A 1,127,618-nucleotide genomic window follows, 5' to 3' on the forward strand; every position below is an offset into this window, starting at 1 on the left:
GAGGGCTTTGACAGGCCGGAGGTCGTGTATGGCCCTGGTCAACTCTTCCGCAGTTAATGACGCCTCCAGATTGTCCCGCTCTTCGTCAGAGAGGGCCTGGCAACCTGATGTCGGCAAGTAGGTCAAGTGAATCTGCCTCCGAGCACTCCGATCCCTTACTGTACACTTTTTTTAAGTGTTTTGCAAACTCCTGGACAATCTCACGGGGTTCTGTAAGAACAGCCCCTGAGTCAGTTCTAAGCTCAGCTATTACCCTTTGCGCGAGCTTCTTTTTGTCTAGCCAGGCAATTAATATGCCTGCTTTGTCCCCTTAATCATATAGTCGGCATTCCCTATCTCTCGCTAGGATCTCTGCAGCGTCAGTAGCCAAAGCTTTATATTCTGCTGCTTTAAGTTGCATTCGATGCAAGGGGCCCGGACTCCCGTTCCTCTGCGCCCTTTCCTCCAATGCGAGAAGGTCACTTTCCAAGGTGACCATCTGTGCCTCGCGCTCCTTCCGGTGTCCAGTGATTGCAGAGAGGGCTTCGCCCCTCAGCACTGTTTTAAACGCTTCCCAAAGGACTGCCGGCGATTCTACAGTTCCAACATTCTCTTGAAAATACTGGTCGATTGAGAGGACCAGTTTCTTTTTGGGATCCTCATTCCGAAGATGCCAAGCATTGATCGGCGCTACACAACCCTCTCTCCGATCTCCAACTGTAAGGTGAGCCCATATAGGGGAGTGATCCGAGATTCCTCTTGCCAGGTGTGTGACCTCTCGGACTGTGGTGTCTTGTTGCATTGGCGCTAAAATATAGTCTATCTGAGAGAAAGTGTGGTGTGGCCCTGAGAAGAAAGTGTATTGCTGTAGGTCCGGATGTCAAAGGCGCCAAAGGTCAAGTAACCCAACGCCTCAAGGAGATTAGAGAGCAACCTGTGACTCGCCACTATACTTCGGGCGGATGTCTATCTAGTTCCCCGGATACCACTGCATTAAAGTCCCCACCCAATAGGAGTTGTCCATCCGGAAGGGAAAGAAGGAGCTTACCCAAATCTGTATATGACTGGGTCGGAGACCCGGCGGGATATAGATCTTCACCAGGTTGAGCCTGCGGCCCTCCCACTTTCCCGAGATCGCCGCATAGCGTCCCAGAGGATCTGTGTCTGTATGATCTATGACAAGTGGAAAACTACGGCGTGTTAAAATTCCCACCCCACGGGATCCCGAAGTAAAACCAGCACGCACTGCCAGTGTGTAGCCCCAACTGTTCAATGCGTGACATGTGTTCCCCACCAGGTGGGTTTCCTGCAGAAATACCACATCCGGGAGGTGCTGCTTAACAAATTGAAGCACTAAACTCCATTTAAGCTTGTCCCCTAATCCATTAACGTTCCAACTAAGTACCTTGAGACTTTTATCCCACTTCATAGCCATCGGTACACATTGTTGTAGTCTGCTTACTGTGCTTACTGTGACCCACGATGTTTTTATCCAACACTTTTGATCATTCCCTGTGTGGCCCCCGTTGACCCCCTCCCCCTCAACCATGTCCCACCCCAAGCCATAATGACACTTGTATGGGTACAGAGCGATACCAAAGGGAATGATGGACGGAGCGTTTGAGCATCGCCATGATCGCTGACTCTCTCTGTCTCCCTCTGATCTGCCGTCCAGTGATCTCTGTGAAGCGGCCTGGGTGTTCCTCCATTCACCTCCTGCATCTGGAGCGGATGTACGCGATTGCCCTCTGTCCAGCCACTCCTGAACTTCTGATGGCGCCGTGAAGAACATTGACTTGTCCCCTGAGATTACTTTTAGCTTTGCAGGAAAAAACATCATGTATTTTATGCCTTTGGCTCGGAGTGCTGCTTTCACTCCATCAAAGGAGCGTCGGTCGCGTTGGACTTGGAGCGTGAAGTCTGGAGAGAACCTGACCGTCGCATTCTCATATTGCAGGTCTCCCATTTGTCTAGCTGCTTGCAGGATAGTGTCCCTGTCCCTATAGTTCAGTATTTTCGCAATGATTGTTCTCGGCGGCGCTCCTGGTTTGGGCATAGGAATTGGCGCACGATGCACCATGCTGGGCCCCTCCGCTCCCTCCGGAACGCCCACCATGTGGATGTTATTTCGGTGTGCCCTCCCTTCCTGGTCTTCCAGTTTCAGGGCCATTTGGCGGTGCTGATGTACCAGGTCATTCACCCGATGTTCGAGTTTCTTTGAGGATGCCTGAAGCTCCCGTATGTCCGTTGCGTTCGCATTTGCCTTTTCCGATGTCTTGCCCAGGTCTGTTCGGAGCAGATTGATTTCAATCGACATCTTATCAATTTCCGTCTCCAGGGTGGTGCCAAAGGTCTGGATCGCTGTCATAATGGAGACCAAGGACTGTTCCGCGGGGGCAGCGTTTTCTTCTGTCGTTCCCCCGTTCTGGTGGGTCCCCAATGGGACTGCATACTTGTCCAATTTGTTGGACTGAGCAGCCGCTGCACCCTTCGGCTTCATTTTGTTGTTCCGCACGCCCTACTAATAGCTCGCAGGGCCTCGCCACAGTCCTAATTTGTCCTCAGCAGAAAGAAGCAACGTGGTGTCCCTTGGCCTTCACACCCCCGTTTGTAGCCTCGTGTCTCGGCTCTTTCCTCGTCTCCGTCCCGTTTGGGTTATGTTGTGCTTACTCCAAGTTGAAATGGCAGAGGGCCCGCTCCCCAACCACAAGTACACCTTTGCTTCAGCCGATTCCACCTCTCCGTCATCAATCCTCCACCCGCTTTGTAAGAACACCCAAGTCCACACGGGCCTCTCAGCCCCTGGGTGATTCCCAGGGCGGTCAGGCAAGGGTTTCTATTCTGCCTCCACTTTCACGGCCCCCCTGCCTGGGACCTTCTACACCTCTAGGTCATAGTGCCGCCGCAATATAGCACTGTTTGTCTTGAGCTCCGCAGCCTTCCCTGAGCACCCGCTCGCTGGCACCAGGGAGCTGGGCCCACCAGGCCCTGCTGCCAGCGATGATGCCTCTTCCAATATGCCAGTGCCCCCTGTGTCCGGCGCGCTCTGCCCCAGATGCAACAGGAGCCGATGTCACTAATAGTCCTTGTGCCTCCCCCAGGGCCTATACCTTCTCGCCGTCTGCCGCCGAGGGGCCCGACTCCACTGCACCCAGGCCGCAATGTCCTCCTCCCCGGATCTCCAGCCCGGGGAGGGAGGGGGGCACTGCCCGGTTACAGTACTTACGGCGAGGAGGCCGCCTTCGCTAAGCAGTCACTCTGCGTAAGCCGACCCCGTGTCTCGATTTCACGTGGTCGGCGGGATCTCCGTCGTTAGGAGCGCCTCTCCCCCACCTCCCCGGCACAGGCCGCAAAGCCGGGACCTCCCGCCGGCAGCCGCTTCGGGAATCTGTCTCTCCGGTTCTGGACGGGCATGGTGCCGCCCCGCGTCGACAGTTCTCCGCAGCCCCTGGGGCGAGCAGACAGCTCCAGATTGGGGTACCCGGTGCCGCCAGGCAGAACAAGCCTCTACGGTTATGTGTGTGCACAGCTTGCGGATGTTTACCAGCTTTTTTTTAGGGTTTTTAGAGCTCGGCTCCGGCGGAGCCCTAGACTATGCGGCCATCTTCGTTGGCGCCTAGCCACGCCCCCCTATTTCTCCTTGTTACGTGGAACACCCAGGATCCACCCAGGAACGCCCATCCCACCCAAGGAAGGCCCAGGGCAGAGTAACGCAACGCAGCGATGCGTTACTCTTGATTCGTCATGCCACTCAGGGCCAAGCAAGGTGGCCTTGCGAGGCTTGATAAATTAAACTTGAGTTACGTCGCCTTTGCACCCTGTTGCATGGTACAAAAGCAGTGCAACCCTTTGTTAAATATGCCCCTTTACTTCCCTGTGCAAAAGAAAATGAATGCATCCTTGTGTAATGTAACTGGTGCTAATGTAAAATGTTCCAATACCTTTGGATCGAGGTCGTGCTATATATGTGTAAAAAATCATGCGGATCTTGACAATCATGATAAGCCACTTGAATTGGATACCGAGTGCCACTGGTAGTCGCCATTGCAATTGGTTGAGGCGTTCTGGGGATAAGGGCCGCATTTCAGTATCTGTGCCCTCTCCTGCTACACAGGCCACACGGTCCTCAGTCATCCAGGCCATAGTTAAAAGAAAAAGACGAAATTGTTTGGGCATGGCCGAAAACAAGATGGCGACCAAAAATAAACTAAATATTGTGTGTGCGTGCCAGAACGTGCGCCAGCTGTCCCTGTGGTGGTGAAATATTGCACCCAATGCTCAAACCACACACTAGACCGAAGTGAAACAATTCGGCCTCGATGTTTAGGCAGGCTGTTGTCTTTAAACACATTTGGGTATATCCTATTACGATAAGAGATATACTTTACTCCCGATTACTGCAGCCTGGCCGATTTCTGACAAAAAAAATGCCTTCGGCCTGCACTGCAGACGGGAAAACATTTCAGTTCTCAGATGTGTCTGACTCTTGGAGATAATCCAATTGGGAAAGAAAAATCCAGGTCATTGGCCTTTTCAAACAGACCTCGGGCAATATTTACTCTTCCATAAATAGCAGAGCCAGTCACATGAAATAAAGCCCTGCTCAGCAAAGGCTACACTAAAACAAAGGCGCGAGCTGGACGCGCGCGCGCTCCGGCACACGGACTGCGCACGCGGCGGGATGGGGTGAAGAGACTGAAGTGTGTGTGTGTTCAGTGAGCGGGGTGGGGCGAATGAAGGAGCACCAGACCCGGGTTTAGAGGATTCTTCTCGTCCGATTCTGGGAGCCTGTCCTTCAGAACCGTGAGCACGAGCCTTCTAGGATATCATGGACAAGGACAGAACAGTGCTACCTTGGGTTTCAGATATGTTCATTTTCGTCTAATAACTTGTGAAGTAGGCATTGACGAGACCAGCAACTTCTTCCAGATGTATGTACAGCACAGTTCCATGGAAAACTGTAAAAAAAAATCTGATAAAAACAGCAAGCAAATCCTTACTTACGACATTTCAAAATCAAATGAAGAGTAAATAAGAATAAGATACCAGTTCAATTGGCAACATAGCAATTTAAATAAACAGAATAATCCCGGATACTAATGTACAGTACCAGAGATCAACCGAACTTCAGACTGGGACATGGTCTTCTGTCAAGAAGGGGACACAAACACACAGCCCTATGCTACAGCAGTTACAGTGCTTAAGTTGTAAAACAATAAGTGCAAGGTGCCAGAGTTGGCTTAGGATCCTGCCAGGGCAGGGCGGTCACAAGAGATGGACAGCCAGAGCAAATGGACTCAGGCCCTGGTCTTGTGCTCACAAAAGTACAGTATAGTAGCGTGTAAGTAGTATTTATTTAATTAATTCCTTAGAGTTTAGAAGTGTTCACATGTCATTGAATTCTATTTTATGTCACAACATTCCTAGAGTTATCCGTTACAACATTACATTACTGGGCTGATACCTGAACAGATGCATGTAACCTTTATCCAATAAAGGATATGGAATTCTACTTAAATTCTCTTGTACATGCACTACTCTGTGGGAGTTCTTAACACACACACACAAATGCATTCACACTCAAGCATGCACATTATCCTACTCCTGTTATGAGACATAGGTTAGCGCCACCCCAAACATACATGAGAAAGGCACAGCATAAGGTTGAGTGCCAGGTACAAAAGAAGCAGCATCTTCATGACGGGACTTAAAACACAATCAATAACCATATTCTCCAAATGAAAGGTATTTAAAGTGCCTGCCATTTTATGTTACCTTTATTTTTGATCTGATTATCTCCCAGTGTCTGTTGTTTCATTGTTTCATCACTCTAGATGTTGTCACAATTTCACATTCATTTTCATTTGTTGCTAGTCATATAGTATGGATACAAGAACAGAGAATTTGAATATGGACGACGCATGAGACTAGGACTCACTTGTTAGAAAACAAGTGTCCTATTTTGTTTTCGGTGAATGCAATGGAAGGGTCAAGGTATGTTGTTCATGAGAATGACTGATGGGAGAGCACAAGAAGGGCCCAAGAGGTCTAAATGTAATTCTTGGTGGTGGGATAGAGGTGATGAGATTCGCGATTACGACATACACACGGCAACGACAAGTATAAGGTGATATGAAAAAGACATGAGGTTCACATCCATTGATTAACATGATAGTCAGTGTGGATAGTTATGTAATGGACAAGATGATATCCACATGATCGCCCTTCAGGAGAAGATGTCCTCTTGTTCTATTCACAATGAGCCACTTTACCCGATATAAGTAGGGGGATCATACATATCATTCTGCCACCCTGACTGCAGCTGTCGCTGCCCGTTTCAGGTCTTGCTTGACAGCACAGCTGTTGCCAGATCTTATGTGATCAGAAGCATTACTAGAGAGGGACTAGCTACAGCATTTGATTGGGCAGAATGTGTGTGCCTCCACTGAAAAAAAGTGTATTAAGCCTTGTTGGTCAGCTTATGCTGAGTAAAGTAGACCTGAATTGTTTATATAAATAAGCCAATTATGCCATTTCTCAGATCCTATAGGTATGACCTGTTACTGTGAATACATACGAGAAAGGCAGTAGGCCTGACTTATTTATTGTGAAAAGCATGTGTAAAAGTCAATAGGCCTTTAAGGGTGGACTGTCACTACACTATGATAAAGCATGTACACAGTATTTTGTTACACAGAATCTCACAGATTTTTGTTGCAGGCAAGGATTTTGGTGTTGGTTACCCTCTCTGACAGATCCTTAAGTTAGAAGATTTTCACTGTGAGAATCCCTGTTGGGCTCACTTAGGAGCAGCTGTATATTTTTTGCCAAATGTATTTTGTATATATTTGTAATTTTCTGACTGCTGCTTTATGAGGAAAGCCTATTCTCAATACAGTATCCTTGAATTGGTTATTTTGGCAAGCCAGTGACAAAGGCTACAGGCCTGATTGGTTCACTGGGAAAAGCTATGGCTGATGCCGTAGGTCTGATTTGTGTATTATGAAAGGCCACGAAAAAGGTATGAGGAATCTTTTAAGTACGAAAAGCATGTGTTAAAGTCCATAGGCCTCTAAGGACAGATTGATTAGATATGTGTTAAAGCCTCTAGACAGCTATTCTGTCACCTGGAATCTAACAGATTACTGTAGCAAGCTGGAGATTCTGTGTTGCTTACCCCCTACTGATAATCCTGGGGATATATATATATAGAATAAAATGTTACTTACATTTATGTATTTTACATCATAGTTACGTTATATATTAAAATATTTAATATTTTAACCTATATATTTCTATTAAAAATCTATATTTTTGTATTTTAATGATATTAGTGTGAAACAATTTTTTAACTATATTTTTGTACTTACCTTTATATGTATAGGAAAACAATATTTTCCTGATCAATATTTTTGACTAGCTATTTATGTATCACAATATTTGTGTTCTTGCTATTATGCCACTGAACCTTTTTTTGCAGTAATAATCTTTGACTGGCTTGTTCACTACACATTGAGTGGCGAGTTTATGGCTTAAATATGGTGATAGGACAACTTTTCGTTGTCATTGTGTTAGGGATGGTGATGGCTGATCCCTTCTAACGTGGGCACCAACCAGGAAACCTTTGAATTGGTTTTGACTATTACTGACAACTGTGCGGGGTTTTGTGCTAGTGCCCCAGCTACCAATTATAAATCGTTTCTCAGGTGATCTCCATATTTGCTTTAGACTCCTGCCAAAGACTCTGTGAGGGAATGGACAGACTCCATGCCATGAGGGCCACCTTCTGCGAATCACTGCTTTTGTTGTTAACATTTTGAATTCAGTTACTTTGGTAGCACTAGCTGCAAAATCCAAACTTTTGTACTGGCTGAAGTTGATCCCACGGCATTAAGCTGGTTGGCAGTGGTGGGTGGATACCCCTAAAAGAAGGAAACAGCATTATTTCCTACACAGCAACAACATATGTGCTGCAAGATTAGGCTATACTGCCCTCCTGCTCTACAGAACATGCATTGTCTGAGCTGAGCACTATAATTCAAAGCTTCAGTCCTACAGGGATACAACATGTATTGATAAATATATTTAGCAATGCCACTTTACTCTGTTTTAAAGGGTACTGAAATTTAATGCAATATGTACATTTTCATGGAGGTTGAGGGAGAGCCCGGCTGTATACATAGGACTTGAGAATGCGAAATGTGCCAGCCCTAAGTCATTTGCATGATTTGTCACTTCAGTTTTCAATCCCACAAGATATAAAGGGTTGTTTTGGTTAAGTGCAATGCACAGCATTGGTACTGGCACTAAAGACTGATGTAGGACTGTGTTTTTTAGTTTGGGCTATAGCCTTGCGTGTGCTAATGTTCAAAGGCATTTGCCCATGTTCTTCTAATGAATTTGGCTGTCTTTGTGGTTTAGTCTCCATGCTCCTATGTCATAGTCTTTGGGTCAGAATTGCATTGATATTCTGTGCTAGTTTCCCTTACCTGTGTCATTTTCCCATGTCCCTTTGTCCCCACACCCAAGTTATAGTGTCATTATACCAGTGTCCCTCTAACGAAGCTTCTGGGCCATATTACGAGTCTGGCTGTTCACGGACCATCAGACTCGCAGGGCGTGGCAGTGGTGGTCTTGCGACTGCCCTATTACAACCGGTCTGCCCTGGGACCAACGCCTGGCGGTGGCGCGGTGGTCTCTAGGCTGCAATATGCTTGACGGGTCCGCTGTGGCCTCGCCAATCATATTATGAGTTTCCTCAAGCTACACTTTTCATGGCGGTGCAACTGCATGAAGAGTGTGGTGGTGAGGAAACAAAAGGGCCCTGTTGTGCCTCTGCGCCATGGGGTGCATGCTGAGGGGCACATGTTGTGCCCCCCCTGTGTGCATGCACCCCAGTACCTGCACGGCATGGATTGCAGCAGTTCATGTCATGCAGGTACTGATTTTGATGTTCCCATTGCGGTGCCTATTTGATAGGCACTACTGTGGGAACACCAAAAAAATATCCCATCAGGCAGGAGAAAACTCCTAATCTGGCAGGCGGTTCAAACATGGGTTTGGCAGTGCGGGAGCAGGGCGGTCCCACTCCCGCACTGTCAAACTCATAATAAGGCCATATGTTTCGCTGTGGTCCTGTGCCTGTGTTAGTGTGTTGCCTTGTCAGTGTTCTAATGCTAGTGTTCCTCTCAGTATTGGCAGTGTCCTTGTGTCTGTGCACTCTATTTTAAGTCATTAAGTCAGTTACCCCATATTAGTTTATCATTGTCAATGCCTGTGTCATCGCCCCTACTACAATGTCAGTTTTTCCATGCATATTTTGCCATATCTCAGGGCCACGTGCTCATGCCTTTTTAGGTCGAGCCTGTCCCATTCCGCAGGAATGGATAGGATCGAATTCATGTCGGCAAAATCCTCTTCAAACTAAGGGGTTTCAGCCCGGCGTTTTCTTGCAGTTCACGTGAACATGCACGAGCATTCACGGCCAGGGCTTCTCCTCCCCTAGCAGCACTCCTCCCACACCAGCAACTCCCCTCTCCCACACCAGCACCTCCCCTCTCTCTCCCCGCAAACACAGCCTTGCCGTAGCAGCACTCCTCCCACACCAGCACCTCCCCCCTCCCACACCAGCACCTCCCCTCCCTCTCCCCGCAAACACAGCCTTCCTTTCATTTCTCCTCCCCCTCCCCAGCCAGCTTCCCCCAGGCCGTGTTCCCTCAGATATGCTATTGCATATTGTTTGCTACCTCTTGTATTTTGTTGCTCTTGATACTTGCACAACTGTCACTATTGTCTCATGTAACGTAACGTTTGCTTTTGTAACATGCTCACTTGTAATTTTGGCTTCATGTATCTAAAAACGCCTCCCTCGCGCTCCTTTCTCCCTCTCTCCCGCTGCCTAGTCCTCCCACCCCCTCCCTCTCCAGTGCGCGCTCCACTCGCATCTGCCTGCTGCTCCCCCACCCACCCCCCCACTCCCCCAACCAGCAATGCCGAGAAGCTTGTTTCCTCTAAGAACATATCGTTTGCTACCTCTTGTATTTTGTTGCTCTTGATACTTGCACAACTGTCACTATTGTCTCATGTAACGTAACGTTTGCTTTTGTAACATGCTCACTTGTAATTTTGGCTTCATGTATCTAAAAACGCCTCCCTTGCGCTCCTTTCTCCCTCTCTCCCGCTGCCTAGTCCTCCCACCCCCTCCCTCTCCAGCGCGCGCTCCACTCGCATCTGCCTGCTGCTCCCCCGCCCACCCCCCCACTCCCCCAACCAGCAATGCCGAGAAGCTTGTTTCCTCTAAGAACATATCGTTTGCTACCTCTTGTATTTTGTTGCTCTTGATACTTGCACAACTGTCACTATTGTCTCATGTAACGTAACGTTTGCTTTTGTAACATGCTCACTTGTAATTTTGGCTTCATGTATCTAAAAACGCCTCCCTCGCGCTCCTTTCTCCCTCTCTCCCGCTGCCTAGTCCTCCCACCCCCTCCCTCTCCAGCGCGCGCTCCACTCGCATCTGCCTGCTGCTCCCCCGCCCACCCCCCCCACTCCCCCCACTCCCCCCACTCCCCCAACCAGCAATGCAGAGAAGCTTGTTTCCTCTAAGAACATATCGTTTGCTACCTCTTGTATTTTGTTGCTCTTGATACTTGCACAACTGTCACTATTGTCTCATGTAACGTAACGTTTGCTTTTGTAACATGCTCACTTGTAATTTTGGCTTCATGTATCTAACAAGCATTGGCATTGCCAATAGGTCTCGCTTGTGGGACCTTATAAGTATTTAGTTTTGCAGCACAATATCCGATTATGCAACTCGGATATTGTGCTGCAAAACTAAATACTTATAAGGTCCCACAAGCGAGACCTATTGGCTATGCCAATGCTTGTTGGACATGCCATCCAGTCAGTGTCTCAGTATCACTTTTCCATTTTCATTGTCCTGTATCACCTCCCCATGCCATGTGCCATTGCTGATTTCCCTGCATCAGGGTCCACTTGTCAGAGTTCCATTGTGAGTCTCCACATGCCAGTTTTCTTGTGTCAGTTCCCAAGATCAATTTACCAGTGACTGTGTCCAAGTGTCAGTGTCTCAAAATGAGTATCCCTTCATCCATGTCCCAGAGTCAGTGTCCCTGTGCCAACCTTCCTTTGTCCGTGTGTCGTAGTCTTCCTGATGTCCCAGTATCACCAGTAGCGGCCAGTGTAAGAGGAGAGGGCAGGGGCCGGGGAATTGAGAAACAACGAAAAAGAGGGGGGAATAAAGAACTTGCCTGGAGCCCGCTGCATCACCGTCTTCTGCTCCTCTTGTGGCTCCACTGCAGGCAGGGGCTCCCAGACTACCCTGTGACCAATCCTGAAGCTACTCTCACACATGAGAACAGCTTCAGGATTCGCTTAAGCGCTGATGATTTGTGCTCCCAGGGAGATTGGCAGCCTGTGCTTTGCTGTCTCTAATGAAACAATGCAGATGGGTTGGAGATAGCTTCAGTGTGCATGATGGCTAAGACATGCTGGCATATATACATACGCACACGCCCCCTTCGTATGCCCCACAGTTGGCACTGTGTGCACTGCCGGAGATTTAGGCAGTAGGACATGAAACTAAATATCGGATGGATGCTGGAGTGACACAAGTGGGAGACCGACTCACTGATGGTAAGCTGCATATATTCCAAGATATGAAGGACCTATATAAAATACCAGAGGGACAGTTCCTGATATAGAACGCCATGCAACATGCCACATGCACAAGATGGGGAAGGGCCAAGCAGAACCCACCGCTTCTCCACTCCTGACAGACCCCCTCAATCCCGGTAATGGCAGGAAGGTAGTGACAGCACTATAGAACTTAGACTTTTTGCACAGCTACATAACCCCAACCCAAGGAATAAAACTAAATGGAAAGTGACTTGGACATAGAGTTCACAAATAAACAGTGCAATCACAAACACGGTCAAACGGGTCTCCACTAACTCGTAACCTCCAAAGGATGCTGAATATCTTGGCAACAAATAAATGGTTTATGGCCTGTGAGTGACAAACGGGTGTGACACAGCGCTGATCCGAGTGCGCCACACTTATGTGGCGGACGACAATATATGATTGCACAATTGTTTTATTGTTAAAATGAATACAGAAATTTCAAAAAAAAAGTGGCATCCCAGATGGGGTGAATAGAAAATCACAGAGATAATGTGCTATTGTAATACCCTGAGTGTCACCATTCCCTGTATTGTATTGTTTGACCTGGTGTTTGGAATGCTGAGAGTGAATTATGTAACAGAATGTTGGTGTGTGGTGTCAAGTGGAAGTCAGGAAATAGGGACTGTTGGAGGGAGGAAAGAGTCCGGCAGGACTTACCTGCTGTTGCTGTAACCTAAGGGCCTGACATGAAATAAAGAACTATCCTCCTACCTCATTGTCTCTATAGGCTGTATGAGTACTCCATAGTGCAGTAAGGGCATCATTAATATATAAGCAGCTGGGCAGCCAGTTTTCCGTCAAGAAGATGGAGTAAATGACTCCGTTGACATGATGAGGTGCCTGCAGGCATTTCTAAAGCGGCAAGAACCGCCATCACGGCAGTTCATGTCAGTGCTGTTTACAGTTTGGTACAGGGCTCCGTCAATATGATGCAGCCTTGAACCAACCTGTTTTCTTTTTTATTTTCAAAAAGAAAATCCTGAAGCAGGATTTTCTTTTTGAAAATAAAAAATAATAAAATGCACCCTTCCCATAGGAGGCCTGATGCATCCTCCCATGGCGAGGGGAGAAATTAGCAGTTTTCACTGCCTCGTACTGCCAAGGTTTTCCTGGTGGTGATGGGCAGTGAAAACATACCTCTAATTCAGATTTCATATAAATTAGGTGGGGGGAATTAAAGGTCTGCCTCTGACGGCCCTTACTCTGCAGGGCAGTCAGAGGGGTTTTATTAAAGTAGAGACGGGGTAGTCTCTGCCGTCAAAAACCTAAGTTCCACCCGCTTTTAAATTTGGAGGGTAGACCTTTATCTTGGCGGTTTGTATAGTCCGTCCCCTTTGCAATGGAGTATACATACGGCCAATATGTAAATCAAATCCTAAATTTAGGAGGAGTTGCAAGGTGGAGTACCCCGTTGAGTGCTAAGTTGGGGAAGAGTAGAATTTTTCAAGAGAAGTTGCATGGGAGAGTAATAGAAGAGTACAGCTACTTCTCAGCAGTAAACAGGTACTCTGGGACAAGGAATACCTGCACTTCTATATTTCCATTTAAAGCACTTGTTAAACCAAAAAACCTTTACTTCTGCAAAGTGAGACTCGTGAGGTCAATGAGTTCCCTGCTGTGTTGATGGAGAATTTTTGCTGAGCGTGTGCCCACTGAGACGTTGGGAACTCCTTTGCCAAAAATGTAATGCGCTCAAGCCGTCATATCATTATGGCTCGGTCAGCAGTTGTGGGGATTTTCAGAAACAAACCCTCAAAGTGGGGAGTTGTTTCTGGAAATACAAAATGTAAACGTCCCTGTTGCACAGAAAGTCCTCCCAATGCTTCCAGAAAATGTCTAGCTATTTCCTGTATGAGTCTGCCATTCCTTAGGTATAGATGCACCAAAGGAAAAACCGGTCGCAAAGGGGCAGATTCTCAGAATATGCCCCTTTGCGACCAGTATTTTTGCATTTGGGATGCATCATCCCAAATGCAAAAATCGCAATTTAAGAAATCGCAAAATTGCGATTACTTAAATTGCGATTGCATTTAAGGAATCTGCAATGCATCAAAGTAAATAAAATAGCGATTTCGCTAATAGGGGGAGCAAATTACCATGAAGTTGTACTGCAATTACTGGTAATTTGCAAAAACTTTGAAAAATACACTAAAGTGCATTTTTCAAAGTTCCATTTTACACACACACATGCCCTTGGGGCATGTGTGTGTGCAAGATGTTCTCATATGCAGATTTCAGGGGTGCAACAGGGTGTCCTTTTGACACCCTGGCACCCTTGAAATTGCATTCTCAATTTGCGATTCTCTAATTGAGAATCGCAAATTGAGAATGTCTTCCCATTCATTCCTATGGGCCTCTAGGCCCATAGGAATGAATGGGGAGGTATTCCTTAATTGCGAGTCGCAATTTGCGAGTCGCAATTAAGGAATGTTTAGAAATCGCTATTTTTTTTGCTGTTTTCTACATGCATAGCCTTTTGCTATTCCTTATTAGCGAATCCTTATTTTTCGCTAATAAGGAATCGCAAATGGCATTGTTGATGCATCTATACCAAAGTGTCCTGCACAGCAAAATAATCTGAAGCTAGGCAAGCAGAAGTGGCAGGTGTTTTCATGTAGAAGTGCCACTGTCGAGTGCAGTAATTTCCCTAAGCATGTGGACTAGTTGTGGCTATTCTAGAGAAGTGTCAAGCTGTTTAGGAAAATATGATGCAAATGAGGTGAACAACAACAGATCATTGACTTTGATAACTTTGACAAACATTAGCAACGCCGTTCTGAGAAGTATTTGCACTGATAAACTAAACTTACGACAGAATGAGCCATCCTAAATAGTACAGCGGAGTGGGAAAGCAAAACAATCCCTTTTTAGGTTTCGCCTGGGGCACGGAGCGTTAGCTCGGCACCCCAGAGAAATCTTATGTCTCTACAGTGTACTCTTAGTCCCGCCCTCTGTTCCATTGGCTAGCTCCATAAATGGAGGCTAGCCATTGGAACAGAGATCTGTCCGTCAAGGCTGGACCAGATTCGGGGGCGTTCCCGCGATTTTTTCCCTCTCCACCCACTTCTGTTCGTCATCACGGTGGTGGGTGTGTGTTATTTTTTTTTTCGAGTGGGCCTGTTTTGTTCCTTTTCAAAGTGTCTGTTGTTGGAGTTGGCTGCAAGATTCGAGTTCCCACGAGGCGATCAGGTAAGGAGCATTTTGTTTATAAATGTGCGTGCGCTGTGATCCTCCCCCAACCCCTCCCGCTGTCCATGAGCATTTTGTTTATAAATGTGTTTTCACTTTGTAAGTTTACGTACACTTCTAGTGCTGGAGCGCTTGATGTGCCTCTATAGCGCTTGGAAGCGCGTTGCTGCTGGAGGCCGGCGGCGGATCGGCGCGGGAGCCCACTCCGCTTATTGTGCCGACTTGGATTTGCCCAGTTATTTATTTAATTAGCGAGTGCCCACCTCGCGATTTCTGCCCGCCTGCCTGCCTAGCGAGGGCCGCCGCGCTGCCCGCGGCGATCCGGAAGTACCTGGCCGGCCGGCCAATCCCTTCGCGACCGGCCGGAAGTCCCGCCCCCGCAGCCCGGGGGAGGGAAAAGGAAGCCTTGGTGTTTGCCGCTTCCGCCTGCCTGGGGGAAGCCTTTGCCGGTGTTGCCGGTCTCCCATGCCTGGAGGGAGACCGGAGAGGAGCCTGACTAGGGAGGAGCGGAGGGGGCGCGGGGCACATTGTCGGTGCCCGCCCCCACCGCAAATCCGTACCGGAAGCAAGGAGAAGCCTGGCGGTGCGAGGAGGAGGGCAGCTTCAGGCGCAGGCGGGGCTCCGGTGTCGTGGAGAGCCCCGCGCTGCCTCAAGAAGAGCCTGGGGTGTTGCTGGCCGGGACGGAGCTGTGTGCAGGTGACCCCGCGGGAGTAGCAGGTGGCGCTGTGGCCGCGCAGTCAGACTGCACTCTCAGAGCGGTCAGTGGATCACGCTCCTCTTTCCCTCTATAAGCGTCGGGATTATGAGACCCATTTGTGGCTAAAGATAGCCAGGGGTGGCTGTAGTCTGTCCTCTAGGGGCCCATAGAGCGGCTCTGCTGAGGAATGAACACGTAGGCCCCGATGGAGGCTGGAATCCTTTGTCTTGCTGAAGGAGCTCAGCGCTGCGAGGCACCGGGACCTCTTCGAGGCCCGTTACTTCACCCCACGGCTCGCCTGACCCACTCCATACCGCCGTTTTCTGAGGGGGTGATATGCGCACAGGCAGGAGCGCGGGATCCGCCACTGTCGTCAGGCTTCCTCACAGCCCTCCCTGCAGGAGCTCAATGCACCTCACCGCCCTCCCTGCAGGAGCTCAATGCACCTCACCGCCCTCCCTGCAACTCACAGCCCTCCTTCCACCTCACAGCCCTCCTTCCACCTCACAGCCCTCCTTCCAACTCACAGCCCTCCTTCCACCTCACAGCCCTCCTTCCACCTCACAGCCCTCCTTCCACCTCACAGCCCTCCTTCCACCTCACAGCCCTCCTTCCACCTCACAGCCCTCCTTCCAACTCACAGCCCTCCTTCCAACTCACAGCCCTCCTTCCACCTCACAGCCCTCCTTCCAACTCACAGCCCTCCTTCCACCTCACAGCCCTCCTTCCACCTCACAGCCCTCCCTGCAGGAGCTCACTGCACCTCACAGCCCTCCCTGCAGGAGCTCATGGCACCTCACAATCCTTCCTGCAGGAGCTCACTGCACCTCACAATCCTTCCTGCAGGAACTCACTGCACCCCACAGCCCTCCCTGCAGGAGTTCACTGCACCTCACAGCCCTCCCTGCAGGAGCTCACTGCACCCCCCAGGTGGTTAAGCTGATCTCGCGAGGATAGCTCTGGTTGGTTCCGGAAGTGGGGGTCTACGACTTTGAGACCGCCTTCTCCGTGTTTATTCCACCTGGCTTTGCTGTGGCAGAGACTTGTTTGATATTGGACAAGGTGAGAGCAACTCGACGTGACAGCTTCTTGCATTTCCACCAGAATTTCCAGCCTGTCCTCTCCCTGCCTGTTGTCGTGTCCCGGCGGCAGCAGGCAGGAGCGTGCACTGCGTCCCCGAAGTAACAGCCCTAAAGCAAGCAAGAAGTACGCCCCCCTCCCACCAATCCCTGTTAGGTAGTGGAAACTGTCCAAACTGGGGTGCAGACAGCCCCTCTCACCTTTCGGCTTGGTACCACTGCACCAGCCGCACTACTTCCCTACTGACCGTTCTCCACTTCAGCCCCGTCTAAATTACAATTCCTGCTTGTGACCCTTTTGCCTGCTTGTGCTTGTTTTCCTGACCCTGTTGCCTGCTTGTGCCTCCGTGTGCCCCTGTTGCCTGCTTGTGCCTCCGTGTGCCCCTGTTGCCTGCTTGTGCCTCCGTGTGCCCCTGTTGCCTGCTTGTGCCTCAGTTTTCGCGCCCCTGTCGCCTGCTTGTGCCTCAGTTTTCGTGCCCCTGTCGCCTGCTTGTGCCTCAGTTTTCGTGCCCCTGTTGCCTGCTTGTGCCTCAGTTTTCGTGCCCCTGTTGCCTGCTTGTGCCTCCGTGTGCCCCTATTGCCTGCTTGTGCCTCCGTGTGCCCCTGTTGCCTGCTTGTGCCCCTGTTGCCTGCTTGTGCCTCCGTGTGCCCCTGTTGCCTGCTTGTGCCTCCGTGTGCCCCTGTTGCCTGCTTGTGGCTCCGTGTGCCCCTGTTGCCTGCTTGTGGCTCCGTGTGCCCCTGTTGCCTGCTTGTGCCTCCGTGTGCCCCTGTTGCCTGCTTGTGCGTCCGTGTGCCCCTGTTGCCTGCTTGTGCCTCCATGTGCCCCTGTTGCCTGCTTGTGCCATGTGGGTGTGTGTGGAGGGCTCTGTGTGGCTGTGTGTGTGGGGAGCTTTGTGTGGCTGTGTGTCAAGTCAAGTCAAGTCAATTAATTTATATAGCGCGCTACATACCCAGAGGGTCTCAAGGCGCTTGAAGAAGGGTGGGGAATTACATGTCGAATATCCAGGTTTTAAGTTGCTTTCTGAATGCTAGGTGGTTCTGAGTGAGGCGAAGGTGAATGGGGAGTGAGTTCCAGGTTTTAGCCGCAAGGTAGGAGAAGGATCTTCCTCCCATGGTGGTTTTGTTGATGCGAGGTACAGCAGCAAGGGCTTGGTTGGAAGAGCGAAGCTGGCGGGAGGGGGTGTAGAAGGAAAGTCGTGTGTTGAGGCATTCGGGTCCGAGTTCGTAAAGTGCTTTGTGTGCGTGGGTTAGGAGGCGGAATGATATCCTCTTATTGACGGGGAGCCAGTGGAGGTTTTTCAGGTGAACCGAAATGTGGTCTTTACGCGGGATGTCTAGTATGAGTCTGGCTGATGCGTTCTGGATGCGTTGGAGTTTTTTCTGAAGTTTTGCGGTGGTACCAGCGTATAGGGTGTTTCCGTAGTCCAGGCGGCTTGTAACCAGTGCGTGGGTGACTGTTTTTCTAGTTTCGGTGGGGATCCAGCGAAATGTTTTTTTGAGCATGCGAAGAATGTTGAAGCAAGATGATGAAACGGCGTTGACTTGTCTTGTCATAGAGAGTGAGGAGTCCAGGATGACGCCCAGGTTCCGTGCGTGGTCCGTCGGGATGGGTGCTTTTCCAAGGGCCACTGGCCACCAAGAGTCGTCCCAGGCGGAGGGGGAGGTGCCTAAGATAAGGACTTCTGTTTTGTCTGAATTCAGTTTCAGACGGCTGTGCTTCATCCACTCGGCTACTTCTTTCATTCCTTCATGTAGGTTGGTTTTGGCGGTGTTAGGGTCTTTGGTGAGTGAGAGGATCAGTTGAGTGTCATCAGCGTAGGAGATGATGTTGAGATTGTGTTGTCGTGCGATGGCCGCGAGGGGGCTCATGTATACGTTGAAGAGGGTGGGGCTGAGTGAAGATCCTTGTGGCACGCCGCAAATGACTTCAGTGGCCTCTGACTTGAATGGTGGGAGGCGGACTCTCTGAGTTCTTCCGGCAAGGAACGAGGTGATCCATTCCAGTGCTTTTCCTTGGATTCCGATGTTTCTGAGGCGTTGTAACAGGGTGCTATGACAGACTGTGTCGAAGGCTGCGGAGAGGTCGAGGAGGATGAGGGCGACTGTGTCTCCATTGTCCAGTAGAGTTCGAATGTCGTCTGTTGCTGCGATGAGTGCGGTCTCAGTGCTGTGTTTGGCTCGGAAGCCGGACTGTGAGGAGTCGAGGGATTTGTTGGTTTCGAGGAAGGCAGCGAGCTGGTTGTTGACAGCTTTCTCGATGACTTTGGCCGGGAATGGAAGGAGCGAGATGGGGCGGTAGTTTTTGAGTTCGGTGGGGTCAGCTGTGTTTTTTTTTAGAAGGGCGCTGAGTTCGGCGTGTTTCCAGCTTTCCGGGAAGGTGGCGGAGTTGAGTGGGCAGTTGATGACGTCTCGGAGGTGTGGTGCTATGATGGAGTCTGCTTTGTTGAAGATGTGGTGAGGGCATGGGTCTGTTGGGGATCCTGAGTGGATTGAGTTCATCAGGCGGATAGTGTCCTCAGTGGAGATTGGGTTCCAGTCATTAAGGATGTTCAAGGGGGGTAAAGGTACGGCAGAAGGTTTGGTGGGTTGGTCTCCGGGTTGGTTGTCGAAGCTGTTGTGGATGTCTGCGATTTTGTCGTGGAAGAACGAAGCTAGGGAGTCGCAAAGGGTTTGAGAGGGAGTGATGTCGTTGGAGTTGGCAGTGGGGTTGGTAAATTCTTTGACGATGTTGAATAATTCCTTGCTGTTGTGAGCGTTGTTGTCTAGTCGGTCTTTGAATGCGGCTTTCTTGGCAGTCCGGATCAGTTGGTGGTGTATGCGGGTGGCGTTTTTGAAGGCATCCCTGGTGATGGAGTTTGGGTCTTTTTTCCAGGTCTTCTCAAGGGAGCGACAGAGTTTCTTGGATTTCTTAAGATCATCGTTGAACCAGGGGGCGTTTTTGCTGCCTAGTTTGATTTGACGTTTTTTCAGAGGTGCTAGGTTGTCGGCGCTGTTGGTTAGCCATTGAGTGAGGTTAATGGCTGCTTGGTTGGGGTTCGAAGAGTGGGCAGGGGGGTTTTGAAGAAGCGATGAGGAGATCTGGTCGATGGTGATTTTGTTCCAGTTTCTTCGCAGAGTGGGTTGAGGATGGTTGTGGGTTGTGGTCTTTTTGTAGACAAAGTGAACGCAGCTGTGGTCCGTCCAGTGGAGAACTGTGGTGTGACTGAAGGAGATATGTTTGCTGGAGGTGAAGATAGGGTCGAGTGTGTGACCTGCGTAGTGAGTGGGGGTATTAACAAGTTGTTTAAGTCCGAGGTTGGCGAGATTGTCCAGAAGGGTGGTGGCGTTGCTGTCGTTGCTCTTTTCCAGGTGGAAATTGAGGTCTCCCAATAGAATGTAATCCTCGGAGGGGAGGGCGTGTGGGGTGACAAAGTCAGTGACCTTGGGAGCTTTGTGTGGCTGTGTGTGGGGAGCTTTGTGTGGCTGTGTGTGTGGGGAGCTTTGTGTGGCTGTGTGTGTGGGGAGCTTTGTGTGGCTGTGTGTGGGGAGCTTTGTGTGGCTGTGTGTGTGGAGGGCTTTGTGTGGCTGTGTGTGTGGGGGGCTCTGTGTGGGTGGGTGTGTGGGGGGCTCTGTGTGTGTCATTTGCGAGAGATAAAGCTATTGGCATTGTAAATGACAATGCCATTTATTTATGTTAAAAAAAAAAAAAAAAAAATGTCAAGAGCAATGCCAATACCTCTAACTTTAACAAAGGCGAAACCATTGCATTGTAAATGCTTGTTTAGGTTTCGCCAGGGGCACGGAGCGTTAGCTCCGCCCCCAGAGAAATCTTATGTCTCTACAGTGTACTCTTAGTCCCGCCCTCTGTTCCATTGGCTAGCTCCATAAATGGAGGCTAGCCATTGGAACAGAGATCTGTCCGTCAAGGCTGGACCAGATTCGGGGGCGTTCCCGAGATTTTTTCCCTCTCCACCCACTTCTGTTCGTCATCACGGTGGTGGGTGTGTGTTATTTTTTTTTTTCGAGTGGGCCTGTTTTGTTCCTTTTCAAAGTGTCTGTTGTTGGAGTTGGCTGCAAGATTCGAGTTCCCACGAGGCGATCAGGTAAGGAGCATTTTGTTTATAAATGTGCGTGCGCTGTGATCCTCCCGCTGTCCGTGAGCATTTTGTTTATAAATGTGTTTTCACTTTGTAAGTTTACGTACACTTCTAGTGCTGGAGCGCTTTATGTGCCTCTATAGCGCTTGGAAGCCCTTCGCGGCCGGCCGGAAGTCCCGCCCCCGCAGCCCGGGGGAGGGAAAGGGAAGCCTTGGTGTTTGCCGTTTCCCCCTGCCTGGGGGAAGCCTTTGCCGGTGTTGCCGGTCTCCCATGCCTGGAGGGAGACCGGAGAGGAGCCTGACGAGGGAGGAGCGGAGGGGGCGCGGGGCACATTGTTGGTGCCCGCCCCCACCGCAAATCCGTACCGGCAGCAAGGAGAAGCCTGGCGGTGCGAGGAGGAGGGCAGCTTCAGGCGCAGGCGGGGCTCCGGTGTCGTGGAGAGCCCTGCGCTGCTTCAAGAAGAGCCTGGGGTGTTGCTGGCCGGGACGGAGCTGTGCGCAGGTGACCCCGCGGGAGTAGCAGGTGGCGCTGTGGCCGCGCAGTCAGACTGCACTCTCAGAGCGGTGAGTGGGTCACGCTCCTCTTTCCCTCTATAAGCGACGGGATTATGAGACCCATTTGTGGCTAAAGATAGCCAGGGGTGGCTGTAGTCCGTCCTCTAGGGGCCCATAGAGCGGCTCTGCTGAGGAATGAACACGTAGGCCCCGATGGAGGCTGGAATCCTTTGTCTTGCTGAAGGAGCTCAGCGCTGCGAGGCACCGGGACCTCTTCGAGGCCCGTTACTTCACCCCACGGCTCGCCTGACCCACTCCATACCGCCGTTTTCTGAGGGGGTGATATGCGCACAGGCAGGAGCGCGGGATCCGCCACTGTCGTCAGGCTTCCTCACAGCCCTCCCTGCAGGAGCTCAATGCACCTCACCGCCCTCCCTGCAGGAGCTCAATGCACCTCACCGCCCTCCCTGCAACTCACAGCCCTCCTTCCACCTCACAGCCCTCCTTCAACCTCACAGCCCTCCTTCCACCTCACAGCCCTCCTTCCACCTCACAGCCCTCCTTCCAACTCACAGCCCTCCTTCCAACTCACAGCCCTCCTTCCACCTCACAGCCCTCCTTCCAACTCACAGCCCTCCTTCCACCTCACAGCCCTCCTTCCACCTCACAGCCCTCCTTCCACCTCACAGCCCTCCTTCCACCTCACAGCCCTCCCTGCAGGAGCTCATTGCACCTCAAAATCCTTCCTGCAGGAGCTCACTGCACCTCCCAATCCTTCCTGCAGGAACTCACTGCACCCCACAGCCCTCCCTGCAGGAGTTCACTGCACCTCACAGCCCTCCCTGCAGGAGCTCACTGCACCCCCCAGGTGGTTAAGCTGATCTCGCGAGGATAGCTCTGGTTGGTTCCGGAAGTGGGGGTCTACGACTTTGAGACCGCCTTCTCCGTGTTTATTCCACCTGGCTTTGATGTGGCAGAGACTTGTTTGATATTGGACAAGGTGAGAGCAACTCGACGTGACAGCTTCTTGCATTTCCACCAGAATTTCCAGCCTGTCCTCTCCCTGCCTGTTGTCGTGTCCCGGCGGCAGCAGGCAGGAGCGTGCACTGCGTCCCCGAAGTAACAGCCCTAAAGCAAGCAAGAAGTACGCCCCCCTCCCACCAATCCCTGTTAGGTAGTGGAAACTGTCCAAACTGGGGTGCAGACAGCCCCTCTCACCTTTCGGCTTGGTACCACTGCACCAGCCGCACTACTTCCCTACTGACCGTTCTCCACTTCAGCCCCGTCTAAATTACAATTCCTGCTTGTGACCCTTTTGCCTGCTTGTGCTTGTTTTTCTGACCCTGTTGCCTGCTTGTGCCTCCGTGTGCCCCTGTTGCCTGCTTGTGCCTCCGTGTGCCCCTGTTGCCTGCTTGTGCCTCAGTTTTCGTGCCCCTGTCGCCTGCTTGTGCCTCAGTTTTCGTGCCCCTGTTGCCTGCTTGTGCCTCAGTTTTCGTGCCCCTGTTGCCTGCTTGTGCCTCCGTGTGCCCCTGTTGCCTGCTTGTGCCTTCGTGTGCCCCTGTTGCCTGCTTGTGCCCCTGTTGCCTGCTTGTGCCTCCGTGTGCCCCTGTTGCCTGCTTGTGCCTCCGTGTGCCCCTGTTGCCCGCTTGTGGCTCCGTGTGCCCCTGTTGCCTGCTTGTGCCTCCGTGTGCCCCTGTTGCCTGCTTGTGCCTCCGTGTGCCCCTGTTGCCTGCTTGTGCGTCCGTGTGCCCCTGTTGCCTGCTTGTGCCTCCATGTGCCCCTGTTGCCTGCTTGTGCCATGTGGGTGTGTGTGGAGGGCTCTGTGTGGCTGTGTGTGTGGGGAGCTCTGTGTGGCTGTGTGTGGGGAGCTTTGTGTGGCTGTGTGTGGGGAGCTTTGTGTGGCTGTGTGTGTGGGGAGCTTTGTGTGGCTGTGTGTGTGGGGAGCTTTGTGTGGCTGTGTGTGGGGAGCTTTGTGTGGCTGTGTGTGTGGAGGGCTTTGTGTGGCTGTGTGTGTGGGGGGCTCTGTGTGGGTGTGTGTGGGGGGGGGCTCTGTGTGTGTCATTTGCGAGAGATAAAGCTAGTGGCATTGTAAATGACAATGCCATTTATTTATGTTAAAAAAAACATAAATAAAAATGTCAAGAGCAATGCCAATAGCTCTAACTTTAACAAAGGCGAAACCATTGCATTGTAAATGCTTGTTTTTTTTTTACAACAAAAGACTTTCATAGAAAAATACTTTTTTTAAATGAACCAGGAAACATAGGATTTTTTTAGAAATCCTTCTAGTCCCTATTCTTAAAAAGGCAGGTTCTCTGCATACTGAGATGCTACTTATGTACAGGGCTAACATTGAAATGTATGTGAATAACATGCGTTACACAGATTAGTTAAAAAGAATAACACAACACATACATCTTGGAATGCTTTGAATATGAGAAACAGTTTTAAGACTCTGCAATGCATAGGCGTGTCCCTAAGTATTGCAGGTATCTGCGACTGCATCCTAAAGCACTCAGAGTTATAAGACTTCCATCTGAGTTGGTCCCTCCGGTCGCTATTCTCAAGAATTGGAAGTCCAAATGATTTATAAATTTGCCTATCTATCCTCTCCATTGGCCCTGTCCACCTCCATCAAGGAACATTTTTTAATGTATTTCCTACCCCAAAAGACTCATAAATCTAAGCTGTTTTGGCTGTGTTATTCTCAGTTTCGAGGGGTCTCTGGCAGAATGCTTTAGCAGAGGGGGAGGTCCTCGGAGACGAAATAGGATGGGCAGTGTTTGTTATGTTATGTTGTGTTAAAAAAGACTTCTATAGCGCACAGCTGCCCCAGCAAAGGGGCGTCCCGGCGCTTAGGATAGGCAGAAGAAACACAACACTCCAGAAGACAGCAGAGAAACCAGGGGCACAGAATACTAAGGTACGGGAGGAAACAGAAAAGTTTTGATAGCCCTCCTGAACTCAAGCAAGTCATTGAGGGCACGAATATGACATGGAAGTGAATTCCAAAGTTTGGCAGCTAAAACACGAAAGGAACGCTTTAGATAACCTACAAACTCAGTTGTTCTGGCCTAAAGTGCATTTTTCGAGTTCCATTTTACACACACACATGCCCTTGGGGCATGTGTGTGTGCAAGATGTTCTCATATGCAGATTTCAGGGGTGCAACAGGGTGTCCTTTTGACACCCTGGCACCCTTGAAATTGCATTCTCAATTTGCGATTCTCTAATTGAGAATCGCAAATTGAGAATGTCTTCCCATTCATTCCTATGGGCCTCTAGGCCGATAGGAATGAATGGGGAGGTATTCCTTAATTGCGACTCGCAATTAAGGAATGTTTAGAAATCGCTATTTTTTATGCTGTTTTCTACATGCATAGCCTTTTGCTATTCCTTATTAGCGAATCCTTATTTTTCGCTAATAAGGAATCGCAAATGGCATTGTTGATGCATCTATACCAAAGTGTCCTGCACAGCAAAATAATCTGAAGCTAGGCAAGCAGAAGTGGCAGGTGTTTTCATGTAGAAGTGCCACTGTCGAGTGCAGTAATTTCCCTAAGCATGTGGACTAGTTGTGGCTATTCTAGAGAAGTGTCAAGCTGTTTAGGAAAATATGATGCAAATGAGGCGAACAACAACAGATCATTGACTTTGATAACTTTGACAAACATTAGCAACGCCGTTCTGAGAAGTATTTGCACTGATAAACTAAACTTACGACAGAATGAGCCATCCTAAATAGTACAGCGGAGTGGGAAAGCAAAACAATCCCTTTTATTTTTTACAACAAAAGACTTTCATAGAAAATTACTTTTTTTAAATGAACCAGGAAACATAGGATTTTTTTAGAAATCCTTCTAGTCTCTATTCTTAACAAGCATTTACAATGCAATGGTCTCGGCAATATTATAGGTAGAGCTATTGGAATTGCTCATTATTTTTTTATCTTTTTTGTATCCCTAAATAAATGGCATTGTCATTTGTATTGGCATTAGCTTTGTATTTTGCATATGTGATACCTATTGCATTAGCAGAGAGAGAGTGAGGTAGTGAGATAGAGAGAGCGAGTGAGGTATTGAAATAGAGAGAGAGTGAGGTAGTGAGAGAGAGTGAGGTAGATAGAGAGTGAGGTAGTAAAGAGTGAGGTAGTGAGGGAGAGGGATGTTGTGAGGTAGTGAGATATAAGCATAGAGTGATGTTGTGATGTAGTGAGATAGAGAAAGAGGTAGTGAAAGAGAGTGAAAGTAAGTTAGTGAGATAGAAAGAGTGAGGTAGTGAGATAGAGAGTGATTGAGGTAGTGAGTTAGAGAAAGAGAGTGACGTTGTGAGGTTGTGAGCTAGAGAGTGAGGTAGTGAGAGAGTGAGGTAGTGATGTTTTGAGAGAGAAGTTGTGAGATAGTGAGATAGAGTGGAATAGTGAGGTAGAGAGTTATGTAGTGAGAGATAGGCAGATAGAGAGTGAGGTAGTGAGACAGAGAAAGTGAGGTAGTGAAAGATTGAGGTAGAGGGATGTTCTGAGGTAGTGAGATAGAAACAGTGAGTGAGTTTGTGAGGTAGTGAGATAGAGAGAGAGTGAGGTAGTGAAAGAGAGTGAAAGTGACTTAGTGAGATAGAAAGAGAAAGAGTGAGGTAGTGAGAGAGAGTGAGGTAGATAGAGTGAGGTAGTGAGACAGAGAGAGTGAGGTAGTGAAAGAGTGAGTTAGTGATGGAGAGTGATTTTTGGTGGTAGGGAGATAGAAACAATGAGTGATGTGACGTAGTGAGATAGAGCAGGATTGAGGTAGGGTAAGAGAGAGTGAAAGTGACTTAGTGAGATAGAAAGAGAGAGAGTTAGTGAGATAGAGAGTGACGTAGTGAGTTGGAGAGAGAGAGTGAACTTGTGAGCTAGTGAGATAGAGAGTGAGTCAGCAAGAGAGTGTTGTAGTTATTTTTTGAGTGAGTGACTTGTGTTATAGTTAGGTAGTGAGAGTGATATCGAAATAGAGAGATGTTCTGGAGAGAGTTAGTGAGAGAGTGAGATAGTTTTATAGATATAATTTGAGTAGTGATGAAGTTATTTTTGTTTTGTAGGAGAGTGAAGTAGATATAGAGTGAGGTAGTGAGAGATAGAGAGAGTAAGGTAGTGAAAGAATGAGGTAGTGAGGGTGAGAGTTGTTGTGCTGTATTGAGATAGAAACAGAGCGATGTTGTGAAGTAGTGAGCTAGAGAGAGAGTGAGGTAGTGTATGAGAGAGTGAAAGTGAGTTAGTGTATTTGAGAGAGAGAGAGAGTGCGGTAGTGAGATAGAGAGAGTGAAGTAGTGAGTTAGAGAGAGTGAAGTTGTGGGGTAGTGAGAGAGTGATGTAGTGAACTTTAGAGAGAGTATGTCGTGATATAGTGAGAGAGAGATAGTGAGATAGAAATAGAGTGAGGTAGTATATAGAGAGAGTGTGAGGTAGTGAGATAGAGAGTGAAGCAGTGAGTTAGAGAGAGAGTGAAGTTGTGAGGTAGTGAGAGAGTGTTGTAGTGAATTTGAGAGAGCGTGTCGTGATATAGTGAGGCAGTGAGAGTGAGATAGTGAGATAGTAATAGATAGAGTGAGGTAGTGATGTAGAGAGTGAGGTAGTGAGATAGAGAGAGTGAAGTTGTGAAGTAGTGTGTTAGAGAGATAGTTACTGTGGTAGTGATATTGTGATGCTGTGAGAAAGAATTGAGTAGTGAGGTACAGATTGAGGTAGAGAGAGAGTGAATGAGAGATAGTGTAGTAGTGTGTGAGGTAGTGAGAGAGATAGTGAGTTAGTGAAAGAGAGTGAGGTAGTGAGAGAGAGTGAGGTAGTGAGAGAGAGAGTTCGAAGGGACGGTATAGTGGAGCTGAGGAGAGAGTGAAGGGATGGTGCAGTGAGAGGCTGAGGAGAGTGCATCAGTGAAGGGACGGTACCGTAAGAGGCTGAGGAGAGAGTGCAGCAGTGAGTGATGGTGCAGTGGAGGAGTGAGGGCTGCAGCCTGGATGGGGGGGGGGCTGAGCAGAGAGTGCAGCAATGAAGGGACGATGCAATGGGGGGCTGAGCAGAGAGTGCGTCATTAAAGGGATGGTGCAGGGAGAGGCTGAGGACAGTGCAGCAGTGAAGGGACGATGCAATGGGGGGCTGAGCAGAGAGTGCATCAGTGAAGGGACAGTGCAGGGAGCGTGCAGGGAGAGGCTGAGGAGAGAGTGCATCAGTGAAGGGACAGTGCAGGGAGAGGCTGAGCAGAGTGCAGCAGTGAAGGGACGGTGCAGGGAGAGGCTGAGGAGAGTGCACCAGTGAAGGGACGATGCAATGGGGGGCTGAGCAGAGATGTGAGATAGTAATAGATAGAGTGAGGTAGTGATGTAGAGAGAGTGAGGTAGTGATGTAGAGAGAGTGAGATAGAGAGAGTGAAGTTGTGTGTTAGAGAGATAGTTACTGTGGTAGTGATATTGTGATGCTGTGAGAAAGAGAGAGTTGAGTAGTGAGGTAGAGATTGAGGTAGAGAGAGAGTGAATGAGAGATAGTGTAGTAGTGTGAGAGATAGTGAGGTAGTGAGAGAGATAGTGAGTTAGTGAAAGAGAGAGTGAGGTAGTGAGAGAGAGTGAGGTAGTGAGAGAGAGGGAGGTAGTGAGAGAGAGAGTGAGGTAGTGAGAGAGAGAGTTCAAAGGGACGGTTAGTGGAGCTGAGGAGAGAGTGAAGGGATGGTGCAGTGAGAGGCTGAGGAGAGTGCATCAGTGAAGGGACGGTACCGTAAGAGGCTGAGGAGAGAGTGCAGCAGTGAGTGATGGTGCAGTGGAGGAGTGAGGCCTGCAGCCTGGATGGGGGGCGGGGCTGAGCAGAGAGTGCAGCAATGAAGGGACAGTGCAGTGGGACTGAGGAGAGAGTGTAGCAGTGAAGGGATAATGCAGGGAGAGGCTGAGGGGAGTGCATCAGTGAAGGGACAGTGCAGGGAGAGGCTGAGGAGAGTGCAGCAGTGAAGAGACGATGCAAAGGGGGGCTGAGCAGAGAGTGCAGCAGTGAAGGGACAGTGCAGTGGGACTGAGGAGAGAGTGTAGCAGTGAAGGGATAATGCAGTGAGAGGCTGAGGAGAGTGCAGCAGTGAAGGGACGGTGCAGTGGGGATGAGGAGTGAGTGCAGCAGTGAAGTGACGGTGCAGTGAGAGGCTGAGGAGAGTGCAGCAGTGAAGGGACGGTGCAAGGAGAGGCTAAGGAGAGAGTGCAGCAATAAAGGGACGGTGCAGGGAGAGGCTGAGGAGAGAGTGCATCAGTGAAGGGCCGGTGCAGGGAGAGACTGAGGAGAGAGTGCATCAGTGAAGGGATGGTGCAGGGAGAGGCTGAGGAGAGAGTGCAGCAGTTAAGGGACAGTGCAGGGAGAGGCTGAGCAGAGAGTGCAGCAGGAAGGGACGGTGCAGGGAGAGGCTGAGGGGAGTGCATCAGTGAAGGGACAGTGCAGGGAGAGGCTGAGGAGAGTGCATCAGTGAAGGGACAGTGCAGGGAGAGGCTGAGGAGAGAGTGCATCAGTGAAGGGACAGTGCAGGGAGAGGCTGAGCAGAGAGTGCATCAGTGAAGGGACGGTGCAGGGAGAGGCTGAGGAGAGAGTGCATCAGTGAAGGGACAGTGCATGGAGAGGCTGAGCAGAGAGTGCATCAGTGAAGGGACAGTGCAGGGAGAGGCTGAGCAGAGAGTGCATCAGTGAAGGGATGGTGCAGGGAGAGGCTGAGCAGAGTGCAGCAGTGAAGGGACGGTGCAGGGAGAGGCTGAGGAGAGAGTGCATCAGTGAAAGGATGGTGCAGGGAGAGGCTGAGGAGAGAGTGCATCAGTGAAGGGACAGTGCAGGGAGAGGCTGAGCAGAGAGTGCATCAGTGAAGGGACAGTGCAGGGAGAGGCTGAGCAGAGAGTGCATCAGTGAAGGGATGGTGCAGGGAGAGGCTGAGCAGAGTGCAGCAGTGAAGGGACGGTGCAGGGAGAGGCTGAGGAGAGAGTGCAGCAGTAAAAGGATGATGCAGTGAGAGACTGAGGAGAGTGCAACAGTGAAGAGACGGTATAGTGGAGCTGAGGAGAGAGTGAAGAGATGGTGCAGTAAGAGGCTGAGGAGAGTGCATCAGTGAAGCGATGGTACCGTGAGAGGCTGAGGAGAGAGTGCAGCAGTGAGTGATGGTGCAGTGGAGGAGTGAGGGCTGCAGCCTGGATGGGAGGGGGGGGGCTGAGCAGAGAGTGCAGCAGTGAAGCGATGGCGCAGGGAGAGGCTGAGGAGAGAGTGCAGCAGTAAAAGGACAGTGCAGTGTAAAAATAAAAATATGCCTTACCTCTAACATAAACTAAAATCAACATACATACCTGCCTGAACAACTCCGTGCACAGCGGTGCACATCGCTGAAGGGAATCGCCACGGGCCATGTTGAACCTAGAAAAGAGAGAATAAACATCTGAGAGTAGCCCCCCACTTACCTCCTCCATCACCAGCTTCGGAGAAGCCACACGGATAGCAATCCCCATGTCTGCAAGCTTGTCCAGCACATCCTGGAAGTCTAGGTTACGCCGGGACTTGGCTCGGGACAACTTTGGTACCCTCCATATGCCGACTTTGCATACCATACAGATTAAAGGGCCGGACAAATCCATTTCAGTCATAACTAATAACCATCGGCTAAAGAAAAAAGTCAAACAGCATTTCACGTCACTACATAGAGGACGGGAACAGACAAATACTTTCAAATATTAACCAATAACGACCCTCAAAGAAAAAAAATCTGACAGCATTTCAACACCGCATACATAATAGAAGGTATATCGAGCAAATACACGTTCACGTGTTTTGGTGAATGTGGTTGCACCGGATGTAAAATTTGAACCTGTTGCAAGCTACCTAATGAGTACAGGCTTGTACTCATTAGGGCTGGCAGAGAAGATCTGATCGGGGCTTGGAGGAGAAGGGTGGAGAGGATATTTCTGCAACACTGCACGAAACCCACACAAAAGGCGGGGATGGAAACAAGAGAGCCCTTTCCACAAATTAGGCCGCTTTAGAACACCCTCTCTCCTCCTCCCTTCGAGGGCTTTATTGCCATGGTGATGCCTTATTCTAGCTGTAACATCCACCACTACCTCAGATATAACAGGAACACAGACACATGCAACTAGCGTTTTGGTAGTATGTCAAATGAGCAGCAGCACCACTACCTAAACCCGTCTGCTGTGCGCTCCGCTTTGACATGGCCAATAGGTCTCACCTTTGGGACCTTATAAGTGTTTAGCCATGTAACAGTTAATGTGGTTGCACAAAGGATATTGTGCTGCATAACTAAACATTTATAAGGTCCCAAAAGCGAGACCTATTGGCTATGCCAATGCTTGTTACATAGGGTGCCTAATGCCCCCAAGTCACGTGTAGCAGTTTCAGCCGTTATGGTCTTTCTTAAAATCCATCTCCATTTGCATTTTGGGACTTGTAGTTTCATGCTGTTGGAGCCAAAACGCGGAAAATTGAAGGTGGTATTTATGGAAACAGAGGGTCACTTTTAAGACTGTAAAAGTCTGATTAAAATAACGTTTCGGGCAAACTGCAGTCTTTAGGACACAAACCCCTTCATATAGTCTGGACAGGGACTGTGGAGGCCGAGGGGGAGGCGCAGACTGTTATAGGTCACAACTGAGGAGGGTGCAGCTGGGGTCGGGAGGGGAGAGCGCTGCGCCTCAGTGCCTTGAACCTTCACTGTGAAACGAGCGGCAATGGCGTCACCAGCTCCAACAACAGCAGAGCGGTTCTCAGTAGCTCTGTGGGGCTTCTTGGCGCTGGCTGCAATATATTGGGGCCCAAGACACTTTCATAAACAGAACAATCACCAACATGAACCCCCACATAGTGAAAGCACAAAAGACAGCTGTTTTCTAGAAATAAGTACTTTTGGGGCTTCAGATGTGAGAAGAACGCAAAAACTGTTTTAATATCAGTAAACAGAAAAAGACAAAGGGTGTGCTGAAATGTGATCTGACATCATGGAAAAGGTGTCAACGTAGAAATGAAACATGGCTGTCAGACCGTGGCTTGGAATTTTGAGGCACTTGCCCGTTAGCAATCACTCTCGGCGGGTGGCTGCGGGTTTTTAACTGAAGCTCACATTGTGCAGATTGTAACAGATGGCCAAGGCCGTCTTACCTCACACACCAGAGAACAGCGTCCTCGCATATGCAGAGGGTTTTTACAACAGTCAGTGTGCCAAGAGTACAGGAGATATACAAGGTTCTTTTTCTGTGCTACAGAGAACGATCGCTGCTTGCTATGCCAATGCTTGTTACACAGGCTGCCTAATGCCCCCCAAGTCACGTGTAGCAGTTTCAGCCGTTATGGTCTTTCTTACAATCCATCTCCATTTGCATTTTGGGACTTGTAGTTTCATGCCGTTGGAGTCAAAACGCAGAAAATTGAAGGTGGTATTTATGGAAACAGAGGGTCACTTTTAAGACTGTAAAAGTCGGATTAAAACAACGTTTCGTGCACACTGCAGTCTTTAGGACACAAACCCCCTTCATATAGTCTGGACAGGTATTGTGGAGACCGAAGGGGAGGCGCAGACTGTTATATGTCACAAGTATGAGGAGGGCGCAGCTGGGGTCTAGAGGGTAGCGCGCTGCAACAGAGTGCCTTGAACCTTCACTGTGAAACGGGCGGCGATGGCGTCTCCAGCTCCAATAACAGTAGAGCGGTTCTCAGTAGCTCTGTGGGGCTTCTTGGCGCTGACTGCAGTATATGGGGGCCCAAGACACTCTAATAAACAGAACGATCACCAACATGAACCCACACGTAGTGAAAGCACAAAAGGCAGCTGTTTTCTAGCAATAAGTACTGATGGGGCGGCGCTCAAATACACGGAGAGCGGGAGGGGGCGAGAAACAGACAGGGTGAAGAAGGCACAAACAGACACGGACAGCGAAAATACACGGAGAGCGGGAGGGGGGCGGGAAACAGACAGGGGGAAGAAGGCACGGAGGGAAACAAACACGGGCTTACCTTCACTGCGAAGGATAGAAAATGGTGGACACAAGCTTCCGGAATTTTTCGAATTCGGGGGCGTGTTTTGCTGTCCTGAGTGACGGACGACGTCACAAGCTAAAGAACAGCAAAAATGACGCCCCCGAATCCGAAAAAGACGGGGCTTGTTTGGAGTGACTCACTTCTCTTCCAATGGCTGGCCTCTGTTTAGGAAGCCAGCCAATGGAAGCGAACGGAGCTGAGAGGCGGGTTTAAACTGCCCTACTCCACAACATAAGATCTCCGGACTTCCGGTTCTGCCTTCGGCAGACCGGATGGTCCCTCGACCCAAAAAGGTAGGTTCTCTGCATACTGAGATGCTACTTATGTACAGGGCTAACATTGAAATGTATGTGAATAACATGCGTTACACAGATTAGTTAAAAAGAATAACACAACACATACATCTTGGAATGCTTTCAATATGAGAAACAGTTTTAAGACTCTGCAATGCATAGGCGTGTCCCTAAGTATTGCAGGTATCTGCGACTGCATCTTAAAGCACTCAGAGTTATAAGACTTCCATCTGAGTTGGTCCCTCCGGTCGCTATTCTCAAGAATTGGAAGTCCAAATGATTCATAAATTTGCCTATCTATCCTCTCCATTGGCCCTGTCCACATCCATCAAGGAACATTTTTTAATGTATTTCCTACCCCAAAAGACTCATAAATCTAAGTTGTTTTGGCTGTGTTACCCTCAGTTTCGAGGGGTCTCTGGCAGAATGCTTTAGCAGAGGGGAGGTCCTCGGAGACGAAATAGGATGGGCAGTGTTTGTTATGTTATGTTATGTTAAAAAAGACTTCTATAGCGCACAGCTGACCCAGCAAAGGGGCGTCCCGGCGCTTAGGATAGGCAGAAGAAACACAACACTCCAGAAGACAGCAGAGAAACCAGGGGCACAGAATACTAAGGTACGGGAGGAAACAGAAAAGTTTTGATAGCCCTCTTGAACTCAAGCAAGTCATTGAGGGCACGAATATGACATGGAAGTGAATTCCAAAGTTTGGCAGCTAAAACACGAAAGGAACGCTTTAGATAACCTACAAACTCAGTTGTTCTGGCCTTTTAAACAAGCCAGCTCTGTGATTTTACACTCATCAACAAAAGGGGAGCAAAAGAGGGAAAAGTAACCAGGTCGCCCTCCACTCACTAAACCATAATACACAAGACCTGATTATGGGGGAACACTATTCTTTTTTAGAGTACCAGGGGCAGTCTGAAACTATCTCTGCCAAGAAGCTGGCTTCGCCAAGGTGCCAGTCATACCAGTGTTCAAATTTAAAATGTTTGTCAATACACCAAATAACACCTCATCTCATGAGCAAAAGTAGAAAAAAAAAGTCCTGAATGATTGCACGACAGAGACTGCCACTTGTGCGGTTGACGAGCGGTGACTGCTACTTTGTATTGTGTATTATGGCTGTTATTTTACACTGCCTGTGACTAGATGGATGGAGGAGCTTTTGTTGTGGTGAGGTGGACATCTGCTTGACCCTTGGTGGATTGCACAGAGAGGGTACTCTGCCTCGGCCCTCACTCAAGCCTCATTCAAGCTTGCAGTAGACTCTGATCTTCACAGTGTTCAATGGTACCTGTAGCAGGATAACACAGTGCAGACGCTAACTCACTCAGTCAAGGCAAAATGTCAGAATGAAACAAAGTTATGGCCACTGCTGCCTTGCTGCCCCCACAGCTGGGCATGTGCTTCGCTGGGGCGCAGGTTCTATAGACATCCTCAGGCTTTTGTTGAAGCTCTACTCCTTACCTCTTGAGCACCTGCCCAAAGCTGTCACTGCTTACCACTCTGACACAAACTGTAGTGAAGGACCACCCATGACACATTGGAGGGACAGGCAGTAGCAAGAAGCTGATGTAATGAGTCTGAACCCTCCATGGTGCAAAGAAGGGAGCTGAACCACCAGGTCCAAGGAATGAGGGCGGTTCCTGGAGTCAGCCACATCAGCACATCACCAGGTATGGGCCTCTGCCAGACTACTGACAGATGCTGAATCTGCAACATTGATTTAGAACAGCGAGGTCGCTGTTTCATCATGAATCCTAAAGTACACATTTTCATGAGAGCTAAGTAATACAAAAATCTTCATTAGTATATGTAATCTTACATGACGCACAGATCACTTATACTCTGTTCATCTTTCAGCACATAGAGGCACACAGTGAATCTACCTGCAATACCAAAGCCCTGCAACAGAAGCAAGAGAGTGATCTCTCGGAAGAACGGGTAAACAGAGAAAGAACTGACATCCAGCTTACTTTGGGGTTGGGCAAGAACCTCTTCTTTTTGCCAGTGACTCTTTATATATGTTAAGTGGTTATTCCATAGTATGTTTATATACTTTAGGACAGATGATTATTGAAACAGAAATACCCCCAATATTGCTACCACAATAATTTGGGCCTGTTTGGTTCATCAAAATGGAGTGCACTGTTTATGTGCCCTAAATATTGCCATTACCTCCTCCACCATATTTTCATAAGTATGTTTGATATCTTTTCAATATGGTCAGACCAACTGACAAACGTGAAAGCCCTAACCCAGAAGATTTGACTCAATAATGAGGCATCTTCATTAGGGTTTTTAGGTCTCGCCTGTCGATGCGCATGCGCATCGAGCTTGCGAGACTATGGGGGCTTATCCACTCTTTGTCCAACTTGCAAGGAATCGTGGCGATTCCTTGCAGTGCCCGTGACTTTTAAGCTCAATGCGCATGAGCATTGAGCTTAAAAGCGCGTGCACATGCCCCCAGCCGCCTGCCTTGCCTACTCTCCCGCCCCCTCACTTCTTGATTGCACGGCCGCTAGGCCGTGCCTCCCCTACTCTCCTCCCCCCTCCTCCTCCTACTCTCCTCCCCTGTCTGCCTGCCGTGTCGCACCTCTCCCCTCTCCGCCCCCTCCCCTGCCCGCCGTGCTCTCCCCTCCTCTCCTTTCCCACGCTCGCCTCCTGAAAGTCGTCTTCGTTTTGTCTCACCGCTCTCCGTTTACTTTCCTGCCTCCCCCTCTTTCACCCCTTTCTATTTTATATCCCCAATTTTCTCCTTTTTAGTTTTTATTTATTCCACTTCCCCAGCAGCACCGCACACACGCCCCTCCCCCGCTGTCCCCTGGAGCAGCGCGCAGACACCCGCTCCCTCCCCCGGTGACATGTCTCTCGCTGCCTCTGTTTGTGTTGGTGCAGCGAGAAATGTTCTGTCACAATCCCGTCCGTCAAATCCGGCTTCGTATCCTCACTCACAATGTCACGGGCACCGCGGCCTGTGCCCTCACACCTCCGACGACCACTCGGTGCAAATACGGACTCTCTCCCTCAGTACTGCGTCATCAGTGCCTCCCACGGCGACCCCCTCTTCCAACAGACCACCCTCCCAGACCAGCAGCCCTCCTCTCCCTTTCACCCCACAGAAACCGTGCCCGCACTCATGACGTACACGCCGTCCTTTCCTACCCACACACCTGCACTCACACTGCCTCTCATCTTCTGCATCTCACAGCGACAGTCTCTCCTATCCCAGGCGTCCCACGCTGAGTCTATTTCAACTCCGGCTTCCCACAATGACCGTTTCTCCCGCCTCATTGACAGTCTCTCGTTTCCAGTGTCTCTATCTCCTGCATCCCACACTGACAGTCTCTCTTGTATCCTGCACGCCACACTGACAATCTCTCTCATTTGCTGCACCCACCCTACATGACAGTCTCCCACGCCTCGTACACCCAGCAATTACAATATCTTACGTCCCCTGCACGCCACACCGACGGTCTCTCTCGCCTCCTGCACTCCATACTGACAAGTCTCTCTCTCATCCTGCACGCCACACTGACGGTCTCTCTCGCCTCCTGCACTCCACACTGACAAGTCTCTCTCTCATCCTGCACGCCACACTGACGCTCTCTCTCATTCCTATACTCCACACTGACAGTCTCTCTCGAATACTGCATGCCACACTGACGCTCTCTCATTCCTATACTCCACACTGACAGTCTCTCTCGAATACTGCACGCCACACTGACGCTCTCTCTCATTCCTATACTCCACACTGACAGTCTCTCTCGAATCCTGCACTCCACACTGACGGTCTTTCTCGCCTCCTGGATCTTAGGCTGGCAGTCCCTCTCATCTCCAGCATTCTACAGTGACACTCCTCTTTCATCCTGCATGTCTCAGCTGCCTTTTAAATCATCTACGCTCCGCGCTCCACCAGACAAAGGCACCACGAAGCTTTGCTGAGCGGCTATAACTGTCAATGCCTAGAGCGTGGAAACAAATGTCTGGAGCTCGTGTTACAAACACCCTACAGTTGTAGCTAACATGGCATAGCCTCGGGCAACTAATGGTATAATATTGTGCTCTCCATAGCTACACAGTCCTGGACGGCTGCATTGCCCATTGTTGCTCCACCGGGGCAAGAGCTGTGCCACCCTTTGAAGATCCCCGCTGGCTTTGTAAATAAGCCCCGTCTGGGTTATATATATGCCATTTGGCTATCATTAACATCGAGCAGAAGACCTTTCTGTGCCTCCCCTACTCTCCTCCCCCCTCCTCCTCCTACTCTCCTCCCCTGCCTGCCGTGTCGCACCTCTCCCCTCTCCGCCCCACCCCTGCCCGCCGTGCTCTCCCCTCCTCTCCTTTCCCGCGCTCGCCTCCTGAAAGTCGTCTTCGTTTTGTCTCACCGCTCTCCGTTTACTTTCCTGCCTCCCCCTCTTTCACCCCTTTCTATTTAATATCCCCAATTTTCTACTTTTTAGTTTTATTTATTCCAGTTCGTGTGTCACCTCTTTCTTCCTTTGCCCATCCAACCTCCGTTTTTGTTCTGCCTTTGTCCCTGCTCAGCAGCCCCGCATGCCTTCCCCAGCAGCACCGCACACACGCCCCTCCCCCGCTGTCCCCGGAGCAGCGCGCAGACACCCGCCCCCTCCCCCGGTGACATGTCTCTCGCTGCCTCTGTTTGTGTTGGTGCAGCGAGAAATGTTCTGTCACAATCCCGGGAAATATCACCACCTCCGGGGATTATTTATTAACAAGCGGGCTCCTGCCCCGCCTCTCTCCTCATTCGATCTCTCTCATTCGGCTTCTTCTGCTGCTCTCCCCTCCTCTCCTTTCCCACGCTCGCCTGGGAGCCCTAATGAAATGTATTGACGCGGGGGCTTAAAAAGTTGGAAGACTAGGGCTCTAGGGCCTATTGCCTTAGCTTGTGGCCAATGTTAAGCTCCAAACTCCTACGAAAGGTGATGTCACCCATCAAATACAGGTAGCCCCGCCCACACCCCACAAACACCCTCTGCCTAACAGCTGAACAAAGCCACACTTGCGTCGAAGTGGAAAGTCCCCGACGATCTCTGTTCGATCTTTAGTCTGCTTTGCTTTCACTTTCTTTTAAGACAGTAAAGTTAGCATTTCCAGGAAAGGAAGGACACCCACGCGCAGTACATGTGAATGCCCTCACCCTCACTCACCCTCAACCCCTCACCCTCACTCACCCTCAACCCCTCACCCTCAAACCCTCACTCACCCTCACCCTCACTCACCCTCACCCTCACTCCCCCTCACTCACCCTCAACCCCTCACTCACCCTCACTCACCCTCACTCACCCTCACCCCTCACCCTCAACCCCTCACTCTCACTCATCCTCACTCACCCTCAACCCCTCACCCTCACCCTCACTCACCCTCACCCACCCTCAACCCCTCACCCTCACCCTCACTCACCCTCAACCCCTCACCCTCACTCACCCTCACCCTCACTCACCCTCACCCTCAACCCCTCACCCTCAATCACCCTCAACCCCTCACCCTCACCCTCACTCACCCTCACTCACACTCACCCTCACTCACCCTCACCCTCACTCACCCTCACCCACCCTCAACACCTCATCCTCACTCACCCTCACCCTCACTCACCCTCAACCCCTCACCCTCACTCACCCTCACCCTCACTCACCCTCACCCTCACCCTCACTCACCCTCAACCCCTCACCCTCAATCCCTCACCCTCACTCACCCTCAACCCCTCACCCTCACTCACACTCAACCCCTCACCCTCACCCTCACTCACCCTCACCCACCCTCACCCTCACTCACCCTCAACCCCTCACCCTCACTCACCCTCACTCACCCTCACTCACTCTTACTCACCTCAACCCCTCACCCACCGTCACTCACCCTCAACCCCTCACCCTCACTCACCCTCAACCCCTCACTCACCCTCACCCTCACTCACACTCACCCTCACCCACCCTCACGCTCACCCTCACTCACCCTCAACACCTCACCCTCACACAGTGCAATAGCTCTCAGACCATTTCAGTTACAGCTTTTATAAATATTTATGGCTTTTTTATTTGTAATTCTTTAGCATTGGCTACAGGAAACAAAAATGCTAAACATTTACAAAAAAAACCCATAAACAATTCTAAAAGCACTAACTCTAATGGTGCGAGACCTATTGCATTTCCAATGCTTGTTTACATTGAGTGTTAGTTGTACCTGTAGCCCGAGCAGATTTCTGTGTGATACACAGAACACCTGAATCGTAATGTGTGTGTGTCTGTTAGGCACAAAACTCACTTGAGAGCAATGAAGTGCTGAGCGAGGGCAGGAGGCTGTAGTATAATATAGGATCATTTACAGTGGGACAGGTACTTGTGGGGGATGTTTTCCTATTGTGTGTAGAGAGTTGTTGTTTTCTCTGTAGAGATGGGGGTGGGGGGGCAGTTAGACCCTTTCTGAATTGCAGAAGGTGTGGAACAGTTCTGATGTTGATGGGAAAGTTGTTCCAGGTCCTACAAAAGGACAAGTTTTCTGGTCTTCTCTTTTTTTAATTTTTTGTTTTTTCTACTCTGGCAATGTCCTGGCTTCTGGTATAGTAATGATCATTTCATGTGATCTTAAACTCATCCCGTTATGCAAGGGTGTGGTTTCCCTTAGCATTGTATATGATGCAGATGTTCTCCAAGATGATGTAAGTTTTGAGAAGGAGAAAGTGCTATTGCCTCAGGACTGGAAGATGAATTTAGTTCTGGATTGAGGGATGTCACTCACAGGTGATAGCATGGAGTCTGGGAGACCACAGAGCAAGATGTTGCATCTATCTAGTTTAAAGAATGGTAGCCAGTTTCAGAATGAACAATTTCATTTTGTTAAGGATGGACAGTTAGTACCAGGCTGCCTTGGCAATGGGGTCTCTGAATGACAGATAAGTGTCAAGAATGAATCCAAATGATTTTACCTTGGGTGCCGACTGGTGAGGTTAAGGTGTTCAGGTCCATTTCAGAGGGCCAGGTTTGGATTTGTTTGGTGCTGCTGGCAAACAGGAGCATTTTTGTTATTCATTACTGACATTCAGTCATGAATGAGAATCAAGTGTTATCTGTGTATTGGTGGATCTTGATACTGCTTTTGAAGAGTAAAGGTCCAAGGGGTTCCTTATAGAGGTTAACAGGGCACAGAATAGAACCAAAACCTCAGGTAGTCCATAGGTAGCAGGTAGATTTAGAATCTGGAAGCTTTTGTATAGCTTTTATATAGGTTAAATGATCGTGGTTGGAGAGGTGGGAGGAGAAACACTGAAGGACCAAGTCCTAGAATCATGTGCCTGTTTCCAGAGTGTGGCTCAAGATTTGGTGGTCAACCGTGTCAAAGCCTCCAGAGATATCTAGTAGGATCACAGTAGTGGTATGACAGACTACTTGAAGGATAGTAGTCTCTGTGAAGTAGCCAGGTTTGAAGTCACACGGCTAATTCGGTGTCAAGGACTTGAATAAGCTACAGGAACATTACAACAATAGCCCCTTATCATCTTGGCTCTCTCTGGAAAATAGAGGAATGATAGAAAATTTGGAAATAATAAAAAGAGATTGGTTCACAGCCTGCTGTTGTCTTGTCCCTGATGCAGTGTGTGGTGGAGTTGAGCAGCTGTGGATACAAGTAACAAGTTAAGTTACTTATGTCCTTCCTTGCCCATGGCATGCCCTCTCCCACCAATGTGCCCAGTTAGCTACCCCAGATTCCTTGGCAATATCTGGCCAATCTCTGAACGTGTTTCTCCACCTCAATTGGCCTTGCCTTCCGACCTGCTTTGAATTTTGCCTTTTACTAATATGAAGGCCCTCACTCATAAGGAATACCTTGTGCGTGTCAATTTGCTGTTGTGCAATTAATTTTGCTAAAGCACTTACTCAGGCGGAAACATGTCATTTGCAACAACTCCGCTGATGTGCATTGTCTTGGTTTTTTTTTTGTTCTTTTTTTTTAGAGAGAGAACTCTGTTTATTTAGACCATAGTCTTTAAACTCCACGGATCTTATAAACACATAATACCATACAAAACAAAACATCAAAAGAAGAAAGCTCATTAGCATTTAAAATCGCACAGTAGCCTTGCTGCCAGCTTGCTTGATACATATATTAAAACCGTGTCCATCATCACCCCTAGCAGCCGCTACATTTTAAATTTTATATACTCAAATAAATAGATTAAAACAGTATAAAACTTGATTAAACAATGATACCAATAGACCCTAAGTTTAAAAGGGTACTTTACCCCCATCGTTCCTCCTTAGCAGCAGTTATTTAAAACCATTTGGACTTTAACTATCTTTAGACTTGAGTATCTATATACCGGGTTTAAGGCTAACTAACACTGTCCTTACCTAATTTTTTCCTTTGCGAAACGAAATATACCTTTCATATATTTTCCTAGTGCAATAGCAATATCCAGACATGTCATTTCAGTCAATAATTTCATGGTTTGAGCTCGTGACCTTATTCCGTATTTTACAAATATAGGTCGTAAAAACAATTTTCTTAAATCTAGAACCATAAGGCAATCTAACAAAATGTGCAATATTTCTGACTTTGTCCCGAGCCCATATTTGCATGTTCCATCGGGATATAGCATTTCTGCCTTTAACTTTTCCTCCATTAACCATGGGTTAGTACCAATTCGTATCTTCAGGATTTCGCATCTAAGCCCATGGTTTGGCAGAGTTTCTAAGTATGGATACCAAGCTACGTCCTCCCAAGATTTTATCATGCATTGGACCGATTTTTTCTTTCTCAAGTATTGTAGGTCCTGGTTCCTTGATTGCTCCATGCTTTGGGACCTAAGTAAACTCTTAGTAAAAACTACATCCAGGGGATTCTGGTCTGATCTCACCTTCAGACTCCCAGTTATAGCCTTAATTTTCCTTCTAGCTTCCATCGCCCATTTTAGGTTGCTATGCCGGATTTCCTCACTACACCAATGTGAGACCTTCTGCCCTCCCCCTTGATTTTGGCGTTTCCAAAATCTTGCGAGGGCCATTTGCGCCTGGCTATTCCATGCTATTGTTCCTGTCTCTAATCTGATCGCCTGTATCATTGCTGAACTTGGTAGGGACAATAGCATTTTTAGCATTTTACCTTCCTCCCGATCCCACCCTCCTTTGCCGCTTAGGTGGAGAACTTCTACTCCATACAGTACTTGGGGCGGGATCATAGCTTCATAAGCTTTTAACATTGGTTTATGTGACATCTCACCATAGTCTTTATTGAACTTTTTCAGCCCACAGATAGAAGAAAATGCTTTAGCTTTTTGGGCGTCTAGGTGAGTACACCATTTTAGGGAGCTTTCAAACCATAAGCCTAGGTATTTATATTCTTTTACGATTTCTAATTTTGTTTCACCTAGATACCAGTTGAAACTTGGTCCTTTTGCCAAAGCAGAAGAACTTCGCTTTGTCCATATTTACCACTAAAAATTTAGCCTCACAGTAGTCTCTAAAAGCATTTAATTTCCTCTGTAGCTCAAGCTCCGTTTGATCGATTATCACTAGGTCGTCCGCATATAACAAGCTTGCTACTTTTCTACCGCTCATTCTGGGGCTTGCGCTTCTCTCTACTTCCAGTGCTGCTGGTAAGTCTGCTAGAAAAATTTAAAAAAGGAGGGGGCCAGGACACAGCCCTGTCTTAGCCCATTACCCATGGCTATTTTCTTTGTCAATGTCCCTTGGGTGTCCTTGATTACCTGGGCCCAGTTCTCTCTATGTAATTATTTTAGAATGACCAGTAGGCCTGCTGTTATATCATATTTAATCAAGCACTCCCATAAGCTCACACAGTCCACCAAATCAAAGGCCGCCCGGAAGTCGATGAAACAGCAGTACATTTTCCCCTTTTGTTCTATTGACTTCTGGGCAAGGGCCCAGAGAGCGTAACAATGGTCCACACTGGAATGCCCTTGTTTGAATCCCCCTGTTCTACTGGTACAATTGAATTCCGTTCTGCCCAATTTTTTAGTTTACCTAAAATTATTTTTACGAAAATCTTCTCCCCAATATCTAACAGATTAATCAATCTGTAGTTCTTTAGGGTATGCATATAGCCTTTCTTGTGTATGGGCCTTATTATTGCCCCTTTCCAGTTGTTAGGGATTCTCCCAGTGTCTAAAATGACTCGGAACATTTTGGCAAGAAATTCAGCCCACCAATCCATCTGGGTTTTAATTATCAGGGCAGGGAGGTTGTCTGGGCCAGCCGCTCTTGTTAAATTCAGACTCTTTATCGTGCTTTTCACTTCAGAGACTGAGAAATCGTGTGTAAGTTCTGCAACAAGACTGCTCCAATCTGGCTGCAACATCTCATCTTGATTTCTCCCGGGACTATATAGTTCCTGCAGATATTCCTCCCAAGCTACTTCTTCCACTACACAGTTCATTATGGCCATAGGACAATCTGCTGCCGAATGAACTAATTTCCAGAACTGGCGTAAGTTTCTTGTCTCTATTGCCTCGAGCAAATTTAACCAACAGTTTTCTTTATACTCTCTTTTTGCCCTCCTAATTAGCATATTATAGTCTCTTTTTAGATTCCTGAGGACTTTTCTCCTCCCTGGGCACCCTTTATCTTTTGACAACGTGCTATTCTCCTCAGTTCTCTTTTCTTTTCCAAACATTCCTTTGTGAACAACCGTCCTTGTTTCTCAGGCTTTGAGTGGTTCGTTTTGTCATTTATTTTATCTTTTCGCAATACCACACTAAGGGTTTTGACCACTTCTTCGATTTTACCCACGTACCAATCTAAGCCCTGATCACTCACTGTGCCCAGCTCTAAGTTATGTTACAATTTTACTAGCCGGGCTATATAATCTTCTGTTAACCTAGTTGTGATCCTGGCTCTACTGGGTTACTCGAAGGGACTGCCTAAAGCTCAGCGACGTTTGGTATATATGGGTATGCTGCTAGCTAAGCGCAGACTGGCTTGTGGCTGGATGAGGGGCCCACTCTCCACATTAGAACAGTGGGACAGGGACTTGGCCTACTGTTGCACACAAACGGAGAACTACTTTAATATTATTATTATTAAGGAATTTTATACCGCGCCTGGTTACCCTTGGGCATCCCCGCGCTTATCCAGAGAGAGACGCCATGACACGCGACACAGGAATTAAGCAGGAAACAGGTGGGTTTTTAACAGCTTGCGAAAGCGTAAGAAGCTTGTTTCCTTGTTTCCGACTACAGTGACCTAATACCCCTAAAGAGCAGGCCCAAGAACTTCTGGGGGCTATATGTAGAATATAAACAGCGCCTAGCCGCCATGGCAGAGAATGCAGGAGAGGGGGAGGCGGACCCTGTTCCCGGAATGCAAAATGATGTAATTAATACCACATAGGAGTGACGAGTATTGTAAAGTTCGTGGAGGTGAATGTCAGATGGGGTTGCAGTCACATCTGCTGCCACCCACAACATGTAGAAAAATGTGACAATAGCATGATCAATAGGGACACACCATATGATAATGGAGCGAGCTGCAGAGTTGGAGGCATCGTTTGTAGTTGGTTTATTGGTTAGTTATACCATATGCTTACAGAGGTAACAGGCTAGGATGAATCTGTTGTTTATGAACTGCATGTTGCACAGTCAGGTGAGAGTGTTTAAATCTTGCAACTTCCGCTGCCCGACCCCCGGGCTGTGGGCTGAACGGCTGTGTTTACTATCATATCCAAAATGATGTGCTATCCAGCATGGGTTACGACTCTCCCTGAGTGTGTGTAATGTACCTACCATAGTTTGAAAAAATAAATAAATTTAAATTTTTTTATTGTTTTTTAAACCTAGTTGTGATCCGCCTGGGGTATTCCACCTGTTGGTCAAAAACTTGGGTACAGGGGTTCACAAGTACCTCTGGGAGCTCCAGTTCTAAGAGGTTATGGTCACTCCCTTCTCTATTTAAAATCCTAAACCCTTTAATTAGTTGGAAGCTCCAGGGTGTTGTGAAAACATAATCAATTGGCCAGTTTTGAGAACCTACCTTAAACGTTTTCTCTGCTGGGCAGTCTAGGGTGAATCTTCCATTTAGGCAAAGGAGGCTTTGAGTCTCCAAAAAGTTTCCCAGTTTAATATCCTTAACCGTAGCTAAGCATTCTGGGAAAGATGCTTGTGTTATATCGTAAGCCTCTAATACTTCTTGGAACCAGCAGTCTACTTTCTTGGGGTGTAATTTATGATTGAAGTCGCCCATTAACATAATCAGATCCATACCATACATTTCACAAATTGTATCCATATCTTCTTTAAAATACCCCATTTCTGCTGCGTATTCCTCTGTAGTACCCCATTGCATATACACATTTACCAGCATTATCATGTTCTTTTTTACAAGAGCAGATAGTGTATCTTACATGCAAGCAGCCATTTACACTTTACAGTTATTTCCGTCACCTTCTTCACTATTTTGGTTGACAGCAGTGTCATTATTCCCCCCGCTGGGCGACCAAATCTTTGCTTCTTTGCTAATCGGTTTAGCTGGCAGAAGCCGTCGAATGTCGGGGTCTTGCCACATAGTCAAGTCTCCTGGATACACATGATCTCGGTGTTTTCTCCTAGTTCCCTTACGTTTTTTTGTTCAGCTCTGTCTAGGAGACCGTTTATATTCCAGGAGGCTATTCTTATGCCATGTGGCGTACCCTTTACCTATTCAATGTCGTCTAGCCAGCCTTCCTCCCCACACCCCTCAGTATCTCTATTTGAGGGACCTTCGTGGCCTGTATCCTTACTCCAGTTTCCCCACCAATTCTCCACGTTTGAGTTATTTGCAACTATTTTAATATTTCCCGGGGGGGCTCCTTCATCTTCTTCCGGGTCACTTATCCTTACCTGCCTCTTTCTTAAACCTGCATGGCACCGTAGGAATTTTTTCCCTTGCCCTTGTTTCCCTTCTACTTCTATTTGCACTTCCTCTTCAGTTATTAGCCGTATTCCCTCTTTCTGTAGCTCACTTGCTTCTTTCTCGATCAAAGACTTTCCTAGATTTGAGTACATCATTACTCTGATCACATCCTTTCCTTCTTTATTTTGCCTAAATCCTACTTGTCTTAGGTCGTTTGAACATATACCTTTCAGACTATGGCACTTGGCAAACCCTTGCAGAAGTTGTGACCTATTTAATGGCAATCTCTTTCCTTACTTCTTATCTCCTTTACCTAATGGGATTGGTTCAAAGTATAGCCACTTTGCCCTCCTTCTTTGCCCCATCTAATGTCAGGTGTTGTGTCGTGTAAGCCTTATGTGTCTGAGTATTTGGCCCGCTACTTCGAACCTCCCTAGTGATCCGTGGTTGCCAACTTCCTCCATAGACACAACCTGGCTGACTACAGTCTCCTTGGACTGTATTGGGATTTTATTCTTAACTTGATTCTTCTGTGTACCCGAGTTGCTATCAGCATGCGCCTTTTTTTCTTGCTTTTTTGGGTTTTTCTTCTGTGTTATACTCGTAGTGGGGTTGGGTGACTTTGATTTGTACACCCTTTCATCACTCGCCTTATCCACCCTTGGGCCTTTGTGGATTCCTTCCTGCAAGCCTTGCTCTATTTATTTGCCCCATACTAGTCATCTCCCCTCTCCTTATTACCCTCATAGGCCACTTTGAGATAAATACCTCATGATTTTCTTTGGGTAGCTCAGCGGTTTCCACCTGTACCTCTGCCCGAGGCAAGGGGTCGGGGACTGGGACTTGTCTTACTGTAGATGGCATATGGCATCTAATTCCCTGTAACTCCTCCTCTATTTTAGCTAAGTAAATTTTTTGAGTTTTTAAAATATCATTATTTGACAATGTCACTTCTAAAAGTCTTTGTAGAGTTCTTTGTAGGATTAGCATTAGATCCAACATCGAAGACGCGGGCATTGCCGAGAGTTCTAGGTTTGTCTCAGGAGTAAAATTCAATTCCGTGCTTTGTTCTAATCTGGCATTCTGATTTTCAGGCGGACTTTGCTCTTCACTTCTTCTCTGCTTTGATTTATTGCTTGATGTACTTTCTTCTTCTCTCCCAGTGTCCTCCTTTGAGATCAGGCTATCCCTGGGTTCTGTCTCCGGGTCATAGGAAAACAGACCTCGTGGTGCAGAGGACAACCGTGGTGACGCTAGACCCCTGTGGTCCAGTATCAGCTGCAGAGACTTATTGGCCAGAATTAGGGATTCAGTTGTATGTACTTCCAAGGGTAGGGAAGTGTACCCGTTCTCTTCCCTGCCGAGACTCTCATTTAGCGGCGCTGACTCAATTATCTCCATGTCTAGGGTTTTTGCCGGTGAGAAGACTTTTAAAAAATGTTTCCCCACAAATTCTTTGATTGTCTTTGATGCAGAGTTGCCCTGGTTTTTGTTAGCAGCAATGATTCTTTTCGCACCTTTCTTTCTTCCTTTCACAGGGGTCAACTCTGGGCTCCCGCCAATCTCTTCTGAGTTAAATTTAGTCTTTTCCATGACTTCGTATAAAACATCTATGTTGATGCACAATGTCTTAACTGCCCTGATAGGGTCAGATTGTGGGGTGCATTTACTTAAGCTGCTTACAACGGATCTAAGCTGTTTATAGTGTGTTTCTATAGTCATGCGAGTTCAGAGTCAGACTGTCGTGCAGAGATAGGTTCCACTAACCTTTTCAGCCGTATACACCGGTAACGATGCGGACGCTAATTAATCCCTTCTCCTGAACTGGAAATACCCTCGAGTTATTTTGAAACACTGCGAGGATAATGCCACCACAGGGGAAAGGGAAAAAAGGGATAAATGAAACAAAAAAGATGCTGCTGCTTGGCATAGATAAGGGATGTCTTCAGATGCTGTGGAGCTCACTCTCTTGCACTCCACCCCATCTGCCCTGTAGGTGAAACAGAAGACATATATAAGAGATCTCTCCCCTACATCTAACCCACAGCCAAACCTCTATGTGTATGTACTCACTTATTCAACAGCTGCACTCTCCCAATGTAACACAGGTAAAAATAGTAAAAATAAATAAACAAAAATATATATTATCAATAGTCTGGTCCACAAGGAATTGAGGTACTTATCTGTCTGATGATAATCCTCTCAAAGACGTAGGTTCTTTAAGCCTTAAGGTCACCTTGCTCCTCCTGGCAGTCCATGCACATCATGTCTGCCAATCCAAAGTGATTGTAGTTGCCAAGGCTTGATTAATTAAAGTGTCTCAAATTCAAACCAATAATAAAGCACTCCATGCGCTGAGTTCTACGTATGCCAAAAAATGGAAACCCAAAAGAACGAGACAGGAGCTGTCTTGTATTTCCAGACAGCAATCCTGATGCAGGGAAAGTGAAAATAAACTTGAGCGCTCCGAGCGTGACGAGTTATCCGCTGGGGGCACTCAGCACGACTCCGTGGCTGCTGCCCTGAACTGTTGGGTGATTCCTGGTCTCCACGGCTTGCACCCCTCACGACTCCGCTGAAGCTGCACTGAAAGGTCAGAAGGATTCCTACCGCAGTAGCGTGATTGGAGCTACGTGGTACAAAGTAAATAATGTTTTACCCGGGGAGCGAGGCAAGAACGCGCCGAACCCGGAAGTGAAGGTGAGGAGGTTTCAGCACCCTCGAAGGGACGCTCAAGCAAGGCGCCTCTCTTCCTGTGAATGTGGACGCGAAATACAGAAGCAGCCGTCGTCTGGCAGATGCTGCTTGGATTCTCCTTTAGATGGCGAGATGAGGCAAGACTCGGTATGCTCCGTAGCAAACCATCTCCACGAGTGACAAGCCCCGTGTGCATGCAAGGGTGGGGCTTATATCTCTTGTCAGGTGCTCTGTCCCACTCACCCTAGGAACTCTGGGACATGTAGTCCTAATGCCTAGCTTGCATACTATGTGTAAGTCCCTTGATTCTACGCGTTTATCTACGCATAGCCATGAAACAGACCTCGTTGCAAGTGTTGGATGCTGCTGCCATATGTTGGCATCCATCTGATCACAAGTTAGTGAATACTTACAATAAAAACCTTCGTTGAGGAGCAATGTAGCCTTGATAGATGGGGTTAATATAGTTGTGTGTTAGTAGGAATTTCTTGATTTTGAGGGAGTCTTATGGGAAATTCAGACTTGTGCCCATTTGTTAATGTCTTTGGCAGCCATAGTGCTACTGTGGGTTTGTCTTCTGTCCTATCATTACCAGGCTATGGTCTATGATGCAGACCCGAGGTCCAGAAGTATATATATCCTGACCACGGTGGGCTGACCTCATGTTGAGCTCTGGACAGCTCTGAGGGCACACGAGGACAAAGGCAGCGAATACATGGGGTTTGTGGGCATGATTGTAGAACTGGCATTCCTGATAACAGCATGTATGAACATTTTCTAAAGGTTCCATGATCTGTCATCTGGCTTGTAACCCTTCCAATCCACCAGATAAAAACCACCTTGCTGTATACTCTTTTTGGTGAAACTTCGGATGTAGCTACCGGGACTCAGTCAGGTGCAAATACTTTACAGAAAACCACACATTGTCTCAATTCTGTAGCCCTGTCAGACAAAGCTTCACACTTTTTCTTTGCTTGCTTAAGGTTAGTTATTCCTGTGTGTACATTAATATGTAGATGTTTTAGATGTTAAGTACGTGCAGGGTAGTGTAGTATGGCCAATGATCAAGTTGGAATTCTGACCATACAGCTGGTAGGTAGAAAAGCATAGGACCTGCCAGCTACATTGGATTAAAACACCCTGCGTCTTGTGTAGGTCCCTGTTAAACAATTTACGCATGCTAGATGTATATTGTTCTACTTGATGTGGACTATCTGCCACATAGTAGGTTCGCAGCACAAGAGCGATGTAGTCTCCGGTTGCGGGAAATGTATTTTTAAAGGTGTGATGCATGCCTCCAACTAGCCATTCTCACTGGCTAATGTCTCTGTGACTGAGCCAGCAGCTGTTGTCTTTCAAAAGATATGGTTTTCAGCATTCTGGATGGATTCCAGATGTTTCTCCAAAGACACCATTAAACAACCGTCAGTCATTCTTCCTGGGTGAACACAAACATTTCAGTACCATAAACTGCCAGTGTCTTGAGTGATTCACAGGAACAGAATGGCACCATTGATCTTCACAGCCTACCCTGGAAGACAAAGGTGTGACTGAAAAGAAACAGGAATGGGAAATAGATTGATTGATTGATTGATTGCTGCTGGAGATGCATTGTTGGATGCAGTTACTGAACTATGACCGGTAAAAACAAATTGAACAAGGATTAACAATTGCAACTAAAATAAAGGGGAAACTCAAGCCGAGAATCTTGATTGTCTGAAAAATTTATTTAATTGTTATTTTGGTATTGTTAATGCTACTGAAAATGCAGAAGAAACAATTGCTGCTGCATTTGTTCAGGTGGTATTGTTTAAAATACAGGAACAGCTGCACACCATCTACATCAGTTGGCAAGCTAAAGGTCTTTCTGGGTTGGTTTCACTTACAAATCATTGTGCAGTAGCGGCTGCTATGGAACAGAAGTGGTAGGGTGGGGGGAGAAAAGAAGAAAAGATCTCTTACCTGCCGGCCGCCGCCTCTCCTCCATCCTCTTCTGTTCCTGTTGACACCCAGCAGCACACAGGTCCCCAGACTCACATAAGCCAATCACAACTCTGCTATCATGCTGGTAATAGTATTACCAGCATGACAGCAGCATCGTGTTTGGTCTGAGTGGCCTGGTTTGCAGCTCAGACAGTGCCTGGGACTGTTCTCCACCCAGATGTGCAATATAGCCGGGTGGAAAAATGCTAAGTGCGCATGTCGGTTTAGCCGACCCAAGATGGCCGGCAAACCATCATGCGCACTTATGGTGCCCACCACTCCTCCTCCCTGCTCCGTGACAACAGCCCGCCCTAAACTGGTTCAGTACTGAAAAATAAAATCTTAACAACATTATGTTATTATCATTTTATTTTTCCCTTTTGCACTGATCAGAGAACACTGGGGCAACGCTCCTCCACCTTAACGGAGGAGCCACCGCTGTCATTGTGTTGCCATGCAAGAAAGAAAGAATCTACTGTATCTAAGCTAAAGTCTCTATAAAATCAATCCTTTCAGAAAACGTTAGAGGGCAGGACCGTGAAGGAGTGAGGATACAGATTTTTTTTTAAAGATATGCTAAACAAGTAGAATGTGCCTCTGGTATTTCAGCAAGTGTTTAGTTCAAACTGACCAGTAACAAGGATTTCAATGATTTGTGAGACAACCATGGAAGAGTGGTTGTGTCAGGGCTCACAAGCTTTGCAGGCTTTGCAAATCCCATAGATTAATTGCAGGGTCAGATTCTCCAAACTGCCTTGTCAAAAGTTAAGTAGGGAAAGCCTCAGCCTTGATTTAAAGGACTGATGTACGAATTTTCCATTCGCAAAAAGTGGCCCCAAATTGTGCACCAACTTTGTGACCACTTTTTACAGATGGAAAGGAATTGAGTGAACCAACCTATGTACTAATAGGTCATTATACCAAACTTCGAATTGCAGTCAGTCGCAATTCAACCTACCTCATTAATATGCATGAGGTAGTTTGCAGATTGTGACCCACTTCGTTTAGTCACAGGCATAGTGACCTAGTCCGCTGAACACTGCTTACTCCTAATAAACGTTTTAGTTAACACTCTGAAAGGGACCACGTTGCTATGTTGAATCCAAATATTTGTATTGCTTGCTATGGTCATCCCCTACCCAGATGACCTACAGACCCGAAGTATTCAATATACTGGTGCCCAATACTGGAATATTAGTTTCTAATAATTGGGAAACTTGTGCGGTAGGCATATATAAAAGACCAAAAAAAAGAACAAGGTAACAGTCCGCTTCCTCGATCTTGTTCTAGCCAAACAAGCTATCACCAAGAAATGGAAGGCCGCAGCTCCTCCAATGCACTAAGTGTTGCACCAAGCTACCATCAAGTGGCCTGAGGCCGAAAGCAAAGCCCTTTATAGGGAAGACATCAAAGGTCTCTATAAGCATTCGATGGCCAGTGACCAGGATGATATGTTGAGGAGCTGCCCAAATACATAACGCTGCACCCATATATCTCATTATTCCTACTATTCCTACTCTGTGACTATATAAATCGCTTTTGCTTGAAATCCCATTATGACATTGCCCCCCCGGCAATGTTCACTCTAGTTGTATTCTGGTGGGTGGCAATTTCTGATACCCTGAAAAAATGCTCAACTCCCCACCTTCATCACCACTTCCAGCCAAGGTTTACCCTTTCTTTCTCTTGTTTTTTCTCTTGTTTCACATTGTAGACTGGTTTGTAGTTATACAATTGCACTGGCTAGGCCCTAACACTCACTTGTCTGTTAAACTGTGTGCTGGGAACAATCGTCCTTGCAAATGGATATTGTTCTTTATTTGTCAAATAGACAGTCGTGTAACCCACAATTCTGTAGTAGGGGATCTCTGTGTATAGTCATAATCTAGGGAATAGTCCCGCCCATGTGCGTGGACCCCGGAGCAATCAAAAATAATCTCTTACAGTGTCAAAAAATGCAGAAAATGCATAGACACTTAAGAGAGAATTTAAAGACAGATAATGCAGCCAAAAGGCTACACTGTCCAGTACTTCAACTAGAAATTTCCACCATAAAATCCACAAAACAGCAAAGCCTGTACAGATTTCCCTTGCTTAACAGCAAAATCCCTCAGGAATGATAGAGAGAAGAACCTGGACAGACAAGCCCCATAGGCTGCCATTATGTGGCTTAATTAGGATACTGTGCCTTTAAGAGAACCTTCCAGAACCTTCTCTCAGTATCCCAGAATGCATAGCAGGTCCAACTTAGCCTCAGTTCTTTTTTCCGGCTCCTGCAAGCAGGACCCTGGAGCATTGAGCTCTCCCTTTCAAGGGTTTTTGTTGGTGTTTTACACTGATTTCGATTTTTGGTACTTTTAAAGTACTCTGGTGACTTTCTTTCTGTGTTTCTGCACTCTTTTTTGTCCAATAATGCCTGCATTATTCGACAAGTGCCCTGAGTGCTCAAGAAAGAAGGCCAAGACAGACTCCCATGAGGTCTGTATTCTCTGCCTTCCCTCTTCCCACATCCCTGAGGAGTGTAGGATCTGCAGAAGCTTCTCTGGAAGGACCCTGAAGGAGAGGAAGAAGATCAGGCTTCAGGGGCTTGAGGAGAGGAAGCTGAAGGCACGAGGTGGGTCAGGAGGGGCTCCTTCTACCCATGCTGAGGCCTCTGGGGGGCTCCCCAGGGGCAGGAAGACCAGCCCGCGCCCAAGGTCTCCGTCTGGGTCAGTTGCGCTGACCACGACGTCGAGGGGACGGTCAACGGCCAGTTCCAGGTCTCCCCAGGGCTCTGGGTCGAGAAAACGTCGCCCGTCGACGTCGAGGAACGTGTTCCGGCCGCCGTCGAAGCCGGTGTCGATATCCTCGTCGTCGCTGTCGGCGTCGAGTGATCGACATCGGAGGGCCCGGCGTCGGCGCTCGCCGTCGAGGCGACACCGCCGTTCGCCGTCGAGGACATCGTCGTCGAGGGGATCCTCGTCGTCAAGGTCGCCGTCGAGACAAAAGGCATCTCCGGCGCCGAAGAGGTCGACGTCGAAGCATTCCAAAAGGCCGACGTCGAGACGGTCGAGAAGATCGACGTCGAGAAGGTCGGAGAGGTCGACGTCGAGGAGATCCAAAGGGTCGCCGTCGAAGCGATCCAGGAAGTCGACGTCGAGACCGGCGAAGAGGTCGAGGTCGCCGTCGAGGCACCATCGCCCGTCGTCGAGGTTTCGTGGCTCGTCGATCTGGTCGGGGTCGACGTCGAGACGAAGACACGGTTCGACGTCGAGGAGTGTGATTCGGTCGACGCCGAAGGACCGTTCGACGTCGAGGGGACATCGGTCGTCGTCTGGACACCGGTCTTCAGCGTCTGTAGGTCCTAAGGACAGGCCCAAGACTGTGGGGGGCTCCCCACTCTCTGGTAGAGGTGATGGCTCGCCGGGACCGGCGCATTCCGGGGTGGATACTCCGATGAAGCCGTCTACGCCTCCTCCGCGGCCTGCTGTGCCGAAGGGTCCTCCTCCGAAGGCCCCTACCCCGCCTCCGAAGCCGGCTCCGCGGGACCCGCGTCCGGTTGCCCCTCCACCCCCGATCCCACCGAGGGAGGTGTCGATGCCTAAGTTCCCGACGCCTCCGAAGAAGACTCCTAAGAAGCCTGGAGCTCCTGACCCTGGGAGGCCGAAGGAGCGTCCGAGGCCCAAGAGGTCGAGGTCTCGCTCGGGGAGACGGGACAGATCGAGGAGTGGCCGCGGATCTTCATCACGATCCAGGCATCATCACAAGAGACGTCGGTCCAGGTCACGTTCTCCTTCTGGGACCCGTTCCTACTCGCCCACGCTGTCCGATTCGCCGGAGACTAGGGTGTCTCCGATAGACGATATTAGCACATTTCAGGAGGTTCTCCTGCGTGGTGCGGCGAAGTTGGGCATTGAGGTTGAAGCGCCTACGGCTTCTACCTCGGTAATCTTTGAGACTTTACACAAGAGGCACTTGTCTCGCCCCCTGTTACCTCTGGTGCCGGGGCTCCTTGAGCCCGCCGAACAGCTATTCCTGACGCCGGCGACGGTGAGATCTGTCCCTTCCAGGATACTGAAAAAGTACAGGGCTCCGGACTCAGACCCAGCCTTCTTGAGGAAAGACCCGGTACCGGATTCAGTCATCGTGACTGCTGCTCGGAAGCTTCATTCCACCTCCCCTGCGTCCACGGTGCCTCCGGACAAGGAGAGCCGGTGGATCGATTCTGCTGGTCGCAAGGCGTGTGGGACTTCCGCCTCGTCCATGAAGGCAGCCAGTGACTCGGCTTTGCTGGGACGTTACGACCGGTCCCTTTGGGACTCGATGGAGCAGTTCGCAGACCTCGTCCCTCGAGACCGCAAGGAGGACTTTGTGGAGATCGTCAAGGAGGGGATGTTGGTCTCTAATCAGGCCATCGGCGCTGCAGCAGACATATCGTTGCTGTCCGCGCACGGATATTGCCACGGGATTCACCAGAGACGCCATGCTTGGCTCAGGTTGACATCGTTGAAACCGGAGGCACAGCAACGCGTGGCGAATCTCCCGTTTTCCGGAGATACCCTCTTCGGGAAGCACGCGGATGATGAGATGGCCAGGATGAAGGCCGAAGCGGAGACCCTGACGGCAGTGGGCCTGGAAAAGCCCAAGGAAAAGAAACCCTTCCGACAGTACCAGCGTCGGTTTGGGGCGCAGGGTCGTGGAAGGGGGCAGTCTGCTGGTCAACATCAACAGCGGCAGCAGCAGCAGCAGTACAGGCAGCCCTTCCAGAAGCGACAGGGTGGTAGAGGTCGTCAACAGTCCTCTACCGCGACCAAGGGCCCGGCCGGGTCCCGTCCCTGAGCTGTTACTTCCCCCTCGTCCGTTACCCGCTCCGGTGGGGGGAAGCGTTCAATTTTTTCTGGCAGAGTGGAGAAAAATTACTCAGGACAAGTGGGTGCTGAATATTGTTTGCAATGGATACAGTCTACGTTTCACCAGCCCTCCTCCATCGATTCCTCCCGTCAGCTCGCAGTATCAACTGCGCGAGCTTCAGACGGAGGCGGACGTTCTGCTAAGGAAAAGGGCGATCGAAGACGTACCTCTGTCTCAAAGAGGAAGAGGTCTGTACTCTCGGTTCTTTCTTGTCCGCAAGAAGGACAAAAACGAGTTCAGGCCCATTCTGGATTTGCGGCAGGCAAACAAGTGGATTCGCAGAGAAAAGTTTCGCATGCTGTCGTTGCATCAGATCTACCCTCAGCTGCAACGGGGAGACTGGATGTGTGCCATAGATCTACAGGACGCATACTTCCACGTGCCCATTGCATGCAAACACAGAAAATTTCTGCGCTTTCAAGTCGGCACCAATCACTATCAGTACACGGTGCTACCCTTCGGACTGAAGTCTGCACCCAGGACATTCTCAAAATGTATGGCAGTGGTAGCGGCACACCTGAGGAAGAACAAGGTGTTTGTCTACCCGTACCTGGACGATTGGTTGATCAAAGCCTCCTCCTTCTCGGAAGCTCGAGCACACTTCCAGAAGACGTGCGTTCTCTTGAACAGGCTGGGGTTGCACATCAACATGTCCAAGTCGGTCCCGATTCCGGTGCAGTGCATCCAGTACTTGGGGGCCTCCATCAATACGCTGTCAGCAAGCGTGTCTCCTTCGGAAGAGCGACGCTTATCACTCGTTCGGAAGGCTCAGGCTCTCATGAAAACTCCGTCTACGACGGTGAGGACCGTGTCTTCTCTACTGGGATCGATGGCCTCTTGCATTTTTCTCACTCCTCACGCACGGCTACAGATGCGTCCTCTGCAGGAGTGCTTGGAGGATCAGTGGGACCAGAGGAGAGGTTCTTGGGACGACAGGATACGACTGTCTCTACATGCTCTTCAGTCTCTGAAGTGGTGGTGCTCGAAGGAGAATCTCCTCAGAGGCGTTCCCTTCCACAAGGACATTCCCACACAGACCATCGTGACGGATGCGTCTCTCCTAGGTTGGGGGGCGCATTCCGGAGATCTGCAAATTCAAGGGACGTGGTCCCCGACGGAGTCCACGTACCACATCAATTTCCTGGAACTGAGAGCTGTTCACTTGGCACTGAAGGCCTTTCATCCGTCCTTTCAGACCAACTCTCTGCTTGTTCAGACGGACAACACGACTACGATGTATTACCTCAACAAGCAGGGGGGCTCGAGATCGCGCACTCTGTCGCAGGAGGCGCAGGCGATCTGGCACTGGCTTCTGGCTCGAGGACTGTCGATAACGGCCACCCATCTGCCAGGTGTGCAGAATGTTCAGGCAGACGAGCTGAGCAGAATCGTGCAGGAAAACCACGAATGGGTCGTAAACGACGAAGTACTAGGAGAAGTCTTCGCAAGGTGGGGAACTCCAGACGTAGATCTGTTTGCCACCGCCGAAAACAGCAAATGCCGAGGCTTCGCCTCCAGGTACTACCAGCCAGGGACGCTGGGGAACGCGTTATGGATCAACTGGTCGAACAGCTTTCTGTACGCTTTTCCACCAATTCCCCTGATTCCGGCGGTTCTCATCAAGCTGTCTCAATCCAGGGCGAGAATGATTCTGATTGCCCCGGAATGGCCCAGACAGTGGTGGTTCACGGACCTGCTTCACCGATCTCTCCTTCCTCACATGAAGCTGCCGTGCAGGCCGGACCTTCTCACGAAGTTCGGGGGGCGGATGGTGCACCCCAACCTCTCGTCTTTGAGTTTGGCGGCATGGCTCCTGAAATAGTGCAATATGGCCATCTGAATCTCCCAGAGGATTGTATGGGCATACTGAAGGAGGCTAAGCGACCTTCCACTAGGACTTCCTATGCTTACAAGTGGAAGAGGTTTTGCATCTGGTGCAAGTCTAAGAACTATGACCCTACGTCATGCAAGGAAGATGTCATCCTTCCATATCTGCTTCATCTGGCGCAGTCGGGCCTTAATGTCCATTCCATTAAGGTTCATCTGGCTGCTTTGACTGCCTACAGGAAAGGCCCTTCACAGACTTCCTTTTTCCAGATCCCTGTGATCAAAGATTTTTTGGAAGGCTTGAAGAAAGTGTTCCCTCCTGTCAGGCTTCCTTCGCCTTCATGGGGCTTGAATGTGGTGCTGTCCAGATTGATGAAGGAGCCTTTTGAACCCATTCATAAGGCTTCGTTGCAGCACCTGTCCTGGAAGGCGGCGTTCCTCGTGGCCATTACATCGGCCCGCAGGGTGAGTGAGATTCAGGCATTGTGTTGCCAAGAACCTTATACTGTATTTCATAATGCTAAAGTTGTTATGCGTACTCACCCTAAGTTTCTTCCCAAGGTTGTTTCTGATTTTCATATCAATCAGACTATCACTTTGCCTACGTTCTTTCAGAATCCTTCATCTCCGGCGGAAAGGTCTTTACATTCCCTGGATGTGCGGAGGGTGCTGAAGTTTTATCTTGATAAGACTAAAGATATTCGTAGGTCAGACCAATTGTTCGTCAATTATGGCTCAGTCAGGACAGGTCTTGCTACCTCTAAACAGTCCATCTCGAGGTGGATTGTGTCCTGCATACAGTTGTGTTACTACAAAGCTAATAAGACCTTAGGAGGTAAGCCTAAGGCTCATTCCACCAGGGGCAAAGCTGCTACGACAGCTATGCTCCGTAATGTTCCCATTGCAGAGATCTGCAAGGCGGCCACTTGGAAGTCGGTCCATACCTTTGCTAAGCATTACTGCCTGGACACTGATGCCAGGGCAGACGCTCAGGTTGGGCAGGCTTCGCTGCGGAATCTGTTCGCACAGTAGTGGCGTTATTTTATTCTCCACCGCCGCTTGGTGTGGGGATGGGCTTGCCATTCTATTCACTAGATTATGACTATACACAGAGATCCCCTACTACAGAAGGAGTAGTTTCTGTCCTGTAACTCCAGTTCTGTAGTAGGGGTATCTCTGTTATAGTCATAAGCGCCCTCCCGCCTCCCCGGTGGAGTGTTGTTCATGATCATAATGCTACAGGTCTGGCGTTTCCTACGCCCTCGAAAAGAACTGAGGCTAAGTTGGACCTGCTATGCATTCTGGGATACTGAGAGAAGGTTCTGGAAGGTTCTCTTAAAGGCACAGTATCCTAATTAAGCCACATAATGGCAGCCTATGGGGCTTGTCTGTCCAGGTTCTTCTCTCTATCATTCCTGAGGGATTTTGCTGTTAAGCAAGGGAAATCTGTACAGGCTTTGCTGTTTTGTGGATTTTATGGTGGAAATTTCTAGTTGAAGTACTGGACAGTGTAGCCTTTTGGCTGCATTATCTGTCTTTAAATTCTCTCTTAAGTGTCTATGCATTTTCTGCATTTTTTGACACTGTAAGAGATTATTTTTGATTGCTCCGGGGTCCACGCACATGGGCGGGACTATTCCCTAGATTATGACTATAACAGAGATACCCCTACTACAGAACTGGAGTTACAGGACAGAAACTACTCCTGCCTATGGCTGTTGCTGCAGAGAAACTCAAGTAAAAAGTGCATTGAAGATGGCCCTTCCTGCCACCCTATACTGATCTGTAATTTGTGTACAATATTTCTTTAAAACAAAATGCCAATAACGATTTAAAAAAGATAAGTGCCTAGATACAAGTGTTGCGGTGTCAAATTACAAGGGGAAAAGCTTGTGAATAACTCCTGTTGTATCTCATCTCATCTCGAGAGTGTTTCTATGACGGTCCGCCTGATGTTCTGAGGCTACCATTTGATTATCTTTCGTAGCATGCATTGAATGTAGAAGCAGGAGGTGCACACTGCATTGACCTGAGCCATCATGTTGAGCTTGTCATCTAGGATGAATGTAAGATTTTTTGCATGGTCTGTGGGTGTGAGCGTTGGTCCTAGCTCAGACAGCCATCTTGTTGCCAAAGCCCAGTACTTTTGTCTTCTCAGAGTAGAGCTGCAGGCAGTGGGTTTGCATCCAGTCTGCTACCATGGTCATGCAGTTGGTAAAGTTGGTTCTTGTAGTAATTGTCTTGTCCGTCAGCGAGAGGATGATTTAGGTGTCATTGTCATAGGGGATGACAGTGATGTTTTGTGATCAGATAATCTTGGCAAGCAGTGTCATGTATAGGTTGAAAAGGGTGGGGCTGAGGGACGCCCCGTGGGACTCCACATATCAATTTCTAGGTCCCTGATGTGAAGGGTGGCAGCCTGGCCCTTTGGGTTCTTCCCGTGAGGAAGGAACAGATCCATTTGAGAACAGATACTTGTATGTTAATCTTGATGAGTCTTCTGATGAGGGTAAGGAGAGGTCAAGCAGCATGAGGAACGCAGTTTCTCCACGGTCCAAGATGATTCGAATGCTGTTGGTGGCCATGATGAGTGCTGTTTTCGTGCTGTGGCTGTTTTTTTAATCCTGCTTGAATGTTGCCTAGAAGATGAAGACGTTCAAAGTGGGTTGTGAGTTGCTTGTTGGTTGCCTTCTCAATCGCTTTGGCTGGATAGAGGAGCAGGGAGATGGGTCGGAAGTTGCTCAGTTGGTTCAGGTCGGCTGTAGGTTTTTTGAGGAGGGAGTTGATTTCTGGAACTTTCTATTCATTCAGGAAAGTGGCAGACGTGATGGAGGCGATGATGATGTGGGTCAGGGGGTGCTGATTGGTGATGTTCCAGGTTGTAGATGTAGCGGGGGCATGGGTCCATTAGGGTCCATGAGTGGATGGTCTGCATGATTACTGCTGTGTCGTTTCTAGTGAGAGTTGTTCATTCAGTCAGTTGGCTGTCTAGGTTGGAGGTGGGTAGGTTAGCAACACGTTCTCTGGGGCTGGTGTATGAAGTTGCTGTAGGTGTTTGCGATTGTGTTGAGGAAGACGTTGGATAGGTTGTCACAGAGTAGTTGGGATGCATCGATGTTGTTGACCATGGCTCAGGGCGAGGTGAAATCATTAACTATTGAGAAGATATCCTTGTAGCTGCTGGAGCTTCCTTCGATACAGTCCACTATTGCTTCATTCATGTATTCATTACACTATGAGGTGACTCCACGTCCTGAACAGAACAAAACACAGAGAAGTCTACGTAAGCCCTATCCACCCATCCTGTATGCTATATAAGGGGTAGCCTACCTAGAATCCTCCTGTTATATACAAGAAAAGTCAAAGGGTCGGAGGCTATGTAATTACTGTAATGAGAGTGATAGGATTACTGGTAACTAATTGGGGTATTACCTCTATGTCCCTCGTCCTCATCCCAGTCCCTATGCTATGAGATGTACCACATTAAAGGGCTTTGACAAGAACACACAGTACACACTAAAGTATGCATACCAAACAACTTTAATGCATACTAATCCTGTGCACATACCACTTATCAAGCCAATAAACGAGTTTACTCAAGAACCGATCTTAAAATCCTCAAACCACAATTCTTATTACAGTCAAGCACATTATTCAGTCTGTAATGTCTAATACGGGCAGAGTCTGAAGACCATGTAGCTGCCTTACAAATCTCTTGAATAGAGACTCCTTGGAACTCCACCCAAGAAACAGCCATACTCTTGTAGATTTTCCCTTAGCAAAGTCACTATCAGAAAATCCCAGAAGAACCGCATAATAGTAGCCTTTAATCATATACTTAAAGTAGTCTTAGTCGTTTTCCTCTCTTGACCTGCTTGTCCAAAAATCACAAAAAGATTGATCTGTTTTCCTGAATACTTGCCATCTGTTAAGATAAACTGAAAGATCTTGTTTAACATCCAACGTGTGAAAATATTGCTCCTCCTTAAAAGATGGAGTTGTAAAAGGAAGAGTTAACTTTAGGAAGAAAGAGGTATCTGTTTGAATTATTACCCCATCATCAAAAATCTTTAAAAAGGAGGACGATAGAATAAAGTTGATAGTCCTCCTATTCTTCATGCTCAGGTGATAGCAACTAAGAAAAGAACCTTATATGAAAGAAATTCTAAGTTAATTTCCACTAGAGGATTGAAAGGAGAAGATTGTAAAGACTGAACTACAGTAGACAGATCCCAAGAAGGAGAAGATTCTACCATAGGTCTTGATATAAAAAAGCTCTTAAAGACTCTGTTAATTAGAGTATCATTTTCTCTTGGAGGCTCAGAAACCCACTGAAGGCTTTAATAGAGTATCAGTGAGTTTTAAGCGTACAGAGAGAATGATTAGGTTGAAATCCCTCCACCAACAATTGTATGACCGCAGAGAATGGACAGGAGGAAGCCAATAGATCATGCCGGGAACACTCTTTGTGAAATGACTCCAAATGTCTATAATACATTTTTAGAATGTCTTCTTGAATTCCAAATGGTTTTGACCAAGATAGGAGGGAGGCCCTTTCTTATAGGTTCATCCTTTTAACCTCCAAGCCAGATGTAGAGGTAGAGGGCAAGGAGTTCTGAAGGGAGACGGGGCTGAAGGAAGAATCCACGGTGCGTAAGTCTCTTTATAATTGGGAACCAAGCGCAGCGTGGCTAACAGAGAACTATTAATATCACTTCTGACCTCTTCTGCTGAATCTTTGCAAATGTTCTCATCATTAGTAGAAAAGGTGGGAAAGCATAGGGCAGTTTGTGGGGCCAGTCCACCAGCAGAGTGTCTGTTACCCAATCTCTTTCTTTCCTGAAACCTAAAGCAGAACCTCTGAACCATTGTGCTGGTCTTTGATGTGAATAGCTCTAGCACACGGAGAGCCGAATATCCTGCAAATCGGATTGAAGACCTAGCAAGACAATGATAGGTTCATTGATGAAGGGAAGGCTCTGATCAGAAGGTCCACCCGAGAATTGTCTAGCCACTTGATAGTAGCTTTTACTCCCGTAGTACCTGAAGAGATTGGGTAAATTGACACCAGTGAGTGTGCTGTAAGACCGGCTCCATCTCTATAGAGAAGTCAAGCAGGGTGGAATAAACTCTCTTTTCCATGTCTTATGCAGTAAACCGCAAGCACAATACCCTTTAAAGCCAGAAGCATAATGTAGTGTAAAAATAGTATTAGATTAGTTGTAATACTAGGGCATATTAGTGCCTTGTCTGCCACCATTTAAAATGCCCCTTTTTCCTGTCTCCATATCAGACTGCTCCTATAGTATAGTTTTAGACTATAGGAATCTAAACTCGCTTACGAGAACCTACTTGAGGCAAAATGGACATAGCACAGGTTTAATGAGCAACATAGTGCGGAGAAAATACAAAACGATCCTGCACATTTCCAATGTGTTTTTCAGTCAAAATATAGCGCCAGCAAGTGAGTATCTAAGCGCCTTTAGTTGGGATCGGGTGCAGTTCTTGTTCTGACATTTGACAATGAGCTATAAGAATAGTCCTGGATTATTCTCAGCACGCATCATGGCGATCTTACAACCAGATCGAGGTATTGCCAAACATTGATGATATCTATCTTACTGATGATGATTTAGATCTACACCTAAATAGGGTGGGTAAAGTCATGACCATATTAACATCACATGGCTTCAAAATTCATTTTAAGAAATCAAAAATTGCTTAACTGATGGTGACCTTCTTAGGATACAAGTTATCCAGAGAGGACACGGGTGTGGTTCTGGACTTTCTTCAGAAGTGTGCTACTTTGCAGTCTCCTGATACCCTGAAAATATTGCAATCCATTCTGGGATTTCTCAGCTTTGGACGTACTGACTTGCCATACTATGCTGAGCGAGTGAAGCCCTTGTATGACCTGATTTTTCCCACGTGTTCAGTCAAACAATGGACAAACATGCATAGTGATATTTTGCGTGCTCTACAAGTAGACATGCTTGAGACTAAATATTTACAGACTAGGGACAATAAGACCAACCTAGTTATCAGAGACATACCCAGTCACTATGGTTATACATATGTGACCTACAACAAAGTACACTATTGCTTACAAGTCTCAAAAGTATTCCTTAGCAAAAGCACATCTTGCTTCCATTGAAAAAATTCTTGTAGCTGAAGGAGCCCACTTTGGCGCAGGGAAAACATAGAATTGCTCTTTTTCCCATACCGGCACTAGAGGCAGCCACCAAGGGGTATATTCCCATTCTTCATGTCCTATAGCTGAGGTGGGTGCAATGGGCCTCTTCTTTAAATACAGCGGATGTAAAGTTTCAGTATGTTCCGACTATTCATATACAGGCTTTTCTGCAATATGAACAACATGTTGCTCCAACACCTTTACCCATTGAGTCCTATCACAATGTAATCTTTCTGTAAGGATGGCTCTGCCCAACCAAGTATAGAAATAAAATACAAGTACTCCGCAACCAGTGCGGCAGTGCAGGGTGTAGTGAAAGATGGTGAATTCCTTCCTCAGAGCACCCACACTAAAATCCTAGGTGACAACACTGCACAGCATGCAGAACTACATTCCATGTTACTTGCATTACAAAAGAATGACTCGTGAGTTCCCACACTCATTGTGTCCGACTTATGCTTTTGTGTGCAAAGTTACAATGTTGGCTTACTGCATTGGCATCTGAACTGATTCAAAGAGAAAATCTGTTTAAAAAAACAGCTTTGGGGAATGGTAGCTCTCTTACAAGATATGTTTCCACTGGTCAATGTGAGGCACACTTTGGACCATCAGCGTGATGGCATTCATGCTAAAGGGAACTGTTCGGCTGATTTAGGTGCTAAGACTGCAATCCTACCCAGATCTCAAACGAAGAGTGATGCAGATATCCTAACTGCCATGAACACAACCAAGCAAGGTGGGAAACCTGTTGCAGGCTTACCTCCCAACTATTCCTACAACCTATTTTCAGATAAAACTCTTGTAGTCACACTACCAGGAGTGGGAGACAGGATAATACCTAATAATCTGTCCACATTAGATTTAATTAAAGAAGCTCATGAGGGATTGGCATCTGCTCGTGCAGGCGTCAGTGATGCAACCGTAGCAATGCTACAGCAACACTACTGGTGATCTGGTTTGTATAAACCAGAGGGTCTCCAAACTTTTCTGTAATGAGAGTAACTTCTGATCAGTGAAAATCGTTGCGAGCTCCTGAAGGCCATGTATCTCGCGCATTGTTACAAGATTACCCCCTTGCCTAGCTTCATTGACTTTAAACTTAATGTCCATGGAGCCTGATACTATGGTTTGAACAAAATACTGCAAGTAGGGGTACTAATATAGGACCACCATGTGCGTCCGTGAGTGCATGGTCTGCAGGGATGTATGAATATGTGTGTCAATGAATGGGATATATGTGTTTGGGTGACTGAGAGCATGTGTTGTATGTACTTGTGGTATTGCAAAAAAAGTTTTTCCTTTGGAATGCACTAGAAGCTCAATAGATATTGTGATCTGTACACTCACATACTAGCCTCATTCATCCATATTCAAGTTCTCACCACTCTTAAGAGAGATATATACATGTAAACCCAAGATCAACAGTCTGGAAAAAATGTTTGTAAAAAATATATCGATCTATTTATTCATAATGATATCATACAATACATAAATCATCTAATGCCTAGTCTTTGACTTGAAACATTCTTAACATCAAATATAAAATAAGTGTATAACATTGTATACATTGTAAAAACAACTGGGTTAAAATGAGAGCACATCAAAGAGACAAAGAAATATGTCATTAGAATGCACACATCCGTGATCTCACAATAGATAAGACCGGAGTCCGAAACTGCAGTAGTTATGATTCTGCAATTCCAGCCTATGCACGGATTGTGTTTCTATAAAGTGTGTCGACGCGTTTCGATGGTAAACCTTATAACACCATCTTTATCAAGACTGTAATTTTTGACTCTCCATTAAAATAATCTTGCCTGGAACATTTGTCCGCACCTGTGTAGTAAAACACATATATCAATGTGGTGTATCTATATTGTTGTAAAGTCTTACATTGTCTATATATTTATTAATATATTTTCCAAAACCATCACAATTAAAATTAATCACAATTTAATTAACATTGTCTGTTCTTTCATTCCTTATATATAATGGAACTAACGAAGAAAGATAAAAATTGCACCCATTAAGAGTTGACCGATTAGAGGTGAAATAAAAAAATGCCTCCATTCCTCTTTAGTCTACCAAGTTAAAATGGCATGCCGGTACTTGTGGCACACAACATACCTTTCGCTATATGTGGCACCGTTACAGGTACAACGCAAACGTACAGCCATTTTTTTATATTGTGGAAATTTAAAGTGCAGACAATGTTCTGTGGAAATGTTCATAATAAGGAGCATTTTTCTGCACCTGATGGAAAATTTTATACACTTTAAATTTCCTCCATTAAAAAAAAAAGGCTGTATTTTCAGTTATAAATATGGCATTGTGTCTATCAGCCACTAGGAGCTAGATGCCTGCTGTGTGTAAATGCAACACTTTTAAATGGGAGAAAATTCAACTGAAGAGTTAACTTTATGTTTATATGAAGGTAAACATCCATTACAACGAAGGCATTACAACGCAATGCCTTTGCAACACAGTCAATACAATGCATGATCCATTACAACGCATGCCATTACAATGCATGCCATTACAACGCATATCCCTCACTGAGCAGCACCTTCCCTGAGGTAAGCACCTGACGGTGTTAGAATAGTAAATTTCGATGTAATGGAATATGTTTTGTAATGGTTTGCGCTGTAATGGCATGTATTGACTGCATTGTAATAGGTATGCGTTGTAATAATTTGTGTTGTAATGTCATATATTCTTATATGAATTACATAAAACTCATTAATTTTATTTTCTCCCAAGTCAAAGTGTCTTTGCAAACAGTGGCATATTACTCAGTGGCCTGTAGACATGGTGCCTTATTTATAACAGGAAAATATAGTCATTTGTTTAAATGTGAGGAATTTAAAGTGAAGAAACATACTTCATAAAATATTAGGACTTAATTGGCCTAATTTAAAGTAGAGAAAAACATTAAGACAATATTTAATACAAATAATTCCCCTTAACGGAATGTGATGGGTTGGGATCACCGGGCAAGAATCTGGAACTGAAGGGCGACTGGCGGTCTGCTGTACCTCTCTCTCCACCTCTTGTCTCCTTTCAGCAGGAAGAATGGATGCCACAATCTAAAACTTCATTGAAGAACATGGACGACGAACAAGAAGCCGGCTCCTTTAATTGAGGATTCCTACCTAACGAGACTCCTCCCCCGAATGACGTCAGGACGCTCAAGGCGTTAAAGACGGAGAATTCCAGGAAGTGGACGTGCATCGGCACAGGAGAGGAGGAAGAGCCGGGAGTGAGAGCGTTCGTGGTAAACAGAGGAGCGGAAGGAGAAGACGGAGGAGAACGAAGATCGGGTCCCGCTGCAGCCCCGACAGAGCCAGGAGGCCAACGACCCCACGAGCCGCCGTGCCACGCTCCAAGAGGAGCGTGGCTGGAACAGGTACGAGACAAGTTCTCGGGTGGGTCGGAAGGAGAGATCGTACAAACACCTAAGCGAGAAGCCTCTGACCCCCACTAGTCTTTACAATATTCTTCCACCTGCACAAGCACTAGTTCACTAATCCCCACCTGAGTTATGTGTCACTACGTGCACCAGTGTGTGGTATTTCCCTCACACCCCGGCCCTTTTTACATTGGTTATCAGTCAGACAAGGGTACTGATACCTTTCTTTATTTTGTTTCACGCTACGTCCTCCTCTACCTGCTGGGATGTCCGGACTACGGAGACCAGAGATCAGGAGCCCAGAGATCCAGCCTCATCCAGACCAGAGAGGACCAGAGCGAATTACCAAGATGGATCCTGCCACATTTGCAAATCAAAGACTAACCAGTCGACATAAACGTGTCTTTGGAAAAATAAAGCGCCCTACTTAACCCGACCTGGCCTATGTTCTGTTACTGTTACCCCGCCACACTGTGCCATATTTGTATCTGAAAAATACAGTCATTTTCTTGTAAACGAAAGAGATTATTTCATTTACAAGGAAATGACTGTATTTTTGGGATACAAATATGGCACTGTTTCTACCAGCCACTGGGAGCAAGGTGCCTACTGTTTGTAAATGTGACATTTTGAAAAGGGAAACAATTAAAATCAAAGGTTAACTTAATGATTAACTTAACTCTTTATTTTAATTTTCTCTCACTTAAAAGCATTCAGAAATATCATTTTGTTCTCATGCTCCATTATTAAGTTAAGAACCACTTGTATTTAAGAGTTAATACCTCAGGCCTCAGTTCTGAACCTCTGTGACCCACATGAGTCATAAATCTGACTAAGCACTGCTCATTATAAGGCACTGCTAGCTGCAGCCAATAATATTGTAAAATAAGCATAGCCTTTCTTTAACTTTAGAGGGAAAATGCAACACTTATTTATTGCAGTGTGAGAAGGGGAGCCACGGGAGATCGGGACTACAGCAACCAGGATCCTTCGCGCAGAGGGGACGGACACAGGCGGAAACGCGAAAGACACGTACCTGGCAGCCAACGCGTACCTTTCCTCTCCTTGCAGAGCAACTCAGGATCGCAAGGAGATGGAGCTGACTCCGGAAACGCTCGAATTCAGCCAATAAAGTGGAGGCCAGGACAGGAAGAGGCGTCTTTGACCGGCTGGAAGGAGGGGCCGAGAACGCGAAGTGTGGAGCAGGAAGCCGAGACAGAAGAGTGGGACGAAGAACCGAGAGAGAGGAGAGAAACCAGCCAGCGCGACCAGGAGACGGAGGAACCCGACAACCACTGGACGGAGGAGTGGTGGATTCCAATGGAGGACGCTGGAGAGCGGCCGTAACTCAGGAGAGTTACGGCGGAGCCATGTAAGTGCTCTATACTGGGGAGAGTGTTGTTAAGAGGAGCGGTAGGGGGAGGAGAGGAGGACGCTGGTGCCTGGAACAAGGGGGGGGGAGGACACGAATTGTTGTTATGATGTTTTGCATTACCTAAGAACGCTGGTGCATGGAAAAAGGGGGAAACACGATTGTTTATCTTGCGTACTACCCAACCTATCTTCCAACCCTATGTCGGTATACGAATTCCTGACACCCCGACCCCAACAAGGTCTCATTCCAGACCCACCATTTCCATAACCCCTTCCTTCCCTCACAGTCCATAGTCCTTGAGCACTACTGGGTGTAGGTGACGGGCATAATTCTATAGCACAGTGACCTGACAGGCTCCCTTTTTTCTTTTCTCTTGGGCGAGCCTCCGGGGAAGTGACACCACGGACGACTACGAAGACCACCCCATCCATCTATCACCTGAGGAGGGAGGAACAGCCGGGGCCACTGCAACAAGCCAACTTGAGAGTGGAAAAGAGACTTGTGATGGCCATATTAAACAGGAAACGGTGTCTATTGATAATAAAAGCACATCTGTTCGACAATATATCCAGCCTCCACGTCTGTATATCCGCCCTGCACTCCCACATGCAGTTCTTAGTTAAAAATTGAACTTGAGGCTGGGAGGTACTCTGAAGGTTTCTGCGAGCTACTGGTAGCATGCAATCAACTGGTTGGAGACAGCTGATATAAACAAACTAGGATTTATGTTAGGCAGTGTTACATTTGTCAGCAGATTAAACCCTCCACTGTCAAAAGACCTTCGCCACCTCCTCTCACAATCTCTAATATTCCCTTCTGGGTATTTTATTTGGATCTCATTGGTCGACTTCATTCAGCCAACTAATGGACAAATTGGTGGCATTGATTCATGGTCTTCGATTCCTATTGGTTTGGCCACAGAGAAATGTGAGTGCTTCAGAAGTAGTAAAAGACGTGCAGTATCTGATATCGATTGGGGCAGTTACTTCATTTCATACAGATAACGGTTCTGTGTTCACCTCCAAGGCTTTTAGGGATTCGATGTATAAATTCGGAGTGTGTCTGCAATCAAGCAACTCATTTAAAGCTGAATCAAACAGCATTGTTGAACATGCTAATTGCATGATTAAACAAGCCTTAACTGCTAGGGTATTAAGTTCAGGTCTTATTTGGTATCATAATATGAATGAAGTTCAGAGAGCATTGAATAACTTGCCTAGACGAGTACTGGGAGAATGCAGCCCATACAAAGCTCTCGTCTGAGTTCCTAAATATGTGCCTGGCTTAGATAATCCTGGGAATGTGGAGGTCAAATAAAAATTCGACTTGGAGAAACGTTTGAATGTTTAGTAGAGTATCAAAGACGTCAGAGACAAACTGTCTAACGTGAACCGCTCTGACGCTGCCACCTATGTAGAGAAGGTTACCATGGCTGCTGACAGGTGGATTCCCAAAGTTGGGGAACCAGTTCATAAAAGAACTCACAAGTGGGCTTTGAACCATCCTACAGATCACCTGTCACTGTTTCTGAGGTAAAGGAGTGCTTAATTTATTTTTATTTTTTATTTTGCAGAGTTTTATATAGCGCGATCTAGACCCGAACCGAATCAGGTATCAGAGCGCTTTACATAGCACCAGTTAAGTTACATGAGGACAGACACACATTCATTTTTAGGCACGGGGAGATTAAGTGATTTGCCCAGAATCACAGAAGGTTTTGGCGTCGTTACCGAGACTCGAACCCAGATCCCCAGGTCCGAGGTCGAGCGCCCTAGCCGTTAGGCCAACTCCTCTCCAATTTGAGCCAGTGGTTTCCAGTCGTCAGCACCAGCACTTAATTGTCTACACCGAAACTTATGACAATCTGTCACATGGTGGCACTCTACATCTAATTTAGCAATAAGGATAACAACTGTTAAGTGTTCAATATACAGTTAAATTGACTAATACTTGCTGCCCAAGCCATTCTTATAGCATAGGGGACATGGAATAGTTTGAACTGTCACACTTATATGAGTGTGATGGCTAGTAGTTGTGTAGTAACAGTCATTGGCAGCGCCGGAGGGGCAATAGGTGTCACAAGCTGCAGTTGCCTCCTGACGAGGGCCCTGGCACTTATTGTGTTATAAATTAAGCACTAGAAAAGGCAACAGAACTGTCATTCTGCCTGTTTTGCTGGGCTCAAAGAGAAACAGACAGATGTCCATCGACCACATGAAAAAGCACGATGTGACCAGTCTTCTACAGCAGACCATCACAGACACCAAGAAAGATACAGAGTAGTGCCTCTCAACCTCTTCCTAATCTGAATACAGTGCCCCTTGCCCCTCGATTTCCCAGCCGGGGATATTTGAGCGCTGCACTCTACGCAGAACACTGAGTTCTACAAACAAATCTACTGTTGCCACTGTTCAAAGCAACTCCATCACTTATTATGAACTGTCATCTGATGTCACATTTGAACTAGTGCCCTTTCAAGAGCCCTGAATGACTAATGATACTGAGAATAACTCTGGAACACGGATTGGGGGTTCCCCATTGTGCTTATTATGATGCCCATGCCAGGAAGGATTGTATGCTTGCACCTGTTTTTGATGCAAACCACTTATGTTTTTATTAATTAATTTTTAATAGCTTTTATTGTGTAGCTTTCGACAACTGTACTATTTGTTGCGGTGCAATAGTGTGCTTTTATGGACTGTTTGTGTACACTTTTTGGACTATTTCGCTGTATTCTATGTCAATTTGCACTTTTTCTATTTTTTCTTAAATGTTTCTTGAAGCTTTTAGGACACAAGTTGTTGAAATAAAGCATATACAATACAATATAATCACATAGATATAACGCCTGATTCAACATCACAATGGGACACGTCTACATATCACCATGTCATGGTTAAATAAGAACAAATACAGACATATAACTAAAATAGTGTAGTCTGAATTGACGTTCATTTTATATGTAGATAAACAAAAAGAGAGAGGCCAAATCAGTCTCAGAATTGCCACTTAATTGGAGCGAGATAGATAAGGATCACACACTCACTTTGGGTGAATAGGAAAGCCCTCACACACCGACCTAGTCAGTGTCATGCCTCATCATCGGGCCCCACCAAAGAGGCCGAGTGCCTCTTTGGTGTGCTACAACGCCAGAAAGTCTGCGGAGCTGGTTGTGTGAAGAAGGGCGTGTTGTGAGGGTGGGTTAAGTTAAAAGTGTCTAAACGAGTATCAAAAATAAAAAAAATTAATAAATGATCCCTAAGACACGAATTAACAAGTATTATGTGTCTGAATTTAGTTGCCAAGGTTTAGGAATGGTAAAATTCAGAGAAATACAATAAATCAGTCAGTCAACATGTTTCTGCCATTTTGGAGGCTTAAATTTACCAAGGCATTCATCAGGACTATACCCCGGCGGTATGGACTCTCTAATCGTCCACCCTAACCAAGGGACGTGAAAGTGAAAAAAAGGGGTGAAAAAAGTGCATAAAAATGGGAGAGCGAAGGCTCGATCCCAAAAAAACTCCAAATTCGGGAGTATTTCTGCACCTGTGAAGTGAAAGTACACATACAAACACAAACACAAACAGACAACAATTAATAAATGCCATTGCGTTTGGTTGTCGTGCTCCTTATGGTGTGGCAAAATTCGTGTGCCCAAAGTAACACTAGGTTTAACACCATCCACATAACCCTAAAGGGATGATATCGGTAACTCTGGGAAGTGGGGTGATAAGGGTGTCTTAAAAACACAATTGTCTGGGAAGAAATGGTTAAAAAACACACACTCTATGTACTCCTTCTGAAGGGATCAATGGACCAAAAGGTCTGTGACCCCCTAGGTTGGTAATATCACACATAAATCTCACTTTAAAATTTGGCGCTACTTGCACCATGGGTCTCGGGAGGGGGGTTGGAGCGTGCCTGGCACATCCTGAAAATGAAAAGATGTATTAGCCATTAGGTCCCGATTTTCGGGCGGTACTTAGCTTCGTTTTTTAGCAGATCGGCGTTGTATACGATCCAGGGACACTCACGCCCTTGACGCTCACAGCCCGCTAGACACCTAGGATCTCCCTCGGAACCGGACCCCAACGATGGAGAGCGGGGCCGGTAACTGAGTATAAGAGCAGGCGAGCTGCGCGTCGCGTTCTTCCTGGTGGGCGTGTCCGGCCAGGACGAGGCTTGGAACGCACCCGCCCTTCGCCGCAGAGGAGGCTTGACACGCACCGGCCCAGAATGGGAGGGACGTGGTTTACATGAAGCCGGAATAGAACAGTATTCAATAGAGTCAGAGGCTCTCAATAATGCATATATAAAAAACCGAGTTGTGCATGATTTTGCCAGCGTTATGAGAGCAAAAAAACGGGCGTCTAATGAAATTAGTAGATAGCGCCCTAACTGTACACTCAGGTTATAATAATAGTGTACTATAATATCAGAGATCTGAGATTGTGGGAAAACAAATGCTCTGTAAAGTGCAGGCACGTGGCACAGATTCTTATTACAGGTATGTGCTGAGGCAAAAAGTAAAGGGCACAACAAAGGCATTTACTCAGAGTGGACCTAATCAAAAAACAGAGCGGTGAATCATATTGTCATATAGGTGCTCAGGCATCTATCTCAAGATAATACAGTGTTCCATGGAATATCATCATTAAGGCCGTTGGTATTAGTGCCCAGACGGTACACCCAGCGTTGCTCTTTTTCAAAGAGTCTGCTTGTGATATTGGTGGTCCCTTGGAGTGCTTCAATTACAGTCCACCTCATATCATTGGGTGTGTGATTTCTGTCCAGAAAATGGCGGCTCAGCTTAGTGGTTACTTTTTTACACCTTATGTTACTCCGGTGTTCGCATATGCGCTGTTTAACCCTGCGTGTGGTCATGCCAACATAGCGAAGCTGGCACGGGCAGGTAATCAGGTACACTACATTCGTTGTATTACAGTTAGTATGTTCTCTCTGTACCCAGATCTTCCCTGGTTCCAATGATAAAGTTTTGGTTGCTTCTGTCAAGTGGCAGACAGCGCAGTCAGAACATGGGTAGTGCCCAATAGTTTTTGGTAGACCCCACGCTGCGGTTATTGATGGCACATTGTTGGTAAGTTTCTCTTTCGGCCGAGTATGGACTAAAGCATCTTTCAAGCTTCGACCTTTTTTGAAAGAAAAAAGTGGTTTCTCCCAGTTTTCTTTACAGGATGTGATAATATTCCAATGTTTGTTAATTGTCTTTTTCATTACATTGGACAGACTATTGTATGTTGTCACACAAGTCAGTGGGATTGAATCCGGGTTCTTTTCCTTCTCTTCCAAGAGTGCCTCTCTTGGTTGGTTTCTCGCTCTTTTCAGACCCTTGCTCAGGATTGGTGCTGGGTACCCCCTGTCTCTCAGTTTCTCTGTAAGACAGATGGACTGTTCCTTGAAATCAGAAAGGGCGCTACAGTTTCTTCTGAGTCTCAGATATTGCCCATACGGGAGATTCTCTTTGAGTGGGCGAGGATGAAAACTTCTAAAATCAAGAAGATTGTTTTTAGCTGTAGGCTTATGGTGGGTCTTAGTCGTGAGCCCAGTGCCAACAACAGAAATGACCACATCAAGGAAGACAATATTTGTTTTGCTTATAGTGTTGGTGAATCTCAGATTATGATCTAGCGTGTTGATCCAGATCAGAAAAGTGTCCAGTTCGCCATCACTCCCTGTCCAGAGAAGCAGAATGTCATCGATGTAACGCTTCCATAGAAGCATGTGAGTGGAGAACGCTGCAGTGGGGGGTAATATAAATTTGGCCTCAAAATCCGCAACGTACAATCCTGCCACACTGGGAGCAAAGACACTGCCCATAGAAGTCCCAGAGCATTGTAGGAACAGTTTGTTTTTGAAAGAGAAAAAATTCTCTTTCAGGGCTATGGTGGCACATTCAATGATGAAGGTTTTAGGTGTCTGATAGTTCCATTCGATGGAATCTAGTGATTTTCTAAGGACATTGATGGTATCGTCCTGTGGAATGCTCGTGTAGAGGCTTTCTACATCGAGGGTCACTAGGGTAACTGAGTTCTCAGTGAACGTGATTTCTGATAATAGTTTCAAGAGGCTCTTGGTGTCTTTGAGGTACGTGGGAGTGGATTGTACTAGAGGTTTCAAAAAATAGTCTCAAAATTGTGACAGGGGCTCCAGAAGCGAACCGATCCCTGACACGATGGGACGTCCGGGTGGTGGCAACCGGTTTTTGTGCATCTTGGGCAAGGTGTAAAAGTATGGAACCACCTTGCTAGGATTGTTTAGGAAGTCTGCTTCATTTTTAGACAAATGTCCGCATCCCTCAGCATGACGGACCAAGGTTGTGATCCTATTGGTGAGATCTGTTGTAGGATCTCTAGTGAGTGGGGTGTAGTTTCTGGTGTCTCCAAGCAGGTCATTACAGGTTTGCTCGTAGTCTCTGGTATTTTGGATAACTATCCCTCCACCCTTGTCTGCCGGCTTTATGGTTATAGAGGTGTCACTCTGTAACGTCCGTAACGCTTGATGTTCGGCAGTGCTGAAGTTTCCAAAGGTCTTAGGATTATGGTGTGTTTCCAGATCTTTAAATACGGCATGCTCAAAGGCGGTGATAGCCGCCGGGACAGTGTGAGTAGGAGGGGTGAAAGTGGAACTTGGTCTGAGTCCCGTGTCACCTTTCCTAACTGTCTCATTCGGGTCTGTCTTACCTTCGAAGAAGGCTTTGAGTTTTAATTTTCGAAAGAAACCTGCAAGTTCACAATGTAACTTGAATTTGTCCGGTCTCGCTAACGGGACAAAACCCAAGCCTTTCTCCAGTACTTGGATTTCTGTGGTGGTTAATGACCTATCAGACAAGTTCGTCACCAAACTCAGATCCCGCTCGTTCCCGGCTGTTGGTTGCTGCGGGTGTGATTCGCTACCGGGTCCTCCTCTTCCCAGGTCACTCTGTTGTTGCCTCTTCTTTTGCCTCTGCCCCTTCGGCCGTTCTCTAAAAAAGGCTGTCTGTATTGGTTCTGCAAGTGTGTTGGGGGCATCAAACCAGGGTTCCAACCCATGAATGGAAATTGTGGCTGTTGGAAGGCATAAGGGTGCGGACCCATTCCCATTTGTGGGGGATACCATTGGCGCTGGTTGTCCTGGTTCCCTTGCCTGCCCCTATTGTTCCTATTGCCGCGGTTGCCTCTTTTCTTTGTCTGTTTGAATGAGTTGTTGCTAGACCCACTACTATTTGAAGAGTCATCATCCGTGTAGTCGGATTTACTCTCATTACGTGCTGGTGGGGTAAAGGTTGCCGCAGAGTATGGGTACACTTTCTCAAAGTCAAATTTCTTCTGGTCTTTTTGAAGTTTGGTAACTTTCGACTGCATGAGGTTGTCTTTGTATTCACTTAGATCCTTGTTAATTTCATCAAGCCGTTTTTTGTACCCCGTGATTGTTGCCTTATATGTTCATAAGTAAACGTCTGAAATGTACACTTTGAAACACATAATCTATGTCAGACATCCTAAACTTATGTCAGAAATTACAATCTCTGATAAGATTTAGTATTTAAGAGATGCCACTTGACCACTTGTTGGGAGAGGTCCTTCGCCAAGATTATCGCATGAGTTTCTGCCCAAAACGGTCTCACCTACTGCCAGAGCCCTTCAAAGATGCTACATCTCGCATGATACTGATAAAGCTAAGTTCCGGAGGAAGACAGCTACTGCAGCGCATGTTTGCAAGGAACACTGCCTTCGGGCCTCCACTGATTACAACAGCTTTTGCTGCAAACATCATATGCAGTGCGGTTCTTCTCCGTAAGAAACTCTGGACTGCAAGTTGCTCCACTCTCCATGCTCTTTTGATGTAGGGCATAGAAGTAGGTTTTAGGGAGTTAGGTTTTAGCATACATTTTAACAATGTTAGAAATTTAAATTTTACTCTCGTTGTTCACTTCTTGCTGTTTGTATATCCTGTGTAATTTTATATGTGCTGAGAAACAGGTCTGCCCTTTTGTAATAAATGCTTTTAGTTAAAAGTGTCTATTCTTAGAGCAAAGTGTGTGTGATATTGTGAATAACAAAATAGGTTTGTTTCTGTTACTACTTGTTAGATTTGGGGGTCTCTAGTTGGCACAGGTAGGTACTTGTGACAAATAGGGACCCTCTCCTCTAGTCAGGATAAGGGGATTACACTCCTAAAATAACCCCTGCTCACCCCCTTGGTAGCTTGGCACGAGCAGACGGGCTTTACTTCAGAGGCGTTGTGACCACATACAGTAACCCAGTGACAACACTACAAAGGGACACCACACAGGTTTTATATAAAAAATCAGTAGACTTTATATAGTGTTACCACAAGACAATAAACGACAAAAATACACACTATGATTACTTTACGATGGTAGATTTAAGCTTAGTTCAGTTCAGTTCTTAGATGCAACACTCTGCGTCAATGTACCTTAGGTTGTGTTGCGCTTCCACGACAAGCAATGTTGCAGCGATGGGAAATGCGGCAAAGTTCAGATACAAAGAAATAAAGACGTGAAGATCTTCCAGATGCAGCACGCTTCTCGGGGATGCGAGAAGTCCTCGGTTCGATGCGTGGACTGCAACAGCTCCAGCGGCGATGCTCTTCTCCCACGATGCGTGAAGCTTCCGCTTCCGCTCGATGCGACAACTACAGGGGCGACATCCAAGATGCGGTGGCAGCAGCTCTGATGGCGGTGCGCTTCTCGGGGATGCGAGGTGCTCTTGGTCAATGAGGTGCAATGCGACAGTTGCAGCGGCTACACCCTCCCTCGGAGTTGCGATGGCAGGCACAGCTATGGCGACATGCTCCAACCTCATTGCGAGATTCTTCTCCTGATGCGGTGCAGTGCGACAACTACAGCGGCGACACCCTCCTTCGGAGTTGCAACGGCAGCAGCAGCAATGGCGACACGCTTCCTCTTTGTTGCGGCCCGCTTCTCTCTGATGCGGTGCAGTGCGACAGTTCCAGCGGCGACACGCTCCTTTGAACTTGCGACGGCAGGCACAGCGACGGTGACACCCTTCTTCTCGTTGAGTCTCGATTCCAGCTCCTTGCAACACGCAGTCCTCAGAAGGCCCAAAACAGCAGCAGGCACTTCCAAAGAACTCTGAGGGGTGATGTCTGTTGTCCCTGAGACTTCAGCAGGATGCAAGCTCTTTTCCAAGCCCTTGGAGATCCTTCACAAGTTGAAAGCAAAGTACATAAAGTTCTTTTCTCCTTCCTTTGGCAGTAAGGCAACAACTGCAGGCCAGTCCCCCAAGCAGCACTTCGGCTTGGGAATAGTCTCTCCTCAGTTTCTTCAGGTTCCTCTCCTCAGTAAAGGTTTCTTCTTGTAGTCCAAAGTGATCTAATTTCATGGGATCAGGGTCCCAATATTTATACCCCAAAATCCTTTGTTCTCTGAGGGTAGAGGGGCTTTTGGCCAGTCCAAACCAGTTCTGAAGCACTCTGTTTACCAGACTTCTCCTTTCCTTTCACAGTGCAGGGCAGAAACATCAGATGGCCCACAGGAGCTGGAGCCAGCATTGTGGAAGGCAAGTACAGCCCTGGAGCACTTTGTTTACAGGACTCCTTCTCTTCTTTCAGTGTGCAGGGCAGAGACATCAGCCGCTCCCCAGGGTGTGGAGCCAGCATTGTGGAATGCAGGCACAGCCCTATTCAAGGTTCAGGTGCAACCCAGCCGAGTGTAGACGCTGAGTTGGCCGGTCCCGGGCAGGCGAAGCTACATAGCGGCCATATTGGGTGGGTGGAAGCGCTCTGACGCGGTCTAGTTGACGCATAAAAGGGGCATTTCTGAGCCTGCGCAAGATCTGTTGTGTGATAATTTCCCTCCTGAAGCGGATGCCGGGAGTTCGTTGTGTCGCTCTTCTTTGTGTTTTTAAAATCGTAACTCTGGCTTGATTTACTAAGCTTTTTAAACCTGTTACCACCCCGCCCCATTTCATCGCTACCTGGGCCACTCTCAGCCGAGTGTAGACGCTGAGTTGGCCGGTCCCGGGCAGGCGAAGCTACATAGCGTCCATATTGGGTGGGTGGAAGCGCTCTGACGTGGTCTAGTTGACGCATAAAAGGGGACGGACATGTCTCCGCCCAGCGGACGCGACCAGCGGACGTGCCGAACCTGTGCCGGAGTCGTGCCAGAGTCCTGCCCGTCTGCGCCCATCAGCGCCAAGGATGCGCCGGGGGCCGGAACAGCTACACCTATAGACACCTATGGGCAGGTTAGCCCCCCTTATACCTTACGGATGCTACTTTCACTTAAACCTCCTGGAAAACCCTGCCACCATATGCTTACCCCCGAAATGCTTTTAGACTCTCCCAGGTGTCAGTGCCTTGGGAGAGGCACCTGCCCCCCCCCCTCATCCCTTGCCACAAACGATCGGGGTTAGGTAAGCTCGAGCTTCCCCCGCAGACTAAGGAGGGCTGGGTTCCTTATCAATGCCCGGTCCTTGGTCAAAAATAACTTCGCCTTCAGAGACTTTATCTCTGATAGAAGCCCCGCCTGGACATTTGTTACAGAGACCTGGGCCTCTGAGTCCTCTGGGCCGGAACTCCTGAATGCTATCCCAGAAGGTTATTCCCTGGCCAGAATGGATAGGGTGGGTCGGAGGGGAGGTGGGTTGGGAATCCTACATAGAACCTCTATAAAATGCGGCATCAAACACTTGCCTTCAGCCTCCTTTCAGGCTATGTATTTTGCCCTAAATCCCGCCCCCACGGTCTCCTTCGCTGGAATTCTGATTTACAGGCCTCCGGGCCCTAGGGTCAGCTTTAGTCTTGACCTGCTTAAAATGTTGGAACCCTATATAGCTAGGCCAAATCTAACTATCTTGGGGGATTTCAATTTCCATTTGGAGAATGACACTTCCACAGATTCTATCCACCTGTTGGACTCCATGGCCTATTGTGGGCTAACACAAAGAGTTATGGGTCCTACTCACTCTGCTGGACACACGTTGGACGGTGTTTTCTCCAATGACCTCAGATTAAGGATAGGGATTCCCCTCCCTCTGTCCTGGTCACACCATATGGCCGTCCCCTTTGTTTTTTTCACCCCTCATTCTATCGCTGCGCTGGGAGATCCTAGCAGATGGGAATTAAAGAGAAACCTTCGGGGGATAAATAATGAAACCCTAGCCCCACTACTGTCCTGCTCTATGACCTCCTCACCTAAAGGCACTGACACGGCGACTCTGGACCTCCATAATGCCATCTTCAAGGCCGTCGATACTTTGGCTCCGCTAAAGCAGCACTATTCTGCAAGGAAACGCCCCACAGCACCCTGGTATTCAGACACCCTTAGGCTACTCAGGCAGGGATGTAGGAAGCAGGAGAGGCTTTGGAGGCTACACCTTGACCCCCTTGAAAAAGATAATCACAAAAGACTTCTTAAGGAGTATAAAACCGCGGTGCTGGTGGCAAAGAAATCCCACTTTATCAAAATCACCACCTCACTCAGCTCCTCTCGGGATCTGTAAAAAATTGTGGATTCCCTGTGTGCCCTTCAATCTCCCGACCCCATTGTTGCCTCACAGGACCTCTGCGACCAAATTTCCACCTTTTTCCATGTGAAAATTATGGATATTCATTCAGGTCTAAAAGCCCTCAACCATGATCTGAGGCCCCCCCGACATGGTGGCACCCTCTGCAGATATGATTTCTGTTAGACCTCAGGGTTGCTACTTTACCAACTTCCCCTTATTAACTTTAGAACAACTTAATCAGCACCTGGATGCCCTTCAGTCGGGATCGCATCTTGACCCCTGCCCTCTTAAAATTTTCAAGGAGTGCAGAGACGTCTTACTCCCTCTCTTCCTGGAGGTCATCAATCGGGCAATCCACGAGGGTGTCTACCCGGAGCTATGTAAATTAGCCATTGTTAAACCTCTTCTTAAGAAACCCACGCTAGACCCAGGGACCCTCAAGAATTTTCACCCTATTTCCTTGCTCCCTGCTCCTGTGAAAATGTTAGAAGCCCACTTAAACACCCATCTGAGCACTTTCTTAGAACACACCAGCCTTCTTGACCCATCCCAACACGGTTTTCGGAAGGCTCACAGCACCGAGTCCGACCTCACAGTTGTCACTAACAACATACGTGCTAATGTCGACAGTGGCCAGACTACCTTGCTGGTCCTGCTTGACCTCACAGCTGCTTTTGACACCCTGTCCCCTTCCATCTTGGCCATGCGTCTTGAGGAGATAGGAGTGGAGGGTCCCGCGCTTAGCCTTCTAACATCTTTTTTGGCTCAACGCGAACAGAGGGTCAAGCTGGGCAACTATCTTTCCCCCATCAAGCCTGTGCAGTGTGGGGTCCCTCAGGGTTCGTCCCTGAGCCCCACGCTTTTTAATATTTATGTAACACCTTTGGCCAGATTGGTTAGATCCTTTGGTCTGGAAGTCGTATCTTACGCTGACGACACCCAGAACATGGTCTCCATCTCGCAAACCACTGACATCACTGCCCTTAATTTTAGAGCCTGCATGGAAGCAGTTAGGAACTGGATGGTGAGAAACTACCTTAAGTTGAACGGGGAGAAAACGGAGGTGCTCATTTTCGGAGGTAAGCAGGAGACCTGGTCTACTGACTGGTGACCTTCTGCTCTAGGTGCCTGCCCCACGCCCTCTCAGTCTTCCAGGAATCTGGGTGTAATCTTTGACACTTCACTTTCCTTTGATAAACAGGTGAGCAGGACTGCCTCAACCTGCTGTGGGGTTCTGTGAATCTTAAAGAAAATCGCTCACTACCTGTCGATCGAAGCCCGTAAAAAGGTTACGGTGGCCCTCATAACCTCAAGATTAGATTACTGTAATGTACTCTATCTCGGAATTAACAAGCAACTTGTACAGCGTCTCCAGATTATACAAAACGCAGACGCAAGGTTAGTTGTTGATGCTCCGAGGCGGTCATCAGGCTCCTCCATCAGGAAAAATTTGCACTGGCTCCCCATGCAAGCAAGGATTGAATTTAAGGCCTTGTGCCTTACTCACCGTGCCCTGCATGGACTTGGGGCAGAAGATATTTGTTCCCTTGTGTCCCGTCATATCCCCGGAAGGGCCTTGCGCTCAGCGAATAAAAATCTCCTTGCCGTTCCCAGAAGTGCTAAAGCAAGGTGGGGCGGGAGGGCCTTTTCCTCTCTCGTTCCAAGGATTCCCAGTGGAGCTCAAGGCTCAATCATCTTATCTCCTTTTTCGGAAGGCTCTGAAGACTGGGTTCTTCAGTGAATTCTATTGCTAGTCGGCACGCCTCCTCCCCACTCCACACAGACTTTTCCATCCTCAGCGCCTTGACGCCTACGGGCTAAGTTGCGCTATACAAGGCTTTCATCATTCATTCATTCAACTCCTCCCTCCCATCTAGATGCAGATCTCTCTATTCACCACTGAGTGACTCAGCCTTTCTCCTGGAATTCCCCAGCCCTGTCACTCACAAAACCAGACATAGGAATACACAACCTAGCAGAGGCAGGTTTGAATGGTTAGACAAGCAAATACCTAGTTTCTAAAAGTGGTATTTGCAAACACAGAATGTTAAAACCAACTTCACTAAAATATGTATTTTATTATTCTGAGTTCAGGCATACTAAACTCGAATTTCTACCATGTTCTCTGAGACAGTTAGGATTATAAAATGTAATAACTCTAACAGCCCTTTCTGGCCTATGGAGAACAGATAGCCTTGCAATAGTGAAAAACGAAAATGGCTGTAATTCACTATTAGGACATGCCACACACATTACGGATTGTCCTACCTTATACTCACAATGCACCCTGCCCTTGGGCTTACCATAGGGATGACTGATATGAAGAAAAAGGAAGGTTTAGGGACTGGCGAGTGGGTGCACTTGCCCAGTCAGCATAACAGTACCAGTACATATTTTACAAGGCTACTTCTGTGGGTGGCACAAACAGTGCTGCAGGCCCACCAGCAGCATTTGGATTTACATGCCCTGGGCACACTCAGTGCACTGTACTAGGGTCTGGCAAGTAAACCAAATAATCAAACATGGAAACACTGATTAGTACATCAATTTACAAACAATAGGGAGCACTTGCACTGTGGCACGGGATAGCAGTGGCACAGTGCCCAAAGCATCTAACACCAGCAAAAATACATGAGGCAACAGCAAAAATGGAAGGGAGACCTACGCCAATGGTGCCAGGTCTACCACCACTGTACCCCTGATTCTATTACAGGGATTGTTAGCAATCCAAAAGCATTAGCTACACTTCATCTATGTATTGGGTGGGGTTTTGCTGGCCTACAATAACCTGTCTTTCACATTCAGCGCTGGTGCACTAAACCGGGTTCAACTGTGTCACCCGTGGGTAGGAAGGCAAATCTTGTAGAACTTCGCCAAAGTCGCAGTTTATGCAACACTTTTAGGAGAGGGAGAGGAGGCCTCATCTGAGAAAGAGGGTAATAGTGACCTAGAAGGAGAGAAGAGATGCCTCTTACAGGAATGTTTTCCAGTTGTAGGCCAGAGATGGAAAACTTCCAGTAAACAGAATCCAAAAAACAAAAACTCTCTACAGAAATCACCAACTACAAATACAACATACCACTGAGCAGGTGTGCATCTAAATTCATCTCCGAGAGGCGTCTACCCTATGTTGGGCTGAAAAGGAAAGGCTGTGCATGTTGGGAGCCAGCAGACTCCTGCTGCGCATCGTCAATTCCACAACTCCGCTCCTTTGCAACTTTGGCAACTCCAAGTAGGAGAGCAAAGAAAGGAGTATTGCACTTTTACCATCAGACACCAGGGAACAGAAACAAATCCAGCAACTATGCTACTCAGTTTTCCTCACTAGCCAGGAGAAGGAGAGCAGAAAGATAGAGGACCACGCCAACCTTTCTAACGAACACCAGAGGGACAGGAAGAAATCCCTTCAACTCTAATTCTTGGTTCCTTCACCAACTGGGAGAAGGATCAACCAACAAGGGCCTACATCATCACCCAGCACTGAGAGTCCTACTACCAGAGGTCTCACATTGCAAGAGAGCAGAGCCCACAATCTCTCAGCAGGCGAGCCCTAGTCCCCCAAACTTACTTCTACGTCTGGTGTTCCTCATCCCAGAGAGTAGTAAAAATTAACAAGAGGCTTCTTCTGGGTTAGCTAGCTACCCTTTATATAGCACCCAGGAAGGTGGGTATGGCTTACCAAGAATTCTCCTGAGTTTTTTCTCACCAGCAGCTAGGCCCCTGATAGCGCAATGCCTAGGACGAGGGATATAGAGACATACATGCCAATAGACCTCATTCAGGTGGGAGACTCCTGATTTTTTAAAGCAAAAAATGGCTTTATTTTGACTGTCTCACATCAGAAATTTCCTCTGCTTCGTAGAAGTCAATGGGAGAAATACATTCTCCAGATTACGTTTTTCAAAATCTCCCACTTTTCTCTTTTAAAATGTTGGAGGGATGTTAGAGGTAAGGACTGGGACGACCACATGGAACATAGGAACAGTGAAGATTTCTTGTAAGTAACAGAGGCACTTCATTGTGGAGAGGTGTGCTCTACAGCAGTCCCCTTGTTTCTATTTCAGTTAAATAGGTTTCAGAACTCTCAGGTTTTCCATTTCCATGTGTGAGTAGCTTGGTCCAGAATTTCTAATTTGCATTCTGGTACTTATAGTAGTCCTCTTTATTTATTACAAACGGTGTGCTTGTAGTCTTCTTTGTTTATTGTAAATGCCATACTACAAGTATCAGAATGAAAAGGCAACAACTGGGTTGCGCAAAGATGGGTCTCACACGTGTCAGTCTTGTATGTATATTTATTCCAGTACATGCTGATAAAAAAGCAAGTCCTTCATGTCCTGTCTTGTCCCACATCTCCTAAATTCCAGAAAATATCATTTCAAATAAGGAATGTAGATTGCCACATATGGTGTGAAAGAAAGCTACTACAACCAGGGCTTTAAGTGGGGCAGGTCCTGCTGGTGCTCAGCACCGAAAGTTCAAAAAAGCAGTTGCTGAGACGGGACCCTATCAAGCTGTCCATTTTTGCCCTAACCCTCAGGATGAAAAAAAATCTTACCTCTGCAACAGTGTCACCATTTACAGCCTTTGATGTAACTTCAAAGAGAGTTGTTATAGTACTTTCACGGTATCATCATTTCAGAACTGACACATTTTCAGTATTATACACAACAAATCCACCGTTGTTGATTATTTATTATAGGGGAATGAAAACAATGGCCCGTGACCAAAAAGTTACAAAGATTTACAAATTGGGGTTGTGTGAGAGCACTACAACCAGGTTGTTCAATAACAAAACAAAGATCCTATGCATTCATACCAATTTATGCATGCACAAGAGATAGTGATCCACACAAACATGGACATGAAGCGCCAAAATACTGTAATTGATTAACAGATATTTATTTTGCATAAATCAAATTTATTTCTTTATCCAATGAACAAAGGTTGCACGCGAAAAGGAAAGAGGGAGGGTAGTGATGGTGGGAAGTGAAAGTATAAATCAAAGAATGAAGGAGATAAATTCAATATTTACACGTACTGGTAACAAAGACCAGCCATTACAAGCCTGTCCATCATATATTTACAAGTAGTCTGTAAATTTCAATTGTGCACCCAATGCAGTTTCCAGTAGTATGACAAAGAAAATATAGGTACAGGTGTCTGTTAGTAAGAGAGCGTCGAGGTTTCGACTCGACTGTGCTGTCAGGGATTCGGACCTTAGCTGCGAGTCTTCTTCAGGACTGTGTGTTGCAACCTATGACGGAGAATTCCACATTAAAAGGTGCGCTGGTGTGTGTGGTGAACAGAGGTGGTCCAGTATAATTAAGTCTACTGACCTTGCCTGGAGCCAAGCCTGGCATCGCAGGTGTGCTCTTTTTCAAGGAGGAACGTTTCATGGGCCCAATGTCGCCAAGAAACGTGTTACCAGGTGATTACCAGAATATCTTCACCATGTAAATCCTATTTAGAGAATGGTCCCCTTCCTAAAAAGTATAAAAACAATTGTAATTACGAGGAGCTCGGTCGATCAGTCAACATGGACACGAGCTAGTATTAGGCATATTGCCGGGATATACAGTAAAAAGGCGTATACATGGGGGCCAAGGACAGTGAAGGCCGGTGCAGCAAGCTACCCTTCTCCCCGCCCAACCCTAAAGTGAAGGCGGTAATGCCGTATAGTCAAAAGGAAAGTGGGGGGGGCGTGGCTTCGAGAGCGGCAATGGCGGTCGCAGCTTCTTAGAGCTCCCGCTTGCCCGTGACACATCCGTCCACTTATCCTGGTCCCCGAGCCTTTATGACTCACCCCGAGTGCGGCGAATACATCTGAGGGCACCGGACCTCTTCCGGTGCGGTCGACGGCGATTCTGGTGTTTTGGTCACGGCTGGGAGGCAGGGAGAAGAGCGCGGCCTGGTGCGCAGCCGGAAGCCGGGACCTTGATTTTGGCACTCCCCGTCCGGGAAGCACCTGTGTGGCGCGGCCGCCTTGCCGCTTCCCCGCTACCGCATTGATCCGGCGGGACAAGAGAAGACAGATACTGTCCCCCCGGGAGTCCAGCCACTGCGCCATTGTCTCGGAGGGGCGAGGCTTGCTCCACTGGTTGCTGGGGCCTAGCGGGACCGGCGGAGCCGGGGGCCTCGAGTTTCGCGGCTCCCGCCCGGGGCTTGTGGTGTACTGTGGCCGCCTCCGGGACTGGACGACGCCTCACCATTGCCTCTCAGCACACGAGGGCCACTTCACAGCGGTGCGGCGGTTGGTGAGCGGCACAGAGTGAGTACCCCCATCTGGACCCGCAGGCATTGAGGGCAGGGGCGGCAGGATTCAGGGTGCGCAGAAGGCGAAACAAGCCCCATTGATACGCTGAAAGACTTGCGGGGCAGCGTGGGGGTGACTCCTGAGGCCTGCTATCCTTCACTGAAGCTGAGATAATAGAGGGGCGTCCGAGTGAGCACATCTGGTGGTGGGACGTGTTCGGCTGGAGGGGTCCCCATTGGGCGGGACGGAGGACGTGGGAGACCCCATATCGCCGCACCTCTGTTGACTGCTGGTGGCCCACGGGCGGGTGGAGATCATGACCCGCGGAGGAGGTGGTAGCCAAACCAAGCAGCCGACCATCGACAAGTTCACGGGACCTACTGGAGGTCCAGGCCCATCGGGCGGGGGACAACATCAACCACCGCCCCCCCCGGACAATACCGCCCTCATGGCCGCCATCACCCAGTCCAGAGACATGCTGGACGCCAAAATTGGCGCAGTGGGCGCGGATGTTACCCTGATACGCCAAGACCTACGGAACGCGGTGGCACGGATTACCGAGGCGGAATCCAGAATCTCTGTAGTGGAGGACGATGTTGGGTCCTTGAAGAAACGACTGGCGGTGGTGGAATCGGTGCAGAAGAATCTGGTGCTTAGGGCTGAGGATGCGGAAGGGCGCGCCCGTCGTAATAATCTTCGATTTGTTGGTTTTCCGGAACGTTGTGAAAAGGGGAACATGGAACAGTTCCTAACTCAGTGGTTGCAGAGCTGGCTGCCTCCGGGGATCCTGTCCACGTGCTTTGTCATTGAACGCGCACATCGCGCCTTGACCCAGAGGCCGCCGGAGGGTGAGCGGCCCAGGGCGGTGATCGCTCGACTGTTGAACTACCACGACCGCGATGTTATCCTGCGGGAGGCGAGGTCCAAGGATGCCATCCTATATGAAAACCACAAAATCATGGTGTTCCCTGATTATACCAAACTCGTGCAGCAGAGGCGACAGTCCTTCATGAACGCTAAGGCGAAGCTCCGTGGTCTGGGTCTCCAATACTCCCTGCTGTACCCTGCTCGCCTGAGAGTAATTTTCCAATCCAAGACGCTGTTTTTTGATTCTCCCGAAGATTTGTTTCGCTGGACTGATGAAACGGTGGCGCTCAGGCCGCATGCCCAACCGGGACTGAATCCCGGGTCCTCGAGGGGTTCCTCACCGGAACGCAGAGATCAACCGACCAAGGGCAAGAGACACCGGAGATCTAGATCACGAAAGCGGTCGGCCTCTGCCTCTGGTGCACAGGGAGGCGGCGGAACTGAAGATTCGGACCTTTCTGGGAAGTGACATTGATACTTGCAGGTACTCTGTGTTCCTTGTTTGATGGTGTGGCTCCCGGGGAGGGCAGAAGTAATGGTGGTGGCCCGGCGAACTGGACGCTTTCCTGATGCCTCAGCGTCATCTCGAGACTGTGTTCTTAGAGTTAAATGGGGTGGTGGAAACTGGCTCGGGTACAGCCGATTGGGGGCTGTCCCTCTCCTACCCTTGTAGGAGATGGTTTTTTTTGGGGGGGGGTTGCGACAATGGGTTTAAGGGTGTTGGGATCCATTGGCATGGTTGGTCTTGGGCCCTCTGTTTTGGGCCTGGGACTGCCCATGCCGCGACAGATGCTTCATGGTTCTGTGAGGTGTAGGGGGGTGGGGGGGTTGGGGGAATGGACAGTACAGGAGGGAACAGCAGTTGCGGTCCCTGAAGTTTCTGAGTTTTGGGGTGGTAGGGGGGGGATGCACGTACTTTCTATGAGGATGCAGATGTGGTTGAGTGGTGGGTGGAGTGGACACGGGGGGCCTTCCTGGTGGACTCCATCTGACTATGGCTGATACAGTACACGGACTTCCGGTGGAGTCTCTACGTGTGGTTACATGGAATGTGAGAGGGATGTTAGACAAGGTAAAACGTGGGGCTGTCTTGCGCTGGGGGAAAAGAGCCGCTGCAGATGTGCTTCTACTTCAGGAGACTCATATGATGGGGTCAAAGGCGCTTAGTCTGCAGCGATTGGGCTATCACCAAGTATACCATGCTGGCCTTACTAGGGGGTCCAGGGGAGTGGCTGTTCTAATCCATCGTAGAGTGGCGTATGTACACGAAAAGACGTGGGCTGACCCGCAGGGTCGTTATCTATTTGTCAAGGGCAGGGTGGGTACGGAGCCCGTGGTCCTTGGGAGTGTCTATGCCCCCCCCCCCCTGCAGTGGGCCCTAGCTGAGCGACTGTTCCAAGTGTGGGGAGATATTCCGGAGTCCCTGGCGGTGATCGGGGGAGACTGGAACGAGGTGATGGACGTTTGTATGGACCGCAGGGGGCGCCGGGAGCTGGGCGGACTGACCCCCCCCCCTTTTCCCCCCCCCTCCCCTCCCTCTACTAGGCTGCGAGCGATGTGTGATGGAATGGGCTGGATTGATGCCTGGCGACATATGCACCCTACTACGCGCGAATATACGTTTGTGTCTGCTGTGCATGGCTCCTTCTCCCGCTTGGACTACGTGTTTGTGCCCCAGTTGTGCATGTGCAGGGTGCGTGCGGTGGAGATTTTGCCGAGGGGACTGTCTGATCACTCCCCGGTATCGATAGACGTAGAACTCGTTAGGAAACGTCAGCCCTTCAGATGGAGGATGTCCTCGTGGCATCTTCAGCAGCCAAGTTATGTTAAGCACCTCCGAGAGGTCATTGATCATTACTGGCGGGAGAACCTTGTTGATGACATCGACGCAGTAGTGGTGTGGGAGGCCTTGAAGCCCACGGTGCGAGGGGTGGATATTGCATGGACCACTGCGGCTCGCCGTGGCCGTCGTGAGGCGATCGTGGCGGCAGCGGCACTTGTGGAGACACTGGAGCGGCAGAGTCGGGGGGGAGGGGATGAGGTTGGTGTGCGGCTACTCCTCCAGGCGCAGCGATCCTACGCATCAGTCCTACTGGACGAGGCCAAACAGGCATGGCTGGCCACACGAAGCCGGATATACCAATGGGGTGACAAATCGGGCTCTATGCTCTATAGACTGTGCCAATATAGCATTAGGCCCGACACACTGCCCGGTCTTCTGGCTGAAGATGGAGCAGTTATCACGGACCCGGCCAGCCTGGCAGCGAGCTTCGCCGCCTACTTTGGGACGCAATATGCTCCGTGTGATAGCTTATCAGGGGAAGAAGTAGCTAAATTCATTGATGATCTACCCCCCAAAGCGGTGTCTGATGAGGCCAAGAAATCCCTCGATGCTCCTCTCACGGCGGAGGAACTGGGGGAAGCACTGGGACAGCTTAACGCGGGCAAGGCCCCCGGGCCGAGCGGTTACCCCTGTGAATTTTTAAAAAAATTCCATACACAATTAGGGCCGCACTTTAGGCGTGCACTTGAAGCGGCGCGTACACAGGGTAGGTTGCCGCCTGATTGGCGTCATGCCGAGATAGTGGTTTTCCCGAAACCGGGTAGGCCCCCGGATAGGCACGACTCATATCGCCCCATCTCATTACTCAACATTGAAGCCAAAATACTGGCCAAGGCACTGGCGAATTGATTGCTTCCGTATATAGTGGAACTGGTACACCCCGATCAATCGGGCTTTATGCCTGGCAGGGCTACACGCCACAATATTCGGCGTGCTTGGGCTGCGATAGAGGCTATGGGGGCCACGGGTGAGCAGGCAGCTTTGTTGCTTGCTGATATTAATAAAGCGTTTGACTCGGTAAGCTGGACATATCTGTTCGCGCTCCTACCCCGTCTAAACCTGGGCCCGTTTTTTCTATCCTATATTAGGCTGCTCTATACAGATATCACGGCCGCAGTGCGTGTTGCCGGGGCAGTGTCGGAGACCTTCCCCATTGGCCGGGGTACCCGACAGGGATGCCCTTTATCCCCATATCTCTTTGCCCTTGCCATGGAGCCTTTGGCCGCCTGGGTACGTATGGATGCGCAGATGCGAGGGTTTGTGTGGCCCCGGGGCCTCTCTGATAGAATAGCGTTATACGCAGATGACGTCCTCTTTTTCCTTACAGACCTGCGACGCTCCGGGCCGCGAGTATTGGACATAATGAAGATCTTTGGCGAGGTCTCGGGCCTGTACCTGAACCTGGGTAAATCCACCCTGTGGGTCCTGGGGGGTGGTGCAGTCTCAGACCCCTGGACGCTAGACCTGCGGGTGGCGACCGAAGGCTTACGATACCTGGGAGTATTCCTGTCCGAAACAGTGACCCTCACGTGGGAACGTTCTGTGCTGCCGGTCTGGGAGCAGGTGCAGGCCGATGTGAAAACCTGGTCCCGGATGCCTCTTAATATCTTTGGCAGGTCCGCCATATTCAAGATGGTGGCGCTTCCACGTCTTCTGTACCAGCTGCAAAACTATCCCCATCCGGTCCCAGCCTCGTGGTTTCGGCAGGTGAATTCGGTCTTGGGGCGCTTCCTATGGGCTGGGGGTTCTGCCAGGGTGGCGCTCCGTACGTGCTTCCTATCTACGTACTGTGGAGGACTCGCCACCTCGGACCTTATGTCCTACTATCAAGCAGCTCACCTCCTCATCCTTAATGACTGGTGGTACAGCGATAGGGGTGACCCGGCGTATGCATTAGAGCGTGCTCTGATGGGCGACAACACTCTCCACATGCTCCTCTATTCTGCCCGGCTGCGGCGGGAGTTGCCCAGTGTTACGAAAACTGTCTTCCTTGTTTGGCGTCAGGCGTTGCGCCGCATGGGCTGGTGGGGTAAGCTGAATGCGGAAACACCGCTGTGGCGTAACGGTAGACTGCCTGCGATAGCCTCTTTGTCGGGTTTCGGTGGCTGGGACGCGATCGGGATCTCGTCGCTGGGCGATGTAATGTCTGGGACTGCCCTTAAGTCGTTCCAGGAACTTCGTGCGGAGTTCCACATGCCGCGGACCCAATTTTTCCGTTATCTGCAGCTTCGGCATGCGCTAGCACCATACATTGCCGACTTAGACTCGCTCCCTGAATTCAGCCCTATTGAGGCGAAGTTGTTCATGGGTGATCTCGGAGACAAAAAAGTATCCCGAATATACCAAACGATGGTCACTCACTGCGCCTCCGACCTTCTTCCCCTGCGGACGGCCTGGGAGGCGGATGTTGGTCCCATGGACGAGGACGATTGGCGAGAGGCCCTGGAATCCCCACGAGGGACAGCCATCGCAGTGAGGCTCAGGTTTATTCAATTTAAAATTCTCCACAGGGCTTATTTTACCCGTGAGTGCCTCTGGAAGGCTGGACGGATTGAATCACCGGAATGCCTGCGTTGTGGGATGGAGGTGGGCTCGCTGCTTCATACGGTGTGGCTGTGTCCGAGAATTGCTGGCTTTTGGAGGGGTGTGTGGAGTTGCCTATCTGAAGTGCTGCACTGGGACCTGCCTCGCACCCATCGGTTAGGTTTGCTTCATATTCTTGAGGGAGTGGGGGGGAATAGTTACAAGCGCCATTTGCTGCTGTTGGGGCTGGTACTAGCCAAGAGAGACCTGGCACGGGCTTGGAAGGACGAACGGGCCCCTCCTTTGTGTGTATGGAAAGCAGGATTGGATTTTTGTATGGGTTTGGAGCGCCCGATCTTTGAAGCGCGGGGATGCCCCCGCAAACACTTTAGGATATGGAAACGATGGGCCGATTATAGGGACCTGCCATTAGACCCTCCAGTTGAACCCGAAGAGGAGCCCTAGGCCTCCCCCATTGCTTGGGCCTGTGTCTTGCGCCATGCTGGCTACTCTATACTCACTTAGCGCTGTTTTTTTTTCCTCACACGTGCATGGGGTTAGGGAGGGAATACGGGGTGGGATTGTTGAGGGTGGTGGGAGTTGGGGCAGGGACGGGGTGGGGGGTAGTTCCTAATAAATATGATTTGAAATTATTCTAATTCGAATTCTGATCCTGCCATATGTAATGTCTTGAAATGCTTAGTGGTTTCTCCTGACTGTGGGGTACCACATTGATTGCCTTGCTTGACTATTCAATAAAATCTGTTGTGAAAAAAAAAAAAAAAAGGAAAGTGAAGGCGGTAATGATGTAACAACAACCGCGGGGACTAGAGTGTGCCCATGGTTAATAGGCAACCTGATCAAAACGCGGAATTAGCCAGAAACCTTGTGTAATTTACCTTAGTTAGAGGGCCACTCGAAACCGCCAGCCATCTCAGTCGGCATCTATCGCGGACTGGGGCATTGAACCAGCCTGTTACATGTAACTGTACGGCGCCTGCGCGACGTGCACGCTGCCGTCCGTAGTGGGAATCAATCACCGAGGCACCAATAGTGCCCAGGCGTGAGGAGCAGAACATGCGAGGCAACATTGATGTTCCCTTGCACGGCGTGTTAATTGCGGCTAGATAGCATATTGTGTGGTTATGAGGTTATGAGTGCACTGTCCATTGTGAATCCGGCAACCAGCGGCCATAAATCATAACAATCCCAAAACACGCCATAGTGTGCTATGAAATGATATACAAAAAATGTTATATACAAAAAGATAGATGTAGTAAAACTATTTATATTTACATACATATGCGATCATTATTTACAGAAATATACAAAAAACAAACATCTGGGAAAACAAGGAAGGATATTTACATAATTACATAAAACCGTCATGGCATAGCCTGGAGCCCCACGTCAAAGACACACATTAGCCAATGTGTGATATGTATTTACAGTGTGTGTAATACGTCAGAAAGGTATAAACCAGAGATCAATTGCGCAAACTCGCGGCTTGGCGAGCAATTTCCTCATACTCATTCAATCCTTTCAAAATAGTATTGAAAATGTGTATCCACTTGCATTCCCGGTAGTTAAGGTTATGGCTGGGGCAGCCTCCCCTATGGTTTGCATGTACCTTTTCAATAACCCACCATCTCATGCTTTCTGCAGTGTGGCCAAATTGCGTAAAGTGCTCAACCAGAGGGGCTCCTTGTGTGATGCATCTTATTTTGCTCCAGTGTTGCAAAATCCGACATTTTACCTTTTGAGTAGTCTGGCCTATGTATAGAAAATCACAGGGGCATTGGATGGCATAAATGACCCCCGATGAGTTGCAGTTACTGTGTTCTTTATGAGTGTAGGTGTAGTCATTGTATGTGAAAGATTGGATTTCTTTCGTCATCGGGCAAGCCTTACAGCCCCCACACTTGAAATGGCCCACAATAGGAGGAATATGCCATAGATGAGTCTGTACACTCACTTTTTTAGATGGAAGTAGTGATTTCACTAGAGTGTTCCTAAGGCTTTTCCCTTTTCGGAATACATGCATGGGTGGCTGAGCCATATTCAAATCATCAGCAATCATGTGCCAATGCTTGTTGATAGTCTTTTTTATTTGAGTGCTTTTGGTGCAGAAGGTGGTAACACAAGTCAGTCTATTCTCAACAGTGTTGGGCTTCGTTCTGGGTGTTATTAGAAATTCCCTATGATTGTACCATGCTCTTTTTTGCGCCTTTTTGAGTAACCTCAATGGATAACCTCTGTCTCATAATCTTTTTTAGTAAGTCACAGGATTCAGAGAAATAGTCTTCCTTTTTAGAGCAATTACGCCTCAACCTTAAAAATTGGCCATATGGCAAGTTGTCCCTTAAATTGCGGGGATGATGGCTGGAGTATCTTAACAGGGTGTTACGTTCACTTGCTTTTCGATAGAGTGTAGTGTGGAGTGTCCCTTCCTCCGCTTTGATGGTAATATCAAGGAAATGTATTGTGCTGGGGCTATGCTCAATGGAAAATTGAATATCTTTAGATTGATTATTGAGCCAGGCATGGAACACTATAAGTTCTGTTTCAGTCCCATGCCACACCATAAGCACGTCATTGATGTACCTGCACCACAATGAAACATTGTTTCTATACGGGTTGTTGGCGTTCAGGATATATTTTTGTTCAAAAGTGTCCATAAATATGATGGCCAGATTGGGGGCAAAGCGTGCCCCCATCGCCACGCCTTTAGTCTGGTAGTAATAGTTGTCTTGAAACATAAAAAAAATCCTGCTCATTGCAATGTCAAGTAATGTAATGATGAAGTCATTTGGGATTCTGCTGGGTTTGGGTAATTTATCCAGAGCTAATCTGATCACTTCAAGTGCATCATCCTGCGGAATGCTCGAGTATAATGATGAAATATCCATAGTGACCAGTAATTCATTGTCCCTATTGAAAGGACGGTTGTCAACTAAATTAATGGCTTCCATGGTGTCCAAAATGTAAGTGGGTGTGTTGATGGCAATTGGCTTTAGGAAGTGGTCAATGAATTTGCAGAGTGGTTCTAATAATGAACCTCACCCTGATATAATATGCCATCCAATGCCCCTGTGATTTTCTATACATAGGCCAGACTGTTCAAAAGGTAAAATGTCGGATTTTGCAACACTGCAGCAAAATAAGATGCGTCACACAGGGAGCCCCTCTGGTTGAGCACTTTACGCAATTTGGCCACACTGCAGAAAGCATGAGATGGTGGGTATTGGAAAGGTACATGCAAACCATAGGGGAGGCTGCCCCAGCCATAACCTTACATACACATTTTCAATACTATTTTGAAAGGATTGAATGAGTATGAGGAAATTGCTCGCCAAGCCGCGAGTTTGCGCAATTGATCTCTGGTTTATACCTTTCTGACGTATTACACACATTGTAAATACATATCACACATGCTAATGTGTGTCTTTGACCTGGGGCTCCAGGCTATGCCATGACGGTTTTATTTAATTATGTAAATATCCTTCCTTGTTTTCCCAGATGTTTGTTTTTTGTATTTTTCTGTAAATAATGATCGCATATGTATGTAAATATAAAGTTTTACTACATCTATCTTTTTGTATATAAAAATGTTTGCATATAATTTCATGGCACACTATGGCGTGTTTTGGGATTGTTATGATTTATGGCCGCTGGTTGCCGGATTCACAGTGGACAGTGCACTCATAACCTCATAACCACACAATATGCTATCTAGCCGCAATTAAGACGCCATGCAAGGGAACATCCATGTTGCCTCGCATGTTCCGCTCGTCACGCCTGGGCACGATCGGTGCCTCGGTGATTAATTCCCACTACGGACGGCAGCGTGCACGTCACACAGGCGCCGTACAGTTACATCTAACAGGCTGGTTCAATGCCCCAGTCCGCAATAGATGCAGACTGAGATGGCTGGCGGTTTCGAGTGGCCATCTAACTAAGGTAAATTACACAAGGTTTCTAGCTAATTCCGCGTTTTGATCAGGTTGCCTATTAACCATGGGCACACTCTAGTCCCCGCGGTTGTCGTTACATCATTACCGCCTTCACTTTCCTTTTGACTATACGGCATTACCGCCTTCACTTTAGGGTTGGGTGGGGAGAAGGGTAGCTTGCTGCACCGGCCTTCACTGTCCTTGGCCCCATGTATACGCCTTTTTACTGTATATCCCGGCAATATGCCTAATACTAGCATGTGTCCATGTTGACTGATCGACCGAGCTCCTCGTAACTACGATTGTTTTTACACTTTTTAGGAAGGGGACTATTCTCTAAATAGGATTTACATGGTGAAGATATTCTGTTACTCACCTGGTAACACGTTTCATGGCGACATTGGGCCCTTGAAACGTTCCTCCTTGAAAAAGAGCACACCTGCGATGCCAGTCTTGGCTCCAGGCAAGGTCAGTAGACTTAATTATACTGGACTACCTTTGTTCACCACACACACCAGCGCACCTTTTAATGTGGAATTCTCCGTCATAGGTTGTAACACACAGTCCTGAAGAAGACTCACAGCTAAGGTCCGAATCCCTGACAGCACAGTCGAGTCGAAACGTCGACGCTCTCCTACTAACAGACACCTGTACCTACATTTTCTTTGTCATACTGCTGGAAACTGCATTGGGTGCACAATTGAAATTTACAGACTACTTGTAAATATATGATGGACAGGCTTGTAATGGCTGGTCTTTGTTACCAGTACGTGTAAATATTGAATTTATCTCCTTCATTCTTTGATTCATACTTTTCACTTCCCACCATCACTACCCTCCCTCTTTCCATTTCGCGCGCAACCTTTGTTCATTGAATAAAGAAATAATTTTGATTTATGCGAAATAAATATCTGTTATTCAATTACAGTATTTTGGCGCTTCATGTTCATGTTTGTGTGGTCCACTATCTCTTGTGCATGCATAAATTGGTATGAATGCATAGGATCTTTCTTTTGTTATTGAACAACCGAGTTGTAGTGCTCTCACACAACCCCAATTTGTAAATCTTTGTAACTTTTTGGTCACGGGCCATTGTTTTCATTCCCGTATTGCGCCCAGGTCCGCCTTGAGTTTAAGGGCTACCCCATTATCAGTAATGATTATTTATTATAAGCAGCTATCAACTATTGACAAAGCCAATAGTCCTGGTGTGTTGTGGGTGTAATGTTACGTGTTGTATACATATCTTGACAGAAACAGCAATATACCAGTTGGGGGAAGACTATGATAAGCACAGGTTTTTCTTTTTAGCTTAGGTATTTTTAAGCCATGCCATTCATTATATAGCTCACGCCGCATTGAGAGGACTCTCCCCCCCCCCCGTTTTTGCATCCCACTTAAAGCCCTGCTCACTTGCATGATGTATACATTTATATAGCGCTTACTACCCCTGACGAGGCATACACGCCTATTAATCATTGCTATTTTTTGCTGATACTGCTTTGCATCAGCGAAAAAAGCTTTCCCTGCACGCAACTCTAGTGACAATGTACTAATGTACATCACTACAGATTCTATGGCAGGACCGGAGGCTCAGATTATGCTTTCTCAATTTCTTTACTACTCAACAGCAGCCAATGAGAAAAAAGTAAACATTACACAAAAACTACATTACCCATGAGGCTTTGAACCATGCCTCCTTAAACAACCAATAGTAACAGAGGTTAGCATAAAAATTAGGAGGCACCATCTGGGCTTCCTCTTTCTTTTCTGCTCCGCAGTCAAGATAAGTGCTTCGTAATTTTGCTCATGCTTTACCTGTGATAATTTGTATTGTGATTTATATATTTAATAGTTAATGAGTTATTCTTGTTTAATTCCGAATATTGCTGTTTGTTACTGTGCTTGTAGCACTCTCGCGCCTCACTGTGTTCGGCGCGCTATTGCGCATTTGCTGTTTTTTCTCCCTCAGCGCATGTTGCGCTGCAACTTAAGGTCACTTTAGTTGCCCAGAATGTTTCATTTATTTGCAGAGTGCCTGGATTAAACTTTTCACTCGCGATGAGAGTTTGTCTATATTACGTGCTTCACGCGCTGCCGGGGATTGGACCCCCTTCAGGAAGCGAGGAGCATGCCGTATCCCAATCGGGAAGCCTGCATGCGTCTCGGGAGCCTGCACACGTCAGTGCACGCGTGCAGCCCCGTATTGTACAAGCTGGAAGGAGCCTCACCCGGGCTGGTTCTTGGGAATTATTACGCAGCTGGCAGACGGCGGAGCTGGTACCAGGCCTCCAGACAATCAGGCAGCATTTTTTCCTTTCACCGCTTGTGATTGATTAATCCTTGCAGCCCAGTTATCTGGGAAAATAATTTCTGGAAACCCTTGGCCAACTAGGAAGGCAGGGTTCTTATACCCTCAATTAGTCCTATCGGCAAGGGCTATTTTGGTACCTGTGTGGCCCCCACTGCCCCAGCTTTGCTCCCGACCGACGCCCGCTTTCTATGGAGTGTGGGTTGTAAAATGTAGCTTCTCTCTGGAGAGTTTTTGAGACGCATATATATATACCTTATATATCTTTTCACTATGTCAGAATGCGAAGTCTATGAGGAGGAGGTGGCTGCGTTTGACCTCCCTGAGGATGAGGATTGCTACTATGAAGACTCTATGGAAGCTCTCATTGATAGGAAACTAGATAAAGTCCTCTCCTTCGCCCTACTGCCTATGTCCCAACTTCTGGAACAGCTAGTTGGTAGTAACCCTGCTCCCTCTGGTACTCCAGCTCCTGCCCCCTCCCTTCCCCCGAACCAGCTGGGCTTCCTTGGCATCACGTTCAAGTTTACTCAAAACTGCGCACTTCTAAAGAACAGGCCCAGGGTGACACTCCTGCTTCCCCTGCCCCTACTCTCTCTATCCCTTGAACACACTACTGATGCTGGCACGGACACTGATTTATCCCAGGAATCCCGACCCCGCAAACGTGCCAAGAAGCATTCATCCCTGTCCGTCCTACCTTCCCCCTTCTCTTTTGACCCGTTCGGATATCGTCCATCCCTGCTCCTCGGATTGGGTTCCCGCCTTGGCAGTGGCAGAATATATGCAGACCCACTTGCGCAAGAGCTTCGATAAAGAAGTTCGAGCCCGTATTAAATCTGAATGTCCCGATCTAGCTCACATGGTGTCCCTTACCCCAGTTAAGGATTCATCTATGACCACTTTTTTGAAGAAATATAAGAAGGATCCAAAAAAGGGCATAGATTGCGCCCTTAGGGCATGCCAGGATAAATTGTTAGATGTTGCAGGTCCCCTGGCAAAGATCCTTGAATTGGCTCTTCAGGCACGAGACCAGAGCTGCTATTCATCCGGAGGTCCTGGCGGGGTGGACCTAGAGGGCGATTGGTCTCCTTGGTAACGCCAACTGCGCATTCTCGTCGGAGAGGTGCAAATCCGTCCTTTTGCGCATCGATCCGCAACTTGTAGAGTTGGCCGCAGCCGAACCAGGCCCTCTGGCAGAGGGCCAGCTTTTTGGGGAACGATTTGTCAAGGACATAGCAAAATTTGTCTAAACTTTTGCATCCTTGGACAAATCACAGTCATCGCTCAAAAGGGTATTTCACCAGTCTCTGGCAGGGCCGGTCGTGGCAGGGGACGCTCGGTCGGCCGCTACACCAACCCAAGTCCACAGCGAGGATTCGCCCCACGGCGCAGAGGGTATACCCAAGAGCCAGAACAAGCGGGTTTCTACCCCTCCAGATCCCGTGGCTTCCGTGACCGCTTCAACAGGGGTTACAAGAACTTCGATGCCCAGTCATCAGGTATGTCCACCAATCTTTCCAACGCTCCCTCTCGGGGGCAGACTGTTGCATTTTGTGATGAATTGGACACAACTAACCATGGATGCGTGGGTTATTCACACGGTTCAGGGTTATCAGATAGAATTAATAGACTCTCCCAGTAAGGTGGACCCTTCTCCTCCGCTCATTTTTTCCCTACAAGAGCAAGCTTTTATCGACTCAGAGCTTCAAGAGCTTTTGGCCAAGCAAGCTATTGCTGTAGGACCCTTCATTCCCAACAGGTTTTGCAGCAACGTTTTCCTGGTACAAAAGAAAGGAGGAGGCCAGAGATTCATTTTAAATCTCAGGGAGTTCAACCCCTTTGTGCTATACAGACACTTCAAGATGGAGGGTATCCATCTGTTGAGAGTTCTTCTCTTGGAGAACGACTGGATGGTCCGACTGGATCTAAAAGATGCTTACTTCACGGTTCCCCCTTTGCCCTTCCCATCAGAAATGACTCCAATTTTCCTGGAAAGGGCAATGGTACTGGTATCTTTCCCTCCCTTTCAGCCTGTCATCAGCCCCTTGGGTTTTTACAAAGCTGTTAAAGCCAGTGGTCACTCGACTGCGAGAGATGGGAGTTCACATGATCGTGTATCTCGACGACATGTTAATTCTGGCACAGGATCGAAACCTCCTGCTCTCATATTTAGGGTGGAGGACCTCCCTGCTACAGGAGTTATGGTTTGTGATAAATCTCAAGAAATCGATAACCACCCCAAGCCAACAAATGGACTTCCTGGGGTTTCAGATAAACGCTGTCACCACCCAGCTTCTCCTGCCCATGACCAAGATCAGATCAATAAAGAGAGAGATCCGCTCCACTCTGTTGAATCAGCTGATTTCGTTGAGAGTCTTAGTGAGGATTGTAAGCCTTCGATTCAAGCCATCTTTCCAGGTCCCCTTCACTATAGGGCTTTACATCGACTCAAGATGTATTATCTTTAAAAGAGGTTTTCGTACGACCACCTGATTCCCCTGTCGCCAGAGGCTCAAGAGGAGCTTCTCTGGTGGTTGGATCATATGGAAGCGTGGAATGGCAGGACCATTTTCGACGCCACTCCGGACGTCATCATAGAGTCCGACGCCAGCCGGTGGAGACTTTGCCACCGGCGGACGATGGTCCGCCGTCGAGTTAAAGTTGCACATCAATTGTCTGGAGCTGCTAGTGGGCTCCTTTGCCATAAAATCGATCTCCCCTCTGAAGAGCAATTGTTGCATCATTCTCAGGATGGACAATGTTTCAGCGGTGCGATACATCAATCGCCTTGGGGGGGCAAAATCCCGGTTGTTGGCCAATATTGTGAGGGACTTTCTGCATTTTTGCCTGGATCAGAAGATCAGTGTGATAGCGGAATGTCTGCCCGGCAAGCTCAATTAGATAGCGGATTGGAACTCCAGGTTCCTGAGGGATTTCAGCGATTGGAGACTCCATCCTTCCCTTTTTGTAGAGATCATGAATATGCGAGGCCCATGCAGGATAGAACTCTTTGCCTCTCACCTCAATGCTCACCTCCCACAATTCTTCAGCTGGAGGCCGGACCCGATGGCGATGGGAACGGACGCATTCCTTCAACATTGGGGTTCTCAGAGGAATTATGCTTTTCCTCCCTTCGCTCTGATTCCGAGGGTGTTGACAAGGGACGTCTGTAGTGTTGGTCACACCATTGTGGAAGAGTCAATTGTGGTTTCGACACTATTGGAGTTATCAGTGGACCTACCTTTTAAGCTCCCTGGGTTCCCATTGCTTCTCCAGGACCCAGCGGGATCCCCTCTGTGAGAAGTTGGCCTGATATATAGTGCTCACTATTCTAGTGACCACTTTGTATCATACCAAACAACCCTTATTGATGATTGGTTGTAAGTCAACCTTATTAGACCAGCTATCCTAGTAGCGTGGACAAGAGCAGTCTTTAGGCTAAACTCTAGAGGGCGTGTTAAGCCAGCTGTTTTACCATCACATATACCCCTTGAACACCAAGTGAAAGGACACCACACAAGTTGTTATAAAAATATAGGATATTTATTAATAACAAGTCTACCCTGAACTGAGTCAGGGAGCTAAGCACAATACAAAACTCTTATGAAAATACTTCAAGTTGCACAATTTACACAAATGCCCGAGGGGCACGAAAAACCATATACACAAAAAGTGGAATGCGAAATACTAGCAGGTAAGTAACAAGATCCAGAGGCTTCAGGATCGCTAGGACTACACTACTGAACCCTAAGGTTAGGAGCAGGAGGCCTAGGGAGATCGGGTGCAGAGTGTGCACTCTCACGCGGGATGCGGGAAGAAGTCTATGGATGCTAGCGTTTCTAAAGTTACTGTTTCCGGACGAATCCGACTGGGTAGACTAAAAACGAAAAAGGATCTGGACACCTGGATAGTGAACTTGTGCTGGAGTACCGAAATACTCAAGTTACCTAGCCCAGGGGCCGCGGCTGCATAGGGTTCAAAAGACGTCGGGAATCCTCGTTGAAGTCTATGGAGCCTGAAAGAAGAAGTTGCTGGCAGGCGACCAGTGAAGAAGTTCGGTGTGATCCAAGGCTGGATCAGTGAAGGAGACGACCTGAAAGCAGAGGGGACTTAGTTCTTAATCACTAGCCAGTGATTATGTGGGCACCAGGATGGCACCGGATGAAGTCACCTCGACCAGGTGAGTGGGTGACGCTGGACTCTGCAGTCACACGGGCCAGGAGGCGTTGTCGGCGTCCAGGCTGGAGGTGCGAGCTGTCCCACGAGGCTGTCGGCTGTCGGCGATGCTGGACTCAAGATTTGAGCAACAAACCTTGGCAAAGGCAAGCCCACGCGGTGGAGTCAAAATGGCGTCTGGAGTGGACCAGGAGGGTCCAGGGCACTTCTTGTTGGACAAGAAGCAAGGGCCAGTCTAGGGGACCTAGACCAGCGGTGAAAACGTCATGGTACGTCGTCAAGAGGGTCACTAGCCAACGGGCAAGTGACCGGACAACGTGGCAAGCAGCAAAGAAGCAGAAGGGCCCCACGCAGACCTCGTGGATGCTGGGGGGCTGGACTTCGGTGCTGGAGCTGCTTAGGGTTAGGGCTTCTCAAACCCCAGTGCACTTACTCGAGGGTCTCTCGGGGGTCGTGCTGGTGAAGCGTCGTGCAGGTCTTGAAGATGGCCGGTCCCACGGGTCTCATCACACCCACGAATCTCAGCTGGGCTGGATGGTGTAGGTAGAGGTCAGAGATGGCAGGGAATCCGGGTCTCGTCGAGCTGGGCAGTCTTGATCCGGAGGATGGACGTGCAGCAAACCGCAAGAGCTTCGATGGTGCCTGCTGGTGCAGGGTGGCTACTCCTTAGCCACAAGGGAGAGTCTTCAGAGCAAGTCAAGAGTTCCTTTCGTGGAAAGTAGTTCAAGATTCAAGATTATCTAATTTGGGAAGGGGGCCTGCTCCTACCTTTATCCTAAGAAAAGGGGCTGGCACACGACTAGGTCCTGCCCTATGGGTGGGACCAGGAAGGGGGTGGTTACACCCCTCTCCTTTGTCCGGTCTCTCCCCAGCTCAGGGGCTGGGGTGCCCCAGGAACTGGTTTGAGCCGGCATATGCACAGTGAGCACCGGGGTGCCACTTGCAGTCACCTTCCTTTCAGCCCTGCCTACCTGGGATACACAAAATCCTGTCTGGGATGGTGCTAGCACCACCCCTGACAGGAAACCCTTTGTCCAGGCCTCCGTTGCTGGAAGGACTCCCAGCAGCAGGAGGGTAGACTTGTGTCTCGGTGGCAGCATCCATTTTGTGGAGCTGAGGCTGTGTCTGACTTTAACCGGGGTTCACAGTTACATACATGTCGTGTCCCTCTAGAAGGGTGGAATGCTAACCCCGTCGCCAGAATTGGCGAGGGGTTAGTATTCCAATTCGTATGACACCTTACTCAACATGTTTTGATAATGCTATCCCAAAGTTAGCATTTAACCGCGAGGATTATAATGCACTTAAGAGTATATGGTATAGCGTTATCATGGAACAGCTATTTGGACTTGGTTCCGCAAGCTGCAAACGGGCTCAGCTCATGCCAGAGCACCATCTCACATAATTCCAAGCACTCTGCCTTCAAGATTGATAAGGCCTGCCATAGGAGTGACTGATAGGAATATATGTGTCCATTTTAGGTTTAGATATAGGTATACTATGTCTAAAGCAAAGGGTGATTACACCACCTTGCCCCAGCTGTCGTGCAGCCAGTTGTGTCTGTTTGGGTGGCCAGCCAGGGGTGGCATAATACATGCTTCAGCCCCTGGTAGGCCCTGGGTACACCTATGCCCTGGATACCTAAGGTATGCTGTACAGGGACTGATAAGGTGGCCCAGTACCAATTGGTAAAATGTACCTAAGGTACATAGTTGTAATTTAGAGAGAGAACAGCTAGGCTGTGGGTCTGATTAGCAGGCCCACAGCCAGGGAAAGTCGTAAACCAGTGAAGCAAAAAGCAAAAATCTGGGGTGGCCATGGGATTGCAGACCCCACTCTCCTACATAACCCCCCCCCCCCCAAACTTAGGGACATTAAACTAACCTTGACCAGGTGAGTCTTCTTGCTCTAAGTGGAAGTACCTGGAGAGACCATCTGCATTACCATGGTCAGTTCCTGGGCGGTGCTCCACTGTAAAGTCCATCCCCTGTAGGGAAATGGACCACCTAAGAAGTTTGGGGTTTTCACCCTTCATTTGATTTAGCAATAAGAGGGGCTTATGGTCGGTCTGAACTTTGAAGTGGGTACCAAACAAGTATGGCCTCAACTTCTTCAGGGCCCAAACCACAGCAAAGGCCTCCCTCTCAATAGCTGACCAACGTTTCTCTCTAGGGGTCAGCCTTCTACTTATAAAAGCAATGGGCTGGTCATGACCATCAATATTCAGCTGAGATAGAACAGCTCCCACACCCAACTCAGAAGCATCTGTTTGGACAATGAAAGGTTTGGAGTAGTCTGGACTCTTGAGAATAGGTGCAGTGCACATGGCCTGCTTTAGGTCATCGAATGCCTTCTGACAGCTAACTGTCCACTGAACTTTCTTTGGCATTTTCTTACTTGTCAGGTCATTAAGTGGAGTCACAATGGTTCCATAATTTCTGACAAATTTCCTGTAATAACCAGACAGGCCCAAGAAAGCTCTGACCTGTGTCTGGGTGGTTGGAGGAGCCCAGTCCTTTATGGCCTGTATCTTGCTCTCCAGAGGTTGAACTTGGCCTCCACCTACAAGGTGGCCCAAGTACACAACTTGACTCTGCCCTATCTGGCACTTAGTAGCCTTGATAGTGAGGCCTGCCTTTTGCAGGGCCTCTAAAACTTTCCTCAGGTGGATCAGGTGATCCTCCCAGGTGGAGCTAAAGACAGCAATATCATCTAGATATGCTGCACAAAAGTCATCCAACCCAGTGAGAACTTGGTTCACCAACCTTTGAAAAGTGGCAGGGGCATTTTTCAAACCAAAGGGCATCACCACAAATTGGTAATGACCTCCTGGGGTAGAAAATGCTGTCTTGGCCTTGGCATCCTCAGCTAACCTGATTTGCCAATAACCAGCTGTCAGGTCAAATGTACTCAAGAACTTGGCAGAAGCTAATCTGTCAATGAGTTCATCTGCTCTTGGTATTGGATGGGCATCTGTCTTAGTGACAGCATTGAGACCCCTGTAGTCTACGCAAAACCTCATCTCTCTCTTACCATCCTGGGTGTGAGGTTTAGGCACTAGAACTACAGGACTAGCCCAAGGGCTCTCTGAGGGTTCAATGACTCCCAATTCCAACATCTTTTGTACTGACGTGGTCAGGTTGCCTGTAGATTTTACTCTTTATAGGCAGACTGTCTCCAGTGTCCACCTCATGTGTGCACCAGTTTGTCTGACTGGGGGTCAGAGAAAACATTTGTCTGAAGGATTGAAGGACTTGCCTACAATCCTGTTGCTGATGCTCAGAGAGGCTGTCAGAAAAGACTACACCATCCACTGACCCATCATCAGGGTTCTGAGTGAGCAGGTCTGGGAGAGGGTCACTCTCTTCCTCCTGTCCCTCATCTGTGGCCATGAGCAAGCCCATGTCCTCCCTGTCAACAAATGCTTTGAGCCTATTCACATGAAATACTCTGTGAGGGCTCCTGGGAGTTCCCATGTCCATCAAATAGGTGACTTCTCCCTTTTGTTCAATGATGATGTGGGGTCCAGACCATTTGTCTTGGAGAGCTGCTGGGGCCACTGGCTCCAACACCCACACCTTCTGTTCTGCATGGTAAACAGTTAGAACAGCCTTTTGGTCATGCCAAGCTTTTTGAAGTTCTTGGCTGGCCTCCAGGTTTTTAGATGCCTTCTCCATGTACTCTGCCATCCTGGAGCAGAGACCAAGTACATAGTCCACTATGTCAAGTTTAGGCTTTTTGAGAGGTAACTCCCATCCTTCCTTCACAAGACATAGGGGTCCTCTTACAGGATGTCCAAACAAAAGCTCAAAAGGGCTGTAACCAACCCCCTTCTGTGGGACCTCTCTGTAAGCAAACAGAAGGCAGGGTAAAAGGATGTCCCATCTTCGCCTAAGCTTTTCTGGTAACCCTTTTATCATCCCTTTGAGGGTCTTGTTGAATCTTTCAACAAGCCCATTGCATTGTGGGTGATAGGGTGTGGTGAATTTGTAATTGACACCACATTCCTTCCACATAGCAGTCAAGTATCCTGACATGAAGTTTGCACCTCTGTCAGAGATCACCTCCTTAGGGAACCCCACTCTGGAGAAAACTCCAACCAGGGCCCTTGCCACAACAGGAGCTGTAGTGGTTCTAAGGGGAATAGCTTCTGGATACCTGGTGGCATGATCCACTACCACCAGTATAAATCTGTGCCCAGATGCTGTTGGGGGGTCCATTGGTCCAACAATGTCAATCCCCACTCTTTCAAAGGGAACCCCCACCACAGGTAGTGGTATAAGGGGGGGCCTTTGTTGTGCCACCTGATTTGCCACTGGCTTGGCAGGTGACACAGGAACGACAAAAGTTCTTAGTGTCCTCAGACATATGGGGCCAGTGAAAGTGTGGGGCAAGCCTGTCCCAAGTCTTATTCTGGCCTAAGTGACCTGCAAGGGGAATTTCATGGGCCAAGGTGAGAAGGAAACCTCTCAGAGACAAGGGTATGACCAGCCTCCTGGTAGCACCAGGCTTGGGGTCTCTTGCCTCAGAGTAAAGGAGTCCATCGTCCCAGTACACTTTATGGGCACCTGTGGCATTCCCTGCAGCCTTAGCAGCAGCCTGCTGTCTGAGGGGTTCAAGAGAGGAACAGTCTAACTGTGCCTGCCTCAAGTCTGCCCTGGAAGGGCCCCCTGTCCCAAGAAACTCAACCTGTTCAGGCTCAAGCTCTTCTAGGACAGTTCCTTCTGGGGTCTTGGGGTCAGTCTCCTGAGAGAGCTGATCCATCACCTGAGGCAGGGGGGAAGAGTCAATCTTACCCCTACTGCTCTTTCTCTTGGGTAGTGTCTGGTCCATTGTTCCAGGATCCAGCACTAGTTCAGCTGGGCATTTCTTGGCCTGTGACCTAGTCACAGCAAGGACATGTGCTGACAAACCTAACATTTCCACATGAGTCCTATACTCCACATCTGACCATAAGGAGGATTCCAAATCATTGCCCAAAAGACAGTCCACAGGGAGGTCTGAACTAACAACAACCCTTTTGAGGCCATTTACCCCTCCCCAGGAGAAGTTAACAAGTGCCATACTATGGGAGGTAGTGGCATTGCTAGCATTGGTTACCAGGTAGTCTGCTCCCAGTATTACCTGGTCAGGGTCCACAAAGTTAAGTGTCACCATGGTGACACTGGCACAAGTGTCCCTGTAGGCCTGAGCCATTTTTCCATTAATCAAAGGCGTCTGCCTGTACTTGCCCAGAGTACTGGGACTTATTGTAGGGGTCATATCCATGTCCCCAGTACAAACAAGAACAGCCTGAGTAGGTGTTCTGACTAAGTCAGAGCCCGCCTCAGTTCCCAGGGTTAACTCCACTATAGCCTTAGGAGGATTACTACCACTACTAACTGTACTAGGGGGTGCAGATGCCTTAGGGGCAGTAGTGGTAGGAGTTGGGCCTTTCTTGGTGCACTCACTAAACCAGTGAGTATTACTTTTGCAGTATTGGCACCATGGTTTCTTCTGACCATTCTTCTTCTTTTGGGAATTCTGGGACCCACCCTCTTTAGATTGTTGGGGCCCTGTTGAAGACTTCTGGTCATTTTGCTTATTCTCATTACCCTTGGGATCTGCTTTCTTCTGGCCACCACCCTGGTTCTGGTTCTGCTGCTTGACCCTTGTCCTGACCCATCTGTCTGCCTTCTTTCCCAATTCTTGGGGAGAGGTCAGATCTGAGTCAATAAGGTGCTGATGCAACAACTGATTTTGACAATTACTTAAGATTTGTTCTCTCATAATTAGATTATACAATCCTGTGTAATCAGTAACTTTACTTCCCAGTAACCAGCCTTCAAAAGCCTTAGTGGCACAATCTACAAAGTCAGCCCAATCTTGAGACTGCATTTTCTGGGTGTCTCTGAACAGCAACCTGTACTGTTCAGTGTTTAAGCCAAACCCATCAATCAGTGTATTTTTCAAGACTTGGTAATTGTTAGCATCCTCAGCTCTAGTAGTGAGGAGCTTATCTCTACCTTTACCTTCAAAGGAGAGCCACAAAATAGCTGCCCACTGACTCTGGGGGATGCACTGGACAGTGAAGGCCCTCTCCAAAGCAGTCATCCATTTGTGGATGTCATCCCCTTGTTTAAAATGGGGCACTATTTTACTCAGGTGTCTAGTATCAAAACTCCTGTCTTTATCCTTAGGGATATTGCTGCCACCAGTGGGGACTACCCCACTTAACTGTTGCTCTCTAGCAAAGGCAAGCTTCTCCTTGGCAAGGGCAAGTTCTTCCCTCTGAATCCTCAGATTAGCCTGTTTCATCCTTGCTTCATGTTCTCTCCTCTGAGGGGAAGTTATTCTCCTCTGAGCAGAGCCATGAGAGTGCACAGATCTATTGGAGTCCCTAGAATGAGACCTATCTCTTCTAACTCCAAAGTTAGGCCTGCTTAGGGTCAGTACTGGGGGTCCCCCAGATCCTTCCCTATGTAGGTCTAAGTTGGCCCTAGTAAGTCTGCTGACTAACTCAGGACCATTGTCTGCCTCATCCCCTCTTCATCCTCTTCCTCCTCTACTTCCTCAGTTTCAGGGAGGTCAGGATCACCAAGGGTATCTTCTAAGGGGGGCATGCTCCCATCTGTATGAGAAACCTTTCTAGCATCATAAGTCTCTAAGAGACCTAACAGGAAGGGAGTGGTAGGGTTAGAACCCTGTTTTAGTTTCCTGGAGGTACACAATTGTCTCATCTCCTGGAAGCTAAGGGCTGCATATCTGGAAGTGACCTGTGGAGGGTCAACAACCACAAGGGGAGTCTCTGAAGACTCTCCATGGGTAGACATGCTTCTAGTGTGGTGTAAGTGATGCACCTACCTACACTATGGGTTTACCTACTGATCCCTTGCTAAGAGTTGTAGTCAGGGTGTGCTAAGCCCTGTTGCACTACAACAGCTGGTTCAGTAGAACTCAGAGTATTCTAAGTTAAGTTATATGTACCTGGGTACTTATGTGATCTTTCAATTGATATTCTTAGGATACGTGCGAGGTAAAACAACAGCAAGCTCAAATCCCAACCGCTGCACACCAATGTGAGAAGTTGGCCTGATATATAGTGCTCACTATTCTAGTGACCACTTTGTATCATACCAAACAACCCTTATTGATGATTGGTTGTAAGTCAACCTTATTAGACCAGCTATCCTAGTAGCGTGGACAAGAGCAGTCTTTAGGCTAAACTCTAGAGGGCGTGTTAAGCCAGCTGTTTTACCATCACATATACTCCTTGAACACCAAGTGAAAGGACACCACACAAGTTGTTATAAAAATATAGGATATTTATTAATAACAAGTCTACCCTGAACTCTTTATGAGTCAGGGAGCTAAGTACAATACAAAACTCTTATGAAAATACTTCAAGTTGCACAATTTACACAAATGCCCGAGGGGCACGAAAAACCATATACACAAAAAGTGGAATGCGAAATACTAGCAGGTAAGTAACAAGATCCAGAGGCTTCAGGATCGCTAGGACTACACTACTGAACCCTAAGGTTAGGAGCAGGAGGCCTAGGGAGATCGGGTGCAGAGTGTGCACTCTCACGCGGGATGCGGGAAGAAGTCTATGGATGCTAGCGTTTCTAAAGTTACTGTTTCCGGACGAATCCGACTAGGTAGACTAAAAACGAAAAAGGATCTGGACACCTGGATAGTGAACCTGTGCTGGAGTACCGAAATACTCAAGTTACCTAGCCCAGGGGCCGCGGCTGCATAGGGTTCAATAGACGTTGGGAATCCTCGTTGAAGTCTATGGAGCCTGAAAGAAGAAGTTGCTGGCAGGCGACCAGTGAAGAAGTTCGGTGTGATCCAAGGCTGGATCAGTGAAGGAGACGACCTGAAAGCAGAGGGGACTTAGTTCTTAATCACTAGCCAGTGATTATGTGGGCACCAGGATGGCACCGGATGAAGTCACCTCGACCAGGTGAGTGGGCGACGCTGGACTCTGCAGTCACACGGGCCAGGAGGCGTTGTCGGCGTCCAGGCTGGAGGTGCGAGCTGTCCCACGAGACTGTCGGCTGTCGGCGATGCTGGATTTACGATTTGAGCAACAACCCTTGGCAAAGGCAAGCCCACGCGGTGGAGTCAAAATGGCGTCTGGAGTGGACCAGGAGGGTCCAGGGCACTTCTTGTTGGACAAGAAGCAAGGGCCAGTCTAGGGGACCTAGACCAGTGGTGAAAACGTCGTGGTACGTCGTCAAGAGGGTCACTAGCCAACGGGCAAGTGACCGGACAACGTGGCAAGCAGCAAAGAAGCAGAAGGGCCCCACGCAGACCTCGTGGATGCTGGGGGGCTGGACTTCGGTGCTGGAGCTGCTTAGGGTTAGGGCTTCTCAAACCCCAGTGCACTTACTCGAGGGTCTCCCGAGGGTCGTGCTGGTGAAGCGTCATGCAGGTCTTGAAGATGGCCGGTCCCACGGGTCTCATCACACCCACGAATCTCAGCTGGGCTGGATGATGTAGGTAGAGGTCAGAGATGGCAAGGAATCCGGGTCTCGTCGAGCTGGGCAGTCTTGATCCGGAGGATGGACGTGCAGCAAACCGCAAGAGCTTCGATGGTGCCTGCTGGTGCAGGGTGGCTACTCCTTAGCCACAAGGGAGAGTCTTCAGAGAAAGTCAAGAGTTCCTTTCGTGGAAAGTAGTTCAAGATTCAAGATTATCTAATTTGGGAAGGGGGCCTGCTCCTACCTTTATCCTAAGAAAAGGGGCTGGCACGCGACTAGGTCCTGCCCTATGGGTGGGACTAGGAGGGGGGTGGTTACACCCCTCTCCTTTGTCCGGTCTCTCCCCAGCTCAGGGGCTGGGGTGCCCCAGGAACTGGTTTGAGCCGGCATATGCACAGTGAGCACCGGGGTGCCACTTGCAGTCACCTTCCTTTCAGCCCTGCCTACCTGGGATACACAAAATCCTGTCTGGGATGGTGCTAGCACCGCCCCTGACAGGAAACCCTTTGTCCAGGCCTCCGTTGCTGGAAGGACTCCCAGCAGCAGGAGGGCAGACTTGTGTCCTGTGGCAGCATCCATTTTGTGGAGCTGAGGCTGTGTCTGACTTTAACCGGGGTTCACAGTTACATACATGTCGTGTCCCTCTAGAAGGGTGGAATGCTAACCCCGTCGCCAGAATTGGCGAGGGGTTAGTATTCCAATTCGTATGACACCTTACTCGACATGTTTTGATAATGCTATACCAAAGTTAGCATTTAACCGCAAGCATTATAATGCACTTAAGAGTATATGGTATAGCGTTATCATGGAACAGCTATTTGGACTTGGTTCCGCAAGCTGCAAACGGGCTCAGCTCATGCCAGAGCACCATCTCACATAATTCCAAGCACTCTGCCTTCAGGATTGATAAGGCCTGCCATAGGAGTGACTGATAGGAATATATGTGTCCATTTTAGGTTTAGATATAGGTATACTATATCTAAAGCAAAGGGTGATTACACCACCTTGCCCCAGCTGTCGTGCAGCCAGTTGTGTCTGTTTGGGTGGCCAGCCAGGGGTGGCATAATACATGCTTCAGCCCCTGGTAGGCCCTGGGTACACCTATGCCCTGGATACCTAAGGTATGCTGTACAGGGACTGATAAGGTGGCCCAGTACCAATTGGTAAAATGCACCTAAGGTACATGGTAGTAATTTAGAGAGAGAACAGCTAGGCTGTGGGTCTGATTAGCAGGCCCACAGCCAGGGAAAGTCGTAAACCAGTGAAGCAAAAAGCAAAAATCTGGGGTGGCCATGGGATTGCAGACCCCACTCTCCTACACCCTCATCCTCTGGTCCTGCAGAACCAGTTACCCCTCATGGTTTTGACGATCTCAGGAGACACGAAAAAATTGAGGGCCGTTCATGGGCGGCTGCTGAGTTTATGCACCAAGCTTGGGCTCTATCCACCTGCAAATTTTTTCTGCTTTATAGAAGCGATGGGTGGGTTGGTGCCTTCAAAGACAGGTGGATCCCGTGCGATCAGATGTAAAGGAAGTATTAATTTTGTTTAGCTGAAGGTGCTGAATCAGGTCTTGCATACAGGTCTGTTAATAATTTCAAATCAGTTCTCTCTGCTGGACACAATCACATTGATGGTAAGCCGATGGGGATGCATCCCCTTGTGTGTAAGTTGCTGAAGGGTATTAGAGTGGCTTGTCTGCCTCGCACCAGGTACACTACTTTCTGGGATGTTTTTAAAGTTTTGTCGTTATTGGAATCATGGCCTGATAACAAAGACTTGTCATTGAAACAATTGTATGCTAAACTTGCTATGTTACTGTGTTTAATCTACTGTAGGAGAGTTTCTGATGTGCACGCTTTAGATTTGGCAGGAAGGATGTTCTCTCTACAGTGTGTGTCTTTCATTATCTCTAGGAGAACTAAGACCATGTCACGTTCGGTTGAGTATCCTGCTTTTCCTCACAATGACACATTATGTGTTTTAAAGTGTTTAAAAGTATACGAGGAATGTACATCGGCGCATAGGGCAAACCCCTTGGGTCAATTTCTGTTAGCAATCCAAAAGCCCTTCCGTCCAGTGTCAGCTGCCACCTTGGCGCGTTGGGTCAGATGGGTTATGTCTGAAGCAGGTATTGATTTCTGTTTATGGTGCGCATTCCTATAAACTAATAGGAGCCACAGGGGGAAGAAGGGGTTTAAACGGGCCGCCCCCCACTCAATCCACGTACACCACTACTAGACCTGCCCCTGTTTTTTGTGAAGACACCTATCTTCCAAGAAAATTCACTAGTTACCTAGTTTAGGATATCCGCCACGGTGGACAACTTTGTACAGCCCCTTATGTATACCGCCAGGTCATAATTTACAATGTGTAAAATCTGTATATGTGTGGAACTGTGACAACCGTGAAAGCACCCCACCAATTCAGGAAAAAAGTGTGGGAAAGTTGGCAGTGCCTCACGGGAGCAACACCCGAGGAGGAACAAACAGACTGGTACTCGCCTGTGTCCTCACGTTCTCATCATCAGCTACTGCCAACTTTAAACAAAATGGGGGAGAAAAATAAGGGGGAAAGAAAGATAGTGCAAATTAAGCAAAAATAACATTCGTGCTTATGTGCTAATGACCCAAAAGGTTTGCCAAACTCTGTACATAGGATTTGGAGACACCTATCAATTAAAAAGAGCTAGGCTGCACTGGCTGTAATACTTTTATTCCTTGCTGTGAGCCCGCTATGTTAAAACCAACATGTTTCATTGCCTGTCTGAATTTACCGGCAACTTCATCAGGGTTTGGGTCTGCGTCTTGTCTGCACCTTATTTTCTCCTTTTATTGTACCAGGTAGCTGCTGTTCCTACGTATACCAGGGCCCCCGTAGAAGAAATTAAAACTCCAGTGTTCGTGGCTATCTTTGTTCCTACCGGAAACCTGCCTTAGGTCAGTCTCTCTGTGCAGGTCTATGGCCTCAGGGGGATGAGCGGAGGCCATAGACCTGCACAGAGAGACTGACCTAAGGCAGTTCTCAATGTTTAAAGTGTTTTACTATAAACCTATTACGCATGTTTCTTCTATGGTTGTTGGTCAGCTTTGAACCAGCATAATCGGAGCCTCCGGTCCTGCCATAGAATACAAAATTTTCCAGCTATCGCGACAAGAATTTTAAATTCTATTAAGGACACGGAGGTGAGGATTATCCCACCCGTTGGGACAGGTAAGATGTCAACTGTCATGTTGCAAGATGATTACCTATGCAATTTTGTTTCCCACCCTAAGATATCAAACCGTTTTGGTTCCCTATTTTCAAACTTGTTTTCTGTTTCAGCAACTGATTCCAAACAGAATTAATGTTTTTGACGATCTGTGGTCTGGATCTCCTCGTCGTTGGAGGATTGCTGTTGTATCCAGGAATCTTGGGTTGTGCTCTCCGTTGAGAGTGGGATGTACTGTTACTGCTCTCCGTTGAGAGCCAGGACTGTTGTTTGTTTTTTCGGACACTTAAAGACTGGTTTTGCAAAGAAAGAGGAAGCCAAGATGGTGCCTCATTATTTTGTATGCTAACCTCTCTTACTATTGGTTGTTTAAGGAGGCGTAGTTCAAAGCCTCATGGGTAATGTAGTTTTTGTGTAATGTTTACTTTTTTCTCATTGGCTGCTGTTGAGTAGTAAAGAAATTGAGAAAGCATACGCCTCGCCTCTGTGTCCTTAACCCCTTGCATGCGCTGCGAATTTTCGTGCTATGCGGGCGATTTTAAAAGTGGGCGGGATTCGGATGGCCCCTGGCCGTCGTCAGCACAAGCCCACTGTGACGCATGACGGCCGGGGGCCGTCATGAGCATGCAAGGGGTTAATAGAATCTAAAATTATTGTTGCGATAGCTGGGAAATTTTGTATTGCACTGTAGAATTTCTATTTTGTGCTACTCAGGTATGGCCCTGGGAAACTTCAGAGGATGTATTTCTGCCAATAGTACGTTTTCAAAACAGGAGCGTTTTTTAGGCAAGCCAGTTTACATTAGTTGCACCGCGTCTTCCTAGTTATTCCATGAACAAAGCTTCATTAACCCCTTGCATGTGGCCGCGATTCTGCGCCTGTGCGGCAAAATCGCAAGTGGGCGGGTTTATGACGGCCCCCAGCCGTCATCAGCACACGAGCGCCGTAGTGCATGCCGGCTGGGGGCCGTCATCAGCATGCAAGGGGATAATAGCACAAGTTAAAACGAAGGCCAAGGTATGGTTCCCACAACAAGGCTGGCAATTGCGCCGAAACCTTCCAGAGCACTAACTTAAACAACAATCATGACTACCAGTAAGCTCCCGAAACACGTTTGGTTGGCTGTATTCAAACTAAATTCCAACTAAATCCCCCCCCCCCCCCCCCTCTATGTTCGATTGGTCAGGTGTCAGCTCAATCAACAGGACGTGCCTAAATTACACTCTTCCAGGCCTATCGCAAACGCCACGCCCCTTTTAATTCTAAATTCATCAGCAGCTACCACACACGTTCCTAAGATTGTCACAGAAACCGAAGGCCCAACCCACAACATTGTTTTCAGCCTTCTTTCTGTGACGTACCTTCTCCCCATCTCTGGCCGCGTGATATTACTTTTTTTTACGCTGTTAACCTCCAGGTTGAGCTGAATGGATTGGCTGCTCGGCGCGTCACTCTCGAAAAGGACATGGTACAGCCTACTTCGGAGTCTCATCAGTCGATCCAGAAAAGAGACGCATTATCAAAGGCGCTTGCTGTGGAGTGGTGTCAGATCTGTGGATACTAGGCGTGCATGTCAGAACGTGACTGGAAAGGCGCAACAGTAGTTGCGAAAAAACAGAACATCGTTTAGCAAACAGAATTTAGATAATGTATACACATCAACATGCGTTGATAAGTGGTTGGTATCTATTTTAAAAATGTGGAACCTTTTAAAATGTATAAGCGTTGAATCGTTATACAGGCGAATATAACAAGTTAATTGAAGTTTACATTTATTTTAATAAAATGTTTCGTCAGCTGTCGATCATTGACTCGTTAAAGATGGCGCCTTCGCAGGGGAGAGCAGTGGCTGCAGACAGGTCTCTAGTCCGCTCTCTATGTCTACATCGCGGGCTCTGCTCGAAGTGTTGTCGGTTGGGGGTGTGCTCGAGCGCTGGGCCCGGTCTGTGGTGGTTGCGAATTGGGCAAGGGGTCGGGGACTAACGGGAGAGGGCTGGAGCGGACGCCCGGGGAAGTGGGCCACTCCGCATTGGCAAGCGTTGTCGGTTCAGTAGGTCCCAGGTTGCCAGAGCCAGCAGCCTTCGGGCGGACATGAACGTACCCCGCGGCATGTGCGGGACGAGAAGTGACCGAGAGAACGGGGCGGACAGCAGCTTTTGAGCGCCGCCCCCTGCCGGTGACTGAGCCGTTAGCATAGCCGCAGCCATGTCGGCTATCTCTGCATCGGAGAAGGTGGACGGATTCACGCGCAAATCTGTGCGCAAGGCGCAGCGCCAGAAGCGCTCCCAAGGCTCGTCGCAGTTCCGCAGTCAGGGCAGTGTGGTGGAGCTCTCCCCACTGCCGCAGCTCCGAGGTGAGGGGGCCTTGTGCGTGTACTGTGCAGTGTGAGAGGAGGCTTGTAAGGCGCTTCCACTCCGTATAATTGTACGTCCTCTAGCACTCTTTAACATGTAAACTCAGTAGGTGATGTGTGAGTAGTTTATCCAGTATTGTTTTCGTATCTATAGTTTACTGCCCCTCTCAGTATCAGTTCCGGCCTGTCCTTTCCAAAATACAGGCAAGTGCAGAACTATGCTCTATCTGATCAACGACAATTTGAGGATCAACGGGATTATTGACGCTATTCTGGCATTCCCCGATTTTGATTCGAGTGCTAACAGGTCAATAAAGAACTAAGTAACTGGACGAACATTTCTCACCGCAGGCTTAAAACCCTGCTGTATACGTCGAGGTTTGTGCTTGAGTGGACGGGGATGTCAAATTAAGGTTCTCATGTACAGGCTGACACAGTGTGTTCTAGATACAATTAGTTTTGATAAATGCATTTATATGTGAATGTGAGTATCTGCTAGGTGAAGCCCTGTTCACTCTTCTGTCCACTTGGACACAGACAGGCTAGTAACACTTTGTGTACGATATTACTACATCATGTGGCTCGTGTACTGTCCATTCCTAGTGGTACTTCTGGATGAAAGGTGTCTCTGTATGGAGGCCTAGTTTTGAGAGCATGGATTGTGGACGATCTCCTTACTTGACATACTGAGTTGGTGTCAGCTGGCGGTGTGTCAAAGCATGTACTGCTTAAAGAAAGCATCCTTTCAGCAGCACTTCTTTAAACCCCCAAATATGGTTGAGTTCGTAGCGTGCATTATAACAACGCTCTCTGAAAATAGCATGAGCAATGACAGACCTTACAGAATCCACCTGTTTATTTTTTTCTTGCTGGTCCTGGCACCAGCTCCTGTCACAGTATGAATTGATATGAGGTGTATACCATCTCTTCTCTTGTGTGTAAGCTGACACCCTAGCCATCTGAAGTCGATACTTTGAGCTAGCTATGTCGTCTTTTCAAAGCAAGGGGTACCGAATACACCTCAACCTGTCGGTGTGCTGGCAAATGTCCAATTTCTGTCTCCTTATATGTTGTCTAACAAGTGTCTGGGATAGTACCAGGCTCAAAAACACCCCACCTGGTTCCAGGACCTCATGAGAAAGTTCACATCCCAGTGTTTCTATCCTTGTGATTGACTGGAACAGGATGACACACCGCACTCACATCTTTGCTACAGTAGAAGCTATTATTATGCTTCTACTTGAAACACAGCCTTCTATAGGGGCAATTAGGTCATGTGCTGTGTGCTTGATGACCGTTACCGCCCCTTATGTTGTCATTCTACAAATAACACACAGCCTTTAAGTCATTATAAACACACATTGACATTTCAGGACTCTACAGTGCGCGGGGCACTCTAGAAATCATACATACCATGCTGTTTGATGAGTTACATCCCTGTGGTAGTTTATATGTGATGTACAAGACCAGCTAAGACCCCTGTCACTCGTCGGACATTGAAGTGTGTTTTTTATGCATATTGCATTGAATGCTGTTTGTAAATCCAAAGGGCATAAACTGTAGGACGCAGGCAGTCCACCTCACAGGAGGTCATTCACAAAGTCCTACTGCAAGTTAAGGAAAACTTCATAACCCGCATATTTCACACACTAAGAAACGTAGACCTACAGACGAGACCGTAGTAAAGATAATTGGCAGGTCATGAGGTAATACTGGGTACAGAATCATGTTCTAATGTGTCATGCTAATCGCATATGGTAACTCCCTAACCTGATTAGTGAGTGCTACAAGATAGGCAGCGTTCCCAAGGAAGAATACAGAACTAACCAAGTGCCTGCATGTGTTGCGGATGTGCAGCGTTCCTGTGGCAAGGAGTGTTCAATACTATTAAAACTCAGGTTTGCCCAGGAATGCTCGGGGCTTGCAAAGAGGAGGCGAGGCATTGGACTGAGTGTCCTGAAGCAGCGATTCGCTGGTGACGTATTCCTGGAGCAGCAGATCAGGAGCGTTGGGAAGTGCTCCCAGTGTAGTTTTTTAAAAACTGCTTACAGAAAAACGACGGTTCTTAATTTTTACAGAGAATTTAGTGCACAGTCCACCAGCACATCGTGTTTCAATCTTAGTTGGGCAGGCGGCAAGAGACGTGTTGAGCTGGCCTTCAGTTCAATATAAATGTCTGCTATATAGTTCCTCTTGGTATTGTATGCCTTCTTTGGAATGCCGACTTGAGAGATTATTTCCACAAGGAACAGTAGGAACGTAAAAGCTGAAAATGACTGAACAATTCTTTCCCGACTGGAGAATGCGCCGGGACACTTATTTTGAAAACCATATAGTTTCTAATGCTTTTTTATATGGCTTTGTGTGTGTTATTGCCTGGTTGCCAATTGGCCACACTTCATTAAGGGCAACTATTCTGCCATGTTCTTTACAATACTGGAAGCAGCAGGATCTGATGCATTTTGAGTTGGTCTGTGTACATCATCTCAATAGAAACAAAATACGCTAATGAGGATTTAGTGCTTGACTTGTAGTAGTTGGAAATGTCAACTATTATTCATGAGGCACTTTCTTTGCCTGCAGTAATTATATTTTTAGTGCATAGTTGGTTGTAAATAGTTGTGGTTCTAATGTGCTTAGTCATAGTCTTAAAATCTATGTGCTGGGGAGGTGAGCTGTGTGGACTGTGCCATACAGCTTGTTGTACAGTTAGTATCCAGACTATATTAAGATTCTGCATGACTGAAATACATCCCATTCGTGGTCTGTGCTTTTAGAAACTAGAGCAATGGGCTATCTCTTCCTCATATTGGCTCCTAAGCACACTGTATCGTTTTGTTGGTAAAAGTTTTGATTTCAGTAAGTTTCTGGCAAAACACTACAAAATTTGGCTTTGCATTTACTGTTTGCCTTGTAATTACCGTCTTTTGATGTATTCAAACTTTTTGACAAATACTAAGCAAAAATTTTTCTTGCCCTTCACCTCGCTGTAATTTTCTAGGTAAGTAAGCGTAATGCTGTGCTTTTGCTGCACTTTGAAATTGTGACCAGAACAACAGTAGGTCCCGCAGTTGAAGATCATTTACATTCTAAAAGTGTTTTAAACATGCTTTAATCTCGCAAGCTATTTTTATGGCACCCTCTTTTTATTTTTTGGGTCACAACTTTGCTGGCTGACAATAAAAAAATTGTGGGAAAACCAAAGTGTAATAGTAGCTATATTGTAAAGCGTCAGAACAGGCTTTTATAATGTAAAGTATGTGGGTACTTTGCCTTCAGATCTGTTTACTTGTAATGTCAGTCCACTTAAAAAATAATAGTATTTTAAAACTTCTTTAAAATTGAGTTGCCTCAAGAAAACAATCTTTGTGCACTTCATTGTATAAAATGCAGCCCATTTGTTTAATACATGGGATATATATCTACTATTTTAACATACAGAAACCTCTTGCCCTCTGAAAGCTGAAACTTTGTTCCAGCAGGAAACCCAATCTATATTATGTATCTGTTTATTTTTAAATTATCATTTTCAAAATAGTGCCACTTGTCCAAAGTTTAAACCTTTCACAAGCATTCAAGCAAAATATTGGAGTTTTGAGTTCTTAAGAGTAAACCACATTTTAAACCTTTGCTTTTTTTGTACAGGGCTTTTGCTGCTTTGACAGCAACAAAAAACCTTTCCAGATTTATCCATTTCTTGTTTGTAAAAAAATCCTTGCATCTAGACCTCAAAGTGGATGCCAAACTAATCTAATGTTGCTTTTTACGCTTGAAGCAGCTGCGTAATGGGAAGCTCATCCCAGATACCTGTGATGAAACTCTAAAAGGCTGCCAATTATTGTCCTCAAACTAGTCTAAGTGCAATATACATGTGCTGGTTTTGACAGGGATTTGAGGAAAACCCTTCTCAAAAGTTATATTGATAGTCGAAGGATGTCTGTTAATGTTGTAAACCAACACAACCATCTGATCCTTATTTTAATCCAAATCTTTCCTTGATAACTTTACCAAATCAACCAGGTAAACCAGTAAAACTAACTTGCATCTGATGTGGTGACAACTGTGGTGATGTAGAGGAATTCCAGCCATATTTTTAATTAGTTAATGTGCTCCTTATGCATGCGGAACACCTGCTTGTCCTTCCAGAGTTATGTTTTGTGTGGTGCCTGTACATCAAATTTCAATTAATTGGTAATCCTGATTTTGTGTTCATGTTGGTAGATTTTTGTGCTGAAGTGTTCTCACACTCATTCATGGTCATCTGATTGTCCCGTGTGGTCGTGTTTCGTTGTGGCTAGATCCATTCTACATCTGTAATATTTTTTGTTGTGGTCAACAAAGGGTTTTAGCATTTTCTCTTCGGCACCTGGGCGTAGGTTTTATATTGCATGAATGGTGTTGGTGGAATATATCATAGTCTATCTGGTATTTCTAAGCTGTTGGCACATACCCTTTGCTGTTTTTTTTTTTTTGTTGCAGCAATTTCGACTCATCAGTTACTCGAAGCTCTCTGTTTTGAATTGTTTCATGTTTTTCATGGTGTCGTGCTATGCATTTTTGGTGCTCGATTACAAGGCACTCCTTGACTTTGCCTTGCTATGCCTTTCAGATGTGAAGTTTTGACCAGGTGTTGGATTCCTGCTATTATTGTCAGAAGCATAGGGAGTGGGCCAGTTTTTCTATAGGGTAGTTGCCACCGGGACAAATGATACCCACACTACCCGTGCAGGGGCCAGTCGCTCCCTTTGTATCCCACCAGGATAGAGTTGGCCTGGCCTGTCCTTAGTGACAGATGCGTACCGACCATTGGGCTGAGAGGGCTTTAGCAACCACTTAAAACTCTTTGGCGTAGGCTGGCAGGGCCGAGTCTACTGGCTTGACCTTCAGTTACATCTAAAGCGTTTCCTACAATGATGGTTTAGAGCCCGGACAAGCCACTAGGTGTTTTTATTACTTTCCAAAATCGCTGCTACCTTCCTGCCTCATATTATATACTTGATTGTTTGAATGCCATAACAAAACAATGACCTACCATATTTAATGTGCATTGGTGGAAATCGGCAGGGGTCAAAAATGCCATTATCACACCCCCTCACCCATCAACAAGCAGGTAATAGGGCTATCCAGCAACACTTCCACTTAAACATGCGAGACACAATAAATACCCATCACATGGCGGTTAAAAAGCTGCGCTATGCCAGAAGAATTTTGCAGTTCACAGGAAAAAGTCCATACATTTAGACCAGTGTTTTGAATTATAACATACATCTAAAAAGAGTTATAAATATTTCTTGGTGCTGTTAAGCCAGTGATATTGCGCATCACAAAAGAAAGATTGTGTTTTGACATCTAATAAAAAAAACCTAGTATATATAAACCTGCTTACTTCTGATTTTTTATATATATATATGTGTTTGTAGGTAGTTATATAAGCCATTTTTGCGCCATCAATAGATATCTATGAGCAACCTGAAGAGATCTGGAATTCAAGCAGGGCTGTCCAACCTTTCACTGGATGATACATTGACTATCACTGAGTTAAGGTTAAAACATGTTATTTCCAATGATGCAAAAATTGGAGCATAGCTGGTTCCTGTCAGAAGTGGCATGGCGAGCAGAACAATGATTGACTTGAATGCAGCCTCAAGCAGTTACCAGTGGTAGAGATTAATGCAAGCTTTTCACCCATTCCTTTTGTGCTTTCTTCAGTGCCACACTGAGAGCCTAGACCTGGGTCCTGTGCTCACTCCATCATAGAACTCAATCACCGACTGAATAAAGCATATGGGCCAAATAAGTTTTCGGGCTGCTAGTGTTCTTGTTCTGAGGGGCTCTGGCTCTCAGTCTCAGCTGGACTATTCCTAATGGAGCAGGGCCAAGGCTAATTTGCTAGTTTCTGTCTGGGGTGGTATGGTGGGCAAAACAATCATGCACTGGGATGTGGTCCTGACTAATTACCACTGGTTGAGATTAACTCAAGCATTCCACACAGTACTTTTCTACAAAATCTGCTTTAGAAATCACTACAGAGAACACAACATTATATATTTGTTAAAGGACAAAGAAGGGTTCAGTGGAGAATGCTTACGTTTGTACTCTGGCCTTTCAGGTGCATGTGGGACTATCATGGCATCCTGGCCTTTTCCATGTTCTGGCCTCTATTCCACTCTTAACATCTGTGCTAATTGTAGAGTATTTACCATCTGATATGGGCTGGGTGTTTAATCTCCTACCATGTTGCTTTCTCTGGGCCTCGTACCCTTCACACCCTGACTGCCTTTACCAGCTTGACTATCTGACATCTTACAGCCTTCTTTTGTTCCTCTGATGGGATTTACCCACCACACCTCCAAGGTGGCTGATGGTCTCCTATGGTCCAGAATAAAAAAAAAATGTAATGGGCTGGGTGGTCTGCAGATCAGCACTGAGGGACGACAGAAGCGTCCTGGGAGGTGACAGAGGCATCAGCAGGAGACCACTGACCCAACACTCTGAGCTGGCATCAAACCCTACCCTCCCCTTCAGCATATATTGCTGGGGACCTCGAAGCAGACTTCTGCACTAACCCTATCTTCAAACAAAGACTTTAGCCCCTTCCCTGCGCCACGAATTCCGCTGCGGTGCTGGGGGGGGGGGGGGGGGGGGGGAGCGTGGCGCTTCGGTGCTCATGACGGCTCCACGCCTCCATGAGTCACGTGTGTCGTCATGACTCCGCATGCTCATTAATTTGCCCGCATAGGCAGGGAGTTAGTGCTGCTTGGGCGGAGCGGCAGCGGCATGACTGCTCCACGCCGTCATGAGCAGACTCCTACCGTGACTCATGATGGTGTCGAGCTGTCATGAGCACCCAAGGGGTTAATGCAGAGATGATTCTCATGGCATAACCCTGCCCCTCACATCAGCCTTCATACACAGTTGGTATCAGTGGGGGCCCTAGGTTCCTCTTTCTGCTGCCCATGCTGTACCTGTGCTGTCTTTGAAGTAAGCATCTATTGTTATTGCCAACAATGCATATTTTTTGTGTGGGAGAAAAACATGCATAAACGGTACTTATATTGTGCCTTTTAAGTGTCATTTGGGATGTGCAATGCTACGACTGCCTTTGAGATAACATTTCTTGTTTGGAAGGTGGAGTGGGGTGATGTACCACATAATATTGTGGCTGTACTGCTACCATTGATATTAGACCCAACTGCTGGCCTGGGGCGTGGTGGCCATCTGGCAACATGCATCCACTCAAGTTGGGCTATCCAAAATCCTACAGAGACGTCTGTTCCATGCAAATATCACTTGCAGCTCTCCTGGGAGAAACCTTCCCCTAGGATTTGGTGTAGAAGGCCCAAAAGGGCCATGTGGTGTAGGTCTGCAGGAGAATTTAATGAGGAGTGCAAAATAACTTTGCAATGGGGAAGTGTGGTGCAGAAAAGTTAGAGGTGAGCTGAGTACAAGGGACTGTGTTGTAGGAAGAAAAAGTGATGATGTTTCTAAGGATGTTGATGGGATGAGAAGAGTTGGAGTAGGAAAGGCTCTTTGGTGGATCTAAAGAAGGAACGCAGAATAGGTCTATTGATAATTGGGAATTGAAAAGGGATAGGAAGTGCTATGTGGTTGCAGGATGATGAGCAGAGGAGGAAGTTGGAAGAAAGAGGGGGTGAAAGAGAATGAGAGAATGAGCAAGAGAGAGTGAGAAAGTCTGAAGGTTCATAGAAGGAGAGATCCGGGAGAGCATCAAAAATCTAGAGAAAGTGTAAGACAATAATAAAGTTACAGAGAGGGAGAGAGAGAGAAAAAACATTGGGTTGAAATTCAACAGACATAATGCTGTAGACATTCCTCTTGATGAACTGTTACTATTTTTAGAAATCACTACTATTTATTACTCCCCTTCTACTATTATTATTATTTAAATTTATATACAGGGCGCAACAGCTACCCAAACAGGGTTTCCTGGCGCCCGCCAGAACAGGAGCAAAAGAAAGAGGCGCAACTTATTGATTGAAAAGCCAGGTTTTAAGTGACTTGCGGAAGAGTGTCTAGTTTAGATGCGAAGAGACAGGGGAAGAGCATTCCACAAGGCGGGACCCAAGTGGGTAAAGGAGCGGCCGCCCATACGGGATAATTTAATCCTAGGCGCCTGGAATTTAGTCTGAGTAGTAGACCGAAGAGTGCGTGAAGGCAGATAGGGGTGAGCTAAGATTTGAAGGTCTCTCAGGGAGCCCGAAATGGAGGCTGATCTGGGTACCCAACAGAGCAATCTGGCAGTGGAGTTCTGCACCCGCTGTAGCTTGCGTGTCACGTCCTTATTGGCTCCTATGTAGAGAATGTTACCGTAGTCCAGTCTAGAAGTAACCAGGCCTGGGTTACTGTTCTCTGGTTAGGGCTAGGTAGCATCCAAACAATTTTCTTCAGCCAGTTCAAAATGGTGAAACAGTTTGCGGCCACCTTCGTGGCTTGTTGACGCATAGATAGTAAGTCGTCAATGATGAAGCCAAGGTTGCCGATATGGTGGGAAGGCTGCGGCAGCGCACCCATTTCTATAGGCCAATGTTGAGGTCCCCAGAGATCTTTGTCTTTCCCCAAAATCAGGACCTCTGTTTTTTCACTATTGAGCTGAAGAAAATTGTCTTGCATCTAGGATGTAATTTTGCTCAGCCCAGACCAAAGAGCAGATGGCTCCGACTCCTTCCCTGCAGAAAGAGAAAAAATAATCTGGTTTTCATCGGCTTATGAAAATAAAGACAACCCAGCCTCCTCAACGATCGCTGCCAGGGGTCTACCATAGATGTTAAACAGAGGACTAAGGATAGACCCCTGGGGGACTCCATAAGAAGAGGAGTGGATCTTTAAGTTAGCTGCAGGAGAAAAGACCTAGAATGTGCAATCGTAAGGAAGGAAGTTAGCCAGCTAAGTGCATTACCAATGACTCCCAAAGATTGTAAGGCTAGTGATTCCAGAGAATTTGCACGTTCCAACTCTAGCTACTCAAAAACGAATCGGGAACTGGAGAAATGGAGAAAATTGGATATTGATATCTTGAACAAACTCCTATCCACCAATGTCCCTACCTTTAAAAACATGTTTACTTCTGACTTAGTGGCTTTTCAAAATTGGTTAACTGATGCACAGAATTGCTCTAAAACACAGTCTAAAAGAAGTGCAATGCGAGGACCTTGCTCAATTTATTACGCACAAAGTGGAAGCAATATATTCCACTCTGGACAGTAATAAACCAACAAATTCCTCTCCACCACCATCTACTCAATTCCCAGCTAGCCCCTTTGATCGATTGCATAGATATTCGCACTACTGATCCCACCAATAAGCTGGAATATTGATCACCACTAGACATCACTACCCTTTAACAGCATCTAGGTAGTATTAAATCTGGCTCCCCGTGACCTCCTTCCTAGAACAGTACTGCAGCAGCTTGAACTGCCAGCACTTACAACTATCGTGGAACTTTTAAATGCCTCCTTAAAGGAGTCCATTGTTCCCTCTGAATGAAAGCATGCAATGGTCATTCCTTTGCTAAAAAAGGCCAACTCTGACCCTAAGCTACTCCGCAAACTCCAGACCATCCAGAGGCTGCAGCTAGTCTCGCCCTCGGCATCCCACGACAACAACACATTAACCAGCACTTAAGAATCTCCTACGCACCCAAGAAAAGCCTCCGCTCCGCTGATCTTGCTCTGGCAGAAATCCCTTGCACCCACAGAACCAGAGCAGGAGGGCGATCCTTCTCCTACATCGCAGCCAAGACCCCCTCCGCATCAGACACACCCCCACACTGCAAGCTTTCAGGAAGAGCCTCAAGACCTGGCTCTTTGGATGAGACGGATCTGCCTGAAATCTTCCCCCCCCCCCCCAGCGCCTTGAGACCCTCACGGGTGAGTAGAGCGTTTCACAAAACCCAGATTGATTGATGTTTAGTTTCTGATCCAGCAACTGCCTTGAACTCTAAAAGCAGCAATGCGAAAGACACTACCAGGGATAGCAAATGTCCTGACCGCTGTAGCAGCTGATACCGTTGGATTATTCTAATCTTTGTGATGTATCATGGTTAATCATACTTTATGCTCAGTTTTTGTGCTTTCTCATGTTCTGTTAGCACCATCTTTCCAAATATGAGTTGTTTTCCTGAGGCTGTGGTACTTGCCAAGCATATCAAATGCATGAATACACACTGGAAGCTTGAATTCAGGTTTACCATGTGGTACTGCTAAATACAGTTTCAACGATCTATGCGTTATAGTGCTCTCCAGATTATGTAGCATACCACTACAGTAAAGGGAGCCTCAACTAGTCATTTTAACCCAGGTTCTAATAATGGTTATGCCACCATTGATCAAATATTATCCCTCCCTGCCCCCCGAACTTGGAGTCTAGTTGCGACCTGGCTTAGTGAAGTGTGCTTAACCATGGGGTGTGTTGTCTTGATAATGCAGTCTTCTAAATCAGTCTTTCAGCTAAGCATAGTGAGCTTGGGTGGAGCATCAGTGCATGACATCTCTTGATTCTCCTCATTGCCCCTTAGACCATGTCCTTGTTGTGAGAGGCTATAGAGGAATTGAAGAAATAATTACTACTTTAACTGCTTGTGCCAGTCTGCCAAGTGGCGTGAGCCGTGAAGCTGGTGTGGATTTGCTCAATATTAATGTATTTCTGAGTGGTTAAATTGTCCTGATTTTAGATAACTGCATCTTTAGCCACATAAAGTTCTGTTTCACATGCCGTCAGGTAACCCAAATAGCTGGCATAGCCCTAAGTGTCTGGAAGAATTGTATGACCTTACAAGGGAGAGACTGGCAATTATGAATGTCTTGGTGCTAAAAGCTATTTTGTTCACATCATGGATATGACAGCATTATTAGTATGAGTCGAGTTTCTCTATTTTGTGGTCCTTGATAGAGCATGTAAATCTTAACTTGTAGTGGTAGTTTTTTTCTTCTTGCTGCTATTGCTCTGTCATTGACTTTTCACTGGCATTTCGGGATTGTGGTCAGTGAGTCTTCAAGTAAGAGCACTAAATCTTGTCTTTGGAAGTGCTTGTGCCACACCTCATGAATAGTTTGCAAGGGCGTAGTCATAAAGTGTGGCCATACCACATACTTGGTAGTTTAAAATTACCCATAAATTTCTCTCTACCTGAATATGATAACGTATTTAGAAAAATACATTATTTTCTGAGTTTATGGTAGCTTAACTGCAGTAATGTACTTGTTTGGCAGACACATTTTTAAGTCTCGCCTGAGATCTTTTTATTAATTTAAAAACACAAAAAGGGCATATAGTCCACCCACCACTTACCATTGTTTGGCTTAATTGTCTCTCTTATCTGCTGGCTCTTGATTGGTCAGTGCGTGTCAGTTTCTCTCAGTTTGTGACTCTATTCTATTGTGTATGGGTCAAGTACTGATTGCTTTTATCTTTTTATTAACCTAATCACTGCGGCGCAAATTCTGCCGCAGTGCTGAGCATTCCAATCGCGGGCGTGGTCATAACGGCTCCCGGCCGTCATCAGCACACGCGCACCGTGACTCATGACGGCCGGGAACCGTCATCGGCGTCAAAGCGGTTAATGTTCTGCTGGTTGCTCCGTAATTGAGGTAGTTAGTTTTGTCGTCCCCCCCCCCCCCCCTCTACCCCTTGACCTCCCCCAACGTTGTTGCTTGCCCCAGTTCCAAAGTTATTGTCGGTTATAATTTAGCAATTCATCGACAAGTACAAAGATAAAAAACAAATTGCATAATGCACAATTCAAATTGTTAAAAGGATAGACTGATAAGATTCATCGACAATATAACATCAATAAAAACTAAAGTCACAAAATGTTAAAATAACCTGGCATAAGTGGCCTTTTAAAAAGTAACTGTTAAAATGATTAATACTAAATAATAAGTAGAAAATCTTGAAGGATTTATTGTAGTTTAGCAGTACAGCATCAACAAATCATGACTCTTTCTACTGGTCAGTTCACTCCTACTGAATCCAGCCTTTCACACATAAACATTCCATAATGTCACAACACCACTAATATTCTAAAACAAGCATAAGTAAATTACAACACATCTCCCTTTCTAGGGACAAAAAAAAACTTAACTAAATAAGTGTTAACTAAAACAGAAAAAGAACTAACTTAAATCATAATCTCTAAGTTTTAAAGGTCTTCTTTTGGGTCTAAGGGAGGATCTCGGATAAAACTCCAAATGATCCTCAGTTGGACATGTTTCTACAGATGATGTATCATGTCGGCCCTGTTGCTTCATACATTTTACCAATCTTGACATGCTCCATGTACATCCTATATCGACTTTCACCACATTTTTCTTAATAGACACAATTGTAAAAGGACCAATAAAGGTACTCTTCCCTTTCAACGTATGTCTTGGATTTTTCACAAAAACCTTGTCCCCCACATTCCATTTCTTGCTCTTTACATTCATTTTGGAATCCTACCTAGTTTTGTACCTATGTTGATGATCTTCTATTCGGGAACCCCGCTCCTCCAAACTCAACCCTTGACAAGAACTTTCAGGCAACCAACTAGGGTTAAGTTTCGAAACTGCTATTCTTCCTCTCAAAGCTTCAAAAGGAGACCTTCGTGTGATAGCATTGGGAGTGGTACGGTGTGCCCACCACGTGTCTCTCAATATAGCAGTGAAAGAAGACCTCATGCAAAGAGCACGTTGTGCACAGTCCTTAACAAGCCTATTCATCCTCTCTGTCAGACCATTAGCTTGCGGTGAGTATAAAGCAGTCTTCAAATGGACAATGTTGTTCTCTTTAAGAAAATCGCCCATTTCTTGAGAAGCAAATTGCAACCCATTGTCAGTCACCAGAAATTTGGGAACCCCTTCTGAGACAAACACATCCTTGAGAAAATCTACAACTATCCTGGTATTAACTGAGGAAACACATTTGGTAACAACCCACTTTGAGGTGTAATCTACCAGTAGGAGAACATACCGCTCCCAAGAAGGCAACAGTTCAAAAGGTCCCATAATATCATGACCCAATTTGGACCACACTTGATCTGGCGACAAAGGTACACGGTTAATTACATGAGACTTATCACTTTCAGCACATACTGAGCATTCCTTCACAACTTCCTCTGCCATTTGGTCCATGCCAGGCCACCAATACTTTTCTCTCACTCTACCTTTGGTGAGACTCCTCCCAAGATGACCCTCATGTGCAGTATTCACAATTCTATTCCTGAATTTAATAGGAGGAATCACTCTGTCACCTCTCAATAGATTCCTACAAGTAAAAGATAACTCCTCTGTCACAGCCCAATACATTTTCAAATTTTGATCAGAGTTTTGTACTCGGGCCAACCTTGGCTAATCCATGATTTTATCATCATCAAGATCTCATCTTCATTCACCCCTTTAACCTATTCCTCTCTTGATAAAGATGGTTCAGACACCCCAAAAACGCTACACTCTCCTACACAATACACCTTCTCCTGTTCATCTGTAACTACTCCATCATCAGCCGGCAGGCGGGGGAGGCAATCTGCAGACTTATTGTTGGACCCAGACAAGTATTGCACCCTGAAATTATATTCTTGCAACCCTTCACTCCACCGTTTGATCCTGGGAGTAATATGATCACTGTGCCTACAGGAAAAAATCTGAACTAAGGGACGATGGTCAGACCTCACCAGGAAAGGAATTCCCCACAAATAAACTTGAAGTGCTGAACTCCCCAAAACACAGCTAAGGGCCTCTTTCCACACAAGAATAATTCTTCTCTGCCTCTCTTAGCGCACGCGAAGCAAATGCAACCGTTCTCTCTTCTCCATTTACAAACTGAGACAGGACTGCCCCCAACCCCTTGAGATTTGCATCAGTCATCAACACAGTCTTAAGTTTTACATCAAAATGTCCTAAAGTGGGCATATTACTAATTTCACTCTTGATAACATCAAAGGCTTCTTGACAATCTTTTGACCACGAAAATTGTGAAACCTTTTTTAACAAAGCTCTGATTGGTTCAGTCACACTTACAAACCCACGCACAAACTCTGAGTAAAATTCAGCAAGACCAAGGAATGACCTCACTTGCTCTGTATCACTTGGTACAGGTGCCTTTAACACACTTTGGGCAAGTTCCATCTTCCGTTGTTTTCCTTCCCCAGAAATAACATGCCCAAGATATGATACGTTCTCAACACCTATTCGGCATTTCTCTCTCTTTACAGTCAATCCATTGCTCTTCAACCTCTCAAGGTCCTCCATTAAAGTCTCTCTGTGCTCCTTGCTGTTCTCCCCATAAACCAAAATGTCATATTGGAAGAACATTATGTTGTTCACACCTTCTAATACTCTCTTCATAACCCTTTGAAAACATGCTGCGGCCGATGCCAATCCGAAGGGCATTCGTAAAAAACAGTAAGCCCCCAGAGGTGTCACAAATGAAGTGAGGTGTGTTGATTCCTTGTGTTAATGGACCTGATGGTACGCGGACGACCAGTCCAGTACACTGAAGATGCGGGCACCCTTGAGAGTACTTAGTGACTCTGAAATATTCGGCAGGGGCTGGCGATCAACCCAGATCCACTCATTTAACCCCCTCAAATCCACGCACATTCTAATGTTGGCCCCCATCCTTCGGGGCCAAAACAACTGGGGCCAACCATTCTGATGCTTCAATCTCCTTAATAACTCCCAACTTCAATAATCTATCCAGCTCAGCTTTGAGTGGGCCCAACATCATGTTGGGTACCTTCCTCACCTTGTGGACCGAGGGCACCACATTGTTTTTCAAAATTATACGGTCTTCAGACCCCTTGAGACAACCCAAACTATCGGTAAAAACATCTGGGAACTTATTGAAATACTCACCATTCTGATCTTCCAACACACCTTCAACCTTCTCACAGTTCACCAACATCACTTGATCCTTTGGGTCTTTGGCATTGGGATTCAGCATGATGCCCAAGTCTCCTTGGTGTCTCCACCCCAACAAATTACCACCTCTTTCTGCCACATATATCTTACCTACTGTTTTTCTGTCTTAACCTTATACACCCTTCAATATACCCAAAAACATTAATTTTAGCGCCCCCATAGCTAACAGGATTAATGTCAGACTGCTTCAAAACCATATTACTTAAACCCACCACTTCATCCCACTGTTTGTTTCCTATCATGGTGAAAGGGGATCTTGAGTCCGCTAGAACAACAAACCTAAAATTATTGACAGAAATGTCACACTCGGGCATGCATATCTTATCAGCATCAACTTGACCATCCTCATGGTACTTATCACTGTGCGCACCACTTTTGTACCCTTGCCCAAGTTCTGCACAGACTTGCACACACGGGCATAATGACCTTTGAGTCCACATTTCATGCAAACTGCATCCTTGGCATAGCACTGGGGGTAGTTAGACAAATGAGAAAAACTCCCACACCTAAAACATTTAAGTTTAGATTCATAATGAATATTCTTTTCATTTCCACTATTCCCACCAGGAGTCGAACTGCCACGGGTATCACGATCAACTTTGACCAATGGAAATTTGGTGTTTCGCATGCATGGTTCTTTGTCTACCCTCTTATGTTTATCCGCAGCGGAAACCTTTGATACTACCTCTTAAAAAGTTCTCCTCTTCAGTGAGAGCATGTATACTACTAGAGACTTCTTTCTTATCCTCATGGTTCTTCTTCCTCTCTTTAACCCAAGACGAAGGTTTCTCCATACCTTTGACAATTGGTACAGCCTCGCTCAACGTAGGGTTCTTTGATGACAATTTTTCTTGCACACGAGTGCTGTTGGTACATCGCACTAATTGATCCCCAACTAAGGAATCGGACAAATCCCCAAACTCACATGTCCTAGCCAGAGTTTTGAGAGAACCAACATAACTCTTCACAGGTTCATTCACACTCTGAACCCTAGTAAAGAATTTGTGCCTCTCTAAAACCACATTAATCCGGGGACCGAAGTATTTTTCTATCATCGACATCTCATACACGTCGTTGGGTTCAGCATCGCTATTGCCTAGTGGAATAACATCCATACTGTCATAAACATTCCTCCCCTCCACACCTAAGTTGTGCAATAAAATAGCCTGCTTTCTGAAAGCAGAAAAATGTTCACCCCCAATAGTTACTATATAAGAATCAAACAAGTTTCTCCATTGTTTCCAAGGAAGAATAGGTTTTCCCTTTTCTGAGAGAAAGGCTGGAGGTTGAGACATACTTGTGGCTGACATCTTGAAATAGAAAGGCAATGACTATACAAGAAAAACAAAAAAACGTAGTCACCGTCGTTTAGGTAAAAAAAAAAAAAAGTTAAAATAAAGAATGTAGTCACCGCAGTCCAGGTAACATGAAATCCAGAATAATGTTCCAGAAGTAGAATAATAGTTAGCGACAGTAAGGCCGTCGAAAGAATCTGTTGTGAATAAATGCACAAGGTAAATCACAATTGTGATACTGACTCAGGCACCATGCATTAAGCGTCAACAGTTTCCCAGAAAGATGGTGCACGAGAGTTTATATCAATGTCACATAAGTGGAATAGTAATCAAAAATGCCAATAAGGTTGTTGAGAGTCTCGTAGTGTACATGCGGCAATAATTGTGCAAGGTAAACCAAAGTTGTGGTACCGTGTACTAAGCGTTGATAATTTCCATGAAGGACGCTGCACGAGAATAAAATGATCTGATAAATAAAACTAAACTCACCGCAAATGTACCACCAAAACAACGATCTTTCCGTAAGAAACGATGGAAAAGGTGTTGCTAGTTGCTGAGCAACAAGAGAAACAAACAAAATGGCGGTCACGCTAGCGTGGAAAGCGTGATGACATCATGGGTTCCCCACAATGCATTGGAATAAGTTCCCACAATGCACCGGGTGATGACGGAACAGCCGAATGAAGAGAAGTTGGCGTGAGCCGAGGATCCAAGTACCGGTAGCGCGCACTGGTGAGTCTTTGTTTTTGAAAGATGCGAAGCTCGCAGTGACTTTAACGTTGTGGAAAATCTCCAATGGCACATAAAAATAAACTAGGAGGTAATCCAATGGCACATAAAAATAAATTATGAGATAATCCAAGGTGCACTCAAACTTGAGATGCTGCAAGTTAACTAAGTTAATTAAAATTGAACAGTTATAACTAGAAAAGTCAATAACACGTTCCCTCCACGTCGTGGAACAGGTTTAGTCTTGGGCAATAGTAACAATTACTTACAGTAAACAAATGATCATGGTAATCCAAATGCAAAGTAGTTCATCCCACAGTTGTAGATCCAGGAGGTTTGCATAATGGAAATTTCCAAAACAGGGGAGTTGATGCTGAAGTAGCCTGTCCCCAATCAGGCACAGTTCTGGTCCTCGTCGCCAATGTTAAAATGATGAATACTCCATAATAAGTAGAAAATCTTGAAGGATTTATTGTAGTTCAGCAGTACAGCATCAACAAATCATGCCTCCTTCTACTGGTCAGTTCACTCCTACTGAATCCAGCCTTTCACACATAAACTTTCCATGATGTCACAACGCCACTAATATTCTAAAACAAGCATAAGTAAATTACAACAGTAACCAACAACAATGTTGGTTGAGTGGGTACTGCATACAATGGAATAGTGCTGTACAGTATCTGTACGGAGGCTATGATCTTCTACCGCATTGACCATGCGGACATAATACATTTAGCCACAGCGAACACAGCAATTGGTAGTTCATATTGTCACCCAGCCCCAGAGCCTGACTCATTGTTGCAATCCACCTAGATCTCGATGTGGAGTAAGCCCCGTAGAAAAATAGGACCTGGTTCCCCAACTCATCTGTAGAACGTCCGGCAGAGGCAGACTTTCAATTTGTTAATCGACGAAATCCAAGATGAAACCTAGGTAGAAAATGGAAGGACTCCATAGCAAAACCTGCAAGAAAAGAGACCAAGCCTGAGTTGGATGTGTAAAATCCAGGGCATCCTTTATTTCAAATACATTTGTGTACTATTAAAAAAAGGCGTTTAGTCCTGCTGCCTAGAGAGTTGGAGGTTTCATTGAATGTAATAAAGTGTGCTCAATATGCTCATTGGACAATACCCTTGGTGTTGCTCTTGATAGGGGGTCGCTTCAGAGACTTCCCAACCCCAAACTATTGAAACCTGAGTTTAATATACGCCAACCAAATGATTTAGTATGAGTCATTCGGGGATAATTTCTCTCAAGGCTTCTCTATGGGACTTTAGCACCTCTATTGACCAGATCCAAAACCCATACATTAAGGGTAAGCAATCTCGCCACTTCTGTGATGGGCTTGAGAGCAAGGTCCGGTCTGGGTGGCAGGAGAAGGGTCCCACGCCCCAGACTAGCAACAGCCTTTATACAATTGTTTTTGCCCCTATCAAGAGGTGAGGAGTTGCAGTGACCCCACAACTCGACATCATATAATGCAGCACTCTTAATCAGGGCATTGTCGATCTGAATCACAGGGGAGAATGGGTGGAATAAAGCTCTTTTGGTAAACTTCGGACGGGCGGATGCTATGTGAATTATTATTGAACAACTGTTCTGTATTTGGGGTTTACAGTATATGACCAACTAATTCCCAGGTAGTCAATTTTCATTACTCTCTCTAGTGTGGTTACCACCTAAATCTTTAAGGGGTGCTCAAGTGATCTGGGGGGGGGGGAGGGGGGTTGCGCAAGGCTCTGCCCAAAAGAAGCATTATGCTGATAGCAGTTCTTTGTTGTAAGTGGGGAAAAAAATAGTCTCAGTACAGGGCTTGAAGAATCCACTTATCATGGTGAGCCAGATCTATTTAGGATGAGATACTTTTAGGAACACCTGGCAAGCTAACAGGTGTTCTGCTTGCTCACAAAGTGAATGAGCAATAAAGATGCCTTTAAATCTTATCTTGTCACATTTGCTCTGCTTTCAGAGGCAGAGGTCAAAAGCCAGTTTGTCTTCCTGTATTTACTTTCCTTTCTGTGACTCAAGTTGGAGGATTTTGTAAAGTGAACTGTGTGACAATTATGCTGTGCAAAACATATAAAATTTAAGGCTGTAAGATTTCAGCAATTTTTGTAACAGAACACTGAAATAGCTAATAAACATTTCGAATATATTTCACTAGTTATGAAGACACATTTTTGTAATTCTGCGGTGGAAAGAAAAGATTTTTATATGATTAAAACCAATCCGAACACTTTACTTGATTATGTGCAAATGTGAATTGTTTTTGCTGAAACCCAAATTCCAAACATTATTTATGCGCTATATAGTTTTCAGTAAAACTTCATGTAAGTGGGAACATTTTGTGGCCATTTGAATGGAAAATGTGCTATTTCTAAATGACAGTGCACTACCACATCATCATTTAGTCCTATATTTATGAAAAGCCAGTTTTTAAACCTCAACTGAGAAATATTCCTGCTTCTGCCTAGATGACAATGCAAGCCTGGAATCACATATGTACCCTATATGTGGTTGATTCTTCTCATACATGGAGCAAACGTTTAGTCTAGTAAATAAGAGTTTTTTGTAAAGCAGAAAGAGTGAATTTGCATATTTGAAGGTGCTCGCTTATATGATAACGAAGATAAAGGTAGCTCCATAAGAAAAAATATTTGCCTAGGATCACACAATTTGAGACCAGGGTCAAGTATATTAGTTAGGCTCAGTAGATTTTTCAAGTTACTAGACCTGCAGGTATAGTAAAATATTAGATTTTTTGAACGAACCCTGCAGTAAGTTACTCTAATGGGCCATCACTAATATATTTTGTCATGTATATACTAGCTGAGAATAGGTGTCAAAAGGGAAGGGACTCAAAATATTATTCAAAACCCTCACCCCTATTTATAATAACCAGACTGGGGATACCTTTACGCATTAATAAAACCTGCCTGACCAGATTAGTATGTTTGGCAATCATGTATTTGGTTGCATTTTTAAAACGGTAACAGAATTTAACTGCAATATTTAAATAAGTTGAGGCATAATTGAATATTACTAATTTAATTGAATGATTGTGAAAAATTCTGAGGGGGGGCGATGATTTTTATTTTTTCACTGGTGGGGCGTTGCATTAAAAAACAAGCATTAGAAATGCAATAGGTCTCAGGTTTTTTTGAGTTAGAGAAAATGGCCTTGTAAATGGCAATGTATTTTAGGCATGTGTTTTGGAGTGTGAGCATGTGATGTGTGTTGGAAAAATGTGTTTTGCATTTGAATATTAGCAATGGTGGCGTGCTGTGCTTTAACGCATTATCTTGAAATGGTAAAGTGTAGCATAGAGCGATTGCTACAATATTTTATGGTGGATGCATTAACAATTGATAGGTGCATTGATGGGTGCTGTATGTGTGTGCCTGTAGGAATTGTGCAGTGATGGCTGGTGGTGCGTGTGCTTGTGTGGCTGTGAAGCGTACAGAGATGGATGGTAATGCGTGTGCTTTGTAAAAGAGTGCACTGACAGCTGTTGATGAGTGTGCTTACTGAAAGAGTGAACTTTGGTGGTATTGTGTGTGACTGATGAAAGTGTGCAGTGACAGCTGCTGGTGTGTGTGTGTGTGTGTGTTTGGTGAAAGCATGTACTGACATTGTGTGTTGTGTGTGTGGTGGATTTGCGGCACTGATGCATTGTCGTGTTTGTGTTTGGTGAAAGCGTACATTGATGGCTGTTGGTATTTGTGCCTGGTGAAAGTATGCACTGACGGCTGGAGGTGTGTTGTTTTGTGTGTTTTTGTGTGTGTAGTGATGTGTGTACTGGTGAGAGGCTGGTGTGTGTTTAGTGTGTGTGGGTGTGGTATGTGTGTGTGGTGTATGTGTGTGGTGTGTGTGGGTTTGTGTGTGGTCCTATGTATGTGTGTGGTGAACTTAGTTTTAGTGTTTGTCTCCCGCACACTCAGTGTCCCTACACACATACACTGCTCACTATGCACATCCACACTGTTAATTCGCATAGTGTCACACTGTTCATCCTGGACACTCCCACACTTTGCACCCTGCACACTTACCCACTGTTCACCCTGCACACTCACATACTCACACACTGTTTACCTTGCACACTCACAGCTGCAGTCACTGTCACTCTGCAGTCACTGTCACTCTGCAGTCACTGTCACTCTGCAGTCACTGTCACTCTGCAGTCACTGTCACTCTGCAGTCACTGTCACTCTGCAGTCACTGTCACTCTGCAGTCACTGTTACTCTGCAGTCACACTCACTCTGCAGTCACTCGGCAGTCACTCTGCAGTGACACTCACGCTGCAGTAACTCTGGAGTCACACTTACTCTGCAGCAGGGGTGTGGAATTTAATAAAATATCTACTTGTCCACAGGGCAGGTTGCTTCATAAATCTACTTGTCCTGTAACAAAATCCACTTGTCCCTTTTGTGCCATGTAATGCGGCAACAAATTATGGCAGAAATCTCATTACATAGCTCTAAAATAGCATCTTTGATTAGGCCAGGGCTCCTTCCAAAGTAGGGTTTGAATACTTGCAATTCCCTTATGTTGCCACGTTTCCGCAGATCTACATACTGGCGCTGAAGGGAATGGTAAGCAACAGTTCCAGGGTTGGAATGACCTTTATGAGTCTGTGCAAACCTACTCACTTGAAGGTTTTAAGGATTTTCACCAACTCTTCTCTTATCTTTCCCATACTGAGAAAGGTTGGAAATGTATCCTGACAATGGCAGACTTAAACTTCTACCATTGTTGAGAAAAAATGTGTTTGGAGGGAAAGTGAACTTGCAAACACTTCAAATCTACACCTGCATATTTGCTCATGCTAAAAGCAGTTCACAAATATTTTCTAGGAGTACTATTTCTTGGCCTACTTCTGTAAAGTCTTGTGAATTCAAGAAAGTCATATTTTGGACTTAATGCAAGGACATAGGTGCACTTTTGAGACTTTTAATAATTAGGCCCTTAATTAGGTCTGGCGTTAACCATGACCTTTTGTGTTTTTTAAAAATTCTCTCTCTCTCGCTCTCGGTCTATTGGCTAGCTTCACTGTGAGTGATAACATTCTATTCTTTCACAATGGGCATAATCAACACACAGTTCTTTTGTTCAGTACCAGGAACTACTGTGGCACGGTGTGCGTTTTGCTTTTGCCAATGTTTGTTATAATGGCGAGTGCCCGGCAGCTCCCACACCAAAGAGGTTTTACAAAAACCATGCCAAAACAGGTCACGCATTGATAAAACCAAAAGGCTGACCAACAATTTAAGACCTACTGGCTTTACCAATGCTTGTTTATTTGTATGTTTCTCATCCTCTTATTAAAACTGGTTACACTGATTTTCCATTATGAATATTTTTGGCAAATACTAGCATATATCAACACATTTTACTAAATGATGCTGCAAAGAAACGGTACCTAAAATGTTACAGTAGTTTAGAGAACTGTTTTTGCATTTTTTGTGAACATTTTATTTTGAAAGCAAAGAATCAATCTTGCTTTCAAGTTTCTGCAAAAATTTGCATCTAATCAGAGAATTCTGGGAGCAGCATGCATAGCCTCATATTGCTAAACATTGAAAACGTGTGTACACATTTTTTTATGCTGGAACCACTGTCAGTAGTACAGTCTGAGCTTACTTATACTTCGATCGCTCACCCTAATAATAAAGGTTTTGCATTAATGAACCATAAATACCAGTTTGAACAGTACTGATACATGGACAGAAATATAACCTTAACTTCAGGCAATGCCTTTCCCAGATCCATAATGTGGTACTGTAAACTGGCAGCCAAAGGGTTTGTGCTGTAGGGGGTTGGGCCTACTTGTCCCAAGGACAAAATACACATGAAAACTTATTGCCCTTGACCCCAAACAATATGTCCTGGGCGTCGGGCTATAGGAATTCCACATCCCTGCTGCAGTCATTCTGCATTCGCACTCACTCTGTACCTGATTTCACTCTGCACTCACTTTGCACCTGCAATCACTCTACACTCACTCTCCAATCACACTCACTCTGCAGTCACTATGCAGTCACACTCACTGCATTCACTATGCAGTCACACTCACTCTGCACCCACTCTTTCTGTACTCACTTTCTCTGCACCTGCTCTCCCTTTGCACTCACTCTGCAACTGCATTCACTTTGCCCCTGCACTCACTGTGCACTCACTCTGCACTCCGCATTCTGCACTCACTGCCACTCTGCACTCATTCTGTACTCACTCTTTCTGTACTCACTCTTTCTGTACTCACTCTTTCTGTACTCACTCTTTCTGTACTCACTCTTTCTGTACTCACTCTTTCTGCACTCACTCTTTCTGCACTCTGCATCTGCTCTCACTTTGCATTCACTTACTGTGCACCTGCACTCACCCTGCACTCACTCTGCAACTGCATTCACTTAGCCACTGTACTCACTGCCACTCTGCACTTATTGTGCATGCGCTCTGCAGTAAATCACACTCAGCACTCACTCACTGTCACTCTGCACTCATTCTGCATGCACTCTGCACTAACTCACACTCTGTACTCACTCTCATTTTGCAGTCGTTCTACTTTACCTTTGCACTTATTCTGCACTCACTTCTGTCATTCTGCACTAACTCACACTCTGCACTCACTCTCAGTCTGCACTCAGTCTCAAACTGCACTTACTCTCACTCTCACTCTGTATTTACTCTCACTCTGCATTCACTCTCATTTTGACTGTTGGTACTTATCTACACACATCACTCTTCAGCACACATCACTCTTCAGGACATAGCACTCTTCAGCACACAGCACTCTTCAGCACACAGCACTCTTCAGCACACAGCACTCTTCAGCACTCTGCACTCTTCAGCACTCTGCACTCTACAGCACTCTGCACTCTACAGCACACTGCACTCTACAGCACACTGCACTCTACAGCACACTGCACTCTACAGCACACTGCACTCTACAGCACACTGCACTCTACAGCACACTGCACTCTACAGCACACTGCACTCTACAGCGCACTGCACTCTACAGCGCACTGCACTCTACAGCGCACTGCACTCTACAGCGCACTGCACTCTACAGCGCACTGCACTCTACAGCGCACTGCACTCTACAGCGCACTGCACTCTACAGCGCACTGCACTCTACAGCGCACTGCACTCTACAGCGCACTGCACTCTACAGCGCACTGCACTCTACAGCGCACTGCACTGTTCAGCGCACTGCACTGTTCAGCGCACTGCACTCTACAGCACACTGCACTCTACAGCACTTCTCAGTACACAGCACTTCTCAGTACACAGCACTTCTCAGTACACAGCACTTCTCAGTACCCAGCACTTCACAGCACGCTGCACTCTACAGCACGCTGCACTCTACAGCACGCTGCACTCTACAGCACGCTGCACTCTACAGCACGCTGCACTCTACAGCACGCTGCACTCTACAGCACGCTGCACTCTACAGCACGCTGCACTCTACAGCACGCTGCACTCTACAGCACACTGCACTCTACAGCACACTGCACTCTACAGCACTTCTCAGCACACAGCACTTCTCAGTACACAGCACACAGCACTCTACAGCACACAGCACTCTACAGCACACAGCACTCTACAGCACACAGCACTCTACAGCACACAGCACTCTACAGCACTCTACAGCACTTCTCAGTGCACAGCACTTCTCAGCGCACAGCACTTCTCAGCGCACAGCACTTCTCAGCGCACAGCACTTCTCAGCGCACAGCACTTCTCAGCGCACAGCACTTCTCAGCGCACAGCACTTCTCAGCGCACTGCACTCTACAGCGCACTGCACTCTACAGCGCACTGCACTCTACAGCGCACTGCACTCTACAGCGCACTGCACTCTACAGCGCACTGCACTCTACAGCGCACTGCACTCTACAGCGCACTGCACTCTACAGCACACTGCACTCTACAGCACACTGCACTCTACAGCACACTGCACTCTACAGCACACTGCACTCTACACTACTCTAAAAGAAAGTAAGCATGAATGCACTATTTTCCTCACACTATTCCCGACATTTTCACACCTAAGCAGAGTATCACTGTGCACGATAAAAACAACCCCAAATAACTTCCTCCTTCATTCTAAATTATTTCTTTATCTGCCACACTGCAACCACACACGTCTGTTTATGGATACTTCGGTCTGCGCCAAAACAAACAAGTTTGCATACTGTGAAATGGAGCAACACTACTGACAGAAGCGCAGTATACATACATCATGTAATACTATGTTTGGTCAAATCACTTCGCATTCTTTTTATGCTCAAATCTTGTTGAATTTTGTTAAAGCATGTCTATACCAAATTCAAGATAATCTGCGTAATTCCGTTTCAATAGAAAGAAACTGGCCTTCACTGAACAGGCCATTGTATCGCGGGGCTCGAAATAAAGCTAAAGAAAACATTGGAACATTCCCCGACATTGTTCTAGCAAGGCAAATGTTTAGGTGAATTCTTTTTAAAAAGCAAAAAAAAAATGCCATCAGGATGTGCAAATCGGTGAATCTGAATGAAAACTCGGGAGCCACCATGCGTGCACAGAGCTGAAGAAAAATAAAAGCACAGCAGTGAACACGCTACAAGCATCTGCCTTCAATTACCGGCACCTCTGACAGCTGGTAATTGAGAATTTATGGCATTCTCCTGGACGGGGAGACAGCATGCGCGCATACACAGCTCAAGAAAACTACAAAGTCGTGAATGCGCGAATGGACCCTGACATCTGGTAATTGGGAATTTATGGCATTCTCATGCGCGAGTTAGCACGGAATATGCAGGAAGTGGAGAGAGCCAAATTCCTAGGGCCTATTGCGTGAAGCCTTACAAAAACACAGCCGTGAGAGGACCAATTGCCATGCAGATGGCACACAACACCACGAAAAAATCTCGCGCACTAAGGAATTTTTTCGGAGCATTTTCTGAGCCCCTTAACAATACGGCTCGGAGCTTCGCCCCACTTCTGACGAAGTGGTGACGTAGGCCGAGCCCTAAAAAGACCAAAAAAAAGACCACTGACCTAGGCTAATGGTGCCTCCAGGTCTCTTGTTTTTAGAATAGATCAAAAACGTGGTCATTTGAGTTTGTATCTCCAGCTCGCGAGTATCACAAATGAGCAAAACCATATCCATGAGTATCTGGAGCCCTGACCATATTTTGGTGAGTAGCAAGGTTTTGTTGGAAAAAAACAGAGCCGGCACCTTTTTGCTTGCCAGAAATGGTGAGTCGTTAACACAATTTAACAGATGGTCAACACATTTGTTTATAAACGAAAGAAAAAGAGTAGGACCAAAACACAGCCTTAACAAACTCCTTTGGCTAGATTGATCTCATCTGTTAGTTTTCCGTTTGGGTTCCACAGGATCCTAGCGTAATTCCACTCATGCAAGCGCATAATTTTGTTCAACAGAATACCCAGGAAGTTCATGTCTGCTGAAACCTCCCACAGTTTCTCTTGAGACAAGGTCAAATACTACGCAGTTAACCGCTTCCATGCTGATGACGAGCTCAGCTCGTCATGAGCGTAACCTGCTGTACGCGGATGACGAATGCGGTAATTTGAAAATTACCGCACACAGCGGGAAAACCACTAGCGGCGATGCGGTTAATGAAGGCAACCTACAGAATGCCACTGCCTATATCCACTGTCTTCCATTTCGTCATAAGCAGGCCAAAAACCTGATTGGTGGTTCCTGTCTGTCGACCAAATCCTGCTTGAAATTGGGAGATAACGTTACTGTCCTCTATGCTTGATGTTCCAGAACTTGATTGCAGAAAATGTTGCCTGTTACTCTCCCGCCTCCCCCTCCATCCAACCACTGCGTCATTATGGGAAGCGTCCATCCCACTTTAATCCTCTCACAAAAAAAGCATGACCTTCGTCTAATTTTCACGGTTGGTATTTATTGCTTCGAAAATTGGGACTTTCAGCCATTTACATCAGACTTAGAAAGTTAGAGCACAATCTGACATTACATGCTACTGTACATTCGCCGCACAAGCACTTCCTGTTTCCCTGAAGCAGACACTACTCTTTACATCAGTTCTGTTGACCTACTTGTACACTGACCTTTTAAGAAGGACCTAATGATGTTGAGCTTGCAGTCCACTATTTCTCATAGTCACGTGCGGTTGCATAAATGCCTGTATTTAGTAAGAACGCTGCAGCAACGTTTTTTTTTGTGTGCAAGTAAATACTGAAAATAGGGATGGATAACATTCTAGTGCTGTGGTGCTCATGTACCTCTTAAGTGTTCGTAATGCACTAGTATCACGTTGCAGGCCAAGAAAAATGTAATTATTTTCAGAGGCGACTTTTGATGGTTTCTGTAAACAAGGGCAAGGCAGTGTGAATGTTAAAAGGATTGCTCCTTAGTTAAGCGAGTGAAGAAACTTACATGTTTCACGGTTACAGGTGTTTATTTTGTTGCTCTGAAGTCATCTGTACAGAGCCAGAGTAGAGGATGCTGTATTCTGAACTAGTATTGGCAAAGCCAGTTGGTCTCACCCTTGCAAGATCTATTGGCTTCGTCAATGTTTTTTTAGCCAAGTGTACAGCAGCTGCTGTGCAGCATGTCCGACAGTAAAAAAAAACAAACAAGCATTTACAATGAAATGGTCTCGGCTTTGTTAAAGTTAGAGCTATTGGCATTGCAAGTGGCATTTTTTTTTCATTTTTTGTCTTTTTTAAAAACAAATGGTATTGTCACTTACAATGGCAATAGGTGAGCATTAGAGAGTAGTAAAAAGTATTAGCGGACATAGAGCCACACACACACAGCGAGCCACACACACACAGCGAGCCACACACACACAGCGAGCCACACACACACAGCGAGCCACACACACACAGCGAGCCACACACACACAGCGAGCCACACACACACAGCGAGCCACACACACACAGCGAGCCACACACACACAGCGAGCCACACACACACACACAGCGAGCCACACACACACACAGCGAGCCACACACACACAGCGAGCCACACACACACAGCGAGCCACACACACACACAGCGAGCCACACACACACACAGCGAGCCACACACACACAGCGAGCCACACACACACAGCGAGCCACACACACACAGCGAGCCACACACACACAGCGAGCCACACACACACAGCGAGCCACACACACACAGCGAGCCACACACACACACACACAGCGAGCCACACACACACACACACAGCGAGCCACACACACACACACACAGAGAGCCACACACACACACAGAGAGCCACACACACACACACACGGAGAGCCACACACACACACACACGGAGAGCCACACACACACACACGGAGAGCCACACACACACACACGGAGAGCCACACACACACACACGGAGAGCCACACACACACACACGGAGAGCCACACACACACGGAGAGCCACACACACACACGGAGAGCCACGCGCACGCGGAGAGCCGCACGCGGAGAGCCGCACGCGGAGAGCCGCACGCGCACGCGGAGAGCCGCACGCGGCGAGCCACGCGCGCACGCGGCGAGCCACGCGCGCACTCGGCGAGCCACGCGCGCACTCGGCGAGCCACGCGCGCACTCGGCGAGCCACGCGCGCACTCGGCGAGCCACGCGCGCACTCGGCGAGCCGCACACGCACTCGGCGAGCCGCACACGCACACAGCGAGCCACGCACACAGCGAGCCGCACACGCACACAGCTAGCCGCACACGCACACAGCTAGCCGCACACAGCTAGCCACACACGCACACGCACACAGCTAGCCACACACGCACACGCACACAGCTAGCCAAACACGCACACGCACACAGCTAGCCACACACGCACACGCACACAGCTAGCCAAACACGCACACGCACACAGCTAGCCAAACACGCACACGCACACAGCTAGCCACACACGCACACACACAGCTAGCCACACACACAGCTAGCCACACACACAGCTAGCCACACACACACACACACGCACACAACCAGCTAGCCACACACACGCACACAAACAGCTAGCCACACACACGCACACAAACAGCTAGCCACACACACACACACACACAGCTAGCCACACACACACACACACACAGCTAGCCACACACACACACACACACAGCGAGCCACACACACACACACAGCTAGCCACACACACACACACAGCTAGCCACACACACGCACACAGCTAGCCACACACACACACACACAAACAGCGAGCCACACACACACACACACACAAACAGCGAGCCACACACAAACAGCTAGCCACACACACACAGCTAGCCACACACACACACACACAAACAGCTAGCCACACACACACACACACAAACAGCTAGCCACACACACACAGCCACAGAGACAAACAGCTAGCCACACACACACCCTCACCCCGGGGACTCTCCTTATTTACAAATGGGTTATTCGAAGCCCCCACCAACTCCCAGAGTTCACCCGTCGCTTCCCTCAGTCCAGGTCAGCCGGCGCGCTGGCGTCCATGCCCTGGGCACCCATTGCCCCATACCACACGCCCACCTCTGCCCAGTAACGCCCCAGGGAACGGAGGCAAGAAAAGCCCAATCACAAGCAGGGAACGGAGGCAAGAAAAGCCCGATAACAAGCAGGGAACAGAGACAAGAAAAGCCCGCCCCCCATGCACCCCTTGTTGATCCCACGCAGCACATGGGCGTGGCAGCACCCCCAGCCCCCTCCAAGGCCTCTACCCCCGCAGTGCACCCCCACTCGGCCAGCCCCACGCCCCGCTGCCCACCTCACCTCTCGGGACCAACGCTCGGGCCGCTGCAGGTAATCCGGAACTTCCCCAGACACCCCGTATCCCAGAGAGCACTGCGCGACGGGGTCGCTCTGCCCGCGGTGGGCGCCAACTCTATGGCGCCGGCGCGAGGGGGGCCGTACTGGGGCAGACTGGCGCGCACGACTCCCAGGGCCCATGGAATGTGGCCGACATGTGCGGGCATGATGGGTGGGTGGGGGGGGGAGGAGGAAGAAGGTGGGTAAATGCAAACCCTCCGCACAGAGCCCAGCAGCAGCGGCGGCAGCCAGGGAGCGCATCGGCCGGGACGGGAGAGCCCAGGAGAGGAGGTGAGAAGAGGGATGGGGGGAGAGGAGGCGACGAGGATTAGGAAGATAAACAAGGGGCAGAGGCAAGAAAAGCAAGCACAAACAGGGGGCAGAGGCAAGAAAAGCGAGCACTCACCGACTGGGGCGGAGGACTCTGACGTTCTCCCTTGCTTCTCTAGCGGTGGGGGCAGGCACCGGCAATGTCCCTCACGCCCTCTCCGCCGTCGGGCTGCACCAGGGGCGTCTGCGGGGCTCTCCCTTAACCACGGGAGCCCCGCACCGGCAGCTTCTCTACTTCTTCCGGCGGCGGTCAAGCAGAAATGACTCTAAGAAAAGCCCCGTCATTTTCCGACTGGGGGGGCGTGTTTTTCTTTCTCTCCTCTTCCCATTGGCTGGAATGTAAAATTCCAGCCAATGCGAAGAGGAGAGAAAAAAACGGCAAAACACACCCCTCAATCCCAAAAAGACGGGGCTTAAATGGACAGACGTCCCTCTTCTCCAATGGCTGGCCTCCATTTAGGAAGCCAGCCAATGGAGAAGAGGGGCGGGTTCAAGCCCCACTCTAGAAAACATAAGATCTCACCGGCGAGACTGCGCAAGCGCAGCCTACGCAGGCCGAGACCAAAAAAATGGGCTATAACACAGTCAATGTTGGTTGCTTCATATAACTTTTGTTTTCTTTTTAACTTTGAACAATGCTCCACAACAGCTGTGATGCTGTACAACATTGCAAAATAAGTTCACAAACGAAATAGCATAACTATGTAGCTTTGTTTTGCCATGTTGTAGCAGCGCGGCTGTTGTGCAGCTCAGTTGAAAATAAAAGTAGAAAAACATGATCACACAGCCTGTGTTGCCCCCATCATAGCTCCTTTAATAAAAAAATGTTTACACCTCATCTAGGCAGCGCGTGGGATGTCTCTCCGAGACATGCTGTATCTACTGTGTGAGCTTACATCACACACCCGCCTTTTGGTGTGATGTTCCTTCGATGGACACTGCCCCCATTACATGTTCCCCACTCCTTTTATTTACTTATGTCGTTTTTGGTGCACTCTTCTTTTTTTTCCTTTAGGCTGTTCCATCCGCCTCAGTTGTGTTCTGGACTCACCATGAGCGAGCTGCCCCTTTCAAGCACCTCTGTTCGCGGTCGTACTTGGTGCCACACCGTGGGCCTCTGGCTGGCTCTTCTTTGTCGCTGCTGGACTGTGCGAGCAAGCTTGTGGCAGAGAGCTGGGCCTTTAAGCGGGTGTAGGAGCGATTCCGCCGCATCCCCAAACTCTTGCAGTGCCGCATTGTTTACTGGAGGTTCCCTTCCAGCGGCAGATATGCATGTACTCCTGCATTATATAAACACTCCTATCTATAGCGCCTAAACACAGCTGCAAATTCACCCCAAGCAGAGCTTTGACCGTCTTCACACACCCTCTGTATTTTCCTGCTGGCCATTTCTTATTTTTGGTGCACTATTTTTAGGTCGAGCCTAGGGCAGCGCACATGCGCTGCTCTAGGAAAATGACTCCTTGGAATCGCTATGGGCTTTCCACACGCTAGACTGTGTGTTTTTGTTTTGTGCATTAATTTCACTGATCTTTGCATGTGTCTTTCTGAAAAAGACATCACGCAATTGGCCAAAGGCATCTGCATGTATCCACCCACGGCCTATCCTTGTGGTTACGAGCAGGGGCCATTTGTTCTACCATCTGTTTTTAATTAGCGCGGCGCACACCACTCGTGCTTTTTTTTTTTTTGGTCCGCCTCAGGAAAAAACGTGGATTCCAGGGAGAGAGACCTGGCCCGCTTAAGACATGTACTTTAGTGTGGGGGGTGGAGGGGGTCACTGATCCTTGATAACTTCCTCCAAGTAACACTATTCACAGAGTACGTAATGGGTAAGGACAAGGCCCCGCAAACCTGCTGGGCAATACTGTTACCCAGTACACAATGCCACTGGTCTTCTCACTGACGACTGCTCCGCAGGCTGGAACAAGGCTCTTGGAGGAACAAACAAATGTGGCAGGGGAGCCATTGATGGCTGATATCCTGGCAACTATACGTGATTAAAGGATGGTTCTAGAGGAAAAAATCGACACAGTCTCAAAAAATTGACACGGACTTTGTGTAAAGTGGCTAATAGGATTCATGCTGCTGAAGAATCGATCTGCCTACGCTTTTGAGAAAATGGTGGTGTGAGATAATATGTATGGTTGCCCAGAGATTCATTTGGATGGGAGATCTTGATTAGAATGAAATGCCTGTGGTACTGGTGTGTTTAATAATTAAGCAATAGGAGAGCAGTTACCAGATAGAGTAGGGTAGTTGAAGCGAGGCATTCCCAGCAGTGCCTGGAATGTACAAGTTTTACGGTCCTTTGGGAGTAACTTCTCTCCCGTACATTTCAGACATTAGGTTGTTTTATATGACTGGTAGGTAGTCCGGGGTGGGGTCAGTCTGGGGGGGGTGGGGGTAAGGAAGTACTTCACATTACTGTCATATTGATGTGAACTGTGCTGAGTAGTTGTTTCGGCCACAGTTGAGGGGCACACATGATATAAAGAATGACTCTTCGCGTTATGTCACAGAAGTCACCATTATACAGTGTAAAATTATTTCAGGTGGTGGCTCTTGGCTACTCACTAGTGTGGTATCACACGAGGTAGGACAAAGTGCTTATATGCTCAGTGATGTCTACATGCTATAAAATAATCACTTGGAATGTCCTGGGTCTACATTTTCACCAACGTGCATCCTGGTTGCTTACCGTCCCCATACTTGCGAGCCCTGGCATACCCCCGAGGAACAAGACCTTGCAGTCCTCCACGTCACAGTACTCTGCTAGTAGCGTATTGTGTTTAAGCGATTGTGTAGCAGTGAGAGGAGGATGTGTTTCGAGGTCCAGTTTGGTGAGGGCGGTTTCAAAGCGTGTTAGATCCCTATGGATCTCCCGCAATACCACAGACTGTTGTGAAATACAATTGGCTTTAGTGTAGGCTTTAAAGGCCTCCCATAGTGTAGCACGGGTATCCACAGAGCCCTCATGTAGACAGAAGTATTCGAAGATCGACTCTTGTAGGGTGAAACATAATCTCATCTTGTAGGGCCATTGTGGGAAATCGCCAGAGACTGAATCGAGTACACCCAAAGGGGATATGGAAGTTGGCTAATACTGGGGCGTGGTCAGAAAGCGTGCTAGTTGGGTGAGAGGCTGACGGTAGCTACGTGCCAATTGCAGCAGGTATGAAGCAGTAATCTATGCAGGCCTAGGTGGCATCTGAGGCAGATTAGTGGGTTTAAGCCAGAGAGGAGGCACCCTTCAAACTGCAGGTGTTATGTCATGGAGAGTTTAAGTGGTACAGATGTCTTGCAAGACATGAAGGGAGGGCGGGTTACCAGTTAGGACGCTGATTGTCGAGTCGCAAGATGCATTCATTAAAAGATTAAGATCGCCCCCGGGTGAAAGGGGACACTTTTATGAATTAAGATACAGACCCCTCTGGAGTAGTCCCTATAACTCGAAGTAGATGCGACCCCCCCCCCATTGTGATGCGGAGTATTGGACCTGCCAGGGGGGAGATGCGCCTCCTGTAAGTAAGCAGTTTGGGCGCCTTGACATATGAGATAATGCAGGACCTGCTTGCCCTTGCATCGGTTGTTGAGACCTCTAATGTTCCAAAACAATAGTGTACATTTTACGTATTGTGAATTGGGGGTTTGTGTGGGTTGCTAATATGAGTGTTGGATGAATAGTGAAGGCAAACTTTTTAATCGGACACAAGTCAGGTGGACAGCCAGGGAAGACAACCATAAGCAATTTCTCAAAAACCCTCCCACACTAAGCAATGTAAGTGCCGCTGAATCCCAAAATAAACGACCCAATAGTTTAACAAAAAATAATATCTGTCATTAGTATGTATACAACTTGGGAGCGGCAACCGCCTCTGCAACAGCATAGCAAAAAAAATCAAATTAAAAGGAATTAAGTGTGGAATGGGACCAAATGGACAATGAGGAGGTGTCAAGCACAGAGTCCTGCAGCATGGCAAGGACGCCAACACTGCACCAGTCTGGGGAATGCAGCCGTTCAGCAGTGCAGGCTGTGGAGAGCCATTGCAGCCTGAGGGCAATAGGCCTGCACTGGCGTTTGCCTCAGAGTCTGGGGCAGACCTCTCTAGCGTGAAACGATCAGGCTGCTTGTTGGTGTTGGAGTACTGGTTGCAAAAGTCCTGGACAGCTGCTGGTGTCAAAGAAGCGGGGTTTCCTGTTCACTTCCACCTTGCAGAATATAGCATGTCATATTAAAGTCCCAGTTTTTTGAGGGAGGATCTGGCTTCGACAAACTTGCGGCGAGTGTCCTGCACCAACTGGGTGAAGTCAGTAAATATCAAAATCATGGCACCTTGCCAACAAAGTCCACCCGTTTCGTGTGCTAATTTGAGAGCAGTGTCTCAGTCGCAGAAATTGATCAGCCTGGCAATGATGGGTCTAGGGAGGAGGCCTGGGTTGGGGCACAGTCCCAGGGATTGATGTGCTCTTTCCAACATGAAGGTAGAAGTGCAGTGTTGTCGCCATAGGAGGTCAGATAGCAGGTGTTCGACGAATGTGTCCATGTGACCTGTATCAGTGGACTCTGCCACACCCAGGATACGCAAGTTATTGCGGCAACCCCTCTTCTCCAAGTCCTCATTTTTAACTGCCACAGTCTTCACCAACTGTTTCAGCTTGCCCAAGTGCTTAATGGTTTGGGCCGCTCTGTCCTCTAGGCTCGAAAGCGTCTCATCGACCGCATCCAGCTGAGCTGTGTGTCCATCAGGCACCCGGCCAAGGCATCCAATCTGCCATCAATGGCGCGAAAATCCACTCTCAGCTCTGCCATGTTGGCTTCTGTACCACACATCTGTTCGGGTTCAGGTCCCCCAACCACTCCCAGGTCTTAATTGGCTCCTATGTGTCAAAGGACCAAGGCCTGCCAAATGCTAGCTTTCGCTGCTTCGGCTCACCACGAATCGACGCTGAGGCAGGGAGCGCAGGCGACGGCAGGTGGTGGCAGCTGTGTACGTTCTGATGCCCTTGCCAACCAGACTTTGACCTGGTCCAGCCATGTCCCAGTCTTTGGAAATCTGTGGTAAACAAGTTCCATCCCCTCAGCCATGGTGGTATAGCAGTTAGCAACTTTGTAGTCCTAGTATTTGCTTCCACTCCTTCCTGTTTCTTCGCACAGTGGCAGCTGTGGTCCTGAAACTCTCCAAATTACTTGATCTTCTTTTCATTTACTCTCAAATAGACCTACCATTGTTATTAAATGTATAACATCTAGTGTTCCACCGCTGAAAGCAAACAATGACGATCAGTGCAATTGCTTCCCATTAACCAAAAATTTACTACAAAAACTAACATTTTTACCTAAAATAGAACGAGGTAAAAGAATAACACAAAAATTCATTCATGATATGTAATCACCCAATAATAGGAATGGGTAAAAAAAAAGTATCATTCTGCAGTAGCCTAATCCTCGCCTCTCTGCCCTCAATAGAATTGAAAATTTTCTTTACAATTGCTGGGACATTTATCATTCTGTGTCAGGACAGAAAGCAAGGATTATGCAAGTTCAAAGCTTACTTACTACAACAGGTTTCAAATAAAACTTCTTAAATGTGAAATCGAAGGACCAGCCATCAGCATTCAAAATGTCCTCCAATGTCATACTTACAGGAAAAAAAAAAAACATTAAAATACCATGGTACCTCTCATAGAGGTGGCTCCAAAAATATTGTTGTTGATGCCTGCATCTTGCATGACCCAGCTACCCCATCTAGCTATTATAGGTTACAAATCTGCTTTAAGCACTTTCCAAAGAGAAATCGTAAGCTGGGACTCTCCAGTCAGCCTGAATTTGTCAGTGACACTTAACAACCCATAATTTTGGACAGACATTGAAAGCTGGATAGGAAAGCACCATGGTCTTTGTCTTGGTACTTCTAAATACTGTAAAGGTAACTCCATACGGAGTATACATTCTGCCAGTTATGTCCAGTAACTTCACATCTTGCACTCTGTTATATAAAATTATGCATCACACCATAGCAAATTTACTGGACCGTTCTTTACTATTCAGGCATTTGTTGGATGACCATGAAAAGAGCAAATTCACGTCCTACCATTCTGAGTATCTCGGTTCTGGGGAAGGGATCGTCTGATGCAGCTACCAATGTGAGAAAAAGTCCGAGAGGCAAGTCCCTATCTGTAAATGCCCTGCTGAAATACTAGACCTAAACGTGTTAATTGAGGTACAAGCTATGCCAAGCTTCTCAGTCTGATAGATGGGGGTGCATTGGCAATGTTTTTGTAGATGTTGAAGCTTTTTTTGAAGATGGTGGGAGCTTTCAAGGGGAGCCTTTGCAGGTGTGTTCGGATGATGTGATCTGCTCAAGATGAAGCATGCCTTTACTACTTGGATGCCTTTAATAGGACCAATGTGGAGCCTGGGGGACTATGGAGCAGGCTGTTTAAAACATCCAGTTTCAAGAATATGGCTGCGTGAATGGTAGTTCTGAAGTGTCATTCAGAGAGGATAGAGTTCAATATCTAGAGGGGAGAGAGTGGGTACCAGGCTTTTGTGATTTTCTTATCAATGTGGTTCCTGAGGGTAAGGTCTGTTGTCCAGGGTGAATCTGAATGACTTGCTTTGCATGAAAGTTGGGGCTTTAATCCACCCAGGTTCATGTTGTTGAGCTAGGTATGAATTAAGTGTTTGTTTACTTGGCGAATAGAAAGGTGCAGTCCACCGAGGTCGGTATGAGAAGCAGATGGTATTTGAGGCATTTGTTTATTTGAATTGGACTAGTGTGTATTTAGTGTATTGGTGAATGTTGATGCTGCTATTGGTGAGTAAAGTCTCATGAGGCTCTATTTAGAGGTTGAAGATGAGGGGCAAGATTAAGTATAAAATAATCATCTAAGCGAAGACATACTTTTTTTGTCGTTTTACCTTTTTTTATTTTTACATAACAAATAAGTTTTTATTGATTTTAAAACATAAACAATCGCATCAAAAACAAAAGAACAGATCCCATTTCCAGCAGCATTGTAAATAAATTGCACTTAAACGATAAGAGACACATTGGTGAGCCATAGAAGTATTCGGGCTAGTGTATAACAATACAATATTCCAACATTGGCAGGTATATACAGAGTGGCAGGTCTTTACAGACAAAAGACAAAGCCAGCATAACTGCAAAACTACAGAGGGACATATCAGAGGGGAGTGGTCATTACATGAATAACATCAATCCTGCTCGTCGTCATTGTGCGAAAGTAACAGTTGATACTTTGTGAAAAGCCCTCCGAAGCCCTTCGGCCGATTGCAGGGAGAAAGCAGTTAGTTATAGATATCGGATTGGGTATTACAGGACAACATGTTATTTTCCCATTCAGCCACTGTGGGAACTTGGTCCCTCATCCACCTCATTGCTAGCCTACGCTTTGCCAAGAGGGAACCCATCATAACCAGCTTGCGAACATTCTTTCGTAGGGTTTTCGTATTAACCAGTAATGTCTATAGGGGATCCGGCGTGAGAGAAAGACCAACAATCTCATTTAATACACCGAAAATGTTTCGCCAGAAGTTCTCTACTGGCGGGCATTGCCAGGCTATGTGGAAAAAAACGGCATCTTGCATGTCACATCTTTCGCAGTTATCAGTGTCCCGCAGCCCATATCTATACAGGCGTTGTGGTGTGTAATGTACCCTATTTAAAAATTTGAAGTGAGCTAACCTATGGCGACCGTTAAGAGAGACTTTGCCTGTAACTTTGCAGCAATATGCCCAAATGTCATCTGTAAGCGGGATCCCTATGTCAGTCTGCCAGGCCAATCGCGCTTTCGTGAAGGGAGCTGTATTAGTGAGTAGTGTCTAAGCATACACATGTGAAACTAGGTGACTGTGAGCGCAATACTATGGACAGCGGTGGAATCTCCATTGGCTCCAGAAGATCATCTCCCAATACATCACGCATAGCATTACATGTACGAAAGAAATAGAAGCGCGTCAATTCTGAGGGCTCCGCAGTGCCAGTAACAGCCTACTCCCATGATATCAGCCGTCCATTTTTAAACCAGTCTCTCATCTCGTGTATACATAGGTCTTGTAGAGCACGAAGAGTACCACGCTCACAGCTGAGAGCAAACCACTGACACCATTCAACTCGCAACTGAGGTGAATACAATTGAGCACCAGAAAAAGTTTTAAGAAGTACATTCCAGGCATGTACCGTGGAATTCACAGTCTTAAAACCCCACAACGCCTGCTAGGCGCCTTAGTCAATAACTGTGGTAGAGGGTCCGGGGCAGCGGCCACATTTTCAATATGGAGGTGCGGCATTTCAGTGGACCATGGACCCAACTATGTGAGTGCGAGGCCTGCGCTATCCTGTAATAAAGCTCCAGATTCGGCGCTCCTAATCTACCTGCCGTATATGGTAACATAAGAGTGTCTAGTGCCAAGCGAAGAGACTTGCCCGCCCATGCCAACTTATTCATCAGAACACGCAACTCCAGAAACATGTGTTGGGGCACCACTATGGGAATACTGACAAAGAGAAAAAGAAAGCGTGGGAGCACCACCATTTTCATTAAGGAAACTCTGCCCATGAGTGAGAGCGGGAGCCGATCCATCGCCCAGTTTTAAAATAACCCTGCCGTAATTTGCTCTAAACACCTGATCCGCGTCAGAGTGAACTTGGACACCCAGGTAGCGAACTGGGTCTGACGTCCACTGGAGAGGGAAGTCAAGAGGTTTCTGTACCGTGGCCGGTGTTAACAGAAAGATTATGGATTTATCCCAATTGATCTTTAATCCCGAAAGAATCCCAAAGCGCAACACTTCACAAATTCACGGGAGCAAGATGTGTCTTTGTGTCATGAATAGACAGTAACATGTCATCAGCAAAGGCTGAAACAATTAAATTGTATTTGGAGAAGCGCAGACCTTTGTGGCCATGCTACTCTAGTAGTAGTGCATGCAGCAGAGGCTCAGCGGCCACCGCATATAGTATTGGGGAGAGGGGACACCCTTGACGAGTGCCCCGTAATATTTGAATTAAGGCAAAGACCGTGTCCCCAGTGTGTACCCGGGCCATAGGGGAATTATAAAATACCGAGACCAATTTTAGGAACACCTCGTCTACTTCCATTTGTTGCAGGACAGCTAGCATTCGATTGAATCGAAGGCCTTCTCTGCGTCCAGGAAGACCGCTGCCTCCTTAATCTCTGGTCGAACATGTTGAAGGACACTGAAAACGGTACGAAGGTTGTACGATAGCGTGCGGCCTGAAATAGATCCAGCCTGCTCCGGGCAATCAATTGGGCAACAAGGGGGACAGGTGGTTAGCAAGTACCTTAGCAAATTTTTTGGTGTCTTCGTTTAGGAGGGAAAATGGGCAGTAAGAGGAGCACTTACGAGGGTCCTTACTAGGTTTCAGCAATGTTCTAATCGAGGCCTCGCGCATTGAGGGAGGCATTATCCCATCCCCTCCCATCTCTTGAAACAGGGTGAACAAATGGGGAATCAAAACGTCACCAAAGCCCTTGTAGAAAGATACCGTAATCCCATCCTGTCCCGGGGCACTACCTTCCCGCATAGAGTTCAAGGCAAGTCGTATCTCCGCAGTCTCAACAGGACGCAATAAGAATTTGCGGTGCCAATTTTGCAGCCAAGGGAGCTTGATATGTTCAAGATATGTCTGACTCGCTAGGGGTAACCTTAGATCTGTAGAGCTCATGATAATAACATCAAAACTGATTAACATCCGCCTGCTCCATCAGAAGAGATCCCTCTTCGTCGATCAGCTCCGAGAAGCCAGGGCTCCGATCTGCGACGAGCTAGTGCTCCCAGCACCGATCCCGCCCTTTCAGCCTCTCCATAGAACCTAGCTGTAGCATATTGTCCCATATGTTTAACCTCGTTGTCTGCTTCTTCATGGCATTCTTCTATCGTTGCCTTCAGTTGCTCTCGTGTGACAGGATCATTTCCGCCAGTGAGCTTGGCTTCAAGCCCATCTATCCGGGATTCTAACAGAGGAAGCCTGTCTCTAATAGAGCGCAGAACCCCCGCATGTTTACTAATCGCGATACCCTGAATATAAACCTTAAATGACTCCCACACCGTGGCAAAGGAATCTACCGAGCCAACATTGATATCAAAGAACTCAGTAATTGCGTCCTGCAACTCTGACTTATATACTGTGTCCAATAGCGAATACGTTGGGAACCTCCAGGGGAAGGGAGAAGGGCCACGGGAAGGCACAGTTATAGCTAACCAAATAGGAGAATGATCCGAGAACATATGAGCCAAGACAGAGCAATCCTGAACCTTGGGCAATAGTGTTTGTGAAATGAGCCAATAGTCTATATATCTGTGAATGTCATGGTAGGCGAAATAATGAGTGAATCCCGCCCTGTCGCTCGACCTAGCCCTCCAAACATCCGTAAGACCCAATTGTAATGCCAAATCGGCAATAACTTTCGCTGAAGCAGACATGGCCCTGGATGTGCCCCTTGATCTGTCAAGCGCCGGGTCCAGGACACAGTCCCCCGTCCCCCCCATCCCCCGTCCCCCCCCATGGCAACTGCAAGGGGTGACGGTCCTTCTACAGTGTAAAAATGGTCTGGTAAAATTGTGGGTCGTCGTAGTTGGGGCCATACAAATTAACAATGAGAAAATTGAGCTCCTTTGCCAAAGCATCTGGATACAACATACCTGCCAGCCTTGTCAGTTGCGCAGTGCTCCAAACGGAGCCCCGATTTTGGGTTAACCGATGTCAGTACCCCTCTGGAGTGGAAAGTGAAACACGCAGCATGAAACTGACCTGTTAATCTGCCTGAAAGCAACGCACAGCCAGGGTGAAGGTGGGTCTCCTGCAGCAGAACTACGTCTACTTCCTTCAGCTTCAAATATGCAATATTTTCCGTACCTTTCTGTGATCATTCAAACCCCTCACATTCCAAGTAATAAGGTTCAAACGTTTAATATGACCCTGTTTAGTATGTGGACCTGCCATGCAATGAATGCTTACATACATTGTCGCTGACCTGTAAAACCTCACACATTGCCTTACCAATAGTGGTCAAATTACGCCGTGATCTGTAAAACAAAAAATACAAAAGTCACCCCAATCCAACCCCCCACCCACGCCTTGCGATCCTCAACTTGGCAGAGGCGAATATCAACCCTCTCTGTCCCCACTGAGATGTACAACAAAAGCAAAAAAAACCATACACAATGAATCCGCCAAGATACGGAAGAGAACAGCTTGTAACGCATTGGGGCAGATGTTGCCACACTATTGCACCCCCCGTTCCACCACCAAACAGTATGCTTAAGTGATAGCTAACAGCAACAATTGGGAGACACACATACAGCTCAAATCACACCACCCGCCAGCATCAGAGTAGACTTCACTCAATTACCCCGCAACTGAGTTATGGACATCTACCCAGGGCACCAAAAGTGCGAAGAAGACAATAGGGAACAGCGCAGCGTGACAGTAAACCCCATGGTGAACTAGTAAAGCGTCCAAAAGAAATGTAGGACAGAAACCACTTTATATGCAGCCTCCATGAACTCAGGAATCACAATAAATGGTGGAACTCCCACATGGCGACCCCCGCAAGTGAGGGCCAAAAACATAATTAAATTTGCCCAGGTTCATCCAACCAATCAGTCATTTTCATCAAGGTCGCCAGCTGCAGCATCAGGGCTGTGTCTTCCTTTCCTGGCCCAGCCCTTGTCTATCAGCTTTATCACGTTCTTTAAGAGCTTTCTGCAGGGATTGCGGGTCTGAGAATATTTTAGCTCTCCCATCAAACATCACCTTGATTCTTGCAGGGTATAGCATTGCATACTCTATTTTCTGGTCCCTCAACTTCCTCTTCAGGGGAGTGAATTGCCTCCTGGCCTCCTGTACTCGAGTGAAGTCCGAGAATAAGGAAAAAGATGACCCCTCTTATTGCAAACTGCCCAGTTCTCTCGCCTTCTGCAGTGCTGCGTCCCTGTTGCAGTAATTCTAGAGTTTGGCGATGATGGGTCGTGGAGGGGGGCTGGGGCGGAGGGCCCAGTGATTGGTGACCTCTTTCTACAACAAACATAAGAGAGAAAGTGTCAGCGCCCATCAACGTTGTGAGTAATTTTTCCACAAAGGTCTCCATATTGCCCGTTGCAGTGGATTCAAGCAGGCCTATAATTTGGAGATTACTGCGTCGTCATCTGGCTTCCAAATCTTCAGCCCTGTCGTGCAGCGCAGACATGGCCTTCACAACTTGCTTCTGAGCAACTTCAAAGTCAGACTGGGCCTCATCAGTTTCCGTGATATGCTGTTCCGCCATATCTAGGCTTTCCGAATGCTTGTCGACCCTCTCCGACATCCTGTCCATCCTGTAGGCCAATGTGTTCATTTTAGCGTCAATGGCCGACAAGCCTTGCTGCATGGATGCCATGATTTGTTTGCTACCACTCACCGGGCCCCCAGATAGTCAGTCTGCTCAGACATCGCAGAATCTGCCGCGTTTTCACAACAACGAGTTTTTCTTTGTTCAAAGTTTATTTTTGGCAGTGTCTTATCTGGCTTGCCCATCGCAGCACCTCTAATACGCTGGCCTACCAGTCACGCTTATGTCTGCCCCCGTTAATGGAAAGTTGCGGGTCCAGGGACCGTGGTCAGAGACTACCAGCAGTGCCAAGCTGGGTCAGCAGCTTTCCATGGCACGAAAAATGCGCTGTGCAGAGAGCGGGCAAAAGGTCGGAGACTAGGGCCCCAATCTCAGGCAGCGCCGTACAGTCGGGATGTCAGACTGGGATCACAGGCCATCAGGAGAGGCAGGAGTCTTCAGGCGCAAGTGTCAGCTGGACCGCGAGGCTCATCTGTCTCATGCAGATCACCAGAAGGCCGTCCCGTCCCTTCGCAGTATCGCTGGTCACTCTCCAGGAGATTTTGTCGAGTAGGGCATCACGCTGCAGAGCCCCTCCGACCTGCTGCGGTGAATTGGCGCCACGGGTGTCGTTGTGTGTGTCGGTCACAGAGGCAGGCCGCGCACCGGTGCAGGATTAGTCGGCTAGATCTCCGGTAGTATTAGGGCAAAACAGCAGGCAAACACTGCGATGCACCCAGCTCACAACCGGCTACATCCCTGTGTCTCCACTCGGAAACGAGGCTATTGAAGCATCAAAATCATGCCGGTTTGTCGGTGGATGACAGAGCTCAATTACGGAGCGGCCATCTTTAGGCCAGGCAAGCTCTGCCCCGTCCATCTTACATTATTATTAGACCGAATGTCTACAAAACTTAAAGCAGAAATATAAATGTTAGATCAATGCGTACTATTACTTACAAAATATACCACATGATATAGCGATTTAAACATTTTGTAATGACTTTACAACAGGAATTGCTTTTTTCCTTTTTAATTTAATTTTCTTGATGGTGATCAAAATATAAAGTGACCTTAAACTAAACTTTGGAAAGCAATTATATGAAGCTTTCAGTGTAAGACTTATGAATATAATTAAAAAAGCTCATTGTTTTTATGAAAGTCTGTGGCAGAGAACTAAACCAATCCTTGTCACAAGCAATAATATGCATATTTTTGTACTGCAGATTGTTTTAATGATTAAGCCAGACAGAAATAATTGACAGCAATAACATGAAATCCTTCGAGATTACCCATGTGTACAGTGGGCGTGCTCAAATGGCGCACCAGCAGCGGGTGCGCCAAAGGCAAGCACGTCGGCGCCGGGAGCGCAACCAGCGCCAGGACCCCTGCCCGATTTACACGCCACTGATACACTCGGAACAAACTAATCTGTCTTAACACGGGTGAGTGCTCCCATCCCAAATGGAAGCTGGATATAATCAATGGCAGCTCCACACAGTGTAACTTATGTGGATTTATGGCCCTAGATCTTAGCACAAAACATACATGTATGGAAAGGGAGGGTATTATCCAGAAGAATATGTGCTCCCCATGTGCTGTCATAACGCAAGATTCTATTAATAACAACCTCAAACCCTTAAGCTGTATTTTACTTAACACCAGATCGATGGTCAAACATAAACATGATTTAGAATGTTTGATTTTAACTGAACATCCAGACCTGGTTTTTCTTATGGAAACCTGGGCCACGGAAGCCAATGAGCCAGACTGGAATGCTGCAGTTCCAGCAGGTTATTTTGTTGTTAATCGCAATAGGGTTGGAGCAAAAGGGGTGGAATAGCGCTGATCTATAGATCCTGTTATACGGCGAGAATCCTGTTCAAACCAACTTTGGGTGCTGAGGCAATCTCATTTAGTGTTAAAGATAAGAAACATGGTTACTTATCTATAGGCCGTCAGGCTCCCGAACCTCCTTTACTAAATCCCTACAGACACACCTGGAATCATGTTTAGATTCCGCCTCTTTCACTGTATTAGGGGATCTTAATTTTCATCTAGAGGACATGAATAATCCTGATACGTTACATCTGATAGACACTCTAGCTACTTTTGGGCCGAATCAGATGGTCTTAGAGCCCACTCACCAAGCTGGTCACACGCTGGATGCTATCTTTACCAATAAGGAAAACATTAAAGTAAAGACTGTTCAGCCACTACTTTGGTCTGACCACTCCGCAGTATACTTTGATGTTAAGATTGGTCCAACTAACACGCTCTTGGAAATTGGTACAACAAACCTAGCTGATCAATGCACTGCGGGAGGAGCCTCCAGCCCTGACTGACCCTAACGGGGCAGCCATCAATTTTGACAAATGGCTTGGCCAGGTAGCAAACCGAATGGCACCTGAAACCACTAAGCACTCAAGAGGGAGGCAGATATGATCTCCTTGGTATTCGGCTGAGCTAAAACAGATTAAAACTAAATGCAGGCACAGGGAACATACTTGGATATCCGATTATAGCATGAAACATAGGAAAATTATTGTTTAGCTCTAGAGGAACATAAAACCGCTATAAAACAGGCCAAAAAAGCCTATTTTACCTCCAAAATTCAGGAGGCCTCCAATACCTCGAAGGAGCCATTTAAGACAGTTACCGCTCTGTCGAGATGCCCGAGAGATGCGTTTTTGCACCCGATCAAAATTTTGTGAACAACCTAGCTGAATTTTCCAAAATAAAGTTCAGAATGTTTACAACGAACTCTTAAACACAGCCGAAGAAGATGGGACTAACCACCAGGGGTAACACACAGACAAGAAGCCCCAAGCAAGTCTAGCTCAATTCTCCGCTTTGGAGAAAGGAAAGGTACAAGACTTACTGCTTAAAACCAAATCTGAGTCCCCTCTTGACCCCTGCCCCCCACACATTTTACATCTGGCTTCAGAGGAGATTACTGTATCCCTGACCCCGTTGTTAAATCACATCACGAGCACTGGGATTTTTCCATTGACAGGAAAAAAGCCTGTATAAGATCTATACTGAAAAAACCCACACTTGACCCTTTAGATACAAAAAGCTATCGTCTGATCTCCTGTCTCCACTGCCCTCCAAGGTATTGGAGAAAGCCATGAACGCAGAACTAACGCCATACTTAGATCATAACAACATACTAGATCCCACCCAACATGGCTTCAGATCTCGGCACTCCACAGAATCGGCCTTGATCTTGGCGACAGAAGAAATCCGCAAGTCAATGGACGGGAACGGATGGGCGGCCCTCATCTTGCTCGACCTCACTGCAGCCTTCGATACCGTAAATCATGAAGTGTTGGTACGAAGGCTGCAGGACGTCGGTATTAGTGGGAAAGCCCTAGCCCTTTTATCATCATTCCTGTCAGGCAGGGAACAATCAATCTACTGGAATCGACTCCAGTCACAACTGTTTTCTCTTATAGGTGGAGTTTCCAGGGCTGGGCTTTGTCCCTTACCTTGTTCAACATCTATGTAGCTCCCTTAGTCAGTCTAATAAAGAGCCATGGCTTCTCGCTTGCATCGTATGCGGACGATACCCAGCTAGTAGTGTCCGTGACAATCCGCGTGGATGCCACTGCAGAACGGTTCCGTAATTACATCACAGCACTGATGACCTGGATGAACTCCAATTTTTTTTAATTAAATACAGGCAAAACCGAGGTTGTTGAGTTTGGTCCGAATTCATCAGTCTGGAGCCAAGCATGGTGGCCTCCTGAAGCCGGAAATTGCCCGGTGCTGGTGCTCAAGGCGCGGAACTTAGGTGTCCTAATAGACAAAGACCTCAAGCTTGCCCCCCAGATATATCATGTATCCTCAGCCTGCTTTTCACCTTGAAGGTCCTTCGGAAGATTCTCCCCTTTATTCTTTTCTCCCTGAGGAAAACGGTGGTTGGAGCGCTAGTATTGTCGAGGTTGGACTACTGCAATGCCCTGTACTTGGGAACAGGTGCAGCCTAGTTCTCCAAACTCCAGTCTCTTCAAAATGCGGCAGTGAGAGTACTGCTCAATCTCCCTAAACACCACCCCACTTCCACCAGCATTAAGCAACTTCACTGGTTACCAGTGAGACTGCGGGTGGATTTCAAGGCCCTGTGTGTAGTACACAAAGCCCTCTACGGAGGAGGGGCTTATGACCTACAAGCTCTATTCCCCTGCTACGTACCTTCATGCAGTCTCACATCATCAAACACTGGACTGGTACTCTGCCCCAAAATAAAAGAGCTAGGTGGGGTGGAAATCTCTTTTCACTCCAAGCAGCTAAATTGTGGAATTCCCTCCCAATACCACTCCGAGTCCAATCGTGCAGGTCACTTTTTAGGAATCAAATAAAAACATAGCTTTTCTCTCAATGCGAACTCGTCTCGCTCTACCGGCCGGCACATACCTTAGCGCCTAGACGCCATGGCAATAGTGCGCTTTAGAAATATCTAGTCAGTCATTGTTCAAGGTCTTTCATGTATGACTCAATTTCCAAGACTATTTAATTGTTTTTATTACGCACAGTTCAGAAAATGCAACATGTTTTCAGTTGTTATAGTCTTACTTATTACACCAATCTTCACATACCCTTTTCTTAGCAATGGCCTTTCAGCGTCCTCAACCATTGCTTTAAAAGACTGTCTAGTCAGCATTTTATTATTTTTTTTAACTCAAATGACACTACCTAACTATGTCGTATATCCAGATGTGGTGTGAAACCATCAGCAGCTGCTGCTGACATTTGCCTTAATGATCTTTTCCAACAATACCCCTCACATTTGTTCAAATCAGTAGGTCTAAATAATGGAGTTCCTCAAAGTACAATTGGAACAATGTTTGTTGTGATGGTTTAATCAGCAGCTACGAAGTATGCCCACTCAACACCCAGTTAAAGTATGATCACCTTTTTATGACCTGAAGGGTGCACTTTACTTAAACGTACCAGAGGAACTTCTTCTTACTCGGAAAATACATGCCTAAATAATTATTCTACTTCACAATACAGAATTTTGAAGTTCCAAAGTACCAGAATTATGAGAACCTATTCCTACCAAGGAGTAGTACCTGTGTTTTTTGTGTGCAATAATAGATGCTTTTTAGAGCAGCTGCTACGCTTAACCAATTACCTCTGTCATCTGATAAGCCTTTGATTTAGAACACTCTACATAAAATAATCTGTATCTCTCGTTTCTTTCTTATCCACTTTAATGAAAACATGAATGCAATTAAAGGATCACACCATCCTTAATGGCCGAATAATTTGCCTTTTAAATCAAACACTTTCTTTTTAAAGTTTTGGATTTTATTGCAATGATTGTGATGAACCTCTCTCAAAAATTGCCTCAAATAACAGTATTGTTCTGTTGACTTCTTTATTTTTACATTAGTCCAAATTGTTAAGCTCAGTATCTACTCAATCACTCAGAATGAACAACTTAATTGAGTCACCTTTCTTTTTTCTACATCCTTTCCAATTATGTCTGATACAGATCTGATATATATCTATCATATATCTTATATCCATATCTGTCAATACGTGAAGATGTCAGCTTATTAGTGTATTTTGTTTTTTCATACAGTGTGAGAGGGTGACTCGCATCAGAATTACTGTTAAAAAAAATTTCAAAGGGTGGTGTAACTAAACAGATAATGGAATATAAGTTTGTGTTTGGGCCAGTACATAATTGGAAATAAAAATGGCCTAATGCTCAAGATGTTGCTTGGGGCTCTGGTATTATTAAATAAATCATTATAAATGTGCCCAAAATTCTAATTCATATAAAACACTGTTTTATTTACAATCATTACATCCCCGACATCCCCTTACACATAGGGCTGATTGGCATTTTCCCAAGGCAAATAGGTGAGTCCGAGGGTAATATACTCGATGTAGAATTTTTAACTGCATCAATCGGAACCTAGCTCCAATTGCAATTTTGCGGGGGCTCTGCAATCAGTCTTGCCAATCATCGTCTTCCAGGGCACCTATGTCACCCGCCCATTTCGCCCGCAATGGCACTAGAGGATCAGGCATGTTATTTATAAGCTTGCAATACATTGTGGAAGTGGGTTTCTCTAATATGGGATGTAGGAGAAGTCGGTCTTCCATGGGGGAATACTCCGGGATTGATGTTATCGCCCCGTATGTGTTAGCGTTGAGCATGAGTGAAGCGTATGTAGTGATGACGTTGAGTCATGAAGGTCGTACTCTTTTTTTTAAGATAATCAAAGGATCGAGGACACCCCCTTTCCATATGTCCCCCAAATACTCCATGTCTATTCATTTCCATTCCCTAAAGCCAGTCAGTCGAGTCACTTCTGCTAGCTGATCCCCAAACCACAACGGGGTTCTACCTGTCGGGGAGACCGCCCACCCCAGGAATTTATTTGCCTCCCTCCAGCACTGGATCACGACCCCTGTATGCAATGGCAGATCCTTTCGTGGCCTCTGCGCGTATAGGAGAGGCTTGTTGCCTCCCCCTGACATAACCAACCTGTCGACTCTATAGGCCGGTTCCAAACCCGCCACGTACACCCAGAGTTGGCCAAATGTAACTGTGAGGCCCAGTAGTACAGTTGTATGTCTGGGAGGGCCAGCCCCTCATCATACACCCCTCTCGAGAGCTTACGCAGCTCTATCCTTGGGTTGCCATCCTCCCAAAGCAATGTCCGCAATGCCTGAGATATGCGCATGAATACCCCTTTAGGAATCGGGTAAGGCATATTTTGTAAGATGTATAAGAGCCGCGGCAGTGCCATGCACCTTGAACAAGGCAGCTCGTCTCATTAGGGAAAGAGGCAGTGATCTCTTGTGGCTCTCGTCAGTTCCCAGACGTATCATTTGGGCCTCCAGGTTTATTGCAAGGAACTCTGTCTTGTCTTTAGTAATGTATACCCCCAAGTATTTAAACCAGTTTACCATGATTGAGGCTGGGCACCTCGTCGGGAACCATGGGGGGGCCCCGGGAGCGGTTAATTCAACGAATTTGCACAATATAGCCCGATATAGTATAGCCCGAGTATCTACTGGACAATTCAAAGAGGTGGAGCGCCTGCGCTATCGAGAGGTAGGGTCTGGCCATTAATAGCACAATATTATCCGCGTGTAAGGAGATACGCTCCTCCCACTGGTCATTCAGCGCCAGGCCCCAGAATGACCCGTCTCTCCGAATCCAGTGAGCCAACGGCTCTAGGGCCAGGGTGAACAGGAGGGCGGACAGAGGGCACCCCGTCTGGTACCCCTTCGCAGGGGAAAAACTTGAGACACCGCTCCGTTGACTCTCACCCTGGCTACCGGCTGCTCGTACAAAAGTCGTACCCAACTGCAAAATATTGGGCTGAAGCCCAGTCGCTGGAGAACCGTAAATAAATAAGGCCATTCGATACTGTTGAAGACCATTGAGGCGTCCAGCGCCATCAATGCCGTTTGGGTGGTGGCCCGTCTTCTGTCATGTATACGACCCCATATAGGTGTCTTAAATTGTGTCTAGTACTCCGGTGCGGCATAAACCCTGATTGATCAACGTGTACCAAATCCGCATTAACAGAGAGCAGCCTCATCGCCAGGTCCCTAGGCAAGACCTTGGCCTCCACATTAATAAGCGAAATTGGCCAGTAAGAAGAGCATTGATCAGCTGGCTTCCCAGCTTTGTGGATTACCACAATTGTGGCCTCTCTCAGATCCGGCGGAAGCCTCCCCACATCCCGTGCTTCTAGATACATCTGCAGGAGAGGGTTAATAATGATGTTTTCCTGCTGTTTATATATTTCTACTGGGAGCCCATTCGGTCCCTGCACCTTCCCGACCTGGAGAGAGTTGAGGGCCTCTCCTATCTCTCCAACCCAGTGAATTCAGCCTCTAATCGGTCTCTTTGTTCCTGGGACAGTGTGGGCAGCGCGAAGTCCTTCAGAAACTCTGCACAGGCCTGTTCCGTCCTGGTGCATACCGGGGTGTAAACCTGTTCGAAATATGCAGCGAATGCCTCCGCTATATCTGTGCCAGTGGAAGCCAGCGCTCCCGTCTCATCCAGCACCTCGGCCACCCATGAGCTCTCTCTGTCCCGACGCTCAAGCCACGCCAGTAGCTTCAGGCTCTTATCTCCCGCATCATATATCCTATGTTGCGTAGCAAGGGTGTAGGCTTGCGCTTTGTTCTCAGCTAATGCTCGGAGTTCCTTTTGTTTTAGGGCCAACTCATGCCTGTGATCAACTGAGGACGTCACACTGACGTCACGCTCAATGATCTCTATCTCGCTTTCTAACTGTCTGATCTGCATGGACTCCTCTTTTTTCTGAGCACCAATCAACGCTTGGGCCTGACCTTTCAGGACCGTCTTATAAGCTTCCCATAATGTTAGTTGGGATTCGACCGAGCCCTGATTTTCTGCAAAATATAACTTGGATCCCTCCCGTCGTTTATTAGGTCGAGCAGACCTAAAAAGCATGCGAAGCATGCTTTGTCTGCGAAGACAACTTTTGCTGGAGTGTCTGGGGGAATGTGAGACAGCGATCGGCCACGCGCCTAGCTGTCTCAGATTCCTCCTCGAGGACGCGCACGGCGCCGTGCACATCCCCTGCCTCGGAAGCTCCATTCACACACACACACACAAACACGCACATACATACGCAGGCAAACACACACACGCAGGCACACAGGCATACACACACGCGCACACAGACACACATACCGTCGCCGCACCCCACCCCGCCCCACTTACCGTGTCAGCGGCCTCAGCCGCCACTCCTGACTACAAACAGACAAACGGGCAGACAGACACACGCCTACACACCACCTCCCCCCCCCCCCCACCCACCACCAACCAGTCATCGTGCTATTTTAACATGCACACACATGCATACATACACACGCATACACACACGTGCGCGCACACACACGCGCGCACACATCCCCCCTCCCACCCCACTCGCCAGGTTCTTCTTGCGTGTCCCTCGGCAGCCAGCGGGTCATTCCGGGTAACAGGCGGGGGCCGCGGGGCTCACCACGAGCACGGGAGCCCCGCTAGCTAACATGGAAATCCTCCAGCGGCCACAGGAGCGCCTGCTGCCTGTTTTTGTCCGTCCCCGCCCCCGTCCCAACAAAGCTTGCCTGACTTCCTGTTGAAGCCGGACTGCGGCGGTGAGTTTGCTTGTTCTTCTTGAATCTTCCTCCTATACTGAGATTTTAATGATCGAATTTTATTTTTGACATACAAACTACTTCCTTTACAGCAGCACCGTGCTCTTAGAACTTGTTTCATATTGTTTTTGCTGCCTTATGGAGCTGATTAATCAATGTTGGCCATAGCGCCATCTTTACCGGATTTAGCAGCAAAATCCTCCAAACAATGCTCCACCAAATCAGTAAATCCGCCCTGGTCCTTCAATGACCATCTGATTTGGTGAGTATGTTCTAGTTCATTCTGAGCACAGGCTGGGTGTAGCTTAGGGAGACGAGTACTTAGGACCTCCAACGTGCACCTCAACGTAGCGTGTTCACTATCTGGATCTGCGCCACATGCGGGACGGCTCACCTGCCTCTGCACACAAAAGTGGTCGCTGGCTGCCCCCCCAGAGTGCAGTGCTCCTCTGCCACCCCGCCCCTTGCCTGGGCACACGCCCCCTGAACCAGCCATATCTACCTGCTCCCATTCTCCCCAGCCCCTCTTTTTTCTGCCCACTTCTAATACCAGGTGTACTTACCTGCCCCATCATTCAATGTACCCAAGTGACCCCCTCAGCCAGATGTAGCAACCCTCTCCAGCGTCTCTGCAATTCACCTTTCATTTGTGTGTCCCGGGGGTGTACCCTCTTCCCTCCTGCCCATTGTTGTGCTTAGCAGTCCCTTGTGCACTTACCGGACGTCTTCGCCCAAGCGAACTTACCTGTTTACAGCGAGCGGCCAGACACATTTAGCTGCCCGACTTACCTCTGGTCTCGGTGTGCCAAGCTGATTCCTTCACTCAGACGTAGTTTCCTGCTTGCCTCCCGCCCCACAGGGGTTCGCTGCCCCCTTCCTCCACCCAGGTGTACTAAACTAACCCCTTCTGTCTCACCATCTCTTCTCTGCAGCCAGAAGTACACACCTGACCACATTTGCTCAGGTACACGTACTTTGTGCCCGGCTCGCCCTTCTAAACCTAAAGTGCACGCACCTACCTCGTATCCTTCCATGGGCGCTCTTGTCCTCGCACACACATGCTCTTTTCCCGCAGCCCAATGTGCCTGCTAGCGCTGCACCCTGCGTACATACCTGCTGCCCACGTGCGCAAAGGTGTACTTACATGTAACCACTGTACAAGGTGCATTCACCTGCCACTGATTGCGGGGTGCTCGTAGCTTCCTCCTACTCCCAGATGTGCTACCCCCTCCCCCCAGATGTGCTACCCCCTCCCCCCAGCTCCCAGTGGTACCAAGCCCCGTTGCCATAAATGCAGGCTCCCGCTCCCTGGGGATGCATGCCTGTATCATGCTGCTCTTCGGCCTGCTGGTCCTGCTCAAGATGTGCAGTCCCGCCGCCCTGCTCACCCCGGCCTGCCTGCTGTGCCTGCTGCTGCACTGGCTGTGCCACTCCTACCTGCCGCCCCTCCTGAGCATCGTCCTACTCAGCACGGTCTGCTGCGGGGTCCCTGGGCATGTCAGCCCCCGGCAAACCGCTACCCGTGGCTGGAAAGACGGTGTTCGTCACAGGCGAGTCATGTGTATCTTATGCACCCAAGTTACTATTCTGTGTAGTCACAGATTAATGGCCAGTACCGCTTTTCAGTACTGTGAGGTTCGGTACACGGCATTATGCCGCCGTTCTTTATTGTACTTCTTTGAGTACTCTACACTGCACAGCCAGAACGGCAACTCTCTCTGTAGTCCTGTGCACATCCCTTCCTACACAAGCAGTGCGCGGTCTATCACTTGAATTTGTGGCCTTTAACAATCATTACTGCCCTCAACAGTGGGCTATAGTACTTCATTTTACTACAGTTTCAAGAGGGGCAATGAAGGTCTAGTTTGTATACTTCGTGCTCTGCCGGTACTGCCCCAGCTCTTTAGTTCCGTGCACCGTTCACAACAAAAGTACAGAACCACAGCTGTTTAGTGCATCAGAAATGCATTTTTAGAATGAGGAATTATCAACAGGTTTTCTTTGTACTCTTGGAATTTCTCTAGGCCTGCACTCCCGGGCAGAGAAAATACACACAAAACTACAAACAGTAGACATGAAAAATGGCGTGAGATAAGACAAGTTAGCAGTCCTGAGGTCATAAACATACCAATGGATGGAAAGCTTTACAAAGTTGCCATGTTTTAGGCTTCCCCACATTTGTGTGATAATTGTGATCATTAAAAAAAAAAAAATCATATTGGAAAAGGTATCTATAAACAAATTAAAGTGAATGAAGAGGTGCTGTAGAGCATGGGCTAACCATCCTCTGACACAGAACTTTACACAAACCACAGTGGCCCAACTCAATTGGATCAATCTAAGAACCCTCCTGTTAACCTAAGGAAACCAGCATTTGCAATGCAATAGGTCTTGCATTTACGCAAGTACAAACAAAAACAAAAATAAAAGGCGTTGTCATTTACAATGCCAATAGCTCAAACTTGCGTAATTGCGAGACCTATTGCATTGCAAATGCTTGTCTCTTATGGTTTCATCTCTGAGACGTCATGGGTCCATCCTCTGGAAGGATGCCCTAGTGGTCACCGCACCCTTAAGGATAACGCTGACCGGGGAGTGGTCAGAGATTCCTCGAGCCAGGATGCGAGGTTCCGTCAAGTCGCCCAGCTGGTCAATATGTGTGAATGGGTGATCTAACCTGGAGAAGGACCCATGTCGAGCTGAATAGAATGTGTAGTGTCTGTCAGAGGGGTGATGTGTGCGCCACAGGTCACCAAGCCCCAGGGCCGTAACAAAGCTTTGTAGTCCACATTCCCCCCTGTACCCTTGCCCCTCACTAGATCGGTCCAAGTCAACGTCCATTACAGCATTGGTGTCAACACCCGAACAGGAGGACTCCCCGGGGAAGGTCAGCCAGGAAGGATCCCAATCTTGCATATGTCGTGGAATGCAAGCCTGGCGAGATGTAGCATGAGCCCAGGACTATTGTTCGTCCCTCCCATCTACCTGTCACAGCAGCCATTCATCCAGAGTCTTCTGTCCATGTACCCGAAATTACCATAGGCAGGGTGTTGCTTTTTAAGATTCCCACTCCCCTAGAGCCAGACGTGAACCCCGAATGGGCCACCATCTTATAGCCAAAGCAGTCCAAGGCCTTACACCTATTGCCACGTAAGTGTGTCTCCTGGAGGAGAACCACATCAGGGGAATGCCGCTTCAGGTATTGGAACACTAATGTTCGCTTAAATTTGTTACCCAGTCCGTTCACCTTCCACGTCCATATCTTAAATTGCGTCTGTTCACCCATTTGGTGCGTGAGGCCTTCACTTCTCGGATCCACCATGTCCCACTGCGTCCCATTAGAGCCATTCCAACATGCATAAGAACTAGATTTACAATGAGCAAAACATAACCCCCCCCATAGAACCTACCCCTCTCCCTCCTGCCCTCTCCCTGCACAGTGGGTCCCCAACCTCCCACCTTTCAAACTTGCAGAGTGCCTGTCACCCCATCAGCCCCAGATCAACTTGAAGAGGGAACGTAAGCCTGCAGTCAGCAGAAAGAATCAAACATAGCTAACGGACTTCACAGTAAATCGATGTTGTAGGGTTACCTTTCCCCAACCCCCCGGGCCCGCCCCCCCTTCAACACTCCCGGCCATAGCTGAATCCTCACTAGGAACAAAACCTCCGAATATCAAACCTGCACATTCCTACAACGATGAAGTTTGGTGTCCTGAATTATCCTACAGGGTCCCCCTTCAGACTCCGGGCCCTGAAGTCCATGCCACCCCCCACGATTAAGGACAGATATCACCCTAGTCAGTTACGACCTCCATAGTCACTTCAGCGTACTCTGTTCCTGTTCTCGGTTCTCCGGTGTCGGTCTATCTTTTTTCGGCACGTCTCGTCCGAGTTGGCTGTGTTCAGATCTGCGCGGACTGCCATTTTTACCCACTGTCCTCCATCCAGTCGCTGGCCTCTTCAGGTGAGTCAAAGAAGTAAGCCTTGCCTCCATCTAGGATTTTGAGGTGCACTGAATAGAGCTTGATAAGTGCTTGAAAAATCCCAAAAATGGTATTAGTCCTTCAGGACTAGTACCTTGAAAAATCTCCTCGACCTAACTCCAACCTACTTGACCTCCGTCTCTGAAAGCGGAGCAATTGTGACAAGATAACAAGATTTAAAGGCATCTTTATTGCTCATTACCTTTGTGAGCAATAAAAATGCCTTTAAATCTTATCTTGTCACATTTGCTCCGTTTTCACAGACAGAGGATAAAAGTTAGTTTGTCTTCCTACTCGCCAGAAAGGGCGAGTAGGACCCAAAAGCAGCTCGACCTTGTTAAATTTAGCTCGCCTATGCGAGCGGTCGAGTGGATTTTTCGAGCCCTGTTCATATATTTCACCCCTTGTTCTCTGAGGGCTCTTTTGACCCCTTCAAAGGACCTCTGCTGGCGCTGGACATTAAGAGTAAAGTCTGAGAAAAAGCGAATTGTGGCGTTCTCAATCTGAAGTTCCCCAGACACCCACGATGCCTGCAGGATGGCCTCATGATCCCTGTAGTTCAGGATCTGGGCTATGATAGTATGTGGAGGGGTCCCAGGCTTAGGCCTCCCTACCAATGGGCGATGAGTCAGATAGGCGCTTTGGCTTGAGGTGCTTAAGTATCAAGTCTTCCTTGGACCAGTCCGTGGACGGCCCCTCCACACCGTCCGGGACCCCCACGATGTGGATGTTGTTGCGCCTCGCCTGTCCCTCCTGATCTTCCAGCCTGGCATAGATGTCTGTTTGATTTTTCGTTGGGGCGGCTACTTGCTCTTCGAGTCTCTTTGTTTTGGATTGGAGGCTACCGATACCACTCTCTGCCTCCGCCACTTTGTCCGACATCTTCCTGAAGTCTGCGTGCATTGAATTGACCTCCTTCGTTACTGAGTCCAGCTTAGGTTCCAGGGTTCTGCGCAGCTCTCTGATGGCCGCTATGAAGTCTCTGAGCGATGGGTCGGGTACGTCCCCCACTGTTTCACCCTGTGGGCTCCCTCCTTGGCTTCCGTCCTCCCTTCCCATGGCCACCGTATACTTGTCAATGTGGTTCGATTGGCCTTGAACTTGCAGTCTATTGCGGGCCATGTCTGTGGACGTTGTCTCGTCGCACGTGTTGTGGGGAGGACCTCTGATGATGGTGTAGTAGTGTAATACATAAAATTATAATGTGCTATAATGTTCTGCTATCTGGGGTGACGGATTCTTTAAACCTTCAAATAATCATCCTTGTGTTTACGGGTTTCCTTTTATAATAAGTATAAACTATTTAAAACCATAGAAAGTTTATTGTGAGCAAAGTATCATCATTGTGTGCATCTGAAACAAAGCAGTGTGTGATTCTTAAAAATTCTTTATCATTCTAATTTTGGAACTCTGGGTGTCTGTCTGCTTGTCTCTCTGGTTCATAAAGTTAAACGTAAAACCTTTTTGTCCCACATGAAACTGTGCTCCACTCTATCTCAGAAAGAAAACTGGACACAAGGAAACAAAGCAACAAAAAACCACCAATAAGTCAAAAATAAGTCCACTAGAGGAAAAACTGAACTGACTAGTTGCTGCACAGCTAATAGTCCAAATACATAGACTCACTAGGGATTGCCTATGCAGATATGTTTCAGAATTATCTTAAATAAAAAATTAAAGTCCCAAAGAATGGTAGACATCTAGTGCCTAGAAAGTTTCAGTGCAACTCCTAAAAATACCCAAATGGAATATGTTGTGGCTTTTGACTGCAAATTGAACTCAATACCCCTGCAGCCTGCAACTTGTTGTCCAAAGTCACCTGGACACCTTAAATACTTTGCTACATATTTTGACTTGCACACTACAGTGTAAGCGATCCAGTAAAGGAACAAAAATAGGAGCGGTTTTGTCAAATCTATGCATCAGTAGCATCGAACGTGCAGTTGAATGAGGGATGATTTTGTAATGGGTCCTAAGTAGGAAAGGCAATCTAACAAAATTCACATTGTCACCTTGAAGTCTCAAAATAATCAAGCCTGGTCACCAGAATGTATGCATGTATCATTGAGGGAGGAGTTGATTTTTCGCGGGCGACACTGACCAGTGTTATTTCAGGAATACAGCATTACAAACCTAGTGACCTATTAAAATGCAAAATAAAAAAATAACCAACATAAAAGAACCGAACCCATGGTAAAACTAGCCAACTGGAGGAATATATTCAAAACTCGGGGACCAATGACGATTCCGGTCGGAAAGCCTCCGACCACTAGTCGGAAGCTTTCTGACTGTGGTCGGATGCTTTCCGATCGACACGGTCAGTTTGCAGTACGACTGCCGAATTACGATGTCTGACCCGCACCGCAATACTCTATGGACGCTGTTTCTGCCAACGGGATTACGATGTATGTTTCTGACAGCCTTTCCGACATGAAAAGGCTGTCGGAAAGTGATGTTGGTGGCCCCTAGCAGGGGCCCGTTGCCTCCACGTTGTACGGTTGTTGACCAAGGGGGTTCCCAGGGTGCCCCCCTGTAAATCCCTGCACTGTGTGGCAGGCACCAAGAGGCGCCTGCCACAGGGTGCAGGGTTTTACACACAATCCCATCTCTTCATGGGAGCCTGTATTACAGCTGGTTTATGGCTGTAGCACAAGCTCCCACAGAGAAATGGGAGTTTGCGACCAAACAGTGTTCGGTCGCATTGTAATCAGGTGGTCGGAAATGCAGACCAGAGGTCGGTCGGTCCCAAGACCGTGACGTTGTCGGTTAGAGGACACTACAGATGGATTGAGATGCTCAGAAATAAATTCCCCATCTGTTCCATTTAGGTGTAACATTTGCAACAAGTTTGACTGCCTTACACATCAGATGAGGGTAGTGATCTAAAAAAACAGGGCCAATCCAAAAAGGAATGATTTAAAGAGGGCTAGGGTGTATTCCCTAATAATTGGATGGGTGTGTTCTCCTAGTATATTTAAGGACGTGTATGACTGCTGAATGATCTATGCCAAAATATAGATGTACATATTCCATATAACATTTTAGACAAACTTTTAATATAGCCTCATAGTCCGCTATTGAGGGTTTCACTGGTTGCTAAAGGCCCTAAACCTGAGGTGAGGGCCTAAAACGAGGGAGAGAGCCTTTAACAGCCGGTGTAGCGAGCAGTAGAAAGGCTATTGGGTTATTCGAATATTCCATCCTTAAAGGGTAGAATCCTCTAAATTGAAAAAGCGACACAAAACACAAACATTGGAATGTTGGAGCAGAAGGCTTATGCCAGCCATTAGAAACGGTCTTCAGTGGAGCTCTCAACATTCCAGTGTTCTAGTAATAAATCTTTTAAAATATTTTAATTAAGAATGCGTTCATGTAATAATGCAAATGGGCAACTGCAGAGTAAATTGCAAAGATGAGTGACATAATTAAGCAGTTGCGTTCAGCTTGCTCTCCATGTTAATCAAAAAACGTAGTCTCAATTATAATAATCTCAGTGTTCAACATGTTTCTGTACTAACAAGAAATCTTGTCTGTCTTTCCAATTGGCTAGCAGATATAGTAGATGTTTATCGTGATCTGATCTTAGTTCTGCGGTCATAAATGCAGTGGCGAGGGAGGAAAATTCATTTGTTAGCGTACAGCCCAGCAACTTATTTATAAAACCAAAGATTTTCTCCCAGAATTTTTTGAGTGTTGGGCATTGGTAGATACGTTGTGCTAGGTCCCCCTTTTCCTTGTTACAGTTCCAGCATAATTCATCCTCCCTGAGACCTAATGAGAATAAGCGTGCAGGGGTCCAAAAAGCCTTATGGATTCGCCAAAATTTTGGTTGCGATAGCACTGGGGAGATTTTATTGCGTGAGGCAGAGGCCCATAGTGTGGCCAGTTCTTGTTCGTTAAGTGTGTTTTTAGTTTCTTTTTCACAATAGTTAATTGTCTTGTCATTAAGTTTAGATGTTTTTGGGCATAGGAGTTTGTATAGGTGTGAGACCTGGTGTCCTAATTTATTAATGTTTGCCATATACCGGGAGATTGACGGTTGTGCGGTGGATAGTTTGGTTTTAGTCAAGGCCGTTCTGATTTTCAAAAAGTTACAGAATTCGATGTCTGTTAGGTTATGCCTAGACTTGAGGTCTGCGAAAGTAGCTGGGTATGCTTAGTCTTCTAATTGGCAAGGGTGGTAGATACCTTTCTCAATCCATGTGTCGAAGGTTAGGCACTTGCCCTTGTATAGAATCTTACTATTGGCCCAGAGTGACTCCATCTTAGAGCCCTTGATGCTATTCTCCAGTTTCTTATCTATCTTTAGTAGTGCAATTTTTGTATTTTAAAAAATGGACTTGGAGGCGTGGTTGTGCCTATTAGTAGAGCCTCATACAAAGGAAGACCTCACACAAAGGCTGGTTCAACTGGATTACGCATCTCAGAGGTGCGGACAGCATTGCACTACAGAACTCATCCTGGAGACCAGCAACCAGAGGGATGTGGAAATCACTCAACCCTTACCTAGACTTTTACGAACCCCCATGAAAACAAGAAATGCTGGCGAAACATACCTTGATCCACCTTATGTACGGAAAAGTGAATGTAACTGAGCGCAATTATTATGGCCCCACGGGTCTGTAGGTGAACCAACATGTTTCCCAATCTCTCTATAAGTAAGCTAGTCGTATGTCAGTTTTGACAGTCGATCAAAGGACTTATAACTATCTCCTTGTTCTTCTTTCACCCTTTTCTTTCTTGCCTTTTTCTATCACTCTTTCTCTTGTTTTCAGTAAATTACAGCATGTGGGATTAGCTAAGTAAATGTGTCATAGTGCCTCAGGACACTGCTGTACAACCTGCGATTGGCTAACCTTGTAACAGAAATGCTAATGTTTTTGTATAAAATAAATAAAACACTGAAATAAAAAAAGAAAAAAAAGAAATCTTGTCTGTAGTGCTTTGAGCTGGTCATGATTTCCTCAGAACGTACCATTGTTTATATAAAAGCATTATGCAGGGCTCACTGCATAGAAGAGTTGTATGGGAACAGTGTGCTTAGAAAACAAATTTAAGATAGAAAAATGAGAAGTTAAGCTATTGTAAAGAACATACCTTCTTTTCATACTCTTTGCTTCATATAAAATCCTCCTACAATAAATGTCATTTGTATAATTTTTTATTTTGTGATTAGTTGTACTTTCAAGTTGATCTTTCTGTCATCGCTCCTATTATTTTGAAAAATAAATTAAAATAGATTAGGTTTGTCTCAGTTACTTTTGTTTAGCTCTCATTGTTCTCAGTATGCTGTCCACCAGTTTATTTAGTCTACGTTTTACATGAATTATGAAATAGAGATGACCACTTGCAACTTATGTTTAGAAAAAGTATTTTATATTAGTAGTTTTGCTTGATAATGGTTATGTATTATTAAGACAATCATTTTAGTTACATATATTGTATGCAAGCTAGTGCGTTAGTTTATCATACACTCCACTTATCTATCTTTATTGCTTACTGCAATATTCATCTTCAAGATAAAGTCACAAAATAGGTTGGATGATTTGAGATTGCTTAGACTTGCTGAGTTGCTTTCAAGGAGGTAGTTTAAATAATGTGGCTGTTATCAAGAAGCAGTATTCAACCCAATGTGTGATTGAAGAGCCTATTTCTGTTGGTAGCGGGAGCATTCATACGTTCTGTTTGATTTCTATTATAAAAACAGTTGGAACTGTTACCTACATAGGCCATACAGCCGTAAATGATTAGTAGGTTTGCTATGGGTAAATAGTATTGAAGTGGGCAATCCTAATTAGAGAAATTTATCAAAATGGCAGGCAATTTTCTTTCGTAATTTTTAGAGTGTGAGACACCACATCCTTTAAAGTTGAAGGGCTGATAGCCTCTTTATTGAAAGAGATTAAGGACAGTATAGCCTAATGTTCCATTTATAAAATCTCAATTTATTTGGCTTAGTTATAATTTTTTTAAACCAACTTTATTTGCATTTTCGTCATATACAACCAAATATTGTCTTCATATGACATTGCGTTGAGCATTATGAAAGATAGGCGGAATTAGTGGGTGATGACGGAAGAGAAGAGAACATATCATAGCAATAATGTCCAATTATACAATGCCTGAGTAAAACAGAAAGGCTTTGCCCCTGCGTGTCCTGCAGGACTTAGGTGATTGTCTATAATGCATTTCATTTAGTAACTATATACCCCCCACTGGTAGCCACTATAAAGGTATAGCATATGAGTGCCGTGTAGGGTCCCATACTGTGTTCATGTGTGGTGTGGAGGCTATTGAAAAAGGGTTGGTTGCTCATGCTCTAGCAAGTGTCCCACAGGCTCAGGCTCCAACAGGCCAGGAGTCATGGTTGTAGTGGCTAGGACCTGGATATAGGCCGTGCCAGTTAATAGTCCTCTGCGTTTGTGTACGGTCTCTCTGGTCTCCTCCGGGAGTGGAGTGGCCAGGCAGGCAGGCGGCGGGTGGGGGGGGGGGCACAGGCAAAAGTGGTTACGCGTCTGGCAGATCCAGGACCTTAAATTCTTCAATAAGAGCTTCCCATTCCAGCGCTATCTGTTTCTTTCGCAGGCCTCTGTATTCTTCCCTACGGAGTGCATTGCTTTCGGCTGTTGCCCATTTAATAACTTCCTTCCGGCAAGATAAGACTGTTGGAGAGGAGGCTGATTTCCATTTCCTTGTGATTTGCCTCTTGGCGAGGAGAAATGTCAAATCTACAAATTTGGATTGTGCTTTGTCATTCTTGGGGCGGTGATAGATACCCAGTAGGCAGCTATCTGCTGCACAACGGGTGGCCTTTCCTACCCTTTTCCCTATGCCCTCCATCACTCGTAGCCAGTGGGTTGGCAGGGCAGGACCAAATCATTTACAGGAATCTTACATCCTGTTCACGGCCTCTGGGGGATGTGGCTGACGTTTCCGGGTACATAACATGTAACCTGTGCAGTGTGAGGTCTGCTCTATGCAGAATCATGAGTTGTATTAGTTTGAATCTGGAATTACGCGAGATATGCTTTGGGATGGCCATAGTAGTTTCCCATTCTTTGTTCTGCAGCTCCCTCCTGCTGTCTCGCTCCCATTTGTCCTTTATCTGTGTGAGAGGTGCCAGTATTATTTGGCTTATTTATTTGTGGTAATTTTAAGATAACAATCCACGGGCAGATAGTTTAATTTCTATGTCCCAGCATTCTGAATCTACGTTGTACTTTAATTTCAATAAACATTTTGCCAAATATAAGACTACACTGGGAATCATCCAGTTAAAAATGTCAATTGTTGATTGCCAACCAGTCCATAATTGGACCTCTATGGAGTGCTTCTAAAAGCCTAACAAATCTGCAGTATTAGTCACATACCAACATACTATGACTATGAGCTCCAACTTGAATGCCCTAATCTTTCCCAGATTATCATTTGTTGTCCTTTTGAAGATAACATTATAAATACTACGTTACTGATACATCGTCAAAAGGTTGGCTCCTGTAGTATTCCTGTATGACACGAGAGAGCCATCTTCCCACCTTAAGTATTCATCCAATGCAAAGAATAGATTTTTAGGGCTTGTAGGCTGGTACTGTTACAAGTGAAAGTGAACAATAGTTACAATCCCAACATTCGTCTGTCTGAGTGAACAAACAGATTTTGTTCTATGTGGACTGTGACTGATCTAGTAGCGTACTGCAAGATGGCTGCTGTCTCTCTTGCATTTATTTGCTGGGTTATGTAGGCAGTATCCTTTTTGTTGTTCGCTACTAGTTAGCTGCTTGTGTCGTGAAATTATGTTGGTTCAGAGATGAACAATGATTGCACTTATGCCAGGAGTATCCATTAGGCTTTCTAGTTGGGTCTGGAGACTTTTAGGATATTTACGGACATGTTGTAGAAGCCACCCAAAATTTTTGGAAAGGTGCTGTTGGATTACTCTTCTGATAACCTCTTTGGATACAATAATTTTTTATTAAAGCAACAGGTAATCTAATTTAATTTCTTTTTTAAAAATGTTTAACGAATGTTTAATATTGATCGCACAGCTTAATAAATCTGTATTGGTAGAGCAGCCTGATTTTCGAAAATATACAGATGTGATATTTGTTTACGATTTTGCATCTCCACTGGAACGTTTTCCGGAACACTCTTTTTTTTTTTTTTTTTTTTTTTAAATTTCAAATATTTTTTTTACTATTGATTTTATACATACATACAATCATGAACCGCTTCGTCGTCATAGGGTGATGCCCACCCTGGCTGTGTCTTTGCAGGAATATAGTTGCATAGTATATGGGTTTTGCTGTGTTCCCCCCCCGCCCGTTAGAGGAATAGAAATGGGTGAGAAGGGGAAAGGATAGAAAATGAGAGAGAGAGAGAGAGAGAGAGTCTTAGTGTGCCAGAGGTACGTATCCTTCGAGTTTCTGTTGTGGTCTCGAGGGGGTGTTGTGTGTGTGCCCTTGAGCCCTTTGTAGGCTCTGTTCACGGGGGTTCGTAGGGGTCCAGGAATTTGTCCAAAGAGGCCCACATTCCCCTGGAAGTTTGTCTCCATGGTGAGTCTCGTAGGGCAGTGCTGTCCGCACCTCTGAGGTACGTCACCCAGTTGAGCCATCCCTTGAAAGTTGCCTTGGCAGTGTCTTCCATTTGGTGAGAACTATTTTAACTGCCGCTGTCAGTAGGAGATCCGCTAGGTCTCTGTCCTGTTCTGAGTCTAGTTCTGAGAAATTTGGCTTTAGTGTGCATCCCAAAGCTTTGTTAATGAAGGTGAAGACTTTGTCCCAGAACTTTTTCACCTTGGTACACTCATAGATAAGGTGTGCCAGGCCCCCTTTTCTTTGTCGCAGTTATAGCACAGATCATTCTCCCTGAGGCCCAGTGCTGCTAGGCGAGCCGGGGTCCAGTAGGTCTTGTGTAGGAGCCAGAATTGTGTCTGTGCTAGTACTGATGAGATTTTGTTTTGTGAGGTGGAGGCCCAGAGGAGATGGAGTTCCTTTTCGCTGAGTGTGCTGTCTAGTTTTTTCTCCCAATATGTGCTTGCCTTGTCATTAATTTTGGTGGTGCTAGGGCGGAGTAGTTTGTAGAGGTGTGATACCTGGTGGCCAGTTCTATTGAGATTCGCCATGTATTGAGGGATTTTTGGCTTATGTTTTGCAAATTTTGCTTTTGCAAGGGCTGTTCTGATTTTTAGGAAGTTGTACAGTTCTATGTCGGGGAGTTCATGCTTATTTTTTAGTGTGCTAAAGGTGATGGGACTTCCCCCCTCTTCGAGCTGCGCTGGATATGAGATCCCCAATCTCTTCCATGTTTCTATGGAGAGAGGTTTTCCCCTGTATTTGACCTTTGTATTTGCCCACAGTGATTCCCATCCTGAGTTTTTCACACTGTTCCATTTTTTGGTCTACTTTAAGCAGGGTGTTTTTAGTTTTTTTGAGTATTGGGTTGGATGCCAGCATGTGTTTCTTGGCTGTGAGGAGTACTAAAGGCTTAAGGTTGTTTAGGATGGCTCTCTCAATTGTTAACCATACCGGCATGTATTCCTGTCTAGGTACCAGCCAGTGTGACCCTTGCTTTGCCAGAAACGCAGTTTGGAAAGTTTTGAAGTCTGCTACATTAAGGCCTCCTAATTTTTTGTCCATTCGTAACTTTTTCAGGCTTATTCTCGCTTTTTTGTCGCACCATAAGAATTTGTTTATCATCCTATCCAACTTGCTGTGGAAGTCCTCTGTGAATTGCAGGGGGAGCATACCCAACAGATAGTTGACCATCGGGGTGATCATCATCTTAAATGTTTCTATTCTCCCCCACCATGTTATATACTTGGGGGACCATGACTTTAGCAGCGACTTTGTCTTCTCTAGGAGTAGCTTTTCGTTTTGGTCTAGTGTTGTTTTTAGGTCTTTGCCAAATTGAACTACGTTTGCCAAGCTAGTCCCGAGTTCCCCAGTATCTCTCTAGTGGTGTGGATGTTTAGTGGTTTGCACTCCGACTTGTCCTTATTTAGCTTGTATCCAGAGTGTTTTGAGTATCTGTCTATTGTTTCCATGAGAGCCGTTATAGAGGGTTTGGGTTCTGTAACTATGAGTATGTCGTCTGCGTATGCGGCTAGTTTGACTGAGACCTTGTTGAGAGTAATCCCCTTCACTTCCTCATTTCTCTTTACATCCTTGATCAGGGGTTCCAAGGCCAGCAGGAACAGTGAGGGGGACAGTGGGCATCCCGGTCTTGTCCCGCGTTGTAGGGGGAAGGGTTCAGAGACCGCTCCATTAACCACTATTCGAGCGCTAGGGTCTCCGTGCAGTGACATTACTTTCCGTGGGCATTGGGGGGAGGGTTTGTTTGTCTTGTCTGTCTGATATATGCCACACTACTATCCACTAGCTCCTATTCCATCTATCTTCTATCTATCCTCTTTTCCATCTACACCCTTTTATCTTCAAGCCAAAGCACAGGAGGGAACATAATGTCGAGATCTGGTGGGGAGAGCGACAGGAACAATGGGAGGGAACACAATTTCAGACCAACACCTCAGAAAAGGTTCACAGGCAAGAAGGAAAGGGTCGCTCACAGTGCACAAAGGGACAAGGGTAGGGGCAAAATAGCAAACACGCAACTTAACCAATGATGCAGAACAACATGGCCTCCTTGGCTTCGTCCCTAAAGATAGTCTCCCTCAACGTGAAAGGCCTCAACCACCCAGTAAAGAATAAAAAAATCCTAGACTACCTAGGCAAGACCAAAGAAGATGTGTTCCTATTGCAGGAGACCAGGCTTTCTCTTGAGGACGCCAAAAGACTGAAAGCCAGATGGGTAGGACAGATGGCATGCTCACCACCAATAGGGAAGAAGCAAGGGGTGATCACTCTGATCAATAAAAATGCCAATATAACAATAGAGGAGCAACAACACGACGAGGCAGGGAGAATACTGATAACACAACTGAAGACATTTATGGCCCAAAACACGAAGACTTCTGGGAGGGAGTCTCGAATAAATTGGAAGCAATTCCCCAGAATAACCTTGCAGTGGTGGCCGGAGACTTTAACATAGCTCTGGACTACACACTGGACAGACAATCACAATACCACTCCCACCCCCCAAATGCACACAACACACTAAAGAACATATGCACCTGATTCAACCTCAAAGACCCATGATGACTACACCACCCGGACACTAGGGACTACACCTTCTACTCCAGCTCTCACAACTCATATAGCAGGATTGATTGTATACTAATCACAGGCACACACACTTAATAGTATACTAATCACAGGCACACACACTTAATAGAGCACTCTGACATTGCGACTAGAACAATCTCTAGTCACTCGTGCATCACCCTTCAGCTGACCGGAAGACATAATGAGGAAGTCAATCAATCAATCATTGACACTTATAGAGCGCGCTACCTACCCGTAGGGTCTCAAGGCGCTGGGGGGGGGGGGTGCCGCTACTGCTCGAACAGCCAGGTCTTCAGCTTCTTCCTGAAGGAGAGGTGGTCTTGGGTCAGGCGCAGGTCGGTCGGGAGGGAGTTCCAGGTCTTGGCGGCCAGGTAGGAGAAGGACCTTCCTCGGACCTTCCTCCTGTAGTCGCTCTTCGGATGCGGGGGACGGCGGCGAGGGCGTGGTTGGCTGATCGGAGGTGGCGTTTGGGAGCGTAGAAGTTGACTCGGCTGTTGAGGTAGCTCGGGCCTTGGTCGTGTAGGGCTTTGTGTGCGTGGGTGAGGAGGCGGAAGGTGATTCTTTTGTTGACGGGGAGCCAGTGAAGGTCTCTCAGATGTCCGGAGATGTGGCTGGTTCGTGGGATGTCGAGGATGAGTCTGGCTGAGGCGTTCTGGATCCGCTGGAGTCTCTTCTGGAGCTTGGCGGTGGTCCCGGCGTAGAGGGCGTTGCCGTAGTCCAGTCGGCTGGTGACGAGGGCCTGGGTGACGGTCTTCCTGGTCTCGGTGGGGATCCACCAGAAGATCTTCCGTAGCATGCGTAGGATGTTGAAGCACGCCGAGGAGACGTTGTTGACTTGCCTGGTCATGGAGAGGGAGGAGTCCAGGATGAAGCCCAGGTTGCGTGCATGGTCTGTCGGTTTGGGTGCGGTGCCCAGGGCGGGGGGCCACCAGGAGTCGTCCCAGGCGGAGGGTGAGGAGCCCAGGATGAGGACCTCCGTCTTGTCTGAGTTCAGTTTCAGGCGGCTGGTCGTCATCCACTCGGCTACCTCTTTCATCCCTTCGTGCAGGTTGGCTCTGGCGGCGGCGGGGTCGTTCGTCAGGGAGAGGATCAGCTGGGTATCGTCGGCGTAGGAGATTATGCTGAGGTTGTGTTTGCGTACGATGGCCGCGAGGGGGCTCATGTAGACGTTGAAGAGGGTGGGGCTCAGAGATGATCCTTGGGGGACGCCGCAGATGACTTCGGAGTCCTCTGACTTGTACGGTGGTAGGCGGACTCTCTGTGTTCTTCCGTCGAGGAAGGAGATGATCCATTCCAGTGCCTTCCCCTGGATTCCGGCGTTGTTGAGACGCTGCACTAGGGTGCGGTGGCAGACCGTGTCGAAAGCCGCGGAGAGGTCTAGGAGGATGAGGGCCGCTGTTTCTCCATTGTCCATCAGGGTTCGGATGTCATCGGTGGCGGCGATGAGGGCGGTCTCGGTGCTGTGATTGGCTCGGAAGCCGGACTGTGAGGGGTCGAGGGATCCGTTCGTCTCGAGGAAGGCGGCCATCTGCTTGTTGACGGTCTTCTCGATGACTTTGGCTGGAAACGGGAGGAGCGAGATGGGGCGGTAATTCTTGAGGTCGGTGGGGTCCGCTGTTGGTTTCTTGAGTAGAGCGCTGAGTTCGGCGTGCTTCCAGCTCTCCGGGAAGATGGTGGTGTCGAAGGATGTGTTGATGATGTCTCGCAGGTGGGGTGCGATGACAGCGTCGGCCTTGTTGAAGACGTGGTGAGGGCAGGGGTCGGTCGGTGATCCGGAGTGGATGGAGTTCATCGTGCGGATGGTGTCTTCGGTGCTGATCGGGGTCCAGGCGTGGAGGGTGGTGGTGGGGGGTGGTTGTTCGGTCCTGGTGTGCGTTGGTTGGTTGTTGAAGCTGTTGTGTATGTCCGCGATCTTGTTGTGGAAGTATGAAGCGAGGGAGTTGCAGAGGTCTTGCGATGGGGTGATGTCGTTGTTTCCTGCGCTGGGGTTGGAAAGCTCTTTCACGATGTTGAAGAGTTCCTTGCAGTTGTGTGCGTTGTTGTCCAACCGGTCCTTGAATGCTGTTTTCTTGGCGGCGCGGATCAGCTGGTGGTGTTTCCGGGTGGCAAGTTTGAAGGAGGTCCTGTTGTCTGGTGTCGGTTCCCTTCTCCAGACTTTCTCGAGGGCTCGGCAGTTCTTCTTGGAGCTCTTGAGTTCGTCGGTGAACCATGGGGCCTTCTTGCTGCCGGGTCTGCTAGGCGGGGTCCTCAGTGGGGCGAGTTCGTCCGCGCAGTTGCTGATCCACTTCGTGAGGTTGTCGGCGGCCTGGCTGGGGTTCGCTGAGCTGGCAGGAGGGTGCTGGCTCAGGGAGGTGGCGAGCTGGTCTGCCGTGATCTTGTTCCAGCTTCTGCGGGCGGCCTGTTGCTGGTGTTGGTGGGTCGTTGTTCTCTTGAAGGTGAAGTGGACGCAGCTGTGGTCCGTCCATTGAAGCTCTGTGGCGTGGCTGAAGTCGATGTCTGTGCTGGAAGAGAAGACTGCGTCGAGTGTGTGTCCGGCGAGGTGGGTGGGGGTGGACACCAGTTGCTTGAGTCCCAGGTTGGCGAGGTTGTCGAGCAGGGTGCTGGTGTTGCGGTCGTTGTTGTTCTCCAGATGGAAGTTGAGGTCTCCCAGGAGGATGTAGTCAGCGGAGGGGAGGGCATGCGGGCTGACGAAGTCGGCGATGTCCTCGCTGAATTGCGTGCGTGGTCCAGGGGGTCGGTAGATCAGGGTGCCTCTGAGGGTGGTGTTCGGGTTGGTGTGGATCTGGAAATGCAGGTGTTCGGCGCTGGTCAGAGTGTTGTCGATGCTGGTCGTAAGACGGATGGTGCTCCTGTGGATGATGGCGATGCCTCCTCCCATCTGGTTGGCGTTTCGGTCCCTCCGGACGATCTTGTAGCCCTCTGGGATGGCGATGGCGATGTCAGGAGCTGACGAGGCGTTCATCCAGGTCTCCGTGAGGAAGGCAACGTCAGGGGCTGTGGCGTCTAGGAGGTTCCAGAGTTCGATGGCGTGTCTGTGGACGGAGCGGGTGTTGAGCAGGATGCACTTGAGGTGGGTGCTGCTGGTGTTCGACTTGGCGGGTGCTGGTGCGGGGCAGGTCCGGGTGCAGGTGAACTTGCAGGCGTGGCAGCTGAAAGGTCCGTGGGTGCGTCGTGGAGTGGCTTGGTGGCAGTCTGGAAGTCGGCCGGTGTTGAGTGCGATGAGGGTTGCGGCGGAGTACGTCAGGCGGGTAGGTCGGGGTCTTCGTGGGCCAGGGGTCCTGGCGCTGGGCGCGATCCGGTCGCGGACGGGCGCAGACGGGCTTACCTTTGGCGCGCCTTCGGCGCACAATCGGCGCGCCCGCTGCGCGTCAACGCTGCGCGTACGCACGGTCGCCATTTAAGGCGAAGTGCGCGGGTGGGCGGAGCAGCTGGGAGGCGGGAGCGGGGAGGGAACAGAAGAGAAAAGGGGCGTGGCCACAGGCGGTGGCGGGAGGCGGGAAGCGGGGAGGGAGAGCGGAGGGCGGCGAGGTAGGCGGGCAGACAGGAAGGACACTGGACACAGCAAAGAGGATAAAATTACCATTAACAGGCACAAATGGAGGGAAAATTAGGCAAAAACAGGAAGGAAAAACGATGGTACAGCACAAGGGAATACAGGCACAATAGACGGGCAAAACAGAGGAAAACCGCTAAAAAAGCGATCGGACGGCACAGAGAAAAACAAGCACAAATTTTGGGCAAAAACACTGGCAAAACCAGAGGGGAGCGGCCAGGCGTCAGCGAGGCCGGCGGCGAGGCAGAGGGCAGGCAGAGGGAGACACACGCAGCAGCTGGTGGCCGTGCGGCGCGGGGGTGTCCCACAAGTGGGTCACACTCACCTGCGTCGCACGGTCGCCATTTAAGGCCAAGTGCGCGGGTGGGCGGAGCAGCTGGGAGGCGGGAGCGGGGAGGGAACAGAAGAGAAAAGGGGCGTGGCCACAGGCGGTGGCGGGAGGCGGGAAGCGGGGAGGGAGAGCGGAGGGCGGCGAGGTAGGCGGGCAGACAGGAAGGACACTGGACACAGCAAAGAGGATAAAATTACAATTAACAGGCACAAATGGAGGGAAAATTAGGCAAAAACAGGAAGGAAAAACGATGGTACAGCACAAGGGAATACAGGCACAATAGACGGGCAAAACAGAGGAAAACCGCTAAAAAAGCGATCGGACGGCACAGAGAAAAACAAGCACAAATTTTGGGCAAAAACACTGGCAAAACCAGAGGGGAGCGGCCAGGCGTCAGCGAGGCCGGCGGCGAGGCAGAGGGCAGGCAGAGGGAGACACACGCAGCAGCTGGTGGCCGTGCGGCGCGGGGGTGTCCCACGTAGATGGTGGACGTTTAACAGTGACGTCCTGAAGGACCAGGATAACAAAGCCAAAATAGAAGAGGCCATAAAAGACTATCTGCGACATAACGAAACACATGACACTGATCCCATGAATATATGGGAAGTACTTAAGGCAACAGTCAGGGGCGTAATTATTAGAATCAAGGCCAAAATAAACAAACGTTAACACCTGAACGAACTGGGAAAAGACATCAAGAGGTTAGAGACGATACACATCACAAACACAAAGGACGCTAACACTCTAAAAGAACTCAATAAGAAAAAATACGAATACAATAAAATCCTGAGCGAAAGGGCCGGGCTATGGGTGAACAAATACAAGGCTATCAACCTCTGTGAGGCTAACAAGGCAGGTAAGCTCCTAGCCTCCTACCTTAAACACAAACAAACTCAATCTAATTTAGCTTCTAACCCTAAAAAAGAAGACATAGCACAAACCTTGAACTACCTGTGGTTGCTAAGATCACAACCATGCTTCAGGACTTGATCTGAAGTACTTTGTCCAAGTCCAGGTCCACATTGTGCACCCTTTTCTCAAGCCTTGCTTTTGTTTCTGGGTGGGCATTGAGTTGTACTACTTTAACCACTTGGGAGCTAGTAAACAAACCTCCCCAGTGCTGCGCTGTCCATTATCCGGTGCTGAACTGGACGTCCAGCGGTCGCACGCAGCACTGGGGAGGTAGTGCCCGTGACGACCGTTGGCCGACGGCAGCACTTAAGGGGTTAAAAAAAAAAAACAACAACATTTTATTAGGTCTCGCCTGGCGTTGCAGCGCGCAGCGACCTATTGTGGTTCTGTTGCCTTCCAAGTGGTACAGACCGGTGCACGAGCAGACTCCGGTCTGTGAACGCGCTTCTAAGACTCGCTTCCCAGAAACAGTGAACAGCTTGTTGTAGCTTTGGCGGCCCGGCACGAGCCGCAGGGAACGCCAATGTGCACGCTCACGGCGTCACGCTCCTGCCCTCCCGCGTCTCTTCCAAGGCTGTTCTGCGCTCCAGGCCGACTTGTTAAACAATGCGCTTACGATTGTATTCAATAAATTTTGAGCAAGTGCAAGAAACCATTTGAAAGAAAAGTAATTAGGAACTGGTTTGAAATAGAAGGTAAAAGCGGACAAATGACAGCAAGAACTATTGCAAAACAAAGTGTGTGATACAAAAATATGGCTTTTATTTTATTTTATTCAAATATTATTCTATACACAATATCGTTATTTTATTACAAGTAATTATCGTGTGTATGCCTCCACTATACATGTGACTATCAGTCTACATATACATCCTATACATATTTCAAGTGATTAATTAGGGCTTGGAGGTTATGTGGAAGATTGTTTCAACACACTATACATAAAAACATGGCTAGATATGACATCTACGCGCGTTTCGGCTGGGGGCCTTCATCAGGGAGCCATGTGAGTATCCAAATGGACCTGGATAAATAAATGATGCTGGTTCTCACAAGAGGATAGAGAGATCTTGACCTATGGGGAGTCTGTCTTGGAGACGTGGGCGCTGTATAGTTGGTGATGTTGTGTATTTTATTTCTCTTTCAATCGGTGTCCTGCTATCTAGCGGCAGACTTTGACTTTGGAGCTGCTGTAGATATAATTCGTAGGTGTTCTAGGATGGATCGTTGAGCGTTTCTTATAGCGCTGACTATCTTTAGTTTCCGTCTACTGCGGTTACGCTGGGGGTCTGTGGGTATCTAGAGTTTAGCCGATGGATGCCGTCATGTTCGTGACGGTACGAAGACAATCTGGGGGTCTGCCGGCGTCTAAACACGTAGAACCTGGTTCTACGTGTTTAGACGCCGGCAGACCCCTCCATCGGACAGCGTAGAAAAGACAATCATCAGATTGCCTCCGCACTGCCATTAACATGACGGCATACGTCGGCTAAACAGTGGAAACCTATAGACCCCCAACTTAAATACAGTGGACCGAAGCTAAAGGCGTGCCCACTTTTGAAATTGACCGCAAGGGTGCACATACAGCCGTCTCCATTCAGCCGTTTCGATCCCTGGCTCTATATGTTTAGACGCCACCAGACCCCCTAATTGGAAAGCTAAGAAAAGACAACCATCAGATTGTCTTCGTACCGTCACTAACATGACGGCATCCATCGGCTAAACTCTAGATACCCACAGACCCCCAGCGTAACCGCAGTAGACGGAAACTAAAGATAGTCAGCGCTATAAGAAACGCTCAACGATCCATCCTAGAACACCTACGAATTATATCTACAGCAGCTCCAAAGTCAAAGTCTGCCGCTAGATAGCAGGACACCGATTGAAAGAGAAATAAAATACACAACATCACCAACTATACAGCGCCCACGTCTCCAAGACAGACTCCCCATAGGTCAAGATCTCTCTATCCTCTTGTGAGAACCAGCATCATTTATTTATCCAGGTCCATTTGGATACTCACATGGCTCCCTGATGAAGGCCCCCAGCCGAAACGCGCGTAGATGTCATATCTAGCCATGTTTTTATGTATAGTGTGTTGAAACAATCTTCCACATAACCTCCAAGCCCTAATTAATCACTTGAAATATGTATAGGATGTATATGTAGACTGATAGTCACATGTATAGTGGAGGCATACACACGATAATTACTTGTAATAAAATAACGATATTGTGTATAGAATAATATTTGAATAAAATAAAATAAAAGCCATATTTTTGTATCACACACTTTGTTTTGCAATAGTTCTTGCTGTCATTTGTCCGCTTTTACCTTCTATTTCAAACCAGTTCCTAATTACTTTTCTTTCAAATAGTATACCTATCCCGAATTAGGAACTCTAGTCGGGGATACCCCTTCTTCCTTACACACAAGTGCAAGAAACCCCCAAAAAATGGTACGGAATGAATAAGACAAGGACGGAAAAAACAGTAATTGGAGGAAAACAGAGCCTGCACCAACCATTGAGATAAACTGGCCGTGGTGTAAGAAAGAGGCGGAATCGAGGCTAAGCAGCCTCGGTATTCAACCGAACCCCAGGTCTTAAATAGGTTCGGCCACGGGTTTCTGAGCAAGACGTTGAGCCCCCAGCAATTTTTCTTTTACAAATTAACTTCCACTCACAGTCACTCTCCTCACTGAGGGTCTAGCTGTCACTGGGGCTTTGCGTCTGAAGCGTTCTAACCATGCTCTCAAAAGGGTTCTGCATGTATGCCACCTTTTAAAACGCACACGACGATGCAGAATTTAAAGAAAAATGCAAACCAAGTTTCTATTGCCATATATCCTCTACCGCTGATATCCCTCACTTTCCAAGAGGCTGCGTTGGCGCTGGAACCTGGCGTTTCACTGTCCTGAGGCGCCTTGCTGGGCTCAAAGCGTACATAACGCCTTGGGGTCCACTCGAAGCTGCGGAGGCTGAGATGACCTGTACATTCCTGTGGTTTCTTTAAGGGGCACATGAGGTAATGCCCCTTCTCCGCACGCCATACCCAAGAGACAAGCGAGCCGGACACAGAAGCGCGAGAGACGCGCCGGCACGAGCCACAGGGAGCGCCAACGTGCACGCGCACGGCATCGCGCTCCTGTCCTCCAGCGTCTCTTCCAAGGCTGTTCTGCGCTCCAGGTCGACTTGTTTTAGACCGAGTTTGTGTGCGCGTCGTTCTATCTGACCGTGCCCTGGAAACAGTTTGTATGAGATTATTATAACTGTAACATGCTTAGATTGCCGTGTTTGTTTTTATTTTTATATGCTGCGGTGTATAAAAGCACCTTGGATCCTTTTTCAATTTAGGCGCTCTTTAAAGAGTTTTATCTCGGTTTTGAAGCTTGCACAGAGCATTCGGGTCATCGGCACCCGTTCCCGCTTCTCTTGGATGAAAGGTGTGATCAACATGGACCCCCCAACTTCCTGCTTAGCTAAGGAACGTTCTGAGTGGGGTGGACACAGGCCCACCAGAGCCCCACTCCTTTGATTATTAACTTCCTGGCCCTTCACACCACCTGCCTCTGTGCCGTGTGTCCAGAGATGTCTCCAGGAGGTGGGATGCCGGCACTGACCTGAGACCAGGAGAGCTAGGGAGAGAGAGGCTGCCAGAGGGGAGGCTGCCAGAGGGGAGGCTGCCAGAGGGGAGGCTGCCAGAGGGGAGGCTGCCAGAGGGGAGGCTGCTGGGAGAGACTGAGAGACACCAAAGAACAGGCGAGATTGCCATTCAGAGATAGGGAGAGGCCGGGTGTCAACCACAAGGAAGGAGGCTGTACGGGGCAACGGGAGAGAGGGACACAGACTCAGCAGGGAGAGGCTGCCAGGTGGCATTGGAGGAATGACAGGGGCAGAGGAATCAGCAAGGCGCTGAGCAGAGAGTAAACATAAGAGACCGGAAGGGGCTCATACGTGAGAGAGGAGGACTAGCAGGCAAGATGTCGGAGTGCAGGGTGAACAGTGACGAGCGCACGGGTCAAGAGCAAAGGTGAAAGCACAGGGCGAGGAGGCCTGAGGAGCGGAAGGTTAGAGGGGTGCAAGAAAGTACTGATCAGGGGGCCGAGAGCAAGAAAGTCAAAGCATGGGTGGAAGTGTAGTGAGATCTCCGCACAGGGACACAGGTGCCTGAATTACTATGCAGGGTTAGAGGTCAGAGTGTGAGAGTATCGGGACAGATTAAAAGGGTCAGGGTGCAGGCGCGAAGTCAAGGCGGAGATATAATGGTGTTGGAGTCCGAGGGGGTGTTGTAAATGTGGGGGTGAAAGTGACAGATGGGCTAAGTGGTCAAGAATGGTTGCTGTCAATGGTACCATGGTGACGCTTCGGTACCCTGTTGGGCTCGCTGCATACATAATGACGTCCAGTCTGCAGTTCTCGTGCTCCGAGCCCCAACTCTTGACCCCCATCCCGCGCTGCCCCCGTCCAGGGGACGGCGGGCAACCAGCCCGGACCCACTGCTCCCTATACGCATCCGGGCCTGGTACGTCCCGGCGGAGAGCGCCTGCCTGAGCCCAGAGACCGCGACCCTACCCCTGAAGGAGACCCCACTGGGAGTCACAAGACCCCCCTAAACGCTTTGTCGCCCTCCCACCGAACGTCCAAGAGGTACCAGGCAGATCCCTCAGTGGAGATGGGACCCTCTCTGATCCCAGCAATAGATGCCCGGCGCGCAGCACCTCTTTGCTCCGCCCTGTGACCCTCAACAAGCAGCAGCACCACAGAGCAGCAGTAGACCCCAAACACGTAGCAGTACCTCACTCATAGGTGACATTGGTCACAAGACCCCCCCAGCAATTATTTGCACCCTGCCGTAGCCTGAAACCTGTAGCAGAAGCCAGCAGCATGTACCCCGCCCTAGCAGAAGACCCCACAACAGGTGTAATAGGCATTCTCAGCAGCGGCTACCAGTACCTCACTGCAGCTAACGGAAGCATCTCACTCAGAGGTACAGACGACCACCCAGCAGATTCATACCCCAGTCTGCCCCCTCTAGGGAAATGACACCCAAATGTCCCAGCAGGTCCTCTCCGTACAATAGGTACTACCACAGTGATAGCACGCACAACAAGTACAGCCATACCACGGGCAGGTACATCTCTCACTACCCCTACAGAAGCAGCCCAGCGGGAGTACCTAGCTACCTCTATAGGAGCCGCCCAAAAGGAATACATAGCTACCCCTACAGATTCAGCCGGCAGGAGTTCCTCGCAACCCCTACAGAACCGGGCCATTGTACGCACTTCACTGCCCTTACAGGAGTAGCCCAGCGGGAGAACCTCGCTATTCCTTACAAGAGCAGCCCAGAAGGAGTCCATTGGTACTCCTACAGGACCGCCCAGCGAGAGTACCTCGCTACCCTTATAGAAGCAGCCCACCAGGAGTACCTTGCTACCCCTACAGGAGCAGCCCAAGAAGAATACCCTGCTACTCCTACATTAACAGCCCTATGGGAATACCTAGCTACGCTTACAGGAGCAGCCCATGAGGAGCACCTCTCTATCCCTACAGAGGCAGCCCAGCGGGAGAACCTAGATACCTCTACAGGAGCATCCCAAGAGAATTACCTAGTTACCCCTACAGGTGCAAACCGACATGAGTACCTCGCCACCCCTACAGAAGCGGGCCAGTGTAAGTACATGGCTGTCCCTACAGGAGCACCCAGCGGGAGAACCTCACTGCTCCCCAACAGGAGCAGCCCAGAAGGAGTACTTTGGTATTCCTACAGGAGCCGCCCAGCGAGAGTACCTCGCTACCCCTACAGAAGCAGCCCAGAAGGAGTACCTTGCTACCCCTACAGGAGCAGCCCAAGAGGAATACCTCGCTACCCCTACATTAGAAGCCCCTTAGAAATACCTAGCTACGCTTACAGGAGCAGCCCGGGGGAGCTCCTCTACTCATCCTGTTCAAATGTGTGTGTGTGGCTGTGTGTTTCTCTGTGTGGCTGTGTGTGTGTGTGTGTGTGCGTGTGCGTGGCTCTGTGCGTGTGTGTGGCTCTGTGCGTGTGTGGCTGTGTGCGTGTGTGTGTGGCTCTGTGTGTATGTGTGGCTCTGTGCGCGTGTGTGTGGCTCTGTGTGTGTGTGCAAATGCAATAGGTCTCGCATTTGCGAGAGATTAAGCTATTAGCATTGTAAATGACTGCCATTTATTTATCTGTTTTCAAAACCAACAAATTAATAAAAATGTTGTCATTTACAATGCCAATAGCTCTAACTTTTGCAAAGGCGAGACCGTTGCATTGTAAATGCTTGTTGTTTTTCATTACACGTGTGTAGTTATATTAAGTAATATTATCTCATAACAGTTGATGCACTTTCAATCATATACACCTAAACAACTATTACCTAGTTTTCCTTGTATACATTCCCCGTATCCAGTAGATAACATCAAATTCGAAGGTGTCTCTGATCTTGTTCTTTGCCTGGTCCCGTAACACTATTTGCAATCTCTTATCTATTCTATTCCATATGTTGCCTTCCAGCCCCCCCCCCCCCCTTTTAGGTTTCGCCTGGCGTCGCGCAGGGGAAAACTTTTGAGAAGAGTATGTGTCTTGGTCGCCGCCTCTCACTTCCATTGGCTAGCTCCATAAATGGAGGCTAGCCATTGGAAGGGAGATCTGTCCGTCACCGTCCGAGGCGATTCGTGGGCGTTCCGGCGATCTTTTTCTCATCCTGCCCCTTTTCGCACGTCATGCGGGTGTGGGCGTGTGGTTTTTTTTTTTCTCCCGAGAGGTTTTCGTCTTTTTGGAAGTGCCTTTAGCCGGAGTGGTCGGCGATATTTATGTTGCCAGGAAGTTGTTGTGATTTCCGATCACGTAAGCAGCATTTTGTTTATAATTTGGCTCCGTGTTGTGAATGTTTGTGTTTGCACAGTATGCTTGTTTTATTTGAGATTTATTTTGGCTCGTCTTTTACTAGTCTCGTGTATCCCGTCTTATGTCGTCTCCCCTTTGTATGTCTCGTTGCTGTGTTTGTGCGTGTATCTTGTCTCGTCTATCCCGTCTCATGTTGTCTGTCTGTTTGTTTTACGTTTTTAGGTTTCGCCTCCGTGTGCCTGTGAACCCGCCCCCCCCTCCCGCTGTCCGTGAGCCCGTTCACCCGCCCCCCTCCCGCTGTCCGTGGGCCCGTCCTACCCCAATGAAAAGGTAGCAAATGCGTCCACTTCGCATTGAAGCGGGAAGCAGGGAAGAAAGGGAGTTGTTTGACTTGGTGTCTGTTGTGGCAGCTGCTGGCTACCATCAGCCCCGCAGAGCTGCAGTTGCAAGCGTCCATGTTGTCTGTTTGTTTGTTTTACGTTTTTAGGTTTCGCCTCCCTGTGCCTGTTAACCCGCTCCCCCCTCCCGCTGTCCGTGAGCCCGTTCACCCGCCCCCCCCTCCCTCTGTCCGTGGGCCCGTCCTACCACAATGAAAAGGTAGCAAATGCGTCCACTTCGCATTGAAGCGGGAAGCCGGGAAGAAAGAGAGTTGTTTGACTTGGTGTTTGTTGTGGCAGCTGCTGGCTACCATCAGCCCCGCAGAGCTGCAGTTGCAAGCGTGAGACCCGTTGACGAAGGGGCACTGGGCCTCTCTTCTGGTGGTCCTCGCTTGGTACAGTGATGGTGCTCACAAGACGCTCAGACGCAATAGCATCTTTCTGCCTGGCTGGTCTCCCTCCCTCGCCGAGCAGTGCCTAGATTCCGTTCGGCACGGCTCATTGGCTGACCACCAGCCAATACGAAGGGGCTCCTGCAAATAGTATCCAATAGCGCACGGTTCAGGAAGGGTGCACATCAGAGCAGCCGAGCACACCAGCAGGGGCTTATTTACGCCAGGACCCGTGGGCATGAGGGGTCAACTTCACCTCCATTAGTGCCAATGTTTTATTACAAATGTATGTGAGGGGGCCCATTTTCTTCCTTAAACTAGTGCCCATGAAGCTCTTTCTACATCACTGCCCACACACCCTTGTTGACAGTCTGCCAGCCCTTTTTTCCATTTCATGGATTGCCACTTCCGGAAGCCCCACCGTCCGTGATGCCTCCATCAAGCCAGGGGCCCGGGTAGAACAGTGACCCTGCAGACAGAGGCTCCAGGTTAAAGTGCCACCTGACCACATGGCCCAGTCTCAATCCGTGTACACAGACCACCAGGATCGGACTGGCCCGATTGGCTGGTCTGACAGATCAGTATAAGGGCCGTTTTCTTTTTTTTTTTTTTTTTAGAAGTTTGTAGGCCTATTTATGGCGTGATGGGTACGTTTTTAGCGATGATCCCCTGCTATTACAACACACATTGGCCGCAGACAACACAGATGCATGCATGGAGCCTCCCATGCTTTTTTAAAGAACTGCCCAACGTTGCTTTCCTTCAATTTGTGATTTTGTGTACACACTTCTTATATTCTTTCCATGAGACAGTCGAAAGCATTTAAAGTGATTTTCAGTCCGTAGAATAGACTGCACTTTTTTGTAATGTTCAGGTTAGCACTGTTGTGGTTCTGCTACAGTAGTTTGTAAAAAGAGGTTGTACATTTTGTATATTGCCTATTCCTTCTGCATTTTCATTTGTTATACTTTTTAGGTTTCACCTGGCTTGTGTGTGTGTGTGTGTGTGTGTGTGTGTGTGTGTGGCTCTGGGTGGGTGGGTGTGGCTCTGGGTGGGTGGGTGTGGCTCTGGGTGGGTGGGTGTGGCTCTGGGTGGGTGGGTGTGGCTCTGGGTGGGTGGGTGTGTGTGGCTCTGGGTTGGTATGGCTCTGGGTGGGTATGTGTGTGGGGCTCTGGGTGGGTGTGTGTGTGGGGCTCTGGGTGGGTGTGTGTGTGTGGGGCTCTGGGTGGGTGTGTGTGTGTGGGGCTCTGGGTGGGTGTGTGTGTGTGGGGCTCTGGGTGTGTGTGTGTGTGTGGGGCTCTGGGTGGGTGTGTGTGTGTGGGGCTCTGGGTGGGTGTGTGTGTGTGGGGCTCTGGGTGGGTGTGTGTGTGTGGGGCTCTGGGTGTGTGTGTGTGTGAGTGTGTGTGTGGGGCTCTGGGTGTGTGTGTGTGTGGTAGTAATTGCTGTCTGCTGAGCTCGTCCGTAGGGTACAATAGGTCTCACATTGCGAGAGATTAAGCTAATGGCAATGTAAATGACAAAACCAACACATAAATACAAATGTTGTCATTTACAATGCCCATAGCTCTAACTTTTCCAAAGGCGAAAACATTGCATTGTAAATGCTTGTTTAAATAGTTTTCTCCTCTGGCATCATCTATTATTTTTATACATACATACACTTTTCAGCCATCTTACGCCAGTCTGTATCTGTTCCTGTATAGGTTGGTGGTATCAACCAACCCCATTTTCTGGCTATATTCCTCTTTGCCACATAAACCTTATAATCATTGTTTTGGCATTTGGGTGGTATATTGTTACTCTATATGCTCAATGTTGATGCTTAGGAGAGGCGCTCCAGGACCACATCCCATGTTTCCCCCATTCGTTTGTTAACTGCTTTTTAAAATGTAGTTACTTGGGGCATTGCCAAATAATATGGTTAAAAGCACCTAGTTAACCATAGTTTCTCAAACATTTTTCGCACATAGCCCTAACAAATATCGTCATCTCTGTTCTCGTACAGTATACTCTATATATTATCTTTATGCTAATTGTAATCTCAAAGTTGTTGACATACTTCTGAGGTGGCTGCACACTTCATCCTGTGTATTCGTCAGTATGCCCCAAGTCTTTCTCCCACCATTTCTGTATTGTTCACATTGTGGTAGTATTATTGTTAATACGTGTTCTGTATAGTTGGCATAGTGCCTTTTGCATCTTGTATGTTAATACTTTTAATTCAATTGGAGAATTTCGATGCTGGGCTATGCGTGTTTCAGTTTTCCATATTTATTTATATGTTTGTGTATGTCATAGCTCATATTCAGTCAGGAGCTCTCCAAATGCCCTTATTCTATCCAATGACTGTCTCCTTTCGTGGTGATATCTACAGTGCCCCATTTTCTATATCCACCCCAGTCCATACTTCATAATTATACCACTTTCCCATAGTGGTGTCTCAAGGGTTATCCTTCCTTTCCAGTCTATCTTTGCTGTACCTGAGAACCCTGTTGCAGTAGCTGTGTGTGTGGGTCTTGGTAGTTGTTGAGTGGTTTATGTATTGTATAAGTGAGCCAAGCTTCCTTGTGGATCCATTGCCTGCTTATCAAGTCTGAGTGACTGCTGCTGCTGTGCCTCAAACATCCAGTTATTGATTATCAATAACTAAGAGACCCAATAATATTTTCTCCAATCAGCGAGAACTATTCAACTGTAATATAACCCTCTCTATTTTCTCCAGCGAAATTCTGGGTTCCCGCCCTCCCACAGTGGAGTATGTGTTATGCATCTCTTTGCTGATATAGATTCTCTAGGACCCAAAATGCTGCATATATTAAAACTCTGGTAGCATAATCATTTTGAACGTTGTTGCTTGTTATGTTGCATTACATGTATATTTTGCATTACGATGCATTGTATTCTTCGCTCTTTGAGCGAGGCATGGATTGCTTGTATGTATTCTTTCACGGCGTTCGAGTGCAGGGTCAGTTTTTGGTCCTGTTTGAGAGTCTAAAGAATATGGTTTAGTGGCCATCGATTTATTTTCCAAATGGCCAACTGTCAAAATAGTTGAGAAAGTTGATACCAATACTGTTTTAAAGTTCCTGGACAAATTATTTGTTATGGAAGGGCTTCCGACATGTATATTGAGTGACAATGGGGTGCAATGCACATCCAAGAGTGCTAAGGAGTATTTTGATAGAGTAGGCATTAAACATAAAACTACTGCTGTTTACAATCCTAGTGGAAATGGCACTGTTGAGCGCTTTAACCGTGTGCTTAAAGGTGTCATCCAAGCTGCCATTAACAAAAGGAATGATAGGAAACTTGAGTTACAAAAAGCAGTCTGGGCTTATAGAATTACTACTCATGATTCTACTGGATTGTATCCTTTTGTTATCATGAAAGGCAGGAAACCCAGATGTAAATTTTCGCCTGCTTGGTTGTGTGATGACACTTTGCAACATTGTTCTGTTACGGAAGTCAGAGACAGATTGAATCAGAGACAGATTGAGTCAAATACATGATAATAGTAAATCAAAATTACTACAAAACCCATGGAGTGAAAGAGGTACATCTTAAGGTGGGTGATGTGGTTCGGGTTAAGAGACCTTGTAAGATTCCTAAAGGTGAAAATCAATTTGGTCCACCACAGTCATTGAGGAACTTTTATGCAATGCTGTGCATTTAGAGGATGGTAGAGTGTGGAATTTAAAAAGCATTGCTTTATGTTCTGAAAAAAATATGAATGGTTTACATGAAGGTTTGAGGTGTTCTGACCATCTGAAGGACACTAAATGGTTGGAAGAATTTTTCAACTCTGGTGCTACAGAAGTTGATGTTTATTTGGATGTCAGTTTGGAAAAGGAGGTGGTGGAGAGTAGTGTGGGTAGGAGTGATGATATGGCCATACCTTTGGAGTCTACGAATGTTTCAGAAGGGTTGTCATCCGGAACGAGTGTGATACCTTCAGCTTCTCATGATTCTGAGATTTTGGCAGAAGGTCTCTATGCAAGTTGTACTAGGAAGAGAGTACTTCCAGGGTGGCTCAAGGAGTTTGTCATGTGTTGTAAGTTTTTGGTTCCTTTATTTTTTTTCTCTTTTCTCTCTCTCCGTTAATATTTTTTGTGTAAAGGGGGAGGGGGATGTGTTATGTTGCATTACATGTATATTTTGCATTTCGGTGTATAGTATTCTTAGTTCTTTGAGTGAGGCATGGAATGCTTGTATGCATTCTTTCACGGCTTTCGAGTGCAGGGTCAGTTGACTGCTGCTACTGGAACTGGGGTCAGTTGACTGCTGCTCCTGGAACTGTAAGCCGTGCTGCCTGGCACTCGCCTGTTCTCTTAATAAACTTCTTCTTCAATATACCAGTAGTCTCGTCTCTACGTTGCTCTGCCTAACATTGAAGGGTAGGGTTTAAGCGAACATAGATTGACCAATGCTATTAATGCTGTCTTAGAATTGAGGCCTCAGACACAAAAACATACTTAATAAATGAAGCATGTAGGAATCAATTGTTTCAACATACTTAATGAATAAGGCATGAGGAAAACCAAATTGCATTAGTCAAATATATTTTATCACAAAATTACTTCATTCAATGATAAATACAATATCTTAATACGGACTGTCAAGAATAACACAAAATGAAGGGAGTGCTAAATGTGCAGGGTATTCAAGTGGTGAACAATATACACAGTGCAAGCATATACATATGTACAAATGGTAAATAAGGATAGGCCAGAAAATTGTTACATAAACAAGGATTTCTATCTATCCAAGTATAGAATCTTGTAGATGCTGGACCTAAAGTAAAGTGTCTACGTTTCGACCCTGTGGTGCCCCAGTTGGAGGTCACGGCGGGTCTTTCTCAAGACAGGTAGAAAAGTTGACAGTCCTAATGGGGGCTGGGTATTGAGCCAGGACAAGATGAAAAAGCGCAATGGCCCTGAATCTTACAAAGTGGTGATTAATTCGGGAATCGGGAAGGAGGGCAAGCGTCCCATCCAAAACCTCCTCAAAGTCAGGCTTAGCCAGTATCTAATTTTCCTTAGAGAAATGAGCCTATATAAGGGGCATTCATTGGGATTCTAACCTGGTATGGTACCATGATTTCTATAGCTAATCTTGTGTCTCTTCAAACCTTTATAGCTGGGGCTCCTTTGATTTTACCAGGCAGTCTTAGAAATAATTTTTCCTTGGTGTTTTCTCCACTCGGTAATTATTCTATTGCTAAGTTAATCAGTAGTTATGTCTGCTTAGAGCTGTAGGTAATATTTCAGCTATTATTTTATCTGCCCCTGTCACCTCTGTCGTCGTTCACTTCCTGGAATCATCCATTACCCTGTAGGTGTTCCTTTCTGTCACACACAAGCATCTAGGACTGAAAAGCCTATTTCTCTTGTCTGATATGAAGCTCTTTGCCACATTCTCTCCTTTACCATTATGGCAACAACTGAGTTCTCTGTGCACTTCCTTTTCCCACTTTCCTTTTTAGGTCTAGCCTGGAATTCGCATTCAAAGGATGCGTCCAGGTGGAGACTTATAGCTAGCTGACTCGGGGAATGAAGGACAAGAAACTGCCACGCGCTTCTCTTCGGCTGGATTACACTGCGTGCACGCGCACCCACACCCACACTCACGCATGCGCACATCACAGCCACACGCATACACAGCCACACGCATACACAGGCGCACACACACGCACCCCCCCCCGTCGCCGCCGCACCTACACACACACTAGCGCACCTACACGCACACACAGAGACCCCCCCCACACACACACCAGCGCACCTACACGCACGCACACATACAAAGACTCCCCTCCCCCCGCCGCCGCCATCGCACACATACACACACATACACACACACACAAGCCCACCCCCCTAGAACTAAGCCCCACTTACCGCCATTCGGGACTTCGGTAGCCGGGGCTCTCCCTCGGGCATGGGAGCCCCGCTCTCAGGTACTCCGTGGGCGCGTGCGCGAGACTTCAGAAGACGGAAGTCCCGCCCAAAGGAAGTGGCTCCACGTCTCCTCCGTGTTTGCCTGTCTTCCTGCCTCGGCGGCCGCCAATGTCAGCGCGGCCCCGAGCAGGGAGGCGGGCACAGCGTCTCCCGTCCACAGTACAGCGAGGTAGGCTCTCGCTTAGAGAAATCAATTGTTTGTTGCACTTCGCATTGCGCAGCATTTTCTTCCCTCGCTCCCTTTGCACCTTGCATTTTGTTTTTCATTTCCTCCCTTTGTCCCTAAATTTGTGTGTCTTTCTTTTCCTTCTGCCCTGGCTCTCTGCTTTTGTCAAGCCTTTGCTTGGGACCTTGCATTTTTGAACCCTTTCTTTGATGGTTCCCTCCGCACTCCGCCCCCTGGTTCCTCCATTCCTGCATATTTTGGGCCCTCCTTTGATCCTGGCTCCCGAGCGCGTCTCCCGAAGCATCCTCCTCCTGTTCCTTGCAGAAAGCTCTCCCCCGGGCCTTGGCAGCGGGCCCTTGTTTAAAACATGAATGTGTTTCTTGTCGCTGTGTCACCTGCGATCGTCTTCGTACGCCGATTTTATTCTTATAGTTTTGGTGCATGTGCTCATGCTATCCCAGTAAGATTTTTCAATTTTTGTATTTAATGACTTGGCCATTGAAGAAATATGCCTTAGCCGATCTCACTTGCTCTACTATTTCCTTTGGCATTTTTGAAAGGGGCCTTGTGGTTTATTAACATCTGTAAAGTGTACTAATAACGTACAAAATATTTAGTTGCTATTTTTCCAGAGTGTTTGTGCACTGCCTGGGATCCCCTGCCAAAGGGTGAGGTGACCAGGCTGCTAAAAATATTGTTCCTCTTTGAATTATTCATTAAAGCAGTTATTTTCGAATGCGTGCCAAAGGGGCCGTATATGTGTCACGCAGAGAACTCGGAGGCAGTTCTATTACAGCGATCGCTGTGGGTACAGGCTTTATATATGACCAGGTTACAGCGTCTGATGGGAGTTTGGCCAGTGACTTTCTCAGTTGGCATTTCTTACTGTAGCTAGTTCAGCAGCGCGGAGGGCTGCAGTTTAGGCGCCACATTGCGAGAACGCCAAGCAATATTATATAAAGATGCAATCTTTGCTATCTGAAGATGTGTTCTTGTGCATACAGCGTGGATACTGTTTTAAAGGGCCGGCGGCTGCGTTTCCTGGTTATTCATACTCCCCTCTTACAGCATGCAGCAATTAATCTGACTTCAGCTTGCTCCTTTTCAAGAAGCCCAGAAGAAAAATATGTTTGCATTAGAAAGACTGTGGTCTTAGATTATCTTTTTTTATGTAAATAAACAATCTTAATTCTGTAGTTAGGAAAAAAAGTGTTTTAATTCGAAGTGGCAGCAATTTTAGGGACTAATATACTAACGACCCCACGAGAATTCAGACCTTAATGTTTCAGGTGATTCAGCCTCCTTGCAGCTAGCTGCATTTAAATTGCCTGCCGCCCAAACTTCTTTTTGGGAATATCCCGTACAGTAATCGCCGCTCTCCCGTAGCATTTACCCAAACAAATACGACAAGGCTTCATAATATTTAAGGTGGAAACTGGCTCATTCAGCCCATTGGAAGTATGACGGGGGGTGTCTACAAACATAAAACGTGTTGCCGCGTTCGCCTGCTTTGGTGTTAATCCCCCCCTCCTCTCCATCCCTCCACCCCCCCCTCCTCTCCATCCCTCCACCCCACCCTCCGCATTTGAAAATCTGAAAATACTAGCTACGTTTATTTGCATCTTCTGGAGAGAAACTTTCATCCTAACTGCCTGCTTGTAACCTTGAGTAGAATTGTAACATGGAACCTTGAACGCTCCACCCTCTCTCACCCTTGTGAATTCATTTCGCATTTAATGTTTTCCAGAACTCTTGGCAGGCAGCATCCAATTACTCTCCCTGGTGATACATTCAGTTTGTGTAAGGTGAGCGATGTCGTAGAATATCTATCGCGAAAAGAACAGTTGATGGACAGAATGCAGGACAATGTCATACATTCACCCCAGTACAGAGATCTGGGCATAAATCCATCTTTTTAGGTCTCGGCCTAACCAGGCAGCCCACCCCCAACCCCTCCCTCTCCAGCGCGCACCCCAGTCTCTCTCTGTTGCCACACGCATTAGTAGGCAGCCCACCCCCTCCCTCTCCATAACAACAATTGGTTCGAAAATGCTCTCTCAATGTTTCAAGCTTTATTACAAATGTCACAAAAAGATGTTAATATTTCACTTCTGTTCTTGGATTTTCGTCACAATAAAATACACTGAACATAATCTTCACAAAAGTCATTTACAAAAGTTTAGGCTATTGCCATTATAAATTACAATAACTTTCATTTAAGTATTAATTATTTAAAAAAATTAAAAGCCAGTTATTTGTAATATCAATACATCTAAGTCACGTAAATACTACACATATTGCAGTACAAATTCTATAGGTGTCACATTTGCGAAAGTTAAAACTATTGGCATGGTCAATGACAAAGCTATTAATGTCGCTATTTTCAAAAACCAACACATTAATAAAAAAATTGTCATTTACAAGACCAATAGCTCAAACTTTCCTAATGCGAGACCTATTGCATTGCAAATGCTTGTTCTTTTGTGCCAATAATGGCGAGCTCCCCCTTCAATGTGTTACCCACTTTTAGTGGGTTTTCCCAATGATTTTAGTAAAAATGAGGTGGATGAGGATGTTTTTAAGCTGTGCCTTTCACAAATAACCAAATGCACAAGGTACTCTTTTACTTAATGTGCCCTTTAGTGTCAGCCGAGGCTGGTGAAGGAATCCCTTCGCCCACATTTCCTAAAATAGTATTCACGCCTACCTATTTTGCAGTGATATATTACCAATGTGTTTTTACTTGGGTGGGGGGGGGGGGACTCTAAATAACAGTCTGCTATTAGTAATGTCTGAATTATAGACTGTTAAGGCAAGTCTCCTCCCTTTTTAAAAAAAACTCAATCTGTTAATTTTCAACAAAGAAAGCAGATAGCAGACATTCGTGACCAGTATATTATAGATAGGGCGAGCAGAGAAGGAGGTCAAACGATATCACAGTATACTTTAAACATCATGCAGGCTATAAGCATGCACGGTGTAGGCTATAATCATAGATCTAACGGAGGCACACCTGCAAGCCAGAACCTCTCTCCCCCCTTAATGCAGGTGAGAATCACGTAATTCACAGTGTCTCTTGTGTACAATGTCCATGTTAGCTTATGTATGCGGTTGGGGAGGGTCCCAAGAATGGTGATAGTTAATAGCAGTTGAGGAAGTGTCATATTTCTCTAGGGTCTGTATGCCTAGGAAGTACATCATGTCGATACCAGTGCCCATAGGTGCAGGAAAAAGGGGGGCTGTGCTTCTACTCTTTTTTTTAAAAACAACTTTCAGATACACAAGAAAGAAAAAGGAAGAAAAACAAAAAGGGAACAGGGAACAGGTCAAAGTCCGTGTTCAAGGGGGCAGTGGAGAGGCAGGAGAGTCACTCCTGTATGTCCCATATTAGCGGGCTCCCCTGGATCACAGGTGAAGGAGTGAGGAAAAACATAATGGCGCCCCACGAGTATTGAATTAGTCGAAGAGATGGCGAAGGCGGAGTCGCACCGGATTAAAGCAAGTGAATTCTATGCACATTAGATATTGGATGAGAGGCTTCCAGGTGCGCTGAAATTGTGTGTCTGTGCGTCAGGGGTGTGAAATGCGCTCCATGGGCAAGATATGCCAAGTGCGGGTAAACCATTGAGACATGGGAAGGGGAAGGTTTCTGTTTCCATCTTAGTGCAATGAGCTGACACGCCGTAAGGAGAAGATGATTGATGAGCTTCCAATCGGTGTGAGTCATTGCACAAAGGTTTGAGCGGCGAATGCCAAGAGTGACTACTGAAAAGGACAGAATGGGGAATCCCAACACCCCCTTGATATGACCTAAGATCTCTTTCCAATAGGTTGTGATGAATGACCATGCATGACCACCATATGTGCTGGAAGTCTCCCTTCTCGCCCCACAACGCTAGCACAGAGGGGATGTGCCCAAGAAAATTGCAGAGAGACGTGATGGGGTGAGGTACCATTGAAACATCTGCTTATAGGCAGTTTCCCTGAGTGAGAGATAGCAAAATAGCTAATGGATGTCTCTCCATAGGGATTCCCATTGTTTATGTGAGATCTCTGCCGTCTCAGAAGACTGCCGTGCTGACTGTTAAGGGTGTGTGCTTATGTGCGCTGAGCGGTGCAAGGCTTGGTAGGTGCTAGATGTGAGACCTTTGGACAGTGCGAATGCGCGGACATGTGTTTCGAAGGAGGTGTATGGTCGAATCGCCACCTGGTACACTGAGGGATGCAGAGCCCAATGTCTTAGCTGACAGTATTGGAGGTAGGAGGTGTCTGTAAGTTGGAAGTCAGGGTAGCGTGCGATCGGTGTGTTCGGAGATGGAAGGAGATCAGGCCCCTCTTGAGTGCCACGCTATCCCAGATATAAAGAACTGTGCGGGTAGGGGTGGCGATGTATGCACTGCGAGGTCGGGTGTGTTTGGGGAGCCATGCTAGGACCCACAATGGGCGGCACGCCTCTGCTCTGCCCATGTGGAACCAGTGGTCCTTGCTCTCCTGAACCACCCTCTCCGAGATATAGATCAAGTGGGCAGCTCGCTAATAGTCTAGTAGAGCAGAACACTCTAGGTCCCCCCACTCCCAAGGAAGCATTAACAGTATATTAGATATACGGGCTGTTTGCCATTCCAGATAAAATTGCATATATCTCGTTGCAGCAGCAAGATAGCTTCCGGAGGGATTGGCGTGTGCAACGTTTTGGAAGAGTTGGAGGTCGCGCGGGAGGATATTCATTTTCACCACGTTTACACATTCAAGCCAAGACACGTGCAGAGATTTCCATCTCTGGAAATCCGATAGAATGGAGCGGCATAGGGAAGGCCAGGTCGTGAGCGTGTGGGTGATGTGGAGTCCCAAGTATGTGATCGAGTCGGGGGACCACTGAAATGGGGCTAGGCGCTGTAGCTCTGGGATCTCTTGTAGGGGCATAGTCAAATTGAGCACAGATAATTTCAAGATATTGATCCGTAAGCCAGATGCATCCTCGTAGGCAGTCCACTATGCTGGGAAGGAAGGTTTCAGGATCGGTTAGGGTGAGGAGAAGGTCATCCGCAAATAAGCTGATCTTGTGCTGCTTTCCCCCAAAGGTAACGCCTCTAACAGCTTTCGAGTTGCGGATCCTTATAGCTAAAGGTTCCACTGCCAGCTCAAACAGTAGGACGGACAGGGGGCACCCCTGGCGCGTGCCTCGCATTGTAGTGACTGGGTGAGTTAACTGTCCATTGACTCTGATTCTGGCCACCGGGGCTGCGTATGAGGCCATTATCTTCGAGATCATTCCTGAGCTAGGCTGATCTTTTCAAGGACTGCACGCAAGAAGTACCATTTTACCCTGTCAAAGGCCTTTTCTGTGTCTAGGGAGAGTAGGCATGGGGGAAAGCTATGGCAATTTGCTTTCTCACCAAGTGTTGTACTCGGCGGACGTTGGTCGCACCCTGTCGATGGTGAATGAAGCCCACCTGATCCGGCTCAATAAGGCCAGGGAGGTAGGCTCCTAATCGCTGTGATTAGTATTTTGGTGAACAGTTAAGCGTCTGTATTCAGTATAGCGATGGGGCGGTAGAAAGAGCAAAAGGCCAGGTCTTTACCAGGTTTGTGAATGAGAGATATTGCGGCAGAAGCCGTAGTGGGTGTAAGACCCGACGTGTAAGAGAAGGAATTAAATAGACGGACCAGGTGGTCTTGCAGTTCGGGCATAAACAGCCGGTGGAAGGCAACGGGCAGGCCGTCCAGGCCAGATGTTTTACCCATGGGAAGAGCACTCACCGCCGTATTCAATTTTTCAGGAGTGATCTGTTCATCAAGCAGGTCGGCATGGCCAGGGGGCAATGGCTCCCACTAGCAGGCCTCCAAGTAAGCTTCGTCTCCGGGGCAGGTTTCTCCTGCAAGTAATGTTTTTGGAAATATTCATAGAAATTTCTGCGCTTATCTCCTCACCTGTCACCCAACTACCATTGTCTGCAGTGAGCTTAGCAATGTGCGCTCTAGCATGCATCTGACTGAGTCTATGGGCCAGAAGCTTACCCACCTTGTCACTTCCTCATAGTAGCGCTGCTTTAAGGCAAGAAGTGCCCTCTCCGCCTTCCCTGTAGTGAATGCCCGAAGCTGACCTCGGAGAACAGCCAGCTTTCGTTTGGCATGTCGCGATGTGTTAGCCTAACCTTGTTGCTCTACCCCTTTAATGTCTCTAATCTATATTCTCTCCGTTGCGCTATTGCGATGGACGTGATTGTGCCTCGAACAGTAGCTTTGAAGCCGTCATAGAGTGTGTGCAGTGACTAACCGGGGGCTTCATTAAGGGAAAAATAGCCCAAAATGCTTTTTGGATTTCCGCTACATCAACTGGGTCCCGTAAAGGGGACAGCAGGAGACACCAGGGCGGTTGGGTGAGTGACCTCTGCCCTCCCAGGTCAGTTCTATATGTGCATGGTTCGAGATAGAGAGATCAGACATATCTGCAGTACGAACATGGCGGAGGAGGGAATGCGTGACAAAGATATGATCTATGCAGGAGTAAGAGGAGTGAACATGGGAAAAGGAGTAGTCCCTAGTGTCCTTGTGTTTGAAGCGCCAGATGTAGACCAGAACCAAGTTTCCCACCTCACGCCTAAGCTGTAGTGACATAGCCCCTGTGTTAAGATAAGTGGTTCCCGTAAGGTCAACGACGGGATCCCACACTAAGTTAACGCCACCTCCCACCAAGATGTCCCCATCCACCCCGTCCAGCTGCTCACACAGGACCCGTCTGAGGTAAGCTCCTGGGCGGTATTAGGAGTGTATTAGTTGAGGATGGTTTGTTTCCATTGCCCCCAAAGGAGGAGGAGCTTTACATATCTGCCCTCCCTGTGAAGAATGTGAAGAAGCCCACCTTTCATAAAATGCCCACGCCTAAAGCCTTCGAGGTTGTGTGCCCAAAAGCGCTTCGGATAACGTGGGTATGCCATGTGATGGCTGTCTGCCTGGCGTTAATGGGTCTCCTGTAGGAAAACATCTGGGTTGTGTTGGAGTATGGTTCTCTAAACCTATTTGCATTTATTGGGAGAGTTTAATCCCCGGAAATTCAGCGATATCAGTTTAATATCACCCGCCATGCATCTGGGTGTCTGAAGGGGGCCACGGGGAGCTAATGTAATGCCTAGTGTGCCCATGGGGCCAATACCCCCCTATGGTCACAGTGTATGCTGTGGGCACCCATCCCTGAGATGAATTGACCTGTAAATACAGAAAAGGAGAAAGGAAAAAACAGTCAACATGAACAGTGGACCAAACAGGCCCAACAGGGACCTCCACGCCACGGGCAGGTCATAGCCAGTAGCGCTGTGCCTGCAAGAGGGATCAGGCTCCTGAAGTGGTGGTCGTTGGGGGGTGGCCACTCAAACTCCATGAGGGGGTAGGTTGTGGTACTTCTCCAGGCCTTGAGGCCCACCGCAGCTGCAGTAGAGTTAATGAGTCTCAAGATGTGATATTGCATGGAGTGTTCACAGGCACCACTGAAGGCAAAGTCCAGTTGACCTGGATCTGGCCACAGACCGCGCAGGCGATGAAGACCCTCCAAGGTTCCAGAGGTGCTGTATAATGTCTGGTTTGTTTTCGTGCGAGGTTTCTGCGGCCTGGTGCTTGTTTGGGCCGGTGTGATCGGACCCTGGTCCAGGTTGGTTGTAGATTTCCCCCACTGGGTGGAGGATCAGCAAGATCATTGGCATCCCCGGGGAGGCCCATGAGGTGCTTGGCCTCCATGAGTGATCTGAGTGAAGGCGTCTGCCCTACCATGGAACAGGAGGGCAAAAGGGTGACCCCATTGATATCATATCCCCAGTACGCGAAGCTTGTCAGTGACTGGCTTGAATCCCCTTCATTTTCAGAGGATGATAGGAGAGAGGTCTTGAAAGAGTTGCACTGTATGACCACGAAACTTCAGTTCTGTCTTGCCTCTGGCAGCCAGGAAGATGGCTTCTTTCTCTGCAAAGAAATGGACACTGGTTAAAATGTATGTAGTCACATCGCATCACTACGACTTGGGCCCACAGCTTCCCTATGAGCTCAGCTCTGTCAAGAGTCGGCGGGGAGGTGTCGTCATTTCCCCTGACCTCATGTAGAAGGTCGGCTGTGTAGGACAGGATGTCACTGCCTACTGCCCCCCTGGGAACTCCCCGGATACGTATATTATTTCAACGGCTTCTATTTTCCAGGTCTTCCTGCTTGGACTGCATCTCTATATTCTGTTCTTTGAGGCCGCCACTCTTCTCCACAGCAGCTCTTGGTCTTCCGTGCGAGAGTCAACTGTGCATTCCAGGTCATCCACTCTCTCCCCTGTTTCTGTGACTTCCTTCCGCATGTCCTTTAGGCAGGATTTGAACTCGTTTTTGATGGAGCTGATTTGTATTAGAATCTCCTGTAGAAAGCGGTCCTTGTAGTCTTGGGTGATAGGGGCAGTGGGTGGTGTCATTGTTGGTGCGTTGAGGGGAGGCCGTCCGCTCACTCAGGAAGAGGTTTCTGATAGATACATCTGCCTTGTGGATTCCTCATCTTGTGATTCCTCACCTTGTGAATATCCCCTTGCGTCAGCAACGTTCGGAATTTTTTTTTTGTAGCACGCCGGCGTGGACGACGTCATAGGAACGCGGCATCGCGCGCTACTCCGTCTGACGTCACCAACCCCTTATTAGGCCTACGTCGGCGTGATGACATCAGTTCCCTTTTTTCCGCGTCGTCGACGCTAATGGTTTCGGGATCTTCTGTGGTTACAGATAGACTTTGTTGCTTTTTGTCTGTTACTGTTTCTGTTCTTCGTCGAAGATGTCGTCGAAGAAGACTGGTTTCAAGCAGTGTGGCTCGTGTGCCCGGATGATGTCGATCACCGATCCACACGAAGATTGCTTATGGTGTTTAGGATCGGATCATGATGTCAAGGGCTGTCGATCCTGCTCAAAGATGAATCCAAAGGCTCTGCGAGAGCTGGAAGCTAAACTTTTATTAGCCAAGATAAAAGGTAAAGAAGCCGGTAGATCTTCGAGATCAAGATCGAGACACTCCAGATCAAGACCGAAGTCAAGATCTAAGTCACGATCGAGGTCGCGATCTAAGTCACAATCGAGGTCGCGATCGAGGTCGAGAGTCAGATCGGAGTCGGCGTCGAAGTCTGCTTCTGGGCATGCTTCGAGTTCCTCGATGAGAAGAAGCATAGTTCTCACCATCATTCTGGGTCTTCGGACTCTAAGAAGAAGTCTTCTCGGAAGCATCACAAGGACTTTGTATCTCCGTCTCCTGCTGGTGGTACCACTCCGGTACAATCTCGAGAGCATACACCGGAGCCGGAACTGGATACGAATCTGGCTTCGGGTCAGTCTTCGGAACATGATGTGGTCGCGGAAGTTCCTCAGTCTCCGACTCCGGAGGATGAACCGGAAAGTCATAAAGATCAGGAGGAACCGAATCCAATACAGCCTCCTATGAATCCACCAATGGGTTCTTATCCTTCTTTTCCTGGTCCTGGTCAGGATCCATCGCATTTCCTAAATGCTATGTATGGAGTATATGCGAGGGCAATGTACCCCACTGGAGCACCTGCGGGTCCTATGGGTCCTTTGTCTTTTAACTTGGGTGTCCCCCAAGCTTATGCACCGGCGCCTTTTCTACCTTTCATGCCGACTCCATATCCTTCTTGGATCGGTTCAGTACCGCCGAGGTCATCGAACCCCGCGCACGGCTTCGCCGACTCCGGAGCGACCTCGAAATTCGGATCGAGGCTCGACGCCGGTTCCTGTTTCTCTACCTCCTGTTATTCCAGATCCTCGGTCGACGCCGGTTCCGACTCCATCGAAGTCGTTACCGGATCCGTCGACTTCGATCCGTATGGAGTGGTCGAGACGTAGAGCCCAACGTCTATTGGAGGAGAAAGAGTATATGGAACCTGAAGTGGAGGAAGGTGAGATTCAAGAACATGATGATTATTTTGAAGATCTTCATTCTGCAAGCAGTCTTGAACTTTCTCCTGAATGGGGTTTACCTGTAGTTTCAGATGCACCCTCCAAGGATGTGGTACCATACCATATGGTAATTAGAAAAGCTGCTGATTTGCTAAACTTAACTTTACCAACGGTTGAGTTCAAATCTAATATCCATACAGAAGTTCTACATTCACCTTCTTCTGTCATTGAGCCAACTTTGCCTTTCACTGAAGCTCTGACCGAGCCAATTCTGGAAGTTTGGAAAAAGCCTTTGTCTGCACCTGCAGTGTCTAGATCGGTGGCGAGACGTTACAGGGTGGCTCCTGGAGATCCTGAGTTCTTGTCATCTCACCCTTCACCGGAGAGTCTGGTGGTTCAGGCTGCTTGTGCGAATAGATCAGCAGGCTCTTTTCCCCAAGTTCCTAGAGATAAAGATTCCAGAAAATTGGATCAAGCCGCTAAGAAGGTCTTCTCCTCAGGAAGCATGGCCTTAAAATCAACGAATGCTACTTGTTTACTTGGTAGATATGTGCATGCCCTAATGGACTCGGTCAAACAATTGTCTGCTAAACTTCCAGAGGAGGACAGAAAAAACTTTAAATGAAGTTATAATAATAGTATTTGCGTTGTAAAAGTCCCGTTGTAACGGTATGCGTTGTAAAAGTATGCGTTTTAACGTCATACATCCTTTGGACGGTAAACACCCATTACAACGCATTTTTTACAACGCACTACCATTACAACGGAACTTTTACAACGCAAATACTATTACAACGCATTTATTTACAACGCATGTTTTTACAACGCAGGTACTTTTACAACGCATACCATTACAACGTAAGTATTGGTAAGTATATAATTATATTTAAAATGTTATATGTTAGGTTTTTTTTAAAGGGGTATTTTTAGGGTTCAGGGTCAGTTTTGGGTTTTTGGGTAAAGGGGTATTTTTAGGGTTCAGGGTCAGTTTTGGGTTTTTGGGTAAAGGGGTATTTTTAGGGTTCAGGGTCAGTTTTGGGTTTTTGGGTAAAAGGGTATTTTTAGGGTTCAGGGTCAGTTTTGGGTTTTTGGGTAAAGGGGTATTTTTAGGGTTCAGGGTCAGTTTTGGGTTTTTGGGTAAAGGGGTATTTTTAGGGTTCAGGGTCAGTTTTGGGTTTTTGGGTAAAAGGGTATTTTTAGGGTTCAGGGTCAGTTTTGGGTTTTTGGGTAAAGGGGTACAAGAAAAAAATAAAATAAAAATAAATATAAATTAAATTAATTAAATAAAATTAAATTAAATTAAATACAATTACATTAAATAAAAATAATTTTAAATAATATACAATTAAAAAAATTATATATACTTACCAATACTTACGTTGTAATGGTATGCGTTGTAAAGGTACCTGCGTTGTAAAAAAATGCGTTGTAAATACATGCGTTGTAATAGTATTTGCGTTGTAAAAGTCCCGTTGTAACGGTATGCGTTGTAAAAGTATGCGTTTTAACGTCATACATCCGTTTTGGACACTCAGGCAGCAGCCCGCCAAGTTATTCAGAGTGGTATGGACACTGCAGACTCTGTGGCTAGAGTAATGGGTTCTTCAGTGGCTACCAAAAGAGCTGCTTGGTTAAAGTCCTCAGAGTTTTCCGCTGATGTACAGGCTACTCTTTTGGATTTACCTTTTGACGGAGTTGGTCTCTTTGGAAAAAAAGCGGATACGGCTTTGGGAAGATTCAAAGATAGCCGAGCGACGGCTAGATCTTTGGGCTTGCAGATGAAAGGTACAGCCACCAGGAAGTTCAGGGGTTTTGGCAGATCATCCTTTCGTCCCTTCAGACAAGGCCAGCAACAGCAGCAACAACAGAACCCTCTGTTCAAGTCTTATAGAGGTAGACAGAAGGGTCGTGGACGTGGACGGCAAACCTCTTCCTCCTCTACTTCCTCCTCTAATACCCACCCCCCACCTACAACAGCAAAGCAGCCCTAGATCCGCCATTCCGGATCATGTGGGTCCAGTAGGGGGTCGACTTACTCATTTTCTACGGGATTGGGAATCGGTTACATCAGATCTTTGGGTTCTCAATTTCGTAGAAAATGGGTATGCTCTTCCTTTCCAGGAGTTCCCTCCCAATTACCCTCCTTGCCAAGGTTATTGTTCGGAGGACCACCTGCTTCTCTTGCAGGAAGAAGTCCTGGCACTGTTCAGAAAGGGTGCAATAAAGGTGGTTCCGGAGCGGGAGAGGGGTCGGGGATGCTACTCCCGGTATTTTCTGATCCCCAAGAAGGATGGCAGGCTTTGGCCAATCCTGGATTTCAGGATCTTGAACTTGTATCTGAAACAAGAAAAGTTCAAGATGCTCACTCTTGCACAGGTTCTTCAAGCGCTGTTGGAAGAAGACTGGATGGTGTTGATCGACTTGCAGGATGCTTATTTCCACATCCCTATCTTGAAGTCGCACAGGAAGTATCTCCGTTTTACGGTGGGTTCGCAACACTACCAGTTTGCGGTCCTTCCGTTTGGACTTACTACTGCGCCTCGAGTTTTTACCAAGGTGATGGCAGTGGTGGCAGCACATCTCAGAAGGTCGGGAATTCCTGTATTTCCGTATCTGGACGACTGGCTCATCAAAGCAGTCTCTCTAGAGAAGGTGCTCCTTCATTTGCAAGAGACAACTCAGTTGTTACACAGGTTGGGTTTTTCGATAAATGTACCCAAGTCTCACCTGGTGCCCTCCCAGCGCAACCTGTTCATAGGTGCGGTACTGGACACTACTGTATGTCGTGCATTCCCTCCACCTCAAAGGATTCGCGACATACAGGAAATTATACCTTTGTTCTACAATGGAGCGGTCGTTCCAGTCCTGAAGGTTCTTCGCCTGCTCGGTCTGATGGCTTCTTGCATTCTGTTGGTCAACCATGCACGCTAGCACATGAGGGCACTCCAGTGGTGCCTCCGCAAGCAGTGGTATCAGCACAACGGAGATCTCAGGGAGTCGGTGAAGATCTCCAGAGAAGCTGCAGCGGATCTGTCTTGGTGGAGCGTGGAAGGCAATCTGTAGCAAGGAAAGCCTTTTCAACTTCCTCCATCGGTGGCCACGGTAATAACGGATGCATCCACTCTCGGGTGGGGTGCTCATCTGGGAGACCTGGAGGTCAAGGATCTATGATCTCCAGAGGAAAGGTTGCTTCATATCAACCTTCTAGAGCTACGGGCGATACGTTTGGCGCTCAAGGCCTTCCTCCCTTCCCTTCGCGGTCAGTCGATTCAAGTCCTGACAGACAACACGACCGCGATGTGGTACATCAACAAACAGGGAGGAGTGGGTTCGCAGTGTCTCTGCAGAGAGGCTCTGCGTCTCTGGTCCTGGGTTCAGGACCATCAGATTTGTCCGATTGCAAATCATCTGGCCGGAGTTCTGAACGTTCGTGCAGACGTTCTCAGTCGGCAGTTCTTTGCCGACCACGAGTGGAGGCTTCACCCAGAGGTTGTTCGTTACATCTTTTGGATGTGGGGAACTCCTTGGGTGGACCTGTTCGCCACTCACGAGAATGCTCACTGCCTGTCATTCTGCAGTCTCCAGTATCCGATGCAAGGAGCCTTGGGGGACGCGTTTCAGTTGAGTTGGAGAAATCAACTCCTTTACGTGTTTCCTCCCATACCTTTGATTCCTCGGGTTCTGAGGAAGATTCGCCAGGACCGGGCCCAAGTCATATTGGTCGCCCCGGACTGGCCAAGAAGGGTGTGGTATACAGATCTTCTCCACCTCTCCTCTCACCCGCCGCTCCGTCTCCCTCTCAGGGCAGACCTCTTCTCTCAGATGGAGGGGCAGGTTCTACACCCCCACCTCCAGACATTACACCTTCATGCCTGGAGATTGAACGGGGCAACCTGAACTCTTTTTCTCTCCCTCACGATGTGGTGGATGTCATTCTTTCTGCCAGGCGTGACTCCACCAAGTCCATTTATTCGTATAGATGGTCTAAATTTGTTGTTTGGTGTAGGGAGAAGGCTGTTGATCCTTTGAGGGCTCATTTATCTGATATTTTACAGTTTGCTCTTTCTTTGGCGCAACAAGGATTTGCTGTTGCTACAATCAAAGGTTACCTTTCGGCGTTATCGGCATTTCTTTGCTTGCCGGATCAGCCGTTTCTTTTTAAATCTCCAGTGGTTTTGAGGTTTCTGAAGGGGCTTACTAATAAGTTCCCTCCTTCTCCGTTTATCGTGCCTCAGTGGGATTTGAATCTTGTCTTGACTTTCTTGAGGTTTTTGTCTTTCAAGACGGTCTTCCTAGTAGCAATCACCTCGGCAAGGAGGGTGAGTGAGCTTCAAGCTCTTAGTTCTAAGCCCCCGTTCCTGACCATTCATGCTTTTCTGCCTAAGGTGGTAACTCCCTTCCAGCTAGGACAGTCCATTACCCTTCCTACCTTCTATCCTCCCCCTCACCCTTCTAAGGAGGAAGAGTGACTGCACCGTCTGGACCCTAAGAGGGCGGTGTCTTTTTATCTGGACAGAACTAAAGACTTCCGGATGGACGACCAGCTGTTTGTTGGTTTTGCTGGCTGTCGGAAGGGCAGAGCGGTGCACAAGCGCACACTTTCCAGGTGGATAATCCTGTGCATCAAGATTTGCTACTCCCTGGCGGGTAAGGACCCTCCTGAGGATATAAGAGCTGATTCTACCAGGGCAAGGTCTGCTACTTCTGCATTGTCTAGACGTGTACCTGTTGAGGATATTTGCAGAGCCGGCGACTTGGGCCTCCCTCCACACTTTCGCGAAGCACTACTGCTTGGATACCGAGGTGAGGAGGGAAGGCCACTTCGCGCGTTCTGTCCTCCAAGATTTCCTGGTGTAGCAGAGTGGACACCCTCCTCCGGGAGTGGGGACTGCTGTGGGACTCTATTCACAAGGTGAGGAATGCACAAGGCAGATGTATCTATCAGAAGAACAAGTTACTTACCTTCGGTAACGCTTTTTCTGGTAGATACAGTATCTGCCTGTGGATTCCTCACTGACACACCCGCCTCCCCGTCGTCCACTCTGCTATACCTGATTTTATTTGTATATATTATTTGTATATAATTTAGGTTTTGATACCTTTGCAATGCACTGTGTGCTATTTTGTTTGTATGTACTGTGTACATTGTATATATGTATATTTCCTGTCATTGGTCCGTCCGTGTGCCTCGAAGGCACGGAAAAAAGGGCGGAACTGATGTCATCACGCCGACGTAGGCCTAATAAGGGGTCGGTGACGTCAGACGGAGTCGCGCGCGATGCCGCGTTCCTATGACGTCGTCCACGTCGGCGTGCTACAAAGAAAAAATTCCGAACGTTGCTGACGCAAGGGGATATTCACAAGGTGAGGAATCACAAGGTGAGGAATCCACAGGCAGATACTGTATCTACCAGAAAAAGCGTTACCGAAGGTAAGTAACTTGTTCGTCTTGGACCAAAGGGAGATCACCGGATTATCCCTCACAGCTTTGGAGCGTGGCATGACTGACCTGGCGGTATGAGGGGGATAAACAAGCCAGTAGAGTGGCCACGAGAGACTCTGCCCAACCCCTATTGTGCAGTCAACCGCAGGCCTAGGTGCCAGACAGAGCAGGGTTCCGTGTATTCCACTGGGATGTGAGGCAGCAAGAGATGTGGCGAGGAAATACGGCCAATGTTCAATCTGCACCCCCCCTGCGGGGCACCGAGGGGAGGGTGTGTGCACACCAAGAGGTCATGCCACGCCGCCGGTGGCACTCCAAGAAGGGAACATCCTCTTGTTGGGCCACAGGGAGACCCCTTCCTGCTAGCCCTGCTCGTCCCCTCGATTGGAAGGCGTCACAGAATGATGGAGCTGCGAGATGTCTGCTGGGTACTCTCTTGAGCCGGTCCTCTCTATGTAGGCAAGGCGTGCTTGCCTACATAGTGAAGGGTCCCAAGTCAGTAGCCTGAGCGAAGACAGGGTGCGCCAACGTGCCTCATGGGCCCTCCCCTTTCGTAGCCCTGCAGTTTTTATGGGAGAGTAGGCCCTCGGCGCCTCTCCCTGCTCCTCCACGAGCAGGCAGAGCTACTCCAGGGTGCCCAGGCAGTGCGACTAGGATTAATACCCACAGATTACATTAAGTATGCAGTTGTTCCACTAGTCGCTGTTCTAATTAGACAGGCCTCGAAAAATCCACTTGCAGTGTCGAGTGAGATTTTATCAGGTCGAGCAATTAAAAAAAAAACAAAAAAAAAACGTTATTTTTGATTATACAACATGTATAACATTCCCCCCTACATATGACATCAGATAAAACAAGCATTTACAATGCAACGGTTTCACCTTTGTAAAAGTTAGAGCTATTGGCATTGTAAATGACAAATTTTTTATTTATGTGTCGGTTTTGAAAACCGATAAATAAATGGCATTGTCATTTACAATGCCAATAGCTTAATCTCTCGCAAAAAAAAATTGTAAATTGATACTTGTATAGCGCACTACTCACCCACAAGGGTCTCAAGGCGCTTGTACGAATACCGCTGTGGAACCCATCCTGGCTTTCCCTGTGAGGTGTCCACTCCTGGGCACCCCCAAGGTGGAGGCCAGGCATCCTTAGCGTTGTGGGGGCCGTTGTGGAGATTAAGAAAGCTATTGCCCAGAGTTGCAGAGTGGGACTCCATGATTGGAATAGGCACAGAGGCGAGCATTATCAGGTCCGTGGCATTTTGAGCCCAAGACCGGCCGAGGCGGGGAATTGAACCCTGGTCCCGGGCTAGACCTCTGCATCTACATAGCAGAGGGTCGTATTTTAATCTGAGCAGCGCAGGTTGAGGCGCCCTCGACACCTGCTGCCGACGTCGCGGCGCTGCAGGTTAACCCCTGGGCTGCGGGCACGGAATATACACATTTACAATGTATCTGCGTCCATCACTCCTCGATTATTTGTTTTTAGCACTATTCAACACCATGCACTAAAGGACCTACCTACCCACAGAGCCATCATTCCGCGCTTCTTTATTTTTATCACTATTTTTCACCACTCGCTAAGAGGACCGACCCGTGGCTAAATGCAAAACAAAAGGGGCGAAAGAAAAACGAAAACAGGAAAAATGCCACTAGAGAGGATTAATAAAAAATATGGACAAAAAACGTCCATTTTATCAGAGTACTGCAAAATGTCAATATGATTTTTAATCATTTGCTCGCAAAGTAATTACTCACACACACACACATATATATATATAATTACTAAGTGATCCAATTACGATTTTTTTATATATAGAGCTAAATATCCTATAAGATCTATAAAGCTTTTTTCAGAGACATTTTTATCTTCGGAACAAGAATACAATGCATAGATAGCATTGTAATAAAAACGTTCCCATTTTGCTCCCATTTCCGGGTTCATTCAGTTCTAGCAACACACTCTCGACCAATCCTTTTGTAAAATAAAAAAAGAATGATTTTTGTCAAAAACGAACTAAAAGAAACAAAAAATAACCGACTTGTCACGAAAACAAATCGAAATTTCACAAAATAAATCAATTTCTGCCAAAAACGAACTAGAGTGATGAAAACTGACACAAACTAACCAACAAGACACAATGAATTAACCACTTTGCGATAAAAAATATACCAACATTAAAGAAAAACGAACCGCTTTATGCCCCAATCAAACCAATCAACTGTAAACGATCCAATTCGTGGGAAACACTAACCAGCATATTGTTAAAATAAGTCGATATTTTGTTTTTAAAAAACGACCGATATTTGCCGACTTTAATACGTGGTCAAATGACTAATTCGTGCAGAAAATGAAGAAACGACATGGAATAGGATAGTCTAATCGACATGTAATATAAACAAGGGGCCTTTGTGTTATACAATGAATCGATAAGTGGTAAAACGAATCTTTAGTTCAAGAGTAAAACCGTGTTGAAATGTGAGTGAAATAACTCGGGTTGTTTAATAGACTGTCTCTAAAAAACACACCCTGGTGCGAGTACGTCAGGGCTTCTGCGGAACGCAGCTCGGATTCGCAGGGTTCCCTGCCAATCAACTCATAACTCTGCCCTGGGTTGTGGCCAAGCAAGCCGATGATCACACAACGCATCAGTGTGACTTGTGTGACAAGGCGCCTTTGTCCGCACTCTCAGACACGGGATTCGCTCGTTTGTTTTCTGAAGGGGAATTCAGAGGCAGTGATTAATGCAAAGTTTTGAGCTCGCTTTGTATTCCACAGTTCTAGCGATGCACAAATGCAACACAAAAACGTAGCAGCGTGGGGTGGCATAGGGGAGCCCAGCGCTCTCGATTTTCCTAAATTCCTGCATGAGTAATTCGTCCACTCCAGGTTTTTCTTAGTATTCTGGGATAGGTAGTACAGTTTTTATAATGTGCGCACAAGAACTACAAACCTCAGAAGGCAAGGAAAACAAGTCAGGTCCCGGCCGTGCTGTGATTGGCTGACGTCACGGGGTGTCCCGGGCCGGCAGCCAATCACAGCGCGGCCCGGGAAATGACGTCACGGGGGTGTCCCGGGCCTGCAGCCAATCACAGCGGGCCCGGGACACACAGCAACAAGGGGCGGGGCTTAAAAAAAGACCCAGAAACGCCCCCGAATCGCGTTTTCACGGGAAAACGTGATTGACAGCCAATCTCTTCCAATGACTAGCCTCCATTTATGGAGCTAGCCAATGGAAGAAGGGGCGGTTTCAAGTCCCCACTATAGAGATAACATTAGATTTCGCCTGGGCGGAGCAACTGCTACGCAGTTGCAACGCCAGGGCGAAACCTAAAAAGAAATCACAAGCAGTGAGTGGCACGTCTTGCTTTCTTTAGTACGGCGCTTAAGTTGTTACTTGTAACACTTTGGACTACTGCGGCCTCATTCTATCTTCTTAAGTATTTCATGTATGGCCAATTGGTGGTTGGCCATTTGGGGGAGAGTAACTTGGTTTGAAAAATTGGTGATTACACCAGGTGGTGCGGTGATGGCTGCCCAGGCTGCCAATATACGTTTCAGGCTCTTCACCCATCTGGGTTGTTTCATTCGGTTATACTTAGTCAGAATCCGGCGTCTAAGCACTTCACAGAATAATTAACAAGAGTTGCCACATTTGACCAGGGTAACACCATTAAACGAAATGAAATAACAACATGCAGGTTTTAGTTGTCAAACACGTTGGAACTTACTTAAAAATGATATTCTGGTAACTGAATCAGAACGCTGTGTGTGAACGGAGGTAGAATAAGCCGACCATGACTCCCCCACCCCCCTTACAGGTGGAAATCCCCTCACCCCCGGGGCTGCAGCGGATGTACCTCAGCGCCGTGTGACCTGAGGCGGACTGTCTCCGCTTCCCCCAAGGCAGCATGATCCTGCCCCCTCACTTACCTCCAGGTGGGAACTCGTCCCCTCAGGCGGGGGCTGCGGCGGCTGTACCCCAGGGCGGTGGTCGCGGAGGCTTCAGAATGTTTTGGGGAAGAGGCGGCAGTAAACAAAAGCGAAACTTAAGTGAGGGCGGGGCGAGGACTGCAGTAGGGGCGTGTCGTATGAGGAGCGCAGCCCTCTTAAGTTTCCCAGGCCCACACTGGAGCAGTCGCAAAGTCTTGGGTTAAGGGCATTGTGGGACTTGCAGGCGTTATTTTACAATGTAATGAACACGACTACAAGTGCCTAAGGCGAGGGATAAAAGCCCCGAGGGCAAGACTGTACTTTTAATGCGGAGGAGGGGCCAATGCATGAGAGAGGGTGACAGCAAATGAACAGGAGCAACAGGTGCACAAGCAGCTGCGAGCTACACACCCCTCATGCCACACAAACACACAATGCCCATGTGCCGCCCCTCTCCACGGCGGTGCACACACTGCGCTTCCTCCCACCAGAAAGTGCACACAGGGGCCGCCACCCTTACTTGCGCTCAGCAGCAGCACAGCGCCTCGCTGCCCCGGGAGCAGCGTGGGCGCTTCAGACCAGGGGTCCAGGAAGCAACTCTGCACGGCCGAGGCTCACTAAGAGCAGGAAGTGAGATCCGAGGGAGGGGGGAGAATTGAGAGCAGAGGGAGGGCCCGGAGGAGAGAGGGGCCGGGAGGAGGAGAAGTGAGATCCGAGGGAGGGCCCTGAGGAGAGAGGGAGTTACAGGCCGTGGGAGGAGGAGAAGTGCGAGGAACAGGGGGAGGGCCCGGACAGAGGGAGGGACCGAGGTGGGAGAAGCCGGGGAGGAGGAGAAGTGAGAGCAGAGGGAGGGACAGGAGGAGAGGGAAGTCAAGAAGGGAAATTCAGAGGCAGTGATTAATGCAAAGTTTTGAGAGCGCTTTGTATTCCACAGTTCTAGCGATGCACAAATGCAACACAAAAACGTAGCAGCGTGGGGTGGCATAGGGGAGCCCAGCGCTCTCGATTTTCCTAAATTCCTGCGTGAGTAATTTGTCCACTCCAGGTTTTTCTTAGCATTCTGGGATAGGTAGTACAGTTTTTATAATGTGCGCACAAGAACTACAAACCTCAGAAGGCAAGGAAAACAAGTCAGGTCCCGGGCCGTGCTGTGATTGGCTGACGTCACAGGGGTGTCCCGGGCCGGCAGCCAATCACAGCGCGGCCCGGGAAATGACGTCACGGGGGTGTCCCGGGCCTGCAGCCAATCACAGCGTGGCCCGGGACACACGGCAACAAGGGGCAGGGCTTAAAAAAGACCCAGAAACGCCCCCGAATCGCGTTTTCACGGGAAAACGTGATTGACAGCCAATCTCTTCCAATGGCTAGCCTCCATTTATGGAGCTAGCCAATGTAAGAAGGGGCGGTTTCAAGTCCCCACTATAGAGATAACATTAGATTTCGCCTGGGCGGAGCAACTGCTACGCAGTTGCAACGCCAGGGCGAAACCTAAAAACTTGCATAGAGATCGATGACCTCATGGCACTAAAGGGTACAGGTATCACAGGTCAAGCTACGGCCATGAGGAATGAAAGAAGCATAATGTAAATAGGAGATGAATATGAACATGAGGAAGCAGCCGAATTCTACACAATGGTCAAATCGAAGAGTCCCCAACACCCTCCCCCTCCGTCCCGACCCCTCTGGCGAGAACAGTTCCTCACTAGTCCCCTCCGACTCACTCAGGGCCAGCCCTGCATTACACATGACCCTCCAGGCCAGTAGGTCGTCTTGCAGCTTGTCATCCCTACGCGCGCACTGCATAAGAGTCTCCTCCGCCAGGGACCACTCCCGGACATCTCTAAGCCATGCTGAGATCTCCGGAGCCCTCCGCCCCATCCAGGTAATGGCCACCTTACGTCGCTCCAGGACTAGCATGAGCTGCAGTAGCTTGTAGGAAAGGTTCCTTTTCTTAGGCTTAGGGACCAGAGCCAGCAGGCAGTGGAGGGGAGTCAGATCTATCCGAAGGCCGGTAGTGGCGGCTATACGTCGCACCACACCCGTCCAGAAGCTCCTGACCAAGGTGCAGTCCCAGGCACAGTGTAGGAACCCCGCCCTCTCCGCCCCACATCGGGGACAGGTGTCCTCCCTATCGCCTGAAATGTGCTGCAAGGAAACCGTGCATAAAATTCTGTGAGCTTGAACCTTGCATTGCATAATACCTTACGTGTGAGGCTCCCTACACTCTTGCGCAGCCCCTGGTCCAAGGCCATTCCCAGATCTATCTCTCAGGCCCCCCATGAGGGTTGGACCGGCGGAGCTGAATCCTGAAGCATGGCTGAATAAAGCAAGGAAATCAATCTACGACCCCTACCGCAGGAGAGAACGATGTTCAGAGTATGGGAGATCGGGGGTGTCTCAGGGAATTGGGGCCAGGCCGCTTTCACCACCTCCTGAAGTCCCCGGTAGTGTAGGTATTGTCCCCCTCCCAGTCCGAAGGCCTCCTCAGCCTCTTCAAACGACAGAAAGGATTCACCTGGGTACAGGTCAGCCAAGGTTGCACAGCCTCCCGACCGCTAGTCCCTAAAGGACATGTGCTCTTCCATGGCGACTATGGATGCCAATATCCAAATCGGCAACTCCCTGTGGAAGGGGGCCCATCTCAATACCCTCTCCACGAACCTCTGCCAGATGCCGGCTGTGTGGCGCACCACATACGGTAGGGCCAGATCCACTCCCCGACCCTTCATTAATGCAACCTGTAAAGTCCTTTCATTTGCTCTCCCGGCCAAGAGTTGCATCTCCCAACTGTCCGCTTCCGCGAACCACCGTGTTGCCGGCAGTAGTTGTGCCGCATAGTAATACAAATCAAACCTCCGACCCTCCAGCGCGCCTTCCTCCCAGCTCCGGACCATGGTGTGTAGATCAACCCTGCTACGACGTCCCGCCCAAAGCAGAGACGTGAGCAGCGTGTTGAGTGTGCGAAATATTCACGGGGGAATAGGGCACACCGAGTTCTGAAGGACGTAAAGCGTCCTGGAGAGCATCACCATCTTCGCGACCGCTAGCCGTCCATTAAGGGAGAGCGGCAGGGTATTCCAAAAGGTTACCGAGTGCTGTAGGGACGTAAGACTCCCATCGACGTTCCGGGCCAGCACCTGCGCATCTGTTGGGGCCACCTGAATTCCGAGATACCAGAATGCCTCCTGTTCCCAGCGCAGCCCAAGGTTCGGCAGGTCCGTTAGCGGTCCAGCACCGTAACCCGCCAGAGGAAAGATCAAGGACTTACTGCGATTGATCCTCAGTCCCGAAGCCTCCCCGAAACGGTCGAGGTGCTGCATTAATATAGGCAGCGAGTCTCGCGGGGCCTTTAAATAAGAGGGCATCGTCTGCGTATAAGGACACCACGTTAAAAGTGTCCCCCACTTGAATACCCCATTGCGCCATCTCCAACCGGATTCCAACTGCCAAAGGCTCCATTGCCAGTGCAAAGAGGAGCGGCGAGAGGAGACACCCCTGCCGCGTCCCCCGACCCAAGCGCCACTACTCCGAACGCCCCGCACCCAATCTCACTCTGGCACAGGGGGCCGTATATAGTAGATGGACCCAACGACAAAAATTGGGGCCCAACCCCATCACACGAAGGACCTCCAGCAGATACCCCCAGTCAACGGTGTCGAACGCCTTGGCTAAGTCGATCGACACTATGACCAAGTGTTCCTCCCTGTCCCGGACTTCATGAAGTATGTGCTTCAACCGCCGCAGATTCATGGTGGTGTTGCGTCCCGGGATAAAACCACATTGGTCCGAGTGAATCAAATGGGCCATATGCGGCGCCAGCCGGGCCGCTAAAAGTTTGGTCAAGATCTTCGCGTCCATGTTTATCATGGTGATGGGGCGGTACGCCTCCGGGTCACACTTATCTCCTCCCGGCTTCAGGATCATGCAACTTTTGCCCTGGTTCATACTAGGCGGAAGGGCGCCGCACTCAAAGGCCTCCAAATACACCTGCAATAGGAGATGGGCATGGGTATCCCCATACGCTTGGTAGAATTCCGGGGGGAAGCCATCACTCCCCGGGGATTTGGCCCTTGGGAGGCAGGCCATTGCGGGCCGCACCTCGCTCAACATCAACGCTTCATCCAATTCCTCCAGCGCATCCCTCGAAAGGGTCTGGAGGGTCAATTCCTGCAAATACGGGAGGTAGGAGTTCTCGGTGAGCGCGGGGTCTGCAGCATACACCGTCCGCAGGTGGGATTGAAGGACCCGGAGAATGCCCACCTCAGAGTGCACAACTTGCCCCGTAGGCCCCTGCAGTGCAACTTTCCTTTCCGGGGTGTATTCCCGCCTAAGGATCCAGGCCAACATTCGGCCTGACTTGTCCCCTTCCCTGTGGAGACGTTGCCTGTATTGACCTAGGGTGTATTTATCTAGTCGATCTAAGATGTCGTGGACACAGGCCCGGGCTGCCCGTTCCGTCTCCTGATGTACGTCATCAGGGTCCGGCAATGTTTGCTGGTGCAATAAATTACCCCCCGCCTCCTGTAGCGGAGAAGCTGCCTCCTGATCCCATATGTGAGGCCCATACACTCGCCCCGTATCACTGCCTTCAGGGCATCCCACTTGGTAGAATAGTTGAGGGATCCCTCCTTCCAGTTCATATCTAAGTAGTTGGTGAGTGCAGTCCGCACATGGTCCCTCCCTACCGGGTCCTGTAAAAGGTCTCCCGGCATCCTCCAGGTCCGAGGGCGGCAGGGCTGTCCCTCCCAATTCAATACGCATGCCACCGGGGAGTGGTCAGACAAGAAGCGAGCCTGTAGGGTGATAACTAAGGAGATAGAAGCATCTATGTTCGCGACCAAAACCCTGTCCAATCTGCTGTGTGTGTTATGAGTGGGGGAAAAACATGTGTACAGTTTTTGGGTCGGGTGTTGTTGACGCCAGACATCGCTAACCCCTAAATTCACCATTACCTCTTGGAGCCGCTTCGTCATACGTGGCTTCGTGCCTGCGCCGTGCGGGAGTCTATCTAATACAGGGTCCAGGACACAATTAAAGTCCCCTAACCAGAACAGGGGGGTCTCCAGGTCCGGAATAAGGACCTCTTGCTGGGTCATCTACATTGGGCGCGTATGAGTTTAATATTGCAAGATCTCTCCCATCGAGTTTTGCCCGCAGTAGCAGGTATCTGCCATTTATGTCCGCCTCCATGTACTGGATGGCAAATGGGACCCCGGGTGCTACCCATATGAGGACCCCTCTAGGGTAGGTAGAAAAGGAAGAGTGAAACATCTGGCCTGCCACTTTTCCCCCAATTCTCGGGCACCTTCACCGTCAAGGTGGGTCTCCTGTAGGCACGCAATGGAGACCTCGTGTCTACGTAGGAAGGAAAGGACTCTGTCTCTTAACGCATGTTCCCAGCACCCTCACATTCCAACTTAAAAACGTATACCCCATGGCCAATCGCGTGGTCCAACCAAGGCCACGGCTCTACATCCCACGACCCGCCCACCCTGCGCCCGATCTGTAATACAACTTATGCCTGAAACAAGTCCCCCCAACAACCCCCCCAAAGCCCCACCTCCCCCCTCCCACAAGCAATATTCCTGCAACAACCAAACATGCTGAAATGCCCTTCCCCTGCTGGTGCCAGGACGTACACAGCGATCCCATGTATTCAAAAGTACCCACTGCCCCAACAATGAAAAAGAAAACCCCCTCCCCCCCATTCAGTCCCCAGCACCGCCGGCCAATTCAACAAAACATGTGCGGCTCAGACTCATAAGTGGTAAGAGCATGTATCTGCCAGAGCCTCTGCCCCTCCGGAGGGCTCGCCTCCCCACATGACCATTCGTACCCGAACATGGCCCCCACCACCCCCTAGAAAAACGATACCCAAAGGGTCCAGCCTACAAACAAGACTATGTCCTTCAGGACCGGGTCTCCACCATAGCCAATGATTCTCCTAGTGTCTCTGGGATCGTGTCAACAGTAGGCGGGAGAGCCTCCACAGGGAGCAGCAAGGTGTGCAGTACCAGCACATCGTAGTGTGGGGGTTCCGAACTTGCCCGCGGAAGATCCCCGACCTCTGTGGGTTCCAAACGGAGGGCTCCATCATCCCCCACCGTGACTCTTCGTCTCTCTGCACTGTCAGCGACGCCAGTCGAGCGCCTGCGTCTGGATTGTCGTTTCCTCGCCGGACGTGTCCCCCATGTACTTCTGGATCGACCTCGTTCCTCAGGCGGGAGTGCGTCACCCCTGATCTCGAGCCACTCCCATACCTCTTCAGGCCCATCAAAAAAGTGAGCTTTGCCTTGGGAGAGGACCTTGAGTTTTGCGGGGTATAACAACATATATTGCAGGTTCATTTCTCGAAGCTTCTGCTTAACTGCCAAGAAAGATTTACGTTGTTCCTGGACCTGGCGGGTGTAGTCCGGGTACACTGACACCTTGGAATTTTCATAGGTGAGGTCCGCCGTTTCCCTCGCCGCCCTCAGGATACAGTCTCTATCCCGATAGTTCTAGATTTTTGTGATGAGGACTCGTGGTGGGGCACCAGGCCTCGGCGGCGGGACCAGCACTCTGAGCGCGCTTGATCACGAACACATCAGAGAGTCCGGTAGGGCAAAGCGTGGAGCGGATCCAGTGCTCCAGAAAGCGCTCCGCATTCCCCATCTCCGCCCGTTACGGAATGCCAAGAACTCTGCTTATGCTGCGGCGCGCCCTCCCTTCGGCATCCTCCGCCCTGCGCTCCAGCTCCCCAGTCGAGGCCGAGAGCCGCGACAGTCTGTTTGAGGGACGCCACTTCCTCCTGTAACTGACCTATGTTCCCCTCCGCCGCAGCGACTTTATCTGTGACTTTGCGAAGATCCGCCATCAGCAGATTTACATCAATTGATACCGTCTCGATCTGCCCTTTCAGGGCAGTGTGGGAGCCCTGTATGGCCTTCAGCAGCTCCCCCCTAGAGGGCTCGCCGGGACCGCCGAGGACGTCTCCCTCCTCCTCCAGAACGGTTTGACGCGTGATGCACTGCGAAGTGAGCCGCTGCTTGGTGTACTGTGTGATAGTGTTAGGTTGCGAGGCTCGGGCCATCCTATCCTTATGCATTGTCAAAGTCCCTGGGAAGTCCCTCTGGCTGTCCCTGCCAACAACGTGCCCCTGAGCAGAGACTTAGATTACAGAGGGCCCTCAGCAGTCTCCCAGGGCATGCTGCGTCAGAAACCTGTAGAGTGCCAGGCCCCACTCACCGCTATACTAGTTGCGTGATGTCATTCGCAGAAGGAGGTCCCCGCCCCTAAAGCCAGTTCTCCAGGGCCACCACGCTCGTTCAGGTCCAGGTCGTGGTGTATCACGTTCCTCCCACCGTTCAGCCGAGGCAATGATGCGGCCAGGGGCAGCCCAGATCCGCGCTCACTAGGGAAGTCCACCGCGAGGGGTAGTTGCCTCCTCACCCCCAGTCGCAAGGGAGCCCCACAGGCAATGAAGGCAGGCCCGCTGTGCCAATGCAAGGGTGTGCGGGCCGGGTCCCGGGCGGTCACAGCCACCCACTGGTCCTGACAAGTAGAGGGCGAGGGCCACAGGCAGTTCTTGAGGGCCAGCCAGCCACCCACACACAGCCGGCACCCCTCTCCGGGCCAGGTGAACTTCGATGGTCCCCGAGGGAGGAGGGCCCACAGGCCGAGCCGGAGCCACAGTGAATCACACCAGTGAGGGCCCCAGACCGGAATCAGACCCCCACCGCCGCACCGCTCTCCCTCTGATGAAGCGCCACCGCTCTGATGAAATCCGCCGGTACCGGGGCGTACTACGGCTCCACACGGCGCTCGCACACTCCCCAGGCGGCCGGGTTGAGCCCAGCGGCCGCCTCGTGCAGGATGCCCAGCGGCCCAGGTACAGCGGGAGGTCCCCGATGACAGTATGGACCCCCGTAGCCTCCAGCGCAAACAGGCCAGCCCACGTGCTCCGATGCCGGGACCGCTAGGCTTCACTCCCGCCGCGGCTTCTCTGCGCGGCGGGCCACAGCAGGTCTCGGGCATCCAGGGAGATCCCCCTCCGCTGCGCTGATCTCCGGGTCCGGGGGCGTGCAGGCTCCGCTTCCGCTCCGGCACAGGGAGACGACGCGGCCACAGAAATCCTCCGCCAGCAGACCGCGAGTAGGCCACAGCACCGGCCTCGCGTAGCTGAAGCGCCGGGCGTCCTCAGACCGTCCACTCCGCATGATCCGCCGTCCATCTCTGCATTAAACCTCGACACCGGAGGAAGCCCCAGGCAAACGAGTCTCCGGACCCACAACAATTTGGATCCAAGCACACCAGGATCTGTGATATATCAGGATGTTTTAGCTGGGCCGGCCGGGAGCTGCGGGAGCTCACGTCCTGACGGCCATGTTGCTTGGCCACGCCCCCCAGGTCGAGCTATTTTTAGCATTTACTCGACCTTGCTGGTGAGTTAATTTAAACTGGAAGGAACAGGTGTTTTGTTCATTCAGAAAGTAAATGAGCAATAAAGACGCCTTTAAATCTTTTTTTTATTTTGGCACATTTGCTGTCTGTTCAAGGACTGAGGTCAAATGCCAGTTTGTCTTTTTACTAATTGTTTCTTATCTGTTCATTAAAAAATTTTTTACTTTTCTTTTCTTGTTCTTATAGTTAGTGCTTTCTGACAAGTGAGTTATCTAACAATAATTGTAAAACAAAAAAAGCTGTAAAATGTCAGGTTTGTTTCTAATCGGACATTTAAACAGCTTGTAAACTAATATTACAATTATTTCAAAATATATCAGGAATTATGAAATACCTTTTTTTTGTAACTCAGAAGAGTGATGCAAACAACGTTTATATATGGTAAATCAAATCAACACTTGGTGATGTGCAAATGACATATATTTGCAAAAACTCGATCTCAAGACATTGTACTCTATATAGTTTTAAAACCACATGTCAGCGGGAAATTCTGTGAGCATTTCAATGTCAAATCTGCTGATTGCAAATGGCAACCTGCTGCAACTTTATGCTTTAGTTATGTATTTATTAAAAGCGACAGTTTTTAAACATGAGTTCAGAAACTGAGGAAAGTTAGCAGTCATTTGGCTAGATTTGTATTATATGTGAAGCAAAAGTTTAGTCTATTAAACTAAACGAGTTTTCTGTACAGCAGACATGCTGAACATGCGTATTTGTTGGTTCTCTCATGTGTGATAAAGAAGAAAATGGCATCTCAGTGAATTAAAATACTTGCCCAGGATCAAATAATTTGAAACCAGTGTAAGGGTCAAGAGCATTATAATTAGGTCAAGTAGATTATTCATGTCACTAGACCTACAGGTCTAGTAAACATTTTGGGATTTTTTTAGGGCTATTAGCAGGTGGGACCGTATGGACGCCGGGGAGGTGCGGAAGGGTTCTAAGGCGGCTGTGCGAGTGAGCTCCTGCAGCATCAATGTCCCAGGGAGCTCACACTCTGGGAGAGATCAATGTGCGTCCAAGCCCACCCGTGCACCTCCTCCCCTCCAAGGATCGCTTGCTTATAATGGGGCCTCACACCACCAAGGAGGCGGGGGCCGCCACCAACACTCCCTCGCCGGCTCCAGACACAGCCCGTTGTCAATGGCCTGCTACTCGTGTCCCGGCCAACACCGCTCCGCAGGCTGTCTCCACCGGGATACAGTACCGTGGACCACAGTTCACTCCTGGCATCTGCAAGGGCCAACAGAGGGTCCTGCCGCCATATCCCGGGAGGGTGTTTTGATGGAAGCAGCAACACTGAGCTTCCCCTCTCCGCCCGAGCAACACAGACTGGCGTCTATCTGCGACGGCACCAGTGCACCCACAGCGTGGTCGTGAGTGGCGGATGGATGGCGCACTCAACACGCTGTCACCGGCGGGCACACCAGTTGATCGCAAGGAAGATGACCCCCAGAAGGAGACTTGCGAACACAGAGTCTCGGTGCAGGGCTGTGACTGGGCCGCCTGACCTTCTGGCAGGCCCACGCTGGACGCCCGTCCGCTTGACACCCTCCTGCCTGATCCCGGTGCCCAGGCTCATGCTGTTTCGTCGTGGATGGCTGCTGATGAGCCCCTGGTTAACGGAGTACGAGTAAGTTGCGACCTACTCTATTTATCTCCATGCCTCGCCCCGTCTCCTCTCTTTTATTACCTTTTTCTCAGGGCTCATGGAGTCTCTGCATCAATGCACCTCTGGACCTCCCAAGTTCTCCATTTCTACTTCCGGGCTGATCTGTCTTTAAGTGCAGCAGCTCCATCTCTCATGCTTGTGGACACTCCCTCTCATCTCTGACCAGTCAGGTTGCAGCCTTCTGCGCCACTCTCTGTTCTCTTCTGGTATCCAGGATGCAGAATTTGAACCGGCTCTTCCTCTGCCGCACCTTAGTCAAGACTCTGGATTATTAGCCCACCCTCCTCTCGGGCCCCAAACTTTCTCTCTTAATGACTCCTCCTCTCCGCTGCTTGGTTTCCACTATGGTATCGTCTTGGTTTCCTATGCTACCTCTTCCTGTACTCTGTCGGTCAGCTGTTTGCCATTTCCTTTCTGCTGCCATTTCATCCTATTTGCGGTCCTCGTCCATAGCGAGACTAAAACAAGGATAGAAAGAGGACCAGAAATAAAATGCCATCTGACACTGTGGGCAAGGAGATGCAGAGCCTAACTATTCCGCAGATGGTCGCCACTCATCCAGAATCAAGTAGTGTCAGCAACCACAGGGGTCACTGTTAATGTTTCTATTTTGACTATTACTTTACTAGACCCATACCCTGATGCACACACACACATACTGTATAGAGTTATTGTATAGATTGTATTGTATATAACATGTATGTATTACCAGGAAAGCCTTGCAACGCATTACATTACAAAAATCCATGTGTCACACTGTGTAGTTACACTTTTGGGAGTTACTGCCCACCATTGACAGGAATATGTGAAAAAGGGTATTACTGCAGAATGAGTGCTACACTAAAATGTCATTGGTAACCTTGCTCAGCAGAGTGAGCCTGCTACTTCCCATTAGTACTGATTGGGTAGATCACCATCTTGTCAATTTTCTCACTGAGTTGTTTTATTGGAGGAAATGGGTGGGAGTGATAAAAGGTCTGGAGAAATAAGAAGTGTAGAACATGTTTTTGGTACAGTAGAAGTCCTCTTGCACATGTTTTTTTATTGTCCTTATGAACATGTAGGAGCCTCAAATGGTTTACTACTAAAAACCCCAGTCCTGGCATTTCAATTTGTCCTTTAGCCTGTATGGTGTAAATTTGCAGCTGTCCATGAAGCTTTGTTTGGTCTTAGCTACACTTTGTAGTCTCACCCATCACTGCATTTCATTACCGCAATCTTGTGCTCTCAGTCAGGAGCTACATGCAACCCGTAATAATCTATGCCAGTGGTACTTAACTGGCTGGGGACCTCTTTACATCCACAACCCCTATTCTGGGGGTCCGCAACTGGTTAGAAAATGAAATCATATGAACAGATTAATAAAGTGTATATAAATAAAGAAGGACAAAGTAAAACTGAACATTTTAAAATGTTCTGTAAATATGAAGGAATTTGAATTGGAGACTAAAAATTAAGTTGGTATCCTCCGATTCATGAGAGCAGTGCAAGGGAATCAATCATAGCATAGTATTAGGTAATGGGGCAGCCTCAATTGAATTTAGAAAAGCCCCAACCTTCCTATTATAATTTTGATTTTTTTTTAATATTTGAGAATTAAATGTTATTTCATCATTTGCGTATTTGTTTGAATGCTTGATCCTGTATTTTTGTCTGTTGTTTTATGGTTTAAATATTTGAAATCACTTATGTCGGTGACCCGAGCTTCCAGTTATTACTCAATTGAATAATGATTCAGTGAGTTCCCCGCATTTCAGTACTGATTAAGTGGGGGGTCTACAGAAGTCAAAATATGAAAAACCAGTGAGCTATGCACCTCGATCCATTCTCTGCAATCCCAACGCTAAGCACATTTGTTTGGAGGTACAGGAAGAGCACTTTTGCAACTTGGGAGAGCGTGTGAAAGCACATGTGCACACTTTTGCATATCTGTGGAAGGGAACGTGCTTTGGAGGTAAACAAAAGACAATGGGACTGCGTTGCACAGGGGCAACAAGAATATTTATTGCCTAGTTTGCTGGCATCCACCGGTGCCAATTTTCATCTGCAGGTTACAGGATACCTGAAACTGTAAATCACCCCTTGCACACACAAATTAACATTATTGGGGAGTAGTACTTGACCACAAAAGCTCGGACTTGAGCTATTGTCTCCTGTGTTTTCTTCTCTTGTCAACTATCAAGAGGGAAATGTGGGGAGCTTCCTGGGTGAAAGGAAGACACAGCATTGTAGGTAGGAGGAAGGTTTATTAGGTCCAATGTCCTCCAGGTCCCGGCAGCAACTGCCACCGATGGGACACTCCATTCTAGAGTGGAACCCACAAGGTTACATGAGCTCACAGCACATTCCAAACCGATCCCAACACTCTCCCTTCCTTCACAATAATGAACAAGCATTAAAAATGCAATAGGTCTCGCCTTGATTAAGTTAAAGCCATTTGCTTTGCTAATGGTATTGTATTCTAGCTTTTTATTATTTAGTGTATATTTGTGATATGTGCATATATTTGCTCTCGCCTCGCCCCTTTCGTCCGCCTCATGCTATTGTAACCCTCACTATACGAAATTAACACATACTATTCTTCTATTCATTCACCTCCCAAATCGAAAACACTGCTCTTTTCCTACTGACGCTATGCTTTAAACTACTACACAGCTAACAAAACAATTCTAACTACATACAGCTACAACATATCACAAATATACACTAAATAATGCAAAGATAGAATACAATACCATTAGCAAAGCAAATGGCTTTAACTTAATCATAAGCGAGACCTATTCCATTTTCAATGCTTGTTAAGTAAGGATACAGCTGAATGGGCCCTGCCGGCTGAGAGCTTCGATTTCTGCTCCTGAATCCATCTGTCTGTTTCAGAAGGACTGAAGCATAAGTGAGGCAAAGGCGTTCATTAACTCTTGGTCAGGCATTCTCCAAGGTGAGGGTACAGGCCAGTCTGCCAATAACTGCCAAGGTTTCAGATGGCTATATGTGACATTTTCATAATTTCATTGTAATTATGGGTCAGCCACTTCAGTTGTTTGCACCAGTTTTAAAATCTTACAGTATCTCAGTCTGATTCATTTCTGACATTTTTATGTTTCCCCGTCTTAATTGCTTGATTTTTTTGCTCGTAAGAAAGTGTCACTCTTACTCGTCAAAATGTCACTCATCATTGCATTTACATTTTGAAAATGTCACTCCTAGCAATCTGAAACCTTGGCATCTATGGGTGCACTCACACTTGCACAACTTCAGACACTCATGGACAGACTAATGGCCACACAGAAATGATTATAAACACGTAAATGGAATCTACGTGTGGGGCACAAACATGCAGACACGCAGATTTTAAGCCACCTCGTAACACACGGGGAGAATAAAGGAGTGATGACCCACTGTGGGTGAGAGAAGCGCACGTTCCAAGGAGATATGCGTGTTTTTTAGACAGACGGTGACAGGTACAATGCAGATTTAGAGATAAAGTGAGAGGCGCTATACGTTGCCACACAGTGATTGCGATATGCACGTTCAGACATCCACACACGCGCGAACAGGGTGACACACTGAGGGAAGAGAAGGAAGGTGTATGTGGCGGGAAGGACTACTTTCTTTCTTCCAAATGAGGGTCTGGAAAAACTGAGCAGGCGAGCTTGGCTCCCAAATCACAGCACTCCCACTGACACAAAGCCAGGCAGAGGAGAGAGAGAGAGAAAGACCGAAGCAAGAATAGGGCGAAGAGACAGTGAAGAATGAGGAAACAGGGGCGCCGGAAGTGAGCGCGGTAAGAAGAGCAAAGAGAAATCAAAGAATATGGAGACAGAGAGAAGGGGAGATATGGGAAAGAAAGAGACAGCAGCAAGATGGGCCGAGGAGAATGGAGACATAAGTGGGGATCGAGAGAAAAGTGAAGACTGGCAGCGGAACAGGAAAGAAAGAGAGGGGGAGGAGAGAGGTGTGGAAAAGTAAATTTTGCCATGTTCTGTGTCCCTACGCGTCCTCCATCATGTTATCTGTGCATGATTAATATGCATATGTTATTCCCCATGTTCGATTAATGACGCAATTATAGTTGTGTCCACCTTTAGTATGTCAGTTCCCAGTTCTCGTGAATACTACGAATATCAGGCCTATGTAAAGCTACGTTGCCATGTTTCTCAGTGTGCACGTTATTCCATTGTAAAGTCCCCGTTTCTAGGCCTCAAAAGGGCCCGGACACCAGATTTCAGCTCCTGTCTCCTGAAGCCTCGCTGAGGAGCGATACAGCCCCCACCTGTATCCTCGACCCTTCACTTACTTCCTGCCTCGCAGTGCCCGGTTCAGCTTGGCTCTGCCTCTGAGTCTGCCAAGAGTATGTTATGATTCCAGTTATCAGTTAGTCCTTCTTCTCTGCATTCCTAAAGCTACTGAATCGCATCAATAGTTTCCGTCATTGTCTAGCCTTCACGTCTCCACGTTAGAGAAATACTGTATTAATGGTCATTTAATATTCTTCATCACGCACTACATGTAGAATAATGCATGCTCCAGTCTTAGAATCAAGTTAGCCTTTCCCCTCCTGACTTCTAGTTTATATCAACATGTTCTCTAAACATCAGATACTAGATACTGCTTAGGTACATGTCGCCCTGACTCTCCAGACTTCAGTCTCTGCTCCTAGCACAGAGTTCGAAGCCCCCAGCTTCTCCTAGTAACACGTCATTGCCAGCTTGCGCGCACCATCAGGTCAGAGGTCCCGGCTCCTTAGGTAGCCCCCTCCATGTTTCCACCCCATTCATGACATATTCTGTTACGTTTGCATCACATGTCTATGTATACGCCTCTGTTACACCTCTTTTCACCCTTATCTTTCGCGACTGCAACGCGTCACGCCTATTGCTCCTCCCACTGCTACGCCTATTGCGATGTAATGCTATGTGTTTGCGTTATGTATATATGCTCATGTATTATTATTAAAAAGTTATCCTTCCTAGCGCGCTCATCCCAGATCCAGCCCCAGCAGCTGCTGGGCCCTGCCATCCTATTCCTATGCAGGTTGTCCTGTTCCTGTCCTTTATGCTGTAATAAACCTGCAAAACTCCTACTACCTCGAATCTTGACTCTTATTTATTGAGCTATCTGTTATTCATTTATTCATTCAAAAATAGATCCGGTATTATTTATTTATATACCACAGAGGGAATAGAACGGAGAGCAAAAGGAGAGTGAGACGGAGGAGCAACACAGACCAAGAGACACATAGGCACGCAACACAACAAATAAAGGAGAAAGAAAGTACAAGGGAAGACAATGAGCGTTGGAAAGTACCGAGACACTGCGAAAGAATTAGCGCAATATGCAATGGAGAGAAAAAAGAGGGAAGAGGATGGAGATGAAAGATGACAAAGAGTGCCATAGAAGTGTGGGGCAGAGAGGGTGAAAAGGACACCCAAAAGAAGGAGACTGACAGAAGGAGTTAGAAAGAAGAGGACTAGCGAGAAATGAAGAGAACACGTGAGAAGAGAGAAAGAGATGAGGAAGGCGAGTGGAGAAAGATAGCATGATGGGGGAGGGAAAGAAAGAGGTGAGAGTAACTGAAAGATGAGAAGAGGAGAGGACCGAAAGTGAGAGGAAGAGAGAGAAAAAAAATGAGAATAGCAAGCGATGAAAGTAACTGAGAGAGAAAGAATAGGGGACAGGGAGGGGGTTAAGTGCGCGGACACCTCTCCTGACCCATGCAGGGCAGGCAACTGCCAAGCACCCTGTTACGAGGCTGCGTTCCCGGCTGTGAAGGCAGGTGAGGGGTGGGGGAGGGACGGGTGACATTTCATCAGGAGGGGGTGAGCAGTTAGCAGGGGGATTGTGAAAGCAGGGAATGAGCCCCTGTTTGTGATCACATTCCTGAGCAGTGTAGTTTGTACACAAATACACAAGTAGAAGTATACTTGGGCACATTTAACACTACAAACACACGCGCAGAACATCTCACACGTCATCACTGCTCCTGCACACACAGGCTGGGGGACGCTGAACTCTACCAACACGTACAACAGGCACCGACAGATAGAATCAATCTCTCTTTGTCTTACACACACATGGACAACACATGAACAGTTAATCACCACTATGACACACACAGACTGAGGTACGGTCCTCACACGCGCTCAGACACGCCGAACCCCAAAAGCTCTCTCACACACGTCACAGCAATACAAGGCCAGTCACAGCAATACAAGGCCAGTTTTGAAAGTTGTAATGTAAGGCCAGATATTTTGTCAGAAGGCTAGATATTTTGTCGTCGAGCTCTGGACCTTCGCCGCTGACAGCAATTTATACCCAGCTAAGGATTTTACAGTAGTAAACCTCCCAGAGACTGTAAAGTTCAAGACAGACAGAATCCTATTGCAGCAACACACCCTTTAAACAGCAGGGATTAGAGAGGATCACTTGAAAAGCCTTGTGTTTCAGGCAATGCCTTTACTTGCTGCAGAAAGCAGCTGTACTCAATCGGGCACAAGCGATATTTGATTAAGTAGCAGTATTTAAGTGCTACGGAGAAAAGAAGCTTAGGCGCAAATATTTAAAGGAGCGCGGTTATCCAGTATAAAATAAATAAACAGAGCGCGGTGTCCCTAAAGTGGACACAGCGCTCTGATGTAAACTAAAAATGAATAAATAACAAGCCGTAATGACACTAAATAAACAGCGTGCGCCGCACTTCAACCGGAATGATAAACAAGTCATGTCCCGGCAGCCAATCACAGCGCGACCCGGGGAATGACGTCACGGGGGTGTCCCGGGCCGGCAGCCAATCACAGCGCGGCCCGGGACACACGGCAACAAGGGGCGGGACTTAAAAAAAAGAGTCAGAAACGCCCACGATTCGCGTTCTGACCGGGAAAAAGTGATTGACAACGATGTCTTCCAATGGCTAGCCTCCATTTATGGAGCTAGCCAATGGAAGAAGGGGCGGGTTCAAGTCCCCCATACTGTTCTAACATTAGATTTCGCCTGCGCAAAACGCTGCTTGCGCAGCTTTCGACAGGCGAAACCTAAAAACATGAGATACAGAAGATGAGAAAATTAGGAATAAACAGGAAAAGGAAAACATATATATATATAATATTCACTGAAAAAACCATAGGTTTCAGGCCTTATATAGTTAGGAATTAGCATTAAAAAAACCTTTGAAATTCACTGAAAAAAACATAGGTTTCAGGCCTTATATAGTTAGGAATTAGTTTTTAAAAAACCTTTGAAATTCACTGAAAAAAACTATGTTTTAGTGGTGTTATAGTTAGCTGGACATTTTACTCATACAAAACCAATGAAATTGCTCCTCTATAGTTAGTTGTACTAACTATATTTCGTGCACCCGCAATCCACTGCTGATGATGTCACATATTAGATCATTCATGACATGGTCAGTGACATCACTGATGACATCACTGATGACATCATCCAGTGAATGTGGTTTGCTTCGTTATTTAAATGTGCATTATATATATATATAGCAATTTACATTGAAGAATGAGTGGATATATATAAATAAATATTTGGATAGAGGATTTAGTAGCAGTGTAATTGACTGTTTACTTGACCAATTTATAATGCCTCACTAAATATAGTGGATAGTGACTAAACTGTGTGAATATCTGTATCACTTTGTCAGTTGTTGTGTAAACTGATTCTACAGTTGGTTACTAGCTATGTGAAAGTCTATATTAGTTATTGATTAGTTAACTGAGTATATGTATGGGAGTGTGAAAGTGTGTGTGGTTCGGTGGGGGGTGTGTGACTGTCCAAAGATGTGTGAATAGTTGATTCAGTAGATATATGAAGTTAAAACTCCATGTTCTAACAGTTTGGGTGAGGGAATCTCTTTATGGGTGTGGTGATGAGCAAATATATTTCTCAAAGGTACAGGTCCAACAAACTAGAAAAATAAAAGGCAGTGTATGTGTCAGTTGTTGTATATAAATATGTATACATAAGACACAATGATTGTGTGAGTGACTGTATGGATAACTGTATACTTGTAATAATGATTTTATAATTCACTAAGTATGACTTACTATCTAAATGAATAGAAGTGGTGTTTGTATAAGTGTTTTGCTAAGTAAATATGTAAGTATGATCTGAATAGGATGCGTGCTGTTGTTTAATGTCGATATAGATGTATAAGTATTTTTGATAGTGTTCTATTGTTCATTGACAGCATGTATGAGTGAATCCATAGGTAAGTGATTAGATGTGTGTATACATCTATGAATCACTGAGTGGATTTTTAGATACTTGTATTGCTGTGACAATGGATTTAAATATGATACTCTGTATTTTACAAACAGTGATGAAAAAATTGTAATCGTGTATGAAAAGGTGTATGTGATTGTCACGTGGATGATGTCATCAGTGATGTCATTTGAGATGTCACCAGTGATGTCACTGACCATGTCATGAATGATCTAATATGTGACATCATCAGCAGTGGATTGCGGGTGCGCGAAATATAGTTAGTACAACTAACTATATAGGAGCAATTTCATTGGTTTTGTATGAGTAAAATGTCCAGCTAAATATAACACCACTAAAACTTAGTTTTTTTTAGTGAATTTCAAAGGTTTTTTAAAAACTAATTACTAACTATATAACTCCTGAAACCTATGGTTTTTCAGTGAATTTCAAAGGTTTTTTTAAATGCTAATTCCTAACTATATAAGGCCTGAAACCTATGGTTTTTTCAGTGAATTTCAAAGGTTTTTTAAATGCTGATTCCTAACTATATAAGGCCTGAAACCTATGTTTTTTTCAGTGAATTTCAAAGGTTTTTTAAATGCTAATTCCTAACTATATAAGGCCTGAAACCTATGGTTTTTTCAGTGTTTAAAAAAAAAAAATTGATTGGTTAACTGGCTTATTAAGTGTATCTTAGTGAATACATATATTAGCGAGTAATGTTTAAATATATGCATGAGTGATGTAATATGTGACGTCATCAGCAGTGCATTGCAGACGTGCAAGTTATAGTGAGTCCAACTAACTATAACGTGGGAATTTCAATGGTTTTATGAGAGTAAAATTTCCAGCTAACTATAACTGGTGTGAAACCTATGGTTTTTTCAGTGAATTTCAAAGGTTTTTTAAATGCTAATACCTAACTATAACTGGTGTGTAACCTATGGTTTTTTCAGTGAATATATATAAAATTTCTATGGAAGCTTGTTTCCGGTCCAGGGAAGGCATGGCTTGGCAGTTCGGGCTGGACTGTTCCCATGAGGCACAGGGTCAGACAGATTTGCATATAGCCATGTCTGAACTGGGGTGGCAGAGTGGGCTAAAGAACGGTGATGGATCAAACCCAGATCTTTTGACTGGGTGTGAGGGTTTGATTCGTTCAGATGCTCCGTCCATCACCACCCCCTTTTGTACCGCTTTGGCCGCCATAAGTGTGGCAGGGTATGCTCAGACGTGAGTCCCTTGCTCACTTTGCCACTGGATTAAAGCAAGCCGGGCTGAAGACGGCTGTAATGCCAGAAACCGGTCCTTGTGGCCAGTGGTGTATGTGTATACATGGGATGTTACGGTTGTCCACTGACGGGGCACATGTCACCCACTACGAGTTCGCATTCCTCTCCCTCTGGTTGTCCCCCAGGGTTGACTTCCTCTGTTTGCTGTAAGGCACGGAGTAGTCCCTCCCACTGGGCTGCCATAGGCTCCTTCCGCAGCCCCAGTGTTTCTTCCCCTAGGATGGCAATTCCCTTTGCTTTGGCCCATGCTAAAAGCGAGTGCCTCCATGCTTGTGTGTGCGGCGGATTCTGTGCCTTCCACAGCTTTGTCAGAAGTCTCTTACCGACCACTTGTCCCAAGTCCAGGAACCGGGATGTTACTTTTGCAGCCGGGCTTCTACGAAAGTAGTGTAGTAGGTATACAGTCCATTGAAAGGGTATGTCGCGGCCTGTGCATGCGTGTAACAGCCTGCTGATTGTGTGCCACTATGTGCGTAATCTGCGACAACTCCACAGCATGTGTACCAGCCCTGACCCTAGTTCGGCGCATCGGGGACATGTTGCATCCGTATGGTGGAAATTCCTGTAGACTTATCGCTGCATGTGTTCGGAGTGACGTCACAAACCAGCGTACCAAATGTCTGCCTCGCCCCGTGACGTGGAGATACTGTATGGTAAGGTGCTGATTCGGTTCTGTGGTCATGTTCCCCCATCTAGCAGTCAATGTCGCAACCTGCGAGCGGTGCATTAGCATTGCCCCGGCAGCAGTCCCACATCCTCTACCCTGGACTCAAATGATATGTGTGCTATCCCGGTATAGGTCTCCCTGGGTCTGTACGTCACTTTCTCGCCATTCCGAGAGTACAGGGGACGTGAGTACCCCAGGCCCGCTAGGGGATCCCTCCAATGGTATTGCTGGTGCGTATGGGACAAGAGCTCTGGTGAGATATAGACTCCTGCAATAGCATTTGTATGCCATCGCCAGAAGGAGCGGTGTCTGTGTTGCAACTTTAGTGGCTGGGTGAAAGAGTCTTAGTATTTGCTCAGGGAGTACGGAGGTAGTGTGGTTGCCGTGTCTACCCGTCCCCTATCCACAAGCCAACAGGATATCCCCTACAGTTGTGCAGCCAAATAGTAGTGTTCGAAACAAGGCACAGCAAGCCCCCCACCCCCCGGTCGGTAGGCAGATGCAGTTTTGCTAGCGCCATTCTATGTAGGACGTTTCCCCTCCAAAAAGTCCCTGAGTAGTTTAGTGAGTGTAGCAAAAAAGGCAGCAGGAACATATATAAGTAAATTAGCAAAGTGGTATCAGGGAAGGATCACCATTTTGGCTAGTGCTACCCTGCCAGTGCCCGTTAGCGGGAGTGTGCTCCAAAAGTGTACCTGCAACTTGATCGCTGTTAAGGCCTTTTCCAGGTTTTCGTCAAATAGATCGGTCTGTTGGCGGTATATCTGTGATTGCCAGATATCAGAAGGTGCCCACCCGCCACTGCACCCTTTTACCATTTATCGTATATCCCGGGTCTTGGCTTCCCTTCCCGAACGCATAAATACAGGACTTACTAGCGTTCACTCGGAGTCCTGAGATGGCGGCAAAGTCATGCAGTATGTGCGCCAGTTGGGCCGGTATGGTGTCTGTGTCGCTCACGCAGACCAATAAGTCATCCCCGTATAACACCTGATGTTCCGCATCACCTAGGGATATTCCATCTCCCAGTGTTGCACGCAGTGCCACCGCTAGAGGTTCTATCGCCAGCGCGAACAGGAGGGGTGACAGTGGGCAACCCTGCCTGGTACCTCTGCGTTTTGGTATGGCGTCAGATGTAAGGCCCCAGCCGAACCCGAACTGTGTGATTTTTGTATAGTAGGTCGACCATCTGAAGGAATCCCATGCCTAGCTCATATCGCAGCAACACTGCCGAGAGGTAGCTCCATTCCAATTAATCAAATGCCTTTTCCAGGTCTAACATGAGGATTCCCGCTCTTGGCCTTGTTTGCATGCCATCCAACGCCACCCTGAAAAACCTTTGCAGGTTCAGTGACGTGCTCCGCTTGAGCACAAATCCATTTTGGTCGCTGTGTACCAACTCGAGAACTACTAGCGCCAATCGTTCCGCTAGGACTTTAGCGAGTATCTTATAGTCCGCGTTTCGTAGCGCCAGGGGTCTATAAGATCCCAGTGTTGTGGGGTCCCTGCCTGGTTTTAGCAAGGACACCAGGTACGCTTTACGCATCGAGGGGGGAAATGTGCATTCCTCCAGTGCTGTGGTGTAAAGTTTGTGAAGGCGTTGCACCAGGGATTCCTGGTAAGCCTTAAAGTGTTTGGCAGGTAGGCCGTCCGGTCCCGGCGTTTTCCCAGATACCATGGACCCAATCGCCTTCCCAATTTCCTCCAGAGTGAGAGGGCTATTGAGTGCCTCCTGGTGTGCTCCTGAGGCTATGGGCAGTTGGACCGGTTCTGGGAATCTCGCCAGATCATGGCCTGAGCAGCGGCTCCTGGATTGGTACAGTTGTGCTTAGTGATCTGTCATCACTTTGTGAATCTCACGCTGTGTATACACTAGGGTCCCCTCTGGTGTGCGTATGGCTCCCATCGCGGTGTGATTACTTTCTTGCTTCAGTAGCCAGGCCGGCAGACGGCCCGCCCTATCCGCTGTGGCGTGTGTGCAAACTGTATGGGCTGTGTAGTTGTGACACCGCAATCGCTCCAGGAGCTCCACATGTGTCCGGAGTCCCTCCAGGCGACCCGAGTGTCTGCCACCTCCCTCGCGTTCATACTGTAGCAGCTGGGATTCTAAATGTGTGAGTGAGAGTGATAGCTGTTTACGTATACTCCATGTGGCCCCTAGGCAGTGGCCTCTAAATGCTATTTTGAGATCGAAATATGTAAGGATAGCTGTCCCTAGTGACCAACGCAATTTAGGGTCTTCTAATGCTGTTGGCTGGAGGCGCCATGTGGGTATGTTGAGTGGGGGGGCGATCAGCCTCTCCCAGCTGAGTTGGAACCACAGAGGGTTATGATCGGAGTATGTCCGCCCTAGGTATTCGGACTTCTCAATTAGCAGAAGCAGGGATTGGGAGCCCACCACCCTATCCAGTCGTACATGTAGGTCATGCATTGCAGAGGAGTAGGAGTAAATCCGTTCATTTGGGTGAAGAACACGCCGCATATCCAACAATGCCAAGTGTGGGAGCTAGTCTGCGAGTACCTGTGCTTTGGACACTGCTGAATTCCTACGAAGAGGGGGGAAAGGACCTATCCACGTGTACATCAAGAACCAAGTTAAAATCCCCACCCAGCAAACAGGGGAGTCCAGCTTAAGAGGTCAGCAGTAGTGACAACTGCGGGAGGAATGATGACTGGTCTACATTTGGAGCATATATCGAGCCCAACAATATTGATTGACCATTAAGTGTCCCACGCACGAAGGTGTATCTGCCTTCGGGGTCTATTACCACATCCGCACAGACGAACTGGGTGCCCGCTTTCACCGAGATCAACGTGCCCCTCGCATGTGCTGAATATACAGTGCCATACACCCGTCCCCTCCAGCGCTTGCGCAGTCTGTCTAGTTCCGGCAGTGTAATGTGTGTTTCTTGCAATAGGGCAATTCTGAATGAGTGTCTCTGGAGGTAAGCGAATATTGAATAGCGTTGCTTGGGTGAGTGCATGCCACCTATTTTCCATGTGATTGTTAGCTTGCGCCATTACTAGTGTGTTGTTGTCTGGGGGCGTCAAGGGTGGGGCGCGTCTTGGCACTTGTGGATCGTGGTCGGGTATAAGTGTACCGGTCTGTTGCAACAAAAACAATAGGTTAACTGTGAACGTCATAACAGCTGGGGCGAACTTCGCAGGAGTGTCCGTCCAAACTTCTGTTACAACTTAGAGGTATAAACTAATTGTGTGTTGCCTGATGGGGTGCGCGCACAAGCTATATTTTGCTGTGACCGCCCCCCCCCACCATTCCTGCGTATGAGGTGTGCCATCCAGGTAATCACCTAGATCAGTGTGCGAGCCCAGCATGGTTGAAGGCTAAGTGTTGTCTCAAATGTACTTATTCTCTGTATCAATATGCATAGTGTGCCCGGTCGTGGGTTTAGTGGCCCCCTAACCGTCGCCTAATGGGTGGTGTGTGGTTATTAACCCAACAGACCCTCCCTCCTCTAGCCCAGATTAAGAACACACATGTTAACAAACTATGTTCTACTTGTGTGAGTAGTCTGTGACAAAGTTCAACACAGTAATGTTTCATCATATGATACCATCAGCAGTCTGCAGGGTTACCACTGGCAGGCAGAGGTCGTCCGATATTCAGTTGATGGTGACGATGAACCGCTGGCCGCTGCCTTATCCCGAATGTAGGATTCCGAGCAGTCGTTAGTATGCGGAGTTCCAAGGGTTGTAACCGCCTCCAGGTCATCTTGGCGCTCCAGTCTTCTTTTCTCTGGGCTTGGAGCTGCAGTCCTTGATTGTACATTTTGTGCTGTCCCGCGTCGCCTACATCGTCTATTTCTCCTGCCTGGGGAGTTGTCGCAGTCTGGGTCAGAGGGTCTGGTACCCGTCCACAGTTCCAACCCCTCCAACCAGTCCCATGACTCCGCAGGAGAGTAAAGAAGCGGGTCCCTCCTTTCACAACCACCCTCAGCCTGGCAGAGAATACCAGTGAGTATGGTAGTAGTTCTAGTTCTCTGAGTTGGCGCTTCACTGCCGCATAGTTGCTTCTGCGACGTTGCACAAGGGCGGTGTAGTCTGGGAAGAGCTTAACTTGACTGCCGTTTACTTTGAGGCTTTCGCGTTTTGCGCAGCACCGCATCCCTATCCTTATAGTTGAGAAGTTTAAAAATGAACGGGCGTGGCTTGGCTCCTGGTTGGGGCTTCTGCGCCGGCACACAATGGGCTCTTTCTGCTGCAAACTGCAACAGAGTTCCATGGGGAAGTAGGTCGCGTAGCCAGCGCTCCGTGTATTGCTCCGGGTTCCTTCCTTCCTCTCCCTTTGGCAGGCCCACCAAGCGAATGTTGTTGCGGCAGGAGCGTCCCTCCGCGTCTTCTGCTTTATCTTCCAGGGCATATATACGATCCCCCATGTCTTGCAACGCAGCAGTCTGACTTTGAGTGACCGGTTGGAGCTCCCTGAGCATTTGGCCCTGTGCAGCGACTTTGTCGGCCAGTTTGCGGTGATCTGCATGTAGGAGCGTGAAGTCTGAGGTAAGCTTATTCTGGGTTTCCAGAGATGTTCTGGTATGTTCTAGGGCGGCGCCAATTTTCTCCACTGCTGCAAGCACTGAGTCCATCTTGGCCTCCAGGGCCGTGGTCGTTGGCTCCTTCTCCCCTTTGTCTCTCATGCGTGAGTGATCTAGGCCACCCGCGCGCAGCGCCCCCTGCTGTATCTTGGCCCTCATACGGCCCATCACAAATTGTTGCGCTGTGGGCATTCGCAGCTAGTGCCTGGTGAGGCTGTTACGTTTGTGGTTGGACTGCGAGGGGAGATCCGGATAGATGTCCGACTTCCTCGCAGGCGTGGGCCGCGTAAGCTATGTGTCCAGGCTGGGGTACTAGTGACGGTCGCACCATGTGTGGAGGCCTGTTCACGAGGTCGAATGTTGTGGCTTGTAGGTCCTACGTGTATTCTCTACATCAGCAGCCCTCCAGTAGTGTGGGGTGCCTGGTCCTCCAGTGGGTGACAGTCTGTAGTGACCCATGATGTCAGGGCACCTGGCCATTCTGGTACCTCCACAGATTGTGGCAGTTTCGCCGGAGGGCGAGCCCAGCACGGTCCGATTTCTCCCGCTATCTCGGTCCCTCCCGCCGCGTGCTGTATCTTCCCGTCAGTCCTCCGACTTAATGGAGCAGTCTGTGCCGGTCTGAGGGACCACTTCTAGAAAGTCTATTGTGCCGGTTTCAGGGTGTTGCCTTCTCTGCCATTCTACTTTCCAGATGAGTCGCCTCCAGTGTGTCACCTGCACCTGGCGTCACTTATCTTTCTGGTTTGGCGGTTGCTGTGTAGTAGGATTCCGCTATAAGCTAATAGCGTTAATGGAGTTGCCGGGTATGCAGTCTCTGCTTAAGGGGTTTGAGTTTGTACTGCGGGTCACGCTTCGTAGGTGGTGTTCACATTATGCGGCGTCCCGTCTCCAGAAGCAGGGTCTGTATTGCAGTTGCCCTTTATCCGTGGGTCGATTGTGGCGGGGACCACCTGGGTGTGCAGCTGGGCGTTAATCAGTAACTCTTCTCAACAACAAGATGTCATGTCTATTATGAGTGTCCCATGGGCAGCAGGTTGTGGAGGCCCTATTTCTGCAGGCCGCGATGTCTGGGGGTGGGGGATGGAGGGGGGGGGAGGATAGGGGGCCCCTCGCATTGTCCACCTGCTCCCTGCGCCCCTTCTGCTCTCCTCCATGGTGCCCAGCAGTGGTCATGGCAGTGCAGCCGTTTGTGCAGGGCGCCGCCGCCTAGGCCTCAATGCGCTACTCCGCGCAGGCCGCAAATCACGCCTCTTCCCTCTGCCGCTGTCAGGGCAGCCCAACCCCAGCTCTGAGTCCCTAGTGCTCGTTGCCTACACTGCCAGTGCGATAACCGCAAATTTCTCTGGCCCAGCTTCAGGGGTGTACACTCACCGGTTTGCCGCCGCCAGGCCTGTGCACCCTCAGTTCGCCACTGTGTACAGACGGTGTCGCGGCTCCGCAGGAAGGGACGAGCGCTGTGCGACCGCCACCGCTCTTTGCCCAGTGTTCTCTCCAGCGTGCAATTTCACAGCCCCCACAGTGAGCTGCTACCCCTGCTTCCGTCTGTTTGCGGCCTTCGCTATGTCGCGGCTCCGACCGGGAGTCCTAAGGGCAGGATGACACCAGCGCTGGCGGCGCGTCTGCCAGAGTCCCCAGCTTCCTCGCAGCGGTCCGGATCCACACCGCAGGGACCACAATTTACGTCCCAACAGCTGCTTCACTTTCTCTCCAGGAGGTCACGGCGAAAGCCCAACTCGCCAGAGGTCCGACGGTCCGCAGGGACCTCACAGCTGTAGCCGGTTCCCGCAGGTAACTCCACATAGTGGCCCCATGTGCGTGCTGTTTTGCCGATTACGGGCTCCTTGCCCAAGGTCTCGGGAGTTTAATAGGGAGTCAGTTGTCTCTCCGCTCCAACTGTGTGCTGCTGGAGCAGGGGCCGCTGTTCCAGTGCAGACGGCCGCTTTCCGCCGTCAATCGGCTCTGTGTTGGCTGCGTCTCTCCCCTCAATGGCAGCTGCAGTCACGGACAGTGAAACGGCTCGATGTAGGGCTCCCTGGCCTCACCGACTCCCTGGCTGTCCGGTCCCGCTTGTTTCCAGCTCGGCTGGCTCACTTTAAGGATGATTGTGCCGGATTAGAGGGGATTTCGGTCGGAGCGTTAAGGACTTGCGTCTGCCATGATGGTTGGCTAGCCATGCCTCCTCCTGACTTCAGGCCATTTAGACATGTAGTCAATTAAAACTAGAGCATATTTAGGAGAACTGCCAACGAGTTCAAACGGACCCGCAATGTCGAAGGCCAATTTTATCGAAGGAGAGTATTTCAACACAACAGGTTGAACCGGGGAAGGATGGGTCACCTGGTATTTGTCACTCGTAATACAACCACAGCAGTCACAAAGTTCTCAACATCCTTATTTAGGGCAGGCCACCAAAAATCTTGTCTCACTATATGTTTCATGGCCTTCATGTGCAAAAATACAAAACTTTTTTGCATATGGACAAAGGAACTACCAATAAACCACCTCTCCTCAATATTCCATCGACCACGGATAACTCATCCTTAACTCTTTTGTAAGGCACTAACTATGAAGGGCAATCTTTATCACTAGGCCACACACTTGCTAAGAGAGCAATGACCTTCATAACATCAGCATCTTCAGACATACTCTGTAACCATTCATGTTCATAAAGAGCGCTGCCAGCAGTGTCTTCCAACGAACATACAGCACAAACTATCTCTAAATCATCACACCTCTACACATCATCTTCTAATGAGAGGGGTAACCTGGATAGGCAATCAGCTACATGGTTTTTGGCTCCAGCCACATACTCAAGCCGATAGCGAAACTCCTACTGTCTATATTGCCATTTAGAAATCGGTGGCGCGGCCCTGCCGCCACCTTTAGTGGTAAAGAAATCGACCAAAGGTTAATGATCGGTTTTTAAAATAAATTAATTCCCCACAAGAAATTTCTGAAGTGTTGAACCGCCCACCACAAACCCAAAGCTTCCTTTTCAATGGTAGAATAGGTGCTCTCCGCACCCCTTATGGTCCTCGAAGCAAAGGCTATGATTTCTTCATCACCATCACCCCTCCTCTGAAGGTCTGCCCCTAATCCAACATTACTTGCATCGGTAGACACAATACATAGATCATTAATGTTGAAAAGTTTAAGAGGACGAGCATGTGCAATTTCTTGTTTGATTGACTCAAAATTATTGTTTCAGTCAATATCCCATACATATTTGACATTTTTCTTAAGCAGGTTCCGCTTGGAAGCAGTTTTGGTGGAAAAGTTGCTGACGAATTTGGCATAGTACTCCATCCAACCCTAAATAAGAACAGAGTTGGTCCTTGTTCAAAGTTGTGGGTGCGTTCTGTATAGCTTCAATGATCGTCAGTTTATGTTCATTTCCTTTAAATGAGATACGATGATCAAGATAATCAACACCCCTCTTGGAGAAACTTGCACTTATCTGCCCTCAACGTTAAACCACACGATCTAAAAATGCTTAACACATGCTTGAATCTATCATCGTGTTCGGATTCAGATTTCCCATAAATGAGGATATTATCCTGAAAACACACGACTCCAGCAGTGTCCCTGAATAGATTATTCATTAATCACTGGAACACTGCTGAAGCCGAGGCAAGACCAAAAGGCATGCGAATGTAGCGATAAGCACCCTCTGGAGTGACAAAAGATGTTAAGTGTCTAGATTCTTTACACAGCTCAATTGGTGAAAAGCTGAAGAAATATCAAGGGGGAGAAAAACCTGGCACTCTGAAGAGTGGTCAGCATCTCGTTGATGTTTGGTAGAGGTTGACGATCAACCCAGACGTTAGCGTTGAGGTCTCAAGTCAAGACACATCCGGAGAGATTTATCAGATTTCCGCGCTAAAACAATGGAGGCCAACCATTCGGAACCTTCGATAGGTTCACTAACCCATGCAGCACACAGTTGTTCCAATTCGCATTAGAGTTCATTGCGTAGACTCAAAGGTATCTTGCGAACCTTATGAGCTACAGCTTTTGCACCGTCCTTGAGTACAATGTGATGCTGAAAGCCCTTAAGTTTCCCAAGCTCACCTTTAAATACTTCAGGAAAAATGTGTGCCCACTTGTCATTGGATATCTGAGTAACAGTGCGAGCAAGGGATGAGTCAGAAGGTGTGAGAAAATAGAATTAACTGAGGGCATTGCGGGACACCACCATATCAGGATGATTCGGTCTAGAATGATGTTGAGGGCCCTGCTCTTCCCACCCCAACAAGTCCGCATCATCCTTGACCACAAACACAGTTCCCATTGCTTGATTGGCATTAAAGACTAGATTTGCCAAAAACGTTCCCAAAACCTCCACTCTTTTACCCCATATGCAAAGAGTTTGATGTTGGACTGTTCCAAATGAACGCCAACTACCTTGCCAAAATCCTTGACGTTGATGAGGGTAAAAGGCAAACTACAAGAAAGCTAAGACAAATACCAATTGACATTAATGTTGCACGAAGGAGATTTCCTTTTGTGAGACCCCCCCAAGAGAAGACAGTTCGACAACTCCTTCAGCATGAGACGATGAAGGGGACTACATCAACACTTCGTAACTCTCCTCATCAGAATCCATCAAATTTTCTCCAATGGCCTTTACTACCTGAGTTTAATTCTTTTTATCCATAACAGCTTTGCACATTCTGGAGTAATGCCCTTTTTGTTTCCACATTTATAACTGGTTTGATTAGGAGCAAAACAAAATCTGGCATTCCCTAAATGTGACTTGCTCCCACAACGGAAAGAGTCTTGTTTTGTTCAGATTTGACTTTGGAGTAAGGTGTAGTAGTGTTTTTTTCAGATCTAACTTTGGAGTACAGTGTAGTAGGGCTAGCGGCAGATCCTTTCGATGATTTAGAGACAGGTTTAGTATTTAAGAGTTTGATTTTGCTTGTGGAGACAATACTACTCATTTCTTTCATACAAAATTGGGAGTGCTCAATACTTCTAGCCAATGTGAGCAGTTTCTAAATCGGGATCATCAGAGGACAATTGCCATTGTGCAGCATTCCGTCCATCAATTGTTTTTTGCATTTGTCACCCCGAGTGGGATGGGTATGCTCAGACGTGAGTCCCGTGCTCTCCATGCCACTGGAATCCAGCTAGCCTGGCTGATGACGGCTGATAGCCAGAAACCGGTCCTAGGATGCTTGATTCCGGTCCAGGGAAGACATGGCTTGGCAATTCAGGCTGGACTGTTCCCATGAGGTGCAGGGTCAAGCCTGATTTGCATATGGCCATGTCTGAACTGGGGTGGTGTGGTGAGCAAAATAACGATGGATTAAACCCAGATCTGTGACGGGGGGTAAATGTTTGCCATTGTGCAGCATTCCATCCATCAATTGATGTTTTTGCATAAGTCTTCTAGTGGCTCTGTATTGGGAAGGGAGAGTATGGTATCCCAAACTCCTGCGCATGAGCATTGCTCCTCTGGTCATGCTTCCCCTTTGGAAAGATCTCTTGGTGCAGCAACAGAGCATGGTCCTGCACCTGAACATTTGCACTCTCCACCTTCAGGCGTGGAGATTGAGCAGTGACATTTGGGAGTTTTTGATCTGCCTCACAAGGTCTGTGATGTAATTTTGGCAGCCAGGCGTCTGAATGTCTATGAACCGAACTCTTCACTTAAAAGATCATGTTAGACCCTGCATTGTGGTTAAGCATTGTATTTTTTCATGGCTCCACGTTTTGTGCGAAAATAGTCAAGAAAAGAATTAATGGCAGGGCACCATTGTGGAGCATACATGGGTACCACAGCGTCACTTCTGATATGGACGATGTTGATGCAGAGCCCATCATCGCCACCTAGCAGCATGCAGAGGTACTGCTCCGGATTTTCCGGTTCCAGCTTGCTGCCTGAAGAATATTATATTGCGAGGCATCTGTTAGATAGTCACTACCAGAAAAAGCGTTAAGGGAGGCAAGTAACTTGTTTGAGTCCTAAATGAAAGGTCATGGTTTGACTTTCAACTAAACTATTGAAGATATTGAAAGGCCATAAGTAAATTTCACATACTCCATTGCAGCCCTTGGGGCACTTTTAAAATAGATACCTGTAAGTTTTGAAGTTGGTAGTCTGCCTGTAATAAAATTATTTTTAAGCACTTAGAAGAGTTGTTAAAAATTTTTGTTTATTTCTGAGTCTTTATTTAGGGCCTTTGTCAAAGTTTTGAGCAGCAGCATCAGTGTTGCTTTTTTAATTTAATTATGATTTTCTTCCTTTCGGTTTCCGTTCTATCACTTCCGGTATTGTCGGTTTTAGTTGTTCTTCAGTATGCCTGTTACAAAACTAAAGTTCCACCAGATCGGCAGTCATTGTTCAACATTAGATTCTAGATTTGTATTACCAGATCCTTTCGTGCACCTCCTTTTCAGTGTTTCTCGTATAGAGTGGACCACATATAACCCTGTGTATGACCTTTTTTAATTTTTTTTAATTAATACGTGCTCCGTACAATTAAGGAACAGTTATATTGACTTGCCATACTATCTTGTTTTTTTTAAACCGATAGTACATAGTCATTTACAATAGCAACTATGGAATGCAGTGACAAAATGCGACCTACGTTACGCCCACTATAAATCCCTATAAGTCTGCCAAGCCCACCCATATCTTCTCCCGTTTCGTCAGGCGTACACTACTCTACTATATATCATTTGTTCTGCCTGCCAGCACCAATTTAAATCAGTTTTCCACTCCTCTATTGTCGGCACGGTGGTCGCTCCCCACCTCCTTGTAATGTTTCGCGTTGCAACTCCCGCTACCAGCGCCAGCCACTGCCTTACAGGTCTCGGCTAGTCTTCCTCCCCAGGTATCATTAGTAGAGACCATGTAGGGGTTATCAGCACCTCTACGCCCATAACTGCTGCCAACACCTCTCGTACCCTCCACCACTATACCTGTAACACTGGTCCTTGCCATCACAAATGGCAAAATGTCCCCTCCAATCCGCACCCTCTTTGGCACCGGGCATCTTCAATGCGCCCTTTTTGGTGCAGCACTGATCTGGGATAATACACTTGATGAAGAATCTTCAGCTGGAATAGTCGGAACCTTGCCCACATTGCCACCTCTCTTGAGTCCTGCAGCTCCTCTACCCATTCCTCATCCACAAGCGGGCCAATGTCTTCCTCCCAAGTTACCCTTAGTGAGCCCAGTACGGCCGGCACATTGTTAATTATTTTCTTGTATAGTAAGGATATGGCCTTTTCGTGTAGTGGTTCTTTCAATAATCTGCCCTCGAACAGACGGGCTTCTTCGTGTATGACCTTTTTGGTGTTTCAATTTGAGAAAGCAAAACTCTTGATAGGCGGGAAAGGGCATAAGGTTCAAGCTAATGGACCTCTTTTGGCTCATTTAAGATGCTTTGTGAAGAGAAAGACAATAGTATGGCCAAGTGGATAGACCGTTAGAGTAAGTGCCTTCATAACTGCAATGCAGTCCACATATTTGAGAATCAGGTTGAGCAGGCATACCTTAAACTCCAGAAGAGAACCAAAATGAAGCAAGTCTTAATGTTTTGGGTACCAGAACAATCATTGACATTTTTCCAGATGTTCTAATTGTTATGAGAAGGCGATTGGCTTAAAGAGCAAAGAGTTGGATTTGAGTACAGTAACAGAAACTAAGCACGCGTGAGACACATTGGTTAGAACAGGGGCAAGAGAGAAGGTGTGATTTGGATGAGGCTGTGACGGTCATCGAGCTACTGATAGCCAATCGCCCACGTCTGTGGGTGTGGTGTAAATGGGTTATAATATATAAGGCAGAGACCGCATTCACAATATCCGAACATTGAATTATTCTTCCGCTATATTGCTTTCAGAAATTGCACATCTAGTTTACAATAGAATGATTAGATCTATATTTGATGCTTTTGCTTATGGACAGTGTGAGAATTAATTAGTGTACATGTGACTGAAAACCCTTAGATGCACACAGTGAAAATGCGTTTTTGTGTACGTTCATGGATGCAAAGAATATAATCAGAGTAAGTTTGGCTGGCCAGCTTGCTGGACTGCATTGTAATTGGGAATACATTCTCTGCTATAAAACATGGGTCATGTTGGGAGGGTTTGGGAGTGAGGCCGAGATTTTGCTCAGAAGACAGGCACTTGCAATTGCCTTAAATTTAGCTCAATGGATTCTTTCATACATGTCTGCTGCACGGACATGGTGGCATCTGCAGCCAAAGTGATGTAAGTAGCTAAACTCATGCATGGTGGAAGGAAGCCTAGTACACTTCTGTTGCAATGCAGCATAGAAAGAAAAAAAAACAAGTATTGGAAGTGCCAATCGGTTTGATTTACAAATACACCATTAAACTAAACCTAAACATCTATTAGGTTAGTGACTGCCTCCTCCCATCTTTGCTGCTGGCAGAAAAATGCACTATAAATTATGTACTTCTCTAAGATACTTTAATGGCATTACAATGGCATGTGTGTGCCCCTAGAAAGTCAAGCTCCCACAGCTGGGTAAATTAAAACAAAAAATTATCACAGCTGCGTCGAGGGCAAGCATTTTTTTGTGGACGAACACAACTTATGCCTAGTCAAAACATGTACTGCTTGCTCCCAAAATGTGGGTGGAGCCAAATGTAGTATTCCATTCCATACTTTACTCTCCACTTATTCCTGTACTTCCCTTCCCATGTTCTATTCAGAATTGTTTTGGTTCTTTCTGCCTGGGGATTCTTAGGGATCCTTGGGATTGTAATGTTCTACTAGTAACAGTTACAGCTGTGCATCTATTCGTGGTGGTTGTGTAAGCTGTCTCCTAAGAATAAACTGGATCTAACCATCAAGAAGTCTCTTCCTGATTACTACATATTCTGGCGACGATCGGGATATCAAACCTGAAGCTTAACAGGACCCGTATATTTTCCTCATTTTTTAAAAAGGAAAATCCAGTTTGGAGACAGCGTTCACCGTTTGCAGTGTGGACTCATTTAAGGTACTTTTAAAATCCTTTGTGTTAAACTATAACACCAGCGGCAGTATTTCTTACTCGACGTGCTTTGATTGCACCTGCGGCCGTTTCTTTGTATTTTGCGCATTTTCCCTCATATTTGGGAATTCGAGCAGTCACTCGCTCACAACCTATTGGATTTCATATCATATCTACTCTGTTTTCCCTCCGCGTGAAATCCCCGTTCTGCTGGTGTTTTTGTGACATTTTTGGCTTTCCCTACAACTTTATTGTGGAAGCGCATCTTTCAAAAAAGCACACGAGACTCACCTTTATCTTCGCGTGCGCTCCACTCGCTGCCGGAAGCCCTTCACCACGCTCCTGGATCAGACGCGTCATCCGCACTCTCCGCCTCTGCGTGTACCACGTCATTGGACAACGTCGTTCTACGCACAGCGCTGCGTTCCAGCAACCATCTTAGATCACCATGACAACAGTCTCCGATCCGAGTCCCGTTTTTTTTTAATGCTTTTTAACGCCACAGTTATTTATGTAATCCAACCCATTCGTATCGATTATTACCACAGTTATATATGTACCTTGGCTTATTCTGTTCCGTAATTTACATCCTGGTTACAGTTTTGTTTACAAGGGAACTGTATTGAACATCTTTATTCACAGAGAAGGTATTCCCCTTTTCCAGGCTATCTTCAATGCTATTATTGTACAACTATGTTCTGACAAATTATTCAACCAAATAACTGTGACCTTTATTTTTATTTTTCTTTATTTTGGTATTTTTAATATTATTAAAAAAAAAAAAAAAAAAAAATGTCGAATAACATAACTTCACCTGCACATTTCTTACCTTCGGCTGGTGATCCCAAAGTAGAATGGGACCTTTGGTATCCAACCTTTTTAGCCTATGTAGATGTGGTAGAAGAAGATGGCTGTTCCCCCAAAAGGAAACTCGCTTTATTAAAAAATTGTCTAGGTGGTGCCGGTCTCAAAGAATTACAAAGTCTACCACCTATTGATAATACTAGTGCAGGTGATGTAAATGTTTTTGAAGTGGTTGTTAAGCAATTAAGCACCAGATTTGGAAAGAAAATTAATACAGTGATGGAACGTTTTAAATTTTATTCTAGAATTCAAAAAGAAGATGAATCCATAGAAACCTATGTAGCTGCTCTACGCACTCTAGCTAGTTCTTGTTCCTTTGAAACTATTGATTTTGACCAAGTCTTAAGGGATCAAATCATGATGCGTACTAAGAGTAAAAAGATACAGGAACGTTTATGGATGGGTACTGAGTCCTCTCTTAACGCTGTTCTAAACATTGCCAAAGGTATTGAGCAATCGGAATTGTTTGTTAACGAAATAAGAGGCCATGAAACCAAAACTAAAGTAACTATTCCGGAAGTTTCCTTAGTCAGGAATCCTCCAAATTACAGGAAACCTACCTTCAATTCTACTAAAAGAGACAATTTCAGCAGAGATAATAGACCCTTCCAAAGAAGGTCTCCTATAATTTGCTATAGATGTGGCGCTAATGATCACGTAGGAAATTATAAAGGGTGTCCTGCTTGGAACAAAATTTGCGTCAAATGCAAAAAGTCAGGTCATTTCACCAAAATGTGTAAGTCCTCGCAGAAAGTTAATTTCTTATCACATGAGGAGTATGATGACTGTGAACAACCATCAGAAATTAATACGATGTTGTGTGTTGGTGATACTGAGTGCAAAGGTTTTCCCAGTGACATTATTCTAATTAATGGTGTAGAAATCTCCATGCTTATCGACTCATGTGCCTGGTACACCATAATTGGCAAGGATGTCTTTAACAAGTTTTGGTCCACAAAGGAACTTTTACCACCTGATATACATCCTGGAGGGTACACAGGGAAGAAGATAGGCCTTGAAGGTTATATGTGGGCGGAGATCAGGTTTAAAGATAGAACTACTAAGGGGAAAGTTTACGTCTCCTCGAAAGGGGCATCCATCTTATGCTGGCCCCATCAGTTTGATTTAGGAATCAAACTTGATCCCAATGCCTCTCCCCCTGTCTATGTCGTTCCTCCAGAAAATGACTTTATTTCCCAATTAACAAAAGATTTCCCTTGTATTTTCAATGATAATTTGGGGGTTTTCGCTAATTTCAAACACCGCATTATACTTAAGGAATCAGCTGTTCCTGTCCGGCATAGGGTCAGAAATGTACCCTTGGCCTACCGTGATAAATTAAAGTTAATTTTATCAGATCTAGTTTCCAAAAAGATCATCGAACCAGTTGAGTCATCCCCATGGGTTTCGCCCGTTGTTTTATCCCTCAAAAGCAACGGCGAGCTTCGTCTGTGTGTAGATCTCCGCAGCCTAAACAAGGAGATCTGGATTGACAGACATCCCTTACCCCACATACACGAGCTCATTTCCACTCTTTCTGGCGCCTGTGTTTTTTCCACGCTAGATCTAACCAGCGCTTACCATCAGGTAATTTTACACGAAGACTCTAAATTCTTAACCACTTTTATTACACCTGAAGGTTTATTTCAGTATTGTCGTATGCCATTCGGCCTAGCTAGTGCAGCGTCCGTCTTCCAACGCCTCATGAAGACAGTACTAGAAGGATGTGAGGGTGCTATCGCCTTTCAGGACGACATCCTAATACACGGGAAAAATTTTGAGGAGCACGATAAAAATTTGGTAAAAGTTTTGAAAAGTGTGCAAGAATATGGGCTGACACTTAAATTATCCAAATGTAAATTCAGACAAAGTCAAGTCGAATACCTCGGCCATGAGATTTCAGCCCTGGGAATCAAACCTAAACTCAACCATATCAAGAGTATATCCAAAGCCCCTGCTCCCTTGAACAAAGATCAACTTGTTTCCTTTCTTGGTCTTACAGAATTTTATAGCAAATTCGTCCAAGATTATGCTTCCAAAGTTCATCCTCTCAGGGTGTTATTGAAGAAGGATCCTCAGTTTGTGTGGAATAGCGATCAGCAACATGCTTTTGAATTACTGAAACAAGAAATTATTAATGCTCCTTTTCTAAGACCTTTTGATTTAGACAAAGAATGTATAGTGTGTGTTGATGCAAGCAATGTTGGCTTAGGCTCAGTTTTAATGCAAAAAGACAAAGGTGAAGAGTACGTTGTCATATGCTTCAAGAACCTTGCGGGGCGCTGAGTTCAATTACTCCACAATTGAAAAAGAGTTACTAGCTTGTACCTGGGCCTCTGAACATTTTAGGCAATTTCTTTGGGGAACCAGGTTCCGTTTAAGAACCGACCATAAACCTCTAATTAATATGCTGGCAGCTGGTGGTGGCAGGACCTTAACAGCGCGACTAGCACGTCTTGCAGCCAAATTGCAAGAATTTCAATGTACTGTTGAATATGTTCCAGGGCGGTTAAACGTACACGCCGACTGCATGTCCAGGCTACCTTTAATCAATTCTAATTTTTCTAATAATTGGAACAACGAATCAGATGTTGTCTTTAATATCGATGATGTCAACGATTGTAGTCCAACTGGTGTTTCTTCTAGTATTTCTGAAATTGAGTGGAGGGAAGCTATGACGAATGATTCTAACCTTGCTTCTTTAACTAGACATTTACAATATGGTTGGCCTCAAGAGCGATACTTATCTGGGGACATCCTTTCTTTTTTCAAGGTAAACGATGAACTTATGTTTGACCAAGGTTTTGTTTTTCGTGGCGATAAAATCATTCCTCCCATTTCCTTGAGAGAAAGAATTATTTCCATGGCCCATGAAGGCCATATGGGGATGTCTGGCACCAAAAGACGCATCCGCGAGTTCTACTGGTGGCCTGGTGTAGACAGAATGGTCGACAAATGGGTTCGTTCATGTTCCCCTTGTGATAAAAGTGACAAGACTGTTAAACCCTTGTCTGTTGCTACTTCTCCCATTGAATTTGTCTCTTGCCCCTGGAAAAAATTGGGCATTGACATAATTGGACCTCTTAACTTGTTTTCCCACCAAAATGTGTTTGGCCTGCTCCTTATCGATTATTTTTCCAAGTGGCCAGAGCTAAAAATTGTCGACAAAGTTGGCTCCACTCAAATTATTCAATTTCTTGATGAGGTTTTTTGTAGAGAAGGGATTCCCGCGGAGATTGTGTCGGATAATGGTCCGCAATTTATAAGCAATGAATTTTTGTCATTCATCCAGAGGTGCGGCATCGTGCACAAAAGGGTGTCGAATTATAATCCGCAAGCCAATGGTCAGACGGAACGCTTTAACCGCGTCATCAAAGAGTCTATTCAGCTGGCCGTTAAAAGCAATCTAGACTGGAAAAAAACCCTGCGTTCCACCTTACTGTCTTATCGCACCTCACCAAACTCTGTCACAGGGTTTTCACCCTTTGAATTGCTTAGAGGCAGAAAGCCTGGTTCCAAACTCCTGCCCTGGTGGATGAAAGTTAAGATACCTGCTGATACTTCTATAGATCCTGCTTGTGTAAAGGACAGAGTTTTGAGATATCAGGAAAGAATGAAAGCCAATTTTTTGTCCACTAAAAGCTCTGGTCAGAAGGTCAGGGTGGGTGATTTTGTCCGCGTGAAATTAGGCAGAGCTTTTGACAATAAGTGGAATAAGTGGTCAGACCCTTGCAAGGTTATTGAAGTATTTTCTAAGGCTGTGAGAGTTGAGGATGGAAAAATATGGAATTTTAGAAGGATTTCACTATGTAAAAGTTTAGATTCTTCTAATACTGAACCCTGTTCTGCACCATCCTCTTCTAATAATCTTACCACTGCTAAGCCTTTGTGTGATCAAAATGATGCATCTTTTTCTCCTTTGTTTAACTCTTTTGACTGTGAGAACCAGAGTGTTGATCGTGTTGTTCCTGTGCCTGGTAATTGCAGTCCGTCCATGTCTGACAATAGCAACCAGATCACTGAACCACCTCCTGGCCATGTCGATGATCCTGTTAGTGAAAATGTTCCCATATCTTGTCCTGTAATTCCTAATGATGATTCTTCTCTTAGGAAAAGCATTCGTGTGAAACATACTCCTGTAAAGTTGCATGATTACTACCTTTAAGTTTTTTTTTCTTGTTTTTTTTCAAGGGGGAAGGTGTGTAGTATTCCATTCCATACTTTACTCTCCACTTATTCCTGTACTTCCCTTCCCATGTTCTATTCAGAATTGTTTTGGTTCTTTCTGCCTGGGGATTCTTAGGGATCCTTGGGAGTGTAATGTTCTACTAGTAACAGTTACAGCTGTGCATCTATTCGTGGTGGTTGTGTAAGCTGTCTCCTAAGAATAAACTGGATCTAACCATCAAGAAGTCTCTTCCTGATTACTACACCAAATCCTCCCTCCTGGCGGTTCTCACATAATTGTTTGGCTACAACTGCGTTGTCAAGCTAGGCCATAAAAAACAAATGAGAAACCAGTGAAGTCGGAGAAGTAAATGATCAGTTGAAATACCACAATGTTTGAAATAAAATAACAGAGTACAACAGATAAAAGGCCAGTTGACCAGGACACCCAGTACTTTCTTGGAAATTAAAGACAATGTGAGAAAACGAATCCATATCACTGAACAACATCTTCAGTATCTGAGGAGCATAGGTTTTTTAGTGTATCATAGTTACCACATTTGCTCCTCATTGGACTGTTTACTGTTTAAGGACCATTTTGATCCTCGTTCTCTTTTTTACTTCCCTGTATTACCCATGCTGTCATGCTATCTTTCTGCCTGTGTTTCTATGCTTTTTATTTTTTTCAACGAACCCTCAATTTGCCCATTTTTTTACTATCAACATATCATACCTATCTCAGGCCAAGTCCCATCCTCAGCACTTCGTTATCTCTAATGCTGCATGGTGTGTTTAGTTCACATTATTCCTTGTATGGATTGCTACAATTGTAATGCAGTGAGTTGAAGTTGAGCTGTTCAAAGAAAGAAAAAAGGGTGAAGTATGTAACGTGAAAAACACGCTTTCAATAAATGTGCTCATCTTATTACCATTTTTCCCCACACAGCTACAAGAAAAAATATTGTGTTTGTTCGAATGCTACACCTACTTATGTACATGTGATCTCAGAGAGCACAATCATTTTGAAGACTTACAGACAAAACCTTTCGATTTGCACATGATCATGCTCGCCCATCTCCTTGACCAATTATATTCTTCTGGCCTGATCTGATGTTGGTGGTGATGAATTACATTTCTTATTGTATATCGGTACATATCATAAAAAAGGGTCTCACCCTCATCAGATTTTGACTGTGCAAAAAAATGCACACGGTTTAGGGAAAAAAATAGAAGCCATTTTGAAATCCTGAAGTAGTATAAAACTTTGTGGATTCTTGGCTACTCTTCTGGCATATGTGGCAGCAGCGGACATATGTTGTGCTCAGCCATATTTGAAATTGCAAGATTTTAGATTATTCCATCAATGAGATCTGTAACGAATGTCTTACAGTGTTAAACTGTTGGTCCGTGTTTAGTAATGATGAAAAACAAAAGATGTTAAGAACATCAGTGCAGAAGTAAATGAAAAGAAATATGACCAGCATAAATCTGTTTTTTTTAATGGACCACATACTTTGGATGTCTGCTAAGTAAACTTGTATTTGTGTCTTTCTAGATGCTTCTTCAAACGAACAGCAAGACCTTTTTAGTCAGAAACTTCAACAGTGTTGTGTTTTGTTTGATTTCATGGACTCTGTGTCAGATTTGAAGAGCAAGGAAATTAAAAGGGCAACTCTGAATGAATTGGTTGAGTATGTGTCAACAAATCGTGGTGTGATTGTGGAAAATGCCTATCCGGATATAGTGAGAATGGTAAGTAATATTTGTAGTTTAAACCTTTCATTTTCACTTTCTGAAATAGTAAAAATGAATGGTATATGTTAATAAATTTACAATGTTCAAGATTGCATATTTGTTATAGTCACTGGCACCTTTTCCCTAAACTACGTTTGGTAATTTTTTTATTTCAAGTTCTGTACAATAAATTATTAAAATTGGACACATCTTTGAAGTCAGCCCATCATGCTCTTCCTATGATCCCAATTTGACTTGTTAAAATCCGCTTTTTGCCACAGGCCAAGACCCTTATCTGGGTTGCGTTTTTCTTTTAAACTATATTTAGTGCTTGATTAATTAAAAATATAGTATATTTTTTGCTGTTGTTAACTACATTGATTGCCTCCTCCGCAGACCTTTAAAGTACACTTCTCTTCTATTCTTAAATCATGAGAACTGACCGTTCTCGCAACTGAAACTAGATCTAACCAGTTCTGTTGACTGTATTTTTTATGATTTTTACATTATTGTAGCTTCATAAGCGAAAATGCAATCTTAACAATATTAGTGTGTTGGTTATAAGGTTACATAGAGTGACAATTATAAGGCTCCGGGAAATGTAGAAAAACTAGATATGCTTAAGGGAGAGAAAAGGAAATGAGTCCATGATTGTATTGCACGTAGAAAAGGCCGTCTAAGAGCCATATGGGAGGATATTGAGTTCAGTAGATCTTTTTCTTTGATGGTGGGTCTTTCATTTTATCTTTAAAAGATTAGAGTTCTTCATTGAGTACTCTAGGTGAGGTCTTGTTCTGATAGTCTGCAAACGGACGCCAGTTGTTTGTCAGGCCTATATACTGTAGCTCAAACATAATGTAACACTTTGCCACCCACATCTTGATTCAGCAGCACACTGTGGCAAGGAAAGAGTGAGGAACTAGGGGACATCAGGGAACAGATCCTGCAGATGGGATGAGTCAGCCATTGAAGTTTTTTCTCATAACACTTATTTTTTTCACCTGTCGGGAGAACATGGCGGCCGCCAGCTAAGCGGTCGCTTGCCTCCGGAGGCACTTACGTCCCGCATCTAAATGTGCAGGCGAAACTGAGACCCACAATTTGTACAACTTGCGCTCCAGCTACCATGTTTCTTTTCGCGCCTATTTTTTCTGGATTTACTTACTCTGAGAACGAGGGGAATGTGTCCTGGAGCGCCTGTTGATCTGCCACGTTGGACTGTCGCATCCCTGGAGTTGAGGAGGGGCCGCAGAGCAGCGGCTCGCAGGCTCCTCCGAGTTGATTCCGGAAGAGGCAGAGGCAGCACAGGGAGGTTTTCCACGCTGGAGAAGGTTATTTGTCCAGAGCAGACTGGCGAGTGTTTGCTTCCTGGGAGCGGTGGGCTCACCCCATCCCTCCCGCATTTGTAACTACAACAACTTTAGGTACAGGGGGGCCGGGTGGGGGGGGACCCCTCTTGGTGCAGTTTTTCCACCAGTGTAACGCCTACAATGGAGGACGGTAAGCTGGTCCTGCCCTCTCTTCACACACAGCAGAACCAGTCGGAGCAGGTACTGGGGATGGAGGGTTCAAGGGGGGGGCGTATTCCTAGCTCCAGCACAGCCCTGTTAATAACACTGCCCCACAACGGAAAACGCAAGGAGAGGCAGGAAGCGCGGTGAAGCAGCGCAGGGGTCGCAAAGGCGAAATCTGTCTGTAAAAATATTAAGCCGCCCTTGGAGGGGAAACTTGTCACACACACACACACAATAGTGCAACCCAGGTAAAGGGAGGCATTACCCCGGTCACAGCAAGTGATAGCGGTTTAATCTTTCCGCGCTGCGAAATGAAGGGCAAAAGCATTAAAGCAGGCAGAGCCACGAGTGATCCTTTAGATTTGAAAATAAGGATTACCCCCTCTTTGAGGTCTTATTTTAAAGTTCAACCACTCGTGTTGGATGTGGTCAAACAGGGGGCAGCCCTCAGAAAGAGTTCCACAGGGCAGTTGAAGTTAAGGCCCTCCTCGGAGGAGATGGAGGTGGCTGGCACCCCCTCCCTGTTACACTAACTTTACTTGTGACTAAACCTGGAATCCCAGGGCTGGTTTTAACTAAGGCTTTGGATGAAAACAGTGGTCACCCAGGAGGGGAAACTACTGCCTGACAAAGTATGGTGGCCAGTGGCAGTGCAGAGGTGGGAAAAATTTCTGAGGGTCACGGAATCGTGGGGTCTTCTGTGGCATCTCTTGAGGTGCTTTTCTCTACTCTCTGTATATATTAGCAAGGGCTTTTCTGTTTCGGAGGCAAATCAGGCTCCTCTGTGAGTCACTTGCGAAGAAAATCGACCTCCTAAATTCCAGGACAGTGGCTCTAGAAGCTCAGTTGGAGAACTCGGGGACGACTTGGGAGCGGTTAAAGTAGACATAACGCTCAAGAGGGAGGAGGTAGTGCTTCGGAACATGAAATGTTGGAAAATAATTATCAGAGAAACAATTTGCGTCTCCTAAATGTTCCGGGGGAGACAGGGGAAAGACCTCATGTCCCTAGTCATGACACTCATAAAGGAATCCGTACAGATTGAAGAATCCGAGGAGGACTTGAAGAAGGATATACAGAGGATTCATAGAGACCCTTTTAGGAAACATCCCAATCGGACAAAACCTAGGAAGATTCTCATAAATGTCCTCACTTTCACCCTGAAGGAAAAGATTCTCAACATCGCATTAAAACAGAAATCCCTGAAACCTAGAGACTCCCTTATGAAATCCGCTTTGATTTGGCCCGAGTTACCCTGGATAGGCAGTGAGAGCTGGGAATAAAGTTGGACGATTTTAAAAAGCTCAGTGTGGTGGCCCAGCTCAAATTCCCTGCATCTTTGAAAATCATGTACAACAAGATGTATACCATTAAGTCCGTGCAAGACACAGATGAGCTTTTAGAAAGTGTAGGTAAAACTATGTAATAATTAACAAATTAACATTATATATCTCACTGACCTTAGGGTCCCCTAGGTTCAAGGGGCAGGCCTAATCTGTATTAGGACTTGAGTTCTTTGTAACAATTGATATCTGGGAACTGAGAAAAAAAATGTAGGCCCATACACCTATAAAGTACACTTACACATGGTCCTATTTAGAGAAATCTAGTTTAGGTAAATTGGTAGCGGGGTCTTAGTCTTCGTCTTGTATAGCAAATTGTCTAGCATTTGAGTATAAATGGACAGGGTAGGTTGCCCGGTGGGAAGAAACTGGACTATATTAGTCCAGCTAAATGGGGGAAGGGTTCTCCAGGGAGGGGAGGTGGGTGGGGGGAATGCAAGATGTGGAGAGCATCTGGTTAAAAAATAAAAAACATCCTCATTCGCCTTATAGTCTGGCCATGTCTCTTCGCGTCTGGTCTAGGTTTTCTTGGAGATGTGGGTGGCTTATGGTTCAGGTGTTTAAGCCTCCATGAGTAAGATGCCGTTTTTATCCTGGAACGTTAATGGCCTGCAGGTGAAATCTAGGAGGGCTAAAATTATGCAGTAATTAAAAGATTCTCCCAGGCAGGTCATTATCCTCCAGGAAACCCATCTGTTAAGAGAAGAGATGTCTGCAATATTTAAAAACTTAAAGTGGGTTAAACAATTGATCAGCTCCAATCAGAGTGTGAATATTAGGGGTGTCACCATTTTGATTAAAAAGCAAGCAAATGCTTGCATTCTAGATTTGCTGGTAGATCCAAGTGGTAGGTGGGTCATCGCAAAATTGATTATTCAAGGCTCTTTGCTTACTGTGGTTGGCTATTATAGCCCAAACCAGGATGATCCCTCTTCCTTGAAAACCATTTTCTCAAATCTTCTGGAATTTCCTGACCCAGTCATCATGGCTGGGGACTTGAACATAGTCTTTGACCCGACGTTAGGCAAGTCTCCAAGCAGTAGAGCTAATGTGTTATCCAGGTCTCGGACGTACCTTCACCCAATGATGGCGCAGATTGGACTCTGTGACATCTGGAGGGATAGGGCGGGTTCACATCCAGGGGTCTCTTTCTATAACAGCAAATATGGCCATACATCAAGGTTCGACCTTATCGCGGTCAGCCACGACCTTCGGGGTAAAGTGAAGGACATCAGTTATTTGACTCCCCATCTGTCAGATCATTCAGGAGTGTAGATGGATATAGTTTTAGGAGTGCAGGTACAACTGAGGGCTTGAACGTGTGATAGATCTTTACTTCTTGATGATCTCGAAATTAAGTATTTGTCTCAGGAAGCGGAGTCTTTTTTTTAATATAAATCTTGGTTCAACAGAGACTTTGGTCGTAAGGAATGTGCTTAAGGCTTTCCTGAGAGGTGTTGTCACCAGCAGGGTTTGTCATAAGAACAGACATTACAGGGTGGAGGTGGCCCACATGGAGACCGAAATTAAGGCAGTAGAGCTATTCTTGAATGCAGACACTGTCCCTGAGAAGCGTCAAGAATATCTTGCCATTTGGATCAGGTAAATGCTACTATTCAGACGAGGAGAACAAGAAGGTGAGCGGCCAGTAAGCTTGCCCACCTTGAGTATGGAGAGGGGGCCGGCAAGCTATTGACGTGGAAAGTCAAGTCTGACAGGACGCGAAATATCATAAATCAAATTAGCAGTGAGGACAGTCTACTTTGTTATCCACAGATGAAGAAGTTGGGGATGCCCCAGGAGCTATATAAAGATGATAGTCTAGTGGACAAACCCATTGCTATGGAGTGGCTAGGTGGGAACCAGCGTGCCTCTGAGCGACTCCCAGCGAGAAGTTCTGGAGCTCGACATATCTCAGCAAGAGGTCAGGAAAGCTATATCTGCTTGCAAGTGGGGGAAGGCTGCGGGGCCTGACGGGCTTCCAGCTGAATTCTATAGATCTTTGGGGGAAGCAATAGTTCCGACCTTGACAGCACTCTTTAATGAGATATTATCTAAGGGTGCTAAGCCCCCGATTCATGGGGAGAAGCCACTATCTCATTGATCCTGAAAGCAGGGAAAAATCAGACAAACTGTGGGTCTTATAGACCGATTTTGTTGCTGAATACAGACTACAACATTTTTGCAAGGATCTTAGCCGACCGGCTGGGAGCAGTTGTGAAAGATCTGCTCCACCCTTATCAAAAAGGTTTTGTGAGAGGTAGGCATTTAGCTGACCTCACTTATGATTTTGTCGGCACAATAGACTTGGCCACCACTTTCTTGCTTCCCCTCGCAGCAATTGCATTTAGATGCTTCCAAGGCCTTTGATATGCTCAGTTGGGCATATCTCGCAGCTGTTATGGAAAAAGTTAACTTTGGCAAAAAATTCCTCCAAGTTATTCAGCTTATATATTTGGACCCTATGGCGAGACTCCTGGTAACCGGCAGACTGACCAACCCTTTCAAGATCACCAGAGGCACAAGACAGGGCTGCCCCCTCTCCCTGCTCCTTTCGACCTATATATTGAACCTTTTGCTCAGCATCTTAGAGAGGAGCCTGGTATTTTACCATTTTAGTTTGGGGCTTTGGAGAGGAAGGTAGCTCTGTATGCCGATGATGTCTTGATTCTTTCTTCTGATCTAGGGAGGTCTTTTCCTCAAGTTATTATTAGGTTGCACAGGATTTTGGGCAGGTTTCCGGTTATGAGGTTAATGCAGAAAAAACAGGTTATGTCTTGGAACCTACCAGAGTGCGGATACCAGACCAGGTGTGACATGAGGTACTTGGGGATTAGGATTGTCCAGGACATAGATAAGATCTCGGGGACCAACTTGGCAAATGTTTCTAAGGAATGCCAGAAATTAATGAAATCATTGGCTCCTCTCCCTCTGACCGTTCTGGGGAGGACCAATTTGATTAAGATGGTAGTATTACCAAAAATTACTTTCTTTTTCAACACTGTCCCTTTACATTTCAAACAATCAACAATAGACTAGCTTCAGCAAATGATTAATTCATTTGTTTGGGCCTATAGAGCCATGAGGATCGGCTGGAAGAAGCTGTGGTGTAGGAGGGAGAGGGAGAAGGGGGGTCTTGCTCTCTGACCTGCGGTATTACGCATGGGCGTTTCAGTTGTCCCATTCAAGAATGTTTCTGAAACTCCAGACCATACAGGTGTGGGGGCTATGTTCTCCGCTATGCTGACGGGTGTAGGCTTGTCACAGGAGGGATTTCTTTTCAAATATGGAGAACAGAAGTTCTTTAAAAAGGTCAGGCTGAAAGTTCTGATGGGGATGGCTTGAGCATGGGCTAAAATCAAACAGCGTATGGGTCTCAACTATGTTTTTAGTCGGGTCCCCCTGTGGGACTCTCCAGGGATGCCAGAATGCCTGAAAGATAAACTAGCTACACCACTCAGAGCAGCGGGATTAAAGGTGTGGGGAGAACTGGCATTCAATGGCTCACTTACATCATGGTCGTCAATACATAACCGGTTGGGAGAGGGCATCTCCAGGTTCAAATATCTACAGCTGCAGAGTTGGGCCCAGAATCTGGAATAACCCATAGGTATAGGAAACTCTCTTGAGGAGCAGTTAGTGATTAGACCGGTGGGGAAAAGAGAGGTTTCTTCCCTTTATTGGTCTTTAGCGGAAGCTATTGATGGATACTTTAAATTAGCGAAGGATTTGTGGGGAGCCTCCATGCCATATGAACAGTGGGAAGATCTCTGGCAAACTTCCTTTAACATCCTGTTTGCTGCTGTAAACCCAGCCTCGCTTAGGAGGAACCACCTGTTTACCACCCACAGGGCCTACCTTTCTCCGTTAAGGCTGTCTAAAATATCGATGCGACTTCCGGTTAGCTGTAAGAAATGTGTTGTCAAAGTGCTTCTGACATCCATATGTTCGAGGACTGCCAAGTGATAACAGAATATTGGGAAAAAGTAGGGGCATCCATCACTGACATTTCGGGATCTCCAGTCCAAATTACTCTAGCTTTGATAATCTTTGGTATATCCAGTGAGATAACGGACCCTGCTAGGAGGGGGTTTCTCTTCCATGCTATTTTGCTGGCTAGGACAGAAATCTGTAATAGATGGGTTGAAGTTTCACCCCCTACACACTCGGAGTGGCTGTCCTCTCTACTCAAAACATCTAAGAAGGATCTGGATAAACTGCAAAATAGCAAGAAGAAAACTCTATGGGATTGCTTATTAAGCTGATCTAAGCATTAGCTTTTGGGGATTATGATGAAGGGTCTTAAGTTGTTACGTTTTAAAATATAGATCCTATGATTATACCTCTCGGAACCTCTTCGACTGTGTTGGGCCCCCCACTGGTTCCATCTCTTTGTAGGCCAACATTAAGTCACCGGTTATACTTAACCAGAGGAGAGCGTGACCACCCCTTTCCAACATGGGGTCAGTGACCGTTTTAGGGCTGTTGTGTACTGGTAGGTGGGGCACAGCCTCCTGGTCCCCTCTCGATAGCCTACGTCTCCTTACACCGAGCAACGGTAGCGATGTCCTATCCTGTCAACTGAGGTCTGAGGCAAATGAGGATTAAAAAAAAAACTGAAAAAAACCCACTGTAATTTTGATGAACTTAATCTATGGAAAGTTTAGACCTCTGGGTTGGATTTGCATTAAAAAGTGGCAGGAAGTTAGATCTGCGTTGATGAACAGCAGGAACCTGTATTGGAACTAAATTCCCTGGCAAATGGGATAAGGATTTCACTGTCAGAAGATCTGTTATTAAAAACAACAATGTTAGCAAACGGACAACACATTGAGAGATGGAAGTCATACAGTTCTTATAGCCATTCTTTCCTTAAACACACACATTTTTTTTTCTTTCTTTCTGTTCCTCTGATATTCCTATATAATGGTTCCCTTGGGAGCAGCACCATTCCCTGTTTTTGTTCACAAGAAATATGCTTGAAGAATTCAAAGCACCTGTTTCACAATTTGAAGCGCTACTTTTGAAGTGTTCTTGTTTCTCTTTTAAAAAAACATTTTTATTAACATTTTACATAAGTTGGTACTGAATACATGGATCTGAAATTATGGGTGTGTAGAAAATACAATATTATGACAGTACTTGAAGAACGCCATTATCAGTCTTCCATCGCAATCTTCCCACACATGTACTAATGCCATGACCACATTAATAACAAATGTCTCAGAGCACCGCTGATCATGTCTATTATTCACTTAGCTCCGGATCCAACTCATCTGATGGCGGGGTACATATATTCCCTCTAAAGGCATTCCACTTCCCCCTCACTTGTGTCCATTTCTTGGGGCAGCCTCTGCGGACATAAACCACTTTCTCTGCCACCATTGCGCCATCCATGTCGCTACACCACTGTCGATGAGTGGGAACTGCCTGTGCTCCCAGTGTTAAGCTATGTTTCTTTTAGCTATCATAATGCCTAATGTTGCCCAATCTTGACGGTTAAGATCCGTCAGCTCCCAGATGTTGAGGAGACATCTCTTGGGTTCTGGTTGGACACTAGCTCCACCAACCTGTGAGATTGTGCCCATGACAGCTGCCCAGTAGTGCGTAATTATGGGGAATTCCCACAATGTATGGTAGAAAGTACCGGGTGTCTCCCATCTTCGCAGACAGTGGTGTCAGTTTTTCCGATTTTATACATTGTCAATCTTGTGTAGTAGGTTCGGTGCAGGATTTTTAGTTGTACTAATTATAATCTGATGGGTATTGCTACTTCCCATGGGGAGGCGAGCCCCTCTTGCCAGTCCGTTTCAGCCAGTTCCCCTATTTCTGTCTGCCATTTCTCACGAAGAGTTTTGTGGGGTCTGGTTGGTTGTTTACAATTTTACGATATGTTAAGGAAATAGCTTTTTTAGTTATGTGGTCCGTCAACAGTCTGTCTTCTAGCGGTGAGGTCTCCGGGAGGTCAGTGCCTGACCCAAAAGCTTTATTGAGTGCATGTTTGATCTGTAGAAATGGAAAATTCCTGTCAATGCCATCTCTTATGTTGCTTGGAGCTGGGAGAATGGAATGACCTCTCCTTTACTCTACAGGTCCTCCACCCTCGAAATGCCTATGCGGCCCCATTGCTTGAAGCCTTGACTGTTAAGAAGTCTCCCTAGTTGTCAGGTGTCCCAAAGTGGTGTATGCTGTGTTGGAACCCCTTCCCAGCAAAGCGAACAGAGTGCAGTGACCCATATGTGTACATGTGTGCGGTCGGTCCCAACAGTGTACTTCTCCGGGATTTATTATATAGTGCTCCCAGAACTCCTTTCTTCACCAAGGATATGCCTAGCCATGCGGAGCGCCAGTTCCTCTTGTGGACGTGGAGCCATTGGTTTATCACAATGAGCTGTGATGCCCAGTAATATGTTTTGATATTGGGTAGGCCGATTCCGCTGTCATACCAGCCCTTCACCAATTTCTGCATTGCTATGCGGGCAGGTTTCCCATCCCAGAGGAGATTACTATTCTGCATCAATCGCTTTGAAGTAGGTATGGGGAACCGGAAATGGAGTGTTCTGCAGGGCGTAGAGGAAGCTGGTGCCATCACTTTGAACAGGGCAACTCGTCACAGTAGTGTCAGTGGTAGGGAATGCCAATGTTTAACATCACAGCGGAGTCTTTTCAGAGGCTCCATGGGATTCTTCTAAGTAAATTGCATGGGTTGGGGAGTAATGTATAGTCCTAGATACCTGAACCCTCCGTATGCGATCTGGATCGCACAGTCTCGTGGTAATCGCGAGCGGGGGGCCATGGAGCACATAGAGAATAGACTTGGCCCAGTTGATAGTGTATCATGAGACTTTACCATATGACGCGCAGATATCTAGAAGACTGCTAATTGAACGTCTAGGGGATACCATATAAAGTAAAATGGCATCTGCATATAAGGAGATGCTATCCTCCCATCCCTCCGTCCACTTAAGCCCTTGTATTACCGGATCCCTCCTTATCCAGGCCGCCAAAGGCTCCAGTACCAGGGCAAACAGGAGCGGGAACAATGGAAAGCCCTGGCTTGTCCCGCGACCCAAAGGAAAATCGGCACAAACATGCCCAGTAAATCATTCACAGTTCTAGGACTGCTATCAAAGTTGGCATCTGATCAGATGCTTTTTCCACCTTTGTGGCCACCTTAAAGTCCTGCTGTGTGGCTGTCAATGTCCAGCAAATACTAGCTTCCTTGGGTCAGAATGCAGTATCTGTGTTTCAAACAATCATTCCTTAAATTTTTTTTTTTAACAAAGGGCCAAAGCCATCGGAAGATGCATGGGCTTACATTTCAACTATGCTGAGAAGTTGGTGTTAGTAGATATTTCCCTCAACTCTTTTGTGGGTCTGGTGCTAGCTCACACCTTGATTGTGTCAGCTCCCCTTATCCAGCAATCAGCGGCTCTCGGATTCATTGGTTGAAAAGGGTCCATATCATCTCTGCTAGAAGACCTCTTCATTTGCTCCCTTTCAAGAACAGCACCTAGTATACTCGAAGGGAACAAATCCTCTCACACAATATACAGTATTTAAGAAGCCACTTTGCTACTGTATCAGGGTTGACCTGGAGTCTCTCTTGCCATGAGTCTAGTATAAACTATTAAATATAAGGTGGAGTGCACAAAAGGGACCTATGCATCTCAAATTGAAATTTAAGGAATGCCTGATATGCTCTGAAGGACCTGCACAGTAAAGAGATTGGGCTTTGGGTCTCCAAGCTTCTCAGATTGTTGGGACTTGATCTGGAAGGTATTAAGATAAACTGACATGGTGGGAGGGGGGGTTTCAAGTATTCTCCCAGGTGCCTTGAACGCTGACAATACTTGGTCTGATGCAACAGTAAAATGTAAACTCTGTGATCCAGAGGCCCTGAAGGAGCTAAATCCCACCATTATAATCTGTGTAGACGACTGTTGAAAAACTCTTAGTTCTGTGAGCAGTAAAAGCAGTGTAAATGGGTGAAGCGGAAATTCCCTTCCAGGGGGTCCTCATCAATAGTCCTAAGCAGTAGAATGTTCCCGCCCATGCGCGGGATCCCGGAAACACAATCATAATGTGAAAAAAAACAAAAAAAATATATATATATATCTATATATATATATATATATATCTATATATATATATATATATATATATATATATATATATATATCTATATATATATATATATAGATATATATATATATCTATATATATATATATCTATATCTATATCTATATCTATATCTATATCTCCATCTCCATCTCCATTCAATGCAGGCACTCTAATTGAGGGAGACCACAAGGAGCAACTACGTTCAGGATTTTAATGGCAGCCTGCAAGCACAAGGTAGATCAGCAGCACCTCTCCCATAATGTGAACGCCGGACGCGTTTCGGGACTTGCTCCCTTCATCTGCGGCGTGTGATGAAAGCAACTGCTGGCACGTAATGTCTCTGCGCACATTGAAGTACTGCCTGCCTCACGGGCGTGGCTGGATCCCAATGCATCCTGGATATTGTAGTGCGCTATTACTTCACCCCAGTGGGTGTGCAAACAGTTGCAAAATAAAATCAAAGTTCTTTCCCCAGTGGGTGGAGGGGGAAGCTGGCTGTCACCCAGTGCGCCGCTTTGTGGATGCCTTCCTGGTGAGCGGGCGTCGTCCTGCACGACCACCGGCTCACCCTCCTTTCCTGTATTTCCAAACACCATCAGGCACAAGGACAGGATCCATTAATCTATGGCGGGTATATGTGTGTATATATATATATATATATATATATATATATATATATATATATATATATATATATATATATATATATATATATATATATATATATATATATATATATATACACATACATACGTAAATACAGCCTTCCATACACTAGAGCTGAATAATGCTGTAAGGACTCCCCTGTATATCATAAACAATGCATTAAAAACAGGCAAAAACAACAGCAAAGCATGTTTGAAAACTGTTTTAATGCTTAACACAATCCCTCAGATTGGACTGAAAGCATTGACAGCTCACAGGCTGCATTGTAGAAAACATAGCATAGAAAAACTGAAAAGCTAACACTTAGCAACATAGAAATAAACTGGCACCGTGCCTTTAAGGCTGCCATGACCCCTAGCTTCCCGTCATGCCTCAGGGGTGACAGGTGAGTTGTTCTTTCCGGCTCCTTCAGTCAGGACCCTGGTTACACAGCTCCACCTTTTTCTGATTTTTTTGTCAGAAATAATCTCCAGTTTTTTGGAAAATCTCTTATTTCGACGTCTAACAACTTGAGAAGTAAGGTACTGTCTCTCATGCAGTCTGTATACTTTGTCTTCCTAAGAACCATGTCCCCAAGACTTGCCCTCATTGCCAGTCTCGATCCAAAAGAACCTTGAAAGACAGAGAAAGGATCTGTTTTTATGGACTGGCTGAAAAGGATAGAACATATGTCCAAGAAAAGATAAATGACGGCGGGCTCGCCGTCGAAAGAACACTGACATTCAGGTGCGTCACTTCATTCGGTGTCGAAGAATCGTGATCCTCTGCCGTCGTCAACCTGACGACGATCGGCGTAGAGAGTTTCAAGTCCTCCGCCATCGTCAACCCAGCGACGATCGGCGTCAAGGAGCAGGACTCCTCCACCGTCGTCGAGGAGGAGGAATCCTCTGCCCTCATCAACCCGGAGACGATCGGCGTCGAGGAACAGAAGCCCTCCGCCTTCGTCATCATGGCGACGATCGGCGTTGAAGGCCAGAAGCCCACGCCGTCGCCAACCAGGCGACCATCGGCGTTGAGCGGCAGGAGTCCTCTGCCGTCTGGAACCCGGCGACGATCGGCGTCTAGGAACAGAAGCCCTCTGCCGTAGTCATCCAGGCGACGTTCGGCGCCTAGAAACAAAAAACCTCCGCCGTCGTCCGCTCCACGATGATCGGCGTCTAGGCACAGAGGTACTTAGACATCGGCAGCAAGGCACTCGACGTCGAGGAATACAGAACCGACGTCGAGACCAGCTTTCACAACTGGGCGAAAATAGATCTTGAGAAGGAGATCATATTCGGCGTTGAGGGAGGCTCCGTCGGAGCACGCGTATGCTCGACGTCTAGGCCCGCATCAGTGAGGTCTGGAGGAGGCTATGTAGTTTTTGTGACTGAGTCAGCGTCACGGTACTCGTCCTATCACTCCTCGAGGCGTCCTTCACCAGAGCATTCACCATCCACTTCTCCAGAGCAACATTCGGATAGGTCGCGACGAAGGTCTCCTTCACAACACAAAGGTGCTTCCCCTTCTGTTCATTTGTCTCCGAGATGCTTCCACTCCATCACTGGAGTAAAAACCCTACAGGAGCAACACGGCAAGAGGAGCAATACACCAGTCCGCTCCACAGGTTGCCTCTCAAAGATTGGTGCAGGAGGTGGATAGATCTCAATCAACCAGATGTAGGGACCGTGCAGCCAGATCGCGGAGCGCATACCTTCTGGTTCTCATCACAAGAGGAGATGGTTCCCTACATGGTCGTCCTCCTCCACTCGTTCCTTTAAGAGGGACTACTCTCCCACTCTATGCGATAGCCCTCAATCAAGAGTATCTCCGATCGACAACATCAATACTTACTATGATGTGCTTCATAGGGAAGCTCAAAAACGGAACCTCAAGATGTCGACTCCTCAGGTCGCTACTACGGTTATTTGTTAGACACTACATCAGAGATGAGCGTCTCGACCGTTGCTCCCTCTGGTTCCTGGTCTTCTGGAACCGGTGATGGACATGTTTCTCACTCCATCTTCAATTAAGACTGCACCAGCTAGAATCCAGAAGAAATATAAACCAGCAGAGAAAGACCCAGTTTTCTTGAAATTGGATCCGCCTGCGGACTCTGTATTCATTGCGGCGGCAAGAAAAACGCTTTCAGGAACTGCATCTTCGTCAGTCCCACCGGACAAAGAAAGTAGGTCCCAGGATTCTTGGGGAAGGAAGGTTTGCGGGTCTGCAGCATCGTCTCTGAAAGTGTCTAGCGCAGCAGCCTTACTAGGCCGCTATGACAGGGCCTTATGGGACTCCTTGGACCGTTTCAAGGAAAAGCTTCCAAAAGAAGACCATAGAGACTTTGAGGAGGTTATTAAAGAAGGATCCCTCATAGCCAATCAAGTAATTAGCACGGCAGCGGATGGTGCTACACAGTCAGCAAATTCGTATGCGCATGGAATTTGCGCTAGGAGGTCGGCTTGGTTGACACTAACAGCTCTTAAACCAGATGCACAACAGAGGATCCTTAATCTACCCTTCTCTGGCTCCTCCCTGTTTGGTTCCCACACTGATGAGGAGATGGCGAGGATTAAAGCAGAGTTAGACACTCTCAAGGCTGTGGGAATAGAAAAGAAAAAAGAGTACAAGCGATGATACAGACCCAACCAGCAAAAGGGCTACCAACAGAGGGTTCAAACCCCTCAGTGGTCCCAAAGCAAGAACCAAGGCAAACCGCAGTTCCAAGGCTGAAAGTCAAATCGAGGTAGAGGAGGTCATCAACAACAATCCTCCAACACGGCCAGATCAGCAGGGAAGCAATGAACCCGAGCTTCCTCTAGTGTGGTTGCCCACTCCAGTGGGACGAAGTGTTCCACATCATCTGAGAGAGTGGTGCAACATAACAAAAGATCGGTTGGTGCTCGGTATGCTGCGCAATGGATACGCACTACGTTTTTGTGTGCCTCCAAAGGACATTAGTCATTAGCCCTCACCAGCTAAAGTTGCTTCGTCAGGAAGTGGTAACCCTTCTGCGAAAAAAGGCCATAGAAGAGGTACCTCCTGCTCAGCGAGGGAAGGGAGTATATTCCAGGTACTTCCTTGTGCCAAATAGATCAAGACCACAAATTCAGACCTATCCTGGACCTTCGATCGCTGAACAAAGTCATCTTGAAGGAGAAGTTTTGCATGTTGGCGCTTCATCAAATATGTCCACATCTACAAGAAGGAGATTGAATGTGTTAGATGGATCTCCAAGACACATACTTCCACATACCAATCGTTCCACGTCATTGCAAGTACCTGGAAGAGTACTAGGATTACAGGTAAGTAACTAATCCTTCTCTGTATGTGTGTGTATGTATATATATATATATATATAATATATATATGTCAGATTGAGTCTCTGTCGGTGCACTATGCGTGCGCTTCAGTTTCAGCTGTTACTCTTCCTTTGGTTTCCTAAGAAATATAGTTAATTGAATGGTTGTCTGTTAAAAGTAAGTCGAGATGCAAGGGTATTCTTCTTTATATCCTGTCATAGAATTCGGTTTTCTGAATTGGTTTAACCACATTTTGTCATTGATGTTTTCTCTTTGCTGTTTTTGCTTTGTAATGACAAATGCACATAGCAAAAAATGTGTGCTAACATATAAGGAAGAAACTTGTTCTAAAGGAAAAAATTTCCTATGTTCACATCTTTACATATTTGATCTCCACCCATCCAAATGCCCTTAGCAATATTATTACACATGGATAGATTCTTATGACAAAGCATATTAAGGTATTCACAAGGACATAGAATGTTGTTTATAAATTCATTGCATTTTGACACCATGTAGATTTCCGTATATTTTGAGTATTAAGTGAAGACTTGGAGTCGCATACTTTTTGTTCACGAAAGGAATATTCAAATGCTGTTTAGACGTGTCAAAATTATACCCTATGTGAATTAAACAGATTTTGTGTTTTTATTAAAGATCAGCTCCAACATTTTCAGAACACTTCCACCAAGCGATAATCCAGAGTTTGATCCGGAAGAGGATGAACCAACACTTGAAGCATCTTGGCCCCACATACAGGTATGTGTGTTTGTAATTATTTATAGACTTAATGATGCTTATATACTCAGTAATTTGTCTTTCCTACTTATGTTATGTTAATTGGTATTTATATAGTGCGTAATCACCAACAGATCTCTTAGCGCTTAGGAGAGAGTGGCTGAACCCCCCCATCGGCTATCTGTTCATACACTTGGTCATAGCATGTGTTATTCCCAAGCCTCCGTGAATAATAGGGTCTTAAGCTTCTTCCTGAATAGAAGAAGAGGGATTTCCCTATGTAGGCTTTCTGGTAGCTTGTTCAATAGGTGGGCGATCAGAACTGAAAAAGGCTGTCTGCAAATTGTAGTTTTATTGAAAGTTGGACAGAACAGCAGGCCTGCCTCGGACGAGCGGAGGGTGCATCCTGGCACATAGCTCCTGAGGTGGTCCTTGATGTATTCTGTAGCCTGCCCATGGAGAGCTTTGAACGATGCAGAGGCCCTCAAACTTGGCCTGCTGCTTCGAAGTGGTTCGTGACCTATGCTCACAGTATCAACAGCTCCTAGTAGTGGGGGATTTCAACTACCATTGGGACCAGGTGCCTAGAGTGTCACAGGCCTTTCAGCTGCAGGAGGCCATGACCACATTGGGGCTACTCGTGGAGTACCACACCAACGACAGACACCCACCCTAGACCTTGTCTGGACCACTCAGCCTCTGGCTAATCTGACAGATACTAGACCGTGCTATAGGTTTCAGACCGTTGATGTCAGGGACATTCCAATCAACATAAGTAATACCCACATAAGTCTTGTCCCCTTGGTTGTGGAAGCACCACAGCGAGAAACGATCAACTTTTCCGACGCTAGGCTAGATTCTATGTCCCACATTATGTCCAGAATTAAGTTGGGGTCGCCAGCAGACCCCGGCCCACCGAGGTTGTTCAAAATTAATCCCCTTGTAATGGGGAGGGATTATCACTCCCTGATTAATCAATCTTTAACAACCGGGAGGGTCCCACTTAACTTTAAGGAAGATAGGGTAACCCCACTGCTAAAAAAAAAAAAGCATTTGCAATGCAATAGGTCTCGCAATAGGAAAGTTTGAGCCATTGGTATTGTAAATTACATTTTTTTTATTTATGTGTTGGTTGTGAAAATAGCTAAAGTAATAGCTTTGTCATTTACAATGCCAATAGTTTTAACTTTCACAAATGTGACACCTATAGCATTTGTAATGCAATATGTGTTGTATTTTCACGAAAATCCAAGAACAGAAGTGAAATATTAACATTTTTTTGTGACATTTATAAGACAGACGTCATTGTTGTTGGAGTACTTTACGCTGGTGTTTGGATTCCTGTAAATCCCCAGTGTTGCAGGGTGCTTAAGAATTTTGTGATCACAGTGGTACTGTATTCCGGGCTGGGGGGAGGGGAGGAGAGAGAGAGAGAGAGAGAGAGAGGGAAGGGAGGAGAGAGAGAGAGAGAGAGAGAGAGAGAGAGAGAGAGAGAGAGAGAGAGAGAGACAGGGGAGGAGAGAGAGAGAGAGAGAGAGGAGGAGAGAGAGAGAGAGAGAGAGGAGAGAGAGAGAAAAGGTGGGGAAGAGAGAGAGAGAAAAGGTGGGGAAGAGAGAGAGAGAGAGAGAGAGAGAGGGAGAAGGGAGGGGAGGAGAGAGAGAGAGAGACACACAGGGGAGGAGAGAGAGAGAGAGAGAGAGGAGGAGAGAGAGAGAGAGGAGAGAGAGAGAAAAGGTGGGGAAGAGAGAGAGAGAAAAGGTGGGGAAGAGAGAGAGCGAGAGAGAGAGAGAGAGAGAGAGAGAGCGCGCGCTTGGGCTATAGTATGCGGCAGCGTTGGGTATAAAAAATAAAAATAAAAAAAAGAGGCCAAATTATGCGGTATAATGCAGCATATTTGGGTGCATGGGAGGACTAAACAGGTGCAAGCTGTGGAAAGATAGTGGGAACACAAGTCACTTGGGGGACATTACCTGGCCTGTAGTCACATCACACGGCTGATGTACGCCCATCCAATACCTGGCCTCTCTGAGAGCACGCAGTGATAATCAGCTATGTGCGAGTGTGTGAAGGGGTGCACAGCGCTGAAGGAGGTTACAATGGGTTGAGAGGGGGCGAAGGGTGAAATAACTTGCAATACCACCTACCATCGTCCTGCCCTAACAGCCCCACATAACGCCTTAATTTGCTAAAATGTGAGGGACAGTACAGCAGCAAAAAGTGGATTGAAAGGATAACGCCAGAAGCGTGGGTAATGTAATAAAGGGAGTGTCTTAAATAACGTGCAAAAAAAACAACTAGGGATTACAGAGCTTTACAATTGTTGAACACTGCGACTGTTTATAAGCAGTAGCCATTTATAAATGGTCTGATTTACTCTGCCCGGAAGCAGTAAAAGAGCCACCAAATCCAACACTGATGATACAGATTTAAAAGGCAATTCAGATGGCGGTCTGCAGTGAAATCAATAGGTTTCACCTGTTTTTAATTGTATTTACTTATGCTTTAAGAAAATCCATTAAAAATTGATAGTTGCGGAGGGTCACACATTTGCTTCACTCATAGAGAAGTAGCATAGGTACACACCTCTTAAAATTATGCAGAGTACGCATGATCTGTATTAGCTGCAGTAAGATTGTTTTTAATGAAAAGTGAAATCGAACTATTGTAAATAGCAGCTTTTGAAACTGAATAGAATTGTTAAATACATAATGGCTGGACAAGACCCTCTGCAGCGTTTCAAATCATATTTACTAACATAGAACTGGAAGATGCTGCCAGAAAGAGCATTTGAAACCAACACCTACAAATTATAATGTAACCTGAATGTATTGCCTTAAATCATTCAAGTAATGTGACTTGGAAGAGTAAGTGCAGATTCTGTTGTTCACAATAGAAGTTGTGAGGGCAATCTGCAGCAGAAAGGATGCATGTGAAAGCAGCAAGGCCATAAAATAGTGCTTAAGGCGCAATCCCCAAAAAGTTCTCAGAGAATGTGATATCATTAAAGCTGTGTTTTTGAGCCGTGATAAGTATTATAATGGGATGGGGAAATGAGCTACTGTGAATAAAATACTTCCTGAACAGAATTTAATCAGGCAATGCAAACTTAATAAAGGAACCTTTTACAACATTTTAAATATTTAAAAAACGTAAACCCAAACGTGTGTCTTGACATAGGATTAGCACCCATGCTCATAAAGCACACTGCAATCTAAATACAAGATCGTGGTCCACTGGCCTATCCGTTTCTCTTGGTAACATTACATTTGACGCCTGATGGTTTACTGAAGAAAGGGGGGAGTCGCATGGGCAGCCATACATTTCGACAGGGAGAACATACATATATAAAGAGAGCCTGCCAAAACAAAGAGCCACAGCAGGGTTGGAGCCCGTGTGAAACAAATAGCTGTGCAGCGCCAAGGAGGCACAGCAGCCGGGCGGCTCTGTTGGGCTCTTGTGTGAGAAGAGTGGCAAAACAAGGACTACAGAGGAGCACAGCAGCATTTCGTCTCCCTCGTGTGAGGGAAGAAGAGCACCTTTACACTTGGCTACCGCGCGCTCGTGTCCCACGCACACTATCGTGCACACTCAGACTGAGCTGAAGTACATCGGCTCCCTAGAATCACAAATATATTGCATAAAATTATAGCAGACTCTACATTTCTGGGAATCGTTAACAATAAATCTGCCACACAGCATTTTCGTTCTGCTGAAAAATGTTAATAAGACGTCCTTTCTGACACTGTGATCTTCTCTTTCAAACGTATGTCATGAGCAGGCTCATCAGTAAAAGGCAGAACATCAAAAGGCAGACTGCGAATAAAGTCAACACAACACAAAGCACGCAGTAGTGTTGGTGGTCTTTTCTTGAAGGCGAGAGTCGAAAACATTGAACTTTCCGCTACTACGGCAGGCAGCATGGCAGACAAGCGGCTTTTCAGACCAACACAGCGAGGAAGAGATGAATGCATAAACGTCAAGGGCCGATGTGGGGGAAGCACACAGGTTGTTACGGAAGTAAAAATGATACAGACCGCTCAGGGGACTCAAAACACTTGCAATGCCCGTGAGCCTGGTGGGCTCTAAATCAACAGAATGCCGCCTTGAGCCTATCGGTCCTCGTCAACACATATGCCCCCTGAGCCTCACTGGGCTCGTGGAAGCAACTTGCCGCCTGCTGGAGCCTCGGGGCTCGAAGACCAACTTGCCCCTTCTTTGGAGTCTCGTGGACTCTGGAGGAATGCCCCCGCACGTTGAGAACACACCGGGGGAGGGAAACGGGCACCGGCAAAGTGGCCGGACGTGGAAATGGCCGCTGGAGCGGCCCGCTGCCTCTCGGGGTCACTCAGTCACCACAGGAATGCCGCCCGGAGCCTCTCGAGAGGCTTGCAGGCTCTCAACTAGAACACTGCCCCACTGCCACTACAGTGCCCCACTCACCGGACGGCAGCTGGGGCAGGAGAGCTCCCGGTCCTCGGGGCTCTCACTCACTGCGGCCGGACTCTGCTTGGTGCGGCGGGTGGGGCTCCTCTTCTCCGGGGCTCTCCCTTTGGTGATGCAGGAGCGCGGGGTGGGCTCCCGTCGGCTTCCTGTTGTCCCGCGGTCCTGCCCCCGGCCTGCCTGACTTCCTGTTGCGGACCGGGCGGCGGCGTTGATAATTTCAGGCACACCAAGGCACCCGCCAGGGATATGAATAATATATTAATATAATAATAAGGAAACCACGGCAATATGCGGGTCTGTATCATTTACACTTCCCCGCCTTGGGGAAATCTACCCGCCAGCAGCTATCCAGTTCACATGGGGCAGGCACCAGGATCTTCCGGCTACTGACATCAACGAAGCCTCTCGATGGCCTCATAGTCAATACAAAAAAACGGAAGTCAGGCACTTTTGCCTGAGACGGGGGCGGGGCCTGCAATCCGGCAGGAAGTCCCGCCCGCCGCCACAGCCGCCGCCGCCGAGGAAGAAGTGGAGCCGGCCGACTGATGGCCTCTCCGCAGCCCGGGGTTCCCAGGTGCTGGAGGGAGCCCCGGAAGTGAAGTCCTGCCCCCTGGTACCAGCGCTGCCGTAGATTACACACTGAACACGCCGAAAGAGCCCGGTAAGTGGTGGGGGTGGGGGTCGCGCGTGTGTCTGTGTGTGTTCGAATGTGTCTGTGCGTGTGTCTGTGTGTGTGTGTGTGCGCACGCGTGTCTGTGTGTGTGTGTGTGTGTGTGTGTGTGTGTGTGTGTGTGTGTGTGTGTGTGTGTGTGTGTGTGTGTGTGTGTCTGTGTGTGTGTGTGTGTGTGTGTGTGTGTGTGTGTGTGTGTGTGCGCGCGCGCGCGGGCTTGCGTGTGTGTATGCAGTGTGTGTGTGGGCCTGTGTATGCCTGTGTATGTGCGCATGCGTGAGTGTAGAGTGTTTGCGCAAGGAAATGAGGCAGGAGAGGGGCACGGCGCCGTGCGCGCTCACGAGGTCAAAACTGAGCACATCTGCGCTCGTGCACCCTCTCCTGTCCACATTCCCAAAAACGGGTAGCAATAGTTGTCGAAGCCGACTGCAATCAATGCTTACGCATTGAAGCAGGTCGTGCTTCGACCTAAAAAGCAGGTGCAGATGTTGCCAACCTGAAGAAGTATCGGGCTAAATCGCAGCTCACCTTCCTGGCCAAAGTCACAGAACAACATGTACTTAAAACCCTCTCACTATTTATTGAGAAACATCAGCTACTCCAGGTAAGGCAGGCAGACCTTAGGGCCTGCAGTCAATCTCACACTACTCCACTCTAACTTAAGGTGGGGGACACCAGAAATATTTATTTGCCACTCACCTCATTGCCAAATGTCAAAACTTTGCATCCAGGATCCCTCATCCGCTATCTAAAGACTGTGCCCTATGGCCGCCGCCGCCGCCGCTGGGCCGCCCGCTCTGCCGGTCCCGTTCCCGCGCCTCCTGCCTGCGGCCCCGCCCCCTCGCCAGACGATTGGGTAACCCCTTCCCGCCTCCCAGCGGACCCGCCCTCCCTGCTCCCCTCTTAAGGGGACCTCGCCTGCTTCTGGGGAGCGACCACTGCGCCTCTGGCCTGGTCGCCCCCCTGCTCCTCTCCGCGCCTGCCACAGAAGCCCCTGCTTACCTGCTGACAGAGTTCCTTCGCCGATGCCGCCAGCAGCGCCCCAGCCGCCGCTGGGCCGCCCGCTCTGCCGGTCCCGCGCCTTCTGCCTGCGGCCCCGCCCCCTCGCCAGACGATTGGGTAACCCCTTCCCGCCTCCCAGCGGACCCGCCCTCCCTGCTCCCCTCTTATGACGCCCCCTCAGCGACCGCGCAGCGGACGCGCGCAGCGGGAGCACCGATTGAGCGCCGAAGGTGCGCCAAAGGTAAGCCCGTCTGCGCCCGTCCGCGCCTGGACCGCGCCCAGTGCCAGGACCCCTGGCCCCCACCGACGGAAGCCGACCAGACGAACCTACGACGCCACCGAACTCAACGCTCTCAACACCGGCCGAACCCCGGGCTGCTACCGAGCCACACCGAGACGCACCCACGGACCCTTCCGCTGCTACTCCTGCAAGTTCACCTGCGACCGGACCCACGCTACACCAGCACCCACCAAGCCGAACTCCAGCAGCACCCACCTGAAGTGCATCCTGCTCAACACCCGCTCCGTCCACAGACACGCCGTCGAGCTCTGGAACCTGCTCGACACCACAGACCCAGACGTCGCCTTCCTCACGGAAACCTGGATGAACGCCTCCTCAGCGCCCGACATCGCCATCGCCATCCCGGACGGCTACAAGATCATCCGGAGGGACCGCGTCAACCAGACAGGAGGAGGCATCGCCATCATCCACAGGAACACCATCCGCATCACGACCAACACCGACGACACCCTCGCACCCGCCGAACACCTGCACTTCCAGATCCACGTCAACCCCAAGACCACCCTCAGAGGCACCCTCATCTACAGACCCCCGGGACCACGCACACAATTCAGCGAAGACATCGCCGACTTCGTCAGCCCGCTCGCCCTCCCCTCAGCCGACTACATCCTCCTTGGGGACGTCAACTTCCACCTGGAGAACAACAACGACCGCAACACCACCACCCTGCTGGACAACCTCGCCAACCTCGGACTCAAGCAACTGGTGACCACCCACTACGCCGGACACACGCTCGACCCGATCTTCTCTTCCAGCAAGGACATCGCCTTCAGCCACGCCACGGGACTCCAATGGACGGACCACAGCTGCGTCCACTTCAGCTACAGAAGGACCACGCTCCACCAGCAACAGGCTCCCCGCAGAAGCTGGAACAAGATCACTGCAGACCAGCTCGCTACTTCCCTGAGCAAGAACCCTCCCACCAGCACAACGAACCCCAGCCAAGCGGCCACCAACCTCACGAAATGAATCAGCGACTGCGCAGACGACCTCGCCCCACTGAAGACCCCGCCGAGCAGACCCGGCAGCAAGAAAGCCCCATGGTATAACGACGAACTCAAGAGCTCCAAGAAGAACTGCAGAGCACTCGAGAAAACCTGGCGCACAGACCCAACACCGGACAACATGACTGCCCTCAAGCTCGCCAACCGAAAACACCACCAGCTGATCCGCGCCACCAAGAAAACCGCATTCAAGGAACGACTGGACAACAACGCACACAACAGCAAGGAACTCTTCAACATCGTGAAAGAGCTCTCCAACCCCAACGCCGGAAACAACGACATCACCCCCTCGCAAGACCTCTGCAACTCCCTCGCCTCCTACTTCCACAACAAGATCGCGGACATACACAACAGCTTCAGCACTCAACCAACGCACGCCACGACCGAACCACCGCCCCCCACCACCACCCTCCGCGCCTGGACCCCGATCAGCACTGAAGACACCATCCGCACGATGAACTCCATCCACTCCGGATCTCCGACAGACCCCTGCCCTCACCACATCTTCAACAAGGCCGACGCTGTCATCGCACCCCACCTGCGGGACATCATCAACACCTCCTTCGACATCGCCACCTTCCCGGAGAGCTGGAAGCATGCCGAACTCGGCGCTCTACTCAAGAAATCATCAGCAGACCCTACCGACCTCAAGAATTACCGCCCCATCTCGCTGCTCCCGGTTCCGGCCAAAGTCATCGAGAAGACCGTCAACAAGCAACTGGCCGCCTTCCTCGAGACGAACGGCTCCCTCGACCTCTCGCAGTCTGGCTTCCGGGCCAACCACAGCACCGAGACTGCCCTGATCGCAGCTACAGATGACATCCGAGCCCTGCTCGACAACGGAGAAACAGCGGCCCTCATCCTCCTGGACCTCTCCGCGGCCTTCGACACTGTCTGCCACCGTACCCTAGTACAGCGCCTCAGCAACGTCGGAATCCAGGAGAAGGCACTGGAGTGGATCATCTCCTTCCTCGCCGGAAGGACACAGAGAGTCCGCCACCCCCCGTTCAGATCGGAGGCCACCGAAGTCATCTGCGGCGTTCCTCAAGGCTCCTCGCTCAGCCCTACACTCTTCAACGTCTACATGAGCCCCCTCGCAGCCATCGCACGCCAGCACAACCTGAACATCATCTCCTACGCCGACGACACCCAGCTGATCCTCTCCCTCACTAACGACCCCGCCACCGCCAGAGCCAACCTGCACGAAGGGATGACAGACGTAGCCAAATGGATGTCGAACAGCCGCCTGAAACTGAACTCAGACAAGACGGAAGTCCTCATCCTGGGATCCTCACCCTCCGCCTGGGACGACTCCTGGTGGCCCCCCGCCCTGGGCAGCGCACCCAAACCAACTGACCACGCACGCAACCTGGGCTTCATCCTGGACTCCTCCCTCTCCATGACCAGACAAGTCAACGCCGTCTCCTTGTCATGCTTCAACATCCTGCGAATGCTACGCAAGATCTTCCGATGGATCCCCACCGAGACCAGGAAGACGGTCACCCAGGCCCTCGTCACCAGCCGTCTGGACTACGGCAACTCTCTCTACGCCGGAACCACCGCCAAACTCCAGAAGAGACTCCAGTGGATCCAGAACACCTCAGCACGACTCATCCTGGACATCCCCCGCCGCAGCCACATCTCCGGACACCTGAGACCTGCACTGGCTCCCGGTCAACAAGAGAATCACCTTCCGGCTCCTCACCCACGCACACAAAGCCCTGCACAACCAAGGACCAGGATACCTCAACAGCCACCTCAACTTCTACGCTCCCACGCGCCAGCTTCGATCGACCAGCCACGCCCTCGCCGCCGTCCCCCGCATCCGAAGAGCCACCACAGGAGGAAGGTCCTTCTCCTACCTGGCCGCCAAGACTTGGAACTCCCTTCCGACCCACCTCCGCCTGACCCAGGACCACCTCGCCTTCAGGAAGCAGCTCAAGACCTGGCTGTTCGAGCAGTAGCGGACACCCCCCCCCCCCCCCCAGCGCCTTGAGACCCTCCGGGTGAGTAGTGCGCTATACAAATGCTCTGATTGATTGATTGATTGATATGGATGTATTGGTCAGGAGTATTTGCTTACACTTTTCCTCCTCTCCCACTCATTCATGTGTAATTCAGAAGTTAATACAAACTTCTCTGATTCTAATCCTAATAGCCCCAGCCATGGTTTCCAACAATGCTGAAACTGTCTCTAGTGCCACATGGGAAGCTACCTTTGTTCGAGGCATATGAGTTGTAGATCATATACTGTGCATAGATCGCCATGTGGTGTTATTATTATTATTATTATTATTTAAACTTGTAGTGCGCTGCAGCTACCCAACAAGGGTTTCCCGGCGCAGTTTTACGGAGTTGCGTAAAGAGAGTCAAGCAAAGGTGGGTATCTAGATGTTAAATAGCCATGTTTCTATAGCTTTACGGAATTTGATGTAGTCGGTCTCGTTTCGTAATGAAAAAGGCAAAGAAGATCTTCCGCCTATCTGAGAAAGCTTGATTTTAGGAATGACAAACTTCTTTAGCGTGGAGGAGTGGAGAAGACGAGCGGGCAAATAAGGGCAGACAAGAGATTGAAGATACTTCGGAGCCCTTCCAACTTTAATTTTATGCATGAAGCAGAGTGTTTTAAATTTGACTCGGTTATCAACCTTGAGCCAATGAAGATCCCGAAGATGTTGGGAGGGGTAAGAGGTCCTGGGGGTCTTACATAGCAATCTAGCTGCTGAATTTTGTATCGCCTGCAATTTACGTGTAGTGGCTTTATTTGAACCCAGATAGAGCACATTGTCATAGTCAATCCTTGAAGTAATCCAGGCATTGATTATGGTTTTCTTAGTAGGGTCAGGTAACATCCAGCAGATCTTTTTTAGCCATTTAAGAATGGCAAAACACCTAGCCGCACAGACTACGAGGGCCATCTATGGAACTGACTCCGTTTAAAAAATGCCCCAAATGTGGTGCTAAATTCCCATATATAACCACAAATGCCAGATAAATCTGGACTGAGGGAACCAGAGGCACGGGGTACTGGTAGGCGGCAGCCTCCAACATATACTGTGTACCACAATGAGCCGCTCCTAGTCTTAGTGTTGCTAGTGTAAGTTACAGTGTTAAAATGTGAGTGCAGGCATCTCACAAAAAGTGAAGGACTGGTCTCACACACCACCGGGTGTCATGCTTCATCATTGACCAGTCCTCACCCTCTAAAAACTCGGTTTGATAGAGGGTGGCCATACACCTGACGACAGGGATGCACTTCTAAACTAAGTGGGGGCCCAAATAATATATACAGTGATTTAAAAGGCCATTATGGGTGTCAGCTCAAATTTTAATAGTGCCGGCATCCATATGGTAGTTAAAATAAGGTGATCGGTGTCATAGGGATATTAGTGTCCCCACACCGCTCTGAGTGAGGTCAACATGTTTCTGCCTATACGCCCATCCGGGTCCGCGGCATTCATCAGGACCTTGAACTAACGGGCTCCACTCTTAACACACTCTGGTGAGAGGGTTCCACTTGGTGGGGTGAATATAATCACCCTCCACTCCTGGACTGGCTAAGTCTTGTACGCCTGTAATAAAAAACAAAGATAAACCTAATAACACTGTTATTGTGACTAGCAAACACAATATCTGAGTGAGCCACAATCACCACATTTGCTAACGTGAGTGACTATTTAGTGCAACAGTCAAGTGGAAAACAATCTCTGCACCAATGCTGGGGAACTCGTTCCCCACTGCGCTTACCCTGAGACGAGGTCAAATTGGCCCGGGGAACATCCATTACAACGAAACTTTAACAACGCGGTACTGTTACCACGCTACTTTTACAACGCAAGTCGTTACGACGACTTGCGCTGGGGGGCGCTCCAGGATAGTAAATAGTTTAATTTACTATCCAACTCCTTCCTTAGAGTCCATGGGGACTGGAGTTGGAATAGTAAATAAAACTATTTAGTATCCAGCACCCCTCAACGCAAGTCGTTGTAACGACTTGCGTTGTAAAACTAGCGTGGTAACGGTATGCGTTGTCAAAGTACGCGTCGTACCGTCATACATCCAATTGGCCCCATAGGAGGTAAGGGCAGATGGACCCTTTTGGGTCTTGGAACTAGAAAAAGAGAGAAGAGCAGACAATAATACTATTAATAACCCCTCTGGGTTTTCACAAGAATCCGCATTTGTGTCTCATAATTGTAAAAATTGGCCGTGTGACCTGTAAAGGAAATCCCATTCATAACCACATTCATACTCTTACTGTCCAATGACGTGATCTCCGCCTCTAAGCCTAGGACTGCATGCCTCCTCTCCTCGCTGGTTGCTCGTATTTATACTCTAGGGGCGAATGCTAATTGAAAAATTGACAAGTGAGTGAGCGCTACTGCGAGGCAGCTGTGTGAGTTCCGGTGTCTAAATAATACCCATTAAAAAGTGCTCACGGAGTGCCTGGCTGCCCGAATATGGTAACCGGAATTGTCTCCATGTTGGCCACATCACGAAGAGGGCGTGTGTGAGCCGCTGGGTAGGCGGCCGTGATGGCAGTAACTATCCCTTGATCATGCGCAGAGTGTTTCAAGTGATGGGCGCATGTTCGTAAATTAGATGGAACAGCGTTGTCCTTCTAAGCTAAGCTGGCGTTCGAGATTGTACTGCACATGCGCGGTACACGTGTGCTGCCGAAAGCGTAGACAAGAGATTACACAATAGAGAGCCTGCTTGAGCAATAAACTCCGAATAGGCCGTCCTTGCCAGATTGACGTGAATCTATTTGTGGCGCATGTGCACGATATGTATCGGAGCGCATGCAGGAGCAAAAGGTCCCCCATATGAGAATAGTTTTGTCTAGACTTCTCCACTGCGCAATGTTCCTCATTTTTCCCAGATTTTACTTTCTAGTAATGCTTTGCTGCCCCATTCGAAGCCTCATTGGTGCCACTGTCATTTCTTGGGTCACGTCCCCCCATTGTCCAGAACGTGGGGCGCTAATGTCTCCTTCTTCTGTGCTTCGCCCTCCAAGCCACTTTGGCCTGTCAGTTGCTCATGCTCTCCCCTCATGACCCTCTGTTGCTGACAAACTATGGGGGTGGTTTCTATTCCTCTGGGCTGCTCCTCATTTGCTTCCCCCCTGCCACTAATAGATTCCCTTGCTCCCAACATGCGCTGTGTAGGTCTGCGCTGCCTGCAGTTGGCTCTGCGTAATGTTGATTCCCGCCCTGCCCCTTATGGCTGAAATGATCTGTTGGACATGGAATGTCCTTGGCCTGAATGATTATCGTAATGATACATGCACATCTACAGCGCCACAGGGTGGACATATGCCTTTTGCAGGAGCCGCACCTGCTACCCAGTTCTGCCTCCAGACTGAAATCTCGCCACTGGGGGGAATCCCACTCTTCCACCTACTCATCTTATGCCAGGGGTGTCTCAATCCTGTTGCGTCACGGTCTTCCCTGGCAGACCTCCCGGGCTCTTCTAGATCCGGAGGGACGGTATGTTATTCTCCATGGTTTACTATTGGCTCAGCCTGTTACAATCGCTGCAGTTTACGGCCCTAGCTCTGACGACCCAGAGTTTTTTCATCAAGTTTGGCATCTAATCTCCTACGGTCCCGCGGCTATAGTTTGGGGTGGTGATTTCAATGTCACTCTCTCAGCGACCTTGGATCGATCTGGCTCTCACATGTCACATCTGCGCGCTGCTACCGCTCTTTCGTCTATTTTAACTGATAATTCGCTTTATGATGTCTGGCGCCATCTTCGGCTCGACGCCCGGGAGGGCTCTTGCGTCACTGGTGCGAGGTGTTGTTGGTCGAGAATTTATCTCTGGCTTACTTCGCCGGATGTCTTGTCGTGGCTTGTCGATGCAGCACACATGGCTCGCACCCTTTCCAATCACGCGCCGGTCCAGATCAGCTTCAGTCCTACTCATTCCCAGCGTCTGGCCTTCACTTGGCGTCTCCCTTTTAATGCCCTCAGGGACTCTGTGTTTTGTGCTGAAATCCAAATCGCGATCACCAACTATTTCGACCTCAACATGGGTTCCGTCGACTCTGCCTCCACCCTATGGGAGGGTTTCAAGGCTTTCAGCCGGGCGTTCTCCGATCTATTCGCTCCACCGTAGCTAAACTGGAGGGGGAGATCAGGGATTTGGATGCCGAGGCGGCATGTCCCAGCCCTGTGACGTTGGCGCTATTACGTCAAAAACACTCTGACTTTTCGGATTAGGCCTGCCGCGAACTGTCCTTCTTTGGCAGGGAGGGTCGGGCTCTTCGCTTTGGGGAGGGGGAGCGCCCTGGCCGTGCGAGCGCAGCCTCCTATATCACGGCTCTCAGTGATGGTGGTCTAGACAGGACCACCTCCCCGGAAGAAATTAAGTGTTCGAGGCATGTGGGCTGCTGAATTCATATCTATGCATAGATCGCCTCCAAGTGTTGGGTCCGGATGATTGCACATTGTTGTCCTGGAAGAGTCTCCGAAGTATCACGAGATAGGTGGCTCCTCCCTTGGGCTACAGTGCGCATGGGCATCCTCTCCATCCTCAGATTGTTTTTTTCCGCCATTGGGTTCGGATGTACTTTCTGGACTCAAGTTCGGAATCGATATAAAACTTTTTTCACACGGGCAAAAGGCCTTCGGGGCGTCGGTATTGTCTTTCGTTCGGTTCCACGTACTTTCTCCAGTTCTTCGAGCCGGACGACGAAGGCCACTTGCCTTTTTCGACACCAAAGGCCCCATCAACGATCAACAATGGAACGGAGCCCGTTCAAACTGTGCCCCGTTTGCAACTCTAAATACCCTCACATCGATGTGCACCCGGTGTGTAATAAATGCCTATCACCGGACCACAACGAGGCCAGCTGCATGGCCTGTTCTCGGTTCAGGTCGAAGAAAACACTTCGGCGCGCTGCGAGACAGTCGGCGCGGAAAACAGCGCCCGACCCAGAGAACATCTTTGAGGCTAAAGACGACGAGGACGTCCAACGAGAGGATCCTGAACAGCAGTCGGATCCTGCGTCGAAACAGAACTCTAACTATGATGAAGACGAAGAAGAAGACTACGTCCATGATGAAGACGTCGTCGAGGTAGGAGACGACGCACAGGCCATCGGAGCCGTCGATGACGACTCAAGCGATGAGCAAGGCCCAACCGCAGTCGCAGGGCCCGATAATGACACTGTACCTTCAAAGGCTCAGGTCGAGGCATTGCCGGAAGGCCTTAGCCAAGATCTTAATCCACATTCTATAGCCCCGCGTCAAGGCCCGGCTAAGAATATTTCTAAGGAGCCATCGGTCGATCAACCACAATCAGCGGTAAAACTGAAACCAACAGACGCTAAATCGAAACCGAAGCTGCTAAAGACAGTCATCGGATCGACGACCTTGGATACATCAAATCCAATCAGATTGAAGAGTGTCATTGACCCCTCGGGGTCACAAGTAGGTGTCGGCCCCGACATCATGGCGCCGAAGCCTGTATCTAAGGTCAAGCACGTCGCACTGACGCAGTCGACGTCCAAAGATGGCGACACTAACAAGGGACTCAAGGCTCAGAAGACTCTCGATCCAAAGCTTCCAGCCTCCAAGCCACTGCTGGTCAAGGCCTTCGAGTCAAAGACCAAAATCGACTCGAAAGAGCATGTCAAGTCAAAGCAAAAGAGCGTGCCTGCTGCGCACCAAGAGCTCGAGTCGACGCATGGCCACAAACAAACTAGTGGTAAAACAAAGTCGGTCGGATCGAAGGCGGCGCCACCCTCGAAGCAGGTCGGTCCGTCTCCAATGCTTACGTCACCAATTAAGTACGGACTGCCCCCGACCGCACTCCCTAAGGCATTCCAAACACAGAAAAGCACCGACACAGCTACAAAGGTGTCGGTAGCCTCAAGAACTCAGCCCATAGAAGAGGACGTTGTGTTCCAAGCGCCATCCTATGATAATCAGTCAAAACTATTCATCGACTCTGATTCTGGAAGGCTCACTATTTATAAAAGAAAAATCATTCCAGAGAATCCTATGGAGTCATACAAGATCCCACTCAAAAAGAAAAGGGACTCTGCCACCTCACCTGTTCTTTTTGAACCTGTACAGTCCTATGGACAGGAATACACCTATTCTCCCACACGTACCAATGAAGATGTGGGGGAAGGATACAATGAGGAAGATTTTACTTATCCTATTGACACAGATCAAGAGGAGTCTCAACCCTGGACTGACCCTGACACTAACCATGATGTAGAAATGCACGCTGACCCGGTAGAGGAGGACTTTTTGTTTGACACTTTCTCAACTTCAGAAAGATCAGTGAGGACATTGCCTATGCTAAAGGGTGTCCTTAAACACGCTGGTGACATTTTCAATGAAACCACAAGGGCAAGGGTTGTAAACCCAAGAATTGAAAGGAAATACCGGCCTGCGCCTGTAGACCCTACGTATATCAAAGGCCAGCTTCCATTGGACTCCTTAGTGGTGGCTAATGCTCGTAAGAGAGCGAACTCTCAGGCAAGTGGTGATGCTCCTCCTCCGGACAAAGAATCCAAAATCTTGGAAGCTTCTGGCAAACGAGTAGCGGCTCAAGCGGCAAATATTTGGAGAATCTCAAATACACAGGCCCTATTAGCTAGATATAATAGGGCTCATTACGACACGTTAGAGCAGCTACTACAACACCTGCCTGATGCTTATAAGGAAGGCGTGGAAATGCTGATACAGGAGGGGAAGCTGATTTCAAATGCATCCATTAAATGTGCGCTGGATGCAGCAGACACAGCAGCTAGAGCCATCAACACTAGTGTGATGCTCAGAAGGCATGCCTGGCTCCGCATCTCTGGTTTCAAGCCAGAGATCCAAACAACTATACTCAATCAGCCGGTCAACCCGGACTTTCTATTTGGTCCCGATGTAGACACAACACTAGAAAAGATTAAAAAGGACACAGACAGCAAAGTCCATGGGAGCTCTGTAGTCACAACAGTTCAGGGGCGGTTCCTTTCGTTGCTCCGGTAACAGGGGAGCCTCTAGAGGTCAAGCATCACAGCAAGCCCAATACAACAAGGGAGGAACACAGACCACCTATAACAAAAACAATAGGGGTGGATACCGTGGGAACAGCGCCAAGGGCAGAGGACGTGGAAATAATAATGCCAGGTCCTCAGCCACCAATAAACAGTGAAGTCTTGTCACTGCCCCCAGACCATATAACACCGGTCGGGGGAAGACTTCAGCAGTTCCTGCCAGTCTGGGAAGGCATTACCACAGACAGGTGGGTGAGACAACTTATACAATACGGCTATTGTCTAGAGCTAACCTCCACTCCACCCAACATACCCCCAAGGCACCATCCTATGTCCGCACAGCACATGCACTTATTGCAGCAAGAAGTCATCTGTATGCTGCAAAAAGGGGCCATAGAACTCGTGCCTTTAGAACAACAGGGTACAGGGGTGTACTCACTGTACTTCTTAATCCCAAAGGACGGATCTCTCAGGCCCATTCTAGACTTCAGATCCCTGAACCAATACATCTTGTCAGAACATTTTCACATGCTCACTTTGCAGCAAGTTCTACCATTGCTCAGTCAGGGATATTTCCTAGCAACTCTAGACCTAAAGGACGCATATTTCCACATTCCATTCACCCAGGACTCAGGAAATATCTCAGGTTCACCATAAACAACCAGCATTACCAGTTCAAGGTCCTGCCTTTCGGGGTCACTACAGCTCCCAGAGTGTTTACCAAGTGCTTAGCGACAGTAGCTGCGCACCTTCGGAGACAACACATCCATGTCTATCCTTATCTGGACGACTGGCTTATCCAAGCGAAGCCAGCCCAGCAATGTGCCAGCCCCATGTCCCGCACTATTCACCTCCTACACAGTCTAGGATTTTCACTCAATTACCCAAAATCTCATCTTCAACCCGCACATGTACAACAGTACCTAGGAGCGGAAATAAACACTCTGGCAGCAATAGCACAGCCAAACTCAGCACGAATCAACAGCATGCAATTGCTGATTCAGAAATTCAAGCCCCAACACTCACTCCCAGCGCAAGAGTTTATGCAGCTGATAGGCATGATGGCCTCCTGCATCTTCATAGTCCCTCACACAAGGCTACACATGCGCCCGCTTCAGGAGTGCTTGGCACAACAGTGGAATCAGGCTCGGGGACATCTAAAAGACCTAGTGTTGGTGACCGGTCGTGCATACAACTCTCTGCATTGGTGGAACACACAAAACCTTTGCAGGGGACGACCGTTCCAAGAGCCTGTACCACACATAGTGCTGACCACGGACGCATCTCTCCAGGGCTGGGGAGCGCATGTCCTCCATTATACAGTACAGGGACTATGGAAGACGCAGTAGCAAAAGATGCACATCAACCTGCTGGAACTGATGGCAATCGTCATGGCGATGAAGGCGTTCAAATTGCATTTGTGCAACAAAGTTGTGCTGATCCGGACGGACAACATGACTGCCATGTATTACATCCAGAAGCAGGGAGGGACACACTCTCCACAGTTATCACACCTAGGCCAGAGCATGTGGAAGTGGGCCATTCAAAGAAACATGTTCCTCATGGCGGAACACCTCCCAGGCAAGGACAACCAGACAGCAGACCTGCTCAGCAGGCACAGCCATCAGATGCACGAGTGGGAGATACATCCCTCGGTGCTACAACCGTATTTCCAACAGTGGGGTCATCCAGAGATAGACCTATTCGCCACAAAGGAAAATGCAAAATGCCAAACCTTCGCCGCCAGGTTCCCACACCCGCAGTCTCAGGGCAATGCTATATGGATGAACTGGTCAGGCAGATTTGCGTACGCTTTTCCTCCAGCACCGCTCATACTGCTGGTAGCGCGCAAACTGCGGCAGCACTCAATGACACTCATCCTAGTTGCTCCAACATGGGCAAGGCAGGCATGGTACACCACATTCCTAGAACTTTCAGTGGTGCATCACCAACGACTGAAACTCACACCCAGTCTCCTCACTCAGAGCCGTGGAGACATTCAGCACCCAAATCCGCAACAGTTAAGCCTTGCAATATGGCTCCTGAGGTCATAGTTTGGCTACCTGAACCTGCCCCCTGACTGTATGAACATTATCAAGGAGGCTAGAAGACCTACAACCAGGGCGTGCTATGCGGCAAAATGGAAGTGATGTCATTTATTGTTCCAATAATAACATAAATCCGCTGGATGCATCAACGCAAAACATTATATGTTATTTGTTGCATCTACACAGATGCAATCTGGCATATAGTTCCATCAGGGTACATTTAGCTGCAATGGCTGCTTATCTTCAAAACAGACAGCACCTTTCCCTTTTCAAAGTGCCTGCCATTAAAGCTTTTATGGAGGGACTCAAAAGAGTAATTCCTCCCAGACACCCTCCTTCACCCATCTGGAATCTAAACATAGTTCTCACCAGACTAATGGGACCACCTTTTGAACCTCTTCACTCTTGTGACATACAATTTCTAACATGGAAAGTGACCTTTCTCGTGGCGATCACATCGCTAAGAAGAGTTAGTGAGCTGCAAGCCCTAACTATTCAGGAGCCTTTCATACAAATTCATGCTAATAGGGTAGTGCTGCGTACCAACCCTAAATTCATGCCTAAGGTGGTGTCACAGTTCCACAGTAACCAAACAATAGAACTGCCAGTATTCTTCCCAAATCCAGATTCAGTGGCAGACCGAGCACTGCACACACTAGATGTTAAAAGAGCTCTCCTGTATTACATTGACAGGACAAAATATTTCAGAAAAACTAAGCAACTGTTTGTTGCCTTCTCTCCACAGCACAAAGGCAACCCCATTTCCAAATCAGGTATAGCCAGATGGATTGTTAAGTGCATACAAATCTGTTATCAAAAAGCTAAACGCACATTACCAGTTCCCCCAAGAGCGCATTCCACACGCAAGCTAGGGGCATCCATGGCTTTCCTAGGTAACATTCCTCTAGAGGATATCTGTAGAGCAGCCACATGGACCACCATACATACATTCACCAAATACTACTGCGTGGATGTACACTCCAAACAGCAAGCTGCTGTAGGTCAGGCGGTTCTCAGGACTCTTTTTCAGACTGCTGCAGCTGGCACGGGCAACCACCGCTAAGGAGGAAACTGCTATTTATTCTATGCATAGATATGAATTCAGCAGCCCACATGCCTCGAACGGAATATGCTACTTACCAGTATGCATCTGTTCTTGGCGTGTAGGGCTGCTGACATTCATATCGCCCGCCCTCCTCCCCGGTGCCTGTCGCAGCTGTAGCACTCAGAATTATTCTCAGGCATGGTCATCACTTACTGTATCATACTCCCTCTCTGCCACAATGGCGAAAAACAATCTGAGAATGGAGAGGATGCCCATGTGCACTGTAGCCCAAGGGAGGAGCCACCTATCTCGTGATACTTAGACTCTTCCAGGACAACAATGTGCAATCATCCGGACCCAACACTAGGCGGCGATCTATGCATAGATATGAATGTCAGCAGCCCTACATGCCAAGAACAGATGCATGCTGGTAAGTAGCATATTCCTTCTAGACTTTTACTCTCAACTTTACTCTGCCAGAACTCCTTTGTCTCGGGAGGAGTTTGATCAATATTTTGAGTCCATCGCCCTTGTCTGGCTCGAAGACTACCATCGTAAATTTCTCGACGAGCCTTTCTCCAGGGAAGGAATCTTGGCAATCATCAGTAGCTTGCCTAGTGACAAGGCACCAGGCCTTGACGGCCTGCCTGCCTCCTTTTATAAATCGTTCGCTGCCATACTGGAACCGCACATGACTGCTATGTATAATGAGTCTTCTGACACAGGCATCTTCCCGCCGTCCCTGCGTGAGGCTTTAATAACCTTGCTCCTCAAACCAGGCAAGCCCGCCGACTGCCGTGACTCCTATCGCCCTCTTTCCCTTATAAATATCGACAATAAAATCTTTGCAAAATGAATCGCTTCTCGTCTTCTTTTATTAATGCCCACCATCGCCCTCCCCGATGAAACTGGCTTAATTCCGGGTAGGGCAACCTCCCACAATCTTTGCATTATCTTTTCCGTCTTACATCAAATAAATCCTAACCTACCGGCTGTGGCCGCCCCACTCAACGCCACGAAGGCGTTTGATAAGTGGAGAAGTGTGGCTCACTGGTTAGAGGAGGCAGACCCGGACGCTGAGATCAGACCCGGGACCAGGGTTCAATTCCCGACGCGGCAGGGTCTTGAGCCCAAAATGTCCACGGACTCGATAATTCTCGCTTCGGTGCCTACTCGAATCACAGGTTCACACTCTGCAACTCTGGGCAATAGCTTGCTTAATCTCCACTACGGCCCCCCGCGGTGGGATGCCTGGCTTTCACCTTGGGGATACCCAGTAGGGGCTATCTCACAGGGAAAAACCAGGACGGGTTCCCAATGCAAAGCGCTTTGAGACCTGGCGGTGATATTGCGCTATATAAAAACCTATCCATCCATCCATCCATAAGTTGGAGTGGCCTTTCCTCTTTTACGTCCTGCCGTGTATGGGATTCAGTGCCCACTGTTTGCGCAATATTAAACTCCTTTACACTAGTCCAACTGCCCGTCTTCGCACAAAGGGCCAGGTGTCCAACCCCATTGGTATCACCCGTGGCACCCGCCAGGGTTGCCCATTATCACCCATGCTTTTTGCTATCGCGATGGAGCCCCTGGCCGCCAGATTACGGCAGCCCCACACTCAGAGGCATCGGCTTCTCGTCCCGCTCCCTTCTCGTCTCTATGTATGCGGACGATATCACTCTCTATGTCCGTCATCCCCAGGAAAATCTTAGTCCCCAAGTTCTGGAGGTCATTCGATTTGGCGGGCTCTCTGGCATCCAGGTAAACTGGAGTAAGTCTGTTTTCTTCCCTTTGACTGATGCCACCGTCTCCTTTGCACCTGACTTCACGTTCGAGTGGGCATCCGGTCCTACGCGTTACTTGGACATTTGGTTGAGTAGAGATTTGGATGAACTTTGGAGGTCGAACTTTGAGCGGGCGGTAGACTGGCTTGAATCCAGGATCCCTTCATGGAGCCGTTTGCCATTGTACCTGGCAGGCCGCATCGCTATAGCTAAGATGGTGGTCCTCCCTAAATTCCCTAATCTCTTCTCGAACATACCTATCCCCCTCAATTCTCACTTCTTTTGCAAACTGCGATCTCTAGTCATCTCGCTGGTTTGGGCGGGAAGGCAACCCAGGGTGGCCTATGATATCCTAACCCTTCCGATGTCTGCTGGTGGTATGGGTGCGCCTGATTTTCATCTCTGCCTTATGTGCTCAGGCCAGCTTCTTGCATTTTTGGATTCATCCTACCCCCTATCAGCCCCATGTAGCGGTGGAGACTGACGTCGCTTTCCCCTGGCCACTATCCACTGCTCTGTTCGCTCCTGCGGTGTGCCCCCGGGCGGAGGTTGATACGGTCGAGACGCTGCGCTGGGCATGGTCTTCACTGCGCCGGCTATCTGGTCTCTCTTCTCTCTGCCAATGCAATGGCAATTATGAACCACCCAGATTTTACGTCCCTTCAGTCGTCCAGCAGGTCTCGACATGCGGCGCGATTGGGTTTGAGGACTATAGCGGATCTCTACCCTGAGAACTCATACTTGCTTCCATAGTCTCCGACGATGCAGGATACGCTCTTATTCTATCAGTTGCGCGCCACTTGCCGGAATCTGCATCCCACCTTCCCTCAACCCCAGCCTACCTTTCCTGCTCTTGATTTCGTATATACTTTCTCGTCACCACACAAGTTGGTCACCAAACTATACGCTTTTGCCCTGTTGTCTCCCCCCCCCCATCTCTTAGGCTCGGGCGCAGGAGGCATGGGCTGCGGACCTTGGTATTGATATCTCTGAGGCCGACTGGCTTTATTGCTGTAGTCATGCCAAAAAGCTTTCTCCGAATTACCGGCTCCGCCTGATTCACTTCAAGTACTTGCATAGGTTTTACCGCAACCCTGTACAGCTCAACCTGCTTGGGCTTATCCCCGGGGACTCTTGTATGCGCTGTGCTGCCCCAGCGGCGGACTTTGCTCATTTGGCCTGGCTCTGTCCTAAGCTTCACGAGTTCTGGCAGGCGGTTTGTTCCACCATTTCTGACATCACCCGTGCGGTTGTGTGCCAGGATCCTCCCTTGTGTCTTCTGGGCTTCGTTAAATTTTGTCCTGATGCCTCTCGTCGTCTGATCGCGATGCTATTAGTGCTTGCCAGGCGTAGGGTGGCCATGTGTTGGGGTCGGCGGCCCGCTCCTAAGGTTGAGAGTTGGCTGGAGGACGCCTCTCGCTGTCAGACTCTCCTATCTGAGTATTAGGACTTGATGCCTGCCAGGTCCCATCCAGTCGACATTTGGGCCCCCCTGGTCACCTATCTCCTTTCCCGCTCCCACCCCAGCAGCGCTGCCTCTCCGGCTCTCACCCCGACCCTGGGTCCGCGGCGGCGGCCGCCGGTGTGGGTCAGTGACTGCTCCCTTCACCATTTTCCCTTGGTGACACTGCTGTTTCATGAGCCGCTCTGTTATTGTTCTTCTATGTGTGTTCCCTTTGGGGGGATGTGACCCCGGGTATATGGTGTTGTGATTTTGCCACCCCCTGCCCTGTTGCCCGACTGGCTCCCTGTTCGCCTATCTCCTTTCCTGCTTCCACACCGGCGGCGTTGCATCTCCCGCGCTGCCTGCCCGCGGCGGCCGCCGGTGCTGGTTCGTGCCTGGCCCCCTTACTGTTTTCTTGCTGACGGCCCTAATGCTTTCTGCTCCTCTCTGATATTGTTTTTCTCATGTGTGTACCCTCTGGGTGAGGTGTGGACTTGGTTTTTTTTGGGGGGCTGCGAATCTACCACTCCTGGTTCCTTACTTTGCTGTAAAGTACCTCATTGTAATCTTTTTGCCTGCTCTGGACTGTACCTTATTGCTGTGTATTGTGATACTGCACAGCGTTTTGGTGTCTCATGTTCCTATTCTTCAATAAAGGTTTAAAAAAAAAAAAAGGATCAACAGGCTGGTAGGGCTGGGGCCAAGTCAGTTGTCGTTGTCCTTTTGTTAGCAGCTGCACGGGTCGTCCTTCTTCTTGTTCTTCTTGTTTTTTTAAACGGGATCTGAGGAAGGAAGGTTCAGGGTGCCCCTAAATACTGAATTTAGGGTCGTTACAGGTAGGGCAAGGACCAATAGGTCCCTGTCCTGGGGTGGGTACACTCCATAGTCTGCTCCTCTCCTGTGGGAGGGGGTGAGGAGCCTAGCTGGGATTGGGCAGGGCTCCCCATCTTCAAGATGGCCGGAGCCCGGGGTTGTGCTTCACCTCGCCTCTCCCACCTGAGGGGTGGGGTTGGCACCGGTTGGCACCCCCCCCTTCCTGACGTAGGGTTTCCCGCCGGTCTTCCCACCAGAGTGGGGGTCAGAACTGGTGGGGGCCAGTTGCTGGGTACAGCAAATGGTCTGGAGAAGCTCACATGGGCGGCAGGCCTTTGAAGCTTCCCCCTGTACATCCTGGGGGAGGAGACCTATCACCTCACCCAGGATGTGTATTGTTGCAGGCCCAGAAGAGCAGGGGGCTCTCCACCAAGGGGTCCAGCAACATGTCTGCTGTGTGGCAGCCTAGGCAGCCTCTCAGTCCAGACGTGGATTGTAGGTTAGGTTTTCAGGGGGCATCTCTAAGATGCCCTCTGGTGCATCTTACATTAAATCCTCCACTGGCATCAGTGCGGGTTTAATGTGCTGAGAAGTTTGATATCAAACTTGTCAGGCTTCAGTGTAGCCATTATGGTGCTGTGGAGTTTGTAATGACAACCTCCCTGCACCATATACTCTTAATGACATCACTGCACTTACAGTGCCAATGACTGGCCCTGGGTACTGTAGGGTCACAGGGCTCGTGCACCTGTGCCCACACCACCGGCTTAGGGCACCCAGCTAGAGGGGTGACTGAGGTATGCCAGGGCAGTGGGTTTTGTGGGCATGGCACATGTTTTAGGGAAGGAACACACACCCTGGGCACCTGGTTGGCAGGAGCCCAGGGCACACTCAGTCAAAGCACATCAGCAGTTCAGCAAAAAGTGGGGGCATACCCATGCAAGAAAGATGGCACTTTCTCACACTGATCCTAACTTATTCATCTCACCAGCAAACTCTCCATCACCTACACACTCACCTGTGACACAAGATAGTGATAATGATGGGGATGTGGATACATTAGGGGATGATGACGACCATAGCATACCACAGGACCCAGACCCATGGAATGACTATAATAAGATCCAGATCTCCACAAGAACCCTGATCTGTAACCCTCCAGGCCATCGCCACCTGATGATTACATTGGGATTGCACAACTTATCAATAGGGCTTCTCACTACTATGGGGTGGAACTACACACTGATCCCTTAGAAGAGGACTTCTTAGTAGAAACAATCACACCCTCTTAGAAATCCACCCAAACCCTGCTTAAGTTAAACGGCATGTTAAAACACGCCACATAGGTCTCCCTCATCCTATACTCCCCTCCGCTGATACGCCCATGTCCAGCAATACCTTACAATTGCCGACCATCCAGCTTCACAATGCCGCTAATGACCTTCCCCCCACACATCCTTTGCCCTCCTCGATTACCCCTCTCTCTCATCCTATACTCCCCTCTGCTGACGTGCCCACAGTCAACAATGCCTTACAATTGCTGACCATCCAACTTCATAATTCCCCCAACAACATTCCCCCCTCTCTCCCCTTGCCCTCCACTTTAACCCCTCTCCCTTATCCTTTACTCCCCTCTGCAGATATGTCCACGATCAACAATGCCCTACAACTGCTGACCATGTACACGTCCAACAATGCCACACAATTGTTGAACCCCCCCCCCCGCATATCCCCCTGGCCCGGCCTTCTTCGATGGACCCTCCTCTTCCCCTGATCCTCCCTACTCCCCAAAGCTCCCAATCGCCCACTCATACGACCTGCCCTCACTCTCCCCTCATTTCCCACACCACAAGTGCTATCCCCCACCCCCTTTCTGACTCTCCGTGCCCTTCCCCTTCCCCTCCCACTCTTACTCCACCCTATTCCTCCTCACCTAAACCCATACTCTGTCCCCCCGAAACTCAATGCACCCATCAACCCGAACCGTCTCTCACTCTAATCCAGAACCGCCCCTTCACCCCCCCCCCCCTAGTCCCATCCTCTCTCCCTTTGATTATCATGGCTCCCCCCTCCCGACCAGTCCCTCACGGTTCCTCCGAACACTCCTGCCCCTCCATTTCCTCCTTCTTCACTCTCGATGACCACATACCCATCTTCCCCCTCCATGCCCCTCCTCTTGCCCTACTACCACAGTCCTCCCATCTCCCTTTCTAGGAACCCCACCCTCCCTCCCAACAACAAACCACCCCCAATGAAGAACATCGCTCATCCCGTTCCGCTCCCTCCCCCTTCTCCAATATCCCACCTTAGTCTTATATCTAACTCTCTTTGCAACATTAAACACGCTCTTGCCACTCTCACCAGAGATCTCGCTCATCTTAGATCTGATTTCTATTCCCTCAAAAACAGAGACCTCCCACTTCGGTTAAACTGCGCTCGTACTAGACATATGAATCCCGCTACCCCCAAACAGTTTTGCACGACTCCTCTACACTGCCGCACACACAGACCTCTCCGCACCTCCTGCCCCCTGTCCCCCATGGAGATGCTCGACCTCTGCAAATCCTACCCTCACTGCTCACCCACTAATTTCCAGCCTCCCCCGGCCTCCAGCATCCCTGTCATACTGGGGACTAGCCGAACTCCCCGCTCACCTTGCTCACCTAGGCCTCCTCCCCAACTGACAGCCATCCACTCCCTTCCACTCCCTAAAACTCCCCCAAAACCTCTTCACTGCATGCTTGTTAATTGTCGGTCCGCTGTGCGACATGCCACTGAAATATCAGAAACTATCCTTAGTGAATCCATCGACATTGCGTTCCTAACGGAAACCTGGCTCAAAGACCACTCGACAAGCATCCTGGACCTCCTAGCTCCTCTGGGCTATTCTATTCTCAGGAAAGACCGGCCCATCCGAATTGGCGGTGGTGTTGCCATCATCTTCAAAGAGGAACTACAAATTTCCCTTGTCAATAATACTAATTACTCCACCCTTGAATACCTTGAAGCTGAACTCAAAATTCACGGCTCCCAACCCATTCGCCTTCACAACATATATAACCCTCCCGGCAATACTCATCCCTTCGTTGATGAACTATCCAACATTCTTGCACAATCCTCACTTTCGAATTCCCTCAACATTTTCCTGGGAGACTTTAACCTCCACTGGAATCAGCGCAGCGATCCCTCTATCACCCTCCTTTCCAACCTTCTCGAGACCTAGAGCAACTCTGTCACTCCCCGACCCATTCCAAAGGAGCTATCCTAGATGCAATAATTACTAGCAAAGATCTAGCCCTCCTATCCAACATTGTTCCCATCGACTGGTCCGACCACCATCTCATACTGTTCTCTATAGCGGTCTCTGCCACTCCCCCGCCCACGAAAACCACTAAACCCTCGAAACTGACCAGAAATTTGAATAATATCCCCCCGGATGTACTGGAATCCAAACTCCATGCCCAACTTCTCGCCATTCCGCCCTCACTTAACGCAAATGAACTTACTGAACACTACAACAAAGCAGTTATTGAAACCCTAGACCTCCTGGCCCCGCTTAAGCTCAAAAACCAAAGAACCGTCCCTTCCAAATCATGGTTTAATACGGAGCTTAACAATGAAAGACGCTCACTGAGACAGACGGAAAGAACATGGAGACTGCACCCTTCCCCCTTGCACCTAGCTCGCCTCAGACTTGCAAGATCCTCTTACAAAAAACACATCCTTAAACAAAAAGCATCCTTTTTCAGAACACAACTTGACCAAGCCAAAAACAGACCCAGAGAACTGTTCAACATTGTTCGCAATCAAACCTCAGCCGCTCCGCCTGTACTTATGGCCTCGACGTCCAGATGCAAAGAAATAGCCCTCTTTTTCTCTGAAAAAATTACAAAAATAGAGCAATCCTTCCTGCCGACTCTGACCCCTACCTCCATACTACACATCCCCCCCTACCGCACCTGCTTCCTGCCCACTCCCCCCGCCCCCTCCACGACCCTCCATAATACTGATCTCACTCCCCCCCCCTTTCCCTCCACCCTCCAAGATTCTAATCCCCCCAACACTCACCCTAAAAATAACGCGCTTGGAATAATTTCCAGCCAGTCACTGAAAGAGATGTCTTTGACATCATTGCAAAACTTAAACCCTCCTCCCACACTAAAGACCCCCTCCCTTCTAAACTTGTCCAAAACCTCAAACATATCATCACACCTGCCTGGACCTCGATCATTAACACCTCCCTAGCCACCGGCTGTGTCCCCACCTCCCTTCAACTGGGACAAATCACCCCCATTCTTAAAAACCCTACGGCTGACCCTAATGACCTCAACAACCTCCGTCCTATCTCCAACTTGCCCCTCCTCTCGAAAGCCCTTGAAAAATGTGTCCTCCTTCAGCTTGACAGACACATTGAACTTTTTAACTTACTTGACCCTCTTCAATCTGGCTTCAGGAAAGGCTGCAGCACCGAAACCGCCATGCTTAACATTATAGATGACATTCACCACTCCCTTGACAATGGCGAATCTAGCCTACTGATCCTCCTTGATCTCTCCGCAGCGTTCGATACCGTTAACCACTCTGTTCTTCTCAAAGTCCTTAAAGAACGATTCGGCCTTAATGGCATGACTCATAATTGGTTTGTCTCATACCTGCAGCACCGCGCTCAGCTAATTAAAATCCACAATTGCCTTTCGAACCCCTCCCCCATCTCTCTAGGAGTTCCACAAGGATCCATACTATCTCCCTCTCTCTTTAACCTCTTCATGGAACCTCTCACCCTCATTCTCAAACAAGCAGGGATTAACTATCACCTCTACGCTGACGATACACAACTCTACCATAAGATAAAAACCCATGCTGACATCCTCCACCTCAACAACACCCTCATCAAAATTCAAGCCTGGTTCCACTCTAACCATCTCAAACTTAACCCAAAAAAAACTGAAATTATTCTTTTCTCCCCAAAAAACAACCAGCTCCCCATTCAAAAGTGGATCACAGACCTTAACACCCTCAACTGCTCCCTGTCCCTAGCCACCTCAGTCAAATCCTTGGGCATCTCTCTTGACAACCGACTAACTCTCAACGTTCACATCAACAACTCTGCCAAAGGAGCCCTCCTTACCCTCCGTAACCTTAAGAAAATTAAGCCCTTCATCCCAATTGATGACTTTAAACTGGCAGTCCAATCGCTTGCTCTATCGCGCATTGATTACGGCAATGCCATCCTCACCGGAATTCCCAAAACCCACCTGGCACCTCTTAAATCTGTGCTCAACCTCGCGGCTAGGCTTATCACGGACTGCAAACGATTTGACCACATCCCTCCCGCCCTTAAATCCCTTAAATGGCTCCCCATTGAAGGTAGATCCACATATAAAACCGCCTGCATTACGCACAAAATCCTCCACCAAAACACACCGGCATACCTCTCCAATAAACTGACCAAAGCAGGCTGCACGCGATCACTGAGAAGCTCCAACACCCTCCTACTTATTCCCCCCATTCAGAAAAAGAATTCCACTCAGTCACGCTCATTTTCAGGCAATGCCCCACTTATTTGGAATGCCCTCCTTAAAGACCTCCGCTGTAACCAATCCTACCCCAGCTTCAAAAAAGAACTCAAACTTCTTCTCCTTAATAAATACTGGGGTTTCTAATCCCTCCCTGGTAGCCTCGCCCCTCTGCATCACCCCACCTATCTGCTCTGCATATGACTTGTGACCACCCGCCTGGCCAACTCCCTCTCCTTCTATCTGATCACCTTACCTCCCCTCCTCATGACAGTCAGTTCTCTTGCATGTTTTTGTATACCTAAGTGAGGCTTCCCGCCAAACTGTGACCGCTATTTTGTATGACTCATAGTGTCTAGCAATTGTTTTTACTTTTTTATCTAGATGTCATGTATCCTATGTGGACTTGTTCTTTTATTATTCCGTTGTCTGTGCTTATACACACTGTACCTGTATGGAAACACCTTGTAAAGCGCTCTGATACTCCTGGGTCCAGCCAGCGCTATATAAAACCTCTTAAATAAATAAACAAATAAAATAAAATTCAAAGACCCTGTTAGAGCACGAATGCTTACACCAAGGGAGGATAAAAAATATAAAGCGGCTCCTACAGACCCAATGTACATCAAAGGCCAGATACCCTTAGACTCTTTTGTTGTGTCTAATGCACACAAGACAGCTAATTCCCAGGCTACAGACGTCCCTGCTCCTGAAAAGAGTCAAAGCTTATAGACGCTTCAGGGAAAAGAATTGCATCACATGCTGCTAACCATTGGTGCACCGCCAAAGCTCTCCTAGTGCGCTATGACAGAGCGCACTATGACGAGCTGGAAAAACTAATGCAGTTTTTACCAGGCTAACACAAAATCAAGGCCAATGAACTCATACAAGAGGGCAAACTGATTACTAACATGCCATAAAATATGCCCTAGATGCGGCTGATGCAGCATCCTGTGATATTAACACCAGCATATTACTGCGTAGACACGCTTGGCTTTGAATCTCCCGATTCAAGCAAGAAGTTCAAACCACATTACTCATTCAGCCCTTTGATCAAGAGCATCTTTTTGGACCTACAGTCGATACTTCATTGGAAAAAAGGAAAAAAGATACCGAGACTGCGAAGTCCACGGGGGCCTTGCAACTCCCTTCCAACAGGGGTTCCTTTCGCCGCTCCTTTTACAGTGTTGTATAGCATTTTAGGACCCTAGTGTAATTTTCCCAATTCATGCCCTTATATAGATATAAAATACCATATCCTTATATAGGCATAGAAATCATAACCATATTAAGACATAACTCGGGTAGTCCTAATACGGCTTGGCTACTTCCAACAGTTCCGAAAATGTACAACGATTTCTTGGAAAAGCCCGCCTACAGCAGTCAGGGACTTCCCCCTGCGTGAATATGAAGTTATCCAAGAAATCATGGAGTTTTCAGAGAATTAAGTCTCTGATGACGTTATTATGTCCAATCTTACGTCAAACTCTGCACCTTCAAGGTATAAATATGCCCACACTTGTCCAAACAAACACACAGTGGTTTGGAGCAGTTCGACTATCTACTTTCCCGACGCGCCCTGCTGCAACAAGTGCCGAAGGAAGCTGACCCTCCAGCTGACGCACTGAGAGACGCTGTACTTTCTCCTGCCGAGAAATCCAGCTCCAGTGTTTCCAGGCTACCATTGGGGGTTGCTGGGAAATCGAGTCCTGAGATAGAGCGACAAGACCTCCTACATTCTAAACCAAGGTACGAAGCTGATTAGACCCTAAGAGAATTCTTGGAATAGATTATTGGCAAATAATACTAAAACTAGGCTACACCCTACTTCTTCCCTTGCACTAGACCTAGGTTAGGTACACCGGGGTAGGCGTATTTTAGAAGCACCAGTTGAGTACTTTTAGTCATTATTTATCACTGTATGTATTTTATGCATTTTAGTTATCTTATGGCTTAGAAACAATATCATGCTTTTACAGTATTATTTTATAATACTCTTCGTATTACATGCTCTGTACTTTACAGCAAGTATTACGATTGCAGCAGTTCATTTCTTATGCTTGAAAAAGAAGACTGTTCAATAAATACCCTTTTATTGAAAACGCCCGTCTCTCTATTTCTCTGCACCTCTGGTGAAACGAAGTATGCACGATTGACTGAGTGAAATAACTATCTTTTCAGAACCCGTGCCGCATTCTATGCCCAGGATTTCCAAACCAGCACCAATCCCTCAAAACTAATTTTTAAGGTCATCAAGGACCTTTTGAATAAAAGGGCCACCTCGACCGCAATCTGCACTGACGCTCATTGTGAAGGTTTGGCATCTTTCTTTTTAGAAAAAGTGCAGACTATTTATCGAGGATTTAACCGGTCACTGCCTGACCCAGAGTTAGGGAGCTTTAACTCGCCGGATGTGGAGATTCTGTCTTCTTTGCCGGACTTGTCCATGGAGGCCTTTGACATACTGGGTCTCAGGATCAAATCTGGCTCCCCGTTAGATCCGCTGAAGCCTGATCAAATCAGGACTTTTCCCCCCTGGTGTCGGGCTCCGATACTTTCTCTAATTAATCTATCGCTATCTTCTGGAACGGTCCCTTCCTCGTGGAAGCAGGCGGTAGTTACACCTGTTCTGAAGAAGGCCACTTTAGATCCGACTTTGCCTGAGAACTACCGCCCCATATCCCTTCTTCCCTGGATAGCCAAAATCACTGAGGCGCATGTAAATTCCATCCTAACCGGCCATCTAGCTCGCAACAATATTCTGGACCCGAGTCAGAACGGTTTCCGGTCGGGACACAGTACATGTAGCATCTGACTATACAAACATGTCAAAGGAGGAAGCAACTCCAGTGATTTCAAAGAATCCGGATGCGATACCAACTATTGACAGAACTGCCTCTGGCTATTTTATCAACTTCGATAACTTTTCTGAGGATCCCATTGAACCTGAAACAACGCCAGTTAATAAAACTTTCAAAGAAAAAATAACAGAACTCGTTCATCAACTTGAGAAAACATATCTGGTTTCGCCATGCGTTGAATTTTGGATAGGATGAGGTGTACTTTTTCTACTACTATGGCTCATTCTTGTTTTGAGTTTGGGACAAATGATAGATGGAAAATACAGTACAATGGACACAGCAAGTAAGAACATCAACTTATTCCTGCAACCTTACAAATCATCTCATCGAGAGCGAAGAGACCTGTCATCAGTAAACATCACAGCCGTTCCTATACCCGGTGGTATAGCATGGGACTCAACTGACTATGACATTTTGGGCCCGTTGGAACTGTTGAAAATTCCACACCAGTTCAAGGTTTCTTTAAGTGATTTTGTTTCATCATGCACCTTTTCAGATGATTGGGACTTTGAAACTGTTAATAATATGATGTCAGACTTAGAAATATCAGCAAAATGTAAAAAACATGAACACTTAGAAGGTTCAACAAGTTATGAATCATTTTGGTCACCATTATTTGCATAAATCTGTAAATCCTAGAAATCTTTTTACTTCTAATCAATGGGAACATTGTTCAACGCCACCAAAAGGCAGCTCTAAAACATTTTATGACAAAGTTCCATACTTTACAGGTTTTAATGTGACAAACCCAGAAACGTTTTATTTAAAAAATATGAATAAGACAGGGATGAAAATGATGTTGACCAATACTAAACAAATTTATTCTGCAAACTTTTATGCTCAGCTGTCTACATCAGGTTTTAACTTTTGGAAAGACAGCATTGAGACAAAAACTGTCTGGGGCACAAAAGAATGGCAGATGCAGGGTTTAGAAGCCTTGTTCAGAGCCTGCATTATACCAGAACAAATCATATTTTTAAACAACACCGCTCAGCAAACATCATGTCTTGGCTTAGCTAAGATAAAAGATTTAAACAAACCGTCCATACCCAAGGCCTCACCTGATCGTAATGGCACCGCAGATGAGGAGGTAAAAACCGATTTTAAAACAAAACAGAACCAATCCTAATTAGAAACAATGGTTAATCTGGCCCATAGACACGAATAACTGTCAAGATAGATTCATGAACAAAACAGAAGGGTTCAAAATGAATAGGCCAGACCCAAGGTACTCCCAGAGATAACATCCAGGGATAGTCACCACATACAGTGTAGGAAAACTATGCCTTGATTGGCTACAGACATCCACACTCCCAGAAATTAAACAACACTTGACTTCACTTAAAGAAGGCGTTGACTTGCGAGACTTCTTACTTGGCCTCGCAAGCAACGACAAAAAGGTTTCATATATGCCGGTATATACGATGTGTACAACGAAGCTTGGAAAATAACGCAAATGGAAACTGCAGAAAAAATACAAGAAATTGATCGTATTAATTTTGAGAAGGCACTCTGTAGTGGACAATGGGTTAACGACTCTGTCCTCCAGAATTTATTCTTTGGACAGCATTGTATCATCTGCCATTTACATAATAGAACAGGATTTGCTAATGTTACAACATTGCCAGTCTCAATTGCGTTCTATAATGCTACTAGGCTGGACGTTGCAAAATCTCCGTTCAGGCTATGTGCCATGGCGTCTAATCAATACCAGGTCATTGTTTACTGTCCTTAACATTACAGATAAACAAATCTCTTTGGCACAAAGAGGCGCAGACTACAAGGTGCTGAGCATTGAAAAACCGGAAAGATTACCATTGACAGTTCCTGAGAAACCTGTCGTTGAATGGATAATACATGGCACCATCTCAACACCAGTGTCGATTTTCCAATTTCAGTATTGTCTACAGCACATACCAGCAGGCCTGTATGAAAGGTTGGGTAAAGGATACATTAAGTCAACCTGGAATTTACCATATACACACATGTTGGAGTGGGGGAAAGGGGGTATTTCTCAGTACAAAGAACTGTAAAAACTCACTAAGCGGTACACTTTTATGTGAAGGTATTAATTTACATGAAGCCTGCGAAGGTTCTTTCAATAACCTTTCTTGCCAAATGCACGGTACTCCAGCGGCCGTGATAGAACCAATTTTTAGGCAGCTTTCCAATGGGAGCTACGTTATGCTCAACGATCACAGCTGTTGTGGCATGTTGCCGGGAAGAGCCTATCTGGTTAGTGTGTCAGCCAGGGTCACTTGTTGTATGCAAGTATTGTATCCAAAGAGTACTACAGACAGGGAGACTGCATTATGGCCTTCACTGAATATCTCTTCTATACGAATTGGTACTTTAAGCAGAATGAAAGCCATTCTTTTCCAAAAAACTGTGCCACTGACCTCGTCTAGAGAAATGTATGATCTGCAAGTTGCAAGGACTTCTGCAGAGATACATGCCTTATTATCAACAAACTGCCCAGTACATTTTACAGAAATGTTAGGTCAAATCTTAAACATGTCTGATACCAGTGGCATCGCACATGTATTTAAGACGATCTTTTCGGGACTGTTAACACCATTCGAAGCAGTCCTCTGCATTTTTCCAAATTTCGTGCACTCTGTGTTCGGCAGTCTGCCTCTCATGTTGGGACTCGTAGCAGGAATTTTATTTTTATTTCTCCTGCTCCGATATGGCAAGTCCAGTTACCAACGATACCCAGGCTACCATGGAACAAGATCTCCTAGCTATGTGGTATCGTGACAGAATTACAGATTCTTGACTTGGCTCGTTTAAGAGATCTGAATACCACTTGGTTCCTTTCATTCAGACCAATCTGGCAAGATTACATCTTACCTGTTCTACGATGCCTGCTTTGCGGAGAAGAATGCGTGTTGGACATTTGTCTTACACTTCCGTCAGTTCTGCCAACGGATGTTGACGCCTTGCTAGGTCCGGTAACGACTCATGCATCGTGTTGCCCCCAACGGCTGCCAATCCTGATGACGGCATTCATTGAGATCTCACCAGCAAATCCAGCTCTTGGTGAGGTACGTGGAACAACAGGCACACAGGTACCATCAACATCAAACATTGCTAATGCGACTGGCGCTGACGGCGATGTTTCACATCTATGCACATTTGATCTACTTGATGAAGTAGTTCCACTTTCACCAACTATGGTAGACGGTTTCTTTGCCAGCTTAGATGATTTGATGTTTTCTCCCGACAACGAGAATAACTTTTGAAAGTGCACATTGCGTTCCATGAACTCTGATATTCGGCCTTCGGTTTTTCAAAACAAACCATCTAACTTGGGAACTCTATGTTTCTACAATCTACATTTGAAAACTTTTTTCTCTCTTCATCCCAGAATAGACCCTTTTTCACTTTGCACAAAGTAATCTGCTTAAAGTACAACTATTCTTAGAGAACGAGATTCATTTGATACTTCATATAGACAAATATTTGGCATTTTCTCATGAAGATGTTAACTGTTTATATATTATACTATGGAATGGTCTCGACCTTTTTCTTCTGTAAATTTAGAGCCATTTCATTACTGTCATTTCATTTAGATAGCATTTATATTGACAGCCATTGCTTGTAAAATGCGCACAAGACAAATACTCATGTATGTGTATAAACCATGTTTAAATGCATTTCATGTATTTTGGGTGGGATTTTGAACACATGCTTTAGTTATGTTTCTTATGCTTATAGATTTAGTAATAGACATAATACGTGGAGTGGGTGTTATATAGCATTTTAGGACCCTAGTGTAGTTTTCCAGATTCATACCCTTATATAGATATAAAATACCATATCCTTGTATAGGCATAGAAATCATAACCATATTAAGACATAACTCAGGTAGTCCTAATACGGCTTGGCTACTTCCACCAGTTCCGAAAATTTACAACGATTTCTTGGAAAAGCCTACCTTCAGCAGTCCGGGACTTCCCCTGCATGAATATTAAGTTATCCAAGAAATCATGGAGTTTTCAGAAAATTAAGTCTCTGATGACGTTATTATGTCCAATCTTACGTCAAACTCGGCACCTTCAAGGTATAAATATGCTCACACTTGTCCAAACAAACACACTGTGATTTGGAGCAGTTACACTATCTACTTGCCCGACGCGCCCTGCTGCAGCAAGTGCCGAAGGAAGCCGACCCTCCAGCTGATGCACTGAGAAACGCTGTACTTTCTCCTGCCGAGAAATCCAGCTCCAGTCCTTCCAGGCTACCCTTGCGGGTTGCTGGGAAATCGAGTCCTGAGAGAGAGATACAAGACCTCCTACATTCTAAACCAAGGTACGGAGCTGATTCGACCCTAAGAGAATTCTTGGAATAGATTCTTGGCAAATAATACTAAAACTAGGCTACACCCTACTTACTTCTTCCCTTGTACTAGACCTAGGTTAGGTACACCGGGGTAGGCGTATTTTAGAAGCACCAGTTGAGTACTTTTAGTCATTATTTATCACTGTATGTATTTTATGCATTTTAGGTATCTTATGGCTTAGAAACCATATCATGCTTTTACAGTATTTTTTTATAATACTCTTCGTATTATATGCTCTGTACTTTACAGCAAGTATTGCAATTGCAGCAGTTAATTTCTTATGCTTGAGAAAGAAGACTGTTCAATAAATACCCTTTTATTGAAAACGCCCGTCTCTCTATTTCTCTGCACCTCTGGTGAAACGAAGCATGCACGATTGACTGAGTGAAATAACTATCTATTGTTTCAACGACTCTAGAGATATATTTCTTATTCTTGGGGAACAAAGTTGTCATGTTTAAGCGGTTGTCAGAAACTAATCCCTTCTTGTTTATTCAAGAAAGTTTCTAGTGACCTCTGAGCTAGCTGGCACACACACAATTAAGTTTAGTATATTCGGTAGAGACCTAGTTGACTTCAGTCCTACGTCTAAACTACAGGATACACTATTCCAATGTGCAGAGCCTATTAGGAATTTAGGAGCTACACTACAACAGGGGTGGTTCCAAAACAATATCATTAGAAAATCCCTCTTCATCTAACAAAAGCCTCAATCAATCTACCTCCCCCAAAGGATATTTTCGGGGAGGATACGGAAAGAATAATAATGGGGGATGAGCCAGAGGTAACTACACCCGCAATTCCCCTACCACCAAGCAGTGACTTCCCTTCACTACCCCGACCATTCTACTCCTGTGGGGGGGCGTCTCACAGTTCCTACCGGTCTGGAACTCCATCACTACAGACAAGTGGGTAAGACAAATTATCCAGTATGGTTATTGCCTGGAACTCAACTCCACGCTCTCAAATATCCCTCCCAAGCATCGTCCAATGTCATCAGAACATCTGACCCTCCTAAAACAAGAGGTTCTCTCCCTGTTACAAAAACATGCAATAGAACCTGTCCCCTTGCCTTATCAGGTCACGGGGGTTTTCTCCCTATATTTCCCGATTCCAAAAAAGGATGGCTCTCTCAGGCCAATACTGGACCTCAGAACACTAAATCTTTATATTTAGTCAGATCACTTCCACATGGTCACCCTCCAACAGATGCTCCTATTTCTTCAACAAGGCGACTTTCTTTCCACTCTGGATTTAAAGGACGCCTACTTTCATATTCCCATCCATCCATCTCACAGAAAATATCTCCAGTTCCTGATGGACTATAAACACTACCAGTTCAAAGTCCTCCCGTTCTGGGTGACCACAGCACCCAGCGTCTTCACCAAGTACCTTGCAGTTGTTGCAGCTCACTTAAGAAGATAACACATTCACGTATTCCCATACCTGGATGACTGGCTCTTAAAAGCAGTGTCACACAGCAGCTGCATTCACCACAACCGCGAAACTATTCAGCTGCATTACGATTTGGGATTATCCGTAAACTTCACCAAGTCCCACCTCCAACCATCCAACACACAAATGTATCTAGGAGCTACAGTAGACACTTCCAAAGCTCTAGCATACCCCAACCCAGTCCGAATACAGGCTCTAATGTCACAATTTCAGCCTCAACACTCATTACCAGCTCGAATGTTCATGCAATTAATTGGGATAATGGCTTCTCGCATTCTAATCGTCCCTTTTGCAAGACTCCACATGCGTCCTCTACAGGAATGCTTAGCACACCAGTGGAACCAGGCTCAAGGTCAGCGAACAGATCTGGTGTTGGTGGACAGCCGCACATATCACTCTCTGCACTGGTGGAACACACAAAACCTTTCCAAGGGGCGGCCGTTCCTTGACCCGGTTCCACAGATAGTGCTAACAGACTCATTGCTCACTGGCTGGGGAGCTCATCTCCAAAACCTTACCATTCAAGGCATATGGACTACAATGCAAAAACAATTCCACATACACTACCTGGAATTACTGGTACTATTTCTGGCATTGAAATCCTTCCAACTCTGTCTAGTAGACAAAGCTGTCTTAGTTCGTACGGACAACTTGACAGCAATGTACTACATACAAAAGGCGGGAGGAACACACTCCCTACAACTTTCACACTTAGGTCACTGCATTTGGAAATGGGCCATCCCACAAAACATATATCTCCTGGCGGAACACCTCCCAGGAGTACACAATCACATTGCGGTTCTGCTCCGTCAACAACAGAACAACGAATGGGAACTTCATCCTCAAGTTCATATTCCATTCTTTCAAACTGGGGCTACCCAGAAATTGATCTGTTCGCCACACACCAAAACGCAAAATGCCAATCCTTCGCGTCTAGGTATCCACACCCAAAGGCAATGCGATATGGATGAACTAGTCAGGGAAATTTGCTTACGCATTTCTGCCTATCCCACTCATTCCATTAGTGGTCCGGAAGCTAAAACAGCATTCCCTCACACTAATCCTGGTTGCTCCCACATGGGCTCGACAACCCTGGTTCAGAACACTGTTGGAAATGTCAGTAGTTCCTCATCAAAAACTACACCTCTCTCACAAGCTTCTCACTCAGAACCATGGAGATATAAGGCATCCAGATCCCAATCAACTCAACCTGGCGATCTGGCACCTGAAGTCTTAAAGTTTGGCTACCTTAATCTCCCGCCAGACTGCATGAACATAATCAAAGAGGCTGGATGTCCTTCTACCAGGGCATGCTATGCAGCAAAGTGGAAATGATTTGTAATTTACTGTACACCAATAAAATGAAACCATTAGACTCTTCCACTCACAGCATTATCTGTTATCTATTACACCTACAACAATGTAATCTAGCATACACATCTATAAGAGTACATCTAGCTGCATTGGCAGCTTATCTTCAAAACAGACAACACTTGTCTTTTGTTTTGAGTACCTGCTATTACAGCTTTTATGGAAGGACTTAAAAGAATATTTCCCCCTAGAATTCCGCCCTCTCCAGTGTGGAATCTTAATATCGTCCTTACAAGGCTCATGGGCCCACCATTTGAACCTCTGCACAAATGTGAACTACAATTTCTCACTTGGAAAGTAGCCTTCCCTATAACCATCCCATTTCTTAGAAGAATGAGTGAGCTCCAGGCACTAACCATACAAGAACCATTTTTGCAAATTCATCATAATAAAGGGGTTCTCAGACCTAATCCAACATTTGTACCTAAAATTGTCTGCCTTTCATCTTGTAAATCAATGGGAGTGTAGGGGGAAAGAGGTAAGGCCGCCCCCCACTCAAACAACTGTAAACAAAATATGCCTTACCTCTTAACAGTACATCTCAGCTATATGACCAACATTGGGGATCTGATATACCATCTAGATCCTTCAAATGTGTTAGATAACACTAATCTCATGGGTCAAAACATATAGAACATAAACGGACATGCGGAGCAGAGAATTACCTTATGGTTGCCAAATCCGAGCGTACCGGCAATCATACAGGGGACCCCGTGTCATGTGATCACGTGTCCACCAGTGGCTCAGTGTATCTCAAGCCCCCTGGAGAAATTAACATATAAAAGAAAGATGTCGCGTGTCAGGCAAAAATATAGATATCAATTAAACGCTCATATCAACATTTCTCCTGAAGGGCCTCCTGCTAACCCGAGCCGGTTTGCCTTATACCACATACTGTGATGCTACTCTCTTCAAAACTCGCCGTCACTCCTCTCATCAGCGTTTGCCAAAATGATCATGCACTCAAAAGGTGGGAATTAATCCTCTTACCTCGCCATATATCCGACCTGTTTATTATGTGAAAATACATCGGGGTTGCAAACCCGGATATTCGAACCCCCTGTGCTGCACACACTCGTGCTGCCACAATTGTCTAGTTACAACTATCGCTGCCGAGTACCCATCAATACCGACATACATACAGCACGGGAGCCCACATTTCTACATCCACATAAACCCTTACTCGTGCCGCGTCCCTCCGGCGCTTCCGACGGTCTCACAACCGCGTTCCCGTCTGAACGTGGAATAGCCGCGGTTCCCCAGCACGCCCATCACGTTGCATGACTGTATACGTCAAAGGCAATTGTGGCGGCCATCTTGGAAAGGGATATAGTTATCTGTCAAAGAGACACCTCGCCGTCTTTGAGATGATTACAATTAGGAAGCGAGATGTAAAATTTAATGAATGAAACACCACATGACGTCAAAGAGACATATAGTTAATGAAGGGGATTATCATATATCCCTTATTTCTGTAATCAGTGTGTCAATAGTTATGTTAGTCCTCACACACCAGGCATGTTATAGTGAAGATAAGTGTTCAATGCCTGAACATTCACACCAAAAAGGTACACCCATAACTTGTCACAAAGAATATTTGGGCAGTAAGGGTCAACCGATTGACAACAGAACAAGATCAGAGCGGGCTCAATTTTTTAAAATATTTATTTATTTCTTAGAAAGAGAGATGGATCGAGCTTGCACCCTGTCCCTGGAACAGTGGATTACTAGAGACAGTAGGATTACCTCCTACTCACTTTGTTCCATTCGATATTTTCATTTAGCCCCTCCCGGTCTGCCTTTTCTGAAAAAATCCACTTTGCCTCTTTTCTTGCTAGAATTGAATCTAAATTGTGTGTGTCTCCAACTACCTTTTCTAGGACTGTCCATGTAAGATCTTTTTGGTCATGTCCCTTCTCAATGAAATGTTGTACTAGGCGGGTAGTGAGTTTCTTGGCTCTTATCGTACTTGGATGTTCTTGTATACAAATTTTTACTTTCCGGGAAGTGCGACCAATGTAGTGTCGCCCACAGCTGCAAGTCAGTCTGTAAATGACGTGGGATGTGTTAGTTACTGAAGCGATTTAGGAACCAGGTTCTCCAGCGATGCAAAACGACACTTTTCGTCGCCGAGGTATAGCTACACACAGAGCGCCCTCCGCATGGGTAGTGTCCATTGGGAATGGTACTCGGCTGGACTACCGAGGGAAATCGAGTGTGAACCAATTTATCCCGTAAATTGAATCCCCTTTTAAAGGCGAACCTGGGTGCCGGCATTTTACTCGTCGGTGTGTCCAAGATGGACCAGTGCTTCCTGATAATTTGTCTCATTCTAGTGGACAAAGGGTCAAAAGTGGTGACTACTGGAAGACAAATCTGTTTCTCTTTGACATTTCTTTCCAAGAGAACCTCGCGTGGGGTATTCAGTGCTCTCTTCCGTGCATGTTTTATAACCTTCACAGGGTATTCTATATTCTTCAGTTTAGTGACAAGCTCCTCCGATTGATCCATGAAGGTTTCAGTGGTGGAGCAGTTGCGCCGATATCTCAAGAACTGCCCTACAGGGAGGTTATCCCTGAGAGCTCGAGGATGAAAGGATTTGTAGTGGAGGAGTGAGTTTCTATCCGTGCTCTTGTGATGAACGCTGGTGGTCAGTTTGCAATCCATCGCAGAAATATCCACATCAAGGTACACCGCTGACCTATTGCTGATAGTCCAGGTAAACCGGAGACTGGTGTCAGCTTGATTGAGCCACTGTAAAAACATCTGGAGTAGGTACTCTGTACCTGTCCAGATACAGAGGACGTCGTTGATATATCTTTTCCACAGTGCGATGTTTGCCAAGTATGGATTGGAGGAATGATATACCACATTTTCCTCGATTTGCAGACATCGGGGACCTTGATGGGGGCTACATTCGCCCCCAGTCTGTCCTGTATATATGTAGGCCAGTTTGAGGAAACTGTTGTATGGTTTATGCGCAGTATATGATCTACAGCTCATATGCCTCGAACGGAAAATGCTACTTACCAGTATGCATTGGTTCTTGGCATGTAGAGCTGTAGATTCATAAACGCCCACCCGCCTCCCGGGGTACCTTTTATCTGTTGCAGTGTTATCTTACTTAGATAACATGTCACATGGACATATTTTTCTATTTCTTACTAACTCCATCATCGCCCTTTATGGCGAAAACAATCTGGGGATGGTGTAGATGCCCATGCGCACTATCATCGTAAGGAGGAGTTACCTATCTCGTGACTACAAAGACTTCTTCGAACAAAAACAAACTGCAAACATCCGAGCCCAACACCAGATGGCGATCTATGCACAGAATATGAATCTACAGCTCTACATACCAAGAACAGATGCATACTGGTAAGTAGCATTATCATTTGACCGCACCAATAACTCCAGATCAAGTGAAAATCATTCACCCCAGTCAACCAGAACAATCTAGAGATTTGGCTCCTGCACTCTTAGAATTCAGACATTTAAAACTACCACAATAATGTATGGATATAGCCTGTTGGCCTACAACTAGAGCTTGTTATGCAGCTAAATGGAAATGATTTGTGCATTTTTGTAGAGATGCATTCAGCATGTATTATCTACTGTACAGGATATTATAGGGTATCTTTTCCATCTGCTGCAAACCGGGCTTGCTTACACATTCATTAGGCTACACTTAGCAGCAGGTGCAGCCTACATGCAAAATAGACAACATATGTCTATATTTAGAATTCCGGTCATTAAAGCATTCATGGATGGCTATAAAGAGTTACACCTCCTTCCTCTTCTCCGGCCCCAACCTTGAACTTGAATATTGTACTTAGCAGGCTCATGGGAGCACAATTTGAACCACTTCATTCATGTCAACTCCAATTCTTAACTTGGAAGGCAGCTTTTCTTGTAGCAATCACATCTCTCAGAATAAGTGAATTGCAAGCACTAACGTTATAAGAATCATTCTTTAAGGTTTATGCAAATAAAGTAGTTCTAAGAACGAACCCAAAATATTTTCCCAAAGTGGTGCCAACTTTTTGTACAAACCAAACCATAGGGTTACCGTTGCTTTTTCCAAACCCTGACACAGTAGCAGAAAGGGCTCTTCATACTTTAGATATTAGAAAGGCCATCATGTTCTATATTGACAGAACAAAGTTGTTTAAGAAACGACAACAAATGTTTGTTGCTTTTAATACACCACATGAAGGAGCACCAGTAGTCCGATTAACAAGTCTGCAATGCCATGAGGAAACGGTTTCAACCTTCTCAGTCACCTAGTGCTGCAATTACAAAATGTTATTCCCTTACATGTAAGCCAGACTTTATTGCCTTAATCATGATGCTTCATTTCCACTGTCTTTATCCTGCTCTTTGACATTGAGCTCCTTTATGTGTAACGTTATCGACACAGAGCTAGGATGCCCGATTTTCATAGCAACAATGTGTAGACTTTACGTTTACTTATATGTAATGTTGTGCGATACCTGAAAATATGCAATAAACATATTCAAACAAAAAAATGAAGGAGCACCAGTACCAAAAGCAAGGATTGCTAGATGGATAGTCATGTGTATTCAAACCTGCAAGCAGAAGGCCAAAAGAGTGCTTACAGTAACACCACGTGCTCATTCCACACGTAAACCAGGAGCCACTATGGCTTTTTTTAGGAATTATTCCTGTAGTGTAGAGGATATTTGTAAAGCAGCTGTGTGAAATAACCCACATACATTTCACTAGGCACTAAAGTGTTGATGTACTTACTAATCAACTAGCAAGAGTGGGTCAAGCTGTACTAAAAACATTATTTCAATCAAGTAATTCAAACAGTTACTAGCCTCAGCAAATGGTAAACTACTTTAGAGTCCATGCTAAGCATATGTATCTACGGCCAACACATGTTACGTATGGAATATATTACTTATCCATTAAGCATCTGTTATAGCGTGTAGGGCCTTGACTCCTATGCACCTACCGCCCTGGAAACTTTAGGTTGGATTACTTTAAACTATTTAAAGCATATTTAACACACTTGAGATTTTATACTCATGTTCTCTTTATTCTGTCACTTTATTGCTCCTATCTTTCGAACACTCGCCTGATGAGCCAAAAGTTATCTAACAAAGGAGCCAAGGAATATGCACAATACACACTCAAGGAGGGGTCACTATACCTTGAGACTCAGACTTCGTTGAAGAAAAACAACTTGTAATTGCCTAAGCCCAACACTACGTGATAGGATAGTAAGCATATGAATCTACAGCACTACACGCTACGAATAGATGCTTCCAGGGTAAGTAGCATATTCCATACTATATGTGACCATGTTTCTAACTGACCTTTATTCAGCCATTGAGAATTTTTCTCATTTTGAAAAAACAATTGATTTTTACTGACTAACTTCAGAATTCGAGACAAATTCCAATGTAAACGAGGAAACTTGTGATTTTTATACAAAATGGCACTATCCAATGCTTTGAAACTGATACTGGAGAGACAAGAAGGGGATACAAACTCACAAAAAAATCAAATTCAGATTGCGCAGTTATGCTCATAAATGATTCCTGAAAGAGAAAAATGCATACTGCACAGGTTATGAAGTAAGATTTCAATATGACTAAAACATATATTAAGCAAATACATACATTAAATACAAGTCCACTAAATTAGTCTGATATCTTTGTACACACTATGAATAAATCTGGGTTCACTCGCTCTCTATGCACAAAATGTTTGTTTTGTTAATGTTATATTACTTCAGTGACCATTTACATTGAAGTGAATGTGCTTTGCTTGGACAGAGTCTTCCCCTTTTATCATACTTCTGAGACCAAGAAAAAAGTATTAAACTTTCTGTGTCTTGAAATGTTTTACTGTGATAACTTGAGAAATTGTTCAAGTAAAAATCGGGTGTTTACGCAGCCAAATCATTGGTAACCAGCTCTAGTATGGTAGGTGATCCTGCCTTTTCAGTATCCTGTGAACTCTTTTATCAGTAATTAAAAGTTATGATTGTCTTCGTACTGTCTTTTCCCCCATCGTTTAAGACATTTTGCATCGAAGCAAGACATTCATGATGTTTATATGAGGGAGCTGTTTGCTCCTTCAGGTAGGTGATTAGTTATTCTCACTAGACCTTAAGCATTCCTCCTTGTGCTTGTTTGTATGCATGTATGCTCTAATTTTATGTAGCAAACCCAGCATAAAAACAGTTGCGTGCTGTACTAGGTCAAAGGCTAAGAAAATGTCAACACGTTTTTGGATTATTGATGAATTGTGATGTAGTGTTCTATAATGAGGTGCATCTTCAACTCTTTCCTACATTGGACGGGGCTGATGGATGCAGGGATGTTGCAAATCCTGGGTGCATAGATGGAACGGCCTATTATTTGATCTTTTTAGGTCGAGCCTGGGCAGCGCATGCTCTGCTCTGCGAGGCATGTTGTATTAGAGTATGCACTTGAAGCTCCACCCACTCTCCTCCCATACTTATTGTTGGCTTGTGTGTTTCTCCTTTGTAAATGCTGGCTTCTGGTTCGGTAATCGCTTGTTAGTCCCACCTTAGTACCACCTCTTCATTTGTAACCTCCCATGAGGACTGGCCCTTTTCCTTCTGTTACACAATCTGTGTTATTTAGTCTGTAAGCACTATTTTCTTTAGTGAGTTTTGTCTTACGATAGTGCTTTTCAGCAACATTCGGTGCGCTATGCACGCTTTCACTTTCCAAGCATTTTTACAATGGCGGCCGCTTCTTTGCAGTGATATAAGTCTCATATTTAGAAGTGTTTGATCTATTGGCATTGTAAATGACAATAGCTTAAACTCTTGCAAATGCAACACCTATTGCTTTACAAATATTTTTTGATGGGTTGTTTCCAAGCGCCCCATGCCGCACTTGCACTTAATAGAGGCCACACCCCTTTCTATAGACTCTGCTCGTCTAATGGGGCGTGGCCTCTATTAAGTGCAAGCGCGGCATGGGACGCTTGGAAACAAACAATATTTGCAATTCAATAGGTTGTGCATTTGCGAGAATTTAAGCTATTGACATTTACAGTGCCAATAGCTCAATGTCTCGTAAATGGGAGACCTGTTGCATTGCAAATGCTTGTTCTTTTTTTACGCTTATTATTCTGAAGACTGATGGTGCCCTAGCTGCTGATGTACTAAGGATGACTAGAGATGCGAGGTTGTTTGCAAGATAGATGGGAATGCTGAACATGATATATTTGTTAATGATACAACTGGTTTTGATGATGATGCAGGGCAATGGAAGCCAGTGGAGTTCCAGCAACATGGGGTGATGTGACATTATTTCTTCAGAAGCTGGATGAGACGGTATGTTTAAGTTGTGTAAGATACTCTTAAGGGATGTCTGTTTTGAGACTTTTAAGTAGGGTGTTGCCACCTTCCAGATGCTAGAGTGCAAGAGCGTGTACAGCTGTTCTGAAGTCGCTTTCTGGAAGAAACAGTTTCACTTTCTTAAAAAGAGAGTTGTTACCAGGTCATCTGTTTTATGGCAGTGCTTTCTTTGAGGATTGGGTCGGTGAATCCAAGTGACTTGGCATTTAGAGAAAGTTGGGGTTTGAAATCATCAAGGCTCATGTAATTGAGTTTGTAATGTTTTTTGTTTGTAGTTTTTGACATGTAAAAGGAATTCTGTCTTGGCTAGGTTCAGCTTTAGGTACGTCCTGGTCATCCAGGTCTTGATAGTTTGCAGGCAGTGTGTTAGGCGTTGGATGCCTTAAGCAGAGGAGACTTTCAAGCACAATTGTGTTTCATCAGCATATTGCTGATGCTATTCTCTGTGAGTAGAGCACCTAGTTGCTTAACATAGAGGTTGAAAATGACAAGGGACAGTGGTGAACCATGATGGCACTCTGCAGGCGATAGGGATATTTTGGAACCAGTAGATGACATTGTGACCAAAATGAAATTGGAAACATAAAAAGCGAACCATTGGAGGACATTGCCTGTAAGTCCTTTTTGGGACTCTAGGGTGTGTATGAGGACGAAATGGTAGACTTTGTTAAAGGCAACTGAGAGGTACAGCAATAGCAGGAGGCAGCGGTCATCCTGATCTGCGGTTAGGAGGGCAGCATCTACAATGTTTAAAGTAGCGGTCTCCATGCTGCAGCGTGATCTGTAGTCAGACTGGTAGTAGTCGTGCAGGTGATGGTTATCTTTGAGTTCAATAGTCACAGCTTTTTCAATCATCTTGCCTATGAATGGTGGATGAGTGTTTAGCCGGTAGTTGATAAGGTCATCCAGGTTTAGTGGAAGTATCTTTCCAGTCTTGAGAGTTTTTGGGAAGATGCCTTGAGTGTGGAAGGGATTGACAGTGGTCAGTAGGGATGAGTGTCCCCAGAGAGCTCTCTAAAGAAGGACGTGGGTAAGATGACATCTTCATAAGCTGTGGCTTTGGGGGAATTGAGTATGTTGGCAACAGCTACAAGAAATAGGGTTTTGAAGCAGGACCATTCCTGAATTCTGCGGGGGCTGTAAGAGAGTAAACCGTTTTGGTGTTATCAATGTGTGTAGGGTCATCTGTATTAGGTAGGATTGCACTTTAAGTGAGGAATAGATGGGTCAGCGAGAGAGTTGATGCAGTGCTTGATTTCTTGAAAAGGTCTCAATCAGGGGACAGTGCTCTCCTATACCCAGAGAACCTGGTTTTGTGAGCATGTAATGTAACTGTCCACTGTGCACTTTGCACCTTCCTCGTGCACGTAGTATGATTTCCTTACAATGTCGACCTATGCCCTCTCACAAGTATTAATTTGCGGCATGTCTGAGCTACCTTTTACAGACTGTGAGAGATTCAATATGTAAACGTTTTTGATCCAGAACGAATTGCAAAAGCTTAAGCAATGCATTGAAAGACATGCTGCTCTCTGCCCTCTCTTCCCTTTCTTCCCTCTCTATTCTCCCTCTACATATTTCCCATAGCAGTCATGTACCTGAGGCGACCCCCTGCATGCTCTGTGATATAAAGGCTCCCTTTTAGCAGGACAGTTCTTATTGTTTAAAACATCTGGTGTTTGTGCCAGAAAGGTGCTCTTTATTGCGATGACTGCCAGGGTTATGCAACTTTCTTGCTATGACTGTGCGCTTATGATCAATTTGGAAAGGCAACTGTAAACATTTTGTTTAATCTACATTAAAACGTGTATTACTGTTATTAATTGGCTGCCTTATCCCTTAACTGTATCACGCTTTTATCATCTTGGACATTTAGGTGTGAAAACTGAACCTGTTCGTGAGTGTGTTGCTCACTGAATTGATGTTTGTGCTGGTATGGGTTTTACACACGCTTTCTCCTGGCCGTCACTTAACCCTTACCCTCTGGCAATTATATCTATATCTAGATGGAGAGAAAAACCATACCGAGGGGGAGGGGAGCTAGTGGTAAATAAGGGTGCAAAGCAAATGGATGGGTTGTCTCCTCACTTCAGTTATGCTTGTGTATTCATGAAAACGTTCTCTAGTAGTAGGGTTGTGTTGGTCCTTCAACCTACGTCTGGGACATCCACTGAGCCTAGAGTAAGGGGACTAGGTGATACTCGTAGAAGAGTTACTACAGCGACTAACTTGTACTTGTTTTTTTGCATATCCCGAACAAAAATATTTTTAATCTTACAATGAAACCGATCACTATTTCCTTTCTGGTGTTCTTAGCAGATCAAAGTAAAAAGTTGTTTATATTATTTGAAAGAATCGTTTTACTTTTTGTATAGCTGTTTAATTTCCATTTCAACCTGCTACCGTGAACTTATTTAAATGTATTAAACTTTTAAAATTCATGCAGTTTAATAACAGCGTAGGTGGATCTAAGCTCAGTTCCGTCTGAATCATTCAATATTTGTTCATGTTTTTCAGTTGGTGTATGAATTTTTCCTGAGATTTTTGGAGAGTCAAGATTTTCAGCCCAGTATTGCAAAACGTTATATTGACCAGAAATTTGTGCAGCAGGTGAGAGCATAATTGTTTTACGATGAAAGTTCTTTTTCCTGCCAGAACATTTCCTTTTTTTTCCAAGTAGTCTGGTTATAATGTTTAGTAGTAATGAAAAATAAATCTGCCACTTTAGCTAAGGGTGTCATTTTTAGGTCTCGTCCTTTACCATTCCGAAGGAATGGGAAATGGCGAGAATTCAAGTGCTCGAACTGATTGTCAAACCACCGCATTTTTTCGTGGCGTTTTCTTCGAGTGCACGTGGCCACAGGCACGCGCTTTTGGCCCATACACTTTCATGGCCATCTGTTCCTCAATGTCCCTCCCACCCTTCGTTTGATCTTGCCGCGAGTTCAGGCTAATGGCCCTCCCCCAGCACAGAGCGCGCATCGTGGCCGCACAGCACATCAAAGGGCTTCTCCCAGCGTGTGCTGTGCGGCTTCTCCTCCCCTAATTATGTGGCCGGCCGTACTTGTGTTTCCCGGCCGCTTCCCGGCCGCTCTTGTATTTAATTAGCAGCAGCAGCATTTCTCCTGCGCCAGGCCACATCAAAGGCTCTGTGCCACTTTCACCCACACAGCAACACTTACAGACACGCAACGCCACTCACACCCACGCAAGCCCACTATCATCCACGCAACACCACACTCACCCACGCAACGCCACTCACCCAAGCAACACCACCCACACACGCAACGCAACTCATCCACGCAACCCCACTCATCCACGCAACGCCACTCATCCACGCAACGCCACTCATCCACGCAACGCCACTCATCCACGCAACGCCACTCATCCACGCAACGCCACTCATCCACGCAACGCCACTCATCCACGCAACGCCACTCACACACGCAACGCCACTCACACACGCAACGCCACTCACACACGCAACGCCACTCACCCACGCAACGCCACTCACCCACGCAACGCCACTCACCCACGCAACGCCACTCACCCACGCAACGCCACTCACCCACGCAACGCCACTCACCCACGCAACGCCACTCACCCACGCAACGCCACTCACCCACGCAACGCCACTCACCCACGCAACGCCACTCACCCACGCAACGCCACTCACCCACGCAACGCCACTCACCCACGCAACGCCACTCACCCACGCAACGCCACTCACCCACGCAACGCCACTCACCCACGCAACGCCACTCACCCACGCAACGCCACTCACCCACGCAACGCCACTCACCCACGCAACGCCACTCACCCACGCAACGCCACTCACCCACGCAACGCCACTCACCCACGCAACGCCACTCACCCACGCAACGCCACTCACCCACGCAACGCCACTCACCCACGCAACGCCACTCACCCACGCAACGCCACTCACCCACGCAACGCCACTCACCCACGCAACGCCACTCACCCACGCAACGCCACTCACCCACGCAACGCCACTCACCCACGCAACGCCACTCACCCACGCAACGCCACTCACCCACGCAACGCCACTCACCCACGCAACGCCACTCACCCACGCAACGCCACTCACCCACGCAACGCCACTCACCCACGCAACGCCACTCACCCACGCAACGCCACTCACCCACGCAACGCCACTCACCCACGCAACGCCACTCACCCACGCAACGCCACTCACCCACGCAACGCCACTCACCCACGCAACGCCACTCACCCACGCAACGCCACTCACCCACGCAACGCCACTCACCCACGCAACGCCACTCACCCACGCAACGCCACTCACCCACGCAACGCCACTCACCCACGCAACGCCACTCACCCACGCAACGCCACTCACCCACGCAACGCCACTCACCCACTCAACGCCACTCCCCACGCAACGCCACTCACCCACGCAACGCCACTCACCCACTCACCCACGCAACGCCACTCACCCACGCAACGCCACTCACCCACTCACCCACGCAACGCCACTCACCCACTCACCCACGCAACGCCACTCACCCACTCACCCACGCAACGCCACTCACCCACTCACCCACGCAACGCCACTCACCCACTCACCCACGCAACGCCACTCACCCACGCAACGCCACTCACCCACGCAACGCCACTCACCACGCAACGCCACTCACCCACGCAACGCCACTCACCCACGCAACGCCACTCACCCACGCAACGCCACTCACCCACGCAACGCCACTCACCCACGCAACGCCACTCACCCACGCAACGCCACTCACCCACGCAACGCCACTCACCCACGCAACGCCACTCACCCACGCAACGCCACTCACCCACGCAACGCCACTCACCCACGCAACGCCACTCACCCACGCAACGCCACTCACCCACGCAACGCCACTCACCCACGCAACGCCACTCACCCACGCAACGCCACTCACCCACGCAACGCCACTCACCCACGCAACGCCACTCACCCACGCAACGCCACTCACCCACGCAACGCCACTCACCCACGCAACGCCACTCACCCACGCAACGCCACTCACCCACGCAACGCCACTCACCCACGCAACGCCACTCACCCACGCAACGCCACTCACCCACGCAACGCCACTCACCCACGCAACGCCACTCACCCACGCAACGCCACTCACCCACGCAACGCCACTCACCCACGCAACGCCACTCACCCACGCAACGCCACTCACCCACGCAACGCCACTCACCCACGCAACGCCACTCACCCACGCAACGCCACTCACCCACGCAACGCCACTCACCCACGCAACGCCACTCACCCACGCAACGCCACTCACCCACGCAACGCCACTCACCCACGCAACGCCACTCACCCACGCAACGCCACTCACCCACGCAACGCCACTCACCCACGCAACGCCACTCACCCACGCAACGCCACTCACCCACGCAACGCCACTCACCCACGCAACGCCACTCACCCACGCAACGCCACTCACCCACGCAACGCCACTCACCCACGCAACGCCACTCACACACGCAACGCCACTCACCCACGCAACGCCACTCACCCACGCAACGCCACTCACACACGCAACGCCACTCACACACGCAACGCCACTCACACACGCAACGCCACTCACACACACGCAACGCCACTCACACACACGCAACGCCACTCACACACACGCAACGCCACTCACACACACGCAACGCCACTCACACACACGCAACGCCACTCACACACACGCAACGCCACTCACCCACGGTGCAGATTGTGGGTGCAGATTGTGGGTGCAGATTCAGAGAAAACTCAGCAGCACCACCACCATTGCAATGCAATAGGTCTCGTTTTAACGCAAATTTAAGCTATAGGCCTTGTAAATGACAAAGCCTTTTATTTATGTTCCAAAAACCAGAACGCAAAAATAAAGGGCATTATCATTTACAATGCTAATAGTTCAGACTCGCGTTATTGCGAGACCTATTGCATTTCCAATGCTTGTTGTTTAAGTCTAGGCTTGACAGCACAGCTGTTGCCAGACCTTAACATGAGCACCAGAAAGAGCTTTAGAAAACAGTACTTATAGAAAGCTTAGTCTGTGCCCATATACATTTCTTCTTCTTTGCACTCTTGATTGGCATTTTTTGAGTTTATGCGCAGTATATTGAGGCGGAGTTCGTTATGGTTACAAGCCAATTATAAATTCTGTAGGTCTGAGTGGTCAAGTGGGAAAGTGTGAGATGCCTGTTTATTATGAAGCGTTAAGACAAAGGGAGTGTGCCTGATCTATTTATTGTGAAAAGCAGAGGTTGAAACTAAAAACTTTAAAGATTTTTTTCATGTTAAAACCCATTGAAATTAATTTTGATACATGGACTCAGATTGCCATACGAACAAGGGTTTTTGTGGTGGTTACGTTCTGACAAAATCATCGGAGTAGAAGATGAGTACTATATGTACTATAAGAATACTTGATACTGATCTTTTGTAAGCTCTTGTATGTTGCTTTACAGTCATGCGCTGCTGTCCCTTGGTGACGTATTGTATCTTTACAAAAAAAGTCCTTTTATCCACTCCACGCTCATCCTCTCCTCTTCTCTAATCCACTCCACTAGTCCACTCCACTCCTCTAATCCACTCCTCTCTTCTCTAATCTACACCACTCCTCTCTTTAATCCACACCACTCCTCTCTTCTCTAATCCACACCACTCCTCTCTTCTCTAATCCACACCACTCCTCGCTTCTCTAATCCACCCCACTCCTGTAAATCACTCCTCCTCTCCTCTAATCCACTCTACTTCTCTCCTCTAATCCACTCTACTTCTCTCCTCTAATCCACTCTACTCCTCTCCTCTAATCCACTCCACTCCTCTCCTCAAATCCACTCCACTCCTCTCCTCTAATCCACTCTACTCCTCTCCTCTAATCCACTCTACTCCTCTCCTCTAATCCACTCCACTCCTCGAAACTCCACTCCACCCTATGACACATCACTGCTCCGCTCCACCCTGTGACACTCACTTTTAGCCATGCTAAACAACAGCCACACTGGTGTACAACATGGCTAAAACAAATTGCCACAGTTAATAGCTCTCTTAGGCAAGACCTATTGCTTTGCCAGTGCTTGTTTTTAGTTTTCTGACTGTATGAAAGATTGTTGCTTAGTGGGAATGCTTAAAATACACAATGCAGCCTTCCATATACCACACAAAGCTGAGCAATGTTGTAAGAATTTCCCTTGCATATAAAAACAATTTCAATAAAGCAGGGAGAAAGAAACACATTTGAAAACTTCTTTAATGCACAGCAGAAATCATAATCCTGCAAAGAGGAATGAAAAAACATTGCCAGCACATAGGCTGCATTGCAGAAACATCAGTGTAGAAAGCTGAAAAGCTAACCCACAGAAACAAACAGAATAAACTGGCACTGTGACTTTAAGGCAGCCATGACCCCAGCTTCCCATCATACCTCCGGGGTAACAGTTAGGTCAGTTGTTCTTTCCGGCTCCTTCTGTCCGCACCCTGGTAACTTCAGCTTCCCATCATACCTCCGGGGTAAAAGTTAGGTCAGTTGTTCTTTCCGGCTCCTTCTGTCCGCACCCTGGTAACTTCAGCTCTCAATTCTTTCTGGTTTCTGTCAGAAATTACTTCTTATTTTTCGTCAAAAACATTTTACTTCGACGTCCTTTTTTTTGTTGAAGTACTTCTCTACTATTTTTGAGAGTTGAGCATAATTTTCCAGCCCAAAAATGCCCTCTCTTTGACTCTTGTCCTTTCTGTTCGCAAGAAGGCTAAAACAGACTCCTACCCTGTCTGTATTCTCTGCCTTCCTTCTGATTATGCTCCCAAGACCTGTCAGCATTGCCAGTTGCTGTGCAAAAGAACTCTGAGGGACAGGGAGAGGATTCGCTTCTATGGGCTGGCTGAGAAGGGGAAAACACATTCAAGAGGCAGGTCTCCGATGAAGAAGAGGAAAGAGACAGCCACCACTCCATCTAGAAGTAAGGTTCCAGTCTGCTCTCCATCGGCGTCTGGCTCGGCGCCACAAATACCTTAATCTGCAGCGAAAAAGTAGATGAGAAGACCATCGACGGCGGTCGTCGATGAAGACTACAGGCACATTGGATCCTCTGCCGTCGTCAACCCTGCGACGATTGGCGTCGAGGAGTCGCTTTCCATTGGTGCAGACTCTCCCAACGTCGAGGGATAGATCGTCGCCGCCGTCAGGTCGGCGTTCGGCGTAGAGACATGCTCCGCCGTCGCAGAGTCACCGACTATCGGCGTCGAAGCGGGCGTCTCCGTTGCCGTCAATCAGGCGGGGGTCAATGTCGAGACGCGCCTCGTCACCAGAGGCAAGGCACTCATCGCCTCCATTGTTGTCATCCAGGCGACATTAAACGTTGAGGGCTTGCTCTTCACCGACGAAGAGGAAAGATTTGTCGTCGAGACCTAAGGTAAAATACACTAGACGTCGTTCGACGTCGAGACAGCGGTCTCCATAGACGGTGAGGTGTGCCCCGATCTGGACTCCGCTGGCTTCCAATAGACGATCAGCGTCGAGAGCGAGATCTGAAAGGCATCAAGACAAGACGCCGAGAAGGATTTCTCCGTCAATTCGTACTTCCTTGGGGTCACCTGCACGCTCAATGTCGAAGGCGAAGTCTGTTGGCTCCAGGTGTTCGACTTCACGTCATACAGTGTCGAAGCACACACAGGTCGAGGAGAAGATCACACTCTAGGGATTCACCAGTGATGGTGACGCAGAGTCGGTCGACATCGAGACACTCTCCATCGACGCCGCATCGTTGATCAAGACGCCGATTGCGCTCCAGAAGTCTGAGTCCTCTCATTCTATTTGAAGCTCACCCCAGATGATCTCAACGTCACACAGTTCTTCTGCTCATTCACCTGAGCATCCAAGAACATCTCCAAGAGGCTCTCCAAGGAGACAGCGATCTCCTTCATTTCACCTTTCTCCCAGATGGAGACAACCTTTCCATCATTGGCAGAAAGAACCCTCTGGTCATGCCCAGCGGCCTACTGACTATTCCAGTCCACTGAACAGATCCCGTTGCAACGACTAGTGCAGGAAGTGGACAGGTCCCCCACTACTCGGACCATAGAACATAGAGGCAGATCTCCTGAGCACAGGTCAACTCGGGCTCATCACAAGAGACGAAGAACACCATCTTGGTCCTCTTCTTCGACACGGTCATCCAAAAGGGACTACTCACCTAACCTTACGGATAGCCCGCCTTCTAGAGTGTCACAAGGAGCACAAAAGCTGGGCATAGCCATGTCAGCTGCTCAGACCACCACTTCCATCATTTTCGAAACTCTCTATCAGAGATCTACGGCTAGGCCATTGCTTCTTCTAGTCCCTGGTATCATTGAACCGGTAATGTACATCTTCCTCACTCCATCATCTGCTAAAGCAGCTCCAGCTCGGATCCTGAAAAAATATAAACCTGCTGCATTGTATCCCTTTTTTCTGAAATCAGATCCTCCACCGGATTCCGTCATCGCAGCAGCAAAGAAGACACACGCGGTGGCTTCTTCCTCCTCAGCTCCTCCAGTTAAAGTTGAGCCCAGGATTCTTGGGCGAGAAAGGCCTGCAGCACTGCAGCGTCTTCTCTTAAGGTATCTCGCGCTGCTACCCAGCTGAGCCGTTATGATAGGTCCTTATGGGATTCGCTGGAGCGTTTTAAAGACAAACTCCCAAAGGAGGCTCAACAGCACTTCTCAGAGATTCTTTAAGAAGGGGCGCTGGTGGCCAACCAAGTAATCAGCACAGCAGCGGATGGGGCTTTCTTGGCTGCTCATTCGTATGCACATGGTATATGTGCGCGGAGGTCTTCCTGGTTGCGCCAGACAGCGTTGAAACAGGAAGCACAGCAATGCATTTTGAAACTTCAGTTTTCTGGAACTCCCTTTTTGGATCACACACCGATGAGGAAATGGCCAGAATGAAGGCCAAGTTGGACACATTAAAGGCAGTGGGCTGGGAGAAGAAAAATGAGTTTAAACGATGCTACAGGCCCTACAATCGTAAAAATTACCAACAGAGGGTTCAAACTCCTCAATGGTCGCAAAACAAATCCCAGTATCAAGGACGTCGTTCTTCGAGAGGAAGAGGAGGACATCAACAGTCCTCTTCCACAGGAAAAGCTCAAGGGAAGCAACGATTTTCTGCTTCCTCTAGCACCGTTGCACACTCCAGTGGGAGGAAGTATTTCAAATTGCATACAAGAGTGGCGCAACATCACCAAAGACCAGTGGGTGCTGAATATACTGAGCAATGGGTACGCACAAAGTTTTTGCGCGCCCCCAAGAGACATTCCTCCGGTAAAGTCACGTCCTCACCACCTAGAACTGCTGCGTCAGGAAGTGTCGACCCTTCTGAAGAAACTAGCCATAGAAGAGGTCCCTCCTGCACAGAGAGGAATGGGAGTCTACTTCAGATACTTCCTTGTTCCAAAAAACAGACCAACCAAACAAGTTCAGACCTTATTCTAGATCTACGTTCTCTGAACAAGTTCATCAGAAAGGAGAAGTTTCGAATGTTGGCGCTCCATCAAATATTTCCACATCTGAGGAAAGGAAATTAGATGTGTTCGGTGGATCTCCAGAATGCGTACTTTCACATTCCAATTACCCCGCGGCATCGCAAGTTCCTGTGGTTCATGGTAGGCGCAAAGCATTACCAGTTCAAGGTCTTACCCTCTCTGCCTCAAATCTGCTCCGAGGGTATTCACGAAATGCCTGGCAGTGGTGGCGGCAGCAGCAGTACATCGTCAAAACCTGTTTGTGTATCCACACCTGGACGACTAGCTGTTGAAGGGATTATCTCCTCACATGGTGCAGAAGCATCTTCACATCTGTCTGGATCTCCTTCAATGCTTAGGCCTTCATGTGAACGTGGAAAATTAAGTTCATCAGCCCACTCAATCGCTCCACTATCTGGGTGCCACCCTGGACTCCGACCTAGGAAAAGTGTTTCCTTCGGAAGAGAGGCTGTTATCAATGAGAAACAAATGCAACATCACCCTTCAAGCACATCAACCATCAGTAGGGCAAGTGGCGTCTACTGGGGTCGATGGCCTCTTGCATTTTTCTCTTACCCAACTCCAGATTGAGAATGAGACCGTTGCAGCAGGATCTGGAGGACAAATGGGACCAATCCTCGGGTCATTGGAACAACCAAATTCTCGTCTCTCAAACAGCGAAGAAGTCCATTCTCTGGTGGATTGAGCCAAAGAATCTTCTGGTGGGAGTCCCATTCCATCAACCTCTGCCAAAACAATCCCTGATCACGGACGCATCTCTTCAGGGATGGGGAGTGCATCTGGGTCACCTACAAACTTTGGGCAGATAGACCAGCAAGGGGCAGACCTATCATATCAACATGCTAGAACTGCAGGCGGTTCAGTTGGCCCTCAAGGCATTCCATCCGTCGATTCAGTTGGTCGATTCTGATACAAACGTACAATACAACCACCGTGTATTACTTGAACAAACAAGGTGGAACGCACTCTCACCCTCTGTCTCTAGAATCTCAGGCGATCTGGCACTGGTGCTGGCCAGGAACCTCTCGATCACGGCAGTGCCTCTGCCAGGAGAACAGAATGTGCGAGCAGACTCCCTCAATTGACACTTCGAAGAACAAGAAGACTGGGTGCTCAATGACGAAGTGGTGGCGGACATTTTTCATCAATGGGGTCATCCATCCATCGACCTCTTTGCAGACGATTGAAACAGAAAATGCCACGCCTTCGCGTCCAGATTTTACCAATCAAGAACGAGAGGTAATGCTCTTTTGATAGACTGGTCCGGGACATTTGCATACGCTTTTCCGCCCCTTCCTCTCATCCCGAAGGTGGTGACCAAACTCATCCGATCCAGGATGAGTATGATCCTCATAGCACTGGACTGGCCTTGCCAATGGTGGTATCCGGACCTGTTGCAGCTCTCGATCTGTCCGCATCGGAGACTCCCGTGCAGGCCGGACCTTGTGACCAAAATGGGAGGGAAGATTCTGCACCCAGCCTTCCCTAGCTGAGCTTGGCAGCATGGCTCCTGAGATCCTGCAGTACGGACATTTGAACCTTCCTCAGGACTGCATGGACATTTTGAGGGAGTCGAAGAGACCATTCACAAGAGCCTCTTACTCTTTTAAATGGAAAAGATTGTAATTGTGGTGTATGCGTAATGGTTGGAGTCCAATTAGCGGGCAAGAAGAGGTAATCTTGCCATATCTGCTCTACTTGGCCAAATCTGGTTTGAAATACACGTCCATAAAAGTGCATTTGGCGGCCATCAGAACATATAGAAAATCACCTATTAACCTTCTTTCTTTCAACTTCAGCTGATCAAGCACTTCCTACAGGGGTTGAAGGTGGGTTACTCTCCTGTCCGACCTCCTTCTCCGCCTTGGGAGTTGAATCAATGTTTGTCAAAATTCATGGGTCCTCCTTTCGAACCTATTCATAAGGCCACATTACAACACCTTATATGGAAAGTAGCTTTTCTGGTGGCTATTACATCAGCACGTAGAGTGAGTGAAATCCAAGCACTCTGTTCTAAGGAACCGTATACGGTTTTCCATCACAATAGGGTGGTTATGAGAACTCACCCTTCCTTCCTAGCCAAAGTATTGTCTGACTTCCATGTAAATCAGACAATTTCTCTCCCCTCTTTCTTTCCAAATCCTGCTACACCAGCAGAAAGGTCTCTTCATTCATTAGACCTCAAGAGGGTTCTCAAATTCTATTTGGAGGGAACAAAATCCATTAGAAAGGCTGATCAATTGTTTGTAAATTACGGCTCTGTTAGAACAGGCTTTTCAGCCTCCAAAAGATTAATTTCAAGGTGGATAGTGTCTTGTATTAAATTGGCTTACCAAATAGCGAACAAGCCTCTGTTAGCCTCCCCTAAAGCTCACTCTACTTGGGGCAAGGCTGCTACAATAGCTTTCGTACTCAATGTACCGTTGGCCGAGATTTGTATGGCTGCAACATGGAAATAGGTACATACGTTTACCAGGCATTACTGTCTGGATTCTGACTCCAGGGCAGATACCCAAGTAGGCCAGGCCTCCTTGAGGAATCTGCGCCAATGCTAGCTTGATTGGAGTCTTTGTCATTGTTTTTTCCTTCCATTGTATCTTTATTGTACTCTGATTAGTTGCCCGCAGGATGAAGGGTTGGGCTTGCTATTCTATTCATGTGCTTATGACTATTGATGAGGATCCCCTGGAAGAGAAGGATAAGTTACTTACCTGTAAACCTGGTTCTCTTCCAGGGGTATCCTCATCAGTCATATGCAACCCACCCGCCTCCCTGGGCAAGTGATCAAGATGCATGTCATCTCATATCCTCTCTTTGTGCCATGGCCTTCTGGTCTCCGCAAAGAACAACTGACGTAACTGTCACCCCTGAGGCATGACGGGAAGCTAGGGGTCATGGCTGCCTTAAAGGCACGGTGCCAGTTTATTCTGTTTGTTTCTGTGGGTTAGCTTTTCAGCCTTCTACGCTGTTTCTGCAATGCAGCCTATGTGCTGGCAATGTTTTTTCATTCCTCTTTGCAGGATTATGATTTATGCTGTGCATTAAAGCAGTTTTCAAATGTTTTTTTTCTCCCTGCTTTGTTGAAATTGTTTTTATATGCAAGGGAAATTCTTACAACATTGCTCAGCGTTGTGTGGTACATGGAAGGCTACATTGTGTGTTTATTGTTCTATATATCTATATATATATAATAACTTTGGCGCCGGTTGATGAATCTTCGCAAATTTCTCAAAGAATATGGCCCGCTCCGCTCCTTCCCTGAAAGTTTTGGGGGGATTTGTCAAGTGGGGGCTGAGAAAAAAGGGGGGTCCCAAAACGTGTTTTCTCCATGTTATTTTCCAGAGGACCATTAGACACGGCTACAGGCTGAACGGAATTACAAGAAATTTGGCAAAATGGAAGAGTGTGGTTCGCAGATTACGCTTTTGCTTAAATGGTGTAAATCCCTCAAGTAGGTCTTGAGAAAATCGAAAGGAAAAAAATATATATATCTATAAGAGCGCACCCGTGCGCGCACCGTTGCGCCCACCATTGTGCGCGAGCGGAATTCTGATTTGCTGTTAGACGTCTGTCAACATTCGATTCGTTGGAAACCAGGATGTTTTGGCCGCCATTTTGTCAGTGCGAGGAAGAAGAGAGGCCAAAATAAAAGTAAAGAATATGAAAAGGGGGCAGGGTAGAGACTCCCTGACCCCCTAGGTCTTCTCAGGGGGTCCCTGAAGGACTCCGAAGGCCCCAAAAAACATCAGAAAAAAAAGAATTGCGAGGTGCGCGCACGTTGCACGCACCCTCGAGGCAGAAGTAAGTGAAAAATAAAAGTGGAGAACGTGAATAGGGGGTAGGGTAGAGACTCCCTGACCCCCTAGGACTTCTCAGGGGGTCCCTGAAGGACAAAACATAAAAAACAAAAAAAAACTAATCGTGAAGTGCGCGCACATTGCACGCACCCTCGAGGCAGAAGTGAGTCAACAAAAAAGTGGAAAACGTGAAAAGGGGGCAGGGTAGAGACTTTCTGACCCCCTAGGCCTTCTCAGGGGGTCCCTGAAGGACCCTGAAGGTCAAAAATATATTTTTTGTTCCCGAAAAAAAAATTGCGAGGGGCGCGCACGTTGCACGCACCCTCGAGGCAGAAGTGAGTCAAAAAGAAAAGTGTAAAACGTCAAAAGGGGGCAGGGTAGAGACTTCCTGACCCCCTAGGCCTTCTCAGGGGATCCCTGAAGGTAAAAAATATATATTAAAAAATCTGGAAAAAAAATCGCAAGGTGCGCGCACGTTGCACGCACCCCTGAGGCAGAAGTTAATCAAAAACAATAGTGGAGAACGTGAAAAGAGGGCAGGGTAGAGACTCCCTGACCCCCTAGGCCTTCTCAGGGGGTCCCTGAAGGACCCCGAAGGGCAAAAAAAACATTAAAAAAAATAGCAAGGTGCGCGCACGTTAGGAAAAAAAAAAGAAAAAAAAAGTTAAATAACAAATTTGAGTGTTTATATGTTGATTGAATATGTAGACTATACTGTTCAACTTTATCCAAATCATAAAAACTAGCTGTGCCATTGCATATTACAGGATACAGTCAATGTATTACAATATACAAAGGAAGTTTGTGGAAAAATAAATATATAAAAAATATAAAAATTGATACAGAAATTAGCATTTTAAAACCTTTGAAATTCACTTAACCATAGGTTTTACACTCGTTATAGTTAGGAATTAGTATTTAAAAAACTTTGTAAAATCACTGAAAAAAACATACATTTCACACACGTTATAGTTAGGAATTAGCATTTAAAAAACCTTGCAAATTCACTGAAAAAAAACATAGGTTTCACACATGTTATAGTTAGCTGGACATTTCACTCATGCAAAACCTTTGAAATTACCCCGTTATAGTTAGTTCAGCTAACTATAACTCACGTGACCGCATGCACTGCTGATGATGTCACATATTACATCACTCATGACATCACTGATGACATCATCCTTGTGACAAAGTGGCAGACCTCCTCTCAGTGTAAAATAACCTTTGACACGCACATTCAAAAATAGAAACTAACATTTTCTTAAAAATGGAGATACCAATACCAATTACAACAACCCATTAGGTAATTCCAATATCTACATACACATCCACTCATTCACCAACAGTTCTATACTAACTCATACATGTACTTACTCATCATATGTACTCAAACACCTATACATCTTGTTACACACTAATACTCATCCATATAGTTACTCACACACATATTCACACATGAAAAAAATATCAAAAATCCATTTACTTGATTATACTGCTATATACACACCACTACACGTACTTCTACAGAAACGTACACATATTTACTCTCTTAAACAATCAATTATAAAGACACATACTTATTTATATAACTACTCTTCCAAACTCTCTCATATACTCAATTATATACATCAATACTCACATATACTAGTTTAAAACATATGTAGTTACTCATTAATACACTATTGAGACAGTCATTCACTCACTAACCCACCCATACACACAATCATCCACCCATACAGTCTTGCACACATGCTGTCTTTAAAATACATACAAATAGTGAGTTACTCATTCATGCATCTGTGCGCTAAGTAATATCCCCTACCGAACCATACAGACACTCATACTGATACTCCAAAAAAAAAAATAACCCATATACACACTCATGTTACACACTCATGTAGCTACTCACCAACCCATACAGCCCCACTTATACACGAAGTGAGACACTGATACATATATTTAAATATTTAAACATTACTCGCTAATACATGTATTCACTAAGATACACTTAACCCCTTCGCTGCTAGGCCTTTTCCCCTCCTGTGCTAAGGCTTTTTGTGGCGTTTTGGAGTAGTGCGCGCTTAGGCCCTTGTAACTTTTTGACCTCATAAGGTATCCACGCCAAATTTGCGTCCTTTTCTTCCAACATCATGTGGATTCTAAAGGCGCCCAGGGTTTGTGGATTCCCTTGGAGGGGTCCCAGAAATTAACCAAAATATAGTGATTTTTTTTTTGTTTTTTTCAGAAAAATGGGAAAAACGGGCTGCAAATGAAAGCCTCTGGGTTTTTCCCTGAAAATGGTATCAAAAAAGGGTTTGTGGGGCTGAAATCTCCATTTTCTCAGCTTTTAGGGAATGACAGTCTTTTGTCAGAGAACCGAAATTTTTCACTCAGTTTTGGCATTTTTCTGGGACATAGCCTATTTTTGCTATTTTTAGAGCTTTCCACCTCCTTCCAGTTAATGGAAGAAATGAGTTTGAAAGCAATAATGGATCCTGGAAAGCTTTACATTTTCGAAAAGTAGACAAAATTCTGAATTCAGAAAGGGGTCATTTGTCTAAATCCATGAAGGTTTCGTTATAGAAACTAACAGTTAGATATTGGAATAATTGAAAATTTGTTGAAAAAAACAGCCTTTTGTCTCAACGTTTTCACCTATAACTTTTTCTAATTTTGACAGCTCTTGGAAAGCAATATACCGTTACATCCGTTAGACCTTCCTGGTTGTGGGGATATATAGGACTTGTAGTTTCACCAAGAACCCGACGAACCCAGATCCAAAAACTGAGCAGCAACTTGCAATGGTATTTTTTCATTTACTGGGTATAGAGCACTTTGTCTTGGAAAATGTATACATGGAATAATCTGTATGAAAGACACCTATGTATTTCTGAATTGGGTACAAATTATAGAGTTCAGAAACAGTATATAATTGCACATTTTCAAAATTGGGAATACTCATACTAGCATGAGAATTATTGGTCATTTTTCAAAAAGATTTTTTTTTTACACAATGTCTTTCATTGAAAGGGAGAAATGCATGAAAGCTCAATTGGTAATAACAGTTGATTTACAAATCTGAATTACCCCAAGTGTCCCGATAAAAACGGTACCTCACTTGTGTGGGTCGGCCTTGTGCCTGCGACAGGAAACGACGCAAAATGCAACGTGGTCACACCTAAATTTTGCAGTTACAAATTGACCCTTTTTTGGCAAAGTGCCTACCTGTAGTTTTTGCACCCTAGCTCTGCCGGCACCTAGGGAAACCTAGCAAACCTATACATTTTTGAAAAGTAGACACCCAGGGGAATTCAGGATGGGGTGACTCTACTGCCTACCACCAGGTTTTGTTACCCAGAATCCCTTGCAAAGCTAAGATTTTGACAAAAAAAACACATTTTCCTCACATTTCTGTGGTGGAAAGTTCTGGAATCTGCGTGGATCAACAAATTTCCACCCACCCAGCGTTCCCCCAGGTCTCCCGATAAAAACGGTACCTCACTTGTGTGGGTCGGCCTTGTGCCTGCGACAGGAAATGGCACAAAATGCAACGTGGTCGCACCTCAATTTCCCAGTGAAATCTTGCGCTCTTTGGACAAAGAGACTACCTTTTGTTTTTGAGCCCTAGCTCAGCCGGCACCTAGGGAAACCTAGCAAACCTATATATTTTTAAAAGTAGACACCCAGGGGAATTCAGGATGGGGTGACTCGACTGCCTATCACCAGGTTTTGTTACCCAGAATTCCTTGCAAAGCTAAGAATTTGACAAAAAAAACACATTTTCCTCACATTTCTGTGGTGGAAAGTTCTGGAATCTGCGTGGATCAACAAATTTCCACCCACCCATCGTTCCCCCAGGTCTCCCGATAAAAACGGTACCTCACTTGCGTGGGTAGGCATAGTGGCTGCGACACGAAACAGCGCAAAACGCAACATGGTCGCACCTCAATTTCCCAGTGAAATTTAGCACGTTTTGGACAAAAAGACTACCTTTTGTTTTTGCGCCGTAGCTCTGCCCGCACCTAGGGAAACCTAGTAAACCTATACATTTTTGAAAACTAGACACCCAGGGGAATTTAGGATGGGGTGACTCGTCTGCCTACCCCCAGGTTTTGTTACCCAGAATCCCTTGCAAACATAAAAATTTGACCAAAAAAACACATTTTCCTCACATTTCTGTGGTGGAAAGTTCTGGAATCTGTGTGGATCAACAAATTTCCACCCACCCAGCGTGCCCCCAGGTCTCCCGAAAAAAATTGTACCTCACTTGCGTGGGTAGGCATAGTGGCTGCGACATGAAACAGCGCAAAACGCAGCATGGTCGCACCTCAATTTCCCAGTGAAATTTAGCACGTTTTGGACAAAAAGACTACCTTTTGTTTTTGCGCCGTAGCTCTGCCAGCACCTAGGGAAACCTAGCAAACCTATACATTTTTGAAAACTAGACACCCAGGGGAATTCAGGATGGGGTGACTCGTCTGCCTACCCCCAGGTTTTGTTACCCAGAATCCCTTGCAAACATAAACATTTGACAAAAAAACACATTTTCCTCATACTGGTAAGTAGCATATTCAATCTGTGTGGATCAACAAATTTCCACCCACCCAGCGTGCCCCCAGGTCTCCCGAAAAAAATGGTACCTCACTTGCGTGGGTAGGCATAGTGGCTGCGACATGAAACAGCGCAAAACGCAACATGGTCGCACCTCAATTTCCCAGTAAAATCTAGCACGTTTTGGACAAAAAGATTACCTTTTGTTTTTGCGCCGTAGCTCTGCCAGCACCTAGGGAAACCTAGCAAACCTATACACTTTTAAAAACTAGACACCCAGGGGAATTCAGGATGGGGTGACTCGTCAGCCTACCCCCAGGTTTTGTTACCCAGAATCCCTTGCAAACCTAAAAATTTGACCAAAAAAACACATTTTCTTCACATTTCTGTGGTGGAAAGTTCTGGAATCTCCGTGGATCCACAAAATTCCACCCACCCAGCGTTCCCCTAGGTCTCCTGAAAAAAAATGGTACCTCACTTGCGTGGATAGACATAGTGGCTGCAACAAGAAACGGTTCAAATCGTACGGTGGTGAATTTACATAACCCTATTGCAAAACTACCTTGATTTTGGGGGGGGGCATCTGAGTTTGTGGCCCGGGGCTCGGTGGTATTCTTTGCAAAGTAGCAAACCCAAACAGTTCTGAAAACTAGACACCCGGGAGAGTCCAGGGAGGTATGGCATGCGTGGGTCCCCCAATGTTTTCCTACCCAGAACTCCTTGCAAACCTTAAATTTAGGTAAAATTTGCACTTTTCCAAACTTTTTGGCGTGGGATCGCCGTGCCGGCAAAAATGTCCTACCACCCAGCGTTCCCGTTGTTCTCCCGAGTAAAAGGATACCTCACTTGTGTGGGTGCCCCAAAGCAGAACATGCCAAAAATGAATTTTGAAAAAAGTAGTATTTCGTAGTATTTAAGTTTTACAAATTAAGCCCCCCAGCCTGAGTCACATGCCTTGGGCCCACCCACACAAGTGAGGTATCATTTTACTCGGGAGAAAAAGGGAAACGCTGGGTGGTAGGACATTTATGCCGGCAGCGAGATCCCACCCAAAAAAGTACGGAAAAGTGGGTTTTTTGACCAAAATGTAAGGTTTGCAGGGGTTTCTGGGTAGGAAAACATTGGGGGACCCACGCATGCCATACCTCCCTGGACTCCCCCGGGTGTCTAGTTCTCAGAACTGTTTGGGTTTGGTAGTTTGCAAAGATGCCCGCCAAGCCCCGGGCCAAAAGCTCAGGTGACCCCCTCAAAAAATAAGATTGTTTGGCTAAAGGAAATTTTTTGGTCTCCACAGTAAGAATTGGGTCTTTTCCTAAAGCAGCCACTATGCCTACCCACGCAAGTGAGGTACCATTTTTATCGGGAGACCTTGGGGAACGCTGGGTGGGAGGTAATTTGTGTGAGCCCAGTGATGCCACGCTTTCCCACACTAAAACGTGTGAAAACATTGATTTTTTCCAGCTAAAAATGAGGTTTGCAAGGGATTCTGGGTAAAGGAACGTTGGAGGATCCACGCAAGCCATACCTCCTTGGAAGCCCCCGGGTGTCTACTTTTCAGAAATGTGTGGGTTTGGTAGGTTTCCCTAGATGGCTGTCTCGCACTGGGCCAAAAACCCAGGTAACCCCTCTTGCAAAAGCTAGTGGACTTGACATTGTCACCATTGTCAAATTCACCAGCTTTTGCAAGAGGGGTTACCTGGGTTTCTGGCCCCGTGCGAGACAGCCATCTATGGAAACCTACCAAACCCACACATTTCTGTAAAGTAGACACCCGGGGGCTTCCAAGGAGGTATGGCTTGCGTGGATCCTCCAACGTTCCTTTACCCAGAATCCCTTGCAAACCTCATTTGTAGCTGGAAAAAATAAATTTTTTCACACGTTTTAGTGTGGGAAAGCGTGGCATCACTGGGCTCACACAAATTACCTCCCACCCAGCGTGCCCCCAGGTCTCCCGATAAAAACGGTACCTCACTTGCGTGGGTAGCCATAGTGGCTGCAACAGGAAAAGGTCCAAATCGTACGGTGGTGAATTCAAAATACCCTGAAGCAATATAACTTTGAATTTTGGGGGGGGGGGGCACCTGAGTTTTTGGCCCGGGGCTGGGTGGTATTCTTTGGAAAGTAGCAAACCCAAACAGTTCTGAAAACTAGACACCCGGGAGAGTCCAGGGAGGTATGGCATGCGTGGGTCCCCCAATGTTTTCCTACCCAGAACTCCTTGCAAACCTTAAAATTAAGTAAAAATTGTACTTTTCAAAACTTTTTGGCGTGGGATCGCCGTGCCGGCAAAACTGTCCTACCACCCAGCGTTCCCCTTGTTCTCCCGAGTAAAAGGATACCACACCTTAACAGAGTTACTCAAAAGTAAAACATTCAAGCACGGCTATCTATTCCTCAAAGACACACACATACAGGTTGGATTTGGCACGAGGGCGAGTGATGGTTCAGTACATAAAATTTTATTAACAAGATATTTCAAAAAAATGAATTGCTCTGTCAATAAATAAATGCATAAAAACTGAACCAGTGACTCGCAACTCGTGAGCTGTAAAGCCACGACAAGGCACCAACCGTTTTACAGGCCATTCACGCACCTTTCATACCTGATACAAACCAGACCATTGACACCATCCGAATGGAAAAGCAACACATAACAACAATCACAATAAGGAACAAGGTACACCCTACTGCAGAAAGAGAAAAAAAACAATTATTACTGCACACCCATCTAATCCGCAAGCACACACACATTCTGGTTGGATTTGGCACGAGGGTGAGTGATGATTCAGTACATACAATTGTATACGCAAGTAATTTCACAAAAATGAAATACACTGTGTATAATTGAAAGTATGATAAACTAAACCACTGACTCACAGCTCGTGAGCTGTAAAGCCACGTCAAGGCACCAACCTCTTTACAGGCCATTCATACACCTTTCGTACGCGTGACACATACAAAACATTCACACCGCCAGCCGCGGACCCATCACATTTCAACACTCACACCAGCAAACAGCGCCATTCAAGGGCCCATCACTTTCACACGCCCACATTTCTGACACTGCAACTACACAAAATGATGGACTGTGTGGAGTGTCACTCAACTAGCAGTGTGTGTAGTGACCAACAGAAAGTAACTACTCACACACCGCCTGCCGAGCGCCAGTCCACCCACACCGCCTGCCGAGCACCAGACCATGCACACCGCCAGCCAAACACCACTCAGTGCACACCGACAGCCAAGTACCACTCCACACACACCACCAGCCAAGCATCATTCCACGCACACCACCAGCCAAGCGCCACTCCACAAACACAACACCAGCCAAGCACCACTCCGTGCACAGACAGCCAAGTACCACTCAACGCACACCATCCAGCCAAGCGCCACTCCACACACTCCGCCAGCCAAGCACCACTCCGTGCACAGACAGCCAAGTACCACTCCATGCACACCACCAGCCAAGCGCCCCTCCACACACACCACCAGCCAAGCGCCCCTCCACAAACACACCAGCCAAGCACCACTCCACAAACACAACACCAGCCAACCACCACTCCGTGCACAGACAGCCAAGTACCACTCCACGCACACCACCAGCCAAGCGCCACTCCACACACACGACCAGCCAAGCGCCACTCAACACACACCGCCAGCGAAGCGCAACTCCACACACACCGCCAGCCAAGCACCACTCCACGAACACCACCAGCCAAAGACAAATCCAAACACAACACCAGGTAAGCGCAAGAGCACGCACACCGCCAACCAAACACCAGACCACGCACACCGCCAGTCAAGCACCAGTCCGCAGACACCGCCAGACAAGCACCAGTCCACAGACACCGGCAGACAAGCGCCAAACCATGCACACAGTCAGACAATGGACACTACACGCAAACCAACATCATACTTTAGTTGTTTTTTTTTAAATAAAAGAGAAACAAAAACAAATTGCAAATTGATACAAATCTACTAACTCGACAACTAAATCTAAAAAGACTACACAAATACAAACTTTGAAACTGAGAAATAAGTTTTACAGAATAAAGACCAACCAGTTCACTTTACCACTCATTGATACTCCCAAAAATTCTTTTGCGTGTGGTACAATCTAAAACAACCAGGTACACACAGCCCGGGGTTTGAAGGGCAGTCGGGGCAGTACATGCGAACCTCCTTCCGCAAACCTCTTCGCCAACAGACTCTACATCTCCGACTGGGAAAGTCTTTTGAGGTTGTAGGAGGAATTGTATCAGGAAAGTGGCGATCTTTCAACCTGGCAACATCCTCCACCACCCCAACTCTAGGAACACTTGCCTGTTCCACTAAAACAAGGCTGCCTATTACAGACTTCTGAAACTTTACAAAAGTCATCTTTGACTGGGGACAAGATTTCTGGAACACAACAAAAGCATTAAAGATTGCCAAGTGGAAAAGATGGATAGCCAACTTCTTGTACCAAATGTAAGCCTTACGAAGAGCAGCATACGGTTCCAACCTCTGATCTACTCTGTCAACACCACCCATGTACTTATTGTAGTGCAGTATGCACACAGGTTTGCGCACTTCTGCAACCTGACCCCAAACAGTCACCGGTTCAGCGCTTTCATCATGTATTGTAGTCAACATGTAGACATCTCTCCTGTCTGAAAACTTCACAGCTAGAAGCTCCTCACAACGCAATGCACTGTCCCCGAGCAAGCTTTCGACAAACAAGTTCTTCTGGGAAACCTTTACGGTTTGACCGGATTGTGCCACAAGCAACAGTGTCCACTTTGGCCAATTCCCTGAACAACCGCACACCAGTGTAGAAGTTATCGACATACAAATGATGGCCTTTGTTAAACAATCCACGACCAAGTTCCCACACAATTTTCTCAGTCACTCCAAAAGTCGACGGACAACCAGGGGGGTTAATCCTGGATTCCTTACCAGTGTACACCCTGAAATTAGAGACATATCCAGTCTCACTGTCACACAGCATATACAGTTTGATTCCATAGCGTGCCCTCTTACTAGGAATGTATTGCCGAAATACCAAGCGGCCCTTGAACAACAGCAAAGACTCATCCACTGCAATTTCTTTCCCAGGATAAAAGATCTCAGAAAATCGATCAACCAAATGATCAATGACAGGCCGAATCTTGAAAAGACGGTCACAATCAGGGTGATCTTGTGGCAAAGCAAGACTATTGTCAACAAAATGCATCATCCGCTGCAGAAGCAAATACCTATCACGACTCATGACTGCCGGAAATATAGCTGTTGCCATCAAGGGACTAGTAGACCAATATGAAGCCATTGATGGTTTCCTAAGCAAGCCCATCAAAAAAATTAAACCCAAAAACTTTTTCATCTCCTCCAAATTTGTGGGAGTCCACCGGGTAGCTCTAGCGTGGGGCTTAAGGCTGGCACTGTTCACCCTCAAAAAATTTTCAGCATACAAATTAGTCTGCTCTACAATCTCTGCCAAAAACACATCATCCATAAACAACTTGAAAAAATCAATAGGCAAAAAGTTTTCAGTGTTCACCCTACACCCTGGAACACCAGTAAATTCAGGCAATGCCGGCTGCACCATGCCTGGTGCAACCCAGAGGTCAGAACTTTCATCGTCAAGTCTTGCAGCCGCAGGCCGCCGCCCAGCTGCCTCTTGTCTCACTACACCAACTGGAAGTCTAGCAGCCCCAGGCAGCAGCCCAGATGTCTCTTGCCGCACTATTGGGACAGCAATGTCCTCCGCAACCACAGGCACAGCAATGTCCTCCCCAACCACAAGCACATCAATGTCCTCCCCAACCACAGGCACATCATCCACACCAAAAGTAGCTTCATCAGCACTCAAAGTGTCTTCATCATCAGACAAAGCCATGTTTGGAGAAAACTCACTACCTGAATCTTCACCTCCCACCTCTGGCTCAGAATCAGAGTCAGACTCTGGACCATGGTCAGAGGAAGAATCAAAAAGCATTCCAACAACTTGCTGAGCAGTAATCCGGCGGCTAGCCATTATCCTTACAAATAAAGGAGTCTGCACAAACAACTCAACAACCCCAACACTGCGCAAAGTAAGATAAAAAATGTAAGACTTTTTCACAAAAAACTATATTTAGAAAAAATATACAATTCTCTTACAAGACACAACTACACTCACCAGCACCTACTCTGCAAAGACACAGCAAATAGGCAACGATATCCCACTAGAAAGAAGAAAAAAAAACTTGCATCTACAGAAGGACACATCAAAAACAAATGCAAAACATGTTTTACAATCACAACAAACAGAAACAAAACATACTCGTATTACTACACACTTTGCAAAATAAACAATTACATTACAATTGAACAAAAAAAAGGTCTCTTACCAAACACATGCAACTACAGAAACAGCAGAACAACAGAACCACCAGTAACAGAACCACACACTGCAACAATCTAAAGAGAAAAAAAACCAATACACATTAGAAGAAACAAAAACAACACACATTACAACAGGCTATGTCACAGGGTATGTCACAAATGGGGTGTCTGTCCCCAAGGGGGGAAGATTATAAATCATTATAAACGTGGGCCCCCTGGAAGCAACCCTACGGAGGACAGAGAGGCCAAATAAAGACACGGCAGAACATACAGAAAACAAATGGGCCGAAGGAAGCAACCCTTGGCCAAGGGGTCGCTCCCTATAAAAAACTAAAACCTGGAGTATAGTGGGCTTTTCTATCCCCCCCTCCCCCCTCCCCCCCCCGGGACCAGAAACTGTAAAAAAAAACAGCCACTCCGCCCCCAGGGGGGGAAGGGGGGGGGGGGGGGCAGAATAGTCTACAATATTTATAATGCCCCTGGAAGCGGCCCTTGCCCAAGGGTTCGCTTCCTTTATAAATGTACTAAAATCCCTAGTGTCTAGTGGGCTTTTCTACCCCCCCTGGGTCCAGATGTGGCCCAAAAAATGGCTGATCTGCCCCCAGGGGGCGCAGACAAGTCTAAAAAAAATTATGGGCCACTAGGAAGCGACCCTTCCCAAAGGGGTCGCTTCCTTTACAATTATAAATAAATCCCTGGTGTCTAGTGGGCTTTTCTGCCCCCCCCCCTGGGTCCAGATCACGCGCTAACATGGGCGATCTGCCCCCAGGGGGGGCAGAAAAGTCTACACTACATTTTGATGGCCCTGAAAGCGACCCTTGCCTAAGGGGTCACTTCCTTTACGAATAAAAACACAATCCCTGGTGTCTAGTGGGTTTTCCTGCCCCCCCCCTGGGTCCAGATTCCTGAATAAAACGGTTGATCTGCCCCCAGGGGGGGCAGAAAAGTCTAAACGAATAAAAAATGCCCCAGGAAGCGACCCTTTCCCAAGGGGTCGCTTCCTTTTATCAAAGAAATTAATCCCTGGTGTCTAGTGGGCTTTTCTGCCCCCCCCCCTGGGTCGAGATCGCTCGCTAAAACGAGCTATCTCAACCCAGGGGGGGCAGAAAAGTCTGAATAACAAAATTATGGCCCTAGGAAGCGACCCTTGCCCAAGGGGTCGCTTCCTTTTATGAAAAAAAACATCCCTGGTGTCTAGTGGGCTTTTCTGCCCCCCCTGGGTTGAGATCGCTCGCTAAAACGAGCGATCTCGACCCAGGGGGGGCAGAAAAGTCTGAATCACAAAATGATGGCCCTAGGAAGCGACCCTTGCCCAAGGGGTCGCTTCCTTTTATGAAAAAAACCATCCCTGGTGTCTAGTGGGGGCATTACTGGTGCAGGATCGCGACGCTGTGCGCGATCCTGAACCAGGAATGCCCTGCATTGGGACATCAGGGGAGAGGAAACAGTGTTTCCTCCCCCCGATGCCTCAAGGCACCGAGAAATGGCCCTCCCGCCCCACCGCAGAGCAGAAACCTTACCTGCTAGCTGGACGCGCTGGAAAGAAATGGCTTCCAGCGCATCCAGCACTTCCTGATGACGTCGGCGTGCGCGACAGCGCGCTTACGTCACCAGGAAGGGCGGGGGGAGCAGCGCGAAGTCTTCCGCTGCCACCCCCCAAAAAACAAACACGGTCGGAGCCCCAGGGGGCTGTACTGATGACGGAGCGGTTCCGTCATCAGCACAGCCCAACCGATGCTGATGACGGAACCGCTCCGTCATCAGCATCGAAGGGGTTAATAAGTCCGTTAACCAATCATTTTTACAAAAAAAAATCCATTTAGACACTTATTTACCCATTTATTCTTCCATCGACCTTTAGATATACACATATAAAAAATATTTATTTTTCAGAAAGACACACATTCACTGGATGTCATCAGTGATGTCATTTGACATGTCATCAGTGATGTCATGAGTGATGTCACTGACCATGTCATGAGTGATGTAATATGTGACATCATCAGCAGTGCATTGTGGTTGCACGAGTTATAGTTAGCTGAACTAACTGTAACGGGGGATTTTCAAAGGTTTTGTATGAGTGAAATGTCCAGCTAACTATAACATGTGTGAAACCTATGGTTTTTTCAGTGAATATATATATATATATATATATATATATATATATATATGAGAACCAGCATTACAGGTAAGTAACTAACCTTGTTTTATGGTGACAAACCATTGACAAAGTCTATATGTTTGTGAAAAACATCTTTTAAAGCCAGTTTGTCTCTAACTGTGGACTCTTTTGCACAGTATTAACTCCTGCAAAGTATTTTGTTACATGGGAATTGGTGTATATTGATTTACCAAACATAATGTGGTACGTGTTTAAAACACACACAGGTAACTACAACACAGGTAACTACAACAAAGTTACAAAGTACTTTTTGGACTCCCATGACCTCTTTAGCTGTCTGGCGGTCTCTTGTAAAATAACATTACTAAAATTCATAAATGCCTATACAAGCATGAATAAGCTTTGACCGCCCTCTTCAGCCATTGGTCTGATTGTCTTTCAGATTTCTTTCTGCCTATTACTGCATACAACTTAGAGCAGTGGGGCACTTCTTGAGCCATAGGCTTTATTGCCTTGTGAATGTCTTTTTTTTTTTTTTTTTTTTTTTTTTTTGGGATTAAATCTTTTTTATTGACATTTGTATTTTAACGTTCCAGTACAACAATATGTCAAGAAAACACAATTGACAATTGGCAAACGAATACAAAGTCATTGAGGCGTCTCGGATAACAATTCCAGTTTGTGAATGACCTCTTTTCACCTTCTCACGTGCACATCTGCCTGAAATTTAGTAATTTCATGCCAGCACTGGTAGGCTGCTCTTTTCTTTTCCATTTTCTTTATTTTTTAGGTCTCTTATTTCTTCCCTTCTGTTTTGTTAATATAGAAAGCGCCTGGCGATTCCCCAGATAATGCTACCAGACATTTTGCTTCTCTAGCATTTTTTTAGGTCTCGCCTGTCGATGCGCATGCGCATCGAGCAAGGCGAGAGTATTGCGAGTTATCCACTCTTTATCCACACTGCAAGGAATCGTGGCGATTCCTTGCAGTGCCCGTGACTTTTAAGCTCAATGCGCATGTGCATTGAGCTTAAAAGCGCGTGCACAGCCGCCCGCATTCCTCCGACACCTTTGAAGTGAAGCTTAGCTTCACTTCAAAGGCCCGGCTTCTTCACACCCACATGCCGCTCTGCCCCGCTCAGCCCCCTCCCCTGAGTCATCCTGCCTGCCCAGACTTCTCCTCCCCCCTAATTACATCCCGCTTTCACACTCGTTCGTTGCATGTGAAAATATTCAAAAAACGTGAAAACATATTTTATTCATACTGTAAAAGCAAAGTAATGCATTTAAAGTTGGAAACCCTTCATTTACATGTTCTAGTAGTTTTGCTGATTTAACTGTTGTGGCTTCATTTGTTGTCCATTATTTAACCATCTTGTGGTCCGGACTCGTAAACACATTCTGCTTTTCAGTAAAACTTAAAATGTGGGAATCAGCCATAAGCAAGTCTGAAAAGCCTCGCGGTGACGTCATCATAAAGCAAAGAGCTTCCAAGTTTAATAGGATTGATTGATGCAACATTTATTAAGACTTGCGTTAAACTTGCTGGTCACAGATGTGTACCATCAGTAGGGCCTGCTCCGCCTTTCATCCATCCTTCTGAGATAGATGTGAGGCACACAGGCAGGTAATATTAACGTGGTATTTACAGTTCTTTTTTAAGTTCAAATAGTTTGGCTTTTACAGTTCAATAAAGCAAAAATACACTTTGGAAGCAAACGCTATTTAGAGAAAGAAAAAAAACTTTTGTAGCCTGTGGTCGAACAACCCGTGGCGTTTGTGACCTCCACTCACACCCCCTGGGGCGCAGCACTTCCTTTCCAAAAATGTGAATGAATAAATACGTCCTTCCTGGTAACCTCGCGGGCAGAGGATCCCTGCACAACCACAGAAACAACACAACTTCCGCTGCACGCGCACTTGTGCAACCCGTGCCTGTCCGGGGGACATTGCGTCATCCTGTCACCAGAATAGTAGGCCTGTTTTGCAGCATGAAAATAATTCACAGGGACCCTCGCCTGCCATGGCACAGACTTCCAGAGGTTAGCTTTTTTTATTTTTTTTTTAAATCATTATTTTGGTGGTTGTATAGCGCTTGTTGTTATTTTAGGCCAGCCTCTAGGCGCTGAAGGCGGGATTAGGGACCATCCGGCTCCGTGGTCTCCCAATGTGGACATAGATAGCCCAGTTCATTTCAGCCCCTCTCAGGACACTGACACGACCCCTGCGCCTAAATACACGCCGCGACGCCCGTTTCCAGGCGCATGCCATACGCAGAAAGACACGTTTTGCATTTTTGAAAGTTCAGCTGCTACTAACATCCCTCCCCCCGCCTCCCCGCCCCGGTGGACCGGGTCCAAATTCACATTAAAGACGCCCAGAACTTCTGTTTGTCAAATGCGCTGGCGCCTCAGGAGCAGTAAATATGTTTACATTATAAAGCGCTTTTACGAACGGGTCGGGGCGGCCCTCCCGCTTGCTGGGAAGTATACACAACACCTAACAAAGGGTCCTGTCATCAGGCAATAACTCCCTAGTGCCAGTTCAATTCACAGTTGCGTCACATCATTCATCACATCATTCATAGAAAGACTTGTCTTGGAAAACAAATAACAAGATGACAATTTGAGGGAAGTTAAGCATTTTAATGTAATCTCTTCAATCAAGCCACTTCGTCTAATTCATGACATTGCTGATTTAGGTCAATGACGACTTAACGTCAGTTTTTTTTTCTCCCCCAAAAGATATTTCACAAATCAGCAGCGAGTTGTTAGGGGTACAAAGGAAATCTTCACACTCTTTTTATACACTTCACTTTTGTGCTAGAAATGCCTGGATTTGACAGACACCTTCCATGGTTTCGTGTAGTGTTTGCTGTAGTGTTATATTATGTTGTTATATATTTATACAGCGGGATCACCAATTCCTTGCCGTCTTGGCGCTCTGTTCAAACCCCAGTCTGCAGCTGTGATTCATCCATCACAGTTTCTGCATTGCAGATTTTGTTGCACGGCCACATTGCTGTGGATAGGTGATTTGGCATAATAAAATCATGTTTTAAAAATATTATTTTATTCTGTGCCAATTGATTGTAGTTTGCACTCGCCACAGGCAGCACAGTCACACACCCAATGCCACTCACACACGCAACGCCACTCACACACGCAACGCCACTCACACACGCAACGCCACTCACACACGCAACGCCACTCACACACGCAACTCATCCCCACTCATCCACGCAACCCCACTCATCCACGCAACCCCACTCATCCACGCAAACCCACTCATCCACGCAACGCCACTCATCCACGCAACGCCACTCACACACGCAACGCCACTCACACACGCAACGCCACTCACACACGCAACGCCACTCACACACGCAACGCCACTCACACACGCAACGCCACTCACACACGCAACGCCACTCACCCACGCAACGCCACTCATCCACGCAACGCCACTCACACACGCAACGCCACTCACACACGCAACGCCACTCACACACGCAACGCCACTCATCCACGCAACGCCACTCATCCACGCAACGCCACTCATCCACGCAACGCCACTCATCCACGCAACGCCACTCATCCACGCAACGCCACTCATCGACGCAACGCCACTCACACATGCAACGCCACTCACACATGCAACGCCACTCACACACGCAACGCCACTCACACACGCAACGCCACTCACACACGCAACGCCACTCACACACGCAACGCCACTCACACACGCAACGCCACTCACACACGCAACGCCACTCACACACGCAACGCCACTCACACACGCAACGCCACTCACACACGCAACGCCACTCACACACGCAACGCCACTCACACACGCAACGCCACTCACACACGCAACGCCACTCACACACGCAACGCCACTCACACACGCAACGCCACTCACACACGCAACGCCACTCACACACGCAACGCCACTCACACACGCAACGCCACTCACCCACGCAACGCCACTCACCCACGCAACGCCACTCACCCACGCAACGCCACTCACCCACGCAACGCCACTCACCCACGCAACGCCACTCACCCACGCAACGCCACTCACCCACGCAACGCCACTCACCCACGCAACGCCACTCATCCACGCAACGCCACTCATCCACGCAACGCCACTCATCCATTTGCAAAACGAAAAAAGTTAAACTCTTCTATTGCGAGACCTATTGCATTTTCAATGCTTGTCTTTCATAGATGCACATGCTTGAATTATTCCCTGTCATTAGGCTGGGAACACTTGATAAACCTCACATCACACACAGTAACATGAACCTTTACACAGACCAATTGTATCCAATTCACGTCATTGTAAATGATCAAACTCCAACCAATCAGACCAGCACTTTCTGCCTTCTCCCTGACAGGCATTTCCAACTGCCAGATTTCCTTCTCCACGTTATGCGATGACCCCTCTGAAGAACTCTTCTGTTGAAGACATTTTACCAAATGTAAGCAATTTGGCAAAAGATTACTGGATTTATGACTTTGAAAAACCTGGCTTATATAGGAGAGAATTCATTGATTTTCAAGGCTTGCAAAGCCTGATGAAAATCAGAAGCTCAGAAAAAAGACTTCAGAAAGCTCAATAGAGGAGTCTCATCTAACGTCCTCCAAGCAGACTGTGGTACCCTGGAACCGTGTCTCCAAGCATCAGAAAACTGGTCAGATTCAAATTTATCCCTAAAGAGAAACACTAAAGACGCATGTCCAGAGGACAAAAAGAAAGGGCATTATCTCTAGTGTCACAGGCACCCTCAAAGAAGAATAACGTGCCCTCTGAATCAGTTCAAGTACAACTGTTGCTCTGCATTCCATCCATCATCCGTGTGTCTTAAGCATTAGTGTTGGCAAAGGGTCATAGGAAGCGGCTAGATCCAACCAGTACTGGCTTTAGCACTGTGCGACTGGTGCCAATGCAGCGGGCACCAAGGTACACGCTTTATAGAACAGGCTGAATTGAGATAAGAGCATTCTGCAGAGATCTTTGAATGAGTGGCATTTTATCCGGGGATAATTACAAAAAAGCTTCATAACTCGATGCAGTTGATGGATAGATCTGTGACGTGTCTAGTCACAGTTATAACTGATGACCAAGTGACTTAGAGGTTATTATTCCTGCTGCAATGCAAAGTGCAACATGTGATATGCAGATCACAGATTAGAATTTTATGTCGATACCTCAATGGGTTACTGTTGCCACAGAGATTGTTTTGTTACTTCAAGTAAATAAGTTGCAAACAATCCTTTTAATATACCACATTAAGCTATCAGATTACATTAAAGCACTTCATGCACATTGAAAGGCATATGTTTAGAACCTTATTGTTTTTCACTCAATCCTTCGATAGTCTAAGGTTGCTAAAAAGGGTCCCTTTAGGTAATGATACCATTTTATTAGTAGGATACTATCCGAAAAGATGCACAAAGTTCCCCTAGGGAGTAGTATTAGTATAGTGGAGTGGTATTGCTTACTCTCTCCGAGTGTGGTTGTATGTGAAAGTTAGGGACAGGTATCCCTTGTCGGAACTAGGGATGCCTCACACAACAGGCTGGTTTAACGGCTGCTGTCATATCACCAGCCAATTGTCTCGTGTCATCATCGGCTTCCTGCTCCTACGTCAAGCCGGCGCTGCAATGCCTGACGGGTAGCCCTTAGTGCTACACTTTTGTGGAGATCTTTTGTTCCTGGCCGTTGATTGAGTGAGTGTGAGGGGCCTAAGTGATTAAGTAGTGAGCGTGAGGTGAGGTAAGTTAAAAAGGTTAGTGTAGTCTACTCTAGTCAGTTTATTCATGTAGCTAACTACCTTGTTAAAATGAGAGTGGTATAGGGACTCAACCAGGCTATGGGTGGGGGACCCGTTCAACCCTCGTCAGTGATCAGGTCAACATGTTTCATGCCATCACGGCAATTCGTCAGGACCTAAATAGTGCTCATAAACTAGAAAAGAGCCCAGGGTGGGCTAAGGAGTGTAGCGGATACAACCTGAAGGGTCAAAGACTGGAACAGGAAGAGTTCCTGTGTTGCAATCCGCCCTATAGGAAAGTGAGAGAAAGACACAAAATAATGACTGTTCTCCACAAAATTATCATACAATCCTAGATCCCAAGTGAGGAGCGCTGATTAACGTCCACCCGGGGTGTGTAATGACCAGTTGAATGGAGAGAGGTGGAAAATACCAATGACTAGAGTGAGTTTTGATTAGGTACAATTTACCATATTGGGTTACCAACAACCATATGTTCAATCAGCAGTGTGGTCGATAATATTAGTTGGTACTGTGAGGAAAATGGTGCCGAAGATGAGCCTCTTCAGGAGGAGAACTAGAGTATTAAAAACTAGAGGATTAAAAAGGTCAATTTCTTTGGACTTACCCTCAATAGCTGCTACCGGTCCCCACAGACTGCTCTCGTGGGACCTGCGCTATCAACTAATTATCTAGAAAGATAAAGAAGGGAGAGGGAATTCTAAGTGAACTTGAGGGGAGCAATGATCTATCCTCAAGGACAGAGCGTTCAGTGCTGCAAGCTAGTCTCACTGTGGTTTTACCTACCAACCGGTGGTGTCAGTAGGAACATACCACTCGGATGAAGCTGCAGCCCAGCCGGGAACCCAGTAGATTGATCCCGGGTCACCACAGCACCCACAGCGCATCCCCATGTGGTGACCGCGATGCCCCCAAAGGAACGAGCCTAACGTGACCAACTCGCCCCCACACCGATGTCTCGGACTGGGTGGCGGATGGCCGCGAGCTGACGGTATACAGCGGCCCACGGGGATAGTCCCTGTAACGGCCGGGGACCCGAGCACTACATCAACCCCGTGTCTACGCTTACAGCCCAGCAGAGGGCTGCTCCCCCGTGCCCCCCCGGTAGCAGGAAACCCGCGGTCAGTGGACGTCGCCTACAGACTTACTGAGCCCAACCGATATCTGGAGGCAGTGTTCAGCCCATCGACCCCCTTACCTTAGAGGCGCGAGGAAGTTACCTCTGCACCTAATCCCACAACACCGACGCGGCTTGGCACGTGAAGCAGCTGGCGGTGTGGCGGGGTTCTTAGCGCCCATATATCCGAGTTCGTGATCGTGATTGGGGGCGTGTCAAGTTGCTAGTTGCTAGGCGACACGTCTCAAACAGGCTCGAAGTCCCGGTGCGTGGGGATGACGGCGTGTATGTGTCATCATATCAGTGCAAGCGCCATCTTGGAGTGCAGTACAGGAGTATTACAACTGAATGAGAATTGTGGATATATCTTAATTAGCCGGACAGGCGGTCCGTCGTGATGGCGAGATCAGTAATCGAGCATCAAAGGAGAATTCTCGTGGGTCGGTGGCATAGACATAGAATGAATGTTGTATAGCCGCCCAGGCATTATCAAAATGCATATCCCTGCTAAACAGATGGTGCGCCATTTTGGATTGGGCGGGCGGGCCAAGCGGGGTGCCCTTGTTTGTGTTTACCTGTCACTATCAGCGAGCATGCAGGAATCCGCTCCAAAGCTCCAGACTAATTGCAAAAATTATTAGCAAAAGTTAAGGGGGGGATCCAAACATGATGATCACAAAGTGGAGTCAAAATGATCATTGTTGTCGTAAGGGCAGAGGTCGTAAGGTGGACGAAGAGGTGTCCCGGGGCCCCCAGTGATAAAGGTGATGTATAGGGGAGAGGGAAAGAGATGGCATACTCATCTCTAAGTACGGGGTCAGGCCAGGAGGGAGGTCAGCAACTCATGATGTGGTTTGCAGAACTGTGTGAGATGGACCATGACACAGGGGGATGAGTGGGGCTGAGGAGTGGTAAGCATTCCTCTCAGTGTATCAAAAAGGGTGTTTTGAAAGGGTATAGGGTAGAGCAATTTTGCGCACTGTATCTCCCCTTCAGGGGTATAAACATGTCGGTATGTGCTCTCAGTGTATCTCGGACATACCCCGGGGATGCATCTTGTATGGGGATAGTCAACACCACTTACAGAGATAGTAGATAGCCCAGGTGGAGAATCGCATGATCCCGGCCCCAAGTCATCTAGTTAGTGTGTTCCAGGGGACGGAATCATTTAGTCCTTCAGTATCTAGATGTAGGCGGTGAACCCTTCTCTGTTCAATTCTGAACAGGGCCTGCTGGTTTGATGAGGGATGCCACTCCAATATTACCCACTGTATGTCCTCTGCGACATGACCCTGTTGCTTGCAGTGTTCATACAGGCGAGTATGAGTCTTATGGCAGCGGATATTGCTGTTGTGTTCCATAACGCGTGTCTTCACTGCGCGTGTGGTCATCCCAATGTACTTCAGACCACAGGGGCAGGTCAACATGTAAATGCACTTGTTGCTATTGCAGTTAGTATGTCTCTTCAAGTGCCAAATAAAAGTATCTGAGAGTTGGACTGATTTGGTTTGTGTGGTTTGTGGGCAGACGACACAGTTGCCACAGCGGTAGTGCCCCGTCACTGGGGGCAGATCCCAAAGTGTGTTCTGTGGGCGAGTGCTGGTCTTTTTTGGTCGGGTATGGACCAATTGATCCTTCAGGTTGGTGGTTCTTTTGAAGGCGAAACGGGGGCGAGGGATGTCCAAATTCACTGAGTTCAGGATGCCCCAGTGGGAGTTCACTGTTTTTTTGATGAAGGAGGAATTCTTCGTATAGGATGTTACACAAGTGATCATATCTTCTTTCTCCTTTGTGTGGGTTTCTAGGAGAGATTCCCTGTTGTTATTGAGGGCTCTCTTCGCCGAACGTTGTAGTAGTCTCGTTGGATACCCCCTCTCCTGGAGTTTGTGTTGTAGAAGGTTCGCTTCCCGTTGGTAATCGGAGGTCGTGGTACAGTTTCTGCGGAGCCTTAAAAATTGACCAAAAGGGAGGTTATCCCTCAGTGCCTTTGTATGATGGCTATTGTAGAGCAAGAGGCTGTTTCTATCGGTCTCCTTTTTGTAGAGGGTGGTCGAGATTTCTGACGGGCCCAGTACGATGGTAAGGTCCAGGAAAGGTATGGAATGTTCAGAAATGGTTCCTGTGAATTTCAAATATGGATCCTGGTGGTTGATCCACGTGCAGAACGCATTGCAACTGGTCCGGTCTCCTTTCCAAAAAATCAGGATGTCGTCAATGTAACGACGCCATAGAGTGAGGTTCTCACGAAATGGGTTGTGTTCTGGAGAGTAGATGTGAAATTTCTCGAAGGCGGCCATGTAAATACAAGCCACACTCGGCGCGAAAGTTGAACCCATAGAAGTTCCACGGATCTGATGGTATAGTTCTGATTCGTACTTGAAAAAGTTCTCTGTGAGGGCTATGTTGGCTAACTCCATGATAAAGGAGACCGGGGTAGGGGATGTCCATTCTTCCAGTCTCAGGGTGGATTCAACTGCCACTAAGGTTGCCTGTTGGGGGATGTTCGTGTATAGGGCTTCCACGTCTAGGGTCAGTAGGAGGTCAACATCTGTTCTTCCATCCACATCATTTATCAAACGAAGGACATCCCTGGTGTCCTGGAGGTAGGAGGGGATCTTTTTCACTACTGGTTGTAGGAAGACCTCGCAAAACTGGGACAAAGGTTCCAATAAAGATCCTATTCCGGAGACGATTGGTCTGCCGGGGACCGGGGTGATGCCTTTGTGGATTTTCGGAAGGGTGTAAAAGTATGGTGTTATAGGTTCTGGTGTGATAAGGAAATCAGCTTCCTTCCTAGTGATCCACTCATTTGTTTCGCCTTCGAGCACCAGACTCATGATGGTGGTAGACAAGCGCTTGGTAGGGTCCACAGGGAGGGGCCTATAGTGGGTGGTGTTGGAAAGTTGCCGTCTACATTCGAGATCGTAGTCGTGGCGATCCTGTATGACCGTGGCACCTCCCTTGTCTGCTTGTTTGATAACAATCGTGACATCATTACCTAATGTGTCTACGGCTTGTTTTCAGCAGTCGCAGGTTGTTGAATTCTTTGATGTTAGGTTTCTTTTTCAGGCTCGCCAGGACGGCTCGCTCAAAGGTAAGGACCTCAGGGGGAACCATCCCATCCGTCGGGGTAAAGGTGGAAGGTTTCTTAAGACCGGTATCCTGGTTGTTCGGTTCAGGTTTTCCATCAAAAAAGGCTCGTAACCGTACTTTCCTGAAGAGATTCTTGATTTCAATCGTCTCTTGGAAGCTGTCTGGGATGGGTGTAGGGACGAATCCTAGTCCTTTTTCCAAGACGCTGGTTTCTACAGGGGTCAAGGTTCTCGAGGAAAGATTGACAATTAAACTCTCCTCCCTCTGGTGGTGGAGCTCCGGGTTTCCATCATGGTTGGTGGTGTCGGTTGGTCTGGCCACTGTACTCCCTTCTGTCCTCCTCTTTTGCGCCCTCTTCCTCTGCCCCAGCCTCTGCCTTGAAAAGGTGGCGGATTAAGAGGGTAGAATTGTGGTGGACCTTGTGGGAAAAAGGGATATTGCCAAGGAGGTGCCATATGAGGGGGCCCCTGAAACATTGGTCCTTGTTGGTATCCTTGCTGCTGTTGGATCCGGTTGTTCCTGGGAGCTTGTCCTCCACTGGAGTCACTGCTCGTGGATCCTCGTCTGTTATCATCCGAATTGTCGTCTGAGGAGTAATTGTTCTTTTTACTCTTGTAGTCATCCTTTAGGTAAGGATAGACCTTTTCTTTCTCGAATTTAGAGATATCTTTCTGTAACTTGTCTGTTTTCTGCTTCAACAGGTATTCATGGTGATCTGCCATCTCCTGGTTGATGTCAGCCAGTTTTGTGGTGAAGGCGGTCTTATTGTTTTTATTAACGGCACCCTTCATTGTGGCCTCTATGCTTGATATTTTCTAACAGGGCATCCGCGAGGCGTTTCGCTGTTTGGGTGATTAAGAATAGTAAATCTTTGGTGCATTTCCAAGACACCTGGCACCAGTCCGTCTTGAATTGCTTGTCTTCCAGAAAAAGTCTTGGTATAAGATTCACAATTAGTCCCTGTGGAGCTATGTTATTTCTCAGATATTCTGTCATCATCACCCCGTGTATGGTGATCCTTATCAGTTCTTTTTTCAGCTCCGTGAGAGTTGCCCAATCCACATTGGACGTGCCCGAGGCAGAGGTAGTTGGATTGTTCAATAGCGGTGGAGCTGTTCTTAAGGCTTCGGCAATGGCATCCTCATCAAAACTCAGGCCCGGCACATTAGTAGGATACCACAAATTGTTTCAAGTCTTGAGTTTGTGGCAGATTTACTTAAACTTTGCCCCTGGTTTGCATTCTAAAAATAATGCAAACTAGGTGCGAAGAGTTGTTTTGGGGTTTACTTTTCAGCACGCCTGATGTCGTCCTCGTACGTGATATCAGCGAGGTCATATAAGTCCCTCTGGCGTCAGTTTCCTTTTTTTCCGCGTGCAACACGGATTGGGAGTGAGCTCCTCTGGCCTCGTTTCAGGGTACATTTTCGACGCTTTGCGTCGGGAACAGTGTGCGATGCCTTCGGGCTTCAGATCTTGTAATTCTTGTTCTCGGCAGACCCGCATCTTATTTGTATGTCGTGTCTGGGCGAGCACCATGACTCCACGGACTGTGAAGCTTGCCAACGTCTGAAACCGAAGTCTCAGCGGGAGCGCCGTATGAAGCTTCTTTCGGCACGGCTGTCCCGGTCAGAGTCGTCTCGACCCCCGGCCTCGTCGTCGACTGCAGGTCTCTGTACTGTTCGGTTCTGCCGTCGATCGCCCTTTGGGGTCCAGGCCGTCGTTCTCCACTTGGTAAGTCGAGGTGCTTGTCGCCTAGGTCATCAACCTCTCCTTCCTGTTGTCAGGGGTTCTGGTTCCCGAAACTTTCCGGACGTGCGCTCCCGACGGTCGCCCCTCCTCGATCCGCTCTTTCCGGGTGTGGGGGCGACTCAGGCGCAATTGGAGGCCTATGTTAGGGCCTTACAGGCCTCCCTGGGTCCTCTCCCTTTCCAGGGGCGTCCTCGGAACCTCCGCTTCTTGTGGGGTCTCCGGACTCGCTGGCTGGTTCTTCCCCGGCACCAATTGAGCCCTTGCCTCCCAGGAATATCAGAGATGTGGTGTCATACCTTGCCACACTTATGGTGGTCAAAAGCGGTACAAAAGGGGGTGGTGATGGACGGAGCATCTGAACCAATCAAACAATCACACCCGTCAAAAGATCTGGGTTTGATCCATCACCGTTCTTTAGCCCACTCTGCCACCCCAGTTCAGACATGGCTATATGCAAATCAGTCTGACCATGTGCCTCATGGGAACAGTCCAGCCCGAACTGCCAAGCCATGCCTTCCCTGGACCGGAAACAAGCTTCCGAGGACCGGTTTCTGGCATTACAGCCTTCCTCAGCCCGGCTTGCTTGAATCCAGTGGCAAAGTGAGCAAGGGATTCACGTCTGAGCATACCCTGCCACACTTATGGCGGCCAAAAGCGGTACAAAAGGGGTGGTGATGGACGGAGCATCTGAAACAATCAAACACTCACACCCAGTCAAAAGATCTGGGTTTGATCCATCACCGTTCTTTAGCCCACTCTGCCACCCCAGTTCAGACATGGCTATATGCAAATCAGTCTGACCCTGTGCCTCGTGGGAACAGTCCAGCCCGAACTGCCAAGCCATGCCTTCCCTGGACCGGAAACAAGCTTCTGAGGACCGGTTTCTGGCATTACAGCCTTCCTCATCACCACCCCCTTTTGTACCGTCTCGGTGCCAGAGGCTTGCCTCCTCGGCTTGCCTCCTCGGCTCCGCTCCTTTCTCCGGAATCAGAGCCCGCTTTGGATGAGGCAGAGTCAACGCCGGCTCGGTGCCGGAAGATTGCCTCGCCGGCCCCAGTGACCTCTTCTTCTTCAGAGGGGGAGCTTGTCATAGTTTCGGTGCTGGATGGCGCCGACTTGATGCCGGAGGCTGCCGAGTCGGCGTCTGACGAGGCACAACCGGCGTCTACACGTGTAGTTTTGACGCCGTGTTGACGCACTGTTCTGGATTCTTCTATAGAGGCCTCTGGAGAAAGTTCAACGCCGCCCTTCCGCCCGACGTCGCCGGAGTTGGTGCTGTCAGTGCCCCCTTTGGAATTTGTGGAGCTTCCTCAGGAGCTCTTAGATCCGGCAGGCTGTTCTCGTCCCCAGAAGCCCCGTCAGAATCCTCATTCCTCCATGGGGCTTCCTTCCGTGGGGCATTGGGCACACCCCCAGTGTCTTGGGAGGGTCAGCCTACAACCCTCCCCAACTGATGAGCTGTTTTCCCTTCGCGGAGGGCTACTGAGGCTGGTGCAGCTTTTTTGAGAGTGGTCTCTTCGGCCACCCACATCTTGAATATGCAGCCCCCCTTGCTGGAGGTCCTCCACCATGGGTCCAGCAATGTGGAGTCGCTTTTGCCTATTGAGGCATCCTTCTATATTGCCCTCTTGGGTACCTGGGTCCGACCTGCTTCAGGTGATCCAGTGGCACGCTCAGTTATGCACCGCAACTGCCCAGCTCCACATGACCCGGTCTGTCTTTTTGTGCACCCTGATGCGCAGGGGTTTGTTACAAACTGCCTTTCCTTCTTTGCCCCCTTTAATGCTTCCTCCCTCGTGGGAGTCCAGGTGGCTTGAATCCTGGGGCAGATCCTTGCCTCCACTAGTGCAGCCCTTCAGTCTTTAAATACCGTCTGTGTTTTGGCTCGGGCTACTTCTGCCCTGTGGGACTTTGCAGAGTCTCTGCTTACTGCCTCCTCCGAGGGTGCTCGCGCTGATCTTCACTCCATTCGGGATGGCCCAGACATGGCTGAATTCAATCCGTTCAGCCTTAGATACTGCGGAGTCTTTGGGCAGAGCCATGGTGAGTTCTGTTGCCTTACGGCGTCACGCTTGGTTGCAAGACAGTGTCTTCCCTGAAAATATCTGGGAACGTCTGGTTGATTTACCCTTTGATGGGGTTTTGCTCTTTGATGCTCACGCCGAGTCGGCGGTTCACAGGCTGCTGGCGGGCTTTCGTCCTCCCACTTAGGTACTTTTAGGCCTGTCTTCTGTGGTACCCTTTCATTTTCGCATGCGTTAGATGCGCTCTGTGTTTAACATGAGCAGTGAGCTTTGTCTTCTTTCATGTTGTCAAGTGTGGTTACCCTTTTACTAGCATCTCTTGGATACATTTTGCTTTCAGTTGCATGTTGGCCTTCTGTGGCCGTATGTCACAGGTTGCTGTGTTCTATGCTTGTGTCTTTCAGCCGGTTGTTCAGCTCGGTAACGTCACTACGGCCCGGGACTCTGTTCATAGGTTCGGTTAGTTGCTGCACTCTTTTTCACCTGGCTTTTTTGCCCTAAGAGGTGTCCCCCGTTGTCTGGGGTATAGATACTCCATGTGGGGCACTTGTACGCTATTATATAGTCTTGCTTATCTCACCTGGGCCCCATGCGTGGTTTGAATGTCCGTTGTATGGTGTTCTATGTTTTCCTTGGTGCCATCGGCTTTCGCCATGGTTATCCATCTCCTTTGGAGTTTTCATGGTCTCCTCTTCGTAAACTGCTCCTACCTGCTCTTCAATCTGCTGGGTGTGTGCCTTGGTTTACTCTTCCTACATTGCCGCCACCTTGTCATTGTTGCAAAGTCTGGATCAATATCGCAGTGTGTAGGGGAGCCCTTTTTAGGTGCAAGTTGCCATAGGTTCCTCCTTGCTTCCGCTTCCTAAAGTGCTTTTCCAATTGTCATATGCTCCCTTTTTGGTGTTCGACACGATCTGTGTCTTTGGGAGTGTTGGCCTTGGATTTTAAAACTCTTAACAATTTGTTGATTGGCGTTTTTGGACCACTCCCTTCGGAGTAGCCTGCTCTTGTTAGATCTACGTCTGTGAGACGGTTCTTCTGATGGCGGTGGTCCTCAATTACGGTCAACACCTCTATATGGTGGTTGTTCCTCCTTCTGGCTTTGTGCTGCCCGGTCGGGCTCTCTTCTGTTCCTGTGTAAGCCACTTAAGGTCTCTGTTGCCGTTTGCTTGTGGCATATTCTACCTGCTTCAGCGGGATAGGGGTTGATGATGTTACCCCTCCTTACCCTTTGGGGTTGGGTGTGCGCTTGCCGCGCTTCTTGTCCTGTTGGCTATCTCCAATGCATTGCTCAGGTTCTGGCTTGCCTTTGGGCTCTTGCCTCTGGCACTTCCTGCCTCCTTTTAGAACTGGTCTGTTAGGCGCTGGTTGCATCTCTTCAAATTAATTCCAAGCTTTGGTTAATGCAATTTTCATGCACCTTTTAGTGGAGAGTGATCTCTCTCTCGCTCCTGAGGATCATACCGTTTTACCATCCATTTTTATACTGGTACGGTGTGACACTATTCTAGCATGTTGTCGGATATCTTTTATCCTGTGACTTCTGCTCACTGAGCTGCTGGGGTTGCTGTCGGACTGTTGTGCTGCAGTTTTTCCCCTTTTATCCGTCACCCTGTTGCCTGCTTTCTGTTGTCCTGTCGCAGACCCGCCCCCCCTCTTGGGGTATGGCTGTGGTATCTATTCTAAGTTAAGGACTCAGCGGCTAGATGTCTCTATCAGATGTACGAGTTACTTACCTTCGGTAACGATGTATCTGGTACAGACGTTGTCTAGCCACAGATTCGTTAACGCCCACCCAGCCTCCCCGTTCTGCGAGGACCTTTTCTGTTGGTGTTATCCACTGGCCGCTTCAGTTGCCATGGGGTTTTATCTTCAGGGGGTTCAGATTGTTGCACTCCCCTGGGTGCTTTCATATACAGTTAACCTCTGCTGAGGGACTTCTTTTCTGTTATATGGTACCTTTGATTCATAGGAAGGTTCGGTTTCCTCTCCAGTTCCCTTCCCTTCAGTCTGCTCTACTGCCATGGGGTCCTAGTCTCCTCGTGGTCATCCTCTTTGAGCGTTGGTTGTGCTCTGCTTCCTACCTCTGGTTTACAGGGGAAAGGCTAGTCTTCCCTTTCTTTCCTACAGTTGCCTGTTGTTCTTTCTGTGTTCAGGTGCTTCCTGGACGGCACAGTTCCATATGGCACTATCAGTCTATTTCTGTCTATTGTAATGTTCTTGCCTTTTTGCACCGCGGGGCTCTTCCTCACAGTCTTATATGTGTAGGCGGTGTTTATTCTCCCCTCGGTATGGTGTCTCCACCACCCCCTTTTTTATTTATGGAATTTCATTCCTCGCACACTGTTCCCATACTTTCACAGTTTTTAGTTTGTGGCTCTGCGTTGTGCCGTTAGAGAGAAGGTTGAGGGTGGTTTGGATCAGTTACAGTGACATGCATTGGATGTAAATTGTCTATGTAAAGGTCTGTTATTGAGTGTTGAAGTGAACCGTCCCCGACACCTCGGATTCTGAATGCTTTAGGGCATTTTTACTATAAGACCATAAAGTTTGTTATCAGAAGTAGCATCTCCACAATGTGTTGCACCACCACCACCTGCCTCGCTTACTCATGTCGCTGCGGGTCAATCTTTTGTTGCTCCACACTCCGCTGTAAATATTTTTGCACCTCAACTAGTAGTTTCACCTTTCAATCCTTTACCATTCACCCTAAGGCATTGAATTTCTCTTGGCACTAGACATTGCTTTACAGCGCCATAGAACAGCAGCTCTTAACTAAATGACTTCGATAGACTCCACTAAATCATTAGTGGAATCCAGGGACCCCTATGGAGTCATTAATGGAAACCAGGGACCACAGCCTAAGCAGTTTCTATGATTTGGGCCTCAAAACAACACAGAAAAATATAAAAACAAGTACACATGAAAAAATGCTCAAATATTGTGTAATTCACAATCAAACATGTTTGTTAGAGATTGCAGTAACATATTGTTTCTCGATTGCAGTGTTGAGAGCTGTCAACAAGACTGCAAAAGAAATGTAAGTCACCTGTACAGGATCCTCTTTACCTTCATGCAATCACTCAGTGGAACTTGGTAATTGTCTCTGCAGAGAAGAAATTCCACTTTCCATGCTTTGACCATAAGGCAAGAGGATAAATACTTTTGGCCAGAAGGTTTGTAGAACTTCTCCAAAAGCTATGAAAGCTACCATTACCACTGCATTACCGAAGAGATTACTTGAGAGGGAACAGTCCTCGATTGCAGCTTTGAGAGCTGTCGTCAAGACTGAAAAAGAAATGTAAGCCACCTGTATAGGATCCTCTTTACCTTCATGCAATTACTCAGCGGAACTTGGTAATTGTCTCTGCAGAGAAGAAATTCCACTTCCCATGCTTTGACCGTAAGGCAAGAGGATAATACTTTTGGCCAGAAGGTTTGTAGAACTTCTCCAAAAGCTGTGAAAGTTACCATTACCACTGCATTACCGGGGATATTACTTGAGAGGGAACAGTCCTGTTGGACTGCCTCTAACATTTTACTTAAATGTTTCCTAGAGAAAGTAGGGGCTAATTTAGAGAAGTCCCTCATTAAGGTATGATGGTTTCCAACCAGGTTATCAACGCTGTAGCAGGTTAATCTGATCTAGCAGGGCATGGTTCTTGCCAATGTTTGATAATGTGGCGGTTGTCCTCGCTCCAACTTGTAAACTTAAACCAGAAGCTCGGCTGAAAATTTTAAATCTAATTTTATCAAAAGGTAGGCACAGGAGATCCCAACCTCTCATTCAAACTAAGGCCATATAGACAAGCAAATACAAGCAATTACATATAAAGTGGTGCGGTGAAGATGGTTTGCTAGTGTGCCAAACCCATAATATATTGAGAGACTGGTCTTCCTATATAGAGCTATGTCAAGGCTAGACCACTGACCTGAATGCATGAGATAACTATTTGAGGCATTATAGATCACCAGAAGTAGCCCCAGACATTTTACACAAAGTAGACGCTCCTATTACCCCAGTATTGGAACTTACATAGATTCCCATGCTTTGTATCATTCCCCGTCGTCGGAATGGGAGCCTCGGTAAATAAAAACATATCATAACCATAGGTACAAAAGAGAAAATCCGGCCTAGGCCTCATCTCATTTTGTAGCATATCACCCTCTTTGTGTAAAAGAGCCCAAACTTTCTGCACCAACCAATCAGAATAGCCTCACCCCATAGAACCTTCCTGAGAGCCTCAGATTTTTCTACCGCACGTTGTGCTAGGGAGTCTCCACTGAGCTCTGCTCAGTTTCTTTCTTTTCAACTTGATTATTCTACAATTTTACTTCAAACTACAATGTCTGACAAGGAGAAAAAGGCTTTGTTCAGGGCCTGTGCTACCTGTGCAAAAAAGACTTTTTGTGGAGGACAAGCATATGATGACTGTATCTATTGCCTGTATCCAGACCACAAGGGCCACTGATTGCAAGATCTGTAGAACTTTTTCTACAAAAGTATTGAGAGACAGGGAGGGCCGATTATTGACTTGGCTACAGAAAATGAAGTCACGAAAGGAGGTGCTTTCTTCGGATGAGGAGGACTCTTCATCGCTACATCCTCCAGAAAATCCAGAAAGAGGGGCATGTCTCCTCCCTCTACTTCTTCTGGGGCCCCTGTCCAAGCCCATCATAAGATCTCTGATAGGTCTGAGAGGGCTAGTCCCATTAAATCTCCTCACTGAGGTGAAAAGGAGAGGCTGGGACAGGCTGCTGAGGCGGACACAGCTAAGAAGGTGAAAAAGGATTCTTCTATTCCTTCACAACCATCCCAAAAAGCAAAGGAGAGCAAGACACTGGCTGCTGTCTCTCAGGATGGAAAGCCTGACAAAAAGCAGCGTCTGTCGACTATGAAATCAGCAGGTACGTCGACGACTTCTTCTAAGGAAAGCCTGTCTTCTCATGTAGCTCCGTCGACGGGACCGTCGACGGTGGCTGCGTCGACGATGATGACTTTTAAGGTGCCTTCCTGCTCGTCGACGATGGCTGTAATCTCGACGACGATGATGACAACGAGAGTAGTGTCGACGGCTGCTTCGACGACTAGGACGACGACGTCTGCTGTAATGTTGATGATGACGAGTTTGTCGTCGATGCCGTCGACGATAAACTCCATCGACGAGATCCATCCCTCCGTCGATGGTTCCATCGATTACACCGACGATGACTCCGTCGACGAGGTCGTCGACGATTAAAAAAATCCACATTTCCATGCGAAAGCAGCAAATAACGCCGGAGATGACTTCTCCTAGGCGGGTAACACCTTTGCCTCCTACTATGCCGTTGATGAGGTGTCTGATGACAAGGAGGATGATAATCCTTATGGGGATGCCTACAGTCCCTCGGACTTAAATGTGAAGTGTCAGGATACGGACACTGAAGAGTATTACGCACACCAATATGTCCAGCAAAGCAGACCTCCTCAAACCTTCGGACAGGACATGGTGGCCATGCCATCCTCTCTAGTATCGGATTTGCAATTGATGTTGCAAGATTATAGAAATAGGTTTCCATCTCAACCTATAATATAGCAGGAGCGTCCTCCTTCTCCTGTTAGACCTCTTGCTCCTGCAATCATTGTGACACCGGTGACCCCACGGATGGTGGAACCGGAACCCAGACAGGAAACCTAAGACGTTGTGGATGATGTTTCTTCTGATGAAAATGTTCAGGAAGATCCTACGCATGATCCTGATCTGGATTAGGAGGATAGTGGTCCTCAAGATCCGGATGTGGCAGGGCAGGATTCGGCTACCTCTCCACCAGCTGACATTGGGGGTTTCCATAACCTCATGGAGAGGGCATCTAAAAGATTTGGTCTGTCGAGCACGACTGTGCAAAGAGACTGCATCTTCTATGACTTTAAAGAACCATACAAGAGGTCAGTCTGATCTATACCTATAATAGAACATGTATGGTCCGAGGGGGTTAAAATAATGCAAAATCCGGCGACAGTCATTCCTGTTCTTCCCCGGCTGGAGAAGAAATATAAGGCGCCGGAAGGCGGTCTAGCATGTCTACTGGGACAACCTAAACTGGATTCTGTCATATCTCAAGCGGCACAAAGCAAATCGAAAAATCCTTCAACGCCTCTTACTACGCCTCCAGACAAGGAAGGAAGGCGCTTGGACAATGTAGGAAAGAGATTCTCCTCTATGGCCAGCCTCCTAGTTCGTGCTGCCAATGCTCTGGCCATCCTGGGCAGGTATGATCGCCAGATGTGGTGCGATCTATCACCGTTTGTGGAACAGCTTCCAGAATCAACAAGGGATGAAGCCAGGACGGTGTTTATGGAAGGTGAAAGATCTTCGTCAGAGGTGATAGATTGTGCTATGGACATAGCGTCTACTGCTTTTCGTGCTCTGGCTGGATCAGCTGTGCTACGACGTCAGGGCTGGTTGCGGGCGACCTGGTTTCGCCAGGAAGTCCAGAACAAGATCTTGGACTTGCCATTCGATGGGGAAAAGCTTTTCGGAAAGCATGTGGATGACGCCCTTCAAAGCATTAAGAAGGATACGGACACGGCAAAGTCCTTGGGATCTTTGAATTATCGTAAGGTTCCATTTAGAGGTGCGAGAGGAAGAAGTTTCTACTCTTACAGGGGTGGCAACCAACAGAGATATTCATCACAATCCTCCCAATCATACAAACCTCAGTATTCCAATCAACGCCAGGGCCAGTCGGCGTCTTTCTCCCGTCAACCGCAGAGAGGACGTCACACTCGTCAAGGGAGCGACAATTCCAAGAGGCAATAGCGGCCTCGCGGCTCTTTCTACTGTTCCTGCCCCACCGATAACAGTGGGGGGCAGGATTTCTCATTGTCTAGACAGCTGGAGAATTATAACATCGGACCAGTGGGTCTTGAATATCGTTCAGTGTGGCCATACGTTGGAGTTTCAAAATCTACCTCCAACCAGAGCTCCAGGCGCCAGTCAAACGAAACATCTGGGATTGCTACGTCTCGAAGCCCACCAGCTTTTTATCAAGGGGGCGATAGAGCCTGTACCTTTCTCGCAGAGAGGGAGAAGGTTTTATTCCAGGTTCTTCCTGGTTCGCAAGACGACCGAAGCATGGCGCCCATATTAGATCTACCGGAGCTCAACACTTATCTCATCAAACTGTCCTTCAGGATGGTCACTCTTCAGGATATTCTTCGTCTGCTAGATCCAGGGGACTATATGGCGACTCTAGATTTAGAGGATGCTTATTTTCATGTGCCGATCCACCCAGCTCACACGCAATACTTGCGATTCACAGTAGGCAAGAGCCATTTCCAATTCAAAGTACTTCCTTTTGGTCTCTGGTCTGCTCCGAGGATATTCACCAAGGTATTGGCTCCAGTAGCAGCTTTCCTCAGGAAGCAATCTCTGGAAGTTTTTCCCTACGTGGACGACTGGCTAGTCAAAGCTCCATCTTTCCAGGAAACGTCCAAGGCCATTGCAACATGCATTCAATTGTTCAATCACCTGGGCCTTCAGCTCATCAAGAACAAGTCAGTTCATCAACTGTCCAGGTCCGCAAGGTTTCTAGGGACAATTTTGGACACGACACTCTGCAAGGCTTACCCAACAGACGAACGTCAAAACAAATTGATGCTTTCGGCTCGCCAATTGCTAAAGAAGAAATCCATAACAGTACGGCTCTACAAGTCCCTGCTCGGATCGATTTCATCCTGCATACCATTAATTCTGCATTGCAGGCTGCGGATGCGGACTTGCAATAACAGCTCGACAAACAATGGTACCAAGCAGAGGGCTCTTTTGACGACAGGATTACTGTGACATCAGAGATGAGAGGCATGCAGATGGTGGTTAGTGAGAAGCAACATCACGGAGGGTTTGACTTTCATGCTTCCTCCGACTCCCATGGTTCTCACCACGGACGCCTCATTAGAAGGCTGGGGAGCGGTGCTCCAGGACCTCCAAGTCAGTGGACATTGGGATCCAGGTCAGCGCCAGTGCCACATCAACCTGTTGGAGCTCAAAGCCATCCTATTAGCCTTGCAGGCTTTTCTGCCACGGATTCGGAATCATTCAGTGCTGGTCCGGACGGACAACACGACGGCCATGCACTATATAAACAAGCAGGGGGGAACAAGATCTCAGACTCTATCCAAAGAAGCTCAGCTAATTTGGGATTGGGCGATTCTTCACAAGATTGCTCTGACTGCAGAACACCTTGCAGGTTCGCTCAATGTAACAGCGGATGCGCTAAGTCGTCAGAAATCGATCAACCACGAATGGGAGTTAGACCAACCCATTCTGGAGGAGGTGTTTTCAATCTGGGGGACCCCGACCATAGACCTGTTTGCGACTCCGGAGAACACCAAATGCCGGTTCTATGCAAGCAGGGATCACCACCTGGGGTCCTTGGGGGACGCGCTTTCGATTGCCTGGTACGGCGCATTCTTTTACGCTTTTCCTCCGATACCCTTAATCCCCAGGTTAATCAGGAAGATCAAGGCGAAACCGTGCAGAATGATCTTGATTGCACTAGCGTGGCCCCGGCAGTTTTGGTACACGGAGCTCCTCTTGCTCTCTCAGGATCATCCCATTCGCCTGCGACTGGTTCCTTCCCTGTTGTCGAGGTCTTAGGGTCAAGTGCTCCATCCGGACTCGAGCTCGCTTCACTTGGCGGCGTGGCTCCTGAATATAGGGAGTTCCGAGATTTGAACCTGCCCAAGGAGTGTCGGGACGTCTTGTTTCAGGCTCAAGCTCCAAGTACGAACAAGACATATAAAGCAAAATGGAAAAGATTCTGCATATGGTGTCAGACACAACATCTTCACCCTTACACTTCAGCTCCACATCAGGTGTTACAATACTTCCTGTTGCTGGCTAAATCTGGATTGGCTAATTTTTCTGTGAAAGTTCATCTGGCGGCCATCTCAAGATTCAGGCGGACATCTTCAGGTCCTTCTCTTTGGTCCGCTAGGATTGTCAAGCAGTTCTTAAAAGGCCTGTTTCGGGTGTATCCTCCAGTCTGTCCTCCGCCTCCCATTTGGCAGCTTAATTTGGCGTTAGCTCAGCTAATGAAAGCTCCGTTTGAACCCATCCACAAGACGGACCTTAAATTCCTATCTTGGAAACTAGCTCTTCTGTTGGCATTGACATCGGCGAGGAGAGTTAGTGAGCTGCAGGCGCTGTCTATAGTGGAACCTTTCCTTCAGTTCAAGCAGGATGTCATGATCCTTTGAACAAATCCGAGGTTCATCCCAAAGGTGCCGTCTGAATTCCATCTGAATGAACCTTTAATTTTAAAGTCATTCTTTTCGCGACCTACTTCTCCAGCAGAAAGATCCTTGCATTCTTTGGACGTTCAAAGGTGGTTAAAGTTCTATTTAGAGTTCACGAAGCCTTTTAGGAAATCCTCACAACTGTTGGTGTCTTACAGCGCCCCGTGGAAGGGTTTTCCGCTGACCAAGGCCAGCATTTCCCGCTGGATCTCCAGTGCTATTCAGTTCTGCCATCAAGGAGCGGGCAAACCGCTTGAAAGGAAAGTCCGTGCACATTCTACAAGATCAGTGGCATCTTCGGTGGCTCTATTTTCTGGAGTCCCTATAAAGGACATCTGCAGGGCAGCAACACGGAGCAGTATACATACCTTCACAAGACACTACTGCCTAGAGTCTACAGTGAAGGATGACACTGCTGTTGGACAAGCAGTTCTCAGGAATCTTTTTCAATAAGAGGTGAGCTTTCCCTACAATCCCTCCTTCCTGTATATCACATTTTGTATCAGCTATTATGTTCTTTTTATGGTAACATTTTATGATTTGTTTCCTAGGAGCATAGCTCTGTTGTCATGTCATGAGATTCATGTAACAAAATGTGCTTTTATGGCTTACTGCTAGCTACTCTGATATAAAACATGGGAATCTATGAAAGTTCCAATACTGGGGTAAGAAAACAAGTTACTTACCTGTAACTTTGGTTCCCCAGTATTGGTAACCTTCATAGATTCCCATGCACCCACCCTCCTCCTCTGGGAAAGCTCGGCCTTTTTACGGAGATAGTGGCTGTTTGCACAACGGTTACGAAAATCTGAGGCTCTCTCAGGAAGGTTCTTTGGGGTGAGGCTATTCTGATTGGTTGTTGCAGAAAATGTGGGCTCTTTTACACAAAGAGGGTGATATGCTACAAAATGAGATGAGGCCTAGGCCTGATTTTCTCTTTTGTACCTATGGTTATGATATGTTTTTATTTACCGAGGCTCCCATTCCGACGACGAGGAATGATACAAAGAATGGGAATCTGTGAAAGTTACCAATACTGGGAACCAAAGTTACAGGTAAGTAACTTGTTTTCTTGCTCGAATGTAAAATAGCCCTTCAAGGGGTCCTTTTATAAAGCATAACTACTAGTGATTTTCTAGGTGCAGATTCCTTACCTTAGAATTTCACAAGGCATTAGACTGGATCCGGAAGATTTTTCGTGAGCAGTACCTCTGCGCGCCGGTAGGTGGAGTCAAACGGCTCTGTGTCAATCGACATTGTTTGTGCCGGAATTGACATTGCGGTACCTACATTGGTGCCACCCAGGCATTCTGATGCCAGTCCTTTTTCTCCCTCACCAACCAACACTCACCCAGAGAAGAGCTACCCCTCTGTCGTTTTGACACTCTTTTCAATGTTTTAGTTGCCTATTTTTGAGGTTTACTTCCTGGTGTTTCGAGGAATGTCTTCATGTAAGTCCGGTTTTAAGTCCTGCGGCACCTGTTAACGACCAATGTCCAGGATCGGCCTGCTCCTCGTTTGTCTGTGGTGTCTGACGTGTGACCACAACACCAAGCCGTGTTCCAATTCCCGGGCCATGGCTCCGAATGCTTTGAAGGAGTGGTCCATAAAGCTATTAGCGGCATGGCCTGCTACTCCAAAGTTGTCCTCGTCCCATTCGAAATCCTCGGGACACTCCTGTAGGTGGAACAAAAAGAGCAAGAAGTGAAACGCTCTTTGACTTCTCCTTCTCTGTAGTTTGATGAGACACGGGAGCCTCAGTGATCTAGGCCTTGTTCCCTGGAACCTGCGCCTGTATTGATACCACACCTCCCCGAATTCTGAAGACTGGAGCCAGCCCCACCCAGTTAAGAGTTCTATGGCCCACTTCACTTCCCAGACTTTCACCCTCCCTTGTGGCGTCCCACTGGGCTCCTCGCTAAGTCCGACACTATTCAACATTTATGTTTCGGACTTAGCGAGAATAATAAAATCCTATGGAATTGCCTTGACAACCTACGCTGATGATACACAACTTGTGCTTTCCGTACACAGTAACGGTACATCAGTGGCAGCAAACTTCCAAAATGGAATGAGGGCTATCAGTTCCTGGATGTCATCAAACTGTCTCAAACTAAACTCTGACAAAACAGAGGTGATGACATTCGGGAAGCTGGACCCTATTTGGTCCCCTTGTTGGTGGCCATCGGAATTAGGAGACCCCCCTCAACCAGTCACCAAGGTTCGCAACCTTGGAGTCATATTCGATGGCAAAATGACATTTCATCATCACGTCAATTCAGTGGTCTCCTCATCTTTCTATATCCTAAAAAGAATCAAAAAACTCCTCCCTTACCTTCCATCCTCGGCCGGTAAAACTCTAATCAGCACCCTGGTCTTCTCCAAAACTGATTACTGTAACGCCCTTCTCTTGAACGCCCAGAAAAAAATTATCAACCGACTGCAATTAGTCCAGAACGCCTCGGCTAGAGTCCTTTTGAACGTCCCCAAATTCACATCCATTTCTCCTCACATCCGTCAACTTCACTGGCTCCCTGTTAGGAGCCGGACAATATTTAAGGCTCTGTGCATCACCTACAAAGCAGTCAACAATGTGGGTCCACAGTTCCTCAGAGCAGCTTTCTGTCCGCTTGAGCACTCAAGAACACTTTGCTCCTCCTCTGCACAAAGTCCCGCGAACAAAAAGGGTCAACTGGGGTGACAGGTGTTTCACTATCTCATCATCCAAACTTTGGAACACACTGCCCCTCCACATTAAAACTGCCCGACCCTCCTCAGTTTCAGAAAAAAACTAAAAACATGGCTCTTCTCATCATAACTTATCACCTCTGCGATGGTTCTGTATTCTGAGCGCCGAGACACCTCCGGGTATTTGCGCGCTTTAAAAATGGCACAAACATAAACATATGTGGCCATGCGCCTCATATTTGTGTGTCCGACCCTGTGGGGGGGGGTCAGAAGGGGCACCATCTGTTTCCACGCTGACTGGTGGGACCCCAGGGATCCATTCTTGACACAAGTCGCGCTGATGCCAGTTCCAGTGCTGCCGGTGCTCCTCAGCGGCTCTATCCCCATTGCTGTCAGCGCCCCCGAGCAGCGCCATCCCCATTGTGATCCCCGACACAGAGCAGAAGAGGCGTTGCCTGACTCAGATACCAGCAGGAGCAGTGTCTCTTAGATCAGAGCTAGAGCCTTATTTTTATCAGCCAAGCCTCTGGGAAGACTGGGAGAGGTCACTGGACCCTCTAGAATACCAGACCTATGAAGAACAGTGTGTGAACTGGTGTGAGGGCCTGGGTGAGGCCAGCAGCCTGAGTATGTCTCCAGATGCTGGTTTGCTTTCTCAGTCTACAGTGACTACGGAGACTGGAGCTTCTTAAGCAGTGGTGGTGCGGAGGGTGGCTGGTCCCTTGCTCACTTTGCCACTGGATTCAAGCTAGGCTGGTTGATGAGGAGTAATACGCCGAAACTGGTCACAGGATGCTTGTTGCCAGTCCAGGGAGGCCCTGGCTTTGCAGTTCGGGCAGGACTGTTCCCATGTGGAACTGGCTCAAGACTGATTTGCATATGGCTGGCTCTAAACTGGGGCGGCATGGTGAGCAAAAGAACAATTGATTTAACCCAGATCTCTTGACTGGGGGTGAATGCATGACTTATTCAGCATTTCGTTCATCATTTGTTTGCGTAGCCCTTTGCCACCAGGGGCACCCAGTTGGCGGCAAGACTAGCCATCACCTGCCCCACTGGCATTCTATAACATTGAACAGGTCGGTTCTGCAGATTGTCTGAAGGGGCTACCCCATCCCTTTTGAAACTACCCCTCCCCCTGTACCACCATCTCACGACCTGCTGACTGAGGGCCATCTGTCCCTTCACACTGTCACTTCTGGGTTGGGACGGCTATCTGGGAGTGGTGATGATCACGGGTCTCTGGTCTCCAGCGGGAATCCGCACTCCACATTAACATGCTGAAACTCTGGCTGATCCGACTGTCATTGAAAGCTTTTCTAGCCTCTATCAAGGGAAGGCTGGCATACGTTTTGACAGACAATACCGCCACCATGTGGTACTGCAAAAAACAGGGCGAGGCGAGGTCTTTTACACATTCTCAAGAGGCCCTGCGCTACTGGACATGGCTATAACACCAGGGCCTTTCTCTAGTGATTTAACATCTGGCGGGTTCTCTGAATTCCAGAGCAGTAGAACTCACTTAGCAGATCATGAATGGAGTCGCCGTCTGTAAGTGGTTCGAGGTCTTTTTCAAAAGTGGGGAGAACCTTGGTTAGATCTGTTTTTCAGCAATGAGAACATGCACCTTTAGCAGTTTTGCGTGCTGTAGTTTTCAAGGCAAAAACAACAGTTGATGGACAGAATGCAGAACAATGTCATACATTCACCCCAGTACAGAGATCTGGGCCTAAATCCATTGTTTGTTTTGCTCACCACACCACCCCAGTTCAGACATGGCCATATGCAAATCAGACTTGACCCTGTGCCTCATATGAACAGTCCAGCCCGAACTGCCAAGCCAGGTCTTCCCTGGACCGGAATCAAGCATCCTAGGACCGGTTTCTGGTTATCAGCCGTCTCCAGCCAGGATAGCTTGACTCCAGTGGCGTGGAGAGCACAGGACTCCTGTCTGAGCATACCCGTCCCACTCTGGGTGACAAATGCAAAAACAACAGTTAATGGACAGAATGCAGAACAATGTCATACATTCACCCCAGTACAGAGATCTGGGCCTAAATCCATCTTTTTTTTTGCTCATCACACCACCCCAGTTCAGACATGGCCATATGCAAATCAGCTTTGACCCTGTGCCTCATGGGAACAGTCCAGCCCGAACTGCCAAGCCAGTTTTCAAGGTGGCACTTGCTTGGAGATGCTTTTCGTCTTGAGTGGAGCTCAGGCCTCCTGTATGCCTTTCTGCCCATATCAGTCCTACCCAAAGTTTTCAAGAATGTCAAGAATGATCTGGCTTCCTTGTGGCTGCGGACTAGGCATAGATAGTCTGGTATCCCGAGCTTCTGAGCATGGCAATCGATCCTCCGATCAGGCTGCCCCTTCGGTAGGGTCTTCTGTTGCAGGCGTGGGTTCTCCACCTGAACCTTTTTGCATGGAAGTTGAGCGGCGACAGTTGACCGCTTTTGACATTCCTCCCGAAGTCTGTAATGTCATCTTGGCAGCCAAGCATCCCTCCACCAAGACGGTGTGCACTTGTCATTGGAAAAGATTTGTGGCATTGTGTGCAAAAAAGTGTTGATCCCCTTTCTGCCCCTCTTTCTGAAGTTCTGCTTTTCATTCTTTCTCTTGCTCAGCAGTGCTCTGATCTTAGCACACTCAAGAGCTGTCTAGCCGCCATTTCTGCTTTCATCCGGTTGCCTGATCAAGTCCCCTATTGTACATAGATCTCTCAAGGGTCTTTCTCATCTCTTCCTTCACCATTCACTATACCTCAGTGGGGCCTTAACTTGGTGGTAGAATGTGGTCTAACTGCTAGGGCGGTCGACCACGAAGCTGGAAAACCGGGTCCGAGTCTCAGGAGGAAAGCCCAACATCCTGTTATTCTGGGCAAATCACTTCATCTCCTCATGCCTAACAAAAAATGAATGTCTCCGCCTGTAACGTAACTGGTGCTCATGTAAATTACTCTGATTCCTTCGGATCTAGTTCTGGCTTTATAAAACCCTCCCACCCCAAAAAAACTTGGTTTGAATTTCTTGAGCCTCTACACAATTGTCCCCTCAGGGTCCTCACCTTGAAAACAGCCTTCCTTGTGGCAGGTACATCTGCCTGCAGAGTAAGAGAGCTGCAGGCCTTAACATCTAAGCCTCCTCACCACTCAGTGCATCCTGACAAAGTGGTGCTTCGCACAAGGTCCTCCTTTCTGCCTAAAGTAGTCACCTTTTTTCATGAGAGCTAATCAATCATCATGCCTATCTTTTATGCTCCTCCACATCCCCCTAAGGAAGAGGAGCTCCTTCACTGTGTTGGCCCAAAGAGAGTATTGTTCTACTGGGCAGACATTCAATTCTTTGTGGGGTATGTTGGTGCCAAGAAAGGTTGGGCTGTGCAGAAGGTAACAGCCTCAAGATAAGTCGTGCTCTGTATCAAAATCTGCTGCGCACTGGCTAAGAGGCAACAACCTGAAGGTTTGCTGGCTTATTCTTTCAGTGTTAATGCGTTAGCATGTGGAGGTCCGGCCCGGGATATCTGTCAGGCAGCAACGTGGGCTTCCCGGCGCATGTTCTCCAAGTAGTACTGTCTGGACAGTCGGATCCACATGGTTGGGCACTTTTCTTGTTTGTTCCTACCGGACTTTCTTGTTTGAAACTGATTCACAATCCCACCTTCGGGGATGGTGTTGCTTGGGTGTCTATTCTAAGGGAAGTAATCTGCAGCTAGAAGTCTATATCAGATGAACTAGTTACTTGCCTTCTGTAACGCCTTATTTAGTAGAGATTAGAACAGATTTCTAGGGACCGGGGTGACCTCTTTCAGAGCCTTAGTTTTGATTCAACAGAGGTCAGTGTTCTTCATGGCTCTGTGCGTCTAGCGTGGAAAGTCGTGAAAAGTAAGTGATGTCAGCACGCCTTGGTGGTGTCTATATGGGTACCGCAACATCATTTCCGGTACGGGGGACATCGACGTCTGATGCAGAGCTGATCGATTGCCACCTTCCGGCGTGCAGGGGCACAGATCACAAAAATCTTCTGGATCCAGTCTGATGCCTGTGGAAATTCCAAGGTAAGGACTTTGTGGCTAGATATAGTCTCTAGAAAATAGATTCTCGACGCTTGTAAAGACAGCAAGCGTGACACTGTAGCACCATTGTCATCCAATAAGAGTAGTTGGTTTATAATCTCAAATAGGTGTGGGCCTCCTTCCCCTCTGTGTTTAGATATAGTCTCTACCAGATAAGGCGTTACTGAAGGTAAGTAACGTGTTCATCAAGACTTGAATTTGTGTCTCACATTCTTCAAGACATTCTGGCTGAACCTTTGCAACTATATTTGAGAGGTTTAAAAGGGCTCGAACAGCATGAAAGAGGTAGTAATCGCATCACAGTCCTTTTAAAATCTTCATAGCACCCCTTGAAATGCTGCTGCTATTGTCCAATAGCGCTTGGTATTAGTGATGCAAACATCTTAATCAAGAATCTTGTCACAAGGCAACCTAATCTGGCCAACACTGATATCCTGTCTCCAATCTGGGTTTATTTGCAGATGACAGACACATGACAATACAAACTTGGCTGCCATGTTATTGATTTAATTGTAATTGTATTTATATAGCGCTGACACCGCAGACAAGGCACCAAAGCGATTTGCACTGGGAAGAACGCTACTACTAAACCCAAGATTACTGGTTCGTTCTGTGCTATTGGTTGCTGTTTGTTATTGGGATTAGTTTTGTGCGCTCAAAGAAAACCATACCATGCAGTTATTTCCGTTTTTTATGGTGGACTAAAGTAGTAGTGGTTGGTTGCAATCATTGGAGAGGCGATGAGCTCCAGCACATGGTTGGTGGGATTAATACAGGAGATTAGTTATTGTTAGGTTGTTTAGGTATGATTTTCAGCGGACGGAGGAGAGATTGTGATCTTGTAAATTAATTGTGGCAAATTTGCTGAAATAGACAATAGTCAAACATACATGTGTCAAGAGTAGGCTGTCCTCAGACAGAGGAACATGCAGAGGATTGAAGGAAAGGAGAGGGACATTTAAAAGAGAAGAAAAACTGAGAGGTTCTGATTAAAGGACATTTATTTAATGCCGGATTTAAAGAATGTAGTGAAATATTTTTGAGATCGCTTGCAGTTTGAAAATGCAAGAATGAAGAAGGAAACATTTACTTGTGAAGTTTGTGCTATATTGGAAATTTTTAATAGGTACTAGAATCAGGTAGATCATCTTTATGTTGCTTGACTACTGCTAGACAACTGATCCAACCAGGCCACTTGATCAGCTCAAGGGTTGAAAGTGAAATATAATGCCTGGACACACATGTGGAGAAAATACCCTGGAAATGATGTACAATTGAAAAAGGTACTGACGTTTATCCTTAGGTTTGACTCTTGAGTATTAATTATATAGCATAGCAGCGTGTGATACATTAAACTGTCTTTGGTTTGCATTGGCACTAGTTGGAAGACGAGGACAGCTTTACAGACTGTGGAAGTGTATTACCTGCATTCCAGTGGCTGGAGGACAGGGGTGAAAAGCTGTTGATTAAGCGTCCTGAAGCTCTGCCCTTTTTAGATTAAGTCTAGACAGTGCAAGCGCTGTTGGGATACCTGATATAATCAGAGTATGGACTCTGGCCACACCCCTCGCTCTAAATTGGTTCCTTGTAGTGCTCCTCCTAATATCTTGCTTACCTATGGTACCTTAGGTGTCTTTATCCCACCTACTGACTTGTTTCCGCCCTGGAGACTGACCCTGTTGTAAGGATAAGTTCACTTTAAGAAACAATTTTTTTTTAGGATCAGTTCACTTTTGACAATTTAGGTAGTTTGGTGCACTATTTATTTTGTTTCGGCTGGGCTCCCTGTGACTTCCACCCCACCCCCCACTACCTCCCACCTGTCTTACTTTTTCAGGTTGTGTCCGCCGCTGCTGCTAATCCACTTAATGTCTTTAGGAGCTGGCAGCATGTGTGGAATGCCTTATTTGCACAAACCCTCTGTTCGAGGCATATGGGCTGCAGATCACACACTAGTGCATAGATCGCCATCTGGTGGTGGGCCCGGATGATTACACTTTGTTGTTGTCCTGGAAGAGTCTTTGTTTGGTTGATGACTCTTCCTGTGGAGCATAGTGCACATGGGCATAGACTCCATCTTCAGATTGTTTTTTTCCGCCATCGGGCTTGGATGTGTTTATCGCTCGGTCCCGTTACAATCTCCTTTCAGCTCACATTCCTTCATTCTACTGTTGGTATCATCTTCGATTTCCTTATTGCTCGCGTCGAAAAAGCTTGCACTTCTCGATTCCAGCGATCGTCGGGGCTGTTGGGCCCCAACTGCGCCATTGGTCCTTTGGCTCATGGAAAGAACACCCTTCAAGAAGTGCCCTCAGTGTGGACACAAATTTCCCCATACTGATCTACATGAGGTGTGCAATCTGTGCTTGTCCCCAGAGCACGAGAGCCGAGATTGCCTGGCCTGTGCTTCGTTCTGGTCTAAGAAAATGATCAGAGACCGTCTAGCTTGAAGAGTCATGGCACAATCCTCTTCAACGGCACCACACATCATTGTCGAAGATACTCCAGTCGATCTAGAGTCCGAAGAAGAACAGCAGGAAGAAGTTGTTTCCAGAGCAGAGGATTCAGCTTCCGGAGCCGAAGGACAATCAGATGATGACGATCCCCTTCCAGCTGTTCAACAGGTCGTGAGTACCAGCGTCATCCCTGTTCACACCCCCATACCGGGCCAGGCTTCGGTTCCACCTCCAACTTTGGGTCAAGGTGCACACCGACCACAAACTTCTGACACCCCGCCTTCCGGCTCGGCAACGAAGACTACCAAAAAACCTCTAGGCGACTCTGGCTCTAGTCAGCCTGTTGGTCCAGATAAACAAAAAGTCCTTAAACCAAAACTATCTCCGGCACCGAAGCAAACCTCGGTACCCAAACCGGTCAAGCCGAAAACAAGCTCAGCACCGAAAACAATTTCCACACCAAAGACTATCGAACCGAAGCCAACTCCGGTAACGAAACAAGTCGAACCAAAGTCCACTTCGGCACCAAAACACACTTCAGCACCTAAAGCTGTTGAACCAATACGTGCTTCGGAACCAAAAACTCCGGATCTCAAAACATACGATCCGAACAAAAAAGAGGACACAAAGAAAGCTTCTGACCACTAGTCTTCGGAACCGAAACCAAAATCTGCTCCAAAGACTGTAATATACACTGCTAAACCTTCTAAACAACTCAGCCTCAAGCAAGAACATTTGGTGCCGAAAAAGGATACATCCACAGAAGAGCTTTTCCGTCCAGACCCAAAACAAAAGATTCTTCTTATTCATCCAAAGACTGGAGATGTCATTACTGTGCCTGAAAAAAGGAAGGTGGACCCTCCCACCACACCTCCAGTCCCTCTCAAAAAGCATGCTCAGCCTTCTCCTATAATGGTACATTCACCACTTCCAGAAGTACCAGACTTGACATTTCCCCTGCACATTCACCATTCATCCTACACAGCCCTGCACCAGCAGATGATGATGAGGATGATTATTCAGGGGTGATAGAAGATGATCAACCCATAGATGACCCAGAGGATATTCCTGGACCATCAGATGATCCTTGGGACGATAATAATGCACCAGATGCCCCAGATCTGCCACAAGATAACGCATACCCTTCTAGGCCATCTCCTCCAGATGACACTATAGGGTTTACACAACTCATTCATAGAGCAGCCACCTTTCATGGGGTTGATATACACACTGACCCGGTAGAAGACAACTTCCTATGGACACAATATTACCATCACATAGAACCACAACCACATTACCAATGATTAAAGGGGTTGTAAAGCACGCACCAGAGGTATTCAAAGACCCGTCAGAGCCAGGGTAATTAATCCCAGATTGGAGAAAAAGTAAAAAGCAGCTCCAACTGACCCAGCCTACATCAAAGGCCAGTTGCCATTAGACTCATTAGTAGTCTCAAACGCCAGGAAAAGATCTAATTCGCAGACAACAGGGGACGCTCCACCCCCTGATAAAGAGTCCAAACTTTTAGATTCTTCAGGCAAACACACCATCTCGCAGGCAGCCAACGTTTGGAGAATTGCTAACACCCAAGTTCTATTGGCAAGGTATAATAGTGCTCACTACGATGAGCTTGAAACCCTTATGCAACATTTGCCAGACAAATATAAGACCAGGGCTTCTGACTTAATACAGGAAGGTAAGGTCATTACTAATACTTCAATCCGTTGTGCTTTGGATACTGCCGATACAGCCTCAAGGGCAATAAATACAGGCATACTTTTACGTAGGCATGCCTGGCAGCACATCTCTGGTTTCAAACCAGATGTACAAACCAGTATTCTTAATCAACCTTTTGACCAGCAACATCTTTTTGGTCCTACAGTTGATAATGCACTAGAAAAAAATGAAAAAGGATACTGACACTGCAAAGTCCATGGGAGCTTTACAATCTCACTCACAGAGCGTACTTTTGTCGCTCCTCTTACAGGGGTGCCTCCAAAAATGTTCCAACAGATAACGCTTCCTCTTCTTACAAAGCACCCGCCCAATAGAGGTCATTACAGAGGAGGATATAGAGGTAACAACACTAAAGGTAGAGGCAGAGGTAACAACAACCGCAATGCCTCCACTCCACTCCCAAGCAGTGACTCCCCCCCCCCCCCCCCCCCCCCCCCCCAGACCATTCCACTCCTGTCGGGGGGAGATTACAATAGTTACTACCTGTCTGGAACTCCATCACAACAGACACGTGGGTGAGCCAAATAGTTCAGTCAGGTTATTGCCTAGAGCTCACTTCCACTCCTCCAACAATACCAACCAGACCGCGTCCCATGTCACAAGAGCATCTCGCACTCCTAAAACAAGTTGCCTCTCTACTGCAGAAGAATGCAATAGAACCAGTTCCAGTACACCATTAAAAAACAGGAGTTTACTCCCTATATTTTCTTATCCCCAAAAAGGATGGCTCCCTCAGACCTATACTAGACCCCGAAGTCTTTACATACAATCCGACCACTTCCATATGGTCACGTTACAGCAGGTCCTTCCTCTGTTAAAACAAGGCGACTTCCTTGCTACCCTAGATCTCAAGGACGCCTACTTCCACATTTCCATCCACCAAGCTCACAGAAAGTACCTTCGGTTCGTACTGGACGGTCAGCATTACCAGTTGTAAGTCCTCCCTTTCGGTGTGACTACAGCACCTCGAGTTTTCACAAAGTGTCTCGCAGTAGTAGCGGCACACTTGAGAAGGGACAACATCCATGTCTTCTCATATTTCTACGACTGGCTAATAAAAGCCAAGTCATACCACCAGTGCGTGCAGCACCCACACACCAGACCATTCACCTGCTACACAAGCTCGGGTTCACTATAAATCAAACAAAGCCACATCTCCAACCATCCCTGTCTCAACAGTATCTGGGTGCCACAATAGATACCTCCGAAGCACTTACATCCCGCAATCCAGCAAGGATACAAAGTATGCAAGCTCTTATACAAAAATTCCAACTGCAACACTCACTACCAGCTCAAGTGTTCATGCAATTAATTGGAATGATGGCGTCTTGCATCTTCATAGTACCACACGCAAGCCTCCAAATGCGCCCCCTGCAAGAGTGCTAAGCAAGCCAATGGAACCAGGTGCAACAACAATTAACAGATCTGGTGGTGGTGGACGACCGGACCCATCGCTCTCTGCAGTGGTGGAACACCAAAAACCTTTCCAAAAACTACCGTTCATTGGGCCAGTTCCACAGGTGGTGCTAACCACGGACGCATCCCTTACCGGCTGGGGAGCTCATTTAGCAGAGCACACAGTACAGGGCACATGGACACCACAGCAAAAGCTACTCCACATAAACCATCTGGAATTGCTAGCCATTTTTCTAGCTCTAAAGTCATTTCAACATTACCTATCAGGCAAGGCTGTATTCATCCGCACCGACAATATGACAGCCATGTACTACATCCAAAAACAGGGAGGAACACACTCCTTGCAGCTCGCCAGGCTTGTCCAGAGCATATAGAGGTGGGCCATTCCTCAAAAAATCTTCCTGTTGGCAGAACATCTACCAGGAGTTCACAATCAGGTTGCGGATCTGTTAAGTCGTCAACGACAACAGATACACGAGTGGGAACTTCATCCTCAAGTTCTTCAACCTTTCTTTCACAAGTGGGGCCAACCAGAGATAGATCTGTTTGCCACACACCTCAACTCCAAATGCCCAAGCTTCGCCGCCTGGTATCCACACCCACTGTCCAAAGGCAATGCGATATGGATGAGTTGGTCAGACCGATTTGCGTACGCTTTTCTGCCTCTCCCCCTCATTCCGTTAGTGGTGTGCAAGTTACAGCAACACTCCCTCACATTGATTCTCATTGCACCAATGTGGGCAAGACAACCGTGGTACACCACACTACTAGAGCTCTCAGTGGTACCACATCAGAAACTAAAACTCTCTCCACACCTGCTAACATAGAACCGTGGAGAAATCATGCATCCGGACCCCATGCAGCTCAACCTAGCGATTTGGCTCCAGAGGTCTTGGAATTTGGATGTCTCAATCTCCTGCCTGATTGCATGAATGTTATAAAAGAAGCTAGAAATCCCACCACTAGGGCATGCTATGCAGCCAAGTGCAAAAGGTTTGTTGTGTATTGCACAAATAACACATTAACCCACTAGATGTTTCCATCCAAAACATCATATGTTACCTGCTCCATCTACAAAGATGAAGTTTGGCTTACTCCTCAATCAGGTTACATTTGCTGCTATAGCAGCTAACCTTCAAAACAGGCATCTGTCATTATTCAAAGTACCTGCCATCAAAGCATTTATGGAAGGACTCAAAAGAATAATTCCCCCCAGAGTACCACCCTCCCCTGTATGGAATCTAAACATTGTTCTCACTAGGCTTATGGGTCCACCATTTGAAGAACCCTTGCATAAGTGTGACTTATAATTTCTTTCATGGAAAGTTGCTTTTTTATTTGCTATTACTTCACTCAGAAGAGTAAGTGAGATCCAGGCATTAACAATTCAAGAACCATTCTTGCAACTCCATCACAACAAAGTCGTTCTAAAGACAAATCCCAAATTCCTTCCAAAAGTCATTTCACCTTTCCATCTCAATCAGTCTATTGAGTTGCCAGTATTCTTCTCCCAACCTCAAACAGTTGCTGAGAGAGCTCTCCATACATTGGATGTCAAAAGAGCTCTCCTCTACTATATTGATAGGACAAAGCCATTACGTAAAACAAAACCGCTTTTTGTGTCCTTTTCTCATCCACATAAAGGTAATCCCATCTCAAAAACTGGGATTGCAAGGTGGATTGTCAAATGCATTCAAATTTGTTACAAAAAAGCAAAATACACTCTATCCATTCCCTGTAGGGACCATTCCACCCGTAAACTAGGGGCATCTATGGCATTTTTAGGAAATATTCCCTTAGATGATATCTGCAAGGCAGCTACATGGTCTACACCGCACACATTCACAAATCTCTACTGTGTAGATGTGCAAGCAAAACAAGCTAGTGTGGGCCAGGCTGTACTCAAAACACTATTCCAAACCACTGCAACAGATACTGGTGGTTGCCGCTAAGGGATAGAACTGCTATGCAATCAATGGACTAGTGTGTGATCTGCATCCCATATGCCTCGAGCGAAAAATGCTACTTACCAGTATGCATCTGTTCTTGCCATGTAGGGCTGCAGATTCATACACTCCCACCTGCCTCCCCGGCTACATATATCTGTTCCAGTAATATCTTAATTAGATACACTGTACATGGACATCTCTTTCTGTTCTCACAAAACTCCATAATTTTCCCTAATGGCGAAAAACAATCTGAAGATGGAGTCGATGCCCATGCACACTGTGCTCCACAGGAGGAGTCCTCTTCCAAACAAAGACTCTTCCAGGACAACAACATATTGTAATCATCCGGGCCCACCACCAGATGGCGATTAATGCACAGATGATGTCCGTCTGCAAAGAAGCAAGTTCAGGGATGTTCTGATTCCTACGCCCCTCTTGATGAGCCAATTCCGCAGCTGGTCTCTGCACACCAGATTCCCAGGCCTGTTGCTGACGCCTCAGCAGATTGAAGCATATAAGGAGGTCATGCTCCAGACTTCTTACGGGCCCCACAGATAAGTGGTGGTCCCCTTTCTGGTTAACACTTGGTTCAATCCTCTGGATATTCTGTGCCTACAGAACCTACTTAGGGTTAAGCTCCTGCTTCAGTGTCAACTCCAAACCCGACACCATGACCAATTCCTGTTTCTACCATCAACTCTGGGTTAAAATGGCAAGCCCATAGTGCTGTCTGACACTGAACAGGACTTCAACTGAGGGCGCGCTCCCCTTTACCTGAGCCGCAACCATTTAGGCACTCTTCTGATCTGGCACACTGCCTCTATCTTCCAGAAAGTCTCATGCCCTCCATTAAGTTGTTGGCACAGATTCTGATAATGGAGGTTATGATGCTGGGGATAATAGGCCAGCCATACCTATAGGGCAACTGGTTCAGAGACCTCCTGGATGCCAGTGGCATGCATACCTCCCAAGACACTGGACTAGTTCCCCGCCAGACCCCCAGCCTGCCACCAAAAACTCTGCCTCCTTTGCTATGGTTCCATGTGTGTTGGGATGGTCCTCTACCTCCTCTATCAATGAGGCTCTAATCGATAAACCTTTTGGGACCTAGGCTAAACACTACTCAAACCTACTGGTTAATTGCCAATCACCCACCTCTGCCCTCACGGTGGCAAAGATTTCCTTACTCAGCACAATACACCCAAGAGCCCTATCGTGCAGGCTTAGGCCAGTAAGGTTAACCCATACTAGTTTCCAACTACCCTCTCTGACAGGTAATTGAGGACAGAAACTGTGAGAAAGTGGCTCTATATATACTTGACTAGAAGGAAGTACAGTGTGTATAGAGTCCACCAACCCCAGAGGTATAACAGAGGTTAAAGTCAGAACTGACCTTGGAGTCAGAACTGACCTTACTCTCCAAAGTGGAAGCTTGGTTGAGCAGTAAGGCAGCACCAAAGGACAGTGTAAAGCATTTGTTGTAAACACTCAGTCAGCAAAAGGTTTCACACACTCAATAACTGAGCTCCAGGCCAATTGTTGTTATATCCTCAGATATTGTTGTTTTATTTTTAGAACCAACAGTTATAAAAAATATACTTTTCAAGGTACGAGTACTCTCATGTAAATACTTTGCAGAGGAGCAATACGTTTGTACATACAATAATTACAGGATAGATAATAAGCAACACAGTTCTTAAACAGACTCTAGCATTGAGCTCAATGGGTTTTTCATAGGAAAGTACAATTGATTACCTTATGGATTACTTTGGTAGTTCCATGACTAGATCTTAGATTCAGTCCTGGGGTTTAAACTGAAAGCCGATTAGCAAAAACGTTTCAGTTACTGTGATGAATTTTCCTGAATATAAAGCTGTCTTAAAAGTTCACACTTAAAAACTTCAAGGTGATTCTGACAATGTTATCCAATGGGAGGAAGTTCAGGTTACAGGTAAAGTACGATTGCGTTTCTTTTGTAACCCAGCACTAGTCTCCTAGGGCCAGCACTGGGGGCATAACTCAAAACAGGTAGGTAATTGCGTTTCAGTATTTCGTATGATTTTTAAAGAATATTTGCAGTTTTCAAAAGTAGACACTGGGTTCCTATGGAAAAAATACAGGTTACTAGTAAACCCGCTAGGGATTACTTTCGCGGTTCAGTACTGGGCTGAAAGGTACAGTACTGGCTTCTCTCCTGATCACAGGTGAGTATTTTTGAATTTCGGCTGATTTTATAGGAATATTTTCAGTTTTCAAAACTTCACACTTAGAAAATTTTCGAGTCAAAATGGGTCAATGTTATCCAATGGCAGGTAAGTGAATTACCGGTTTCCAGGTGAGTACTTGGTTGGTGAAGTTAGGGTTCTGGGCTTGGACTCAGGGGTCCCCCAGGGTCAGGTGAGTACAGTTAGTTCAGTCCCAGCTGCACAGGGGCGGCCGGGTGCAGAGGTAGGTAGGCCCAATGTTATCCAATGAGGGAAAGGGGGCCTTCGGTTGGTGGCTGCTGGCTAGCAGGCCTCGTGGCTCTGGGAGCTGGGCTCCTGGTCACTTGCTCTGGGCAAGGGGGGGAAGTAGGATAGAGCAAAGAGGTCGCAGCCAGCGGCACTCGGGCGGCTGGGTGCAGGGTGCTTTTGAGCCGTCGGTCAGTCAATGTTATCCAATGAGGATCTTGAACAAGCATTTGCAATGCAATAGGTCTCGCAGTTGTTAGAGTTTGAGCCATTGGCATTGTAATTGCCAATGCCTTTTATTTACGTTTTATAAACTAACACATAAATAAAAGGCATTGCCATTTACAATGGCAATGGCTCCAACTCTAACAACTGCAAGACCTATTGCATTGCAAATGCTTGTTCTTATTGTTCCAGCATGAGCAATTCAAAATGAGTCCCAGGTATCAAAAATTCCATCAACTAGTGTTCGAAGCGTCTCTGCACAATTCCTGAGCCTAATCAAACACCCTAACTAACATAAGCATAGTGAGGTGCACACAAGCACAGGGAGGCGCACACAAGTAGTGATGGAGAGCTTTCCCTCCTAGGCAGCTTCATCTCACCCAGATGTCGTGTCCTTAACTAGCGCAGAGAAGTAGTAAGCGCTGGAGAGCTTTCAGGGTGTGCAACTGCCTTGCTGCTTTCAGTGTGTACGCACTGTGCCAGCTCCCTTCTCCATTCGTCCAACGCCCTGAAGCCCCTCTGTCTCGTAGCGCCATCTCGCATGCTATGCAGTGGCGCATCCCACGTGTGGTGACGTGCTCTGCTTAGCACAGCGCGTCCCATCAACAACTACCGTGATAAAGACGGCCTTTCTTTCAGCCCCGTCGCCCCGGGCCAGTTCACTATTTTGTTTACAGCACGTTTGTGGCCTGCGCCTTCCATTCCACGGCTCGGGAATGCCAGCCGGCTACACGCACGAGTAAAACGAAACTGAAACATACGAGCCGCGCGACGTGAGCTGTCTACGGTAGAAGCTCACACGCGCGACCCAATCCCAAGGCGCGCGTCGGACTCCGACTCTGCCATGCTTCTTAATGTGCGCGTGGCCATCTCTTGTCTCCAGTAGTTGTCGGCTGAGCCGACAGCTATAGTTCTCGCAGCGAGAACGCGCTTTCGCAAAGGCGAGACCTAAAAAGGAACAAAGGCTGCAGGCACGGGGACGGTGACTCTCCAAGGGCGACCAGCACTTTGACGGGTAAGTTGGGATGTTGGAGCACAGATAGGTACCCCAAATGGAGGCACCGGGGGCCGCGGGGCGCCGGGGTTAGCGGTGTCTTTGGGGGTCGGAAAAGCTTACCCTCGGCTGGTCGCGGTTGGGGTGGCTCCTGGTTCTGAGTCTGCAGGCGTCGGCTGGTTCGTCGAGGAGGGTCTTTGGGCACTTGACTTCGGGTCCCAGTCGCGGGGGGGGGGGGGGCGTCCTTGTGGTCTTGGTTCGGGTTGGCCCGGCCCGGGCTCGGCTGGTGCAGAGTGGGCCGGTCCGGAGCTTCCTGGTGGGCACCAAGTGGGTTGTTGCAGCAGAGCCTCTGCTGATGGGAGTCCCAATCGTCGAGAGGGTCAAGGCAGGCAGGTCCTCTGGGTGTCCCAAGGTTGCTGTCCTCTGAGGTTGCCGGATTTAGGCAGGAGCAGGTTCCAGGATCAACATGCTGGTAGGACTGGGACCAAGTCAGTTGTTGTTGTCCTGTTGTTAGCAGCTGCACTGCGGGTCTTCATCTTCTTGATCTTCTTGCTTCTTTTTGATATCTGGATCTGAGGAAGAAAGGTTCAGGGAGCCCCTCAATACTAAATTATGGGGTGTTACAGGTAGGGCCAGGGCAGGGACCAATGGGTCCCTGTCCTGGGGTGAGTACACCCCCTAGCCTGCTCCCTTCCTGTGGGAGCGGGGCAGGGGCCTAGCTGGGATTGGGCAGGACTCCCCATCTACAAGATGGCTGGAGCCCTGGGTCGTGCTTCACCTCACCTCCTCCACCTGAGAGGTGGAGTTGATACAGGTTGGCACCCCACCCTTCTTGAGGTAGTTTTTCCCGCCAGTCTTTCCGCCAAAGTGGGGTAGGACTGGTGCGGGGCTGGTTGCTGGGTACAGCAAATGGTCTGGAGAAGCTCTCAGAGGCAGTATGCCTTTGAAGCTTCCCCCTGTCCATCCTGGGGGAGGAGACATAGCACTTCGCCCAGGATGTGCTTTGTTGCAGACCCAGGAGAGCGGAGGGGTGGTTCTCCACCCAGGGGTCCAGCAACATGTCAGCCACTCAGCCAGACGTGGATTGTAGGTTAGGTTTTCAGTGGGGCATCTCTAAGATGCCCTCTGGTGCATTTTACATTAAATCTCACACACTGGCATCAGTGTGGGTTTAATGTGCTGAGAAGTGTGGTACCAAACTTGTCAGTCTTCAGTGTAGCCATTATGGTGCTGTGGAGTTCGTAATGACAACCTCCCAGCACCATATACTCTTAATTGCATCACTGCACTTAGTGTCCAGGAATGGCCCTGGGTACTGTAGGGGCACAGGGCTCATGCACCTGTGCCCACACCACTGGCATAGGGCACCCAGCTAGAGGGGTGACTGATGTATGGCAGGGCAGTGGGTTTGCCGGCATGGCACACAGGGATGTGTGCCATGTCGACTCTTTGTTTAGTTCTGTACCTATGCACTCACCCTGCAAAGGCAGTGTGTGGGTACCAAGGTACAGGGCCCCTAAGGGTGGCACAATAAGTGCTGCAGCCCTTAGGGGTCTTCTCTGGTCACCATGCCCTGGGTACCTAGGGTACCATTTACTAGGGGCGGATAGGTGACCAGAGAGGCTAATTGGGATTTATTTCAACACAGTTTTTAGGGAAGGAACAGGCTCTGGGTACCTGATTGGCAGGGACCCAGGGCACACTCAGTCAAGCACATCAGCAGTTCAGAAAAAAATGGGGGCATACCAAGGCAAGAAAGATGGCACTTTCTCACAGAAACCATAAGTAAAATAATTTTCTCCTTCACTTTGTGAATGCTAGCTGCCTCCTAGGCCGCTACGCTCATGTTGTGTGGGACTCCGTAGCTTTGGTACAGCCTGTGACCCTCAAAGAAGCCTGTGGTATCCTTTCTGGGGCATTGCAGGGCAGTCATTCTGCAAATTTACCATTCGATGTGGGTTCGATACCTATGATTCTCTGAGCAGAGCTATCAGTACTAATGTTGCCTTTTACAGGCATGCATGGAAGCGATGCACTGGCTTTTTGGGAGACATCCATTCTAGACCTATGGACTTGCATTTGACTGTTCCGTATTTTCAGGGCCAAAAAAGACCTGGCCTTTAGGTGCTTCAAAGATAGCAGGGCCACAGCACTCTTGAGGCCTCTGCTCCTGCCCACCAACTGCATCAACAATTTTACCCCCTCCATGGATACCGTAGTGGCTTCCAGTATCTCCAACAGCCTCAACTGTTGCACTAATCGCCCCAGCCCTTATGTTGCTGCACTCCGCAGGAGAGGGCAACAGGGATAGTATGCATCCCAGTCTTCCACCATTCCAGCTGCTGCACCCCCTATAAGCTTCTTTAGTGTGCCTTTGTAAGTACACAGACACACTGACGGAGGCAGGATCCCCCAATTTTTTCCAAGGTGGCAGGCAATAACTTGGGACAAGGGGGCCTGCAAATTGATCAGCAGCGTTAGGCCTTACCGTTTCTCGAAACCCCAACACATCTTCCACCATCCTCAGAATGGTTGTTGGGGAGGGGGGCATCTGTCACAGCAGGAAATGTAGGCTCTTTTGGCCAAAGGAGCCATAGAGAGTGTCCTGGAACCACAAGTTGTTTGTCCTGGGACTTCTGGTGTCAAAAATGTACAGGGGCCTCCATCCCATTCCCTCTCAATGCCTTCTTGCAAAATGAAAAGTTCAAGATGACTCTGGCCCAGGTCTGGTCTGTCCTTGAGATGGGAAGGTAGGCATGGTGCAGTTTCGTGCCTATCACCCAGACCCACCAGGAAGTCCAGAACAGGGGAGAGGATGCGGCCTAATGGCTAGAGCGGTCAACCTCAAAGTTGGGGAACTTGGTTCGAGTCTCGGCAGGTATGCTCAACATCCTGTGATTCTGGCCAAACCACTTAATCTCCCTGTGCCTATGAAAAATTAATGTGCCTGTCTGTAATGTAACTGGTGCTCATGTAAAGTGCTCTGATACCTTAGGGTCAAGTTTGCGCTATGATCCCAATATTTCAACTTCTGTCATGGTTCTCAGTATGGATGGCTTTGAGACCCCTGGGCCTGATGGCCTCCTGCATGTTGCTTATCATATGTGGGCTATGCACTCTTCATTAGCATCTGAAGTCTTATTGGGCATAGCACCAGGGAAATCTTTTGGGTCTGGTCCAGATTTTGGAGGAGACTGCCAAGGATCTTCAGTGGTGGCTGTGACACTGCAATGGGATCAGTGGCAGACCTCTCTCCTTGTCCTACCGAGAGTTCACAGTGATGCCTCTGTTCGGAAGGCCATCTGGGAGAGGTGGAGATCAGAGGCGTCTGCTTACTGGTGGAGGCCTAGCTCCATATTAGCCTTCTGAAGCTGTAAGCCCATCCGCTTGGCGGTGAAATTGCAGAAAGTATTTCCTTTTGCGGCAGCAGGGCAATTTTCTGCACCAAAACCTGCACGATCTGCACCCTGATGTCATCTTCACAGCCAGGCGTCTCAACGAAATCTGTATATGCCTGCTGTTGGGATAAATTTGTGCCCTTGTGCACTTCTCAGCAATTAAACCCACAACAGGCCAAACTGTCAGAAGTTTTGCTGTTTATGTTGTCCCAGCACAGCAAAGTCTTGCAATGGGAAGTGTTAAAGGGTACCTGTGTTTAGTCAAAGGGTTACAACAGATGTTTTCCCCATCTCCATTTGTTATGCCCCAATGGGACTTAAATTCTGTTCCACATACTCCTCATGTGCATTCCTTTTGTACCTTTCAACAGTTTCTACCCAGACAAGCTTGTTCTGCAGACTTGAGCCTCCTTCCTTTCATTGCGCCAAAGAACACTGGGTGGATGATAAGCATTTTATTGTTTTCTCTGGCAGAAAGAAAGGCAAAGCTGTGCAGAAAAGGACCATGTCTTGCTGGATCATACTTCGCATTCAGATCTGTTCCACACACTCCTGTACACAGCCCTCTGAAAGTTTACATGCTCATTGTACCAGAGCCAAAGTTGCTACAACTGCGCTGGCGCTTGGGGTAACTGTTCAAGATATTTGTCAGGTTTCCAAGTGGGCATTACTCCATACGTTCATAAGACACTAAACAGCCAGGTGTGCTGGGAATGGAATTTTACCTGCTTAGTCCTTTAGGACTTTTGGTTTGAGCGAGTTCACAGACCCACCTCTTAGAAGGTACTGCTATGGTATATATTCCAAAGGTGATGAATCCGAATCAGAGGAACAAGTTACTTACCTTCGGTAACGCTTTTTCTGGTAGTGACCTTATCTAACCGCAGATTCCTCATTGGTTCTCCTGCCTACATGGTCTAAGAACGGGGCTATTTCATCTAATATGATTCCAACAGAGATCTGTAAACTGGTTATGATTGATCTGATTTTGGCTCTGCGTCTGCAGGTGGGGCCGACTCAACAATCAACTGTCAGCACACATACTTCTAAAGGCCCAGTCATTGCCGGCATGCGGGGATACTGCTGAAGATTTAACATATCCAGTCTGAGACCTGAGGGAATACTCAGAAGTTGAGGAATCTGTAGTTAGTCTCTACCAGAAAGAGCATTCCTGAAGGTAAGTAACTTGGTTGACAGGCATACCCTGGGCCAGTGCAGTGGTGGCAACTTTTTACCTGGTAGAATGGGCCCACTAACCTTCCAGATGTGGCTCCTTGGCTAGTGCATATCAGATCTTAATGCAGACAATTTTCACCTGGAAAGGGGGACATGGCCACTACAACGTGGCCGTTTCCACGCATAACCTTAACCACGCATGCATTAAAACGCATGCGTGGTTAACAAGAATAGCCTTAACCACGCATACCTTTACTACGAGATACGTAGTAAAGGCATGTGCGGTAAACGCTAAAATTAAAATAGGGGGCTTGACCCCCCCCCAAAAAAAAGCGTGTGAAAAGAGGGCTTGTGGGGGCCCACCCCCCAAAAACGCACCATGTTTTAAATGCGCAAGGTTTTTATTTACAGATGTGGGCGGAAAGTGCCTGCATATTGTCTCTGTGTGAATTTTAAAATTGGAAGTTTCTCGAGACATGGAACGCACGTGCCTACCTTTGTTCGCTGTGATCGTCGCGTGCAATTTCTTACATCCATATTGGATTCCCCACGTGTTGAACATGTCTGCATTAGCTCTGTGTTCTTCTGTGACGTTTTCGCCTCTTGCATACTGCTCTGCAACGTTATGAAGCGCGTCTTGCCTGCAAGCCACCCGGCGCGGCCGTCACTACGTGCCGCAGTCTTGTGACTGGAGGCGTTTTACAGTAGTGTGCTGAAAAAATACAAACCACATCACTTCGAGCGTGTTACCATAAAGCTTCAACATGGACAGTTGGTAACCGGTCACAATGCAGAGCTTGTGTGGGCACACCATGTTCAAAATTAAAAAGGACAAGGGGACTGAGATAACCTCTAGCAAGAATATGCCCTTATCGTGCATGAATTTGCAACAAAAATCATTGTAAATGTATGCGTGGTAAAGGAATATTTGTGGTAAAGGTTATGCGTGGTAATGGCATTAGCTTTGTAACGCATGCCTGGTAAAGGCATGCGTTGTAACGGAATGCGTTGTAACATCATACAACCCTGGAAAGGTCCATCTACTGAACAACCTTCCCTTTCTTTGCTTCAGAGACTCACACAAAACTTTCATAGTTGTCTTGAAAATCCTTTAAACGACCTGTCTGAAAGCTTAAAGCCCTTTTGGGGGTCAACCAATAAAGATTCTCCTCTTTAGAAGGTTGAATGGAACTATAGGAGCCTGGTTGAGTGATGGGTTGCCCGACATGGAAGAGAGTTGTGACCTTTGCTAAGAAACCCACCTGAGTCCTCGGCACCAATTTGTCTAGAATAAAATGTGTTCTAGAGTGGGAGGTAAGCAGAGGCAGCGTGATCCTCCATGCATAGACTCAAAAGGTGTACACATGAGTAATGTCAAGAACAAATTAAAGTCCTTCTGTTGGGAGGGAATGTGTGTCAAACATTTAAAAAAAGAATAAAATCTCATCACAACAAGTAATTTGAAAATGCGCACGTAGAAAGGCTGAAGGGCAGACAGAAACCTTTGACGGTGCCTTGTGCAAGGCTTTGCTGGAAAAAAGCCAAAAACAAAATGAAGTTTCCCTGTAAGGAGTCAGTCGCACGAGCACCACACCTGCCTACAAATATGTCCCAGCACTTGACATAACTTTATTTCATTTGGCGGATAGAGACATTGTCGACATCATTAAGTTAGCATGAGCCCTGCAGCCATGATGCTTTTTTTGTGCACGTTACTACATAACCTTATTTTTGCTAGACTCTGTTTATGCCTTTCACATGAGAACTGTTAGCTGTGTTCATTCTCAGCTTGTTCCTGGAGTTTAGTCTGAACATTGTGAGCAAGGTCAATAAACAATGCCCCTTGTTGTTCTGTTCTGGTCAGGCCCTAGCATCTAGACAGAACACACTAACGCAGCTGCTGCTGGAAGCTGGTACTTTGATATTGCGGGGATACATGTTTAGGTAACACACACTTGGAGAGGGTCCTTTCCAGGGAGAAGAGCAACACCCAGCTTCGATGTAAAAATCCCATCTGTGCTCTAAGGTATGGGGTCTGCTAACAAAACCCAGAGATCTTCTATTATATAATAATACTCATTCCTATCAAGGGGAGGTAGGTTAGGCACTATAGTCCTTTCTCCATTGTCTTTATACGATGACATCTCCCATCATAATGCATGGACTTCTTCTGATGCTAACTGTATTACTGTTATGTATTTTTCTGCTTGTGGCAAGTATACTGCATGTTAGAGCACGTTAGTTAAAATAACTTTTTTTTTAACTATATTCGTGTCTCAGTAAGATCTTATTGTGGGCAGGAGCGAGTGTGTGAGCCAAAAGGTGTCTTGTTACCACGATTCCGGAGAGATCCGGAAGTGTTGTGTTCTGGGTTGTCTAATCATTTGCTTCTCCGTGTTTGTGTAGGTGAGTGAGTGAGACACTATAGCTAGTTGGTCCTGGGCTTGTGGGTATTGATGCGGCAGAAAGGCTCAGCCCCTATACACCAAGGTCCCATAATTCTGCGCATATTTCTGTGTATGTGCAGAAACCCTGCAACAATGGAGGGCTGTTTGGTGGCGAGAATGAAATCTACCACCTCAGGCAGTAGATGAAAGAATTTAATTACCTGACACTCAATTTCCTCGCATGGAGATGTAAGTTGCATGCGTTCGGCTGGAGGACCCTGCTGTGATGCTATTACACAAGGTCCTCTCATAGTAGTAGTCTTTTCGAAGGGCATATGCTCATATTTGGGCACTTCGGGTACCACACTCACCTAATCCGGAGCCAGCAGGGAGAAGTGGGCCCATTCTTTCTGGACTTGCTTCAAAACTCGTAGCAGGAGTGATGGTTGCAGGAAGGTGTACAGAAGTCCCTTGTTTCATTTTAATCGCAAGGTGTATTTTAACAAGTGTTCTTGTGGAAGCTCAATTGTGCAAAATTTTTCTCAATGGTGACCTAAAGATCTAACCAGGGTCCTAATAGTGGAAGACCTCTTGCACCGTCTTGGAATGTAAATACTACTTGTTATTAGCCAGATGATGTCTGCTCAATTCATTTACTCTGGAATGTACTGCCCGCTGGGTGGTTGGAGCTCTAGCTACCGCCAGTGAGTGAATGCCTCCTGGTAAATGATCCCACTCCTCCCTGCTTGTTGTAGAACCACATGGAAGTGGTATTTTAAATGAGGATCTGCACCTGCCTCCCCTTGATAGACTGCAGGAAGACCTCCAGGGCCAGATATATGGCCTGTAGCTCCAATAGGTTGATGTTGAATGGCCCTCCACTTGTGATCAGAGTCCCCTGATTGCCACCCCAACCCAGTAGTGATGCATCCATCACCGCTGTCCCCTATGGGTGGGGAAGGGAAAGCTGTTTGCCACAGGAGAAATTATGATTTGTCAGCAACCACTGCAGATCGAAGGTCAGCTGGTGTGACACCTGGATAGTGCTGGAAAGACACCCTTCAAGCTGGGCTCACTGGCATCTCAGGTTCCACTTTTGGGCCCACATGTGCCACTGCTGGTGTAGTTTACCTTGACAAAATGGAAAGCTAAGAGGCCAGAATGCCTCAGAGCCTCAGTCACCCAGGATGTGCCCTGAAACATTGAGATCATAGCCATGTAGCAGGACATATGGTTTGCTGAAATTCATTCTAGTGTGGGAGAAGAAAAAAGGTATGGTATAGACTACTTAAATAATTTGCAATAACCATCTGTCGGACGTGATGGATCACCAATCCAGGATAAAGGTCAGGATCCTGCCCCCCACTGTTTGGGCATACCCTGCTGAAGGCAAACTAAAGTGGTTTGTTGCACATTGAAATTGAGGAAGCGGTGTTGGAGGACTGTTGCCACAACTGGGCAATATTTTGCCTACTAAATCCACCTCTGAAACACCGAAAGCACTGGACTGTCAATTCCAGGGAAGGCTGCCCCTGTCTACTGTAGCTCTGCTGTTTTTAAAGCATTAAAAAGAGTCCTTCTATCTAAAGAGTTGAGACCCATTAAAAGTCATGTCCATTAGCGAAGCCTGTTCGTCACCAGAGAATCCCATGTACCTTCCCCAGGCATGCCTACTACGGACTACAATGGTACCAACCACCCTGTCAGTGCAAACCTTTATAGCCCAACTTGTGTGAATACCATACTTGTCAGTGTTCTGCCTGTCCTGTATCACCTGAGCCAGGGAGGCTCCAAACTCCTTTAAGATCCTGCGAGATTGCAGTGGCCATGTCCCAAAGAGCGTGTGTGTATCGGCCTAGAAAAAAGACAGCATTTACGATCGCGTTGCCATGCTGGCTGAGGAATACATGTTTGCCAAAGCATCAGTCCTTTCGGACTCTGTGTCTATAAGATTTGGTGGACATGAGTTAAGGTTCACCGAACTGTTTTTGAGTCCTGTATAATTTGGCTCGAAGGAGTAGGGTGCTTGGTGAGAAAATCCAGATCAATAGGCTCTGGTCTGTCTGGCCACCTTCCAACTAACAGGCAGGCGTGAACATGGTTTCTACTTGTTGCCATTAGAGTATCTGTGAGGGCATCATTACTGGGGAGCAGAAGCTCAGATGTCTCATGCCCAGACTGTAGAATTTCCGTAAAAACATTTGTTTTAATCGGATGTATGACATTACAACGCATGCATTTACCACGCATGCTTTTACATCGCAGTTTTTACAACGCATACCATTACAACGCATAGCGGTTTGGGGTGCTGGATAGTGAATAGTTTAATTTACTATTCCAACTCCAGTCCCCGTGGATAGTAGTGTTGGATAGTAAATTAAATATATTCCCTATCCTAGAGCGCCCCCCAGCGCAATGCGTTGTAATGGTTTGCGTTGTAAAAGTTGTGATGTAAAAGCACTGCGTGGTAAAAGTTGCGTTGTAAAGGATGTTTCCCGTTTTATTCACAATGGAGGGCAGTTTAAATACTAGTACCTGCCATCTGATCCACCACTGCAAATAAGACACTTTCTTCTGTTTTTGACCAGTATCGCGAGTCAAGATCTCTTTCAGGTGAAATATCAAGCCCACTGGTGTTTTGTAAATCAAGGTGTAAGTTCTCATCAGTTTAATGAGAGCAGAGGAAGCTTACCTACTCATCATCAATATCTCGGGGTGCACCATGGTACAGGATCTGAGCTGGGGTATAAAGAATATGGAGCCTCTGCCAAAACTTGCAAATCAGAAGAGACACAATTGATGGACGGAATTGAGAACAAATCAAAGCATTCACCCCTAGTCAAGAGATCTGGGTTAAATCCATCATTCTTTTGCTCCCCATGCCACCCCAGTTTGGACCTCGCCATATGCAAATCAGTCTCGACCCTGTGCCTCATGGGAACAGTCCAGCCTGAACTGCCAAGCCAGGTCCTCCCTGGTCCTGGAGACTTGCAAATCAGTAGAGGCACTGGGTTAGAAACAGGGCGAATTACAAACTGTCGAGCTTGTGCTGATGTCTACCTGGAGGAACGCCATGGGATGTCTGCACAGAACCATCCAGCAGCGTTGTGGTGGCATGAGCTGGTGTGGATCTCAAAAGTAATGTGTAAGTCTGTACCAGCATTGGCGTTGGCATTGGCCTTGTCACTGGTATTGGACAGATGGCGTATGGGAGGGGCCCACTGTTGGTAGACTGACTTGTGGTGTTTCTGTGGAGCACAAAGGTATGCGAGAGGAAGCCGAAGCACTCTGATAATTTTCTGCATGGCCTCTTTGGAGGGCTTCATTTGCTGTAGGGTTGATTTTCCCCCCCATGACATTTTGAAGCGTCTGGGCCAACTGATGAATCTGCTCCGTAACTGGTGACCTCAATAAAATGTGAGGGCCTATTATCTGTGGAGGTGCGAGTGTAAACTGTGCTGGTGAATGGTCAGAATAAGTTCTGTGAAGGTATATTACCTCTTGGGTCCATCCAGCAACATTCCTAGTGCTAGAGAATTATTGAGGTCTCTGATATTCCAGAAATTTAAAATGTGGACGTTCATTTCGTGACGTGCTATCCACTGTGAAGGTGTGTTGTCGAGCATAACTGAAAGAAACAGATAGTTATAATTTCCTTACATTAGAATATCCACGGGCGTCAGACTGGATCTGGAAAGTTTTTCGTCAGCAGTACGGCCTGCGCGTCAGTAGGTGGTGTCGTTCGACTTCATGTCCGTCGCTTGCGTCATGGTCGCTTGGATGATGTTCCAGAGGTTACTTAGACGCCGCCCTCGCATGCTAATGTCAGTTCTTACTTTTCCCGCGCCAGCAAGCGCAGATCAGGAGAGAGCGGTACCCCCAGTCACTTTTTGACTGAGTTTTTGCGACTTTTGTCGACTTCTTTTTCGAGTCTTTATTGACTCCTGGTGCACGAGGGATGCCCGTTTTCAAGATCTGCGGTTCCTGTACTGACTGATGTCGGTAATGGATCCGCACTGCATGTGTCTCTACTGCCTGGAGCGCAACAACGACCCCAAGTCGTGCTCTAACTGCCGAACCATGGCCCCTAGGTCTTTGCGGGAGCGGTCCTGAAAGCTCCTCGAGGCCCGGCAGTCTGCTCCGCGTCGCTCAAGGTCCCGGTCGCGAGGGAGGTCGCGGGACTGATTGCAGAGCCATCACCAACACTCGTTGTCTAAGTCTTCGCACTCTGGGTCAGGTAAGTTGAAGCACAAGAAGAAGTCGAAGAAGCATAGTTGCTCTTCGACTTCCCCATGTCCATCAGCCGACGCAACACAGGGTGTGGGTGGTGCTCCTCCCGCAGCTCCGCTTGCGGAGCCTTCAGGGTCGACTCAGGCCTCCCCTCCCTTCCTGGGACCGGGAGAGACCCCTGCCCAACTTCGAAAATTTTATGAAGCGATGCATGTCATCTTTGGGCAGCCCGACTCTAACGGCGCGCCTTTGGGCCATGTGGACTCTGCTGGGGGCCCTAGGCCTTCAACGCCGGTGTCTCTGGCCTCTTGGATCCAGCAACCACATTCGCAGCTGACGTCGGCTGGACCCAGGCTTCCATCCCGATGTGGACACGGAGCCGGACCGGAGGCGACCGACGCCAGATCCAACGCCAATGGGTACTTTTATCCCTGTGTTCACCCTGGCCATTTTCAGCCTGATTGGCTGCCAGAGGAGGGAGAGGAAGACTGGAATGATCTGGTGACCCTTTGGCAGATGAGCTGGGGTATGAGCCGGACTCGAGAGAGGAACTGGGGGATGCCAGTGGTCTGGATACCTCCCCAGACTTAGGCATGTTGTCTCCTCCTACCGTGGCTACGGAAGAGGGAGCATCCTACGCAGTGGTGTTGCGTAGGCCGGCCGAAGCTGTCCACCTCGAGCTTTCTACAGTGGCAGTCAGGACTAACCTCCTGACAGAGGTGCTTCAGCCCGCAACAAGCTCTTTGGTGCCTCTGCTGCTGTTTATTGAAGCCCTAACGGACATCCTATTGGGCACCTGGTCCAGGCCCAACACAGGGCTCCTTTGGATAGGATGGTTGCCCGACGCCACCACCCGGGCAACCCCACTTTCCTCTCCCAACACCCTCATGAGAAATTGGTGGCCCAAGCCTCTACGCCTTCCCTACAACTCCACCTGATGGGGAATCCAAGAAGCTGGACCAACTTGTAAAGAAGATGTTTTCTTCCCCCAGCTTGGGACTGCGGTCAGTAAACACTGCATGTCTGTTGGGCCGTTATTCCCATTCTGTCTGGGATACTGTGGCGCAAGTGCTGCCTCAGTGTCTGTAGAGGCCCGGGCTGTGCTCTCCCGTGCAGTAGCCGAGGGGAGAGACGCAGCAAAGTTTACCATCCGCTGTGGGTTGGGTACCGCCGACACACTTGGCAGGATGATTGCCACGTCAGTAGCCCTTCGGCGCTAAGCCTGGTTGTGTTTGACTGGCTTTTGCGGGAATGTTCAATCCACACTAATGGACATGCCCTTTGATGGCCGTAGCCTTTTCGGCGACAAGGGAGACAACGCCCTAGAGTGCTTTAAGGACTCTCAGGCTACGACCAGGTCCTCGGGCCTCTCCACCACCCGCCCTGCGCAGTCTGCCTTTCACGGCTATGGAAGGGGTGCCCCACTACTTCCCGCCCAGAGTCGCAGACCGGCGCAGGCTGTTCAGCCGAGGGTGGCCGGGGACGTGTGAACCACCAACGTGGTTTTGGGGGCCAGCGAGCGGGCCAGTCCACCACAGCCCCCTCTGCATCAGCCTCCAAATCCTCCTAGACCGACCTTCCAGGACCACCAAATGCCAGTGGGCGGCAGGATCCGCCATCACCTCCCCCATTGGCGCACCATCGCGTCGGACAGGTGGGTTCTGCAGATAGTCTGATGGGGCTACTCCCTCCCCTTCGAGACTACCCCTCTCTCCATGCCACCTCAGTACCATCACATGTCTGAGGATCACCTGGCCCTTCTCCAACAGGAAGTTTCGGCCCTCTTGACCAAGGGGACCATCGAGCGCATTCCTGTCCCAGAAGTAGGTCGTGGTTGCTATTCCCACTACTTTCTGGTGCCCAAGAAGGACAAAGGCTTCGTCCTATCTTGGATCTACGGAACGTCAACTGCTTCCTCCGGAAGGAGATGTTCTAAATGTTGATAATCGCTCAGGTTTTGTCTGCCCTTGACCATGGAGACAGGTTGGTAGCATTGGACTTGCAAGATGCTTATTTTCACATCCCCGTCCTGCCGGCCCACCGGCGTTACCTGCAGTTCATGGTACACTTTCAGTTTACCGGGCTCCCCTTTGGCCTTACCAGCGCCCCTCAGGTGTTCACAAAAGTGCTGGTTGTAGTCGCAGCTCATCTGCACAGATCAGGGGTTCCAGTCTTCCCCTATCTTGACGACTAGTTTTTGAAGGCGGCCTCGTCCCAGGCCGTCGTCTCCCACCTCCAGAATACGGCTGACCTCCTGCATTTGCTGTAGTTCTCCATCAAAGAGCCGAAGTCGTACCTGATTCACTCTCAAAAGCTCCTCTTCATCGGAGCAGTTCTTGACACTACGCAGTTTCTAGTTTATCCTCCCGAACGACGAGTCCAGGATATTCGGGCTATGATTCCGATCTTTCAGTCTCTTTCCCGGGTTTCGGTCAGGATGACCCTGAGGCTGCTGGGCCTCATGGCTTCCTGCATCCTGCTGGCCGATCATGCCAGGTGGCATATGCGAGCTCTGCAGTGGGACCTGAATTTCCAGTGGGCGCAGCATCAGGGGAATCTGCCTGATTGCGTCCAGATCTCAGAAGGCACTGCACGAGAATTGCAGTGGTGGCTCACGAACCAGGATTGGGTCAGTGGCAGATCCCTCTCCCAATCAGATCACACAGTGGTGACAGCTGCAACCCTTCTGGGATGGGGCAGCTACATGGGAGAGGCGGAGATCAGAGGCCTCTGATCACCGGCGGAGTCCGGGCTCCACATCAACCTTTTGGAGCTTCAGGTGATCCGTCTTGCACTAAAGGCATTCCTTTCCTCTGTCCGGGGAGGAGTAGTGCAGGTGTTCACGGACAACATCACCACCATGTGGTACTGCAACTAACCGGGCGGGGTGGGGTCGTGGACCCTATGTCAGGAGGCCCTGTGCCTCTGGACATCGCTAGAACAGCAGGGCATATCCCTGTTGGTTCAACACCTAGCAGGTTCACTGAACGCCGGGGCGGACAAACTCAGGTGCATGATGGATCACAAATGGCGTCTTAACGCGGAGGTGGTGCAAGGTCTCTTTCTGCAGTGGGGAGAGCCTTGGTTAGCTCTATTCGCCACTGAAGAGAATGTGCAATGTCAGCAGTTCTGTGCGTTGGAATTTCCAAGGCAGCACTCACTAGGCAACGCTTTTCGCCGCAAGTGGAGTTGCGGTCTTCTATACTCCTTTCTGCCTATACCACTTCTGCTCAGAATGCTGAAGATCAAGCGTGACCGGGCCCAAGTCATTCTTGCGGCTCCATATTGGACATGAAGAGTCTGGTATCCCGAGCTGCTCAACATGGCCATTGATTCTCCGTTCCGACTTCCTCTGCGGGAGGATCTTCTGTCGCAACAGCAGGGGACCACCCGAACCTGCCCAGCCTCTACCTCCTTGCGTGGAGATTGAGCGACGGCAGTTGACGTCATTTGACCTACGTCCTGAAGTTTGTGATGTAATCTTGTCAGCCAGGCGTCCCTCCACTAAGACTGTATACGCCTGCAGATGGAAACGTTGTGGCATGGTGCACAGCAAAGGCTATGCCCCTCTTTCTGAGGTTCTCTTGTCCCTCCTTTCTTTGGCCTAGCAGGGCTCTGCTCTGGGCATTCTAAAGTGCTACCTATCGGCCATTTCCGCCTTTCTTAGGCTTTCTGAAAAGCTTCTCTTTTCAAGTCCCCTATTGTAAATCGCTTTCTTAAAGGCATTACTCATCTGTTTCCTCCTGTTCTCTTCGTAATACCTAAGTGGGACTTGAACTTGCTGTTAACCTATCTTATGTGCGCTCCTTTTTAGCCGCTTCATAACTGTCCTTTCAGACTCTTAACTCTCAAAACTGCTTTTCTGGTGGCCATCACCTCTGCATGCAGGGTGAGTGAGCTACAAGCTCTGTCTTCCAAGCCTCCTTTCCTGGTGGTTCATCCGGACAAGATCATCCTCAGAACTCGACCGTCCTTTCTTCCAAAGGTGGTCACTTCTTTTCATATTGGCCAAACCATCGCTTTGCCCACCTTCTTTCCGCATCCTTCAAAAGAGGAAGAGAGGCTCTGCCGTCTGGATTCAAAATGTGCGCTCTTCTTCTATTTGGATTGCACCAAACAATTCTGGGTGGACGACAAGCTATTTATTGGTTATGTGGGCGCTAATAAAGGTCGGGCAGTGCACAAATGGACCATCTCTGGGTGGGTCGTTTCGTGCATCAAAGCCTGTTACTCTTTGGCTAAGAAGGAGCCTCCAGTGCGGTTGCGTGCCCATTCTATCGGAGCGATTTATAAAAAAGGGGTAACCCTGTGTCCATCAGAACCTGGGTATATGCGATTAACAAACAAATTGGTTCTGTTGGGTAGCAAAGACAATTCCTTTGGTAAAGGCTGAAGACAGCTCAAAAACAAGCAACAAGCACAAACTCTCTGATAGACAAAGTTTTTATATGTATTAAAAACAGAAAAAGAGACAATATCCTGGAATTACTTCATTCCATTACATTGCTAGTCAATACGTTAACTTCGTGAAAAAGTGACAATAGTGATTAAGGTGACAAGTGCAATGTATACAGTGACATTTATGTACACAACAATTATTTACAATAAAACCTTAATGAGAAATGACCAGGGGGGGGGGGTTGGGGGGTTTTAGGAGGAAAACGAGGTATTTTCTGTCGTTTGAGGCCAGTTTATTACAAGTAGATATTCCAAGGAAACGGTTAATGTCCAAGTTCCTGGAGTTTTAGCTTGGCCAAGGTAATAGCGTCGACGTTTCGACCCTGATAGCGCCCCAGTTGGTAGTCGCGGCGGGTCTTTATCAAGACAAAGGGCTGGAAAGGAAAAGGCGGGAGGTGTCAGAGAGGTGCTTGTAAGTTAGGTGATTAAATGACCTGAGTAACAAAGGGTTACTTACAAAGGAAACAGTCAGGTGGTGAGTTGTTCCAGAGGGTCGCCCGTTGGTCAACCTAAATGAAAGGAGAACTTTTTAGGCACATGTGGTATAAGGGTTACGCAACCACATTCCAGTCTCACATTGCGAAGCATGGATGTGCCCTTATACTACAGACTGAAGAGGATATTTTAAGTGCCTAAATGGGTTGGAGCACAGAGAGTTTCTAAGTGAGATTAAATTCATTTAATTTATTGAAAAACCGCTCCGAACTTAACCGAGCATTCAAAGTCCTGAAAAGGGAAAATTGGTTTGAGGCGGCAAAAAACTCCATTACTGGTGCTACGAGAAAAAAGTGCATTTGGGAAAGGCAAATGAGCTTACCCTCGAAATGGTAGCAACCGCGATCTGAATCCGCGGTATAATTCAAGGGAATTCAACACCAAACGTCAGGAACGAGCTATCCGTGTGTAATGCTCGAATTAATGGATTCCGATTGGGAAGACTAACAGCTCGTAACCAAGCAACTCAGACCGGGATTGAGGCTGGAGTGCGGTTAGCCAATCAGAAGGGGCGCCGGCCGGGACACCATCAAGTCTGTCTCCTCGAGGACGCACTATGCGTCAGTAGCCAGGCAACGCGTCTGAGACCATGACGAGCCATAGAAGGGGCGTGGTTCTGTTGGATCGGTAAATGCCATATGTTTAGCAAAAACAATACAAAAACAATACAAAAACGCTCGCAAATTATGCTTCCTGATTACACAGAACTTGGAGCCATTTTCCATTTGCCATTGGACGAGGGTACAAAGCATAGTCTCAGAACAACGATCACCTCGACGTTAATGCCACAAGTTTTAAATTATACAGCACACAGATGTATAAAATACATGCTCTATGTAAAACAATAACAAACAGCCGCATTAGTATGTTGAGGTATGAGGGAGCTCATTTTCCAAGGCACACAGAAATGTACACATTGTATGTTATATACAAATAATTATAACGGCATAAAATTAATGTAATTGAGGAAACATTGGAGAAAACAGGTTACAGTAAGGCCATTTGTTTGGAAATTTCCTCATGTTCGTTCAATCCCTGACTCACAGAGTTCAAATTATGGATCCATTTACACTCTTTTCTCCCCAGTGTAGCTGCCATAGAACCACCTCTTGGATTCACATTAATTTTTTCTAGGATGCGCCAGCGCAAACTTCCAGGGTCATGGTTCTGAGTGAGGAAATGGTCTACCATAGGTGCGCCCTGTACCTTACAGCGAATCCTGCTCATATGTTGCAAAATGCGACACTTCACTTTTTGGGTTGTTTGCCCTACATAAGGTTTGTTACATGGGCATAGGATGATATATACAACATTAATTGTGTTGCAATTAGTCAGGGTAGGCAGGCTATATGTCTTGTTGTTATAAGTAAGAGATGAACCATCCATGCACATGGGACATGCCTTACAGGTTCCACATCTGACATGTCCACTTATGGGTGGTAGACTAGGATTGTCTCTGAGAGTTACTGGTTTCGGTGGTTCCAGGAAGGCTTTGACCACATTGTCCTTTATATTCCTGCCTCTTTTGAATGCAAAAAGTGGAGTAGCTTTAGTTTTTAGTTCAGATGCAACTAAGTTCCAATATTTCTTTACAGTATTCTTCACCACATTGCTCTTTGTGTTGAAAGTGGTGACGCAGACCAGGCCCGCTGTGTCAGGATTTTTTGTTTTTGGGGTCAGTAGTTCTTCCCTCGGACAGTACCAAGCTCTTTTCTTTGCCCGTTTCAGTAGTCCTACTGGATAGCCATGTTCACGTAGGCGTTTAGTGAGAATCTCACATTCATTGAAGAAATTCGTTTTCCTGGTGCAGTTGCGCCTAATCCTCAAATACTGACCAAAGGGCAAATTATCTCTTAAAGTGCGTGGGTGATGGGAGTCATATTTCAATAAGGTGTTTTTCTCCATCGGTTTTCTATAGAGATCACATATTATCATCCCCTCTTCAGATTTAAAAGAGAGATCCAGAAATGCAATATTCCTTTTATCATAGTTCATGGTAAATTGTATATCTGCACTCCTTGTATTGAGCCAGAGAAAGAAATTCTTTAGGTCAGTTTCAGAGCCAGTCCAAATCATGATCACATCATCGATGTAACGCTTCCATATTGATATGGAGTCAATGAATGGATTCTCTTCGGTGTACAAGTGTCGTTCCTCGTATTGGTCCATATATATATTAGCCAAGCTCGGAGCATAGGTAGCCCCCATTGCTACACCTTTACATTGTATGTAGAATTGTCGCTGGAACACAAAATAGTTTCGCTTCATAGCAATTTCCAGAAGACCAATTAGGAAAGAGGTCGGTATCCAATGGGGCGCAGGCCGTTTCTCCAGTACGTCTTGGATACCCTGGATAGCACTGTCTTGAGGTATCGATGTATATAAAGACGCAACGTCTAGTGTCACCATGAATTGTGTGGCATCATCATATGGTTGTCCCTCCAGAAGTTGTATGATGTGCATCGAGTACCGCACATAAGATTTTGTTTCAGGTACCAGTGGTTGTAAAAAATGATCAATAAATTGATTCACCGGCTCTAACACAGATCCACAGCCAGATATTATTGGTCTTCCCGGGGGGTTGTCTAACCCCTTGTGAACCTTGGGTAACGTGTAGATAGTTGGAATCCGGGGCTCCTTCTTGATCAAAAAGTCTCTTTCAGGCGGACTCAGGAAACCTTTGTTGACCCCATCTTCAGCCAGGATCTTAATCAGTGCTTTTATGCTGGTGGTTGGGTCCCTAGGTATCAACTGGTAGCTTTCCTTAACAGCAAGTTGACGTGTGATTTCAGCTACATAGTCATCCGTATTTTGTAGTACCACTGCTCCACCCTTGTCTGCTGCTTTGACAATGATCGAGGTGTTTTTGCTAAGGTCTTTGAGTGCAAGGGACTCATCCTTAGTGATGTTATATTTTATATATTGCCTCTCTTCAATGCTCAACATCACCTCTTGCATTACGATTTGTTCAAATGCCAATATCCGCTGGCTCATACAGTAAGATCCAGGAGTAAAAGTAGATGGTGGTTTGAAAGGTGTAGCAGCCATCTTGGGGGTGTATTCATTCCTACCAAAATAGTACTGCAGTCTCACTTTGCGGAAACATTTTTGTAATTCTAATTTTGTGGTGAAGGCATCTGGTCGGTTGCTCGGCACGAAAGAAAGACCTTTGTTTAGAATACTTCTTTCAGCAGGAGACATCTGATGATTAGAGAGATTAATAATTGAGTCATCTGGTGGTGGAGGTGGGATCACCTGAAGAGGTGGTTCCAATCCCAAACCTGCTTGGTTCCCGTGAGGGATTTCACAAACAACCCGCTGTATATCTGTACCAATCACAACCAGTAACGAGCTTCCTTCTTCAAGTGGGCTCACCATCTGTAGGTTTGTTTGCGAGTTGAGATTTCCCCATGTGTCTCCGGTTGATAGAATCTCACTCTCGTATTCCCTCTCGGGGCTCCTCTCGAGTTGTTCCATGTTCTTCTGGGTGTCCAACCTCGCTGGGCAGTGCCGCCTCGGTTGGATGGACGGTAGCCTTGATCGAAAAAATGTTGCTGCGGGGCCTCCGATGATTGCCGACTGGTCGATGCTCCTTCTTGCTCTGACTCTGATCCACTGCCTGCTGATGAGTCTGAGAATGTTGTGAACCTTCTGGCGCCTTGTCTGCCTCTGTTGGTATAGAAGCCTTGGTCGTCCTGTTGGTAGTATTCGTCTGCCAAGTATGGATATGTGACCTTTTTGTCGTATGTGCGGATGTCTTTACTGAGTTTGTTCAATTTTCTGTTCAGTGTCACTGTGTTGAATTCCGCCAGTGTTTTCTCTGCTTTTTCCAATGCCTCTTTGGCGTTTGCTAGTGCACCGTCTAACAAGATTTCTTTTTTTAGGTCTGCGATTTCTTGTGTTAATTTCTTAACATAGTCTATGGCCGTTTCCACCCCTAGCACCATCCAGTGCCTAGAGCAGTTATTGGCCACAAAGCTAAAGCCCTCTCTAAATTTTGGTACGTCAATGAAAATTCCAGGCTCGTTTCTTACTTGCAACCCTTTTGGAATTATGTTTGTTTTGTTTTGTTTTTGAGCTGTCTTCAGCCTTTACCAAAGGAATTGTCTTTGCTACCCAACAGAACCAATTTGTTTGTTAATCATTCTATCGGAGCGACGGCAGCTACTACTGCTTTGGGATGGGGAGTTCCCCTACTTGACATCTGTCCGGCAGCTACGTGGGCATCGCTGCACACGTTTACGAGACACTACTGCCTGGACAGCCAAGTCCAGAGAGACTGCTTCTTCTGCCGTTCTGTTCTCCAGGACTTTCTGGCGTCATCTTAGTTTGCAGACCCACCTCCGGGGTTGGTATTGCTGGGGATTCTATTCTAAGGAAAGGAATCTATAACTGTTTCTTTCAGATGCACAAGTTACTTACCTTCTGTAACGACATAGGCTAGTTATAGATTCCTTACCGCCCCACCCATCCTCCCCGTTCTGCGAACTGATTTCTAGGGTTAAGGACATCCTTTCAAGGCTTTAGTTTTGTGCACCAGTGCTCAGTGTCTTGCATGGCTCTGCGTTCCTGGTGCAGAAAGTGGTGTACAGAACTGACAGCTCTCGAGGGTGGCGTTTTATTAACCTCTGTGACGTCATCCCGGCGAATACCACGATACCGACGACGGATGCGGAGGCGACTGACGCCACCTCCCAATGCACAGGGGAACTGCTGACGAAAAACTTTTCGAATCCAGTCTGACACCTGGGGGATATTCTAAGGTAAGGAATCTATAACTAACCTATGTTTTTTACAGATATATTGTTACTGTAGGTAAGTAACTTGTGCGTTAAGATGTGGACATTTATTACAAAGAAAGTGTTATAATAGAGGCACACATCTCAGTTCAGCATATATGTTTGTGTGCAAATCCCATCCCCACCTCCCACCCCACTGGAGCCAATTTTGCTGTTAGGATATCCCAAAATATAACTAAAACTACAAATACATAACCAACATAAAATATTAATTAAATGGTTTAACTGGCTATTTGCAGCTGAGAGCGTGACACAGCCAGCACTCACCTACTACAGGAGCACAATTGCCATAAGTACTTAGTGGCATGAGAAGAGACGCTCAAATGTTCCAATTTGTGGACTTTGGAATAAAGAACAATAGAGTACTGACTAATAAGTTCAGCTTTTATAAGTTAGTGTCTTAACTACTAGTTAACTGTTAAAGAGGGTAAATAGAACACAAGGAAATGCACTGTTCCCACACCGTACACTGGATTCCTAACATGTACAAGGAAAAGGCTTCTAAGGGCCTAGAAGGACGGAAAGCGATCGTCACTCAATGGATAGTCCTGGGACGAATGTCGAGTGGGGCTTTTAGAACTATTTGCAGGAGGCGTGAGTTTTCAGCAAGCAATTAGCCTGATGCGGATCCACAAAGATGTGAGTCTTGCCTTGTGTCATGAGGCACAGCCTTGTCGGATACACCCTGGCATACTGAATACCACTCTCTGTTTTTTCTTGGTCGAGAGAAATTTTCTCTGGCTTTTTTGGACAGACTGAATAGTATATGGGAAAAATGTGATGGGAAAGCCTTGGTATTACAGCTCTTTGCATTCTCCAGCCAGGAATGCAAACTAGTCTGTCTCTAAAGTTTAGTAGTTTTGCTATATTAGATCACAAGCCGCCCCAGGTTCAGATTTTGGGCCAAATAGTGGTTGGCATGCTCTACAACCAGTAGAACACAGAGATTGCCTGGCCCAAATAGCTGTTTGTGCATAGTTTTAATGTAGTCCTCTGCACAGTCTTTTATAGTGTTTTCAGCAAGACCAGTAATACAGATGTTTTTCTATGCGATTGTGCCTCTAAGTCTTCTGTCTTTGCCCTCACTCTATCCAATTCTAAAGTAATTTCTTTTTGTAGCTTATATTGAGTGGGCGCATCATCATCAATATCTGAAATGCAGCATTTGTTCATGTCAAAGTGGGCATGGTGTTTGTCTGGGCGGTTCTGCATCCGATCCGGTCTTTAAGTCGGAGTCCATTTTGGCATCAATGAGCTTGAGGCTAATCTGCATACTCAGCAACAGGACCTTTACACCTGGCCTCTATCGGTCTTCTGGCAATTCCTTCTCCTCAGCAGATCTGTATTGGTGTCTTGAGGGTCTCATTTGATCAAATGTTAATTTATTCTTTGCTTTGGTTCAGATTTTCCTGTGTTTCATTTTCTTCATTGAAGTCTGGCCCACAAGGAGATCCAGGGTAAGGTCTTCAGGTTAGATCGATACATGCCGATGGGGCATCAACAAGGGGGTTTACAAGCTTAGTGTTCTGGCACTAAGCCGGATGGTGCAGTGGCAGTGTGTCCCTCTATGGAAATGACTACATTGCAAAAATCACAGGTGTACTGGATATGCACCCAACGTGTATAGCTTCCAGCACTGACCCTGTCACCAGGAGCTGAATCAACTAATAGTCAGATGAAAAACAGAAGGGACCACTGAGGATGGGCTCTCATGGGGCCTTGCCTCTTCACTTATCATGTATGCTGTGGAAATAAGCTCTGTCCCGCCATGGAGAACTCTGTATGGGAGCTCAAATAGACTAGTGTGGCAGACCTCTTGCTACCTTAGTGTCTGGGCAGGTGGAATGGCACGGTTTCTGCGCTTTAAGTGCTTATCGGCACGATCTCAGCAGCTGAGCACCACACTATTCTGGTTTCGAAGGATCTAGGTGATGCTCGAGTAAGGGCACGGTAGGCTAGTTCAGAGTGAGACAGGCTCACCCTCAGTCTGCAGCAGTTAGCCAGGGTTCTGCATGTCGGGAGCCACAGTGCATTTCTTCCTAAAACAGGGAGTGGGGGGTTTTGGGTTGCATTCTGTGCCCTTATTTAGAGGATTATTAGTCTTATTGGAATTCCGGCCACCAGAGCTCTTGTAATTAGCTGTCAATGTAGGTCTCGCCTAGGCAGCGCTTGCGCTGTTTCTTCGTGACATGATGTATTCATGAATGGACTTTAAGCTCTGCCCATTTTCCACCCATCTTTTCAATTAGCTCCGGTTACTGTGCTTTGTAAATGGTGACTTTTGATTTGTCAATAGGCTTAGTAGTCCCTCTTTAATACCTACTTTTCTTCTGTTGTAACCTTTTATGAGGACTGCCCCTGTTACATGTGTTGTTACTCTGGATGTTTTAAGTACAGTCTGTGAGCACTATTTGCTTAAATGACTGCTGTTAAAGGCAGGACACACACTCCTGCAACAGTTTTTTTAAGCAGCTCTGCACACTTGTGAAATTTGAGAGCGCAACTGACAAAATTATTCCGATATTTCAGTATTCACTCCAAAGCACCACTTCAATAAATTAAAATAATGGAGCGAGAGTCGACAGTGATGATTAGTAAAGACAACGGTGGCGATATAGCCATCCATGTCGTTATGTAGAAGACTGGGAACATTCAGGCCCTTTTCTGCAGGCAATTCCCTTCACCCCAAAATGCAAAGACCTCGAATAGCAGTAAAATAAAAAAAAACACAGCGGCAATATAGCCATCCATGTCGTTGTGTTGAAAAGGGAGAACATTAAGGCCATTTTCTACAAGCAAATCTCGCAACACCAAAATGCTAAGACCTAGAATAGCAGTTGCCGAGTTGAAGGTCTGTTTTCACTAAATTATTTGTTTGCCTGTAAAATTACAGCTTCGGTACAGGTTGAAAGATAGTTTGTATATACGTAAACCTCTCATGTCATGCAGTAGCTTTTCATCCAACAACAGCGTAGTTTAACATGCTCAAGGAAATCGAGTTTTGCAGCGTGAATCTTTCTGGATTCACTATGCTGTGCATATTCCGCAATCTGGTGGTTGGGTCCGGAATCGTAGGCTTTTTTTTTTCCTCCTTTTTTTTGTTCGTAGCCCAGGTGGGCGTCGACGTCCCACCTTTTGGTGTACCTTCGGTGACGTCGGCGTGCTTCCGGCGGAAGCTACCACCCTTGGGCGCAATCTTCAGATTATTTTTTCCGCCGTTGGGTCTGGATCGTCGCGTGAAGCTCCAGAAGTTTTGGAGGAGAAAAGGAGGAAATACAGCAACTCTTCGATAGTAAAGACCTGAGAAGATCGGGAGAAGAGGACCATCAGAAAAGAGACGACGAAGAAAGGAAAGAACTTCGAGATCTTAGACGTCCTTGGAGGAATGCGCACACAGGGGGCCCCCTGAGCGCAGGGATGTACAAGACACCCTTTAAATTCTGCAAAAACTGCCACCACAAGTTCGCGCAGAAGGACCAGCACCCGGTCTGCAACCTCTGCCTGTCAATCGACCACGAGAGCAGAGACTGCAACACCTGCTCCGTCTTCAAGCCGAAGACACTCCGAGTTCGAGAGAGACAGAGGACAGCTCACCACACGATGCAGGGCAAGGGCCAAGCCCCAACGCTTTACGAACTGGGCCTCACCCGACGACGAGGACAACATCGCCGAAGGTCCAGATGACTTCACGGTCGCAGAGACCGATAGAAAAACGCCTGACAAGGTAGGAGAGTCTACGACCCCGAAAACCCCCACAGGGTCTCGAAAGCCAGAGGCAGACTCTCGAAAGTCAGAGCCCAGAGCCTCGAAAGGAGCACCGACGCCGAAAACTTCGACGACCGAAGCTGCATCCTCCGAAAAAGAGCCCAGCGGATCCTTCGAGAAGGACTCCCGGAGGCCGAAGACCAGCGAAAAGCAAAGGTAATCGAAGCAAGCCCCCGAAAAAGGGTCTTCGACTTCGACTGCGACTTCGAAGGAAAAGGAGCCGAAGAAAGTTTCGATGCCGCCGCCAAAAAGAGCAGCCGAAACGCTCAACGACGAGCAGGCCGCAGAGATGAAGAGAGAGAATAGAAGGCTCGAGGCCGAAATGGAGAACATCCTTCAGAGAAAGAAGGACTTCGATGAAAAGATAAGAAGTTACAGGATCCCCTCGAAGCCGGCACCGGCCGTCGCTGAGGTACAGGAGCACGAGGAGTTCGACGTCGAAGAGACGCCGAAAACTCCGGACCCCTCGGAGCATGAAGAGGAAAAAGACCTCTACTACACAGAAGGGGATTACGGGGAGCAGCAGTCAAGCTACTGCTCAGGTTCCTCGACGGCCCAAGACCAGGAATAGCAGGACATCGAGGCCGAAAACCCGGAGGAGGCTGTGGAGACATACCCCTCGAGGCCTTCGCCACCGGATGACATTGGGGCATACAATGAGGTGGTCAGGAAGGCGGCAGCAGCTTATGGAGTTGAGCTGGAAGAGAAGCCAAAAGCAGATTTCCTGCTGGAGACATTGCTCCCCACGCAGACAAGAAGCCAGTTCTTGCCCATGCTAAAGAGTATCACAGACCAGGGGAAGGAAGCCTTCAAGGACCCGGCTACATGCAGATCAGTAACGCCGAGGACGGAGAAGAAATACAAATTCTCCTCCCAGGACCCAGCTTACATCAAGGGATCCGTCACAGCAGACTCAATAATCGCTGCAACGACCAGAAAAAGGGCAAACGTCCCAAGAACATCTGGACCTCCACCTGACAAGGAAAGCAGGAGGATGGATCTAACTGGCAGGAAAATAGAGAGGAACTCCGCAACGCACTGACGGATGGCGAACTCCAACGCCCTCCTGAATAGACATCAATACGAGCATTGGGATGAGATGGGCCAATTGCTCAAGCACCTCCCGGAACAATACCGTGAGAGGGCATCACACCTTGTGGAAGAGGGGAAAAGCATCGCTAACTCGTGCCTGAAGACAGCCTTGGATGGGGCAGAAACATCCAGCAGACTGATGGCTATAGGCATCACAGAGAGAAGGCAAGCCTGGCTCAGAATCTCAGGCTTCAAGGCTGAGGTTCAGAACAACATCCTGAACACACCCTTCAACGGTGAAACACTGTTCGAAGCCCCAGTTGATGAGAAGCTCACCCAACTGAAGGACAACGAGACGGCAAGGTCCATGGGGGCCCTGCAATTCAGGGGGATGAGAAGGGGCACTCCTACACGGAGGCCGAACAGCAGGGGTGGAAACCAGCAAGGGCAATCACACCAGGCATTCCACCAGGGACAACAGAGTGACAACCAAAGTCACCAGGGCCAGCAGAGGTAAAACTGAAACTACCAGAGCAGGGGCCAGTCCTTTCGATCACGAGGAAATGGACGGGGCCAGAGGAGAGGCGGTGAACAACCCCCCCTCTAAGTGACTTCACACATAAAAAGGTGCTTTCCCACTCGAACCCTCCGGGGGAGGAGCACGGGAAAACAAAGGAGAGGGCTACACGGACAAGACACAAAAGAACATGTGACGCCAGTAGGAGGATAATTGAGATTTTTTCTCCAGGAGTGGAGAAAAATAACAGACAAGTAGATACTCAACATTATGCAGTTCGGATACTGCATAGAGTTGGAAAAGAGACCACCAAACAGAAAGCCAAAGAAAAGAGAGCACTCTGGAAGAGAGCTGCGATTACTCCAAGAGGAAGCTCAAGAACTCCTCCTGAAAGCGGCCATCGAACGGGTTCCATTCAACGAACGGAACAAGGGAGTGTACTCAAACTACTTCCTGATGCCAAAAGTGGACGAAAGTCTAAGACCCATCCTGGACCTACGGTTCCTAAACAAATACGTAAAGACTCAAAAATTCAAGATGACGTCCCTACAAGAGGTCATCCCGCAGATAAAGGCCGGGGACTTCTTGTCCACCATAGACCTCAAAGATGCGTACCTGCACATCCCCATGAGCAGGCAGCACAAGCACATGCTAAGATTCACAGTGAACAAGGATCACTACCAATTCACGATCCTGGCATTCGGCCTAAAGTCCGCACCAAGGGTGTTCACCAAATGCCTCGCGGCAGTGGCCGCACATCTAAGAAGAAGGGGGATACACGTGTACCCCTACCTCGACGACTGGCTCGTAAAGGCAAGCTCTTACAGGACATGCAAAGATCATGCAGAACAGGTCACAAGAACGCTAGCAAGCCTGGGATTCTCCATACACTGGGGAAAATGCTCGATGGAACCAGAGCAAGTGGAAAATCTTCCTGGGAGCTCAAATCGACACCGTCCAATGCAGGGTGTTACCCAGCGAAAAGAGAACACTCAGCCTACTGAGGGAGAAACGTCACTACCAGAAGGGTCGAGCTCTGACAGTGACGACTGTGAGCAAGATCTTGGGGATGATGGCGTCATGCATACACCTGGTCCCCAATGTACGCCTACAAATGAGACCACTCCAAGAGTGGCTGCAACAGCAATGGTCACAAGCTACAGGAAGTTGGGAGGATCTAGTGGTTGTAACGCACAGGGTGCAGGAAGAAATAAGGTGGTGGACCAAGGAAAGAATAACAGTAGGGAAACCTCTAACACCACCGGACTCAAATAGTGACCATCACCACAGACGCATCCCAGAAGGGATGGGGCGCACACATGAACAGGCTCAAAGTGAGGGGTCTGTGGAGCCCTACAGATGCAGTCAGACACATCAATTACCTGGAATTGAAAACAGTGTTGCTAGCCCTCAAGGCCTTTCAAAAACACCTGTACAACCAGAAGGTGCTAATACAAACAGACAACACCACAACGATGTTTTACATAAACAAACAGGGGGGAACTCAATCATTCCCTCTGTCAAGCTTGGCACAGGAAATCTGGAGATGGGCTATACCACTAAAAATAGACCTGCTAGCCATACACCTGCCAGGGAAGGACAATGTAGAAGCGGATTGGCTCAGCAGGCAGACTTCAGCGTCCCACGAGTGGGAACTCAATATTCAGGAAACAGAGAGACTATTCAGGAGATGGAGCACACCAACAATAGACCTGTTTGCAACACGCCGGAATGCAAAATGCCAATACTTTGCATCCAGGCAACCAGAGGCACTATCACAGGGGAATGCCCTATGGATAAGCTGGTCAAAAACATTTGCCTATGCTTTTCCCCCGATACCACTGATCCCCAGGGTTCTCAACAAATGCATGACGAGCAACATGACGCTCATCCTGGTGGTACCACAATGGGCCAGGCAGACCAGGTACTCTCAGATAATGGAGATGGCGCAGGGCCCCCCCCACAAGTTCTCAAAAAGAAGAGACCTACTCTCCATGGAAAACAGAGAAGTTCTACACCCAGAGCCGGAGAGCCTCAACCTCTCAGCCTGGCTCCTGAGGACTTAGAATTCGCACATATAAAACTACCAGAGAGCACCCTGCGGGTGCTGCGAGAGGCAAGAAGGCCCAGCACACGCAAGTGCTATGGGGAAAAATGGAAAAGATTCACTCAATGGTGTTGCAAGAAAAAACTCCATAGAAAACTGACCAGGGAATCTACGGTGCTAAGGTACCTCACGCACCTAATTAAAGCTGAGCTAAGCTCATCCTCGCTGAGGGTGCACCTGGCAGCGATTGTGGCATACACAAGAGGAGAAACAGGGAGAAGCTTCTTTACATCCCAAGTCGTAAAAAGATTCCTGGAAGGGGCTAAAAGAATAGCGCCACCAAAGAGAATGCCGCCACCGGCCTCGAACCTAAATGTGGTACTGACGGAGCTCAGGAAAGCACCTTTCGAACCCATCCACAAAGCATCACTGCAAATGCTAACAATAAAAACGGCCTTTCTGGTAGCAATCACCTCGCTACGAAGGGTGAGCGAACTGCAGGCACTCACACTGCAGGAACCCTACATCCAGATACACAGTGACAGGGTCGTGATGAGAACAGACCCACACTTCATGCCAAAGGTGGTGTCAAGGTTCCACATGAATCAGAGTATTCAGATCCCTAGCTTCTTCCAAAACCCCACTACAAGCGCTGAGAGGTCGCTCCACACTCTAGACGCAAAAAGGGCTGTGATGCACTACATTGAAAGGACGAAGGGACACAGGAAAACAAAACAGTTCTTCGTATCCTTCGCAAACAGTTACATGGGCAAACCAGTGACTAAAAACACCATAGCTCGATGGATCGCACAGACAATACAATTCTGCCACAAAGAAGCGGGTCAGGAGCTAACAGGAGGGGCACAGGCCCACTCCACCAGGAAGAAAGGAGCAACAATTGCTTTTCTGGCCAACACACCAATTCAGGACATATGCCTGGCGGCAACATGGGCTTCAGTGCACACGTTCACTAAGCACTATTGCGTGGATGTACAAATGAACAAAGAAGCACAAGTAGGACAAAAGGTGCTTCAACATATATTCAACAACCAACGCTCATCTTCCACCCAACCGCCACAAAAGTAACGAAGACCGCTACAAAATCTATGCACAGCATAGTGAATCCAGAAAGATTCACGCTGCAAAACGAATAGTTTCTTACCTGTCAGTGTAGTTTTGCAGCTTGAAGATTCTTCTGGATTCACTAGCGAACCCACCCGCCTCCGCCAGAAAGATGAGGCTGGAGAAGAAGGTGGAAACAAATAGAAAAGAAAGCAAGTTGAAGCTTACAAGATACGTGAAAAGATATGTGAAAAGAATTACGTTGAAAAAACAATTAACAAACATAGCCATGGATTCACTACAAACACAGAAAAGAAAAAAGACAGAAAAAAAGAATCCGAAGATGGCGCCCAAGGGTGGTAGCTTCCGCCGGAAGCACGCCGACGTCACCGAAGGTACACCAAATGATTGCGGAATATGCACAGCATAGTGAATCCAGAAAGATCTTCAAGCTGCTAAACTACACCGACAGGTAAGAAACTATTCGTTACTCGTTACTGCTTATGTGGAAATGTGGACAGTGCGGGAGTCAGGCTAGCAAGTACCTTTAGCATTTATCTCATTTACAGAAAAATGGTTCGGTCTGGTGCCCCCACGTTTTTTTTTGTTTGTGCTCCTACAACATCCCTGCAGCTGTCTCACACTGCCCACCTGCCAACAGCAAAGAACGTTGGGCAGGAACACATGACGGGGGTGTTGTGCATTGAAAGACCAAGATCGTGTTGTTTTTTTTAATAACCAAGGTGCCTGCTTCACGGGCCGTCATGCGTATTACTTTTATGTGCACAGGCGCCGTGCTTTATAATTACGTTACAAAAAAAAGGGTAAACCCAATTAAAGTCACTGGGACCTGGCTATGCTGCTGTACAATGAGAAGGGGGGCCCAGTACAAGTTCATTTGGAAAAAGGAGAGCAACAGCTAACAGTGCAGTGCGGTGGAGTGAAAAGTTATATCGAATAACAATACAGAACAAATCGCTAAATTATGCCGGTACACTGTTGTTTAATCACAATGGACCTTGCATACAACAGAATACATTGCTTGTTTGAAAAAAAATACAAATTGGTGCCCCAATGGGAGAAGGAAAAGAGGGAGGGGAAGGTTGGTGCGACGTTATGCAGGAATAAAAAAATATTTAGGATCAAATTGTCAAGTCAAAACGGCCTTATTGGTCAAAGTTTTAATATACATAGTTTGCTTCCATACGGAGCCCCAAGAGGACAAAAACAAATGTTTAAAAACTATTTGTTGCCATGCTTCAGACTGCCTGCGTCAACGTATTATAACTGAGGCACAGGCTGGCATAATTGTAGGCTGTCAACTTATCGACACCAAAGCGTTTAAGGATCACTGGATATCTTGCGTGGGGTCTTCAGGACGGGGGGTGGTGGGGGGAGTTTGAGGGGCCCAGTGTGCATATGAATAACACTGTATTAGAAACTCGAAACATGAATTAAAAAACAGCACAGGGTGCTGGGCGAAGAATTACCGTGTAGTGTGCGTCACGGTGAAATTTGCATGGTGATGCAGGCGCAGTGCGCTCTGCCGGTGCAAAAGAGAACGCAGGTGGCAGTTGAATTAACTAAAAGGTGAAAAAGACAATGCTCAGGAAACTGCAGAGAGAACTCCTGCAGCAGTGGCAAATGCGCAAGGGGTATCACACTTACTAAGGATACACTGAATCAGTTCCACGTTAGTCGGAAAAGATTATGGATAATTAAGGGAAGCAGCCAGAGTCAGTCATCCTGCCAGAGATCGTTCTGGGGAGAGAGTAAAACACAAGCGCAAAACCCAAAGTTAAAAAAGGTTCAGAAAACAAACCAGGGTAATCCGTCCCATCTAACAAAAAAGCCCTTTCGAGTGCGTTAAAATTCCTGGAAATAGAGGTACAGGGTTCCTAGGTCCAAACGCCGTCACTGGGTTCAAGCAGAGTGATGGTGGAAAAAGCTATCCTATTTGAAGCCGTCAGAAGTATAGCCCGGGCATGTAAGGCATACGCGTTATGCGTGGTCATCCCGGGGTAGCAACTGAAAAAAGACTCCGAGGTACTGAAGGTGAGGATAGGCAACCATGACCACTGTTGATGGAAACGTCAACAACTGAAGAACGGCACAACAGCTCAGTTGTCGAGAGGTCAGATGTAGTGTTATTACCAATACCCGAGCGCGCACCTCTCGACACAGGGGGGTGAAAGCGCCCGATCTTATATGTGAAAGAAAAATACAAGGGCTGATGTAATGCAGCGCGCACCTCACGCGCAGGTGGGTGAAAACGCCTTATACCCTGCGACTCGGAGTCGGATTGGTGTTGCTCGACGCAGACAGAGCCCACGGAGTTCTATGTCAATGCCTGTGCGTTTTGATGTTTCAGGCATGTGTGAGGATTGGGAGGGAGTCTATGGACCCTCTGAACAACAACTGGATGCTCCTATGGACTGGAATGAGGAAGTTGGGGAAGCCAGTGGATTGGACACATCCTCGGATACTGGAATGCTCTCCAACTAGTGTGGCTACGGAGGAGGGAGCTTCTTATGTCCTGGTGGTAAAGAGGGCAGCGGAGGTCTTTGGACTGGAGCTGCTCTCTGTGAAGATCAGGACTAATCTCTTGACCGAGGTGCTTCAGCCTGGGGCTTTCACCTCCGAACCCCTATTGTCCTTTAATGAAGCACCAACAGATGTCCTTCTAGGCACGTGGCAAACACAGCAAGATGATGGACGGAGTGCTGAAACTTTTCAACCAGCCAACCCACAGTCACAGATCTGGGTTTAATCCATTGTTCTTTTAGACCCAGCCATTTGCAAATCAGGTCCTCCACGAGAAGGTTAAGGTCCCCATACTCTCGCCATACATGTTCGTGGGGGGGAGGCGGGGGCAGTCCAGCTCGCATCATGCTTCCTCTCCCAAGAGGAGGAGGAGAAGATCGCCAACATGGTCCACATCCACTAGATCTTCGATCAAGGACTATTCGCCAACTCTGTCTGCAACAACACCATCCAGAGTGTCCCCGATTGACGACATTGGACGTTCTCTGCGGAGGGACCAAAAAGCTCAACATCAGTATGTCGGCCCGACTGTCTCCACATCCATTATCTTTGAGACTTTACACCATCGATCGTCAACCGGGTCTCTACTGCCTCTAGTCCCATGCCTCATAGAGCCTGCCTTGCAGACTTTCTTAACTCCTTCCACGGTGGGCGTATTGCTAAGAAATATAAAGCCCCGGATTAGGACCCGCTGAGGCAAGAGGATGTGTAATACCTCTGCCTCAGTTATGAAGGTATCCAGCACCTCAGCTCTCCTAGGGAGGTACGATAGGTCTCTCTGGGACTCCTTTGCCAGATTCACAAACAAACTCCCAAAAGAAGACCAGCAGGACTTTCAGGAAATACTGCAAGAAGGGGGCTTGGTGGCGAACCATGTGATAAGTGCAGCTGCAGATTCATCTGATCTGGCCGTACAGGGCTATTCGCACGGCATCTCCTCCAGACGCTCGGCCTGGCATTGTTTCTCAGGCCTGAAACCAGATGCCCAACAGAAGATTGTCAACCTTCCGTTTAATGGGTCTTCACTGTTTGTTTCTCACGTGAATAATGAGATGGCCAAAATGCAGACTGAATTGGACACTGTGAAGGTCTTTGGCCTAGAGAAGCGGAAAGAATTCAGAAAATGCTTCCGCCCCTACGACAGGCGCTCCTCAGAACTGAGGGTTCAAACCCCTTAGTGTTCATCCCAGAATCAGCAGCAGCAGAGGTCGAAATTCCATCAAAGACTGCCTGGTACAGGGAGAGGAAACTGCAGGCTTCAGCTGCTAAGCAACCAGCCAAACAATTAGCAGAGGCTTCCTCTGTGCCCGTTAGCCTCTCCAGTAGTAGGAAGTTTCACTTTTCAGCTGGAAGAGTGGAGATCAATAACAAACGACAAATGGGTGCTGAACATAGTTCAAAATGGATACTTGCTGAGGTTCAAAGCCCCACCTCCATCAGTTCCTCCTCAAGGAAGATCCAACCAACATCACCTTCTGTTGCAAAAAGAGGTGGACAGTCTTCTACTAAAAAAGGCCATAGAGTATGTTCCGAAGCAACAGGGACAAATAACTTACTCTATTATTACTTCCGGGTCGAAAAAAGAGAACCGACCAGAATATACAGACCAATTCTCGATGTTCGGCTCTCAAACAGATTCATCCGCAAGGAAAAATTACAGATCTTGGCCCTGCACCAGATCTTTTCTCATCTACATCAGGGAGACTGGATGTGTACTATTGACTTGCAGGACGCCTACTTCCATATTCCAGTGTCCAAAAGGCATCGCAAGTTTCTCTGTTTAAAAGTAACCCATCAGCACTTTCAATTCCGAGTTCTACCGTTCGGGCGCAAATCAGCCCCCCCCCTCCCCCCCCCCCCCCCCCAACGTTCTCGAAGTGCATGGCGGTGGTGGCAGCATTTCAACGCAAACGCAAAATCTTCATTAACCCCCATTTGAACAATTGGCTCCTGAAGAGTACCACACCTTCTCTGCTACAGAGTCACCTCAACTACTGTCTCCAGCTGTTGGAGACGCTGGGGCTTCAGGTCAGCTTAATGAAGTCGGTCTTCAACCCGACACAGAGAATCCATTACCTTGGCGTTTCACTGGATACTGCAAAGGCAAGCGTGTGTCCTTTGGAAGAGAGGTGATCATCAATCCGAGACAAAGGTCGCGATCTCCTCTGTGCACGTCATCCCACAGTCACAGGTTTCGTCACTTATGGGCTCCATGGCCTCTTGCGTATTTATCGTCCCCAATGCCAGATTGAACATCCGTCCTCTGCAGCAGTCCCTGGAGGACCAATGGATGCAAGTCTCAGGTCGCTGGTAAGTCCGTGTGACTCTACCTTAATCGGCCAAGGACTCATCAGATGGTGGATGAAACGCTCACACCTGCTAAAGGGAGTCCCATTCCATCAAGACATTACCACTCCGACTATAGTCACGGATGCTTTCCTACAAGGTTATGGAGCGCACATGGAGTCTCTTCAAGTACAAGGTCTCCGGTCAGAGACAGAACGAGGGTTTCACATCAACTTCTTGGAGTTAAGAGCCGTTCAGTCCAGCTCCCTTTTGGTTCAGACAGACAACACAACAACGATGTATAATCTGAACAAACAGGGAGGCACCAGGTCGAGAACTCGCTCTCTGGAGTCACAGACCATCTGGAAGTGGCTTCTCGCAAGGGGCCTCAGCATCGTGGCCATTCACCTTCCGGGTTCCATGAACGTTCAAGCAGACTCACTAAGCAGGGACTTCGTAGAAGTGCATGACTGGGTGCTAAACAGCAAAGTCACGCAAGACATCTTCCGACAATGGGGAGTGCCAGACATTGACCTCATCGCAGACGCGATAAATCCTCAGACATGTGGTATTTAGTATAGGATTATGGTGCCTCTTGGTAGAATCACACAATCCTATAGAGTTTGAAACAAGTATAAAGACGGTGCTGTAGGGTGTGGAGAACCACTAAACTCCACAAAACAAAGCCTAAGCTCTATACATAATCTACATCACTCCCCAGCACATGTCAAGTAGTAAAACACAGGTTTCCCTATTGTGATTGAGAACACATTAGTATTTTATCTTCATACAACATAAATATGAACAATTCCGTTTGGTTCTTATTTTCAGGCTTTTATTTTCGTTGTCTTGTATCTCCGTTTCAACAGCCACAGCCAACACGTGTTTCGTCGCTAACAGGACGTGATCCCACAACTTTCTCATGGCTATATCCTTCTAAACGTTGAAATTTGAAATGTGGTGATACTTCCAACCCACATTGGGTTTCCGATCTACGCGGCGTGTCCACATCCAATTGTAAAAGTCTCCTAATCTATTCAAATTCTGGTTTCTCCGTGTGCATTCTATCCTGACATCACGCCGCTCCTGTCTAATACCGAGTATGGTATAGTGTCGGAGCCGGCAAACGCGGCCAACACCAAATGCTCTGTCTTCGCGTCCAGGATTCCCCAACCAGGAACACGAGGGAATGCCCTTTTGATAAACTGGTCTTGGACATTACTGTACGCCTTTCCACCGCTTCCGCTGATCCCTGCAGTGATCAACAAATTGTACAGGACCAACACCAGAATGATCCTGATAGCTCCGGAGTGGCCGCGTCCGTGGTGGTGCCGGACCGGACCTTCTACAATTATCCGAGGAGCCACACCGGAGGTTGCCTTGTTGTCCAGACCTGTTGTCCAAGAACGAGGGGAGAGTGTTTGATCCCAGTCTCTCAGCCCTCAGATTGACAGCATGGCTCCTGAGGTCCATCAATACCGACACCTAGAGTTACCTGCGGATTGTATGACTATCCTGAAGGAAGCCTAGACCTTCCACCAGGAAATCCTATGCTTTCAAGTGGAAGCGGTTCTACTTGTGGTGCATGGACAATACTCATGATCCGGTGCAAGTCTGGCCTCCAGTTTTTTTCGAGTAAAGTGCATCTAGCAGCTATCACTGCATAGAGGAAATCCCCTACATAGGTTTCTTTTTTCCAGATGCCAGTGTTTCAAGATTTCCTTGAAGGGATAAAAAAGGTTTACCCCCAGGGAGATCGCCATCTCCTCCCTGGGAGCTCAACATAGTCCTTACAAAACATATGGGTGTTCTTTTTGAGCCGATTCACAAGGCTTCTCTGCAACATTTATCATGGAAAACTGCCTTTTTAGTCGCCATCACTTCTGCCCGCAGGGTTAGTGAGATCCAGGCCTTGTGTTGTAGAGAGCCTTATACTGTTCATGCCATCAGAGTGGTTTTGAGGACCCATCAGAGTTTCCTGCCTAAGGTGGTTTCGGATTTTCAAATCAATCAGACTATCACTCTTCTCACTTTTTTCCCCCAATCCCACTACTCCCCCGGAGAGGTTTCTCCATTCTTTAGACCACAAGAGGGTTTTGAAATTTTATCTAGACAAAACTAAGTCCTTGAGAAAGACGGATCGGTTGTTTATTAACTCTGGTGTCATAAATACCGGTTCGGCAGCTTCTAAAAGATCCATCTCTAGATGGATAGTTTTGTGCATATCTTTGAACTACCAACTAGCTAACAAGGTTCTTCAGGGCAAACCCAAAGCACATTCTACCAGGTGGAAGTCTCTACAACGGCCCTCCTGAGAAATTTTCCTATGTCAGAAATTTGTTAAGCAGCGACTTGGCGCTCGGTTCATACTTTCACCCGCCATTACTGCTTGCATTCTGATACACAGGCGGATGCCCAAGTTGGGCAAGCCTCACTGAGGAATTTATTTGCTTGATGTCATATTAAGATGCGCTATTACTTTTTTTAAATACTGTTTGCTCATCCATGAGATAGTGGGTATGGGCTTGCTAATCTATTCAGTGCTTATGACTATTGATGAGTATCTCCTGGAAGAGAAGGATTAGTTACTTACCTGTAATCCTAGTTCTCTTCCAGGGGTATACTCCTCAAAGTCATAAGCAACCCTCCCGCCTCCCCGGACGAGCATTTATATTGTATTAATGTAGTGTTTGCATCTTATATTCAGGTTGCTACACGTATGTACACCGTAAAAAAGAACTGATCTAACTGTCACCTGTGGTGCATGATGGGAGCAGAGTGACTCCTGGAGGTCTTAAAGGCACAGTGTCCAGGTTCTTGGAAGCCTTAAAGGCAAGGTGTCAGTATTTTTCTGTACTGTGATGTTTACTCATCTATGCAGCCTATGGGCCGCCTGCTATTACCTGTTTTTCCTTTTTGAAAATAAAGGTTTCTTGTATGAAACTATTACAGTGTATGTTCTCTATTACAAAGTGTTTGTAGGAAATTATTTGTTGTACAAGAAAAACCTATGTAATTTTTGCATTTTGCCCTATTTGAGTCATGTTAGGCTGCATATTTATGTATTTATATACATGTTTATATGTATGTCGCAAAAGTGCTGGCCACTTGTAGTCTCCAACACACACATATATATGTATATTTCTATATGCTCTGGAATCCCGCACGTGGGCAGGAATTATTCAGTATGTTTGACTATCGATGAGTATCCCCTGGAAGGGAAGTTTCCGTACTCCGTCCATCATCTTGTTGTGTTTACTATGTTCGTCCTCAGTGGCCAAGGGTATGCCCAGACGTGGGTCCCTTGCTCACTGTGTTCTGGCCCCCTTCCTTTTTAATCTTTACATTAATGGGGTAGAGCAAGCACTGATAAATGTGGGACAAGATTTTCCCAAGAGAAAAGGAAGGGCTATAGCAGCATTAATGTATGGGGACGATGCAGTCCTGATGTCTCGTACCCAAGTGGGTTTAGAAAAACGTTTGGATAGAATTGCAGAATTTATGTACGATTTAGGCCTAAAAGTAAACGCATCAAAAACCTTCATCTTGAGGTGTGGCCCAGGTAGCAACAAATGTAGAGACATATTCATTTATGATCAAAAAATAAACTTCATAAATAGCTTTAGCTATTTGAGAATCTTATTTGACCATAAAACCACATGGGTACAGGCTCTGTATATGATAAAACTTGCCTTTATAAAGACTATTGTAGTCTTGGTAAATTTTTCAAAAAAACTAGGAAGAAGGCCACCACAAGTGTTACTATAAATCTATAGGGCCAAATATGTATCGACAGTCCTGTATGGTGCAGGAGTGTGGGGATACTCTAATGTACGATCTCTACAAATCGTTGAAAATCAATCTTTAAGATATCTCCTCGCACTCCCAAATAGTGTTTCGTCGTACATATGTCATTCGGAACTGGGGGTCCCATTTTTAACTGACCTAATCAAACTGGAACCAGTTATGCTTTGGCATAGGCTTTGGAGATGTGAGGAAACCCATTTAAACCGGGAGATTTTAACCAATGTTTTGGGAGTGATTGATGTTTTAAAAACAAATTGCCTAAAATACGTCCGGTACTTTATGTATGATTTAGGGCATCCAGAATTGTTTGATGAACCAAGCAAAATGTGTGTAATATCAAGAAAAAAGCTGACTACTTGAATCAATTAGATTAACAGATGACATTTCCAAGCCCACGGTGTTGCATCATCAGATGAATGTAACTACTATTAGAATTCAACCCTATCTTACCTATGTTCTGGGGACATATGTTACAAGATTCAAACTGGGTATACTACACCGTACAATCAGTTTCCCAAATATGAATGACTGTGCCAGGGAAATGCATTTATGCCTATGTGACGGCACTTCAGAGCAAACAACAATGCACACAGTCTTCTTTTGTAAGTTTTATAATATCCAAAGGAAAGCATGGTTATTTCCCCTTTTAAAGAAACTTGTTCTTAGGAGATGCTGACCAGCGTTTTTAGCATTACAATTTTTAGAAAAAGAATGTGACTTGGGTTTTAAATGTTTTTAAAAAGTGTGATGCAATGTAGAAAGAGTATAATATATTGATGAATCCTCTGTATTATTACTGTACTTTATACAGGAAATGAGTCTGTTTGCTAAAATTTGTATGATTATGTATTCTTTCTGTGGTGTGCTTTTATGATTTTTCTAAAAAGAAATCGAATGAAGCTTGTTTATCTTAAAATCTATCTATACATGTATATGTATGTCACGGAAGTGCTGGGCACTTGTGGTCCCCAACATACACATATTTATGTATATTTCTATATGCTCCTGGGATCCCGCATGTGGAAGGGGATTATTCAGTGCTTATGATTGTTGAGTATACCCCTGGAAGAGAACTAAGATTACAGGTAAGTAACTAATCCTTTTCAACCATTCACCACAGTCGCAGATCTGGGTTTAATTCATCGTTCTCTTTTGCTCACTAAGCCACACCAGTGAGCAAAAGCACGTTGAATTAAACCCAACTCTCTTGAGTGGGGGTGAGTGGTTGAAAAGTTTCAGCACTTTGTCCATTATCTTATATAAGGTATTCTCAGAAGTGGGTTCCTTGCTCACTGGGTCCTGGATTCAATTCAACCTGCCGTTTGAGGTAGGCTATGAGCACTTTCAGTTCACTGTGCTCCTCTTTGGCCTTACCAGCGCCCCTTGGGTGTTCACCAAGGTGATGGTGGTGTTCGCAGCCCATCTGCGCAAGTTAGGGACATCAGTCTTCTCCTACGTCGACGACTGGCTGTTGAAGATACTTTCACCCAAGCTGTTGTCTCCCACCTTCAGACTACGTCTGACCTGCATTCACTGGGGTTCTCTATCAACGTGCCGAAGTCACAACTGATTAGTCAATAATATGCAGTGAATAATATAAAGCCTTTATAGCCTCTGTTTCTAAGGATTTGGAAAAAAATTGCTAAGTGGTTATGTTTTCTTCATTCATAGAATCCAGACTTTTTACTTCAGTATAACTGTAGCATACACATAAAGCTATACCAATCAGTTCAAGATTCTTAAACTTTACAAGACCGTTTTACTGCTTAGAATGAATTCTAGATCCATTTCTAATTGTACTTGTACAATTCTATGAATCCTAATGCATTTTCCAGCTGTCATTTACAATAATGTTGATGTTCAACCTTGGAAATATACACAAGTACATGATTAGTTTTTTATTGTAATTTTTTTCTGTTACACTTATCCTTAATGTGTATTTACTAATCTATATATTTAATTGTTTCTATTAAAGCTTTTGGATCTTTTTGATAGTGAAGATCCAAGAGAGCGTGATTTCCTTAAGACCGTTCTTCATCGCATTTATGGTAAATTCCTTGGATTACGAGCCTTCATCAGGAAGCAGATTAATAACATTTTTCTCAGGTATGACATTTAACAACAAAATTAATTTCTTCAAGTTCAATTTGCCACTCTGGCAGGAAGAGTGCCTTAAAGTTACCCAGAGGTCTATGAAATGTGATCTAATGTGAATATACTTTGTAACACGCAGCAGTGACAGTACATTTTATCCTAAGCGTGGCCTCAAAACCATGGACTAAAAACCTAGTAACAAGACTAAGATAGATGGGGAATTACAGAGATTTTGAGATGGTATCTAAAAGGTAAATTGGTGGTCTGCGGTCATTGGTGAAGTGAGAAATTGTTATATAGGCAAATATACTTCTGATTGATTCTTCTCACAGTAGATTCTTCACCTTAAAATATCCCTTATATACCAGACTGAATCCTGAGACTTTTCCTCGTAATACTTCTGTGTGCCACAATGTGGTGTTGCATGGCTCTGTGCTGAGACTGTACAGCCAGGAATCGACACAGCAGAGACCGATATAAGTAACACTTCTGCGTGCTTATATCAGCTCCATTCTTTTTCCTGTGACTTCTGACACAGAATAGGAGCTTGGCTCTTTATTTTGTTGGTTTTTGACAACTCCGAACATTTTCACAGTATGCTAGGAAATTATGTCCCATCAAAATCTACAGGTTTCATCTTCAGGGAGCAGATGTTGGTCACTGACCTGCGTAAGGTGTGCCTTGAGTGCTTGAGCTCAGGGCATGATTCGAAGTTCTATGATCAGTGTGCATCTGCATGCAAAATAAGACCAGGTGGTTGTGTATTGCTGCCTTTGTGCAGATCCCGCTTGTACTCAAAGGCGGCATCCCGGTCACAGTACCACTGTCATGTTATAGCATTTATACAGCGTACAGCTGCCCCAGCAAAGGGGTGTCCTGATGCTAGCAGCAAACAAGGAAGCGAGCAGCAAACAAGTCTAACTAGAAGGGAAGAGATAGGTCTTGGTAGCCTTATGAAAGGCCAGATAATTATCAAGGCTACAAATGTAAAAGGGAAGTGAGTTCCAGAGTTTGGCCGCCAGAAAACAGAGTGCCCACAAGCTCTCGCCCTCCTCACCCGGGGCACAGTCACCAAATGATGACCTACCGAGCCAAGTTGGCGAGTGGGGATGTACAGTGAGAGCAGATTAGTCAAAATGCTAGGGGAAGACAGTTTTAGGATCCTAAATGCCAAAGACTTCAACTCGACTTGTTTGGCCACCGGCAGCCAGTGTAGCTGACGGATAGCGCTGGCAGTAGGGCAAGTTCTGAGGAGGCCAAGGAGAGTTCTAGCGGCTGCGTTCTGAACCCTCTGCAGTCTGACAGTCTCAGCCTTTTTGACCCCCAGGTACAATGAACTGACGTAGTCCAATCTTGAAAGAATAGAAGCCTGGACGATGACCTGTCTAATAGATGGCTAAAAAAAAAGAAAAACAGCAACGGTTTAAGCCCCCGTAAAATACCAAATCACGTCCCTGCCACCTTCTTAGTTTGGGCTTGAAAGCTGAGGGCCGAGCCAACCCAGACACACAAGTTCTTCACCATCTGTTTGGGGGCGGGGGTACAGCCCAGGATCTTTCCCGATCAGCAGAATCTCAGTCTTGCTGGTGTTGCACTGGAGGCAGTTGGTGGTCATCCACCCTGTGACACTCCCTTGACTCCTCCCTTTCCCCCTCGTAGTCCTCTGGTAAGTCCTAGTCTAAAAGTAAGCATAAAAAAGTGAGGCAGGACTTGACCTCATAGCTCCACTCTGACACCAAAGAGAAGGTGCGAGGGCATAAAGATGTCAGTAGCTCTTTATCAAGATCACTGGCCACAAAGCCGATCCCTCAGTTGCTCCCTCCATGCCCAGAGATTCCTGGACATTGTTAAACCTGCAGCAGATCGAGGCCTTCAAAGAGGCCATACTGCAAATTTTCAGTTCACCTCTAGCACACCAACTGGCTCGACTGAAGTGTAGGGGCCTCAAGTTGGTTACCACTTATGGGTCCCTCCTCGGCGCTGCCTGCCCCGTCTGAACCAGTTCCTGGGCCTGTACCAACTCTAGTGCAGACTTTCACCTTGATCCTAGATCCACTCCAGTTTCTGCCACCTCAACACTGATGCTGACCCCATGGGTGCCATTGGATAACCCAGCTCTTATACCCATGTCTGATGCAGGGTAATGGTTTGTTAAATATTTACCAATGTCACTCACTGAGATTATAAAAGTGCAGTCTGTGGTCATGCAATCTGACTTTAACCCTGTGCCTCTACCGTATTGCCCCAATCAGCAGAGACTCCAATCTCTTTTTGTCTGATTCTGTCCCTGTGCCACAGCGGGTACACCACAGGCTGTTGATCTTGATGCTGATGGAGAGGATAGCTTGCTCCCTTCTATTACACTGATAATGCCCTATACATTGATTTACAAAAATGCCAGTTATCTTGATGTATCTCCTTAGGCAAAGCCTGACTCAGCACATGGTCCAGCAATGGAAGAAAGTGCCTCATTTTCAGTGGGGGTTTGGAGGGCAGTTGAAGTACTAAAAATTACAGCAGCCCTCCATTGAGACTAAGGCAAATATTTTGATGTGCTTGTGCAGCTTGAGCCCTTGCTCCTTTTTAATGATGTCTTAACAGATGGTCTGGTGGCTACCTGGTCAAAACCATGTTCTTGTCCCCCTCTAAACAGGTAGGGGGCCAGACTTCCTAGACCAGAACCTGGTGACCTGGATCTTCTCACCAAGCATCTCACCCAGAACGGCCTTTTTGTACAGGCTTCTACTAGTAAAATGAATAACTCTTTTCTAATCATTCCTTCAGATGGAGAGTCTGAATTGACGGGCGCCTTTGCAACATATTTTTTCCTTTGCCAGCTTGGCACTGCAATCCATAAATGCAATCTCTCTGTTGGGCCTTTACACTCACTCTTTAGGATGTGGCCAGCCAGTTCTTGGCAGCAGTCCTCGAGGATCTTGGGTCATCTCTTGCTCAAACGATTCATGATGGGCTGGTTGCCACCAAATATATTATCTGCACTAGCTTGGATACCATATTTTTCAAAGGCAGGGCAGTCTTTTCCTTCGTAGACATGCCTGCACGGGTCCACAGTGGTTTTCCAGTGATGTATAAGCTTTGCTAGTGAACATGCATCTTGTTGATTTCTCACTTTTTTTTAGGAGAAGGCAAACTCCTTTTTGGAACACTTTAAAGACTGTAGAGACACAGCACATTCCTTGGGGCTGTTTACCCCTGCTTAATAAATGTATGTACCAGTTTAGTAAATGTTTGGGCTATTCCAAGGGACTAGCGTATAGGCAGAGACTGCCTTCCCAGCCAATGATGTAGCAGACAACCCATTCCTTTTAGGTCTGTGGGCACCAAACTGGCTGAAAACATACAGATCAGCAGTGGGATCAGTCCACGGAGTCCTTCTCTCCTGCTCCTACCAAGCCGCTGTAGTTTGCCCTTAGCGATGCACCTCCCTGCCCCAAACAGTTAGATGTAGGATCCATCAGTTCCTCCCAGCTTAGCGATCAATCACATCCAACAGATGGTCTTACAAATTGTACAAGCAGGCATGAGCCTACATTCTTTCTCTCATCCTAGCCCAATATTCCTCATTCACTGAACAACTGTTGAGCCAGGCACAGGAAGCATACCTGTAGTTCGTCAAGGTTGTCATAGAGAGGGTACCAGGCTCTGTGAAAGGTGGGGTTGTTAATCTCACTAGGTCATTGTTCCAAAAAAGCAAAGTCACCTCAGATCTATTTTGGACCTTTGATGCCCGAGCGCCTTCCTGTTGAAGGAGAAATTCAAAATGCAAAAATTGGCTCAGATGATATCTGATCTGATCCCAGCAAAGTGGGTGGTGTCTTTGGACTGGCATAATATGTATTTACATACACCTGTCCACCTGTCCCAAACGCATTACTTGGTTTTCCAAGTGGGCTGGGAGCATTTTCTGTGTACTGTGCTCCCTTTGATCCCTACTCCAGCGCACCTCGAGTGTTTACGAAAGTGACGGTGCTTTTCATTACCCGTCTTCATATGTCGGGAGTTCCTTCATTCCTGTATCTTGAGGACTGCTAGCTGACGGCGGGCTTGCTGCAGTCCGTAGTGGACCACTTTCGAATGACAGTGGAACTTTTACCATCATTGGGTTTCACTATAAATGAGCCAGAGTCCGACCTGATTCCCTCACAGATGCTTCCATTCATTGAGGCTATCCTGGACACGGAGTTCAGGGCTTTTCCCTCTTACCTAGGAGTTCATGACATTTTGGATATGATCCTGGTGAGAATGGCTCTAATGATTCTTTGTCTCAGATTTGTATATCATTTTTGTCAACCAAGCCTGATGGCGCATGCGAGCCCTGCAGTGGTGCCTGAAATGTGAATGGACGAGCACCAGGGCTGCCTTTCGGACACCATTCAGGTTTCGGACGAGACTGCTCAAGATCTGCAGTGGAGGGTGACCGATCGCACTTTGTCCTATGTTAAGCCACTCTCCTTTCTCCATCCATGGTGGTGAACAAGACATCGCTACTTGGCTAAAGAGGGAGGCATCACATGGGGAAATGGATCTGGACTGGAACTACAGTCCGTCTGTCCCGAAAGGCCTTCCCGCAGTGCATCAAGAGGAGACTGGTGCAGGTTCTCACCGACAGCATCACCTCCATGTGGTACTACAGCAAACAGGGTGAAGTGGTATCCTGTGTCAGAAGTCTTTACATCTCTGGAGATGGTTAAATCACCAGGGCATCTTTCTTAATGACAACCACCTGTCCCGGGTGCCTGAATGCCAGAGTTGACAAATTGAACAGATATCATCTGGCAAATCATGAGTGGCGTCTTCATTCCAAGGTGAATCAAGGTTTTTTCCCCCCTACGGAGAGCACCCCAGGCTAATTCTTTTCGCCACCGTGCAAAGCTCAGTGTCAATAATTTTTCATATTTGCTTTCCCTTAACAGTACTCTTTGAGACGCAATTCAGCTGGAATGGAACAAGGGACTCCTGTATATCTTCACACCGCTACGCTTCCTGTCTCTAGTTATGAAAAGTTATTGTGACCGGGCTCCGTTCATCCTGGTAGCTCCAGATTAGTTCGGGATAGTGTGGCAACTTGAGCTCCTGAGCATGAGCATCTATCCTTAGATTAGGTTTTCACTTCGGAAGGACCTCCTCTCCCTCAATTCATATTGCACAACATACATCTCTATGCGTAGAGTTGAAGAGGTATCCGTTAACTGGTTTGATATGCGACTTGAGGTGGTGGATGTCATCCTGACCTGCAGACTCCTCCACAAAATCAGACTGATGGGATGTGGTACCCGGGACACCAATCCTTACAGGCGTAGCAGCCAATTGTCCTTAGCAAAACAAGACCTTGCTCTGGGCTTGGTTATTTGTCAGCTCTTTTGGCCTTCCACAAATTACGTATCGTGGTGCAGTATGACATGTGTTCCCTCCCAAGCCATTTGATATGCCACAATGGGACCTGACATTCCTTGTGTGTCAATCCTGTACATTGCCGTTTACTGCGACTGTGACCTTAAACACTGCTTTCTTCTTGGTGATTACCTCAGCTTCTTGCATGAGTGACACACTCTTCACCACATTTATCCCAGACAAATTGGCGCAGAGGACTCAGGTGGCCATCTTACCAAAAGTTGCAAATTCCTTGCAGGTTGCTCAATCCATCACTCTACCAGTATTCTTTGTTCCCCCTCACCCCTCGAGAAGAGGAAAGGCTCTCAGTTGAAATCCAAAGTGGTTTTGTGTTTTTATAGTGATCATTCCAATGACCACCAACTTAGCATTTACTTTTTTGTGGGGCTCGCTATAGCAAATAAATGGATGGCTGTGCATATGAGTGCCTTGTCAAGATGGATTGTCCTCTACACTAAGATCTGCTGCACACTGGCCATGAAGCAGCCCCATAAGGTCTGAAAGCCAATTCTGCCAGGGCCAAAGTCTGTTGCAAAGGAATCAAATACAGGCTAAAGTGGACAACTCTTTATTAGTGCAGCACAGCATCTGCTTCCAGCCAGGCAGTCAAAAGAGAAAATCTATCTAAACATTCTACATTCTATTAGGTAACCGCGGAGACAGTTCCTAACATAAACAATACATGAACAACAATAAATAATTGAATGTAAACTCATTGCAACCCACCTTCCCCTTTAGAATACAGAAGGAAAGAAAATAACATTGACAAGCAATATCCTAACAGTTGTGAATAAAATGTCCATATTTTCTGGGAGCACGTCTGTTCCTCCCCCTGTAAGCCACTGAATCACATACATGCTCAATAAAGCCATACCTCTGCTGACTCACCTCTTCACCATCATTTTGCTGTCCCAAAACGTCATTACCACCAACACTTTGGTGTTTCTCTTCAACTACAGTGTCCATTGTACTGCCGTCATCACCATATACATTCATAACTTCCGCCACTTGTACAATGTGGTCAACATTTAGAAAAATCATCACAACGCTGGTCACAATTAATTTTATCCAAATTGTCTATTTTTACATTTAGCAACCCTTCAAACATTCCACACTTTATCATCTTGCGTAACAATATTGTTGGTAAATTCATTTAATCACCTCACTCACCCTGCAGTCACTCCTCTTACCCTACTGGCATATTGTTGCATCGCTCACCGAGAACTCACAAGGGCACTCCTGCCACCCACACATTAATGTGCCTGCTACAAATAACGTGTACCATGCAGATCACAGACTTGAGTGTGAGTAAACTAGGAGCATCGCTATTAAAAAGTGAAATATTTGTCAGAAAGGTGCTATAGAGAGATGAGGTGCATTGTCGGCGAGTGGTAGTTAGAATTCATGGAGGAGGAGGAAATTGGGGAGGGGGCGCCAAAAAAGACTGTTGCAATGTGTGCGACCAGTGCTAGGTCCAGCCCTGGTTGGGAGTGTTAGCCCCCCCCCCCCCCCCCTTGAAGTTCTGGTCTGTTGTTCACCTGATCACAGCGTCTGTCATGGGCTGCATGTAACATAAATTCTTTCAAAAGGCAAACCATCCGCCCCGCATTTAGAAAAGAAATGCAGCAATTTTTATATAGTGCGAACTTAACCCATAAGTATTGAAGCGATTTACGTGATTTATTTATTTCGTTATTGGATGCATGGGGAGATTAATTGATTTACAGAGAATCAAAGGATGCTAATCTGACCCGAGACTCCAAACAACTTTATGCAACAAACAACCATTGGCAAAGGCAGTAGCCCTGGCTTCCTGTAGGTGTATTGTTACTTGTATTATATATCTGGATGCAATGACAGAAGAAGCAAAATATCAGTCGGTAGCACGCTATGCTAAGCACAGATTTTTAGCTCAATTGCTTTTAAGCCACGGCATTAATTGCATCGGTACTGTCCCTTTGAGAGACCCCCTACTTTTTTCATCCCACTTAAAGCCCTGGTCTAGACGTGCGGTTGGGTACTTGGTGCACATAGCCTTTGCTACAGCTCACAGAGACCTCACTCTGCCGCACACAGAGGAACACAATTAGCGGGAACATTAAATTTGTCCCGACGCATTATTGAGAGCAGATTGCAAGAGGTCGCTGATCCTAAGCATCAGGAGACTGGAGCCTGTGAAGACACGCTAGTCCTCCAGCACTTACTGGCTGCCAGCGGGTAAGGTAGCTCATCAAGGATGTGAGGCTTTCTGGGGATTTGCACACATGTTGCAGATACCGCTGCTAAAGTGGTGTTTTAAGGTCGCACTTAAACTTTGTCGCAAGGGGACTAGCTTGGGACATATTTGCAAGTTGTTTTCATTATTGCGAAATAACCTGGCCCAGTAAAAGGAACATAGGGACTCTGGGTTAGTGCTTATGACAGTGCTTGTGTGTGGACCATAAGAGATTAGATATTATTTAGTGTGTATACTTTGTGTGCTTATATTAAAATATTTTTTCTCATAATAGCAAGTGTTTCACTGAACAGTCATCTTATTGTGGTTACTGTTTGTACTTTTTACAGGGTCAGACAGAGATAACCACTCCAACAAGAGCTGGGGTAGAGGTACTGCAACCAAGGGAGCCTCCACCTTTAAACTTTGACTTTCTCCACTTCCCACCGATAACAAAACACTTGTTTGGGAGGTGGAGGGTGGCGAGGAGCTTTACACTGGGAAGAAATTTAGATCATTGAGGTCTAGGTATCATCCAGTCTGGATATTGCCTGAAACTTTTTTTTAACCCCTCCAGACATCCCGCTCCGGGCGCACACCTTAAGTGCCGAATACCTTGCTATCTACAGGAGGAGATACACACACTTCAGCTCAAGAAGGCAATAGTGCCCTCCCGCTCAAGAAGGCAATAGTGCCCTCCCAATACCAGGGCAAAAGGGTTTACTCCTTATACTCCCTAATCCCCAAAAAGGATGGCTTCCTAAGGCCTCTCAACAAATACATCGGTTTAAAACATTTTCATATCCACAATAGGATTTTATTGCTCTATTACAACAGGATGACTTCACTATGGCATTGGATATGAAGGATGCGTATCTTTACATATCTATCCACCCAGCGCTTCACCGTTTATTGGGTTCCATAAACCACTACAACTTTAAATGTTGCATTTTGTGGTTACCACAGCCCCAAGAGTATTGACAAAATGTCTAGCTGTCATAGCCACTGACCTCTGAAGGGTTTATACTCATATCTTCCCCGATCTAGACGATTGACTGTTCAAGAGTGTGGACAGGCAGCAGTGTCTAACATACACTCGAGCTACCATACTCCCTGCTTCACAGCTTGGAATTTACAATAATTTCCACCAAGTCCCTTCTCCAACCCTTAAAATTTCAACCCATTCTAGGGTTGATCATCAATGCTATCACCATCCGAGTATTCCCCAACCAGTGAAGGTGGCTGACTTTTTAGTAACCATTGCCTCTTTCAGCTAAATCGTCAACAGAAGTCATGCTCCTCATGGGTAGTCCCTCATGCAAGGTCATACATGCACCTTTTGTAAGTGTGTCTTTTGAAACAATGGTCATAGGCAGAGGGTCACTGGGAAGATCTAGTGTTGATAATGGGCAGTACCCATTCGTCTCTGCAGGGCTGGAGCAGCAACAAGCTGTTTCAAGGCAGGCCTTTTCATTACCCTAGTCCCTCAATTGACCATCAGCACGGGCACATACATCTCAGTTCAGGGGTTGTGGTCACCCCAATAACCAGCTCCACACAGACTATCTGGAGCTCTTTACTATTCAGCTAGCTCTGAAAGCCTTCTTTCAGGATATTCAGAGCAAAGTTGTACTAGTGAAAACTGACATGACTGCCATGTACTATTTACTGAAGCAGGGCAGTGCTCATTCACCGCAACTTACAGCACTGATGCTGAAAACTTGCCATAGGGTGAATTGCCATCAAATACACCTCCTAGCAGAGTACTTGCCGGGACAGGATAACTTTTAGACCAGCTCAGCTGAATGTTTCAAGCTATCCTGGCTGATGAGGGCTGAAAGCTCGTAACCAGTCCTAGGATGCTTGTTTCCAGTCTAGGGAGGACCTGGCCTAGCAGTTCGGACTGGACTGGTCCCATTGGGTGCAGGATCAAGACTTGATTTGCATACGGCTGGGTCCAAACTGGAATGGCATGGTGAGCAAAAAAAATATGGATTTAGGCCCATATCTCTGTACTGGGGTGAATGTATGACATTGTTCTGCCCATCAATTGTTCAATTTGTCACCCTGAGTGGGGCGGGAATACCCAGACGTGGGTCAGGTGCTCTCCATGCCACTGGAGTCAAGCTGTCATGGCTGATGAGGGGTGAAAGCCCAAAACCGGTCCTAGGATGCTTGTTTCCAGTCCAGGGAGGACCTGGCCTGGCAGTTCGGGCTGGACTACTCTTATTGGGTGCAAGGTCAAGACTGATTTGCATATGGCTGGGCTGGGCCAATCTAGAAAGACATGGTGAGCAAAAAAATGATGGGTTTAGGCCCATATCCCTACTGGAGTGAATGTATGAGATTGTTCTGCATTCTGTCCATCAATTGTTCTTTGTGCAGCTGATTGGATCAACAGGTGAACTCCACCTCCAATTTCTACTACTACACTTCCAGTGTTGGGGGTTTTCACAGATAGATCTATTCACGACTCACAAAAATGCATAATCCAAAACCTTTTTTCTCCAGGTTTCCACATGCACAGCCCATGGGCAATGCTCAGTGGATTAACTGATCAGTGATATTTGCCTACACTTTTCCTCATCTCCCACTCCTTCCATACATGGTAGGGAAGCTCCATCAAACATCTCATGCTGGTGGCTTCATCATGGGGCAAGCAACTGGTTCTCAACACACATCCTAATGTCTGTTACCCCTCACGAGTCGCTCCCCAACAGGCTGGAGCTTCTCACTCAATCACCGCAGGATCAGCCATCCAGTCTTAGACAACTCAATCTAGCAATATGGCACTTGAGGTCTTAGTATTTGGTTACCTAAGCCTACAGCAGGAACATATGGATATGCAAACAAAGACTACAAGGCTACTGCTCGAGATTGGTACACCTCAAAGATTTGTCCACTGTTGAACTTCTAAACAGGTGAATCCACCTCAGGCCAGCTGTCTAAGCTATTGTCTGTCAGCTCTACCTCAATAAATCAGGGTTAATATGTACCCCCATGAACCTACATGCTGCTATACCTAGCAGTTACTGCTGCATGTATGAAAATAGAGAACATTCTGCACTTCTCAGGATTCCAGTCAAGAGAAGAGCCAACTACAACATGCAAGGCAAGGGCTGCCACCGTCCCTTTGAGAACTGGGGCTCTCGAGCGACGAGGAGGACAACGTCTCCGGGGAAGACGACGACTACACGGTCGTAGAGACCTTTAAGAAGACTTCTAAAGAGGTAGGAGAGTCGACGACCCCTAAAGCCCTGACAGAACCTCGAAAGTCTGAGTCAGACTCTCGAAAATCAATCAGTCGCTAAGTCCTCGAAGGGAGCACTGGCGCCGAAAATCTCGACGGCCGCAGCTGCATCCAAGGACAAACAGCCCAGCAGATCCTTCGAAAAGGACACCCAGGCGACGAAGACCGGCGAAAAGCCACGGTCGTTGAAGCACGTCCCAGAAAAGGAACGTTCGACTTCGAAAGAGAAGGACCCGAAGGTCGCTTCAGCGTCGACTAAGGACCCGAAGCCCATTTCGACGTAAACGTCGAAGAGATCAGCCAAACCGTTTGAAGCCGAACATGCTGCCGAACTGGAGAGAAAGAAAAGACGGCTCGAGGCCGAGATGGATTACATCCTGCAAAGAAAGGAGTTCCACGAAAAGTTGAAGAGGTTCGCGATTCCGTCGAAGCCAAAGACGGTGATCGTTGAGGTAGAAGAGGAGGAGGACTTCGTCGCCGAAGAGTCGCCGAAAAGTCCCGAGACCCAGGACCAGCCAGAGGAAGAAGCCTTCTACTACTAGGAGGAGGGCGACGATCACTGACGACCCTCGGCTCGGCATCCTCGGGACCCAGGACCTGGAGTGGCAGAACCTCGACACCGAAAGCCCAGAATAGGCCATGGACACGTACCGTTCGAGGCCTTCGCCGCAAGATGACATTGGGGTCTACAATATGGTCATCAAGAACAAGGCAACAGCCTTTGGCGTCAAGCTAGATGAAGAAAAACCGAAAGACTTCCTCTTGGAGACCCTGCTCCCCACACAAACTAGGAGCCAGTACCTCCCCATGCTTGAGTGTGTCATGGCCCAGGGGAAAGAGGCGTTCAAGGAACCGGCAACATGCAGGTCCGTTACGCCTAGGACGGAGAAGAAATATAAACACTCCTTTAAGGATCCTCCCTATACCCAAGGATCAGTTACGGCAGACTCCATTATTGCGGCGACCGCCAGGAAAAGGGCAAATGTGCCAACAAAATCAGGGCCACCACAAGACAAGGAAAGCAGGAGGATGGACCTAACTGGGAAAAAGATAGAAAGAAATGCAGCAATGCACTGGCGCATGGCAAATTCAAACGCCCTGCTGAACAGGCACTAGTACCAAATTCTGGACGAGATCTGACAGCTGATCAAGCACCTCCAGACGGGTACCAACAAAGAGCTTCACACCTTGTGGAAGAGGGGAAAAATGTGGCACATTCTTGCCACAAAACAGCCTTGGATGGAACTGACACGTCCAGCAGGCTGATGATGTTGGGAATCACGGAGAGAAGGCAGGCCTGGCTCAGGATCCAAACCCGAGGTACAGCACAACATTCTAAGCACCCTGTTCAATGGGGAGACACGGTTTGGAGTGCCAGATGATGAAAAGCTCACCCAGCTCAAAAAAGAGAACAAAACTGCAAGGTCCATGGGGGCCTTACAATTCAGGGGGACGAAAAGGGGTACCCCGTCACGGAGACCGAACACAAGAGGGGGAAACCAGCCAGGAACGTCACACCAGACTTTCCAGCAGTCACACCAGGGCGACAGTCAAACACAACAGGGAAATCAAAAACAAACCTGGCACTACCAGCAAAGGGGACAGTCCTTTCGCGGGAGGGCGAACGGACATGGACAAAATAAAAGAGGGGGCCAACAACCCACCTCAAAGTGACTCCCTCACGCAATACGTGCCCACCCACGCAACTCCTCCCGGGGTGGAGCACAACAAGACCAATACAGGGTTACACGGCCAAAACATCAACGAACATGTAACACCAGTAGGAGGCAGGCTAAGTCATTTCTTCCGGGAGTGGAAGACGATAACCACAGACAAATGGATACTCAACATCATACAGTTCGGATACTGCATAGAACTGGAAAAGACACTGCCAAACAGGAAACCAAAAAGGAAGGCGCAGTCAGGAAAGGAGCTAGAGCTACTTCAAAAGGAAGCGAAGGAACTCCTCCAAAAGGAGGCCATCGAACCAGTACCATACAGAGAAAGGAACAAAGGAGTGTACTCAACCTACTTCCTGGTACCAAAGATGGACGAAACACTGAGACCCATCATGGACCTAAGGTTCCTAAACAAGTACATAAAAACACAAAAGTTCAAGATGACGTCCCTACAAGAGGTCATTCCTCAGATTAGGGACGGACACTTCATGGCCACCATAGACCTCAAAGATGCCTACCTGCACATCCCAATGAACAGGCAGCACAAACATGTACTGAGATTTACCATCAACAAAGATCACTACCAGTTCACAGCCCTAGCATTCAAACTAAAATCCGCGCCAAGGGTCTTCATAAAGTGCCTCGCAGCAGTGGCAGCGCACCTAAGGAGGGAAGGGATCCATGTATACCCTTACCTGGACGATTGGCTATTAAAGGCAAGTTCACACAGGACGTGCAAAGAACATGCAAAGCGCGTGACAAGTACACTGGTGGACCTGGGATTCTCCATTCACTGGGGGAAATCCTCAATGCAACCAGAGCAAGTAAAAATCTTCCTGGGAGCACAGATCGACACCATAGAGAGCAAGGTGTTCTCCCGCGACAAGCGAACACTGGCCCTGCTGAAGGAGACATGCCTCTATCAGAAGGGGCGAGCTCTGACAGTGAGGACAGCGAGCAAGGTCATGGGCATGATGGCCTCCTGCGTCCATCTGGTCCCAAATGTACGGCTCCACATGAGACCCTTCCAGGAATGGCTGCAGGAACAATGGTCACAAGCTACAGGAAGTTGGGAAGATCTAGTGGTTGTAACGCACGCAGTGCAGGAGGAGATGTCGTGGTGGAACAAGGAGAACATAACAGAAGGGAAGCCTTTAACACCACCGACGCCAACAGTGACCATCACCACAGACGCATCCCAGAAGGGCTAGGGAGCACCATGAGCAAGCTCAGGGTGAGTGGTCTGTGGACTCCGACAGATGCGGCCAAACACATCAACTACCTGGAACTAAAGACAGTGTTCCTCACCCTGAAAGCCTTCCAGACAAAACTGTACAACCAGAGAGTGTTGATCCAGACAGACAACACAACAACGATGTTCTACATCAACAAGCAGGGGGGAACACAATCAGCCCTGCAATCGAACCTAGCACAGGAGATATGGAGGTGGGCCATCCCACTAAAAATAGACCTGCTAGCCATACACCTACCAGGGAAGGACAATGTGGAAGCAGACTGGCTCAGCAGACAGACATCGGCATCCCACGAGTGGGAGCTCAATACACAGGAAACGCAAAGGCTGTTCAGAAGGTGGGGAACACCGACAATAGACCTATTTGCAACACGCTAGAATGCAAAATGCCTAAACTTCGCATCCAGGCAACCAGGGGAAGGATCCCTGGGGAATGCCCTATGGATAAGCTGGTCGAAAACATTTGCTTACGCTTTTCCCCCGATACCACTGATACACAGAGTACTCAACTAGTGCAGGACCAGCAAAATGACTCTGATCCTGGTGGCACCCCGGTGGGCCAGGCAGACCTGGTACTCACAGATAATGGAAATGGCACAGGGTGCACCCCACATGTTCGGGAAAAGGAAAGACTTACTTTCCATGCAAGACGGAGAAGTACTACACCCAGAGCCAGAGAGCCTCAGTCTAGCAGCATGGCTCCTGAAGACCCAGTTTGCACACCTGAAGTTACCTGAGAGCACCCTTCGGGTACTACGAGAGGCAAGAAGACCTAGCTCACGAAGGTGCTATGTGGCAAAATGGAAGAGGTTTACACAATGGTTCGGCAATAAAAAGCTACACAAGAAAATGACACGGGAGTCAAAGGTGCTAAATTATCTCAAGCACCTACTGAAGGCAAAACTAAGTTCATCCTCGCTAAGAGTACACCTAGCAGCGATAGTAGCCTACACAAGAGGAGAAACAGGGAAGAGTTTCTTTACATCACAGATAGTGAAGAGATTCCTGGAAGGCGCAAAGAGGATCGCACCTCCAAAGAGGATGCCTACACCGGCATTAAACCTCAATTTAGTCCTGAAAGCGCCCTTTGAACCCATTCATAAGGCCTCCCTACAAATGCTAACAATGAAAACGGCCTTCTTGGTGGCAATCCCCTCGCTGCGCAGGGTGAGCGAACTACAGGTGCTAACACTGCAAGAACCCTACATCCAAATACACAATGATAGGGTGGTGATGAGAACTGACCCACACTTTATGCCAAAGGTGGTGTCAAGGTTCCACATCAACCAGACAGTACAAATACCAAGCTTCTTTCAGAAACCGGCCACAAGCGCAGAGAGGGCACTGCACACACTGGGCGCTAGAAGGGCAGTAATGCACTACATAGAAAGAACCAAGGAACACAGGAAAACAAAACATTTCTTTGTGTCCTTAGCAAGCAGTTTACTGGGTAGATCAGTAACCAAGGGAACCATTGCAAGATGGATCGCACAAACTATACAATTCTGCCACAGACAGGCAGACCAAGAACTAGCAGAGGGGGCACGGGCCCACTCTACCGGGAAAAAGGAGCGACAATAGCCTTCCTGGGTAACACACCCATTCAAGATATATGCCTGGCGGCAACATGGGCTTCAGTGCACACGTTCAGTAAGCACTACTGTGTGGATATACAAATGAACAAGGAAGCACAAGTAGGGCAGAAGGTGCTTCAACATATATTCAACAACCAACGCTCATCTTCCACCCAGCCGTCACAAACATAACAAACCGCTACAAAGTCTATGCACAGCATAGTGAATCCAGAAAGATTCACGCTGCAAAACGAATAGTTTCTTACCTGTCGGTGTAGTTTTGCAGCTTGAAGATCTTTCTGGATTCACTAGAGAACCCACCCACCTCCGCCAGAAAGATGAGGCTGGAGAAGCAGACGGTAATACAAGGACAATACAGAAACAGACACCTTGAAGGACAAAAGGGAAAGATCACTTACTTGAAAAGAAATACAGAACATTGCCAGAGGATTCGCAAACAGAGCACAAAACAAGAAAAAAAGAATCTGAAGATGGCACCCAAAGGTGGGAGCTTCCGCAGGAAGCGTGCTGACGTCACAGGAAGTACACCAAAAGGTGGGACGTCGACGCCCACCTGGGCTACGAAAAAAAAGAAAACAAAGACTACGATTCCTTACCCAACCACTAGACCGCGGAATAATGCACAGCATAGTGAATCCAGAAAGATCTTCAAGCTGCAAAACTACACCGACAGGTAAGAAACTATTCATTCCTTCTTAAGTTCATCTCCATTTTTCTGAAACAACCAGTTGAGCTACCAGTTTTATTGCCTTGCCTGAACTCAATAGCTGAAAGGGTCGATCACACATTAGATGGTAAAAGAGCTCTCTCTAGTGTAGTACATTGAAAGGATCCAGCCCTTTTCTTAAGCTCAACAACTTTTTATCGCTTTTGCTAAATGTCTTAAAGGTCACCAATATCCAGAGCAGACAAAGCTATACAGCTTGTCAAATGCATACAAACCTACTGCATAAAATCCCAAAGAATCCTCTGCTACCCCACGGGCTCACACTACTCTGAAGAAGGTAACTACCATAGATGTTTAAGGGAATATTCCTATAGCTGACAGCTCCACATACCATTACATTGCACTGCTTTGTGGATATTCCAGACTGTCAACAGGCAAAAGTTGGACAAACCGTTTAAAAATATTGTTCCAGAAATCTACATAGTCTGCCGTACAGCCTCAGCTTTGGGTATAACTGTGTTAAAGTCAATGCAGAGCATGTGCATCTTCAGACAAACATGCTACAAACGGAAAGTGTACCCTGTAAGCATCTACTAGTGGCATGTAGTGCAGTAGATTAACATGTGACCCCACAGCTCCAGAGGAGGCTGCATCTTGCTGTATATCTCTTTGTTAATATCTGTTAATTACTCTCACTATTTGCATGCACCATATTCGCGCTATTCACACTTCATACTGACACTCAACTCACTGTGCAAAAACTATTTTAATAAGGTTGTCGGTGCTAACTAAGAGAGGGGTGATTTGAAAAGACTTCTTAAAAAAATACAACTTGCAGTGTCCAAGCCCAACACTAAATGGCGGGAGTATGCAGAGCATGTGAATTAACAGTACTACCTGCTGCGAACAAATGCCAACGGGGTAAATACCATTTTTCTTGTAGTGGTTACATAATCTTCCCTTAGATTCCTTAATACCCCCATATAAGATAAGGATAATATTAATAAGATTACAAGTCATGCAAAACTGTTGCATGACTTCCTTTTAGCACACCTCATTGAGCTGCAGAAGAGCTGTCAGGAACTGACATCAGACCACCAGTTGGCGCCTAATGCAACCTTTTGGTCTCATGTCCAGAAAGGCAGTCTGATGGAACCACCTGGTGGTGCTGGAGAGTCATTCGTCAGAAAAATATTTTTGAAGACCAGTCAGAAGCCTGAAACTCATAAGGTGAGGAATCTACAAGAAGTTAGTGTAGCCACCCCTGAATATTAATGAAAGTATGTAACTTTTTCATTTACATCAATGAACACCTTGAGGATTTTTTTTTTTTATTTGTTTATTGAAAGTTGCAAAGTTAATACATTACAGTGTCCTATGCAATCAAAACCGTCATAAAACATCAATTCAGGAGTTTACACTGTAGCAAAAAATACATAGGATGTGCACTTTTCTTGTTTCTCCCCCCCAATCTTCACCCCGTATCAACAGTAAAAACAAAACCAATTCAGGCAAAACTCAGTGCTGTAAGTAGCAAGGAGGTAAATTCACGTACGCAATCATTACATATCAAGTATGTGCAGTCAGCATTGTCGTTACGGCCGGGCATGTGGCTCCAATGTAACACAGTAAGCGTGGGGACACACGATCATATATCTAGGCGCAAGTGGAGGCAGTGACACAAAGAAGGACATATGATTAGTGGAAGTAAAATGAACACTGAGAAATCTCAGGCATACAATCTTATACAATAGACAGCAAAGAGGGGGAACCCCATATATCCAAAGTCACCGAGATCTCAACTGCTCACCCAGCAGCACCGTCCATCTCCCCAGAAGGAGACTGCACTGATCTGGAGGTGTCCGTCCCAGCCCGTGACCATTGTAAGAACGGTTCCCAGATGTCCTTGGGGCGGGAAGCCGAGGGCATGAGTTCCCAATAGTTACCCAGTTGCGTATGGCCGTATGTCACATCTGACAACCATGCATCAAATTTAGGCAAAGCCCTGCGACCCCAATTCACAGCCACCTTGCGTCTAGCGTATAATAGCAATAAGGCATGAAGCTTACGAGTTTTAGGAGCAGTGTCACGTACGTATCCCAACAGCCCAAGTGTCTGGGAAGGTTCATCTGTTCTAAGAAGGATCTGATTAACTGCGGTAAAAATGGCGGTCCAATACTCAGCAAGCATTGGGCAGCTCCAGGCGACATGTAAAAAGGAAGCCTGTTCGGCGCCACACTTCCAACAGCTAGTGTCCTCTTTCAGTCCCATGCGGTGCAGCGATATCGGTGTGCGGTAAAACCTGTGTAAAAATTTGAAGTGGATCAGCCGGAGTTTATAGTTGGGTGACAATTCAGTAAGTTATCTGCAGCAAAAGGACCACTGATCGTCTGTCAGAGGCTCCTCTAGTTCCGCATTCCACGCCTGCATGGACATCGGCACCGTGACAGGGGCTTGCTCCTGCATACTGTTATACAATCTAGATACCAGCTTCTTGGGAGATGCTCTAGCAAGCACGTTTTGGAGTGCCAGTAATTGTGGAGGTTCTTCAGGAAACTGACCCCAGAGTGCCTTACAGGACATTTTCAGCTTGTGGTAGGTAAATAGGTCAGTGAAGGTAAGGGGCTCGTCATCACCACCAGGACGGGGGTCCCGAAACGTGCCACTCGGGTATAGGTCAGCAAATGTGTGCAATGGCGCTCCACGTATGGATGAAAATGGTGTAAGCAAAAGAATTGCAGTTACATCCCCTCGTGGAGGCACTCCTAGACGTTCATAGAAATGACTCTTATTTTTCAAAATTCAGGTTTATTCCAAACTTGTTTTAAACATTGTAGAAAGGTTTTCTCTGTTTCATAAGTTTACAGATATTGACATCATATCCATGCGATAAACAACCATATTTCTCCAATGCTCCACGTATGGAGACATCACCGCCACCAACAGCCAAACAGGGCATCATAGGGTTGCATCTCAGAGGGATTGCCGGTGCGTATAGGAGCGGGAGTCGAGCTCTCTTCTGAAGTTCCCGCCACACCCACCGCAGCATATTCGCAGTATCTATATCCAGGGAGGGTCGCGGTGCTTTGCTATATAACGCTACATTAAGTGGTAATGGGGCCGCAGAATCCAACTCCACTGCAACATGTGGCTGGTATGGCGTTGGATACACCCAAAAATGAACAAATTGGGCTTGCGCACACAATGCGTAAAGTTGCATATCAGGAGCGCCCAATCCCCCCTGTCGGAGCGGTAGTGTCAAGAGTGCCCAAGATACTCTGGCCTGGCCTCCAGTCCATATCAGTGATAATAAGGTAGATCTCAAGCAGGTGTAAAAGTGTTTTGTTAATGGGATGGGGATATTCACAAATAAGTAGAGGAACTTCGGCAACACCACCATTTTTGCCTATGCGATCCTGCCTACTAGGGACAGAGGGAGTTTTTTTTTTTTTAAAACCTTTATTGTACAGAAAGCGCTCACAAATACGGGCCTACAACCCATCGGGCCGGCCACCACATTGAAGGAAACATATCAGGCAATACAGAAGCTCCAAAAGGATATCACGACAAACCACACAAGAAGCAAAGGTGCAAAGCATCGAGCAACCACCACAAACAGGATGAGAGAAGGTTGATTTTATAATAGAAGAAAGGGTGTCGCAGAATAATGGCAAGCCGTAAAGTCCAGAGGGCCGTGGTGGGCCGCGAGCAAGCAGAAATATCGAACACAGGAAAAATCAAAAAGAACAGTCACATTTTGGGAAAGGCAGAACGTAAGTCCCACCACAATAAGCAATTGCAACCGCTGCCCAGCGCCCTCCCACCACTACGAGAACACACAATAATACACAAAACTAAAATTAAGCGTACAAAACAAAGAGCCCTCTGTTACAACAACCCGGGGAAGGAAAGAAAAAAAAAGGGGGGGGGGAAGGGGAAAAAAGGGGGGAAAGAACATGGGGAAAAAAAAAGGGGGGGAGAAGAAGAACGCAGCATCACTGCACGCGCCCCACGGCTAACGAAGCACTCAAGAATAGACCGGCACATGGAACTAGCGGCAACAGGAGGAATGAATGCGTAGTAAACCGTGACAGCAGAAATACCAGAAGGCCCATGCTAGCAAAAAACACCCCAGGGGGCCACATGCAGACACCGCGTCTCGAAAAAGGGGATACACAAGAGCCATAGAACCAAAAAATAAGGGGAAAACACAATACGACAGACCCCCCCCCCCCCCCCCCCCGCACATCCCACCCTGCACCCCTGCAGAAGGCTATGGCCTACCCCCCGGCAGCGTGCCTGTCGCCCTAATCAGAACCCGAAATATAGAAAGATAAAGAAAGAAAGAACCACAAAGACAAAAAGAAGAAAGGGAAACAGGGAAATAACAACGGGAGAGGAGCCATACAATCAAAACCCCGGCAGCTCCCACCTCCCCGTCCGAAAATAATCAGAGCCCACGGGAAGATAGTAAGCCCAAGGATAAAGTCCAGGAACATGAAGGAGAATCGAACATAGTCATACAGTTACAAACGGATCATCCGACCATACCGCAAGATAATAGTCCACCGAGGCAAGTTCATCTCAACCCTGTCCTTGTTTATCCCAAGCTGAAGTCGTCCAACGCACAAGGAACCAGATCATGTGGAACAGGAGACGAACAACAGGGAGTCCGATCGGCAATCCACACAAGTCATATCGATTGCGAACCGGATGAACAGGATAGGACGGCGACCACATCAGGCAATGCAGGCACAGTTCCGGCGACAATATGAGGAAAGCCGATCCGGCGGAGCAATCACAGGATCTTCGTTCGGCCATTCGAGGCAAAAAAGAAAGGGGAGATCCAACGAGGCCGGTCCGGACGGGACCCGGCCGGCAGACCCCCTGCACAGGGGGAAGCACAGGATGAAGGAGGGCAGCAGACATCCGCACAACCACGACCTCCAGGAAAGTTCCAGCATCACACAACAGAGATGAAGCCGCACCCATCAAGGGGGGCCCAGCAGGCCCGGCAAAATGATCCTCCTCCAGGTCAATGATAGGTGCGGCCATGGAAGCACCCCAGGAGCGCAAGGCGGCGAGGATGTCGCCAAGCGTAGGATCACCTTTACGGTATTCAGCAAACGTGCCATGCGGCGGACCAGCGTCCCCAGTCTCGGCCAGGTCGAGAGACATGGGGCCGGCCGCCATTTTAGAAGCCCGGCGGGGCCGCGGCAAACTCCGACCCCCGTCCGGACACCAGCAGGGCAAACAGGATACAGCCGATCACCAGCAGAGGCACCACCAGAGCAGGAAGGGGTGCCCCCAGAAGAAGGCGGATCGCCGGCTCCCCACACGCTACCGGCTCCGTTCTCCGAGTCCGGGCGGAGGGACTCAAAATGGCCGGACCGGAGAACAAAGGGGAGACGAGCCACATACACGGTCAACCCCGTCCACGGAAGGCAGCGCCCCAACACCAGGTCGCAGGACCGTCGGACCAGGCCCGGATAGCCGTCACCGGTCTAATTGCACATCGGCCTCACCGACCGAACCCATACCGCCACCAAGGGCCGGCCACAGCGCATCGTCCCTCCCGGGCGCCGCCAAGGAGTGTCAGGCCCGCTCGCTCCGGAGGCCCCGAAGCAGACAAGGGCGCAGCTCAGGATCCGCGGCACCCAGGAACAAACGGATCAAACGGTAAGTGCCTGTGAAATGTCGTAGTTCCATAGTCCATCAAAGAATACTTCCCGGGGCAGGATAAGAGACAGGATAGACGTTCCAGACAGGAAAGCGAACGGAGCCGAGCTAAAACGCGGCCATCTCGGACGCGAGCTTGGCTCCTCCCCCGGACAGAGGGAGTTTATTCCAAATGGCTACTTTGGTTTCCAACCAGTGTACCGCCTTTCCAAAGTTAAGGGTCCATATATCCTGTATGTTCCGACTGATCCAGATGCCTAAATATTTAACAGAGTCCACCTCCCAGCGCAGGGGATAGTCAGACCTCACTTCAGGGGTGGTATCTGTTAGCGGGAGCGCAACAGATTTAGTCCAGTTAATCGACACGCCCGCCAAGCCCTCAAATCTCACAAATTCACGAAGCAGAGGATCAAGATTCTCAGCTGGATTTCCAACATATAGCGTGACATCATCTGCGTACAGAGATATCAATAGACTACGGGAGCTAAAACTAATGCCTCTCGCCGTGTGGTGTTGTCTAACTCTTGCAGCAAGGGGTTCCATGGCGATGGCGAAAAGCAGCGGAGACAGGGGGCAGCCCTGTCTCGTGCCTCGTGAGATGGCAAAGGGCTTGGATAGCAATCCATTCACCTGCACCCTTGCTGTAGGGGGAAGTATATAATAATCGTATTAGATTGATGAATAAGGGGCTGAAACCCATCCTACTTAGTATCCTGAACAGATAAGGCCATTCTAGCGAGTCGAAGGCTTTTGTAGCGTCTAAAAACACGACCGCTGCCTGTACAGTAGGGTGAAGGTAGTGCAATACCGAGAATATAGTCCGCAAGTTAGTAGACGTCGCACGCCCTGGTATGAAGCCCGATTGGTCCGGTAGGGCCACCATTGGTAGTAATGGCTGTAGTCTATCAGCAATTATTTGTGCGTAGATTTTCACATCCACATTTATGAGGGAAAGTGGTCTATAGGAATCCAATGACTGGCTATCTTTATCTGGTTTTAAAAGCGTTATAATCAGAGCTTCGCGCATGGATGCAGGTAAAACTCCAGTTTCGAGGGCCTCAGCAAATACTGCGTGCAGCCGCGGAGCCAGTTCCTCCACATAAGTCTTATAAAAGGCTGTCGTGAGGCTATCAGGACCAGGGGCTTTGTTTAACGGCATGCTTTCTATTACCTTGGCTATGTCACTAGCAGTGATCGGGACGTCCATATATTCACGGTGTGCGTTGTTAAACCACACCAGGGCTATCGTGTCTAAATAGGAGTCAAGGGAATCTGGAATCATACCTTGTTTGGATTTGTATAAAGTAGAGTAGAACTCAGTGAAGGTGTGAAGAACCGCCTCCTGACCCACCACCTCCTCCCCGTCTGGATTCAGTATGGAGTGTATGTGCGTGGATTGTGGCCTGGTGGAGATGAGGCGAGCCAGTGTCCTGCTGGGTCTATCACCCTCCCCGTATCTGCGGGCCTCTGCCTGCTTACTCAAAAAATTTACTTCTCGTTGTGCCTCCTCATTAAAGTCTAGGAGCATAGTTTTCATTTGAACCGCTAAATCCAGCGTGGGATTGTTGCAAAACCGTGACTCCAGCTCCTTCAGTTCTCCCTCAATCTTGCTAAGCGTACTTCTAATTGCCTTTAGTACCCCTGCCTGTCGTGCAATACACTGCCCCCTGATCACAACTTTAAATGCATCCCACAGTAGAGACTCCGTTGACACTGAGCCCGTGTTTGTTTCAAAATAGCGAACAATGTCAGCTCTTATTTCCTCAGTGAATGCTGTATCCAACAAGGCGTGTGGCGGCAAGCGCCAGGTGAAAGCACGCGTAAGAGCAGCCAGCACTTTAATTTCCAACAGGCATGGGGCATGATCAGAGAGCGATCTAGCTTGATTACACACATTCACTGACCACGAAGCCACATCCTGCGACACCAGCCAGAAATCTAACCTCGACCAAGCAGCATGATGGCTCGAAATACAGGTGCCCTCCCTGACAGTCGGGTGTCTAGTCCTCCATATATCTAACAAGAAGCCCTCTTGGAGAATGTCCAGTAACGCCTGCCTGGTGTTTCGGTGTAGCGGCCTCGATGCCCCTCTACGGACTAACGCATCATTAAGTACAACATTAAAGTCTCCACCCCAAATGACAGTGGGGCAGTCCATCAGTGTTATTTGTGCCCATACAGATCTGAAAAAGTCTGGGTCGTCAACATTCGGGCCATATATCGCTGCCAGTACCAATGGTTTCCCCAGCAAGGCGCCGTACACCACAATAAATCTGCCCTCAGGGTCGCAGTACACTTTATATTCCCTCCAATCTAGTCCTCGCCGTGTAAGAATGGCCACCCCACGTGCATAATTAGAGTAAATGGCAGAATAAATCGAGCTCCATCTGGAGTGTTTTAGCCTGGGGGAAGGTGTGGAGTTGATATGTGTCTCCTGCAAAAAGCAGATGTCTATTTCGTGTCGTATGAGGTACCCATGCATTAATCTCGCCTTCCTGCCATCGCTAAGCCCACGGATGTTCCAAGTTAAAACCCTTGTTATCTCCATAACAATGTTGATGCAGCACACCCCCTGCTCAATAGATGTCTAGTCACATATCTAATTGCAACAATCGCATAGCGCACATGAGAAAAGCACATAGCACACGCCAACAACCCCCCCCCTCCCACCACCCACAGCAACCCCCCAATCAGCTTGTGTCATAGTCTCCCCTAACTTACGCATAGTGTAAACAGTTTGAAAGGTTACACACATTGGGAATCACCCCGTGATCCCTATCCTGATAATTCAGCAGCTTGGCGAGGATGGGGCGCGGTGGCGCTCCCACAGGCGGTTTCTGGCCCAGCGCCCTATGTGCACGTTCAACCGTGAAAACCGGGGATAAGTTCGGATCAAACAGTTCATGCAGAAGGTCTGTGACAAAGGACTCCATCTTGCCAATGGCGGTTGTCTCCGGAATTCCAGTTATGCGCACATTGCATCTGCGGGAACGTGCTTCCAAATCATCTGTCTTTGCGCGCAGGAATTCTACCTCCTTCTCCAAGTTGGTTATTTGTTGTTTGGACTCCTGCCTAAATTCGCAGCATTCAGTGTGTCTGTTTTCGAGGCTGTCGAGGCGCGTTTCGTGTGCACCAACCTGAGCCTTAACCGACTCGAGTTGAGACGTCATGTTATCGAGCTTAGTGTCTATGCTCCTAAGACTAGATCTCACTTCCAGCATTAGCGCCTTAACATCAATGTCCTGATCAGGATCGGGCGAATCACGTTCCTCAGACACGCGATCCTGGTCACTTTGCCTTGCGTGGCGTTTCTGTTCAAACGTGAGCTTAGGTTGCTTCGGGTCGCCCTTGCCCATAGTGATGAATGCAGTGGGGGCCTGATCAAGGAATTCGTGTGGCAAAAGGAGGTGCTGCAAGCGGTCGTACAGTTGTGTCTGCAGGCGCTGACAACCCGTGGTCAACTAATGTGCAAGCCTTATGTCCACTCCCCCGGCGTCTCCGCAGCAGATTGGGCTTGGGATTGGCCGCGCGCAGCACTGGAATTGGGATCGCCCTGGGGGTCAATGCTCTTCAGCCAGTCCCTCAATAGGTATGGGGCGGGATCCGCTGTAAAAATGTCTGTTGTGGCGCGCCCCAAACACTGAGTACGAGCGACGAGGTAACGCTCCAGAAGCACAGCCCCCCGCTGACTCAAGAGCAGCTTGCGCAGCAGGTGCAGGCGATGCGGAGAAACTGCGGTCCTTACCCCCGCTCAGAGTACCAGCAGCCAGCGGTAGGATAGTGCAGGGTACGCACTAGATGGGCCATAGCGCAGTTCCTTATGTCCCACTCGGGTCGGGTTACTTATCGCACACAGCAGCAAGTGCGCGAAATGACGGCGCGCCACAGTGCACCTGGATGTCTCAGACACCGCACCCCAGACACAGTCCAATCCGTGAAATATCAGTGCGACCAGGCCAGATTCCCTCGCCGAGCAATGTAGTGAACTTCCCGAGCACGGATATCAGAGCTCGCCCGCCGGAGCTCCCCGACCTCTCCTCCGATTTCAAAATGGCGGACCGCCAGGCTATGTGAAAGTCAGGCACGAACCTAAAGAGTCAGCCTCCGCTTCACATATGCACACACAGATGAGGTTCTCTTCTCAGGTAGGCGCCCACCACATATCTATCGGGTTGTTTCCTTCAGCTCCACAATGAAAGGATTCCGAACAGAGAATGCTAGCCCGTGGAGGAGGGCCGTCACAGCGCCGGGTTGTAGTAGGACGCAGCTGCCGGCCCGGGCCCCACACCGGGTGGGCTCCACCTCCGCTTATCACCGGTAAAGTGCACGGAGCCGATAGCTTCGGGTCAGAATGTCCCAGGCTCATCAAACTTTCTCCGTCGCTGCCCAGCACCCTCAGCCACCTCCGAATCAGGATATATAGGTGAACCTCACGGCTGAAGCAGGATTTTTAGCAGGATTAATAGCATAGCCGGCGGAGCTCGCTCAGAAAGCGGCCATGTCGCTGCTCGGCTAGCCACGCCCCCCACCTTGAGGAAATTAACAGAACTGAGTTTCGTAAGCGCTGCTCTCGCCATGACGAGGGCCTTTTGGAATCGATACGGATTCCAAAACGTGCACGCGGAGAGACAGAAGAGACATTAGATGTGCATGCGGGGATTGGATACTTTACTGGCGGCGTGACACTCTGGAGACTTTTTTTTCGCCAACAGTAAAGCAGCTAATCCCCGCTGTTTTAAACATTGCTCATTGTGAGCGTGGGCCTGGGTTGCGCTTGTTTATAATGTTGCATTCGCTGTTACAGACTCTCCTTCTTCCTAGCTTTTCTCCAAGCTTATTGAACGTGCTATACTCTTATGTGCTGTATAGTTCTATGTTTTGCTGTATTGAATTGGAAAACTCGATTAAAAAGGTGCCAAACCTGACGTTTGTTGGAATCCAGCTGAAGAACATTTGGAGTCCTTGCCTGTGTTGGCTATTATTCAATAAATATGTTTTTTTCAAAAGAAATGCTGAAGTTGGATTGTCAAGAAAGGGAACAGAGCTAAAATGTTTAATCATTAAAAAACTAGGACTAGATGTACAAAAACATTTTGCTACAATAAACAATGTTATTTGCTAAATAGGCTGTACAACCTCAAAATGGTGTTTGGCTATGTACTACATCGCTTTTCCAAGTTGGAAAGGCTTTTCTGCTTTTCTGCTTATTTTTTTTGTTTAAATTTGTTTATTGGGTTTTGGTTAACATTGTACAGGTAGCATGTCAGCGATAATGCAGTACAGTGGTACATATTCGTAAATACACAGTATCGATACACCAGTAGCTTTCCCCATGCAGTGTACACGTGGCAATCAGCCCTTCCAAGTTGTACGGACCATTAATATTCAGCATATAGTTCCCCCCATCGCCCGGGGCGTACTTCCCAGGCAAGCAGAGGTTGTCCATGGTGATCAATCTACTAAGCGTAGTGTAATAATGACTCTGTGACTCATTGTTCCTTACTCAGTCTTCCCGTATGGTGCCGACGAGGCCGGCAAGATACGTGTCTGCATATGTCGTCGTGATGTTCCTGCCAACCGGTTCTGCCAATAAACTATCAGTAGGGATAACCATTCCTACAATCTAAACTTCCAATTGTTTCAACTTTTGGGGTTAACTTGGTGGGGCGGGGGGTTGGGTGGGAAGCGGGAGATGATCTGGTGTGTCGGGGGAGGTGGTGGTAGATCTTACGTATGAGGAATAGCAGTGTGGCACGCGGGTGGTCGGGGGCGCGTGCTGAAGAGCAGGGATCGCGGATAGTGGGGTCACGTGGCGCTTGGGAGGTTGTGTGACCGTGTCAGTGTGGTGTAGGGGACGAAGCGACTGCACAGGTCCGGGACTGTGAGGCTGTCAGTGACTCTGGTGGGTTCGTCGCCTGAGTGAAGTCATGCATCAACTGGGCCCAGTCTAGGGAAATTGGGTGTTTACGGTGCGCCTTCACTTCCTCCTCCCGGAGTATCTCCTCCTCTGCTTTACCCCATTTGCGTACTGCGCCGATCCAGGCTGCCACCGTTGGTCCGGTGGGGGCTCTCCAGTGCATGGCTATTCCCCTCTTTGCTAGGAGGGTGGCCAGTGATAGGAAACGATACTGCACTTTCTCGGTCTTCCGCCTGCGGAAGATTCCGAGTGCGCATGTCTCCCATGTAGACATAGTCGTGATGGCAGTCACCTCCTCAAGGGTCCGATGGACTGTGTTCCAGATCCCTTGGAGTGTGGGGCAGTCCCAGAACATGTGTTTAAAGTCTGCCATCGGGGTTTGACAGCGGGGGCAGGCAAAGTGTGTATCCGGAAAGAAGTGATGTAGTCGATGTGGTGTGAGATAGGCTCTATGGAGGAAATTAAATTGTATGTTGCGGAACCTTGCATTCCTAGAGACCTTCTTGGGGTATTCCAGGGCCATGCTCCATTCTGTGTCGTGGACCACCCTGCCTATGTCCATCTCCCATTTCTGACGTAGGGGCTGGAGGGATGGAAGGAGTAGTGTGCGTATTGCCTTGTATAGCCAGGTAACCAGGTGGCGCCCCACTCCCATGTGTAGGATCGTGTGTATCACTGGGTGTGGCGTGGGCTCTCCCTCGGCAGGGTCCCAGTATCTACGACTACTCTCTATTAATTGTCTATGGAGTAAAAATTGTCCGGGGGGGAGATCGTATTGCTCCATCATTTGGTCATATGTTTTCAATCGTCCCTCTTCAAAGAGTGATTCCACCTCTGTGACTGCCAATTCAGTCCAGACCCGTAGTGTACCCTGTGTGTAGTACGTGGCTCCTCTTGGGAAGCCCACCAGTGGAAGCAGGGGTGAGTATGGTGGGCGCGCTCTAGACATGCGGTGAACACGCATCATACAGGTGCGAGCTATGGAGAATTGCAGGGGTCGGGTACGCATAGGTTTGGTACCTGGGAGCAGCGTTAGGTGGATTGCTGGTTGCGGTATGGGGCCGTCCGCCGTGATGGTCTCTCCCATGTGTCGCCCCGCTGTCCAGTTTGACAGCCATTGGAGCTGGGCCGCCAAGAAGTACGACTCGAAGGCCGGTGCTCCCAATCCACCCTCCGTGGTGGGTAGGTAGAGTGTCGATAATGCCACCCGTCGCCGTCCCCCACCCCACACCAGCTCCGTTAGGAGACTGTCCAGCTCCTTAAAGAACGACCGCGGCGGGACCACCGGGAGGTTGGTAAAATGATACAGTAGTCTGGGGACCATGATCATTTTGGCCAGGGCTACCCGGCCTATAGGCGCCAACGGAAGTGTCTTCCAGAAGCCCACCGCTGATCGTAGCCCAGCTAGGGTCTTGCGATGGTTCCCTTCGTATAGATCCTCTGGGGTGTGATATAACCGCACTCCCAGATAACGGGGGGCCTCTGCATCCCACGCCAGTATTTGGGGGCCTATTCGGGTCTCGAATGGGGCCATATGGTGGCTCAGCGGGTATAACGAGGATTTCTCCCAGTTGACCTTGAGGCCCGAGACATCTGCGAAGTCTTCCAGAGTTCTCCAGATACTGGTCAGGTCCTTAGTAGCGTCCCGGATATATATTAAGAGGTCGTCCGCGTATAAGGACATGCAGTGTTTCGTATCTGCTAGAGGGATTCCCCATTCCTCGCCCTCCCGTCGCAGGCGTATTGCGAGGGGTTCAACCGCTAGGGCGAAGAGGAGGGGCGACAGCGGGCATCCTTGTCTCGTTTCTCTCTCCACCGCTGACGAGATGTATCTACCCATCCTGACTCGAGATGTGAGGTTCGTGTAAAGGAGCCTTGTGTACGATAATAAGTTCGGGCCAACGTTATATCTCCGAAGGACCTCGAATAAATATGGCCATAAGAGAGTATCGAATGCCTTCTCGAGGTCTAATATGAGGCATGCTGCATTGGGGAACTGCTCCCGTGTCTCGTCTTGGACATGGAACAGCCTACGGAGGTTGTGGGATGTGTTGCAGTTGGGGACGAACCCGCTCTGATTGGGGTGGATTAACGGAGGTAGGACCTGGGTATACCTCTCCGCTAGAATTTTGCCTAAGATCTTGCAGTCCGTATTAAGTAACGTGATCGGTCTATAAGACGATGGGAGCGTGGAGTCCCTGTGTGGTTTGAGGAATGATACTACTATCGATTCCCTAAGGGACTGTGGCAACATCCCCGCCTCGAGTGCGGCGTTAAACATGGTGACCATTCGGGGGCTCAGGAGAGTCGAGAAGGTACTATAATATTCGAGGGGGAAACCGTCCATCCCAGGGGCTTTATTTCTAGCTAGTGCCCCTATCGCCTTTTTTACTTCGGGTAGGCCTATCTTACTGTCCAGGTCTTTCTTATTTGTCGGTGAGATTTGGGGGGTGGTCAAAGTGTGGAAGAATCCATCCATCACTTGGGAGTCTCCCTGTCGCGGGGCCTTGTAGATGCCGGAGTAATATGTGTAGAAGACTTGAAGGATTGCCAATTGGGATGTGTGGAGCTGACCAGACTGATCTCTAATTTCTGTGACAGGTTTCAGATCGGGGTCCTGTCTAGCGAGCCAGGCCAAAAGTGTACCTCCCCTGTTGCCCTCCCGGTGTACCCTGGCGGCATAGATCCTAAAATTGTATTTACGGAGGTCTCTCGGTGTTTCCGCGTACCTGGTTTTGGCTTCGGCCACGTGTTCCGGGGTGGCCGCACCGCGGTCATCCGCCTTCGATAGGGATGCTAAAGCACATTCCGAGTCCCGTAGCGTTCGTTCTAGGAGCTTGCGCACCCCCACTACCTGCTGTATACAGTGACCTCTCGCCGTTACTTTATGTGTATCCCATTCTATGAGCCTAGAGGCTGCCGTCCCTGCATTAAGTGCAAAGTGTTCCTGTAGGTGTTCCTGGTGAGTATGTGTGAATACCTGGTCTGTAAGACACTCCCGGGGGAGTTTCCATGTGGGCACAGGAGGGTGCGGCGGTTTCCATCGAAGGGTCAACGAGTGGGCATCGTGGTCTGAAAGCACCCGCCCCAGATAGTCGGTATGTTGTACCTTAGCGTGTATCTGCGCCGAGCAAATAAATCTATCCAGGCGTACTCGGAGGTCATGAGGGATGGAATGGAATGAGTATAGCTTGGAGGTGGGGTGTAGTGCCCTCCATGTATCGATCAATGCCCAGTGTTTCACCCAAATATTAAAAAGTTCTGTTTGCCTGTGAAGTGGTGAGTGTGTTGGTGGGGGGCGGGAGCGGTTCAGAGCCGCGTCCAGGACACAGTTGTAGTCTCCTCCCAATATCCACTGTACGTGGCTGTGATGCGCTAGCGCTGTCGTGAGGCGGTTCCAGAATACATTCTGTTCAGTATTAGGGGCATAGATACTGCCTATTAGAATTGATTGCCCATCCAGCAATCCCTCCATTAACACACATCGCCCCTCCTTATCCACCACCCTGGCCTGTTCTTTAAATGGGGTACCTGGTCTGACCCGGATTAGTGTCCCCCTGGCAAAAGCGGAGTATCCGGTTGCGCAGACAATGCCCCGCCATTTCTTCTGTAGTCGCCCCACCTCTGTTGCCGTCAAGTGAGTCTCTTGCAGAAGGGCGATGTGTGCTTGTTGTCTCTTCAAATAAGCATATACTGCATAACGCTTACTTGCTGTATGTAGGCCCCTTACGTTTAGTGTGATGAATGTAATGTCCGAATTAGGGAGTCTCGTCATGTCTGTCTGTTAGTCTTACAGGGCAGCACTCCCCAATCCCTGGGCCCATGGTTATGGCCACCTCCACCCGTACACTTCTCCCACAAAGGTCCAGACGTAGACTAACAGCCCACTCCCGCAGAGGTATGAGGAACAGGTGGAATGAGAGGGGGGAAACTTAAGAACAACATTTGGGAAACCGTCCCAACCATAGGGGCCTATTGCTTGGCACAATAAGTCCAAACTGTACATCTCGTACTGTCTCTAGTTCGTTTTGCGTGGGGGGTGGGTTGGTGTCGCTGCCGAAGGCTCACGGTCTGGCTGCCCTTCGCGCAGTGTAGCTGTAAGTGAATTCGCAATCGCCATTACCTCTGTTGGTGGATTACGACTCCCTTCTGGTTCCACCCAGTCTGAGTGTCCCGGTTTTACCATATTATCCGCTCGTCGTCGTTCAGTAGAGCGTGTCCGCCGTTTGCGGGGTCACCAGTGGAGGGGAGACCGAGCCCCCTCTCGATGTGCGTGTGTCGCTGCATTCTTCATCTTCGGATGTGAAGATGTGTGGGCCCCGTTCCTCCTCCGATCCATCCACCGTGCGCCGGGTCTCCGCCGCCGCATGTAGGGCTTTCCGTCTGTCTGCTATTATTTGTTCCAGATCCGGGGATTTTCTGGTGTTGGGAACCGATGGGCGGCTCAGCTGCGTGAGGGCTATCTTCTTGGAGCGTAGTCCCCGTTTGTTAGAAAGCGGGCGCGATGATGTGGTTCTCCGTCCTGGTAGATCCTTGTCACGCCTCGCCTCCCCCGGGTCCGTAAAGAAGTGCGTAGAGTCCCCTAGTATAATTTTAAGGCGAGCCGGGAAGAGGAGTGCGTACTGCAGCTTGTGTTGCCTCAGGGTTTGTTTTACCGCCTGAAATGTGGCTCGCTGGCGCTGCACTGCTTGGGAGTAGTCTGGGAACAGCATTACGTGCTTGTCTTCCACCCTGAGTGTTCTCGCTTGCCTGGCCGCTCGTAGGATCGCATCCCGGTCCTGGTAGTGTGGCAGTTTAAGCAGGAATGGTCTGGGGGGGGAGCCCGCGGCAGGGCGTAGGGCTGGAACCCTGTGCGCTCTCTCCACTGAGAAGAAGGGTGTGAGGTCCTGAACCTGAGTGAATGTTTTTATCCAAGTTTCTATATAGTGTACAGGGTCGGACCCCTCCACGTCCTCCGGCAGGTTGAGGACGCAGATGTTGCTCCGGCGAGAGCGACCTTCCAAATCGTCTGTCTTGCGTTCCAGGAATTTGACTTTATTCTGGAGTTCTTGGATGGCCTCTTGGTGGAGTTGGACCTGTGGTTTTAAGTCTTGCAGCGTTTTTTCTCCTTGGCTCACCCTGTCCGTTAGTTTTCTGTGGTCATCTCGCAGGAGGTTAATGTCCGAGGCGAGTTCGCCGAACTTGTTCTCCATGGACAGTCGTGAGTGCTCTATGGCCGCTAGTACCTTATCTAGCTTGGTCGACATATCCTCACCCTGCGGCGGTCCGCCAGCTTGCGGCATCTTCGAGGGGCCCGGGAAGGGCGATCGCCTCTGGGCAGGTGCCGGTGTCGTGGTCATTGTCCGTTGTGATCTCCCCATCGCTGTCGCTGGTGGTCCACCGGGTCGGTGGCGCAGTCACCCCTCTGGGACGCCGTGCTCTGCTGCTGTAAACCGCCCTCCAGTCCCCGCCGTCACTCCGCCGTGGGATTGATGTTGAAGCGGGGGAGGTGAGGTCCTCTTCTCACTGAGGGTCAAAGTCCCCAACTGCGCCCCTGCAACTGCCGTGGGGGAGATGGGTAGTCCCAGCCTCACGTGTCCTGGGGGGGTCCCCTCACTGAAAACGGTTATGTGGGTTTTCCACCTGTCACCTCCAGTCTTAATCGCCATCTGACATGTGATGTCCGGGCAGGGACGTTGCACGACTCCGTCCCGGGGTCCCCTCCACAGTCGTCTCTCACTGGATGGCGTCCCCGGGGCCAGTAGGTTTCAGGAGGGGGTGGGGTGATGCTCCCGGTGTATGGGACGTCCCCCGCTGGCGGACCAAGGTCGTCGCTGCGTCTCTCGGTGCTCTCCCTGTGCACCCGCGAGGTCGTGGGGGCCACCACTGCCAATCGCGACGCGCCGGGCCACCCGACCCGGTCAGAGGCAGACAGGGCCCACCGTCACCTGCAGCGCGAGAGCCCTCGTACTCACTGCGGTAGGGGCGGCAGCGCGGACACTCCGGCTGGGACGTCTCCGGGAGTCACCAGTCACCAGGATCTTCGGATCTCGTCCCCGGGCATCAGGATCTGGCTCGTCGGGCTTCCCGACATCTTGGACTGGGCGCCGCCATTTTGGGTCGGTCTGGGCCGCAAGTGCCAATCACCGTCTCGGGTCCGCAGCAGTGTCCCGGTGGCATCGGGAGCGCCAGAAATGTTCCCAGAGACCCACCGCAATTCAGCTCTCGCCGCGGTTGCTTCTGTAGCCGCCGGCCCCCCACCAGGGCGCTTGGGCGGTCCAGGGGTCCCGGACGGTCCGGCTCAAGCGGGGAATTGGTCCCTCCGTATCACGATCACCGTCGCCAGACCGGCTGCACAACGGTCATGTCCAGGGCACCCCCAGGGTCTATAGGGACTACGGTCCAGCGTCGCCGGGCAGCAGGGGCACCCTCCCGGGTTCCCGGGCGTCAGGAGCTGGGCGCCGCCATCTTAGTTGCGCTCTGGCGACAGCCGTCGCACGGCCCCCCGGGTCCGCGGCAGTAGCTCCGCGATCACAGGTGGCACCAGAGGTGTTCGTGGGAGCCCTTCATAGGATGAGCGATTATATCGGCCGGTACATGGCCGTTTGTGCGGTGGTAGGCATCAGTTTTGCGGGCAGCCGACCGGAGCACTAGGGAAGTGCGTCCACCATCTTGGCTGGCTCGGCCACGCCCCCTGCTTTTCTTCTTATTTAATATTAATTTGGCAGATTATTCTACAACCCCCTGTGAATTGCCATTTCCTTTTGCGACTTGTTAATACATAGGCTGCATCCCAATTTACATCCACTGTTACCTTCCTGTTTAAAGGTCTGGCCCCTATTGACTATTTGGAAACCTCTGATTAGCTCTCTTAAGTGTTTTGTGGAAACAATGTAGGCCTTCTAATGAGTTGCAGAGAAAGCAGTTGTAAACCTGGATAATGGCCACTGTAATCTATTGGTTATAAATACCTTTGTCTCTGCTTTTGGTGATCTTGAACCCCCTATAATACCATCGTTTTTATTTGTCACATTCTTTCAGTTGCTACGATTACTTGTCTAGAGGCTGCTCAGACACCAAATGTAATAGTGTTGTCTACCTCAGGGATCCTGGCAAGTTGGTAATATATAGAAGGAAATCTTTCTGCTTCCCCATGATTTAAGGGCATTGCTCCTATTTATATATCTGGTGACTCTACAAATGTCTGAGATGCTGCAAACGTACATAGATTATTATGCTGAATCTTAAAACTAATGGAGTAAACAGTTGCATGTTCTGTCCATATATTGGGAACTCTGACATCTGTTTTTTTTTTATTTTTACTTTAATATAGTGCTGTCTTGACCCGAAGGTATCCGAGCACTTTACATGAGCACCAGTTGTGTTACAGACGGACACATTCACTTTGTTATGCACAGAGTGATTACGTGATTTACCCAGAATCACAGGATGTTGTGCATCCCTGCCGAGACTCGAACCTGGTTTCCCAGATTGGAGGTCGACCACTCCTAGCTGTCAGACCATTCAAGTTACTAATTAGTCTGATTTTCCCGAAGTCTTCTGTAGGACACGCAGATTTGTATCATGTATACAGGAAAAGCACAGGCTCCAAAGATGAGATTCACTAGCTTTCCTAATTCATTGTTCTGAAATCTTTATTTCATGTCTTATGCATGGTGTCTAGGAAGTCTATGATGATGCCGTTTGGTCATGAAGGAAACTGTTATTATTGCAGACATTGGTAGCCTTCGGCACACTGAATGTTCTTCTTATAATAGTAACTTCCCAGTGATATATATCCTATGTTCAAACCTTACCCTAGTAAGGCTCAGATTGAGAAAAGCCTGAGGAAATGTAAACCAAAACTATGGGACATTTCCAAGAAGCACCCTTTAAAATATTTGATCAAATAGGATAGGTTATCGACTGTAGTTCAAATTTGAGTGTGGTGATGTGTCTGTACTGAACGAAAATTAGGCCAATATATTGCTCAGCGTCCACAATGCTCTGGCTGTAGAGTTCATTTCATTGCACTTGCTCTGATGGAGTATAAAAGAATGCCCTCAACTCATGTATTCAGTGTGTACTTTTAAGCTGGTTATACTATTTTAAATGTTGACATTTTTTTTCCGTGTTTAGGCATAGTGAATTCTGCTGATGTGGAACTAGACAATTTATTTAATACAGCTGAGGGAATTTACTCACATCTAGCCACAGATTCCTTCCCTTTGAATTTCCCAGGCGTCAGACTGGATCTGGAAGATTTTTGCATGAGCAGTACCCCTGCGCGCCAGTATGTGAAATTGATTGGCTCTGTGCGGTATATTTTGCACCCCCCCGTAAGTGACATCCACATTACCTATATAGGCACCACCTTGGAACGCTGACGTTAGTTCTTTTCTTTCTGCACCAGTTAGCTAATCTGGAGAAAGAGCTACCCCTCTGTTGGTTTTTGACAGAATTGTTTCGATGTTTTGTCAAGTTCTTTTTTGAGGAATTCTTCCTCCTGGTTGTGGTGCGGATGCCTTCAAGAAAGACCGGGTTTAAATTGCATGGCCCCTGTCATCGCGTAGTGTAGATTACAGATCCACACCTTGTTTGTCTGGTGTCTCGAGCGCAAATATAACTTCAAGTTGTGCTCGGACTGCCATGCCATGCCACCGAAGGTTTTGAGGGAGCAGTCCCTGAAGCTTCTAGCAGCCCGGCCTGTGACGCCTCGGAGATCTCTGTCACGATTGAGAGGGAAGTCACGGGACAGCTCCAGGAGCCCCAGGTCAAGTTCCTCCCATTGTAGGCCATCGAGATACTCGATGAAGAAGCATAAAAAGTAGAAGCATGCTTCGACTTCCCCTCGTCCCCCTTCCACAATGCAGCCGAAATTCGAAATATTCAGGTTCTAGTTCTCCAGTTTCAGCCCACTTACTCACTACCAGCTCGAGTGTATGTGCAAGTGCTGGGGATGTTGGCCTCTTTAATCATCATTGTTCCCCACGCCAGGCTTCACATGCGTCTCCTACAGGAATGCTTAGCAAGTAAGTGAAACCAATCACAGGGTCTTTTAACGGATCTAGTGTTGGTAAGCAGCCATACTCATCGCTCTCTGCAGTGGTGAAACCCACAAACAATTTGTCAAAAGGACGGCCCTTCGTAGACCCAGTTCCACAGACCATTCTAACAGCGGACACGTCACTTACTGGTTGGGGGGGGGGGGGTTGTCATCTTCTTTATCACACAATACAAGGCCTGTGGAGTCAACAGCAAAAAACTCTCCACGTAAACCATCTAGAGCTGCTAGCAGTGTTTCTAGAGCTCAAAGCATTTCAGACTCACCTGGTAGGCAAAGCTGTCCTAGTTCGTACCAACAACTTGACAGCTATGTATTATATATAAAAACGGGGGGGGGGGGGGACACTCTCTCCAACTGTCCCTCTTGGCTCAAGACATTTAACTGGGAGGTTCATCACAAAATCTATCTCCCAGCAGAACACCTCCCAGGAGTGAACAATTGCCGATCTCCTCGAAAACCTTGGTTCACAACCCTGTGAGAGCTGTCGCTAGTTCCACATCAAAAACTACACCTTACTCCCAGTCTCCTCACACAGAGCCATGGAGAAATCAGACACCCAGATCCCAAACAACTGAACCTCTCGATCTGGCTCCTGAAATCATAATTTGGTTATCTAAATCTCCCACCAGACTGTTTGAACATCATTAGAGAGGCCAGAAGGCCTACTACAAGAGCCTGTTACGGAGCTAAATAGAAAAGTTTTGTTATCTATTGCAATAATATCAACCCTCTTGATGCTTCAATACAAAATATAATTTATCTGCTACACTTGCAGCAGTCTGGGTTAGCTTACACTTCTGTCCGACTATTTCTCACTGCAAAAGCTGCGTATCTACAAAGTAGGCAACATTTATCTCTTTTTAGAGTGCCAGTAATCAAAGCTTTTATGGAAGGACTTAAGAGTTATCCCACCAAGACTTCCACCTGCCCCAGTGAGGAATCTTAACATAGTCCTCACAAGGTAATGGCCCCACCCTTTGAACCCATGCATAAATGTGATGTGCTGTTTCTCTCCTGGAAAACTGCTTTCCTCATTGCAATCACCTCACTGAGAGTGATTGAACTACAGGCACTAAACATGGAAGAACCTTTTTTCCAATTTCACAGAGACTAAGTGATTGTTCGTACAAACCCCAAGTTTCTACCTAAGGTTGTTTCTGGCTTGCCCCAGTATTGGAACTTTCATAGATTCCCATGCTTTTGTATCATTCCCCGTCGTCGGAATGGGAGTCTCGGTAACAGAAATAACATAGCAGTAGGTACAAAAGGGAAAGAAAAAGGCCTAGGCCTCATTCCCTTTTGTAGCATATCCGCCTCTTTTTGTAAAAGAGACCAAACTCAGGCATCAGCCAATCAGAAGAGTCTCACCCCATAGAACCCTCCTGAAGGAACCTCAGAGCCTTAGATTTTCTACCGCACGTTGCCCTAGGGAGTCTCCTTTGAGCTCTGCTCAACTTCTACTCTTCAGGAAGTTTCTTCAAGGTTTTTTTCTAAAGATTCTTTTCAGATTCTCTTCAGATTGTTAGGTGATCCTTCCTGGATGTCTGACAAGGAGAAGGCCCTTTTCAAGCCATGTTCCACCTGTGGCAAGAAAAGGCTGTTCACTGAGGATAAGCATAAAGACTGCATCTATTGCCTCTATCCTGACCACAAGGCTGCAGACTGTAAGATCTGTTGCACCTTTTCAACCAAGACCCTCCGGGACCGTGAGGGTAGGCTTCTGACATGGCTCCAGAAATTGAAGTCCAGGAAGGATACTGTCTCCAGTGACAGTGAGGACTCTGTGTCTAAGTCTTCATCAAGAAGGTCAGTCAAAAGGGGTAGGGGTTCCCCTTCTCCTTCTGTGGAGCTTCCTTCTAAGGCCTTAAAAAAGACCCCCCAGAGAGTCTGAGAGCCAAGGTCCAGGCGAATCTCCTCACCGTGGTGAAAAGGAGAGGGTGGGACCATCTACGCCTTCAAAGGGTTTGAAGACTGATCCAGCCGTCAGAAAACCCTCTTCCCCAGCTTAGGGAAAGTCTGACAGGAGTTCCAAGTATTCGTCGATGAAGGCGTCGTCGACGGAGGCTCTGTCGACGAAAAAAAAGAATCGTAAGCTGACACTGCAGCCGCTGGCTGATGTCGCCAAGCGTGGGAACCTGACTATGGTGTCCTACGCTGACGACACGCAGCTGGCGGTTGCAATAAGTGGGGCTTCCGATCCTGAGGCAGCTAAGTTCCGTGAGGGACTTATCTCAGTGGCCCGTTGGATGACTGACAATTGCCTTCAATTGAACGCCAAGAAACCCGAGGTGCTCATTGTTGGAAAACAGTCATCTATGGGGCGACAATTGGTGGCCTCCAGGGCTCGGTCCTACTCCCATCCCTGCTACTGAGGTTAAAAATCTAGGGGTTTGGTTTGATTCTAAACTCAGCTTTACCGCCCACACTAAAAGAGTTGCTGCTATGTGCTTCGGGACTTTGCGTAAGCTCAGATCCATTTTTAAATTCTTTGACGCTCCTACTAGACAGCTCATTGTACAAGCTATGATTCTGTCTAAGTTGGACTATGCCAGTTCTCTTTTGCTTGGAGCTAATCAGGCTGAACTTTCTAGATTCCAACGCGTTCAGAACGCTGCCGCCAGGGCTCTGGTAGGCTTACCAAGAGTCTGCTCAGCCAAAAAAACTATTTACAAGCTCCATTGGCTCCCTGTTGCTCAGAGAATCAAGTTTAAGTCTCTCTGTCTTTCGTTCAAAGTCCTGAAACACTCTTCCCCTCAGATTCTGGAGCATCATATTTCTTCATATGTTCCTTCACGGTCTTTGAGGTCCTCCGGACTTCACCTGGCTATAGTACCGCGTTTCAAAAGGTCTAGGATTGGCGGCCGCTCCTTTAGAGTGCTTGCTGCCAAGCTATGGAACTCCCTTCCTGTTCATATCCGTGCGATTGACGGACTTCTGGCGTTCAGGAAGGCTGCTAAAACTTTTCTTTTTCCCTTAGATTTTTAGTGTTGTTGTGTTCTGGTTCCTGTTATTTGCTTCTGTCCGGTTTTCTGTTCTGCTAGCGCCAGGACGCCCCTTCGCTGGGGCATCTGTGCGCTCTATAAATCCGGCTAACATAACATAACACTGGTTCCTTTGACGGGCTCGTCGGCGGGACAACCGTCGACGACAGGATCGTCGATGACTGCTACAACAGCGTCGACGAGAATGCCGACGAAGGAGTCGTCGACGAGAAGTTTGTCGACTGTGGTGACGACGACAGTGTCGTCGACGAGAGCCTCGACAACAACATTGACAACGTCGACGGCGGGGATGTCGACAGTCTTGTCGACGGCAGGGACGACGACGCCTATCTTGCCGTCGAGTATTTCAGTGTCGACTAAGCATATTCCGTCGACGAAGCCGCCGACGGCTGCGTTTTCAGATTTTGGCATCTGAGAAGAGAATCACTATCTCAATGACCAGAATTACGCCGGACATGACTTCTCCAAGAAGGGTAACCCCCTTGCCGCCAGCACGACTGTTGAATGAGATCAGGACTCGTATGACTACGCTGACTGTCCCTCTCAACTTCTGTTAAAGTGCCAGGAGACGGATTCAGAAAGAGGGTATGACCAAGAGGGTGATTATCATCATCATCATTCTGCCCAACCACATCAATCTTCAGATCAGGGCATGGTTTCAGTTCCGTCTTCTTTCTTGCAAGACCTACACCAGGTGCTACAGGATTACAAATCTAGAGCAGCAAGGTCTGCTCCGGCTCCAGTTGTACAGGCCGTTCCTGTCACGGCATCTACCTCAACAGCTGTTCCTGAGGTACCAGCTCAGGTGTCGTCTCCACTACAGACACCAATGCCAGAAGAGCCTTCCAGGCCAGTCGACACTCATGATTATTCCTCGGATGAGGATAATGATTCAGACGATGGTGATCAAGCTACTGAATGGAATGAATACATCATTCCGGACCCTCCATCTCCATGTCCGGACACGGTGGATTCCCCTCCGGCGGATATAGGCGGCTTCCATCAGTTAATGGAAAGAGCAACTGGCAGATTTAAGTTGGCAATGTCTGTGGTGGCCACTGAGTGTTTCTTGTATGATTTCAAGGAACCTTATAGAAAGTCGACAAGATCCAAACCGATATTGCAGCATCTGTGGGAGGAAGGCCTTAAGGCTATGAAGAACCCAGCGACGGTGGTCCCTGGACTACCGCGTCTTGATAAAAAGTATAAAGCGCCTGACGTTGGTCCAGCTGCCTTGACGGGTCACCCATGACCAGACTCTGTCATTTCTCAGGCTGCGCAGAGAAAATCCCGCAACCGCTCTGCTCCATTAACAACTCCTCCAGACAAGGAAGGAAGGAGATTGGACAATGCGGGAAAAAGATTCTCATCAATGGCGAGTCTTCTGGTGCGTGCAGCTAATGCCCTGGCAATATTGGGCAGATATGATCGCCAGCTATGGTGTGATGTTGCACCGTTTCTGGAGCAGCTTCCTCCGGAATCAAAAGTAGAATCAAAGAAAGTCTTACAGGAGGGAGAGGCTACATCTATGGAGATCATTGACTGCGCCATGGACATTGCCACGACGGCGTTTCGGTCGCTGGCGGGGGCTGCAGTCCTTCGTCGCCAGGGGTGGCTGAAAGCAACCTGGTTTCGACCCGAGATCCAAAATAAGGTCCTGGATCTTCCTTTTGATGGAGAGGCACTTTTAGGGAAACTGATTAACGACACCCTCCAAGACATAAAGAAGGACACTGAGATCGCCAGATCTTTGGGTACTCTACAGTACCGCAAGACTCCTTTTAGAGGGGCCAGAGGAAAGAGTACAAACTACAGAGGATCTTTTCAACAACAAAGATACTCATCCTACGGTTAAGGTTCACAGCAGTACCGCCAGCCTTATCAACAAAGGCAGGGTCAGTCCTCCAATCACTCAAGGCCTAGCAATAGAGGAAAGCAGGCTTGCCAAGGACGTGATACCTCCAAACGTCAATAGCGGCCTCCTGGCTCTTCCTACTGTGCCCTCCTCCAGGAAGTCATCAGTTGAAGGCAGGGCATCCCAATACCTTCACAATTGGTCCAGGATAACATCGGACCGTTGGGTGCTCAACATCATTCGAAAGGGCCATACCTTAGAATTCACTCAAATCCCGCCATCCAATGCCTCTGCAGCCATTCCATCGAACACCTGCGTCTTCTGCGGCTCGAAGCACATCAGATGCTCCTGAAAGGGGCAATAGAGCCAGTTCCTGCCGACCAAAAAGGACAGGGATTCTATTCCAGGTTCTTCCTGGTAAGGAAGACGCTAGAAAAATGGCGCCCCATTTTATATCTCAGGGAGCTCAACACCTATTTCATCTCCCTGTCTTTCTGGATGGTCTCTCCAAGACATCCTGAGGCTCATCAATCCGGGGGATTTCATGTCCACGCTCTATCTCGAAGATGCGTACTTTCATGTACCGATTCACCCAGCGCACAGAAGGTTCCTACGCTTTACAGTAGCCAAGAGCATTTTCAATTCAGGGTTTTACCCTTTGGTCTTCGCTGAGCCCGAGGATTTTCACGAAGGTGCTGACGCCAGTAGCGGCTTTCCTGCGAAGGAATCATTTTCAAGTCTTTCCTTACCTGGACGACTGGTTGCTGAAGGCCCCGTCCAGGGGAGCTGCGCAGGACGCGGTTCAGGCTTGTACAAACCTGTTTCAAAATCTGGGTCTCGCGTTAAACAAGTACAAATCGTCTCTGATCCCATCCAGGGAAGCACGTTTCCTGGGAGCAATCCTGAACTCTCAAAGGCTTTTCCAACTCTAGAAAGACGAGAGAAACTGCAGTCCATGTCTCTGGACATACAAAGAAGAAGGTGTCTTTCAGTACGCCGCTACAAGTCTCTGCTGGAGGTAATGTCATCATGTATACCCCTGATACCTCACTGCATACTGCGAATTCGTCCTCTTCAAGAACTGGACATCCAGTGGACACAAGTTCACGGGTCATTCGACGACAAAGTAACCATCACTCCGTCAATTAAAAGAGCGGCCCGGTGGTGGACAAACCAGAGAAACCTTTCCCAAGGTCTATCCTTCGTAAGCGATCCGTCTCCTCAGGTGGTGACAATGGATGCGTCCTTGGAGGGCTGGGGAGCGGTGATGCAAGACCTGCATGTCAGTGGCCATTGGTCTCCTCACGATCGTTGGCTCCACATCAATCTCTTGGAGCTAAGAGCAATAAAACTGGCTCTGCAAGCCTTTCTCCCTCGCCTAAAAGATTCACAAGTGCTCATCAGGACGGACAACACCACGGCCATGCATTATGTGAACAAGGGGGGAGGAACCAGGTCTCTCCCATTGTCGCAGGAAGCTCAGGAGATCTGGGAATGGGTGATCCTTCATGGAATGTCGCTGCAGGCAGAACACTTGCCAGGTATTCTAAACGAAAATTCCAACAGATTGAGCAGGTTATAATCGGTCAGTCACAAGTGGGAGCTGAACCAGCGGGTTCTGGAAGAGGTCTATTACCAGTGGGGCAGACCAACAATAGATCTCTTTGCCACACAAACCAACAAGAAATGCCGGTCTCATGCAAGCAGACATCACCAACAAGGATCATTGGGAAATGCGCTTTCGATAGCCTGGTCGAGGACATTTGTCTACGCCTTTCCCCCCATTCCACTGATCGCGAGATTGATCAAGAAGATCAAAGTGGAACCATGCAGGATGATCCTAATAGCCCCTGCTTGGCCGAGACAGTTCTGGTACACGTAGCTCCATCTGCTATCGCTAGCTCGTCCTCTCCCCTTGAGGGCTATTCCAGATCTCCTCACAATGTCCGAAGGACAGGTTTGGCATCCAGATCCACAGTCGTTACACCTGACAGCATGGCTCCTGAGCAGCAAGAATTTATGAATCTCCCCATCTCAAACGAAATTAAGGAAGTCCTCTCCCAGGCGAGAGCTCCTTCCACAAACAGGACTTACCGCTTAAAATGGAAGAGATTTTGTATTTGGTGCAGGAGACAAAGTTGACCCCTTTACTTCAAAGCCTCATCAGCTTCTACCTTATCTCTTGTCCCTGGCTAAATCGGGGCTGGCCCATTCTTCTATAAAGGTTCATTTGGCATCCATTTCAAGATACAGATGGTCTGAGTCTGGTCCTTCATTGTGGTCTTCCAGAATTGTGAAACAATTTCTAAAAGACTTGTACCTGGTCTATCCACCAGTGAGGCCTCCGCCTCCTACCTGGCACCAAAATCTAGTCCTCACTCAACTCATGAAAAGCCCATTTGAACCAATTCATCGTTCAGACATGAAGTTCCTTTCATGGAAATTGGCTCTCCTTCTTGCCCTCACATCGGCAAGACGTATTGGAGAATTGCAGGCTCTCACAATCCAAGAACCTGTCCTGCAATTTAAAAGAAACACCGTTATCTTGAGAACTAACCCAAGGTTCATACCCAAGGTACCCTCGGACTTCCACTTGAACGAGCAGGTTATTCTGAAGGCGTTCTTTCCTCACCCGGCTACACCAGCGGAGACGTCGCTACATTCTCTGGATGTTCAATGATGTTTAAAATTCTATGTAGATCGTACCAAGGGAATTTGGAAATCCTCCCAATTGTTTGTTGCCTTTGGTGGTCCAAGCAAGGGTCTCCCGCTGTCAAAACAGGGGATTGCAAGATGGATTACAAGTGCCATTCTACATTGCCATACTGCAGCAGGTAAACCACTGACTGGCAGGGTTCGGGCACATTCCACAAGATCAGTGACTTCTTCAGCAGCCCTCTTCACGGGGGTGCAGGTTAAAGACATTTGCAGAGCTGCTATCTGGAGCAGCGTCCACACCTTTACTAAGCATTACTGCTGGAAATCCTTACAGCAAGAGGATGCGGCAGTGGGCCAGGCTGTCCTGAGGAGCCTATTCCAATAATTGGTAAACTTTTCCTTTTTATCCCACCTTCCGTTATTTTGCACATTTTGTGTTTTTTATGGCTAACTGCTTGCTACTCTGATACAAAAGCATGGGAATCTATGAAAGTTCCAACACTGGGGCAAGAAAACAAGTTACTTACCTGTAACTTTGGTTCCCCAGTATTGGTAACTTTCATAGATTCCCATGCGCCCACCCACCTCCCTGGGGAAAGCTCAGCCTTCAGCCGATATGGTGACTGTTACACAACGGCTACGAAAATCTGAGGCTCTGAGGTTCCCTCAGGAGGGTTCTATGGGGTGAGGCTCTTCTGATTGGCTGATGCCTAAGTTTGGTCTCTTTTACAAAAAGAGACGGATAGGCTACAAAAGGAAATGAGGCCTTGGCCTTTTTCTTTCTCTTTTGTACCTACTGCTATGTTATTTTTGTTACCGAGACTCCCATTCCGACGACGGGGAATGATACAAAAGCATGGGAATCTATTAAAGTTACCAATACTGGGGAACCAAAGTTACAGGTAAGTAACTTGTTTTCTTTTAGGTCATTCAATCAGTTGAGTTGTCTGTATTCTTTCCTCAACCTGATTCAGTGGCAGAACGGGCTTTATACACCTTAGATGTTAGAAGAGCCCTTTTATATTACATTGAAAGAACAAAATCATTCCATAAAACTAAACAACTTTTTGTTACCTTTGCCCCACCACACAAGGGCAATCCCATATCCAAGTCAGGTATTGCTAGATGGATAGTTAAATGCTTTCAAACTTGTTATGCAAAAGCAAAGACAACATTACCAATACCCCCTAGAGCACATTCCACTCACAATAGGGGCTAAAATTATGGCTTTCTTAGGAAACATCACCATAGTTGACATTTGTAAAGCTGCAATATGATCTACACCGCCCACATTCACCAAACATTATTGTGTAGCTGTGTTAGCGAGGCAACAAGCTAATGTGGGCCAGGCAGTACTTAAACACCTTTTCAGACAACTCCAACAGCTACAGGTTACCCACCGCTTTGGGAGACTACTGCTGTATAATCTATGCAAAATATGTGATCTACAGCTCGTATTCCTCGAACTGATAATGTTACTTACCCAGTAAGCATCTGTTCTTGGCATGTAGAGCTGTAGATTCACATGCAACCACCCGCCTCCCCGGGTACCTGTACCAGTTCTGTATCTCTTACTCTATATACATACGCATGGACATCTCTATTCTTTACTGACTAACTCCATTCTTACCCTCTGCGGGAAAACAATCTAACAATGGAGTCGATGCCCATGAGCATTATCACAGAAAGGAGTCCTCGCCTACCTCATGACTGGAAAGACTTCTTCGAAGAAAAACAACTTGCAAACATCCGGACCCAACACTAGACGGCAGGAGTATGCAAAGCATGTGAATCTACAGCTCTACATGCCAAGAACAGATGCATATTGGATAAGTAACATTATCCTTTACAAGGCCATGCGTCAAGTATTTGAGTGGCGCGACCCCCCCAATGTGCCTTCAGGCTCCGCACCTAGACTCCGATGGGCCCCCATGAATCAGATCATGGATCCAGATTTGCACCAGTTGTGCCACTGCGACCATCGCTGATGCTCCAGACTCCGCCTGCGCCATACCCATTCTGATACTTGCGGCGCTGGAACTGTGTCGTCATCGGCCAGTGCCAACAGGACCCCCACGCCCTAGGTAGAACGCTCTGCCCTATTCTGAAGGGCTAGCCCTGTGGAAAGAATGGGAGGGTTCCTGGACCCTTTAGAATGCCAGTTAGGTCAGGATATAGCCTGGTGTGAGGAACTCGGTGATGCCAGTAGTGTTGGTGGCGGAATCAGCCATCATTGGTAGTCTAGAACATGTAACTGGTGGGTTTTACAGATTACTCGGGGGTGCTACTCTTTCTTTCAAATCCTTCCTTCCCCCATGCCTCCATCTTACGACCAGCTGACTGAGATCATTTGTTCTTGCTCCGCGAGGATGTTACTGCTCTCTTGTCCAAGGGAGCTATAGAGAGGATTCCAGTGTCAAAAGTAGGCAGTAGTTGTTATTCCTGCTACTTTGATTCCCAAAAAGAACAAAGGGCTTTGACTTATATTGGTTCTCAGATTCCTCAATGTCTTCCTCAAAAAGGAGAAGTTCAAGATGCTCACGTTGGCTCAGGTTTTGTCTGCCCAGAACCCAGTAGAGCAGATGGTGGTGCTGGTCTATGCCTATTTTCATATCCCCGTCCTGCTTGCTCATCGGTGATACCCGCGGTATCCGGTAGGCCACCAGCACTTTCTATTCATCATGTCCCCTTTGTCCTTTCCAGCGCCCCTCGTGTGTTCATCAAGGTGATGGGGGTGGTCTCCGCTCATCTGCGCAGATCAGTGGTGGAAGTCTTATCCCGATCTTGATGACTGGCTGCTGAAGGCAGGCTCATCCAGGGCTGTCGTCTCATCTCTAGACTGCGACAGACCCCCTGCATTCGCTGGGCTTCACTATCAAAGTGCCGAAGTCACACCTGATTTCCTCTCAGACGCTTACTTTCATCTGAGCTGTTCTGGATATAGTGTTGTTTCATTCTTATCTTCCCGAGCAGCGAGTATGGGCTATTCAGGCAATGAAAACGCTGTGTTAGCCTCAATATTGAATTTCAGTGAGAAGGGCTCAGAAGCTGTTGGGCCTCATGGCCTCATTCCTGCATCCTGCTTGTGACACATGCCAGATGGCGTACGAGGGCTATGCAGTGGGGCCTGAATTGGGCACAGCACCAGGGGGCTCTCTCCGACATGGTCCTGATCTTGGAAGGAACTGCAACAGACCTGCAGTTGAGGTTAACGAACCGCAATTGGGTCAGAGGCCGCACATCATCCCCCACCCCACCCAAGATCTCACAGTAGTGACAGATGGGGTGGCCATCTGGGAGAGGTGAAGATCAGTTCATTCTGGTCTCTGGCGGAATCCAGAGTCCACATAAATATGCTGGAGCTCTGAGCGATTGAAAGCCTTTCTATCATCCATCAAGGGAAGGCTAGTGCATGTGTTCATGGACAACACCACCGCCATGTGGTACTGCAACAAACAGGGTCGGGTTGTGGACCCTTTGTCAAGAGTCCCTGCTTATCTAGAAATGGTTGAAACAGCAGGGCATATCCCTGACGTCTCCAACCGGAGGTGGCGCGAGGTCTCTTTCAACAATTGGGAGAGCCTTGGTTCGATCTGTTCCCCGAGAACGCGCAATGTCATCAGTTTTGAGCGCTGGAGTTTTTAAGGTAGCTCTTGCTCCGATACGCTTTTTGTCTCGAGTGGAGCTGAGGCCTCCTGTACACCTTTCTGCTCATACCACGCCCAGAGTTCCCAAGAATATCAGAATAACTGGGCCCAAGTCATCCTTGTGGCTCCGGACTCGGCACTGAGAGATTGATTAGCCGATCAGCCTTCTCCTTCGGGAGAATCTTCTGTTGCAGCAGCAGGGGAGGTTCATCCACCTGAACCTGTCAATTCTACGCCTCCTTGTGTGGCGAATGAGTGGCGACAGTTGACAGCTTTTAACCTTCCTTCCAAAGTTTGCAAAGTTATTTTGGCAACCAGGCGTCCCTCCACTAAGACTGTATACGGCTGCGGGTGGAACGAATTTGTATTATATTGTACAGGAATTGACCCTCTTTCTGCTTCCCTTCCTAATGTCCATTTTTATTTTTACCCTTGACCAGGAGTCTCTGCTCTGGGCACTCTAAAGGGGTACCTTTCTGCTCGGTCTGCCTTTTTGCGACTGCTGATCAACCCTCTTTATTTAAGTCCCTTACTGTAAATAGGTTTCTTAAAGGTCTCATAAATATATGTTCGATGCATATGAGCTGCAGATCACACACTATGCATAGATCGCTATCTGGTGTTGTGCCTGGATGTTTGCAGTTTGTTATTGTCTTGGAACAAGTCTTTGGAAGTCCTGAGATAGGTGACTCCTCTTTTGGCCAATAGTGTGCATGAGCATCGACTCCATCTTCAGATTGTTTTTTCCCCTTCGACGCGCATCTGTACAAGCTTCTACTTTGGTTCCGGTCGACGAAGCAGGCCTTCAGGCCTAGCTGCGCCATCAGGCCTTTTTGGCCCATGGAAAGGACTCCCTTCAAAAAGTGTCCTCAATGTGGATCCCAGTTTCCACATGCAGATCTTCATGAGGTGTGTAACCTCTGCCTTTCACCTGAGCACAATGCCAAAGACTGCCCGGCTTGCGCCTCTTTCCGCTCCAAGAAAACCATCCGAGATCGTCGAGCTCAAAGAAGCAGGGCTCAATCATAGACATCCATACCCGATGACATCTTCCAGGAAGGCATCAATGAGCAGGAGCGGAGGGAAGAATGCACCTTCAGCGCCTCCGAAGCCGAGGAATCCGACGTCGAAGACATCACCCCGGGGCAATGGGTTGTGAGTACTGACGTCGATTTCCCCCGCCCCCCACATCCGCAACCCATTCAAAAGCTTCAGTAGCGCCTTTACATAAGCCTTCAGGCCATTCGGGATCGAGCCAGCCTTCTGTCAGTGCCAAAACCCCATCCTCGGCACTGACTAAAGAGAAACTCAAAGAGAAACCATTGTCTTCGTCCACGCTGAAGCCTGGTTCCACATCGGCGCATTTGGCACCGAAACCGATAGACTCAACCTTCAAATCTGAAAAAATCCTCAGAACCAAGGAAGCCACTGGTTCCGAAAACCACTAATCAACATTCGGATCCCAAAAAAAGTTGGAATCTAAAAAACAATTGGTTCCAAAAATATCGGGCACACACACCTCCGATCCGAAAAAGTCATCGGAGCCGACCAAGCAACCGGTTCCAAAGACTCAAAGTAAACCTTCGGAACCCAACAAGGCTCCTGATTCGAAGCCAAAGGAGCATAAAACAACTCCAAAAACTGTGCCACAGAAGCATTCGGACCCGAAAAAATCGGCACCGAAACACCATATCTCAGAGGAGGTGCTTTTTTGACCCAATGCTACACAAAAAACTCTGGAAATAGACCCAGAAACGGGACATCTTAGGATTAGTCCTTCCAACAAAAGGAAAATGGACAAACCTACCCCACCTCCAATTCCTTCAAAGAAAAAAGACATTGCTACTTCCCCTTTAAGGGTTCCTTCTACACCTCCTCCTCCACAATACATTTCTCCTATTCCATCTCCAGTACCCACACAATCTCCTCCACCTCCGGATGATGATAATTCCACTGGTGACGAAGGGGATAATGAACCTCTAGGGAACCCTAGTCATCCTTACATCCCAAATGATACATGGGAAAATTATGGCACACCAGATGTTCCCAATGTACCACAGGAGGAAGTCTACCCATCTAGAGCATCACCTCCAGAGGACACTATATGTTTCACTCAGCTAATACACAGGGCTGCAGAATATCACGGGGTAAATTTACATACAGACCCGGTAGAAGAAGACTTCCTCATGGACACTTTTACAACATCTCAAAGGTCCATCTCTATTCTACCAATTTTAAAAGAGGAAATTAAACACGCTCCTGAAATCTTTAAAGACCTCGTAAGGGCTAGAGTCCTTAACCCTAGGATAGAAAAGAAGTACAAGGATGCCCCAACTGACCTTGCATACATTAAGGGACAGCTTCCCTTAGATTCATTGGTTGTTTCCAACGCCAGAAAAAGGGTCAACTCTCAAACCTCAGGCAATGCTCCACCACCTGACAGAGTAAAAACTCTGACACATCTGCCAGAGCAACAGCGTTGCAAGCAGCCAACATATGGAGGATTGCCAACACACAGGCTTTACTAACTACGTATGATAGGGTGCACTATGATGCACTAGAGACCCTACTACAACACCTTCCAGAGCAATATAAGATAAGAGCCCATGATCTCATACAAGAAGGTAAACTACTAACCAATACCTCCATTTGGTGTGCTCTAGATGCTGCAGATACAGCCTCCCGAGCTATAAATACCAGTGTCCGTTTTACGCAGACATGCCTGGCTAAGGATATCAGGGTTTAAACCTGATGTTCAGACTACCATACTGAACCAACCCTTTGACTAAGAACACTTATTTGGACGTACAGTGGATTCATCTTTAGAAAAGATGAAAAAAGATACTGATACCGCCAAATCAATGGGAGCCTTGCAATCGCAAGCTCCCTGAAGTTCCATTTGTTGCTCCTCTTATAGGGGCGCCTCTAGAGGCTTTAAACCCGATAACCCCTCCACTTCATATAAAAGTCCCACACAGACCTCCTCTACCAGAGGTTATTACAGAGGAGGCTACAGAGGCAATAATAGCAAAGGTAGAGGAAAAACTACCAATACTCGTACTGCCACCACCTCCCAACAATGAATTCCCGGCGCTCCTCCCGAACCATCATATCCCTGTCAGGGGAAAATTAACCCAGTTCCTGCCTGTCTGGAACAATATCACCATGGACAGGTGGGTGAGACCAATAATCCAATTTGGTTATTGCCTAGAGCTTCCTGCCACTCCCCCCAACAAACCACCCAAACAGCGTCCAATGTCAACAGAACATTTAACGCTTCTAAAACAAGAGGTGGTTTCCCCTACTGCACAAACATGCAATAGAACCAGTTCCACTTTACCATCAAAACACAGGAGTTTCTCCCTGTATTTTCTGATCCCAAAGATGAATGTAACCCTGAGACCCATCTTAGACGTCAGAGCCTTACTGAGAAGACTTCAGGTCATGCAGAACTCTGCGGCCAGAGCGGTCCTAAAGTTAGGAGCCAGAGAACGTATTTCTCCCCATTTGAAGAAATTACACTGGCTCCCGGTTTGGTGCAGGATTCTTTTCAAAGTACTAACCCTTGCTTTTAAAACTTTGCACGGGTTAGGGGCTCATTACTTGCGTAAAAGAGTTCTTTATCACATCTCGCGCAGATCTTTTAGATCAGCCCATCAACATTTGAACTCAACGCTAATGTTCTCTAGAGCATGCTGTGGAGGACGGTGTTTCCAGGTACAAGTAGCCCGTGCTTGGAATACTCTGCCTCTCTCCCTGAGACAGACTACCTCCCTTTTGGAGTTTAGAAAACAATTAAAAACCTGGATGTTTAAACAGCTAATCTAATCCGCTTCCTCTCAGCTCAATTGTCTGGTTGCACAGCTTTTGCCTCTGTCTTTACTGTCATAGCGCCAGGACACTGTCGAGTAGCTGAGCGCTCTATAAATCCCTATTTAACATAACATAACATTAAACCTATACATACAATCAGACCATTTTCCAATCCATCTCAAGTAATCTTTATGTTCGAGGCATATGAGCTGCAGATTGTACACTATGCATTAGATGGCCACCTGGTGTTGGGCTCGGATGATTGCAGGTTGTTGTCGTCTTGGAAGAAGTCTTTGTAGTCACGAGATAGGTGACTCCTCCCTTGGACAATACTGTGCATGGGCATCGGCTCCATCCTTAGATTGTTTTTTTCCGCCACTGGGTTTGGATGAAAGTTTCTCCGCTCTGGCCAGAAAAACACTTTTTCGCAACTTCGAAGCGCAGAACTTACACAAACTTCCAATAACTACCTTCGACATCGACTACAATACTTTTCGACGCCATTGTTTCCATTCCGGTCATCAAAGTGGGCCGTTAGGCCTATCGACGACGTGCGGCCTACACCACATGGAAAGAACTCCGTTCAAGAGATGCCCAGTATGTCAAGCAAAGTTTCCACATAGCAACCACCACGAGGTTTGCAACCTCTGTCTATCGCTGGAACACGACGAGTCGACCTGCACAGCTTGTGCATCCTTCCAATCGAAGAAAACCATCCGGGATCGGAGAGCACGCCGACACGAAATGAGATCAGCTCCAGTACCGGAAGACATCTTCGACAAAGAGGTTCCCCCTCGTTCCCGAAGAAGACTCACCTGATCTCCAGATCGTATCAGAGGCAGACGACTCAGATGACTCCATTCCATCGGGTCAGCGCTTGAGTACTCCTGCCCCTGCACCACATATTCTGCCCAAACCGAAGGCAAAGGTCAGCACTCCGCCCAAAGGGCCCAGACGAGACCGAATACCTGCTTCGAAAGCCCCGCTTTCCAGCCCGGCTCCGAAGAAACCAACTAAGCCTTCTAGTGCCTCAACACCGAGCAAGCCTCTGCCATGGGCATCAAAAAATAAAGACGCCTCCGCACCGAAGCCAAAAGACCCTTCGGCACCAAAGCCAAAAGACCCTTCGGCACCGAAGCCAAAAGACCCTTCGGCATCGAAGCCAAAAGACCCTTCGGCATCGAAGCCAAAAGACCCTTCGGCATCGAAGCCAAAAGACCCTTCGGCACCGAAGCCAAAAGACCCTTCGGCACCGAAGCCAAAAGACCCTTCGGCACCGAAGCCAAAAGACCCTTCGGCACCGAAGCCAAAAGACCCTTCGGCACCGAAGCCAAAAGACCCTTCGGCACCGAAGCCAAAAGACCCTTCGGCACCGAAGCCAAAAGACCCTTCGGCACCGAAGCCAAAAGACCCTTCGGCACCGAAGCCAAAAGACCCTTAGGCACCGAAGCCAAAAGACCCTTCGGCACCGAAGCCAAAAGACCCTTAGGCACCGAAGCCAAAAGACCCTTAGGCACCGAAGCCAAAAGACCCTTAGGCACCGAAGCCAAAAGACCCTTAGGCACCGAAGCCAAAAGACCCTTAGGCACCGAAGCCAAAAGACCCTTCGGCACCGAAGCCAAAAGACCCGTCTGCATTGAAGCCTAAACCATTACCGGCACTGAAACATAAAGACGTACTGATACCGAAACCAAAAGAAGCACCAGCTCTGAAGCCGTCTACTTCTATACCTTCGACGCCGAAGAACTCCAAGCCTGATTCCGAGATGCCCAAATCCTCGAACATGCCTACAAAGCCGAAAACAACACCTTCGGCACCAAAAAATATGCCACAGGACGTTATAACACCTCCCAAGGCTAAAGACACACGGCAACCTCCTCTGGAACCGAAAAAATCGACGCCCAAGAAGGTTGTAGAGCAGGAAGAACTTTTTAGACCGGATCCTCGACAAAAGAAGATCTACATAGACCCAAAAACAGGTCATGTAGGTGCTACACCTCACAAGAAGAGACCAGCAGATGCACCACCCACACCTGTGGTTCCTGCCAAAAAGGACTGTGCAACATCTCCTATGCACCCTTCCTCTCCTACACCTTTCTTTCCTTCTTCTCCTGTTCCTCCTCACATATCACCTCAAATCTCTCCTGTACTATCTCCATTATTATCACATTCCCCCCAGCAGAATGATGATGAATACAATTTCGGTGGAGGGGAGGACATGCAAGACCCTGATTCATACCAGGTAGATGAGGGTGTATGGGATTTTTCAAACCCAAAAAACTTACCTATATGGGATTTTACAAACCCACAAAATGTGCCTGACATCCCTGAACCTCAGTCATACCCTCCAAAGCCTTCCCCTCCAGAAGATACCATTGGTTTTGGTCAGCTGTTAAACAGAGCTGCTGTTTACCATGCATTCCAATGGCATAGAAGAAGATTTTCTCCTAGATACCTTTGAGCAGTCTCAGTGGTCTGCTCAAATTCTTCCCATGATCAAGGGAGTTATAAAACACGCTCCAGAGGTATTTAAAGACCCTGTACGTTCTAGAATATTAAACCCTAGAATCGAGAAAAAATATAGACCAGCACCCACAGATCCTGTCTACATTAAAGGACATCTGCCACTAGACTCATTAGTTGTGGCCAATGCTAGGAAGAGGGCAAACTCTTAAACTTCTGGCGAAGCACCCCCACCTGACAAAGAATCAAAAGTAATTGACGCGTCAGGTAAGAGAATAGCTGCACAAGCTACAAACATCTGGCGTATAGCAAATACACAAGCCCTCCTCTCTCGTTACGATAGGGCTCATTATGACCAATTAGAAAAACTACTTGAGCACCTACCAGATCAGTACAAAGATCAAGCAAATGACCTTATACAGGAAGGCAAGTTACTATCCAATGCCTCAATAAAATGCGCGCTAGATGTCGCAGACACAACATCTAGAGCTGTAAACACCAGGGTCATACTCAGGAGACATGCGTGGTTACGCATTTCAGGGTTTAAACAAGAAGTGCAAACCACCATTTTAAACCAACCATTTAATCAGAACCAGTTATTTGGCCCAGAAGTAGACACTACGCTGGAAAAAAGGAAGAAAGATACGGACACCGCAAAGTCTATGGGGGCTTTATAGTCCACACCAGCTAGAAGCTCCTTTTGTCGCTCCTCGTACAGAGGAGGCTCCAAACAAACTGGAGCAGACACTACAACATCTTTAAAATCCCAAACATCCTCTAACAAGGGATACTTTAGAGGAAGATACAGAGGCAATATTAACAAAGGAAGAGGTCGCTGTAACAATAACAACCGATCCTCTTCCGCCACAAAACAGTGACTTCCCTCTGCTCCCCCCACAGCATTCCACTCCTGTAGGGGGCAGATTAACACAGTTCCTACCTGTCTGGAACTCCATTACAACAGTCAAGTGGGTAAGGCAGACTATCCAACATGGCTACTGCCTGGAACTTGCAGCAACCCCTCCACACATACCTCCCAAGCAGCGTCCAATATCTACAGACCATCTGACTCTGCTTCAACAGGAGGTTCTATCACTTCTACAAAAATATGCTATTCAGATAGTTCCTTTAGAAGAACAAGGAACAGGGGTTTACTTGCTGTACTTTCTAATTCCCAAAAAGGTCGGAACACCCAGGCCAATTCTCGACCTCAGGCCCCTCAACCATTACATACAATCAGATCATTTTCATATGATCACTCTACAACAAGTGCTTCCACTGCTGCAACAAGGCGACTTCCTTACAACACTAGATCTAAAGGACGCCTACTTCCATATCCCCATACATCCTGCCCCCAGAAAGTATCTAAGGTTTGTACTGGAAGGACAACACTACCAGTTCAAAGTCCTCCCATTCGGAGTGACAACCGCACCAAGAGTATTCACAAAATGTCTAGCAGTGGTAGCAGCACATCTCAGAAGACAACAAATACATGTCTTCCCTTATCTGGACGACTGGCTCATAAAAGCCAAGTCATTCAATCAGTGTGTCCAACACACACACCAGACAATTCAAACATTGCACGACTTAGGGTTTACAATAAACTACACCAAGTCGCACCTGCAGCCTTCGCATATACATCAGTATCTAGGGGCTACAATAAACACGTCTACAGCTCTAGCATATCCCAGTCCAGCAAGGATACAGAGCATTCAAGCCTCAAGTCACAGCTTTTCAACACCAGCAATCTCTGCAAGCCAGGGTGCTTATGAGACTAATAGGCATGATGGCATCTTGCATCTTCATAGTACCACACACATGATTGCAAATGCGCCCATTCGGAGAATGCCTAGCACAACCGTGGAACCAAGCTCAAGGTCCACTAACAGACCTGGTGTTGGTAGACAGCCGCACGCATCGCTCTCTGCAGTGGTGGAACACCAAAACCTTGACAAAGGGGCGGCCGTTCCTCAAGCCTGTTCCACAAGTAGTGCTCACAACAGACGTATCCCTCACAGGGTGGGGAGCCCATCTCTTACATCACACAACTCTGGGCCAATGGACCACCCAACAAAAACTGCTCCATATCAACCATCTAGAGCTGCTAGCAATATTCTTCGCACTCAAGACTTTTCAACTTCAAGTACAAAACAAAGCTGTCCTAATCCGGATCGACAATATGACAGCCATGTACTATATACAAAAACAGGGGGGGGGGGGACACTCTCTGCAATTGTCCCAACTTGCACAGAACATTTGGAGATGGGCCATTCCTCAAAACATTTATCTGTTAGCGGAACACCTTCCAGGAGTTAACAATCCGATAGCAGATCTGTTAAGTCGGCAGTCACAACAGATTCACGAATGGGAACTACATCCACAAGTTCTTCAGCCGTTCTTACAAAGGTGGGGGCACCCACACATAGATCTGTTTGCCAGACACGAAAACGCAAAATGCACAGCCTTCGCCGCCAGGTTTCCACACCCACTGTCCGAAGGCAATGCAATGCGATGTGGATGAACTGGTCAGGCAGATTTGCGTGCGCTTTTTCGCCTCTCCCACTCATTCCATTAGTAGTGCGCAAGCTCAGACAACAGTCTCTCACACTAATCCTAGTAGCTCCCACATGGGCACGCCAACCGTGGTTCACCACACTACTAGATCTCTCTCTAGTTCCACATCAAAAGCTACGGCTCAGACCCTCCCTGTTAACACAGAACCATGGAGAAATCAGACACCCAGACCCGAACCAACTGAATTTGGCGATCTGGCTCCTGAAGTCGTAGAGTTTGGTTATCTAAACCTACCACCAGACTGTATGAACATCATTAAAAAGGCTAGGAGACCCACTATTAGAGCGTGTTATGCCGCTAAATGGACAAGATTTGCCATTTATTGCAACACTAATCAAATTGATCCCCTGGATGCTTCCATCCAAAATATCATTTGCTACCTTTTACATTTACAAAGGTCTAATTTGGCATATTCTTCCATACACCTGCACCTTGCAGCATTAGCAGCCTATTTACAAAACAGGCAACATCTGTCTCTCTTCAGAGTACCTGCAATCAAAGCATTCATGGAAGGATTGAAAAGAATAATCCCACCCAGATTGCCACCTTCTCATGTGTAGAACCTCAATCTTGTCCTTACAAGACTCATGGGGCCCCCTTTCGAGCCGCTACATAAATGTGAACTGCAATTCCTAACATGGAAAACAGCTTTCCTTGTTGCCATGACTTCTCTCAGAAGAGTAAGTGAGATACAAGCTATACAAGTACAACTTTTTCAAATACATCCTAACAAAGTGGTTCTTAGATCTAATCCAAAATGTCTTCCAAAGGTTATCACTCCTGTGAGAAGTTGGCCTGATATGCAGTGCTCACTATTCTAGTGATCACTATGTATCAGTCCAAACAACCCTTATTGATGATTGGTTGTAAGTCAACCTTATAGACCAGCTATCCTAGTAGCATGGATAAGAGCAGTCTAAGGCTAAGACTCTAGAGGGCGTGTTAAGCCAGCTGTTTTACCATCACATTACCCCTTGAACACCAAGTGAAAGGACACCACACAAGTTGTTATGAAAATAAACAGATATTTATTTATAACAAGACTACCCTGAACTCTTTATGAGTCAGGGAGCTAAGCACACAACAAAACTCTTACGAAAATATTTTAAGTCGCACAATTTACACAAATGCCCTAGGGGCACGAAAAACCATATACTCAGTAAGTGGAATGCGAACTTGCTAGCAGGTAAGTAATACTTTTCTAGACTTAGGAATCGCTAGGCCTACAATTCTAAACACTGGGATTAGATGCAGGAGGCCTGTGGACGTCGTGTGCAGAGTGGGAACTCTCACGCGTAAGGCGGGAAAAAGTCTATGGAGGCTAGCAGTTGCAAAGTTACTGTTCTCGGGCGAACCCGACTAGGTGGGTCGAAAACAAGAGTGGATCCGAACACTTGGGGTGTTGGACTATGCTGGAGCACCGGAGTACTCAGGTTACCTAGCCCAGGGGCTGCGGCTGCATAGGGTTGAAGTTGCGTCGGAAACCCTCGTTGAAGATCCAGGAGCCTGAAGAAAGAGTTGCTGGCAGGCGGCCAGTGAAGAAAGTTCGGAGTGATCCAAGCCTGGATCAGGGAAGAAGAAACCTGTAAGCAGAGGGGACCAAATTTTGAATCACTAGCCAGTGATTTGAGTGGGCACCAGGATGGCACCGGACGAAGTCACCTCAGCCAGGTGAGTGGGCGCTGCTGGGCTCTGCAGTCTCTCGGACCAGGAGACGTTGTCGGCGACCAGGATGGAGGTGCGAGCTGTCCCACGAAGGTTCTTGCTGTCGACGTCGCTGGACCCAGGATTGGGCAACAAGTCTTGGCAAATGCAAGGCCCACGCGGTGGACCTAAAATGGCGTCTTGAGTGGACCAGGAGGGTCCAGGGTGCTCCTCTGTTGGAGGGGAGCAAGGGCTAGTCTGGAGCAACCAGACCAGCAGTAGTTGTCGTCGTGGAGCGTCGTGAGAGGGCCACTAGCCAACGGGCAAGCGACCTGGACAACACGGTTGGCAGCAAAGAGCAGAAGGGCCCCACGCAGATCTCGTGGATGCAGGGGGGCTGAACTTCGGTGCTGGAGCTGCTCAGGGTCGGGGCTTCTCTTACCCCAAAGCACTCAGTCGAGGGTCACTCGGGAGTCGTGCTGGACAAGCGTCGTGCAGTTCTGAAGATGGCCGGTCCCTCGAGGTCTCGTCACACCCACGGATCACAGCTGGGCTGATGATGTAGGTTGAGGTCAGAGGTGCCAGGGAAGCCGGTTCTCGTCGTGCTGGAGCAGTCTTGATCCGAAGGAGAGACTGGCAACAAACCGCGATGCTTGGTTGGTGCCTGCTGCTGCAGGGTGACTACTCCTTAGTCACAAGGGAGAATCTTGGGAAGAAGTCTTGAGTTCCTTTCGTGGAAAGTAGTTTCAGGATTCAAAGATGATCTGATTTGGAAGGGGGCCAGGTCCTACCTTTATCCTGCAAAAAGGGGCTGGCACGCGACTAAGTCCTGCCCTATGGGTGGGACCAGGAGGGGGGTGGTTACACCCCTCTCCTTTGGCGGGCTTTCCCCAGATCAGGGGCTGGAGTGCCCCTGGAACTGGTTACAGCCGGCCTATGCACAGTGAGCACCGGGGTGCCACTTGCAGTCACCTTCCTCTAAAGCCCTGCCTACCTAGGATACACAAAATCCTGTCTGGGACGGTGCTGGCACCGCCCCTGACAGGAAACCCTTTGTCCTTGCCTCCTGCTCTGGGAGGACTCCCAGCAGCAGGAGGGCAGACTTGTGTCTCGGTGGCAGCATCCATTTTGTGGAGCTAAGGCTATGTCTGACTTTAACCGGGGTTACAGGTTACATACATGTCGTGTCCCTCTAGAAGGGTGGAATGCTAACCGCGTCGCCAGAATTGGTGAGGGGTTAGTATTCCAATTCGTATGACACCTTACTCGACATGTTTTGATAAAGCGATACCAGAGTTGGCATATAACCGCGAGGATTATAATGCACTTAAGAGTATATGGTATGCGATATCATGGAAACGGCTAAGGGATGGATCCCGAAAGCCGCAGACAGGCTCAGCTCATGCCAGAGCACTATCTCACACGATTCCAAGCACTCTGCCTTCAGGATTGTCAAGGCCTGCCATAGGAGTGACTGATAGGAGATCTGTGTGTCCATTTTAGGGTTAGATATAGGTATACTATATCTAAAGCAAGGGGTGATTACACCACCTTGCCCCAGCTGTCAAGCAGCCAGTTGTGTCAGTTTTGGATGGCCAGCCAGGGGTGGCATAATACATGCTTCAGCCCCTGGTAGGCCCTGGGTACACCTATGCCCTGGGCACCTAAGGTACTCTGTACAGGGACTGATAAGGTGACTCAGTATCCAATTAGGTATGTACCTAAGGTACATGGAATCCATTTTACAGAGAGAGCAGTAGGCCTGGGGTCCTGAATAGCAGGGCCCCAGGTCAACTAAGTCAGAAAACCAGCAAAACACCAGGCAAAAAGTTGGGGGCAACCATAGTCAGGAATCTACCTTCCTACAACTCCTTTTCACCTAAATCAATCCGTAGAGTTACCAGTGTTTTTCCAAAACCCAGACTCTGTAGCGGAAAGGGCTTTACACACATTAGATGTTAAGAGGGCTCTCTTATACTATATGGATAGAACTAAATTCTTTCGAAAACTACTGCAACAGATACAGGTGACCACCGCTAAGGGAGACACTGCTGCACAATCAATGCAGTGTACAATCTGCAGCTCATATGCCTCGCACGGAAAATGCTACTTACCAGTATGCATCTGTTCTTGGCATGTAGAGCTGCAGAGTTGTACACGCCCTCCCGCCTCCCCGGGACTTGTATCCGTTCCAGTTTTTCATCTTACTTAGATGCACACGCATGGACATCCTTCTTTGGAAGGATGGAGCCGATGCCCTTGCGCAGTATTGTCCAAGGGAGAAGTCCCCTATCTTGTGACTACAAAGATTTCTTCCAAGAAGACAACAACCTGCAATCATCCGAGCCCAACGCCAGGTGGCGATCTAATGCATAGTGTACAACTCTGCAGCTCTACCTGCCAAGAACAGATGCATACTGGTAAGTAGCATTTTCCTTCGTTCAAAGACCTTAAAAGATACAAAATAAAAAATACACTAAAAAAAAAGCATCATGACAACTATATGTATCTCCATTAATTACAAAAGCGCACAGATTCTGTAGTAGGGGATCTCTGTGTATAGTCATAATCTAGTGAATAGTCCCGCCCATGTGCGTGGACCCCGGAGCAATCAAAAATAATCTCTTCAAGTGTCGAAAAATGCAGACCTGCACAGACACTTGAGAGAATTAAAGACAGATAATGCAGCCTATAACCCAGGCTACACTGTCCAGTACTTCAACTAGAAATTCCACCAAAAAAATCCACAAAACAGCAAAGCCTGTACAGATTTCCCTTGCTTCAGCAGCAAAAACCCTCTGGAATGATAGAGAGGAGGATCTGGACAGACAAGCCCCATAGGCTGCCATTATGTGGCTCAGAACAGGATACTGTGCCTTTAAGAGAACTTTCCAGAACTTCACAGTATCCCAGAATGCACTGCAGGTCCCTTTTACTTTCGGTTCTTTTTTCCGGCCCCTGCAAGCAGGACCCTGGAGCATTGAGCTCTCCCTTTTCAAGGGTTTATTGGTGATTTTTCACTATTAATTTCGTTTTGAGTGCTTCTAAAGTACTTTAGTGCTGTTCTTCTTGGGTTTTGCTCCTTTTTGATGTCAAATTTGCCTGCATTATTTGACAAATGCCCGGAGTGCTCCAGGAAGAAGGCCAAATCGGATTCCCATGAGGTGTGTATCCTCTGCCTTCCCTCTTCCCATGTCCCAGAGGAGTGTGAGATTTGTCAGTTGAGTTGATTTGGGATTTATAAAGTGCATAGCTACCCTAGGGCATCCCAGCGCTAGTGACCATAGATCCAGAGAGAGACAAGCAGGGAACGTGAGGATCAGGGGAAGAGCCATGTTTTCAGTTTCCGAAAGCTGAGGAGATTATGTTCTCTCCTCAAGGTGAGTGGGAGGGAGTTCCACAGTTTAGGGGCGTTGTAGGAGAACAGGCGACCGCCGGTTCTGGTCAGGGCTTCTCTGGCAGGACCCTGAAGGAAAGAAAGAAGATCAGGCTTCAGGGACCCGAGGAAAGAAGGCTGAAGGCACAAGGTGGGTCTGGAGGGGCTCCTTCTACCCATGCTGAGGCCTCTGGGGGGCTCCCCAGGGGCAGGAAGACCAGCAAACATGCCCACTCTCCGTCTGGGTCGATTGCAGCGACCACGACGTTGAGAGGAATGACTGCGGTCTGTTCCCCGTCCCCCCAGGGCTCTGGGGCGAAGCGCCGTCGACGCTCGACGTCGAGGGATGTGCACAGATCGACGTCTCCGGTGACGATTTCGTCGTCATCCTCGTCGGTCTCGACGTCGAGTGATCGACGTCGAAGGGCCCGGCGTCGGCGCTCGCCGTCGAAGCGACACCGCCGTTCGCTGTCGGCGAAGAGGAGAACATCGTCGAGGGGTTTCTCGTCGTCGAGGAGTGGTTTGCCGTCGAGGCGGAAGAGGTCGCCGTCGAGGCGGAAGAGGTCACCGTCGAGGCGCAAGAGGTCGCCGTCGAGGCGCAAGAGGTCGCCGTCGAGGCGCAAGAGGTCGCCGTCGAGGCGCAAGAGGTCGCCGTTGAGGCGCGAGAGGTCGCCGTCGAGGCACGAGAGATCGACGTCGAGGCGTACGAAGTCGACGTCGAGGCATGGACGACGGTCGACGCCGAGGAAGAGATGCTCGATGTCGAGGGGCCGACGCTCGCCGTCTGGTCACCGTTCTTCGACGTCGAAGAAGCGGGAGAGGAGGCCTGATGCCATGAGAGGCTCTCCGACGTTCCAGGCTGGTGGTGGATCACCGGGCTCGGTGTATTCCGAGGTGTATACGCCTGCGCAGGTTACGCCTCCGCCGCCATTGCCGAGGGGTCCCCCTCCGAGGGTTCCTACCCCTCCGCCTTTGCCTCCGCTTCCGCAACCCGTACCTCAACCTCAGGTGCCACTGAAGCCTCCTCCGAGGTCGTTTTCGTTGCCCACGTTTCCGACGCCTCCCAAGGGGACTCCTAAGCCGCAGGCCCCGGCTAAGCCTAAGACGCCCGCGCCGGTGGAACCGGCGGATCGCCCGAGGCCTAGGATGTCCAGATCGCGCTCCGGACGGAGAGGAAGATCTAGGAGTCGGCGCAGATCCTCCACTAGATCTAGGCGCCGCCATAGGAGGCGGGGGTCCAGGTCCCGCACGGACTCCTCCAGGACTCGATCCTATTGGCCGACCTTGTCAGATTCCCCGGGGACAAGGGTGTCTCTGGTGGACGACATCAGCACATTCCAGGAGGTTCTCCTGAGGGGGGCTACGAAATTGGGCATCACGGTGACTGCTCCTACACCGTCCGTGATATTCGAGACACTTCACAAGAAGCATCTGTCTCGCCCTCTACTGCCATTGGTGCCAGGGCTGGTCGAACCTGCGGAGGAGCTGTTTCTTACGCCTGCGGTGGTGAAGGCCGCTCCCTCCCGACTTCTGAAGAAGTGCAGAGCACCGGATTCGGACCCGGCCTTCCTGCGGATGGACCCAGTGCCCGACTCCGTTATTGTGACGGCGGCCAGGAAGTTACACTCTACCTCCCCGTCCTCCACCGTGCCGCCTGATAAGGAAAGCCAATGGATTGATTCGGCTGGAAGGAAGGCTTGTGGAACTTCGTCCACGACCATGAAAGCCTCCAGCGATTCGGCTTTGCTGGGGCGGTACAGCCGTGCCCTGTGGGACTCCCTGGAACAGTTCACGGACCTTCTGCCACGTGACAAGAAGGAGGACTTCCTAGAAATACTTAAGGAAGGGATGCTGGTTGCGGCCCATGGTTACTGTCACGGGATCAACCAGCGCCGTCATGCTTGGCCCAGGCTCACGTCACTCAAGCCGGAGGCCCAGCAGCGGGTGGCCAATCTGCCCTTTTCCGGAGAAACACTGTTCGGAAAACATGCCGATGATGAGATGGCCCGCATGAAGGCGGAGGCGGAGACCCTGACGGCTGTGGGCTTGGAAAAGCCCAAAGAAAAGAAGGCCTACCGTCCGTTCCAGAGACGGTTCAGTGCGCAGGGGAAAGGACGAGGACAGTCTTCGGGACAGCAGCAGCAACAACAGAAGCAGTTCCGGAGACCCTTCCAGAAGCGCCAGAAGGGTAGAGGTGGACAGCAGTCCTCTACAGCTAACAAAGGCCCGGCCGGGTCCCGACCCTGAGCGGTTACTTCCCCTTCATCGGTTACCTGCTCCGGTGGGGGGAAGCGTTCAATTTTTTCTGGCAGAGTGGAGAAAAATTACTCAGGACAAGTGGGTGCTGAATATTGTTTGCAATGGATACAGCCTTCGGTTCACCAGCCCTCCTCCATCGATACCTCCGGTCAGCTCGCAGTATCAACTGCGCGAGCTCCAGGCGGAGGCCGATATCCTGTTAAGGAAAAGGGCGATAGAAGACGTACCTCTGTCTCAAAGAGGAAGAGGTCTGTACTCCCGGTTCTTTCTGGTCCGCAAGAAGGACAAGAACGAGTTCAGGCCCATTCTGGACTTGCGACAGGCGAACAAATGGATTCCCAGAGAGAAGTTTCGCATGCTGTTGTTGCATCAGATTTATCCTCAGTTGCAACAGGGAGACTGGCTATGTGCAATAGACCTACAGGATGCGTACTTCCATGTGCCCATTGCACACAAACACAGGAAGTTCCTGCGATTTCAAGTCGGCACCAATCACTATCAGTACACAGTACTTCCGTTCAGGCTGAAGTCTGCGCCCAGGACTTTCTCGAAGTGCATGGCAGTGGTAGCGGCACACCTGAGGAAGAACAAGGTGTTTGTCTACCCGTACCTGGACGATTGGTTGATCAAGGCCTCCTCCTTCTCGGAAGCTCAAGCGCACTTCCAGAAGACGTGCGTTCTCTTGAACAAGCTGGGGTTGCACATCAACATGTCCAAGTCTGTCCCGACTCCGGTCCAGTGCATTCAGTACTTGGGGGGCCACCATCGATACGAGGTCAGCCAGCGTGTCTCCTTCGGAGGAGCGACGATTATCGCTTCTTCGGAAGGCTCAGGCTCTTATGACCACTCCTTCTACAACAATGAGGACGGTGTCTTCTCTACTGGGATCGATGGCCTCTTGTATCTTCCTGACGCCACACGCACGGCTACACATGAGACCGCTGCAGGAGTGCTTGGAGGATCAGTGGGACCAGAGGAGAGGATCTTGGGACGACAAGATACGACTGTCTCTGCATGCTCTTCAGTCTCATAAGTGGTGGTGTTCAGCGGAGAATCTCCTCAGAGGGGTTCCCTTCCACAAGGACATTCCCACTCAGACTATCATGACGGATGCTTCTCTCCAGGGCTGGGGAGCGCACTCCGGAGACTTACAGATTCAAGGGACATGGTCCCAGACGGAGTCCACGTATCACATCAATTTACTGGAACTCAGAGCTGTTCACTTGGCACTGAAGGCCGTTCATCTGTCCTTCCAGACAAACTCTTTGCTTGTACAGACGGACAATACGACCACGATGTATTACCTCAACAAGCAGGGGGGCTCGTGATCACGCACCCTGTCGCAGGAGGCGCAGGCGATCTGGCACTGGCTTCTGGCCCGAGGACTGACGATAACGGCCACCCATCTGCTAGGAGTGCAGAATGTTCAGGCAGACGCACTGAGCAGACTGATTCAGGAAAACCACGAATTACTAGGAGAAGTCTTCGCAAGGTGGGGAACTCCAGACGTAGATCTGTTCGCCACCGCAGAAAACAGCAAATGCCGAGACTTCGCCTCCAGGTACTACCAGCCGGGGACGCTGGGGAATGCGTTATGGATCAACTGGTCGAACAGCTTTCTGTACGCTTTTCCACCCATTCCCCTGATTCCGACGGTTCTCATCAAGCTGTCCCAGTCCAGGGCGCGGATGATACTGATTGCCCCGGAATGGCCCAGGCAGTGGTGGTTCACGGACCTGCTTCACCGGTCTCTCCTTCCTCACATGAAGTTGCCGTGCAGGCCGGACCTTCTCACGAAGTTCGGGGGGCTGATGTTGCACCCCAACCTCTCGTCTTTGAGTTTGGCAGCATGGCTCCTGAGAGAGTGCAATATGGCCATCTTAATCTCCCAAAAGATTGCATGGACATACTGCAATATGGCCATCTTAATCTCCCAAAAGATTGCATGGACATACTGAAGGAGGCTAAACGACCTTCCACTAGGACTTCCTATGCTTACAAGTGGAAGAGGTTTTGCATCTGGTGCAAGTCCAAGAACTGTGACCCGACGACATGTAAGGAAGATGTCATCCTTCCATACCTTCTACATCTGGCGAAGTCTGGCCTTAATGTCCATTCCATTAAGGTCCATCTGGCTGCATTGACTGCCTACAGGAAATGCCCTTCACAGACTTCCTTCTTCCCGATCCCTGTGATCAAAGACTTTTTGGAAGGCTTGAAGAAAGTGTTTCCTCCTGTCAGGCTTCCTTCGCCTTCATGGGAACTGAATGTGGTGCTGTCCAGGTTGATGAAGGAGCCTTTTGAACCTATTCATAAGGCTTCGTTGCAGCACCTGTCCTGGAAGGTGGCGTTCCTCGTGGCCATTACATCGGCCTGCAGGGTGAGGGAAATTCAGGCGTTGTGTTGCCAAGAACCTTATACTGTATTTCATGCTGCTAAGGTTGTTATGCGTATTCACCCTAAGTTTCTTCCCAAGGTTATTTCTGATTTTCATGTCAATCAGACTATAACTTTGCCTACGTTTTTTCAGAATCCTTCATCTCCACCGGAAAGGTCTTTACATTCCCTGGATGTTCGGAGGGTGTTGAAATTTTATCTGGATAAAACCAAAGATATTCGTAGGTCGGACCAATTGTTTATCAATTATGGATCAGTCAGGACAGGTCTTGCTACCTCTAAGCAGTCCATCTCGAGGTGGATTGTGTCCTGCATACAATTGTGTTACCAAAAGGCTAAACCTAAGGCTCATTCCACCAGGGGCAAAGCTGCCACGACTGCTTTGCTCCGTAATGTTCCAATTGCAGAAATCTGCAAGGCGGCCACTTGGAAGTCGGTTCATTCCTTTGCTAAGCATTACTGCCTTGACACTGATGCCAGAGCAGACGCTCAGGTTGGGCAGGCTTCGCTGCGAAATCTGTTTGCACAATAGTGGTGTTATTTCTCGTTTCTCCACCGCCGCTTTGGTGTGGGGATGGGCTTGCCATTCTATTCACTAGATTATGACTATACACAGAGATCCCCCTACTACAGAAGGAGTAGTTTCTGTCCTGTAACTCCAGTTCTGTAGTAGGGGTATCTCTGTTATAGTCATAAGCGCCCGCCCTCCTCCCCGGTGGAGAGAGATATTCATGTAAGGAATGCTACAGGTCTGGCGTGTTACGCCTTCAAAAAGAACTGAAAGTAAAAGGGACCTGCAGTGCATTCTGGGATACTGTGAAGTTCTGGAAGGTTCTCTTAAAGGCACAGTATCCTGTTCTGAGCCACATAATGGCAGCCTATGGGGCTTGTCTGTCCAGATCCTCCTCTCTATCATTCCAGAGGGTTTTTGCTGCTGAAGCAAGGGAAATCTGTACAGGCTTTGCTGTTTTGTGGATTTTTTTGGTGGAATTTCTAGTTGAAGTACTGGACAGTGTAGCCTGGGTTATAGGCTGCATTATCTGTCTTTAATTCTCTCAAGTGTCTGTGCAGGTCTGCATTTTTCAACACTTGAAGAGATTATTTTTGATTGCTCCGGGGTCCACGCACATGGGTTGGACTATTCACTAGATTATGACTATAACAGAGATACCCCTACTACAGAACTGGAGTTACAGGACAGAAACTACTCCTTACATTTTATAGAAACTAAAAAGATAAAAAGAGATAAAGGTAAAAAAGATATATACAAGTTAAAAGTGATGTACAATCAGAGCGCAGATATCACACCACGGGCGGGACTAGACAGAACATTGACCAGGGGAGGAGTAGTTAATGAATGACCAGCGCCTCCGCCACATGCCATATAAATAACAAGAAACAGAAAATACAACTGGTTGGGAAGTATCACATTTGAAGATCCTGTGTACCTGATGATACTGTTTGAGCCCCAAGTTTCTGCATAGTTGAATGAGCCATTGCTGCCTAAGATTCTTATAGCATGGGCAGAAAAAAAGAACATGGGTCACAGACTCCTCTTTTGCGCCACACGCTGGACATTCTAGCGATTTATTGTCAGTCCATTTGTGCGAAAAAACACTCAGGGTTAGAGTGCCATTGAACATAGTTTCCTTGCTTCGCTAGGGACAATCTCATCCAAAAATGGCTCAAGTTTGTACTCATCTTTGTATCTCAAAAAGTCTAGAGTTAGGGATCCCAGTGCAGAGTTGGTGACAACATCCTCCAGTTGTTGATTACGATGGAATTTCACCAAATCTGCATAAGACACCTTCATACAAGCTACTTCAGGGTCGCTCCAAAGATCCGGGAAGCCCAACCTCTTGCTCTCTTTTCTTATGTGAGCAACCCATTGGATTTTATCTGTCCCAGGGAGTGCCATAAGTTCTTTAACTTCCTCTCTAAAGTACCTCAATTCTGGGGTTACCCATAGTCTACGCCAATATGATAAAGGGCGAAGACCAATTTCCTCATCTATGGGTCTAATATCTAAATCCTGTCTTAGAGGGATAAGTGGAGTACTAACTGGATGAGACAACAGAGATCTCAAAAAGCAGTTTTCCGCCTTGAGGATATATTCAGTTGAGCAGTGTCCCCACAGTTCTGCCCCGTACAAAATGGCTCCCCGGGCTTGTGCTTTATAAATTTCCAGAATGGAGGCAACTGGTTTGGAAGTGGATGCCCAGTGCAATTTTAAAACACCTCCTGTCATCTGCACCAGCCTGAGTTTAGCCTTGGCTATCTGAGGGCCCCACTCCATATTATCGTTGAGGGTAATGCCCAAATATTCGAATACAGTAACCCTGTCCAAGATAGTGCCATTTAGAGAAGTATTGGAGTGAGTGATCTTTGGGGGATTACAGATCATATACTTTGTCTTTGAGCTGTTAATCTCCAACCCCCTTTTCTCACAAAAACTGACAAAACTATCTAGGGCACGCTGTATTCCAATTGGGATTTGGACAAAACGAGGGTGTCATCGGCAAACACAAGTGCCACTACCTGCTCACCACGTATCTTGGGTGCATCGATATCTTTGACCCCTTTGAGATGGGCAATTAGGGCATTAACAAAGAGACAGAAAAGGGTGGGCGCCAGAACGCATCCCTGTCTCACTCATCTATTGACTACAAACCTAGGAGTCAATGCACCCCTTTTACCACTTCTGACCTGCGCAAAGTTGTTAGAATGGAGTCTCCTAAGAATATTAAGAAGATAAGTTGGAATCCCAATATCCGCCAAAACTTCCCACAAAATATCCCGGGGTACCAGATCGAATGCCGTCTTAAGGTCAACGAAAATTAAGTAGAGGCTGCCACCCTCTACTTTAACCGTTTTCCAATATAAGAGTTGCAATCTTAAAAGTTGGTCTACGGTCGATGTTTTTTCCCTAAATCCGGCTTGGTAAGGGCTCAATATCCGATTCCTCCATCCAGGTCTGGAGGGGATCGAGAATAATCTGTGCAAAAAGTTTTTTGACTCATGTCGATCAAACTGATCGGGCAGTAGTTTGCAGGGATTAATGGGGAGCCCTTTTTAAATTCAGGGACAATTTCACCCCCCAACCAAGTTTCAGGTATGGGGGAGCCCTGAAGTATGGCATTAAACATCAGACAGAAGTACGCGGTCCAAATCTCAGGTTGGTCCCTGTAAAAGTCCCTGGGGATTTTATCAATGCCAGGGGCTTTTCCTGCCGAGAGTCTACTTATCGCACCCTCCAACAGTGTAATGTTTGTGTCTACAGCTGGTTTAAGAATAGTCAACGTGGTAGCATCTTCTAGTCTATATTGAAAGTCATTGTGGATATTCTGGGCGGTTACCAGGCTCCTAGAAGAGCGTGTTTTCATTGAGTACAGCGCCCCGAAGTGCTCCATCCATCTCTCGGGTGCAATACTCTGCTCATCTGCAACCTGTCCGTAACTGCTGCCAGTTCTCACAATTGCCTAGAACTCCCGCATATTCCTATTACCCAGGGCACTTTTTATACTGTCCCATCTGTTGTTTTCCCATTGCTGCTTAGCTTCTGCAATAGCCTGCTCGTATTCCTGCCTCCTGAGTTTTACTAGGCTCCTGGCTGTTATCATCAAACCATGACTGGGTCTTCTGGTTTTGCCTAGGTCTAGTCACTACCGGATTAAGTAAATCAGCCAATGATGCCACCAACCACAGATGTATTTTAACAATTTAGTTTGCCACCTCTTCTTGTCCGAGCTCAATACAACCACTAATCTCCATAAAGGTCTTATAAACAGCTGAAAATAAGACACTCATTTTATCTAAAGATTGTTTTACCGCAGGCCATTTAAGCCTTCTTCTATTATTGGAAAGATTCAGTTCACTATTGTGGCTTGATTTACCCCCATCAGAAATGCCAGTGTCAGGTAGTCTCAGATTTAGAACCAAAGCGTTATGGTCACTATCATGTCGGGATAAAATCTCAAAATCGGTGACCATAGGCATGTCCTTCTCTCGACCAGAATATAATCTATCTGAGATGTTTGACCAATGCGGTTGAATGTGGCCTTTCCTTCACGATCGGACTGGGTACGACCGTTGCAGGCTCATATAGAATGGGCCATAGTTATCGAGTTCAATTGGAGAGCCAGTGGTGACCAAGCCTTAATTGGAGTAATTTGGAGCTTAGGTATAGACCATTGCTCATCTTCTATAGTAATAGAATTTCCAATGGCAGGTAAGGGCTCATATTAACAATTAAAATCACCAGCGATGATCAGTAGGCTATTGCCAGAAACGGGGGGAATAAAAGTATCAAGCAGGGCCAGTGTTATAGATTCTTTCCCAATGCTAACAGAGCGAGAATAAACATTGATAAGTCACCCTGAGGCTGGTTGGAAACTTAAGCGTGACACATTGGAGGTCTATCGTTGGAGTGGCTAATTGTCACCATGCAGCCCAAATGTGATGCTACCAATATGGATAAGCCCCCATAGGGTCTACCCCTTTTCCCCCATCGATGCCAGATGGTTAAATGAAACAAAGCCCAGTGTTACTGTCTCCTCCCTTGCCCAGGTCTCCTGAAGTAGGCATATGTCATATTGATCTATATAAGACCCCCAATCAGGGCAAGTCATTTTGTTAGATAGGCCTGCCACATTCCAGGACAGAATTCTAATTTTATTCTCCTGCAAAATGTCTCCCCCCCCCCCCCCCCCCCCTGGATAATCCGAGTGGGCAGTGGCTAAGGCAGCATAGGTAGACATATAAGAACCACCAGATTCGTATAACGTCGTGCAGAGAGAGGTGTCCTGTTGGTGTAACTCCATACCCTCCCCTATATGAACTGTAGCCTGTCTATGGACCTGGGTTAGATCAAACAAAGATTCAGATGCCCACATTCCGGGTTTATAATTATTAAAAACTTCCGGACCTCCCAGTCAATCTACATCCTCCAAAGGGGCGAACTGATTTGACACCAGAATATTAAATATGGACGGAACATTTGGGGGAATCATGTAAGAATCCATACGCCAACTACCACAGTCCCGGGAAATATAAACTTTGCCAGCGTTTCGGGAAGAAGGGTAAAAAGAGTCCAAGGGGAGTGCTCTGATGGCAGTTTGTTGGCCCGAAAGTTGGGAAAGATGGATTATCAGTCTACGGACGGCTTCAGGGTACTTAAAATTAATAATCACACAATGCCCAGGGATGATTTTTTTTTGTGGGACCCACCCAGGCCACCCTACGCACCATCAAGATCTCACCTGCCCTATTGTAGGGGAATTGTTTGTATGTAGCCAACCAAAATAAGATTTCTCCGATCTAGTTGGGACTCATTTTGGCTGTATTTAAGTTCGGGAATTCCGGCCAGAATAACTACATATGGAGCTGCCGCGGGAGGTAGATTGATAATTGGAAGGGACAGTTTTTGTGTATCCCTATGTTGGGGGGGGGCCACCTCCATTCCCCTCCGTGGGTGTGTTACCCATTTCCACATTACAGGTTGGGTTTGCCCCTGTACACTGATTCTGTTTTTGGACCTCCCTCCCTACTTTGGGGCGGGTCTCTATCGGGGCTTGCCCAACCAATTGAGGGATAATCTTATCTGCTGTTTCAGTAGTGGAAGCTACCTCTTTAGAATTTGCCAAAGCCGGGCCGAAATAATTTCTGGATAGGATTGAATTTGTTGAGTCTCAGAAGGATTCTGGTGGATCTCAGCCCTTATTTGACATCTAGATAGTGAGTTGGTATTAGCGCTCTGTTGCCTGGCGGCCTGAATATTACCCACACTAGCTACTAGATTTTGAATATGATCATAAAGTGGGGCAATCTCTTCTTTCACAAAAATTCTTTATTGAGTGAGGAGATCTGATAGTAGTGTTTGGGCCCAAGATGGATAAGGTTGGGCCACCAAAGACGCATGGTTATTGCCCAAACAATTCTCTGGTCTGGGATCATTTAAAGTACCTTTTACATTACCATCCCCTGCCTTTTTCCCCTTGGGCCCCCTAGTTTTACCCTGCTTTCTCTTCCTATCTCTCTTGGGTGTTTTGGCAATACCCTCTCTAGCAGGTTCCGCTTTAGATGAAAGTGATAGCACAGAGTCTTGCAAAGGGGGACATTCAAGTACAGATGATTCAGAAAGGGTTTACAACATTAACTGAAGTCTATTCTATCAGGGGGGAAAAGTCAGGAGTAATAGAGAGACGTCTTTCCGGAAGTTCAATTTCTGTGGTAACTATCCCAATCGCCTTCTGTGACATTAAGTCAATTGCTGTAGGCAGAGTTACTGAAGAAGTGTCTAGGTTAGTACGAGGCCCTTTAACAGTACATGCACGCTTTCTCTGAGTACGAGCAGGAGCATTAGTTATAGGCATCGTAGAAAGGTTACCTTACTCCCAAGAATAGAAGCCAAGAGGGGTGGCCCAGCCACCTCCGGGCAAGGACGGGCACGCCCTTGGCCCGGGCGAGCCCCTGTGTCAGTTTCAAGGACTGGCGAAATCCCGCGAGAGTGCACTGCCTCCTAGGGATTGTGGTCCAGGGCAGTCCTGCGCTCCGCGGTGAAAGTGGCAAGCGGGTCGTTGTAGGCAGCGGTGGGAGTTCTTGATCTTGAGTTGGGCCCCGGACAGCACACAGCGTGGTCAGGCAGAAGGACTTCCAACAGGTCAGTGGTTAGCAGCGTCCCTTGGTTTACCAGATTATAACCTCTTCAATGTCCAAAAATTCCACAGCAGTCTAGATTATTAATTATCCAATGTAAAATTATTCATAAACCGCATTCCAAAGTAGTGTAAGTATCCAATCCGCGAGACAAGAGTAGTCTCTCCAACTTCCATTACATATCAGGTATCCATCTGGTAACCGTAAAAGCAGCGTGCTCCAACCATATTCCTATGGGACGGCGTCTAACATAACATTAAACCTATACATACAATCAGACCATTTTCACATGGTCACTCTTCAACAGGTCCTTCCCTTACTCAAACAAGGACGTCTACTTCCACATTCACATTCACCCCGCTCACAGGAAATATCTTCGGTTTGTAGTGGATGGTCAGTATTATCAATTCAAGGTTCCCCCATTCGGAGTTACCACAGCACCCTGAGTATTCACAAAATGTCTAGCAGTGGTAGCAGCCCACTTAAGAATACAACAAATTCACGTTTTCCCATACTTGGACGACTGGATAATAAAAGCCAAGTCACATATCCAGTGTGTAAATCTCACACACACCACAATCCAACTGCTTCACGACGTAGGGTTTACAATAAATCTCCTGAAGTCTCACCTCCAACCATCCCGCATCCAACAATATCTAGGTGCCACAATAGATACATCAAAAGGCCTTGCATACCCCAATCCAGCCAGGATGGCAAGTATGCAGGCCCTTAAAACAAAATTCCAACCATAACACTCGCTGCCAGCTCGAGAGTTTATGCAACTATTAGGGATGATGGCCTCGTGCATATTCATAGTACCTCATGCAAGACTCCAGATGCGCCCCTTACAGGAATGCTTAGCACACCACTGGAACCAAGCTCAAGGTCAGTTAACAGTTCTGGTGTTTGTGGACGGCCGCACACAACACTCTCTGCAGTGGTGGAATACCCAAAATCTTTCCAAAGGGCGACCGTTTCTAGAGCCGGTTTCACAAATCAAGTTAACAGCTGACACAACGCTCACCGGCTGGGGAGCTCATCTACTACATCACACCATACAAGGCAGGTGGACACCACATCAAAAGCTACTCCACATCAATCATTTGGAGGTACTAGCAATATTTCTGGCATTAAAAGCATTCCAGAAACAGGTGTTTTAGTCCGGACAGACAATATACCAGCGATGTATTATCTACATAAACAAGGAGGGACGCACTCTGCAGCTCTCTCAACTAGCACAGAGCATATGGAGATGGGCAATTCCTCAAAGCATATTCCTTTTAGCCCAGCATCTTCCATGTATACAGAATCAGATAGCAGATCTGTTAAGTTTTCCGACACAACAGATTCACGAGTGGGAACTACATCCACAAGTCCTCCAACTGTTTTTCCAAATGTGGGGACATCCAGAGATAGATCTCTTCGCCATACATTTAAACACAAAATACCCAAGCTTCGTCGCCAGATATCCACACCCATTGTCCAAAGGCAATGCGATATGGATGAATTGGTCAGGCAGATTTGCCTACGCTTTTCCGCCTCTCCCTCTCATTCCACTAGTGATATGCAAGCTGCATTAACAGTCACTAACACTGATCCTAGTTTATCCAGCACGGGCCAGACTACCCTGCCTGTGCACAACCTTGCTGGAACTATCAGTAGTCCCGCACAAAAAACTACATCTCCCCCACAACCATTAACACAGAACAATGGAGAGATCAGATACCCAGATCCAGCAGAGCTCAACCTAGCGATCAGGCTCCTGAAGTCCTAGAACTTGGTTATCTTAATCGTCCACCTGATTGTATGAATGTCATCAAAGAAGCTAGGCGTCCCACCACTAGAGCCTGCTATGCAGCCAAGTGGAAAAGATTTGTAATATGCTGTACCAATAACACAATCAATCCTCTAGATGCGTCTATTCAACACATCATATGTTACCTGCTGCATCTTCAAAGTTGTAATCTACCATACACATCAATCAGATTACATCTCCCTGCCATAGCATCCTATCTGCAAAATAGACAACCTCTATCATTATTCAGGGTACCTGCCATTAAAGCATTTATGGAAGGTCTCAAAAGAATAATTCCTCCCAGAGTACCACCCTCTCCAGTGCGGAATCTAAACATCGTCCTCACTAGGTTAATGGGTCCTCCATTTGATCCTCTGCATACATGTGAGCTACAATTTCTTACATGGAAAGTCTCTTTCCATGTGGCTATCACATCTCTCAGGAGAGTCAGTGAGCTACTGGCACTAACTATTCAAGAACCATTTTTACAACTCCATCATAACAAAGTGGTTCTCAGAACAAATCCCAAATTCCCTCCAAAAGTTATTACTCCCTTCCATCTCAACCAGTCTGTAGAGTTGCCAGTATTCTTCTCGCAACCACAAACAGTTGCAGAAAGAGCTCTTCATACACTAAATGTAAAAAGAGCACTTCTCTACTACATTGATAGAACAAAACCTTTTCGCAAAAAAAACAACTTTTTGTTTCCTTCTCACCACCAGATAAAGGCAATCCCCTATCAAAGTCTGGAATTGTGGGGGCGTGGCTTGGACGCCGGGGAAGATGGCTGCTTGAGCCTATCTCTCCTCCCGTGACGCCGACCTCATCTACAGAACTGGTGCCTTGCTATAGGAACAGACGACTCAAAATATACACGGAAAGGTGTCGGAACACACCAGGATCCTGATGGTGGTACCCTGAGTGTCTGGAGCCTCGTGCACTGGCCGCAAGCTGACCGACTCCTGAGACCGCATGGTCTCCATTACGGGTCTCCGACCGGTCCGCTGAACCAAGGAAACGCGGAATAGAAGCGCTTTGTGTCTGCATGAGGGCCGCGACTTCAGAGGCTGACCCGAATGTGGAGGGCATGATTAACATCACGCTGTGTACTTCATACTGTGATCTGAGAGCTACACGTTAACTGCAGGTACCGCGCTCTGCTAGCGTAAAATGGCGGCCACCCAGCGCTACTCAGGCCCGATATCGTGAACGCCAGCAGTAATTACCTGGAGCGCTGCCAGCAAACCGATCCCCGAAACAGATAAGAAAGGGAATTTCTACACATCCGCATGATGCGTGGCCCTAATTATTTGCTATAAACCTGATGAGACGCATGCTGTTGATGATATGCACCCAGATCACTGTGATGGCTGTGGGGCTCTAACGACCTAACAAGGCTATCCCTCTGAAGGTCAGCTCTTGAGCGTACATGCACTTCTAGGGATAAGCGGCGCTACAAAGAGCAGCTTCAACTGAATCTGGCTGCATTTTATAAGTGTCTGAGTAAAAATGCTTGTCACTCACCATGCCTGATCCCAAAATGGCCGACACCCGAGACATCTCTATTGCTGAAGCATAATGAAGGGCATTCCTGGAGTAGGACCACTTAATTAGGCACTTCATCATCTATGGGAGCCCCAAACTAGCTAAATCCAGCTAAACAAGGCCACATTAAGGAACGTTAACGACACTACACAGGTCCTTGTGCATAACGTGCAACCTACACCATGCCTGACTCCAAAATGGCCGACACTGGGGACATCTCTCCACACTAAAAATTGATGAGGGCGCAAAGACTGTATTCTGAGCCACCATTTTGCGCACTAACCCACGCGCGCACCTGCTCTGGGGGGAGGGGGGGTCAACCAATCAATTGCTTCCACCTGATGATTGTCTTGCATGGGTACATCTCCTGGATGTAGCGCTGGTGGGGGTGATCGTTGCAGCAGTGAATGCAGCACTGAATTCTTTGAATGACAATATCCCTGTGGAGGCTAATTCCAACTAATACCAACTAATGCCAGCATTATACCAGCTTCTACCAATTAGTGCCAGCTAATGCCAACGTCTCTACTGGGGCTAATGTCGACTGACCTCTGCTTGCAAATCCTCTCTTTTACTTGATGCCATTATAAGGATCCTCCACAATCGCACACAGGCTCAACAGCCTTTTCAATCTCTTGCTCATAGTCACTATTATACGTCATGCCTATCTTAACTGTGGTGCCAACATCACTTGGTGTTACTCCTGGACGCCTGCTTCGCTATAATCCAACCGACAATCCAACCAACAACCATGGGAGACAAGGATGCCAAAAACCTTAAAAGGCCTAAGGATGATCCACCAAACCCACTCTCGCCGGCCAAGGGGTCAAGTGACATGAACGCCACTTTGGACACGATTCTCCTTAAGCTTGCCGAAGTTCATGAAATAAAGAAATCCACCAGAGAAGAAGTTGCAGCGGTAAGGCAAGAAATCAAAGACACCAATATGCGACTCTCAGAGACTGAATGCAGGATCAGCCAATTAGAAGACTCGTAAGTAAAAGTGAGCAAGTCCCTAAAAGACCTTTCCCTATCTACCTCGTCACTGTCACGGCGTCTCTTGGAGTTGGAAGACAGGAACCGACGGGGAAATCTGAGAATTTTTGGGATTCCGGAAGGAGCCGAGGGCAAAGATGGAGACTGTATACCGTTCTTGGAATCATGGTTTCCTCAGGCCACCAACCTCTCCTTCCGCACGCCGCTGGAATTTGATTGTATGCGCGCACACAGAGTTCCTACCCGGCTCACTCATCAGCAAAGGGGCCCTAGACCAATTGTATGTAAACCGCTCAGGTATCAGCATGTGGAACAAATATTGACGTTCATGCATAAAAACAATCGCATCCTTTGGAAGACCAATAAGGTATACATTTCCCAGGATTACTGCAAAGAAACTGTTGCATTGAGGAAAAATTTCCTGGCATTTCGCCCAAGACTTCGCCAGCTTGACTATCAATACGGTTTTGTGGGCCCGGCACGCTTTCGTGTAACAATTCAAGGCGTCCCGCAAGTATTCACGGATCCTTTACAACTAAAGAGGTTTCTCGATGGTCCAGAAGAGTCGAAAATGGACACTGCAGCAGCATCGACCGAACAAGGACACGATAACTAGCCTGGCCGTCACAAGAGGATATCGGTCCCTGACCTGATCACACAATAGACTGGGGAGCAATGGTCTAGCTCTAGACTCATTGAATACTTTAAAGGGGCTATCAACCCCATTGTCCTCATTGCCTCACTGTCTCAGGTGGGAGTTATGCTGAAGGCTTGGTAGGATTATCTACCTCTTAACAACATACGCTGGGATCATGAACGCTCAGGTGTCATTGTTCATTTAGGTTTACTGTATGACTATAAGCTCATGAAGGGTTTTCATGAACGCTCAGGTGTTTTGATCCATGATGAATGCTGTATGTTGATACAAGACTTGTTCGCCAGTGTGACTACATTATTTAGCAGTCTCTTCTAGAATAAGATGGAGGCTCAAGCTTATAGGATTGTGTGGTGTTCCCTCATAATGTTTGCCATAAGCATCTAACATGCTTCGAATGGGCACATATGCTCTTCCGTCAATTGATAGTGCAGAACTTTTGAGCTATGGTTAAATAGCAATATGGTACTCACCTACGACAGCTCTGCTGCATGTAAGAGGAAGCGGTGGTTATTTACCCTAAAGTGGGTCAGTTGCAAATATAGATGTTGCTTTAAGTGCGCAGGTAATGGTGTTGCCTTTTGCCTTGACAAGTTCGTTACGGGTTAATGAAGACCATAATCTTCTTTGGTTCAGCAAAATGTTTATCTCCAATATTGTTAGAGGTATGGGCTAGGTTACGTTTATTGCCTCTGATTGCCTCAATTGCAAATATAATGGTCGAACCAGTCACGCATACTTTGTTGAGGCACCGTGTCTCTGACACGTTATTGTCAGGCTTTTACAGTTCATAATGTTTATCATCGTAAACACTGTTTTACCTATGTTTTATCTATGTTTATAAGCAGGTTACTTACATACTTTTGCCATGGGGGAGGATAGCTACTGTGGTTGCTTCTCCTTGGTCGCCATGCTCCTGGCGCACTGTGTGGGTGGGGTGGGTGGGTTGGGGTTGTGGGGGGTTTGGGTTGGGTTTTTGGTATTATTTTCATGTGTGATTCCTTTTGTGTCTTCACTCTTGGTTCTATCCCCTCTTCACCTCTTGTCTCCGCTTGCTTGCAGCAAAACTTTACACACCGGTAGTGATGAAAATGCTCTAAGTGTGCACATGTACGCAAGTCCACACTATTCATGGGTCCGAGGCCTCACCCACGAAAAGGGAACACGGCTAGGTAGATATTATGCTACACATATCAGGTTGACTACAAGATCATTCACCTTCTTGTGTGATGCCGACGGATAAACAGACTATAAAAATAGTATCACTCAACATAAAGGGGCTCAATCACCTAATTAAAAAGAGGAAAATTCTGGATTATTGATACAAGCAGAAGGGTGACATTATATTGCTCCAGGAAACTAAAATACTCGTCATAATTCAACTCCATGAAGAACAAACTCTAGTGAAGCGATTGGGTCTGACGCCATGGGCAAAAAGAACGGGGTCCTCACTCTAATTGCGAAGCGGGCCAATATAGATGTCTTACATAGTAGTGCAGACACTAAAGGCAGGTGGGTCTCCACTAAACTAACAAAAGGTGGGAAGGAGTTCTATGTGACCAATGTATATGCCCCCAATAAAGATGACCAAGATTTCTGGAAGGAACTTGGTTCCCACATTGACACAATCCCAGACCCAGCAACACATATCATGGGTGGTGACTTGAATCTCCCTATGGATCCCCTTCTGGACAGAGACTCACGATGTCCGTTTCGGTCAACCAACTCTCATAAAGCACTTCTTAATCTCTGACCTCGATTTAACCTTGTTGATTCATGGAGGCTGATGAACCCAACAGGCAGAGATTATACCTTTTACTCCCCCCCACATGGCTCATATTCACGAATAGATTACCTGCTCACGCTAAAGGAGACATTGAAGCCACCACCATTCAAGCGCGTGTGGTTTCCGAACATTCATGCATTACAATGACTCTGGCATTGCACAAAATGGGCAAAAAAACGACCTTGTGGAGATTCAACAACGCGGTACTGAGAAATGAAGCACACAGGATTGCCATAGAAACAGCAATCACTGAATATCTTAACCACAATAAATAAGGGGACACCTCGGATCTTACTAGATGGGAGGCACTTAAAACAACAATTAGGGGAGTAATAATCAAGATACGTGCAGCCATGAACAAGGATGCGAACTCCACTCTGGCTCGTATCGAAGAGGAGCTATCTGCTCTTGAGAAACGCCATATTCACTCTAAAGACCCCTCGATTCTCACTAATCTAATGAACAAAAAGTACAAATATAACAAAATCATTAGTGAAAGGGCGGGTGTTTGGCTTCAACGTCAGAAAAACTTTAGGTTATGCCATACAAACAAAGCAGGCAAAAGCCTTGCCTCTTATCTAAAATTTAAACTACAACAATCTACTATCAAATGCATAGCTGACAAAGTAGGGACAGCCCACTCGGATCCCAATAAAATTGCCGACCTATTTAAGGACTTCTATAATGACTTATATAGTAAAAACAAGGACATCAATCGCGCCAAGGTGGGGACGTATCTTGATAAGTGTCAACTCCCGGCCCTCACAGAGCAAGATCAAATCGCACTCAACTGCCCCATTTCCGAATCCGACATTGCTCAGGCCATTAAATCCCTTCAAACAGGGAAAGCTCCGGGCCCTGACGGATTCAGTGCTTTGTTTTACAAGAACTTTGCATCTGTATTGAAGGAGCCACTTGCAGACCTCTACGATCATTTTAACACAAGTGGTCAGGTTCATGGCACACCCGCAGAGGCCATTATTGCGGTTCTACCAAAAGAAGGGAAGGACCCGTCCGCTCCTAAGAATTACAGGCTGATATCTCTGATCAATCTTGATGGCAAGATTTACGCCATGGTTTTGGCAAAAAGGATTCAATCAGTCTTGCCCCAGCTGATACATCCATCACAGGTAGGGTTCCTCAAAAATAGGCTATCGAGTGATAACACCCTAACCCTTGCGCACATTTTAGAGAGGGCAAAGACGACCAACTCCCCCACTATAGCACTAACATTAGACGTCGAGAAGGCCTTCGATAAGGTTGTCTGGGCTTATTTGGAAGCCACTCTGCATAAATTTAATCTGGGCACGAATTTTATACGCATGGTCATGGCCTTATATTCCAATCCCATCTAGTTGTTAATCTGTTGTAATCACAGGTTCCATGGACATAGGAAAGGAGCTATGTGTTATTTTGAGGAGTCTTACAGAGTTCCCTATTTATTTAACTCCTTCGACGCTCATGACGAGCTCAGCTCGTCATGGAGTTTCCATTGATTTCAATGGAAATTGTTAATAAATCTTTCCAGGGCCTTAGCATCCAAGTGGTTAAAACATCTATTATTCTGATAGTGTTACAAATTATAACTGCTACAATATCAATTATGGTTAAAAAGCGAGGTTAATTTTTATTAATTTCCTCCCATTGGGTTACAATCTAATGTACATCAAATTACACATCTTTAAAAATGTCAGTCTTAATAGGACCACAACATCAGATACAATAAAAATTAATAAAACAACATAAAAATACAAGAAAACAGTCGACGCGGCGTTTCGGTGTTTGTCAGTTTTTCACCTTCATCAGGACAAGTATGTATAACATCTCTATAAAATGAAAACAATATTTTTAGACATCTCCACAGTTGTAACACAATTAATTATCAAAAACAATCTTTTGTTGAACCTATCTATTGATATATTTGTCTGTAATGTACTCTCCTTTCCATAACTCTATTTCTCCTCTATGTGACATCATCCATGGTTCTATTCTAAACGGACATGGCAACAAAGTATTATCGCTATTGCCTAAGCAGTTATGGGGCTAAAATATTTTCTAAGAACAATAATCCACATATCATATTAATGCTCTTAAACCCATAGGTACCTTATTTAGAATTCATTAGGAATTTGCTTCATCAATTGCAACTTTCCATAGGTTATATTCGTTGTGACGTGACTCTTTAGATTTTGAGCTTTTTTTGGGAAACAAATTAGGTAGGAGAAGGTTAGCTTGTCGCTTATTTTTAATAATCTCTCCTACATTCACATAATTTATTCTGTTACCTTATCTTAATGCTGATAAAAAGTCTCCGGTATGTTGGAACCACCGTCTTAGTCGCGTAGTGGGGATATTCTTTAATGTTCAAATAATATCTAAGGAACAATTATAACCTTACATTTAAAACGTGTCCAGTCTCTTAGTATTCTCAGTCATATTTTAAATGAAGCAAAAAGAGGAGTTGAGCCCACGGGACAAAAGGGTCGGCTGGGCCAATTGAAGATAAACAAGAAAGATTTGCCTGCCCTTCATATATTTTGATTTTTGCAGTTACTGAAGCAACAATGATAAACACGTTTCTTCTGTTTATCATGGAAATTTATTTATCATTCCATTTATTATTTTCATTTTTTAACATATATTTGTACGTGGAAAAGGTTACCATTGGCTTTTCAACTTCTACTCACATACCACAATTAATAAATTATGTCTAAAAAAGACAAGTGATTTTCATACAGTGAAAAATTGAACAAATTATATATAATTTACAAACAGTGAAAACAATAGTGGTGCTTGTCAAAACACGTATGCAAGTTGATAACAAATTCAACAATACATATACCATTTATATTCCATTAATACATTGTAAACAATAACGTTTTTTAGACAGAAAAAAGACCAGCTTGTCGATTTGAAATGAATACGAATCAATGCGCCTTGTTGTACTACGAGGCTTGTGCCGACGCGTTTCGAGTCCAGGTAATTAATCACCAAACTCTCTTCAGGGCTTTATTATTCTGATCTGAATGAATGGTTTCGTCTTTCTAATTATTCTGGTGTTTGTCAATGGTTTTAGGAGCGCAGAGGGCATCCGCCAAAATCCTATGGAGGGCAAGAATCGTGAAGTACTCTTAAACCTTGATTAAATCATGCTGTGGAACGGATACTTTCTGGGGACTTTTTTTCTGGATGGGGTGTCAGTTGCTCATGATATCCGACCAGTTAAGCAGTGGTGCACTATTTATACACACAGACTGTTCTTCGATTGCTTTCGCAGTTTTAAAGCTCGTGTTCCCAACAATCAGTCTCCTCTCCAAAACGCCATGAACGGAATGAAGGAGACATGGCGTTTTGGAAGGAATGAAGGAGACATGGCGTTTTGGAAGGAATGAAGGAGACATGGCGTTTTGGAAGGAATGAAGGAGACATGGCGTTTTGGAGAGGAGACTGATTGTTGGGAACACGAGCTTTAAAACTGCGAAAGCAATCGAAGAACAGTCTGTGTGTATAAATAGTGCACCACTGCTTAACTGGTCGGATATCATGAGCAACTGATACCCCATCCAGAAAAAAGTCCCCAGAAAGTATCCGTTTCCCAGCATGATTTAATCAAGGTTTAAGAGTACTTCACGATTCTTGCCCTCCATAGGATTTTGGCGGATGCCCTCTGCGCTCCTAAAACCATTGACAAACACCAGAATAATTAGAAAGACAAAACCATTCATTCAGATCAGAATAATAAAGCCCTGAAGAGAGTTTGGTGATTAATTACCTGGACTCGAAACGCGTCGGCACAAGCCTTGTAGTACAACAAGGCGCATTGATTCGTATTCATTTCAAATCGACAAGCTGGTCTTTTTTCTGTCTAAAAAACTTTATTGTTCACAATGTATTAATGGAATATAAATGGTATATGTATTGTTGAATTTGTTATCAACTTGCATACGTGTTTTGACAAGCACCACTATTGTTTTCACTGTTTGTAAATTATATATAATTTGATCAATTTTTCACTGTATGAAAATCACTTGTCTTTTTTAGACATAATTTATTAATTGTGGTATGTGAGTAGAAGTTGAAAAGCCAATGGTAACCTTTTCCACGTACAAATATATGTTAAAAAATGAAAATAATAAATGGAATGATAAATAAATTTCCATGATAAACAGAAGAAACGTGTTTATCATTGTTGCTTCAGTAACTGCAAAAATCAAAATATATGAAGGGCAGGCAAATCTTTCTTGTTTATATTTTAAATGAAAGCAGAAAAACTCACCCTTGTTTAACTTTTAATCGATAACGAGGTTTTTTGGTGAGGTGGCGAGACTTTTTAAATATGTCTCCTGTGGAAAAAAAAGGATATACGTATCGGGCATTTGTTCTGGCTGATATTAACAAGTACAAAGCACGTCTATTTGGTCAGTCATGCTCTAAGTATGCTGGGTACTTTTCGGTTTGTTACCGTGCACTTGAGCCCTTTTGAATAAATGGTTTGCGATCTTCACCCCCGGTTTTTTTTCAGATTCATGCTCAAAATTAGTTAATAAACAAGCTGTCTGTATTCAAACTAATTTGTTCGCATTTAAATTTAAACACCCTCCTCGGTTTTATAAGGCAAGGAGGTGCTTTAAACAATTTCAAAAGCTAAAAACAGTGGCCCCGATTACACAACTATATCTAGAGTTCCTCTGCCTACTTGCAGACGATATGGACTAGTTTTAAACAGAGTATCCCCTATCTTACCTTTGGAATTCTTTGCGGCCTCCCTGTTCCAACTATCCGGGTCAATCACGTGATTGACAATAAACAATCCTCCGCACCCGGACACCGGTCAGCACCAAAGACACCACCCGCGTGATGAACACCATCCACTCCGGATCACCAACCGACCCCTGCCCCCACCACGTCTTCAACAAAGTCGACTCCATCATCCCCATCTCCGGGACATCATCAACACCTCCTTCAACACCGCCACCTTCCCGGAGAGCTGGAAGCACGTTGAGCTCAGCGCCCTCCTGAAGAAACCAACGGCGGACCCCACCGACCTCAAGAACTTTCGTCCCATCTCGCTCCTCCCTTTTCCTGCCAAGGTCATCGAGAAGACCGTCAACAGACAGCTTGCTGCCTTCCTCGAGACGAACGGATCCCTCGACCACTTGCAGTCCGGCTTCCGAGCCAACCACAGCACCGAGACCGCACTCATTGCAGCCACAGACTACATCAGATCCCTGCTCGACAACGGGGAAACTGCGGCCCTCATCCTCCTGGACCTCTCCGCAGCGTTCGACACTGTCTGCCACCCCATCCTAGTACAGCGCCTCAGCAACATCGGAATCCAAGAGAAGGCACTGGAATGGATCATCTCGTACCTCTCCGGAAGAACGCAGAGAGTCCGCCTCCCCCCGTTCAGATCCAGGGCCTCCGAAGTCATTTGCGGCGTACCACAAGGATCATCACTCAGCCCCACCCTCTTCAATGTCTACATGAGCCCCCTCGCAGCCATCGCACGCCAACACAACCTCAACATCATCTCCTACGCTGACGACACCCAGCTGATCCTCTCCCTCACAAACGACCCCGCCACCACCAGAACCAGCCTACACGAAGGGATGAAAGACGTCGCCGAGTGGATGAAGAACAGCCGCCTGAAACTGAACTCAGACAAGACGGAAGTCCTCATCCTGGGATCATCGCCCTCCGCCTGGGACGACTCCTGTTGGCCCCCTGCCCTGGGCACCGCTCCCAAGCCAACGGACCACGCACGCAACCTGGGCTTCATCCTGGACTCCTCCCGCTCGATGACCAGACAAGTCAACGCCGTCTCGTCATCGTGCTTCAACACCCTGCGTATGCTCCGAAAGATCTTCAACTGGATCCCCACCGAAACCAGGAAGACGGTCACCCAGGCACTCGTCACCAGCCGACTGGACTACGGAAACACCCTATATGCCGGAACCACAGCCACACTTCAGAAAAGACTCCAACGCATCCAGAACGCCTCCGCACGACTCATCCTGGACAGCCCCCGACACAGCCACTTCTCCGGACACCTGAGAGACCTGCACTGGCTCCCCGTCAGCAAGAGGATCACGTTCAGACTCCTCACCCACGCACACAAGGCCCTCCATGACCTGGAACCCAGGTACCTCAACAACCACCTGACCTTCTACACTCCCACCCGCCAGCTACGTTCCACCAGCCTCGCCCTCGCCGCCGTTCCACGCATTCGCAGAGCCACTACCGGAGGAAGATCCTTCTACTACCTGGCAGCCAAGACATGGAACTCCCTCCCCATCCACCTCCGGCTGACCCAGGACCACCTTTCCTTCAGGAAGCAACTCAAGACCTGGCTCTTCGAGCAGTAGCAGACCTCCAACCCCCCCCCCCCAGCGCTTTGAGACCCCTCCGGTTGAGTAGCGCACTATACAAATGCTATGATTGATTGATTGATATGTCTACCCTTTCTGTATTTTTGTAATTTTGTGTTTTTGTACTTTTGTATCTCCATGTCTTTTGAATCCAAAATAAAAAAGATTTGAAAAAAAAACCTGCACACTGGCCAAGGAGCTCCTCCTGAGGGGTTTAAGTCACGCTACCTATTCAAATTGAAGTTTGGCACATCCTCTGCTGCTTTAAGTTTCCTGCAAAATATTCAGGTCACAAAGGTTCCCAGAAACGCACAATATGAGGAGGAAAAAACACTTAAGATCACATTTAGATCTTTTTTAAAAGCAGGCTGTAGGTTATCTATAGATAAATGTGCAACTTATCCATGCACTTTAACCACACATTTAAACAGCCTCATACAAAATTTCCTACTTTACACTATAATAATGCTTCGCAGTTTCTGGGTGAGAGACCGGTATAACAGAATAATGAACAGAGTGATTAGGGCCTAAAGCTGAAATTAGTGTTTTGATTCCTTTCATTCCCCTCTCTAGTCGATTATTCAACTATTTGTTCACTACCCCTGTACATTTCTCCCACTTCTGTATTTCGCATCTCTTTATTTCTTAAAGGAAACATACCTCCCACCTTAGCTGCAGCTCTCTTGCACCATGCTAATATAATCTGAAATACTAGGCACATCAATAGCAAAAGAACTATTATAGGCAACAGGGTCTCATACAAACCCGACATCGAGGACGGCACCCAGTCGAACCAGTCAGTGAACCACTGATCCGGAGCACCCCCACTTTCTTCATTTGTGTATGCAAGTTATGCAGAGTCAATATGGCCTGAGTCAGGTTTCCTTCATCTTCATCATTTGCTGGTATGAAAGGGCAGCATACGGAACCAATCTTCTTGCACAACACTCCTTCAATTGCTGTCATCAAGTCCAATATATATTGATGTTCTATTATCATAAGTCTCATTGAACGTAGTTCCTCTTAAATGGCATTAATGCAATCTTATTTATAGTCTTCATCAACTCCCACTGGGTTAATTGCACCCAGCGAGCAGATGCTTTAGCTGAGAAAATGTGTAACAAACTCCCAAAAAATGCCAGTCAGGGGGTAGTTGAGTGTATATTAGAGTGCCACACTGCCAGAATAAATCCATAAGGCTGGGGGTACCGCCCTGCGTATCGGCATTGCATATAGTTGAGTTACAATTGGCATTCTGTTCTACTTTAACAACCCCATTTCCCTGAAAACAGAGAATCTCATTAGTTTCACAGCTAGTATAGGATGACGTTTCGTTCCAATCCATGTGTAGCTCTGTGTTTTCATCCCATATTTGCTGACATGATTCTTTTACATTTTCAAACCTCAAAGGACTATTTGTTAGTGTGCCATTCCATGAAGATATGGCCCCACATGTGAAGCTAGCACCAGTAAATCATTTATTCTCCAGTGTTGTATCTTTTGTAGATTCACATGCTTGAATCTTCCCCGTCATCATGGTGGGAGACCCACGGTAACAGTAAAGTAGCAGTGCTAACCTTTAAACGTAATTCCATTTGAAAGCATAGACCCAGAGTATCCATCCCCTGCAGAGCCACCATACGTCAGATTTCTTACCACACGTTGTGTTAGGGAGTCTCCCTGAGTTCCGCTCAGTCACAGTGTTTCTATTTTACCCCTTTGAACTTCCAGCTTGCAGTTCATTTTCTACATCCATCTCTTCAGCTGAGGTACAGTTTGGGACCAGTAACTGTACCTTTGTTGTTTTTTCTTCAAAATGACTGAGTCTAAAAATGGGTTGTTTAGGCCCTGCAAGACTTGTGGAAAGACCAGGCTTATCTCTGAGGATCTTATAAGGAATGCCTGTATTGTCTGTATCTGGACCTTAAGCCCAGAGACTGTAAGTACTGTTGTACTGTCTCTTCAAAAACGCTCAGACTGTGAGGGAAGGCTACTTCTCTGGCTACAAAAGAGAAAGAATGCTAAGGAATCAGACTCTTGAGAGTGAGGAGAAGCCACATACCTCCCCCAAGAAAAGAAAGGAAGAATGTTCTTCTTTTTCCCAAAGAGATCCTAAATAATCCAGATCTCAGAGATCTGAAGAGAAGAAGGCTAAGAAAGAGCAGCCTGGCCCATCTCATCACAGAAAAGTGCTGGCTCTGCGCCTCCATTTGCGCCTTATATGCCTTTCAAAGAGGTTTCTTTAGGAAAAATCCACCCATCGAGACATACTCCGTTTACGATCTCCACAGGATCAGGTACGCCGTTGATAGTCTTGCTGGCGACTTCTACAACAACAGCTGTAGCATCATCGAAGACTGAAGTGTTGGTGTTATCGCCGGCAGCTGTTACACCATCTCTGTCGACGAGAGCTTCACCATCGAAGGTCATGCTCGGCGCAGCACCTTCGAACATTTCCACTCGGGCAGTCAGTTCTACTGTCGACAGTAGCGCCTACAATCCAGTCTATGGGCCCATCGTCGGCCCTGTCGACGAAGGGAAAAGACATGGCTATTCCAAAAGTGAGCCCATCCCTTTTACAGGACTTCGCTAAGATCTCTCCATTGCCCCCTACTCGTCTTTTAGACTTCTAGTAATCAGAGGATGAGGGTTCTTATGGTCCTGCATATAGCCCCTCGCAGCTCAGAGTCAAGTACCAGGAATCTGAGGACGAGGAAGCACTGGATGATCTTTCTGCATATCTATAGGGCAAATATTCCTTCTCTGACACAGGATGTCCCAGCGTTCAACGCTTGGAGACATTTCAAGAACATTATTGATATGAGGAACAGAAGGTTGAGCGTCAGTGGGAACCTTCCATCAGTATTCCTATTTCTATAGTCACTGACCTGCTTTTGATGCTCAGTGATTATTACAAGCGTTTTCCTGAGGCTAACACTAGTCAGCAGCCACCCCCTACACATGTACCTATTGTCATTTCAGAAATGCAGGCCGCGCCTACAATACCAAAGCACAAAAATCTGCCGCCTTTGGAAATTCCTACCCAGGCACATGGCAGTTGTGACCAGCAGCTAGAAGAGGGAGAGCTGCAGTTGGACCCGGATGTCCGGCATGAATATAACGGGACTTCTGTGGGACACACACACCTTCTCCTACTCTGCTGATGGCTGATTCTCCACCTGCAGATATCTGAAGTTTTCATGATCACTTAGAGAGGGCATCAAAGCGTTTTAATATAACTATACCCACCAAGTAGTCAGTGTTTTTTATACGATTTTAAGGCTACTACACAGAGCTCCACCCGAGCCATTCTCATAGTGGATTACCTGTGGCAGGAAGGCCTGAAATTAATGAACACGTCAGCCTCCATTCCTGCTGTTATCCCGAAAATTGGATAAAAAAATACAGTGCACCTGAAGATTCTCCTGCGTGCCTCATTGGTCATCCTGACTCCGTTATTATGTAGGCTACCCAATGAAGATCCAAGAATCCTACATCGCAGTGTGCTGCCTCACCGAACAAGGAACTGTGCAGGTTGGATAACATTGGGAAAAGATTCCCCACGCTTGCAGCTACCTCCATCAGGGCCTCCCGATGCCATAGCTATCCAGCAAATGTGGTCCGACATTTCGCCCTTGCTGGAATATTTTCCCTAGGATAAGAAGGAGGAGGCAAAAGACCTTCTATTAGAAGGAGAAGAGAGCCTCTTCGGAGATTGATCTGGCTCTTGACATTTCTTCAACTGCCTTTAGGCAATTAGCAGGGGCAGCGGTGTTGGGGCAACAGGGATGGCTTGGATAAACAACATTCTGCCCTGAGGGTAAGGCGAAAGTGCTGGATATGCCGTTTGATGGCATATACCTCTTTGGCAAACACATAGATGAGGCGCTGCAGTTAATAGTTGGACATGGCCAAATCCCTAACTTATTTGCAACAATTTTTTTCTTTCCGGGGAAGAGGTAGAGGTCAATTACTTTCTCGACCTCCGCTCCATCAGCGTTTTTAACCCTACTACCAGCAAGGGTTTAGACCACAATATTCTATGCAGTCTTCATCAAACCTCAATGCCAGCGTATACCAGAGCACCAGCACGCAGACGTCCAGAGGGAAATCTCATGACAGAAGATAATGAGGATTCACAGGCACAGAAGACAATGAGGATTTACTGGAACCTCTCGCTGCACTCCCACTTCAATTGGCGGCCTCAACTTGCTCCAAATTCTTCGCTCAGTGGAATATCCTTTCTTCAGGCGAATAGGTGTTGACGTATCTCATCACGGTCACACCCTGGAATTTCTTCAACGGCCTCCAAATTTCCGTCCACAAAAGACTCCTCATCGTCATCTTGCACTTCTCAAAAAAGAAATCAGTTTGATTCTCTCCAAACAAGCAATCGAGGAGGTGACACACAGTCAACACAACCTGGGCTTCAACTCTCATTTCTTTTTAATAAAGAAGATGATGGGAAAATGGAGGAAAATTATGGACCTCAGGCTGTTGAACAAGTACATCAAAAGTCAACCTTTCTGGACATTGTCTTTTCAGAAGATTCTACTACTTATGGATATGAGAGATTATATGACCTCCCTAGATCTTCTGGATGCAAACTTTCAAATTCCTATACACCCGAAGCATCTATGCTTTCTCAGGATCAAGGTGGCAGGGCGCCATTACCATTTCAAGGTGCTGCCTTTCGGGCTGAAGTCCGTGCCCAGAGTTTTCACTAAGTGCTTGGCGCCAGTGACAGCCTTTCTCCAGCGAGCAGACCACCAAGTATTTCCCTACCTAGCGGTTTCTTCACGGGGCTGAGGTTTGGGCTCTTGGACATCACAGGATTACCTTTGTTGAACTGCTGGCTCCCGGTCGCGGCTCCCGCTCCACGGTAGAACCGCAGGACCCGCCCACACCGCTGCAGGACTGCGAGGCAGACTCATTACACCTGCAGCCTCTTCCCGCAGCTACGCCCCCCCGCCTGGCTCCTCTATAACTTTTCGCGGGTGTTACTCACTAGCGGTTTCTTCACGGGGCTGAGGTTTGGGCTCTTGGACATCACAGGATTACCTTTGTTGAACTGCTGGCTCCCGCTCCACTGTAGAACCGCAGGACCCGCCCACACCGCTGCGGGACTGCGAGGCAGACTCATCACACCTGCAGCCTCTTCCTGCAGCGGCTACGCTCACCCGCCTGGGAGGAATAACATCAGACTCCTCATTCCGCGCTGCGGGACGAAGCGCGGGGCTAAGCTCGGGCAAAGGGCGGGCCCTCTGAGGCCAGTGTAGGCTGGGCTGGGCCTACCCTCTAACGTCTGCATTGCCTTAAACCCGTGGTCCTTGACACAGGCGACGGACATGGCAATGCCGTCTGAGGAGGGAGGGAATAACTGGGAAGCCGGGTAGATTACGAAATGGGTCTTTGGATAAATATTTCTCTAGGGTCATGAGCGATGGCGATAAGGAATCCTCTATGGCTGAGCGTAGAGCTGAGCGTCGACGCTCGGTTGAAAGTTTAAAAAATAGGTCACTTACCGATATCGCTCCTTATACTGCTGCTCATGAGGGAGGTTCACCTGACATTTGTGAGGAAATATTAAGTCAGGATGGCGTCCCCCTTTTGTTGCGGGATTGTACTCCCACCCCTTGTTTGCCGCCTGATCAGATCGTAAGTGTATCCCCCTCCCCTAGTCCTTGCTGCACGGCTGTCGATCAAATTACCCAGTCCCCTATTGCAGCAAAGCCTAGGAAGACAAAGCCGAAACAATTAGCTGTGGTAGAGATGCATGGCCCACCACCTAGTAAGCGAAGAAGGAAGCTGAGGGTAGGGCAGGGTAAAGCAAAAATTCCCCACTTTGGCAAAGTAGCAAAGCCTTCTATCAATCCTAATAGTGCTATAGTTGAGGTGCCAGTATCTCCTTCAACTCAACCACTACCGCTAGCGGTAGCCTCACCTGTCAGGGGTATTAACATCTTAGATCATGACACCAATTCTGGGGATTTACCACTGAACGCATCACTTCCTGATACATCATTGGGAAATTTGGAATTTTTACTCAGGTCCCTGCCCATTAGTGAGAGCATAAAGAAAGTTGAGATTAGACTGACCATCTTGGAGACTGCCATAAGTAGTATGGTTACTTTAGCCAAAGCCCAGGGGACCGGAGCTGGGTCATCCGCATCCCCGATTAGGTTACCCTCTACCAGTGCTCCTACCACCTCATCTCAGCCACCTAAACCGAAGCTACAGCCCCATGGCAGGGCTGGGCCTGACCACCAAAAATTATACCCTCCAATGCCCGTAAACAAGCCAGTAGCAGGGCCAGTGGGTGACTCCCAAAGGGGACGATAATGGCCCCCACAGGAAACAAACGAGAGGAACAGGGAAGCATCAAGCATACTAGAGCTCCAGTGACCAAGGGGCCACAAGTGGAGATACCGCCACAAGCAGTGCCTTTTGTGGTCATCTTGACGGGGGTGCCGCCGTTAGTAGATAACAAAAGGCAGGGATATGCCCAATTGAAAAACAAAATAATACACTGGCTGAGTACTTATAGGCCCATTACACATAATATTGATGGGGACATAGTGCATGTTAGGCGGCTCAATTGGTTGGGTAGCAGATGTAAAGACATCGAGGGGGACCTGGTGGTGGTTAACTTTAGAGACCCGCGGGCAGTGGACTACATATTAAATTGGCCCACCGGAAGTGGAGACAATTGCATTATCCCTCGGGCTCTGACATATTTTTACCCTACATCAGTGGTGTTCCCCCTAACTCATGTAAGTGGGCTCTATCCCCGCAGACCCAACCCCCGCCTCTATATAGTAATAACTATGTTCCCTAGGCCAGCACCCCGCACAGGCGGCTGACCCTTTTGGCTGGATTACGGCACCCAAGAGGCAAAACAGAAACAGCAACAGCAGAATGGAGCATTTAAGACCTTTTACCCCTCTGGAGACAGGCAACAGGTTCTCGTTGCTATCCGGTATGGAAGACTGCGACTGATGCTTACAGTCTAAGGGGGAGAGGGGTGGTAGACCATGTGCGGCCAATCCAAAGGGCACAGATTTTGAGGCACTAAGGGTGGTAAGACGTAAAGACAACAGTCAGGAGGGCCCCATAGTAGTCCAAAGTATGGATAGCAGTATTATTAGAGTCTCCACGGATGTATTGTGTGCAGACATCACAGAGGGTAGCATTGCATCCCCCAACCCATCTATTTGTGTGGATGTCATTTCCATGTCTAAGGTGGGTGGACGGGGCGGGAGTAAGGGGGTCCCGGCTATAGTTCCTATGGGACACAGGGTAATACACCTGTTATCTTAGAACGTGGCAGGGTTAAAAAGGAAGATGGCCCTACCAGAATGGCACATATTCATTGTGAAGTTTGATGTATGCCTCTTCCAGGAAACCTGGAGTCTGCTCCCACTAGAGAAATCTGGTTACACTACACATTTCTCCCCAGCAGTAAGCAGAGGGAAGGGTAGACCAGCGGGAGGACTAACGATTTGGATTAAAATTGATCTGGATTGGGATGTTGTCATCCATGATTCAGAGTGTAGTGATATACTACATCTCTCTTCCAGGGGATTTATTGAGGGGAGTAGGCTTGAATTATTCAATGTTTATGCCAGAGGGGCACCGGGGGAATACTTCTTCAGCAACTTTAACGAGCTTAGACTTAGCTTTATCCAAGTGCCCCCCATCTGCTAAAATTATAGTGGGCGGTGATTTTAACTGCACGTACGAACCCCTTTCTGGGGACGATCCTTTAGGCACCGAGAAGGAAGATTCAAAATGGTCCATCCCAGCTTTGTCACTACCCCCTATTCGAAAATGGTCAGCAAGGGCAATACAAATCAATGTCCTCACTAGGGAACACAAACTAAGAGCACTCAACGTAGGACTTTGTCCGACAGTGCTGGTGCAATGACCTTTAATAGGCTCACTGGTCCGTCCAGAATCGATTACATCTTATTGGACGTTAGATCGTGGAAAGACCTAATAGATATGGAGGTGGTGGCTTCACAGGATAGTGACCACAACCCCCTATGCAGTAAGTTTAGGTGGGGTAACCATAATGGTAGGGGGATGAGTGGCCCTTTGAGGTTAACCAAAGAAGTTGTCCCATACAACAGTAACCGTAGGCTGAAATGGGACAAGGCCCAACTGCAGGAAGATCAACTTGGGAGCATAAAATCTCTTGTGGTAGACCTGCACTTGGATTTGGAGGTATGGGATCAGGGAACGGGAAGTGACTTGGAGCCACCCATTGCCCTTGATACAGCCTACAAAACCACAATAGAGCACGTGAGCCAATACTTTCTTTTCAAAGGGAAAAGCCACAGAGTTAATAACACACCCCCCATCTCTAGTAATCCCTGGTACTCGGCCCAGTGTAAGGGAAAAAGGAAAGAGCTGACAGCTGCCCTACGTAAAAAAGACCCTTCACTAGTTAGAGCGGCTAGGAAGGATTATTCAAGAGCATTGGCACTTGCCAAACGGGAGTGGGAGGAACAACACTGGCAGGACCTAAATTGTGCAGTTAGTATGAGGAATTCAATGTTATTCTGGAACCTTATTAATAGAGCTAGGCAGCAGACCGCTCAGCCTTTAGCCGCTCACATAACAAGCCAGCAATGGTTTGACCATTTTTCGGCACTATACGGTGGAACTGAAGCCGCCTCCAGCCCAATGGTAGCTGGGGGAGGAGGTGGGGAACTCTTAGGGGAGCTCGAGGACCCATTCTTGCCCTCGGAAGTAGTAGTGGCCATCAGACATCTGACCCCGAAGAAGGCAGCTGGCCCGGACGGGATCCCAGGGGACCTTCTGATTGAGGAACCTAAGGCTTGGGCTGATCTAATTGCCACCATAATGAACTTGATTGCCAGGGGTCACCCCGTGCCTGACTCTTGGAAGGGGGCAGAGGTGGTCACTGTGTTCAAGAAGGGGGCTAGAGAGGACCCTGCCAATTACAGACCTATCAGTCTGATAGATGTAATTCAGAAAGTGGTTGGCAGGGTCATCATCTCAAGGGTTGTAGATTGGATGGAAGAGGAACATATCCTCTCCCACCTTCAAGCAGGATTCCGCCAGAAGGTGGGTACGATGGACCAGGTCTTTCGCTTTTTTGTCATCTATTGGAAGTCAGTTACCATCAAAAGGGGTAGCCTTTACATGGCTTTCATAGATTTCAAGACGGCTTTTGACTTGGTCCCTCGAGAAAAGCTGTGGGAGACACTGGAGAGGATGGGTTTCCTGGTTCACTTCTGAGTTTTATTGTAAGGCTCCATGAAGGGAATTACGCGAGGATCAGATGGGGCACCCAGGGCCAGCTGACAGGGTGCCCGTGAGGAGGGGAGTACGCCAGGGATGTGTTATGGCCCCGACCCTCTTCTCTCTGTTTGTGAATGGAGTGGTGGGCCATCTGAGAGAGGAAGAGGCGGATGCACCATCCCTGGCGGGGGAAAGAATCCCCACTCTACTCTTCGCGGATGACACCATACTGATCTCTAAATCCCCGGTAGGACTTCAAAAGCTTCTGCACCGTTTTAGCACTTTTTGCACAGATAGAGGACTCACTATTAATACCTCGAAAACTAAGCTCATGGCTCTCTCACCCTCTAAAAGGTTTAGAAATAATTTTACGCTTAATGGGGCACCCTTGGAGTTGGTTGATTCATTCGACTATTTGGGGGTGCGGATAAATAGTTGGATGAATTGGAGGGACCACTTGGCTAAAATGTTACTTGCCCACAAAAGTGTATCAGGGGTGACCCTGAGGGAGCATCGGGAGTCAACGAGTAAACCTGTGGCACCGGTTATGGCAATCTATGAGGGCCAGATACTCCCGGCTGCATTATATGGCTCCGAGCTGTGGGGGTTTGAAAATGTTTCTGAGCTAATAGTAGCGGAAAACAAGTTTTTGAGGGACGTGGTGGCTCTCCCCGTTTCTACCCCGCTAATTCCATTGCGGTTAGATCTGGGCAGGCGATCCTTCAAAGATCTAGTGCGGTTGCGCCCTCTACTGTTCTGGGTTCGGTTGCGAAGGACCAGGGAACTTGCCAAATATGCTGCGGGGCTGGATGAACTAATACTACTAGACAACGGTAATAGGATTGGGTGGTTGAGCAATGTGAGGCAGTTGGTGGTGCAATTGGGCTTGAGAGATGTGTGGGCGAGCCAAATGCCACCCTCCAAACCGGTGATCAAGAAGTTATACTGGGACTGGGTTCAGGCAGAGGCAACACGCAGCGGGGTTGGGGGTCTACTTACTGAACGGTTTCTAGAGTTCAAATGGTCTAGAAAGTTGGAACCCTTCCTCGACCTCATAGCTAACCCTCTGGACAGAGCCCTCTATTTAAAACTCAGGTATGGGACCCTCCCGGTGCATGAGTTCACCGCGGGGTGGTCTAATGCTGGCGGTCCTCCGCGCCCCTGCTGCGCTGCTCCAAAGGAGTCTGTGGTGCACTTACTCTTTGCCTCCTCCGCTTATAGAGTTGCCAGGAAGGTATGGCTGAAACCAGTATGCATGGGGTTGGGTCTGAGGTGCCACAGAATGGCTTTACGAGTACTTACCACCGACCCTACATCCTCTGCCATGGTATGCGGGGTGGCTAAATATTTGAGTAGTGCATGGCTGACTCGTACTAGGAGAATGAAGCTATATTCCATCACACCAAATTGTTAGCAGGCCCTATTGGCAGGCCGTTATAATGATGACTGGATGGATTTGAAGTCGTTTTTACTATTATGTAATAATGTACTGATGAGTGATGCTGACTAGGGTCCATAAAAATCACCCATTGTACTGTATAATGTGTAGGTTTTAACATTTTAAATATGGATTTTTATCGCAAATAGATTTAATTAATGTTCACTGTGTTAAAATGTATTCTTTTATGGTGAGAATTTTTACCGAATAAAGATTATACAGATACAGATACAGATTGGTTGGTCAAGGCCCCATCCTTCCAGGACGCCAGAAAATCTACGTAGGCCTGTCTTTGGCATTTTCACTCTCTGGGCCTCAATCTCAATAGGGAAAAGTCCCCTCTCATCCCTTCCAGGTTGCTGGTGTTCCTGGGAGCGATCCCGGATACCAACCGTTTAAAGGCCTTTCCCACAGAAGAAAGGATTTTGCGTCTAGTCCCTCTCCTGAAAAAAAAAAAAGCCTGTTTCTGTAATACTGACAAATCAGTGCTGGAGATGATGTCATCCTGCCGCTTATGGGTGAGATTTAAATCCATTTCAAAGCAGATAACTCAAAGCACATTATAAATAGAATAATATATAAATTAAACTTATTAATGAATTTTTAAACACTTTTTTGCAACTCTGTCGTAGCACCGAGTGCTGCTGACATTCAATCATTTGTCATCATCCGTAATCGGCCACATTAGCCCAATGCATATCCTATTGCGTGCACATGGTTAAATATTTTACTCTATATCACTGACATAGTTTTGAAATGACAGTTAAATATAATTACTCATAAGGAGAAAATAGTTATATAACGGACATGAAACCACTGCTGATAATTTCATACAGTAAATGTCAGCAGAGAAGCCTCATTGTTAAACCAAATCATAATCATACCAAATAATTGTCATACATTCATTCGGCTACCAGACATTCTCAAATGGGTAAGCTATACTTATTTGTATTTTTTTTTAATGCGTGTTACTCCAAACTATGCATAATAGCATATTTTGATAGCCTGCACAAGTAAAATTGTATGCACTACTTGTTACATAATACAGGTGCTATACCCAAGTGGGTAAGTCAATATGTAAGATGGTCAAACAAAGGGTTTCTTACTTGCCCCTCAGGGCATACAAGAAAACATTCATGTTGGCAATTTCTAACAGCAGTGGTGATATTAATGTCCTTCAATAGTATTTTTATCTCCATAATTTGCATACCACCTAAGAAAAAAGGAGAACAAATAAACAAATCATGGCTCATACCGTGTGAGCTAAATTGTCTAAGTCCACAAAGCAAGGTGAATAATGATAGAGATAGTGCATTAAAATAAGTTAAAATCATACAGATTTGCAGTACTCGAGGCGTTGAGCCACAATCATTGTTTGTCAAAGTAGAAAATATTTACACAGATCAGAAACATGATTATTTAAATAAGCATGTTGATTTATTCACCTAAAGGACAGCTCCTCTTACGAATTGAGTCCTCCAGGAATTTTGGTGTCTAATTCCATAATATAGGAAGCATCGTCCCCGTTTTGCACCGCCACTCAGTGTCCCGGCATCTTCTGAGGAGGAGGAAAGGCAAATATATAGATATATATATATATATATATATATATATATATATATATATATATATATATATATATATATATATATATATATATATATATATATATATATATATATATATATATATATATACATATACATATACATATACATATAGTTTTTAACCAAACAACTCACATAACATTTATACAACATTTCAAGTTTTTCTCTCTGACTTGTTCCTAATTCAAACTGTCAGGATAAACTTCTTATGTAATTACAATTTCTCTAATAATTCCAAAAGGAAAAAAAACAATCTGCCAAGTTTAACTAAATACACATCTGACGATTCCGAAACAAAGGTCTGCCTGGATTAACTAAATACACATCTCCGTTTGTAATAGTTGTAGATCTATACACAAGGAATCGACAATCTGGCCTTTTTCCTACATTATCTGGCAGCTGCAGACGTCCTCCAGACCGGTGCCCCTATAGTCCAAAACCCCAGATCTTTTGTCCGCATGATTTATATGGCAAGGCTAAAAATAGGTTGATGTATAAATATCATCTCGCACTACTTGAACATACCACTGATTAAAACAAGGCTTTCCTGCAACCTTTGGGAACAGTAGGTATTCTAATATTGATCATATTCTACTCATGGGGTTATATTTTATTTTATTTATTTTATTTAATTTAGGAAGTTTTCTATAGCGCTGTCAAGACCCGGAGGTAACAGAGCGCTTTACAGTAAGAGAAAGACAGAGATCTGCATAAACATGACATATGAAAGGTATTAGCATTCAAGGAGTAACATAGTAAGCGGAACATGATTGTGCTGCCAAACTTCTTTGGTTACAAGATTAGTTGTAGTCACAATAGTACAGGGGTTGCTTACTGGCCCCGGTTATCCGCAACCGAGGGAGCGGGTAAGGAACAAGGATTTGAGTTGCCTTTTGAATTCCACAAAAGATGGAATAGTTCTGATGTGCTGGGGGATGGAATTCCAGATTTTGGGGGCGTTTCCAGTGAACGAGCAGTCCGCTGTTTTTTTCTTTCTAGTTTTAGGTAGGATGAGCAGGAAGGAGTTGGAGCTTCTCAGATTCCTGGCTTGGCCTGCTTTTTTGAGTTTTTTTGCCAGGTATTCGGGTTTGCCGGTATGGAGGGCTTTGTGGGTTAGGCAGGCCGTTCTGAAGTTGCTTCGCATTTCCACTGGGAGCCATTTGAGTTCCTTGAGTGCTGGGGAGATGTGATCCGATTTTTTTATGCTGGTGATCATTCTGGCTGCCGCATGTAATGTTGTTTTGATCGGAGCCAATCTCGATTTAGGGATACCTGTTAGGATTGCGATCCCATAGTCCAGTCTTGACAGTACCAGAGATTGCGTGGCCATTTTGAGATCCTTGTTCGGGATGTAGGGTTTGATCTTGTTCAAAAGTCTGAATCATTAGGGTCGATCCAAGTATTTTTAGTAGATATTTTCACTTAATACTTGTTCTTAACATTGAATTCGAACATATAGATAGGCCACAACTAGCAGCAAACATTGAATCAACAGGTCAAAATGGCATGAGCCTTAAATGGATGGGAGTAAATGAAACTGCCTTTTTAGACAGGATGGTAAAAGATAATCAAGAAAAATGTATGTCCTGTACAGAATAGGATGTTGAACCACATAATATACAGGCAGCCTTTGGCAAAATAACTTTTGCAATTGCTGGTCGACTAGGAGTGACAGACGAGGGTACCAATAAAAAGAACACTGGGTGGTTCCATCACCTTGGCACAAGGGCTAATCAAAACCTCAGAAATTCATTGCCGTCAATACCTAGAAAAAATGAAGAAATCAAAGCAGTAAGGCTTACTTATAAGCAAACAGACCAGACGAAAAAGAATTGCAGGAACAGGCCTGGTTCAACTTTGAACAAGCCACAGGAACCAGAGATAGTCAACTATTTTGGAAAACTATTAATATGGCATTTCTTATGGACAACCTAGCATCCAATGTTCAGGCTTAATTACCCCAGCGGACTGTGTCGGCTGTTTTGGTGGCATCTTTAACCCTGAGAATGAAAAGGTAGAATTGCATTTAGACTCTAATTAAACATCTGTATTGTTACACCTAGGAGCCAGTAAGTGCAAAGAAAATGAATACTGCAATTGAGAAAATGCGCCTCTGGAAAAGCCCCTGATGGGGTCTCAGTGGAAGTTTAAATCGTTAATAACTTTCTAGGCGCCTATCTTGACCCAAGTTGGCAATTTGGTAGCTCAAAGGTGTTAACCTTCAACATGGGCAGAGCGCATGATTGTGCTGATATTTAAGAACGGTGAAAGGATGCAAAATGTTACCGCCAAATTTAGCTCCTGGACTCATCTGCTAAACGTATGGGAAAAATAATTCTTGAAAGATTGGAAACCTGGGCAACGGGCAACCTTGTGTTGACCGACTCACAGTATGGGTTCAGGAGGAATATTGGTACTGTGAAACATTGTATTAACTTGAACCTCCTTATTAGTAAATATACAATAGCTAAGGAAGGCAAAATGCATCTGTTTTGCAGATCTAAGCAGTGCTTTCGATCTTGTTAATTATGCTAAGCTTTGGCACACCATGGACAAAATAGGTGCTTCTTTGATCATCATTTCACACCTGTCACAGTTGTATGGCACTTTGAGGGCACGAGTACGATGCAGTACAAACTGAGAATGCACGCCAAGTTTCAGGGTCACAAGAGGTATCAGACAAGTGTGTCTTCTTGCCCTTTTTTATTTTCCCTATATATAAATGGAGTAGGTACGGGTTTGCAACAAGTAAACGCAGATGCCACGAGATTTGGAAAGCGACCAACTACTGTCCTCCTATACGCAGATGACGATGTGATAACTAGGACCACCAAATGCCTGCAACGTCTGATAGACCATGTCTCTGCATATATGGAGGAAGATCTGAAGCTAAACTTAGTGAAAACATTTACAATGGTATGTGGGAGTGGAAAACTGAGTAAAAGAACCCACTGTGTTAGAGGAACTGAATTAATAGGAACACAGAAGTTTACTTACCTGGGTATACAATTCTCACGATGTGGACAATGGGGCCCTTAGTTGAGTATAAAATACAAATTCCTATGGGCATCCGAAGCCCTCTTCAAATTTGCAAGAAAGCTAGGGAATTAACCCAAAAGTGAAATGCTACAATCATATAAAAGCAAATGTTTGTCAGGAGTAACATATGGGGTCTATTTATGGGACGTGACAAATTGTATAATATTGCAGACTCTGGACAATTGCTTTTTGTGTAGACTTTTGGCAGTGCCACAATCAACATCATCTTAAGTACATAAAGAACTTGATGTACCCTATCTAGAAGATAAAATATAAATAACCCTGATTATTATTTGGCACAGTATTCGGAGCAAGATAGCTACAAAGTTTACAAAGGAAATAATAGGAGATTGTCTTTCACTTGATCAGCATTCCAAAATTTCCTGGCTAGCCCGTGTAATTAAACTGTTAAAGGAGGGTGATGCATCAATTAGCATAGAGGATCCCACCAGTATCCTGCAGTATGATAAGAAGGAACTAAGAATGACCTTTATAAGGAAAAGAAAAGCCAAAAGAGAAACCAGATAAAGCTCTAAAATCAGCCGTCCATAGATATTGCTCAGAAATACAAAGGTACCTGATTGCTGTATCTAATGTACAAAACAGGTTTTATCTGTATTTTAAAAATCTTTTTTATTGCATTTTCCAAGTTACAAGATCTTCGTTCAATATTATACACATTATTCACATGCATTCTTGTGTAATCAATGATCTCGCATTGAGGTCATTGGTTGGCACTGGTACATATTGAGGGCGGAAGTAGATTAAGGGTGTTGTAGTGTGTTTTATAGCACCAAGGGGAATTTTATCTTTCTTGTAACTCTTCCAGTGTGTAGAACTACCTGGGTGGTCCATTAACTGCGAACTTGGGATCAGACTGGGAATAGGTAGTTGGAGGTAAGGACATGTATAGACAAGCATGTTTTTAGTACTTGGGGTTATGCCGTGGGTTACGGGGTTGGTCATGTTATGAGGTGCATCTAACCCTATGAGGGTTGCTGGTGGTTCGTGCATTAGCAGGGTGTTTTGGGGGCTTGCAGTGTTGAGGAGTCTCTGGGGTTCTCTGCGTGTGAGTTCCTGCCTGGTCCCTTCTCTGGTGTTGACGTGCTGAGGGTGGCGGATGTCTGCTATGTGTTGTCTGAAGTGGTGCAGAAGCGTGGGCCATTCTTTAGAAATGCACACTAGCACCTCTTTGTCTCTGATCACGTCCTCCGTGGCCACATCCCATTTGCTGACTCCTCCAGTCCGTCTTTGGGGGATCCTGTCTGAGCTCATCAATGCATAGCGATCCCTCGCTTTGCTAAAAGGATAGCCAGTGAGGGGAATAGTGTTTGAAATTTATGATGTTTTTGGCATCGGAACATTTCAAGTGCGCAGGCCTGTCATGTGTCCATGTCTGTTAGCCCTGTGGTCTCCCGTATTGTTTCATGTACTGAGCTCCAGTAAAGTTGATTGGTGAGGCAGTGCCAAAACATAGGCTGGAATGTTGCATCGGGGTCTGACATTGTGGGCATAGGAAGTGTGTTCCTGTATAATAATGCTGGAGACATGCTAGTAAGAGGTATGCACGGTGTACGATAAAGAAATTTATATATTTGAATTGTGAATTTCGGGAAACCGTCTTTGGGTATTCTACTGCGTGTTCCCATTCTTTATCGTGCAACGGTATCCCCAGTTCCTCCTCCCATCTGTGCCGTAGAGGATCAAGTGACATGCCGTAAGTTCTCGTATGGCTTTATAAAGCTAAGTGACTTAGTGGCTTTCAATGCCCATATGTAGTATGGTGTGATGTGCCAGGTGTGTTGCTACAGGTCCCAGAGTTGGCAGCAACTGGAGACAACTTTTTTGTGGATGAGGAATTGTCCTGGCGATGGGAGGCCGCTTTCCTCTGCTAGTTGGTCGAATGGAAGAAGTTGACCATCCGCGAAGAGGGACTTCATCTCAAGGAGTAATGGTCTGTCCAGGTTTGCATAACTCAGGCTGTATAATAGCCTCCACTTCCGGGTAAACCGACTAGTGGCAGCAGAGGGGTGTAGAGTGGAGTTCCTAGGGTAATGCGATGAATTTGTAGCACACAAGCTTGAGTCACATACAAGCTTGAGCCACGGCTACCTCCAATGGTTATGTCCACTCGGATCGGGTTTCAGGCAGATGTAGACAACAGAGTGGTGGTATTGGAAGGGGTCCGGCCTCCGAGATTCTCTCTCTTGTATGGCGTCCCACCATCCAGCGGGACAACCACTGGAGCTGTGCTACCAAGAAGTACGCCTCAAAGGACGGAGCCTCCAGTCCCCCACCGTTGGTTGGCAATTGTAACTTGTTGAGGGCCACTCTTCAATGGCCATTACCCCAGATGAGGGAGCTGTGTGGGGAGTCTAGTTATCCGAAAAAGGAACCAGGGGAAATGACCGGTATGTCAGCGGAGTGGTACAGTAACCCGGATACTGTAATCATCTTCGCTAGGGCTATTCTCCCAACTGGGGCATATGGTAGAGTTTTCCAGAAACGCCTCATGGCCCTTGTACCTGCCAAAGCTTTGCAGTGGTTGCCCATATACAGGTCGTTTGTGGTGTGATAAAGTTTGACTCCCAAGTATCGGGGGGAGGGGGCTTGGGTGCTTCAAGAGCAGTTAAGTCTCCTACGCGTATCTCCCAGGGGGGATCTGGATTCAGCTGATTAAATTAGGACTTTGCCCAGTTGACTTTCAACCCTGCTGCGGCCGCGAATTCTGCGAGTGTAGTGCAGATAGAGGTATGGTTTATCGTAACGTCCCGCATGTAATTCAATAGGTCGTCTGCATACAGACACACACTGTGGGCAGTGCCCACTAGTGGGATACTCCAGGTTTCTCCCTCGCAGCGGAGATGGATCGACAGGGGCTCCATTGCAAGGGTAAACAGCAGGGGGGAGAGAGAGCATCCCTGCAGTGTGCTCCTCTCCACTCTGAAGAGGGGCCGAAATATATTGACCCACAGGAAGTGAGTTTCGTGTGCAGTATCCTTGTGTATGCTAATAGAGTAGTAGGGTCTATCCCTGCCTGCTGGAGCACCGCAAAAAGGTATGGCCACGTCAGGGTATTGAAGGCTTTCTCCAGGTCCAGGATCAGGCAAGCGGCCCGAGGGTACCTGGCCCGTGCCTGGTCCTGGATATCGTATGTTTTGAGATGTACTCCTGCCCGGGACAAATGCACACTGGTCTGAGTGGATTAAAGTCGGGAGGATCTGGGTAAACCGATCTGCTAATATCTTACTGATACAATCTGCCGTCAATAGTGTTATCGCTTTATAGGAGGTTACCAGTGTTGAAGAATCTTGGTCCTGTTTTAGGAACGATACCAAGAGAGGTGCCCGGAGCGAGCCCGGAAGATCCTCTCCTTTCAGTGCCTCCCTGTACATGTCTTCTTAGCGTGGTGCTAGTAATGACAAAAAAGTGATATAATATTTGTGTGGAAGGCCTTCCATACCTGGGGCCTTGTTACGTGCCAGGGCCTGGATTGCTTATTTCACATCTGTGGATGTGTTCGCCACGTCAAGGGAGGATCTGTCTGTTGAGATTTGGGGTATGGTTAAGGGAGCCTGCACTCAATCTGCAAGGTTCTGCTCTGGATTCTCATATATCCTAGTGTAGTAGTCATAGAAGAGCTGCAGGATATCTGCTTCTGAGTGGACCAGCCCCACTGCGGGGACAATTATTTACGTGATTGGTCGCATTTTGACAGACAAGCCAGGCCAGGAGAGCTCCGCACCGGTCGCCCTCTGTGTGTCTTTGCTACTTATGCTTTGAAGTTATACCTACGCAAGTCTACTAATGCTTTTGCGTAATCCGTTTTGGACTCCGCGACGAGGGTCATCGATGCAGTATCTGCATCTCAGCTTTGGACATCGCCACTAGTTTATTCTAGATTTTTTTTTAGGTTGTTCTGTAACGTCTTACAGACTCTTGCAATTTGTTTGATGCATGCTCCCCTGGCGACTACCTTAAATGCATCCCACTCCAGCTTCCTGGAGGACGCTCTGTGGGCAAACGCCTTAAAGTAGTCCCGTATACTGCTTTCTTGGTCATGTCTAAACAGTGGGTCTTCTAGGCAGTCCCATGGTAATTTCCAGGAGGGGACCAGGAGATGGGGAGGGTCGCCAAAAACAGGTTTTATCTCACTAGACAACGACTAGGTATTATTCACTATTTGGTTACCTTCCCAAAATGGTGATTTGGGATGAAAAAGAACACAAATGTCTGTAAGATGGAAAATGATTCAGTCCACTTGACATTTTATTTTATTATGTAAAATGAATAAAGACCTAAGAAAGCATTTTATGTAGCCACTATTTTTATCAATACAACATATTTATTATCTAGATGCTTTAAACATTTTATGTAAATTGGAAGATATTCATACCTCATTCTGTATCCTCGTTTAGCTCGTTGGCAGTTAAGAGAAGAAAGTGCACTTCACATCTAGAAAATTTAACCTTTGAGGAAGAATAGTGCAGACACTGTTAGATGTGTAAATACTCATTATAACGTACTTTGTAATTTGTCTAACTTTCTAACATTTTTGCACTACTGACTGTTTTTCACAATTAGTAGTATATCATATATATAATGCATGCATTCTAGATTGATAAGGAATCAGCTCTAACCTTGTATAAGGTAAGACATCAATTTTTATTATAGCAAAAAGGATTTGTTTTAAATAGAATGTGTTTTTCCCTTACTATGCCAAATAAAGATTTTGATGATGAGATCACTCAGCACAGATAGTTTAACAGTCCAAACTAACAGAGGAATTTTGGGGTATTCTTTAAACAGAAGTAAAGGCACTACTGAAGAGAATCCGCACTGATAATTGCTGTAAAATACTGAGTTTAACATTTCTAACTCTCAACACAGAGAGTTTGCAGAGCTTCCTCTCATATGCAATCAAGTGTTAAATCAAAAACAGGGTGGTCACTTTGTTATTCAAAATAAATCCGTTAACTAAAGAGGATCTTTGTTAAATATTTAATTCCCTTCTATTTAGGACATCCTCAGAATTAAGACTCACAATAAAGGGAGCTCCCCATAAACCCATTCCCCAAAAGCCACATATAGTCTTATAAGCTCTTATTACTACTTGTGTCAAAATAAGAGGGGTTTGGCCCAAAGGATTAGAGGGTAGGTAGGGCCAGTTATACTACATAAGAAAAAAATTACCTATGCCTCTAGTGACTTCACAACACTTATCATATGAAGTAAGATGAACGCAAACTAATACGTTTACCTTAGCAGTAATTTCTGCCTTTTATTTCATTATTTTTTTTAATTAATATCTTTGATCACAAAAAGAACACATAGTCAACTAAACGAAATACCACATTAGTATTTACACAGTGAAAATGAACGTGAAAATGTGTTTTGACATACAATTACAAATAAACTCATAATAATCAAACATCAATACAAACAAATGAAATGTCACAAAGAACAATCAATATATACACAATACGAAATACAAAGTTGTCATACAAAATGATAAATTAGACAACTAGCACCCTTATATTTAGGATAAATCAATTCCTCTGAGATATCAGGGACATAAGGGGATGTATTTGCAATATTTAACCAAGGAGTTGGGTTCCTTTGTCTGCCGACGCGTTTCGAGTGCCGGTTAAATCAATTGCCGCACTCTCATCAGGGCTGGGTTAGTCTTTCTCACGAACAGACTGTTTGTGACAAAAAAGGGGGGGAGAAGGGTTTGAGTTTTTATTAAAAAGGCGCTTCCCAAAACCCTAATTCTTTCTCTATCTGAACAAGTTAGTGGTCACATACCTGCATTATGCCGGTTTGATGAGACCATCAGCAATATGTAACAAGCAGTGGTTGCCAATCTGCAATAAAATACATTATAAATGATTTAGCTCATGGGGCGTAATTCTTTTGTCTGATAGCTATGTATAGGGGGAAGGAGGGAAAAGGGTTACCTGGTTTTCAATATTGTGTGGCCAAGACGATTTGTAAGCAATAGACAGCAATTGCAGGTCTTTACTTCTGCAAGAGAAATAATACATGCGATTTCGCGGTGTCTGTTTATATAGATTTGAAACGTGACCACTGAGCGCAAGTTATTTACTTACTCGGGGAGGGGGGCCCAAAGACGTGGCCCGCAGAGGAAGTGTTGTGACAATTGACAGTCCTTCACTCTCTTTAAATATAGTTTGTGGCTGCAGGGGCAAAAATGTAAAGGATTTGTAAAAAATAGTTTTGGGCTGGAAGCACTTAGATGCAAGTGCACAATGTGTGTTGCTCACCTAATAAAGCTTCAGGCTCAAGGTTTCAAGTGGGGTTCTGCCTCCATTGTTGCTAGCAACTTGCCGAACAGATTCACACGTCATGTGATGGTGCATCAGTGTCACGTGATGCGTTTCTGACCAATCACGGGAGGGGATGATTAAATTGCATTCACAATGACTTCTGGGAGATGTGGTTCATTGAACTCATGTATGTCAATTCGTTTGTCCAAAGTAACCATTTCAATTTCCCAAGTCGGTTGTGTTTTCCAACATATCGATATTGATCCCATTTTTACTTTATTAGAGAGACACAAGCCCTGAAGCTGACAGCAGCGCCATATATTTGATTACAGCTCATGAGACTTCTAAGCCCTCTTTAGCTCGCTCATGCAGTTGAGGCCCTGGTTGATGCTATCGAATTTCATAATTAAATATATGCCTCTTTCCGCAGTAGAGCGGTCTCAATACATGTAGATTTTGGGTCAATCCATGCAAGAACTGTCCAACGCAGTTCATTTTCGCTGTGTTCAACAGCTATCCAGTGTTCTACCATAGGCGCTGTCAGGACTTTTATCCTAATTCGAGATTTATGCTGTGTGATTCTCACATTAATCTGTTGGCTTGTCTTTCCGATATATATTTTATTGCAAGGGCATACCACTGCATAAATGACGTTCTTAGTCTTACAATTTGTGAAACTTTCATGTCTCCATTTAACGCCATTATGTTCAAATGAACTTCCTTCTATAGTAGCGGGACAGGCCACGCAGTTCCCACATTTGTGGTGTCCACAAATGGGTTTTAAATTCCACTTGGTGATCAAGTCGCTCTTTGGTTTAGGGATGTAGCTGTCTGCTCTTATTATCTGCTGGCCAATGCTGGGATTCTTGCGCTAGGCGAAAATGGGTTTAGCTAAGGGATGTTCCAAATTTTCAAGCAAATGCCAATTCCTTAAGATAATTTGTCTAAATTTGTTGGTACCCCACCATTTTGAATAATTGGTTCTGTCGAACCTTGGTGTGGCTACTCACCTTTTTTCGATTTAAAAAAAAAAAAAACCTTCCTTTCACTAGTCGCTGTTTTCCCCATTTTTGTTTGTCCATCCCTGTGAGTGAGAATTGCTGTATTATATTTCTCATAGAACAAATGATGGCTGTGTAATGAGTTTGAATGAGTGATACCCGTCCATTTTTCCTTATTTGTCTCCATTCTTTGTTTTTGCATTTTACACAATTTTCAAAGTTTTAAAAGATATTTCCCTCCCTCTTTTTCTAAAAATAGTAAACCTATAAAAAATGAAAAAAACTATTTTTTTGAATTGATAAAAAGAAATAAAAGGATTAATACAGACACATTATGTTTGGTATTTATGCGACAATTGTTTAATTTCATTGTGCATAGAAAATAGATAAATCTATATTGCAGTATTGGCATCTTGTTTCGTTGAGATTGATATGTGGCGCAGCCTTACTGCGTTTGAGCCAACCCCTTTTGGTGTTTCTTGGTGAAGTCACTAGAGGCATAGGTAATTTTTTTCTTATGTCTTATTACTACTAGGACATATTCTAAGGCATTCAAGGTTAGTGAGGCAAGCCATAGCTGCCTCTACCTCACAGGGCAGGTGACCATGGATGACTGTTGACTTACTATCCCTCCCATCTCACCTGTGAAGTAGAAATCACAGTGAAAGGCAGTTACAATTGGAAAAAGGCAGGTACAAGGCAAGGTGTCATACATTTTCTTTTACTTTTTAATTTTTTTTTTTTTTTACTATTAATCATAATATAACTGTATACGCAAAAGTCAATGGTTTGAATGCAAAAAGTGAACTTGAAGCTGAAATAGTATATCGACAAAATACACATTTAAAAATTACAGATAATCTGATATTGGAGAAATATCCAGGGTGGGGAAGGTTTCTTAGTATAATATTTCAGAGACAATACGAAGGGTGGTGCTCATCGTCCTTAACGGCACTGGGTGGAGAATCATACAGGAAAGCCATGATACTGCAGGTTGATGAGTTATCTTTTGACCGAGTAAATGAGACACTTAATTACCACTTAATTCATAATACTGACCTTTAGCGGATGATCTAAATTCCTTTCATTGGAAGTGATTTTAGTGTGATATTATCAGAAATAAATATGATACAACTAGCATTAGACAAAGGTGAGAAATTAAAATAAATCTGCCGATAAGATAAGCCAAAAAACTATTGTGAAAGAAAACAAATCATTGGATTGCTGGAGCAATATACATAAGGTGAGGAAGGATTTACCCATGCATTACATTGTTGTGCAAGATTTGACCCCTCCCTGCTTTAAAGCCGATATTGTACCTCTGATACCATCAGACCATGCTGTCATTTCAGTCAAAGTCGATACTCACAGCGCTCAATGTTATAGATTGCTGAGGAAATTCTTACGAGTAGATCTGCCACTCATCGCTAGTTAGGAAAATGAAAAAAATGGCCACTTTGAGGAATATATTAAACTTAAAATGGATTCTGCCAGGAATAGTGAGGGTTTGGAAAGTATTCAAGGCATATCTCAGTTCTTCTTCATAAGTGAAAAAGTTAAAGCATGTAAGAAAGTTTATTTGAATCGCCACAAAAGTACTGCATGATGCCTACTCAGCAGGAAATGTATATTGGAAAAGAGAGTAAATAAGCAAACTATTCAAAATGCCGTTGAGAGACAATAAAATAAATAAATGTTTAGCAAGGACAGTCAAGACCAAACAGATAGCTAATCAATTTGCCAAAATAATTAATGTTAGAAGAAGGGTATAATAGATATCGAGCAACTAGTCACGAAAGTTTTATTTTTAATTTTCATAAGTTCAGGATGACTTTGGGATATTATCGAAGGGGGGCTTATTTCACATATTTGGGATATTTGAACACTCAAGTTTTTCTTGCTCTCTGCCAATATTTATTTTAGAAAACCTTTTAAGTGAGGCTTTAGTCAAATTAAAATTCAATAAATTGATGAACGCAGAATTTTGCTTTCCCCATTTACTCAGAGGGGGGTGAGGGTGTTGCTATACACAGTGAGATCCCTTCCTTCACCAAAGCCCCTGGGGAAGTTGGTTTGCCAAAAGATTCGTAAGATCTATTGATACCTTATCGAACTCACTCTGACAGCACTGTTAAGAAAATATTGTATACATTTCATTTTCCGATATCGTTTAAGACTGCACCCATTATTATTAGCTCCTATCACTCTTTTAAATTCAGAGTATAAAATCTGCATGAAGGCTGATGCAACAGAAATAGCTCAATTTATAGGACAGTGAATAGGCCCACATCAAACCAGGTTTATTCCAGTCACTTAGCTTATGTAGGGGAAACCATAGATTATGCTGACCTCACTGTCCACCTGATTCCTTGATGCAAGGAAAACTATTCAATCTAGTAATTCAGAAGTTTGTTTTTTGTATTGGCCGAGATGGAATTTCTTAAGAACTCTATAAAGTGATTGAATCTTTGTATTAGGAATTAGTGCTGGAGGTACGAAAGGTAGGTCCATTACTATGTGTAGAGCAACCCAACCGGGTTGTCTACTTTTTCCGATATTCTTTGCAGTATCCATTGAACTACTTATAGAATATTACCTCAATGCCTGCTTTACTTTCAAGGTCTCCCATATTTTTATTTTTATTTTAAAAAGCTCTTTTTCAAGACTGAGGTCTGTGGTAAAACCCCAAAGTATTTCTTGAGTTTATATAACTGCTCCATTAATCATTGCAGTTGGTCTCTGCCAGATTTTGAAATACATTATTTGGTGGCTACCTTACAAACTGAAGGACAATAGGTAGTCCAAGCACACAAGAACACATTTTTGCAAAAATCATAAACATGATGATGGAACAAGGAGAAAATTAGATGACGCAGCTATATTTTCTATCCAAAAGTTCCTCAAAAAGGTTCTTCAGACATTGTTGTGAATATTTAGGATGTATGAAACAATTTGAGTTACAAAAAGATAGATTTGTTTTATTGAACAATGCTGATCTTCCCACTGAGGTGATAAGGAGATCCCTCCGTGGAAAAAGAAGGGTATAATAGAAATCGATCAACTACTCAGGAAACATTTATTATTTTCATTTTCAGAAATTTAGGATGACTTTGGGACATTATCTAAGGAGGGTTTTTTCACATACTTCCAGCTGCGTTGCTTTTTTAACAAGCATTTCTATAGATCCACATCTGCTTGAGTTGTTCCGCCACCATCCCAAGAAAGGCCACATCTGTAGAGAATATCAGTTATTACGGACTAGGAAAGTGTATAACCGCAATACTATAATGTCTTGATGGTTATGTGAATTGGGCCTTTGCAATATCTTCTGAGATCTTGGCAGAATTGTATACGGTTTTACATTCAATCTAATTGAATTCAATTCAATATTAATTAAAGATCTGGCACTCTTAAGAGGTCCACTGTAAAATGCATACAAATTATTTCGTAAATAAAACATAAGAAAAACTCATTTCTCGGACCATCATAAATTTTCAAGAGCCTACGTAGCAGGTCTATATTTTCCCTTGCATAACATTAGTAGATGTTGACATTTACCCTAATTGCGAAATAACTAAGGTTTTCAACAGTAATACTATTTAGCTCATAGACAAAAACAGAGGCCCGAGAGACCTCAACCAAAGTAAGCAACACATATTTAAGACCATAGTAAAAAAAAAAACAGCTTAATGGAAGTATAGAATAATATGCATCTCATCAGTGCTAGTTAAGATTTTTCAAGCATTTATGTATCAACATGTAAGCGCTTTGGTAGAAGATAGGGTTTGGGATTAACAGCTCAAGGAATGAAATAACAAAACATACGGTTTTACATCCAATATCAGTCAATTCAGATTTGACACATTCAATACTTTTCTATTTACGGCCTGATCTATGCACCAGAGACCCTGTATAATCTGAGCTATGGTATTAGCATTATATGCAACCACTGTAAGCAAGCAGTAGGTACATGGAAACATATATTTTGGAATTGTACTCTGAATGAAACATTGTCAGATATTTAAATAAAAATGGAATAAATCACTTTTGAATAGCTAGACAAAATTACTGAGGTGGCCCTGCTTAGGTTGGTGATCGGAAACCAGAAGTACTGTCTGAACTATTAAGTTAATTTTAATTTCTTCCTTAATGCCGAGATCCATTGTAGCACAAAAACGTAACTAGCAAGAGCTCAATATTATTGGAATGGATTACCAAACTTGACCGCATTATTATGTTGGTAAATGCTTACTCTCACAGCCATGGACTTGGCAAGAAGTTCTACAGAATACTACAGAATTTTTAAAGAAAGTGTTACATCTTTTTAAGAATTTGCCTTTACACAATTTGAAAAAAAGTCCCTAATAAAAATTAAATGAAGGGAATGAGATTGTGCCAAATGTAAAGTAATATGTGCTTTGTAATCATCTGTGTTGGTGCCCAAAAAAAAGATGATTTGCAGAGATTCTTTGTAAATTTGAAAAGTGGCAGTGGCTTTTAAGGTATTTATGTTGTAAATGGATGGGGTTTAACCATGGTAAGTACATTATGTTAAAGTGAAGGATTGGATTCTAAACATGTCCAGATTATTCAACTTTAGAAGGTGCTTGTTAAAGGGAGTAGTTGTTCTGTATTCCTGCAGAATACAAACAGCCAAGCTTTCATTGGTTTTTTTTTTAGCCCTTAACACAGCTTCAGGCAGTTAGTACTTTACTATTGCCAGTCAATATAATCTAGATCTAATGATGTAGTTATCGTTTTCTCCCTCATAGTCAGACAAGAGGAATGACTGAGGCAGGACAATAGACTCTGCTCTTTAGTGCTTCATCAGTAGATTACATTAATGCCCTTCATGTGATGGAGAGCAACAGAATAACTACGTAGTTGAATATCAAATCACAGTCGCCAGTATACAAAACTTTCATTATTTCTAAAACCCTGCTGCCAAGGATCTGCAAGCAAAGATGCTAGTAGGTCTTGATTTGGGGTTTTTAGAGGCCACTTAACAAATATTTCTGATCCCTTCCTCTCTGAAGCTAGTGGCCTACTCCCAAGAATCTTATTACTAACCTCACAGATTTGGGTCCTTTCTTTTTGAGAGATGTGCTGCCCCGCGATTGTCTGGCGGTGTTTGCAGCCAAAAAGCACAGCAATGCTTCTGACTCAATTTCTTTACTTGACTTCAGTAGGAAAGCAAAAGGATGGACAGGGTTTTGATGAAAGTCGCTACATCTTCAGATGCAGCCTTGAGGGCTGAATACTCTACTTCCCTGCTAGAGAATTACAACCGAGAGCTGTGGAACTCCCTGGTTCACTTCATCAAGTGTTTGTCCAGAAAGGATAGATAGGATTTTAAAGATGGCTTCAAGAAAGATGATCACTTTGGATACTACAATTGCTGCCACCACATTTTCTACTGGCTAGGTTGCAGTAGTGTAAATGAAGAGCTCTTTGTGGCTGAGTCTCACCTCTTTGACCCCTCATGCAAAGCATAGTAATCTTGTCATGCCTTTCTCTACCACCTGTTTATTCGGTATGTATGCGGCTGAGGATAAAACAGCGCATGAACACATGAATCTGAGATTCTGCAATTTTATCATCATTCTAGAGAACAGACCAGTCTCCCCAGGTGCTGGAAGTGTTATGGAAGAGGGTAGCAGTGCACCCACATGCCCCTTTGAAAAAAGCTACTACAGCTGCAGCATCAAGAATAGCAGTTGCAACACAGCTTTATCAGATGCAAAATTCACAGGGGATCTTCACAGGCCACCTGCAACTGTGGGAAGGGCTCCGCCCCTAAGATATAACTTCCTCTTAATACGCTTTCTAGAGCTTTTCTTGAATAACATTTTGCTTTTTATACCCCTTGTATTACAGACTCAGTCAATGTGTCAACCTAAATTAGAAAACAAGTTGTACTTCAAACAGTACACAACCAAGTGAGCAGTGTTTGCATAGGATGTGTTTTTGGTAATGCCCAATCACATGATGCAAGACCGGATTACTTTAGTGGAAACAGAAATCCTTTTTCATGAATGAATCACACTCAAGGAAACAGAATATGTATTTTAAAATGTTAATTTAATGGGAATGGCCCAATACGGACCAGATCGCATTATGTGCCGATGATGTCCTTATCTTCCTGTCCGACCCTGCCTCTTTTGGGCCGCAGTGTCTCCGGATGCTGTCCACCTTCAAACAAGCCTCACGGTTGCGGCTCAACCCCGGGAAGTCAGTACTGATCCCTCTTCATCTCTAGAGAGTGCTTCGACTGGCAGGCCACCATACCACTCCGTAGGAAGTCCTTTAAGTATCTGGGGATCTGGATCACCCTTCTTCCCGAACTGGGCTGGTCCATCAACGTGCCCCCTTTGGTTAAGAAGGCAAAGGAGGAACTCCGCAAATGGGAAACGCTGCCTCTGAACCCGCTGGGAACGGTGGCCCTGTTAAAAATGATGATCCTTCCCAGGTTCCTTTACGTCCTGCAGAACACCCCTTTCTGTTTCTCTAGGGTCTGGTTCAGGGAACTGGACAGTCTACTCAATAGGTTTCTCTTGCAAGGAGGAAGGGCCCGCGTGGCGCTGAAGGTCTGCCAGATTTCCTCCTATGATGGCGGGATGGAGATGACACATCTGTACCTGTATTTCCTGGCGGTGCGCCTGCTAGTAATCCACGACTGGTCCAATGGGGGGCTGGTCGGACCCAGCCCATAGGCTCGAGCTGGGTGAAATAGGAGTCGCGGACATCCAGGCCATGCTGTACGGGGAGCCCATTCCAGCCAGTATGTCTGAAGTGACACGCTCCGTGTTGTTGGCCTGGCGGGCCTCGCTCCGCCACATTAGGTGGACGGGGAAGTTGACACAGTGTACTCCCTTATTTCATGGGGCTTAGTTGCGGGAAGTCAGTGGGTTGCAGGGTTTTAAAACTTGGGATCTCATTGGTATCTCTCAACTAGGGAATGTATGGGCAAGGGGCCATATGGTGTCCTTCCAGGAACTCCAAACTCGCTATTCTCTGCACCCATCCCAATTTAATAAATACTTGCAGTTGAGGCATGCCCTCTACATGCACATCGCAGACGATGATGGGCGATTTGGGTAGGTGGAGGGTATCCCGTCTTTACCGTACCCTAGTCAACAATACTCCCACGTCACTAGACAAGTTGAGGGCTCAATAGGTGGACTGGGTGGGCCCCCTTGATGACGTAGATTGGCGTGATGCCTTTATGGCCCCCAGAACAGTCACGGTCTCTGCCAAACTCAAGTTGATTCAGCTATACTATTTGCATGCCGCCTACCTCACTCCTCTGAGCCTACATCGGGTGGGTTTGTGCCCAGACACGTCGTGTGCCAGATGTAATCATGCACCGGCTGACTTCTTCCACATGGCTTGGTTGTGCCCCCGACTGGGGCAATTTTGGGGATCCATTGAAGTGGAGTTAACGGAGGTACTGGGCTGGGAGGTCCCTCACGACCCACGCCATTCCTTGTTGGGGATCACTGATGGCCTAGATGGGTGCAGAAACGAAAAGCTGTTTTTCAACACAGCCATGATGGTGGCCAAACGGGATATTGCGGCAGCCTGGATAAACCGCGACCCACCAACTCTAGAAAGGTGGCGTAGAGGGGTAGACTGGTGTGCGACCCAAGAGAAAGACCTTTACACAGCTAAGGGGTGTATCAGGAAATATCGTAGGGTGTGGGGGAAGTGGTTGGGGAATGTGCAGGGTCCTGACTAATCTGCTTACAAATGTGCCTATGTAATCTTTATGGGACTCGTGATTGGGGGATACAGTTTTGGTGCAAATGAAATTGCCGTGTATTGGCTGAAGTGTTATCACGTTTTTAAAAATCAATAAAATTTGCTTATCAAAAAAAGTTATTTTAAAAGCCTAATCTAGTGCATATGATATGAATCTTAACTACACCGAATATGAACAGTAAAGCAGTGAAAATAAATTAAGGAATTTTGTGAACAGCAAGAAATACCCTCATGTGGTTACTGCGTTTCTAACATTAAACCACTTGTTTGCTGTTTTAGGCCCTACACTAGGCCTAGCAGATTAGTAAATAACTTGCCTGTCTCGAGTTTTAAAGGTGATGCACACTCTCATTCCTTGTTCAGAACAACAGGAATATTATTCTGTCTGAATAGCTGTCCTGCTATTACTGTCATAGAGCAGTCGTGCGAATGAAAGAACAGCCACTTTAGCAGCCGGTGAAGGCCACTGGCTGTACCAACGCAAGCGGCTGCCAAAGTTGTGCTGTCCAGTCTTGATAGCTGTGGTGCAAAGATCTTCTCTCTAATTTCGAGCGCTTTACGCTTACTTTTATAATACTTAATGAGAGGCGTGTAAACAACTGTAAGAATAAAACAATCAATATGAATTAGCGTAATAAAACCCACTTCTGTACTGAAAGTCTGACTACATGAATTCAACTGGATCTCTGATTTGGAGCTTCAGCTCAATACTTAGACATCTATTCTTTATATAGTTTTATAGTACAGTACTGGGAGCCCATGCCTTACAAGTTTCATCTCTTCTATGCAGTAAGGCTTCAGGCAGTTTTCTAGTTCTCAATGTCTGGCTATATCGGAAAACTTTTCTGGATTAGCCTAGTAGTTTGCACAGGTACTGGCTGATACTGCGGAATGACTGTTATTTCCCTACTTTAGTTAATTGAGCTGTACGGGCACATTGTGAAAGTACCCAGATATTTTAATTAGCTGCAGATTTGTGTGCAAATAACTTTTTAAAGTCACTTCACTGTAAAGTCCTGTGCCGTTTTAGTACTCACCAGACGGTGTTATTTTATTGCAACTAACTGCCAGAGGCTCTGGTTACCTAGTGACGTGGTATACCAGGAGCATTTGGGTAGAGGATGGAGACGAGCTGTCCCTCCCCTTTTGAATTAAAGTTCGGTGTTGGTCGTGTTCAGAGCCTCACCTATTGCACAGAGCACAGAGCCATATTGGTTAGCCTGCGAGTTACTCTACAGATGTGTGACAACTCCAGCCCGGTTATTTAATGGTCACCGGTGCGCAAAGGCATGCCAAAGGCAAGCCTTTCTACCCCGTCCATGCCCATCTGGGACCAGTTACCAGAACCTGTAATAATGGTAGGGTTAGCTACACGTCGGATCAACTGCATGCACTAAATCTCACAGAAAACAAACCATGCACTTACATCATTGACCTACGCAATGGCAATCCAACATGTACACAGTGTAAAGTAACCGTGAGTAACTGCCGCAAATAAAGGTACACAAACCCCAAAGAAAGATAATACCAACAACCGATACTGGCAGATGTAAATGCTAAACTGCAGATCACTACCTAAACATGGCTCAGAATGGTTCACTTTTCTCGAAGATGAGCAGCCAGAAGCCATGTTTCTTACCGAGATCGGGCTCAAAGAAGACTCTAGGCCTGACCTCACAATGACTGGTGCGACAGGGAAGGAAATAAGGGGGTGGGGGCATGGCCATAATCTATAAAGAGGAGCATAAAGTAAAATGTGACCCTGTACCACTACCTAACTGTGAAAGTCTGTTATTAGCTGTGGAACTATCACCAACTTTCACTTTCTCCTGTCTTTTATTATACCAGCCCCCAGGTTCTGTTAATCAATTCACACAAATCATTCCTGCTATAGTAGTGTAACATAGCCTAAAAGCCACGAACTACACTGTTCTAGGGGATTTAAATCCCCACCTAAAAAACATGGACTGTTACGTATCCAAAAACCTCACATTTGATCTAGAGGCAGTTCAGCTATCACAGTTGGTCAAATGCCCTACCCATAAGCAAAGATCCCATATTTTCGAATATATGTGATCCCATTGAGATCACATGGTCACATGCTCAGATCATAAGCTCATACCATTCAATTAGGTAATAGAAGCATTAACGTCCCCATACTTCATCAGCCCAGACATAGTAAGTAAGTTTGTGTTGATTATTTAAAATCTTACAATATTACACATTTGAAAAAAAGTCAATAAAAGCTATATTTATACATAAAACAGTTAAAATATCATTCAAAATTTAAATATTTAAAATAGTTACATCTCCTAGTTTCCTTTTAGCTATCGTTAGAAATTTTTACAAACGTAGCATTTAAAATAATATCGTTCGAGTCCAGACACCTTATTAGGGCCTGCCTGCATGACCTTATGCCTCGTGCATTTAGAGGAATCTTAAGCAAAGTTTTTCTCTCCTGGGAGCAGGGCCGGACTGGGAACCAAAACCGGCCCTGGCAAAGTGCTCGGCCCGCCCCCCGGGCGGGAGGGGGGCGACCGCTTTGCCAGGGCCGCTTTTCAGCCGATTTTGTTACAGGCCCGATTTTGCAGCTACCGGGGGATTGCCCGGTGCCCACAACGGCCAGTCCAGGCCTGCCTGGGAGAGTTCCGGACAAGTACAAAGAAGATGAAGGATATCCTCCTCACAGGTGTTGCACAATCTACATTCGGTTTGCGTTACCGTTCTTGCCCAAGGTGGACAATGGCACAGGCCTGGCATTTTGCCAAATCTTGCATTGAGGAGCACCTGTTTATTTTTTTCCGTCCAGGGAGTCACCAAATATTGTTGGATTTTTTTCTTTTTATAACCATTTATTACTGTCCAAGCGTGTTTTCTTTTGGTAAGGATAGCTTTATCATTTAGAATAGATAGATAACTTGCAGTTTTGTTAATTATCCTCTTAAATGAAGTCTTGGTTATATTTGTATCCCATATTGACGTCGCCTCAAAATCGCTTTCGTTAGGTACATCCCTGCCAGAGAGTTCATGTCATTACTTCTTTCCATAAAAGTTGCGATATTTCATTTTGGTAATCAGTTTTTATTTGGTTCCAAACTTTTATGAACTGTGCTTGCCTTGAATATTGTTTATTAGTTAGTCCGAACTCCAACCTTACTTGTGCAGGAGAAGCGTTTGCTGGTAGCCGAAATAGTGCCCGATATACTCTGGATATGTTTTTATTCAGGATTTCAATATCCCTACCCATTGTGGCTTCACTACCGTATGTGATAGTCGGTTCTAGTCTTGCAGAAATAATACTGAGAAGAGGGCCGTAAGTTAGGCTGGGAAGGGATTTCTGCACAATTCTGAAAGCAGCAGACAATGCATTTGTTTTCCTTTGGTTGTCCCTTTTTTTGTAGTTTGAAATTGCGTTTTGAATCAAATAGAACCCCCAAGTATTTATATGACTCCACTTGCTCCAGCTCGATGTTATCCATAAACATTTTAGTAGTGTTTTTTTGTATTATTTTTTGTAACTACCATAATTTTGGTTTTTGTGTCGTTTATGACCATACCATTTGCCTTAGAGTACGTGTGAGTCCTCCTAATTAATCGCTGTAAACCCACTTTGTTATGGCTCAATAATATCACGTCGTCTGCATATAATAAGTTCGTGAGCCGCCTATCTGCTAACTTCGGAGGGTGCGCATTTTCATTGTCCAATATTGGCGTTAGGTCGGCGAGAAACAGATTAAAAAGGAGGGGAGCTAAAACACAGCCTTGTTTTAGGCCTTCCTTTGCTGGAATCTCCTTAGATAATGTGCTACCGTCCCCCACCCTCACACTCACCCATGTGTCTGTGTACAAGAGACGAATCAATTTAAGTAGTGAGGTTGGTATTTTCATTGTCTTGAGTTTTTCCCCAGAGTAAATTCCTGCTTACACAATCAAATGCGGATTTGAAGTCTATGAAACATAGATATAAAGGTTGCTTCCGTCTAATTGACTTGTCAATAAGTAGGGTAAGAATAAGAATGTTTGTGGTTGTACCCAATCCTTGGATGAAGCCTGTTTGGTTTAGAGGCAATTTCTTATTGTCCGATACCCATTCTGTTAGTTTGGTCAACAGGATTCTGGCAAACAGCTTGGCGTCCGTGTCTTGTAAGGTGATTAGCCTATAGTTTTCTGCCAGTGCCCAGTTTCCTTTTTTGAAAATTGTTGTTATTAGGGATCCTCGCCATGACTTGGGGACAGTTCCTGTTAGTATGACTTCTAAGAATAATTTCTCTAGAATAGGCGCCCATAGTTCGGGGTTTTCCTTAAAAAGTGCAAATGGTATCCCATTTGGTCCGGGAGCACCATTTTTCTGTTTTTTTATCAATTTAATTATCTCTTTATCTACTGGTATTTGCATATCCAGATCAAACGTAGACATAACTGGGCCAAATTAGACATTGTAGTGTGGCAGGACTCACTGACCAACTCTATCCTGGCAATGGCAGGAGGCATTTCAAGCAGTTGTAGGAGTTTTGAAGTCTGGATGCTGATGGCCTTTAAATATGTAACACCTGTCAGGCAGCATAAACCTAAACGTTGAGGAGAGAGAGCTCCCTGATTTTCACCTGAACTCTTAAAATTAAAAAAGTCAAAAAAAATTATAAAGATTGTCGAGGAAAACATTTGATGCTACGGCCAAAGAAACAGAAAAGCTAATAAAAAAAATACTATTTTGCAGTCAGGAAGAATCATCTACTTTGCCTCCAAGATTGACAATGCAGTTAATTCCGCGTAGGAATCGTTCAGTCTGGTTAGCATCATGACGAAACCAACAGATAAGACCTTCGCGTCAACATGCTAGCACCAACAGATAGTAAATCAGACCTTCGCTGCAACATGCTAGCTAGCTTTTTCTTAGAAAAAGTCAATAACATCCTCCTGACGCTGGAAGGGGATGATGAAGATAGGAAAATAATGGTATGGCAACATGAAAAATGTAACACATTCTCTGAAATGACTCAAGAAGGAACCTATGAGATTCTTGAATCTCTTAAGTCAGGCTCACATTTAGACACTGCTCCTCCTGGCATTGTGCTAAGTGGAAGTGACGTAGGTATTAGCAGGCTGACTGATATGCTTAGTCTGCCATTGGACTCAGGGATAGTTCCAGCAACATGGCAGCACACAATTGTGCGGCCGCTTCTAAAAAATAATAATAATAATAATAATCGGCTGATCCATCCACGTGTGAAAACTATCGCCCTATCTCCCTTTTACCAGGAACGAGTAAAATATTAGAAAAAAATATTAAAACTCTCTTCCTATATTTGGAAGCACATGACATCCTACATTTTTCTCAGATGGGCTTCAAACCTATGAGTATCACTGAGACTGCCCCGCTGGCTGCCATGGAGGAATTAAAAGCCAACCTGGATCAGGGAGGGACTACAGCTCTGATCCTATTGGATTTGAGCGTGGCTTTTGACAACGTTTTCCACCCACTGCTAGTGAGAAGGCTGGAGGCGGCAGAAATAACTGGATCAGCTCTCTAATAGGTCACCTCATTCCTCCTAACCAGAACTTTTCAGGCATGTGAGGAAGTTACAAAGTCTGATATCTACCCCCTGAATTGATGGGTCGCTCGGCCCGACCCTGTTCAATCTGTATGTAACTTCATGGAGATCATAAAAGACTAACGTTTTTCCTCTATGTCTTATGCAGATAATACGTGTGTTATCTTTCCTCACAAACTAACAAGACCTCTACCCAACTAAACTATTGTCTCACACATGTGGCAGACTGGATGGCAATAAAAAGCCTTAATTAAATGGTGAAAAAACTGATATGATGGTGAGAAATAAACCTAATAGATCGCCGTAAATGAACAGGCCAGAATGTTGTCGATCAACCCACCCCAAAACCAGAAGCTCAAAAGCCTTGGCTTTAAACTCAAACACAAGCTTTCCATGACAACCAAAGCTCCAAAATCTGCTGAAACATGCTTTGGTTTGCTTAGAACACTGAGAAAGCTTTTGAGATGGCTACCTGAACCATCGCGTAGAAATTTGGTGCAAGGATTAATTATCTCATGCCTGGATTACGGAAACTGTATATTTGGGAAGTTCTAAGGCTGTTATCAAAAGTTTACAGGTTATCCAGAATGCTGCTGCCTGTGTACTTTTCAGAATCCCCAAACATCAGTCTGCAACTGCAGATGTGGCAAGCTTGCACTGGTTAACTGTAAAAAGGGCGCAATGTTAGTCCAGAGACTTCTCTCTCCCTGCAATACCTCAAGAGCAATGCGCTCTACCAGCCATCAGTTGTTTGCAGTGCCCAAAATAAAGAGAACCAGAATATTAAGAAAATAGTCTGAAATAAAATTTAGGAAACTTAAAAACTATCCTGTTCAACTAATTCTGTTCTTTCAGTCGAAACTACCTGCTGCTAACCTAGCGCTGGGAGGCCCTCCTGGGTAGCTATGCACTTTAGAGAACATTATGAATAGAATAGATCAGAGGTTTCAGAAAACAGGAATTAACATGCATTTACAATGCAATGGTCTCGGCATTATTAAAGGTAGAGCTATTGGCATTGCTCATGACTTTTTTTTTTTTAAAATCATAAATAAATGGCAGTCATTTACATTGCCAATAGCTTAATCGTTAAATAAATGGCACTGTCATTTACAATGCCAATAGCTTAATCGCTCGCAAATGCAGGACCTATTGCATTTACACCCACACAGAGCCACACTGTGTGTGCCGCCCGACTTGTATTTTGCTGTTTCCGTCATTGCATCCAAATATGTGATACAAGTCCCATCATAAGTACAAAGTGTGCCGCGCGACTTGTATTTTGCTGTTTCCGTCATTGCATCCAAATATGTGATACACATCATAAATTCAAAGTGTGCCGCCCGACTTGTATTTTGCTGTTTCCGTCATTGCATCCAAATATGTGATACAAGTCGCATCATAAGTACAAAGCGTGCCGCCCGACTTGTATTTTGCTGTCTCAGTCATTACATCTAATTATGTGATACAAGTCACATCATAAGTACAAAGTGTGCTGCCCGACTTGTATTTTGCTGTTTCCGTCATTGCATCCAAATATGTGATACACATCATAAATACAAAGTGTGCTGCCCGACTTGTATTTTGCTGTTTCCGTCATTGCATCCAAATATGTGATACACATCATAAATACAAAGTGTGCTGCCCGACTTGTATTTTGCGGTTTCCGTCATTGCATCCAAATATGTGATACAAGTCACATCATAAGTACAAAGTGTGGCGCCCGACTTGTACTTTGCCGTTTCCGTCATTGCATCCAAATATGTGATACAAGTCACATCATAAGTACAAGTCAGGACTATTGGCTTTGTCAGTGGTTCTTAGATGCACAAGATAAATAAACAGCAACTATGCTTGTATATAATATTGAAAAAGCTTTGTGCTCGGAGGAGTCAGAATGCCACCTGGGACCATGAGCCAAAACTGTTACATAGCCGACCATCATAGATTAGAATTGGGCCTTCCAAGCCATCACGTTTGGCGGAGTTATTAGACTCTGGCAAACAAAAAGCGTAGTAACGGGAGGCAATATCATCTACTGCGTTGTAATGCCACTAACCATCTGGGACACAGCAATCGTGTGGTAACGGCATGCGATGTAATTGCGTGCTATGTAATTGTTTTTCCGATGTTAAAACTAAGTTGTAATACCATGCGTTGTTACGGTTTGCGATGTATCGTCACACATCCGTGTGCCGCCTGACTTGTATTTTGCTGTTTCCGTCATTGCATCCAAATATGTGATACACATCATGAATACAAAGTGTGGCGCCCGACTTGTATTTTGCTGTTTCCGTCATTGCATCCAAATATGTGATACACATCATAAATACAAAGTGTGGCGCCCGACTTGTATTTTGCTGTTTCTGTCATTGCATCCAAATATATGATACAAGTCACATCATAAGTACAAAGTGTGGCGCCCGACTTGTATTTTGCTGTTTCCGTCATTGCATCCAAATATGAGATACAAGTCACATCATAAATACAAAGTGTGGCGCCCAACTTGTATTTTGCTGTTTCCGTCATTGCATCTAAATATGTGATACAAGTCACATCATAAATACAAAGTGTGCCGCCCGACATGTATTTTGCTGTTTCAGTCATTGCATCCAAATATGTGATACAAAGAGTAAGCCAGCCTCTGGGGATCAGATGTGGGGAGGAAAAAGGTGGGGAGGAAAAAGAGTAGGGCTGGCAAAAGTGGCTCCCCGCTGCGGGACGCCTGAGTGATTTTTATGGCGCTCCGGCGCCTTTCCTAAACGTTGCGGCTGCTCCTCCCAGGCCGGCAGGCAGGAAAAGATGCCCACTGCCACACCAACAGCAGAGATCCGGGCAGAAGAAGGGTGCAGGCGCCGAGGCTGGGGACATGGAGCTGCGCCAGAGCCAGCGTGCTTGCCGCATCGGAGTCTGAGGAGAGACCGAGGGAGTGGGGTCCAGGGAGCAGCGGGCAGCAGAGACGTTGGGGCACCGAGGACGGAGCAGCTGACTGAGCCAGGGCACCATGAGCTCGCCCTTCCCTCTGCCCCGGCCGCTGCGGCGCTCCGTCAGCCTGGCCCCCGCTCGCTGCTCGCACCGTGCGCCTGGTGGTGCTGGGGCAGAGTGCCGTGGGAAAGACAGGTAACTCGCTGCCTGCCAGCTGCTTGAGTTCATTGTGTGTGTGTTGAGCCGAGGCAGCATGGCCGCTGGAGAGGGAGGGAGGGGTGCAGCCCGGCGGCGAGGGGGAGGCGACAGCGGCGGCGAAGGAAAACATCCCGGGCTGCCTGGCGTGTGTGAGATCCCCGGCAACAGAAATTGCTACTTCCATCCCGGCAACAGATGTTACCAACTGCGCAAAAACAGCCCTGTAAAAAAAAACCAAAGGGAAACGCCCACAAAGGCCTACCTCTGAAAAAGAGACGGGGCTTAAAAAATGTTTAAGAAACGCCCAAGAATCTGCTCAAGCCGGGACTACAAATGAGTGACACACCTCTTCCAATGGCTAGCCTCCATTTACGAAGCTAGCCAATGGAAGAGAGAGGCGGGTTAAAGCCCCACTGTTGAAGTCATAAAATCTTCAGCTCCGCCCACTGCTTCGCAGTGCGACGGTAGCCTCGACCTAAAAATGAAAAAAATCAATTCACAGATACCAGGAGGCAGCACAATGAATAACTTTTTCACCTAGCCCATGTATGTGGTCAATGAAACGAAACATAGCAAAAGTTATTCGGTAGATGATGATTGTTCTGTTTGACAACGCATTGATGGAAAAACCAAACAGATTAACAGTGTTGTAATTTAAAAAATGATTTGAGATGCGTGTGCCTTTTAAAAATCTTTAAAATGGAGATTTCTTTTTATTTTAAAGGCTTTTGAAATTCCTCAGGTAAGCAAGGAAAATTAGTTTGTGGGATTTAGTGAACAAGTAACTTTTTCTTTATATTGATTTAGGCCCTGCCAATCGGTGAGCTCAATGATTCAAAAGTTATTTGTAACGGTCTGCTCTGCCATATATTCTGTCAAACCTTTGTTGCCTTGCGATCATACGCAACCAACTGAGCAGGCTGTAACTTGTAAGGCAAACAAAGTTATTAAAGATACAGATTTTGTTTTCTGTTAATAAAAGAGCAGCAATTTTCCCAGCCAATGGTATAGCAGACAGCCCAGTTCTTTTGGGGTCGCGGTTGTGGCACTGGCAGACATCTCACACGCAGCAAGAGAATCAGTCCTCCAGCTACTCCTTCCCTGCTAAAATGGTCACTGAGCCGCTTTAGTTTGTCCTTAATGTTTCACTCCCAACTGGCAGAGGAAGGATTCCTTATTTTCTCCCAGGTTGGTGATCCATCATGTCTGACAGATGGTTCTTGCAGATTGTTCAGAGGTTATGCCCTGCCTTTCATTTCATCCCAACCCACTTCCCTCCCATGAAGGAATGACAATCGTAGGGCCATCATTCCATCCTCCTGCAGGAGGTGCATCTATTACCCTTCAAAAGTGCCATCAAACTATCACTAGACATGGGGAGGCAAGGACTGTTATTAGTGCTGCTTCCTCTTTCTGAAAAGTAAAGCCCAGGAAGGTCTTTCAGTGAAATTGTGTTTGTGTGCCCCATCAGCCTTTCTGCATTTGCTGGACCAGACGTCCTTGTTTAAATTGTCAGATGTTTATTAAAGGTCTGACACACACCCAAACGTTTTGTGGGCTTTACCTTGGTCTTTACATTTCTTATGTGTATACCAACTGAGCCTATGCATAGTTGCTTGCTGCATCTTTTGACTATGATAACGGTCTTCCTCATTGTGATTATGTAGCTCGTCACATGAGTGACCTGCATGCACTTTAAGGGCAGCTGTCCTATACCATTTCTTTTTCAGACAAATTGGTGCTGAGGCATGGGGCAGCCTTTGTACTAAAGGTTTTTAAATCCGTCACTCTCCCAACATTCTTTGCTTCCCCTTATTCCTAAAAAAGGAGGAGAGGCTCTATCAGGTGGATCTCAAAAGGGATTTGAGTTTTATATCGATTGTACGAGGGGCATTGAGTGGACTATCAGCTCTTTGTGCGAGGAAAGGATGGCGATAAAGAATATTGACCATGTCACTTTGGAAAGTCCTCTGCATCAAGATCCCCACACTCACCAAGAAAAACAGACCCTTAGCGCCCATTCCACCAGGGCTAAGGCTGCTACAACAGCTTTGGTACGTTCTTGATATCTCCCAGGCTTCGATGTGGGAGTTGATGCATACATTGACTAAGCACTACTATCTTGATAGAAAGATCACTTTCACTTACTTGGCGCTGCATGGCTTCCTAATATGAGTCTACTCCCCACCTTTTTGGATATTCTGGTTTGGTATCTATTCTAAAGATAAAGAACCTGTAGTTAGAAGTATCCATCAGAATAGCAAGTTGCTTACTGTCAGTGACTCTCTTTCTGATGGATACTTTTTCTAACCTCAGATTCCTCGCTGCCTTCAGGCTTCCCCATTCTGTTAAGTTTTCTCTAATTCTAAGGTCTGAAGTGAGAGATAGCACACTTTCAACAACAATTGTCTTGCAAACCATATCTAAGGGGAAGAGGGTGCAAAGACAAACTGATGTCATCTCCTAGAAGAGGACTGGACTGAACTGGAGTGGTGGCAGTACTGAAGAAAATTTGCCTGTTCTAGTCTGGTGCCTCAGGATATTAAGGGGGGTGGGATCTGCAGTAGAGTATCCACTAAAAGGAGCATTTTTGAAGGTTAGTTGCTTGTTATTTATTCCTAAATCCAAAAAAGGGTGTAAAAGATGAAGGCCAATCCAGAACTTGATAACTGTAGGGAGAGTGTGACATACATTAATTATTTCTGCCATTTGGTTAATTACAGCCACGTTACTGGATATCTCATTAGTGCTCACTGTTGATCATTATTCCACTTTCAGAATACTGTAAGGCTAGAAAGTTAAGTTGTTATCAAATTCTACTGCGGGGATTTTGATTTTACTCCATGTTTTTTTATTGGGTGAATGTTCTTACCGAAAGACCCAGTACCCCACCAAAGGAAATAGTATTTACTTCTAATAATATTTCTCAAACAAGGTATCTTCACTGTGACTTTTCCTTCTTGCTTTGAACTGAAAAGTGTATTATGTTCCTTAGGTTCAACATGCTATGGCAGTGGTGTAGAAATATTTAGCTTTATGGGATTCTTGCTTTATCATTAGAACCCAAACTGAAAAAATACAAACGTGGGAGAATTGTGTATTTTATTTAACCAGATTTTTAGAAATTCAGAACGTACTTGTGGGTATTGAAGACAATGCAATGGATGACTTATGAAGAAAATAATCTTTTTATAAGAACTAGTAAGTATCTTTTTTCTTACACTGAACACTAAATGACATAACGTTAGTGAATCAAAAGCTGATAATGCCTCAAAAATACAAAGTTGCCTAATAAGGCTTCCTATTTCAACACCGCCATTGTGGCAGAATGAAAAGTAAGGAATATTGACACAATTGTAATCAAGCACTTTTTGGCAGACAGTTGTTAATGTTAATCTTTCATCTGCCAACCATGATTACTGTACCCCGTTTTGCCCCTCTAAATGCAGTGAAACAGTTGCTGTTAACTCTAGATAAAAATATATTTTCCCTTCTGAACTGAAACTGAAATTCAGTATGTACTTACTATTATGCTGAGAAGTAAGACTGCCTTAAACATTGAGCCCTATGTGGTCAAGTTATGAATATGGTCTGTAGCAAGATGTATTGTGTACCTGCCGTATGAAATGGTGGGTTTAAATGTGATCTAATTTTTTACATTGCCTTGTAATAAATATATTTTAAAGCTTGTCTATGCCCAATAGGCAGAATTGGCGTTTAGAAAATATCTAAATTAAACAAGAAAATGTTGTTACCTTCTTGTGAGAGCCCTTTTTGATTTAAAAAATCGGATCACCAAGGAATGTAAATTAGTAAACGTTTATAGTCCTCCGAGAACAATTTTGTAGGTAACGTTAGAAATCGGTTTCCAATATTTGGTTAGTTATTAACCTCAGTTTAAATGCATGGATGGCTTCACGTACTCATGCATTTCTTAACCTTTACAAGTATCAATTTCTACTTGTTTTAATAAGAAACACTGTATTTCTAATGCCTCATGTAATGTTACGATTTCAATCTATTTATTGGTGCTCCTTGTTGAAGTACTCCGACATAGTTTGATTTTGATTGTGCAGTAAACTTTCAGTGAGAACACTATATTACAGTATTCTATAAAAATTAATGTATAAATCTATTGGGAACATTTTAAAGTGACTACAATAGCTTTGACCTATGTTATGTACCTAGGTTCTTTACCCTTTGTAATATTTTTGTAGTAGCATTTCAATTAATTACATTTGTGTCTAGACATTGATATAATTTTAACCATCATACCAATCTAGCCTGCCAACTCATTCTGTTCTTATCTGTTGAAACCTCATAGTTTCTATATTTGTTGCCACACTATTTTGGACCTGCAGTCTATTCTAAGTTTTACTGTTTTTTTCATGTATCCATAATGAAAGATTAATTAATATTCCTTTGGGGTTGCTTTCTTGTTGCTCAAGTTTATTTCTCTATCTTTTTTCAGGTTTATATATGAAACAGACCACTTCAATGGTGTTGCAGAACTGCTTGAGATTTTAGGAAGGTAAAAAATGCACCCATTTCCCCAAACCCACCTCCTTATGTTTTGCGAGTGCCTTTCACTTGGCAGAGTCATTAAATGTATGAAGTTTTGTAATACTGTTTGACTTTGAGAAATGCAATAGAACCAGAACCACCACACATTGACCTATATTTAGTTCATTGCCTTAATATTTTAAGCATTCTTGAAAATCTAGGAATATCAAGAAAAGTGCATTCTTTCTCACTGGACTTTACTAATATTCAGGAACATTTTTAAACCTGTGAATCTCTTTGTGGCACAGCTTTGGTAAACTTTTATTTGTATTTATTGAGAATGGAATTTAATGGCATAAAGTGAGTTGATTTACACGAGACACCGATTTGAACACAGTTTGCTATTGGACGAGCTGCCACTGCAGTTAGGCTGACACAGGGAACTATGTATTGTAATTGCATTTATATAGCGCTTACTACCCCTGACGAGTCGTCTAAGCTCTTTTTTGGCGAGTAACACTACTCTGGAACCCATAAGGGTTTAGTGGTGAATTACTATAGTGAAATATGAAAATAATTTGAGTGGTGGATGTGTTAGTCAGTTATTTGGATTGAGAGGGATAGTGGAGGGATAGAAGAGGGAAAAAGGTTTGCATTTATATAACGCTTGCTACCCCTGATGGAGTGTTGAAGCGCTTTTTCGGTAAGTAGCTAACTACTATCGAACCCATATAGGATTAGAGGTGAATTAGTATAGTGAAATATGAAATTCATTTGAGTGGCGGACATGTTAGTCTGTTTGGATTGAAAAGGATAGTGGAGGGATAGAAGAGGGAAGGATTTAGAATTCTTTTTTTTTTATTTTTATTTTTAGAGCTCCTAACAGTAGGAGGAGGCTTGGGATGAGTAACATGGAGTTGGAGGTGGAGGGGGAAGAGTCAGAGGAAAGGGTTTAGAAAGGCCTGTTGGGAGATCTGAATAGTAAAAGAGGTATGAGATGATGCAAGGAGGGGTAGAGTAGAGAAGAGTCTAGAAAGGGTTATTTTGGGGATCATAGTAGTGGTATGGGGTTTGGGATGAATGAGAGTGGAGGTAGAGGATATATTGATAGAGGTATAGGGTGTGAAATGGGATTGTGCATTGGAAAGAGTAGTAGAATGAGGTTTGATAAGAGTCAGAGTTGAGGTAGAGGATGTATCGAGAGTTGTAGGGTGAAAAATAGGGTAGTGCATTGGATATGCTGAATTAGAAGAAAAGTAATAAATTTATAGATACATAAGTACACAGAATATCAAATAACTAGTCGCTATGGTTGTGTGATGATCATGTCTCTTCAGACGTAATACCAGTATAATTACTATGTTCTATATGGAGTACTTTTCATGCTGTGCTCCTATACGCAGGTTCAAATTAAATATTACAGTAATCAGAACCAAACATTTTAAATATATATGAAAGTTCTGAAAAAAGAAATTGAAGTTATTTTTAACGTTACATGAACTTGTAGCTAAGATTATTTATCAGTTTATGCTAAGTTTTCTAGCAGTTTTTGACACCAAAGTATTTCACACATACTAACTGGTATGGAAGATTCACCAAGCGACTGACGCCAAGTATGAAAGATTCACCAAGAAATTGTTGCCAAAAAAGAGTATTGACCAGTGGTATTACTTTCTCGGTCGTGTCCCTGTTCAGTTTTACCCAATAGTGGCCCATCCTGTCATTGAACAGGTATAAAGGTTACGCGCAATATCTGCCTGTTATTGAAATGTGTTAGCTGGGTGGGACAGGAAATGAAAAACAAAAGTTGGAAAAATGTAAAAACCACCTCTACGCTGTAGTAGCCCACCATTAGCATGAGGCCATAGGTACATGGTTGAATTCTGAGTCTATCCTCCTCTAAAAAGTGCGAATCTACAGCCGACTGGGAAAATGCCAGCATGGCAGAATGGCCATTCTGATTTGGAAAAGCCCGAAACGCGTTGGTGGCAATAACCATTTATAACCAGGGTTTTTTAATGGATGTAGACAACATGTGTGGTATTCACCAATTGATAGAGTGATATTCAAGATGACTTATGTAGATTGTGAACATCTGTGATCACCCACTTGTCTGAATTTCAAGCTATTGGTGCCTTGTGGGTAGACCATACCTCATTTATATCTTTGTGGTAGTTTGTATATAGGAGAAATGTAATATGTATTTTTTATAACAAATGATTATGGATTTCATGTGTGGTTTTTTTATATATGATATCAACAATGATAAAAAAAATTAAATGAAAAAATGATATATTTTTGCAAATACTGTAGTTTAAAGTTAATGATTATACAGTAATATCTGTTACAGCTGCTGCACAACAAAGTATTTAGCATTATGCCCGGTGCATGAATTTTTCCCAAAAAAAGAATGGCCATTCTGGCCTTGTACATAAGTGTGTAGCCAAACGTCTAAATGAGGTTAACTAATGCGTATTTGAATGGGTGACCAGATGTAACTTTCTAGGACACTGCTCTTCAGATGCAGGGGGTGATAATGAAAGAGCCGCATCATTTCTTGTGGAGTTTGTACATTTAGAAAGGCCCTGACACCAATTAGGTGCAGTGTCCTGGGCATCAAGATCGCGAAGTGTAGATATTAGAATTTGGCTGTCTGCTGTGGCATACGCTACCACAAGTCCAGTAACTCTAGTGCACTCTACTAACCTTCATCTGACTAACAAATGGTGCCCAAAGCTGACTGTAACCACTGCCAGCCCCTTCAATCTGAGTACTTTATGCGGTATAAAATCCAGTTTGCATTTGGTAGAGAATGTTTTTTTTGTCCACAGATTTCTAAAACTTGTTCTAAGGCATAGAAAGAGCATCTGCTATATAGGCTGGTAGCTGGAAAACTGCATAGAGTTAAAAACAAATAGACCCCACTGTGACTATTTAATTCCATTAGAACATTTAAATGGACGTTTTGGACTTTATGCCAAACCCTTCGAAAGTGAGAACACTGGGATTAATGTTGTTGATGGCGATGCTGTGATCTTAAACATAGATTGGGTCAGTTGACAATGAGAATGCTGCTACTGATGTCTTCTCTCACTTTTTATGTCTTTCCTTTCTCTTTCTGGATTGCCCTCTTTAGCAGCCCTCTTGGCAGTTTGCCACATTTCCACTAGAAATGGTGTTTCCTCCAGGGATTTTCTGATCTTATCGTCTCCTTGGCTTTCAGGTTTTCCATCTTGCCTCCAAGTCTTATTCCTTCTCTGACCTGTAAGGGCCCTTTTTGCCATCTTTTGGCAAAATTCACATTCTTTCACTAAATAGGGACACACAGCACTCACTTTGTTTGTATATAAGGCTGCTTATTTACTCTCACAAGAGGGACACCTTATAAAAAGGGCCAGCATTCTTACAGCAAAAGTTCATAAGAAGTGTACAAAATAACTTCACACACAAACTGAATGTTAAAAAGGTGAAAGCAAATAAACACGTCGGATAGAAAAGTGTTCAAATACTCACAATGTTCCTGTGAACCCAGTCACTGTAGCCGTAAAAAAGAGCTGCCTTTGAGGCACCTGACAGTGCAAGGCATCATGGATGGTGGAAGTGCCTAGTGCCTTAAAGGATCAAGACACCTTTTTTTTCAACTCTTTTCAATGAAAGCCTTCCAGGCTGCGCTTTTCCTCACTACTTACACAGGAGGTTTTAGCATAGGCACTGTAGCGTAGTTTTGAGATGTTTTCTGGTGCTGCAAAGTCTAAGATTCGGAAACCCTTACCTATGATGGACTTTAAGAAATGCTTCGCAAATGTAGGTGTTGGAGTGTTCAACCTTGCTGCTAAGTATTGGGTATATACGAGATTTATTTGTTAACATTTATGACTTAATGAAGATCCTTTTGAAGCAGAACCAGGACTACAAGTCACCAGGACTACATGTAATCTTCTTTTTTAACACAGAATGCATATTGAAGAAGCTTTGGAGGGGGGCGATATAGCTCAAGGACATGAATTTCAAACAGTAATTTGACTGGCAGTGACTCTAAGGACGTGTTGACTGGAGTCCGTAGCAGCTAGACCTGGGCCGTATTTACCCAGGCGGTTTGATCAATAGTCCCTGAAGTGCTGTTAGAACAGATTCTTAATGCAGTTGTCTTTGAGTCTGTCTTATTGAGGTGCAAAATATGAAGTTTGTAGTCACTACACAGGCTGCAAATTAGATTACATTTTTTTTAACTGTCAAATGGACATTAAATGCCATGTCTCATATGGATAAGAAGGGTGGTGGGTGCTGTTGTGTTTTTTGTAGTTACACAATATCAACTTATGACAGAACATAAAACAGCTGCATAGTAAAGATTTTTGCATCCGTGTATTAAAGAGAGTGCAGTCTCAAGGAAGCAGAGTAGCTGCCTTTCAAGGTACAGGAACTGTACCTTGAAACTGGCAGCAAGGCCGAGCACAGGCTGGCTTTTCCTTGGCATGCGAGGTGTGAGTCTTGTTCACTGCTGCACAGCATTCGTCCTTCAAGAACTCTGGGAGGCCAGCACATTATCGATAGCATGTGATGCTAGAACACACTAATGGAATGTGGCGATGGAAAGTTGGCAGTACACTTAAAAATGGTGCCCATGTTTGGACCCATAATGAGCATAGTTGCCCTGGTACAAATTAAGTCCTTGAAGTAAAACACACAAGTCTTTTTGCAGCAAAGCACATGTACAGTGTCAAATACACAATCAACACACTTTCTCCAGTATTGGATCTGTCATAGATTCACATGGTTGAATCATCCCTGCCAGGGTATACATATAAAAGCAATAGATAATACTAAAATAGGCTACAATGCAATGAAGAGTCACTGCAATAGCCTATCCATTTTCTTTTGTAAAAAAAAGAACCAAACTTAAGTAGCAGCCAATCAGGCGACGGCACCCTCTAGAACAATCCCAAGAGAGGCTAGGTTCCTCAGATTTTCTACCGCACGTCGTGTGAAAGGGAGTCTCCCTGTGCTCGGCTCAGTTTTTCTCTTTTTTTAATCCAGATTTCAAACCAGAATATCGGAATCTTCAAAGGAAGGTCTCTTCAGGTTGTGTGGAACATGCGGTAAGTAGAAGCTGTATGCTGAGGATCACATAAGAGCTGCATCTTCTGCCTTTACCCTCAAGATGAGGTAAAAGACTGTAAAATCTGTAGAACCTTTTCTACAAAAACCCTTAAGGACAGAGAGGGTAGATTATTGATTTGGCTACAGAGACCTGCATCTAAATCTGACATTGTCTCTGAGGATGAGGAGAGCTCTACCTCACAGACTTCTAAAGAAACATCCAAAAGGAAAGATAGACCTCTTGAATCGCCTGAGGTTTCCAAGAAAAAGATCTCAAAAAGGTCTCGTCGGGAAGATGCAGGCACCTCACAAAAAGGAAAGCTTTCATTTCCTACTGAGGAAAAAAGCCACAAGAAGGAAAAGCACTCTTCTGTTCACTCTATGGAAATTTCAGTTTCCAAAAACTTATCTCACCGACTGTGTTCACTTTTGGATCACAGTTGACGCAAAAATCACCTTCTAAACAACCGTCTTCTACCTAGTCGTCGAAAATATCGACACCGTCGAAGACTGATTCGATGACGGTCCCACTGACGGCACTTCCAGTGGCCGCGATGACTACGATACCGCCAACGACCCTAATGGCGATGCCAACTTTTTCGTCTGCGTTCTCGTCGACGAGGGTGGGACAGTCGACGACCATATCGTCTACAATGCGGACAACGACTTCATCCGTTCCTGTCATGTCCTCGTCTACGATGAAGACCCTGCTGCCGTCGACGAAGCTGACAACGCTTTATCCCCGATCTGGTTGTAAGCGTCCTTACAGCGTACGACTATGTACCCGTCGCGAGGCATTTTTTTCAAAATCCAGCAATAGTTTCACCATTTCCACCTTCAACTTTTTTAGAGGAGTCGGATGGGATGTTTTGACTTGCTGATAGTCCTCAATTGCATGTAAAATATCAAGAGGAAGATGACAATGAATAGGAGGGCTACTATCCAACAAGAATATCACCCTCATGCAAAAATTCAGTATATGGAATCAGTTAATGAGCCTATGGTCCCCCTTCCTGTTACTCTGGTACAAGACCTTCCTTCAGCGGCTGTTCCTCCACAGCCACCACCACCTGCCGCTTCTCCACCACGTACCTTGTCTTTCTCTGCACCCTCCCCTGCGGGAGATATTGTTTTGCTGCAACATCAGCCGGACACTTCTGATGAAGGAGAAATTGAGGACAATTAACCTAAAAAAGAGGGGCAAACAAGAGATGGGAGGACTACGTTATATCGACACCTGCGTCTCCTCCGCAAATTGTAGAGTCTCCGCCAGAGGATATCAGCAGGTTTCACGCTCTAATTGAAGTAGCGTCACGTTTTCAACTTTCTTTAACGGTCAAGCAATCGGATTGCTTTCTCTATGATTTCAAAGATCTATCCATGAAATCTGTTTGATCTATACCCATTGTAGATCACTTTTGGAGAAAAAGGTGCAAAAGTATTGAGGACACCTGCCACAGTTATTCCTGTCTTAACCAGGATCGACAAAGTATAAAGCTCAGGATGATGCTCAACAGAGATCGAGGAACCCTCTAGCGTCTATTACTGCTCCGTCTGACTGAGAAGGAAGGCGCTTACATAACATTGGCAAAGGATTCACAACCACATCAGGTATGACTGTTCATTCTGCCAACTCTCATGCAATTTTATTTTTTTTGAAAAAGTTTTATTGTTTTAAAACATTGCTGATTACAAACACATGTATTTATCGGTTCATACATTGTACAAGATAGTGCTTTAGAGTGAACAGAATAAATGTACTTTCGCTTCTCCAGCTTTCCCAATGTACCCGTCTTCACAGTTAATAACAATTCAATCATGGGGAACGTCATCAGTGTTCGTTAGTCACTCAGTTCCGGGTCAGATTCTTCAGGCAGAGGGGCGCATATGTTCCCTCTAATTACGTTCCATTTCCGCCCACACTCGCGTCTATTTTCGGGGACACCGCCTGTGAATAAATACTGCCTTTTCCGCTACCATGGCACTGTCTAGATCACAACACCACTGCTGGTGAGAGGGGACTGTCTGCGCTCCCCATTGTTGAACAATGTTCCGCTTCTTAGTCAGTGTGATACTCGGGTCGCCCAGTCCTACGTTGCATGGTTCCCACACCTCCTTGGTTCAGGGGGGACGCTGAAGCCACATACCAGAGTGATTGTAGCCATGACAGCCCCCTAGTATTGTATGATTTTGGGACAGCCCCACAATGTGTGGTAAAAGGTGCCCGCCAACCCACAGCCCCGCAGACACAGTGGTGGATCAGTCCTCCCCATTTTGTGAAGTGTTGTTCTAGTGTAATACGTTCTGTGCAGTATTTTGAGTTGCACACGCTGGAGTATTGAGGGGATTGCCACTTCGTGTGGGGATGCTAGCGCCGCCTGCCAATCCTGTTCATCCATCTCACCCAACTGACCCTGGCATTTTTCTCTAAGGTTGTGTGTGGGATCTTTCTGATGGTTAACCAATTTACGGAATGGTAGAGAAATTGCTTTTTTGGTTAGGCAGTCGGTCAGGAATATATGACGTTACTCCGCAGGAAAACACTCCGCATGTTTTAGTAACGATGCAAATATAACGAAAAATGCATGGAAACATGAAAAAGTAAATTTACAACGCATTTTTTTAACAACGTTTGCTTTTACCACGAAGTTAAAAGGCAAATAAATGCATTGTTTTCAAGTTAGTCACTTACCTACTGGCAGATCTCTCCTGCATCCGTTCCCGTTTAAGTCAGTCTGTAAATTTAAATTATTTAAAAATGGATTACCGCTTTTGTCAAAAATACTAAAGATAAAAAAGAGACACATTTTTGCTCCAATAGCCTACGCCTACCTTCTAAACCGCATCACCATGGGTAATATTCTGCAGCCTCTCTACATCCTTTGAGCATCGCGCCGTCCATTTTTTCAAAAGAAAGAAAGTTTCTTCACTTTAATTCCGCATGGAGAGGGACATAGTTTTTATTTTCTTTGTACAACTTCACCCTCGAGTGTCGAGTATGCAGTGCAAGCCAGTAAGTCTCCTTTTTTATTTTCAATAGCTTTAAATTTGCGACTTTTTTTCTGCACTGCTTTTTAAAAAATATATATCTCTGCATAATATATATTTAAAACTTTTAATATATCCAAAAATGCAATGTTTATATCACTGTGCCTATATTTTATATGTTTGCCATTGAGAACTGGTGTTATGGAACGCGCACCTCTGACCGGCTGTCGCCAGTGGTTTCTGAGTTAAGGAACGTGCTGGTGGTGTTGTGCTGTTTGTGGTTGTGAACTTGTGCCATGGAGAGGAAGGTTCGTAGACGTTAACTATTTGTAGCACTTTTTGGAAGATTCCTAGGATTGGCCGGTCCGTCGTAGCCCACTTACATGAGTATGTGTGAGGGGCCGTTCCGTCGTAGCCCACCTGCACCAGTATGTCTGAGGGGCCATTCAGTCGTAGCAATGTTTAAATCACTGTGCCTATATTTTTTTGCTTTGTCATATTTACTCTGCTTTCCATCTCATTTTCGGTGTCATAGTATTTGCGGGCTGAAAGTATGCGGAGTGAAAGTATTTGCCGAGTGAAAGTATGCGGGGTTAAAGTATTCATTATAACGAATTCTTTGTGAAGGAGGTTTACAGTCTGTCATTAATCGGTCCTCGAGTGGCGAGGACTCGGGAAGATCAGTTCCCGGAGGTATGGCCCTCTTAAGTGCGTGTTTAATTTGCAGGTATCGGTATTGCTCCGTCTCTGCCATCCGATATGTTGCCTGTAGCTGAGCAAATGTGCCCCCCACCCCCCTTTTTTCCACAGGTCCCCTACCCTGGATATACCTTTAGATCCCATTGGGTGAAACCTTTACTGTTGCGAAGCTTGCCCAACCTTGGGGTGTCCCAGAGTAGCGCGTGTTGTTAGCACTCCCTTCCAGCCAAGCGCACGAAGTGCTATAAACCAGATGTGCACGGTGTGCGCTGTGGGGCCAATCAATGCGTGTTTCCGGGTTTTATTATATAGTGCACCCAGGATACCGTCTGTGCCAAGGGTGTGCCTATCCATGCGCAATGCTTGTTCGTCCTGTGGGGCGTGGAGCCATTGATTAACCGCTGGGAGGCCCAATAGTATAGTTGAATGTTGGGCAGGGCAATTCCGCCATCATACCAACCCCTTAACAGCTTGCACATTGCTATGCGGTGAGGCTTCCCTTCCCTGAGGAGGTGGCCTACTGCCACCTCAATTGACTTGAAATAGGAGTGAGAGATCGGGATTGGCGTGTTTTGCAGAGCGTATAAAAACCGCTTGGCCCAGGAGCGTCAGTGGCAGTGAGTGCCAGTATTTCACATCCTTACGGAGCCTCTTCAGGGGTGGCACTAGATTACGCTTGAAAAATTGTGTGGGTTGTGGCTTGATATGTATGCCCAGATACCTGAAGCCATCTTCTGCAATCTGGATTGTGACACCCCTGGGGAGGTCTGGAGGGGGGCCCTCAAGTATATATAAAGCCGATTTAACCCAGTTAATAGTGTAGCCCAAAACTCTACCGTATTTTTTGCAGATGTCCAGCAAGCAGGAGAGTGACCGTCTGGGGGATGCCATATGTAGCAAGATGTCGTCTGCATGAAGGGAAATGCTATCCTCCCAACCTTCCGACCACGGCAATCCGTGTATTATAGGATCCCTCCTTATCCATGCCGCCAACGGCTCGAGCACTAAAGCAAACAAGAAGGGGACAAAGGACAGCCCTGCCTGGTCCTGCGCCCCAGGGGAAATTCTTCAGAGACCCGCCTGTTGCAGGAGTCTAATCCAGGCACAGAATTTGGGACCAAAACCAAAATGTTGTAGCAGCGCAAATAAGAAGGGCCATTCCACCCGATCGAAGGCCATACTGGTGTCCAACGAGAGGATGACCTCTTCTTGGATAGTGGGTATGCGAGCCATCACGCCATGAAGTCTCCTCAGGTTCATCGCCGCGTTCCGGCCCGGCATAAAACCAGTTTGGTCGGTGTGTACTGGGGTCGTGAGATAGGGCTGGAGCCTAGCCGCTAGTTCTTTCGCTAGTATTTTTGCTTCCGCGTTGAGGATTGAAATTGGGCGGTAGGAGGTGCACTCTTGTGGGGTTTACCTAGTTTTGGGATCGTTATAAGCGTCGCTACCCGCTGGTCTCTAGGGAGTGTTCCCATCTCCAGGCGGGCTCATACATCCTCAGCAGATGCGGCACCAGCATGGCCTCATATTTTTTATAAAGTTCCACGGGAATACGGTTGGAACCTAGTGCCTTACCCAGTTGGAGCCCTCTAATGGCTGCAGCAAGTTCATCAAACGTGAGAGCTGCCTCTAGTGCCTGTACCTCTTGAGGCGCCAGCCTGGGCAGACGTATATCCATAAGGACGGCCAAATTCTCCTCTATAGTTGTCGTTGCTTTGGGAGTGTATATTTTCTCGTAGTGTTGTGCGAATGCTGTGACTATGGCGTGCAGGTCCATTGTGATCTCTCCAGTGGTCAAGTGCAGTTGTGCTACTCAGCGACTGGCCCGCTCCTTTTTGTCTAGCCAGTCAAGGAGTTTGCCATCCTTGTCCCCCACTTCATAGATGGTATGCTATGTGTTCGAGGCATTTGGGCTGCTAAATTCATATCTGTGCATAGATCGCCGCCTAGTGTTGGGTCCGGATGATTGCACTTTGTTGTCCTGGAAGAGTCTTCGAAGTATCACGAGGTAGGTGACTCCTCCCCTGGACTACAGTGCGCATGGGCATCCTTTCCATGCTCAGATTGTTTTTTTCCGCCATTGGGTTCGGATGCAAACTTCTATACTCCACCTCGGAATCGAAACAAACATTTTCTAAAGGCCAAAAGGCCTTCGACTTCGTCGGTATTGTTCCGTTCGGTACCTCTCTACTCTATACAACTTTCCATCTCGAATCCGTCGTCGACGCGGGCCGCTTGGCCCTTTCGACGCCATGTGAGCCGACCGTCGATGGAAAGAAGCCCTTTCAAAAGGTGCCCCCAATGCAATTCGAAGTTCCCCCATACTGATAGACACTCAGTATGCAACAAGTGCCTTTCCCCAGACCATTGGGAAGAAACCTGCTCGGCTTGCACCCAGTTCCGATCGATAAAGACTATACGGATTCGAAGGGCCGCCAGGCAAGAAATGCAGCGACAGGCACCAGAACCCGACAACATCTTCGATGATGACCAGGAGCTAGTCGACGCTTAAGACTCGGACCTAGAGATCGTCACAGTCGAGGACTACTCCGACGACGAACTACCGTCGGGCCAAATCGTGAGTACATTGCCCCCGACACCAATTGACCCCTCACCAAAGGCTTCGGTCGAGGCATCGCCAACAGGCCTTAGCCAAGATCAAAAAAGACTTTAGACAGCCCCGCCTTCCGGCCCGGCACCGAAACCTTCAGAAACCCCAGGGCCCAGTACCATCGCCCCGAGGAAGGTTCCAGAGCCAAAGAAGGTTAGCGACCCAAAGATCGTCGATCCGAAGGGTGTCGCACCGAAAAAAGCCGCACAGCCAAGGACTGTCGAGCCAAAGAAGACTGTCGACCCCGCAAAGGCCGGTCAGCCAAAATCCGTCGACCCCAAAAAAATCAGTTGACCCGAACAAGGGCACACAACCGAAGGGCGTCGAACCGAAGAAGGTCGCCGACCCGACCAAGCCTGCGGCTCCAAAAACCGTCGACCCGGCGTCCGGTGCCGTACCGAAGCCATCGAAGCCGGACAAACCTGTCGACCCAAAAGCAACAGCTCCAAAGACACTGGTCGATCCCAAGGGGACCGTCGATCAGGGAAAAGGCTCGCACCCAAAAAAGCCTACAGAGCACAAACAACGTGTCGACCCGAAATTTCCACCCAGATCCATCCGAGGACCAGGCAAAGATTTACATTAACCCAGACACTGGTAAAGTTACCATCCTGCATAGAAAGAAGAGGCCTTTGGACTTTGCTCCTGATTCACCTATCCCACTCAAGAAAAAGGACTTTGGCACTTCTCCCACTAGGCCCTCACTCCCTTTTCAACCTATCATGCCCTCCACTCGCACCTACCTCACCTTCTAACCATGATGACGATGAGGGGGACACAGGGTATGAACCACAGCCCCTATATGACTTTCCTCAAGATCCAGATCCAGAGGAACCCTGGAAGAGCCAACAGACCCCTATAATACACATCCTATCCCAGATGTGCCCACTTACCCTACTAAACCATCACCCACTGATGACACAGTAGTCTTTAACCAACTCCTAGACAGGGCAGCACAGTTCCACAACGTGGACATGCACAGTGACCCTGTAGAAGAGCGCTTCCTCTTTGACACTTTCACAACTGCAGAGAAGAGTGTCAAGACACTTCCAATGCTAAAGGGCGTCCTAAAACATGCACCTGACATCTTCAAGGACACGGCCAGGGCACGGGTAATCAATCCCAGAATAGAAAAAAAGTATAGACCGGCTCCTACTGACCCCACCTATATCAAGGTTCAACTGCCTCTAGACTCCCTAGTGGTTGCTAATGCACGAAAAAGGGCCAACTCCCAAACTACAGGGTAAGCACCTCCCCCTGATAAGGAGTCCAAAATCCTAGAGGCTTCCGGCAAAAGAGTAGCTGCACAAGCATCCAATTCTTGGAGAATAGCTAACACACAGGCTCTACTGGCTCGTTACGATAGAGCACATTACGATCAGCTCGAATCCCTTATGCAACATTTGCCCGAGCCCTTTAAAGCACAAGCAAAGGATCTCATCCAGGAGGGGAAGTTTATTTCCAACGCCTCCATTAAATGTGCACTGGACGCTGCAGACACCGCCGCAGCTCGGTCCATTAATACTAGTGTCCTTCTCCGCAGACATGCATGGCTAAGGGTTTCCGGCTTCAAGAATGAAGTCCAGTCCACCATTCTAAACCAGCCAGTTAACCCAGACTTTTTATTTGGTCCTGCGGTGGACACCATCTTGGACAAAATGAAAAAGGACATAGAGACAGCGAAATCCATGGGTGCACTGCTATTTCTGCAACACGGGCTCCTTTCGGCGTTCCTCATACAGAGCAAACACACGAGGAAATGCCTCACAAACATCTACCTCCTTCAAGGGTAACACACAAGGTTCCTTCACAAAGAACACAAACAGAGGTGGTTACAGAGGTAACAATCCTAAGGGAAGGGGGCGCGGAGGCAATAACACCAGAGCCTCCGCCTCCACAAAACAGTGACTTCCTTCCGCTGCCTCCGGAACACTTAACACCAGTCGGAGGCAGACTACAACAGTTCCTACCTGTCTGGCACGCTATCACCACAGACAGGTGGGTAAGAGAAATTATCCAGTCTGGTTATTGCCTAGAACTGACTTCTACGCCACCAAACATACCACCCAGACATCGTCCTATGTCCATAGAACACATCACCCCACTTCAACAAGAGGTGAAAAGCATGCTAGAAAAGGGGGCCATAGAGCCAGTCCGTTTCCATCAGCAGGGGACCAGAGTATATTCCCTATACTTCCTTATTCCCAAGAAGGACGGTTCCCTCAGACCAATACTGGACCGTAGGCCCCTAAATCAATACATACTGTCGGAGCACTTCCATATGATCACTCTACAACAAGTGCTCCCGTTGCTACAACAGGGAGACTTCCTAGCAACACTGGACCTCAAGGATGCGTACTTCCACATACCCATCCATCCAGCCCACAGAAAATACCTCAGATTCACAATAGAGTGGCAACACTACCAATTCAAGGTTTTGCACTTCGGGGTTACCACGGCTCCAAGAGTCTTTACAAAATGCTTAGCCACAGTAGCAGCGCATCTCAGAAGGCAACACGTCCATGTGTACCCTTACCTGGACGATTGGCTAATTCAAGCAAAGTCGTACCAAGAGTGTGTAGCACACACGTCACGGACAATCCAGTTGCTGCACAGCCTCGGCTTTTCAGTCAACTACGCAAAATCGCATCTGCAACCTTCCCATATACAGCAATACCTGGGAGCCACTATACATACCTCAGTGGCAAAGGCATATCCAAACACAGCAAGGACAGCCAGCATGCAGACACTCATTCGCAAATTACAGCCACAACACTCCCCGACGGCTCAAGTCTTCATGCAGCTCATAGGCATGATGGCCTCCTGCATATTCATTGTCCCCCATGCCAGACTCCAGATGCGCCCATTACAGGAATGCCTTGCACGGCAATGGAACCAGGCTCGTGGACAGCTGAAAGACCTAGTGTTGGTGGACAGTCGCTCTCACAACTCTCTGAAGTCGTGGAACCCACAAAACCTTTCCAAGGGGCGACTGTTCCAAGAGCCAGTTCCACAACTAGTACTAACAGCGGACACATCACTAACAGGCTGGGGAGCCCATCTCCTCCAATACACAGTACAAGGGCTCTGGACAAACAAACAGAAAAAATGGCATATCAACCGACTAGAGCTGCTAGCGATATTCCTAGCCCTAAAAGCCTTTCAAAAATATGTGTACAACAAGACGGTGTTGATCCGGACGGACAACATGACCGCAATGTACTATATCCAAAAACAGGGGGGGACGCACTCTCCACAGCTGTCCCATCTGGCGCAGAGCATATGGAGGTGGGCGATCCCAAAAAACATCTTTCTACTCGCAGAACACCTTCCAGGGAAGGACAATCAGATTGCCGACCTGCTCAGCAGGCACAGCCAGCAAATACACGAATGGGAGATTCACCCCCAGGTTCTCCAACCATTCTTCGAGGAATGGGGTCACCCAGAGGTAGACCTGTTAGCCACAAAAGAAAACTCCAAATGCCAGTACTTTGCCGCCAGGTTCCCACATCCGCAGTCACTGGGCAATGCGATATGAACTGGTCAGGCAGATTTGAGTACGCTTTTCCCCCAGCACCGCTAATCCCGCTGGTGGCACGCAAACTGCGGCAACACTCGCTCACCCTGATCCTAGTTGCTCCCACATGGGCGAGACAACCATGGTACACAACGATCCTAGAACTTTCAGTGGTCCCTCATCAAAGACTGTGCCTAGCACCCCATCTTCTGACTCAGAACCATGGAGAATCATGGAGAAATAAGACACCCGGATCCCAATCAGATGAACCTAGCGATCTGGCTCCTGAGGTCCTAGAGTTCGGAAACCTCAACTTGCCCCCAGACTGCATGAATATCATTCGGGAGGCAAGAAAACCTACCGCGCGTGCTATGCAGCCAAATGGAAAAGATTTGTTATTTACTGCAACAATAACCAAATCAACCCATTAGACGCTTCCATACAAAACATTATATGCTACCTGTTGCATTTACAAAGATGTAACTTAGCATACTCTTCCATACGACTACACCTCGCTGCTATAGCAGCGTACCTTCAGAACAGACAACACCTTTCACTCTTCAGGATACCAGCTATAAAAGCATTTATGGAGGGCTTGAAAAGAGTGATCCCTCCAAGACACCCTCCTTCCCCAGTCTGGAATCTAAACATAGTGCTTACCAGACTCATGGGTCCTCCTTTCGAACCTCTACACTCATGCGAATTGCAATTCCTAACGTGGAAAGTCGCATTCTTAGTTGCCATTACCTCACTCAGAAGAGTGAGCGAATTGCAAGCACTGACAATTGAAGAGCCATTCATGCAGGTACATGCTAATAGGGTAGTTCTTAGAACAAACCCTAAATTCATGCCTAAAGTCGTATCCAACTTCCATATTAATCAAGCAATTGAACTGCCGGTATTCTTTCAGAATCCACAATCAGTAGCTGAAAGAGCCCTGCACACGCTAGACGTCCGGAGAGCTCTACTATACTATGTGGACAGAACAAAATCATTCAGGAAGACAAAACAGCCGTTTGTTGCCTTTGCACCACAACACAAGGGAAATCTATTTCAAAGTCAGGAATAGCCAGATGGATAGTTAAGTGCATTCAAATATGTTATCTAAAAGCTAAACACACTCTAACAGTCCCCCCCTAGAGCACACTCTACACGGAAAATGGGGGCATCCATGGCTTTCCTAGGAAATATTCCACTAGAAGACATCTGTAAGGCAGCCACATGGTCCCCCATACACACTTTCACTAAACACTACTGTGTAGACGTGCAAGCGAAACAGCAAGCTGCTGTAGGCCAGGCTGTCCTCAAAACTCTTTTCCAAACTGCTGCAGCTGGCACAGGTGGCCACCGCTAGAGGAGATACTGCTATTCAGTCTATGCACAGATATGAATTCAGCAGCCCACATGCCTCGAACAGAATATGCTACTTACCAGTATGCATCTGTTCTTGGCATGTAGGGCTGCTGACATTCATATCGCCCGCCCTCCTCCCCGGCGCCTGTCGCAGCTGCAGCATTATCTCTAGCATGGACATCTTACTTTCCTATCTCTACCTCTGCCACAATGGCGAAAAACAATCTGAGCATGGAAAGAATGCCCATGCGCACACTAGTCCAGGGGAGGAGTCACCTACCTCGTGACACTTCGAAGACTCTTCCAGGACAACAAAGTGCAATCATCCAGACCCAACACTAGGCGGCGATCTATGCACAGATATGAATGTCAGCAGCCCTACATGCCATGAACAGATGCATACTGGTAAGTAGCATATTCCTTTCGTGACTCTTGCCTTAGCTTCCTCCCACACATGGTCTCTGTATGCTTGTTTTGCAAGGCCTAATGTGTGGTTCGTTTTGTCATTGGGCTCCGCGGCGTGCACGCTCTCTGCCTGACTCATCCACTGTTCAAGCTCCTGCACCTGCTGTGCCTTGTCCCGCTTATGTGACGTGATCAAGGAGATAGCCTGTCCGCACAGGACCGTCTTATATGCTTCACATTGGATGGCGGGAGAGGCCACTGACCGTACGTTTTCTTGGAAATAATGCCCCAAATTTTTGTGCAGGCCCTTGCATATGGTTGGGTTCTTTAGGTACCCCGGAATATATGGGATATGTGCGTCTCCTCCCCATGAGGTGGGATGTGTATGCCACTAACACAGGGGAATAGTCTGATATGCCTCTGGGGAGATGTGTAATCTCCAGTACTCTCTCTAGACCCGTTGATGAGGTGAGGATGTAGTCTTTCCTAGACAGGCTGTTGTGTGCACCTGAGTGGTAAGTGTACTGACATTCCTTGGGGTAGCGCGTGCGCTAGATGTCCACCAGCCCACGTACGTCCAGGTCGGTCTCGGCGTCGAGTGATCGACGTCGAAGGGCCCGGCGTCGGCGCTTGGCGTCGAAGCGACACCGCCGTTTGCCATCGGCGAAGAGGAGGAGAACATCGTCGTCGAGGGGATCCTCGTCGTCGAGGAGTGGTCCGCCGTCGAGGCGGAAGAGGTCGCCATCGAGGCGGTCGAGGTCGCCGTCGAGGTCGCCGTCGAGGCGGTCGAGGTCGCCGTCGAGGCGGTCGCTGTCGAGGCGGTCGAGGTCGCCGTCGAGGCGGTCGAGGTCGCCGTCGAGGCGGTCGCCGTTGAGGCGGTCGCCGTCGAGGCGGTCGCCGTCGAGGCGGTCGACGTTGAGGCGGTCGACGTTGAGGCGGTCGAGGTCGCCGTCGAGGCGGTCGAGGTCGCCGTCGAGGCCGCCGTCGAGGCGGTCGAGGCCGCCGTCGAGGCCACCGTTGAGGCGCAAGAGGCGGCCATCGAGGCGCAAGAGGCGGCCGTCGAGGCGCAAGAGGCCGCCGTCGAGGCGCAAGAGGCGGCCGTCGAGGCGCAAGAGGTCGCCGTCGAGGCGCAAGAGGTCGCCGTCGAGGCGCAAGAGGTCGCCGTCGAGGCGCAAGAGGTCGCCGTCGAGGCGCAAGAGGTCGCCGTCGAGGCGCAAGAGGTCGCCGTCGAGGCGCAAGAGGTCGCCGTCGAGGCGCAAGAGGTCGCCGTCGAGGCGCAAGAGGTCGCCGTCGAGGCGCAAGAGGTCGCCGTCGAGGCGCAAGAGGTCGCCGTCGAGGCGCAAGAGGTCGCCGTCGAGGCGCAAGAGGTCGCCGTCGAGGCGCAAGAGGTCGCCGTCGAGGCGCAAGAGGTTGCCGTCGAGGCGCAAGAGAGCGGCGTCGAGGCATGGACGACGGTCGACGCCGAGGAAGAGACGCTCGACGTCGAGGGGCCGACGCTCGCCGTCTGGTCACCGTTCTTCGACGTCGAACAAGCGGGAGAGGAGGCCTGCTGCCATGGGAGGCTCTCCGACGTCCCAGGCTGGTGGTGGATCACCGGGCTCGGTGTATTCCGAGGTGTATACGCCTGCGCAGGTTACGCCTCCGCCGCCATTGCCGAGGGGTCCCCCTCCGAGGGTTCCTACCCCTCAGCCTTTGCCTCCGCTTCCGCAACCCGTACCTCATCCTCAGGTGCCACTGAAGCCTCCTCCGGTTCCTCCGAGGTCGTTTTCGTTGCCCAGGTTTCTGACACCTCCCAAGGGGACTCCTAAGCCGCAGGCCCCGGCCAAGCCTAAGACGCCCGCACCCGTGGAACCGGTGGATCGCCCGAGGCCTAGGAAGTCAAGATCGCGCTCCGGACTGAGAGGAAGATCTAGGAGTCGGCGCAGATCCTCCACTAGATCTAGGCGCCGCCATAGGAGGCGAGGTTCCAGGTCCCGCATGGACTCCTCCAGGACTCGATCCTATTCGCCGACCTTGTCGGATTCCCCGGGGACAAGGGTGTCTCCGGTGGACGACATCAGCACGTTCCAGGAGGTTCTCCTGAGGGGGGCTACGAAATTGGGCATCACGGTGACGGCTCCTACACCTACGACGTCCGTGATATTCGAGACACTTCACAAGAAGCATCTGTCTCGCCCTCTACTGCCATTGGTGCCAGGGCTGGTCGAACCTGCGGAGGAGCTGTTTCTTACGCCTGCGGTGGTGAAGGCCGCTCCCTCCCGACTTCTGAAGAAGTGCAGAGCACCGGATTCGGACCCGGCCTTCCTGCGGATGGACCCAGTGCCCGACTCCGTTATTGTGACGGCGGCCAGGAAGTTACACTCTACCTCCCCGTCCTCCACCGTCCGCCTGATAAGGAAAGCCGATGGATTGATTCGGCTGGAAGGAAGGCTTGTGGAACTTCGTCCACGACCATGAAAGCCTCCAGCGATTCGGCTTTGCTGGGGCGGTACAGCCGTGCCCTGTGGGACTCCCTGGAACAGTTCACGGACCTTCTGCCACGTGACAAGAAGGAGGACTTCCTAGAAATACTTAAGGAAGGGATGCTGGTTTCAAACCAGGTCATCAGCGCGGCTGCGGATATCTTGCTGTTGGCGGCCCATGGTTACTGTCACGGGATCAACCAGCGCCGTCATGCTTGGCTCACGTCACTCAAGCCGGAGGCCCAGCAGCGGGTGGCCAATCTGCCCTTTTCCGGAGAAACACTGTTCGGAAAACATGCCGATGATGAGATGGCCCGCATGAAGGCGGAGGCGGAGACCCTGACGGCTGTGGGCTTGGAAAAGCCCAAAGAAAAGAAGTCCTACCGCCCGTTCCAGAGACGGTTCGGTGCGCAGGGGAAAGGACGAGGACAGTCTTCGGGACAGCAGCAGCAACAACAGCAGCAGTTCCGGAGACCCTTCCAGAAGCGCCAGAAGGGTAGAGGTGGACAGCAGTTCTCTACAACAAAGGCCCGGCCGGGTCTCGACCCTGAGCGGTTACTTCCCCTTCATCCGTTACCCGCTCCGGTGGGGGGAAGCGTTCAATTTTTTCTGGCAGAGTGGAGAAAAATTACTCAGGACAAGTGGGTGCTGAATATTGTTTGCAATGGATACAGTCTTAGGTTCACCAGCCCTCCTCCATCGATTCCTCCGGTCAGCTCGCAGTCTCAACTGCGCGAGCTCCAGGCGGAGGCCGATATCCTGTTAAGGAAACGGGCGATAGAAGACGTACCTCTGTCTCAAAGAGGAAGAGGTCTGTACTCCTGGTTCTTTCTGGTCCGCAAGAAGGACAATTACGAGTTCAGGCCCATTCTGGACTTGCGACAGGCAAACAAATGGATTCGCAGAGAGACGTTTCGCATGCTGTCGTTGCATCAGATTTATACTCAGTTGCAACAGGGAGACTGGCTATGTGCAATAGACCTACAGGATGTGTACTTCCATGTGCCCATTGCACACAAACACAGGAAGTTCCTGCGATTTCAAGTCGGCACCGATCACTATCAGTACACAGTACTTCCGTTCGGGCTGAAGTCTGCGCCCAGGACTTTCTCGAAGTGCATGGCAGTGGTAGCGGCACACCTGAGGAAGAACAAGGTGTTTGTCTACCCGTACCTGGACGATTGGTTGATCAAGGCCTCCTCCTTCTCGGAAGCTCAAGCGCACTTCCAGAAGACGTGCGTTCTCTTGAACAAACTGGGGTTGCACATCAACATGTCCAAGTCTGTCCCGACTCCGGTCCAGTGCATTCAGTACTTGGGGGCCACCATCGATACGAGGTCAGCAAGCGTGTCTCCTTCGGAGGAGCGACGATTATCGCTTCTTCGGAAGGCTCAGGCTCTTATGACCACTCCTTCTACAACAGTGAGGACGGTGTCTTCTCTACTGGGATCGATGGCCTCTTGTATCTTCCTGACGCTACACGCACGGCTACACATGAGACCGCTGCAGGAGTGCTTGGAGGATCAGTGGGACCAGAGGAGAGGATCTTGGGACGACAAGATACGACTGTCTCTGCATGCTCTTCAGTCTCTGAAGTGGTGGTGTTCAGCGGAGAATCTCCTCAGAGGGGTTCCCTTCCACAAGGACATTCCCACTCAGACTATCGTGACGGATGCTTCTCTCCAGGGCTGGGGAGCGCACTCCGGAGACTTACAGATTCAAGGGACGTGGTCCCCGACGGAGTCCACGTACCACATCAATTTCCTGGAACTCAGAGCTGTTCACTTGGCACTGAAGGCCTTTCACCCGTCCTTCCAGACCAACTCTTTGCTTGTACAGACGGACAATACGACCACGATGTGTTACCTCAACAAGCAGGGGGGCTCGAGATCACGCACCCTGTCGCAGGAGGCGCAGGCGATCTGGCACTGGCTTCTGGCCCGAGGACTGACGATAACGGCCACCCATCTGCCAGGTGTGCAGAATGTTCAGGCAGACTCACTGAGCAGACTGATACAGGAAAACCACGAATGGGTCATAAACGACGAAGTACTAGGAGAAGTCTTCGCAAGGTGGGGAACTCCAGACGTGGATCTGTTCGCCACCGCAGAAAACAGCAAATGCAGAGACTTCGCCTCCAGGTACTACCAGCCGGGGACGCTGGGGAATGCGTTATGGATCAACTGGTCGAACAGCTTTCTGTACGCTTTTCCACCCATTCCCCTGATTCCGACGGTTCTCATCAAGCTGTCCCAGTCCAGGGCGCGGATGATACTTATTGCCCCGGAATGGCCCAGGCAGTGGTGGTTCACGGACCTGCTTCACCGGTCTCTCCTTCCTCACATGAAGTTGCCGTGCAGGCCGGACCTTCTCACGAAGTTCGGGGGGCTGATGTTGCACCCCAACCTCTCGTCTTTGAATTTGGCGGCATGGCTCCTGAGATAGTGCAATATGGCTATCTTAATCTCCCAGAAGATTGCATGGACATACTGAAGGAGGCTAAACGACCTTCCACTAGGACTTCCTATGCTTACAAGTGGAAGAGGTTTTGTGTCTGGTGCAAGTCCAAGAACTATGACCCCACGACATGTAAGGAAGATGTCATCCTTCCATACCTTCTACATCTGGCGCAGTCTGGCCTTAATGTCCATTCCATTAAGGTCCATCTGGCTGCATTGACTGCCTACAGGAAATGCCCTTCACAGACTTCCTTCTTCCAGATCCCTGTGATCAAAGACTTTTTGGAAGGCTTGAAGAAAGTGTTTCCTCCTGTCAGGCTTCCTTCGCCTTCATGGGAACTGAATGTGGTGCTGTCCAGGTTGATGATGGAGCCTTTTGAACCTATTCATAAGGCTTAGTTGCAGCACCTGTCCTGGAAGGCGGCGTTCCTCGTGGCCATTACATCGGCCCGCAGGGTGAGTGAAATTCAGGCGTTGTGTTGCCATGAACCTTATACTGTATTTCATGCTGCTAAGGTTGTTATGCGTACTCACCCTAAGTTTCTTCCCAAGGTTATTTCTGATTTTATGTCAACCAGACTATAACTTTGCCTACGTTTTTGTCAGAATCCTTCATCTCCAGCGGAAAGGTCTTTACATTCCCTGGATGTTCGGAGGGTGTTGAAATTTTATCTGGATAAAACCAAAGATATTCGTAGGTCGGACCAATTGTTTATCAATTATGGATCAGTCAGGACAGGTCTTGCTACCTCTAAGCAGTCCATCTCGAGGTGGATTGTGTCCTGCATACAATTGTGTTACCAAAAGGCTAATAAGACCTTAGGGGGTAAACCTAAGGCTCATTCCACCAGGGGCAAAGCTGCCACGACTGCTTTGCTCCGTAATGTTCCAATTGCAGAAATCTGCAAGGCGGCCACTTGGAAGTCGGTTCATAACTTTGCTAAGCATTACTGCCTGGACACTGATGCCAGAGCAGACGCTCAGGTTGGGCAGGCTTCGCTGCGAAATCTGTTTGCACAATAGTGGTGTTATTTCTCGTTTCTCCACCGCCGCTTTGGTGTGGGGATGGGCTTGCCATTCTATTCACTAGATTATGACTATACACAGAGATCCCCCTACTACAGAAGGAGTAGTTTCTGTCCTGTAACTCCAGTTCTGTAGTAGGGGTATCTCTGTTATAGTCATAAGCGCCCGCCCTCCTCCCCGGTGGAGAGAGATATTCATGTAAGGAATGCTACAGGTCTGGCGTGTTACGCCTTCAAAAAGAACTGAAAGTACGCCTCGACGTCGATCTCTCGTGTCTCGACGACGACCTCTTGTGCCTCGACGGCGACCTCTTGTGCCTCGACGGCGACCTCTTGCGCCTCGACGGCGACCTCTTGCGCCTCGACGGCGACCTCGACCGCCTCGACGGCGACCTCGACCGCCTCGACGGCGGACCACTCCTCGACGACGAGGAACCCCTCGACGACGATGTTCTCCTCCCCTTCGCCGACGGCGAACGACGGTGTCGCTTCGACGGCGAGCGCCGACGCCGGGCCCTTTGACGTCGAGACCGACGAGGAGACCGACGAGGATGACGACGAAATCGTCACCGGAGACGTCGACGGCGGTTTGTGCACATACGTCGACGGCGCTTCGCCCCAGAGCCCTGGGGGGACGTGGAACAGACCGCAGTCATTCCTCTCGACGTCGTGGTCGCTGCAATCGACCCAGACTGAGAGTGGGCACGTTTGCTGGTCTTCCTGCCCCTGGGGAGCCCCCCAGAGGCCTCAGCATGGGTAGAATGAGCCCCTCCAGACCCACCTTGTGCCTTCAGCCGCCTTTCCTCGAGTCCCTGAAGCCTGATCTTCTTTCTTTCCTTCAGGGTCCTGCCAGAGAAGCCCTGACAAATCTCACACTCCTCTGGGACATGGGAAGAGGGAAGGCAGAGGATACACACCTCATGGGAATCCGATTTGGCCTTCTTCCTGGAGCGCTCCGGGCATTTGTCAAATAATGCAGGCATATTTGACATCAAAAAGGAGCAAAACCCAAGAAGAACAGCACTAAAGTACTTTAGAAGCACTTAAAACGAAATTAATAGTGAAAAATCACCAATAAACCCTTGAAAAGGGAGAGCTCAATGGAAAAAAGAACTGAAAGTAAAAGGGACCTGCAGTGCATTCTGGGATACTGTGAAGTTCTGGAAGGTTCTCTTAAAGGCACAGTATCCTGTTCTGAGCCACATAATGGCAGCCTATGGGGCTTGTCTGTCCAGATCCTCCTCTCTATCATTCCAGAGGGTTTTTGCTGCTGAAGCAAGGGAAATCTGTACAGGCTTTGCTGTTTTGTGGATTTATTTTTTTGGGTGGAAATTCTAGTTGAAGTACTGGACAGTGTAGCCTGGGTTATAGGCTGCATTATCTGTCTTCAATTCTCTCTTAAGTGTCTGTGCAGGGCTGCATTTTTCGACACTTGAAGAGATTATTTTTGATTGCTCCGGGGTCCACGCACATGGGCGGGACTAGTCACTAGATTATGACTATAACAGAGATACCCCTACTACAGAACTGGAGTTACAGGACAGAAACTACTCCTTCTCACATGACAAGTGGTTTTGCTTCTCGCGCTTACTTCTGCTAGAAGAGCAAGCGAATTTCAAGCCTTCACCATTAAAGAGCCTTACTTACGTTTCACAGAGGGCTATGTGATGTTACGAACAAACCCATAATTTATACCAAAGGTACCTTCTCAGTTTCACCTCAATGAGCCGGTTATACTGCACATTTTTTTCCCGTATCCTTCTTCACCGGCAGAGGAATCTCTCGACTCTTTAGATGTAAAACGATGCCTTAAGTTTTACTTGCAAAGGACAAAATAGCTCTGCAGAACGGATCAACTCCCAGTTTTTTAAAGGCCTGTAAAGCAAGCTGGTTTCTGCTGCCACAAAAATAACTATTGCACGATGGATCGCTGCTACTATTCAACTGTCATATTAAGGCGGGTAAACCGCTTACAACCAAGACCAGGGCGCATTCTACAGAGCAGTGTCATCTTCTGCTGCTCTCTTCGCTGATGTTCCACTCGACAAGATTTAAATCTATATATATATTTTTTTTTTTTCCTGGAATTCCCTCGCCTCTCGGGTGAAGCTTCTCGGTGAAAGTCACGGCACCACAGCAAGGTACTAGTTTAAAATGTGTTTCATCTCCACACCATTGTGCAAAGATAGGATCGCCTACTTGTTTCGGCTACCACTAGCCTTCTACTGGACCATATATATATATGGTTGATACATTACTGCATAATATCTTATGTATGTTTCTGTATATTTTTACTCCCCATCCTCTGAGTCGACAAGTATATATTACAGTATTTCTATACACACGTTTATGAAATTGCTAGCTACTCTGATTCAAGCATGTGAATCTATGAAAGATCCAATACTAGAGAAGAAAATGTGGTACTTATCTGTAACTGTGTTTCTCCAGTATTGGTACCTTTCATAGATTCACTTGCTACCCACCCTCATTCCTCAAGGTTTATAGTTTCACACTTCTGAAATCTGAGGAACCTACCCTCTCTTGGGATTGTTCTAGAGGGTGCAGTCGCCGGATTGGCGACTACTAAGTTTGGTTCTTTTTTACAAAAGAAAATGGATAGGCTATTGCAGTGACTCTTCATTGCATTGTAGCCTATTGTAGTATTACCTACTGCTTTTATATGTATACCGTGGGACTCCCACTACGACAGGGATGATTCAGCATGGGAAACTATGAAACCTATCAATACTGGAGAACCGTAATTACAGTTAAGTAACTAATTTTCATATTGTTAATATTAAACAAATATGGGCTGCTACAACGAAAAGTAAGGTAGCTGAAACAGATTAAAACCAATTTGTATCATAAAACCGCGGTAGAGTAAGTAAATAATTCGTGCACACAGTGTCTGACCACATACATCTCTGTATAGACCTGCACATGACCAGTAGTGTGAGATGCTAGGCTGCTCTAACAGAATGTGGCTGTTAAAGCAACAAAGGGTGTGTTTCTCAGTCTCTTGAATGCTTTATAGTTCTTTGCATATGCCTGTTTTTGGCAAGGAGAAAACAGAAATATGCAACCTTTTGCTGTTCTTGTTTTACACAAAAATGTCTAACCTTCAATCAAATCTATGAAGAATGTTATTGAAAGATTGACGGAAAATTATTTGGAAGGTGCCTCAAGTTTTTTTTTTTAAGTCTCAGGTGGATTTTGCAATACTTTAGGAGAGAAAAGGTCAGTCTTGCCCGAAAGTGATTTCACTCAAATACTAATTTCTCCAGTTTATTGTTTATATTGGTGAATAGAATTGTCCAAGTTATTGCAGTGTGGTTCTCTATTTTATGGGAAATTGTGACCGGTAGCTTTGTGTTGTAGATGCATCATTCTGTGCTTTCTTATGAAAGCCCAACATATTTTCTGATGGTAAATGATGGAACCAGGTTTGCTTTTTTGTAAAATCTGGTGCATTTCTCTGAAAATCGATGCTAATTCCCCATGCCTGTGCTTGTCAAACCTGTTCCAGGGAGTGCAGATTAAACAATGCGTCTGTATGGAAAATAGTGTAAAAGAGGATTCATGTAAAAAAATAAAGATCGAGTCAGAGAAGGTACATCAGTATCCTAGAAGTTGATTAGTTTGTTCCTTAACATTCCCACTCATCAACCCCCAACCGCCCCTTATCTGATCTACCCTGACTATTGGCACTTCTTCATTAGCCTTTGTTTCTGATATCTTCCAAAAATTCAAAACCCTCCTATCACTGGATACAGGATATGCTGTTCAATACTGTGGCACTCAAAACGATTACAGCTTTAGGGTACACTCTATTATATTTCAATGAGAAATTTCACATACTGTTGTGGGTGGCATAGCCATGCCGATGTCCTACATGACAGCCTTGCACAGAGCTATGCAGCTGTGCTTTCACTCCTAAAGGAAGTGGTCATCCATGGATGGTCCCATCTCAAGGAGAGGTGGCAGTAAGGTAGGTAGAATTCCACCAATCCTGCGAGGGTGGGGAGATTTGGGGGCCACAGTCGCCCACTATCCCCTTCATGGGATTCGTGTAATATCTGTGGCCTGTGCGAGGAGCCATGCATCGAGGCACGGGTGCAACAGGGGCCGCTTGTGAGCTTGAAGTGGTGTTCTCTCCCCATCTAGCTTAACAGAACCCCTCTCACCCCTTCTGGCCCAACCTGGGACCACTCCTTGCTGCGGTGTAGCTCACCGAGGCACTGGAGGCCTTCCCAGTCTGGGACAGACCACACCATACGAAGGGGAGAGGCCTGTGTTGACTGGTGCTGCACAGCATCCCATACCCTATCTCCCCAAACACCAATTTCTTGCTTGCATAATCTGGCCTGAAAGGAAGCGACCAGCTCGGTGCTAATGAGCGATCATCTTGCAACAATCAGTGCACTACATGTTTTTGATATTCTGATGAGTCGAGGATTCACTTTAGTCCCCTGGGGCTAGATCATGCCTGATTTGAAAAAGACGCACTGTGGTACTATGCAGTACAGTGCTAAGGACACATGGCAATGGTTTAGGACACAGTAAATTAATTTGCAGATCCACTTTTAAACCATATTGTACTCTTCTGTTTCCGCACAGCCAAGGTAGTGGGTAGGTGGTAAGATAAACGGATAAACTGAGAATACAATACACAGTTCGAGGCATGTGGGCTGCTGAATTTATATCTGTGCATAGATCGCCGCCTAGTGTTGGGTCCGGATGATTGCACATTGTTGTCCTGGAAGGGTCTTCGAAGTATCACGAGATAGGTGGCTCCTCCCTTGGACTGCAGTGCGCATGGGCATCCTCTCCATCTTCAGATTGTTTTTTTCCGCCATTGGGTTCGGATGTACTTTCATGACTCAAGTTTGGAATATACTTTAAACTCCTTTCGCGAGGCCAAAAGGCCTTAGGGGCGTCGGTATTGTCTCGTTCGGTGCCCAGTACTTCATCCAGTTCTTCTAACAGGACTTCGAAGGCCGTATTGCCTTTTCGACCTCTAGGCCCCGACGAGCGTTGACGATGGAACGGAGCCCGTTCAAGAGATGCCCCGTCTGCAACTCCAAATACCCTCACATCTATGTGCACCCGATGTGCAATAAGTGCCTATCCCCGGACCACGACGAGGCCAGCTGTGTATAGCCTGTTCCAAGTTCCGGTCGAAGAAAACGCTTCGGCGCGCGCGCGACAGTCGGCCCAGCAGACAGCGCCAGACCCAGAAGATATCTTCGAGGGAGCCGATCAGGAGGATCCTGAACAGCAGTCGGACCCTGCATCGGAGCACGACTCACATTATAGTGTGGACGACCAACAAGACTACGTCCATGAGGAAGACATCGTCGAGGTAGGAGACGACGCAGAAGCCATCGGAGCCGTCGATGACGACTCAAGCGATGAGCAAGGCCCGTCCGCAAACGCGGGGCCCAATACTATCACTATACTCTCTAAGGCTCAGGTCGAGGCATCGCCGGAAGGCCTTAGCCAAGATCTTTACCCACATTCTATAGCCCTGCGTCCGGGCCCGGCTAAGACTACTTCTACAGAGCCATCGGTGGATCAGCCACTGTCAGCGGCAAAATCGAAACCGAAACCAACAGCAACTGTATCGAAACAGAAACTGCTAAAGGCAGTCCTCGGATCGACAGCCTCGGATTCGTCGGCTCCAGCCCAATCTAAAAGTGTCATCAACCCTTCGGGGTCTCAAGGGGGCGTCGACCCGAAACACGGGACGCCGAAACCTGCCTCTGCCGTCAAGCACGTTGCGCTGACGCTGTCGACGTCCGCGCCCAAAGATGGCGACACTGGCAAAGGACTCAAGGCTAGGAAGTCTGTCAAACCAAAACTTCCAGCCTCGGCACCGATATCCAGCAAGGCCGTCGAGTCGTAAAGTGCACCCGACCCGAAAGAGCACGTCGCGTCCAAGCAGAAAGGCGTACCTGTTGCGCACCGACAGCTCGAATCAACGCAGGGCCGCAAGCAGCCCAGTGATCCTACAAAGTTGGTTGGATCGAAGACGGCGACAAACTCAAAAAAGGTCGGTTTGTCTCCAATTACACAACCTATTAAATATGGACTGCCCCCCAGCGCTCGACCAAAAACCCTCGAGCCACAAAAAGGCAGCGACACTACCAAGAAAGTGTCGGCAGTTTCAAGGAGTCAGTCTGCTGAACAGGAGGTGATGTTCCAACCACCCTCCTGTGACAATCAATCAATACTGTTCATCGACTCTGATACGGGTAGACTAACCATTTACAAACGGAAAATACTTCCAGAAACTCCTTTGGAGTCATACAAAATCCCTCTAAAAAGGAAAAAACTCGGCAACCTCACCTGTTCTTTCTGAGCCTGTGGAGTCCTATGAACAAGACTATTCCTATTCGCCCACACGCACCTATGAGGACATAGGGGAGGGATACCATGAAGATGAGTTCAATTATCCTGCTGACACAGATCAGGATGAACAGCAAACCTGGACTGACCCTGTTGACCCTGGTGAGCCACACACCAAGCCTGACACCCAGTCCTATAACATCAAAACCTCACCTACTGAAGATACTGCTGCGTTTAATGCTTTAATTGAAAGGGCAGCCACAAACCATGATGTGGACATGGATGCTGACCCAGTAGAGGAGGACTTTTTGTTTGATACTTTCTTGACTTCTGAAAGATCAGTAAAAACATTGCTTATGCTGAAGGGTGTCCTTAAACATGCTGCTGACATCTTCAAGAGACCACAAGGGCACGGGTTGTAAACCCAAGGATTGAAAAGAAGTACCGGCCTGCACCTGTAGACCCTACGTACATCAAAGGCCAGCTCCCGTTGGATTCCCTCGTGGTGGCTAATGCTCGTAAAAGGGCAAACTCTCAAACCAGTGGTGATGCTCCCCCTCTGGACAAAGAATCCAAAATCTTTGAAGCATCTGGCAAGCGAGTGGCGGCTCAAGCAGCAAATATTTGGAGGATCTCCAATACACAGGCCCTATTAGCCAGATATGATAGAGCGCATTACGACACGTTAGAGCAGCTACTGCAACACCTGCCTGAGGCTTATAAGGAGGGAGCAGAAATGCGGATACAGGAGGGAAAATTAATTTCAAATTTGTCCATCAAGTGTGCACTAGATGCAGCAGACACGGCAGCTAGAGCCATAAACACCAGTGTAATGCTTAGAAGGCATGTCTGGCTACGCATCTCTGGTTTTAAGCCACAGATACAAACTACTTTACTCAACCAGCCGGTTAACCCTAACTTTCTCTTTGGTCCTGATGTAGACACCACCCTTGAGAAAATTAAAAAAGACACTGAGACAGCAAAATCCATGGGGGCTCTGCAGTCAACAGTTCAGGGGTGGTTCCTTTCGTCGCTCTGGTAACAGGGGAGCCTCCAGAGGTCAAGCATTACAGCAAGCCCAGTACAACAAAGGGGGCTCGCAGACCACCAATAACAAAAACAATAGGGGTGGCTATCGTGGGAACAGCACCAAAGGCAGAGGACGCGGAAATAATAATACCAGATCCTCCGCCACCAATAAACAGTGACGTCTTGTCACTGCCCCCCACCGTGTAACACCAGTCGGGGGGAGACTTCAGCAGTTCCTGCCAGTCTGGGAAGGCATAACCACAGACAGATGGGTGAGAGACCTTATCCAGTACGGCTATTGTCTAGAACTAACCTCCACTCCACCCAACATTCCCCCAAGTCACCGTCCTATGTCCACAGAGCACATGCACTTATTGCAGCAAGAAGTACTCTGCATGCTGCAAAAAGGGGCCATAGAACTTGTGCCTTTAAATCAGCAGGGTACAGGGGTGTACTCACTGTACTTCTTAATTCCAAAAAAGGACGTGTCTCTCAGGCCCATTCTAGACATCAGACCCCTGAACCAGTACATCTTGTCAGAACATTTTCACATGCTGACTTTACATCAAGTTCTACCATTGCTCAGTCAGGGGGACTTCCTAGCAACCCTAGACCTCAAAGACGCATATTTCCACATCCCCATTCACCCAGGACACAGGAAATATCTCAGGTTCACCATAAACAACCAGCATTAAGAGTTCAAGGTCCTGCCTTTCGGGGTCACTACTGCCCCCAGGGTGTTCACCAAGTGCTTAGCGACAGTGGCGGCGCATCTTCGGAGACAACACATCCATGTCTATCCTTATCTGGACGACTGGCTTGTTCAGGCGAAGTCAGCCCAGCAATGTGCCAGCCACATGTCCTGCACAATTCACCTCCTACACAGTCTAGGATTTTCACTAAATTACCCCAAATCACACCTTCAACCCGCACATGTACAACAGTACCTGGGTGCGACAATCAACAGTCTGACAGCGACAGCGCACCCAAACTCTGCCAGAGTCAACAGCATGCAATTGCTCATTCAAAAATTCAGGCCCCAACACTCGCTCCCAGCGCAGGTATTCATGCAGCTAATAGATATGATGGCCTCCTGCATCTTTATAGTCCCTCACGCAAGGCTACACATGCGTCCGCTTCAGGAGTGCTTAGCACAACAGTGGAACCAGGCTCAAGGACATCTAAAAGACCTAGTGTTGGTGACCGGTCGTGCATACAACTCTCTGCATTGGTGGAACACACAAAACCTTTGCAGGGGACGACCGTTCCAAGAGCCTGTACCACAGATAGTGCTGACAACGGACGCATCTCTCCAGGGTTGGGGAGCGCATGTCCTCCATTATACAGTGCAGGGACTATGGACAGCGCAGCAGCAAAAGATGCATATCAACCTATTGGAGCTCATGGCAATTTTCATGGCAATGAAGGCCTTCAGACTGTATCTGTGCAACAAAGTCGTGCTGATCCAGACGGACAACATGACTGCCATGTATTACATCCAGAAGCAGGGAGGCACGCACTCTCCACAATTGTCTCATCTAGCCCAGAGCATGTGGAAGTGGGCCATTCAAAGGAACATGTTCCTCATGGCGGAACATCTCCCGGGCAAAGACAACCAGATGGCAGACCTGCTCAGCAGGCACAGCCACCAGATGCACGAGTGGGAAATACACCCCTCAGTGCTCCAACCATATTTCCAGCAATGGGGTCATCCAGAGATAGACCTATTCGCCACAAAAGAAAACGCAAAATGCCAAACCTTCACCGCCAGGTTCCCACACCCGCAGTCTCAGGGCAATGCGATATGGATGAACTGGTCAGACAGATTTGCGTACGCTTTTCCTCCAGCACCGCTCATACCGCTAGTGGCACGCAAACTGCGGCAGCACTCCATGACGCTCATCCTAGTTGCTCCAACGTGGGCACGGCAAGCGTGGTACACCACGTTCCTAGAACTTTCAGTAGTGCCTCACCAACGGCTGCGACTCAAGCCCAGTCTCATCACTCAGAACCGTGGAGACATTCAGCACCCAGATCCGCAACAGTTGAGCCTTGCAATATGGCTCCTGAGGTCATAGAGTTTGGCTACCTCAACCTGCCCCCAGACTGTATGAACATCATCAAGGAGGCAAGAAGACCTACCACCAGGGCATGCTATGCAGCCAAATGGAAGCGATTTCTCATTTACTGTTCTCATAATGACATAAATCCACTAAATGCATCCACACAAAACATTATATGTTATTTGTTGCACCTATACAGATGCAATCTGGCATATAGTTCCATTAGGATACATTTGGCCGCAATGGCAGCTTATCTTCAGAACAGACAGCATCTTTCTCTTTTTAGAGTGCCAGCCATTAAAGCTTTTATGGAAGGGCTCAAAAGAGTGATTCCTCCCAAACACCCTCCTTCACCCATCTGGAATCTAAACATAGTTCTCACCAGACTAATGGGACCACCCTTTGAACCTCTTCACTCTTGTGAGATACAGTTTCTCACATGGAAAGTGGTTTTTCTAGTGGCAATCACATCACTAAGGAGGGTTAGTGAGCTTCAAGCCCTAACTATTCAAGAGCCATTCATACAGATTCATGCTAATCGGGTGGTGCTGCTTACCAACCCCAAATTCATGCCTAAGGTGGTGTCGCAGTTCCACATTAACCAAACCATAGAACTGCACGTTTTCTTCCCAAATCCAGACTCTGTGGCAGACAGAGCACTGCACACGCTAGATGTTAAAAGAGCTCTCCTGTATTAAATAGACAGGACAAAGGATTTCAGGAAAACTAAGCAACCGTTTGTTGTCTTCGCTCCACAACACAAAGGCAACCCCATTTCCAAGTCAGGTATAGCCAGATGGATTGTTAAGTGCATACAAATCTGTTATCAAAAAGCTAAACGCACATTAACAGTTCCCCCACGAGCGCATTCCACAGGCAAGTTAGGGGCATACATGGCTTTCCTAGGTAACATTCCTCTAGAGGATATATGTAGAGCAGCCACATGGAACAACATACACACATTCACCAAACACTACTGCGTGGATGTACACTCCAAACAGCAAGCTGCTGTAGGTCAGGCTGTTCTCAGAACTCTTTTTCAGACTGCTGCAGCTGGCACGGGCAACCGCCGCTAAGGAGGATACTGCTATTTATTCTATGCACAGATATAAATTCAGCAGCCCACATGCCTCGAACGGAATATGCTACTAACCAGTATGCATCTGTTCTTGGCATGTAGGGCTGCTGACATTTATATCGCCCGCCCTCCTCCCCGGTGCCTGTCGCAGCTGTAGCACTCCGAATCATTCTCAGGCATGGTCATCACTTACTGTATTACACTCCATCTCTGCCACTATGGCGAAAAACAATCTGAAGATGGAGAGGATGCCCATGCGCACTGTAGTCCAAGGGAGGAGCCACCTATCTCGTGATACTTCGAAGACTCTTCCAGGACAACAATGTGCAATCATCCAGACCCAACACTAGGCGGCGATCTATGCACAGATATAAATGTCAGCAGCCCTACATGCCAAGAACAGATGCATACTGGTAAGTAGCATATTCCTTTCTGATTCTAGTCTTAGCACAGTCTTCATAGGAGAACCTTGGATATTGAAGAGATGGGCAGGAGGGAACCTCAACATGGCACATTGGTTTTTGTCCTGCAAAAAGTATCACGTTGCATGACATCTCCACACAAATTGGGAGCTGGTGGATGAAAATGGATTTGCATTACACTGGTACAGACATTAAGGCCATACTACTCAACCTCAAAGTTAGTCTTGAATCTGTAGATGCAAAACTAGACTCTGTGACGTCTCTACTCTGTTGCCTCATGGAACGGTTTGTAAGCCAGAATTTCAGGTTAAAGGGAGCAGAGAATATCCAACCTGGAAGACGACACGACAACAAGCATGAACAGTTTGCCAGAAATGCAAAAAAATTGCGCCCACCATAGCAGCCAAAAATGAAGATTTAGAAGCCACATAATGCTTAATAATTATCAAGATTGTAGGTGTGCACACTACACACGTTGCCAGGTTGGACAGGCCTTACAATGTTATCATTATACATTGCAATATCATTAAAAGTTTGGGAATGGGGCAGTATATTGCTGATGCTGTTGGGTCATCTGGGACTGCTTTTCTGGTTGCATTACTGGACAGGTATACTTCACAAAGTGCGGCAGTACCATGCTCAAGGTTGTGTGTCATCCTTTCATTACCAACATAGTTTGATATTTAGTTAGTTGTGCTTGCATGGCACTCATAGATGGGAGATCAGTGGGGAGGTGGGCGGGTTTGGGGGCTCATCTAAGCTTTTCTCCTGTGTTATGAAGTCCAGCATATCTCAACATTTTAATATCGAGCTAACTCTGAGCTAAAGCTCTAATACAGAACTGTACGGAATGTGGAGTATTATATGGTGTGGTTCTGAGACTTCGCCGCATGATACACTCACAAAACCTCTTGCTCAACCCTCGTTAGCTGTGACTTTGTGCTGCATTGCTTCGATGAAGGGACTACTGTAAAGCATTTAGGAGCAACAAACAGAATAAGAAAGTCACTTAACTTGAACGAAATCAGACCCTAATTTATAAAAATTGAATGTTTTATGAATTTTTAGACATTTCGCAAATCCCCTGAGGGTTCCAGAGATATAGATTTTTAAGTAAAACGTAAATCTCAACTATTCATACCAAAGTGCAAACAAATATTTTGTAACATTAAAGTTTGGACATTTTTGGGAAATTTTGGTAGACTGCTCTAACCCAGCCAATTCCAAAAGAGGGAGGGTCACGGGCCCAATAAGGAGTATTTGGACCAAAGCAGTTTCAAGTCCAGTTCCATACTTTATGCAAGGACTGCGTAAACTTCAATAAAGTGGTCCTGATTATGAGGATGCAGGTTGCTAAAAGTTGCTTTGGGTGCTGTATGGTGGACAAAGGCCTTTTTGGGGGTCTTCCTCGGTCCACAAGGAAGTGGGGCTTGGTCCACTGGGGTTGGTGTATCTCAAAGTCCTCCTTGAGCCAGCAGAAACCCGGCAACGGCGGGGCTAACTGTGTCCGTTCACAGCAGGTCCAACGGTATCATTTGGTGAGGGCTAGTGTCCCTAATAACTTACACTTTGACTATTTCCCCCAGGTCCAGCAGACTATGCAACATTTGAGCGTCTAACAGTGATGTTCTTGGCTGCACATTGGCAGTTAGTGGCGAGTTTGAAAAAGTGGCTACTAACCAGCGAGAACAGACTACTTCAGCTTTTATGGCCCGTGAGCCGGAACATGGTGTCTGTTGACTGACTCTTGGAGAGCACCTTTTCGGTGTAGGGCTCTGGAGAGACTTTTCCAGCAGGTGCATTCCAGCATTTGGTAGCGCCTTTTGCGAAGTCCAGGGATCTGCCCTGCTGATCCCTGGACTCCTTCTTCGATCCATGCTCCAGTCCAGATGTGATCTGAGGTTGAGTGGCAGGGGTGCCATACTTAAGCGTAGAAAATGCCCCTTAGGAGATAATGTGGTCACTAGCCTGTGGGCTACCAGGATCCCTCCCATTTTATGGCGACTTGTGGCATTATGTGGCATTTAGCTATCCCAGAAGGCAGTGTTCTCACCCCTTTCAAGATGTCTGAACCTCTCACTCAGTGTGAGGAGCATAGTAACCCATCCTAGAGGGGTGGCTACATATTGACTACACTCCCATTGAAAAACATGTGTGGCAACTGGTTCCCACTCTCTGTCCCTGCTGCCAAACCGTACTACCAGAACAAAAGGGTAGCCCCTCTCGAGTGTGGTTGCCATTTGCCCATCAAAGGAGTCTTCTCCTTTGAAGCTCACCCTGTGGGTTAACACCCTGTGTGGCTTCCTGCGAGGGGGAGGTAACCTCTCCCGCTGTGGCAGGCCTGTATTGTCCTTGGACTGGGGATTCGTTTATACGTCAGAAGGCTATCTGGTGGCCAGCAACTGTAGATTTCCACCAGAAAAACTGGGAAGAAGGGACATTTTCAAAAAGTTGCCTTTCATTAAAAGTGACATTGAATTTGACTTGGGCATCAAGTTGGTTTAATGCTACGATTAATTTCATATCTTTAAACACCCATTTTGGTGGTCCTAATCAGACGTTAGCACTGTACTAGCCAGAAGGGCCACCAGGATATCAACAGTAAAAACTGCCAATTTTGGTTTTTACTGTTGGGACCTCTAAAAACATGTGTCCTACTTAATAACATCCAGCTCCCAGCTGTAGGGCTCGATAGGCCTTTCTTATGGGCGACTTAAATATACTGTTCAGGGATGTAGAGTTTTTGCCATACGTTTAAATGGCAAAGTCGTAACTAGCAGTTTAACACTGCTTTTCCTGTCTGACGGGGCAGGCTGGGAGCCATTATGTGCTTTGGCACACTCCAGGTGGCACACTATGTTGCAGCCCAGGTTTGATACTTTAACTTACAAACCCCGGGCACCGTAGTGGACCATAAACTAGGGAGTTATAAATTAGCTTATGCCAATTGTGGGAATCTAATTTGACATACGTTTTGTAAAGGGTTAGAACACTGGCACCAGGATCTGGTTAGTAGGCCTCTGAGTCCATAGACAGGCAGCTAATATTCAAAATGGAAGCAAAAAGTGTGTTTGTGTGTGATGTGACATGCAAAAAGTCTGTTTCCTCACAATAACAGTACTGAAAAAGATGATCTCTCATAGTAAAACAATATCACTGTTACTGTGGAACATTAAAGGGCTGAATAACCGCCATAAAAAAGAGGCAAGTGTTGGCATATCTGGACAGTCAAGGTATTGATTTGGTGCAATATAGCAGGGCATACATAGTCTGATACACAGTCATGTATAATTTAAGCTAAATCAGAAATATGAGTGCAAGGAGAGTAGACATCTTGCACTGACTTAAAAAGTGTAAAGGTGGTATTTATGAACACTTATGCCCCGAATGTTGATACCCCACATTCCAATTTTTTCATAACATAGTAACTATGTTTAGGCACAATGGAGCGGAGGCAGTGATGTGAGGTGTTGATTTAAACTTGGCGTGAACCCAGCATTGGACTGCTGTGGAACTTAATGTTCACACAACACTCAGTCAGCAGAAACATTAGGCAATATCCTAGATGTATATGGCCTGACTGATATATTGGGCCGGAGATATCAAAATAGGTGAGAATACACGTTTATTCCTCATCACATAACTTGGCCCCTATAGGTTGCTGGCTAGTCGTATGAATAATCATCTTTTGTGTGGTGTACCCCCATATTTTTGCCTTGCCTATTTTGTCTGTAGTAAATCTGTGCATTTTACTCCTGCTAACCAGTGGTACTGTGCTCCCTATTTCAGCATGAAGATATTGGTATACGGCTAATTGGTATATGTGGCTTTCCTATAAGTACCTAGTATATAATACAAAGTGTACATAGGACCTGTAAGTTAAATGTCACTGACTGCATAAGTGTAAAAATGTGAACTGTCAAAATAAAAACCCTTTTGACCGGTCAGAACCAGCTGTTAAAAAAATTAACAAGCAGTGTGCATGGCATTTAAAAGTAGAACAGATAGAAATTGAATGGTAAAATGTCTTTACAGTGGCTAAGACCCAAAAGCTATTTTTCACTGTGGCAGGCCCCAAAAGCTATCTTTCACTGTGGCACGCCCAGCTGTCCTATGTTGAAAACCAGAATACAGATTAAAAATACTAATACTATATCTTGTGAATGGGACTATCTAGAAAAATTAACAATTCATTGCATCTGGTCAGAAAGGCTTCACACCTTGTATTGTTATACCTTCCGTCTTGGTAATTTTTATGGAATCCTCATCGACAACAGCCATACAGTCTTTCATTCCTTGGTTGTTGGCTTGACACCAGATTGGATAGTTTCTGAGGTTTTGGTGATATTCTCTTCCTTTGTGCTCAGTGAACAGGAATTCAGAAAGACAGTTTAATTGAATCAGTTTGCTTTTGTGAATGGAAGGATTTAGGTTTGGTTTTCCATTGGTGTAATCTTTTGATCTCTCATTATTGTTGAACCTGTGTTCTTTCTCACGTGGTTGAAAAGGTGAGGAAGTGGATAGGGTGACTGCAAGGCTCAGACATTCTTATTATGAATTTGGTGAGTTATTCATGGGAGGGTGCGGATGACTCAGAATGTGTTTGTTAAAATGATGCTTGTGTAGGTTTGTATTTTGCTGTTAAAGTTAAGCTTAGTTTGTTTTGGTTGTGGTGATGCTTCTTTCTAATGCATGCATTAAAAGAAGATGGTACGAGTGTAAGAAAGTGCGTATGGGTCTAGGTTTAGCGTTCTAAACTCTGCAGTTGAAAAGATGTGTAGATGGATGAGTTTGTGATCTGTCCGAATGTGCGTTGAATGTTTTAGGTAAGGAAGAAGAATGTGAGTGATTAGTAGTATCTGAGGAGGGAGCGGTATGATGTTTTAAAGGGGCGAGGTTTGTGAGTTCAGATTAGAGTTTATTTTAAAATTAGGGAATGTCCATAGCTAGTGGATAGTGGGATTGGAAGGGTTAGGCAGGCAAGTTGTGCATTTGTGTAGTTGTGAGACAGGTTTAGCATGCGGGGGGGGGGGGATATGGGAAAATGGAGGAAGAATGTGTGGAGATAAGGCAAGGTAACGTTGGGTGGGAGAATGAAAATGAAGGGGAGAGAGGGAGTGATATAGATGTTGTAGTGTGGTGTAAATGGAGAGAAAGTAAGTGGTGCAACAATGGATTAAAGTTGTTGAGTGTGATAAATAGAAGAGGAAAGAGAGAGTTTAGGTGCGAGGGTGCTCACAAGAGTTGAGAGAAAGCCCAACTGAGAGGTGGAAGGTGACCATGGGGATACATGTTTGCTTCAGTTGGGATGAATTGCAATAAGACATTTTTTGTAGCCTGTTGATGAAGGTGCTATGTGGTATGCGACTGAAGTAGGACGTTTATCTCAGGTGGATAATTTTGCACCCTGTTGGGGGAAGGATGCTTCACCAAGAAGCCAACTATCCAACGATTATCATTATCATTTTGTGCAGGCTCTTTGATCCCAAGCTCTTCCAGGACCGAATTCACCCATACAAAAGGACGCTCATGTCCTTGGCACACCCTAGGAGGAGGGTTTGAATAAACTGATGGTGAAAATAGCGTGACGCTTGAGTAGTCTCCGTCTGCCCTCACTTAGTAGTTACTGAGCCTAACCATAGAGATGTCCCAAAAGTGTAGAGCAGCTCAAATATTCCCTCTCGCACAGTTCACAAATCCTGTCTGGGGGTGCCTAAGCTACAGGATGGAAAGGGGAAAAAGAGGTTGGTTGGTAGAAAGGTTTGATGGGTAGCAAAGAAGGCATTCTACATTTCTTCTTAACATGTATTGACTGTGATTTGGCTGAAGTGTACCAGTGATACTGCAGATTCTATCGAAAGCACCAGTCAGAGAAGCACACAATGTCGAACCTAATATGTTTCTGAAATGTATTGTGGGTAAAATACATCCCAGATTGGTCATTCAGGTCAATTACCAAATGAACAATCAAGGTCGCCAAGTTCCCAAAAGGGAGAAAGCTGTTGGTTGTGGCTGGAGTTCGAGAATCACCTACCTTGAGTCAATCTTTGTGTGATTTAACTGATTTCAGCTTCAGAATTAATATCTGAAACCTCAGCTGTTCGGTCTAGCTTTTTGCTTAGGCTCCAGAACAGTCCTGAATTTCTCTCTCATGAATTGGTTTTGGGATCATGTACTGCAGCATAACGCTTGCATCATATCGTTTGTGACCTGCACTAGCTATCAGTTTGGTTAATACCAGCCTCCATAGAGTTGAATCGGCCTCAAAACACAAAATAAAGTTTGCACGCTCTTTAAATCGATGGTAGACTGGCATTTCCCCTTACCCCTCTCATGTTATATACTTTACTTAACATTTATAGATAGATAACCTTAATGAAATTGATAGAGGGATCCATGTATCCACTGAATGTGTGTTTTTTCAAGGACAAGGGACACCAAAGGTGTGTGTGTGTGTGTGTGTATATATATATATATATATATTCACTGAAAAAACCATAGGTTATAGACCATATATAGTTAGGAATTAGCATTTACAAAACCTTGAAAATTCACTGAAAAAACCATAGGTTATAGACCATATATAGTTAGGAATTAGCATTTAAAAAACCTTATTTTACTCACACAAAACCATTGAAATTCCATATATAGTTAGTTGCACTAACTATATATTGCGCACCCGCAATCCACTGCTGATCATGTCACATATTACATCATTCATGACATGGTCAGTGACATCACTGATGACATCACTGATGACATCTGAAATGACATCACTGATGACATCACTGATGACAACATCCAGTGACTATGTTTCTGTAAAGTTAAAATATGTCTTACATATTGAAGAATGAGTGGATGTATAAGTGTCTGGACGAAGGATTTAGTAGGTGCATGACTGAATGTATGAGTGAGTGATTAAATGTGTCTCACTGAGTGCATGGGTTAGTGACTAAACTGTCTTAATTTGTGCATCATTATGTCTGTTGTTCTGTAAACTGCTGCATGTGTTGATCAGTAGCTATATGAGTAACTATATGGGTTATTGATTGATTGCCCAAGTATTTGCATGGGAGACTGAGTGTGTGTGTGGCTGGATGGGAGGTGTGTGACTCTGTACAGATCAATGTGTACTTGTATCAATGATTGTATAAGAGAGTAAGTATGTGTTAGTATATGGTTGAAAACGTAAGGTGCTCTATGTTTAACTGTATAGAGTAGAAAATGGAAGTGTGATTGATTCTTTACAGGACTGACTAGGTGTGTGAGTAACTCCATGGATGAGTGGCAGAGTGTGAGTGTCTGTATAGGTGTATGAGTGCATATGATTGTCTTGTAAACATGAGTGATTGTATGTATGAATGATTGTATGGGTGAATGAGTGAATGTGTGTGTAGACGTAGGAATCAGTGAGTACGTATGTAGTAACTAGTATTGGTGTGTCAATGGTTTCAAAAATTATACTCTGTTTTTAACACTGGGTGAAACAGAGGTTATATTAAAATGTGAAGAGATGCATTGTATTGTCACATGAATAATATCATCAGTGATGTGGTCATTGATGTCAAATGAGATGTCATCAGTGATGTCATCAGTGATGTCATTTCAGATGTCATCAGTGATGTCATCAGTGATGTCACTGACCATGTCATGAATGATGTAATATGTGACATGATCAGCAGTGGATTGCGGGTGCGCAATATATAGTTAGTGCAACTAACTATATATGGAATTTCAATGGTTTTGTGTGAGTAAAATAAGGTTTTTTAAATGCTAATTCCTAACTATATATGGTCTATAACCTATGGTTTTTTCAGTGAATTTTCAAGGTTTTGTAAATGCTAATTCCTAACTATATATGGTCTATAACCTATGGTTTTTTCAGTGAATTTCAATGGTTTTTTAATAGCAAATATCATAAGCTGTCGAATGTCAAGTACGTGGTAAGTGAAAACATTTTCGTGTTTATGCACACTGATCTGCTTTGAATGGTACCCCCCCCCCCCTCATTTCTATTAGGAGTACTCTCTCTTTGCAGATAGTGAAAGGTAGTTAACGCAGGCCTTTGCCCCCGTTGTAATCCGTCGTGCCTGCTTCTCTCTCCATTTGATTGATTGTTATCCAAGTATTTACTGTTTTAGAATTAGTTCTCTTTGGTTCATTCTCTATTTACAAACAAACACAGAGTCGCAATACTCTGTTTAGTCTTTGCAGATAACGAAAAATCGTGTAAAAAAAAGAAAAGGAATCGAGCAAAATCAGTAGGCCACTAATGGGATCTCTTTTTGACCTCGCTAAAATAGAAACATTAGGAACAACCCCTCATGACAAATACAAAACTAGTGAGATGAACTGAACTCCACACAATGATGGCTGCAAAACAGCTCGGCTCCGCCACCCACCCCGCCCAAAATAACGATAAAGAGCGGCTGCCATGATTGGTTGCGGAATGGCCACGACGGAGCTACGAAATGATGCTGCTCTCATGCTAACCCCAGCTTCAGTCTGAAACATCCAGAAACACTGTAGACTACCAATTCGATCAGTTCCGGTAGCGCCCCAATGTAACCCGGTAGAGAAGAACTAGCCCTCCCCTCTTTGACTGATGGTTCTTGTTGCCTGTCCCTTCTGTTCTCATTTAACAGAACTATTTAGCCTGCTGAAAGGGGTTGTGTTCCGACCGCTGGTTGGTGGAGACATTTTGACTATATTCTGGACCTGCGTTGTCGCGTAATGCGTCATATGACGCGCCGCATTAGCGCATCCGAAAGTCATCCGGGGCGCGCAGCGCGTAACGTAAGCATAACAAGTCATGTGACTTGTTAATAAAACTTTTCATTGGTTCATTTTACTTTTCTTATTGTAATGATGAAAGGCTTGGTCATATGACCTAAAAATTACGCTTTTCATTACTTCCGAACATTATTTTTTCTTAAATATATGTTATAATGTTCCAGACTAATGTACTTTCCCGGAAATTTTACAACTGTCCTGCAAGTAAAATATATTCTTTTTTCGAGAAAAAGAGCGTTTCTTCGTCCCATGATGGAGCCGTTGAGCAAAAGAGGGTCGACCTGCTGTCTTAGTCGCCGATACGCCTGAATATGAGATTCTTATCGATCACTTTATGTTGCAGGAATAGAAAACACAACAGCCCTTGACCATTTATCTTTACTGCGTTCCTTCGTATTATACCTTTTACCCTTCATGTAATTGGTCTTCTTTATTTCACTTGCCTTTTAATGATTCTAAAACAGTGACTATTATTACAAACTTTACCAATGTATATACTACTACCATGTTTTCTTTTAAAAACCTTTATTGTGAAAATTTCATTATACAAATACGAGCCTATAACCACGTGGGCCGGCCACGGAGCAAACTGTAATCGTATGTGATGAGTAGACATTTACACTGTAGAGGAACGTAACGGGCGGGCCATTAGGTTGCAAGAACTAAGGTGTCTAACAGTTACGGAATCGGTGGACGTACATTTTATAATTAAAATACGACAGGGCCAGTTACAATAAAATTATCTAGATATACATTTGCGGGCAAGTACCATGGGTGACGTTAATTCGAACTTTCAACAGTACAGTAATCAATAACACATCAGAACTTAATATCAATAGGGATGTCGAAATATTCAATCAATTCTCGTCCCCGCCCGCCATGTGCTTCAAAACTGCATACGTATCTCGTGATTTCAAGGTTCTGCAACCAGTACACAACAAGGAGTTACGAGTCCCATTTATTCCGGTGCCATTTTGGGCGAGGACGGGCAGGTCCAGGATATAGTCAAAATGTCTCTACCAACCATCGACTATGATGATGTTCATATGCTGTATTTATTAGAGTAACACTCATCTGTCCACATGAAATTAATTTGCCACAATCTAAACATGTCATTTTAATCTTTCCAAAGTTCTTCTAAAAATTTGGGACCGTTTCCCTTGCCTCTGAAGCTCTCAGTGCCACTTCTTTGATGAATGTACTAGCAGGTCAGGGGTTCTCCTCCAAATCTCTCTTTTATGCAGCACTATAATTAATTGGTGCCACCTCTCCATATGACGATGCATGGTATAGTTACCACAACTATATTTTTTTTCGGTTCCTCTGGAGAGTTCATCGTGGCAGATGAAGCGTGTAACGTACCGGGCATTTACCTTTTTTTGCATGTACAGGAAAGGAAAAAAAAATCGAGCGTCCGAGTTCTAAGGTGTCCCAGGGCCATTTTAGTGGAGGACATGATACAGCGATAATGCCCTGGATAAGGACACTTCCTTCGGGCACCCCACGCCGTCTTTCGGCGCAGCATTGTAGGATGGCCACACCAGTGCGGCAACTTGCTAGACACCACCTCGGTGCCATCCGGATCTCGGCGCCCCACTGCAGATGAACTGCCTCCACATGGAGAAGCGGGAGAGGCTCGTTTGCGCCGCCTCCCCCCCCCCCTTTGGGCACCCCACGCCGACTTTCGGCGCAGCATTGTAGGATGGCCACACCAGTGCGGCAACTTGCTGGACACCACCTCGGTGCCAACCGAATCTCAGCGCCTTGTGTTGTCTTCCATTCCGAAAATATTGTTGGCAGCATTTTGAAAGGAAAGACAAACAGCCGTTTGTGGCCCTCACTACACCGTTCTCCTAGTGAGTCTCACATTGTTACATTTAGGAAGAATGTTGAAGAGTAGTATGTTGAAAATCTGAAGCCATTGTTATACAAACTCTCAACCAGCCTTGGATGGAAAAATCCTGAAGAATGTACAAACTGAAAACCAGTTTTTCTCTGTATAGCATCAGCAGCAACGCTTGAGTCAGCTTTGTGTGAAGCCGCCATTTTGATTCAATCAATAGCGTCCCCCTGCACACATTCAGGGACCTGGTCGTGTCTTCAGGTCAAACGGATTGTGGGACAAGATGCACAAAGGAAAAGGAAAAAAGTTCCGCCGGACCCCGGGAGGTGGCCGCCTATGTCATGGGCGATCTTAGGCCACACCAGGGCAATAGTGAAGCTGCAGCAGGTGCAAATAAGCTTCAGACAGTGTTACAAGCGCTGCTCAGAACTCTCAACTATGACACCACCTCGGTGCCATCCGGATCTTGGCGCCTTGTGCTGGTTCCGGCCTATTCACACATCGGTCCGCTACTGACGCCACCTCACAGGCCAACGGGGCACCCCACGCCGACTTTCGGCGCAGCATTTTAGGATGGCCACACCAGTGCGGCAAATTGCTGGACACCACCTCGGTGCCATCCAGATCTCGGCGCGTTGTGCTGCCTTTGGCCCCATTCGCACATCAGTCCGCTACTGACGCCATCTCACAGGCTAATGGGGCGCCCCACGCCGACTTTCAGCATTGTAGGATGACCACACCAGTACAGCAACTTGCTAGACATCACCTCGGTGCCATCCGGATCTCGGCGCCCCACTGCAGATGAAGTGCCTCTCAACTATGAAACCACCACTGTGACATCCGGATCTTGGCGCGTTGTGCTGCCTTCGGCCTATTCGCACATCGGTCCGCTACTGACGCCATCTCACAGGCTAATGGGGCGACCCACGCCGAGTTTCAGCATTGTAGGATGACCACACCAGTGCAGCAACTTGCTAGACATCACCTCGGTGCCATCCGGATCTCGGCGCCCCACTGCAGATGAAGTGCCTCTCAACTATGAAACCACCAGAAAACGCTTGAGTCAGCTTTGTGTGAAGCCGCCATTTTGATTCAATCAATAGCGTCCCCCTGCACACATTCAGGAACCTGGTCGTGTCTTCAGGTCAAACGAATTTGGGACAAGATGCAGAAAGGAAAAGGAAAAAAGTTCCGCCGGACCCCGGGAGGTGGCCGCCTATGTCATGGGCGATCTTAGGCCACACCAGGGCAATAGTGAAGCTGCAGCAGGTGCAAATAAGCTTCAGACAGTGTTACAAGCGCTGCTCAGAACTCTCAACTATGACACCACCTCGGTGCCATCCGGATCTTGGCGCCTTGTGCTGGTTCCGGCCTATTCACACATCGGTCCGCTACTGACGCCACCTCACAGGCCAACGGGGCACCCCACGCCGACTTTCGGCGCAGCATTGTAGGATGGCCACACCAGTGCGGCAAATTGCTGGACACCACCTCGGTGCCATCCAGATCTCAGCGCGTTGTGCTGCCTTCGGCCTATTCGCCACAAGTGCGCACGCAACTCAGCTGCATAGCGAGTGAAACACCAAGGGGCGCCCCACTGCAGCCGAGGAACCTCCATCTTGGGGGCGACGCACAGCATCACATTGCTTTCCAATGCAGTCAGATCCTCAAACAGCCCCCACTGACTGACGCGAACTCACAGGCCAACGGGGCGCCCCACGCCGACTTTCGGCGCAGCATTGTAGGATGGCCACACCAGTGCGGCAAGTTGCTGGACACCACCTCGGTGCCATCCGGATCTTGGCGCGTTGTGCTGCCTTTGGCCCCATTCGCACATCAGTCCGCTACTGACGCCATCTCACAGGCTAATGGGGCGCCCCACGCCGACTTTCAGCATTGTAGGATGACCACACCAGTACAGCAACTTGCTAGACATCACCTCGGTGCCATCCGGATCTCGGCGCCCCACTGCAGATGAAGTGCCTCTCAACTATGAAACCACCACTGTGACATCCGGATCTTGGCGCGTTGTGCTGCCTTCGGCCTATTCGCACATCGGTCCGCTACTGACGCCATCTCACAGGCTAATGGGGCGACCCACGCCGAGTTTCAGCATTGTAGGATGACCACACCAGTGCAGCAACTTGCTAGACATCACCTCGGTGCCATCCGAATCTTGGCATCTCAACGCCTAGTGGTATCTTCCATACAGAAAATATTGTTACGCTACCTTTGGCCCCATTCGCACATCAGTCCGCAACTTAGACATCACCTCGGTGCCATCCGGATCTTGGCATCTCAGCGCCTTGTGGTGTCAGTCAGAAAATATTGTTGCGCTGCCTTTGGCCCCATTCGCACATCAGTCCGCTACTGACACCATCTCACAGGCCAACAGGGCGCCCCACGCCGACTTTCAGCATTGTAGGATGGCCACACCAGTGCGGCAACTTACTAGACACCACCTCGGTGCCATCCGGATCTTGGCGCGTTGTGCTGCCTTCGGCCTATTCGCACATCGGTCCGCTACTGACGCAAACTCACAGGCCAACGGGGCGCCCCACGCCGACTTTCAACATTGTAGGATGGCCACACCAGTGCTGCAACTTGCTGGACACCACCTCGGTGCCATCCGGATCTTGGCGCGCTGTGTTGCCTTCGGCCTATTCGCACATCGGTCCGCTACTGACGCCGCCTCACGTGCCAACGTATTTTCTCCGCATTTTATACCCTATGCCGCATAACAGGTCATGTGACTTGTTTATAAAACTTTTCATTGGTTCATTTTACTTTTGGTTTCCTAATGATGGAAGGCTTGATCATATGACCTAAAAACAACACTTTTCATTGGATGAAAACTTTTTTTTTTTCCAAACGATGAAAGCCCCACCTTGTTTCTGGATGTTTCAGACTGAAGCTGGCGTCAGCATGAGAGCACCACCATCTCGTAGCTCCGTCGTAGTCATTCCGCGAGCAATCATGGCAGCCGCTCCCCACCAGAAGCCTGCAGGAGTCGGGGCCCCCAAAACTTTTGATGAATTCTCAAGGCGGAGGGGACGCTTTCGAGAATGGGGTCCAAGACCTAGCAGACAAGCATCCGATTTCCAAGGTGTCCCAGGGCCATTTCAGTGGACCAGGCCCAAAAAGGAAAGAGCCTGCCGCCATTTTGAGAGTCCTGTGACAGCCGCCTATCGCTGCACCGCAAGAGTGGGCGCAACTCAGCTGAATTGCGGCTTTTGACACAGTGGACCAAAAACGGACGGAATGGCAACTGAAACGGTAAAGGGGCGCCCCACTACAACAGATGACACTCCACCTGGAGAGGCCCGTTCACGCCGCCTCCCCCGGGGCGCCCCACGCCGTTATTCGGAGCAGCATTGTAGGATACCAAAACCAGTGCGGCAACTTACTGGACATCACCTTGGTGCCATCGTTCTGCTGCCTTGGAACTATTCGCACAACAGTTTGCTACTGAAGACCCACCCCCCGCGACGCCCCACGCCGTTATTTGCTGGGTGGCAACTTACTAGACATCACTTTCGTGTCATCTAGATTTCAGCGCGTTCTGCTGCCTTGGAACTATTCGCACAACAGTTTGCTACTGATGACCCGCCCCACGCCGGAAATCTGGACGTTGTGCTGCGTTGGGACTATTCGCACAGCCGACCGCTACTTCGTTGTTTTTCCCTAAAAATGTTTATATGTTATTACTATTTTTGTTTTCTTGTATATATTTATAAATTATTAAAGTTTTATAATCTTACTACTTTGTCGGAGTGCTATATATTTTTAATGTGACACATAATTGTAAAAACTTTGATGTACAAAGAGTCATCCCTGGAATCTTCCGCTTCACGCTCGGTCCCCTCCCCAATCACAATACAGGATGGTTTTCAGATAATAGCAACGCTTCTGCTGTGACGGATCTCATCGAGTGTGGGCCTTGATCTACTATAACTCCTTTGAAGAGGGGTGAATCTTTACAGCTGTGGCCATAAACTACATCTGCAGGGCTAGCTGATACCCTAGGACCAGCCTGGACAATCGGACACAGAGGAAAAGGAGTGTCAGAGGGTGCAGTAGTGAATAGAGCGAAAGGGAGGTGTCGGGCGGGCACAGGGTGTGATTCTCAGGAAAGAGCAGCGCAGATGGGGGGAGGTTTATTACCCATGCATAAGACAGAGAGCGGGGGTGACCACTGCCTGGGGGAGATGCTTGCGAGGGTGGGGAGCCATGCTAAGGATCGACAGCGTGCACAGAGTGGGTCTGGTCAAGGCATCTAAAATGGCTGCCGTGCACGACAAAAGTGTGGCATTTGAAAAAAGACAAGATGGCGCAGACAATGTTTTTCAACACTTCCTGATTTCCTTCGAATCGAACGTTAACAGACGTTGGGGCATATTACCAAAGTTAAGCGATATTTATCCCTAACGATGCATTGCAAAGATTTTTTTACCGTCAGAAATTATCGCAGATAAACCTTGCTATTATCAAAGTTTATCGCAAATACGATAAAAACCGACCGCAATGCATTAATATCGCTGAAAACTCAGCGATATTCATGCATTACCGAGCTAATCCTCTTAGCCATGTTATCCACCTCCCATAGGATAACATGGCTAAGAACTGCTCAGGGCAGCTGTTACTTTTTGGAGATATTCGCGCTTATCTCGAATATTTCCAAAAGTTGATAATAGGAGATAGCGATGTTAGCGACTGTTTCCAGTCGCTAACATCTTGGCATGCCCACTTTGCATGTCATTAGTGATAAATATCACTCACATGCAAAGTGGGGCCCAAGATGGTCGCTATCTCCTACTAGCCGTCGCTAACTGGTGTTAGCAACAGCTAGGTAATACAGATATAATTTTATCTCCGCGAAGCGGAGCGCTGTTACAGATATATATCTTGTTTTTGAACGTTAATTTCTCAAAATGCACTGAAGCACATATATTGAGACCTAGCAAAGGCACATCGGGCTACCAGTCCCTAATATTTTACCAAGTTTCGTGCAAATCCATTCAGCCGTTCGATTATTATTATTATTTATTTTTTTTGCCCCGCGGGGCCCTTTTAAAACCTCCACATCAAACCTAGGGGATCAGCGAGGATCTACTATGCCCCCTTATGGTCATTTGCCCCTTCGCTTTGGCCTCCTCTTGTCTCTCGATCCTACCGAGAGACAAGATGGCGGCCGCTACGGACTGTTTGGAATGTTTACAGACACCGGAGAGCCAATCAGCTTCGCTTCGCAAAGCTCCGTAACGCGAAAAGTACGCGAAGCGGTGCGCTGTTACAGATATATATCTTTTTTTGAACGTTAATTTCTCAAAATCCACTGAAGCACATATATTGAGACCTAGCAAAGGCACATCGGGCTACCAGTCCCTACAATTTTGCCAAGTTTCGTGCAAATCCATTCAGCCGTAAGATTATTATTATAATTTTTTTTTTTTGCCCCGCGGGGCCCTTTTAAAACCTCCACATCAAACCTAGGGGGTCAGCGAGGATCTACTATTCCCCCTTATGGTCATTTGCCCCTTCGCTTTGGCCTCCTCTTGTCTCTCGATCCTACCGAGAGACAAGATGGCGGCCACTACGGACTGTTTGCGGCCACTACGGACTGTTTGGAATGTTGACAGACGCCGGAGAACCAATCAGCTTCGCTTCACAAAGCTCCGTTGCGCGAAAAGTACGCGTCCTGGTCCGCGCTTACAGATATATATCTTTTTTTAAACGTTAATTTCTCAAAATCCACTGGAGCACATATATTGAGACCTACAAAAGGCACATCGGGCTACCAGTCCCTACAATTTTGCCAAGTTTCGTGCAAATCCATTCAGCCGTTCGGGCTAAAAGTGAGGCCAACCGCCCTATGGAAATTAACATGGGAAAAACGCGTTTTGGGACCCCCCTTTTTTCTCGGCCCCCCCTTGACGAACCCCCCCCCCAAATTTTCAAAGGCTGCTCAGAAACAAAATGTGCCATTTTCCTGAAAATTTCAGCCAATTCCGTCCACAAACGGCAAAGTTATTAGACATAGAATTTTCAAAAATCCCATAGAGAAAAAATCCTAACTATATATACCTACTGGCGACCGCCAGTAGGTAATATATATATTATATATATATATATATATATATATATATATATATATATATATATAACCGTGGATATGAATGTTTGTAATGGAACAGGTGGTCCCTTAGCATGAATTTGCACAGAACAATAAGCATAGAAAATAAATTAGTACTATGTCAAATCTTTAAATTAGAAAATTACAGGTATTTATTCAGTCACATAACACGCAAAAAACTTCATAAAAGTGGGAAAAGAAAAAAGCAACTGAGAAGATACTTTACAACTCAGACATGTGACTGAAACAATATTAAGCAGATTCTGTCAAATTTTCCAACTACCAATGTTATTAACTTATAGAGCAACTATATGTGAGATAGTCATGGTACTGTGTGTCGGCGACGTTTCGATCCCACTTAGTATGGGGTCACATCAAGACTTTAAATATACATGCCTAAGACTTTAAAAAAATGCCTGTTGGAAAGAAAAGACGACGATGGAAAGTGAAAGGAGGAAAGGAAAACGGGGAAGAAAAGATTTAGTAATGATCTTAGTCCATTGTGAAAGGCGTCGTCCTTTCGTACCATGCACGTATGTGAATAGGTGTTGTGCAGTACACTGATGAAAAATTGTCCTGAGAAGCATGCCGAGAATCTAAGTAAGTGCGTCCTTAGATTCTCAGCATGCTCCTACACGGTCGTTTGGTTCACGGAGGCAAACTGTTTCTTTCTTACTCCTGAGCACTCAAGCTGACTCCAGACTCTGTTTACTCATCTGACACTGAGGCACAATTATTTTTCTTTCCGCATCGCTGCCCTCCCCTACAGCGTGAGCTCTCACAACATGCGACCAGGATATATTTAAAAACGTATCTTTACCAGCTATTGTCAAAACTCCATTACTTATTGGTAAGCACCGTCTCGCGCACTTTAGGGCAGGACAATTAATTAATGCGCGACTGCCTGGATGTGCTTAATTGGCCTTTCTTCAATTTTACATTCTATCTCTGCCACCATCTGTGGTTTATGACCTTAGCCAGAAGTGATTTGACTTCATATGGCAGTACCAGGTTCGTGGCACGCTTTTAATAATTATTTTCGATTGCCTTGATTCCGTTTAATGTTTCTCCTCCAGTGACACTATTTAATTTTTCTTTTAGTTTTTATCATTTCACTTTATTTCCATCCGTCTCAGATCATCATCCCAACTGGGATTGATGCTAGGTCAGTGTTTTTGATTAGATTAGTCCTTATTATTCAATCAATCAGTTGGCATACCCTTTAAGACCATTATTGTAAGCCACTTAGTATTGATATACCCCTTGCGCACTTAGATTCTCAGCATGCTCCTCAGGACACCTTTTCATCAGTATAATGCACGACACCTATTTACGTACGTGCATGGTATGTAAGGGCACCGCCTTCCCCAGTTTACTGGAATCATTGCTCAATCTCAATTTCTTCCCCATTTTCCCTTCCCTTCCCTTCCCTTCCTGTCTTCTTTTCATTCTTACAAAAAAAATGTAAGTGTCATGCATACCCATTTAACGTCCTGATGCTGAGCCCCCATACTAATGAGTGCAATCAAAGTCTTCGACACACAGTGTTGTGACTGTTTGCATTCTTAAATGTACTGTTGTTTCTGTCTTGTGCATGTGCCAGTTAAGTCACTGCTAGAATATGGAATGTTATACATGTCATGATACTGTGCATCATTTGTAAAGGAGAGTTGTTCCTGAGATGCTGAACTTGCTGGATGACATGTATTGAGCTCTTCGACTAATTAAAGGATAATTATATACATACCCTGAATTTATCCTTCATTTCACTGGCGACGGGATTCGAAGAGCAGAACCTACGTGAACAACTCGAATTTACTTTATTCTACTCAAATTCCGGAATATTTTATCTACATCTTTCAAGAAAGATTGGAAAGAAAAAGAGTTTAAATACCTTCTCCGTTTGGCGATTTTATGATACGATTTACTTTGGAATTTTGGATTTGCAGTGCTGAGACTTAAGAAATTTATTTCTTCTATTGCTGACAGAAATTTAAACCTATTTCACGAGGAATTGAATTGGTTTTTGACATTGTTGGTTGCGCGATTTAAAGGAAGCATCGCGTTTTGTTCTGACCTGTCAATCAGCTTATCAGCGTATCTTCGTGATAAAAAGGAAACAACTTTATCTTACTTCGCTTTGTTCCGTTACCAGCACGCACCAATATTTCAAAGGTAATCGCCTTGTGGGTTCCATCTCTGACGGACCCTGGATTCTTCTTCTGTGGAATTCTTCCTCTGTATCTTGGATTCGACGTTCCGGAAATGCATTGTGGGTACGCTTGCGTGTGACGTTACACGTATTTGGCGGCCATCTTTGTTAAACGTGAAGTCTTCTAACAAGACGTTCTTCACCAACGATCCTTCGTGCGTTACCATCATCGGTGATTCGCACACCTCTCATCTAATTTCGTGACTTTATACTAATTATTTATTGATTACTATTTATTTTTTTGGTATTTCTTAAAACAGCGATCCTTACTTTAAGTGGTGAGGTAATTATAAAGTATTGACTACTTTCACCTTGTTTATCATAAATTGTTGACATATGTAATCCAGTATTTGTTCAGTGAATTTCAATTTTATTAAGGTATTATTGTCCTTAACATTTTGACTATATTTACTTAAGTTAACTTTGTTCACTATGACTCAACCTAATTATAATATTAGTGCACCTCAAGCCTTTTGGGTTTCAGGCAGTGAACCTCCACTTAAATGGTTGGAGTGGAAACCTTCCTTCTGCAACTATATTGACGCATTGGATGAGGAAGGGAAAATGTCTCATGCTCAAAAAAAAATACTTCTTTTACATTCCTTAGGTCCTGTTGGATTGAAAGTATATGAGACTATGACTAAACCTTCCTTTCCTGGAGATTTAAATGTTTATATGTTAGCGTTATTGCATTTAGACACTTACTTTGCTCTTAAGGTTTGTATAGGTGTAACTAGGTACAAGTTTTTTTCTAGAAAACAAGCTAAAGATGAAAATATTGATCATTATCTTGCTGACCTTAAGAAATTGTCGTTAGATTGCAAATTTGGTGTGTTACAAGAAGAACTTGTTAGAGACCAAATTGTTATGCACTCTTACAATGCTTCGTAATTCATGAACGCTGCTAGAGAGCCCCACATAACACTTCGTCTTGCTTACGCAGATCGACTTCTTACATGCACGCACCACACAAGTTCGTGACATCAGCAGTCCTGTTGTGGGGCCAGAGGCACAGCGGCTTCTATTTTAACTTTGTACCAGCGCTCCGAGCACCAAGCCCACATCTCACCGCACCCGCTTCGTGGGTGCCGCTTCGACGGGAGGAGTGAACACCAACTCAGCGGGGCATCTCTTGTGGCGGTAAGGCGGCAGTGGGCGCGAGGCATCAGCGGGGCTGCGAGTGTGCGGGGACTTCATTTCCCAGAAGTCCCTGCAAGACCAAGGAAGAGCTTCCGGTCCGCTCTCCCTGCTGGCCCGCCCCCCGCCCCCCCCACGAGGCTTTTTAGAGGCGACCCAGTGCTCTAACGGGTGGGACACTTACTTTGTTTCAGCAGCAGTCCTGTTCTGGGGCCAGAGGCACAGCGGCTTCTATTTTAACTTTGTACCAGCGCTCCGAGCACCAAGCCCACATCTCGCCACACCCGCTTCGCGGGTGCCGCTTCGACGGGAGGAGTGAACACCAACTCAGCGGGGCATCTCTTGTGGCGGTAAGGCGGCAGTGGGCGCGAGGCGTCAGCGGGGCTGCGAGTGTGCGGGGACTGCATTTCCCAGAAGTCCCTGCAAGACCAAGGAAGAGCTTCCGGTCTGCTCTCCCTGCTGGCCCGCCCCCCGCCCCCCCCACGAGGCTTTTTAGAGGCGACCCAGTCCTCTAACGGGTGGGACACTTACTTTGTTTCAGCAGCAGTCCTGTTCTGGGGCCAGAGGCACAGCGGCTTCTATTTTAACTTTGTACCAGCGCTCCGAGCACCAAGCCCACATCTCGCCGCACCCGCTTCGCGGGTGCCGCTTCGACGGGAGGAGTGAACACCAACTCAGCGGGGCATCTCTTGTGGCGGTAAGGCGGCAGTGGGCGCGAGGCGTCAGCGGGGCTGCGAGTGTGCGGGGACTTCATTTCCCAGAAGTCCCTGCAAGACCAAGGAAGAGCTTCCGGTCCGCTCTCCCTGCTGGCCCGCCCCCCGCCCCCCCCACGAGGCTTTTTAGAGGCGACCCAGTCCTCTAACGGGTGGGACACTTACTTTGTTTCAGCAGCAGTCCTGTTCTGGGGCCAGAGGCACAGCGGCTTCTATTTTAACTTTGTACCAGCGCTCCGAGCACCAAGCCCACATCTCGCCGCACCCGCTTCGCGGGTGCCGCTTCGACGGGAGGAGTGAACACCAACTCAGCGGGGCATCTCTTGTAGCGGTAAGGCGGCAGTGGGCGCGAGGCGTCAGCGGGGCTGCGAGTGTGCGGGGACTTCATTTCCCAGAAGTCCCTGCGAGACCAAGGAAGAGCTTCCGGTCCGCTCTCCCTGCTGGCCCGCCCCCCGCCCCCCCCACGAGGCTTTTTAGAGGCGACCCAGTCCTCTAACGGGTGGGACACTTACTTTGTTTCAGCAGCAGTCCTGTTCTGGGGCCAGAGGCACAGCGGCTTCTATTTTAACTTTGTACCAGCGCTCCGAGCACCAAGCCCACATCTCGCCACACCCGCTTCGCGGGTGCCGCTTCGACGGGAGGAGTGAACACCAACTCAGCGGGGCATCTCTTGTGGCGGTAAGGCGGCAGTGGGCGCGAGGCGTCAGCGGGGCTGCGAGTGTGCGGGGACTGCATTTCCCAGAAGTCCCTGCAAGACCAAGGAAGAGCTTCCGGTCTGCTCTCCCTGCTGGCCCGCCCCCCGCCCCCCCCACGAGGCTTTTTAGAGGCGACCCAGTCCTCTAACGGGTGGGACACTTACTTTGTTTCAGCAGCAGTCCTGTTCTGGGGCCAGAGGCACAGCGGCTTCTATTTTAACTTTGTACCAGCGCTCCGAGCACCAAGCCCACATCTCGCCGCACCCGCTTCGCGGGTGCCGCTTCGACGGGAGGAGTGAACACCAACTCAGCGGGGCATCTCTTGTGGCGGTAAGGCGGCAGTGGGCGCGAGGCGTCAGCGGGGCTGCGAGTGTGCGGGGACTTCATTTCCCAGAAGTCCCTGCAAGACCAAGGAAGAGCTTCCGGTCCGCTCTCCCTGCTGGCCCGCCCCCCGCCCCCCCCACGAGGCTTTTTAGAGGCGACCCAGTCCTCTAACGGGTGGGACACTTACTTTGTTTCAGCAGCAGTCCTGTTCTGGGGCCAGAGGCACAGCGGCTTCTATTTTAACTTTGTACCAGCGCTCCGAGCACCAAGCCCACATCTCGCCGCACCCGCTTCGCGGGTGCCGCTTCGACGGGAGGAGTGAACACCAACTCAGCGGGGCATCTCTTGTGGCGGTAAGGCGGCAGTGGGCGCGAGGCGTCAGCGGGGCTGCGAGTGTGCGGGGACTTCATTTCCCAGAAGTCCCTGCGAGACCAAGGAAGAGCTTCCGGTCCGCTCTCCCTGCTGGCCCGCCCCCCGCCCCCCCCACGAGGCTTTTTAGAGGCGACCCAGTCCTCTAACGGGTGGGACACTTACTTTGTTTCAGCAGCAGTCCTGTTCTGGGGCCAGAGGCACAGCGGCTTCTATTTTAACTTTGTACCAGCGCTCCGAGCACCAAGCCCACATCTCGCCGCACCCGCTTCGCGGGTGCCGCTTCGACGGGAGGAGTGAACACCAACTCAGCGGGGCATCTCTTGTGGCGGTAAGGCGGCAGTGGGCGCGAGGCGTCAGCGGGGCTGCGAGTGTGCGGGGACTTCATTTCCCAGAAGTCCCTGCAAGACCAAGGAAGAGCTTCCGGTCCGCTCTCCCTGCTGGCCCGCCCCCCGCCCCCCCCACGAGGCTTTTTAGAGGCGACCCAGTCCTCTAATGGGTGGGACACTTACTTTGTTTCAGCAGCAGTCCTGTTCTGGGGCCAGAGGCACAGCGGCTTCTATTTTAACTTTGTACCAGCGCTCCGAGCACCAAGCCCACATCTCGCCGCACCCGCTTCGCGGGTGCCGCTTTGACGGGAGGAGTGAACACCAACTCAGCGGGGCATCTCTTGTGGCGGTAAGGCGGCAGTGGGCGCGAGGCGTCAGCGGGGCTGCGAGTGTGCGGGGACTTCATTTCCCAGAAGTCCCTGCAAGACCAAGGAAGAGCTTCCGGTCCGCTCTCCCTGCTGGCCCGCCCCCCGCCCCCCCCACGAGGCTTTTTAGAGGCGACCCAGTCCTCTAATGGGTGGGACACTTACTTTGTTTCAGCAGCAGTCCTGTTCTGGGGCCAGAGGCACAGCGGCTTCTATTTTAACTTTGTACCAGCGCTCCGAGCACCAAGCCCACATCTCGCCGCACCCGCTTTGCGGGTGCCGCTTCGACGGGAGGAGTGAACACCAACTCAGCGGGGCATCTCTTGTGGCGGTAAGGCGGCAGTGGGCGCGAGGCGTCAGCGGGGCTGCGAGTGTGCGGGGACTTCATTTCCCAGAAGTCCCTGCAAGACCAAGGAAGAGCTTCCGGTCCGCTCTCCCTGCTGGCCCGCCCCCCGCCCCCCCCACGAGGCTTTTTAGAGGCGACCCAGTCCTCTAACGAGTGGGACACTTACTTTGTTTCAGCAGCAGTCCTGTTCTGGGGCCAGAGGCACAGCGGCTTCTATTTTAACTTTGTACCAGCGCTCCGAGCACCAAGCCCACATCTCGCCGCACCCGCTTCGCGGGTGCCGCTTCGACGGGAGGAGTGAACACCAACTCAGCGGGGCATCTCTTGTGGCGGTAAGGCGGCAGTGGGTGCGAGGCGTCAGCGGGGCTGCGAGTGTGCGGGGACTTCATTTCCCAGAAGTCCCTGCAAGACCAAGGAAGAGCTTCCGGTCCGCTCTCCCTGCTGGCCCGCCCCCCGCCCCCCCCACGAGGCTTTTTAGAGGCGACCCAGTCCTCTAATGGGTGGGACACTTACTTTGTTTCAGCAGCAGTCCTGTTCTGGGGCCAGAGGCACAGCGGCTTCTATTTTAACTTTGTACCAGCGCTCCGAGCACCAAGCCCACATCTCGCCGCACCCGCTTCGCGGGTGCCGCTTTGACGGGAGGAGTGAACACCAACTCAGCGGGGCATCTCTTGTGGCGGTAAGGCGGCAGTGGGCGCGAGGCGTCAGCGGGGCTGCGAGTGTGCGGGGACTTCATTTCCCAGAAGTCCCTGCAAGACCAAGGAAGAGCTTCCGGTCCGCTCTCCCTGCTGGCCCGCCCCCCGCCCCCCCCACGAGGCTTTTTAGAGGCGACCCAGTCCTCTAATGGGTGGGACACTTACTTTGTTTCAGCAGCAGTCCTGTTCTGGGGCCAGAGGCACAGCGGCTTCTATTTTAACTTTGTACCAGCGCTCCGAGCACCAAGCCCACATCTCGCCGCACCCGCTTCGCGGGTGCCGCTTTGACGGGAGGAGTGAACACCAACTCAGCGGGGCATCTCTTGTGGCGGTAAGGCGGCAGTGGGCGCGAGGCGTCAGCGGGGCTGCGAGTGTGCGGGGACTTCATTTCCCAGAAGTCCCTGCAAGACCATGGAAGAGCTTCCGGTCCGCTCTCCCTGCTGGCCCGCCCCCCACACCCCCTATATCATAGTCTCCGCTTCCCGCAGCGCGGGACGCAGCCCGGGCGAAGACAGGGCAAAGACTGGGCCGTTTGAGGCCGTTCGAGGACGGCCGAGGACTGGACTGGCCTACCCTTTTTCGCCCATTCTGCTATATCGTTAAATTGTGGTTGGTGTTGCTAATAATATTTATAATCCATAGGTGGCCTTATTTAGGTTTTTACTGTGTATAAATATGTCTGTTAGGATAACCCGTAGCAAGACTGCAAAGGGAAACACTTCAATCAGTGGTCCAATGGATGATTTCATCACTCGTACCAACTTGGCCATTGATGAGGAAATTTCTAAATTGCAGACTCGTGTTTCTCTTGAGTTGGCAGCCGCTAGAAGATTATCGGAGGTAATTACTGTTTCAAAAAAATCTTCACTGGGGCATATAGCTACTGCTGTTACCCCGGAGCGACCTGCCACTCTTAAGTCATTAGTCCTGCAGGCAGAGGTTCACCAGGCTCCAACTCTACAACTTGCCTCCCAGGTCCTAGGGCCAGTTGTTGATGCTGGTGATATGATTCCACCTGTATTGTCCCCTGTGAAGAATGTTAGTTTTAAATTTTCTATCCCAGTAACTCCAAAATCTTTCGCTGACACGCAGGTCACTAGCTCTAATTTTCCCGACCCAGTAATTTTTAACTCATCCGGAATTAATTTAAATTCGGGTAATTTCCCAAAAAGGCAAAAGACATCCCGGTATACCTATTACCGGAAGAAGGCAAGAGTTGCGGTGGCACAGAAATTAAAACCGCTCCCTGTACCAATCTCCAATATAACTGAAGGGATTATCCTTAAGGAACAGACACATCTAGAAGATGCCAAAGGGGGGTTAGTTCCCACTCAAACCACAACTACACTCCAAGAGGGGGGCGCAACTGTTGAGGGCCAGGAAGGGAAGGACGGGGAATTTATAGGCATAGTTTTGGAAACACTCAAGAAACTCCTTTCCCCTCTTGCTCATAGACTCTCATCCATCGAAAACAGTTTGTTGGAGATGGAGAAAAGCATTATTGCTTTGGCCACTCTTGGCTTGAGAAGTCTAGAAAACCAGGGCATTGGGGTAGAGGATTCGATTTCACAGGTATCTTCTTCTCTTCCTCCACCTATATTACCATCGGAACGTCCGGTTCCGAAACCACGAACTGTGGGTGTGAACCAAACTGCTGCATCCGTTAAACCTGTTGTCCCCTCCCGTTCTTGTTCTGTGCCCATCCTAAACTCTATTGTAGTCCCTCCTGCTAAACCATGCCCCACAGAATCTCGCCAACAGTATTCCCAGGGTACTTCTGTAAAGAATAATTTTAGAGGGGGTTACATTGATCTTCCCCCAGAGGCAAATGATTACGTGGTCGTTTTGACGGGTGTTTCTCAGCTTGAAAATGGCCATTACGAGAACCATTGGTCCCTGAAGAACAAGACAATGCACTGGCTCAATGCGAACCGTGCAATTCCTAATGGTAGGAAGAGCAGAGTGCTGATGGTGCGTCGTGTTCCCTGGGTGGGCCCCACAAAGAAATCTGTGGTTGGAGACTGTATAGTGGTGACCTTTGAGGACCCACATACAGCACGTTATATTTGTTCTTGCCCCAATGGTGAAGGTTCCCGTGTTATCCCTAGACTTTTGTCTTTTTTCTACCCTCCACCCCCTAAAAAACCACGGGACGATGGTTGGTCCCTGGTACAGCGCCATCCTTGGAGGATTTATCCCTCCAACTACCAAGATCCCTTTATGTGCTGGAATGGTCCACCTACCCAGAATAGGTTCGGTAGCCTCGAGGAGGTAGACTGACTTATAATGCAATCAACGTCCAATGTAATAGCAACGGCCTCTGCAACTCAGATTGCAGGGCCTCTTGTGAGTCCTCCCGTAATGTCTGATCACAATCTCGGACACATGGAAAGCCATTCAACTTTGACCTTAGCACGTACTGATAATGTTGAGGACTGCGCTGGTGCTAAGACCAGTATTTTATCTGGGGTACCGACTATTGATGAAGAGATAAGGATAGATGACCCACACCAAGATAGTGTAGCCCCCCCCTTGGCACCAATGCTTCTCACTGCCGAATCTGAATCCTCTGGCAGTGAGTCAGTCCCACAGCTGTTTTTCTTGTCATGGAATATCGCTGGAGTGGGCAAAAATCTGAAAGACCCAGAATGGGCAGATTATGTCGACTCCAGTGACTTCTGCTTACTACAAGAAACTTGGGCATTGGATATCCCGCACAGGATGGGATACAAAACCTTTGGCATCGAGGCCACCCAGTCCGATAGGGGAAGGCCATGTGGGGGATTGATCATATGGCTTAAAATCACTCTAGCCATAAGAGTTGATCTCATAGATACAGGAACCCCTGACATTCTGGCTTTAAAAATTGTATCAACTGAAGGGGGCGAATACTATATTATTAATGTCTATAACAGACCTACAGGGCATTCCAAGGTCTCGACCACCTTGGAAATCCTGGATACCTTTTTGAAAAGGGTGGTGGGCGAAGTCCCTGTGATATTGGGGGGCGACCTGAATTGTAATTTCGAACCGATCCTTGGGATTTCCGATGTTTTTCAAGATGAGGATCAAGCATATAATATCCCACAGCTTGAGACCTCGAACCATGTCCTGTGTACCACTCTGGCGGTTCAATTACTGAGGCTAACAGTTGATCACGGCCTTAGAGCGTGCAATGGTCGTTTTCCCTCAGATCTTATAAAACAACCTACCTTTGGGAAATCAAAAAGCAGACTAGATTTTATCTTTGTTTCTTTAACTATTTGGCATTTTATGATTGATTTTAAAGTATCATTAAGGGTCGAGAGTGATCATTTTCCTCTGGAACTTTTTATTGATCCACACATAATTAGAGACACCCACGGCCCCGCCTTAAGTGAGGTAGTTGCTGATGATCAATGTGAGCATGCACATATAATTAATAATAGACGTGCTTTAAAATGGCCGCATCTTTTAAGTGAGGGTAAGACCCTGGCTGCAGTTTACTCATTATTTGATAGGACTTTTTCACCCCTAGTAGGACAACCCTTGTCTACTGATAATTGCGACCACTTTGTTGAGCTACATAAGGTTTTCTTTGATGAATTAGGAATCCATATGTCCAAATTGCCGAGGAAGAAACAGCAAAATGTACGCGTGGGATGCCACGGAAAACTTTGGTATGATCATGCTTGTAAAATGGCTAAGAGGAAGCTCCTAAATGCGATTAGAAGTAAATCCCAAGATGATGTTAGACTCGCCAGGGAGGAGTATAAGATAGTCCAAAGGGTATCGCAGAAAACATGGGAAGAGTCAATTTGGGCTGACATGTTGTTTGCTGCAAAACATAACGATAATGTTGGCTTTTGGAGGTTGGTTGCAAATGGGGGGCATGCTGGTAACCTGTGAAGGACTCGTTCATTGATGAAATGACATGGGTGACGCATTTTTCCAATTTGTACAAGCCATATGATAATGGTAAGGAGGAGGAGCTCCCATGTTCACTTCCATTACCTGTATGTCTTGATTTTACTTTGGAAGAAACATATAGGGCAATTAGTGAATTAAAAAATAACAAAGCTCCCGGCCCAGATAAAATATCGGGTGACCTCTATAAACACGTACCTGAAGTTTGGGCTCCCTATATCAATCGTTTGTTTAATGCTCTGTCCGTAAGTTGTAATTTTCCTGATAGTTGGCGTGCAGCAGAAGTTGTCCCGATCTTTAAAAAGGGAAAAAGATCTGTTCCCTCTAATTATAGACCTATTAGTTTAATGGACATCCTGCAAAAACTCTATGCTAAGCATCTACTATTTAGGATAAATGACTGGTTGGAGGAGTCGGCTATACTTTCCAAATTTCAGGCAGGCTTTAGGTCTAAGACCAGCACGATAGACCAGGTCTTTAGATTTTGCTGTCTGTTTTGGAAGTATGTTCGCATTAGGAAAGGTCACTTGTATGTAGCCTTTATTGATTTGAGGGCGGCATTCGACCTTGTTCCTCGCAATCTGCTCTGGAGATCGCTAAACACAGCCGGTCTGCCAGAAAGTCTCTTGGTCCACATTATCGAGTTGCACGCTAGAAATCACGCAAACATCAGATGGGGTCCGAAAGGTGAACTGACGCGAGATATCCCGATTAAGCGTGGTGTCCGACAGGGATGCGTCCTGGCCCCCACCCTGTTTTCTATTTTTGTTAATGATGTGCCTGATTATCTTAATGCTTGCAACAATGATTCACCACAGCTGAATGGAGAGAGAGTGCCTGCGTTGCTCTTCGCGGATGATACCATCTTAATATCCCAAACCAAGAAGGGCCTCCAGGCACTCTTAAACTCCTTCAGCAGTTACTGTGTGACCAAAGGGCTAGAAATAAATGTTGATAAAACAAAATGTATGGCTTTAAATCCTATTAGACCGGACAGAGGGAACCTGACCCTGAATGGGGAAACTTTAGGTACTGTGGAGAACTTTACTTACCTGGGGGTAGTACTCGACTCTAAGTTAACATGGAAGGCTCAAATCGAGAAAAGTAAGGTGTCATATGCCCATAATGCAAAACCTATAATCTGTAGATTGAATGCTAGTACAAGTAAAAGTATAACTCCTGTACTTGAACTCTTCAAATTTAAAATTCAATCTGCCGCCTTATATGGGGCTGAGATATGGGGACCTTGGGCCAGGGAGAGTTTCCAAGGCCTTGATAACAAATTTATGAGAACAATTGTAAAGGTCCCAACCAGTACACCACTAATACCTCTCCAGCTCGATTTGAATTTCAAACGAACCGACCACCTAACTATCATAAGACCATTAATGTTCTGGATAAGGATTTGGTCCACTCCAGAACTGATAGATTACAGGAATGGTCTTCAAGAAGTATTGAACCTAGATTCTTTCAATTCCCTTCGGTGGTTCGGGCATGTTAAAAAATGGTTCGATAATCTGGGTTTGTGTTCGTTCTGGGAAAACCCAGAGAATTTACCAGCCTCTGCTAAAACCATGGTAAAAAGAGCATATTGGTGCTTTATGAACAACAGACATGCTCATGAAAGTAGAATCGGCACCTTAACTAAACATTTTTTATCCTTCAAAAGTGAACCGTGTTTTGAATCCTTCTTGGACGAAATAGAGCCTCTTGTTGCCAAGACCCTCTTCCTGAAGTTTAGGTATGGGAACCTCATGCTGAATTCCAACATCGAGCGTTGGACAAATAAAAAACTGGATTGTCCTAATAGTACAAGTGAGAGATGTCCTATGTGCTCAGATTTATGCAAGGAGAATGAGGTCCATATGTTGTTTATATGCAAAGCATATCTGAAAGCTCGAAAAAGATGGCTCAAACCTATGTGTGTTCTCTTAGGAACCAGATCTTGTTTTACAGCATATAGGTTCTTAAAAACAAATACTGCACAGTTCATTGTATTCAGTATCAGTAGGTTTCTTCACTCGGTTTTTCTTGTCCGAAAGAAATTGGGACAGGTGCTTTGAAGCTGGATTGATTTTAAATACTGAACTTTGCTGCTAAAAATTGTACTTCCCTGCTAAATGAATGATGCTTATGATTCAATTGGTGAAAATTAATTTTGCACCTTATTATTGAAATTATTGTTCTAAATGATTTGATGCACGTATATTGCTATGATATATGAGTTAATGAATGTATATATGTGTGTCTTTTATGGCCGTTGGCCGAAATAAAGAAATAAATAAATACAATGCTTCCATACAGGATAGATTATGGATTAATGGAGATTCTCCATTAGATGATATTCTTGCTATTGCACGCAAAGCGGAAATGTCTGGCAGGTGTGCTAATGTAATCAAACTTGATAATAGTTCTCTTACTAATGAGGTTGTTGGTAAAGTAAAAGCTGTTGATAGAAAGAAGTTTAACTATAACTCAAAGAACACTATGAGTGCTAGTAACAAACCATTTTATGCTAAACATTTCCAAGCTTCTTCAAATTCTAGGCTTAAGTGCTATAGGTGCAATAGTTTAGAACATTTAGCAGACTTTAAAGGATGCCCTGGCCTTAAAGCAAAATGCACTAATTGTGGATTAAAAGGTCATTTGACAAAAGCTTGTAACAGGAAAAAGAAAAGTAAAGTGAATTTTGTGAATGACATGGATGAGGATGACACTCTAGAGAATGATTTAGAGGACAATTTAGTTATGAATTTACATGACAAGTTAGTTTTGAGAATCCGTGATGAAGATATGGTTAACAAACCCATTTGTTTAATGAATATTGGTGGGGTGGATGTTAAGATTTATGCGGATTCTGGTTCGCCCTATACAATTATTAATGAGGAGATGTGGAAGTCTTCTTTTGTCCAACGAGTGGGTGAAAAATTATTATCACCAGATATTCATCCTAAAGGTTATATGGGGGAACCTATTGCTATCCTTGGTTTCCGTTGGTTTGTATTTAAATTCAAGGGCAGAGAATGTAGAGGGAAATTATACATTGCCAAGAAAGGGCCACCAGTGTTAGGGTGGTTCGACCAAAAGCAATTGCACATCATTCTGGATCCAAACAGCCGTGAACAAGTTTTGGTTTTGGATGATAGTACCACTGTCACTAATGAAATTTTACATACATTTCTAAAGGTTTTTAGTAAAAATTTAGGAAATTTAATTGGGTTTGAGCACAAGATCATAATTAAGGAAGACGCTTGCCCTAAGGTACATAAATGTAGAAATGTTCCCATTTTAGTGAAAGATGAAGTTAGTAAAGAATTAGATAAGTTAGTATCTGCCAATATTATTGAGCCAATTGAAGCTAGCGAATGGGTTTCTCCGATTGTCGTTGCGAGACGGAGCAACGGAAAAATTAGGTTATGTGTAGATTTACGGTATTTAAATAACAACATTGTGGTTGACCAGTTCCCACTTCCAAAGATTAATGAAATTGTGTCAAGTCTAGGCAACGCACGATGGTTCTCGACCATAGATCTATCGTCGGCATATCATCAGATTTCCTTGTGTCCTGAGTCAATGAAATTCACATCCTTTGTAACACCTTTTGGTTGCTTCCGTTTTAAGCGGATGCCTTTTGGTCTAGCTTCGGCGGCCGCTGTTTTCCAGCCATTAATGTATCAGCTTTTTAAAGAGGAAAAGGGAGTCAGATTTTTCCAAGACGACATCCTTGTTTTTGGCGTTGATGAGAATGAACATTTGTCAAGGTTGGGAAGAGTTTTGAGTATTCTTGAAAGCAAAGGCCTTACTGTAGAGCATTCTAAGTGCAAATTTGCACAAAGGAGCGTGACATATCTTGGTCATATTATAGATGAAGAAGGCGTTAGACCTAAACCCTCTTCGGTTTCTGCTATTTCAGAGGCTCCTGTTCCTACGTGTAAGGGTGACATCAAGTCATTTTTAGGGATGGCAGAATTTTGCTCAAAGTATGTTCCCAATTTTGCTAATGTCACCTATAATATTCGGCAACTTCTAAAGAAAAATGTAAAATTTGAGTGGTCTAATTCTTGTGATGAAGATTTCGAAAATATAAAGCTAGCCAAGGCTACTGCTCTGCATAGTTTTGATCCATCTTTAGAGAGCGTAATTACGACAGATGCTAGTAACAAAGGTCTTGGAGCTGTTTTAGTTCAAGTGGATAAGAATGGCATGGAGAAAGTGATTGCTTACGCTTCAAGATCTTTGTCCCCTTGTGAAGAAAAGTACCCAATAATAGAAAGAGAATCCTTAGCATGTGCTTGGGCATTGGAACATTTTAAATCTTTTGTTTGGGGGAAAATGTGTATATTGCGTAGTGATCACAAACCTTTGGTGAAAATGTTAACAACTGAAGGTGTGATCAATGCTTCAGCGAGGTTAGCTAGAATTTCAATGAGGTTGCAAAATTTCATTTACAAGATTGTTTATGTTCCAGGCAAAAGTAATGTTCTTGCTAATTTTTTGTCCAGAATGCCAGTCATGTTAGAAGAGTGTGACAATAATGAATGGAATGAATTACAAGTTGCTTTTGTTCATGATGAGGGTCTTTCAGCTTTCAGTAAGGAAGAATGGAATAGTGAATATTCTACAGACGATAATTTGCAAAAGCTGATTTCATTTACTCTTAATGGTTGGCCAAGTAAAAAGGATTTGTTGGATGATGCCATCAGACCTTTTTGGGAGGTTAGGTCTGAACTTTCTGTGGCAGATGAAACACTTTTAAGAGATGAGAGGATAATCCCTCCTATAGGATTACGTGAAGGGATTATTGAACTCTGCCACGAGGGTCATCCAGGAATTGTGAGATCTAAGTCATTGGTTAAACACTTGTTTTGGTGGCCAGGTTGTGATTCCCAAACGGAAAAGGTTGTTAGGAATTGCGTTATTTGTGCTTCTGCAGATAAGACTTTACGTACCTTTCGTCCTCCGATGTTAGTTTTCTTTTCCTGAACATCCTTGGGAGTGTGTAGCAGTTGACATTATGGGTCCAATTCAGGAGCATGATGGTTCCCATCATTTTTTGATTGTTCTTATGGATCTCTTCTCGAAATGGCCTGTCAAAGTAGTCGAGAGGGCAGACACAGATTCAGTTCTTTCTTTTCTTGATGAGACTTTTGTTATGGAGGGAATTCCTTCCTGCATCCTCACGGATAATGGAGTTCAGTATTTTAAAAAGTTAGGTATTAAGCATAAGACAACATCGCTTTATAATCCAGGTGGAAATGGCGTTGTTGAGCGTTTTAATAGAGTTTTGAAGAATACCATTCAGTTGTCAATAAGCAATAATTTAGATTGGCCTACACAAGTTGGGAAGGTTGTTTGGAATTACCGTATCACTAATAATGATTCTACTGGTATTTCCCCATTTGTGTTGATGAAAGGTAGAAATCCACGTTCTAAGACTATTCCTTCTTGGTTATTTTCTAGTGATGTGGAGCCTTGGTCTAGAGAATTGGTTAAGGCACGTATGGAACTAGTGCATAATAAAAGTAAAAAAATATCATGACTTGAAGCATGGTTCTAAAGAGGTTCAGATTGAGGTTGGAGATTGGATCAGAGTCAAGAAGCCCCTTAAGGTTCAAAAAGGTGATTCACAATTTTCTGAGCCCCTTCAGGTGGCGGAGGTTTTGAGAAACGCTGTTAGGCTTAACAATGGAAAGGTTTGGAATCTTAATAGGATTGCGAAATGTAAACCTTGCAGTTCTCACACTTTTTGGAAACCAGAGGATTTGGATGTAGAAAATTCTTCTAAGAATGATGAGTTGCAGGTTAATCCTAAGGAGGTTAATTGTCCTAGTTTAAGTGAGGTTCCATCTGCTAGTGGTGGTGTGGATTCATCTAGTAATGTTTCTGAGGAATCAATTATGGTTCCACAAGAAGAGGGTTCTGTTTCTGAGAGTGAAGACTCAACTTTATGTCGTCATTCCTCAAGGAAGAGGGTGGTTCCTCTTTGGCTTAAAGATTACATTATGAATAATAAGTAGAAGATAGAAACCATCTTTTATTGGTTGTTTTATTGTATTGTGAATATTTTTTGAGTATCAATTATATCGTACAATGTTTTATAATTTATATAGTGTTATATAGGGGGGATTCTTTTCTGGCGAAACCCTGTTGCTGCCGCTGCCCGGACAAGTGGGAGACCTGTGGAGTGCCTTTATCTGCTGCTGCTTTGCCCTCCCGCCTCCCGCCGTGTGTTGCCCGACTCCACTGCCATCTGGGAGTACGAGGTGGCCGAGAGGAGTGCGGTCGAGGGAACTACATTTCCCAGAAGGCCAAGCGGCGCACGCCGCGTCACCAGCGTCATCAGCGCGCCTGGAGGCGCTCAAATAGCGCATCACCCCCGTCTCGCGGGACGCCGGGCGAAGCCCGGGCAAAGGGCGGGCCCTCTACGGCCCTCATCGGCCAGAAGAGGCTGGGCTGGGCCAGAGGTCCTGGCATAAGGTTTTCGTAAGTCCCTGTTTTGTTTTGTATTTACCTTGCCATCACTGCCCTTTACTGTATGGCTACTGCGGCTACAAGCCCTGCTCCTGTGGGGTTGGATAAAAACATTACTAACCGAACACTGGATGACTATTTCTTTAAACCAGCCGTAGAAGGCAACAAGGAGCTCACGTTAGCTGAGAGGAGGGCCGACCGCCGCCGGTCTATTGAACGTATAAAAAACAGAACCCTCTCAGAACCTATAATGTCTGTTTCTTTGGTCGACGATTCGATTAGCCCTTCAGCAGTCAACACCTCATTGACCCCCAGTGTACCTTTGCTTCTTCAAGATTGTTTAGCTCCGGCAGTGTCACCCTCCCAAATCCAACTAGCTACTCCAATAGTGACTATTGCTGTTAATAACACTCCTAAGTCCCTGATATCTCCTACTATAAGGCCGGGTAAAGTTGTAAGAGGCAAAAACTCGAGGTTAGTGACACAAAAAACGCTTGGGCCCCCTCCACCTAAAAGAAGAAGGAAAACAACAACTGTGAATAAGCCCAAGATAAGTCACTCCGAGTTTGGTAAAAAGATGAACACTGCTACTACAACATCAACGGGAGCCCTAGACACCAATCAATCCATAATTGTTAGCTCTACTCCTCCGACATCTCCAGCCCAAGTAACCATAGAATCGGACATTTCCCATATCCAGATGGAGGTGGACCCGCAATCCGCCACTCCTAAGTCACTTCTGGACAATATAGAACTGATTATACGTAGCTATATGCTTGCATTGGCAGAAAGATTTAAGGGGATGGAGCTAAGACTAGGTAAAATTGAGGGGGATTTGACTGTGTTAGGGAATTTTGTACGTTTACAGGGTCAACCTAAAGCACAACACCAACAAGTCATTACAACTACCCAACCCCTCCTAAAAAATACTGTGGGCCTTATATCATCGAAACCTAGTACAAGTAACAGCCAGCCATCTGCTGTAATCCCAGCTGCCCCTAACCCCCTAAATGTGGCCCCGAAAGTTCATGCTGGCAATACCAGTAATAAATCCTTACCAACAGCCCCTTCTATTGTCCAGGGTAGACCTACTACTTCAATACCACCCAGTAACACAATCACCATTCCATCTAGGGAACCTAGTATTTTCCCGGACGGACTCCCCAGACCTGAAGGGAAGGAGAATAATTGGGGCAGTGGGGGCCAGCCTAGGATACCTCCTACAGAACTCCCCCCAGAAGCATTACCGTATGTGGTTATACTTACTGGGGTCCCGGAACTGCCTAACGGCAAACGAGAGGGTTACTCACAATTAAAAAACAAAAAAACGCATTGGCTCTCCCTCTATAGACCTAAACCCACTGCAATAAATGGAGAGATAGTCCATGTCCGGCGCCTGTCCTGGTTGGGGGGTAGAGCAAAGGACATCGGCGGTGATGTCGTAGTTATAAATTTCAGAGACAGAAAAGCTGTATATCACATCTTGAACTGGCCATATGGCAATGAAAAGAACTGTATAGTACCACGCCCCCTGACGTACTTCTACCCCAGATCTACGGTCCTCCCCCAACAACATCTCAATAACAACCTTTTCACCACTTCCCAATTCCATAATGTCGAGTCTGCTTTGAACCCCGCATACATGTACCAACCGGCTCCTTTACCAGTTATACATGGGTGGAATACTATACCTTTTCACCACAAAACAGGTTCATTCGGGAACATGTCAAGTTTGTTACCATTTACGCCTCTGGAGCTCTCTAACAGGTTTGAGGCGTTTAGCGGCCTGGAGGATTGCGACTGATGGTTAAGGAGTGCTGAAGCCACGGGGGGTGGGGAAAGAGCTTCATGTCCCATAAGGTCACCTGTGAAGCTGGGGCGTTGTTGCAGCGGAAAAGACAAGTACTTTGCTCCTATAACTGGTGATATAATTAGTAGTTCTCCTAAAGTGTCCCCTCCAGTGTTCTTTGGGGAAATTGAGGTGCCTTCAACATTACTGGATGATGTAAGGACAGTAAATGGTGTCTCTGAATGTGGCGCCAATAAGACAGAATGTACAGTAGGTAACCATGAAAATCACCCCAATACACTACTGTTAACAACGGATTCTTTATTTAAAACCATGGATTTGGTGGTAACTGGCGAAGTGCTGCCTACCCTAATATCTACCCCATTTACTAGAGAGCCTGTTATTTGCCCCGTACCTGAGGAATGTGTCAATTTAATTTCATGGAATATCGCAGGTTTGGCAAATAAGTTACGAGACCCAGTATGGCTAACATTCATTAGTAAATTTAGCATTGTGTGTCTTCAAGAAACTTGGATGGAGAACAAAAATGTCCACATTGAGGGTTTTCTAAGCTTTATCAACCCAGCGGTTGCTTCGACTAGGGGCAGAGCTAAGGGCGGCTTGGCCATTTTTATTAACCTAGGTCTGTGCTGTAATATAAGCAACTGCCACAATGTTAACTTGAATACACAGATGATTGATATAAAAAATGGTAAGAATGTGCTGACATTGGTCAATTTTTATAATGCAAATAGTAGTAACGAAGTTTGTAACATTGCCTCCCTACTTGATTTATTGAGTAAAAATGTCTACACTGTATCACGATACCTGTTGTTAGCAGGCGACTTTAATGTCCAACCATGTGGAAACCCAGCGAAGACGCCAATGGGGTCTTTAGGGTGTAATATCGAGGAAGGTTTTCACTTCTCTCATAGTAGGGGCGGTAAGAACTTAAACGACTTAGTAAACGAATACAATCTGACTGCAGCCATGTCGTTGGTCCCCGATACAAAAATTTTTGAGACCCCAACCTTTAAAGGACACGGGCAGGGAACCTTTATTGACCATATACTAATGTCTTCAGACGTTGTTTATTGGGTCTCGCATTTCACTATTCTCACTAGTGTTTACAGTGATCATAACCCCCTTCTTTTAAAGTTGGGTGGACCATTATTAGTAAAACGACAGTCACGCACTGACCATGGCACGCTAAGGTGTGTAAATGGTAGGCGTCGCATCAGATGGTCAATGATCAACCAAGATACCCTGTACACGAAAATAACCAGTGCATGTGAAGAGGAGCTATCTGTCTGCTTATTGCCTGAATCAAGCCCTGTGAACATTTTGTCCAGGTTCGAGGGGCTGGTCACTAAAATTGGCTCCATGCTCACAGCGCCCACAAAGGGACATAGTGAGAATAATTCCAAATGGTTCGATCATAATTGCTCAAAGGCAAGTAGGGATCTGAAACAGGCATTAAAATCCAAACCCAGAGATTGTGATCTGATAAGAAATCTCCGCATGGCCTATAGGAAAGCCATAGCTACCAGAAAAAAGGAAATCAAGGCTAATGTTATTGAATCCCTTTTAGACCCCTCAGTGTTGGGGAACAGCAGCAAGTTCTGGCAAATAATTAACAAACCCTTGTTTGACAATCCAAACGACACAGCCCTTGGAACAAACATTTCAGAGGGGGAGTGGGTGTCCCACTTCAGTGCAATTTTTAAGAGTAACGAGCATCGGGTAGACTTTGATGTTTTATCTTCAACTGTGACTCCACTGTGTTTCACAGTACAAGAGACTGTTAGGGGAATACAGGGTCTAACCACCAACAAGGCCCCAGGTCCGGACGGATTGCCACCGGACCTGTTTAAGTCAAGCACCCCTTTCTGGGCTCCGGTTCTTACCGCTGTAATCAATGCAGCGGCGACAACTGGGTGCCCTAGAACCTGGGGTCTTTCCACCATAGTCCCCATTTTTAAGAAGGGCGATTGCAGTAGCCCGTTATGTTACAGGCCAATTTCTTTATTAAATTCAGTAGTTAAAGTGGTGGGGGGTGTAATTCTCAACAGGTTATCCACTTGGGCTAAAGATAATAACATCCTTTCACCCATACAATATGGGTTCAGACCAGGTCATTCGACCATTACGCAGTGCCTGAACCTATACTTTATCCTAAGCAAGTATACACTGGCGAGACAAGGCACTGTCTACATGGAATAATGGACTTGTCGTCCGCATTTGACTGTGTAGACAGAAGCCTACTCTGGGCTGCTTTGCTGAGAATGGGTGTAGAGAGTAACCTTGTCTACTTCCTCGCTGATCTGCATACAGACACTAGAGCGAACGTCCGTTACTCCCAAGACCTTAATGTAACGGACGAATTTAAAATAAATCGAGGTGTCCGACAGGGCTGCATCTTGGCCCCATTTTTATTTAACCTGTACATTAATGAACTGGAGGATTTTCTCCTTAACGTAGAAGCAGATTACCCCTTAGTTGAGCGTAGAGGGGTACCCGTATTACTCTACGCAGACGATGCTGTTCTTATTTCAAGAACAGCAATCGGTCTCCAGAAACTTTTAAACTCCTTCCACAAATTCATGGAGTCACGTGGTTTAAGCATAAACAATGCCAAGTCCTTCGTCATGAAAGTAGGCAAGGGTGGCTTGAAAACTGACCATTTTAGTATAAATGGTGAGAAAATTCCATCAACCAATTCCTTTTCTTACCTCGGGGTCCTGCTTGATCATAAATTGTCATGGGGCCCTGCAGTCTCCAAGAAGAAGGGAGAAACAGTAAGGGTTAATGCGGCCATTCTCGGCTTTGCAAAAAAAATCGGCAACTGCCCGACGGCCGCATTGCTTAAACTGTACCAGGCAAAAAGCGTGGCTGGTGCCTGCTATGGGAGTGAGCTCTGGGGCTATCGTAAGAGTAAAGACCTAGAGGTCACAGAAAATAACTTCCTAAAAAAGATTCTGAGACTCCCCAGGGGTATTGGGAACTACTCGGTTCACGAGGAGCTGGGGATCCCCCACCTAGGTGACAGAATAGCAGTAAGCCCTGTTATATGTTGGCTGAATTGCTGGCTGAACAATGACATCCCATTAACACATGCTATAATGAAAGAAGCCTTACAGCTAGATGGGAGGTTTAAAATACCGTGGGTGAAGTACATAAAGGACAGCCTAACGGCAATCGATCGACAGGATCTGTTTTATGCCCCAAATTTAATTACAAAATCGGATGTGAGCTTGGTTAAGAATGCTATACTACTGTTAAGAGGTACCGACAGAGAAGAGGTTGAGATACAGAAGGTCAGTGTTAGGAAACATCTTTTATTAAAAACCTGCTTGCAAATGGAACCTTACCTGACATGGCCTATGTCTAGCTATGAAAGATTTTTGTTAACAAGGTTCCGCTTTGACCTCTTCCATCTTCTACTGGCAGTCCCCAGTGGGGTTCAACGGGGAGAAGTGTTGCCAGCTTGTGGCTGCGACGGAAAGTCTCCACAAGACCTGGCACACTTCCTTTTCATTTGCCCCTATTATTCTATCCCACGGAAATTATACCTCAAACCGTGCCTCAAAAAGCTGAGTTTTACACAAATTAAACCTGCACTTTATTATTTACAACTACTGAATAGCGATTGCACTTTATTTGTATGTAATTTTCTTAAAAAAGCCATCTGCTTTAGGAAAAGCATGGATGGCTAATTACACTGCAACATTTTTTAGGTGATTTTAATATTACAGTTATTTATATTTTTAATCATATGTTGCCCATGCTCATACTGTCTAAAATATTGTACTGTATACTGTGTCTTTATTTGCCAATTGAAGTGAATTGTTTGTAACGTTATTTTTATTGTGTGCTTATAAACTGTACTTTTATGATTGTAAAACCTACAATCGAATAAAGATTTTGAATCTGAATCTGAATCTAGTGTTTTAATAATTTTTCCTTCCTATTTGTTTTTGGGGTTTTTTATCATTAGGAAAGGGGGATGTGTTGTGTTTGCATTCTTAAATGTACTGTTGTTTCTTTCTTGTGCATGTGCCAGTTAAGTCACTGCTAGAATATGGAATGTTATACATGTCATGATACTGTGCATCATTTGTAAAGGAGAGTTGTTCCTGAGATGCTGAACTTGCTGGATGACATGTATTGAGCTCTTCGACTAATTAAAGGATAATTATCTACATACCCTGAATTTATCCTTCATTTCACACAGTACCGTGACTATCGCAAATATCATTAGTACTTGGAAAAATTGTGAAAGAATCTACTTAATATTGTTAGTCAATCTAAAAAAATGTCTGAGTTGAGTATCTTCTCAGTTGCTTTTTAGTTTCCAACTTAAGTTTTTTTTAATGTGTTCTGTGATTGAATAATACCTGTAATGTTCTAACTTAAAAGATTTTCTGACATCGAACTTATTGATTTTCTATGTTCACTTTTCTATTCAAATTTAACTGAATCTGCCCTAATTTGAACTTTGCAATGGTCTGATCATGTCTTGCACCATGAGAAGGCATAAGTAAACTCCCTGTCTAGACCTTTAAGTATTAAGCTAAAGAGGGATTATTATATAGGTGACATTTTTATCCAAATTTTGTGTGTGACAATGACCCTTATAATAACATTTTTCAGCAGGTACGTATTCGAGTAGGGGATATTTTTATGACATTACTTTGCTTTCATTGTAAATCTTTTTTAAGCTGTAAAAGTAGATGGTGGGAGAGGGGGTTCAAGTAGTGCAATTTGTAAGCATAAAACTGCTGTTTTAGATATTTGAAAAGGCCATTATATAAAAGCAAATGTCTTTCATTTTAAACTACTGTCTACATTGCAGCCATTCTATTGAACAGCAGTAATGTGACTTCAACCCTTTTGTTTTGTTTTTCAGTATTATTAATGGTTTTGCGTTGCCATTGAAAGCGGAACACAAGCAGTTTCTCATGAAGGTCCTGATTCCTATGCATACTGCTAAAGCATTAGCATTGTTTCATGCTCAGGTTGGTTTATTATGTTGGATTAATACGCAATATGTATGTGTGTGTGTGTGTGTGTGTGTGTGTGTGTGTATATATATATATATATATCTTTGTATGTAGATGTATCCAACCCTCCCCCTCTCCCCTCGGCCTAAGCCTTTGTTATTGGCTATTTGGGGTAGGTCGCGCTTAGGCCCCTGTAGCATTTTGACCACATAAGGGAGCCACACCAAATTTGCGTCCTTTTCATAGAACATCATGGGGATTCTAAAGGTACCCAAGGTTTGTGGATTCCCCTAGGGGGGACCCAGAAATTAGCCTAAATACAGCACATTTTGCAAGGGGGGGGTGAATGCTACAAATGAAAGCGTCTTGTTTTTTCCTTGCAAATGGTATCAACAAAGGGTTTGTGGGGCTAGAATCACAATTTTCCCAGCTTTCAGGGACAGACAAACTTTTGTCAGAAAACCATCATTTTTAGGTCTTGCGCCTAGCGTTGCAGTGCGCAGCATGCTCGCGCAGCGCAAGACCTCTTGAAGGAGCTTCAGAAAGCTAACCACACGCTCGTGCATGTGGTTTTGCTTTCTCCGGCTGTCATTGGCTTTCGCGGGCTTTTTTAATAAAAATACAGCACACGATTAGGCAAAGGCCAGCGTATGTCCTGCCTTTGCAATGCCCATTCCAGTCCGTGGCTAGCACGCGCAGCAGCGCACGTTCGCCTTACTTCCGCGCTCCCTCCCCCCGCTCCTTTGTGGTGCGCGCGCACCACTGGTTGCCTTCTGCATTCCTGAAATAATAGGAGCAAGTGGGATGGCTGGCCCAAGTGAATACCCTGTTTGCGTCTTCCTTGGGCAGTAAGGAGGCCTCGGCGACTGCCACATTTTATCTGTTTTAGCACGCCTGGGCAAACGTAAAAGGGAAGGATATGATGTGCTCTTTTCCGGCACCGGACAAGCGCGCGCCAGCCTTCTGACAGGACCTGTGAAACAGGTGATCTTTCCGCACTCGAGGGTGGCATTGGAACGCGCGTGTTGTGGTGTTTGTTAATACAAAATAAGCAGTTGAGCCGAACTGTAATGAAACCGCTGTTGAGATTCGTGCAATTATATGTTGACTGACCGCGCCCCATCCTCCGGACTTTTCACAGGCCAGTCACCCTTGGCTGCCGTGCTCACAGGAGAAGGGGCCTACATCAGCCATATTTTTAAATGTAATACTCTAAATGACCATGGTACCATGGTACCACAAGTCGACAAGTCGTACTGAGTTCTGCTCGTTGGGTAAATAGGGTTTCCGTAAAACGTTTAAAGTCCATCAAGTTAGTTTTTTCTCCTTTGTTTGAGGAGAGGACGAGTGTCTGTGGCGCAAAGCTTGCAGTGTGTCCCAATTTTTTTTATTTTGCTGTGCCTCCATCTTGTTAGGGGACAGACTCCTAGATCGGGGGATGAGGGCACCCTGCGGTGTGGAAGATCGTTTTTGCAGGTGCAGGAGTAGGGGCCTTTGCAAGATCACTTCTTGCGATCACTGTGAACCGGACACATTCCTGTGGCCCCCTGGTCTTCGTGTCTCCTTGGAGGACTACTTTTTCTACTGCTGGGCGAGCTCTGTCGGCACATGCCAGGGATGTTTGCAGCGGGCGACCTCCCACCTTGACTTTCGGTCTTGTCAGATGTCTTCTGCAAGTTAGGAGGCATAAAGATTTTGTTAAACCCTCAATACTTGTCTTCTTCCTTCGGTTTCTCAGAGCAGGAAGACTTTCTGGGCATGTTAACTTCCATGTTTCTTCCTCGATCAGACTCTCACGTTTACACTGCCGCTTGGTCTGTTTTCAGTAGACCCCCTTGTCCAACAGGACGCACCTCTTCCCATATGATGGGTATATCTGCCTTTGTGACCACCTGGAGATAATGCTGCCTCTCTAGCCTCGCACCTAGATGTTTGTTGACCCCATGACAAGGAACATGCCGAATCATTGTTTTCAGGAACCTCCCAGGCCTCCTGCGCTTATTGTAGACCTCATCATCCTGGCTTAGATGTTATAGCCCCTTGTGGCCAGTCCATGGCTCTGAGCCCCACTGCTATATCAACGATGTCACAATCCTTCCCTGTGATGTTGTGTAATTCTGAGCCCTCCCCTTCCTGGCACTCGTCGTCCCGCCCATCTGGCTGTGACGTCACTGTCGTCCTTAGGGATAATGCCCATAGGGCAATTCAATTCCTATACATTCATGCAAGCTACCAAATATCACACAAGTAGGACCACTACCCTGCCTTGTTTACACAGTTTTGGCATTTTACTGGGTCATAGCCTTTTTTGCTATTTTTTGTGCTTTCAACCTTCTTCCAGTTAATGGTAGAAATGGGCATGAAAGCAATAATGGATCCTGGAAAGCTATACATTTTAGAAAAGTAGACACATTACTGAATACAGCAAGGGGTCATTTGTGTTGATTCTTAAAGGTTTCTTTATAGAAACTAACAGTGGAAAAATTTAAAATGAGTTGAAAAAAACAGCCATTTGTGCTAACGTTTTTACCTGTAATTTCTAAATATGACAATGTTTGAAAGCAAAATACTGTTACATCCGCTGGACCTTTCTGGTTGTGGGGATATATAGCACTTGTAGGTTCACCAAGAACCCGACGAGCCCAGAGCCAATAACTGAGCAGCGTCTTGCAATGTTTTTTTATTATGTACTGGGTATATAGCAATTAATTTGGGAATATATATATATATATATATATATATATATATATATATATATATATATATATATATATATATATATACAAAAACCCTCCTCCAAAAGAAAAGGCAGAGGCCTCAGTAGGGGAGCAAAGTGAAGCTTCTTTAATTGCAGAACTAAGGCAGGTAGACGGGCGTATGCATTTCGGCATTTTATATATATATATATATATATATATATATATATATATATATATAATCCTGTAGTGTCAGCAACTCAGCAAGGCTCCAACACAAAAAACAGGTACAGACCACAACGAGGATTTTCGTAGAAAAGATAAAGTGCTTTATTCCATTAATGGGAACGGCAGCATGACACGTTTCGTACAGGAAACCTGGACTTGATCACATGACAGTCCCAGAGAAACATGTGGTTAAATACTGGCAGACCCTTAATTAGACTCCTCCCACAAAAGCAAAAACATAGTAAAAATACTATTTACATTGTAATTGAATGGCTAAAAGAGTCTTTCAGAACTTTATGATAAACCTCATATAAATATGTTCAAACCATCATTGTCTACAGAGAAAATTGTCACAGTGAAGGAAAAAGGTTACAAACCATAATAATTCCTAAACAGGCTCCATAAAAACAATGATGACAAATAATGAATAAAAAGAAATAAAGGGCAAGTGCCCTAAGTCCTAGCAAAATACCAGTTAATGCTGATTATAGTCACAGGAGGTCAAACGGACATAGCCAAGAAAAATTAATTAAAAACCACATGAATAATGAAAAAGTGCAAAAAATTAGTGCAAACAATTAAGCCCCTACAATGGGCCAGAGCATGATAATTTCAAACATTACAAATTATCAACAGCCATGCCGAATTGATAGTGAAAAGTGCAAAGTGCTGTAAAGTGCAAAAACCGGCTGATCTCTCCATGAGAACATGTGCAAATATACATTTAGTAGAAAAAGTTTTTAGAAAAAGAAATTTAGAATACCAAAAGATGTTTAGAATACAAAAAGATGTTAATCTGGAAAGGAAAATACTGCATCAAAATTATCACATCAACAAAAACAAGGACAGTTTCATCAATATAATATATATATATATATATATATATATATATATATATATATATATATATATACAAATAAAATTATACACATATATATACACACTACTCACTAGAGAAATCCATAGGAAAACTCAATAAATTAGCAATGAATCATCCTCAGCACAATATAAAAATAAGTAAAACCATAAATATAGATAAAACCAATAAAATACTGCGCAGAATAATGAAACAAGCTAAAATATTTACAGAAAATTATGAAGATCTTCTACGATATTTAGCCCATTCGGAATCTTGGTATATATATATAAGTGCAAAATCAGTATGGAAGACACCTTGTATTTCTGAAATTGGAACAAAATATCGAGTTTAGAAACCGTAGCTATTTGCACATTTCCCAAATTGTGAGTACCCATACTAGCATGAGAATTGTAGGACATTTTTCAAAGGGACTTCTTTTTTACACATTGTCTTTCATTTGGAAGGCAGAAATGCATCGAAAGTCAAAAGTTAATAACAGTTGCTGTACAATTCTGTGTTACCCTAAGTCTCCCGATAAAAATGGTACCTCACTTGTGTGGGTAGGCCTAGTGCCCGCAACAGGAAACCACTCCAAACGTATGGTGGACACACTTCATTTTTACAGTGAAAACTGACCCTTTTTTAGGTCTCGCTTAGGCAGAGCTTATGCGTTGCTCCAGGAGAGGGCCTTTAGCAATCGGTCTTCACTTTTCAAGCACTGCAATCGTGCTTGTGGCGGCATCCACCTTGCGGGAGCGAGCAGCGCGCGGCCACGTTAATTACAAACATATGGGCCCTGCACGCCGCTGCTTGCTCCGTGGATGCCGCAACAAGCACGAGTGCAGTGCTTGTAAAGTGAAGACCGCTTGTTTCTATTAGAGTGCATGTTGTTTGCTGTCTCTCTCGTGTGCTGCTTCCCGCCTCAAGCACCGCTCCTGTGCACTCCTCGTGTTGGTCCTTCTTTCCCCAGTGCATCCATTGCTTCCTCAAGCGATCTTTTTTTGTTTTATAGTTATTTTTTTATTCTATACCTGCCTTTAGTTCCTGAGTTGGTCCCACACACCACCGTTGCGCACCACTCGTGACTGCTCCCCGTGCACTCCTCATCCGCTCCTCTGTTGCTTCCCACCCCTCCTGGTACTGTCCTTGAAAAAATATATTTTTAAATTTTATCGAGGGCCAGCAGCTGTCATCATTTGCTGCCAGGCTGCTCAATTTCTGAAAATCGCTTTTGCACGTTGAATGTTTTTTTTTAATTTACCGCTCCATATGCTGGCTGCTGTTTTTTTTTGTTTGCATTCGCAAACTGTATTGTTAATAGCACGGGTGCAAAAAAATATATAAAGTTAATGTATTTCAAATGAACTCTTTTAAAAATCCATTTTCCTTTTCAATCTGGAATGAGGAAACAATAATCAAAGTGCACCGAAGTCATGAGAAATTGCTGCAATTCACTTTTTCTCAAGAGTGAATAAGTTTATGCCAGTTAGACATTGTGACGTCTTGAAACCCTCTGACAGTAACTACCAGAAGACCTCAAACTTCAAATCGTGAATCCACAATAGCAGGAAACTGGATCTCGCCTAGGAATGACAAATATTTTTGAAATGCCTATGTGCTGAAATTAGACATTTCCATAAAGTGCAGCGCAGGGTGTCTGGTAATGTTTAAATCTCCTCTCCTTCAACTAGACCTTTATGGCTTTTAATGACGCAAGCTGTGGGACGCCTGATTCCCCAAAACTTAGATCAAACCTAAATAAATGTCCACCTCCACGCCCTCCACCTCTACTCTCCCCACCTCCACTCTCCCACCTTCACTCCCTCCACCTCCCTCACTCACCCTCCACCTTCACCCCTCCATCCCCCCACCTCCTACTCCCTGCACCTCCACTCAGCCTCCTCGCATCCCCTCCCTCTCTGCACCTCAACTCCACTCCCCCTCCCTCCACTGCCCCCTTCCTTGCATAAACAATAAAACTAGAACACATTTTTGGTATCTTTGGTATTTTGGTTCACTTAGAATATCCCTGCGCTGACGTCAGTTTTCTTCTGTTCTGCATCCGAGCGCGGATTCTAAAAAACCAGCAGTTCCTTGGCCTGGTTTTTGGGCCTTCTCGACACCATTGGTGTCGTGGGAACGGTGTGCAGTGCCTTCCGGCTTAGAGGTTTGTAAAGCCTGTGCGCATTCAGATGTCTGGCACTGACCCGTACCTCATCTCTATGTGGTGCCTCGGCAGGCACCGCGACTCCAAGAAGTTGAAGCCCAAGTCCCTGAGAGAGCCTCGTATGAAACTAGTGGCCGCACGGCTGTCCGTTCCAGGCCCTTCGCGTCGCCGCCCTCCCTCCCTGAATCGGGCCTGTTCCAGAGGTCGTTCCCGCGCATGTCCTTCGAAGGCAGGTAAGCACAAGCGTCTAGCGCGGAGGTCTTCCTCCCATACGTGTACTGCTGGCGCCTACTTCTCTTGCTCAATGCCAGATAAGGGCGCCCGGCAGTCGCTTCCTCCATACCCCCCCCTTTCTGAGGCATACTTCTGCCTGTGGATTCATCACCTCCTGAATACCCCCTGCGCCAATATTTAGCGAGAAATTATTTCCTAGCTCTCCCACGTCAACGAGGTCTTCACAATAGGTAGGCTCCGCTCCCGACACCGTATGACGTCATCAGAGCCATAAAAGGACCTCGTCGGCGTGTTGACATCCGTTCCCACGCTGTCGACACTTAACGGTTTTTCTAGGGGCTCTCCATTTTCTACGAAGACAACTTTGTATCTCTTATTTGATTCTGATGTCTACTTTCAGGAAGACTGGATTTAAACCCTGCAGAGAGTGTGGCGGCAATATTTCGATCACGGACCCGAATGAAGATCGCCTCTGGTGCTTATGTTCGGACTATGACGTCGATGAATGTCAAAGCTGCAGGAAAATGAATCCAATGGCTATCAAGGAGTGTGATGCCAAGCTATTCATGGCCAAAGCCAAAAAGGAGAAGCGAGGTCGAAAGAAGGCGAAGTCTTCATCTCCCCATACTTCGAAGTCGAAAAAACATAAGAAGTCCAAGAAAAGACATGACTCTCGACACCATTCTTCGAAGGCCAGGGCTTTGAGGTCGTCATCTCCGGCTGAGCGGCCTCGAAGAAAGGACTTAGTTTCTCCATCTCCTTCTCTTTGGGTGACGCCGGTTCCATCTCCGGTTCCGAGGTCGCCGGCTGCGAAGGGCACTTCGCTGCATGAAGACTCATCGGCTAAAGCGATGTCTCGGGCGCCTAGGGAGTCTTTTCCTGTGCGGGCGCCGTCCCTGGCTCTGCAGCCTCCGATTCGACCTCAGGTGGTTCCTCTTCGGGAAGGTACAGATCCATATCCTGCTTTTCCTGCTCCTGGGTCAGATTCTTTGTATTTTCTTAATGCGATGTTTAGCATGTTTGCCAGGGCCTCTGCTCCATCCAGTGCGCCTTCGGGACCCGTGGGTCCTTTGGCCTTTAACCTGGGTGTTTCTCAATTCGATCCTCAAGCACCCTTTATGCCATTCTTGCCGTCTACTCCGGCTTGGCATTTCCCGGCGCCGAGGTCCTCAACTCTGGCTCCTTGGGCTCCTTCGGCTGCTGAGTCTGCGCCACCTCGAATTCGATCGACGTCGAGGTTTGAAGCTGAGGCTCCTCCATTGAAGTCATTGATGTCTTCACCGGCGCCTTGTGTGGCGCTGCTCACGCCTATTCCTATACAACTCTCTGGGAGAGAGGCGCAGAGGCTCCTTGAAGAGGAGGAATATGCACAGAATCAGGAGGAAGGAGAGATTGTTGATTCTATCGATGAGTTTGAAGGCGTTCATGAGGCTACTGGCCTGGATACTTCCCCTGAGTATATTCTTCCATCTGCAAATGCTGGGGTTGTTCAAGACATTGCTCCTTATTATAAGGTCATAAGAAAGGCGGCTGAATTGCTTGGTCTTCAGCTTCCCTCAGCTGAGGTGAAATCTAATATTCTTACTGAAGTTCTCAATACTTCTTCAACTTCTGAACCGTTGCTTCCCTTTACTGATGCTTTGACAGAACCAATCTTGGAGGTTTGGCAGAAGCTTTTATCTGCTCCTGCGGTTTCTCATTCCATCTCTAGAAGGTACAGGCCCGCTCCTGAAGATCCGGCTTTTTTTATCATCACATCCTACGCCGGAAAGTTTGGTTGTCCAGGCTTCTTGTTCGAAGCAGTCTTCTGGTTCTTTCCCTGCCATTCTTGGTGATAGGGATTCTAAAAAGATGGAGCAAGCGGCCATGAAGGTGTTCTCTTCTGCAAGTATGGCTCTTAAATCCACTAATGCAATTTGCCTTCTTGGGAGGTATACCCATGCTTTGATGGACTCAGTCATGCAGCTAGCTCCGAAGTTGCCTGAGGAGGATCGGGCTAATTTCTTGGAAGTCCTTTCTGATTCACAGGCTGCAGCACATCAGGTGATTCAATCAGGCATGGACACTGCTGACGCTGTAGCTTGTGTGATGGGGTCTTCTGTGGCTGCAAGGAGACAGGCATGGCTTTGGTTGTCTGGTTTCTCATCTGATGTTCCGGCGACTTCGCTGGATTCGCCCTTTGATGGGTCAAAACTTTGGTTCAAAGGCGGACTCAGCCCTAGAGCGTTTTAAGGACAGCAGGGCTACTGCAATGTCTCTGGGTCTCCAGGTGCAGTCTAGAGGATAAGGCTACAAGCGATAATGTGGATTTGGGAGATCTGCTTCCTTTCGTGGTGCCAACAGTCTCAACAGAGCCAGCAACAGCAGAATCCCTTGTACAAGTCGTACAGAGGGGTGAATAAAAGAGGCCTCAGGGGAGCAGCTTGACAACAATCCTCCTCTTCTTCCTCTACTTCCCCTCCCGTTGGTACACCAGGAAAGCAGTTCTAGATCCCCCATCTTAGAACATGTTGGTCTGGTTGGAGGTCAGGTGTCCCACTTTCTACAAGAATGGAGACTGATCACGTCCAATCGTTGGGTCTTGAATCTTGTGGAGAATGGGTACGCCCTTCTCTTTTTGGAGTTTCCTCCTCCTTACCCTCCTCACCAGGGTTGGTGCTCAGAGGACCACTTACTGCTTTTACAACAGGAGGTTCTTACCTTGCTACTGAAAGGTGCGATAGAGGTGGTTCCGGAGCAGGAAAGGGATCAGGGTGGCTACTCCCGGTATTTCCTGATCCCAAAAAAGGACGGTTGCTTAAGACCAATCGTGGGACCTCAGGATTTTGAACCTTTACTTCAGACAGGAGAAGTTCAAAATGTTGACCTTGGCTCAGGTTCTTCTTGCGCTGCAACAGGAAGACTGGATGGTGTCCATCGATCTACAGGATGCTATTTTCATCCTCAGGTCGCATCTGAAGTAGCTCCAGTTCACAGTAGGGTCCCAACATTATCAGTTTGCGGTTCTTCTGTTTGGTCTTACTTCTGCACCTCGAGTCTTTACAAAGGTGATGGCGGTGGTAGCGGTTCATCTCAGATGGTCAGGGGTTCCTGTTTTCCCCTACCTGGACGACTAGCTGTTAAAAACAGAGTCTCTAGAGTTGGTTTCGCGCCATTTGCAGGTAACAGCTTATCTGTTGTTCAAATTGGGTTTCTCGATAAATGTATTAAAATCTCACCTGGTGCCTTCTCAGCGCAGCCTGTTCATTGGGGCAATACGGGACACTTCTGTGTCTCGAGCTTTCCCTCCTCCGCAGAGTATTCTCAACATTCAGGAAATTATTCCTTTATTTCACGATGGAGCGGTTGTTCCAGTCCTGAAGGTCCTTCGCCTGCACGGTCTGTTCACTTCCTGCATTCTGTTGGTCAACCATGCGCGCTGGCACATGAGGGCACTCCAGGGGTGCCTCCGCAGGCAGTGGTATCAGAAAAACGGAGATCTCAGGGAGAAGAGCAGAATCCCCAGAGAAGCTGCAGCGGAGCTGACTTGGTGGAGTGTGCAGGGCAACCTGTCTCAAGGAAACCCCTTTGTCTCCTCCGCCGGTGACCACAGTGATCACTGATGCCTCCACTCTAGGGTGGGGTGCTCATCTGGGGGATCTGGAGGTCAAAGGTCTTTGGTCTCCAGAAGAAAGGTTGCTTCATATCAACCTGTTGGAATTGAGGGCGATAAGTTTGGCACTAAAGGCTTTCCTTCCTTCCCTTCGCGGTCAGTCGGTTCAGGTCCTGACGGACAACACTACCGCGATGTGGTACATCAACAAACAGGGAGGTGTAGGGTCTTTTCGTCTGTGTTGAGAGGCTCTGCGACGCTGGTCCTGGGTTTAGGGCCATCGGATTTGTGTGTTTGCAAATCATCCGGCCGGTGTCTGTCAGCGTTACTCGGCCTATCACGAGTGGCGGCTTCATCCGGAGGTGGTCCATCACATCTTTCAGTGTGGGGGTCTCTTCGGGTGGATCTGTTTGCCACTCAAGAGAACGCGTACTGCCCACTGTTCTGCAGTCTCCAGTATCCGATGCAGGGAGCATTGGGGGACACGTTTCAGATAGATTGGAGCTCACAACTCCATTACACGTTTCCTCCCATACCCTTGATTCCTCGGGTTGTGAGGAAGATTTGCCACGACCAGGCCCAAGTTATATTGATCACACCGGAAGGGTGTGGTACACAAATCTACTTCACCTCTCATCGTACCCGCCGCTCCGTCTCCCTCTCAGGACAGACCTCCTCTCGCAGTCGCAGGGGCAGGTTTTACACCCCCACCTCCAGAGCTTGCACCTTCATTCCTGGAGTTTGAACGGGGCCACCTGAGTTCTTTCTCTCTCCCTCCAGATATAGTGGATGTTATTTCATCGTCCAGGCAACACTCCACTAAGTCTGTTTACTCTTCCAGATGGTCCAGGTTTGTTGAGTGGTGCGGAGAGAGAGACATTGACCCTTTGAAGGCCTGTTTGTCTAATATTCTAGAGGTTTCACTTTCTTTGGCACGGCAAGGTTGTGCTGTAGCCACTGTTAAGGGCTATTTGTCGGCCTTTCTATGTTTGCCGGACCAGCCGTCTTTATTCAAGTACCCCATTGTCATGAGGGTCATTAGGGGCCTTAAAAATAAGTTCCCTCCCACATCTTTTATTATGCCTCAGTGGGATTTGAATCTCGTTCTTACCTTTTTAATGGGTTCTCCTTTTGAGCCTCTTCATTCTTGCCCGTTGAGGCTTCTCTTTTTCAAGACTGTTTTCTTGATTGCCATTACCTCAGCTAGGAGGGTAAGTGAACTTCAGGCTCTTAATTCGAAACCTCCTTTTCTGACGATTCATGCAGATAAGTTGGTTCTAAGGACCAGGGCTGCTTTCCTTCCCAAGGTGGTTAACCCTTTTCATATGGGACAGTCTATTACTTTACTCACCTTTTATCCTCCCCCTCACCCTTCCAAGGAGGAGGAAAGACTACATCGTTTGGGCCCTAAGAGGGCTGCCAGCTTTTATTTGGACCGGACAAGAGATCTGAGGCTGGACGATCAGCTCTTTTTGGGTTATGTTGGGAAGATGAAAGGCAAGGCTGTGCACAAGAGGACTAATTCCAGGTAGATTATTTTGTGCATCAAGATTTGCTACGCCCTGGCCAAGAAGGACCCTCCTGAAGGTATCAGAGCTCATTCCACCAGAGCGAAGTCTACTCCTTCTGCTTTGGCTAGATGTGTTCCTGTTCTTGATATCTGTAAAGCAGCAACTTGGGCCTCCCTCCATACTTTTGCAAAGCATTACTGCTTGGATTCGGAGGTCAGGAGGGATGGCCATTTTGCTCGTTCTGTAGGATTTTTTGGCCTACCCTCCTCCAGGAGAGGTACAGCTTTGGGAGTCTATTCAGAAGGTTAGGAATCCACAGACCGAAGTATCCATCAGAAGAACAAGTTACTTACCTTCTGTTACGCTTTTTCTGGTGGATACAATATCTGCCTGTGGATTTCTCACTGTCCCACCTGCCTCCCCGTTGTCCACCTGTTTCTACCAAAAAATGCTTTATTTTAATCATGTTTATACTTTAATAATGAGAAATGCTTTTTCACATGTTATTTCTCTGCCTTTTTTGATTATGCATTTGTGATTCTATGTATGTGTATATATTTGATATACTATGTATATATGTGAAAATGTCGGTCCGCCCGTTTGCCTCGGTGGCCCCGAAAAAATGGGTGGAACTGACGTCAGCACGCAGACGAGGTCCTTTTATGGCTCCGATGACGACATACGGTGTCGTGTGCGGAGCCTCCCTATTGTGATGTCTTCGTCGACATTGGAGAGCTAGGAAAGAATTTCCCGCAGAATACTGGCGCAGGGGGTATTCAGAAGGTGAGGAATCCACAGGCAGATATTGTATCCACCAGAAAAAGCGTTACCGAAGGTAAGTAACTAGTTCTTCCAGGAGTTGGAGTGATGCGTGCTCAAATGGAGGCTTATTCTGAGGCACTCCAGTCTTACTTTGTCACCCCCTTACCCTGGAGCGCCTTCGGGCCCCAAAGTGGTGGAAGGCACTCATGTTGGGTCATCGCCGGTGGATTCTTCCTCGGCACCGACTGTGTGCATCGACGACGGTTCCGCAGCCGATACAATCCTCCCAGTCGCCCGTCCAGTCCACCCAGTCAGTCTTCGCATAGTCCTGAGTGGCTTTTTTTGTTGACGTCGAAGACGGCGCCGGCCCCGACGCCCGGCCTGACACCTGGCCATGCTCGACGCCCGGCTTGCCCCACTGTGCACATTTGGCGGTGGGATCGACGTCGGACGGGTTCCAAGTCTTGTCCCCTCTGGAGGTCGTCGACGTCCAGGCAACTCAGGCACGGAGTCGATCGATGCCAGTACCAACGTCTATTCCTTTTCCCTTGGTTGAGGTTGTTGTTCCTCCTGATTCTTCAGGCAGCTCTAGGTCTCCTACACGGCGTCGGTCGACGCGATTACTAGCAATTACGCCTCCTCCTTTACAACATGATGCTTTCCTGGACTCCCGCGATCAAGTGGCCCTGGTGCAAGTACCCAGTGATGCCTGGCCTTCGGGTCAGACTCCGGCTCCTCCACCCTTATGTCTACTGGCAGGATTAGTCTTCAACCGTCTCCTACCGACGGTTTGTTATCACCTACAAGGATGGCGACTGAATGTAGTGCTGCCTTTGCGCATGCTATTCTTGAGGCAGCTGCTGTACTCTGCTTTCAGCCTCCTATGGTGCCTTTATTGTATCTGCTCCATTTGGAGCCTATCGAGGTAGATCCTTTGCTACCCTTTGGGGACTCTTTATCTGACATCCTGCATGGCATTTGGTCCAGACCCTCTTCTGGTGACCCTGTTGATCGGGCTATTGCTCATAGGCACTGCCCTGCTCCGGGTGATCCTCTTTGCCAGTCTCTTCGCCCAACAGCTCGGGCCTAGTTGTTCAGGCAGTTTTTAATTTACAGTCTTCGCCCACATTGCCATTGTTACCCCCCCACCAGGGAGTCTAGGTGGCTGGATGATTGTGGTCACCGGCTTGTTGCCTCTGCCAGCGCAGGTGTCTGGGTTTTAAAAAAGGCCTGTCTGTTTGCACGCTCATCCTCAGCTCTTTGGGACTCAATTGTGAACCTTCTTCCGTATGTTGCAGAAGGGCCACGGACAGAGTTGCTTTGTCTTCTGCTGTATGGCAGGAGCATGGCACAATTCTCCCATAGGTCTTCCCTTGATACAAGTGACTTTATGGGAATTGTTATTGCTCGCGCTGTGGCTTTACGCCGCCATGCTTGGCTGCGCGACAGACGCTTCCCAGATCATATTCGGGATGCCCTCAGAGATCTGTCGTTCAGTGGGGTGGATCTTTTTGACCGCCACGCCGATTCTCCTGTCTCTTGTCCGGGCTGCAGTAAATTCTGGTGCCATATTCTATGCTTCCTTTTACGGAACCCAACCTAATGCACTGGTTAGTTATAGTGCCGGTTACTGCTCATGGCTGGTTAGCCATTTCAATGTTCGTTCAGTGCAGCTGTTCGGCTGCTTCTCTTGTTTTTCAGTCCTCTGACTGTGTGCTTAGCTCAAGAGGACACCCCTACTGGGGATTAGCCTTACCCTATGTGGGGTATTTGCTGGCATTAGGTTCTGCCTGTGCCTTGGTATGCGTCTATGGAGTCGCTTTGCGGACATTATTTGGGAGCTACTTGTTTATTCCTACAATGAGACTTGTATAGCATTGCTCAGTTGCATATCTGGGTTGGTTTGTCTGTGGTGCATCGGAACCTGGCATAGGTTCCATGCCGTGCGGTGTCTATCTCGCACGCCTGGCGGGACACCTTGTTGCAGTTTTTTCACAACTGACACCCTATTTGCCGCTGTGCGGCTTGCTTATTATTCCTATTGGTGCAACTTGGAAGTACAGCCCTTTCTGGGTTTGTCTTCCAAGGTAGCGGATTAGCGTATGTTCTCTACGCGTGCGTAGTTATGGCCTCCTTCTGGCCGCTTAACCTACAGCGGTGTCCATATTCCCTGCTGTTTCCGTACGGGGGTTTCCTCGTTTTTACTTAAGTTCATGCTGTGCACTCTCGAAGGGGCGTATTTGCATTGGAATACGCGCTTCTTGGGGTCCGGGACCTTTACATTTATCCTTACTTTTTCCACTGTTGTAACTAGTTCTTTCTCCTACTCTGTCTTGTAGGGAACAGTTGTTCCTCAGGCAAGGGGCATGGGTTACTTACTGCTCTGGACATTGTCCTAACCAGTTTCCACATGTCTGCGAGTAAGTTCAGCCGACTATAGACTCTTTTTGGGTCACGTTTTCATAGTTTAAACGTTTTTCCTCCTGCTCTGTATCTGCTCTGTGTTTTTACACAACGGATTCGTGCAGGCTCTTTTATTCATGCGGTGTCCGTGGTTCCTGACCCGGTCTACCTGTACCACCAGCTCTTATGTGGTGTCTGGCTTGCTGGTGCCCTTGTGGCCATTGCCTTTTTGCTGTTGTATGCCTCTGATCTGCTATGCTACCCTACAGGAAGTCTTCGCTTACTTGGTGTGGTACCAGTGTCCACACTTAGATGCCTTCTGGTATGCTTAGGTACCTTCCGGTCTTCACTCTTGTTTGTTGATGCTCGACTGCTTGTCATCGGCCCTGCAGAGTCCAGAACCCTGCAGCGCGATTGGTCCTCAATGTCCCCCAGGACTGCTTCCCGCCCTCTTCTTTTTCAGCTTCACTAGCTTCCAATACGGCAACAGGTAAGATTCAAAGTTTGCTGTACCATCCATAAGGTGTTGTCGAATCTTGGTCCCACCTATCTCTCTGAGAAATTGACACCATACCTTCCTTCTAGGTTTCTCCGCTCGAGCTCCAGACATCTTCTTGTGGTCCCCCGAGTTAGGAAGGCCAGATTAGGTGGAAAAGCCCTTTCCCATCTAGGCCCCCGCTATTGGAACGAGCTCCCCTACATCTGAGAAAATGCACTGATCATCTGCAATTTAGGAAGCTGCTCAATACTACACTTTTCTGTCTCTGATTCAGCTGTAGTAGCACTACTTTCACGCTGCTCTTCCGAAGCGCAGAGATACCCCTCCGGGGGTCGATTCAGGCACTATATAAACAAATAAATAAACAAACATGTTGTGACAAACCGCCTAGTCCTGGCGTGTCTTGTGCTTTCGTACTACCAGCATCTTGTGGCTGTGGTTTGGCATCCTGCCACTGCTGTCACTTGTGTCTCGTTGGTACCGGTTTCAACAGGGCTCCTTTTAGCTGTTTTACTTATTGGGCCGTTGTTCTATGTCTTACCAGTTGCCGTCTCTTGAGGCTTTACTGCAGTCTGCAGTCTGCACACTGCATCCGGCGGTTCTCTCAAATCCTCAGTCCAGCTCCGCTTCTTGCGAAGTCATAACCTTCCTTTGTACTCCAGCATATCTAGTATATGGTTTCTTCTCCATGCTGGCACTTGCTGGGTAATGGTCGGCCTATTGCCACTGCTGCCCCACGTGCCTTTACAGGTTCAGGTTCCACAGTGCTTTTTACCACTGTTTTGCTTGGTCGACCGGTAATTGCTTTTACTTTCTGTCGCCACCTCAGATCCTGCAGATCCTTCAGACCCTGCATTGGTTCTTCTCCTTTTTTGAAGTTATGAACTCACTTTGTCACGGGGATTCTCTGGCTCTGTCCTCTCTCAACCCGGTATACACAAAGGGATTTTCGTGCTGTCCTTGGCGGCTTCTAGTGCCTTTGCCACCCGATCTCTTTAGAGCTTCATGGTCTGGCGGTTAACTGCGCTGACATTACTATCCTCATTGTGGTTCGTCCCCAAGGTTGACAATGCTGTTAAGTCACCTCTTGGACGGCTACGTTCTTTCTGGCACTTGGTGGGGTTCAGTCGCAGACCAGCCTCCTCCGTGGGTATGGCTTTGGTATCTATTCAAAGTTGAGGAATCTGCGGCTAGACGTCTCTATCAGATGAACAAGTTACTTACCTTCGGTAACGATGTATCTGGTAGAGACCTAGTCTAGCCACAGATTCCTTAACGTCCTCCCCGTTCTGCGAGGACCTTTTCAGGTTGGGGCTTTCTATACTCTCCTCCCTTAGGGTAGCTTGCCCTTTTGCAAGGTGACATTATCTCACTCCAACACAGACTACTTTGTTTTGTTTCTCTGCTACATAACGCCCATTCTCTGGATTAGGCGGTATGTTATTAGATCATGTGTTCCTTCCAGCCCTCGACCTGGATTGTAGGGTGTGAAATCTATTCACACTTTTTCCCACCATCCATTCTCCCCTTCTACATTGCCTTATAGTCTTTGCCACCCCTGCGGCCTTTTCCTTCAGATCTATTGACTCTATACATTTAGGGGTCTTTGCTTGGGATTGGGACGTCTCTTTCTGGTGACGTCTTGTGGTGAACTCTTCTTGTGTTTCGGAATTGTTCTCCTTCATGGTTTTACTCTCTGGATGCAGACTTTCTATCCTCTACCAGGCGTTTTTTCCACATCCTTGTCTCCCTTTAGCATTGGTTGAGCCTTCGCTCTTGCGGGGTGGCTTTTCAGAGCACTTCTCTGTCTCACCTGTCAATTTCTTCTATTTTTTTTAATAGATTTTTTGCACACTGTTCCCATATTCCCACCGTTTTTTGGTGATGGTTCTGCGTTCTGATGTGGAAAAGTTTCTCCAACAAACTGAAGTCGGCGCGCGGGGAGGGGGGGCATATATGGCTCCGCTGACGTAATGTCCGTCAACTACATGAGGACAGAGCCGGGCGGCGGCGCGCAGAGGTGCTACTGCAGAAAATTTTCCAGATCCAGTCTGACGCCTGGGGATATTCTAAGTTAAGGAATCTGCGGTTACACTGTCTCTACCAGATACATCGTTACCGAAGGTAAGTAACTCATTCATTAATTCTGGTTTTTATTAGGATACTTCAGTTTTATGTTTTCTAGGTTATATATAAAGTGACAAATGGTTATAACACTTTTTTAATTATTGCTTATAACTTTTAAACATGCTGCACAGCATTCACAATCCTCTGCAATACATTTTAAAAACGTTAACAAAGCCAATAGCTCTCTAAACACTTATAAGGCCACAAAGGCGAAACCTATTGGCTATGCCCATTGCTTGTTTGCAAAGTGCCTAGCTGTAGATTTTGAACCTTAGCTCTGCCGGCACCTAGGGAAACCTAGCAAACCTATACGTTTTTGAAAACTAGACACCCCGGGGCAACCAGAATGGGGTGACTTGTCTGGCTATCACCAGGTTCTGTTGCCCAGAATCCTGTGCAAGCCTTAAACTTTGTTAATAAAAAAAACACCTTTTCCTCACGTTCTGGAATCTGCGTGGATCCACAAAATTTCACCCACCCTGCATTCCCCAAAGTCTTCAGAGAAAATGGTACCTCACTCGTGTGGGTGTTTCGTCAAGTACCTGCCACAGGCAAGGGCCCAAAACGTATTGAGACATCAAAATTATCTATCACAAAACATCCTGGTTTTGTAAGTGGACCACCTGGGTTTTTGGCCCTGGGCCGGTGGCCACCTTGGGAAACTACCAAACCCACACATTTCTGAAAACAGACACCCGGGGCAGTCCAGTGAGTTAAGGCTTGCGTGTATCCTACGTTTTCCTACCCAGAACCCACTACAAACATCAAATTCAGTTGAAAAAACCCCACATTTTTCACATATTTTTCTCATACAAAACCATAGAAATTCCGCCGTTAGTTGAGCTAACTATAACTCGCGCCCCGGCAATGCGCGGCAATGCTGATGACGTCACATATTACATCATTCATGACATGGTCAGTTGCATCACTGATGACATCATCCATGTGAAAATCTGATGCACCTCCTCACACTTTAATAAAACAGTTGATACACCCACTCTAAAATACAGACTACCATTTTCGAAACAATAGAGACACTAATACAAGTTACTGCGTACGCACGCACTGATTCCAGGTCTACACACACATCCACTCATTCACCCATACAGTCACTCATACATGCAGTTACTCATCAATGCAACACTATTATCGACACTCATACACCTATACAAACACTCACACTCTGCCACTCATCCAGTTACTCACACATCTAGTCAATCATGCAAAGAATGAATCACACTTCTATTTACTCACCTATACAGTTATACAAACACAACCTCACTTATTCATACAGATAGTAACATATACTTACTCTTATACAATCACTGATACCAGTACATACAGCCAATCTCACAATCACTGACTCTCACGTATAGTCATTTATATACTCCAACTTATTTATTTTATTTTGAAAGTTTTATATAGCGCGAACAAGATCTTTGCAGATATCAGAGCGCTTTACAAAGGCAAGGGGTAAGTACAGGAGAGTGCATAACAATAAGTGAGTGGTAGGGTAGGTACATGAGTGAGCATAGTCAGGCAGGTAAGTCAGTAATGCAAATAGTACAAATAAGAGGGAGCATAGACAATCAGGTAAGTCGATAATACAAGTAATACAAATGAGCAAAGAGATCAGACAATTAGTACAGATCGACGCAGAGTCTTAAAAGGTCCACAGTAATAGTTCAAGTGTATTTAGCCATGAGGATAGCTTTTACTTCTTTCTTAAAAAGAGGAGTGGAGGAGATGAGCCTGGTTTCAGGAGGGAGTGAGTTCCAGATCCTGGGCGCCATTCCTGAGAAGGAGCGTTTGTAAGTTTTTTTCTTCCGGAATCTTCGAGGCTTCAGCAGAAGATTGTTTGTGCTTCTAGTGGTTCTGGAGCCGCCAGAAATCGTCAACTTCTGAGTGAGGTAGCCGGGAGAGTTCAGGTGTACAGCCTTGTGCGTCATGCAGGCAATTTTCAGATGTATTCTGGCTTCAAAAGGCAGCCAGCTCAGGGATTTAAAGTCAGGGAAAATATGTGAGTGTTTTTTAGATCCAGTGATGAGTCTCGCTGCCGCGTTTAGCGAAGCTCTTAGGGGTGCAGTTGTAGTTAGGGGGAGACCGCAGAGGGCGATGCTGCCGTAGTCTATGCGAGGGATGACTAGTGCTTGTACTGCAGTTTGGAAGTCTTTGGTTGGGAGGAAGGGTTTAAGTTTCCTCAATGTATTTATTTGGAAGTTTGCTCCCTTAGTTGCCTTGCTGATATGCTGCTGCATGTTGAGATTGGCGTCAAGTGTTATGCCTAAAGATTTTGCTGAATCCACGATGGTCGGTTGGACATTGAGTGCAGTTAGGTGCTTAAGCCAAGTTTGAGTGGTAGAGATTTTCGCGGGAGGTGAGATCAGAAGGAACTCAGTTTTCAGAGCATTGAGTTTGAGGTGGTTATCGGCAAGCCAGGATTGGGTGCTTCTGATCGTTGAGTTCAGAAGCATAATGTCTTTGGGGGATTGTAATTTGAGATATAGTTTGGTGTCATCGGCCTACATGTGGAAGTGTACATTGGATGCTTGTAGCAAGGTGGTGAGAGGTTCCATAACTAGGTTGAACAATGTTGGGGATAGGGAGGATCCTTGGGGGACACCTAACGATACAGGTACTGGAGAGGACATCAAGTTGTTGCTCTTGAATTTCTGAGACCGGTTGTGTAGAAAGGAAGTGAACCACTGGAGAACAGTCCCGGAAAGACCCATTCTTGTGTTTAAAAGTTCAAGTAAGTTCTCATGTTTAACGGTGTCGAATGCTGAAGAGAGATCAAGAAGGATGAGGAGGCAGGTATCGTTTTGATCTAAAATTTGGAGGGCGTCGTCAATTATGTGAGTCATAGCAGTTTCGGTACTGTGCCCTGCTCGGAAGCCTTATTGATGAGGGTTGAGGAGATCAAACTGTTCTATGTGTTTTGTCAATTGTAGTTGAACGCATTTTTCCAACAGTTTGGCGAGAGTGGGAATGTTGGTAATAGGACGGTAATTGTTTAGATCAGTGGGGTTGGCTGTTGGTTTCTTTAGTAGAGGTGTGACTTGTCCAACTTTGAGGGAGTCAGGGATGGTTCCTTGTTGAAGTGAGCTGTTAATAATTTTAGTCCAGAGTGGGAGGAGCAAAGGAGTGAAGTCTTTTACAGCGTTAGCAGGAAGGGGGTCAGTGAGGTGATTGGATGGTTTCAGGGTGCTGAGCAGTCTGTCAATTTCTTCTTCAGAGTAGGTGTCAAAGGATGACCACGTAGCATTGTTTTTTGGTTCAGTGGGTGTTATGCAGTGGGGTTTGGAGTAAAGGCTTGCGTCAATGAGGAGATCGCTCCTTATGTTGTCAGTTTTTTGGTTAAAGAAAGCAGAGAAGTCTTCACAGGAAGGTGCAACGCCCATAGTGCTGAGTGATTGGGGTTGTTCCTTGGATTGTGTTCTGATTAGCTCAAACAGTTTTCTTGGACGGTTTTTTGCTTGGTCGAGCTGGAGTCTGAAGAAATCTGATTTTGAGCGTTTTATTTTCCTGAAGTAGGCGTTTCTCTTTTTCTTCAGAGTTTTTAGGTGCAGTGCCGATGGAGCAGATCTCCAGGTGCGTTCAGCCATTCGCATGGCCCGTCTATCATCATTGAGACTCCCGTCGTACCATCGGTTGGAGATCTTAGTGGAGACTCTTTTCAGTTGCATCGGTGCAGCCTCATTGATTATTGAGGTCATAGCGTTGAGATAGTGGTCAGTTAAGTATTGAACGTCCGTAACGCCGGTAGGGGGAAGTAGGAGATTGCAGCTGTTAGGGGGTAAAGAGTTTGGGTTGAGATTCTTCAGGTCTCTTTTCCAAACTTTGGGCTTGGAGGATTGGACCGGGTTAAGTTTAACTTTTTCATTGATGAAGAATGTGACAATATGGTGATCTGACCAGTCACAGGGTTGGATTGATTCAAGTTGAATAGTGCCCTCTTTGGAAATGATAAGGTCGAGGATAGAGCCTTTGTCATGGGTCGGACTGTTGCATATTTGGGTGAGGTCAAAAGCGTTGAGGAAGTTTTTGAGGCTATTTACCACTGCGTCACTGCGATCATTCCAATGGAGATTGTAATCGCCAAGGAAAATTTGAGTGTTTTGCCGTCCTGAATTGGTTGAGATTGTGTCCATGAGTTGTTGGGAGAAGGTGAGGTTGTCCCCAGGTGGGTGGTAGATGATGTGTAGTGAACATACAGGTTTGCTTTCGCTGATGACATCAAGGCAGATGTATTCACAGGAGGTAAGAGAGGGGGCGGTGACTTTATTAACTGAAAGGTTGCTCCTGTTAATGCATGCGATTCCACCACCTGTCTTGCCGGGCCTGTCAAGTCTAATGATGCAGTAGTTAGGGGGGGACTAGGATATCCATGATAGGAGTAGAAGATTCAGTTAACCATGTTTCAGTTAGGATGGCTAGGTCAAGGTCCAAAGTAATGATGAGATCAGCGACCTCCGAGGAGTGTCTTTGGGCCGATCTGCAGTTGAGAAGTGTGCATTTGAGTCTGGGGGTGCAGAGGGAGGAGGAGGGATCTAGAGTGAGGGGGACTTTTGTGAGGTTGTTGGGGACGGAGCCTCTGTTGTTTTGCGTGGGGAGCCTGAGGGGGTTGGAGAGAATCGTAGGGATGGACAGGTGTGTGGTGGCTAAGTGATTTTGGGGAACCGGGACATATGTGCGGAGTAGGGTGTGTATGTCGAGGTCCGAAAGTGTATTGATAGTGCGTCGGGGGCGGTTGGTGGGATTGCGAGAGGGGATAGAGGTCCAATGTGGGGGGTGTTGTGTGGTAGGGTGAGTAGGATGTGAGGGGGATATGTTGTTAGGTGGAGAAGTGGTGGTGGGAAGGGGGTGTATGGGGTGTGTGAGGAGTAACTCTTTGAGGGTGTGGAGTTCTTCTTTCACTTGGAGGAGGGTGGACATAATCATGTCCAGCGTTGGGTTGGGTAAGGAGTTGGGGGTGGGCACTGAAGGAGAGCAGGTGTCTAGGTTACTGGAGTAGGGGGGGGAGTGGGGTGGAGGTGTTAGTGAAGGGGTTGGAGTTGGAGGTGTTAGTGAGTGTGTTGATGTTCGGGTAGGTAGGGAGGTTGGGGGGGAAGGGAGTGAAAGGATTAGTGATGGTGTTGGTGTTATTGGGCAGGGAATCAGTGATAGGAGGGGTAGGGCAATTGGGGGAAGTGTGGAGGCTGGGGGTCGCGGGGGTGACGGTGGGGTAGTGGGGACTGAGAGTGGGGGGGAGGTTGAGGGAAGAGTGAGGGCTAGGAGTGGCGGGAGTGCAAAGTGTGGGGGGGAGATGGGTTGGGAGAGCGTCATGTTGTGTGGGGTGCAGTCAGGGGAGGTGGGGTGTTCTGAGAAGCTAGTCGGAAGTGTGGGGTGCTGGTTATGTGGGGGTGGGGTAGAGGGGGTGGGGGTGTTGATGGAGGAGGGGAGATCCGCGTCTGGGATTGAGGAGTGTGAAGTGTCTGTAGCCGGGGGGTGATAGATTAGAGTACTGGGGGGGGGGGGGGGAGGTGCGTGTTAGTGGTAGGAGGTGCTGAGGAGTCGAGGATGTTGGGATTGGAGGCCGGATGGTGTGGGATCTGAGGGTTGGAGATGTATTCTTTGAGAGTGGGGAACAGGTTGTCAAATAGGTCAAGGTTTCTGTCTGTGGATTGAATTAAGATAGTGCCGTTGTTGTAGATACTGATGGTTGCTCTAGCTGGGTAGAGTTGGGATGGTGTGGTGGAAAGTGTTATGCCATGGGCAGTTTTCCTGGTGGTCGAGATGGTGAGTAGGGTGAGGAATGCTTTTCTCCATTGTGCTCTGCGTATAGTGTATAGAATGATATCGGTGCTCTTAGCTCCATTGATAAGAGAGAAGTAGGTGTCTAAAAAGGGAGTTTCAGGGTGGGACTTTAAGAAGTTGTGTTTAAAACGTTTTGCGTTTTTTTTTGGAGAGCTCTGGGGGGTAATTAATTTTATATGTGTGTTTGCCTGTGGGTTCCATGTTGGAAGAAGGGGAAGAGGTAGGTGAGGGGGGATGTGTGGGTAGGTGTAGGAAAAGAGCTATGGTGTGTGCGAGGAAGGTGTGGGTGGAGAAGTTAAGAAGTGTGTATGGAAGGGTAGAGATTTTGACTAGCCTAAGACGGCCTCTTCGTTAGGCATGGTGAAGTGATGAGGAATGACTAGTCTAAGATGGCCGCCAAGATAGAGAGATAGCAAAGAGTGTAGTAGTCCTTTGTTTGTTATTATGTCCTGAGATCAGGGATGTAGACAAGTTTCATATACTAAACAGGGGCAGGTCGAGGAAGTCCTGTTTCTATCTTACTGGGAGGGTAGAGGGGAGTCCTATGTCTATTTTGGAGAACCAAGGGGGAGGCAGTGTTTTAAATTAGCTTTGTGAGGGTCTGGCGATTTGTTGTTGCAGGTTTATGACCCCAGCCATTTTGGGCAATATAACTGGTAGTGTGAGGGTTTCAGGGAAATGGAGGCGAGTAAATACTACAATTTTATGGCCCCAGCCATTTTGGGCAGAAGGATCTCAGAAGTAAAGTCGTGTAAATCAAATTAAAAAGTGGTGCAAATTAAAAATGAAAAACTAAGCAAGAAGCACGATACCTTGCCATAGTCCTTGGGTCGTTTTTTGTATGAGATGATTGCTCTGCTGGCTTCATCACGCCCCTTTTTCCAGGTTGTCGGTGTGTACATTCCTCTTTTTCAATTGTAGGCTCCATAAAAAAATAAAAAACTCCATTAAAACATGATAGCCGATGGTTGTGCTATCAGCGTTGTTTTGTGTTATTCAGTGCATTTCCTGAGGGGGTGGAGCTGTGAAGCGACTTCGCTCCGTGTGTGATCACACTGTGGCTTTCCTGGGGGTTGCTGAAGCCGCGATCCAGCCGACCTGCTGCCCAGCTCTCCGAAGCAGCACCGCAGCCCAACCGCTACTGTCCAGGGGCTCCGTCGTTGTCTGGATGCTCCGGCGAACCACCGTCACAGCACCCGGTGGGCACTCCGGCGAGAGGGTAGAAGTCCTTCCGCCGCGAGCCGTGTGATTTAGGGCTTGGCGCTCCAGCACCAGGGATCAGTCAACCGGGGCCTCAGTAAGCCCTGGGAGCCTCCCTGTTGCTACGGTTCCCCCGTCAGCACTCTCCGCAGGGAGGGTCTTGCCGTTTTGTTCTGTTCTGCGGGTCGTAGGGGGCCGCTCAGGGTCTAAGCCTCTGCCCTCGTCGATTTGAGCAGTGCCTGCAGACGAGTGGGTTCCAGACCTCCATCTAAGGTCCAGCAATGTCCCGCAGCAGCCAGGCGAAGGCGTGGCAGACTCCAGGCGATGGCCTCCCAGGCGTGTGAGATACCCTCAGCAGGCTCCGACCATCCGTCTCGGTCTCCAACAATGTCCAGTCTGATCCGGTGCTCCAGCCGCTCAGTCCGGGCAACGTCCGGTGCAGGTGGGGGTGCCTGAAGACGAGTGGGCTCCAGACCTCAATCTTCGGCCCAGCTGTGTCCCGCAGCGGCCAGTCGAAAGTGGGGTAGACTCCCGGCGATGGCCTCCCAAGCGAGTGTGAGACCCTCAGCAGGCTCCGGCATGCTCAGACCATCCGTCTCGGTCTCCGCCAATGTCAATAAACAGTCCGGTGCAGGTGGGGGTGATCGCGGAACTCAGCAGGCTCCAGACCTCCGTCAGTCAGGTAAGAGTGCAATCCAGTTACTTGTTGTAGTTCAATTCCTTATAAATAGTGGGTGCTAACAGGGATAAATCCAAAAGTGGGATCCCAAGCACTAGGAGCTCTTAACAGGAGCTCCTACCAGGCGGCCATCTTGTGTTGCACTGCAACTCTCACATACACTGCCTTTTACATATGTAGTTACTTGAACATGTAGCACTGAGATATCCATTCACTCACCAACACACCCATACACACACACACTCACCAACACACCCATACATCTGTTTCCTCATGCACTCTTGAAACCATTCACCCAGTGAATGAAGTACTCACACATCTATGCACAGTCACACACCTCCCACCCACAATACTCAGGCAACCAATCAATAGCCCATATAGACACTCATGTAGCTACTCACCAACTGATGCAGCAGCTTACACAGCAATAGACAGACTGATATAGACATTCACACAGTTTAGTCACTAACCCATGCATTCAGTAAGCCACATGTAATCACTTGCTCATGCACTAATTCAGCCATCCATGCTCCTGCACCCAATCCATCCTCATGCACCCCAGGCATCCATGCTCCTGCACCCCAGGCATCCATGCTCCTGCACCCCAGGCATCCATGCCTCCTGCACCCCAGGCATCCATGCCTCCTGCACCCCAGGCATCCATGCCTCATGCACCCCAGGCATCCATGCCTCATGCACCCCAGGCATCCATGCCTCATGCACCCCAGGCATCCATGCCTCATGCACCCCAGGCATCCATGCCTCATGCACCCCAGGCATCCATGCCTCATGCACCCCAGGCATCCATGCCTCATGCACCCCAGGCATCCATGCCTCATGCACCCCAGGCATCCATGCCTCATGCACCCCAGGCATCCATGCCTCATGCACCCCAGGCATCCATGCCTCATGCACCCCAGGCATCCATGCCTCCTGCACCCCAGGCATCCATGCCTCCTGCACCCCAGGCATCCATGCCTCCTGCACCCCAGGCATCCATGCCTCCTGCACCCCAGGCATCCATGCCTCCTGCACCCCAGGCATCCATGCCTCCTGCACCCCAGGCATCCATGCCTCCTGCACCCCAGGCATCCATGCCTCCTGCACCCCAGGCATCCATGCCTCCTGCACCCCAGGCATCCATGCCTCCTGCACCCCAGGCATCCATGCCTCCTGCACCCCAGGCATCCATGCCTCCTGCACCCCAGGCATCCATGCCTCCTGCACCCCAGGCATCCATGCCTCATGCACCCCAGGCATCCATGCCTCATGCACCCCAGGCATCCATGCCTCATGCACCCCAGGCATCCATGCCTCATGCACCCCAGGCATCCATGCCTCATGCACCCCAGGCATCCATGCCTCATGCACCCCAGGCATCCATGCCTCATGCACCCCAGGCATCCATGCCTCATGCACCCCAGGCATCCATGCCTCATGCACCCCAGGCATCCATGCCTCATGCACCCCAGGCATCCATGCCTCATGCACCCCAGGCATCCATGCCTCATGCACCCCAGGCATCCATGCCTCATGCACCCCAGGCATCCATGCCTCATGCACCCCAGGCATCCATGCCTCATGCACCCCAGGCATGCATGCCTCTCTCACATTTTCATTCGATAATGCATACACCAATCATGTGGTCATTCAATCATCCATGCACCACTCGTACACTCATTTAATCATCCATGCACCACTCGTACACTCATTCAATCATCCATGCACCACTCGTACACTCATTCAATCATTCATGCACCACTCGTACACTCATTCAATCACCCATGCACCGCTCACACACTCATTCAATCACCCATGCACCGCTCACACACTAATTCAATCGCCCATGCACCGCTCACACACTCGCCCATGCACCGCTCACACACTCGCCCATGCACCGCTCACACACTCGCCCATGCACCGCTCACACACTCGCCCATGCACCGCTCACACACTCGCCCATGCACCGCTCACACACTCGCCCATGCACCGCTCACACACTCGCCCATGCACCGCTCACACACTCGCCCATGCACCGCTCACACACTCGCCCATGCACCGCTCACACACTCGCCCATGCACCGCTCACACACTCGCCCATGCACCGCTCACACACTCGCCCATGCACCGCTCACACACTCGCCCATGCACCGCTCACACACTCGCCCATGCACCGCTCACACACTCGCCCATGCACCGCTCACACACTCGCCCATGCACCGCTCACACACTCGCCCATGCACCGCTCACACACTCGCCCATGCACCGCTCACACACTCGCCCATGCACCGCTCACACACTCGCCCATGCACCGCTCACACACTCGCCCATGCACCGCTCACACACTCGCCCATGCACCGCTCACACACTCGCCCATGCACCGCTCACACACTCGCCCATGCACCGCTCACACACTCGCCCATGCACCGCTCACACACTCGCCCATGCACCGCTCACACACTCGCCCATGCACCGCTCACACACTCGCCCATGCACCGCTCACACACTCGCCCATGCACCGCTCACACACTCGCCCATGCACCGCTCACACACTCGCCCATGCACCGCTCACACACTCGCCCATGCACCGCTCACACACTCGCCCATGCACCGCTCACACACTCGCCCATGCACCGCTCACACACTCGCCCATGCACCGCTCACACACTCGCCCATGCACCGCTCACACACTCGCCCATGCACCGCTCACACACTCGCCCATGCACCGCTCACACACTCGCCCATGCACCGCTCACACACTCGCCCATGCACCGCTCACACACTCGCCCATGCACCGCTCACACACTCGCCCATGCACCGCTCACACACTCGCCCATGCACCGCTCACACACTCGCCCATGCACCGCTCACACACTCGCCCATGCACCGCTCACACACTCACCCATGCACCACTCATACTCACCCATGCACCACTCATACTCATGGATGAGTGTGTGTGGTGCATGGATGTGTATGAGTGGTGCATGGGTGAGTTTTGCAGGAACACTTATTAGGAGAATCAGTCTAGCTGTAGAGGAACAAATGATCCCTTTACGCCTTCCTGTCACTAGCCCGGTTTCCCTCAGGAAGATGGTCAAGGAGAACAGGGCCAATCATCCTAGGATCCCTGGATTTAGCCAGGGGAACGTGGGACCCGGAACTCCTTCAAAATTGTCATCGCATCACGCTAGTGTCAGGAGAACTCCTGTTGCATCAGCAGAGCAGTCATCCATCTAAATCTACGCAACTTACACTTCCTTGCATTGATATTGATTTACGCTCTGAAATTATCTCTAAATGCAGCCTAGCACCTTGAAGTTATTCAAAAGATGGAATATCTACAGTTAGATTATCCACCCTAAAGAGCTTTTCTAAAGGTAGGTAACTTGTTCTGATTTCCTAAGCACCTAGTTTCAGAACATGTACAACTGATGTAAAAGAAAGGGTAGCCACATACCATTAGCAGTCAGTAAGGTTAGAGAGGGCCAAAAACATTAGATAAATTAAATAAAATCCTACCTTTAAACCTGCCTTTTATCATTTACTTCCTTCCGCAATGACCTTCTGCACTTATCATTTTAATGTTCCTTTCATGATGTAAATTGAGGTTAGGTGCCTATAGCAAATTTTTTGAAGTTTTCTATTTTCATGGATACACATGTATAAGACGGAGCTAATTACATACAACTCAACAGGTATACTTAAAAAATGATATCAATTCTTGTAGTGATTTTGTTGTTGGTTTTAGACGTGCACATGAGTCCACCCTATTTAGGCAGCTTTTTGAAGAAAATGTACTTGCTCTATCTGGATTACAAACCCTTCAAATCTATAGCCTGTATACTTCTGGAATTCCAGTGTTGCAGACCAGATCTAATTAAAATGTGTCTGAGGATTGGTGGTTGTAAAGCAAAAGACATCTGGTAGATAATATTTCTGCTTCATGAAATTGGAGGGTTCACTTTATCAAATAATGCACCATTTATTTAAACTAAGACTAAATTTTAAAACTCATGTTTAAAGCATACAAAGTATCATTTCCTAAAATTATTTGTTTCAGCTGGCGTACTGCGTTGTACAGTTCTTGGAGAAAGACACAACTTTAACAGAACCAGTAAGTATCTGTTGTTTTGTAATCCTTATTTGTATGCTGACCTTGCTCTTAAATCTGCTTGGAGACCTACAAAGTAGAATGCATCGACGATACAGGAACCTTAGGTGTGTTAGATGACTTACTGTAGTAAAACCTGAAGCCTGTGTTTTTTCTCAAGTAAACCACCACTTCCATTTCTAGCTGTCATTTGATTTGATTCTGTCATAGCACTTCGCTGGGTATTGAAGCAACAGTCCACAGTAGAAATGGGCAACTTAGATTTGATCAACTAGTTTTAAAAACAATTTAAATACAAATTATCAGGCATGGTTAGAACTAGGAAGAACTGCCAGGTGTCTTCTAAATCTACCACTTGACTCAACATTAAATCACTTTCTTTCCATCTTGACACCCACGGGCGTTTTAAATGACATTGTTAGGGGTCTTGGTACTTTTACATCTCATGTGTCCCATAGCTCACTGAACTCTCCCAGGAGACCTGAGAAGTGGAGATGAAGTACCGAAAATTATATTATCACCTCCCAACGATAATCATTACATTACAAAATCCCCTTACCATTACCAATAAGCAGTCGGTCGGCAGTGTAGAAGGTTCAAGCGTTTATTACACAAACACAAACTCTGCCAGAGGAGCTCCTTGCGACCTGACCCACGAGGTCCGCCAAGAAGACTGCTGGCACATTGTCAGCACATCACATATATACAGTTGCGTTGGCATCATCATTGCCTAACATGGAAAAATACAAATTGGTACAAGCTGGTACAGTAATAGGAAAACCCATATAAGGCACACAAAGGGCTCCTGGTTTCGCTCAGGCAGGATTCAGCAAGGTCAGACGGGTGACTCCCTTCTGTCTTCCCAGAGACGGTCCACCCTGCACCCCTCCCGGAATGTGCTTATCGGCCCTTCTTCAGCTGACTACGACCTTGTCGTTTCTAACGAGCTGAAACAACAGTTCTCCAGTATTAGGGGTGTCTTTCATAGATTCACATGCCTGAATCATTCCCCGTCGTCGGAGTGGGAGTCCCACGGTACATAAAAAAGCAATAATATGCCATAAATATGTAGTAATACTAATAGAAATGAACCAGGAAGTAAAGCAGCCTATGCTACAGTAGGCAAAAAACTTCCACATCTATGACTCTCATAGTCATTATGTATAGTCCAAACTACAGCCAATCAGGCGCCAGCACCCACCAGAATGTTCTCCCCAGAGGCTCAGGCTCTCAGATTTTCTACCGCACGTCGTGTGAAAGGGAGTCTCCCTGAGCTCTGCTCAGTTTCTTACTTCTAACTCCATTTGTTTCTACTTTTAAGGATGTCTTCTAAGAAATCTCTCTTTAGAGCCTGTGATTGCTGTGGTAAGCTTCGGCTTTTTGAAAAAGATCCACATAAAAAGTGTATCTATTGTCTCTACCCAGATCACCAGGCCTCTGACTGTAAGATCTGCAGAACCATGCCTCAAAAGACACTCAGGGATAGAGAGGGTCGTTTACTTCTGTGGTTGAAAAGGCTAAAGGATTCTTCTAATCCTGCTTCTGAGGTAGGCAGCATTGCCTCTGGTTCTACTTCAGCCTCTAGGAAGAGGCCTGCGCCTGAAGGAATGTCATCTCCTAAGGCTAAGCTGACTAAAAAACAACCACCTTCTAAGGGACTGGATAAGCCTTCAACATCTAAGACTGTCCCCACAACCAAGGGCACTGAAAGTGCTTCTGTTTCCAAAAAAGGGACAATCCTCAAGTTTCCCCAGTCTTCTGAGAGGATTTTACCACAGACATCGTCTCCACCTACTACGATGTCCTCTTCAGCTTCCTCGTCGACGAGAACGACGACTACAGTGACATCGACGGTAACATTTTCCTCTCCTAAACCTGGTATGGTTATGTCATCGTCGACGACGTCTCCGACTATGGTATTTGTTTCTGTAAGGCCTGTATCGTCGACGTCCGTCGTCGACACCTCTAAAGGCTTTACCGTCGACAAAGAAGACTCCGTCGACGAGCTCGTCGTTGGGCTCCACGCCGTCGACGAAGACTGTCCCGTCGAAGAAGACTGTCCCGTCGACGAAGAGTGTCCCGTCGACGAAGGGTGTCCCGTCGACGAAGGGTGTCCCGTCGCCGAAGGGTGTCCCGTCGCCGAAGGGTGTCCCGTCGCCGAAGGGTGTCCCGTCGCCGAAGGGTGTCCCGTCGCCGAAGGGTGTCCCGTCGCCGAAGGGTGTCCCGTCGCCGAAGGGTGTCCCGTCGACGAAGAGTGTCCCGTCGACGAAGAGTGTCCCGTCGACGAAGAGTGTCCCGTCGACGAAGAGTGTCCCGTTCGACGAAGAGTGTCCCGTTCGACGAAGAGTGTCCCGTTCGACGAAGAGTGTCCCGTTCGACGAAGAGTGTCCCGTTCGACGAAGAGTGTCCCGTTCGACGAAGAGTGTCCCGTTCGACGAAGAGTGTCCCGTTCGACGAAGAGTGTCCCGTTCGACGAAGAGTGTCCCGTCGACGAAGAGTGTCCCGTCGACGAAGAGTGTCCCGTCGACGAAGAGTGTTCCTTTGGCGAAAAATGTCCCGTCGACGAGAGGTGTTCCGTGGACGACAAAACAATCGGGAGGGAATCCTCCGACGACACCGCAGTTGTCATCATGCACGGCACTACAAGTGTGGTCTCCGTCGACGGTGTTTTTAACGCCACGACAAGCATCAGGGCAAATGCGCGAAACAGCAATGCAGCTTTCACCCCTTTGTATTTCACCTCAAAAGGTGTCCTCTGAAGTGCCAGACCAACTTTTGGACTCTGAAAGTGAGGATGAGTTGGTCCAGAATACTTTTGGACAAGCTACTAGTCCATCGGAGTTGCATATTAAACTTCAAGAGGAGGAATGTGATGATTCTCAATCTCCTGTTAATGTATCGATACCAGTGAGTAACCCTGTTGCTCAAGTGCCTTTGGATTTAATATCCAACTTATAATTTATGCTGGACGATTACTATCGGAGGTTCCCACCTTCAGAATCAACAGGTTCTGGACCGGCAACTCCAACTTTGGAAACGCCTCAAACTGTGATCCCACCGGTGTGTCCGCCTTCACACCCACAACCTACTCACGAAGGAGATCCGCAATCTTCGGAAGATGAAGACCAACGGGAAGAGGGAGAAGTGGATGATTTATCGGAGTGGGAGGACTATCAGGTACAATCTCCTTCAACATCTCCTCAGACTGCGTCAGCCTCCCCTCCGGTGGATGTGGCTAATTTTCACTTATTGATGGAGCGTGCGACTGAACGCTTTCATATAAAGATGGAACATACGCAACAAGAATGTTTCTTATACGATTTCAAAGATCAGCCTAGACGACAGATAAGAACAATACCCATCGTGGAGTTCATCTGGAAGGAAGGTGTTAAGGTGATGTCAACGCCGGCTTCCATTCCTCCGGTCTTGCCACGAATTGATAAAAAGTATAAAGCTCCTGAAAAGACGCCGGCATGTCTAATTGGACAGGCAAAACTTGATTCAGTAATTGTCCAGGCTGCTCAGAAAAGAGCCAGAAATCCGTCCTCTGCAGTTACGGCGCCGCCGGATAGGGATGGCAGACGCCTAGACTCAATTGGAAAACGCGTCTCCACCATGGCTGCAACAACTGTTCGTGCTGCCAATGCATTGGCCATCTTAGGTCGGTACGACCGCCAAATGTGGTCTGACATCGCACCATTTATCGATCTCCTCCCTGAGCAATCCAAGTCTGAAGCACTCCAAATTCTTCAAGAGGGTCAAAGGATCTCTGAAGAGATTATCGATTCAGCTGTTGATGTTGCTTCTACGGGATTTCGTCAATTAGCAGGAGCTGCTGTCCTGCGTAGACAGGGATGGTTACGTTCCACTGCTTTCAGGCAAGAGGTTCAGAACAGAGTTGTAGACATGCCATTTGATGGCGAATATTTATTCGGCCCCAAGGTGGAGGAAGCTTTACAACTGATAAAAAAGGATACTGAAACAGCCAGATCCTTGGGCACTCTACAATTCCACAAGCCGCCCTTTCGAGGAGCGAGAGGACGAGGAACGTCCTTCAATAGAGGTGGATACCAACAACAACAATCCACATACCGACAAGGTAATCAGCGCTATCAGACACAGCGCTACCAGTCTTATGGGCAGAAAATATCTCAATACACCCCAAACAGGGGTAAGACTAATTACCGCGGCAAAGACAAGCGACAATGAAACTTTTCACCTGCCACCACCATCTTTCCACCCTCACAATCGACTTGGCGGAAGAATATCAAAATTTTACTCCAACTGGCAGTCTATAACAACAGACAAATGGGTCCTGGATATTGTGGCCAGGGGCCATGCCCTCGAATTCGAAAAATTCCCTCCAAATGTACTGCCAAAAGGACCGCCTCCAGCTCACCTGAAGGAGCTGCTTACCCAAATCAAAATGATGATACAAAAAGGAGCGATCGAGAGCGTTCCTCAGAGGATGAGAGGAATAGGATTTTACTCCAGGTTCTTCCTGATAAGGAAGAAGAACGGGGAGTGGCGCCCGATCCTCGATCTTCGCGCTTTAAACAAATATCTAAGGAAATTGACATTCCGGATGCTGTCTCTTCAGGAAATATTGCATCTTCTAGCAGCAGGAGATTGCATGGTCACTTTAGATCTCCAGGATGCATATTTCCACATCCCCATTTTACATCGCCACAGGAAATTCCTTCGCTTCAGGGTGGCTGGCAGGGACTACCAGTTCAAGGTTCTTCCTTTTGGACTGCGGTCAGCTCCAAGAGTATTTACAAAAGTGTTAGCTCCAGTGGCTGCACACCTCCGGCTGGAGGGAATACAAATTTTCCCATATCTGGACGACTGCCTTATAAAGGCCAGTTCTCACGAAACCGTTCAACGCCACCTTCAACAGTGTCTGCACCTGTTTCAATCTCTAGGCCTGACAATCAATTTCAGCAAATCCCAATTACAGTCGTCTCAAAGAAGAGCATTCTTAGGAGCGATTCTGGACACTCAAAAACTCAGAGCTTTCGTCTCCAAGGAGAGACAAATGAAAATAAGTCGGCTAGCACAAGATCTCATGCAAAGAAAGTCAGTTTCTGTCCGACTATACAAATCTTTTCTAGTAATGGCATCGGCTTGTATTCCATTACTTCCAAATTGCCGACTTCGAATGAGGCCGCTTCAGGAGGAACTAACCTTGCAGTGGCAGCAGGTTTCGGGCACTTTCGAGGACCTCATTCAAATCACGCCACTCATGAAGAAGTCTCTTCTTTGGTGGACACAGAGGTGTCATCTGAGTCAGGGTTGTGCGTTCCTTCAAGAAGCACCAAGTCTCACCATCACTACAGATGCATCCCTCGAGGGCTGGGGGGCTCATCTACAAGGCCTCACGATCAGCGGCAAATGGACTGCGCAACAGAAACTGTGGCACATCAACCGTTTGGAGCTGAGAGCCATTTTTCTTGCACTCAAGGCGTTTTGTGCCATCATTCAGGACACCAATGTGTTGATACGAACAGACAACACAACAAGCATGCACTACGTCAACAAGCAGGGGGGAACTCTATCTCTTCTCCTGTCTCAAGAAGCGCAGGATTTATGGACATGGGCTCTTCACCACAATGTACATTTGCAAGCAGTGCATGTTCCGGGGACGGAAAACGTCCTAGCGGACGCACTCAGCAGAACAACGATCACCACCCACGAATGGGAGCTTCACCAGGAGACAGTGGAACACATATTTCATCAGTGGGGTTGGCCAGGCTTAGATCTATTTGCGACAAGTACCAACAGCAAATGCCAGAGCTTCGCAAGCTGGCACCCCCACAAGAATTCTCTGGGGAATGCGTTCTCCATCAATTGGTCTCTGACGTTTGCGTACGCTTTCCCACCGATTCCACTAGTCCCCAAGGTTCTGCGGAAGATGAAGAAGGAACCTTGCCGACTCATCCTGATTGCGCCCAGATGGCCACGCCAGTATTGGTTTACAGAACTCCTCCTACTGTCAGAGAGCAAGCCGATTCAGTTACATCCAATCCCGAACTTGCTCAGTATTCAGGAAGGTCAGGTCTTCCATCCGGACCCAGCATCGTTGAGATTAGCGGCCTGGCTCCTGAACACCGTGAGTTCGCACACCTGAACATCCCAGAAGACTGTAAAGAGGTGTTGGCCAAAGCTAGAGCGCCCGCTACCATCAAGACATACAGTCTGAAATGGAAACGCGTCTGTATCTGGTGCCGTTCAGCAGGGGTTCACCCTTTTTTAGCAACACCTGAGGAAATTCTTCCTTTTTTCTTGCAGTTAGCACGAACAGGTCTGTCTCATGCTACTTTAAAGGTGTTTCTGGCTGCAATATCCAGATATCGACAGGATGGTTCCAATTCTCTGTACTCAGCAAGAATTATCCAACAGTTCTTTAAAGGCCTCTTTCGAATGTTCCCTCCTGTACGCCGTCCGCCTCCTTCATGGCAGCTGAATGTGGTCCTAGGTCAACTAATGCGTCACCCATTCGAGCCCATCCATAAAGCCGACTTGAAGTTTCTTTCGTGGAAAGTATCACTGCTCTTAGCATTAACATCCTCCAGGAGGGTTAGTGATATCCAAGCTTTCACTGTGCACCATCCTTTCCTGCAATTCACAAGCGATTCTGTGATACTTCGCACAAATCCTAAATACATTCCGAAGGTACCTTCGGATTTCCATCTGAACGAACCTGTTGTTCTTAAATCGTTCTTTCCTGACCCGCAAACACCTCCGGAAAGAGCTTTACACTCGCTTGACATTAGAAGATGTCTTAAATTCTATCTGCAAAGAACGTCTACTGTACGCACTTCTGACCAGTTGTTCATTACCTACGGTGCGATTCGTAAGGGGCAGGCAGTATCAAAACAGACTATTGCAAGATGGATATCTGCTGCCATTGCCTTTTGCCATGCACAGGCTGGGAGACCTTTACCATCTGCGCCCCGAGCGCACTCTACTAGAGCGGTCTCTTCATCTACGACCTTATTTGCTGGAGTTCCTCTTCAGCAGATCTGCAAAGCGGCTACTTGGGCGAGTCGCCATACCTTTACCAGACATTACTGTCTAGAGTCAATCAGCGAAGCTGATACTTCTGTGGGTCGAGCTGTTCTACGGAATCTGTTTCATTAAGGTGAGCCTCTGTTTCCCACCTCCTTGTTTCTGCTGTCAGACGCTTCTTATATCTTATGTTTTCACATATTTCCATGATTGCATTATGTTATGCTTTATACTATATGTGTATTTTCACTTTGCATTGTTATTTGCATTACTAACTGACAAGCTTGACGTCATGGGCGTCTGTTCAGCAAGAATATGTACTGCTAGCTACTCTGATTCAGGCATGTGAATCTATGAAAGACACCCCTAATACTGGAGAAGAACAATAGTTACTTACCTGTAATCTGTGGTTCTCCAGTATTGGTGTCTTTCATAGATTCACATGCAACCCGCCCACCTCCCCTCAGAGGCTTTTAGGCTATTATGTTTACCTTCACTCCTTGCGAGAAAATCTGAGAGCCTGAGCCTCTGGGGAGAACATTCTGGTGGGTGCTGGCGCCTGATTGGCTGTAGTTTGGACTATACATAATGACTATGAGAGTCATAGATGTGGACTTTTTTGCCTACTGTAGCATTGGCTGCTTTACTTCCTGGTTCATTTCTATTAGTATTACTACATATTTATGGCATATTGCTTTTTTATGTACCGTGGGACTCCCACTCCGACGACGGGGAATGATTCAGGCATGTGAATCTATGAAAGACACCAATACTGGAGAACCACAGATTACAGGTAAGTAACTATTGTTCTTTCTGCAACAGTTGGTTTCTTTCCCAGGAGCAAGGCTTTAGAGCTAAAAGAGAATAGGGCCTGTGCATGCACGACATTAAAGAAGGCCATAATATGGTATTCGTGTACCGTAACGTGGTGTGAGGCTAAGTTAAAGTAAATACCGCAATACTACCTTATGCGTGTCTAAAGTGTGGGGTTTAGGGACACCATGCTAATCCTAACATATCGATTATCAATACTACGTGATCAGGAATCGATTCTGGTACCTCAAACCCTCCTTTTAGCGTGGTGGAGCTAAACAAAAACGACAAGCAGCTAATCCTCGAATATTTCTTCATCAATGGCCATCATGTCATGCACCTCCTTCTGCAGCATTTGAGCTTTAATAGAGACAGGGGTGGGAACGCACAGCGTGGTGATGCGGGAAGCACAGTAAGAACAGCAGGCTGGACCACACTGCATCAAGACACAGCACGTAAAGATGATGCCAGCCGCACCTCCTAAGATCAACATCAGCTTCCATCCCCACGTGGACAAGAGTCCCCAAAACCAACCTGACAATGACCAGGACCCATTTTCAGTATGCATTTCAGAGGCAATGCGGTGCAGCTTTTGGATGGCTAGATGGACCGAGGGGGCGGAGTCAGGAATATAAACGCAGCAAGAACTGCCGATGACACGGCATGCCCCACCCCTATCAGCTAAGATAACATCTAAAACCATACGATTTTGAAGCGCTACAAGTCTAGTAGCCTGAAGTTCCACGGTGAGGTTTGTTAAAATATCAGTGGTGATATTAATAACATTTTCCACTATTCTAGACAATCTCCTAATTTCCCTACTATTGAAGATAGGCCCCCAGAAGGGTACTAAACCCTTACTAAAATCCGTAAATTGCTGCAAGGAGGTATCTGTTTGATCAACTTCTGTCATATCAAGCTGTCTACGTGATCTGCGTAAGAACGCAATATTAGAATGACTAGAGATCACAGCGGCAGAGCTTGCTACTGCTGTACTTGCTACAGGGGCGGCCGTATTCTCAGGATGGGATCGCATTGGGTATAACTGATGCGTTTTGTGATAATTGGAGGGGGCCACATAAACAGGAGGAAACAAAAAGGATAGATAGCAACGTCCAGCCCAATTCCGTGGTAACCAAGTGTATGCGTGCTCCCCACACACAAAATACACATTGTGTGGAGTAATCAAAGGGGGGCTAATACGTTTCTTCAGTTGATAGGTATAATTGCAAACGCTATTCCCCATTTGTATCCTACCCATCCCCTGCACACAAAATCCTGCAGAAACATTCAAAATCGGGATAGGTACAGTACGATCTTTGGTAACATTTCGTTCAATGAAAATCTGAAAGTATTGTGTGGCATTAAAATCCTTAAAGTCATACAATTCATCTTGCAACCAAGTTTTGTTCATTACTGCTAAATACAGCTGTATGCAGCCCTGTGGGTCGATTTTCACCTGATCCCCATTACCTGTTCGATTGTAAGCATAGTGTGCTCGAACATAGTCAATAATGATATTATGTTCATTGACATCGAAGTCCCTGTGATGCTCACCCCAGTGCCGGTATATTGCCAGAAACAGTTTGTACCAAGCTTCACAACTACCTAAATAAGACAGAGGGCGGGAGAGAAACAGATCATGATTGTGCACTACAGATGGCAGGAGCCCACAAACCCAACAATCCGTAGTGTTAGTAACATTGTGTGTCTGGTGCAGCATTTCTATGAATACATTTTTAGCATATTTCTGGCTATGTCTTTCTTTGTGCGGTGCTAGGGTGAACAGGAAATGTTCAGGGGGTGCGACAGTGGTTGGCAAAAACTTCTGCAACGGGTATTTATGTTCTAAATATACGAACAGACTCATGAACACAGCTACTATAACAGTTATAGTTACAACAAATGCTATTTTGACCTTCGTGGTCCATGTGGAAAACATAGGTTCATAAAAAGGTACGTGTCGAGGTGCAATAGGAAACTCTTCTTCTACGATAACGCGACCAAAAGGGTACATTGCTAGCTAAAAGTCCAACAGTTGGCCTAGCAGTCCGACCTACCAGAGGGTTCTTCTTTCCTGCGTCCGTCAGAGTCTCACAGGCAGACTCGTATCCCTATCCCAAAGTAAAAGCCGTCTTGCTGAACAGAATCTTCTTTCTGAACAGAGCACAATGATCAAAGTTCCAGCTCTCAACGGGTTCAGTCCAGTGTCTTGCTCAGCGCCCCAGACCTGTAGTTTAGCAAACCCTGTCTATGCAATCAAGTCTTTCCTTATCTCCTAAAAAAGGGGTCTGAGGCGCCGCGTGCCGGCTTCCTGGGCCGTAAATTGTATCGCTCACGACCCGGCACTTCAGGGTCAGAAAAGAGCACACCCGGGGCTTTCCGTACTTGTGAGGTTTCGTCTTCTGGGGTACTTGAAACAGGATTCAAAGCTATTGCACGTTCACTTGCAACTTCAGTGGAGACCAAGTCATCTGATCTCGCCGATCCCTCCTCTAGCCTTTTCTCAATCGCACAGGCGTCAGAAAAGGGCACAAATGCATCAGCTCTTTCGGTTTCCTGTGTCAGAATTCCCCCTGGACGTGGCCGCTCACCAGGAAGTGGAAGTGGTAGTCGTTTGAGATGCGAAACATGTATCCAATGCTTGCGTCCATCCACTTTAACCGCCGTCCGGGTGGCCAACAAAATCTGCCGTGGCTCAGACCATCTAGGAGCCAAGCTGGTGTCCCGCTCGAACTTTTTGACCAAGACCCACTGGCCGGGCTGTAAACGATGACCGGGGCCCTCTGGCAGCGGCTGCAGTACAGAAGCTACCTGCTGATGAACAGAACGAAGGTCTTTAGTCAAAGCATAAAGATAATCAATCAACATATGATATTCAATATCTGCAAAAGAACGAGGTCTAGGTACCCCCCCACACGTTAGCAGGCCTCCCAAACAGTATCTCATAGGGAGAAAGGCCAGATCGGGAGTGCGGGGTGACACGTAAAGACATAAGGGCTAAGGGTAAAGTGTCAGGCCATCTCAACCCCGTGCTCTCCTGTATTTTTGCCATTTTCAATTTTAAAATGCCATTGTACTTCTCCACGAGCCCTGCTGATTGGGGGTGCCGGGCAGCGTGGAACTTCTGTTTAATGTGTAGACCCTCACAGATATGCTGAACAAGGGCCCCATGGAAATGTCCCCCGTTGTCCGACCAGATCAAGCGAGGCAATCCAAAGCGAGGCACAAACTCCTTCAAGAGAGCCTTTGCAGTTGCCAGAGCTGTATTTTCCTTGGTAGGGTAAGCCTCAACCCATTTGCTAAATGCACAGACCACGACCAGTACGTACTTCAAATTGTTGACGCGTTCCATATGAATATAATCCATCTGGAGCACTTCAAAGGGCAATGTAGGTGGTGCAAAATTCCCGCTCAAGACATTCTCTCCCTTTCCTGGATTATGCTGCAAGCAAACCATGCAATATTGGACCAAGCGGACAGCCGTCCGTTGAATATTTGGGTTATTCCAAACTGGGTCCAAAAGCCCACAAATACCTTTTGCTCCTATATGTGCGGGTCCGTGTGCCATGGTTACCACGGCCTGTACCAGTGCATTAGGCAGTAGCCACCTTTGTTTGTCGGTCAAATCAATCCAACAATCATTTTCATCCAATCTTCCTACTTCGTTTTCCCATCTCTCTAATTCTGCAGTATTCTCACACTTTCCATAGTATTATCAAATAGGTCGGAGTCCCCCCCCCCCCACCCATCTGGCAGAGGAGTTGACATACATGGGGGACATCAGGGACTGTGCTGTCTGCTTGGCCACCTGATCTGCAAAAGCATTGCCTTCCCCCACCTCATCCACAATTGCTTTGTGAGCACTACATTTAATGATAGCTACTTTCTTGGGTAGGGTGAGAGCATCTAACAACCGCAAAACTAGCTGTCCGTTCTGTATCTTCTGACCATGTGAAGTAAGGAAGCCCCTCTCCCTCCACAGCCGCCCAAAACTATGGGCTACACCAAAGGCGTATTGGCTGTCTGTGTAGATATTGACCTCGAGTCCCTCACTCAGCTCACAGGCTCGCAACAAGGCCATAAGTTCAGCAGCTTGAGCTGACCGGTGGGGTACTCGGAGTGTTTCAACAACCGTTTTTAGGGTCCTGATCGCATATGCAGCTGTCGTTGTGCCATCTGTTAGTTTGAAACAAGAACCATCCACATATAGCTCTCCCTGGGGTTGATCTAAGCGTGTGTCCGTAAGATCAATCCTACCCTTGGTCTCTTCTTCTGTGCGATATATGCAATCATGCAAATCAGTGTCCTGTCCACTCGTAGGGAGTGGTAATAATGTGGCTGGGTTCAGGGTTGCGCATCGAGTAATCGTAATATGTGGTGCAAACAAGGTCAGCTCATACCCAGTAAGACGTGCACTCGTAAGATGCTGCGTTTTTGTTTTATTTAGTAAGGTGTCCACTGCATGCGGCACCATTACAGTCAAATTGGAATTTAAAACGAGTCCTTCTGACTGCCGGATTGCCACTGCCACTGCAGCCGTAGCCCTCAGACAGCTAGGAAGTGCTCTTGCAACATTATCCAATGTCGCTGACAAATAGGCGCACGGTCTTTGCTTACCTCCAAAGGCCTGCGTTAAAACAGACAATGAACAACCGTCGACCTCGTGTACATATAGTACAAAAGGTTTACGATAGTCTGGAGTACCCAAAACAGGAGCGGAGCATAAAGCAGTTTTTAAAGAGTCAAAAGAGAGCTGACATTCATCCGTCCAGGGTAGGGGTTCATGCACATCTTTAGTAGTCAAATGCAACAAGGGTTTAGCCAGAAGTGAAAAATTAGGTATCCATTGGCGACAGTAAGATGTGATGCAAAGAAAAGCGCGGACTTCACGTTGCGTGCAAGGTACAGACATGCTAGAAATGGTGGTAATTCGTTCAGGTGTTAGTCGTCTACCCTCCTTCGATAAGAGATGACCTAAGTAGGTCACCTCCTGTCGACAGTATTGGAATTTGGATAATGATACCTTGTTCCCCTTAACAGCCAAATGGTGCAACAACTTAATCGTAGCTTCTTTACATCCTTCTTCCGTATCAGACGCAACGAGTAAGTCATCCACATATTGCAAGAGGACGTTGCCTTCCGGCAAGTCCAGGTCATCCAACAGAGCCTTGAGGGCCTGGCTATATATGCTCGGACTTTCAGTATAGCCTTGAGGAGCGCGACAGAAGCGGAAGCTTCGGCCAGATATTGAAAATCCGAAGATCTGCCTACTATCAGGATGGATAGGAATGCTAAAGAAAGCATTCTTCAGGTCGATGACCGAAAAATACTTTGCAGTTGGAGGGATCATGGTGAGAATTGTAGTGATATCTGTTACCACAGGGTACTGTGGTACCACTATTTTGTTAACAGATCGTAAATCAATGACAAAACGATAGGCAGCACCTGTTTCCCCACCATCATGGTTCCTCTTCAAAATCGGGAGAATCGGGCTAATGCAAACATTGGCGTTCGTTTTCTCCACTCAATCAGGTCCTGAATAATGTGCAATAAAGCCTGTTCTCCCGCCGGCGCTATTTTGTACTGCGGGATGCGTGGTAATTTCGCACCTTGTTTCAATGTGATGTGAACTGGGGGGATGTCCAGCTTACCCACATCTGCATCTCCTATAGCCCAAAGAGAAATCGGAATGTCATCGAACTCCGGTGGGAGTCGTTCATTTTTCGTGAAACATTGTTTAACGGGGGCCACAGAGGGACGTATAGTTAAATAGACCCCATCCGCAGAACAATGTATAGTTGCATTCAATCTCTTCAGCATATCCAATCCTAACAAATTTTCCCCACAATTCGAAGTCAATAATAGAGGAGTGTCAATGGTCGCTGGACCGATCGTGAAAGGGAGAGGTTTGGAGATGGGGCTTACGACTGGGACTCCGGAGAAACCAACCGAAACATTATTTTGCCCGGACAGAGCCGCCCCTGGAACCAATGATCGAGCAACAGAACTGTTCATTGCTCCTGTGTCAATTAGAAAATCCTCAGAGGCCCCCAATACTTCCCCTTTCACATAAGGTCCCCTTTGATTGACCGGAATTGACACTTGGCCCCCGCTCTGTCCCTGGCTGTCCTATGCTGGGGCGTATGCATCGTTATTCCCGTCTGCATAGTCGCCATGGTAGTACTGCCTATGCTGGGGATCATCGAAATGATTTTTTTCCAACTTGCCTGTCCGGTCGTCTCTGTGCATATCACCTCGGTCGGGGCCCCCTCGTCCTCTACCTCGTCCCCGAATCGTTCCGTTCTGGGCGGCCAAGTACGGACACTGTGCTTTCCAGTGTCCCTCCTCTTTACAATAGGAACACTGGTTGATGCCTATTGACGGGGCTCCTCCCGAACCCCTTCCTGTCCCCGCCCCTCTCGTCATTGGGCCCCGACTACCTCTACCCCCTCCTTGCCCTCGAACCACTTGCTGTAACAGTACTCGAGTCTTCAGATCCTTAGCTTTCTTATCCACTTTATCTTTATTTTCGTTCTCTCTATGTTCATAGTACTGGGCCATGCTTAGGATTACAGACGGGGAAGAGGTAGTCCAGGTACTCTCTGCCGCCTCCAATCGTGCTGAAATTTCCGTGGCCAGGTTCGTAACGAACCTGTTAACGAACAACCTCGTGCCCCCTTCTGTTGCCAAATCTTGCCCGCTAAAATCAATGAAAACTTCTTCGAACCTTGTAAAGAAGTCGGACACACTTTCGTCCTTCTTCTGCCGACAGGCGGACAGTTTGTCCCAGTCAACTTTCCGGGGTGGGATTAAAGTATGCATAAAAGTTATTATTTTTGCTGGAAGAGAAGTTATTTCCGCTCTTGGTTAGTCCCCTGGTTTGCGATCTTGGTCCCAGCCCCTTAGTTCCTCCCATGTGCCACCTAGCTCAACATGATTAGAATCGTGCACCTGTCGATATATATCCACCGGTACTAGTAGTCCAAAGAACAATTCAACATCGGCTAAAGTCATTACAGCGGTAGCGGCTGCCTCAGTCATTTCTTTGTAATATGCAGTAGGATTCTTTCGGGGATCTGGTAGTTGGGATTTCTGCGCTAATACCTCACTTCTCTTCCATGGAGTATAAACCCACTGTTCCTGAAACCTAGCCGCTACCCCTTGCCGTATGACTGCCTGATTATCATCTCGTTGCTCGGGGATCTCGGGATGATAGATGGGATGCACCTCTCGCATAGGGTGCTGCGTAGTCCACTGTGGACTCTTCAAGAATAATCGTCTTCGATATTGAACCAAAGTATCTACATTCTTAAATACTTCCTCCGGTGCTAAACTAAATTTATGAGCCCAATCCCGGATATTATACAGGATCTGAGGGGCCGTCCCGTCCCTGAAGCTTATTTCCCAAGACCAAATAAGTGAATTAGACATCTGGTATAGCACATGTTGTTGCATGACCGGTTCTAAATCCTTCACCGTACTCCATATGTCAGCCGTAGTGTACACGTCATTCCGTATCCACTTAACTGCCTGATCTTCTAATACTTCCTTTTCGCCATATCCCACAGATGATCTAGTGAACAACCGCTTGCTGTCTAGTCCCCCAACAGCCCCCCTCGGGGTCTGTTCAGACCCGTCGGGTGCGATGCAAACCTGGGGGGAAAATCTCTCCGGCGTTGGGAAACTCAATTGCAACTGAGGGGATGTGAGTGTTGGTGCAGAATCGGGGATAAGCGTAACCAAAGCCCCTCCATGAGGAGAGGAAACACCGTTATTCCGCCCTAGAGTGACGGAGCCCTGCTCCTCTGGTGCAGATGCCCGTGACCTAGCTTCGGGCTGGACCGGTATTGCGGGGTATACACGCTCCGGGGCATATGGCGGGGGAGGCCTCGCATCTAACAATTCCTCTATCTCATCCTCCGTTCCTCCCCAAGCTACATAACATTGGTCTACTTGAAGCCTAAATTGTCTGTCCGCAATTTCGATATTTCGTTCTGTCTTGTTTTTGTCATACGCGATGGCCTTCTGAGTGATAGTCTGTCCCTGCTCTATCTTAATTAATTTTTCAGATCGAATGCGTCTTCTTTTTGCTTCTTTCTGCCATTTGTTAAGGGTGTCGAACATCGATTGTCGACTACGCTTAACAAAAAGGCGTTCTTGTAAATACTGAATCTTCTTTTCGTCGAAAGACCCAGTTTTCGGCCATTGTAATTCTACATTGTCCTTAGTGTATTTGTTCCACAAGGAGTTAAAAATAAGGGGGCCAATACCATGTTTACAATACATATCGTGACTAGGCGTCCCCTCCGGGGGGGTCGGCTGACTCTCGTCTAACCTCCCTTCGTCACTACGAACACAACTTGCTAAGGCATGGCATATTGGATTATCTCGTTTTTGGCTGAAAAGGAATTTTTCCGTTAGTACAAAGTCAACAAAATTAAATATCACGTCATCATTGTGCTTTCATTCTCATGGCCATGTCATCATTCACTCTCCCATCCGTCTTTCATTGGAAATCTGACAAAAAAATATGAACGTAAAACGTAACACATAAATCTCAACAGTTGCAATCAAAAAGTGGAGCCCGTCGGCTCCCACTTGTGGAGAACTCTTCTGCTACTATTCAAAAGGCTGCAAAGAACACTTCCAACAACAGTCTCGTCCTCAGACTGCCTAAAGATAGTCACACAGGTTTTAAACCACAGACCGGTCTACAGGCCATCCGACAGCATTCATGGTTCACCTCCCGAACTATTCTGGCTGAGCCCGCATTTAAGCGTCGCTCCAGATTTGTCCGGGTGCTACCCAATCTCAACCATCGGCTTTCCCGAGAACAGTCCGGCCGAGCAAGAACCGCAGTTCTCCTAGGCGTGCAATCCTTATCTTTAGTATACCCAGAGCGTCCGCAAGTGCAGTTCCACACTGCCCCCGTCGGACCCCTGCCCAAATTCTCTTTGTTACAACTAATCACCCAAATGCAAATTCAGAGTTCTTCCGTGACCATAGGCCACCAAATGCTTAAATTCCGCTATCCAGATCTGTATATGCAATTCAACATACAACGAGACACAACACTCACCTGGTGCACGCAGGTCTGCCAGAACGTTCTCCACTGCCGACGTTTGTTAGTACCAACGCTGCAGGTTCTCGGGTCACACCCGAAGGACTCCGGCGCAGGGCTACTAGCAGCTGAGGCCCTCCGGACCGGGAGGGCAGAGCAAAACCCCGAATTCTTTATGTATCAGGTCTGCAACCCCCCAATCGAGAGCACCCCTTTCAACGTCACCTGTGATTACACAGGGACGACCCCAACGCGGAGTCCGGGCGGAGTCGCCAACTGAAGTACCGAAAATTATATTATCACCTCCCAACGATAATCATTACATTACAAAATCCCCTTACCATTACCAATAAGCAGTCGGTCGGCAGTGTAGAAGGTTCAAGCGTTTATTACACAAACACAAACTCTGCCAGAGGAGCTCCTTGCGACCTGACCCACGAGGTCCGCCAAGAAGACTGCTGGCACATTGTCAGCACATCACATACATACAATTGCGTTGGCATCATCATTGCCTAACATGGAAAAATACAAATTGGTACAAGCTGGTACAGTAATAGGAAAACCCATATAAGGCACACAAAGGGCTCCTGGTTTCGCTCAGGCAGGATTCAGCAAGGTCAGACGGGTGACTCCCTTCTGTCTTCCCAGAGACGGTCCACCCTGCACCCCTCCCGGAATGTGCTTATCGGCCCTTCTTCAGCTAACTACGACCTTGTCGTTTCGAACGAGCTGAAACAGCAGTTTCTGCAACAGTTGGTTTCTTTCCCAGGAGCAAGGCTTTAGAGCTAAAAGAGAATAGGGCCTGTGCATGCACGACATTAAAGAAGGCCATAATATGGTATTCGTGTAGCGTAACGTGGTGTGAGGCTAAGTTAAAGTAAATACCGCAATACTACCTTATGCGTGTCTAAAGTGTGGGGTTTAGGGACACCATGCTAATCCTAACATATCGATTATCAATACTACGTGATCAGGAATCGATTCTGGTACCTCAGAGAGGCAACAGTATCGTTCTGCATGTCTAAGGAGATGTTTGAATGCAGTTTCCTGACGGGTCCATTAGATCATGAAATTTTTCTGAGATAATCCTAACTTGGGTACTGAGTTACTTTGAAATTTTGCTTTGTCCCTCAACTATTCAAAATAAAGATTCCAGTATGGCTGTTATGTACCAAGTATCATTGCTCATCCATCTCCATGGAGAGTTTCCCCATTCAGCGGCAGGAAACCCTCCCAGGTGATAGTGCACTCTACAAATCTACATAAACATAAAATGTGTTTGTCCATACGCCATATTTGACCTGTTTTCTTTGTAGGTTTGTTTCTTCGCCTGATAAGGGTAAATAATTAAGTTTACCTCTTCTGGATATGAGACCATGTCACCCTCTAATTGCATAAAGCTCTCTGATGCACTTTCGATTTCACTGCCTAGCCAGATGTGCTGTAGAGAGGCTAGAATCTTGCACTAACAGAGTTGTGACTGGGCCCTACTGTATACGTGGAATTTGGGAAAAGGGAAATGAATAGAGGAGCATAGGAAAATTCAGTAAGGGAGACTGAAATGGGGGAATAAAAGAATGGACAATTGAAGAAATGGCTATGTAGTGTGGCAGGGGGATGAGTAAAGAGGCCTGCAAGCTGGATTAAAGGGATGAAGAAAACAAAGGGCTGAAGGATGGTATGCCATTAGGAATACACGTAGAATTAATAAACGTGGCCAAGTTAGGGAGGGGCTAAATATTTGAAAGAGCATTGTTGATGAGTTGTAGGTCTGATTTTTTTTTTCCCTTTTTTAAGGAATTCTCATGCAGTCCCCCTCAGGTTGCCCCCGCCTGTTATTGGACCTTTCCAAATGGTGCAAGTGACCTTGAGAAAGATAAAATACTGGGTTGATGTACGATTTCTCTGAGACCAGAGATTTTTGTTCCAAGCAGTGCTTATTGTTTCTGACTACGGAAGGCACCCAACCTTGCCAAGGAAGCTGCAAAACAAAATTGCTGCTTTCTCAGACCTCGTCCATACTGCTCCCAGGACCATGTTCTGTCTGTCAATAAGTTGGCAATTGTGATTTAAGTCCTCAAAAGATAATAGGAACACTTAAACACTACTAGTACAGAATGCTGCCATTAGGTCTCACGGGCAACCATTTTTTTACTAATGTCTTGGTCCCAGTGGTTGTTTTTCCTGGGGCTTCAGAAGGGCCACTGTTTACCTCATCTGAACAGCTTTAAGGGAGTAGTAGGAGGCTAGCCTTATCCTGACTCTCGGTAGCTGTGGATTCTTAGGTTTCCAGTTAACTTGAATTTGTTCTATTTTGATCTATCCACAAAGATTCAGCTAATCCTACAGTTGACTCTGTTATATCCTATCTGTTGATCTTTACCTGAGCTGGAACATTCTTGTTCTTCAGGTTCTGTACATTGGAATGTTGTAATTTGATTCTGGTGTCAGTTTATGCCGGTGGAGGGTGGGGCAAGAGGCACGGGGCACGGATGAGTTCCTGCATGTTCTACCTCAGGGCAGCTCCTTACTCTACGAATAAACTTTCTCTTCGAACCACTTACTGTTTTTGGTGCTTGCTGTGAAAAGCGCGCTCTCTCAGAGAGCACTATAGCTGTCGGCTCAGCCGAAAAACGAGCAGCGACAGGAGCTGGCCGCGCGCACATTGAGACGCATGGCAGAGTCTGATTCCCACGCGCGCCTTGGGAATGGGTCGCGCGCGTTGGAATCCGACTCTGCCATGCGCCTTGCGATTGGGTCGCGCGCGTGAGCTTCTACCGTAGACCGCTCACGTCGCGCGGCTCGTGGGTTTCGGTTTCATTTGCCCCAGATGCAGTTGATTAGCCAGAAGAAATGCCTGCTCCGGTTTGGCTCCCCCTCCACCCCTCTGTCAGCAGGAAGAGCGGCTCTCAGAGCGGAGAGCGTCCTGCACGCTGAACTCCGTGCACCGCAGAGGGGTCTGTTTAAGCAGCCTTCAGATTTCCTGCTCAAGTGTTTTGATTTCCAGAAATCTAAACACTTGAGCAGGAAATCTGCCGGACGCGCAGAGCTGTCTGGACCGGGAGCGCGTGCACGGGACCCCGCCGAAAATGGAATAATGGACTCGGCCGCTCGTGCAAACTACTAATATTACCCGATGTCATAGTACTTAATTGACCAGCCTTGGAAGGATGGAAGGCTAATTTGGCATTGCTAGGACTCGATCTTGGGACGTTGTATATGTTCCGGTATTTGTGGGGAAGGGGGGCTGGGCAGGGTAAGGCGAGTACATTGCATGTTGATTGGACTTAATATTTGTTCAGATGCGGCTGTTCGGTTAAAACAAAACATCGATTGTACGTACTATTGTACTTCCGCTGACTTTTTTGCTCACCCTTTATAAGTTGTTTCGAGCATGTGGGTTTCAAATGTAAAACCACGTTTTTCACAGAAAAAAAAATTAAGTGCACGCCCGTTCAGCAGCAGATGTCAACCAGCTGGAAAGTGTGGATTAACATTCAAATGGCAAAACCTTGGTTTTGGCTGTTCACTGTTTTCCGGAGGCCCTTTGGATAATTCAGAACGAAGGGGGAACTGCAGGCCGCAGTCATTTCCCTTCGCAAAAAAACTAATGAGGACAGGAAAGCGGACAGGATGGACATACACCATCTGTGCGAACTCTGGCAGACTGTCCCTTCCATGAATAATTTAGCTCTTGTCACCGGTGGATGACAATAGCAGCAGGGCCAGGTGAGCAGTACCTCGAAGTCCCGCCCCCTGATGCCTGTAGGGGGAACATAAGGTGATGGGGATGGTTGAGCCAGAGATTTGTCTAACAATGCTTCGCGAGGAGAATTGGCCACACCCTTCTTTTAAAGAGGAAACGTGTAAAGTGTGCAAAGCTTGAACTTAAGGCGAAACGAGTCATCGGCAGCGAGTCTGCATAGTTGACAAGGCCCCGTAGATGACCCTGTGTCAGGGTCAGCACATTTGTACAATGTATCACCCGGGTCTCAGCACATTGTAAGTGCATCTGTGCACAGCGCCATGAAACTACGGACACATTGTCAGCATATCTTTACTCTGTCGCTGTGCGGGCTCTTTACACATGGTGAACACATCTGTACAAAACGTCCCGTAATAATTGTACAGAATATAAACAGTTCTCAACATAGCGTCCTGAAGGTCTCTGTACACATCTATACACAGGTTGTTATACGGGTCTGTACACATGGTGAACACATCTGTATTAAACGCCATGTAATTATTTTTTACGCACTGTGACCTCGTCTGTACACAGCGCCATGAAGGTCTCTGTACACCCTGCGAGCACATCTGTACACAGCCTCGGCTTTGTAAACGTGAATACATCTGTACAACGTACCATATCGTTTTCTCTGTACTTTGTGGATCCATATGTACACGGCCTGCACGTAACTTTCTACACTTTGTGAATTCACCATCATGTGGTCTCAGTACTCCTTATAAACACATCTGAGTCTGTTAGTTGGGTGAATTGGATAAAGTATGAACAAAGGAGGGAAGAGTTTAGAAATTATTTTTCGTGAGTTCATAGTAGTATTGATCTTAAAAGTACCTGTACATTCATTTTTAACTTGTATTTGATCTTAAAAAGTACTTGTTATTGTCTGGGGACCTGTATCCACCCTGCTCTCCTGCCGCCGCCATCAGCGGCGAGGCCGCTAGCCACGCCCACTTTTTAGGCCACGCCCCCACCCAAAAAGCTTTTAACAGCGCTGACTGCGAGCGCTCTGCAAAACCACTTCTCCTGAGGCGGAAAGCCGGGAGGAAGCTCTTCAGCATCTGTACATTCATTTTTAACTTGTATTTGATCTTAAAAATTCATTTTTAACTTGTATTTGATCTTAAAAAGTACCTGTTATTGTCTGGGGACCTGTGTCCAACCTGTAATCTTGCCGCCGCCATCAGCGGCGAGGCCGCTAGCCACGCCCACTTTTTAGGCCACGCCCCCGCCCAAAAAGCTTTTAACAGCGCTGACTGCGAGCGCTCTGCAAAACCACTTCTCCTGAGGCGGAAAGCCAGGAGGAAGCTCTTCAGCATCTGTACATTTATTTTTAACTTGTATTGATCTTAAAATATTGCTTTTTCAGGAGACCCTTCGTCTTGTATTGATTCCCATTGTGGACATTCTGGTGGGGGGATAAGATCCTTAAACTGTTGGCGAATTCAGGAGTCAGAATTATAATGATCAGCCAGTGTTTAAGGAGCTTGTTCTCACCTGACTTTTCTCCTGTTTCCTATGAGGGGTGAAAGATTGAACTTTTAGGGGACATTTAGGATGCACTCGAGTTAAAGGAAGGATATTTGAAGGGATATTTGAAGGGAACATCTATGTTTCTGTGAAGGGATTGAATATTCTGATGTGGCTTTACCAGGATTTGTATGGTATGGCTCTCAGACCTGGGGCTTAAGAACAGGTGCTTGTCATCAAATATGATGTGGTAATGGAATGTGTTAACTGATTCCCTTGGTAAATTTAAAAGCTACAAACACAAAATGAAGGTCAAAGAGGGAGCAATTCAGGTCAAGCATAAATTACATAGGGTGCTGTTGTCATAGATGATCTAGAGCAGTGGTTCCCAAACTTTTGACGCCTGTGGACCCCTATTAAGTCACCACTGGAAGCTGGGGACCCCCAAGCAATTTGTAGGATTTAAATTTCAAACTTTAATTCAAACAAAATAAACACACATGTGCTCACATATTTACAAGCCCCTATCCCCAAGGGAATGTCACTTTTTGTGATGTTCCCATGGCGATAGGGGCTTCGCCTTATTTACAAGGCAGCGTTGAGGCACTTACCGTGGCTTAACGCTGCCTTGCAAATAACGCCCCCTTTCATGCAATGCTTAGCGTGAAAGAGGTGGGCAGTGGGTGTTGCGGTGGGCGTTTCACTGCTACACCCATTGATTTTTACGCTGCCTCCTATTTACAAGGGTGGAGAAGTGTGGCTCAATGTTTAGAGCGGCAGACCCTGATGCAGAGGTCTGGGCTGGGACCAGGGTTCAATTCCCGCCTTGGCGGGTCTTGGGCTTAATTTCCTCTGACCTGATAATTCTCGCCTCGGTGCCTATTCTAATCATGGGTCCCACTCTGCAACTCTGGGCAATAGCTTGCTTAATCTCCCCAACAGCCCCAACAGCGCTGGGATGCCTGGCTTCACCTTGGGGGTGCCCAGAAGTGGACATTTCACAGGGAAAAGCCAGGAAGGGTTCCACAGCAGTATGGGGTATAAGTGCGCTTTACAAGTACAAATTTCATTTCATTCAAATAGGAGACTGCGCCAAAATTAAAACCAGGAAACACCTGGTCTTAACTTGGCGAAATGAGAAGAAATGCTTTATTTCTCCTCGATTTTGCTGTTTACATGTGTGCTGCTTTATGCAGTACACATGAAAAAAGCAAAATGCCCTGGTTTGTTTATGTTCAGGAAGGCGACCCTTCCTGCACATAAACAATCTTTAAAAAAAATTACATTTTGTAACTTTCATGTGCGCTGCATTAAGCAGAACACATAGAAGTGATAAAATAGCATTTCAAGATTGCTTATGTACATGAAGGGGGACCTTCCTGCACATAAACAATCTTCCCCTGCACACAGATGCCCTTGCACTATGGTGCAAGGGTGCCTGCATTGGCGCTACCCTGCTAAATGTAGCACCAGCGCAGGGGGAAACGCAGGGCTGCACCATTTTCTTGTAAGCATGGTGCAGCCCTGCTTTTCACAAGTGGCGGAGCATGTCAACCCAAGGAGGCTAACGACACGCTCCTCCACTTCTGTTGTAAATATACCTCTTAATATTTTATATTGAAAGAATTTTCAAAAAACAAAATAATTTAATCGGGAGATTGGTGCTGCATCCCAGTGACTGACTTCTAAATGGCTGGTTTTATTTTGCAGTACGAGGCTCCTGCTCCTGCCAGGGCCAGACTGGAAACCAAAAGCAGCCCAAGAAAATGTTTTCAGACCAGTCCCCATACGGTGCAGTGCAAGTGCAGTGAGTGAGCCTGGCCACTACAGAGGGGGCTTTGTAAGGCTCTCCCCCAAAAGATTTTGGGAAACAATGGTGCAGTCTACAACACATTTTTCATTACATATTGAATTTTGTTAGCTTTTAAAGAATAGTAAATGAAAATCTTACTATGCACCAGGGTACGATAATGTGGGAAGAAAAATAAGTTATCCAGTATTATGGGTGTCTTACAAAGATTCACATGCCTGAATCATTCCCCGTCGTCGAGATGGGAGTCCCCGGTACATAAATAAGCAATGTCCTATAGATATAGATAGATATATATATATATATATATATATATATATATATATATATATATATATATATATATAATAGTAGGCCAAAGGGCCTCACATTAGTAACCTATCTAGGTCCTTTTGTGAAAAGGACCAAAGTCCAGAGAAGAACCAATCAGCTCTCACCTCCCTCTAGAACCTTCCTGTCAGGAGCCTCAATCCCTCAGATTTTCTACCGCACGTTGTGCTAAGTGAGTCTCCCCCTGAGTTCTGCTCAGGTTTCTTTATTCTAAGCTTTTTCGTTTCAAATTTTGGATTTCTCTTCGGGTGAAAGCTATACACTATGGCTGACACCCCAAAGAACGGTCTCTTCAGAGCTTGTGGCTCGTGTGGGAAAAAAAGGCTCCACATAGATGACCAACACAAGGATTGTTTATACTGCCTATACCCTGACCATACAGCCAAGGACTGCAAGGTATGTAGAACGTTTTCTACAAAAACCCTGAAGAACAGAGAGGGTCGCCTCTTGATTTGGCTCCAAAGACTTAAGGACAGAGAGAATTTGGAATCATCTGAGGAGAGTGAAGGTTCTTCTGTCTCCTCAAAAATGTCTCAGAAGAGGCCAAGGATGACTTCTCCTTGCCCCCTGGATGCTCCTCAAAAGAAGACACCAAGAAGGTCTTCAGAGGCTCTGTTGAAATCAGCTGACAAAGAGGTTCACACCTTCAAAAAAACCGGGGTCGACGACGACGGCGACCTCGTCGACGACGTCATCAGCATTCAAGAAAGCTGTATCTCCTATCTGTCTCCACGTCGACGACGACAGTCTCGACGACGACCGCTTCGTCGTCATTTACTTCATCGACGACTACACCATCGTCGTCAGCGGGTAAGGTGATATCTTGAACGATTGTTATTAGAAGATCATCGTCGACGCCAAAGACCACGTCGACTATTGCCTTGCCGTCGTCAGCGTCGACGAAGACCCCATCGACGAAGGCTTCGTCGTTGAAGACTCTGCCGATGAAGGCATCGTCGACGAAGGCACCGTCGACGGCTGCATCTATACCGTCGACTACGTCCATTCCGTCGAAGACGGATTTTCAGAATACAACAACTGTAGACACCGCGTCTACATTCGTGGCATCGATGGGCTCATTGCCGTCGAGTGAGTCTGGACTTCAAGTGCCACCTGTACATCTCAGACTTACTAAGAAGACGCTAACACCGGAGTTAACTTCTCCTAGCCGTGTGCAGCGCTTACCACCATCATGTCTCCTTCAGGATGAGGAAGATATGTTCCAAGCTACTAGCCCCTCAGAATTGATTGTGAAATGCCAGAGCTCGGATGAGGAAGTTGTCCAGGAACACATAGTTCAAACACAGATGACGCCCATGGTTTGACTACCAGCTTCCTTAGTTTCGGATTTGAGATTCCTTATTCAGGCCTATAAGCAGAGATTCCCAGAATCTCCAGCTCCTGCAGCTACCACAGCAGTACCATCGCCAAGACCACGTCCGCCACCCTTGGTGATCCAGCAGGAAAGAGTGGAGGTACCTGTTCCTCAGTCTTCTGATGAAGAAGGAGAGGAAGAACAACAAGAGGAAGGTGACGTGCTGGATGATCAATCTGTCCATGAAGACTGGGACGATTACGTGATATCATCCCCGGCATCCGCCACGTCAGATTCTCCACCGGTTGACATTGTTGGTTTCCACAATGTGGTGGAAAGGGCCGCTAAACGCTTCCAGATTACAATGGAAGCAGAAGAACAGGAGTGTTTGCTGTACGATTTTAAGGAACCTCTTAGGAAAACGACGAGATCAATTCCAATTATTGATTATTTGTGGACACAAGGAGTACAGTTGATGCAAAATCTTGCTTCAGTGTCACCAATAGTTCCTCGCCTGGACAAGAAATACAAGGCTCCAGCATCGGCACCAGCCTGCTTGACGGGGCATCCTAAGCCTGATTCGGTAGTGACGCAGGCGGCACAGAAGAACTCTAAAAATCCATCATCTCCCTTATCGGCACCACCGGATAAGGATGGAAGGAAGTTAGACAATATAGGGAAGAGGTTCACCACAATGTCGGCGACAACAGTCAAGGCTGCGAATGCTCTAGCGCTTTTAGGGCGCTATAATCAACTGTGGGCAGACATAGCCCCATACCTGTCTGAACTGCCTGATGCCTCGAAGGAGGAAGTTAAAGCGATACTTCTGGAGGGTCAGACCTCAGCCTCTGAGATGGTAGACTGTGCAATGGATGTGGCAATGATGAGTTTCCGCCAGCTAGCTGGGGCAGCGGCGTTAAGGCGGCAAGGACGGCTGAAAGCGACCTCATTCAGACCTGAGGTACAATCCAAGGTTTTGGATATGCCATATGACAGCCAACTTCTGTTTGGTTCAAAAATTGATGAGGCGCTCCATGCAATTAAAAAAGACACGGACACTGCGAGAGCGCTGGGTACCCTCCAATTTCGGAATCAGTCCTTTCGAGGAAATACAGGAAGAGGACACTTCTCATACAGGGGTGGTTTTCAAAATAGATCATCCTACTCTTCAAATCAGAGTAGACCACAATACCAGCAGCGGCAGCAACAGCAAGGCCGACAGTCCTCTTTTGGAAAATCTTCCTTTCGGAGCAGAGGTCAGAAGAGGAATAACGGAGGACGTCAATGACTTCTTTACCCAGCCAGTCCAGGCCTTATCTCAATCATTACAGATTGGAGGAAAACTTACCCACTTTCTAGAAAATTGGAGGAAAATCACTACGGACCGTTGGGTCCTTCAATTGATACAATTTGGCCATTCCTTGGAATTCAAAAGCACTCCCCGCAAACTCATCCTCGTCCAATGTCCCACAAGAATTTACGGCTGCCTTTCCAAGAACTCTGTTATGCTAAGGAAAGGAGCAATAGAGAAAGTACCACCACACACAGAAAGGGAAGGGATTTTATTCCCGTTTCTTTCTTATTCGGAAAAAAGAAAAGAAATGGAGGCCCATACTAGACCTCAGAGCATTGAACAAATTCCTGAGGAAGCAGTTGTTTCGCATGATCACGTTACAAGAAGTCATGCATCTTCTGGAGGAAGGGGACTATTTTCATATCCCAATTCACAATCACAAAAAGTATTTGAGGTTTGCTGTAGCGGGCAGACATTTCCAGTTCCGGGTCCTTCCCTTTGGTCTCTAGTCAGCGCCTCGAATTTTCACCAAATGTCTCGCCCCGGTGGCAGTATACCTCAGGCAGCTCGGCCACCAAGTCTTCCCGTACCTGGACGACTGGCTAATAAAGGCACCATCCTCTTCATGCGCTTCCAGATCCTCCAACGCCTGTCTCAATCTCTCCGAACGCCTGGGTCTAACACTCAACCAAGAGAAGTCAACCCTGCAGCCTTCTCAGAAGATCACCTTTCTGGGAGCAATCCTGGACACACGTACTGTGAGTTTTTCCATTGCAGGAGAGAAAGCGCAAACTCATTTCTCTAGCCTCGACAGTGGCGGTCAAGAGACTGTTGACGGTACGTCTCTTCAAATCTCTTTTGGGAATGATGTCATTGTGCATCCTGCTGATACCACATTGCCGTCTGCGGATGCGCCCGCTCCAAGAAGCACTGTCCAAACAGTGGGTGCAATGCACAGGGTCATTCGACGACCACATAAGGATAACAGCGCAAATGGTCAAAGCTTTACGCTGGTGGATGACACCAAAGAACCTGTCTCTAGGACTGACATTCCTCCTCCCCGCAGTTCCTCATGTCATCACGACAGACGCCTCCTTGGAAGGTTGGGGAGCCTTTCTGCAGGAGTTGCGGATAAGTGGAAAATGGTTAGTGGAAGACAAGAAGCTCCATATCAACCTTCTCGAACTGAGGGCAGTTTTCTTGGCCCTGCAGTCATTCTTACCAAGGATAAAACACTCCCTAGTGCTCGTCAGGACCGACAACACTACGACGATGCACTATCTCAACAAACAGGGAGGGACGCGCTCGCTGACACTCTCGCGAGAGTCGCAAAAAATCTGGACTTGGCTCATACACAACAATGTGTCCTTAAGGGCGGAAAATGTTCCAGGCACAGACGATGTGCTTGCTGACGCGTTGAGCAGGCAGAAGACATCGCTGCACGAGTGGGAGCTACATCAACAAGTTGTGGACCTGATCTTTTCAAAATGGGGCACGTCACAAATCGATCTCTTTGCGACGAGAGCGAATGCCAAATGCCCACACTTCGCAAGTTGGCATCCCCAGCCAGGATCTCTAGGGAATGCATTTTCCATCGCATGGCACAACGTATTTGCTTACGCTTTTCCGCCATTCCCGATGCTTCCCAGAGTCCTGAGGAAGATGAAGATCGAACATTGTTCTCTAATTCTAGCCCCAACTTGGCCTAGGCAGCACTGGTACATCGAACTCACCCGTCTATCTCGGAAACAACCGATCCGCCTGCGACAGCATCCAGCTCTGCTCACGATGAACGGCGGGCAGGTTCAACATCCGGATCTGAAATCTCTCAGGTTAGCTGCCTGGCTCCTGAGTTCAGAGAGTTTCGGAATCTGAATATTCCGCAAGAGTGTAGAGACATTCTAGCCAGGGCCAGGGCGGATAGTAGAAAAAAACGTACTCTGTGAAATGTAAACGCTTTTGTGTTTGGTGCACGGATAATGGAATTCGGCCTTTCTCCTCTTCACCGGAGCAAATCTTGCCTTATCTATTACACCTGGCATGATCGGGTCTTTCCCACTCCTCCATCAACGTACATTTGGCAGCAATTTCTCGTTATAAAAGAACTGTAACAGGACCATCTCTCTGGTCAAACAGGTTGGTTAAGCAATTTCTAAAGGGCTTATACAGATCGTTTCCACCTGTAAGTATGTTGCCGTCTACCTGGCATTTGAACGTGGTTCTTAATCAGCTCATGAAGCACCCGTTTGAGCCAGTGCATAGAGCCGACCTTAAGTATATTTCGTGGAAGACCGCACTCCTTCTAGCGCTCCGATCTGCAAGGAGAGTGAGTGAGCTGCAGTCGTTTTCTATCCAAGACCCTTTTCTGCAGTTTAAAAACGACAGAGTAATCCTGAGAACCAACCCTAGGTTTATTCAAAAGGTTCCATCGGACTTCCACCTAAACGAGCCGGTGGTTCTACGTTCCTTCTTTCCGAATCCTACCACAGCAGCGGAAAGATCGCTCCATTCTTTGGATCTCAAGCTTTGCGTGAAGTTTTATATTGACAAAACGAAAGCTTTCAGCAGATCAAATCAGCTATTCGTTGCTTACAGCAGGCCTAGGAAGGGTCTTCCGCTTACTAAGCAGAGTATCTCCCGATGGATTTCTGCAGCCATTGCTTTCTGCCATGACCAAGCTGGACAGTCTTTGCGTTCCAGGGTGAGAGCACACTCCACGAGGGCTATGTCCACTTCTATGGCACTCTTTGCAGGGGTGCCACTCATTGACATTTGCAAGGCGGGAACGTGGAAGTCGCCGCATACCTTCACTAGGCACTACTGCCTGGATACAGAGCTGATGAAGGATGCAGCTGTGGCACAAGCAGTGCTACGCCATCTATTTCAGTAAGGTGAGCCTTCCTCCGTCCCTCCATCCTATTCTGGTATGCACATTTCTTTATTGATACTTATTATTGATGTCTTTTGATGGTTCATGGTTGCATAATTTATATTTTCTAATGATGTGTATATGCTGTTCCATCAGAAATGTGCATTTGGCATTGCTTGCTACTCTGATTCAGGCATGTGAATCTATGAAAGACACCCATAATACTGGATAAGGAATGCGTTACTTACCTGTAACTGCAGCTATCCAGTATTGGTGTCTTTCATAGATTCACATGCAACCCTCCCACCTTCACTGGAAAGACTCACCTTTGCTCTAAGTGACATGCCTACTTAGCTTAGTGCGTATGAAAATCTGAGGGACTGAGGCTCCTGACAGGAAGGTTCTAGAGGGAGGTGAGAGCTGATTGGTTCTTCTCTGGACTTTGGTCCTTTTCACAAAAGGACCTAGATAGGTTACTATTGTGAGGCCCTTTTGGCCTACTATTATATATATATGTCTATAGGACATTGCTTATTTATGTACCGGGAACTCCTATCTCGACGACGGGGAATGATTCAGGCATATGAATCTATGAAAGACACCAATACTGGATAACTGCAGTTACAGGTAAGTAACGCATTCCTTACTGACTAAAGCAGTAACCCACTGACCTATGCACATGAAATACATTTTTTTTTAATGCATGTTACACGTTCTTTGCCACAGGCATATTAACCCTCTGTGCTACTTTAGATAAGTTAAAGCTGCCACTGGACAAAACTCTCATCCTCTCCTGCAGGTACATTCATCACTGGTGTTAATGTGACACTTTTAGTGTTGCTCGAAAACTGCTAATGATACAGGAAACTTTACAGTGCTTTTAAAACTGAAGCCTGCGGACCCCCTGGGATTGTGTTAAGGACCCCAGGGAGTCCGCGGACCACAGTTTGGGAAACTCTGATCTAGAGAATGAGCTTAGAGCTTTGTGTGAGCAGAGAATCATCAACCTACTGAATCATCTTTGTAGTTGTTTCCATTGGTTGTTGGGCACATACGTAGTGTCAAATGCTTTTGCGTGGACTTGGTCTCTGAACAAAGAGATTTTGGTTGACCCGTCCTTTACCCAAAATCAATGGCTTGCTTGCACTGCAGGATCAAGTTTATTTTCCAAGCTCAATCTTGCCTCTGCATACCATCAGGTCGAACCACATCCTGATTTGAAACACTTTACAGCTTTTGTCTTGCCTAAAGGCACATTTTTAGTAATGCTGCATGCCGTTTGGGCTTACTGCCATGGCATCGGTCTTCCAAAGAATACTGTATCATCTTTTGAAAAGTGGACAGTGTATTGGTGCTCCATGATGATCTTCTGATCTGATTTGCGGAAGATGATGTGCTGAACGTCATCCTGGAAAACGTTCCTAATGTGTTTTAGAAGCATGTAGTTGTGTTAAAGAAAGAAGTGTCAATTCTTGAGCAATGAATTTGAGTATTTGGAATTTGGTGTCAAAGGTAGGCATCAAACCCAGACCGGGGTTAACGAGGTCCATTTTTCTGGTTTCTCTTCCTACCGCCAAGTGTGGATTTAAGGCTTTTTTAGGGCTGTGAGTGTTCTACACGCATTTCATTCTTGACTACGCGTCCAAATTGAGACCTATTAGTAGTTTGCTCAAGCAAAATTCTAAATTCATATGAGATGAAGAGTATTCTGAAGCTCTTATTACGATCAAGTCTTAGTTGTCCGAAAGCAAGGCTGTCACTACCTTGTTTTATTACGGGTAATGTCAGCTAGGTGGATTTGGGGGCTGTACTCGGACAAAAAAGAGGTGAGATTGAGTTTACTGCTGCCTTTGCTTCTAGGGTTTTGCAAGAAGCGAGCTGCGAAACTCTGTGATCGATAGGGAGTTGCTCACGAGTTGGTAGGCTATTGAAAAGTTTTGTCATGTCTGGGGCAGTTGGTTCCGTTTACAGACAGACCACAAGCCTCTGGTGTCTATCTTGAGTGGAGGTGATAGCAAATGCTGTACTCCTAGAATCATGAGATTGTCTCGAAACGTTTACAGTTCCAGTTTGTCATTGTTCATATTGCTGGAGGTAAGAATGTCAGACCTGACATGCTCTTATTTTCCAAGTAAAGGCGATGATGGTGAACTGGCACTAGCTGACCTCATAGATGAAGACTTTGATTGCTTGGTGGCATCCATTGAGGTACCCAAGTTAGGGGTGTGTTCAGAAGATGTATGGAGAGGTTCTATTAGCAAAAACCAGGTTTTGCAACAAGATTTGGGTCTCAGCAAAGATGATGGCTGAGGGGAAAAATATGTTGTCTCCCGTGCTTCAGCCATACTTGAATGTTTGTGAGGAACTTTCGGTGGAAGATAGGATATTGCAGAGGTCAGTCAAATTTGTTTTTCCGCACATTTTGAGGAGGGGGAATATTTAACTATGCCCATGAGGGGCATCTTGGCTCGACTCTCACTCGCATTTGTGATTCATTTTGGTGGCCTAGAATGGATGCTGAAATTGAAGAGGTGGTGGATGGTTGTTGTGTGTGATTCAGAAGTTAAACGTTTTAAAGTTTTCACTCCTCCCTTGAACCGTTTCTAATTTCCATCAAGACCTTAGCTAAGATTAGTGATTGATGTTATGGGTCCTTCTAATTCTTCACCTAGAGGTACTAAGTTAATTCTCATCCTGGTGGATTACTATTCGAAGTGGCCAGAGCTTAAGTGTTTGAAAGAGCCCAGTTCCAGCTCAGTGGTTTCATTCCTTAAGCACTTTTTTTGAGGAGAAGTTACCCAAATCTCAATTTTTTGATAACGGTGCCCAATTCGTCAGCAATGAGCTTCAGAGTTTCCTTGAATCATACGGGGTTAAGCAGTTCAAGAGCTTGTTATACTATCCCCAAACAAATAGTCTCTTTGAGAGAATAAACTGTGTGGTTGAAGAGTGTATTAGATGGACTAAGAGTGGGAAGCACAGCAATGTAAAAGATGTGAAAAGTATGCTATAATTTTATAGAATTACACATCATAATGACACAAAAGTTTATCCTTTTAAATTATTGAGACATAGCAAAGCACTATTTTCCCGGCTTGGATGTCAGAGTGCCTGAAAGCGGACCTTATGTATAAAATCTGATGCTTTTGGTCAGACAGAACAACACCGTCAACGACTGCATCGGCGGCGACGACAACGTCTACGAAGACACCGTAGACAAAGGCACCGTCGACGAGGACACTGTCGACGGCTGTATCTATACCGTCGACGACGGATTTTCAGAATACAACAACTGTAGACACCGCCTCGTCTACATTCGTTGTGTAGTGTAGCTCCTATTTTCCCAATAGGCTCTGCGCATTGGAATAATACCTACAGCAGTAAAGGCCTAGACCAGACGTTAACTAGGTCTACTACTGTCGATACTAGACTTAATTTTTGGGTTTGCCAGCATAGCTCAGAGTTCGCTAGAAACTTTCTCGAATGTTCAAGGAGGAATTAACTTCCCTGGTTAGACAAGAAGGGATTTCGTTTCTGACAACCATAGAACATGAAAACTTTGCTCTCCCCTAATCAAGAGTCAATCTCGAGAGTCGTGTGAGCACAAGGCAATTATTTTACTCAGTCAGTACGTGCATTCTTAGTCTCATCAGAATGTAGAGAAAAGGAAGAGACGGGCGTGTTCAATAAAAGGTGTTATTTATTGATCAGTCTCTTTTCTCGTACAAGAGAAATGGATCGATATTATTGCAATACTTATAGTTAAGTAAAGTGCATACATTAAAAGCAATAGTATAAAATAATACTGTAAAAACATTGATATGGTTTCTGAGCCATATGATGTTTAAAATGATTAAAATATATTTACATACACATATACATTTGACTAAACGTACTCAACTGGTGTTTCTAAATACGCCTACCCCGTGTACCTGACCTAAGTCTAATGCGTGGGCGGGAATAGAAAGTTACAGTTTAAGTTAAGTTTGTTTTTGCCAAGTGAATAACTAAAGAATTCTCTGTGAGGGGTTATTCAGTTCTGTACCTGGAAGTTAGGATGAATGAGGAATGGTATCTCTTTCTCTGCTCTCGATATTCCAGGCTGCCTGCGAGGGCTGCCCAGAAGCGCCGGTGCTGGGTCTCTCGGCTTGAGATAGCAGCGCGTCTCTCAGCGCGTCAGGAAGGCGGGGCTGCTGCCAGCGGGGTCTGCTTCTGCTCTCGGCGTCGGCAAGTGTGGCTGCTCCGTCTTGTCACCACGCGTGTGTTTGCATAGGGCAAGATCGGCAATATTTATACCTTAAAGGTGCCGAGATTGACGTAAGGATGGACATAGATACGTCAATAAAGATGTCATACGACTTGCTCGTTAGCACATTCTTTACTAAAGTTCTCTGTGAAATCAAAACAATGGCCGCACGGATTTTCCAGGTTGTCATAGGTTTGATTTGTTATGAGAACGTCGTATGCCTTATCAGGGGCTGGAGGAATGTCGCTTGTCTAATTAGATCTCAAGCGTTATGACCTAATCAGATAACACGTTCCTGTGCCGTAGTGTGACTGCGTCAGATAACGGTATCTGCATCATGGGGGCTTGTCTTGCCTCATGGGCTGACTGTTAGTTAACTTGATAGTTAGTTTAACCAGAATAGGGTCAGGAATAGGGGGATCGATTCAGAACCTATAGGAATACATGACACCCACTCCACGCTAACTATGGTCATATTTACTAATCTATGCATAGTATAACATAGTACAACATACTATAGAGAATAGTGTATACCTTACCACCCCAAAATACATAAATGCATTTTGAAATTTTCAAATATACTGAAAAATTGCAGTCATATATATTGTATGCACTTAAGCTATGCTACGCATTTGTAGACATTATTGCTTATTTGGTATATGAGAAATACACATGAAATGGCTCTTAATATGGCTATACAGAAAGAAAGTTCGAGACCATCTCATCACATAATAAAATATTTGTGAACATCCCAGCGGGCAACTAAAGTTTATAAAGTATCTAAAAATAGAAATCTTAGTTCTCTAGGAATAGTTTCTTACTTTAAGCAGAAGATAAGTGTCCCGAAAAATTTGTGAAAAATAATTTGGGGCTGCTAAAAAATTGTTGTCCGTGAACTGGTGGGAAGAATTGTTCATGTGACTTTATTTTTAAAGTTGAAGGCCGAATTCAGGGAACGCCGTGTGCAAGCTTGCTCAAAAGTCTCTATTTCTGTTCTGGAGAGAACATCATATCATTCAGGCTTTCGAAAAAACTGTCAACAGCTTCATGGGAAAGTTCCACTAAGTCGGAAATAGGGGTAACCATGCATTCGTGCGCATGATTATCTGCATTGACATTCTGATTCGCATTGCTGACAGAAGGTCGTACCTGTTCGATGCTGCTTTCATCTTGAACTTCACTACTCTTCAATCGCAGTGGTGAAGATTCCAGGAATGCCGTCATCAGGATTGGCAGCCTTTGAGGGCAGCACAAAGCGTGAACCTTGGTAGGAACCAACAGTGTATCTGCATCCACTGGCGCATCCGATTGTAGCGTCAGACAGGTGTCTAACACGCATTCTTCTCCGCATAGCAGACACCTTAGTACAGGTAAAACACACCTTTGCCACATTGGTCGAAATGATAGAAACCAGGTCATGTTTAGGTCTCTAAGCCGGGAGAGTCCCAGGATTTTTGATATCCGGTCCCGGTATCCAATGGCTAGGATCGTATCTTCCATTGTCGCGAGAGTTTGATCTGTGACATGGGTTGCCATAACGGAAAATAAGGACTAAGAATAGGATTCTGCAATTAGTCCCAAGATCAGGGGAAGTCCGCCAAAAATCGAATGGACGAAATCTGGAAAAATACCCAGTATGGCTTTGAATGGTGTTAATGCCATCGAAAATACTGTCTTAAATACCCCTGAGATCCCATTGGTATCAGAAATATTTAAGATTTCGCTCAGGGTTTCCGCGAAATGTACGGGGGAATTAGTTGATAATAATGTATGTATCTCTGCAGTCGTCCTTGCGACTTGTAGATCATACGTTTCTTTTGATGACGTGAGCCTTGTAGGCGTCTGAAGAAGCACTGTTTTAATTCTGCTTAAAGTATCTATTCGAATAGAAGTAATTTTCAAACTGGGCCATGCCCTTGCCTCCCTGTCTGGAAAGGAGCTGGGGAACAAAGAACGTCCACAGCACTTGACCTTCGCCGTCGTAGTGACTAGATAAGGAGTCCCGGGCATAAGACTACAACATCTGCGGTCTACAATAAGAATGTAACTCCCATTATAGAGTCTTTGAAAGAATGGTTCTATTTCAGTTGCAGGTGCGCCTTGCTGGTGACATGAAAGGTTGTATGAATTCCCTTCACAGGCTCCATGCAAACTAATTCCGTTACACAGAAGCGTGCCGCTTAGTGACATAGCACAATTATTGCCACTAAGAAACACTTTCTGTCCTTTATTACTGACACATGCATGTGAATAGGGCAGGTTCCAAGTTGTTTTAAGGTACCCCTTTCCCAATTTCTCGTACATGCCAGAATGTATATATTTTTGGCAGTATTGAAACCTGAAGGTTGAGATTGGAATATTTATGATTCCGTGGATTATCCATTCACTGACAGGTCGTTCTGACATTGTCATTGGTAATCTTTCTAGTTTTTCAATGCTCAAGATTGTATAATCAGCACCCTTCTGCGCCATACCGATTTGTCTCAGTAAGGTTAAAGATTTGGAATAGTGACGTTGTGTTGATTAAACGCCAAGGCACGTAGCCTGAACGCAGATTTTGTAATGTCCAGCCAAGCTGTACAATGGAACGCAATTGTGACTGACCATGTTGTAATAACAGTAAGTCTTGCGATAATATATAGATTGCTGAAGACACAATGCTGTCCAATGAAAAAATTCTGGAGGACAGAGTCATTAACCCATTGTCCACTACAGAAAGTGATTTTTCCAAATTAATACGGTCAATTTCCCGTATTCTTTCTGCTGTCTCAATTTGAGTAACCTTCCAGGCCTCATTGTATGCTGCATATACAGAGGCTGCTATGAAACGCTTTTGACGCTGTTTGCGTGGTCCCATTATGAAATCACGCAAGTCAGCACCATCAGTAAGTAAAGTTAGGTGTTGCTTAATTTCAGGCAGTGTGGAAGTTTGTAGCCATTGAAGGCATAATTTGCCCACACTGTAGGTTGTTATTATCCCTGGGTGATGTCTTTGGGGATATCTAGGGTCTGGCCTGGTCATTTTGAAACCCTGTGTTTTATTCAGGAATCTATCTTGACAGTTATTAGTATCTGTGGGCCAGATCAACCATTGTTTCCAATCAGGATGTGTTCTGTTTTGGTTAAGTATATGGTTTATGTCTATTTCTTCATCTGTATCAGAGTTATTGCTAAACATTGTTGGCTCTGGAATAGACGGGTTATTTAAATCTTTGATTTTGGCTAAGCCAAGACAGGTGGTTTGTTGAACAGTGTCATTTAAAAATATCATTTGTTCTGGGATCATGCAGGCTCTAAACAAAGCTTCTATACCCTGTACTTGCCATTCTTTTGTACCCCAAACACTTTTCAAATCAACATTTTTGTCCCAATAATCAAATCCAAATGTATTCATTTTTTCAAAGAATGAATCTGAATATATCAATTTTGTGTTAGTTATCATGGTTTTCATCCCTGTCTTGTTTGACAATTTAAAATAAAATGTTTCAGCATTACTTATGTTAAAACCTGAAAAATATGAATATTTGTCATATACGGTTCTAGAGCTTCCTTTTGGAGGTGTAGCACAATGTTCCCATTGATTATAACTTAAAACATTTCTAGGTTGTGCAGATTTATGTAAAAAATGGTTACCATAATGGTTATAGCAATACATACTATCATAATTTGTAGAACCTTGCAAATAATCATGTTTTGTAAATTTAGCAGACATTACTAAGTCAGACATCATGTTGTTAATACTTTCGAAGTCCCAATCATCAGCAAATGAGTTTGGTTTTGCAAAGTCACTCAAGGAGATCTTGATTTGGTGTGGATATTTCAGGATCTCGACCGGACCATAAATTTCATAGTCAGTGTTGTCCCAGGCTACCCCACCAGGTATAGGATTGGCTGTGAAGTTGGCTGAAGAAAGTTCTCTTTTCTCGACGTGTGAAGATGTGTGTGGTTTGAGGATCAAGTTGATGTTCTGACTTGCTGTGTACATTTTAGCATATTTTCCCTCAATTAAGCGTCCCAAAGTAAATACCATGATGAGCCAAAGTATGAGGATAAATGCACCAAAACCCACCCAAAATTCAATCCATGGAGAAACCAGATATGTTTCTTTCAGTTGTTTCAAAAGTTCCTTCGCTTTGTCTTTAAAGGATTTTGATGATGGCTGTGTCTTTGATTCACTGAAGCCGTCAGAGGAATCATCGAAGTTGATGAAGTAACCGGATGCAGTTCTGTCAATTGTTCCAATTGGTTCAGGATTTCTGTTTTTTGCATTTTCACTTGGTACTTCAGTATAGATTGGTGTGTCTCTGCTAAATGTCTTTATTTGGGTTTTCAGAGGTCTGAGTTCTATTGCATTGTTGCATAGTCCTTCTTGTTCTTCTTTAGGCGTTTCGAATGTGATGAGCCTTTTTGTTAGGACCTCTGTGCTGGTAGCAAACCTTGGTGTTCTGCTACTTATTGGGAGTCCACTTGGCCTACTGTTTGTTATCGGCCACATGTTGTGGTTTTACCAGGTCGATGGATACAACTCGGTTCTCCTTTTTACCAGCAAGTGGCGGTAGTACAACTGATCTTGTCCCGTTGACAGACAAGACAGGAACTGCTTTTCTGTAGGAAGGCCCAAATTCCTTCTTTACCGCGATCTTTTCCCTGACTAGATCCCCGACTTTTGGAATCCAGACAGGTCTTGCTGGGACAGGTGGTGATTCTTCAGTGGTCGTTGGCTGTTGTTTCAACTGTATGTTGCTCAGGTCTTTTCTTGTTTTGTTTAAGTCCTGCAAAATAGCCAAACGGTCTTTGACATCAAAGCTTTTTTCTTTAACCACTGAAGTCTGACTATCAAGGTCAGAGATCAACATCCTAGTTCCAAATAATAATTCGTACGGACTGAATCCCTTCAGAGAATTTCTTGGCAAGTTATTTAGACTACGTTGGACACTTATTAGATGTTTGACCCGCCCAGCTCCCGAACCTAATACCTTTGCCGTTATAGATTGCTTTATGTCACGGTTTTTTCTTTCAACAATTCCGTTCCCCTCAGGGTGAAATGGACAAGAGTACCGCAATTGCACGCCCATGCTGACCATGGCCTCCTTATAAGCCCGAGAGCTAAAAGCAGGACCATTGTCCGAATGCAGCATGCCAATTGCGTATGTGCCGATAAAGACTCGCAAATCTTTTATAACAGTTCTGGCGTCAGCCGTTCGCTGGGGCCACATCCATATGAATCTCGTGCATGAGTCCACTGCGACCAAGATATATTTATAGTTACCATCCCTTTGTAAGGGACCGCAGTGGTCTAGGTAAACACAGGCTAATGGTTTATCCGAGATTAGAAGGGGCGTCTGCGCTGGACGTCTCACCGTTGATACTTTCATTTTTTGACATATTTCACATGCTAGAACATAGTTCCTCGTTTGTCTTCTCATTTGTGGCCACCAGTATCTCTGTTTTAATAATGATACTGTGGCTGAGACGCCAGCATGGATAGAAGCAAGCCCTTCGTGGGCCGCTATTATTAGTCCTAACCTATGTTCCATGTTTGGAATTGCCCTATCCCCCACTCCAGGGATTTGAGCAAAAGGAACATTGTTTGCATCAGTTATGTATGAGTATTTTACTGGAAAGCCTTTAGGGAGTGGTTCTATCGAATCCTTTTCTGAAGCGCTGACAGCTTGTAATATTTCGCTGTCTATTTTTGTTTTTGACCTGGTGACGGCAGCTACGGAAGCCGTTTGCACAGCTGCCTTCGCGGCCTCATCAGCCAATGAATTCCCTGCAACGTGAACGCCATCACGTTGATGACTCAGTGTATGTATCACGTGAGTCTTTGGTAGTTCTTTTTGCAAATGAACTACTTGTTCCCAGAGCATTTTATGCTTGATTGTGCCACCTTTCGCATCCTTGAAACCGTTCTGAAGCCAGATCTGCAAGTATTCATTATAAGATTGAACGCAATAATACGAATCGCACACTGAGTGTGGGGAATTCTCGATCGGTATTTTCAAGCGCCATCTTGAATGCTAGTAGTTCAGCTCGCTGAGCTGTACAATCTCCTAGGGATTGTGTTTTAGTGAGGGTCGGTTTAAATTTCCCTTCGTGCCAACGACCTTTAACAATCGCGCACGCAGCACTGTAAGCTTGTTTACCCCCTACTGCGGGTTGTGCTGATCCGTCTGTATATATTATACAGCCGTAATGTCGTAGAGGCAGAATGTCGATTGGCAGAGGATGCGTCTTTTCATATTTTAGATTTTTTAATTCTTCTAGTTCTGGATCAAAGTAGTAGTATACTTTGTCCGTTGTGATTGAATTCACCCATTGTATCCATTCCGGATTCAATGTTGTTGTTGGTAAATTACAAGGTGTTGTTAGTGCCTCAAAGGCTGATTCTGCTGTTCTGACTGTGATGTGTCTACCGTCAGCTATGTCTTTTTCTCTAGCTATTGCGGTTTGAACTGCACGAATGATTTTTTCTGTATTACTGAATTTCTGTTCAGCTTCTGTGTACAAGTGTGATTTGAATGCAATTGGTACCTTTTCTCCCTCATTAGAGGTTAGGTATGTGAATCCGCATCTCCCTGGGATGACTCGAATCACAAGATTGCGTGTGTTATCACGTGTTTCTAATTTTGTTTTAATTAGCATGTCTGTTTGTAAGGATCTCAAAATTTCTGTGTGTGTTTGAGTCCAACTGGATCTTTTAAAGTCTGGTTTAATCAGATCATAAAGGGGTTTGACCCTTTCTGCGTAATTTGCAATGTATGTTCTTCCGAAATTTAGGAAACCTAGAATCGACTGTAGGTTTTTTAGTGTTTTAGGAGCTTGGATTACGGCACATTTCTCAAGGAAATTGTCAGCCAGGCTTTTGCCTTCACTTGATAACTCATATCCTAAGAATAGGACCGTCAGATGGGCAATTCTGGACTTTTTAAAGTTGAATTTGTAACCCTCTGCAGCGAACCCAAGTATTATGGTGTTCACCCTTTTCAAGTGAGTCTCCAAGTCATCATCTGTTAAGTAAATGTCATCGACATAAGATAATGCTTCATCATCATATAGTTGTAGTAATTCTGTTACTCTCGCTGAGAATACCCCCGGGTTGTTCTTGTACCCCTGGGCTAACCGACAGAATTGTTTTTGAGTGCCATTTACTGAGAATGCAGTTAAATATCTGCTCTCTGGTGCTATGTTTTGACAAAAGAATCCATTGGAGATGTCCAAGGTTGTTTTGTATTTTTTGCGCACTATGTTATTCATTAGTGCAGCACTGTGTGAGTTTTGCACTGCAAAAGTTTTGCAACATGTGTTAAGGTGTCGGTAATCCAAAACTAGACGATATGAATTGTCTGGTTTGGAGACCGGAAACAAAGGATTGTTCATTTGTGAGGTGCAAGTTTCAATCACCCCCTGGTATTCTAGCTGATCTAGTATTTCATTTACCTGTTTTTTAGCTTCTTGCTTAATTGGGTACTGCCTTTGTGCAGTAGGTTGTGATTTTAACTGGATTTTGTGAGGAGGGGAGTCCTCATCCCATCCTACATGATTTTTATATAAAGCAGGTGCTAAGGCCACTGCCCACTTTCTAGCAAGTGTGTATTTTTTATGAATCGGGATTTGATTCGAGAAGGCAGGCATAATTACTTCTCCGCCATGAGGGCACTCCCTGACAAACTCTGGTGGCCAGTCTTTTTCAGCTAGAAGCGTGTCATAACCCTTTGAGAGGTTATCCCAAAATAGTCCCCTTATTTTCCTAGTCTTATCTCCCTCTATACGTAATGTTATCTCGTATATCTTGTGGGGCTTGCTAACTCTGGTGTCTGCAGTTTCCACTTGAAGGTATTCATTCGTGTCCACTGTCTCCAGATGATTCATAAGGACTTTGCGAGCTATGCTCACCTCTGCTGCGCTGTCTAGCATTGTCTGAGCCCATTCTCCGTTTTTCAGTTGTGTCCTCAGTATTCTCGGCATTTTTAACTACCTTGATACTGGCTACCTTCTTTTTTGGAAATTGTAATTTCTTTTTTAGCTGAGCAGGTTCCTTGTCTTTGGACTTGGCGTGCTCTTCTGATCGTCCTCTTCTTTCCGATTTCTGCGAGGAAGTCTGAAAAGATTGAGAGGGACGTGTATCAATGTCTTGATATCTATCAGGTTTTTTAATATTATCCCTATTTCTAAGGTTATATCTATTCCCAGAGGGGTCACTCTGCGGTGACCTCTGTCTTTGGTTTGGAGATTTCTCTCTTCGCCTGGGAGACCTCCCTCGGGACTGGAATTTCTTTTCTTTAGGATTGGATTGTTTGTTTCCATCCCAGTTCTTTTTTGGTGAATTATTATTAAAAAATATTTTTTCTGGACTTGTAGTCAGTTGCGGTTTTACTGGTATTCCACCTAGACTATCTCTGCCTAGTTCTTCATAGGATTTTTCTATGATTCTGGCAATTTCAGCTGGTTGGTCTGCTATATCTGTCTCTTTTAACCTCTGGCGGATCGCCACGTTTGCTGCCTCACCTTTTATGTTGGCTAATAATATAGCCGAGACCTGCTTGAAGTCTTTTAGTAATTTCATACCAAGAGTTAAAGCAGGTTCTGGGCCGTATTCATCTTGAATTTGTTTTAGCACATCTGGTATTACCGAAATGGATGGAACACCGTGCGTTTTTGTGTAGATGGAAGCAAAGACTGTACCCCAAGTGTCACAGTCCTCAATGTGTGGTGCGATTCCCATTGGGAGACATATAGTCAGAATCCTGTGTTTTTCTAATGGGGTGGTGTCAGGAAACACCGCCTCTATTTGGGTGATTTTCTGTGCCAACCAGAATGGTATCTGTTCCCGTTTAGCTGGAACTTTACCTTAGGCAGGATTGGATGTTCTGTGGTGTAATTTTATTTGTGTTCCCCTGGTGAGGGGTCAGCTGTGGAAGTTTAATCGCTGGCTGAATTGTTGAAGTCCGCATTACATACTGAACTAATTGTCTATGAATTTTTAGTAGTTGTTTTAGCTGTATTAACAGCTCTGCTGCAGGCATTCTTTCGATGTCTGGATGTGGTGTGTATCCGGCTAAGACCGGCCACGTTGCTCCTGGTCTTCCTAAAGGACCGAGCCTGGTGATGTGATTATTATGTATTAGGGCGCCATCAAATAAGAGCAAATGCTCTTGGAATTTGAGTGGTACTTCCACCTCCTCGAAAGGAGTGTACGTTTCAGGAGGTTCTACTTTGTAATAGTGGAAGTACTTTGTTACAGCATTTGCTGCTGGAAAATGTATCCATGAATAGTATACCTCTGTCTGCCGATATTCGTGTGCCTCGATTACGAATATGACTGTGCCACCTCTAGGTGTCAGTCCATTTTCTATAAGTTTTAAGGTTATAGATCTCCTTTTAATGACCGGAATGAGTGTTATATTCGGGTCTGCTGCTTGCATGGTAGCATCAGCATCTGCGAGTTCAGTTGCTAATCTAACTGCCTCTCTTTCATCATCACTCTCTGCCATTTTACAGACAGGATGGTATTATGTTTGTTTGCAGATCAGGTTTCTTTATGGAAACAGAGATTAGATGCACAATATTTTGGGAATGTTTTTATCCTTCAACGTTGACTATACCAAGAACCATACATAGGAGTTCCCTCCTGCGAGGTTTTGGAGGATATTACCTTTCACCCACTCCAGACGTCTTTGGAGTATAATGGAAAAAGGGGTCTGAGTGAGAAAGCACGACTGAGTTACTCTAAATGTCTTACGTTAGTTTTATCGCCCTTTCCAAACGCGTTGGGCGCCATGTAGTGTAGCTCCTATTTTCCCAATAGGCTCTGCGCATTGGAATAATACCTACAGCAGTAAAGGCCTAGACCAGACGTTAACTAGGTCTACTACTGTCGATACTAGACTTAATTTTTGGGTTTGCCAGCATAGCTCAGAGTTCGCTAGAAACTTTCTCGAATGTTCAAGGAGGAATTAACTTCCCTGGTTAGACAAGAAGGGATTTAGTTTCTGACAACCATAGAACATGACAACTTTGCTCTCCCCTAATCAAGAGTCAATCTCGAGAGTCGTGTGAGCACAAGGCAATTATTTTACTCAGTCAGTACGTGCATTCTTAGTCTCATCAGAATGTAGAGAAAAGGAAGAGACGGGCGTGTTCAATAAAAGGTGTTATTTATTGATCAGTCTCTTTTCTCGTACAAGAGAAATGGATCGATATTATTGCAATACTTATAGTTAAGTAAAGTGCATACATTAAAAGCAATAGTATAAAATAATACTGTAAAAACATTGATATGGTTTCTGAGCCATATGATGTTTAAAATGATTAAAATATATTTACATACACATATACATTTGACTAAACGTACTCAACTGGTGTTTCTAAATACGCCTACCCCGTGTACCTGACCTAAGTCTAATGCGTGGGCAGGAATAGAAAGTTACAGTTTAAGTTAAGTTTGTTTTTGCCAAGTGAATAACTAAAGAATTCTCTGTGAGGGGTTATTCAGTTCTGTACCTGGAAGTTAGGATGAATGAGGAATGGTATCTCTTTCTCTGCTCTCGATATTCCAGGCTGCCTGCGAGGGCTGCCCAGAAGCGCCGGTGCTGGGTCTCTCGGCTTGAGATAGCAGCGCGTCTCTCAGCGCGTCAGGAAGGCGGGGCTGCTGCCAGCGGGGTCTGCTTCTGCTCTCGGCGTCGGCAAGTGTGGCTGCTCCGTCTTGTCACCACGCGTGTGTTTGCATAGGGCAAGATCGGCAATATTTATACCTTAAAGGTGCCGAGATTGACGTAAGGATGGACATAGATACGTCAATAAAGATGTCATATGACTTGCTCGTTAGCACATTCTTTACTAAAGTTCTCTGTGAAATCAAAACAATGGCCGCACGGATTTTCCAGGTTGTCATAGGTTTGATTTGTTATGAGAACGTCGTATGCCTTATCAGGGGCTGGAGGAATGTCGCTTGTCTAATTAGATCTCAAGCGTTATGACCTAATCAGATAACACGTTCCTGTGCCGTAGTGTGACTGCGTCAGATAACGGTATCTGCATCATGGGGGCTTGTCTTGCCTCATGGGCTGACTGTTAGTTAACTTGATAGTTAGTTTAACCAGAATAGGGTCAGGAATAGGGGGATCGATTCAGAACCTATAGGAATACATGACAGTGGCATCGATGGGCTCATTGCCGTCGAGTGAGTCTGGACTTGAAGTGCCACCTGTACATCTTAGACTTACTAAGAAGACGCTAACACCGGAGTTAACTTCTCCTAGCCATGTGCAGCGCTTACCACCATCATGTCTCCTTCAGGATGAGAACTCGGATGAGGAAGATATGTTCCAAGCTACTAGCCCCTCAGAATTGATTGTGAAATGCCAGAGCTCGGATGAGGAAGTTGTCCAGGAGCACATAGTTCAAACACAGATGACGCCCATGGTTTGTCTACCAGCTTCCTTAGTTTCGGATTTGAGATTCCTTATTCAGGACTATAAGCAGAGATTCCCAGAATGTCTAGCTCCTGCAGCTTCCACAGCAGTACCATCGCCAAGACCACGTCTGCCACCCTTGGTGATACAGCAGGAAAGAGTGGTGGTACCTGTTCCTCAGTCTTCTGATGAAGAGGGAGAACAACATGTATAGACAGTTAGCGTGTGAACGGGGCAAGATGGCGGCCGCGAGGAGCGGCTGAGCGGCAGCTTCAGCAGTGAGCACACAGTATGAGGAAACCTCGACACTCCGGTTTTTCCTCCCCGCACCCGGTATCCCAATGAAGACGCCATGAATGTATTAATTACTTAGGGTGTCCAGCGGAGGAGACGGCTGCTTGGAAGTGACGCCCGGAGGCAAGCATTTAATGGCACAGTGGTACAGCGGCTCTGCTGCTTAACCTCCTGGATGTTGTTCCCGTTCGATCCCCGTCGCAAGCTGCTCCCCTCTGGTCTGCGAAGGCTGTTTGCTTCACTCCTGCTGAGGATCGGGCTGTCTGGGCGGCCGGGCAGAGCTCGCGGAGTTAGGGGGCGGAGCTCCATAGGATCGGCGAGAGCTGGCGAGCGGAGCGGAGGCGGCGGTTGCAGTTCTGATAGACCGGAGCTAGGAGGCTGGAAGACCCGCGTCCACAGGGGGCCGATCAGAGTGAGTCAGCAGGCTTCTCAGCGTTTAGTTCTTGCACCACCAATGGCTCCCAAACTGAACACCGGAGGTAAGCCACTCTCAAGAAAGAAAGGCTTGATTGACGCTGTTGGTCTGGTAGGCAATGTCGCTGACAATGCTACGTGCACTGTATCCCTAATGAATGCCGGGTCTGAGGGGGTGACACTGGAAGCGGATTCTGGACGGGCGAAGCTGCAGCAACCGTCTTCAGGGCAGAATACTCCCAAGGAGTCGCGTCCCCCTTCAGCCAGAACCCGACAAGCCACAGCCACCGCGACAATCAGCGTGGTAGACATGTTGAACCGCAATGAGAGAAAAAAAAAGTTGAAAGAAATGGAACCAGTCATTGCAGTGGCCCCGGCGGCACTTCTGGCGGTATTACCTGAGGCAACATTACAGGCTACCACTGAAGCTGAAGGGCCTGAACCGGCATCAAATCCTGAGTCTGAACCTGCACTTCAACCAGCCTCACAGCTTCAACAGTCTCAACCCCAAATAGAGCTCCATCAGTTATGTCAGGAGGCTGAAGACACGGGCGCTGTTTTGTGCGGGGTGCAGGATCCGGATCCTGTGCCGCAACCGGGGCCACAAGCAGATATTTCTATGGGGGTTGATGTGCTGGCTGGTAACGAGGATGGTGTGAGTACTACCCCAATAATATCTAAGGTTGCTACAGCCCCATCAACTGAAGGGATGTCAGAGCTTAACTCTATCCCCCTATTAACCATCAACACAGACGCTCAAGGAGGTTTAACAAGTGGTGTTGTATCGAAAGAGACCTTCATGTCTACCATGACCCCGGATGAGCCTGGTGGTTCAACGACAAATGTAAACGCAAACGCGAATACTAACTATTCCGGGCTCATACAGGGCGAAAGGGAAAAGGAGAAGACCCCCAGTGAATGTTTCTTCTCAGTGACAGAGGAGGCCAACTGGTCAGAGGATGAGGAGCTCCATAGCTCTGATATTGACTGCAGCAATCCGGAAACCGAGAGCGACAGTGAAGCAGGGGTGCCGCCAACTACTATCAAAAATATGCCTACTCAAAGGGGTCAACCGGAACTAACGTGGGATCACTCTCCAACAACAGCCCTACAAGGGAATGCAAATGCGGGCACAGATCACACACAGCATAATGATACAACACAACTGTCAATGATGTCGATGACAATGATGGAGTCAATCCACCAAGGAATTACCGCACATAGAGAGGAGACCCGATCAGACAGCCTTAAGTCCCAAGCGGCGATGAGGAAGATGAAAGCGGTGGTTAGGAAGCTTTCGAAAGCCTGCGAGAATGTTGGAGACAGGGTCTCAAACATAGAAGAAAGGATAGTTGCCACTGAAGCAGAGGCTGCTGCGGCCACGAACAAAATAGAATCTCTTGGTGCGCAAGCAATTGACATTCAGTGGAAGCTGGAGGACCTGGAAAACAGGCAAAGAAGGAACAATCTAAGGGTCCTTGGTGTCCCTGAAGGGGCTGAAGGTCAGGATGTTAAAACATTTATAGTCAACATTTTTGAGAAAGCTTTCCCAGATATCGCTGGCTGGAATTGGACCGTCGAAATCCAGAGGGCGCATAGGACTCCGTTCAAACTGAGACCAAATGCCAGAGAAGGCGATAAGCCCAGAGCCATCCTAATCTATATAGGCAATTTTCTTCTCCGCCAGTCCATCGCAGAGAAAGCGAGGCCAGATGCCAAAAGAACCTTTGAGGGAGGCTCCTTTTTCGTAAGGCCGGACTTCTGTCACTCCACCGTTGAACGGCGCTGGAGACTAAGACAGTTAATTAAGCCCTTTCAGGACAAAAGAGTGCAGGTCTATCTTATCAATCCTGCCCAACTAAAAATAATTCACTTAGGCAAAACCATGTACTTTTCATCGGAAGTCAAAGCTCGGGAGTTTTTGGACTCAGTATAATATCATACTTAACCTATATAGCCTAACTGAGGGTAAGGCTTGATCATTAGGTCCGACTCAAGTCTTAAGCCTAAAGCATAAATTTAAGTTTTGTTCAAGTTTAAGTTTCTTAGAATTAAGGGTGTCACTATTGGTGGTTTATTGTCATATACGAGATCGAGGGCGTGGTCTAACAGGTAGTTTTTGTTTTGCTCACTGCTGGGATGCACCCATCACACGCACAGACTAGTCTGCGTGCCCCACTCGGGAGTGGGTTGGGGTCAGGGGGGTCGAGGGGTGGGAGGGTTCGGAGTGAGGGGAGGGAGCGGTGTAAAGGGGAAGAAAAAAGAGGAAAGAAAGTTCATGCAATAAATGTCTTTAATAACATGAGTGAGATGTTCAAAGCGGTTGTGAATATCGATGTAAAACTTAGGCCAAAATCCGATTGCGATTGGTTAGTAGGCTGGCTTTGTTCTCTACAGGGATATGTCTAGGATTAGGGTTGTTAGCATTAATATAGGTGGTCTGAATAACTGGAAAAAGAGGCAAAAACTAGAGGAATATGTAAAATTAATACGGGCCGATATTGTATGTTTACAAGAGACTCACTTACCCTGGAAAAGGAAACACTGGCTAATTCTAAGTGGGTATGAAATTCTGTCCTGCTCCTCACAGACCTCAACAGTAAAGGGGGTAGCAATTATAGGCCGGAAAGGCCTGGGAGGAGCTAAAAAATCAAAGGCTGATGAACTAGGCAGATGGGCAGTTTGTGAATTGAAGCTAGGTATAACTCTGTGCTCAGTCTACGGATCTAATCTGGATGACCCGGGGGTGATGGATAACATCGAGAGGGAACTCACTAACTGGCCATCACCTATAGTAATGTGCGGCGATTTTAATATCTCCGCTGATTTTACAGGCGACACCCCATATATGGGCCGCAAGCCCCGGGTATTTAGGGCGGTATCCTCTCTAATTCAATCTTTTGGTCTGAGGGATGTCTGGGGGTGCCTAAAGAAAGACGAACCCGGGTTTACATACTTTTCACACCCATTCAATAAACATACAAAATTGGATTATTTTTTAATATCCGCAACCTGCCTCTGTGACGTAGAAATCTCAAAGCTCCCTAGGCTAATTTCGGATCACAATCCCCTTGTTCTAACCATGACAGTTAATAAACAAAGGGAGAAAACCAGACCCTGGACTTTCGATAGAAAGCTTTTAGCGGATAGCAACTATATTGCATACATAAAGAACTGGTCCCACTCTTTCTTTGATGCGAACAGGTATAGTGCATCCCGCGTCATGGTTTGGGATAGCTTCAAGGCTGGCCTGAGGGGCGAGACAATTAGCTTCTCTGGGCGGTCATGGAAAAAAGTTAAGGAAGACAGAGAACGTCTTTTGGCTAAATTGGCGGAGGCAGAGGAACAACATAGCCGAGATGTCTGCCATGGGATCCAGGGTACTCAGAGCTTAGAAAGATTAAATAGCATTAAGGCAGACATTCAACGACAACTGGCGAAAAAAGCTGCTGCAGAGTATCAGACTTGTAGGGCCGGAATGTATGAAACAGGGGAGAATGCAGGTAGGGCTCTAGCGCTACGGATAAGACAAACCTCATCAAAAAACACTATCACGGAAATCAAAGAGGCCGATCAGATCTATAATAAGCCAGCCGAAATCCTGGAAGTTTTCAGGAGGTTTTATCAGGACCTTTATAAGGAAGAGACGGATATAGATGATCCGGGTATAAACTGGCAGGATACAGGCATTAAACTCACGTCTAGTGAGAGGGAATCTCTAGAGCAGAATATAACTATGGAGGAGTTCTCGCAGGCACTAAAGGATTTATCTGCAGGCAAGGCTGCAGGGCCTGACGCCATACCCCTGGAGGTTTATAAACATTTAAAGGAAGAAACGGCACCCCTTCTGTTAGATCTATTTAATGGGGTGATAAACACAGGGGTCATAACAGATTCTTGGACTAAAACCAACATAGTGGTCTTCCACAAAAAGGGGAAACCCAAGGAAAGTCCTGGCTCTTATCGGCCCATATCGCTAATAAACAGCGATAACAAATTATATGCAAAAATAATGGCCGCACGGTTGGGGGGGATTATCGCGGGCCTCGCCTCCCCCTGGCAGCATGGCTTTGTCCCCGGTAGGGACACCACTGACCACATTAAAAGAGCCATAACCCTGTTCGACATTCATGCTGCGGGGGGGGGGGGGGGGGGGAAGGGTCGCGATGATCCTCCTCGACGCTGAAAAAGCTTTCGATCGTGTCAGGAGCGAGTTTTCTCTGGAAAGTGATGGCTGATAAAGGATTTGGTCCTAGATTCCTGCAGGCAATCAAGGCTATGTACTTTAATCCAACGGCTAATATCCAGCTTATGGGCGAATGCTCCAGGCAGATCAATATTACTAGAGGCACAAGACAAGGGTGCCCGTGCTCACCAATCCTATTTGCTTTGTACATAGACCCTCTGATTCGGCTTATAGAGAACAATATCAATATAAAGCCAGTAGTGACTAATGGATTCGCTACCAAAATCCTCGCATATGCAGATGACATAGCTATAACCACCACTGATCCCGACACTGCTATGAGGGAAATTATTAGCATTACATCTGACTTTGGGAGGTTATCGGGATACCGACTCAATGTGGCAAAAACCCAGGTACTATGTTCAAGAAACATAGCCAAACTGGATGATAGATATGTGGACTCAGTAATATATCTAGGAATATCAATTAATGCCCAGCCAAAGGAAATCATCAAAGACAATTTTCTCCCATTACTGGAAAAGATAAAACAGGACCTAAAAAGAATTGATACCCTCCATCTATCTATCATAGGTAGGGCTAATGTTATTAAAATGACAATGTTCCCGAAAATCCTTTATAAACTCAGGTCTATTCCCTTCAAAGTAGACGACATTCTGATCAAGGAAATGGAGGCAATCTTCATGAATTTTGTATGGCAATACGGCAAGGTGAGGAGATCAATTAAATTCATGTCCTTACTCCAGGAAAAGGGCGGCCTAGGAATTCCTAATCTTAAATTCTACAGTTGGTCCTGTCTTCTCATAGAAATGGCTATACTTTTCTTTCCCGATGATATGATACATAGTCAGCGGGGTATTCCATCTATATATCAGCTGGCTCTAGGGACTGAAGCACATGGGTTACTGCTTAGGAAACATGATAAACGATTTTATAAGGCATCAGGCTATAAAATATTGGAAGATATATGGGGGATATGGTCGTCTGTACAGAAGAATCAGAGTATCCCAAAGTTTAATAAACATACTTTACTTTGGAAGTCAGGACTATTCCCGCACCTGAGCAGAGATGGTCCTTGGAGACATTGGGAAAGACAGGGAATCAACACACTAGGTCAAGTGATGATTAAGGATGTGCTCAGGCCCCTTGATTTTCTGAAGTCACGATTCTCACTTCAAGGCCCCCAAGAGTTCAAATATATGCAGCTGACTAACACAATCAAATCAATAAGACCCACCATAAACATATCAAAAGATTGTACATTATTAGATTATTTGAAGGGAGGGGGTCGCAGCATCAGGGTAATGTACGGTCTTTTCTTGGAAAAATTACCTGATGACTTGCTCAAGACAGAGGCCGCCTGGGCTGTTAAATTGAGAGATCCCGACATCGATTTGGATCGCGCCATCATTATGGATAAAAGGTTTTTGCGATCCTCAAATTTAAGGGCACAGCACTTGAAGACTCTCTTTAACCTATATTATACACCGGCAAAACTGTTTGAATGGGGTAAGAGTGCGAATAATTATTGTCCTAGATGTGGAAATGGGCCAGCTGATCTAATGCATATGTTTTGCAGCTGCGAGAAATTAGGGCCAATCAAAAAGGAAATTGAACAGTTTTTAGAGGGGCTGCTAGCTGTCAAAATAGACCTATCCCCTACACTTTTAATAATCGGGTGTGACGTTAAATTAGGTTTAAGTATAGAGTCTGAGGCACTTGTTTTTATATCAACAGCTGTTTTTAGAATTTTAATCGCTGCTGCATGGAAGGATGTTGAGCCCCCAACTTTTCAAATGTGGCTGTGCAGGTTGCTTGGGATTCATAACATTGAATCGGAGTTGTATGCCCTAAAGGGAGTAAAATCCAGGGAAATGGGACTAAAGATCTGGTCGCCCGTGGCATTATGGATGAGGGCAAAAAGTGGGGGGCCCATAGCTTAAACACCCTTGCTGATGATGCTGATATTCGTAACATATATACTGTATTCATGGCCTTTGTTTTAACACGTGTTTTACATCTGAGCTTTTATTATGCGTATTTATCATTCTGTATGCTATTTATACTTCTATGCTATTATATATTGTTATGTACAGAGCACATTATATTGTCATGAACTTTCAATAAAAATTATTTTTAAAAAAAAGGGAGAGGGAGAACAACAAGAGGAAGGTGAAGTGCTGGATGATCACTCTGTCCATGAAGACTGGGACGATTACGTGATATCATCCCCGGCATCTCCGGTACCCGCCACGTCAGATTCTCCACCGGCTGACATTGTTGGTTTCCACAATGTGGTGGAAAGGGCCCCTAAACGCTTCCAGATTACAATGGAAGCAGAAGAACAGGAGTGTTTCCTGTACGATTTTAAGGAACCTCTTAGGAAAACGACGAGATCAATTCCAATTATTGATTATTTGTGGACACAAGGAGTACAGTTGATGCAAAATCTTGCTTCAGTGTCATCAATAGTTCCTCGCCTGGACAAGAAATACAAGGCTCCAGCATCGGCACCAGCCTGCTTGACGGGACATCCTAAGCCTGATTCGGTAGTGACGCAGACGGCACAGAAGAACTCTAAAAATCCATCATCTCCCTTATCGGCACCACCGGATAAGGATGGAAGGAAGTTAGACAATATAGGGAAGAGGTTCACTACAATGTCGGCGACAACAGTCAAGGCTGCGAATGCTCTAGCGCTTTTAGGGCGCTATAATAGGCAACTGTGGGCAGACATAGCCCCATACCTGTCTGAACTGCCTGATGCCTCGAAGGAGGAAGTTAAAGCGATACTTCTGGAGGGTCAGACCTCAGCCTCTGAGATGATAGACTGTGTAATGGATGTGGCAATGATGGGTTTCCGCCAGCTAGACGGGGCAGCGGCGTTAAGGCGGCAAGGATGGCTGCAAGCGACCTCATTCAGACCTGAGGTACAATCCAAAGTTTTGGATATGCCATATGACGGCCAACTTCTGTTTTGTTCAAAAATTGATGAGGCGCTCCGTACAATTAAAAAAGACACGGACACTGCAAGAGCGCTGGGTACGCTCCAGTTTCGGAATCAGTCCTTTCGAGGAAATAGAGGAAGAGGACACTTCTCATACAGGGGTGATTTTCAAAATAGATCATCCTACTCTTCAAATCCGAGTAGACCACAATACCAACAGCGGCAGCAACAGCAAGGCCGACAGTCCTCTTTTGGAAAATCTTCCTTTCGGAGCAGAGGTCAGAAGAGGAATAACGGAGGACGTCAGTGACTTCTTTACCCAGCCAGTCCAGGCCTTATCTCAATCATTACAGATTGGAGGAAAACTTACCCACTTTCTAGAAAATTGGAGGAAAATCACTACAGACCGTTGTGTTCTTCAATTGATACAATTTGGCCATTCCTTGGAATTCGAAAGCACTCCCCCGCAAACTCATCCTCGTCCAATGTCCCACAAGAATTTACGGCTGCTTCTCAAAGAACTCTCTGTTATGCTAAGGAAAGGAGCAATAGAGAAAATACCACCACACACAGAAAGGGAAGGGATTTTATTCCCGTTTCTTTCTTATTCGGAAAAAAGAAAAGAAATGGAGGCCCATACTAGACCTCAGAGCATTGAACAAATTCCTGAGGAAGCAGTCGTTTCGCATGATCACATTACAAGAAGTCCTGCATCTTCTGGAGGAAGGGGACTATTTTCATATCCCAATTCACAACCATCACAAAAAGTATTTGAGGTTTGCTGTAGCGGGCAGACATTTCCAGTTCCAGGTCCTTCCCTTTGGTCTCAAGTCAGCGCCTCGAATTTTCACCAAATGTCTCGCCCTGGTGGCAGCATACCTCAGGCAGCTCGGCCACCAAGTCTTCCCGTACCTGGACGACTGGCTAATAAAGGCACCATCCTCTTCAGGCGCTTCCAGATCCTCCAACGCCTGTCTCAATCTCTTTGAACGCCTGAGTCTAACACTCAACCAAGAGCAGTCAACCCTGCAGCCTTCTCAGAACATCACCTTTCTGGGAGCAATCCTGGACACACGTACTGTGAGTTTTTCCATTGCAGGAGAGAAAGCGCAAACTCCTTTCTCTAGCCTCGACAGTGGCGGTCAAGAGAGTGTTGACAGTACGTCTCTTCAAATCTCTTTTGGGAATGATGTCATCGTGCATCCTGCTGATACCACATTGCCGTCTGCGGATGCGCCCGCTCCAAGAAGCACTGTCCAAACAGTGGGTGCAATGCACAGGGTCGTTCGACGACCACATAAGGATAACAGCGCAAATGGTCAAAGCTTTACGCTGGTGGATGACACCAAAGAACCTGTCTCTAGGACTGACATTCCTCCTCCCCGCAGCTCCTCATGTCATCACGACAGACGCCGCCTTGGAAGGTTGGGGAGCCTTTCTGCAGGAGTTGCGGATAAGTGGAAAATGGTCAGTGGAAGACAAGAAGCTCCATATCAACCTTCTCGAACTGAGGGCAGTTTTCTTGGCCCTGCAGTCATTCTTACCAAGGATAAAAAACTCCCTAGTGCTCGTCAGGACCGACAACACTACGACGATGCACTATCTCAACAAACAGGGAGGGACGCGCTCACTGACACTCTCGCGAGAGTCGCAAAAAATCTGGACTTGGCTCATACACAACAATGTGTCCTTAAGGGCGGAAAAGGTTCCTGGCACAGACAATGTGCTTGCCGACGCGTTAAGCAGGCAGAAGACATCGCTGCACGAATGGGAGCTACATCAACAAGTTGTGGACCTGATCTTTTCAAAATGGGGCACGCCACAAATCGATCTCTTTGCGACGAGAGCGAACGCCAAATGCCCACACTTCGCAAGTTGGCATCCCCAGCCAGGTTCTCTAGGGAATGCATTTTCCATCGCATGGCACAACGTATTTGCTTACGCTTTTCCGCCATTCCCGATGCTTCCCAGAGTCCTGAGGAAGATGAAGATCGAACATTGTACTCTAATTCTAATAGCTCCAACTTAGCCGAGGCAACACTGCTTCACCGAACTCACCCGTATATCTCGGAAACAACCGATCCGCCTGCGACAGCATCCAGCTCTGCTCACGATGAACGGCAGGCAGGTTCAACATCCGGATCTGAAATCTCTCAGGTTAGCCGCCTGGCTCCTGAGTTCAGAGAGTTTCGGAATCTGAATATTCCGCAAGAGTGCAGACATTCTAGCCAGGGCCAGGGCAGATAGTACGAACAAAACATACTCTCTGAAATGAAAACACTTTTGTGTTTGGTGCACGGATAATGGAATTCGGCCTTGCTCCTCTTCACCGGAGCAAATCTTACCTTATCTATTACACCTGGCATGATCGGGTCTGGCCCACTCCTCCATCAAAGTACATTTGGCAGCAATTTCTCGTTATAAAAGAACTGTAACAGGACCATCTCTCTGGTCAAACAGGTTCGTTAAGCAATTTCCAAAGGGCTTATACAGATCGTTTCCACCTGTAAGGATGTTGCCGTCTACCTGGCATTTGAACGTGGTTCTTAATCAGCTCATGAAGCACCCGTTTGAGCCAGTGCACAGAGCCGACCTTAAGTATATTTCGTGGAAGACAGCACTCCTTCTAGCGCTCACATCTGCGAGGAGAGCGAGTGAGCTGCAGGCGTTTTCTATCCAAGACCCTTTTCTGCAGTTTAAAAACGACAGAGTAATCCTGAGAACCAACCCTAGGTTTATTCAAAAGGTTCCGCCGGACTTCCACCTAAACGATCCGGTGGTTCTACGTTCCTTCTTTCCGAATCCTACCACAGCAGCGGAAAGATCGCTCCATTCTTTGGATCTCAAGCGTTGCCTGAAGTTATATATTGGCAAAACGAAAGCTTTCAGAAGATCAAATCAGCTATTCGTTACTTAAAGCAGGCCTAGGAAGGGTCTACCGCTTACTAAACCGAGTATCTCCCGATGGATTTCTGCAGCCATTGCTTTCTGCCATTACCAAGCTGGACATCCTTTGCGTTCCAGGGTGAGAGCACACTCCACGAGGGCTATGTCCACTTCTATGGCACTCTTTGCAGGGGTGCCACTCATTGACATTTGCAGGGCGGCAACGTGGAAGTCGCCGCATACCTTCACTAGGCACTACTGCCTGGATACAGAGCTGATGAAGGATGCAACTGTGGGACAAGCAGTGCTACGCCATCTATTTCAGTAAGGTGAGCCTTCCTCCGTCCCTCCATCCTATTCTGGTATGCACATTTCTTTATTGATACTTATTATTGATGTCTTTTGATGGTTCATGGTTGCATAATTTATATTTTCTAATGATGTGTATATGCTGTTCCATCAGAAATGTGCATTTGGCATTGCTTGCTACTCTGATTCAGGCATGTGAATCTATGAAAGACACCCATAATACTGGATAAGGAATGTGTTGCCTACCTGTAACTGCAGTTATCCAGTATTGGTGTCTTTCATAGATTCACATGCAACCCTCCCACCTTCCCTGGAAGGACTCACCTTTTCTCTAAGTGACATGCCTACTTAGCTTAGTGCGTACGAAAATCTGAGGGACTGAGACTCCTGACAGGAAGGTTCTAGAGGGAGGTGAGAGCGGATTGGTTCTTCTCTGGACTTTGGTCCGTTTCACAAAAGCACCTAGATAGGTTACTAATGTGAGGCCCTTTGGCCTACTATTATATATATATGTCTATAGGACATTGCTTATTTATGTACCGGGGACTCCTATCTCGACGACGGGGAATGATTCAGGCATGTGAATCTATGAAAGACATCAATACTGGATAACTGCAGTTAAAGGTAAGTAACGCATTCCTTACTGACAAAAGCAGTAACCCACTGACCTATGCACATGAAAAAAAAATTTTAATGCATGTTACACGTTCTTTGCCACAGGCATATTAGCCCTCTGCGCTACTTTAGATAAGTTAAAGCTGCCACTGGACAAAACTCTCATCTCTCTCCTGCAGGTACATTCATCACTGGTATTATCATGACACTTTTAGTGTTGCTCAAACTGCTAATGATACAGGAAACTTTGCAGTGCTTTTAAAACTGAAGCCTGCGGACCCCCTGGGATTGTGTTAAGGACCCCAGGGAGTCCGCGGACCATAGTTTGGGAAACACTGATCTAGAGAATGAGCTTAGAGCTTTGTGTGAGCAGAGAATCATCAACCTACTGAATCATCTTTGTAGTTGTTTCCATTGGTTGTTGGGCACAAACATAGTGTCAAGTGCTTTTGCGTGGACCCCTCTCTGAACAAAGAGATTTTGGTGGACCCGTCCTTTACCCAAAATCAATGGCTTGCTTGCACTGCAGGATCAAGTTTATTTTCCAAGCTCGATCTTGCCTCTGCATACAATTGGGTCGAACCACATCCTGATTCGAAACTCTTTCCAGCTTTTGTCTTGCCTAAAGGCACATTTCGGTAATGCTGCATGCCGTTTGGGCTTACTGCCATGGCTTCTGTCTTCCAAAGAATACTGTATCATCTTTTGAAAAGTGGACGGTGTATTGGTGCTCCATGATGATCTGATTTGCGGAAGATGATGTGCTGAACGTCATCCTGGAAAACGTTCCTAATATATTTAAGAAGCATGTAGTTGTGTTAAAGAAAGAAGTGTCAATTCTTGAGCAATGAATTTGAGTATTTGGAATTTGGTGTCAAAGGTAGGCATCAAACCCAGACCGGGGTTAACGAGGTCCATTTTTCTGTTTTCTCTTCCTACCGCCAAGTGTGGATTTAAGGCTTTTTTAGGGCTGTGAGTGTTCTACACGCATTTCATTCTTGACTAGGCGTCCAAATTGAGACCTATTAGTAGTTTGCTCAAGCAAAATTCTAAATTCATATGAGATGGAGTATTCTGAAGCTCTTATTACGATCAAGTCTCAGTTGTCCGAAAGCAAGGCTGTCACTACCTTGTTGTATTACGGGTAATGTCAGCTAGATGGGTTTGGGGGCTGTACTCGGCCAAAAAAAGAGGTGAGATTGAGTTTACTGCTGCCTTTGCTTCTAGGGTTTTGCAAGAAGCGAGCTGCGAAACTCTGTGATCGATAGGGAGTTGCTCACGTGTTGGTAGGCTATTGAAAAGTTTTGTCATGTCTGGGGCAGTTGGTTCCGTTTACAGACAGACCACAAGCCTCTGGTGTCTATCTTGAGTGGAGGTGATAGCAAATGCTGTACTCCTAGAATTATGAGATTGTCTCGAAACGTTTACAGTTCCAGTTTGTCATTTTTCATATTGCTGGAGGTAAGAATGTCAGACCTGACATGCTCTTATTTTCCAAGTAAAGGCGATGATGGTGAACTGGCACTAGCTGACCTCCTAGATGAAGACTTTGAGGATTGCTTGGTGGCATCCATTGAGGTACCCAAGTTAGGGGTGTGTTCAGAAGATGTATGGAGAGGTTCTCTTAGCAATAACCTGGTTTTGCAACAAGATTTGGGTCTCATCAAAGATGATGGCTGAGGGGACAAATATATGGTCTCCCGTGCTTCAGCCATACACTAATGTTTGTGAGGAACTTTCGGTGAAAGATAGGATATTGCAGAGGTCAGTCAAATTAGTTTTTCCCGCACATTTTGAGGAGGGGGAATATTTAACTATGCCCATGAGGGGCATCTTGGCTCGACTCTACTCTCACTCGCATTTGTGATTCATTTTGGTGGCCCGGAATGGATGCTGAAATTGAAGAGGTGGTGGATGGGTGTTGTGTGTGATTCAGAAGTTAAAAGTTTTAAAGTTTTCACTCCTCCCTTGAACCGTTTTGAATTTTCATCAAGACATTAGCTAAGATCGGTGATTGATGTTATGGGTCTCTTATAATTCTTCACCTGGAGGTGCTAAGTTAATTCTCATCCTGGTGGATTACTATTCGAAGTGGCCAGAGCTTACGTTTTTGAAAGAGCCCAGTTCCAGCTCAGTGGTTTAATTCCTTAGAGCACTTTTTTTGAGGAGAAGTTCCCCAAATCTCAATTTTTTGATAACGGTGCCCAATTAGTCAGCAAGGAGCTTCAGAGTTTCCTCATACAGGGTTAAGCAGTTCAAGAGCTTGTTATACCATCCCCAAACAAATGGTCTCTTTGAGAGAATAAACTGTGTGGTTGAAGAGTGTACTAGATGGACTAAGAGTGTGAAGCACAGCAATGTAAAAGATGTGAAAAGTATGCTATAATTTTATAGAATTACACCTCATAATGACACAAAAGTTTATCCTTTTAAATTATTGAGACATAGCAAAGCATTATTTTCCCAGCTTGGATGTCTGAGTGCCTGAAAGCGGATCTTATGTATAAAATCTGATGCTTTTGGTCAGACAGAACATGGCTGTTGCTCAGAACATCCTGATGTGGTGTTATTCTTTCTGTGTAGTTGTCTGGGTTTTTAAAAAACATTTATTCTGTTGAAGTAGTTTCTTCTGAAGTGCTGTAACTTGTTGTGCAGGCTATATGTATCTTTGGTGAATGGTTTTAGTGTTCCTTGTCCTGAGAAGGAAAGATATGCGATACCCTTCCTTTGATCTTTACCTAGACTGGAATGTTCTGCTTCTTCAGGTTGTGTACATTGGAATGTCTTAATTTGATTCTGGTGTCGGTTGATGCTAGTGCTGGGTAGCGGAGGAGTTCCTGCATGTTCTTCCTCAGGGCAGCCCCTTACTCTACAAATAAACTTTTTCTTCAAACCACTAACCATTTTTTTTAGTTCTCACTACACTTTAGCAAAAGCCTTCCCTCTTCCAGAGAGAATAACAGCTATAAGCCAGAGAGCAGATGTCCTTCATATATTTCCCCATTTCAAACTGCCCACATGTTGTTTAAAGCTACAACTGTAAGACTTTTGCACCATTGGGTCCCAGCTCATCTCATTTCCACAGTCCCACACATCTCTGGTTTTGATTCCTATACTTGTGGCTATCTGCTTCCAGCCTGATGTTAAAAGGTCACTTTCGGCTGCTCCATTTGCAGGAAATGCTTACTGTAATCTCCTTAGTATTTGAGCCTTCTGGGACTGATCACATTTGTTCCGTCACATAAATGTTTTTATGCCGAAAGCCATCTTTCTATCTTCGAAGGCCTTCCATTACTGATGATCCTCACAGACAATACCATAGCACTGTTTTACCTCAGCCCTGAGACCGAACAGTGCCTTTCTGCACATAGGTCTTGCCAGAAGGCATGTTTCTGCTAGTTTCCCCATATTGAGGAGATTGGCATACTCAAACTAAGTATCCATCTCCACTTGCTGTATAAGTGACCACTACTCTGTGATGTCCTAGTCTTCAGTCTTCAAGGTTTGGGGTTTTTCCACCCACCTTTGACACTCACCTCAATTGCGACCAGGTGACCCATTAAATGGTGCCTAAAGAATTACGTAATGATGGCTTATACGAGGGCTTTCTTGTATTCTTTTCCATCAACTCCTTTGATTACAAGGCTACTCCAGATGATCTGAGATGACTTGAGGCTTGGCTCTTCCATACTGGTGGCTTTGTTTTGTCCTCATCAAGTCTGGTCTTGGAACCTGTTAAGTGTGCTTCAGAAGATCGACACCCATCTCAATATTGAGGGAATACCCTGAGTAATGAAGGGAAGGGAAGGGTAGGGTGCACCTCTTCATACCATCGCTCCACTTGGGCACACATGCTTTGTTGAGTTGTGTAGAGTGTTTTCAGTCACCAAAGTTTCTCTTCCAGGGGATACTCGTCACTAGTCATAAGCACTGAATAGTCCCGCCATTCCGCAGGGACCCCGGAGCATATATAAAAATGTACACACACATATATATGTTAATGCATGTTTAACAAAATCTAAGGACTAGACCTGTGGGGAAAAAAAAATATATATATATATCAATCATCAAACAAAGTTGCCTGCTGTAGGAAAGGACCACCATCCGGTAAAGTTACGCTAAACATTTTATTGAAGGTAGCAGTGCGGAGAGACTGTCAAACCCGCTATTCATCAACCAGCTGTCCCGACGCGTTTCATTATTTCTCACTTCAGGGGGTGTGGCTTGAGCACAGAATGAGCGGCAATGTTCGCAGCACCACAGATATTTCAATAGACTGTGCCGCTGTGCGTGTGGCCACCCCGGTGGTTTGTGGTCTTCGTAGTGCTTTGGTACTTCTCAAGTGAGCTGCCGTTCAGTCCTGCTCGTGTAACTTAATTATATCCAAGTGGATTGCGGCGCTCAGCTGTCTTGACTCGCACCCACTGCTCACACCTTCAATTTCGGCTCTTGACGTCCTTCTTGACCACGCCAGTGGTGCACTCACAGGACTGCAGGAACAGCAGCCGGTCACTTTTCCCGCGGCTCAAGCAAGCTGCTAAACATCATCAAACAAAGTTGCCTGCTGTAGGAAAGGACCACCATCACGTAAGGTTACGCCAAACATTTTATTGAAGATCGTGGTATATATGCGTATGCACACATATATTCAGCCTAAACCACCAAAATAGGCTCAAAATTTGCCAAGATTGCAATGTATTTTTTCATTTAAAATAAAACCGATCCATACAATATTTCCATGACAGAAGAATGTACTCTTAACTTGTTTGAACATAGCCTTTATTTTCAAGGATTAAGGCTAGGTAAGCAGGCAGGTAGCCCAGAGGCTGCATATGAAAAATATCACAAACTGGTGTTGTGCCTTTAAGACCTCCAGGCTCCCATCATGCCCCATAGGTGTCAATTAGGTCAGTTTTTTTTCCGGCTACCTCAGTGAGGATCCTGGAGCATTGAGCTTGTCCGTTATTGACTTTGTCATTAATTGATATTTTGAAGTTGGATTTTTTGACTTCACTTGACTTTTTTTTTATGTCCAGCTGTACTACTCTACCTTTTTTCGGACTTTCGTGATATCTTTTAATATGAAGAAAATGGCTAAATCAGACCCACACTGTCTGTATTGTATGCTTACCATCCTCGCACAGACCAGACAAGTGTTATTTCTGCCAGCAGTTCTCCAGAAGGACCAATCAGGACAGGGGAAAGATCAAGCTGCATGCCATGCAGGAGAGCGGAAAAGTATCCAAAATTTGCCTGGAAGGTATCAAACAGCATTCTAAAGAGTTATACCACAAAGATTATTGGACGACGTAGGGTATGATCTGGTGCACTAGGGATAGTACACTAAAAATCACGCTATTTGGCACTCCACCAACTACTGGGGCATCGTCCCAACCCCAGGTTAGACTGAACTAATACAAAAAAGAGAGCTGGGAGTGCTTATTTATGCCTGAAACAATTTGGTATTTTAATTTCCAAAAGAAACACAAATAAATCAATGGTACAAATAGATCAATGGTCCAAAAGTATAAATTGCAAAAGTACAATCCAAAAGTACAATCAAAATTCTTCTTTTTCTTGTTGTTTTACAGCCGACTCGTTTCGTCCTAGATGCAGGACGTCATCAGGGCTCATGCTCTTGTAATGAGGCTCCTCTGTTTTAATGGCTTCAAAAAAGATTTTTTAACCTTTGGTCTAGGCAGTTTCGCTACAAGAGGCCGATTCTTCATATGAAGGTTATGTTCATGAACTTGCAAGAATATTAGTCAATGCTTCCCTCAAAATCGGTTTATCCTTTCTTTAAACCGAGAGTCCTTTAAAAACGATCTGCCAGTGGCTTCTCATACCGCATTCCATTGAAATGTAGTCAAGCGGAAAAATAACATCTATTTTGTAGTGGTCCTATCAATGCGTTCTTAAACAGCCAAATTTTTCATACTGTGGCCTCCTGTTCCTCTCCACGCCATAGCCAGAAACCGGTCCTAGGATGCTTGATTCCGGTCCAGGAAAGACATGGCTTGGCAGTTCGAGCTGGACTGTTCCCATGAGACACAGGGTCAAGGCTGATTTGCATATGGCCACGTCTGAACTGGGGTGGTGTGGAGTGCAAAAAAACGTGCGCACACAGCCAGCCGCCACACCCCTGCGCACACACACACACACATACACACACACACAGGCACACTTACACACGCTGCCGCCCCCCACCACACACACATACATACAGACAGGCACGCATACACACGCCGCCGCCCCCTAACCCCCCCTGCAAGCACACACAGACACACACCCCCACCCCATGCATCGGGAGATCTGCCATACCCCGAATCGGTACTTACTGGTTAGGCGCGGGGGCGCATCCCCGCCAGCCTCCGCCAACATCGCAGGGAGCGGCGGTTGCAGGCCCCCAGCGTAGGAAACAGGCCCCCGCGGTGCACACACTGGGAAGAGGAAAAGGGGACGAGACCCACGGCGCGTGACGCGGCACAGGGAGGCGGTGCGCTCCAGGCCTCCGTCGCTGCCTGGAACCTGTGCGCGCGCTCCCCAGCCTGTCGCGAGCACGCCTCCTTCTGGCTACTAGCGTGTCCCAGCCGCCGCGGTCACACCGGGTTGCCTCTCCTCTGAGTTGGATTCGCTGGCGGGGGCAGGGTGGGGGGCGGTTCATAGGTTCCGTCTGCGCTCGGAGCAATATTACATATCGCATTATATAGGCATCCATTATCGTGTTTTGCAACAGGGAAAACTTGCTGCACGTCACAGGAACATATTGCTCAAAATTCGATCGTACACAACTTGCAATCGTTGGAATCGTGCGCATTAAAACCTCTTTATCAACGCGATTGGCTGATGTTGAAGTCTGGTATGCAACAACTGTTTCAAATATGTTATCTCAATGTTTCACGCTTTATTACAAATGTCACCGGAAAAAAAATCATATTTCACTTCCGTTCTTGGATTTTCGTCACAATAAAATACAATGAACATAATCTTCCCAAAAGTTATTTACAAAAATGTATGCTAGTGCCATTATAAATTACAATCACTTTTATTTAAGTATTAATTATTTAAAAAAATATAAGCCATTGTTCTTTGTAATATCAATACATCTAAGTCATGTAAATACCACACCTATTGCATTACAAATGCTAAAGATGTCACATTTGCGAAAGTTAAAACTATTGGCATTATAAATGACAAAGCTATTCATTTCGCTATTCTCAAAAACCAACACATAAATAAAAAATGTGTCATTTACAATACTAATAGCTCAAACTTTCCTAATGCGAGACCTATTGCATTGCAAATGCTTGTTTTCTTAGTGGAAAGGTCCTGGGGAGGTACCAGCGATTGACACGCACTACTAGAGCTTAGATTTCAATGGGGGGTAGACTGATAGGCACCCATTTCTATGTTTGCACCGTTTCAGAAACCTAGGAATCTACGGTGATGGGCATTTTAAACTTCGCATTGGTGAGAGGAATGATTCTCTGAGATTGCAGTATTTGAGAATCCTGGGAAAACAGTAGTGCTAGGCACCTTCTCTAATGGCACTCTTCACTGATATAGCAGTACTTCAGATTCTTGGGTAATTGGCAAGGATCGCCACCTTCACCTACGGGTTGGTGAGAGAGAGAATGATGAGTACTCTTTGGTACGATTGCAGTTTTTCAGAATAATGGAGATCAGCAGTGATGGGCACATTCCTTTAGGGGTGATATCCTGAGTGAGCACAAGATCTTGGAAAGGCAGCCATTATCAGCACAGTTCTCCAAGACCGCATTGTTTCAGAATGCTGACGTTTTGACCATAATTAACTGACTAGTATCCACCACTCAAATTACTTTCATATTTCACCATACTAATTCCCCACTAATCCTTTATGGGTTTCCGGAGTAGCATGCTTCAACACCCCATCAGGGGTAACAAGCGCTATATTAAATACAAACCTTTTTTTCCTCTAATATCCTTCCAAATCCAAATAACTGACTAACATATCCACCACTTAAAATGTACTTACCTGTTTCACTATACTATTTCAACACTTAACGTCTAAGGGTCCTGGAGTAGCGTGCTACTCGCCGAAAAAGAGCTTCAACGCCTCGTCAGGAGTAGTAAGCGCTATATAAATACAATTACAATACAATACATTTTGCATGACAATCGCGCTTCTTTACACGTTTTAGTTAGATATTCTGTACTTATCATGCAGTCTTTGTTTGCTTTATTATCAGGGAGTGGAAGTGCTGAATTTGGAAGACGAAATAATCAGACATGGCCAATTATAGGCACATTTCGCTCCTTCCAGGGCTGAGCAAAATTTCAGAAAAATTGGTCAACTCTAGGCTATCCAATTTTGTGGAGACCAATGGAGTGCTAAAAAGCTCCCAAACTGGCTTTCGCCCGGGCCAAGGCACTGACACCGCCTTGCTGGCAGTCATGGAGGAGGCACGCTGCATTCTAGACTCGGGGGGGATCAGTGGCAGTGATCCTCCTGGACCTGAGTGCAGCGTTCGACACTGTGAACCATCAAGTGTTACTCCAGAGACTATCAGACGCCGGAGTGAGAGGAATAGCGCTAAATTGGCTTAGGTCATTCCTTAGCGAAAGATCTTTTCAGGTATGGGAAGGGGGCGGACGATCGGCATCCACCCACCTCCATTGTGGTGTGCCTCAGGGCTCCTCCCTGAGCCCTACACTATTCAACGTGTATATGGCCCCCTTGGAGGAGGTGGTGGCTCCATTTAACATCAAGATCGTGAGCTATGCCGACGACACCCAACTGGTGTTCGCCTTCTCCCAATCCTCGGAGAACTCCCAGACTCTCCATGCCTGCCTCTCACAGGTCCACTCTTGGATGGGGGACTCAGCACTCAAACTGAACGGGTCCAAGACGGAGATCATGGTGATGGGACCTAAAAACCCCTCCCTTTCCAGCTTATCCTGGCCCAGTTGTCTAGGGTGTCTTCCTGAACCTAAGGATGAGATCAAGAGCCTGGGCATCTGGATGGAACGAGATCTCTCCCTCAGAACCCAGGCATCCAAACTAGCGGGTGTCTGTTTTGGTCTCCTCAGATCAGTACGTAAGATACTGCCCCTCATCCCTTTTCTATCGAGAAAGCTCTTGATCCAGGGTCTAATTATGTCCAGGCTGGACTTTAACAACGCGATCTACCTTGGGGCCCCCGAGAGCACTTTGAACAGACTCCAACAAGTTCAAAACGCGGCCGCACGAACGCTCTATAACATCCCCATGTCCCGCTCTGCTAAACCAGCACTGAGGGCACTACACTGGCAGCCAATACGGGAAAGAGTGAAATTTAAATCCCTATGCCTCGCACATAAAATCTTGCAAGGCAAAGGCCCCCCCGTCCTTCAGAAGATGGTGATCCCGTATAAAGCGAGCAGAACTTTACGCTCAGACCAGCAACATCTGACGGTCGTCCCCAGGGTAAAAAAGGCCAGATCGGGAGGTAGGAGATTTGCGGTCAATGTTTCCACTCTTTGGAACGCCCTTCCCCTAGGTTTACGCGCGGAACCATGTCTCCTGCGCTTCCGAAAACAACTTAAGACCCTCCTCTTCTGTTAATTTTTTCTCCGTTTCTGCTATCTCTGATGTCGGCAGTTGGCAAAAGCGCAGGGATGCTCCAGGGTAACCGGGCGCTATACAAAACCGATTTAATAATAATAATAATGATAATCTCATATGTGGCAAAAGAAAGGGGGTTTAAGTCATAAGGGCCAGAGCTTGAAAACCAGAGTCTGACAGTTTCCAAATGTATTTCAAAATAAATCTGCGCAAACAAGATGTTCAGTTTTGGGCGGGACTGCCCCTAACGCTACTGGGAAGGGCAGCATTATACAAAATGATGTCCCTCCCCCGATTTTTGTATATACTTGAAAATACGCCTTACCCGGTGACTCCGAGACTCTTCCAGAAAATCGCAGCGTTGGTTTCGACCCTGCTATGGGGGAACCTTCCTCCTCGCATTGCGCAGACCAAGCTCCATAGGGGCTGGTATGATGGTGGAATTGCACTGCCTAATCTGAAATTGTATTATTGGGCGGCGCAGCTAAAACCCATCAACCATTGGTTGCACGCTCCACAAAATGAACCGGCTTTTCGAGCAGACAGGGCTCAATTGGGTACGGTTAGTCTACTGGCTCCGTTATATGACAGGATTAAACTGCGCAAATTGGTGGGGCCCACTAAACTGACAGCGACGCTGTGGCATACGGCAACGACTGCGCTGGGATGGAAGGGGAAGCTGACTAAAATGACGCCCCTGTGGGACTCTCGAGCCCTGGGTAACATGAGAAACAGCAGGGGTTTCTCACACTGGGATACTATAGGGATATCCACGGTGGGGGACCTCTGGGAAAGGGGAGTTGTGATACCTTTTGATAGGTTGAGGGAGTTATACGAGATGGGAGAGAGAGAACGGTACAGGTACATACAGATACACCATGCATTACTTGCAGTCATACCCCCCGGCACCGAGTTGCCGGAATCTTCCCCGCTCGAAGACCGCCTTCTCACGGAATTTATGGCCGACCATGCGACTTCCCTTATTTACCGTAAACTACTAAATAATCTACCGGACCCGTTGGCCCTACTGAAAGAGAAATGGGAGGGTGACACTTGTGAAATGGACGAACAGGAATGGAACGAGGCGATGGCATCACCCAAGGAAGTAGGCATCTCCGCAAGACTAAGGTTAGTACAATTGAAAGTTTTACATAGGACATACTACACTAGGACAATGCTACACCACATTACTAGGGCGCAACACCCTTACTGCCTGCGTGGGTGCGGGGAGGAGGGTACATTTTACCACACTATCTGGGACTGCCCTCTCATCCTAGAGTTCTGGAGGCAAATAATGCGCACGATGTCACAAGCACTGGAGGTCTCATTGTTACCCAACCCGCGTAGATGCCTACTGAACGTATGGGAACCTACTGATTTATCCAGGCATGGTCGTCTTTGGGTCACGGTGGGATCGATCGTAGCAAAGCGGGACATAGCCCAGAAGTGGGGGGCGGCAGACGCCCCTACGAAGTCACAATGGTGCCTTAACGTGGACAGAGTCATGGTGACTGAAAGAGCAGTGTACTCTGGCAGAGCATGCCCGGGGAAGTGGAACAAAATTTGGACTAAGTGGAACGAGTATAGAGGTGAAATCTGTGATCTCTTGCCAGTAGATGAGCAAGATCTATCGGATGAGGAGGGGGAAGAGGTGTAGAACACATCCTGAACACAGGGGCGGGGGGCCATGGGCACTGCCTACGCAAAAACATTATAAAGAGGGTTCGAGGGTTGGTAAATAAAGGACCGGGAGAACCGCGTCCGAGGAAACCAAACTAATCCCACGAACAAGTTTAAATGGGGGGATGATGGGACCAGGAGTGATGACTCAGGGGAGGGACCTATATGCAATTAGTTGATGCGACCTTCTAACAAACTGCTTGACCATACTTTGATTCCTCGAATTGTTTGTGTTGTTTTTGTTTAAAAAATAGAAAACCAAGAACATGTGCTAACGGACGAATCATTAACAGTACTGTACCTTTTAATTGTGGTAATTGCGTGACGATGCATGATCCGACTTGCTGATCCTAGTCTGATTTCACCGCAGTTTGCTAGCAAGATTATGATGGCGGCCGGTCCGATGGGTTGTAGGCCAACAGCTGTGTGAACTTAAAGGTGCAATAAAAGTTTTTGGAGAGAAAAAAAAATAAAAAAATAAATCTGCTGCAATTAAATTTACATAAAGCACATATTTCACAGTAAATCTGTTTTAGATTACCTAACTGGTCACAAAGGGGCTGCATTACAAACAATTTTATAGGGTTAAGCCACCTGATGCAGCGGTCTGTGTATGCCAAGCAATTTTGAGGAGATTATGCTGGAAATGAGGACCCTAGTGATTAACACGGCTCTGGGAGAGTTCTTTGTTTTTTTCATTCACAGTTTTGACTCATAAAGTAGTATAGAGGAGGAATGTGCATGCTGCAAGGCACACTGTGTAACATGCAGATCACAGAATATTTAGCTAGGTAAGTGGGTTACTGTTTCTGACACTGAGGCCATTTTGTTCCGTCCAGTTCTTAAGTTAAAATATTCTAATATTGTACAGTGATCTATTTACTGGCATGAAGGTGCTGCATGCAAACTGTACGTTTTGGGTTTACATCCTTATTTTTTCTCAATCTGGTATTCTAAGATTGCAAAGTAGAGTTCCTTTGGGAAGTGATAAAGTCTTGTTGGTACTGATAATTACGATCAACTACATTACGTTTTATATTCTAACTATATGGTCCTCTCAGCCATTCACTCTTAACCTAGAGCGTCCAGAGGTGTGGATGATATGAGATTCCTGCACCTTGTAAGACTCAATGTCATGGGTAACATTTCCTGTACATTGATTTACACACTTACATGACTTATTGTGTCTCTCTGTGTGATGAAAGCACTCTTAAACCCTACACTTAGGTGAGTGGTGCTATAAAATAATTACATAGAAGAATTTAGTAGATGACAGTTATATCAATATCACACTATTTAAAAATAAAATGTTTTCAGTGTTCGAACTCTCTGCCAATTCCCACCGGAAGTCAGGCTTGCTCCCTTCGCTCACTCCTATGATAATATTCAGTGATATAATTTTGCCCCACCACTTTTAAAGTTCACCAGCCGCCACTGGACTGCATAAGACTCTCTTGACCTAAAGAGTTTTAAAACTCTACCTGGATAAGACTAAGAGCATAAGAAAGTCGGATCGTCTTTGTAAATTATGGTCCGATGCGCACTGGTCTCCCTTCTAAGCATTCCATCTCCAGATGGATAGTGTCTTGTATCACTTTATCTGATCAGTTATCTAACAAACAGCTCCCTGGTAGACCTAAGGCTCACTTTACTAGAGGCAAAGGCTCCACTACGGCCCTTCTCAGGAATGTACCATTCAAGAGATATGTCATGCGGCTACATGGCGATCGGTACATACTTTTGCCTGCCATTACTGCCTAGATTCTGATACTCAGGTGGATGCCCTGTTTGGGCAAGCTTCCTTGAGGAATTTATTTGCTTAACATATTGTTCAGAGTGTGCTAGCTAGTGGTATTCGTCCGCGGGATTCTGGAATGGGCTTGCTACTCTATTCAGTGCTTATGACTATTGATGAGTATCCCCTGGAAGAGAAAGATGTTACTTTCCTGTAATCCTGTTTCTCTTCCAGGGTTATACTTATCAAAGTCATAAGCAACACTCCCACATCCCCGGACGAATACCATGCTTATAACAGCACTCTGTCTCCTTATGATCACTACACAATGTAACACGCCATAAAAAAGACCTGACCTAACTGTCACCTGTGGGGCATGATGGGAGCCTGGAGGTCTTGGAGCTCTTAAAGGCACGTGGGCAGTTTTTAATATGTTCTCATATGCAGTCTCTGGGCTAACTCTTACTATTCCTTTCCTTTTTTCCTTGAAAATAAAGGCTATGTTCAAACAAGTTAAGAGTACATTTCTCTATGTCATGGAAATGTTGCATAGATATGTTTTATTTTAAATGAAAAAATACAATGCAATCTTGGCATTTGTTTGCCAATTTTGGTGGTTTAGGCTGCATATGTGTGTGTGTATGTGTATATATATATATATATATATATATATATATATATATATATGTATATATATATATATATATATATATATATATATATAATTTGTATATATGCATATGTGTATATATATATTAATGTATGTTCTTCACAGGACTAGTCCTTAGATTTTGTGAAACATGCATTAAGATATATATATACACACACACACACTTACATTTGTATATATGCTCCGGGGTCCCCGCGCAAGGGCAGGACTATTCTGTGCCTATGACTTTGAGTATACCCCTGAAGGAGAACCAGGATTACAGGTAAGTAACTTCTCCAGTATTAGGGGTGTCACATGCTTGAATATTCCCCGTCGTCGAAGTGGGAGTCCCACGGTACATAGAATAGCAGTAATATATGCATATATACATGAAAATTACCATAATTACATATATACATACATATAATGCAGTAAAATACCTAAAGTTTAAAAGTACCATAGAACAGAATAGGCCCATAGAAAGCCTAGGGGAGAACTCACTTTAGTAACATATCAGTGTCATTATGTATTGGTCCACATTCTAGCCAATCAGGCTGTAGCTCTCTCTAGAACCTTCTCCTCAGAAGGCCAAGTCCTCAGATTTTCTACCGCACGTCGTGTGAAGGGAGTCTCCCTGAGCTCAGCTCAGTTTTTCTTATCAGATGTCTTCCTCAAGGAAATCTTTGTTCAAACCATATCCATCATGTGGAAAATTGCGTCGCTTTCATGAAGATCCTCACAGTAAATGTATTTACTGTCTCTACCCGGACCATGAAGTGAAGAACTGTAAGTACTGCCGTACTTTTCCACCTAAAACTTTAAGGGACATAGAGGCCCGTCTCCTTCTGTGGCTACAGAAGTTGAAGACAACTGACACTGTGGTCTCGGAGGTTGAGAGTGTCTTCTTTCCAGTCAAAGGCCTCTCAGAAGCGTGGGTCGGAGACGGAGATGCCTTCTCCTTTTCTCAAGAAAAGTAGACTTGTGGAAATCTCTACGGATGTCTCCCCACAGGATTTACCTCCAATTACGCCTACGGGACCTGGCTCTCTGGCACCACTGTCCAAAGCCATGCCATCATCCTCAAAAACTGGCACGTCGATGGGCTCGTCGACGACGAAATCCGTGGATGCCGTCTCCACGTCGACGACGACATGCTCAATGTCTTCGAGAACTCCGTCGACGACGTCCACCTCGTCGACGACGACCCATGGGGTGAGACCCATTACCTCTATCCTAAAGATTTCGTAGACGACTGTCCAATCAACACCGTCGACGAAGAAGCAACCGTCGACGCGTCATTCGTCGACGCGCTCCTCATCGTCGACCAAAACAACAGCATCGTCGACGGGCCGCCATCCGTCGACGGGACCCTCATCGTAGACGACAACTTCGTCGACGACTGCTTCGTCGACGGTTGCCACCCCGTCGACGGCCCAGCCTTCGTCGATGGGACCATCTTCGTCCACGAGCAAGGCTCCACCCTCGTCGACGACGACGTCAGCGGCGAAAAAATCTTCGGCGACGACGGCTAAATCACATCCGTCTACAATTACGGATTCTTTGTCCGTGGACAAGGCACAGGCGCCTCAACCTGCTTTTGGATCTTCCACCACCACGTCGACGGGCTCGTCGACGTTGCACCATCCTTTAGCCACGGCTACCACCTTCACAGTGGTCACTGCTTCCACGCTTAAAAGGGTGCCTCTTATACAGTTGTCCTATAAAGAGTGGTTCTACTCTTCCAGACCAGTTGTTTCAGTCTGCAGAGGAAGACTCCAATGATGGTTCTGAGGTGGAGAATGTCTTTAGACAAGCGTCTAGCCTATCCGAGCTTCACATCAAGTGCCAAGATTATGATTAAGAGGAGGAAGAGAATGTCGAAGATGGGACAGATCTATTTCCTGTAGACCACTCAGAGGCACCTATGGCGGAACAGACGACACAGATACCACTGTCTTTGGTAATGAATCTGCAACACATGCTGGACGATTATAATCGCAGATTCCCATCGTCTAGGCCTGTTTCTCCAGTGCCGCAACCGTCTCCACAGCCTCAAATTCCTGCACCAGTTCCACCCAGGTCACCAGTGCGTGACCAGCAGGATACGGATAATGAGGACCAAGACCCTCTCAACACAGATCAGAATGATAATGATAACGGCCTTCAAGAGTGGGACGATTACAGGGCTCAAACACCTTCAACCCCACCAACGTCGCCATTAGCTTCGCCTCCTGTGGACATTGGCAGTTTTCATAACTTAATGGTCCGCGCGGCTAAGAGGTTTCACCTCACTTTAGAAGTCCAACAGACTGATTGTTTTCTTTATGACTTCAAAGACTTACCTCAAAGGCAAGCTCACACTATTCCGATAATCGACCATATCTGGCAGAAAGGTCTCAAATTGATGGAGCGTCCAAATTCGATACTGTCTTACCAAGGCTTGATAAAAAATATAAAGCGCCAGCAGATTCTCCGGCATGCCTAGTGTCACAGCCTAAGGCGGATTCCGTCATTACTCACGCAGCTCAAAAAAGGTCCCGCACTCCTGCCACACCTCTCACATCTCCCCCTGATCAGGAAGGCCGCAAGCTGGACTCCATAGGGAAAAAGTTTACCACCATGGCAGCCACGACTGTAAGGGCGGCTAATTCCTTGGCTATTCTTGGGCGGTATGACCGCCAAATGTGGTCCGAAATGGCAGCATTAATTCCACAATTACCGGATGCCATCCGCGCGGAAGCACAAGCCATCATTCAGGAGGGAGAAAAGATCTCCTCAGAGATCATTGACTGCGCTCTTGATATCTCCTCTACGGGGTTCAGGCAATTGGCTGGGACTGCTGTTTTGAGGCGTCAAGGCTGGTTAAAATCGACAGCATTTCGCCCAGAGGTTCAGGCTAGAGTACTCGATCTTCCATATGACGGTGATTCGCTCTTCGGCAAACATGTCGACGATGTCTTTGAATTAATAAAAAAGGATACAGATACGGCCAAGGCTTTAGCAACCCTCCAGTATAGAAAACGGCCATTTCGAGGAACACGTGGTAGAGGCGGCAATTTTTCCACTTTTCGTGGATCAAACCAATATCGCTCTTACAATGAAAACCGTCAAAGGAATACTTACCAGTCCCAAAATCGACAGACGACCTCCAGACCATACCAGAGGAAAACCACATAAAGAGGTGGTTCAAATGCAAAGAAACAGTGACAGTCCCAGCGTCAACCTTCCACCGACTGTAAAAATTGGAGGACGAATCTGTTATGTTATGTTATGTTATGATTTTATTTATATAGCGCACGGCTACTCAACAAGTGTCCCGGCGCTTTCAGAGGGCGGCTCAGCAGTTAAAAAAACATAACAGAGAACAGACAAAAAAAACAAAGTGAGGTGAAAAGAAAAATAGCCTAAAGATTAAAAAGCCAGGTCTTCAGGTTTTTCCTGAACAGGAGCAGGCTCGGAATGCTGCGTAGAGCAAGGGGCAAAGAGTTCCACAACTGGGGGGCCTTAAAGCTGAAAGAACGACCCCCGATGCGAGCCTTCCTCACACGGGGCACCACGGCAAGGAACAAAGATTCCGACCGCAAGGAGCGGGCCGGACGGTAGAAGGCCAGTCTGCGCTGCAGATACTTAGCACCGGAGCCAGAAAGTGCCTTATGCACCAACGTCAGCGTTTTAAACATTATCCGCTTTCGGATAGGGAGCCAGTGAAGTGACTGTAGCACCCCCGATGTTCTTGCCCGCCTAGGAAGGCCGTAGATGGCGCGAACCAATTACATCTTCAATTGGTCCAACATCACCTCCGATCAATGGGTCCTAGATGTGATTTCAAAAGGGCATACCCTGGAATTTACAAAATTTCCTCCCAATCGCCCTCCTACTGGTCCGCCCCCTCCCCATTTCGAGGAACTATTGGCTCAAGTCAAATTAATGATCAGAAAGGTGCTATCGAGGTGGTACCGCAAGGCCAGCAAGGCAAAGGATTTTACTCCCGTTTCTTTTTAGTCAAGAAAAAGTCGGGAGAGTGGCGCCCCATTTTGGACTTACGGGCCCTTAACAAATTCATCACGTCAAAAACATTTCAAATGTTGACCTTGCTTCAAATTTTAAATTATCTCATTCCAGAGAGTTCTTCTTCACGATCGACTTCCAGGACGCATACTTTTACGTGCCGATTCACCCCAGGCACAGTAAGTACCTCCGTTTTACAGTCGGACACCTACACTTTCAATTCAGAGTTCTGCCGTTTGGCCTACGCTCAGCACTGAGGGTCTTTACCAAGATCATGGCCCCGGTAGCTGCTTTTCTGCGCCTACAAGGCATTCAATTTTATCAATACCTGGACGACTGCCTTTTAAAGGCCCCGCACCTCCAGCTGGCAAATCAGCACACTCAGGTTTGTCTCTCTCTTTTTCAAAACTTGGGGCTTTCCATCATTGCCAGAAGTCACACTTTCCCCCGTCTCAGCGGCGAGATTTTCTAGGAGCCTCACTAGATTCTCGGCTGGCAAAGGTTTTCGTCTCCCAGGAAAGACAGGACCGCATGCTCAAGATGGTACGATTCCTGCAGTCAAAACTGTACGTTTCAGTCCAGATGTTGAAATCATTCCTGGGCATGGCTTCCTCGTGCATACAGTTGATCCCCTACTGCAGGCTACATATGAGGGTCGTACAAGAAGAACTAGACAAGCAGTGGAAGCAGATTTCAGGGTCGTTCAACAACAGGATCCTTCTCACGCCCCGCATCCAGGTGGCACTGGAGTGGTGGTCTCACCCTCCGAACATATCCAGGGGTCGGTCTTTTCAAGACGCAACTCCGACTCTGATGCTTACAACCGATGCGTCCTTAGAGGGTTGGGGAGCGCACCTCGAAGGAATGTCGGTAAAAGGGAAGTGGACTGCAATCCAGCGCACTTGGCATATAAACCGCCTAGAGCTTCTGGCGATCTTCCTTGCCCTGAGATCTTTCCAGAGGATAGTGCAGGGCCAATCTGTGCTGGTGAGAACACACCACCACCAGCATGCACTACCTAAACAAGCAGGGTGGCACGAGGTCCCTTCTGCTTTCCCGACAAGCACAGGAGATATGGGACTAGGCGATTCATCATCAAGATCATCTTACAGCCATCCATGTGCCGGGTGTTTCCAATGTTCTGGCGGACTCACTCAGCAGATCTCTCTCGGACAATCACGAGTGGGAACTCAACCAACCAACTCTCAAGTTCATTTTCCATCAGTGGGGCCAGCCGCAGATGGATCTCTTTGCGACTGCCGCAAACAGGAAATGCCAACGCTTTGCAAGTCGTCATCCCCCACAGAGAGTCGAGCGGAAATGCATTTTCAATCAATTGGTCGAACGACTTCATCTACGCTTTCACTCCGCTTCCTCTGATTCCGCGCCTGTTGCACAGGATGAGGCTTCAACCCTGTCATGTCATCCTGATCGCACCCAAGTGGCCGCGACGCCCATGGTTCTCGGACCTTCTTCTGTTTTCCCAGAACAAGCCAATATTGCTTCATCCCCTGCCTCACCTCCTCACGATGAAGCAAGGGCAGATTTGCCACCCAGATCCGGCATATCTCCAGCTCCATGCCTGGAACCTGAACACAATGAATTTGCATGTCTAACCATCGACGCAGATTGCAGAGAAGTGTTGGCGCACGCTCGCGCTCCCTCCACCATTAAAACCTATCAGCTGAAGTGGAAGCGTTTCTGTGTCTGGTACCACACCAAAGCCTTGGATCCAATGACCGCCAAACCGGAACAGATCCTGCCTTTTTTCCTATCCCTTGCAAAGTCAGGACTTTCTCACTCCACTCTTAAGGTGTTTCTGGCAGCACTTTCCCGCTTCCGTCATGATGGTTCCACATCACTGTATTCCTCTAGAGTCATCCAACAGTTTTTCAAAGGCCTCTTCCGGATCCCCTTAGTCGCCCTCCACCTGCTTGGCGCCTAAATCTAGTTTTGTCTCAACTCCTCCTACCTCCTTTCGAACCCATCCACTGAGCAGGCTTAAAATTCCTCACGTGGAAAGTTGCTCTGCTGCTCGCCTTAACATCATCTAGGCGTGTTAGTAACATCGAGGCATTCATAATTCAGCCTCCTTTTCTCCAGTTCTCCAATGAGGCTGTTACGCTACGTACTAATCCAAGATTTATCCCGAAAGTTCCGAGTGATTTCCGTCTCAATGAACCTGTCATTCTAAAGACTTTCTTTCCTGACCCACAAACTCCTGCTGAACGTTCATTGCATTCATTGGATGTGAAACACTGTCTCAAGTTTTACATTCAGCGTACTACATCATTCAGGAAATCAGACCAACTATTCGTGGCCTATGGCCCGATCTGCAAAGGACAACCTGTTACCAAACAGACTATTACTAGATGGATTTCTTCCACCATTACTTTTTGTCATCAACCGGCTGGCAAGCCCCTTCCTGCTCCAGTACGAGCTCATTCAACTAGAGCTGTGTCAACTTCTACTGCCTTCTTTGCGGGGATACCTCTACGGCACATTTGCAGAGCTGCTACGTGGTCGAGCAGCCATACTTTTACAAAGCACTATTGTCTACATTCAACAGACGCCGCAGATGCGGCAGTGGGACAAGCGGTGCTGCGGAATCTTTTCCAATAACGGGGAGCCTCTGTTGCTACCCGCCTCCAGTCATAAAGGTATTTTCTCTTAAATTTTGATATATTCCATATTCAATTATATGTTCTTGTATGCTTGGAGTTTTATGTTACCTTTATGACTTATATGATGATTTACTGCTTTCTACTCTTATTCAAGCATGTGAATCTATGAAAGACACCCCTAATACTGGAGAAGAACATAAGTTACTTACCTGTAAACTGTGGTTCTCCAGTATTAGTGTCTTTCATAGATTCACATGCGACCCTCCCTTCCTCCCCTCAGAGGCTCCCTTCTCCTCAGGCACTTTTGGTTACTTGGTGCTCCAAAATCTGAGGACTTGGGCTTCTGAGGAGAAGGTTCTAGAGGGAGCTACAGCCTGATTGGCTAGAATGTGGACCAATACATAATGACACTGATATGTTACTAAAGTGAGTTCTCCCTTAGGCTTTCTATGGGCCTATTCTGTTCTATGGTACTTTTAAACTTTAGGTATTTTACTGCATTATGTATGTATATATGTAATTATGGTAATTTTCATGTATATATGCATATATTACTGCTATTCTATGTACCGTGGGACTCCCACTTCGACGACGGGGAATATACAAGCATGTGAATCTATGAAAGACACCAATACTGGAGAACCACAGTTTACAGGTAAGTAACTTATGTTCTTATCCATCTTAGTACTGATGACTACTGACAACAAGCACATTACAATTTGAGTCACCAACTATAATGAAGGTAATAACCCAGCTTAAAGAGCCTTTCCAAATTCAAGTAAAACCTTCTTTGCATAAAGTGAGAGAAAGGGAATTCCAGTAGCAACCGAAGAAAGAGTTTCCCATTCCCACAAGACTGTTTTCTGGAACCTGTACTAGAGCCAAGTTTGCAAATCTCACTGATAATTTTAGGGCCTTAACTGTGAAACGTGGCTGCCATCAGTGCTTTGCCCTGTACTCCTTTACACTTTGGCAACCAATGAAGGCATATTTTGGGTGCTGGAAAGGTGGCCCCAATTCATAAGGCAAGCCAACATCAGTTTTGAATCAGCTGTTGTCAATTTTCAATAGACTCTGCCATAGTTAAATATCGGGCTACCAAAGAAAGATTGTATTATAGCATGCAAGTTGGAATTGCTAAATGAAAGGACCCTATGGATAACTCCAATATGTGAAAAAAGAAAAACATGAGCTGGCAACAACAAAACACATGTAACATCAATTTTACATTGAATATGGTACCCAGATTATTCACCAATGTAGATATTTCCTCTTAACCTTTTGTCCATTTCACACCTAGTAGAGGTTTATGGGAACACCAATCTCATCCCTTTCTTTGAAGGATTACATTTAAGAAAGTTTGTTGACCTCTTCCAACTAACTAGTGGGAGACTATAGAAAAGTGCTGATTTGTCCAGGTTTCCTCTGGACCATGCCTCTGTGGACAGATTAAGTTTCAGCATGATGTTGAAACAAATAGATGACCACAACCCTAGTGTCCACACAGAGGGTTACCAATGACTGCAAGTAAATGTTAGAGTGCAGAGGGCTCTCCTTGAAAACCTAGAAGTTCCTGGTGACTGACAGGAAATTCTCAACCACTAATCCGTAAAACAGCAGATGATTGAGATGCCGTCACTGGCCACTAGTGAAGAGCATCCATATGCACAGTGGTTCATCATCTTTCTCATCTCAGTAGTCTAAGTTGTGTGCAGTTGAACACCTACTAGACTAACCTTTCCCAAACTGTGAGTCAGTCGCCAGCCGATTTTATTTTTTTGTGGGTTGGAAAAGTCCCAGAAATAAATACATTCTATGTTTATCTTGTCATGTTTGCCTGTGCCTCAGAGATCGAGGTCCTATGCCAGGCTATGTCTTCTGACAAATTGCTACTTATTCTTTTAACATGGGATGGGTTTAAACAGTTCTTTCTCTGACTGCAATGTAAGAGAAGTTTTTTTAAGTGGATTATGCAGTAATCTTGTTGGAGTACATGGAGTGCGAAAAGAAATGCTGCAAGATGTGTTTTGCTTTACTCATCAAAATGTAAAAATCTGTAAATGAACTGTATGCATTCAGTTAGGAAAGCAACAATTGAGCACGTGTTTGTAATTCTAAATTGTCCTGGAAAGAGATTTTAATAGGATAAAAACAAATCAAGATGTTTTACTAGGTGAAGCACAAATGATATATATTCAGAGAGTCGATTTCCACACATTGTGTGCTATATAGTTTTATCAGTAAAACTGTATGTCTGTGCAAAGTTAGCGGCCATTTCAATTGAAAATGTGCTGCCTGTAAATGAAAGTGAGCTTCCACACAATACTTTAGTTACATTTAAAAATCGCCCCTCATGTCCATTAAAGGTAGGTAGGTCGCAAAAGTTTGTTCTAGAAAGTAAGTTGGTTTTCTAAAACGTTAGGGTACTACTGTGCTATACATACCTCATTGCCATTGGATGCTAGTGCCTTAGACTTGTGGAGTCCTCCTCCAGGGCCAGTGGTGTTTTTAAAATGACATTCCTGATGCAGCTGCCTCTGACCACGGCCCTAACATCTCTATGCATCAGTGTTTTAAGCTGTTGACCTTCACGTAGCGTAAAACGTCTTCCGTGGAAAACGTTGGTGTCCATAAAATCGGTCAGGCTCATAATGGGTCTGCAAGACTTTTTCTGCCTTATAAGCACTTACAGTTTTCCATGTGGACAAGTTTTTTGAGAATGGATCCCAATGTTGTAGGAAACGTAATGTCAAAGTTACTTTAATTGAAACAGTAGTTCCTTCAACCGTTTTGTTTTCGGTCCTGTGCCTCTTTGGCTACGTTGAACATTACGCAGCCTGGATGTCAGGCATGCAGTGCACTTTTTATCTTGATAGAACCAGGGGTCTGCTGACTACCTGTTGTCACTTTTGGTGGTACTAATTCTTGCTATGTGCACTATTGGTGGTAATACGGCTTGCTAAGATGAAAACCTTAACCCCGTGCTGAGAAAAGTTATTTGCTTTGGGGGAATGTCTGGCATACAGATCAACTGGTTGAAATCCTCTATTTTACCTCAGACTGGTCCCCCACTGAAAGCCGACTTGGAATTCCTACTTAAATGGGCTGATGGGGCTGTAAAATACCTGGGGTGGGTCTTAATAGGGACTTACAGTACATATGGCGAATTAACTTTGGCAAATTACTGGACTGGTTGTAGCGCACAACAAAACTTTGGGCTGCTCTGCCTCTGTCCCTAGCTGGCAGAATCGCTTTCACCAAAATAGTTATTCCTAATTTTTTTTATCTATTCGTTAACATACCCATACCTCTGACCAAGGCCTTTTTTAACTCCCTGTGCTCTTTGGTGATTGCATTTGTTTGGGCCAGCAAACAACCACTTGTGAGCTGGGAATTGCTGACACGCCTGCTTTATGGAAGTGGAATGGGTGCACTTGACTAGAACTTTACCCTTTATGTGCTCAAGCCCTTCACTTCTGGGTTCCTCCTACCCCATTCCAGCCTCACATGGCCATAGAAACAGATGTGGCTTACCCTACTCCTCTGCATGTGGCTGTGTATAAGCCATATCACAGACTGGCCAATGAAATAAATACTGTAGAAACCTTGCGTTGGGCCTGGGAAGGTTTAAGAAAGCGTGTCGGGACTCCACTGCTCTACGCGCCCTCCACCCCAGTTGCGCACCACCCACATTTTCCTTTTCTTAAGGATGGGGGCTCAATAACACGGGGACGTAGTATGGCATCTCCACGTTTGGGGACTTGTACCCACAGGACACATTTTTAGAGCAGCCACGAGAAGCCACGCAAATACACCTTCTGAACGTATTCCTTTATTTTCAACTCCGAGCCACTTGCAAGACAATACACTCTACATTCCCAGCCCCCGCAATAACGCAGCCACTAGAGCATCTGTTAACAACACCTTCACCTCGTAGATTAATCACTAGATAATATAACCTCACGGAAACACCCACCCCATGGATTGCACCTAGGGCACTATCACAATGGAGGACGACCTCGAAGAACACAGATGAGCAATGGTCATTTTGTTGCTCATAGCTGAAGCATTTATCCCTGAACTACAAGTTGAGACTTATCCATTTCAAATTTATACATAGGGTATATCATACCCCCATGCAGTTTCACAAACTGGGGCTACAACCGGATTCGCATTGCTGGAAATGCAAACGGGAAGACGCAGCCTTTCTACATATTGCGTGGTGTTGCCCGCCCATTGCTGAATTTTTGAAAGAGGTATATGATACCATACAAGTTGTCACTGGAATGCAACCCACTGATGGCCCTGCTGGGATATGGAGGGGAAATCCCACCCACAAGACGTTGTCTGGTGGCCATGATGCTGCTACTTGCAAAACATAGACTAGCTATACTTTGGGGTGCCCCTAGAGCCCCCCTGGCTGCTGCATGGTACGAGACATTGCTTATTGTCAGGAGCAGTTGACGGTATTCTGGGATCTAATGCCTACGGCATCTCGGCCACGGGACATATGGGAACCTTTCAGTACCTGGCTAAATGGACAGGGTTTGGACCTCCCAGATGGCTCTAATCAAACACCATCTGTCTCTCTAACAGGGTCGCCCCAATAACTGCCTCAACACTTGCCAATTTATATAAATATCCATTACATATATAGGTCTGCCTAATTAGTAACATGTGACACGTGATTCATTGCCAGCCTCTCCACCCCCCCTGCCCCCCCAATGTCGGACCCTCAAATTCTTAGACTTGTCCAGCACACAGCAGAAATTGATATGTTCCAATCTATATCATTCTGAGTCTACGTATGCCCCCTGTTGGGCGTGAATTTGCATCCATTTCCGCCTTGGCGAATTTGTGCAAGTCTGCTTTCCACCTACCAATCTCCGTAGCTGCCAGGAATCTCCAATTCAGGGCTATTTGTTGCTTTGCAAGAGCCAATGCTGCATTCCTTTCACTCTCTTGTATGGATTAGAACTCTGGCAGATGACGAAAGGTGACATCCCCAAACTGTCAGCCTTCCACACCAGTAACCTGAGAAGAATCTAGTGCATTTTCTGGCCATGAACCATCTCCAACCATAACTGCACACATTGGAAGCAAGAGAGCATGGACACAATCATTATGAGAAGGAAGTGAATATGAGACATATCAAAAGATAACAAGACTCCATCAGAAGAGCAGCTCTCTGCTATACCCTAGAAGGCACATGAATGAGAAGCAGGCCAAAGAACACCTGTAGGCGACCTGTAGGAAGAGTAATCAGACACGGAACCACAGCGGGTCCCCATACAGAAACGTGTAATACATTTACCAACCGCTTTAGAACCAGTAGGTTTCATTTGTTAAACCTTTAGCTCAACCCAGGGTAACAGTCAGGCGTACACAAATGAACAAGTGTAAAGCATTTAAACGGAACCGAAACAATTGCAGAAGAAATAATTGAGACACTCAAGAAATCCAAAACCAATTTTAAAAATATTCTATTTTTATGCGAGTTTTGACACCAAAACGTAAAAGATTCACCCGAGGGTTCCGAAGATACAGAAATTACAAGATACAGTAAATCAACACTTTTTGCTTAACCGCAAACAGTCATTTGCAAATTCAACTAATTTGACACACACATTTTCAAAACTTTGAGAAGTATCAATGCTGTCACTTAGTTACTTTGTGTGACAAACTCCAGAAGGGAGCCAGTAAAGGAGACCAGCAAGGTCAATAGAAACAGTTACTTCTCCAGGAAAAGTTGTCTTCAGTTCAGTTCCAGCATCATTGACTCCTTACCATTGGCTACTATGGAGTCGTCCTGATGCAAAGAATACAGGATACTCAAGGATGCTGATGATGCTGTGCGGTTGACCGGGTATTCCCGGAGGCGCTCTGTCAACTGGCTTGGTGAGGCGATCCTGGCCCCACGGGTTGATGTCCCTCCAAGTCTTTTCGACCTGCGTAGAATTCCAGTCACCACTGTTCTACTAGTCACTCGGTACAGCGGCTTCAGTAATTTTCCTCTGGTGGTAACTTGACCTAGCTTCACTCTGATGATTCTCCCGGGTCCTGCAGACTCGAGGCAACTTTTGAGTGTCAGGTCTTGGTCCCTTAAGCTGCACGGCGACAAGGAGTGGCAATTCAGAAACTGGGCTACAAACTCTCCTTAGCAGGCTTCTTTAGCTGTTGTGGCCCTGTGCTGCGAACAGAAGGTAAGTCAACTGACCCTTGGGGTCTCTTGCTTCAGCTGGACTCTGGAGTCCACTTTTCGACATGTAGGACACAGCAGGCACAGTCTCTACTATTTTGCTTGTTTACGGGTACAGCAGGGCCATTCCACGCCATTGCAGCTTCTCTTCGCCCGGTCCTTGCTGCAGCAGGGCACTCTGTCGGTCCTCTTCCAGTACACTGAGTTCTGGGTGCTAAGGTACCTTTTTTATGTCCTCCGGAGAGGTTGTAGTCACTAGCCAATGGGCTATTAGGCTCCCTCTCTCCTGATAATTTCTATGCAGTGTGGCATGTAGCTATCCAAGACCCAGAAGTGTCTATTCTGCCCACTGTCCATATGACCCAACCCATCTCTCAGCATGTAGAGCACCATAGCCCAACACAGGGGTGTGGCTACCAACGGGGCTACTTGCCCCTGAAGTAACGATTTGACAATTGTTTACCCTTTGCGTCCTCAGTGCCTGTATGTCTGTCCAAACAATAGAGCAGATCTTTGAATGCCAGGGGGGGCAAACTCAGCCACCACCTAGCGGTGTCAAGAACAGTGGCTACCCTCTAGGTGGCGCCTGGTCTCTTTCCCAAATGAAGAGAACAATGGCTTGATCTCTTTGCCACCACTAAGAATGTGCAATGTCAGTATTTTTCCGAATTGGAGTTCCTAAACGACTCTCTCCCGGAGACTTATTCTGCTTAGAGTGCAATTTGGAACTCCTGAATGCTGCACCTTTCCTGCCCCGAGTTCTGAAGACCAGGAACGATCAGATCTAAGTGACACCAAATTAGGCACGGAGAGTTTGTTATATAGAAGTCCTGGCATTGAGTATTTGTTCTCTGACCAGACTGTCGCATCAGGAGGATCTTCGGTCACAGCAGCATGGCAGGGTCCTGCACCCAGGCCTACAGAGTCTTCTGCTGCATGCTTGGAGATTGAGCGGCAATAGTTGAATTAATTTGACCTTCCTCCTGAGGTGTAGTTCATGTCATTCTAGCAGCCAGTCATCCCTCCACGGAAGCAGTATATGTCTGCTGTTGGAACAAATTAGTGGTTGGATAAGTTAGTGGTTTGATGCAGTACTCAGCAGATTGACCAACTTCAAGCCAAAATATCTGACGGTGAGGTACTCGGCAGATTGAACTCTCTTCAACCAAAATATCTGAAGTGTTGCTTTTTATGATTTTAGCCCAGCAAGAACTTGCTGAGGGCACAATAAAGGTTATCTGTTGGCTCTTTCCACTTTTTTGTTTTTGCTGGACTAGCCTTCTTTACTTAAATGACCTGTTGTGATGTGTGTTTTGAAAGGACTGCAACATTTGTTTCTGCCCATAATCTTCATCATGCCCCAGTGTGACCCGAATCTGGTTCTCACATTCCTAATGTGTACTCTCTTTGAACCACTGCACAGCTGTCCATTGCTGATTTGTACTCTAAAGACGGGTTTCCTCATCGCCATAATATCTGTGAGGGACTTGAGTAAACTACAGGCTCTCGGTCAACCCAACATGTACATCATTCTTTCCAGACAAACCGGTGATGAAAACTAGAGCCTCTTTTCTTCCCAAAGTGGTGACTGTCTTTCATGTCGAGTAGAACATCACCCTCCCTGCACTCTTCTCTGCATATCAATCCTTCGAATTAGGAGGAGAGATTCCATCAGCATGATCCCAAAAGAGCTGTCGACTCCTACATTTATGGCACTAGGTAACGTTGTGTAGATGATCAGCTCTTCATTGGATTTGCCAGAGTGAAAAAAGGCAGTCCAGTGTAGTAGATGGCAATTTCTCACTGCATCGTTCTCTGCATCAAAATCTGCTACGCACTGTATTAGAAGCTGCCTTCAGAAGGTTGCAGGCTCATTCCACCAGAGTTATAGCTGATAACACTGCATTGTCACGCGTAATACTTATCTTAATATCTGTCAGGCTGCTGCATGGGCTTCGTTCCACACTTTCATGAGCACTACTGTCTGGACAGCCAGGTCCAACAAGAAAAGTTCTTTGCTTAATCTGTCCAGGACGACTTTTTAGTTTGAACCTGTTTACAAACACATCACCTAAGCCAGAGGTCTTCAAACTTTTTTAGGCTGAGACCCCCCATCTAAACTTTTTTAGACGTCATGCCCCCCCATGCCCCCCCTCCTCCCATCACCACTTGACGACAAATTCTGGAAGCTGGTCCTCTGCATCATCTCTAGCCATTCCCACCTACATAGTCCTTGCTGTATATGGCAAATAGTATTAAAGTAAGCTGAAGTTTTTATACTGCCTGAGGTTAGGTGACATATGCTCATTACAAACTTCAAATGAAAGGTATCCAAGAAAAATTGTGCACAAAAAAATGACAATGTTGCTTTCTTTTTGACATAAAAGTTGGCATAGATCAATAAAAACAATTTCAAAACTGTCACAGGTGTGCCTGGTTTTCTCCAAAGAGTTAGTCAATGTGTGGATGGATTCATGCTACTGCAATCCTGAGGTTGTGCTCCACTTGCAGGAGCTTATTTACAAGCCCCTTACGCTGCCACTGTGTCACCTTTTATGACGCACAGGTGGCGCATTTTGCTGCTCCATATTTACAAGGATGGGAAAAAGCCACCCTACATGGCTTTTACTGTCCTTGTAAATATAGCCCCTGTAAACGCTGGACTTTGCGTGAAAAGGGAGTTCCATGGGTGTTGCTTTGGGTGTTCCCAGGCAACACTCCTGGAACCTGACACATTTCGAGATTTACAACAAACCGTCTACTCCTCCCCAGGAGAAGAGTAGGGAGGCGCAACGATGAGTAATTTATTCATTTTGCCTGTTTTTTCTTCTTCTTTTTATGCATGTTGAATGAGGAAATCACCTCCGCATTAAAAAAATTACGGTTTCAAGTTCTATGTGTGCTAATGCAGCACACATAAAAGCTAAAAGATGTCTTTTCAGATTGCATATGTGCAGGAAGGGTCACCTTCCTGCACATAAACAATCATCCCCATGACTCAGGCACCGTTGCACCATGGTACAACGGTTCCTGCATCGGCACATGGCAGCAAATTGTGCGCCAGCGCTGGGGAGAGCGAAGGGATCCACCATATCCTTGTAGATATGACAAGTGCAGCAGTTTGGCGCATCCAAAGGGCTTGTGGTTGCCGCGCTGCTGCACTTCCTTGTAAAACCCCAATTTTGAGTGGTACTTAGAAACCGGAGTGCTCACAAAAAATTTTTATATATTTTTTGCAGTTTTGTATAGCACAATCATGACCCAAAGGTATTGGCGTGCTTTACAGGAGCATCTTCCACATCACACAAGCCGTTATCCATTTTTTGTAAGTACGGAGAGATTAAGTGATTTGCCCAGAATCACAGGATGTTGAGCAGATGCTGAGAATTGAACCTGGTTTCCCAGCTCCAAAGTCAGCAGCTCTGGCAGTTGCGCCACATCATTGCCCCTATATAAGATATCAAGGAAAAGGGTCCCGCAAAACATGCTTTCTGACACAGTTGAAAAATCAGTGATTATGTGGAGTATGGCCAGGTGGCACCAGTAGGAGGCCAGCCACAGTTTCTCAAGAAGGCCTGTGGGACATCTACATCAGACACATATGCGATATAAGTGATTCAAGAGAATATATGCCTTTCTTCTCTAGAAGCATCAAGAGCCATTTATTTGTTAACATAGTTGGCTTATAAAGAATATAGCCTTCCCAAGATTCAGAAACCGCTACGAAAGCATTTATATTTGCCCTACGAGAGACAGATGGCATATTTCATGATATTTGCTATCTGAGGCATGTGTACTCGGCTCTAAAGTATTTGAAATCTTTAAATGAGCACCAGTGACTTTAATCACGGTCACATTTATTTTCCTTAAAGGGTTTTTGACGACGATCACATGATGTAGAGCTGATGGCAGGACTCAAACCTGGTTCTCCAAAACCAAAGTCAGCAGCTCTCGCATTAAAGACGCATCCTCTTCTATTCAAAACACCCAACATTCCCACTGGTGTTGGGAAGAAAAGCGAAGGAGGAAGATTTTCAAAAAATAAAAAATAAACTCCTCACACTTACCTGCTAGTGAATGGAATCCTCAGGAAGAATGCACCCGTTGTCAAATCCTTTGAGCGAAATGCCGTAGCTGCGATGTTCCAATCCATGATAACATCGAGGGGAAAGGCTTCAAAAGTGAGGTAAAGGTCAGCAACCCAATATGAAATTCAGCAATCAGGAGGTGAAAGGCAGCAGTGATGAAGCGCTGCTTTATCAACACAGTTGCTTTATGTATGCAAAATTCGGGGAACTTCCTGGCATCTGTACTGCTTTTCATCTCTATGGCGGAACGTCGGTGTCGTCATCAGTGCTGCGGGAACCATATGCTGATTGGCTGTTCTGATTGCTCCAATCAGAGAGAGCCCTAACTCGACACGGGGGTCTGCAACACAGGCAGGAAACGTACTTCCAACGTGGGAAGCAAACATGGAAGGTGAAATGGTGGAGTGGAGTGTGCGGCCCCCCCTCCCCCTGAGGTGATGCTGCGCCCCCCCTGGGGGGCGCACCCCACACTTTGAAGAGCTATGACCTAAGCAGTACTGCTTTGGTGTCTATTCAGAAGGTGAGGAATCTGCGGTTAGAAGTATCCATCCGAACAAGCTACCTATGTTTGGTAAAGCTTTTTCTGGGATGCTGTATGTAATCCTAGATTCCTCACTGGCCCTCCCGCCTCCTCTTTATGTGAATTGGACTTATTTTAATTCTAAATAGGTCCCAAGTTTAGAGATATGCACACTTGTCTGAGGGCATGGATAGCCAAGAATGTAACTGACGGTGACATGGTTGAGTTGTGCTTGTATGCAACTCCACACGTCATTTCCAGAGTTAAAAGATGTCTGCTTGGAGCCTTACAGTGCAGCATACTGTCGCAAAGGGGTACTGCTTGATAATTTCTGGATCTAGTGTTACTCCTGGGGCAGTATTCAAAAGGTGAGGAATCTGGAGTTAAAGTAGCCACCAGAAAAAGCGTTACCAAAGGTAAGTAATTTGTTTTTAAAGTACTTTATGCCCGCATGAGAATAGTACTGACGCAGCATGGTGGGGTCCATCTAGTGTCTCAACACCATGTTGCAGCTTTGTCACTAGAATGTCAGTAATCAAGTCTTCTTCCAGTTGGAAGGTCAGCTCCCTTCTGTCCTGAAAGTCATTCATTTACAATATTACAGTTGGAGATCTGCTATCAGTTAACCTCTTGTTGCATGTGGGTTGGTAGAACTTGTTTAGTGCCACCCAGGGTATCCCACCACAAGTAAGAGCGACTCATATTTCTTGGCTTGAGGAAGAACTGAGTCAGTTATTGTAAGGGGGAGTTTTGTAGTGAACAGAAGCTCTCCAATGAGGCGCACATTTTAAAAAGCATCAAACACCACATAGTTGAAATTGGGAGTTTGCCTCCTTCCTGCAAACCTGTCCTGCTGCTAATTTACTTAACGTGTTGCCGTTTGATCTAGTGCACAGTTGCTAGCTTCATATGCTTACCCTGAAGTCTGGTTACGAAGTGGCATTAACTTCAGCCTTTAGGATCTTGTTCTTAGTCTATTTTGTTTTGAAACTTATTTATAAGGTGAGGAGCAGCAGAAATATATATCCATCAGAATGAAAGGTTATGTTCGAGGCATGTGGGCTGCTGAATTCATATCTGTGCATAGATCGCCGCCTAGTGTTGGGTCCGGATGATTGCACTTTGTTGTCTTGGATGAGTCTTCGAAGTAGCACAAGATAGGTGACTCCTCCCCTGGACTACAGTGCGCATGGGCATCTTCTCCATCCTCAGATTGTTTTTTTCCGCCATTGGGTTCGGATGCTAACTCCTATACTCCAACTTTGGAATCGAAAACAAAACTTTTCTAAAGGCCTTCGACTTCGACGGTATTGTTCTCATTCGGTACCTCTCTACTCGATCCAGCTTTACATTTCAACTCGGTCGTCGACGCCGGCCGTTGGGCCTATTCGACGCCACGTGAGCCTATCGTCGATGGAAAGAAGCCCGTTTAAAAGGTGCCCACAATGCCACTCAAGTTCCCACATACTGACAAACACTCAGTATGCAACAAGTGCCTTTCCCCAGACCATAGGGAAGAAACCTGCTCAGCCTGCGCCCAGTTTCGGTCGAAGAAAACCATATGGATCCGATGGGCCGCTAGGCAAGAGATGCAGCGACAGGCATCGGAACCGGACAACATCTTCGATGATGACCAGGAACTACTGGAAGCTCCAGACTCGGACCTAGAGATCGTCACCGTCGAGGACTACTCGGACTCCGATGACGAGATCCCACCGGGGCACATCGTGAGTACTCTGCCCCTGACACCAATTAGCCCGTTACCAAAGGCTCCAGTCGAGGCATCGCCAAAAGGCCTTAGCCAAGATCACAAAAAAGTTTCGCCAGCCCAGCCGTCCGGCTCAGCTCCGAAACCGAAACCTTCAGAGACCCCAGGGCCCAGTACCATCGTCCCGAAGAAGGTTCCAGAGCCAAAAAAGGTCGTCGAACCGAAAAAGGTCGTACAGCCCAAAAGCGTTGAGCCAAAGAAAACTGTCGACCACAAGAAGGCCGCTCAGCCAAAAACCGTCGACCTTGAAAAGGTAGTCGAAACGGACAAGGGCACGCAGCCGAAGGGCGCAGAACCAAAGAAGGTCGCCAACCCGAAAAAGCCTGTTCCAAAATCCGTCGACCCGGCAAAGGTCGCCGACAAGAAGGGTGCCGTACCGAAGCCCGTAGCACGGCCGGAAAAACCTGTCGACCCAAAGATAAGTGCTCCGAAGACACCAGTCGATCCGAAAAAACACATCGACTCGGAAAAAGACACTCAACCCAAAAAGCCTACAGAGCACAAAAAACGTGTCGAACCGAAAGTTCCGGTCGACCCCAAATCACTCGTCGACCCGAAAAAAGGGCCCGAGCCGAAGAAAAGCAATAAAACACCAAAAGTCGTCGAAAAACAAGGTGTTACCGACCCAAAAAAGTCTAACACTCAGCCTAGGACTATAGAGGAAGAACTCTTCCACCCAGATCCATCAGACGACCAGGCAAAAATATATATTAATCCAGAGACTGGTAAAGTTACCATCCTGCACAGGAAGAAGAGGCCTTTGGACACTGGCTCTCATTCCCCTATTCCATTAAAGAAAAAGGACTTTGGGACTTCTCCCTTTAGACCCTTCATCCCTTTTCAGTCTATCATGCCTACACCTTTTGCTCCCTACTCTCCTTCTCACCACGGGGACAATGAGGGTAACATGGGGGATGAGCCACAGCCTCAATATGATTTCCCACAAGATCCTCAACCACAAGAGGAACCATGGGAGGAGCCAACAGACCCATACAACACCCATCCCATCCCTGATGTACCCTCTTATCCTACTAAGCCGTCACCTACTGATGACCCCATAGTCGTCAATCAACTCATAGACAGGGCAGCACAATACCACAATGTAGATATCCACTGTTGAGGAAGACTTCTTATTTGACACCTTCCCTACTTCAGAAAAGACTGTCAGAACACTACCCATGTTAAAGGGAGTTCTAAAACATGCACCTGACATATTTAAGGATACAGCCAGGGCACGGGTAATCAATCCCAGAATAGATAAGAAGTATAGGACAGCTCCTACGGACCCTACTTACATCAGAGGGCAGTTACCACTAGACTCACTGGTAGTGGCTAATGCACGTAAAAGGGCCAACTCCCAACCAACAGGGGAAGCACCTCCCCCTGATAAAGAATCAAAAATACTAGAGGCATCAGGCAAAAGGGTAGCAGCACAAGCCTCCAACTCATGGAGGATTGCTAACACATAAGCCCTACTGGCTCGTTACGACAGGGCGCATTATGACCAGCTCGAAAGCCTAATGCAACACCTACCTGAGCCTTTTAAAGCACAAGCTGATGACCTCATACAGGAGGGAAAATTCATAACAAACGCCTCCATCAAGTGTGCGCTTGACGCAGCAGACACCGCAGCTAGATCAATTAACACTAGCGTATTACTACGCAGATATGCATGGCTGCGTATTTCTGGTTTTAAGAATGAGGTGCAGTCCACCATTCTTAACCAACCTGTCAATCAGGACTTTCTATTTGGGCCTGCTGTCGACATCATTTTGGATAAAATGAAAAAAGACACAGAGACCGCAAAATCAATGGGGGCATTGCAATTTCAGCAACATAGAGGCTCCTTTCAACGCTCCTCATACAGAGCAACTACACGAGGAAATACCTTGCGAACATCTGCCTCATACAAAAGTAACACACAAGGTACCTTCAACAAGAACACAAACAGAGGAGGTTATAGGGGCAACAATAATAAGGGAAGAGGACGTGGAGGCAATAACACCAGAGCCTCCACGGCCACAAAACAGTGACTTCATTACGCTACATCCAGACCACCTAACACCGGTCGGAGGCAGACTTCAACAGTTCCTACCTGTCTGGCACACAATTACCACGGACAGGTGGGTGACCGAAATTATCCAGTTTGGTTATTGCCTAGAACTGACTTCTACACCACCAAACATACCACCCAGACACATCACCCTGCTCCAACAGGAGGTGAAATGCATGCTGGAAAAGGGGGCCATAGAGCAAGTCCCTTTCCACCAGCAAGGGACTGGAGTATACTCCCTATACTTCCTTATTCCCAAAAAGGACGGTTCCCTCAAACCGATATTGGACCTCGGACCCCTAAATCAATATATACTATCGGAGCACTTCTATATGATCACACTACTGCAAGTGCTCCCGTTGCTACAACAAGGAGATTTCCTAGCAACACTGGACCTCAAAGATGCGTATTTTCACATACCCACCCATCCATCCAGCCCACAGAAAATATCTCCGGTTCACAATAGAAGGTCAACACTACCAATTCAAGGTTTTGCCCTTCGGGGTTACCACGGCTCCAAGAGTGTTAACAAAATGCTTAGCGACAGTGGCAGCACATCTCAGAAGGCAACACATCCATGTGTACCCTTATCTGGACGATTGGCTAATACAAGCAAAATCGTACCAACAGTGTGCAGCACACACGTCTCAAACACTTCAGTTGCTACACAGCCTAGGGTTTTCAATCAACTACCCAAAATCGCATCTGCAACCATCCCACACACAGCAATACCTGGGAGCCACTATAAACACCTCAGTGGCAAAGGCATATCCAAACCCAGCAAGGATAGCCAGCATGCAGATACTCATTTGCAAATTCCTGCCACAACACTCTGCCAGTTCGAGTTTTTATGCAGCTCATAGGCATGATGGCCTCATTCATATTCATTGTCCCCCATGCCAGACTTCAAATGCGCCCATTACAAGAATGTCTAGCACGGCAATGAAACCAGGCTTGAGGAGAACTAAAAGACCTAGTGTTGGTAGACAGTCGCGCTCACAACTCTCTGCAGTGGTGGAAGCCACAAAACCTTTCCAGGGGGCGACTGTTCCAAGAGCCGGTTCCACAACAAGTACCAACAGCGGACACATCACTGACGGCCTGGGGAGCCCATCTCCTTCAATACACAGTACAAGGGCTCTGGACAACCAAACAGAAAAAGCTGCATATCAACCAACTAGAGTTGCTAGCGATATTCCTAGCCCTGAAAGCATTGCAGAAATAATTGTACAGCAAGACGGTGTTGATCTGGACGGACAACATGACCGCAATGTACTATATCCAGAAACAGGGAGGAACGCACTCTCCACAGCTGTCCCATCTGGCACAAAGCATATGGAAGTGGGCGATCCCAAAAAACATTTTTCTCCTAGCAGAACACCTTCCAGGGAAGGACAATCAGATTGCCGACCTACTCAGCAGGCACAGCCAACAATTACACGAATGGGAGATTCACCCCAAGTTCTCCAGCCATTCTTGAAGAGTGGGGTCACCCAGAGATAGACCTGTTTGCCACAAAAGAAAACTCCAAATGCCAGTACTTTGCCGCTAGGTTCCCACATCCGTTGTCACAGGGCAATGCGTTATGGATGAACTGGTCAGGCAAATTAGCGTACGCTTTCCCCCCAGCACCACTGATCCCGCTGGTGGCACGCAAACTGCGGCAACACTCACTCACGCTAATCCTAGTTGCTCCCACATGGGCGAGACAATGGTGGTACACAACGTTCCTAGAGCTTTCAGTAGTTCCTCATCAAAGACTATGCCTTGCACCCCGTCTTCTAACTCAGAACCATGGAGAAATCAGACACCCAGATCCCAATCAGATGAACCTAGCGATCTGGCTCCTGAGGTCTTAGAGTTTGGATACCTTAACTTGCCCCCAGACTGCATGAACATCATTAAGGAGGCAAGACGACCAACCACATGAGCGTGCTATGCAGCTAAATGGAAGAGATTTGTTATTTACTGCAATAATAACCAAATCAACCCATTAGACGCTTCCATTCAAAACATTATATGTTACCTGCTGCATCTACAAAGATGTAACTTAGCATTCTCTTCTATACGACTACACCTCGCTGCTATAGCAGCATACCTTCAAAACAGGCAACACCTTTCACTGTTTAGAGTACCAGCAATCAAAGCCTTCATGGAGGGTTTAAAAAGGGTGATCCCTCCAAGACACCCCCCTTCCCCAGTCTGGAATCTAAATATAGTGCTTACCAGACTTATGGGATCGCCTTTCGAACCTCTACACTCATGCGAACTACAATTCTTAACGTGGAAGGTTGCATTCTTGGTTGCCATTACCTCACTCAGAAGAGTGAGCGAATTACAAGCACTAACAATTCAAGAACCTTTCATGCAGGTACATGCCAACAGGGTGGTTCTTAGAACCAACCCTAAGTTCATGCCTAAGGTTTTATCCAATTTCCATATCAATCAATCAATAGAACTGCCAGTATTCTTTCAAAATCCACAGTCAGTAGCTGAGAGAGCCCTACACACATTAGATGTAAAAAGAGCTCTACTTTATTATGTGGGCAGAACTAAATCATTTAGAAAAACAAAACAACTAATTGTTGCTTTTGCACCACAACACAAAGGAAATCCTATTTCAAAGTCAGGAATAGCCAGATAGATAGTTAAATGCATTCAAATATGTTATCAAAAGGCAAACGCACTTTAACCGTCCCCCCAAGAGCACACTCTACAAGAAAAATGGGGGCATCCATGGCTTTCCTAGGAAATATTCCTCTTGAAGACATCTGTAAGGCAGCCACATGGACCACCATACAGACTTTTACAAAACACTACTGTGTAGACGTGCAAGCAAAACAGCAAGCTGCTGTAGGCCAGGCTGTCCTCCAAACTCTTTTTCAAACTGCTGCAGCTGGCACAGGTAACCACCGCTAGAGGAGATACTGCTATACAGTCTATGCACAGATATGAATTCAGCAGCCTACATGCCTCGAACGGGATATGCTACTTACCAGTATGCATCTGTTCTTGGTATGTAGGGCTGCTGACATTCATATCGCCCGCCCGCCCTCCTCCCAGGTGCCTGTCGCAGCTGCAGCATTGTCTCTGGCATGGCCATCTCTTACTTTACTATCTCCATCTCTGCCACAATGGCGAAAAACAATCAGAGGATGGAGAAGATGCCCATGCGCACTGTAGTCCAGGGGAGGAGTCACCTATCTCGTGATACTTCGAAGACTCTTCTAAGACAACAAAGTGCAATCATCCGGACCCAACACTAGGCGGCGATCTATACACAGATATGAATGTCAGCAGCCCTACATGCCAAGAACAGATGCATACTGGTAAGTAGCATATTCCTTACCTTCAGTTATGATACTTCTGATGCATAATAGATCGTTCGAGGCATATGAGCTGCAGATTACACACTATGCATAGATGGCCACCTAGTGTTGGGCCCGGATGTTTGCAGTTTGTTTTGTTGTAGAAAAGTCTTTGGAAGTCACGGGATAGGTGACTCCTCCTTTGGATGATACTGCGCATGGGCATCGGCTCCATCCCCAGATTGTTTTTTTCCGCCACCGGGCTCGGATATGTTTCCAGCGCTCCTTGTTTGAACCGATTTCCTTCAGCGCGCAATCCTCACCAACTTCCAAAACTTAGTTTCGAACGCTTTCCAGTACGACGCTACTCTTCAAGATCGAGGATCTCGATTCCGGTCGTCGTCGACGGCCTTAGGGCCTAACTAGGCCTCGACTCCAGCTCATGGAAAGGACGCCATTAAAAAGTGTCCTCAATGTGGTTCGAAGTTTCCCCACACCGACCTTCATGAGGTGTGTAACCTCTGTCTCTCTCCGGAGCACGAGGCAAAGGACTGTTCGGCTTGTGCCTCTTTCTGTTCCAAAAAGACTATACAGGACCGAAGAGCGTGAAGAACAATGGCTCAAAGATCTTCAGCTCCGATTCCGGACGACATCTTCGAAGAAGGCGTCAACGTTCCAGAACAGCACTACTTCGACAGTAGCTCCGAGGCAGAAGATTCCGAGGTCGAGGACATCACTCCAGCGCAGCGGGCCGTAAGTAAGACCGTCGACCCCGACCCTTCCTCGACACAGAAGGCCCCGATCACACCCTCGCCCTCAGGCTCGGGTGCACACCGGCACTCTGCTTCTACTGCCCCACCTTCGGGCCCGGCTAAGAAGCCAATTAAGCCTTCAGGCGACTCGGGCTCGAGTCGGTCTTCAAACGGTGCTGGAGCACATCTACCGGGACCTAAAAAGACAACAGCACCGACTACACCCACATCCAAACCATCGGCGCTGAAACATACCTTTACTCCATCGCCACCGAAACCCAGGTCGGAACCAAGCAAACCCGCTTCGGATTAAAAAAAACACCGGAGCCAAAAAAAAATTGGATCCAAAAACCATACCGGAAACGAAAAAATCCTTGGAAACTAAAAAAGCCTCGGAGCCGAAATAGACTCATGCTTCCCCAGTGAAAGACATTGCCAAGAAACCAAAACAAGCAATTTCGGTGCCCAAACCTTCCTCCGCACCAAAAGATCACCCTCCTGCAGAGGATTTCCCTTATCCAGACCCTGCTCATAAGACTCTAGCTAAGGATCCAATCACTGGACACTTAATTTTGGCTTCAAAAAAGCGACCACTGGACACACCAGCTCCAGCTTCCCCTTCTCTTTCACCTGTAACATCACCTCATCCTCCTATACCACACAGTGCTTAATTTGTAAAATATGAAGTGCAGGTGCTCAAATTTTTTTAAGAGGCCACACCCACTTCCCGTGGCCCCACCCTCTTCTAGCAGTGGCTCCACCCACTTACACTCTAGTTGCTTCACCCACATCCTCAACTGGTACTGCTGACTCAAGTACTAGAAAACTAGCACATGGTGGCAAAGGTTAATTTAGTCGACCTTGGACAGTTGCAATATGGGAGCTTCCATGCAAGATGGTGGCTGTAGTGAAGCAGCATGATTGCATGCCATCCCCACTTGGAAGGTCTATATCTTTGTTTCACTAAATGTCAGCTCTTCATGTGGATCTCCGTTGAGCAGCTCGCTGCTCAATAAACACTATGGTTCCCCATGGGTTTGCACCTCAATTTAAGACCATTCTAGTCAGCTGGTCTTTTGTCCTATATCATGTGGAAAGCCCAGTATGTTGCAGTTAACCGAATGAAGTCAAGTGGAGTATTGTGTGTTCTCAGCATTGTGGGCGGCATGCGGTCAATGATTGCAAGCAGGGTTTAACAAATCAACATGCACATCTGAATTGCTTAGAAAATGACAGAGATGGAAGAACCAAAAAATAATTAAATACAGAAAGTATTCGATTAACAAAAAGTGTGCGTCCACGCGCTAGAGACTGAGGAGGAAGGAAGTGGAAAGTGATTGAACAAGAACATTAGAAAAAGGAATGAGAGCAGTGTAAATCCAAATTCAAATAATTAAACAAACATATGCCGTTTAGTTTGACTATTAGTGTTATCAGTCTATAATAAAGCTTTAAAAAAGAGACATTGCACTTACTAACATTGTGCTTGGAGGACCAGAACTCCCTTTCCACCCTTCTTGTGTGAGGCACTCCCTTTTCACACCATCTTTCAGTCATCATTTTGAAAGACATCAAGGAAAACATTGTGGCTAGGCCTCCGGATTCTAAATAGTGCAAACCACCTTCCAAAGCATATGTGTTGGGGGAGGCAGCCTTAGAGCACGTTGTTCGGAGCTTTGCATGTGTTCAATGCATGAAGCTGCTGTTTACTGGTCTGCGAGAGATGCACGAACCTGAGAGCATTTTGCTTGTGGATGAGAGATGATAATGTGTTTTAGCGAGTGTAGCGCAGAGCTTTGACCAGGAACACGCACAGTGCAGACCTGTGGTGGTTTCACGCTCCCGCTTCATAGTGCAGACATGCTCTGCTTCCTGCAGCTGCCGGCATGACACACACCTCCTGCAGAGCAACAAAATAAACTCATCCGGACCACATGGCTGACGGCGCTTATGCTGTCAGTCTGGTCATCTCCCCAGGGTGGAACACCTCTCACAGACACAGCAACTCCTAGTCACAGCCTCGCCCACCGACCCCCCCCCCCCCACTCCTGAGCGCGCAAAAGTGATATGTGATGCAGTTTGCCGCAGTGCTTAATTTGTAAAACAGTAAGTGCTGGTGCACAAAGTTTTGCTCAAAGCCTGTAGGTGGCAGTATGAATATTGGGGATGCCGCATAGCAATGTTACGTATTCTTGATTACACATCATGCCTATTTCATCCAGCACCGGTCACCCCTTTTCCTGAACTCAAGCATGTTCTTTTTTTTGTTACTGCTTTCTTCCTGTGCCACTGTTTTTTCATATTTCTCTTCCTCTTTCTTTCCTCCCTCTTTTTATGTTTTTATCTCTCGGCTTTGGGTGAAAGTCTGATTAAGATAAATAGGTAACAGTCCCAAAAAATAGGTGCTGGTGGGCCCCACCTGCATCAGCCAGTTCAAATCAATCTCTGAGACAGCATATTTAATATACCTTTCCGTCACAGTCACTGGCACCAACTTCCCAACCAGGTTTAGGCTCCACACTCCCCAATACTTATATTCATACACATTCAGAATGTGCCAGCGCTCATAGGGTTACAACTGCTGCATAGTACCAGAAATGGAAGGGCACTGTCAGGCCTGACTGTCCCAACAGGATGTGAGAGGCTCCAGCGCACATGCTCTCAGTTGCCTGCAAATAAATGATCATTATTACTCAGTCTTGCTTTCAATCTGCAGCTGCCTGGTGTTCTGGAGGACACCAAAATAGTCTGCACATGAAAGTCTCTTCACACAACTCTGGAAGAAAAGCGAAGAAGTGTCCTGATTAAGTGCACCCCAGAAGCCCCGACGGAATGCACTCCTAGCAGCGTCAGCATCCACTCCAGTGCTGTGCTGCCAACATAGTGAGGTCAGCAAGAGGCTGTGCGTGCTGCACCGATCACGCAGGAGCCAAGCAGTTCCCAGCTCCTACTGGCCTATTCTATTGTCTTGTGATTGCCGAATTGCTTAATGGACGGACATGGAAGCACTTCAGCAATCAAAAGAAAATTGAACACGCCACAAGGTGCAGGAGGTGTGAACTGCTTGGCTCATACAAAAATATAATTAAATCTAAGATTATTTAAACTCACCTGACCTCGATGGATCAGAGTATTCCGGGGCCAAGCTTTGTTCCAGTGCCAACTATTCCACATGGATGTGGCTGGCATCCTGCTGGGAGAAAACCCCTTTGAAGGGTGGCTGACTGGCAGCGTGGATGCTGGCTGGCCCTTCGTATTTCACCAGCGCTGTTCGTGTGTGTCACTGTCCTCAAAACCGTCCGTTTTATTTGCCTTTGCATTGCAGCTTGATAATAGCAGCTGTAGTAGGTCCAGGGGCAGGAGCCCCTCGGTCTCCAGAGTGGGAGTCTCAGAGCCACCACGAGGAGCCTCTAAGCAGCCCCGTCCGGACAGTCACAGCAGGGCCTCATAATGAGAGGCACAGGCGGCGGTGCGAGGAGTGGGGGCTTCAAAAACGAAACTTACAAACATAACTTCCGCCCGCTTGCACCGCCCAGTTAATTACTAAATTTTCTGTCTCGGGGCCGGGCAGCAAATGAACAATGTTGCCACTTGCCGTGGTGCTGCAGCCCCAGTGAGATCACAAAAGGTCGAATTAATTATGTATGGCAGGCCTGCTTTAGCTGAATACAGTCCAGTGCGTGCGAGGCTCGAGCTGTTTAAAAAGTAAGGCACGCACCTTTAATTTTACTCCGACTACCTCAGGCTCACATTGACTTTGTGCGGATAGTGCCTCACCACCATAGACCCGGCCCTGTTGAATAAGTGCCGGTGCTTAAGCACTGATACCACAGCATTCCCCAGCATCCGCCATCATACCAGACAGGGATGATAGCTCTGATGTTCTGATAGATACATCTGCCGTGTGGATTCCTCACCTTGTGAATATTCCCTTGCACCAGCAACATTCGGAAATTCTTTTCGTAGCCTCGCGGCGACGTGGACTTGGACGTCATAGAGGCACGGCATCGCTCGTGACTCCGCTGACGTCACCGACGCCTATAATAGGTCCACGCCGGCGTGATGACATCAGTTCCCTTTTTTCCGCGTCGTCAACGCTAATGGTTTTCTGGGATCGTACTGTAGCTTCTTGGTAACTTTGTTACTCTTGTTCTATTATTGCTGTTTCTGTTTTCTTCGAGATGTCGTCGAAGAAGACTGGCTTTAAGGCTTGCGGAGAATGTGACAAGACAATGTCTATTACTGACCCGCATGAGTGCTGCGTCTGGTGCCTGAGTTCCGACCATGACGTTGAGGATTGCCCTTGTTGTAAGAAGATGACCCCAAAGGCCCTGCAGGAAAGGGAGACGAAACTCCTCGTGGCAAAGTTGAAGAGTAAGAAGGTTAAAAAGACTTCAAAGTCTCGATCTCGGCGTTCGAGGTCGAGGTCTCGATCGAAGTTGCGCTCGGACTCGTCTTCAGCTCATGTTTCAAGATCCTCAAGAAAAAAGCATAAGAAGAGGAGCCATGAGTCACGTCATCACTCAGGGAAGGACTCTGGTTCGAGGCCGAAGTCGCAGGTCAAACTTCTTAATAAAGAAGCAGAGGTTTCGGCGTCGGAGGCTCAGGACTCTGTTGGTGAGGCTTCGCATCCGAATTCGCCCGAGTCGCCGAAGCAGATGGCTGTCCCTTCTCCAGATCCGTCCAATCCTTCTGGTCGGGAGGATGAAGGTGAGGTGCAGGAGGTTGGTGAGGCCGAGGTTCCGGTGCCTGCGAGTTCGTCGACCCCGGTTCCGGGACTCGGGGAAGAGGTCGACGTCGTGTCGACTCCGCCTCCTCGGAATCAGCCCGGAGGACCGTATCCAGATTTTCCGGCTCCAGGTCAGGATCCATCCCAATTCCTGAACGCCATGTTACTCCAGGGCGATGTACCCGTCTGGTGCACCTGTTGGTCCCACGGGTCCTATGTCTTTTAACTTGGGTGTTCCCCAAGCTTATGCTCCTGCGCCCTTCATGCCTTTTATGCCGGTTCTACCACCACATTGGCATTTTCCGACACCGCCTGTGTCGTCGACACCAAAGCGTACGACGCTGGTTCCATCGACGCCGGTGCCTACGACTCCGAGGCAGGATTCTGTTCGACCTCGTGTGAAACGACTTCATCCGACTTCGGGTTCGACGCCGGCCCCGTCGGAGTCGGTTCCGGATCCTTCGACTTCTATTGTGAAGGAAAGGTCACGGAGAGAAGCCCAGAGACGTCTGGAGGAAGAACAATATCGATATGCTGATATGGAGGAAGGAGAGTTGCAGGAGTCTGAAGATCCTTTTGAGGACCTGGGAGAGGCCAGTGGGTTTGAACTGTCTCCTGAGTGGGATTTGGCTTCGGTGTCAAATGTACCTTCAAAGGATGTGGTGCCTTATCACACTGTTATTAAAAAGGCGTCAAATTTGTTGAACATTACTCTACCCACTGCTGAGCATAAGTCAAATCTTTTAACTGAAGTTCTTCACTCACCCTCCTCTTCTATTGAGCCAATGTTGCCCTTTAATGATGCGTTAGCTGAACCCTTCTATGAAGTTTGGAAGAAGCCTTTGTCTACTCCTGCAGTTTCTAGGGCAGTGGCGAGGAGGTACAGGGTTGCGCATGGTGACCCTGATTTTTTTGTCAACGCACCCCCTGCCTGAGAGTTTGGTTGTGCAAGCTGCCTGCTCGAAGAGGTCTGCTGGTGCTTTTCCGCAGGTTCCTGGGGATAAGGAGTCCAGAAAGCAGGATCAGACTGCCAAGAAGGTCTTCTCCTCAGCCAGTATGGCGTTAGAGTCAACCAACGCAACTTGTCTGATGGGGCGGTATATCCATGCCTTGATGGATTCTGTTAAGCAGTTGGTTCCGAAAATCCCTGAGGAGGATAGAAAGGATTTTCAGGAGGAGATATCGGACACTCAGGCTGCTGCGAGGCAGGTGATTCAGAGTGGGTTGGACACTGCTGATTCGGTGGCGAGAGTCATGGGCTCTTCCGTGGCCACTAGGAGAGCCGCATGGCTTAAAACGTCAGAGTTCTCTACAGATGTTCAGTCTGTTTTGATGGACTTGCCTTTTGATGGCTCAGGATTGTTTGGCAAGAAGGCTGATGCGGCCTTGGAACGTTTTAAAGACAGTAGGGTCACTGCGAAATCTTTGGGCCTTCAGTCCAGGGGTACCACTGGAAGGCGCTTCAGAGGATTTGGCAGATCTTCCTTTCGTTCCTACAGACCATCGCAGCAGCAGCCACAGCAACAGCAAAATACGCTGTACAAATCATACAGGGGCAGGCAAAGAGCCCGTCCTAGAGGCCGTCAAGCTTCCTCCTCCTCCTCCTCTTCTTCCCCTTCCCAGCCCCCTGCCAATGCAGCAAAGCAGCCCTAGATCCGCCATTCCGGATCATGTGGTCCCAGTGGGGGGCCGGCTTACCCATTTCCTACGAGATTGAGAACCCAAAGATCCGATGTTATCAATTCCCAATCTCGTGGGGATGGGTATGCTCTTCCCTTTCGGGAGTTTCCCCCAAATTACCCTCCTTGCCAGGGTTTTTGTTCGGAGGACCACCTGCTTCTCCTGCAGGAAGAAGTCCTGGCATTGTTCAGAAAGGGTGCGATAGAGGTGGTTCCGGAGCAGGAGAGTGGTCAGGGATGCTACTCCCGGTATTTTCTGATCCCCAAGAAGGATGGCAGATTTCGGCCAATCCTAGATCTCAGGATCTTGAACCTTTACCTGAAACAGGAAAAGTTCAAGATGCTCACTCTTGCACAGGTTCTTCAAGCGCTGCTGGAAGAAGACTGGATGGTGTCGCTCGACTTACAGGATGCGTATTTTCATATTCCCATCTTGAAGTCGCACAGAAAGTATCTCCGTTTTACGGTTGGGTCGCAACACTACCAGTTTGCGGTCCTTCCGTTTGGTCTTACTCCTGCGCCTCAAGTCTTCACCAAGGTGATGGCAGTGGTGGCGGCGCATCTCAGAAGGTCAGGGATTCCTGTATTCCCTTATTTGGACGACTGGCTGATCAAGGCAGAGTCGTCCGAGAAGGTGCTCCATCATCTGCAGGAGACAACTCAGTTGTTGCACAGGTTGGGTTTTTCAATAAATGTACCCAAGTCTCACCTGGTGCCCTCCCAGCGCAACCTGTTCATAGGTGCGGTACTGGATACAACTGAATGCCGTGCATTCCCTCCTCAAAGGATTCGCGACATACAGGCAACTATTCCTTTATTTTTCAATGGAGCGGTTGTTCCAGTCCTGAAGGTCCTTCGCCTGCTCGGTCTGAAGGCTTCTTGCATTCTGTTGGTCAACCATGCACGCTGGCACATGAGGGCACTCCAGTGGTGCCTACGCAGGCAGTGGTATCAGCACAGTGGAGATCTCGGGGAGTCAGTGAGGATCTCCAGAGAAACTGCGACGGATCTGTCTTGGTGGAGCGTGGAAGGCAATCTGTCGCAAGGAAAGCCTTTCCAACTGCCTCCATCGGTGGCCACAGTAATAACGGATGCATCCACTCTAGGGTGGGGTGCTCATCTGGGGGACCTGGAGGTCAAGGGTCTTTGGTCTCCGGAGGAAAGGTTGCTTCATATCAACATTCTAGAGTTGCGGGCGATACGTCTGGCGCTCAAGGCCTTCCTCCCTTCCCTTCGCGGTCGTTCGGTCCAGGTCCTGACGGACAACACGACCGCGATGTGGTACATCAACAAACAGGGAGGAGTGGGGTCACAGTGTCTCTGCAGAGAGGCTCTGCGCCTCTGGTCCTGGGTTCAGGACCATCGGATTTGTCTGATGGCAAATCATCTGGCCGGAATTCAGAACGTTCGTGCAGACAGTCTGTCGGCAGTTCTCTGACTAAGGTGGTGACTCCTTTTATTGTGCCTCAGTGGGACTTAAATCTTGTTTTGACCTTTCTGATGGGTGCTCCCTTTGAGCCTCTTCATAAATGTCCTATGAGGCTTTTGACTCTTAAGACAGTTTTCCTCGTGGCGATAACCTCGGCAAGGAGGTTAAGTGAGCTTCAAGCTCTTAGTTCCAAGCCCCCTTTCTTGACCATTCATGCTGATCGAATGGTTCTTAGGACCAGGGCTGCTTTTCTGCCTACGGTGGTGACTCCTTTCCACCTTGGTCAATCCATTACCCTCCCTACCTTTTATCCTCCCCCACACCCTTCCAAGGAGGAGGAGAGATTACACCGTCTGGACCCCAAGAGGGCGGTGTCTTTTTACCTGGACAGAACTAAAGACTGTCGGTTGGATGACCAGCTCTTCATTGGCTTTGCTAGTTGCAAGAGAGGAAGAGCGGTCCATAAGAGGACTTTATCAAGATGGATCGTTCTCTGTATCTGCTACTCTTTGGCCGGTAAGGAACCACCAGAGGGTATAAGGGCTCATTCTACTAGAGCTAAGTCTTCGACCTCAGCATTGGCTAGAGGTGTTACCTGTAGAGGATATTTGTAGAGCGGCAACTTGTCTTCCCTCCACACATTCGCGAAGCATTATTGCTTGGATTCCGAAGTGAGGAGGGACGGTCATTTTGCACGCTCTGTCCTTCAGGATTTCCTGGTCTAGAAGAGTGGACACCCTCCTCCGGGAGTGGGGACTCCTGTGGGACTCTATTCACAAGGTGAGGAATCCACACGGCAGATGTATCTATCAGAAGAACAAGTTACTTATCTTCGGTAACGCTTTTTCTGGTAGATACAATATCTGCCTGTGGATTCCTCACTGACCCACCCGCCTCCCCGTTGTCCACTCTTCTATGCCAGAGTTTCTTTTATGTATTTGTTTTTATTTTCAAGGGGTTGTTTATTTCAAATGTTTTGTTGCATTTGCTTCACACTGTGTGTGTTACCTTGATATTTGTACTGCGTATACTGGGTATCTGTCTACTGTCATTGGTCCGTCTGTGTGCCTCGAAGGCACGGAAAAAAGGGCGGAACTGATGTCATCACGCCGGCGTGGGCCTATTATAGGCGTCGGTGACGTCAGCGGAGTCGCCAGCGATGCCGTGCCTCTATGACGTCCAAGTCCACGTCGGCGCGAGGCTACGAAAAGAATTTCCGAATGTTGCTGGCGTGAGGGGATATTCACAAGGTGAGGAATCCACAGGCAGATATTGTATCTACCAGAAAAAGCGTTACCGAAGGTAAGTAACTTGTTCATATGGGGTGGTACCATACCTGATCCAGCCACGCCTACAGGATCCCCTGATCCGTGGGATGATTGTACCACCCCAGATGTCCCAAATGTCCCTCAGGATGATTTATACCCCTCAAGGCCTTCCCCACCAGAAGACACTATAGGGTTTAATGAATTAATTCACAGGGCTGCACAATATCATGGAGTGGACATGCATACAGACCTTGTTGAGGAAGACATCCTAATGGACACCTTTGATAATGCACTAAGGTCCTCATCCATTTTACCAATGCTCAAATGAGTGGTCAAGCATGCCCATGAAGTCTTCAAGGACCCAGTCAGAACTCGGGTCATTAACCCTCGTATAGAGAAATAATATTAAGTTGCTCCCTCAGACCCAGCATATATTAAAGGTCCGGTACCATTAGACTCACTTGTAGTTTCCAATGCACGCAAGAGAGCAAACTCAGTCATCAGGGGAGGCTGCACCACCAGATAAGGAGTCTAAGCTACTTGACGCATCAGGGAAAAGAACAGCGTCTCAAGCAGCAAACATGTGGCGTATCGCCAATACACAGGCATTATTAGCCAGATATGACAGGGCACATTATGACGATCTAGAGTCATTAATGAGGCACCTCCCTGACAAGTACAAGGATAGAGCAAACAAGCTTATCCAAGAGGGTAAAAACATCACAAACACCTCTATTCGGTGTGCACTCGTTGCAGCAGATACCGCCTCTAGGGCAGTTAACACCAGCGTTTTACTACGCAGACACGCCTGGCTACGTATATCAGGGTTCAAACCTGATTAAGAGGTACAAAGTGCCATTCTTAATCAGCCCTTTGATGAGCAACACCTATTTGGACCCAACGTAGATGTATCACTAGAAAAGATGAAAAAGGATACAGACACTGCCAAATCTATGGGAGCCCTGCAGTAGCCGGCTCCCAGACGTTCATTTCGTCGCTCATCCTATCGAGGTGCCACCAGGGGATATACTTCAGACACAGCTTCTACCTCGTACAAAGCCCCCTGCACAGTCCACTTACAGCAAGGGCTACCAAAGGGGGGGCTACAGAGGTAACAATAACAAAGGCAGAGGTAAAAATAACAACTCCCTCTCTGCCTCTACCCCTGCCCAATGACCCCCTTCCCCTTCCCCTGTCCAACACCTGCCAGCCTGGTAAAACATCACATCAGACAGGTGGGTGCTCCAAATAATTCAATCAGGTTATTGTCTGGAACTAACATCTACTCCCCCAAACATACCACCCAAGCAGCGCCCAATGTCACAGGAACATTTAACATTGCTCAGACAGGAGGTAATATCCCTCCTGCAGAAAAATGCAATAGAAGTAGTTCCAGAGCATCACAAAAACAAAGGAGTATACTCCTTATATTTCCTAATACCAAAGAAGGACGGAGCTCTAAGACCCATCCCAGACCTCAGCCCTTTGAACATTTACATAGTCGGATCATTTTCATATGGTCACACTCCAACAAGTCCTTCCACTGATGGTACCAAACGACTTCCTTGTCACTCTAGATCTCAAGGACGCCTACTTTCATATTCCCATCCACACAGCGCACAGAAAATATCTCAGATTTGTGCTAGACGGGCAGCACTACCAGTTCAAAGTGCTCCCATTCGGAGTCACTACAGCGCCAAGGGTGTTCACCAAATGCCTAGCATTAGTAGCAGCACACTTAAGAAGACAACCTATTCATGTCGTTCCATATCTGGACGACTGGCTCATAAAAGCCAACTCATACAGCCAGTGTGTGCAACACACTCACGCTACTATTCAACTGCCTCACGACTTGGGATTCACAGTAAATCACACCAAATCGCACCTTCAACCCTCGCACATACAACAGTATCTCGGCGCTACAATAAACAACCTACTAACACTAGCTTATCCCTCTCCAGCAAGGATAACAAGTGTACAAGCTCTCCTAACAAAATTCAAACCGCAACACTCGCTACCAGCTCGAGTGTTCATGCTCTTGCATATTTGTAGTACCGCACTTCAAGAGTGCCTAGCATACCAATGGAACCAGGCTCAAGGTCAACTGACCGACCTAGTGTTGGTAGACGGTCGGACTCATCGGCCTCTGCAATGGTGGAACACCAAAAACCTTTCCAAAGGGCGACCGTTTCTAGAGCCAGTTCCTTAAATAGTCATGACAGCGGACGCATCGCTCTCCGGCTGGGGAGCTTACCTACTGCATCACACCATGCAAGGCAGGTGGACACCGCAACAGAAGCTACTCCACATCAACCACTTAGAGTTACTACCTGTGTTTCTAGCCCTAAAAGCATTTCAAACTCAAGTGTTAGGCAAAGCTGTCTTAGTCCGCACAGACAATATGACAGCTATGTACTACTAAAAAAACAAGGGGGGGAAGACACTCTCTGCAGCTCTCTGTTAGCACAGCAGATATGGAGATGGGCTATATCACTAAAGATCTTTCTCTTAGCCCAACACGTCCCAGGAGTGCAAAACACTATAGCAGATCTACTAAGTAGTCAAACACAGCATATCCACGAGTGGGAACTTCATTCTTTCAAATGTGGGGACAACCTCAGATAGACCTCTTCGCAGTCCACAAAAACGCAAAATGCCCACACTTTGCCGCCAGATACCCACACCCATTGTCCAAAGGCAATGCGAAATGGATGAATTGGTCAAAACTATTTGTGTACGCTTTCCCTCCTCTCCCACTACTTCCGTTAGTGGTACGCTAACTACAGCAACATTCCCTAACTCTCATTCTAGTCGCTCCAACTTGGGCCAGGCAACCGTGGTACACCACGCTGTTGCAGAAGTCTGTAGTACCACACCAAAAACTAAACCTATCTCCACGCCTATTAACACCGAACCATGGAGAGATCAGACACCCGGACCCAGCTCAGCTCAAACTAGCGATCTGGCTCCTGAGGTCATAGAGTTTGGTTACCTCAACCTTCCCCCAGAATGTATGACCGTTATCAAAGAAGCTAGACGCCCCACTACTAGAGCATGTTATGCCGCTAAGTGGAAACGGTTCGTCATATACGGACAAAACAACCAAATGAATCCTTTAGATGTGTCTATTCAACACATCATAGGATATCTACTACACCTTCAAAAGTGTAACTTAGCCTACACATCTATTAGGCTACACCTCGCTGCCATTGCAGCATACCTACAAAATAGACAACACCTATCTCTTTTTAGAGTACCAGCTATTAAAGCTTTTGTGGAAGGACTCAAAAGAATAATTCCTCCCAGGACGCCACCTGCACCAGTGTGGAATTTAAACGTGGTTCTCACAAGATTAATGGGACCTCCCTTTGAACCATTACATAAATGTGAATTGCAATTCCTAACCTGGAAAGTAGCTTTCCTAGTAGCCATTACTTCTCTCAGAAGAGTTAGTGAATTACAAGCATTTACCATTCAAGAACCCTTTCTGCAAATGCATCATAACAGTGGTTCTTCGTACTAACCCTAAGTTCCTTCCTAAAGTCATTTCACCATTCCATCTAAATCAATCTGTTGAGCTGCCCATATTTTTCTCACAGCCTCAGTCGCAGAAAGAGCTCTACATACCTTAGATGTCAAAAGAGCATTACTATACTATATCAAAAGGACACTAGCTTTTCGGAAAACAAAACAGCTTTTTGTGTCTTTCTCACCGCCACATAAAGGCAATCCCATATCAAAATCAAGGATCACTAGGTGTATTGTTAAATGCATACAAATATGTTATCACAAAGCCAAACGTACATTAACAATTCCTCCAAAAGCCCATTCTACAAGGAAAATAGGGGCTTCAATGGCGTTCTTAGGGAACATTCCCCTAGATGATATATGCAAAGCAGCCACATGGTCTACACCGCACACATTCACAAAGCATTACTGTGTAGATGTGGAAACTAAACAAGCCACTGTGGGCCAGGCTGTACTAAAAACTCTGTTACAGACAACTGCAACAGATACTGGTGGTCGCCGCTAAATTTGGGTACTGCTATACAATCTATGCATAGTGTGTATTCTGCAGCTCATATGCCTCGAACGGAAAATGCTACTTACCAGTATGCATCTGTTCTTGGCATGTGAAGCTGCAGAGTTACACACGCCCACCCGCCTCCCCGGCTACCTTTATCTGTTCCAGTATTATCTTACTTAGATACAAATCACATGGACATCACTACCTCTTGTACAGCTCCATCACTTCCCTAATGACGAAAAACAAACTGGGGATGGAGCCAATGCCCATGCGCAGTATCATCCGAAGGAGTAGTCACCTATCCCGTGACTTCCAAAGACTTTTCTACCACAAAACAAACTGCAAACATCCGGGCCTAACACTAGGTGACCATCTATGCATAGTGTGTAACTCTGCAGCTCTACATGCCAAGAACAGATGCATACCGGTAAGTAGCATTTTCCTTACTGCAGCTTCCTCAAATGATTTAGTGCTAGAGGTAAAAAGAGCTGAAGGTATTCAGATGTGCTTCTGTTTAGTTGCTGTCGTAAAAGTTCTCCGTTCCTCTACGTCAGATTCCATCAGTCATGCAGTCAGTCAGCATCTGCCGCAAATGCGCAATGTAACTGTGGATGTAGTCATATCTGGGAAAGATGGAGCTGTGATTGAAGTCCAGTGCTGCCACCTGGCAATGTTGAAAACTTTAGAAATGTTGTACCGGAGGTTAGTAACCCTTTCTTCCACTCTAGACACTTAAGGGTAATGTAAAAAAATAATAATGTGAAATAGTCAAAGAGCCAATGTAAATTAGTGATCCTATAGGGACTTTTTATTTTGCTTAATTATGAAGTATGCGAACAAGTTCCACAAAACCATATACAGATCAGGATTGCTACATAAATGATTTTAACACGTATGTTTTTTGTCAGTCTGGTTTCTGATGATTATATTTTTTTACGCAGGTCATCCGGGGGCTTCTCAAATTTTGGCCAAAAACGTGTAGCCAGAAAGAGGTAAGGTCTTGCTTCTAATAAACTTCAAAACATACTCTCCGTGTAAAGTGTGCAAAGTTTGTGGTGTTTTATAAAAAAAAAAGCATTTTTTAGTGTCACTGTTCCGGTATTACCATTAGCATGCTAGCCAACTGCCAGGATTTACCATTATAGTAACATAATATTGCCCATTCCCCCTGTCACTTTGACATTTGTTAAATTTGATATTCCCTCTGTACCCCACTATTAACCATGGAGTTAATCGTCTTGAATAAAGTGATTCTGGTGACTTGTTTCCTTTGGACTTCATAGTTGTTTTCACAATGCCCCTCAACCTGGGCCAAAAAATAATTTGCAAGTTATTTTGTTAGTTTACGTTGTCCCAGTGGAGGAGATATTTATCAGGAGGTCACCCATGAGTTAGGGCTCTGAACCACAACTTGGAATATGCAGCTTGATGCATGAGCAGCCTTTCTTGCTTTTCTGTTTGAGAAATGAAGGCACTTAACTAATTTTTCCTGCTGCCAAAAGAAATTAAAGGACATTTTAGCAGGGCCTTTTGATACTGTGGAGAAAGAGAGTAATAGAATTTAGTATCTAGGCGTAAAGGTTTGTTCTCCAACATTGAATCTTTTACATATTCACATGCTTGAATCATTCCCCTCCTTCAGGCTGTGAATCCCTGGTAAATTAAAATAGCTGTAAATTGTGTTAAAATGGCCATAGGCTGTAAACATCATTTGATTAGTAGCACATTCATCTCATTTGAATAACCTCAAATGTAAGCAGTGAGGTGGAAGCTTCAGCTCTCCTACTTCCAGTAGAGGGCGCCATACCTCAAATGTATATCACCTGTTGTATGTGAGATAATGACTTGACAGAGTTCTGCTCTAACTTTTCAGTGAACCAGAATTTGGTACTATTTTGTTCTTCCCTGGATTTAAGCCAACCCCATCTTCAGCACTGAAGTGCTGCAAGTTGTTTCTAGGGAGGATTCTGTCTTTTCTGGGCCAGCAAGATCTTTTTATCTGACAGTTAACTGTCACCAACTGTCATCATGGCTAACAGAGAAAACAATATTTTTTTCAAACCTTGTTCTGCTTGTGGACACAAGAAGATTTAAACTGATGACCATTACTCCCAGTGTATTTATTATCAATCTCGTAAGGCATCAAAATGTAATTTATGTAAGACTTTTACAATTAAGACAGAGATAGGAGGTTGGCATTATAAATTTGTGGCTGAGAATTGTCCTCCTAAGGGAGATGTCCCCTCTTCAGGGGAAGATTCCAAAGAAAAGTGTCCCTCAATCACTTCCATGAAGGCAGCGCAAAGAGGAGACTTATTCAGTTTCCTGAACTGGACTTATGTGGTACAGTGCTTACAGCCACCTGCTCAAATATTAAACAAGGAAAACATTCCTCTAACCAATCCAAGGAGCATCAGCCATTGGAAAAAATGAAAAAGCTTTCTAAAACTTTCTTCAACCAGGAAATCATCATAGGCGACGAGAACCTCGATGAAGATACCATAGTTGATGAGATCTGCTCCGTCGACAAGACCATCAACGGCACTGCTAACGAATCCGATAATATCGGAGATGTCTGCCGAAGATACGGTAGATTTCAACTTCGTAGACATCAACTTTGAAGATACCAGTCTTTTCACCATTGAAAGTGTCAACTTTACCCCCAACACATATTTTACAGTCTGACAAGGAAGATGATGCTAGTGATTACGCTTCGCAGACAGCTTCCAGCCCAACGCAACCCGATGTAAGCTATGTCCCAGATTTTGGAGAAGATATATACGACAATGAATCCAGCCAATATAAAGATCATCAGGATTTCCTATGCATCAAACCTCTTATTCTTGCATGCGACAACACAGCGTAGACAATACAGGGAGCCTAATGTCCAGGTAATTGGCTTTTTTATCTTCATTACAGCAGATAATGAACACAAGCTAACTACCACAACATCCAGCTGATAATCCCAAAACGAGGTTAGTTCCTCCTGCACCTTTTCTGCTATCTCCTCTACTTTCTACTTTACTGGCTATGCCAATCACACCATTCTCCGGTCCTCAGAACAAGGATAGCAGACATATTGGTAGTTTGGGGTGGAGCATTTCGTCTACAGCAGCTCCTCCAATTAAAGCAGCTAATTACATAACCATTGTAGAATGATATGGTTGACAAGTATTGAATAACGTCACTGTAGTGCTGGAACTCATCTTGGAAGAAGATGAGGAGTTAAGGCAAGAAATATCCCTTAGGAAGGAGAACAAACCACTTTATTGTTGATACTGCTGTGGATGACTCCAACACAGGTTTTAACCAGCTTGCAGGAGGTACTGTATTAAGAAAATAAGGCTGATTAAAGTCCACAGCCTTCCGCCCTGAGATCCACATGCCTTTTGCTGACCTAGCTCATTTTTGGAAAGCACACGGATGAGGCTATTCAACGCCTCAAAACTTATAAAGCAAAAGCATTAGGGCCTTTTTAGGAAGCTAGCATGGCTACCCCCACTTTTTGTCTGGTGTAATTGTGTTTTTGAATTAATCTGCTGGGATCCTGCTAATCAGGACCCCAGCAGTTGTGCTCTCAGCCCCTAAAATTGTTTTGGTAAGTACTTTTGTACCTCCAAAATTGACTACTGGTGTACCCGTATGAGTTTCTAGTATACGGTCCTAAAGTATCCAGCGCAAAGGTACACCAGGGGTCTCCTATAAGCTGCAGCATGCATTGTGGTACCTCAGGGAGTCCACTTGTACTGACTACATGCCTGCCAATGCAGCCTCTGTGAGCTGGTGCTTGCACCTCTCACAACAGATAATAGTTTCCCAAACTCTGGATCCATGGCCCTGGTCCTTATTTACCGGCCTCCCCAGCTAATGCCAGCCTTCCCTCCTTCCCTTAGTCAACAGTTGGCGAATCTCATTATGAACCATGCCAGAGTCTTACTTATTGGGGACCAGAACTACTGGTTCAACGATGTGGGTGGGGGGCCTCAATCGGCTGAGCTCACTGAACTACTCTCTAACATCAATCTGGCTCAATAAATCACCGCCCCACCCTCATCAAGGGCCACATTCTTGACCAACTCTGGTCTTACAATCTTGAACTTTCACCCCCTATCATCTATCCCTGTATATAATCCGATCATCACCTGATCAAATTTACTATCACTTTCAGTGGCAGAGCAAAGACTCCTAAGGTAGAGGGAGGCCTGACCAGAAAATGGAGCGCACTCGATATCCAAGAGTTTATTAACACGCTAGCTAGCTCCTCTCCCACGGTTAATCCCAATTCCAATGTCGATGCCATGGAGAAAGAGATTACGGATTGGCTATTGGCGGCCAGCGACATCCACGCTCCCCTCATTAAATTTTCCCGGGCCAGACACTGCGAAGCCCATAAATGGTTCACTAGTGAACTGAAAAATCAATAACTATTGCTCCGTCAGCTAGAAAGAAAATGGCGGCATGATTTTGACAGTAAGGATAGACCGCTTTATCTGTCAGCCCGTAGGGATTATAAGAAAGTTATATTGGCAGCCAAGACCTCGTATTTCACTACCAGGATTCTCGCTGCCTCTAATAAATCCAAACAAATTTTTAGGATCGTGAATGAGCTCTGCAACGATGATAGAATTTCACCCTGTCGGACTCCCACTCAAAAGCAGTGTAACCTGCTGAACACTTTTTTCGTGGAAAAAATTGAAGCGATCAGGGCTAGTATTCCTATCACCTCTTTGGTGAAGCCCCCGAACAACAATCCAATCAACCCCTTGACCATGAATCATTTTAAAGCTTTATGTCCCGACACCTTACTTGAATTAATGTCTCGAGTGAAATCAGGCTCTCCTAAGGATTGCTGCCCCTCTTCTGTCCTAAAGGTTACCTTTGCAGCTTTACCCCATAGTATTTTCTCTCTCCTTAATGAATCTTTAAGGAAGGAGAAGTACCAAGAACCTTCAAGAACGCCACATAAGTCCCGCTCCTTAAGAAACCTGGAGCAGACCCCTCCAACCTTTCTAACTATCACCCTATATCCCTTCTCCCATATTTGGCAAAAATCCTGGAGGCCCACGTGCCAAATTGCCTCTTTAAATTTATTGAAGATGCGGACTACTTGGAGCCGAACCAAGCTGGCTTTCGGCCAGGGCATTCCACTGAGTCAGTCATCCTGGCGCTGATGGACACCCTGAGGGCTAACGCTGACTTAGGAATTCCTCAAGCACTTGTGCTCCTGGATTTATCGGCAGCGTTCGACCATACCATCTTGTTGAACTGTGTCGAACAAGCTGGTATTCGGGGTGCCGCCTTCCAGTGGATAAAGTCCTTTCTTACGGAAAGAACTCGGGCAGTACGCCTTGGGAGTTGTACTGCTCCGAATCAATCCACGTCCTGTGGGGTCCCACAGGGCTCCTCCCTCTCCCCACTTCTGTTCAACCTTTACATCAGGCCTCTGATTCACTCTCTCAAAGCCAGGGGAACCACTGTCTTCAATTATGCTGACGATCTGCAGCTTGGGTTCTCACTGAAGTCTGCTAGTGCTGCTGCTGAACTTCAATGCACAATGCGTCACATCCAGCATTGGATGGAGGTGAATCAGTTGAAGCTCAACCCTGGCAAGACAGAGCTGGTGCTACCTGGGAAGAACTCCGCACACTTGGGATCTCATTTTTGGCCGGCCGAATTAGGCTCACCCCCAGTCCCCTCACTATCTGTGAAGAGCCTTGGTATTATAGACTCCGATCTTACTCTGAGAGGACAGATGGGCAGTGTGGTCTTGACCAGCTTTTTCCAGCTGCGAACAATTAGGAACATTTCACACTTGTTATCCTACTCAGCTCTGGTTCAAGTGATCATTGCCCTTGTACTTTCACGCCTAGACTTTTCTAATTCTCTGTACACTGGCCTCCCTTAGGGCCTGCTTAACCCCCTCCAAATGGTACAGAATCAGGCGGCAAGACGGATCTACAAACAGCCGAAATGTCAATCGGCCAGGCCTTTACTGGTCAAACTACACTGGCTGCCCAGAGTACATCGTGCCACTTTTAAGACAGGCTGCATAGTCTTCAAAACCCTGCATGGTACGAGCCCCAAATTTCTTAAGTCGGATCACCAAACATGCCCCCACACGTAACCTCCGATCTGCACACCTGCATCTTCTTACCACCCCCACCATCAAACTAAAGAGGTAGGGCGGTCGTAGGTTTTCCTATTTGGCACCCAGGCTTTGGAACTCATTCCCACTCCCAATTAGGAACTGCAACAACTTGCTGGGCTTCAGAAAAGCCTTGAAGACATGGCTTTTCGCGCAACCCTATTAATCTCTGGACTGTGCCCTCAACACTCATTCAATTAGCGCCATGAAACCTTTGGTGACCGTGCGCTTTATAAATCCTTCCTAACATAACATAACATATCTGAGGTCACTGCACTTATAACCTATAAGTCACCGATATGGCAGGCTCTTCATACCTGAGGGCAGGGTGCTTGGTTAAAAGTGTGAGGGTGCCCCTGCATGAGAAGAATACCTGTACAAACCCCAGCGTCTATTCTTCAGGCTTTGTAAGTGCAGTTAGCCATTTTAAGACGTATAGTGAACATCAGTCATTATGAGTTTCCTAACTATATAATGGCTGCTCAGAACCCAGCCATGTTTTGTATCAAACCTGTTGAAATCATACACCAACACCGATTCCAGTTTTGGAAGTGTGATCTCACGTACTGAGGGCCCCCGTAAGGGATCCACCTGTACTCCCGGGAACAGCTTTTCAGGATTTGCAAGCAAGCTAGCGCTGCTTCCAACCACAGAGACAATTCTGCCCTCCTGCTGCAGAGCCAGGCGTGAGCAGGGAGAGGTAGAACAATAGGTTTCCTGTTGCAGGGAGGTGTGACCACCTCCCAGACAGAACTTAGTGTGTTGGGCTGGGATGGGGGTACTTGCCAGCGCCACCAGACTGCTTTGAAGGGCACAGATGGTGCCCTCTTTGCATACTCCAGTTTGAGCCTGTCCAGGAACCCTTGGTTCCCGCTCTGGTGTGAAACTACTAAGGAAAAGGGAGTATCCTCCCCTCTGTCCAGCCCCTCCTCTGGGAGCGAACGCCGGGTTGTCCCAACCCTTTCCTTAGGGTACTTAAGCGCTCCCCTGTGGGTAGGTCCTCTGATTTGTTGTGGGACCAGATTCAACCCTGAAACGACATCGCTCCTCAATCGTCTGGGGACATGGACTGGAACTGAGACTGCATAAAGTAAGGCTCCTGCTGCTTCTAGTCTCGTTGTTCTTTGTCTTCTGCTTCATCTGTGTTTGTGCTTAATCCAGGTTCTGCAGGAGACCTGTGGGCATCAAGGTAAAGCGAATAAATCTCCCTTGGAGTGAAGGAGTCATTCTCCTGCATCTGCAGGCACCGCAACAAAGGTGACCGTCCTGCTGCTCCTGTTGCCCTATGGACTTCCCAAAGCCCAACAACCCAGGTGGTGGTTCTGTGGCTCCCTAGAGGCCTGGCCTGTCTTCTCAGTAATTTTGAGGATAGTATCCCTCCTCGGGACTACTGGGACCAAATCCCTGTGTACCGCACTGACTTGCCTTTGCCAGGGCTTGTTGGCTCTGCACTCCAGAGATCTTCTGGCTGCAAAAAGCTCCAGTACCTCACTTCCTGAAGAACGGAGTCCTCCCTGCATCATGGGACTCTGACTTCGGTGAGCTGCTTGAAGTTTTCCTGCGACTCCTGGGCCTCCAGCCTGTGGATCCTCCTGAGGGTCTTCTCTTGCTTCAGTGCTTGTTCAGGGCCAGCGCAGACTCTCCTGCCTTTGAGTCCTTTGGACCTTGCTGGTCCCAACGTTTGCTCCTTTTTGTTCTCCACACCAGCTGCGGCTACCAAGGCGTGTTGGTGCTCCCACTGGACACCAACCTCTAATTTAGGGCAGCTGGTGCACAGCTCCTGGTCCTCACAGTGGCAGCAACAAGGTCGCCTTTGAGACTTCTGAACCTCTCGACATTGGTGGGCATTGTGCTTGATGGGCGTAGACTCTGTCCCCTCTGCTTGCAGGTTTTTCACTTAAAGAATCCACTCTTGGATTCTACCGGACTCCTTCAGTCTTCTCTAGAGGTATCTTTGAAGTTTCCCATTGTCATGTATGGCAGGCTCTATCGTCACTTAACACCTATGCACCCGGCTTCTTTGGTGCAGGTAATCTGTTTAGCACAAGACTGTATATGTTAAATCCGCCTCCCCAGGCCCCCTCCACCTTTCAGCCCCCAAAGTCTCCTGGCTTGTTGCTATCAGAAACCTGCATGCATTCTGCTGCCTGTCCTTCACATCTGCTTGGCTATGACTTGAATGTTTGTGTATATGTCCATGAAGCACTACTGTAGTGACATCTAGGCCTCTGCAGGAAGGTCACTTCACACACTAAGTTCTGCAGGACATTTGAGGTTGTCTTTCGCCACCTTGGGGAGGTGGTACTTTCATATCTATTCTAAGGTGAGGAATCTGCTGTTATAGGTATCTGTCAGAAGAACAAGTCATTACCTGCGTTAACACTCTGTTCGAGGCATGTGGGCTGCTGAATTCATATCTTGGCATAGATCGCTGCCTAGTGTTGGGTCTGGATGTTTGCACCTTGTTGTCTTGGAAGAGTCTTCGAAGTATCACGAGATAGGTGACTCCTCCCCTGGACTACAGTGCGCATGGGCATCTTCTCCATCCTCAGATTGTTTTTTCCCGCCATTGGGTTTGGATGCACTTCGACAACTCCAACTTCGGGACAGAAGTTTTCCAACTTTCCACTGCAAAAACATTATACTTTCGACAGTATTGTTTCCGTTCGCTGTCCCTCGACTCAACAAAACTTCCTTTTCTCTCCGGTCGTAGACGCGGGCCATTGGGCCTTTTCGATGCCACGTGGACCTTCTGCTGATGGAAAGGACATCGTTTAAAAAATGCCCAGAGTGTGGAGCCGAATTTCCACACAGCGACAAGCATAGGGTATGCAACAGGTGCCTATATCCGGGGCACAGCGAAGAAAACTGTCCAGCTTATGCTCTGTTCCGGTGCAGAAAGAATATCCGGAACCGAAGAGCTGCTCGACTAGAAATGCAGCGGCAGGCACCAGAACCGGAAAACATTTTCGACGACGAACATGAACTCCCAGAGGCAGAGGGCTCGGAAGATCTCGAAATAGTCACTGTAGAGGACCAGTCGGACTCCGATGACCAGATCACACCGGGGCAAACCGTGAGTACCAAAGCCCCTACCCCGCTTCCACACAAGGCTTCGGTCAAAGTATCGCACAAAAGCCTTAGCCGCGACAGAAACACCGCTTCCGATGCCCCGCCTTCCGGCTGGGCTCCAAAGACCACACCTAAGCCTTCCGGTACCCCGGGACCCAGCAAAGCCACTCCATCCCAAAAGGTTGTCGCCCCCAGTAAAGTCGTTGATCCGAAAAAGGCCGTCGCGTCAAAATAGGCCTATGAGCCGAAAAAAGCCGTTGACCCGAAAAAGGTCGTCGAACCGAAGAAGGCCGCCGAACCGAAGAAGGCCGTCGAGCCGAAGAAGGCCGCCGAGCCGAAGAAGGCCGCCGAGCCGAAGGAGGCCGCCGAGCCGAAGGAGGCCGCCGAGCCGAAGAAGGCCGCCGAGCCGAAGGAGGCCGCCGAGCCGAAGAAGGCCGCCGAGCCGAAGGAGGCCGCCGAGCCGAAGAAGGCCGCCGAGCCGAAGAAGGCCGCCGAGCCGAAGAAGGCCGCCGAGCCGAAACAGGTCGTCAACCCTGAAAAGCCCGTCGAACCGAAAAAAGGCGTAGAGCCGAAAAAGCCAGTCGAACCGAAAAGAGGCGTAGAGCCGAAAAAGCCCGTCGACCCTAAGAAGGCTTCACATGATAAAAACGTCCAGCCTAAAGAGACACTCGACCCGAAAAAAGCTGTACAGACGAAAAAAGCAAAATCCACGGCGCCACGGACAGAGGAGGAAGAACTCTTTCACCCAGATCCACAACAAATACTGTATATAGACCCTGAAACAGGACATATAGTCTACAATAGAAACAAAATAAGCCTGGACACTGAAGCCCCTTCTCCTGTTCCTCCTAAGAAAAAGGACTTTGGCACATCCCCTTCAAGACCTTCCACACCTCCTCCTTTCACTCCCAACATGCCTTATGTTCCATATTCTACTTCACTTGTAGATTATGATCAGGAAGAAGACATGGGGGAAGATTCTCAGGATGATTTTATACCACCTGATGATCCAGGGAACCCAGATGACACATGGAGTGACCATAATGACCCCGATGAAATAGATTACACACAGCCCATACCCGATCCCACTACATACCCCACAAAGCCGTCTCCTACTGACGACACTGTCGCTTTTAACCAATTAGTGGACAGAGCAGCTCAGTATCATGGTGTACCGATGCACACTGATCCTATAGAGGAGGATTTCCTATTTAACACCTTCCCAACTTCAGAGAAGAGTGTACGTGTACTCCCTATGCTAAAAGGGGTACTAAAGCATGCACCAGACATCTTTAAAGACCCAGCCAGGGCGCGTGTCCTCAATCCAAGGATTGAAAAGAAATATAAACCGGCCCCTACAGACCCCTCTTATATCAGGTCTCAACTACCACTAGACTCCCTGGTTGTGTCTAACGCTAGGAAAAGAGCAAATAACGGGTGATGTTCCCCCCTCCTGACAAGGAGTCAAAAATTCTAGAAGCATCAGGGAAAAGAGTGGCCTCTCAGGCAGCAAATACCTGGTGGATTGCCAATACACAAGCTCTCATAGCACGCTATCACAGAGCACACTATGACGAACTGGAGGGATTACTACAACACCTACCAGAACCCTATAAGGCAAAAGCTAATGACCTAATACAGGAAGGGAAAATTCATTACTAACGCATCCATAAAATGCGCCCTTGATGTAGCTGATACAGCCACTAGGTCTGTCAACACTAGTGTATTGCTACGCAGGCATGCCTGGCTTTGCATTTCAGGTTTTAAAAATGAAGTGCAGTCTACCATACTCAATCAACCCATTAACCAGGATTTCTTATTTGGACCTGCGGTGGATACCATCTTAGAAAAGATGAAAAAAGACACTGACCCCGCTAAGTCCATGGGTGCACTTCAATTTCAACAGTCTAGAAGCTCTTTTCGTCGCTCCTCCTTTCGAGGCTCAGGCAGAGGCAACACATCACAAACATCTCCAACATATAAAAGTACTACGCAAGGCACCTTTAATAAAGGCTCCAATAGAGGAAGTTATAGAGCAAACAATAACCAGGGCAGAGGACGTGGTAATAACACCCGAGCCTCCACCGCCACCAAACAGTGACTTTCTCACACTCCCTCCACACCACCTAACACCAGTCGGAGGAAGATTAACACAATTCCTACCAGTCTGGAATACCATTACTACAGACAGGTGGGTCAAAAAAATTATCCAGTATGGTTACTGCCTGGAACTCAAATCTACTCCACCCAACATGCCACCCAAACACTGTCCAATGTCCAAAGAACACATCACGCTATTACAACAGGAGGTGAAATCTATCCTAGAAAAAGGTGCCATAGAGCCAGTTCCATTACAACATGAAGGGACAGGGGTATACTCTCTATACTTCCTCATTCCCCAAAAAGACGGCTCCCTCAGACCAATATTGGACCTCAGACCTTTGAACCGATACATCCACTCAGATCATTTCCATATGATCACTCTACAACAGGTACTCCCACCATTCCAGCAAGGCGACTTCCTAGCAACATTAGACCTCAAGGATGCATACTTGCACATACCCATACATCCAGCTCACAGGAAATACCTCAGGTTCACAATAGAAGGTCAGCACTATCAATTCTAAGTCCTCCCCTTCGGGGTAACCACAGCACCAAGGGTGTTTACAAAATGCCTAGCAGTAGTGGCAGCACACCTCAGAAGGCAACACATCCATGTGTTCCCCTACCTCGACAATTGGCTCATAAAAGCCAATTCGTACGTACAGTGTGCCAGCCATACCTCACAGACGATCCAGCTACTGCACAATCTAGGATTTTCAATAAATTACCCAAAATCACATCTGCAACCCTCCCACATACAGCAATATCTGGGAGCAACAATAGACACCTCCGTAGCAAAGGCATATCCAAATCCAGCCACGATAGGCAACATACAATCTCTCATTCAAAAATTTCAGCCACAACACTCCCTACCAGCTCAAGTGTTCATGCAGCTTATAGGCATGATGGCCTCCTGCATATTCATCGTTCCTCATACTCAGCTTCAAATGCCCCCATTCAGGAATGCCTAGCACGCCAGTGGAACCAAGCTCAAGGACAACTAAAAGACCTAGTGTTGGTAGACAGTCGCACAAAACCTTTACAAGGGGCGACTGTTCCAAGAGCCGGTTCCACAGGTACTATTAACAGCGGACGCATCACTGACCTTCCGATGGATCCCCACCGAAACCAGGAAGACCGTCACCCAGGCACTCGTCACCAGCCGACTGGACTACGGGAACACCCTCTACGCCGGAACCACAGCCAAACTTCAAAAAAGACTCCAACGCATCCAGAACGCCTCCGCATGACTCATCCTGGACATCCCACGACACAACCACATCTCCGGCCACCTGAAAGACCTGCACTGGCTCCCCATCAGCAAGAGAATCACGTTCAGGCTCCTCACCCACGCACACAAGGCTCTCCACGACCTGGGCCCAAAGTACTTCAATGACCGCCTGACCTTCTACACGCCCCCCCGCCAGCTACGATCGACCAGCCACGCCCTCGCCTCCGTACCACGCATCTGCTGAGCCACCGCCGGAGGAAGATCCTTCTCCTACCTGGCAGCCAAGACTTGGAACTCTCTCCCCATCCACCTTCGGCTGTCCCAGGACCACCTCTCCTTCAGGAAGCAGCTCAAGACCTGGATGTTCGAGCAGTGACGTACCCCTCTCCCCCAGCGCCTTGAGACCCTCCCGGGTGAGTAGCGCGCTATACAAATGCCTTGATTGATTGATTGATTGACCGGTAGGGGAGCCCATCTCCTTCAATATACAGTCCAAGGTCTCTGGACAGTCAAACAAAAGACTCTACATATAAACCTCTTAGAGTTACTGGCAATATTCCTGGCAAAGAGAGCTTTTCAGAAATACTTGTGCAACAAGACTGTGTTGATCCGGACGGAAAACATGACAGCCATGTACTACATCCAGAAACAGGGGGGCACCCACTCTCTGCAACTATCTCACCTAGCACAGAGCATATGGAAGTGGGCGATTCCTAAGAATATTTATCTCCTGGCAGTACACCTCCCAGGGACAGACAACCAGATAGCAAACCTACTAAGCCGACACAATCCGCAAATACACGAATGGGAGATTCGTCCTCAAGTTCTCCAACCATTCTACCAAAAGTGGGGACATCCAGACATAGATCTGTTTGCCACAAACGAAAACTCAAAATGCCAGTTCTTCGCCGCCAGGTTCCCACACCTGTTGTCACAGGACAATGCGATATGGATGAACTGGTCAGGCAGATTTGCGTACGCTTTTCCACCAACACCGATGATTCCATTAGTGACACGTAAGCCAAGGCAACAGTCACTCACAATGATCCTGGTTGCTCCCACACAGCCATGGTACACAACGCTCCTAGATCTCTCAAGAGTTCCTCACCAAACACTGTGCCCCTCGCCACAACTGCTAACGCAGAACCATGGAGAAATCAGGCACCCAGATCCCAATCAGATGAACCTAGCGATCTGGCTCCTGAAATCTTAGAATTCGGATATCTTAACTTGCCTCCAGATTGTATGAACATTATCAAAGAAGCAAGGCGTCCCACTACCAGAGCATGTTACGCAGCTAATTGGAAAAGATTTGTTATTTACTGTAATAAAAATCAAATCAATCCATTGGATGCCTCCATCCAAAATGTAATATGTTACTTGCTACACCTTCAGAGATGTAACCTAGCATACTCATCCATAAGGCTACACCTCGCTGCTATAGCAGCATATCTTCAAAACAGACAACACATGTCCATATTCAGAATCCCACCTATCAAAGCTTTTATGGAAGGACTTAAAAGAATTATCCCTCCAAAGCATCCACATTCTCCAGTCTGGAACTTAAACATAGTGCTTACCAGACTCATGGGACCTCCTTTCGAACCACTTTATTCATGTGAACTACAATTCTTAACATAGAAGGTGGCATTTTTAATTGCTATTACCTCTCTCAGACGAGTGAGTGAGCTACAGGCACTAACCATTCAGGAACCATTCATGCAAATTCACCACAATAAAGTAGTGCTGCGTACAAACCCGAAATTTATGCCAAAAGTTATATCCACTTTCCACATCAATCAGTCCATAGAATTGCCAGTTTTCTTTCAAAACCCGCAATCTGTAGCTGAAAGAGCCCTACACACACTAGACGTTAGAAGAGCTCTCTTATATTACGTTGACAGAACAAAATCATTCAGGAAGACAAAGCAACTATTAGTCGCTTTTTCACCACAACATAAGGGCAATCCCATTTCCAAAGCAGGAATAGCCAGATGGATAGTTAAATGCATTCAAATATGCTATCAAAAAGCAAAGCGCACTTTAACAGTTCCCCCTAAAGCACACTCAACGCGTAAAATGGGGGCATCCATGGCTTTCCTAGGAAATATTCCCTTAGAAGTCATATGTAGGGCAGCTACATGGTCTACCATACACACTTTCACAAAACACTACTGTGTTTACGTGCAAGCCAAACAACAAGCTGCTGTAGGCCAGGCTGTCCTTAAAACTCTATTTCAAACCACTGCAGCTGATACAGGCGACCACCGCTAGAGGAGAAACTGCTATACAGTCTATGCTAAGATATGAATTCAGCAGCCCACATGCCTCGAACGGAAAATGCTACTTACCAATATGCATCTGTTCTTGGCATGTAGGGCTGCTGACATTCATATCGCCCACCCTCCTCCCCGGTGCCTGTCACAGCTGCATGGTTATCTTCTTTACATACATTTACATGGTCATCTCTTACTTTACTATACTCCATCTTTGCCACAATGGCGAAAAACAATCTGAGGATGGAGAAGATGCCCATGCGCACTGTAGTCCAGGGGAGGAGTCACCTATCTCGTGATACTTCGAAGACTCTTCCAAGACAACTAGGTGCAAACATCCGGACCCAACACTAGGCGGCGATTTATGCTAAGATATGAATGTCAGCAGCCCTACATGCCAAGAACAGATGCATACTGGTAAGTAGCATTTTCCTTCTTGTGGATACTTTATCTAACCGTAGATTGCTCATTGTGCTTCCACATTCCCATTATGTGGAATGGCCTCTTTTCAACATCTAAAAAAGTATTAAATGAGTATTCAACACACTGTTAGGAACAATTGTTCGTGCTTTGTGTCTGAGGGCCACTGAAGTTGGAAAAAATAAACTGATAGTAGGGTGCAGTGGTGGCACTGATATGCAGCTCCCTTCTTTCAGATAGATATTTCTAACTACAGATTTCTCACATTTAGAATATCCTCCAGGCTCCATGCTGTATCCAGAATGTTTTCACAGTAGTGCTCCTGCGCACCGGTAACTGGCAATGTGCAACTCTGTGGTGACTTCTTTTCGCCCCAGAAGTGACAGAGCGAAGCCACATATATGCACCACCTCTGCTTTCTGACGTTACTTCTTCCTTTATTTCTGAGACTTCAAAAGATGGATCTGGAGGTCTGCTCCCCTTTATCTCATCAGATTGACAAGTTTTTGATTCCCAGAATATTTTAGGCAGTGTGCAAGGGAACAGTTTCCCCTCCCAAAATTGCAGGATTTAAACCACCTTCTAACCATCAGAAACAGATGTTTATGAGAGAGCCACACTAAGTATGTAGTCTGTGTTTGGGCTTGAGAAACAACTCCTACTCATGTGAGGAGTGTGCCCTTATTAACTTAAAGGCTATCTTAGTCTGTGAAGTAAAGCTAATATACACATTTCCCAGCTACAAAATCTTCGTCCTATCTCTCTCCTCCCCTTCTGTGGGAAGGTTGTGGAGAAGATAGTAAACAGCCAACTTATGAAGTTTGTGGAAGAGAACTCGCTTCTCCACTTCACGCAATCAGGGTTCAGAGCAGGCCACTCTACTGAGTCGGCGGCTCTATTCTCCACAGAATGTTTAAGACAACTTGCAGATGAGGGGCAGACAGCAGCATTGGTATTATTAGACTTGAGTGCAGCTTTTGACACCGTGCTGCACTCAACACTGCTGTCTCGCCTCTCAGATCTGGGAGTAGATGGGCCAGCTCTGAAATGGATGGTATCCTTTCTGGAAAACCGAAGTTTCCAAGTACACTGCCCTCCATATAAATCATCTATCCACAAATTAAAACATGGGGTACCACAGGGCTCAAGCTTGAGCCCCACGCTTTTTAATCTTTATATGGAGCCGCTAGCCCATATAGTGGAAACTTTTGGTGTGGATATCGTCACATACGCTGACGATACCCAATTGATAATTAAACTCACCCACAATCAACCAGAGGATGCCATCAATTTTTCCAACTGCATGCGTTCTCTGGCAGGGTGGATGCATAACAATTGCCTACGCCTTAATGGCGAGAAAACAGAAGTGTTGATAGTGGGCAAATCCCCTTCTGCCTGGTCGCAGGCTAGGTGGCCATCAAAACTGGGCGCACTTCCCCACCCCGCTAACCTGGTGAAAAACTTAGGAATATGGCTAGATGCGGAGCTTTCCTTTAAACAACAAATCAGTAAAGTTACGGGTAAATGCCTCGGTATTTTAAAAACTCTTCGGAAAGTCCTAGATCTTCTCCCCATCAGCGCCAGGAAGACACTCATTCATGCCCTGATTACTCCACACTTGGATTACGGCAATGCCCTTTTTTTAGGACTAAGCCGTAAATGTCTACATCAATTACAGTGTGTCCAAAATGCCGCGGCCCGCACGGTATTGAATCTCCCCCGCAGAGCCTCCGGTAAAACAGCACTACGAAAACTTCACTGGCTCCCTATTGAGGAACGTGTTAAGTTTAAAGCTCTATGCTTTGCCCATCGCATTGCCCAGGGGAAAGGACCCAGTTACCTACGCAACCTGCTGACTATTCACCGCCCCACCAGGAACCTTAGATCTGCGGGAGCGATGCTGTTTCAGCTCCCTCGCGTACGTAAGACCAGGATGGGAGGTAGCTCCTTTCGCTTTCTTCCAAGTAAGCACTGGAACAATCTCCCGCTAGATCTACGCATGGAGCCCTCTGAAACAAGATTCAGGCTCAAACTTAAAACATACCTTTTCCCAAAGTAATATTGGTTTTGTACCCCTGTACCCGTGTGGGCTCCTGACCTCGGCCTCTTTGATATACTGCAGCATTTCTTAGCGCGGGGACACACTGTCATAAGTGTAACCAGGCGCTTTATAAGTGTTTTTATTATTATTATTATTATTAAAGCAGTAAGTCACTGAGCATAGGAAGAACCCACCCAAGTTCTGCACCTGCGCAAAGGCCAGAGTGCAATCTCGTTCCTGCTCTCTAAATAGCTCACATGACTGATCCTCATCCCTATTAAAGTCCTCTGTTAAGTTAAAATCAAATCGGAAGCACAACAAGGCCAAGTAGGGCTCATCTCTATCCTCAGCGAAGTAATGAGGGCATCGAGGTGAGTGTCTCACTCCAGGTTTCCCATCGAGGAGCCAATTCCACACCTGGTGCACCCAGAGTTTTCTGGGCCATCAGAAGTACCCCATAAAATGGAGGCCTTTAGGAAGGCCATATTGCTCACATTTGGGACTCTTACTGGTGTGTCTTCGAACCCCAAAGATCCATATAGTACTCCAGTCGTGTTAGTCAGCTAATCTGTCCTCTGCAGCATTCGTGTCTCTCGAGGCTGCCTCAGGTTCCAGATGAATTCCAGTGTCGGCTTCCGTTCTCGAGCTACAATCTGAGCTAATCCCTTCAATGTCACTGGCGCTTTAGGAGGACTCTTGACTGATCCCGGTGTCCAACTCCTAGTTTAATTCATTTCTGGCTCAAACGAGGTTGCGTCACAACCTAATGCATCTGGTTAACATTCAGTAAAATTCAGACAGAACACCGACTCTTCCATGGATCCACTATTAAGTGCCCCATTGACTTTTTAACTCCGACTCAACACTCCAACCAACAATTGGGGATGACGAGGGAGATAGGGTGATTTTTCCTCACATTAGGATGATGACAACATGGACATGGGCAAATAAAAGGCCAGTGGGCTACATACATGGGCTACATACATGCTACTGTGTTGATTTCTCCTCTCCATTTTGCTGTTGCGATTACACCTGCAGCTGAAACCTTGGAGCTACAACTCCCCTCTGTAAGTAAAACCAATGTACTTAACATATGTTTTTGCAGCCTGTGCAGCCTATCTCGGAGCTCTAAATACTGTTTAATCTGATAGATTTCTAGCCACAGATTCATTACTGTCAAAAGGCACATGAGCGGTACCTGTATAGGTGCCAACCCGGTCCTTTGAAGTCCATGCATCCTTAGATAGCGCTGATCCTTGAAGAGCTACCCTCAGTTGTTTTTAAACAAGGTTTTTTCTCTATTTTTGTGGGATTTTCTTTCTTGGTGTGACCGGATGTCCCGTGTCCGCCCCCCCCCGCCCCCCCCCAAGCAGCTGGTTTCAAAGCATGTGATGCCTGTCCACAATCTTTTTTTTTTGTTTTTTTGTTTTTTTTTTTTTTTTTGCTTGGAGAGGGACCTGCAAGGACTGATGCACCATGCACCCGAAGGCACTGTCACTCTCACTCTCCGATTTCGGACGACGTTGTGCTATGCATTGTAAGGAAATGCTGCGTTTTTATGGTCACCCCCAAGTTTTTGACTGATGTTGCTGGTTTTTCGACTCTGAGAGGGCATTAAAGCCCTCTAACCAAACCTTGGTGCCAGTGCCCTGACCCCAAAGCGTGTGTCAAATTGGCTGTATCCAATTCTAAATGGCTAACTTACCTGTAAGTCCTTGGTAAATGGTACGCTGGTACCCAGGGCATGTAATTTAACCCCAGGAATTGCAGCACTGTGCCACCAGCAGTCCCCTAGTCCGTCACTGCAAACTGGTAGAGAGGTGTGCACTGATAGCCCATCTTTGCCAGTGAAAGCGATGACAAAGTCACCACTTACCCTGGACTGCTTCTTCTATGAAGTTTTTCCTTGAGGGCCTTGCTGGTTCCCCTGACTAGCTCCCTGTCGAAGTTGGTTGCCTCATACTTCTAACCAACCGCATTGATAGCCAAGTTTTCCTTGAAAAAGTTTCTAAGGGATGTATGACAGAACCATGCATGCCATTACCACGTAGGCCTTTACAACTCATCCATTAGTACCCAGTGGTAAAGGCATGCGCAGGAAAGGCATCTGCTTTTCCCATGAAGGCCTTTACCACACACATTTTTACCATGCATTTGCCTTTACCTCATATGCCTTTACAGCGAAATTGTGTTTTGTAGGTAAGTATAAAGCCTTTGTGTGTGTGTGTGTGTATATATATATATATATATACATGTATATATATGTATATATATATATATATATGTATATACATACCACCAAAAAAAAACAAAGGTTGTAGGAGTGGCGTTATAGTTATGCTCAGATTTCGCCTGTACAAAACCAGCGAAATTCAGAAGTTGTAGTTAGCTTATCCAACTATATTCACGCCCCCGCAATTTACTGCTTATGACCTCACATATTACATCACTCATGACATGACATGGTTGGTGACATCGCTGATGACCTCTCAAATGACCTCCCTGATTACATCATCCAGTGAGTGGTTTGTAAAAGATTGAGTTTTAAACATATACCAAGGTATTACAAAAGTTAAAATAGTATACATTCAGTACTACTACTGAGTGATACTATTTCTAACATATTATGTGAGTGACTGTTCATCTGTGTGTGAGAGGGTGTCTGAGTGCTTGTATGAGTGTGTACGTTGGTGTGTGAGTAACTGTATGAGTGAGTGGTTGCCTTAATGGCAGTATGAGTGAGTGACTGGCTGTGCAAGTAGCTGTATGGGTAAGTGAGTGGCTGTTTGGTTATTTGAGTTAGTGTGTGAGTGACTGTATTGTAGAGTCCCTGTGTGAATGAATGTTTTGGTGAGTAAGTGGATGTGTGATTGCTTGATTGGATGTGTGAATGTGCATGTAAGTTGTGTGTGTGAGAGTGCTTATATGGGTGAGTGGCTGTGTTTAGAAGCTGTAAGAGTGAGTGAGTGGGTGTGTGAGTGACTGTTTAGGTGAATAAGTGGGGTGTGTGAGTAGCTGTACTGGTGTGCGAGTGGTTGTACTGGTGTTCGAGTGGTTGTATGAGTAGCTCTATGGATGTGAGTGGTTTTGAGAGTACTTGTATGAGTATGTGAATGGATGTATAAGAGTTTGTATAGGGGTATGAGTGGGTGGGTCAGTGGTTTGATAAATGATATCATCAGTGATGTCACTGACTGTCATGAGTGATGTAATATGTGAGGTCATAAGCAGTAAATTGCGGGGATGCAAGTTATAATTAACCTAGCTAACTATAACTGCTGAATTTCACTGGTTTTGTACGAGTGAAATCTGAGCCTAATTATAATGCCCCTGACGTGCTGCAGTCAGCACAGCTCCTGTTACGTGAGGGACACACCCGTCTATTATTATTTCTCCTTTTGATTCTACTACAACATTTGTGATGTTTATCGCACATCACCGAACTTATTATTAGACGGCCACTTTTTATGCGTCCATCACGGCTTAAACCGATTTATTGGCCGACCCTTACTACATACAGCCCTGAAGTCACAATTTACACACATTGTGACGAAACACGTCCCTTTTGCTGAAATTTTCAAGTTCTCAACCTTCATTTTTGCACTAGTTCATGTATTTTAAATTGGTTTTGACAACAAAACCCATTAGATAAGAAACGTGTGCACAGGACTTGTGTTCATTTGTACTTGTGGACTCACATCCACGAATATATGACGATACAACGAATTCCGTTGCAACGCATGCCTTTACCACGCATGCGTTACAACGGAATTCGTTTACCACGCATAAACTTTTCTTCGACTATTTGCGTGGTGACGTCATACGTCGTTAAGAGAAAACGGCATTTTTCCCCGATTTCTCTTAAACGACTCTGATGCCGACGTGACTTCTGGTGAGTTGTTTTATTTGGGGGGGAGACCCCCCCAAGCCCCCCCTTTTTTTTTTACCTTTACCACATATGCCTTTACTACAAACATCGTAGTAAAGGCATGCGTGGTAAAGGCATTAGTGGTAACCATGCATGCGTTGTACTGCATGCGTGGTTAAAGATTTTGTGGAAACGGCTTTGTTGTAAAGGCCGTTTCCCCACATCCACACAATTGCAGGGGTAGTTTCATTTGGGTTTGTTCTCCCCTGACCTGTTTTGCACCGTATACTCATCAATTACTAGTATATCTCATACAAGCACAAGCAAGAGCGCCATTACTTCCTGTGTTTAAATCTAAAGCCTTCACCGATATATTTTCACTCAGTCATTTTATTGGTATATTTGTACAGTAATTTAGTAAAAACATTTAACAAGAAATCATTAATGGACTTATGATGGAAAATGCTTCCATCCCATTATCCTACTAGTATTCCGGGTTCCTTTAGTGACATTCACTCTTTCACTTGTTACATCATTAGTACTGTTTCCATTATTAGTTGCCATTAGAATAGGTACAATGACAGTTAATAATACTCATGCAAGTGTTAATAGAAAGACACTACATAAGCAAGCTTTATTACACCTACGTTTTAGTCTAAGTTTTGTATCTTCAGTCACTTCTACTTCAGCCATTTTGTATTCTATCAAAAATATAAAAATCTTTCTAAACTTATAACCCTAAATTGCTAAAATGTCTAACAAATAGTAGTGTAACCCTACACTTCAAGGCTTTCTTCTTTACCCCCTACTTTTTAGGTCGAGGACCGAAGGCTGCGCTTGTGCAGTCTCCGGGGGAGATTTAATGATTTGAAGTATTTTCTGTAAGGGGGTTTGAACCCGCCTCTCTCCTCCATTGGCTGGCTTCCTAAACGGAGGCCAGCCATTGGAGGAGAAAGGCGTCACTGCGTTAAAGCCCCGTCTCTTTCGGATTCGGGGGCGTGTTTTTTTGCGTGTTTTTTTTTTTTTTTGCGACTGTGACGTCATCCGTCCCTCACAACGCCAAAACACGCCCCCGAATCCGAAATTTGCAGAGTTGCAGCCGCCATTTTGCGTTTTTCTTGTTTGCTTTCCTGGTGGCTTTTTCCGTGATTCGGTCTGCCTGGCCCCCGCCTTGCTGCGGACCTTGAGAGGGCTCCCTGCGGTGGTGAGCTTGCGGAGCTGCTGTAACTTTGAGGCGCCTACCGGAGAGTTTTGTAGCTGAGTCATCGCTGGTGTGCTGCCCTGCGATCGGATCTCCGGCCCACAGTAGTTGATGGCAGGTACGGGTTGAGGAGGTTGGGAAGGCCACAGAGTGCCCGCCATTTTGTGTCCCCCGAGAGTGGCAAGGCGTCTCGCTGCGCGGCCGAGTGAACTGCGGCGCTGCTGTCACCGGAGGGCTGTGGGCACCAAGACAAAACGTTGTGGTGGTGGAAGCACGGGGCCATCTGGATCGGCCTGGCAGCTAGGAAAGTCCTGTGGCGCCCTGCCCGGTGAAATTGCCGCCTCCCTGGAGCGGTAGAGGTGAGGAGTAGCTGGCCGTGCGATGCTGGCCTTGGTTGTCTCGGTGCACGTATCGGCGGACGGCGTGACTCTGCTTGCGGGAGGGAGGTGGGGGCTGTCTGCTCCTGCGAGTCTCACCCCCCTTTTGGGCCTAGCGTACAGGGGCCTGCTGCGGCTGGAAGCGTGCGGCAGGAACGGAAACTGCAGAATAGAGCTCAGCCTCTGGCCCTCTCAGGTGCTTGCCAATCCAGTGCCTCGATCCTGTGCCGAAAGAACTATGTTCCAGACCCCTCCGTCTTGCAGCAGCCTCTAACTCTAAACCATGTAGCTCTTTCCAACCTCGGTCCCTAGCCCAAGTCCCTCTCCTGCAGCAGAATGTCCCCTTTCTCCTCACATGGCATAATGCAAGTACTATCTGTACTGTCTCAAGCCCGGAGCTCCACTCCTTTAGTCCATCCACCACCCAGCCCGCCCTTGATTCCCGCAGCATCCCTGCAGCATTTCTCCACCTCCCACGCAGCTCGGGGCTCTCCTGCAGCATCCCCAACCCTCCTGCCCCTCATCTGCAGCCAGTCCTTCCATTCTGCCGACTGTCCATCCTTGTAGCGTCTCCACCCTGGGCGTCTACCGCCTGCACTGCGCCTCCCTCTGCAGCAGCCCTCCACCCTCAACGAAGCCTGCCCCTTTACTTTTACAGCATCTACCTGCCCTCCAGAGTGTTGCCACCCCTCCACCTCACACTCGTGGTCCATTTTCCATTCAACCCTCCAAGAAACACCTGCCTTGTCTCGCCGCAAGCGTCCCTCCCTTTACACCACCTCACCCTGGCACTCCCACAGATCCATGACCGGGGCACGTGATCCCGCTGGAACGAACATGGCAGCCTTGGCGGAGCCCCTGGGTCTGGAGAGAGGTGAGCGTCGCAGGGTGTGGGTGTACGTCTGGGAGGAGGGAGAGGGGTGTGGCAGAGCGAATGGGTGAATGAATGGATGATTACATGTGCGGGAATTGCTCTTGTCACGACCCTTCTTCCTGGAGGTGCCTCTACCCAGGGCTTGGAGGTGATGAAAGATGCAAGGGACAGGTGCGTGGATGGCGTCATTCACAGATCACTCCCATCTGTCCGTTTCAGGGCCTATGAGGGCGTACCTTCTGTGAGTAGTGTTTTATCAGGGGTGCCCCTCAAATTGGAATGTTCCATACTGTGGTTGGAGGAGGCGAAGGTGTTACGGAAGCAGCAACCGTCCAGCATCTAGAAAGTTACGTCTGTCCTCTACAGGACTGAGGCGCATTACTCACTGCATGTGGTGCATGTCTGTGTCCTAAAGGAAGGAGGTACGGCATCCTTATAATATGTAGGGTGACCAACTGGCATGGGTGCAAATTCTGGACAGTGAGTCTAAAAATTCAGGACAAAGGGTCAAAATTCAGGACAGAAGGTCAGAATTCAGGACAAAAATTTGGGACAAAAGGTACATTTTACCGACACATCAGAGGAGGTCGCGCAATATTACATAAGTAAAGAGAGAACCAACACAAGTACAAGTCAAAATAAGGGTATATTAGATTGAGAGAACATTGCACTGCATCTGTTGTGTGCCGGAGTGAAACTTAAATACCTGCGTTTGCATATTGGATGCACCTGGGTAACATTATCCAAAATGAAACCTCCACCCCCAGAGCTTGGCCCCTGGTGAGGTGACAGGAGCCTATAAACAAAAACACTTTGCCATGCCCTGGGTTCCAGAGGAGCAGTTGCCGCTGGTTACATTTGAAAGTGGTGAGCGTAAAAATTTGTGAAGAGTGCCCTGTAGCGAGTGAGCCTGAACGTCATTAGGAGAGGTGGTGGGGAGGGGGGTTCTTTCCTGAGAAATGTTTGCAAAAAGAGTGGTCAAATGGTGCCTTTCCAAGAATATTTGAGAAAGCAAGAAGGTTAATAAAGCAGTGAAAGTGTAGGTATTACATCAATAAGGAGATTTGACGTAGGGAACCACTTATTTAGTATAACCACATAGCTGTTAGCTTGTCTGACATGGCTGCCCATCTCTCTCTGCCCTGGCTCCTCTCGAGCCCCAGCCTCTGTCTTCCCTCCTTCCAGGCCCTACTGTTTTTGTGCTCTCCCTTATCTCCACCTAGTTCCTAGACTGTCAACCCCTTGTGCTACCTGTATTTCCTCGGTTCCAGTACAGTGTTTGTGTGCTAGAAGTCTCCTGTGCTATCGTTTGACACCTTTACATTGCTCGTATGCTCCCTTTCCACCTGATGCTCTTTCTGGGCCATCAGCCTCCTGTGCCTACACACAGGCATGCATCCACCCATCCTGGCCATGGGCCCACCATTCACCGTCTCTCCAGGTCATATCCACCACCAACATCCATGCATTCACCTGTCCACTCACACCAAGTCTGCATGTATCAGTCCAACAATACAACTGCTTCAATCTCCCCACAACACTGTAGACACCCACAGCTTTGAACTGCCTACTCACCCTTCTTTACACATTCATCCATCTGTCATATAAATATGACTGTATGGGCACTTATATGTGTTGTTTGACTGAATGCATATCTAAATACGTTTCTCTGTGTGTTTCTGAGTGTATGTGTGCATCTTGGAATTGTTTAGTGCATATGGGGAGCTTAGATGTGTTTTTTCTGTTCATGCAGTATACAACCATGTTACTGAAGAACATTCAACACATAAACCTAAACAAGCCGTACCTATTGGCTTTGCCAGTGTTTATTGGTAGTGTGCCATAAGCACTGCCCCCCCCCCCCCCTTTGTGATGTGTGGTGTTTGTAACAAAGCAACCAATGCTGTTAAAAATAAAAAGAATAAAAGGAATACATTAATTTTAATAAAATGGGGAAGGAATGGTAAGTGACAAACATCACAGGGATAATGCTAAAATATACCTACCTACACAACAAGCAAATATGTTGCAGGTTACCAGTATGTTTTTCAGTAGATTCATGAGAAGAGTCGGATATTGCTCCCTCCTGTTGGTACGGGAATTATTCCAGGTAGCACACACACTGGTTTAAGATGTCTCTTGTTCTGGCAGAGTGCCAACCTTACATCTGAGGAAATCTCCCTGAAGTCATTGTAAGCCAAATCCAACTTGGCCCAAGTCATCATTATCAAGACAGAGCACTTCACAAGGTTGCCCTCTCCCAAGTACAAAGGAATTCCAGTGCCTTCTACAACTGATCCCAACAGGGCACACCACAGAAAAAAGCATGTGCAATGCAATAGGTTTCGCATGTATGCGAATTTGAACTATTCACATTGTAAATAACAATGCCTTTTCTTTTTGTTTTACACGATCGTGAGAAGAGCAGTGAGTGAAAGAGGAAGCCCAGCCAATGCTGTCACTGGCCCATTATCAGCCTGTATGGGATAATTAGGCCAACATACAGAATGATAATGGGCCTGATACCAATCTGTGCCAGGTCGGGGAGGGGCTGCTACAGGCCACTGATCACAGCAGGAGCGCAAACTGGCTGTGACATTTACAGGACTCTCAGACTGCTTGCAGGGGGCAGCTGAAATTACAGACAAAAGGCGACCGTGAAAGAATCCTTCACGGACAACGGACAAGAGGCCCAAATTACGGGCAGTCCGTGAAATTTACAGACGGTTGGTCAACCTAATAATACAGCGAGGGGGAACTATGTTCCACAGGTAGGGGAGCTGTTGTGCTCCAATATTACAGCGCCTCTTTAGATAATGTTATTGACGGAGGGGAGGGATGCACAATGCAGGGGAGAGATTCCCCACATAAGGAGACGTGGAACCCCACAATATAGCAGTGGGGTCTACACAGTGTATTAAGTGGAATTAAAAAGACAGTTGAGGGTCGTGGCCAAAGAAGCGTAAGTAGTAACTGTTTACTAGAGCTTTGGTCCGTGTACTTATGGGCGTGGCCTAAAACGTGAACTAGAATGACGTGCCTGACAAAGTGTGCTCCCTGAACAGTGTTTAGGCAAAGCATCATTGTTTTCTGCTAGTGAATCCGAAAATCAAACGCTACATAAAACATATGTAAAACAAGTAAGGCCTGTCATTGGTTTTTGTTCCGTATCAGTATTTTTATTCAATATTATTCTTCCCTTCACATCACTTTCCGTTATAATATCACTCTCTGTGTTAGGTACTTTTCTCCAGCCATCTTTTTGAAATTCCTTCATCTGCACGTCTCCTGCTTCATCTCCTTCCACTGCATCACTGTTGCATCATGCATGCATTTCCTTTCGTCCACTCCACTTCACCATCCCTTCTCTCAAATGCACACTGCATTTTTTCCATTTGAGAATATCTATATTCCAACATCCCGGTGCCTCCTTCACACACTTTTCCATAAAGTAGATATTACAATTAGTACATTTGGGACCACTGATCGGTATGCTCTGCAGAGAGGCCAAGAAATGGATGAGAATGTAGGTCACAGCTTTCCAAACTTTTCATGTTGGGGACAAACTTTTTGAAGATGCATCATGTTGGGACACAGTAGGGCAGTATAGCGAGCGAGTGTAGCGTAGCAAGCCCGAACCACCTAAGGGGAGTTCGGGGGGGTTCATATTTACTCTGTCTCCCTCTCTCTAACTGTCTCCCTCTCTCTGTCTCCCTCCCTCTGTCTCCCTCCCTCTGTCTCCCTCCCTCTCCCTCCCTCCGTCTCCCTCCCTCTGTCTCCCTCCCTCTGTCTCCCTCCCTCTGTCTCCCTCCCTCTGTCTCCCTCCCTCTGTCTCCCTCCTCCCTCTGTCTCCCTCCCTCTGTCTCCCTCCCTCTGTCTCCCTCCCTCTGTCTCCCTCCTCCCTCTGTCTCCCTCCTCCCTCTGTCTCCCTCCTCCCTCTGTCTCCCTCCTCCCTCTGTCTCCCTCCTCCCTCTGTCTCCCTCCTCCCTCTGTCTCCCTCCTCCCTCTGTCTCCCTCCTCCCTCTGTCTCCCTCCTCCCTCTGTCTCCCTCCTCCCTCTGTCTCCCTCCTCCCTCTGTCTCCCTCCTCCCTCTGTCTCCCTCCTCCCTCTGTCTCCCTCCTCCCTCTGTCTCCCTCCTCCCTCTGTCTCCCTCCTCCCTCTGTCTCCCTCCTCTCTCGGTCTCCCTCCTCTCTCGGTCTCCTCCTCTCTCGGTCTCCTCCTCTCTCGGTCTCCTCCTCTCTCGGTCTCCTCCTCTCTCGGTCTCCCTCTGCCTCCCTCCCTCTGTCAGTCTCCCTCTCCTTCCCTCTGTCTCCCCACACATCCATCCATTGGTTCTCACGTTCACCCTTTATTCATCCACATTTGCATGCTTCCTTCATTGTCCATCCACTCGTCGGTATATGCATGCATCCATTTATCTTTTTAGCCATTGATCCAGTCACTAGCCCATCACCTATCCTTCCACCAATCCTCAATTCACTCTTCTACTCATCGTTCCATTGCTCCATCCATCATTCCAATTGGTTCATTCTAAAGTCCATCCATCCTTCCACCCTTCACCATTTCTTCCTTCTTTGTTTCGAAGTTTCCTTCCTTCTTTCACTCTTCCTTTCCCCTTCCATTCTTGTCTTTCTTTCTGCCCATCTTACTTTTTCCTCCTGTGTAGATAGCTTTTTTTGTAGGTGGCTCTATGTGTGGGTGGCTCTGTGTGTGTGGGTGGCTCTATGTGAATGACTCTGTGTGTGTGTGTGTGTGTGTGTGTGTGTGTGTGTGTGTGTGTGTGTGTGTGTGTGTGTGTGTGTGTGTGTGTGTGTGTGTGGCTCTGTGTGGGTGTAAATGCAATAGGTCATGCATATGCGAGCGATTAAGCTATTGGCATTGTAAATGACAATGCCATTTATTTAACGGTTAAGCTATTGGCAATGTAAATGACAATGCTATTTATTTATGATTTTTAAAAAAAAAGTCATAAGCAATGCCAATAGCTCTACCTTTAATAATGCCTAGACCATTGCATTGTAAATGCTTGTTATTTATTTCTTCGGGTTTTCGGAGTTTTATTTCTCTTTCTACTGACAAATGTTGCACCTCAATTTTTCACAGTTTTTTAAGGCAGTCTCAAATTGCTTTCATCAGCCTTCTCAGTGTCCGTACTCTCTCTCTCTTCACTTGGATCTGAGTTTTCATTTTCTTCTAAGATGGCGTAAATCCATTCAGGTGATTTGTATTACCTGCTTGGGATTCTTACTCTCCTTGTCTTTCGTACTAACTCTTCTCTTGACTCTTCTTGTTCAGTTTGACTTAGACCTCATTCATTTGCTCTGGTCTTCTCTTTGACCTTCTCCTCACAATTCCATATTTTAATCTTTTTACTCCACCTGGCCAATTATCACCTTTTCTTGGTTTCTTAGTTTGGACTACTTTTTCGCCTTCTGCATCAGGTTCACATATTATTTTACTTGGCCCTGCTCTTATTGGTTCTTCTTCCTGACTTTCAAGAACTTCTGTTTCTGTTGTTTCGACAGTAATTTCACTCACTTCAGGTTCAACTGTGACATCACTTTCTTCTGGCTCAACAGTGGACTCAATTTCCTTTGGCTCAACAGTGAACTCACTTTCTTCTGGCTCAACATCAGTCTCTTGAAACTCAGTATTTGGTGCCCACTTTACTTGACTTGTGCTCGGCTGTTCATCATCTGTTTGTTCTTCAGAATCTGTCACTCTAGATTCTTCGTTACTATATACGGGGTGACCAAGGACCTGGGTATCAAGTGTTACAGACAAAGTGGTCCTAGACGTTGATTCTGAATATGGTTATTTGTACTTATTTGGCAATATATAATTTCTTTAATTGTTATTCCTCATGCGATTCAATCCTGCAATGGAGAATTTTTGGAAAACAAAACAGAGAAAACAATAGCCCAAAACATTAATTCGTCCAACAGACCATAAATGAACCTTAGATGTGTCTCAAAAAAGAGAAGAGACTCAGCTATCTATTTTTTATAAAAAATCCTCATGATTGTTCAATATACAATTTATACAACTGAGAAAAGCAAAGGGGTTACTATCAGGTAGCGTGCAAAGAATAGAGTGAAAAATAAGTGCTAGTGTGAATAGAAAGGACCGAGAAGGTCTGAGAAGATGGAGTCTTTGTTTCGGTGGGTCTAAGGTTAAAGAATCCTTAGAGTAAACAACACTGAGCCTGCCCTAAAAATCTCATTCGCAAAAGATGTTATTCTTTCTTGCTGTGTCACGGTGGGAAGTTCATCCGTGTTTTCATTTATGGAGAAGGGGGGAGGAAAGAGCAGTTGAAGATGCAGGCTCAAGGTGGGGGGATCAAACCGAAGTTCTCCCGCCGCTACGTACAGTGTGGTACTCAAAAGCACGTTTGGACGGCTTTATACAGCAAATTGTTTTTGCGCTGTACGTAGCGGCGGGAGAACTCCGGTTTTGCAGACGGAGCCCCTTTGACAGCTCGCGCATTGTGACACTTGAGACATACCGCTGGGATTATTGAATAATTAACCGGAGTTCTCCCGCCGCTACGTACAGCGTGGTACTCAAAAGCACGTTTGGACGGCTTTATACAGCAAATTGTTTTTGTCTCAGTGGCACACCATTAAAGGGTGTCCACTTATACCACTGGGGTTACTTGTTTTCCTTGTAACTAAGTCTCCCCCACCACCCCTCCCGTCCTGATGAAGACCCGTCCATGAGGATACCATTTGCCCTACTTACCTTTGGATTGAAACGTCGACGACAATCCCCCCCCCTCCCCCCCCCCCCCCCACCTTGAGCCTGCATCTTCAACAGCCCTTTTCTCCCCCCCTTCCTCCCCCCTCCATAAATGAAAACACTGATGAACTTCCCACCGTGACACAGCAAGAAAGAATAACATTTTTTGCGAATGAGATTTTTAGGGCAGGCTCAGTGTTGTTTACTCTAAGAATTCTTTAACCTTAGACCCACCGAAACAAAGACTTCATCTTCTCAGACCTTCTCAGTTCTTTCTATTCACACTAGCACTCATTTTTCACTCTATTCTTTGCACGCTACCTGATAGTAACCCCATTGCTTTTCTCAGTTGTATAAATTGTATATTGAACAATCATGAGGATTTTTTATAAAAAATAAATAGCTGAGTCTCTTCTCTTTTTTTGAGACACATCTAAGGTTCATTTGTGGTCTGTTGGACGAATTAATGTTTTGGGCTATTGTTTTCTCTGTTTTGTTTTCCAAAAATTTTCCATTGCAGGATTGAATCGCATGAGAAATAAAAATTAAAGAAATTATATATTGCCAAATAAGTACAAATAACCATATTCAGAATCAACGTCTAGGACCACTTTGTCTGTAACACTCTAGATTCTTCAGCTACACACACTTCAGCCACTGTTCTCTGACTTTGATTTACCTGTTTTTGCTCTTTTGGTCTTTCAAGTGGACTTGGGACTCGTCTGGTGTGGCTCGCATGAATCCAATTTGGTAATCCACCACACATCACTGCTGTTGTCGTCACCAGAATGACTTGGTAGGGTCCATTCCAACTGGGTTCTAAACACGTTTTAATCACGTTTCTTGACGAGAACCCATTCACCAGGACTCAGATCAGATTGATTCCGCTGTGTTGTAGTGTCATTTTCTCCAACCTGGAGATGAGACACAGAACACACCAGATCATCCAATCCTTTGCAATAATCAAGCACCAGATAATCAGATATATTCATCAGTAGTTTGTTTGCTGGTATAAATGCTTGTTTCATTGCTCTTTCCATTAGGAGTTCATGTGGACTCAATCCCGTCTTTTTGTCAGAAATACTTCTCAGACTCATCAATACAAGGGGTAAAGCGTGTAAGAAAGTGGCTCTGTATACACTGAACCAAAGTAAGGTTCAGTGTGCACAGAGTCCCCAGAGGTATGGCAGAGGCTAAAGTTAGATATAACTTTACTCTCTAAAGTGGTAGCTTGGTCAAGCAGTAAGGCAGTATCAGAGGACAGTGTAAAGCATTTGTTGTACACACTCAGTCAGCAAATGGTCTCACACACTCGAGTACTGAACTCTAGACCAATTGTTTTGTATATAAAAATATATAGTTACTTTATTTTAGAACCACAGTAGGTATCATAAATACTTTCTTAGAATGAGATGTTGCAATTGAATACTTTCAAATAGCAGTTGGCTTTTAAATGCAATAGATACAGTTGTCGAAATGTGCACCAAAAGTTAACACAAAATAACATTGAGCTCAATGGGAAGTTTTAAGTAAATGCAATAAAACCTCTTTACGAATGCCTTTCTTACTCCGGGCTGGATCCTGGATTAAGCCCTGGTGCATTTCCTGTAAACAGTTGAAAGAAATCGTTTTTGTTACACAGGCGATTTTTAAGGAATATTTGTATGTTTTGAAAATCGACACTTAGAAGAATTTCTGGCAAAAACCAGGCAATGTATTCCTATGGGAAGAAATTGGGTTAACATTAAATCACACTTATAATTATTTTTTACGTTCAGTGCTGGGCTCAAAGATACACACTGGGATCTCTTCTGATCACAGGCGAGTAATTCCTTTGATGTTCGGACGATTTTTAAGGAATATTTCAAAGTTGCTAAATTCGACACTTAGAAGAATTTTCAGAGAAAACCGGCCAATGTTACCCTATAGAGAAAAGGATCGGTCTTTGGGTAAGTACTCGGTTGACAGAGTTAAGGTTCTGGGGGTAGCCTCAGTGGTCCCCCGGGGTCAGGTAAGTACAGTTCTTACACCCTCAGCGGCACAGGGGCAGCCGGGTGCAGATTGAGTAGGCCCAATGTTATCCTATTGAGGATAGGGGGCCTTTGGTTGGTGGCTGCTAGCAGGCAGGCCACGCGGCTGTGGAAGCTGAGCTCCTGGTCACTTACACAGGGCAAGTGGGGAAGTAGAGTAGGGTAGATGCTGCACTCCCAGTGGCACTCGAGCGGCGGGGTGCAGGGTGCCTTTGTGCCTTCTGGCGCCCAATGTTATTCAATGGGAAAGCTGGAAGTTGAACAAAGGCTGCAGGCTAGGGGACGGAGATTCTTCAGGTGTGACCACCACTTCGAGAGGTAAGGTTGGATCTTGGAAGATAGGTAAACACCCAGGAGTTGGGCACATGGGGCCGTGGGGCGCCGGGGTGTCTTTTGGCATCGGGAAATCTTACCCTCAGCTGGTATCTGTTGGGTGGGGTCCCTTGTTTTGAGGCTGCAGGCGTCAGGAGCGTCGAGGAGGGTCCTTTGGCACTGGATTTCGGGTCACAATCACCAGGGGGACGTCCTCGTGGTCTTGGTTCACTCAGACACAGGCCGGGCTCAGCGGGTGCAGAGTGTGCTGGATTCGCGGTTCCTGGCTGGCACCAGGGGTGTTGCTTGTTTGAGCAGAACCACTGCTGGGGAGTCCCAGTCTTTAGATGAGCAAGGCAGGCAGGTCCTCCTGGGTTTATGAGGTTGCTGGCCGCAAAACATGCCAGGGTTTAGAAGGAGCAGGTTCAAGGATCAAGAGTCCTGTAGGGCTGGGGCCAAGTCAGTTGGTGTCGTCCTTTTGTTAGCAGCTGCACAGCAGGTCTTCTTTCTTCTTCTTGTTTCAAAATCGGGATCTGAGGAAGGAAGGTTCAGGGTGACCCTAAATTCTAAATTTAGGGGCGTTACAGGTAGGGCAAGGGCAGGGACCAATGGGTCCCTGTCCTGGGGTGAGTACACACCCTATGCTGCTCCTCTCCTGTGGGAGGGGGGCAGGGGCCTATCTCTGGTTGGGTATTGCTTCCCATCCTCAAGATGGCGGGTGCCCGGAGTTATGCTTCACCTCGCCTCTCCCACCTGAGGGGTGGGGTTGGCACAGGCTGGCACACCCCCTTTCCTCACTTAGGGTTTCCCGCCAGTCTTCCCGCCAGAGTGGGGGTCGGAACCGATGGGGGCCAGTTACTTAGTACAGCAATTGGCCTGGGGAAGCTCACAAAAGGCCTTTGAAGCTTCCTCTGTCCATTCTGGGGGAGGATGCTTGGCACCTCGTCCCAGGATGTGCATTGTTTCAGGCCCCCGAGAGCAGCGAGCTCTCGACCCAGGGGTCCAGAAACATGTCTGGTGGTGGCAGCCTCGGAAGCCACACAGTCCGGACACTGGGAGTTGGTTAGGTTTTAGGGGGCATCTCTAAGATGCCCTCTGTAGTGCATTTAACATTAAATCCCACACTGGCATCAGTGTGGGTTTAATGTGCTGAGAAGTTTGATGCCAACCTTCTCAGTCTTCAGTGTAGCCATTATGGTGCTATGGAGTTCGTAATAACAACCTCACAACACCATATACTTTTAATGGCAGCACTGCACTTACAGTGCGAAGGAATGTAGGGGCTCACGGCTCATGCACCTGTGCCCACACCACTGGCTTAGCGCACTCAGCTGGAGGGGTGACTGAGGTATGCCAGGGCAGTGTTTGTGGGCATGGGGCACAGGGATGTGTGCCATGTCGACTATGTTTAGTTCTGCACCAAACACTCAGCCTGCAAAGGCGGTGTTTGTGTGTCAGGGTACAGGGCCTCTAAGGGTGGCACAATAAGTGCTGCAGCCCTGAGGCGCCTTCTCTGGTCACAGTACCTTGGGTACCTAGGGTACCATTTACCAGGGTTTACTTGTGGCCAGAGATCCCAATTGTGTTTAGGTTTCAATACAGTTTTAGGGAAGGAACACTGGACACACTCAGTCAAAGTACATCAGCAATTCAGCAAAAAGTAGGGGCATACCATGCAAGAAAGATGGCACTTTCTCACAAAGCGTCAGGCCATTTCAGTGTTGTGGATGCACACACTTTCCCTAACCTAGAATTTATAGTGCCATTGATCTGCTCGACCACTCCAGATGCTTCAGGTCGGTAGGCACAATGCAGCTTCTGTCCTATTTTCAATGCTGCACAAATCATCCAAATTACTTTATTGTTAAAGTGCATTCCCCTATCTGTCTCAGTTTAGCTACAGTTAGGCCGTCGTTTCTTCTCGTGGCATAGGCCTCCACCCAGCAAAAGAATAGGCAGACAATAACTCAATAATTCAGCCTGTTGCATGGGGAGCTCTATAAAATCGAAATTGGAGTCAGGTAATTGGTCCTCCTACTTTTCCAATTGTACCCCAACTAACAACTGTCTTTCTACCTGAACTTTGTTGCGGACAGGTGACACACCTCTGTCAAAGGCTCTCTGCAATGACCCGGAACTTTGGGTTATACCATGACTGCTTGAAGAGTCTGCCCATTGCGTCTCTTCCAATATTTGCAATTCCATGGTACATCCTGGCCATGTCGGAAAGTAAGGAATCTGGCAACACTCGTCTATCGTCAAAATAGACCCACAATTCGTCCTCTGCTCTCTTTCTATAGCCTGTATTACTCCGTCTTTCCTTTTCCTAATCACTTGCCTCTTCCTGCATCTGCCTAACTTCATCCCAAGTTTCAAATGCTATTGTAAACATTACATGGCATTCGGTATTTCCCCTCTAAATTGATCTGTTTAAGGCCATTAAAGTCCGTGCACAGAAACGCGCTATTTGGTCGGTGTATCTGATGTCCTTCGTCACATAATCCTCTCCTAATGTATGTGCAGCACATTTGACCACTGCAAGTCTTTTGGGCAATTACAAAGCATCCAAAAATTCTTTTACAGTTTTGCTGTTTCTTATAGGGGAACCTGAAGAGGTCAGGAATCCCCTTTGCATCCATAGCTAACCAAAGTTGTGTACAATCCCAAAACCATATTGACTGTCAGTAAATATGGTTACTCTCAGGCTTCTGGCAATTTTGCACACTCTAATCAGAGCTATCAATTCAGCAATTTGAGCGGAGTTTACCCCTTTTAGACAGTATGCTTCTAGAACTCCTGCTATGGTGCAAACAGCATAGGCAGGACATCATTCTCCTTTTTCCTTTCTTAAACCCGACCCATCCACAAATATCACAAGTCTGATTCTTCCAATGGAACATACTCTGTCTCTGGCCTGGGTGCACAGTTCTGTCACATCCAAGCAATCATGATCAGGTGTCTGAAATGCAATACCATCTGGTGTACAATAGATGGTGCAGTTTATCTTTTTTTTAATTTATTTAAGATTATCAATCCATAGCACATTTCCATATGAATCACTTAATAACATATTTTAGTGCAAAACATGGTAACAATACAAGGACAAAACAGAGAGCAATACCATTCAGTTAACAGTATACAGGATATATATATATACATATACACACACCAAAAGGAATGCATGGAGACAGACTCCATATCTAAAAGCAAAACATACTCAAATCAAAGTATTATACACCTTACTAGCTAGTTTTGTTGCTTTATATGCTCAATCATGGGACCCCATACCAAAAGGAATGCATGGAGACAGACTCCATATCTAAAAGCAAAACATACTCAAATCAAAGTATTATACACCTTACTAGCTAGTTTTGTTGCTTTATATGCTCAATCATGGGACCCCATATCAATGTGCTCAGTTTTTGTCTTTTAGTTGTTTTGAGAGAGTAAAGACTGAACTCCGTATTGTAGATATTATAACATTTAGTCCTCCACATCTCAAAGGAGGGGGCCTCCTTCTGTAGCCATCCTGATGCGATACATAACCTTGCCACTGCGGTGGCCATGAATATTAAATAACGGAATGGATGTCCCGGTTGTCCCTGCATCAGACTGTCCCCAATCCCTAATAACATTACTTCTGTTATATGAATGCCAGCTCCTGTAATGTCAGACAGAAACCCCTCGATATGTCTCCTCAATTGTGTTAAATAAGTGTACACATAGAAGATATGTACAATATCCGCGTTCTCCATCCCACACCGGAAGCATTTCCCAACATTTGAGCCACCCCATTTCAGCATCCTTGCTGGTGTGTATTACAAACTAAATAGTGACTTAAAATGTTGGGCTTTCAGAGTTTTCTCAGCCATGTCTATTGCTTGTTCCATATATGCCCCTTCCCGCCGACTCCACTTGCAGTTTTGGGCATCCAAATCGTCCCACTGTGTATCCAATAGGGTACTGTATAATACACCTGTGCCCGTTTTACTGCTTCCACCAGAGGGCTAGCTTTTATACCGTTCTGCTTCTGCTTTTTACATAGAAAGCCTCGGACTTGCAAGTATTTAAAGAAATGTATTTTTTCCAATCTAAATCCATCCTATAATGCTAAGAAAGAGGAGAGTCCTGCTCCATCAAACAAATCCCCGTAATTGTCTTATACCCCTAGCCCTCCATCTTTCCATTCTCACGTCCCAAAGAACGCAGGGTAAAATTGTCGTAGAGTTCATAGGTGTATAAAAGCATGTCCCCATAATCTGTAGCAGGCTCCCGACTGCCTTCCAAACTTTGTATGCCGCCACCACCACCTTAAAGCAAGTTTTTTAAAAATAACTTGGCTCCAAAATCCTGAATAAAAAATTCTTGGCTTCTGAGCACAGCAGCAACTGATATATTGATGGTCTTTCCGCTTCACTGCCCACTTCCTGCCCTGTTAACAAGATCTGCATATTTTGGAGAAGACAAGCGTAGTAATAAAATGTGAAGTTAGGGGCTTCCCAACCCCCATGTTTGCAGGGTATTGTATAATTAAACACTCTATGGGGTTTGCCTTGCCACTGCGATCATGTTGCTTCCAGTGATACTGCTCCAAAATAGTACATAACTTTGGGTAAGATCTTCATTTTAAGGGCATTGCACCTCCCCACCAGTGAGAGTTGCAAACACTCCAGATGGTCTAGTTCCTGTTTGGTCCCGGCCAGGCTACCTCCCCAGCTAACATCCACTAGTTCCTGTAAATACATCCTGACTTTAATACCCAGATACGTAGCTTCCTCAGTTACCCGGGCATCTCCTGGACAGGCCGCTCTTGTGCATATAATCTGTGTTTTATTTGGTTTAATGTTGTCGGAGTATTTTTACTAATCGCAGGAATGTCCAACAACAGTGGATCATGGTCCGCCGTAATCCTCGGCCAGACCTGCATCTTTGCCCCCGATGTGAGTGCTTTTGACATAAAGATGTAGTCAAGCTGAACTAATTTATGATGGGGATATGAATAAAAAGTGTTTCCTGGGTCTGGATAATTCAGTGTGTGCCAAACATCTGCCAATCCATGGTCCTCAACTAGCTGCTGCAGTGCTTTGAACACCTTAGGTTTTGGGCCCGCAAAGGTATTATAGTTTAGCTCCAGATCCTGATAAGACATATGAATGTTAAAGTCCCCACATAGAATCAAGGGGGTACACCATGATGCCAACTCGACATTCAACTCCTCTGATATTGCTGCCTCATCAGAGTTCAATCCATAGACTGTACATATTGCGACCTTAGCAGCTCCCACCAAGTATTCCATAATAGCCCACCTACCAAAGTTATCAGATAGTGTCCTCCCTGTACCATGAATCCCCTGTTGCTCTAGGATAGCCCCTCCCCTATTTGTAGAAGATTGCTGTGATGCTCAATTAATGTATATCCAAGCTCATTCAGTGCCCTACATTTACCCCATGAAATGTGTTTCCTGCAAACATAGAATGTCTATTTCATTACCCGTAATTCTGCAGCTACTCGTTGCCCTTTTCCACTATTTTTAAGACCACAGACATTAAAAGAACATATACGTATCCCTACCGCTGTTTTCTTACCCCCATGCCTTGTTCCAATATTTGTCCAAATATGTCTCTCCTATTAATTTTGATTTTAGAGCAACTAAAGTGGCCCAGCTTGCTTTGCCATGGATTGATTTTTTTTCCTTTTTGCCCCCCACTACCACACCACACCACTCACCTACACCAACCCCAAACGTCCCGGACCCTGTGCCACCCCTCTCCTCCACCTTCATACAGCGAACCCACTACCCCTCCCTTCCCAAAAGCTGAGCAATAGGACCCACGGTACTTGAGATGGGAAGCTCCCTTGCTACACGGTATCCCCGCCCCTCTCTAAACCCATCCGGTCTACTGGAGAAGAAGAAAAGAAACATAAAATATTTTAACAAAGAAAAACATCAAGACAGAGCCATATCATTTAAGATCCTGTCATATCTCCTATATCGGCCGCAAACAAATTAAAAAAAAAAAACACAAGTACACTAACTCATAATAATTACATATCATGTCTAACAAGCATAACTCTCATATCTAGCCGACACACGAGCAGCTTAACATTCCTAAGGTGCCAACCTTCCTAGCAATAGGCTACTCTTACATTGAATGGAGATCTTCCTTGGCTTGCACCTCTGATGTGAAAAATCGTGTTTGTTCCTTATACACTATTTTTTATGTAGCGGGGTTCAACAAAAAGGATTGTGCTCCCTTTCCTTGAAACAGTGCAATTAATTGATGAAGCTTCCACCTTTTTTTCACCGTTTGGTGGCAAAAATCAGGCCTGACAAACAACTGAGTACCCTTCCCCGCCCTCTACCTATCTGGCAGCGCTAAATCATACAAGGCCTGACGGGCAAGGAAATTATTCAAAATTATCAATATCGCCCTTGCCTGAGGGGCAGGTTGTCCTGCCTTTACTGGCGGTTATTTAAATGGGAACCAGTGTGCTCTTTGGATTTCGCTGGCCCAATTGCACACTGACCGGTCCGGAAAAGCCTCTGTAAAAAATTCCACTATAAACTTCTGAATATCCTGTCCGTCAATTCCCTCTGGAATGCCAAGAATTCTCAAATTATTCCGCCGTAATCTGTTCTCCAAGTCAACAAGCTCAGTTGAGTGTCCTATTTATGCGTGCGAATGGCTTCTCGAAAGTGGATATGCGTGCTTCTGCATTATTCATCCTTTCATTAAATTCAGTACAGGATTTTGTGATCCGTCTGACCGTATTCTGGAGTTTCCGACAGTGTGCGTTTTCTGACTCTCCATTCACGTCTCTACTCTGTGATCCAATATACTTTGATATATTGTCGCCAGCGAGATCTCTTCATCTGGTTTTCCTAATGGAGCTCCTGCCGCACGATCTGCAGAATTTCCTTCTTCATGCGACATCTCTAGTTAAGAAGAGTAGTCCCAGAGCCTTGGTGTTAGCATCTTCTAATTGCAGTGCCTTTTCCTGTAGTGTCTGTTTCTTACGCACTGTATTATCCTGCTCACTTCCAGCACTGCCAATTGACCCATCTCGAGATCGTGCTCTAAAGCCTAACATGCCTTTATCATCCGATGTGTCAGAGCGGTCAGACATAGAAAATAATTTTTTCCTGGAATCCTGTGCCAGCAAATGCTACTCTATGTCCCCCCCTCCTTCGAGATTCCATCCTCGTCTAGTAGCGTAGGCACAGTATGTTCTGCAGATTTGGCTTGATCATCCATCCCGTCTCCCACATATAAAGATACAGGATTATGTTCCTCCATTACCACCCCCTTGCTCCTTCACCCCCGCCCTCTCATTAGCGTTCAGCATGGATTTGGACTTTTTGTTTATTGAATATTCCAGAGGATCCAGCCCCACTTGAGCGCTTTCCAGAGGCATCTTGTGTACTATAGAGGGAAGTGCAGTCCAACTCACATAATAAATCTCTACCTAAAAGATTTACTGAACTCGAGTCACATACCACAATCCGATGCATGTCTCTGAAGTTTCCAATATGAATTTCTATTGGATTTGTGACTTGTGTTCTAATCTGCTTATTCGAGACTCCTACAACTTCAATAGTTTCTCCTGAGGGGGGTAGGTTTGGAATTTCTGCTGCTCTCACAGTAGAATGGGTAGCACCAGTGTCCATTAAGAATATAATATCATTCCCTTCCACCTTTCCGTCAACAAATGGACCTGACTGATCTACTGCCAAGGATGCGCCAAGTATGCACTCTTCCTCCCCCCTCACGCATTGATATGAGTCTGAGTCACTCTCATTGCACTGCAACAAATATTGCGGACCCATTTGTACAGTTTGATTCTTACCAACTTGACCACCTCCTTGATATCCAGTGTTTGCACTGTACCTCTGCACTTGAGCATTCACATTATTTGGCATGGGAGCTTGTGGCACCTGTAACTGTGGAGTAACTATCTGCTGCTGCTGTTGATTTACACCCACCTCATTCTGAATCTGTGGAATTAAATTTTGATTTCCCCCGTTATTCTTTTGTGCAGATCTACACTCGTTCTTCCAATGTCCAATTTTTCTGCATGCATGACAAGAAAATTTCTTCTTAGCTTATTTCGGCTCATTTTACCTCTACCTCCACTGGGTACTTGACCATTTTGAGTTTGACCGTTCATTTGACAACCTGCTTGTCAATTATTGACTCTTGCTGCTCTGCTACCTTCACTTGGCCCAACATCATTTTCTCTTTTAACCTTTTATGTTTCATGTCGATCTAGTCACTGCAATACATTGTATACCTTAGGATTTCATCAACTGTTTTACTCTGCCAGCAGATAAAATGCTGTTGTATCAAATCGCTATTCTCTGGTCTCAATTCAAACACAAAACGGTAAACAAAATGTCCCATGTCTTTGTCTTCAATATATTCGAACCCACTATACTGTTTGAATACCTGTATCAACCTTTCATAGTAGACATGTACTGATTCTTTTGGTTCTTGGGTCGTTCTGTCAATCTTTACCCAATCGGTTTCTTTTGGATTCCTTTTTCCCTTTAAGTATGTGATTACCTGGTTATACTTTTTTATCACCTCCTCTGACGTAGCTCCTGTTTTAGGATCTACCGGATATTCTTCCTTTGGCCAATCAACAGTGATCTTACACTCTGTCCACAAATCTATCTACCTGTTTGTACCACTCAACTGGTTTCTCCCTTAACCTGGAAAATCATTCGTAAAAGACAATATATCCTGTCTTGTTCAAGGAACATGAACATATCCACCACCTGGAACTTCTCTCATTGGACACACTTTGTCTTTTTTAACGGAAACATAGATGTCCTTTACTAGCTGCCTCTAAATTTCTTTTTCATCCATCAATTTTTTCATCGATATAAATCTCCCCATTTCTTCAAAATATTAATCAACTCTTGTATCTGCAACCTTTTTCCAGACGCATTCAAACTCTCCAAATCCTTATCGGTAAAAGCCAATCTGTATGATTTCTGTAACACTTTCGACTTTTCTATGTCTACTCCATACTCACTAGCAGCTTCTGATATTTTCTCATGAAGATTCTTTGCTCACACAAAAACAACAGTTCTTCATCTTGCGAAGTCCCTAATCTATCTGAGCTTATCGTACCAATAATCATTTCTTCCAAATCTACTTTCAGTTGGCTCACATTTATACTCTGTGGTTGAGGTTCATTTCCTTTATCCAAATATTTAATTCCTCTGGTGAGGGGCCTGCTGAACTCCCTGTAATTGGAGTGACAATCAGCCCTATTTTCTGGGTTCTATTTGGATACTCCCTTCTAGGGGTTTCTGTTAACACCTCACCAACCTGAAGATCTAACAATGTGTTATTCGAATCAGCCTTTCTAGTCTCATTTGTTGTTGTAACTACTTCACTCCTGACACTACTTCTCGGGACTGCCAACGTATGGGATTGTGACATATTTGGTTTTTCTCCGTACAAAGGGACTACAGGACCAATAGTTACCGGTACTGTAAATGCTTCCGTATTCATGCTTAACTGACTCATTTTCTGAATCTGCTCTATTCTTGCCTTATTCAACAAGTTCACTTCATTTTTTCGTACTACTCTGGCTATCTCCAAAACTTGTCGAGTTATCGGAGTTCCCATTTGTGGTGCACCCGGAGTTACTTTCCCTCAACTCTCTTCATATGGCGGAGGTCTTTTGGTCATGAGGTCCTCTAATAACTCATCATCCTCAGAATCATTCATAACATTCTCTGAACTTGAAGACACTATATTTTTCTTGTTTTCTTTACATTTGCCTCCTGCCTGCTCTTCAGCAACTAAAACTGGGTATAATCCTTCAGTTATCACAGCTCTCCTCCATCTTTTTATCCTATCTTCCCTTCTCTCAAAAGAGTATCTAGTCATTATATGTCTGTATGTCCTGCCATCTCAATATTTCTCTCTGTCAAAAGCTTCCATTTCCCATTCCTCTAATGATTCGTACTGTGTAAGTCTGGGATTTGGCTCTAATTAATTCATTTGATTTCCCAAATTCTATAAAATCCTCACATTAAGTGAACCATGCAGTGGAAAGGCTATACCACCATCATCCTTCGTATTTTCTACCCAATTCTCTAAAAATGTGCACGTATGGTATCCTCTCTCTCTAACATCATTAAATAGAAAGGCGTTCCTGGAGGTAGTAGAATCAGAATTCCCTCTCACAATTGGTTTATCTTTGTAAAATAAATTCTTTATTTTCTTAAACAGCTTCATTTTCTAATCCTGTACACTATTATCTCAACAAAATAAACAAAGAAACCTTTCCGTAATTCTACTTTTTCTATTTGTCAACTTTTGTCCAATACCAGCACGGCTCACACCAATCAACCAATCAGAGGTCAGTACACACCCGCTGCCTGACCAATGCCAGGGCGACCTTTCTATGACGTCAGTACTACTTCTACTGACCATCCCATCACAAAATATTATTGCAATTTTTTTTCGAGTTTTCTTAATTAATTTATTTATTATTTATATATGCAATTATATAGCGCGCAAATACCCTGGGGTGTCTCAGCGCTGTGGAGTGAATAAAAGAGCAGTTAAGATGGGTGAATACTGGTTAAAGAGCCAGGTTTTTACTAGCTTCCTAAATGACAGAAGGGTGGGACTGGTTTTGATGACAAGGGGGAGGGAGTTCCATAGTCTAGCTGTAGCAACTGTGAATCGCCTATCTCCCCATGATGTTTTCTTTGTGCGGGGAATGGTAAGAAGATGGGCTGAGGATGAGTGCAGGGGTCTATTGGGGCTGTAGGGGCAGAATACTTTTTTTAGGAATTCAGGTCCAGAGTTGTTGTTCGCTTTGTATGCGATGCAAAGTGCTTTAAATTTGGTACGACTTCTAATCGGTAACTAGTAAAGTTGACGTATGACTGGAGAGATTGATTTGAATATGGGGTGCTAGACAAAATTTGGTCGGCTGAATTCTGAACTAGCTGCATTTTGTTGAGGACTTTCTCCTGGGCATTTAGGAGGAGTCCGTTGCAATAGTCGACTTTTGACATAATCAGTGTGCACATGAGGGTTTTTACGGTACTGGGGGGGGGAAATGGTAGAAGTTTCCTTATCATTTTAAGGTTGTAGAAGGATGAGGAAACTATCGCGTTCGCATGGTGGATGAACGAAAGTTTGTCATCAAACATTGCGCCCAGATTCCTGACCTTTGTGACAGTTACTGGAGGAGATCCCAAATCGCTTGGCCACCAGGTGGGGGACCAACTAGGGGATAGACTGCCGAAGGTCGATACTTCCGTTTTATTGGTATTCAACTTTAGGCAGTTGAGTGCCATCCAGGAACTGATGGCTAGCATTCGCTCCTGGAAGCTAGCTGCCACTGCTAGTCCATTGTTGTGTACTGCCAGCACCAGTTGGGTGTCGTCGACGTACGAGGTTAGTCTCTTCCCGTGTGCTTTAATGACCTTGGCCAAGTCCGACACGTAGATGTTAAATAAGGTCGGACTTAGGGAGGATCCTTGGGGCACACCACAGGGGAGAGAGAATACTGGGAAGTAGAAGTCTCCAAGTTTAACTGACTGTGTACGGTTGGAGAGAAATTCGTTTAGAAGGGCTCTGGCCTTGTGCTGAATGCCGATGGAGGAGACACGGTCGATCAAGATGGCGTGATCAACCATGTCAAAGGCCGCAGACAAATCCAGAAGGATCAGGACTGCAGCGCCGCCTTGGTCTAGGATCATCCTGATCTCGTTAGATGCCTTCATGAGGACCGTCTCGGTCCCATGGCCCTTCCTAAACCCAAATTGTGTCAGCCAGAAGATTGTTGCGGTTAACGAATTGAGACAGTTGAATGTTCATAATTTTTTCGAAGAATTTTGACGGAAATGGGAGGCATGCAATGGGTCTGTAGTTTTTAGATTCTAGGGGAGTGAGATTGGATTTTTTTAGTAGGGGTTTGATAATGGCCATTTTCCAGACTGAGGGGTAGGAGCCTGTTTGGAATATTGAGTTGCAAATATTGGAGAGGGTAGGGGCTATGGAGTCTGGGATGAGTTGTAGAATGGAAGGGGGACAAGGGTCAAGATGGGATCCGGATTTAATAGAGGAGATATGTTCTGTTATCTGCTCGAGTGAAGCCTGACTGAATTCAGAGAACACAGTGGCAGGGGCATTGGTGAGAGTGTTGCAATTAGAATGGGCGGAGTTGACATGGGTAGAGAAGTTTGACAAGATTTGATTAACCTTGTCTTCAAAGAAGTTAGCAAGTGAGTTAGAGGTCTTGTGAGGCATCTATGGTTGAACTCGTGGGTGGGCTGGATAGTTTGGTTACCACCTGGAATAGCTGTTTGGTGGAGTTTTGGGCTGACTCTATTTGTGTAAGGTAATATCTGCTTTTCTCTGCTACAATGAGATGTTTATATTTAGTCATTGCGTCCTTGTATAATACTTTGTCATTGTTGTCATAGTGCTTGCGCCAGCGTCTTTCTAAGTTTCTGCAGCGTTGCTTCTCGAGTCCGAGAGCCTCTGAGAACCAGGGGGCGGAGGGAGTGCTTGGTTAGGGGAGACATACTTAAGAGGTGCTTGGGTGCTAAAGGCGTTGTTTATGTGTATGTGTGAGTAATTATTGGAAGCTAGATCAGGGTCTAATGTGAGGTCGTGTTGAGTGGAGGAGAGGGTTGTTTGTAGAAGAGGGGTGTCAATGTTCCTCCAGGCCCGAATCTGTTTGGGAGCGCTGGAGCCAGTGTGCGAGCAGTTCGTTTTTTATGATCTGAACAGTGAAAGTTACTGTGGAATGGTCTGTCCAGGTCAGAGGGATGATAAATGTAAATGTGGGTTTACTTGTAAAGCGCACTGCCGCCCTACTCAGGGCATCCTGGCGCTGTATACCGCTGTGGAACCCTTCCTGGTTTTCCCTGTGAGATGTCCCCTACTGGGCACCCCAAGTTGAAACCAGGCATCCCAGCGCCACCGGGGCCGTTGTGGAGATTAAGCAAGCTATTTGCCAGAGTTGCAGAGTGGGACCCATGATGAGAGTAGGCACCAATGCGAGAATTGTCGAGTCCGCGGACATTGAGCCCGATACCCTGCCGCGTCGGGAATTGAACCCTGGTCCCGGGCCAGACCTCTGCATCAGGGTCTGCCGCCTCTAACCAGTGAGCCACACTTCTCCACCATAGTAGATAGGGAGATGTTGCTATTGTTGGTGAATTGATCATCTGGAGTATGACACGCCCGGTGAGTGGGTTTTGTAACTAACTGTCGTAGACCCGCTGACCGTAGGTCTGTTGTAAGGGAAGAGGAGTCCTTGTCATATGGGGATTCTAGGTAAAAATTAAAATCTCCCAAGATGGTGTAGTCGGGGGATCCTGCCACTGGCTCTATCAAGCTGTCTAGAGTTGAGAGAAAATCAGATCGGGAGCCAGGAGGGCGATGGAGGAGTGTTCCTTTGAACGATTGGGTGTTTGAGAGCAGAATAGAGAAGGTTAGGGCTTCACAGTCCGGTGAGCTGATTGTCTCTATTTTGGCAAGGAATTTGTCTCGGTAAATAATCGCTAATCCCCCACCCTTCTTTAAAGGTCTGTCTTGTCTGAGTACGCAGTATCCGTCAGGAGTGGCGGCGCAGAAGTCTGGTCCAGAGGAAGGGTCACCCCAAGTTTCAATTTTGAATAGGAGGTCTATGTTGTGGTTGGTCAATAATTTGTGAACTTCCAATTTATGTTTGGGAAGGGAGAGTGCATTTATTAGGGCGTAATAGATGTGTTCAGGGTCGGAAGGTAGGGGGTGAGGACTGGAGAATGGGGATATAGTGGGTAAAACCAGTTTGGACGAGCAAATAGGGCAAATGGAGAATGGCTTATTGGTAAGTGAGTCTAGGCTGAAGCGGGGGCAGTGATGAGTGTTCGTGGTATTGTTGAAGTCCATGAACTGGGAACTAGTGTAAAATAATACATTTCTGCCTCTTGTCTGTGTTACAGGGACAGGGGGGCTGGCCCTAGGCCCGGTCGAGGCGCGGACGGGCGCAGACGGGCTTGCCTTTGACGCGCCCGCTGCACGCGTCCCCTGCGCGTAGGGAGAGGCATGTGTTTTTAAAGATGTGGTAGGTCAGCTGCTAGACTGCTGACCTCCGTTGACACCGGAAGTGTGGGGGGGGACACTTCCGGTGGTGGTGATCGATCCCTCCACACAATCTGAAGGCTCAGTGGTGGACCTGGGAACACGCATGGGGAAACGAAGAACTGATGAGCAAGAAGAGGTTAATAGAAATGCTTCTGTTTAGTTTAAAAGTAAGAACAAACAATTCCGAAGCCCTTTACCAGGCGCTTCAGGTGGGTGCTGGCTCACACCAATCAACCAATCAGAGATCAGTACACACCCGCTGCCTGACCAAAGCCAGCGCCGCCTTTCTATGACGTCAGTACTACTCCTACTGACCATCCCATCAGGAAATATTACTGCAATATTTTTCTGAGTTTTCTTAATCAAAATTTCTGTTAGTAACAACACAAAACAATGCTACCTTGTCTGTTCCACTAATAAAGAGAGAGTCTTCACCCTTTCCAAAGAGACTTTTCTAACACTACAAGCAATAATAACGACCTGCGTTATCTCACTTCTCTATCAAGCTCCAGAAGGCTGAAGTTTCACAAGAGGACTTTTTGGTGTGAAAAGAGGTCTTGTTACTCCCCTGGTGATTAATGCTAGAGTTTCGTAAGTGGACCCTTCGCTATTTCAGACACTCTACTCATATATGAAATTTCCCAAAGTATAACACCTACAGCCCTGCATATCTTTTGGTATTAATACAACAGACAAAGTACTTCTCCAGTGTGATTTCTTTATCCACACTCTCCTTCTGCGTACTTCAGTCTAAATTCCATTCCCGGGATTCCTCCGGTAACTCCGTACCTGTACTTCTAGACAACATAGAACATGACTAACTTTTCATGTTAAGAATATATAATCAATAATCATTACCAAACTAATCACTAATTAAACCATCCTCTGCTACCAGAAAACTGATCCAGTGTGAAACCAATACCTGATCAGGGATCAATACTCGATAATATTTCAGAACAATGGCCCATACACATTCACCCTAATCCCTGATGTGCTGGGATCAATTTATTATAAGGACTTCAAATTACAGTTTCTTTTATTGATTCATATTGACACTTCAAATATATTTCTAACTTTTACATCAACTTTCCTTCTCCTTAGTCGATGGACCAATCAGTTGAAGAGTTGATGGTAATGATATTACATGTCTAAGTAACTATTCAGTCAGTTTAAATAATCACAGACTCTCAGTGAGGTTAATAAAATGTATCTCAAATTATTGTAAGATTTATAATTCTCAATGCATACGGCACAAATACAAACAATGAAATTCATCAAAGGAGAGGAAATCATCCATAAATGCAATCAAACTAATACTTTGTCATTCAATATATGGTAGGCATATAAAGAGGTGGATAGATCAAGAGACATAAGTTTCAGCAAAAATAATGCAAAACCCATATTTATGACTGAGTGGATAGGTGAAGACAAAAGTTTCAGACATAAATACATTTGCAAGTAATTTTGCAAGAACGAGTCGGAATTTATACAAACTCTAAGGATCTGTGGAAAACCACCCCTCTGGTCTAGGGAATGGTGGGGGTTCCCCGAAATAGGATCAGGGAACAAAGAGATCAGGACCCAAGAGCAGGACAGTGACCGGAAACAGCAAGGCCTCTCTGCAAACCGACAAACAGCGACCCATTCACCCTTGTTCTCTTCCTCTCCACAAGTCTAAACCACACCCCTAAAGGACCCCAATTATACCCTAAAACCTACATGTCCGTCCCACATCAGTTGTAACATTTCACAAAACTCAACAGTTGATTGGTGAGTTTAGGAGGTGGCTCCGTCACACCACTGTGACTTCACTCAAAATTTAGGCATGTCATTGTTCTACATCTTTTCCCATAGCCCACTCTTGACTCATTCTCACGATTTTAACATCAGATACATTGAACATTTTAAATCATAATTTTCATCAACGTCCGCGGAAGGAGCTTCTAGTCCCACGGTCGGTCACATCCTCTGGCAGGCGGACAATACTTTCAGTGCTTAGTATCATTCAACGTTTATTATTTCATTTCAGCACTCAGTGCTTCTGTCTGTTCTGACAGGTCGGTTTCACTCTTTGCTCATACCCCTCCCAATTCGGACAAGACAAGGGACATTTTTTACAACCATTCAGTTCACTGTGGCAAATGGAACATAAACATACATTAATTATATGATAAAGCATTTTTCACTGTTTACCACCCACCTGTGCACTATTCCTTGTTAAATGTTTTACCTAGCAGAAGCTTAAGACAAAAAGGGGCATTATTTATTAGATTTAAAGCAACATGCACAATGCTGCCTAGTCATGCTTTATTTCTCGATTCTTTCAAAGCCCAATGTAAATAATGGTTTAGTTCCTTCATGCGGTTTCTTACGTTAAGGCATGCATGTGCAACGCAGTTTCCCTCGTGTTTATGTAAGGTGCAGGGTAGTTTTCTATTACTACTTGCTGTTAGTGTGTATTATGGGGGTGTTCATCCGAGCAGGTTTCTTTTTGCGAAATCCTGCTCCATCAAGAGCAAATGGGCTCTTTCCCAAGTAGGGCAGTAAAAACAAACTGACTGAAGTTCGTCTTTCACCTGGTCTCAACAGAGTTTTTTTTTTAACAGCCTCTGCAAATGTTACCTTGACCCAAGGAGAGGTTAGCCCCTTCCTTGTGGAGCGCGGCTCCGCAGTGCTCGTGACGAGACCAGCTTGTCATGAGTCACAGTGGAGCTGTGCTCATGACGAGCTGGCCTCGTCACGGCCCCGCCCACTGATTAATTCGCCCGCACAGGCGAATTAATGAAGCTGGGCTCGTCATGAGCACTGAAGAGGTTAAACAGCATGATGCCTTCATTTCTAAAGAGCAAACAGAGCAGTTTCATGATTCTAGCTGGACACAGATCGTTGGGGCATCCAGAGGAATGGTTTTCTTTAAAGGGATCCAATAATGGAGTTTGAAAGATTGCTTCAAAATTGTCACTGTAATGCACTGGCAGGCCTAATAGAGCCTTAGCACCCACCATAGCGGTCTATACAGGCCATTAAAGACCCACTCCAGTGTCAGGAGACGGCCTTAAACAAGGGAGTGGACCTTTAATGGCTGGTAGAGCCCACAACGGAGGGCTATTAGAACATTCCACCCCTAGAGGGCAGAATGTTCTAATTTGTAAAAGCAAAGGCCTCTTGGAGCCCTAGGGGTTTAAATCCCCTCTGGCTCAGAGATGCCCTTGTTTAACAACAACAGCTGTGAAATGAATACAACATTGGAATGTTGGTCTTCTGCCAGCTATTAGAATTCCGGAGCATTCCATTGTCTTCAATGGAGCTTCCGACATTCCAATGTTCTAATGTTTGTTAGTCATCTGGCAGAGTAATATCTTCCTGGGTGATAGCATCATAAACATTGATCATCATTACAAGAAAACCAAGATTTTGGCTTGGCTGAAATAAAGGTAGTAAAGTGTTTTTTGCTGGGTTGAAGGGGATAGCTTGACTGAATTGTATAATAATTCTGTTGATAAATTGGAGGCCTGTGTAATACTCTAAGAAAGTAGGGCTTTACGCCTCTAGTTAAGACTCTTGTATTACACATACGTGGACACATCGCTCAATGGGATAATAACTGATGTTTCGTATCCAGATGCATGGATGTTTTCTGGATGATGTAGTGCAACATATTGCATGTTCCGAAATGAATTTTGGGAATATTTTGAACATTAATAGTTTGAGTATGAATCTACAACAGAAGCAAGTTGCTACCTGATGTCTATGTAAATAGCATTTCCCGATTTGTCTCCAGGCCTATTTTATGGTATAGTGTCCACAAACAAAATGATCTCTTTTTGGTGTTCGTTTTTTCTATTTCTCTTTGCAGTCATCTTCTTGAAGTTGGTGTTATGTAAAGTATATGTTTGTTTTTAGTCCCTTAAAGTAACTTATTTCATCCACACAGGTTATGTTTTTAGGTGAAATTGAGGAAATTCTTGATGTCATAGAACCAACTCAGTTCAAAAAGATTCAAGAACCACTGTTCAAGCAAATTTCAAAATGTGTCTCTAGTTCTCATTTTCAGGTAATTGCATCTATTTATTTATTTTTAATCAGACATAGCGAAAAAAACAGAATTATTTTTAACCTGTTTTAGTAGGTCAAAATCTAAATTTTTATTTCAGGTTGCAGAAAGGGCCTTGTATTTTTGGAATAACGAATATATTCTAAGTCTCATTGAGGAGAACATTGACAAAATTCTACCAATTATGTTTGGTAGTTTATACAAAATCTCCAAAGAACACTGGAACCCGTATGTATTATGTTCAGTTCATTATTTTATTTTACTAATGTTTTTTTGCCGAACCATTTATGGAATGAAAACTACTAGTCATTTAAAATTGAATGTTGTGGTGAAAATGATTTTTTCATATATTATACCCATTTGAGCATGTTTTCTTTCTCTTTTTAGGTGCAATTTAATAAGTGTGTTTTTACATTAGGAATCTGACTGAGATGGGAAACTAATTGATGGTGATTTGTCAGTTTCTTATAGTAGAAGTTTATACTCTGTAGATTTTGAAAATGTTACTCAAACTAGTCCTGGGCGAAAGGTTTATTAATACAGGAGTAATCTGAATAATTTTGGTAATTTGCGTTCCTCTTTTGGCACAAAATTTCCAAACATTACTGTTGTACCTGGTATTGTGTTATAATATTATGCAAGGGGTTATGAGCATAGTATGTTTTTCAGCTCCATGATCTGACATCATATGGTGTCATCGTGGAATGTTCAGGGTCTATTTATGTGACGTCACCGTGACTGTCTGACGGTTCACAGCTGACTCTCACGGTGGATGCTGTTCTTCTTTCTGCGCCCAGCGGGCCTTTGCTATCTTATAAATAAAGTAACGTTTACTTTTACTGTGGCTGTCGTTTGTCCACACTACAATTGGCGACGAGGACTTCGGACCGGCAAGGGCCTGCGGGTGAAATATCTGATAAGGATGAGGGTTTGATTTAAGAAGCCCGAAATCGACTTTATAATCAAAGAAAGAAAAAAAGAATAATACGCGGAGTAAGTACCCGTGTTATGGCTGAAAGGCGCCACCTGTGAGAGGAGTAAGCTGTGTGAGTTAAAAGAAGCGCTGCAGATACGCATAAGAATATTAGCTGCGTGTAAAATAACAAGCGCTGAAATAAGCGTAAGGAGTCATTTTAACTTAAGCGCTAGCTGTAAGCTTTGAGAGTATCAGCGGATCAACGAGCATGGTACAGTGAAGCTAACTCAAGTAAAGAATCGGCTGTTGTGTTACCTAAGGATTTGGCGCGAATTCCTGTCAGTGTCAGGCAGCAACTGAAGGCTCAGTGAATCACCTCAGCTGTACGCGTGAGGCATGCTGGGATAGGTGAACAAGAAACCCATTGGACAGCTGCAGCATACGTCATAGAGCGTGAACTGCGTGAGGCCATTTTGAATGTAGTCCTTGCCTCTGTGTAAGTATTGACGAGGCGATAAACGAATGCAACGAGCGCTGATGCGCTAATGAAAAACTGTGATCAAACTTAAAGGAAAGGATAAAACTAAGTAAGTCCGTTACCAATGTGCAAATGAAGAGAAAACAGTAAGCGGTAAATTGAATCCATAGCAGAACATGGTGAAATACTGTAGCAAGTGAAGGCATAGTCTGCTGACAAGAACGTAAGGAAATATACCTTTAAAATCAAACATAAACAAAGTGTGGAGGAAGTAATACAACATAAAGGAACACTATATATAAAATAGAACTTTATGAAATACCTGATACAGGGATATCTGAGGAAAGCATGGCCGAAAGCAATAATATATGTGCACCACCACGTTTTCTGGATGTGCCTGGGAAACCCACAATGAAGTGGAAGAAGTGGGTTAGGGCATTTGAAAATTACATCATATCCATTGATGGGAAAGCATTTGATGCAGAGAGGAAGTGTTCTTTGCTATTTGGGTTACTAGGAAAAGCTGGGCAGACGTATTTGACAGCCTGCCCGAATATGAATGTCCACCAGGGAAAATATTAGTGGGATGGAGAGATCTAGCCCAGTTAGGAGTCATTTTAAAACCTGGAGCCAAAGACCCAATTGTCTTGAGTGAGGAATGGGTGAATAGTGTGTGTGTAGAGGAGGATAAGGTTGACTTGACAATAACACTGGACAAATATAAGGATGTGTTTAAAAATGAAATAGGATGTGTCAAAGGCTTCAGTCATGACATTAAATTGAAAGAAGGAGCCATACCATGTAAGCACAAAGTGAGGACCATTCCTTTGTCTATAAAAAAAGAGTTAAAGGATGTACTAGAGAAATTAATGAAAGAAAGGGTAATTGAGGAAGCAGATGAGTCCGAATCGATTTCTGCCATTGTTGTTTCCAAGAAAAAAAAGACTGGGGACATTAGGTTGTGTGTGGACCTGAGGTCACTAAACAAAAATATAATTGTAAATTGTCATCCTTTACCAAAAATTCAAGACATACTCCAGTCAGTGTCAGGTTCAAAATACTTCTCATTAATTGACTTGAGGGCTGCGTATCATCAAGTTTGTTTATCTGAAAGGTCTAAAAGATTAACTACTTTCATAACACCATTTGGAGCGTATAGGTATGTGCGACTTCCATTTGGATTAGCATCCTCCTCTGGTGTTTTCCAGAAACTGATGGACAACCTGTTTGGGGGAATGAAAGGGGTAAAAGCCTTTCAAGATGACATTCTTTTGCATTCAGCATCCGAGCAGGACCATGTGAAACTAATTGAAAAGGTGCTGGAAGTTCTGAAAAAGAAAGGCATGACTGTCTCAAAGGACAAATGTAAATTTATGACGAATAAAATCGAATATCTGGGTCACATCTTAACAGCAGAAGGTATCATGCCAAAAGAAGATCTTGTACAAGCCATAAGAGAGGCCCCGGAACCCAAAGATAAGGCAACCCTTAAATCGTTCCTCGGCCTCAGTAAATATTATGGCAAGTTTATACAGAAATATGCAGATAAGGTGGAACCACTCAGGAGATTGTTAAAAAAAACGTGGCGTTTAAGTGGATGAACGAGCAGGAACAGGCTTTTAGAACTGTCAGAGGAAATTGCAAATGCTTCTGCTCTGAAACCATATGACCCAGAATCGGAGAACATAGTAACTGTGGATGCTAGTGCTGAAGGAATTGGCGCTGTGTTCTGTCAGAAAGAGGGAAGTAAAGAAAACACTATTGCCTTCATCTCTAGGAGGCTGAATGAGACAGACCAATTACAGTACGATTGAAAAGGAAACTTTAGCATGTGTGTGGGCTGTTCACAAGCTTACAGACTATTTATGGGGAAAAAGATTCACTTTGGTCACTGACCATAAGCCTTTAACATACATGATGGACGGTGAAGGTAGAGGTAATGGCAATGCCAGCTCAAGACTGATAAGGTTGATGTCAAAACTACAAGAATTTAATTTTAAAATAATGCACATAAAAGGGGGCAAGAACAGTAGAGCAGACTGCTTATCACGATTGCCCATACGGAGTCAAAAAGAAGAGGTGCAGGATGACACAGAATGTGTGGTGGCACTCATCGATGCCACAATGATGTGTGAAGGATCCATAACTGAAAAAGAATGGCAGGAGAGCATGGCTAAGGATACTGTATTAGCAAAAGTGAACACATATGTGCGATCTAAATGGCCACCCATAAGGAACATGCCAAATGACCTGAGAAGTTTCCAACAAGTAAGTGAAGAACTAACGTTGGAAAATGGTTTCTTGAAAAGAGGTGAAGTCTTTGTACCACCATATGGACTCAGACAAAAAATCATAAAGCTGGCACACAGGGGACACCCGGGTATCACTGCAACTAGGAACATTATAAGGATGCATTATTGGTGGCCGGGTGTGGACAGTGAGATAAGAAACTACATAGATGTGTGTGAACAGTGTTTAAAGTCAGATAAGCATTGGAGGATGGAAAAGAACGTACTGCAAAAGGTTGAAATCCCAGATGGGCCCTGGGCTAAAATTGCAATTGACTTTGCAGGACCATTCAATTTGTTGCCAAATGACTGCAAACACTTGATAGTATTGACGGACTACTACTCAAAATGGATAAGTTATACATTTGTGAATGCTGAAACGACAGATGTAGTCATTAAATTTTTGAGAAAAGTCTTTGACAAAGAGGGTCAACCTAAAATCCTGGTGTCGAACAATGGTTTGCAATTAGTTTCCAATATGATGAGGGAATTTTTAGAAAACTCTGGTATTACTCAAGAAAAGAAACCACTGTATAGTCCTAAGAGCAACGGCCAAGTTGAAAGAATGAACAGGTTCTTCAAAGAAGGGATTCAAATGGCTATTGCCAACGAAATGGATGTGAAAGAGTTCATAAGGACGAAGATTAACACGTACAACAATACGCCTAATGAAACTACTAGACAAACTCCATTCTTCTTGATGAGAGGTAGAGTGTGTAACAACATCATGACACCCAAAATAGGTGGATGGAAAGTAACCGATGTCGAGTCGACAGAAATACGTGAGAAAGAGCTCAAAGTAAAAGAGAACATTGAAAAAAAAACAGATGAAAGCCAAGGCATACTCTGACATGGTGAACAGGGTGAAAGACAAATATGTGACACCAGGAGATTGGGTGTTGATAAGAAAACCTGGATCAATAAGCAAGGGTGAATCTAAGTTCAGTAAACCGATGAGGATCTGTAAGGTTTCTAGTGGTGCTGTGTACATAGTAGGCGAAGGATGGCGCAGTAAAGACGATGTGGTAAGACTGAAACAAGGTCAGGAGGAGATAATAATGAAAAAGGAGGAAGGGAGATGTGATGATAGTGTGCTTGAGTGGGAAGACATACCTGAAACGCAAAAACAGTCAAATGCTGCTGCCAGACCCAGTTGTTCGCCGCAGTTGGTAAGGTCTAGGAGTTCATTTGTTGAAAATGATGACATTGTTCTAGCCCGGGAAGACTCTATGATGTGCCCAACCCAAGAAGGAGCTACTTCCTTTGCAGCAGGCATGGGGGACGTTGCACTTACACCTGTGGTGGGTTTAACATCCAGAAGGGGTAGAGTTGTCAACTTGCCAAAAAGATTCCAGGACTATGTAATGGAGTAGAGACTGTTCTGTTTTTCAAATGTGAAGAAAAGGAGGTGTTGTACCTGGTATTGTGTTATAATATTATGCAAGGGGTTATGAGCATAGTATGTTTTCCAGCTCCATGATCTGACATCATATGGTGTCATCGTGGAATGTTCAGGGTCTATTTATGTGACGTCACCGTGACTGTCTGACGGTTGACAGCTGACTCTCAAGGTGGATGCTGTTCTTCTTTCTGCGCCCAGCGGGCCTTTGTTATCTTATAAATAAAGTAACGTTTACTTTTACTGTGGCTGTCGTTTGTCCACACTACAATTACTCCTTGTGTAATTATGAGTAATTTGGCACAAAAATCATACTGCAGGAGCACAAGAACAACGAATTTCGCAAGCGACTGCTTCTGTCTGAGTTCTGTTGTACTAAGAGCGATTTTCTTAGCGCAAAATGCCTCCTCTGGTCCAAATTGAGTATGAGGGTGCATTTTACACAAAGGAAATTGCGCTTTAATGCTGGGTTGTGTTCCATGTGTAATTCTGCTTAATCTTGCTTAATTATGCGTAATTACGCTACAGGACATCATTTGAGAAATGCCCACCCTTAATTTAAACCGCCCCAAAATATCTGCTGTGGTGGCTCTTTAGCACACCCTTTCTTCTATTTACTCTGATTTACCAGTTGCAACAAAACTGTTGAATTAAAAGTCAAGTAGAGCATTTTGGATCTTTTTGGAGTTATAGAAGTTGTTTTCGAACTGCCTGCAGCAGCCAGACTGACAACTCGGTGATAAGTTGTATGAAGTTACTTTCAAGTTAAAAACATTTATGATTGAGTCTGAAGCAAATGTGCTGCAATAGTATATGGACAATCAAGAATTCGTGAAACACAGATAAGGCAGCTTTTTAGCTTGCGTTTGTAAATGAGGACAAACCTCTGGCTGGTTGTCACTAGGTTGTTGGTTGTGATTTTAGTGGTTAGACATTTTATGTTTGATAGTTTGAATGGAGCTCAGAAAAGTCTTAATCCAAGTTTAGTCAAAGTGAGTTCTAAAGATGATTCTGTGCAATTGCATGTAGCCATGGGTCAGTGGCTAACTTATTTTAGGTAAACGAGGCAGAGCGCTCATTGGGAGCAGAAAAGTGTCTATTCGCTAAAGATAAAAACAAAACAAAAAAGTAAGATTATTTGATTGACATGAGCCTTTAAATGCATGCAGTCTTCAAACTGCTGTGAGAAAATAAGTTGAATAAATGCTTGAAGATAAAAATCCACCTGTATAATCAAAAGGCAATGATGCATATCACTGGCCTCTAAGTACAAAACTGGAACAATCAACCTTGAAACCTGCTTGACAAGCGCAGTTTGTGTGGCAGCTTCATGTGTATATCTATCGAGAAATACAGGCGGTCCAGAAACAGCCATTGTTTTGGCTGCCCTGGAGCACTCTGTGTTACTGATGGAATTAGAAAATTTGGGTAAAGTGTAAAGTACCGGCCCTGGTCAGTTGTTCAAAAAGCCCCATCTTGTTTCCATTCCATATACTCGAAGCTAAGATATTTGTCATCTTGCAACATATCTACTCTTGGGAAGCTCCACTCTGAAAATGCATGCTGAAATACTTTGTAGTCTTTAACTCCCTATCATTATTTTCCGCTGAGAATCTATTGAGGAAATCCTCTTGTTGCTTCTGGCTTCCTGGAAGGTGAATTGCTTTTATGTAAATGATTCTGACCAAAAGCCACAGCCAAATTCTTGACAGCGGTATGAATCATGTTCCTCCTTGCTTGCTTAGTATTGCATTGTTAACGTGTAGTCTGTTTGCACTAAAATACACTTCAATGTTAGTGCGAGCCTTGGTCCTTAATTCCTCACTATCTCAGACAGTCAAGGATGAGAGGGATGCTGAAACATCCATTATCTGTGCAGGCCTAGACACTGCGACCTGCACTGGCAAAGCATTTGATACCAGTGTTGTGCTATGAAGACATGCCTGGATGAGGACAACCAGATTTTCTGGTGGTGTGAAAGCATGTTTGATGGACATGCCAGTCTGTGTGTCTAGACTTTTTCTGTCCTGGAACGGTTTAAAGAGAGTAGGGCCACAGCAAGTTACCTGGGGCTTTTGAAGCAATTCCCTGATCAGTTCCATATGTGTAGAGGCTATATCGGAGGGTTGGCTTATAGACCTAGGCAGCCTTTCCAGCCAGGGTTACAGCAGAAAGGCTTTCAGCAATAGTTGAAGGTTTTTGAGCTCTGGGATGTGGTACGGTCTGTCTTTCATTGACCATCGTTAATGAATAGATAGATCCCCAAGATGAGCTTCCAAGCCTTACAGCGAGGCAGCTGTCACTAACGTCTGAATGGGTAGGCTTTGTTGAAACGGTTCATCCTGTAAAGGTTTGCTACTTTGCACCACAATGAGAGAGATGGAGCTTCCACTTCAGTCAATTTCAGTTTGTCATCCCTCCTGTTCATTTATTGCAAGCAGTGGTCATGTAAGCGTTGTTGAAGTTTCATTAAATGTCTTGCATTCTGGACAGTAGCTATGCAAAAGGTCATGGCCAAGCAATGACAAGATCTTGCATACCTTTGGATTGATTGTCGTCATGAGGTAAAATGGATGACACCAGAAGTACCCCCAGATAAGTGATCAACTGGACTGTTGTCATGATTCATTTGTGATACTATATCTGCGGACCTAGCCTGTGAAGTACGCTGGGAGTACTGCACAGGTAATCTCTCAGTTTGACTTCAGTCCAGCTGTGGTCCCATGCACAGGTGTACTTCCCGAAGATCAGTACTTTGGTTTTGTCGGACTTCAGTTGGAGGAATTTGTCTCCCATCCATTTGACTATGTTGGTCATGGTGTTTCAGAAGTTAGTTTTGGCGTACTGTATCTCTAAATCTGTCTTGTCCTGTGGATCCTGCTCCTTTTTCTGCTGTTCGCATGAAGGTATAGCCATTCAGGGGTTTCATCTCTGCCTACCCAAAAGTGGCAGTTTCTTATGGATACTTCGAACTATAGATTCCTCACTATCAGGATATCCCTTGCGTGCCTGTAGATGGCACTATGCACGTTTCATACCTCTGTTAATGAGTCAAATATAAGCGCCACCATAATGCCTGTTGTCAGTTTTTCTTTCCATGCCTTCTGGTGCACATCTGTAGCTCAGTTCCCACCTTCCTAAGTCTTCTAGCAATTTTGAAATTGCACATGACTGTGTGCTAACAAACGATGTCCCCTCCGAAAACAACAGGCTGTAAGCCATGCTGATTCTGCCACAAGCAGATGCCTGTTGTAGACTCACAGGAGGTATATCTTTGGTAACTGAGCTCCAGTCACAAGTCAGTCAAGTGACCAATGCGCTCTAATGCTTTCAAAGGCGACCCATGGCCCGGAGGTGAATCTATCACCAGGCATCACACAGGTATCATTCCTGGTCAAAGTCACAGGCCCATTGTCAGTTATTAGACTGTTCCATGTCTATCCTTATGATGAACAGGAGAAGGAGCGTCAGCAGGAGCCCTCCATTAACATCCCTATATGTCTAGTCATGGACTTGCTTCTGATGCTCAGTGACTATTACTAGTGTTTCACTAAGGCCGGTGCTACTCAAAAGCCACCTCCTGAACACAAGGAACTTAACGTCATATCAGATCAGCAGGCTATGCCTGTGCCGCCAAAACAGAAGACCATACCACCCTTGCAAATCCCTGTACAGGCTCTGGACAGTGGTGACCAGCCACTAGAAGAGGGAGAGATGCAGTTGGACCCAGATGTCCGAGACGAATGGAATGTCTATGTGGCACTCAAGCCACCTTCTCCCACTCTGACGATGGCCGATTTGCCGACTACAAATATTGGCGGTTTTAATGACCTTTTAGAGCGGGCATCAAAACATTTTGATCTCCCCATGCCCGTCAAGCAGACAGTGTTTTTTATACGACTTCAAGGCAACTACGCTGCGCTCCACTGAAGCAGTCTTCATAGTGGACGTCCTGTGGCACAAGGGTCTTAAGCTGATGAAGACTCCAGCTTCCGTTCCAGCGGTTATTCCAGAATTGGATAAGAAATACAGGGTACCTGAGGACTCTCCTGCGTGTCTTATTGGCCATCCAAAATTGACTCCCTTATTATGCTGGCCGCCCAAAGAAGATCCAAAAATCATGCATCGCCATGTGCTGCCCCGCCATATAAGGAAGCACATAGGTTGGATAATATTAGAGATTCTCCATGCTGGTGGCAACAGCCATCAGGGCCTCCAATGCCATGGCTATCCTCAGGAGTTATGACCGGCAAATGTGGTCCGACATCACCACTTGCTGGAATATCTGCCCGAGGTTAAGAAGAAGTAGAGAACGATATACTTTCAGAAGGAGAAAGAGCCTCATCAGAGATCATAGATGTGGTGCTGGACATCTCTTCTACCACCTTAAGGCAAATGGCGGGTGCTGCTGTGTTGCCAAGACAGAGATGGCTTAGGGCAACATTCCACCCAGAGGTTCAGGCTAAAGTGCTAGATATGCAGTTTGATGGCGAATATCTATCCGGCAAGCACGTGGATGAAGTGATGAAGTGCTACATTCAAGTATCGGACACTGACAAAGCCAAGTCCTTGGCTAATTTGCAGCAAAAGAAATGTTCGAGGCCTATGAGCTGCAGAATACATACTTGTGCATAGATCTTCATCTGGCGTTTGGCTCGGATGTTTGCAGTTTCGTGTTGTCTTAAAAGAAGTCTTTCTAGTCACGAGATAGGAGACTCCTCCCTTGGACAATAGTGCGCATGGGCATCGACTCCATCCTCAGATTGTTATTTTCTGCCATCGGGTTCAGATGTGACTTGCTGCGCTCCAGTTCGGGACCGTGTTTCCGAACATATTTTCGACGCGCAACTTATCACACTCGACGGTATTGTTACGTTTGAGTGCTTTTCGACGCGCTAAATCACAAATCCTCAATTGCGGTAGTCGACGCAGGCCGCTGGGCCTATCAGCGCCAATCGGGCCTACGGCTAATGCAAAGGACTCCATTTAAAAAATGCCCCCAGTTTTGAGCTAAATTTCCACACAGTAACCACCACAAGGTCTGCAACCTTTGTCTATCACCAGAGCACGAAGAAAAGGATTGCCAAGCCTGCGCCTCTTTTCGACCCAAGAAAACCATCCGTGATCTCCGTTCTCGACAACACGTAATGGCGCAGCAGGCTGCACCGGTGCCAGAAGACCTTTTCGATGAAGGCCCCGACGTTGCAGAGGATTCGGAAGAGCTTGAGATCATCTCCGAAGCTGACGACACCGACTCTGATGACCACATCACTCCAGGGCAACAAGTGAGTAAAAATATCCCTGTCCCTGCCCCACCCAAAGAACAGAAGGCTCCGGTCAAAACTTCGCCTGAAGGCCTTAGTCGAGACCGAAAGAAAATTTCAGAAGCCCTGCCTCCGGTCCCGGCACCGAATACGAAAGAAAAACCTTCTGGCAACCCTGGACCGAGCAAGCCTCCTATCAGTACTCAGAAAACACCTTTGGTACTGAAATCTGGGATACACATCTCTATTACTCCCAAAAAGGCCTCGACGCCGAACCCTTTGGCACCGAAACACCATTAGACCTCGGAACAGGAAAAGCACCAAAAATCCTTGGATCCAAAGAAAAGTTCTGACTCTGCTCTGACTTCGAAGCCAAAGGAGCACAAAGCTCCTCCTACAGCTATAGAGACCAAATCAAGACCATGCTGGGAACCGAAAAAATCGGCACAGAAAGAAGACCAGCAGGAAGAACTGTTTCGGCCTGGTCCTCTTGATGCTAAACAAATAACATTACATGTGGCCCCTAAGACAGGCCATATTGTCAGTCTTCCAACAAAGAAGACATCTGATACCTCACCCACACCTGAGGTACCTGTAAAGAAGAGATTTTGCAACCTCACCCATAAGACCCTCTTCTCCTATCCTTCCTACTAAACCTTTGTCTCCTATTAACTCTCCTATACCCTCTTCTAGATTTTCTCCATGCTCACCCTTACCACCACAGGATGAGGATGATTATGAGGATGGGGTGGACACATTAAGGATCCATTGATGACCCTGATGATCATACTACCCCACCACAGGATACATGAGACGATTACGATGATCCCACAGATCCTCCAGACCTTCCTGATCCAGATTCATACCCATCTAAGCCACCCTCCCCCCCAGATAATAGTATAGGATTTAGTCAGCTCGTTAATAGATCTGCGCAGTATGGAAGAAGACTACCTACTGGACACTTTTGCCCAGTCACATAAAGCAATACACACATTGTCAATGCTCAAAGGTGTCATTAAACATGCACCAAACATATTTAAAGACACCGTCAGGACCAGGATTCTCAATCCCCGGATTGATAAAAAATATCAGCCTGCCCCTAAAGATCCAGTATAGATCAAAGGACAGCTCCCCTTAGATACTTTAGTAGTGTCCAATGCAAGAAAACGTGCAAATTCCCAAACCTCTGGTGATGCACCACCCCCAGATAAGGAGTCATGGATGCATCAGGTAAAAGAGTTGCCTCCCAAGCAGCCAATCACTGGGGGATAGCTAACGCACAAGCACTACTTGGCAGATATGACAGGGCTCACTACAACAAGCTTGAAGGTCTTAGCCAACACTTTCCTGACCAGTACAAGGCCAAAGCCAATGATCTGGTCCAGGAGGGCAAAGTTAATTAAAAATGCATCCATCAAATGTGCCCTCGATGCAGCAGACACTGCATCTAGATCTATTAACACCAGTGTCTTATTCCGCAGACATGCATGGTTACGCATTTCCGGGTTTAAACTAAGTGCAAACAACTATTTTAAATCAGCCGTTCGATCAAGAACAGTTTGTCCCAGCTGTGGACACAACTCTAGAAAAAAGACACAGACATTGCAAAATCTACGGGAGCATTACAGTTTCAGCCTACACGAGGTTCCTTTCATCGCTCATTCTATAGGGGCAGATCCAAAAACATTGTCACAGACACTACTTCCTCCTCCTACAAAACCCCTACACAAATATCCCCCAATGGGATATTTATGGGGGGAGGGGGGTGTACAGACGCAATAATAAAGGGAGTGGTTGCGGTAACAACAACTGAACCTCCCCTACTATCAAGCGATTACTTCCCTCCGCTCCCTCCAGACCATTCCACTCCGGTCGGAGGAAGACTATCACGGTTCCTACCTGTCTGGAACTCCATCACTATAGACAAGTGGGTAAGACAAATTATCCCATATGGTTACTGCCCGGAAATTACTGCAACTCCTCCAACTATACCAACCAGACAATGTCAATGTCCAAAGAACATCTAACACTTCTCAAACAAGAAGTTCTACCACTTTTCCAAAAGCATGCAATAGAACCAGTTCCCCTCCAGCATCAAGGCACGGGGGTTTACTCCCTTTACTTTCTCATCCCAAAGAAGGACGATACTCTCAGATCAATACTGGATCTCAGACCACTCAACCTCACATACAAACAGATCATTTTCACATGTTCACTCTTCAACAGGTCCTCCCACTACTCCAACAAGGCGACTTCCTTGCCACTCTAGACCTCCAGGACGCCTACTTCCATATATTTCTATACACCCTGCTCACAGGAAATATCTAAGGCTTCTAGTGGAAAGTCAGCACCATCAATTCAAGGTACTCCCATTCGGAGTGACCACAGCTCCCAGATTCTTAACAAAATGTCTGGCAATAGTAGCCGCCCACTTGTTAAGACAACAAATTCATATGTTTCCATACCTGGATGACTGGCTAATAAAGTCCAAGTCATACAATCAGTGTGTTCACCACACTTGCAGAACAATTCACCTGCTTCACAACTTGGGTTTCACAATAACCCTCACCAGATCACATCTCCAGCTGTCCCACAAACATCAGTATTTAGGGGCCACAAGAGAGATTTCCAAAGTCGTGGCATACCCCAATCCAGTCAGGATAGCCAGTATACAAAACCTCATCACAAAATTTCTGCCCCAACATTCACTACCAGCTCGGGTATTTAAGCAGCTGATAGGGATGATGGCCTCTTGCATTCTCATAGTACCTCATGCAAGACTTCAGATGCGCCCTTCACAAGAATGCTTAGCACGTCAGTGGAACCAGGCTCAAGGTCAACTTTCAGATCTGGTGTTGGTAGACAGCCTCACACATTGCTCTCTGCAGTGGTGGAACACACAAAACCTTTCCAAGGGGCGGCCGTTCCTAGAGCCAGTTCCACAGTTGGTGCTAACAACCGACGCATCACTCACCGGCTGGGGAGCCCATCTCTTAAACCAAACAATACTGGGTAGGTGGACCCCTCAACAAAAACTACTCCACATCAATCACCTTGAATTGCTAGCAATATTTCTGGCATTGAAATCCTTCCATACACATCTTATCAACAAAACTGTCCTTGTCCATACGGACAAATGACAGCAATGTATTATATATTTTAAAAAAAGGGTGTGGACACTTTCTCTGCAGCTTTCTCAACTAGCGCAGAACATATGGAGATGGGCCATCCCACAAAGGATACACCTCCTACCAGAACATCTCCCAGGCTTACACATTCAGATTGCGGATCTGCTCAGTCGCCAGACACAGCAGATACATGAATGGGAACTTCATCCTCAAATTCTTTATCCATTTTTTCAGATGTGAGGCCACCCAGACATAGATCTGTTCACCACACACACAAACGCAAAATGCCCAATCTTCGCCGCCAGGTATCCACACCCATTGTCCAAAGGCAATGCGATATGGATGAATTGGTCAGGCAGATTTGCGTGCGCTTTCCCGCCACTCCCGCTCATTCCATTAGTAGTACGCAAGCTGAAACAGCAGTCTCTCAAAATGATCCTAGTTGCTCCAACATGGGCCCGTCAACCATGGTTCACAACACTCCTGAAACTCTCAGTAGTACCACACCAAAAACTACACTTCTCCCCAATGCTTCTCGCACAGAACCATGGAGAGATAAGGCATCCAGATCCAGCTCAACTGAACCTGGCAATCTGGCTCCTGAAGTCCTAGAGTTCGGTTACCTTAACCTTCCACCAGATTGTATGAACATCCTTAAAGAAGCAAGACGCCCTACTACTAGAGCTTGCTATGCAGCCAAATGGAAGAGATTTGGTATTTACTGCTATTACAATAAAATGGACACACTAGATGCTTCAAATCTGAAAGAAACAGGTTAGTGTTAGATTCCTTACCTTAGAATATCCCCAGGCGTCAGACTGGATCCGGAAAGTTTTGCGTAGCAGTACCCTTGCGCGCCGGTAGGCGTCGTCCACGGCTCCGCGTCCGTCATCGGCGTCGTTGGCGCCGTGATGACGTCGTCGGAGTACTTAGACGCCGCCCTCGCGCGCTGACGTCAGTTCTTCTTTCCGCACCGACAAGTGAAGATCCGGAAAAAGCAGTACTTTAGTCACTTTTTGACTAAACTTTTTCGATCCTTTTTGATCTCTCTTCGAGTCTTTACGACTCTCTGTGCCATTAGGGATGCCCGGGTTCAAGCCCTGTACCGATTGCCACCGAATGATGTCGGTTACCGATCCTCACCGCCGGTGCCTCTATTACCTTGGGGCCCACCACGACGACAAGTCGTGCCCCGACTGCCGGGCTCTGACGTCGAAGGCTAGGCAGGAGCGGTCCCATGAGCGCCTCGAGATCCGGCAGTCAGCCCCACGCTGCTCCCGGTCCAGGAGGGGGTCGAAGGACTGGTCGCGGGGCCACCGTTGTCACAGCTCGACGAGTCGACACCATTTGTCAGGCTCCAAGTCCTCAGGTAAGAGGCACAAGAAGTCGAAGAGACACTCGTGCGATGCGGCCCGGGGTTCGGGCGACACTGCCCACGCAGCTCCACCGGAGCCGCAGGCATCGCGGCCTGCTCCATACCCGCCAGTCCCTGGGCCGAACGCGACGTCGGAGGAGATCGATGCTTTCCTCATGGCCATGAGGTCGCTCGCTCCTCCGTCGGGTTCTGCAGTGCCTTCGGACCCCACGGTCCCGGCTGGGAGCCCAAGTGGGCCGGGTGCTTCGGCCCCGGCTCAGCCGGCGACTTCGGTCCCGGCACCGCAGGGCCCCACTGGATCCGGATCCGGGTCGCCGCTGGTCGACCTTACGATCCCGCCGGCATCGACCCCTAGGGTGCCCCCCCCGGCGCCGTCCCTGGTTCTTCCCCTGGTCCGGATCCAGCATCGCTCGACGCCGGCAGAAGAGCAATTCTTCTATGATCCGGCTCCATCCTTTGCACCTGATGGAGGGCGAGGGTGACTGGGAGGGGTCTGAGGACCCTCTGACATGGGTGTGTCAGTCATTTCAGGACTGGACAGATGAGCCAGGGGAAGCCAGTGGTCTCGACACTTAACCTGACACTGGTTTTGTCTCCCCTCCTACCGTGGCTACAGAGGAGGGGGCTGCTTATAGTGTGGTGTTGACGAGGGCGGCCAGGGCCTTGGCTCTTGAGCTCCCCGTCACGACTGTGAGGTCTAATATCCTCACTGAGGTCCTTAAACCGCAGGCAGGCTCTCCGGAGCCTCAACTGCCGTTTAATGAGGCTCTCACGGACGTCCTGTTGGGCACCTGGTCCAGGCCCGCTAGGAACGTCGCGAGGCGCCACCGCCCGGCTCCGGGCGACCCTAGTTTTCTGTCCACCCACCCCAAGAGTCTGGTTATCCAGGCCTCTACTTCCCAGTCCGCTTTCCCGACTGCACCCCCAGATCGGGAATCCAAATGGAATGAACAGTTTGGCAAGAAACTGTTCTCCTCCCTCAGTTTGGGGTTGCGGTCAGTCAACACCGCTTGCTTTTTGGGCCGTTACACCCACTCTCTGTGGGATACGGTTGCGGCCGTGCTGCCGGAGTGCCCGAAGGGGGCCCGGCCAGAGCTTGCTCAAGCCCTTGCGGAGGGGCGAGACGCAGTGCGGTATTCCATTCGATGTTAGCTGGATACCACGGACTCGCTGGGCATGGCGATGTCAACGACGGTGGCGGTTCGCCGCCACGCCTGGCTGAGGTCCACCAACTTCTCGGCTGATGTCCAGAACACCCTCATGGACATGCCGTTCGATGGCAGCCACCTCTTTGGTGGCAAGCCGGATCATGCGCTTTAACGCTTCAAGGACTCCAAGGCTACGGCCAAGTCCTTGGGCCTTTCGGCCCAGCGTCAGCCATCTTCTGCCTTTTGCTCCTTTCGTGGCCAAGGAAGGGGCGCCCCTTCACGTCCTGCCAGACACGGGCCGCAGACTAACATCCAGCGCGGCGGCGGACATGGTAACCACCGTGGCGGTGCCAGGGGACAACGGCGAGGCCAGTCCACATCCACCCCCGCAGCATCTGCCTCAAAGCCCTCCTAGTCCGAGCTTTCAGGCCCATTTGACGCCAGTGGGGGCAGGGTCAGCCATCACCTCCTCCACTGGCGCAACATCACTTCGAACAGGTGGGTGCTGCAAATTGTCCGAAGGGGTTACTCCCTCCCCTTCGAGGTGACCCCTCCAGCCATGTCACCGCAGTACCACCGCGTGTCGGGGGATCACTTGCAACTTCTGCAAGAGGAAGTATGGGCCCGCTTGGCCAAGGGGGCCATCAAACGCGTTCCTGGGCCAGAAGTAGGGTGTGGTTGCTATTCTCACTACTTTCTGGTTCCCAATAAGGCCAAAGGGGCCTACGCCCTATCTTGGACCTGCGGAACGTCAACGGCTTCCTCCGGAAGGAGAAGTTCAAGATGCTGACTTTGGCTCAGGTCTTAGCTACCCTGGACCCCGGAGACTGGATGGTAGTGTTGGACTTGCAGGACGCTTATTTCCACATCCCCGTCCTGCCGGCCCACCGGCGTTACCTGCGGTTCACGGTAGGCCACGAGCACTTTCAGTTCACCGTGCTCCCCTTTGGCCTAACCAGCGCCCCACGGGTGTTCACAAAAGTGATGGCGGTGGTCGCAGCTCATCTGCGCAGATTAGGGGTGTCAGTCTTCCCCTATCTCGACGACGGGTTGTTGAAGGCGGGCTCGTCCCAGACAGTCGTCAGCCACCTCCAGACTACAGCCGACCTCCTGCACTTGCTGGGGTTTTCCATCAATGTGCCGAAGTCACACCTGTGTCCCTCTCAAAAGCTCCTCTTCATCGGAGCGGTTCTGGATTCAGCGCAGTTTCGGGTTTATCCTCCCGAACAGCGGGTTCGGGATATTCAGGCTCTGATTCCGATCTTTAAGCCTTTATCCCGGGTCTCGGTCAGGTTGACGCTGCGGCTCCTGGGGCTGATGGCCTCCTGCATCCTTCTGGTGCATCACGCCAGGTGGCGGATGCGGGCTCTGCAGTGGGACCTGAAGTTTCAGTGGGCCCAGCATCAGGGAAACCTGTCCGACCATGTCCTGATCTCGGAGGGCACTGCGAGACAGTTGCAGTGGTGGCTCACAGACCGCGATTGGGTCAGCGGCAGATCCCTCTCCCTACCCCAACAGGAACACGTAGTTGTGATGGATGCTTCTCTCCTGGGCTGGGGGGACCACATGGGAGAGGCGGAGATCAGAGGCCTCTGGTCTCCGGCGGAGTCCCGGCTCCACATCAATCTTCTGGAGCTGCGGGCGATCCGGCTTGCGCTGAAGGCATTCCTTCCCTCTGTCCGGGGAAGTGTGGTGCAGGTGTTACCGGACAACACCACCGCCATGTGGTACTGCAACAAACAGGGCGGGTGGGGTCATGGACCCTTTGCCAGGAGGCTCTGCGCCTCTGGCAATGCCTGGAACACCAGGGCGTCACCCTGGTGGTTCAACACCTGGCAGGTTCCCTGAACGCCAGGGCGGATGAACTCAGCCGTCAGTGCATGATGGATCAAGAATGGTATCTGAACTCGGACGTGGGGCAAGGTGTCTATCGGCAGTGGGGAGAGCCTTGGTTAGATCTATTCGCCTCAGAAGAGAACGCGCAATTTCATCAGTTCTGCACGTTGGAATTTCCAAGGCGGCACTCGCTCGGCGACGCTTTTCGTCGCAAGTGGAGTTGCGGTCTGTTGTACGCCTGTCTGCCTATACCACTTCTACCCAGAGTGCTGAAGAAGATCAGGCGCGACCGGGCTCAAGTCATCCTTGTGGCTCTGGACTAGGCACGAAGGTACTGGTATCCCGAGCTACTCCGCATGTCAGGCGATCCCCCGATTAGTCTGCCTCTTCAGGAGGACCTTCTGTCGCAGCAGGGGACAGTCCTCCACCCGAACCTGTCCAGCCTCCAACTCCATACGTGGAGATTGAGCGCCGGCAGTTGAGGCCATTTGACTTGCCTCCTGAAGTCTGTGATGTCATTCTGGCAGCCAGACGTCCCTCCACAAAGACGGTATACACCTGCTGGTGGAACAGGTTTGTGGCATGTTGTACAGCAAAGGCTGTGGATCGCCTTTCTGCCCCTCTTTTAGAGGTTCTCCTCTTTCTTCTTTCACTTGCCCAGCAGAGCTCCGCTCTGGGCACTATCAAAGGCTATCTCTCTGCCATTTCAGCCTTCTTAAGGCTTCTTGATCAGCTTTCTCTTTTCATGTCCCCTGTTGTAAATAGATTCTTGAAGGGCATCACTCACATGTTTCCTCCTGTTCCTTTCGTGATGCCTTAGTGGGACTTGAACCTTGTTCTCACTTATTTGATGTGTGCTCCCTTTGAGCCACTTCACAATTGTCCTCTGTCTTCTTACTCTTAAGACTGCATTCCTGGTTGCCATCACCTCTACCAGGAGGGTGAGCGAGCTCCAGGCTCTTTCTTCTAAGTCTCCTTTCCTTTCTGTCCATCCGGACAAAGTTGTCTTAAGAACACGTCCCTCTTTCCTACGCAAGGTTGTTACAGCCTTCCATATTGGGCAGTCCATCACCTTGCCCACCTTCTTTCCGCCTCCGCATCCCTCGAAAGAGGAAGAGAGGCTCCACCGTCTGGACCCAAAACGTGCGCTCTCATTTTATTTGGACCGCACACGCCAGTTCCGGGTGGACGACCAGCTCTTTGTTGGTTACGTGGGCTCTAAGGAGGGACGGGCGGTGCACAAACGAACCATTTCTCGATGGGTCGTTTTGTGCTTTAAGGCCTGTTATTTTCTGGCTAAGAAGGAGCCTCCGGTGGGGCTCCGTGCCCACTCCACTCGGGCCATGGCGGCTACTACTGCCCTGGGTTGGGGAGTCCCCTTGCAGGATATCTGTCGGGCAGCTACGTGGGCCTCGCTGCACACGTTCGCTAGACACAACTGCCTGGACAGCCAAGTCTGGAGAGATGGCTTCTTTGGCCGTTCCGTTCTCCAGGACTTTCTGGTGTGATCATTGGTTCGCAGACCCACCACCGCGGTTGGTATTGCTGGGGTATCTATTCTAAGGTAAGGAATCTAACACAAACCTGTTTCTTTCAGATGCACAAGTTACTTAACTTTAGTAACAATATATCTGTAAGAAACAGTAGTTAGTGTTAGATTCCTTACCGCCCCACCCATCATCCCCGTTCTGTAAACCGATATCTAGGGTTAAGGTAATTCCTTTGAGGGCCCTAGTTTCATGGCACCAGTGTTGGTTTTTATCATGGCTCTGTGTTTCTGGCACGGAAAAGCTATGTATAAGAACTGACGTCAGCGCGCGAGGGCGGCGTTTAACTACTCCCACGTCATCACGGCGCCAACGACGACGGATGAGGAACCGCGGACGACGCTTACCGACGCGCAAGGGTACTGCTACGCAAAACTTTCCGGATCCAGTCTGACGCCTGGGGATATTCTAAGATAAGGAATCTAACACTAACTACTGTTTCTTACAGATATATCGTTGCCGAAGGTATGTAAATTGTGCTTCAAAACATTATTTGCTACTGACTGCATATATGAAGATATAATCTAGCATATACATCCATAAGACTACACCTGGCTGCCATCGCCGCTTACCTACAAAACAGACAACATTTGTCACTGTTTAGGGTGCCTGTTATCAAAGCGTTCATGGAAGGACTTAAAAAGATCATTCCTCCTACAGTCCCACCCTCTCCAGTGTGGAATTTAAATATTGTCCTTACTAGGCTCATGGGCCCTCCATTTGAACCTTCACACAAATGCGAATTGCAATTCCTTACATGGAAAGTAGCTTTTCAAGTCGTGATCACTTCTCTTAGGAGAGTAAGTGAGATCCAGGCTTCAACTATACAAGGACCATTCTTACAAATACACCATAACAAGGTGGTTCTCAGAACAAATCCAAAATTCCTTCCCAAAGTAATCTCTGCTTTCCATCTCAATCAATCTGTGGAGTTACCCGTTTTCTTCCCAAAACCAGATTCTGTAGCAGAGAGCTCTTTACACACTAGATGTCAAAAGAGCTATACTTTATTACATCGCTAGGACCACACCCTTTAGACAAACAAACCAACTGTATGTAGCTTTCTCTCCACCTCATAAAGGAATCCCCATCTCAAACAGCTGGAATTGCCAGGTGGATAGTCAAATGTATTCAAATATGCTACCAATAAGCAAAACGCACATTAAAAATTCCCCCTAGAGCGCACTCAACACGCAAACTAGGGGCTTCCATGGCATTCTTACGGAACATTCCCTTAGATGACATTTTGAAGGCAGCAGCAAGGTCTACAACACACACCTTCACCAAACACTGTTGTGTAGACATGCAGGCAAAAAAGGCTTCTGTGGGCCAGGCTGTTCTTAAAACACTATTTCAAACCACTGCAACTGATACAGGTCACCACCGCTAAGGGAGAGTACTGCTATACAGTCTAAGCACAAGTATGTATTCTGCAGCTCGTATTCCTTGAACGGAAAATGCTACTTACCTGTATGCATCTGTTCTTGGCATGTATAGCTGCAGAATTCATACGCCCACCCACCACCCCAGTGCCTCCATCTGTTCCATTGTTATCTTACTAAGATACATTACACATGGACATCGTTTCTGTTTCTTACAAACGACATAATATCCCTTCATGGCGAAAAACAATCTGGGGAAGGAGTAGATGCCCATGCGCACTATCGTCCAAGGGAGGAGTGGCCTATCTCGTGACTACAAAGACTTCTTCCAAGACAACAGCTGCAAACATCCGAGCCCAACACTAGATGGTGGTCTATGCACAAGTATGAATTCTGCAGCTCTACATGCCAAAAACAGATGCATACTGGTAAGTAGCGTTTTCCTTTCTTCTTTTCAAGGAAGAGGCCAATTTCTTCCTCACCCCCATCTCCATCAGCGTTTCCAGCCCTACGATCAGCAGTGGTTTCGGCTGCAATATTCCACACAGTCCTTTCGCCAAACTTCCACACCAGCATACCCAAGAGCACCAGTCTGGAGGAAAGGCTCACAATGCCAACAGGAGGCAATGAAAATTTGCAGGCATCAGTCACCCCAGTCCCACTTAAATTGGCTCAAACTTGCTCCAAATTTTTGGCACAATGGAATACCATTTCTTCCGACAAATGGGTGTTAGACATCTTTCATCATGACCACACCCTGGAATTTCTTCAACAACCTCCTAATAATTTCCCTCCTTGGAAAACTGCACACTGTCATCTTGCACTTCTCAGAAAAGAAATCAGTCTGCTTCTTGCCAACCAGGCAGTCGGAGAGGTGTCAAGCAGTCAACACAACCTAGGCTTCTACTCTCATTTCTTTTTAATAAAGAAAAAGACGGGAAATGAGGCAAATTATGGACCTAATGTGTTTGAACAAGTTCATCAAAGGTCAACCTTTCAGGATGTTGCCGCTTCAGGAGGTGGTACAAAAGGGGGTGGTGATGGACGGAGCATCTGAACCAATCAAACACTCACACCCAGTCAACAGATCTGGGTTTAATCCATCACCGTTCTTTAGCCCACTCTGGGGCAGCCAAGTCTCCGCCTCAGTGGCGACCTAGCGATGGGCCACGCCCACTGAGGCGGAGACTTTCGTTATGAAAAGAATGCAATCAAAAACTGCCGTGACTGTTTCCAGTGTGCCTGCAGCCCCTGAGGAAGTGGTAACACGAAACGCGTAGGGCAAGGCGAGATTTCTAGCGAGGCATTGTTCAATGTTGGGAGACGTGTTTCCTTCAATAAATTCCTGGCATATATCACTTACCTGGTTGAGGCCTTCTTACAGCAGGCAAACTTTTGGAACGGTGTTTAAGCGGCCCAACCTGAGCCGCGAGAAGAGCCCTACTACACTTCTGTGCAGTTCTAGCTGCAGCGAGGAGTCAGGTATGCCGTTGAAGGACTGTGATGACAATTCCAACACGAACAGTCATCGCCACCCACTTGGGATATTGAACTTTACTTAATTGAAGCAATTTAACGAATGCTAACTGTAGAAAAATGATGGCACTTCAAATATCAGCAGACCTAGCGATGGGCCACGCCCACTGAGGCGGAGACTTTAGTTATGAAAAGAATGCAATCAAAAACTGCTGTGACTTTGTTTCCAGTGTGCCTGCAACCCCTGAGGAAGTGGTAACACGAAACGCGTAGGGCAAGGTGAGATTTCTAGCAAGGCATTGTTCAATGTTGGGAGACGTGTTTCCTTCAATAAATTCCTGGCATATATTACTTACCAGGTTGAGGCCTTCTTACAGCAGGCAAACTTTTGGAACGGTGTTTAAGCGGCCCAGCCTGATCCGCGAGAAGAGCCCTACTACACTTCTGTGCAGTTCTAGCTGCGGCGCCAAGCGACGCTGCAGCGAGGAGTCAGGTATGCCGTTGAAGGACTCAGCCCTCCACAGGGCTTGGTCGCCCCACTTACTGCTGCCGCTCCTGCCTGCCTTTGCCGCCTCCTGCCTGCAGATTCCTTCGCTCGCTGCCCGCTGCTCCTGGGAATTTCCCGCTGCTCCTGGAAATTTCCCGCTGCCCGCTTCTTCTTGGGATTTCCCGCCGCTGCCTCCCTGCGGCCCCGCCCCCCTGGGATTCCATTCGCCGCCCCGCTCCCGCCACCCAGCTGCTCCTCCCTCCCGGCTCCTTATTTATGACGCCCCCAGAGCGACCGCGCAGCGCGCAGCGGGAGCGCCGAAGGTGCGCCAAAGGTAAGCCCGTCTGCGCCCGTCCGCGCCTGGCCCGCGTCCAGCGCCAGGACCCCTGGCCCTCCCCGCCGAGGCAAGACGACCCGACTGACCTACGACGCCGCCACTCTCAACGCACTCAATGCCGGCCGGACCCACGCCTGCTGCCGAGCCACCCCGAGACGCACCCACGGACCCTTCACCTGCTGCACCTGCAAGTTCACCTGCCTCCGAACCTGCCCCGCACCCGCCAAGACAAACACCAGCAGCAACCACCTCCAGTGCATCCTGATCAACACCCGCTCCGTCCACAGACACGCCGTGGAACTCTGGAACCTCCTCGACGCTACATCACCGGACGTCGCCTTCCTCACGGAAACCTGGATGAACGCCTCCTCTGCACCCGACATCGCCATCGCCATCCCGGACGGATAGAAGATCATCAGGAGGGACCGCATCAACCAGACCGGAGGTGGCATCGCCATCGTCCACAGGAACACCATCCGCATCACGATCGACGCCAACGACTCCTTCGCCGCAGCCAAACATCTCCACTTCCAGATTCACACCGACCCTAAGACGACCCTCAGAGGCACCCTCGTCTACAGACCCCCGGTACCACGCACACAATTCAGCGAAGACATCACAGACTTCATCAGCCCGCACGCCCTCCCCTCCACTGACTACATCCTCCTCGGGGACCTCAACTTCCACCTGGAGAACAACAAGGACCGCAACACCACCGCCCTGCTGGAAAACCTCGCCAACCTCGGACTCAAGCAACTGGTCAACTCCCCCACCCACTACGCCGGCCACACGCTTGATCCCGTCTTCTCTTCCAGCAAGTACATCACCTTCAGCCACGCCACCGGACTCCACTGGACCGACCACAGCTGCGTCCACTTCAGCTTCAAAAGATCCACGACCCACCACCACCCGCAACAGGTACCTCACAGGAATTGGAGCAAGATCACCGCAGACCAGCTCACCACCTCCCTCAGCCAGAGCCCACCCGCCAACACAACGGACCCCAACGAAGCAGCCCGCAACTTCACACAGTGGCTGACCGCCTGCGCCGACGACCTCGCGCCACTAAAGAACCCTCCCAGCAGACCCAGAAGCAAGAAGGCATCCTGGTTCACCGACGACCTCAAGGACTCCAAGAAGACCTGCCGCACCCTCGAGAAAGCCTGGCTCCTCGACCGGACCACCGACAACATGACCGCCCTCAAACACGCTACCCGCAAGCACCACCAGCTCATCCGCACCACCAAGAAGAAATCCCTGAAGGAACGACTGGACAACAACGCCCACGACAGCAAAGAGCTCTTCACTATCGTCAAGGAGTTCTCCAACCCCAGCACCGGGACCAACGACATCACTCCGTCACAAGACCTCTGCGACTCCCTCGCCTCGTTCTTCCACCACAAGATCGCCGACATCCACAACAGCTTCGGCGCCCCACCCACGCACCCAACCGTCGAACCAACGCCCCCCACCGCCACCCTTCGCACCTGGACCACGGTGACCACCGAAGACACAGCCCGCACGATGAACACCATCCACTCCGGATCACCGACCGACCCCTGCCCACACCACGTCTTCAACAAGGCCGACACCACCATCGCACCCCAACTCCGAAACATCATCAACGCCTCCTTCAACACCGCCACCTTCCCGGAGAGCTGGAAGCACGCCGAGATCAGCGCCCTCCTGAAGAAACCTACAGCGGACCCCACTGATCTCAAAAACTTCCGCCCCATCTCGCTCCTCCCTTTTCCTGCTAAAGTCATCGAGAAGATCGTCAACAGACAGCTGACCGCCTTCCTTGAGACGAACGGATCCCTCGACCCCTCGCAGTCCGGCTTCAGAGCCAACCACAGCACCGAGACCGCCCTCATCGCAGCCACCGACGACATCCGGACCCTGCTCGACAAGGGGGAAACAGTGGCCCTCATCCTCCTGGACCTCTCCGCTGCGTTCGACACGGTCTGCCACCGCACCCTAATTCAGCGCCTCAGCAACATCGGTATCCAAGAGAAGGCACTGGAGTGGATCATCTCGTTCCTCGCCGGAAGAACACAGAGTCCGCCTCCCCCGCCCGACTCATCCTGGATGTCCCCCGACGCAGCCACATCTCCAGCCACCTGAGGAACCTGCACTAGCTCCCCGTCGACAATAGGATCACGTTCCGGCTCCTCAACACGCACACAAGTCTCTCCACGACCTGGGCCCCAAGTACCTCAATGACCGCCTGACCTTCTACACGCCCACCCGCCAGCTACGGTCCACCAGCCTCGCCCTCGCAGCCGTACCACGCATCCGAAGAGCCACCGCCGGAGGAAGATCCTTCTCTTACCTGGCTGCCAAGACTTGGAACTCCCTCCCCACCCACCTTCGGCTGACCCAGGACCTGGCTGTTCGAGCAGTAGCATACCTCTCCCCCAAGCGCCTTGAGACCCTCCCATGTGAGTAGTGCGCTATACAAATGGCATGATTGATTGAAGGACTGTGATGACAATTCCAACACGAACACAGTCATCGCCACCCACTTGGGATATTGAACTTTACTTTATTGAAGCAATTTAACGAATGCTCACTGTAGAAAAATGATGGCACTTCAAATACCAGCAGACCTAGCGATGGGCCACGCCCACTGAGGCGGAGACTTTCGTTATGAAAAGAATGCAATCAAAAACTGCCGTGACTTTGTTTCCAGTGTGCCTGCAGCCCCTGAGGAAGTGGTAACACGAAACGCGTAGGGTAAGGCGAGATTTCTAGCGAGGCATTGTTCAATGTTGGGAGACGTGTTTCCTTCAATAAATTCCTGGCATATATCACTCACCTGGTTGAGTCCTTCTTACAGCAGGCAAACTTTTGGAACGATATATATATATATATATATATATATATATATATATATATATATATATATATATATATATATATATATATCAATCGCTATATTGCATTTACTGCATCCATTCTTACCCTCTTGCGGAAACACAATCTAACAATGGAGTGGATGCCCATGAGCACTGTCACCGAAAGGAGGAGTCACCTAAGCTCGTAACTGAAAAAGCCTTATTCGAAGAAAAACAATTTTCAAACATCTGGACCCAACACTAGATGGCAAGAGTATGCAAAGCATGTGAATCTACAGCTCTACATGCCAAAAACAGATGCTTTACCTGGTAAGTAACATAATCCTTATTCATCAGAGGAGCTCAGAAACCTTAAACCGGTGAATTATCAGATGCTTATTTGCAATTAAAGTTAAAAGAACTAAGATTGTTGAAATCGAGCCATCACCTAAAGAATTCTGCTGTTTCTTTGCCTGTTGTGCATGCCCAAACTAGTCAGGCGCCATGACTCTGCTAAATGGTTCTCAAATGAATTCAAGCTAACCAAGCTGGAACTACGCTAATGTGAACTGAAATGGTGGAACGATTACACTCTTGAAAAGCCGAAAAGAATAAAGCTATACAAAAAATCTCAAGGATTACAAAGCCTGGCTTTGCAGGCAAAGTCGTCCTTTTTTAACAGAATCCTCCAATCTACTAATAAATCTAAGGAGATCTTTAAAATAGTATCAGAACTATCGATTGACCCTTCCATTTCCCCCTCCCAGAACTTTTGTGACTCACACTATGCTTTTTTTTATTAATAAAATTCAAATTATAAAATACAGTATACCTGCCCGAACACAATTTGCATCAAACTTGGGGATAGGCATCCCAGTTACCTATTCAGGTTCCCTTCCTTTATCCATGAACGCCTAACTGAATTCCTTTCTAAGGTAAAGTCAGGCTCACCAAAACATTCTTGTCCCCTAAAGGTCCTCAAAACCGTCTTCTTATCTTTCCCGGACCTTGCTTTGTCCCTTCTGAACTTCTCCTTTTCTCAAGGCTGTGTCACTAACTCATTTAAGGATGCTGTAGTTATTCCCCACCCCCTATAGAAATCAGGTGAGGACACTTTCATGTCGAAAAACTATTACCTCATCTCCTTATTGCCTTTCTTGGCATAATTATTGGAGGCTCATGTGGAACAATCCCTTTGTGGGAACAAAGGAATTCTGCCACATTAGCCTCCAGTAATTATAGAGAGATCTAGAGGAGTCAAACATTTCTAGAACCATGCCAAGCCCATTTCCATCCCATCCACTCAACTGAATCAGTAATGATATCAGTGGTTTTAAAATAATCATTGTTTTATACTGTTAAATTGTACTGTTGTCACTCTGCCTTTATTTACGGCCCTCACTTGCATTATAATCGGTAAAAGCACCGCATTTGGCGGGCCCTTGTCCCGGTTGCCGAAATTTGGCGGCCATATTGGGGGAGTAGGACGCCTGACGGCGCCACTTTGCTTCACGGTCTAGACGTCACAAGGACGCTCGACCCTACTTAAAGGGGTCACACTAACGCGCAGCGGATACGCGCTGCGGATCGCCGAACTTCCGCCGGAGTTACGCCAGAGTTCAGCCCGTCTGTGCCCGTCCGGGCCATGACTCTTTCTAGTAGCTCCTGTGGCAACGTCAATTACTCTAGTGAGTCATTACAATCCCTACGTTCCACTCCTCATATTAACTGTACTGTTTGTTCCCTCCCAACTCATAATTTTAAATGTGCGGGCTGTCGTTTTCTGACCGGTAGAATGTCTAATTGTAAAGCAATACGCCGTTCCCACACTCGTGGTAGACGGAGGAGACCGCATTCTTACCCTACCAACTCTACACTCCAATTTTGGAACATCAACTGTCGCTCCCTCCCGAAACACAAATATCACATCCACGACTTTATTGTCGAAGAACAGCCTGACGCATTGTTTCTTACGGAAACTTGGCTTCAGGATCATTCTGGTCCTGACATTGCCATCGCTGTTCCTAATAACTACCTAATGGTGAGACTGGACAGAAACTCCGGAATAGGGGGGGGGGGTTGCTATAATTTTTAAATCTTCCTATACTTGTAAGCTTGAAGCTTTTCCTATGCTTGGTAGTGAGACTGCCCTTTTTAAATTAGTCATCAACCCCCAATTTACCTTATCTGGCCTCCTGATCTACCGTCCCCCGGGTAAGCTCTTCCTTGGGTTTCTTCGCTAGCTGATATTATAGCTCCCTTACTTCTTAAGGCAGCCAATTTTACCATTCTTGGCGACCTTAATTTGCATCTCGAAGATCCACAGTGTACTATCAGCAAACGTTTTCTGTCAGATCTGGAGGCTCTTAACCTTTCTCTGTTTAATGTTGGCCCTACCCATCTTGCTGGTCACCAATTGGACCCTATTCTCTCCAATCTCTCTTGTGATTGCTCTCAGAGTGCTCGTCCTTTGGAATGGTCCGACCATTTCGCAGTTCATTTTTCCCTACCCTCTACTAAGAACCAGAACAATAGTGGCTTTGACAAGGGTGCACCTATTCGTCGCTGGGGTAAACTTGATATTAATAAGTTTAACCAACATCTCTTGGATACACGTCCCAAGGAATTCGGAGTTCCAACTGTGGAGCTGAACACCACTGTATCCCACTGGCTTACAAATGCTGTAAATACCCTCCTCCCGCCTTCCTCGAATCTTTCCAGGTCCCACCGCCTTCCGGCACCTTGGTTTTCCACCGACCTGAAGGCCATGCGTATTAAATGCAAAGCCTTAGAACGGAAATGGAGGCATTCCTACTCAGTCTCATTAAAGACTGTTTATAAAGAAGCTCTAAAGGAATATCATTCCAAATGTAAACTCGCGAGAGCTGCCTACACTGTGGACACTGTAACTCAAGCTCAGAACTGTCCTCGCACTCTCTTTTCCGTCGTTAAAAAACTGACAGGAGCTGACACTATTCCATCATTGCCAGCTTTAGAGGAGGCCCAGTGTAATTCTATTGCAAAAATTTTCATCGCTAAGGTCGAACGCATTTATGACTCTATGAGTGCTTCCTTGATTACTAAGGAACCTCATTCGAGACAGACGGCGGAGACTGAACAGCCTTCTCCTATGGTGAAGGTAACGCAATGGCAATTGTTTGATGACATCTCGTTCTTCACCTGTTTAAGTACTGTTAGATCCGGTTCACCCCGTGACCCTGTACCTGTTAAAATCCTTAAATTATTGGATCTTGAACCTCGACGGGTTCTTATGAGACTCTTAAATGCCTCACTAATTGAATCCCATGAGCTACTGGATTGGAAGCACGCAATGGTCGTCCCTCTTCTAAAAAAAAGCTGGAGCCGATGTGTCCAATTTGGCTAATTTCAGACCGATATCTTTGCTGCCTGTACTTTCTAAAGTGTTGGAAAGGCATATCAACACGCAACTTTCCCATTTAGTGGAATCCTCTGGATTTTTACATCCATCCCTGTCTGGCTTTCGTGCTCACTATTCTACAGAGACCACCCTCCTCGGGGTGATGGAGAGTTTAAGGCACGGTATCGATCGCGGGGAAACATCTGCGCTCATCCTTCTGGACTTGAGCGCGGCCTTCGATACCGTGTCCCATTCCATACTCCTGAAATCTCTTCAATCCCTGGGAGTGGATGGTCCAGCTTTGGCTTGGATTGGCTCTTTTTTAAGTGAGCGCACTTTTCAAGTTTTCTCTGCAAAAGCCACATCCACCACTTGTCCATCGGCATACGGCGTTCCTCAGGGGTCCATACTCAGCCCTCTACTGTTCAACATCTATGTGAGACCCCTGGCCTCCATCGCAGAGGACGTTGGGCTGACTATTTTTTCGTATGCCGACGACACCCAAATTGTTTTTTCCCTCTCCAACAGCGAGAGCAGCAATATTTCGGCTCTGAAAATTGGATTGTCACGTATAGCGGAGTGGATGCAGAGGCATCTCCTCAAACTGAAAGGTGACAAAACCGAGATTCTTATTTTAGGGAAGCATAAAGACCTATGGGGACCAGAACATTGGCCTAGTGAGATGGGACCCCTCCCTCAGCCTTCTTCTGTGGTCCGCAACCTCGGCTTTTTAATAGATGACAAACTCTCCATGAGACAGCAGGCCACAAAGGTGGCCGCCACCTGCTTTGCCACCTTGCGATGGCTCCAGAAAATTCTCTGGATGCTGCCTCTTGCCACCAGGAGAACCGTTGTCCAGGCGTTAGTAACATCTCGCCTGGACTACGGAAATGTCCTCTATCTTGGCGCCGATGTGGCTACCGTTAACAAACTTCAGGTCGTCCAAAACTCGGCAGCCCGACTTCTTTGTAATATTCCGAGGAGATCATCGGCCACTCAGGCTCTGCGTGACTTACACTGGCTCAGGATCTCCAACCGCATTAAATTCAAAGCTATCTGCTATCTTTTTAAAATTAAGCAGGGTTTGGCCCCAAAGTATTTACAAAGTCTGGTCCAACTGTACAAGCCTAGTCGCACACTTAGATCTTCTACTAACTGCGACTTTGTTGTTCCACGATTTAAGCTTGCTAGGATGGGGGGAACGGACCTTTTCTCATCTAGGTCCCAAATACTGGAACACATTACCCACCTCTCTGAAAACCGAAACTAATCTATTCATTTTTAGGAAAAAACTGAAAACTTTTCTTTTTTAAAATATTCCTTGCTGCTCTATTCTGATCTGGGGTGCTGTCTGATAGGTCTGTGTTTTCCTTCTTGAGTCTATCCCTTGCGCCGGGAAACCCACTGTGGGTAGCTGTTGCGCGATATAAGTTCAAATAAATAAATAAATGACAAGCATCGAGAATGTGATAAAGACACTACACTGGCTCTGGCTCTGCTGGTCCTATCAGCGGCCGTTGACAAGGTTGATCATAATCTTTTGGTGGACCGTGTTGAGGCTGACGGGGCTTGGCTATACTCCTTTACACTGGATCAAATCATTCTTTTAGGAACGCTCCCAGTCGGTATGGCTTGCCCCCTTTTAAGGCAACAAAAGTCCACTTAGACTTTGTAGAACCTCAAGGCTTATCCCTTTAATCTCATTTGTTCAATTTACACATACATCCGCCCTCTCATTCGGGCATTATAAAATAAAGATTGCACAATCTACAACTACGCAGGCAATCCTCAGCTGCTCTTTAGGATAGGCAATTCTTCTTTGTCTAAGGAAGACTTTCAAAGCACTAACCATCTTAAACTCGAGGCAAATAAAACTGAGATCGTGATTACATAGGTTAACTGGACTACTGAAATGCCTCTTTTTGGCTCACTGATATGGGGGGGGGGGGGGGGGGGGTTTACCTCCACCTAAGAATTTAAAACGTAACACCATAGCTTTACTGACGAATTGATTTCTATCCAAGTGAAACCTTTTTGTGACATTAGGATAATGAAAGACTGGGGGGAAAATTCATAATGTTCTAATCTATATCTTACGGTTTGCATGCAGCTCTTTGATAGTTAATAGCTCACTGTTCTATATTAGGATTTAAACTTATAAACCGCAGGTGGAAATGCACCGTGTTTTCAGTTTTTTAAGCCAAAGTTTGGAGTGATATTTGGCGCTGCACACACGTGCGGTCTGGTTTCTGGCGCACATGGCCATGGCTGCAGCACACCGAGACCCTACACTGCCGCACACAGAGGGAAAACAATTAGAGGGAACATTGCTTATGGTGCATGTGCGCTTTACAAATACTTTTATTTTTATAAATTTTTATTTAGAAATATACACATACAGCAAGGCAAGAATTACTTTACACAAAGTACCAATTCCAGACGGGGAAGGAAAAGTAAAACAGTTCAAAGAAATCTACAGCGATGTTAAGGAATGGAAGGGGGGGAGGGCAAGAGTAAAGGAGATGTCCATACAATAGAACAATCAGAATGCGGGGTCAGGGGGAAAGTGATGGGTGAGGGTTATCCACAACCAGAGGTGCACATATATCTCCACGATAGCTGTTCCAAGGACTCCACTTGTTACACCACTTCCGGGGGCGGCCCCGGGCCAAGTATACAGTTTTTTCCCTAAACATGCACCAGTCCATGTTCTCTTTCCACCCTTCTACTGTAGGTGGCCTTTGGGAGCCCCACAAGTGAGCAATGTCTCGTTTGGCAATCATGTTCCCCAGGGTCGCCCACTGAGTCTGAGCTGCATTGTAATCTGTGGGCTCCCAGACATTCAGTAGGCATCGCCTGGCTTCCGGTAAGAGGGCAATCCCTGTAACATCTTTCATTATATCATGCACTCCACCCAGAAGGCAGCCACATCTCGACACTGCCAGATAATATGCAGAAATGTCCCTACCCGCCCACAACCTCGCTTACACAATCCCTCCTCGGAAAAGCCCATTTGGACCAAACGTGCGCCCATGACGTACACTCTATGCAGGATTTTCAGTTGAACAAGGCGGAGTCGAGCTGGGATTGCTACCTCCTTCGGAGAGTAGATTGCTGATTGCCAGTCTTCATCGTCCAGCTCCAGGCCGTCACTGGTCCACAAATCACGAAGGTGTGTTAGGAGGCCTGCCCTATCATTTATCAATTTCTTGTAGACTAGGGAGATTGTGCTGTCCGGCACATGGCCGTCCAGCAACCTATCCTCAAGTGGAGACGATTCGGGGACCGTAGCCCCTTCCGGGCAAACAGATTGCAGTGCGTGACGAACCTGGAGATACCTGTAGTACTCCGAGGCACCTAACTCGAACTCTGTCTGCAATGACTCGAACGATCTAATTTGACCCTTAACCCAGAGGTCTCCCACCTTACCAATACCAATGAGGTCCCATTTATCGAACCCCTTGGTATTCCACAATTTACCGAGTTTATCGGATTCAAAAAGCGGGGTTGCTAGTGTCAAGCGATCCTTCCATCCCATGGAGCAATTCGCGTCCCGCCACAGTAGTACAACTGTCTTGGTGGGTCCCGACAGATCCTTAATTACCGAGTGAGAATACAGCGCTCTATAGTAATTACCCCCAATGTAACATCCACCTATCCATCGAAAAGGCAGGATTTAGTTCTGGACCATACAGACTATGGTTTATGGCACTGAGTTGAGACGCCCATTAGTAACGTTTTATATCGGGGAGTGCGATACCTCCGTCGTACCACGGGAGCGTTAATTTAGCTAGCGCAATACGAGGCCTCCCGTCCCAGATCAACTTCCTCTGAAGATCTTCAATGGCCCGGAAATACCTAGCCGGTACTACATCAAGAGTATTTTGGAGAGCGTAAAGAAAATGAGGCAACGACATCATTTTGAAGAGGGCCGCACGGCCAAGCGGGGACAGCGGAAGCCTACGCCACCCCGCAACATCTTGCCTTAAGCGAGACAGCGGTGGGAGAAGATTCTGCTCATATCTAATTGCGGGGTCCAATGTTATGTAAATACCGAGGTATTTAAACCCCGTTTGTGCGATCTGGATAGGACAGTTTTTCGGAAGATGAGGAACGCTGCCGGAGAGGACATACAGATAGGATTTCGACCAGTTAATAATGAGGCCAGAATTCCTACCAAACGAAGTCAAGACATCACACAAAACCATCAATGATTTCCGGGGCGACGTTAAATACAATAAGATATCGTCCGCATCGAGCTGCGATCCTCAAATTCCGAGGACCGCCGAATGCCCTTCATAGAGGGCTCCCATCGAATCCACGCTGCAAGGGGCTCAAGCGCCAGCGCAAACAGGAGGGGCGACAAAGGGCATCCCTGACGAGTTCCCCTCCCAAGACTAAACGGAGCAGGAACTCAGCCGTTAACAACAACTTGTGCGAGGGGATCCTCATAGAGGAGCCTCACCCAACCGATAAAGCCAGGACCGAATCCAAATTTAGCCAAAGCAGCCCACAAATAAGGCCACTCCACAGTTTTGAAGGCCATTGTGGCATCCAGCGACGCCAAGATGGCCGGCTCACGCAATGTCGCGGCTCTCGCGAGAACCCCGTTTACACGTCGAAGATTAAGGGCAGTATTCCTGTGTGGGATGAAACCGGATTGATCCGGATGTACCAACTCACTTATAACGGCGATCAATCGGTTAGCCAACACTTTCGCAAGAATCTTAGGTTCAGCGTTGAGAAGAGAAATAGGTCGGTACGATGCACATCGGTCACGCGGTTTCCCCTCCTTGTGAATCACCACAATAGTAGCTAAACGCTGATCACGGGGAAGAGAACCACATTCCCGAGATTCCAAGAACATGTCTCGTAGATAGGGCGCCATCTTGTCTGGCCGTAGCTTATATAGCTCAATAGGCAAGCCATTGGGACCCATCGCTTTCCCCGAACGCAGGGAACGGATCGCAAAAGCCACCTCATCAGCCGTTATCGCAGCGTCCATACGTTCCCTGTCAACATCAGAGAGACGTGGCAAAGCGATATCTCGCAACAATACGTGCGAGTCCTCCTCTGGTCTATCCGACACGGAGGAGTATACTGTCCGGAAGTGCTCCGCGAAATACCGAGCTATCTCCCTAGGATCCGAGACCCGAGCTCCATCAGCCAGCTCGATCACAGGCACCACTCGTTTAACTCTATCTTTCTTGTCCAACCACGCAATCAATTTACCAGCCTTATCACCCACATCATACAAACGCCCCTGCTGCTCCCTACTCATGACCTTAGCCGCGTCGGTGACCAATGCCCTGTATTCAAGTTGTTTAAGCCTTAGTACATGGGTCGCTGTACGGGTGACACATCGCTCCAGGTCAAGCTCCAAGTCCGCTATCTCCGTCTCGACCCTAACAACCTCCTTATCCCGTCGCTTTTTCACATCTCCTATCAACTATAGGGCCTGATCTCTGTCGACAGTCTTAAAAGCCTTCCACAGCGTTACGGCAGACGAAACAGAACCTTCATTCTCCGAAAAATACAGGTCTAGAGCTTTTATCAGGGCAACACAGGTTTTAGGGTTACGGAGATACCAAGGGTTAATCGGGGCGACCCAGCCCTCGGATCCCGGGCCCAACTCCATCCGGAGCCACAATGGGGAGTGGTCTGAAATTCCCCGAGCCAAATGTCTGGCCTTAGTGATGGTGAGGGCCTGGGCAGACGGCACCAACACATCGTCAATCCTAGAGAGACTACCGCGAGCACCCGACAAGAACGTATATTGCTTCTGAGTGGGGTGTAACAATCTCCAACAGTCAATCAATCCCAGAGTGTCAAGGAAGTCACGAAGCCAGTTCTGCGCCCCCCTCAAGTCCCTGGGAGGATGCCGATCCTCCAGACCGGATACCACTGCATTAAAATCACCTCCTACTATCAGAGGCCCCTCGGGGAGAGCAAGAATAACTCTCCCCAAGTCTGCAAAGGTGGTGGACTGTAAGCCAGGGGGGACATACACGGAAACCAGGGAAAGAGTCCAGCCCTCCCACCTCCCCGTGAGAGTGACATAGCACCCTCGGTCATCTATGACTGTGGAGTCAATCTCAAACGGGAGGGAGCTTTTGAGGAGGACACCAACCCCCCTGGAACCAGTGGAAAACCCGGAGTGTGCGACTAAGCGGTAACCCCTCCTGTTGAGAGCATGACAAGTATTACCAATCAAATGCGTCTCTTGAAGAAGGACCACATCTGGAGAGAAACGCTTCAACATCTGCAACACCACCCCACGCTTTATCCTATCCCCGAGCCCATTCACATTCCAACTTATCAATTTCAGCCCTCTACCCCCCATCCAGAAAAAGTAAAAGAATCCAACCCCTGACAGAACCCGGCACCTCGATCAAACAATCTAAGGATACATGCCTGGGAAAAGCGAATTAAGTTGGAGTCCATGCTTCTGGCCATCTAGTATGGGGGCTCCACCTATGAGATCTTTCTCGGTTAAAAGTCTGGGAGTTACACTTAGTGCGGATCTTTCTTTGAAAGGACAAGTTGGCACAGCTTGCCAGCTTCTTTCAACTTAAGAAAATAAAAAAAATAGCCCAGTTCCTTACGCAAGCCGCACTTATTCAGGTTACCATTGCCCTCGTCTTGTCCCGACTGGACTTCTCAAATAGTCTTTATTTGGGACTTCCAGTTGGCTTGCAAAAAAGACTCTAACTTGTTCAGAATCAAGCTGCTAGGCTTATCCTTAAACAAGCAAAATGGCAGTCTATTAGACCTGGCTTGAAACAACTTCACTGGTTGCCTTTACAGGACACAGGCCCGAAATTTATAAAAAAAACCTTGTTTCCAGATATAACCCCTCATTAAATCTTCGTTATGCTCATAAAGCTTTACTGGTTGACCTGTCCTTTAAGAAAAAACACCTTGGCGGCTGCTGCTTTGATAATCTTGCAGCCACCTTTTGGAATTCGCTACCGTTTTCTTTAAAAATGAGCTCCGATCTTCTCAGTTTTAGACACTCTCTTAAAACATGGCTGTTTAATCAGGCTTACTGCTGAGTTTTACTATGTGTTATGTTCCCTTCGATAGCGCCATGAAGCCCTTGGGCGTACGAGCGCTTAATAAATAAATATTAACATAACATAACATACATAGCCTTGCAAAATAACAGACACATCCCAATAAATCCCCAACCATTCCCCCCTACGTCCCGTTACAAACCCCCCCCACCCTGCACCCCTGCTCAAGACTAAAAAGCCACCCCAACTTGCAGTGTGCCTGTCGCCCCCACATCTACCTAAGCTACAAAAAGAAAACAGAGAAGAAAAAGGACCCCACCCATGTCCCGACAACCCCCCCAATGTCTCATTGATCAATTGTCAGGATTTTCGAACCACAGTTTGAGGCTCACAAAAGAGTACCATGCAACCTGAGTTCATTCCTGTTCCGTAAGTCCACCTTCTGCCCCACCAGACTGCTCCTCCGGTGAACTCTGCTTCGGCAGAGCGTCCAACCAGTTAGATACCACTTCCGGATTGTAGAAAAAATAAGTCCGCTCTGCATGTTCGATTCGTAGCTTGGCTGGGAAAAGCATGGCGTACTTGAGACCCCTGTCGCGCAGTCGCCTCTTCACCCCTAAAAATCCAAGTCTTTGTTTCTGGGCCGATTGAGTGAAGTCCGGGTAAAAGCTGATGGTAGCATTTTCGAACTTTATAGGGCCATTCATTCGGGAGGCCTGCAGGATAGCGTCCCTATCCCGAAAATTGAAAATTCTTGCAATAATAGGCCTCGGTGGCGCACCCAGATTCGGTCTGCCGCCCGGAACTCTGTGGGCTCGTTCAACCATAAAGAACTTACTCAGTCCCTTAGGTGCCAGGTGGTTAACAATGAGATCTTCCACAAATAGGTCAACCGATGGTTCTGTGGCCTTCTCCGGAACCCCAATAATACGAACATTGGTTCGCCTGGCTCTCCCTTCATAGTCATCCAGACGACGGGTGAGGGTGGCACTGGCAGTTCTTAAGCGCCAGACTTCAGTTTGGAGATCCGCGACATTACCAGTCAAGCTGGAGGTCTTAAGATCCAGAGACTTGCCTTTTTCATTCGTCTTCGCCAAGTCCGTGCGGATCAAATTGACGTCAATTGCCACAGTATCCAATTTATGGTCGAGAGTCGCCATTTGTTGTCCCCGTGTGGACTTGATCCCCTCAATCGCCTCCATTACGTCCTGTAAGGTCAGCTCCGCCGCCGTAGTCGGGGTTCTTTCAAGTTCTCCTGTGACCTGCCCGCTCCACCGGGGGAACCCTTAACTTGGGCATAGCGGTCCATACTATTAGTCTGTGTATAGCCACCTCGCCTAGTGGTCTTAAGTTTCTGAGTGGCACTCCCCGGTTTCCCAGTCATATCGGGCGAGAGTCGGATCCGGGCCGATGAGGCAATGTGGAAAGATGGCGGTCCTCGTCTCCTCAGGCCGAAGGGATCAAAGCTGGAGGGCACAGGCCAGATGGTCTTACTGAGCAACACGGTGCTGAAGAATAACACTCGTGCATAACACAGGGTAGCAATATTCCGGGAGTGGGGTGATCCCTTCACCAGTCGCAGGTCTTCCCCGGATCAGAATCGAAAGTGAAAGTCACCGGGCCAGACATCCCCGCCTCCGCCAGCCGATGTTATTCAATTACTGCTCGGGCACCATGCCAACTCCACAGCCAGGCTTTGCACAGACGTAGGCCCCAATCTTCGAAACTCTGTTCTCCGGTTCTCAGGGTCTGATTCAGGATCTGAAAGCAAAGTTCGCCTCACTCGCGGTTCGCCTTCACCAAAACATCAACGAGGAACAGGATAAATACGGGAGGTTACGAGGGTCTCGGAAGCCCTAAGCTCACGCGGCCATCTTGGTTGCGCGCGAAGCTCGTCCCTACAAATACTTTTAACATAACAATCGTATCTTTCCAGGAGAGACGTAGCACTTGCAGCCTTGAGTGATGTGGTGGTGTCAGTTCTTTTGCACAAACTATCCAGAGGAACAAAAGTCTCTGTTGCTGAAGAAAGTGTTTTTCTTTTTTTTATCCACAGCAGACACAATGGCCGAATCTGCTTATGGGTCAATTCAAATGCTGGTTTCTGCTCAGGAGGCTTCTATATCTTTAGAAGCAGATATTTTTTGCACATTCCAACCCGACCAGACAGTAAAGGAAAAAGAAGTTTAGACGTTGCTCTCAGCTTAACAAGTCTGGAGTTGCTTTTGTTTCTTCAGGAGGAGGCATCACCTAGCAGTTCAGGGTGGGCTGTCCTTAAGAGGATCAGGGTCAGTACTGACTTGCTTAAGGCGGGCCTGTTTCTGAAGTGGCATTGTGGCAAAAAAAAGATTAGTTGTAATGCTACCCAGAGAGATTTCCAATGGGTCAACTATATATATGCAGGTATTCCTCTGTCACGTTTTGTGTGTTTGATAACTGTCTTGCCCACAGGCTGTGGCTGAGAAAAGACTTGGAAAAATCTAAAAAAAATAGGTAAATAGCAATTGTCTGAAAAGAGGTGTATGCATAATTTAAATGTTAAATATACATTACTAGCATTGTTTCCTCCTCGACTCACTTTGGCTTTACCTATTAAAGTGAGATCTGTGATATGGAGTCAGACGCAGCATAATGTAGATTACTGACAAGTAAATGGTAGTGCTTATTCAGAAGGTAAGAGTAATATGCAGATAACAATTTCCAAACAATAGTTTTGTCAAACAAAATTTTTGGCACTGATTGGATAGTTTCTATGTGAAGTTAAACATTCTAAATTATTTTGTTTATTTTTTCCAGCACTATTGTAGCACTTGTATATAATGTGCTGAAAACTCTAATGGAAATGAATGGAAAGCTTTTTGATGAACTTACTGGCTCGTACAAAGCAGAGAAACAGAGGTATTAATGCTTATATATTTGTTGTATTTTTCTGTACTACAACCTTAAATCTGTTTTTTCTCAGATTTAAAGGTTAAAAAATGAGTCTATATTTTGTTTTAGCACTTGCGTTTCAAATCATGCATGCGCTGACCAGTTATGTGAAATAGTCATTTAATTAAACTCAATCTTATAAAATGTATGGGTATGAAATCAGGTTGATTACTCTAGGTACATATGTATGACATCTTCAAGCATTTAGTTTGCTGTTATCATGGTGTTATCATTCGTGTTCTCTTCAAGAATTTTAATGCTTTTTGCCAAGAGCTTTACTCGCTATGCATAAATCTGATGTGTACTGGTTGGGGGTTGGAAAGGTACATTGGTATTGCCCAAATAAAAAATTTGTAAGGTTACTGTTGATGGGTCTCAAATGACTTATTGCTCCTGAATTGAAATCATTCTGTAGTTGTTTTCAGATTGTTTCTCCTATCATCTATGGGGGTAGGTGAGAAAGTGGCTCTATATATACTGGACCAAGATAAGGTACAGTGTATATAGAGTCCACCAACCCCAGAGATACAACAGAGGTTAAAGCCAGGTGTGACCTTACTTTCTAAAGTGTTAGCTTGGTCGAGCAGTAAGGCAGTACCAGAGGACAGTGTAAAGCAGTCAGCAAAAGGTTTCACACACTCAAGAACTGAACTCCAGGCCAATTGTTGTTATATCCTCCGATATAGTTTTATTTTTAGAACCAACAGTTATAAAAAATATACTTTTCGAGGTACGAGTACTCTCATGTAAATACTTTGCAGAGGAGCAATAAGTTTGTACACACAATAATTACAGGATAGCTAATAAGCAATACAGTTCTGAAACACACTAGCATTGAGCTCAATGGGTTTTTCATAGGAAAGTACAATTGATTACCTTATGGATTACTTTGGTAGTTCCAGGACTAGATCTTAGATTCAGTCCTGGGGTCTAAGCTGAAACCAGATTAGCAAAAACGTTTTAGTTACTGTGATGAATTTTCCTGAATATAAAGCTGTTTTAAAAGTTCACACTTTGAAACTTTTCAAGGTGATTCTGACAATGTTATCCAATGGGAGGAAATTCAGGTTACAGGTAAAGTACAATCGCATTACCTTTGTATCCCAGCACTAGTCTCCTAGGGCCAGCACTGGGGGCTTAACTCAAAACAGGTAGGTAATTGCATTTCAGTATTTCGTACAATTTGTAAAGAATATTTGCAGTTTTCAAAAGTAGACACTTAGAAGAAATTTCATAGAAAAGCAGACAATGGGTTCCTATGGAGAAAATACAGGTTACTAGTAAACCCGCTAGTGATTACTTTTGCGCTTCAGTACTGGGCTGAAATGTACAGTACTGGCTTCTCTCCTGATCACAGGTGAGTATTTTCGAATTCGGACTTTGGCTGATTTTATAGGAATACTTTCAATTTTCAAAACTTCACGCAAAAAATTTTCGAGTCAAAATGGGTCAATGTTATCCAATGGCAGGTAAGTGAATTACCGGTTTCCAGGTGAGTACTTGGTTGGTGAAGTTAGGGTTCTGGGCTTGGACTCAGGGGTCCGCCAGGGTCAGGTGAGTACAGTTAGTTCAGTCCCAGCGGCACAGGGGCGGCACGGTGCAGAGGTAGGTAGGCCCAATGTTATCCAATGAGGGAAAGGGGGCCTTCGGTTGGTGGCTGCTGCCTAGCAGGCCACGCTGCCCTGGGAGCTGGGCTCCTGGTCACTTGCTCTGGGCAAGGGGGGAAGTAGGATAGGGCGAAGAGGTCACAGCCAGCGGCACTCGGGAAGCTGGGTGCAGGGTGCTTTTGAGCCGTCGGGCGCTCAGTTATCCAATGAGGGTCTTGAAAAGGAACAAAGGCTGCGGGCTCTGGGACGGTGACTCTCCAGGGGAGACCAGCACTTCAAGAGGTAAGTTGGGACGAGAGAGCACAGGTAGGTACCCCAAAGGGAGGCACAGGGGGCCGCGGGCGCCGGGGTGCAGGGGTGTCTTTGGGGGTCGGAAAAGCTTACCCTCGGCTGGTCGCAGTTGGGGTAGCCCCTGGTTCTGAGTCTGCAGGCATCAGCTGGTTCGTCGAGGAGGGTCTTTGGGCACTGTACTTTGGGTCCCAGTCGCCGGGGGGATGTCCTCGTGGTCTTGGTTTGGGTTGACCCGGCCCAGGCTCAGCTGGTGCAGAGTGGGCTGGTTCGGAGCCTCCTGGTGAGCACCAGGTGGGGTGTTGCAGCAGAACCTCTGTTGATGGGAGTCCCAATCTTCGAGAGGGTCAAGGCAGGCAGGTCCTCTGGGTGTCCAGGATCAACAGACCGGTAGGGCTGTGGCCAAGTCTGTTGTTGTTGTCCTGTTAGCAGCTGCGCGGCAGATCTTCTTCTTCTTGATCTTCTTTCTTCTTTTGATATCGGGATCTGAGGAAGGAAGGTTCAGGGAGCCCCTAAATACTAAATGGGTCCCTGTCCTGGGGTGAGGACAACCCCTAGCCTGCTCCTCTCCTCTGGGAGGGGGGCAGGAGCCTAGCTGGGATTGGGCAGGGCTCCCCATCTACAAAATGGCCGGAGCCCGGGGTCGTGCTTCACCTCGCCTCTTCCACCTGAGGGGTGGAGTTGGCAAAGGTTGGCCCACCCTACTTCCTGACATAGTTTTTCCACCAGTCTTCCCGCCAGAGTGGGGGTAGAATGGGTGGGGGGCCAGTTGCTGGGTACAGCAAATGATCTGGAGAAGCTCTCAGAGGCGGTATGCCTTTGAAGCTTCCCCCTGTCCATCCTGAGGGAAGAGACATAGCACCTCGCCAAGGATGTGCATTGTGGCAGGCCCAGGAGAGCAGGGGGCTCTCCACCCAGGGGTCCAGCAACATTTCTGCTGTGTGGCAGCCTCTGCATCCACTCAGCCCAGACTTAGATTATAGGTTCGGGTTTTGGAGGGCATCTCTAAGATGCCCTCTCGTGCATCTTACATTAAATCCCACACTGGCATCAGTGCGGGTTTAATGTGCTGAGAAGTTTGGTACCAAACTTGTCAGTCTTCAATTTAGCCATTATGGTGCGGTGGAGTTCGTAATGACAACCTCCCAGCACCATATACTCTTAAATAGCATCACTGCACTTACAGTGCCCAGGAATGGCCCTGGCTACTGTAGGGGCACAGGGCTCATGCACCTGTACCCTCACCTCTGGCATAGGGCACCCAGCTAGAGGGGTGACTGAAGTATGCCAGGGCAGTGGGTTCTGTGGGCATGGCACACAGGGATGTGTGCCATGTCGACTCTCGTTTTAGTTCTGTACTTAGGCACTCAGCCTGCAAAGGCAGTGTGTGGATGCCAGGGTACAGGAGCCCTGAGGGTGGCACAATAACTGCTGCAGTCCTCGGGGGTCTTCTCTGGTCACCATGCCCTGGGTACCTAGGGTACCATTTACTAGGGGCTGACAGGTGGCCAGAGATGCCCATTGGGTATTTTGCTTCAGAATAGCTTTCTTTTCTTTTTAGGGAAGGAACACAGGCCCCTGGGTACCTGATTGGCAGGGACCCAGGGCGCACTCAGTCAAAGCACATCAGCAGTTCAGAAAAAAGTGGGAGCATACCAAGGCAAGAAAGATTGCACTTTCTCACCCAACCCCCCCCCAAACGAAAGATGATGAGACTAACCTTGCCCTGGGGAGTCTTCATTGTCTAAGTGGAAGAACCTGGAAAGTCCATCTGCATTGGCATGGGCAGTCGCTGGTCGGTGTTCCACTTCAAAGTCCATACCCTGTAGGGAGATGGAGCATCTCAGTAGTTTTTGATTTTCCCCTTTCATCTGCATTAGCCATCTGAGAGGTCTGTGGTCAGTTGGAACCAGGAAATGAGTCCCAAACAGGTAGGGCCTCAACTTCTTCAGGGACCAAACCACAGCAAAGGCCTCCCACTCAATGGCACTCCAATGCTGCTCTCTGGGGAGTAGCCTCCTGCTTATAAAATCAACAGGTTGGTCTTGGCCTTCCTCATTGATCTGGGAGAGGACTGCTCCTATCCCCAGCTCTGAGGCAACAGTCTCCACTATGAACTTCTTGGAGTAGTCTGGGGCTTTTAGAATGGGTGCTGAGCACATAGCTGCCAAAAGGCTTTTGACACCCTGAAAGAAGCAAACAGTCCAGTTCATTTTATTGGAGGTGAGTTCTGTGAGGGGAGTCACAATAGACCCATATCCCTTTACAAACCTTCTGTAATATCCAGTCAAGCCAAGGAATGCCATGACTTGAGTCTGGGTGGTTGAGCTGCCCAGTCCAGGATGCTATGGATCTTGGGCTGTAAGGGTTGGACCTGGCCTCCACCAACAAGGTGGCTCAAGTACACCGCAGTGCCCTGCCCTATCTGGCATTTGGATGCCTTGATAGTCAGTCCCAAAAAACAACAAGTGATGGACTGAATGTGGATCAATGTCACACACTCCCCCAGTCAAAAGATCTGGGCCCAAATCCATCGTTTTTTTGCACTCCACACCACCCTGGGTCAGATAATGGCTTTATGCAAATCAGCTCTGACCCTGTTGCCCCATGGGAACATTCCAGTCCGAACTACAACAGCCATATCTTTCCCAGACCGGAATCATGGGGCAACAGGGTCAGAGCTGATTTGCATAAAGCCATTATCTGACCCAGGGTGGTGTGGAGTGCAAAAAAACGATGGATTTGGGCCCAGATCTTTTGACTGGGGGAGTGTGTGACATTGATCCACATTCAGTCCATCACTTGTTGTTTTTTGCAATTGCCGCCCTGGGTGCGCTGGGGATGCCCAGACGTGGGTCCCAGGCACTCCACACCACTGGAGTCAAGCTAGCCGGGCTGAAGAGAGGTGTTTCCTCGAAACCGGTCCGGTCCTCGGATGCTTGATTCCGGTCTGGGAAAGATATGGCTGTTGTAGTTCGGACTGGACTGTTCCCATGGGGCAACAGGATCAGAGCTGATTTGCATAAAGCCATTATCTGACCCAGGGTGGTGTGGAGTGCAAAAAAACGATGGATTTGGGCCCAGATCTTTTGACTGAGGGAGTGTGTGACATTGATCCACATTCAGTCCATCACTTGTTGTTTTTTGCAATTGCCGCCCTGGGTGCGCTGGGGATGCCCAGACGTGGGTCCCAGGCACTCCACACCACTGGAGTCAAGCTAGCCGGGCTGAAGAGAGGTGTTACCTCGAAACCGGTCCGGTCCTCGGATGCTTGATTCCGGTCTGGGAAAGATATGGCTGTTGTAGTTCGGACTGGACTGTTCCCATGGGGCAACAGGGTCAGAGCTGATTTGCATAAAGCCATTATCTGACCCAGGGTGGTGTGGAGTGCAAAAAAACGATGGATTTGGGCCCAGATCTTTTGACTGGGGGAGTGTGTGACATTGATCCACATTCAGTCCATCACTTGTTGTTTTTTGCAATTGCCGCCCTGGGTGCGCTGGGGATGCCCAGACGTGGGTCCCAGGCACTCCACACCACTTGGAGTCAAGCTAGCCGGGCTGAAGAGAGGTGTTACCTCGAAACCGGTCCGGTCCTCGGATGCTTGATTCCGGTCTGGGAAAGATATGGCTGTTGTAGTTCGGACTGGACTGTTCCCATGGGGCAACAGGGTCAGAGCTGATTTGCATAAAGCCATTATCTGACCCAGGGTGGTGTGGAGTGCAAAAAAACGATGGATTTGGGCCCAGATCTTTTGACTGGGGGAGTGTGTGACATTGATCCACATTCAGTCCATCACTTGTTGTTTTTTGCAATTGCCGCCCTGGGTGCGCTGGGGATGCCCAGACGTGGGTCCCAGGCACTCCACACCACTTGGAGTCAAGCTAGCCGGGCTGAAGAGAGGTGTTACCTCGAAACCGGTCCGGTCCTCGGATGCTTGATTCCGGTCTGGGAAAGATATGGCTGTTGTAGTTCGGACTGGACTGTTCCCATGGGGCAACAGGGTCAGAGCTGATTTGCATAAAGCCATTATCTGACCCAGGGTGGTGTGGAGTGCAAAAAAACGATGGATTTGGGCCCAGATCTTTTGACTGGGGGAGTGTGTGACATTGATCCACATTCAGTCCATCACTTGTTGTTTTTTGCAATTGCCGCCCTGGGTGCGCTGGGGATGCCCAGACGTGGGTCCCAGGCACTCCACACCACTTGGAGTCAAGCTAGCCGGGCTGAAGAGAGGTGTTACCTCGAAACCGGTCCGGTCCTCGGATGCTTGATTCCGGTCTGGGAAAGATATGGCTGTTGTAGTTCGGACTGGACTGTTCCCATGGGGCAACAGGGTCAGAGCTGATTTGCATAAAGCCATTATCTGACCCAGGGTGGTGTGGAGTGCAAAAAAACGATGGATTTGGGCCCAGATCTTTTGACTGGGGGAGTGTGTGACATTGATCCACATTCAGTCCATCACTTGTTGTTTTTTGCAATTGCCGCCCTGGGTGCGCTGGGGATGCCCAGACGTGGGTCCCAGGCACTCCACACCACTTGGAGTCAAGCTAGCCGGGCTGAAGAGAGGTGTTACCTCGAAACCGGTCCGGTCCTCGGATGCTTGATTCCGGTCTGGGAAAGATATGGCTGTTGTAGTTCGGACTGGACTGTTCCCATGGGGCAACAGGGTCAGAGCTGATTTGCATAAAGCCATTATCTGACCCAGGCTGGTGTGGAGTGCAAAAAAACGATGGATTTGGGCCCAGATCTTTTGACTGGGGGAGTGTGTGACATTGATCCACATTCAGTCCATCACTTGTTGTTTTTTGCAATTGCCGCCCTGGGTGCGCTGGGGATGCCCAGACGTGGGTCCCAGGCACTCCACACCACTTGGAGTCAAGCTAGCCGGGCTGAAGAGAGGTGTTACCTCGAAACCGGTCCGGTCCTCGGATGCTTGATTCCGGTCTGGGAAAGATATGGCTGTTGTAGTTCGGACTGGACTGTTCCCATGGGGCAACAGGGTCAGAGCTGATTTGCATAAAGCCATTATCTGACCCAGGGTGGTGTGGAGTGCAAAAAAACGATGGATTTGGGCCCAGATCTTTTGACTGGGGGAGTGTGTGACATTGATCCACATTCAGTCCATCACTTGTTGTTTTTTGCAGTTGATAGTCAGTCCTGCAGATTGTAGGGCTTCTAGAACCTTCCCAAGGTGGATCAGGTGATCCTGCCAGGTGAAGCTAAAGACAGCAATATCATCAAGATAGGCTGCACTGAAGGATTCCAACCCAGTCTGGACTTGGTTCACCAACCTCTGGTAGGTGGCAGGAGCATTATTTAACACAAAAGGCATCACATTAAACTGAGAGTGCCCGTCAGGGGTGGAGAATGCCGTCTTCTCTTTGGCTCCTGGGGCCATGCCAATTTGCCAGTACCCTGCAGTCAAGTCAAAGGTGCTTAGGAATTTGGCTGCCCCTAGTTTGTTTATCAACTCTTCTGTTCTTGGAATGGGTGAGCATCTGTCTTGGTGACGAGTTGAGCCCTCTATAGTCCACATAGAACCTCATCTCTCTCTTTCAACCCTGTTGATGATGTTTGGGGACTAGAACCACTGGGCTGGCCCAGGGGCTCTCAGAGGGTTCAATCACCCCTAGCTCCAGCATCTTGCTGACTTCAGCTTTGATGCTTTCCTTGACTTGGTCTGTTTGTCGATAGATTTTGTTTTTGACAGGGTTACTGTCACCAGTGTCCACAGCATGGGTACACCAGCTGGTCAGACCTGGTGTCAAGGAAAAGATGCTTGCAAACTGCTGCAAGACTTGCTTGCAGGCAGCCTGCTGTTGGGGAGTGAGGGTGTCTGAAAAGACTACTCCATCCACTGACACATCTTTTGGGATGGCAGAGAGGAGATCAGGGAGAGGTTCACTCTCTGCTTCCTGTTCCTCATCGGTCCCCATCAGCATGGTGAGGTCAGCCCTGTCATTGTACAGTTTGAGGCGGTTCACATGGATAACCCTTTTGGGTGTCGTGCTGGTGCCCAGATCCACTAAGTAAGTGACCTCACTCTTCTTCTCCAGGATAGGGTAAGGGCCACTCCATCTGTCTTGGAGAGCCCTTGGTGCCACTGGTTCCAAAACAGACACCTGTTGCCCAGGTTGTAATTCAACCATGGCAGCTTTTTGGTCATACCAGTGCTTCTGCAGCTCCTGGCTGGCCTAAAGATTTTTGGATGCCTTATCCATGTACTCAGCCATTCTGGACCTTAGGCCAAGCACATAGTCCACAATGTCCTGTTTGGGTTCATGGAGAGGCCTCTCCCAACCCTCCTTTACAAGACAAAGTGGTCCCCTTACAGGATGACCAAACAGAAGTTCAAAGGGGTAAAAAACCCTTCTGTGGCACTTCCCTATTAGCGAAAAGCAGGCATGGCAACAGGACATCCCATCTCCTTTTGAGTTTTTCAGGGAGCCCCATGATCATACCTTTCAATGTCTTGTTGAACCTTTCTACAAGACCATTGGTTTGTGGGTGGTATGGGGTAGTGAACTTGTACTGCACCCCTACACTCCTTCCACATTTGTTTCAGGTAAGCAGACATGAAGTTGGTACCTCTGTCTGAAACCACCTCCTTAGGAAAACCTACCCTGGTGAAGACACCTAGGAGGGCCTTGGCTACTGCAAGAGCTGTGGTAACCCTAAGGGGAATTGCCTCAGGGTACCCCGTAGTATGATCCACTACTACTAGAATGAATTTGTTCCCTAAGGCTGTGGGAGGTTCAAGTGGACCCACAATGCCCACACCTACCCTTTCAAAGGGCACCCCCACCACTGGCAGTGGTATCAGGGGGTGCTTTAGCTTACCACCTGTCTTGCCACTGGCCTGACAGGTAACACAGGAGCTCACAAACTCCTTCACTTTTTGGTTCATCTGGGGCCAATAAAAGTGGCTAACCAACCTTTCCCAAGTTTTTGTTTGCCCCAGGTGTCCAGCTAGGGGGATGTCATGAGCTAAAGTTAGGATGAACTCCCTGTACTTCTGTGGCACTACCACTCTCCTGGTAGCTCCAGGATTGGGGTTTCATGCCTCAGCATACAGTAATCCCTCTTCCCAATAAGCTCTGTGGGAACCACTGACATCTCCCTTGGCTTCTGCAGCTGCTTGCTGCCTCAGGCTTTCAAGGTGTGGGGCAGTCTCTCTGACGCCGGCACAGCTCTTCCCTAGTGGGTCCTCCTGGGCCCAGGAGTCCAGCCTGGTAAGGCTCAAGCTCCATAGGCTCAGTTCCCTCTAGGGTTTCCAAGTCCTCTCCCTGAGGAGAGGGGTCCTGAGAGGCTGGCTGTGTAGAAGCTGGTTCCCCAGTCTCCTTGCTTTGTCTCTTGGTTGGTTGGGCCATACTTTCAGGCTCCAACCTCACTTGTTCACCCTTCTTTTTGCTCTGTGCTCTGGTTTGGACACACACCAATCTAGGGATACCCAGCATGGCTGCATGGGTGACTTGCTCAACTTCAGCCCAGGCTGAGGTCTCCAGGTCATTTCCAAGCAGACAGTCTGCGGGCAATTGTGGTGAGACCACTACCAGTTTCAGGCCAGTAACTTCCCCCCATCCTAATGTCACCTTAGCTAGGGGGTGTTGGGTGGTAATGCTGTCAGCATAGGTGACTGGGTAAGTTTTCCCAACCAGGTATTGCTCTGGGGAACCAGCTGTTCGAGGCATATAAGCTGCAGATTGTACACTTGGCATTAGATCGCCACTTGGTGTTGGGCTCGGATGATTGCAGGTTGTTGTCTTCTTGGAAGAAGTCTTTGTTAGTCCCGAGATAGGTGACTCCTCCCTTGGACAATACTGCGCATGGGCATCGGCTCCATCCTTAGATTGTTTTTTTCCGCCACTGGGTTCGGATGAAAGTTTCTCCGCTCTGGCTAGAAAATGACTTTTCTGCAATTTCGAAGCGCAGAGCTTCCTCAAACTACTACAAACTACCTTCGACATCGATCACAAGACTTTTCGAGCCATCGTTTCCATTCCGGTCATCGAAGTGGGCCGTTAGGCCTATTGACGCCGTGCGGCCTACACCACATGGAAAGAACTCCGTTCAAAAGATGCCTGGTATGTCAAGCAAAGATTCCACATAGGAAGGCCATCAGAACATCTGCAGCTCCGGTGCAGAATTTGATTTTGGTGCAGCCCCTTGTGCTGGCTCCCTTTGCTTTGACACTGATTCATCTCTTGCCAGAGGAGGAATTGCAGCCTATTGTGCTATCCCACTCAGAGCAAAATCCACTATGACCTCAACCAAGACTTCGCCCCTACAGGCATGCAGTCAACACAGTCCTTTCAGTTTTAACATTTCGCCCTTACACACGGTAGGGCCCAAACTTTGCACAATCTTTAATGCACTGGCACTGACAAGGGCAGTTTTGACAAATGGGAAGAATATATCCCAAAATATGATCAGGAAAACTGGTATAAAGAGCTCCTAAGATTCCAGTGGCCTGGATTCAGTTCCAGATATTGGCTTTGTGTCATCCTCTTGTCCTGGTACAGAGGAAAATTCCTCCTCCTTAGTCATGAGAAGGGGTCAGAAGTCTTTGAACCTACAGCTTCCTACTATGGAGGTGAAGACAAAAACTTTGACAAATGTATTTCAGCCTGGTCATACTCCTTACAGAACCTCTATTGCCATTTAATGAGGCCCTCGCAGATACACTTTTGGGTTCTTGGGCAAAACCATGTTGTGGTGCACTTGCTAATAATAGGCGGGTGCTCAACACCCTCATCCAGCACTGGGTGACCCTTTCTTTCATACACAACATCTGACACCAGAGAGTTTGGTGGTACAGCTCAGTTCCCTGCCCGTCCCTTAATAGGCAGCTGTAAAGCCACTTGTGTTTGTTCTTGACTGCACTCAGCCAATGTAGGAGGCAGAATCTATTTCCTCCAATGATTGCAGGCCATCACTTCAGACAAATGGGTCCTCCAGATTTTACAATGGGGCTGTGCCCTCTTATTTCTAGCCGCCCCGCTGCACCTCCCACCAGTGTTAGGGCAGCCTACTACCAGCCTGTCTTGCAGCAGGAAATGCAGACCCCTTGGCTAAAGAGGCCATAGAGAGGTTTTCGGCCTCAGAAGTGGTAACTGGGTGTTAAACCCACTACTTCCGTGCGTCAAAGATCTTTGCCCTCTCAATGCATTCCTCCGAAAGGACAAATAGAAGATGCTCATGCTAACTCCGGACTTGTCGGCACTAGACTCCATAGACTGGTTGGTGGCGTGGAACTTGCAGGACTCTTATTTCCATTACCATCCTGCAGGCCCACAGACACTAACTGCGGTTTAAGGTGGACCAGGATTATTTTCAGTTCCTAGTACTCCCTTTTGCCTCACTAGTGCCCCTCTGGTGTTCATGAAAGTGATGGTGGTGGTTGCAGCACATCTTTGCAGATCAGGGGTACGAGTCTTCCCCTGCATTGACGACTGGCTGTTTAAGGTAGACTTTCCTCAGGTAGTCAACCACCTCCACACAGTGATGAACCTCCTTCCATCGTTGGGGTTCATTGGCAATATGCCAAGGTCACACCTGACTCCTTCGCAGATGCTCCCACTCATCAAAGGTTTACTGGATACAGTGCAGTTTTGTGCCTTCCCCCTGGAGCGGAGAATCCAGGACATTCGGGCTATGATCACGACGTTTTAACCTCTGTCCTGGATATCAGTCCAGATGACGCCAAGGCTGCCTGGAGTGTTGGATTCCTGCTGACTGCACATACCACATGGTACATTGGGATTCTGCAGTGGGACCTAATGCCCCAGTGGGCATAGCACCAGGGAAATCTGTCCGATTCTAACCTGATTTTGTAGGGTACTGCAAAAGATCTGCACTGGTAGCTTTCTGTACCCAACCCGGGCTTGCCAGTGGTGATGGATGCATCTTTTCTGGGTCGGAGTGGCCATCTAGGAGAGGTGGAGATCAGAAGAGTTCGAGTTGAGTGTGATCTGCTGGGTGTTGAAGGCCTTCCTGCGCACTATGAAAGGAGAGTTGGTGAAAGTATTCACAGACAACATCACCACCAAGTGATAAGCAGAGTGGGGTGGCTTCTTGGGTCTTGTCACAAGAGCCAACTCCTCTGGAACTCGATAGACTGCCAAGGCATTTCTCTGGTGGTGAACCACTAAGTGCAACCTCTAAATGCGCATGTGGATGAGCTCAGCCACCTACACTCTGTAGATCACAAATGGCAGCTGTATCCAAAGGTGGTGCAGGGCCTCTTCCACAAATGGAACAAATCCTGCTTTAATCTATTGACCACTACTGAGAACAGCACATTTCCACTTTGGAGTTTCCAAGCGTGTTCTCTCTCGGCGACGCCTTCCACTTCCATCTAGAGTGGAGTTGGGGACTCCTGGACTGCCTCAACTGCCCAGAGTTCTGAAGGTCAAGAACAACAGGGCCCAAGTCACAGTGGAAGCAAATTGGACCAGGAGAGTGTTGTACCCGGCAGACCTGGCATGGCCATCTGTTCTCTGATCAAGCTACCACTTCAGGGTCTCTCACAGCAGCAGTGCAGGGTACTGCACACAGGCTTGCTCAGTTTGCATCTCCATATTTGGAGATGCAGCAGTTGGCCTCCTTCGACCAGCAGCTGTTGACCTACTTCCGTCTTTCCTCTGAGGTCATTGATTTCATCTTGGCAATGAGGCATCACTCCACAAAACTGGTGTACTTCAGTGATTGGGACACATTTGTGGCTTGGTGTAGCACCCAACAAATTCAGCCACTACAAGCCAAGTTGTCTGAAGTTTTGTCTGTTTTGCTCCTGGCAGAGCAAAAATGTACTTTGGGTACTGCAGAAGGCTATTTATCCATTCTATCTGGTGTTTTTTGACTTTGCAGGATCAGCTGTCATCTGTTCTGATAAGAATTTTGAAAGGTTTGCAATATTTGTTTTTGCCAAGTTAGTTTGTGACGCTGTAGTGGAACTTGAACTCAGTTCTCACTTTTTTGACGTATACCCCTTAAGAGCCATTGTACCTTGAGACTTTTAATTGTTGAAAACTGTCTTTCTCATTGCTGTAACTTCAGCTAGGTGTGTGTGAGCGAGCTGCATACTGGTCAGTCAACTCACTTTATACATTTTTATTTTTAGATAAGTTGGTGTCGAGGACCTGAGTTTCCTTTGTACCGAAAGTGGTTATTTATTTTATGTTGGGCCGGCTATCGCCCTTCTTTCATGCTTTGCTCCACCTCATCCCCTTAAGGAGAAAGAGCGACTCCTTTATTTGGACCTGAAAAAGGGACCAAGCTTTTATTTACACCTCATCAAAGAACTTTGGGTAGTCGGTCAGCTCTTTATTGGGTTCTCCAGAGAAAAGAAGGGCAAGGCAATGCAGGAGTGGGCTATCTCTCAATAGATTGTTTTCTGTAAACGATCTGCTATGCACTAACGTTGCCACATGGAGTGCCAGTCCTGGGCATTTGTCAGGCAGCTAAGTAGGCATCGGTCATACGTTCACAAACCATAAGTGGCTTGACATTCATGTATGTTAAGATGAGCATTCTGACAGCTCGGTCCTGGAGGACATTTTGGCCTCAGCCAGTTCACAGACCCATCACCTGGGAAGGTACTGATGTGATATCTATCCACAAGGTAAAGAAACGTAATCATCGGAAGAAAAAGCTATTTTCAGTAATGATCTTTCTGGTGGATACTGTTTTGAATTGCAGATTCTTCCACCTCTTCCTTCGTTGAACCAGGCTCCTTTTCCAGCCAAAAAGGTCCCAATTTAGAGATCTGCCAATGGTATCTATGTCTGAGGGTGTGAAGTGCCTATGAAAGTAATTGGCGTCAGCACACATTGATGCAGCTTATATGCGGCTCAGCTTGTCTTTACTGGAGTAGAACATCTGAGAAAAAGCCACACCACGTCACCCACCGGCACGCAAGAGTTCTGCTTTAAAGTTTCCAGATCCAATCTGAAGCGGGGGGAATATTCATAAGGTGAGGAATCTGCTGTTGGATGCAGTGTCCAACAGTGAGATAATTACCAGAGGCAAGTAACTTGTTATTCAGGGCATTATCAGTCTTGTTCGATATTGACTCACCTGTAAAATTACACCAGGTTAGTTTAACTTTGTGTGCCAAGTGACATTCTGTTTATACTAAAAGCAAGCTGCCAGCCCTAAATGAAGTTATTTGGGTAACTTCAACTGGGGTGCAAAAATGGCCTTGTCAGTAAGGTGAAAATAGTCTTGTCTGTTTTCAGCAGGTAGCCAATTCAGCACAGAAAACTATTCTTAAATTATATTTTTTAAAAGCAGTCTTAAAAAAAGAGTATGACCATTGCTTGGGGATTCCCCTTTTGCGCGACCCATGATAGAAAATATGAAGTTTGATGCCCTCTGGGAAGTCTAGACCCCAAACCCTCCGACTGATTGGCTTCCTCACAGTCCAAAGGGTGCTCTTTGATTATAAAGAAAGGTCATTGGTCAACAGGGCCTGGGTACATCTCAGGAAGGATATTGGGTCTGTAAAGGAATCCTAAAGAGCATGGTTGAAGGTCTTTTGTAACCCTATGATACACATATCATGAAGTCTGACATCCAAGTATGATCCATGGCCTTTGTTTGGTGCTATCTGTTTTAAAGACACTCCTGTTGTGATATATTGCTCCTCCCTAGAGGAGAAGCAGGACAGAGGAATGGGCACTTCAAAGCCGGCAATCCCCAGAACTCAAACTTCAAAAGCAGAGACACTAAATCATATTTGTGTCTGAAAAGGGGTTATAAAAAGGTGAGCTTGAGACTCTCAAATTGTCAAACTAAAGCTGTACATCAGCGCAGAGAAAATCAGCATGAGTTCTGCTGTTGGTTGCGAGCAACACTGGGGACTGGGAGTCTGCTGGTCTCCCATGCTGGGTGAGAGGACAGCACCCAGGAGGAGCGAGAGCACTTGCCTCAAGTCTGGGGCACCAGCTACTGCTACTGCCTGACCCAAGACCAGAGGACCGTTGAAGGTGGAGGAGACTCCACAATAAAGAAGTGCTGGTCCATTAATCCATCAACACTTCACTGGTGTCAATGAGAACCGACCGGAACAGACAAATGGGGGCATCCTTTATAGGATGCACTTGTCCTCACCCACCACAGTGCCATGCTACATCATTGGGACCTGCAATGTCCAGCGGGCCCCTCTCTGAGGCCGGAGATCTTTTATTTACTCTGTCTGGTGATGTCCAGGCAGTGGAGTGATGCCTTTCACTAAGTTCTGAGGAGGGTGATTAAAATTGGTTAGGAGTTGCCTAGTTTTGACTCTTTAATACTGCAGGAAAATCATGCCAAATTAGAAACCAGCAAGCAAAGTAATGAACCTTAGGCTCTATGAAAAGGTCAGGCGAGGCACCGTTGAGGTGGTCCCCTGGGTGGTGGCCTGGGGAAATGGGCACGGCACCAACTCCCAAACTAGTGGTAAAAAACGTGGGTATCTACCTGGACAAGAAGTTGACCATGAAAGAGGGTCATGCTTTCACGTGCTTGGTCTCCTAAGGAAGGTATTCCCCTTTTTGCCACTAAACATGCGGAAAACACTTAAGGCACTATTGTTAAGCCACCTAGACTATTGGAATTCCCTACTGATTTTAACAAACAAAGCATATTTGAACAGGCTGGAAGTAGTTCAGAACACTGCTGCTCGCCTGGTAGCTAATCTCCTCCCTCGAACTGCCTCCCTTCCTCTTCTGCGACAGCTTCATTGGCGGCCAGTATGGATGCGGATTAGGTTTAAGGTCTATTGCACCGTGCACAAATCTCTGAATGGCAAAGGCCCCACTTATTTAGCGAAGAAATTTACCTGCCACCTGCCGCCCAGTTCTTTCCGATCATGGTCCAAATCTCTTCTTGTTCCTCGCTATAAAAAAAGAGTGCTTGGGAGGAAAAGATTTTTCTCACTTGGCTCCTACCTTCTGGAACGCACTCCCTGTACACCTGTGTCACTGCTCGGATCATTTACAGTTTAGAAGACTCCTTAAAACCCTACTATTATAATCTGTTTCTATTTGTGGCTGGCTGTAGCAATCCGACCGCGCGGAGATACCCCTTGTGGGGTGATTCAGGCGCTTTACAAATAAATATGCTCAAACAAGTCAATTGCAGTTCTTCATGACCAGTAGTGAGTGCCCCAATCTACCCTGACATGGGATGAACTGGAAAAAAAATGTTTATCCTGCTGGTGCTCAAACGCACACCTAATTTGATAGTAAATGAAATTCTTACATTCTCCAAAACTTAGTGAAGGGTGCCTCTCCACTTCCTGGCTATTACAAGACAGTACACAGAGTGTATGAAAGATCGCCGGCAAAGAGCGCCTGAGAGGGGTCCACTCACCATTGCAGCACGTGTCCAGTGAGGAGCAAGGCTAAATGACGAAGCATGTAAAGGCAGTGGGTGAGGGATAGTGTATTCTATAAATGATTCCACTTTTGGATAGATCAACAGAACAGTACACCTTTATTGTTCAGTATTAATCAAGTAGGGGAGGACGTGCTGGTATATTACATTAGAGAGGGTTACCCTTGCTATGTGGAATAGGGTACTGTGCATATGTTTGTTGCGTAGACCAGTCTATATCTGTATTCAGTGTAGGATCTACACCCAGGTGGATCGGTGTGATCCATACATCATGTAGGACAGAGGTCTTCAAACTTTTTTAGGTTGAGCCCCCCCCCCAGCTGAATTTTTTTAGATGTTGGGCCCCCCCACCACCTGACAGAAATTTCGGGAATCTGGTACACTACATGATCGACTGCCACGCGCATATTACGGGCCATATCCGGCAAATAATGTTCAACACATTAAGAGTGTTTAGTAAACTGCATGTTTGTGAGTGGGTGTGGTGAAATGACAGAGGCGTATTACAAAGCTCAAAACATAATGTTCGAGGCATATGAGCTGCAGGTTGTACATTTAGCAATAGATCGCCACCTGGTGTTGGGCTCGGATGATTGCAGGTTGTTGTTGTCTTCTTGGAAGAAGTCTTTGTAGTCACGAGATAGGTGACTCCTCCCTTGGACAATACTGCGCATGGTCATAGACTCCATCCTCAGATTGTTTTTTTCCGCCACTGGGTTCGGATGAAAGTTTTCCGCTCCGGCTAGAAAAGACATTTTCTGCATTTTCGAAGCATTAAACTTTAGACAAACCACTTTCGACATCGAAGATACTTTTCGACATCACCAGCTACATCCCGGTGCATCGACACGAGCCGTTGGGCCCATCGGCGCCGTACGGCCTACGCCTCATGGAAAGAACTCCATTCAAGAGATGCCAGGTATGTCGAGCAAAATTCCCTCATAGCAACCATCACGAGGTTTGCAACCTCTGTCTCTCGCCAGAACACGACGAGTCGACCTGCACAGCCTGTGCCTCCTTCCGATCGAAAAAGACCATTCGGGATCGGAGGGCCCGTCGACACGAGATGAGGAGATCAGCAGCAGCACCGGAGGCCATCTTTAAGAAGGAGATCGTCGAACAGGATGTCTGCAAGGACGAGAACCCACTCGAAGATATCTCCGAGGACGAGGCTCCGCTCGTCGCCGAAGAAGATTCGCCTGATCTCCAGATCATATCGGGAGCAGAGGACTCGGATGATTCGATTCCATCTCGACAACCCATGAGTACCTCTGCCCCTGCACCACAGACACTGCCCAAACCAAAGGCAACGGTCAGCACTCCGCCCATGGGGCCCAGTTGAGACCGACATCTACGCCTTCAGGCCCGGCTCCGAGGAAAAAGACTACGCCTTCCGGTGCCTCGGCACCAAAAAAACAACATATGCCAATTCCACCTCCTCCATTGGCACCGAAAAACCCTTCGACACCGAAGGACTCTTCGGCACCGAAGCTAACACACCCTTCGGCGCCCAAAGACTCTTCGGCACACAAACCTAAACAGGCATCGGTGCCAAAAACAATAACGGAACCAAAAGCTTCGACTCCGAAACCATCCGGCTCCAAAAACAAAGAAGGGAAGATAGACTCCGGCGCAACAGAACCAACAAAACCTGTTTCCACGCCGAAATCTTAGATAACGGTACCAAAGACCACAAGGCCTGATACACACAAGCCTAAAGAACCTTCGGCACCGAAGAAATTACCACAGGACTCAATAACTCCTCCTGAAGGCAAAAAACGCCAAAGAACCACTATCTACAACGAAAAAATCGGCGCCGAAAAGGAATATAGAAGAGGAAGAACTATTTAGACCAGGTCCAAAGCAGAAAAAGGTCTATATCAATCCAAAAACTGGACATGTGGAAGCAATTCCACACAAGAAAAGGCCAGCCGACACACCACTTACAACTGTGGTTCCTGCAAAAAAGGATTGTGCAACATCTCCAATGCACCCTTCCTCTCCTTCACCTTCTTCCTCTCCTATCACTCCATATACTGAGCCTATAACTTCTCCTGCTCAATCTCCTGCATCATCACTCCACACTGACGAGGAGTATGATTTAGGTGGGGGGGATGATGTACCAGATACACATACATATCCCTTACATAAGGATGAGTAGGTCAACCCAGATTATACCAAGGAGGATGATGCATATAATTTCCAACCAAATAATGCACCAGACACACACTGATGCCATTGAGGAGGATTTCCTATTAGACACTTTTGAGCAATCACAGAGATCTACTCAAATACTACCTATGATCAAAGGGGTCATTAAACATGCCCCCCCCCCCGACAAAGAATCAAAAATCATTGATGCGTCAGGGAAACGGATAGCTGCACAAGCAACAAACATTTGGCGTATAGCAAACACACAGGCCTTAATGGAACATCTGCCAGATCAATACAAAGATCACGCAGCGGAGCTCTTACAGGAAGGCAAACTAATATCAAATGCCTCCATTAAATGCCACTAGACGTAGCTGACACTGCATCTAGGGCAGTTAACACCAGTGTTATCCTCAGGCGTCATGCATGGCTACGCATTTCCGGTTTCAAACCAGAGGTGCAAACTACCATCCTCAACCAGCCCTTCAATCAGAACCAATTGTTCGGGCCAGAGGTAGATACTATGCTAGAAAAGATGAAAAAGGACACAGACGTGCTAAGTCTATGGGTGCATTACAATCTACCCAGACTAGAGGTTCTTTTCACCGCTCCTCTTATAGAGGAGGCTCCAAGCAGACCAGTGCAGATAACACGTCATCTTTTAAAACACGAACACAAACCCCCTCTAATAAAGGTTACTATAGAGGAGGGTACAGAGGCAACAACAATAAGGGAAGAGGTAGAGGTAACAACAACAACCGCTCCTCTTCCACTCCCAAACAGTGACTTCCCTCTGCCTCCCCTACAACATTCCACACCAGTAGGGGGCAGACTATCACAGTTCCTAACTGTCTGGGATTCCATCACAACAGACAGGTGGGTAAGACAAATTATCCAACATGGCTACCTCCTAGAACTCACAGCAACCCCCCCCAAACATACCACCCAGGCAGTGTACAATGTCCACAGAACACATAACACTGCTTCAACAGGAAGTTCTAGCACTTCTACAAAAAGATGCTATTCAAGAGGTCCCCTTACAGGAACAAGGAACAGGAGTCTACTCCCTGTATTTCCTAATACCCAAAAAGGACGGGACATTAAGACCGATCCTCGACCTCAGGCCCCTAAACTACTACATTCAATCAGATCATTTTCACATGATCACTTTACAACAAGTACTCCCATTACTACAACAGGGAGACTTTCTAACAACACTAGACCTAAAGGACGCCTATTTTCCTATTCCTATACATCCTGCGCACAGGAAGTATCTAAGATTTGTCATACAAGGACAACACTATCAGTTCAAAGTCCTTCCATTCGGGGTCACAACAGCACCACGAGTGTTTACAAAGTGCTTAGCAGTAGTAGCAGCACATCTCAGGAGACAACAGATACATGTCTTCCCTTACCTCGACGACTGGCTCATAAAAGCAAGATCGTTCAACCAGTGTTTACAACACACAAAAGAAACAGTTCAAACATTACACGACTTAGGGTTTACGATAAACTACACCAAGTCGCACCTAGAGCCTTCGCACGTTCACCAATATCTAGGAGCTACCATAGACACATCAGTAGCTCTAGCCTATCCCAATCAAGCCAGGATTCAAAACATTCAGAGCTTGGTCTCCTTTTTTCAATGCCAACACTCTTTTCAGGCCAGAGTGTTCATGAAACTAATAGGCGTGATTGCATCTTGCATCTTCATAGTTCCTCATGCAAGACTGCAAATGCGCCCACTACAAGAATGTCTAGCACAACAGTGGAATCAGGCTCAAGGTCAGCTCACAGACCTGGTGTTGGTAGACAGCCGTACATATCGCTCTCTGCAATGGTGGAACACCAAAAACTTGACAAAGGGACGGCCGTTCCTAGACCCTGTTCCACAAATAGTGCTCACGACAGATGCATCCCTCACAGGATGGGGAGCCCATCTCCTGCACTATACCACTCAAGGCCAATGGAACAGCCAACAAAAACTGCTCCATATCAATCATTTAGAGCTGCTAGCGATTTACCTAGCACTCAAGACTTTTCAATTACAAGTACAAAACAAAGCTGTTCTAATCCGGACGGACAATATGACCGCTATGTACTACATACAAAAACAGGGGGGGACACACTCTCTGCAACTGTCCCAGCTTGCACAGAACATTTGGAGATGGGCCATCCCTCAAAACATACACCTGACTGTAGAACACCTTCCAGGAATTCACAATCAGATAGCAGATCTGTTGAGTCGTCAATCACAACAGATTCACGAATGGGAGTTGCACCCACAAGTCCTACAACCATTCTTCCAAATGTGGGGGCACCCACACATAGATCTGTTTGCCACCCACGAATACACAAAATGCCCAACCTTCGCCGCCAGGTTCCCACACCCGCGGTCGGAGGGGAATGCAATATGGATGAATTGGTCAGGCAGATTTGCGTACGCTTTTCCGCCTCTCCCACTCATTCCACTAGTAGTACGCAAGCTCAGACAACAGTCCCTCAAACTAATACTAGTGGCCCCCACATGGGCACGCCAGCCATGGTTCACCACACTACTAGATCTCTCACTGGTTCCACATCAGAAATTACGGCTCACGCCATCCCTGTTAACACAGAACAATGGAGAAATAAGGCACCCAGAACCAAGCCAGCTGAATTTGGCAATCTGGCTCCTGAGGTCTTAGAGTTTGGCTACTTAAATTTACCACCAGAATGTATGAACATAATTAAAGAAGCTAGAAGACCCACCACTAGAGCATGTTATGCTGCAAAGTGGAAAAGATTTGCAATATATTGTAACAACAATGATATTGACCCATTGGATGTTTCCATCCAGAATATTATTTGTTACCTTCTACACCTACAAAGGTCCAACTTGGCTTACTCTTCCATACGACTGCATCTAGCAGCAATTGCAGCCTATTTACAAAATAGACAGCACCTATCTCTCTATAGAGTACCTGCGATAAAAGCATTTATGGAAGGATTAAAACGAATAATCCCACCTAGGTTACCACCTGCACCAGTATGGAACCTGAACATTGTCCTTACAAGACTCATGGGACCCCCGTTTGAGCCTTTACACAAGTGTGAATTGCAATTCCTAACCTGGAAAACTGCATTCCTTGTTGCCATCACCTCTCTCAGAAGAGTTAGTGAGATACAAGCATTCACAATAGAAGAACCATTTTTTCAGATACACCCTAACAAAGTGGTTATTGGACCTAACCCAAAATTCCTGCCAAAGGTGATTACTCCTTTTCACCTTAACCAATCAGTAGAGTTACCAGTGTTTTTCCGAAAACCAGACTCTGTTGCAGAAAGAGCCCTACACACCCTAGATGTTAGAAGAGCTCTTTTATACTACACAGACAGAACTAAATCCTTCAGAAAGTCAAAACAACTATTTGTATCTTTCTGTTCACCACACAAAGGCAATCCCATATCTAAAGGAGGAATTGCCAAATGGATTGTAAAGTGTATTCAATTATGCTATCTAAAGGCAAAACATACACTAACAGTTCCTCCTAGAGCGCACTCCACTCGCAAACTAAGAGCCTCTATGGCTTTCTTAGGAAACATACCACTAGAGGATATATGTAAGGCAGCAACATGGTCTACCATACACACCTTCACTAAACACTATTGTGTTGACGTGCAAGCCAAGCAGCAAGCAGCAGTAGGCCAAGCTGTCCTTAAAACACTATTTCAGTATGCTGCAATGGATACAAGTGACCACCGCTAGGGGAGACACTGCTGCACAATCGTTGCTAAATGTACAACCTGCAGCTCATATGCCTTGAACGGAATATGCTACTTACCAGTATGCATCTGTTCTTGGCATGTAGAGCTGCAGAGTTGTACATGCCCTCCCGCCTCCCCGGGACTTGTATCCGTTCCCGTACTCATCTTACTTAGATGCACACGCATGGACATCCTTTTCTCTTTACTTCTACTAACTCCATCATTTCCCATCATGGCGAAAAACAATCTGAGGATGGAGTCGATGACCATGCGCAGTATTGTCCAAGGGAGGAGTCACCTATCTCGTGACTACAAAGACTTCTTCCAAGAAGACAACAACCTGCAATCATCCGAGCCCAACACCAGGTGGCGATCTATTGCTAAATGTACAACTCTGCAGCTCTACATGCCAAGAACAGATGCATACTGGTAAGTAGCATATTCCTTTCCAAGATAAAATGTGCGCAAATTCTTTTTACTAGGATGCTTTGTTTTACACAGGACATAGATTAATAATAACACCACCAACATGAATGTGACGGGTGTGCCGGTGTTTAGCCACATTTAGACTCTCAATCTGTGAGTGGATTTTTGCTACTGCCATCCTCAGGTTGTGCTCCACATCCGGTCTTGAACGGTACTTAGTCTTTAATACCGCAAGTGCTGAGAACCCAGTCTCACAAACTCCTTAATAAATAAATAAATACATTGTAAGATGTAAAGCACCATGCATAAGTGAACTAAAGGGAGGATTGCTGTGAAGAACCCACTATAGGGAAGACATTATGGGTGTTTCATTAAGTAGAACTTAAAATATGGAACCTGACTTTGCTTATGGGGGCTTTGCATTCAAGTAGCAGTTGGATGTCACGCAAAATGTCATATGCATGATGTATAGATCCCACACATGAGCACACATAGAATACAGAATAGTAACACATAGGCAAAGGGAGTAGCCAAACAATTGAAATACCTCCCACTCTGAACTACAGCTCTTATGGCACCAAGAAAGCAAAGTAAGTAATCACAACCCTCCCCATTTATCATGTACATTTTGTCATCTATTAACTCTTTCACCATTCATTCTGTCCTTCCTTCTGTGTCTCATCCATATCCAAACCTTTTCAACCGTTTGCAAACCTATCCATCATCTATCATTCCATCGATCATTTCACTCGTCCATCCCTCCATCCACCCTTTCACTCATCCATCCATCATCCATCCATCCTTTCACCCAATCCATCCACTCATCCATCCATTCACTCATCCATCCAACCATTTACCCTTTCACCCAAGCTATCCTTTCACTCATCCATCCACTCTTCCACCCACCCACCCATCCATTCACTCATCCATCCAACCATTTACCCTTTCACCCAAGCTATCCTCCCACTCATCCATCCAGTCTTCCACTCATCCATCCACTCTTCCACCCACCCATCCATCCATTCTTCCACCCATCCATCCACTCATCCATCCATCCATTAACCCATCCACCCTTAAACTTACTCATCCATCCACCCAGTCACTCATCCGTCCACCCATTCAACATTTCACTCATCCATCCATCCACTCATCCTGCTCTCCACCCTCCCTTTCACTCATGTATACATTCTTTGACTCATTCATCTTTATGTTCTTCTTTTCACTCATCCATGCACACATTTGCCCATCCATTCTGCCAATCATTTGTTTTCACTCATTCATCTATCCATCCTCCCTTTCTCTCTCAATTCCCCTTTCACTTAGCCACCCATCCTTCTATCCACCCTTCACCGATCCACCCACTCATCCATTTACTCATCCACTCATGAATCCATCCATTGACCACTCATCCACCCTTTCACTCTTCTATCCATCCCTTTTTCCATCAATCCATCCATCATTTCTCTCATCCATCCACCCATTGACTCGTCCATCATCCACCCTTTCATTGATCCATCCACCATTTCACTGATCCATCCACCCTTTTACCCATCCATCTACCCTTCCAACCATACATACCATCTATTTACTCTCATCCATCGTTCCACTCATGCATCCATCCATCCTTTCACTCATTATCCATCCATCCTTTCACTCATCTATCCATCCTTTCACTCATCTATCCATCCTTTCACTCATCTATCCACCCTTTTACCCATACATCCACCATGTTACCCATACATCCACCATTCCACCCATACATCTATTTATTTATATGGTAATATAACGGAAAACGTCTGGTGGTTGGCTTTATTTGACATCTTTCACACATTTGATGATTTAAATTTGAATTTGCAGACTAATATTTTTGAACATTGACACTTCGGTGCTTCCACAAAGATCTTCACGAGTTGAGGACTGCAGATTAGAGTTCACCGTCCTGATTCATGGCCCAAACCTGGATTGTAACCTCTCCTTCCCTTCCTAAAATAATTGAAGGATTCCCGCCCTCCCCCTTCACTTCCACCCCCTTTGAAAGGCTGGGGCCCTGGGCCAGAGCCCACTTTGCCCGTGCCTTAAAACTTCTCTGGAAACTTTCTCTCCTTTCTGGGAAGAGCTAACTCTCCCAGGAGGGGGTTAATTCACGGAGTTGACAGCTTCAGCTGCAGTGGGAGGCAAGGGGTCTCCTCTGCTAAAACTGAAAGCGTGTCTGTTTGTTTGCTTTCGTTGTTAGCAGAGGAGACTCCTTGCCTCGCACTGCAGCTGAAGCGGTCAACTCCATGAATTAACCCCCTCCTGGGAGAATTACCCAGACAAAGGAACGGGCACGTAGTGGCCCATCGAATTCCCCTCGCACCCCCCTCCAGCCATAACAGAATTCTCCAAACAAAGGGAAGATTGGAGTGGAGTGTGCGCCCCCCCTTGGGATGGTGTCGCGCCCCCCCCACAGATTGAAGAACCCTGATGTAGGATATATTGTTGGGTCCTAACCCGCAGGTAACACCTGTGGCTTGGCACATTATCAGACCCAGATCCCAAACAGCTAGTGTTCCAGCACGGGCTCACCGCGTTTGTAAGCAGAGCACATACCTATAGATGATTAGAAAATAAAAGGTAAAATTGCCTGCTGAATCCTATTAAAATTCTTTAATGTGGTGGTCATTTGGCAAGGTTTAAAACCAAGGCGATGTTCTGAGGGTATATTGACCGCCTACATCTGTAGTCGACATGTTTCAGCCGTTCAAGTGGCCTCTAGGTCAGTCTGCTTTCTTCAGGACCCATAGTAAGTATCCCTCTATCTCAAGGTTACCTATTTACCCTTTTTATGATCATTTATTCATACAGTGATGTGGTAAGGAATAAACATACAGGCAGCTGATACAGACCATATTCATGGACTCTTTACTTTGTTATGGTCTATACTGAAATACAAACAAAAAATCAGTGATCAAGATTCATATACATTACTATGTTCCATGTTTGTTCTTCCATGCTTATTGTGATGGTCTGCATGCACTCATGTGGTTTCTCTCCCTCTATTTCAAGTCTTGTGTGTTTAAAAAAAATATTTTAAAACATACAGTTACAATACATGCACATACTATACAACCCGCAATATTTTCTCATTTAGTCATCGTGGTTAAAATGTAATGCTCAATTTCGCCTACATAGCCTAAGGTTCTTATAGGCTACATAAGGTGTTTCGGGGGGGACCGTCCTTGTAGTGTCACTCTGTTGAGAAAAGCGGAAAGAAATGAGCATCAGAGCAGTGGCTTTGTCCTATGCGGTGATTGGTTTCAGAGGTTTTGTTCCTACTTACCTGCTCAAAGGACAGCGTCCGCACCTACTTGGTGCCCCGAATCCCTGCATGTTACTGTTGGGGCTATCTCTTCCGTTTTTCAAGGAAAGAAGTGTTCAAGGCATATGAGCTGCAGATTGCACACTGTGCATAGATGGCCACCTAGTGTTGGGCCCGGATGTTTGCAGTTTGTTGTTGTCCTGAAAAGTTCTCTGGAAGTCAAGAGATAGGTGACTCCTCCTCAGGACCACATTGCGCATGGGCATCGGCTCCATACCCAGATAGTTTTTTTCTGCCATCGGGCTCGGATGTGTTTCCTGTGCTCCAGTTTGGAACCGATTTTCCTTCGGCGCACAATCCGCACCCAGTTCAACGGTATTGTTTTGATCGCGCTACATCGACTTGATTTTCTACCACTTCGAAGTCTTCGATTCCGGTCGTCGACGAAGGCCTTCGGGCCAACCTAGGCCTTGCTTTCTGGCTCATGGAAAGAACGCCATTCAAGAAGTGTCCTCAATGTGGGTCGAAGTTTCACCACACCGACCGACATGAGGTGTGCAACCTTTGCCTCTCACCGGAGCACGAGGCCAAAGACTGTTCGGCGTGTGGCTCATTCCGCTCCAAGAAAAACATTTGGGACCGACGAGCTCGGAGAACTATGGCTCGCTCGTCAGCTTCGATCCCCGACGACATCTTCGAAGAGGGTGTCGACGTGCCAGAACACCAGCATGCCGAAGAGAGTATCGGATCCTCAGATGCCGAAGACTCCGACGTTGAGGACATCACTCCAGCTCAACGGGCCGTAAGTAAGACCGTCAACCCCAACCCTTCCTTGACACCCTCAAAAAAGGCTTCGGTCACACCCTCACCTTCGGGCCCGGGTGCACACCGAGACACTGCTTCCCATGCCCCGCCTTTGGGCCTGGCAAAGAAGCCCACTAAGCCTTCAGGCGGCTCGGGCTCGAGCCAGCCTATTCCCGGTGCCAGCAATATACCGACACCGAAAAAGCAGCCACCTTCCTCTACTACGCCGACCGTTGCTCCGACACCTAAGCACACGGCGCCGAAGACTGGCAGCGGCTTATCGATGCCGAAACCGCACTCGGAGCCGAGTAAAAAACCGGCCAAAGCACCAGATTCACACACGTCGGAGCCGAAAAAACAGGTTCCGGTGAAAGACATGGCAAAAGGGCACACTCCTAAGCCAAAAGACTCGACACCAGCTACCGACTCGGTGCCGAAAAAAACCTACGGAGCCAAAACCTTCGCTGCCGAAAGATTTGCCCCACGCATAAGAACTTTTTACACCGGAACCCAATCAGAAAACTCTTGTAAAGGACCCTAAAACCGGACAATTGACTCTGAGCTCCAAGAAGAAACCACTTGAGGCACCAGCACCTCCTCCCCCTCCAAAGAAAGAGGACATTGCAACCTCTCCATTAAGGGTCCCTTCTGCACCACCTCCCAATATTGTCCTCCTCCTACACCTCTTCCACCACATCATTCACCTACACCATCTACTAATCCAGATGATGATGCAGACACAGATTCTGACGATATAGGTGGGTGTGCACATGACCCAGCAGGCACCAATAGTCCCCCCTCAGTCACCCTATGCATGGGATGATTACAACACCCCTGATGTGCCTTACGTCCCACAAGATGATGTATACCCTTCCAGACCTTCCCCACCAGAGGACACTATAAGGTGTAACCTACTAGTCCAAAGAGCTGCACAATATCATGGGGTGGACTTACACACGATGCAGTGGAGGAAGATTTCCTATTAGATACTTTTGATAACACACAAAGGTCTACTGCCATTTTACCAATGCTTAAGGGTGTCACCAAGCACTCAACAGAGGTTTTTAAGGATCCTGTCAGGGCTAGGGTCCTCAATCCTCGCATTGAGAAAAAATATAAAGCTGCCCCTACAGATCCAGTTTATATTAAAGGTCCAACACAATAAGATTCTCTAGTAGTGTCTAATGCACGTTAACGTGCTAATTCCCAGACATCAGGTGAGGCCTCACCACCAGACAAAGAATCTAAGCTCCTTGACGCCTCCGGCAAGCGAATAGCGGCACAAGCAGCTAACATCTGGCGTATTGCAAACACCCAAGTGTTGCTGGCAAGATACGACAGGGGACATTACGACGAACTAGAGTCCATAATGCATCACCTACCAGACAAATACAAAAACAGGGCTAAAGAACTTATACAGTAGGGTAAAAATATTACTAATACTTCCATCCGTTGTGCCCTAGATGCTGCAGATATCGCCTCAAGGGCAATCAATACCACCACCCTACTACGTAGAGATGCCTGGCTACGTATTTCAGGTTTTAAACTGGAGGTACAAAACTCCATCCTTAATCAGCCATTTGATGAGACACATTTATTTGGCCCAAATGTTGACGTGTCTTTAGAGAAAATGAAAAGACACCGATACAGCAAAATCTATGGGAGCCTTGCAGCAGCAAGCTCCCAGACTTTCCCTTCGTCGCTCATCATACAGAGGCAACACAAGAGGCTACTCCTCAGAAAGTCCCTCCACTTCCTACAAAACCCCTGGTCAATCCACATTCACTAAGGGCTACCAGAGAGGGGGTTACACTGGTAACAACAACCAGGGCAGAGGCAAAAACAACAACTCACGCTCTGCCTCTACCCCTACCCAACAACTTTCCTCCCCTTCACCCCCATCATTCCACTCCTGTGGGGGGATGACTTCAACAATTCCTGCCTGCCTGGATCAAAATCAGATCAGGCAGGTGGGTGCAACAAATTATTCAGTCAGGTTACTGTCTAGAACTAACATCTACCCCCCCAAACATACCACCCAAACAGCGTCCAATGTCACAAGAACATCTATCACTGTTAAAGCTAGAAGTAGTATCCCTGCTAGAAAAAAGTGCAATAGAACTAGTTTCTCTGCACCAACAAAACAAGGGGGTTTACTCTCTATATTTTCTGATTCCAAGGACGGCTCTCTAAGGCCTATTTTAGCCCTCAGACCGCTAAAAATATACATACAGTCAGACCATTTTCACATGGTCACACTCCAACAAGTCCTTCCGCTCCTGCTGCAAAACGACTTCCTGGCTACTCTAGAGCTCAAGGACGCATACTTCCACATTCCCATTCAGAAGGCTCACAGGAAGTATCTCAGATTTGTAATAGAAGGGCAGAACTATCAATTCAAAGTACTCCCATTCGGAGTTACAACAGCACCAAGAGTATTCACCAAGTGCTTAGCAGTAGTGGCAACGCTCTTACGAAGACAACACATCCATGTCTTCCCGTACCTCGACGACTGGCTCATAAAAGCCAGCTCATACAATCAATGCGTGGAACACACTCATACCACCATCCAACTGCTCCACAACTTGGGGTTCACAATAAACCTCACCAAGTCTCATCTACAGCCATCCAAAGTACAACAGTACCTCTGTGCCACAATAAACACCTCAACAGCGTTAGCTTATCCCACTCCAGCAAGGATAGCCAGTATGCAAACTCTTCTAACAAAGTTTCAGCTACAACACTCCCTCACAGCAAGAGTGTTCATGCAACTCATAGGGATGATGGCCTCTTGCATCTTCATAGTACTCCATGCAAGACTTCAGATGCGCCCTCTCCAAGAATGCTTATCACGTCAATGGAACCAGGCTCAAGGTCACTTAACAGACCTAGTGTTGGTAGACGGTCGGACTCCTCGCTCTCTGCAGTGGTGGAACACCAGAAACCTTTCCAAGGGACTACCGTTCCTAGAGCCAGTTCCTCAGATGATCTTGACTGCGGACGCATCGCTCTCCGGCTGGGGAACCCACCTACTGCAACACACCATGCAAGGCAGGTGGACACTGCAACAAAAATTACTCCACATCAATCATCTGGAATTACTAGCCATATTCCAGCACTAAAAGCTTTCCAGAAGCAAGTAGCAAACAAAGCTGTGTTAGTCCGCACAGACAACATGACAGTAATGTACTACATACAGAAGCAGGGAGGCACACACTCCCTGCAACTCTCTCAACTAGCACAGGACATATGGAGGTGGGCTATACCTCAAAACATATTCCTCCTAGCCCAGCATGTTCCGGGAGTACAAAATACTATAGCGGATCTGTTAAGTCGTCAAACGCAACAGACCCACGAGTGGGAACTTCATATGCAAGTTCTTCAACCATTCTTTCAGATGTGGGGACAACCTCAAATAGACCTATTTGCCACCCACGAAAACACAAAAAATGCCCAAGCTTCGCCGCCAGATATCCATACCCACTGTCAAAAGGCAATGCAATATGGATGAATTGGTCAAACAGATTTGCGTACGCTTTTCCACCTCTACCACTCATGCCACTAGTAGTACGCAAACTACAGCAGCATTCTCAGACCCTCATCCTATTTGCTCCCACGTGGGCCAGACAACCGTGGTACACCACACTGCTACAACTGTCTGTGGTACCGCACCAAAAACTGCACCTGTCTCCACACCTCTTAACACAGAACCGTGGAGAGATCAGACACCCGGACCCAGCTCAGCTCAACCTTGCAATCTGGCTCCTGAAGTCCTAGAATTTGGATATCTGAACCTTCCTCCAGACTGCATGAATGTCATGAAAGAAGCTAGACGTCCAACCACTAGGGCATGTTATGCGGCCAAGTGTAAACGATTTGTGATATATTGTCACAACAACAATATTGATCCCCTAAATGTGTCTATTCAACACATCATAGGATACTTACTGCATCTCCAAAGATGTAACTTAGCCTATACGTCAATTAGACTACATCTTGCTGCAATAGCAGCATATCTGCAAAACAGACAACATCAATCTCTGTTCAGAGTGCCTGCCATTAAAGCCTTTATGGAAGGCCTTAAAAGAATAATCACTTCCAGAGTACCACCTTCGCCTGTGTGGAATTTAAACGTTGTTCTCACACGGTTAATGGGACCTCCCTTTGAACCTTTACACAGATGTGAATTACAATTTTTAACATGGAAAGTTGCTTTCCTAGTAGCTATTACTTCTCTGCCGAGAGTTAGTGAACCACAAGCACTACCCATCCAAGAACCCATCTTGCAAATGCATCAAAATAAGGTAGTTCTACGTACTAATTCAAAATTCCTGCCCAAAGTCATTTCTCCATTCCATCTCAATCAATCTGTGGAACTGCCCGTTTTCTTCTCGCAACCACAGTCAGTAGCAGAAAGAGCTCTTCATGTCAAAAAAGCATTGCTATACTACATAGAAAGAACTCAACCTTTTCGTAAGACAAAACAACTTTTTGTGTTTTTCTCACCACCACACAAAGGTAATCCCATTTCAAAATCTGGGATAGCTAGATGGATTGTCAAATGCATACAGATTTGTTACCACAAAGCGAAACGTACGTTATCTGTTCCTCCTAAAGCCCACTCTACAAGAAAAATAGGGGCTTCAATGGCATTTTTAGGGAACATTCCCCTAGGTGACATCTGCAGAGCAGCTACATGGGCTACACCGCACACATTCACAAAACACTATTGTGTAGATGTGCAAACCAAACAACAAGCTAATGTGGGCCAGGCTGTTCTCAAAATATTATTCCAAACTACTGAAACAGATAGGGGTGGTCGCCGCGAAGAGTGGTTACTGCTATACAATCTATGCATTGTGTACAATCTGCAGATGATATGCCTTGAACGGAAAATGCTACTTACCAGTATGCATCTGTTCTTGGCATGTAGAGCTGCAGAGTTGCACACGCTCACCCGCCTCCCTTCTCTGTTCCAGTATTGTCTTAATTAGATACAAATTACATGAGCATCTTTCCTTTTCTTGCAAAGCTCCATCATTTCCCTAGTGGCGAAAAACAATCTGGGGATGGAGCCGATGCCCATGCTCAATGTGGTCTTGAGAGGAGTCACCTATCTCGTGACTTCCAAAGAACTTTTCAGGACAACAACAAACTGCAAACATCCGGGCCCAACACTAGGTGGCGATCTATGCACAGTGTGCAACTCTGCAGCTCTACATGCCAAGAACAGATGCATACTGGTAAGTAGCATTTCCCTTTCTGTCATATAATCGTCATCACGTGATACGTATCAACTTCACGTGATTACTTACCTTAACTTGAAGTTTTAACAATATTTTGTTACCAATGCAGAGACAATAGTCTCTAAAGTTTCCTTTCTCTCTGGTTTCTGGTTCGCAAGATTCAAAGAAAAGTGTAGACCTTTGCAGTCTCTGTAATGACGGTTCTGTGTATGTAGCTACGGAATCATAGGAAATCTAGTTCGCACTTGCGATCGCAAACTTCGTTTTTCAAGGGGAAGCTGTGCTGCCACTTAAGCGACGTATGATTACAAAAACATTGTTCGAGGCATATGAGCTGCAGATTGTACACTTTGCATTAGATCGCCACCTGGTGTTGGGCTCTGATGATTGCAGGTTGTTGTCTTCTTGGAAGAAGTCTTTGTAGTCACAAGATAGGTGATTCCTCCCTTGGACAATACTGCGCATGGGCATCGACTCCATCCTTAGATAGTTTTTTTCCGCCACTGGGTTCGGATGAAAGTTTCTCTGCTCTGGCTAGATAAAGACTTTTAAGCAACTTCAAAGCGCAGAACTTCCTCAAATTTCTAAACACTACCTTCGACATCAACTATAATATTTTTTGACGCCATCAGTTCCATTCCGGTGATCGACGCGGGCCGTTGGGCCTATCGACGCCGTGCAGCCTACACCACATGGAAAGAACTCAGTTGAAAAGATGCCCGGTATGTCGAGCAAAGTTTCCACATAGCGATCACCACGAGGTCTGCAACCTCTGTCTATCGCCAGAACACGACGAGTAGACCTGCACAGCTTGTGCATCCTTCCGATCGAAGAAAAACATCAGGGATCGGAGGGCCCGTCGACACGAAATGAGGAGATCAGCTCCAGCACCTGAAGATCTCTTTGACAAAGAGGTTCCGCTCGTTCCTGAAGAAGACTCACCTGATCTCCAGATTGTATCAGAGGCAGAGACTCCGATGACTCCATTCCATCGGGTCAGCGCGTGAGTACTACTGCCCCTGCACCGCATACACTGCCCAAACAGAAGGCAAAGGTCAGCACTCCGCCCAAAGGGCCCAGTCGAGACCGAATACCTGCTTCGAAAGCCACACCTTCGAGCCCGGCTCCGAAGAAACTAACTAAGCCTTCTAGTGCCTCAACACCGAGCAAACCTCTTCCATCGGCACCGAAAAATAAAGATGCCTCGGCACCGAAGCCAAAATACCCTTCGGCACCGAAGCCTAAAATAATACCGGCACCGAAACCTAAAATAATACCGGCACCGAAACCTAAAATAATACCGGCACCGAAACCTAAAATAATACCGGCATCGAAACCTAAAATAATACCGGCACCGAAACCTAAAGACGTACCGAAACCGAAAGAAGCACCGGCTCCGAAGCCGTCCACTCCTAAATCTTCAGTGTCGAAGACCACAAAGCCTGCTTCAGAGGTGCCCAAATCCTCGAACACGCCTACGAAGCCAAAAACGACACCTTCGGGACCGAAAACTATGCCACGGGACTTTATAACACGTCCCAAGGCTAAAGTCACACAACAACCTCTACTGCAACCGAAAAAATCGACGCCCAAGAACGTAGAGGACGAGGAACTTTTTTTACCAGATCCTCGACAAAAGAAGATCTATATAGACCCAAAGATAGGTCATGTAGGGGCTACACCTCGCAAGAAGAGACCAGCAGATGCACCACCCACACCTGTGGTTCCTGCCAAGAAAAAGGACTGTGCAACATCTCCTATGCACCCTTCCTCTCCTATACCTCCTCCTCCTCCTTCTCCTGTTCCTCCTCACATATCACCTCAAATCTCTCCTGTACATTCTCCACTATCATCACATTCGCCTCAGCACAATGATGATGAATACGATTTGGGGGGAGGGGAGGATATAGAAGAACCTGGTTCATACCCTGTAGATGAGGGAATATGGAACCTCCCAAAAATGTGCCTATATGGGACTTTGCAAACCCACAAAATGTACCAGACATTCCTGAACCGCAGTCATACCCATCAAAACCTTCCCCTCCAGACGATACCATTGGTTTTGGTCATCTGTTAAACAGAGCTGCTGTTTACCATGGAGTCTCTATGCATTTCGATGACATCGAGGAGGATTTCCTCCTAGATACCTTTGAGCAGTCTCAGCGGTCTCCTCAAATTCTTCCCATGATTAAAGGGGTCATCAAACATGCTCCAGAGGTATTTAAAGACGCTGTACGCACTAGAATATTGAACCCCAGAATTGAGAAAAAATATAGACTGGCACCCACAAATCCAGTCTACATTAAAGGACACCTACCACTAGACTCATTAGTCGTGTCCAATGCTAGGAAAAGGGCAAATTCTCAAACTTCTGGGGGGACACCCCCACCTGACAAAGAATCCAAAGTAATTGATGCGTCAGGTAAAAGAATAGCTCCACAAGCTTCAAACATATGGCGTATAGCAAATACACAAGCCCTCCTCTCTCGTTACGATAGGGCTCATTATGATCAATTAGAGAAACTACTTGAGCTCCTACCAGATCAGTATAAAGATCAGACACATGACCGTATACAAGAATTCAAGCTAATATCCAATGCCTCAATAAAATGCGCGCTAGATGTCGCAGACACAGCATCTAGAGCTGTAAAAACTAGTGTCATACTTAGGAGACATGCGTGGTTACGCATTTCAGGGTTTAAACAAGAAGTGCAAACCACCATTTTAAACCAACCATTTAATCAGAACCAATTAATTGGACCAGACGTAGACACTACACTTGAAAAGATGAAGAAAGATACCGACACCACCAAGTCTATGGGGGCTATACAGTCCACACCAGCTAGAGGCTCCTTTCGGCGCTACTTCTACAGAGGAGGCTCCAAACGAACTGGAGCAGACACTACAACATCTTTTAAATCACAAACATCCTCTAACAAGGGATATTTTGGAGGAGGATACAGAGGCAATAATAACAAGGGAAGAGGTCGTGGTAACAACAGCAATCAATCCTCTTCCGCCACAAAACAGTGTCTTCCCTCTGCTCTCCCAACAGCATTCCTCTCCTGTAGGGGGCAGATTAACACAGTTCCTGCCTGTCTGGAACTCCATTACAACAGACAGGTGGGTAAGACCGATTATCCAACAGGGCTACTGCCTAGAACTTACAGCAACCCCTCCACACATACCTCCCAGGCAGTGTCCAATGTCTACAGACCATCTGACTCTGCTTCAACAAGAAGTTCTGTCACTGCTACAAAAAGATGCTATTCAAATAGTTCCTTTAGAAGAACAAGGAACAGGGGTTTACTCGCTGTACTTTCTAATTCCCAAGAAGGACGGGACACTAAGGCCAATTCTCGACCTCAGGCCCCTCAACCATTACATACAGTCAGATCATTTTCGTATGATCACTCTGCAAGTGCTTCCACTGCTGCAACAAGGCGACTTCCTTACAACACTAGACCTAAAGGACGCCTACTTTCATATCCCCATACATCCTGCTCACAGAAAGTATCTAGGGTTTGTACTGGAAGGACAACACTATCAGTTCAAAGTCCTTCCATTGGGAGTCATAACAGCACCACGAGTATTCTCAAGGTGCCTAGCAGTGGTAGCAGCACATCTCAGGAGACAACAAATACAGGTCTTCCCTTATTTAGACGATTGGCTCATAAAAGCCAAGTCATTTAATCAGTGTGTCCAACACACACATCAAACAATTCAAACGTTGCACGACTTAGGATTTACAATAAACTACACCAAGTCGCACCTGCAGACTTCGTATGTACATCAGTATCTAGGAGCTACAATAAACACGTCTACAGCCCAAGCATTTCCCAGTCCAGCCACGATACAGAGCATTCAAGCCTTAGTCGCCACGTTTCAACACCAACAGTTTATGTAAGCTAGGGTGTTCATGAGACTAATAGGCATGATGGCATCTTGCATCTTCATAGTACCACACGCAAAATTGCAAATGCGCCCATTACAAGAGTGCCTAGCACATCAGTGAAACCAGGCTCAAGGTCAACTAAAAGACCTGGTGTTGGTCCACAGCCGCACGCATCGCTCTCTGCAGTGGTGGAACACCAAAAACTTGACAAAGGGGTAGCCGTTCCTCGAGCCTGTTCCACAAGTAGTGCTCACAACAGACGCATCCCTCACAGATGGGGAGTCCATCTCTTGCATCACACAACTCGGGGTTAATGGAACAATCAACAAAACTGTTCCATATCAACCATCTAGAGCTGCTGGCAATATTCTTAGCACTCAAGACTTTTCAACTTCAAGTACAAAACAAAGCTGCCCTAATCCGGACCGACAATATGACAGCCATGTTCTATATACAAAAACAGGGGGGGGGACACACTCTGCAACTGTCCCAGCTCGCACAGAAGATTTGGGGATGGTCCATTCCTCAAAACCTACATCTGTTAGCTGAACACCTTCCAGGAGTTCACAATCAGATAGCAGATCTGTTAAGTCGGCAGTCGCAACAGATTCACGAATGGGAACTACATCCGCAAGTTCTTCAGCCATTCTTCCACAGGTGGGGTCATCCACACATAGATCTGTTTGCCACCCACGAGAATGCAAAATGCCCAATCTTCGCCGCCAGGTTTCCACACCCTCTGTCCGAAGGCAATGCGATATGGATGAACTGGTCAGGAAGATTTGCATACGCTTTTCCGCCTCTCCCACTGATTCCATTAGTAGTGTGCAAGCTCAGACAACAGTCTCCCACATTGATCCTAGTAGCTCCCACATGGGCACGCCAACCGTGGTTCACCACACTACTAGATCTCTCTCTAGTTCCACACCAAAAGTTACAACTAACTCCATCCCTGTTAACACAGAACCATGGAGAAATCAGACACCCAGACCCGAACCAACTGAATTTGGCGATCTGGCTCCTGAAGTCTTAGTTTGGTTATCTAAACCTACCACCAGACTGTATGAACATCATTAAAGAGGCTAGGAAACCCACTACCAGAGCGTGTTATGCCGCTAAATGGAAAAGATTCTCAATTTATTACAAAAATAATCACATTGATCCCCTGGATGCTTCCATCCAAAATATCATTTGTTACCTTTTACATCTACAAAGGTCTAATTTGGCATATTCTTCCATACGCCTGCACGTGGCAGCAATTGCAGCCTATTTTCAAAATAGGCAACATCTGTCTCTCTTCAAAGTACCTGCAATCAAAGCATTCATGGAAGGATTAAAAAAAATAATCCCACCCAGGTTGCCACCTTCTCCTGTGTGGAACGTGAAAATTGTCCTTACAAGACTCATGGGGCCCCCTTTCGAGCCTCTACATAAATGTGAACTGCAATTCCTAACATGGAAAACAGCTTTCCTTGTTGCCATTACCTCTCTCAAGAGTAAGTGAGATACAAGCTTTAACTATACAAGAACCATTTTTTCAAATACATCCTAACAAAGTGGTTCTTAGATCTAATCCAAAATTTCTTGCAAAGGTCATCACTCCTTTTCACCTAAATCAGTCTGTAGAGTTACCTGTGTTTTTCCAAAACCCAGACTCTGTAGCGGAAAGGGCTATACACACATTAGATGTTAAGAGCTCTTTTATACTATATAGATAGAACTAAATCCTTTCGAAAGACAAAACAACTGTTTGTATCTTTCTCTCCTCCACACAAAGGCAACCTCATCTCTAAAGGTGGGATTGCAAGGTGGATTGTAAAGTGTATACAAATATGCTATATAAAAGCTAAACGTACATTAACAGTTCCTCCTAGAGCGCACTCCACTCGCAAACTAGGAGCCTCTACGGCTTTCTTAGGAAACATACCCCTAGAGGACATATGCAAGGCAGCAACATGGTCTACGCCACACACCTTCACTAAACACTATTGTGTTGATGTGCAAGCCAAGCAGCAGTAGGCCAAGCTGTCCTTAAAACTCTCTTTCAAACTACTGCAACGGATACAGATGACCACCGCTAGGGGAGACACTGCTGCACAATCGATGCACAGTGTACAATCTGCATCTCATATGCCTCGAAAGGAAAATGCTACTTACCAGTTTGCATCTGTTCTTGGCATGTAGAGCTGCAGAGTTGGACATCCTTTTTTTCTTTACTTCTACTAACTCCATCATGGCGAAAAACAATCTAAGGATGGAGCCGATGCCCATGCACAGTATTGTCCAAGGGAGGAGTCGCCTATCTCGTGACTACAAAGACTTCTTCCAAGAAGACAACAACCTGCAATCATCCGAGCCCAACACCAGGCGGCAATCTAATGCAAAGTGTACAACTCTGCAGCTCTACATGCCAAGAACAGATGCATACTGGAAAGTAGCATTTTCCTTTCTTGACTCTATTAGAAAATATTTTGATTTCAGGGCCCAGGTTAAATCCTTTGTTAAAAGGGCGTATAGGTCTCGGAGCCCTAATAAAGAGTCTTCTTGCAATTGCAGTACAATAATCATTACAATAATCATATTTCCTATTTAAGCGATTCTTCTAAATTATTGAATTACATTTTCACATAAGTTCAAAAAGCCCCTACATACCATGCCATTGTTAATAAGTTTTATAATGTATCCAAACTTGCATGTCGTCACGATCGCTTTTCTATCTCATCTTGCAACTCTGTGAATAAAATATAATGACCCTCTACGAAGATTTTTCTCTAGTGTTTGTAATATATTTACATGGTGTCCTGAGTCACGTGTTCATGGGGTTCACCGTTGTTCGTTTTGTGCTTACATAGTGTTACATGTTCTCATAGTATATTCCACCCCTGTGTTTCATCTTTAAGTCCAGATATTTGTGTGGAAAGTTTGTAAATCCATAGTTCTCTCTCAGAAAGGACTTTCTCTAGGTTTATTGGTCCTGCCATTACTTGTATTAGGATCACCCATTTCATATATTTAAGTTGAGGGCTGTTGCCAATGAACAGTGTGCAGTTGTGAACGCAGAGTTGCTACTTTGTCATCAGAACTTTAGTAGCAACCCCAGGTCTGTCATCCAAGACAGACCATATTTACCACAACAACAAAGAAGCACCATGGATGTCCAGACCCTGTGCCGGCTATGACAAGACTGCTGCACTAGCACAAGTTGACCACCACCTGAACCGCTGAATGCTCCCAGTCTTCTGTCTCATCTCTGGTGGGAACGGGTAGGACTGCACTTCAAGTCATAATGCCTTTGTAGGCGGAATCTGCTCCAACTGAAGCACCAAAAGTGCTGGGATGCTTTTGACTTCGACTAGCCGTGTGGGCCTCCGAAGACTCGTCTTCTCTACTAGGGCTAACCAGGATGTTACTTCAAGTAAATGGTGAATAACCCCAGTCTTTAGAGAAGCAGAACACTGGTGCCCACACGGGCAGTGCTAGTATACCGACCTTATAAAGAGTGTATTGTTTAGTGTGTACCATATTTCTCTGTGTGTATGTATAATTACTACTTTTTAAAATAAAAGTGAGTATTTGGCTGGACATTGATTTATGTGAGGCTACTGAACTTATGTTGAGTTGGAAGCCTTCCTATGTTCACCCTACACCTAGTTGTTCCCTGAGAAGGCTTGGACTGCTTGGCTCATGTTACCTCTGAGAGTTAAGTGTGGAAGGGGTGTTTGGCCCGGTTGCTTAGAGCCAATAGTAGCCTGGTGCCCGGGGCATCAGGAGTACCTGATGGTTGGGCCCAGTAGCTCCTTCTTGCTCCGTGGCCCTCTGAAAAGGGTTCTGACAGAACTTGTGCTCATCCTACTGATAAAGTATTTCTTCCTATAATTCCCACATTGACAACGGGGAATACTTCATACATCTGAATCTATGTAGGATCAATTGTTGAAGAATATTAGTTTAGCTCCTAAACAATTGAATTTCTTTGCCTCTATTCTTTTCACTTCCTGCACACTATGGATGGCTAAAGAGGTTTGATGTACTACATGGGCCGTATCCAATTCACACAACTTATTAATCAGCTCTTTGTTTGGAAAGACTCAAAACCAGGATAACCATTGTGGCTGAAAAACGTGAATCAGACAATCCTATGTATTGACAAATATCCATTTGCCTTAGAGCACTAAATATCCATAATTGGGAATGACTGCTTGTTTGCAAATGTTGTTTTAGCCCCTTTGTGGCGCACAGGTGCCAAGAACGTATCCGTTAAATCCACGGTACACTATTTAGAAATCCCTCTGCTGTGAACAGCGGAGGGATTTCTTTATAACTGTTTCAGCCTTAGGAGCGGGGGAAAAGATTCCCCAGCTGCTCGAGGCATATTGTTTTCTTCTTCAATGTAATGACGATTGGTACGCATGTCGCAGCAACGTCTTTACACTGAAAGTGACAAATGAAATGAGCAAATCTGCTCATTTCACTGTCACTGCCTCAATGCTTGCCAGGCTCTCTCAGCCCCAAGCACGAAGGCAGACAGGAGAGGTACCATTGGGAAGGGGAGAATCTTCCCCAGTGGATCCCTGCTTGGAGATCGCTGCAGGAGTGCGATCCCCAAGCAGAGATCCACCACTAGACACCAGGGAGGGTAGAGCAGCCCTTTGGGCAAGGGCCTTTGCTCCTCAACAGCTATTTTGGCATTTTCAGTCTTTCTGCAATAGCCCCAGATCTCCCTCACCTCCCCCCGTCCCTCCGGGCAGAAAGCAAACTAGGCACCAGGTATTATTTTTATTTCAATATGTAGGGGTGGGGACAGCCCAAAATGTGCATGCCAATGCCACCTCCCCACCGAACACAAAAGGGACAGCCTTTCTTAAATAGCCCCTGATCTCGCACCCCCCCTCCAAATGCCCCCCCCCCTCCCCTCTCCCTGGGACAGAAAGCCCAGTAGGAACAAGGGATTACATCTTTATGTAAATTTAGGGGCGGAGGGTACCCAGAATCGGTATGCCAATATCCCCATCCCCTTTCTCTTCCCCCCCCCCCCCCCAAAAGTGGGCAGAAAGTCCACCAGAAACTAGATAATTCTTTTAATGTAAAGTTAGGAGTGGAGGCTGCCCTGAAACCCCACATTTAGAAATTGGATTTTTGGTTGGCTAGGGCATGCGCCTAAGCCAGGCAGAAACCACCACTCTAGTCAGGTCATGGGAGTTGCACATTGAAGATAACCCCTGCTCACCCCCTTGGTAGCTTGGCACGAGCAGTCCGGCTTATCCCAGAAGCAATGTGGAAAGAGTTTGCACAACACACAGCAGCAACACACTAGGCACACTACAAAAGAAACTCCACACAAGGTTATATAACAAAACTAGCCTTTGTATTATCCAAAACACATTAGAATCATAATCACACATATACACTGTGCCAACTGGCACTAGGTAATATTCACAGGGGATTATATACACCAGACAGGGCCAATTGGGCCACTGTCAGAACCTTTAGAAAGCACTAGTAACAAATGTAAAACACAACCAGTAACTACTGACAAAATACTGTACTCATCATATCACCTTAGCATTAGGCATCATCCTAAAACATCATAGCATAAACACCTTATGCATCTCAGCAGGCATAAACACATTATGCAGTAGGCATCACATTAGGCATAAACCGTGCACCACAGTAACACAGCAAATGTGCACACAGCACCTTAGCCTACACACTGAACTGTCCCCAGGCCAACTGGCCTTTCACTGGTGCTCCAATGCTCTATGTCCAGAAAGTCAGGCTTGTAACTGGATCCTTCCACTGGCTCTTTCGGCTGCCACTGCAGCAAAAGCAAAGTGCGCAATGCGCTGGGGCGAAGGAGCACACCTCCCTCCTTCTTGGCAGGAGAGATACTAATTATGCCTCCGTCGTTGCAGCTGCCCGCTATTGCAGTGCGGCCATGGAGATTAGCCATGCACTGGCAACAACTGTGCAAGGTGGGACCCCACTCAGGGTCTCTGAGACACAAAATTGCCCCCAAGGTGCAGCTGCCCGCAACTGCGGTGCAGCTGTGAAGATCAATAAAGACACTGGCACTAAACATGCCTCGGGAGCTCTGCTCTCAGGCACCACTCACCGGGGCTCACCCGGTGCCTCCTCTCTGCACCCATGATACTTCGTGGAGCCCTCCTCACTGGACTCTTCCATATGCCACTCGCTTGGCACCAACGATCACGTAGGCTTCAGCCCCACTCACCGGGCTGTTCGTGGACTCCTCTGGTGCTGCACCCCCAACCGCAGCAGGGGATAGGCACCGGCAATTTGCCTCGACCGGTACCTCTCTTGACTTCTTCTCGTAGGCGCGGACCCCAATCAACTCACGGGGGCCTGGCTTCCTCCCGTGACGTCCTGCTGGCCACGCCTACAGTCAGGCAGCTTTGCCTTTCTTCCGGGTCACCTCTCGTGATTGCGGCGACCTCCTCAGCAGCTCAAGAGTGCGGGGTAGGCTCCTGCCTCTAAATAAACTCAAATGCGGGGTGGGCTCCTGCATATATCGTGCACACCACAATGCGGGGTGGGCTTCCGCTTGAACGGAGGCATCCACAGCGGGGTAGGCTCCTGCCTTCAAAAGTGCAAAACAGCGGGGTGGGCTCCCGCTTCCCAGTGTACCGGCAGGGTGGGCTCCCGTTCTGTCGCTAAAAATACCCACAAGGCGGAGCAGGTCCCCGTTGCACCTCGGGACCACAGTAATGCAGGGTGGGCTCCCACTCCACAAAGCAGCATGGGGATTCTCTACACTGGGGATTCCCTCTGAAAGATGGGCAGCTCAGCGCTGCGAAGCTCCAGCACACTTCTGTAATATCGATAAAGCGCTCATGAGGCACTAAGCCCCCAAAAGTCCTCAGGGCAAAGGCTGGGCCCAAGCAGGCCAGCTCACGGGGCCCTCCAGCAGGGAGGTAGTCCCTAGTGGCGGTTCCTCCTGGGTCCTAGCAACAGCAAGTCACCAGGAAGCACAAAAGCACAACCACTTCATTTCATGGGGTCACAGCCCCAATATTTATACACCATTTGCTTTGTCTGCCCTAACACAGGGCTTGGGGAACCAGCGTGAACTGGTTCTGGGGTGTTTTGGAGCACTTTGTTGGCAAGGCTCTGCTTCCCCTTTGTCAGGTGGGGGCTCGTCATCATACACACCACAGGGGGGCGGAGCCAGCATTCACCTAGGCAAACACAGACCTATTCAGGGTCAGGGTCTTACTCCTCTCACTACTCCAAATGCAGATCCCCTATTCAGCCTAGCGCTGACTCACCCTGCCCTCCCTGGAGACACACACACACACACACACACACACACACACACACACACACACACACACCTCACCAGCCCCGTCACTCCAAAGCCAGACATGCAATCCACATCAGGGAGGCTAACACATAGCACACAGAAATGCGAACTTCTAGAAGTGGCATTTCTAAAATAGGTATAAAAAATCTGCGCACACTATTGTGTAGCATTCACTATTCCAAACATACCAAACTTGATCACGCTTCTCCACTCATATCAGAAATTTCCTCTGAAACACTTATCAGGGAATCCCCAATGCATTCCTATGAGAGGGCAACCTCACAGCAGTGAGAAACCAAAATGGCGGTTTGTCACTATCAGGACATGTCACACACTTAAGGTACATGTCCTACCTTTTACCTAGAATGCACCCTGCCCATAGGGCAAGCTAGGACCTACCTTAGGGGTGACTGACCTGTAGTAAAAAGGGGGTCCCAGATATGGCACACACTTTAGGTGCCACGTCACAGCAGCAGTAACACTGCGCGCATAGGCCATACATTGGTAGAGGCCTGAGACCGGTTTGAAAGGCTACTTTGGTGGGTGGATCAATCAGTGCTGAAAGCCCACCAGTAGCATTTAATTTACCGGCTCAGGATATCTTAGATACCACTTTACAAGGGACTGGCAGGTAAATTAAATATGCCAAACAGGTGTAGATTAATCTTTACTATATTTACCGCAGAGAGCACACGCACTTTACACTGGACAGCAGTGCTAAAGTGCTCAGAGTCCTAGAACCACCAACACCATATCAGAAAAAAGGCTACGAGGAAGGCAAAAAGTTCAGGGATGACCCTACAAAAAGGGCCAAGTCCAACACCCTCCCAAAAATAGGCAGTCTTTCTCTCTGCCCGCCATCCCCCACCCCCTCCCCCGGGGTAGATGGGGGTATAGCTGCCGACCTACCCCACCGGAGGGAGGGGATGGGGGGGGGGGAAGCCCAATAAGCACCAGGGAGTATTTTCTTTAGCCAGAGTAGGGTTTAGGGCTGCCCAGAATAGGCATGCTTGTGCCCCCACCCCACTGAAAAACAAATGGCAATAGCCACTGATCTGCCACCCCTGGGGGGCATAAAATTCACTTAGAAGCCTGGGACAACTTTTTCTTTTTTTGTAGTTCAGGGGTCGGGGCTGTCCATAATGGGGATGCTAATGCCTCCACAAAAAATAGCCAGTCTTTCTGCCTTCTCTGGGGCAGCAAACAAATGATGGACGGAATGCTGACAGTGCAAACATTCTCCCCCAGTCAAAAATCTTGGTTAAATACATCGTTCTTTTGCTCACTACGCTACCCCAGTTTGGACCCAGCCATATGCAAATCAGTCTTGACCCTGTGCCTCATGGGAACAGTCAAGACGGAAGCGCCAGGCCAGGTTCTCCCTGGACCTAATACAAGCATCCTGAGCCCGGTTTCAGAGAATGTCAACCTTCTTCAGCCAGGCTAGCTTGAATCCAGTGGCACAATGAGCAAGGGACCCACCTCTGGGCATACCCATCCCACTTAGGGCGAAAAGTGTTAGAGCAAACAAATGATGGACGGAATGCTGACAATGCAAACATTCTCCCCCAGTCAAAAGATCTGGGTTAAATCCATCGTTCTTTTGCCCACTACGCCACCCCAGTTTGGACCCAGCCATATGCAAATCAATCTTTACCCTGTGCCTCATGGGAACAGTCCAGACCGAACTGCGGGGCACATGGGGGTAATAGCCCCGATCTACCTCCCGGGGAGGGGCAGAAAGCCCACTAGAGATGTGTATATGGGCATGATAGGGAGCTGCCCCTTAGGCAACGGCTGCTCCCCTTTTTTTGTGCACACATTTAGGCCATTTCAGCACACCTTGGGGGTAGATCGGCAATATTTTCAGGCTCATCTGCCCCCAAGGGGGACAGAAGACCACTAGACACTAGCAAAACTTTGTGTGTTTGAACTGGATTTTGGCTTATGGTCTGTGTGTACGGGTGTTTGTATTTTGCGGACGGTGCGTGCAGACTTGCGCTTAGCTGGCAGTGTGTGTGAACTAGCGCTTGGTTAGCAGTGTGACTGGACTGTTGCGTGGCTAGATGCCTGCATGGATGACACATGGCTGGCAGTGTGCATGGACTGTCGCTTTGCTGGCAGTGTGCTTGGATGACCCTTGGCTGGTGGTGTGCATGGATGCGCTTAGCTAGCGGTGTGGCTTGCATGGATCCACCAGCGTTTTATTACCTAGAATCCCCGAAAACCTCAAATTTAGCGAGCAATTCGCACTTTCCTCACAATTCTGTTTTGAAAAGTTGTTGGATCACTGTGCTGGCACACATTTCGTGCCACACAGGGGTCTCCTGATAAAAAGGATCTCTCTCTTGTGTGGGTGCTCAAAGCAGATAACCTAAAAATAAGTGATCTGATAGAGACATCTAGACGCCGATTCCTTAACTTAGAATATCCCCAGGCGTCAGAATGGATCTGGAAAACTTTTTCCCCAGCAGTACCTCTGCACGCCGGGGGCGGCGGCGTCCGGCTCTGTCCTGACGTCGTCCACGGAAGTGACGTCAGTAGAGCCATATAAGACACCCCACCCCTCCCGATGTGCTGACATCATTTTTTTTCTTTTCAATGCGGGTCCGGGAGAAGCGGTTTATCTGGCATGTTTTGAATTCAGGCCTTTACAACGCCTTTTCGCATCTGGAACAGTGTGTCGATGCCTGCGGGCTTCAAGGTGTGTGCGTTCTCTTTGCTGCAGATGTCGGCGACGGATCCACACAAGATTTGTTTGCGGTGTTTGGGTGAGCACCATGACTCAGTCAAGTGCGACGCCTTCTGGCAGCTAAAGCTGAAGTCTCTGCGGGAACAACACATGTATAGATACCCCTCCCACCACCCCACCCCCGGTTATCCCTGTCCGAATCATCGCAGCCCTTGCCTCCATCTCCGGCAGAAGGCTTCCAGCGGCGCTGTGCTTCCTCCCACGCTGAGGTTCCTGTTCGGTCCCGGAGTCGTTCCCATGGATGTTGCTCGCTTGCCTCAGGTAAGCACCGAAAGAAGTCACGGAGGTCATCGACCTCACACAAACGTGACCTCTGGCCCGCTGCTCCCAGTTTCACCGGACACGGGCCCTCAAGAGTCTGCCCCCGCCTACCCACCTTTTCCTGGTGCTGGAGCAACTCTGGCCCAGATGGAGGCCTATTCCAGGGCTCTGCAGGCCATCTTTGGGTCACCACCACTCCCTGGCGCACCTACGGGTCCCATAGTGGCGGTAGGGACTCGGGTCAGGAGACCGCTGGCGGGTTCACCCTCGGTGCCGACTGAGTGCCTTGACTCTGGTTCCGGAGTCACTGCGACATCAGGACACGGCTCGGACGTCTAGTCCTCCTGGTGCTTCTTCGCACAGTCTTGCGGAGCTCCCTGCGTCGTCGCTGGATGCGTTTGCAGTGCGGAGCTCGACTCAGTCGACTATGTTCCTCCCCGCTGGCTCCTGCCTTGGTGGACGTAGAGTCGAAACAGTCACGACATCAGTCGACACTGATTCCGTCCGTGGCCTGGCTGTTCCTCTTCTGGTGGAGGACGTGACCCCAGGGTTTTTTCAGTGCTCCACGGAGCAGGGGCCTATGAGGCACTGGCCAGTTCATTCTTCTGCAGGGCCTCCGTCGATGGGTGGACGGATTAGCCTGCAGCCGTCACCAATGGATGACTTGCTGTCTCCTCATCGGATGGTCATGGAGGCTAGCTCAGAGTTTGTGTGGGCGATTCGCAGGTCTGCGGATAACTTGCAGATGCAGCCGCCCTCTATCTCCCTGCCTTGGGATCCTTTGTTGGATCTTCTCCACCAGGGCACAGTGGATGTGGAGCCTTTGTTGCCTTTGGCAGGTCATTGTATGATGTCATTCTGGGGACTTGGGCCAGACCCTCATCGGGTGACCCCGTGGGATGAGCTATTGTACATCGCCATCGTCCGGCTCCAGATGACCCTGCATCTTTCTCCCTCCATCCTAGGGCTCATGGACTTGTAGTCCAAGCAGCGCTCCCTTCCTCTCCTCCTCTGTTACTTCCTTCCACTCTGGAGTCAAGGTGGTTGGAATCGTTTGGCCGCGATGTCTTTGCATCCACCAGCTCAGGCCTACGGTCCCTGAACACGACCTGCGTGTTTGCTCTGGCTACTTTTGCCCTTTGAGACTCAGTTGAATGACTCTTTCCTTCTTTGCCGGAGGGCCCTTGCGCTGACCTGGCCCACTTATTCGGGATGACCACGACATGGTACAGTTTTCCGTTCAGCCACAGACACCACTGACTCCGTTGGTCGAGCTATGGCCAGGTCAGTTACTCTGCGTCACCATGCGTGGCTGCGCGAGGGCAGTTTCTCCGAGAATGTTCGGGGGCGACTCAGAGATCTTCCCTTTGATATGGAGTCCATCTTTTTGATGAGCATGCAGACTTGGCGATCTGGCGCCTCCTATCTGGATTTCCATGACTGCCAGGTTATTAGTCCTCTATAGTGGACTTGCGTTTATTATGCAGTTTTGTCTCTGGGTTCAGACATTATATCCCGGGCAGACTGTATTGCTGTTCAGCTGTGTTTTTTCCTTCCTTTGGTACAGCTGGGCCAGCTGTTTATGTGGCTCTTTTTGACCTCTGCCTATGAGCTTGTCTCAAGAGGTGTCCCTTGCTTTTTATGGGAATGTGACATACCCTATGTGGGGTACTTGTGCGCTACTGTGTATCTGCTCTTTCTGGCCAGGAAGTTTCAGAGAATCCCGTGGAGTTCTCTTCATTCTTTCTGTCCTTCAGGGGATTTGCTTTGTGCATCTCCCTTTTTTCCATACTACCTACTGTTCTGGAACGTCTCCTCTGAGACCCACAGACTGACGTGGCCCTCTCCTGGATCTCCTTTAGTAGTAGTGCTGCCCACGGTTGTTGCGTTGCACTCTCATGCGCCTGTGGACGCAGTTTCCTCCGGTGTATTGTTGGAGTTCTGCCATATCCGACTCGCCCCAGGGGGTTTCACATCCTTCTGCCTTGCATTTGGCTCATCTTTCCGCCTTCATACTGCTCCTTGCACTGGCGCTTGTTCTGTTCCGCTCAGGATCGGTTCTGTGTTTTGGGTGGGCACCACATATGGTCCACACTGGGGGGGTGTTCCTTGCGCCACTGTCTTGGCTGCGTTCTCTGCCTTGTGCCCTTGCTTATCTCTGCCAATCCCTTGTCAAGGCTCTGGGTTTTTCTGTTTGTTGCCGCTCACTGCCCAGGTGTTTCTCCTCCTGGCCTCTGCTGTGCTTTTCAACAGACTTATTCTATTAAATGCTTTCTGGCATCAGTCTGTATACAGATCTATACTTTTTCATACATTTTATATTTGAGTATTACTGACTCCTTCGTTGGTGTGGTGGTCAGTATTCCCCCCTGTGACGCGGTGGTTCGATCTTTCCTTCCAGATCGGGGGTGGGGATCGCTTTCTTGTGTGGTTGGACTTAAATGTCATAATATGTTTCACTTCTGATGGATATATCTGCCAGTGGATTCCTCACCTTGTGAATATCCCCTGCATCAGCAACATTCGGAAATTCTTTTGTAGCTCTTCACGCTGACGTGGACGACGTCACAGAAGCACAGCATCGCGCGCGGCTCCACTGACGTCACTGACTCCATAATAGGACTCCGTCGGTGTGATGACATCAGTTCCTTTTTTACCGCATCGTCGACACTAACGGTTTTCTAGGGATCCTCAGTAGCTCGTTTGTTACTCTGTTACTGTTGGTTGTTTCCAGTGTTTTCTTGATTCCTGTCTAGATGTCGTCACAGAAAACCGGGTTCAAGCCCAGTGGAGAGTGCGGGAAGATGATGTCCATAACAGATCCGCATGAAGACTGTGTATGGTGTCTGTCTTCTGACCATGACGTACAAGGGTATCTGAAAGAGACACGTTAGTATTAGATTCCTTACCTTAGAATATCCCCAGGCGTCAGACTGGATCCGGAAATTTTTGCGTAGCAGTACCCTTGCGCGTCGGTAGGCGTCGTCTGCGGCTCCGCGTCCGTCGTCGGCGTCGTGGGCGCCGTGATGACGTCGTCGGAGTACTTAGACGCCGCCTCCGCGTGCTGACGTCAGTTATTCTTTTTTCCGCGCCAGCAAGCGCAGATCTGGAAAAAGCAGTAACCCTAGTCATTTTTGACTAACCTTTTTGATCCTTTTTGATTGCTTTTCGAAGTCTATCGACTCCGAACGGTGCCGTAGGGATGCCCGGCTTCAAGCACTGTGACGATTGCGACCGTCTGATGTCGGTCACGGATCCTCACCGCGTCTGTTTGTCATGTTTGGGCGTCGACCACGACGACAAGGCCTGCTCTGACTGCCAGGCCCTCTCCTCGAAGGCCAGGCGGGAGCGGTCCCGTAGGCGCCTCGAGCTCCGGCAGTCGGCCCCGCGCCGTGAGAGGTCCCGATCCCATGGGAGGTCGAGGGACAGGTCGCGGGCTCGGAGCCACCACAGCTCCGAGGGTAGGCCGCACTCCTCCGGGTCGAAGTCGTCGTCAGGTAAGAGGCACAAGAAGTCCAAGCGGCGTCATCGCTCCTCGGACTCCCCCCGACGCTCGCACGATGCGGCCGGGGGTTCGGGTGACACCACCCACGCGGCTCCGTCGGAGTCGCGGGCGCCGCGTGCAGCTCCACACCCTCCGGTCCCTGGGCTGAACGCGACGCCGGAGGAGATCGAGCGCTTCCTCATGACCATGAGGAAACTCTCTCCTCCGACGGGCTCCGCGGCGCCTTCGGGCCCAGCGGACCCGTCTAGGGGCCCTAGCGGGTCGGCGGCTCCGGCCCCGACGCCGTCGGGTGCTTCGCCGCCGCCGCCTTCGGGCCTGGCGCCGCAGGCCCCCATTCTCCCGCCGGCGCCTTCGGGCCCGGCGCCGAGGGGTCCAGTTGTTCCGATGCCGCCGGCGCCTTCGGGCCCGGCGCCGCAGGACGGCGCTGGTCCTCCTTCGGGTTCGGGATCGTCGCCGGTGGATCTGACGACCTCCCCGGTGTCAGACCCTCAGGTGTCGCATCCGGCGCCGTCCTCGGGCGGCGCCGGCCCCGGTCCTGCCTTCGTTCCTGTTCAGCCGTCGGAACGGCCCCGTTGGGCGCCGCTCCAGACGTCGTTTGGTGGATTTCACTTTTATGAACAGGCCCCATTGGTTGAAAACCCTGAATTTCAGGAGATGGGTGATGAAAAGGACTGGGAGGGGTCTGAGGACCCTCTGACCAGGGAGTGTCAGTCTCAGGAGGACTGGACAGGAGACCTTGGGGAGGCCAGTGGCCTGGACACCTCTCCGGACACTGGGTTTGTCTCCCCTCCTACCGTGGCTTCGGAGGAGGGGGCAACATATAGTGTGGTGCTGATGAGGGCTGCCAAGGCCTTGGGCCTTGAGCTCCCCGTCGCGGCCGTGAGGACTAACCTCCTCACTGAGGTCCTTAAACCGCAGTCAAGCTCGGCCGAGCCTCTGCTGCCCTTTAATGAGGCCTTGACCGACGTTCTTCTGGGCACTTGGTCCAAGCCCGCTACGGGTTCGCCCGTAGATAGGAACGTGGCCAGACGCCACCGCCCAGCCCCGGGGCGACCCATGTTTCCTGTCCTCCCACCCTACCCCGGAGAGCCTGGTCATCCAGGCCTCCAATTCCCAGACCGCATTCCCGTTGGCCCCGCCGGACCGGGAATCCAAGAGGTATGACCAGTATGGGAAGAAGATCTTCTCATCCCTTAGTCTTGGACTGCGGTCTTCCAACACCGCCTGCCTCTTGGGACGTTACACCCACTCTGTGTGGGATAAGGTCGCGGAAGTGCTGCCGGAGTGTCCGTTGGAGGTACGGGCCAAACTCGGCCAAGCCCTTGTGGAGGGCCGGGATGCAGCCAAGTATTCCATCCGGTGTGGGCTGGATACCACTGACTCGCTGGGTAGAGCGATGGCAACGACGGTGGCGGTCAGACGCCACGCCTGGCTGAGGTCCGCCAACTTCTCGGCAGATGTTCAGAGCACGCTCATGGACATGCCGTTCGATGGCCGTCGCCTCTTTGGCGACAAGGCTGACCATGCGCTTGAGCGCTTTAAGGACTCCAGGGCTACGGCCAAGTCCTTGGGCCTCTCGGGCCAGCGTCAGCAATCGGCTGCCTTTCACTCCTTTCGTGGCCACGGAAGGGGTGCGCCCACACGCACCGCCAGCCACGCACCGCAGGGCAATACCCAACGCGGTGGCGGCCGTGGGAACCGCTGTCCGGGCGGTCGGGGGCAGCGGCGAGGTCAGTCCACACCTTCCCCCGCGGCATCCGCCTCAAAACCCTCCTGGTCCGTGCTTTCAGGCCCATGTGACGCCAGTGGGGGGCAGGGTTCGCCATCACCACCTCCACTGGCGCACTGTCACATCGGACAGGTGGGTGCTGCAAATCGTCCGAAGGGGCTACTACCTCCCCTTCGAGGCGACTCCTCCAGCCATGCCACCGCGGAACCACCGTGTATCGGGGGATCATTTGCGACTTCTGCTGGAGGAAGTTACGGCCCTCTTGGCCAAGGGGGCCATCGAGCGCGTTCCTGGACCGGAAGTAGGGTGTGGTTGCTACTCCCACTACTTTCTGGTACCCAAGAAGGGCAAAGGGGGCCTACGCCCTATCTTGACCTAAGGAACGTCAACGGCTTCCTCCGGAAGGAGAAGTTCAAAATGCTGACTCTGGCTCAAGTTCTGGCTGCCCTGGACCCAGGAGACTGGATGGTAGCGTTGGACTTGCAGGACGCTTACTTTCATATCCCCGTCCTGCCTGCCCACCGGCGCTACCTGCGGTTCATGGTGGGCCACGAGCACTTTCAATTTACCGTGCTCCCCTTCGGCCTTACCAGCGCCCCACAGGTGTTCACAAAGGTGATGGCGGTGGTCGCAGCTCATCTGCGCAGGTTAGGGGTTTCAGTCTTCCCCTACCTCGACGACTGGCTGTTGAAGGCGGGCTCGCCCCAGACAGTCGTCAGCCACCTCCAGACGACGGTGGACCTCCTGCACCAGCTGGGGTTCTCCATCAATGTGCCGAAGTCACACCTGTGCCCCTCTCAGAAGCTCCTCTTCATCGGAGCGGTTCTGGACTCGGCGCGGTTTCGGGTTTATCCGCCCGAACAGCGGGTCCGGGATATTCAGGCTCTGATTCCCATCTTTCAGCCGTTATCCCGGGTTTCGGTCAGGTTGACGCTGCGGCTTCTGGGGCTGATGGCCTCCTGCATCCTGCTGGTGCATCACGCCAGGTGGCGGATGCGGGCTCTGCAGTGGGACCTGAAGTTTCAGTGGGCCCAGCATCAGGGCAACCTATCCGACCACGTCCTGATCTCGGAGGGCACTGCGAGACAGCTGCAGTGGTGGCTCACGGACCGCGATTGGGTCAGCGGCAGATCCCTCTCCCTTCCCCAACCGGAGCACGTAGTTGTGACGGACGCGTCCCTCCAGGGCTGGGAGAGGCGGAGATCAGATGCCTCTGGTCTCCAGCGGAGACCCGACTCCACATCAACCTGTTGGAGCTCAGGGCGATTCGTCTAGCACTGAAGGCATTCCTCCCCTCTGTCCGGGGGAGTGTAGTGCAGGTGTTCACGGAAAACACCACCGCCATGTGGTACTGCAACAAACAAGGCGGGGTGGGGTCGTGGATCCTTTGTCAAGAGGCTCTTCGCCTTTGGCAATGGCTGGAACGCCAGGGCGTGACCCTGGTGGCTCAACACCTGACGGGTTCTCTGAACGCCAGGGCGGACGAGCTCAGCCGTCGGTGCATGATGGATCACGAATGGCGTCTGAACTCGGACTTGGCGCAAGGCCTCTTTCAGCGATGGGAGAGCCTTGGTTAGATCTATTCGCCACCGAAGAGAACGCGCAATGTCATCTGTTCTGCGCGTTGGCATTTCCAAGGCGGCACTCGCTCGGAGACGCTTTTCGTCGCGAGTGGAGTTGCGGTCTGTTGTACGCCTTTCCGCCTATACCACTTCTGCCCAGAGTGATGAAGAAGATCAAGCGCGACCGGGCCCAAGTCATCCTTGTGGCTCCGGACTGGGCGAGAAGGTACTGGTATCCAGAGCTACTCAGTATGTCAGTCGATCCCCCGGTTCGTCTGCCTCTTCAGGAGGACCTTCTGTCGCAGCAGCAGGGGACGGTCCTCCACCCGAACCTGTCCAGTCTCCACCTCCATGCTTGGAGATTGAGCGGCGACAGTTGAGGCCATTTGACTTGCCTCCTGAAGTTTGTAACATTATTCTGGCAGCCAGGCGTCCCTCCCGCAAAGTCGGTATACGCCTGCAGGTGGAACAGATTTGTGGCATGGTGCACAGCAAAGGCTGTGGATCCCCTCAATGCCCCTCTTTCTGAGGTCCTTCTCTTCCTTCTTTCTCTTGCCCAGCAGGGCTCTGCTCTGGGCACTATCAAGGGCTACCTTTCTGCCCTTTCAGCCTTTCTCAGGCTGCCTGATCAACCTTCTTTGTTCAAGTCCCCTATTGTTAACAGATTTCTTAAGGGCATCACACACACACGTTTCCTCCTGTTCCGTTTGTGATGCCTCAGTGGGACTTGAACCTGGTTCTTGCATTTCTGATGTGCGCTCCCTTTGAGCCACTTCACAACTGTCCTCTTCGCCTTCTGACTTTGAAGACTGCTTTCCTGGTTGCCATCACCTCTGCCAGGAGAGTGAGTGAGCTCCAGGCCCTTTCTTGTACTCCACCTTTCCTTTCTGTCTATCCGGACAAAGTGGTGCTGCGTACCAAGCCTTCTTTCCTGCCCAAGGTTGTCACGGCCTTCCACATCGGGCAGTCTATCACCTTGCCAACCTTCTTCCCGCCACCGCATCCCTCTAAAGAGGAAGAGCGGCTCCACCGTCTGGACCCAAAACGTGCGCTCTCATTCTACTTGGATCGCACACGCCAGTTCCGGGTGGATGACCAACTCTTTGTTGGTTACGTGGGTGCGAAGAAGGGGAAAGCGGTGCACAAGAGGACCATCTCCCGGTGGATCATCCTGTGTATCCAGGCATTCTACTCCTTGGCTCGGAAGGAGCCTCCTGCTGGATTGCGGGCTCATTCTACCCGAGCCACGGCGACTACCACTGCCCTGGGCAGGGGAGTGCCCTTACAAGACATCTGTCAGGCAGCTACGTGGGCATCGTTGCACACGTTTGCGAGACACTACTGCCTGGACAGCCAAGTCCGGAGGGATGGCTTCTTTGGCCGTTCCGTCCTCCGGGACTTTCTGGTGTGATTACTGGTTCGCAGACCCACCACCGGGGTTGGTATTGCTGGGGTATCTATTCTAAGGTAAGGAATCTAATACTAACGTGTCTCTTTCAGATGCACAAGTTACTACTTGTGTAACGATATATCTGTAAGAGACATTAGTTAGTATTAGATTCCTTACCAACCCACCCATCCTCCCCGTTCTGCGAACCAATATCTAGGGTTAGGGTTGTCCCCTTTCAGGGCCCTAGTTTCAATGGCACCAGTGTTGGTTTTTAACATGGCTCTGCGTTTCTGTCACGGAAAAGCTGTGTCTAAGAACTGACGTCAGCACGCGGAGGCGGAGTCTAAGTACTCCGACAACGTCATCACGGCGCCCACGACGGACGCGGAGCCGCAGACGACGCCTACCGACGCGCAAGGGTACTGCTACGCAAAAATTTCCGGATCCAGTCTGACGCCTGGGGATATTCTAAGGTAAGGAATCTAATACTAACTAATGTCTCTTACAGATATATCGTTACACAAGTAGTAACTTGTGCGTCCATGTTGTAAGAAGATGAACCCCAAGGCGCTGCGAGAAAGAGAGGCGAAGCTTCTTGTGGCGAATATGAAAGGCAAGAAAGATAGGAAGAGTTCGAAGTCCCACTCGAGGTGGTCAAGGTCGCGTTCGAGGTCGGCTTCGAGGTCGTCTTCGGGGCATGCTTCTCGATCCAAGAAGAAGCATAAGAAGGGGACGTACGGGTCTCGGCGTCATTCCGAGAGACAGTCTGATCCAAAGTCTAAGTCTCCAGGTCGTCGACATCGGAAGGATTATGTGTCTCCTTCACCTGTTGTACTGGATCCGGAAGGTGAGCCCTCGCCTGTGGAGTCACTGGAGCAGTCTCCGGCTCGGGCATCGATTCCTTCCCCGGCGCCGACACTCTCTCCACCTCGCGAGGAGGAAGAGGCTCCATTGCCTGAAGGGTCTGCGACTCCGGAGCATCATCCCGAGGATACGGTTGACCCGGTTCCTGTACCTAGATAGGAGCAGCTTGTGGGTCCATACCCTCCATTTCCAGGCCCGGGACAAGACCCGACGCATTATTTAAATTCAATGTATGGGGTCTTCTCGAGAGCCATGTACCCCTCTGGAGCACCGGCTGGTCCCATGGGTCCGATGGCCTTTAATCTGGGCATCCCTCAGGCATATGCACCGGCGCCTTTTATGCCAGCACCGGCTTCGTCTTAGCATTTCTCGGCACCGAGGTCATAGACGCCGATTCCATCTTCACCGGCTGCGGTCTCGACTCGGCCTCGTATGCTCCAGACTGATGCTCCGAGCTCGACGCCGGCGCCGTTGGAGTCCGTTGTAGCTCCACCGACGTCGACTCCGAGAATGAGGTATAGGCGGAAGGCTCAAAGGCTTCTGGAGAAGCGGAGATATAGAGCAGAGGAGATGGAAGAGGGAGAGCTGCAAGAATCTGATGATTTTTTTTGATGACCTTAAGGAAGCAAGTGGTTTGGAGTTGTCTCCGGAGTGGGAGCTTTCCTCTGCTCCTGATGCCCCTTCGAAGGATGTAGCACCATATCACATGGTCATTAGAAAGACAGCTAAACTCTTAGATTTGAATATGTCCACTGCGGAGTTTAAATCAAACATTTTGACGGAGGTACTCCATTCTCCCTATTCAGTGGTTGAGCCGATGCTACCTTTTAATGAGGCAATTACAGAGCCTGTTTTAGAAGTGTGGCGTAAGCCCTTTTCGTCACCTGCAGTATCAAGGGCTGTTGCAAGGAGATATAGGGTGGCTCCTGGGGATCCGGACTTCCTTTCATCACATCTGTCTCCAGAGATATGGGTGCATCAGGCGGCCTGCTCCAAAAAATCTACAGGCGCTTTTCCTCAGGTGCCTGGTGACAAGAAGTCTAAGAAGCTGGACCAATCAGCGAAAAAAGTTTTCTCTTCGGCTAGCATGGCCCTCAAGTCCACAAATGCCACGTGCCTTTTAGGGCGCTATACACATGCTTTGATGGACTCTGCGAAGCAGTTGGTGCCAAAGATACCGGAGGAAGACAGCCAGAACTTCAGTGAGGTACACAGGCTGCTACTGGCCAGGTGATCCAGAGCAGTTTGGACACAGCTAACTCTGTGGCAAGGGTCATGGGATCATCTGTTGCCACCAGGAGGGCTGCATGGTTGAAAACATCTGAATTTTCTCCTGATGTGCAGGCTACTTTAATAGACCTTCCATTTGATGGTTCCGGCCTGTATGGAAAAAAGGCAGATGCTGACTTGGAAAGGTTCAAGGACAGTAAGGCGACGGCTAGGTCTTTAGGTCTTCAGTCCAGAGGATCTTCTAGTAAGAGATTCAGAGGATTTGGAAGATCTTCCTTTTGCTCTTACAAGCAATTTCAGCAGCAAATTTAATTGTACAAATCGTACAGGGGTAGAAACAGAGGCCGCGCTAGAGGTCGTCAAGCTTCCTCCTCCTTCTCCCCCTCCTCCTCCCACAGCAAAGCAGCCCTAGATCCGCAATTCCGGATCATGTTGGTCCTGTAGGGGATCGGCTTACTTATTTTCTACGAGATTGGGAATCGGTCACATCAGACCTTTGGGTTCTCAATCTCATAGAGAATGGGTATGCTCTTCCCTTTCGGGAATTTCTCCCAAGTTACCCTCCTTGTCAAGGATTTTGCACGGAGGACCACCTTCTTCTCCTGCAGGAGGAACATCTGGCATTATTGAGAAAAGGTGCGATAGAGGGGGTTCCAGAACAGGAAAGGGGTCAGGGATGCTACTCCCGGTATTTCCTGATTCCGAAGAAGGATGGCAGGCTTCGTCCAATCCTGGAGCTCAGTATCTTGAACCTCTTTTTGAAGCAAGTGAAATTCAAGATGCTCACCCTTGCGCAGGTTCTTCAAGCGCTGCAGCAAGAGGACTGGATGGTGTCCATCGACTTGCAGGATGCATATTTCCACATTCCAATCCTGAAGTCGCACAGGAAGTATCTCCGTTTTACGGTAGGATCGCATCATTACCAGTTTGCAGTACTTCCGTTTGGTCTTACTACTGCATCTCGAGTCTTCACCAATGTGATGGCAGTGGTGGCAGCCCATCTCAGAAGGTCGCGGATACTGGTGTTCCCTTATCTGGACGACTGGCTGATCAAAGCAGAGTCGCCAGAGAAGGTGCTCCATCATCTGCTGATTACGACTCAGTTATTGTACAGGTTGGGTTTCTCGATAAACGTGCCCAAATCTCCCCTGGTGCCCTCTCAGCGCAACCTGTTCTTAGGTGCGGTACTGGATACCACTGTGTGTCGAGCATTCCCTCCTCCACAAAGGATTCTCGACATACAGCAAATGATTCCTTTATTTTACAATGGAGCGGTTGTTCCAGTCCTGAAGGTCCTTTGTCTGCTCGGTCTGATGGCTTCCTGTATTCTGTTGGTCAACCATGCACGCTGGCACATGAGGGCACTCCAGTGGTGTCTACGCAGGCAGTGGTATCAGCACAACGGAGATCTCAGGGAGTCAGTGAAGATCTCCAGAGAAGCTGCGGCAGATCTATGTTGGTGGAGCGTGGAAGGCACTCTGTCTCAAGGAAAGCCCTTCCATCTTCCTCCATCGGTGGCCACAGTGATAACGGATGCATCCTTCCTAGGGTGGGGTGCTCATCTGGGGGATCTGGAGATCAAGGGTCTTTGGTCTCCAGAGGAAAGGTTGCTTCACATCAACCTTCTAGATTTGCGGGCTATATGTTTGGCGCTCAAGGCCTTTCTCCCTTCCCTTCGCGGTCAGTCAGTTCAAGTCCTAACGGACAACACTGCCGCGATGTAATATGTCAACAAACGGGGAGGAGTGGGATCGCATTGCCTTTGCAAGAGGCTCTGCGTCTCTGGTCCTGGGTTCAGGACCATCAGATTTGTCTGATGGCAAATAATCTGGCCGGAGTTCTGAACGTTCGTGCTGACAGTCTGTCGGCAGTTCCCAGCCGACCACGAGTGGAGTCTTCATCTGGAGGTTGTTCGTCTTGTCTTTCGGACGCGGGGAACTCCTCAGGTGGACCTGTTCACCACTAAGGAGAACGCTCACTGCCCGTCATTCTGCAGTCTCCAGTATCCGTTTTGGGGAGCGTTGGGGAGACGCATTTCAGTTGAGTTGGAGCTCACAACTCCTTTATGCGTTTCCTCGGATTCTGAGGAAGATTCGCCAAGACCGGGCCCAAGTTATATTGATCGCCCCGGATTGGCCAAGAAAGGTGTGGTACACAGATCTTCTCCACCTCTCCTCTTGCCCTCCCCTCTGTCTCCCTCTCAGGGCAGACCTCCTCTCGCAGTCACAGGGGCAGGTTCTACACCCCCACCTCCAAAGCTTACCCCTTCATGCCTGGAGATTGAACGGGGCAACCTGAATTCTTTTTCTCTGTCGCCTGATGTGGTGGATGTCATTTTATCAGGCAGGCGGCACTCCACCAAATCTATCTATTCTTATAGGTGGTCCAAGTTTGTTTTATGGTGTGGAGAGAAGTCCATTGACCCCTTGAAGGCTTGTTTATCGGACATTCTTCAGTTTGCACTCTTTGGCTCAGCAAGGATTTGCTGTAGCGACAGTTAAAGGTTATCTTTCGGCCTTGTCGGCATTACTTTGCCTGCCGGATCAGCCGTCTTTATTCAAGTCACCTGTTGTTTTAAGGTTCTTAAAGGGCCTTTACGAATAAATTTCCTCCCACTCCTTTTATTGTACCTCAATGGGACTTGCATCTTGTCCTTACTTTCTTAATGGGTTCACCCTTCGAGCCTTTGCACAGGTGTCCCTTGAGGCTCTAATATTTTAAAATGGTCTTTCTGATTGCGATTACCTCGGCAAGGAGGGTAAGTGAGCTTCAAGCTCTGAGTTCAAAACCCCCGTTCTTGACCATTCATGCTGAAAGAATGGTACTCAGGACCAGGGCTGCTTTTCTGCCTAAGGTGGTAACTCCCTTCCATCTGGGGCAGTCCATTACCCTCCCTACCTTCTATCCTCCCCCTTCCAAGGAGGAGGAGCGGCTTCACCGTCTCACCGTCTGGACCCTAAGAAGGCGGTGAGCTTCTACCTTGACAGAACCAGGAAGTTCAGAATTGATGACCAACTCTTCGTGGGTTTCGTTAGAGCCAGAAGAGGCAAAGCGGTGCACAAACGCATGTTGCCTAGATGGATTTCCTTGTGTATCAAGATATGCTACTCCCTGGCCGGTAAGGAACCTCCAGAAGGTTTGAGAGCTCATTCTACTAGGGCAAAGTTATCTACATCTGCTTTGTCTAGGGGTGTTCCTGGAGAGGACATTTGTAGGGCGGCAACTTGGGCCTCCTTCCACACATTTGCAAAGCATTATTGTTTAGATGCTGAGATGAGGAGGGACGGCTACTTTGCTCGTTCCGTCCTTCAGGACTTATTGGTATATATACAGTATCTGCCTGTGGATTCCTCACATGCCCACCCGCCTCCCCGTTGTCCACCCTTGTATACCTGCAATAGTGACCATGTTTTTATGTGTGTGTGTGTGTGTATATATATATATATATGTATGTATGTATGTATGTATGTATATATATATATGTGTATGTATGTATATCCAAAACTAGTTTGCCTGGAAGAAAGAGGGGCCCACGAGCAAGGTGAAGGTTTCAGCATTTAATTCTTTGTAAGGAGCGCAGCTTGCGAAATGGATGCAAAAACAGCAAATTCAATGAAAAGTCAGCCTGACGCGTTTCGTATTGCTACTTCTTCAGAGGCACTGACTCGAGCTTCAAAGCAGACATTTTTTAGGCAAAACCACGGCACAAGTACCCGCCCAGGTGGGCGTGCCAGGGCTTCATGGTAACTGTAGTGTAATGTCCTGTCCTCCTTCAGTGAGTGGTCTGCCTTGGAGCACACTGTTAATGAAGAGGTGAGACCACAGTGGGGTATACAGAGTCACATCACAACTCCGCAGCTGTCCATTGTCCCCAAACAAAAGCTCCTTGCTCCCAAATCGGTGGCGTTGTTAGGCGTCTCCGTGGGGGGCTGAAACAGCCCCAGGGCTGACCTCCGCGGCTCAGGCACGCCGCTGCAATATCCAAAACTAGTTTGCCTGGAAGAAAGAGGGGCCCACGAGCAAGGTGAAGGTTTCAGCATTTAATTCTTTGTAAGGAGCGCAGCTTGCGAAATGGATGCAAAAACAGCAAATTCAATGAAAAGTCAGCCTGACGCGTTTCGTATTGCTACTTCTTCAGAGGCACTGACTCGAGCTTTCAAAGCAGACATTTTTTAGGCAAAACCACGGCACAAGTACCCGCCCAGGTGGGCGTGGCCGGTCGCAGGGCTTCATGGTACCTGTAGTGTAATGTCCTGTTCCCCTTCAGTGAGTGGTCTGCCTTGGAGCACACTGTTAATGAAGAAGTGAGACCACGGTGGGGTATGCAGAGTCACATCACAACTCCGCAGCTGTCCATTGTCCCCAAACAAAAGCTCCTTGTTCCCAAATCGGTGGCGTTGTTAGGCGTCTCTGTGGGGGGCTGAAACAGCCCCAGGGCTGACCTCCACGGCTCAGGCACGCCGCTGCAATATCCAAAACTAGTTTGTCTGGAAGAAAGAGGGGCCCACGACCAAGGTGAAGGTTTCAGCATTTAATACTTTGTAAGGTGCGCAGCTTGCGAAATGGATGCAAAAACAGCAAATTCAATGAAAAGTCAGCCTGACGCGTTTCGTATTGCTACTTCTTCAGAGGCACTGACTCGAGCTTCAAAGCAGACATTTTTTAGGCAAAACCACGGCACAAGTACCCGCCCAGGTGGGCGTAGCCGGTCGCAGGGCTTCATGGTACCTGTAGTGTAATGTCCTGTCCTCCTTCAGTGAGTGGTCTGCCTTGGAGCAGTACTTGTTCCATTCTGGTCACTTGCCATGAGTCATGTTGTTCCAGTCTTGTGGTCCTTTACAGTTACAGACTGTTTATCATGCAGTCCCATCCTGTGGTTGCATACTGTCCTTCGTATGTCATGCTATTCGTTTCCACTGCTGTTGCCTTTTAGTGGGAGCCCAGCTCTTCACTTTGATGGGACTTTTGCTGGGGCGGGTGCACTGTTCGCTTACTTCAGTCCTCTTTCAACATGGTGTTGTTTCTCATTCAATGATTTCTTATCATTGTTGATTTAAAGGGTTTTGCTCTTTTTTGACACACTGTTCATATACTCTCACAGTATTTGTTGTGGCTCCGCGTTGTGGCGCAGATAAGTTTCACTGTAGAAAACTGACGTCAGCACTGCGGGGGAGGGGGGCTTATATGTATGGTGAACTATCTATAAGGAATCATAACCCCTAGGAAAGTATAAATTCAAAAAAGTAAATATCTTGGTCCTGGCTTGCGAATAATCTAAATGCAAACAGGCAGGTACAAGACACAAAACTACCTTTTTAGCTAAGGCTCCATTTCTACTAACTCTCCTGGAATATTGCTGGCCTGAATCTCCTAAAACTATCCAGTCTTCTCAAAAACTCACCAGCAAATGTCTGCCTCCAGGAAACCTGGCTACTTAGAAACTTTAGTCAAAAGGACTATTTTTCTTTCGAAATTCCAGCAAAAAAAATTGAAGAGGCCATGCAAAGGGGGTGTTGTTGAACCTGTTAAAGGAAGATATAAACTGTAACTTTGAGAGAATCGACATGGGGAGTAATAATGTACAAAGCATAAGGATACGTACAGGTAACAACAACTCTCAAATTAAGGAAACCTTATTTCTTTTCAATCTTTATATACCTCCTGGACTTGAATTCAATCTAATGCTCGTAAAAATATTTGATCAGATAGACTCAGTACTAGAGTCGTTCGGTAGACCTCAAATCCTCATTACTGGAGACTTCAATGCAAAATTTAACTATGTGATAAAAACTTGCAGTAGTACAGGTGAAGAACTAGCCTGGGCTATTTCATCACCAATTTTTCCAGATGCCATAAAAACTGACAGAAGAGAAAAAAATGCTACTCGAACTAACAATCCGTACTAGGGGAGTGATCTTAAACGGTAGGCTCGATGGAGATACACCGGCAAGTTATTCAAGAAAAGGAGTCCATAGCAGTTCCACATTAGAATACATAATATGCTGTCCATCACTATATCAAAAATATAATTATTTAGACTCTCAATTCTCACCTGATAGCGACCATGCAATACTCCATCTGAATCTTAATTTAAATTTCTTGTCTGCTGTGTGGTAGCTGTCTCGGATGAATGGCAAGTCGGTCCTGGACTCCAATCTGGAATACGGCAACCATAAACATAATCAATGAAGAAATAGCCACTCATCAGAATTGGGAGGTAGATTATACTCTCCGTCCCATCAAGAATTTTGAGCAAATTTTGACAGCCATTGTTAATAAACTACACAAGAAGGCTCTTAAGTACATCATCTCTCATCACCCCAAAAAGATCACAGGAGGAGAGGATGTCTCTAAAAGACTAAATCAATTAATCAGGCGTCAATTTATCACCTTTGCAAGTTCAAGAAAAGTAGAAATGGCTAGCTTGAAGAAAAAATTGCATCGACTCGTTAAGGAAAAAAATAAAGCATCATCTGACAAACACTGGATAGATCTACACATGGCTGCTATTAAGAAGAACTCCAAGCAATTCGGGCACTTGATTGCTAAAAGGGATGGGTCATTTTAAATCCCTAAAAGCAACACCGATATCAGAGACAGAGTTGCAAAACTACCTTCTAGACCTTTAGAAGTCTAACTCCGTTTACGGGCAGTAGGGATGCATCATTTACCCCGAGCCCTTCCGGCAGGATTAAACAACTTTTATGTCATCCCTCAGAAAAACAAATCGAGTCTAACATTAGAAAAGCGAGACCCTCTGCAGCCATGGGTCCGGATATGATGCCAGTAAAAGTGCTACAAAGTGATCCCACAAAGGGGAGTGTGTTCTTGGGGCCCCTTTTTAGGTCTCGGCTAGCCGTGCGAAGCGCGTCTCCGCCGAGAACCTTTTGTCGGCATGTGAGCTTCCCAGGAGACAATCCTGGCCATGCGCATCGCCTTGGAGGCGATTTCAAACTGACACGCGCACGCGAACGAGCGCTGGGGCCAGGCGCTGTCTCCTAGGAAGCTCAAAACACCACACACGCATCCGCATACACACACAGACACACACACAAGCGCCCACGCACATACATACAGAGACCCCCACACACACACGCGCACACACACACACACGAGTGCACCCCCCTCTCCTCCGCCGTCGCACACATGCATACACACACGAGTGCACCGAGCCCCCACCCTTTTCTACTTGCCAGATCAATTTAGAGGGACTCCGCTCTCCTTCTGGCGTCGCAAGACGCTTTCACTCCGCCTGCCTTCTTTTCCGGTGCAGACGCAGCCCCGCCCCCGTCACAGGCGACTTTGCCTGACTTCCGGTGAGGCTGCGTAGACAACACCATTTAAGGGACAGAAAGAATTAACACAAATAATGGTATTTTAATTTAATACCTCACGGAGTTCATGTCTTCAGAGGTCTATATCTCAATGCATTGCAACGTGGCCCTGAACACATTCATTTTTTGTCTTCTTTACGCTGTTTGTGCGCACGGTTTCACACGTTAACCTTTCTTTCGGTTGCTGGCATTAGACTAGGGTGGTAGTAAAGCTCACCACATCCCCTCCGAGGAGTAACATAGCTTATACTCGCCTGCCTGGAAGGTAGCAAACTTTACCATAGTGTATTATCTCTACCCCGGTTGTCTCAAAGCTCTACCTAGATCGTATAATTCGCACCTGTAACCGGACAGAAGTATACGTCAGTTTACTCCCTCGATAGCATTGACGTCATTGCATGTTGTAAATCAGACATTGCATGTCGCAGGATCCATTGTTGTCTGATTTGAGACTGTATCGTATTCACAGCACCGGGTACATGCCCATCAATTTGCTGTCAATCAAACCTCACTTCTTGGTGATAGTGTCGGGTGATCTGTAAAGAGCGTGGGTCAGTCTCACACTAGCCTCACACTCTCTGGTTCTAGCCACACCGCCCTTTTCCTGCGAAAATGTTCTAATGGAAAAATACAAGAGCACACGGATCATTTTTTCCCTGCAGGAACCTGACACCTGTCGGCTTAGCTGTACACTGAGAGGCCTTCTGCTTTTCACAGTGTGGCTTGTACCAGCTCTCCCATGCACGGGCTCTGTATCTGTACAAGTCCGCGCATCACAGTTAATCTTTAACAGGCTCCGAATTACCTAACACTTAACCGTGCCAGCCCCATAAAAGGACAGCCTCGCGCAGTGCTTATTAAAGAGCCTGACATTTAATGGGATATACATGTGCGCTCTCTCGTAAAACTCAGGAGTAAACCTAACATTGGCCCACAAATCATAACAGGCCTCCGTGCTGCGAAGAGGTCAGAAAGCGGTTGGGAGGCGCTACTTAGAACAATCTATTCGGGAAAAAATCAAAGCTGTACAAATATATATATATATATAATATTTTATGTTGCGATGGTAATTTAAGCAGACTTTACGTATCACTTAAACCAAAATAACACTGTATAATGCAGGTTATTTAGTATATGTAAAGACATTCCGAATGAAGTTTATACAACAGTATTGCCATTGAGTAGAATCTATTTAGGCGACACCAGCCCTTAGCGTTGTAGGTGGTAACAGCTTAGTGGTCAATGCACATGTTGCAGACATCTATGGAGCCTGCCAAGTATGTGTGCGAAATGTGGCCATGTGCAAAACTGCCTTTCATCCTTACAAGGTCAGGAGACAGTTTTAAAGACTGGTAATGGTAACACATTTTATTTATAGTGTTGTTACTGCATACGACTATCACTAAGTGCTTGGCGAAGGCTACTTTTTCTTGCAATTATCCACCAACAAAATATGTCGTACTATGAAGGGGCAACTACTTATCGTAGAGTAATAGGTGTGAAGAGAGGGCGATCTTTGTTTCCCCTGCTTTGCCTTTTTCCATAATCCTTTCCACTAGCCCCTTGGTGCCCAGTGAAGGTCCACAAAGGCCTCCTCTTTGCCAGAAGTTCAGGGTATCCATGTAAAATAAATGTACATATAGTGTAGCCCAGTGAAACTCACCTACTTAAACCATGGCTATCTTATAAATCCGGTGTGAATCTTGCCCTCCTGGACCTATGTTGGACACTCCTGCTATACTACTTTCCGCCATTACCCTTGGAAGCTAGTATTTCAGGTCAAGGTGGTGCGCTAATTTTCCCTAATCTGAAGAGTTCCGTTTTCTGAGGGATGTCTCCCATCATCTAATCCCACACAGCAAGAAATATTACCTGTAAGGAAGCGTTAATTAAGTGAAAGGGCACTCGTCAGGAGGCTACTGTAGTTAGCCATACACATTGTGCGACTTTGAGCTATTGGCATTGTAAATGACAATGACTTTTATTTATATTTTTGTTTCTACAACATAAATAAATGACCTTGTCATTTACAATGTCAAGACCTTAAACTCGCGTTAATTTACAATGCTAATAGCTCTAACTTTTGCAATGCCGAGACCGTTGTATTGTAAATGCTTGTTCATTATTGCTAGGCTACTGCTCAAATCCCATATTTATAGGCAGGGAGTATCATTATTCCAATATTAAACAAGCATTCACAATGCAATGGGCTCGGCATCATTAAAGGTAGAGTTATTGGCATTGCTCATTACATTTCTTTAAATAATAAATAAATGGCATGGTCATTTGATGTGACAAACCTACTAGGAAACTTTGAAGCATAGTGCTTCTCGTGGCTGGAAATGCTTGGTAGGCACAACGGTTGATAAGTAACCTATCGTATAAGGGGAGAGAGGCTCAGTGTACACGTAGGTGCCCACTAATCAGCAGTATTGGCCAGTAAGATAATCCAAAATGCGAGCCACCTAAAGGTCGACATGCTAGAGCGAGTACCATTGCCAGCATGATTTATGGCACTCTGACAGAAAATGACGAATCAAACCACCTTTAAACGTCGGATGCACATTTAAAATTACCCAAACTTGATTGGAAAACTGCACCTGTGACAACACAAAGATGTGCTGCCATGTTAATAAATTATCACACAAACGTAATGATAAAGCGCCTCGTAATGAGGGTTAAAGTGCAGGGAAATGTTCTCGCTGCGCTAAATGGGCTGTGCAGGTAAGCCACACTTAGGTAATGATGCCTTCAACAATGTTAAAAAATAAAAAAACAAGCATTTCTGAGGGGTCCCCTTGCTATAATAACCCAGCGTATGTCCCTATGTTCTTCCAAATGATCGCACGTGCGGAGCCATGCACCCACTGTGCACTGCGTCATCAGACCTCGTTTCCTATACACTCAGACTGGCACGGCCCTAATAAATGCATTGCAGCGCAGTATAGACATTATAGTACTGTCTAACACACAGAGCAAAGCCTATGCAGAAATGATGGTATTGTCCTCTATTAAAGCAGTTCTGCTGAGAAGTGCTGGCTCTGCCCATCACGAGTAAACAGACTGTTGTGCTATCCACACTACGAGTATAACTAAGTTAAGTAAACTGTAAGGCCAGTCAAGGTGGGAAAAAATGAACTGCCACCAGCCATTTATCTTCTCTCTGGCTTTGTACCACTCACTTCCTAATATTATGAAATGCCCTTGGACTCTATACTAGTATCAAAGCCTTGTTGGGGTGTTCCCAGTATAACAGCGCACGGTGCTCGATACCCCCGAAATTAAGACAGGGCACGGCTGAATAATACCATGGAATATTCACAGCCTCACTGCCAGCTCTCAGACCGATCTCTACCGACACCCGGAAAAATGTTGATTTATGCAGAGCCCGGGGCCCCCCTCCGCACTCCGATTTCTTTCGCAGCTGCGTCACATCGGTCTTAAGTAAAGAGCAATCCATTCTTCCTGAGGCGAGACTCTCATAAAGTTCTATTTCAAAGCGCTGCCCAAACAAAAAGCGCTCACCTCCTTTGCATAGTACACGCTGTTACTGTGCCAGGCTGCACATGGTCTGGCTTTGATAGATAAGAAAACGTTGTCTAATTGGCACAACCGCCCATAGGTTGTCAGCCTAATCCAAACCCGTATGCGAGTCAACCCTACACATGGGCGAGAGGCAAATAACAAACAGACTTCACACTACAAATTACCTGAAGTTTCACTGCACGAGAAGAGACAGGAAGCACATCGCAAGTAGTTCAACGAACGGAAATGTTAAATAAATGAACATTAAATGCATACAGAGACAGAGTGAAACGAGCGCGTTCGCGTGCGCGTGATCGTTTCAAATCGCCTCCAAGGCGATGCGCGCGGCCAGGAATGTCTCCTGGAAAGGAGACACGGCCACAATAAGTTCTCGGCGGAGACGTGCTTCCGCGCGTTCAGCCGAGCCCTAAAAAGGGCACTCTATTTAACCCTGGGAATTATAGACAAATTGCACTTTTAGACGCTTCAGGGAAAATATTTGCAGCAAGTATCCTCGAGCATTTAAGGGACTGGGCTTTCTCTAAAGGTGTAATTCTAAAGGTTCAAGCAGGCTTTGTCCCAATCACTTTGTGATCGATAACATAGGTATTTTAAACTTGATCATTGACAAGTATGTACAATTCAAATCGTAAATAGTATGTAGTCTTTTTGTTGATTTCTCGACAGCTTTTGATAGAGTTGATAGACCAACTCTCTGGAGAAAACTAAGGAAAATAGAGATTCCGGATCCACTATTGAGACTGATAGTAGCTCTCCACAACTCAAATTGGTGCAAAGTTCATATGGGAGGAGACAAAGGCCTAACTCACAAATCTGATAGAGACTACTAGCCGCAGATTCCTTAACATAGAATTATACCCAGGCAAGAGACTGGATCCGGAAAAAAATTCTTTGCCCCCAGCATCTCTGCACGCCAGGGGGAGGTACCGCGTGACTCCGCCCTGACGTCCACGGGCGTGACGTCAGCGAGGTCACATAAGCCCCACCCCGGCGCGCAGACATCAGTTTTTTCCGGTTTGTGCTCTGGGCCTGTTCATGCCTTTCCCTTCGCTATTGCGTGTGTTTGTGGGAAAAGTATGCGCATGCCTTCGGGCTTTAAGACGTATTCGTCTTGTGGACGCCTGATGTCGGCGACAGACCCTCACCTCATTTGCATGTGGGGCTTGGGGGAAGATCACAGCTCCACTGCTTGCGAGGCGTGCCAACGGTTGAAGCCGAAGTCGAGGCGGGAGCGCCGGATGAAACCTCCCTCTGCTCGCATGTCCAGGTCGGCTTCGTCCCCTCGATCAGCTTCTTCGGATGGTTGTCGAACCAGCCGTCATAGTAGTCGTCCTCATCCCTCTCCTGTGCCGCAAGAGCGTTGCTCCCCTGTCGGTAAGTGGCGCAGTTTGTCCCAGAGGGCTGGTTTCCGGCCTGTTGGGGGCATGGGCTCTCTGCGGGAGATGCAGTCCCGCCTATCGTCCCCCTATCCACCGTTTCCCGGTGAGGGGGCGTCGAGAGCCCAGATGGAGACATATGCGGTGGCTTTGCAGGCCTCACTGGCTTCTCCTCCTCCTCCTTCCCCTCCTGGGACGTCAGCGTATCCCTTGCACTGTGCGGGGCCTTCCGTGCGTCGCCGGCGGCCTAGTCGCCGACTTGTTCGGATCCAGGCTCAGAGGATGTGGTGCCGTTAGGGTGCGGCCCTTCGAGGGTCCCTCTTTCGGACCACGGCGCCCAGCTTCTCCCCAAACTCCTGCGGGAGTCCCTGTGGTGTCGCGGGAGGTCGTCGGGGCTCGGGTGGCATCCCAGAGCCCCTCTTGGCCCTTGGAACAGGCGAGTCTGTCTAAGGCCAAGGTGACGCCGGCGGCTGCTGGCCTTGACGACGCCACAGGGGTAGGCAGACCCCCTCGTCCCATCATGGGTCGAGGCTGGTGGGAGACCCCCCGTCCCTCCCTGGGCCCCTCTCGTCCCTCCGCGCAGGCTGCTGCTGCCTCGCCTGAGGTCGAGTCGGCCTTGGCGCCGCCGTGGGGGTCTGTGGGGCCCCCTTGTCCCCTCATGGGTCGAGGCTGGCGGGGGGCTCCTTGCCGCAATATGTTCGCTTCGACCGGTGCGGCTCTGCGGGCCCTTAACACCTTATGTGTGTTGGCTAGGGTCACCTCTTGCTTGTGGGACTCGGCGGAGTCCCTTGGAACTGCAGCTTCCCAGGAGGGTGCTGGTGTGGACTTGCAGCACCATGCATTAGATGGCGCTAGTTGGCGGCGTTTATTCTTCGCTCCGCTCTGGACATCTCGGACGTGCTTGGTCCTGCCACAGCTTCTTCGGTTGTCCTTCGTCGCCATGCTTGGCTTCTGGACAGTGTGTTCCCGGAAAATGTTCGGGAACGGCTGGTGGATCTTCTCTTCGATGGTACTCTTTTGTTCCACGCCCCGGCAGTCTCGGCCACCTCTTCCTCCTCCTCCTCCTCTACCTCCTCATTCTCCCCCCTCAGTGAACTGTGAGTTGATCTGGTTTTTGGGAGCTGTTCTTTCGTTGAGGTGGGTCGCCCCAGTTGTGTGATCTGTAGGTTTTCATGTGCTTGCGAGTCCTCTTTTGTTGGGACTATGGCTCTGTTGGCTGCTGATTGGCCCTTTTGACTGTGTGTTTTTGATTTGAGTTATCTACACCAGGTTGGCCCCGAGATTAGGCCTTCTGTCTTTTTCTCTTTGGCTGCTTGACAAGCCTTCTGCGGGGGTTTTTCCCGCAGATTTTTCTGTTGTCCTATGCTGCGGAAGTTTCTTCTTAAGAGGGTTCCCATGTCTTGGACTTAACATACCCTATGTGGGGTAGTGGTAGCTGTTATATGGCTTGTTCTGTGCTTGGGAGTTGCAGTCGTTTTGGGCTTCTGCTCTCCCTGGCATTTAAGTACGTTGGATGTGCAATTTCCTTCTGGCAGGTTTGGAATGCCTTTGATGGCGCCCTGGGGTGCCTTCTCCGGAGTCAATGCGATGTTCGCCTGGTCAGTCGTGCGGTCCGCTGCCTGGCGTCAGGGTTCTGGTTCCACGTTCTTTTGTGTTGTGTGTGCGGACTCCTCTCTGAGATGTGTCCGGGCCTTTCTTCGCCTTCTCGAGCTCTGTCTTGGGGGCTGAGAAGTTTCTGTTACTCCCTCTTTCAGGCACCCTGCCCGGTCTTCCTGGGTGCCCCTGGACTACTCTTTCTGCTTCCGCCTGCTTTATTGCTGTCGGTGCTGTTCTGTCTGATCTATTGCCTTCTGGCTATGGTAGGCTCAGCTGCCCTCTTAGCGGGGTGTGTTCCTGCTTGGGGGGAGGGGGGGCTTGCCTTCTTTCTGCCCCGTCTCCTTGGTGTCTCTTGGTTGATCTTCTTCCTCAACCTTGCCTTGGTCTTGGATGGAGGTTTTGTTGCCTGATGTAGGCGTGGGGTGCTTCGGCCTCCTCTTACCTTACCCCTGTTTCCTATGCGGAGTGTGAACGGGCTTCCTCTTCATTTCTTCCCAAATCTCCCTTGGGATCGGTAGAGTTCTGACTGTAGGGAGTTCCCCTTGCCTGGGGGGACGGGGCTCCTCGCCCTGTCCGTCGGACTCATCCCCTGTGGGTCCTTCTGTTATGTCCAGGCTGGTGGGGTCCTTTCGCCGTCCCTCCCTCCCCGTGGGTATGGCTAGGGTATCTATTCTACGTTAAGGAATCTGCGGGTAGTAGTCTCTATCAGAGTTTCTGACTCGTGCAGTCCTCTGAATTGGGGTCTCTTGGCTGGGCCTCAGCCTTGTCTCCTTTCAGGAGAGGCGACTCTCCTTGGTGGTGTTGTCTTGGGGAAAATTGTCGTTACTCTTCTGTCCTTCACTGTTAATGGATTGTGGTTGCAGTTTTCTTTCGTCTGCTGCACAGTTTTTCATATGTTTTTTTTTTTGCTGTCTCCAGGGAGAATGTTGTATTTCTTTGCAGGGCTGCTTTGAGGTGCTGGTGCTCTGCTCTTCCCTTCTATGACTTTCGGTGCCACAGTGCCTGGCACTTTCCCGAATGGGCTGTTCCCCTCCATTCGCTTCTTTCCTTTCTGTTTATCTGCTGTTTCGCACACTGTTCCCATAATCTCACAGCTTTTGGTTGTGGTGGCTCTGCGTTGTGGCGCGGAAAATTTCTCCGAAGAAAACTGATGTTGGCGCGCCGGGGTGGGGCTTATGTGACGCTGACTTCACGCCCGTGGACGACGTCAGGGCGGAGTCACGTTGTACCGCCCCCTGGCTCGCAGAGATGCTGGGGCAAAGAAAAAATTCCGGATCCAGTCTCACGCCTGGGGATAATTCTACGTTAAGGAATCTGTGGCTAGAGTCGTCTCTACCAGATACATCGTTACCGAAGGTAAGTAACTCGTACGATACTTCCAAAAACAGGGCTGCCTTCTCGCTCCCCCTCCTATTTTCGCTTTTGTAGGAAGCTGGCTCTGTATATACTATACAAAAGTGAGGTATAGTGTGCACAGAGTCCAGTGGAACCCCAAAGGTAGGCAGAGGTAAAGTTAGATAGAACCTTACTCTCTATTTGTGGTAGTGTGGTCGAGCAGTAAGGCAGTATCAGAGGACCGTGTTAAGCATTTGTTGTACACACTCAGTCAGCAAATGATTTCACACACTCGAAAACTGAACTTCAGACCAATTGTTTTTGTATAAAAATATTCTCTTGGTTATTTTATTTTCTAGAACCAAGCAAGCCTGGCACAGGTAAGCAATAAGTACTTTACAATAGTAATGCAATTGAAATAAAGTTTGAAGGATAATTGTATATGCACTTTGATTTCATTTACAGTATGGATGCAGAGAAATGCAATACTTAGTAAATGCAGTACATAGACTTGAATAGGCTTTTAAGTAAAGTAGCAGGTAAGTAACTTTTGAGATTACTAGGCTTACACAGAGTAGTATACCTAATCTGAAAGAAACAGGTTAGTATTAGATTCCTTACCTTAGAATATCCCCAGGCGTCAGTCTGGATCCGGAAACTTTTGCGTAGCAGTACCCCTGCGCGTCGGTAGGCGTCGTCTGCAGGCGTCCCCTGCGGCTCCGCGTCCGTCGTCGGCGTCGTGCGCCGTGATAACGTCGCTGGAGTATATAGACGCCGCCTCCGCGCGCTGACGTCAGTTCTTCTTTTTTCCGCGCCAGTTAGCGCAGATCCGAAAAGCAGTACTCCGGTCTTTTGACCAAGTTTTTTGTTAACTATAAATCTTCTACGGTGCCGGTAGGATGCCCGGTTTCAAGAGTTGCGACGATTGCGACCGCATGATGTCGGTCACCGACCACCATCGACTCTGCCTCCGGTGTCTGGGCGCGGACCACGACGTGGAGTCCTGCGTCGACTGTCGGGCCTTGACTAGTAAAGCTAGGCGGGAGCGGTTCCGCAAGCTTCTCGAGCTCCGAGTGTCGGCCCCGCGTCGAGAGCGGGTCCGGTCCGGTCGGAGGTCGAGGGAGCGGTCGAGGGAACGATCGCGGAGCCGCCATGAGCGCTCCGGGAGTCGCCCCCATTCCTCCGGTTCGTCAGGTAAGCGTAAGAAGTCGGGGCGTCGTCATCGCACCCCCGACGCCCGCGTGATGCGGCCGGGGGTTCAGGTGGCCGCAGCCCCGCGTGGGTCGCCGACGCCGTCTGCCCCATACCCGTCGGTCCCTGGGGAAGGCGCGTCGCGCGAGGAGATTGATGCGTTCCTCATGGCTATGAGGGCGAGGTCTCCTCCGGCGGGGCCTACGGCGCCTGCGGGCCCATCGGTCCCGTCTGGGGGCCCGAGCGGTTCGGGTGCTCCTGCCCCGACGCCGCCGGTGGCTCCGGCCCCGGCGCCGCTGGGCCCCTCAGGTTCGTCGCCGGCTGGTCTACCGGCCTCTCCGGCGTCGATTCCATTGGGCCATCCCGTGGTGCCGCCTCCGCGCGACGCCGGGACTCCGCCGTCGGTTCCGGTCGGGGCGCCGGCGCCGCGCGGCGCCACCCCCATTCCCTCTCTGACTCCTGACGCGGAGTCGGACCGGCGTCGTCCGACGCCGGATCCGACGCCGATGGGGCCCATTGACCCCGAGGAGCCAGTCTATATCGTCGACCCAGACTACGGCGATGAGGACGAGTATGGAGAGGGTTGGGAGGGGTCTGAGGACCCTTTATCCCGTGCCTGCCAGTATGACGTGGACTGGGTAGGTGACTTGGGTGATGCCAGTGGTCTGGACGAGTCGCCCAACCCTGGGTTTGTCTCGCCTTCCCCTGTGGCGTCTGAGGCGGGGGCTGCCTATTCGGTGGTCCTGATGAGGGCTGCCTAGGCCTTGCGCCTTGAGCTCCCCGTCGCTAAGGTCAAACCTAACATTCTGACCGAAGTGTTTAAACCGCAGTCATGCCCTCAGGAGCCTCTGCTGCCGTTTAATGAGGCCCTGACGGATGTCCTTTTGGGCACCTGGTCCAGGCCCGCTTCCGGTGCGCCGGTTGACCGGAACGTTGCCAGGCGTCACCGTCCGTGCTCGGACGACCCTGCCTTCCTCTCCACCCATCCCTCCCCGGAGGTTCTGGTGATCCAGGCCTCCACTTCACAGTCCGCATTCCCGTCGGCCCCGCCCGATCGGGAATCGAAGCGGTATGACCAATTTGGCAAAAAGGTCTTTTCCTCTTTGAGCGCTGGACTGCGGTCTTGTAATACCGCGTGCCTCTTGGGCCGCTACACCCACTCCCTGTGGGATACGGTCGCGGAGTGTCTGCCGCAATGCCCGCAGGAAGTGCGGGACAAGCTCAACCAGGCCTTGGTTGAAGGCCGGGACGCGGCGAGGTACTCGATCAGGTGTGGTCTTGACACGACCGACTCGCTGGGACGGGCTATGTCCACGACGGTGGCGATTCGTCGCCATGCTTGGCTGAGATCTGCCAACTTCTCGCCGGACGTCCAGAATGCCCTCATGGACATGCCATTTGATGGCAGTCGCCTGTTCGGTGACAAGGCGGACAACGCGCTTGAGCGCTTCAAGGACTCCAGGGTCACGGCCAAGTCCTTGGGTCTTTCGACCCAGCGCCAGCAGACGGGTTCGTTTCGCCCCTTTCGTGGCCAAGGAAGGGGCGGTCCCACGCGAGCTGCCAGCCACGCGCCGCAGAACGCTCCCCAGCGCGGTGGCGGCCGTGGATTCCGCCGTGGTGGCGGTAGAGGGCAGCGGCGAGGTCAGTCCACACCTCCCCCCGCTGCAGCCTCCAATCTTCCTAGTCCGAGCTTTCGAGCTCACGTGACGCCAGTGGGTGGCAGGGTTCGCCATCACCACTCCCGCTGGCGCGCGATTACATCGGACAGGTGGGTGCTGCAGCTCGTCCGAAGGGGCTACTCCCTCCCCTTCGAGTCCACTCCTCCAGCCATGCCACCGCAGAACCACCGTGTGTCGGGGGACCACTTGACACTTCTGCAGGAGGAAGTTACGGCCCTCTTGGCCAAGGGGGCCATCGAGCGCGTTCCTGGGCCAGAAGTAGGGTGTGGTTGCTACTCCCACTACTTTCTGGTGCCCAAGAAGGACAAAGGAGGCCTGCGTCCTATCTTGGACCTACGGAACGTCAACGGCTTCCTCCGGAAGGAGAAGTTCAAGATGTTGACTTTAGCTCAGGTCTTGGCTGCTCTAGACCCACAAGACTGGATGGTAGCGTTGGACTTGCAGGATGCGTATTTTCACATCCCCGTCCTGCCGGCCCACCGGCGTTACCTGCGGTTCACGGTAGGCCACGAGCACTTTCAGTTTATCGTGCTCCCTTTCGGCCTTACCAGCGCCCCACGGGTGTTCACGAAAGTGATGGCGGTGGTCGCAGCTCATCTGCGCCGGTTAGGGGTTTCAGTCTTCCCCTACCTCGACGACTGGTTGTTGAAGGCGGGCTCGCCCCAAACAGTCGTCCACCACCTTCAGATGACGGCAGACCTCCTGCACGAGCTGGGGTTTTCCATCAATGTGCCGAAATCACACCTGTGTCCCTCTCAAAAGCTCCTTTTCATCGGAGCGGTTCTCGACTCGGCGCAGTTTCGGGTTTATCCTCCGGAACGGCGGGTCCGGGATATTCAGGCTCTGATTCCCATCTTTCAGCCGTTATCCCGGGTTTCGGTCAGGTTGACGCTGCGGCTTCTGGGGCTGATGGCCTCCTGCATCCTACTGGTGCATCACGCCAGGTGGCGGATGCGGGTTCTGCAGTGGGACCTGAAGTTTCAGTGGGCCCAGCATCAGGGCAACCTATCCGACCATGTCCTGATCTCGGAGGGCATTGCGAGACAGTTGCAGTGGTGGCTTACGGACCGCGATTGGGTCAGAGGCAGATCCCTCTCCCTTCCCCAACCGGAGCACGTAGTTGTGACGGACGCGTCCCTCCAGGGCTGGGGTGGCCACTTGGGAGAGGCGGAGATCAGAGGCCTCTGGTCTCCGGCGGAATCCCGGCTCCATATCAACATGTTGGAGCTGCGGGCGATTCGCCTGGCAATGAAGGCATTCCTCCCCTTTGTCAACGGGAGTGTAGTGCAGGTGTTCACGGACAACACCACCGCCATGTGGTACTGCAACAAACAGGGCGGTGTGGGGTCGTGGACCCTTTGCCAGGAGGCTCTGCGCCTCTGGCAATGGCTGGAACGTCAGGGCGTGACTCTGACAGTTCAACACCTGGCAGGTTCTCTGAACGCCAGGGCGGACGAACTCAGCCGTCGGTGCTCGGTGGATCACGAATGGCGTCTGAACTCGGACGTGGCGAGAGGCCTCTTTCAGCAATGGGGAGAGCCTTGGTTAGATCTATTCGCCACAGAAGAGAACGTGCAATGTCATCAGTTCTGCGCGTTGGAGTTTCCAAGACGGCACTCGCTCTGCGACGCCTTTCGGCGCGAGTGGAGCTGCGGTCTGTTGTACGCCTTTCCGCCTATACCACTTCTGCCCAGAGTGCTGAAGAAGATCAGGCGCGACCGGGCCCAAGTTATCCTTGTGGCTCCGGACTGGGCTCGAAGATACTGGTATCCCGAGCTACTCAGCATGACAGTCGGTCCCTCGATCCGCCTGCCCCTTCAGGAGGACCTTCTGTCGCAGCAGCAGGGGACGGTCCTCCACCCGAACCTGTCCAGCCTCCACCTCCATGCGTGGAGATTGAGCGGCGACAGTTGAGGCCATTTGACTTGCCTCCTGAAGTCTGTGATGTGATTCTGGCAGCCAGGCGTCCCTCCACAAAGTCGGTATACGCCTGCCGGTGGAACAGATTTGTGGCATGGTGCACAGCAAAGGCTGTGGATCCCCTTTCTGCCCCTCTTTCCGAGGTTCTCCTCTTCCTTCTTTCTCTTGCCCAGCAGGGTTCTGCTCTGGGCACTATCAAGGGTTACCTTTCTGCCCTTTCCGCCTTCTTAAGGCTACCTGATCAGCCATCTTTATTCAAGTCCCCTATTGTACTGAGGTTCTTGAAAGGCATCACGCACATGTATCCACCTGTTCCGTTCGTGATGCCTCAGTGGGACTTGAATCTGGTTCTGACATTCTTGATGTGTGCTCCCTTTGAGCCGCTTCATTCCTGTCCTCTCCGTCTTCTCACTCTTAAGACGGCCTTCCTGGTTGCCATCACCTCTGCCAGGAGAGTGAGTGAGCTCCAGGCTCTTTCTGTCAAACCTCCTTTCATGTCCGTCCATCCTGACAAGGTGGTTCTTAGGACTAGGCCTTCTTTCCTGCCCAAAGTAGTTTCTGCTTTTCACATCGGGCAGTCCATCACCTTACCCTCCTTCTTCCCGCCTCCGCATCCTTCAAAAGATGAAGAGCGGCTCCATCGTCTGGACCCAAAACGTGCGCTTTCATTTTACATGGATCGCACACGCCAGTTCCGGGTGGATGACCAACTGTTTGTTGGCTACGTGGGTGAGAAGAAGGGAAGGGCGGTACAGAAACGCACCATCTCTCGGTGGGTCGTCCTGTGCATCAAAGCATGCTACTCTTTGGCTCGGAAGGAGCCTCCTGTTGGGCTGAGGGCCCATTCCACTCGGGCTACGGCGGCTACTACTGCCCTGGGCCGGGGAGTCCCTTTGCAGGACATTTGCCAGGCGGCTACGTGGGCCTCGCTGCACACCTTTGCGAGGCATTACTGCCTGGACAGTCAAGTCCGGAGGGATGGCTTCTTTGGCCGTTCGGTCCTCCAGGACTTTCTGGTGTAGGTTGTATTGGTTCGCAGACCCACCACCGGGGTTGGTATTGCTGGGGTATCTATTCTAAGGTAAGGAATCTAATACTAACCTGTTTCTTTCAGATGAACAAGTTACTTACCTTCGGTAACGATATATCTGTAAGAAACAGTAGTTAGTATTAGATTCCTTACCGCCCCACCCATCCTCCCCGTTCTGCGAACTGATACCTAGGGTTAAGGACATCCCTTTCAGGGCCCTAGTTTCAAATGGCACCAGTGTTGGTTCTCACATGGCTCTGCGTGTTCTGGCGCGGAAAAGCTGTGTGCAAAGAACTGACGTCAGCGCGCGGAGGCGGCGTCTATATACTCCAGCGACGTCATCACGGCGCACGACGCCGACGACGGACGCGGAGCCGCAGGGGACGCCTGCAGACGACGCCTACCGACGCGCAGGGGTACTGCTACGCAAAAGTTTCCGGATCCAGACTGACGCCTGGGGATATTCTAAGGTAAGGAATCTAATACTAACTACTGTTTCTTACAGATATATCGTTACCGAAGGTAAGTAACTTGTTCGTTACTACTCTGGGACATTTCCTGAAAACAGGTAAGTAAAATCATTTTTGTTAGATTATACAATTTTAAAGATTTTCTTTAGTTTCTCAAACTCTACACTTAAAAACTTTTCACAGAAAAAAAGTCAATGTTATCCTATGGAGGAACATAGTGTTATTGGTTTTGAGGTAAGTAATCGGTCTTTGGAGTTGAGGTTCTGGGATTAGAACAAGCGTTCCCCCAGGGTCAAGGATGCACTCTTGTTACATCCTCAGTGGCACTAGGCCGTCTGGTTGCAGAGTGCTCCGGTTGGTGGCTGCTGGCAAGCAGGCCATTAGGTTGTGGAAGCATAGCTCCTGGACTTTAGCTCAGGGCAAATGGGGATACAAATTGGCACCAAACGTGCACCCTCCGTGGCTCTAGGGCAGCCGGGTGCTGTTTCAACATCTGATGCCCTGTGGTTTCCAGTGGAGAACCTCTGGTTTGCAAAAGCACTGTAGGCGGGGAGACGAAGGACTTCTGGGTGCGACCACCACTACGAGAGGTAAGTTAAGGGTTGGTTAGGCACCGTTGGTTTGGGCACACAAGGCCGTGGGGCGTCGGGTGTCGGGTGCTGGGGTACCTTTTGAGTTTGGATCGTCTTAACAGCTCCTGGTCGCAGTTAGAGGGCCCTTCTGGATTTAGACTGCAGGCATTGGCTGTCGACTTGAGGCAGGTCAGGGGTCGCCGGATCAAGGTTCAGGATCACTGGGGTGACCTTCTCGTGGTGTTTGCCCACTCGAGCTCAGGCCGTGGACGGCGGGTGCAGAGTGGGACGGATTTGCAGTTTCGGCTGCTGCCAGAGGTTGCAGTTGAACAAATCAGGTGTTCACAGGGGAAGCAGTCTTTGGAAGTGAAGGCAAGCAGGTCCTCCATGGTTTTTGAGGTTGCTGGCTGCAGGACATACCGAGATTTTGCAGGGTAAACTTCGAGGGGAAGACAGGCCAGTAGGGCTGTGGCCAAGTCAGTGGGCATCTTCCTCTTGTTAGCTGCTGCACGGCTGTTCGGTCCTTCTTCTTTTCTTCTTTCTTGTCTGGATATGAGGAAGCAAGGTTCAGGGCTGCCCATAGGGCGAGGGCTCATAATCTAATGATAGCTAGAGATTTGTATCCAGACAACACATTCCTGTCCCTTCAGCAGATGTGCAACCCACAAACACCCTCAGCCATGTTGCTGTATTACCAGCTTAGGGCAGCATGTAAGGCAAGATATACTGACTTCCCTCAAGCACCTCCTACCTTTCCAGCATTGGAGAATGTATTGTCAAACCCATCCCCTCGCAAATTGATGATGCGTATTAATAGCATAACACAGGAGGCCTCACCTGTTGTTTCAATTACATCAAAAGCAGATTGGGAGAGAGAATCTGATATATCAATCACGGATAAACAATGGCAATTCTGCTGCTCACAACTAGAACACCTCTCACCGAATTACAGATTACGACTTATACACTTCAATTTTCTGCACAGAGTATCATACACCGCTTCAATACCATCGCATGGGCATACATCGAGACACTGGATCTTGGAGATGTGCAGCTCAAGACGCCACATTCATACATCTGGCATGGTATTGCAGACCAATAGCGCAATTCTGGTTGGAAGTATTTAGCCATATTGGTAGCATCACTAACACTCATTTACAGATTACACCACTGGTGGCACTGATAGGCTTTGTGCTAGATATCCCAAAGGCTTCCTGCAAACTCAAGTCCATGTTGTTGTTGCTGGCAAAGTGTCAGGTGGCCATACACTGGAAGAAACAACATCCTCCTTTGATAGAGTGGCTAAATGCGGCCACATACTGCAGAGATCTATTATCAATTTATTGGGAATTGATGCTTAGCAGATCCAGACATCTAGACATATGGGGGCCCTTTGTGAGCTGGCTGGAATTGGGAGGTTCTGATCTCCGGGACGATCGACACGTGAAAATCTCCGGTCTAATCCCGGATTGGGGATCGGTTCAATTGTGTAGTATTATAGAAGACACACATGTTGTTGCTTCGGGTTATATGGTGTTGAAAGTGTGGATGGAATGTAGTGGTCGGGACGTATAACAGACATATGCAAGTTGTATTCAAGATGTGCTAATTTTTGGTCTGGTACTTTAAGGGAATGGCAGGCGGGGGAGTTTATTAATCTTTCACTATTAGTTTAAATAATAAAATGCACAGACTCAGAACTGGTGTCCTATTTACATCTTCATACTCAAATGCAACAAATCTTGAAATCGCTGCCGGTCCCCTGGGATGTCGGCGTAAAAGCTGTGCTCCATGAGATAAAATCATTGTCATATGCTGCCGGCCCCAGGGTTGTAGGTAAATAGCTGTGGAAACTGTGAAAAAAAGAAAAAAAAAAGTTCAGGGGGTGCCCCTAAATACTAGATTTAGGGGCGTTACAGGTAGGTAGAAGCAGGGACCAATGGGTCCCTTCCCTGGGGTGGGTACACCCCCTATTATTCCACCCTTCAGTGGGAGGAGGTCATGTGCCCGTTCCTGGTTGGTGAAGTCCCCCCTTCTTCAAGATGGTCTGGACTGAGAGTTGTGCTTCACCTCGCCTTCCCCACCTGAGGGGTGGAGTTGGCAGAGGTGGGCACACCTCTCTTCCTCACTTGTTTTTCCCGCCGGAACCAGTGGGGACCAGTTGCTGAAAGCAGCAAGTGGCCTGGGGAAGCTCAGAAAGGCAGCAAGCCTTTCAAGCTTCCCCTTTGTGAACCCTGCCCATCCTGGGAGAGGAGGCTTGACGCCTTGTCCCAGGATGTGCTTTGTTTCAGGCCCCAGAGAGCAGCAGACTCTCGGCCCAGGGGTCCAGAAACGTGTGGTGGACACTAGTGTTGGTTAGTTGTCAGGGGGCATCTCTAAGATACCCTCTGTGTGCATTTTTCATTTAATCCCACACAGGCATCAGTGTGGGTTAATGTGCTGAGAAGTTTGATACCAAATTGCTAAATTTTCAGTGTGGCCATTATGGTGCTGTGGAGTTCGTAATGACAAACTCCCAGCACCATATACTCAGCAGCAGTGCACTTAAAATGTCTAAGAATGGACTGTACAGGGCTCATGCACCTGAACCCTCACCACTGGTATAGTGCACCCAGCTAGAGGGGTGACTGACCTCTGCCAGGGCAGTGGGTTGTAGGCGTGTCACACAGGGGTGTTTACCATGTTGACTCTTCACTTTGTTCTGCACCAAAACACATAGTCTGCAAAGCAGTGTGAGGGTGTAATGGTACAGGACCTCTAAGAGTGGCACAATAAGTGCTGCAGCCCTTAGACGCCTTCTCTGGTCACAGTGCTCTGGGTACCTGTGGTACCATTTACCAGTGGCTGACCTGTGGCCAGAGATCGCAATTGGGTTAAGTTTGGGGAAAGAACACAGACCCTGGGAACCTGATTGGCAGGAACCTAGGGCCCATCAAGTCAAAATGTATCAGTAGTGAGGCAAAAAGTGTGGGGGGGGGGGTTACTGCTTTATATATGCTTTCTTCCAGAGATCTTCTTAAATGTAAGTAATTGTCCTCCAAAAGTAGCCTATGAAAAAATATATGCGTTAATATACGCCGATGACGTAGTAATTCTCGAACTTACTCCGCTCGGCTTACAGTGAAATATAAACGCACTTACTAGATATACAGAAACAAATTTTCTAAAGGTAAATATTTCCAAAGCAGGTATTTCCCTTTCGGGATCAGAAATGCCACCTCCACTGTAATTGGCAATTAGACAACACTAAAATTGAGGTGGTAAAATCCTACATCTATCTTGGGCGTGTCTTCTCTCAAAGTTTAGAAATTCATTCTCCTCTTCACTACATGAACCAAAAAGCAGAAGCACATATTTACGCCATAAGGCAATTTTATAACTATTCAGGCAAGAGGCATTTTCAAGCACTTTTTGAAATATACAGGGCCAAAATTGCACCAACAATAACCTACGCCACAAAGTATATCCTTTTAGCCAGATGAAACGTTTTGCATATCAATGAAGGTAAATTTCTACGCAAATTAAAGTTAAGCCAAGCTGTCCCAGTACAGGTTCTTCGGTTGGAATTTGTCATAAGTGCATTTTCAATAGCCTTAGCAAATATAATTAGATGGGCTTTCAAACTCTGCTGGCAGAAGAAGGCTCATTAAGTGCTCTATTGAGAAATGAAAGCTTTAGTACAGGGAAAACACAAGACACATTTCAAACAAACCTTAAGACTAATCTACAATACTTCCAGTGTACTGAATCCATTCTTCAGTCCTTAACTCCAGCACACCTGAAACACTTTCTAAAAAATGCGACTCCCCGTTTAAATTTCGACCTAGATAAGGCATATTGCCTGAAATTATCTCATTACAAAGCTATCACTACTGCAATCGAGTTTGTCCCCTCAACAATACACATGTTTTACCTTGGAACATAAAATTAGGAGATGCATTACCATGTAGCGATTAGGACTACTTCCTTGAAAGGTTTTTACAAGACACTGGAACAACCTCGATAACGACAGTGGGGTATGTGAAATGCAATCGGGGAAACCAGGACTTAGCGCATATATTATGGTTATGTTCTAATAGGAGGCAGTAGGGGCTCAAAACCGTTTCACAAAACCAATAGTTTTTAGACATAACCTTTCCTTCTCCGTTGATTTAATTGCTCTTTTTAAAAATCCACCAAATGAATGTGTGCTATAAATTGTAAACATTTTTGAAATGCGTTTTATTCTTGTTTTAAATGTGTGATTCTCATATTAGGTTTTAAAATATTTTATACAAGAATTTTATGTTTATAAAGTGTATTATATACAATTGGTGATCTCGTAAGATATCTATATTAATAAAATTAAATTGAATTGAACTGGCTCCATTGACTTCACTTATGTGGACGACGTCAGGACGGAGCTTGACGACGTCAACTCCCCCCAGTGTGCTGAGGTACTGCTATGGAAAAAGGTTTCCGGATCTAGTCTGATGCCTAGGGATATTCTAAGTTTAAGGAATCTGCAGCTAGACTGTGTCTCTACCAGATACATTTTTACCGAAGGTAAGTAAACTCGTTTTTTAGGCTGACTCTGTTATAGGCACCCACATAAGTACGGTATAACTTTTATCGAGAGACTGGGGTGGAACACTGGGTGGTGGGAAATTTGTGCTGACGTTGTGATCTCACAACCTTCCGACGCATAAATGTGAGGAAAATGTGACTTTTTAGCTACAGTTGAGGTTTGCAGGGGATTCTGGGAAAATGTTGGGAGTACACAGACCTTTGGACTCCCCCTAGTGTCTAGTTTTCTGAAATGTCTGGCTTTGGTAGGTTTCCCTAGATGGCTGTTGAGCCCGGACCAAAAACGCGGGTGGCCCTATCTATCACAAAACAACCTGTTTTTGCATAGGGCTCAGCTACCATCTAGGGAAATCTACCAAACCCAGACATTTCTGGAAAGTAGACATCCGAAGAAGTCCAGGGAGGGTTGGCTTGCATGGATCCCCCAATGTTCTTTTACCCTGAATCTCCTGCAAACCTCAAATTTTGCTTTAAAAAAATCACAAATTTCCATAACTTTCTGTGTGGCAAAGGTATGGAATCAATGGGCCTGCACAAATGCCGTACCACCCAGCGTTCCCCCAGGTCCTCAAGGTCTCCTGATAAAAATGCTACCTCCCTTCTGTGGGTGGGCCAAGTGCCTGCGACAGGGAAGGGCATGGACTGGGAGAGGCCAAAAACATAGAAATTGAGGGGATAGACATCCCCACAAGTGAGATCATTTTTATCGGGGGACCAAGTGGAACGCTGGTGCTGGTACGGTGATCCCAGACAGAAATGTAAGGAAAAAGTGATAGTTTGTTTCGCTACATTTTTCGGTTTGCAGAGGATTCTTTTCAAGAAAATTCCAATATATATATATATTTTTTTCTACTGTTACTTTCCATAGGAAAAGCTTGAATGATCTACACAAATTACCCCTTGCTGAATTCAGAATTCCGTCCACTTTTCAGAAATGTAAAGCTTTCCCGGATCCATTATTGGTTTCACACCCATTTCTACCACTAACTGGAAGGAGGTTGAAAGCACAAAAATAGGCTTTGTCCCAGTAAAATGCCATAACTGTAGAAAATATTAGTTTTCTGCCTGTTCCTGAAAGCTGGGAATATGGTGATTTTAGCACCACAAACCCTTCCTTGATACCATTTGCTGGGGAAAAAAGCAGACACTTTCTTGTTCAGCACTTTTTTCCCATGTTTCCCCCAAAAAATATTTAGCTGTATTTTTCCAAATGTTGTAGTCCCCTCCAGGGGAGGGGACTAATCCTGGGTATCTTTAGAGTCCTCGGGATGTTTGAAGAAAAGGATACACATTTGGAATGGATACCATATGTGGACAAATGGTTAATGGGGGCTTAAGTGCAAACAACCCCAAATAGCAAAAAAAATAAGGTGCATCGCACGGGGGTGAGAGACCTGGCAGCGAAGGTGCTAAATGTGTAAAGCAAATACATGCCTTTCTCTGCATGCATTTGCTAGAATGTACCATTGAGATCCTGGTTGATGCCAACTATTGGGCTGGCAAATATACATTCCGGATTTTTTTATGTTTCTTATGCTCTTACTACCTTATTACTACTTGCTGTTCTATGCAAACACTGAATTTATATAAGATCCAACATGAAACATAAGTTGTGTATCTGTAATCCCAGCTTTTGCATCTTGATGTCTTGCATGGAGTATAGCATATTGAGCCTAAAGAAGGTAAGACAGTAAGTATGATTACCTTACACCAGTGTACAACAAAATATTATAATTAATGCGGTAATACAAAGAGGATTCTGTTATTTACCATTAACAGTGTTGACATGTTAGAGGCCTAGATCCTATGTTTAAATTTTTTTAAACTATTCTGCTACCAGACTCACTGAGAGATAATAATGCAAAACTGCAAAGCTATGGCAGATACAAGATTGTAAAACCAGTGTTCAAAGTAGATAACATACATTGTTCATCACGCTGTGGTGTCTAACATCTCAACTTTATAATGTTAAATGATTGCCTTAATGCTCCTTAACGTTACTGATCTTATGCACGTCTAGCATATCAGAGCAATGCCTCATCAGTGGGTATGTCGAATTGCCTTATTGAAAATCATGCTGTCTCTCACTTAAACGGCATATATTTCATATTAAGACATAGTATTAAGATAAAAAAGTAAACTACTTCCTCTGTAGATGCATCAATCTCGTATTTAGGAAAGCCAGTGTTTCTAGCCACCTTTATTTGTCCATACTTGCCATGCACCTAATATTACCCTTGTTTACTTTACCAATGCTATCATTTTGAAATCTGTACAGTTTTCTAAGTGTTTTAGTTGTAATTAATTCAATAATTATGATCCTTTCAAAGCAAAGTATTGATATGTTATCTGAAAAATGCTTTGGTTGTGCAATAGAACTGTCATTGACTTAAGGATTTACATTTTCTCAACCGCACATTAGCATAGCTCCACACAACCTCACTCCATGTGTTGCAGTCTTTACTTAGTAGTTTTCATTAATGTTCATATTTCTTTCTACAGAGAGAGAAAAAAAGAATTGGAACGTGAAGAATTATGGAGAAAGTTGGACGAGCTAAAGCTGAAGAAAGCCTTAGCTGAAAAGCAGAAATTTAGTCACAATGTGCAAAAGGCACATATCAGTAAAATTGCCAAATAATACAAATTACAGCAACCTCTGCTTTATAGGCATCATTTTGTACACATTTTTTTAAAATATGTAAAAAGTACAAACCAAACCTCATCAGTATGATAAAAAATGTAAATGGCCAACTTTTTTTGGCAAACTGTAAATCTTTGTGGACTTGAAATAGCTCGATGTTACACCGTGGCCACATATTGTAAACTTTTCTAATCATTGATTTATTGTGTCACTTTTAAGGTTTCACACAAATTAATGAATTTTATCATCCCTGATATGAGTGCGATAATTATGGGAGTGGTGAGAATAATGACTTGAAATCTTTAATTCTTGATTGTGTTGCACATAGGTGTAGTCGTTAGTTTTGTACATTATCCTTTATTTTACATGTGCTTTTCACACTGCTGCAGACCTTGGTTTAAAATTAAAGAGCGTTTAGCTCCACTTTACTATCTAAAATGAAGCTAAGGTACGTCTGTGCCCCACTCAGTTAAATGCCCACAATTTTACGTTTCCTATTTTATATATTTTAACCTTTATCACCGCAGCTCAGGTGTGACTAGCATATACAGTGGCAGGTGAATACTTTACAAACTCTTTGGTTATAAAACTGTTAGTATACGTAGTAGGAATGTTTTCCACTATGATCACTTGCTGTGTATAGTTTTTTTTTACCTTTAAACATGCACTGTATTTTTGGATGTTTTTCCTTCAAAAGTATTCTTGAAAAAGTTAAGGAAAGAAAGTCTGCACATTGCTAATGTAAGGAAATTAGCTGGCTCCTATTGTTTTTAAGTATTAAAAAATGTAACACTTTGTGTTAGGTTTACTGAACCTGTGTTAGTCCCAGTCCTATTCTCTACATTGGCAGCTATAGAATACAGATAAATAATTTTGTACAAAAGTGAGTTTTATGCTTTCTTGTGTTTTTCCAGCATGATAGAATAACAATAGTTAAGAGTTTGCAAATGGCACAACTGAACACTTAACTTGTACTGACCAGTATGGGAAGTGTAGCATTGCTGGCTATATTATTGAAAACTTATGCACTGTGACGTGGGAAACAACACTTCAACAGAGCACCTGTTGCCACCATTGCACTGCTCAACACACCTTGTTTTAAGTGGTTGTGGAAGTGCCCCATTCTGTCTTAACAATTCCTTTAAAAAAATAACATGAAAGGTGACCAATAATCTATCAGTTTTATCTACAAAGCCCTAAGCGGAGAAGCTATGGAGTGCAAGCCAGCAAAGACATTCATTACGTTTTTACATTTTGAAAATCTTAAAAATGTTAGGGGTTGACACGATTGTAGGACTTTTGCATTTTGCCCACTATTTTGTACCTATTATAGGTTTAGGAATAGTTATAGCAAATGTGGGCTTTAGCTCAATCCTACAATTTTGGTATCTCGCATGCATTTGAAATGAAAATACATTAAAAAGAGAAGTAGGAGAGGTTTTGAACCACTTAATTCTTTTCTTTCTTGGACCCTCTTACAGTGCTCTATTTTTCATACTAGAATCGTATATTAAATGAGAATATATATTTTTAAATTTCATTTAAATTTCTTTTAAAAACAAAAACTATCCATAATTTAACAGCAATGTGGTGCCTGTAGTCTAGCATTACTATGCCATATATGCACTTCTGAAGTTGTAAAGAACCAAAAGCCATAATGGCACAATAATACTGATTCTACTGTACCTCGTTGCTTTGCTGAAAGATGAAAAGGGGTGAAAAATAAGTGTTGATCAAAAAACCAGAGCATTACTAGATGTCTGCTGTAATTTGGGTGCTGTATGTACCCCTTTTCAGTCTCTTGTTGATGAAATTCTTGTTTTATGTAATGGAAATGCAGTATGTTTCTTAAATATAAAATCGGAAAAGTTTACTTTAGAAGTCTTGTACGTTCTACTTGATCAAGTATTTCTGAAATGTTTGTTATAAGAGTACCATTCCAATCTCTTTACTTGCAGTTTGTGGGAAACAGTTTTGTAATGAAAGATCATCACATGGGGATTGAGCAGCATTCAATAAAGTCTTTATGTTTCTATTTGGCACTGTAAATCCATTTTGTGATGTACAGTAATGCAATTGTAAGCTGTAGAGCTCACACAGTTAAAGCACTGTAATCAGCAAAGTATTGAGACCCACTAATCAAAATCAAAGCCGAGTCATCCATCGTTGAGTTACGCCCTTGAGGGCCCATAATTATGTTTTGAATTCTCTTGCACATTTTCTGCCATGGAATTCTTGATGTAAGTACTGGCTGGTTACAGTGTGCTATTGATGAAAGCAGCCCCCCCCCCCAAGGGAAATAAAGAGTACATTTGTCATAAAAGGTGATGCTTTTCAGAAAGGTTTCAGTTTTTAAGCCTAGTCTCTTATCCACTAGACCAAATTACCACCTGGTCTCTTGTATCATCAGACCAAATTACCAATGAGAAAATAAGCAAATGGTTACCATATCACCATGGAGGCGATTAGTGTGGTATAGTGGTTAGGGTCATAAATCCATTATCACTGGCTGATCCTTGGCAGGTCTCAATCAAAAAACAAGCAGTCAGAAAACCATTGGTGGATTGATCTGGTTCCCATTGGGCACTTTCCACAGTTCAGCTCCCACACAGACTGGCCTCTTGTTCTATACCATGTGAGCCTTCATATTGCATGTAAAGCATCTGAGCCCCATTTCATCTCTCCATCTATCTCTTCCATGTAAACTGTGGGGCAGGCCTCTACATGCTAGCTAGGGCCTCAGATCTGTCTGTTTTTAAATACTTTACACATCCCTGAGTCCTGACCATCCCTGTAGCTCACCCACTCCTTTTGAATGTTAAAGTACATGAGTCAAAGCATCTGCCATCATGGTAACCTGTCAAAGTTTTGATGGTCATTTGCCATTGAATTTATGGCTGGTGATGAGCTTTCGGACTGGTTGAGTATGAAGAGTGTGACAAGAGGACATTTATTCTTATGAAAGTCAGGAAAATTCTCCAAATCATCCAAATAAGGTTCACATAATGCCAATGCATGAAACCAGTCTTTATACAAGAAAATTATGATACAAGAAAATCCAAACCGTTTTACTAAATCACTGCCTATACATTCAGCATAAAATCAGTGTTATGCTATATACCATATGCTTATAGGACCAATTTACCTGAACAGATGAGCAGTGTTCTTAAGCCCACTCAGTGACTTGTATGCCAACCACTCGGCGCTGATTAAACATTTTGTTCGTGTAGAACACATGCTCTGCATACTCCTGCCATATAGGGTGGGCTTGAAAGTGTGCAAATAGTTAGTCTTCAAAGTAGTATTTGTAGTCGCAAGGTACAGTGAAACTATTTATTATTGTAAATGGCCAATTTTTTTTCTCTGCCGTTGGGTTCAGGTGTGTATCCGCAGCTCTGTGTCAGCACTTTAAGTGTTCGTCGTCGGGAGCTTTAGGATTTTGCATTCCGCTGGTAAGAACAGTTGGTACTTGTAGTACTTTTTGATGTTGCTGCAATCTTCGTCTGGCTCGGCAATGAGGTTTTTCTCTATGCTCCTCCCCCCCCGCCCCCGGGCTCTTGACCCTGTAAGGGCCTTCTCCTTCATCTTTTCAGTTGAAAATGTTGACTGATTGATGGAAAGGACTCCATTTCAATACTGACCCCAGTATCACTTAAAATATCCCTGGATAGACTATCACCATTTCTGAAGCTTAATGAGACCTCCTTTTCCGCCTGCCTTGCCTTCCACTCCAAAGCGACATTTCGGTACCAACGCAATTGACCACTCGCTCGATAACCCATGGCATAGCAGCAAGTAGACTATTTTCGGGGACCGAGCCGTTGGTGGAGGAAATAAAGCCTAGTTCCTCAAGCGAGCAGAGATCCCTTTCGGAGTCTGAGGCGGAAGAATACCCAGTCTTCAAGGTCCAGCCATAGAAGACATTAACCATGAGTGTTACGTTCCTCCCTTCGCTACCTCCCCGACATCTAACTCCGACTGAGCACTGTCCTCTTAGGGATTGGGCGTTGAACCCGGAAGTTCGTCGGGCTTCCGGTCAACTACTGTCTAAAAGCCGTGGTTCGCACCAGCGTAAGCCCTCAAATTCTACTCCATCAGCATTCCGCACTGAAACAGCTGCAGATAACCCGCTCTCAGTGCCAACAGCACCTTTGATACCAACAGCGCCTTCAGCACCAGTATCGAAAACAACCTCAAGGCCCTCTTCCACTCCGAAGGCTCCCTCTGTGGCAGCTAGCCAGAGGCAGTCTTTGGCGCCGAAACGACTGGTGCCCAAAGCCCCGTCCTCTATCCATCAGTGGAACAGAAGCAGTGCGTCCTGCAGCATCTACAGGAGGAGTGTGACCCCAGGCAGAAGCAAATCCTCATCGATCCACAAACTGCAGGACACTCAACCAGCCTCCACCAAAGGCTGAGGTCATTATCCCTCACAAGAGGAAGTTTACTTTTTAGGAGGCTCTTTCCCTGGAGCTATTATCAGGATCGGGGCACTAACCTACATCTCTTAGATCCCATCCTCCTCCTCCTCCTCCTCCACTTCCCTCTTCTCTTCCTCCTCTTCCATTCTCTCCCACTCCTCCTCTCCCTGCATCACCTCAATCACTGGGAGCACCTGTGCCTCAACCACCAGAGGGTTCCCTAGACTTATAACTTTGGGGGTTGCAGACTAACATACCCACTGGATCCCTACGAAGCCCCATTCGACCCTCAGCCTCGGTATGACTACAATGACTCACCCGGGGACACTAACCCAGACCTTTACCCTATCAAACTATCCCGGACAAATGACACGATCTCTTACCACAAGGTTCTGCTTTAGGGATCCTTCTTTCTTAAGGTGGAAACACACAGGGGCCAGGAGGATGAGGATTTCCTCATGGAGATGCTGCCCATCACCCTTCACTCCCTGCAATTTCTCCCTGTACTCATGCTGAAAACCACTTCTGAAGTATTCTAGTAGTCAGTAAAAGCCAAGGTGGTCACCCTCAGGATGGCCAAAAAGTACAAATCCTCTCCATCAGACCCCCCCTACTTCAGAGGACAACTCCCTCCATGCAAATCTCTGCATACTCATCAAAGGGATTATGTAACTTGCTGGGAAGTGTAAAGGTGTGGTTATTAACTGTTATGACGCAATGAGAGTGCAGTGTGTGATCGTATACTGAGGAATAAGGGCATCTGTTACAGGGGTCTGTCTATTGCGTATTCATTTGCATGCTCCTGGTCTTAGGAGGATGCTATACCTGGTAACGAGTTGGGGATACGTGCTTCGGAGAAAGAGACTGCCCTTCAAGTTTTCAACAGTACAACAAACTACGTGTGCATGCCACGTACACCTCAAGTCGATGCAAAGCAGTTTGAAGTATGTAGATGGAGTCAAAGCTCCACTCCAGCCCTAACACGGATGTTAAAGAAGTTGAAGGCCTTACAGAGGAGCGCATTTAAAAAGCCTGACTGAATCTTTTGGTAAGGTCAAAAGAAGAGAAACTGAGCTGCACCATAACACAGCCCTCATCCATGCAAAGCAAACACTGTTAGAGGCAGTGCATGGGTCAAGACGTTCGTTGACGCCTAGATGTCCTGGAAGAAATAGATAGCAAATTAAGTATTTAAAGAACCTTGCCAGAGTAAAAAGTGCTGAAGAAAATCTCGCAGACTGATGCAATATCATACCATCAGATCAAGGAAGCATTGAGCGCCAAGTTCAATCCAAAGCTGAATGTCGACTATGAAAGGTACATTTTCAATTTAGCAAGACAGCTGGTGAAACGATGGATGGGTTTGTTGAGAGACTGAATGTGCTTTTTAAACACTGCAAGTGCAGTAAATTCAAAGATGAAGTAGCCAAGCTCCTTAGTCATCGATGGTTGTCTTTCACACTTGTTCAGAAGATTCATGCTCAGAGAGACATTGTTTAGAGAAAGTGCTAATGGCCACAAAGGCAGAAGAATGTGCAGATCGACAGGCCACTGATAACGAAGTTGGACCAGTACAAGGTGAATCCGTGTTAATTATGAAGAGTCCCTTGCTCACTTTGCCACTGGATTCAAGCAAGCCTGGCTGAAGAATGCTGAAATGACAGAAACCGGTCCTAGGAAGCTAGTTTCCGGTCCAGGGAAGGCATGGCTTGGCAGTTCGGGCTGGACTGTTCCCATGAGGCACAGGGTCAGACTGATTTGCATATGGCCAAAATGTCTGAACTGGGGTGGCAGAGTGGGCTAAAGAACGGTGATGGATTAAACCCAGATCTGTTGACTGGGTGTGAGTGTTTGATTGGTTCAGATGCTCCGTCCATCACCACCCCCATTTGTACCGAATCATGAAAAGCAGGCACAAGCGCAAGGTAGACGCACGCAAGTCGACAACTGCAGAGAAGAAAAAGCTTAGTTTCTGATATGGGTTTTCATTTTCCCATGAAGGAAAATGTCCGGCAATGGGACAAACATGCAAAGGTTGCGGGAAAGAAAACCACTTTGGTACTGTCTGCAAAGCAAAAGAGAAACCAAATGAGTCACGACTAGAAGAGAAAATGGGCGCCAGAAGGTTCCAAAAGCATTCTCGCCATGCCGACAAGGCCAAAAAGCAACATCAGTTACAACAAGTAGTAACCAGACAGTCTATCGTCATCAAGTTCATCCTGCAAAGGCTCTTCAACGTCATTATAATGAGCCTGAGAAGAAGATGAATCTGCGATGATACTGACCAAAGAACGACAGGTAGGTTTGGCTGCTTGCAGGGTAGAACGAAAGGCAAAGGCAAACCACCAAATGAAACAACTGACTTCATTTGGACATTGCCCCACGATTACAATAAAAGTCTACAGTTGCCCCACAACCTTTATCATAGATGGTGGTGCGTCGATTAACATTATGCCAGTTGAGAAGATGAGAACAGCTTGTCTCCTGTACCACGCCTCAGCCCGCAAACACTAAGGTATACAAGTGGGCTGCTTCTAAATCATTGCAGAGTCAAGCGTCATTCACTGCAACAATGCGACATAAAGCAGTATTAGTACATGCGCCAATCTACGTTCTTCAAGGAACTTCCTCCAGCGCAGGCCTACTCCATTTTGCTCCGGCTGTCGATATGGCACTTAGATCTCTAAATTACAACCTCCACACTCAATCTGAAGTTGTGAGTCAGTTCCCGATGTTGTTTCATGTGCTAGTAAGGCTCAAGACAATGAAAGTGCAACTTCACATTAATGAGGGCAGTCTATTTTCACTTGCAAGAAGCTGTTGAGAACGACTAGAAATGCTCTTGAAGCATGGTATCATTGAGCCTTGGGTCTTGCCCATAGTGGTGGTGCCAAAAAAGGACAGTGGCAGTGCACATCTGTGTTGATATGCACCAAGCCAACAAAGCAATCGTGAAGAAAGACATCCTGGTCCATTCATAGCGGACATGATCATGCAAATTAAAGGTTCAAAGTTCTTCTCCCATCTTGACCTGAACAAGGGATATCATCAACTCGAGTTGGATGAGAACTGTAGGTACATCACTGCTTTTTCGACTCGTTTGTTCAGATACAAAAGGTTGAGTTTTGGAGTGTCATCAGCTGCAGAAATATTTTGTGATGTTATACATTGAATAATTCAACATGTCCCGCATTCTTTAAATTACAGTAATGACATACTGGTATTTTTGGCAATGCAAAAGGAGCATGACAATGCTCTTACACAAGTATGCCAGTTACTTGTTGATGCAGTCTCACTCTGAAAACAGCAAAGTGTAGGTTACACAAAATCAAATGGGGGAATGACTCCTGACCCAGATAAAGTACAAGCACTGTCAGCTGCTTGCCCTCCACAAGATGTTACCATGCTGCAATACTACTTAGGCATGGCCAGTTATTGCTCAAGATACATTTGTGACTTTGCTACTGTGAGTGGCCCAGTAAGACACTTGACAAAGTGAAAAGTCCCTTTCCAGTGGTCCGCAGAATGTGATCACACCTTCAAAAGAATAAAACATGTGTTTGAAAATGCAACGGTGATGGAATATTTTGACTCCAAGTTACATACTGAGATCATAGTGGATGCAAGCCTGATTGGGTCGAGGACAATCCTTGCTCAACATTATGGTCATCTGAATGCTCAGACACACTTTGTAGCTTTTCCTAGTTGGAGCCTGTCTGACCCAAAGTGCCTAGTCTCAACCAGAGAGATGAGTTTTGCTGTATTGCGGGCCTGCGAACATTTTCATTCGTTTCTATACAGAAAATGTTTCACTACCATTACAGACCATCAAGCAGTGTTCATCATTTTTGGAAACCCACAAGCCAAGATGCCTCCTTGCATTCAGAGGTGGGAGTTGTGACTGCAAGAGTACGATTATGCATCTGATAGAGACATCTAGACACAGATTTCTTAACTTGTGAATTCTTCCCAGGCGTCATACTGGATCAGGAAATCATTTCTTAGCAGTACCTCTGCATGCCGTGGGGCGGTGCTTCATGCCTCTGTATGACGTAGGCTCTGGATTTGCCATCAGTGGAGCCATATAAGTCACCTCCAAAGGGCTGACGCCAGTTTTTTCATTTTCCGCACTGCATGCGGACCTGAAGTAGGGTATCTCTAGCCTTTTTCGGCTTGCTGTGAACAAACTTTTCTTGTCTGAAACCATGTGCTAAATTCCTATGCCCGTTGGGTTTACGTCCTGTGGCTCCTGTGCTCGCCAAATGTCAGGTATGGACCCACATTCTTTCTGTATGTGGTACTTGGGCGAGCACTACAACACCGATGAGTGTGACGTCTGCTAGCGGTTGAAGCCGACGGCTCTGCAGGAGCAGCGCATGAAACTACACCGAGCACCAGGGTTCGGACCGGTGGCTGTGTATTGAAGCCCTTTCCGCTATGTTGCGGCATGAGGCAGGGGTGCCCCCTATCTCCGTTACTGTTTGCAGTGGCAATGGAACCGCTTGTGATGTTGCTGTGAAACAAGCTCATGCACTGGAAAATCACGGTTGGAAGAATGGTACATGTCATCTCACTTTACGTTGACAACGCCCTAGTGGACAAGGCGCTGCAGATACTGCAGGCAGCATTATCGGAATTTGCAGCAGCCTCAGGCCTCTTAGCAAATATCCAGAAGTCACAAATGATGCCGCTCGGGACCCTGGCGGATTCGGACTCCGCACTTCTCCTGCAGCTTCCTCTTTCCTAGTGCTTGGAAGGGGTCCGTTATCTGGTTATAAGGATAACTGCTGAAAGACAAGGATTCTTGGACCTGAATATAGAGAGGGTCCTGATGGGGCTACTTGCATCGATCCAACTCTGGAAGGATCTTCCTCTAACAATGAGTGGGAGATCAGCCCTAGTCAAAATGGTGATTTTACCTTGTTATCTCTACGTCATGCAGAGATCATTATATGATACCCCCGACGCTATTTTCGTGAGTTGGCCAGTCTTTTGGTAGAACTCTTATGGTCCACAAAGCGGAAAAGAATTGGTTTGAGAATGCTGTAGAAACCCTGGGAAAGAGGGCGCGTTTAACTCCCCAATTTAGAATTCTACTATATGGCAGCAAACCTTCAACATGTGATCCATTGGTTCGATGAGGCAGATAACTGGGAGAAGAGGTTGTTGGGACATCTAGATGGTTGTTGAGGCCGACCCAAGCGCCTTATTTTGGGTCACACATCACAGACACCTATTCATACTTGATTAGACAGATGGGCCGTATATGGGAACGAATAGTCACAACAGTCCTTCGTAGACCCCCATTTGCATTAAATAGGCCAATATGGGTACTCAAGCCCTTTACGGATACAGAAAACACCATGTCAATGAAAAAATGGAAAACGGAGGCTGTGAAGTCCTAGGAGACCTATCCCTGGGAGGCCCATTCATAACCCAGAGGACACAACTGATTCATTTGCTCTGGGCACAGGACAATAGCTACAATATAATAATAGTACCTTCCTAATTGGCTACTGGTGTACCCTTCTAAGTCCCTAGTATATGGTACTAAGGTACCCAGGGCATAGGTACACCAGGGGTCTCCCATGGACTGCAGAATGTATTATGCCAACCATGAGAGACCACTCAAACTTTGACTACAGGCCTGCCATTGCACCTGTGTGAGCTGGTGCTAGCACCACTCACCACAGATATACGTTTCCTTATATCTGAGGCCACTGCACTTAAAACCTATAAGTCACTCTTAAGCAGGACACCCCCTACAAACCCAGGAGTCGATTCTCCAGGCTTTGTAAGTCTGGTTAGCCATTTTATACATACAGTGGACATCAAGTCAACTACAAGATGTCTAACTATATATTGGCTGCATCGAAACCAGTCATGTTTGGTATCAAGCATGTTAGAATCCTACCTCAACACTGATTCCAGTGATGGATGTAGGGTCCATGTACTGGGGGGCTGTTGTCTCCTGAGCTGGCGCAAAATTGGACAAAGGACATGGGATTATCCTCCCCTCTGTCCAGCCCCTCCCCTGGGAGGTAGCCCTGAATCTTCCCAACCCTTTCCTTAGGGTACTTAAGGGCTTAACTATGGGTGGCTCTTCAGATTCATCGTGGGACAAGATACAGATGTGAAACCACTTCATCAGGGCACTTTGGACTTTGTTGGACTTCGCCTTGGGAACTGAGAATTCATCTGGAAGACTCCTGTTGCTCCTGGTCTCATTGTCCTGACAGTTTTCTGCATCGTCTGTGCTCCATCCAAGTTCTTCTCCAGGCCTGTGGGCATCAAAGACACCCAAAGGAATCTCCCTAGGAGTGAAGGAGTCACTCCTCTGCGTCTGCAGGCACCACAACAAAGCTGATCCGTCTGCTGCTCCAGAGCTCCCACGGACTCCAAAAGGCTCCGCAACACAGGTCATAGTTCTGCAACTTAATCGAAGCCTCCACTTCTCTTCTCAGCAAGTTGGAAACCAGTATACTTCGTCAGAACCGCTGGAGCCGGACCCCTGTGCACTGTGTCGACTTGCTGTCACCAAGGCTTGTTGACTCTCATCTCCAGAGATCTTTGGGATCCAAGAAGCTCCAGTCTCCAGCATCTCCTGCTACCAAGATCTTTGTTCTCACTGCATCCTCTGCACCGTGGGCCCGCATTATTAGTGAGCTGCTCTAGGTCATCGTTTGACTCCTGTGCCTTCGGCCTGTGGGTCCTTTTCATGGTCTTCTTTAGCTCCAGTGGGCTCCCCTGCTTTCTCGGGCCTGCTCTGACTCTCCTGCTGTTGGTGAGTTCCTTGGACCTTGCTGGTCCCGACACAACACCTTCTTCGTTTTCCTCTTCTGTTGCTGCCGCCAAGGCTTGTTGGTACTCCAACCCGATACCTACCCCCTGGCTCTCGACTTCCGACGTGGGACAGCTTGTAAACGGCTCCTGGTCTTCCACAGCGTTGCCTGTCCTCACAGCTGCAGTGACAAGGTCACCGTCAACTCTCCTGCATCTTTGTTCATCGATGGTCATTGGTCTTCCGTGCCTCCTGGTCCCTCCTGAGTGGCATAGACTCTTTCCTCTCTGCTTGCAGGTACTCCTCTTCAAGAACCCACCCTTGGATTCCACCGGACTCTTACACAGCATCTTCACTGAAGTCCTTTATTGTGATCCACGGCGGTCTCAGACGTCACTTCACACTTATGCACCCATCTTCCCTGATGTAGGTATCCTGGTTCCTGGGGTATCCACAAGTGGGGTGACTTTCCAACCGTCCATTTTCCACAGGTTTTCTTCAGGGTCATCTGGGAAGGGTCCTTCTTGAAAACTGTAACAGCGACTTCCCCATTGACTTGTTTTTAGCATGCGGTCATGTTTCCACTCTGCACACGGCCTCCATGGGGTTCCTGGGTACTTACCTTGGGTGGTTCCTTGGGTCCCAAGCTCTGCCAAGTCTTCTGGGTCCAGTCCCGACTTCGGTCGCTGTTCGCATTCCACTTTCTTAATATATGGTTTGGTCCCCCCTTGGGGACCACGGTGTATTTGTGCTACTTACCTGTTCTACTATTGACATATTGTGTGTATTGTGTTCATATTTCTGGGTAGGAGATATACCAATGTGTTAGTGAGTGTTTATAATAAATAACTATTTTTATAACTACACTGTGTGGTTCTTTTTCACGTAACCTACACTATATGATTAGTTCTGGTAAAATAAGCTACTTAATACTCTTTCTGGACTAAGCCTGAAGGCTGCTTTCCACATTACCCCTTATAGAGCTTTCTATGGTTGTCTAAGACCACTAAAATCACCATAAGAGTTGTCTGGATTAGTGCAAGGTGCGTCACTTAAATAAGTGAGCACCATATACTAAGCCAGCCTCCTACAGCAATACAGGAAGATGTTCCAATGTTTACCTCAAAAGCTCACGCCCGGTGGGAGGAGAGCCTAGGGGAATACATCATCCCAAGATATTGGCAGAAAGTCCATGAGGAGACATGTAAAGTTAGCTCAAAAGCCCTATTTAAGCTAATACAAAATAATTGTGTTCACCAATTGCATCCTACCCCTAAGATTATGCACATTATCTACCCTACAAAATCAAATGAATGCCCACGATGTATAGCTCCCACGGCTGACTTCCTACACATGATTTGGCGCTGTGCGCACATAGAGCCATACTGGAGAGAGATCCTCATAGCACTCAAACAGGCTACTGGATGTTAAAAATGAAGTTACTCCCTGAGAAGTATTTCTGGGCCTCCTCCCGGCTCCTGCCAGAAATAAACTTAGTTGTACATTTTTTAACCTGGGATTAGTGCTTGCTAAACGTCGTATTGCCATTAAATGGCTAAACGCATGCCCACTTAATCACAGGGAATGGTTGTGGAATATGATGGAGTGGGCAACAGCTGAAGAAATTAGAATGAAGCAGATTAGGTGAGATGAACATCTAGAAGATGATTTGGAAGCCTGAAGGCAGATGCTGTTAGATCTACATACTGCGGAAAGTGCTCCAGTCTGGGATGACACAAGCGAATAGTAAAAACAAAGAGATCTGAGGTATGCAATGACATGCACAATAATTATAGGGAGGCGTGAGAAATATCACCTTACTGCTAGTCCGCAGCACATTAGGATATTTTCATGAAACATATCTGTATATGCCTCAAACTACTGCCAATATGTTTTCATACCTGATTCTCCACCTGGGGGAGGGAGGAGGATGTGAAGAGGTAAACAAGTTGTTATAGTTTAACCACAAGTATCAGCATATTGATGTAAGTTATATGATCACCTGTCAACTGATGTTGTAAAATCAATAAAAATGTTTAGAAAAAGAAATCATTGTCACTTGGACCAGATCCTACAGTATTTAGATAGTGTATGAATGAATAAGGCTTTAGTTCGATAAAAAACATATCTTAAAAGCACACATATATTATAAAACATTGACATCTTAAAACTTCACAGAAGAAGTACATTTTTAAATAATTTACAGTTTACCCTATAAAATACACAAATTTCATCAAAAGTAAAGTGCATAGTGATAATATCTGGATAAAAATGCCTAGTAATAGAGACTTCCACATATGCATAATTTAAGATATCAAATTTAACAATTTCCTTTAACCTTTTCATTCTAATCGACCAAGCCCATCTCAGAAACTTCGCGAGGCTGCATGCATACAGTGCTCTTGTATCGGACTTAAAAATACGGAGCGCTACTGTATGGGATGTGGTGCCCAATTCTCTACATAATGGTTTGAGCCAGCAGTTTCTCGGAGATTTGTATGCCGGACATTCAAAGAAAATATGTGCCATTGATTCCGGCCTAGAAGGACAATATGGGCAGAAGGGGGATGTTTGGTAGGGAACTTTCCAACAAGCAGTCAATTCTCGTATTGGCAATGAACCCACCCGGAATCTAAAATACAGAGCCCTATCAAAGGGTTTCTGAATAATATCAAGGTACGGTTCACAAAATTCAACATCCTTGGCTATTAGAAATTCGTCAGTTATTCTACCCAGCTTAGGATCAGAATTGCGCTTTCTAGTTAGCCAGTTCCAATATAACTTCTTCAGAACTGCTTTCGGAGGGGCAGATCGATTTTCCCAAGCTACCTCTAGGCCCAAAGCATAAAGCAAGGATTTTACATCTTTTAACCACTTTATTTTGTGCCATCCCTCCATGGACATGAGTTCTGACAGGCCCTCTGCATATTTTGTCAACTTGGGCACTCGCCACAGCCGTGCCCATAGTAATAACGGTCGGACTTTAGCCAGGTCAGAGATCGAGTGACACCCTAAATCAAATAAAAGTCGAACTGTAGGGGTACTTTGCGGTACTACCATAAGATCTTTAAAAAAAAAAAAATTCAGACCTCGTTATCTGATCCCTGTTGCTTGTGCCCCACAATTCGGCTCCATATAGAGCCGAACTTACTCCTCTGGCCTTATATATTTCAATGACCGTAGCAATGGGTCGAGTGGATGAGGAGCGCTGTTCCTTTAGGATTGCCCCCGCAACCCTTTTATGGCATAAAAGCATTTTCTGTATGTGTAGATTCCACTGCATTGTGTCAGAAATGCGTATGCCAAGATAGGCAAATTCCGTGACCCTCTCTAGAGATACATGGTTCAGGACGGGTGGCCTGCTCTGTTTTTTCGGTGGGTTCAGAACCAGATACTTGGTCTTATCTGTGTTGATTACAAGCCCTCTCTGAGTGCAAAAGGACTGGAAACCAACCAGGAGGTTCTGGAGGCCCACGGGGGTTTTAGAGATAAGAAGAGTATCATCCGCGAATAGGAGCGTTGGGATTCGCTCTCCTGCCAGGGATGGTGCATGTCAGATGGTACTTTCAGCAGGTGCTCAATAACTCCGTTCACATAAAGTGAAAATAGAGTTGGAGCAAGAACGCATCCCTGGCGGACACCCCTATTCACTGGGATTTCACTTGTCTTCTGCCCTTGAACACCCCACCTGATCTGGGCTAAATTTCCATCATGGAGCCTTACTAATAATGATAGGATGTACGATGGGACCCTCATCTCTGACAGTACACCCCATAGGCGGCCCCGGGGCACCAGATCGAAGGCAGTCTTCAGATCGATGAACGCTAAATAAAGGCTGCCTTTTCCTATTTGGACCACTTTCCAGTAGATGAGAAGCAATCTAAATGCCTGATCTATGGTCCCAGTGCCAGCCCTGAAACCAGCTTGATAATCCGAAAGGATCTTGTTACTCTCTGCCCATTCGCTCGAGGACCACCTTCCCGACAACCTTCTGGGTGGAATCAATCAGGCTTGTCGGGTGGTAGTTGGCAGGGTCGCCCCTATGGCCTTTCTTAAAAATTGGGACGACCTCTGCCCCCTTCCACGAATCTGGTATTGGAGCACCATTCTCAATTGCGTTAATCGGAGTACAGATAAGCTTCCCCCACTTTGAGAGGTCTGAACGAAGAAGGTCTCCAGGGATGCCATCTGGGCCTGCCGCTTTATTAGGTACAATACGCCTGATTGCATTTTCTACTTCTTCTTCTGTGAATGGATAGTCATTAAGACTCCCCACCGTCTCTGGCCAACTTTGCAAGGTGCACTCACTTTGAGCGTCCCGGGGGCACGAATACAATTTTGAGAAATGATCAAACCACGTTTGGCCATCAAGATTGCATGTTATGAGGTCATTTTCCGGCCTATTCTTAGATCTTATGATACTCCAGAAGCGGCCGGCCTCCCTCCGCTTACCAGCCTCCTCAAGTGCCTGCCAGTACTGGTCCTCCCATTCTTTCTTTGCTTCTAGGATGGCCTGCTTACACTCCTTCCTGGCTTGCTGGATCAGCACTAAGGACTTAAGCTTGACTGCCTTAACTAATTCAGTTTTCTTGAGATGGCATTTAGCTGTATACCAGCCCTCTTCACCGTTAGGCTTATTTGATTCATTCCTCCCCCCACCTTTGTTATGGACTAAAAATAAATTGCCTAATTTTTTAATGGTGTCTTGGAAGATCATAGACACATTAGACGGATCAGGACATTCCATGTGAAATAGGTCCAGTCTAGTCTGGGCTGCAATCAAGATGGCCGTGATATTCTGAACTTTCCCATCATCAGTGGCCACTTTACACCATTTCAGACGTCTCCCACAGTTAGATGGGATAACGTCTAGAGCAGGGGTCTCCAACCTTTTCTGTAGTAAGAGCTAATTCTGATGAAGGAAAGTTCTGCTGAGCTACTAGCATATTTTATCACTGTAAAATGCCGATAATATGTATTAACATTACACTGTGACCACCCTAAGCACAGTTATCAGTAGTAACTCCCAAACATTTCAGGTGAAGTTATCAGCAGAATGCTAGGAACATGTTTATCAATATTAAATGCTTGTAATGAAAGTAAAATTCAAATCTTCACATGCTGTGTGCCACAAAGGGTAGTACCGCAGCAGTAAGTCTCTCCAACTCAAATTGTATTATCATTCAGCTAACAACTTTAAATCTGTTTTAGAATTGCAATATTATCTCTTCATTCGCATATTGGTTTTTGAAAATACACATAGTTTTCTATCAAAATCCCTTTCAGCTTTGAGCAATCTAACTCAATTTTCCAGAAGAAAAACCTTTAAAAAAAAAAAGCATAATTTAATCTTTTAAAAATCAAATCAGTTTTCATTGTTAGAGAATACACAGTTCCTAAACATCAGCTTTTACTTTTCATTGAGTACCGCCATGTAAAAATGCCTCTCATGGACAAATTATGCTTCAAATACCCATGTATTGGAATCATAGGCCATGGTTCTTCACCATAACACTAAGAATGCCTCTGTTATGCTAACAATGCCCACCATTAAACCAGGGCTACCACTGTGCCACAGCTGGATGCCCAACATATATCAGTTATGGCCATTGTTATGGGAGAAGATGCTGCCACTCTGTCAGGAATGGCTAAAAGCAGATCAGTCATGCTCTTAATATGTCAGTGATGGCAGCAAGTATGTAATTAATCTACTTATGTGCCCAAAATAGTCAAGGACGAAAATATTATAGCTATAGCACAATTATACATGAATGGGCACAATTGCATCAGAGATAATACTCTTATGATGGAGACCAGCTTACACATTTGGTAGTCCTTGACGCTAGGAGTAGTTTTAAGGAATCCACACTGTTTATTTAGGAAGGACACAATGTGTCACACCCACACAAAAATTAATGTGATGTTTTTTATTTTACCTGCTCTGGATGCATACTCTGTTCTCTTCGGCTCTTTGGTTGATCATGCTCCCAACTAACATATTTTCACTTTAGTTCTTAAAGTCACACCCTTTGGTGGGTCATCCCTGGTTACTGTTGTTACTATTCTTTGATTTCACATACCGTGCGACTGATGGAGCCGGGTGCATAAAATAGGCCAATATTTTTCTTAGGTAGAATTAAAGTGGATAAATATGGTTCATGTGGCAGACCCATAGGCCAATACTGCATCTTCCACATGCTTCAACACCCTCCGCTTACTCAGCAAGACCTTCAAATGGACCCACCCCCCGAATCCAGGAAGACCGTCCCCTGTGCACCCATCATAAAGCAGGCTGGACTATGGGAACACCCTCTATGCCGGAATCAACAAATCTCTACTCTACAAACTTTAGACTGTCCAGAAGGCCGCAGCTAGACTCATGCTCAGTATCCCATGACAAGACCACATTACCCAGCATATACGAGACCTCCATTGCCTCCCCGTCGAAAAACAGAGTGATTTTCAAGCTGCTCACACACACCTATAAAGGTCTCCACAACACCGGACCCCAATACCTCAACAAATTAATGTCCTTCTACACCCCCAAAAGAAACCTGCGCTCCGCTGACTAGGTCTCGGCCGAGATCCCCTGCATCCACAGAACCAGTACAGGAGGCATACCCTTCTCCTACATCATGGCCAAGACCTGGAACAAACTACCCCTCAGCATCAGATGAAGCACCACACTGAAAGCATTCAGGAAGAGCCTCAAGATCTGGCTCTTCGAATGACCTGAGGTACCCAAATCCCCCAACACACACTCCCCCAGCGCCTTGAGACCCTCACAGGTGAGTAGTGCGCTCTATAAATCCCTGATTTATTGATTGATAGTCCATCAAAGTGTGTGTTAGAGTGTTATCAAATGGCCCTGCTATTGGCTTGGCTGTCTGTAACTCTTAAGGGTAGTGTAATGAGTAGTGTTGCCTTTTACAATATAAAGAGAATCTCTCAGATTGGCTTGGTTTGCTTCAACAATACCTCCTGAGGCGGAAAGCCGGGAGCGCTGCCACACTTGCTAAATATTATTTTACAACTGTGATTATTGTGTTTTTACTCACTCTGCACCCAAGCCAGGCACTGCATCTTCGAACCCCTGAACAGCCGACTTGACGCTGTCAGCGGGAATCGTCTTTCCTCGCAATCGCCATTCTCAGCGAGGGACTTAGCCCCGCCCACCTCGCTGGCCACGCCCCTCCCCCCAGGTAAAAGGGCGCGCTGATCACAAGCGCGGCCATTTCAACAATACCTCCTGAGGCGGAAAGCCGGGAGCGCTGCCACACTTGCTAAATATTATTTTAAAACTGTGATTATTGTGTTTTTACTCACTCTGCACCCAAGCCAGGCACTGCATCTTCGAACCCCTGAACAGCCGACTTGACGCTGTCAGCGGGAATCGTCTTTCCTCGCAATCGCCATTCTCAGCGAGGGACTTAGCCCCGCCCACCTCGCTGGCCACGCCCCCTCCCCCCCAGGTAAAAGGGCGCGCTGATCACAAGCGCGGCCATTTCAACAATACCTCCTGAGGCGGAAAGCCGGGAGCGCTGCCACACTTGCTAAATATTATTTTAAAACTGTGATTATTGTGTTTTTACTCACTCTGCACCCAAGCCAGGCACTGCATCTTCGAACCCCTGAACAGCCGACTTGACGCTGTCAGCGGGAATCGTCTTTCCTCGCAATCGCCATTCTCAGCGAGGGACTTAGCCCCGCCCACCTCGCTGGCCACGTCCCCTCCCCCTCCCACTGTCCTTAACATTGCCATAAAAGTATGTGCATTTGCCGGAGGCGCAGCGGACGGGCGCAGCGGGTGCGACGATTGCGCGCCGAAGGCGCGCCTAAGGCAAGCCCGTCTGCGCCCGTCCGCGACCGACCGGGGCCAGGGGCACTCCACTCTGCCCAAACTATCACTTACACTTCCCCCCAACTCCTCAGTCTCCAAGGTTCCTGGTCCCTACCCGCTCCCGTTCAATCCCTTATATCTTCTCTTGACTTGATCCCTCCCCCTCTTCCCCCCAAAGGAGATACTAGCCTAGCATCACCTAGGTCCCTCTCAGCTTACTACCTCAACACCCGGTCAGCAGTGGCCCACTCGCATGAACTCTCGGTGCTATTGGATCTCCACGCACCGGATCTTCTCTTTTTAACAGAAACTTGGTTTAGCGACGACTCTCTCCCCGTTTTATTGGCCACTCTCCCTGCCCCATATTATGCCCTACGTGCCGACCGTTCTGCTGGTAGGACGGGAGGTGGTGTTGCGGTCATTGCCCGAGCTGACCTTCCCTTTCAATTACTACCTTTGCCAGGCATCGCTACTACCGAGTATCTGGCCATTCGTACCACTTCTACCACTCCCCCCCTTACTTGCTTTCTCATTTACCGTCCCCCTAAATCACCTTTATTATTTCTCCCTGAGTTTCAGGAGGTATTGGCCACTCTTACGGTGAATAACTCCTCTATTTTATTACTAGGTGATTTCAATTTTTGGCCCACTGACCCAGCAGAATGTCCATCCTCTCGAGAGTTCTCAGATTGCCTCCAATCCCTCAATTTTGTATCCCATGTTCACTCCCCCACTCATGTCAAAAAACATATCTTGGATCAGATTTGGTCCCTCAATTGTCCGGTAGACTCCTTATCTATTTCACCCTGCACCTGGTCCGACCACCACCTGATCTCATTTTCCCTTCCCTTTAACCTTTCTGTCAGGCCCCCGCTCCCCAAGAATTTGTGGGTTCGATCATGGAGTCGAGTGGACCTCGAAAAACTATCCATCTCATTAACCTCCTCCCACCCCACCTTACATGATTTATCCTCCCTCTCTCAGGCCAGTGCTATTGAACACTGGCTCTCCTCAAGTTGCGACTCCGTCGCCCCGCTAAAACGGGTAACTTCAAAGCGAGAAAGGGACGCCAACCTGTGGTTCAATGAGGATCTCAAAGCCTCCAAATTAGCGGTACGCCGAGCTGAGCGTGCCTGGAGGAGGAATTATTGTCCCACTCTCAGATCTGAGTTTATTAAAACTCTGACCCTATACAAAAAGGCCATCTTGGCTGCCAAAACGGCCTACTTCTCTTCTAAGATCCTCGCAGCAGAGAATCAATCAAGGGAAATCTTCTCTATCGTCCACAAGCTGGCATTTTCCGACAGGACATCACTCAAGCCCACTCCCTCCCCGGATCTCTGTCACTCCCTAAATAAATTCTTCATAGAGAAGATTGACACCATTAAAGCCAATATTCCCCCTCCGTCCCCATCCTTTGTTGACCCTCAGTGCCCTCCTCCTAAGGGACAACTTAACGCCTTCCCTTCTCTGACTAACGAATCACTGTCTACAATTATTCCTCTTGTTAAATCTGGCTCCCCATTAGACATTTGCCCTGCACATATCCTTCGTCATATTTTTACCTCGTGCCCGTATCCAGCTCTTCACTTCCTCAACGGCTCTCTTGCTCAGGGGGTTGTTCCCAGCCCCCTGAAGACTGCAGTCATTGTCCCCATTTTGAAGAAACCTGGAGCAGACCCCTCGGTTCCCTCCAACTACCGTCCCATCTCCCTCCTGCCTTTTCTAGCAAAGGTGCTCGAACGTCATGTCACCAGTTCCCTGAGCACTTTTGTGGAGAAGCATGGAGTCTTGGCCCCCCGCCAGGCCGGTTTTCGCCCCGCACACTCTACTGAGTCCGTCATACTTTCGGTCCTCGACAACCTCAGGGAGGGTATGGATACTGGCCAGACCCAGGCTCTGGTCCTTCTCGACCTCTCGGCCGCCTTTGACACGGTTGACCACACCATCTTGCTTTCTCGTGTCAAGGCGGCTGGGATCGGAGGGACTGCCCTGGTATGGCTGTCTTCCTTCCTGAGTGACCGCACCCAGGCCGTCCGCCTGGGTGATTTCTCGGCGGACTTTCAGAGAGTGCAGTGCGGGGTCCCCCAAGGTTCTTCTCTTTCACCCCTTTTGTTTAATCTTTACATTTCCCCTTTAATTTTTGCACTGCAGCAAATGGAGGTCGACGTATATAACTATGCGGACGACCTCCAACTTGTGTTCAATCTATCCTCCTCCCCTGCTTCTATCCTCAACTTCCAGTTTATTATGATTTTTATCCGGGACTGGATGAGCCACAATCATCTGAAACTCAACCCGGACAAGACCGAGTTGGTGCTGACGGGTGGTTCATCCAGTCCCTGGTCTTCACTTTTCTGGCCCCCTTCCCTTGCCCCCCCCCCCCCCATCCCTTCCACCTCAGTTAAAACTTTGGGCATTAAACTTAACTCTGACCTCACCCTTCACTCCCAGGTTAGCGCGGTGGTGTCCTCTTCCTTCCTGTCACTCCGCACCATTCGCAAGGTATCCCGCTTTTTTTCCTTTGATGCCCTGAAAATGATCATCTTGGCAATGGTTATCTCCCGCCTGGATTATGGCAACGCCCTATATGCAGGCCTACCTGCATATAGTTTAAGGCGTTTGCAACTTATACAGAACCAGGCGGCACGGCTAGTTTTTAATCTCCCAAAATTCTACCATGTAACACCCCTTCTTAAATCTCTGCACTGGCTTCCTGTTCGTGAACGTGTCCAGTTTAAGCTTGCCTCCATCACCTGTCAAGCACGACTGGGCACGGCCCCGACCTTCATCATATCAGAACTAGCCCCCTACGTTCCCACCAGAGCACTACGTTCAGCTTCACAAGCCCTTCTGACAGTTCCCCGCTTCCGTAGGAAGAAATGGGGAGGATCTAAGTTCTCGACCCTCGCACCTACTCTATGGAACTCCTTGCCTTTAGAACTAAGGTCCACCCCCCTTTACCTTCAATTTCGAAAAAAGCTTAAGACCCACCTATTCACCAAAGCTTTCAATTAGCCTCTCGTCACTCCTTCCCCCTCGTCTTACCCTCTCGCACCTTCCCCTTCTTTGAGGTTTGTTGCAGCGCCATGAAACCGCTGGTGAAAGCGCGCTTTACAAATAATTTTAAATTCAAATTTAAAATTCACCTCTGAGAGCTACTTTGAGGGCACTGGTAAGCTACCAGTAGCTCCCGAGCTACTGGTTGGGGACCCCTGGTCTAGAGTAGACAATTTCTGTGGTGGGTGTACACAACTTTGTTCACTAAGCCATAGAGAGTATAAACTCAGAGATAGCAAGTTATGGTCACTATCTATAGTCTGGTGGACCTTCATATCCTGCATGAACTGCCAAAGCTTGAAGTTGAGGAGGATATAGTCAATTCTTGACGAGTGGTTAACCCTATTGTAAGTGTGAATCCCAGTTGGGTCTGAGGTGGTTCTACCATTTGCGGCCCTTAGGCCAAATTCCATGGCTAGTGAGTTCATCTGGATAGCCAGTTGGGACCACCTCTTTATAGGTTTGATGGTGAGAGTAGGAATGCCCCTCCCAGCATCATCTTCGAAGATGTCAAGGATGTCCTCAGCCGCCAGGGGCTCAAAAGTACAGTTAAAGTCCCCGGCGACAAGGACATACCTGCTAGGGTTGCATTGCCTAAGTTCACCTTCCAAGATATTGACTATGGGGGATACTGCCCCCCCCCCTTCGTGCCTCGAGCATATATATTGAATATTTCCTACACCCTCCCTCTCCTTGCATCACTAACCGAGATCCTCAGGATGTCAGGGGAAATGCATGGCATTTGCTTAATACTGCAGCCTAAATTGAAATTGGTCCATATTAAGAGCCCACCTGACGGGCGACCTCTCCCTGTCGAATTGGTTACTGCTGGCAGGAAAAAGGTAGTATAACCAACTTTATAGCAGGGCTCCAGGCTCCAGGTCTCCTGGAAAAGGCAGATGGTATGGGATTGAGGCAATGTATTCCAGTCTGGCAGGTCTAGTTTTTTAGATATTCCCGCTATGTTCCAACTCAGCATCTTTATCTGAGGATTATCTACAACTATAGTTGAGGATAATTCTGATTGGACTGGTGGCAAATTTGCCTGCACGTCAGTGGAAAGTATTTCTAAAGACGATGTGGTGACAATCTTCGCACTAGTTGCATTGCCCCCATTAAACAGAGGGACTGGCCAAAGTAAGCTTGATACTTGGGAACCATTATAAAAGGCCAGAGAGTCAGCTGTAGCTGTCCCTGTCCCTAGCTCTTGGGGTTTGCCCTCTCTAGTGGTCTTACCAATACACCGCGTGTTCTGTGTATCCAACTCTGGACTATTAATGGGGCTGGTTAAACTGGTAGCAGAGATGAAATCAGAAATTTCCAAAGTCTCTTGCTGTTCTAAAATCGTCCTGCTGCAAGTATGCCAAAACCTACTAGTGCCGTTTACTATCAGGGCAGAGGGGCAGTAACGATCGTGTCAGAACCCATAAGCCATTCCGAATTGGTTAAAATTTCTGTTGGTGGCTGGTGCTAAATGGGTAGGATACTCGTTCAGATAATTATTAGTAAAGGGCCCACCTTGCACCTCCCTCCAAAGTGGGCAATAGGTATCCCGATCGTGCTGCAAGTAGGTGGATTGCAAGTGGAAGTGGCTTAGGTCATAAGTGCCGATTCCACTGCTGTCCTGGCCAGGTTGTTGCCTGCATATAAACCTTGCAACACGCGCATCCCTGAAGTTTACAAGAATGCAATCACCGGTGGTATCCTTAATCCTATTGCCCACCCAATTTACCCTTCTCACAAGCAGAACCTGTCCATCAAGTCCGCTAGGGAGCGCTCTATTCTTGTTCAGCCAATGCATGGATTTGTTTTTGAGTTCTTGATAGGTTTCTGTCTTGCCAGGCATTAGCCGTGGAATGCCAGTTAAGACCACTACATAAGGTAGGCATTCGGGCGGTGGGTTAACATGGCCTAGATTTTGGGGCGCAGGCGTAGCAAGGTCATTTGCTGGTTTTGAGGTGTTTTGTTTTGCTGTCTCCCTGCCCAACGCAGGAGGGCCTCCGGCTGAGTCTCCAGCCCCTTTGGCTGTAGACTCGCTCGGAGCGCTCCTACCAGGTTTGACACTACTTTTTTGATTTCCTGCCACTGGACAGTTTACTGTAGGCGGGAGTGCAGAAATTACAACATTGGCTGCTGGTGCTGGTACAGGGATAATCACGGGATCTGCCAGGGAATTTAGTTTTGGGTCGTACTCATCCTGTCTACTCCTGGAATGGAGCTTAATTAATGCTTTTACAGAGAAGAAATTGTCTAGAGTGGCTTGTTCGAATCTGTCTAGCCTCTCTGCCAATACCTTTACCCTCTCCAGGATCGGAAGGATAAGTGATTTTGTGATCTTCTCTACTTGGGCTATTAGATGGATCTAAGATGTGCTATTTGTGGTGGTGGATGAATTTTGGCTCGGGGATACCAACTCAGGTGAATCGCGGCAGACTAAGCTGCGTCAAAAGGATTGGCTCTTTGAGATACTTGTATAGGTTTTGCCAAGCTCCCCTGCCCTGTTGGTTTCTCATTCACACCGTGCGGCTTTAATTTAAATTTTTTCGAGGTTTGTGTGCACCCCCCCCCGCTTACCACTACCCACTCTGTTCCTTTTGGGATGAGCAGCAATCTGCCCTGTGATGTTTGCGGGCTTAGTGTGCATCATGGGACCCTGTGGAGGCTTGGTCTTACTAGCACTAGCTTGTGCCCCATCTACCAAAGCTGTCTGCGATGGAATCAAGGGGTCCGAGGGGTTTGTGGGCACCTCTCTCATGACAGCATCCGAGGCTGCCCCCAAACCAGATGGACCCAGTAGAGGGCTACCACGCGGGACACCCTCTACACACGCTTTGGTATTTGCAGGAGAGACCGCCAACGCCAATGGCCCCAGGGAAGAGCGCTTATAGTTCGATAATTCGGTGAATATACGTCGCTCAGTGTTAGTGATTTCATGATCAAGAACCGAGAATGCTCGGGTAATAAATTGATCTAATGTGCTACTCACACAACACCCCACCCCCACCTTTCTTCCCTTTCCCGACCGTGTGGACATTGGCATATGCAACAAGGATGTTATAAAATGCAATAAATCCAGAAGTCATACGATATAAATGGCAGTTGGCAATAGTGCGCTTTTGAGAATACCTCACGATGGCTGGGTTGGCTGGACGAAAAGTTAGAGGGGTGGCCCAGCCCGAACGGCCACAGACGGACCCGCCCTTGTCCCGGGCTTCTCCCGGGACGCTCCCGCACAGCGGTTGCAGAACCCGTCTAGATAACACGTGTGGTAGCTTGTGGGCAGGGCTGGCAGGCGGACGCGGGACCAGGTGGTTCAGGTCAGGCAGAGACTCCTGGTACTTGGAGTCCCTGCGGCGTTCAGCACAGACTCGCCCTCACCGCAGCAGCGCCGACCAAAGCACGGCAGCAGCAGAAGCCCAAGTCCCCCACAATAGCCCGGCTCCAGAACAACGAAGCGGCACCCGCAAAGCGGGTGCGGCGAGAGGTGGTGGCAGGCAGGTTGGCGGTTACTCCAGTGGCGTCCTCAAAGCATTAGGCAGTACAGTGTCCGCAGTATAGGTGGTGCAGGGGTCTTTTGTGCATATGGTGGCTTGTGGGTGGGGCTGGCAGGCGGGCGCGGGACCAGGTGGTTCAGGTCAGGCAGGGACTCCTGGTACTTGGAGTCCCTGCGGCGTCCAGCACAGACTAGCCCTCACCGCAGCAGCGCTGAACAAAGCACGACAGCAGCAGAAGCCCAAGTCCCCCGCAATAGCCCGGCTCCAGAACAATGAAGCGGCACCCGCGAAGCGGGTGCTGCGAGAGGTGGTGGCAGGCAGGTAGGCGGTTACTCCCGTGGCGTCCTCAAAGCATTAGGCAGTACAGTGTCTGCAGTATAGGTGGTGCAGAGGTGTTTTGTACGTATGGTGGCTTGTGGGCGGGGCTTGCAGACAGGGACTCCTAGTACTTGGAGTCCCTGCGGCGTCCAGCACAGACTCGCCCTCACCGCAGCAGCGCCGACCAAAGCACGGCAGCAGCAGAAGCCCAAGTCACCCGCAATAGCCCTGCTCCAGAACAACGAAGCGGCACCCGCGAAGCGGGTGCGGCGAGAGGTGGTGGCAGGCAGGTAGGCGGTTACTCCCGTGGCGTCCTCAAAGCACTAGGCAGTACAGTGTCCGCAGTATAGGTGGTGCAGGGGTCTTTTGTGCGTATGGTGGCTTGTGGGCGGGGCTGGCAGGCGGGCACGGGACCAGGTGGTTCAGGTCAGGCAGGGACTCCTGGTACTTGGAATCCCTGCGGCATCCAGCACAGACTCGCCCTCACCGCAGCAGCGCCGACCAAAGCACGGCAGCAGCAGAAGCCCAAGTCCCCCACAATAGCCCGGCTCCAGAACAACAAAGCGGCACCCGCAAAGCGGGTGCAGCGAGAGGTGGTAGCAGGCAGGTAGGTGGTTACTCCCGTGGCGTCCTCAAAGCATTAGGCAGTACACTACATAGATAGTGTATGGCCCATGCACCTCTGGCCAACTGTGTCTCCCTCTCTCCTGTCTTTTTGGCCACCTGTCTCCAGGCACAATTCACATTACTGCTGGATAGGCCCTTCACCAGCGTCTGATTCTGTCACAGTCCAAACTACAGGATGAGACCCATCTGTACCGACTTCAACTGTTGACTCTCTCAGACCCCATCAGGGCAAACAAGTGCTGTCCCAGCTCCTTGCTGGCCCACAACGCTTGACTAGTTCATCAAACTAACCTGAGTAACATGGTCCCTTTGTCTCACTGTAACCACCGGCACTTTAGGGACAGGTGCGGATATATCATCAAAGGCACAAAAGACTCTGTGAGAATGGGCAGTGTGCACCCATTTGGGGAGACCTCCACACTTCACAGCTGTTGTGATGACCAAGATGACTTAGTAGGGGCCTTGCGCCACAGAGGTTCCAAGCATGACTTGCGCACGTGCTCCTTCACCATAACCCAGTCGCTGGGACTGAGGTCATGCCACTGCTCCTGTTAAGGCGGGGCTGTAGCCTCTTCAACCTGATGAAACACAGAATACACCACTTCAGCTAGTTCTTTGCAGTAATCTAGAATCATGTTATCTGTAATTTTCACATGCGCATTTGCAGGCACAGCAGGTAGTTTCATGGCACTGCCCATCATTATCTCATAGGCACGCAATCCTGTCCTCCTATCTGGAGTACTGCGTAGGCTTAACAACACAGGAGGCAAAGCATCAGGCCACTTCAAGGAAGTCAAGCCACACACTTTAGCCAACCTGTTTCACAATTCCGGAAGCCTCTGGACAATAACTGCAATGTAGCCTCTGTTCGACTTGAAATGCTGCGCATACCATCCTCAGTACCTCGTTAGTAAAATGAGTTCCTCCATCTGACTCCAGAGAAGCTGAGAACCTGAAACATGGTATTGATGCCCTCAACAACATTTAAGGCAGGCACTGTGAAACAATCATTTCTCCTGGTCATGTAAGTGTCAACCCAACACGAGAAGATGCACACTATCACTAGGACACATCTCAGCCCATTACACAGACGCATCTTAATAAAGTCCAGTTGTATCCTGTTCAAGGAACCTCCTGATCTCCCTATGTGACTCTGTTACTGCCGTTCTCCTGCCCACATTCTGCTGACACACAACACATCTGTTAAGCAACCATTCAGCCATCAACCTGAGCCTAAAATTGAACCGGGTTCGCCTAAACAACCACACCATAGCGTCTCTACCTACATGTGCAGGTCCATGATAATGTCTCAAGATTGGAGGCAATAAAATATCTGGTAACGGGTCTTCCATCTCCTGAAACCCAAATGTCGTCCTCATCTCTTGTGACACAATCTGCTCTAATCCAGCCTTGCTGTTCTGCTTCTGACACTTCCCCCTGCAACCTCTTAACTTCCTCACAAGTATCAACTGTGGTCAACAACAGATTGCAATTTGTCTAATCAGTTCTTTAATTTTGGTACTCCCCATCGATGGTACAAGGATTCAGGGCATAATATCCGGTGGTTTCATCATGTACTTATCGTAACCGTCACATAGTTGGTTTAGTTGCAGTGTGCAGCACACTTCACAACCAAATTCTGGGTAGGTAGCTGTAATGCCTTCAAAGAATTGTGCACACTCCATTGTGGATTTATGACCCTGAATAGGTCATAAAGTCAGACCATAACTGTCTAAAGTCATGAACAACACCAAAGCCATTCTGACCATCAGTGAAGGTGGTTACTCTCAGCTTGTCTGAAGCACAGCATACTCCAGTAAGACTAATAAATTCAACCGCTTGTGCAGAAAACTCTCCTGGAAGCCAGGAGGCTATGACCACACCTGAGAGAGTACAGACTGCATAGGCAGCTCTCAGGTTTTCTTCATGGTCTCGTAAACAGGAGCCATCAACCAACATCACATAATCTGAATCTGGTAGGGGCATATTTTGTATATCAGATCTCGGCTTGTTGTATAGTTCAGTAACATCAAGGAAGTCACGTTCAACTTCACCGTCAACATTATCATTCCCAGACACAGATAAAAGTAGGAATAATGTGATGTTTTCTGCAGCAAGTATGACTTGCTTTTACTTGGTAAGACTGCTATTTGTGAGATACTATGTTCTGGTGTGGGTTAACAGTAACTCCACAGAATAGGGAACAAAAACAGCTAGAGAATGACCCATAACAACGCTCTCACACACTGCTTGATGCTGACACCAGTAGAAGCCATGGCTTTTAGACAGTTGGGCAGCACTGGGTCAAGTGTAGCTGAAAACTATGCAATGGGTCTGCGAGCATTCCCTTGCACCCGAGTTAGCACTGAGAGAGCACAGCCCTCCCTCACACTGCAAAATGAAGCAAAACGTTTATTATAATCAGGCATTCCCAGTGCTAGGGCTTGACAGAGACTTTCTCTCATCTCTGAGAAGGCACGCATGCAGATGTCATCCCATGGCACAGGATCTGACACGACTCTGTATGTCAGCTTCTGTAAAGACTTGGCTACTAGGGAACAGTTGCCACTCACTATCGCCAGTAGCCCACCACTCCCAAGGACATCCTGACTTCTTTCTGGGTAGTTTGCGTATTCATTTTCAGAATCATGGAGATTGTCTCTTGTGACACCTTCTTTGCTCCCTTCTCAATGTGATGTTCTAGGTACAGGACTTCTTTCTGACAGTACTGCAGTTGGATCGGGGACATTTTATGTCCATTCTCAGCCAAGTGGTTCAACAGAGTAATTGTATGTTGTCGCAAGATCTTCTGTGTATTTGAAGCCACCAAAAGGTTGTGAATGTATTGGACCAGCACTGAGTGATAGGGTTTCACCAAAGACTCCAGATTCTTTTTAAAGTAACTGGATGAAGATAGTAAGACTCTCCGTATACCGTTATGGGACTCCTCACCATGCCAAAACACAGCTGCTGAACCGAAAAGCAAAGAGGAACTGACTGTCCTCATGTAACAGTATGGAGAACAAGGCTTGGCATAAATCAGTGACAGAGAACAACTCAGCCACACATGGAATCTGAAATAAAATCACTGCTGGATTTGGAACTACAGGACAACACGGGACAGCAGTGTTGTTGATCTTTTTCAAATCTTGGACAATCCTATACTTGCTATTTGGTTTCTGCAAAGCCATAATGGGTGAGTTACATTGACTCCCCATAATATCCTTCAGAATGCCTTGTTGAATCATAGCATCAATCACAGGAGCAATCTCAGCAATAGTTCCAGGGGTCAGATTCTACTGTGGGATTCTCAGATACTCACTATTAGGTTTCACTGTGATGCGGACCGCCTCAACACCTTTAATGAGACCTTTTTCTTTCCCTGAAAAGTCCCAAACTTCAGTTAACACTGTTTCGCTTAGCTTGGAGGGCAAATCATCTTTTGACGATATCGGGTAAAATCTGATTTCTGACTGACCTGTTTAAAGGCAACATCTTCATCATGTTAGCAATTCCGTGTAGGGTTTTGAAGGGTACAAGAAAAAGTGGCGCCTATGCTGGTAGCGGTTAATGTGGGTAAAGACAATAGCAAATGAAAAATAATATAAACGGTGCAACACGGACAGAGAAGACCCCAAGAACCTCTGTAACAGTTGGCAAGGGCCCAACAAATTGAATACAACACAATTCCAGTTCACACGTTATGGTGAGTTAGTCATATAGGTTTTCTTCCTTTGTAATGTAACGGAACCGTTACATTGGAGGAACCGTTTGACTGCATACGTGTGGTGTCTGCATTCCAGTCTGCCAAATCAACTGCGGATGTACCCGCCCGTTGTTGTTTGTTTATTTTTTACCTTCCTGTGAAGGTAACCTTCACCAATTACCTAGTACATTTACCCGACAACGGCGGGTTGGAAATATCGCCGGCTAACCGAAACAGTTATACGTAAACCGCCCACAGCCCTGAGAGTCACGAGCTAACGGCTCGCTTGCCGAAACACGTGTCGGCTGGTTATGTGTTTTTTTGTCTTGATATCACCCTTCCAGAACAGGAGGGCTTAATACATCCTAAAATATTTGACCTATTTGTGTCCACCTTGTCTCATTACTGCTTTTTGTTCGTTGCACAAAGGAAGAAAACCTATATGACTAACTCCCTATAACGTGTGCACTGAAATTGTGTAAAATCTTCATCATGACTCTGAAACTCAATGCCATTTGGGGTACAGTAAATGGAACAATTCAGCTTGAACAAAAGGTCTCATCCAAGCAGATTTACAGGATTTGAAAAACACACCACAAATCATTGATTCTCCTCGAAAGACCCTATTCTTACAGGTACTGGGTCTGAAACGAGGCTGTGCATTTGTTTATTTGCAACTCCTACAACTTAGATTATTTTTCCCCAAGTAAGGTAGGTTGGGAACCTCTGCTGTTCTCACGGTAGAGTGGATAGCACCAGTATTGATCAAGAATGATAAGGGATGGCCATTCACTTCACAATCCATGAATGGACCACTCTGGTCTACCTCTAAGGTTGCACCAAGCATGTAATCCTTCTCAGGCACCGTAATTGCAACAGGTCTGAGCTGTAATCCTCATCTGTGTGCGTTATAGAGTACTGTTGAGATGTACCCTGATTCACAAAGGTATTGGTGTTTACATTGGGAACCTGATTTGCGTTAAATCTGTGAATGTTTGCATTTAGTTGTAGCAATGGGGCTTGTGGAACCTGCATTACCTGAGCTTGGGGCACGTTGATATTTTGTCCTCTCTGCATCTATACTTGCTGTGTCTGATTCATATTACCTTGAGAGTGCACACATTCAACATTCTGAACCTGATTACCATTAATCATGTTATCAGTATTGAAACAACATTCCCGCTTCTAGTGCCTCAACTTGCCGTGGATGTGGCATGGATTCGACTTTTTTCAAAATCTCCACATCAATCCCTGCACTCAGATCAATTGGAACACCATGACCTCTACTTTCTTGTTGAAACCAGTGATAGAAGTGGGCGGGGACGGAAGGGCACGGCGTGCCCCTACTTCTAAAAAATTGTTCAGTCCGTTCCTCTACTTCTGCTTTCAAAAAAGCGTCCCGGACGGCAAGAATAGTCCAACTTTAAAATGATTTTTTCTTTCCGCTTCCAGGGGCTGCTCGCACTTCTCTGTTGTACTCCAGAGGCTGCAGCAGCCCCCGCCCCCCCTGAGCTCGCGCAGACCGAGGGCAGGCCATTGTCATTCCGATTGAGGCAGATTAGCCCCTTTAGAATGACAATGCGCCCGCCCTCTGCCTTTAACATATCAAGTGCCCCTGAGATCTGAGTTGGTGTTTAGAGAGGAGCTTTCCCCAAGCAGAGTACTGTGGGGAACTTGACACCTTTGTCCATGTTGTACACGGAGGAGCAGTGACCACAGTGACCGGACAGAAGAGGCGACAGGAAAGGAGAGGTAACTAGGGCAGGAGAGGTGTCGGGGCAGGAGAATTGACAGGGCAGGAGAGGTGACGGGGCAGGAGAGGTGACGGGGCAGGAGAGGTGACGGGGCAGGGGAGGTGACGGGGCAGGGGAGGTGACGGGGCAGGAGAGGTGACGGGGCAGGGGAGGTGACGGGGCAGGGGAGGTGACGGGCAGGAGAGGTGACGGGGCAGGAGAGGTGACGGGGCAGGAGAGGTGACGGGGAGGTGACGGGCAGGAGAGGTGACGGGGCAGGAGAGGTGACGGGGCAGGAGAGGTGACGGGGCAGGAGAATTGACAGGGCAAGAGAGGTGACGGGGCAGGGGAGGTGACGGGGCAGGAGAATTGACAGGGCAGGAGAGGTGACGGGGCAGGAGAGGTGACGGGGCAGGGGAGGTGACGGGTACGAGAGGTGACGGGGCAGGAGAGGTGAAGGGGCAGGGGAGGTGACGGGGCAGGGGAGGTGACGTGCAGGAGAGGTGACGGGGCAGGAGAGGTGACGGGGCAGGAGAGGTGACGGGGCAGGAGAGGTGACGGGGCAGGAGAGGTGACGGGGCAGGAGAGGTGACGGGCACGAGAGGTGACGGGGCAGGAGAGGTGACGGGGCAGGGGAGATGACGGGGCAGGAGAGGTGACGGGGCAGGAGAGGTGACGGGGCAGGACCGATGACGGGGCAGGAGCGGTGACGGGGCAGGAGAGGTGACGGGACAGGAGAGGTGACGGGACAGGAGAGGTGACGGGGCAGGGGAGGTGACGGGGCAGGGGAGGTGACGGGGCAGGAGAGGTGACGGGGCAGGAGAGGTGACGGGGCAGGAGAGGTGACGGGGCAGGAGAATTGACAGGGCAAGAGAGGTGACGGGGCAGGGGAGGTGACGGGGCAGAAGAGGTGACGGGGCAGGAGAGGTGACTGGGCAGGGGAGATGACGGGGCAGGAGAGGTGACGGGGCAGGGGAGGTGACGGGGCAGGGGAGGTGACGGGGCAGGGGAGGTGACCGAGCAGGAGAGGTGTCGGGGCAGGAGAATTGACAGGGCAGGAGAGGTGACGGGGCAGGGGAGGTGACGGGTACGAGAGGTGACGGGGCAGGAGAGGTGAAGGGGCAGGGGAGATGAGGGGGCAGGGGAGGTGACGGGGCAGGGGAGGTGACGGGCAGGAGAGGTGACGGGGCAGGAGAGGTGACGGGGCAGGAGAGGTGACGGGGCAGGAGAGGTGACGGGGCAGGAGAGGTGACGGGGCAGGAGAGGTGACGGGGCAGGAGAGGTGACGGGGCAGGAGAGGTGACGGGCACGAGAGGTGACGGGGCAGGGGAGATGACGGGGCAGGAGAGGTGACGGGGCAGGAGCGGTGACGGGGCAGGAGAGGTGACGGGACAGGAGAGGTGACGGGACAGGAGAGGTGACGGGACAGGAGAGGTGACGGGGCAGGGGAGGTGACGGGGCAGGGGAGGTGACGGGGCAGGGGAGGTGACGTGGCATGAGCTAGAGCAGTAACCGGGTGTGAGCGGTGAAAGAACAGGAGCGGTGAAAGGAAAGGGGCAGTGAACAGGACAGGAGCAGTGAACGGGGCAGGAGCAGTGAACGGGGCAGGAGCAGTGAACGAGGCAGGAGCAGTGAACGAGGCAGGAGCAGTGAACGAAGCAGGAGCAGTGAACGAGGCAGGAGCAGTGACGTGGCAGGAGAGGTGACGTGGCAGGAGAGGTGACGGGGCAGGAGAGGTGACGGGGCAGGAGAGGTGACGGGGCAGGAGAGGTGACTGGGCAGAAGAGGTGACGGGGCAGGAGAGGTGACCGGCAGGAGAGGTGACGGGCAGGAGAGGTGATGGGGCAGGAGAGGTGATGGGGCAGGAGAGGTGATGGGGCAGGAGAAGTGATGGGGCAGGAGAAGTGATGGGGCAGGAGAAGTGACGGGGCAGGAGAAGTGACGGGGCAGGAGAAGTGACGGGGCACGAGCTAGAGCAGTAACCGGGCGTGAGCGGTGAAAGGACAGGAGCGGTGAAAGGATAGGAGCGGTGAAAGGACACGAGCGGTGAAAGGACAGAAGCGGTGAAAGGACAGAAGCGGTGAACGGGGCAGGAGCAGGGAACAGGGCAGGAGCGGTGAACAGGGCAGGAGCGGTGAACAGGGCAGGAGCGGTGAACAGGGCAGGAGCGGTGAACAGGGCAGGAGCGGTGAACAGGGCAGGAGAAGGGAACAGGGCAGGAGAAGGGAACAGGTCTGTAGAAGTGACGGGCCAGGAGAAGTGTCGGGCCAGGAGAAGTGACGGTCCAGGAGAAGGGAGGGGCCAGGAGAAGGGAGGGGGCAGGGGAATTGACGAAGCAGGAGTGTTGATCAAACATGAGCAGGAGTACTGACTGGACAGGAGCAGTGAAAGGGCAGGAGCAGGCGTTTCCCAGGGCGACTGGAAGGGTAGGGGGCCAGTTTAGTTTGGGGGGACCGGTTTTGTACAAGTGCAGGAGTTTTAAAAACACTGCAAAGTTCTTTGTATATGCAGCAGGTTTCGGTCAACAATACAAGTGCCAAGATAACTTTGGTGATCAATGTACCTGCTGGAGAGAGATGGGAGCATGTTTTGTCTAGTGGCTGTTTTACTCATCTAAGGTAGTGCAGAGTGGTAATATGCTTGCTCCAAAGAACATGTACCATGCATATCAAAGAGCAATATGTTATGTGCATAGTTCAGTGGGTACTGCTTTGTGTTCACTTCCCGAATGAAAGGACACTTGAATACATATGGCCTAGCAGTTCGGGCTGGACTGTTCACGTTGGGCGCAGGATCAAGACTGATTTGCATATGGCTCGGTCCAAACTGGAATGGCATGGTGAGCACAAAACGATGGGTTTAAGCCCAGATCTCTGAACTGGGGTGAATGTATGACATTGTTCTGCCTTCTGTCCATCAATTGTTCTTTTTGCATTTGTCACCCCGAGTGGGACAGGTATGCTCAGACAATAGTCTTGTGCTCTCCCTGCCACTGGAATCAAGCTATCTTGGCTGATGAGAGCTGAAAGCCCGAAACCGGTCCTAGGATGCTTGATTCCGGTCCAGGGAGGACCTGGCCTGGCAGTTCGGGCTGGACTGTTCTCATTGGGTGCAGTATCAAGACTGATTTGCATATGGCTGGGTCCAAACTGGAATGGCATGGTGAGCAAAGAAACAATGGATTTAGGCCCAGATCTCTGTACTGGGGTGAATGTATGATATTGTTCTGGATTCTGTCCACCAGTTGTTCTTTTTGCTATATTATGATTGAACAGCTATCTGGCTGGCATGAATATGAAGGAGCCTTTGTGGGTTTCCTTGAGTCTAGATTCTCCTGAAGAGCCCCTTTCTCTTCTGAGCCCTGCTTAACACATGTGTACAGGAGATGCCCTGTATTCATGTCCTCAATGTTTGAGACAAAAAATAATCATGGATTTCTGAACAATGAGAGTAAAAGCATTAAGGCTACATGTTGTTCCTGCTTATATTTCACATGCTTTACATAAACCTGTATTCCCTATGCGTGTTTGCTTTTTCCTGAATTAAACCTCAAATAAACATATCTATTCTTTTAATTAAATAATGTTATAAGCTGTAACTGGTCAGTGAAATGCTAAACGTACTAAAAATTGGTATGTTTTGCTATTTCTAGCCACACCCCTGACTCCGCCCACTGATTCAATCTTCGGTTATTCGCGCCCCCTGATTCTCCACCCACAGTTCCCCTACTTTTGTTTTCCCACTTCGACCACTGGTTGAAACCCATAACCACCTTGGATCATGAGAACTCCCTGTTGATACACACTCTGCATGGGATCAGCATTCCCAACATAGTGCTGATTCCTACCTCACTGTGCAGCTTTTATCAGTGCAATCATCAACTTCTCTTTCAATTGCTTATGTTTAATTTCCAGTTTGTCACTGTAGTGTTTGACATATCTCAATATTTCATCAATGGGCTTACTCAGCCAACAAATTAAATGCTGTTGAATCATCAAACTAATCTCGGGTTTTAATCCATGCACAAACCTGTAAACAAAATGTTCCATGTCTTTAGACTCAATCGTCTATGTCCCACAATACTGCTTAAATGCCAGCAACAGTCTCTCATAATAGGCATGTATTGTTTATTTAGACTTTTGGATTGTTCTGTTAATCTTGACCCAATCAGTATCTCTGGGAGATATTTTCGATTTCAGAAAGGTAATCACCTGATGATAATTTTTCATCACCATTAGATACAGAGCTTTTGATATGGGATGTCTCCTAAGTTCCTCCTCAATCCACTCCGCAGCAATTCTGCATTCAACTTACACAAGTCACCCAGAACTACAACTTCAAACAAGGTATTCAAATCTGTCCATTGACCTTTGATATCTTTACAAACTGGTCAACCTGTCTGTACCATTCCACTGGGTTTTCTCTCAATTTCAGAAAATCATTTTTGAATGATGCAAGTTCAGTCCTGCTACAAAGTATGTGGACATAACCTCCACCAGGCACATCTCTCACTGGAAGCATGTGTATATCCTCACCCTCCTCCTCATTTCCAGTCAGAGGCAGCTCTAATCTGACTTTCTTTGGTTCTCTTGTCTTTGCCCACCCACCTTCCCATCTATCCAGCTCACTCCATTTTCAAACATAGGTTGTAAATTTGTTGATCTGTAATTTAATTCCTAATGATCTCCTGTTAGTGAGATCTCGATCATTAAAGCTTAAATGGTAACTTCTCTGTAGGGCTTTAGATGTCTGTAAGTACATTTTTTATCTATGAGCCAATTAAGACAACCTTTCATGAGCTTTTCCAGCCCCTCTAATGATATCTTTACACATGAACAAAAGCTCATCATGGGCGTGGCTACGCACGCGACTGGAATGGACGCCTGCGGGTAGAGCTCCGTGCCGAGCTCCCCTTCCCGGCGTAGTTATCCGCAAACTTGCCCTGCACAACCGACCGAAAATCACAGGCGCGGTGCCTGTGCACCAAGACCCAGCACCCATCCGATTTTGGAGACCATCGGAGACATTGAACCGCACCGCGGTATTCTGGGGAGCCCCAGCCGCACACGTCGCCTCCAGACCCGGCGATCGCCTAGGACACCCCGAGGCCCCGGCGGAAGTGGTGGGCCCAAAGATACGGCCTGCGACAAACGCTTGCGGAACGCGGGAATCCGCAATCACTACACCCGGAACCTGTCCCCTCTCACGGGTGAGCTCTTTGCCCTATGTGCAGCGGGACCTGAGACGGACCCGACAGTCAGGAAATTGGGGAAAGAAACGCAGAGGCCGGAGGCCCGGAACATCCACGAGCGGACACCCGGAGCCGGACCCTGACAGCGAGCAACGCGGAGCCAACACCGCGGAGTGGAGGTGGGTGAGCGGTGGAGACCCGGGTGGGGGACGAGGCCGGAGCCAAAAGCGTGAACCACGCGCTGCCACAGGCAGGCACGGCTGAGGACGCGCTCCCGACCGACGCCAACGTGTGGCGGGGACATGCAGACGCCTACGGCTGGGAGCTGATCAGACAGGGTGGCGAGGACGACACAAAGCGCGCGAAACCCACACCGTCGGCAACAATACGGGGCACGAAGCCCCCCAGGGGACGAGCGGCAGCCCACAAGGTTGGACAGCACTAACACACCACATCTGGAGTGAGGTCTCTGGGGCCACGCAGCGCGCACGGAACCACCGCACACGGGCGCCCGAGGCCGGACCCCTGTCAACATGCAATATGGCGCCCGCGGGGCAGAATAGGCGAAGGTGAGCGGCGGCAACCCGGGTGGTGAGGGAGGCCAAAGCCCAGAGCACGAACCGCAGGCCGGCACCACCGAGTGCGACCGCAGATAGACCACCCGACCGCCGCACGACGAGGCCACGGGAATACCCACGACGGAGGGCCGATCGGGCGGGGCGGCAACGGAGCCACAAGGTGAGCGAAGCCCACATCACAGACAGCGCCACGAGGCAAGACACAACCAGAGGGACTAGTGCCAACCAGCACGGCCAGGCGGCACGTGCGGTTCCCAGTCTGGAGAGACAACCCAGGGACCAAACGGCGCACACGGATTAGAACGAGTGGCTCAATCACGCTGCGCACTACCACTCGCCGACACCGGAGAGGGAGCACGGACCGCTGGCCACCTACTGCCCGCTACCATAGAGTCGCCGGCCCGGCCTCCACTACTCTACAGACGCAGGCCCCCGACCCATCCTATAGTGGCCAAATCGCTGCAGAGCTCGCTGCAGGAGCTGAACACGGGCCAGGGCACTGATGTCTAACGGGACCAGGACACGGACCGGGACCGGAAGCGCAAACCCCAAGGGCAAGATGGACAAATCCGGCAAGGCCACCGATCCGGACCAGACAACGGCCAAACTCGACACAATGCTAGCGGCCATGGAACGGCTGGAGGAGTCCATTCAACTCACCCGTACCTCCCTAGCCACCAAAATCGACAGTGTGGCCATAGACCTCACGCATCTACAGGCGGATCATAAAAAACTGGCGGACCGCACCACGTCCCTAGAAAGTGATGTGAAGGTGCTACAGCCCCAAGTAAGCCAATCGAGTAAGCACATACAGGACCTGCTGAACAGGGTGGAATTCCTTGAAGACAGAGCCGAGGATGCGGAAGGCAGGGCACGAAGAAACAATGTGCGCCTGGTTGGAATTCCGGAGAAATGGGAAGGAAAGAATCCAGAGGAGCACATGGAACGATGGCTGAAAGATATACTGCCGGAGGGGTCACTCTTGCCGCATTTCGTGGTGGAACGTACCCACAGAGTTCCCACCAAGCCTTTGACAACGGGCACCAACCCGAGACCCATGCTACTCCGCATATTGAACTACAGAGACAGAGATTCAATCCTGCGCGAAACACGCAAGCTCCAGGAGGTGCGGATTGAGAACGCGTCGGTGATGTTCTTTCCTGACTATACAGTACAGGTACAGAGACAGAGGCACTCCTTCCTGGCAGTGAAACGACGCCTGAGACAACAGGGTCTACAATATTCTTTGTTGTTCCCAGCGAAACTGAGAGTGGTGGCCGGCGAACGGACACACTTCTTCACTGACCCAAACGAGGTGGAGACATGGCTGGACAGTGGCACGGACACGGTCCCCAGAGTGGCCGCGGACCCCGCTGGTAGACAACACACAGGAGGAAACCGAAGGAGGCGCTGACCTCGCCAGAGAGCGCGGGCAGGCACGAGAGGAGCGACGGGGGCACCCCCCTCGGCAGGCACCACGCAGCTGGAGAAGCAGGATGCCCTCCGCCTAGTGATGGAACTGAGCCGCTCCCCTGCACAGAGCGAGCCGGCAGGTGGCAGTCCACGAGACCTTCCCAGCGACGACGAGGCCATCTATGGGGTGCCGGACTCCCAGGTCTCGGGAGACGGGCCGGATGTCACACCTCAGACAACGGACTACATCAGCTGATTGAGCTGTAGGATGCGACGCCCCGGAGTTGCTCGCTGAAAAGCGCGGTGCCAACCGCGAGGAGGGTGTCGGACTGAGCTACAGTGCAGTGGACGACTACAGAACACACATCACCAGACAGCACACCCGGACCTGGCTGGGGCCTGGGGGATGGGCGCACATCTGACTCCTTTTCAGTGCATACGTGACCTGGAGACAACTCAAAGACTCGTGAGTGATCGGCGTACGAACCCAGGGATGGACTGCCCGGCAGTCGACCAACCAGGACACGTAATGTATGGTGTTTAATACATGTATGAAAGGTCCCCTGTATTGCAAGCACGGTCTGGACTGAAGTATACCTCCCGGGAAGGTGGGGGGCCTACATAGAATGACTTTGCTAACTTTAAAACTATTGCTATAGTGCGTACTGCACAGCAGCCCCCTCAGAGTTAGATTTTGTTGCTCTCCTCGAGAGCATGGACGGGAGCACATTTGGCCTCCGACCTTTTGGTATTCAATATGTTCATCACGTTCAATGGCTAACCGTTCCATTAGCCATGTTTCTTACCCCCCCTTTCATTCTGATGCTGTGGTGTGCTGGATTGGATGCGCTTTTGATGAGTATTGTGAAGACCAATGGCTCGATAGAGACTGTGGAGCTCACGGGGGGGGAGGCGGGGGAGATGGGAATGGGGCACTGCTGAGGAACTGTAATGTCTGCGATTAAAATATGTACATGGAATGTGAGGGGCATGCACACACCATCTAGGCAATATCAGATATATTCATACCTCAAACGCCATCATATACAGATAGCTCTCTTACAAGAGACGCACCTCTGTGAATCGGAAATCAACACCTTACGGCGCAGGTGGCGGGGACAACTATATGCTACACACTACTCATCTTACGCTAGGGGGACACTGGTGTGGGTAAAGCCGGGCACCCCATGGGCAGCACTAGAATGTCATGCAGACCCCAGTGGGAGGTACGTAGTAGTCAAAGGCAGATTAGACGGGAACCCTCTAGTGCTAGCCTCGATATATGCACCCAATACAGGACTGGCAGACTACCTGGCGCAATTGTCGAACACACTGGCACGGCACCCCGTGGGTACTGGGAGGAGACTACAACTGCACTTTAGATCCTGCCCTAGACCGATCCCACCCACCACCACCTAACTCACAGGCATTGAACGCGCACAAGCCCTTCAGGCTTGGTCCGCACAATGGGACTTACAAGACGCGTGGCGCAGCCGCAACCCCAACACCAAGATCTACTCGTACTACTCGGGGGCACACGCCCTGCACGTACGCCTCGACAGATACATGGTCACAAACGAGATTCTACCGTTCGTCAGGGACGCACACTACATGGGCCGCACGCATTCAGACCATAACCCTCACCTTATAGAATTAGCATGGGAGCAGCCGCGGCCGCCGGTGCCCACTTGGAGGCTACAGCCTGACCTTTTGTTAGATGGCCCATTTAGGAGCTCCATAGGCGCGCAAACAATGCAATATATCGAAGAGAACAATGGCACGGCATCCACACCCCAGATAGAATGGGACGCGTTCAAGGTAGTCCTCAGGGGGCAGTGTCTAGGCACACAGGCTCATTGCCGACGACAGATAGAGACTGAACTAAGGCGCCTGGAGACAGACCTGATGCAGGCAGAACACGAGGCAGCTGAGGGCGCAAACACCAGACTACTGGAAACACAGGCGGACCATGACAAACTAGTGGAAAGGTTGAAGCATGTCAATTATGCTGCCCACTCGGCCCGCACACACCGCACCGGCGACAAACCCGGTAAACTGTTAGCCTGGTTAATACAGCGTGAAGACCGTACTTCACCAATAACGGCAATACGTCCAGCTGCCGGGCCAGTGGTGTATACACAGGCGAAAATTCATGAAGCCTTTGCGGCGCATTACAGAGCACTGTATCGGTCGCAACTGCAGAATCCGCAGCCAGATATCGCCACATACCTAGAAGAGGTAACGCGCCCTACCCTGACCGATGACCAGCGGGACGACCTTGGGTCGCCGTTAACGGCAGATGAGGTACGTGACGCCATCTTCGCCCTCTCAAATGGCAAGGCCCCTGGCCCAGATGGGCTGCCGGCCGAATACTACAAGGCCTACTCTGATACCCTAATCTCTGAACTCCTCAGAGTATATTCGACGGCACTAAAGGACTCGTCCTTGCCCAAGTCAATGAATGAGGCAACCCTGGTGTCTCTCCTCAAACCGGGCAGAGATGGCACACTTCTGGGCTCGTACAGGCCTCTGGCACTGTTGAACACGGACTACAAGAACCTAGCGTCCACCCTAGCCCGGAGGCTGGCGACCTTGGTGCCTGCCCTGGTGCATAAAGACCAAAACGGCTTTGTGCCAACGAGGTGCACCTCCCAAAATATAAGACGGCTGTTTCGAGTGCAGGAGTATGCGATACAGAATTGGCCGAGATCGGGCTGCTTAATTTTAGACCTTGAAAAAGCGTTCGATTCAGTAGAATGGCCCTACCTCCTGGCAGTGCGGCGCAAGTTCGATCTGGGCGAAGAGTACATCGAGCTGGTCGGATTACTGTACAGGAGGCCCGAAGTGAGAGTGCGCACGGGCAGGCTATTGTCTGACACCATCAGGGTCGAAAGGGGCACCAGACAGGGCTGCCCGCTGTCCCCACTGCTCTTCTCGCTGGCAGTGGAGCCCCTCGCTGAGATGTTGCGTAGCAGAGGCACACACTGGGGCATCCCGCTAGCAGACGGCACACATATAGCGTCGCTATACGCTGACGATCTGCTCCTGTATATCAGAGACCTTCATCATCTGCCACTGGAATTATCGGACATTTTCCGATCATTCGAGATCATGTCGGGCCTAAAAGTCAACTGGGCCAAATCGGGGGCATACCCATTTGCTCCCAACACCCCAGACCCTGAGCTCAGGATTAGTGGTGAGAGGTTGCCGTGACACCACACCACGTTCAAATACCTGGTACTACATATATATAGGGACCCCCCAGATATCCTAGACGGGAATCTGACACGAGCCATCACCTCCATACGTTCCCAAATCGCCTTTTGGAAGACTCTCCCACTCAATGTGGCGAGCAGAGTGACATTAACGAAAATGATCGTCCTACCCAGACTCCTATACTACTTTGCAAACATTCCAACATACGTCCCGGTCCGCACCTTCAGGGAACTAGAAGCCATGATCAGAGATCTGATCTGGAACAAGGGGAGACCCAGAGTAGCGCTGACAAAATTGTATACGCCCGTCAACGGTGGAGGCTTCGCGGTTCCGAACCTGGAACTTTATTACCTGGCGGCACAACTACAATGGGTGGTGGCTTGGCTATCAGGCAGACATCAGGAAGACACAGCCACAGCTGTGGATACACTATCCACATTACAGATACACTCACTATTCCACCCACTGACGAGCGCGAGGAAACACACTCAAATACATGTAGCGGTAGCCATTAAATGCTACTCTCGGTGCCTATGGCTTACCAGAGCTACTAAGCCGTATGCTCCTGCGCTCCCACTCCTGGGCACCCCCAAGACCACGGCCGTGGTCACAGAGGCAGCTATGGAGCACTGGACACGCTCGGGAGTAGAAACCATGGTGGATTTATACGCCGACGGTGCCCTGATCCCTTTCGTGACACTTGCCGACGACACGGGACTGCCGGCGGGACAGTTCTTACAGCACGCCTCCATAATCAAAGCATTCACACAAAAGTGGGGAGACATCACTGAAGAACCACCCACGCACCAGCTGCTAGAATACCTTCATGTCATGGGGAATGGCACACATGTGGTGCACTGGTTGACCCAAGCGCTGTTAACACACACACAACGCACCTTACAACCACTGCGGGATAAGTGGGCGGCTGACAGAGGGAAAGCCTGGACGGACAAGGAGTGGGCGGTGGTACTGGCGAGCCCCAAAAACATCCCCCGCAACGCACGCTTCAAGCAGATCCAGTTCTACATATTACACAGGGCATATCTCTCCCCGGATAAAATCAACCAATACTTCCCAGGAGCCGCAGCAGGTTGCCCGAGATGCACACTAGAGGGGGCGGACCTCCTACACGTACTGTGGCAATGTCCGCGGATCCAGACGTACTGGCGGTCAGTGTTGCTGATACTCGAGCGGAGCACGGCCATGCCAATTCCTCACACGTGGGAAGCATGCCTATTAGGCCTCTACCATAGGACCAAACAAAACAAAGTCCCCTCCCGTTTTTGGGACCTTGGCCTCATCGCGGCCAAGAGACTAATCACCAAGCACTGGAAACGCACAGACCCGCCCCTGACAGAACACTGGCGCACCTCCCTAGACAACTGGGCAAAGGCGGAAAGCGTTTCCCTCCACAGTGAAGAGACGGCAGGGCTGCGGCAGTTCCCCATCGCGGCACTCTGGGATGGGATGTTAAACTCCTTCCACAGGGAATGCCAGATACAGGGAGCCCCCACGAGCGATACTTCCCCAGGTAGAGCACCCGAGGACGGACATGCACCACCAGGCACTGCTAATAGTGGTCCCGCTGATGTCAATCCCACCTGACCGACGGGGCGGGATCAACCCCCCACCCCCGAGCCAGTAGAGCGACCACATGTAGGCCGAGATATCATCTCTGAGCCCCCACTTGAATCGACATGTATCCACCGCAACACGCAACGCACACTTCCAAGTTTAGTAACCCCCCCCTTTTTTTTAGGTCTCGCTAGACGTAAGCAAAAGCAAAGCTTTTGCTTGCTGTCTATGCGAGACAACTATAGTAGTTACTTTTCGGGGAATGAGGACAGCAAAGTGCCACGCGCATTTGCAGGCCGGAGATTCGACCTCGTGAGCGCGCACGTCGTCACTCACGCATGCGCACAAAGAAAGCCATACACACTGCATATACACACACGCACCCCCCCCTTAATCAGACACACAGCGCACACAGACAGACAGACGCACGCACAAACACACTGAAACAGACACACGCACATACACCCCACCCCCACTCACCCCTCCTCTCACTCAACACACTCACCTGTTTTTATTTATTTATTTATGCATTTTTATATAGCGCGGACTTTACCCGAAGGTGTCAGAGCGCTTCACAAAAGGAACAGAAATGGAACATAAAGAGAAACATTACAAAAGCGTACGTTACGTTACATAAAGTAAAAGTGACATTTGTGATCAAACAATATACATGAGGTATTAAAAATTGTGAGCAACCAAAAATACATGAGGTAGTAAAGGTAATAATGACAATTGTGAGCAAACTGAATACATGAGGTAGTAAAAATTGTGAGCAACCAAAAATACATGAGGTAGTAAAGGTAATAGTAACAATTGTGAGCACACAGAATACATGAGGTAGTGAGAATTGTGAGCAGCCAAAAATACATGAGGTAGTAAAAAGTGCACAGGAAGAAAAAAGTGACAAGTGTGCAGTTACAAGAGAGAACAAAGTATCATTTGAGGTGTAATACTGCAAAAGGTGCTAGACACTCAGGCACACGAACAAGCGTTATGTAGGCAAGGTGGCACTTGAGCAAGTATCAAAGATAAAAACATGTGCGAGGTAGCAAACCGTGTGTTACAAGGGCAAAGTGGTGTGTGCAAGTTACACAAGAGCACCGAACACAGGTTCATGGAAAATACTCCAAAGAGGCAGACACTCCAACCCCAGGAATACCCTGGGAAGGCACTTCCATGGGCATGGAAAATATCAGTAGTGGGGAGTCGTCCTCCAAATACCAAGAGGACGTGAATCACTTTTGGAGGTGTCTCTGGAGGAGGAGAACTTTGAGGTCCCTTTTGAAGGCCTGAGAGGAGGTGGTGGTCCGGAGCTGAGGCGGAAAGGAGTTCCAGATTCTCACTGCGTTGCCTGAAAAGGATTGGGCCATTGTTCTCTCCTTCTTGAACGTGGGAGGTTCAAGTAGAAGATTCTCCGCATTGCGTGATGGTCTCGAGCCTCCAGAGAGTTTCAGTTTATTCGCCAGGTAGCGAGGAGAGGAGGAGTGCAAGGCTTTGTGGGTGATACAAGCGGTCTTGTAGATAGCTCTAGCCTCGAAGGGGAGCCAGCGAAGGGTGGATAACATCGGTGTGATATGATCGCTTCTTTTGGCCCCATAAATGAAGCGAGCTGCTGAATGGAAAACAGACTTTAGTGGGGACAGGTGAGATTTGGGGAGGCCAGTAAGAAGAGAATTGCAGTAGTCTAATCTGGAGAGGACCAGCGATTGCACCAGGGTTATAAGGTCTTGTTCCGGGAAGAAGCGTCTGATTCCCCAAAGAAGGCGCAGTTGGTAACGAGCAGATTTTGCAATAGAATTGATGTGGGGGGTTAGATTGAGTTTTTGGTCTAGAATAACTCCAAGGGATTTTGCGCTGTCGACAATGATGGGTTTAGTGTTGAGTAGATTCAGCTGATCCATCCATGATTGAACTGGGGGGGGAGAGAGTGAGGAGGAGAAGAGGAGGAATTCAGTTTTGGAAGGATTCAGAATCAGTTGATGAGTTGACATCCAGTTTTGGATGGAGTCCAGAGTAGAGCTTAGGAAGGAGAGATCATGGGTGGAGGCAACCTTGAGGTAGAGTTGAGTGTCGTCTGCATAGAGATGGTAGTGAATCCCGGATTTGCTTAGGAGGTTTCCCAGTGGTTCTAAGTAGAGATTGAACAATGTGGGTGCAAGTATAGAGCCTTGAGGAACACCCTGACCTACCGCCACAGGAGAAGAAAGACTGTTCGCAATTTTGATCATTTGGGATCTGTCAGAGAGGAAGGATGCAAACCATTTAAGCACAGTGCCCTCCATGCCCATTCTCTGTTGAAGGATATTGAGGAGGGTGTTGTGATTGACAGTGTCAAAGGCTGCAGAAAGGTCCAGGAGAATTAGAAGACAGGACCCCCCCGCATCGAGTATCCTCAGCGCGTCATCAACCACTTGCAGTAGGGCTGTTTCAGTGCTGCAGTTTTGCATGAAGCCAGACTGACACTTGTCAAGAAGATCATTGTCCTTGATATAACGAGAGAGTTGTTTTGCTACACATCTTTCTGTGACCTTCGCAAGGAAGGGAATGTTAGTGATGGGGCGGAAGTTGTTGAGGTCCTTCGCATCAGCAGTAGGCTTTTTAAGCAGAGGGGTGACCTGCCCAGTTTTGAAGGGGACAGGAAGGGAGCCTTGCCAGAGAGATAGGTTGATCAGAGTGGCCCAATAGGAAAGGGAATGGGTATAGAAGTCCAAGGCAATGGCACTGGGGATAGGGTCAAGAGAATGGTTGGAGGGCTTTGTTTCTCGTATGCACTTGAGAAGGGCATCTTCAGATATGGGATCAAAGCTCTGCCAGATGGCTAAGGATTTGCGCTCCTCTGGAGGTGTAGGATGCGCGACCTGGTCCACAAGTGATTTCACTTTTTCATCGAAGAAAATAGCGAAATCCGCTGCTCTCTTAGTAGGATCCTCCACCTCGGAAGAAGGGGGAGAGCAGCTCGGAGACTTGACGAGCTCGAATAGTTTTTTAGGTCTATTTTTGGCGGAGTCAAGGAGGGTTTTGAAGTGCGCCGCTTTCTCAAGGAAGATATGCTTGTGGTACCTGGATCTTGCTGTGCGAAGCATGGCAAAATTGTCTGTGGAGGGCCCTTGCCTCCATTGCTTCTCCAAGAATCTTAGCTGCTTCCTTTCCTCATAAAGGGATTTGTTGAACCAAGGTGCTGAGGGAGTGGGCCTTATCCTTTTGCTTTTGAGTGGAGCGACGTTATTAATTTCAGCTGCAAGAACTGTGAGGCATTGGGAGGTGAGATCGTCAACAGCTATATTTGGGTCTAGCCTAGGCAGTGATAGCAAGGCTGATTCACAGAGGGGACCGACATCAATATTTTTGGCATCACGGAACCAGGAGATGGCCCTCTTGGGTTGGCCGAGAGTTATAGAGTGTGAAAGTTGAAGAGAGAATGGGATGAGGTGGTGGTCAGACCAATCTACATGGAATGGGGAAGAGGTAGAAAGCATGCCTGCTTTAGAAATAACAAGGTCCAGGATTGCACCCTTAGAGTGGGTTGGTTCAATGCAGTGTTGGATAAGATCGTTAGTGGAAAGGAAGGTGGCCAGAGAGTTCGCAGAGGAGTCTTGCGATACGCCCCAGTGGAGATTAAAGTCACCCACGAAGGTCTGATTGTCACTTTGTGTATATTGGTCGCTGATGAAGTCAGTGAGATCCTCTATAAACGAGGGGCCACTACGAGGCGGGCGGTAAATGATATGGAATCTGAGTGATGGACGGTGTTTCAATTGAAGCTCAAGAGAAATGCATTCAAAGGTGAGGGAGGAACTGCTTGGAGAAGCCTTAAGTTGGAGGGCGTTTCTAAAGATGACTGCCACACCTCTCCCCGTGTTGTCAGTTCTGTCATTCCTAAGTATGGAGTAACCTGTGGGTACTAGGAGATCAAAAATAGAGTGAGAGGTATCATTGAACCAGGTCTCAGTGAGGAAGAGCATGTCAAGTTTGTGAAGGGTGATGGTATCGGAGATTTCAAGTTTGTGTTTTACTGCAGATCTGCAATTGTGAAGCATACAGCGCAGCTCTGTCAAGACTGTTTTGGTGACGGGGGCACTTGGGCTCTGAATGGTGATTGGGATATTGTACTTATGTGGGGGTGCTCGGGAAGGTTTAGGTGGATGCTTTGTTCTGACAGAGGTGATGGTCGGAATAGTGTAGATAGTGGGGTTGCTAGGGTATGTCTGTTGCAGGAGGGTGGCGTTCAAGGGCTTGTGTGAATTCAAGACGTTTGCGGACGAGAGGTTGGACTTGGCTGTATTGGGGTGAAGGGGCAAGGTGCATCTCATGGGAGGTTGAGAGGGAGTAGAGGTGCATGAATGGGTGGAGATCTTCGAGCATAAAAGTGAAATGGCAGCTGTCAGCTGGGAGATGGAGGTGATCAGAGAGCCTAGCGTATTTTCCAGTGAGAATGAGGCAGAGCACGGAAGGTAGGGTGGCTCAATTGAGACATGGGGCGGTGGTATTGGTGGTGGAAGGCAGGAAGAGGTGGGGGGACAGGAGGTGAGTTGGGGAGAGGTGGGGGGACAGGAGGTGAGTTGGGGAGAGGTGGGGGGACAGGAGGTAAGTTGGGGTATGGGGTTCACAGGTGGAGTAAGTGCATTGGGCGTTAAAGGAGAGTTGTCATTGTTGGTGTCGCAAGAGGGAGAGGAGTTCAGGACAAGTTTAGAGGGAGAAAGGTGCGGAACACTGCGGTAGGGGAGTAGGAGGGGGGAGGCCTGAGTAGCGTTCTGGGTATGTAAGAGGTTAGGGAGGAAGCGAGGTGCAGTAGTTGTGGAGGTCCTGACAGTTAGGATGGGTGGCAATGAGGGAACGGTCATCTGGCAGAGTGAGGGGGATTGAAAGAGAGGGAAGTTGTGGAAGGGAAATAGTCCTGCTGTGCCCGAGGGAGGGAGAAGGGAGGGGTTACTGGGAGAGGAAAGGGGGTAGTTCAGCAGTACTGGAGGAATAGGAGGGCGGGGAGAGAAGCAGTGGGAATGTGGCGAAAACGGGATGAAAGGCGAGGGGATGAAGGGGTGGAGAGGAGGGATGGAAGGAGGGATAAGGGAAGCATAGGGAAAATTAATCGGGGGAGAGGGTTGGAGGGGAGGTGAACTAAGAAGGGGGGTGATAGGGAGAAGTATAGGGGAGGAAAAGAGATTTGAGTATTGCGATAGTGCGGATGGTACGAGGAGCGTACTAGCTAATGGTAGGGCTGAAGTAATGTGGGAGGGGACATACTGTGAGGGGGGAGGAATAGGAGATGAGGTAAGTTGGGGCGGAGAGGGAGGAGGACCGACCTGTGCTACTCGAGAGTGCAGCCAGTTCGAGTGGGGTGGGGTCGGCGGGGAGAAAGGGAGAAATGGGTGGAGCTGGACGGAGAGACAGGGGGAAACCCGATTGCAGAGGAGGGGAGTAAGGAGGGGAAGAGGTGGTCAAAGAGCGAGAGGCAGGTGTCTTTGCCTTGGATCATGACAGTACCGTTGTTATAGAGTGAGATGGTGAGGTAGCCATTGAAGCACTCAGAGGGGGAGATTTTTTGTTGTTTCCCATATGGGATAGAGGAGGAGGAGGTGACGTTGAGGGAATTGTAAAAACTGTTGGACCAAGAGAGGGTGTCGCGAGTGAAGAAAATGAGATCGTTTTTGAGCCTCCCAAGACAACCATTGTAAAATTGATCAACGAAAAGGGAGTCCGGGAAACGTTCAATAGTGTTATGCTTCAGTCGTTTTATTGTAGCTTTAGATTGATTGGGAGGAAAAATGATTTTGTAGCAATTGGCTCCAGTCTTAACTCGGGAGGTGGCCATGTTGTGTGGATGAGGCGAGGAGGGGTGGGGGAGGGATGAGAGGGGTGTTATTGGGAAAGCGGTGGTGAGGAGAAATAAGAGGGCAAAACGGGGGCGCATAATCCAGGCGTTTATGGTGAGAAAACCGAATTAATGTACAGTCAGGGAAGTGCGGTGGGAAATTGTTGGGCCCTTCATCTAGGAGTATGAGGTGCCACCTGACACTAGACAAAAGTTACAGGGGACATAATTGCAGATAGTAGGGACCCAATACAGAGCAGATACAGACAAAGTAGAACAGAATCAAAATGTCCACCCAGAGATCGTTAGAGTACACTGAACTTAGTCCCAGCCTGCTACTAGAACCAAAATCAGTACCAGCCGCCATGTAAGCCCAAGTTCACACCAGACTACTATATGACCTGAAGCTCCTATGAGACACTAACGTTGGGGCAAAGAGCATAAGGTGGATCACACGTTGATTAACAATGTCTAGAAAATGCACAGCAACCTCGTCATCTTCAGACCACCTCTGATGCCGCAGGAGTCATAACTCAATTTGAACTGATCAAACGGAGAAAGTTACTTAATAGGTGCAGCAGGCACTACTAGATGTGCACCTGTGAAAAGGTCTAAACAATGCAGCAGGTATTGTTTGCTGTGCATCTAATGTGCGCACTACTTGCTGCGTAGCTGTAAAGAAAGGGCCTAAGCGAAGCAGCTGGCACTACTTGCTGCGCAACTGTAGCATGCCTAAACGTTGCAGCTGGCACTACTTGCTGCGCAACTGTAAAAAGAGCCTGAGCGATGCCGCTGGCACTGCTTGCTGCGTAACTGTAAAATGCCGAAACGGTAAAGCTGGCACTACTTGCAGCGCAGCTGTAGAAAAAGGCCTAAACGATGCAGCTGGCACTACTTGCTGCGCAGCTGTAAGAGGCCTAAACGGTGCAGCTGGCACTACTTGCTGCGCAGCTGTAAAAGGCCTAAACGGTGTAGCTGGCACTAATTGCTGCGCAGCTGTACAAGTGCTAAAAATAAGAACCACACAGATGAAGAGCTAAGTGGATGGCGATTATGATGGAAGAATGCATTCTGTTCTGGCGGGGCTCGGCGGCGGATCTGCATCTCGGGCGGCGGTAGCGCTTTGCGGGGCTCTCTCACCACATGAGAGCCCCGCCTTCCCCATGCGCCCGGCCGCTCTTCACCTGGTCCCCCATCTCGGGACCGGGACTCAATGCGGAGCCTTGGTGGCTCCTCGGGCAGCTCTCTCTGTGTCTCGCCGCGATGGGGCGGGACTTCCGGTTGGGGCCGCGCTGGGATTGGCCGGCTTCCCAACCGCTTCCGGGTCGTCGCGGGCAGCGCGACGGCCCGGCTGGGACTTCTTTATTTTTAATAACGAAAGTGTGCTCTCGAATGCGTCTTCTTGCCATGAAGATGCTTGTTTTTTGTTGTTGCCACAAATCCGTATATTTCAGCGCTGTACATGAATATGCAAAGCGTCAGCGGCTGGGGCACGTGCTTTGCTATGCACAGAACTCAACCCATTGTTCCCTCCCACTTGATGTTTACACACCCCTCTTCGGTACAGTGCTATGAAGCCCTGCCGGATTTATTCTCAGCTCTATAAAATAAATAAATGTATAACCCTGTCCATCCGTTGAAACCAAAGTCCCTCCCGGGCTGTCGTAGAACAAAAAAGCACACGCCAACACCAGCCCTGCAGACTCTTTCTAACCTGAGCCGGGGCTGCTCCCCCATCACCCCCATGGCTGCCACCGTAGAGGTCTAGCCTCTTCCATGGAGTCCCTGCGCATTCTTCGCGATCCGTTCCCTGTTGCTGGGAAATGAATGTGTTAAACACAGGCAGGCCGGCTCGGACAGCGCCCTCCTCTGTCTCCCGGGGCCTAATTACAGCCCTTTTCGGGGCGACTTTGCCAGCTCCGTATCTCTCTGGAGGTAAAACCCGTCGGGTGAGAACGAAAACAGGCTGCAGGCTGTTGGTGTGGAAACGGGTGCGGGGAACGGGTCCGCCCTGTGGCCTGCTCCTGATGGGAGGCAGGGGAGGTCTGGGCCACGCACCGCACAGTGCGCCCTTCAAGGCTGAAGCTCAGCCAGGCCCCGCTCGAGATCAAGGCTCGCCCCCGGAGGAGGCAGGATGTTTCTAACGGTGAAGTTTGGAGGTGAGTTGGGGAGGGTGGGTGAAACTGGGGAAGGGCAATGAATCTCCCTCGACAGCGCTTCTGAAACCGTGGCAAGAATGGTACCATCCTCTGTGCTGCAAGCGGCCCAGTGCAGCACACCTCGCACTTCCTATTCAGCATGCGCATCTAAGATAGACCTGGCGGTAATGCATCGGTTGCAGGGACCTGTGTGCAATCTGAGGTTACAGATTCGAATGCATCCACTGTCGAGTCAACCTCTCATCATACAGCAGCTGATAAAAAGACGCCACTTTTAATTGAGTGATAACACCATCTAGTTACAGCGTTGTGTGGGTACTCGCAGCGCTGTATGTGTGTCTGAACATGCCAGCCTCGGTGTGCTGGCCGCCCGAGTGTACCTGCATATGTGGTCCGTGCTCCGATGCGCAGTGCGCCTGCCCAGTGCTGCAACGAGACGTCTGCTGGTACAGGCACATCCATGTACCTGCTTGCTTTATGACTGTAAGTTACACGCAAGTCACTTGCGACACGCACCCGCAGGAGCAGAGGAGCCCCACATGGAATCATCTCAGCCCCTCGAGTGCATGCAGGCAGTCTACACTATACACAGACTTCAGGCACTCTCACAGACTCACGCACAGCAGAATTCACAACATACCTCAAAGCGGGGGTTCCAGTCTCGGCAAGGACGCTCCACATCCGGTGACTCTCGGCAAATCACTTAATCATCCTCTGCCTAACAATATAAATGTATCCGTCTGTAAAGCAACTGGTGTCGACCTTGGGCAGAGTTTGCGCAATATATAAAACTAACAAGAAAAAAAACAGAACTCAACAAAGTGGGGGATGCCGAAGGTGACGGAAAACAGGGCATTTGGTAGCGAATTTTAAATTACTTTCCTATGCATGCGGCTGTAAGCAGCAGGAATGAACAAAATATGTCAGCATAAAATAAATTTAAGCTAGTTTCCCGTATATGACTAGGCATATATTATTTTAAAAGTAGGTGCTCTGCTAAAATAACCAAGACATCAACTTCTGTTGATTCACACATGTATGTAGTAGGTCTTACATTGCGTCATAGATACTTTCAACAGGCATGAACTAATCAAAGGTTTTAGCCTTATTCTGTTAGGCTTGATAGCACAGTTCTCGGCAAAACCTATTGTTAATAATGCTTTAAAATATGCAAACAGTCTTCTTTGGCGCCACCTTGAGGAGTATTTCTCGCTCACCCCCATCCTCCCAGCATTGACTGCCTAAACAGCATTTGTGCATGCAACACATGCAAACTTCATTTGTCTGTGTTTACATGCGGCAGCGCGTTAAAGCCAGAACTTGTTGTTTTGCCAATGTTTGTTATAATTCCCATATGCCTGTTCTGCCTGAATTTTAGGTAGGTTTGGAGCACGTGGACTTGCAGGTTTCCTAAGAGGTGAATGTGGCACTTTTTCAGCAGATAGCGTCAGAACCAGCTGTTGTTGCTCTGCCCAGTGCTCAAAGTCAGAAGCAGAGCTGCTATACACAGCACCAATCACTGCTTCCCCTATGCACTAAAGGAAGCAGACCATTTATCTACCAGGCTGAGCTCGGCTTCTTAAGGGGAGATACTGGCACCTCACCTCAGGGTTACTGTAGTTGTGTTAGCGCGTCTCTGTATCTCTACAATCATTTCAAAAGGAGGGCTGCCTGCCACTCCCGACGGATAGGGAAGTCTCAGCACTTTCCGACAAGGCAGCTATAACTTTTACTGAGACAATGAGTGAGTGATGTAATTGGGTGCGAACCAACCACATTCTGGTTCTAACAGATGTTTCTTGAGCCGAAAGCGGGTCTCAGGCTGGTCCCAGTGCCGGGCTTTCAGTGGGCTGGGTCCCTCTGGATCTCAGACTCTGTAGTAATTAAAAAGGGACAGTGAAACGATTCCATTCGGGCCCTATATTCATGCCCCTAACCTTTCTAGCAAAGGCACTGATCAATTTCCTAACAGTTATTGCAAAAATCATTAAGAAAATCCATGGCAGCGATTTAGTTTGTTACATTTCGCACTGTTAACACTCGGAATGCAAGGTTAAATAAGCTTTTTCCAGGGTGTTGTCTTTCTGTATTTCTTTTCGTAAGGCATGTTACTCTTCTATAGTGTATACTTTGAACTGAGTCGCCTCCAGGGCCCTATTACACATAGGGCACACTTACCATGTTAGTGCCACAGCGCCTCTTAAACAAGCATTTACAATGCAATAGGTCTTGCATTATTAAAGTTTGAACTTTTGGCATTGTAAATGACAATGCCTTTTATTCATTTGCATCGGTGCGTAAACAAGCACTTTGTACTTATAGTCCATGCTTATGAGAAGCAAGGCAGGCAGTCTCTTTTACTGCCAGCCTTGCTCATTGTAAGCAAGGACTGTACGTTTAAAGTGAGTGTTTATACACCGACTGCAGGTTTTAAAAACATATGAATAAAAGGCATTGTCATTTACAATGCCAATAGCTCAAACTTTAATAATGCGAGACCTATTGCATTGTAAATGCTTGTTCTTTCTATTATTACTTTTCCTTTACTTAATGCTAATGAGGCTGCCATGATTGAGCTATCATTCCGCCATTGTATTCAATGTGATGTAACAGTGTACTATGTGACTTGCTCTGAGACCAACGTAAACATCCTTGAGATGCAAGATACTGTATAATGTGCAATCCATGTTTTATTTAATCCTGTGAAACTAATAAAGGATATATTCAAACAAAAAAAAAAGAACAAAAGCTCATCATCTTGGTAAGCATTCAATTGGGACATTTCAAGACCTCCAAGTATCGTTTAATCTAATTCTAGTTTCAATTTGGCCACTTCTATCATCTTTTCTCTCTCTGGGACTTGAGCATTTCTTCCACTTAGTCCGGGATTCCTACTACCAGTTGGGGTGTCTATACCTTTGACCCAATCATTGAGCTTGGGCAGAACGACCAGGTTGTTCTACCAGAGTATTAAGAATTTAAAGAATTATCTCTTCACTAAAATAACCATGATTTGCATTAGGTGGTGAGTTCAAAGGAGACATGTCAGAACTTGGCGTACATAGAGGCAATTCCATCCCGGGCGTACTGGTATTAATGCTTGGAAGCACATTTGTGTTGCAACACGTAGGGTATTCCCGTGTGTTGGAACCAAAAGAGTCTGAAGAACAATTGGTCTCATCGTTGAGCTCACAGGATTGCTACCCGAGGTCCTCATCCCAGTAGGAACAGCCAGAGTATGTGTAGTATTTCCTACCACTCCAGGTTTATACAAAGGAATTACAGTTCCAATTGTAACAGGAACAGTCAGCGTATCTGGGGAATTTAAAGCAGTTGAATTTAGAGGGTCTGTCATCCCTAAACCCTCTCCCATTGAGTTTGAACTTGCATCTACATCTAAATTCTCACAGTGTGTTCATTACTCTCTCCTTCATTTTGGATCTCACTGTATGGGGGTGGACAGTTTAATAATATTTTTTCAGCTATGTTATCTGTATCCTCTGCTTCTTTTTTCTTTTTCTCATCCTTTCGTTTACCTTTCCCCTTTCCCTCACTTGTTATTGCAGGGGATAATCTAGCTCCGTCGATCAGATCAGTTCTCCATGCACCCAATTTAGCATCCGTACAAGTGCGTATGGCTTACTTGGCCCTTACTTGAAATCTCTCTCTCTCTCTGCCTAAGGTGGGCTGTATGTTCAAAGGCATTAAGTGCTTCATATTGTGTAGGTCTAGGAGGCTGTTTCATGTTATACAACATCCTCCTTAAATGTTCAATGATTCTGAAATTAAATGGGCCATAATGAGGAAACATCAAGGGACCATCTTTCTGAGTGACCTAATGCCATGGTTCAAGCCAAATATACGTATGAAGACCCAAGCCTATTGCCATGTGATGACCTGGCGTACCTTCGAGTGGTGTCTCTTACCCCTTTCTAATGGATACAGTCACATCCCCTCTCATTAGGCTTTGTAATGCTTTAAATAATTTCAATTTTGATCATAATATGCAAACCACCAACTGACCAATAACAGGCTGGCACACTGTGTTGTCAATCTTGCTCCTTGCAGCAGCTCAACCTCCTTAACAATTCTCCACCAAAGCATTCACTCAGCAATTAACACACAAGACACATACAAACAATTTCAACAACTAACTTTGTCTGCTCTTCTAAAGAATTGAAAGTAATCAATCACACAAGAAATGAACCAGACACCCACTTCAAATGAAACCTCGACCAGTGGTATTTCACCTGGATTGATATAGTTCCTCCCTGTGCACTGAGATTCACTATACCAACCACATCTCACAATCACACAAGATAATGTCCCGATCTCAATAACACTGTCGACAAACATCGCACGTCAAGCACTGCAACACAGCAAACAACTACACACAGTGTCTTCTATACTGATAGCTGTTTATCCTGAGATCTTAGGTCACATCGGACCAGATAACCACTATAACCTCTCTGCATGAAACGCCACATTCACACAACTGAAAACATCTCTGCAGAACATGTCGCAATCACTGTAAAATACTGCAAGCTAAACATAAGCAATTGCAATGCGCAACCCTATTAATACTCACACCTCTGCTGCTACAACTCGTTTTGGAACCACTGGAACTCTATCATTCCTTTGAACGAACCATGTTCTTCAGGGACTTTGGACTGGGTTTGGGCAATTTCTGAATGGGACACCCTATATCCCTCACTTCAGTTATGAACCAAGCTATCAAGTTGATGCAGCGCTTGACCAACCCTCTTACCATTGGTGATCCGATGAACCTTTTATTCACCAACTGACTGGCAAAGGGAATTAGCATTAAATCAATCAATTTAACAGTGTAACAAATTTGGCTAGACAACAAGGACCAGGAATTAGAGACAATACTTAAGAAGGTTTTTTACAGTTAGCAGTCAGGTTAGGATAAACAAATCATTGTACCATGCTGTAAAGATACAGAACAACAACTGGAAAACCCAACCTTCTGAAGACGTTCAGGCATACCACAATACAGCAGACAAGAAATCTAGTCACTGCAATACAAAAGATCAATAACAGAATTTGGTGCTCAGAGAAGAGTTGTTGAATCTCTTTTCTATGTATGAGGAAAGTCTAAAATTATCCACGTAAGATCAGAACCAAGTAGGACGGTTTAAAACCCTAAAAGTATCTAAAAAATCAGGGAAATTCAGAAAAATAGGAAAAGTGCAGGAAGGTGTCAGCCTTTCAGAAGCTCGGTCAAGAGGCTTCTTGCATCAGTGAAGTGAGTGTTTAGCCTAAACCACACTCCGTAAAGAACAAAAAGGAATAAACATAGAGGACTAAACCTCTCAAAGTGCAAAAGAAAAATGGCTTAACCTTAGATAGGGTGAACACTAATTATTCTAACCAAAATCTCCAAAGTAGCACCCCTCCATTCACATCATCAGGATCTCCATTGTCCTTTCTATTTTCACGTTGTAAGCTGAAACATCAACATTTTTCCCCAGGCCAGACATGGGAACGGTATTGTCCTTTGTCACATGTGAGCCTTTGCAACATTAATAAATGGACACTTTCAGTTGACGTTCTTGCTCTCCATGTTCCTTGTCTAGGTCTTCTCAGGCTCACTCTCTCTCTCTGTCACTAGTACAGAGTTGTATCTACTCTCAAACCAACACCCTATGTGAATTGCACATGCAAGCCGAAAATGGAAAACAGCATTTCATGCCGAATGAAATACTGGCCTAGTTAGGACAGCTTAAAGTATTAAATAAATAGTGCACATTTAATATGTGTGCACATTCGAACACAAATGAATAAAACTGTCAGTACATCGGATTCACATTAAGGTTTCATAAAGGTAAAATAACATTGAGTACAGATGTATAAGTGTGATTAGGAACTACATTATAGATGCAAAGTCGAAAAATTAGTGCACACGATACATAAATCATTTTTGTTACTAAAGTAAATACATTTAGATAGTGTTTGCATGTTTTATTTAATCACCTCATCAGTAAATGTAATTTAATGAATTAATTATAAATTACAACCGATTCTGTCAGGTGACACAATTCTTTCAGGAATTGTGATCAAGGTTATTTAATAAGCATTGATATGAGAGTCAAAAAAGTATCCCTTTTAGGCATAGTACGAGAGCTTCTACTGGAAATACACCATCGAACCCTCGCAACAAAATAATTCTTATAGACCACAAAACACGACACAGAAAGCAATTTCTCAATTAAATATATTATTCAGCTGTCCATACCATACATAATACAAACAGCACATTAAATTATACTAACATATATCATGTGTAAAATCAAAGCTTCCCAGTGTTTACAAGCACAAAAATGAAACCATGAAAAACACATATTGTCAAATGTCCAAACAATTGAAGTTCAGGATATCCTCGTATTTTTTTCTTTTTGTAGGATAGCTGACACAGGACATATGATATTCACGTTGGCGTTCACACCCTATGATAACGTGTTATTGGCTATGCATTGTAGCTGGTCTTCCCCAGGACCTAAATAAACCAAAAGGACAGCCTCCAACAGAAGTCCAGGAACACAGCGCTTGTGTCCTGTAGGTTATCATCAAAGTCATTTCCATGTGACCATGGCCCCCAGTCGGCGTACACTTGGTGTAGATGGTTAAGTATCACCCACCATGAAGGGGGACGCGAAGCAAGCTGGTAGCTGCTAAAATGACAGGAAAACCAAGAATCCTATTAAAGGGTTTTGTGAACCTAAAGAAGAGGACTATTAGGTGATACTTGCCCCATCTACACCAAGTGTACCCCCGCTAGGGGCTACGGTGGCATGGAATATACTTTGATGATTACCTGCAGGACACAAGCTTTGTGTTTCTGGATATGTCTACTGGAGGCTGTCTTTTTGTTGTTTTGTTTAGCCCTGAGGAAGACCCGCTATGATGCATAGCCAATAACACGTTAATAAAGGGTTGAAACGTCGACTTGACTATCATATGTCTCATGTCAGCTATCCTACAAATACAAATAGGAAAAAAACAAGGATATCCTGAACTTCGATTGCTTGGACATTTGTCTATATGCGTTTTTCATGTTTCATGTTTGTGGTTTTGAACCCTGGGAACCTTTGATTTTTCATGTGATATATGTTAGTATAATTTTTTTTTCTCTTTAAATTAAATAGCAGCACATGTTGTTAATACAATACAGATATTATAGGCAACATTTCACCAATTATCGGTCCTGAGATATGAACAGACCTTTACATTGTTCATGGTTCATTCCTGTTGCTTGATTGCGATATTGAAAGGGTAAATTATTCAAAACCCTGTTAGTGTTGGGCCCTGAGAGGGTGGGGTGCATAACCCTCCCCTATAGGTATTCCATCCTCCCCACACCTGTTCCCATTTCTCGGGACATTCCCTGCTTACATAGATTGCCTTCTCGGCTACCATGGCCCAATCCATATCATTGCACCATTCTGTGTGGGTTGGTGCAGCCTGCACTCCCCATTGTTTCGGGACATTACGCTTTGCGATCATCATACTTAGCGTCGCCCAGTCCTGATTTTTGCGATTGAGGTCTGTCGCCTCCCAGATGTTGAGAAGGCACCTTTGGGTTCAGGTGGTACAGGGGTTCCGCATACCTGTGTGAACGTGTGCATAATTGTCAAGTAATTCCTGATCTCGGGACAGTCTTGTATGATATGGTAGAATGTGTCTACCTCCCCCACTGACGCAAACAGAGCGAGGAATCAGTTCTTCATTTTAGTATAATTTAATGTACTGTATGTATTCTGTGTGTTATGGACAGCTGAATAATACAATTGAGAAATTGCTTTATGATTCGTGTTTTGTCGGCTATAAGGATTCCTTTGTGCAGAGGGTTCACTGGATGTACTTCCAATAGAAGCTTTCGTACTCTGCCTAAAGGGGATACTTTTTTGACCCTCAATATCAATGCTAAATGAATAGTATTGTTCGCAGTTCTTGAAAGAATTGCGTCACCTGACAGAATCGCTTGTAGTTTATAATTGTATACCCAGGGTCTGAGGGACATAGAGCAACCCCATTATACTTAATGATTTAATGAATTAAGGCACACCGTATATATATATGAATTTCTCCTCCTACCATGAATGCATTTTAATAGTGATGTCAAGTGCAACAGTTTAAATTAATATCGTTAGGCCACAGAGAAAACAGGTGCTAAGTGCACTATTATATTGCGTATTTATGTCTTGGAAGGTGGAGCCAAAATTATGTTGCTCCAACCGCTTATGCCTCCATGCTTGGGGAACAGTAACAACAATAGCTTTAGATCTGCCTTCTGAAGTAGTGAGTGTCATCTTGGCAGCCAGATGGCTCTCGACTAAAATAATCTGTGTGGGACGCTGGAAGAAATTTATTGTCTGCTGGTCTTCTGGAAACTTGAAGCTTTACAGGCACATGTGTCTTTCTCATTTGTTTATGCTTAGCCCTGCAAGGCCTTGCTGTGGTGACAGTAAAAGATTATTTATCTGCTCTTTTAGCCTTTTTTTCATTTACCCGATCAGCGTCTTTATTCAAATCACCTGTTGTGATGAGTTCTCTAAAACTGCTGACCTATTTGTCCCACTAACATTTTGTGATGCCTCAGTGGAACCTCAATCTGCTCCTCACTCTTCTCCTAAGTCCTCCGTTTGAGTCAGTGCACAATTGTCCTTTCAGATTGTTCACCTTGAAGACTGCATTCCCCATAGCAGTAACTTTAGTTTGTCTTGGAAGTGATCTACAAACGCTATACAAGGACTGTACGCCGTCTTCTTTCCCTACAAACTAGAGCATAGGGCTAAAGCAGCATTCCTCATGAAAGTAGTATGCCTTTCCATATAAGACAGTCTCTTACCCTGCCACCTTTCTATGCCCCGCCTCAACCATCTATGGAGGAAGAGAAACTTCATCAGCTAGACCCAAAGGGAGCTCTGATTTTTTACATTGACTGTACCAAGGGCCATCAGGTGGACGATCAGCTCTTTGTGGGGTTCTCTCTGGCAAAAAAAAGGAAAAGGTGTGCAAAAGCGAACTATCTTAAGATGGATTGTTCTTTGCATCAAAATCTGCAGTGGACTTGCCAAGAAAGAGCCTCCTGACAGAGCAAAGGCTGCTACTACTGCACTAGCATAGCAGCAGTTGTGTGGGTGTCAATTCCCATATTTAAGACCATTACTGCTTGGATAGCCAGGTCTGGCGAGAGGGACATTTCTGGGTCAGAGCCATTTCGCAGACCCACCACCAAGGGAGGTACTGCTTTTGTATCTATTCACAATCTATTTACAAGGTGAGGAATCTGTGGTTAGATATATCCATCAGATTACTCACCTTCAGTAACACTGTTTCTGGTGGATACTCTATCTAACCCCAGATTCCTTACCAACCCACCATACTCCCCATTCTGTGGAAAGGACTCTTCTAGTCAGGACTAATATGATTCTATGTTATAGATCTGCATACTGTCATAATTGGATTACTAGTCTTTGCCGTCCCACGGCACAGACAGGTATCAGAAAGAAACTGATACCGGCACACAGAGGTGGCGACTCTGTAGAGTCCCTGGTGTCACATTTGGAGTGGGGCAGATTGCATGTGAAGCTACAGGATGCCACCTGCCAAAGTGTGAGGGAATTGCTGAAGAAAATTCGCTGGATCCAGTATGGTAATTGGGGGTATTCAGAAGGTGAGAAATCTGAGGGTCTGATTTACAAGCCCCTTGCGCCACTTTTGCGTCACTTTTAACATGGGAAAAGTGACGCAAAACTGGCGCAAGGGGCTTGTAAATCTGCTCCTGAGTATGTACCAAAAAGAGTGTTAAAGAAGGTAAGTAATGTATTTTTTGTTATTATTCTCTCAAATTAATATTTAATGATATCCTTTTTTTGTATGATTCTGTGGCAATTATTACTGTTCTGTATTTAAATTAACTGTAGTATTTGCTTCAGAATATTTTTTTAATAATATTGATGAGGGGTGTGACTTCCTTGGCCAACCATATTAATCGATGAAAATACTTTGTTAGAAATGGGATCTCTAGTTGGCAGTGGTTTGCACCCTGTCCAACTAGAGCCCTTAGTCTAGCCAGGGTAAGGGAGTTACACAGCTAAGCTAACCCCTGCTCACCCCCTTGGTAGATTGGCACCAGCAAGCAGGCTTATTTCAGAGGTAATGTGTAAAGTATTTTTACGCACACACACACGCACAGACGCACACACACACACACACACACACACACAACACTACAAAAGGTGTCCACACCAGTTTAGAAAATAAAAAAATATTTATCTGAATAAAACAAGACCATAACTCCACAAATACAGCATACACAAGTCTAAATATAACTTTTAAAAGATTTAGTACCTAGAATCAATTCATGCGGTCGTTTTAGCACATAGAACCTTAAATCTGTTAAAAATCAAAGATAAGACCAGGTGCAGGCGAGGTGAGACGCCAGAAAGCAAAGTGATGCATTGGTTCCATACTATGCATGGGAGGTGATGCGTCTGTTCCTTGTTGGCAGGGGAGGTGATGAGTTGGTTCCTTACTACTAGGCAGAAGAGGTGATGCGCTGGTTTCCAGACACGCAGCCTTGGTTCCTTACTGCGGTGTTGTGTCGATGAAGAATTGGCACCCAGAGGTGATGCATCAAAAATCCAGACGTGCTGTGTCGATTCCACAGCTGCGAATTATGTTCTGCATCGGAGCAGGGGTTGGTGACACGGTGCCCGAAAATCACGCTGCTGCGAATTTCTTTTTTTATGCTTTGCGATGGCAAACTAGAGCCTGCTGTGAATGCCGTGGTTAATGGGTCAAGTGGGAACCACTCTTCAGGGCAGGCAGCAGTGATGCGTCAATAAAACAGCCACTGGGAGTCAAAGCAGATTCATTTTCTCCTCAAGATCACCAGGTTGTCCTTCCAAGGGCTCAGGAACTGGATTTGGCATCACTTAGCAAGTTAGGACTCCAGTCTTTGATGGCCCTGAGACTTCTTAACAGGAGACAATCTCAATTCAAGCCCCTGGAGTACTTTGGAAGCAGGATACAGAAAGCAGATTCGGGTCCTTTCACTCCCAGGACAGAAGCAGCAAGCAGCAGGTCAGCACAACAAATCAACAGGCAGAATGACAGTCCCTCCTACAGCATTTAACTCTTCTTCCTGGCAAAATGTCCTCAGTCCAGAAATGTTTTGATTTTGGGGTGTCAGAGGTCTAATACCAATACCCGTTTCAGCATTTGAAGAAAGCAAACTTCAAGGAAAGTATTTGTAGTGCTCAAGACCCTACCTTCCCCTGATCTTGCTCCAGACACACTACAGGGGTTTGAAACATATTTGTGTGAGGACAGGCACATCCCTATTCAGGTGTCAGTGACAACTCCTCCCACCACTCTAGCTTAGGAAAGCCAATCAGCCTGGTGATGGGCCATCAAGGTATGCAGGGTACATCTCAGCTCCCTTTGTCTGACCGCCTAGAATGAATACCTAAGAGCCCAACTGTCAGCCAATCCAGACATGTATTCTACAGACAGAGGCAGAAAATGGTTAAGCAAGAAAATGCCAACTTTCTAACACCGACCACAGCATGTAAGGTAGAGTGTTTATCACCATGGGTTTGGGAAAGGTAGCCTTTTAATTAGGACTTGGGCTGGTAACAGGGAGGAAGGGAAGGGTTTATGGTCTGGTAGAGGCAAGGACTTTGTGCAAGAACAAGGATATGTTGTTTGCATTTATTAATTAATTTAATGGCGATGTTCGTTTTGGAAGCACTAGTTTCAGGCATTTTTTAATCAGAGGGAGACTGGGGAAAGTGTTGATGGGCATGTTTTTGATAAATAGGGTGGGCGGCAATGATTGAAACGTGATGGTAAAGGGATAAGTACAGAAGGGATTAATTGCATTATATTTCAAACAGTAGGTTTAGATGTCATTTTCTGTCTTTTTCAGTTACCCCTGACGAAGGTCCAAAGAGAGGCCGAAATGCATTGGGTGGAATTTTGTGCGGTTCTGGAGTATAAACTATATACCTCCACATGCTTAAGTTGAAGCCCGGATGGGCACGTTTAAGGCATTTGAAAATGACAGAACATGTTGGATGAATTATGGACAAAACACTGGAGTACTAATTGTTTAAGCTTGGTGAATGATAAACTGGCTATACGACAGGGGAAAATCCCTTACTTCGCAGTGCGACGGGGTGGCGCATAATGCACGAGCCTTTCAGAACACATATTAAGTATCCGTGACTGGGATAGTTCACGGTACCCGCTACGCACGCATCTTTCAAAACCAAATAACATTGAAAATTATATATAAGAAAATCACATATAAGGAAAGGAGTGCATCTTGCTATACTTGCAACTTGTTAACTTTCTAAAAGGGGCATTTTCAAACAAACATTTCAAAAACCAACTTCACCAAAAGATGTATTTTTAAATTGTGAGTTGAGGACCCCAAACTCCAAATCTCAATCTGCTCCCAATGGGAAATTACACTTAAAAGAGAGTTCAAGGCAATCTCTATGTTACCCTATGGGAGAGATAGGCCGTGCAATAGTGAAACAAATGAATTAGCAGTATTTTACTATTAGTACATGTAAAACACAAAACACAGCAGTACATGTCCTACCTTTAAAATATACTGCATCCTGCTGATGGGGCTGCCTTGGGCCTGCCTTACGGGTGATTTGCATGTAGGAAAAGGGGAGGTTTGGGGCTGGCAAGTGGGTGCACTTGCCAGGCCGAAATAGCAATTTAAATCCACAGTCACAGACACTGTAGTGGCAGGTCTGAGACATGTTTGCAAGGCTACTCATGTGGGTGGCATAATTAGTGCTGTAGACCCACTGGTAGTATTTGATTTACAGGCCCTGGACACCCCTGGTGCACTGTACTAGGGTCGTACTGGTAAATCGAATATGCCAACCACAGAGAAATCAATTACCATCATGTTTTAAACAGAAAGCACTTGCACTTAACACTGATTAGCAGGGTGAAAGTGCCAAGAGTCCTAACACCAGCAAAAACTAAATTCAGCATAGGATAAAAAAAAGGAGGTCAGAAGCTGAAGACAGCGGAAACTACGCCAAGAGCTGACAGGTCTAACACGTATATCCCCCAGCTGAAAGTGAGAAGATCTAACCAACCTCATGGAAGTTCTCCTCATTAAGAACCTGGACAGACTATCAGCGTTGGTGTGTTCTGTTCCAGGGCAGGGTTCCACCATCAGGATTGTTACTTACCCAGTAAGCATCTGTTTTGGCCTGTAGTGCTGTAGATTCACATGCTTTGCATAAGTCTGTCATCTAGAGTTGGGCTTGGATGATTCCAAGTTTGTTTTTCAAAATAATTATTTTCGAGTCATGAGGCAATGTGGCTCCTCCCTTTGGTAACAACACCCATGGGCGTCAATTCCATCTTTAGATTGTATTGTATCAAATGGGTGAGAATAGAGTTGGAAATAGTGTAGAATATGTGATGACAATGAACATGTAAATAATATAAATAAATGTAAACTGCCAACCACACAGATATCTGGGGACAAGGGAGGATGCATGTGAATCTATAGCACTACATGAAAAGAACAGATGCTTACTGGGTAAGTAACATAATCCGTTCAAGGCATGTGTGGCTGTAAATGCACATGCTTTGCATAGACTGTAAAGCAGTCCCTCTCCCAAAGCAGTGGCTATCTTGTGGGGGTTGGAGTTGTTTGAAATAGAATACGTAATGCATCTTGTGCAACATTAAACTGTTGTCGTGCTGCTACATCCACACAATAATGTTTAGTAAAAGTATGTGGTGTAGACCAAGTTGCTGCCTTACATATTTCAAAAAATTGAATGTTCCCTAAAAATGCCATAGAAGCCCCAACTTTTCTAGTAGAGTAGGCTTTAGGGATACTAGCAGCTGTCATTTAGCTTTAGTATAACATGTTTGGTTGCGTTTAACTATCCATCTAGCAATTCCATTTTTTGAATTCCACCTTCCAATGTCTAGAGGGTAAAAAAGGAACAAGCTTTGTCTTTCTGAAACTTTTAGTTTTGTCAATATAATATATTAAAGCTCTTTTAACATCCAAAGTATGAAGGCTCTTTCTGCCACAGAGTCTGAGTTTGGAAAACACACGGGCACTTTAATAGCTTCGTTCATAAGAAAAGGAGAGACAACTTTAGGAATAAATTTTGGTTTAGTCCTCAATACTACTTTATTTTTGGGCAATTGTCAGAAAAGTTCTTCTAATGAGAATGCCTGGGGTTCACCAACTCGTCTAAGTGAAGTGATTGCTATTAAAAAGGCAACTTTTCAAGATAAAAATTGAAGTTGACATGCTTTAGTGACTGGTACTTTAAATAAAGATGTATGTTGTCTATATTGTAGAAAAGTAGCAATTTTAGCTAAATGTAGTTGTATAGAAGTATATACAAGACCTGATGATTGCAAATGTAAAAGATAACAAATTATAGTTTGTACTTGTACATCAAATGGATTACAATTTTGGGTTTGACAATAAATAACAAACCTTTTCCATTTGGCCGCGTAACATTGTCTAGTTGCTGGTATATGTGCCTCCTTAAGAAAATCCATACAATTTTGTGGAAGATTAAGATACCCAAACTCTATGACTTCAGGAGCCACATTGCAAGGTTCATCTCGTTGGGATTGGGATGTCTTACTTCCCCATGGTTCCGTGTGAGAAGTTTCCAAGTGGAGGGGAAGCTTCTCGTGTGGCACCTGAGAAAGTTCCAGTAGGGTGGTAAACCTTGGTTGACGAGCCCATGTGGGTGCCACGAGTATTAGTGTGAGTGAAGTTTGCACAACTTCCTGACCACAAATGGAAGTAGGGGGAGAGAGGGAAAAGGGTATGCAAATATCCCTGACCAATTGATCCATAGGGCATTGCCCTTGGACATATGGTGTGGGAATCTGGCTGTGAAGTTTTGGCATTTTGTATTTACTGAGGTTGCGAATAGGTCTATTTGAGGAAACCCCCATCTGCAAAAGTATGTGAGTAGGACTCTCGGCTGAAGTTCCCACTTGTGGACTTATTGCTGTGTCCTGCTGAGGAGGCTGCAACTTGATTGCTTGTTCCAGGGACATGCTCCGCTAAGAGACAGATGTTGTGATGTAGAGCTAAAGGCCATATCGTCTGTGATAGGTGTGAAAACTGAAGGAAGAGTGAGTCCCCTCTGTTTTTGTAAATAATACATTGTTGTCAAATTATCTGTCCGAACTAGGGCAAACTGGTTCTTCAGGTGATTTAGGAATGCTTTCAATGCTAGATGAACACCTTAAAGCTCGAGGGAGTTGATATGGAGACTCTGGTGTTGTATATCCCATGTCCCCTGTATAGTTACATGTTTCAGATGGGCTCCCCAACCTGTTAGAGAGGTATCAACGGTAAGATTGACTTGGAGAACAGGGTCTAGAAACGCCTGACCCTTGGATACATTTTTTAGGTTCCACCAATGTACAGAGTGAGGAGTGCGGTTGTCTATCAACACTAGATCTTGAAGGTGACCCTATGAGTGATTCCATTGACATGAGAGGCATTCTTGCAGTAGTCCCATATGCAATCTGGCATTTGGAACTATGGCTAGACATGATGCCATCATGCCCAGTAGTCTTAGCACTAGTTTGACTTGAATGTGTATTCCTATCTGAAGTCTTGCGCTAAGGACAGAGGGCCTCATTTATGAAAAGTGACGCATTGCTGCGAGAAAATAGTGATGCGTCACTTTTCATTGCGCCCTCCTTGCGACACCAAGGATGCGTCATATTTACAGTATGACGCATCATGTCGCAAGGAGTTACAGATAAGTCAGTATTTCTGACGTATCTGTAGGCGCAAAAATGACGCATTGCTGGAGTGTGTCACAAAAGTGACGCAACTCCAGCAATGGGTCCTTACACATGGGCAAGTCCCATGTTAAATGTGCCTGCGTCAGTCTTACGCCTGCCTCATGGCAGGTGTAAGATATTGACGCATTTGTGTCCTAGAAGTGGCACAGTGAAATCTTACAGATTTCACTGCGTCACTTCTACGACCCTTTCTTGCATTGGTACGGCCCCCCTGCATACATTATACCTGGCGCTGGTATAATGTAGCGCGGGGTTTACAAAGTGACACATTTACCTAGATGTGTCACTTTGTAAATATGGTGTCACAAGGAAAACATTTTACGCCGCTGGTGTGTCACAAAAAGTGATGCACCAGCGGCGCAAAAGTGATGCAAGGGCTCATAAATAAGCCCCAGAATATTTTGAATTCTGACTGAATTTGGAGTTGCTATTGCTAGTTGTGTGTTGAGATTGGCCCATAGATATGGACTGTATTTGTGCAGGTTGCAAATGGGATTTTTACAGATTGACTAATTCCTAAATTCTGTAGAATAGATAGGGTCTGATGAGTATACTGACTGCATACTTCTAGACGGTTTGCTTTAAGAAGCCAATGGGCTAGGTAATGAAAGACATGAATGTTTTCCATTCTTAGATGTGCTGCTACCACTGATAGACATTTTGTGAATACCCTTGGAGCTGTTGTGCCTCTGAAAGGAAGGACTTTGAACTGATAAGGTTTGCCTTGAAACAGAAACCGTAAGTACTTGGGATGTGCTGGGTGAATGGGTATATGAAAGTAGGCCTCCTTGAGGTCTAATGTGGCCATGAAATCTCCCTGCTGAAGTAACGGTGTAACCTCTTGAAGGCTGACCCTGTGAAAGTGTTCTGACAGAATGTATTGGTTCAATAATCTGAGGTCTAAAATAGGTCTGAGTGAGCCGCCCTTATTGAGAATAAGAAAGTATAGGGAATAAACTCCTGTTCCCTGTTGTTGCAGTGGAACTAGATCTACTGCACCTTTTTATAAAATAGATGCTATCTCTTGATTTAACAGAAATTCGTGCTGAACTGAGAGGTTGTGTTTAGGAGTAGGAATGCTTGGAGGAGTGGTGGTGAGTTCCAGACAATAACCATGTTGGATAATATCCAACACCCATTGATCTGTGGTCATGTTATTCCATTGTGGCAGAAAGAAGTGCAAACGTCTCCCTAAAGGTGTTAAATGCTCTGGGCGGAACCTGATCGAAGTAATTGTTTAGAATTGTTATTGGCTGTGTATGTTGAATTTCCACGACCACAGCCTTTGAAATTGTTTCTTCTATAGGGTCCTCTGTAAAACCCCTTTGATGGTGAGGATTAGGTTTTTCCATGTATGAGGATGCTACTGTGTCAGTAGTGGCAGACATAGGATCTTGTCTAAACGATGGGTGATGAAAGGAACCACATAATGTTGTAACTTGAGGTGCCCCCATTGACTTTGCCACCTCTGTATCCTTTATGATCTTTTCAAGGACTGTGTCAACTTGGAGCCCAAAAAGGTGTTCTTTATCAAATGGTAAATTGGATAGCTTGCTGAACCTCTGGTTTAAATTCAGATACCCTAAGCCAAGCATGTTTGCAAAGTAAAATACTGGTGTTGATAGTCCTAGCCACAGTATCTGATGCGTGAAGCGCACATTTATTAGTTATTAGAAATCAGTTTGCCTTCAGCAACTGATTCTTGTCCTCGTTTCCTCGCCCAGTTGAAATGAGCTAGAAGAGCCTGACTATTTGCTAATTCCATTGGTGTACGGATTGTGCTGCAACTCTTCACCGGAAGATTCAATTCATTTTGACTCCTTGTCTGGAGGAGGAGCGTCACCTGTAGTCTGGGAATTAGCTCTTTTTCTAACAGTTGCCACCACTAAAGAGTCTGGTGTTAGTTGATCTTTAATGTATATTGGGTCTGAAGTAGCTGCGTCATACTTTTTATCTATCCTCAGTGTGATAATGTGAGCTTTAAGTGGGTCTTTAAATATTTCATTAGCATGACATAAACCCCTTTTAACGTAGGCAAGGATTGTGTTCCTCTTTGAGCACAAGTAAGGGTCTCAAAGAGAAAGTCATCCTTCAATGGGATCGTTGTGTAATGGGACCTGATGAAAGGCTGCTGCCATAGCAATTACATCTTGAAATGCTGAGGCATCATTTGGTGGTGAAGGCCTTGATGGGTATAAGTCAGGATCAGTATTATCATGTGGTTCAACATCATAATCATGTTATGTTATGTTATGTTAAGGTGAGCTTATAGAGCGCTCTGTCACCGTGGGTTTCCTGGCGCTGATCTGGTGCTGAGGGTGGACAGGGGGGGTTAGCCAGATTGTGGGAAAAGCCATGTTTTCAGAGATCTACGGAATTGGAAGAGCGAATTGGAGGATTTAAGTGAGGGTGGGAGAGAATTCCAGAATTTAGGGGCCAGATATGCGAATCTCCGACCTCCGATTCTGCAGAGTTTGAAAGAGGGGACAACCAGGAGGCGGAGGTGAGAGGATCTGAGGTTGCGTGAGGGACAATAAGGACTGATAAGGGATTTCAGGAATGCGGGGCAGGGACCAGTTAGAGATTTGAAGGCAAGGCAGCCGATCTTAAAGGCTATCCTCGAAATGACAGGAAGCCAATGCAAGTTGGTAAGAAGAGGCTTAGCGGATTGCCATTTCGGTATCCCGAAGGCCAATCTCGCCGCTTGGTTCTGGACGATCTGCAGCCTAGAGAGAAGGGCCTTGGGCAGACCGTGATAAAGAGAATTCGAGAAATCCAAGCGGGAGAGGACAAGAGCCATGATAACTTGAATCAGAACTTCGGGAGTCAGGAGATAGGCCACCTTCCTGATCCTGCGCAGCTGGTACATGCAGGAGGAGACCACCGCCCCTATCTGGGGCTTAAGGGATAGCTCGGAGTCAATAATGACCCCGAGACTCTTCACCGAGGCCACAGGAGTGGCCGGAGGGCCTAGCTCTACCGGCCAAAAGTGCGGGCCCCAGTGGATAGAGCTCTTACCAGGAAGGAGGAGCTCTGTCTTCCCGGGATTCAGTTGGAGTTGATTCTGGCTCATCCACTGGAGAGTGTGGGACATAACCGCCTGAAAATTAATGATAGCAGAAGGAGAATTGAGAGGAAAGATGAGTTGCAGGTCGTCAGCGTAGTTAAAGACGGTGACGTCCCACTGCCTCAGAGAAAAAAGAAGAGGTCGAAGATAGAGGTTAAAGAGAAGGGGGGATAAAGAGGAGCCCTGGGGAACCCCGCAATGTGATCGTTCCTTAGGTGCCCTGAAGGTGCCCAGACTAACTGTCTGAGACCTCCCGGTCAGGAAGGATTCAACCCATGCCAACGCCAGGCCCTGGATGCCGGCCTGCGCGACACGATGGAGGAGGATGTCATGGTCCACCGTGTCGAAAGCGGCCGACAGATCTAAGAGAACCAGGGCCTGGGGGGTACCCCTGTCAGCGCCGCCTCTCAGAGCATCCAACACGGCCAAGATCACTGCCTCCGTGGAGTGGCCGGGTCTGAAGCCAGCCTGGTTGGCTTCAAGAAAGTTGGAGCTCTCGATGAACTGTGAGAGGCAAGCGGTGACGTGGGCTTCCAGAATTTTAGAGAAATAGGGCAGGAGAGATATAGGCCGGTAGTTCGCCAAAACTGCGGGGTCCGCTCCTGGCTTCTTCAGTAGAGGCACCAAAACGGCCTCCTTGAAGGAGCTGGGCACCGTGCCAGAGGAAAGAGAAGAATTCAGCAGAGGGAGAATACAATCAGGTAAAGTAAGGCAGATGTCCCGTAGTATAGATGGTGGACAGCAGTCGTCAGGTGAGCCAGACTTAATACGAGCGGCCAGTCTGACCAGAGAGTCTGGATCAAGAGAAGGGAAATGTGTGAAAGAGAGTGCATTGTGAGGGGGACAGACAGTATCAGTGCCGGGACAGGTGACTGGAATAGTATCCTTAATCATAACATTTTTTTCTAGGAAGAACGTACTGAGAGCATTACATGATTCCTGAGTAGGAGCCTGGTTCGGGAGCGTCCTAGAGTCAGAGGTAAATTCATCGAGGACTTTAAAAATCTCCTTCGACTTACAAGGGGCTGACAAAATTCTCTTGGAGACATATGCTGTTTTGGCCGCAATGATGGCTTTTTTATATTTATTGCGAGCGGCCACGTAAGTGTCTCTGCCTGTGGTGCAGTAGTCTCTCCTCCACTTACGCTCCAATTGGCGTAGCTCCAGATGTTGGGTTTTTAATTGGGAGTCAAACCACTTATGGGAGTGGCTATGCCGGGAGCGGGGAAAGTTGGTTAGAGGGGCAAAAATATCGCTAGCTGACGTAAGCCAGTGAGAGATGTTACCGTCTAGCTCGTTGATGCAGATGTCGTTGGAGAGGGAGGGGTGGGTGTCTGACAGATGGCAGAGCAAGTTATGAGAATCAGCAGCCCTCCACTTGCGGGCGGCACCGCCCTCTAGTGGCGGGCCCCTGATATGACCATCGACAGAGATTACAGTCTCAATGAGAGAATGGTCAGACCACACACAGGGAGTGATCAACGGGCAAGAGGACTTAACCCCGTGAGTCCAAATGTGGTCGAGGATGTGGCCTCCGATGTGGGTGGGGGACTTGACAAGTTGTGTGAGATTTAAACAGGAGATGGCTTCAAATAGCTCAGTGGCGTGAGGCCCGGCATCCTTATGTTGGAACCAATAGTTAAAATCGCCAAAAATGGCGACACGAGAGGAGGATGTAGTAAGATTGGCAAGCTGCTCAGTAAAGGAAGAGGGGAATAAAGGCATGGGGTGGGGGGGGGCGGTAGAGTATTATAACAGTGACTGCACCCACCTCAGTTCCCAGGCTGAGAACCAAGTTATCAACTTCAGGAAGAATCATGGATGAGGTGGCTATAATTTTTAAGTCCTTGCGTATTACCGCTGCCACCCCGCCACCAGGACGGCCCCCGGGGCGATTAGCATTCAACAGATAGTAGTCTGGAGGTAATGCCGCCAGGATATCAGGGAGGGAGTCGTCAGTGAGCCATGTTTCCGATAGCAAGAGAATATCAGGGCTCTCAGCCATGAGTAAGAGAAAGATGTCAGATATCATCCCAAGAGTGGTTGCTGATGATCTACTCAATTATCATCTGTGTCTTTAATATGTGAACGGGCATGATGTGGAGAGCTGTCTTCCTCCTGTGACTGAGGTGAACAATTAGGAGGTGGAGTTACAGGTTGTGGTGAGTAACAAGTTGTGGTGGAGATATATACATTTGGTTGTGTATGTCCGGTGTCCAGGGCTTCTTGAAAGGACAAAGGCTTCTTGGAAACCTGAGTTTTTGCTGGCTGTACAATGATTTTCATTGTGCCACGCGCTATCTGTAATATCTTTTGTGTTGAGTTATTCTGCCATTGCATCAAGAATTGGTTGTGGAGGGGATTTCGATCTAACATGAAAAGTTTTCCGCCTGAAAGTAAAACATTTCGGTGCCGAAATGGCTTTCGGTTTTGAGGGCTGACCACTGGGTTCTGGAGGTGGAGGGTCCTGCTGAAAGCCGTTCTTTTGATGCTGAGCCTAAAGGCGTGGGTTATGAAGATGATTTTCGGTGCGCGCCCTTGCTTTTATGCAGTGGCGACTCTTGAGCTGGTTTTTCGGTAGAAAGTAATTTTTTATATTTTGGATCATAGAAGGATTCTATCATTTCAGAGTCCTCCTCCTGTTCAGATTCAGAACTGGAATTGTGGATGGATATGGATCCTTCTTGGGCTGCAAATGCCTCATGCAGACCGAAGATATCTGTTGTGTCATCTGTGTTTCTGCTCTGCATCTCAAGACAGGAAGCACGTCGGTCGCAAAGAGTTTTCTTCGACCTGAATGATTTACACGCTTCACAAGTATCTTCTTTATGCTTGGACAAGAGTCATAGGTTACAGACTGAATGGAGATCTGTATGGGTATGTTTGGAGGGGCACTGTGGACATAAACAGAATGGCAGCTCATTTTCTTCGTGAGCTGCCCGAGTGGAAACAATGGAGTCGGGCGTGGCCCGTAGGCCGAGAGGTTATCTTTCAATCCTGACCTGTCGAATATATTCGAGATGTAGTATAAACTACCTGATAGAAACAATACCTTTGAATGTAGGTAACTAGCTAACGCAACGGAAGCAGAAATGCTGATTTTGAATCGGAGTGAGAGGGATTACATGTGGCGTGGCTGATTCTTGGAAGCCAGCTCTATCAAGGGGGCAACAATGGTGCCACACCCCTTGACAATCACCTGTAGTACTCGGTGAGACCTAAGAAGGCTCTCACCTCTGTCTGGGTCTTGGGGGGTGCACAAGCCAAAATGGTGTCAATCTTGAGTTGTAGGGGTGCCACCTGGCAGCTTCCTACCTTGTGTCCCAAGTGCACCTCAGACCCCTGACCTATCTGGCACTTGCTGGCCTTGATAGTGAGGCCTGCGCTATGGAGGGCCTTCAACACCTACTCAAGATGGCACAAATGGTCCTCCCAACTGGAGCTGAAGACTACAATGTTATCCAGGTAGGCAGCACTGATGTTTTCCAACCCTGCCAGGAACTAATTGACCAACGTCTGAAATGTGACAGGGGTATTCTTCAACCCAAAAGGCATTACCCAGAACTGGTAGTGCCCTTCTGACCTCTCTTGTGTCCGCTCGGTCAAGGCAATCTGCCAGTACCCAGTTGTTAGATCAAATGTACTGAGGAACTTGGTAGCTCCTAGCCGATCAATGAGTTCATCCGCTTGGGGGATGGGCTGCACGTCCATCTTCGTGATGGAATTGAGCCCATGGTAGTCAACACAGGCCTACAGTTCAGGTGTGAAACCTGGCGTGGCAGCCTTGGGGACCAAAAGCACTGGGCTGGACCAAGGACTGTTGAAAGGCTCAATCACTCCTAACTCCAGAATCTTAGAGACTTCCTCTTTGATGCTGTTCCTCACTCTATAAAACAACCTGTAAGACTTGTGCCTAGCAGGCAGGCTGTCTCCAGTGTCAATATCATGGGTGTACCATGGAGGCAAACCATTCCAGCAACTGGAGACAGTCCCTCTACTGCTTTAGGGCCAGAGTAGGCGCTCCACGTACCCATTCTGCTCTTTGGAAGCTAGGAGTTCAGGGAAAAGCTCATTCTCCTCTTCCATCCCATCATCTGCAACCAAGAGCATGGCCACCTCTTGAAATGCGGTTTGAGGCGGTTCACGTGCATGTCCCTCAAAGTGTTCCTAGGAATCTTGTGCTCCTTCACCTCAAATGACCCAGACCAGCACTCTTGGCGGGAGGGTAAAATTTACTATTCCAACTCCAGTGAGTGCAACAGTAGGGAAAGCGTTGGATAGCGGGAGGGTAAAAATTACTATTCCCACTCCAGTGAGTGCAACAGTAGGGAAAGCGTTGGCTAACGTAGGGGTACAAATTACTATTCCCACTCCAGTGAGTGCAACAGTAGGGAAAGTGTTGGATAGCAGAAGGGTATAAATTACTATTCCCACTCCAGTGAGTGCAACAGTAGGGAAAGCGTTGGATAGCATAGGTGTAAAAATTGCTATTCCCACATAACCAAAATAAAGATTTTAAAAAAAAGTGTTCCTAGGAATCTTGTGCTCCTTCACCTCAAATGACCCAGACCAGCACTCTTGGCGGGAGGGTAAAATTTACTATTCCAACTCCAGTGAGTGCAACAGTAGGGAAAGCGTTGGATAGCGGGAGGGTAAAAATTACTATTCCCACTCCAGTGAGTGCAACAGTAGGGAAAGCGTTGGCTAACGTAGGGGTACAAATTACTATTCCCACTCCAGTGAGTGCAACAGTAGGGAAAGTGTTGGATAGCAGAAGGGTATAAATTACTATTCCCACTCCAGTGAGTGCAACAGTAGGGAAAGCATTGGATAGTGGGAGGGTGAAAATTACTATTCCCACTCCAGAGAGTGCAACATTAGGGAAAGCGTTGGATAGTGGGTGGGTAAAAATTACTATTCCCACATAACCAAAATAAAGATAAAAAAAAAAAATGACTATTTCCACACCAGTGAGTGCAACAGTAGGGAAAGCGTTGGATAGCGGGAGGGTATAAATAACTATTCCTCTCTCCAGTGAGTGCAACAGTAGGGAAAGCGTTGGATAGCGTAGGTGTAAAAATGATTTACTCCCACTCCAGTGAGTGCAACATTAGGGAAAGCATTGGATAGCGTAGGGGTAAAAATAACTATTTCCCACTCCAGAGACTGCAACAGTAGGGAAAGCTTTGGATAGCGGGAGGGTAAAAATTACTATTCCCACTCCAGTGAGTGCAACAGTAGGGAAAGCGTTGGATAGCGGGAGGGTAAAAATTCCTATTCCTACTCCAGAGACTGCAACAGTAGGGAAAGTGTTGGATAGTGGAAGGGTAAAAATTACTATTCCCACTCCAGTGAGTGCAACAGTAGGGAATGCGTTGGAAAGTGTAGGGGTAAAAATTACTATTCACACTTCGGAAGTTGGCAACAGTAGGGAAAGCGTTGGATAGCGGGAGGGTAAAAATTACCATCCCCACTCCAGTGAGTGCAACAGTAGGGAAAGCAGTGGATAGCGTAGGGGTAAAAATTACTTTTCCCACTACAGAGAGTGCAACAGTAGGGAAAACGTTGGATAGCGTAGGGGTAACAATTACTATTCCCACTCCAGTGAGTGCAACAGTAGGAAAAGTAATGATTTAATATTTAAATAAAACTAAATTAATTATCAATACGAATAAAAAAATGATTAATTAATAATGACAAAATATTTTATAATTCATTAAATATAAATACCAATAAATATTATTTATTAAAAAGTAATTGCCTATTAATAATTAATTAACAACCAATTAATTTTCAAGACCAAAAATGTAATAAGTAATAAAAGAAATATCAATTAATAATTACCAGTAAATTAATTATCAATACACAAAAATAATTTCAATATTTACTTAATTACAATTAAATTACTTCCCACAGTATCCCCCTGTAAACCCACAACCAGCTCCGAATAATAAATTAATACAATTAATTTAATTATCAATTAATCAATTAATAAAAATTAATTACCAATTAATAACAGTAAATTATCAATACCAATAAATAAAAATAAATATTTAATTAATTACAATTAAATTACTTTCCACCCTATTCCCCTATAAACCCACAACCCGTTACAGAACTAAAACGCAAAATTAAATTAAAAATAATTAATAATTCCTAAAAATTAATATTTAATTTACTATAATTAAATTACCTTCCACCCTATTCACCTATAAACCCACAACCCGCTACAGAATTAAATTACGCAAAAAATGAAATAACATAAAATCCATTACTTTAAAAAAATTCAAACATACATTACAAAAATAATACATACTTTAAACACATATACTAACACTTAAAACACTATGAAACAAATCGATATTTTTAAAAACTATTTTATGACTGTAGATATTACTAATTTTGATATCATTAAAATCGATATTTCTTACCTGAATTTCGATATTCTACACCACTATATTTTTGCAATTCGATATTCTGTCCATTCTATATTAAAAATTAAATATTCTGTCCAGTCGATATTTTTTTTCAAATATTGTGACTGTTCACCACCAAAAACAGGAGGTCAGAAGCTAAAAGACAGAGGAAACCACGCCAAAAGCTGACTGGTCTAACATACTTGAATACCTAATAGAAGCCCCCCCCTTTTAAAAATAAAATCTATACCCAGGACCCTTCTCGGATATAGGATTGCATTTGGGGGGAGGTGGTGGTTTTGTTCATGTGTTTCCTTGTATGTGTCTGATATAGTCTTATAGCCTTGGCCATTAAATGCCCGCACCCTTTAACAAGAGAGTAAGACTTTAATGCTGGTATAACCCAGCTACTTAGAGCAAAAAGGCCGTTCAAGTTCAAGGATTTGTATAGCGCACTACTCACCCAGAGGGTCTCAAGGCGCTTGGGGAGGGGTTCATTATTTATCAAATAGCCAGGTTTTAAGTTCTTTTCTGAAGGAGGTGTGGTTCTGTGTAAGGCGGAGGTGAGTGGGTAGTGAGTTCCAGGTCTTGACCGCCAAGTAGGAGAAGGATCTACCTCCCATGGTGGTTCTTTGGATCCGCGGAACTGCGGCGAGGCCTTGGTTGGAGGATCTTAGTTGGCGGGTGGGTGTGTAGAAGGATAGTCGAGTGTTGAGGCATTCGGGCCCCGTTAGAACTTCCCACCACTAGAGGGCAGAATGTTCTAACAAATAAAACAAAAGCCTCCCAGAGCCAAGGGAATTGAAATCCCCTGGGCTCTGTCAGGCTTTTTGTTCACAGCAACAGCTTTGAACAAACATTGGAATATTGGCGCTCCAGGCTTCTACCAGTCATTAGAAACCCCAACAGTCTAGTGTTCTAATATATGTATTACATAATGATTGCCAACGCCTAGACAAACTTTTTTCTTCTAATAACTCTGAAGATGTTATCTTTAAGTTAGGGTAAATATTTACCTGTTGTTGTAGCACCTAGAAACATCCTATTCTCAGGTAAACCACCATCTATTATCATTTTTTGCTCAACAATGCAATTCTATTATAATTTTTTGCTCAACAATGCAATCGTCTTGGCAGACAATTGCATGTTTCTTGCTTCACTGTTCTATCTTGACCATTTTCAATATACAGACCTACACAATCTATAGATAAGTAAAAAGGTATTCGTCGTGTGGATTGGGCCCCAGTCAAGACTTGGAGAAGCAACTGGCAACATTTCCCTAATCCCTGCTCAGTACTGCAAAAACTAGACACCCCTGGAACATGTAACAATGCAGCCATTAAAAAAGTAGCAGCTAAACACGGTTTCAAATTTAGTGCCCCACCACACAGTTCAGCTTACTTACTGATCATTTCTAGTCAGTGAATAGAGTCCCTTCCCACAGTCCATAATATGATTTTAGAAAACAGAAACACAAAAAGGATGTGATGGTTCCTCAAATCATAGCAATGAGTTTATTGTAAGTCAATGTAATTTGGAAGATATTTGGGTACTTTCTTTTGCATTCAAAATTCCAACATAACCATGTTAGCAATGGGTTACAGTAAAAAAGAATATGATTCATCATCCTTGGAGGGATTAACTTGGATGCAGGATAGGCACCCAAAAAGATTTATAACAAGAAATACACGGCAGCAAGCAACAAATAGAGTTCAACTAATTCGTAAGTGACCTGCCTATAACGCTGACTAGACAGTTGACTTGAGATTCACCTGCAGCCTGAAAACCACAAACCTAAACAGTGGTCTTCTGATGGATAGTTCTAATCACAGACTCCTTACCTTTAGATTATTTCCCAGGCTCCAGACAGGATCCTGACGTTTTCACAGCAGTGCTCCTGTGCTGCTAGCTTGCACCATGCAAAAAGAATAGTTGATGGACAGAATGCAGAACAATGTCATACATTCACCCAAGTACAGTGATCTGGGCCTAAATCAATTTTTTTTGCTCCCCATGCCATTCCAGTTTGAACCCAGCCATATGCAAATCAGTCTTCCAATGGGAACAGTCCAGCCCGAACTGCCAGGCCAGGTCCTCCCTGGACTGGAAACAAGCATCCTAGGACCGGTTTTGGGTTTTCAACCCACATCAGCCAGGATAGCTTGACGTCCAGTGGCATGGAGAGCACGCGGCCCACGTCTGGGCATACCCGTCTCACTCGGGGTGACAAATGCAAAAAGAACAGTTGATGGACAGAATGCAGAACAATTTCATGCATTCCCCCCAGTACAGAGATCTGGGCCTAGGTCCATCGTTGTTTTGCTCCCCATGCCACTCCAGTTTGAACCCAGACATTTGCAAATCAGTCTTGACCCTGTGCCCAATGGGAACAGTCCAGCCCGAACTGCCAGGCCAGGTCCTCCCTGGACTGGAAACAAGCATCCTAGGACCGGTTTCGGTTGGCACCAGGCGGCTCTTCTTTGCCCTTGTTCTGCCTAGGAAGAGACTGATGGAGCCACTTTAAAATGGCACCCATTGCATCAACGTCAGCTAATTTCTTTCTGCACCTTCGAAAGCAGATGCAGAGCTGGGCTCGGTTTTGCATCTGTTGACTAATTATTTTTAAATTCCTTTTCCAGTGTGCAAGGGAACAATGTTCGTGCCGAAGACTATAGGGTTCAAACCGTGACACGACTGTTTGAAACAGATGTCGCCGACAAACCCACACACGATGTGTCTCTGGTGTTTGGGGTCAGAGCATAACTCTGAGTCGTGCAAAAAAATGTACACCCAGGCACCAAAACATGATCAGGACCATGAAGCGAAGCTGTATGCCAACATACACTGAAAGAATTCACAGACTTCGTGTAAGTCCTCCACCAACACCATTTTGAGGTTGAGGACCCATTCCCGCTCTCGAGGTAATTCCGGGGTCGAAGCCATCCGGTAAGTCGAAGCCCAAGTTAAAGAAGAAGCACAAGAGGTCAAACCAGGACTCTACCCCATTCAACCACTCTGTCCAAAGAGAAGTCAGGAGGGTGTCATGGTATCAATTGATCTCGCTCATGATCTCTGATCAAAGAAGCAGATTCCACCGCTGGTCCCTGGACTATCGACAGTGCCGCAGCAGGTCGAAATCTTTAAGTAGCCAAGCTGCTTAATTATGGCACTCTCCCAGCTCCCTCCGTTGGACCAGCAGGACCACCCTCAGCACCGTCTGAGCCCCTGGAAGCCACCTCAGGTTCCACACAGACTCCTAAGCACATGTCCACTTCGGCCTTAAGACCTGTGCTGATCCCTACTGCGTTGATTCCGGTTCCAGCGTTGCCGGCACCTGAGGTCAAACACCTGCCAACTTCAATATCCGACCATAAGCCAAATCCATCGCGACCACGGACCGAGGGCATGCTCCTTTGACTTCACTCCATCACTCATGGTACCTGTACATTCTGATTCAGACAAAACACTTCCTCTGCCATGGAGCTGTCCTCAAAGGCTCCATCATCTTTTTGACTCTGATTCAGACCAGATTTTACCATTACCTGATAATGACGATGGTTATGATGAGAATGAGTTACCCTGACATTCCAATGATGACAGCAATATACATGAACTTGCAGGAGGCCAGTGGGCTTAAAACTTCCCCCTGATAAGGGGTTGGTTTTGCCCCTCGAACCTTCAATGGCGGAGAGTGCTCCATCTGCCATAGTGATTAGACAGATCGACCTGGCGCTAGAGCTGCTGTCTGCGCAAGTCAGGACAAACGTCCTTTCTGTAATATAGTACTCTAGGCTAGCCTCATCTGAGCCCATTTACTGATGCCCTGACACTCCTATGGGCACTTGGGCTAGGCATTGCTCTTACACAACAGTGAACAGGCAGGTAGCTAGATTCTCGTGACCTGGATTGTCTTACACATCATCCTACTCTTCAGAGTTTTGTGTTCCAGACTTCAACAGCAAAGGGAATTTAAATGCACCCCTAACAACTCCTCCAGACAAGGAGTTGCAAAGGTTTGAGACATCCTTGAAGCAAATGTTCTCTTCGGCCAGTTAAGCATTGAGGTCAGTTAGTGCAGAGGCATCATCTGGGACATGGTCAGCAAAATCTTACCAGTTGTTCTAACAGAGTTTTTGTCCTCTTTAGCTCAGACCATTCACGACTGCCTGGATGCAGCCAAATATGTTATTCCGGCTGGCCAGGGTATTACTGGTTGCTTGGGTCTATGGGCACTATTGTGGTCCCCATCTCCATGAGTGAATGCAATCCACTGGCTTTTCTGGAGATATTTAGACATCCTTTATGGATATGCCTTTTATTGGCTCCTGCCTCTTTGGAGAAAATACTTATTCTGTCCAAGAAGGCTTTAAGAAAAGCATACATCTGTACTTGGCCCTTTCCACTTTTGCACAAGTTTCCTCATCCGTTTCACCCCTTGCAAGGCTACTGCAGAGGGTTGGCTTATAGACAACGTGAGGCCCAGCCAGCACTACAGCAGTCACCCCAGTCTTTCCTGTCCGGGGACATTGATCAAACAGACATCACAGAGGTTATCGGGGGCCCTGTCCCCCCTCCTCCCGGGCATTATCCATCCAAGGCGCTTAAGTTGGCTACATCAGCGCACACCCAATTTTGTGGGAGGCAGGATCAGACATTTCCACGGGTGGCAGAGCATCACATCTGACCAGAGGTGCTCCAAATTGTCCAGAAAGGATACCCCCTCCCCTTCCTGCCCCACCTCTCCCAACATGCCTCCCACACCACAGCACCTCCTGATGGACCACTTGCTAATGCTGGGAGGGAGAGCTTACTTGAACAAGGGATGCATAGAAAGGGTGCGGGCATCACAGGTCGGGATTGGTTGTTACTCCTATTACTTCCTGGTGTAGAAAAAGGCCTCAGACCTATACTTGATCTTCTCCTTCTGAACTATTTTCTCAGGAAGAACAAGATCAAAGTGCTCACCCTGGCCCAAGTTCTGTCTGTCCTGGGTCCAGGAGACTGGGTGGGGGTGTTAGGCCTGCAGAACCCCTATTATCACACCCCTTACCTGGAGAATCAGGTGGGCCACAAATACATAGTTTCCTTGAGCTGAAGAAAAGAGGCCTTCATCCTATTTTAGGTCTTCACCCTGTGAATGACTTCCTGCGGAAGGACAAATTAAAAGTGTTTGCACTCGACCAAGTTCTGTATGCCCTGGATCCAGGCGACCGGATAGGCATCCAGAATGTCGCCTTGGAAAAGCAGAATGAGTACTTTCATGAGCCTGTGCTGCAGTCTCACAGATGTTAGCTGCGGTTCAAGGTCTGCCAGAGGCATTTTGGGCTTTGAAGGTTGGGAGTACTAGTTTTCACTTACCTTGAAGACTGGCTGTTGAAGGCAGGTTCACCACCGTCAGTAGTAGATCATTTCCAGGTGATTGCAAACCTCTTAATATAGCTGGGGTTCTTGATAAAGTGTCAAAGTCACTCATTTGCACAGGCTTCCTTCTATAAGACCTGTTCCTGACATGGTTCAGTTCAAGGCCTTTCCTCCATTGCAACAAGTCCCAGCCTTTCTAGCAATGATTCTGATGTTTCATCCTGTGGTTCTGCCTCTTGGTGAGAGGAGCTCTGAGGCTTCTTTGCTTACTGGCTTCATGTATCCTGTGTGTCCACTTCTCCAGGTGGCATAGATGGGCTCTTCAGTGAGATCTAAAGTTGTGGTGAGTCCAGCACCAAGTCAGATGTCATCCAGATCTCAGAGGAGAGTGCTCAAGATCTGCAGTGGTGGTTGCTCAACTGCAACCTGGCCACTATCAGACCCCTCTCCCTTCTTACCCTAGAGCTGACTGGTGGCAGATGCTTCCTTGCTGGGCTGGCTGTGCTGGGCTGGGAGGTCATCTGGAAGAGGTGGCGAACAAAAGACTTGGGGGCATATTTACAATAACTGGCGCATCCCTGCATATCAGCAGGGATGCGCCAGTTATTGTGCGCCACAGCTCCGCTATCATGGATGCGCCACATTTACAATGCGCGATGCAGCTCCAGCAATGCTCTGGGGGCCCTATCTAGTTAATGCTGCATCAATCCTTATGCCTGCTTCAGGCATGCGCACGGTTTTGACGCAGCATGGGCCTAAAAGTGACTGAGTGAAATCTTGTAGATTTCACTCAGCCACTTTTAGGAGGCGTTTCTGCGCCGGAACGCCCCCCCCCCCCCGCACAGGAACGCCTACATGTGGCGCAGGGTTTTACAACGTGACGCATCTGGGAGATGCGTCACGTTGTAAGGACCCCGCACCATGGCGCAGAATTTGCGCTGCCGTTGCGTCACAAAAGTGACGCAACGGTGGCGTAATTTAGGTGCAAGGGGCTTGTAAATCTGCCCCCTGGATCTCTGGCAGAGACCCAGCTCTACATACATTTTTGGGAGCTACTGACTATCCACCAGGCGTTGAAAGCCTTCCTGCGGACCATCAGGGATAGACTATTGCAGGTTCCCACAGACACCACCACGTGGTACTGCAATAAGCAGGGTGGAGTGGGTTCCTGGGCCCTGTGCCAAGAGGCGCTGCACCTCTCTTTCAATGATTTTCATTAATTTTTCAAAATACAAGAAAAGTTAACGACAAAGGGTATCTCAGCAATACCTGAAGGCAAGATTCCATAACATTAATACAATTAAAGCTAAAACGCAAACTCATCTGTTCCCATTATACTCTGTCGTTGAATTGACTACATGCTAATCAAGAAAAAAAGATAAGGGAAAAACGATTGGGACAGAAGATGGAGAAATAAACACCACGCACCACTGCCAGGTATATTTCATTCCTTTCTTGGCATGTGCTTCGCACGAAAAAGTCCTATAGAAAGGTGTGAGCATCGGACATCTTTGCAGGACTATAAAGCATTGGAAATGCAGTATATCACAAGATGAATTGTGAAGATATCAGAAAATCTACGCATTATAATTCTCACTTATTGTATAATCAGCAGTAATGTATCAGTACTTCTTCAAGAGAAAGGTGCCTCAAATATATGCAATTGATCATTGCATTTATAAGTCACTATCACGCACAGCCATGGAGGACATGGTTTCAGCCATTCTTTGGTCCTCAGCACAATGCTTGATTTTCAGTGTCTTAGAAGCCACCGTTTAGTCACTGTGAAGACTGTATGCAACCATCTCTTCTGGTCATTGGTAAGCTGTTTAGGATCAGAACCATTTTGGGTGACAGAGTGATCTGCAAAGTTCTGTTAGCAGGCAATTTACTCCCTACCTGCTGCCAATAATTTTGTATTCTTGGACAGTGCCAAAGGGTGTGTGTTACATCCGATGTGGATTTTTGCATCGCCAGCAAATCCCGGTGGAATCATTTTGGCCTTGAATAGTTTGTAAGTAGATCAATGCAACTCTTGTAAAATTGTAAAATAACTGATTATTTTAAGTCTTGATTCTATCAGATGTGCTTAATTTGTGCCGGTGCTTTCCGGTACTTAGCACCGGCACTTATTTCTTAGGGCCGGGTCTACGCGCGATATGGATTTGTGCATAAAATATTTAAATTTGGAAGTCGTGGCTGCCCGCCTCAATATGCCTTGGTGAGGTCCCTGCCTCAGCTTAACAGCAATAATAGTAGCACTAGTGCGCTACCAATCACAATTGAAAAACTGATTTTTAGTCTGGCCCCCCCGTCCGTTACTCCTTCGCACTGAATCGTCTCTCCACTTGAGTCGGACAAATACAGATCAGACCAGTTTCTCCAATTTTCACTGCTCCAGTGTACTGCGCAGCCGCAGCAGCACTAGTCTACTCAGAGAAGCAAGCAGCATGTGTGTTGCGCTGAGTCGTGTAGCAGCAGGCCTCTAAAACCAAACACCGAAGTAAGTAATGATTCCATTTTAATATTTGGTAGTACTTTAGTGGGAAGCAAGTATGGGGCAGATGTATCATGATTCAATTTTGCGATTCCTAAATAGCGAATAGCTATTTAGAAATCACAAAATGGAATGTATGAAAAAAATCGCTATTTTTTTGCGATTCCTTACACTTCCTTATTTGCGAATTCGCAATTTGCGAATTCGCAGATAAGGAATAATTTCCCATGCATTCCTATGGGCCAGGAGGCCCATAGGAATGATTTTGAACTAATTCTCAAATTGCGAATTCGCAATTTGCTAATCGCAATTTGAGAATTATTTCAAGGGTGCAGGGGTGTCTGAAAGACACCCTGCTGCACCCCTGAAATGTACATGTGCGTGTATATGGTGCACATACATGCCCCATGGGCATGTGTGTGCGTCACATGCCACCTTAAAAAAAGCAAAATTGTGCATTTGTTGAGGACTTCGCAAATTACCATCAACTACAAGTTGGTGGTAATTTACGATTCCTTAACAAAAATTTGCAATACAAAAATGCTTCATACATAGCATTTAAGGAAACGCAAAATTTGCGATTCCTTAAATGCTATGGCTAATTTCTTAATTAGCGAATTTTTGATACATTCAAAAACATGCAATACAACCATTTGCGAGTCGCAAAGGCCGAAATTCTGCGAATTTCGGCCTTTGCGAGTCGCAAAACGGTTGATACATCTGCCCCTATATTTTTTAATGGTTGAGGTACGTGCAGGGAAAAGTACACCTCTCCTTTGTTGCGCGTGCTAGTTTTTATGTAAGTGACCTGCCGTTCAGTTCAGATTGCCAGGCTACCCAAGTAATAAATAATGTGTCTGCGACATCAAAGAAAGAAAAACCTTCATTCCAAAAGTTTTTGTCAACCGCAACAGTGGGGTTCCTGTTCTTTATTGGGTTATAATTTGCATCATTAACTTCCCAAAAAAATACCAGCGATAAGTATTAAAAACAACTGTGGCTTTATAAGGCTTGCCCGTAGACTATTACGCTCAGCCACACTTGAACGATACAGAAAAGGGGGTGGTGATGAACAGAGTGTCTGAATTAAGCAGACCACTCTTACCCAGTCCAAAGATCAGGGCTTGATCCATCACCGTTATTTATCTCACTGCCCCATCCCAGCTCAGAACCTGGCTATATGCAAATTAGTCTGTCCCTGGCCCAGTGCATCATGGGAACAGGGCAGACCAAACTACCAAGCCAATTCTTCACCAGAAAGGAGACAAGCTACCGGGGACCGGTTTCTGGCATTTCAGCCTCTTCGGCCCGGCTTGCTTGAATCCTGATGGAGCAGTGAGAAAGGGACTCATGTCTGAGTATACCCTGCCACACCTATAGTGGCCAAAAACGATACAGAAAAGGGGGTGGTGATGAACAGAGTGTCTGAATTAAGCAGACCACTCTTACCCAGTCCAAAGATCAGGGCTTGATCCATCACCGTTATTTATCTCACTGCCCCATCCCAGCTCAGAACCTGGCTATATGCAAATTAGTCTGTCCCTGGCCCTGTGCATCATGGGAACAGGGCAGACCAAACTACCAAGCCAATTCTTCACCAGAAAGGAGACAAGCTTAATTCAGAGACTCTGTCCATCACCACCCCTTGTTGTAAATTATTTTGTCCACCCTAAGCGTGGAAGGGTATGCTCAGACATGAGTCCCTTGCTCATTGCACCATCAGGATTCAAGCAAGCCGGGCCGAAGACGGCTGAAATGCCAGAAACCGGTCCCCGGAAGCTTGTTTCCTTCCCAGTGTAAGAATTGGCTTTTGTAGTCTGGTCTGCCCTGTTCCCATGATGCACTGGGCCAGGGACAGACTAATTTGCATACAGCCAGGTTCTGAAACTGGGATGGTGCAATGAGCTAAAAAACGGTGTTGGATCTAGCCCTGATCTCTTGACTGGGTGAGAGTATTCTGCTTAATTCAGAGACTCTGTCCATCACCACCCCTTGTTGTAAATTATTTTGTCCACCCTAAGCGTGGAAGGGTATACTCAGATGTGAGTCCCTTGCTCATTGCACCATCAGGATTCAAGCAAGCCGGGCCGAAGACGGCTGAAATGCCAGAAACCGGTCCCCGGAAGCTTGTTTCCTTCCCAGTGTAAGAATTGGCTTTTGTAGTCTGGTCTGCCCTGTTCCCATGATGCACTGGGCCAGGGACAGACTAATTTGCATACAGCCAGGTTCTGAAACTGGGATGGTGCAATGAGCTAAAAAACGGTGTTGGATCTAGCCCTGATCTCTTGACTGGGTGAGAGTATTCTGCTTAATTCAGAGACTCTGTCCATCACCACCCCTTGTTGTAAATTATTTTGTCCACCCTAAGCGTGGAAGGGTATACTCAGATGTGAGTCCCTTGCTCATTGCACCATCAGGATTCAAGCAAGCCGGGCCGAAGACGGCTGAAATGCCAGAAACCGGTCCCCGGAAGCTTGTTTCCTTCCCAGTGTAAGAATTGGCTTTTGTAGTCTGGTCTGCCCTGTTCCCATGATGCACTGGGCCAGGGACAGACTAATTTGCATACAGCCAGGTTCTGAAACTGGGATGGTGCAATGAGCTAAAAAACGGTGTTGGATCTAGCCCTGATCTCTTGACTGGGTGAGAGTATTCTGCTTAATTCAGAGACTCTGTCCATCACCACCCCTTGTTGTAAATTATTTTGTCCACCCTAAGCGTGGAAGGGTATACTCAGATGTGAGTCCCTTGCTCATTGCACCATCAGGATTCAAGCAAGCCGGGCCGAAGACGGCTGAAATGCCAGAAACCGGTCCCCGGAAGCTTGTTTCCTTCCCAGTGTAAGAATTGGCTTTTGTAGTTTGGTCTGCCCTGTTCCCATGATGCACTGGGCCAGGGACAGACTAATTTGCATACAGCCAGGTTCTGAAACTGGGATGGTGCAATGAGCTAAAAAACGGTGTTGGGTCTAGCCCTGATCTCTTGACTGGGTGAGAGTATTCTGCTTAATTCAGAGACTCTGTCCATCACCACCCCTTGTTGTAAATTATTTTGTCCACCCTAAGCGTGGAAGGGTATACTCAGATGTGAGTCCCTTGCTCATTGCACCATCAGGATTCAAGCAAGCCGGGCCGAAGACGGCTGAAATGCCAGAAACCGGTCCCCGGAAGCTTGTTTCCTTCCCAGTGTAAGAATTGGCTTTTGTAGTCTGGTCTGCCCTGTTCCCATGATGCACTGGGCCAGGGACAGACTAATTTGCATACAGCCAGGTTCTGAAACTGGGATGGTGCAATGAGCTAAAAAACGGTGTTGGATCTAGCCCTGATCTCTTGACTGGGTGAGAGTATTCTGCTTAATTCAGAGACTCTGTCCATCACCACCCCTTGTTGTAAATTATTTTGTCCACCCTAAGCGTGGAAGGGTATACTCAGATGTGAGTCCCTTGCTCATTGCACCATCAGGATTCAAGCAAGCCGGGCCGAAGACGGCTGAAATGCCAGAAACCGGTCCCCGGAAGCTTGTTTCCTTCCCAGTGTAAGAATTGGCTTTTGTAGTCTGGTCTGCCCTGTTCCCATGATGCACTGGGCCAGGGACAGACTAATTTGCATACAGCCAGGTTCTGAAACTGGGATGGTGCAATGAGCTAAAAAACGGTGTTGGATCTAGCCCTGATCTCTTGACTGGGTGAGAGTATTCTGCTTAATTCAGAGACTCTGTCCATCACCACCCCTTGTTGTAAATTATTTTGTCCACCCTAAGCGTGGAAGGGTATACTCAGATGTGAGTCCCTTGCTCATTGCACCATCAGGATTCAAGCAAGCCGGGCCGAAGACGGCTGAAATGCCAGAAACCGGTCCCCGGAAGCTTGTTTCCTTCCCAGTGTAAGAATTGGCTTTTGTAGTCTGGTCTGCCCTGTTCCCATGATGCACTGGGCCAGGGACAGACTAATTTGCATACAGCCAGGTTCTGAAACTGGGATGGTGCAATGAGCTAAAAAACGGTGTTGGATCCAGCCCTGATCTCTTGACTGGGTGAGAGTATTCTGCTTAATTCAGAGACTCTGTCCATCACCACCCCTTGTTGTAAATTATTTCAGCCACACTTGAAGGCATAGATGAAACCGAAAGTTATCCGTCCCAGCTTGGCCCAGAACACTAAGCCTCTCTGTCGGGCATTCCTTTATTTAGGAGGTTACACAGGAATGGCTGATGCGGAACTGGATTAGGCAGACATTCATGTTCAGATTGGTTGGTGGGGTATATGGTTTTCAAATATCATCTTATATGGCACTGAGTGAACGAGCCCGTGCCTACTCACTGAGCCCCCAGTGGCCCCTTCAGAGTCTGTTCTTACCAAAGAAGAATGTCATCACCTCGGGCTAGGGTTCGAAGGCTGGTGCCCGGCTCCTCGCTGACTCCCTTCTGACCTTGTACATGGCACCCCGTTGTCATGTGTCTAGTTTTAAGCACCTCTAATAGTTCTCAATTAGAAACATTGTCAAGGATATGGATGCTTTCAAGGGATATCACAATATAAACAACCACTCTGCAGTCATTAGGTCTGTACTCCTGTGGCATCTGTGTGAGCACCACACATGTCCATGCCATGCACTGCGCTTCATTGCATTCTTTTCGCAACATTAGAGGCGGGACCTGGACAACGTTCTGCAGCCACAGAGAGCACATCACCTACATGGTTATCTTTACCCACAGAAAGTTTCTCTCAAGGCAAATGGGTGTCCAAATATTCCAATGTGGTGAGGAAATCTTGAAAGTTGCAATGAAAAACAAGCATTTGCAATGCAATAGGTCTTACATTAGGACAGTTTGAGCTATTGGTATTGTAAATGACAAATATTTTATTTATGTGTTGGTTTTGAAAATAGAGAAATTAATAGCTTTGTCATTTACAATGCCAATAGTTTTAACTTTCGCAAATGTGACACCTATAACATTTGTAATGCAATATGTGTTGTATTTACGTGACTTAGATGTATTGATATTTCAAATAACAATGGAATTACATTTTTTTAAATAATTAATACTTAAATTAAAGTTATTGTAATTTATAATGGCAATAGCTTTAACTTTTGCAAATAACTTTTGCGAAGATTATGTTCAGTGTATTTTATTGTGATGAAAATCCAAGAACAGAAGTGAAATATTAACATCTTTTTGTGACATTTGTAATGAAGCTTGAAACATTTAGAGAACATATTTGAACCAGTTGTTGTTGAATGGTTGCACAGATTGATGTTGTGGTGGCGCTAAGTGATGTTGTGGTGGCGACGAGTGATGCTGTGGCGTTCAGTGATGCTGTGGTAGCGCATAGTGACGTTCTGGTGCCCCTGAGTGATTCTGTGGTGGTGCTGAGTGATGCTGTGGTGATGCAATAGATAGAGTGAGGGCGATAGATAGAGCGAGGGTGATCGATGGATAGAGCGAGGGCGATCGATGGATAGAGCGAGGGCGATCGATGGATAGAGCGAGGGCGATCGATGGATAGAGCGAGGGCGATCGATGGATAGAGCGAGGGCGATCGATGGATAGATAGAGCGAGGGCGATCGATGGATATATAGAGCGAGGGCGATCGATGGATATATAGAGCGAGGGCGATCGATGGATAGATAGAGCGAGGGCGATCGATGGATAGTTAGAGCGAGGGCGATCGATGGATAGTTAGAGCGAGGGCGATCGATGGATAGTTAGAGCGAGGGCGATCGATGGATAGATAGAGCGAGGGCGATCGATGGATAGATAGAGCGAGGGCGATCGATGGATAGATAGAGCGAGGTCGATAGATGGATAGATAGAGCGAGGGCGATCGATGGATAGATAGAGCGAGGGCGAACGATGGATAGATAGAGCGAGGGCGATAGATAGAGCGAGGGCGATAGATAGTTAGAGCGAGGGCGATAGATAGTTAGATCGAGGGCGATAGATAGTTAGAGCGAGGGCGATAGACAGTTAGAGCGAGGGCGATACATAGAGCGAGGGCGATACATAGAGCGAGGGCGATACGTAGAGTGAGGGCGATAGATAGATAGACAGATAGAGTGAAACATTTCAGCATATTCCAAAATAAAACTAGGTAAAATATGCTGTGTTTTATTTCGACAGTAATGAGACGAGAGTTGCATCCGTAATATTTGTTGCCGCAGCACTCTCAGCTATAGGATGAGAAGAACCGGTGGAAAGGGTTTCTATTGCGCACGTATATGCAAATATAGGAAACGAAGCGTTCTGTTGTCTTGTTCTTTCGGTTTCTCTCCACAAACACGGTCTTGAGAACAGAAGCAATAACAGCCGTGGCAGGAGCCCAAGTCTCTGACAGGCCCTAATTACAACCTGCACTGCACAGCTCCCGCAGATGCCAGGACGGCCCTTCAAGGAGTTCCTGGAGGAAAGGCATGCGGCAACTTCACAATGAAGGCGCTTTCAGGAGTTAAAAATACCCCGCGCTCGACAAGGGACGCGCGCTGGCAACCAGCGGCCGCGTGCCGCACCGGGCTTTCATCACACTGAATTCTAGGCCGAGTGCCGGGCAGGTCACGCGCAGGTCCACGGGAAGAGAAAGGAATTATGAAAAGCGCCGTGGGAACAACCACTGGTTGAATGCGCACCACCCCGAGCAGGACAGGGGCATTCCTGGGTGTTAAAACGCAAGGAAACCTGCTACCTCTTTCCACACGCTCGACAGCTAATCTTTCGATGCATTATTAATAATACCGAGACAGGAGGGACATGGCGCGCCAGGGTGCGTTCTCCACCTGCTTGCAAGCCTCCGACTGTGCTGTCCCACTTCTAAACCCAGCAGAGCAGAATCCAACATTCGTGCCCGTGCTGGGCTTTACAACCACGCCAACGTGCATTTAATTGCTTCACGAAACTCAACCTGCCCTTTCTGTGTACGTGTATTGTAGAAAAAACGTGTGATGCTGACGGTCACCAAAATAGAAATGGAGGAGGCAGTGTCGCGGCGGATAATCTGAGCTCAAGCAGCAACTCTCGCAGAACGAGAACATCTTCCCCTTGCATGGGAAGGGAGGCTCCTTCGACACACGAAACCGGCTCCATTAACGTAAGTTTTTGCACAACTATGCCTAATAGGTGCCAAAATAAGCAATTTGTGATTCAAATTTCACGTGTGAGTCACAGAATTAGGCTAAGTGCAGCACAGAGTGCATTTATAGCAGTCGAAATTGTGCCAGTAGTGTGGTTTTTCCACTGTCTTAAAATTTATAGCGGCTAGGACTGTTGCAGGCGTGGTAGCCCTGTAAAATTCAGCGAACTCACACATTCTTACATTTGAGGACATTCTAAATGTAAAGATAGGGCCCAACCTTGAAACCTCAGAAAAACTATTCCAGTTAAAAAGGCAAACCAAATGCTTTCCAATATGGTACAGGCATAACACCATGGTATTTCACACATTGGAAGAGGTTTCTTTAGGTATTAAAAAAAAAAATACATGTGCAAAAATGCACTTTCCAAATCATTTCCATGTGCATATTTTCCACTGAGGGGGAAAACCACAAGTGATTTTTTGCGAATAGTAGTAGTACTCGAAAACTATGCTCTGAAAATTCTTTGAGCGTACCTAAAAAAACAAATAAACACCTCGGAATCTACAAATTATGAGGAAACAAGACAGTAGGGGTACGATGTACGATTCTTTTTGGAATCCAGGAACAGCTTCCCATTTAGAAATATATCACAACCAACTGGCGGGAAGCGTTGTGGGAGGGCAGGGCACTAATTAAGGTCAGCAACTGATCAATGGCTTCCAAACATTACTGCTATCACAACAAACAAATGATACATATATTTCTGACTAATAAATGGGAGATGGGAGCCCCACCCACACTTTTATGCTCCCTCTCATTCGCAATTTGAAAGGGTTGCAAAAGTTCTTTTACGGGTTGGAAAAACAGATGCACAGTTGTAAAAATCCCTTTCACGTATCACAGGAGTTGCGAATGCAAAGCTGATATATATATAGAGCTCAATAGCCATGTTTTAAACGAGACTTTTGAAGGACCAAAAAACGCATTTTTTCTTATTCTTCCCATATTTAGATGTACAGAATCCGAGCTAGTAGGGGACGGTTGCAGTAGAAAAAGACGACCACACTCATTATAAATGTAATACACAATCCTTGCCAACTGTATTAAAATCGCAACAAGAGCAGTGCAGAGTCTAACACGAAGAAAACAAGCAAACAAATCCCCTCGGCCCTCACTTACCACATGCAGTCTACCTCCGGCCACAGAAACGCTGGAGCACGCACACCGCAAGTCGGCCTGGAGCACGCCTCGAAGAGAGGCGGGAGGACAGGAGCGTGATGCCGTGAACGTGCACGTTGGCGTTCCCGCGCGTTCACAGACCTGAGTCGGCTCGTGCCCAGGTCTGGATCGGCTCGTGCCCAGCTCTGTCTCCCTTTGGAGGGAGCAAGGCGACTATAAGTCTCGTTGGCGGCAGCGCTTCGCGCTGCAACGCCAGCAAGACCTAAAAATTACTCCTCATTTATGAGCCATGCTGCTCGAAATTGTATTAACAGACTTCTATTGTGATTGAGGACGTTTTGAAGCTGGGAACTCAAACTCCATGCTTTAGTGGTTTTTCCTGTTACAGTGGCATATTTTCCATGTCACCTCTACTATTTGCCGAAGGATATAATGATTCAACTGCAAATTACTAGTGCTTTTACGTTATGGCAAGGCCAACTAACAAAGAGCAAATGTTTTCTTTGTCAAGCATCAATCATGTTAGACTCCCTATATGGTGGTGTGTTAGGGAAGACATTAGGTCTCGCTGCATTGGCTGCTTGGCTAGCCAAAGAATCTGCAACAGGATGGTCCATAAAATTGAAAAGAACCCTGAATGTAGAACTTAATTTGTATTTTTTTAAAGTGCGGAATCGTTTTATTTAAAAGCCAGCAATTGGGACTACAGCAAAAGACCAAGGATGTCTAGTCTTGGTTACCCCTTCATGCCCTTTTCTTCCACATCCTACACTTCTTGTCTGATTGTATCAGTCTTGCAGGTTCTTTCATCCCGCCTTTCTACTTTGGTCATTGTTTCCCTGTTTTTCTTCTAAGGCTTCCTGGCCTCCATCTGTAACTACTTGCACAAATAAATCACTACCCACATACGTTTCTCGAAGGTTTTCAAAGCCCATTCTGGGTCGTCTTTCAGGTGTGGAGAGGAAGAGCTACCTATTCTGTGTTTGGAAGAACAATACTCTTCACGTCCTGCATCTTTTCTCCTAACGAGAGTTCCGGGATAGGATGGAAGTCTGTTCTTCAGGTATAGGAATCAGGATGACTTTCAGTGAGTGGGGACTGGAAGATACATTTTTGGAATATTTGTAAGAATGATTATCAAGGGGGTTTATCTCCGCTTTTTTGGCTTTAAAAGCCAAGAAAGCGGAGATAAAATTATCTCCCTATTACCAAGCTGTCGCTAACACCAGTTAGCGACAGCTAGAAGGAGATAGCGACCATCTTGGGCCCCACTTTGCATGTCAGTGATATTTATCACTAATGACATGCAAAGTGGGCGTGCCAAGATGTTAGCGACTGGAAACAGTCGCTAACATCGCTATCTCCTATTACCAACTTTTGGAGATATTCGCGCTAAGCGCGAATATCTCCAAAAGCTAACACCTGCCCTGAGCAGTTCTTAGCCATGTTATCCAATGGGAGGTGGATAACATGGCTAAGAGCATTAGCTCGGTAATGCATGAATATCGCTGACTTTTCAGCGATATTCATGCATTGCGGCCGTTTTTTATCACATTTGCGATAAACCTTGGTAATACCAAAGTTTATCTGCGGTAAAAATCGCCGCAGCTCTGCGGTAAAATTTTGTCTCTAACCAAGCAATAGCGATAATTATCGCTATTGCTTGGTAATATGCCCCCAATTATTATACTCAATAGTGGAGATGACTAGAGATTCAGCAACATCTGTGAGATCTTGTTCCGAAATAAAGTGTTTTATCCCGAAGATGAATATCAGCGTACAGTTGATGTTTTTTGGCCATAAGGTTAATATGTTTGCGCAGGGCGGGATGCCTATCTATAAGCAAATTAAGAGACTTAGAGCAACTGGTGGTGGTCCGTGTTCATTCTAAGATAATTGTGGAATCCAAGTAGGTTGGGACCAGGTTAGAGATTAGGTACCCTAAGATGTAACAAAATCTGTTTTGTTGGGGGTTAAATTTAGACCTGCATTAATTTAAACAGTAAAATGACACTAAAGTACAATAAAATAATCAACATGTGAAGCCTTAATGAAAAGTTAAATAACAAATACAAAACTGACCTTTGACACATAGACATAAAAACAGACATATAATCTAAAAAGAAAGCTATCAATAATGTATTTGAGCTGTTACCATTAGTTCTCACTGAGTTTAAAAGGGCATCATACTGCCTATCACTACCACTTAAGAGGAATCGTATTAAAGCAGTGGCACAGGCACCACTAACCCACCTTCAGCTCTTTGAAGGACAACACCTTCCACCGTACACTACCTAGGGTTGCAAGGGAGATTTTTATTTCGCACTATTGCATATGGCTTTCAGCAGTGCCAGTTGAGGATGTGGGTGGAGCCAGTGGAGGAAGTGGGTGGAGCTGTGGTAAGTGGGTGTGGCCTTCTAAAATCAATTTGAGCACCTGCACTTAATATTTTCCAAATTAACACCTTCGCTGCGGTGGCTATTCCGCTGCAGCGCTAAGGGGGCGGGGGGGCCGCGCGGTGCGCCCATGCTGGTGACGGAACCGCTCCGTCCCCAGTCTTTGGCCAACCAGCCCTTGTAGATTATCATCAATCATGTGGTCCAAGTGACTCGAAATTAGTGTCCCAAAATATTTTAATTGGCATTGAAAGATGATGTGAAATGGCGCAGAGATACATCCTTTACAGTTGATGCTAGCTGTTGAATTGGAGTACAATCATCACAACAATGATGTAAACACACTACATAACTTAATCAAAATCTTTTCCTGGTCCAGAACAGATACCCCCCTCCACTCGATCGAATTTCTTGCCATTGAGGGAGAGGGTCCATTTATTGGCTTTGTGATCCCTTGTGTACCAAAAGAAGTGTAAAAGCATTTTCATATGATTCAGGGACATGGGATAGGGGACAAATCCCACCTGGTTTTTGTGAATGACCAGGGAATTAACCCTATTAACTCTAGTGGGTAGTACTTTCGCTGATATTTTAAGCAGATCTCTCGCTGGCTTTGGTTATTGCGTAATGATGGCTTTATTATATTCTGGACGTATGTGATCTGACATTTTTTTCTAAATACCTTTCCTCACAAGGGCACTGTCAAGGTCGATGTATACTAGTAAAATTATGACGGTAATCAGTCTTTTCCTGGTGGCTTTACAATGACTGCGGCGTTTATGACGTCAGCTGTTTCTTCTACTCTACAGCTATTTCTTGATCCAATACCTCCTCGATATCAGCAGGGAGGTGTGCAAGGATTGTCCAGAAATGAGTGTTCTTAGTATGTTGTCCAACCCCCAATCACTGAGGTATAAAAATGAGAATAATATGTTTGGAAATGGTGTACTATGCAGTGTGGGTGAGTTAGCAGGGCACCAGGATCCTATGGCAGCTGTGGCCGATGTTGCATCCCTCTGTCTCTGTGGAGAGCCTTCTATCTTCTCGCTTTCTCACAGTGTTCGTATCTTCTGCTTTGGATCCGCAATAGAGCTTTCTCAGCAATATCAGAAAAAACACAATACTCTGAGAAGGAAAAGGTGATTCCCTAAGATATCGATATTCTACGAGAATTTTGACAATGTGTTTCTGGGCAACATTCAGCCTCCGACACTGGGCTGTGGGACTAGCATTTGAAAAACAAGAAGGATTAAGGTTGGCGCAGGATCTGATACCCGATAGACGTCCATGGCACATTTACGCACATTTGGTAGCGTAAAGTTACTGAGGAGGAGTCCGGAGAACATCAGTCCCTTGAGCTTGTGGAATAAATGTATAGTCTCTGTCTCCGGGATGAGTAAGTCACCCTGTATCCGTTAACGTGTAATCTGACATGTATAGCCCTTGTCCCTGGGCTAAGTCACCCTGTATCCATTACCATGTGACCTGACATTCGGTTTCTGAGCTGTGCTGTCATCACTATCCTAAAAGTCTCAGCAGACAGACTTGTCTATACTGGGGTCAACAGTTATATTCCAGTCACCTCCTATGATAGGCTTCGAGCGGCCAGGCTAATGAGCAATCAAGTCAAAGTCACCAAAAAAGGAACATTCAGAGGTAGTTGGGGCTAGTATTAAAGCAAACACAAAGGTAGCATTGTGCAGTAAGTATAGCAAAAGCCCATCGCAGCCAGTTCCATCGATGTTTTATGGACTTTGTCTGGTACATTTTTATGCATCAGGGTGGCAACATAATTTTACTGGGGGAGGAGGAGCGAGAATGAGTTGGGTCTCTAGCATCATCTGAACCAGATGCTAAGATCACCTTTCCCACCCATTGTCTCAATCTTCTCTATTTCTTCTTGGAAGAGGAGAATCTCTTGGAGTTGTGTGATTTCTGGTTTATTAGTGGCAAAAGATGTCCTTATCTTCTTTCCCTTAACCTAGCTGGTGAGTTCATCGACATTCATTGACCAGGTGGCTATCTCTTTGCAACCCTGTCTAGCAGGTGTTGTTTGCTGTGGCCTGATCAAAAGCCAAGATGCTATCCTTTCTGAAAAGAAAGGAAATTCCATCAGGGCCACTGAGGCAAAACTTGATGGCTATGATAGTCCACTGTGTGAGCACCAATCAGGTCTTTAGAACATCTCAGTGTTAAGGCTGGGTGAACCGGAGTGAAGTTTAATAACAACCAACCAATTAACTCTGAGGTTGGGTTCATAGAGCTCAGGTATGAGCATCCACGCTTCCGTCAAGTGGGCTAGTCTTCAGCAGTATTGTGAGTGTTAGTCAGTCTCCTTTATCTCAGTCTACAGAACAGCTGGGAGTCACAGGACAGTGAATGAGTGAGTGGTGGGGTTCAATATATCAGTCAGGACTTCAGTGGAAAGCTGGACTTGTCTCGTTCTCCAACCCAGACTACGCATGTTTAATAGTGGCTATGGAGTCACTAGGCCTGTTCCCTAGAGTACGCATCCCGACACATACAGCGGGACATACGCTGGATAACATTTTCACGAACATCCAGGATCTCATAGTAGAACCCCCCTCAGCACTAAGCTGGACTGACCATCTGGCCTACGGATTCTCTTTGACTATCCCGAAACCATTAAGCTAGCCCCAAGGCAGTAGGAGTTCCTGCAGATCCTAGAGGAAAGTGACCCTAACAGCATTCCGCTCAGCGTACTCTCCCCCTTCCTTTAGCAACTGCACGGATAGCGATACAGCATTGGAAATGTGGGAGGCCTCTGTAATGAGGCCCTTGACTCCATTGCCCCGATTAAAGCAGTCACAGTTCGGGAAAAGGTTGCCCCAGCCCTGTGGTATTCAGAGAGCCTTAGGAAAGAAAAAGCGACTTGCAGAATCAGAGAGAGGAATTGGAGTAAATGAAAATTAGAGGAGGATAAACTAAAACATAGAGCGTATCTAAATCATTGTAACATAGCCAGGAGATCACATCTAGGCACGCGAATCTCTAAAGCAAAGAGCTCCTCTAAAGAGCTCTTTAAGATCCTCAAGGAGTTCACCAATCCGAGAGCTAACAATTCCTCTGTTCCACCTATGCAAGGGCGATGTGACGATTTAGCCAACCATTTTAAACAGAAGATTGACCAAATCTATAACTCATTTGACTCAGAAGAGGCGGTTAGGGCGGTAACACCGCCCCCGGAAGACCCTCTGTTTCCCTATCTAGAGACTTTCTCAGCCATCACCTCTGAGCAAGTTCTAGTCTTGTTGGCACACTTATTGCAGATCTGGGACCAACCTTGTCTCACCCGATCATGGAAGTCTGTAATTTATCATTAGCCACATCCACATTTCCTTCTAAATGGAAGAAGGCTCAAATCAAGCCATTGCTTAAGAAAGCATTAGCCGATAAGTCAGGCTTACAGAATTATAGACCCATTTTACTTCTCCCATACTGTTAAAAAATTAAGGAAACCCTGATTAACAAACAACTCTTGGGCTACTTGTAACAAAATAATCTGCTTGATCTTTCTCAGTCAGGCTTCCGTGCTTGTTATAGATCTGAGTCCGCTTTGACTGAGGTAACAGACTCGATAAGGATGTTACTGGACATGGGAACCCCCACGATGCTAGTGCTTCTTGATCTGTTGGCAGAATTTGACACCATCTCTCTCAGAATCCTTCTGGATAAGCTGTGAGAGATTGGTGTCAGAGAAAGGGCATTAAAATGGATGCAAAGTTTTCTGACTGACAGAATACAATAGGTACAATTGGACCCTTTTGTATTAGTGACCACTTTGGTGGATAAGGGGGTACCACAGGGTTCCATCTTAAGTCCACCCTTGTTAAATATCTATGTGTCGTTTCTGGCTCCTATTATTCGATCTTGTGGGTTCGATACGATCTCGTATGCGGATGACACCCAGGTGATAGTCCCGATAGAGAAGGATCCCGCCTTGACCAGAGCTAAATTTATGATCTGCATGTTAAAAATAGCCACATGGATGAGCAAGAACTTCCTACAGCTTAAGTCCAATAACACGGAGATTTTGCTTTTTGGGAAAGCAGAGGAGTTATGTTCTTCTGACTGGTGGCCTGAAGAACTCCGGGAAGCCCCTACTCCTAAAAAATGGGTGAAGAATCTGGACATCGCAATTGATGACAGACTTTTTATGGAGGAGCATGTAAAATCCATCTCGGGCAAGTGCTTCGGTATGATGCACATGCTGAGAAAAATCTTCCCTTGGATTCCTCTTTCTACCAGAAAAGTCCTTATACAGGCGCTTCTACTCAGCAGACTAGATTATGGAAATTCCCTACTGGTAGGGATCAAGGAAGACTTATTATCAAGGTTGCAAGTCGTCCGAAACACAGCAGCGCGCCTTGCCCTTGACAAACCAGCACAAACTCCATCACTACCTCTCTTGCGACAACTACATTGGCTCCCAATCAGGAAAAGATCAATTTTTAAGCTCCTATGTCTAGTGTTCAAATCACTTCAGGGAAAGGGTCCGGCCTATCTAACAAAAAAACTAGAACCTTACATTCGGGTGCTCCAACTGAGATCGAGCAGTCGAAACCTGCTCTGCACCCGGAGAATTAGGTAAGCCAAAACGGGCGGGCGTGCCTTTTCTCACCCAGCCCCCGCCTACTGGAACAGACTGCAAGAGGACATCTGAGCATGTTCCAACTTGGCATAATTTAAGAAACTGCTAAAAACCTGGCTGTTTTAATGAACACTCGCCTATAAGTTGTCAGCCTCCCAGGCACCGAGAGATCCCCTAGGGGATGATTCGCTGCGCCTTACAAATAATATTAATAATATTCTGATTGCACTTCACTCCATCTCTGGTAGAATCCCTCAAGAGCATAGGACAAGACAATAGCATAATTCCCCTCTCGCATTTCATTGGTCTGAGACACTTCCACGCAGTCCGAGTAGGACCCATACATTGAAGAAGTCCTCACTGTTCATCTGGGTCATCAATTTCCTTTGTTTGGCCTTGTACAGTGATGAGCATGGTGGCTGGAGTTAAGAGACCATATCAAATTTTTCTTGCAATAATGCTGGGAGCGTGGCTGAAAAAATTCTTTCTGATCACATTAGTTTACTAAGAAAAGTCTGCCACAGATGTTACCTTGTTTCTTATGTAATCGTACGGGCCATGAGTTTTAGCCGTCTGTAAAATCAAAAGCATGCGTTTTGCATCTGACGAGGTATGCTATGATTGGTTTGGAAATTGACTTGTAAGTATTTCTACTCAACTGGATAAGGGGCACATTCAAATTCCAACGGTGGTGTAAATTTTAGTTTCAGGAGCATCGGAATAAATGTTTGTAAAACACCCAACCTATTCGACCCTCCTTCATCGGGCACGCGCTATATCTGTATATCCGGCCTGGGAAAGAAGGTGTCTAGACTTTGATGGAGACATTGGAGAGTTTTGAGGAAGCATCTGGATTCTGTTCTGTAAAAGGCTTGAACGTTCCAGCATTAAAGAGCTAAAACAAAAAATTGTGTAGTTGAAGCTGCTTATATCAAATGCAGCAAACCGCGCCACTGCATTATAGTTTATGAAATCAGGTGCATTGTGTAAGACTTGGCCAGCAGCTGGCACATCAAACATGGACTGTAGTCACACAATTGTAGTTGTGCTTCCCCAAAGCAAAATGACAGTTGTTTAGACCTGCGGAACCGTCCCCCTTAAATTGGGCCAGGCAGACTATGAGTCGACACTTCCTACAGCCGATCTCCTGACACCTCTCTTACTGTCCCTCAACTAAGTGTTTCAGATATTTCTCGGTAAAGGGGGGTGGCAGTAGTTTGGCACAGGGAGAGGCTTGCAGAGATGTGACCAACTGGCAGCTCCAAGACTTCCCGTGTCTGATTGGCTGTATGTGGGGTGAGGGTCTCCATGCAGTATTGCGCCCGCTCTCCTCAGTGAGGAAGGAGCGTTAGCCCCATTCTGTTTTGTTTGGCTCACTGTAGTTCAGGCCTGGTGTTAAGGCTGAAGTGTCCTCTTCTCCAATTGACTCCTACAACAACCATCACTCCTGTATGCACTGATCTGCAGATGGAATGTAGCAGACTTGGGGCCTAGGTTCACCAGCAGGGAGACGTTCTATTGCATTCCAACATCTCAAAACCAGCTTAAATAGCACAAAGTTCTTGGAGCTCTTTCAAAGAGCTGACATCTTCACATTGTTTCTCTGCCTCCAGCACTGTACCACTGGAATTGGCTGGAGTGTCGGGTGGATTGTGAACCACCATGCCGGATTTTTAAACACAAGGACGGACAAGATCAGCCAGCGACACCTGGCAGATTACTAATCGTCGTTGTACCCCAAGGTGGTGCAGGGCATTTTCCGACAGTGAGGAGAACCCTAACAGTGAGGAGAACCCTGGCTGGATCTTTTTCCCACCATTGAGAAAGCACAATGTAAAAACTTCTGGGCAGTGGAGTTCCCGAACATGGTCTCTCTAGCTAAAACAAAAAATTGTTGAGGCTGCTTATATCAAAAGCAGCAAACCGTGCCACTGCATTATAGTTTATGAAATCAGGTGCATTGTCTAAGACTTGGCCAGCAGCTGGCACATCAAACATGGACTATAGTCACACAATTGTAGTTGTGCTTCCCCCAGGTCTTAAACCTAAATCTCTCTGGAAAATAACACTCTACTCATATATTTACTTTCGTGCAGAGCTCACTTGGGTCAATGCAGTGTCCGCATCAGTCATCCAGTGTTTAGCTTCCTCCAAGGCCTCTGAACCTGTGGTTTGTTTTGAACTCTACTCAACATTGCACATGCTGCCAACTACCAGCGCTTAAGTCTCACATACTCCTGTAGAAAGATGGTCTAACATGTCAGTATGTTTTTAATCCAAACAGTTATTAAGGAGACCTAATGCCCAAGAAGTCAGTCATAGAAAATCTTGACTTATTTCACATATGAGAGCTAAAAGTATTAATGCCTCCATGGGGGAAGGAAACTGTGTTAGAACCGGGGCGGCTCCTCCGCTATGGCGGAGTAGCGTCGCCCCACTCACCGCAGGGGCAAACAAAAAATGAAATGATCATAATGCAGATCAATTTTATTTTTCTCCTGCGGCTGAATCTTGGGGGTGGGGCCACAGCACTGCAGCAGGGGGGAGGAGGAGTGGTGGGCCCTGCTGTCAGCGCTCATTACGGTTTGGCCGGCTGTCTCAGGCCGGCCAAACCGTCATGCGCACTGACATCTCTCTAACCCAGCTGTATTCCTGGGTGGAGAGATCAGCAGGTACAGGCTTCATGCTCCAATGGAGCACAAAACCAGTGGGCTCCGCCCAATTCCTATGCTGTTCTCATGGTGAGAGCAGCGTCGGAATTGCCCCCAAGGGAAGCTGGGAGCTTCGGCCTGTGCCCAGAAGCGAAGTCCAGGGAGCAGTGCGGCGAGCAGGAGACCAGCAGGTACATTTTCTTTTTTAAAATTATTTCAGCCCCCTCGAGCTGCCACCCCCGCGCTCCCCCTGCGCTGTCCTACCACATTTCCCTCACACCAGCCGCTACTGGTTAGCACACCTTAAATGCTCTTAAATAACCACTACTTTAGATCCCACACGCCTTGCTAGTTTTAGATCTATAGGTTTGAAAGCAGGTTTAGGTTTATAGAAAGATATTAGAACAAGCTTTGGCAAAGCCAATAGGTCTCACTTTTTTTAAAACAACGTATTTCAAAACCAGTATGCCTTGCTTGTAAATAAAAATACACTCCACATCTATCATCTTGCCCAGTGCATGCTAATGTTGTAAACCCAATCCAGCTAATTAGGTATGACTCAAACGAGCGCATGATTTCTCCTCACTCATTGTTTGCATGCTTGTTGATGGATGAATGTGAGAATGATTCAATAGCTGTAAAAATGAATAAAAGAGGAGTGCAGTGATGTGGAAATTAGTATAGATCAAAGAATGGCTGCTTGGCTAGACGAGTTGGTGAGTACATGAGTAGATGAGGAGGAAAAGGATAGCATATGTGGGACAAGGGCAGTGTAGAAGGAACAATATGTAGTGTTAGAGCAGCGAATTTGCAAGTGACCAGTACATGGCTGGGAGAATGACTGAATGGAGGGCTGGCAAGATGAGTGGAAAAAGGGGCAAGGGCAGCAGGCGGGACAAGGTAGGGTCGTGAAACTGTTAGGGAAGGAGCATGGGAAAATTATCAGTTTAGAAGGTTGGGGTAGTAAATGAGTGAGTGATAGGGTGCAAGGATAGAAATGTGTGAGGGCGGATGATTGGAAATTGGACAGATGGTTGCTAGAGGGATGTGGTGTAGGGGCCAGAGCTGCTGACTTTGGAACTGGGGAACCAGGTTTGAGTCTTGGGTTTGGCTCAACATCCTGTGATTCTGGGCAAATCACTGATGACCATATGTATCATTGTCTTCTGCAACACAATGCAACAAGACTCCTTGCTGCACTGCATGAAATTGAGAGGACAGGAATGCACCATATCCATTACGATATGGTCCATTCCTGCTCTCGGCCTGTGCCGGCATACAAACTGCAGCCTTGTGGGAATGCAGACGTGCTTGCCCCATAGGGCAAGGATGACTGCATTGCAGACAGGATTGTTTTTGTGTAGGAAGGGACACCTTTCTGCACAAAAACACTCTTCTGAGGCTATTGCCTCTTTCTACGTATGCTGCAGAATGCAGCACAATGCAGCACACGTAGAAAGAGGGAAAAACGAGGATGAATAATTATACTTTCCTCCCCTGGGAATGGGTGGATGCGTGAGAACACACGCTCCACCCATGGAACTCCTCCCTGGAGCATGGTAACGCACTGTGGCCTTGTGTGTCTTGGTAAACATCATTCTAGGTTTTGCGTCGCACATACACTACCTTGCATGGCGCAGGGCCAATGCAGAACTTTAATAAACATGCCCCTTAATCTCCTCGCACCTAAAAAAAATTTATAATAATTATGTGTCCTTTTGTAATGCAACTGGTGCTTATGTAGGGTGACAACCCACCCCCTGAAAGAGATAGGAACAAGCATTCCTCCCTCTCCTCTTTCCAGGTTGCAGGCTTTATCACTCCCTATTCTGGTCATTAGCAGCTGAGGATGGTGGTGGGCAGGGCTCTAGCTCAAGCATCAGGAAAGTGGTGTGTGCTGCATCTGGTTTAGTTTCTAGTTCACCAGAGAAGAGCCCCGAGGTGGGATTTATCTTGAGTAGAGACCCCTCTGGCAGTAGGGAGCTGGTGAAACACAGCAGCCCCATCCACATGCTAGCTGAGAAGGACACTCAAAGAGCTCTTTTCTGGGCCAATGTAGTGATCCATGGAGGCTTAGGTGCCCTCTTGACTGCTCTTCCTTGACATTTTGTATTTGATGTAATGCCCTTACTGGCCAATCATATTCCCAGATGTGTGTCTCGTGTTCACTGTACCACTGGAACCAAGCTACACCCAATTTAAAAGGCTCAATCATGGCCAGACCGGGCTTGTTGCTTGTGTTCCTGTATAGGGAGGCCTGGCAGTTGGTGTTGGACTGCTGTGACTGGAGCAGGGTCAAGACTGAATTCCATACAGCCGGTTCCAAACAGAAGTGCCAGAGTGGGAAAATAACGATGGGTTGAAATGCTACTGTAGTATTATCGTAATAAATGAATCCAAAGTAAATTGTAGATTCAGGTTTTATTCCAAATAAAAGAGCACGTCTGTATGGTTCAGCAGCAAGAAGGAAACTGACCAACAGTGAAGTACATTATATTCCATTACAACATTCAATGGAACATGGAATGCAAACACATTCAAAAGGCTACATACCACTTAAATGACAATACATACCAATAACAATACAGCATACTACATATCTTCCCCTTTTCCAAAAACAAAAACAAAAAGACACAAAAAAACTACTTATAAATTATGAATTCTTTGTATTTCATAGGTCTCTTTACAGATCTTCCAAAAGAAGATTTCTGAGTAAAAGGAGTTTCATTCTCATTGTTAGCATATTCATCATCAACAATTGAATTGTTTTCAAAAGAACTTGATGGTTAATCAAGAGTAGTTTTATCATTCTTATCATTGTCTAAACACCAAAAATGACCACGAGATTTAGAAACAGGAATGTAATCATTTCCATTAAACATACGTACATCCTTATGTTGAGCTAAAGCTAAGCAACTTAAATGCCATTTTTCACCATTATCCAAAGTCTCCGAATTTTGATGGATTTTTGCAATATTCTTTGGTGTACTAAAGTTGCTCTGACCTTTGGGAACTTTCCTAGCACCTTTAATACAAACCCATTGCCCAACTTGTAACTTGACAGGTTTAGATCCATGTCTAGCATCTTGATAAATCTTATTCTTTGTGACGAAGTAAGATTCGATTTGATTTCACAAGTATCATAAAAGAACATTTCATTTCTTTTCATCCAACCTGGATTTGTTTTAGATAATGGAATTCTGCATCTCATAAGACAAAATGGACTCTTTCCGAAAGATGGATGAGGTGTCACTCTATATGCCCACAACATTTTTTTAAGTTCACTTTCCCAAATCAGTCTAGATTTAATACACATGTGTAAAGTACTTTTGATGACCCTATTAAGTCTCTCCAAGACTCCATTGCAAGAAGGATGGTAAAGTGGAGTCAGCTTATGTTTAATTTCATTTGAAGTAAAGAACATCTGCATTTTCTTAGATTTGAATTGCACACCATTATCCGATAAGATAGATGATGGACATCCTTCTTGAATAAAAATGTTTTCCAAAAATTCAATCACATTAAAGGTGTTAACTTGATGATAGACATCCTTCTTGAATAAAAATGTTTTCCAAAAATTCAAACACATTAAAGGTGTTAACTTTGTCTACAACTTTCATTTAAACCATTTTGAAAACAAGTCAACAATAACAATAATATACTTTATACTCTCATCAAACCAACTGATAGAACCCATAATGTCCATAGCTAATTCTTCCCAAGGAAGATTTGGAGAAGTAACTTCACCTAAAGGTGGGTTAAAAGTTTTCTTAGATTTGTCATATACTTCACAATTGATACAAGATCTAACAATTTTCTCAATATCGTTATCCATTCCTGGCCACCAGTACTGATCCCTTACCCTAGATTTAGTGCGAGAAATACCAGGATGACCCTCGTGAGATAATAGTATTATTTGATCTTTCAAGGATATTGGAGGTATTATTTTGTCTCCTCTAACAAGAAAGTGTTCAGATACAGAGAGTTCACCTCTGACCTCCCAAAAACCTCTCAAAGTATCATCAAGATTTTTTTTACAAAAATCACTCCAGCCAGTTATCACCTTAGACTTTACATCATTCAAAGTGTTATCATCAGAATCGGCTTTAACCCATTGTTCTTGGGAAATGCTGTAAAAAATTGTATTATTAGAAGCCACATTAGCAACAGAAAAATCATTCCAAGAATTTCGATCAGACTCAAAGATGGGTAAGGAAAACCTACTTAAAAAATCTGCAATTACATTTTTAGCTCCTGGGACTTATTTGATTTCGAACAAAAAATCCTGCAGATGCATAGATAGACTTGCAATTCTAGCAGTAGCTTTATAAAGACCATCTGTAGTCAGCAATTTAGTAAGTGGTTTGTGATCCGTTCTCACAAAAAAGTTTTTCCCCAAATGAACTTCCTGAAATGCTCCAGTCCCCAAAGTACAGCTAGAGAGTCTCCCTTTCAATTACGGAATATTTCTCCTCTGTAGGTGTCAAAGATCTGGATGCAAACGCAATCACCACTTCTTGATGGCACTCTGAAATTTGAGTAAAAACGGCTCCCAAACCCTTGGAACTTGCGTCAATAGTAACCAATGTAGAAGCACCAGGATCAAACCCTTGTAGGTTGGGAGCACAGCAAATAGCTTTCTTAATCATAACAAAAGCTTGCTGACATTCTTGAGACCATGTAAAAGGAACTTTATTCTTCAAAAGATTTCTCATGGGGTGAGTTTTTTCAGAGAAATTAGAAACAAATTTAGAATAAAATTCAGCTAAACCCAAAAACGATCTTAAGTCGTCCTTGGATTTAGGAGAAGGTGCATCCAAAATGGCTCTTACCAACTTAGGGGCCGATTAGGATTGCGGTGAATCCGCATCCTCCGGGCCGGCGGAAGCCACCGCCGGCCTGGAGGATGCGGATTCACCGCCTTGGTGAGGGAAAACACCAACCGCCACATTATGATTGCGTTGGGATCAGCGGCGGATGGCAAGTCCGTCCGCCGCTGATCCGCGGTGGGTGTACGCAAATATGGTGACGGTGTCTGAAAGACACCGCCAGCCATATTACGATGCAGGCGGAAACATGCTTTTCCACTGCGGCTTTTCCGCCGTGGAAAAGCATGTGGTCTTTTGTTTTTGGGGGCCCACTGCGAGCCCCCATGGTGTTGGGGGGTGCACATGGGGGGTACCTATGGTACCCCCCTGCATTTGCATGCACAATGCGGCAGGCACCGCGCGGTGCCTGCCGCTTTGTGCATGCAAATGCACAGCATGCATATTTGACTTTGCGGCGGGTGCTGCTTTAAGCAGCACCCGCCGCAATGTCAAATGTACGGGATGTGTCCGCCAGGGTGGTGGTCACATCCTAATTCCAACGGAGGGACCGCTGCTGCCCCTGCGGACGGTCCCTCCACCTCGGGGGTGGCGGACGGACGCAGGTCCGTCCTCCATCCTAATAGGCCTCTAAGTCTTTGGTCTTATACCCTGCTCGCCAATTTCATGAACTAAGTACACCACCTTATTTTCTGAAAATCTACGTTTTGAAATTTCTGCAGCAAGACATTTGTCATTCAGAATATTCAGAACTTATCTTAATCTGGAATCATGTTGATGTGCATTTTTTCCGATGACAAGAATATCCTCCTGGAAAAAAATGACATCACACATATCTCCAAAAAGTTGTGTCATAAGTCTTTGAAAAAACGCAGCCACGGATGCCAACCCAAAAGGCATGCGGCAAAAACGAAAACAACCAAAAGGAGTACAGAATGCTGTTATTTACCGACTAGAATGGTGTACAGTAATCTGGTGGTACGCCGAAGATAAATCTAGCGTAGAAAAGTATTTAGCTCCACGAGTTAATGACAACATTTCATCAATCCTTGGTAAAGGGTATTGATCCATAATTATATTGTTGTTTAAATTTCTTAAGTCTACACATAAACACATTTTTCCATTGGCCCTTCTATCTACGACCAATGGAGAAATCCACTCAGCAGCTTCAATAGGTTCTATGATACCATTCTCTTGTAACTTCAGTAATACATTCTTGACCTCATCTCTAACAATTACTGGTATGTTGCGCACCTTATGAACTTTGGGTATGGCATTACTTTTTAATTTTATGCGGTGAGAGAAACCTTTATATTTACCAATCTTACCTGAAAATACGTTAGGAAATTCTTTGAGAACCCATTTTTTTGTATCTTCACTCTCACCAGTAACAAGAACCTGTTCAGGGCTGTTGGGATCGAGAATAATGTGTAAAGATCTTTGATCCTTCCAACCTAACACAGAAGGACCATCAATAGCAATATACAATTTACAAAAAGCAGTACGATTTTTAAATTCAAATATTAATGGGCGAAATCCTAACATATCAATTTTGTCACCAGTAAAGCTTTCTGGAAGGACATCAGTAGGTTCAAGATGAGGACCCAAGTCATTGACCAATTCTTTTTCCCCAAACATCTTTGTTAATAATAGTAAACGGAGAACCGGAATCCGCAGCAACCTGTAAAGGAATACCTCCAAACTTTACAATACACAAAGCTTTGCTTCTTTCATTTTCCCCAACATTTAAGACAATATTACACTGTATGTTTCCAGCAAGGTTAGGCGTAGAATTGTTCAAATCAGAATCGTAATCTGAAAAATCAGTCTCAATGCAGGTTACTTTAGAACGTTGAATTGAACTCTTATTACACACTTTAGCATAATGTCCCAAAACGCCACAATTAGAACACTTCGTGGATCTTGCTGGGCACTTTTCTTTTCTGCATTATGATTTTTGCCTCCACAACGATAACATGCAGAAGTGGATGAGTCGTTCTGATTAGATTTTGAATTGTTAAACGATTTGTGATTGAAGGATTTTGTTTGAAAATTCTTGTTGGGTTGTAATTTCTTGTTACCTTTCCTTTTAGAATATTCATTGCTTTTCTTATTGTCAGAAATTTTATTAACAGTAGGAGTGGAAGTAGAAGTAGATTCAGACTGTTCTGAAAGCACTTTTGAACTTCTATCTGTAAGCTCCTCTTTTTTCAACAATGTAACAACATCCTTAATGCTGGATTCTCCCTCAATCCAAAGTCTACCCTGGATGCTTTTATTTCTTGTGCAAACAACAACTTGATCTCTAATGAGTTCATCGTGTAATACACCGAATTCACAATGTGCGGCTAAAAGTTTCAATTGAGAAACATACTCTTCCACCGTTTCAGCTGTTTCCTTTTGAAAAAGGCACGTCTAGTAACACCTATGCATACAGTAGGTGAATAATGTTCGGTCAAATCCGAAATAGCCGCTTTAAAAATATCGAAATCACCAGACCTTTCTGGTTTTTGCATCTGATTATAAACTCTTAATCCTTCAGGACCAGGGCTGTGTAAAAGCATTCTCATTTTTCTTTCAGCAGAAAGGATACCAACATTGTCCTCTAAGGTAGCTACGTAATTTAAAAAATAATCTTTCCATTTGGTCCACTTAATAATAGATTCACCAGGAGATGTTAAGAACTCTTTAGGAGTGCTAATATTAATGTTGATACATGAGGAATAATTTGAAGCATTGGAAGAAGTGCTAGCAGTAGCTGAAGTGTCACTTGAATTATTATTACTCATGGTGCAGGCAGCAATAATTTATAAATTGAATGTTTAAAACGAGTCTAAATATATTCCAACAACGTGCACAATATTAAATGCTTGAAACGAGTGTAAGTATGTTTCAAAAACGTGCGAAATTGCAATTTGTATAAATAACTTACTTCCGATGAAAATATACTTGAATATCTGTTGAAGAAGAAAGTTCAGATGTGCTCATGAGTACACCTTAGTGTTCGGAATCGATCCAAAATGGAGGCACGTTTACATTGCGTAGGGTTAGGTGGTGTGACCTCTTACGTGAGATAACAAATCATACGGATGCAAGGCGTCTGACGTAATGTGCATTACTTGAAACGTTGCTATGCACTGCAGGTTCAGAACGCGGGGGCGCAAGAAGAACAGTGCAATCGCAACGGAGGATAGATTCAAGGGTAAACATTCACCTTTTTACAGAAAGCGCTGATTACAGCTTATCTGAAAATTATGTAGAAGAAAAAAAGGTTGCGCAGAAGAAGAAAATAAAAACGAAAATAATAGAGGAGATGGTTGGGTTAAAAACCATACAATCTACTCACAGATCGTTTGATATTCGAAGAAAAAGTTCTTGCTTGAGTTCCGTTTGATTCCTCTTGCGAAAATGAGAGAGAGGCTAGTTGTGTATAAAACCACTCGATCTACTCATAGTTCGCTAGACGTTAGTGGAAAAGTTCTTGTTTTGAATTCCAGTTGAAGATATATGACATTTCCGGAAGAAATGTTTTTTGTGTTTTTTTAAATTCATTGAATCGTCGCCAAATAATTGTAGTATTCTCGTAATAAATGAATCCAAAGTAAATGTAGATTCAGGTTTTATTCCAAATAAAAGAGCACGTCTGTATGGTTCAGCAGCAAGAAGAAAACTGACCAACAGTGAAGTACATTCCATTCCATTACAACATTCAATGGAACATGGAATGCAAACACATTCAAAGGGCTACATACCACTTAAAGGACAATACATACCAATAACTTAATACAGCATACTACAGCTACACATAGCGATTGCCAATGGTTAGATTTATTGCACGCATTCCTCCCCTCACCTTTTGGTGTGGTTTATTTATGCGATTTTATATACCGCAAACTTTACCCGAAGGTGTCAGAGCGCTTTACATAGGACCCAGTTTCAACCATAAGAACTGATGGTTACATTCGGAAGAACAGATTTGCATATTTTTGACTTACATAAGAACCAGTTGAAAACATACGGACTTAGGATTACATGCGTACACAAGGAAGATACACAAATGGATATATTCTAGGCCTATACTAGTAATATCTCTATCAACATAGGGAGGGGATACACATGGATATACTGTAACAGTCGTATAGGGGACTAGTCGTTAGAGTTATCTCTATATACATAGGGAAGGGATATGACTGGATAAACTCTAAGAGTCACATAGGAATGGTGGAGAGCACAACGGTCTACAGCATATACTAGTGATTAGAGCTATCTCTATATACATAGGGAAGGGAAAGGACTGGAAATACCCTAAGAGAGGGCAGGCACGTGAGATAACGAACTTTACCCGAAGGTGTCAGAGCGCTTTACATAGGATCCAGTGGACAACATAAGGACTGAAGGTTACATGAGTAAAATGATTGCAAAAATTTTGCATTACAAAAGAACCAGTTAAAAGCATACGGACTTAGGATTACAAGCGTTACAAAAAGGTATACAAATGAATATACTCTAGGCCTAAACTAGTAATATCTCTATCAACAAAGGGAGGGGATAGACATGGATATACTCTAAACAATCAAATGGGAGACTAGTCGTTAGAGTTATCTCTATATACATAGGGAAGGGATATAACTGGATATACTCTAAGAGTCACATAGGAATGGTGGAGAGCACAACGTTCTACAGCATATACTAGTGATTAGAGCTATCTCTATATACATAGGGAAGGGAAAGGACTGGATATACTCTAAGAGTCACAGAGAAGGCAGGCACGTGAGATAAACGAGAGAGGGAAGCAGAGAGTGATGAAAAAGACAGTGAGGAGTGTGTCAGAGGCAACAGGAGAGACAATAGGAAAGTCGAAAGGTCAGTGGGCGATCACTAAAAAGGCGGAAGAGAAAGTTAGAAGAAGAGGCAAGTCATACAGAGAAAATGGCGGGGAGCACGGAGGTCCATGTCCGAAAGTTCAGGAGGAGGGCTGGCACAGCCAGCAGGTCCAGGGGGAGAAAGGCAGTCCGTAGCAAAGTCGCAGCCTCATTGTTCAAGAGGAGCTGGGGCAGAGGAGATCAATCCGGAGACCAGAGGAGGGTCAGGGGAGAGAGACCACAGGCGCCCAGGCAGAGATGGAGGGCAGCAAAGTTTGAAGCAAAGGGAAGGAGGGGCCTCTCACCAGAGCCCAGTTAAGCACAATGTGGGTGGTGGCGTTGAGCGTGTGGGGGGAGGGGGGGGAGACCGTGTTGGCGCTATGGATGCGGTCGCGCTGGCTCCCGGCGAGTTGCGTGTGAGTTCATCCGCCCTGGCATGTGTTCGTGTCCCTGGAGCCTGTGTCCGCCGGTCGTAGGAGGCTTGTCCCCAAGGGCGCCATCTTGGAGTCAGGCACCGTTGGCCCGAAACAGCGTGGTCAGCAAGGGGGGGGCACATCACTGCCCTCGGGCCCAGGCCCGTCTGTGGCGGAGAACGGATGTATGGCCCCCGGAGCAGGTAAGTGGGGATGGTCACGAGGCGGCGCCGTCATCAGCAGAGAGCGTCGCCGTCAATCACCTGCCCTTTTCTGGAGTGCCCCTGGAATGACCGCAAAGTCTCGGCGGGTGGCAGTGGGGGACACGGTAGGAGCCCTACATACCGCTCGGGTGATCAGCGCCTGTCAGGCTCGCCCCCGGCAGGACGCCAGAGGCTTCGCTCCTCGTCCTTGTTGTTTAGCCCGGGCTGGTATCGGGCGGCCGCCATGTTGGGTCCCAGGCAGGGATCGAGAGGAATCAACCAGCGCCGCTCCACAGGCACCAGCAACGATCGGGGGCAGCCCTGCAGGTGCCCCACACCTTCCGCTTCAGTTAGGAAGCGTGTGCATCGCGGAGGGCTACCTAAGGACGCTGGGCTTCAGGCCGGAGCAGCGCGCGGACCGGGAGCCGAGACGGTCCACGTCCGTCCGTCTCGGCTCCCGGCTCGTATCGGTTGATATCCTGGGCTGCAGAGCGCCCCTAAAGTCTGATGTTATGGACCACACAAGTAGGCAGGGTAATTAGCTAATTCGAATTCGGCTATTACGCATAAGTCTGATTGGCCAGAATGTTTAATGAGGTCACAAAGCGCGTATGATTGGTGGTCACTGATTATACCGTCCACAATCTCATGAAAAAGTTTGGAGGGAGCAAAACATCCATCTCTATATGCATTCATGAAGGGTTGACTGAGGGAGAAGTTGCACTTATCTACAAGGACTCCCTCTAATGCTACAAAGATGCCTAATAACACTTTTTCTACTTTTCAATGCCAGACTCTTGAGACTAAATGCTCTTTATCACCCTCCAGGTGAAATTGTTACATTTAATGAGGAATGCATGGAAGTGAACCCACGACAAGGCAATCTATTCGCAATTATTATGTCATCTTTTTTGGAAATGTTAATATTCACTGGGGGTAACACAGCTGTCAAACCCCTCTTACTCCTCTCCGATCATCACAGTGATACACAGTTCGTCCCTGGGAATTCAGCGATAACTAGAGACCGGACAGGCCTCCAGCGGTGTAAGGTCGTTGAACAGCGGAATTTAAGAATCTTAAGCCCATATTTTGTCCGTTACTATGATCTATAGTTCTTTGTGAGAAATGCTTGTTTTAAACAGGACTGGTCGTGCCCCTTCGGAGAATTTGTTCTTGAACATTTGTTTCACATGCCTTAGCTTGTAATTAATTTCTTGTGAAAGAGAGACATCTAGTGGTATGAATACAACACTGACATGGAGAATAATTATTCAGAGCAACGTTTTATTAGAAAACTATTTTTGTAAGGTTGTAAAAAGGACTAGACAGAGACTTTCAAAATTAGGGCTAATGCAATAACAGTAGGCGTCTGGGTGGCAAAAACAGTTGGGAGCAGTGAGTGGAAAGCAGCTTCTTTAAATAAAATTGTGATGTGCACGTAAGTAAAAATCAAATAAAACGGACGTGCAGTCAAGTGAAACGTACAGAGAGGAGAGAAAATTGGGAGCTAAAGAGAAAATGAAAGTACAGTGGAGGTTAGCTTGAGAGAACAAGCATTTACAATGCAATAGGTCTCGCACTGATATTATTTTGAGCTATTAACATTGTAAATGACATTGTTTTTTGGTGTTCTTTTTCTTTTGTAAAACATAAATAAAATGCATTGTAATTTAATATGTCATTTGCTAAAAAAAAGTTTAAATGCAAAACCTATTGCATTTACACTAGTGTACTCACAGTGCTTTGTCCGCCATAACCCCAGTGCATCTCTTTTCTTGGGAGGTGAAATAGCTCAGCGGGTTACTGCGCCTGCTGCAGCAGCCTAGCTGTCCGCAGTTGTAAGTCTAGGCCTCGGATGACCCGCTTTCAGGGACAGGTTGGCGGAAGTGACTGGGTCAAATATGATGTATCAGAAATGCTCAGTAAAATGCTCTGCACCGGGGCAAGCTGCCAAGGCAGTTCACAAAAGAATGGTGGTGTCTGAAAACATGCAGGAGAGAAGGACACAGTATCCCAGTGAATTATGATCCCGGTGCTGGCCTAAATACATACCAGGTGGTTGGCGCGGGAGGGGCTGGGATGCGGGCGGTAAAGATTGATTTTTGGGGAAGGCTTGGGGGGGAGCTGGAGAAAAAAGGGTGGATGCAGGACTCGAATTACAGACTGACATAGTTAGTCGTTAATTTCAGAATTTTAATGAGGCAGTTTGAGCCTTTTTAAATGTCAGGGTCGCTTTGCAAACCTGTGAATGTACACAGTTTAATTGCTACCCGATTTAGAAGGTCCTATAAATGTAATTGCTATTTTAATACACATTATCAAATCATACAGCTTCTTCATCCCAAACATATTTTAAAAACAAATTAGGCAGTCATATTAAATGTTTTAATGATCAATTTCCGTATTATTGATAAAGCTTTAACGGGCGCCATGAACGGAATTGAGCTTTGTAATAACCCCCCAAAACTGAGAGATGGCTGTAAACTGTTTAACAAAGTATAAAACACAATAAAGGCCGAGATGTTGTTCTTGTGTTACCGCATCCTCATAAAAAGCTGTTAGGGGTTTTACGACGGCCTCCCAGACTGCTGCACAGCGCTAGCTTTGAAGGGAGCTTTCCGCGAGATTGCAAGACGATGCCTAGTGCCAATATTGAATTCAAATTATTATTGTTTTTCATAAAAAGTGTCTTTTCTGTCTATTTTAGGTCTTGCCTTTGCAGGGCGCATGCGCTGAAAGGCAAAAAGACCTTTTGCGATCGCTTTGGCTTTTCAGCCAAAGACGTGCATGCGTTCCATTGCCTTCAATGGCAACGCGTGCACGTGAGGCGATTGACTTGCGGGAGTGTGCGGCACCATATGGCGCTGGTCCCTCTCGCAAGTGAAACGCTTTCACTCGCCCCCTCCTTTCGCCCCTCCCCTTGCTGCCTCCTTTAAGCGAAAGGAATGCGCTTGTTTGTTTCCTGCCTCGGCATCACCCAGTCGGAGTTCCAGTTCCATCTGTAGTTATTCAGCATTTGTCACACCGTTCATGGACCCCCTAGTCTCCTCCTATTATTTTTATTCTCCCGGGCCCGAGCTTCCTGCATGCATGCTTACAGCACTATCAGATGCATAGGCGTGTAGAAAGAAGAACACATGGGCATAATGTTGTGGGATAAGCGCACCCCTTGATGGAATAAGACATGTTTGTACCATACAAACACAGTAGCATCAGCACCTTAATGATCAGTAACTTTCTCTGTGCGGAGAGTGAACTCCAGATTTGAACCCGGTGTTCCATATTATAAAAACATTGAATTTAGCATTTGAACTTCTACGAATGACATAGACACGCTCCCTTTACCACACAGGGTACAAAAAAAACAAGCAAACAACTGAAAAAAAATCACCTAGGCCGGTTAAAGTTGATTGCTGTTATGATTTGGGTCCCTTCATGAGTCCACAGTGGTAGAGAAACACATGCAGGGATGCGCTCTAGACATGCTTCGAGGTGCTGTGCAATGCGCTCAGCTGTCACCGAGTTGTGTGATTTTCGCCGTCCCACTTGGAGCAGTGCACTTGTGGATGGGGACTTTGGAAATACTCCGTGTTTGCGTTCTCTCCCATTTACAGGAAACTGCGATGGAGTTTTAAGCGTGTGGATGCAACCTGTTTCCGATACAACACAGACGTGTTAGCAGTCTAAACTAAACTTCTGTGGCAAAACACGTCAAGTCCTTGTTATACAGTAGCTGTCACCTGGGTGTATGTTACCTGAGTCACCTGTGAAATTTTGTGTTGTTGTCAGAAAACCATTGCATACTGGTTAGTTGTATTTTAATGCTTTCCTTTTTAAGCAAGGGCTTACGCGTCCACCCTGCAAAATGATGTCTGTAAAGACGGCAAGGACTGACTCAGTGTCTCTTGTGACTTTGCTCCATTGTTTAGCTATGTCTTGCGTGACAGGCTACATGCATGTTTGCTTTCACCCTAAATTAAATAACTGTAAACCGATGTGCCTGATGGGCCACTGCTCTGCTTTGAACTTGAAGTACCCACCAGAGTAGTTGAATTTTTTCATACACGGTGTGCATTCCACATACTTCAATAGATTGTTGGTGCTTTGCACATGTAACATGCACCACAGAATTCTGATTGTGAGTTAGTCAATCAAACTTTATTTCAGCTGTGAGTCATAAAAGCACATAAGGTAAAAATATGTAATAAAAACAGTTAACATTTGTAATATAAAATGTGCAATATAATAACCATTATGACAACCGATGCCTCCTTGCTACTAAGCAGGCTTGTGCAACAGGGTAGTTTTATGCAATAAGTCATGAAGTGCCAGGTATCTCTCTGACTGGTGGTTTTCATTAACATAATTGCATACCCAGCTAATCCAATAACTGCACATCAAGCTTTACATAAGCTAAAACACAATAAAATAGGTTGCCCAGCGACTAAAGGTTAAAATATATTAATACTCTAGAAAGGATCTATATTACTTAGATAAGTATTGCAAATTATGTTTCCAGCAGTAAAATCAGCTACCGTTTTACAGATCGTCACTATACATATTTCCATGGGAAATCAGTGGCGTTGACAAACTTTTTACCGCCCGTGGCAGTCCCTGTGTTTGCCACCTGGCGAAAGCCCAGGAAAGAGCGGGCTGCTGCCTCTAAAACTCGTGCCGCTTGAGGCGGACGTCCCCCCACCCACCTTGCTATGCCACTGTGGGAAATGCTCATCTTGTGCCTTACTATCCACACACCCATGAGGAAACGAGAGACCGCACAAACTATCAATCTACATATATCGTATCTCAAAATCATGAGTGCTTCTTTGTACTCCCGAGTTCCCAAATTCTGAAAAAGTGGAATAATCCAACACTCCTAAAGGTCACATAGGTTGGACAAAAGAAGAACATCCGCTCAATAGTTTCTTTTGAGTCACCACAGGCTGGGGGTACTGCAGCTCGTTGACCCGTGGCATACGCTACCACTTGGCAGTAAAAGTCCAGAGAGGCAGGGTTCCATACTGAGTGCACTGCATACATACACACACTGTACTCTGTGCCTTCATTTTTAAGGCTGTGCTTTTACCTGGTCACGCCAAAAGATTTCTGCTGATTGTGTGTCCATTTGTTGGTGGTGAAAGCTTTCGATATTTGAATTTGTCAACTGTGATTGTGTTATAAACACCCTGGCGGTAGATGGAAACATTAACAGAGGGTGATGATTATTAATATGGAGATAAAATATGACATTGTGAGTAGTGAAATTGAGCGCACTTGAATGCATGTGTCCATCATTGTGTTTATTCGTTGTGTACCTCAAAAATTCCTGGTGGCACACCACCCAGGATAATATCCTGCATAGCTAAACACTTACAAGGTCCCAAAGGCAAGATCTGCTGGCTATGCCAATGCTTGTTTCTCCAGCAGGGGAAGAGCATGATTAAGAAACGGAATCCATCTTCCCCGTCCCTCACTCAGCCGTATATTGTGCGGCTTGGAGTGGCTTATTATTCTAGGCTCTTCTCTTTTAATCTTGTGTTTTAGTAGCTTTGGAAGTGCTGTAGGGGTACAGTAGGAGGGGGGGACGCCGAGTAGTTTGCAGAATGGAAACTTTATTTTAATTTTATTGAAATGGGACTGCTGCTGTGAAAAGTTCTTTCAAGCACATAAACGCTGCAGCTTATGGCCTGCATAGAACTCGCAGGGAAAGGCTGGGAGGGTGTGTTCCACGCTGACTTTCTTCTGGGGATCTCGAACTGAACTGAGCGCAAATCTACCCATGTTATATTTTCTTTACATTGCTTTGAATCTCGAGAAACAAAGGCTTGGCCGGCCTCTGTGCCTGCAGACGAGAGGGCTGAGGAATGCATTTGGAGATATGTCTGATCAGGTTACCCCATCAGTTCTACTTGGGGCGCACATCACCCCCACATTATGCTTTCCCAGACATATGTTTGAGCTCGAGCCCTCTGTAACCCTCCAAGGGGGCATCAAGGTATGAAGTGGGCTAATCCCCGAAGTGCCAGGACCCTGCAGTCTCTTACTGGTGTTCTAGAATGGACCGAATCGGGTCCCTAAAATCGTGCTGGCCACGGGGCTTTTAATGCGATGCGAGGAGGCGTGACCATCAGGTTTGTGGTTTTGCATTTACTCTTAAATATTAGTCGGCGCTGCACCGCTTCTGGGCACTATGCTGGACGGTTCAGTGAGTGCACTGATGAAACTGCACTGGCCGGTTCCAGCCTGCATCCCAAACAGTATTTCTGGATTAATCTCCAGTCCAAATATCGCACGTGCTTAAAAGATAGCACAAGTAAGAAATATTACAGTTTGTTTTTTCTATATAGATGAATTCAGAACGCCGATTTTCGCTGCCAGAAACTGAGCAGTTCTGATCCCTGGTAGAAACAAATGAAACAAAGCAGCATAGAAGTGTTGTTTGGCGCTACGTGGCCTGTTTTGCCAAATTTTGCTCCAGACAGAAGTGGCAAGTTCAAAGAGAAGAGGCGCACTTCAAAGTCGGGACAGGGCGATATATTTGGCACCCTTGTGTGAGAGGAGCACACGCACAGGCCCTCTACTCACTCCACATTGATTTCCAAGACTAAAAACGATGCAAGCTTCATTGCTTTTTAAAGTTTGCCAAATTCAAGGCTCAGTTCAGCAATGCCTGTGGGCGCAGCCGCAGTTGCCGAAGTCCATTAAAACAAGCATTTGCAATGCAATAGGTGTCGCATTTACGCAAGACCTATTGCATTGCAAATGGTTGTCGTTACGGACAACGGGAGGGAGGGTGGGGGTAAAGAAGGCACCAACCTCATTACAAAAAATAGTTCTCTCAGACTTAAGAAGACAGATCCTGTAACAGCCGAAGTAAAGGGGCCAGTCGCCGTAGGAGGTGACAAATGAAGAGGAGATGATACCAAGGAGGAACTTACAAGCCTATCTACGAATCAGAAGCCAGCATTTAGGACAGACAATGACACAAGCCAATGGCAAATATGGGCGGAGAGTGGTCGGGGCAGCTATTCCCTACTCCACCACATTATGTCTCGCAGAGCAGCGCATGCGCGCTGGCTCTAGGCTTGACCTAGAAATAAGTAATCAAATGGAGTACAGAGCTCATGAAAGAGAGACACATGTAGGAAGTTGTACCTAAAAAAAAGGGAAAATGCACATTAAAAAGGGAGAACGGGACAGTAAGCGGAAAGCGTAGCAATGAATTGTGTTAAACATATGTTCTAAAACGGTGTGTAATGGCTAAGGCAGAAGGAAAGAAGCTGCGCAAAAAACGATTGGAAAAATCATGTTCACCAGGAAAAACAATCAATATTATAGTGAAAATGTTTGGGAGCCAAAAAACGCGTAGAAAAAATGTATTTAAGAATATGGTATGAAATGTTTTGTAACATAGAAAGGAACTGGCAGCATAAAGAAAGAGCAGCAAAATAATATGCAAAATGATTGCCAATTAATAAAGGTGAAAGACGATGAGTGAGACTAAAAGAAAGTAAAATATTATTAGGGAAGAATAAGTTCTCGATTTTATGAATAAAAGTTGAAATTCAATGCGGTAAAATTAAAAAAGTAGACAGTAGGTGGCAGCATGAATACAAATAAGTAAGAGAATACAAGACAGTGGCTTGATTTATGCTGGAAAGAAGATCAAGGCGTTCAATCTCAGGAATTTGTAGAAAGCAAACTTTGTACTTATTATTTTCAGTTTCAAAACACTTAATTCGGAGGAAGTTTTTATCCATAAAGTAACATAAATATAGCAGATAAAACATTTCATAAAGTTAAAAACATATATCAAGGAAAATAAGTATGACAAAGGTATAAGATAATAACAACACATTTTAAAATAATAAAGTGAAACATGCCCTTACTGCATGAATTAACAAGCATTTGCAATCCAATAGGTCTCGCATTTGTGAGAGTTTAAGCTATTTGCATTGTACATGACAATGCCTTTTATTTATCTGTTTTTTGATAAGTAACACATAAATAAAAGGCATTGTCATTTATAATGCCAATAGCTCCAACGCTTGTAGATGTGAGACCTATTTCATTTAAAAAAACATCCGCCATTGTCCCAGGCTACTTGGAAAATGAAAGCACGCATGGCGCGCTGAATGTTGCTGGAAAGCATGCTGTGCCTGAAGTAGGAGAAACTCATTAAATGAAGACAAGGTGGTACTAAGGAGGGACTAACAAACCTATTAATGAATCAGAATCCAGCATTTACAAAGGACAATGACACAAGCCAATGAAAAATATAGGCATAGAGTGGGCGGAGCAACATTGTCCATACAACAACACAGCATGCCTCCCAGAGCAGCGCATGCGCTGCTCAGGCTCAACTTAAAAACAAGCATTGGCATAGCCAATAGGTCTCGCATTTGGGACCTTATAAGTGTTTAGCCATGCAACAGTTGGTGTTGTTTCACCAAGGATATTCTGCTGCATAACTAAATACTTTTAGGGTCCAAAAAACGAGACCTATTGGCTATACCAATGCTTTTTTTCTTGTACCATAGCCATGATTTTCTTCTGAGCTGCCACCGGTCTGCCCTGTTACAGCTGAGAACTGGCTGTACATCACATAGCAGTCTGTCTTCCCACTGACTGTAAGCTGTGTTAGTAGTTGCTCGAACCTGGGTCAGGTGATTGTGAGCGCCACTGGTGCTTGCCAACATAACTTCTCAGTGCACCAAGCATCACGGAGTCAGAAGAGCCTGTAGTGTATCTCTGTGTGACAAACTGTGAGTGGGGTGATGGTGCCACCAGCAGGGTTTGGCAGGTAGTGGGCGGCATGCAGGACCAGGGAACACTGCTCAGTAATACAACTTGTGGATTATGATGTGACTCGTCCTTGTTGCTCAAATGGGTTTAATTTCTGAAATGTATATATTTCTCTTGTCTTCATTGCTAGATTTTGCTCGCGAGAAAATGTCACTCTAAGTCGTTGAAATGTCACTCATAATTACACTGAAATTAAGAAAATGTCACACATAGCAATGTGAAACCTTGGCAGCTATGAAAGCCATATATACCACTGGAACGGTTTCAAACCGTGATCTACAGTTCTCACAGCAGCTCAAAAGTCGTCTAACTGAAAACATTAATTTTACTTGTGAGTATCATTTTACCGTTTTAAACACTAGGAATTCATTTTCAAATGAAACACGTTTTCAAATTTCCAGATGCAAAATTGCACATTCCTGCTGGTCGAGAGGCCAGCAATGTAACAGCTTTAAAGCCTCTACCTGGTACATAATTAAAGGCTTTTCTAACCATGCCCAGGTCATAATTAAGGATGTGCATAATTTGCATCAGGCGTGCATACTGTCGAGTAAAACCTGTTGGTTGAGTTCCCAGTAGTATGTGTACTTTCCTGTTTTCCTTATGATACGCTCACCACGTAACTTCCGCCTGCAAGAGATGTAGTTCGAGCAGACGATATCTTGCGGGAATTGTGAAATAGGCTATTCACCTCGGCCACATGCACAGTACTAACAATATTTACCACTCAACCTATAGAATCTAGCTGAAGATACTGGTATCCTGTTCATTTTTTGAAAGCGAAAGCATACCTCGAGTATATTTCTATCACGAGTGACTAGACAGTTGACTATCGCAGCAGAAATCCACATGAGGTAATTTTATATGTGAGGAGAAATTGAAAGTAAGGATCTAAGGTTAAACAAGGAGAAACACGAGAGACGGCCTGCGGCCGTCAAAGTGAAAGTACGGCCGGCGGAGGGCATTGCTGTGGGGAGGGGGGAGGAGAAATGCGACACGGCGGGCAGGGGAGGGGGCGGAGCGGGGAGAGCGGCATGAGGGTGTGAAGCAGCCGGGGCCTTTGAATTGAAGCTAAGCTTCACTTCAAAGGTGTGGGAGGAGTGCTGCTGGTGATTGACTGGCGATTTGATGATGTGCACGCGCATTTTAGGTCAATGCGCTTGCGCATTGACCTAAAAGCGCACGGGCACAGCATCAAATCGCCAGTCAATCGCCAGTCTAGGTAAAGCTTATTTAAGCCCCTATATATCTCGCTCCCGCTCAATGCGCATGCGCATTGAGATAGGTCGCTCGACCTAATGAGCCTACATTCAAGCAGATTTCCACATCAGATAATTGTATAACCAGTGAGAATATGACTCTACACTGCCTGATATTATAATACTTCTTTGTAAACAAAGGAATAAAAAACAACCTAGTGTAAAATTAATTACAAAACAGTACAAAATGTATAATTGTTTTGCCAGTTTTGCCATCGCATGGGCATGGAATAGCAGCTAGATATGACTGACAGCCAAGCAAGAAACACAATAAATATTTAACAGTGTCGGCTCTAAATCTAAATAACAAAGAGCGCTCCCATCTCCCTCAAGGCTGCCGCAAATAAACAGGGGGCCAATATGGGACTCTCGGGGACAAATATGCAGTAATCTGGGATTTCCCTTCTATACTTCTGAAACACCTTTCCAGATTCATTAAAAATTGAGGGTACTTCTCTTCTGTTGAGGCTTGAGCATAAATTTGGCTCACCAAAAGCCCTCTGCATGCCACTTTTACCCATTTCTGATTCAACATATACCAACCACATTGTCACAAGAGCAGCAAACAAGTATTGTGTCTCAAGTTAGTGATGCCTTCTCATTGTTCCGAATTGACAACCAAAATATTAAGGCTCTCACCCTAATAAAATCAATTATATATTGTAAATTCAGTTCTTTATGGCAGTTGACATGTGTGGTTATTATAAAGAGAAGACTTGTAAAATGCAAGGCAACTTGAGTTTTTTAAAAAGAAGTAAAACAGAGCGCACAGGAGTGTGCCTACTGAAAAAAAAATGTAAATGCTACAGGATTAGTGTTCGTAAATAATAACTAGACAGTCCGTGAATCTCGCAATACTACTAGTCGATCAGATTAGATAGGTCAAATTTATTGCAATTGTTGTTCCCAAAAATGTTTTTTGAGCGTTTTAAAAAATATTTTATTTGTTTCACACCAATCATTAATGTTTGCCTCTTTCTTTAAGAATTCTTACATGATCAGCACCCAGGGGCAAGAAGACGGGGTCAGAGTCGGTGGGGCAAGAACAAGATGCCTCCCAGGGCCAAGACCGCTCCTCTACCGAGGGCTCTGCTGCTGGCCCCAGTAAGTCCTTCAGTGGTTAATATTAATAATTATATTTCCTTAACTTTTACTGAACCTTATTTTTTCCGAACTATTATTTTGGTTTTCTAATTCTATTTTTTACAAAATCTTATTCGATCTGGACTATCTGTTTCTAAGTTCTTGTTATCCCTGCCTCTAACTGCCTCTGCTATGAATCTGTATACTACTACTATTAGTTTGTAGCTAAGCTTGCCCAGTTGGCGAGTCTTTATTTAAAAGGTTTTAAATAAAACTCCGATTCGCCAATAGCTCTTGCTACTGGGTCCAGTCCTTTGGGTTGTCCTCTTCTAGTCTTCTTAATCTTGAGGCTTTTCGACAATTCCCACCAACAAAATGCCCAACCTGATTTTACTATTTCTGATAGGATAGGACATACTACTACTGTTGTAGGGATTCTGCACATACTGAACTTTGCACAAGAAAATAGGATGTTGGTGATGGGAGGTTGGACCTTCCTCACACCTCAGTCAGAACCCACCACAATCCCCTGACCGACTAGCTGTAGTGTCTCATTAGCTCCCTGAACCCCCCCAAGATACCCAATGATGCGACAACCCGGAACATAACACTCCCAACCTCTCAGTCGCGAAAGCTATGCACAACCTTTCGCTCACTCACTCGTGTAAGTCCACACCAAATACCATAGAGTCTGTGTAAGTTCAAAAGGGTTATTTTCAATTGACATGCTCTGTGCGTTGTTCTATAATGCAGTATACGAGCCAGCACCAGCACCATCAGCAAAATGCATAAGATTAAAACAATAAACATTGTTACAACTACAAGTCCATAGAAGACAAAAGGCGAAATCATGATAACAGAACAGTGGTGGAAGAACCACCCTCCCCTTGGTAGGAATATAGTTTATATAAAATTATAAATTAAGATCTCTGAGCGTATTCTGGGGGACCCCTCACCTTAGAAGAACCTAGTACTGGTTGCATCATAAGCTCTGCAAAGCTCTGGTTCGTAGAAGGGAATCTTCCGTCTGTTATGAGAAAAATGGTGCGCGTTAGTATATTTCAAGCATTTCTCAGTTGTGCCAAAAAGTGTAGCATTTTTATGGCTGAGCAATACGGACTAACACCAGAACTCCATAACAAAGTGGCCTGTTTTTCGACCTTGTACGCAGCGCTCAGACAGTAGCAGTATAAGCTCATGTGGCTCAAAGGCGTCTTACACAACAAGCTGCGAGGTAACAAGTGCAAAAATAAAAGGCCCAAAGCTAAAATGGTTGCATGGCTCAGGCTAACTTAGCAAAGAATAGAATGACCCTAGGGACCATATAACACTACTAGTGTCTACTCTACTAACGGATTTGTACAAGTGATGTATGTTGTATATGTATGTATTAACTTTTTTTCAATCTTGCTAGTGAAAAAGAATAAATAGGGGGAGGTGCATATGGCATCTAAAAATGTGCAATGTTTTTTCTAGGCGTACTACCGACCACCAGTGCCGGGGCCAGCGGCAATGGCGATGCGGCCGCTGAGGGAGGAGATTCGGAAGTTACAGGAGGAGCTGCAGGGGGTGAGCCAGCAGCAGTGGCGGGCAGTGGTAAGCTATATTCCTTACTTATTGACATTGCACTCGCTGCAAGGGTGTACACTGTACTGTTGAGACTTAGTAAGTAAGAAGTTGTTGTGAACGGTTGAAGAAAACACCCTTTACTTAGCATTAGTAATAGCATTAGCGGCTGGAGTGTTGAGTAACCATTGGCCTCTTCTATCTGACTTCAACTCAGCTGTGAAAGTTTTATGGAGAAGTCTAAAAGTCAGATTAGATTACCTTGATGGATGGGTTGAACGGAAAGGGTAAGAAGGGTGGAAGGAGGAAGGACGGGCGAGACGTATTATTTATGACTGGCAGAAAAGGATATGTGGTATGCATGCATGCATAGGTGGCTGATAGAAATCAGATGCATGGGTGGTTGAATGCCTGAAACTCCCAAAAATGATAGAGGCAGAGGAAGTGGGAGGATAGATACATACCACAAATTGTATCTACTGTGCTTGCTAGTGCTACTGTGCCACTATGTGTAGAATTAATTTGTCTTACTGTTTTGCTAAGAGTATATTGTTACAATAGTCTTGTTTTTTTTTCTTTATATAGCTACTCCTTCCAAAGGGAAACCAGTCAGGGAGGAGTTGGCATCCATGGTCCGGAGCCGGAAGCTGGAGGCCATACAAACAGAATACCGGCGGCTGGTGGTTCTGGCGGAGGAGGAGGAGGTAGCAGCAGCTGCAGCCTCCTCCAATGCCCCGGGCCCCAGCCAGCCCTACCAGTGTTACGACACCACCGCCTGGCAGCCGCCCTCCCCTGCACTTCGTTATCTAGCACTGCTGCTCCCGTGGATGCAATTGTCGTGCATTGAAGCGCCGCGTGGCCAGCCTAGAGGAGTGAATTAATGTCCTCGAGAGGTGACCTCGCCAATGAACTGAGACCCTGTTTCATTGCCCCTTTTTTATTGCTTCTTTTGGTAGGTGGGAATTGGGGGTTGGGGTTTATTATGGATATGGACAATCGGTTGGACTTTTTCATTTCGGACATTGGTTGGGGTTAGGGAGAGGGGTGGATCAGGTGTTTTTGTGGGATTTTTTACATAATTTATTTTTGTTAGGGGTTTAAGTTATATATTTATAATTTACATACAATGTTGTTAATGTTTTGTGGGTTGGGTAACTGTTTAACATCGCACTGTTTCCTTGCTGCTGCAGGCCCACAGCCAGTGTTTGATTAAAATAATCGTCTGACTTTGTTAGACACAAACAGATAGATGCGGTACCCCTCACTGAGTGACTTGTCCTACTAGTACTGTCAGTCTCTCCTCCTAGTCTATGCATTCTGCAACTGGACTCAAGGGGTGTGTGAATTAATGAAAAAAATTAATTATGCCTCCCCAAACTTCTTCTCTTACCAGTGCTTGATGTTTAACTTAGGCACAGTAATGGCTGCAGGGTGATGATGGTTTGGTTTCCCAACATGCCATGGTTGTGGTGGTAGTAGTAGTAGACACTGGCAGTAGCATTTGCAAAAAGAGAAGTCAGTCGCCGGAGAGAGACTTTGGGAGGAGTGGTAGAACGAAGTACAGTACAGAACTTACTGCCAAACAATAATATGCCAAAATAAAATAAAACATAATGGCGGCGGGGATTGCCTAGTACAACAAGTTACAAACTTTAGTTGTGTCGAGTCACTCGGCTAGGCCTACACTCGACACAACTTAACCATTAGTGCTGTATAGGAGGATGACAACAAATCCAATCGATGCCGGCAATTAATAATGATGGATTAGGTTCGTTTGGAAAAAACTAATTACTGTTGAGCTTCAAACCTCGAGGCTGCTGAGGTTGTTTCTCTTTTGTAGCTGCAAACTCCCAACTCCCTTTTGAATCAGTCAGGTAGCAAGGTTTATAGCGCTTGACTACACTGACTTTTTCGCAAGGGAAAGGGGAAGTGGAGTGAGAAACAAAAAGAGAAAACACTGGTTCTTGTGAGGTCTAACAAAGTTTCTCAGATTAAGTGTGGCGGGCCTTCTTGCATAGATTACTTCTGTTCAATATACAAACATAACAATCACTTACTCACTGCAAGTAAATATTGAGTTTTCAATGCTGAATTCTATTACTTGGACTTAGAGAACATACCTATTTACTTCTGGCCCTGGCTTACACTTCAACAATTATCAAACTCTTCATGTCTTGAAATCCTTAAACAAATGTGTTTATATCATGAATATATATCAAGAATCATGAATCAATCATATAACTCATGCTCAAAGACAATTAGTTAGTGTTATTAGTATGGAGTCAAAACAACACCTAGTAACTCAAGCGTACCTGATTAATTGTTGTCTTGTCGAGGATAAGGGGGTTCTGAGCTGCAAGGCAGAAAGAAAAGAAAAAATAAGAAAACACCAAGTACCCTAACTGAGCACTTTTCTGATCGGTTCTTTGCATAACACCAATGCTGGTTTTCTACTTCACAGCACTGGTTGCATATCCTTCTTACAATATGTTAAATAAAGCACTAATTACAAATATTCACGGATATTCACAGCACCTTGCTCAGAGAACAATACTTATTTTAATAACCTTGCTCATTTGAGTGAGTCAATGCTTGTTTGGTCTTGCTCTTATCACAAGTAACCGTAAATTCAATTGGTTTTACCAAGTTTGTTTTTAGCTATGCACAAGTGTTCTTAAAAACTAATTAGCGTAAATTCTCAATGTCTCAATGTTCTTTTCTAAAGGAAGGACGGGGTTAATAGAATCTTACTCTACACCTCTACCGGAGATGACGTGCTGACGGAGGAAGAGGAAACACCAGAATCAGCTCCGATGTGCAGGGAAGACTGGAAAGGAATCCGAATCCGAAGGGATCCGAGATGTGCAGGTAAGATGGGAAGAAACACCGGTTCTCAATACGGGGAAAAACTAGATCTGCAAAGATGCTGAAGCTCTGGTTTCCGAGCTTCGGGAAAGGCGGAGGCCGGAGGAAATGCTCAGCTGCACTCGCGATGGCGCTCTAATGAAGCGAAGCGTCATCGCGTGTTCCTGGCAGCCTTTTATACCCTTGCTGCCTTCCAGGATCTTCTTAGCCCGCACGTGGAAGCCGAATAGCGGTTTAAACGTGCGGAAGAGAACAACGTGTTTTACCAAAGTGATCATCATTCAAGTAATTCCAACAAGCACAGGCAAATGCAGGAAGTCAATGTTGGACTGTATTAATGTTCATACGGGCAGTGGCATCGTGGAAAGCATATGCAGGCAGAGTGTGGCTAAACCATGGATTAATACCAATAATGCATGATTCTAAGAATACAATCCTCAATAGTCAAACTACACTTATGATGTAATGAAATATGTATACACATATTAGCTCCTGACAATTACCTTGCAAATATACTGATCAGGGGTGGGCAAGCAGAAGAAGATCCTCGTTCTGCCTTGAAATTGAATTAGTGTTGCTCTAGCCACATCCGCCCCAGCAAGCGTGTGATCAATTATTGATGTACATTTCATTTAGTCACACCTAAATAAATCACGCTGAGCGGGGAAAGAGGGTTAGGGTTTGATGAATGGTTGGGAAGGGGGGGTTGGGGAAGAAAAACATTACGCATGGACAAACAACAAACACAATCTTGGCAGACCATATCCATAAATCTGTTAAGGGAGAAAAAGGAAATGCATGCATGATGATGATATTGATAACTTGATGTTTAATGATAAATAGTACTTATTAACGACTACTAGACAATTACACAGTAGAGGGCAGCAGTATATTATGCAATGTGTCTTGCCTGTCTGCCCTCAGAGAGATCCAAATTACATACAGTTTCTGTTCTGTTGTACTCAGCTTACTTTTAAAGATAGCAAAGAAAATTAAGAAATAGCTATAGGGATGAATTATAAGCAGAGAACAAACATAATAACAACAACACACAGTCGTAATGATTGAAGATAAAAAATTAATCAAATTATTTAAAAGATGATGAATGTTGATACTGTTACTTTATGTTGTTATCCTGGTCAAATTGGGGAGTTGCATCTCAGCATTCATCTTGGTCCTCCATTTCATGGACGCTCCGTCCATCAGTCTTGGGTGACGCCACTGCCTGCCTGGCGGATGTGGATTGGTAAGGTAAGTGTGAGTTGTTTTTCCCATTTAGCACAGGGTAAGGTCCGGCCTGAAATTGTAGATGGAAAAATAAAAGGGATATTGAAAAATCAAGGAGAAAAAAATGCATAAATTATGGTGGAGTGCAACAAGAACACTTTCAGTGGCAGCATGGATACATCAGGTCTACTCTGTTCCCAGCATTAACCTACAACAACAACAACAGGACACAGCAGGCCCACAGCACCCGTGACCCCTCCTCCATTTAGTGTACATTTTTTGACAGAGGCAGACAAAGCACATATACAGCAACATAGCGTTTTACAAATTAAGTGACTAAGGGCCATAGGTATGAAGGCAATATTGCAATCGCAAATTTCGGCATTTGAGATCGCAAAATAGCTAAGTGGTATGTATGTAAGCAAAACAACCTCGCAAAATAAGAAATCGCAAATTTGCGATTCCCTATTTTGCGATTGCATTTAAGGAATCGCAAATTGCAATTCCTTAAATGCAATGTATGAGGCCCAGAAAAAGTGCAATTTGACCATAAGGAATCGCAAATTACCACCAACTTCAAGTTGGTGGTAATTTGCGATTTCTTTGAAAAATGCACTTTTTTGCATTTTTCAAAGTGCCATGTGGCACACATACATGCCCTTAGGGCATGTATGTGTGCCACATGGACACTCATGCGCATTTCAGGGGTGCAACAGGGTGTCCTTTTGACACTTGCGATTCTCTAATTGAGAATCGCAAATTGAGAATGTCTTCCCATTCATTCATAGGAATGAATGGGAAGACATTCCTTAATTGCGAATTGCAATTTGCGATTCGCAATCAAGGAATATGTAGGATTCGCAAAATTATTTTCAAATCCTACATACATAGCATTTTGCGATTCTCAAATAGCGATTCTCTAAAAATCGCTATTTGAGAATCGCAAAATGTAACTTTCATACATATGGCCCTAAATCAATGCACTGCTGTCAGTCATACCACTACACAGACATGTAGATCTGGTGTAGTTGTTGTTGACTTGTTTACCTTTTTATGTCACTCATGAAATGCCCTGACTTAGTCCATCAATCATCTCTGATCCTACTGAGTGACTGCGAAGATATATTATGTCACTGTGATCATAATCATGGTGTTGTCCAACTCAGTGTGCAGTGTACAGAGTGAGTCCACATTCCATATTCAAAATGCAATGGATCGGCCTGCAGAAGAAGTACAATTTTATTATTAAAAAACAAGAAAGGGAAACATTGAGTTGAGTTTTGTTTAGTGTGTAGATTAAATAATAGTATACAATGAATTCACTTCATGCACAACAAACAACAACACAAATCACTCAGTCAGCGTCCAAGGCATACCATCATTCATTACTTGTTCCTTCTCATCTTAAGTTAAGGGGCAGTCTCTCGAGGCTCGGAAAGGAAGATAGCTATAGTAGTGATCTTGTTCCACTTATTTTAGAGGGACTCAACGGGGCAACATTTTCTTTTTTCTTCTACATCCAATCATCATCTGGCTTGAGGGAAATGGATTTAGGGCGAGTCAGGAGGATGGAGGAGCAGGACTCGGAGGAGTGGACTTCAGTGAAATGCAGACAGTTGCAACTGCAATATGGCAATAAAAAGGCTAGAAGACGGTGGTGATGGATTTGTTGTGATTCGAAGTTTCGAACCAGAAAGACAGACACACACAAATAAAAGTAAATAAGGAGGAAGAAAGTAAGAACTTCAAGCCTAGTTGTCAGGGAAGTATAGCTCGGCCTCAAACTGGGGGTTCAACCAGAAGTAGGTAATCATCATCTAACACACTACTTCTGTCACCTAAGTTGCTATCCTCATCTTTCTGCGCTGATTCATGTATTGTGTAATTCGGTGGTAGACTGGTCCTTTTCACTGTTACAATTTCACCAGCAGCACTGAAAACACGTTCAGAAGAGACACTTGCAACAGGGCAAGCCAGATAGTTTATCGCCAGCCTGCTGAGCACTGACCATTGGTTCTTTTTCCCATACCAATACCGCAATGGGTTTTGCTCAATGTAGACCTCTGTTGGGTCATCCAGACAGGCCTGGACCATCCGCTCAATGCTCAGGGGTGCTATACTTTGTTTGGCCTCTTTTATCTTTGCATCAACACTGGACCTAGCAAGCCCTTGCTGCAAATACCAATCATGTACCTATTTTACTGGGGCTGATGATCAGGTTCTTGCTGTTGTTGTTGATAGTGGTGGTGACCGTTCTGAGCCAAACGCACTGCCCTCAGGCTCTGAAGTGGAACTTGACTCCAGATGCCCTGCTGCAGTACTTGTTGTGGGTTTGAGTAGCTGGCCTTTAATTGCCAGCCATTCATTTTCAAAGTCAGTGGCTACCTCAGCTATCCAACATTTGTACCGGGCAACGTCCACTTCTGAAAAGGGAATTAATGTCTTACCATTCAGTGCCGATTTGTACCGTGGATCCAGAATTGTGGCACAAATGTATGTTTTTTCTGACACAATCTTAGTTTGCACCCTTGTATTTCCAGCTAAGAGACTGGATAAGCTCTCCACCAACTCATGTTTCATGTTTTCCCTCCACACCTTTGTACGCTTCAGACACCTCCTTCATCTGTTGCTGTAACATGTGCAACAATGGGATACCTTGTCCCATAGTACAGTCCTCCTTGCTGACTTCACATGTGAAGACCCCGAAAGGAAGAATCATCTCTGTCAGGCATTTAACTAGGCACCATTGGTCCATCTGAAGGGTCATGCCTTTCACAGTAGCATCCCCTCTTTGCATGACATATTCATTGATTGGTCTGTACTGCTCAAACAGACGGTCAAGCATGTAATAAGATGAGTTCCAACGTGTTGCTACCTCCTGGATGAGTGCTTTGACTGGCATTCTATATTCACGTTGCATGATCCTCAGCTGCGTCCGGGCTATAAAAGAATGGCTGAAATGTGTGCATATTCTTCGGCAGGTGGTCAGTAAGTTGTTGATTATGGCTTCTTTTTTCAGAAAGTCTTGAACAATAATGTTAATGCAGTGCGCCAAACACAGGACCCTGAAATAGGCACCATCCTCCATGGCCTTAACTACATTACTCCCATTATCTGTGGCAACAAAACCAATGTTAAGTCCTCTTGGGCGCAGCCATTCAAAGACCTTGCTGTTAAACTCTTCCAAAATGTTTGCAGCAGTATGAGATATCTCCATGGCGAACATGGCTACAGTTGCATGTTTCCGAGTAGCATTAAAACATTTCAGCAGTGTTAACAGCCCGTTTCAGATATCTTTTCTCTAACCCCAACAAAAGAGATCCAGTGTGCAGTGATGCACATGTAATCAGTGGCTTGGCAACTGGTCCACATGTCTGTTGTCAGGTGGATATTAGGAACAGCACTCTGCTGCAAAGCTTGTCCAAGCAATTCCAGCATTTCGTGTTGTAGTGCTGGAACAGCAACTATGGCGAAATAGGACCGGCTGGGAACCTTGCATTTAGGGCAGATGGCTGACACAAATTCAAGGAAACCCACCCCTTCCGCAAAAGAAAAAGGGAGAAGGTCCAGCGCTAACATTTTAGCCAGCTTAGCATTGTACAAACGTGCCGTTGGGTGGTTGTGTTTGTACTGCCCCTCCGACCTAATCATGCTGTCAATGGTAGGCTGGATTATTTTCCTTTGTGGTGCAGCTGTCTTTTTGAACCCAGTTAAGCTCAACGACACACTTTTTTTCATTGCAGTACTCGGTTGCCTTGGTGACTCTTCTTACTACGGACCCGGTGCCACTGAGATATTGCTGAGGATGTGGGCAGTACCACTACACTGCTGGGGACAGGGCTAGAAATGTTTTCCTCTTGTTCACCTTCCACCACGATCATATCTTCTTCTACTTCTTCATCCCCACCAACAGCAATGGGTGCAGTTTTACGTTTTTGTAAGCGAAGTAGGTAAGGCTCCCACTAAATCATGTGGTGTTTTTTTAGATTACTTGTTTGGCCTCCGATACCATAGTTTGTACCAAGCTTACCCCGCCTAACAGCGTTTCGACAAATTGAGCATATAGCAATGTTCTCCTCTGTACTGCTAATCGAAAAGAAGTCCCAAACTGGGGAGGTGTACTTTCTGGTGCTGCTGGAGGTGCCACTTTCAATGCCAGATGAACTGGAGGGTGGGCGTGGCATTTAACTCTGTGCACTTACAGTACCACTACCTACTGAGGTGGTGGTTGAGCTTGATGTAGGTCCCTGCCGGGCCTTAGCAAATGCAAATATGGAAGCTGGAGATGGTGTTACCTGTCTTGGTGGTATCGGTGCTACATCCCTTGCAGCGATTTTGGATAGGGTAATAATGTTGGTCTCCATCTCCTCTGGGCCAAGAGTGATGTTCATGATGACTGGCTCGTCATCATCATCATCATCCCTTTCTTCTACAACTACCTCCGTAACTCTAAGGCTTTCTGGAACCTTCCTTTTCACTAGCCTTGTCTTGTGACGTGCATCACTCTCAGACTGAGATGGTGGATTCCAAGTGGCATCTAGATCATCAGAAGTGGGGCTTGAAGAAGAAGTTGATGGACTAACCCCCCTTTTTCTTGCTGGGGATCTGGAAGACAATGGATCTTCTGAAAGAGTGGCTTGCTCCTCTTTGTCTGCAGGAAGCTCGATTTCCTGAACTGCCCCTACTTCAGGATGAACAACTACTATTGTGGGCTGTTGTTGCGCACTTATCTGCTGAGTTTCCGCCTGCGTTGATTGGGTACTACTTTGAGATGACATTTCAACATCACTGCTCGTTAGTAGACTGGCTACCTCTGCGACACTCATGGGCTTGGGCCTAGGTTGGTGGGGTGGGCTCGTTGATGTGGAGGTGCTGCTCCCAGCCTGGTCCCCGGACACCGCTGCTGCAGGCGCAATTTTTTGTTTCCCAAAGAACATAGAGGGTGGCACATCAGTCTTGGAAAGTGTCACTTCCTTCTGTTCCTTCTTCTCACTGGCAACTTTCTTCATACTGGAGGAGCTGTTAACTTTTTTGGGGCCATCTTCTTCAGATGTCAGCAGGACGCTGTTGCACAAGTTGCAGAGATGTCTGTGGCCACACGTCACGTGATTTTGTGCGCAGCAGGACTTCTGTCTGGCAGTACAACAGGTGATGATGACACCTCCTCCTCTGTCTTTTTGTGCACCTAAAAGCAAAGAAGCCAGGAGAAGAACATCAGTGAAATGTTGCATTTTTTGTTGTGGTTCAATTACTACTAGTACAAACAAACAAATATAATATATAACTTAGTGTGTGTGGTGGTCACACTAGTTAGTGGTATATTATTACATTTTATTAACTCAGTTTAAGTTGTTAAAAAAAAACATAACAGTGTAGCCATTTATAAGACTTTGACAACAAGGGCTTTCATGGTATATTGTGTACACTCAGGAAGGAAAGGAAAGAAAAAGAACAAAAATGCAAATGTAATGGAAGTGGAACTTGTTTAGCATTCAATTATTTGCTCATCACGTCATTCAGGGAGCTGCAGCTGGCAAAGGGGATGGATGGAAGCAGTAAGACAAGAGGAACATAGGAAAGGCATGCAGGCCTACGGCAAAAGCACGCTGCCTGGCTTCAAAATGGCCACCAGCCACATGGCCAGGCCCACAACAACAAAGAGAAAGCGAAGACAGACAATGCAGGCCTATGGCAAAACTTGCACACTGCCTGGCTTCAAAATGGCCGCCAGCCACATGGCCAGGCCCACAACAACAAGAAGCCTAGACCAAAAAGGAACAAAGGAAACACATGCAGGCCTATATGGCAAAAGCAGCACACTTATAACTACCACCACAAAATGGCCACCAGCCACATGGACACTCACAGTCACAAGCAGGACGCCTGAAAAACAATTAACTGAAACAGGCCTATAATAGCCAGGCAAAGGAGGCATACTAAACAACACTGCTTTAATGCAATAAGAATACAAGAACGAAAATCCACAGAGCTAAACAAGGTGTGCAAGGTACACAACAAACACACCACACACAACAAAGGCATTTATTTAACTCACACCAAAAAAGTGAATTCCCCCAAAAAACACATTTTGCAATTCAACTAATGCCCTAAATGATGTTTAAATTCCACAGAACACACAGAAACAGTTGTTTCATGCACCCATGACTACCTCTGGGCCTATTGGATGAAAAGTCTGTTGGCAGACTAGGCCACAAGCTTGCAGGCCTATGGCAAAAGCATACTGCCTGGCTTCAAAATGGCCAACAGCCACATGGCCAGGCCCACAACAATAATGAGAAAGCGAAGACAGACAATGCAGGCCTGTGGCAAAAGCACACTGGTTACCTTACTCTCACGGGGGGTACCACTGGCTGTCTATCCTCCTTCTGTCAGATCGCTACATCTCTTTCAATTCTGATTTAACTGCTACTACCCCATGTTGAGTGTACCAATTTGATTTTGCCGCCACCATTGTTTGGGAGGGGGGATGGGATTTTGGTTATTCTTTACCTGGGTGTTTTTGTATGACATTATGGTACTTCATATGGCTCCTTCCAGTTGGAAGGATATGATAAAATACCATCACAAAAGAAAGATGGGAAACCCAATTAAGTTGTTTTGTTTTATATAATCATCACGGGGGATTAGCCCAAGCCCCACCTTCCTCAGAAACTGTACCCTCTATTTTAGCATTCACTATAAGATTGGGGCCGGGACACTATCTAGGCGCTGTGTTATTATGTGCACCATCCGTCTCGTTGATATCTCCAATGCTCACTGCGATGAGCGAACTGATGGTACTAACTTGCAAAATTTTCAATAAACACAAGTTTAACAAAAAAGCACACTGCCTGGCTTCAAAATTGCCACCAGCCACATGGCCAGGCCCACAACAACAAGTAGCCTAGGCCAAAAAGGAACAAAGGAAACACATGCAGGCCTGTATGGCAAAAGCAGCACACTTATATAACGACCACCACAAAATGGCCATCAGACACATGGGCACTCACAGTCACAAGCAACAAGCAGGAGGCCTGGAAAACAATAAACTGAAACAGGCCTATAATAGCCAGGCAAAGGAGGCATGCTAATAAACACAGCTTTAATACAATAAAATGCAAAAACGAAAATCCACAGAGCTATACAAGGTACACCACACACCACACCTGCGTACCGTAATGGCGGCCATTGGGGCGTTCCACTCGCAGTTCACCGCCATCTTACAGAAAATGGTCGTAACAGTTGACTCTATCAGCTTGGGACCGGACTACGACCCTCCGATATGTTTTGAACCGGCTGTGTTACCCGCGGAGCAGCGTATGTCTGTGACTGAGGTCCCCATGCAGAAGCCAGATTTGGTCCTTTTTGTCCGCTCCCGAACAACAACTAGTGAGCCTGTGCCCGTCGTAAGCTCAGTATGCTTAATACCTATACCGCCCAAGATGGACGAAGATGTTTTTCTACGCCATACGAAGTTTTTCAGAGACTATAGGAATGAGTCAGCGTCCTTTTCCTCTCTGTCAGCGCATCCACGTTTTTGTGACTTATTTTTGATGGACAGTTCTCTCCGTTCGATTTGTGCTATTCGTGTATTGCGGTCTTGGCTTTGTACCTACCAAATTGACTTTGAATTTATTGGACGTTTCGATTCTCCTATTGAGTTGGCTGTTCGAGTGAAGAGGGCTCGCACGAAAAGTCGGAGTGGCCAAGGTTGAATTTGACTGTTTGGGTTCCACGGACTACTTTCATTTGAAACGGGATTTATATCTATAATGATGTGAATTTCTCGAACTCCCCCGGTTGGTTAGTAATTGTTGCTTTGCTTCCGGTGGGGGGCCTGTTTGATTCTCCTCCTCCATTCCTTTCCTTCTTTTAGGGTAGTTCTGGGCGACAGGCACGCTGCTAGTGGGGTTGGGCCGTAGCCATTGCAGGGGTGCAGGGTGGGGGGTTCGGGGAGGTTTTTTTAATTTTGTCTTCTTTAGTTCTAGGGCCCTTTTTCCTTTCTTTCCCCTTTTACGAGAGGTTGATAGTTTATCCTGATTCGAGTTTTCTCACTTTTCCGGGTGCCTACTAGAGTTTTCATTATCCTGATTGGTGGGTGGATGGGTTTTGCGGCCTGTAGCTTATCGAAGTGATCGATTGTACTGTTTCCCCTTTTTCGTACATTCTTTTTTGTGTCGACATCGCATACTCCTGTATATTGACTTACTCTATTTGCTTATTCACCTGCCTAATACTGTTATGTACTCCAAATGTGACACCCGCTAAGTGTACTGTCTCCTCTTGTTCTTCTTCAATAAAAACCTTTAAAAATTTTTTTTTTTAAAAAGAAGAGCTGTTGTGTTAATTATGACTCTGCTCTAGCTACATGTAAGTGCGGATGCACAGCTTAAGGTTGTTTAGAAACACTCTGTTTCCTTCATCTGTGAAGTGAACTCCATAACTTCTGTAGATATTATGCATGTCAAAACTACGATTGTTGTTATAGATAGTGTAGTGTAGTTCCTATATTTCCAATAGGCTCTGCGCATTGGAATAATATATCCTTTAGATGTGACGTAGGACTTATGTCTACTAGGTCTCTATCGAATATATTAGACTTAATTGTGAGTGCCAGCTAGCTCAGAGGTCACGAGAAACTTTCTCGAGTTCACAAGAAGGGATTTAGTTTCTGACAACCATATAAACTTGACAACTTTGTTTCCCCAAGATAAAACTGATCTTCAGAGTCGTGGAAACAATAGATAGATATTTTACTCAGTCAATCATGCATGCTTCGTTTCACTAGAGGTGCAGAGAAATAGAGAGACGGGCGTTTTCAATAAAAGTATTTATTGAACAGTCTTCTTTCTCAAGCATAAGAAGTGAACTGCTACAATCGTAATACTGGTTGCAAAATATAATGCATACAGTAGAAAGAGTAGAATAAAATAATACTGTAAGAGCATTGTATGGTTCCTAGACCATAGATAAATACATACATAAATAACAGAGGCTAAAAAAGTACTCGACTGGTGCGTCTAAAATACGCCTACCCCGATGTACCTAACCTAAGCTTAGTACGAGGGAAGGAGTAAGTGAGGTGTAGCATAAATCTAGTATTATTTTACCAAGAATCTATCCAAGATTTCTCTAAGGGTCTGATCTGCTCCGTACCTTGGTGTAGAATGAAGACAGTCAGTCTCAGGACTCGATTTCCCAACAACCCGCAAGGGTAGCTTGGAAACACTGGAGCTGGATTTCTCGGCAAGAGAAAAGACAGCGTCTATCTCAGTCCGTCTTCTGGAGGGTCGGCTTACTTCGGCACTTGCTGTAGCAGGATGCGTCGGGCAAGTAGATAGTCGAAGTGCTCCAAACCACTGTGTGTTTGCTATGGCAAGTGTGGGCATATTTATACCTTGAAGGTACCGAGATTGTCGTAAAGGTGGACATAATAACATCATCAAAGAGTCTCAGTTCTTTGAAAACTCCATGAGTTCTTGGACTGGTCAGTATTCGAGCAAGGGGAAGTCCCTAGCTGCTGAAGCCGAAGTTTTCCAAGAAATCGTTGTGGATTTTCGGAACTAGTGGAAGTAGCCCTGCCGTATTTCGACTGCATGAGCTATGTCTAAATATGCTTATGATTTCTATGCCTATATAAGGATATGGTGATTTATACCTATAAAAGGGCATGAATCGGGAAAATTACAATAGGGTCCTAAAATGTTATACAATACCCACTCCACGTTATCATGTTCAACTAATATAAAGCACTAAAACATATAATCTAAAGCATGTGTTTACAATCCCACCCAAAAATACATAAAAAATGCATTTGAAATGGTTGCACACGAAAAAATGAGCATGTGTACTGAACGCATTTAAAAGCAATGATTTCATCGTAAGCACATAATATCATATTGGGAATGCTAACCGAATGAAATACGAAATTACATATATGAAATGGCTCTTAGTTACAGAAGAAAAATCGAGATCATCCCATAGCAGAATATATGAGTTGTTTTTGTTTGCCAATTTATCTCCGTATTGTTTCTAGGAAGTGTTCAAAGAATTCTTGTTCTCTAAGAATAGTTCTACTTTAAGCAGATTGCTTTGTGCCAAAGTTCATTGTGTTTTTGAAAAAGTTAAATAAAAAAATAGAGTTCTTTGTTTTAAAAAAGTGAAGGTCAAAATTCACAGTTGATAGAACGCTGTGTGCTAACTTCAAAAGTTATTCTCGGTGTCAGGAGAAAACATTAATTCGTCTAGGCTGGCAAAGAAATCGTCTACCACAGTAGATGAAAGTTGAACCACTTCATTAAGTAGATCAATCGTACACAGATGAGAAGTATCGCCGTCAGCACCAGTCGCATTAGTAATGTTCGCAGTTGATGGTACCTGTGTGCCTGTTGGTCCGCGTATCTCACCCTCAGCTGGAATTGCCGGTGAGAACTCAATGAATGCCGTCATCAGGATTGGTAGCCTCTGGGGGGAACACAATACATGAGCCGTTACTGGACCCAGCAATGCGTCAATATCTGTTGGCATTGCAGATGGAAGTGTTAGACAGATATCTAACACGCATTCCTCCCCACAAAGCAGGCATCGTAGAACAGGTAAGATGTAATCTTGCCAGATTGGTCTGAATGACAGGAACCATGTGGTATTCAGATCTCTCAAACGAGCCAAGCCAAGGATCTGTGTTATGCGTTCACGATACTGCATTGCCAGAAGAGCATTCTCCATGGTAATTTGGGTATAGCTGGTGACTGGACTTGCCATAACGAAGCAGAAGGAATAAAAATAGTATCCCTGCTATGAGTCCCAAGATGAGAGGCAGGCCGCCAAACTCAGAGTGCACGAAGTTAGGGAAAATGCCCAGGACTGCTTCAAAGGGTGCTAAAAAGTCCCGAAAAAATTGTCTTAAATACATGTACAATACCACTGGTATCAGACATGTTTAAGATACAACCTAACATTTCTGCGAAATGTATGGGGCAGTTTGTTGATAATAATGCATGTATCTCCGCAGAGGACCTTGCAACTTGCCGATCATATGTCTCTCTGGACGAGGTCAGTGGCACAGTTTTTTTTATAAAAGAATGGCTTTCATTCTGCTTAAAGTATCAACTCGTATAGAAGAGATGTTCAGTGAAGGCCAAAGTGGCGACTCCCCGTCTGTCTAAATTTCTGGAAACAATACTTGCATACAACAAGTGACCCTGGCTGACACACTAACGAGATAGGCTGTCCCTGGCATCATTCCACAACAGCTGTGATCATTCAGCATTATGTAGCTTCCATTGGAAAGCTGCCTATAAATTGGATCTATCACTGCTGCCGGGGAACCCTAAAGGTGGCATGATAAGTTGTTTGAAGAACCCTCACAGGCTCCATGTAAATTAATGCCTTTACATAGAAGTGAACCGCTTAACGTGGTTTTGCAATTTTTACCACTAAGAAATACCTCCTTTCCCCCACTCCAACATTTGTGTGTGTATGGTAAATCGCAGGTCGACTTTATGTACTCCTTACCCAACCTTTCAAACACTCCTGCTGGTATGTGTTTTAAGCAATACTGAAACTGGAAAATCGTCACTGCTATCGTGACGGTGCCATGTATTATCCATTCAACGGATGGTTTCTCAGAAACGGTCAATGGTAATCTCTCCAGTTTTTCTCTGCTCAGCACCGTATAGTCTGCTCCCCTCTGTGCCAAAGAGATTCGTTTATCTGTAAGGTTAAAAACAGTAAACAATGACGTGGTGTTGATTAGACGCCAAGGCACATAGCCAGAACGAAGGTTTTGTAACGTCCAGCCTAGCAGCATTATAGAACGTAATTGAGACTGGCATGTTGTAACATTAGCAGGTCTTGTTCCATGATGTCTATGGCAGAAGATACGATGTTGTCCAAAGAATAGATTCTGGACGACAGAGTTTTTAACCCATTGTCAACTACAGAGGGTGCTTTTTCTAAATCAATACAATCAATTTCTCGTATTCGCTCTGCAGTTTCCATTTGCGTGACTTTCCATGCTTCATTGTAAGCAGCGTAAATACAGGCGTATATGAAACGTTTATGACGTGGTTTGTGAGGTCCAAGTTAGAATTCTCGTAAATCAATGTAATTTTTAAGTAAAGTTAAGTGTTGCTTTATTTCCGGGAGTGTGGAATTTTGTAGCCACTCAAGGCACAGTTTCCCTACACTGTAAGTAGTTATTATCCCTGGATGTTGTCTCTGGGGATGTATGTCATGACAACGCGGGCGTTACCCCGCGCTGCCATTACGACGCATCCATTACAACGCTTGCGCTCTAGGTGCTGGATTGTGGAATAGTTTAATTTTCTATTCCAACTCCAGCCCACGTAACAGTAGGGAAGGTGTTGGAATAGAAAATAAAACTATTCCTTTACCAAGAGCGCCCTCCAGCGCAAGTCGCTGTAACGACTTGCGTTGTGATGGCAGCATCGTAATAGCAGCGTGGTGTAACGCCCACGTTGTCATGGCTGTCTCCCTGTCTCTGAACATTTCTTGGATCTGGCCTAGTTACTGTAAATCCTTGTGTTCTTATTCAGGAATCTATCTTGACAGTTATTCGTGTCTGTGGGCCAGATTAACCATTGTTTCCATTCAGGATTATTTCTGTTTTGTTGTCAAATATAATTTACGTCTACCTCCTCATCTGTAGTTCTATTACTATCAGGTGTGGGCTTAGGTATTGACGGTTTGTTTAAATCTTTTATCTTAGCCAGGCCAAGACAAGATGTCTGTTGAACAGTTTCATTTAAGAACAGTATTTGTTCTGGGATGATGCAGGCTCTGAACAATGCTTCTAAATCTTGTACCTGCCAGTCTTTTGTGCCCCAAACAGTTTTTGTCTCAATGTTGTCTTTCCAAAAGTCAAAGCCTAATGTGGACAATTGAGCATAAAAGGCAGCAGAATAAATCTGTTTAGTATTTGTTAACATACTTTTCATGCCTGTCTTACTAACGTTTTTAGAGTAAAAGGTTTCTGGATTTGTGACATTAAAACCTGTAAAATATGGAAATTTTGTATAGAATGTTTTAGAGCTACCTTTTGGTAGCATTGGACAATGTTCCCATTGATTAGAAGTTAAAACATTTCTAGGGTTTGCAGATTTGTGCAAATAATGATGACCAAAATGATTAAAACAATACATGTCTTCATAATTTGATGAACCTTCTAAGTATTCATGTTTTACAAATTTTGCTGACATTTCTAAGTCTGTCATCATGTTTTTAACAGTTTCAAAGTCCCAATCATCAGAAAATGTACTCAGTGAAACAAAATCACTCAAGGAAACCTTAAATTGGTGTGGAATCTTCAACAGCTCTACTGGACCATAAATGTCATAATCAGTTCTATCCCATGCTATACCACCAGGTAGAGGAACGGCTGTGATGTTCACTGATGACAGGTCTCGTTGTTCACGATGAGATGATTTGTGTGGCTTCAGTAGCAAGTTAATGTTCTTACTTGCTGTGTCCATTTTACTACATTTTCCATCTATCATCTTCCCCAAACTTAAAACAAGAATGAGCCAAAGTAGGATAAAAAGTACACCTAAGACAATCCAAAATTCAACCCATGGTGAAACCAGATATGTATTTGCAAGCTGATGACCAAGTTCCGTTAATTGTTCCTTGAAAGTTTTGTTTGCTGGTGTTGTTTCAGGCTCACTGGGATCCTCTGAAAAGGGATTCGAAGATGATGAAATAGCCAGATGCAGTTCTGTCAATTGTTGGTATAGCATCCGGATTATTTGAAACCTCTGGAGCTGCTTGTTCCCTTGACATATTGGTATAGTCAGATGCTACATCATTGTAGACAGGAGTGTCTTGAAGAACTGTTATTTGGGTTTCAAGAGGCACAAGTTCCATGGCTTTGTTGCATAGTCCTTCTTTTCTTACTGCAGATTCTAAAAAAGTGATGAGTCTTTCAGTTTGAACCTCTTGTATAGTAGCAAGATTTGGTCTTCTGCTACATCTTTGGAGCCCACTGGGCCTACTACTTATTATCGGCCACATGATGTGGTTTTACCAGGTCGATTGACACAAACTGATTCTCCTTTCTTCCAGCAAGGGGCGGCAGTAACATTGTTCTTGATCCGTGGATTGTTAGTACAGGTACAGCTTTTCTATAAGAAGGCCCAAATTCCTTCTTATCCGCTATTTTCTCTATGACCAGATCCCCAATGTTTGGAATCCAGACTGGTCTTGCTGGGACAGGTGGTTTTTCTACAGTGGTCATTGGCTTTTGTATGGTGTTGCTTAGACTTCTTCTTGTGTCGTTTAAGTCCTGTAAAACAGCCAAATGATCTTTGATATCAAAGGGTTTTTGTTCCACCACTGAAGTATGACGATCGAGGTCTTCAACCATCATTCTAGTACCAAAAAGGATTTCATGTAGAGTGATTCCACCCAGAGAATTTCTTGGCAGGTTATTAAGACTAGGTTGGACATTTATTATATATTTGACCCACAGGTCACCCGAACCTAATACCCTAGCTGTTATAGATTGCTTTATGTCACGGTTTTTTTCTTTCCACAACCGAATTTCCCTCAGGATGGAATAGACTTGTGTACCGCAATGCAACATCTAAATTGGCCATGGCCTCTTTGTAAGCTTTGGAGCTAAACGCATGACCCTGGTCCGAGTGTAGCGTGCCGATTGCGTATGTGCCGATAAAGACTCGCAAATCTTTTATAACAGTTCGGGCGTCAGACGAGCGCTGAGGCCACATCCAAATGAATCTTGTGCAGGAATCCACTACGACCATGATATATTTATAGTTGCCATCCCTCTGTAAGGGACCACAGTGGTCCGGTAAATGCACGCCAGTGGTTTATCTGAAATTAAAAGGGGCGTCTGCGCAGGACGTTTCACTGTAGAGACTTTCATCTTCTGGCAGATTTTGCATTCCAAAACATAGTTTCAGGTCTGTTTCCTCATGCCTGGCCACCAGTATCTTTGTTTTAGTAATGACACTGTGGCAGAAACACCTGCGTGTGCAGAGGCAAGCCCTTCATGTGCTGCTGAGATTAGTCCTAATCTGTGTTCCATGTTTGGAATTTCTCTAGCCCCCACTCCAGGGATTCGAGCAAAGGGAACATTATTTGCATCAGTTATATATGAGTACTTGAGTGGAAAGCCTTTTGGAAGTGTTTTATCACGGTCTTTTACTAAAGCAGTGACAGCTTGCATTAATTCGCTGTCTATTTTTGTTTTTGTATGAGTGATTGCAGCTACGGAAGCCGTTTGCACAGCTGCCTTCATGACTTAATCAGCCAATGAATTCCCTTCAACGTGAACGCCATCACGCTGATGACTCAGTGTATGGATAACGTGAGTCTTTTGTAGTTCTTTCTTCAATAGAACTACTTGTTCCCAAAGCAATTTATGCTTGATTGTGCCACCTTTTGCATCTTTAAAACCGTTTTGAACCCAGTTCTGCAAATATTCATTGTAAGACTGGACGCAGTAATACGAATCGCACACTGAGTGTGGGGAATTCGCAATCGGTATTTTCAAGCGCCATCTTGAAAGCCTGTAGTTCAGCTGGCTGAGCTTTACAGCCTCCGAGAGATTGAGTTTTTGTGACCATAGATCTAAATTTACCATCGCGCCAGGGACCTTTAACAATCGCACACGCTGCACTAAAAGCTTGTTTACCCCCAATTGCGGGCTGTGCTGATCTGTCTGTATATATTATACAGCCGTAATGTTCTAGAGGCAGAATTTCAGTGGGCAGAGGACATTCTTGTTCGTATTGGAGAAATTCTTGTGTCTTCAAGTACGGGTCAAAAATGTATTCAACGTCTGTCTCAGCAAGAGAATTAACCCATTGTATGCATCTCGGATGTAGAGCTTTCGCATTTGGAATGCTTGCCTTTGTCACTACCTCCAAAGCAGGTACAGGAGTAACAACATTTATGCATTTACCCTGTGCGAAGGCTCTCTCTCTTGCTACTGCAGTTTGAACCGCTGTCAGAAATTTTTATGTTGAAGTGAATTTTATTTCAGCTTGTGTGTACAAGTGTGATTTATAAGCTATTGGTACCTTTTCACCTTCATTAAAGGTTAGGTATGTGAATCCGCATCTCCCTGGGATGATTCAGATTACAAGGTTGCATTCATTTATGCGTGTCTGTAAATGTGTTGTTGCTAACATGTCTGTTTGCACTGAACGCAAAATGTCTGTGTGTTTTTGAGTCCAATTAATAGGTTTGAAATCAGGTTTGATTAATTCGTAGAGAGGTTTAACCCTTTCTGCGTAGTTTAGAATGTAAGTTCTTCCCAAATTCAGGAATCCTAGAACTAACTGCACGTTTTTCAGCGTTTTTGGAGGTTGGAGCACCGCACATTTTTCTAAAAAGTTTGTTTCCAGGCTTTTGCCTTCACGTGAAAGTTTGTATCCCAAAAATAGGACGTTAAGGTGGACAATTCTTGATTTTTTAAAGTAGAATTTTTACCCTTCAGAGGCGAATCCAAGTATTATGGTGTTCACCCTGTTCAAGTGCCTGTCCAAATCATCATCTGTAAGATAGATGTCATCGACATAAGATAATGCCTCATCATCATACATTTGTAGTAACTCTGTTACTCTGGCTGAAAATAACCCTGGACTATTCTTGAATCCCTGGGGGAGACGACTGAAGTGTCCCTGTGTCCCCATTATTGAGAAAGCGGTCAAGTACCTGCTTTCAGGTGCAATGTTTTGACAGAAGAAACCGTTTGAAATATCTAATGTTGTTTTATATTTTTTGCGCACAATGTTATTCATCACTGCTGCACTGTGTGCATTTTGTACTGCAAAGGTTTTGCAACAGGAATTTAAATGTCTGTAGTCCAAAACTAGACGATACGTATTGTCTGGTTTGGAGACAGGAAACAAAGGATTGTTCATGGACGAGGTGCATGTTTCAATCACCCCTTGGTATTCAAGTTGATCTAGGATCTCCCTGACCTGTTTTTTAGATTCTTGTTTAACTGGATACTGCTTCTGAGCAGTTGGTGGATTTTTTAGCTGGATCTTATGGTGAGGAGAATCCTCATCCCATCCCACATGATTTTATATAATGTTGGAGCCTGGGCTACAGCCCATTTTCTGGCATAGGTGTATTTTTTATGAATAGGAATATGATTTGAGAAGGCTGACAGAATGATCTCTGTGCCATGTGGGCAGTCCCTGACAAATTCAGGTGGCCAGTCTTATTCAGCCCTTTTTCATAACCCTTGAATAGTTTTCCCCAAAAGATTGCTTTTATTTTCCTAGTTATGTCCCCCTCTATTAGGAGCATTAGTTCATATAACTTATGTGGTACACTAACCCTGGTATATGCAGTTTCAACCTGAATGCATTCATTCAGGTCCACTGTCTCCAGATGATCCTTCAGGATCTTGCGAGCTATGGTAACCTCTGCTGCGCTGTCTAGCACTGTCTGGGCCCACTCCCCGTTCTTGAGTTATGTCCTCAAGATCCTCGGCATGTCTGAATTTAAGATTTGCTACCTTCTTTTTGCTGAATTGAGTTTTCTTATTTTTCAGAACGCGTTGATCGTCTTTTGACTTCACGCGTTCTTCCTTGTGTTCTGATCGTCCTCTTCTTTCGGATTTCTGCAAGGAAGTCTGAAAGGTACGAGAGGAACGTGGATCAGTATCTTGATATCTATCAGGTTTTCTCAAATTATCCCTGTTCCTGAGGTTATATCTCTTTTCAGAGGGCTCCTTTTGAGGAGACCTACCTCTCGATTGAGAACGCTTCTTTTTAGGAAGTGTCTGTCTAGTATTTTCCCACTTCTTTTTAGGTGCAGTGAGTGTGTTTTTAATAAAAACTTTTTCAGGATTTTCTGTTAGTTCGGGCTTTACTGCTTTCCCTCCCAAACTATTTCTTCCTAGTTCTTCATAGGATTTTACTATTATTCTGGCCAGTTCATATGGTTGCTCAGTTACATCAAGTTCTTTAAGTTTTTGGCGGATTGCCACTGATGCTGCTTCACCTTTAATATTAGCTAATATTATAGCTGAGACCTGCTTGAAATCTTTCAGCAATTTCATACCCAGATTTAATGCAGGCTCTGCCCCGTATTCATTTTGAATTTGTTTCAGGACGATTGGTATCACCGTCATGGATGGAACACCATGTGTTTTTGTGTAGATTGCAGCAAAGACGGTACCCCAAGTGTCACAGTCTTCCAGGTGTGGTGCCCATTGGTAAACAGATTGTTAGAATCCTGTGTTTCTCATGAGGTGTACTATCGGGAAATACTGCCTCCATCTGAGTAATTTTCTGAGCTATCCAGAATGGAATTTGTTCCCTTTTTGTGGGTAATTTACCGATGACTGATTGTATAGTCTGTGGTATAATTTTGTTTGTGTTCCCCTGATGAGGGGTGTGCTGTGGAATCCTTATAGTAGGTTGGACTGTTAGAGTCCGCATGACATATTGAACCAATGGTCTATGGATTTTAATTAATTGTTTTAGCTGAGCTAAAAGTTCTGGCCCTGTCATCTGTTCAATGGCAGGATGTGGTGTATAGCTAGCTAGTACCGGCCATGTTGCTCCTGGTCTACCTAGTGGACCAAACCTGATAATGTGATTTTGATGTTGTAGGGTGCCTTTAAACCAGAGCTGATACTCTTGGTAAGTTAGTGGAATTTCAATGTCCTCAAAAGGAACATATTCCGCTGGATGTTCCTCTATCTTATAGAAGTGGAACACGTGTTGTTGGATTTGCTTGTGGAAAGATAATTCATTAATAGAATACCTCTGTCTGCCGATATGCATGTGCCTCTATGACGAAAATTACCCTACCACCTCTTGCTGATAGGCCATTTTCTATGAGCTTTATAGCTATTGTTTTCCGCACATTTTCCGGGATGTTTATAGCATCCGGGTCATCATGTCGGAAACATGTAACGTCAAGACCTGGTTGGTTTGTATTTACTGCACTTCCCCTTTCCCTGGGATTATCCTCATCGGTATCCGACATTTTGTTTGAAAGTCTTGCAGAACAAGTTTCAAGGAAATAAAGATAAGGTCCACAATATTTTGGAACACTGTATCCTTCAACGTTGAACAAACCAAAAACTAAAATATAGGATTTTTTATCCTACTCAGTAATGGTGGATATTTTATCCTTTAACCCACTCCAGACGTCTATTGGAGTATTTTACGGGATAAAGGGGTCTCTGTGAAAAGCACGACTGAGTCTAGTGTCTAGCGTTAAATTAGTGCTTTACCAAACGTTGGGTGCCATGTAGTGTAGTTCCTATATTCCCAATAGGCTCTGCGCATTGGAATAATATATCCTATAGATCTGACGTAGGACTTATGTCTACCAGGTCTCTATCGAATATATTAGACTTAATTGTGAGTGCCAGCTAGCTCAGAGGTCACTAGAAACTTTCTCGAGTTCACAAGAAGGGATTTAGTTTCTGACAACCGCATAAACATGACAACTTTGTTTCCCCAAGATAAAACTGATCTTCAGAGTCATGGAAACTATAGATAGATATTTTACTCGGTCAATCGTGCATGCTTCGTTTCACCAGAGGTGCAGAGAAATAGAGAGACGGGCGTTTTCAATAAAAGTATTTATTGAACAGTCTTCTTTCTCAAGCATAAGAAGTGAACTGCTACAATCGTAATACTGGTTGCAAAATATAATGCATACAGTAAAAAGGGTAGAATAAAATAATACTGTAAGAGCATTGTATGGTTCCTAGACCATAGATAAATACATACATAAATAACAGAGGCTAAAAAAGTACTCGACTGGTGCGTCTAAAATACGCCTACCCCTATGTACCTAACCTAAGCTTAGTACGAGGGAAGGAGTAAGTGATGTATAGCATAAATCTAGTATTCTTTTGCCAAGAATCTATCCAAGATTTCTCTACGGGTCTAATCAGCTCCGTAACTTGGTGTAGAATGAAGACGTTCAGTCTCAGGACTCGATTTCCCAACAACCCGCAAGGGTAGCTTGGAAACACTGGAGCTGGATTTCTCGGCAAGAGAAAAGACAGCGTCTCTCTCAATGTGTCTGCTGGAGGGTCGGCTTCGTTCGGCACTTGCTGTAGCAGGATGCGTCGGGCAAGTAGATAGTCAAACTGCTCCAAACCACCGTGTGTTTGCTATGTGGGCATATTTATACCTTGAAGGTACCGAGATTGACGTAAAGGTGGACATAATAACGTCATCAAAGAGTCTCAGTTCTTTGAAAACTCCATGAGTTCTTGGACAAGTCAGTATTCGAGCAAGGAGAAGTCCCTTGCTGCTGAAGCTGAGTTTTCCAAGAAATCGTTGTGGATTTTCGGAACTAGTGGAAGTAACCCTGCCGTATTTGGACTGCATGAGCTATGTCTAAATATGGTTATGATTTCTATGCCTATATAAGGATATGGTGATTTATATCTATATAAGGGCATGAATCTGGAAAATTACAATAGGGTCCTAAAATGTAATACAAAAATAGAGCCCATGTTAGCTCATCTAGGGGGCCCACATCATCTTGATTTGGACCATAGTATCCTATAATATTATAGATGAGGCCATTTATCCTCAGATTCATGATCATCCACCTACCTTTAATGTCTGCCACCTTACCCTCAACAACACAATTTAACCCTTGCCTAACCAATATTGCAATGCCTTTAGTTACCGAAACTTGTGGTGTATAGAAGACATACTTTAGCCATCACTGTGATCCAATAAATGTATTACACTCACCCTCTGTTAAATGGGTCTCCTGCAGGATCATGATATGCACAGAGAGATCTCTCAAATATTTCATAATCCTATCCCTTCTAGATTTAACCCGTAGGCCATTCACATTCCATGACATCCAAGTTACCACCATTGCACTACCCTCCACCATCCCACACCCCCTTACTTCTTTTCAACACCCAGGTGAAAGAGTGGCTCATGAGAAAAATGTTCTTATTTTTCTCCCACCCCATACCCCTTCCAGCCTAACCTAAACCCCTTCCCTAACCTAACCCCCTTCCCTACCTTCCTACCCTTTTTCCCCCTCCCCCCCTCCCTGGAAAACCCAACCAGCTTCCTTAGGCCCAACCTAGGCCCTTCGAGTGCCTGCTCGGGTGGGCGTGTTTCTCCTTACACATCACTTTCAATACCAAAAAGACCTCTACACGACGGATACATTTTTCTCACAAACTTTATAGAAATTTAATCTTTACCTTTATGCCTTTATGCTTTTAGAGCCCTCCATTCTGACACTGTTCCAAAAAGCCATCTACATCTTCCACAAATCTAAAAGTATACATTTTATTCTTCCACATGACCTTTAAGAAAGCTGGGAACTTCAGTTGTACAGTAGCTCCCAGACTCCTTAGTGGTTCAATTCTTTTACCCAATTCCCACTGTCTATTTGCAGTTACCACAGAAAGGTCTGACCTGACCTCTACTCTCGCACCCCCCACCATCAGTGCACCTTTCCTCAGTGCCGCGGCAAGGCTCTTTTCTTTTAAACTGTAGGTTAAGAAGTTGATCAGGATCCTTCTAGGCTTTGAGCGGTTTGGGTTTAGTCTGAAGGGGTCTCGGTGTATCCTCTGAATATCCAAAGAGATCTCCTCTTCTGTTTCCTCTATCTGCAGCTCTGTTTTTAATATATGAACAATAAACTCCTTTATATTGTCACCCTCTTTCCCCTCCGGAAGTTTCAAGATTTTTCCTGCGCTGCATATTTTCTAATTTCTCTAAGCGCTCCTCATACATTCTTTCCTTATATCTAACCTCCTCAAGATCTTTACTGTGTTCCTCAACCTTACCTTGAATCTCCTTAATCTCTACCTCCAGCGCTTCTGTGCGGATATTCAGCTCCTCAAACTTAGCCTCCAAGAGTCCACATGCCTCCCTGATCCCTTCTTGATTAGCCTTTGACTCCTCAAAACCTCTGTGTACATCTAAATCAAGCTTCTTTAGCACAGCGATAACCGCGCTATCTGAATCCCCAGTGTTAGGAGAAGGGCCAACTTCCACGGGAGCGAAGAGGAATCCCCACACCTCCAAGACACAGCAGCAGGAATGCGCTAACAAGTTATACGACACTCCTATCTGCTGTCTCCTAAAAGTATGAGGGAATTTACCCAAGGAGTGTCCACCACTCTCCTCATACGAGGGGTAACAGAATAGTAGAAAAGGCGTCTCCGGGGATGCTCCAGGCTAGGAAACAAAGAGCAGGTTATGAATAGACACAATCCCTATGCTTACTGTAGACACCATACAACATTGACAAGTGTGATCAATCATGGATCTTACCCCAAGTGTAGATCGGGCAAGCGTCAATGATGAGTCCAGGAGCCAGGGAGGGATCCAAGGAAGGACTCACGAAGGACTCAACACCCTTCGGACGCACTCCAAGGGGCAAGGGTAGGTGAGGTGAACCGGCCGGCTAACTAAAGGGGGCCCAGACCAGCGGAGCAGTTACACCAAACACCAAACAAAAAACTAACAACAAACAGAACAGGAGTGAGGGGCACCGACCGGCTGCACAGGGGGCGAGTACAGCGGAGCAGCACCCACTCAGGAGGTGAGACACCCGGCCCCTAGGAGGATAGGGCGAAGCGCTCACTCTCAAGAGGAAGCCCAATAAAGAAAGGAAAAACCAAAGGAGGTACCAGTGGCTGTAAAACCAGGTTATAGCAGAGAGTGAACCGAAATACGCCCGCAAAATGCGTGAGGAATAGCAGGGCGTCGCGTTCACTGAAAAGAGAAGCGGCGAAGAATACCGCTTTACATTCAGACTCCACACGCACACTCACAGAGTAGAATACAAGTGGCAGAGGGTCAGGAATCAGGTAGCAGAGCGTCAAGAAGACAGAGCTCCAGCAGAGCCCTCAGACGCCAGCAAACAACTCGAACAGGAACCAGGAAGTGGGAAGGGGGCGTGGTCACCGGAAAGTAAGCCAAGCAAAGATGGGAGGGCTCTGCTCCTCCTTATTCCACTCAGGGAGCGTCAGAAAAGTACGGGTTTTGACGCTAAGGGGTCACATTAAAGTGCAAGAACCAGAATGAAGCACACAAGTCAATGCTAATTCCTAACACCCAGCTCCCAAGAGGCCCTCATCTCTTTCTTCACTTCCCCCTAGTTTTTCAGCCCCTAGTGCTACTAACATGGTGGAAGGATCCCCTTCTACTATGCTTGCAAGCCCTCCACTGGCACCCAGAACCTCTTGCTCAATCCTTGCTGCCTCTTGATTTTCTCCCTCCATCTCTAGCACTTTGTATCTGTTAGGACTCTCGTGTTCTGCCCAGTCTACCCAACCGTTTTCCAGCCTGACCTCCTTTATATCACTTTTACCGCCTACTGCCTGCGATACTTTCCCACTTTCCTGCTCTTTTTTTGAGCCCACAGAGTTCCCAGGTAAAACGCTATCCAGTACAGTACCGTTTGAGAGTATTAGAGTCTTGGGCAGTGGCTTGAAATAGTCGTTTAAAGAGGGGTTCACTGCTATTTTTTTCCCCAGTATGTCTGTCCTGCTGCTTTGCCTTGTGTACTTTTTTGCGATAGCCTTCTGACTTACTACTTTATTTCCTCTGCAGCCTTTTTGTAAACTTATTTGTTCCTCCCCAGCTGTCTTTGCTGCACTCCTCAAGGAATATCCTTTATTTTTTTTGTAGAACTCCCTCTTGATTTGTGCACTTTCTCTTTTCTTGGCACTTGCACTGTTGCAACCCGTTTTTGATCGGGCTCCTGCCTCCCTACTTTCTCCGCCCTTGCAGATCACGCTCCCTGGTGGAATGTTCAGAGCTGGTGGTTGTTGTCTGAAGGCTTGTCCTACCTCCGTATTTTTGTCCTTCGCGCTCCCAGCACCTCTTCCGACTGCCCCACCTGCGCTGTATTGAATTCTGGCCACGGCTCGTCTCCCCCTGCCCAGCTCTGCCGCCGCTCTGATCCAACGCTCCCCACCGACTGTCAGCTCCTCTGGCGGCGCCACAGGAGGCTCCTCCTCCACCGCCCTCTGCCTGGGTTCTTGCACAGCGTCCTCCGCCGCCATACACGACCGCCGCGTCCACAGACTTCCCGATGCGAAACAAAACAAAAATGCAAAGGGGACGCTGCACAGGTAAAAACGCTCCTTTCCGTGATATTTTACTCTGACTCCGCCATGTAGAGGGACGACCTAAACACAGAACACACCACCACCCTCCAGGCACTCGCGACAGACTACCTAGCTGGCCGCCATGTTTTCCCCTGGATCTTACAGGTTTTATTATTCTTGCCGGCGATTTTAACACGGTGCTGGACAAAAAATTAGATAGATCAGCCAATAGCAAGGCCCTGGTTAACAATAAAATGTCATCTAGAGTTAAGGGCCTGATAGACCAGTTTGGTCTATGCGATGTATGGAGACAGAGGTCGGGGCAGGCATTAGGGTACACGTACTACAATAAAAAGTATAATCATAGATCCCGGATCGACTACTTTTTAATAGACCTTAGACTTGTGGATAGAGTGAAACAGACTATGCACGTGGGGGTCCATTTATCAGATCATTCAGCGGTTATTTTGGAGCTTAGGATAGGGTCTGTCGACTTGTGTTCAGTTTGGAGGCTGGATCGTACGGTCTTGTATGATCATGAGGCTATGGAGACTCTTAGGCAGGAACTCGATGGATTTATTGAGCAGAATGTGGGTTCAGCAAGGACAGACAGTGTTTGGGAGGCAGCCAAGGCATTTCTTCGGGGTAGGTTGGGAGCCATCGGTGCAAGGAGAAGAAGAGTGTATTATAATAGAGTATAGTTTTTAGAAAAGGAAATCCGTCAGAAGGAGGCAGTAGTGGTGAACACGGGGGACACTCTGGTAAAGGAAAAAACTGTTCAAGAATTGGAACAATTGAAAAAGAGGAGACTGCCACAGTGATTAATAAAAGGGTGAAAGAATGATGGGAGGCCTCTAATCTGGAGCATTTTGAATATGGAGAAGGTACGAGTAAACTATTAGCCTGGAAATCCAGGAAAGACCGGATAAGAAACACGATCAAAGAAGTAAAAGATGGGGAGTCAGGCCGTTTAGTTACAGACACTAAAGATATAGTTGAAGCCTTCTATAGATATTTTGATGAGGTTTACAGGGAAGATCTAGTTCCAGATAAGCACGAGATAGCAAAGTGGATAAAAGTCTTAGATCCATTGACAGAAGAGCTCCAAGAGTTTTTGAATCAGGAGATTAGACAGGGGGAGGTTGAGGAGGTTATTAAGCAGGCTAAGAAAGGGCAAGCACCAGGTCCGGATGGGCTACCTGTTGAGGTCTATAAGGTCTTGGGAGGGAGTCTGGTACCTCTATTAACTAAGGTTTTTAATGAGGTCTTTGTAGGAAAGGCGGCTCTCTCCACATCATGGAACGAGGCGAACATTATTGTCATTCCTAAACCTGGGAAATCACCAAAATACATGGACTCGTACAGGCCTATATCACTTTTAAACAGCGATTATAAGTTGTTTGCTAAGATCATGGCAGATAGGCTTGGCAGAGCAGTCCCCTACCTCATTCATGAAGACCAGAAAGGGTTCATTAAGGGCAGATATCTAAAGGAGCTAACCTTCTCTCTGATAGGTAGTATTGATGTCGCTGTCACACACAATCTCCCCCTGGCGGCTGTTGCTCTCGACGCCGCCAAGGCATTCGACCGTGTTAACTGGGAGTTTTTGAAGGCTTTAATAACACATCTACGGTTGGGGGTCAATTTTGGTATGGCGCTGACTCGAATATACCAGTCACCTATCTCGAGAGTCCTAGTAAATGGGGTATTAACTAAGCCGATAAAAGTAATGAGAGGTACAAGGCAGGGATGCCCCCTATCCCCTCTCTTGTTCGGTTTATATATTGAACCATTAGCATGCAGAATTAGAGAGGCGGACATGATTCCCCCGTTTGAGTTTCAGGGATGGACTAGAAAGATTGGCTTGTATGCAGACGACATAGTTATTTTAACATCAAATCTGCATCAAACTTTGGACTCTATAGATCTTATAACGAAGAAATTTGGTGAAGTTTCGGGATATCGGTTAAATGCTGGTAAAACGGAAATTATGTCCTGGAATTTGGCAACAGAAGATATAGTCTGCAAAAAAGAAATAAGATACCTGGGGGTCCAAATTACTCAGGACATAAAGGATCTCACTAAAGTTAACTTTGCCAAAGTTAGGAAGGAAATATCCCTGGCTATGAGGGGTTGGGCCCATCTGTCTTTAACAATGTACGGACGTGTTCATTTGGTGAAGATGATGGTGTTACCCAAGATAACCTTTTGATTCGACGCGCTCCCTCTTATGTTTGAGAAAGAGGGTTTTTCGAGACTACAGAGTGAGATTGGGTCTTTTATTTGGGCATCTAAGGGATCGCGCTTATCCTGGAAAAAAATCAGAAGACTTTTGAAAGGAGGTTTGGCTGCACCAGATCTCCAGATATACTCTTGGGCTTTTCTGCTCAAAAATTGCAGAATGCTTCTGGGTACGCCAGGAAGCTCGGTTATTGGTGAACTATTTTCGGCAATGTTGAGAGCTGAGAACATCAAACAGAATGGATTTATGTATAAATTTTCCGACCCTAAATACTTAAAAAAAGTAAGACTAAAAGTCTTGAAAGACCTGGCGACGGTCTGGTATAGAATCAGGAGGGACACAAGAATACCATATTACAGTGCAAAAGCACCGATTTGGGAATCTCCAGGTGCCCTGAGCTGGGCCAAAGATATGCTGGCAAGGATGCTAAATGTAGAGGGACCCCAGAGTTGGGGAGATTTGTTTGTAGATCGCAGTTTATTGCCAAGAGTGGGGGCATATATTCTCGAAGTTTAAATACCTTCAGATACAAAGCTGGGCAGCTGGGAAAGAACATTTAATAGGGCTATATAATGAGTTTGAAGAGAAGCTAGTTTTGGAGGCCCTGATTAAAAAATAAGTGGCGACGTGGTACTGGGCAATAGTTGAAATGGAGGATGGACCGTTTACATTGCCGGAAAGCCTGTGGGGAGAGTGCTTGCCGAGGACTGCTACAGAAGACCAATGGCAAGTAACTATGTTGATTCTTTACAAGGTGGTAAAACCTGCGAATTTAAGAAGGAACCACTTGTTTACTCTCCACAGGGCATATTGGTCTCCAAAGAAACTGGCGAAATTTAAAGATGGTGGTACTGTGAGATGCCCTAAATGCAGCAGCCCAAATGAGGACGACATGCACATGTTTGTTACATGCCCGGCGTTAAAAGATTTCTGGGGTGATGTGAGTAAATGCTTGTCAGCTGCCTTGGTCCAACATATTGAGGTAAGCCCTGAACTTGTTATGTTATGTTATGTTATACTGGGATTTTATATAGCGCACGGCTACTCAAAGAGTGTCCCGGCGCTTTGTTTTGCAAGCTATCTACAACACAACAAATAAAAACAGAAAGGAAACCGTCAGAGCTCAGAGAGAAAAACTAAGAGGTGAAAAGCCACGTTTTGAGCCCCTTCCTAAAGGCCAACAAGTTTGGAATACTGCGCAGGGCCATTGGCAACTTATTCCACAATTGGGGCGCCAGTAGTCTAAAAGAACGGCCACCAATGCGTGCCCTCTTCACACGAGGCACTACCACAAGAAACAGAGATTCAGACCTCAGTGACCTGACTGGATGGTAGAAGGACAATCTTTTTTGAAGATATTTCGCACCGGAGGCGTGCAGGGCTTTGTGCGCCAGAGTCAGAATCTTAAAAATTATCCGTTTCCGGACAGGCAGCCAGTGCAGTGCCTCCAAGAGACCCGAGGCTCTAGCACGGCGAGATAGTCCAAAAATGGCCCGGGCTGCAGAATTCTGGACCACCTGTAACCGTTGAAGCAGATATTCCGGCAGGCCGAGATAGAGAGCGTTTGCATAATCAATTCTCGAGCCGACTATCGCCTGCACGGTGATCTTCCTGTGTTCCTGAGATAACAGAGGGAGGAACTTACGCAACATCCGGAGCAAACCAAAGCAGGTGCCAGTGAGACCGATTACCTGTGAGCGCAGAGTGAGGCCGTTATCAATCTTGATCCCAAGGTTTTTCGCCACCAGGGAAGAACTTGCTGGAGGGAACATGTTCTCAGGCCACCACACTTTCCAGTCCAGATCCGAGCTGCTTGTTAACTTGTTATTACGGGAAGAGCAGATTTACAAGGCAGGGGCTTAGACGATAAAGTAAAGTTGGTGTTCTATGCTATATTGTTGGCCCGGAGGGAAATTTGCAAGTTGTGGGTCTCTGCTGATCCTCCGTCAGGCCTGGCCTGGATAAGAGATATGAGAGTTGTAGCAAAGCTGGATATGGTCGGCCAGCATGAGAAGAGATACAGATTTTGGATTCCTTTTTTAAATTGTTATGGGTGAAGGATACGGGTGTAATTGTGAAGGCAAGGGTAGAAGAAAGTCCGATGATTAAGTCTCTCCAAAATCTCGGTGGAAATATGCCTCACGTGGGCCGGTTTAAGGGTGTGTACCCTCACCTAAGAGAGCAAAATGTCCTATTATATGAGATGAAAACACCCTAGGGCGCTATCGTAAGAGAAAAGGATGAGGAGGGGCAAATGAGGATAAAAGGAAAAAAAAAAAAACAATAGAGCCCATATTATGGTCTCTGAGGTAAGCAGAAACAGCTTTATTGACATTCTTTCTAGCCTTCTCAATCTGTGGACAGAATTGATTTGACCACCACCAGTTCTGTCTTTGGCATATATTCGAGTATACAAAGACAGTGCGAGGGAAAAGTGACATCAGTTGTGCAAAGGTATCCTTCATTATGATTTCCAGTCCTACCCCAGTCAAAGTACCTAGGTCATTGCCCTCACAGTGCACAATCATGAGGTCAGGGGGTTGGAGTTGCAAAAATGTTTTAACCAAATGCAGCACTTTGTGCCACTTTAATCCTCTCTATGCAAAGCATTTAATATCCACACTTTGCAAACCTAGGTCTTTTGTCAATACCTCTGTGTTCAGCATACCTTTTGCTCCAGACATTATAGCTGTGCCCTACAATCCATACAGTAAGCATTTTGAAGGGATGTCTGGAAGGAATCAAAAGATGTCTGTAGCTGATTAAGTCAGCTGCTAGAATGAGAGGTATCTAAAATGGTGGAAAGATGCTGTTTTTGAAAAAGCCGAGAACTGATTGGCTGTTCACCAACGCTATGCACTCAAAAACAGGATGCATGTTACTTTACTGAAGAAGTATCTTTCTGATTGGTTATAGACAAAAGTTTGAAAGGTACAGTAGACTGGATAAGATATTTTGCAAAAGTCACCCACACCTGTTATTTGCATTTGTAAGCTAGTGTGCTGAATTTCAAAATATGGTGAACTTGTGACCTGCTGGTACAGTTGAATGTCGCAGAAAGTGTTACTATGAAATCTAGGATTAAACAGAATGGGGGAAGGGTTAAAACTTAACTGTGGTTTTAAAATATGAAATGCTAAGTTACATAAGTGACATGCTACTAAAGTAGATTTCCCAGAACGATACTATGTATAGAAGTGGCATCTTCTTAAAAAATAATACTGGTATGATTGGAAATAGATTTATGAACTCTCATAAGGGTTTGCGACTCCATCGCAATGCTGAACTGCAACACCGCGGTGGTCGTGATTCCAATAAATTACAGAAGCATATTGGAGAGTTTTAGAAGAGATTAATAAAGGGTTAATATGTGTAACCAATAGAAATGGGTTTTTAAATTTGAAAAACTGAAGGGAGCATTTTTATGTGCTACTTTCATTTGTGTGCAAAAAGAGAGGGAAAGTTTGCCATTACTGGGTTTACCTTGTTGAGAGTAGTGCACTACATTGATTGTGTTAAAAAAGAAAGTCTTTTAGGAGTTTCTGACATTTTCATATTCTGCAACAGTATTTCAGAGGTGAGTTACATATGTGTAAGCTGTGTTATGTATTGCATAGAAGTGCTTCAGTGTTTGTAATGATATTTTCAACTTCGTAATGCATTATTTATAAAGCTTGCAAACCATTAGAGAAAGGTGTGTATTGTAGCTTGTTTTATTGTACTGAAATTAATATTGAAAAACATTGTGCATACTATGTGTGCTTCTTGAGTCTGTAATCAAAGTACTAGTGAAAAATGAGGTTTAGAATATGTCGGCAGATGAATTGAACTGTATCCCTGTCTATATAAGACTGCACCATTGTGCCCTGTATTATGAGTAGAAAGGAATATATATATATACTTTGATGCAGACACTACTCTTGCATTCATCCCACCCGCACTGCCCATGAATGTATCTAATCATTCAAGCACTATCCTTGCACTCAGGTATTCACTCAGGCACTTTGGATGGTGTCATTCTGTCACCAAGATACTACTTATGTACGTTTTTATTCTTTATGGCAATACCCATGCACTAATGCACTTTTCTTCCCTCTTTCTGCACCACTGTTGCTTTTTTCTGCATTCCTCTTGCCTCTTTCTGCACCTCTCTTCCCTCTCTTTGCTCCTCTCTTGCCTCTTTCTGTACCTCTCTTGCCTCTTTCTGCAATTCTCTCGCCTCTTTCTGTAGATCTGTTGCTTCTTTCAGCAGTTGTCTTGCTTCTTTCTGCACCCGTCTTGTCTCTTTCTGCACCTCTCTTTGCTCTTTGTGCACCTCTGTTGCCTCTTTGTGCATCTCTCTTGTCTCTTTCTCTACTTCTCTTGCCTCTTTCTGCACTTCTCTTATTTCTTTCTGCACCCCTTTTGCCTCTTTCTGTACTTCTCTCGCCTCTTTCTACACGTCTGTTGAATTTTACAGCACTTGTCTTGTGTCTTTCTGCCCGTCTTCCGTGTTTGTGCAACCCCTTCTGCACCTTTCATGCCTCTTTCTGCATCTCTCTTGCCTTTTTCTACACTTGTCTTGCCTCCTTCTGCACCTCTGTTGGTTGTCTGCATTTCTTTTCCTTCTTTCTGCACTGGTCTTGCTTTTTTTCTGTACTTCTCTTGCATCTTTCTGCATCTGTCTTGCCTCTTTCTGTACCTCTTGTGCCTCTTTCTACATGTCCCTAACCTCTTTCTGTACCTCACTCACTTCTTTGTACACCTCTCTTGCTTCTTTGTGTTCCTCGCTCTCTTCCATCTGCACTTCTCTAGCCTCTTTCTGTACCTCTCCAGCCTCTTCCTGCACCTCTCTTGCCTTGCCTTTTTCTGAACCTTACTTCCTCTTTCTGCACCTGTCTTGCCTCTTTCTGCACCTCTCTTGCCTCTTACTACACGTATCTAGCCTTTTTCTGCCTCTTGGTGCTCCTCACTCACTTCTTTCTGCACCTCTCTTGCCTCTTTCGGTACCTCAATCTCTTCTTTCTGCACCTCCCTCTTTTCTGTCTGCACCATTCTAGCCTCTTTCTGCACCTCTCTTTCCTCTTTCTGCACATCTTACCTATGTAGGCATATTTAGAAATTAACATTTAAAAAAACCTTGGAAATTCACTGAAAACCCCCCACAGGTTTTAGGGATGTCATAGTTAGAAATTAGCATTTAAAAAAACCTTAGAAATTCACTGAAAAAAACCCAGGTTTCAGGGACGTTGTAGTTAGAAATTAACATTTAAAAAATCTTAGAAATTCACTGATAAAACCACAGGTTTCAGGGATGTTATAGTTAGGCAGACATTTCACTCGAACAAAATTGAGAAATTCAGCCTTTATAAATTTGCGCCCCCGCAATGCAACTGCTGATGATGTCACATATTACATCACTCATGTCAGTCACATCACTGATGACATCTCAAATGTCATCATTTCACTTAAAATCAAACACTGTCGCAGAGCGTTTTTCATGTGATCAAGGTCACATGAGGTGACCGAAATGCGTCATGACATGTAACAAGCATTAAAGATAACACAGCACCAGCAACATTGGAGTCCATGCCCATTTGTATCCTAAAGTGGTGGATTGCAGTGGGAAGTAACAATATATATATATATATATATATATATATATATATATATATATATATTAGGTAGTGCACTGTCAGTGCAGTTCCTGACAGCTTCTTTGCCTCAGCACCCACATCTATAATACGGCGTGGGCGCAGAGGCAAAGAGATTCCCTCATTTGCATGGGGCCATGCCCCCATGCAAATGAAGGAATACCCTCTGAAGTTAGTGCTGGAGCTTTATGTGCGTCAGTGCTATCGGTATTTCAGAAGGGGACACACAAGCCTAAGCAACCCCTTCTGCAATACAAAAGTGCACGCGGGCAAGCGAAGCAGGTGCAAACGTCTGTTGCACCCCCAGGGAACTTCTATATTATGGCCCAAGATGGCACATGCAGACCCTGCAAAGTAACATAAGGTTTCAATGCGTCCAGCATTGTGCCTGCCTCTCCAGCTCTGTCTGCATCTTGCAAGAGACTGCTCAGCATATCACTTGGTGGCAGGTGAGCCACAGCCTGACAATTGGCAGGCCACTCTTCCTTCCCCACCCTGTCACAGTTGTAACAGATGCATCTTTATCAGATTGGGGAGGCCATCTAGGTGAAGTTGAGATTTGGGTTGTCTGAGCTCCGGCAGAAAGCCAGCTCCATATCCACCTTTTGGAGCTTTGGGCTATCTGCCTTACCCTGAAATCCTTCCTGACCATTGAGGGAAAGCTGGTACAGGTCCTAATGGAGAACACGATCACCACGTGGTACTGCAACAAGCAGGGGGGCGTGTTCCTAGATCCTCATCCAGGAGGTTATGTGCCGAAGATGACTGAAGCAGAAGAAAATATTTTTGGTAGCCAACCACCTGGCAGTTCAAGCTGACCGTGATAGAGGGCAGGCTGGCCAATTGTAACATGTTTAGTGGAGAAGCACATGCCCTTTAGCATTGACCAGCAGTGGTAAAGTGCTCAGAGTCCTAAAGCCAACAAAAAGATACAGCAAAAAGTAGAGAGAAGCAGGCAAAAAGGGGGGGAAAGACCACCCTAAGGATGACAGATCTAACAAATGTCCCCCCCAAATGAAAGTGGGGAGAGCTACCCAACCTCTAAGGAGTTCTCATCACTAAGACGGAAGAACCTGGACAGACAGTCAGCATTGACATGGTCTACTCCTGGTCTGTGTTCCACCCTGAAGTCCATACCCTGTAGGGAAATTGACCACCTCAACAGCTTTGGATTCTCACTCCTTATTTGCAAGAGCCATTTGAGGGGCCTGTGGTGAGTCTGAATCAGGAAGTGAGTGCCAAACCGGTGTGGCCTCAACTTCTTCTGTGCCCATACCACAGCAAAAGCTTCTTTTTCTATTGCACTCCACCTGTTCCCTGGACAGTAACCTCCTGGAGATGAAGGCTACAAGTTGGCCCAGACCCTCTTCATTAAGGTGTGATAGTACTGCCCCTATGCCATGTTCTGAGTCATCTGTCTGAACCATAAACTCCTGTGAGAAGTCAGCGGCCCTGAGCACAGGAGCTGTGCACATGGCTTACTTCAGGGAGTTAAATGCTTTTTGCCATGCCTCTGTCCAAATCAAATTTCTGGGCTGCTTCTTGGAAGTCAGCTCAGTCAAGGGGCAACAACAGTGTCATATCCCTAGACAAACGTCCTATAGTACCCAGTGAGGCCCAAGAATGCCCTGACCTCAGACTACATTTGGGGGTGGGGGCTGCCCAGGCCATGATGGTTTCTATCTTGGCCTAAAGAGGTTGCACCTTCCCCTTGCCCACAAGGTATCCTAAGTACACCACAGACCCCTGCCCTTTCTGGCACTTACTGGCCTAGATAGTCAGGCCTGCCTGTTGCAGGGCCTGTAGCACTTCCCAGAGGTTTAAAAGGTGGTCCTCAAAACTGCTACTGAAGACAGCTATGTCATCCAGGTAGGCAGCTGAGAAGGCCTCCAACAAAGCAAGGACCTGGTTCACCAGCCGGTGGAAGGTGGCTCTTTAATCCAAAGGGCATCATCCTAATGTGATAGTGGCCCTCTGGAGTGGAGAAGGCTGACCTGTTCTTGGCACCTTTTGTTAGGGTGTTCTTCCAGTACCCTGATATAAGATTAAGGATACTTAAGTACTGGGCAGGCCCTAACCAGTTAATCAGTTCATCCGCCCTAGGGATGGGATGATCATCAGTCTTGGTCACAGACTGTAGTCCTCTATAATCTACACAGAATCTCAGTTAAAGTATGGTATCTGATAGGGCAGCTTTTGGTACCAGAAACACAGGTCTGGACCAGGGTCTACTGGAGGGTTCTATCATCCCCCACTCCAACATCTTAGAGACTTCACTCTTGATGCTGGCCCTCACCTTATCTGGAAACCTGTAAGATTTATTCTTGACAGGGCGGTTGTCCCATGTGTTCACATCATGGGTACACAGGTGGATAATCCCAGGTGTAAGGGAGAAAAGAGAAAAGTACAGTTCCAACACTTGGCGACAGTCCCTCTGCTGTTCAGGAGTTTAGAGTGTAGGAAAGGAGTACTCCTTCCACAGACCCATCCTTCTCCTTGGAGGATAAGAAAGGTTCACTCGCCCCCTTTTCTGCTCAGACCTCTCAAAGTGTTGTTTGAGGCAATTGATGAGAAACACCCTGTGGGGTTGCTTTGGGGTCTTAAGGTCTACCACAAAGGTGGCCTTACCCTTCTTCACAATAACCTCATAAGGCCCAGTGCAACGGTCCTGAAGGGCACTTCACTACACAGGTCCCATGATCCACACTTTCAGCACAGTCTGTAACTCCAAAGTGGTAGAATTCCGGTCATACCACTCTTTCATCACAGCCTAATTGGCTTCTAAATACTCAGAAGCTTGTTTCCACAACTTAGCCATTTGACTTCAGAAGGCCAGCATGTTATTCACTACATACTGGGAGACTTTCCTGGGAGCTTGCTCCCACCCCTCCTTCACCAAACTGAGAGGTACTCTTGCAGGGCAAAACATTATCCCAATTTCGACTCAGGACTTCAGGCAGACTTATGATCATGACTTTCAGGATCTTATTGAATCTCTTAACAAGCCCATTGGTTTGGGAGTGGTAAGGGATGGCGAACTTGTAAGTTACTCCACACTCTTTCCACATGGACTGCATATATGCAGACATGAAGTGTGTGCCCCAGTCAGGCACAACATCCTTGGGGAAATTCACTCTGGCAAAAATCTCCATCAGGACCATGGCGAATCCTGCCTCTCACTGGCTTTTGATGGGCCTGAAACATCAGACTAGGAAGGTTTGGAGGCGGCGGCGGGGGGAAAGGGTGGACTGGCCCGCCCGCTGGCTCCCAGACCTGCGAGGTTGCTGGGTCCCACGTCTGTCCAGTGAGTCAGTGGTATCCAGTTCACATCTGATCGTAAATTTTGCTGCGTCTCTCCCATACGCCACTGCCTGGGAGAGAACGGCCCGGGCCTCCTCCGGGCACTTAGCAGGCCCCTGCGCAAACCGTATCCCAGATGGTATGGGAGTATCAGCTGAAGAGGCACGCAGTTTTCACGGACCGCAGTGCCAAGCTGAGGAAGAGAACTTATGCTTCCCAAGATGGTCCAGCATCTTGGATTCCCTATCTGGAGGGGCAGAAGGGAATGCGCCCTTGAAGAAGAGGCTTGGACCACCATGCTCTCGGGGGAAGGGTGTTGGGTTAGGAACACTCGGTCGCCTATGGCTGGGCAGTGGCAGTAGGCAATCGTCCTCTCCACAGGAGCCCTTATGTTGGGCTTGGACCAAGTGCCAAGGATGAAGTCAGGGCTTCATTAAATGGCACTAGGGGTTCAGAAGTGGATGTTGTAGGCTGAAGCACCTGTCAGGAGGTTAGTCCTGACTGCCACTGAAGGGAGCTCAAGGCCCAAGACCACAGCCACCCTTAGCACCACTACAGCATAGGATGGTCCCTTCTCCCTAGCCACGGTAGGGGGAGAAAGCAAGCCAGTGCCTGGAGAAGTATCCAGGCCACTAGCATCACCCAGGTCTTCTCACCAGTCTGGTACTTTCAGCTGGTCAGTCCTCATCACCACTTTCTGGTCAGTAGGGAACACCAGGGATGAACAGGGGAACAAAAGTACCCTCCGGCGTTGGTTCCGACGTCGGTCTGGCTCCGGGTCCAACTCAGGGATGAGGATAGAGACTGCGTCGGCGGGGAAAGTTGAGTCAGATTGACCGGCGTCAATCCAGATCCAGGCCTGGATCTGCGGGGATCCACTGGGGCCGGAGCCGCTGGCATTAAAGGCCCAGGACCCCCAACCGGCGGGGCCTTATGGCGTGCCAGCAGAGTCAGGCTGCCCAAACATGAGGTGTTAAGCCTTGTAGAACTGACCAAGTTGGGCAGGGGATGCTATGGCTCCCAGAAATAGGGGGAGACACAGAATCATCCCGGAAGCAGGCACCGGAGATGGAGCCTTGGAAGGACGACGCTCCGAATCCCATGTCGCGTCAGCCGACCGACAAGGAGAAGGCGAAGAGCGCTTGTGCTTCTTCGCCTTCTTCTTGTGTTTAGACTTATCCGATGACCTCGACGACCTCGACGACTTAGAGTACGACGAGAAGTGGGGGCTCAGTGAACAGTCTCAACACCTTCCTCTCGAACAAGACTGGGAACAACGCAGAGCTGACCACCGGGCCACCAACAACTTTTGGGACCGCTACCGCAATGTATTCAGGTGCATGGCCCGGCAGTCAGAGCATGATTTCGGGTTGTGGTCGCGCTCCAGACATCACAAGCACACGAGGTGCAGGTCCTTCACCGACATCATCTTATGACAGGACACACAGGGCTTGAAACCGGTCCGACGTTGGGACATCCCTCGCGCACCACGAGTTGAAGACTCAAAAAAGAAGTTGCAAAAAGGATAGCTGAAAAATGGCAAAGGGGTAGCTCTCTCCAGATCTGCGCTAGGCTAGCGCGAAAAAAGAAAGAACATGGCAGCGTGCAGGTACGGCACCTAAGTAGGCACCGTGACGTCATCCCGGCGCCCACGATGCCGATGACAGACGCGGAGTCGACCGACGCCACCTGCAGATGAGCAGGGGTACTGCTAAAGAAAAATCTCCATATCCAGTCTGACACCTGGGGAAAATTCTAAGGTAGGGAACCTACAACTATCTGTCTCTTTCAGATATATACCATAACTCTTGTATATTAACTTTATTTTTAACGCGCAATGTTTATTAAAACATTTAGAATTTGATCATAATGACCAAAAAGATTACGTTGAAAATATCAATCCGATAATGCCTACAAAGTGCAAAGCAAGGTATTGAGGCATGAATAGGAAATGCCGCAAACGTTCTAAGGCTAAAGCATCTGCTTTACACAATTAAGTAATAAAAAGCAAGCATTCCAAAATACTGCTAGAAGCTGTCTGCCTTTTCCGTGGGAAGAGATCTTATCTTGACAGTAAATGTAGGCTCAAACAGTGTTGAACAGCTTTAGCAGAAGTATCGTAAATGGGTGCAGCCAGGGAAAGGTAAAAAAACACTGAGTTCCACACAAAAACGAATGAACTCAGTAATTCGGTGATGGGAACGGATAGGAGCCCCTTTTAAGATATATCAAATACAAAAGATTTCACAAGCACAGCGCAAACGTTGTGCAGGTGAAACCTAAAAAGAACAATTGATGGATGGAATGCTGAACAATGTCAAACATTCACTCCCAGTACAGAGATCTGGGCCTTAATCATCGTTTTATTTGCTCACCATGCCATTCCAGTTTGGACCCAGCCATTTGCAAATCAGTCTCGGCACTGCTCCTCATGGGAAAAATTCAGCCCTAACTACCAGGCCCTTCTCAGGCCAGAAACAAGCATCTAGGGACCGGTTTCAGGATATTACCTCTCATCAGCTAGCCTGACTCCAGTGGAATGGAGAGCACTGGACCCAAGTCTGGGCATACGCGTCCCACTTAGAGCGACAAATGCCAAAAGAAAAATTCATGGACAGTATGCTGAACAATGCTAAACATTCCCCCACTACAGAGATCTGGGCCTAAATCCACAGTATTTTGGCTCACCATGCCATTCCATTTTGGACCCAGCCATATGCAAATCAGCCTTGACCTTGCTTCCCATGGAAACAGTCCAGCGAGAACTGCTATGCCAGGTCCTCCCAGGACAGGAAACCAGTATCCTGGACTGGAATCGGTTTTGGGGTGTCACCCCTCATCAGCCAGGCTAGCTTGACTCCAGTGGCATGGAGAGCATGGGACCCATGTCTGGGCATACTTGTCCCACTTAGGGTAGCAAATGCAAAAAGAACGATTGATGGACGGAATGCTGAACAATGTCAAAATTCACCCCAGTACACAGATTTGAGCCTAATTCCACCGTTTTTTGGCTCACCATGCCATTCCTGTTTGGACCCAGCCATATGTAAATTAGTCATGACCCTAAATCCAATGGGACAATCCAGCCCGGACTGCTAGGCCAGGTCTCCACTGACCTGAAACAAGAATTCTGGAACCAGTTTCAGGTCATCACCCCTCATCAGCCAGACTTGCCTGACTCCAGTGGCATGGATATCATAGGACCCACATTTGGGCATACCCGTCCTACTTAGGGCAACAAATGCAAAAAGAACAAGTGATGGAAGGAATGCTGAACAATGTCAAACATTCCCTCCCAGTACAGAGATCTGGGACTAAATCCATAGTTTTTTGCTCACCATGCCATTCCAGTTTGGACGCAGCCATATGATATGATGTGCAAATTAGTCTGGACCCTGCTCCCCATGGGAACAGTCTAGCCTGAACTGCCAGGCCAGGTCCTTCCCGGACCAGAAACAAGCAACTCAAGCCTGGTTTCGGGGTTCCCATGGGGAGCAAGGTCAAGACTGATTTGCATATGGCTGGGTCCAGGCTAGGGTAGCATGGTGAGCAATAAAAAGATGGATTTACTAGATCTATGACTGGGGTAAGTGGTTGATATGTAATCAAACTTTGTTCAAGCTGCAAGTAGAAAATTATTTTCACCAAGTATAGGATTTTCACAAAATCGGAAGTTGTAAATAACTGTTCGAGCCATGTGGGCTGCTGAATTCATATCTGTGCATAGATCGCCGACTAGTGTTGGGTCCGGATGATTGCACATTGTTGTCCTGGAAGAGTCTTCGAAGTATCACGAGATAGGTGGCTCCTCCCTCGGACTACAGCGCGCATGGGCATCCTCTCCATCGTCAGATTGTTTTTTTCCGCCATTGGGTTCGGATGTACCTTCCAGCACTCCAAGTTCGGAATCGAAGAAAACTTTTCTAAAAGGCCAAAAGGCCTTCGCTTTCGTCGGTATTGTTTGCGATCGGTACCGAAAAACTTTCTTCAACTTTTGTTGCACTCCGGTCGTCGAATCGGGCCGTTAGGCCTTCTCCACGCCACGTGGACCGACGGTCAATGGAACGAAGTCCATTCAAATACTGCCCGCAGTGCAACTCAAAGTTCCCGCACACAGATAAGCATCCAGTGTGCAACAAATGTTTATCTCCAGATCATAATGAAGACAATTGTCTAGCTTGTGCCCAGTTCCGATCCAAAAAGACAATGCGGAATCGGCGGGCGGCGAGGCAAGAAATGCAGAGGTCGGCACCGGAGCCCGAGAATATCTTCGCCGATGAGGAAGAACTAGTGCACGCCGAAGACTCGGATCAAGACGATCAATACTCCGAGAACTACTCTGAATATTATATCGACGAAGAGGAAGAAATCGTCGATATCGAAGACTATGATCAAGACATCGTAGCTGTCGAAGACGACTCCGATGACAACGAGGGGCGAACCGTGAGTACACCGCCCCATATAGACACTACACCTATATCAGAGACTCAGGTCGAGGCATCGCCATCAGGCCTTAGCCAAGATCAAAACACTAGTTCTATAGATCCGCAATACCGCCTGGCTAAGAACATACAAAAAGAGCCTTCTGAGACACATACTCCAAGGCCGGTTCCATCGAAACCGAAACTCATCGACATGACCGTCTTCGGACCGAACGTCGTCGAACTGAAGGTCACAAAACCAAAGGGCACCAAGCCGAAGGCCACCATAGCAGAAAAACATTCGAAGCCAAAGACCGTCGAATCGACCAAATCGACTTCGACCGTCGAAAAAGGGAAAAAGCCTGTCACCGAAGACAAAAGGGCTACGCCCAAGGCGGTCGTCGAACCGAAACCTATGGTTCACCAGACCAAAACCGTCGAGCCGAAGCCCGTCGATCCGAAGAAGGGCATCGAGTCAAAGCCGCAGGCTCCGAGGACACCTCTAAAGCCGAAAGAAGTTACCGAACCGACAAAGCCGCTCGGTCCGAAAAAAGTGGTGAAACCTGTAAAAGACATCGGACAGGCAAAACCTGTCGGAAACACTCAAAAACCGATACAGGCACCAAAACCGGTCGAACCAGCTAAAGGCAACGAACCGAAAAAGGCCAAACCAAAGACATCGGCGCCAAGGTACAACACTGTGGGAGAGGAGCTCATCCATCTAGACCCCTCCACAGAGGATCAGTCCAAACTATATATTGAGCCAAATACTGGGAAAGTGACTGTTTATACCAAGAAGAAAAGACCAGTTCCTGCTGAAGACTTTTCTAGAATTCCTCTCAAAAAGAACTGTGCTACCTCTCCTATTCTTTTCCAGCCTCTCTCTCCAGCTATGCCTACTACTCCATATTGTCCATACTCACCTGCACGCTTTGAACATAACCCAGATGAAGATCAGGATGCAGACATGGGTTTTGGATAGCCACAAAACCCATATATAGACCCCAATTCACAACCATGGGGTGGGGGGGGTGAGCCAGACAATGAGGGGATTCTACCCATTACAGACCCTACTGTATACCCAGTTAAACCATCACCCACAGAAGACACAGTGGCTTTTAACTCTTTAATAGATAGAGCAGCAAGCTACCATAATGTAGACATGCACTCAGATGCTATAGAAGAAGATTTTCTATTTGAAAAGAGCGTCAAAACGCTCCCCATGTTAAAGGGCGTCCTAAAGCACGCAAGTGACATATTCAAGGACACTGCTAAGGCACGTGTCATCAACCCAAGGATAGAAAAAAAGTATAGGGCGGCACCAGTAGACCCTACTTACATCAAAGGGCAACTACCTTTAGACTCTTTAGTGGTATCCAACGCACGAAAGCGAGCAAATTCACAAACTACTGGAGAGGCTCCTCCCCCTGACAAGGAGTCCAAGATTTTAGAAGCATCAGGCAAGAGAGTAGCAGCTCAAGCAGCAAACTCATGGAGAATAGCCAATACTCAGGCCTTGCTGGCCAGATATGACAGGGAACACTATGATACTTTAGAGGGACTTCTCCAACACTTGCCTGAGCCGTACAAAGACCAGGCAGATGAACTCATACAGGAGGGAAAGCACATCACCAACGCCTCCATTAAATGTGCTCTAGACACGGCAGATACAGCTGCCAGATCTATCAACACAAGCGTACTACTTAGGAGGCATGCATGGCTGCGAATATCTGGATTTAAAAATGAAGTACAGGCCACAATTCTTAACCAGCCTATAAATCCAGATTTTCTGTTTGGTCCAGCAGTTGACTCAATTCTGGACAAAATGAAAAAGGACACTGAGACTGCAAAGTCCATGGGGGCTTTTCAGTCCCAGCAACACAGAAGCTCCTTTCGTCGCTCCACTTATAGGGGAGGAGCGCGAGGTAACACATCGCAGCAATCCTCCACATACAAAACTTATACGCAATCCACCTACAATAAAAACACAAACAGGCGTGGATACAGAGGTAATAATAACAAGGGCAGAGGTCGTGGAGGCAATGCCAATAGATCCTCCACTAACACCAAACAGTGACTTCTTGGCACTACCCCCAGACCATATAACACCGGTCGGGGGAAGACTACAACAATTCCTGCCACTATGGTTAAACATCACTACAGACAAATGGGTCCGGCAAATTATCCAACATGGCTATTGCCTAGAACTCACATCAACACCACCCAACATTCCACCCATACACCGTCCAATGTCATAGGAACATATAACATTACTGCAGCAAGAGGTCATCAGTATGCTGCAAAAGGGGGCCATAGAACCAGTCCCACTTCAACATCAAGGAACAGGAGTATACTCACTATACTTCCTCATTCCCAAAAAAGACGGTTCTCTCAGACCAATATTGGACCTCAGGCCCCTCAACTTGTACATTTTATCAGAGCATTTCCACATGCTCACTCTGCAACAAGTCTTCCCATTGCTGTGTCAGGGAGACTTCCTAGCAACCCTAGACCTCAAAGACGCATACTTTCATATACCATTACACCCTGCTCACAGAAAGTATCTGAGGTTTACTATTCAAGGACAACACTACCAGTTCAAAGTCCTACCATTTCGGTGTCACAACAGCTCCACGGGTGTTTACCAAATGCCTAGCAACAGTGGCGGCACATCTCAGGAGACAACACATTCATGTTTACCCATATCTGGACGATTGGCTAAAACACGCGCCATCGGTCCAGCAATGTGCCACATGTCAAGAACCATTCATCTCCTGCACAGTCTAGGCTTCTCGCTAAGCTAACCAAAATCACACCTGCAACCCTCCCACGTCCAACAGTACCTGGGAGCGACAATAGATACACTAGCAGCAAAGCCCCAACGCAGCACGGATCAACAGTATGCAGATGTTGATCCAAAAGTTCAGACCACAACACTCATTGTCAGCTCGAGTGTTTATGCAACTAATAGGCATGATGGCCTCGTGCATATTTATAGTCCCTCATGCCAGACTACACATGCGTCCGCTACAGGAGTGCCTAGCAAAGCAGTGGAACCAGGCTCAGGGACAATTAAACGACCTAGTGTTGGTGACCAGTCGTGCATACAACTCTCTGCATTGGTGGAATCCACAAAACCTTTGCAAAGGACGACTGTTCCAAGAGCCTGTCCCACAAATAGTGATGACAGCGGACGCATCCCTGCTAGGCTGGGGAGCCCATGTCCTGCATTACACATTCCAGGGACTATGGACTATACAACAGAAAAAGATGCACATCAATCTTCTAGAGTTGATGGCGATCTTCCTAGCCCTAAAAGCGTTCAAGAAACACTTATGCAACAAAACTGTGTTGATCCGGACGGACAACATGACGGCTATGTATTACATTCAAAAGCAGGGAGGGACACACCTGGCTCAAAGAGTGTGGAAATGGGCCATTCAGAGGAACATGTTTCTCATGGCAGAACACCTCCCAGGCAAGGACAATCAAATAGCCGACCTGCTCAGCAGACACAGTCAACAAATGCACGAATGGGAGATTCACCCCAATGTGCTCCAACTATTCTTCCGGAAGTGGGGACAACCGGAAATAGATCTGTTTGCCACAAGCGAAAACGCAAAATGCCAGTACTTTGCCGCCAGGTTCCCACATCCGCAGTCGCAGGGCAATGCGATATGGATGAACTGGTCCGGCAAATTTGCGTACGCTATTCCCCCAGCACCATTAATTCCGCTAGTGGCACGCAAACTGCGCTAACATTCGCTGACGCTAATCCTAGTTGCTCCCACGTGGGCAAGGCAACCATGGTACACAACGTTCCTAGAACTGTCTGTAGTGCCTCATCAGAGACTGGGACTCACACCCAGTCTTCTAAGTCAGAACCGTGGCGAAATCCAACACCCAGATCCGCAACAGCTGAACCTGGCGATCTGGCTCCTGAGATCCTAGAATTTGGATACCTCAACTTGCCTCCAGACTGCATGAATATTATCAAAGAGGCAAGAAGACCCACTACCAGGGCATGTTATGCAGCCAAGTGGAAACGTTTCGTCATTTACTGCAGAAACAACGACATAAACCCATTAGATGCTTCTACACAAAACATCATTTGCTATCTCCTGCACCTACAACATTGCAATTTAGCCTACTCATCCATCAGGATACATCTAGCTGCCTTAGCAGCATACCTCCAAAACAGGCAACACCTTTCACTGTTTAGAGTGCCAGCAATAAAGGCATTCATGGAAGGACTCAAACGAGTAATTCCACCAAAACACCCACCTTCACCTGTCTGGAATCTAAACATCGTTTTAACCAGACTTATGGGACCACCTTTTGAACCACTACACTCATGCGAACTACAATTTCTTGCTTGGAAGGTGGCTTTCCTAATTGCCATTACTTAACTTAGAAGAGTTAGTGAGCTACAAGCCCTAACTATTCAAGAGCCATTCATTCATGTACATGCAAATAGAGTAGTTCTCAGAACAAACCCTAAATTCATGCCAAAAGTGAAATACCATTTTCATATAAATCAAACAATAGAACTGCCAGTGTTCTTTCAAAATCCACAGACAGTAGCTGAAAGGGCCTTGCATACTCTAGATATAAAGAGAGCTCTGCTATACTATATAGATAGAACAAAAGCATTTCGAAAGACAAAACAGTTGTTTGTTGCTTTCTCACCGCAACACAAAGGCGGTAAGGAGTCGGTGGCAGCTTCTCCCACCCCGCTTGGCGCCGACCTTGTATTGATAGCAGCCACGCTGTGCTAATTCCGAAATTCTCGAGGCGGCTCGAGATATTGATTTTAAAATTTTAAAATTTACCTGTCATTATAGTGATTGTTTTTAAAAAGTACAACTGCAAAATTGTGTACCTGTTAGCTATTTAGTTGCACGCTGTACCTAAATATCCACTTACCTGCATTCACACAGGGTTTTAGAAGTGGGACTGTTCCTTCTGCCTCCTGACCCCTGAACCGGCACTGCAGCCAATCGCGGTGTTTGGAGGGCGGGGCAGAGACGGGACACACGGAGAGTCGAGCGGTTAGCGCTCTAGACCTCCGGCATTTCAGGGCTATTTAGCCCCTCGTCGGCCCCAGCGCGCAGCGTTGGCGCGCAGGGTGGCGCCTATCCCTGCGCCGAAGACGAGCCAAAGACCAGCCCGTCTGCGCCCGTCCGCGACAGGACGGGGCTAGGGGCAGGAGGATATGGCGATCTCCTCTGTCATCTTGGAGACCCCTTGCACTAAGCGGCTTACATATACCCCACAGGTATTATTTGACATACGTAACCACCTACCGGCTGCTTGTGATGCTAAGATAGAAACTCACCTAGAAGGACCATTTGCGTGCCAGGCATGCCGCACACAGTTTAGCCTTGATGTAGAGGAAACTGGTCAACAGCGGGATCCAGCCGCTAGGCTATTTACAGTGCACAAAATTGTCCCTGGAACTATCATAGAGGACAATCCCCCTTTGGGGAGCAAAAACCTGCTCTGTAATACACGATCGCTAGTAAAGCATGCCATACAGGTCTGGGATCTGATATCAACAGAGAAACCTGACCTATGTTTCTTAACGGAAACTTGGCTCAAGCCGCACTTAGTCCCAGTAATCACACTAGGCATCCTGATGGGATATAAAATAATCATAATGGATCGCCCTAATGAAATAGGAGGGGGGGTGGCTATTGTTCATAGAGAGGAACTAAATATTACTACTCTGGAGGAAATCAGCACCCCACAGATGGAATTACTGATCTTTAAACTCAGTTCCACATCTAGAGAACATAGAAATGGCGCTTTGTTATATCGCCCTCCAGGCCAGAGTGGGAATTTCTCCATTGCCCTCATAGAGGCCCTAGCCCCATTTGTAGAGGAAAATCAGAACTTCATGCTAGTAGGGGACTTTAATATGCACGGGGAGTTGGAAAAATGCACGGAGGTTAGAACCCTCCTAACGGATCTTGATTCTTTAGGTCTCAAAAAGATTAACCATGGACCCACACATGAGGCAGGCCATACTTTGGACCTAGTGTTTTCCAACTCACCCCTAACTACATGTACAGTATCTACCCAGGTAGAATGGACTGACCATTTTATATTAAAGTTCTACACAGATGCCATGGATAAGCCACGTATACACACCACCTTGGCTAGTAAAAGAAGACCTTGGCATAAATTAACGGCGGATACTTTTAGAGAGGTGTATAAAGCCCCCCTGCCCAATGACTACTCAGGAAACATGATCACTGAGCTCCAGCGGTTTGAGAAGACAGTTAGTGAAGCAATAAATTCCACCATCCCGCTGAAAACATACAAATCTCGCCAGGCAGATAGACAAGAAATATGGTTCTCCGAAGACCTGAGACTGCTGAAACAAAAAACCAGGAAGCTGGAAAAAGTGTGGAGACAGTCTCGAAGGCTGGATGATAAGGAACACCACAAAACCTCACTTAGGGCATACCACAAAGCCATTAGGGCAGCTCGGAAAAACTACATTGCTACACAACTAACAGAGGCTGGGAAAGACTCCAAAGTGCTGTATAAAATCCTACAAACATTTACTAGACCAGCAGCATGTGAGACCATAGAGGTTGCATCCCAAGATCTATGTGAGGAGATCGCACTATTCTTCATGAAGAAGATTGATACAATCTATGAAAAGATAGTAGCCTCGAAGGCAAGTGAGGTAGCCGAAATCAACCTTTCCCACAACAACATACAACAGAAACCAAATCCCGACTGCCTTAAAAGCTTTGCCCCTATCTCTTTAGAACAGGTTACTGCATTAATCACTAAGATTAAGAGTGTAAGCCCTCAGGACATCATCCCAGCCCGCATTATACCTATGTTGGCAGAAGTCCTTAGGCCAGGAATTCAACAGCTAATTAATCTATCTCTTAGTACTGGAGAGGTCCCGAGAGACTGGAAAAGGGCGCTAGTGAGACCGTTGAGGAAGAACACTGCTATTCCCTGGACCGAATTTACCAATTTAAGACCTATCTCTCTTCTCCACTTTATGGGCAAAATCATAGAGAAATTTGTCAATAGGCATTTGTCAAAATACATCGAAGAGACAAATGGACTGGACCCCTCCCAGTCGGGTTTCAGGCCAAGACACAGCACCGAGACCACTTTGCTGTCAGTCGCAGACGATCTACACATGTTCCAGGATAAAGGCTACTCTGTTATCCTGGTTCTGTTAGATCTGTCTGCGGCGTTTGACACCGTGTCATATGACATCATGACCACCAGGCTTGTTAACATCGGCCTGGAAGACAAGGCTCTGGCTTGGTTGAGGAGTTTCTTGACAGATCGCACCCAAACAGTCACCTTGGGTGCTTATCGGTCAGAGGAGTTGGGAATCTCGAAGGGGGTGCCACAGGGCTCTTGTTTGAGCCCTACCCTTTTTAACATCTATGTGGCCCCCCTAGCAAACATCATGAGATCCCATGGGTTCATCCCTGTGTCATATGCGGATGACACCCAACTCCTCTTTCCTTTTAAATCCCTTACGGACGAGGTCAGGAACTCCTTTTCCCAGGGGATGAAGGCAGTGGCCCACTGGATGGCATCTAACCTCCTGCAATGCAATGTTGCAAAGACGGAGGTGATGCGGTTCGGTGAGGCCAAACTCCTGTGGTCCCCCGACTGGTGGCCGCAAGATCTTGGCCCAGTCCCTGAGCCCAAGCAGGTGGTTAAGAATCTCGGTGTTCGTCTAGACCAAGAACTTTCTCTCAAGCAACATGCCAGTCAAGTGGTGGGGTCCTGTTTCCACATCATTGGGATGTTGCGGAAAGTATTCCCTCTGCTTCCTGACTCAACCAGGAAAACTTTAGTACAGGCCTTAGTGTTGAGCCGCTTAGACTACTGCAATGGGTTACTTCTTTCAGCTAACGAGGGAGTAATCTCTAGATTGCAGGTAGTTCAAAACACCGCGGCTCGCCTTGTTCTAAACCGGCCTCCCCGCACCCCCTCCAAACCCCTCTTGACCACTCTGCATTGGCTTTCCATCAAACAGAGGGTGAAGTTCAAGGCCTGTTGTATCATACACAAGTGTCTTCAGAAGAAAGGCCCCATGTACCTGTCTAATAAATTCTCTCTCTATGTACCCTCGCGATCCCTGAGATCTAGCGAACAGGCTCTGCTGCGGGTACCTAGAGCAAAAAAGGCAAGACAAGGCGATAGAGCACTTTCCATTGCTGGTCCAATGCTGTGGAATACCCTCCCATTCTCCTTGAGACTCTGCAAGGAGCACTTCCCCTTTAGGAGACAGTTAAAAACCTTTCTATTTCAAAATTAATATGGTACACTGCTAGTACTGTTTGCAATAAGGCTGCCAAAGGCGCGGAGATACTCCTTCGGGACGTGATCCTAGCGCGATACAAACCCGCAAATAAATAAATAAATAAACCCTATCTCAA

At 46.9% G+C, this 1,127,618-nt stretch overlaps 1 protein-coding gene across 1 annotated transcript; it reads left to right on the top strand.

Annotated features, from left to right (window-relative positions):
• The first annotated feature begins 114,753 nt into the window (after nucleotides 1-114,753).
• On the top strand, nucleotides 114,754-951,412 carry PPP2R5A (protein phosphatase 2 regulatory subunit B'alpha). The gene is made up of 13 exons (XM_078649746.1): nucleotides 114,754-115,229; nucleotides 260,232-260,428; nucleotides 276,000-276,101; nucleotides 325,076-325,168; nucleotides 430,987-431,117; nucleotides 560,857-560,916; nucleotides 635,477-635,585; nucleotides 664,384-664,437; nucleotides 774,525-774,575; nucleotides 824,320-824,439; nucleotides 824,540-824,667; nucleotides 863,529-863,630; nucleotides 949,239-951,412. The coding sequence occupies exons 1-13, from the start codon at nucleotides 115,082-115,084 to the stop codon at nucleotides 949,372-949,374; spliced, it is 1,431 nt and encodes a 476-aa protein (XP_078505872.1). The 5' UTR covers nucleotides 114,754-115,081; the 3' UTR covers nucleotides 949,375-951,412.
• Nucleotides 951,413-1,127,618: the final 176,206 nt, after the last annotated feature.

The sequence above is a fragment of the Lissotriton helveticus genome, chromosome 6 (assembly GCF_964261635.1).
Source record: "Lissotriton helveticus chromosome 6, aLisHel1.1, whole genome shotgun sequence".
Taxonomy (NCBI): Eukaryota; Metazoa; Chordata; class Amphibia; order Caudata; family Salamandridae; genus Lissotriton; species Lissotriton helveticus.

Excerpts from the sequence above, each read along its gene's own strand:
- PPP2R5A (XM_078649746.1), top strand. The coding sequence starts at position 115,082 with ATGTCGGCTATCTCTGCATCGGAGAAGGTGGACGGATTCACGCGCAAA. Across the intron at positions 115,230-260,231 it reads CCCACTGCCGCAGCTCCGAG|ATGCTTCTTCAAACGAACAG; the intron begins GTGAGGGGGCCT and ends GTGTCTTTCTAG. Across the intron at positions 824,440-824,539 it reads TCTCTAGTTCTCATTTTCAG|GTTGCAGAAAGGGCCTTGTA; the intron begins GTAATTGCATCT and ends TTTTTATTTCAG.